Source organism: Mustela putorius, unplaced genomic scaffold, assembly GCF_011764305.1.
Source record: "Mustela putorius furo isolate JIRA1106 unplaced genomic scaffold, ASM1176430v1.1 tig00000551_pilon_pilon_pilon, whole genome shotgun sequence".
In the NCBI taxonomy this organism is placed as follows: Eukaryota; Metazoa; Chordata; class Mammalia; order Carnivora; family Mustelidae; genus Mustela; species Mustela putorius.
In genome coordinates, this window is record NW_025421412.1 from 8,980,036 (window position 1) to 9,931,372 (window position 951,337).

At 38.9% G+C, this 951,337-nt stretch overlaps 2 protein-coding genes, 2 non-coding genes and 2 pseudogenes across 7 annotated transcripts; 3 read left to right on the forward strand and 3 right to left on the reverse strand.

The window, feature by feature from the left end:
• Positions 1-109,918: 109,918 nt before the first annotated feature.
• On the forward strand, positions 109,919-718,576 carry FGF14 (fibroblast growth factor 14). Of its 4 annotated transcripts, none has more exons than XM_004746069.3 (5): positions 109,919-110,911; positions 590,646-590,756; positions 596,735-596,838; positions 712,216-712,414; positions 715,413-718,576. In XM_004746069.3, exons 1-5 carry the CDS (start codon positions 110,704-110,706, stop codon positions 715,547-715,549), a joined length of 759 nt encoding a protein of 252 aa, XP_004746126.1. In that variant the 5' UTR covers positions 109,919-110,703; the 3' UTR covers positions 715,550-718,576. The 4 variants fall into 4 exon arrangements, with proteins under 4 accessions (XP_004746126.1, XP_044937281.1, XP_044937282.1 ...); XM_045081346.1 differs by having other exon boundaries at positions 596,756-596,838; XM_045081347.1 differs by lacking the exon at positions 109,919-110,911 and adding an exon at positions 539,740-541,130 and having other exon boundaries at positions 596,756-596,838.
• LOC123392412 lies at positions 221,286-221,392 on the forward strand. Its single transcript, XR_006607144.1, has one exon. It is a non-coding gene; the product is annotated as a U6 spliceosomal RNA (small nuclear RNA).
• A 3,946-nt stretch (positions 718,577-722,522) lies between the features above and the next one.
• ITGBL1 (integrin subunit beta like 1) lies at positions 722,523-935,774 on the reverse strand. Its single transcript, XM_045081345.1, has 11 exons — positions 935,538-935,774; positions 934,392-934,609; positions 850,094-850,240; positions 841,958-842,080; positions 838,105-838,245; positions 835,790-835,930; positions 826,289-826,435; positions 746,617-746,733; positions 730,017-730,163; positions 723,226-723,339; positions 722,523-722,790 (listed from the first exon to the last, which is right to left on the reverse strand). Exons 1-11 carry the CDS (start codon positions 935,633-935,635, stop codon positions 722,699-722,701), a joined length of 1,485 nt encoding a protein of 494 aa, XP_044937280.1. The 5' UTR covers positions 935,636-935,774; the 3' UTR covers positions 722,523-722,698.
• Positions 753,830-755,391, forward strand: LOC123392392 (annotated as a pseudogene).
• LOC123392411 lies at positions 857,596-857,702 on the reverse strand. Its single transcript, XR_006607143.1, has one exon. It is a non-coding gene; the product is annotated as a U6 spliceosomal RNA (small nuclear RNA).
• LOC123392416 lies at positions 875,373-875,485 on the reverse strand (annotated as a pseudogene).
• Positions 935,775-951,337: the final 15,563 nt, after the last annotated feature.

A 951,337-nucleotide genomic window follows, 5' to 3' on the forward strand; every position in this document is an offset into this window, starting at 1 on the left:
TTCTTCGAGTCACTGCTGTAGGGTTTGCGTTTCCCTGTCTGTCTTCCTGTTTACCCCTTTGATCGCAGCCTGTGGTGTGGGGATCGACCCGAGCTTCGGGCGACAGGAAGTGGCTTCTGCGGCGTTCAGTTGGCCTCGTAGGCAGCAGACGAAGTGGGAGGCTGAAGTGGGCCCCTCCTGTCCTCACTGATTACATACCTTTGACTTCTGAGATTTCTAAAAAACAGTTTTACCCCTTAAATGGAAGTTCCTCGTTGTTCCTTTAAGGTCCACCCACTTCTCGAGCCACCGTGTGCCGTTGTTCAGGTAGACGGTGACTGTCAATTGCTCCGAGCCGCACGGGTGGGGTTCCGTAGCGCTCTGTACGTCTGTATTCTCGCCGGAGTAATCTTGAGCCTTTTCGCCGGTGCCAAACAAAGACTCTTTTGGCAATCTGGTGAGGCTTCGGGACCCTTTCCAGCCGTGTTTTTAAACAGCTAAAATGAAATACGTAGGAGTACAAAGGACATTACGTTGACATATAGTTGTCAGAAATATTAAAACCAATAGCAGTACTTTATGTGTGTATATAGTAATAACATATGTGTTTCCTTCCATGAAATCACAGTAAGCAAATAAGCTCCCGTAATGTCAAAATGGTGAAGAGCATAAACAGTATTTTGAGATATCTGAAATAACTACTATGATGGGAAACTGACTTGTATTGGTGAGAAAGTAACAAACAGTAACTGCTAATACTACTCTGTTTTTTGCCTCCATCTATAACTGAAGAAAACAAATTTAAGAGGTTAGTAAAATAAAGATAATATATATATTTTTTCCTTTTTCCGACACAAGTTTTTGAGCCGCTTGGATTCTACCATGGACCTCAGGTTTAAAATGCCTGATGGAAAGGGAAGCCCTGTTTTTGCCAGTCTCCAGTCCGCAGGATTTAGAAAATCCTCCATGCACTCCCAGAAACGAGTGTAATGGCTGTGGGGTTGTTTTAATGATTACTTGACCATTCACTCGTTTCATAAATCTCGGAGAACCGTGTTCTCTTTAATGGAGAGGAAAAGGAGAAGAGTCAATGCTTTCTTTCCTATTCCCAGCTGTGTTTTTGTTGCCTCTAGAGAAGAACTTCAAAATAATAGGAAAGAAAAGGGACAAACCCTAAGAAGATAACCAATGTAGAGCATATAGTGACAGAATGAAATAGCCCCATTTAAAATGAACCATAGTCTAGTCATGTCCTTTTACAAGTGAGCAAACAAAGCCGGACAAGTTAACTGACTGCAGTGAGTTACAAAAACAGTTCATGATGGGATGCCAGGGCGGCTTAGTCCCTCGAGCATCCCATTCTTGATCTTGGCTCAGGTTGTGATCTCAGAGTCCTGGGATTGAGCCCCACATGGGCCTCCATGCTTAGTGTGGAGTCTGCTTGAGATTTTCTCTCTCCCTCTGTCCCTCCCCCTGCTCACTCATACATACTCTCTCTGAGGTAAATTTAAAAGTCTAAAAAAAAAAAAAAAAGTTTGTGGAAAAGCTGGCTTTCTGTTCTCACAGTCCCCAGTATTTTCTACCCTGTCACATTGGGCTTTGCTGTAGCACCCATCAAATAGGCTCCTGTAATCATGGTCTTTAAATTTTTTTTCTTATGGATCCCATAAAAAAGTTTTAGAAAGAGTATGTATCCTCTTGTACAGTTTTAAGATGTTGAAAATTTGTCATGAGTTTAAGAAATTATGAACAATATAATATCTGGCATGTGAAAATATTGGCATTCTTTTAATTTATGATCTATAACAAAAGCGTGTTTTAATATTTAACTTTAAAAATTTTCCTGGGATCAAAGTGTTAACATTTTTCTTTTGGATTAACTTACCTCTTCATTATTAGAAAGCTGATCAAAACACTGTGGGTAAATCTTAAACTTTAATTACAAATTACAACAGAAAGAAAAAACTTACTTAAAATGTGGCTTTTAAAAAGATGCACGAGATTCACATAGGGCTTTTATTAAAGATAGTTTTACTGACAATATTCCAAATTGTCCCTTTATTTGATGCCCCAGGAGCTATTTCACCTGCAGACAGTAAACAATAGCAAGATGTCCTTTTTGCCAAAAAGGGGGAGACCCAGATGTGACAGGTGCAAAGGAGAGTAGGTATATCCTTCCACCACACACATGTCTAAGAGGATTAGTTTAGAAAAGAGATATGACATTGAATGTCTGGGTATTCGTTATCTGTGACTTTGTACCACAGTTTTAACCACTATTTCTTATAACCCTTGAAATCACTTTTAACTCATAATGAAGTCCTTTATTCTTTGTCTTCAAACCATAGCATTCACGCTCTGTGTTTACATTCTTCCTTCTTCGATTTAATGACATTCTCCGCTAAGAGGAATCTTTCAATGCTGAGTCAGTTTGCAAAACTTGACGAACAGCTTGACAGTTCTTTGGATATGGGAAGGAAACAAGCAGAGGCTACTTGGAGGGAACAATGAAGATACAGATAAATAAAACAAGAGCTTAGGAATGGGAGGAGGAGGTGGTGGCGGAAGGGAAGGGGAGATCCAACAGGATCACACAAAGGCGTCACCTACCCTATCTGGGGCAAAGCAATAGGCTGGACACATGAAACCTTCCCACACAGCATTGTTCAAAGCTCAAAGTGCTGCGCCAGGTGTCCTTGATGTCCACCTCCCATTCCATCACCTGCCCATTTGAGAATGCAGGCCAGTGCAGAGGGGCTGGGAGAGGCAATAGCTTCCCGTGAGTCACCTTCTTTGCAACTATTGTGGCACCACATCATTTAGAGAATATTTTTTAATTGGGTTTCCAAAACTACGTAGGAATTTTGAAGGCTGCTCCTCCCAGGGACCCAAACTTGGAGTGCCAGAAAAACATGTTAGACTTAGGGTTCCAATGAAAGGCTAAACCTAATAATGATCCTGTGTACTCTGACTTGAGCAAGAGAGGCAGAGAGTCCGCTAGTAAAAGCACTTAGAAGTTAAGGCAGTTTGTCCTTTAGGACTAGTTCTGCCACTAATTAGCTTCATGACCTTTAACAAAACCTCAGGGTACTCAACTACAAATCTGGAGGTTTTATCAGAGCTAGATGGGAAAAAGAATCTCTCACACAGGTAATCAAGGACTGCCGTTAGTATCGTGCCGCTGGCATGCGGTGGAGATTCAGTGCGTCAGGGCTCGTCCTCTCATTTGGTGTCCTACTCCCTAAAGTTCAGACTTAGATAAAGTAGACAAAGTGATATTTTTCAAAGAATTATTTAGTTTGCAAAAAATCAATTTAGCATATACTACAACCTTAAAGCCTGTTTCCTTGAGATAAAGAGATCAGTTTGTGAATTTGTGAAACATAATATGGACAGATAAGCTTTTACTATTTCTAGAACTTAATATTTTAAACAAAATATATCTCTGACCTTGTTGAACTATTCCTTTTCCTTTAAGAAGAGAATACAAATGGAGAGCAGTTTATAATAATCTCTATGTGTATGTGTATATGTGTGTGTGTGTGTGTGCACACGCATACACCCACATATCCTGGGGTGGTAGTGTTTTGAGGTGCCAAACTGATAATTCTTTGAAGTCTTCTGAAACTAACTAAAATCTTCTGGGGGAAGAAAAAGCTTTTCAGTAAATCATAAAGCATGTTTGCTCTTCCGGGCTAGCTTTGGGGAATATAAAAGGCATTGAGAAGGAAGAAGGAAGAAGAGACTTTAAAAAAAAATTTAAAGTCTTTCAACCCATGGAATGGGAGAAGATATTTGCAAATGACATATCAAATGAAGGGTTGGTATCGAAGATCTATAAAGAACTTCTCAAACTCAACACCCCGAAAACAAATAATCCACTCAATAAATGGGCGGAAGACGTGAACAGACACTTCCCCGAAGAAGACATACAAACGGCTCACAGACACATAAAAAAATGTTCAACATCACTAAACATCATGTTTAGCTGGGGTTACCCGTGAGAATTTGTATTTTTAGTGAAGGCCCAGGTGATTCTTCTCATCAGGATGTTTGGGAAACTACTCTTCAGTGCAGACTTGCCTACTCCGTCCTAAGCTCTGTAGTGCAGAGAATTGAAACTGGAAAGTTTCTTTAAGATGTCTGTCCCACTGGGTAAGGTGCTGGCTATCAGTCCCACGCTGCTCTGCCTTGCTTTGTGATACAGGAGCTGGAGCCCAGAAGTATGTCTCCCTTGCCGATTGCCATAGATTTAAGCCCTGCCAGATTTCTAGTTTGTCGTCTCCAAGTTAAGTCCTCCCATATGCTTAAGAACCCACTAGGATTAGGAATCCCCCCTATCTTTGAAACTACATTCAAGGACCTCCATGATGCTAACCGAAGGTAGATTCTTACCTTCTTACTTGACCATTATCAGCAATATTCAATGCGGCTGACTACTGCTTTTCTCTGGACAGACTTTGGTTTTGTCCTTCTTGTTTTCTGGCTTCACTCTGTGTCTCCTTGGCTGACTTCTTCTTTGCTCCTGACCTCTGGCTTAGAGAGGCCCGACAACTCAGCCCATGGACTTCTCTTTTCTAACTACACTGAACTCCCTTGATGATGAAATCTTGGGGCATGGCTTTCAATATCCTCTTTTCACTGAAGAGTCCCAAATTTGAGTTGCCAGCTTGGTTCTTTCTTCTAAATTCCATCTGCCTGTTTGATACCTAACATCTGATACCTGCTTGGTTATGGAATACAAACATCAAAACTTCACATGCCCCCAAATTTCATTGCTGGCCTTACCAGACCGATTCTTCTCCCAGTGATCTTCTTCTCATTTCTGGAAGCATCACGCTTCTAGTTGCCCAGGTCAGAAATCTTGGGATCTTCCTTTTCTCCTCACTCTTCATCACACACCCAGTGCTGCGGCAGACCGTTGGCTCTCTCTTCCAAATGCACCCAGAATCTGAGCCCTCCCGTCACTTCCATTGCGAACTCCTTCATCCGAGCCAACAGGATGTTTTGTCCAGGTTGTACAATCGGCTCCTCTGTCATGATAAGCTAGATTATGCTGTTGTCATCCCTTCCTCATCTGTTCAGGACTCTATGACAAAATAAAAGAATACCACTGACTGGATGGCTAAGGACCGTCTCTGGTACCGGCAATGGCTGCAAAGCTGGGGTAGTGGCGTCACACTTAGTGGATGCTTAGAGCTCATCGAGAGGAGAACGTGTCACTATTGGCAGTGTGACTCTCCTCTAGCCTGGCAGTCTAACCATCCACAGAAAATGCTTTACTCCGAGTTAGATGCTGCACCTAAAGCAAGAGCACATTACCTGAGAGGTAATAGGTGCTCAGCCAATGGTAGTTATTACTAATGAGGAAGTTAGAACTGAAACCTACACCTGCTTTCTACCATCACTCCTTGTGAGCCACCCTATACATCTCATTTAGAGCTGCTGAGAGGGTCAGGCCTTTCAACAAATATTACAGCGCATCGATCATATGCAAATGTTCCATTAGACACAGCAAGGAACACAACAGTTCCTGTGCTCGAGAAACGTCAGTTTCATGTTTCCTGCCATACAATGTGAGGGATCTGGGGCTGTGAACCAAATACACTGTTCAGCAAGACAGAGTACTTTTCCTTCCTTCTGTCTCAGCCATCAGAAGGTTCTCTGTGAGACGGCTCTAGGAACAAACCGAAGGTGCTTTAGACGAGCTCCAGAGAGTGGCTCCACTGTCTTACCAAATCCAAGAACCATATTGTACAGCACATCCCTGGAACATAGGCCTCTTGCACAGCTGTAACTTTGTATCTACTGAACAATAGCTCCTCACATCCTCCTACACCATCTCGTAACCACCTTTCTACTGCTTGCTTCTCTACCCTTTGACTCTTAGCTGCCTCTTATGAAAGGACACACGCGCTCATGCAGAATTTGTCTTCCTGTAGTTGACTTAGCTCCTTCGGCATAGTATCTTCCAGGTCCATCCTGGAAATGACAAAAGGCAAATGACAGAATTTCCTTCTTTTTAAAGGTTGAACTACATTCCATCGTATGTACATATTATATATTCTTTGCCCACTCATCTGTCAATGGACATTTTGGTCATTTCCATATCTCAGCTGATGTCAATAATGCTGCAGTGAACATAGGAGTGGAGACAGGTCTTTAAGAAACTGATCTTAGTTCTTTTGGATCTATACCGAGAAGTGGGATTCCTGGGTCAGATGGTGACTCTATTTTCAATTATTTTGGGGATCCTCTGTACTGTTTTCTGTAGTGGCTGCGGCATTTAACATCTCCATCAAAAGTGTACACGGGGGGGCGCCTGGGTGGCTCGGTGGGCTGCCTGTGGGTTAAGCCGCTGCCTTCGGCTCAGGTCATGATCTCAGGGTCCTGGGATCGAGTCCCACATCGAGCTCTCTGCTCAGCAGGGAGCCTGCTTCCCTTCCTCTCTCTCTGCCTGCCTCTCTGCCTACTTGTGATCTCTCTCTCTCTCTCTGTCAAATAAATAAATGAATCTTAAAAAAAAAAAAAGAGTGTACACGGGTCCCATCCTCATGCACCGCTGATGGGAATGCACACTGGTGCAGCCACTGTGGAAAACAGCATGGAGCTCCCTCAAAAAATTAAAAACAGAATTTCCATACACCCAGTAATTCTACTACAGGGTACTTTCCAATAATACAAAAACACTAATTTGAAAATAGACAAGCACACCTATAATTTGCAGCATTATTTACAATAGTCAAAATATGGAAGCAATCCAAGTGCCCATCAATAGATGATTGGATAAAGAAGAAGTGGTATGTATATACAATGGAATATAACTCAGCCATAAAAAGGAGGAAATAATGTCATTTGCAACAACATGGGTGCATCTTGAAGGTATAATGCTAAGTGAAATAAGTCAGTCAGAGAAAGACAAACACCATGTGATTTCACTCATATGTGGAATTTAAGAAACAAAACAAACAAAACCCCAGACTAAACAAGAGAGAACAAACTGTTGGTTTCCGGAGGGAGGGCGGTGCAGGAGGTGGGGGGTGTGGAATGGGTGAAATGGGTGCAGGCAATTAAGAGTGCACTTGCCATGATGAACGCTGGCTAACATAGACTTGTTGAATCACTATATTGTACACCTGAAACTAATATAACACTATACATTAATTATGCTGAATTTAGAAGAATAAAATAAAATTCTAAGAAATGAAAGAGTATACACTGGTTCCAACTTCTCACCATCTTGCCAACACTTATTTTTTTTTTTAACATCCTAAGAGGGATGAGATAACTCATTGTGATTTTGACTATAATGAAAAAGATCCTAATTCCATTTCTCTGAAATAGAACCCAAAGACCAGAATTAGACTTCTTCCATTTCCAGAATCTCACATAAAAACTTTTCACTTAACATTATATTACTCACATTTTCAGAGTTTAAAAACTTCCTTATAAACAAGATTTGTACATAGTTCAATGAATACACCAAAAAACTTTTAAGTATTTCCCAATTTTTGAATCCATAAATTGTGTCTAAGTAATTCTATAACAAACATCCTTACAAAACCAGAATCTTGATCGCTTCCCTGATTGCTTTTTTTTTTTTTTAAGTCCCAGAATTGTGGAGTTTCTCAAAGAGCATAAACATCTTCATTTCTTAGTCAAAATGCATGAAATGTTTTCAGATTTGAATTCTGAAAACCTGACCATGTGGGGAAAAGAGTGTTCATGAAGCAAGAAGGCATGAATATGTAGGTAAACAGATTCTAATTAGGTGACTTGAACCAAATAACCGTGGTGGCCAGCTTTTTTGAAAGAATTTCAAGCCAAATGAACCAAAGTCACTCTCCGATACTAGAAGACAGCTCAGCAGGTAGAATGGAGCCCTGGGTAGAAGAACGAGAGAATGTCCTCACAAAAGAGAGTCTTCAGCCGTGGTCCATCCTGAAGATGAACTGATTTTATAAAAGATGATTAGAACTATTCCTGGCACATGGGGAGAGATAGAGAAGGATTTGCTGCTTTGCTTAAGTGCTTGTCATATTTACAACTGAAAACTGGCTACAGTGGAAAGTAAACGGCAAATCTACGTATTGTAGGAAAGTACACTCTTTTTTTTTTTAAAGATTTTATTTATTTATTTGGCAGGCAGAGATCACAGGTAGGCAGAGAGGCAGGCAGAGAGAGAGGGAAGCAGGCTCTCCGCTGAGCAGAGAGCCTGATGCGGGGCTTGATCACAAGACCCTGAGATCATGACCTGAGCTGAAGGCAGAGGCTTTAACCCACTGCACTATATGTTCAGTTTCACAATTATAATTCCATCATAATTATCCTTATCAGTAGCAAAAATTTCTCAGCTTCTTATCTAAACTTTGGTTCAGGATCTGTTTGTGTGAGTGTGTGAGTAGCTGCTAGAAAAATACGGGGTATCAAAAGTTATCGGTTCAGGGTTTTTCTACTTGGGATTGGTTTTGCAATAGTGCCACCTTCTGGTTAGAGTTTGCTTTTACAAGCAGGCATCGTGCGCAGACTCCTTCCCGTCCTGTCTGGTGCGTTGTGATTTTGGGCCAGGGAATCCCTTGAACAAGCGGTGGTAAATCAGTCTCAGCAGATTACCTGCTCAAGGAGCTGTCCTGTTGGGTGTGATAGGATGGAAAAGCATTCAGAATACAGGAAACTAAGAAGCAATGCTAAGCATATAAGTAAACCCCTACTGTGTCTGAACTTGGAATACTTCCTGGCGTCTGATGGAATGATTCTCCTTTAGAAAGTTACAGTGGAAATTACTGCCAGTTCTCCTCTAGGGTTTTTATAGATTCCTGCCCCACGTTGAGGTCTTTCATCCATTTCGAGTTTATCTTTGTGTGTGGTGTAAAAGAATGGTCGAGTTTCATTCTTCTATACACAGCTATCTAATTTCCCCAGCACCGTTTATTGAAGAGGCTGTCCTTTTCCCACTGGATGTTTTTTCCTACTTTGTTGGAGATATTTGACCATAGAATTGAGGATCCATATCTGGGCTCTCTACTCTGTTCCATTGGTCTGTGTGTCTGTTTTTGTGTCAGTACCATGCTGTCTTGGAGATCGCAGCTTTGTAGTAAAGTTTGAAATCAGGTCACGTGATGCCCCCAGCTTTGTTTTTCTTTTTCGACATTTCCTTACTGATTTGGGGTCTTTTCTGGACTGTGGATTCTGAGACACAAACTGATGGTTTCGGAGGGGAGGGGTGGATGGATGAACTTGGTGGTGGGGATTAAGGAGGGCACGTATTGCGTGGAGCAGTGGGTGTGGTGCATAAACAATGACTCTTGGAACACTGAAAAAATAAAATTAAATTAAAAAAAATAGAAAGTTACAGTGAAACTGAATAAGTTGCTGAAAAGGCCAGATGAAATGATTGTGTCTAAAAGTCTCTCTCTCTCTGTTTCCAAACCTGCTGTGTGCATAGGTCAGGAACCACCTAAGAAGGGTCTTTGGGCCACTAGAGTGCCTACTTAGTTTTAATGTAAGCATTTGGATGTAACCATATGAGTCCATCTACAGCGATGGTTGTCAAACCTACCCCTCACCCTCTCCCCTGTAAAGTAGGAAGTTAAAATTTGAAACAACTGCTGTCCGTACACTTGGGTTTTCAAAAAAGCTCCTCCCATTTTTATTTTGGTAAAAATAATGTCTTACAGCAATTTGTATTCAACAGAACACAATATGTATTCAGATCCAATAGTAAAGATCATTTACAGCTCAATTCGGGTCCAAGACGTGTACAGTTCCCCACCTTTCTCACTCGTTCATTTTCTCACTCAGAGAAGCTTGTAGAAAGAATGGGAGTCTTTTTGTTATAGGAAAACCCTTGAATTCCCTCTAGGGTGCAAAGCCCAAGGACTTTGTCACTACGTTTGTTCTTGGATCCAATCTCAGGGTAAAGATAAGAAAATTCCCTCCTATCAAGCAGCTCCTGGTTAACATGAAATTGACAATTTGTTAGTAGCAACAATTTACTTGCGACAAATGTCACACATGATCAAGACAGTTCAGACAGAGCCCCTCAGGCTGAGAATCTCCCATCTCAATGTCCCAAATTCAATGGCTACGCGCAGGTACACTCTTTATTCTTGTTTATTCAATCTTTCACCATGGATGGATCGGAAGCAAAATCTTCCCATGGCAAGGCCACAAACACCTTACTGAACTAACATCTGGGTGTGTGAAATCCTTTGTTGTAGTATGATACTTTTAAGCAAAGAACATACTAATTCTCAGTTATAGATAATAATTCAGAGGTCTTTCCTGAGAGAGAAAAATGACACCTAAAGGAGTAACTGGCTTGTTTTTTGTTGTTTGTTTGATTCTAAACTTGTTAAACAGACTTTTCACCAGAAACTGAAGCTGACTCAAAGGGCCTGTTCTCATTTGAGGCACACAAACCAAACTTTAGTCCTGAATTGATATATGAAAATTATGAAAATGATAATAGTTATTTCTCTTTGTTCCTTCTCTAAGTCTCTTAAATCTCTGTCTCCCCGCGCCCCGCCCCCCCGAGCCCATACACTCTTGTGAAAATTGCTGCTGTAATCCAAATCTCTTGCTATCCCAGCTAAAAGTAGATTTGACAGACTAGATCTAGTGGCTTGTAAATATAGGTTTCCCTCAAAGAACCAAGACCTGAGTGCTGTTCCAAACAAGGATGAACCTATAGACATCTCCAGTTCACCTGCTATATTAGGATTTGGGAGACCATTAGTCAGAGGCTTACTTACCTCCTACACAAAAGTATTTCAAGGTCTGTAGGAGTGTTCTTAAGTCAGGTTTGATCAATCTTTATTATTTTCAATTTATGGTTTCCCAGATACTCAAGTTGGCAAAAACTTCTTTTTTTTAATTTTAGAAAAGCAAGTTCCTTGATTAGTTAATAACACTATTCTATACTTGAGAGTTGCTGAGAGTAGACCTTCAGTGTTCTCACCACAAAAAGGAAATAGTAATTATGTGATGTGATGCAGGTGTTGGCTAATCTAGGGTGGTGATCATTTTGCAATATATAAGTGTATCAAATCAACACCTTGAAGTTACACAGTGTCATATGCCAATTAAAAAAAGAAAAGAAAAACAAGTTCTTTATCTGCCCTCGTTAGCCATTTTTAATGATTTCATGTGGCTATCAGAATTAATAACAGAGAGACTTAAAGAGATCTTCTTTGTCTCTGAGAACATGTACAGTATAGCATGATCAAATAAGAGACGGCTGAGGGGAGGGGGTTGGGGATGGGCAAAATGGGGAAGGGGAGTGGGAGGTATGGGCTTCCAGTTTTGGAAAAAATATGTAGCTAAAAGCTACAGCACAGGGAATTTAGTCAATGGTGCTGTAATAGGGTTGTATGGTGATGGATGGTAGCTACCCACCTTGGTGAGTATAATCATGTATAGACTTGTTGCATCACTATGTTGTACACCTGAAACCAAAGTACCATTGTGTGTTAATGATACTTCAATTAAAAAAAGGAAAAAAAAAAAAAACCAAACCCAAGTGTTGATAAGTGTAGGCTTTTGAACCCAAGATGGCTGCCTTGAACCTTTTGAAAACCCATGAACCCTCCATGTTTAAACTGAGGGGAACTATAATTTAATTTGTTCAGCTAAATAAATCATTCATAGAGGAGGAGAGATTTGGTGCTTAAGACCTAATTGACCGTAAAACAAAGAGCTAGATTTAATATAATCGTGTTTCTGCTTATAATAAAATCTCTCTATAAATGTTATCCTAAAAATGAATCATTAAACCTGTCACTGGCTTCCATGTGACTCTGGCTTGTTGCTCCCCAAATGCTTCACACCACCAAACTCCATTGCTTTTCTGTAACTGCACATCTGGTTTCCCCACCTTGCATTGTTATCCTCAAGCAGTACCTCTGTCAACATGTTCTTCAACATCTCCCGCCCACTAACGCTGCAAATGTCTATGATTCATGATTTCTCCAGCAGTGAACCATCCCACCTGTGGTTCTTCACCTGGTCCTTCAGGGACTCCCAGGGCATCGTGGCTTCTGTTGGTTGGTTTCCTTCTCCACCTTTGGCTGTTGGATTCTGGTCTCTGACTCTGGCAGTAGCAATGCTATCGTGTCTACCCCCGCCCCCCGCCCCCCTCACCCCTGCCTCCCTTCCACTGTCCTCCATCTTGTCTCCAGCAGGTCCCTTTCAGGACCCTTTCTCGGTTATCAGCCAGACAGCAGCAGAGGAACCTCAATTTTTATATCTATGCCTGACCCTAATATCGCTTTGTAGCCATCCCTGGTGTTTGCCTTAATTAATTAATTAATTTTTTAAAGATTGTATTTATTTATTTGACAGACAGAGATCACAAGTAGGCAGAGAGGAAGGCAGAGAGAGAGGAGGAAGCAGGCTCCCCGCTGAGCAGAGAGCCAGATGCGGGTCTCGATCCCAGGACCCTGAGATCATGACTTTAACTCACTGAGCCACCCAGGCGCCCCTGGTGTTTGCCTTAATTTAATATCTACATTAACCTGCTTAAAATTTTTCCAAAGTTACTACTTGCATTTGCATCCATTCTGCCAATCAACAAGTATCCCACAGATCTGGCATTTAAAACCTCCTGCAAATGCAACTCAAATAAAGGGTTCAATTTAGGAAGAGCCTTCAACACACCATCTGGAGAGATCAGTAGTCAGCTCTAATGGAATAGACATCCGTGCAGTCCGTAGTAACAGCTCCCTACTAGCAAAGCTCTTCGACATCTTCAGACTGAGAAAAATACTGTATGTGTAGAATGATTCTTTTCCATGACTCTCGAGGAAAAAGGAACGGCTAATATTTCTGGAGAAATTAGCTCTAACCCTCAATGAATGAAGATGAGAGGAGATATTTTCTTCCAATGCAGCAATTCAGCTGGAAAAGTGTGATTTTGGGGGACTTTTCTTTCCTTTGAAAAATAACATACTCAGACGCTCATAAAACAGGTCCATGGGTAGGTGTGAGTTAAGGGCTGAGAGCTGGGGAGGAGTAATGAAAGCAGGAGGTCGAGGCACTCTATTTTCATTTTAGTATTTAACAAGTAGGGGTGCCCCAGGGTGACCGCACTGGGTGAGGCCAGCATCAGAGGGAGGTGCTCAGTGTCAAGAACAGGTGGGACCCACAGTCCTGGAACAGGAGAGGGACGGCCTTGTGTGAGATTTGCACATGTAGCTTCTGCACGTGCTCCTTTGTAGACTGTCAGCTGCCGCAGTTCCAATGTCTTTTCTGTCACTGACAGCCCTCCCCTGCTGAAGGATTTCCCTCCCTCTCCCCCAGGTTTGTCCATTTCACTGAATTTCTGGGACATACAGGCTCCTAAGTTGAGGACAGAGGAATGTGCCCATACTGGGGGGCATGCCTTCCAAGGCAGAGGGCATGCACGGGTAAGAGTTTTCTTTGCTGTTAGGCAAAACCATACACTCTAGTAAGAGTGACTAGGTATTGGAAGAAGTCTTTGATATAATAGATGCTTAGATTTCCTTTCTTTCTTTCTTCCTTTCTTTCTTTCAAGATTTTATTTATTTGTCAGAGACAGAGAGAGAGCGAGAGCACAAGCAGGGGGAGCAGCAGAGGGAAAAGCAGGCTCTCAGCTTAGCATGGAGCCCAATGTGGGGCTCCATCCCAGAACCCTAGGATCATGACCTGAGCCAAAAGCAGAAGCTTAACTGACTGAGCCACCTAGGTGTCCCATTTTTTTTTTTTAAAGATTTTATTTATTTGTCAGAGAGAAAGAGAGAGAGAGAGAAAGAGAGAGAGAGAGATTTGATTGATTTAGATTTTCTGAGCAAAGTGATTTGAGCAAAATAGATATTCATAAATATTTATGAGTAATGGTTGTTAGGACTTACATTATCCATACAAGCCCACCATTCTGGTTGGAGAAATGGATATTCTGAGGAAATAAGCCAACCCCATATTTCTAAGTCTGAAAAAACCTAAGGAAACAATCTAATATCATAAATTCCCTACCAGACTGCTATTTCCCAATTGTTTATGCTGAATTCTGTTGAGCATGCATATGTGACGACTGCTCAGACGACGATCCCCCATGACGCCCCCTCAAATGGGAAGGCATCTGTTTGGTCTCGGTTGGGAAAGCTTGCTAAAAATGTCTTCAGTTTGGCGTGAAATCAGCTTATTGGAACAGGGTATACTCCAAAGTAAACGTTTCCTACTTTTCTTTTTTTAGTAAGATATTTCATATTTATGATCTATCTCCGGAGGATCTAGGGACTTCACACATTGCATTTTTTAAATGTGAAGGTGAGGACATAGTCTTGGTCGTGAAAAGTAGTAATTGTGTTAATTACCAGAGATGAGAGTGTAACTAAATATTTTTAAAAATGTATTCCTGAGATCATGAAGACACATGGATGTATTTAGTTAAGCAGAAAAATCAACTCCCACCCTAAGCCAAAAATATGACATCTAACAAAATTTACTCCAAAAGGAGGATTTTCGTAGTTTGTTTGGTAATAAACTAAAATTTTATGTTCTAGACAATAGAGAACGATTCAAGCTCTTTGTGTCTTCAAAAAGTAACAAATTCACTTACTTAGAATATGTAATACTCTTTGACAGGGGAACACTAACCGGTCACTTTCCAATGCTTTAGTGACACATGAGAATTTACTCCAAATGGGTATCTTCAATAGTAACACTGGGGCTTAGTGCCCTATGAGAGTGACGCGGTGACAGGGAGATATTTGTGAGCTCGAAACTGGTGATGTCATAAGTGTCAATGATGGCTAAAATAATAGTGTTGGAGTAACAGGTATCTTCATACCAGAAGGTCTCTCTCCAAGGTAACCCTGGTCATCTCTTTCTGTTTGCTTCATGAGAAAATACTCATTGACCTAAAACTGTGACTTACATTTCATAATTGGGCGGGCGATTTCACACCCTTCCGGTGTCTCTACCAGATTTGTTCCTTCAGTACCAGGGTGAGTGTTCTATTTACTAGAGTTGAGATTTAGGGACCATGTGCAGCAATAAAAGAAAGGTCCAGGGCTGAAGCAGAATGTTATGGTCGCGGTGGAGGAGTGTGTTGAGATGAAGGGAAGCAGTGACGAGTCTGTGGAAAGACATCTTTGGGGGGAGGCCAACTTGTCTGTCATTGCTGCACAGGGCGCAAACGACTTCTGTAATCCATGGTGCCTTCAACCATTCTTGATTTCCCCAGCCACCCTGGGTGTCATGACCATGGTCAGACACCTCTGGACATGTCTTTGTTTCCTGAGGTGCACACAAGGGGATTCGGAGTTACATAGGACATCATTAGATTAAAGATACAATGGATTTCTATGGTTAGTTGAGGGCTGCAGGCCGCAGAGGAGTCGAAGGAAGTGTCGACCATATTAAACTGGGAAAAAGAAGAGAAGCAGTGCAGCCTGAGACCTGACTGCAACCAGGGACACAAGTGCCACAAGGGCTCTTTCTTCCAGCTCTTGACTCTGTTTTACTCAGGATGTTGGTTTCATTCTCTTATTCCGTGCACTTCCTGCATTTGATGGATGTACGGCCCCTGAGTTTAATGTCTTATGGTTCCACAAAGGGAAGATTACCCTTTAGTGCTCTTCAGCAATCAGGTCAAATATCTTTATAATAAGGCTGGGGGGATGGGAAGGTGGCATTTCGTATTTCTGAGTCAGTCAAAATCCCAAGGAAGTCCCACTGGAACAGCTCCACTTGTGGACCCATCCTCCTGCATCAGCTGGGGGCGGACGGGTGGGGTCACTGGGAACAGGGAGCCACCATTCCAACCAGGGGCACAGAGCAGGCCAGCTCTCGGGGAGAGGGACATGCGCGTGGAGGACGCATCATGGATTTTGAGCACAGGAATAGGATGGTTCCCCCTAGTTGTGAGTCAAGAAGTCAATTCCTTTCATTATTGCTCTGTGATTGTCCCCAATTTTATTTCACTGAATTCCAAGCTTAATTTCTTGTTTCTCTTGTTTTATTAAGCACCATAATGCCTAAAAGATGCTCAAAAAGATTTTTGCTAAATTGAATGGGGTTTGTTTTCATGTCAATGATGGCATGCAAATACATTTTGCAATTTTCAAATATGGAGTTGAAAGTTCCAGAAACGAGTATTCCATATTTCCTTTCCACACCTGTCACAAATGTTTCATTTTGTAAGGAGCTGTAGTCACAACCCTTGGTTCTTGCTTCCCATACACCAGTGAAGTCCAGAGATTAAGGGGAATATCTACCTACTTTCTTTTTAAAATTCACAGTAAAGTGGCTGTACAAAAGTGCAGAAGGGCTAAGGTGGTGTCACATATTGGGCGTAGCTGTCCTACTACAGGGCTCATAATGAATTACATGATGCACTTCCTACAGAAAAGGCTTTATTAAATAAAACAAGGCAGAGTCATTGCAAAGAGAGAGCATGAGTCTCCCATTCTTATTTCTCTAGTTATGCCAAGAAAGATGTACCAGAGTCCATTGGACACACACTGTGCGTTTGAAGTTCAGTGAAGAGACCATCCCACTACAAGTTTTATGGGACCAGATTAAAAGCAACCAGGTCAATGAGGAACACAGCATCTGTTTGGAAACCAAACAGTCTGGATTTGGGTGCCAGGTGATTAAAAGGATACCAGTTACTCAGAACCTGATAACTTTGGAAGACATGGAGGGATAGAGCCACCAGAACTATGGGAAGATATGCTTAGAAACAGCTCTTCCTGCTGGAAGAAGGGGGCACTCTTTCTACTTGTGGAAGCTGGCCCGTTACCCTTGGAGTCATTTTTTGGGGTAAGGAGTATAGGGGTACAGAGAAGAAAGATTGTTTTTAAACTAGGGGCCAATATGAACTGGATATTTTCCATTTACTCCTACAAGACCACTTTCCATTTTTCTTTGCCCTTCTCTGTGCTCCAGGTGATGACCTTTCTATATGCCCCTTTCCTCTCTCTTTCGGCCAATGGGAGGCCTTGGTGGGATGGAATGGGGAAGGTGGGGAAGGCCAGGGTGTCTACTTCCCAAAACTTCAGTCTTTCTGTGAGTTGGGCTTGTCCCTCTTCAGTAAGGCTACATCTCTTGTTGGTTGTCACTCTTCTATTATAGCTACTGTCTGGTTTCCAGTACCTGCTCCCTGACCTTGCCCCTTGACAATGGTAATAACTACTCCTAAAATGTGACAGCAGCCCTGTCCTTGGCTGGACCAAAGTTCCTTCACTGAAATGGGACCTTGGTGACACATACTATGTCCATCACAACCTTACTAAGTCCTCATCTATATTCAACGCCACCGTCCCCAGTCTTCCAAGTCTTTCCCAAATTGAAATTTCATTGGTTCTGATTTTAACTCTTTATTCATATTTAATAAACTGAACTTCCACTGTAAACCTGAACAAATTTAAGATTTATTGAAGGTATATTGAAGATTTATTGATTCACAAATCGTTGTCTTTTGTATTTTTCACAGTAGCTATGTAAGATGTATTATACGTCTCCTTTTGAGTCTCAGAAAGACTGAGCTCAAGACATCATGTCTGTTTGGTGTGGATATCTACATCATAACCACTACGCCACACTTCCTAAATCCTTCATGAAACAAGGCAAACTAATTTCCTAATTCAAGGAGAAGCAAGAACATATCCCGCTCTACTCTTTGTCAGTTCTGTACATAAAATGAAGATGAAGTTAGGACCAAACAACCGTGTTAGAATCAGTCGTTTGTAAGCTACCTGTTTAAACATGCTAATTTTTTTTCTTAAACTCATTCTGAGTTTTGTCCCTAGAGAGTCTTCAAGCTGTTGCTTCTGCCTGTCTTGGCTCTGTTCTGACCATCTACTCATTTGTCTTAAAATCAATTCACCATGGCTTCTGGATCCTTTCCTTCTTTTTTCATCATAAACCCCCATCTGTTTGCAGTTGATTCCAACCCCACTCCCTTCCTTGGCTCTGCTCTGCTTTAAAAAAAAAAATTATTTAAATTCAATCTAGTTAACATATACTGAATCATTAGTTTCAGAGGTAGAGTTTAGTGATTCATCAGTTGCATGTAACACCCGGTGCTCATTCCATCAAGTGCCCTCCTTAACGCTCATCACTGTCACCCCATCCCTGCCACCCTCCTCCAGCAACCCTCAGTTTGTTCCTTGAGTTAAAAGTCTCTTATGGTTTGCCTCCTTCTCTGTTTTATATTATTTTATTTTTTCTTCCCTTCCCTTACATTCATCCTTTTTGTTTCTTAAATTCCATGTATGAGTGAAATCATATGATTATTGTCTTTCTCGGATTGACTTATTTCGCTTAGCATCATACACTCTAGTTCCATCCATGTTGTTGCAAATGGCAAGATTTCATTTCTTTGGATGGCTGAGTAATATTCTAATGTATATACATATATAATATATATAACATTCTAATATATATATATACACATATGTGTATATATATATATACACAAACATATGTGTATATATACACACACATGTTTATGCATTCATCTGTTGATGGACATCTGGGCTCTTTCCATAGTTTGGCTATTTTGAACATTATTGCTATAAACATTGGGGTGCAGGTGCCCCCTTTGAATCACTATGTATCCTTTGGATAAATACCTACACAGTTGCTGGGTCATAAGGTAGTTCTATTTTTAACTTTTTGAGGAACCTCCAGTGTGGCTGCTCCAGTTTGCATTCCCAGCAACAGTGTAAGAGGGTTCCCCTTTCTCTGCATCCTCACAAATATCTGTTGTCTCCTGACTTGTTAATTTTAGCCATTCTGACTGGTGTGAGGTGGTATCTTTTTTTTTTTTTTTAATAAACTAAGGTTATTCTTTATTTTTGATGCCTTGACACAACCTTAAATTTCAACCTGCATTTTAATTTAGATTCATTCCAAAAAGTATGTCATGCTTAAAATTTGACAAGGGGGGCTTCATGTAATTGTTTCAAACTAAATTAAGCAATCTTGTTATACATGCAAAATAATATATGTATAAAGTTATTCATTTTAGCATTGTTTTTTCTTTCTTTTTTAAATTTATTTTTTATTTATTTTCAGCATAACAGTATTCATTATTTTTGCACCACACCCAGTGCTCCATGCAATCCATGCCCTCTATAATACCCACCACCTGTTACCCCAACCTCCCACCCCCCCGCCCCTTCAAAACCCTCAGATTGTTTTTCAGAGTCCATAGTCTCTTATGGTTCACTTCCCCTTCCAATTTCCCCCAACTCCCTTCTCCTCTCTAACTCCCCATGTCCTCCATGCTATTTGTTATGCTCCACAAATAAGTGAAACCATATGATAATTGACTCTCTCTGTTTGACTTATTTCACTCAGCATAATCTCTTCCAGTCCTGTCCATGTTGCTACAAAAGTTGGATATTCGTCCTTTCTGATGGAGGCATAATACTCCATAGTGTATATGGACCACATCTTCCTTATCCATTCGTCCGTTGAAGGGCATCTTGCTTCTTTCCACAGTTTGGCGACCATGGCCATTGCTGCTATAAACATTGGGGTATAGATGGCCCTTCTTTTCACAACATCTGTATCTTTGGGGTAAATACCCAGGAGTGCAATTGCAGGGTCATAGGGAAGTTCTATTTTTAATTTCTCCACACTGTTCTCCAAAAAGGCTGCACCAACTTGCATTCCCACCAACTGTGGAAGAGGGTTCCCCTTTCTCCACATCCTCTCCAACACATGTTGTTTCCTGTCTTGCTAATTTTGGCCATTCTAACTGGTGTACAGTGATATCTCAATGTGGTTTTAATTCGAATCTCCCTGAGGGCTAGGATACAAAGTCAATGTACAGAAATCAGTGGCTTTCTTATACACTAACAATGAAAATACAGAAAGGGAAATTAGAGAATCGATTCCATTTACTATAGCACCAAGAACCTTAAGATACCTGGGAATAAACCTAACCAAAGAGGTAAATGATCTGTATCCGAGGAACTACAGAACACTCATGAAAAAAATTGAAGAAGACACAAAAAGATGGAAGACCATTCCATGCTCTTGGATTGGAAGAATAAACATTGTTAAAATGTCTATACTGCCTAGAGCAATCTATACTTTTAATGCCATTCCGATCAAAATTCCACTGGTATTTTTTAAAGAGCTGGAGCAAATAATCCAAAAATTTGTATGGAATCAGAAGAGACCCTGAATCGCTAAGGAAATGTTGAAAAACAAAAATAAAACAGGGGGGCATCACGCTACCTGATTTCAAGCTTTACTACAAAGCTGTGATCATCAAGACAGCATGGTACTGGCATAAAAACAGACACATAGACCAGTGGAACAGAGTAGAGAGCCCAGATATGGACCCTCAACTCTATGGCAAATAATCTTTGACAAAACGGGAAAAAATAGACAGTGGAAAAAAGACAGTCTCTTCAATAAATGGTGCTGGGAAAACTGGACAGCTATATGTAGAAGAATGAAACTTGACCATTCTCTTACACCTTTCACAAAGATAAACTCAAAATGGATAAAAGACCTCAACATAAGACAGGAATCCATCAGAATCCTAGAGGAGAACATAGGCAGTAATCTCTTCGATATCAGCCACAGCAACTTCTTTCAAGATATGTCTCCAAAGGCAAAGGAAACAAAAGCGAAAATAAACTTTTGGGACTTCATCAAAATCAAAAGCTTCTGCACAGCAAAGGAAACAGTCAAGAAAACAAAGAGGCAACCCACGGAATGGGAGAAGGTATTTGCAAATGACAGTACAGACAAAAGGTTGATATCCAGGATCTGTAAAGAACTCCTCAAACTCAACTCACACAAAACAGACAATCATATCAAAAAATGGGCAGAAGATATGAACAGACACTTCTCCAATGAAGACATACAAATGGCTATCAGACACGTGAGGTGGTATCTTATTGTGCTTTTGATTTGTATTTCCCTGATGCCCAGTGATGTGGAACACTTTTTCATGTGTCCGTTGGCTGTTTGGATGTCGTCTTTGCAGAAATGTCTGTTCATGTTTTCTGCCCATTTCTTGACTGGGTTTTTTGTTTATTGGGTATTGAGTTTGATAAGTTCTTTATAGGTCTTGGATACTAGCCCTTTATATGAAATATGATTTGCAAATACCTTCTCTTATTTTATAGGTTGCCTTTTGGTTTTGTTGACTGTTTCCTTTGCTGTGTGAAAGCTTCTTATCTTGATGGCATCTCAATCATTCATTTTTGCCTTTGTTTCGGTTGCCTTTGGAGACATGTCTAGCAAAAAGTTGTTGTGGCCAAGGTCGAAGAGGTTGCTACCTGTGTTCTCCTGTAGGATTGTGATGGATTCTTGTGTCATATTTAGGTCTTTTATCCATTTTGAGTCTATCTTTGTATACTGTGTAAGAAAATGGTCCAATTTCATTCTTCTACATGTGGCTGTCCAGTTTTCCCAACACCATTTGTTGAAGAGACTGTCTTGTTTTCATTGGGTATTCTTTTCTACTTTGTCAAAGATTAGTGGACCATAGAGTTGAGGATCCATTTCTGGGTTCTCTATTCTGTTCCATTGATCTATGTGTCTGTTTTGGTGTCAATAGCACTTGATGATTATAGCTTTGTAATAGAGCTTGAAGTCTGGAATTGTATACCTCCAGCTTCGGTTTTCCTTTTCAACATTCCCTTGGCTATTTAGGGTCTTTTCTGGGTTCCATACCAAGTTTAGGAATGTTAATTTCAGCTCTGTGAAAAATATCTGTGGTATTTTGATAAAGATTGCACTGAATGTGTAGATTGCATTGGGTAGCATAAATATTTTAACAATATTGATTCTTCCAATCCATGAGCATGGGGGTGTTTTTCCATTTCTTTGTGTCTTCCTCAGTTTCTTTCATGAGTGTTTTATAGTTTTCAGAGTACAGATCATTTACCACTTTGGTTAGGTTTATTCCCAGGTACCTTATGGTTTTTGGTATAATTGTATATGGGATTGATTCCTCGATTTCTCTTTTTTTTCTGCTTCATTGTCAGTGCATAGAAATGCAACTGACTTCTGTGTGTTAATTTTGTATCCTGCAACTTTGCTGAATTACTTATCAGGTCTAACAATTTTTTGGTGGAGTCTTGCTCTGCTTTTGCAGTTCTGGATTTTCAGATCTTACATCATAGGCAGTTTGACTAGCCCTCCGCAAGTTTTGGGGGGAAAGAAGGCACCTTACAGGGGAAGATGGAGTTCCCTTGGCACTGGGCTTAACTAGTGGATGTCGCCTTTGTGCAAATAAGATACAGCCCCGAGTTTGGATGGCACATAGTTTGGCTGGAGGATCAGGAGCTGAAAGACCATTGGTATACCCGGGGAAAGGCAAAGGATTTAATGTGACCAGAGCCTACAATGTGGGATTGTGGGGTGGAGTGTCAGGGTAGGCAAAAAGAGCCATAAGTAAGTATAATTACAGTAAGATCATTTTTAACAAAATGCTCAAGTCAGCAGGGATATGGATAATTAAGCATAAATCCCAAATACATTTGATTATGTTGATAAAAGTTATCTTCAGCACCCATTGCCTATGTTGTGCCCCCTTCTCCCCACCTGTGTTACACTGCTTTTGTAACAGAATAGAATTTCTAGTTAATAGTGGGTGTTTCTGAGTCCCACACAGGTAACAGTTTGCTATTATCCGAAACTTCAGGAAAATAAACACTCAATGTTTTAAAGAAGGCATATATGAATAAAAGCAGTATGCCAAAGTTCACTAGAAATGACTTGTAGTGGGTTCAGTGGTGTTCTCCTAAAAGATAAGTCTAAGTAGTAACCCTTGGGAACTTGTGCTTTTGACCTTATTTAGAAAAGGGTTTCTGAAGGTGTAGCTTAGTTAAGGATCTGGAGATGAGGACATCCTAGATATGGGGGGGGGGCAATTCAAATGGTAGGTTTGGGTTTTTTTTTTTTTTTTAAAGATTTTATTTATTTATTTGACAGAGAGAGATCACAAGTAGGCAGAGAGGCAGGCAGAGAGAGAGGAGGAAGCGGGCTCCCTGCTGAGCAGAGAGCCCGATGCGGGACTCGATCCCAGGATCCTGAGATCATGACCTGAGCCGAAGGCAGCGGCTTAACCCACTGAGCCACCCAGGCGCCCTTTTGTTTTTTTTTTTTAATAAGAGAGAAGGGAAGGAGTTCTGACACGGAGATATACGGAAACACCATGTGAAGACAAAGAAAGAGACAGGAGTTACGTAGCTACAAGCCAAGGAATGCCAAGAAATGCCACAACCACTAGAACCAGGTAGGGGCAAGGAGTGACTTTCCTTCAGTCTTCAGAGGAGCGCGGCCTGTGGATACCTTGATTTTACTTCTGGTCTTCAGAACTGGGAGAGAATACATTTCTGTTATTTTCAGCCACCAAGTTTGTGATAATTTGTTATAGCAGCTCCAGGAGAGTAATATATAGCTTTTAATTGAGTAGGGCTAGAGTCTTATCCATAATCATGTCTCTCTAAAATAGAGTAGAATTTTCAGAGCTATATGGATTTGTCATCATCCTGGCCATATTCAGAAGGTATAATCTCATGACTAAAGTCATTTTCTCAAGTCTTTCAATAATGGTCTAATATTTAGCCAAATTTAGGTACACATTAGTTTAAATCTTTGATCTTTGCAAAGATTTTAAGGTGGTAATGACATTTTCCCCCACATGAACTATATAGCTTTGATCAGGTTTCCTGTCATGTGTTCATCAAGTCTGCTCAAATTTCCAGCCACCATGGATCTCTTCTTCCCAATGGCCTGTACCCCTGCAGTATCTGGGGTTGCTAAATAGTAAATATTTTGGCATATCAATTAAATTTGACTCCACGTTATATAACCTGGTACAGGTTAATCCTGATTGTGTAACAGTAGGCAGCATTTTTGAGCATATAGTTGTGTGTGCATAGTGTGTATCATTTCTAAACCCTTCAGCAATGCTGCAAGGGAAATATTAACCATATTTTGTAAAGAAGGAAGCTGAAGTTTGGAGAACATAACTGACAGCGAATTCAGGGCAGAATCACAGCTGGAATTTGCTGTCTCTTCGACTCCAGGGCCTGAAGCCTTTCTACTGGGTTATTCTGCTTTTTCAGAAATTTCTATAAGTCAGCAAGTTGACATTAAAATTTTTTTTTCAGGGCGCCTGGGTGGCTCAGTGGATTAAGCCGCTGCCTTCTGCTCAGGTCATGATCTCAGGGTCCTGGGATTGAGTCCCACATCGGGCTCTCTGCTCAGCGGGGGGCCTGCTTCCCTTTCCCTCTGTCTGCCTGCCTCTCTGCCTACTTGTGATCTCTCTCTGTCAAATAAATAAATAAAATCTTTTAAAATTTTTTTTTCAGAGAAACAATATCTCCATATATTTAGCTTACAGTGTATCTGTACAACAATCTGTACAGCCTTAAGTGATGTTCACAGATGAATTCCAACTGGATATACTTTGCCTATATCCTTTCCAGTTGGAACAGCAGAATTTGGGAACTTGGATCCTGGATTACTGGAGCGCATCTGAGAACTTGGTGGGACTGACTTAGTAGGATTTCTGATGAGGTAGGGGCTTAGAAATGAGAAGAAAGAGATCCAAGGGTTTGGGGAGCAAAATGCATTATGAAGGCACTTCATGTCCTTTTACTAAATCGGACAACTAGGGGCCTAGATGTTTTTCCTTCTGCTTCTCACTTCAAGAAGAGTTTCAGATGAAGAATGAGAGACGGTGGACTCTGAGAAACAAACAGAGTTTTGGAGGGAAGGGGGTGAGGGTATGGGTGAGCCTGGTTGTGGGTCTTAAGGAGGGCACGGATTGCATGGAGCACTGGGTGTGATGCATAAACAATGAATCTTGGAACATTGAAAAAATAAAATAAAATTAAAAAAAATTTAAATAGTGAAAAATTATATATAAAATAGTGTAGCAGTTATGCATAATTATATGTTGTTTTTTAAAAAATAAAGTTACAACATTATTCAGCATTCCATTTCAAACTACATACAGAAAATAAATTAATGAAGTTAACAAGTATTTGCATGCCATGTTTATACCGCCATTATACACATTACCCAAAATGTGGGTACAACCCAAGTGTTCATCAATAAAAGAGTGGATTAATAACAACAACAACAAAATTATCATGCGCACTGCCTCAGACTAATTGGGGACATTATGAAATAAAATTATATACATTGCCTGATACTTCTGAAGTCCAAAAAAAAAAAAAATCAGAATTCTAAAACTTATCTGCCTCCAAGATTTTCTGATAAGAGATTTTTGAATTCTGAGGCTGATACCTTGGATTTAAACCTTATCCCTGCTATGTAAATGATGTGATATGGATTAGTGTAGTCAACTTCTCTTTAATTCAGAATCTTCTTCTATAAAATGGTTCAGTGTCCATACTTACCCATAGAGTAGCTAACAGAACTCTATAAAAAATGCATGGAAATTGCTTAAAGAAAAAAAAAGAGAGAGAGAGAGGAGTTTCGTGGTGGAGAATTTTTGTCTGCAGGCTTTCATTTCCACTGTGGATTTTGTTGGGGGTTTTCCCTCCTTGGGCCTCCTGCTGACTAGAACAGAATCCCACAGCTTTTACTAAATGGTTGAAATAACCACAGAGCCCTCCAGGTATGTTTTATGGTTGCTGACCATTAGCATCCGTGGAGAATTATGAAGCAGAAGCAATAAAAAAGTAAAAACTTTCAAGTTAATAAATCTACCCCCCCCCCAAAAGTTGCCCCTGGTGTTCATTGGATGCAATGAGCAAAAACTTTCTCTTGTTTTTCCTTTGCTATAAACCTTTCTCCACTCTTAGGAGCACCAGATAACCTTCTCTTCCTTTTTTTTTTTTTTTTTTTCCCCTTCCAGAATTAACAGGCTTGGGTCCCACTCCTTAAAAAAACAAGGCGCCATCCTGCATCTTTCCCTCTCAGTGACTTGGCTCTTGAAATGATTTTTTTTTTTTTTTTTAAATTTTGGAGTTTTCTGATTAACCTCTTGGGGGCAGCAACTGCTTAGTACTTAATGTCATTTTGCCAGATGGGGTGATGTAACTCGTGATAGCTTCTTTGTTCTATCTTCTCTGCTGAAGTGTGTTATGATGTCACTGTTTCGATTCTATGCTTCCTTCCATTAACTAAAATAGTAAACATATGAATCAAAGTCATATGTCTTTGCAAATTGAAAGGGGACAAATTTGCATGTTCAATGAAAGAAGCAGTTGATAAATTGGCTCACAGCTTAATTTAGCTCACTTTCATTTTTCTGAAAATTATAGTGAAAAATTCATTTTTTCCCACCAACTCACCCAAAATTGGGTTGTTCTTTTTTTTTTAAGTTTTTATTTAAATTCCAGTTAGTTAACATATAGAGTTAGTTAGTTTCAGGTACACCATATAGGGATTTAACCCTTCCACACATCACCCAGTGCTCATCATGACAAGCGTACTCCTTAATCCCCAGTACCTATTTATTTATTTATGTTTTAAATATTTAATTTATTTATATGACACAGAGAGAGAGAGCCCAAGCAGGTGGAGAGACAGGCAGAGAGAGGGGAGGAAGCAGGCTCCCCGCCGAGCAGAGAGCCCCATGCGGGGCTCTATCCCAGGACCCCTGATCATGACTGGAGCTGAAGGGAGAGGCTTAACCCATTGAGCCACCCAGGTGTCCCCACCCCCCATTATCTGTCTAACTCCTCCTCCCTCCTCCCCACTGGTAACCATCAGTGTGTTCTCTCTAATTAAGGATCTATTTCTTGGTTTGCCTGTCCCCACCACTTATTCGTTTTGTTTCTTAAATAGCACAGGTGAATGTAATCATATGGTATTTGTCTTTTCCTGACTGAATGATTTCATTTAGCATAATATACTCTCACTCCATCTATGTCGTTGCAAATGGCAAGATTTCATTCTGTTTTATGGCCAAGTAATATGCCGTCGCATGTATACACCACATCTTCTCTATCCATTCATCTATCAGTGGACACTTGGGTTGTTTCCATAATTTGGTCATTGTAGGTAATGCTGCTATAAACGTTAGGGTGCATGTATCCCTTTGAATTAGAATTTTTGTATTTTTTGGGTAGATAATAATTGGATTATCCTTTAATTCTTTTATGTGTTTTGTTTTCATACATGATTGTAACCTCCATTTGTAGGTCAAAGGCTACAAGTTACATTTCTAATTTGTTTTTTAATTACCCCAGTACTTATGAATGTATTTTTGTTGGTATTTAATAATGTGAAAGCTATTGGCTTGAATTGGATTAAATTATTTTTAAATTTTTTATAATATTTATTTATTTGAGAGCGAGAGTGAGTGAGAGAGAGAGTGCACAGCAGGGGAGAGGCAGAGTAAGAGAGAGAAGCAGGCTCCTTGCTGAGCAGGGAGCCTGATGTGGGGCTCCATCCCAGGACCACCGCAGCAGAAGGTGGACACTTCACCGACTGAGCCACCCAGGTACCCTGAATTAAATTATTTTAATGAATATTTAGGGGTCTGTTTTAAAGAAGGCAACATTTCAGATAATGAAGACACAAAGATAAATAAGACAATCCTTTTATTCTCGAGGACCTCACATATCTTTTTCTAAATCTTTATGTTCAAGTCTTTATGTATCATTTTGAATAGATAGTAGAGACATGTGATTCCAAGTTAAAGCAATTGACATTGAGCAGTGTAATTCCTATTCATGTCTCTGCCCTTCCTCCCTCCAAGTCCAATCAATCCTCAGCTGGTAATCATTTTCCTTAGTCCCATGTGTCCTTTTGATGTTTCTTTACATAGGTACAAGCAAATACACAAATACATATACTTTCCTTTTTTTCTTATAACAAGTTAGCACATAAGCCACTCTTACTTTGCTTTTTTCCACTTAATGTCTTCTGAAGACCTTTTTATTTCTGTACATAGTGTTCTTACCCTATTTAAAAAAAATGACGACTAGGGTCATCTGGGTGGCTCAGTCCTTAAGCATCTGCCTTTGGCTCAGGTCATGATCCCAGGGTCCTAGGATCGAGCCCTCCATTGGGTTCCCTGCCTGCTTGGAGGGGAGCCTGCTTCTCCCTCTCCCACTCCCCTGGTTGTGTTCCCTCTCTCGCTGTAATAAATAAAATATTAAAAAAAATGACTGCTTATATCCCATAAAATGTTACTATCCAAAATATATAAAAAAATTTACACAACTTAATACCCAAACCCCCCAAATAATCCAATTAAAAATGGACAGAAGACATGAACAGTCGTTTTTCTGAAGAAGATATCCAGATGGCCAACAGACACACGAAAAGATCCTTGACCTCACTGATCATCAGGGGAATGTTCATTAAAACCACAATGAGCTATCACCTCTCACCTGTCAGAATGGCTAAAATAAAAAACACAAGAAGCAAATGTTGGAGAGGATATGGAGAAAAAGGAACTCTCATGCGCTGTTGGTGAGAATGCAAACTGGTGCAGCCACTGTGGAAAACAGTATGGAAGTTCTTAAAAAAATTAAAAATAGAATTACCGTAAGATCCAATAATTCCACCTCTATTTACCCAAAGAATATGAAAACACAAATTTGAAAAAAATGTATGCACCCTTATGTTTATTCCAGCATTTTTTACAATAGCCAAGATATGGAAGCAACTCAAACGTCCACTGATAAAGAAGATGTATATACACATACACAATGGAATATTATTTAGCCATAAAAAGAATGAAATCTTGCCATTTGCAGCAACATAGACGGAGTTAGAGTGCTAAGTGAAATAGGTCAGAGAAGGACAAGTACTATACGACTTCACTCACATGTGGATTTAAGAAATAAAACCATAAAAAAAAAAGATAACGCCCCCCAGACTTAACTAGAGAACAAACTGATGGTTTCCAGAGGAACGTGGTGGGGGGTGCGGAATGGGTGAAATATGTGGAGGGGATAGAGTATACTCACTGTGATGAGCATTGGGTGATGAATGGAAGAGTTGAATCACAACACTGGGCACCTAAAAACCAATATAACACTCTATGTTAACTATATTGGAATTAAATTTTTAAAAATGGCTGCATAATATTCATTATGTGTATGATTGCTTAACCCAGGATTTTTAGCCTTGACACTACTGAAATTTTGGTTGGGATAATTTTGTTATGGAGATTGTCCTTTGCCTACTAGAAGCCAGGACCATGCTACCCCTGGTGTGACAGCCAGGGATAAATCATCCTAGTTGAGAACTGCTGGTTTAAACAATCTTCTAATGAGGAACGCTTGGGTTCCCTCCAATTTTTTATTTCACAAACCATGCAGGAATGAGTAATCTTATACATATGTTATTTTGTATGTGTTTAAGATATAAATTACTAGCCATGAGATTGCTGGTTAAAGTAGAAGTACCCTTGTAAATCTGGAAATATTGCAAAAGTTCTCCCCCTAAGACCATGCCATTTTGGAGACCCAATGACAATGTATGAGATGGTTACTTTCTTTCTATGTGACAGTCTACAACAGAAAGAAACATGGAGAATCATGACAGGCCTGGTATACTCAGAGCATCAGTGTGGCAGAGGTGTGGGGCTCATTGAGAGAGCATAGCCTGGGAATGGTCTCCTATGACAAAGAAGGTAGGATTTTATCAACCAGAACACGGACCTCACTGCTGCTGGTTAGCAGGAGAGTGGGGATGGAACAGAGCTCGGTCTGTGTTAAGACAAAGCTGGGGGCACATGGGCGACTCACCAGAGCTGGAAGGGATTTGTGCCTGGACCTCAAAAGCCACCATGGCAGTCATTTAGAGAGAGATGTTGGGGAATGGAGTGGTACAGGGAACAGACAAGGGCAGAGACCACATTGGGGAGGTTCCCCTAGCTCTCCACGCTCTGTCCTAGATCCTGCTTCATCTGAGGTTAACCATAAGTCAGATAACCTCACTTCTCTGCTTATACCCTCCGGAGGCCCCCAGTGCATTCTGAGCAAACATCTAATTGCTTAGAATGGCCTCAAGGCCCTATGTAATCTGCAAGGCTGTGACTCTGGGGGAAACTGAGGCTTTTAGGAATTAGGGAGGCACATGGGCTCAATTTCTCACCCCCTCCCCAATCCCTGAGCCCCCTGCCACCCCCACCCCCTGCAGCTTCTCTCCTCTCCCCTCTGTCTGTCATTCTACAGGCTCAGCAAGTACCAGGGGCTGGGGGTGGGGCTGGTTTCTGGGCCAGTCAAGGCAGAGGCCCACATGACTTGTCAAGAGAGATGGTGTGTGGGAATTTGATGTGTGTCTATAGTTCCTACCCTAGCCTTTAATGTGGGTGGCATTGATGAATGTAGCAACTAGAAGCGAGCAAATTAATTCTGCTTCTGTAACTGTTGAGTTTCTTGGCACGTTATTGTAGCTAACATAATACATTATCTTCAGCCCTTGATTGCTTCTAAGTCGCCAATATACATATGTTTATTTGTAGTAAGCTTCTTGCCCAGGTTCCTTTCATATTTATCTTCTTTCATTCTTGATGGTTTATGATCTCTTTTATCTTCCTTGTCCTTTTGTGGTAGGCTGAATAATGGCCTACCAAAGATGTCCACCTAATGCCCGCAACTTGTGAATGTTACTTTACATGGCAAAGAGACTTTGCAGATGTAATTAAGGTTGTTGAGATTGGATTGTCCTGGGTTATTTTCATGCACCCCGTATAATCCCAGGATCCTTAGGAGTTGTCTGAAGGATGAGTCAGAGTCAGAGAGAAGATGATGTGACCACAGTCCCAGAGATGGGAGTGATACCCTCTGGTGAGGAAGGGGCCATGAGCCCAGGAGCACAGGCAGCCTCCAGAAGCTGGAAAAGGCAAGGAAAGGGATCCACCCCACATCAAAGTCTCCAGAATAAATCAGTCCTGCTTTAGCCCAGTGCCACTAGTCCAGTGAAACTGACTTCAGATTCCCAGCCTCTAGAATGTAATGTGTTGTTTTAAGCCTACCTTTGTGGTAATTTGCTAGAGTAGCAATGAGAGACTAGTAACTATGAAGACATCTTTTATTATTATCAATCTCAGGAGCTACAGTCTGGTGATCAAGAGCCTGGGAATGAGGGTCAGGCTGCTGGCTCTATTACTTCCTCTCTGCATACACTATCCAAGTGGTTAAATCCCTCCAAGCTTCATTTTCCTCACCTACAAAATGGGCATATTTATTCCTGCCCTTCAGATATCGTGTGAAGGTTTTGCCAGGACAAGTGTAAAACACGTTAACACCGGGCCTCATGTAGAGTAGCTTTTTCATAAAGGTTTGACTATAAACACTGGAGACCTACCCACCAAGTACCTTCAGCAGCTTGTATCCTGCCTGCCATGCATTCAGAATAAGGTTCCACTTATTAAAAGTCCATTTGATTCTATGTTTGCGGGAACCCAAGTAACTTGCTGCCGTGATACGTTGTCAGCTGGGCACCTCATCATTTCTTCTTCTCTCCTTCCGCTAATTATGAAAATGGAACATTTCAAGTTACGCATTATTTTGGGGAGCTATACTCTGTCTCTGTCCAAGATGAGGGGCTTGTAAACAACAACCATTGATGTCTCACAGTGCTGGAGGCTGGATAATCCAGGATCAAGGTGCTGGCAGATTCAGGACCTGGTGAGGATCTGCTTCCTGGTTCAGAGATGGATGCCCTCTCACTGTGTCCTCATGTGGCAGAAGGGACAAGGTCTCTTTTCTAAAGGCTCCACAGTCATGACCTAATCATCTCCCCAACTCCCTGCTGTTAGTACCATTACCTTGGGCTCAAGTCTCAACATCTGAAATCTGGGGGGACACAAACATTAAGTCTATAGCTTTGGTATGTCTTCATTAATAGCTTAAGAGAGTTTCATTTACAAGATCCTTTACGTAGAAACAAAAACATTTAATGGAACAGACTAGTTTGAACATACTTTAAATGAAACCATAATAATATCTATATCTTTTTGGACTCTTTCAGCAACAAGTAACGGAAATTTAATTCAAACAGTATGTATGGAAATCTATGATCTGATCCGAACAGAATGTTCCAAGGCAAGATGGCTTTCAAGGTTTGGTTCAGAGATTCTGCAATGCTTGGTGTTGGCTTCATCACCAGCCAGGTAGCATGGTGGCTTCTCCAAACCTCACCTTAGTCCCACAAAGATCGGAATCCTAAGCTAAGAGAACGAGATGGTACTGGAAGAGGGTTGTAGTCAGCCCGCCTGGTGGCTCCGGCTGTGGGGGAATGGCATGCATAGGGAATACTGTGGAATCTATTAGGGAGGGTCAACAGGCAGTGGCTGCTGGCTAAGCAACAATGATCATTATAGAGTTGATTTTTTCCCCCCTCAAATTAAATATCTCCAGAAACTGCTTCAAGATTTTCTTAGAATACCATCTATATGTCAAAAATGAAATATTTCTACTTGGATATTTACAAACGGCAAAACATACAACTTCTGAAGTCAAAGTTTTAAAGATTTTTATTTATTTATTTGACAGAGAGAGCGAGAGAGCACAAACAGGCAGAGCAGCAGAGGGAGAAGGAGAAGCAGGCTCTCCACTGAGCAGGGAGCCCGATGTAGGGTTCAGTCCCAGGACCTTGGGATCATGACCTGAGCCGAAGGCAGTTGCTTAACCAACTGAGCCACCCAGGCACACTTGAAGCCAAAGTTTTAATCTTTAGGCTTTCTTTTCATGGAAAAAGACAACCATGTTTTCCAAAATTTAAAAAACGTTGGGTTGAGATATGCTGTAGAAAATTTCATGTGAGCATGTGATTTAAAAATATTGAAGAGCTTAAAAAAATATTGAAGAGCTTGTTGAGCAACCTCTTATTACTAGAGTCACAAATCTTTGATAGCCATTGTATTAAAAGAATCCTACTGTTTAATTAAAAAAATCTGTAAAATTTTCTCTGTGCAACTGGTAAATGACTGATAGTGAGGTATGCGTGTGTATATATATATATATATATATATATACACACACACATTATATACAATGTATGTGAATAATGTAAATAACGTATATGTCTGTGTATTATGCATAGGTTGTAATATAATGTAAATAAATGTGTGTCTATGTACACATGAGTACATGTATGTATAGTTATCTATCCACATATGTGTGTCTATGGAGAAGGTACATATGTACTTCTGTATGTATGCTTGTATCACTATAGTTCCATTAGAATATCAATAGTACTCTATGTTCTCATGTGGAAAAAATCATATTTATTTTCTCACAAAGCTCCCACAAAGCTGGCAAGTTTTAATTTTCTACTTTATGATTTTTTCTGGAATTTCTCCTCCTTTTGCTTCTGGTCCTATTTGCCCCTATCCCAGTGCTTGCTCCCTTTGGACTATATCCAAAGGCTGTTATGATCCTTGTTGTTCCATTTATTTTAAAAGAGACAAAGTGGCTATATTTCGCTCAGAAAAATAATGTTAAAATATCAGGAAACAGTAATGGGAATTGAAGAGATGTAAAACAAAAAAAAAACCCAAAAACCATGTCTGGGGATATTGTTTTGCTTAAATTTGCTAGCAGCCCCAAATTATTCTTCATTTTTCTGTAGAGGGATTATTTAATCACCATAATTGAGATTTTCATTTCCAGGGCAATTGAAAGTCTTTTGTGAAGGTTTCACATTGACTTATTATTATTAACCTCAGGGAGCAGAGACATAAAGAGAAACAACGTGTGAAGGGAGAGAGCTCTTCGGAGGCAGAGAGACTAACACAGGGGAGAATATCAACCATTCCAAAAATAAAGTGTTTAATGTAAACAGCCTTGGGAGATTCAAAAACACAGAAACCCGACACCTAATAAGACTCACTCGGGCTTTAAATATTAAGAGGGTAAAATTAACGTGTTTAAACACCCCTCAGGTTCCAGGATGTCTTTAAATCACTTTAAGTGTACTTTCTCTTCTTAAAAGGCATTAGCCATGTCAATACATATATGATAGCCCTTTACAATCACCACCCTGAAAGCCTCTAGGCTGATTGTGTAGGACCTAAATCCTGACATCTTCAAGCTCTTTCCTCTCTTCTCTACCCAAACCTCATTTTCCTCGACTGCTGCACCCCCCCCCCACCCCCCGCAGAGAATTTTAGGGACCTCCAACTCTACTCCTAAAGCTCTCTGGGCATTTTTGTGTATACTTGTAGCCAACATCTCCAATGATTGATGTTTTCCATGTCCATCTTTCCTACCAGAGCACGAGCTATTGGAAGGCAAAGGCTATATACCTCACTTTCTGTCCATCAACATGGGCACAGTTTGTGACTTGTCCTGTTCTATCCACGTAGTAACAACACAAAATAAAGGAAGGATCGTGTACTTTTCCCAGCTCAGTTTTCCTTTATCAACTTCCATGGTTATCTTAGAAATATTTGCATGTTAAATAGTGCCAGAATTTCCATGTCACTTTCGCTGGTGCTGACAATGTGGCTGGCTCTTGTTGAATGCCTGTGTTGCACGGAGACAGATGGAATGGGGCGCCTCTTCCAGGGGGTCCACAGTCCCAGCCGGAAGTAGACGAGGAAGGGGAATTGCGTAGAAGGTTTAAGACAGAAATGAACTCCTTCAAATATTCAGACAATGGAGTCTGAGTGCATGCAATATGCCGGGGGGAATTGTAGATTAAGCATTATTGGTTTAATTTAGATTAAATAGACAGGGAAAATGGCTAATTCAAGATAAAATCCACTTAGGGTATTGTAATGCCCAAATTACTTACTTTTTTTTTAGCACAAAAACACCAAGTCCAGTCTCTTTTCTATTAGGTGATACAACAGAAGCATTTGTTTGTCTGAGTCAAACAGGTAACTGTCGTCAGGTTCTCTTTCCTGATCAGTAAGTTTTCGGGAAATTAAACTCACTTTCCATGACTAACGGATAATAAGCCAATTGGTCATTTGGCAAGGGGATAAGGAGAGAATTCTACAACAGACATTTCAGGGGAAAAATAAGCAGTTGAACGATTTGTGCAGAAATAATGGCCGTGAGATTGGACTCCAGGCTGTTATTGGAGAGCCTCATGGTCACAGGCGTTGAGGGGGTCTCTTTGGCTGTCTGAAATGGTGTGAAGCTCAGTTCTGTGTAGATAATGGGCCTAGGAAAAAGCCAGGGAGAGCCAGGGCTGGAAGTACTTCCTTTAGTACAGACCATTGAATAAGAACATGTCCTTATTTTGGAGAGCAAGCTTCAGCGACGAGTCATATCTCAGATACCTCTGGTGGATCAGCTAGCTGACCGGAGCGCTGGTGCTGTCACGTAGACTCCCGAGCCATCTGGGAATGAACGCCCAAAGGAGCAGAGAAACTGTGAAACACGTGCTGAAAATAAAATTTGCTTGGAAAAAGCCCTGGTTTTAAATCTTCAGGTCAGCCTGGTTATATGCACAGTGGCAAAGGTAGCTCTTCTCTTGGATGAATCAGCCATAGAGTATTTGCTTGAATTAGCCATTTCACACTTCTATCCTTCCTACATATTTATAGAGTTCAATGGAATACGCAGTGAATTTATTTAAAAGAAAAAGAATTTTGCCATTTCTACTTGGAGGGCCTGTGTGGCTCAGTGAGTTAAGCGTTTGCCTTGAACTCGGGTCATGATCTCAGGGTCCTGGGATGCCACTTCCCTGCAGCGGGCTCTCTGCTCAGGGAGCATCTCTGTCTCTCTCTGCCTCTCCCCCAACCCCGTGCACTCTCTTGCACCTGTTCTCTCTCTTTCAAGTAAATAAATAAAATCTTTAAGAAGAAAGAAAAAGAAAAAGATTTTGCAAGTTTTCCTTGTTTTAGCCTTGGGTCATTTTGCTATCTTTTTTTTCCCCACATAAAACATTCAATTAATTGTAAGATCTTTGTCCTGTGCCATTACCCTTTCAATCGGGCGTGTAAACATACACAAGCTGTAATTATGTAATTACTGGATGTTAAAATGCAAATGCTTAGTTTTTAAAATGTTAAATTTGATTGAAAATGTAAGATATGCAACACAAATGTATGTGTTGTATTTCAATTAGCACCATCACAATAAAATAATTTCTTGTCTTTTTTTAAAGTAAAATAATTTCTTATCATATCACACAAACTTTACTTTTTTTCCCCCCTTTGATAATGAACAAATAAAGCAACCCTTTCAACAATTATTCTCCTTACAACTTCAAAATGTTTGAAAATCCATGTGACTGGCCTACTGACTATCACTTTCAAAATATAGAGGAAGGGAAAAAAAAACCCAGTGAAATAATATTTTAACAAGAAAATAAAAATTGAATTGCCGGCTTGCCTATGTGAACAAATCTAATTAGCTGTTCAGTTTAGACAAAACTGAATCTAAAAATCATCTAGACTCAAATTCTAAAGCAAATTTTGTCCTAAATAAGATCAGATCTTAAGAAGTCTCTTAACTATGATATTCTCTACTTTTAAGCTCAGGTATAGCCTTTATATATTTTTTATTAAAAAGGAGTAGTACATAGGAAAAGAAGAAGTAGAATTGCTTTACAGGCCACCCCTCGATATTAATCATTTTGTTTCTAAAAATTCAGACAAGTTTTATATATGTTATGTATTTTCAATGATATGGTTTAAATTGAAGCTGAACATCTGTGAGTTTCTTGAATAGGGCTGGTTTCCTTCAGCTTATGAAAGAAATTGATTCTGGCCTCTTTTGCTCTCTAAATTTGTTTCTATTTAATAACTGTGTTTTGAAGAATTGCCAGCTTCATCCAGGAGATGAATTCTATTCTATTCTATTCTGTTCCATTCTATTCTGATGAATGTGACTCTCCTGGGAATCTTAATAAACAGTGGGTTCTGATTCAATAGGTCTGGTTTGGGCCCGGGCCTCTGCCATTTCTAACAAGCTCTCAGGTGTTGCTGTTGAGGCAGAACCACACTTTTCAGCTGCAGGTACTTGGAGAAATGTTTTATTTTCAAACCCTCCGTTGTCTCAGTATTCCTTGAAAACCTGCTCCCAGGGAAGAATCCAGGCGCGTCTATAGGGACTGGCTATGATGTGCGCATTATAGGGGATAATTCCCCTTGGCTGATTTTCCTACTGCTTTAAAAGTGCTTACTATGGACACTTAATAAAATTATTTGAGAGAGAGAGAGAGCATGAGTGGGAGGGGCGGAGGGAGAGGGAGCGAGACTCTCAAGCAGACTCTATACTGAGTGTGACCCCGACATAGGGCTCTATCTGAGGACGGCAAGACCACCACCCGAAGAAACCAGGAGTCAGTGGCTCAACCCATTGTCCTACCCAGGCGCCCCCTATGGACGCTTCTCTTAGTATTACAAACTTTAAAATCTTTGAGTAAAAGCCAAGTCATTCTTTTCATGAAAAATAATCTTCCTTACCAAAAAAAATCTTATTTTAAAATACAAAATTCTAAAAATGAATCTCAGTTTTAAAACAAATACTTTAAAATAATTCAAAAATCTATTTTAAAAGAAACTAAGGGGGCGCCTGGGTGGCTCAGTCGTTAAGTGTCTGCCTTCAGCTCAGGTCAGGGTCCCAGGGTTGTGGGATCGAGCCCCACATCGGGTTCCCTGCTGGGTGGGAAACCTGCTTCCTCCCTCCCACTCCCCCTGCTCTGTTCCCTGTCTTACTGTGTCTCTCTCTGTCACACAATAAATAAAATCTTTTTAAAAATAAAAGAAACTAAGAAGGTCATTTCTGTACATATTGAACGATACACATTAATGGTTCCTTAAAATCCAGGATGTAACAAAGTAGAATCATTTCTTCACAGAAACACATTTGTTTTACCTTCTCAGGATCAACATCTATCAAGAAGTTCTATACCCAGGACTTCAGTATTTCTGTTTCTCTCACAGAGAGAGTGTTTCAAAGTCATTATAGAATAAGATTTTTTCTTACGATCTTATTCTTAAGATCTTACGAAGTTGTAAGAGGGAGTTGTAAGAAGAAGAGTATTATTCATTTTAACTCTTGATCTGGCCTGTTAACTCTCGCAACCGTGGTAAGCAAAAAAGAATGAGAAATGTCATCTTTCCTGTATCACAAGAGAGATATGAAGGTCTCATAAATTTTAAAATTTCATAAAGAGATGTGGGAAGTAAGAAGTATGAGGGATTTTCCACCCAGCCGCATAAGAGTGTTTTTGTTTAAATAACATTCAAGGGCCATGTGTTAATAATGGAAGCTCCGGGGAGCCTGGGTGGCTCCGTGGATTAAAGCCTCTGCCTTCCGCTCAGGTCATGATCCCAGGGTCCTCGCATCAAGCCCTGCATCGGGCTCTCTGCTTGGTGGGGAGCCTTCTTCCCCCTCTCTCTCTGCCTGCCTCTCTGCCTACTTGTGATCTCTCTTACTTTGTCAAATAAACAAAGTTTAAAAAAAATTACAATGGAAACCTCGTCTGAGCTTCCATTTCAGCTTGGGTGTGTGTACACTAGAGGTTCTCAGTTCTCATACGGAACTCCTATGCCATGGATTTGCTTGTTTTGATTAATCATGTTTTGATGTGTGATGAAATACTTTCAATAGCAAATATGCATTTGGGGGATATACTTTCCGACTTCACAAATGGTTTAAACAGGTGGTTTTCAAAGTGGGGTCCCCAAACCAGGAGCATTCGCATCCTCTGGGAATCATTACGGATGCAAATTCTCAGATGGCGCCAGATCGATGGAATCAGAAACCCAGGGTGGGGCCCAGCCATCTGAGGTTTACGAAGGTCTCCGGATGAATCTGATGGACGTTTAGTTAAACTACATCAGCTGTTCCCAACTGGGATGGATTTGCCCCCCCCCCCCAACCCCTCCTGGAGACCTTTGACTGTCTGGAGATAGTGTTGGTTCTAACGACCGAGGGAAGGGTGCTACTGCCACCTAGTGGGTAGAGGACAGAGGTGCCGCTAGACATCTTAACAATGGTGGGGGGAGGGGGAGGGGGGCGGCGCCCAAGGAAGAGCCCAGCAGCTCAAAATGTCCATAGTGTCGAGCTCGAGAAACTATGGACTAAATCCTCAAAAACATCAATAAAGAAAGTAGCTAAATTTAGTCAACAGAAAGGCAGGATGGATTAGCGAAGGAGCAAAGGTGTAGAATTTAGGTTCTGGCTCTGTTAATTAATAGTTGTGTGATTTCATGTAAATCTCTTAATCTCTCCAATTCAGTTGTCTCATTTAGAAAATGGGAGTAATCCCTGCCTATTGAATGGATTACTACGGGGATCAAGCGAGATAATGTGTCTGAACACACGTCCTAAACTGTAATGCTCGTCTGATTGAACCCAAGGATTTTTCGGGCGGGGGGGAAAGGCATACCAGGAGGCGGGAGGCGCGGGGCAGGTGCGAGCGTCGGTCCAGCAGCTGAAAACAGCCCGACGCCACCTCCGTCTGAGTTGGGCCGCAGACCTTTTCCTCGGCGCTTCTTCCGTGCTTTCCCGTAACTGCTTCACTTGACTGTTCTTACTTCCAGTCGCTGCAAGATAGAGACATAGCAGGTTCTGGGGGCATTAGAGGTTCTCAGACTTTAGCCCGCATCAGCCACCAGGAGATTTCTATTCTGTTCTGTTCTATTCTATTCCAGAGAACACTTAATCCTCTTCATAGATTTTCAAGCGTTTTTAGCAATACATTGTTATCCATACCGTGTCCTACCCCAGATCTTTAGAGCTTTTTCATGCTACCTAACTGAAACGTTAAGCTCATTGATTAATAATCTCGATTTCCCAGGCCCTGGCAACCCGCATTCTGTGCTCTGCTTCTGTGGTTTTTTTTTTTTTTTTTTAATTTAAAATTTTAATTTTTTTATAAACATATATTTTTATCCCCCCGGGGTGCTTCTGCGGTTTTGACCTCTGCGGAAACCTCACGGGAGTGGAATCCCGCCGTATTCATGCCCCTGGGACTGGCTTGTTTCGCTCAGCATCATGTCCTGCAGGTCCATCTGTGTTGCCATATATGACAGCATCTCCTTCTTCCGCTGTGTGTGTGAGCCCCGCTGGCTGCACCCATTCATCCGACTGTGGGCTTTCGGGGTGTTTCAGTGTCGCGGCTGTTACGAATACCGCAGTGAACAGGGGGCTTTGCCGACATCATTTTGAGATCCTGATTTCAGTATTTTTAAGACAAAGACCCAGTTGTGGGGTTGCCGGATCGTGTGGCAGGTTTACCTTCCAGTTGAGTGACCACCGCGCTGTGTTCCCTAGCGGCTGCACTGTTCTAAGTTCCCACCTCCAGGGCCCAAGGGTTCAGGTCTGCCCAGCCCCCCCCCCCCCCCCCCCAACGAGCACCGTCTCTACCACGGGAGTCTTGTCAAAGCTCATCCAAACACGGCTTGATGGGTTCAATCCGCAAAGCTTCCAACTCAGGGGGTCGAAGTGGGGGGGGGGTGGTGTGGAGCTGAGAAATTACATTTCAACAGTGTCCCAGGTGAGGCTGCTGTTGGTCTTGGGACCACATTTTTTTTTTTAAAGATTTTATTTAATTAATTATTACACACACACACACACACACACACAGATTACAAGTAGGCAGAGAGGCAGGCAGAGAGGCAGGCAGAGAGAGAGGAGGAAGCAGGCTCCCCGCTGAGCAGAGAGCCCCATGCGGGGCTCGATTCCAGGACCCTGAGATCATGACCTGAGCTGAAGGCAAAGGCTTTAACCCACTGAGCCACCCAGGCGCCCCGGTGTCCCCTTGGGGCCACATTTTAAAGAGTGTCTTAGGTACCCCAGCACTCATTGGACGACAGGAGACAGTTAGAGCTAACCGGCAAGAGTCGTGGTAAGTTTAGCTTCAATGCTTTTTTTTTTTTTGGTCAAACTTCTTCTGACATAAGAAGGCATGGCTTTTATTTTCTTGGCAAGTGAAACCGTCTCTCTTATTAAGCCCTTGCCTGAAAAGGTCCGTTTATTTCTCTTTCCTATTTTCAGTGATGTTAACAATTTTAGCAATTTAGTGTAGATCGAGGCTCGTGGCTGGTTAATGGAAGGCACTTTAGCAATCATATTTAATGGCAGAAGATGCACACTTGGCTTAAGCAAAGACAGGATGTCCTAATGTATTGTATTGTATTTATTCACTTATTTATAAGGTTTTATTTATTTATTTGGCAGAGGGAGACAGCAAAAGAGGGAACACCAGCAGAGGGAGTGGGAGAGGGAGAGGCTCAGCAGAGAGCCCGATGTGGGACTGGATGCCAGGACCCTGGGACCATGACCTGAGCCAAAGGCAGATGCTCAGTGAGCCACCCAGGCTCCCCTCTTTTTCCTTAAAGATTTATTTATTTACCTGAGAAAGAGAGAGAGGGGAAGCAAGTGCAGAAGGGCAGAGGGAGAAGGAGAGAAGCAGATTCCTCGCTGAACTGGGAGTCCGAGCCCTGGGCTCAATCCCAGGACCTTCAGCAGAAATCAAGAGTGGGGTGCTCAACTGCCTGAGCCACCCAGGTGCCCCCCTAATGTATCTTAGATAAAGAATAGTTTTGTTATTCAGTGTGTCTTTAATTCAGGAAACACTGTACTATCAAAAAAGCAGAAACATGAACGTGGAGGAACAGGTCTGAACCGAAGGCTTTGTATTTGAAAGGCTTTTTTACAGTATGGCTCAGGGACTTTTTGTCTCAGACTAAGCTGGGATATTTGCTTCAAATGCAGTTTCTGGGGCTCCCCTCCAGAAGTGAAGGTGCGCAAATTTTAATTGCTACAGAGGGACTCTGAGGAGGGGCCCCCGCAGGCTTCTGCACAGAACGTCAGCAAGATGGCTGAGTTTCCTACCACCTTCCGCCTCCCCCAAGAACACTGATGAACCTGCAGTGACACATCATTATCCCCTTGAGTCCATGGTGTACGTTAGAGTTCAGCGTTGGTGTTGGACTTTCTCTGGATTTGGACAAATGTGTAAGGACACACAGGCATCACTACAGTATCCTATAGAGCATTTCACTGCCTGAAAAATCCTCTGTGCTGGTTTCACTCCTAAGGCCCCACCGTGCTGTGTGGAGTATGACGGAACACACATTTGCAGAAAGAATATTTACCGTGTGTGAAGGTACATTTTTCATACTCATGTCCCTGAAAATCACTGCGTCTTTAACACTGAAAAGATTATTTGCCTTCCCTTGTTTTTGTTATAGCTGAGGACGCTGAGGTACAAAAGGTTGGTTGCTTGTTCAAGGTCCTACATCTAATTAATGACAGAGATAGAACTAGACTCCGAACATTTTCCCTCCTGTATCTTTTTTTGTCACTTCACAGACTACACTCAGGGCAGAACCTGTGCAATTTATATCAACACTGAGTTACACACTTCTGTTCTGAGTAAGACTTTTCTTTTTGTCATCCAAGCCATTAACAATTGTTTTACTAATCAATCACCCTTTCTCCTTTTTTCTAGCCACCTCAGATGGCTCACATCCAATCCCCAAATAAAACGCATTTTCAGTTCCTCCGTATCTTTGCTTATGCTGTCCCTGTTCTCTAGAATATGCTTCCTTTCTCCTACTCAGTTTTCAAATCCCAGCTTGGGAAAGACTTCCTGATCTCACTCAACATATCACTCTTTCCTTTGAGTTCCTGTAGCATTCTAAATACAACTGACCAAATTGTATGATACACACCGTCTCCTCTCACAGCCTCCTGACGGGTAATGATTGCTCATGAGAAGTTGGGGGTCTTGGAAGAGACAGATGTAGAAACAATACTGGACACTGACTTGTTTATTTGGAATCATTCCTTTTTAAAAAGTATTTATTTATTTATTTATTTGAGAGAGAGAGAGCGAGAGCACATGAGCAGGATGGGGAGGCAGTGGGAGAGAGACAAGCAGGCTCCCCACTGAGAGGGAAGCCTGGAAGCAGGACTTGATTCCAGACGCTTCACCTACTGAGCTACACAGGTGCCCTGCTTAGAGTCATTCTTCTCTAGAACCAGGACCACCAAAGATTCTCCTTTGTAACTGTACATAACGTATTCAGTCCGTGGACCTTCCAGGGCTCTGCGCACAGTACTGTCTACAGAATTCTGCCCAACTAAAACCTCCTCTTCAGTTCTGATTTCTAAGCTCAGAACGACCCCCTTCTCACGCTAGTGACAAACTGAATGACTTTCTGTTTCCTGTGAAATTCTGCCTTTTATATGCCGGTCCTCCCTCTCCCCCCATTGCAGTTCCCACCATAGAACAAGATCTCGCGGATTCATTAATCCCAGCACACAGACAAGGACCGCTGGTTACGAGCTTCCCTCACACCAGCTCGTAGGTGCTCAGTAAATATTGGTTGAATAAATACAACACAAAATAAAGGAAAATAAGCTGTAATTTTGCATGGCAGTGAAATACTAACATATTTTACTCTAGACAGCAAGGCCCACACAACATTGTTGTAACACCTTAGTTGACAAAAGGTTTGCCCTTCTCAAGTGAAGTGTAAAACTAATAATATTTATTTGTAATAGCAGTTAGCTTTTTAATTTCCTCCCAATTAACTGGTCATGGCCTACACCAACCCAGCCTGCATGCATTTCCTTATTCCTACGTTTTCTTAAATATATACTTAATGTGTTGTACATTTCCTTACTTGTACACTAAAATGAATATAGACACAGGCATAGGATATATTTTTGTGTTAGGAGTCAGGTTCTGGTCAGTTGGAGGGGATAGTGAGCTAGGATCTAGAACTCATTGTACTTTGAGCGGACGAGTGTCTTGAGAACCCCTGAAATATGTGAAGTGTTCTCTGATTACATTTCCCATTGAGGCGTCTATCAATATCATTTGAGAATGATAAAGAGTAGGTCTTTGCATTATTAGATGTGTAGCTATTGGGACTATTGTGAGTCTTTCAATCTAACTAGGGTAGTGTGTAGAGTTCATAAAATCTTTTTCTGATGTGATATTAATTTGTAAAGAAAATGCTCAAGTAAACTTCACTGCCATTAATTAATTAACTTATGGCGGGCAATTATTTTGGAAAAAAAAAAATCCATTGCGAGGCTGAGATAACTCTCTCTTCAACCATTTCCCCATCTTTCCAGTCAAATATTTGTTGAATTCCTAAGACTTAGAAAGAGCTGAGCATGGGAGCGTACTATGGACCTGCATGAGCTACACTCAGTGTTTCTCTGAACTTTTATTCACTTTTCATAAAGGACTGGCATAGTTTTGATTCTGCATGGTCTACTTGAGAAACGAAACAGCCCATGGTCTACATGCTCTTTGTAAACTCATTTAAAAGCAAATCACATATTTGCTTTCCATTTCAACGAAAGCAACAATGTGTTCCTGAGGACCTAGTAAAATGATTTAAAGAAAGAAGGATCTGTATAATTTATGACCACAAAGGTGTTATATAATCTGGTCGGTTACAAATAACAACACGCAAATAACAACACACAAATATCACAAGGCACATTCATATGCCGCATGCGTAATTTTGGGAGGAATTCAAAGGAAGGAAGGAAATAAGCATACAGGATTAGGTAATCCAATTGGCTGTCTTCTCAGGTGTTGACTGAATCCACAGTGTTGTCCTGGAATCATAAAGCTACACCCGGTGAAGGCTTTATTTCAGTAATATGAGTAAAACATGAACAAACCTCACTTTTATTTCTAATCTGGGCTTTGGAGCATACTTTTCATCCCCTGGCCTACCAGGCTTGTTTTAGCATTCAAACAGAAGCTGAAGACCAGAAAGAGTCCAGGTGGCAAGTGCTTGCTTCTAACTTACAGGGGAAAAAAAAAGCAACAAGAAAAGAATTTAATTTCCCTGTGAAAACATGGAGCAGCTGCTCTTTGCAGGAAGAGTATTGGCTTCCGTAGACCATTATACACAGTGTGCATTATGTGCAAGGCTGAAGTTCTGGAACCTTATAATTTGAGGTGTGTGTGTGTGTGTGTTTCTACAATCAGCCTCCTCGCTGTATGACTCACCACGGAGCTGTCATGGGGGAAAGATGGAGAGATGAATCAGATGAACCAGCTCCTTTAAGAACCAGTATTTCCACCCACAGACACGCCAGTAATGGTGGTCCTTCTTTCTCCAAGCTCTTCTGCTCTGGAAGGAACCCTGGCTACCCTGCAGTGGTGCGTGACACTATGGCCAAGGGAGACTTTTGAGGAGAGCTCTTGAGCGGAGACAATCCATGTTTTCATGGAAGGTAAGGGGATGTTTTTGACAGAGTGAAAGGCTGGAATGAAAAAAGAATCCCTTGCCCCTCTGAGGAGACAGGTTCAAACGTCACAGCCAAGCAAAGCGTTGAGGACTAGTTAGCAACCTAAAATCACTGAGCAAGCTAGACTTTTCTTTCCTCTTTTTCAAGATTGTATTTATTTATAAAAGAGAGAGACAGGGAGGATGGAGGGAGGAAAGCATGAGTGGGAGGGGCAGAGGAAGAGGGAGAGAGAATTTAAACACACTCTGAGCCAAGTGCGGAGCCCAATGTGGGGCTCAATCTCCTGACCCTGAGATCATAGCCTGAGCTGAAATTGAGAGTTGGATACTCAACTGACTGTGCTGCCAAGGTGCCCTTTTCTTTTGTTTTTATATTCTCTTGCTTCATACATTTTTGGTGTATTATGCTAAATGAAAGTCAGTTTTCTCAAATTCTAATATATTCCAAATTTGCTCATTATGAAGGTGTTATTTTCTTTGTTTAGTGTTTTTTTATTATATGATTACATTATCCACCAGAGATCAGTGAAATCTTACCAGTTAGACAATAAAGTTTAAATAGCTTTTATTTCCTGTAAGCTTAATTTATAATAAATGATAACATTAGAGTGTGATTTCCTCTATAAACTAGTCTCAAACCCAAGCTGTTGCAGACACTATATATGATATTATATTATATATAATATTTAAGAAATATACATATATTTAAAGATATGAATAGCTCCTAGACATTCATAGATATAGAGTTGTTAATCTGAAGTCTGTGAATCACCAGCAATTTTGGGCACAATTTTGTGTGAATATGCATTTTCCTGAAAATTGGATCCAGAGTTTTCATATTTTCCCTCAAGGGATCTGTGATTTTAAAGAGATCATAAATTACTATATTAAATAAATGACCTAACTTATATAGTTAATGTATTGACAAATAGTACTTAAATACTGTCAGACTGGGTGCCTGGGTGGTTCAGTCATTAAGCACCTGCCTTTGGCTCGGGTTATGATCCCAGGGTCCTGGGATTGAGCCCCACATCCGGGTCCCTGCTCAGCAGGAAGCCTGCTTCTCTCCCTCTCCCACTCTCCCTGCTTGTGTACCCTCTGTCACTGTGTCTCTGTCTGTCAATAAATGAATAAAAAAATCTTTAAAAAAATTTAAATACTGTCAGACCTACCAGATAATCTAACTGGAATTACTGTGATTAAAGAAAAATACACTTTTCCTGTTAATAAAATAAAAGTCTTTCCTCTATGTCTGTGTTGCAGTAAACACTTAAACGATGAAAAATGTATAAGTGTATTTTCATCCTTTTTCTTCTGGTGATTCTGATACCACATGTATTCATGATGTGTGCTGACATTTTATAAATCAGAACTGGAATTTTATGGCTCAGTAGTTATTTAAAATAGAGCGGGTTTACATCCATACATTTCATGATTTTGAATCCACAATTTCCTACTAGATTCCTTGTTGTTTAACTATATTAATGATGAACCACTTAAAAAAATTTACCAGGGTGTATATGCAACTTATCTGGTTCTGTCATTAACATTGCCAAGAACAAAAGGTTTTCAACTTGTTCCTCAAAGTAAATTTTGTCAATATGGGAACTCTGGTAATTTTTTTGAAATGCAATTTTTTTTTCCCAAGGCAGTTTCTTAGTAGAACAGGCATTTGTAGAATCGACCGACTCATTTTGACATTTAAAAATGGTCATAAAAAAGTAAAATTTCTCCATTTCAAAATATCGAAAGGCTCAGACATTTAAAATGTTTTTCAAAATGTGGGTTCCAAGTGTGTTGCTAAGCATGGGGTACCCAGGCTAGTGAAAATGAAAGTCCTCAGAGTCCGAATGACTCACTGGATACATAATGAAACAGAGACTATTCTGGATGGCTCTAAGTAGGCCAGAGGAATCAGAGACCACCTGTTTGGTTCTCTTTAACCCACTCCATGCTCTGACAGGGTTGAAGGCTAACTCCAGGCACCCATAGCATAAGGAAACAAGACCCCTATGTTTTGTGTGGTAGGTGACCTTGGGAATGGCACCTCCTAGACAAGCCATATTTCCTAATCCTTTGTCACAAATCAGGGCACTCATTTTTCAGGCATTCTTACCCACCCCCCTTTTTAAGTAGCTCCATATCCCCTGTGGAGCCCAACATGGGGCTTGGATTCATGACCCTGAGATCAAGACCAGGGTTGAGATCAAGAGTTGGATGCTCACTCAACTGAGCCACCCAGATGTCCCCCTCCCCCATTCTTTCCTTCTTAAGAGTCATAGCCATCTGGCCATGGTTGGCCTATAGCAACACCTCCCTTTACCTGCCCCTACTGGGACTCAAGTAAAACTGAAGTGGAATGCTTCAAAAGTTTACAACTCTGATGTTTGTGAGTTGAGAGTCTTGGTCATTAGAATTGTTACATTCAAGCCATATATATATATCATATTTAAGAAATGGAAGAATGTTCCAATGCATGTACATGTAACTAGAGCTTTAAGAAGCTTATTAAATTTGTGTCTCATCTCCTTTCAAACTATAACTTTAAGACCCCCATCTCAGGACACTTGGGTGGCTCAGGTCATGCTCTCAGGATCCTGGGATCCAGCCCCACATTGGGCTCCCTGCCTAGCAAAGAGTCTGCTTCTCCCTCTGCCCCTCCCACCACTCATGCTCTCTTTTTCTCTCTCTCAAATAAATGAAATGAAATGAAATAAAATAAAACCAGCATCTCATACGATAAAATATGAAGTCTTCACCTTTGGAAGGATGGCAACATCTCAGGCAGGAAGGACAGCAACATCTCAAAGTTTTGGGGCCATTGGAGTGGGTTGAATCTACTTGGGGATTATGTTGTCCTTGGTCAAATTACTTAATCTACCTGAACCTCAGTTTCTTATCTGTTAAACAAGAAACTGAGGGGATGAGTAGCATTTATATCAAATGGCTTTTGTGAGTATGAAATTATTACATGATATAGAGCAGAAATATAGCTCATGGTAGGTACTCAATGGACAGAAATCACAGCTCCCTCCACACACCCATACAGCCACAGTTTTTCCCGGGATAGAGGAAAAAAAATCTTTAATGGCATTTATTTATAAGTCATAAATTCAAGTCAGAACTGGAAAGGCAAGGGAAAGTACTAGACTAGTACTTCCAAAATACTTTAAAAAAATCTTTAAAATTAACACTTTGACAAAATGTAATTAAAAATACATCCTTCTAGCTTTTTAAGATCAACTTAGACTTTTGTCTTGCTTGGAACAGAAAAGGAATAATAGCAGTAGAAAAAAATCCACTTTTTAAAAAAAATTAAATTTATTTATTTTCAGCATAACAATATTCATTATTTTTTCACCACACCCAATGCTCCATGCAATCCGTGCCCTCTATAATACCCACCACCTGGTACCCCCCACCTCCCACACCCCTGCCACTTCAAACCCCTCAGATTGTTTTTCAGAGTCCATAGTCTCTCATGATTCACCTCCCCTTCCAGTTTCCCCAAATTCCCTTCTCCTCTCTAACTCCCCATGTCCTCTATGATTTGTTATGCTCCACAAATAAGTGAAACCATATGATAATTGACTCTCTCTGCTTGACTTATTTCACTCAGCATAATCTCTTCCATTCCCGTCCATGTTGCTACAAAAGTTGGGTATTCATCCTTTCTGATGGAGGCATAATACTCCGTAGTGTATATGGACCACATTTTCCTTATCCATTCGTCCGTTGAAGGGCATCTTGGTTCTTTCCATAGTTTGGTGACCATGGCCATTGCTGCTATAAACATTGGGGTACAGATGGCCCTTCTTTTCACTACATCTGTATCTTTGGGGTAAATACCCAGGAACGCAATGGCAGGGTCATAGGGAAGTTCTGTTTTTAATTTCTTGAGGAATCTCCACACTGTTCTCCAAAGAGGCTGCACCAACCTGTATTCCCACCAACAGTGTAAGAGGATTCCCCTTTCTCCACATCCCCTCCAACACATGTTGTTTCCTGTCTTGTTAATTTTGGCCATTCTAACTGGTGTAAGGTGTTATCTCAATGTGGTTTTAATTTGAATCTCCCTGAGGGCTAGTGATGAACATTTTCTTACACCGTACACAAAGATAAATTCAAAATGGATAAAAGACCTCAACATGAGACAGGAATCCGTCAGAATCCTAGAGGAGAACATAGGCAGTAAACTCTTTGATATCAGCCACAGCAACTTCTTTCAAGATATGTCTCCAAAGGCAAAGGAAACAAAAGAGAAAATAAACTTTTGGGACTTCATCAAAATCAAAAGCTTCTGCACAGCAAAGGAAACAGTCAAAAAAACAAAGAGGCAACCCACGGAATGGGAGAAGATATTTGCAAATGACAGTAGAGACAAAAGGCTGATATCCAGGATCTATAATGAACTCCTCAAACTCAACACACACAAAAAAGGCAATCATATCAAAAAATGGGCAGAAGATATGAACAGACACTTCTCCAATGAAGACATACAAATGGCTATCAGACACATGAAAAAATGTTCATCATCACTAGCCCTCAGGGAGATTCAAATTAAAAATCCACCTTTTTTGAGGTAACTACTATAAATGTCATTCTATAACTTATGAAATTCAGCTAGATATAAACAAAAAGAGTCACTGCTTGAACTAAAGTTCAACCAGTAAATAAATAAAGTTTGCAGAAAATAAAGTTTGCAGAAAATATCATTGTAAGTATTAAAAAAGAACCTTATGCATACTATGAAACTAAAGTTACACAAATACATGCCTGGAAATAGAGGTGGTAGCTCCTGATGCTAGTAAAATGCTATTAGCATTAACTAAATTGAGTTATTTGTTTTATAATAGAAGTCATAGCAAGTTAAAGTAGTCATGTAACTGATGACATAAACATTGACTTTCTTTTTTAAAAAAATATTTTATTTACTTATTTAACAGAGAAAGACACAGTGAGAGAGGGGACAGAAGCAGGGAGAGTGGGAGAAGGAGAAGCAGGCTTCCTGCTGAGCAGGGAGCCCAATGCAGGGCTTAATCCCAGGGCTCTGGGATCATGACCTGAGCCACATAGGCACCCTAACATTGACTTTCTATCTGACTTTTGACTTTCTGACTTTTGTCTAATCGTGCCTGACTGACATACATTCTGAATCTTTTTAAATTTAATTTAATTTTTTCCATGTTCCAAGATTCATTGCTTACGTACATTCTAAATTTTTTGATCTGCAAGAAGAAATCAATAGAAAATGTTGGGGTTTACCAAAAATACAAGCTCTGTTGTGTTATCTTTCAAGCTTACTCTTCTTCTCTCTCCTCCTTCTCCCCCCTTTCTGCTTCCTCTTCCTCTTTCTTCTTATCATCAGTATTCTAATAATCTAACATTATTCAAGAAGTGGTGTTTCATGTAATTAAACATGTACCCAAACTGTATCTTTCTAAAATGCAGCAATCTTAGTTGATTCTAACGTAATACCCAGTATGTACTCAGTAAACACTAGTTGTTGCCTGATGAGAATAAAGAAGTAGAACGATACTTGTGGTAATATGTCTGTTTTCCTTTTCCACTGAAATGTAGCTTCTCTGCCTCAGCTGAACGAACACAGGACTATGTCTCAGGATCAAATTCACTGGTAAGTAAGTGACCAATGCAGCTGCATGGGACCCCATTCTCAGAAGAGTCCTGCACTTGGGATATAATGCTCTGTAACTGCTGTCTTGAAACTCTTAGTTTTATCTTTGAATTGTGAGCATGGGGTAGCCCAGGATTTGGAGCCTGGCACACGTGGAGTTCTGTCTCCCTTAACCCTGCGCCCCTTTCCCGGGTTGGGTTCTTGGCCACCTGGTGCCTGGGCCGTGCCTGTCCAGTCTAGGCAGGAACTAACTGGGTTGCATGGTGGGGAGGAGGTCCTCCTTCTCCCATCCCCCCTTTTCTGGGAGGGGCCAGATGTGGGCACCTGGATGGGCTATGTCAGGCACCTGCCTGGGAGTCTCAGGGTGGGACCAGCACCATCTAGTGCTCTGGCCCATCCCCTTCCAGGTCCAAGTGCGTCCTGGGAGAAGGTTGTGATCCCTGAGAGTAGGTGGTCTGCTGTGGTTTGAGCAGAGGGCCTGATGGGAAGGGAAATTGATTCCCAGATCTCGTGGAGACTGTGTTTTCATTGTGCATCGAACCTGGCGCATTATGTAGCTGGCCCTGTGTCATTATTTAATACTTATTGAGCATTCTGGTTGCACAGAGACATCTCTATATTAAATATTAAGAAACTAAAAGTGTTAAACATATGCTTTCCAAACCTAGCAAAGCATTGAATAATAGTTGTTTGGTTAGATATTGATTCCTAGTAGTAAGAGGCTGACCTGAAAGAGTTAAAACGTTTTTAAAAATTTGATGACTTTCATATCATATCATATCATATCATATCATATCATATCATATTAAAAGTACCGTTTAACTTTGATTGGCCATGTGTTTGTGAGCCCAAAGCATCTGAATATGTTTGCAAAGCACCGTTAAACCGAAAATGCATGGGACCAGTGACTTTAATTAGAGAAGAGAAGGCAAAAGAAAAGAAAGGGGAGTGGGAAGCACAAAGCTCTCAGAAATTGAGGAATGGAGGAATGACGTCAGCAAGAGGACAGACTAGGAGGTTTCAGCCCTCAACTCTGCACAGAAACAGGTGACTTGCTGGATGGTAGGGGCCAGTGGAGGAGAAGCAGATTGGAAGGTGGACAGTGGCTGGAGGTAATGGCACTAACAACAGCCAGATCTACTGAAGATTTGCTATGCGTCTGGCCCCAGCTGGATGTATGATGTCTGTGAACCCATTTAATGCGTACCCGAGCCTTGGGAGAGAGACTCCCTTATTACCCCGACTTTGCAGTAGAGGAGCCTGGGGCTCAGAGAGGTTAAGTGATGTGTTCAAGGCTATACAGCAAAGAGCTAGCAGAGCAACAATCTTAATCTAGGCAATGGGTCTAGAGACCACGCTCTTAATCATTACCGCACAGATGAGTTGCATTTGAGTCTGCGATTCAGTCTGGGCCGCCCATGTGTGAATGACGTGATGACAGAGAGCAGCATCAGTGATATAAGAGCAACATTTTAGATTTCATTCCACTCATGGACAGAAAAATAACGGGAGGATTCAGGGAAAAAGCACGGGATGAAAATACCAAGAAACTTTTGGTATCTTACATTTGTACATAACATTTTGTACTTTTCAGAGCATTTTCATCAGTACTATCTCATTTATTTTGCAAAATGACTTGGCAAGACAAGTATTATTGTCCCCATTTTACACAGATAAGGAAATTGAAGCTGGGAGAGATGGAGTGATCTCCAAGTCCAAATAACTTATAAAATGGAGATGCCCGTCTTCCGACTTCTTTCCACCAGGGGCTATTAGGGAGAAAATTGTGAAGAATGAAATATTTTCTAATTTCAGTTGAAATAGTTAATTATAGATAGTTTTCTTCTCACCGAAATCGCTTTCAAAGGCTGCAGTGCTGGGTCTGCTTTCATTAATTGAAATTACAATCAGCCGAAATAATTAAAAATTGAAATATATAAGGAGGAAGCTCACAGATTTCAAGACATGATTTAATCCAGTTTATTAATCATAAAAGCCATCTGGACCTTGGTACTCATTATTTTATCTCTTCTTTGGGCAGATATTGCTACACCGACTTCAAACAATCGTCTCTTAGTATATTTTATTCTTGAGTCAACATTTAAGAAACACTATTTGAGAGTGGGCTTTGGCTTTGAATTATAAAGAGGGAATAAGGGGGAGGCAGAAGGCTGACTCATCTTCCAGAATTATACATGTTGGAGAGGGCAGCACATTGAGTGTGCTGCTCCTAACATTTCCAGTGGATGCTAGGGGGAAGGGTTTGGGATGGTGCTTAACGGCCAGAGGGCTGTTCTCTTTATTCCACTGGCTAGAGGCTGGCTTTTTTGTTGTTGTTTCTGCGTTTCTGCCAAGGCTATACTTCTGTGGCCTGCAAACTCTCAATTAGCATGTGTAGAACAGTATTAAGAGACTGAAACGTGATATTTGTTTTCCCCAGAGCTCCAGGAAGAACAAGAAGAGAATATGTTGCAAAACTGAAGATGACAGGGTGGTGATATCAAAAATGTCATTTTTTTTTTTTTTTCCTCTCTCTGTCAACATGAAGCTAAGACCCTAGAATCAGATTTAAAGACTGTTTAGGTGCTGCAGCTCTTAGAGAGCTGATGAAGATCATTAGTTAATGAATTAATTCATTTGCTAATTAATGTGCCACACTCTGTGTGGAGGTCAGGCTACAGTGGAAAACAAGAGATACGGCAGTTATCCTCATGAAGCTTACAACTTAACAGGCAAGAAATATGGAAGCATCTGGTTAGCATGACCAACCACTGGTTACCCAGGCTTCTTGCTATCCTGTCCAGTGACTGGAAAATACTCGGTGCCTAAGACTGTAGTGTAAGGCCTAAAGTTAAGGCCCAATTGTATATGTCCCTTGATATTTGGGAAAAAGTAAGAGGGCACCGGAGGACAGACTAGCAAATTCCCCTACCCACACTGCTCCCGAGGATGGGATCCCCCAGCCCAGGAAGTTCCTAATCATGGGGATCAAGTATGATCGATGCCTGTTTATTCCTGCAAGGCTGGCTGTGGTTCCCTGCCACCTACAGAATGTTGCAACCAAGCCAGTCACATCCTCGCCTACGAAGCAGTGGTCACCCTCCCTTTTACTACTACAAAGTCTACCTCCTACAGCCTCTGGTTGTTTGTTGTGTTCCGGACTATAGTTCCCATGTGGCTCTTCAGGGCACAGTGCAACTAAGAAGCTGTGGTCAGTCACCTCTGTCTGGTGTTGGGTTTTGTGTGTTGGGCTGTAACCCTAGGAAGGAAATCCCACCCTCACCGATGGAGTGGAGAGCAGGCCATCAAAATGAAAGTACTGTAGACATAGAGTTAAAGTTCGGTTTCTTAGTATGTCCGCTTACTGCAGGGGGTTGAGAAGGGAATGGCATTTTGGCCACAGCTGATACAAACATAGACTACATTTAGAAGTAGCTGAATGCCAGACACACAGAATGAGGGAAGCTTCATGATGCTGCCCACCTTCCCCCCAAACCTTATTTTCTTATGCTCAGAAATGGCTCAAAAATAATGAAACCATTTTGTCGATTAGTTGTATTAACTTGAACTATCAAGCGATCGAAGCATTTGGAGACTTTAAAGAGGCAGAGATTGAAATTTCGTATTGTTCCATTCCAATGTTTGGCTTCCTTGGGAGGTTCAATTTTTCATCTGTCAGTTTTCAATCCTAACCTTGATTTAACAAGTCTTGCAGAAAATTATTCATCTTTGTGTGAGACATCTACTGAGAATGGCTGACACAGACTTCTAATGCTTATCAGTAGAGAGATGACGCGGCTCACGCATGTGACAGCACTTTGCTTGTTTCCCTGAAGCAGTCATTCCCTGAGTAAGGACACAGTCATCACTTATCATCTCATCTTAATTAACTTGTGTTTTCATTCTGGTCAAAAGCAAACAAATCACGGTCTGGCAACCGAGGATGGATGGTCCTCAAATCAGATGCTTGCGCTATTCGTTGGGCACGTGCCCTGGCTTCCACGATCATGGTGATCTGAAATTGACCTGCATAATTTCTACTTAACCAGACAAAAAGGAATTGGAATTAAACCATGTAATTGTATGAAAAAGGAATCAAAACAGCCATATGGTGTCCCTGAATACAGTTGGAAAGACAGAATCATAAATGGCGACCCTCCTGTTACCCTAGAGATACTGAGAGGATCCCTTGGTCTGCAGAATGTCTCACGCTGAGTCCTTGCAGTGTGGACGTCTGCTTGGAGACAGTAACTCTCTATCTTCTTTGGGCACCTTTAATTTTAGGGGGATCAGCTTGCTATTTTATTAAGGGACCAAATGGGGAGATAAGAAAGAAAAGGAGAGTCTGGAAGGGGAAAAAGGATGATGGTGAGGGCGAGGAGGCTCTTGTGGCAAATTTTAACTCATGTGAACAGTCTGGAGACACCCCAGGTCACAGAATGGAAAGAAAGCGCAGTCCAAAAGGCATTATGAAATTTGACAGGACATAATGGTGAGAGTCTCTGCAGACTGAAAGTCTGCTGAGGGACGGGAAATGTGCTCGAAATTTATACACTCTAGAGCAATAGGGTTCTTAAACTTGGCTGCACATGGAATCCCTTGGGGAGCTTTAAAAAATACTGTTGTCTATTCCCTCTCCGAGAGGTTCCGATTTCATAGGTCCAGGGTGAGGCTTAAGCATCCAGTTTTTTTTTTGAACATTTTGAACATTTTTTGAACTTATTTATTTGATAGAAATATAGGGAGAGAACACAAGTAGAGAGAGCCACCGGCAGAGGCAGAAGGACAAGCAGGGGTTCGATCCCAGGACCCTGAGATCATGGCCTGAGCTGAAGACAGGTGCTGACGACTGAGCCACCCAGGCGCCCCCAAGCACCCAGACTTTTAAAGGCTTCCAAGGTGACACTAAGGTGTAGTAGCGCTTGAGAAACACCCAGTTTCATTCTTTCCACAACCTTAGAAGGTAGGTATTATAATCCACATTTTAAGAGTGGCGCAAGTAAGATTCGGAAGTTAAATAGATTGTTCAAAATCACGCAGCCAGGCAGGAGGTACCAACGCAAGGACTGGAAGCTGCTGCGCCCGTCTCTGGGGCCTGTGCTTTTCCACGAGCTAGTTTGCTGCTCTCCTGGAGAACACTGGAGCGCAGGGCAGGGAGAAGAAGGAGACCCTGCCCTGGGTCAGGGATAGAGCCCTGTTCTTCATTATTCATCTTTTATATCAGAAACGGAGCATCCGTGTGAAAACTGGTATGGCAGCAGCTTAAAAAAAAAAAAAGCTACTAACATTTTTATAGCCCCTTATTCCTAAATTAAACTGATTTTCTATTTTTAGGGACATACAAGCTGAGGTTGGTTCTCTGAGCTCCTTGACTGAGAGAAAAGCAAGGTTATATTGGAATTATGCTTCAGAGATTGAAATCAGTTCCCTTCTGTTTTATGAATGGATTGCAGTGAATATATTTGGCATTTTATAATTTTTCTTACCACTCCTATTATCTTTTTTCTAGCTCACTTTTCAAGGGACAGAGTGATTTATTGACTGTCTTTTAGAAGTTCCATTTCACTGAACAAATGGTGAATATAAAAATCTGCCACTTGACCTAACACTGACTCAGATATTCAAAAGCTTCGTTTGATTAAAAAGAATTCACAGAAGTGGAGACCAATAAATGCCAGATTATAAGAAAACTGAGAAAATTCCAGGATTCGTTCTTTTAAAAATCAGCAGGAGGTAATCCAAATGACATTTTCTTTTAGGGTGACCAGAGCCTGGGTCTGCTTTCTCTCTGTAAATTACACATGGCTGTCTGCCATGGACTTCAATTATCTTCACCTAATGAACCCCAAACTCCCAGCACATTTCAACAAAGAGCCTCAATAAACATGTCTTCTTTCCTCTTCCTGCCAAAATGCAGAGCAGGTTATGTACAGGGGGACTTGGATGTGTAAAGCAAGTGTGTCTTAGAAGGGGAAGCCCCAAACCAGAATTAAACTTCTGTATCTTTTGGGAGTTGCTTAGTTATGAAAGGTCTGATAATCACCTATCAGAGCAAGAGACTAGAAAGAACCCAGGTGATCCTCAGTAGAGGACTGATGAACAACAGCTACAGTGAAAAATCCTCACTACGCCACAGCCCGCATTGTGTTATTTTTTATTTCTTTGTTTATTTTTTTTAAGGTAGGATACTGGTATTGTGCTTATGTGAGATAATGTCCACATTATTAGGAATGAGTATTGAAATATTTAGTGAGAAAATGATATCACAGCTGTGACTTTACTTAAAATTTTTAACTAAAATAAAAATAGCATCCCATTTCAAACAAACAAACAAAAAAAAGCCAACAAAATAAGACAGGAAAACCTCTGAAAGGGTAAAACTAAGTATGACAAAAAGGTTGATAAGTTTTTGACTCTGAGTGGTGGACATATGGGAGTTTATTGAGCTGTTCTCTCTACTCTTGTGTATGTCTGAAAGTATTCAGGGGCATCTGGGTGGCTCGGTCAGTTAAGCATGTCTGGATTTCGGCTCAGGTCATGGTCTCAGGGTCGTCAAATTGAGTCCTGCATGGTGCTCCACAGTGAGTGTGGGGCCTGCTTAAGATTCTTTCTCCCATGCACTCTGTCTCTCAAAAAAATACAAAAATAAAATTTCCTTTTAAAAAAGTATTCAAAATAGAAATATTTAAACACTGATAGAATCTAAGAATTAACAACCTGCCTCTTGCCACTTGCTGAGGGATATATAACCGAGCGTTTACATTTCTTACTGTGTTTCGGCATCCTTCTGTAACAAGATGGATTGTTACAAACCTGGAACTGGGTCACTGAATATAGTATTCAGGTTTAACCAACTATAGGTTCATGGAAGTATTCCATAGATCAAGATAAGTAGTGTGACCTCAGGGAAAACTGGACTACAAACCCCATAAATGGAGAATGTTCTCATTCTGGTTGGTCTTGGGGAATATTCCTTGCAGCCTTCATGGCTTAAAGCAGCCAACTCACTGTTGAACAGACATGATTCAGTTTAGACTGGTTGGGATTCTAGTAAAATGAGATCTTATTTAAATTATTTACTATTATATAATATATATTATATAATGTATAAACTATTAAATATAAATATATTAAATATACATTAAATATATAACATATAAACTATAAACTAAATAAACTATTATATAATAATATAAATTATTAACATTATTTACATATGTTAATAAGATTGGCAAGAGCCTTTCAAAGTTCTGAAAGCTGCCAGATAGGGCTTTTATCCAGATGTGGCCTCAGGTAAATGTGAAAGAAGGTACTAGTTTACGTCTGGAAACGTCACTCTCACACTAATCCTCCAGAACCATCTCCACACTCAATCCCATCCTGCCTCCTCCTGTGCAAGGGCTCAGAGTGCATCTGGGGGACACCAGCTGGGTCAGAACCACAGTCCCAAGCCACTCAGGACTTTGCTCCACTCTCCTCCTGCTTACTTTATCCTACAAATAAGACTTTTACTTGGGAGATCCATGAAATCCAGGGTTGTGAAATAACCGCAATTTGGGGAGATTGAATTTGAGTCCAAATTAAAGTGGGGACACTGGAAACGAGCTTAGAAGTTCCCAGAGTAGTACCCTAGAGTCCCAGCAGAAACAAACACAAGCCCTTCCTGGAGGTAATAATCTTGTTATAGCTTTCAGTTTCCCTGAAGATTAAAATCAACTGAATATGAGCTCATAAGAAAAAACTATCAAAGTCCCAAGAAAATAAATCACCATGAATGAAACTCAGCAGAAACAACCAAAAATTGAGCCAGGGCTCCAACATTTCAGATATTGGCATCATCAACCACAGATTATAAACTAGTTTATAAAATGCTTAATAAAACAAAGGATAAAATCTAAAAAAAAAAAAAAATCATTAAGAGGTGATCCAAAATGACCAGTTATATAAAAATATGATGCTACCACATGACCGGGTTGGGGTGATCTCACAAATGCGATGTAGAATGATACAGACCTACTATAAAAGTTATAGCTAGCCATATCTATGCATATATGCGTAGATATATATCATAAAACTACACACGCCCTTACAATGCAACCCAACAATGGCTCTCTTGGACATCTTCCCCAGAGAAATGTAAGTTTCTGTTTACTCAAAAATACATACGTGAATGTTTATGGCAGTTTTATCCTTAAGAGCCCCAGAATGGAAACAACTCAAGTGTCCTTTAGTGGGTGACTGACTAAATGTGACGGCGTCTACCTCACAGGCTACTCCGCAGTAGAAAAGAACAACAATTGATACCTGCAGCAGCACCATGAATCTCAGAGAAATCATGCTGAGTCAGGAGCCAATCCCTGAAGTTTACATGTTGTATCATTGTGTGCAGATGTTTTCAACCTGACAATGTTTTCTATACGGAGAGTGCATTAGTGGTTGCCAGGGCTTTGAGAAGTGATGAGCAGCTGGGGTGAAGGGACACTGATGTAGCTATAAACGTAGAGCACGAGGGATTCTTGTGGTGACTGAGTTTTTGTCTGTCTTGAATAGAATATAGTGGTGGCTGCGTGGGTGAAACTACGCGTGATAAGATTGTAAAAAAGAACTAAACACACATACATGTGCATATAAAACTGGTGGAATTTGGATAAGATGCATGCATTTCATTAAGATCAATTTCCGAGTTGTGATATTGTACAATGGCTAGGAAAATGTTACCACCAGGGGAAATGAAGTGAAGCATAGACAGTGTTTCTCTGTGTTATTTCTTATAGTTGTGTGTAAACCTACAATTATCTCAAAATGAAAAGTTTAATTAAAAAAAAAACAAACAACTATATACCATTTTTAAAGCAAAAAAAATGGAAGGTACCTTGGCATAACTCTACCAAAATGTGTGTGTTATCTATATGAACAAAATTATTAAACTGTATTAGCAGACAACTAGAAAAGAGCTAAATAAATGGAAAGATAATACACATTTATGGACTGAAAGACAATATTGTAAAGACAACATTGGAGGTAAAAATCCATAAAATTCCAATAAAAATTCCAAAAGAATTTGTTAGGAAAGTTGAAAAGCAGATTCTAAAATTTAAAGGCCCAAGAATACTTAACATATCTCCAAGAAGAATACGATGGAGGTACTTATGCTACCACATTTGAGGACTTCCTATAATGCCATGGAAATCGGTATCATATGCTTATGGTCAGACATAAACAAATTATCTAATGGAAGAAAGTCACGTACACATGCAAATTTCTTTATAATAGTGCAACACATAGTGGATTTCCCTGGAGGAAATTAAAAATTAGTAAGTTTCATTGGACTCTTGGTTAAATAAAAACTGAAATTAAATTGCTACTTTATACCTTTCATGAAACTAAATATTTAAACATGAAAACCTTTAGGAAAAATATAGGAAAATAAATTAAGAAAAAATTTCTTAAACATGATACAAAAATGTATCAACATAGCAGAAAAGATTGATAAATTTGGCAAAATTAAAATCAAGAATTTTGGTTCACCAAGACCTTGTAAAGAAAATGTAAACAAAAGCTCAAATTGGCCAAAAATATTTATGATGTATAAAATCAATAAAAGATTAGGATTCAGAATACATAAGATCTATAAACCAAATAAGAATGTGAAATCAGTAGAAAAATGACAATATAAAGAAGAGGCATTATACAGGAAAAAAAATGTCCAATGAACTTATGAAAAGTTGCTCAATTTTAATCAAAAAATGTCATTTCAGACAACGAGATACCATTTTTATATCACTAGATTGGAAGAAGTAAAGAAGCCTATTAGTATTTATTAGTGAGGATGTGGAATAATGGATAATTTTTACACACTGCTGTTATTAAAAACATGTAAACTGCATTCTGATGAGCACTGGGTGTTATACACAACTAATGAATCGTTGACCACTTCCTCAAAAACTTATGATGTACTATATGCTGGCTAACTGAACATAATAAAAAAATATAACCCGCTACAATCTTTTTGGCCATGTGGCAACAATTCCATTGTTAGACTACACCTATAGAATGTTTGCTCCTATGTTAGGAGTATGCATATAGATTCCCTTAACAACATTGTTTGCAGTATAAAATAAAGTCAAGATAAATGGTTACATGACAAAAAAAAAAAAGATGCACTATTGTATACTTCATGCATTGAAAGAGCACATAAGAGAGAAAATGAATGAAACATAGCTACATTGGAAAAACTTCAATGAATCTAAAAAAATTATATTGGGTGAAAAAAGCAAGCCGTTGTAGACAACTTTTTTATGTCACCATTTTTATAAACCTTTAAGGCAAGCAAAATTAAAAGTTATATTCACTATATATGATTATGTTATTTTTTAAAAGATTATATCTATTTATTTGACAGAGAGAGACACAGTGAGAGAGGGAACACAAGCAGGGGGAGTGGGAGAGAGAGAAGCAGACTCCCACCAAGCAGGGACCCCCAATGCGGGGCTTGATCCCAGGACCCTGGGATCATGACCCGAGCTGAAGGCAGACGCTTAATGACTGAGCCATCCAGGTGCCCCTGATTATACTATTTTAAAAGCAGAAATAAATGCACAATCCAAGGCAATGGTTACCTTTGAATGGGGGGTAGACACAGATGTATCCCTGCAAATAACATAGAGAAGTATGAGATAATGAAAGCGAAAGCTTCTTGGCAATATTCTAGATCTTAAGTTATGAGTTTAGAGTGATTCATTTTAATGTTTTGCTTCATAATTTACATATGTGTTCTATATTTTTCACATTTCACATATTAAATAATACATTCTAAATAGGAAAGAATGGTCCATTATAGAAAAGTACAAAACAAAATTTCAAAAAAGAAGTTCAAATGTCAATGAAAATTCAAGTCCCTCAAGAGAATGAGAAGGCGAGTCACAGACTGGGAGAAAATATTTGCAGATTTATTTGGTAAATGACTTATCCAAAATATACAAAGAGCTCTCAAAATTCAACAATAAGAAAACAAGCAACCCAACTAGGAAATGAGCCAAAGACCTTAACAGACACCTCACCAAGGAAAATATATGGAGTTGGCAAATAAGCATACAAAAAGATGCTTCACATCGTATGTCTTCAGGGAAATGTCAATTAAAATGGGATACCACTACACCAAAATCCAAAACACTGACACCCACGAAATGCTGATAAAGATGTGGAGCAACAGGTGAGAGTTGCTCACATTGCTGGTGAGAGTCCAACATGGTACAGCCCTTTTGGAAGATAGTTTGGCAGTTTCTTATAAAGCTATCCACACTCTTACAATATGACCCAGCAACTGCCCTCCTTAGAGTTGAAAACCCAGAAGAGTTGAAAACTTACATTTACACAAAACCCTCATACAGATGTTTACAGTAGTTCAATGCATAATTGCCCAAACTTGGAAACCAAGATCCTTTAGTAGGGGAATGGATGCGTAAACTGTGGTACCTCTGGACAATGGAGTATTATTTATTGCCAAAAATAAATGAGTTGTCAAGTCATGAAGAGACAGGGACGAAACTTAAATAGGTGTCACTAAGGGAAAGAAGCTAATCTGAGAAGTTTCCATACCATATGATTCCAACGCTATGGCAGTTTCAGAGAAGGCAAAACTGTGGCAACAGTGGAAAAATCAGTGGCTTCCAGGGGCTGGGGGAGGGATGAATAGGCAGAGCACAGAGGGTTTTTTAGGCCAGTGAAACTATTCTGTACAACACTCTAATGGTGAGTGTGTACCATCACACATTGTCAAAACCTATAGAATGTAGAATACCAAGAGTGAACCCTTAAGTGACCTATGGATTTGGGGTAATAATGATGTGTCAGTGACGGTTTATGGATTGTAACAGATGTGCTAGCTTGGTGCAGGATGTTGACCTTGAGGGGGCTGTGTGTGTGTGAGAGAAAGGGGCTATATTGGAATTTTTTGCTATGAACCTAAAACTGCTCTAAAAAATAAAGTGATAATGTACCAGTGTTAATGTTGATTTCCTGATTGCATTGTGGATATGTCAGATGATGTCCTTATACCCTAAAAGATACAGCAGTGATAGGGCATCATGTTAGCAACTCACACTCAAATACTTCAGGGAAAAAAAAGTTGTTCTTGCAATTTCTCTTTAGAGTTTGAGATCATTTCAAAATTTAAATCTTTTTTTAAGTGAAGCCCGTTATGATCAGCATTATAATGGGGGAATTTCAGTGTTTTCAGTTTTTTTGTCTGCTCTTCTTGTTTCCCCAATTTAGAGGCGTGTAGACTCCTAGTCACTTTGCAAATCTGTAAGGCCCCAGGGGAGCAATTATTCTCAATCTAGTGTTCACTTCAGATGGCCACGTTTTCTTCGGGGCTGACTCAGGTTGCTGACCCAGTGAGTAAGAGTCTCCCCCAGGAGACGAGTTATAAATGGCCATCTGCCCAGGTGCGATTGTTTTTTTTTAAAGGTTTCCATTTCTGTGTTCTAAAATATAGGGATGTCAGATACAGGTATGAGGGCATTTCGGGCCATTCCCAGTCAGGCAAAATAGAGGAGGTTCTCAACCTGTCTGGTCAAAGAGAAGTGGCTTTCTCCCTGGTGGGAGAGCCTGCAGGAGGAATGGAGAAGAACGTTGAGCTGGGTTTGGAGCCCTGGCTGTTGTAGGTGAAGCCACTGCTCCTAGAACTCTTAATTACCCCTGTCATGTCTCAAGCCTTCGGGAAAGCTTGGATTCACTTTATGGTTAAGGCTTGGATGTTGGTTTTTAAGGGAAGTAACAGTGAGGAAGGAGAGCTTCTCAACCGAGGCTGATGGCAAAGTTAGGGAAAGTGGTCATGAGAAGTAAATGGACTTTTATGTTTCTTAAGTTTTTCTAAATTTTCTGCCATGGGTATACAGTGCTTTTATAATCAGGAAAACATAAATATTTGTGAACTATATAGCTACACAGTCCAATAGTGAGTGGTAGGGTGAGCGTTTCAGGTCACAGGGAGTCCCCCAGTGAAGATATTTTGGGCGGGCATCTACCACTCTTCTCCTTCTTCTAATTCTAATGCAAAGACACTAGATGTAGAAACATCTTTTGCTCTTGAAAAATAAAATCAAACTTGTCCTTTGCATTAACAATGCCTACTGATGCCAGTTTTGAGAACGTGATTATCAATGAAAAAATAAGTTCAATATAGATCCAGTGCTAGCCTTCATGAAGAATTATGCTATTTACTCCAGATACTAGTCCTGTACCGATAATGTGGTGAAAAGTTGAATTTCCCTTAAAGGATATGCTGTGTTTGTTTCTAAGTCTGTAAGTGGGTTGCTGTTTTGAATGAATTTTGCAACACTCTGACTTCATAGTCTTCCTTTTCTTTTTTAAAGTTGGTCAAAAATTAATTGTGTTATTCAGTTGGAACATTAATATTGCAGGAGACGCCAAGGCATTCTGCAAACTTAAAGATCGTCTAAATGTAACTCTTTGTTACTGAGTTGGCTGGACACTTACTATTAATTATTTAGAGGCTTTTTGAGTTTTTGTATCGAAATCTTCGTCCTCGTTTAAAATGTCTCATTTACAGTTCTTTCAGTTGCTCATTATTTATTCATGACACTTATTTTGGGTTTCCTCTATGAGTCATCTATGGCTCCGTACATAAGAATCGGCTCTTGTCTTCAGAGAGGTTCCCGTCTAGGAGAGGAAGGAAGAGGCATATGAGAAATGACTAAACACATTAGACAGTGAGAAGTCCAGCAAGAGTTAAGACAGGTTATGTGGTGGGGAAAGAGACAGTGAGCCTCTTCTCAGGGAAGGGAAGAATATGGCAAAGGAAGGAAGGCAAGAACCCAAGGTATGACATGAGAACAGCTTACATAGAAGAACTGCTATGAACTCTGATCACGATGGTTTATGTACAGTGAGTGGTAGGTTTGTGGGCTTTATGGTTCATGTTCCATAATAACCTCAAATCTGTTGCAGGTGACAGGTAAGTTTCTGGGTGACACAGTAGACATATAGGTAGCCCTTTCACCTGGTTGGGGAGTGGGCTTCATCTGTTCTGTTCATGAACTATTTCTCTCTCTCTCAGTCATTGATGAAGAAGGGTTTTTGTTTGTGTGTTTGATTGTTTGTTTTTGTTTTTTAAATGTTCACACCTGCAATGGCCACTTTTACATGTCAACTTGGCAAGGCTCCCTTCCCAGTAACTCAATCAAACATAGGTTAAGGTGTTGTAGTGAAGGTATTTTGTAGATGTAAAGTCCATAATCATTAAAATCATTAAAGTCCTTAATTTTTAAGGAAGGACGATTGTTCTAGATAATCTGGGTGGGCTTGATTCAATCCACTGAAATATCCTAAAAGCAGAGCTGAGGCTTCTCAGAAGAAATCCTGCCTGTGAAGTGGAGATTGAGCCCGTGCCCCCTTCAGGTCAGCCCTCCCCATGGATTTCAGACTTGCCTTGGTGGCTCCTATAGGCACAGAAGCCAATTCATTTCAACCAATCTCTTAATATTTATCTCCTACTGGTCCTGCTTCGCTGGTTGAACTCTGACTAGTATGATACCCAACATGAAGATTCTTACATGCCTTTTTTTAATTATGCCCCTTGGCTTCCTTTACTGAAAGTTTCTCTTCCCTAGTGGTCTGAGAGATGTCAAATTCTCCAACTTTTCTTCTCCCAGGATTTGTTTATTTGATACTGTGTGCTCCTAAACTCATGATATGAATTTTAACAAGTTAATTTTACTCTATTTATTTATTCTTTGCTATCTAGCGATTGTTGTTGCTAGTATATTCTTTATCTCTTTCATATCCTGCAGTCTCTGTTTTACTCCTAGGAATTAAGTTCTACAGGAGCAGGAGTCTTTGACTGGTTCATTTCTGTGTGCCAAGAACCAAGAACAGTGCCTGGCACATAGGAGATATTCCTTATATGTTTATTGAGTGCATGAATGACATTTCTTTATAAATATCCATCTTTACATTTATATGCTGCTCATACAATGATAACATCCTTACATAAAACATTTATTTCTGTCTTCACTGTGAGGTTTGTTGGTGGGAGGCAGCTATTTTGGGTTGGCAAATCTGCTTTGAAGATCCAAACTCTCCACTGGGTTTGTAATCCCAAGCTCTAGACCTGGGGTCAGATATAAGGTAACTACTGGCAGTAGATCTGAGATTCCCTCTAATTCAGCTTAAACACAGGTAATTTCATCTCTGCTCATTGAATACCTGCATTTATCTCTTAATCACTTCCAAACTCAGAGACAATTCAAGAAGGATTTATTAATTATGTCCCTCAAACCCTGCAACATGCGTTTATGGAACAAATCTATTTTTGGTCTTTTCTGGGAATAGCATGCCTTTTTGAGGGGAGAGCCAATTGCTCTTCTGACTTGAAAACTTTTATTATAGTGGGAACTGCCAATCATATAGTCTTCAGTCCTTGTCCTCAAAGATGGGTGCATGACCCAAGTCAGAGTTCTTCCCAGGGATTTTATTTTTTTGAATTAGAATTAAGGAAAGTAAATCTGTTCTTCCCTTGTGTCGCTGTGATATATTTTATATTCTCCTTTTTTTCATACAAGTTTAAGATAGTGATAGGCCTTCTTTTTGCAAAATTAGCTATGAATTTTGGAAAGGCATCTGGAGGCAATTCTAGAGCTGATTGACTAAGCGTGCTATTTGTTCTGTGATGCCACCACTGAAATGAGAACTTTTAGGTTCAAAAAGGCCTTAGTGCAGGTTCTTATAGAATTTTCTTTAGTATTGCCAAAAAATGTAAGAGTAGGAAAGGGAATGATGGGGTGAGCTAAGAGGAGGGTTCCTAACTAAATTTAACTTTCTAGGTGGTTCAGATAGTAAGCTGTAAGATGTCATTCAGTCTGGATTGCTGAAAAGGGATTCAAACAGTAGAATATAGCAGCCACTGCTTTTTGTCTAATAAACATACCAACTTTCTCAGGTGAATAGTCTTTGGTTACTGTCCTTAGAGGCTTCCCTAGGATTTCCCAATCTGGTGCTACATTGGACAACCGCTGGTGGTCTCTCCTCTTGGTTCTCAGTTGAATCTGACACCCACTCTGCCTTTCTTTAATACCAACTTCTCCAAGCCATAAGCCTGCTGGATACAATAATATCCACGTTCTTTCACCAGACATAGTATTACTTAGTCTCTTTAGTGGTTTAAAGCTTTCAAATTGTTCTCTGGTAATAAAATAGGAGTGTATTTTCATCTGGGAAAACATAAAGATTGATAGTCGTTTGAAATACTGGGCTTGTCTTACTTTCATTCAATACAATATTTATCACTTTTGGTCATTAGAACATAATGTTCATCTCAAAGTAAGTCAATACTTTTATATGCCTTTGAACATGAAGTGCTGTTAGATTCTAAAACTGATTCAAGTAGACAATAGAGTGACTAAGCAATGAGATTTTGCCTCTTCTTTGAAAATCTCCCACTTGTAAAACTCTGTGATTTATGAGCCAAGCTGAAAAGGTTTATTAATCTCTCTGGTAATCAGATAATTATAGAGAAATGTACCTTAGTTAGAACTTGGCAGAAGGATGTTTGAAGTCAAGTGTAGGCAAAATCAGGGGAAACAAAACAAAACATTGAAGGCTTTCAGATAAATGTAATCAAATCCATTCTGTTCAGAACCAGGAGCATAAAAGCATCCCTCTCCTCTGGTCTGCTCTCTACTACCCTTTCTGTTCTTTTGACACTGGTATATGTTTTGTCAAATACATCGTCAAGGTAGCATCCTTCCCCGCTTCTTGAATGTCTGTTGCCTGCCGGGCCCTGTGTTGGGGATCTGCTGCATACAAACATGAGGAAAGCAGTTTCTTTTGCTGGGGAGCTTCTGCTGTCCTGAGGGAGATAGGCATGAACAAAGTGTATAAAGCAGACGTTATAACTGTGTCCTCTTTCACTTAGAGGAAAGGGTCAGCTGTGGTATCTCACACTGTTGAGGGATCTAGGCCTGGTGGAGCCACTGGAGGTGGATGGGAAGAAAGGCTAAGGTGGGGTCAAAATGGCGGCCATCTGAGACTGAGAGCAGATCTCAGGAGGGGTCATAAGATGAGAGGCTAAGAGCTGCTGAATGTTGGCATATGATAGTACATGAGCCACGTATCAGGAAAAAGATAGGAATCTTCTTTTTTTTTAATTTATTTTTTATTTTTAGCATAACAGTATTCATTATTTTTGCACCACACCCAGTGCTCCATGCAATCCGTGCCCTCTATAATACCCACCACCTGGTACCCCGACCTCCCACCCCCCACCCCTTCAAAACCCTCAGATTGTTTTTCTGAGTCCATAGTCTCTCATGGTTCACCTCCCCTTCCAATTTCCCCCAACTCCCTTCTCCTCACCATCTCCCCACATCCTCCATGCTATTTGTTATGCTCCTTAGGGCCACAGTTAAGATTCAGGTACAGAGATTTTTTTTTTTTTTTAAAGATTTATTTATTTGACAGAGAGAAATCACAAGTAGACAGAGAGGCAGCCAGAGAGAGAGAGGGAGAGGGAAGCAGGCTCCCTGCTGAGCAGAGAGCCCGATGCGGGACTCGATCCCAGGACACTGAGATCATGACCTGAGCTGAAGGCAGCGGCTCAATCCACTGAGCCACCCAGGCGCCCCAAGATTTTTTTTTAATTAATTGAAAAATTTTTTTTAACTTTTAAATTGAAATACCCATAGAAAAGAGTACACAGATGATAAAATACACTTCAGTGAGGTCCGACACCCATGTAACCTTGAGCAAGCTTGGATCATAGAAGATATCCAGCACTTCAGAAGGACCCCCTCCGCCACCACCCTGCAACCCCCTTCATCAATACTACCTTCCTCCCGTCCACTGGTCCCCTATTTGACTAGTTTTGAAATGCATATAAGTGGAAACATACAGTCTGTATTCTTTCATGTCTGGCTTCTTTTACTCAGCATTATGATTTTAGTACCTAAGCCTATTGTTGCATTTAGTGGGATTTCATTCTTTTTCATTGATGTAAAATTTTCCATTGTATGAATTTTCAGAGATTTTCTATACTCTCTACTGTAGATAGATATCTCGATTGTTTCCAGTCTAGGGTCTAATACAACTGTTACTATAATAAATACATTGTACATTTATTTATTACATCTGTACCTGTTCCTGTTGGCTGAGTCACAATGTATCTCAACTGATGCAAAGAGATTGTACCAATTACATTTCCTCCACCAGACCTTGTACTTTTAGCCTAGTGTGTGTACTATGTCATTATATTTTTAACTTGCTTTTCCATAATTATGAATGAGGTCGGACATCTTTTCATATGTGTATTGACAGGATATCCTCATGATTTTTCTCATAATTTTTCTGTTAGATTGTTTTTTCTTATGAATTTGAAGGTATTCTTTACAGATTCTGCATATGAAAACTTTATTAGTCTTGTGTTCCATATATCTGTTCCCTCTATGTTCCTCCAATTTGCACTGTCTTGATGTCTTTTGATAAACATTTTCTTTATTTTGATGGAGTTCAGTTTATCAGTCTTTCCATCTTGGTTAGTATTTTCTGTGTCCCTTAAAAATAGAACCACCCTATGATACAACAATTGCATTACTAGGTATTTACCCAAAATATATAAAAATAGAGATTCAAAGGGGGTACATGCGGCCTGATGTTTATAGTAATATTATCAACCATAGCCAAACTATGGAGAGAGCTAAAATATCCATTGACTGTTGAATGGAGAAAGAAGATGTGGTATATACACACACACTGGAATCTTACTCAGCCATCAAAAAGAATGAAATCTTGCCATTCACAATGATGTGGAAGGAACTAGAGGGTTTTATGCTAAGCGAATTAAGTTAGTCAGAGAAAGACAAATACCATATGATTTCACTCATATGTGGAATTTAAGAAACAAAATGGATGAACATATTGGAAGGGGGAGAATGAGAGAGGGAAACAGACCGTAAGAGACCCTTAAGGATAGAGGACAAACCAAGGGTTTATGGAGGGATGCGGGTGGGGGTTGGGTATTCAGGAGGGCACTTGTCCTGTTGAGTAGTAGCTGTTGTATGTAAGTGATGAATCACTGAATTCTACTCCTGAAACCAATATTGCATGGTATGGTAACTAACTAGAATTTAGATAAACATTTGAAGAAAAAAATCTTTTCTGTGTCCCACTTAAAGAAAGTTTTTCTAACTAAGATCTTGAAGTTTTATTGTTTTGCTTTTCATATTTAGACCTAAATTCTTCTAGGATTTACATTTATATATAGTTTGAAGTTGTGAACAAGTTTAATTTTATTTTCCATATAGATATCCAATTGACCCAGAATCATTTATTGACAAGATTGTCTTTTCCAAAGGGGAAAAAAAAGGTTGTCTTCTCCTACTGTTCTGCCATGCCACATGTATTAAAAATCAAGAATCCATATATGTGTGGATGTATTGCTGGACTCTACTCTGTCCCAATGCTATATTTATCTATCCTGATGTCAATACCACTGTCTTAATTACTGGAGTTTTATAGTATGTTTTCATATGTAGTTAGGCAATTTCTCCCACTTTATTCTTACTCTTTAATATTGCTTTAACTATTCTTGGCCCTCTGCATTTCTATGAAAATATTAAAATTCAATGATCAGTTCATGCTAAAAAAAAAACACCTATCAGTGGTTGGTTTAGGATGAATCCGTATGTCAGTTTAGGTAGAATTAAAATCTTTAGTATTGTTCTTCAGTTCATAACCTGGCATATCCCCCCCACCCCATTTGTTTAGGTCTTTGAATTTTTCTCAAAAGTGTTTTATAACTTTCTGGTTTGGAGTTTTGAACACATTTGGTTAGATTTACTCTCAATTATTTTTTTTTAAATTCTTGTATCTATTTCTCAAAGTCATACAGAAAAACGCATATACCATAAGTGTGGGTAGCTTTGTGAATTTTACAAATCAAATACAACTGTGTAGCCAGCACTCAGATCAAGGAATATTTCCAGCACCTTAGAAATGTGTTCAAGAAATAGATACATAAGAAAGTATCATGAAGATATTCCCTGATGTTTTTCCTTCAAAGTTTATAGTTTAATCTTTCAGTTTACAATTCTCCCACTAGTTCACAACAACCTATTGGATTATAGATCCATGTATAGATAGGTGGCAAATTAATTTTTTCTTATATATGTCCAGTTGACCCAGCACTGTTTATTGAAACAATCATCCTTTTCCTTGTACATTACAAAGTTGCCTATGTCATCAAGAAGGTGGTTGTATGTGTGTGGTTCTTTTTCTGGACTCGACAGTTCCATAATCGAGTTTATCTCTCCTTGCACCATTCCATACTTTCTATTTCTGTATCTTCATGAAAGGCTTTAATATGCAATGGTACAAAGTGTCCAGCTTTGTTATTCTTTAAAATTGTCTATACTTGGTATGTTACATTCCCATATAAATTTTAGAATCAAATAATTGGTTTCAATAGATAAAACCCCACTGGATTTTTTTTTTAAAGATTTTATTTATTTGACAGACAGAGATCACAAGTAGGAAGAGAGGCATGCAGAGAGAGGAGGAAGCAGGCTCCCCGCTGAGCAGAGAGCCCTATGCCGGGCTTGATCCCAGGACTCTGGGATCATGACCTGAGCCGAAGGCAGAAGCTTAACCCACTGAGCCACCCAGATGCCCTCCCACTGGATTTTAATTAACTCTCTTGTCTTAGTTATCTATCTGCTGGCTACCAAAAAATAAATATCCCCAAACTTCGATGTTTAAAACAACAACATTTATTATCTCACAGTTTCTGTGGGTCAGAAATTTGGGTGTGGCTTACCTGGATCCTTTGGTTTAGGGTCTCTCACAGGCTTCCATGAAGGTATCAGCTGGGACTGTAGTCATGTCAAAATTCAGCTGGGGGAGAATCTACTTTTAACCTGGCTCATGATTGCTGGTTATGTGGGCTGCTTCAAGATGGCAGATTGCTTCATCAAAGCATGCATGCTGAGAAGGCAATAGAGAAAAAAATAACAGCAAGATAGAAATCTCCGTCTTCTTTAACCTTAGTGGAAGTGACATCCCATCAGTTTCAATAGGACACTTACAATGGAAAAAAAAACCCATAACATAAAATTATCATCTTAACAATTTTTAAGGGTGTAGTTCAGCAGTATTTAGTATATTCACATTGTTGTGTTGTTACACATCTCTAGGACTTTTTCATCTTGCAATATTGAAACTCTATATACCTGTTAAATATTAATTCTCCAGCTCTTGGTAAGCACTCTTCTACTTTATCTTTCTATAACTTTGACTGTTTTTAGACATTTCATATGAGTAGAATAATACATTTGTCTTTTTATGACTGGCTTACATCACTTTCGCCATGTTATATATATTAGGCACAAGTCATTGGGCTAAGGTCTCTATCAAGTGGAGGGTATGAAACAAAAGTGGAAATAGTAGGAGATGGGAATTATTGGAATCACTGTGTTTAGTTTGAGTATTTTTATATAGTCTGAATTTTAGATCATCATCAGATATACAGTTTGCAAATATTTTATCCCATTATGCGAAATCCCTTTTTACCTTCTTTCTTTTTCTTTCCTTTTCTTTTTAAAGATTTTATTTATTTATTTGACAAAGAGAGAGATCACAAGTAGCCAGAGAGGCAGGCAGAGAGAGAGAGGGAAGCAGTCTCCCTGCTGAGCCAGAGCCCAATGCGGGGCTTGATCCCAGGACCCTGGGATCATGACCTGAGCCGAAAGGAGAGGCTTTAACTCACTGAGCCACCCATGCATCCCTCACCATCTTTCTACTGTTCTTTTATGCACAGAAGTTTCTAATTTTTATGAAGTCCAATCTATTTTCTCTTTTGTTGCTTGCACTTATGATGTCACATCTAAGAGTGCTTTGCAAATCCAAGGTCATGAAAATTTATTGTTCTGTTTTTGTCTGAGAGTTTTCTGATTTTAGCTCTTATATTTACTTCATTGGTCCATTTGATTTAATTTTTCTGTGTCGTGTGAGTAGGGGTACAATTTCATCCCTTTGCATATGGTTATCCTGTTGTCCCAGCACCAACTGTTGAAGAGTCTATTCTTTCCCCACTGATTAGTATGGATATCTTTGTTGCGAAACAATCGGCCATGGGCACCCAGGTGGTGCAGTCAGTTAAGTGTCTGACTTTGGTTTTGGCTTAGGCTGTGATCTTAGGATGGTGGGATCAAGCCCCTTGTTGGACTCTGTGCTGAGTGTGAAGTCAGCTTGGAACTCTCTCTCCGTCTGCTACTCCCCACCGCCTCTCTAAAATAAATAAATAAATTTAAAAAAAAGGAAAAGAAAAGAAAACCAATTGGCCATAAATGTATGAAGTTGTTTCTGGACTCCCAATTTTTTTTGCATTGCTCTATGTGCCTATTCTCATGCCAATGTCACACTGTCTTAATTATTACAGCTTTATACTTAATGTTGAAATTGGGGGATGTAGAACTTCCAACTTCGATCTTCTTTCTCAAGATGGTTTTGTCCATTGTAAGTTCTTGTACTTCCATATGAATATAAGGGTCAGATTTTTCATTTGTGCAAAAGAAAAAAAAGGCCATTGGAATTCTGATAGGTATTGCACTGAATCTGTAGATTGCTTTGGGTAGTATTGATTTCTTAACAATATTAAATCTTTGAATACATGAACATGGGATGTCTTTCCATTTATTTAGGTCTTCTTTACTTTCTTTCAGTAATTTTCAGAGTATAAGTCTTCTACCTTCTTGATTAAATTTATATATACATATAGATGTGCTATTCCTCTGGGTACTACTATAAATATAATTGTTTTCTTTATTTCCTTTTTGAATTGTTCATTGCCGGTGAACCCTTTGGCTTTTGAGTCTCTTGAGAATTCTGCTCAACGTTGAGCCTCTCATCTACAACCTCTAGAATTGTCAGATGCCTCTGAAGGAGAAATGGTACAAATACTGGTCTTAACACTTTGGATTTTCTTCATCTCCTGGATACTGGCTTCACAATTATACACTTGCTTGGTAGAGAAACAGGTTGTTAAGTAAGATGTAGGCTTCACAGTGTTTGGTTGAATCAACTGGAGTTCCAAGTACAAAGGTAGACAGAGATAACACATGTGGGAGCATAAAGGTGAGAAAGAACAGATAGAACAGCAACCAGTCCTGACTTTCCCCCTCTCTATGTCTCACTGACAAATTGCCAATTATGGCAATTTTATTACCTGAATGGAAATGATTAAAGCCACCTCACAGTGTGCTTTTATAGATTCATGGAGAGAAACTGAGTACAGCTCCTTTTAAATAGTAACTGTCATTGCTAATTGTAACACTAATTGTAATTGTAATATCTAATTGTAACACTAGAGAAGGAAATTTGTGTGAGGATGAGCTGGTAAAACCCTGAGTAGGGTGATTAGATCTAATGCCGTATCTGTCCCTTATTATTTCATAAGTACACCCACCTACCCTAAAGATTTTAGCATTTACCAGATTAACCTAACAAGATTTTTTAAATTAAAAATGGTAACATGAAATTAAAAATATTAAATTTGTCAGCATTCTGAAATAATTTCTTTCTAAGTGGAAAATTTTCCTTTTGAACAAAGATGAATATAAACAAGTCGTAATTTTAATCTACGCTGGAATTAGTGTCAGATTGGGGACAGCCATCAAAAATGCTCTATAAACAGCAAGGAATATTAAAAGGAAGAAGTGGAAAAATTGAGGAGAAACATTAGCAATTGAACATATAAGTGTGGTTTAGGTCTTAATTATGAGAGATTTTTAAAATGTCCTGCAGATATGTTATAATTGATGCGTTAGAAATTAAGAAATAAATAGGCAAACTGAACCCTACTAGATACAGGCATATCTTTAAAAACCCTCAATTATAAAACTGCATTGGTAAAATCCAAAATTCAAAAAGTGATAGTTTTATTTGTATCCTGTTTCTGTGAATTTTTCCTGTCCCTAACTTTAGCCAGCTGTTATGAAAAAGTCCGTCACTTATCATATGAGTAAAGAGAGGGTAGATGGATTCATTAGATCTGTCACTACTGGTGAAAACAACTTTCACCCTGTACTAGTAGTGAGTTATTATCCCTATTTTCTCACATGAAGGATAACACTTCACTTTTTTCATTAGTTCAGCTACCAACCTTTTGAATAACCACTGATATGATTAAGTGACTTACTGACAAGTTGAGCCAACAAAATAATGAACATATGTCAGCCTCTGAATAGTTTTGTTCAAAATCTGATATTAATTTTTGGAAAAAAAAACTAAGAAATTCTTTAAAAATCTTTTTTTGTGAATTTATTATTGAGTTTTAAAAATATTTTAAACTGTTAAGGCAGCAATTTCCAAATTTATTTGAGATTTGGTTATTATTATTATTAGAAAATAAAAGGTGTTTCAGTTGTTAAATGAGTTTTAGAGACTTTGGGAATTCCACCAATATAATCTGATTTCTTTGCTTTAGGACATTGCAAAATCTGTCCTGTGATCATGCCCATTGTGACTATCTAGGAAAGGGAGTTTGGGCTAGGATTTACCAAGTATCAGTTCCCAGAATCACAGAGTATATTTCTCAGCCTCTTTTCTTTGGAACATTCAGGAGGAGATAATTTAAATTAAGAACCATTCACCAATGGATCTACTTCAAAAATTTCATCCTTCATATTCTGAAAAATGTTATTTAGATATTTACATGGGATTTACTTTTATCTGTAAGATACTGCTGTTTCTTGAAAACTCACACTTCAGGATCAGTACCGTAAGAAATTTAGCACCAAACAGGCGATGAAATGCCCTCTTAGCCCCGTTGGGCTGTGATGACAAAATACCCACAGACCACGTGGCTTAAATCAAAGGAGTTTATTTCTCAGAGTTGTGAGCTTGGAAGTCCAAGGTCAAGGTGCTGGCAGATTCCTTTCCTGGTGAGAGTCCTCTTCCCACCTAGCAAATGGCTGCCTTCTTGCTGTGACCTCACATGGTAGAGAGGTCTCTCTGTCTCTGTCTCTTTCATATTTCTTCTCCTGAGGGCACTAATCCCATCATGAGGGCTTCACTGTCATGACCTAATTGTATTATAAAGCACCCCCCACCCAGGGTTGCCTTGAGGTTTAGAGCTTCAACACGAAATTTAAAAATAAACTTACTTATATGTTATTTTCAGAAAGTGCACTTCAAATAAAAGGACAAAGTCTGAAAAATAAAAACATAGAAAAAGACGTTTTAGGCAAATACTAATTAAAAACAAATCGAACGAAACAGGCTTTAAGGAATAAAGAGGTGTCCAATACAATGATAACATTTTCAATTCAGCAAGAAGATAGAGCAATCCCAAACTAGGTCCACAATATAGTTTAAAAACGTGTAAGGGTGAAAATTCGTGGAACCAAAAAATGCACAAGACAAGTGCTTTACAGGAATATTTTTAAATCCTTGTCATAGTGATTGATAGCTGAAGAAAGATATTTACTAGGGCTATAGAATATTTAAACAATGCAATCAATGAATAATCCTCATTAAATGGACATGTATAGAACTCTGTACTCAACAGCTAGAGAATGCATATTTCTTTTTTCAAATCCACAGAGCACATTTATAAAAAGGAGCTACATACTATGCTGCAGACCAAGTCTCAATATAGCTTAAGAAGTGTTATTATACAGATTATGTTTTTTTTTTACTTCAATGCAGCTCAGGAAAAAATAAGAAATAAAAATAACTAAAAAGTACTATGCATTTGAAAGTATAAATGTGCTGTTTTAACACATTCAAAAAAAGATATTTTAATGGAAATTGGAAATCACTTCGAACTGATAATAGATACACTACATAAAACCTTGTGTGATGTAGGGACGCCTGGGTGGCTCAGTCAGTTAAGCATCTGACTCTTCATTTCTGCTCAGGTCATGATCCCGTCGTGAGATTGAGCTCTGTGCTGAACTTTACGCTCAGATTCTTTCTCTCTCTCCCTGGGCAAACGAACAACTTGTGTGATATAGTTAAAAACATACTTAATAAGAAACATATATCCTTAAATTCTCATATACATAAAGAAAAAAGGATGAAAATCAGTAAGGTCCAACTTCAGAAATAAAACCACCAAGGGAGCATCCATTTATACCATTCTATTTCTTTTTTGTTTTTCTTACTGATTTGTCACGTAACGCTGTTGATTTTACTTTCTAATCATCTACAAAGTCTCTTTTCCATGCCCTCGTATAGGTTCAAATTTCCTGATATTCTTCCTATGTCACTGGTTTCCTAACAATATTCTCTATCATTCATATTCCCCTCTCTGTAGTCTATTCACCTCCTTGGTTAAATTCTTAAGTACTTCATTGTTTTTGATGCTATTGTAAATTAGATTGCTTTATCATTTGTTTTCAGACAGCTCATTGTGAGTGTATAGGCGACTGGTTTTTGTATGTTGGTTTTGTATATTGCAACTTTATTGAATTTATTTATTAGTTCTGACACTTTTTTGGGTTATGGCCCTATCATATAATAGTTCTATTATTAGTTTCTGAGGAGTCGCCATATTGTTTTCCATAGTGTTTGCACCATTTTACATCCCTACCCTTGCCAATGCTTACTATTTTCTGTGCTTTTGGTCATAGACATTCTGATGGGTGTGAGGTGGTTAGTTATATTTTAAAGCACATAAATACAACAGGCCTCAGCCAATATTAAGCTTTCACTGAATACAATAATATCTTCTCAAAGCACCACATAGTGCAAATATCTAGTCTACGTGGCCAGTAGTCTACCAAGTCTGTGAGAGCAGGTACCACACCCTAGCATATGCCTAGTGCAGTGTCTAGCACAGGTCCTGCATGTGGTAGAGGTCAAGGTATATTGGTGGAGTGGAGGGTGTGTTTCTATTGACAATGAGCTTGGGAATGAATGATGTGGTGCTTGTTACCATCCATGGATCCCAGTGTCAAATATACAATTACTGATAAGCTTGGGGATTCAGGGGACCCTCTGTTTCCCTTTAGTAGATTTGAAGTGAATGCTTGCTTGGTTGGCCTTGTCGGTTGGCATCAGTTAGTCTTAAACCTCAATGAATAGCAGAGAGTTGCCATTCTGTGTGTTCCCTGAATGTCCAAATGTCTTACATTTTAGAAAGAGCATAGTGGAGTAAGGAGACATTTTGGAGAACATGGCTCTGCACCTAGGAAGCATGTGACCTTTAAGAATGATTCGATCTCTCTAATGCTTTCATGCATAAAGTGGGATTATAAGATTTCTATGAGGAGATTGTCAAGAATTTAAATGAGGTAATATAGGCAAAGTGCAATGAGTATGCATGTAGACTTTGTTATAAATGCATTTTAATTAATTATACTTTTTCCTTTAATGTGTGACTGCCCCCCCCCCGCCTTGGTCAGAAGTTTCTTACATTGAAATCTGTGAATAAAATGTAGAAAACTCCCGAGATTTCTCTGGATTACCTCATTAGAATTCCTTTGATCAGAAGATGAAAATCTAGCACTGATGTGCTACCTTGTAATGTACATTACACCAACTAAAGTAAGGATTGAGTAAGATTGCCATATTTTATCTGAGCTCAGATGGAGGTGAATTAAGGAATCTATGCCTGATCTCTGTCATGAATGTTCTTGATCACCACGGTGGAGTTTACATGTCCCTCCCTCAACTTTAACAAACATTTATGTCAGCTAAGTCATTAGTGGGCCTTCCTTTGAAAGTTTCTGAAGCAGTGAAGAAATCAAATTTTTCTGTGAGCATTCTGAAATTCAAAGATAATTGTATCTCAGAGAAGGCTTTATTCTCATGGTTTACATCTGAATCTTCTTGATGGTGGTTAATTCCATACCTTTGGCCCCAGATTAAATGCAGGTTAGTATGTATTATTCAACATGTGGGATATGTTTTTGTTTTTTTTTTTCTATCTAGACTAGCACTGTTCAGTTGAAATTTCTGGACATTGGTGGAAATGTTCTGTAATTTTATACTATGTCATAGACTAGTCACTAGCTGCATGTGGCTATTGAACACTTAAAATGTGGCTAGTGTGAATGAGAAAGTGAATTTTTAATTTTATTTAATTAATTAAAATTTAACCTGAGGGGCACCTGGGTGGCTCAGTGAGTTAAGTGTGTGTCTGCTTTCGGCTCAGGTCATGATCTCGTGATCTCTGGGTTCTGGGATGGAGGCCAGAGTAGTCAGGCTCCTTGCTCAGAGAGGAGTCTGCTTCTCCCTCTCCACACCTACCCCCTACCCTGCTCCTGTCGCTCGTGTGCACTCTTTCTCTCTCTCAAATGAATGAATGAATAAATAAATAAATAAATAAAATCTTACAAAAAATTTAAACCGAAATGGCCATATGTGGCTAGTGACTGCCCTCGTGGATGTCTGGACAGCTCAGCCCCGCCCATCTTTAAGGAAATGAGAGTTGCTGTACAATCCTATGAGATACATTAACAAATGGCCCAAACTGAGTAAACTTCATTGTGGTCCCTCGCTCTGCCTTTTTTGTTGGTTTGTTTCCATTTTAGTTTCAATATAATGAGGGGAAAATGTTATTCTAAACCCAAAATGACCAGTTCTGACTGCTGTTGGAGACGGGTGCAGGGAGAAGAATTCATTTCAGAGGGGAAATGTGTTTCTCTGCTGCTCTCTGCCTTTTGTAGAGACAGGAGGGAAAGAGGTAGAAATAAACGACTGAAATTTCAAAGCCTCCATTAATTCCTCTATGTGCTAGTGGCAGCAGTCCAGGTTAGAAAAGCCCTCCTGGAAGGAGGAGTATTAACAACGTTGTAGATAGACAAAAGTAGGTCCAGAGTTTCGTAGTGGCTGGAGCATGACTTCATTTGAATTTCCAAGTAAGAGAAGCAGATAGTTCACAATGTAGGGGAGCAGGAGCAGAGCATGATGGAGACTGGGGGAGCCTGGGGATGCGCTAGGTACAGAGAAGGGCAGGACTTTGCCTCATGATTGAGGGTTGCGCTCGCTGATGGAGTAGCTGATGAGTAACCCCAGGCTTGGGAAGGAATCTCCGACAACAGTAATGTTTAATCTCCAAGGTTAACTTAATTCCTGCATTTGTCAGCCCCTCTCCTGCACTCTGATCTTTAGCAAACCCTTCTCCACCCACAAAGCACTGCTTGGATTGTTTGGGGGGAAGGAGAGAAGAGGGGCCCGGTTTCATATGTGGATCAGCACGGGGGTAGGAGAGCAGCCACAGAGGGCAAGTTCAGGTCAGATGGGAACTGCAGTAACAGCAGCGAAATGATGATGAGATCATGACCCCTGGTCCCTCCGGAGTAATGACATGGTCAGAATCTCAAAGAGCCAAGTCACCTCCACAGACATCTACAGTGCACAAGGAATAAAGATACCGAACATGTTGTATTAGCTTAATACGTATCTCCCCTATGCCCATCGATGGAATTCTGTGCACGGTAAAATTTATGTGAAGCAACAGGTGCTATTTCAACTAAGGGTCTTTTAAAGCCTTGCTCTGTTGTCTGTATCACGAACAATTCTGATTTACATTTACAGTGATCTCCTGAGTATACCTCAGTAACTGAGTGTATACTTCAGGCAAAAAGAAAAACATCTTTGAATATAGAAATGTATGCCACTAGGTATGCAGAGTCCTCTGAGTCCCCAGGGGACTTAGACATCAAGAGGAATTATGACACTTTCACAAAGAAACCAGACAGTCCTTTCTGGAAAATTCCAGGCGTGAATTAAAGCAACCACAACAGTCCTTCCTGGAGGTAAGATAATACAGTGAGAAACGTAGGGTTTTTTCTGAGTCCTGCCCTGAAATTCTTTGATTTCCACAACTCAAGCACCTCCTTTATTAGAATCTGGCCAGTCGGGTTCCTTTCTGCTTGGCCTTTTCTACTGGGAAACTGTTAGAAGTGGTTCACGACTTCCCTTTACTTCCTTAACTCACTTTCTTTTTAGCCAGTGGCTTTCAGAGCACAGGTTGCCACACATTGAGTTGTCAGCGCTCAGGAAACCATTTATTTGCCAGAACTCTGCGATGTGTACTTCAAACACACACTCGAGGGCTTTGGTGTGAGGCCATCTGTGCATCTTGAAGACCGGATTTCAATGTGCTGGTGACGGCACTCATGCACATTCCGTCCTGTCTTTCGCAGCTCCTCCCACAGCAAAGAATCTTCCTCCTGGAATTCAGAGAGGAGTCCAAGTCTTTTCTTTATTATTTTGAAGCTGGTTCTGCTCTGCCTGTGGTTCTTTGTTTCACCTAATAATCTCTCCTGGGCTCTCCTGGGCCCTGCCCTTCATCTCAGAGAATAAAGGGAAGGAGTTGGTGACACATTTGCGTAGGACGCAAAGGAACACTTTTCTGTCCTCGATGAGTTAGTTACTCTTCCCTTTGAGGTTCCTTTGAACCTTTTCTCTGAGCTTCCTCTCCTCTGAAATTTCCACAGAGAATCCTGCCTGGGAAACAAGCACTCGCGTCACTCTGACACAGGGCCCTAGATCTCTGTGTATGGTTCCCTTGGGGTTGCCTGGAAATGTGACAATCCTTTTGTTTAGGCCAGTCATAAGCCTGTGGCTTATAACTGAATTTCTTGTTTTTCCCCTTTTCCTATAACATGGTGCTTGGCTCAGTAAGGAGTAATGGTGAGGCTTGTGGATTCTGAAGCCAAGTTCCCGTGTGGGTCCTGTCACTAAAGAGGGTTAGGTCTTATAATTGTTACTGAGTTTGGGAACTTCTCATGAAAGTGGAAGCTAGAGGAAGTCAGCAAAGGTCAGAAAAAAACCAAAACAAACCAGAAAACAACAACAACAATATCAACCATGCCAGGAGAACAAATGTTTCCAGATAGTCTTGTGTGTCCTGGTAAATCTCCAGTTCTGGAAAACATGGCCAATCCGTGTAGCTCTTCGCTACCCCTGTGGGATAAATCTGGACTCATCCTTGGTGAAGACTGCTGTATGGCTTGAATGGGTGAGCAATGAGAAAAACAAAACAAAACAAAACTATGTGGTTTCTGCTCAAGATCTCAGTATTGATCTATAAAATGATTTGCTGAAGATAAATCAATTCCTCGCACACATGGTAATACGTCTTCCTTGCTACAGTAATGTCTTTGTCCCCTTTCTTCTTGTGATGGTATCAAGATTTTTTTTTTTTAACTTTTTAATGCAGATTCCAGGACCCACAAATGATTCTTCCCACCTGGAGATTAAGAAAGAGATGGAGTGATGCCAGGCTAATGTGACATCAATACTTGAAAAAGCTTAGTTCAGGTTATATCAGATTATATTATCAAATTTTATCAGATTTACCCTCTCTATATCAATGGCTATCGAAGTTTTTTTCAATAGCAGGAAAACTCTTTTGCATATATTCAGTGAAATCCTGTGAGCCACATGCATTGTGTAAATATATAAAATAGATAAAAGGAGAGGTTTCTTGGTGGCCTTGGCCTGGCATTGGTATGGCCCATATTCTCAATGTCAAGACTTGAGAAACTCTTGAGGCAGCTGTCTCTACTCTGGGACTGCGCACCATACAGTTAGACACCATTTAATTAACTCAACTTTTCCCATATTCTTACCATGCACGGTCCCTTATTGTTACTGTTTTCTCCACAGATTCTAAAATTTCTTACTATGCCATCAAAAGTGAATTACAGTTATCTCCTTTAATCTTTTCAAAAATCTTATTAGGTAGGTACAGATGTGCCCATTTGACAAGTGAAGACGAACATTACCCAACTTGCCCAAAGTCACACAGTGGCTTCCACACTGTGGACGTGGGTTGTGAAACCAGATCTTTCTCTTTCCAAAGACTTGGGCCAGTCCATTAGTAAATATCCTTACACAATTTCAATTCAGAGTAAAGGAACAATCTGTCTGGCCCAGACAGAAAGTCTTATCATGGACATATTATAATTGATAATTAGGATTTTTGAAATACTGAGAAGAGTTGATAACACCAGTTACAGTTGCTGGAGATTCCAATTTGACAATTATTATTATTATTTTTCTGTCGTAGCTGTGGGCTGTCCAAACTTGTAAGGCTACTTAGTTTCAAAGGCAATGAGTAATAAAAGAAGGTTTCCAAGTAAATAGTTATGAATTCATTGTTAATTCTCGTGCTTAATCTCATGATTAAGCTTATGAGCTTAATCACTCCCCCCTCATGAGTTCAGGCGAGAATACTTTTTCCCTGTCCGTCCTTCTAAATCTCCTATTTCACATAAAAGGAATGGGATATTCAGGGGTCTGGGTATTTCTGATGCAAGTGATAGTCCTGCGAAAAGCTCTCCAGAGTGCCTCTTGGGAGATCCCAGTCTGGACACCTTGTTCTGCAGCTTTCAGACATCCAGGGCTATGATATGACCATTTACTTCATTCTCTTCCCCTACAGAGAGATATTAATTAATGCCTTCGCTACAGAAGAGACCAGAGTGCCAAGTGAGTATAAGGTGTCAAGCCCAATATATAAGTAATTCGTAGGATATTTTGTTCAGTGTTGAAGTGCGTGAGTCTAATATACTACAAACTGCATGCTCATTGCTTGTATTTTTAAGATTATTGTTACTTCTCAGTGAGTTCTCCAGCCATCTCTCTATGCCCCACAAGAGTTGTTTTTGTTGTATTGTTATTGTTATTGTTGCTTGTTAGTTCGTTTACTCTTACACGTCTTACTTACCTTGATGCAAAAGCAGCCTGAGCAGATGCTGAACCAAGTCCTCAAAAAGTTGCCAGCTCTGGTCCCTGGGGGCTCCGCAGAGGTGGCATCAACGAATTCCTGGTCTTTTCTGGAAGGTCTTGTATAAAACCAGATCTACACCTTGGGCAGATATAAGATGGCAGGCAGGCATCTCCACTGAGCATCAGAGGCAGAAGGACCCACATAAGCTATCATACCACGATGCCTGGGCCCCACAACCTCCTCCTCTGTGCGGCCTGCCTTCTGTGCCCACGGCGGCCTGCACCCTCCTGTTTCTGATCATGTTTAAGACATTTCCTTTGGTATCCTTTCAGGCAGCTCTAGCCAACAAATACAAAGCAAACCACTAAAGTAGTTAAAATTATCAAGCAGCCACATTAAAAAAAAAAAAAGAAGGAATAGGTGGTAATAATTTTAATAATATATTTTATTTAACCTGGTATGTCTAAAGATATATTTATGTTATAATTAGTATAAAAATATGATTATTGAGATATTTTATATTCTTTTTCTGTACTGTCTTTGAAGCCTATGGGTATTTCACACTTACATCATGTCTTACTTTGCATTAGCTGTGTTTCAAGTGCTCAGGAGACATGTTTGGAGGCTACTGAGTTGTGTGACATAGGTCAGGGGTCTTTATTCACTTGCCTTGAAATTGTTATTTTTTAAAAATATTTTATTTATTTATTTGACAGAGAGAGATCACAAATAGGCAGAGAGAGAGGAGGAAGCAGGCTCCCCACTGAGCAGAGAGCCCGATGTGGGGCTCGATCCCAGGACTCTGGGATCATGACCTGAGCCGAAGGCAGAGGCTTTAACCCACGGAGCCACCCAGGCACCCAAAATTGTTATTTTTAAAATACCATTTCATGGAATGATAGTAAGATTGAAATGAAAGCGGGTAATATTACTCAAGTCATTTGCCTTTTACTGTAAAAGGATAAACAGCAATGCTTTTTTTTCCCCCCAAGTGTTCCAACCCATTTTTTAAAAGTTTTTATTTAAACTCCAGGTAGATTACATATAGTGTAATATGAGTTTCAGGTGTACAATATAGCGATTCAACCCTTCCATATATCAGCCATCACAAGCGTGTTCCTTAACCCGCACCCACCTCCCCTCAAACACCAGTTTGTTCTCTAGAGTTAGGAGTCTGTTTCTTGGTTTCTCTCTCTCTTTTTTTCCCCCTTTGCTCACTTTAAAAAGCACTACTTCTAATCGCACCTGATGTTTACACTGGCCCGTATTCAATTTTAAGTTTATGCATAGAAATGCCCATATCTCTATGATTTTTATATTTTTCCACAAAATACTCCAGAGTACAGTTTTCTCAAGATAAGATGAAATGACAGGATGCGTTTAATGCAACTAATTTTCTTCTTACTGCTTTCAAGTACATGATAGGGCATATTGATTTATTTAATTTTATGTCAACCTCTCAGTTGTCAGTCTTTCATATTTTGTCTAGCCTTGGAGGCATCATAGTAAACGTAACTGTACTTCAATAAGTTGAGAAATCAATAAATACGATCCGCAAGATATTCTGTCAGGTTTAATTGATAAGTTATTACTTTTTAAAAGGTTTTTATTTATTTGACAGAGAGAGCGCGCAAGTATGCAGACTGGCAGGCATAGGGAGAGGGAGCAGCAGGCTCTCTGCTGGCCAGAGAGCTGGGCAGGGAGCCCAACTCGGGCCTCAATCCCAGGACCCTGGCATCATGACCTGAGGTAAGGCAGCCACTTAACCGACTGAGCCACCCAGGTGCCCCTTAAGTGATGAGTTATTGCCTGGAATTTATAAAGCTTCATTCTGGGTTTTACAAGAAGTCATTATAAAAAATTAAAAATTTACCCACTTTATTATTTCATTAAATTAGAAATGACCAGAATCTGCCTCTGAATCCCATTTAGGGGTTTAATTTTGCATGAGACCATCCATTTGCAAGCTCTGAAGTGTTGCTGAAATTTCCTCTTTTCCCTTAATTTAACCCCACATGTCTGGGATCTGAAACTCTGTCTCTGCAAATCACAGTGGGGTGTCTTACATGCATTCCCAAACTGGTACTCTCTATTAATATACTTCTTGTATCCCCCTTATGTCCAGATAAAAGATAAAAATGTCTTGTAAGTATTTTCATGATATCTACAAAGGCCCAAGTGAATGCGCTAGCACTGTGCCTGGGCCATCTGCCAGCTGTCAGTGCTTCTGTCAGGAGACTCCCTCTCCCCCAAGATGGGATATTGCCCCAAAGCTGTAGGGCACTGAGGACGCCTGCAGAGGCGCAGGGTGAAATTACTTCCCTTTTTGCCATGAGCCGCTACCTACCCCCACCCCCCGCCCTGTAAAAGACACATGGTGTGTAAAAATAATAACGTGCTGTTTTTAAAATTGCAATGTTCTTCCCATTCCAAGAGTGGGGGCAGAATTAATGTTTGGTAGGAACTCACATTTTGGAGTTTGGGCACATGGCGAATGCTTTAGTGGAATTCTTGCTATGCAGAGTAATATCCATCCAGAAACTGGGGGGGAATGTGGAGCTCGGGATAAAGGATAAAGAAGAGTCTAGAATAAATGAAAGAAGATGGGATTGGGAGGGAGACAAACCATAAGTGACTCTTAATCTCACAAAACAAACTGAGGGTTGCTGGGGGGAGGGGGTTTGGGAGAAGGGGGTGGGATTATGGACATTGGGGAGGGTATGTGCTTTGGTGAGTGCTGTGAAGTGTGTAAACCTGGTGATTCACAGACCTGTACCCCTGGGGATAAAAATATATGTTTATAAAAAATAAAAAATTATATGAAATAAAAAAAAAAAAAGAAGAGTCTAGCTATTTTGCATGATAATAGAAAGTGTTGTCTTGCTGGTGGTCAGGATGGCATTGGGTGAGATGATTATTGTAGGTCAACTGGTTTATCTTCTATTGGCCAGAAGCCAATAAAAGACCGAGAGATTTGCTGGAGACTGGACTTGGCAAGAGAAGACACGGAGAGGCTCTCACAGTGTGATGACAAGCCGGGCGTGACAAGGAGGGTGGGGGCAAAGATGGTGACACAGCAGATACCTACCACAGGAGGTCCCAAAACAGGTGCTGCAAAATTAGGACCTCATCAGGCATTTTGCAAGAAACCAGGAAAAAGGAAACAGGTACCCAAGAAGGAAAAACGTTCCAGTATATAGCATTTTGTTGCTTCTGGCTGCTTTAAAAAGATTTCGTGGATAAAGTCTCTTAGATAGGACATCAAAAGCACAAGGAAAAATTGTGAAATTCTCAACTTTCTGCTGCAAAGGACATTTTCCAAAAGGTGAAAACACAATCCACACCATGGAAGAAAGTATTTGCAAATCATCTATCTGGCACAATTCTAGTATCCACTTCAGAATCTGGGATTGGTATCCACTTGAATGTAGCCAAGAACTAATGAACATACATTTGGAGGAGATATGGAACATCTTCCATACATTAAAGTGGGAGCACTGATGCTCCCACTTTAATGGGAAGAAGTGGGAGCCCTGATCTCTTATGGCAAGATGAAGCCCTAATCTCTTTGGATGGTGGCCCTAATCTCCCTGGTGACCTGGGAGTCTGATCCAACCCCGGGCCACTCAGCTGCAGCATCTATGAGTCTCAAGGATCAAAGCTTTCCTTCAGTCCCCTGGGTGGGAGACATTTTGTTCAGAAGAAATATGCACCTGGTTATGTATATGAGTCAAGTGATATCAGAGGAAATACTTAAGGTCTCACAGTATGTATTAAATTGAGAAAGGTATAAAGTAGTGCTATTATTTAATTTCATTTTTTTAAAGTGTTTTACTTAACGAAGATAAAATCAGAATATGCGCCCAGGCACTTTAAAAAACCATGAAAGATACATTATTAAGAGTTTTGGACCTCAGGGAGCCTGGGTGGCTCAGTGGATTAAAGCCTCTGCCTTCAATTCAGGTCATGATCCTAGGGTCCTGGGATCCAGCCCTACATAGGGCTCTCTGCTCAGCAGGGAGCCTGCTTCCCCCCTCTCACTCTGCCTGCCTCTCTGCCTACTTGTGATCTCTGTCAAATAAATAAATAAAATCTTAAAAACAAAAAGTTTTGTATCTCTTTAAGCCTCTATGAATTCCATATCGATGCATATATGCATATGTGAATTCTATGTATGAATTGTGATCTTCGTTAAAGTACATATGAAGCTTTATGTCCTTCCTTTTTCACTTCATATTATTCTATCAGAAATCTCTAAAATCACTGAAGTTCACCAAAGGTTTCATTTTTAATAACTCCCTAATATTTCTTAATATGAATTTACCCTATTGATCTAATCGTTTCCCTTTCATCAAGTTTCATCCAAATTTTTGTCATAGTTATAAACAATTCAGAAATGTAGCCAATTCCAGTCTTGGCCCGTTCTTCTCATGCTGACGCCCGAAGCATCGTTTCCACACGTCCCGAGAAGCGGGGAGAGGCGGTGAGACTTCACAGCGTGGACTCCTGGCTGCGACGGTCGCAGTGATCCGTCCCTCAGCACCATCGGCGCCTACGGAGACAGACATCAGACGGCTTGAAGAACGTCTCCGACGTCACACAGCTAACCCCTGGGAGCACTGTGTGAAGTGAGACCTGCTGGAGGGCCGGAGTCGCCTGGGTTAGGCGTGGTGCAGCGCGGTCACGTCTCTTTGCGCCTTGCAGCTGGACCTGGTCCTCTCTCCACCTGCGAGGCTCTCCCGCGTCTGCGCAGGCGTCGTGCTCCCGGCAGCGCCCCCCTCCCTCCGCGCAGAGCACGCATGCGCAGTCGTGCAGGTAAGAAGCCCTCGGGGCCTGTGTCGTGGAGGCGTCCGCTGTCCCCAGTCAGTCCTCAGTCGTGGCCGGGAGAACACCAGAAGTCTGATGATGGTCTTCTGCTGTCCCTGTAGCCGTTGCTGCCACATGGTGTCACTGTTGAAGCACAGGCCGGCCAGCTGCCCCAGCGCGGTCTCCTTTGTCCTGGCGTTGGCCGTGGACCTCCCAACCTCCACACCCCGCCCCAAATCGCGCCCGGTGACCTGGGAGCCTGTTCCCGCCCCGGGCTGCTCCACCTCAGCGTCTCGCAGTCTCAAAGATCAGAGAACCTTTTCTGCTCTCCGATCCGCGTCGCCTTCAGTCCCCTGGGTGGGACACATGTTCAGAGGATATATGCACCTGCTTATGCCCATGAATCAGTTATATCTGTGGAATGTGTGTGTGCGTGCGGGTCGTTGTGGTAGGGGAACAGGACTGTTCCCATGGAGTCGCAGACACGCCGCTGAGCTGCTGCTGAATAGGTTTCCCTGTAACCAATGGTAGAATGTTAATAGCCTTTGTCCCAGAAATCACTTGGAAATGGTCACTGGTCTGTGCTCAAGAGGGGGTGCCGGGTACTCTCTCAGCTCTCTCGCATTCTACTCTTCCTTCCCAAACTAGTATCAGTGTTACTTTTCCCTTTCTCCTGGGCGTCTTGGGGACTTTCTCTTTCCTCCTCCTGGATCTATGCCTGCAGAAGGTCTTTGTGGACAAGCTGAGAAAGCTTTTCTTGTCCTTTCCCCATTTATTTTTCACTCTTATTTTGTAACATAACCCTGGGCTGCCTCCTTTGGACATGGGATCTCTCTGGATTTGCTTTGAACTTGGTTTCTGATTTTCAGATCATTTAGGAAAACACCACTACTTCCTTCATTCGATTTTGTTTGTCCCTCTGATCTTCTGATTTTGACCCTCTTGTCCCTGTTCACAGTGTGCAGATGGTTACTGCTTTAGCGGAGCTAGTGTAACTAGTGACCTTCCCAGTCGATAATGCTTGGGCATGTGTGATGGTGTTTATTCTACAGGAGGCATCACACTACAATGTCTGGAGTCCAAACAGTTAAGGACACGCCCCCTCTTCCCACCACAGGAGCTTTAACATCTTTAGTATCACCATAACATGGAGAATGTTTCTGCTGGACCAAAAAAGGGCAGAGAAGAAACCCTAATTTTTGCCTTGAGTGTCCAGATACAAAGAAGACATGCAGTCTTGCATGGCTCTACTCACAGGTAAGAACCACTGGTAACATTCATAGTGGCCAAAAAGAAAGAAACAGAGATCCCAGGGCAGGTCAAACTGGAAAGGAAAAATACACGGAGAAGGATACAGACCTATCCAGCCCAGAACTTGTTACTTTAGTGTGCCATTACAGATTCACTGTGAGTAATTAGTATGCATAGTAAATTACCTGCTATTCTCATCAGATCCTGGGACATCTTAGCAAAATGTTTCCTTCCTGCCAGAATGAAAGACATCCCATCACCCACGCTCAGGATCCGGTTGCCTCTCAGACTTCTCTTGACCAATTGCCCTCTTTTCCTGTGTCTTCAATCCCTTGCTTGTTTTGATCTCCTTCCCATCAGCTTTTAACACATCCCAGTCTCTTCCACTTTAAAAAGATTTCTAGCACTTGCAGAATAATCTTTGCATTCTGAGAGGAGTGTCCTTTATCTGTAGATAGACCACTGACCAAAGCGTACAAGAGTGACCTTGTCCTGGTGCCTGCCAAAAAAACTGCTTATGACCCAAACGGCCAATTGCAAGATCAATAATTGAAGTGTTTGAGGCCATAATGCAATGTTAGAACCCAAAGCCCCTATTCCTCCAATCCTGTTTGCCTTGTTCCCCTGTTTTCTTTGGTCATCCTCAGAAGTCCAAAGCTCTACAGACATTCATTACTGCCTGAAATCTCCTTTATGTTCCCTGTATACCCTTAAACTGTCACAAGCTGCAAACTTCCCTTCCATTCCTGTCTCTGCTCTTTGACTGGCCATCTCCCCTCTATCTTAGTCAGCTAAACTGATATAACAAAGTACCATAGACTGAGTGTTTAAACAATAGACATTCTCTCAGTTCTGGAGCCTGGGGAATCCAAGATCAAGGTGCTGATAGATTCTGTTCCTGGTAAGAGCTTTCTTCCTGGCTTGTGGACAGCTGCCTTCTCACTGTGTCTTGCATAGAAGAGAGAATCAGCTCCAGTCTCTTCTGCTTCTTAGAAAGGCACCAGTTCCATTGTGGGGGCACCAGTTCCATTGTGGGGGCCCCACTCGCCTAGCCTCACTTAAACTTAATCACTTCCCAAAGTTTCCACCTCCAAATACCATCACATTGATGGTATTCATCAACATGAATTTTGGAGGGAGAGGAACATTCAATGTCTCGCCCCCACACCCCTAATCCATTCCTTTTTTCATGCAAAATACATTAATTTCATCCTAACAGCTTGCCCCCCACAATCTTAACATACTTCAGCCTTAACTCTAGAGTATAAAGTCTAAAGTCTAAATATAATCTAAATCAAAATGAGTGAGACCCAAGGTATGATTCATCCTGAGGCAAATTTCTTTCCAGCTGTAAACCTATGAAACCAGGTAAGTCATGTACTTCCAAAATACAATGGTGTGACAGTCATGGGATAGACATTTCCATTTCAAAAAGGAGAAATGGGGAAGAAGGAATGGGTGATGGGTGTTAAGCAAGTAAATATCACTAGATCTTAAGGTTCAAGATGCTCTTTATTTCAGTGCTCTGCTTTCCAGACCCAGTGGGTGGAGGTCCTGCCTCTGTTGCTCTGCTGGGCAAGGGTCATATTCCCAAGGTTCCAGGTGACTGCCATCTTGCCTGTTGAAACTGAGACAATGGCCCTCTTCTCTGAAACTGAGGAGGCAGCTCTGATGGTGTCTGAATTACCTTTGGGGTCATTACTCCCCTGTCTCAAAGGGAATTAATTCTTATCAGAATGGTTCATAGATCTACAGGAGCTAAGAAATCTGACAGCCTTCCTCTAATTTGTTCCATATTCCTCTCCACCATCAAATTTTTTTTTTCATTCCTTCAACTACTGACTTCTACCAGATGTCTGGCAGGTCAGTAAGGAAATTGCTTTCCCTAGAGCCTTCCAATCAGATGCACTATTTTTCTCTTTCTTGCACCACACATTTCTGAGCCACGTGGTGGGGCAGGTGTCCTTTTAATTCTCATCACCACTTCTGGATCATTGGTCTCTTTTTCTTCCTTTCTCTCTTCCTTCCTCCCTCCTTCTATCTATCTATCTATCTATCTATCTATCTATCTATCTATCATCTCTCCAAAACTCCATGCTCACACTGTTGGATTCTATCATGGTATCAGTCAGAGTACCCGCAAGGAAACAGATGGCACACTCAAAGTAGGAACATTCAAAGAAGGCTTTAAAAAGGGAGCATTCAGAAAAATACAAATAGGGCGTAGAGAAACCACATAGAATAGTGCAGGAACCTGGAGCTAAAAACAGAGGCCACCTCAAATGAGGAAGGAAGGAGTTATTATCAAATCCTGGAATGGGAGAATCTTGTAGGATTGTCTGTCTTGAAAGATTGGTGACCTTCAGCCAAGGGACAGTCAGCCTCATCCAATCTGGGGAATAGATATCCAGGCCTTCTTGCCTCCGATTTTCTGAGAGGTTCTCCAGTGGTTGAGCAAGAAACCAGAAGGCAAGGGATCCCTTAAAGTAATGCATCTGGGAGTGTCTGGGGGCACAGAACAAGTGCAGGGTTGATCTGATGGGCAGATGATCTCCAGCTAGTGTAAAAATTCTCCTCTCTCCTTCTTTGCTTTCTACTGAGCTCCCGGCCTCTCTCCCTCATTTGGTGAGAGCTTCCTCACTAGAGCTTTCTCCTTCTTCCTGACTCATACCATCCCTTCCAGTGACTTGGACATCTTGGGACATGCCCCTTCCAGCATGCTGGCCTCTCAGGTCCTTGACCAATATTTCTCCCATCATCCTTTGCTTCCCTCCCCTGCTAGCCTTCCAGTCCCACAGTCCAACAGAGAACTTGTCATTGGGAGAAACTACTGCCTTTGAAATCCTCAGTTTATCCCAATTCTGCAACACTTTCCTTCTTAACAGCTCATGGACATAGATAATCTTACTGTAAAAATTCTCATTGATTAATCATCTCCAGTTAATCTACAACAATACTTTCTTACTATCTAACCCCTCTTTTCTGTTTTCATGATCTTGCTTGTGCAGCTCAGAGCCCGTGCCTTATCATGATTATCCCTCACTTGCAATCTCCTTAACCTTCTTTTTGCTCCTTCTGTCATTTTTGCCTGGTAAAACCCCAGTCTGTGATGACTCAACATCTAACCATAAGTACTGTGCTTACATACAGACAGATGCTCATTGCAGGGGGAGAGAGATGCAGTCAGGCCAACTGGTTTCCCTTTAAAGAAATCATACAAAATTCAAAAGGGACACTTGACTCTGACTGACAACTCAGCTGGATTTGTCTTGTAAATTGCTTTCTGACTTTTTTTCTTTTTCTTTTCTTCATAAATTTCTTATTCCCTCTTCCTATACTTTCATTGCCAGTCTTAACTTGGATTCATATTTTGCTTAAACATTAAAATCATAAGCTAGAAATTTCTCCATCTTTTCACTTCCAAGTCCTATCGCTTTTATCTCTCTCATATCCTTTTTAATTTATTTATTCTGGGGGGGAGGGAGAAAGAGAGAGGAAGCAAGCAGGGAGAATGTGGAGGAGGAGGAGGAGAGAGAGAGGGAGAGAGAGAATCCACAAGCAGGCTCCATGCTGAGCATGAATCTCCATGTAGGGCTTGATCCAGGGCCCTGAAATCACGACCTGAGCCTAAAGCCAGAGTTGTCTGCTCAACCAACTGAGCCACCCAGGTACCCCTCTCTCATATCCTTTGACTCTTGGATTCTTATACTCACCCTCCAGCTTTGTATGCTTCTTCTTTTTCAACTGGACCAACCCACAGGGATATTAACAGTCTTTGGTACCTCCCATCTGAGGGTTCTAGAGCCACTCTTCTGACTTTCCCCTTCCTCCCACTCTCACTTATTTCTCTATCTCCCCTCCTTTGTCTTGGCTCCCTACAGCCCACTTTATGGAAGTACGAGAGACTTCTGAGAAATAAACTGAGGGTTTTGGAAGGGAGAGGGTCGAAGGATGGGTGAGTCTGGTGGTGGGTGTTAAGGAGGGCACGGATTGCATGAGCACGGGGTGTGGTGCATAAACAAGGAGTCTTGGAACACTGAAAAAATAAAATAAAATAAAATATTAAAAATTAAATAAATATATAAAATAAATACATCTTTAAAAATACATTCAACTAATGATAATGAAAAATGGAAGGATTTTTATCATCTAAAATGTTTGTATTGGAAAAGAAGAAAGGCTGAAATTTTAATGAGCGAAAAGTCAATCACAGAAATTCGGAGGAAGAGAGCTGTGATTACCATGAGACACACTGGGAGCTTCTGGGAGCTGCTCGGGTTCTTTTGATCTGTGAAGTGAGTACAAGGGTGTGTACCTCATAATAATTCACAAAGCTATGCCAATTAAGTAGGTAACATTAAAAACTTATTCATACAAAGTGACTCATTATTTTCTCTTTTTATTCTTTTAGTATCTGCAAGATCTGTGGTGATGGTCCCTTCTTCATTTCTAATATTGCATAGGTGCATGGGTGTGTGTGTGTGTGTGTGTGTGTGTGCGTGTGTGCTTGTCCATTTATTTTGGGGGAGTAGAGTTTATCAGGTTTGTCAGTTTTTCAAAGCTTTGATGAACTTGTTTAGCCTATAATTATATTTCTTAGTTTATTTTTTGTATACCATCTTATTGATTTTGTTACTTCCCCACCCCCACCCTAGCTTATCTGGGCGATTTGCTATTCTGTAACTGAATTTCTGTTCACAGTCTCTCGGACTTCGTCTCTCTCTCTGATTTCCCCGAATTCACTTTTCATTTCTTTCTCCTAATGTCCTCTATGTTATTCCTTATGTTCCACAAGTAAGCGAAACCATGTGGTAATTGACTCTCTCTGCTTGATTTATTTCACTCAGTATAATCTCCTCCAGTCCTGCCCATGTCAATACAAAGTTGGATATTCATCCTTTCTGATGGAGGCAGCACAATATTCCATTGTATATATGACCATATCTTCTTTATCCATTTGTCTGTTGAAGGGGATCTTGGCTCTTTCCACAGTTTGGTGATATATGGCCATTGCTGCTATGAACATTGGGGTACATATGGCCCTTCTTTCCATGACATTTGTATCTTTGGGGTAAATACCCAGTAGTGCAATTGCAGGGTCATAGGGTAGCTCTATTTTTAATTTCTTAAGGTATCACCACACTGTTTTACAAAGTGTCTGCACCAACTTGCTCTCCCACCAACAGTGTAAGAGGGTTCCTCTTTCTCCACATCCTCTCCAGCACTTATTGTTTCTTGTCTTATCAATTTTGGCCATTCTAACTGGTGTAAGGTGGTATCTCAATGTGGTTTTGGTTTGAATATCCCTGATGGCTAATGATGAACATTATTTCACGTGTCTGTTAGCCATTTGTATGTCTTCTTTGGAGAAGTGTCTGTCCATGTCTTCTGCCCATTTTTTGATGTGGTTATCTGTTTTTTGAGTGTTGAGTTTGAGGAGTTCTTTATAGATCTTTGATATCAGCCCTTTGTCTGTAGTGTCACTTGAAAATATCTTCTCCTATTCCATGGGTTGCCTCTTTGTTTTGTTGGCTGTTTCCTTTGCTGTGCAGAAGCCTTTTATCTTGATGAAGTCTCAAAAGTTCATTTTCGCTTTTGTTTTCACTTTAAAGAGAGTGTGTGTGTGTGAACAGAGGGGAGGAGGGGCAGAGAGGGAGAGAGAGAATTTCAAGCAGATGCCCTACTGAGCCAAGCATGGAGGCAGAGGTGAGGCTCCATCCCACCAAACCGAGATCATGACCTGAGCCAAAATCAAGAGTCCCATGTTCAACCAGTTGAGCCATCCAGGTTCTCCCATCAGTTAAATATTTTAAATTTCCATTGTAAAGTCTTCTTTCACCATGGGTCACCTAAATATGTATTTCTGAATTTTAATATGTGTCTTATACTTATTTTGTTGTGTTTTATTTCTTGATTAATTACACTTTGATTAGTGAACATCCTGTGTACTCTTTCATGTCTTTGAAATTTGTTAAGACCTTCTTTGTGCCTCAGCATATGGCCAAATTTTATAAAGGTTTCAAATTTGCTTGAAAAGAAGATACAGTCATCATTGCTGGGTGCAGGGTTATATATTTATAGTTCTGTCTCCATTAGTTAATATTAATTATGCTGTTTAAATTTTATATATGCTTATTAATATTTTGTCTGTTGAGAGTGTTAAAATCTCCCATTATGATGGTGTGTTTCTCACTTCTCCTAGTAGATGCATATATTTATTATTTAATTTTAATGAATTAATTAATTAAAAAATACATGTGTATATTTTTTAAAATTTCTGGAGCCACAATAACATGTATACACAAATGTAAAATTTTTTTATATATCTGATAATTATGCATTTTATCATAATGAAGAAAAACTTTCTTTTGCTTAATTTCTGCATGGTACATTTTTCTTGTTATTACTGCTTTTTTTCCTCTGATTTCTTACGTTGCATGTCTCTTATGAATAATTTAAAGTTGTTACCATTGTTATTGTTTTTTTAATCTAATCTGAAAGTCTTTGTCTCTATCTGAATCTTTTCATCCGCTTACACTTAATATAATTAGGAATATATTTGGGTTAAAATTCTCCCTTGTTATATATATTCTATTTGTTGAACCTATTTTATTTGTCTTTTGTTTTTTCCTTTTTACTTCTTTTTGGGTTGATAATTTTTATGATCATATTTTCCCACTATTTAAAGTCTTATGCTATTTTTATTATTTAATTTTTACTCTGGAAGTTATAATATGCATTCTTAATTTATTAAAGTCCAATGTTAAAACTAACCTCAAAACTATGGCTGTTATGTATTTTATTTCTCTTTGTATAGAAAATAAATCCCCGAAGACATTATTGTCACTTGCTTTAGAGTATTTATTTAGATTAAGTCTTTTACTTTTTATTTATTCTTTATTTCTTCTAGCATCTCTGACCTTCCATTATGTGTTCATTTTCTTTCTTGAGAAAGAAAATGAGAATGTTGTTTGTTGCTATCTTTAATTTAAAACACGCTCTGTGATTCTTAGCCGTATCTTTGTCTGTCTGTGTAATGTGCTGCATAGATATTTCTTTCTAGTTCAAAGTCTTAAGTCTGGCTTGATCTGCTCTTAAACCTGTTCCTTTGGCTCCTAATTTCACTTGAATGTTTCAGTCATAGAATCCAGCATACTTTTATTTGTAGTTCTTATGTCATTTCATATTTTCCAGTTCCCTGCTAAAATTTGCAAGCCTGGCTTTATCCCTTTTAGAAATAGTATGTATATTTCTTTGACTTGATAAATTCTAACATTTTTCACCACACCTCGCTCTGCTTCCTACCTGAGGATTAGACTTACCTATCTATGGGACCATGGGAGCGGAAGTGATGTCTGTCACTTTTAGGCAGAAGTTTTTAGGGTCATGCCTCACAAGCTCTTCTTCCCTTTTGCTGTGGTTATTGGTGATGTTTCAGAGAGTGACTCTACTTATCAGGCTGTAGCCCAGAGTAAGGACAACAATGATGGGGATCAGTGCCACCATCCCATCTGTGATGGACATAAAAATGGGGCACAGGAATAAACATTTGTTGCTTGAAGCCACTGAAATTCTAGGGTTGTCTACTCCTGCAGTGTAATCAGATCCATCTGATGGAAACAGAAATTGGGATCAGGATTGGAGTGCTATTTTAACAAACAACCTTAAATATGTGGCTTTGGTCTATGGGGTAGGCATTAGTTTGCAAGGAAACTGTTAATGAAGGTTAGAAGGACAGTAATCCATGTTATGTAGTGGCAAATTACTTAGTAAAATGGTTGCCTGTGTAAACTTAGAAGGCAAATTATATGCCTAATCAATGTGTAGCTTTATGGAAAAACAAGGTTTTAGAAGCAGGCATTGGCTATTGTTGGCTGCGTTTGAAAGTTTATTACAAGAAAGAGACAAAATCAGGACAATATTGGCTAATTTGCAAGCAAGAATGAAGAAGAATAGAGATCATCCATATATTCAGGGACCTGTAGTTTGAAAAGAGAAGTAATGTCAGACTGAAGCTTCAAAAGATAAAATTGAGAAATTCCTGGAATGTCAGAGGCTAATGAAAACTCGGTCTTAAGGTAAGGACCCAGTAAAGAGCATGTTGATCACACTGGTTGTTAAACTTTCAGAATAAATGAACATTCTCCAAGTAAATAGTTGGACCACATGGCTCAAGAAAAAGAGACTGTGTGTGGCTTTCCCACCGATGCCTTCTGAGCTCATGGTAGCTGCACTTACACTGGCTGTGGGGCATGGAGCCAGAAAATGGGTGGGAAGAAGATGCCCAAGTCTTTAGAGAATTATACAGCACAAAGAGGCATCAGCTTAGACTGATAGAGACTATGATTGATACTTAATAAGCCACATAGACACCTGCTGCTTATTCACATTTTGAAACCGAATCCCCAGTGCGATGGCACTTGGAGGTGGGGCCTTTGGAAGGCAATTAGGTTGTAAGGACAGAGGTCTCATGAGTGAGATCCATGCCCTTATAAAAACCAATGGAGAGAGATCCCTGTCCCTTCTGGCTTGTGAAGAGGGCCCTCACCAGACACCGAATCTGCCAGTGTCTTGATCTTGGACTTCCCAGCCTCCGTGACTGTGAGAAATAAATTTCTGTTTATAGGCCGCCCAGTCTAAGGTATTCTGTTATAGCAGCCTGAACACACTGAGACAGCGCCCATTCTTCCATTGGAGGGAAGCTGGCTGAGAAGCTTGGCTTTCAAGGAAGGCATATTCTTCAATGCTCTCTCAAGTTGTGACCAAGGATGGTAAAGAAAAAAAGGAGGCCCTCTGCTGAGTTGAATCAAAGGGTGTGGAAAGCAGTGGGCTGGGAGGTCCTCCCGGAGAGCACAGCACATCCCACCCCTGGCATTTGAGCTCCTCATGGCATTTGCTCAGCGGGAGTTTAAATTTGTTGGTTCCTAGTGTTTGCTGTGTGCTTGTGTGTGTGTGTGTGTGTGTGTGTGTGTGTGTGTGTGTTTCTCAATTTCTCTCTCTTTTTTCCCTCTTCCGGCAAAAGCAGTACACCAGTCTTATCCTTTCCCACTATCTTCTGGGAGTGTGAGAAGCAGATACTTTGTCTCTTTTAGTTCCTGAGTCTCCAGATCAAGAACAGCCTCATCTCCGTATGCGGTAGAAGCTATTGTGCGGTAGAAACTATTATGTGTCGCTCGCTCAGAGAGCCTGGCTTTGAGCAGTGATTGGATGGAAGTTTTAAGTCTCCTCTGGCAAGGGTTGAGTATACTCAGCCTGGAGAAAAGAGAAAAAGACAGATGTTTGGTGTTGGGCAGGGCAAACTTGAAACATGGTGTCCCTAATGACCAATCTCTGGTTTCCCATCTTGTTGGGAGGGTTATATTTCACTACACTGTCCAACAGTTGTGGTCAGAAGACCAGTTGCGGTCAGAAGAATTGCAACAGGGCATTGGAAGCACAAGTCATGTGTCTCGTTTCCAAAAGGAAGCTTCTAAAGCCAGTACGTGCTTTTCCACACTCTTTCTTTTCCTGCCACAGTTACTGGAAATGTTCCAGAGAGCAGCAACCCTGCCACACTAGGCAAGTTTTCAGCGTCAAGTACTGCATCGGGGATTTAATGTGCAGTGTCCTGTGCATCTCTGCGGTTTGTGAGAACGGGGAATGCTGTGGATTTTGGTTTGGACAGTGGGCCTCTCCTACAGGGAGGCAGCAGCCCTTAGGCAGAATGAGGGAAAATAGCGAGGAGAGAGAAATAAAGATCTAAACAGAATCTTCCTGCTTACCTTCTAAAAGCCTAAATTCCAACACACACTTGAATCGCATGCTAAGAAAAACCGCTAACAAAATCAACAGTTCAGAATGTGATTTTGACCCACGTGACATTTACTTCATAGGACAATAAGACAGAGACTTCAATGTGAGCATGCTTAAGATGCTTTAATAGAGAAATAAAAACACAGCTTACATCAGACACGCACAAGAAATCATAAGCCAAACACACAGAGTAAGAAAGGATCAATATTTTCCACTTTAGAATTTCTAGGAAAAGAGAAGAAGAGAGTGGCAAAGAGTAAATATTTGAAGAGTAAAGAATTTTGGAATTCAGGGAGAGGTTACACTGCATAAAAGAGCCTCAATAGAGATAAATCTACCCGTAAACGCATCACAGAATAACTACAGATCATCAGAGAAAGAGAAAAATCTTGAGTGATCAGAGAGTGAAAATCAGCCATGCACCAGGTCCTATGGAAGTCTCAACACACCATAGTCTCTAAACACATCACTTTTAAATGAGAATAATGATAAAAGGAAAATAGTACAGGAACCAAGGACAGAAAGATAATAAAAAAGAAATTTTAATAGATGAACAATTAAAAGACAGGGTTTATAGATTATTGGGATAAGTGAATAGAAAATCAATGAATACCTTGAGATAAAAATGCACTTAATGATGTTTTCCCTGAAGAGTCTAGTTTTAAACATACAACTATAACATTGCAGAGTGCAAAGGGTCGGTGAAGCATTTTCTTCATGACTTGCTGGTGAACTTGCTCATTTTCCATAATTCCAACGTGGACAAAGGTGGTGGAGAAGAGGTCAGAGAAATGGTGTGTTGGTCTTGGAAAAACTATGTAAAAGCCAAACCTGATGGGATTTTACTCAGCTCCATTTTATGGAAATGGTCCCAACCTGTTCCATATCCTTACTTCCCTGAAGCCAGTGTTTTCAAAAACCCGCAAAATCCCTTTCTGCAGGCAACACTCTGTCACTTAGTTACTTTTCAGAAGGATGTGATAAAAATGGTTAATTTAGGAAAAATCAAACTCAGATAGTTTTGTGTATGTGTGTGTTCATGCAAGTAACATGTTGGAGGGAGAGAGGGAAAGAGAAAGAACTGAGGTGGTTGGAATTTTTTAAAAAAGATTTTATTTATTTGACAGAGAACAAGCAGGAGGAACGAGAGAGAGAGAGAGAGAGAGAGAGAGAGAGAGAGAGAGAGAGAAGCAGGTTCTCCATTGAGCAGGGAGCCCGATGCAGGGCTCCATGCCAGGGCCCTGGAATCATGACCTCAGTGGAAGGCAGACGCTAAATAACTGAGCCACCCAGGTCGCCGATGGTTGGAATTTTTAAACATTTATTGGTCAGTCTCACGTAGACAAAGCTGAAATGTTTTAGGGGTGCAGATTTTCGCACAGGCATAGAGGCTGGCGGAATTTCTGATGAATTGACTGATTAAATGCAGGAGATAAAATCAGCAGGCATGCATGATACAGATTGGCAAATATTTTGTAAATAAATAGAACTATTAATCCTCAAATACATTAGATACAGACCAGCGGTCCAGTCGGCTTCTGGTCGACTTCTATTCAATGTTGACTTTTGTATATTTTAGATATATATTCTTCCTGTGCAGAAATGAACACATAACAAATTGGAGAGACGGGGTGCTTGAGAATAGATTCTGGTACAAAGATGTCAATAAAGCCAGTGATTGACAGGTTTTAAAGAACAACAAATTTCTTTAGAATATCATCAGGCTCATTATCGTCTGGGCTAACCGACTAAAGAAGGGTGGCAAATGAGCCAAGAACTAAATTTCAAACTTCCTACTGTATTCAAAACTTCATTTCTTCTGAATCTATCTTCTTTGATCAATCTATGTGCAACATTCTCTTCTTTAGAGAAGACTCTCCTTGGTCTCATGGGAACTTCTCGTGGGTCTCCTTTGTCTTCATATGTCCTAAGCAGGAAGGCCCAAGAATCCAGAGCTCTGTGCGAATCGGGGGGGGGGGGGGGGACAAAAAAACACCAGAAAAAATGCCTCTCTTTAAGGCAGACCATCAGAAAAAGCATCCCCTCTGGGTTGGCCAATTAGAAAAATGCACTATGCCTGGAAGACCAATGAGAAAAAGTCAGCCCCAGGGTGAACCAATGGGAAAAAGATGTAGGAAGATGCCTCGGCACTAGCTCGACCAATGGAACGCGGCTTGTATTTTAGTCCAGACACACGCTTGCACATTGAGCTGCCCCTGAAGTTTCAGTGTTCAAGAAATACATGGTCATGTTTCTCTGTAACTAGTGGTGTTTTTTCCTACAGCGTAGGAAATAAAACTAGAATATTGTTGATGGTGGTTTTTTTCCCCATTTTATTTTTCTCTCAAATTCAAGCTGAGATTTTGATGCCTGCCGTGCTGTTCATACTATAAACTAACAAAGATTGTGGAAGTATTATGTTTAGTGACCTAAGTTTGCTGTTACAGCATGTCACGTGCCTCTGCACCGGGCTTCAAGACTTTGACCTTCTGCTGCCTGAACACATCTGAAAATCTGATGTTAAAATATTGCCTTAATATTATACTCAGTTTACTAACGGAGCTTTAAAACAAACACATCCCAAAACTTGGAAATGGTTACATAACGTATGTGCTTATTTTACGAGACCAGTGCTCTAACCCCTGAGCTACAGAGCCTACGTATGTGCTTATTTTAAAAGTTAAAATAAAATTTAAAAATTGTTTTTAAGAGCCTCAATAGAGAGAAATCTGTTTATTGAAGAAAAGTGGTTGATATGGAGATTAAAATATGATATTTGTATATTTTTATTGCAATTTTATCCAAGTCATAAATTCCTGAAATAAAACCTAAACCGTTGGCTTGGATATGCTTGATTAATTACTTGTATATTGTTTATTGCCATGTTGGTCTTAAAAAAACAAAGTTAATGCTAAGTAATAATTATCATGAGCCATTATACATATGTGTATATATTCTATTATTTATGTCATTCACACAAGTAATAAAGTATAAGTGCATTACTGTCCAGATGCCAAAAATACATTAAACCAGATTAATGTTCAAACACAGTATTTTAAACATTTTTCACACCTGCATGGACAGCAATTCAATTATGTACATTTAAATCTGCAATATTATAAATGTTCATGAAAATGTGAACAAAGAAATGGGGTGTTTTTCTCATAGTGTAATCTTTAGAATCTACATCTTTGTGGAAATCACATGTTCGGGATAATTAAATATGTACACATCGAGATTATTAGTGTGCTGTAGTAAGCAAGTTAAGTAGCTTCAATCTTTGACCTCTAGAAATTTATGGTCCAACAAACTTGTGCCATTTATTTTTTGGAGTGTAAATCCTCTGAGTTGGCATTTTTCTTCATTTACTCTGCAATCTAAACGTTAGTATATATGACACATTTTTTCAAGTTGTAATTTTTACATTGATTTTGGTAAATTGCGTTATAAAAGACATATTTTAACTTAATGACAGGGAAATTGGATTTAGAAGTAAGACAATCCCATGCATTTCTTCTAGAAGAATTGAAGTTGATTTTATGAATCTCTTTTCTGGGGGAAACATAAGAAATAAGCCCAACTAAGTCATATTTATTCAGTTCAAAGTGGTCTATGGAAGTCCATGTTTGGTAGGGCTCTCAGTAAATACTTTTAGGAAGAAATAATCTCTCTGTTCATATAGGTTACATTTTTTTTTTAAAGATTCTATTTATTTACTTGACAGACAGAGATCACGAGTAGGCAGACAGGCAGACAGAGAGAGAGGAGGAAGCAGGCTCCCTGCCGAGTGGAGAGCCTGATGTGGGGCCTGATCCCAGGACACTGAGATCCTGACCTGAGCCGAAGGCAGAGGCTTTAACCCACTGAGCCACCCAGGCACCCCTAGGTTACATTTTTAATGATGTGTAATAAAACATCCTGGATCAAAGTTCTTATTGTCATGCCGGGTATTTAGATATCAAATAAACTATTACAAACTCAATGAAAATTCTCTATCAACAGGTACCAGTTACCTGTAATGGGTTGGAATGTAGGCAGAGAAAACAGTGTGTCCATCCAGGATAAATCCGGAAAACTGAAGACATTTGTTGTATTCTGATTTCAAAATGTCTTAATATGCAAATTGGGGATTTAGGACTGTGGGAAAAGCTAGGAGTGAAACTCAAGTCTACTATTATGCATTATTTCAGCCCTATGCGCTGAAAGCAGAAACTGAAGAATTGGCTGGGTGATTCTTAGGAGAGCTATGGTTCTTAGAGCCACCAAGAAACCACCATGAATCTTGCGCTGCCTGTCAACTGCCTTCAGAGAATTGGCGTTTTCTTTTCTGCTTCCAGATCTCATTTTGAAGGTCTCTCATTGGAGAGAACTAACCTGGAGCCACACAGAAAAGGTACTTTCAGAAGGGGTTCCTGGCTTCTCCCGGCAAGCTTGGATTGTGGCATTGGCAGTGGCTGAGTTGACCGTAGATAGTTCATCGTGCAGAAGGATATACGTCCGCTTTTCAGGTATGTATTCCATAATGTTAATTCATATTCCCAATTAAACAAATTTTAGAAAATGAACTGCTGTCCAGGATAAATAACATTCTGCATTTCTGAATATCTAAGTCTCTTTCCGAATTGAGAAAGTTGAGTGGACAAATTTCTCCTGTAAATGAAAAATGATATATTCAAAGTCATCCTATTCAAGAGTTCGAGAGATAAGGAATAGGATCCTGTTTACAGAAAATGTAGTTTTCCTTAAGAACACTTCAGATCATAAATGGCGATGGTTTTCACCTGGAACGCACTTTCCTAGAAGGCATAACAAAATTTTGAGTTAGTGGGGGAGAAAGTAGAGTGCAGTGTGAAGTCGTCTGTAAAGAAGTTGCTATTGCTTTGATTTGGTTTTAGTAAAGATATTTAATTCATACTGAAATTAAATCACACTAAAGAAGATTTAATGTTTTTAAGTAAGAAGCGTCGTTGTAAGGGTCTAGAGACGTTGATATGACAGCACATCTGTAGAACCCTTCCAGTCATTTGCGGGCAATCCTGTTTGTATACTGTTAATTCCCATCTGCCTCAGGTGCAAAGAAGGGTCCCTAGACACTCACTGAGGCTGTATAGGAAATTGGGACTTTACTGCCAGGTATGCTTAACCTATATGGGCTGAGACACAGTTCCTTTAGATGAGAAATGAAGCTTTGTGGCATTTTGCCAAGAGAAACTCATATTTCTGAGGACTCAGGGGAATTCACCTGCATTTGCTGTGTCTCTTGGCAGGTTCCTCACTGCTTTAGGATTATACTCTTTGAACGTAATAGGAACACAGATGGGGACTTTTCTCATATTATTTGCTAGTATTTGGGGGTTTTATGAGGTGATACTTAATCCTGCCTCTTTTCTCCACTTCTGAGTTCAAATTCACTTAGGGAATGTGGCCACACAAGGTAGAAAGATAGTAATAAATATTAGTTTTATTACTGATGACGTTGTTTGAGGGACTGAAACTTAACCTCTCGACAATAATTGGTTTCACCAAATATTACCTCCCCATCTGGAAACTTCAATGAACACTCAAGGAAGAGTTTGCTTCTAGAGAGTAGGCACATTTGCCCAGAACCCTTGCTTTGTCTCTTAACCCTTATTGGTTTGAGTTTTTACAGAAGATGCCGTATAAGTAGTTTATTTGAGAGAAAATAGAGCCGATGAGTGGGGAATGGTTATGGGGAAGGGGAGAGGGCCAATTATATGTCGATAAACCAGCCATCCCAGTGCGAGACTGTCTCAATCCCTTAGGGAAATTCTGGGAAAAGATGGAAAACACATGCCTCATCATTATCCCTCCAAGAGGTAAGGGAGCTGGCTGTTTTGTCATGGAGAAATTCTCCTAGGGAGTGTTCATTCCCAGGTTTTTCTGTGAGTACCTGGAGAGGGGGGCCTTCCATGGTTGAAGAAAAAAAATCCGCAGGTACAGAAATGGAGATTCGGGAAGCTGGAAATCAACTAGCACACACCGATACGGCAGAATGAAAGCCATCTATATGGGGCCACTGACAATGTTTGCTCCAAGCCCCCTGAGGAGTGCAGAGAGAGACCAGTTTTCAGACCTGCTTCTTGAAGACAGGCTGTGAGCTCCAAGGCTGACCCAGTGTTTCCCACAGAGAAGAGCTGAAGGAGAGGAGTTTGAAAACTTTTTGCAGGTAGATCTGAAGAATGAGAGAAGAAGGGGCTAAGCCACTCAAGTCATTCCTTCATTATTAAGAAATTGGGAGGAGACAGAGAGGACTGGAGTTGCCTTTCAGGCTGTTCCCTCTGGGAGAGAGGAGCAGAGGTTTTGTACGCCATGAATCAATGTGGGTACATAGGGACAGGGGGAATGGTACTGATGAGTGGTACAGTGATGCAGAGCTTAGAACGACCCCTTGAAAAGTGATGATAATCCTTAACAGCAACAACAGAGAAGGAATAATGTGCAAACAACAAAAGGCACCATGTTTTTGAAAAAGGCTTACAAGGTAAATATAGACATGGAGGTCCTCATGTACACACTGGTCTTCTTTTTTTCTTTCTGACCTACTCTTTCTTCCAATCACTCTGCCCTCTGTCTTTCTTCTCCTTTCAATGATCAAAGCTTTATTGTTATGGTCATAAGCTCCAAACGGTCATAGGTTACCTCTGATGGGCTGGGAGCAGGGCAGGGAAGGAGACAAAGGAAGTAAGATCTGACAACGGGATGTTTGCACCGGTGGTGAGGATAAGCAGGAGAGTTTATAAAAGGCAGCCAAGAGGTCAGTAGCTGCTTTGGTGAATGGAAAGGAGAGTCACAGGCTGTGAATAAAGCAATAGGTTATAAGTGCTGTACTTGCATTCTTTATCCTTTTAACATAAGTAACCCAAATATAAGTGTATTGTTATTAATTGCAGACCAGTCCCTAAGAGAGTAGAGAGAATAAACTGCTGTGATAAATTCACACAAAATACCGTGGCTCAGACAAAATAAAAGTTTCTTTCTCTGTCATCTAAAGTGCAGAGGTTAACTGGGCAGTCAAGGACAGGTTGGCTGCTCTGACCATTTCTTCTATCTTGGTACTTCATTCCTGGGGTGTGTACCTGTCTGTGCTGTCAAAGCTGCTCACACAATTCCTTCCAGCTCACAGAGAGGATAAAAGGGAAAGATGAAGACGAGCGATTTCCTTTGAAGAATGTGACCAGGAAGTCTTCTTCTGCTCACATCTCATTGGTCAGAATCCAGTCACATGACCACAACGTTGCTGTGATGGAGATGGGGAATTCTCTTCCCTACCTGGGTATCCTTGTGTTTTCCCAAATTGTGGTGGGGACTGGGATTTTATTATTAAAAGAAAGAATGACATAGAAAAGTAACTCCTGGGAATAATTAGAAAAAAGCATGCTCAGACAGTTAGGAAGACTTTTGGTTCCTAATCTTATGAAAGTTCATGTTTTATATTAAAATAAAATGTATATTGTGTTCTGAAATTCTAGTCATTATATTTATCTTTAGGTTAGTTAACTATGGTGTGCTGTAGATATGTTTAATTTTTAGATGACCTTGATAGTGACTAATGGGTTTATTTTATCTCAGCTCAATGAAAAACAGTCTTTTCTACCTATATATACTACAAATTTTACTGCTATTTCTTATAGTTATGATGAAGCTTTCCTCATTTTAGCTTTACTTACATGTGTTCTAAAGCTTGCATTTTTTTTTCTGATAGTTCCAATTTTTTTCATCTAATAGTGATTTGTAGCATGGCAAAACACAAGCAACAGTACTGACAGTCTTCCAAAATGTGGTCTTAAATAATGGTCTGAACTCAGGTCTCTGTAAATATCTTCAGATCATCCCTAAGCTGGCAGCCCCCAGAAACCTATGTTGATTCTTGGACTACTTGTGGTCTTCTTTATTATGTAACTGTAGAGCTGGTTTAATTTTATGGGTTAGCCTGCAAAATGGAGTCTTACAAGAAAACTTTCATGGGCGGGGAGTGGGGGTCAAAAAATAATGGTTGAATAATTGAATTGGGTGCCTCAGAAGTCATCAGAAATTGCAAGTTCTTTGGAACCAGGGTTAGGCCATCTTTTCCAGACAAAAACATTTAGTATTTTTTGTTTGTTTGTTTAATAATGTTAATAATAGCCTATGTAACATAAGTACATGATGTATCAATAAATATAGAAAGGAACTACAGAAATCTCATACATTGTACGAAATGATTTATTTTTCCTTTAAATGGCATGAAAGATAAGAAGCAACTAACACAGTGCCTGGCATAATAGATTCTCAGTAAATAGTAGTCACAGTTAATGACCTTTTATGTTGTTCCTTAGGTGATAGGACAAAGATGCAATAAATTTTCCATCAATATATAGGAAAACAAACCACAGTTTTCTGGCAGTAAATCTTTTTTTGAGGACGGATCAAATTCATGGTTATAATGTAAAGAAGAGGGTCCAATTTGGAAATGCAAGAAGAACCAGTATGAGAAGTGTTTTTTCTACACAAACTTAGCATGTAAAAATTTTTAATAATTACAGAACATCTCCCCAGATTTTACTCTACTTGTGAAATACCTCAGGGAACTCAGCAAACTTTTATAGAACCTTAGAGCTATGTGAACTCAGAAGAACTTGATGGGAGAATATTTTTGACTCTACTGTTTCTCTGGCCTCCATCCATATTGGGATATTCTAGAACCAGAGGACACCAGAATGTTATAGAAGCAGCATACAGTATTCATCCCCGATTGATTAAAATAAAAAATGCTTTCTTAATTTTTGGCAATGCTATCCCATTTTTCCCCTTTCAAAAAGGAATTCTGTTCTTCATTTTTATTTTTTTCAGACTGCTTGTCCTAAGTCATTTGGCATTAAATTTTTAGACTCTTTGTATTCTCATTTTCTTTACTTCCCAAACTTTATTTAGACTGCTGTTAATCTCGTTAGTTTCCTTGGGCATGACTCTTTTGGCACACTGAAGGCATCACTACTTAACTTTCCAGTTCCATATCATTAATAGAATTTATTCATTTTAGATTTTTTTTCTATCTTACCTAAAATTGACTAATGTTTCCCAAAAGGGTTTTGGGTATTGGATACACATTTTGACGTGTCATCTCAGATATTAAAAAAATTCACAGTGGGAAAGTCATTACCTTTTTATTTTTTGATAACTGCTAATCAAAGTGTTAATTTTTTTAAAATCAATTTCTTGACTCAATCCTCAACAACAAATCAACAGCTCTTTGTTTATAAGATAGTTTGAGATCTCATGCATTAGAGGCATTTTGAGATTTTATTTTATTTTTTTTGGAATTAAAATGGAGCTTCTGAAAACACATTTTTGTTTTTTAAAGTATTTAATTAATTAATTTATTTGAGAGAGAGAGAGAGAAATAAACAGGGGGAGAAGGAGAGGCAGGCTCCCCACTGAGCATGGAGCCTGATGTGGGGCTTGATCCCAGGACCCTGAGATCATGACCTGAGCTGAAGGCAGAGGCTTTAAACCACTGAACCACCCAGATGCCCCATTAAATTAGTTAAAAATATTATATCAGTTTTCCATAAAATGGAAATAAATTGACATAACTTTAATCCATTTACTTAATAAGAGTGAGAGAGGTCAATTTTACTTTTCTGAAATGCTCAGGTCACAAATGTGTTGAAATGCTCACATTTGTTAATTTGAGAACTGTGAGGACGCTGGAGTTTGTGATCTTATTCTTTGTAATAGTTGTTATATCTTATACATTGTATTTTTTTCCCCAAATAAGACAAAATCTTTAGTCCTGTCTTAAATCTTTTGATTTCCTGAGTAAGAAGGAAACTGGGTTGTATCCTGGGAAAGCAGAAAATTTGCCTGTTTGGTTAGGTTAGATGGTGGGGGGGGGGGTGACACGGTTGTATATTAGTGTAGATGAGAAGGGAATGAAAATGAAGGTGAATTTATGGCTACTCAATAAGGGGCACAGAAACAAGCAATGAATTAGGGTGTAATCTAAGCAGAGTGTTTTCTGTTCAAAAAAATTATTTGAGGATAATGGATTGTCTGTCTAAAAAAAGATGTTAACTTTTCTCATATGACCCTCTCCACCAAAATAGAGTTAGCCACCTAGATTTTAGTGGTTATCTTTTTAAAAGGCTGTTTCTGTAAGTACATATTTGTCCTATGCCTGGTCTACATTTTTCAAACAGCCCTTTAAGTAGAATTCAGATAAGAAGAACTAAAGGAACTTGAGTTTTCCTTCCTGTTTTAGAGGCTTTCTATGCTGTTTTTGGCGAATGTCAGTAAGGCGGACCTCCTTTGGGCAGTGAGGGGTGGTCCTAAAGTACTGCTGCTCTTCAGTCCCCTTCCATCTCCCATCTTTTCCAAGGCTTACTAATTATAATTGTTCATTTTCCTTTTCAAAATCCACTTTTCACTCTTGTTAGGTGGCTCCAGGAGCAAGCAGCCGGCCGACTCCTTCTGGCCAGAGGAGGGAGAGGGTCCAGGGCTGGGGCTGGGGCCGGGGCCGGGTGCGGGCGGTGGGGGGACCTCCAGGGGGGGAAAGTAGCGGAGAGACTGCAGTGACACTGCCCTCCCCGGGCGGGTTGAAGCATCTCACTGGTGACGGGTCTGAAAGCACGTGGCTACGTCACGGAAAGCCAGTCTTTTCAATGCAAACTTCAACTCCTCCTCCTCCTCCCTCTAATGCCTGTAACTCACATCCGAGGCTGGGCGAGGAATCCGGAGGGGCGATTTTCCTCATGCTCGCCGTGGTTGGAAGCTGGGCGAGTGACGGGAAGGAGGCAGGGGGTCTGTGGCGCTCTCTACCTACTGCCAGCCTGACGAGGGGAGGGGGCACCTGGATTGGCATCTTTTCTTCGTGGTGATTGAGAACTGCAGGTTCAATCCGATCCCACTGAGCACTGGCGATTGATTAAAAAAAAAAAAAAAAAATCGACACTGGGAGAAGGGAGGCTCTGTCTTCGGCGGTTAGACTCGATTTCGGAGGTGGTATTGGTGTGTGTGTGTGTGCTGGTGGCTTTTTTTTTTCCTTTTTTTTTTCTTTCTTTCTTTCTTTTTCCTTTTTTTTTTTTTTCCTTCTCTCCTAGGGGCTACACAATGGCAGTCTTCTCTCAGTGAGATGAATCCTGCTTTGCCTTCTGCAGACCCACCCATCCTCAGAGCGATCAAGTAAAAGGCTATGGTTTTCTCTTTGGGGATCTTTTGTGCATTACTGTTCTCTCTGATTAGTTCTGGTCTCTGTTGGGATTTCTTTGCTTTTTTGTTTGGCTTCATGCTGAAAAAGGATTTTTTCCCCAACCTTTTGGTAATAATCCAGTGGTGATCGCGGGGGATAAATCATTCACCCTGGCCGAAAAAAAACAATCACTGAGAAGTCTCAAAGAAATATACCACGTGAGGGGAAAAAACTGGGAGAAGATCCGGAATATTATCGTTTTTCCTATGGTAAAACCGGTGCCCCTCTTCAGGAGAACTGATTTCAAATTATTATTATGCAACCACAAGGATCTCTTCTTTCTCAGGGTGTCTAAGCTGCTGGATTGCTTTTCGCCCAAATCAATGTGGTTTCTTTGGAACATTTTCAGCAAAGGAACGCATATGCTGCAGTGTCTTTGTGGCAAGAGTCTTAAGAAAAACAAGAACCCAACTGGTAAGCAAAACATGCATCATGTTATGTTTTTCCTCATAATAACCTGTCTGTTGCTCATTGAGCTATATCTGCAGTTCTGCTATGCAGGAAGGCAGGGGAAACAGAAAAGGAACCAGGACAGTGTTGCATATAGAGGTGTTGATGGATAAACAGGTAACAGCTGGATCGGTGTCTCTGAGCCGGAAAACCATTATCAGCATCTCTTGGCTGTGACACAATCCATCACTAGGAGGGAGGAGGAAACTTTTTTTTTTTTTTAAATGTATTTGGTTACCTATGTTTGGTGGAATATTGAAGGGCTGTGGCTTAAGGTTTTGCCCGAGGCAGTTGAAGGTTCGGTAGTTGCCAGGAAAAAGAACCTCGAGCTCTCCTTACTTCTGCAGCAGGTTCAGGGACGTAGCTAGGAGCCGAGGACCTGCTCTAGACTTTCTGATTAGCTTGCACAATATTCGTCACCCCATCACCTTTACCAAAGTAAAAGAGGCCCTCTCCCTCGCGGCCCCGCTCCTCCGTCAGCCCCCGCCTCCCTCCCCCGTCTAGCTCTCCGGGCACGAGTATTAACTCATTCCCCCGTCTGCCTCCGACACCTCCTGCCAGTGGGAATACTTGAGCTGGGCTTATGCCTGGGGGAACCCCAGACGGAGAAGACAAGCCCAGCCCCTCCAGTATATGCAATTTAACCCCCCCCCCGAAAAAGCAGGGTCCCGCGGGTGGGACGAGCCGGGTCGTGGGTCCCAGCTTCAGGCTCCGGTCATCATGCGCCCCTATTCCAAAGGCTCCAACCGGGAAACTTGCAGGGCATTACATAAGAAATGCAAATGCAGGTGATTCGGGGAGTCGAGTCCCGGGGGTTCACTTCCCGGTATCCCAATCTGAGGCGTTTGGGGGTGGCGGCGAAGCTGTGGGCGAGCAACTGGGGGGAGGCCAGGCCGGAGGGCTGCGTGGTGGCGGCGGCGCGCCGACGAGGAGGCTGGGCGCAGCCAGTCTGGGAGCCGCGCGCGCGGGCAGCGGGGGTGTGTGGCGTCCCGGGGTTCAGTTCAGGCTGGGGAGGGCTCGGGGGCCGGTGTTTGTGTCTGGGGCTGCGTCGGGGGCGGGGGCGGGGCCCCGGGCGTCCCGCAGTGGCCGCCCGGCGCTGGAGGCTCCTGACGCCGGCACTGCGGTGTAGTAGATCATGGCTCCCCGCGGCCGCCCTGACACCCGGAGCTCCGCCGGGGGCCGCGCTGGCACCCCGAGCCCCAGCGGCCGGGCAGCAAGTGGCTGCTGTCTCCCTGCCTCCGAACATTCCAAACGCAGCGTAGCTGGGGTGGCTCGCTCCGGGGAGGGGGGGGGGGGATGCCGTCTGCGGGCGCCCGGAGCGAGAGGGGGAGGAGGAGGAGGAGGAGGAGGGAGGAAGACCGAGGAGGAGGAGGGGGAGGAAGGGCAGGAAGGGGAGGAGGAGGGGTGGGTGGGCGGAGATGGGGGTGGTGGGTGTGGAGGCTGAGCACCCCGGAGGCCCCCACTGCTGCGGCAGGACGGGAGCTGCGAGTTGTTAGAGCGGCCAAAGGGCAGATGCTCGCTTGCGGGCGGGGGACGCCTGGGCAGTTGCCCCTCCTGGGACGTTTGGGCAGCAGCGGAGGCTTGGGGAGAGTCTCTGGCTGCCCGCGGGCGCCGTGCTGCAGTGGGCCCCGTGCCCTGCCCTGGAGTTCTCACTCCTGCGCTGAGCGCTGCCCCTTCCTCGCCGTCCGCCTCTGCTCCCCCCGCGGCCCCCGCCGCCGCCTCCCATCTCACCCTCCTCCTGCGTGCCGCGTCCTTTTACCCTTCTGGCCCTCAACTTCTCAGCATTTAGCGACTCTGAAGCGCTAGCACCCATCCTGAGCATCGCCCGCGGAGAAAGTGATGTTGTCCCCTCACCGCTCGCGTTCCTAATTCAACTGTGAGGTGGACCCTAACCCCGCACCGAGCCCCGCACTTGCTGACGTTCCGGTGATAGCTAGAGCCGCACCCCCACCGTCTCACGAGTTCGTGTGAAGACCCTTTTGGCAAGACTTAGCGAAGTGGGGCAAGCCAAAGGCTGCTCTTGGGAGGGAGGATTTGTGCTTTCAGGCAGTAAAAATAGTGGGTTTTGAAGGATTCTCGTGTGCTGTAGATTTAGCTCCCTTCTGAGAAAGGAATACTGTAAAAGCATCCTTTTTCTTTTCTTTTCTTTTTAAGACTTGGCCATTTGTTTAGGAACCTTGAAGTCAGTCCCTCTGTAGTACTGGAGAATGGGAAAGAATTCTGCTCAGAAGGCTAAGTTTCCTTACTGGCCTTTATCTCTCTCTCTCTCTCTTTCTTTCTTTCTATTTGTAAGCAGTTTTACTGGAAAGACTAATTTCCCCCCTGTACACGGGCAAGATATTTTTATTACACCTCCCCCACGCCACCTACTTTGATCTCTCTGGAATAAAGTAGATTTTTTTCCCCCTTTCAAGGCATTTTGGAAGGTGTCAAATGACAAATTATTTTTAGGGTAATTTATTTTGCAGCTTATGAATGCTAAAGTACTTGGGTGTGAATTGATGGGTTAATTCAAAGTATGTCTGACAACATCCCCAACTATTCTAATGAGATGGTAGAGTCTTAGATTGCCAGAAGTTAGAATTTTAACCTGGAAATGGGAGCGTTTTGTGAATTATTTAAAAAATGTGACATTAATGTGTCATATCTCATCTTCTAAAAGTTTTGCTTTTTGAACTCAAATCCATGCTTAGCCATTCCCTTTTGGGATTGTAGTTGGTACATTCCATTCTCCTTCTGCGATTAACATGAAGCCTAAAATTGTTTGCAGGTTTTTGATCCCAAGATAGCAGTATAACTAAGAAGTTAATTGGGTAATTAAAATAAAACAAAGACTAAAATCTTCTTAACTGTTAAAACCAGAAAGAACAGATTGACTACTACCTATTATGTTATCTTAAATCTAAAATGAGGACAATTAACTGGTTTCAAACTAAGAAGCTTGGCAGAATACCTCCAAGTGCCAGTAGCAGGATCATGAATTTAGTGTGAAGACTTCTTAGATTACTAATTCTTCTCAATCTTTGTGAGTTATAGAATAAATTGCTGATTATTCCCAATTTGTAAGTTGTCAACAACTATGAGTAGTTTGATCAAGGTTCCTGAGAGGACTTTGAGAGTACTGCTATATAGTTATGTTGGTGTGAAAATAAGTAGATAACAGAGTCATGAATTAAGGACAGAGTTATTTATCTACACAAAAGTTATTAGCACTCAATAAATGGTATTGCTTTAAGAATTTTTTGTAGTTATAGTTATGTGAAATTTAACTGGAAAAGAACATGAAGAATAACTCACACAGTATATGCTTTTTAAAGTAAATTGCAATTGCTGAGAAATCCTGCATATAAATCTACCATCTTCATAGAAATGTCCAGTATTTCACAATACAACTCTTAGCAGAGAACACATGCATGCTTAAATGTCCTACTTTCCCCTATTTTCCTGGTAGAGCAGTAGCTGTATGTTTATAATAAAAGTTACCTGCCTTAGCTTTCACTTATGAATTATGCAAGGTGATGGTATTATAGGCAAATCATTAAGTAGGAATGCTAAGTCCAAGGCTCTTATTTAGCCCGGAGGAGGGCTTGGTATGTTTCTTTAAACCAGCAATGATAGTTTGGACTCACCGATGTGTATCCCAGGCCAGTTTGGTACTAATATAGGTCACTAGACTTTGAGTGACAGCTGCTAAGAAATGTGGTTGGAAAAAAAAAATTCCACGATAAAGGGAAACACTAAGGTCATGTCATGGATATCTCCTCAGACACATCATCTACAACAAGCAGAGGAAGCCACAGAGCCTCGAATATATGGAACCATTGAACCACACTCCCGAGACCCCCAAATTTTCTTGGCTGATAGGGTTTTGAAAGCACAGAATTTAAGATAAGTTATAATCAAAGATAATTTTATTGAGCAGTAAGAGTGGCATGGAGGGTGCAAAGCAGAAGCAGAAGTCCTAAACCTAGCTCAACAGAGCACATTTAAAAAATCCCACCAACTCATGGCCCAGAGGGTCTCCTTTTATGAACTCAGTCTTTCTTTCTGCCGTATAACTTGGAGATGAAACAAGCAAGGCTTGGTAGAACTCAATGTCACTTTCTATTTTCTCCTTTTTTTGGTGTCTTTCAGTTCTGCTTTTGCCTTTCCCTGAAGCTGTTTTAGGTGCCCCAAACATCTGGTACGCCTCTGTTCCTCATTTAAATATATGTTATTCTTTTAAAACCCCTTGCTTTACATGTAGGGCTGTCATGACATTTTAGAAGTGGGAAAATAGGGAGAGATGGAAGAAAAAAGGAAGGAAGCATTTTTTTACTCCTTCCCTTTCTCGGCCTGTCAACTCATCCTGGGTTCCTGTAGAGCCGGGTGAGCCACACAAGGGCCAGAACTTCTGCATTTCTAAACGCTGAGCTTGTATCCAATGGAGACATCAGATTCCGACTCCATGGCTGGAACACCTAACTGGTGTGAGGTTCTCCTCCTTCTGACATGTTGCCTTTGGAGTGGGATTCCATGTAATCAGAGCTGGCCTTGGACTCCATCCAGGAGGTTTTAGTTACTGAAGTAGCAAAATGAATGGTACTTCATGTACCAAAAGAGGGCATTTTACATAGGTTTCCCAGTATTGACTTGTTGGGAGAGTGGATTTTTCTTTTTTTGAAATTATATCCAAGTTAACAAGTGTGAAATCCAATGCATGATAATTTCAACTTGGTTTTAACAATGAGGATGACTTTGACTGTACCCATATCCAGCCCATTCTCATATTAGACAGCATCTAAAACTGAGAATATTTGTTCAAATAATGCATTGCTTTCAGAAGGCGCTAAAGGTAATTCTATACTATATTTAACATTTCCCACATGAAACCATTTCTTTAAAAATGTTCAAACCCAGTTTCCCATGTTTTAGCAACACAAACATTGGGGACTTTTGTGGTGTTTTTATACATATGGCAACAAGAACAACAATCAAAGTTTTCACTCCCTGGTACATTTTGGCATCATAACTCACTCAATTGAGTCATAAGCCTCCTATAAATACCATGTAGATGTCTCAAAATGGAAGCATTTATTCAAAATAGTTTCTTATGCCTTAAGGCGAGATGGTTGGAATTTAACAGTACATATGAAGTTCCTCTATTAAGATTTCCTCCCCTCTATTATAAAGTTTTAAACCAGACAGTGCATTGTAGTGTCTATATTCTTTTTTTTTGTTTTTAAGACTTTTATTTATTTCTTTGACAGAGAACACACAAGCAGGGGGAGCAGCAGGCAGAGAGAGAGAGAGAGAGAGAGAGAGAGAGAAAAGCAGCTTCCCTGCTGAGTAGGGAGCCCAATGGGGGACTGGATCCCAAGGCCCTGGGATCATGACCTGAGCAGAAGGCAGATGCTTAACCGATTGAGCCCCCAGGCATCCCATAACGTCTATATTCTTAATAAAACCTTTGAGCTTCACCTTAGGATCACCTCCAGAAGAGACTGTAGGTCAGGGAAATACTACTGACACTTTTACCTTCGCAGTGCCGCAGTCTCTGCTTTTTAAGGATTCAGTTTGTTTGTCACAGACCAGGTTGAGTTGTCAGAGCTGAACCTGAGCACTGAAGAACATGGAATTTTCCGAGGGAGACGTCTCGGTTCCTCCATATGCCTCTAGAGATGCACTGTTTTTGCTCTCCTGCTTTTTAAGGGCTGAGCATTGTCGCTGATGTTTTCGCTGTGTATTTCTCTAGTTGCTACAAGCTAACTTTCAGCTTGGTCAGAATGTAAAAGGTAGGATGACAAAAGGGAAGTTGAAAGAAGGAATTCTTAAGGTCTTGCAAGGCAAAAGGGAGGCATGATGCAGACAGGTTTTACAGGGAAACCGAAGCTTTTATCTAAGCTATTAGAGCTATCTAACAAAGTCACCCAGCAATTGTTGGGCACTATGGCCTTTATCATTGTTCCCTGACAAAAACTCAAGTTACGATACATAACAAGTTTTCAGGCCACTTTTATTAAGTGAATTAATAGGGAAAGTAGGATTCTTTGTGAAAGTTAACTGTGCGAATGTAACTGGAAGTATAAATTACAGTTGCTTAAGCTCACTTAATGCTTACAGCTTTCCAACAATGCCAACCAAGAATTTGGTTTCTTTATGATAAAACAGAGAGGGAAAGTTGTTGGTGGACTCCTAGTTCTTCCAGCCATGATGAAGCAAGCCTGTTTGCTGACGTTCCCTAGGCCCACATTTTAATAATAGCCTCTTTCGAAATCTCCAAACTTGAGGTCTCACTCAAAAATACAAAGTCCAAGACCAATCGCAGGCACCCCTTCTGGCACTCTCGTCTTGAATAGCGAACGCATCGTAGGTTCCCTCTGCAAGAGCCCCCTTCCTTGTCTTTTCTCATCTTAAACTTGCTTCTCCTGTGAAGGAAGACATTGCACCACCGTCGACTGGATTGCCCCTCTTTTCTTTACTGAGCTTCCTTATCTGAAGATGGTAGCTGGGACTCTCCTTTGGGGCTTATTTCTGCTCTCGAGGGGGCAGCACCCAAGCGGCCTCTAGTTCAGCGGCTTTGAAAGGAGGCACCCCCTCCCTTAGCATTTTATTCTTTTCAGTCTGAAAGCCGTCCTCTCCCAACTCGGCAGCTCCTTGGACATGCCACCACCATGCCACCACCACATCTATTTCGCTTCTCCCTTCTGGAGCCGCTGTCAAAGGTGGAGGGCGCTGGGGCGCTGGGGCGCCGGGGCCTGGGGCCGGGGGCGCGGAGAGGGACAAGGGCTGGCACCAGGCACGAATGCAGGCGCGGCCCCCGCGTTCCAGAGCCGCGAGCCCCAGTCGTCTGCGGACCGCGAGCCGGCCCCTCTGCGGCTCGCGGCAGCTTCCAGGAGTCGAGCCTCTCGGGGTGTCCCGGCGAAGTCGCTTCGGAGTCGGCCGGATCGAGTCCGCAGACAGGCGGCGCGGAGGCCAAGCACCGTCTTCCTCCGCGGGCGACGCGCGAACCGCGCCTCTGGGACCCGCCACCACGCGCTCCTCGCCTCGGAGCGCCGGGTGCTCCGCATCGCAATGCGGCGGAAGCGGCCCGTCCGAGCCGCCGTAGCGCGGGAAGCTTCCGTTGTCACAGAGATGACCTCTGACCCCGGGCCGTCTCTGGGGACCGGCGGTCGGCGTATCCGTTGCTATGGAAACCGGGACGGCCCGAAGCCCGCGCTGGGGCGACCCGGCGCGCAGGCGGGGCCCGGGTCCTGAGCGGGCGCGTTTGTGGGCCACCCGGCCGCCGTCCACGCAGGGGCGCCCCCGAGCACGCGCTGGAGGGGAGCGGAACCAGGTCGGTCCTGGCCCACAGGTGGGCGCCGCCCCCCGCCGCCCCTCCACGCGCCGCTGGGCGCAGAGGCGCAGGGACTGGGCTGGAAGAAAGAGTTGACCCGCGGGGCATCGCGCCCCGGCACAGGACTGGCAGAAGGTGAGCCCCGTGGGGCTCTCCGCTTCCCCACTAGCTACCGGAAGAGCCGGGGCTGCTCCTGCAGTTCTCTGGGCCTCAGTTTCCTCAGCCGCATTATTAGAACAGTCTCAGGTCAGCCTCAGCCCTCTTGTTCCAGCTTCTGTAACCCTCCGCCCGGTCCGGGCTTTAAGGGAGCTCTTGCCTCCTGCGGGTGTCTGTCGTGGACCAGGCTGCGTAGACTTAAGTGGTATTCTAGAATCCGAGACTCTGAGAGCCGGAGGGCCCGCTGCAGGGGATCCTGCCTGACCTGCCCCTCTTGGAGGCGTGGCCACTCTTCAGGGTGGAGGAGAGGAAGCCTGGTGGGAGAGCTGGCTTTGAACTGTAGACACACACCATCTTTGGACCTGGGAAGAAGAAACGCATTGTGTTTTACTGGTGACACTACCAAGAGCTCTTCGGGCGTTGTGCAGAGTTGTGTGGTTGGTGCAGAAACAGACGGCATTCTGTCCTAGCCGTCTGTCCTAACCATTATACTCTCCGATGCCTTTCCTACACCCTCCGCGCATGTTGGCGGGAGGAGCCTCTCTATATCGGCTTCTGTCCCCTTTAGGTTACTGGGGAGACTTGCAGGCGTTTTGAATCTTAAAACGTCACTGTAAATTTAGAAATTGGAAAAAAAAAAAACCATTTTGAGGATACTGTAATGCAAAACTCACTAGTTTATAAAAGAACAGCTGGATCCAGATTGATGGAATAAATTAGGGTAACCTGTTCAGATGGCTTTTCACTTTGTAAAGATTTTTCATTGGCCTAATTTCCAAATAGCTTCCCCCACTTTTCTTTCTTTTCTTCCTTCTGATGAGAATTACCTCCCTGAAGTTTGCTTTTTGAAGAAGAGGGTCCTTCAGTTCCTAGAGAAGCTGGGTAGAACATTTACATCTCAGAGGCACAAGGAAAGAATGCAAGCTTTGCCCATGAGGAGGATTTGTTTCTTAAATCCAAGATTTTACAATACCTACAAGCTTTTAACGAGTAGCAGGGGAAGTTTGGGGATTGATAAAAATGATGTATGGGTTTTAAATTGCTTCCAGGGCTGCATTTCTGTTCTTGTGAAGACTTTACAATTTATAATTTATAAGACAAAGACCGTTCTTAATTCCACAAAGAATTGGGTTGCATTTTTTGGTTGAGTTTTGCAATTTAAAGTTGGTTTACAATTTAAAGTGGGGCTGCAACTTTAAAGGGCTGACCACCCATCCAACTACGTTATCTTCTATTTGCTTCTTTAGGTCAGGGAGAAGATCTTTACCTAAGATGGAAACCAAAAGATTCCTGTGTTCTAGATTTAGAGCTATGTGTCTTTGAAATAGTTTTCTTTCCATCTGGGTACATAGTTTCATTTAGCTTAAGGGAGAAGAACTAAAAAATAAGTTTTCAGGAGGTTCTGATTGTCAGCTTCCAATAGCAGCAAACTTTTAACCATAGAGCTACTTAAAAAAGTCCTTTTGAATATCTTGTCAGGTTTTAGCCAGGACAAACAGTAAATATTCCTGGTGGTATTGAGCAATCTTTTAGATGCAAGAGGCATCCCCAAAGAAGGTGCAAAAGATACTGCTCTCCCAAGATCTAGAGCAGCTCCCAAAGATAGCCAAAATTGAGACTTACACAATCCTCTTGAGAGCTGGCAACAGTCTCTAGGACATTAGCCACCAATGAAGTGCAAACTCCACTTCTGTCTGGCTATATTTTGAGGGTCCCCGACCTGTTGGCTCCCAAGCCAAGTGGACATAAAATGAGACAAATAAGAAGACAATAGCTGCCCTTGGGAGATAAAGCATCAATATCCAATGCTTCTTGAAAAGGAAGGGATAACATGAGATTTTACCTTCCTCTCTTGACCAGGCATTACAGACAGAGATCCAGGAGAGCTGATTCTGGTAAGAATTTTCACCCTTTACTGGCTTTTGTTAGTTTTTCCCAATCCCTTCTCCAGGACTCCAGAGTGAGTGGATTTTGAAGTAGAGAGTGAAGCTGAGGAATCTACCAGAATTTGACAAAGCTTTTAAATTAATTTTATTTTAGTTTCCCCTTGGTTGTTTAAGGGAATACTGATAGTGGTTTACTGGAGAATCCCTTGGCGTCCTGTCAACCCTGAAAGGGGCCCATGTGGGGGCACTGTTTTGGTGGCAGATACAGGGATCTCTGGATATAGGCCATTATAGTCTGGACATCGGCAGACTTTTATTTATGGTCATGTAGTCTGTTAGAGTGGAAAGTCAGTGCAGACAGAGGATTAGTGAGTACTGAGGTCAAGGAAGATTAAAGAAGGGAATAGTAGAAGTCATTTCATTCTCGTAGTCTTTGTTTCCGGTACTTCTTGTGTCCTTAATTTTTCATTAGTCTTTTGCAGTAAATCTTTCCATAAAGGTTTTTTGGACTTTTGAGGTCTTTCAAAGGCTTCTGCATGCCAGTTAAAATAGGTAACCCATTCTGTTTGATTTGGGAATACTTACTTTCAGGTTCACTTTTTAAATGAATGATTTTGTCTAATTGGAATGTTCCCCATAAAGGCCATTTTAAATCTAGGTTGTCTTGCTTAGATTTGTAGATAACTACATCTTTGGGGACTATAGTCCTTAGTCATAAATGTTTGTGCTGAAATATGTCACACTTAATTCTTTGGAACTTGAGGATCCCATTTCTTCAGTGAAGCGTTGGGTCTCTCAGAGCCAAATTTATACCTAAGAGGGATGTGCCATTGGGTGGGGATTTTGTGGTGTTTTACAGTGTGCCTTGTTACACAGAAGTTTTCTTGGGGTTGGCAGGTGGCTTAGCGTCGATCTAACTCATTCTCTGATCAACTTACCTAGCACAGGTGCCTTCCAGTTAGGTGCCAAACACTTTAAGAGCTTTTAGGTGACCTATGCCCACCAGTTCTGTGACTTAGGCTTATGCGATCCCCATTAGCAATATAATAGATCTATTATTCCTTTCATAAGAAAATGTCTTTATAGCAGTGAATTTCCTAATGGCTTTTAATAACCCAACTTGCACTTAGATTTTGATGTGCCATTGGTTGGAAAAGTCTGAATTTCTTGGCTTAGTTAATTTCCCCAAGTTTCCTAGCAGTTTGTGCTGTGGACTTACTTTGAAGCTTTGTGAATCCTGTCCCCCCACTGGCTGCCATCTTGCTTTCTTTAGATTGAGGGATAACCATTATTTTCCCTTTAAATAACCCATCCTAATTCAAGCAGACTTATTATTGTTGGCTGCCCGCACAGTTCCTGAGACTGTAAGAACACCCCCAGAGGAGCTTACCTTGTACGTGAGTTTGGCCACAAATCTCACTGTGAAAAACCTGAAGTCCCTCACACCCCAGTTTTCCATCTGGAAGGGCTAAGATAAACAAACTTGAGGAGCTCAGAATGCAAAATAAGTAGAACTTGATCAGAGAGAAGCTTCCCAGAGCAGCCAGAGAGGTAGCAAGTAAAATGGCTCTTTGGGTACCTTCCACCTGCTTCTAGAAGCTGTCCCTGGAATCTTTAGCAGCTGTCTTCAGGTCCCATCTCATTGCCCAAACTGGCAATGTGCAAAACTAAAACAATTTACTAATCAGTTTGATGTCCTTTCTTCAAGGGAAAACAGTCCTTGATTAGGGCAGTACAGGCCTGGCAAGTAGCTGGAACATCCTTCTCAAGGAATTTTGGGCAAGTGTGAGTTTTAAAAAGCATTAGAAGAGGCAACACAAAAACAGGCATGATTGGCTGGGAGGTTAGGGATTCCCTCATAAAGACTGCAAATCCCATTTTCTAACATAAGGTAAGCTAGCTAAAGCCTAGTTGGAGGGCTGTGATTTGTATATGTTAGATTTCCTTGACTGGGCAAGGTCACTGGGCCTGTCTCCATTCTGTGGATCCCGATATCCAAATTAACTGTGTCAGTAGTCAAGAACAGATCGTGTGCTTTGTGGCATGGTCAGATTTACTTTTGAGACAAGTGCTATGGTGGAGAGGGGGGTGCAAATAGCTTTGAGTGGGGCAAGACTGAAGGTAGAAAGTCCACAAAGGCAGCAACTGAAGTAGAAGGGGTAGGTCCAGACAGGAGCTGGAGAGGAAGTGCAGTCCTTCTATCTCAGTGGCCAATTTGAATTTGGGAAGAAGGAGAGGGGAGAGTCTAGAATGTTTTGACCACAGGTTTTTGATTTGGACAACTCTCGTGGATCCTGCTCTGCTGGCCATTGGCCAATAACACGTCTCCATCTCCGGGGTAAAAACTCCACTACCATGGGGTAAAAACTTGGCTCTCTTCAGACTGTTCATATCAAAGAGCTGTGGTAGTGATAAATAGCAAGTAGAAAACTGACGAATTTCTCTTTTTAGATCAAAACTTAAGTAGGCAGTTCTAGGAGAGTTGCTCTAGGATAAAGAGTTCATTTTCTTCACTTCACACCTGGAAGTCCTCAGGGACAGAAAAAATGCTTTACAAGGAAGAAAAGTCAAAAGTTTTTTTTTTTTTTTTTATGATTATATATATAGGTCTTTGTCAAAAGTACATGTTTTTGTACACAATACTTTGTTCAGTTGAGGAGTCCACGAGTGCAATTAAAAGCCAAGTTTTCCAATTAACTATTCAAGTCTGGCAAGAAAAGGAAGTGTGAACTTTACTGAATTTACATATGTAAGTGTGCGCACCTGCTTTTTAGATAGAACTGAATGTAGTTGTAATTAAAATGCTCCCCCCTCCCCCGCCCATAACGTTTTGTTGTCTGCACAATTACAGTGAATCGCTGAAGTGCGTGGTAACCTTTTCTGTAATGCTGCCTCTTAGAGAAAGCGTCCTTTGGGAGGGATTGCAGTCTCTTTTCTCTCCACTTCCTGTGTGGAGCGCAGGGTGCACTACTGCTGTACTTAAAAAGGAAGAAATGTGAAAAAAAAGACTTAGAGATTAAAACAGTTTGTCGTTGTTGTTTTTTTTATAGCCAAGTATTCAAAGGCTGAAACTCATCTTTCGTTGTGTTACTGTTGTACCCCAGGTATTGTAATTTTTCGCCAAAGAAAGGATCCGTTTGCCTGGAGGCCTAAGTCCATACTCTAACTAACTACTCAGTCATCACCACCCTGCTTGGACGTTGTCCTGGTGGGGCACATTGGAAACTCTCACCCAATAGGCCCCTTCCTCCTCTATTATCCAGTGACTTGACTTGTTTCCTAGGAATTTGTATTTTTCAGTGACTTCATTACCTTCCTTTTTCCATTGAAAATTTCCTCTCATGTGCCAGCTCAGTGACACAAAATTTCTCATATGTCATACATATAAGAGTGGATATGAAATCCTGGAGATACTTTCAATGGAGTGGATAGTAAGTGTTAGAACTAGTTTAATGATGCAGTATAAAAAAAAAAAAGAAAAAAAAAAGGAATTTTAAAAGGATAGAAATTTTGCATCATTATCGCTTATTGTTTATTTTCTCTTTTCTAATTGTATTTCCTTTTGCCATCTTGGGAATAATCTTAAAGAGCAAAATTCTGAGGTGATTCTCTGGCAGACACACCTTTTTATGGGGCATTAACCAGTGGTTTATATGCTGAAGATAGAGCGGGGCTTGCTCTTCAGAGCCATGGAGTTCGATCTCTGTTCTTCGCTTTGTCCTTTACCAAAGTGCTTTTCCATCGCTGAGAATTCACCCCGTGTCCCAGTCTCCCTTATTTGTGCTAGCGTACCCCAGATTTTGTCCTTTCACATATTTCCTTGAGGCTTGTCTTTCAAAAATTTTGTCCTCGATTTACTCTTTAGGCAAGGTCAGGATTAACATTCAATTGGACCTTCAACTTTCACATGTATTACATTAGGGAAAAAAGGGCAAAAAAGGCCAACAATACAGTTGTCAGAAAGTAAATGAGACATGTTTATCTGGACTTGAGATATTCACCAAAAGTGGCATTTGTTTGACTTAAGTTTTTCTTTCTGTGCTTTCAGTAACATTTAAAAAACTCTGATATGGGGAAGCCTGGGTGGCTTAGTGGATTAAAGCCTCTGCCTTCAGCTCAGGTCATGGTCCCAGGGTCCTGGGATGGAGCCCCGCATCGGGCTCTCTGCTCAGCAGGGAGCCTGCTTCCTTCTCCCTCTCTCTCTGCCTGCCTCTCTGCCTACTTGAGATCTCTGTCTGTCAAATAAATAAATAAAATCTTTAAAAAAAATAAAAAACTATGATATGGATCTATTGCCTTATTAGATTTGACTTTTGGGTGGTATTATTATAATAAATATTCAAACTCATATTCCCACTAAAAAGTGTTCTTTAAAGTTACTAGATTTTTTTTTTTTTTTTTTAAGAGAGAGAGAGAGAATGAGAGCGAGCACAAGCAGGTAGAAGAGCAGAGGGAGAGGGAGAAGCAGACTCCCTGCTGAGCAGAGAGCTCAACGTGGGGCTCGATCCCAGGACCCTGGGATCATGACCTGAGGCAAAGGCAGACGCTTAACTGACTGAGCCACCCAGGCGTCCCTAAAGTTACTAGATTTTTAAAAGCATATTGGTCTCCTACTTTAACAGAAATATCCTGAATTACTTTGAATTTTATGTTATCACTATCCCTAAATAAATAATAATTACAATTGATCTTTAGAGAATACTTTTTATTTTCAAAGCAATTCACCTATAATACCTCCTTAGTTCTCATAACCACAGGTAGGAACTTTTTTTTATCGGTTCACCCTTGAACAACATGGGTTTGAACTGTGTGGGTCCACTTGTATGTGGACTTTTTTCAATAAATCTATTGGAAAATTTTTTTGAGATTTCTGGCAATTGAAAAAAAAACTTGCAGAAAAACTATGTGGCCTAGAAGGACTGAAAAATTAAGAAAAAGTGAGATATTATTATAAGAATATAATATATAATACATATAGCATACAAAATATGTGTTAGTCAACTGTTTAGGTTTTTGGTAAGACATCCAGTCAATAGTTAAGTTTTGGGGGAGTCAAAAGTTTTACATGGATTTTTGACTGCACAGGGGGCCAGCGCCCCTAAGCTGGGTATTGTTCACGGGTCGACTCTACTTGTATTTAAAAGGATAAAAGCCGGGCGTGAAGAGGTTAAGGAGGTTGCCTGACAATACCTAGCTAAGAGCTGAGATCCAGGCACAAACCTGAGCAGTATTACTTCAGAGTGCAATACTCTTATGCACTCTGTTGTTGTTGCTGCCTCTTGAAAGATGATGTTCAAAGAATGTGTGTGAAGCTGGCCAGTATGTCTTAGTGTGTCTGTGAATCATTATATCCTGAAACTAAAAGAGACTACAATATATTCAGTATTTAGACATTTAGAACTTGTAATTTTTGTCTTGAGCATAATTGATATACATTAAAACACACAGTTCTTACCGTAGTGTTTGCTGTCTTTTGACTATTGTATCCTTATCACCAGCACCCCAGTCAAAACATAGAACATTCCATCACCCCAGAAATCTCCTTCTCTTTTATATTCCATTTCCATCCGGGAGTCTTCTAAGAAGCAGCCACCATTCTGATGTTTTTCGCTTAACCTTAGCATGCGGTAAAGCCTCATGTCATTAAATCATGGTGTCCTCATGCTTTTGAGTTTGCTTCTTTCACTCAGCATTTGGTTTTCAAGATTCAGCCATATCACTGAATGCTAGATATGCAGAATGTGATGTGGTAGCTTTTGTTTATCTTTTTTGTAAACTAGAAACTCCTAATTGAACAGACTTACTTTTGGTTGACAGGCAGAAGTTGTCCACAACTACAAAGTGTTTGCAAGTTGACCCAATTTTCAGACTACAACGTTAGCCTGCCCCAGTTACATAGATGCTGGCTGAAGACAGGAGACTCCTGGGTCAGAGATAAAGGATTTTATTACTCGGGGCACAGCAGGCAGCATGAGCTTCATGTGCTCATCGATTCCCCTTGTCCCCAAATCCCCCCAGGGATAATGCTGAGTGACCCAGGCAGAGCTTGCACTTGGGGTTTGTGTTATGGCTGAGGAACTCCGGGTTAGGCAATTTTCTGTTTTTTAAGGAGTGGCTAGCAAAGCTGCCCAACCTTTGCTCTGCAGGGAGGCATCATCTTTATTTTCTGGTCAGGAAACAAATCTGTCTTCTAACCTGGAAGGAAACATTATCCCTGGATTCCACGGTAGCAATATCCTTGCAAAGAGTCTGAGATAAAAGCTGTTTCAAGACATGCAGAAATCCCATGGATGTGTTGTCCTTTTAATCTGTTTCTGAAAAGCAACACTTTCTCCCCTTTCAGTCTTTCTTGGGACTGCTGTTTTTGTTGTTCCAAAGATGCAGTTAGTCTATAGAAAATATCTGTTATTTCTAAATTCGAAAGTAACCCTGAGGTTTTGAGATGATAGATGATATATAATCCTACAATAATCTTATCGGTATTTATTAAATAATATGTGATATGGTCTCTGTTAGTTATAGGAGAGTTTTAAAATATCCTGTGAGGATTTGGTCTTTGGCCCACAAGTACTTAGTTAAGTGTATGGAGAATACCAGAAATGAGAGAGTCCTGTTCTGTTGAAGGCTAGCTGGAGTGCTGTAGGACATCCATGTGGAATGTCAGGGAAGGGAAGAGAAATCTTTTAGAGAAATGTGACCTGAGCTGACTCTCGAATGCATGTTTCAGTTGGCAGGAAAGAGAAGTATATTCTTGGCAGGGGGAGAACTGTGAGTGGAAAGTCAAAGACTGAAGGAAAGGTACATGTCTGGGGATTTGTGGGAACACTAATGAAATCATATTTTAAAGGATTAGAGGAATCATAATTTGGAGCCCCAAAACCTGGCAGAGGAGTTAGGCTGGATGTAGTAAAAATCAGTGAACTAGAGAGCGTTTCCACAGCAGGGAGTGACATGCTTGGGAATTGCTCTGGTACAGTTGGAAAGTATTACTGGTGGAGCTGGTTGTGGGAGGGTAGCACAAGGCGGAGGCTTTCATAGTAAGAAGCAGGCAAGTGAAATATCCTTTCTTAATTGGAGATGGGAAACAGGAGCTCCGATCAAGGGGTGGTCCTGAGTATGGCTGAATATGGGCTGGCGAAATCTCTCTCAGTGCTTGGGAAGAGATAAACCAAAGACACACCAAGACACTCTGCAACAGGAAGGCCACTGCGTCCTCTGAACTTTGTAATGCTGAAATAAAAGGTGTGAATGGGAGAAAGCGATGTCATCGGGGAGGCTCAAGGTGACTCCTTGAAATCAATGATTTGCTGAGAATGTGAGACAGGAAGTGTAGCGAATATGCTGTTGAAAGTTACATGTCACTGGTACATAGACGAACATAGATCACGTGTTATCTTATATAATTTGAGGCCAGATCCCAGTTTAAATTCTCTAGTTCTGGTAGCTTTACTGGCTTCTTAAATATGGTGAGAATGACATTCAGTACTTTCAAGGTATAGTACCGAGCAACTTTGGGGTACTTATGTACTCATAAGGTAGTTTATTTCTCTGCGAGATGATATTTTCCAGTGAAACACCACACTGGGAAGGACTAAAATGTCATGGGCTATTTGGATACAAGGTTATTTGGATATTTCAACAACTTGGATCACATTTTTTTCCTGCAAGAGTCCTGGTACAGTGTGCTGTTCTGGCTCTAGTGGTGGACATGTGCCTTAGTAACCCTCAGTGACCATTAGTGGATCAGGATTAGTGGGGAGATGCATTAAGGAACAGTTTGTTAGAAGCACAACTTTTGGAAATAAGTTTTGTTTTTCTACTTTCTGTTAAAGAATTTGAATTGTGTTTTAGGGGTCAATATCTATTTCTTGCATGTTTTTACAAACTGATATTTTAAGGAAGATAACTTTTATTAAAATAAGCCTATTAAATTACTAATGGCAATTTAGCTTTTATAAAAATGTACCTGGTAATGTCTTAAAAGCAGCAGATTCAATTTCTTTGATTTAGAACTAGGATCCTTATTCAAGGTCAGAGTTTGTAAGAGTTGCAAGCATAATTCATGCAAGAGGGGGAATGGGTTTATTTTAGGTGATAGCAGTAGTAGATGCACTGTGGTAGGAGCAAACTGGAAGCATTAACCCGAATTCTGTCATTTCTGTGGGTTAGTGCATAACTGAATTAATCAAACTCTTTCCAAATTAGGATAAAGGTAACAGTTGTACAATGTGAAAGGTCAGAATATTGCAGCAGAGTTAAATAAAAGGCCTAAGTGGTGGTGTATTAGCATAGTTTTGAATAAAAAATTAAAATGTACATATAAAGATGTTGCTTCAGAATTCACGTTGTGTTACATGGGTTGGCATAGGTATATGCACACTTTCTTGTCTGGTCTTTCCGGTACCCAATAACATGGATTTCTGAGAGTCTTGAGAAAGGACGTTAGAGTCATTGAACTCGTTCTGAATCATAACCTTCTTCTCTTCTTTGTGTGATCCAAAGCAGAAGAGGCATTATCTCTGAATCTTGGTAACCGTTTTGGCCTAACGATGTCTTTCCTTTCACTGTAACAGATTAAATGTAAGGCAGACCCTCAACCCTTTCTTTCTTGTGTTCTTTTAAATTTATACTTGGTAGAAATGCTTTTTAATATTATTGTAGATTTCATTAGGATATCTTCTAATCTCCTCTTCAGAATTATAAGAAAATTAGGGAAAATGGTAGAAGCTGGTATTGCTAATAAATACCATACAATTGCCATATGGGTACAGGGAACTTTAAAACTTTTTCACCCAAGAGAGCCATTGGAGAAGGGCTCATATTAACAGTAAATTGAAGGCAGAAAAAAATAGCTAAGAAGTAGGATCAATTCAAAAATAATAGATTATATATTTTGTGTTTTTAAGCTTATGGTTTTGAAATTAAGAAACAGAATATTTCATAACTTTACCAGTTCATTTCGTGACTTTCAAGTAGCTTTTTGTTGAGATGAATTTAATTAAAATAAGATACTGAAATCTGCAGCATAGGTGTATTGACTGAATCGGACATTTTTAAGCACGTCTACTTATAAATAATGTTAACTAGTCCGACATCTTGGTATTGGGTAGTTAAGGATCTCTACACTATAACCAGCACTTTAAACTTCTTTCAGAGAAGTAGGCCATGTAGGTAGCATAGAAGTCAGAGTTCCTGCCTCCAAATATATGGTATATTTAATCAACACTGTAGGTTTTTTTAAATAGGTTTCAGTGTTGTTTTCTATCATGATCCCTGCATATGGGCCAGTATTAGATGAAAGCAGAAAATAAGACATGAAAGAAAAGAATATATGGTCAGTAGGACTTCAGGCTATTTGAAAATTCACTGGGAGGAAATGAAAACCACTCTAACTGACTCTGTGGCTGTTGGACTCGTATGGTCAGTGCGAAGTTTTCCGATGTCCAGCGTCCTTGATTCCACTGTCTGTGGGGAGACATTCAGCAGTCCTTGCATGTCCGTGGTTTTGCTCTCCAAGCTTTCAGTTACCCGCCTGCAAACATGGACCGGAAGCAGATGATTCTTCTGACCAATGGTCAGAAGTTCAAGAGTTCAAGAGTAGCCTCACACTGTGTTCCAACACCCTCATCGTTCCCCTCACTTTTCCCCCTCATCGTTCCTCCTCACGTAGGCATTTTATCGTTTTACATCATCACAAGATGGAGGGTGAATATAGCACAAGTAGATATTTTGTGTGTGTGTGTGTGTGTGAGAGAGAGAGAGAGAGAGAGACACCACATACACACAAACTTTTATTACAGTACGTTCTAATTGCTCTACTATTATTGTTGTTAATCTCTCACTGTACCTAATTTATAAATTAAACTTGATCATGCATATGTATATATAAGGAAAACATCTATCTAGGGTTTCAGGCATCCACTGGAGGTCTTGGGATATATCCTCCACAGATAGGTGGTGGTGGGGGCTACTGTATTTGCCAATAGTTTTTTTACTTTTAACTCTCCTAAGGACTGCTATGACTCTTCCATAGCACCTTATTAACCTTCCATCTAAAGCAATAAACTGGGAAAATCTCAAATATTTTAGATGCTCTCATGCATTATTTTTTATTTTGTTTTTTTGTTTTTCCTTTAGCTACTTCATTTGATATGGAAGGAGGAGATAATAGCCTTCATTCTAGGGTTCCCTTTAAGTTAATTCCCTGTGGTCACTTTGGGACTGACCCTTAACTGGATTAGAAATTATGGTTTAATAAAAAATAAAATACATAGACTTGCGGTATATATCTGTAGGGCATAACATCTAACTAATTTCTTTTGATTAATATTGTATGGTATAGGCCTATCTGTGACTCTGATGCTATGGGGCCAAGAAAAGGGCATGGAGGGCTTTCTGGAAAGAATGAAAGTTTGACTCATGATATATAACATCCTCATGTTTAATACACTTCTATGAATAATTGTCTCTGCTCATTAGTTGTCATTTACTCCTTTCTCTACTTAAGAAATAATATTAGAATTAATATAATAAGGACATTGTTAGAACAATAGCCTTGAATATATTCTAATTATATAAAAAAGTCAATCATTGACAAATATTAGTACTCTATTGTTACTGACAAACTACTTGAGCAGACATCATGGTACGTGAGTGATTATGACACCATGATTAAGAACTGATATTATATATTTTATTTTTTTTAAGAACTGATATTTTAGATTTTAATGTTGAAGATTGGTTTCCTTTAAAACAAACTATTTTAATTTTTAAAAAACATTTTGAAAGCGTGAATTCCCATTTCAGTTGGTTGATTCAATACCCAACACTTATTGAATTCCTTCTACACGAAGAATGGTATGCTTGGCCCAGTGGATGATTCATGAAGACAGGATCTTCGTTCTTCTAGGGGGAGTAGGGGGATAAGAAGGTTGGCTAAGGATGGAAGGCTGCGGGGTTGGGTGGGTCCTGGAGCTAGAGAAGCAACATTGCTAGCGGTGGAGGGATGACCTGCTTCATCCTCCTCCCTCTTTTCTTTCCGGTTTCCTTTTTCCCTTTGCCACTGCCAGTTATGTCATGGGAGTTTGCATGTTGGACCGAATGAGGAATCGATTTGGGCTGGAGTATTCCAGACAGAATGCAGAGTCCATGCCTGTCCTTAGATAGCATTTCACAATAGGTTGGGTGCATTTTTAAGTCGAAAAATGCAATGTCAATAGTAACAGCTGTAGAATAGGTGGTTATGACTAGAAATTGGTTTTTGCCCCACAAGGCCCACTGGAAATGCCCTTGAGGGTGTTTGTACATTTTTTTTTTTTGTTGTTCTTTTAAATATGTTTACATGGCTATTAATAGGCCTACTTGTCTAATGAATTATAAGAAAACTAAAGAATATTTTTTGTAATAAGAGCAATCTAAAATAATTGGTGGTACAACCATAATATCATTGTAAATGCATTTCTTAGATCCAGATTATGGATTTTAAATATCATTTTTATGAGAGCTTTACTGATATATAGTTCATATACTTTAAAATTTACCCTTTTGAAGTTACTAATACATTTTAGTATTTTTTAGGTATATTCAGATCTTGTGCAACTGCAACTATTACCGCTGTCTAAATGTTAGAACATTTTCATTAACTTGAAAAGAAACTCCTCACCTATAGCAGTCATTCCCTATCTCTCTCTCCCCTCATACTCTGGCAAGGATGAACATACTTTTAGTTTCTGTGGGTTTTCTTTTTCTGGATATTTCATATAAGTGGCATCATAAAATATGTGAGTGCATTCAATTAGCATAATGTTTTCAAGGTTCATCTATGTTGTAGAACATATCCGTACCTCATTCTGTTTTATTTTCCAATAGTATTCCATTGTATAATATACCACAGTTTGTTTATTCATTCTTCAGGTGAGACACATTTGTGTTATTTCCATTTTTTATTACTAAATATAATGCTGCTATGAACATTTGTGTATAAGTTTTTACCCATGTGTAAGTTTTAGTTTTCTTGGGTATATACCAACCAGTAGAATTGCTGGTCAGATGATAATTCTGTGTTAATATTTTGAGAGACAACCAAATTGTTTTTAAAAGCAGCTGCACAATTTTATATTTCTTCCAGCAACACGTGAGGGTTTCAATTTCTCCACATTCTTGCCAATACTTGTTATTGTCTGCTGCTTTGATTATAGTCATCCTAGTGAGTGTGAAGTAATATATCATTATGGTTTTGATTTGCATTTCTCTAATGACTAATGACATTGAGCTTCTTTTCATGTGCTTATTGGCTCTTTGTGTATCTTCTTTGGAGAAATGTTTATTCAAATTCTTTGCTCATTTTTAACTGGATTATTTGTCTTTTTATTTTTGATTTGTGAGAGTTCTTTATATATTCTGGATACAAGTTTCTTATCAAGTATGTGATTTACAAATATTTTCTTCTATTCCGTGAATTGTTTTTTCACTTTCTTGATGGTGCCCTTTGATGCGCAAAATTTTAAATTTTGATGAAGTCCAATTTATCTATTTTTTTTTTGTCCTTTGTGCATTTGCTGTCATATCTAAGAAACCATTTCCTGAAGATTTACTCCTAAATCTTCTCCTGAGAGTTTTAGCCCTTACATTTGAGTCTTTGATCCTTTTTGGGTTAATTTTTATGTATGGTATAAGGTAAGGGCCCAGCTTCATTTTTTCACCTATGGACATGCAACTGTCCAAGGAATATTTGTTGAAAATATCATGAGAGTTATAAATTTCATTTTAAGTTAATATATAACCAAAAGACCTTTTACCATTCTTCATTTACTTTACCAAAGAACAATCTAAAAATGTCTTGGTATTTTAAAGAAACAACTTTGTTGTATAATACATGAAACTCTAAGATACTATGAAAAAATTTTAATAACAATATATGCATACTTTTACTGTAGTTTAGCTTATAAACACTTAAAAAATAATAGTCTGTGAAACTTACAGACATTTTTAAGAAATTAATATCCCTGTGAAAATAGAACACAGACTATAGATATATGGAATATATAGGGTGAAGAGTTTTTATATATTTATCTTTGATTGAAATATTGCTTTGACTCTCCTTATCAATTTTCAAAGCATGGGCATTTCATGGATATACTGACAATATGATACTATATTTATATTTAATTTTTCTTGTTAGCTTTGATGTTAATGTAATAAAGGTGAGAATTCACTGTGAGATAATAAATTATACTTCCTTCATTTAAATTTATTCTGGTTCACTACCTTACTATCTCATTCAAAACCCAAACATTCCTTGATATGAATGTCATCTAAAGTTGAAACGTTACAACCCCTGCTGCTACAGCTTACTGTGCTTTGTTTAAAAAAATTCACCGTATTTTCTAGTAGAGTCAAGCCCTGTCATATAAAGGTGGAGCCTCTCCCATAGCAGGTAGACATTCTCAGGTCCCATCACCTGAGGAAAAGTTCAGACATGAACTTAAACCTTGAAAGTGAGACTAAACTACATAGGGAAAGAAACGTCATACTTTCCCAAATGCTTCTCTTAGGTTGGGTTATTAGGTTATTAGATGTAATTAGACATTTGGGACAGGTTGGAAGCTTAGCATGGAGACATTCATGTATTGAAGTCTAAACTGAAAACAGGTAAACGGTATGCTAGATTATCTGGTTCCATGGCATTCTATGTTGATTTTCTTTGTGTTATATTCAAATATTTAATGATCTTATATTTAAGTATTGTAGCTTTGCCTTGGCTGTGCACTGGGGGATTAGGAGAAGGGCTATTTACCTTTGCTTGAACCAAAGTATTAAATTCAGAGCAGTGCCAGTATTCTCTCTCTTGAAGCCATCATTAGTGAGACACCCAGAGGGGAGATGAGTCTCAGGAGGCACGATGGAGGCTATACAAGGTCTGGCTGGCTTTCCAGCGAGAGTTTTGGAAAATCTTGGTGTTATTTTCTGAGGAAGATAATAGTTTTTCTCCCTCCAAAGGTAATTTTTTTGTTTAATGATGTAAAAAAAGTGTTTTATTTTCAAGTACATTGTTAGAGAAGAGTGAAATAATGTGACATGACTTTTGTTTCACCTTTCTTACTAATGTACTTTTGTCCCCAAACTTTAGAACAGGATAAGATTGTTAACATCTGTGTGTTCTTAGCATGCTGACATTCTTTGGTCTAATCTATATGCACATTTAACATCCAGAAACATATATATAATAAGTGCTTTGTGAGTGTGTATGTATGTGTATTTGTGTTTGTGTGTGTGTGCGTATATTCACATTGCCTGGAGGTACATATACAGATGAACACAAGGGAGAGATCGCTTTGCTATTTCTGCTTCTCCAGTGTCAGACACACTGCTTGACACGTAGCAGGTTCGCTGAATGAATGCAGGTTAGAATAAGTTTGGTTTTCTTGAAAGCAATGGTCATATTTTTCTTAGTGCCTTTAACTTAGATATCTCTAACCTAAACTTGGGAGTGGAGTTCTAAGTACAAATAACGGCTTTTGTAGTGGTTTTTGATGGTGTTATTATAATGTTAAAAAAATGAAATATTTTAAAATCTGGATTTTTATTTGCCTAGGCATTTTTCTTTAGTAGGAAGCCTGGAAAATTTTCAGTCTTTTATGTCTTCCTCCATATTATAGAAGGATCTTTTTTTTTTTTTTTTTAATTTAACTTTTTTTTCAGTGTTTCAAGACTCATTGTTTACGCATCATACCCAGTGCTCCATGTAATATGTGCCCTCCTTAATACCCACCACCAGGCTCATCCAAACCCCAACCTCCTTCCCCTCCAAAACCCTCAGTTTGTCTCTCAGAGTCCACGGTCTCTCATGGTCTGTCTCCCCTTCCGTTTTCCCCCACCTCACTTCTCTCCATCTCCCAATGTCCTCCGTGTTATTTCTTATGCTCCACAAGTAAGTGAAACCATATGACTTTCTCTGCTTGACTTACTTCACTCAGCATAATCTCCTCCAGTCCCGCCCATGTTGATACAAAAGTTGGGTATTCATCCTTTCTGATGGAGGCAAATACTCCATTGTATATATGGACCATATCTTTATCCATTCATCTGTTTAAGGGCATCTTGGCTCCTTTCACAGTTTGGCGATTATGGCCATCACTGCTATGAACATTGGGGTACAGATGGCCCTTCTTTTCACTATATCTCTGATATAAGTCCAAGCCAGATGATTCTCTCTTCTCTGGGCTTGTGTTAGCCAAGATGTCCCTAGACCTACTGGTGTGGAGGGCTACTTTTGATGACTGTCTAAAGGCCACTCAGTGCCTCTGTGTTGTTATTGGCTTCCTTTGACAGTTACTGTTAGATAGTTGTGTATTTAAAAAAAAAATTTTTTTTTTTTGTTGCCTTCCCCCCCCCCCCCCCGATAAAGAAAGTATAAGTGTGTGAATTTTGGAATTAGATAAAGTTTGGGATCCTAGCTGTGATTTCTTGGGAGCTGGGAGTTGTTTTCTTAGGCTTGTTTTATTTTTGGTAGTAGAGGGAGAACACCTCCTTTATATTCTGGTAATGACTAAAAGAGAATAAATAAGTAACGTACCCAACGCAATCCCCAGCACATAGACATTTGCTTGTTAGTTCCTTGCTCCTCACTTGCTTGTTAGAAACAATGCTAGTTTCTTTCCTACATTTTCCTGTGGGTGACCCTGCTAAAATAATGATAATTTTTAAATTAATGTAATACTATCAAGCTTTTATCTGTAGCTAATGCTATATGGTTCATAATGCTATATGGAAGTAAAGGTTGAAGGAAGACAGATTGAAGGCCCCAAGCTATGCTCTCACTGGGCCTCCTTTGTACTCCTGGGGTCTACCCAGCTCTTTGCTCGCAAGCCTTCGGGACTGAAAAGAACCTGGAACATTTTGTGTTTTGCCCAGACTGGGACTGACTGCAGACAGACAGTTTTGAAGTCCTTATATTGTTCTTGAGCTAAATAATGTTGTCAAATATCTGTGCTAGAATTTTACAGTATGTGCTTTTCCCTCTATATAAGGTGGAGTTGAGTTTGAATCATCTATGCCAAAATAAATATTTAAAAATATTTTATAAACTTTTCTAATCTGTATATTTTACTTCACTTTTATTATTATCTTCCTTAATTGCTTATATCCAACAGTAATTACCTCAAAAACTTTGAGGTAAATTTTGTGGGTTGTTCTCATTCTCTGATGCTGTTTACTCTAGTAAATGAATGACGCACATTTTAAAGCAGTCTTTTTGTACCACTATTTTGCTGTCTCAGAGATTTGCTGCCTGGTCTTTTTTTTTTTTTTTTTACTTTTTGGCCATAAAAATCTTCATCTGTAGCTTTGAACTTTTCATTTTACTCCTGGGGATCCCCCCACCCCCAACATTTCCCCTTCTATTGTGTATTCAACTCTTTGCTTTGTTGTTGGTGATGCTCCTCACACCTGAACACTATAAATAGCTCATCTTGTCAATTCCGCATTATTCATGAAACCTGTAGCCCTTTCCTTTGTTCCTACCTAACAATGTTGGGTTCTGCTTATTTTCTTCAGAAAAAATTTATTTTTTTTAAGAAAAAAATGTAACTTAGAGATCTAAAGCCTAGCTTGAATTTGCCTCTTTTAAGGAAATTTGCCTCCTTTAGGAAATGCCCGGCCTCATCAATGAGAATCCTGTCCTGGGGGGGAGAGAGCTTGGACCAGTGAGCACACACACTCTGCTCCGGAAGTCAGATGACTAGAGCTATTTCTAACTCCTGGCACCGCCAGACTCATGACGACTACTTACCACTCAGGAGCCACAACGGATTTTCTTTTTCTTGTGTTTCATATGGGAAAACACAAAATTTCAATGTACCAAGAAAATATAGTTGAGAAACTAGCAAGTAAAGATAAATGGCCTGATTCAAAATGTTGATCAACTAATTACAATAACTGATTTTCTATTGAATATTTAATATAATACCAAGAACAGTGAAGTTTCTTTTAAAGTTATTTTTTTGTTCCTTTGATGTTTAGTTACGTTATTTATTTAGAATTTTATATAGTGGGAGTTCTTTCCAGGAGAGGCTGTGGGTGAGGAAAATATATGTTTAAGAACATTGTGGACTAAGCAATTGTATCTGCAACTCAAAAGAGAGGCCTGGCTGCATAAAGACATGTGGGCACCATCGGTTTGTGGCCAACAACTGAAAGCTTAGGCATGAAGGAGGGCATGGAGGAGAAACAGTGAGGGGAAGACATCTTAGAACAGGGTTCTTAGACACTCCAATGTTTAAGACACAGAAGCCTGTCAGGCATTTGTTATTGAGAGGAGAACCCTCTGACTCATTCTTTAAAATCTAGAATATCAGTGTGAGAAATGGACTCTAGATACCACAGTTTCAGAATGAATAGATTTTTTTTTTTTTAATTTTAGTTAGTTTTGCACTTATAATAAAGGGAGAAGATACATTTTAAAAAAGAAGGTACGTTAGGTTGTCCTGGTCTTTTGGTTATGATTTTTGCCTTTATGTTGTAGTTTTTAATCTATTGTTAATCTTTTTAAGGAGAAGTTTTGAAAAATAAAGAAGACAGAGGACTTTTTGCGGCTATTTTATTTGCTGAATTAAGATTGGTTCTTAAGACTAAGAACTGGTTATCTTATGTGGAAAGAACCTCACATGACTGTTTTTCATTACTAGAATTTCGAGGACATAGCTCTAAATTACAAACTAAATTTTATACTTCAGAATGTAGTTTCCTAATACGCAGTCTTATCTTCCGAACATCAGCTCTTTAATTTACTTCACTTAAAAGGTTTAATGATAGATTTAATTTGATTTTTTTTAAGTGATAAAATCTTTCTTAGTCTTCTCCATCATTATCATAATAGGATTATAATTTGTGTCAAAGACTGGACTTACAAGTCATTAGTACACTCCAGCATCTTGCACTTTCAGCTAAAACATTTTATTATTTGAATCACACACTCTCTCTGTTGGCTCCGGTTTGGTCACAGCTGTGATTTGTATACCATGCTAGAATTAGAGGATGAAGAGCACAACTTCCTCCGGCTCCTGCTAACCCCCTGCCCCTCAATCGATTCTGCATCCAATAGTGAGGGTTAACTCAGATCCCATATGGATGTGGATTTCTTGTATAGGGGGGTGTAATTATGACAGCTGAAGTATTACTTTTTATCTGAGTGGATGACTTTTCCTATCACTTTAAGAATCTCCAGTTCCACTGGGGTAGGGTTGGCTGAAATGATTGGGTGGATGTTATCGCTCATTTCATCCAAGTCTTCCTTGAATTCTAGATCTGATGCCTTGCTGTGCCTTTTGAGACTCTGGCTTGTGTAAGGTTAGTTGTCTATTAACTAGAGTTTAGCAAATGTCTGTTTATTCACTGATATTCTTTCATATCTGAAGTGTTCTTTCTACCATGGAATCAGCATAATTCACTAGCAAGCTTATGTTTTTATGAAATTGTTTCAAGGTATTGGCAATTTGGTTAGATTGCGCAGACTGCCAATGTATCTCGAGTCACTTTAGAGATGTTCACTTTAGCCTTTGATTGAAAGAATCTCTAGAAGGATTTTGTTTGATTTTCCATGACAAAATTCCTGTCAGTGAGTGTTTAGGGAGGTGAAGGAGTCTGACTCATCTGCTTATTGATATACATAAAATCTGATCTTCAACTTTAAAATGTTACTTTGTGATTTATTTTCCTTCAATCAGAAGTCTCAGGTATTTTTTTTTATACTGTTAAAAACATAATCCTGCCTGCACTCCCTCTTCTTTACAACCGGATGTAATCTCTTAAATGAACCATCATGAGCTTAAACATCAAACATATTTACCTTACTTTCCTATTATAGCCATCTGTGCTTATTAAGTTGCAAGTTCCAATAAGATCGCAGACTCTGGCTAACTCATTATTGAATGTTTGATACCTTAAAGAAGTGTCTTACAGATAGTAGATGCTCAGTAGATATTTAATAATTTAATTCATTGAATTATTCAGTTTTTATATTTCTTCACTGTATTAGTCTCTAAAACCTGGAGAAGATAGGCTACCTGTGAGAAGGAAGTGTAAGTAATAGTGGCATTCTCTTAATACTTTGAAACTACCCCTAGCCAAAAACATCACAGCCACAGTTTATTTCTACTTCGCACATACAAACAAGCTTCAGGTCTAGTCTAGTACAGTATTATAGCATAGGTCCCAACAACAATCAAACTTACTTCTGGGTTGGAAGGGTCCTGAAATGTCATCCACCCCAACTTTCCATCCAGTGTTTGAGTTCTTGCTGTAGCTAGGCCATCTCTTAGAATGACCTGAGCCTTGGGCCTCAGGTGTTTAAGTCCAGTTGTTTAAGAATCTCCTGGGAGGGGACGGAGGCATTGGTGGATTTTAAATCTCCCTTGGTAACTCCAATGTATAGTCAAGGTTAAAAGCCATTACTTTATAACATCCCTACCAAATATTTTTCCATCCTAATTGAACTCCTTTGAAGATGAGAACCTCACAACCAAACTTAGTTTTGTGTTTATTCCATTTATTCAAATATTGGCTTAATTATAAGAATGTTTGAATCGGATACTGGTTGAATTGTATAACATAAATCAAGCTTACCAATTTAATACTCAACTGCTGATAAACAACACTGAAGACAGAGTGACATTTAAATTTGAATTAGCTTCTTTGAAGTAGTATTGCAATATTATTGAATGGCATCCAAAAGGCTGATCATAAAAATCACCTCAATCATTTTTAAATTTCACTTTAGCAGTAACTGGGTTTCTTGGTGTGACTCAGATGAACATTCTGCTCTGTCTTAGCGTATTATGATCGCTTTATATTCTGGTACCTGGGGAGGCAGAAAAGTGATGGGAAGATTGTTTTTGTATTTACCTGCCTGTACCTTACTGATTGAATACACAATGTTTATAGCTAAAAATTAGGTGGGCCCTTTTGGAAATGTGCTACTTCTTAGGGCAGTGATGTACTACCTAGAAAACTTCAAATATACTGAAAGAACTTAGGGGAGTGGTGATAGTTGGCGTTGCAAAACGCTTTTAGAGGAGAATTTTTAGAGAAAGCTGTATGTGATCACACACAGATACATGTGTATTCTTATATAGGAACTTTTCTATCTGGAGGCCATTTACCTCTGTCAGTTTATTTGAACATTTTTGCATTTTCTTTAATTTTTAGTTGAATATGGGCACTTAAGGTCAGTAAACAACATCATTATTAAATATTCAAATGGTTATAGAGCCAAACAAACCTGGATTTTGGTCTCCTTTCCAGCCTTCCTCACTGTCTGTCCTACTGCAGATTATTACTTTATCTCAGCCTCTGATTCCCTATTTGTAAAGTAGAGATAATGACACATATCTTGTAGGGATGTTGTGAGGATTAATAGTAACAAGGCATATAAATCTCACAGTGGTGAGACTTCCCTTGTGCTTGTTAACTTAAATTTTTTTGGTACCACATTATTGTACAGTATTTTATACTGCTTTTATGTAAAAGGCTGTACATATTTAATGTACACATTGGCTGAGTTTAGGGGTGAATACACACTTGTTATCACCACCATTAGGCCACAGATGTATCTATCACCTCCTAAAGTACCTCTTGCCTCCATTATGATTAGTAGTAGTAGCAGTAAGACTACTTTACGTAAAATCTGCCCTCTTGGAAAACTTTAAGTGTACAATTAAGTTTTATCAGCTCTGGGCCATATGCTATCTAGTAGATCTTGAGAAATTGTTTATTTTGCATAACTGAAACTTGTACCATTGCTCCCCAATTTTCCCCTCTCCCCAGCCCCAGAAAATCAGTCTCTGTTTCTATTATTTGACCGTTTAGGATTCCATTTATAAATGAGATCATATATTATTTGCCTTTCTGTGTTTGATTTACTTTATTTAGCCTATGTCCTCCAGATCCATCCATATTGTCACAAAGGGCCGGGTTTCCTTCTTTTCTAAGGCTGAATGACACGCCATTGTGTATGTATCGACCACATTTTCTTTATCCATACCCCCCCGATGGGCATTGAGGTTGTTTTCGTATCTTGGCTGTTGTGAATAATGCTATAATAAACACGGGAGCTCAGGTATTTCTTTGAAATCTTGATTTCAGTTCCTTTAGACAAATACCCATAAGTGAGATGGTTGGATCATCTGGTAGTTCTATTTTTAATTTTTTGAGGAATCTCCATACTGTTTTCCATAATGCTCATGTTGATTTACATTCCTACCAATAGTGTTTCCAGGGTTCCCTTTTTCCATATCTTCACTGACACTTGGTATCTTTTTTTATTATTATTATTAATAACCATCCTAAGAGGTATGGGGTGATATTTCCTTGTGATTTTCATTTTCATTTTCTTAGTGATGTTGAGTACCTTTCCATATACCTGTTGCCTTTTTGTATATAATCAGTATTATTGTGCAGATTATAATAGTCATAAAATAAGATCCTTTGAGACAATCATAGACAAAATCCTGGGACTAGTTCTGTTGAGGACATCACCTTTGCACTCCTTTGTAAAAAACTACCATCAGACATGATCTTGGATATGCCTTCACCACACCGAATTTCAGACCACGGGTGGGGAGGGGGTGGGAATGGTTGAGGTCCTTAGGTTTTCCCTGGGGTGTCAGGAAAGCTAACCTTTCTAGGTAGCACTCTTTAGTCAACTAAGACTCTTCTAACATCTATTTATTGCTAGTCTTCTTGTCTGTTACATGTAGACTTGTCAGATAAAGGACAACTATTTAAATGTTAATTTCAGATAAATTACTAATTTTATTTTAAGTGTAAGTGTGCCCCCAATATTGCATGGCACAGACATATTTGTACTAAAAAAGTATTTATTGTTTATCTGAAATTCAAATTTAACTGGGCATTCTTTAGTTTTCTTATTTTTGTTTTCCTTCTTCTAAATCTGGCAATGTTACCTAAATGCTATAAGAATATTTTGGGTTAGATGTTTGGTAGGTTTTTAAAATAAAGTGGTAGTATTTCTGAACAAAATAGAGAGAAACACTACTTAAATAAGTGAAGAGGCTAAATTATAGCATTGAAGTGTCTTACTTTGTTGAAACACTATAAATATAAGAGTTACTGTTTAATAATAATAAAATTAGACAATGATGGTGCAGATAGAAGAATATCTTCTTACTTCTCTAAACTCCAGAATTTAAGTTTAATAGATCCCCTATTTGATCCTGTTTTCTGACCCATCTCTGCCTTTTCAGGGTAATCTTGTGGCACAAGTGATAACATTTAAAAGCTTTTGCCTTTTAATTCTCGCTCCTTCTTGCTGTGAGTTCTGAGCTGTCTTCTGTGCACTTCTGCCATGTCTACTGTTTGGTCTCTTTGTGTTCTTTGTTACCTGGTGCAATAGCAACTTCTCTGTGCATTCCATCTTTCCAGTTATGTAAAGTTCTTCCCTTTTTTCTCTGAGGGTATGGGGTCTGGGGAGAGTCAGCATGATTATATTTTAATGTAGAAAATGTGACATCTGGATATAAAATGAAAATAAATGTTAAATTAAATGGAAAAAAAATATCCTAACCCTAGCCCTCTTTGGACTACATACCTACAGTATATTAAAGAACATGTATCATGGCATCAGTGTATCCTATTTTGAGAAAGTCTAAAGTTAAAAAGGGTTTAGGCATGATTATCCATGCTGTGAGTAATTTCTTACTTTATTAGTCCATGTAAAACATGCTATGTACAAACTTTTTATTTTTGTATATTTTAATGTAGCAATTCCTGATGACCTCAGAACATACTGAATTCTCCTTTCTCTAAGCTTTAATTAATTAATTAATTTTATTTTTGTTTTTTTCCCTTTCCATAAGCTTTTAAAGTGCTTACTTTTGTATTCATTTATTTAACATATTTAACATGACTAAGCATCTTCTATGTGCCAAGAATTATGTTTAGTGCTGGAGATATAAAAATAACTAAGACAGAATCATTGCCCACATAGAGCTCACAGTATAGCTCTAGAAAGAGAGAGGTGAAATTGACATTATGATGACATGTGACAAATGTTATAACAAATGAAATGAACTGTTTCTACATCCACAGAAGGTAGCTTGATGGAGGCTTCACTAAATATGTGACTTTTAAGCTGGTTTTCAAGAAGGAATAAAAGTTTGTTGGACAAGAGGAAAGTTAAAGTCCTCGGGAGGGGGCGGGGATGGGGGTGGAGAGAGAGAAAGGGGATATTAAAAAAACCTCCAACAACCCAGCCTATGAAAGAGTCTGGAGTAATTGGTTAATAGTGAGAAGAAGGTGGTGGTGGCGAGGAAACAGCATAGGATGTGGAGTGGGCAATAGGTTTAAAAACAGGTAAGATGAGCCCACGAAGACATTTTATATCAGTTTGTAAGTCTGGATTTTATTGTTTAGTCAACAGGGAATTACCCAAAGTTTTAAGTCAGTGAGATCTATTTATGTTTCAGGAATGTAAACTGAATATAGAAAGACAGGTGGCCAGGTGTTGCAATAGTTTATAGGTGATGACATGAGACATAGGAATAGAGTAGTTGTAGTAGGAGTTGAGGATCTTGGGTAGGAAACATTTCTAGGAATTATTAGGATTTGAACAATTTTTTTGTCTTTTTTTGGGGAGGGCAGAAGTTTTGAGGATAACAGATAAGGCTAAGTTTTGAGTGTGTGCATGTGTAAGTGTGTGTTATTGCCCCAAGACTTTAATGTCGTTAGAGATGGGAACTTTTCCTAACACTTTTGTTTGGTTCCCACAGCACATTGAATAATGCTCGGTAAATTCTTGTTAAATTTAAACAAGAAACACAAAATGCTTAAGATGGGGCATATTTATATATGGGTATTTTATTATTATAAATCTATTGAGTATTACAAGAATAACCCAGGATAGATGGTATAATTCATTCTTCACCCCATTTGATGTTAAATAAAATAGTCCAGGTGTCTGGTAACATAATGATCTCATTAAAATTAATCCTTGTGTTTAATAATGTTTTCTGCTTTGTAATTATTACCATTTACCTTAAAATGTGATTTTTAACAGTGTTTTAATTTTTTGATGTGTCAATACAATTGTTCTTCCCATTGTGCAATTAAAGAATTCAAGGCTAGGAAAGTCTGAGACAGAGCAAATGTGGACTTTGAATTCATGGTTGCAGCTTTGTAGCTCAACACTTAAATAATAAAACTTGAGACAAAGAAGCAACAAGCAGTGATGTTAATAGAAAGGCTTTCATGTTTCAAGATGTGTATTGCTTTATACACAAACTAGCATACTATTTAAATATTATTACACATGCATTCTTATATTTCATTTTTCTGTATTATTTTCTTTCGACTGAGATGACATCTAATGCTTTTTGACTGTAAGTTTCACTTTTCATTGGTGCATGAAAGCAAGCACAGCAGTGGAGGAGGTGATGTGTATGTCCTGAAACACCCAGACTCTAAGGCAGTGATGCTTAACCTTGAACAGGTAAAAGGCCACATGACCACAGAGTAGGGAGAGAGAGCGACCTTGTAACATCCCATTTGATAATGCCTGCAGTAAGATACTGTGTCACCATGACTCAGCACCACTCACACATTGAATTCGCAGCACAGGGAACACACAGAAGAGGAAAGCTGGTCTGTCAGATCACTGATAATTTGAGATACTGCACCTGCATTCTCAGTAGTCATCTCTCATTTCCCTTTATCTTTGACTAAAATGGGGGAAAGCAGAATGGACCTGAGCAATTTATTTTTGACTCATGCTGAGGAGAGGGAGAGCAGCAGAATGCATGCTGTTCTACTTTCTCTGTGCTGCAGCGGGCATGTTGGCCATGGCCTGGAGCTTTCAGTGAAGGACGGTGACAGAAGAACACCAAAGTGTCCTGAGTCTCTGTGTGGCTGAAAAGCCACATTTCCCTGACATTAGCACTCCATTGGTAGGCTGTGTGATCTGGGCGCCTAACAGATGGGCCAACAATCCATGGCGTATATCGCAAGAAGATCCATGTGACTAGTTTTTCAGTGAGGAAACAGATGAGTTGTACTAGTCTGTTGACTAGAGCTCACAGTATACTCTTGATGAACTCTCTGGAACAAACTCTGTGAAATAGTCTAATGACTGTTGGCCCACAAATGGCTGGATTCTCTTAAAGAAAACAATTCTCATTATTGTCTTGTACTCATATTCATTTAGGTCCAAAGGATCCAATTATACCTCAGCTTTTTATGTTATTGGGTTTAGAAATGGCATAGGTCAAATCACTTTCTACGTAGTTTTCTTGGTGGGACAAAAGCCCGGGAAGGTGGCATTTATGGGCCTTTAATATCAACATTAAAAAGGAGGTGAATTACATTTTCTTTGTATGTAAGGAAATAATGAGTAATTTAGAGCAATTCCAAAATGAAGTGTTTGCATTATTGTCAACAAAATCTTTAAAATTATGATCTTTTCTGTTATGCATTTTATGTTCTAAGTTGAAAACATATCATTTTGCTGAAACCATCAAATAAACACAGTATATTAACAGTATATTAGCTTTCCAGGAACTCTGAAGCTTTGAAAGTAGAGGAAGAGGAATTCTGATAGGCAAAAAAAAAAAAAAAAAAAAAAAAAAAAAAAAAATGACCTTATGAATCACCTCTGAAAACAATTCAGAAGAAAAAAAGGGGAAAAAAAACTCCCTGAAGTTTTTGATTTTGTGAGATAAATACTACTCCTTTTTTTTTTTTTTTTTGAATTGACATGTTAAAACATCTACCTATCATGTGTTAGTTGCTGTGTTAGGAGCTTAACACGTATTTTATCACTTAATTCTCAAAATTAATCTCATTATTTTAGGTATGTGAATTAGAAAAGGCTAGATTATACTGTATTATCAAACAGATCAAAAATCTCAGTGGCCAAGTAATATACGGGTTTGTTTTTTACTCATACTAAATTCACTATGGTGCCAGGTGACTTTCCAAGGCAGTTTCTCCTTGTGATTACTTGGCAGTCAGGATGGAGGGAAACATCACCATACTTCAGTTACACTGTCTGGAGTTAGCAGTCGTTGAGGCAGAGGAAGGTCACAAGAAACCCAGGTATGGGTTTCTAAGGCCTCAGCCTGAAAGTTATTACACATGTTGCTTTCTCTCAAAACCCATTACATGGAGCTAGTCACATGGTCCCACTTCACAGTCAGGAGGACGGAAAATAAGAAGTAAATGGGTAGTAGTGAACACGACTGGGTCTGCAACAGTATTATAACCCCATTTTAAAGACGAGAAGACTGACGTTCAAAGAAGTTAGATCATGTTCCCGAATCACACACTTAGTAATTGGTATATTTAGCTCTTGAAACTAGGTCTCTTCCAGTTCAAGGAATTTTCATGCCCTCTATCTCCACCTTGCCCGCCACACGGAGTATTTTAGTGACTTAGAGTTTTGTTTGAAACTGTGGTAGCCAACTTCCAGGTTGAGGTGAGCCTTGCCTGCTGGTATTCGTACCCTTGCACAATTTTCCCCCTCAGTGAATAGGGTTGATCTGTGTAACAAATACAGTCTTGCAGAAATAACAAAGTATGGCTTTTGAGACTAGGTCATAAAAGACAGTGATTTCTTTCTTGTTTTCTTGGATCACTTGCTCTGGGGAAAGCCAGTTGCCTTAACATAAGGATATTAAAGCAGCTCTACAGAGTTTCCATATAGCCAGGAACTGAAGCCTCCTGCCAACACCTAGAACCAACTTGTCATCCATGAGAGGGAGCTGTCTTGAAAGCAGAAGTGTCAGCCCATCAGCCTTGGTATGACTGAGTCTAGACCAACAGCTTGACAGTAACTCCATGAGAGATCCTGAGCTAGAATTTGACTAAAGGTACTCCCAGATAATTCTTGACCTACAGAAGCTGTGTGAGATGATAAATGTTTACTGCTAGTATAAGTTGCTAAATTTTGATATGGTTTGTTATGCAGCAATAGATAACGCAGACATTTTGGGATTATTTCTTTTCATCATGGTTTTCTTTCAACTCTGGAATTCTTCCTATTTATGACAGTGAGTTTTAAAATCAGCTGAATTATCAAGTAGTACATTCCACAGTGATTGTCACATTATAGTAAATTAAGTCCTGTTATTCAAACAAATCTAGTAGTCCTAAGGAACTTCAGTGTAAAGGTCTGTATTAAAATGATACACTGTTCTAATTCAGAAGAGAGAATTTTTGCAATTTATTTTTGAGCAACAGTATTTTTTTTTTTTTTTGGCCTTAAGATATTAGCTGCTTGAGATAATTTTTTTTTTTTTAAATCACATTTTAAAGTTTTGAGAAAGAGCAAGCTAGGATGTTTTTATTAACAGTTTATTGTAGGGTGGGAGACAGAATATAGAAGTAACTGCTGGCTTCTTGGCAAGGGGAAGTTTCCAGTATTTTCAGTGTTTCAGTCAGTACTGCATTGCCTGGGCAGAAAGAGGACAGGATTTATAAAAAGGATAATCTTGCAGTGGAGGGCAGGCAGCCACGTGTGAACCTCGTTAATCCTGGCACCCCTGATGAACCAAAATACTCACCAAATCGACACATGGGTGTCAGATTAAACTATGTCTTGGATGTTGTGCCAAGCTTGACATTTTTATGTGATTGTATGTTGTTTGTTGATACTTAGCTTATTAATCAACGGACATGGTATATTTATGATTTTCAGAAATGTTATAAGTGAGGATTGTGAACAGTGGTATGGCATGTATAGTATTATTATGCTTTTATGTTTCTTAGTTGCTCATATTTTACTTTTGAATGTTGCGCAATCTTTTAGAAATGGGCTGTAGGCTGGATATCTCAGTGTTCTTAAGATACTGGGAGGAGGAAGGTTGGATATGACTCAGCTCTTGCCAGAGTCAGTAGTCTATGAACCCATGGAAAAGGCAGCAAGATACTATTCTATTTAACATTTTAACATCATTGTTTCAAAATCTTACTTCTATTAGATGAGATGAAATTTTCCTAACAAAAGCCTCTTCATTGTTTATTCATGCCCATTTCCTGGCTCCCCATTAGCAAATGCTCTGTCTCTATACATGCTCTAAATTTCCTCTCTTGGCTTACTTTGTGCCAGTTGGGCAAATGATAGGAGAGAGAACATCATTTAGATCAAACAATGTGTTATTGTTGGAAACATGGTTATCTACTGGAAACAGAGCCAAGTCAGGGGGATAAGTGAATGTATATTCACATATTTAGATTTCGTATAGTTACAGAGACATAGAGGAACATTGCATGTTTGTATTTCTGTTTATTTTTTAAGATATCCCAATCCATAGTTGGAAAGCAGAGATTAGGTTTCAGACATAAGGACCAGAGCGAAATGGGTGAATCAGAGAGATGAACTGATGGAGCATAAATGATTTTAGGATATAAGTGAAAACAACTCAAAGACATCTCCAAGGTTTCTAATTAAAAGATAAGCTTTACCTTACCTAGGGATATGTAATTACAAATTTTGATGTATGCAACAATTTTTCTTGATAGAACCCCAAAAGGTGATGACAGCAGGAATTTTGTGATTGAATTGCAAAGACTTTTAATTCATTTGCTTCAAGTCTTACAGTTAGTAAGGGACAAAACTAGAATTTGAATCTGGGAGTTCTGTCTCCAGGTAAACATAAGGGTCTTTCCATTTCTAAGGACCTCAAGTTGGGGTTCTTGAATGGCCTTCTGGGTATCCATGAAGTGCTAAGATGGCATGTGTGTGAATTTTCTGAGTTAGAGGACTGAGATTTGAGATTCTCAAATGAGTCATGACTCAAGAGAGCTACAGAAATTGGTTTCTTCTGGGTGAGTGCCTGGCCAGTGTGAGTAGAGGATGATGTAGTACGATAATGAGATCATGGAAGAGTGCATCCCAGAGTGTAGGCTCCAGTGGCCTGAAGACTCCCGAGTGTGGAAGCAAGAGAACAGAGCAAGAGTGTTGGAATTGACTGAAGTTTTAAAGGAAAACTTCCTATGGGCTGGACTAGCTCACACCCCAGTTGGGAAAACAGGTCAGATTTAAAAAGTTAGGCCGCACAGATTTTGTGACCAAACAAAGGACTTGCAGCTTGCCCATAGGCACGGGGCTTCTCATCCCTCCGGCTGTTCTCCATATGCACTGGGATTGCACCTGCCGCATGCTGATGACCAACTGTGGGGAACTGCGCGGGGACTTTTGGGAGAAGGGTTTCCAAGCACTGTGGGGCTGGAGCTGGTTCCTGCGAGGGCTGGGTGCCTTTTGTTGACAGCAAGCTTAGAGTTTGTTATCCAGGGCCTGTTTGTGCCATTTTATAATCTAAAATCCAACAGATCCATTTTCACACAAGTGAAAAACTATTAGGTTTAATTGGCAAAATATAGAAATGCGTCTTAAGTCCTTCTGTTGCCACAATACCTTTTTCTCAGCAGTATTAAGTAGGAAACCTACTTCAGCGTGAAGCAGTGAAGAATTGCAAGAGGTTTCTGCAATCTGAAACTGCCCAGCACATTGAGCCTACAGGAGAATCCTTTGGTTGGAGTTACTGTGACACACTAGCAACTTTCTAAGGGTAAATTGAGTCCACTGTGCGGTTTTGGCCTGTTACGAAATTTTTGAAGCCATACGAACAAATCACCATGAGAGTAGTGTCAGGGCAAAGTATCCCTGATTGTTCTTCTCCTCAAGCATGGGCCCCTGCAATGCATTTTAAAACAGAGTAATTGTTTGAGTGTTTAAGGAAAGCAGTGTGACCACATCTATATAGATGTGCACATATATGCTGTTGGCAACAAGTTTGAAAAGCTTAGAGGAAAATCCAGTGGAACTTAAGCAACTTCCCTGTAATAAAAAAGAAACAGTGGCTTTCTTTCCTTCAGATTCACTGCCATGGACCAGGGTATCCAAATGATCTAAGATCATTTGTTTGGCTCTGCCTTCATCTCAGGTGGAGACAGGAAGTTGAGAGTGTGTTTCGGGGCTAAGACATTGACATGCAGTTAAATCACAGCCAAGACCTTCCTTCAAAAAAAAGATCCACTGAGAGACTCTTGTCAGAATGCTGCAGGGCATCGAGTTCCATTCTCCTGAAAAACTGATAGAGCTCCCTGTTCAGTGTTAAATATGAAGGAAACGAATCTTGGCTATACATTTGTGGGGGTGGGTAGACCGGAAATCAATCAAACCATTCAAAATGGTAACAGTACAAATAAAGCGCTCCCAACAGCTGTCATAAGCCGATAATAAAAACATCACATTAAAAAAAATTATGTATTTTCTTCAGTTCAAGAGAATGCCTGTTATTTTTTCCTTTTGGAATAACAGTAAACATTCATCTTAGCGTTAGTATCATGCTATGGGAAAAGGAGTCTTTTGTAAAAGAATTTAGTTGAAGTCTATTTGAATGCAAGGTGTTCTAATCGAGCTTGTACAGAACCTACATTTTTATAGCTCTTTATAGTTTACAAAGCTCTTTGAACATTTATTATCTTATGGAATAAGTTGGAGCCCTATTTCTGATTTCCCAGTTGGCCTACCATGTGAAATGCAGAAAATTACTAAATCTCTCCCAGAGTCACTTTTTCTTGCAAAATGAGGAAATTAATACCAACCTAAATGAGTGATTTTTTTAAAAAAACTAAATGAATAAGAGTATGTTTTCTCTACAAATAAATTAGCAAAAACAGTAACAGAAGTTTGTAATCTACTGACCTAAATGCTAAGTCAGTTAACTATTTAACTGAGTTTTGGATTATATTAATTTTGCATATGATTAGAACAGCTTGTACAGAACTACATCTCAATATATCTGATATTTAAATGTCTTTCACATGCATATATTTCTTAAAATAACCAATTTGTATTGTATTTTATGGGATGATAAAGTCAAATCAATCTGTAGTAGACTGAGAAGCATGGCATGTAAAGGTTTAGTTTTCTTAACATGCTCATTATTTTTAATATTTTTCTCCTATGAAGGTAAATTTTTTTTCTTTTCTTTTTCCATACCTTAAAAAAGTAGTCTTTTCCACTTGGATTTAATTAACATGTAAGTTTTTTTTTTTCCCTTCTTGATGTGACTAAAGATAACTCAGTATTATTTTCATCTGGTTTTAAAATTTTTACATTGCAATATAGTTCCCTATAACTGTACAGACTTTGTAAGGGAGTGTCAAAATGAAATCCATTTTATTTGTTTTGGCAATGAATAAAATGGTGGGGTGGTAGAATGCTCTCTGTTCTCCACAAACTCATAATTTGGCAGGGGAGAGAGATATGTTTATTGAACACACAAGTACTAAGTTAACAAAATGTTATTGTATGTAGAGTTAGAACAATTGATTTCACCTGCGGGCAAGATTAAGTGGCCCCATATCACTCCATTCATGTTGCATCTATTCTGTAGATGATGTTTTATTATAATGATTAAAGTTTCCATCTCAGCTGCTAAATATTTAACCTCTTAGGGCAGAAGCACTGTTATTTATCTCAGTATCTCTAGGCCTTACCTTGCTTTATGCTCATGAAATATTTATTGAATTGAGTTTGGTGGACAGAAGTCAGAAGAGCTCGTAGAAGAGATAACATATAGCAAATGAGATAACATTCAGCGTTGGCCTGGAAGAATGATGGGGCAGAAGAGGGACGGAGTAGAAGCAAGGAGGGATGTTCCAACTTATCAACACCAGGAAGGAGCCAAAGTTTAAGTGTTTGGGGCGTGGTGGTACAGTAAGAGGGAGTGGCTGGAAATGGGGATTAAATGTTGAAACGAGGCATAATTTTGAAGGGCTTTGGCTCTCATGGTAATGAGTTTAGACTCTTCTGGAAATAATCAGATTAGGTCAGTTTCTAGAAGTAGTGAGGAAGCTGCCAGAAGCAATGAACCCAGAAAGAAGCCATAGTCGTAGTGTAAATAAGAGAAGATGAAGTACTGGAGTAAGGCAATGGCCATGGGAATAGAGAAGAGGACATGAATCCAAGAGACAAGCTTGAGGGGCATGGGTTCCTGACACTGAGACAACCATGTCAGCCTGGATGGCTTACGCTTGAATTGTTACTTGAGAGAAAAAAATATCCCAGCATGTTTAAACTTATGCTCCTCCTGGACCACAGATAATTACAGGACAAGCATGCTGAGTATTTGACATGCTGTTGACAATGAAATTTATTTTTCTTTGGGATTCTTTAACGTGACTGTTGTGAAATGGGATGTCCTAAAAACAGGCCATTAACCAGTACTGCAGTATTTTATAAGTTAGACCTTAATTTATTATTAAGACACTGAGATATGATTTGTTCTGCAATTTTGACATGCAAGTCTTAACCCATTCTCTTTTTATTTCCACTATAAATTCTACAAATCAGACTAATGGTATAATATGACTAGGAGATATTTTAGAATTACCTTCAAATACAGCAGCAATGTAATACCTGCTTTGCTTTGCAGTTTATGACCCATGTGCAGAGACCATAGATTACAACGTCCTGGTGTTCAAGGCCCATTTCTGCATCACTTATTCAATAGACAGGCTCTGTGCACATTCAGAAGGAACATGTCTGCTGCTGATACAGTTGTGGGTGTGTACACTCTGCAGCATTTAGAGTAGAGTACATAGTAGGAACTGGCTTGGCTCAGACATAAGAACATAATCTTATTTCAAGGGAAAATACAGTCCATCTATGGAGGTCTTTTGAGACAGACATGGATGGTTACGCAGGGTGAGTGGCCATTTTCCTCTTTGACATGGACTTCCAACGATGTTTACACTTTATCATCTTCAATTTTTCTCAACTATATATGATTTATATAAACTCTAATTGAGTATTTCTATTTTCATCTTGTACTATCTCTTCGGGTAATAAGTTCACTAAGTAACCAGTCCTGCATGGAGTGCAGTTTTGTTTTAAAATTATCTGCCTAATTTTTAAAGGTCGTGAACAAGCTCTCCTGTTCCTTTTTAACCTGCTCCACCTCTCCCATGACATTAAATGGTTTGAATCAAGATACTTTCATCTAGGCCAAAATGCTTGGGTTTATTTGCCTCCCAGGTAGTGCAAGAAATGACCGTTTTGTGGCAAATAGCTTAATTATTTTACAAATTACCTTTTAAATCTGTAGAATGTTCCCAAGAAAGTCTTCTAATTGTATCCACATGTTGTTTATAATTTGATATAAAGAATACAATATGTCATAGTTTTAAAATCTCCCCCAGGTGACAGAAAGCATGATCTCGATCCCTTCACACCAAATTTTTACACATAGACTCCCCTTTCTCACATGTGCTAAGACACTGCGTTATGTAGTATTGACGACTGCTGCATAAAAGTGGAGTTAGGATGGCTAACGTTGCAAATGGATTATCCGTTCTTTCATGTGTTGTAGCTGTTTCTAGTATTCATAGCTCTGCAGCTTTGTTTTAAACGACATCATTATATTTTGGGTTGAAATGACATTTTTATCAGTTTGTTCACTCTGTGTATTCTATATGTCTGTTCTGAAAACCAGCAAGTTGTATAGGAATGCAGGTTTCCATGGTATTTTGATTGAATCATCAAAGTTTGGAAAGAACTTTATGTCTTTTTTTTCTTTTTATGATTATTTATTTATTTATTTGACAGGCGGAGATTACAAGTAGGCAGAGAGGCAGGCAGAGAGAGAGAGAGAGAGAGGAGGAAGCAGTCTCCCTGCTAAGCAGAGCGCCCAATGTGGGGCTCGATCCCAGGACCCTGGGATCATGACCTAAGCCGAAGGCTTTAACCCACCGAGCAACCCAGGGGCCCCAGAACTTTATGTCTTAAAAGTGATAAGACTATGGTGAGGAGTATTAGGTCATAACAATAGTTTATATGTTCTTCTGCAGTGTGTGCAAGCATATTTTTGCTGTATGCCTGGCACCTATTAGGTGGTTATAAATCTTATCTGAATCTGATTAACAGATTTTTCTAGGGTTTAACTACTGTTCATTGTTGTATCTCAGATAAGCATTTATAGCATTTGAATAGGGAAATTTTGTGATCTGAATCCTTTTCAGTGTCTTCATTATAGAGCTTATCTGGTGTAAAGAAATCTATTTTTGTGGCCTATTCAGAGAATGATTTTGTGTCATGAAAGTAGAAGTAGAATGTGTACCAAAACATACCTATTGTGTTTTCAGGTGAACAGGTAATAACACACACATGTGCACACATACCTACATGTGCATGTGTACACATGCATACACTGTATGTTTAACATGAAGATGCTCAAATCATAAACTGAGTTGAGCTCTGACGGCTTGCACATGATCTCCACTGCACCCCTCAGACCTTTGTTAGCATTAGATTATTATGGTCAAGACTCCTAGCAAGACAGTACATGGGTAAAAGCCTATAGGTGGAAATCCCGTAAGTGCACCAGAGCATAACATATATTAGAAAATCCCTAGAATTTTGGTGGTGTCAATGTCTACTAAGTATCAAAAACTAATTTAAAGTGATCTTTAGTAAAGTTCATAGACAGTCATGGTGGAGGAATTCTTCATTTCATATAATTGCTGTATTACCGAAAATATATTCATGGATCAGATTTTTGTTAATGGTTCATACTTCAACTGTTTTTTTTTGTGGGCAATCACTCTTTAGAAGAAACCAAAGGTATTTATGGTAATTTAAATGATCATTTTCAAGGGCAAATAACCACTCTTGAATTTTCTTTGTACAAAGTTCAGGCTTTGCTCACAGAAATGAGATTTTCCTGATGTGGGATATTCCTATCAAAATAGAAATGATCAGGTTGCTAATGGTGAAAAGCCTCTCCATTCTGATATCTCTGATCATATAATTGTTTGGCATGTCATTACTGATATAGTTAACATGTGCTTGCAGATATGCATGCATATCTAGCTCTGGAAAATGATAAGCCAGACCTCAAGGGCTCATGTGAGTGTTTCTTTCTGAAGTTGGCTAGTCTGAGACATTTAGAGAGTGGTTCCAATCAGTGAGCTCCATTTTAACCCCCACCTCTACCTACTGGTATAGAGACAAGAACACTAGCAAAATGTGATGTTTATTGAATACATATTGTGCTCCAGGAACTGTTCCAAGCACTTTTTTTTTTCTGCACTCACTCATACCTCACACTTCACAATGTCCCTAGCTTACAGGCTGTCAAATAAGGCACAGAGATGTTTTCTCAGTCCTCTGGCTAATAACGAGTGGGCTCAAGATTCAAACAGGCTGTTTGAATTAAACAGTGTATTCTTTTATTTCTGGCCCTTGGCTATGGTGTTGGTGGATATTTTCAGTGTCATGTTATCAGTGGTCCATACAGCGGAGTGGCCTCCTCAGTAGACCTCTGTGCCCCAACCTCAGCAAGTTCTAGAGTTCATGTGCAGGTGTGTCTCCTCCATTACTGCTGTCTCCAGCAGCCTGGTAGAGGAGGGAATAACCTTGATTAAGAGTTAGGACACTTTCAGGACACCTGGGTGGCTCAGTTGGTTAAGCGGCTGCCTTCAGCTCAAGTCATGATCCCAGAGTGCTGGGATTGAGTCCTACATCAGGCTCCTTGCTTGGCAGGGAGCCTGCTTCTCCCTCTGCCTCTAGCCTGCCACTCTGTGTGCTTGTGGTCTGTCTGTCTCTCTCTCTAACAAATAAAATCTTTTTTTAAAAAAAAAAGAGTTATGACACTTTCATTTTTATGAAAGTAGTCCAAGTTTGTTGAAATGAAACAGTTGAGATTTGTGATGTAGAAAGTACAGTGGTCCCTGTTCTTCTGTGACTTGCAGAGGTAGTCACTTTAGCAGTTGGAAATACAACTTTCCAGATACTTAATAAATATCTACACAAATGAATCTCCCTCTCTTCTATATAGTTTATAATATATAAACATATATATTGGCATTTTATAGAATAAAATAATACTTTATATGTTGTTATGAAGTTTTCTTTTTTCACTTAATAAATTATGATTATATTTCGGTTTCAGACATCCTTGTTAGTATTTTGAGAATTGGCTCATTTTTTTTAAACAGTTGCCAAATTTCCATTATAGGAATCTATTTAATAGAAATGCAATAAATATAAAAATAAGTAACATTTAAAGAAATAAAATAATGTAACCAGTCCCCCACCAATGGAAATTGAATTGTATTTTGTGTGATTCAGTGAGACAGGGGACAGTGGGACGTGGGATATTCAGTGTAAAGAGGCATAATCTTACCTTCAAGTGGTGAAGCTGGTGTATTTTTTTGCCTCTTGGACTGCCAGATCTTTATCCACTTGGCAAAATTTTAAGGTTTGTCATTAATAATGAGAGATTTTATGTAGCATACACCTTTGTGGTGGGGAAACTTCAGGACATCTCCTTAAGTTTGACTGACTCATTAGTTTTCACTATTTTTTTTTTTTAAAGCTCATGAAGAGCTAGAATTTTTATTTTATTTTATTAAGATTTTATTTATTTATTTGACAGGCAGAGATCACAAGTAGGCAGAGAGGCAGGCAGAGGAAGGGAAGCAGGCTCCCTGCTGAACAGAGAGCCTGATGTGGGGCTCGATCCCAGGACCCTGGGATCATGACCTGAGCTGAAGGCAGAGGCTTTAACCCAGTGAGCCACCCAGGCGCCCCATAGTTTTCACTATTTTTTGGTCAGGTGAGGGGTAGATAGTAGCTTTCTGGACACTGTGTTTTTTTTTTTTCTTTCCTTTTTCTTTCTTTCTTTCTTTTTTTTTTTTTTTTAAAGATCAGGCAAATAAAAGGATTCCAAGCCCAAAGTTCCAGGTTTATGTCTAATTGCTTCAGTTATTCTTGTCTTAGAAGGAACTTGTCAGTCTTGCTGAAAGTAGCATGATTTTTAAGTCTAAAAGTTTTCACCTGTTGCAGGTAGCAAAGAGTTGTATTAAGGAAGAGGTGATGTTTCCTGGGTCTGGTTTTACCTTCAGCTGAGATGGCTGAGACATTTCAATTGCTTCTCAGCAAGGACTCATAAATGTCTCCTTCCTCTGTTGAAATATTCATCATTTCTCCAATTCTCTACTTAAAAGTCTGCTCTGACCTCACTTCAGGTAGTAACACTATTTTGTGAAAATTTCTAAAAATTATACCCTGAGCAAGTGACTTCTAAGTGGCAATAAAATTGATGTCCAGGAGGGATGGGGTCATTGTGCTGTTATGTGCTCTCTCTGCAAAGTAGCATAAGATGGAATAAAAATCTTAGGACCAAATTAGTGTTAAGGTAATACATTATTGCATTGTGTCAAGTTGGAATGAGCTTTTCTTGTGATTTATTAAAAATTAATTTTCAGGAAGAATTATTTTAAGTATTAGTCCCACACATTCTATTCAAAGTGTACTTCACATGGTTTCTGGCTTCTGAAGACAAGCTATAATAGTGCTTATACTGTAAACAAATAATAATCTTGTAACATTAGAGCGTAGAACTGCTTAAAATTCTATTCCTTCAACAGAACACTCATGTTTGTCTAAATTTAGGAGGATATGCAGATTGTGTTAATTCACATAGCAGTTTCACACATCCTGTCCCATACAAGAGGGGGCTTTTAAATTGGCCTTAAGCAAACATTCCCACTGTATCAGCACTCTCCATTTCCAGCCAATGGAACATTGCAGGAATTACCATCTGTAGGAGGCAATAGTAGCACAGCTACACCCTGTTAAGTTTGCACTTACCCCACTGAGTTATTCTTTGGAATATGTCACCGGAACCCAAGCAACCTTAGACAGAAGACCTCGGTGTTCTAATATCTGTGAAATATAATTGTCATGCAGATTTCATTGAAAATTATGCTATTGGGACTTAAAAAGCTAAATACAGCTGCTCCTTTCCCTCAATCTATGTAAGTCCATGCTTGGTTAGAATCTGTGTTAGAAAACATGCCACTTCCTTCATTTATCACTCATTCAACCTAACATTTACTAGGTATCTTGTAAGTAGTATGTTTTGGATAGTGAGAATACAGTGGTGAAAAAGATATGCTTCTTTTCCTCAAGGCTAGAAAAATGGCAGAGTTACATTACCGTGAGAAAAAGGAGAAGTATGGGTCAGTGATGACCAGTAGAAGGAGGTATTCAACATGTTATGTGAGGGAAACAGCAAATGATTCTTTCAACAATATAATTGAAGTGTGTACACCAAACATGACCAGAGTGTAGAGCTAAGGGAAGGAAGCTCCTGGAAGGGAATCTAGAGAAGAAATTAAAATGAGGTCAAAGTAAGCTCTGTACAATTGTGAAAACGGATTTGGACTCTCTCTGGTGGTTGAAGTGTGTCTTAGTCAGTTTGGCTTGTTATGACAAAATACCATAAACTGGTGACTTAGGCAATGAACATTTATTCCTCACAATTCTGGAGGCTGGGATGTTCAAGTTCAAGTTGCTGGAAGGTCTGTTTTCTGGTGAGGGCCAGCTTCCAGACTTGTAGACAGCTGGTTTTCTTTTGCTGCTTCATATGGCTGAATGGGAGAGGGTGAGAGAGAGAGAGAGAGAGAGATTGAGAGGAGAGAGGGAAAAAGGGAGGGAGATCTTTCTCTTTTGTCTCTTATAAGGGCACTAATACTATCCATGAGGGCTCTACCCTCATGACCTGATTACCTCCCCAAGTCTTCCCCCCAAATACCATCACATCGTGGATTAGGGCTTATACATATGAATTGTAGGAGGATGCGGACGTTCAGTCGATAGCAATGTGGAAGCCACAGAGGACTTTAAGTAGATGACTACTAGTATTAGGCAGAGCACTCTAGCTGTGATGTGAAGAATGGGTTTGAGGAGTCAAGGATGTTAGAAGGGACTGTTAGGGGGCATCTGGGTTGTCTGCCTTTGGGTTGGGTTGTGATCCCACAGTGCTGGGATTGAGCCTTGCATTGGGCTTCCTGTTCAGTGGGGAGTCTGCTTCTCTCTCTGCCTCTGCCTCTCTCTCATGAGTAAATAAATAGAATCTTAAAAAAAAAAAAAAAAAGAAGGGTCCTGGAGATGAGAGTCATTTGGAGAGATCCATGTACTTGGCAAGAAAGTAGAGTGAGCAAGTATTAGTGACGGATTGAATATGGGGGACATGGAGGTGTGAGAGGGAAGCTTGAATTCAGGGTAGTTGTGCCAGAAGGTACCCAAGGACAAGGTGTTGTGGAGAAGATAACATTTAGGTGAGGATATTTTGAGTTTTAAGGACTTCTGGGACTTCCCAAGAGGCAGTTGGATATCTGTGTCAGAAGCTGAGGAGGAGAAGCTGGGATCAGCTTTGGGAGTGGTCACATGTAGCTGGTGTTAAAACCACAGGGGTTGACAAGACCACCACGGGAAGCACTTTAAATAAGAAGAGGAGGGACCATATGCAGAACCTTACATAACGCCAGTAGTGAAAGACCTGGATGGGGATAAGGGCCAGCAAGAGATCGAGAGACAATATATGGAAGGATAGAAAAAGAAGTCTATTAGCAACCTGAATGTATTATTCTTGCTTTCATGGGCTATATGTGTTATTTTTCATAAGTAAAATATACGTTCTTACCAGGTATATTGCCATTTTTTTTTTGATATGATAGTTTCTGATTCCTTGTGAACAAAACACTGGACTCCAGTTATTCTAGGCAAGACATCTTAGAATTTGGACCAGGATTTCATGTGGCATTTATAGAGGAAGAAAGTAAATCTAAGCTCTTATTGTTCAAGATACTTTCCTTCAGGACAGGAAAGCTAGAAAGAGAGAATGGAAAGGAGGTGGGCATTAGAGTAATCTATAATAGAGGATATTTTGAGAGGAAAACTTTAACTCCTAAAGACACATTATTTTACTCACTGTCTTTTAAAAGAAGCCCTAGATTATGTGATCACGGATGGCTAATGATGGACTTGTTCTAGTGTATGATTAAATGTAGACAAGATCTGTGAACTACTAAAACAGCTTGTCTCCTTGGTAGTTAACTTTCCCCCCATTTTCATCTATGAGTCATCCAATCCTGTTATGTTCTCGAGAACCCTGTTGGTATTCTGTAGTTACTTTAATTTTCAAATTATATTGTTGGAATAAAGTGGACATGTGTATGTATACATAGAGATATTGATTATTTTGTAACAGTGCTAAGTGATAACTATAAACTTCTAGTTTTCAAGTTTAAAAGTCTCAATAACACATTATGGTATGTGGCAACTTCCTAGACATAGTTACACAATACAGGGTGTATTATCCTTACAAAAAAGGTACATTTTAAACATATGTTTGCAGGTAATTATAGCACTTTTTTTCCCCCTGAGGAAATAATGTCAAAAGAGGGACTTGAATTCAAGCTTTGTCCATTGTGGTTGTTTGAAATATGTCTAGAGGTTCTTTGACACTTCCTTTGAATGGTGGAGCCTAATTTCTTTCCCTTTAGTGTGGACTGGATGTAGTGATTTATAAGGAATAGGATGAAAGCAAAAATGACTAAATGTGACTTCAGAGACTAGGTTATAAAAGGTAACCTGGCTCCCTTTTCTTCTTTTGTCCTGGATTACTCGTACTGAGGGAGGTCAAATGCCTGTTGACCCTTAGGTGACCTGGGACAAGACCCACATGTTGGGGAATAGAGGGCTCTTGTCAATAGCCTTGAAGTGCACCATCTTGGCAGTGGACCTTTCTGTTCTCATGAAGCCTTAAGAAGACCACGGAGCTGGTTGATAACCTGACTGTAACCTCGCAAGAGATTCTGAGCCAGGACCACCGAGCTAAGCTACTCCTGGACTCCTGACCCACAGAAACTGTCAGATAATAAATGTTTGCTGTTTTAAACCACTAAACTTCATAGTAATTTTATTAAGTTTTTCATTTTAATTCCAGGATAGTTAACATCATGCAGTGTTATATTAGTTTCAGGTGTACAATATGGTGATTCAACAATCCTAACAATAGGTTGTACTCACTAGTCCCCATCACCTATTTCTTCCATCTCCTCACCCACCTCCCCTCTGGCAACCATCAATTTATTCTCTATAGTTAAGAGTATATTTCTTGTGAAACCACTAAATTTTGTAGCAGTTTGCTACCCATAACTAATACACCCCCAAACCCGTTTAATCAGCTGAAATATTCTCTGAAGATTTCCAATGAAACACTAGTTAAACATGATTTTAAGACATTGTAGAATTGTGTAAAGAATATGATTTGAATATAGTTGTGAGAGGAGAAAATAACATCTAACTAGAGAAAGACTAGGAAGAAGATGCGACTTTTGTTTTAAGATTCTAAAGGGAAATTTGGGGAATATTCAGTGACTCAGATTTTTAAAATTGGGTATAATTTTATTATATTTATGACTGTATTTTTACAGTGTTTTACAAGTCATGGTCTTTCTTTTTAATTGGCCCTTTATATGTTCTGCATACACACCAGCTTGATTTTTCTAAATATAAAGAGGACCTTCGTGTTCCAGTAAGTTTTGTAATTTGCTGGGGAAGATATATAAGTTAGCAATATGATACCAGAAAATAGAGCTGGTTAAAAATGAGAGATGTCAGAATTTCTACTTAGGCTGGAATTATAGAGAGATGAATTTGCTTTGCTCAAAATGAGCTCAAAGGATAATTTCCAACACCCCAACTTCTTTAAGCCCTTTGGAGAGGTAGATTTTTGCAGGTGGTTCTGGTATAACATGTGGGGCCGGCCTCTGCACTCAGATGAAAAGGCAAGCAAATTAAACTTCCTGCTGCATTCTATCACATGGGGCTTTGGTACATACGGCATGAATTCACTGCTACTGAATATTTTCACAAGCATGGGGTTTTAATAGGTCACCTATTGTCCATATTCACTGTTGCTTCCATTCCCTTCTCAGGTTTGTATCTGAAAACAGTAGGTCATAATTTAGAATATATATATCCTTAATATCACTTGGTGTACACTCTGGAGGAGAAAAGTAGGGTTTATTATTTCCGTGGGACTGATGATTAATAGAGGTACTATTTTTAAGATGCTTTGTAGATTTGTTGCATTGAAAATTCCTGTAGAGTGCTCAGAATTTAACCCAAACCTATGGGTTCATAGTATGTTATATTTAGGTAAAACCAAGGAATCAGATCTGGTTAGGGCTTTTAACTCATTCCTAGAAAAAGTCAACTCTCAGCTTCCTGGCATTGAAATTTCTGTTGATAAAAAGTAAAATAAAGCAAGGCAAAGCAAAACAAAGCAAAACAACAACAACAAAACCCAAACCAACAAAAACAAAACAAACCAAAAAGACAACCTCTGTTTCTGTAGAGATATTTATTTTCTATTATCTTTGTGGAATGAGAATTTGCAGATTTTTACAATTCCCTACCAAGTGGCATTATTATGGAAACTCTTTATTTATATAACGTGTTTAAGTCAGAAGAAATGAAAAGACTACTAGCAGACATCAATTCTCTTTTGGGATCTTTAAGTGACAGAATGAATGTTGACATGGAAGTTGCCCCTAAGAGGCTTCTATCACTTCAGAAAACTATATATAATTAAGATGAGTAGATGGAGGGTAGATATGGAGAGGTTTGAATATAAAGGGGGATTGACTCTAACAATGGAATGAGGATTTCACAAATTTTAGTGGAACCAATTTGGGTTGGAGGAATGGAGGAGAAAGTAGATGATGTTTCATGTGAGTTCTGTTCTCATGACAAATGATCTACCTCAGAATTTCTCAAGAGCAGACTACGGACTTATTGGGCTGCATAGCTATTGTGGGGGCGCTGTCCTGTGTGTTGTAGGATGTTGAGCAGCATCCTTGGCCTCTTCCCAGTAGCATCCCTCCATTCCACCAGTTTTGACAACCAAAAATGTCTCTCATTTTGCTAACCATTCTCTGAGAGGCAAAATGGCCCAAGTTGAGAACCACTCGTCTAGACATAGCCTGTGGAAAGCACTGCATTAGGATAGAAGCCTGTATTTAAGTTTGGAGGAAGAGGAGATTGCTGAAGAAGTACTTTTTTTGCTAAAGGAATGTCAAAGACCCTTTGACTGATGAGGCCACCTACAAACCCAGCTTCCCAGTTAACTCTCCAGATCTGGGGGTTGAGGTTGCTCTTCTTAAGTTTCATGGTATTTTCAAGGCTGTTGGTCTCTAGAGTAAGGGTTCTCAAATTTGAGTGTTCAAAAGAATCACCTGGAGGGCTTATTAAATCACAGAGTATTGGGCCCCCAGAGTTTCTGATTCAATAGGTCTCACTCAGTAGATCTGAGGGCTTGAGAGAAGTTTTGCATTTCTAAAAGTTCCCAGGTAATGCTGATGCATCACAAAAAGACCATATTTTGAGAAGCAATTTTCTAGAATAAAACTACCTTTGGCATTATCTCATATTGATTTTTCTTGATTACCTCTGTAATTCTTTTCATGCTCAGGCTTGCTACCTTTAGATTTTTTTGTTTGCATTTGCTCTTTCTATTTAATCTTTGGTATTTTTTTTTTTTTTTTTTTTTTTTTTTTTTTTTTTTTTGCTTCAAACCACATGAGACTCAGTTTCCCTCGTGCTGCATCCCATACTATCTCTCAAGGTTGCCCATCTTTTAAGACATCTGTGCCTTAAAGAAAGGTTATTTACATATGTCAAAATCTGGGGTCACTTAGCCTTTGCTAAGCTCTTTTAATTGTAGTAACACATTTTTAGGGAATATTTGACTTTTAGATCCTTTTCTTAGCTATGACTGATTTCTTGGAACTCATCTTTCTACAAGGGACATTTGAATTATTTTGCATACATGTATAATTTTATACTTGCTCACATCAAAGCCAATCTGTGAATTTCCTGCCCATTTAGCCCATTCATACATCCTCTTGAGATGTCATCAGATTACATTTTATTACCCAGTTAAGATTAGTTAAGGTTATCTGCATTCTTAGAGATATTACTGCATCCTATCATTTCCTTAGTTATTAAAATGTTTTGTATTTTTTTAAATTTTTTATTTCTTTTCAGTGTAACAGTATTCATTGTTTTTGTTTTTTAAATAGGTATAGATTGGCCCTTGGGAGTCTCATAACTGTTTATATTTTTATGCATCAATTCCCTTTGCTACGTGTTGAAAATGAACTCCCTATCCATGACAAATCAGAGATCCGTGATCCTGTAGACGAAAAATTATTTTCCCTCTACTCTTCAGAGTTCTTAACTGAGACCCCCATAATAAGAGACAGATTAACAAAAGAAAAACAAGCTAATTAACACGTATAAGTCATGTTGGTGGAGACAGGGAGAGAAGTAACTCTCAGATGTAGACCAGAATTCAGATTTAAATACCATCCTAATAGGGAAAGAGGAGGAGGATGTAGGCATCTTAGAAGATTTAGGAAAGATGAATAGGTTCTCAGAAGAAGAGATGGAAGGTATAACGGTGTGTGACAAAGTTTACTTGGGTGTGGTGTTGATTTGTAGTCTCCTCTTCTATGACAAGTGTCAGTCCTCTTTGGTTGGTGACACTGCAGGGGAGAGGATTTATGACAATTGAGTTCCTTCTGGAAAATCAATATTTAAGGAGTTAAGAGGAATTTACAGAAAATCTCTCCCTGCACTTGCTATTTTTTGAGTGTCTATCTCTCAAGATTATCAGGATGGCAAAATGGCATATTTTGGAGTGGCATATTCAGATACCCTTCAATCTCATTCCAATTTTGGGTCAAAAGGAGACTATTTCCTCTCTAGCTCCACCTGATTTTCTCAGTCCAGATTTCACTTAAGGTAGCTGACCCCAGTGAATCACCATAAGTTGACAATTTGGTCACTTTGAATCTTGAAATAAGCTCGTTCAGGTGTGTTTCGTTGCTAGGGCAGTTTGAATTGCCCCCTCCTTGCCAAGCCAACTCCTAACCATCCTGCAGGTGTCAGCTAGCACATGACCTCCTCTGCACCTCAGAGAGATCTTCTGTGACACCCAGGCCAAGCCGCCCTGTCATTTGCTCCTGGTGCACCTGTACTTTTTTTCAGAACACTTTGCACAATGTTCTTATGTAGCTATTTGTAATAATATGATGCAAAACTCACCTGTGAGTTTTTTAGGGACAGTGTCTGATGTTTTGACTTATGTTAAGTGTCTGGGGTCAATCATAGGGCTGGTGTCCAGAAGGACCTCCATATTTAATGACTGGTGAATCTGTTCATCCTGTTTGTTCTCTGGAATAACACTTAAAACATAGAATTTTGCTTCTAAACTCTCCCATTTGATGGTCCATGGTCCATGATCATCTCTCCCCCTTGATTTCTCCTTTGTTTTTATTCCCTAACTCTGCTCAGTTCCTTAGGTTTTCTTCATAGGATGTGGTCTCCCGACTTCCTACTGTCCTGGCTACCTGCTTCGGATATTCAGTTGAACAGTGTTCTGCGTATCAGCACAAGACATATGGAAGTGCTCTCTTACTCTATTTGAGCATGGCCCTTCTGTAATACACATGGGAACTGCTTTAATGATTTTAGTACCTGAGTCACACTGCTGACTAATGCTAAAATTCTGATCACTGCAATGCCTCAGCTATTCGCATGATGCATTTTAATAATACAAGCATTATACAATCTATAAAAAACTGGGAAGTTCAGATAAAAAAATAATTGAAAAATCACAAGATAATGCTGTCTCCAGAAACATCCGGTGATAAACTTTTATCACCTTAAAGACTTTTCCCATGAGCTATTATGTTTGTGCTTGTATGTATTTTTATATGTGTGTATCATAAGCTCACATGTTCATTTTATATATGACTCTGTACTCTGTCATCTATTTCCAAGTCTCTTCATGTCAGTAAATATAGTTCTGTTCTGTCTTGGGAAGCAATGTGCATAATACCTGGATTTTTATCCAGGTTTGAATGCAGATTGGCCTGGGCTCTGCATACCCCTATTACTTACTAGCTATATGACTCAAATGGGTTACTTATTTTTCTGAATTTCAATTACATAGTTATACCATGTATTATATTTATAATAGCTATATAGTTCATATATATAGCTATATATCATTTCACCTTATGAATATACCAATTTTTGGCATCTTTAGATTAAGTCTCATCTATCGTACAATTTAACTTTTGGATTCTAAAGGTGGATTTTATATTTTTGTAGTCATTAAAATTATCTTGTTGATATCAACCCAATATTTCAGGCTTTGGAGTAATTTAAAAATACTTTTCAGTATTTATCTCTTGGATCTCTGTGTCATATAGAAATTTGATCATTAGACATTTTAATTCAATTTACAGATTAAAGTAAAAAACTTAGGAAATGTGGTAGAGAACTATATGCTTCATCATTGTTATTACTGCAGTTGCATGCCCTCCCTCATTGTCTTGGAGGTATTAATCCACTAACTGACATATTTTGGTTAAGGCTCTTGAGTGTTGAATCACTCCAACTGACCAAGTGTATTCTTGATCAGTTTCTTTCTTTGGTCCCAAGCAAGGGCAGGAGAAATCCTACCAGAAACCCTGATGGAATAAGAAAACAGTTGACCCTTGAACAAGGCAGAGGTTAGGGGCACCAACCACTTCCCCGCCCAAAATCTGAGTGTATAACTTTTGACTCCCCCAAACTTAACTACTAATAGCCTACTGTTGGCCGGAAGCCTTACTGATAAACTAAACAGCTGATTAACACATATTTTATATGTTATATGTGTTCTATACTATGGTCTTATAATAAATTAAGCTAGAGGAAAGAAAATGTAATTAAGAACATCATAAGGAAGAGAAATACATTTACAGTACTGTTTTGTATTTACTGAAAAAAACCCACATGTAAGTGGTCCTGCACAGTTCAAACCTATGATGTTCTAATGTCAGCTGTACATTATCTTTGTGGGTTTCTTGTAGTGTCCAGTAAGAGTTTCATAAGAGTAGATCGGGTTAGATTAGCCTGATGAATTTCTAGTGACCTCATACTAGCTCCTTGAAATTTTGACATTTTTACTGATAATATAGGGGCTATGGACCTGTGATTTAAAACATTAATGCCTCTGGAAGAGGAACATCTATAGAAAAAATCTATACCAACATAAAAATATGAAATATCCACAGACGCCTTAGACCTTAGAAAGGGATGAGGAGTCGGGGGAAGGTATACTTCAGTGGGGGAAGGAAGGAAAGGAGGAAAAAAAAAATCAATTGGAGGATGGGGAGGAGTTTTTATTTGTCTCACTTATCTTCCCCTTGTTTTGTATCTCAAAAACAGGAGGAAAGGACAGACCACAGTGGTGCTATGTTCAATGAAGTCATTCTAGCACTTGGGGCGCCTGGGTGGCTCAGTGGGTTAAGCAGCTGCCTTCGGCTCGGGTCATGATCCCAGGGTCCTGGGATCGAGTCCCACATCGGGCTCCTTGCTCGGCAGGGAGCCTGCTTCTCCCTCTGCCTCTGCCTGCCTCTCTGTCTGCCTGTGCTCGCGCACTCTCTCTCCCTCTGTCTCTGACAAATAAATAAAATCTTAAAAAAAAAAAAAAGTTTAAAAAAAAATAAAGTCATTCTAGAACTAGATACATATAAATAATGCTGTCCACATATCTTATAAAATGTATGTGCTTATTATTCTTGTTTACCTGGGGTGGCTCACTCTATGCGTAATAATTACTATTAGGATGGAGAGGAGAAGTGAGTTGGGGCAAATCGGAGACAGACCATGAGAGACTGCGGACTCTCAGAAACAAACTGAGGGTTTTGGAGGGGAGAGGGGTGGGCGATTGGGTGAGCCTGGTGGTGGGTATTATGGAGGGCACGTATTCCATGGAGCACTGGGTGTGGTGCACAATGAATTTTGGAGCACTGAAAAAAATACAATTAAAAAAATAACATAATACTTTTAACTAATATTGTGGTTAAGCTCTGCAAAGTACTCACTTATTGTTTTTACCTCTTCAATATACCTCAGTAAGTTGATAGGGTATCTCTCAAAAGGGAAAGGGGACATTGAAAGGCTAAGTGATTTTTCCCCAGAGGTTCAGAGCACATTATTAATGAAATTAAGACCATAAAGCAGAAGTTATGTTAGCAGGATCCTCACCTGGAAGTCAGTAGAATTTTCTCACCTTCTATTCTGGGAGAGTGAGCCAGCCTCAAGTATTTGGTTCTAGAGCATCCAAGATCCGGGTGCCACCTACTTCCATAGCCTTTTCTCCCATGGTTCCACATACATCATCCGATGCTCCAGGAACACCAAGCTGCCAGTGGTTTGCTCCACACCAGTGCTGCTCCATGCCTTTGTGTGTTAGCCAGACATGACCATCTAAATAAAGAGCCCTTCACACCTTTCTGTACCTGGAAGCTTCTCACACCTGTATCAAACTCCTCCAGGAAGCCTTCTTTGAGCCACCAGATAGGGCTCATGCATGGCCGTTCTAGCCCTTCACATTGCAAGGCACGTGATGCTGCAATGATGTCTTTCTGTGCCATAAGTTTTCTGTACATCCAGAACCTAACGTGGAGTGAGAGTGCCCAAGTACTGTCAAAGTGGACTAAACTGACAGGCTGACGTACCAAAGAGAATGTGAGTGTAAGTCTAAATCAATGAACTAATAAATACTTACAGATTATATTCTGTTTAAAAAGAAAGCCAGTTTGATTTTTTCAAAATATAATTTTCAAATCACTACTCTAGCTATAGCCATTGTTTGTGTGTTACACATCTAATTTGTGTTTTGCCCAATTGGGCAAACATGAGTATTTTTTATCCAGAAGCAACACGTGTTACAATTTCAGTGGCTGATGGGCTTACAAAGTTCTTTAAGGAAGCGATTCTATTTGAATTCAGAAGACTTAAGAGGTTTAAGGAATCTTTACCAGAAATCATTGCATTTTGACAATATCTATCTTTTAAAACATTCTGATGTCCAAGTGATTTGATTAATTTCAATTTTTAATAGGTATGAGGGAATTTAAAAATATTATACCCACAGGATAATTTATTCATGGGAGATCATTTTATAAGTGATGAATTTCGTTCCTTCTTTCCTGATAGAAATAGAAAAAATGTGGATTGCAGCTGCTAACTTAATAATTGTACTGATAACTAAGAATGGAACAGATCTTGCTGTGAATTATATAATCAGCTTAAAAAGCACTCCATATTTCTGTGACAGAGTATGAAAAACACAAGGCAGAGAATATGGTTATTTGAATTTTTTCCTGGCAGAAGCTTAACTACATTGTATTCAATAGTATAATCAGAGAAACATTGGGTTAGAATGATCAAAACATCCCCTCAAGGAATGTTTCTTAATGTCAGCCTTGAGTGACTTTTGTTTTTCCAGCTAAGGAAATCCAATAGTATACTAAAAAACACTAACCTTCAAAATATGTTTAGATTTCGCTATGCTTCTAAGGAGGCAATATGAGAATGTGAGAGCTGTGGTTAGTAGGTTTGACCCATAAAATTTGTAGAAAGGGGTCACTTAAATTTAGTTTGAAAGCCATCACTTTTGCATGTGACTGTCTCTAATATCACACCCCTCCACTCCATTCTCCATGCCACTAGTACAGTTGCCTTCTTTCTGAAGGCAAATCTGATTATGTGATATGTCTGTTTAAATCCCTTTAGTTGTGGAATCTAAACGTCTTAGCTTGGCAGAATAGGTCTTTCCTCAAAGGTCTTGCAATAACTGCCATTAAAATCCATGCTTAAGCTCCAAGGAGCCACTCCCAGTGCCTAAAATAACTCATCCATTGGCTGCTACTTACTATGATGCAACCATCCTTGTCTGCCTGGAATGCTTGGTGTCTGTCCATCTCCCAGGAGAATTGACCACTTCCCTCTTTTGCAATCATAACTGCCTCCACACCGCTGTTCTTCCAAACCTTTTTGTGTGTGCAATTACCCTTCCTCTAAGCTCTTATTATCTCTGATACTTGGTCGGATAGATTTATGAATGGACTCACTGATACCTGAGAGACAAATTGAACCAGCTTTCTCTCAATAATAGTATCCTTCATGGAAGTTTTGCCAGTAATTGCAGTGTAAATGAACTCCAGCTTGGGTTATTTTCCTGAGCTTTTTATTTACTATATTTACTAATTTTGTTTTAATGTTGTATTTGAAAACATTGGAGAGCAGTAGCTTTGATTTCTAATTTTAATTCTTATTCAAATACTTACATCCCTGCAGAAGAAAATACTTTAGGCTAAGAAAAGCAGCCTAGTGAGCAAAATTCTCAATTTTGACCTTATTTTTCCTGTATGGAAATATCTTTTGTTAATATCTTTTGAAATATCTTTTATTTTAAAAATACAAACTGCCAGTTGTTTTACCAGCAAAAAAATGAGTTTATTCAGGAATAAAAAAGAATTGTAATTGGGACAACAAGCTGTGGCGAAAGGGAAGGTAGGTCTGGAGAACAAAGGAGAGGTACACAATTTCAGAGAGCAAAGCGTCAGTTAAGAAGGCTGCTGTAAGCTGAACGTCTGTTGGAGTAAACTGGGAGTTTGAAATATAGTGGCTTCTCATTGGCTGAACCATGGTGCAGGGCAGAGAGCATAAGGGAAGCATCTCTTCCTCCTACTGGGATAGTAGAGTAGTAGACACTTGCAGGACCAAGTCTGTGTAAGGTCTGATCTGTCATTTCCTGTTGGGCCTGCAGTTGACTGCCCGTGGTGGGGTGTGACGGCTACCCCTACCCAAACCTCACTCCATTTTAGTGAGGTTTCCCCTTATTAATTTTCACACTTCCAGAATGTGCCCTTTGACCCATTTTGTCCCCCACTGGTGTTTTTGGATGGGTTTAGGACTTGGCGGAAGATGAAATTTGGAAAGCCCTCACCATTTTTAGCTAGATTCCTAACGATTTAGAGTGATTCTATGTTATTTTGTTCCTTGAGCTGTCACTAGTCTTGATTACTGGTTTCCTGTTCTGTCTGAGTTATCTCAATGGTACAGAGTCATAGATCAGCATGTTAGGTATCAGGAATGGTTATACAGTTTGCCATTGCCATTGTCGGCAGGCTTACACGTTCTGGAGTAGATACGGTCACTGGGGCACAGGTAGAATCATAAAGTGTCGAGTTAATTGTGCCCATCTTCCTTTTATTTTTGAAGTTGAGAAAGCTAAAATCCAGAACAAGAGTTCATGGCAAATTCAGAAAAGCCCTGAGCCCCGTGCAAAGTATTTCCAAACGCCTCTCCGGCCTTTTGTATTTGAAAACCATTCCAGGGGCTCCATAGTGCAGAGACTGCTCAGGAGGTTCTGGGCTTGGAACTGGAAGTTAAACCATAGCATGCTTTCTGTTGTCTTTTATATCCCCTGGTAGAAGAGTGCCACGTGAATCATTAGGCCTCAGTTAACTAAAAGATGGAAGCACAAACTGCCTTGTAAGTTCTGGCTATACACTTTAAGGGGATGCCTTAGAAGTGTCCAAACCACTGTTTTCCTGCTTGAATTATCAAAAACTTCAACGAGTGAGTGAAGATGCTTCTCCCTATGATTTATGAGAGTCCATATTGAGGCAGGGTCAGCGTGGGTGGCAACATGGAGTTACGGATGGGTTCATAACAGACAAGGGAGAAAGAGAAAACAATCTCCGACACAGATGCAAATAGTCCTGGGGGACCTTTCTAAATATATCCCCACAACAATCTCTGCCTGGCACCTAACTGGTTTTCTTCCTCAATAGGTCAACTATTATTGCTAGGTGGCTTTAATCATTTTGCAATTTCAAGTTAAAAAAAAAAAAAGTAATAGCATAGCTTTGTGTCAGCTTCCTGTCTTTTATTCATAGTTAGAAGGACATGAAACGGTCTTGAAAAATGCCCTGTCTTGGGAACCTTGCAGGAAGGTAGTCCTTTCAATCATAAAAATATTTCAAATAGCAGCTTTGTCAGCCTTCTTGCTTTGAGCTGACCATGGCTTAGGTTGGGGCAGGGGAGAAGAACAGCCTTTAATTATACATCAAGAACACCTTAAAGGAAGGAGCTCTACATGTTTGTGTCCTTTAAACTTCATAGTACTAAACACCCAATCTGCACTTTAAAATGTTTACTGAATGAGGAAGGGTTGGATCCAAGAGATGATGGATGGATATTTTGCATCTGTCTTCTTTGCGTCATTTGGAACGGCACAGGATCTCTAAAATAAATTTGTCTTCTTATAATGGAATGCTTTTCTTTTTCTATTTGCATAAATTAAATAATTATCCTCTTACTCTTCTCTAATCTCATATAAAAAAAATTCCCTTACCTTTTCTTTGGATTACTTCCTATCCTGTTTCTGTGGGACCCAGCCCCCTTATTATCTCCCTAGCTATTCTAACATTGGCTCTTTCAAAGGAGCCCAGACTCTCTGCCATACCATTTCTCCTTGTTTGATGCTTAGCTTCTTAAAAGTGTGATATGTTCCTGCCACTCTCCTTCCCAATGACCTGGTAATTCTGCACAGCTTGGCTCAAACTCTGGGGGTGAGTAGCAATGCACATTCAAAGGAAACAAGAATATACCCTGACAAGGTGGTTTCCAATATTTTCTTATTGTCTGGAAATAACTGTGAAGTGGTGTCCCTAATTGTCATGATTTTGGTTGACAGTTTCACAGACAAAAGTCTTCCTTCTCTTCAGGCTCGAGGAAACGTCTTTCCGCTTTACTTTTCTTAATTTTGCCTCATATATGCAATTCAGCCGCACCTCCTCCATGAAGGTTCTTCTACTTTACTCCTGTGTCTACCTGATACTTATTTAATTTTCTTACTACAGGAGGCAAGGTGATAATGCGTATTTTATCTTAAAAAAACCTCAGCATCTAATTCAGGGCTCAGCACACAGTAGGTAATTAATAAATACTCAATTGACTGAACTATTACAGACCTATGGGAGACTCTTACTTTTTTGAGTCAATCTGATTGTCATTTTATTAAGGACTCTGAATGCCCACAATAGTACATTCATCATGCTAATTTAATCGATTACCTTCTTGCCCGAGCTTTAACTATTACAGAAGAGGCCCTTTGTATTTTTATTAGTCTTCTTGGTCCATACATTGATTTGAAGGTTTGTGGGATATGTTACTATATTCTTTTCCATATATAAAAAACTATCCTGTGTGTTACTGTTTCAGAATCAGGAAAAATGGTAAATAGACAAAAGGACTCACCAGGTAATTGAGAATTGCTGGAAGATATTTTGGGAAGCATAACAAAAACTCAGGATAAAGGCTTGCATATATTGTGGGCCTTCTAGGACTGATTAACACTCATCTTTGGAGTGTGTGTGTGTGTGTGTGTATGTGTGTTTGCACTGAGACTAGGATGTGAAGACAAAGGATTGCTAATAATCCTATATGTAACTAGAAGGAGACTCAAAGTTAAAACTATTAACTGTGATACATTTCTTTTTTGGTTTCTCTCTTGCTGTCTTTCAAAAAACCCACAAACTTTATTTTTTTTTTTTAAAGATTTTTATTTATTTGACAGACAGATCATAAGTAGGCAGAGAGGCAGGCAGAGGGAGAGGAGGAAGCAGGCTCCCCACTGAGCAGAGAGCCTGATGTGGGGCTCAATCCCAGGACCCTGAGATCATGACCTGAGCTGAAGGCAGAGGCTTTAACCCACTGAGCCACCCAGGCGTCCCCCCCACAAACTTTTGGTATGGAGTACAGTTGCTGCCAATTCCAAATTACTTGACTTCCTGTAAGGGATTTGTCAAAATGACAAAAAAAAAAAAAAAGGTGTTGTTAGGAGCAATTTGAAAATAAAAACAAAATTAGGAAGACATTCAGAGCCATGCCTCAGTGGACAGAATGACAAGTGACTGAATTTGTTTGAATTTTTGTATATCAGGAATCTAAAGATATTATTGTTCCGATTTATTTATTTATTTATTTATGCATACAGCAAACTGATCAAAGTACCGTGAAATTGTATTAATCTTTTTTCCAAACCCAAGTAGACCACTTCATTGTTCAGTGTGTCTTTTACCTCCACTTGTCTCTCCATCTGCCTTCTTTCAAACTAGTAAAAATGGAACGTGACTGTGCTAGATGCTCAATGTCCTTTACATGCTCTATTTTTTTTTTTCATTCTTGTTTACTATGAGTTATGTAGTCCATGCTACCATGTTGGAATTTCCTTAATTTTTTTTTTTTTTTTTATGTTATGATAGGGACCGTATATGTCTAGGATCGCATACCACCCCTTACTCTGGTGACTCCTTGAGAAATGAAAAATGTGACAGTGCATGTCCCAGAATGTTTTTACTCTACCCTCATGCTAGACTGACAATTTTGCTGTCATGAATTACCACGTTCAGACTTTTAGGATGAAAATTATTTTTTCTTGAGAATTTTGAAATCACTCCGTCATCATCTAGCCTCCAAAGTTAATGTTGAGAATCTGATGCCCATTTTCTTAATTCTTTATATGGAAACTTCTTTGTTTATAAGTGCTTTCTTTGTCTTTTTGTTCTTTTTTGGAACCAATTTCCTTGTTTTTATCTTGTTATTCCCTTATTTGATAAAAAAAAATCTTTATTTTATATTTTTTATTTCAAAGAACTTTTTTCTTCTTTTATTATTTTCTCTTAGGACATTTTAGTCTTAGTTCATGGATCAATGTCTCATGTTTACAATGATATCAATTACCAGTTATTTGAAATTTTCAATTTTTTTAATCTACCTATTTTATTCTCTTCCCTTTGGAGACTTTTCTCAAATGTTTGGTAATCCTTTCTTATCTACTTGTGTTTATGCTTAAACACTGATGAGAAGCTCTGTGAGAAAGGCATGTTTGTTTATTGCTCAACTTCTCTGTGACCAGCCACATTATTCTTGACTGGGGACCAAGTCACTATGTGCACATCTTTCCCTATTACCTGTAGAGCTAGATCCTCTAGTCTGCCTTTAAAGAAGCATACGTCAGGCTTTTGACATCCTAGAGCTGGCAGGAGGAAGGCATGAATGTGTCTTCTCAACCCCACCTTCCACTGTCCCCAGTGTCCCAGAATTTTGAGATTCTCAGACTAAATTATTCCATCGAATATTTCTCAACACTCCTGGAGGAATGAGGGATGGGTCATTATTTAATAAGTTGGGTTGGAGGTGAGGACACAGGAAAATAAATATTCCTTATATTTAAAATATCCCTTGTTTTCAACCTTCTTACTCCAATATGCAATTTCCTTGCCTTCTACCTGGTCTTCCAACTGCTGAGCTTTTTCTAAGTCCTGCAGGGAAAATTGGAGTGTCTCTCATTGGTGTCCTCCTTTAGTAGGTACTTGGGTTTTAAAAAAAAAATTTTTAATTCAATTAATTAACATATAGTATATTATTAATTTCAGAGGTAGAGGTAGAGGTCAGTGATTCCTCAGTCTTATATAACACCTAATGCTCATCACCCAGTTACTCCACCCCCCATGCCCCTCCCTTCCAGCAACGCTCCGTTTGTTTCCTATAGTTAAGACTTTCTGAGGGTTTATCTCCCTCTCTGATTTCATCTTCTTAAATTTTTCCCCCCTTCCACTATGATCCTCGGTTTTGTTTCTTAAATTCCACATAGGAGTGAAACCATATGGTAATTGTCTTTTTAAGATTGACTTATTTTGCTTAGCATAATACCCTTTAGTTCTATCTACGTTGTTGGAAATGGTATGATTTCATTTTTTTGATGGCTGAGTGTGTGTATATAGATACATATATATATCCATACATATATATAAAATATATATATAATATGAATGGATATATATATATATATATATATATATATATGAATGGAAAAAGAACCTGTGGTATATATAGATATATATTGTGGGGTATATAGATATATCTGTCGATGGACATCTGGGCTCTTTCCATAGTTTGGTTACTGTGGACATTGCTGCTATAAACATTGGAGTTCATGTGCTCCTTCAGATCATTATGTTTGTATCCTTTGGGTAAATGTCTACTAGTGCAACTGCTGGGTGGTAGGGTAGCTCTATTTTTAACTTTTTGAGGAATTCCATACAGTTTTCCAGAGTGACTGAACCAGCTTGTATTCCCACCAGCAGTGCAAGAGGGCTCCCCTTTCTCCACATCCTTACTAACTTTTGTTGTCTCCTGACTTGTTAATTCCAGCCATTCTGACGGGCTAAAATTTGTATTTCCCTGATGCTGGGTGATGTTGAACATTTTGTAATGTTTTTGTTAGCCATTTGTTTGTCTTCTTTGGAGAAATGTCTATTCATGTCCTCTCATTTTTTGACTGGATTATTATTTTTTTATCTTGAGTTTGCTAAGGTACTTGGGTTTTACCTTGCTCTTTTCTATTAAGATTTTTGGCCCCGCATCTCATTTCTTGGTGGGGATAAGGATAGCAGCAATGTCCACAATAGCTCAACTATGGAAAGAGCACGGATGTCCATCTACGGATTTCTCTATATATACCATAATATGTATCTATATATACCACAGCTTCTTAAAATAATTTTAGTAGACATAAAGTTATTTGCCCTTAGCAAAATATTGATCTTATTGAGATGCCTTATGGTTATATGTGGAATATATTGATGTATAGATAGATAGACACCTTGTCTACAGGTAATTTAGAAAATCCATGAGGTTCAAAATCCAACCAAGTGGAGTTTCAGCAGGGAAAAATAATACAAAATTGTATGGAAATTATCAAAGAACAGTGAAATGAAGGTTAACATTATGGTACTTTAGTATGTCTATAATGGTGTTGTTCTGTCTTTCTGCAGTATCTTCCGAGACTCAGCTATGCAAAACAAGGAGCCCAGCTGGAAATGCAGATATCTAAACTGAGAGATATAAAGTGTTAAGATGTCATCATGAATTACTTTTTCTGTAGTGAGATATAGGAAGGCCCCTGAAGGAATGGGATCTGGATGGGCATCGATGGGAAAGTAGGTTTAGGTAGAAGCAGGTGTGGAGATTACAAAAAAAGAAAAAAGAAAAAAAGAAAGCAGATGTGATTATAACTCTAACACTGTGGCTTCTAGTCAGACATGGTATTACATATCTTCACGAAGGTGGCTTCACGTGTCAGCGAGGGTTAAAAATGGGAGCTCTCTTGGGGATGGAGGGGAGCAACCAACAGAATTGCCAAATGGCCGTACAGCCCAGAAATTTGCTTGTTATCATAATGAGTTATTTTGAAAAATCTAGGACATCCTTCACATGATCATCTCAAAGATAATTTAAAAAGCAAGACATACTCTAGGGCACAAAAAAGCAAAATTCAAAATATTTTAGAAAGCTAAATTATTTCCAGTAGGGTTTATAAATACTGTACATGAAATGTGAGGCTAGGACTCTGATCACAAAAACCTTATACCAATGCATTCTTGTATCCCAACTTAATCTGTCATGATTGGCAGTTTTCTAAAATAGATCATGAGTCTTTGTGCAACAGGGTGATGTTAGAGGCAAGAGAGAACATCCCGTTTGGTTTTATTTCACGGAGTAGAGCTATGTGACTCTGCTATTTCGGAAGAGTGGCCATCTTCTGCATGCTTTGTTGCAGACAGCCTTTCTGGCTGCAGTAATTTAGGGGCATGTGAGAGCTGAGTTTGAAAGTACACTAAAACACCATCAGGCAAGCGCTGAGTATGACGTCTTCTGAGGCTGGTCTCATTTTGTAGGTTGTGTGCAAGGTGCATTTCAATTGATTGACTGGATCTACCTGCCAACATGTCTATGAGATAGGACTGAGCCAGAAATATTTGAATCAACTTAACATTTGTTTAGGCAAATCGATTTAAAGATAATTGGCCGGTTCAAATCTATGACTTGATTGGACTGGACTGCTGAGAGAGGCTGAGTTGGTCCACAGCTCAGGCTGGGTCTTCTGGTTTACCTCAGGTGGCTCATTAGCAGGGCTAGAGCACACCCCTTTCAACATCATCTTTCTGTGTGTGTTTGGAGAGGCTGGGACCTGAACAGATGGCCTCGATGTGGGCTCCCATGACTACCAGGCATGCCAAGCAGGCAGATGAGTGATCTGGCTTGTTCCTTCTCTTTTAAATTGCTGTCAGCCAGGGAAAAGTGGTGAAAATAAATCAATGGCTCCCTCCTCCAGACCCAGCATGTACCTTTCAGTCATCAAAATAAGAAACATCCTGTGGTGGCTGTTGGGTGATTTCTCTGATAGGAAGAGCCCTTCACATACTGGATATTAACATAACAAATGGCCAAATTGTATCTCAGAAAGGACATTTTTTTTTGTCAGGGACCAAATGTTGGCACTGAATGGACAACAGCAGGTTTGGAGGGAGCATTGTTTATTCACTCCCAGACTCTTCGTGTCCTTTCTGACTGGGTTCAGTATTTTTGGTAACTGGTTGGTAACTGTTTACATCTCCTGTCATTAGAACACAGGAAATCATAAACAGGAATCATGCTGAATATCTCTGGCAGTGCTTTTGTGTTCCTACTGTACTCAGGCTGAGGGGCCTCTTTTTGTGTAACTTCCATCTTTTTGATTTTCATTGAGTTCGAAGAAAACGGTGTAGCAAGGCACTTGGTGTAAGACCAACGATGTAAACTTTGACTCCTACTTAATCTTTGGTATATTAACAGTTGACCCTGAGCTAGGCAACTTTTTGGAGCCACCTCTCAAAAAAACTGGTCCTGAATCAGGAGAGTGTGGGATCTTTTATTTTTTATTTAAGCTTTGATACACCATTGCATGGTTAAGTGCTAATCATTAATATATTAACAAATCAACCCTGAACTGGAATGTTCTGTAGATTTGTTCTCCTTTATTTGGAATAAAGGCTCATCTACCTTGCTTACAAATCGATGGGTCGTATTCTCACAGATGCAAATTGATTTTCTAGTTACAAATCATGGACCTTGATGTGTTTTCAAACAATAAACATTTCACATATGTGAGAGCCATGTTGGGTTAAGGTAGAAGGGAAGTTTTACTTTTTGGAATGAATCTGATATATATATGGCTTCTCAAATTTGAAAGCTTCATATGGCCCGTGGGTGGCATGTTGGATATCCCAAGACTTACTTAGTGCAATATGATAATCTAGTTCCTAAATTTTACATAGTTTGACACATAGAACTGGTAATGTTTCTAGAAATACCATAAATAGAATTATCTTCATAAGACCTTTGTGTGGTAATCTGCTTTAAGTTGTCTCACTACTCAACTAGAAGCATTATGGGACAGTCAGGTCAGAGATTCAAAAGTCAGGACTTCCAGCCCTGTTTCTCATTTGGTTATAACTGAGCTATTTCTTGAGAAATATCACTGAAAATGTCTCTTCACTGATGCTTAAAATATATATGCAAAGTAAAGCTATCTAACTTGCAAGGCATTGGGGGGGGGTTCTTTATAAATGTTAAGAAACTTATATGTAAAAATTATTATTAATGACTGAAATACTTAGAACTGTCAAGAAGGATGGCATCATTTCTACCAGCCCTTGGGAAGAGACAGGTCTGCTCGGAGTTAGTCATCATCTGTGGATGATGTATTTGAGGACATGATGCACAGCAGTTGAATTTATAAAAAAAAAAAGAAAATGTTGGTAAAGCTCTTTTGGAGAAGTCATGGATTGCAGCCTTAAATTCTGGGAAAATGGAATTTTCCCTCAGCTTTACAAATGTGGCAGAAGGGATCCTCACTATTTTGCATTTCTGGATTCTCATTAATGACACACACACATACACACACACAGACACACATGGACGCACAGAAACACACACATGAGTCAATAAAATCTGTGATAATTAAAAATGCTATCCTAGATTTAAGATGTATTTTAAAGATATTAACATAAAATGACATCTCAGAATAATGGCAGGTTTACTTCTGTTGCTTCACTAATTCATTTTCTTTGGAGTTAATGGGCAGTCAACTGTTCATTCTTACCCTTTTTTGCCAGAGTTTCCTTTTTTTTTCTTTTAAAAAATTTTATTTATTTTTAATATTTTATTTTATTTTATTATTATTTTTAAAGATTTTATTTATTTATTTGTCAGAGAGAGTGAGCACAGGCAGACAGAGTGGCAGGCAGAGGCAGAGGGAGAAGCAGGCTCCCTGCTGAGCAGGGAGCCCGATGTGGGACTCGATCCCAGGATGCTGGGATCATGACCTGAGCCGAAGGCAGCCGCTTAACCAACTGAGCCACCCAGGCATCCCTTTAATATTGTATTTTTAAGTATTCTCCACACCCAGCGTGGGACCCTGAGATCAAGGGTCCCGTGCTCTACCGATTCAGCCAGCCAGGAGTCCCCGTTTAATTTCTATTTATTGAAATAGAATGTGACCTCTAGGCGTTGATATCCTAGAAAACAGGCCCATGAGTCTTCCCACAAGAAAGTTAGAAAATTTCCTTTTCTTTTTCCCCCTCCCCTTCCAAATTACCGTCAGCCACCTGATACGTCTGTGCGTTGGTGGAACCTACTGATTGCGACGAGACCAAAGAGGTGAAGGAGCTCATTCAAGGAGTGTTTGGTCAGACCCGTGACTAGAATTCAGGTCACTTATTTCAGTTCTCACACAAATATTTATTACACTGGATGTCGTGCTGGTTGCTATTTCTGTGACCTTTCTCTTCCAGCATGCCAGCTGCCTGCCTGCTCTGCGGGATGTGATCTACGGAAGTTACTTTTCTTTCCATAGGGAAGCATTTCCCTAGTGTTCATTCTCCTCACATACACTCAGCAGACCTCCTCAGTCTCCTCATTTATGAGACGAGGATACTGTGCTGCCTGCTCCAAACTGTCTTGCTGCTGTCCTCCTTTAATCAATTATACACGAAAAACTCATTTGAGCCCTGAACATCCTTCGTTGTGCATTTCATGTAGCTATGTTCATCATGCTGTGTTTTACTTATTTTTACTTCACCTTGTTCCTAAAGATGGCAGGAGGAATGATGCTGTCATGTCCCTCTCTGATACAGTGATCAAAGGAAGGGTTCAGTTATTTTAAACAGTGGAGTGCGTTTTGCTTTTGGTCCCACGTTGCGAACAAGCCTGGCTTCGTCTCGCTGTCCTGGTTTTCTGTGCCATTTTGGGTGTGTGTGCAGGCACACATCAGCAGCATCATGAGCTGTTGTCCTCAGGGCCTAGCAAAATGTGAATGTATAATAATGAAGCAAAAGTTTAGCTAATAAATGCAAGCTGATGATGCGTACATGTAATGGAGTAGAATGACATTTCTATTTGGGGTACAAAGTATTGGGATTATGTCAATATCTGTGTTAAATTGCATAAATTGGAACTATGTCTTTTGGGGCCTTGAGATATTAAAATAATTAGAAAATGGAGCAGTTCAGAATGTAATCATTAGAACTGCTCTCTCTCTCCTGATCTGGGAGAATGTAAAAATGGCCATTCATTGGTTGGTTGCTGTGTTCTGAGGATTTTGCTGACTACTTTACATGGAACATTTTCTTTACTCATTTTAACAATCTGTGGAATAGTTTATTATCCACATTTTACAGAAATGAAACTCAGTTGCAGCAAGGTGAAATGACATGCCCAAGCACTCAAAACTGCAGTTCAAATTGAGAACTGTCTGATTCCAGAGTCTTACTTTTAATCACTTTGCTATACTTCTCCCAAACCCACTCATTCATTCACCACATTTTTATTGGTGCATGAGTGTTTGGGATACCAGGAAAATGGAATAAAACAGACAGCTCTGGTCTCATGGAGCTGTTGTTCTTACAGGTGAGGAGGAAAGTGAAGATGCAGAGGATGTCACATGGTAACGCACAGTCCCAGGAGCTTACAGAATAGTGAAGCAGAGGAGGCAGTAGAGAGTGATGAGCATGGATGCGGGGCTGGCCCATTTGAGTAAGGTGGTCAGGAAGGCCTTGCTAAGAAGGTCACATTGGACAGAAACACGAGCAAAGGCACAATTGAAGTGGGGGTTGTGATGGCATTGAAACAATTGGAGGGTGTGAGCTAAGGAGAAGCTGGGGAGAGACGGGAACCAGAGAGGACATGAGTAGAGACAACTATTTGGAGTCACTTGCCAAAAAATTGGTCCTGGATCAGGTGAGTGTGGAATCTTTTATTTTTTAAGACTTTATTATTTAAAAAAGATTATTGTGTTATTAATTGCTAAATGTAACAGTCTACTAGGGAAGGAAATTTGATTGATGATGCAGGAGAGATGTGAGAAGTGACACCTCAGTGTTCCAGAGCAGATGAGATGGTTTGGAGCCTAGTGCCGAAGGGGGTGGCTTGATCTTAGGCAGGAGCATGGAAAATAGGAGGGAAACAAAGTGCTGGTGGCAGACGGATGAACTTGTTGGGGTTGAGGGCATTGTCTTCAGATGGCTCCTGTGTTCTCAGTGGAAAGGCAAAATCAGATCTTAAGCTGAGTGTGCTGGTGGGGGATGCCGTGTTGAAAGTCCAAGGAGGCACCAGCACAGAGCTGTCCTCCAGAAGAGTCAGAGAGTGACCAGAACACATCTCCATAGTTTTGTGATCTGCCAGCTTTCAGCGTCCCCTTGGAGTTAGTGGCCATGTCTTCAGATTGTGATTTCTGGAGAGTGAACGTGCTTCTCACACTGGATCAGGATGAACAGAGCATGTGGAAAGTTGCATTTCAATATGGTCATGGTTTTGCCAGAAGAGTGTAATAAAGAGGTCTATGATGCGACCGAGGACTTGATTGTACATTGTACTTTTTAAAATAATCATCCCAAATAACATGAGGTGCGTTGTTACAGGAAGTCCCTTGCCTTCACAAAAGCTACCACATTTCTCCCTGAGGAGAAGGGCCAGTTCTCACCCAAGTCCACACAGGGGACTGGCGTTGTTTTTGTGTAAATTAAGTAGTCCAGTTTTTAAAAAATCTTCGCCTTAATATTTTTTTTGGTTCGTTTGTTTTATTTTGAATGGTCTATCATCATGGTTCTCTTTTTGTCCCCCCAAGTTGAGATGTATGAAGGCTTTTGGTTTCCCTGGCAGTGGGGCTGAGGCATAGAGGCAATCAGGGCTCACCTGTACACTGACTTGAGAGGAGTTCAATAAAGTCCATGCCTTAAAGATAAAACAAGATAATAATTATGAAATTTAAGCTGGGAAGATGGGAAGTGAGGATATGGAGAGTGGGCGGTGGGGACATGGACAGGGTGAGGATGTCAATGGAGTGTGAGTGCTGGAAGGCCCAAGAGTGCGGGACTGAGGTGGGAAACAGAAGACCACATGCCTGACAGTGAGGTTACTCAAGAGAGTGAGTCTTCCTGACTTGAACCCTCAGTCTGAGCAGCTGAGGTGGACGGAGGGTAAAGTCATTATGGGAAAGGTGCAAGGACCTGGAAGACCACAATTACCTGGGAAGGGAAGTCACCAAGAAATATTTCCAATTTTTGAGAGATTGGCAATGAGTTAAAAGTTAAGGATCTCCAACAGGGAAGGAGTCATGGGTCAATAATGATAGTAAGAAGGAGCAAGTTGTCGATGCATTTTAAGGGAGAACAAATAGTCTGTTCACAAGTATTGCTCACAAGCCATCCTGAGGAGCTCTGGGTCTTTCAGGAAGAGGAAGAGAAGGGAGAATCATCTGGCAAAGAGGAGAAGGAGGAAACCAGCCTTGCCTTGGGCACCTTCCTTTGGGTGGTGCAGAAAAGAAAGCAGGCTTCACTCCCATGGTGAAAAAGCACAAGAGTCGTCAGAGGAGAGCCAGCTCTCAGGCTGGAGCAAGACGCTAAAGAGGGGAGTCAGAGAAGGGTTTGAGCAAGAGAGAGTTTTGCTGATGACACTAAACTAGGGTGGATACAGTAAAAGGATTTCCAGAGTTGGGCGTGATGGGTGGGGCCAGAGAAGAGGATGTGGAGAGCAGGGTAGGAGGCAGTCTGAGAGAAGGAATGAAGTGGAAAATCCCAGGCTTTGTAAGGTGGAAGATCAAGTTAGGCCCAGTGGACTCCAGGCAGATAGTGGTGCTGGGGCTGGGTGTGGTGAGAGGAGAGAAGGAGGTTTGTCAAGGCTGTGTAGGGTTTGGGCTTCTCCTATTCCTGCAAGTGATGGTGTTGAGTTTTGGCGAGAATCAGTTTCGTCTGAAGCACCATTTCTGGAAAGCTTCTCTAACTCCTAGAATTTGAACAGCATTATGGTGCACTCTGAATTTAAACTAGGTATTTATACTGAGGAACTCATTTTCTTCATCTGTGAGGATGCCCAGCTGTGGAACTACAGATTTCTCCCCTGTGGTAGTCTATGCTCACAAATGAAGAAAATAACAACAACAACAACAAAAATAACAAATACATGACAAATAACTGCAATGACAGAAAACTATCATCTATATGAGGCAGGGGAAACAGAAGAGATAAGAACATGTTGAAATGTCTGACTTCCTAGAAATTGGGAGGACAGAATATTCTATCTAGAGGACAGATGTCACTCATTTTTGTCAGACCATTAACAGAATTTTACAGCTCCTGCAAAGAATTTGATTTTTGGGAAGCTATATTGTGTGAGCGCAGTGTTTATCTATAGTACATATTCAAAATGCTTTTGGCCAATAAATTAATAGATAAGTAGATTGATAAAGCCCTTGTGAAGGGCTTCAGCCTTTAAGATTATTAACTTGAATTAGTAGCAAGCATTTCCTGTTGATGTTAAAATTAGAGTGCAGACTTTTTAGAGTTTAGAGTCTAAAACCTTTGGGCTTATATCGCCTTCAACTCCAGGAGGGGAATGGAAGACAGGAGACCCTGTGTACTCTGATTGGAGGCTCATGAAGTGTCATTCTCTGTCTTCATTTTTCATCCATAGCTGTGAAGAAGTGCTCCTCCTGGGTCGTAGATCCTTAAATCACATTCTAGTGACCCTTTTAGATCTTTTTTGTTGATCCTTCTCATTGCCTTTATGTTGCCTTTTGCTTTTTAATTTATTTTTATTTTTACTTTTGGGAAATGAGCACATTCTTTGTTTTCAGGATAAGTGCAGTTGTACTATCAGATACAAGAGATTTATAGAAGTGATTTCGCTACCTGGACATATTTATTTAAATTAAGAAAATCATTTGAGTTGGAGGCATCTGTTTGTAATTTAATGGACACTTTGCCCTGCATCGTAGATTGATAACAGAGCTTCTGTGAGATAACCATAATTACTGGTATTGATTTTTAAGTGCTTTTATGTTGTTCTCCACCAATCCCCTCTGTACCCATCTCCTCCCAAGTAGTCTGAACCTTTGGATTGTAACAGACGTATCACAAGGTAGCCAAATGTGAGAGGTTGTGTGCATGATTTTGTATTGACATCAGTGTTACTGAAAACAAAGAAATAGTTAATTAGTTAAATAATTAATTAAATCTGGTCTTTAATTTGGAAGACCAGAAAGCCACTCCCAGGCTAGCATGTGATTGCCCGCCATTCTTTAACTTTATTTTGATGAAGATTCCTTGAATTCCAGATGCTGGAAAGCTAACTATTTAACTTTCTTCAGGTGGAGCTTTCAGATTTTGCTGTGTTTATCCCATACTAGGTTGAACTTAACAGAAACTTTTCCTGAGGCCCACCTTTGGTGGAGGAATAATCCAGGATTATTATCCTGACTTTTTTGTTCCATTCATATTCTACTGATGTGTAGTTTATCTGTTTTAGTGTTTATGAACCTTCTTTTTCAGTCACATTTTCTAGGACCTGGAAATGTTCATTTGCTTTGTCTCTTTTGTCCTTCCCCTTTTTATTTAAAATGTAGGATTTATGTAGCATATCAAATTTACAATGGTTTGTAATGACTTTGAGCTCTTTTCTTGTGTGCCTGTGCCTCCTGTCATCCAACCCTGTTTCATAACCAACATGATGAGAGAGGGGTACTTTTTCCTCCTGTCAGTGATGAGGAGATGTTGCTAGATATGCCATTCACCATCTATTGATAATCATTAACTTTTCCCCAGAAAATAACTTACAAGACCAAAGAAATCTTAGGAAGGGGGTGAATATTCTTCTGTAGGTTTTGATTTATTCACAGTGAACTTAGACTACAGAGTAATTCCCTCCTAAGGTTGGCCTGATTATACCGATAGGGTTTTTGTTGTCATTGTTGTTGTTGTTTTGTATTGTGCAGTTTGTGGTTCTAGATATTAAATAATATTTAAAAATATTTTGTTTGCCCTATTTTCGGTTAAGTTTATTTTCTTTAGTCATTTGCATTTGATATGTTGGTTATTTTTTCTGAAATTCTGGGCTTATTCTTTACATTTCACATTTGTTATTTGAGATTATGTTCTAAAACTTGAATTAAAAAAATACTCTGAATGATTATGATTCATTTCACATTTCTATCCCATCAATAATAATGAGGGTAGGTTTCCTTTTCTCTCAAGAATGCCCAACCAGAAGCACAAGGACTATTTTTTTGTTTTGTTTTGTTTTTCCTTTCAAGCATCACCTGTAGCTGTTGGAGCAAGTATAAAAAAATGGACATTTTATTTTTTTTAATAATTTAAATTTATTTATTTATTTATTTAGCATATAATATATTTTTATCCCCAGAAAAATTGATATTTTATATTTATTGAATACTTTCTGCTTGTTTACACTAAACAAGTTATATACAGTTAGGGTTCATCAATGAATTGATGGACAACACCAAAAAAATCTGTGCTTCCTTGAGCTTATGTAGAATCTGGGGCAGACATTTGTGGGGGGTGGAATAGACAACATGAAAAATAAACATGGTAGATAAATACAGGATCTAGTGTGATGGAGTGTGATGATCTAGTGTGCTGGACAATACAGGATTATAAAAACATTTAAAAGCAGGGTAGTAGGATTAGGAGTGCTGGAGTGAGGGTGAGGTTGCAAATTTTAAATTTTACATAGTAAGGTCAGTGTAGGGCTCTCCAAGAAGGTACAGCATCAATCGGGTTGGGATCTGGAAAATAGAGTTCTGGGCAGAGGGAACAGCCTGAGAATGTCTCACTGCCCATTCGGATAATAGGTACCAGGGCTGCCAGGATCCCTGAGGGACAAACAGAAGAGCGGGTGATGGAGAGAGGATCAGAAAGAAAGCGCTCATCAAAGTGGGGCATCCGCCCGTGAATGGCCCAGAGCAGTATTGTGCAGACTGTCAATACTGTGTCTTATCAACAAGAGAGAAAAATAATTTCACTGCAGGTTTTTCTACAGAAGAAAAAAATATATATATATTGTGCCTCTGTTGGTAATCTTGATCTCATTAGATACTCTCTGCTCCTTTTCAAAATTCTTTGGAAAAAAATAATTCCAAGTATGATTAAAAACCAGTATAACCCTTTCATCTTCTCTTTGGTGTCCTTTATTTCTTGTTTCTGTAGGTGATATTTGAGTGCTGTTTGTGGAAATCTGGCCCCATTTCCTTTTTTCAAGTTCCTTCCATTTCCTTTGAGCATTTTCTCTTTGATGTACTTTGATTTCAAAGATATTTTTCTTTTTTTTTTTAATTTAGGGGTGTATGTGTGTTTATGACATTGGATTGAGAATGAAAAAAGTTTTCAAAAATTCACCTTTAACATTTCTAAAATTATCAACAGAAATAACATATTATAATAATGATAAATATCAAATTAGAAATTGATGAATATTGATTAATGGTTACCAGAAATGTGGTAGAGTGAAAAGATGGTGGGTTTTAATGAGCTGTTACTGAAATGTGTTATATGTGTAATGTGTTTAGAACACACAGAGTTTCTCATGTAAAAGTATAGTATCTGTCTATTATAGAGAAAAAAGAAAAAACTGGAATGGGCAAACACTCCACCTCATGTAGCCAGTTTTCTTCCCTATGAAGCTGGGTTAATAACCATGACACCCAGTTGTTTTGCAGATTGGAGATCATGTGCGTGAGTGTCTTGCATGGTGTCTTGTGCCCAGGAAAATAATAACCCTATTAACTGACATTTATTGAGGGCCTGCTCTGTTCCATGCACTGTGCTAAAGACTTTGCCTCCATGGTCATCCTCACAAGGATGATTGGCACAAAAGCTTCTCGAGAGAAGCAATAGTATGGCTCACTGGTGTCCATCCAGTATGGAGAATGGTGCTTGGCACATCCTAGTCACTGAATATGGATTTGTTGAATGAGTGAAAAGAAATGCCCATCTTACAGCTAAAAAACCTGAGGTTTGGTGAGATTATATAAATGATCTCTAAATGACCCAAGGGGACACATTGAGTAAATGATGAAGCCTGATTTTGAACTCAGATGTACTGCCTGAGAGCCCATGTTCCCCATTATGACATTAGTAGGCTCTTACTAGTGTTGCGTGTGGGGCAACAGAGACAAGGTTCTCTCTCTCCATGATCTTAGGTGCATAGCTCCTCCTGTCTACCTTTATCTCAGAGTGAGACATGACATTGGTCACAGTGGATTTCATAGCTATGATTATTGTCCTTGGGTGTAAAAATATTATCATGTCCCTCTTTGGCCCGTAGCATCAACCAGGTGTAAAGATGGTAACATCTCTGACCTTGTGCATGCTTTCATGTACAACAGCATACACAGAGCGTGTGCACACGCATACACACACACACACACACGGGCTGCACACTGGGATCCTCTGAGAGATTCCTATGCCTTTTAACTCCTGAGGGTCCTGTTGAGTGGTAGTTTGAAGGCTCGTTGAAGTAATCACTGACCTGGACCTAAATTTGTTTCCTGTATGTAACAAGTGGGAGAACAGGAAATTAATGTCAGAACTGAAATTTAAATCCCCAATAGGTAAGACATCTTATTGCTACTAGGAGGTTAATTTTATTCCAATCCTTTTTTCCCCCTTAAACATGGATAGGATATTGGTTATTGTAAGCCACATATCTTTTTCAGCTCTCAGAGTTAAAAACAAAACAAAACAAAACAGATGTTTGGTAAGGCCATCCTGCTTATACTCGCAAAGGAGCTGATAAAATTTTTTATTTTTTTATTTTAATTTTTTAAAGATTTTATTTATTTATTTGACAGACAGAGATTACAAGTAGGCAGAGAGGCAGGCAGAGAGAGAGGAGGAAGCAGGCTCCCTGCTCAGCAGGGAGGGGCTTAATCCCAGGACCCTGGGATCAGGACCTGAACTGAAGACTGAGGCTTTAATCCACTGAGCCACCCAGGCCCTCCCACTAATAAAATTTTTTAGAAGAAAAGACTCTTGGTAAATTTAGTCTAGATTACTGTACAGATAATATGATATCAACTTAACTCTAAGATATTTTTCCTTACCAATGTCATATCAATACCTTATGAATGTTAAACCCGCTTTTTATGTATTTTTTGTTAGATAATTTACATGAAAATTATGAAACACCCTCTAATGGTATTCAATTAGCTTACTTCATCAATAATCAAGACAGGGAACAAAATAAAAAGGAACAGATTAATGAAGGATAGAAAACATGATTTTTTGACTGTTTTGTAACTGTGTGTAATTCTGCTTTCATTTGAAGACTCAGAATTCCAGGTATTAGAGAAATCTGTGACTAATGCAACTTGAAAGGTCTCAGGCTGACGTGTAGCAATTTTTCTCAGTAGTTCTCATATACTGGAATATGTCAAATGCTGACGCAATATTAATAATAATTCATAAATTGACATTGTAGCAACTTTTTCAGCCTTACACTTGGGCACAATAAATGGAAAAAATCATTACAGTCAATGCCAACCAAATTTACGTTATGGGCAGAAACCACAGGAGTCCTATTCCACGTTTATGCTGTTTGCCAGTTTAAGAAATACTCGCTTAAGGATCAATTTGTGACAAAAGCAAGGACTGAAGAGGTCAAAGTAGAGCATTTCCCTAGCTTTTATTTTGTTTTGTTTTTAATATCGCATATTGAGGTTTTTATTTGCTTGGTTATTTGTTTCATTTGTTTGTTTGAAGATATAATGGGAAGAGTTAGAGATTTGACAGAGAGAGGATGGATGTATATTTCTTTACTGGATATATGCGGGGTTAGAACACATGTTACAATGTCTGTTTTAGGAATGATTCATACACACTTTGGTATGAAACAACAAATGCATTAATCTTCTGGAACTCTGAAAGTTCCATGTGGATTTCTATTTTACATTACTTTTGCAAAGTTAATTATGATAATTGCACCTGGGGGAAGTTATGGAGGGGGCAGGGAAAGACGTATTAGTATCAAATCAAAACTTTATTTATAAATAGGAGTTGACTTAAATGTTATGCAAAGTTTTGGATAATTTTTTAGAGTATATGCATCTCAAGGGTCCAATCATAGACACCGAAGTATTCCATCTTCATAAATGCCCATGACTCACCATGATTAAAATCATGGCAGCTATGGGATCCCCAAAGCCGCAGGGATACATTGTATATTGGCGTTGTGACAGAAAAGCCTAATAGGTCTTTCCCATTTGTAATAAATGTGTTCCAGTACTCCATGCCCGGATATGTTTTATTGATCTCCTCCATTACCACAGTGAGGTCTCAATCTTGGTGGTAAAGCATATTTTAAGAAATTACAGTTTAGAATTGTCAAATTGTGTGTATCAGGCCACTGAGTTAACTGTTCTTGGAGTTCATGGCATGTCTGTGCATCTTGGCATGACATTGAGAAAGCAAGATCTAGGTGTGTTTAGAAAACTCATGCTGAAGCTCTTCCTGGAAGGCGTGTCTTCAGCCCATTAGCCCTTCCTCCCACTGAATGCTGGAAGGGAAGTTTACTTGGTGAACAGTCCCCTGTTCCAGTGTTAAGTGCTTCTCTTGGATCCAGACGTTCCTGGGCTCAATCTAACCTTCCCTGAGTGAGACCGCTCTGCCTGGATATGCCCTAGGAAATTTGGTCTGTTCCTGGTATTGTCTGGGTTAAAAAAATCATTAGAAATCTCAGGTCACTTTGAGCCTTTGAAGACAATTTTGTTTGAAGACAAAGGTTTGAAGGTTTGAAGACAATTGAAATGTGAGGTGAGGAAGGGGTATAAATTAATCAGAACCAATTAATAACGATGAGCTATGGTTTTTTATTAGTCATAGAATCACAAATTACTGGAATCTTTCTGGTTATGAATCAGATGTGGAATCTCATTTTGTATTTAGTATTCCCTGCCCAAATTTAGAAAACATATTGAGGCCTAATCAAAATTAGTAAAAGGCAGTAGTCCAAATGTTCAATAACATTTACCTGTAATAATCTCATGTGCACATGCTTTAAAAAATAAAGTATAGCTTAGTATAATAAGAATTTATCAAAAATTTACCATTACTTTTGAGATTTAACAGTGAATGAAAATGTGTGCTTATAGTGATCCTGGGAGGTATTAAACTTCAAAGTCATTAAAAAGTATATGCTGATAAAGTTGCATTGTTAAATATATATATATATTTGCATTAGGATTCCTTGAAAGTTGATAATTGTTATGTGGTAACTCCAAGTTAACTAAAATACCTTACCATTTCATTTACCCATACTGTGGAAATTAAAACAGTCCATGTAACTTGACTTTCTAGTAGTCAGCAGAAATGTGCTTTATCTGATTAATACTGAATCAAAAAATGTGAGAGCTATAGATTTCACAATGGAATACTATGCAGCCATCAAAAGAAATGAAATCTTGCCATTTGCGACAACATGGATGGAACTAGAGCGTATCATGCTTAGCGAAATAAGTCAAGCAGACAAAGACAACTATCATATGATCTCCCTGATATGAGGAAGTGGTGATGCAACATGGGGGCTTAAGTGGGTAGGAGAAGAATAGATTTCAATTCAGTCACTTGATTGAAGAAAAATGTGATTCATAGCAATGGAGGGGTTTTCTCAAGGTCATCCAGCTGTTTGCAGGCAAAGAGAGACTGCACTGTGCCCTTCTGACTTGAAAATTGGTGCCCTTTCTTCTATAGTGTGTCAAGCAGAAATAAAAATTTTAATACTTTCGAGTAGCCTCAAGTTTCTGTGTCTTTGAACCGTATTAAACCCCAAGGTTGTGAAGTGAGCACACACATAGTTGATAAAAACTATTTAGGATCCAAACATACTGGTTCCATAGGGGGTCTTGTTTATGTAGGGTTGGCCAAGAATTTGGTAGAAGGAGCAAAGGAAATGGGAAATGCGATCTCACTACCTAAGGGGTTGATGATAAACATACACTGTGGCTTCATCAGATGTTGCTTTGTTGTCTTCCGGAGGTTAGCACGATTCAAGGAGGTGTGGTTATGTGGGTATGAGCCATAGAGGTGAGGAGCTAAATGCTGGTCAGCATTTCTCCTTGTGTCCCACATTTGTCCTCACAGACACTCTTTCGAAGAGCATATTCTCCGGTTAGGGGCACTGCTTTAACTGCAGCCTCTTACACTGTCCCCCGCACCCCCACCGCCCCGCATCCACGGTTTTACTAATGTGATGTCAAGTGCTAGCAGGAAGCAGATGCTCTTCCCGTCTGATGCTACATCATGATGCCCACGTGGTTCCCCTCACGTCATCTCGTGACGTAGTCACCTTACTGTCTCACATCATCACAAGAAGATGAGTACAGTACAATGAGATTCTGTGAGAGAGCCCACATCCACATAGCTGCTATTACAGTGTATTGTGATGACTATATAACAACATTATTGGATCTAACAATTATTATGTTGTGTATTAGAATATATTGTTGTATTTTATTATTGTTGTTAATCTCTTAGTGTGCTTACTCTATACATTTATCATAGGTATGCATGTGTAGGAAAAACAGTAGATGCAAGGTTCATGCTACCTGCAGTTTCAGGCATCCGTCGGGGGTTTGGGGGTCTTAGAATGTATCTCCTGCAGGTAAGGGAAAGGCCTACTGTTTCGTGAATGAGCAAACCTGATCCCTCTCCTCTCTGGATGCATGAGAGAATGAGTCTCCAAAAAAGGAGGGAAAGGGTGAAAAGTATAAAAGTATGAAAGGTATAAAACATTGACAAGAGACTTGGCTTAGTCACTATTTTCTCTAGAATAACTCCAGTCCCACAGCAAAGGCTCAGACTACAACCAGATGCCTCCTTCCGTACAACCTCCACTGGACGCACGCTGGGCTGCAGGGTCAGGAAGGGTCAATCCTGGCTCCACCTGGAGGAACACAAAGTCTCCTGAGACTTTTACCATACGGTTCTTATCTTTGCTGACCTGTGGAATTCATGAGTGTCCTTTTATTTTTTGTAGTTTGTAATATGCTTTCACATAGTCTCTTATTTCACATGCACAGTTCAGGCAGTGGAAATCATTCTTCCCATCTTTCATTCATGGCAAGACTGGGACTCAAAACTTAGGACTCCTGATTCACTCACAAACTGTTATTCTTTGCAGTACCCTATGTTGCTTTGGGAGGACACACACACACACACACACACACGCACGCACACACACACACAGGCACATGCATACATTTGGAATAGGGAAACCACACAGGTGTGCATCTGTTCACAGATAGACTTTGGTAGGTTCTTTCAGAAAAATCAACAACAATATGATTTGAAAACTTGGAAGCTATAGCACAATGACAGTTTGTGACCAAATGGCTTTCATCCGTCTCTCTCTGTGCATGTTACACACACACAGCCTTTAGCACATAGATAATTACATCTACAGATCAATTACTATTTATTGTTAGTGTCCTCCAAAAAATGTGCAGCAGCCATCAGTATAATCCTACAGAGCTGATTGTTTCAGAGTTGATGGAAGGACACAGGGCACCCTGACATTTGACCTGAAGGCATGGACAGCACTCAGATCCAGAAGGACTTTCCTGACAGCCCTTGCACTTTCGTAGCAATCGCGCACAAACACAGCTGTCCGGCTGGTAGCAGTGACAGCAAAGTTGTCATCTCCCCTTGCTTCCCGATCACCACAGTCATGGGTCCATCCTCACTGCAGAACTGCCAGCCTGTGTAGTATCTACATGTGTTTTGGGGCCGGTGAGTCCCAAACAGAGTGACATCACCACGGCGGGAGGGAGAGTGCTCCCAGGATCACATTCTCAGGTTTTTCTCCTGAGCGTCCAGAGCCAAGGTGGTCTTGAGTGAGTCACCTGCAAAGAGTAAAGATATGCTCCTCAGTCCAAACGTGCGATTTCCAACCTTTGCCAGCTATGATTAGACAAGTAATTGTGCATCTAAATTTAGTCTACGATTTGCATATGTAATTAATTATAATCTAGTTAGTTCTCTCTGGTCTTCTTTTCCTATAAATCGAATTACTCAGAGACTCTTACATGACACCAAAATCTTCTTAAAAGTACATATGACATTTTGAAGGATAAGATTAACTGCTCTTTATAGCCCTGGAGCTGCAAATCCAGAGCCTTCTGCTGTGATCAGACAGCTAGGAGTGCCTCCAGTTTTCAGGAAACAGTCTTAGAAACTTTCTCACAGCAATAGCTCCTCTTTTCATGAGGCTTTAGCATTTAGCAGTAATCATGAAAACCACATTTCCCCAAATTAGGTACTTCTTCATCACCCCAAATCAGAAGAATAACCTTGCTCGGCAAGAGTTAGGCATTCCTGTCCAAATTTATTTAGCATGTGTTGGATACTGACATGCTCTGTGCCAGGCCCTGTTTCAGGTAAACCACAGGTAGTGGTAAATATCACCCCAGTGTTAGGAGTTGAATTGTATCCCCCTCAAGTTCATATGTTGATGTCCAAGTTCCCAGGACCTCATACAGGTCCCATAGGACCACATACAGGGGCCTTGCGGATGTAATTATTTAAGATGAGGTCATATTGGTGTAGGATGGGTCCTTGATCCAAAATGACTGGTGTCTTTACACAGAGGGGACATTTGGGCATACAGATAGACACACAGGGAGGATGACAGGTGAGGATGAGGTAGAGATTGGAGGGGTCCTTCTACAAACCAAGGAACATCAGAGATTGTGAGCAAACCACCAGGAGCTGGTGGGAGTAAGGCAAGGAACAGATTCTCCCTCATAACTCACAGAAGGAACCAACCTTGCTGGCACCTTGGCCTTGGCCTTCTGGCCTGTAGAACTGTGAGGCCATACATTTCTGGTTGCTAAATTCTCCAAGTTACAGTCCTTTGTTATGACAGCCCTAGTAGACTAACACAGCTGGGTGCCTCTTTTGGGTTGGGTAGGACACATGAAAGTTCAGGATTTATACTGAAAACCCTTTGGTGCTGGCAGCTCATACTGTGTCCAGGGAGCTCCCTCTGTGGTTAGAGTCCAAACTGAATTCTGGCTTTTTCTAGCAGTTTAGATCTTCCCCACCTCTGTATCTTGAATGGCCTATAGGAGTGTGGAGGTATTTATCCTTTTAGCCCTCAAGATGACTAGGAGGCATACAGAGTTGCTGGACCATCCTGCCTCTTCCATTTACTGAGAATATGAAATACTATAATCAATTTTTATGTGATGCATGATGGTAAGAGAATGGAGAAACACCAGTCTAAGAAACCAAAAAAGAAAAGTATGATTGGGGTCAGTTTTGATTTTTAGAGGATCCAGAGTGAAAGACAAGGCCTAGGTACAGCAATAGATTCTCTTGTTACAGGGGTTTGCAATCTTGCAGAAAATTATAGGAGGCTAGATTGGGCAGGGGAGGGTTTATCCGAGTTGAAGGAAGACACTTATAAACTAAGGACTTTCCTGGAAGGCTCTGGCAGGAACTAAGCAAGGTTTCTCCTTGGTCAAACTGGAACTGAGAGCCTGGCTGCCACCCAAGCAGAGTGTGGAAATGGGACTAGAAATGTGGGACTGGGCAGAGGCCGTTCAGGCAAGTTGAGGCACTCAATAGATGTCAGTTGCGGTGGAATGTTCCTTCCACAGTAGACAACGAGGGGCAGGTCCTGCCTGGGAGGGAAGTAATCTACAACTCTCCCACTTCCATGGTTGCCCAAGCCACCCAAGCATGTTGAGAATTTGCTCCTACAATTTGGGGAGTTTGCAGAAGAATTAAAGGATGTTTAGACATCACATCTCAAAGCTATAGAGAAAGTAAGAATTCATTCATATTGAAGAAAAATGAATTGTCTACGAGTAGTGGCAGGTACACTGACAATTGGTAAGCTGCTCTCTCTAGATGACATGTCTGCAAAAGTGAATGATTGCAAGAATTGATGAATGTAGAATGACCCACAAAAATAAAAAAAAATAATGAAAAGTTGTAATAATACCTAAAGAAGTACAATGCTATGGACTTACTTCATGTGGGTGAGCTGCATTCCATATCTCTGCCATCCTGGAGGGAGTCAGCATATAAAACTGATTGTAATTATTACTTTGACAGAGGGCTACATTATTTTTACTATTTTTAATTTTTCAGTGCCTCAGAGGCTTTATGGTCAGCCCTAGAAAAATTTGTTAAAATCCTTAAAAATTCTATTCTTTAAGAGGTCTACTTGAGATATCTGAACAAAAAGTATGCATGAAATATTAGAAATATTGACACCCTGATTTTTAGCCATGATTACGCACACACACACACACACACACACATACACACACAATCCAAGAGGACTTCAATCTGTGAATATATTTTGTTTAATTTTTTCCAAGTGTTTCTCAATGTTTTAATGTGTTTAGTTTCACAGTGAACTTGCGTGATGCCTGGCATTCATATGTGTAAGAATTCTCTTTTGAATGTTCTGTCCTTGATGTGCTTATAGTGTCCTCTCCTCTCTACACTCAAGGAAGCCTACTGGGATGCAAGTGGCAGTAATGTTGTTGGAGAGCTAATTCTGAATCTGCTGTAATTTATCAGAAACACGTTTTTTGCAAACATTAACTTTTTTTTTTTTTTTTTTTTTTTTTTTTAATTTTTTTTTTTTATCATATATTTTTTATCCCCAGGGGTACAGGTCTGTGAATCACCAGGTTTACACACTTCACAGCACTCACCAAATCACATACCCTCCCCAATGTCCATAATCCCACCCCCTTCTCCCAAACCCCCTCCCCCCGGCAACCCTCAGTTTGTTGTGAGATTAGTATTATCGGTAGCGTTGTTTTGGACCCTCCCTGCCCCCCCCTCCCCCATAGTAGCATGTTGTGAAGACTCCGTTGAGTACTGTGGCTGAAGCATCAGGAGTTTAGGATTTAAGAAAGTTAAAATTATTCCCCCCAGGCACAAGTTTAAGATCTCTGTTAATTTTTGGGATGTTTTAATCTGCTTGGTTTAATATGGAACTCCAAGGGAGTCCTCTGGTTTACACCCTGTGTCTGGCAAGGTGTATTTCCTCTTAATTAGATCGCACTGGTCAGATGCTTTATTCTTCCGTGAACAATGTAACTGTGGGATTGCATAGTACTTACTGTGCACCAAACTAGTTATGTCCTGGTTTCTGCTCTTTCACAGTGCTGGTAAATTCGTGAAAGAAAGAAATATAATATACAATAGTTTTTTTTTTTTAACATTCTGGGGTATTGTAAAGGGGATAATTTTTTAGGAAGGTAAGAAGAGGGAATTAAGGCTTTAATGAATCTGTGTTAGGCTGCCTGTCTTGCTGTATTTGAGGTCTTACTAGTTTATTTCAGGCCTGGGATTCTCCCTAAGGTACATAGGAACAAGTTCATATATTTTAGAGGCATGATATTTGGGACAGAAATTTCCAACTCTCATTTTGTGATATGCTAGGGGATCCTCAACTATTTCAAAGGGGATTACAAAATATCTCAAAAGGGTATCTCAAAATACACTTTAAATTTAATTTAATCTAATACACACCACTGAATCTCTTTTCCTGCACTGGTGGGGTCTGACCTGGACTGTGCTGGGTAGCAGGCATTTAAAGATGAGTGGTTCACAGTCCTAGCCCTCAGGGAGCTTAGTCAAGTTCAACAGACCTGCAAAGAATGCAGGGAAATACTACAACTTCCATTTAAAGGAGAGGGTTCATGGAAGTGACAATTCTTGAACTTGAAGTTGGACTCTGGAGGATGACTCTAGTCTTCTCTGCTCAGTCAGAATCCAGTATGGGAGGCACCTTGGAAGTGATTTCTTATGTCTGTTTAAGTGTGACGTAAGGATTTTAGGACAATGTATTTTTTTTTTTTAAGAGCCTGAAAGTTTGTAACAAGGGGGAATAACAGGTCTTACTATGTTTTCTCTTAGCACTGATTTCTTTGACCCACTTACTAGAAAAGGCATGTGTGTGTATGTTTATATATGTTTGGATATGTGCATTATTTGGATTATATATATGTTAATATATACATTATATATATGAATTATTTTGTAGCTAAAACTCATAGAAATGAGATCAATAAAACATTATACTCACTCCGCTATCCACAAACTCCAAACCTGCCTAGCAGGTATGACCAAGTGCTTGATCAGAGCTTGGTGGAGTATTCCACGTGAGATGATTTTTTTTTCCCTGACAGTGGAAATGAACTTCCAGAATAAAAGCAGTGACTCTCATTCTAAACATTTTTGAAATAACAGTTGGCATTTTTTTAGTTGCATGTACATCCACCTGTTTGTTACCAAGTATTTCTTGGTGCTCACTATGAATAATTGCTTTGTGAGTTACTGTGAAAACAAAATGAGGCTGCCAACTTTTGTGGGCAGAAATGGTTTCTGGTTAATTGTTGGATCCTCTACCTCATGCAGTATCTGGAAAACATAGACATTCAAGATATGTTTGGTTGGTTGAAGTGATGTGTACTGTGAAGACGTACATGCCCCTTCAACTTCAGGAAATGGATATGCCACAATTAAGGACAAGCTCAGAAGGAACTAATAAGTGGTCAGTATAGGGTCTGTGCTCCCTGATTTTGTTTATAATATTTTGGAAAATCCATGGAAAGAAGGGCTATTTCATTTGATTAAAATGTGATTATACATGTTGATTGGTTATACAGATACTGGTAATTTTATTGATAATTTCAATTTATAGTATCAGCATGTCAGGCAAAGCACAAAGCTGCTAATTGACATTGGCTCCAGATAGGTTTTTCTCTTTTTGTATAAGCAGCAAAAAAAAAAATTCCATTCTTTTCCCCCAGTTGTCCTCTCAAAAAATGAGCCATTTCTCTTCAGTGTGTAGTGCTTCACAACTATGCTTGCATATGGCACATGGAACATTTTTTAAAATGGAATAAACATTTTAGTATTTGTGTGTCCACTGTGTCTTTCTGCTTCAGTCTGGCAAAGCTGTTTTTCTATTGCTGCCTCTCCTACCTGAGTGGTGATAGAAACCAGGCATGATCGTTTCAGAGGTAGGAATCGATATGCAATAAGTCCATGTTGTTTAATTCGTGTCCTGTAAAGCTTCTTTTATTTCCCCATCTTGAACAGCCATGCATGATCTTGTGGGACTTGGAAGTGTTTGGGTTATATTGTTATTCTTTCATTTGAAGCTTTGAAGAAACCATAAATATTGATGAGTATGGGTGATTTTTCATAGAATTTAATCGGAAGGTTTTGGTGAATAGCTCCTTTCATTAAAAGAAAAAATATATATTCTGTGGGGGGGGTTAGAGATGGAAATAGACATTTTAAATATCATTGTGTTAATAATTTAAAATCAGTTAAAACCAAGAATTCACAGTGTTTTCAATAATGTTAGTGGTGTATTTCTGAGAGAATCTCTTGTTTGGATCACTATCTGCAATTCCCACCCTAAATTTCTCCCCAGTTCCTATACTTTCCTAAATGAGGATATTCATTCTCCTATGCCTTTCCCTCAAGGTGCAATACCTTGTCACAGCTCAGATGATAGACTCCCCCTTATCTTTCAGGATTAAGCTCAAATGTTACCTTCCAGGTCCCAGACAGTTCCCGAGATGTCCGCGGAAGGAATTTACAAAGGCACCAAGCACATAACTTGTAATTTGACTACTTGTGCGTTAGCCCACTTGTCTGCGCCTCCTTTCAGTTGCAGGATTGTGTTTTATGCTTGGTGCCGCCTTCAAGGCACAGTGCCCTGTTCACAACTGAGCTTTAATATGTTTTCCAACTTACTGTTGGCTAGATCAATGGGAAGCTTGCTGGGGAGCCTCGCTTGGTACTTCCTTTCTCCTTGGAGAATCCTTAGGCTATCAATGTTTTGAAGGTGCTCCATTGTCCTTGAACTAAATCGAAATTTGCTCCCATGGCTGTGGGTCAGGAAGGGACAGGCTGGTCTACATGCAGTCATATGGTCAAGGAGTGGGACTCCCCTGTTTTTCTCAGGTTTTATCTCTCTGCCCACCTACCTTCTTTCCATACAGCTCAGGGATGCCATGCATGGAGACAAGAACTGTGCTTTGCTGTAAGAGTTAGTGTCTTTATTCTGTATACATTTCTGGGGACATCGTTGGTCTGAAAAATAATCAGCAGTTGCTTCCTGCTGCAGGCAGCTTTCAAACCTGTGCCCTGAAAAACAAAAAATAAACTCCTTCGAGTATTTATAACTACTGTTATATTTTTCCTAAGGCTAGCACTGAGTGTCTTCATTGGTTTAAACCATCCGGGAGGTAGTTGGAATATCTAACAGTACTGTATTCAGAGTGAGCTGACATAATGCTGGCAATAAATGTCTGTGGGATGTACAATTTTTGGTGGATTTAATTTGTTCTGGAATATACAGACTTCAAACCATTGGCCTGAGTTCCAGTCCCTCCCCCCTCCCCCAAGATTTTTCTCTGGTGACCTTTGATAATCACCAACTTTCCCCACCAGTTAAACACTGATGAGTATTAGCCTCCAGAGTCTGTTGTAAGAATCAAATGACACAATGTCAATGAAGTCTCTTTGAAAACAAGATATCAGTATTGTTTAGATATAGATTGCTGTTACAAGTTCTCTCCCACTTTCGATATTGTTTTCTTGTTTTCATTTACATTAACAAGCCAGGCCTGTCTTTGTCTAGGTCTAGTATATTGTTCGTTATGTAATCTAGTGCAGATGCGGCCAGTATTAAAAAGAGGACAGTGATGTTTCCGTAAATCATGGAGGACCTCAACGAGACTGGAGTCCTTATTCAGCAGATGGTGAGCTGAAACTCATGAAAAGCCAAGCAGCCCTTAGCAGACTAACTAAACTAAAACTCAGGTTGCTCGGTTCCTAAACTCAAATTCTTTTAACCCATAAATATAAAAGAATGAAATGTAGTTAATACTTCAGAAAGTAGGAATGAAGATCTCCACCACCCCTTCTTTTGGGTGAAAGCTCTCTTGTGTGAGTTGTGTTAAATAAATATTGGAAAAGATGAGACCCTGGTAATATTCAAGTACTTGTTTCTGTTTGGTTTGACTCAGTAGATGAAAGAAACTTTTAAGCACATGGGTGAGTTTTCTACTTATTCCTTTGTTTTATTTGGTAAACGTTGTGCTATGTCTTCTGTATTTCTAAGGAATAGGAAGAGAGAAGCCATAACTTGGTCCCCTCTTCAGTCACAGAAGTTTCAGAAGGGGGTTTGTGGTTGTGCTTTAGAGTAGCTCCTTGCTTTGTTCATTTAAAATATCCTGTGTTACACACTTTAAAAAAAAATGCTCTGCTTTGCCTGTCCCTTGATCTCTTCTGCTTACCTCCCTTCCCTCTCCATTCTACAGCTTTATTTTTGGTCGTTGGTAGTATGGTAGTCTTTCTGAATTGTAACGGTGGTGTTTTTCCATACTTCCAACCTGTCCTGTCCCCAATTCATGAGGTGACTTTTAAATCAGCCAGATTCAGCTACAGGAAAGTGTGGATGCTTGCCAGCAGGAGCACTGTAGCTCAAATTAAAGATACTGTTCTCTTCTGGGGAGAATCATTGACAAAACTCAGTTTTGTTTTAAAGAGCTCACATAGAAAAGATGTTTTCTTCAGCACTAATCAGATAACTGTACCCTGTAGATCATAAAGCACAGTTCTCCAGGGCCCAGAAACCAGGGCAAGAGACACTCTTAATGCAATGTGATCTGTTTATGACCTTCTTAGAAAAGAACATCTCCATTCTCCCTGAAGAATGAATTTTCAGATGCATCTCTCCTCACACCCTTAAGAAATAACCTCTTCTTTGGACCACACCGATCACAATGAATGGAAGAACACTGAATGAAGATGATACCAGAGCAGCTAGCCTATTTAAATGGCTGACCAAGTCTTTTCTGAAGTGTGTGTGTGTGTGTGTGTGTGTGTGTGTGTGTGTGTGTGTACGTGTGTGTAAATGAGCGGAAGTGGGCCATATGGACACAGCTGGTAATATCAACAGAGGTAATGCTGGCATAGGGGAAGGACACAGGCTTGAATTAGGTCATGCCCTGGATGCAGTTCTCAGCTCCTGAAGAAGAGACCCTGGCAGTCACTTCCCACCCCCAAGGGGGAACAATCTGGTCTGGCATCTGGACCCAAATGATTGGTTAAGTCCTGAGAGAAGGAACCTCAGTCCTGGTGGAGGCCAAACTTCTTTCATCAGGATTTTGGGGCTTGTTACCTCAAAGACAGAGAAAGCGGGAATTTCCTGGCAGTTCAAACAACAACAACAACAATAACAAAAAACCCCCCAAAAAACAAAACAACAGAGAAAGACAGGAGATTTTATTCTTTACCTCCCTCTCTCTCTAGCCCAGAAAGACACTCCTCTGTGCCTTATGTGCACAAACTCTGAGGACAGAAGCAACAAAGACACGTTTGGAAACACAGCTCATACTCAGAGGAGAGACTCTGTTCTAATTTTAAAATGTAAATTCTCTTCTCTGATATTTATCAGCTCCATTCATTTCTTGTGCTCTTCAAGGTTTCTCCCCTTTTTCAAATTCTAGGTTTCTTTCTGTTAGGATTCTTACTCTGAATCGCTGCTAATCCAAATAAAGAACAGAAAACAAGAAGACTCTGAGGAAAGGAGAAAGGATGTGTGTGTGTGTTTCACTTTAACCAAGACTGAATCAGGCAAGAATACAACTGAGCTCTCATTTCCCTTTCTTTTCATCTTCCAGACTTGTTAGATTGGAAACCCCTCAAAGCCTTCATGGTTTTCCCCGTTAAAAGCCATGCCGTTTAAAGATAAGCATCACAGAGTTACAAGGAAACACAGTTCTCATTTCACAGAGTAAGAAAACTCTAAATTGGGGAAGTGACAACTTAGGGTCACCCAGAGGTGTTGCGGGCAGCAAGCACCCTGTATATTTTGTGAGGGAGATCTATGTGGGAGTGAAAACTCGAAGGTCATGAAGACTTTATTGATGGTTTCCATTGACATGAGATTCCAGGGTATCTGGTTTGAGAGTAACTGAGCTTCAGGACCAAGCCAAAGGCATGATGAAGACTCAGAGAGGCTTCTGACATCATTTATGAGGAGGTGTGGTATGAACTGACATGTGTGCTCTGAGAAGGCTGTGATTATTGAATTCTGTAGACTTTTCATTCATATCATCCCTGTTATGGATGGATATGCGGTGAAGCATTTCCAGCATTTTGCAGTAGAAACCCTCGTTTTATCATTGTTTGCTAAACGTTTGCTGCTGTTCCCCATTTCTGCAGTTTACTATGGAATGGACCTTCTCATGATTCCATGCTCATGCCCCAACTGCACAATCCTTTTGTGCACAGAAATATCACTTGTGGCCCCTACCCGCCAACTTTCTTCATCATTTGATTGATTCCTAGCAGGATCCAGGCAAAATCCCCTTTCCCCTCCTGTACTGCAGAGTGGACTGAGAAGCTGCCTTTCCAAGGGCTGCTGAGTACCAGCTGGTAGTCCCATCATTTCAGCTGGTTAAATGAATGCCTTTACCTAGCTGATAAAAGCATCAGGTTTGGAAGAGTTCCAGGGCCTCCTTTGTGCTTGTAGGAAGACGTGGTAGCATTTCTAGGCGAGCTGTGTGTTCCGTGCGTTTGGTGCAGTGCAGCAAACTTGTATAATAGCTCCATGTTGATGCTTGGATCAGCTCTTCGCTCTGCTTGAGAGAGTGGGAAGCACTCACTCATTTGTGTGCAAGGGGATGTGTGTGTATTATATGCATGCATACATTTGTGTGGGTGCATGTTTACTTTTCTTTAAATCCCATTAACCAAGTGTCAAGTACATCTGAGATTACTTAGCAGGGTTACTATTTCTGGTGTCCCATTTTTAATTCAGGTCTTGGAAAATTTACTACATTTTTGCTGATACTTTGGAGTGCTCTTTTCCCTGGGTCTTTTTTTTTTTTTTTTTTTTTTTTTTAAATATAAGAAACCCTCCTAGATCGTATAGGACCAACTGTCTCTGGCCCCACTCTAGGAGTCAGGTCCACTCCTGCTGTCCAGCACATTGCCTGAATCTAGACAGTCATCCAGTGTCAGGACAGAAATCAGTCCTGGGAGGATATTTGATATTTTATAGACCAAACTTCTTAACTTACAGTTGAGGATATGGAGGTCATACGTGAAATGACTTGTTCAAGGTTACTCAGCTAGGACCCGGGTCTGCTGAGTTTTAGTCCAATTCTTTCTCTGACACAATTGCTTTGACTTTTTCTAGAGGATTATGAGAAGTTGATTGAATTTCCCCTGACATATCCTGTAAGTTTCTTCAGGGCCGTGGCTGTCACCCAACAGATCACTGAAGCTCTTTTGACTTCTCTTCAAAATTACAAAGTTGAATTAATACACTCAGATAAATTATACCTGTTTGGATGTTTCTTAATGCTCTCCATATTGATTTGCATATAGTAGGTACTCAAATGTTTATTGAATCGATTTTGTAATCAGGATTGAATTGAAAGTGGGAAAGTGACTGATGCTTATTGTTGTTGTTAAATACAAAGATTCCCAGTTGTTGACTTGGCATGCAGGAAGCCCACCATCTGTCAACGGAAAGGATCTCGAGTGTCCTTTGGGAGAGATCTGGCTTGATTCAAGTGTTTGGGAAGCCTTTAACTAAAACACTCCTCTGTAGATGGTTCAGAAAAGGACATCCTCAAGCAGCCAGCTGTACATTTATGCTGCAAGCCCAGACTTACTGGGCTTCCTAGGACATATTGGGTGGTTAAGAGGGTCTGTTCTGGGATCAGTTCTGGGATCAGTTCCAACCATAGCCATTTGTTCGTTGCAAGACATTGAGTGAGTTATTAAGCCTTTATAAGTTCTGGGTTCCACATCTGCAAAACAGGGTGCTGCTGGGGCAGCAGCGTGCCAGTGAATGGAAACCATTTGGCCTGGTCCCTGGAACACAGTGTTCTTCTGATAAATGTTCACTTCAATCAGAGAGCAGCCATGGGGATTAAGTGATTACTGCCTGCAGGACCTTAGCATCTTACTCACATTCTTTGTGTCTCAATTCCCTCATCTGTAAAATGGGGATGATGATAGAAGTTGCTTTATTGAAGAATAGATGAATCAATGCAAGTAAAGTGCTTAGAACAATGTTTATCATCTACTAACGAGCATACGCACATATTAAAAAGTATCAGTGATTACTATTGCTCTGTGGAACACTTTGTATGGTGGTTAGTGCCTGGTATTAACTCAATAAATAGTAGCTTTTCTTATTTTTATCTTATCTTATCTTATTTTATTTTATTTTATCTTTTTTTCCTTTTAGAAGAATTGTCCATAAAAATAAGTGGTATTGCTGTAACAGTATTTCTGTATCTTGAACAGTATGTATTTTTAGTAGACCAAGTGATCAGCCTATATTACTCTGTCTTTCAGATAAAAACAGAATGTGTAGGTGTATTAGCTTTTGATTACTGCTGTAACATATTACCATGCACTTAGTCGTATAAGCAACATAAGTTTAATATCTTACAATTCAGTCGGTTGGAAGTCCATCATGGGGCTCATCTGGCTAAAACCAAGGAGTCAGCAGGCTGTACTTCTTCCTGGAGGCTCATTCCAAGTACTGGCAGAGTTCACTTCCACGTGGTTGAGGGACCCTGACCTCCGTGTCCTTGCTGGCTGTCAATCATGATGCTGGGGATTCTTGTAGATGGTGCTGTCAAGTGGCTCAGCAGGCATGGTGGATTCTGTTGGGTTTATTGATAGACTTCACTTCTTAGGATGTGTGGGCCTTTCTCACTCCTTGCGTGGAGCCCCTGCAACTCAGAACTAGCAACAAAGTACCACAGTCCCATTTCATGCTGCCCTTTCTCTGACCACAGCCAAAGTATATTCTCCACTTCAAAGCACATGTAGGATTACACTGGATTCCACCTGGGTCCTCCAAGCTGTTCTGCCTCCTCAAGTTCCTTAACCTTGATCACAGCTGCCAAGCCCTTTTTGCAATGTATGATAACATACACACAGATTCTGGGGATTAGAATGTGGGCATCTTTGGCGGGGGAGGCATTATTCTGGATACCACAGTTAGAATACAAAAAAAAAAAAAAAGACTGTGGCCTCTGAACCTCAGTAATTGTGGATAGTTCAAAGTAAACATAACATAAGCTCCAAATTTCACTGTTGAACACCTTGCCAGAAAACGTGCTAATTTCTTTCTTCTTTTGTTCTTATGGGCCCTTAGAGAACCATTTATTTGATGCTTACTCTTTTAGAGACATTTCCAGCACACAGTCAAATATCACAGAACCTTCAAGTTTGTTGCATACTGTCTACTCTTGCCTTGTCAAAAACAAAGTGTCCGCCAGGAGTCCTTCTGCTTAAAGATCAAGATCCAAGGTCATTGTTTTATCATGTCCTTTTCTGCGTTGCTCTGTTCAGGCTCTTTATCCCTTATTTCTTTCCAGAATTTAGGATTCTTCTCTGCCTTTCTTTCCATCATTCGTGTTCCCTCACTTGGGATGTGTTTTCCCTGCCCTGATGGTAGTCTATGTACATGCCTGGGTCTCCTGCTGCACTGTGAGCCCCTTCACCTGTAGGACTGTTCCTTAAACTGCTTTGTATCCTTAGCACCTAAGACAGTGCCTGAGAGAAGATAGTATGCAAAATGCATTGGCTGTATGCTGTGAGGTGCTTAGAAGATGAGAATTTGTCTAATCTGTTGCTCAGCCTTTATCTATTGGCTGAACACAGGATGCAGAACTTGGGACCAGAGGCAGAGTCATAAACAGACACAGTTCTGGTACCTCGGGGTCTGCAGCCTGATTTCTAGGGGAGTATAAGGGGATATATCTAACAAAATGAGTTACACATTTCCATGAAGAGATGAATGTTAAGTGCTTTATCTGAGGGCAAGAGAGGTCAGTGAAATTATTTAAGTCTTATCCATGAAGTGCTTTCCCAGCTCTTCAAAACCAAAGCCAAATCTTTTTTCAGGTCTTCTGTCTTCACTTTAAGATGTATAACAATTCTTTTCCTGTAATGCATTATGATGAGAGTACATACAGGCAATATTAAGTGCAATATTAAGTATAAGTTAGGTGCACACCATTCCATCCGCTTGCTTGAATATCTTATATTGTCCACAGTTGGCAACTTGAATTCACCTGGTTGATGTTACTCTCTTTAATATCAGTCCAAGGAGTATTAATCGTGTAACTCAGGCAACAGAAGGGTTAGTTGAGAATGACTGATGTCATATATGGAATAACTTCTGTTCAGAGTTTTAATTACTCTAAAGAAATGGATAATTATATAATAAAGGATAGTAAGTATATAGGTCTAATTACAATGCCATTCCAGTATTAATGCCAAACCTTCCACCTTAGAGTGAACATTTCTTGGTCCTGATCTTGATATTTTCATAGTTATGGCCTGGCATTGTCTTTAATCCTTTGTTTCTGTCTTAAGCAATTCAGTTGGTTATTATTATACTTTAAATCAGGGTTATTACATTAATAGCAGAAAATAATGTGTTATAATATTTCTCAGAGTTTAAAGTTCTGAGTCTTTGGAGCTCTGTTTTCTATAGTTGAAGCTGTTTGTGCTATTACATAGATTTATTGAAATGCTGACATTTAGGGCTCTACTAAAGGTCAGAAAAAGTCAGCTAATAAACTTTTTTTTTTTAAACCATAGTCAAAACTCTAAGCTTTGTAAAAAGACATTGTATCTGTCTTATATGCCACATATATTTTGAACGGTGGGTTGAAATTATATACAATTTTTCTTGTTATACTTTCTAGGCTTTCCTTACAAATGGATTTTGTCTGCATGTTGTTTTAGTGCAGACTTTTACTTTATAACAAAATTACCTAAAAGTCAGCGACTTCAAAGAAGAAGAAACATTTGTCATTTCACACATTTTCTGTGGGTCAGGAATTCAGGACTGTCTTAGCTGGGTAGTAGTAGCCCAGACTCTTCCATGGGGTTGTGGTTAAGATGTCACCTGAAGGGGCAGTGATCTGAAAGCTGACTTTGGCTGGAGAATCCTCTTCCGAGATGGCTCATATATGTCGTTAATAAGTTGATGCTGGTCATTGGCAGTTCCTTCCTACATGGACTGTTCCATAGGGCTACTTTTGTGTCTTCATGGCATGGTTGCTGGTCATCCTCCAGAGAGAATGATCTAAGAGTGCAAGGAAGACCCTACAATGCCCTTCAGAACCTAGCCCTAATTACATGTCTCTGCCCTATTCAGTATGGAATGGGCTTTAAAAAAATGTGCATATCCAGGGGCAAGATCACTGGAGTCCCCTTGGAGGCAGCTATCACACACTGTTCCTCTTTCTTAATCCTTAACCCTATCTGGATATGTAACTACAGATTCTGCACCCTTAGAAAATATAATTTAAATGTGTTTGATTTTAATAGAGAACCCATGTCAGGTAAACATCAGAAGCTAGTGGAGTATAGGGTTAACAGGCTTGGAGATAGTAGGATTGGATTCAGAATCAGAGTAGCAGCAGGAATCTGGGTCACGGAGAGAAATCCAGAAAAGAGTAAGTACGGAACCAAGCACATCTCAGGGCAGCTGCTTCCTTTGGTCAAGAGAATTTGTGGGGTTAGGTGAGAAGACAGGACTCTGGGGGAATGGGTCCTGGAGAGGAGAGCACGAAGTACACTTTGCTATTTTTCACTAGAGAAGATATTTAATTAATAATCTCTTTTTCTGGTTTGTACATGTGATGATGGGGAGCTGGGTTCAGTAGCACTTTGGCAAATAGATTTTAACAACTTGAATGTTAGCATCACAAAAAAACCAAGTAGCTTTTGGGAGCTAAGTTGAAGATATATGCTAATTCCAAAGTTTCAGTGGTGGTGCCTCTTCATTTAACAGGGCAATGAAGTTATACTAAATGTCTAAAATCTCTGTTGGAAAACACGATGCATAGCAATCTACATAGCTGTTTGAATCTGATAAGTTATCATTTAGTGTTTTACCTACTGTGCAGAGTTTGATTTTTTAATGACGCTAAGTGCTGACATTTATTGTGTTTAATGCGCACTAAGGTCATTATTGAGATTCATCCCAGTAACACAGCTATGAGATGTGCAGAGTCAATTTAGAGAAGCAGTGGGCTGTGGAGTCACTCGGACTCAAGTATCAGTCTCAGAAGTCGACCACGTAGTGGCTCTGGGAGTTTGGGTGAGTTCTTTGATCTTTAGAAGTCTTAATTTCCTCACCTGTAAAATTGGGGATTAAGAGAATCTACCCTAAAGATTGTTGTGAGGGTTTGGAAAGGCAGTGCATATAAAGAACTCAGTATGCCTGAGAGTTGAAAGAAGTGAGGGAAAGAGTTTATACAGGTGTCTGGGAAGACATTCTAGGCAGAAAACAGCAAGCGCAAATGTCCTGAGACAGGAGCATGCTTGGCATGTTGGTAAAATTAGGGGTCCACTTTGCATGGAGCAGTGTGAGTAAATGCGTGGTAAGGACGACATCAGAGAGGCAGTGGGTGGTCAGCTCATTTAAAAGTCTATAGGTTAGAGTGAAGAGTTTGCCTTTAACTCCTACTGGCAAAGGAAGGCACTGGAGGATTTTGAACAAAGGAGTAACATGATCTGATTTACATTTTATAAGCATCACTCTAGCTACTGTGTTGGAATAGACGTGGGAGCCAGAGTTAAAATGGGATGTGTATTATTGAGATGGTCTAGGCACAAAATAATGGTTGCTTGAACCAGGGAGGTTTTGATGGATGTAGTAGAAAGGTCAGATTCTGGACATATATTGAAAGTAAAGTGGACAGGACTCGAAGAGAACTCCAAGTCTTTTGGCCTGAGCACCTGGAGGAATGGAGCTATTTATTGGGATGGGGAAGTTTCTGGGAGGATGCCTGAGAGTCTGGTTTCAGGCATGAGAAATTTGAAAAGCTTTTACATTTAAGGGAAGGTAGTGAGTAGAATTGGATCTCTGAATCTGCAATTCAGGAGACAGCATGGGGGGTGGGGTCCTAATTGGGGGGGTTGTAGGTAATTGGTTGAATTTATAGCTGGAGACTCAGTGTAGATGGGGAAGGGGAGGGCAGTGAGGATGAGCCCATGTCTGCAAAACAGGTGTGAAGAGGAACCTCTGATAGGAAGGAGGACAAAGAAAGCTTGATTCCTGACGCCATGTGGAAGAAGAGAGAGAGACCAGTTCCACTCAGTGCTGCTGCTACCTCAAGTGCAAAGATGACTGAGGGTTGACCATTAATATATCTGCACCACGGTGACCCAGGCATTCCATTTTAGACCTTTTGCAGGAAACAATGAAAAATGCTGAATATCGTATTTTTCAAAACTTTTTGAATTCTCCAAAAGACAGTAAGGACATGGAGGATCCACCGGGAGAAAACTTGCTATGTAATGCTCTTGAACAGGCAGTATGACAAAGGGGTGTAGGTGGCGGAGGCTCTGTATCAAAGTTTAGGCATTTCAACAAAAGTAGCAAGAAGGAAGATAGCCTGTCTGGACACACGTGCTCGTCTTTGGAAGACACTGTGGTGGGAACGTGTAGTCCTCTTCCTGATGGCTTCTCAGTGACATCACAGGTAAAGCCATTAGCTGAGAGGAAAGGTGGGGGAGAGTGTTGGAGTTTTGAGAAGAAAAGTATAATGTAATCTCCAGTGAATATTGCAAGATTGCCTTCCCGCACTAACCACCAGCTCAAAGTTAACTGTTGTGGGCTCAAGGGGGAATGGGCCAGGGCAACCTGTGTTTCTCAGTGTGTTCCACTGCACGGGCACAGGTGTGGAGTAGGTTTTGTTTGGAAAGTCCCGGCGAGGCAGGGTAAGGTAGGGAGGAGTGAGCCTAATGACAGACCTTGGAATCTAAGTGGGTAAAGCAACATGTCGGGCAGAAGGAAAGAAGAAGGAAGCTTAGACATCAGAGCCGTCACTTTTCCCTTTGTCCTTGATGATAGTCTACCTCCCCTGCTAATTCCCATTTCTCTCCAGGTCCCCCAATTTCTTGTGAGCCCGAGTCTCATTCTTCAGTGTTTCCAGTATACCCTGTAGCAGTTTTCTTCTGCAAAGTAGGAAATCCATAACTCAATTGCATTGTGCTTTCATATTTTTCTTAGTCATTATATATCGGTTTCAGTATGAAAAATTTTATTGAAAATTCTTTTTGAAAAGTAACCTCCATATAAATATGTATAAGGAACTATTTTGCTCCCAAGTGCTACTTTAGATTATAGGTATATCAGCACGGCTAAGGTAAATTAAACTTTTGACAATATGGTTATTTGTTCTATTAAGTAGACAGATGAGACGAAATGTTTCAATAAGTTATTTGGCCCGAACTGTTTGATTTGACCTGTGTACATTGAATCAAATAGATCTAATGTTTGCCAATTTTCTGTTTTATTTTGAGGAAAGCTTAGAAGATGAAAAACAGAGGGCAGTCACCTTTTTCTTTTGAAAATAATATCTTTACAATGGTTAACCATTTGAGGTTTTATTAAAGTTAGGGTGTGTGTGTGTATGTGTGTGCACATTGGTGGGGGGTTGGTGGGATTGGGAAGAGAGTATGCAGTATAAAAGATGTTAGATTAGAGGTAGGTGATTGGCAAAGTTTCTCTAAAAATATCCTCCTGTGTGTGACTATGGCTAATGGAAAACCAGACACTGAAAGTATTGTCTGGAGTTCAAGTAACATGTAACTTTAGTCAACAAATATGTAATATGTATCTTGCATGTGGTGATGTACTAGGTGCGGGGGCGGGCTGTGGTAATTAAAACATTAAAAATAAAATCCTTGCTATCATGGGTTCAAAATCCAATGGGGCTGTAAACTAGAATCCTTGTGGAGATGGAATGGGCAGATCTGGGTAACTGCATGCGAGGCGGGCGTGGGGTGGGGGAGGAAAGTTCTGGAAGATCATACCAACGATCTGATGCTGATGTAAGAAGGTGATACTGACGTGCCTTATTTAGGGAAAACAAGAGGACTGTAGCGTCTGGGGAAAGACGCTGATTTAGATGATGCATGACCTGTTCAAGGGTCCACGCAGACATCTGTGTGGAACTGTCTGTGCAAATTCGTGAGAAGGCAGACAACAGACATGCTGCTGCTGTAGTTGATGGAGGGGGGGATGGGAGCCAGGGGCAGGATGTGAGGAAACAGCAAGAAGCTTGGTGGCAGAGGTGAGTTACTAGCTGGACCGTCAACAAAAGGATGCAGGCAACTTTTCTATACTTTCATTTTGTTTTTGAGTATGAGTCATGAACTTTCCTCCCACAGCAGATCTGAAGTTATATGAGAATGTAGCAGAAAAAAGATGTCTATTCTCCAGGCAAAATGGGTGACCTTAAAAATAATCAGTTAATAAAGTTTAATTTCGAACCCTCAAAAGTTTGGAATACCTCCGCAAACAGCAGTTTGGGACTAGATCAGTGAGCTTTTAAAGTTTATTGGATTTTTTTTTTTCTTGCATTTGGCTTATGGATTTGTTTTCCCTCCGATGTTCTTAAAATGTTTCGAGGGGTGTTCATATTAGTTACCCTAGCCCATGTGTTCTCAAAATCTGACCTCCCTCCAGCCTTGGGAACTTCCACTGTGCCGCCCAACTCCTCTTGTTCGATTCTTTCCTTTTTGTGTTGTACTTTTAGTCTCAAGGTTGTTTGCAGTGGGAAGCAAAGAAGCGGAAAGAATCGAGGAAGCTTCGCCTTCCTGAGACCCTGCTTCCTGGAGAACCCCACCCACTGTATTTCCCGCTCACTTCCCACTTTCCCAGCAGCTCCTTCCCCTGAACTGGGTAAGACCTGAGAACTTGGAGAGAAGTCCAGACAGCCTTCTGTCTGATTTTCCTCTTGCTCTCTTGCCTACGTGTCTACCCGTATTTCTGGTAGTAATGTTCATAATGGAAATATAGGAAGTCTAGTCAAACCTACGTCCACACTGAAAATCCTAACCTTTCAACTGATGCAACGCTTAATCCTAAGAAACATTGATTTCTGGATCCTTTGCACAGCTTTGCATCCCTAAGGGAGAGTTAGCATCCATCTTGACTCTCCTCGGTTTCTTTCCAAGTATATTTTTATAAATGCCCTATTTAAGAAATTACTCCTCTGAAGCATATCCCAGACAGAACCACACTAATGTTTAAAGGATATATATTTGGTAAACAGCTGATTTTGAAAACAACTATTTAATTCCATTCCTTGTATCCTTAGGGCATCTTGCTGCTCTTTTGGTTAGAAAATTTTAACCACTTGGTACAATTCAACTTTGATCGAAATGAGTTTTCTACTGATGCAGAAAGAAACAGCTTTGTCACCATCGTTGAAAAGATAGATTCTGTTGGGAGAGACAAAGTGTGTCTTAGTGATCTTGCTTTCAGCGTGATATGAGAAACAGATTCAAATGCCGTGTAATCATCTGGTGCACAATTTATTACCTAGAAGCCAGGAGAGAAGCACGGCGCATTTATTCAGCTCTCGTTTCCACTCCTACTTAGAGTTTGTTGAAAATAGATTCACTTAATTTTGAGGAAATCACGTTGTTCTCCCAGACATTGGATTTATGTATGAAAAAATAAGCTTCTTTTTTCTCCAGCTTTCACTTGATACTTTACATTGTTCCCCTAAGAAGTCACTTTAACGAATTTGCTTCTAAAGAGCAGCACAGCGTAATTAGGCAATTGCCCTTGTGTCTTCAGTCCACCAGGGGAAAAGGTGACAGAATTGCACAATAGGCTCATTATAAGACAGTGCAAAATAAAAACCTGAACTCACCAGTTAAAGGAAAGACAGCCAAAACTGTGCTGTAAAATATTAATGCACGAAAGATGAAAGTGAAAATCTTTTCCGTAGAATGTCTTGGTTAGTCAGTTGGGATCAGTAGTAATTGGTTAATTGAAAGGATAAATTAATGAAAAAAGCAGTAAAACAGGGCAATTATTAAAAATGATACACATGTGCCTTAAACATTTCACTTTATATTAATGCTCATTCACCAGTTACTTTGAGCCCCCATGGGGTTTCTTTGATTATGGTTGAACTGATTTGAGTTCTTGTAGAAATCACACCCATGATCTCTGATTTCTAATTTTGGTGTCTTTAAGTGGAGCAGAACTTGAAGGATGGAAGCAATCTGAGTGCAGGATCTTTCTTGATTTTCATGACATTTTCTTTTAATCTTTTATGGTACGAGAACACCCATATTCAACGGAATATTTTTAGCCATTTGCCTTTATCAAGTTTTTTCAAATCATTCAATCTATTTTTTCCCTCAGAAATAGCAATGCTTTGCAATTATGCTTGTGATTTCAAAAATAATTAAATCACATAATGAAAATAACAAGTACAACTTGTGTAAATGAGATTAGGGGCATGTGTGGGTAAGAGCAGACCACCACTGCAGGGCCAGTCTGTGAGGGCATCCTGGCCACCTCGGCAGCTTCCCTCACAGTCTTCAGAAAGCAGAAGAGATAAAAACAGAGTTGGTTCAGTTGAATTACTCCGATCTGTAGACATCAGTTAAAAAGAAGGAGAGACTTTTTTTTATTTTTAAGAAAGCTTATTTTGGAATAATTTTGGATTTACAGAAGAGTCGTGAAGACACACAGGGATTTCGCACAGACCCGAACAACCAGTTTTCCCTTCTTAACATCTCATTACTGTGGTACATTTGTGACACTCAATGAACTGATATTGATACATTATTAATAATACGAGTCCCTATTTTGTTAGGATTTCATTAGTTTTTAAACTAATGTTCTTCTTCTGTCCTGGAATCCCATCCAGGATACCACATTACATTTACTAATCATGTCTCCTCAGGCTTCTCTACACTCTGACCATTTTGCAGACTTCCCTTGTTTTTGATGGTCTTCACAGTTTTGAGGAGCACTGGTCACGTGTTTTGTAGAGCCCTCCTCAACTTGAGTTTGTCTGATGTTTTCCTCAGGTATAGCTTAGGATTATGGGTTTTGGGGAGGAAGTTTCCAATGAAGTAACCAAAAGTACCGCGTTCATCACACTGTATGAGATGTACTTAATACTATCAATTTGACTTGAATTCCATTGATACTGACCTTTTGCCCTTGGTCCAGGAGGTAGCCAGACTCCTCTGCTGCCTCTGTGTGGTTTCTATAGCCAACTGGTTTACTACACTGAAATGGGAATATGTGCAGGAAATTCTTCCCATCATGTTCTCTTCACGATAGAGTTCGACACTTTGGCCCCTCCATGAAGATTTTGTGAGTAGCTGAAAGAAACACACGTAACGTCATCCTGGCACTCCTACTAATTTTGGTTTTTCTGTCTTGTTTCACGTTTCTTGAGCATTAGGCTCTCACTGAATGAGACACAGGTCCGAGGCTGTCTTTGGCTGTGGTTTGGAAGGAAAATGGAGCGTCACAGTTGCACAATTGTGCTTCTGCAGTTGAATGCTTCAGGATTCCAAGCTCGAGATGAAATTTGCCATTCCTTAGTTCAGTTTTGCATTATTCTGTGTTAGTATTCTATGGCAATTAAACATTTTTCCTGCTGCCCTTGCATGCATTTAACAAAAGTGTACTTGAGAACCACCTTGTAGCCTATCAGTGGATGACCAGGCCCATTAGGTATTGGTAAGTCCACCACCCTATTCACAGACGACACCTAAGATGGAAAGGAATTCTAATATGGTGTAGGGAGAATTTTTGTGCCACCAACCTAAGCTGCACACCACAACAGCTCATCTCTCATACTTCACAGAAGTTGTATAAAACCTGAGAAACAATCTTTTAATAAGGAATCAGACTCCTACACTATGTCAATCTATTGGAAACATTTTAATATAGAACACAAAGAGATCTCTAAAACTCAGAGACCATCTGTTGCCTTTGTGGGCCTGGAGATATCATGAGGATATGACACAGACTTCCTTTTACTAAAATTTCTGTGATGAGAATGTGAAAACTTTTCATTTCAGAATTGAAATTCACTTACCTTACTTAAGCAATAATGATTTCCTAACCCTTAAAAAATAACAGAAAGAGTGGTCCTGGAAGTTTAAACTCAGACCTACATTGTTAATAGGAAAATAAGGTTGACGCCCATTCTTTCAATATTTTCTCTTCTATAGCCCCAAAGAACTTTATTTTTCAACACTGTCTTGGCTGAATATGGAACTTATTATGCATCTGTCTCCCTCAAATCTGCATCAGAGTGACAGTTTCAGTGTAAGCTTGACTATAAGCAGCTGAACTAATAAATAGTTTACTGCCCATTCAGGCATTATTTTTCTGTTCCTAGGTTGTCTTGGTTCTCTGCCCATTGCTAGGATGTTCACATCACCAATATCGTGATGTGGAACAACATTTGGGGACAAGCAGCATGGAACTGTGAAAACACCATTGGATGGGAAATCCGATAGCCTGTGCTTTTCAGGTCTCTCTGGCACCTCTAATACTACCACCTGGGCAATATCCTAACCTTTGACTTCCAGTTTCCTGTGGGTGGCTGGGGGTGTTGATGAGGAGACAATTATAGCTGCCTTGCCCCTGCCCTCAGCAAGGTCTTTTCAGGATCCAGTGCATGGTAATCATGCAAATAAAATGGATTACAAATCACAGAGGGCTGGACAGTCAAGGGAAAAGAAAGAGTGGATGTCTGCATAGGGGCAAGGAAAAGTCTACAGAAATCCTTTCCACCTATACCAAAGCCTATAGCACAATGCAGGGTGTGGTGAAGATTACTGCTATTAAAAAAAGTGAATCGGAAGGACAGACAAACAGAGTGAATTTGTCGATACTGTCGAGGACATCTCCATGCCCACAGCTTAGATTACAAATGTACTTCAGCGGCATCAGAGTCCCTGAGAAGTGCAATTAGTTGTTTCACACAAGCCTGATGACAATGATCATGATGATTAGGAATGTACTGTACAAGATGAAAGCTGGATAAGGTGATTTTTAGGATTCTTTCTGGTTTTAAAATTCTATGGATGGTCAATTTAAAATAATCAAACCAATTACTTGAATTAAAGTAATCCATAGACCGGTGGGGAGAGAAACAAATAAAAATGGATACCTTAATATACTTTGAATAATTAATAAGTAATCACATTTAAAAACTTCTACTTTCAAGATGGGAACAGGAACAAAGAGCTTCCTGTGTACCAGATGGGGCCCTAAGCACCACCCTAACTCATCAGTCCTCACCGTAGCCTTAGCAGGACAAGGGAACTGAGGCACAGAGGGAAAAATGACCGAGATCACATGGCTGGTTTTGGGGAGCCAGGACTTGGACAAAGGCAGTCAAAATATAAATATGAAACAAAAAATATGTTGGGATGGGGGTGCCTGGTGGCTCAGTCAGTTAAGCAACTATATTCAGCTCAGGTCATGATCCCAGGGTCCTGGATAGAGCCCCCCATCGGGCTCCCTGCTCAGCAGGGAGCCTGCTTCTCCCCCTGCCTGCATCTCCTTCTGCCTCTGTTCTCTCTGCTCCTGCTCGGTCGCTCTCACTCTCTCTTAAAAATAAATAAAAGTCTTTTTAAAAAAAGGTATGTTGGGACAATATCACTAATTGATTCAAGGAAAACAAATACATGTTTGAACAGTTAGGAAAACAGTGGAAACAAAAAGAGAGGGGTGGCTAGCACAGACTGACAGTCCGCTACCAGTAGCTGTTCAACTACTCAAACACAAATAGAAAGTGCATTTGATCGTGTTAAGCAGATATGCTTTCTCATTGGCTCCAGCACTTTCGCTGTACTAGATTCTTCATAGATGAATGCCATCGGGTTTTGACTAAAGAAACCACTGGTGTTGTGAGTACATAAAAATTGCTATGTTCCATTTACTAATATTTTTTTTCTCGCGTTTGCGGATGTTAAGTGTTTATTTTATTTATTTATTTTTTTTCAGATTTCAGGTTTCTACTTTTACATTCCTCTCCCTGAATACTCATGAGAAATTGCTGTACCTATGACAGGTTGCACGATTTCTCCCCCCTCTGTGCGCTCGATTTGTGTATTATTGTATCATATGACATTTTGAATCAAGTGCTGCTAGTACCAAGCTGCTATCAGCAGCTGATGCCAAAAATATTCATTATAACACTTCTCAGCATGCAAGTGAGAGCACTTCAGATCACAGAGACAGAATTTCCAGCCATTGTGCTTTTCTTTTTTGCATATTATAAGCAAAAAGAATGCAAAACAAAAGGAGGTTTATTAGAAAATAATGCCTTGGTAACATGTTGTAAAACACGCAATTCATGAATTTATGAATGTCGTGTGAGATTCAGCACTGTGTTAGCGACACCCCCTCAAAGGCCTTGTCCTCCTTCTTTTATCTGGTTCCAAATGCTTTTTTTCAAGGGGCATCTTTCTTGGGTGTTTGGTTTCCTTTGGGGCAAACTATTTACCCATCTGGAAGTAAGCAATACCCTCAGGAGAAAACCATGGAATGAGATGCGCACCTCCATTTGCCTTTGTATGGTCTCTTCATGCGACTAGGCCAGTCAGGGCGACTGCTGTCCTTGTGGTAGCAACCAGGGAGGTGGGAGGCATGGAAGGCTTTCCTCTCTAAAGGAGGACAATTAAAAAAACAAATTCAATACGTAAATTTTGTCATTTCCTAATATTCAGAGTCTGCATCCATCAGCAAATTTCTTATACGTTAATTCATTCTACAAAGTGAACACCCAGACTGGGTAGCCAACTGACAAGATGCCAAAAAATGTCACGGCAGAGAAGAGGGAGCCTTTCAGTAGCACTTTTGAACACCCGACCTCTACCTGCACTGTCTTCTGGAGGAAGAAACATGGAGCTTGGGGTTGGGGATGGAAAAGTGGGATTGGCGGGACTGCAATTTGCAGACTCTTTCTCTGCTGCCTGATACACCGGAGGTTAATAACCGTGCCCCCATTCTTCTCTGACTCTGGAAAGACCAGAAGCAAAGGGCTGGAGCTGGGCAAATGTCATTTTCATCTCAGCCCAAGGATGCATACCAAGTGCCCCTGAAATCTGCGGTTCCTGCTCAAAGTGCTGTGACCTCAGTCTCCTGGAGAGGGGCAAAGTCACACTGGTCCACCAAAGAAATCAGGGCTATTGTTGTGGTCTACTGTGTTGCAAAAACATGCCAGAACCCCCCATTGGCTCTCCGAGTGGTCTTCCATTTTACCTGCTCCCTATTCATTGTCTCAGTTGACTCCCTATTTTTTTTTAATTTTTTCAATTTATTTATTTTCAGAAAAACAGTATTCATTATTTTTTCACCACACTCAGTGCTCCATGCAATCGTGCCCTCTATAATACCCACCACCTGGTACCCCAACCTCCCACCCCCCGCCACTTCAAACTCCTCAGACTCTGTATTTTTAAAAGTGTGTTCATATGAAGATGTTTCTTAACCTGCTGAGTCTCAAGCCATTGCTGTAGGTGCAGTGTTTTCTCCTGTCTGGTGTGTTTGGCTAGCTTTTGAGTTGGAAATCACAACGTCTTACCCAAGCTTTGAAGGAAAAGCTAAGAATTAAAGTTTGTTGAATACTTAGCATGTGGTTGATGTTATAGTAAATACTCTTTATATGGAAGTCCAGAACAAGCTGATGTGTTAGTCTTTTAAAAAAATGATAATCTAATCTTATCTGTGGAAGTGGTTTAGGATACTGATCTCACATTTTTCTGTGGCATTTGAAATTCTGGAAGATAATAATGTGAAAGATTTACCCTCAAGAAGAACAATACATTTGAATCTTCTGCTTTGAAAAGACATAGAGATTTCCATATTTATTTTGCTCTGGAGTATATATTAGGAAATGTTTGGCAGGTAAAATTTGACTTCTTTTAAACTCCATGAGTTGTTGTCAGTTTATTCAAATTCATGAAAAACAGACCTTTTATTAACAACACAGCCCCACAAAAGTTAGGATGCCATTAGTGGCCTATCATCAAGCCATTTTCCAAAACCTTATTGGCAAATTCCCGGCATGAAAAAAGACTTAAGAGAGGGAAGGCTGGTTGAGGATTGACCACTGATTCCTGTTAACTGAACAGATGCCAGCCAGAGGGACAGGTTTGTATTGACTCTGCTCAGCTGGTCTCTGCAGCCGTTGGGTTTGGGTGACCTGGGGTCACAAGCAAGACTGGCTCTAAATCAAATAACTGGAGAGCCAGCTTTAACGTGCTGACTCATTGCAGTGACTCCCAAGCAGCTCTTTCAAGCACCTCCAAGCTGTGTACAGCAAAGGCTGAGTGGGCGAGCATGTGGGGTGGCCTGGGTCCTACACTGCCGGTTGTTGTGCTCGAAACCAGAGTGTGGGGGGACAGCTTAAGAACCCGTTCAGTCCTTCCAGGTACACTGTAGCCTCCAGCTTCTGAGCTCCATCTTTCTTGCCAGCCTCACTCTTAGGACCCCATTTTTTTTCACATTAGATTCGTGAAATTTTGGCCTCAGTTTTTCCAGTATAGCTTGATGTCACATGGAGTTCCTTACTTTGGTGGTTGATGGTTATCTGGTTCTAGAAAGTTTTGTCAATCTATCTATTTTAATTTGTATTTATGTATTTTAGTCAACAGATAACAGATTCTTGAGATGGCTGAGAAATAAGCTCCTCTAGGCTTCTCTTAGCACCACTGGGCAATCTTTTCTGCTTTTTTCTCCCCAACGTTCTGAGAGCATGCCAGCAAGTTCCTGTCTGTGTTCACTGAGAGCTCTGAGTATGGTTCCTCTGCTCTGAAGATAGGATCAAGCCCAGTGCATAAAATGCCCTGAAATGTGTAAATTCCAAAAGAAGAAAATGCTTAGTTTTAACTTTTAAATGATAGTTCACATAGGCATGAAGGAAATTCATAAGGTTATTTTGAGTTAGTGAGTCGGTAGTTTCAACAGTTTGCAGCTGAAAAGTTAGAGAGTCTGTATCAGTTACCCTTTTTAGCAAGAACATCTTTTTACTGCTTTTAGAATCATACCCTAGGAACCATGCAGCTTACTAAAAAATAATATTGCTCAATTTCCACCCTCTTTGTTTTGATTTTTAAAAATTTGTAAGTGCTTGCTTCAGCAGCACGTGTACTAACATTGGAACGATACAGAGAAGATTTGCATGGCCCCTCCATGAAGATGACACATGAAATTTTTATGTGAAAGTGACACAAAGTGAAAAAGAATGATGTCGTTTTCTAAAATGATATTGGTTATATAACTTCTGTTTGATTTCAGCAACACTGTATGTTCCCCTAAGGGACAGTTGCAAACTGTGTGATTTGCATGGGTCCATTGAGCAGTTCTCATGGGCAGGGTGGCTCTCTGCTGCTGCCATGTCATCTCTGGGGCACCTAGTCCGGGCAAGGGCTGGTGACAACTGTGGGGGCTAAAACAGTGATGTGATTTGAACAGAGGATAGGGAGGGACAAGGCAGTCAAACTGCTAGGGAAGGGTGACGTGGCCTTGGACCTCACTCAGGGTTGTACCCTTTTACTTACTCCGGACAGAAGTTCAAGGCTACAGCCAAGTCTTGCATATGCAGAGAAACAGGATGCCACAGTGAGGCTGGATTCAGGCACAACACTAGAATTTGATGGAAAAATTGGTAGTTGGCACCAGAACAAATTTGATCAGGTCCAGAGAACCAAAGGCGAACTGTTCCTCTGAACTTCAGGGGTTGGGGACTCCTGCATCCCGAGTCTGGGATGTTGGCTGTGGCAGTTTTAGCACCGAGCAATGTGACTGACCTTGGCACTTACTGGTACCACCGTATGAGAAGAGGAAAATGCTGAAAGTTCAGAGTCGAGAGGAAAATGCTGAAAGTGACATACGTTTAAAAATGAGAGAAGACACCACCTGTTCAGATACAAGAAATGATAGAAACATATTTTACTCCATAAACTAGCACAGTGCTTATTACTGTGCTATGAGGTGACTATTTAAAATTTATGAGAATAATACTTTTCTTCTGAGGGATTCGAAGTACTTTTGATTTTCTAAATGTTATTATGGAATAGTGAAAAAAAACCCAAGAAAGTAAATTATCTTGGTCTGGATTTAAAATTCTTACGAAGTTGTATCAGTTTGAATTCAGCTTTGAACTTTGAATCAGTTTTCCTCTTAATTATTGAGACTGTGAGGATACATGGGGATAAGACTGTCCTAATTACAACAGATTGTTGCCTGAGTTTGCAACAGGCGATAGTTCGCAGGCTTACGTGAACACAGACCGCTTTCTCAGACTTTCCTGATTGTGATTGAAGTAAATTAAAGAGGTAGATAAAATAAAATTATTGTTTCAAAGTGGTATGGATATAAAACAAATGTTGGGGTAACATCGAAGGGCCTTTGAATTTTTAGATTTACAGACAGATTCAACTTCAAAGACTACTTTATCCTTTGATGCCAATGTTTTTTTATCACCCGTCCTCAAGAGATTTTAGCTCACTTGTGTAACTTCAAAAGATTCTCATTTATTCACTGATCAAACAATTATTGAGTGCCTACAGTGTGCCAGGCATTGTGCCTGATGCTTGACATAGAGGATGATGAAAGAGGGGCACCTGGGGGGATCCGTCAAGTAAGCGTCTGCCTTCTGCTCAGGTGGTCATCTCAGGGTCCTGGGATCGCACCTCCCCCCAGGGGGCTCCCTGCCTCCTCGGCTCCTCCCTCTGCTCGTGCTTTCTCTCTCTCTCTCTCAAATAAATAAAATCTTTAAAGAAAAAGATGATTAAAGAGAGTTTCTAGCGTTCTCAAGTAGTGGAAAGACTGAGGAGAAAAGTGGAAGTCCAGCGACCCAAGGATTATTCTCCTAAAGATAAAATTTTTTAGGGGGCGCGTGGTTTAATGGAGAAGTAAAAGGACGAATATTTTATGAATAGTTTCAATAATTTTATCAGTTTCTCATCTTCAAAACTCTATTTGGTGTCTTTTTGTGTCATCTTGGCCATTTATATTAAAAGCAAAGGCTTTTAATTTTTAAAATTAAACATTCAGTATTAGCAATTTGATTAGACATTAGATTAAGATATTTTCTGATTATAGAGATATAAATTGTTATGTGATCTGCCCTAAAGTTCTCATCTGAAACCTAAATAAATACAAGTAAAAGATATTTGGGGAGGAGAAGAGAGAAAAAAAGGACATGGCATCAGTAGAAATGTTTTCACAAAGAATTACCAAACAATTTGTATGTCTACCTTTTAAATAGTTCCTGTGGAACAGATTTGTTCACTGTGATTATATCCCAAATAATGTCATAAACTAAGGTGGCTTGGAGATCTAGGCCCAGTGACATTTAGCTTCACGTGCTTAGTGTAATGCCAGGCAGAGCACATGCAAACATGCAGCAAATATATGCAACATTTTCAGAAAGGTCAGAACAAACCCAGAATATATTTATGCCAGGGACTTGGTAGCCTTGAATTACAAGGCTTCTTCCTAATTGCTATCACTATTCAAACTCAAATTTATGAATTGTTGTCAACTATGTGTCAGAGGTAGGAAAGACTGACTAGGAACAAAACATATGCCTTATACCCTCACCAGGCATGAAGGAAGGAAGAAAATGTTTGTCTTCTTTAGGAATGAATCCCAGGGGTAGTGTTCATAGCATGGCTTCTGTGGAATTACACAAAGTGCTTTAGGCATTTTATATTATTTAAATATTATCAATTTAAAATAACAAATACTAGGTTATAATCATAATCTTTTATTGTTAATTCTACAGTCTCTAACTCAATAGTAAAGTAATTAATTAATCAATAAAGATTTATTGAGCACTTTTTGTGGACCACAAATGAATAGGTTGATGGTTTAAAAAGTAAAAAATAAAAAATTATATTAAAAAAAATGTAAGGTAACACATAAGTTATGGCTTTCATTGATGCATTCATTTAGCAAATATCCAGTAGGCGTTTTTGTACAAGTGACCCGCTATAGGGAGCATTATGAGTGATACAGGGAAGTGACTGTACACGGTCTCTGACCACAGAAAATTGCCAGGTGAGATGCTCATGCAGAAAAACAAAACGTTTCAATGAAATATATGACTGTGGAATAGGCAGGTAATAAATCCTGTGCCTATTTCAGCCTTTAAAAGGAAAAGCGGGATTTTATGGAAAGGAGCAACTTGATCCATTTCTGTGTGATGGGGACACTTTGGGGAGCAGGGAATTTCTTTCAAGGAGTAGAGAGGAACAGCGGTGGGGAGAAGGGAATGGGCAGAGGTAGAGTTGGGAAGGAAATGCTCATTATGCATTCTTTTTTTTTTAAATTTTTAATTTTTTATAAACATATATTTTTATCCCCAGGGGTACAGGTCTGTGAATCACCAGGTTTACACACTTCACAGCACTCATTATGCATTCAGAAGAGAGGACTAGACACATTTGGTTACAGCAGTCGGTGACTGTCTAGGATCCTTGGTCCTTTAAATTAAAGCATCCACGAGTGGGATTACTAAACTCCACCTCTAAGGTTGGAGCCTGCCCTGAAGAGTGAGACCAATTTTGCCCTCAGAGAATGTTCTCAGAATCTCTAACCCGTGCTTTGAAGACATAGTTTTTTTTTTTTTTTTCTTTTTCTTTTTTTTTCCTTCTGCTCCTGCAGAATAGAGAAAAATTCTGGGCAAAGATGGTGCGATATTAATTCAGTAACTTTGCAAATTTTTCAGAAATCAAGTTTATTATTGATCTGATAAAAGTAGCAATGAGCATTTTCCCCATCAATCATTAGCTCACTCTGCTTCTGGAAATACATGTATGTAAATCATTTGAGGATACTTTTCTAGACTTTTTATCATCTCCAGAAAAACACTTTCTGTGAATATGTTTCATATAGCACACACACACACAAATCTGGGAATTCTTTTTTTTTTTTAAGATTTTATTTATTTATTTGACAGACAGCAATCACAAGCAGGCAGAGAGGCAGGCAGAGAGAGAGGAAGGGAAGCAGGCTCCCCGCCAAGCAGAGAGCCGGATGCAGGGCTTGATCCCAAGACCCTGGGATCATGACCTGAGCCGAAGGCAGAGGCTCTAACCCACTGAGCCACCCAGGCACCCCAAATATGGGAATTCTTAATGAAGTACTGAAACAGCCCTTGAAGCAACATTCATTATCAAAAGAATTTTTCTAATCGGGGTACCAGGAACATGCATCAAATCACCAAAGGGACTATTACAGGGTTATGAATATTATCCTTTGCTCTATGAAAAATTTTCTCTGACATTAGGAGGGTATACAAGTTTGTAGCTATACTTTCTAAATGAATATACATGTTCAGTTAATGGTCCTCCAAAATTTTTTCTTTCTTTTATGCCTTTGGTGACTTTTCTTTGCCTTTTTGCAAAACATGTAGCATACGCAGCTCAGACAAAGTGGTGAGACCAATACACATGCACATACACACACACAGAACGAGAGCACTAAAGATCTATAAGCATTGCTTGCAATGATTACGTCAATTATTTAGAGTCTTTTGTACTCATAATTAGTAAGAAATATCTTAAAATTTTTGAAGGATTGTTTACATTGCTAAACCATGAATAAAAAAATTAAAAAAATGAATAAACATTTGTATTTGATATCTCCATTGAAATACTTTAACTTTATGTTTCTATTATTTTATAGTTGATGCATACACTCAAATGGGGTCCTGGTTATTTATAATAAATTTATAGTGGCATTTAATTTAAAAAAAATTCAAGTTGAAATTAATATAGCAAGTTCACTTCTGAAAACTCTAGAGCAGAAACATATCTTACGGAGCATTCAGTCTAATTCTTTTATTTTTAGTGAGGGATTTAAATGACGGGTAGTTGCACTGTTTATTTCGTGGTGTTTGTATTATGCCAAGGTTGAACTTTAGGCAAAGTATAATTTGCTAATGAGTTTTTTCTTAGGACTTTGCCATATTTATCTTCATTAGGTTTTTTCATTTATCCAGAAACACTGAATCATTCCCTTAGTCAACCAATTTTAATGAGGACTTACTTCCTGTAGACTTCATGGAGGCGATAAGTACATGGAGACAGTCTTAGGAAGTTTTATGGTTGTTCTTTGTAAAACAGTTAAGATATGGAAACCCTCGGGGCACCTGGGTGGCTCAGTCAGTCATTAAGGTCTGACTTCAGCTCAGGTCATGATCCCAGAGTCCTGGGATTAAGCCCCGCATCAAGTTGTCTGCTCAGCAAGGAGTCTGCTTCTCCCTCTCCCACTCCCCTTGCTTATGTTCCCTCTCTTGCTGTCTCTCTCTCTTTGTCAAATAAATAACATCTTAAAAAAAAAAGGTGGAGACCCTCAAGTGGACTACCTGAAATACACTAGTGTGTGTGCAAGAGTTGTTTACTAGAGTCTGAGACCATGCTGGAGGTATCCGCTTATGTCAGAGTCCTGCTCTCTCAGTGGAAAAGGAAAAATCACAAATGGACTCCAGTGTTTCCTGAAGTCCCAGAGCCAGTACTGTGTCCACAACATCCCTCTACACTTCAGTGTTGTTCTTGTCATAGAAACAGAATATTTTTAAAGATCATCTAGTGAGGGGCACTCGGTTGGCTCTGTGGGTTAAGCCTCTGCCTTCAGCTTAGGTCATGATCTCAGGGTTCTGGGATCAAGACCCGCATCAGGCTCTCTGCTCAGCAGGGAGCCTGCTTCTCCCTCTCTCTCTGCCTTACTCTCTGCCTACTTGTGATCAATCTCTCTGTCAAATAAATTAATTAATCTTAAAAAAATAAAGATCATCTAGTGACACCTGCTTTTATCTTGTGAAAAACTGTCAGCAATTATTGACTACGTACTGCCTTCTAGTACTTCATATGCATTATTCCATTTAAACCCCACAATAATATTGCACTGTGCATGTTATATCTTCATTTTACAGTGGAAAATTGAGACATGGAAAGGTTAATTGGTCCAGCCAAGGTTACATTGCTGGTGAGTGGCAGCCTTGAATTTAAGGATTAGAAAATGAAATTAATTACTTAGTATCACTTAATGTCCTTCCTATGAAAATATACATGAGAAAAAAGTAATTTTTTGCATCTTTTCAATGTAGAATGATTGAGGTGGATAATGAGTTCCCAGAAAATACGTCAATGTAAATATTTGAAAATTTGAGAATGGTCAGAATCTACAATAAATCTGAAGGATATGGAAAAATAAAACTTATGACAAAGCACTGCTTTTCACTGTGAACTTTTGGGTAATGCTAGTAAAGCACTTCCTTATAGTTTGCTAAACTATATCCCCCATAATCTCATTCATGTTCGTCAGGTCTTTAAGCCAACATGTCCCCAAACGGGTTCTATAGATATTGTGGCAGAAATTACTGTTCTTTTCCTCTCTCTGTTCTCCTCTTCTTTTCTAGCCATAGATATTTTAGATAAACACACGACTGTGTCCCTGAAGACTATATACTAGCCTCCCTTGCAGCTAGTTTTGGTCAAGTGATGAAGCCATGCTCAATGAGACATGAATGAAAATGGGGTGAACAATTTCCAAGGCATTTGCTGAAAATAGAAGGAGTAGTGTGTCCACTTCTCTTTTTCCCATTGGATGGAGTGTGAAAGTGATGGTGGGAGTTGGAACAGTCAGGATATGGACTGTTGCCTACTGAGGACCACAGAGCCGCAAGGTAAAAGGAGTGTGGTCTCTCATGCCTTGGAACCATCAAGTCAGTTTTAGATTGCTTACTTTCCTTGGAGAAAGAGATCGACTTCTATCTTGTTGAAGCCACTACATATTTTTACATTGACAAACTGTATCCTATTCAGATACCAATAAATATAACTTAAGAAAAGGGATCTGTGGGTAAGATTATTTGGCAAACATTTACGTTAAAAAGAAAGTTTTCATTTTTAATTGCAGGGCTTTTCAGATCTTTTGTTGTATGAGTTTTGGAGTAAATTTCAAAGGGGATATATGCAGCATTTCTAATTTTTTTTATTATTATGAAGGTCATTTTTAACATGGGGCATCCTATGGACTTATGTATGTGGAATGCACTTTGAGAACTGCAAAGTTAGGAGACACAACTTTGGGAAGCTCTTAGTGTCTAAACGTGGCAATGAGGAAATTTTGGTCTACAGAGCTGTTCTATTTAACATATTGTTAGGGAGTGTCAGGTGTTGTGGAGATACAGATACATTTCTCTAGAAGGAAAGGGAAAACAATAATTGTTACAGTTGCTCAGCTAATTATGATGTTAAGATAGATGAAATAATTTCTAAATAAGATGTGACCCTATGATCCAGCAATTGCACTAACTAGGTATTTACCCAAAGAATACGAGGACTAATTCAAAGGAATACATGCCCCAATGTTTATAGCAGCATTATTTAGAATAGCCAAACTATACAGGCAACCCAAGTGTCCATCCACAGATGAATGAATAAAGAAGATGTTATATATATAGACATATATATAGATAGATAGATAGAATGAATAAAGATGTTATATATAGATAGATATATAGATATATAGATAGATGTATTTATATATATGTATATATGCACAGTGTAATATTATTTACCCATAAAGAATAAAATTTTATCATTTGCAATCAAACCTGTTAGGTCCCTTCGAAATTTACATAAAGCTGACTCAAAACTCTCAACTCCACACTAAGTAGAAGCTTAAGATGCTCCTCCGGTTCTTCTTATTTCCCAGAACATGTTCTCAAGTTCCCCCTAGATGTGTTTTCCTATTTTTGCTGGGCTCTAGATCTGACTTACATCTAGCTGCTGGAGCCCTTCCTACTCTTCTGTCCCACACGCAGAAGTGAGACCACAACCACCGTTCAAACGAGACAATGGCGCGTATGTTGGCTTGACTGTAGGTTCGCAGTGAGGAAGGGAGTTTATGTTGCAGCCCTGAACTCTGCCTTCCTGAACAGAGCCCCGATTTCCCTGCCGCTTGGGATTATATTTTTACTGACTTCTTTTTCTGCATGATCAAACCTTTCTGTTGTGTTGCTGCCCGCTGTCCCCTCCACTCTCACTGACGACTTGCCCATCTTCCTCTCTGGATGCTTCCTTCACCCTCCAGATTCTGTTAATGTCCCGTGGAGCAAACTATCACTTGGTTTTGCTGTTTTCACACAGAGCATTCTCGCAGGTCACACTTCCCCACATACAGCAGTCTACCAGGTATTTTCTTAAACAAAGACCGTTCTCTCCCTTAGGGGAGCCCCGGTGCCAGCTGTTAAAATGACATTTTTTTTTTCAACCTGCTACATAATTTTTTTAAAAGAAAAATATGTTATTTATTCTTCAGGGGTTGACATGTCTGGAGACTGCTGAAATAATTGCCTATTTTTCCTGCAGCATGTGGTCTAAGTAGGGACTTATTTGAACAGATTGAATAAAGCAAATAATAATAATAATTTTATATGTACGGAGCGGCAGCCACAATATACTCAAATGATGCTTGTAATTGGTGTTTACCGTGTAGAGAGCTTCCTCCCTGATATATTAAATCATGCCCAGAGTACAGTTTTAGGCCTGATCTCTGAGTAGCACATCCCCAAGTCCATCTGTTTCCAGTAAGATGTAAACTCTGCAAACAGTGTAACATTTGGGAGCAGACTCTAAAGGCATCCTGTGTATTCAGTGGGAGCAGGGATGCTCAGATATTTTTCAGGGGAGCCTAGGTACATTTCAAATGGAGTTCCCAAGGGATTTTATTCTGAACAAGACATTCATAGTTATATTATAAAAGCTTAGACTTTAACTGCATTGTCTCTGAGGTTTTTTTAAATTTAATTTAATTTTTTCCGTGTTTCAAGATTCATTGTTTATGCAGCACACCCAGTGCTCCGTGCAATCCGTGCCCTCCTTAATATCCACCACCAGGCCCTCCCAAGCCTCCCTCCAAAACTCTCAGTTTGTTTCTCAGATTCTGCAGAGAAGGGTTTTATTATTATTATTTTTTTATTTGCTTTGTTGGGGGGAACAAGGCAGAAGAGAGGGAAAAAAGCACTTCGTATACATCGGCCCCTGTGCCCGCTCCTTTATTTGTGGTATTTGATTTCATCTCCACATTTGTACCAAGGGAGAGGTTAACATCCCTATTTCCAGATTAGAAATGTGACACTTAGAGAGATAAGTATGTCCTCTATGGTTGTGTCCAGAAAAGGGTCAAGTCAGAATTCATCTCAGCTCCAGCTTGCCTGGATAATCCCAAATATGGAAATCACAATACTCCATTATTCACTTTTTGAACTTAAGACTTCATATTCCTGTTCTTTCTCTCACAAAATATGGAAGAGCATGGATTGTGATCCTGCAAGAGGAGGAGTAAATGTCAGAGAATTAAACTGTTTCAATGAAAGAGTCAAGTCACTGAACTATTTTCCTTTCTGTGTGTTTTTTTTTTCCTTCCAAAAACTAGTCATTATTCAAATACACAAATATTCCTGTTCTTACATGATACCCTTTAAAATGGGAACTATATTAAAATAACATTTAATAAACACATGATCTTATTCTTCCTTTTTTTTTTTTTATTATCTTGTTCTTTAGAGAGATGGTACACTTTCACTATTCAGAGCAGGCCTGGCACCCAGACTCATGGGTTTGTGTCCCTGATGATCCCAGGTCAACTATGTGACCTTAGGGAAGTCACAGACGGTTCTGTCTGTGGCTCAGTTTCCTCTTCTCTTCAAAGATGCTAAAAGATAAGAAGAGTCCTATTTCATAAAGTTATTGTGAAGATTAAAATGTACAAATGTATAGAAAGAGAACAGCTTTTGGTGTATATATACACATACATATATATATATATATATATACACATGTATATACATAATGGATCAATAAATTTACTAGTACTGTAAGTTCATGAGGGACAATAGACAATGGTAACAAAGACACTTAATACATAACTCACAGTTAGAATATTAAGAACACTCTGGCAACCAAACTGATTAAATATAACATGTAAATTTTGTTAAAATATTGCTAATTGTAATGTTATTTTAATAGTCCAAAGGTGGAAATAACCCGAACCTCTAACAATAAAGAAAGTTAAACACCTAAGCTTGTATGTGATGGGAGCTAGTAAAATAAATACATTGTGAGGAACAGGATTAAAACATGGTGTAAACCTTACTAAATCTTATCTGTCTGTCTGTCTATCTATCTGTCTGTCCATACATATGCATATAAAGGGCTGGAAGGAAATGCAGCTGTAGGTTAACAATAGTCATTTCTTGGCGTGCCTGGATGGCTCAGTGGGTTAAGTGTTTGACTCTTGATTTCTGTTCAGGTCATGATCTCAGGGTCCAGGGATCTGGTTCTGCACTCACAAGGAATCAGCTTGTCTCCCTCTTCCTCTGTCCCTCCCCCTGCTCTCTCTTAAATAACTAGATAAATCTTAATAGTAATTACACATAATTTATTTTTTCTTCCATAAGTTTCCAATACTTTAATAGTCACAAAAACCCATTGAAATAAAGTTAAAAGTTAGCCCAGTTGGTGTGTAAGTCATAAAATACACAATATAGGTTGTCACCCCATCTTCCTTCCCTAGACACTGTGAAAGCCACCGCAGGAGGGGCTTCAGACCCACTCTGCTTACAGGTGGGCTCACTTCAACATTATAATTTTTTTTAAAGATTTCATTTATTTATTTGAGAGACGGAGATCACAAGTAGGCAGAGAGGCAGGCAAAGAGAGAGAGGAGGAAGCAGGCTCCCTTGCCGAGCAGAGAGCCCGATGTGGGACACGATCCCAGGACCCTGGGATCATGACCTGAGCCAAAGACAGGGGCTTTAACCCTCCCTTTTGTTCACTCTTATCTTAAAAGCTACCTTTCTAGGATTTTTGACTTGTCCACTGCTTATTCTTTGAGGGGCAGACTCTTGAGGCTCAGGAGATGGCCGCCAATTAGCTTTGCAATTCTGCACAAACCATTTTTATACCTCCCAGGCCTCTATTTCTTCTTCTGTGAAGAAAGGGACCCTTCAGAAATCTTAGCCTGTAACCAGGAAGCCTCTTTTCCTGGGCTGCAAATGTGAGTGTGATCGCCTGAAGGGCTTAAGCTATGTTTGTGCTCTTTCATTAGATTTCAGTCATGGAGTCTGGTAGCAGAGATACTTAAACTGAGGGGTGGGTGGGCCCCCACATTTCTGCAGTTCTTACGGGGGCTCCTCAAAGACCCCTACCAGCCTGAGAGAAGCATTTACTATCACAGTCACATTTGCTTTTGGGCCAATCATTTTGCAAAGTGAGCTGAGCAGATGTGACCCCAGCCGTGTATCATTTCCAGTCTAACTCAGACAATATTGACCTGGACAGGGATAGTAAGGATGTAAATTTTAAAAATACAAGCCTTAAATGAGATCAGTTACATAAGCAGGCTAAGAAGTCACTGAGTGCAGGAGCACCTCTGTGGGTTATTTTTAGCTGATGAGAATACACGTCAGAGAAGAGATTGAACAGCTGTAAAATTCGTGAAAAGGGGTACTCAGTATTCAACTTTGTTCCCTTTTTCCTTTGGTGGGATTAGGTAAGTGATTGGAAGGTCTTCCCTCTCTAGGGATTCTCCTGGTGTGGGATGCTTTCCAACAGGATAATGGAGGGCTTCAGAGCAGAGCCTGGGGCTGGCTTCCTGATCCTGCCTGGAGACCTTCCCGGCCCTGCAACACGCCCCCCTTCCAGAAGTGGAAGAGCAAATTTGCAGGGCACAAGCTGGACTGGTGAGTTAAGCTTAGGAGGAATCTTCTAAGTGACCCCTGTAGACATGGCACGGCACCAGATGCTGCTCCCACATGTGACAGAAGGCATCAGTGTGCTACGCACTCCCCAGATGAGGAAGGGGAGTTTGAGACAAGAAGTAGATATGGGGCAGTTTTTCCTTTATGATAATGAATGGCGGCTTTTCCAAGTTTTGGATAACTTTTAGCTTAAACACAAGTTTAGAATTAAAACAGGGATGTATGAATTTAAGGCAAAGTGACATTGTGGTTGTTTAAAATAGGAGTATAAAGTCAATAATGACTTCTAAAATAGATTTTCTTGACAGGCATTCTAAAATAAAATTTCATCAACCACAATCTCTCTGTTGTCTAGCATCTGTTTAAAAATAAGGTTGGCAAAACTGGCCATATTCTGCTAATGTGGCAGTTGATAAAATTAATCTACAGATAAAATAATTGAAATTAGAAATGAAAAAAAAAATCAGGCAAAGCCTTAACCTTCGCATCATCTCTGCTCTACCTTTAGCAAGCATCCCTGACTTGACAATCAGTACACCTCGCCCTCCATTACTTTTATAAGGGTGACTGTCAGCTCAGATACCCATAGACACACACCCAAATTAGTCAAAGTCACATTCTCCTATTATTAATGGCAACACTAAGACCTTGCAACCTCTGATTTTTTGCATCATTTACTGTCAACTTTAAAAATGTCATGTTAGTAACTAAACACATCATTCATGTGTTTCTAGTTGCTTATATAAGATATTGCTTAAGTAAAAAAATTGTCTGAAAGAAATTCAGTGTTTCAGGAAGAAGACTGTTGTATGCCATGACAGTTATGGGTTTTTCAGGCAACTTGAATCACGTACCAGAAGCTTCAAAACTCTTAAAAGGATGAAGAATTCTTTGAACTGACAGTGAACAGTCTTTTCAGAGCTGCAGAATTTTTGTTTGATGGCCTGTAGTGAATGTAATAAACTGCAAGAAAGGTTCCATAGTCTAAATATGTCAGTAGTTTAGAGAAGATTCCGAGATCTTTGCTGAAGTGTTTTTGATTTAGTGATCATAATTATATATATATATACTGTTATAAATATATTGTGTATTATTTAATATGATATAATTTATAAATTTATAATTTTATAAATTTATAATTTATATATTTCTTGTTTTACTAATAACTTTGTTTAAATAAAACACAGGAGCTTCTATATTGAAAAAATAAAAAAACAAAAGCCACATATTTCTTCGTGTAAAACCATGTTATATAAGAACTCAAATACTGTTGAGTGCAGTGGCTAAAATTAAACAGTACATAATAATTATGTGTATGTATCCATTTCCAAGGTAGGCAGCCAGAAATCCCCAGGAAACCCTAGCCAGCATAACTTAGTAGTTCGGGTTAAGACACAGTTATTGAGACCTCATTCTGCAGTGGGGCTCCCTCATATCATCCCTTGCAATTCTCAAAACAACTGGAGTCCCCATGTTAGTAACAAAAATATAAGTCTCAGACTGAATGGTTTGCTGAAAGTCATTCTGAGTCTGTGAACTTGGAAGTTCATAGTTGTTTCATTTCCCAACAATGATTCTTAATAATAGTATATTCTGCTTCCATCTTTGCTTAGTAGTAGGAGGGTAGCTCAAGAAGCGGGTATGATGCGAGGTTTTTGTTTGCTTGCCTGTTTGTTTTTACTGTTTATGGCTCTTAAATCCAAACTGAGAATGTGTTGTTTTTACTCACGACCATTCAGTGGTGTCCTTCTATCATCTTTACTATGCCTGTCCTGGTCATTATCATCATCATCTGGGTTAACGTGGAAATAGTGCATGCCTGGGGCCATATCTGCTCAATCCACTTTGCAAAGTGAATTTAAAACACCTGAAACTTAATATGCAAAAAATCATTTGAAATAATCCTTCCTTCGCACTAGACTTGAGAAGATCATACAGGGAGTTAAAATGGAGGCACAGTAGTTTCTCAGGCTTAGCAGAGTTGAACACTGGGAAGGGAAATCTCCTTGAAGGATCCAGAATTTGGCCTCACATTATAGGACAGCACATTATAAGTACCACCTCTGTTCTAAAATCTAAGAGTTCATCAATCACAAAAGTCTGAGACTCAGATTCTATATCTGATATTCTATGCTGAGACCTCCATAAGCCATAGAGATTATCAACAAGCTGTTTCTCCGTGGATTGACTCCCTGTTTGAATGCTTAGCTCATTCCTCTCAAATTCATTTTTACTCTCTTTACTTTTCAAGTGTTCCAAGAGCTGTTTTTAATCTAAGGATTAAGAAAGAAGTTCTTCCAGTTTTAAATGCATTTTTTTCAAAAATTATAATATAAAAATGCTTCTAATCCAGACATCATGACTTAGTTCTTCATGAAATGGTTTATTTTTGCATATCTTTTAATTTATACAAAAGACCAGGGATGAATCACTTGTAATTTTAGAGTGACAAAAGAAAGATGTCTTAAGAGGTAGATGAGTGTCTTCTGCAGGATGTTAAAAAAGGTTTTACCATCAAGAGAAATAGTTAATCTTTGTCATTTGATACAAAGATAGAAGGCTATAGCCAAAATCACTCTGGAGAAATGCTTCAAACATATGCTAAGATCCTCTTACAAGTGACGTATAATCTTGATGTGCGTCCATAAAATCAATATACATTTAATTATTGTGGATTTCACAATAATTTGTTTCAATAAAACTGTTAATTTAATAAAATTACTAGCTTCAGTTGTTTACAAGTTGAATGCTATTGTCACTATTATCTAAATAATCTATTAAATGATGCTGAGTAAAAACAAAACAAAATACTCCACATAGGGCACAGAGTGTACAGACTCTATAGCTGAGAATTAAAAATATAATGTGCCAAGTCAGATATAACCAGGACATAGGTTAAGTTAGTGGTTTACAACATTTTCTCCACAAACATGTGTGTGTGTGTGTGTGTGTGTGTGTGTGTGTGTGTGTGTGTTTGGATCCTTGGATGGGTTTTTAACCTCTAAAAAAATTGCATTCTTAAAATAAGGTATTAGATACAGGAGTTAATCAGGACTTCTGAGCAGCATTAGAAAATTGGTATTTTGTTCTTTTTACTTATTGATCACCTGCATTATACTAGATAGAGTAAATGAATTAATGAATATTATAGTTGGTATGTGTGTGTGTTGGGGGGGGGGGTGGAAATAATAGTTCAACTGATAAAAATTCCAGACTTGCTAGAAAGGAACTTGAGGTTTTAGTTGGCTTGTGCAAGCTTTCGCAAATATATATTGTTTTTCTTCAGAATTAAAACAAAAATTTTTCTGACTTCCAGAGGTACAGGTACATCAAGATGAGATTCACTGTGTTAAAACAATTATACTTTTGGAGGTGTTATTGTATTAAGGTCCCCAAAAGAATGTTTGGGGAGAAAGTATGGTAACGGGGATCATGGCGTGAAGCGGAATGCCCTCCCTGTAGAAGGGTATGGTCAGTGACCCCAAGGATAGATACAGTAGGGAGCATTCACTACATGCCCCATGCTGTTTACATGGTATGTGTGATTCTTAACAAAACCCCATGAAGTAAGCATTTTTTTTCCACTATTGTTCATATGAGAAAATGAAGCCTTGGGTAGAAGAAATAGAAGTAAGCATTTTTTTTCCACTATTGTTCATATGAGAAAATGAAGCCTTGGGTAGAAGAAATAGGGTAACCAGGTAATTTGGTCATGGTTATATGATTAGAAGTGGTGGTAACTGGATTTGGACCCAGTTCACACCGACCAGATTCTGTTTTATGGGGAGCGGGCAGTTATCAGGAATAAATGAGAGGAGGAGGGAGGAAAAGAGATGAGAAAGAAACATTTAGTTGGAAGACGTATTCAAACTGGGCCTGTATAAAAAGAAAGGAAGCTGAAGGTTTTTAAGCTGAGCAAAGTATTTACTGTGAACGGGGAATACAGCTTGGTCATAACAAACACATTAAAAATCACTACTTTTTGAATACGAAATGTCAGGTGTTCTCAGTGAGTACACATAAAATATCTGTTACTAAAATTAAGAGATTGAGAATGGAGAATGTTACTATTTTTTACTTCATTCGTCGTTAGATCACAAAATTTACCTTTCGGCAAACACAATGTTTATTTTAATTATGTGATCTAAATGAATGCTTTTAGTCATTTTGGCGGGAGGCCATTCTAGATCTTACAAAAGGCAACATCTGAACAGGTGGCGAATCTTCAGATTTCCTCTTGGTGAAGGTGATGCACAGAGAAGGAAATTGCATGTTGTGGATTAATTGTCTCATGCTGCTATTCCTTTTTCTCGTGAATTCTATTTCCTATAAACACCATTAGTTGACGGATCAGTGGTTTGCTATTATTAACCAGGTTAGGTATATTTTTTAGTGTCTCTGTCCAAAAGTTACTCAGCACGGGTTTGAGTCACACCATATGTCCAGGTTGCTCCTTTTTTGTCAAGAGAATACAGCGAAGTCCTATGTATTCCCTTCATCTTTCTTTCGGGGAAAGAAAGTCTGCGTTTTGGTAAGGACAGACATTGGATTTAGCTTTTATGTCACTGGTTTTTGTCTGTCTAATGGCAGGTTCTAAGACATGATTTCAACACTGATACCCTAATATGTATTTTTATTATTTTATTATTATTTATTTTTATTATTTTATTATTCTTTATTTTTTAAACCTAAGCTTTATTTTTTTAATATATTCTTTGAACTTGTCAGATACGTGTTTTAATTAAATCAAAATAGATGTAAAACTAAGAAATAACAATCTTTTTGATGAATTTACCACTTTGTTTTTAAAAATGATATGCATATAATAGAGTGGTCGAGAGAGTAGGCTTCCCTGTCTGTATGACATGATTCAAATTCTGGCTCTATACTTCAATAGCTGTGTGACTTTGGGTAGTTTCTTAACATCTCTGTTTTTTAGTTTTCACATCTCACAAGAGTGGGTAACGACAATGAATAGCTTTTCTGCTGCGTAGTTTCATGTGTATATGTATTTGTGTGTGAAATAAATGGGTTAACACGTGTGAAGTATTTAGGACAGTACTTTGTGCGCCATAAGTAGCCATTCAGTAAGTGTTAGATGCAGTTACCACTGTTTCCGTTCCTACTATGTATCCTTTAGGACATTTGTTATGTACCTAGTTCGTGCCAAGCACTGGGCTTACAATGATGAAAACCATATAGACAAGGTCTCTGCTATCCTGGAGCTTACATTCTATTGGTAAGAGATAGGTAATAAGCAAGAACATATGAGCTCAAAAAAAAAAAAGTCCAGTGAGAAATACATGAGTTAACATTGGGTGATATGACTGAAAGATGGGAGATACTTTGGTTTCTAAATTTGTAACATTTAAACTCAAATTTTAAAGTAAATTAAGCCAAGAAAATGTCAGTGGGAAAACCACTACTGGAGGAGGGAATGGCTGGAGGGAGTGGGCAAAAGGAAGAGAGTCAAAAAGGTGGGCCAAGGCAGCTCTTTAAGGGCCATCAGGCCAGGATAAGGAACCTGGATTTTACTTAAATGTACCTGGAAGCCATTAGAGAGAAGAGACTGGTTCCCAGTATGTTCTGAAATTCTTCTGAGTTCTGAGTGGAGAATAGACAATGTGCTGGGAGCAAACAAGGAAGCAGAGACCTGATAGGATGCCACCAAAGTGTGCCAGGAGAGACATGATGGCAGCCGGGTCTAAGGAGATCTGAATTGTGGTGGAAACAAAAGAAAAGATTCCAATTAAAGTTTTGGAATTATTTTTATGCCATGTCTTCTTCTTGACCACTTATCAGGCACCCAAAAGTACTGGACAAAGACATTCGTAATCACATATTTATTGAATACCAGGCACTGTAGTAGTTACTGAAGATTTAAACTTTTAGTCTGGTGGGGAAAATGGGTACACTAAAATTAATATGATACAATGTGATAATGATTTCAGCAAGTATGAGTAAAAGGCACTAGTACTCATAGTAACTCACTTGTCTGGGGCTGTTCCCAAGAATTCACTGAAGAGATGATATTTGATCATAGCTTCAAATGGTAGTTTGGGGTTTGCTATGTTGACGATGAAGAAATGCACTCTGGACTGAGAACAGAGGAGCAGAACCTAGAATTATAAAAATTCATGGTGTGTTTGGGGAAAAGTATAGAGAATAATGCAAAGAATCAAGTAAAATTATATTTAGGCTTAAAATATATGAAATAAATTAGAGAGAATAAAGTGAAAGATATTTGGTATGTCATTGTTTTAAGGTTAAGAGACATGGGTCAATTTTTTTTACCCCTGAATGTTCCATATTTTCTTCAAGTAACAAATAATTGTGTAACATAATTTTATCTGGAATTTTACACCTGTCTTGTCAAATTACACATTAATTCTGCTTTATATTCTATTGATAATAGGATTACTAATATTATACTAATCCTATTATTATAGGAATTTGACTTCATAGAACTTTCTTTTCCACTTGTCGAGGCATGGTGCTAGGTGTTGGCAGCCAATAATGGACAAAAACCTGATTTTTGTCCTTGAGGACCTTCCAGACTCAGACGTAGCTTGGTACAAATTCCCTGGTCAGGCCCCTGGCTCATGGACATCATTATAACCTAGGAGTGCTAAACAGATAATATCTACCCATTTTTTCGAAGATAGCCAGGGTGATCATTTGACTTATGCAAGAAACTCAACACCTCTCTATTTATATATGAATATAATTCTCTCCTATATAGTTTAAACACATTGTCCCTAATACTGTCTTTGTAAGAGATCATGAAGAGTCGATTACCATTCTTCATATAGTAACTCCCTAATATAAAAAGTAGAATTACATTCCCCAAATAACCTGCCCATGCTATCCATATTGGGAGACATTTTTCGTGCTAGTAAGGACTTTGTTTTACTGTTGTAGTTAATTGATGATCCATGCAGTTTGTGATATATTTATGGAAATCCTTTTACCTATTGACTTCACATATGTCCAGCTGGACTTTACCTAGCACCATGGGGCTTTTGCTTTTCCTTATGAATCGTTTTCATTTTTATGCATATTTGTGTCTGACAAGTCTTTTACTGCCTGTTTCAGACAACCTTTTCCATACGAACCAAATATTAAGCTCTAATTATGTTTTTCTCAGGTGAATATGATTTGGACACTTACTGAGAAGGTTCTATTTCTCCAGATTGTTCTATTAAGTGATGTGGTATAAAATCTAAGTCTATCTTCTAAGTGACTGATGAGCCATCATCTTGTTATAGCAGTAGATAAAATTGGTTGTGATAGCGAGTTTATCATTAGACTTATAATTAGTCTTTGGATGTAAATATTTTTCTTAATTTGTCTCTACTTGAATAATGCAATGTGTTTTTCCCCATATGTTTTGTGATCTAAGGATTAGTGCTAGACATTTCCAGATGACATTTGTAGTTTATATTTTTAATCTAAATGATTGAAATTACAAAAAATTAATATGTTCATTGTAAAAAGTTAAAACACAACAGACGAGTCTGAAATGAAATGTAAGATTCTTCTTCTCTCCCCCTGTTATTCCCTGTTTCTTTTATTAGCACTTCTATTGAGATTTTCAGATATATTTTTATATTCTAGACTTTTTTGGTATAAACAATATATGTACGTATAATGTTTGATGACATATAACTTTTTATATAATATTGATATATTTTTACACAAAAGAGGTCATAGTCTAATATTTTTCTGCCATATGCTCTTTTCACTTAATATAATGTCACATTAAACTTTCCACATCAGTAACTTTTAGATCTTTCTTGGATCTTTAGATCTTTCTTAGAGCTACACATTATTCTTTTGTATGGATCATTCTGAATTAGTCCAGCTAGTCGATGATGTTGAATTCCTGCAATGTGCCTGGAAGTATCGTAGGTGCTAGGGATGCAGTAAGTAACAAGACAGACAAGATCTCTGTCCTCAGTGTTCACATTTTTGTCTCAAGATGAGCATTTATATTGCTCTCAGTTTTTCACTATTTGAACACTTTTTTAAGAACTGATTTTATTCCATTTACATTTATTGACTTGGTCTTCCGATGTCTTAGAATGCCGTGTTTCATAATTTATTGCTTTCCTTTTATCTATTTTTAGTTAAACTGACTGTTTTTCTTTGCACTTTTTGGGCATAAAAAAATACCAGCTGAATTAACACATTTCTCTTAGTGGTTTTAAACTATTCTTCCTTAGTAAATTTGAATAACCATTTCTTGATTATTAACTATTCAATTTTTGCCTGCCTTGAGAAATGAGAGAATTGTTATGTTTATATTTTCCTTACTTCCTAACTTTAGTGCTTTACATTATTATTTTTAAGTTATCAATGATTTTACATTCTATTTTGTAAACACAATTCCCTTATTCATTTAGATTTAGTTTTCTCATTTATATTGATCTAAAACTAATCCTTAATATAATACACATTATTTTGATTTATCACTTGGTTGGAGATATATATATATATATATATATACACATATATAACATTTATATGTGTATATATATATTTTAGAGAATCACCAATAGATTACTTATGTTCTTGGAAGTTTAAAAATTAATTTGTCTATATATTTGACTCAAAATCATGGCAGAGTCTGAAGATTGGGAGTCATATATTTTCTTCTGTTAGAATTTTGAAGGTGTTTCTCCACTGAGTTGGTCATTGATAGTTGAAGTAGGAATGTCTAAGGCTTGTCTGAAATGCTCTTACCATTTTTCCTATATTACATTGTGCCAGGCACATATTAGTTGCTGGAGGATGGAAAAAATCTCAGACTCTTTCATTGAGAAGTTCCCGGACTAGGTGTGGTCAAGTTCCAAGTCACTTGTCTGACTTATGGACATCATGCTAACCAACAGTTTTGAATAGAAATTTCACCTTTTGCCTTGAGGTTCAGTAACTTTGCCAGAAAATATTTAATATTATTATTTTGTATTTAACATTAGTATTAAATAAATTTTTAGTATTAGTATTTCTGTATAATTTCTCTGTAATTATGGCATGACTGTTCAATCTTTCGGTCAGCTTTTATTTTAAGAAAAATATCTTGCATTAAATGTTTGAATTTTTCTGTTCCATTATTTTTCTTCAAGAATATCAGTTTTGCACATTTGGATGTCTTTTTCTTGTTTTCTGTGTTATTTTCTCTCCAGTGAGTTTATACTTTCATTCTTTTTATGTTTTATGTATTTGCTTTTGAAGATTGCCCTTTGTGTTTCTTAATAGCTTCAACGTATATATTCTGCTTTTTGCTGTTAAAAATATAGATTTCATATGAAAAATGGTTGTGCTGAAATTTTCCATTTCTTTTCTGAAACTGGTCATTTCACTTATCTTGTTTTGTTATCTTTGATCCTCTTCTATCTCTTTTTTCTCTTGTGTTTCTTTCTTAAATGTTTTGCTCAGGATCCACATTCTCTTTAGATTCTTTAAGAGTATCATTTGATTCAAATTTGCTTCTGTATGTTGGGAGCAGTTCTTCCCTGAAATGTAGTATTTACTTGAGCTTTGCCTCTGTCTCTTTATCTTTCTCTCTCCTTGTTTATGTCCTGTATTCTCTCTTTGGGATGAGCAGATCGCCCACTCAAAAGATTAGGCTTGTTGTTAGAGAAAAATTTTTTTAAAAACTTTTATGATTTAGTGTTGATTATTCATCTGGTGAATCTTGTCAGTGCCTACAGGAGGGGATGATCCTCTCTTTTTTGCCTTTCCAGTTCCCTCTTGGGCAGTTTCTTGGTGTTAGGAGTCTTAGTGGGGAAAAAAAATCTAGATGGCCTATGTGTGTTGCCCACCTTTAATCCAACTTCTTGTGCTGTTCTGGGAAGTAGAAGTTGAACCAAGTATTCCTCACTCTGACTAAAGTATCATTAATTATGCCTTTTGAACTTACTAGTTACTTTTTTTTGGTCTTGTTTTTGAAATTTTAATTGTGAAATTGATAACTTATTACAGATATATGTCAAATATAGGTGCCATTTATTTTTATGGGCCATAAAGTCATAGTTTTCCTACGTTAATTTAAAATTAATCTAACATAATTTTCAGTAGTGACCTTTACTCATTCTCAATTTACTCACATGTTCTGCCTGTACACAAATTTAACAGTTTGCTTATAAACATTGGAGTGTTCATTTCTTTTATTGGTCTCAATTTGTCAGTTGGTACTTAACAAAACTTAGTCCACATTGCAGTGATATTAGATAAAATACTGTCTTAAGTGCAATGGACAAGGGCTAAATGATTTTATCTAAATAAATCAATTATAGAGCAACTAATATCAAGTCAACACTGTTCATCATTGGCTTTACGTCAGCCAGTATTTATAATGAATTAACCAATAATAATTTTCTTTTTAAAAAAATTTTGTTTATTGGGGCGCCTGGGTGGCTCAGTGGGTTAAGCCTCTGTTTTCGGCTCAGCTCATGATCTCAGGGTCCTGGGATTGAGCCTCGCATTGGGATCTCTGCTCAGCGGGGAGGCTGCTTCCTCTCCTTCTCTCTCTGCCTGCCTCTCTGCCTATTTGTGATCTCTCTCTCTCTCTGTCAAATAAATACATAAAATCTTTAAAAAAATTATTTATTTTTTGAATTTCTTTTCAGTGTTCCAGAAATCATTGTTTTGAACTTACTAGTTCCTTTTAAGAAATCTTCATTTTGGTCAAGATCTAGAGAGATATAAATTGCCCATAAGTCCTTTTCTCATTTTGTACCACTTCTATTGTGTTTTGCACCAGTATTCTCAGTTTTTCTTGTGGGGTTGTCATAACTTCCTGATTTTGTTGTAATGACAATTTTATTTTTAAATTGCTTCCACTGATGTTTGTGAGTGGCAATGCAGGGACTACACAAATATTTTTGTTCCTGTACTTTCCAGAAATCTCCACTAGTATGCTCCAAAATAAGTAGTTGAAATAATTTGTGTTGGTTGAAAACTATGTGTGTGTTTTTTTTTTAAGATTTTATTATTTATTTATTTGAAAGAGAGAACAAGTGTGAGCACAAACAGGGGGAGGGGAAGGGGCAGAGGGAAAAGCAGGCTCCCGCTGAGCACAGAGTCTGGCCCGGGGCTCCATCCCAGGGCTCTGAGATCATGACCTGAGCTGAAGTCAGGTGCCTGACTGAGCTACCCACATGCTTCACAAAACTACATATATGTTTTATTTTATCTACTTTCTTTAAAAATTTTTTTGAGGTTGCAGAGGGAAAGGGAGGATCTTTTTTTTTTTTTTTTTAAAGATTTTAATTATTTATTTGAGAGAGAGAGAGAGAGTGAGAGGGAGAAGCAGACTCCCCACTGAACAGAGAGTCCCATGTGGGGTTTGATCCCAGGCCCCCAAGATCATGACCTGAGCCAAAGGCAGATGCTTAACCAACTGAGCCACCCAGGTGCTCCTACATAATATGTTTTAAATCAAATTATTTTGGTATTAAAAGTATATATATGTCTCTATATGTATGTTTTAAATCAAAATAAAAATAAGTGTTTTCATACATACATATAAGAGGATCTTCAATTCATAGGGATGAATATATGTATGAAATTCCTCCCACCCCTGAATTCTAATATTTCCCCTTTTTTTTTGGTAATTTAGCATTTCTCAGTCCAAAGGGTATACAAATTCCTACTTCCCTCATAGGACTATGCTGTGGGAATCAAATAGAATAATTCATGTGAAAGTTTTGAGGGCTGCTAGTTCCGTTCAAGTATCTGGTACAGGTAATAGCTACATTACTATTCATTACTTCAGAAGAAAACCCAAGTCGGGGCTTACAGAGGACCATAACAGATTTGATTTTTTTGCTCTGCTGTCTCCAGATGAGTTCCTATTTTTTTTCTAAGTAAAACAGGGATAAACATAGTACATACCAACGTGCCCGTGCGTGCAGTGATTCTCCCTTGAAGCTCACCTTCCCTGTGTTTGCTGAAAGAGATAATGAACCTGCCATTTCTGCTTCTGAGCATTTGCAAAGCAGAGCTGGGAGTGAAGGAAGCTGAAGTGGGGTTGGGAGTTTATACCCGAAGGAACCAGTATTTATTTACAGGAAAAAAGTAATAGACAAATAAAGGGTGATAAGGGTGCCATTTTGGAGGGAGATTTTGATGGAAGGTGTGAATGCAGAGGAAGAGAGAAAAGGCATTTTAATTTGCATTTTGCTTATGAATTGGATTTCTTTTAATGCTTTCAAAAGCTGTAACTAAATATTAGAACTATTTTTAATTACTTAGGGTGAGGAACCATGTTTCGTTGTGATACCAAAGAAATGACTTAGGACTTAGGCAGGATTCCCTTTTCTGCTTTTCCCCAGCCTATTCTCAGCTCTTCTTCACCCTCCCCTGGGAGATGGGGAGGCTGATCCTGACCTTTGACCATTGTGGAGCATGCAGCTAGCACGAGGGAGACAGCAAGGTCAGGGACTTATTTCTCATACTGTCATGCTGAAGGGTCACCATGGGTGAGCCGTGTCCTTTGACCAAAGTCACAGTTCATTTGAGGGAGCTCCTGTGACTCCAGGTTTGAATAACCATGCCCTGCCTCACCCCTTTGCCTCAGGTGTGGTTGTAGCCCTCTGACCCCCATCTTTAGTTCCAGGGTACTGTTAATGTCCCTTGAGATTTCTGTATACCCTGCCCAGAGTCTTGTCAATTCTTTTATAAACCCTCTTCTCAAATGAATTTAAGTGTGTTGCTTTCTGTGGGACCTCTGAGTGATACTGGGCCATGTGAAGCCCTTGAACTTTGGCTTATTTAAATATATTTATAGTGTCTGGAATTTCCCTAGAACAAACACAGATGGCCTCGTGTCCACATAGCTCAACCAGCTGAAATGGGCAGAGCATTTGTTTTTGGTTAATGTTCATGCTTTAAATGGCATCTACATAATATTCGCCTAGTTAGAGAACAGGAAGTATGTCTCAATGTCAATAGTAGATGCTAATTTTAAGGAAAGAGGGGAAAGGATGTAAACCTTTTTAGAGCATTAATTTTCTGTTGGTATCAGTGCTAAAATATATTATCCTATGTATCCGAGTAAGACTCTTGTTAGAATGGTATTTTTCCTCCATTTTATGGATGAGATAATGGCAGTTAGTCTAAGTTGCCTGTTGCAATGTCTCACAATTGGTAAATGGCAGACCTGTGATCCAAACTCGTTTGGTCTCAATCTACCGGAAGTTGGTTCTCCAGACTGGCTGTATGTAAGAAGTATGTAAGGAGCTCTAAAAACCCAGATGGCCAGGATCACCCCATGTCTGCTGAAAAAAATCTCTAGATGTGAAGCTTGTGATTATGTTTTTACCAGCCCTCCTCCCCACCCTTCCAGGCAGTTCTGATAGGCAAACAAATTTAGGGAAACTGAGCTAAAGCTTCCTGTTGGTCTGCTCGTAAATGACAATAAATGTTCCTGGTTCTTTAGTTTTATATACCAGAAAGTAAATTATTTCACTATGTAGGAGAGTTTATTGTGATGTTCCCTTTAGGCTACCTTTTAAAAAAAAAGTTTGAATTTTAACAATAGTGCATTAATTCAAAGCAATATTACGTTCTGAATCATAATGCTGGAAATACTTTTATCTTTACTAATATTTGTTATCTAAAAACAGAATATTACAGATTCCATGAAAATATACTGACTTTAAGTTATCAATACTGATAAAGTAAAAAAAAAAAAGGCTGTTAGGTGTAGGTTTTAATAAAAATAGGCATAAAATGAGAATATTGACATTCGGTAATCTTATAATCTCTCTAATCTTCAAGTACAATAAATATTCTTGCTACTGCGAGTGCCTCATGTTGTTTTGAAGAGTGAGGAAGAAAATGTGTCATTACAGAAGCACTTGGGACTGAATCTTAAGTTATGCTCATCAAATCATACCTGTAAATTTTCAATGCTCATGCTCTACTTTCCATCTATAAAATGAAGATAAATTCACTCTACTTAATCTCATAGGAGTATCTATCAAATCTGCTGTTTAAAAATAAATCACTGATTCCTAAAATGGTAAGGTGTGAAAATATCAATACAATACAGGGAAAAAAGAACTATTGGGGGATTATAAAAATTCCAATGAAAATGTGTTATTTCTGGGAATCCAGTGCCCAACATCTGCCCACCTCTGAGTAGGTGCTATGCTTTTGCCTGTATGTAGCTATATTGAATCATTATTATATGTTTTAATAAAATATATTATATGTTTTATTAGCATGAAGATTTCTCAGAGCTACATTTACATAAAAAAATTATCACAAGGAATCACCCCAGTTGGGAAACACGAGAAGACTATCTAAAGACTATCTAAAACAAATCTAAAAAACAAATCTAAAACTATCTAAACACCTGCTGGTGCAGACATTTTAAGGCTGGAAGGTTTGCACAGTCGGGATGATTTCACCATTTGCCTTTTCTCTAGCTCCTCACAGGGACACAATGAACATGGAGCACAGAGTAAAAAACATTTGGGCTTCATCCCTTGAGAGAGTGCTCCAAGAAATCTTTTTTTTTTTTTTTTAATTTTTTATTTTTTATAATGGATGGAACTAGAGCGTATCATGCTTGCTCCAAGAAATCTTAAGTAGAAAATAATGATTTTGAATTTTTGTTTCCATTTTAGAATTACTTCGAAAATTTTTAGAGTGTTTAACCTAAATATTTCATCCTAAGCATTTAAAATGTTTATTTTTTAATGTAAAAACCTTAAAATGGGAGCACCTGGGTGGCTCAGTCAATTAAGTGTCTGCCTTCGGCTCAGGTCATGATCCCAGGGTCCTGGGATAGAGGCCTGCATCTGGCTCCCTGCCCAGCAGGGAGTCTGCTTCTCCCTCTCCCTCTGCTCATGTTCTCTCTCCCTCAAACAAAATCTTTTTTTAAAAAAATCTTAAAAATGTTTTAAATCTTAAGTATTTAAAATATTAAAAACGGGCACAAGGGTGGCTTTATTGGTAGGGCATCTGACTCTTGATTTTGGCTCAGCTATTGATCTCGGGGTCTTGAGATAGAGCCCTGTGTTGGGCTCTGTGCCAGGTATGGAGCCTGCTTGAGATTCTCTCTCCCTCTTCCTTTGCTCTTCTCCCCTGCTGTCTCACTCTAAAAATAAATAAGCAAAATAAAATAAAGTATCAATAATGAAGAGCAGCTTTTCCCTACTATGGGATAGCAAAGATCAGCATCAGCTTTATAATGTGCTGCCCATCCGAATTTCCTGGGGCCCAGCTGATACTGAGTGAACACATGAGCCCGCTGCATCAGGCAGCCTAACACCAGGGCACTGAAATGAGCATCAGCCCTTGATGGGTCCTGGTCCTGCTCGTTAATAAAGCCATTCATTTTGGATGATCTGAGAATGACTTTGGATAATCACATGGAAGAGGCAGAAAGAGTCCTGTTAGTTACCCTCTATTTTAGGGTAATAATCTCTTCCTTTATTTGAAATTCAACAGGAAAAACCATTTTGTCTCTAAAGCATTATGAAAATCCTTGAAAATCACTTGGGGTAATTTGAATTCTAGGAATATGTGTTCAGATTTCTTTGTATGTGATGTATTAATAGAAAATATTGGACACTCAAAGCTGATAGCTTCCCTTGTTAGTAGGGAGCCATATAGCTCTTGTTTTTGAGCCTGCTGCCACCTTTCCTTCGCCAATTGGGGAGAAAAGAGGGTAGTGTAACGGGTTATTTTGGAATATGCAAGACATTCACTGATGAGCTATAATTACATACTGATATCTTGGGAACTGCTATTTGGATGCTGTTCCCAGCTAATTTATTATTCTTTAAAGATGCTGCATTCATATCGGTTTTCATTTACTTTCATTTTTTCCCCCTTTCTTTATAACTGGGATCACTGCTAGGGGTTTAAATATCTCAAAGAAGCTAAAGGTAAAGCTCCTTAAGTATTTCTCAAAATCCTCTCTTGCCTTTTGCAGAATGTTTGCTTTGTTTCTGGTGCTTAGCCGTGTCCCCTGTAAGATAGTTTTGATGGATCTTCCTAGGAGCTCTTTGCCCTTTTCCTGAGAGCTGACCCTATTTCCCTAGGTACTCATCTAAAATAAAATTGCATGAATTTTTTTTTTTTGTCAAACAGTCTAGTTGATCTATTTTTCAGACGTTTTTGAGCGTCTCCTGTGAACATAGTCTCTGCTCCCGAGTAACGGACAATGTGTTGGAAGGGAGGTGTGGGAAGAGGCAGGGGCTGTGGTGAGCATTATGGAAGCACCCGGCTTGGGGGAAAGGGGAGGTCTCTCACTTCTCGGGAGGAGTTAGAAGAGGCTTCCGGAGGGAGAAACTTCTCTGCAGAGACATGAAGTCAAATCGATGTTATTCAGAGTAGAGGCGTGGGGCAAGGAAGAGCCCTGGAAGCACTGGGATCTGTACATGTAACTACAAGGAGATGAGAGAGGACAGGCTGCCTCAGGGACACTGCAAATTCTGGGTAAGACCCAGCGCATTCACAGAATGTTTTCAGATATGGCCGGTTATTCTCTTAGATCTGGTGTCCGTTCTACTTCTTGGCATCTTTCAGTGCAAAAAACCACAGCCAGTGTGACAGAGGGAGAAAAAAATATTTTGATCTTTACATGTCCTATTTGTATGTTTAAGAGAACTGGAGAAGAGAAGCCGCTAAAGTTCTGTAGAGGGAATGCAAACATACCAGAACTGGTGATACTCCCCTTGGAACTGCCATTAAAGCTCAGTGCAGAGTAGCTCAGGACAGTCCAGCATCCTGGCTTGCGGCCGTCACCATGCCCACAGGGAATCACTCTGCTCTACACTTGTTCAGTCTTCATTTGGTGCTGAAATGCACTTTCTTCAGAAAGCGTCGTTGGATTACCATGATCAATGGTGCCCCAATTTCCTTTGTACTTGAGATAACTTGAGATTTGGGTTTTACTTGAGATATACATAACTGAGGATTTGCACCTCAATTTCTATATAAAAGGTAATTAGGCTTCAACTGGTGTCTTAAAGACAATTTGCCTGAAGTGGTTCTGTCCTCTCATTTCCTCTCTTCTCCTGTTTCCTCCCCTCCTTCATTCTTTTCTTCCCTTTTTCTTCTTCTCTCTCCTTCTCCTTCCTCTACCTCTCTCTCCTCGCCCCCTCCTCCCCTTCCTCTTCTCTTCCTTTCCTCCCCCTACTCCTCCTTCTTCCGTCTTGTTCTTGTTTCCTTTTCTTGTTCTTCTTTTCCTTCTTCCTCTACTTCTCCTTCCTCTCCTCCTGCTTCTTCATCCTCTCTCTCTCCACTGAAGATCAAGGGCTTTTCTACTGATGTGTTCTCTTAACCAATTTTAAAATTAGCGATTCTCTGAAAAGGGGTCAGGCAGAGAGTAATCCTTGTAGAAAAGATGAGAAAGAGCTGTCACTATCTGGTGAGGCCTGCAGAGGCAGTAGTTACATTTTATGTTTTTAAAAGATGCAAGGAAAAAATGCTCCTGATTTTCTTTTTTTTTTTTCCTCAGAGCAAAAGACCTAAAGCACTAGGACACCAAAGATAGAAATATCATTGGAATCAGCAGTAGGTTCCTTGCTATGGCTCTAACTGCATGGCATCTTGGGCGAGCTGGTGTATTTACAAAATATAATATTTGGACTGTGTAAGATATTCAGGGCCTTATGTTTAATATTCTGTAATCAGTTTTTATTCAGTTTGTTCATTTGTATAACAAATATCTAGAAAGAACCTAGAATGTTCCAGGAGCTGTGTTAGGTCTGGGGAGTATGAGGGTCAAAAAGTTCTTCAAAGAGCTGGGTGATGAGTAGGGCTTCTTCAGGAGTGATAAATCCGAAGTTAAGAAAATGCACGTTAATAGTGGGTTGGGAAATGTGCTATGAGAGAGGTATGCACAGGATACTCCCAAAACGAAGAACACTGTTACCTAATAGACACTGGAGCTTTGAGGCCATAGGAAGGTTTTACAAAGGAAGGGATGCTTGCTGAGCCTACAATCATCCATTAGAACTACCTGCGTGGAGGTGGGGATCTGCTCACAAAGAGGTAAAATTAAGAGTCTGTCTGAGGTAAAGTTTGGTCTGTCTGCAAAAGGCATGCGTGAGCGTGGAGAGGGGGCTGTGAACATGTACAGGTGGCTGAGGCCAGATCCCCACACAGGTCGAATGTGTCATGCTTTGGATTTTATCTGGAGAGTGGCAAGGAGCTACTGAAATCTTTTCAATAGGGGAGTGGGATTATTATATTTCTATTTCAAGATAATCTTTTTGTGCTTTAGAAGCAAAGTTTATAAAATGATCAGATGAATGAGGAGAATGACTTCTAACTTTTTCAGATCATGTTGTCTTCTGAGAATATTAAAATTATCTCCCCAAAAAAGTACATCTACAGGTAAAATTATACCTGTATTGTTGCAGGATTCACAGGGACTTCCTGAAGCCCATCCATTGATCACGGTGGATAAACTCTCTGTGTTAACATTCTATATTTAGTTTTGCCATTAGTTTTACTTCAGTGGGATTTGTTCCAAACCTGCTTAATGGATCCTGAAATTTTATGTTATCCTTCATATTCTCCATTCAGTTAATGAAACCAAGAGCACATCTCTCACGAGTTCACGTGTAGTCTCTCTGACATTATCCACAGCATAAAATAGGTGAAATAAATAATTCATTGAGACAGCTGTCACTCTAGGGGGCATGCTGGAGTCATCAATCTGCTGCCGTATGTTGCCATATTCTTTCCATACGCTCCCACTCCTCATCTTAGACTGAAGGTACAAGGGGGCAGGAGATGTCCACTAAATAGGGGGCAAGCTGTTAGTATCCCAGCTTGCAATAGCAATAGGCAAGCTGTTAGTATCCCAGGCAAGCAGGCCAGCATTTAGGATAAAGGTGCAGTCCTAAAAGGGAGTAGGACAGAGTGAGCTGAGAGCTTCATTAAAAGGATCAGTACACTGGGCAAACGGGGGTGAGGTGGGGCAGTGGGTTGGTAAGTGGGTGGAGGGGTATGAAAAGCAAAACAGGGTTTGTGGCTGCCCTGCTTCCTGACCCCACCTCTGGGGAGGGTACAGAGGAAATGCATTACTACCTCCTGGTCTGTACACAGGCTGGGGTTGTGGCTGTGCTTTTAGTTATAGGCATAACTGGTTGAGGAACTAGAGTAAAGAGTGACATCAGTTGACTCTCCATGAAGAGCAGGGCGGAAGAAAGGAACTGAGAAGACTCAAAGTGGTCTCTCTAGAAGCACTGCATACTGGTAATGTTGGGAAAATCTTGTATTTATTAATTTATTTAGATTTATTTATTTATTTATTTATTTATTTATTTTTAAAGGGAGGAGGGGCAAAAGGGAGAGAGAGGGAATCCCAAGCAGATTCCCCACAGAGCCTGGAGCCCAGCATGCTGGCTCCATCTCATGGCCTGAAGATCATGAAAACCTGAGCAGAAATCAAGAGTTGGAGGCTTAACCGACTGAGCCGTCTAGGTGCTTCCCTACATCCTGTATTTCTTGCAGGAAGCTCTACCTGTTCTTTGTGGTCTAGTCGAAGCAATTATGAAAAATGGAAGTTTAGAGGGAAATGCACATGCCTGTGAAAAGGAAAAATGAAAAAGAATCAGGCAATACTAATCCATGAGTAAACTTTTGAAAGAATGTACTTCTAATAACTAATGAAAAAATTACATCTAGAAAAATGGTTTTATTCTGACAATTTAATTTCTATCTGTTGATGGGCATTTTTTTCCTATTGGGTAAACCGCATATACCCACCATCATTTAGTTTGTTGCTATTGTCAAGAAAAAATATCAATTTTAAGGCAACTAATCCTTAATTATGCAATTATCTTACTGTCTTTATTATGCCAATTATTATGCAAGCCAATCCTCTCTTTTCCTTATATTTTAGAAAACAAGTTCAGGGGCGCCTGGGCGGCTCAGTGGGTTAAAGCCTCTGCCTTCGGCTCAGGTCATGATCTCAGGGTCCTGGGATTGAGCCCTGCATTGGGCTTTCTGCTCAGCAGGGAGTCTGCTTCCCTTTCTCTCTCTGCCTCTCTGCCTACTTGTGATCTCTCTCTGCCAAATAAATAAATAAAATCTTTTAAAGAAAACAAGTTCAAAACAAACCATTAAATTTAGACATAAATGTATTAATTCCATTTAAAAAAGTGGAGGCAAATAAATGTTCTTTCATGGGGAAAAATCATTTATCTTTTCAACAGATTTTAAGTTCATGTTCTATTATTTTATTTCAAACTACCTAAATTTAATTTAGAACCCTAATATTGCATGAACATAACTGAAAGCCAAACTGTGCTCTCTATCAAATAATATTCTGTTATCAGCACCAACTCTTAATTTAAAATCAAGCCATGTCACCCATTTATTAAGTTTCTCTAGCACGAGCAATTGCTAGTAATTTGTGTAGTAATTTATACCAGATCTTGTGGATCTTGTGAGGAAGTAAGTTCTGCTTTAGATGTGGGAAATTCCAGATGTGATAACTCTTTAGAGTGTCCAATATAGTACTTCCCAAGAGAAGTTTGGACATCATTCCAACAAAATTTGATGGCTTGACTGGCACCTCGATTCTGGCTTCTACTTTAGTTACTCTTCAAAGGCCTCTTGCATGTGTGTGATCTAGGCTCTCAGTCTTTTAATTTCTATCTCCCTTTTACCCACTGATACCATTCTGTCCTGTTCTCAAATCAGAATACTGCTCTGTAATAACTTGGAGCTTGGGTGCGGGCTAAACTCATGCCCAACCTCAGTTCCCATCTCGGGTGGCAGACTGAAAAGTATCTTGGATACTTTTTTAATCAGTTTTTTCCCTATTGTCAAATTCCCATTTTACTTTCTAAAACCTACCCACTCTGCCAGAATTTGCCCCATAATAAGTATGCTTCATAAAGGTGCCCTAATGTGGGAGAGTTAGAGGAGGTATGCATTGATGTACTGAGTTATGGTCCCAATTGAACATGCTCAGTCACAAAACTAGCCCTTTAGAAACTAGGTGATAGTGAGTGGTATTTTTCCTTTCTGTGGTCATGTGGGATTAACCTAAATAGACACATAGTATGCCAGGTAGTAGTAGCCTTTGGTCTCCCAGTAGAATATTTGAGACAAAGAAAAGGCTATGTTTCTTCATCTAATTGCTGTCCAGAAGCAGAATTCCTTGATGAGATAATTACTTATTCACAACTTATCCAGGAAATTACATTACTTTGTAATCTTGCCTCATTTACGAGCAAGGGTAAATCTGCTCCCATCAGACCTTTCTGATGATGTCCTTGCCTGTAGGGTTAGTAAGACAACTGACTGTACGTGATAGTCTGTTTCCCTTCCTGTTTTATAAGTCTAATTTATTCCTTAAATGGATTGCTTCCCTGGTGACTGCTTTATTTCTTTTGTTTCTGTTGTGTGTGTGTACATCTGTGTGTATTTAATTGCCTGAAAGTAGCTCAGTAAATTTTTCCTTTCACTGTATTTAATAATGTAAGATGACAAGACATTTGTATTTTCTCTTGGTCTTGGTTTTTCATCCAGTCCCTTTCAAGTTCAAATTTTGCTCAAATTTTATCAGAATAAATTGCCAAAGGAGTTATAGATTATAGGAGAATCATTTGCTATCTCAGTAAGGCAGCAATGAAAGAGGGAAATTCTGGGTGGCCTACACTGTATTTCTGATTTACAAGAACAAAATGATTCTGTTCTAATTGATGGAAACAGAGCACTGAGAACAATGACCAGAATAAAAGGGGTTAGAATCTGAACTCTTGTTCCAAAGCTAGAGCTATTTTGGTAAATTTAAATGGAACTATCTCAGAAGATCAGTGATTTAGAGGTGCCACCCAGCCGCTTTCTGGAAGAGTCTATTAACAATGAATTAACAAATAAAGCAGGTCGGTAAGTAACATGCAGTCTCTACTGTGTTTTCTCCAGGACTTTGCTACACTAATGTTTCTGAACTCGGAGCCATTTTGCTCCTGAGGGATATTTGGCAGTGTCTGCAGACATTTTTAGTTTTGTATAATTAGGGGATAGTGCTATAGGCATCCATTGGGTAGAGGCCATGATGCCAAATATCCTACTGCGCACAAAATAATCCCCCACCAGAGAGAATTATCTGGCCCCAAATATCAATAGCATTGCTCTTGAGAAATTCTGAGTCATATCAACAGCTGTGACCAGATGTTTGGTATCTACTTGAATCCGCTAGACATTATCTGGGGGAATTGTAGCCATCCCTGCTTTTGGGGAATCTTAATAAAATAGAAAACTTCTGGGGTTTGGGGTTTGAGGAGTGATTTGTTATTTGGGGTTCCCGAGTTCCCCCGGCATCTCCTGCAAACCCAGTGCTGAGCAGTTTTAGGATCCTGGTTCAGTCCGTGAGACTATGTGTGCTCATATTCAGTTGTCACCCCAGGGCTGATCCAGAACTCTGGCGGAACCCCCTAATGACTTTGCCTTTCTCCTGAGTTTTGGGCAATTTTAGAATAATCTCACACATCTTGGATTCTGGATTTGTGTCACGGGCAACTGTCCATGATATATTTTGGAAAGCTTTTGGATTGTTTGGTGGGCATTAATGTAATCAGAAATTCTTTTCCAAATAATGAGAAATTCACAATCATCGACACGATCACCCTTGGCCTCTATTGCTGGGGGTATAAATTTACTGTTATTTTTTCTTTCTGAAACTAGTGAATTTCCTACCGTACCAGAGCTAGATCTCACCACAGTGGCATCCTCCACAGAAATGCGCATCAACTCTTAGGATGTGTGCTGCTTTAGCGTTTCTCAATGCGACCTGCGTTTGGCAAGTGGTTCATCTTTTCTCTTTGGTCGCGACTGTGCCTAATGCCAGCTCTCTTCTCTTTTAACATGGTCCAGACAGATTGGATTAGCCTCATAGATATTCAGGTGTCTGGATCAGTAATAAGCTGTAGCCAGGCCAGTCTAGCATTATGTTGACTTAATCTTATCCATTTGTAGGTCATAGCCTGTGTAGGCTGAGAAGCAGATGATTAAGGAAAATGAGATTTGTGGATGGGTATCTTGCAGCTGTAATGTATCAGCAATGTTTAGATAATGGGGTATTCTGCCAGTAAAGGGGGTATTGTTTGAGGAATCGATGAGGCTTTGTAGGACCACTTTGGCGACCTCATTTGGGGGATGCTGGAAGAGAAGTCTAAAAACACTCATGTAAAGGGAGTGTCACCTAATTGGGCTACTGGGTTGCCCCCACTCCACCCTGTGTCCCTGCGTCTAGTCTGTAGTTGTCCCTGGGTGAACTAGACAAAGCAGCCACTGCCAATGCAGTCCTATGAGTGCAGAGCTCAATCAGGGAGAAAGAGAAGTTCCACATCTCCAGATGCCATGGCTGGCCCCTGCTAGATGTTTGCCCCACTCACCTCCTGGCCTGTGTCCTTACTGCAGTGCATGAACTGTGAACTCTATGTAGCAGCCCTGAGAACTAAAGAAAGACTGTTTTGTCATGAGATCCTCTTTCCCAACATTTTAAAGAGATCAAATCTGGAAATGAGTAAAAGCAAAAACCAACAAGTGAACAGAAAATGTTCTCAAGTAACCAACAAAGCTTTCACAAAGGCCATGGAGGACCATAAATGCCAATAGCCTTCATTCAGTGCCTACTGATGGCAAGTAAGAGCCGACCAGTTGTTGGCAAGAAGGGAGACAAAAGACTATTTAAGACAGATACCCAGGTCATCAAAAGCAGCAGCCTGAAGGAGGCTTTTACCTTCATCTCCACAGTCCCGAAGGGCAGGGATAGTATACCAGGTAAGGACTGTTGATAACATTCGTGTTTATAATTACTACTCTGAATCATAAAAACACTGAATTATTTTCAGAGATTTTTTTTTAATGGTTGGCATTTTCAAATGTTAACATATATAGGAATAAGTTCTAGTTATTATGAAAATTCTCTTAGGATGTTTAATCTCTTGATGAGATTAACTAAGCAAAGAATGACAGAGTAAAGTAGTATACCTATCATTTTGTTGTAACATTTATAAGTAAAGGAATAACATTGGATAGCTTATTCTTTAGAATGAACCATTAAATAATTAAATATTCCAAAATGTATTTTGGAAATAGAGTGGTAGTAATACGCTAAATGTCCAGAAAAATGTTTCTCAAACTCTGTTCAGTGAAGTACTAGATTATGTGGATGTTAATTAGAGTTCTCTGAAAAAAAAAATTCCTTAGATAAATGAATGTGGGAAATCCTCAGATAGCAAAGTAGACACACTTCTTTGTTGTGGGACTTTTCAGGGTTTAAAATATGTTAACATGCAATGTAGCTTTCTAGGAGAGGAATGTAATATGAACATCTGTCACGTGTATAAACTCATGATTAAAACTCATCTCTACTTTGCCTATTCATCCCTTTACATGTTTGATGGGGGTGAGATTTGGGTGGTCTTGGATGCCCTGATATTCGATCACTCTCTGGTGACAGAATTCTTGTTGCAGTGAAAACAGACTTATTTCAGAAAGTGTGTGTATGATATGCTGTGTGTAGTTACACTTCTAAACAAGTACAGAAACTCAGTCTTGGACTTCTAGTGCAGGTGTGGTTCAGGTTGGATGCTGTAAGTCCCAGAGAAGTGGTGGCTGTCCTCTCATTGCTCGGCAGCACTACTGGCCGCTGCCACTTAACGTCCTGACAGGGTTGGGTATAGGTAAGAGGGTAAGTAAGGCAGGTATGGCCCAGCTTTGCTGCTTTTCTCTCATCTTGGCTCATATTAAAGCTTCTCTTCTCTCCTTCTGGTGCTTTCAAAGGCTTCCTCTCCCTCAGTTCCACTGACCGAGAACACATGCTTCTTTTTGCCTGAGGTGAACTCTTCCCAAACTTTGGGTAAAGATACCTCTCTCCTCATTCTGCCAAGGTCTCCTCTTCCAGAAGGGGGTCTATGTGGATGGGGCCAAGGCCTGGTTGGTGTCCTATCTGTCTTTTCTCTGGTCTTATGCCACTTATGCCTCCCACCCCTGCTAAGCCTAGGAGCACAGGTCATGCTGGGTCTGTCTTCAAAAGACATGGTGAGCCCCTCTTCTTACCCACAGTAATCAGAGCTAGGATCCATTTCAGGTGTTTCCTGGGAGGAAGAGGGAAATGTTACTTCATTCTAACTCTGAAAGATCTTTTCTGTATCTTTACTGTCACCAAAGACTTTAAGAGAGGTGAAAGAGCTTCCCAGGATGGTTCTCTTCCTAAATTATGCTTAGGGATTGGGGGACAGGGAGAGGGTGCTCCCTCTCACTCTCTCTCTCTGTCTCTCTCTCTCTCTCTCACCCTCTTGAGTATTTGATCACTGCTGGAGTCAAACCAGCCGTTACATTTCCATACTGAACACATCAACTCTATTTCCCCCTTCTCCTCTTATTTGAATCTTGAATATCTTAAAGAAGCTACATGTACTCTAAACTTCTATAACAGTGCCTGTCTGTGGCATTTCCTCATTGAATTTTAGCTGATAAAGAAGTGCATGATAGGGACAGTGTTTTCTATTTCTTTATATATATTTCATAATGCTGATTACAGTTCCCTGAAAATGGGATATATACTAATTTAATATTGATTGATTGAAGCGTACGAGGGCCAGTCATACAACTGTCTCACAGACCTGGTTGGGAAGTGTCCTCACTTTTCCCCATGGATAATTGGGATTTGTGTTTCTCTGTATCTGAATTTGTTCTGCCTTCTCTGCTGATGCCACCCCCGTGCTTTTCAAGGACTTCTGCACGTGTGTGGATTAACATGAGTGCTTGCCAACTCATTTTTTTTTTAAGATTTTATTTATTTATTTGACAGAGAGAAAGATCACAGGTAGGCAGAGAGGCAGGCAGAGAGAGGAGGGGGAAGCAGGCTCCCCGCTGAGCAGAGAGCCCGATGCAGGCTCGATCCCAAGACCCTGAGATTAGGACCTGAGCTGAAAGCAAAGGCTTAACCTACTGAGCTACCCCAAATCAACTCATTTTGATTTAAAAAGTTCACACATACATTTGGGAAGTATTATTTGCTTTCCTTTGTTAGTTCGATGTTTGAGGACTAATTGGTTTTGGAAATCTTAACAACATCATCATGATTGCAAGGTAGTATAGCGACTTTATAACTTGGCTAGTCTTTTGCTTTTTCAGTGCTTGTATTTATTATGACCACTGTTAACATTTATGAGAGGTCATGTTATAAAAGCAGTGATTTAGAAATTAAGGAGAGATGAATTCTGAGAATAGCTCTTCCTGAAGCCTGCTAGGTATCTTGGCAAGGTCACTGGAACTTTCTGTGCCTCACTACTTTACTAGGACAAAAGGAAAATGTTAATGTCCACCTATTACATAATCTGCTTTAAAAAGAAAGGAATAAAACAAAATATTAATAATGTTTTATATATCATGTTCAGTTGCAGGTAGCTTTTCAAGTAGTAAGTAGGAAAAATGAAGACATGTGGTTTTAATTGATTTTAACCTGCTAAATTAATGCTTTCCTTATTATGCTTTTAAATGGGATGCAGTGGATCTCTCCTGCACTTGGATTCATCCTTGAATATTGAACAGAGACCACATTTATGTTATCAAATGACACTTTAAATCCATATCTCAATTCCCATTTTGTTTTTTTGAGGATAAAAGAAAGCTCTAACACATGTAGTTTATTAAACACACGTTTTATTAAATGAGGTAATGCTGTCAGTTATTGATTTATTCTAGTGAAGAGTATGTGTTCATTAAGTGTTAATATTATCCTATTATAATTTTTTTCATAAGGACCCCATAGGAAATAAAAGCTAGAAAAAATGATATCAAAATATTAATGTAGTTGAGTTAGAGATTGTGGGTATTTCTTTTCCTATTTCCAAGATGTCATTATTTATTTAATCAACTCATTCCTTCATCTAGGAATCATTCTATTGAATGACTGCTTTATGTTAGGCCCTTCAGTAAGCTCTAGTCATCCAAATGTGGATAAGACACACACCCTTCTCTGGTGAAACAGTCTACATTTTATGAAGACTCACTAGAGACACTTGAAAGAAAATTTCTGATAATTGTTCTTTGTGCTTTCTAACAGATTCTTTTTTTTAAGTTGTTATATTCAATTAATGAATGATGGAACATTATATCAAAAACTAATAATGTACTATACCTTGGCTAATTGAATTTAAATACAAAAATTGTTTTGTTGTGTAAAGAACACTCAACATTGCTATGAGCTCGGCAAGACATACTTCTGTTACTCTTCTGGGGTAATTCCTATAGTAACCTTTAACAGTGGACATTCAAGTGTGATTATGTCTGTTTTTCAGATATGATTAAATAACTCAGCCAAGCACAGGCAGGCAGTAAAAAGCGATGGGATCATTCAAGGAAGGGTCACATGCAAGGCTGATCTGCCTACTTGTTGTGCTTTCTGGGGAACGATGAAATAAATGTCTCTGTACCTTTCCTTAAGGGGGGGAACAACTGCTTTTCTTTTCTTTTCTTTTGACATTGATTAGACATAGTTGGTAGTTTCCACATTTCATGTAATAAGAACAAATTGGTGGTTTTTCTACAATGTGTTTGAAGGGCTATCATTGTGAAGTTATTTCGTTCCCTGGTTCAGACACACTGAACATTTTTTTCCTCGTGTGCTTATGTGTGTTCATAGAAACATATGTGTTTTTTCCTTAGAAAGGCTATTTGACTATCCTAGGATGTTTGCAGTAGAGGACTCCTCCACACAGCCTCTTGCCAGGACTGAGGCACAGTTTCTTTCACTGCATGGGATCCAGCATATTTCACTGTTATTTTCAATATACTTTATTTGCTTCCCAAAGCCATTTGTGGTCAAGTAATCAATGGATTTAAATCACAGCTGGTCTTCCTTCCTCCTATCTTACCACTCATTTCGTTAACGTAAAGGAGAGGCTGCTATGATAGAAAGATCCCAAATGATAGTCACTTGAACACAGAAATTTACTTCTTCTTCTGTAATAATCCAGCCAACTTCCTGTGACTGCTTTGTGCTGGGTCCTTAGCTCCACAGACCCAGGTTCTTTCGATGCCCAAGGTCTCATGGACAAAATGTGAAAGTGGCATATATTTTTCACTCACTTCCACAGTTAAGAATTTAGTCACAATATGCCCAACAGCAAAGGAGGCCAAGAGGTTCTTTCTCTAGCTACACCACCATGTGCCCAGAGCAAGAGCAGAGGACTGAGTCTGAGGGAAAGCTAGCAGTCTGCCACACGTTGGAAGGAACGTTGCTCTAAAAAGATAAGATAGGTTGAACAACTACATTTCTAAGCAAAATACTGGGAAAAGGGCAAAAGCTAAATATGCAAAGTGGGTATGTGCAGAGGAGACACTACCATGTCACCTTGTGGAAGAGGCCAGGGCTTGACTCTTTCTCCTGGCCAGGTTCTTTTTGTCAAAGTCACAGATTTAAACACCTTTAAATATTAAATGTTACATATATCTAACATATAAGTAGAAATTTAAGTATAACATGTAAATATAATATTTCCCCTACTGCCTGAGGAATGTTAGAGAAAGAGAGGGCGTACTAGGAGGAGGGCTGGTTAGGACCTCTGTGAGCTCAAAACTTACTCAGTTTTACAAATCTTTTATGTGTATTTCTTTTTAGTTTAGACTCTCAAATTGGGTTATTCCAGTAATCCTCATTACACAAATGCTTTAGACTTGAAATTAAGGCCAATGAATGGAAGGGAGAAGGGTTTGCTTTCCTGTTATCAAAAGCTACTGTACCACTTTGGGGTCTCAGAGTCTGAAGATAGCCTTTAGTTTACTTTCCATTTTCAGGTTGCCAGGAATAAAGATTCTTTAAATCTTAGACACAAAGCAAGCAAAACTTGCATGGCTTGTAGAAAATTATTTCCTGACTAAAAATAAGACTCCCTGGCAGGAGCTATTTGCTGGATCAGAGCTTTAGGCCTTCTCATTGGCAAAAGCTTGTCTCCAGTGGTTTGTCTATCCACATTGTGCTGCAAACAAACACTTTCCTTCTTCATTAAGTGGATTGTTCCGTAGGTAATGGGAGGACAGGTTGGCCACCACTCATGGAAAGAACTTTTTTAATAATCGAAAAAAAATAGACTATCTTCATGTCGAAGTTCTTGAGCTCAAATTAGCAAAGCAGGTGGACAGATATTTTCTCTCTAGCCTAACTCCAGGGGACTCTGAGCTGTGTCTGTTCGTTGTCCCAGTTCCTTTTGAGTGATATTCAACAAAGAAATCTGCATCTTTTAACTTGATTGTTGTTTCTTCTAAAGGGGACTTTTATGGTGAGGAAAGAACAGGGTTGCCAGGTTTGACTGCCTGGATTGTACAGGGTACAATCCCAGGACAGTCCTGGGAAAGTGAAGGTATCAAGAGACCCCTAGAATTTCTTTTTCATGGGGTAAAAGTATAAAGAATTTGGAATTGTGCTCCCTTTATTGTGGAGTGGCTCATACATATATGTAGCCTGTTCTTTCATGCAAAGAATGATACCAGGCATTGTATTGCCTGAGAGCTATCTAGCCAGGATATGCAATAGTATCTCTTTCTCTACAACCATCCAGCCATAGGTTATTATCAATCTGGTGGGAAATATGGCCTTCACTTCTTTTAATTCGTATTATCCTGATTCTTGGCAAGACTGAAAATCTTTACTCCTGTTGGCCAGACCTTTGCATTCTTTTTTCTTTTTCTGGGAATTATCTTTTCAGAACTTTTGCTCATTTTAACATTGGGTTATCTTTCTCTTCATAATTTGTGGAGAAGAGAGTGTTTTTTTCCTGTTACAGACCCTAAACATTTTATTTCTATATATTTTGATAATACTTTCCTCAAAAAGAGGGTAAACATTAATGTATTGTTTCCCCTCACTTTATTTTTCCACCCATGTTTGAATATTCAGTCCTTCTGGAATTTACATGTATTATTCTGAGCCGGGGGTGGGGGGTGGGGTGGGAGGTTTACCCGCCTTCCTCATTTGTCTTCCCTGTAGCTGTTTCCCCAGAAACACTTAAAGAATGGCCCCTGGCTGGGGAGAGCTGGGGCTGCCATTGCTGGACTTCAAGGCTGTGTTTCCTATGATGCTACTTTGTGACAAAAGAGACTGGGAACCAGATGTAGTGGGAAACAAAAGAACACTGGTCTATTATCCACTCAAACTTGCTGAAAATGTTTATTTTAGTTGGGCAATGTTATATAGGACAGATAGGAATGGAAGATATGTTTTTCAGGGAGGAGACAGGCCTTCATTATATAATGTGTGAGCGAAGGAAAGCATGATTTCATAGAGCAGGAGTAGCATGGATAACAGAACGACTGCATTTGGTTAGCCATATGCTGTATATTCTGTCTAGAGTTAAGATCGCTCTACATAGAGATATTTTATCTGTAACCTCTGAGCGCCTGTTCACAATATTACTGAAAGTTATGTATATTATCTGTAAGAAGGATTTTCTCCCCGTGATGCCGATAAACACAGTAATGGAGGTGTGGGAAAGACACCCGAATTTCTGGTACTATCCTTGAGCGAGGCTATGCCGAGAAGCGGTAAATGCATTGTGCTCAAGTTTCCATTGTAAAATTGCACATTCTGGGAGAGTTCCTTTGAAAGAAAGGGTCTTTTTCTAGTCAGACTAAAATACTAATATATCCTTTGTGCTCTCCCTGTGAAATTGCATTCTCGATTATTCAAACCTAATGGCATGTTTTTGGAAGACTTTCCTGCTTCCACTGACATTGTTTTTTCCAAAGGTATATTTTCTTAAACTTTGTGTTGGAGGAGAGGAACTTCTTTTTCTCCTTTTGGATGGTAGCCTATTCTGAGTGGGTGAAGAATAAAAAACAATTAAGATAATGCCGGAGGGATCACGGTAAGAAAAGTGAATAAGAAGTTACGGACCCCGGTAAAACTGTGTCCAGATTTTCTTGGTCGTTTAGTGGCCTCATTTGTCTGCAGTATTTCCAGAAGCCCCAAGAGCCCCTTTCAGATAAGGACCTGATTTCATAACTCTCATCTCTTTTTTTCAGCTTGCAGGCGATTGCTGTTAGATGCTAGTGCTACAAACGCTTACACCCAATTTAGCAATTTAAGTTAACCTCATTCAAATCCCTAAGTGGAAACTTGGTTGTAGTCTTCCATAAGCCTTGCTGCTCTGTGTGACCTTTGGGCCAGCAGCCTGAGCATCCTCTGAGAGCCTGCTGCGGATGCTCCGCCCTAGGCCTAGTGAATCAGCCTCTGCATGCTTTTGGCAGGATTCATGTTTGAGAAACAGTGCATCACTAATAGGCCGAACATTACTTGACTCTTAATGTCTATTATCTTTAGCTCATTCGAAAAATACTCTCTCACATATGTCCTGATGTACCGAAAGAAAAAGAAAATAGAAAGCCCCACTGTGTCAGCATATGATGAAAGGGAGGAATCCACAGAAACCAGGTAATAGAAATGTGTTCTTTGCAGTAGTTGGCCCAGGGATTTGCAGCCTGGCAAACCTGGGCTGGAATCCTGGTGTTACAATTTACCAATTTCTTCACCAGTAAGTTGGTTTTAACCTTTTCTCCACCCTCAGCTGAAATGAAGCTCTCTCCGCTCCATAGTCTTTTGAGCCCACCACTTTCTGCTATGCCAAACTGAAGAGCAAAACAGTTTGTGTGTGTACACATTATATTCAGGTGTTCTTTTCAATAACTTACACTTTATTCTAAGTATAGACATAAACCAGACACACGGACACATAACTGAGCTAAGGGAAAATCCGTGTAAAAGCATTCTTAGGTTTTTTGTTTGTTTATTTGAAGATTTTATTTAATTATTTCAAAGGGAGAGCACTGTTCACGTGAGCAAACACAGGTGGCAGAGGGAGAGGGAGAAACAGACTCCCCGCCGAGCCAGGGTAGACAGGGTTCGATCGCAGGACCTGGAGATCGTGACCTGAGCCAATGGCAGATGCTTAACCAACTGAGCCACCCAGGTGCCCCAAAGCATTCCTAGGTTATTTTAACAGTTTAAATTACATTAATAAGTTTCCAATTAAATATTTTGCCAACTTACTCTAAAAAGGACCCAGTGACCCTGGCTATCATCTGCATCACTCGTGTCTGTTTCTAACCCAACTTTCTGGCTGTAACAATATGGGGGAACTTCTGGTGAAGGTATAAAGGCTGACAAATCTTAGGTATTTACATTATGTCCATACATGTTTCTTAGAAAGGCAAAGAGAGTTTCAGCTTCTTTCTGAAATATCATCTGATTTAGGTGTGAGATATGTAAATTAATTTTCACTGAAAAAGATCTAGTGCCAAGCATGCTGATGAAATGTGCATCTTTTGTAATTTAGAATAACATCCCAGAAAGAAAATATCTCTCCAAGTTACATGGAAGTAGAAAGACAAGATCTCCAAGATAGTACAGGAGATGGAAATAGTCTTCATATTCTACACATTTTTAGTTGTCTCTAGAAAAGTGCCTGCAACCTGTTTTATCTTGAAATTTGGCATTTGTTAATCATTGGATTAACCTTTATTTCATTTTCTTAAAGCTGTTATATTTTCTTGTTGAATAATCTCTTCAATATATTTCACAGTGTTTTGACTTGGTGCAGTTTTACAATATGAATTTCTTAAGACTCAATTATTTCATTTAGTAAGCATGTCAATTTAGTTAAGAGACAAATTTAATGATGATAAAGAAAATGTCACCCATTATGCACAAGCCAGACACATAAATGGTAATTAACTAGATCTGGGAGGAGTATAAATAGCTGCATAATTAAAATTTAAGTAGATCTTAAAAACATGATTACTCAGGTAATATGTGTCCCTAATGCTAGTTCAGAGTTGATGCCAACACACTGATTTCTCAATACACGTGGTCCAAAGTTCTGCCTATGAATCTATAGCTGTAAATCAAAATAGTTTGCTGTTGAATTGAACACATTTAAAAAAAAATTTTTTTTTTTAAAGATTTTATTTATTTATTTGACAGAGAGATCACAAGCAGGCAGAGAGGCAGACAGAGAGAAGGGAAGCAGGCTCCCTGCTGAGCAGAGAGCCTGCCGTGGGGCTCGATCCCAGGACCCTGGGATCATGAGCTAAGCAGAAGGCAGAGGCTTAACGCACTGAGCCATCCAGGCACCCCTCAACACATTTCTTTTAAGAGATGTTTGAGATTTGTTGTTTTAGTTGTTTGTTTATTTACAGAAGATTAGAGTTTTCAGGTGTTAATTCTTCAAGGTGAAATTTTTACCTTGAAAGCATGAAGACATAAATATATTAAAAATATATTTAATTTATAGTTTAAATAATTTAATAAAAATAAAATAAAATAAAAATAAAATAAGCTATAAATTAAATAAAAGTATATTTAATTTATAGCTTAAATAATTTAAACATTGTAGTTAATATTACCTTTTTTTTTCCCCTTGATCTTGGGTCAGGTTTGGAATCCTTTTGTCTGAAAGGGGAAAATCTCAAGACAGTTTAGATATGGGTGCAAATACTGGTTCTGTTGACATCCAGTTAGCTCCGGCTAGTTGTCCCTCCCTTTCAATGTAAGTTACAATGTGACCCTCACCACTTCTCGAGGGTGTGGCAGTGCCCTGCTTGCTCAGAAGAGGAATGACCACTATTCCCTTGGACTTCCTTCCTGAAGAATCTCTGCGGGACTTTTCCTGGTGCTGGAGAAAGACCCTGGGGGCCCAGTCCCCTCTGTGGGAAACTGTACTAGCCTGTGTTTTACTGGCCTATATGGAGTGATTCCACCTCATTTTTTCCTGATGTGCTCAGGGAAAGACCAACATGAGTCTCTAGGGTCCCTAAGTATGGGTAAACACATGCGGGAAGGTCTCAGGGGTGAGGCTGAGTATGAGAAAAGTCTTCCCCATGGGGGGCTGAGCACCCATACGCAACAAGAATGTAGCCTGCAGCCCTTCTTCTAAGCTTATTTGGGAAGAGGACTGCCAAGTGAGGTAATACAGGGGAATCCCAGTCACAGAGCAGCACAGGGAATGGAGGACAGGCCAGTGCCCCAAGCCCCATGCTTGTCCAGCAGGGAGGTGAGGTGAATGGTGTGCCCTCTGAGCACTCAGTGTCCACCAGCCCAGTTTCTTCTGGTCTCGCTGATGGACTTGGTCCGGCAGAGTGAAGGAGGTGTCCCTGTGTCTGCTGTAAATAGGCAGCCCCAATAAGAGTTCTGGATCTTTCTCCATGTTGATGCTGCGTGCCCACTGATACAGGTAGACTGAAAGAAAATGCTCTTACTCTCTAGGTTTCTTTTTGTTCAGTGTCTGTCCTGGGAACCAGGTACACTTCTAACTCTATCTCACAGGGCTTTTTTCCTTAGAGGAGGATAGCCCTGGGCTAAGCAGGTGACATAGTTGCTGTGGATGCCATGATCCATGCTGGGGGAGGCCAAGCAGAGTCCAAAAGTGAAGGTCTTCTTCCCATTCCCCAGGAGAGTTCTACTTACTTTAAAGCTCTCACAGTACTGTCTGGCTTCCCTGGGCAATGCAGTTGGACCTTCTGCCCAAATTGTTACTCTTGAAACCAATTGGGTCAGGCTTTTTGTATGTTTATTTACTACAAGGATGGGGAAAGAAAATGGTCAGCAAGTAGTGATGGATTAATTGCTGTATGCAGCATTTTTCCCGAGGCTCTTGAAGCATTTTCTTTCTGGAGAAACCCTTATTTTAGGCCATTCTGAATTACTTCTCCCTATTTTCATTTCTACCTGGTGATCCTGATGTTTAAAAACAGGGATCCTACATCCAAATATTGAGTTATCCTAATCAGACATGCTTATCTCTAGGAAGTGTCCTTTATTGGTTAAGAAATAAGGGATCAAGACATCAGAAAAAGAAACAAATGTTCTTTTCTGGATTCACATTCCCTATGGCCATAAGTGTAGTAAGGAGACCACTTTTCAAAAGTCAAAATTTCATTATATATGTTTATATATCTCTTGGGTGGTTCTTCTTAAGCTTTAATGTGTACACATATCTCGTGGGGGCTCTTATTAAATGAGGTCTGGGGGGAAGCTGAGATCCTCCAAATCTAATAAATATCCCAGGTCACCTACATCCTACTGGTCCTCAGACCAAGCTTTGAGTAACAGTGGTGATCAGTGAATAATTTTATTTGGTTATATTGTTAGCTGAGTGGAGATTAGATCTATGAATTATTCATGATTTTATAATTTATTCATTTGTAAAACTTTAATGACATGCTGGAATTTTAATATTATCTTACATGATTAATAAATGTTATTATTTGGCATGATTAAATATTACAAGAAATATAAATAAATTAAAAAAAATAACTTCCAAGGGAATAAATGTTGCCAAAATTTTTTTGACTTTTGTCTCAGAAATTTGCTAGGAATATATACAACAGAATTTGTGTATAAACTAAATTTATAGGTCAAATAATTATCAAATGATAAATGATTTTTACTGGACAGGAGAGATCTCCCTCTTTGGGGATCTTTCAGTATGAATGTGGACAGCATCTTCTATGTTTAAATCATTGACATAGAGACACATGAAAATGGGAATCTAAAATTTTTGATTTTATTGATTTAATTTTGATCAAAATAAAAAAGGATTTTGATCTCTCTCACTCAAAACTGTTTTTATTTATCTTTATTAAAAAAACTAATTTATTTGAGAGAGAGAGGGTATAAGCAGAGGGAGGGGCAGAGCGAGAAGGAGAGAGAGAGTCCTCAAGCAGCCTCCTGGCTGAGTATGGAGCCCGATGCAGGGCTTGATCTCACCACCCTGAGATCTTGACCTGAGCCAAAATCAAGAGTTGGATACTTAGCAGACTGAGCCACCCACATGCCCCTCAATAGTGTTTTAAATCTTCACTGATTCTCAGACTTTTGTATACACTATTGAACTATCTACGGAAAGTAAGCGTGATTCCAAGTTTCTGTGTATTAAAACCTATGTGCACCACTGAGGAGATACCAAGCCATCATCTTTCATAAGGTCAGATATAACTTATGAATAATACGGTTTTAATATGTCTGACATACATATATATGATATATATTGTATGTGTATGTGTCAGTAAGATATGTATAGAGCTTGGGAGAATAATTCTGAACTCTTTAATACCTAACCATTTTAAAAAATGCTGAAAATCATCTACCAACTTTTTGGTATTTAGTTGTGTTAAAATATATGTAACATAAACTTTACCATCTTAATAATTTTTACATGTACAGGCACATTGCTGTGCAACCATTACTACCATCTCTCTCTGGAACTCTTCCAAAGTCTTGCAGACTGAAAATCTGTCTCCTTTAAATAAGGAGCACCCCCCAGCAACCACCATTTTACTTTTTGTCTCATTGACTTTGACTATTCTAGGTATCTCATAGAAGTGGAAAATTGTCTACTACGTTGTGGTCAAGAACGGAAGTACATAATTTAGTTAATGGTTATTTATAGGTGCTCAAAAACTTGACTTAAAACATGTTAAAGTCAGCATGATGCAAAACAAAGATGCAAGAACCTAGTTTCTCATGGACTTTATTCTTTTGCATGTCAACCACAGTAAGTGTTGTGTTGAAGTTACTAGGTTTTCTACTAAATCAAGAAAGCAGAATGAAGTTACAGAAGACTCTCACATCTGCCTTCCCCTTCAGCTGGGAGGAAATCAAGGGGGTTGAACTAGAAATGATCTTCTAAGCCCATTCATTTGTCCAGCAATGTAATTTGAGCTCTTCATTTGGTCAGACTTTTTTTGTATAGGTGCTGGACATACAGCTGTGGAAAGAACATACAAAGATCCCTGTCCTCAGGGAACTTTCATTCTAGTGGTGGAAGCTAGACAAAAAGTAAGCCAAATTTAAGAAATGATATTGTGTATAAATTGGTGAGGAATGCTTCAGTAAACAACAAAGGAGAGGGGAAGGGGATGGTTGGAAGTGGAGCCAGCAAAAGTGAGAGGGGTTAAGACTTCAGGGAAGGGAAAACAAATTCTATAAGGATGACTCCAGTGGAGGGAACAGCAGGTATAAGAGCTCTGAGGTAGGGTAGACATGCCAGGAGCAGCAAGGATAATACTGGGGCCAGAACTGAAGGTGAGGGGACTGGGGGGGATGATGAGATTGGAGAGGTAACAAAAGGCTAGAGCACCTTGTAGCCTTTTTTTTTTTTTAAGAGAGAAAGTGTGTTTGTGGAGGGAGAGCAGAGGGAAAGAGAATCTAAAGCAGGTTCCATGCCCAGCCCAGTAACAGAGCCTCATATGGGGCTCAATCTTAAAACCTCAATCTTAAGCCCCATGTGAGGCTTTGTCTTAAGACCCTGAGATCATGACCAGAGCTGAAATCAAGAGTTGGACGCTTACCCGACTGAGCCACCCAGGTGCCCCCTTATAGTCAATTTTATGGAACTTGCTGCAACTTGAAAGGAGATAGAGGCCTCAGAAGGGGTCTTAGCAGTGCAATGACTCCATCTGGCTTATGATTTAGAGGAATCACTCCGACTGCTGAAGGAGGCAAGAGCAGAGGTTGGGAGACTGCTGCAGAGATTTGTTTGACCTATATTCAGTGGCTTGGGCCAGGATGGCAGTGATAGAGGGGTGGATCATGGTTTGAAGGTAAAGATAGCAGAAAGCTAAATCTGCAGTTTTGGCCCAAGCCACTAGAAGGGTAGAGCTTTCAGGTACTAAAATGGGAAGGACTGCAGAAGAACAGGTACAAGGGGGAAGATCTAGAGTTTCGTTAAGATTGTTAAGTCTGTTGGATGTCCAGGTAGGGATGAAAGGTAGGTAGTTGTACCAAGAATGAGTCTTCTGTTTTCAGGAGAAGATCCAACTGGCCACAGGTTTGAGGAGTATTTAAATCCACTGGAGGAGATCACCAAGAAGGGAATAAGTCTGGATAGAAAAAAGATGTGGTCAAGGATAGCTCTAGGGCACTGGGGTGGGGAGACACTTAATGAGGTCTCGGGAGTGTGTGTTAATAGAGAGGAATCAGAAAAGGAGAAGGAGAAAAGACAGGAAGGAAAGGCAGGGGCATGCAGTATCCTAGAAGCCAAGCAAAGAGTGTTTGGACTTCATTGTTGGTATAAGCATTTTTCAGTTCTACCTGTTGTCTTCAGAAAAAGTCCTCGGTATGGCATCTGTTACCTGCAGAGGCAGACACACACAACTCTCTCCCAATCTGGTACTTCTCTGGAATAACTTGTAGGTAGAGTTTCTTAAGCTTTCGTGAGTCAGTGATCCCGTTTACATTAAAATAATTTGGTTAAAGTCTTTCCTGTTTCACTTGTATATGATAAACACATTTTTAAGTAAAGTAACTTTTTTATTACCATCTTTTACTTTTTTAAAGCCATAAGTGGTTTTTCATTCAGTGTTTCCTTATATTCAGGTGTGAAGGCAATTTTTGACCTTTTCCTATCTAATGTGTGTTGTGTATTGCTTAACTTTAAAGTGATTAAAGGGATGCCTTCATGGCTCATTCAGTTAAGCGTCTGATTCTTGATTTCTGCTCAGGTCATGATCTCAGGGTCATGAAATCAAGGCCTGTATCGGGCTCCACACCGGGCATGGAGTCTGCTTAAGATTCTCTCTCCCCCTCTGTCTCTCCTCTGCCTTAAAAAGAAAATGAAGTGATTATAAAAGAAAAGCAATATTGAGAAACTAAAATGACATCATGTCATGTTCATTTTTGTGACCAAATATATGTTAAAATATAGATTGCATGCATTAGGAAGTCAAGAGTAGGTCAAATTGCTCTCATGACTCGGATTTGCAGTTCCTATATTTTGGCATATAAAATCAACTTGTTCGTTATTCATAATTTTGCTTTATTTCTATATGTCAAAATAAAAGAGAAGGGTTCAGAGTGATATTTGCAAACAGTCTCTGAAAATAGCACATTATGGCTGTGGTAGTTTTTATTCCAGTAAAGTCTAATTAGATATAATTGTCATGAAGTGTTCACCTAGTACTACTTATTTTTAAATTTCTGTGGTATCTTGATATATAAAATTGCAACTTACTATTTAGGTAAAGTTGATATTGATGTGAATATGAAGAAATAGTTTAATTTTCATGTTCCTCGTTACCTGTAGCTCAGTACAGTGTGATCTTTTCTTGCTGCTTTTACTCATTTAAAGGTTAAAATAAAAACAATTTAAACAGTTAGTGTTAACCCTCCCGAGCTTTGTTCCATTTAGTCATAATATGTGACTTCTGGATACTTTGAGGTAAGGTTGTGGGCTTCATTTGTTCAATCTCATATTGATAGTAGTATGCCTTTCTCTCTATTGAATATCAAGGAGAGGCAGGAAAGGATGAATTCCCCATATAAATCACAGCACATTTCAGTAGGACATAGTTTATGTACTAATCTCAAGACATGGCTTTTAATCACAATTAGTAACAACTGAATACAGTCATATTGACTGTATTGTATTGTGCATTGAACTTTTATTATGTGCTGGTGTTTTTTGCATGCATTCTTTTATTTTGTCCTCACAATTAACCTGTGAACCAGGAACTTCTGTCATATTCACTGTCTTGCCGATGGAGGAACAGGGTTTAGGTAGAACTTTGGTCATCTGCTAAACATTTTATAGCCAGAAAGGGGTAGAGCTGGGTGTCTGTATTCAGAGTCTATCCTCTTAACTTCACTGGATTGTTGAGACCTTACTCCATGCTCTTTCTTCAGCAGATTCTCATCAGTCATGAAATAGCCCTTGGACTAGATCATAGAAGGGAGAAGGATACAGCATATGCTATCTTTGGTTGGATTGTCAGTTACTGAATATTTAATTCCACAGCAGCAAGATTAGGATATCTATAAGCCTTAAGCACTATGCATTTTAGTTCTTTACTTTTGTGTCTGGAGATGTTCTCCTCCTTCTCCACCCCCAACCCCCTCTGCCCCAGCCTTAAACTCTGCCTTCTGCTCTGCTTCAAATTCTCATTTCTAAACATTTCTAGCTTCTTCTTGTAGCCACCTCATCTCCTGGCATTGCTATTCATCGAGAATATTTTTCTAGTTTCACAGTGTGCCAAAATTTTAAAGAAATAGATGAAAATGCAACGTGGGCTGCTTGTTTTAGGAAGGAAAGCTTGACCTTGGTAAACTGTTCATTTGTAGTCTCCCATTCCATGTAAACACTTCTTTGGCTGTCAACTTAAAACTCAAGACTTTTCAAGAGGGATCCATATATTCCACTCCCATTATACTTGAATCTGAGAGAGGGAGACAGAGTCAAATATATTCAGTGACAACTTGGTTCACTGGTTGGAGGACAACAAAATATAGTATTTTGGAAGAAAAGAAAAAGGAAAATAATTTAGCAGAAAGCATATATTTTTAATCAAGATATCCAAGGTCAGATTCCTGCCATTTAATGTCTCTGAGACCTTGAGTAAGTCAGTCTACCTCTCTAAGTCTGTTTCCTCCCCAGCTGGAGAGGGACACCTCCCTCCCCCACCCAACTTGGTTTGAATATTAGTAAGATATTTCTATAATCTGGTTTTAGTCATCTCTATACATTTATTTTATTAACTTCAGCTTATATTACTGCCCCCCCCCAGGGCTCTCTGTAAGTATTCTAGTGGATTGTAAATAAATGCTCTGATTTCTCCCATCTGCTCACTCAGTATCAAAAGAGAAGTTAAAGGCTTTCAGGAATAACTGACACAAACTGTTTCTGGACCAACTAAACCAATAATAGAAATATTAATAAAGTGTGCACGCACCGCTTTCTTCTTGAATGGCTCTCACCACTTCCACCTGTTACTGCCTACAAGAGCCCCTTGGGTCACATCCTCTGAAGCCTCCTGAGACTTACTCCCCAACAGTGGAGATTGGGCTAGCTGGGGCTGGAGGTGGGGTTCTTGGAAATGAATCACTCTGTCTTTTGTGTTCCCAATATACTTTTACTAGAGCTTTATTATTGGACTCTTTCAATTTTGATTTATAGATGTTTACTTGATTTTATCCTCTATTAGACTATGACTTATTTTTAAAGGCAAAGTCTTTATCTCAGTGATCTTGGTTTATCAGTGATTAATACAATGTTTAGAACAGATAGATAAATACTATTGAATAACTGAAGGCTACTCAACATTTTTTTCTCATGTGATTAATCCATGCACAGCATATGCAAACAGTTCACCCAAGTTTACCTCCAATGTCTACTGGCAAAACTCAAATTCATCTGACCATTTGGGAATTAAGACTCCTGTTTTTATTGAGCCCAAAGTCTCCTATCAGGGCCATTTGCAACCACACATGTAGGTGCGGGAAGTGCAGACCTTACTATATACACTGTGACTGTGTCCTGAGGAGCCCTGAGATTGGATAAAGAAAGAGAATCCAGAAAAGGAGGCTGGGAAGGAGTCAGTAGAGAGAGAGAGGAGAAAAGCCAGGGCAGTGGTTTCTACCAAGCCAAGAGAGCCATGTGTTTTCAGGAAAAGACAGTGGCTTGTCAGTAAATCCTGATCAATCACAGCTGTAGACTGTTTTATACCTAATGTTACTGAGTGGAAGGAATCTGGACAGGGACCACAAAGTACCAGCTCACATCCTCTTTATCCATCCTTCCCTTCCCTTCTCTCCACCTGTGAAAAAAGTCATTCTTAAGCCATTAGCTTGTCCTTGGGATGAAGTCAGAGGAGTCCTGTGAAATGGCCCTCATGGAGCCCTGCACATTATTAGTGCTACGTACTTTTGTGGGTTGTGTGTTTCCACTGAAATGAGTACAGTAGACCTTCATATCATTAAAATTTTTGCCTCTAGCAAACAAAGAACATCCATAAAACCCATTAATCCAGCTGGAGTGGGAACTCCCAGCATCATGGGCTCCTAGGTCTTCTGGGCTTCAGGATAGTCTGGACTCAGATGGCTCTTACCTGGGATATAGAACCATTCAGAGCGGAACCAAGAGAAGCGGGGTTTTTTTTCTCCCTCAAAGACAAGAAGGGTAAGAAATAAAGGGATATAGGAAGGAAGTCCATGGAGGAGAGAAGATCCAATTCAGTATCAAATTCTTGAGAATATCATTTTTAAATCAACCGAAAATATATTTGAGACCGTTCTTAAGAATAGATTTAATGACGGAGGAGGAGGTTTTATATTTTAATATTCGGCATGCACAGGACACAGGTGTGCTATGTTTAGAAGGCAGGAGGCAGAGCTATTCAGAGCACACTTATAGAGTCAGTAAAACCCGAGACAGAAATCTCCACATTTAACACTTTATTGACTGTGTGATCATGGGAGGTTTCTTAACTTAGCTAAGCCTCAGTTTTCTTATCTGTAAAGTGGGAGTTATAATAGCTAACATACTAGGCTACTTTAAGGATGAAATTGAGTAATATTAACAAAAAAACTTAACAGAGGGCCTGGCGCATAAGAAAGGATCATTCATGATAGATACTGTTAGGATAATAGAGTACAACAGATGGATGGTTAGACAAATAGATGGATAGAGATTGTTTTCAATCCCAGGAAAATTAAAAAAAAATTACTGGGATTGTTTTCAATCCCAGGAAAATGTTAAGTAGACATTTCTAGTCTGAACCTTCTTTAGTCACATAAGTCATGCAATTAATACCTCAGTGTCAGAATAGGAAAATATTGGGACTTTGAATGACTTAGAATTCTGTTTAGCTCACCTTCACCATTTCCTAAGCGGCACCCTTGCTACCTGGTGATGAATCTTAATTTTTAAACCTTAATTTCTAAAGCTCCTGTTGAACAACTAGAAAACATATTTGTGTTGGTAAAGAAGTAAAATTGTCTAACACACCTGAGGATAACTACAGTAGGGTAAAGTTAACATTATTTGTTTTTGACAAAAACAAATCTTTGAAGTAGGAAAAACTGCCATGAGGAAGCAACAACAAAAAAGTATGTTTCCATGTTTTCATTTTGCAGTCAGTAAACGTGAACGAGAATGTCGGTCAACAGAAACACTCAATAAGAAAAGTTGGCTGTTACTCAATGAGCAATGGAGAGTGTCATATGCAAAGTTTCCCCTTGTGAGCATATTTCAAATAAAGAAATCTGGAAGTGTCTGTGAGTCAAAATTGTGGTGCATGCAATATATGATGTAAAACAAAGGCGGGTGGTTTACGTAGCTCAGCAGACAAGATGCCAGATGGCCTGTGTGCTTGATTGAATGGCACCCAAGACAAGAAAGCTCCCACCTGTTACTCTGGGAGCACAGTGGGCAGAATCCTAGATTTTCACAACCCCTTCATTGATGACTCTTATTTTTTAGTACTTTTTCCCTTATTTTTCAGTACTTAATGTTTTTATATTACCTGTATCTATTATTCTAGGCCACAGCAAGTCCTTTTGGGAAGGCAGAAGATAAGTAATATATTTTATTGATAGGCAAGAATTAGTAAAATGTTTCAGTTGGAGGCAGATGTATGAGTTACGTGGATAGATTTGTGTGATGTAGACCAGTAATCATGGTGGCATGAATGTGTGATTGCGTTTGCCAAACATGAATATGGACTACCTATCAGACATTGTGATAGATGCTGGAGATGGGGACAGGGGAGACAAAAAAATATATAAGGTATATTTTTGCCCTCAAAGAGATTGCAAGGTAGTGGAAGAACACACCATATAAAAAATACAAAAACTGGCAAACACCTCAAGTTTGTGTGATTAATTTTGGCTGGAAGAGAAGTTTACCAGAAACTAGACATTTGGGCAGTCCATTGAGGAATGAGTAAGCAGATCTCCCCTTGAAGGTGGATGGCCTAGAACATGCCAAACTAACAAAAAGCAAAGGCAAAATTCCATGGGGCAAGAGAGTGCAAGGAGCTGCCTGGAGGGATACACATGTGGGTTTCATGGTGGATGGAATGGAAAGTAGAAGGAGATAGCAGGCGGCCTTGAATGGGTATTAGAATAATGTAGACTTGACTCGGAGAAAAATGGCAATCTGCTAAATGTTAGTAAACTGAGGAGTAGAGAATGACCAGGGCTCAGTTTTAGGAAGACACAGAGTGTAAGGCTGGAAAACAAGCCCCAGGAACTTGAAATGACAGAGTCTGGGAAGGCAGAGAGAGACTTGGCTCTGAAGCGCCAATAAGGAGTTAAATAAGATCTCCTTGCTCCTGGCTTGGATATCTAGGGCGAAAGTTGGTTCCATTAACCCAGGTAGGGGATGAAGAAACAAGAGAGGTTTGAGCAGGGGCTAGAGGACTGAAGGTAAGACGTTTAGTTAAAATTATAAATCTAATTCTGGTAGCTACTTATGAGGAAATGTGCTGAAAGTGTTGGAAATAAAGATTTGATTGAAGTGGGCTGGCAGGCATAGGTTTGTGAATGATCTGAATCCCAGCAGTAATTATAAGCTGGAGAGTAGATGATTTTGCCTAAAGGGATAGGCTCAGGTACAAAGAGAAGGAAAAGATGAAGAACAAAAACTTAAGGAATAAGTACATTTCAGGGATGAAGATAGAACTTGCAAAATGAGAAAAAACCAGGAGGAAGTATTATTGCTGAAGTATCAAAGCTGAAATGTTAAAAGATGTTCAAAAATACCACATTCCAAAATTCTCATGTTGTAAAACAAATCAAATAGAATAGGAAGTAAGAGAATATCAGAATGGACATTCCATAGACAATGACAAGAATAGTTCTCACTGATCAGCAGGATAATGAATTTAAAAGTAAGAAAACTAGTTATTATTCATTGAGACCTTCCTTGGTGTCTGGGGCATTGACTCTAATCCTTATAATAACCCAATAAGATAGGATTCACCATTAACTCATTTTTTCCATCGAGCAAACTGAGGCATGGAAAAGTTAAACAATTTCATGAAAGCATCATGTCATCTAGCTAATAAATGACTACATTAGGTTGAAAATCTACTCTGCAACTCCCTGCTGCAAAGCCCAACTTTTACCACCTAGCTATAGTGATATAGAATGTAAAGTCAGATGCAGTGTGTGAAGGTGTGGCAAGGAGTTGGCTGGCCGGTTGGCTTCCTGATGTGCTATCATTTGTGGAAACCGAAAGACACGTGAACCCCTGCATAATCGACAAGAAGTCAATAGGACCTAATCCGTGGATTCCACGGGGACTTCCTGTGGCCGTGTAATGACACTCTTCTAGCTGCCACCCCAAGCTGAAAGGTGTAAATATGGGGCTGCAGCCCCAATCCAGAGACTATCCTGGTGACAGCTGATGGAAGTTGCTAGGCAGAGTTTGTAAGTTCTATAACCAAAGAAATGCATGGCAGACTGTTGTTCTCAAGGAAAGCATGATTTGCTTTATTATCTAAATGTTAATTTCTTTCCTTTGCCTCCAAAAAGTAGCATGGTTTATAAAACAGCAAGAGAAAACCAAAAGAAGGATGTATTTTGTTGACATCAAAGTTAAAAAGAAATTTTAGACTTTTGGAATCCGTTTTTTCATCTGTAATTTACTTCTATCCTCAGTGTGTACTCTAAGAGACTAATATTACTTAGGGGGGATTGAGAAAGTGCCAGATGAAAGACACTTATAAAGCAGTTAACAGTAGCATAGGTTGAATATGTGAAAGAAATCTCTTACTTTGCACTGACAGAAAAGCATGCAGCTTGCATGAATGGGAAATTGTCTCCTTGGAAATCGTGAACTAAAGGGCATGAAAGCATTAGCTTGTCCTGAGTTATCTGGTCCACCCCTTGAATGAGCATACAGTGAAAAACAGAGGTGAGAGTTACTGTGTCTAGAAAGATAATGTTCGACAGCTGGATATCGAAGTGCCAAAGACTCAGTGGGAGACAAGATTTCAGGAAGACTCTTTAGGCTTGAAATGCTTGTCCATGGGCTGAGGAAGTCTTCCTGAGTCAAGAGGAAAGTGAACAGATATTGGGGGCAGTGTGTGATTGAGGATGTTGCCACTGTTACTGCCACTGTTACCCTCAGAAGGGCTTCTTACTCTCCAGGGATGTAAGAGTCAGCTCTTCTGCTGGGAATTGGGGCTGAATTTGGAATGGAAAGCAGAAAGATATTTGGAACATTTCTGTGAAGAAAGGGAATCAATTAGAGAGTGAAAGGTTTGCTGTTCAGCGGTAAGTTGCAGGTGTAAGGCATCCAACTTAGATGAGAATGTGTTAAAGACTATGTTACTTTTCTGTATGGACATTGGGGAGTGGGAACAATGGAAGCTATAAATATTCAGTTATAAGTAACTGAGGACATGGAACATAGCATAAAAAATCGTCACTAGGAGATGAACATGCCAAAATTGAGCTAAAACACTTCCTCTCCAAAGCATCTTTTAAGATAGTCTTAATTATTGATCCTTAAGGTGTTTACTCAAAGGGATAAAGCTATAGCTAGTTTTTGAGTAGCTGTATTATGTCTTATATTTGATGGAAATAAATTGTATGCAATGTACCATTTGGTTAGACTTAGAGATGTGGAGATATTTAAAGCAGCTTACCTAATAGTTGAAAGTCTATTTGGTATACATAACATAAGGTGCCGTCTAGAAATACTGCCTTCAGCAATTCTTGGTGCTTTTTAAAGATTGTTTTTGTCTCCATTTCAATTGGGAAGAATCCTGAATGTCACTTTCTCTTTGTCCAGGGACAAACTATGGAAATGATAAATGAAATCTATTAATTCACAGCAACAATCAAATATCATATAATGGGGCATGAAACAGTGAATACCCCAAGAACCCTTAACACAGTATAATTGAAAGAATATCTTATTTAGATAATGAACTCTCCTACAGAGATAATATTGTAGAAGTTTTTCTGAAATAATATTTCCATAATACTAAAAACCTTTAATCTGGAATTTCCTTTCAAGCTTTCTAGAGTCCATTAATATGACCCAGGAGAGAGCATGTTTCAATTCAAGGTCTGTTTCAATACAAGTAATGCATGAAAATGTTTTTGGAGATACATTTTAGAACTAGTTTTTTCTGTTAATGGGGCAAAGTCATGAGATGAAAATAATTTTCCTAACATCATATAACCAATATTTTTATTATTTCAATATCATTTCAATATGTTTATATATGAAAAGAGAATCCAGATGATAAAATTGAAGTGCCTTTCAAGACTGGAATCTCACCTGTCACCATCCTGGTTCACCTGTAGCTCCGTGCGAGTTCTCATTACCATTATATTATTCTATCATTTACAACATAATGAAAAATCAAAAAATTTATTCTAATATATTCAAAAGTAAAACATTGTATATGTTATGCTGGTGAACTATAAAAGCAAAATGTGGGATAGATAATGGAGATTGAAACAGGATATATGTGAATTATGAGAGTAGATTAAATAGATAAGACAAGACCCTGGTGATTTAAAAAATGTTTTTAAAATAGGGGAAAATGCTTTTGAAAGCCATCGCTATTAGAGATGATGGTCACTCCGTTCAAAGAAAAAAGCAGAGTAAAGTAATCATACCCAATTTAGATGAGAGGTCCTAACAAATTCTAGTCCTTCTTAAAAATATTTAAACGACAAAGCTGTCAAGAGTACTTACTGTGGTCGCAGGGTCAGCACTGAAAGCAGATTTAGTTTGGAAGTTACAAAAACTGTTGATAATTCTGGTTCCTTTTGGATGTCCAATAGTGGTGACAGTTGCCACACTTGCACTGACAAGCTCCTGTCCCCATACACTGCCCTCTGCCTCCAGCCAAATACTCACCTCTCTATCGGGCTACACTGTGTTAGTCACCTTTAAGTAAAGTGGTCTCCCATATACCCTTACCCTCACCCATACTGAATTTTGGTAAAGGTGTTATGTGTGGCTTTAGCATTTTTCTAGGGTGGTTTTTGTCTAGATAATTTGAAACCTATATTTGGAACTGTAGGAAATGAGGTTTTAAATAAAGTGAAACCTAGCATATTCCAGGATAGTTTAATTGACCCAGATAGCATCCCGATAAGTAATGAAAGACATCTATTGAAAGCCAATTTCTAAATAACCTCCTACAATGTGGTTTGAATCTATTTCTTTTATTTTTCCTAAGTTGGGTCTTGGACTGTGTTAATGGAGGGCTTGTGCCTGGATTTCTATATATAATCAGTACCTAGAAGAGGACAGTGTTCCTTTCTGATGTATTTCAGGGAGGACATTGATTTGAGGAGTTTGGAGAAATGATCAAGTTGGTCATTGATCCAGAGACCATATACCTCAAAGACTACTCAAGGAAACTGAGCAATTACTCTGGGGAAGAAACATCTTGCTGACCTATATTTGAAAAAGAACATCCTCTAGAAATAGTAGAAGAAGCTGGTCAGGCTTTCTCTTAACAAAGAGAGCCAGTAGAACAGGAGATAGGAGAATAATTTTAGCTCAGAAGAGAATTCTCCAACGACCAGGTCTGTCTCAGGACATTATGGCTGCTGGAGGTATTTAAATTGGGGCTGGCAAACTATTGGTCAGAATTTCTTAATTGGGTAGCAGATGGCAATGTGTTGCTTTTAAACAATGCTTTTCTCTTTCAAAACTGTATACTTTGCTGAACAAGTATTTGTTGACCATGTGTGTGCTGCACACTGTACTAATGCCATAAAATGAAGTATTGAATATAAAATGAACCTGCTAAAAGGTCTAGCAATCTTCCTGGAGGAAATGGCATGTATAAGACTAGGTACAAAATGGCATAAGTGGGGTAACAACAAAAGTCCCAGGGTCATTACCTAAGTGTAAACAAAGTCCCAGGGAGACTCAGGGAAATGAAGTTAAGGAAGTCATTGAACATTTATTATATACCTACCATTTTACCAACAAGAATATTTACTATGTCCTGTGCTCTGAGTGTAACTGAACTTTGAAGTACCGGAAGACTATTGGTATGGGGTGGGAAGGCTTTGGAAATCCACAATGAACCCTATAATTTTCCTGTTTGTGGTTGAGCTTCATAAAGCATTATTGCTAAAGATAAAGACAAGCCATTTCTGCCTCCTAATCATCTCTGAATCAGTGATAAAAATCCCTAGTGCCTCCACAATTAAGCAGTTAGTATAGACAGTCAACAGTTATTTATTAGATGCCAAATACATTCTAGGTAGGAGCAGGGGTACAGAGAACAAAGAACAAACATGCTACCTTTAGGAATCTTGTGCTCTAGTTGGAAAAATTCAATAATGATATGATGATATGAGATGAATAATAGTTGAAGAATTTAACAATTCTTTATTACCCCATCATTCTACATTTGCACTTGAAGTTCCATTAGGACTTTCATCCCACCTCCTTACAAATTATATGTTAATTAAAAGAATGTGGGGGTCACATTTTAATTTAAAATACATTTTCTTGTTGAGAAATCATCCCCATCAACCTGGCACTGAAGGACGGATACTGAAAGGTTGAAACGGTCATGCATCAGTTTCTGTGATGTAGTCTTCTTTTGACTCATGGACAGATTTATGCCCTTCCTGTTTAGATGCTCAGCTTCTTGAGGACAGGGCTCTAGCTTGTTCCTTTGGGATCAGGGCTCAAAGCAGTTGTAGACAATGAGTTAGACTTAGTCTCTCAACAAACTTGTTCTTTTACTTTTAAGAACTACATTGTAAAAAGTTTAACATTCCTCCTTTGTTATTGGTATCATTAAGTGACTGTGATTTTTGATTTCTTTTATAAAATTTCTACCTGAAAAAAAATCATTTTAACTCTAAACTTTGTTCTTTTCTGGTAATAATGATCTTTATGATGCAGTTTTGCTTAAAATCATATGAATGTGGATGTGGAATTTAAGAAACAAAACAGGATCATAGGGGAAGAGAGGAAAAAATAAAACAGGATGAAATCAGAGAGGGAAACAAACCATAAGAGATTTTAATAATAGGAAACAAGCTGAGGGTGGCTGGAGGGGAGTAGGGTACCGGGATGGGGTAATTGGGTGATGGACATTAAGGACGGTATATGATGTAATGAGCATTGGGTATTATATAAGACTGATGAATCACAAGCCTGTACCTTTGAAACCAATAATACTTTATATGTTAATAAAAAGTGATATGGATGCATTTGTAAAAATCTGTTCCTTAATTATTTGCATTGCTGGATTGTCTAGAGTTAGTTGGACATTCAAGACTAAGGGCTCATGGGAAAATTCACAGAATCTGAGGTAAGCGTGCTCTCTTCCTAGGTGAATGTTAATGCTGCTGTAACCCATTTACAGAGTGTTCTTTAACTGCCTTCCCTTTCACTGCCGTTCCTCGATACCCATATGCCTGTGCAGTTCCTGATTTTACAGAAGGGGTAGGAATGTCAGAGAGATTAAGTGATTTGTTCAAGATTATACAGCTAACAGAAAGCTAAGTTGGGAGACCAGCAACCAAGTTTCGGCCCAGAGCTCCCTCTCACTCCATGCATAAACAGTGGCATGGTGTTGGTGTGTATACCCTCGTGCTGTGGGCTCTGTGCAGGCTGTGTTCTCAGTGAAGAAAGCACATTAGTAAATGGTGGCTGCAAACACTGGGCTACGTGCCTCTTAGTGCCAAGTTACGACAACCTACAAAATGCGCTTTTTACCTTGAAAAATTCCGCTGTGTTTTAGAACAAGAATATGATCAAATGTTATACTTTTATGCATTAGGCTGGGGAGCCGAAACAGGAGGGATATAGCAATGTATGAACCGTGTCTAGCTACCTGAACTGTGTTTTGGCAAATACCATGAGTAAAAATACACTTAATGTTTTGAAATTTCCAAAGACATAACTCTCTCTTCCTTATATTTCTGTGTCTGTTTTTTAGCGTGGACTACATAAAATATCCAATGTTGGATTTTATGTGCAGATCTAGAGTTATCCTGCTGATGGCAGAAAGTGGGGTTTATTTAGAGATTTTTCTTTGGAATCTATCTGGATTCTGAATTGAATACACTTTATTTATCTTCTTAAATGGCAAACGTAACCACACATTTTTCTTAGGAGAATTATTACAATTACTCTGCAGGTAAAGATATCTTTCTCTATGCTGTGCTGGGTTATATGACTTTGGAAGTTTAGATCAAAAAGACAGATTATGAAGATATTTTAGAAATTTGATTCTCATCCAACTTTAGATTTTACGGAAAGGAAAATGAAAACACAGGATTGTAAGGTCACTTGCCAGAAGTTATGCATTCGTAGTTTTTGTATGATTATTATTTATAGTAATACTCTTGTGAAAAAAAATAATTTAAGCGATAGCCAAGCTATAAAATACAAGTAATGTCCTGGGATTAGGTCTGACAAATATTTCTTGAGATGCTCTGAACATGCCTCAGGTTTAGCAAAAAGGAAATCTTTTGCTTTTTAATTGCCATTCTTGGCTGTGAATTTTAATCATGGTGCTGGAGCTATTTTATGGAATCCAGAGCTGTGATTTGTGAATTGGGACTTGAGATATATAAATTGGGGATATTTTAATATCAGTTTCAACAGCTGGGGAGCATCTGCCAAAATGGTAATCCAATCTTCCAGTTCCAGGAAGAAATTAAAAAGTAAATATTATAAATTCTTACCAGAAGCATTTGCCTTTTCTTTCATGATTGAGAACATCATGCATCCAAGTTCTCAATCAACCTCCACAAGTTCAGAAGGTTCAGCTCTACAACCTATTTTAATAAGACTTGACATGAAACAGTCTCACTTGATGGTAGACGCCAGTAGAAGCCTAGGAGAGCGTGATCAGAATCTAGGCCTAAAATAAGAATTCTCTTTTCTCTCTTTGGGCTGTTGGCTGCATGGAGGGAGCAGTGCCAGGAGTCGCTATGAAGGAGACATATGTCTCCATGACTCTAGGCAATGGGAAGACTTTTGAAGTGCTGGGTATGGACAGTCTATAAAGCAGCACTCAACAAAAGACAATAGAACAGAATGGTCTTTTATTTAAATAGTACAGTTCCTTTGAAGGAAGAGAGAATTCAAAAAAGAAGAGCAACTGGGATGTTAGGCAGTGATGAAATCATGAGCTATCCACGGATGTGCTCTTGATTGAACGGATCAATTTATAATATCGGGTTGTAAAATAAAGAGAAAAAGCATTCCACGTATTTATATTTCTACATGCTCATACGCCAATATATTATTTTATGAGCAAGTATAATGGTGTGAATGAAAACACACAAGATGGTAATTTGGGACGGGAGGAAAGGAGACTGGGTACTATGGGTGGGAGAGAGAAGAAAAGAAGTTAACACTCCAGCTTAACTTGATTCTTTTGTGCCACAGAATAAATGCAAGCTCTGTGTGATTTGATTTTTCTCTCAATATCTAATATTTTCTTTCCTTTAGTTTCTTTGCACAAACCAGAAGATTCTAGCTCTTTGAAACTCAACTAGGAATTCTACATATTCCAGTTACAACTTCCAAACCAAAATTCCTCTCTAACTTCCAATTCCAATTTCACATGCCTGGATGTGCTCTTTCACGCACTGCAAGTCAGGTGTGGATGTGGCCCCTATCCCTTGGTCATGGGTCATTCTGATGTGGTCAGAGCTCTAGCTCTCAGTCATATTTGTTGAGAAAATCAGATGGAATGAAATCCTGCTTTGTGCCCCATGATTTTTTTTTTATTAAGTAGAGCTCTAGCTGATGATGAGAGATCTTACTTTAAGGGGCATTGATTTCCTCTAGAAATTGATACTGCATTTGCAGGATTGGATAAAGCTGGAGTTGATAAAGCCAGAAAGCAGACTGTGCTACTAAGAAAATGGAACACACGGTTGTTAGAATGGGCTCTCGAGATAAAGGATCAGAATTTTGCTCCTGAGGAGGATTTGCTAAGCCATTTTAAGGGATCATTTTTAAACAACATTTTTAACCCTGCAATACTGACCTGCTCTTCCTAACCATGATTGGGTCAAGCTGGTCCTGAACCTTATCTTTAGGCTTTAACTCCTTCCACTAGTGAGTGTGGAGTGTGGCTCTCTCTCCCCACCAACCACAGGCTGCTAATTGTGGCACCTCATCCAGGGTTGTCCTAACTCATAAGGTTCTGTCAAAGGCCTTGAATCCTCTGGGACTGGTGGCATGTTGCTTTGTCTATGTAGGAGGAGTGACTTTGATTTATTTATGAATTACCTTTATTTTTGTAAGTCAATATTTTCTTTCCTCGAGTTTCATGTTTATTATTACTCTGGGAACTTAAATTCTTATGTCAACACACAGAGTAAGCTTTTATTTGATACTCATGGGTAGAATGAAATATTATTTCCTGAGCATTGAAATGTCTTCTCATCTCATTTTAAACACATGGTTTCTTAATATATACACATAATTTTTTGCCTAGTAATCACTTGAGGCATTCTTAGCACAATGGATATAACACTGACATTGAGCTTGGAAAATTTCTGTAAAGGACTTCTGTTTTCTTTAAAACAGACATGTCTTGTTATGATGGTTTTAAGAGAGCCTTGTTTTTCTTCCCTGGGAGAAAATAAGAAGAAAACAGTTTTCCAGATATATATATATATATATATATATATATATATATATATATATATATATGACACTTCTATATATAATTTTAGTGCTTTAAAGTCTTCAGAAAATGGTTTCCCCTCTGGGAGTTAGTGGTTAGCTCATGAACTTTTAAATTGTCATCAGATTAAGAACAGTTATAGTCCAATTTTTCCTTCGCTGTCACTAATATGTTTTGCATTAGGTACTTAGAGTACTGTGTTGGGATGATAAAGCACTGCACAGAACATTGCTAATGCACCCAATTATTTACACATGTCACCTCAACCCTGTTACATAATCAAAATTGCCCCCATTTTAAAGGTGAGAAAATGGGGTTTGGGGAGATTTGAGTGACTTGTTTGAATTTATGGAGCTAACAAGTTGTGCAACCATTGATGTCTGTTCTGTCTGGTTTCATGGTTATCATTTTCTTCAGCTTCACACTGCTTTCCCTCCAAGCTATGCTGAGAGCCTAGAACGAGGCACATCATAGATTTGGGATTTGTATTGAGAGACTGACATGGCACCTGAGAATACTGTTTATCTCCAAGCCTTTCAAATACCTCTTTCCTCTCCTACCAACTTGCGTAGGTTTTATGGTTTCTCTCTTCTTCCTACCCCTTAACTTTATGCACTGTTTCGTGTCTTGGCTCCTTTCTGTAAATATTCTTCTGCTCGGCTCATCTTCTCTTGTGCCTTCCGTTCACAGGTCTGTATCTATCTGGAACCCACATCTCTATCTCTCACTTTTCCTTCTTTTTCCAACTACACCAAGAACTTGCATGTTACAGTATCAACTCAGACTAAGTCATGAATAAAAACAGCGCTTTTAGAAGAAGAGGCTGGTGGCTAAAGTAATGTACGCAGCATCCCTGTTGCCTTTCCTCTCAGAAATAAAAGTGGTCAACCAACATGGGTCGAATTTTACACATATAACCTTGTGCTTGAAAGAGCAGAGTTTTATATGATTCAAAAACTGTTTGCTTTCGAAAAGTTCATCATCTCAAAGACACAAAAATGTTCTTATCAGAATTATGTAAATAGCCTAAACATGCATGGTAGCATTGATGATAAATATGTTGTTTGCCATGAAGAAGGGCCTAAGGGCTAAGATAAAAGTGTGGTGGTTTAATCTTGATATCAAGGCCAAATATCATGTAACTAGAAAGGCTCAAGGCAGGCATGGGGACTCGAGATGATTTTTATTTGAGAGCCCTGGCTGTCTGGGAGAGTTCTTTTTACCTTTTTTTGGAGTTCTGAGCCAATATGCTTGAAACATATGTTGGATTTATATTTTATCTTTAAGAATTACAGAGAAAAAATGAAGGAGTAAAAGCAGTACCAGCTTCTTAAAAGACTATTTTAAAGAACTGGAATCAAATCAGTGAAGGTTAAGTACATGTGTTCTATTATCAGTCATTCTAACTCAACACTCAAGGTGCCAATGATGCACCCACCACAGGGAGCACGCTGACCCTCTCCGATGCCCTTTTCCTGCTCCATGATTTCTCAGCATCAGTTCTGTGCAGCTGGACCAGAGGAGTGGGAGCAATTAACCTGTCAGTGTCTCCCATTTTTAGTACATTATAATTTGCATATGAACCAAAAAGAAGCAAATTGTGAAATTTTAACTTAATTTTCCTAGAAGAGTGAATAGTGATATGCCTCTCCTTCACAGAATGTGGGTGGTGACATTCAGTTCCCACCACAGAGTGTATCTCTTTCCCACTCCTTTATTTATAAGTGAGTCATTCTTTCAGGATTTATGGGAACTCTTCAGGCTGATGAATAAAATAGCCTTTTTACAACAAATATGAACAAGGAAGGCAGGAGATAATATCTGGAAGGGGCTTTCTTAACCTTGACACTACTGACATTTTGCGTTGGAGAATTCTTTGGGGGCCGTCCTGTGCATTGTAGGCTGTTGAACAACAGCCCTCACCTCTACTCGCTACATGCCACTAGCATTCCCCCAGTTGTGACCATCAAAGGTGTCTTCAGCAGTAGCCAAATGTTCCCTGGGGGAAAAGGAACAAACACATTCCCAGCTGAGAACTCCTGATCTAGAAACAATGCATTATAAATAATGAACTTAGTAACAGCTTAGTGGGAGGAGATCATTCAAGATGGTCACCTGACTCCACCAGGGAGTGCTGAAGGCTCGAACTTCAGAGTGTGGAGAATGAGCTTAATGAACATAATGGTGTTTTGTCAGGTTTTCTATGTGATGATCACTTTGTTTTCATAATTTTATGGAAGATTGTGGACCCATCTTGGAGTTACCCAATGACTTATCCAATGGAAAGAAAAGCTAATTTTTTAAGCTTCGGAATCTTTTTTTTTTTAAAAATAAAGATTTTATTTATTTATTTATTTGACAGAGATCACAAGCAGGCAGAGAGGCAGGCAGAGAGAGAGAGGAGGAGGAAGCAGGTTCCCTGCTGAGCAGAGAGCCCTGTGGGACTTGACCCCAGGACGCTGGGATCATGACCTGAGCCAGAGGCAGAGGCTTTAACCTACTGAGCCACCCAGGCGCCCCATTAAGCTTCTGAATCTTAAATGATAGATCAGATCCTCCAATTAAGAATGAAAAATAGACAATGAAAAGACTCTCAGCCATGATTTCAGAATAAACACAAGCTTTTCTAATGACATTACGTCATCATTAGATTGTAAATAACTGATGGCAAAGGAAGGGAATTAATGAGCGGGTGGAGAAAGTGAAAGGGTCTTTCCAAGGAGGCAAACTCGTTAATCTTGCCAAGTGCAACTAGTCAAAATTTAGATTATTCAGTGCAGTTCAAGACGACGAAGGCAAAGGTGAGGTCAAGGCTAAACACGATTGTACCATTATGGACTCAGTGCTTTTTTTCCCCCAGTTTATGAGTCATTTGAAGAGAGGGGCATCTTGTCTATAGGACCTGACTCTGGGTAATGACATGAATTCTCATCGGCAAGTTGTCTCAGGTGAAAGGTTTCTGTTCTTCCCGAGGCTGGGACATCCTGAACAATGCCTATTGGCTCCATAGCTGAAATGCCTTCCAGCTCAAGGAGATGGGAAGACTATTGGCTGTTCTTCATGAGTACAGTCTAAAGAAGCTCACTTACCTGCAAATTTATTCAGAGACAGGAGTGTTCTTTGAGTTGGCTTGACTGTCTGGCAGGCAGAAACAAATGCTGTTAAGGTTGCTTGTTTGGGAAGGCAAATGAGAATGATTCTGTTTAAATTGCTGAGTCTGTTTTTACTCATTAATGTTGTCCTGATTTATTGCTCTTTTTATTAACAATGACAACAATAATTATTGAACATAAATAATATTTCAGGGCCTCCCAAGGGCTTTCTCCTTTGGTCCCTGACTTATTGGCAGTTACTCCAACAGATTCTTCACTTTAAAGTCACTTGATGAATTTATTCACAGACCCCCTGAAAACAAACTTGACATATATACTCCACGACATTTCTTGGACTTACCATGTAAATGCTCTTTTGATCCTATTCCCAGCCCTGCCAGTAGCCGGGCAATGTACAGTGCTTTAAGTGAAAGGAACATTCTGGAAGGACTGATGTTATTTTCTAAGCACAAGTTTCTAAACACTTCCATGCATATTTCCCCTGGCGTGATTTCTGTATTAACATGTAGTACTCTTGAATGGAAATGAAATAAACTCTGTTAATATTTATACTGTTCGTAAAAAAAGGAAATGGCTGAATTCCCCAGGTAGTTCACTTCATTTAATGTATACTGATCCTAAAATTGCAAAGCAGGCTGGGTGAATGCTGGCTGCAGGCACGAGCCTCCTGCTTAGCAGGTTTCTTCAGAGAGCTTTTCTAAGAAATCCCCATCTTTGTCACTATTTCCTTCAAGGTGTTGAACAATTTTGAAAGTGGCAGTTGAAATAATATGTTAAAAAAAAACCAAATCTGACAGCTGCGAGTATTCAGTTTACTTTTCTGTCACTTTCATGGAAAGCTAAGAGTGTTTTACACCGTGGGGACAGGGGGAGTGGAGGTTCAGACTTTATTTGGGTTTCTCCCTGCTTACATTTAAGACTTTTACCTGGGCACAGTTTTTTGAGAGCTTTGCACCATGGTATTGACACAAGCCCGTCTTGCTTCATCTACACTAACATGTGCTGTGATTTTTCAGGATTTACCTGTTTATTTTGAGGCAGAAGATAGTTTTTTTTTTCTCCTAATGGTCTGTCTTGTAATTCATTCTTCTTCATCCTATAATGATGTTAGAATCATAATTTGCCGTTTTCTTCATTCAATGAATATTCTGAAAACTGTGAGAAAGGCACATGCCAAAATAACTCAGCAACCTCACCTCTGAGGGGGTGCGGCACTGCCCAGCTCTGTCGGGGGTGGAGGGGATCCAGGCTCAGGGATGCTTCCAGCTTCTTTCGGTAAATTTCAGGGCTATTGCATTTTAGACTTGACTGTGCAGGGAATCTGTGTGGGCCAGAGACTCCTTCCCTCGGCCTCTGGCTTGGGAAACAGATTGACCTCCATTAACGGTTTAAGAAAAGCACATGATATTAAATAAACAACAACAACAGCTTTGGAGGAGGCCTGGAACTGTGGAGAAGAAAGTCAGTGGGAACTGGCGTGGAATAAAATGCACAAAGGCTGATCTTTGGGAAGGCGCATTATGGAGCCAGTTAGGGAATTGGAGTCAGGGCCATCTGTTCACCCCTGATGTCCTCTAATAAGAGAAAATCTGTAAAATAAGGGGCCCTAAATGCTCACTCAGAAAACATCTGAGAACTGCGGAAAGGAAATCTAAGCAAAATCCAAGTGTTTGACTTGATGAAACAGAAATTTAGGATTGAAATAGGAAAAATAGGGCAAATTTACATGCATGCCAAATTGAACTAAGAAGCATTAATAACAAAAGTAAGTCTAAAAAATCAAAAACCTTTTTATGAAAACCAGTCTGAAACGTAGCCTCAGCTGGTGACCACCTGAGATGCTTCTCTTCCAGCTTCTTGGCTCCGTTTGGTAAATTGTTCTGGGATAAGAGGAGTCCCGTGTCACATTGCGGATCTTAAAGCTCTTGTGGTATTAGCATTTAAAAGAGAAAACAAATTTCACTGAAAAATTACTAAACAAAATTAAATTTTAAAGATTTGAAAGCTGTGTATCCTGGGGGTCTAGCAGGAGCCTGGCACACAGTGAGTGCAACATGAGCTTGCAGACTCCAAGTGGCAAAAGAGGTACTAAGCAGGGAAAATCTACCAACATTGTCAGTTTTTCCGTAATCCCGATTTCAAAAAATTTGGAAGTAATTGAATTACAAATCTGATTGGTTTCAAGCTAAAATAGCAGGCAGCAAAACAATCTTGGAAAATAATTCAAAGGTGTCATTTTGACATAGAAATTCTGATCAGAATGAGGGGAACACACAGCTATGCAATCGGCAAGGCATTTTTAAGATGTTTTAATAGATAAGGCTGGGGGTAAATCACACACATACTGTTTATATGTAAGTAGTTTTTTGAGGGATATGCATGGGTAAGGGTCTAAGAGACTTATCAAGGTGTGTTGTTGATCTATTCTTTCTTGCTGTAAACTTACTTTGGCCAATCTGCCTCTCATGTTGGCAAAAGAATGAGTGATTTTTATGTAGCTGATTTTGCACTATAATCGTAATCATTTCTTTTTTAATGAGATAGGGATCTTGAGAGAGCGTAAGAGAAGGAAGAGGAAGGGGGAAGGAGGAGCTAGAGTAAGAAGGAAAAGGAGAAAATGCAGGGAGGAAGGACAGTAAAAAGAAATCATGAAAAGTAGTTAGCTGTGGTGGGAAGCTGCATTTCCTCACAGCAGCATCTCTCGGGGGCTCCACCATGTCCCCAAGACCTTCTTCACCTTCTAAACGAAGAGTTGACTGGTGGCAATAAAAAACCCCAAAAGGGGCTTACGACATGGTTGAGAAGCTGAGGATGAGTGTTTGAACTCAATACAATGCAGCATTTGGCTTTCTTAATTTAGACCATTTGGATTTTTGTCTCCCTTGGAAAGCCTTTATTTTTCAGTGACAATCTCTCCTAGATTGTTTTTTTTTTTTTAAGATTTTATTTATTTATTTGATAGAGGACACAAGGAGGCAGAGAGGCAGGCAGAGAGAGAGAGAAGCAGGCTCTGCACTGAGCAGAGAGCCCGATGCGGGGCTCGATCCCAGGACCCTGGGCTCATGACCTGGGCTGAAGGCAGAGGCTTTAACCCGCTGAGCCACCCAGGCACCCCTCCTAGATTGTTTTTGATGGGATCGGATTTCACTCCTTTACTGTGCTGAGTTGGATTCTTAAAATGCTTCTTGGACACTTAGTTAAACATCTTTCTATTGAGTAGTTCTGAGGTGCTACATAAGCAATAGTTTCAGGCCTGTGGGGAAATAATTATGAGTAGCCAAAAGTTGGGACATACTCTTTAAATTCTTTTGCTTCCTCATGCTGCTCACCTCAGAAGTTTTGAGAATCTGTTTGTTCCTTGCACATTTTCTAATGAAGCCTAAATTTTATATCATAGTTGTAAAGTGTATAATTTTTAAATATATTTTAAATATTTTCATTTTAAAATTGAAGTACAACAGTACTCCTTTTAGAGTAATGATCATATCTGGAAGCTAGTGATTCATTAATCACCATTTTCCATTTAAAAAATTTATAAACAAACCCTGCTTTGACATATAGTAATTTCCTTTACTTTTTTCTTCCACAAACTCCTATTTCCATTTAACTTCCCTTGCAGAACCAAAAGTACCACATAAATGCTTGAAATGCTCCTATTCTTCAGGCTTTTGTAACTTTCTGTAATAACAGCGTTATATCACTTAAAAACACATTTTTTTAAATTGAGTTCTAGAATTACTGATCAAAACAACATAATTTATAGATTTGATAATTAGTAAACATAAAAGCTCAAGTTATATTAAAACGAGCATCTTAATGAAATGGATGAGGCTTTAAAAAATCTCAGTCAGTTCGTGTGTCTAGGGTAAAACTTACTTATTGCTAGAATGAGAAAAAGTCCTGTGTCAATTCTCATTTTTATACTTTAAAGTGCTGAGAACACTTGTTCACATAAATGAGTTGATACGAAAAGATGTTTTTATCCTTCCTCTCTTCCTTTTATTTATTTAAAAAAATTTTTTTTATTGTCTCTTGATTAGTAGACTCTTGTTCATTGATCAGGCATCCTTAAAAAGTATCTTAGGTCTTAAAAGGTTGAATCAAGGGGCGTCAGGGTGGCTCAGTCACTGAAGGTACTGCCTTCAGCTCAGTTCATGATCCCAGGGTCCTGGGAGGGAGCCCCACGTCAGGCTCCTGCTCAGTGGGGAGCCTGCTTCTCCCTCTCCTTCTGCTTGCTTGTGCTCTCTCTCTCTCTTTCTTTCAAATAGATGAATAAATAAATAGATAAAATCTTCAAAAACAATAAAAGTTTAAATCAAGATTGCTATCACTTGAAGTCTGATGTGGTGCTTATTATAAGGGAAAATCCCCTTTGTAGGTGATACTATACCATTCGTTTTAGATAGCTTCTTCTGGTCAGAAGCACCCACCTCAGGGGCTGTCCACATGGGCCACTGAGGGCTCACGGCCGTACGCCTCAGTGGGAATTGTAGTCCGCCACCAGGAACTGGCTGGCCCAAAGTCAAGCCTGCAGAGCAGCTGCCTGTGTCCAGCTGGTGCAGAGGTACCAAGCCATGCTTCACTTGGGGCCCATCTGCAGGCCCATCCCAGCTCCAGATCCTCTTGAGAAGGGACCTGAGGCTTCCGCAGTTACCATATGCAGGGCTTGTTTTTTGTTCTGCCCGATCCTGCGTTTCTCCTATCCTGGCAGGTGTACTTCTGGGATCGTTGCTCCAGCTCCCCTGGCCTCTCTATCTCCGAGTCTGTTCTCAGGAAACCCATTGCAGAACATACACTCATGAACTTGCACTTCAAGGGTGTGACTCTGCAGAAGGAAGTAAAAAAATCACTTTATTTCGGGTGGAAATGATACAGTGGGCTTATGTCATTTATTGTGGTTATTTCTGGTAGTATCTTTTTTGCAGTGTTCATGGTCTGAAATATCTCTATTCAACAGGAGGGCGGATGCTGAAAATATGACCCGCCCTTAATAAATACTGTCCTTGATGTTTTCCTAATGTCCAAAATTATTTTGGCTATGTCTTGGATCGCATGTTTTCATTCTGATGTGAGAAGTAGGATAAACTGGAGTGTGCTTTCTGCTCAGACTTAATTTAATTTAACAAACTTCAAATGTAAAAAGCCCGAATAAAAGCTATGTTGTTGTTTAAGACTCCATTTCGAACAGGGAACATAAACACACATACACTTACTCCTCAGTAGCATGGAGCCTAGGGAAAAGCTCACTACAGTTCATGAATAATGCAGAATTTTGCTGTTTATGCCATTTCCATCTGTTGTGTTCATGATATTTATGATATTCACAAGCCAAACTGATAGGAGTGTGTGATCTGCTAATATGTATATTTTTAAAAGCTTAAATGACTTTTTATTGGAGAATGACGTCATGTCCTGACAAGAAAATAGCACGCAAAAAATAAAGACACTTTTGCACATCCAGGCATTTTATTTTTAAGTGAATGATCCTTGATTCGTGTCCTACCAGTTCCAGGATCTCAGAGTGCTTGCCAGCCTTGGTTTCTGACGGCGTGTTGGATGGTGAACGAGGAGAAAGGATTGAAGTGCAGTGATACTTGTCTTTCTCCTGTTGACTATCCACCAGCACTGCTTCTCAGTGGCCCTGTGTTGACCAGCTGCGTGAGGAAGGATTGCTTTTATGTTGTTCAAATGATATACTCAGCTTGGAACTTATCTTAGAAATTAAAGTTTCAGTGTACTGAGAGTCCTTTGTGGCAACAACAGAAAAAGTTATTTTTCTTCTCCAAAAGGCAAAGGCACAATCGCACCAAAGATATTTTTTTCTAGGTCTATGAGTACTATCTAAGTCTTTATAAAACCGGACACTCTTTTGTTTCTTAAGGAAGAATATTGCCAAATATTGCCCTTGTTATTTTTTTTAAATTTTTTATTTATTTATTTTAAAGATTTTATTTATTTATTTGTCAGAGAGAGAGCGAGCAAGCACAGGCAGACAGAGTGGCAGGCAGAGTCAGAGGGAGAAGCAGGCTCCCTGCGGAGCAAGGCGCCCGATGTGGGACTCGATCCCAGGATGTTGGGATCATGACCTGAGCCGAAGGCAGCTGCTTAACCAACTGAGCCACCCAGGCGTCCCTGCCCTTGTTATTTTAATTCCAGCCCAAATGTTTTCCAGTTATTTTGAATCTCTATTTATTTTGGAGAAGGTTACTAAAATAATTTAAAGCCTGCCTCCCCCCTATTTTTTGGATAATCATAGTAGTCTGGAAAGAGGTCAGTTTGCTTGCTTTCTTTGATGATCATCTTCTGACAATTTTCTCGAGTTTAGAGACTTAAGAGGTATAAGCGGGCATCTTAGAAGTCTTCACATTAACTGAATTAGGAAAATGTGAATCCAAAGTATTGGAGATATGTTTCTGAACATTTTGTCATATACAGCTTTCATGAATTATTAACATTGAGGTAATTAGTGGTGCAGTGAAAGATGAGACAATGGCCCGAATATTTTTTCCAAACTGTCTGAGCTGACAGAAAATATGAATTCTCTTGGTCTAGCAACATCCTCTTGGAAAAAATAAACGCCATATAGTCACGTGTGTGTTTTTGTGTGTGTCTACATATCTTGAATTTTGACTGGTGTGAATTAGTTAGACGCCCTATTTAAATTCTAACACCTAGACGAGTTTATGCTGTAACCCTTGTAGTAGCCACAGGTAAGTTCTTCAGCTACTTGTAGGGAGAAGCAAGTTTGAGGGAGTGATCCATGGAGCTCCAGCAAGATAGTCTAGTGGGGGTAACACTCACTGTCTCCAGCATGAGTGTGCTAGTCTCAGCTTGCTGTGTACCCATTTTCTACTTCCCATTTGGGATATGTTCTTTGGTTTTATAATAGACTCACTGAGCCATGGGAGGACTTTAGGTGGATTGTTTCTGAAGGTCTCCTTATGCCTCTCAACTTAACTTGGGGAAAAGATGGTAACATTATCTTTCTTTCTGAAGATAAGTTTCCAATCCAGTACCATCCATGTAGGGAGATTCTTTCTCTCTGGAAAATAAAGCCCTCTTATCAGTTTCTTGCTGTGTCTTATAAATTCCTCCCTCTCTACACTTTAAAGGCAAATTGAGATCAGGGACCATATATGATACTTTGTACCCATCACAGCACAATATATTATATGTAAATAATGTATGATATTTATGTGTGATACCCCTAGGTACTTTTCATTAGCTGTGATAATAGTAAGAGTTTTTATGTTTCCTGCCAAGCATTTTACACTCAGCTTCTCATTTAGTCATTCCATCAGTTCTGTAAGGTCACTATTAGAGAAAATACCCATTTTATAGATGGGACAACCAATGTTCAGAGGTTTAAAAGTTCAAGTTAGCACATGTGCACTTGCATGCACACACAGACATGTAGACCAATGTCACCAGCCAAAGACAAAGCCTTTCTCTGGATTTCTGCTGGCTCCATAAGCAGAAGGGAAGAAAGTTTTTCTGTTCCCGCCTTCACAATGGGGCCAGAGTGAGTGTGTGCAGAGGAAGTGAATACTCCTAATCTGATTTGCTTAAGTTTACCCATGAAATGCAAAAACCAACTTTCTGTATACTTAGACCTTTATTTGTTTTCTGTAGGACATGCCTATATTATCTAACTTATTGCCTCATGTTAACATGACTTTAATTGTACACCTTGTGATACAACCGGTGCCTTTGTCATGTTAAAAATATATTTGTCCCTTTCCTGCCCTCAGTTTTATCATAAAGACCCCTCTCCCCCAGATGAATAAAAAATAATTGAAGCTGCACCAACCAAATGGATGGTGCCATGTCCAACTTGTTCTATCCTGATTCATATGTTCCTATGTTTTCCTGACCACTAAAGTGAGGCAGCGCCCAGGAGGTGGTGGTTGTGCTGGAGGTGGGGGGTGAGGTTGTTCAGTTCATCCAGTCCAAATCTTAACCAAGATATGGGACCCTGGGATGGTGTGTGGGAAGGGTGCCTATCTCCTGAGAAAATGGAAGGAAATAGCTAAGCAAAAGCTGTTTGGGAACAGCCACATGTAGTACAACAGCTAAGCACAAAGGTACCTTCCTCCCTACTTGACTTCAGTCCTTTAGAACCTGATAAATTTGAAAGCTGAGTCCAGCCACACTTTTGCTACTGTTACCATTGACTCAATTTGCCCTGTTCTAATTGAAAAGTTTTGATTGGAGACACACTCAAAACCCATGTTCTGCAAGGCTCACCCTTCTACAGTACCTGACTCTATGATCTTTTCCACTGTACACAGTTTAAGCTGGTTGTTCTGACAGAAGATACCTATTTAAGCTTTCTAATGAAGTGAAAAGTGCACAGTAGGTAACAAGCATTAATTAGCAGTTGTTTCCAATTGTATAAAATTTAGTGGGGGAGGGGCAGATGGTCACATTAAGTTAGATTATATTCACAAATTGGTATAAAAACTTGTGTTAATTGGGAGGGAAAAAAAATAAGGAATTGCAACCTAATTCCCTAAGAAAAAAATTATTTCATGAAGCAAAGTGGAAAAATGTTTAAAATGAATTATTTCAGGAGAATTGTATTTTTTTTAATATAAGCACCTGAGATTTGAGAAGTATAATAAATATAAGTTAATTTCATTAATGTTCTCTCTTTGGTTTCATTCTTTATGCAGATCAATGAATTATATATTTTCAGAGGTAATAGATGTACGCTAATAAATTGAAACTCAGGTATGTGACAAAAGTCATCCAGTGTCTTTCTCCAGAGGCAACTCTGTATTTGCTTTGATATCTTCCCAGAGTTATTCAGGATTTTATTATTTCTTATGAAAATTATACCAAAAAATTGCATATACATCATCCAATTTAGGATTTATAAATATATATGTAAAAGATTTTTTTTTTTGTCATAACCCAGACCTTTTGGGAGCTGCTTCACTGCATTAGTTGTTGATACATTCTTGGGAAATGCAAACTGATTTTTTACAGTACTCACGTACACAAAACAGAATTGAGAAGGCAAATATATTGCTATTAAAGCAAAGGAAAATGCATGTGCATTACCATATCAGATTGAAGCAGAATTTGCTTGGTGCTTAGGATTATTCTGGTGACACCTCTTTGTAATAAGCACGCTGGAATAGGGCCTCCTGTACCTGCTCTATCTCAGCTTTGGATACACTTAAGGAAATCCTTATCAGGTTATTAATTAGCTATACTGAGATTGAAGGCATTCAGGGATGCCTGCAGTAACGTTTGGGTGAGTACTGCCTTCCAAAGCTCTGACAAAGAGGCCCATTGGCTCTTTTCTTCATTCTGCACCTCTCAGATAATTTGGGGCCGCACCTGAAAAAAATACCAGCGTTGCACTATTCTGACTCTGAGTCCTTTTGGTGCCAGTGTCAGGGTAGTGCCATGAATTCAGAAATGGAGATTTTGACAGATTATCTTTTGTTTAAGGATGTCACTGATATTACAAGTGAAAAACAGTAACTCTTAAAACACTGGGGTCAGACCTTTTCCAAGATGGGTTTTCCCTTGATAGAGTGATTGTAAAGTCAGCAAGAGCCAAACTGCCAGGGTAATAAACTTTAATTATGGGAAACAGCTATAAAGGATTTTTTCCCCCAATGCAGTTGAATATAGTACGGCATAGAAAGAATGTTTTCTATGTAATATTAACAACAGGCTAGTGTTCATTCTAGAACTTCTAAAATTCCTCCTTCTGCCCCCTGGCTGTCACCCTCACACATCACATTCCCAGAACCCATATGAAATATCATAAATTGCTTATTGCTAACAAGATTCCTTTCCCCATAGGTGAATAAGAGCAAGTCTTACCAGCATCCACATGGCCCCGCTGGTCAATATCTGCTTACTCATGGGCTCTTTGGACTAACTGCGTATAACAGGGACCATGATCACCTCTCCAAGTTCACTGTCTCAGAGGAGGGACAGCTGTTACTGTCTTCCCCCAGTGACGGAAATAGGAAAGTGCTACTTGTTTCCAATCCTCACTTCTCTTTGGATCCTTGTCCCCCGGTATTCTCTTCAGCTTCTAGATCACAACCATGCCAGCTTAATTTTTATTAAGTGTTTTTTCACCACTCTCTTTCCCACTTTGTCTAATGAATCATGCGTGGTCACTCATTATTCAACCTCCGGACCATCCATGTAGCATCCTCTAAGCTCTTGCTAAACATCAGTTACATGTGTTCAAAAGAGATTTCATTGTCTGTCCTGGAAAGGTTGTTCAGTGATACAATTGAGGACTTAAAATAATGGAATTAGAGGTGCTTGGGGTGGTTCAGGCAGTTAAGCAGTCTGCCTTTGGCTCAGGTCATGATCTCAGGGTCCTGGTATGGAACCCCATGATTGAGCCCCCAGTAGGGGAGCAGGGAGCCTGCTACTCCCTCTTCTTCTACCTCTTCACTGCCCATGCTCGCTCTGTCTCTCAAATAAATAAATAAATAACATCTGAAAAATACTTAAAAGATCATGTAATTATATATAGAAAGGCTTCTGGAAGGATATGGAAAAGATGGTAGCTGATTTTATTTTTCTGTACAATTAGACACTCTTTCTTTCCTGTGAACTGTGATGTTCGATGACGTAGTTTACTAATCCATTAGGTTTGGCTTTTATTCCCTTCCAAACATCTCCATATTCTCTGTGTTTTTCAAGTTAGAGGATTTAAAAATAGACAGGGAAATCAAATGTTCCTAAGTAGTATTTACTAACATGGAGATTGTCCACTGGATCTGAAATTTCAGTGGTCACGTTTTAAAGATTTTTGAGGAGACTCAAAGAAAACATTAATTATTATTTTTTTTAATGCATGGTCTTCTCAACGCTGTTGTTTATATGAGCCCACATCTTCAAGTTGTCAGGATTGTTTTGAATTGCAGTGACACCCTCCAAATGTAGTTGACACTCCACCCACTTGGTGCTATCCACAAACAGCAAGTACATTCGCTGAATGTCATTATTAAAAATGAAGTCCGATTCATCAAGGAAAAGCTGACAGAAGAGCCTGGTTGGAAAAAAAAAAAAAAAAACACCTCATGTGAGAATTAGATCCACATTTGCCATGGACTAATGGTTGACTGGTCACTGATGTGCTTCTTTAGCCTTTACATACTTCTAATGTGTAATATGGGAATAGTGATTTCTCCCTAGGGTTTTAGAAAAATTCTTATTCAAGTATTTGCTGAGTATTCTTTATATAACCTTACGCTAGAACCTGAAAACGATAGCAACAAAAAAGGTTGCTACCCTCTAGGAATCTAAGATTGATCTCTTTATCTCTGTCTCTACATACCCCTTAACATACAGCAATGCACTACTGGGTAATTACCCCAAAGATACAGATGTAGTGAAAAGAAGGGCCATCTGTACCCCAATGTTTATAGCAGGCATGGCCACAGTCTCCAAACTGTGGAAAGAACCAAGATACCCTTCAACAGACGAATGGATAAGGAAGATGTGGTCCATATACACTATGGAGTAGTATGGCTCCATCAGAAAGGATGAATATCCAACTTTTGTATCTACATGGACAGGACTGGAGGAGATTATGCTGAGTGAAATAAGTCAAGCAGAGAAAGTCAATTATTTTATGGTTTCACTTATTTGTGGAACATAAAAAATAACATGGAGGACACGGGGAGATGGAAAGGAGAAGGGAGTTGAGGGAAATTGGAAGGGGAGGTGAACCATGAGAGACTATGGACTCTGAAAAACAATCTGAGGGTTGGGGGAACCAGGTGGTGGGTACTAGAGAGGGCACGGATTGCATGGAGCACTGGGTGTGGTACAAAAACAATGAATACTGTTACACTGAAAAGAAAAAAAACCATATAGCAATGCTTCTTTACCTCTTTAGAGCATTTTATAGCTTTCAAAACTATTGTGTGTGTACAAAAGCATATATACATACATATATATTCATGTGTATGTCATATATATATGGCACACCCATACATATGTGTGTATTCATAATTTTATTTTAATCCTTATAGCAATCCTGTGACATAGAGACTAATGACTCTACATCATAAATGCAAACCCTGAGGCTACAAGGTAATACATAAATTACAAAAACTAGGATTTCAGCATAGGTCTCTGGATTCTAAGCCCTGTGGTCTTTCTACTGAAGCAGAGATTATTTTCCTGGGCTAGTATAAAAATGAGTCCCCAAAGTGTAATCTAACTGCTAAATTATGTGGAAAGCTTCTTGGAGGAAGTAGGGCTTGAGAACCTTGGCCAGTGCAGAAGGAAGGGGATCTCAAACAGGGAAAGGAATATGCACTGAATCTTGGAATGTGATTTTGGTAAAGAAGAAAATACTCAGTATTTTTACCTGAAAATAGTAAGACCTGTTGTTTTGGCACATGAGGTCTGAATGCGAAGTGTATGTGAATTTGGGTTTTTTCCAAAGGACTGGTTTACATGAGTGAGGGTAATAGGTGTAGAATGAAGTCAACACTGTAGGAGGATCAGGGGAGACTGTGGAATAGGTTACAGCATGGAATCGGAGAGATGACTTACAGGACTTCTGGGTCCTCCAGTCATGAAATGCCAATGGGGACATGTGGAAAAAAATTAGGCTGGATAATAAGGACACTTTTGAAGGACTGGTAATCCATCAGGTAGTCTATTTTCAAGGATCAGGATTCTAACTAACTAACTAACTAACCAGCTTTGTGACCTGAACCCATTTTTCATCTTCACCATGTCATATTAGTTCTTGCTTCATCAGGTTGTTTTGAAGATAAATGAAGTAATACGGACAAAGCTAATCTTAACCTAGACGTAGCATTTAGAAAATGATCATTAACTCTTAGATATATATTTACAACTACTGTTAAAGATACAATTTCGGGAGTTAAGATTTTAAACAATGACATACTGTATGAGTGTTTTAATTTTTTGAAGGAATGGCGCTCTAATAAATGAAGGTACTAGACTATTCTAACTAATAAGCAACCAGTACCTGCCTTCTCTGTGGATGAGATTTGATTTGAATGGATGAAAAAGTTATAAGACAGACAGCTGCTTACATGGCTTTGCAAATCTCAAGAGATAGGTGGTAAATGAAATAATAGTGTTTCTGTTCTTGAGTCAGTTCCTTGTATATTTTAAGACCTTGGTCACTCTTAGCACATTTAGACATGAGAGGGTAATTTCACTGAGGCAATTTTAGATTTGGAGTTTGGCAAAGAGTGAAGAGTAAGTGTTTTCCATTTATTCGGGCAGTTCAAACATCTAGTTCCCGTTGAAAGGCTGAGGCTGTCTAGCAAATGTGTCAAAGACTGCAGGAGGAAGGTATCAAGTAAGCGTGGGGAGGCTCCTTTCATCCCACAGGGTCAGTATTTTAATGATTCTTTAAAGCATTTGAATAATCAAATCATTTTGGCAGATTTTTCCTCTCAATATATAAATGACAGTCAATTCCAGGAGCAATATTTAAGAAGTCCAAAAGGATATAGAATTCGCCAGGTGGAGCAGAAATCTTCTCTGGTCTTCAGAAGGAGGAAGTAAAATTGCCACACCCCCATTCCCCCACTCAGAAGTAGGCTCTGTTCAATTTCTGCATGAATAGCCTGGTTGCATATTTCAGTTCAGGCTCCTATGGCTTCCTAAAGGCAGTTTGAGAAATAGGCAGCTGCCAAGAGAATATAATGTCGGTGGAAGCAGAAAAGCCCACGTGCCTGAAATATTCACTCTTTGAATTATTAACACTGGCTGGGTAATAGTCCCTAGAAGGCTATAATTAAATTTTATATGTGTTATATTTTGCATTGGTGTGGACTGATTCGTCCTAGAATTATACAGTTGGAAGATACCTTACCAACCATTGTAGCCACACTTCCTCTTCCAGGTGGGATGACAGAACCTCAGCCTCAGAACATTGTTTATCCTTTGATTCTTGTTCTAGCACTATGACTTGGCTTCTGTTGGTGTCTAATGGAAACATTGTGGTTTGCTGCTGCTGGGGTCACCTTTCAATGGGTGAGGTAGAGGAAGAACCTTCTAGAAGAGAGTGTGTGATGGAGAATCAGAAGATGGCAGATCTGGGTCAGGCCCTGTAGATGGCCAGGAAGGCTGGGGAAGCAGGTTGGTGCCCCAAAAAGAGAGGGCTAAAGTGGACAAGTGGGAGAAAACATGGTTTATCTCATTGCCATGTCTGAGGCCATTTTTGCGGAGACAGCATATTCAGATGTTTGTTCCTACTCAGTCAAAGGTTTCCCATGGCCAAATACCAGCCTGAGTAAGGAGCGGGCTACCGTGTCGCAGGAGGTTTTTCCACCTTTTGATTCTGAGAAAATGAAAATAATCTTGTACTGACCTAAAAGTATTTTGTATGTGCTGTTTAGAGACTGAAAAAACCCCTATGAGAATATATCTTGTGTATATAGAAAATCTGTGTGTGCTATGCTCTGTATGTAAAATACTTACATATAGATTGACATTATTTGTTTTATTATGTATAAACATATTTTATTATATATAATATGTTTATAGATAAATATGTAAGTATCTCTAATTATATATTTATATTTTATTGATTTTAAAGGAATTGAAGAATTGATTTCATATGGAAGGGGCATCTAAAACCATAGAATTTTGAAGGTATAAGTTTACCTTCCTCCTTTTACAGATAAAGAAACTGAAGGCAAGCAGAATAGAGTGACTTGGCCAAGGTCTTAGGAGAAGACACAATCCTATCTAAACCTCACATTGCTCTCTCCAAGCCAGGACACCCTCCAGGGTAGCCCCTGGGGAAGCGGTGAGGCTATGGGTAGAGCTTGACAGCATACCCTAAGGGGGATTCCAAAACATTCCACCTCTAACAGTGACCTGATATCTACTGTAGCAGGACCAACAGAGAAATGTTAAGAAGTAATTGTCTTAGAGAGTATAGTAAAACTTCAGTAAGAAGACTACATGTGGTTCACTTGCTATCAAATGCAAATGAAGAGCAGGTCTAACAATCCTTTACCCCTAACTGTGATCTTGAGGAACTGTCCTCCCAGGTCCTGCTCACAGTAATGGGTCTTCCCCTTCTATTTTCTCTCTTATTCATTAAGATCACTACCCTCCACCTTGCTTCAAGTTTAAGTCATAACAGCAGAAGAAACGGAGTCTTGTGCTCAGCTGTGGCCTCTTTTCAAAGAGACATACCTACCCTTCTTATGGGAGGCTGTTCATGGGATGTTCTTCACTATCAGGCAGTCTGAGAACCCTGCTGGTTAGATAACATTGCTGTGCAGGAAGGATCTTTCTTCTTCCCTGAGTCTTTTTTCTTGAATCCAAATATCTTTACAATTGACTTATTTCTTTCTCCTGCCTCTGCCCAGTCCTGTTAGCTGTTCTGGGAAAAACAGCAAATGAGTTTAACATTTGCAGTCAGTGGCTAGAGGCCACAAGACCAGGACACTTAATATGATATGGTAGGCTTTGTTTCAAATTAAAATTGGAACCAGTAATGTCTTAATTTCCTTGTCTAGACAATTGTCACGGCTGTAAATTACCATCATAATAGCCACTGAATGGCTTATAATGACCTTACCAAAACATTATTTGCCAATCCTATAAACTTTCTGAACATGCTGTTTAGTTTATCCTAATTAATCTATTAAGAGAGGACATATACATCCTGCTTCCTCTCTCCAAAGTGACATTTGTGGATTCAATTCCTTTCTCATCGTTAATGCTACTCTGTAAACTCACTACTGATCTAATTCTGTCTTCTGTCTGTCTGCAACAAATTTGATCAGAAAAATCATTATCCAAATGTGATGTTCTTTCTATGCTTTCTATGCTTAAGACGCGACTCTTCCTTCTGTAGACTCATGGTGCTCTACCTTTTACGTCTTTGATAGCAGCTTACATATATTTTGTTCAAGGTAAGAATGGTAGTTTATTGGGTAGGCTACCAATAATTGTGTCAAAAATGAGTTTCAATTAACTCTTCAAACAAGAACTTGAAAGAGTTCACAATGTTCAGGAGAGAGGCCTCGGTACCTAAAGTCTTGTCTACAAAGTATATCAGCATGGCCTTCAAACCAAGCTGAGTAAGAAACCGATTCACTTTACAACGTGTATGTCAGATGATTATGTAGTTAACGAGCTCAGCTAATACCTAAATTACCTATACCGTGCTTCTCTGTGTGTGTGTGTAGGGGGCGTGCAGTGAGTTAAGGCAATAGGGAGTGAGAAAGATGCCAAGTCATCAAGAAAATGTCTGACATCCTTGTTGTAGGACTCCAGTTTCTCTAGTTATCTGCCAGGAATGTTCTTGCCCTTTCTGCTTGAGAACAGAACCATCCTTCGTGTTGTCCTCATTTGCTTTTCTTCATTGCATATTTGTTTTTATTTGATGGCTATCATATGTCTACTTGTCTATTTCTACCAGGAAAATGTGATCTGAAGAGTGGGGAACGACTGCTAGTGACTAAGGACCTGGGATCGAATTCCATTTTTGCTATATTTTTTCCTAGCTGGATAACTTTAACAGACTTTGCTTCTCTACACTTGATTTTCTTTATCTGAAAAATGAGGATAAAAAAATTTCTGTTCATAGAATTTTTGGATAGGTTAATTAATCTTAGCTGTCCTCCTCCTCCTCCTCATGACCATCATAAGCAGCAGCATCATATTTATGTCTTTATTGCCATTGTAAAGCACACAATTGATTTTTTTCAATAAACAAATTGTTTTCTTTTATCAACCAACCTTTCAGTGCCTCCCAGTATTTTTTAACTTGAGATATAATTTGCATGCCATAAAATTTACCCTTTCAAAAGTCTGTAATTCAGAAGCCTTTACTATTTTCACGAAACCATATGAGCATCCTAATTCTGGAAAATTTCCATCACTGCAAAAAGAAATGCTTTCCCCCATGAGCAATCACTCTTTATTCTCCTGCTCATTCCCTCAGCCGTGGCAAAGCAGAAATCTACTTTCTCTATGGATTTGCCAATAGTAGACATTGCATATAAATGAAATCATGCAATATGTGGTCTTTTCTGTCTGACATTTTTCACTTAGCGTAATGTTTTTAAGGTTTATCCATGTGATAGCATGTATATATTTCATTCAGTTTTATAGTTGAATAGTATCTCATCATATACATATACTATATTTATGGCCCAATACTGCATATATGACCTAATATTAAATCTATCCTGTGGAATGTTCTATGTGCACCTGAGAAAATTTTGTATTTTGATTTTTTTAAAAAAGATTTTATTTATTTGCCTGAGAGAGAAAGAGAGAGAGGGCCTGATCCTCGGGCTTCTGGATCATGACCTGAGCTGAAGGCAGATGCTTAACCAACCGAGCCACCCAGGCACCCCTGGTTTGATGTTTTCAAAAGGACTGTTCTATATATGCCTGTTGGATCTAGCTGTTTTATAGTGTTATTCAAGTCTTTTATTTCCTTGTTGCTCTTTTGTGAAGTTGTTCTATTATAGAAATTGGCAACTATTACTGCCGAATTGTCTATTTCTCCCTTCTATTCTGTCAGGTTTTGCTTCATGCATTTTTAGGCTCTGTTGTTAAGTACATACGTACCTATAATTTTTGTGTCTTCTTGATGGAGTGACAATTTTAATCCTATAAAATGTCCTTTGTCTCTAATAACAATTTTTGTCTTAAAGTGTATTTTGTCTGATAGTAATATAGTCACTTTAGCTGTCTTTTTGTTACAGTTTGCATGGTATATCTTTTTCAATCTTTTTATATTTAAACTATGTGTGACTTAAATCTAAAACGTATTTCCAGGACAGTATATAATTGGGTTATGTTTGTTTATTCTGTCAATCTCTCCTTCGATTGGAGTGTTTATTCTATTTACATTTAATATAATTACTGATAAGGTAGATTTTACATCTGCCATTTTTCTATTTGTATTCTATATTTCTTATTTTTCTCCTTGTTTCTCCATTACTATCTTCTTTTGTGCTAAATAAATCTTTTCTAGTATATCATTTTAATTCTGCCATTGTTTTTTATTCTATTTTTAAAGTTATTTTCTTAATGTTTACTCTGGGGATTACAGTTAACATCTTATCTTAAAGATCTAGTTTAGGTGATGCAACATGGGGGCTTAAGTGGGTACGAGAAGAATAAATGAAAGAAAATGGGATTGGGAGGGAGACAAACCATAAGTGACTCTTAATCTCGCAAAACAAACGGAGGGTTGCTGGGGGGAGGGGGTTTGGGAGAAGGGGTGGGATTATGGACATTGGGGAGGGTATGTGCTTTGGTGAGTGCTGTGAAGTGTGTAAACCTGGTGATTCACAGACCTGTACCCCTGGGGATAAAAATATATGTTTATAAAAAATAAAAAATTATATATAAAAAAAAAGTAAGCAAAAAAAAAAAAGTAAGCAAAACAAAAAAAAAGATCTAGTTTAGGATAAAACCAACTTAATGTCAGTAGCATAAAAGCTTTGCTGCTATACAGCTCCCTTCGCTCTCATTTGTGTTCTTGTACATCATAAGCACGAATATTTATATATAATAAGTCCAGCAACACAATTTTATTATTGTTGACTTATGCAGTTATCTTTCATTTAGAAGAAAAATTTACAAACCAAAAGCACATCTATTTTGTCTTTTATATTTACCTATATGGTTGCCTTTACTGGTACTTCTAATTTTTCTGCATGTGGATTCTATTTGTTGTTTAGTATTCTTTCATTTTACTCTGGAGGACTCCTGTTAAGTCTTTAACTTTCTTTCTTTTAAGTCTTTTCTTTCTTTCTTTCTTGATTTATGTATTTACTTGAGAAAGAGAGAGAAAGAGAGAAAAATTGGAGGGGAGGGGCGGAGGGAGGAGATCTTCAAGCAGACTCCCCACCCTGCTGAGCGCAGAGTCTGGTGCAGGATTTGATCCCACAGCCCATGAGATCATAAAGTGAGCAGAAACTAAGAGCCAGTCCCTCAGCCTACTGAGCCATCCAGGCATCCCTCCTGTTAGTATTTCTTATAGGATAGTTCTATGAGCAATGAGTTATCTCAGTTTATCTGGTAATAAGATCCCTTTCATTTTTGAAGAAAAACTTCACAGCCTGTTTTTCAGTTTGACCAGGATCAACTTTTCAAGCTGAAAAGTTGAAGACCTCTAGAAATTCCAATTTTTTTCTTCTAAGACCTAAACTTTACTGTTTCCATTCTATATTTTCTGGCCCTGTGCATTTTCTTATGCTATTTTGACAACAGAATATTTAAAATAATAAATATATTGAAAACAGGTGGCCTTAATTGAACACTAATTCTGTGCCACATATTGTACTTTATCTTATTTAATTCTTTTTTTTCTCATTTAATTCTTAAAAACAAAAATAAAATTAACATTTTTTTTTAATTAAACAATTTGTTAAGTGCTTCCATTGAGCCTTCTGGTACATAAAAGGAAATTATGGCTTGAAGAGGTAAAATAATTTCCCAAGGTTGCACAGAGAGCAAATGAAAAATACTGGAGCATGAACTTAGATCTTTGCAGTTGACCATATTCTTACTTTTTCTTTTGGTCTTCTTTATTTTTTAATTTTTTAATTTTTTTTTTAAAGAGAGAGAGAAAGTGTGAGTGGGGGTAGAAAGGAGGGACAGAGGGAGAGGGAGAAAGAGAATCCTAAACAGGATCCAAACACAGTGCAAAGCCTGATGCAGGGCTTGATCTCAAGATCCTGTGATCATGACCTGAGCCAAAATCAAGAGTTGGATGCTTACCTGACTGAACTACCCAGAGGCCCTTCTTTGACTCTCTTTGTTTTCCCTCTTCATGTCTCTCTGTTGCAGTTCTGATGTTTTCTAGTCTAAAGTTACATGCCAGTTGATCCATAACACATATCCCCATCCTTTAGTTGAGAAGCAGTCTTTCCTGTCTTTAATCTTTTGCTGAACCCAACACAATGCCTACTACATCAAGATGAATGATCAATATATGTTTTAAATAAAGGAGATGGATGAATAAAACTTGGAGTCTAGGTATATTGTTCTTTTATTTTATCACTGATGTAAAGAGAAAACTCAAAACTGCACAATATTTTTCAGATCACAGTTACTTAAGCATTTGTTAAATTGAATGAATTGCTGAAAATTCAGTAGATCAGCTTATAGGGTATCTGTTTCTCTTCATGCTTTCCTCATGAGACCATAGCTGTCTAAGAGCAAGCTATGTAAACATCTACCAAATATAGGTGCAATGTCCATTGCTGTCTGTGTTAACCTACACTCGTGAGCAGGCCTTAGAAGTCGATTATTTTGTGGTTAATGAAGAGAAAAGGCCTCAGTCTTAAATATTTGGAGGGAAATTTGGAATTTCTAGCTATGTGACTGACTCTAACCATTATGGCTTTCCTTCCACAGAGGAGTTATTTAATGGGTTTTCAGAATGACATTGAAACAAATCTGTTTCAATGGTGTGTCTGTTTTGCTTGTCCTAAATGAGTGTGGTACTTGAGAAGAGCAAGGGCAGGCCAGTAAGATGGAAAAGAGAGAAGATACGAAAGAGAAGATAACTGGAAAGGATGGAGACTAGGCTCAGTTAGATGCCTGGGCTCCCAACCCAGGGATTCTGTTGCTGATCCTGTTGGTCTGAGTCAGCAACAAAAATGAGTAACTCGGATCTGGCCAGACTCAGGCTCCCTAGCAATTCTATTCAGATCAGTAATTCTAAGATTCTATTTAATTAAAAAAAAAAAAGTTTTTCGAAATATTTGGACTTAAGTCCTGATATAGATATTGGAGTTCCTCAAACAGGAATGTATAAACATTTTCCCAGTGCCTGAGTGTTCCTCAAAAAACCGATTAGTTTTATAATTTCGTTTTGATTATAGTCTAAAAAAAGTAATGTAAGTATGTTCCAAATACATGAGTTCAGTCATGCAATTTTATTACCCATATTTCTGATTGGGTTGATCATGTGATTAGCATGATGACTGCTATTTATTTATTTCTAGGTTAATGGGGGAAAGACTGGAACTGTCCTCTACATGCAACTCAGGCATGTGCCTGCACACGCTTCTTATGTGTACCACGTGTATTACTCCAGTGTGTGCCTCTGTGTGCTCCCTATGAGCATCCCATGTATAACCCAGGTGTGTTCCATCCCAGTGGAGATTTCATAGGAGTTAGAACAGAGAAAAATGTTGGGAAAATCGCATATATAGATATGTCAGACTTTAAATGTGCTTGTGTATTATCACATTCACAGTAAGAATAGTTACTTTGGGGGCACCTGGGTGGCTAAGTCATTAAGAGGCTGCCTCCAGCTCAGGTCATGATCCCAGGGTCCTGAAATTGAACCCCACCTCCTGCTCTCTGCTCTGCGGGAAGCCTGCTTCTCCCTTTCCAACTCCCCCTGCTTGTGTTCCCTCTCCCTGTGTCTCTGTCTGTCAAATAAATAAATAAAAATCTTAAAAAAAAAGAATAGTTATTTTGTTTTAGCAAACAGTACGGTATTCACAGTAATGTTATTGTTTTTCATACTACTTTTGTAGCTTTGTTTGCTTTTAACTTCTAAAATAATTTTTTTAGTTTTATAGTTTTTTAGTTTTATAGATATAAACAAGTCATATGGATAGACAGATGATACTGAGTTTCATATATTAATATTGTTATAAACATAATTTGTTCAAAATTTGTAATGAGTGAGAGGATCTTTTCCTTTAAAGGAAATCTTTTCTAAGTTGGCAGAACACTATACCATTCTATTCTGAAGTGCAGGTAAATCCTAATCTGAGCTATTTTAGAGAAAATAATGGTTATGTTACCCAGATAAATATTAAGCTTATTAATGGCAATATTTCATTTACTATGACAATAACTGCAATCTTCCTGTTTTGTAAATTGTCAGCTTTACTTATTGACATATGTACATATTTTCTTTTACTTAGAAAAAGTTATACCATGTTAATGCAGGTAAATTCTTGAGGCTACATTCAAGGGAAGGTGTAATATTAATTCATATAGATGTCTTTACAAGATAAGTTTCTTATTCTGCATCTGATATGGTTTATCATTATTATTATTGTTGCTACATATATATTTCTTTTTCAAATATTTTATTTATTTACTTGACAGACAGAGATCACAAGTAGGCAGAGAGGCAGGCAGAGAGAGAGAGGGGAGGAAGCAGGCTCCCCGCTAAACGGAGAGCCCAATGCAGGGCTCAATCCCAGGACCCTGGGATCATGAACCGAGCTGAAGGCAGAGACTTTAACCCACTGAGCCACCCAGACACCCCTACATATATATTTCTACTGAGATATAACTGACATACAACATTACATTGGTTTCAGGTATATAGCATAAAGATTTGGTATATGTATATTATTGTAGAATGATCACCACAGTCGAGTTCACATCATTATTCTCACGATTTGTTATATATTTATTAAATAAATAATAAATCATATATAATATATGTAATTATATAGGCCATAAATATGTACATTATATACATTTATGTTGATAACCAGAGGGATTTAGATAAAACCCTATATAGTAGATCCTTTAACTCAGATTAAAATATAAAAGTCAAGTAATAGAGGAAGAAGATGGGAGCAAATAAATATTTTAAAATGTTTCTGTTGAGAAATTCAAAAGACCACAGCATATCATAGTTGAATGCAATGCAACTCTTCAGACTTTTGCAGAAAGAAACTTTTCTTTCCCTGACTTCTAAGAAATTTATTACAGGTGAAATGACTGTAAAACATCTAGGAAGAGAATGTAGCCTGGATATATTTACAAAGCTCTAATTTTTTTTTTCTTATGTGAAAGTACTTTTATTTATTTATTTATTTATTATTATTATTATTTTAATTTAATTTTTTATTTTTTATAAACATATATTTTAATCCCCAGGGATATAAAGCTTTAATTCTATTGCATGACTCTTCAATCAAAAGAAGTCTGGAAAATGGAAATGAAAAATGCCATATTATGTGGCATATATTTTGGGGAGACGTTTAGAAATTTTCTTCTAGGAGCAGCTCCCTCTTCAGGAATTCATATTGCCACCTGTGGTACCTGGGTGGCTCAGTGGGTTGAACGTCCTACTCTTGTTTTCAGCTCAGGTCATGATCTCAGGGTCATGGGGTCAGGCCTGTGTCGGGCTCCAGGCTCAACGCAAAGTCTGCTTGGGATTTTCTCGTCCTCTCCCTCTGCCCCTCCCCCACCTGCCCTGCTCATGCACTTATGCATGCTCTCTCAAATAAACAAACAAATAAGCAAATACATAAAATCTTTAAAAAAAAAATTTATGTTGCCACCTGTTTTTTCTCAAAGCCTCATCACCTCTCCGAAATCAATAGATAAAATTATTTTTCCTGTGAGTATTTTCTTTTTCCATGGATGTAAGTCCTCAGAACTATGAAAGAAAGTAGACAAGAACAGTTCCATTTTATCTTTTTTCTTATTATGGTAATTATTTTAGCTTTATATCCTTCCTGAGCTCCTGAGTTTAAGGATAACACATATGCTTTTAGAATATTTGAAAAAAAATACAAAGAATCAGGAAACGTGTGTTCATAATTCTAGCAATATTAATTTCTGGGTGTATTTTTCTCAATACATTTTTAGCTTATGTGAGAACATATGCTTTCTTTACTTGACATTTTTAATGTTATTAAATTTCCCCATGTTATTGAAAAGCCTTTATTTTTAATGGCTACAAAGTTCCCCAGCATATGGATATGCTCTGGCTTTTTAAAGCATCCTGTTAATATTGAACACTTGGGGGATTTCCAATTTTTTCTGTTGTGCCTCACTTCTGTACATAACTTTCTGTGAGCATTTTGGCATATCTCCTTATAATTCCAGTATGATTGTTTCCAAGAAGAATTAATAAGTAAAAAGGTATAAACATTCTAAATTATTTTAATATCACCAAATTATTTTCTAAACTCTTACATCAATTTGCATTTCTGCCACCAATGTCTGAATACATCTATTTCCCTGTGCCCTAGTCTGCTTTTTAATTCTTTGTTCATTTGATAGGTGAACATTGCATCACACTGATTTAATCTGCATTATTAAAAAAAGATAGATCATTTTTTTGCTTATCTTTACTAGCCATTTATCTTTTTTTTTTTGAAAAGCTGTCTAAATCACCTTCTTACCTCTCCATTGTCATTTATCCCTGCTCTACCTCCAAGGAATAGAATTATTTCAATCACAGAACTTTAGAGCCAGAGTCACCATGATCCCTGCTCACCAGACACCTGAGTGCAGGTGGGTAGAGGGACTGCACCAAGTGCTCTATGTAATTAGAGATGTGCACCTGCCTGCCTCCTGCCCACCTCGGCAGCCCCTGTCACCCCGACTCATCTTTCCTGCCCTTCCTTCCATGCATCTCTTATTCTTTCATTATCTCCTCAATTTAAAATTGTTGACATCCTCATATTGTACTGGGATTAGGAGGCTTCTGTGTGTCCCTGGAAATAAAAGTCAATACTGTGCCTTTATTCCAAGTTGTCTAATGTGCCATTCTTTCCTTTCCTGGCCCATTTTCACCATCTCAGGACAGTTCTACCACAAGTACGTGCAAGGTACGTGTGCGCATAGAGCAGGTGCTCCTTTACTGAGGCACCTTTGCGACAGACACCTAGTTAGTGAATAAGAATTCTACGGAACTATTCAAAGACGTCTTAAGTGTTCTATACATTTGCTTTATCTCCTTCAAAGGCATTCATGAGGGTTAAATTTTACTGAGGACCTTCTATGGTAGGCAGCTGGATGAGCTTCTGTGTCCTCAGAGCTCACCATGAAGGACATACTATGCTCATTTTATGTCTGAGCTCTGAAAACCGGCCCACTATCACCTTGCTGATAAAGACAGTGGATTTGAACCTAAGTTTGACTGACTCTGAAGTCCATGTCTGGCCTGTCTACTGTATTTCTTGAGCTATCTAGCAATGGTGGAGATATTTCTGCATGTGCCTATTGTCTGCTAATGGGGCCCACGGACCAGCTCCTGTGGGGTAGGGTCGGACGTGCTGAAGTATGAGGGAGGCAAGCGTTAAACACACCCACTGTTCTAACAGCAAAAGACTGAGTTCACTAAGGAGCTGGGGTAAGTCTGGCTTTCCTGTTCCCGGTGCATGGTAGAAACTAAACAACTATTTGTTATTACCGAATAAAAGATACTTTTCATTAAGCTACCGTCTTCTCTCAAACAAGAGCAGGGTTAACTAGCTTGTAGGGCAGGGACAATCTGGCAGTGCTAATCACTTTTCTTAATGACTCAGCCTGTCTTCAACAATCTATTTACACCTTCTTCACTTCCAGTGCTTCCAAATGAGACTCCCAACCTCCAAATGGTGTGATTAAGACGAATAAGTTTTGAACTCTGAACAGATGATTAATAGCAAGAACAGCATCTTATTTAACTTTACTGATTGTCTCATTTGGAATTTCTGAATTCTGAAAAAATCCTTAGAGGAATGAATTCTGAACATTTTAAAGGTAAATCTGCTTTTTTCAAGTTGGAAAGTTTTCATTATTTTCTCAGTCTTACACTGAGAAAGTCTTATCAAACACTTTTATATAGAGCTAGTTCACTGTTGGTGCTACAAAGCCCCCTGTGGGTAGGAATGGTAGCTTATTCATCTGTCTGGGATGATTGGGCATGGAGTGGTTTCTGGAAATAGAAGTCAGTATTCATCTTTGTTCCTGGATCTTTAATACCTCCTTCTGATTCTTGACTCATAGTTTGCCATTCCAAGGGCACTGTGGTGGCCCATCACAGACTGCCCAAATGGGTTTTAAAAAGAATCAATATAGTAAGAGTGAGTATATTTGTTTTAATTTTTCTGAGCATTACAATTATACAGCTTTTCATAATAATTCTCCTCTAATCTGAACTCCAGGAAACTGTTCAGCAAGAAATATCCAGAAAGGAAAGATCTACACTTTAAGTATTTTCCTTTTAACTAACATGAAACTGGCTAACATTCAAAAGAAGGGGGTCCACAAACTTGGTCTATAAAGAGCCAGATGGAGAACATTTTGGGCTTTGTGGGTCAAGGTGGAAAACTGAGGACATTAATTAGGTACCTACGTAACAAGAGAGAAGACAGAGTTCCACAAGATTTGATGAAATTCAAATAATAACAATAATAATATTGATTGAGTACACTGTTTTTGTAATCTAGGCCTATTGTATTGGTTTTCTACCACAACCATAAGAAAATGATCACATACTTGGTGGCTTAAACCATGCCAATTTATTATCTTACTGTTCTGGAGATCAGAAGCCCAACATGGGTCTCAGTGGGCTAAAAGCAAGGGATTGGCAGGGCCAAATTCCTCCAGGAGACCCTGCTATAGAGTCTCCTTCCTTGCCTTTTCCACTTGAGAGGCCTTCTTTCTTCTTAGCCTGTGACTACCTTCTTCTATCTCCAAGGCCGCCAGCATGGCATCTCTCTAACTCTGTTTCCACCATCACAATTTCTCCCTCTTACCATGGCCTGGAAAGGTTCTCTACCTTTAGGAATCCCCATGATTGTGTTGGGCCCACTTAGAAATCTAGGACAACTGACTCAACTTAAGGTCCATGAGTTAGTTTCCTTGGACTGCCCTAACAAAGAGCCACAAAATGAGTGGCTTTAAACAACCAAAATTTATTCTCCCAGCTGTGAATCTGAAAGTCCAAAATCGGTGATAGGCTATGGTCCCTCTGAGACTGAATTGAGGTGAAATTCTCCTTTGCCTCTTCCTCGCTTCCAGCTGTCAGTCTTGGGAGTTCCTTGGCTTGCACGTCTATCACTCCAGTCTCTGCTGCTGTCATCACACGGCCTTTTCCTCTCCTGTGTTTCTGTCTCTTCTGGCTTCTTATAAGGATATCAGTCATCTTGGATTAAGAGTTCATCCTAAAGTCCTCATCTTGATTACATCTGCAAAAACCCTTTTTTCAAATAATGTGACATTCACAGGTAATGGGGATTAGGATTTCAGTATATATTTGGGGGGACATGATTCAACCCCATAATAGGCCTATCCTTAATCACATCAAATGGTTGTTGCAAATGTCATGGGGACAAGAAGCACGCTGGCTGGAGGAGGCAGAGATTGGGCCATCATCTACAGTTATGGGGATAGTACTGGTTATTGGGTAAAACTGGGCATTTCTCCATGGGACCCCCATTTCTTTACCACTTGCTGTAGGAAACCCAGGAGAGAATGAGGACTTCATGTTGCAGAGTCACTTCTGTCTTATTTGATATGTGGTTACACTATTGCCATAGGCTGCCTTATTAAATTCCATCCTCCAGGCTACCCTTGGGATTTCTTTCAGCTTTCATTTCTTTTTTCTTTTTTTTTTTTCTGTTCTTCCATAACATGATTTTCGTAGTATCTCTTCCTCATCACTGACCTGATATCCACTTGTCAAGGGATACATAGTTCCATGATCAAAAAGTGAATTAGATAAAATTCCTGAATTTAAGTTATAATGGTAAATTTAGTTAAAAATTAAAGTTAAGGGGTGCCTGGGTGGCTCAGTGGGTTAAAAACTCTGCCTTCGGCTCAGGTCATGATCTCAGGGCCCTGGGATCGAGTTCCGCATCGGGCTCTCTGCTCAGCGGGGAGCCTGCTTCCCTTCCTCTCTCTCTGCCTGCCTCCCTGCCTACTTGCGATCTCTGTCAAATGAATAAATAAAATCTTTAAAAAAAATAAAAATTAAAGTTAAGATAACAAGTGGGTGAGTATTCAGTAGTTACATTGGAGAGCCGGGGGACTGAGTGAAAATGGCTACTTAAATCAACAGTTGACTTTTAGTAGGCACTGGGACCATGTTTTACACAATGGGAGAATTAGGATCAGTTGGCCGAGTTTTGGTTTTCCAGCCTTCGGACCCATAATAGTGTCTCTGCAATCCGCACTAGCAGTTTCTTACCTTCCTGCGGCCCTTGTTATCCTCTTTTGTACTGAAGCTGAGCTGGGGTGCTGGGCTTTGGGCATTCTAGATGTCAGGACTCGGGACAAGGGAAGAGGCTGAGTCAGTCAAGATATCCATGAAGGTGGGAAAGCTGGTCAAGGAGGCATTGGTCTTATGTTCGTGCAGGAGATGAGGGTATGATGTACGGAGACTGCTGGTTCAAGATGTCCACATGAGGTACTATGTGTCCTGTGTTCAGGAGAGGCACAGGTGCTATGTGTTGGAAGCGATGGGCCAAGATACTGGCTTGTGTTATTTTCATTTATGCTTATGGAGGACATGATTTAAGATCTGCCTCTTTTCAGAGGCAGATATAAAGGAGTAGTAGTAGATTTAAAGGAGTCTAATGGTATCAACTTTTATATGTAGAAATTATGTAATGAAAGGGCACTTTTGTTCTGAGATGGGATTTAATTTTCTTTACAAATTCTTCAGTGTCACACTTGACTTGAATAGCTCTTGGTTATAGACTCCTTTGCATGAATGCAGGATTCCAGTGAGCCACAAGGTTCTTGAGAAATCACTCAGGCAGACTTTGGGAGTTTTGTCTTTTTTTTTTTTTTTCTGGAAATAACTTGCTGACAAAACAGTTTAGGATAGATTTGGTACACAGATATCAGCAGATGTGAAATCGAGAAGAGACCGCAATGCAGAAAGGAATAGTATTTCCAAAAGGTAATAGTCATTGTGGCACATATTAATTAAAAAAGCTAATGATTTTTCTTGAAAAAGAGAAAGGAGAACTGAACATTATTCTTTTAGTAAACAGGGAGCCTACAGTCTGGAGGGTGTCAGAGACAACAGGAACCAGTAGAAAGGACATGAGGGCTGAAACCACTGGACATGATTTGAATTTAACTTGATTCTGATCAGACTTTGTGTGGGTTTCTGAGTGATCCAGCTCTTGGACTCAAGGTCTAACTATCTTCTTTACACTATGAATGAATAAAAAGGGATCAGTTTTCAAGAAAGTCTGAATCTTTCCAATTAATTGGTTTTCACATTGACCTCTAAGCTACAGGACAGAGTTCCTACTGGACCAGTCCCTTGCTAAGAATCAATGGGTGTACTTGGGATCTGAGCTAAGTAGATGCAAGTACGGGCGCCCACTTCACCAGGTAAGCATTCGTCCACCAAAACCATACTGTTCTCATGCAGCAGTAAATGCTTTGCTCACAGAAGACTTTTCCTTTTTTTAAAATAAAAGCACATGATGAGCACTAAAAGTGAGGGGACACTGAATACATTTAGATTTGTGGAAGTATTTTAAAAAACCATAAGTGACTCTTAATCTCACAAAACAAACTGAGGGTTGCCGGGGGGAGGGGGTTTGGGAGAAGGGGGTGGGATTATGGACATTGGGGAGGGTATGTGATTTGGTGAGTGCTGTGAAGTGTGTAAACCTGGTGATTCACAGACCTGTACCCCTGGGGATAAAAATATATGTTTATAAAAATAAAAAATTAAAAAAAAATAAAAATAAAAAAAAAAATAAAAAATAAAAAAAACATTCATGTCCACAATGCCTCAAATATGACACGATTGTATTCCCAGTTTATGCTTGCTTTTGAGCTACCGGATGCTGTGGATTAGGTAGATTGAAGCCGCTGAAGTGCTGTCCAGTGCTGGGATGCAGCTGTTAACGCACCAGTTGGGCCATCCTGGTATTCACAGCAGTAGCAGGTCTGGCTGGTTTCTGTGTCTACGTGTTGGGAAATGTACTGACTGTCACCTGTGCTCGGTAACTGACCTAGCAAAGGCCAATGGTACTTCTGATGGTACTTGCTTCAGATTTTCTGCTAGGTCCTCTCTAATGTTGCCTCCTGTTAGCAGGATGATCTCTAGACAAAAAGTACAAGTGGAATCGGATGGAGGAAATGTCTATCTTACATGAACAAAAAAGGGCCTTTTAGACTGACTCTCTGTAGTTATGGGTTACACACTTTGCTGAGAATTAGGACAGTGGCTAAGCTGGCAGGGCAGCAGCCACATGCCGGCCTGAAAGGAAGAGTAGATTCGGGGGGACAAATGCCGAAAAGATTAATCCAAGTCATATTAGGAGGCCTTGGAACATTTTTCCAGGATGACTGACCAAAGTTCTCCAGTCAATTTAGATTCAGGTTCCAGGGGACCCTGAAAGAGTAGTAGCAAAGGAAGATCGTTCCAAGCTAGACTGGGGAAAGGCTGAGTTATTTAGGTAGAACAACTTGTTTTAAATCACTAGTAAGAATTGATTTAATATTGACATGTTTTTCTTCCTGAAATTTAATAGAAGTATTATATAAAAATATCTTAGAAACATATAGGTTTAATTTTAAAAGGTAAATATAGTTATCCATTTTTTTTTTGCAGGGTTTATCTTGAAATCTCTTAAAATATATAGTGCAGCAACCAAACAGAACACTGAAAGATTTTTATTTTAAATTTCCTGAAGAAAAATTGGAGGGTGAGATGCTGCTTCTTTTTTTTCTTTTTTCTTTCTTGAGGTGCTTTTTAAGATTTTAACAAATCTCATAAAAAACTGTCATTAAAAAATATTTACTGACTGGCAACATAAGCCTTTTCTAATATGGGTTTTTAAATTCAGTAACACAGGGCACCGCGTTATTTACATCGGCCCCCTGCTTGGCAGGAAGCCTGCTTCTCCCTCTCCTGCTTCCCATGTCTGTGTTCCCTCTCTCGCTGTGTCTCTCTCTGTGAAATAAATAAATAAAATCTTTAATACATACATACATACATTCAGTAACACATACAATTGTTTTCAGAATTAAAAATAAAGAAACCTTTTGCAGAACTATTTGCTGCTTGCAACTATTTTATTCATTTTTTTGTACAAATAAAATATTTTTCAGCAAGATTAAAATGAGAAATAAAAGACATTAAGACTTCCTATTTTTATTTTCTTTATTTGTATACTAAAAGAGGAAGAATATACTTTTTGTCTCTTTCTGAAAGGATTTTCCAATTAAGGAAAATTTAAGTCAAAAGAAGAAAGTTCCTTCTATATCCAGATGAAGAGTCTGATATTAAAAGCAACAATACCATTTGTCATTTCTGAATAATTTTAGTGCTTTAAGCTCGACAGTCCGTATACCCTGCCATTACCAAGGCTTTGGTTTGTACTGTCTGAAAGAATATAATGCTGGGTAGCTGAATTTCACTGAAGGCTTCATGTCTTGTTTTTTAAAACAAGCAATTGCTAAGGAATGTCTCTGCTTACCTATAGCTTTATTATTAGAAAGTTTGCCTTATGTTCTTGGTCACTATAGACCTTTCATTGAATTGTAACACTGAACTAATTGTAGAATAAATGTTTTTGCGGTAGATGTGTTTAGAAAAACACCTTGCTTCTTCTGTTGCTTTTGTCTATAAACAGCTCTCTCTGTAAATTAGACCAGGACAGCCATCTTCTTGGGTGTGGGGCAGAAGTAGTAGCATTGCTCTAAAAGGGGAGGATATAAAGAAGATGTGGTATAAAGATACAATGGAATATTACTCAGTCATCAGAATGAATGAAATCCTGCCATTTGCCACAGTGTGGATGGAACTAGAGGGTGTTAATGCGAAGCAAAATAAGTCAGAAAAAGAGAAGTACCATGTGATTTTATTCCTATGTGGAATTTAAGAAACAAAAGAGATGAACATAGGGGAAGGGAAGGAAAAACAAAATAAGATGAACATAGACAGGGAGGCAAACCATAAGAGACTCTGAACTCTAGCGAACAAACTGAGGGTTGCTGGGGGAGGGGAGGGGAGGGAGGGGTGACGGGGGGATGGGCGTGAAGGTGGGCATTTGAGGGGATGAGCACTGGGTGTTACACGCAACTGATGAATCACTCAATTCTATCCCTGAACCTAAAAACACATTGTACGTTAACTAAATTGAATTTAAATAAAAAAATTTAAAAAAAAAAATAAAAGGAGGGGAGCGGGACGAGGGAGAGGAAGGGGATGAGGAGGAGATGGAGGGAAAGAAAGAAACGTGGGGACTTAGTCAACAGTACCGTGGTGCATATTTAAAAATTGTTAAGAGAGTAAATCTTACAAGATCCCCCACCCCACCCCGCCAAAAAACCCCCCTGTAACTTCGTATGGTAATGTATGGGGACTAGACTTACTGTGATGATCATTTCACCATGTAGACAAATACCGAATCACTCCGTTGTATGCCCAAAACTAACATGTTAAATGTTAATTAGACCTCAATTTAAAAAAAAAAAAAGAAAGAGAGAAAAAGAAGAGCTGTCACTTCCTATAGTAGGATTTTATTTGTGTGTGTTCTCATCAAGATAACAGACATGACAACCAGGATCTATCAAAAAAGAAAACTATATCTAAATACCTTTACCTCCACCTGTAACCTACCAGGAGACAGCTATATCCTACAGTTTTGCCAGATTCTCAGTGAGAGAGGCTATGCCAAAGAAGGGATGGGTGGTCCTATCAGCCTGCTGTGGTCCAGCCCACTGTTCAAGGAGAGTGGGAACAAGGGCACCCCTGCCTATGACACTGTGTCAGCCCCACACCCACAGGAGCATTTACGTTCTATCGTCATGTTGGTTCATTGGCAGTTACTAGTCACACACAGCTATATGGATTAATTCATTAATTAATTTTGTTATTAATTTTGTTTTCCTGAACACATGCTCCGTTATTGTATCGGATCAATAGAATAGTGAAGGAGTGTCTCGGAACACCAAACTAGCTACAGGATCCCTTGTATAAATCAACCCGTGTATATTTTTTTTCTTTGTTTTATTTATTTATTTATCTTTGTTTATTTTTTTTTTTTTTTTATATATAATTTTTTATTTTTTATAAACATATATTTTTATCCCCAGGGGTACAGGTCTGTGAATCACCAGGTTTACACACTTCACAGCACTCACCAAAGCACATACCCTCCCCAATGTCCATAATCCCACCCCCTTCTCCCAAACCCCCTCCCCCCAGCAACCCTCAGTTTGTTTTGTGAGATTAAGAGTCACTTATGGTTTGTCTCCCTCCCAATCCCATTTTCTTTCATTTATTCTTCTCTTGTTTAAAGTATCATCTATATCCTGATGACTCTAAAATATGTACCTCTGTCTCTTGTGGCTATGTAAATTTCAAATAATTTTAAAAATTCAGTCTTGCTAGCCACTTTTCTTTCTTTAAAAAAGATTTTAAATTATTTATTAAAGAGAGCATGAGAGAGAGAAAAAGAGAGAACAAGCTGGGGGGAGAGGGAGAAGCAGACTCCCTGCCAAGCAGGGAGCTCGATGTGGGACTCTATTTCAGGACCTTAGGATTATGATCTGAGCTGAAGGCGGAGGCTTATAATAGATTGAGCCACGCAGACACCCTTCCAGGCCCTTTTCAAGTGATCAATAGCCACGTGTGGCTGGTGGTTTCCCTGCTGGACGGTGAAGCTCTGTCGCATTTCCTCCATTGCAGAGGCTCTACCGGATTGCAGGGGTCTACAGCTTCCGCGGGAAAACGGAGTTCCGGAAAGATCACCCAATTAGATTACTTTTGTTTGAGGCTTTTAAACAGGGTTAGATCACTTAATGGGAAACACGAAGACTTTTCTTCTCTTTGCCTCGCCTCGCCTCGCCTCCCTTCCCTTCTCTTCCCCCTTCCTTCCTTCCTTCCTCGCACGTCTTTAAGCAACAGTGTGAATTTGCAAATTTGGTCATGTAAACCTAAAGAACGGGATGACTTCCAGGCACCTGGGTGGCTCAGTTGGTTGAGTAGCTGGCTCTTGATTTCGGCTCGGGTCATGATCCGGGTGCTGGGATCAGGCCCCGCTCAGTGGGGAATCTGCTTGAGGACATTCTCCTTCTCTCCCTCTGCCTTTCCCTCTGGTCACATGCACTCTCTCTCTCTAGAATAAATAAATCCTAAACAAAAAAAAAGAATGGGGTGATTTCTTTTCCCTGCAGAGGGGCCTTTGTTATAAGTTTTGCTTTCTGGAATGCCACACCGGGATGTTGCTGAATGGTGACTGTCTCCTTTTATAACTTCCCGTTTGGGGCTTATTTCCTTTGCACTTTGTCCGGTTAAGAAACCTGCAAAACTTGGCCTGATGATCTGGTCCGTGTCCTATCCTCAGGGGCCTGAATGACACTGGCGCCAGAACTGAGGACAGGTGTCTCAGGGAGGTGGCGAGGGATGACAGGTGTTGGGTGGGAGACTGGAGACAGCAGGAAGCAAGAGCTCTTGGACCGAGGATGTCAGGAAAATGTGGTGAAGCAAAACTAAGGGCAAAATAGCTCCACCAGTGAGTCTGTGAAAGGTCTGAACCTGTGAGTGAGAGGAAGACTCGCTGGCTGAAAGGCAGAGACCCCTCGGTGTAACCTTGTCTAAAGATTACTCATTTTCCTTAAATCCAAGGAGAGGACCTAGGATGAATGACAGATCAGCGCTCTCGGTCTCCGAGAAGGGAAAGAGTAGATTGTTGTTGTGTAATTTTTCTTTTCTCTCTCTGCATCGTTCCAGATACAACTGAGCTTCTGTCTCCAGTTCTGTTATTTTCTGAACGATGATGTGGCATCTCAAGCTACAGACCAGCAGCTTGTACAGCTTGTATCATCACAGGCCTGATCTTCAAGTGTGTGTTTGTTGACTGAAGCAGATCAGGAAGGGAGGAGACATTTGTCCAGGGGTTATTCTCTCCTGGGAATCTCCATGGTTTCTCCCCAGGAATGTCTGCAGCCCATTCACTGGGTTTGGTTATACTCCCTTTGCTCATCCAGAAGCCCTGCTACCTTGGCTCAGCTGTGGGGAGAAAGGGCCTGCCTTCAGCAAATACATGTCTTGTCGATGCTGTCAGCCATGGTCAGAAGTCAAGAGAGCATATCCTGAGGTTCTCAGGTCCCTGGGTAAAATAGCTCAAGATCCTCTGTAAGAAATCCAACTCTTATCGTGCTCTGTGCATTGGATTAGTACAGGCTTTCTAAGAAAGTGTTTTCCAATTCTTACAGACCGTTTGCCACATCAGCCAAAGGGTAGCTAGATTTCAAAACCCACCATTTAGGCTCTGTAGCCTGCATTGATGCCATATTTCCCCCCACACTTTGGAGGACTTACCACAAATGTTCTCATTGTTTCCAAAAATAATAAAATGAAAGCAGTTTTTGGCTCCCTTTTACACAATTTTTTTTTTTTTTAGTATGATAAAGAAGGCAGCTGCTTTTTTTTTTTTTTTTCATGAAACCAAATATATCTCATTTTTCTTTTTGTCTGTCCCTCATCTGGCCTTAGTTCAGAATAGGGTGATAACTGTTTATTATTCAGGTTGATTTTCAGTTATGACTGTTTCTGATGCCAGATTAAATACCCAGATTTTCAGAATACATTTTACACAAGCTCCTCTGGGTGCAAGTCCTTCATTAGCAGCACTATTCTCATAGGAGAGAACAATATTGATTATTAGAGTTGAAGCCTCTAATTCAACATTTAAAGGCACGTTTCTACAAAAGGAAAAACAGTAGGCTTTGGAAATTTGGGTCACATTTTAAAAGAGAGAGAGAGAGAGAGAGAAAGGAAAAAGCCTTATCTCTGTTCACAGTATATCCAAACTGTGTCAGAATTAGCAGAAGTGTCAAAGGTAGGGACATATGAACGACAGTTCCTTGAGAATTTCGGTGGAGCGAGAAGAGGACCAGCATAATCCTTCTTGTAAGCGCTAATAGCTGAGTAAGAGGTCAACGCTATTTATATCTTAAATTATCTGGTCCAGTGCACTTGGAAATGTGGCATGTATCATTAAAATTAGGAGACCATTTATAGAATAAGGGATAGATAATTGTCTTTTTAAGATGATGTATAGAAGACCCTTAACATTTGAGGATTAAATTGGTGACTACTGTGCATTTTGAGTGTGACCTCATGATCTATGATAGCTTTTATCTGTTGAGACTTAAATTTGAACCTTGAGTACTTCCAGCCTAGCACATAGAACCATGTCTCTTAGCTCTAAGTGACTATATATCATCTTCTCAATTGTGCTTGACTGTTTTGCTACACTAGTTAGCTTTATGCTCCTAAGTGATTAAAAACCACATTTTCTTTTCAAGGGTAAAAAATATAAAAGGCAAGCTTCAACTAGAAAGCCTGTTCTTGGGTGTGAGAGATGGAAGCCAAGATCAGAAACTTATGGCATTTTTTAATGAGTGTTCATCAGAGCTGTAGGAAACAACTATTATAAATAGAAATGTCTGCACCATTTACTGAGACCTGTGTGCTCTGCACTGAGTTGGGGAGAAGAGGCCACACAAAGGAATCATAAGGCTCAACCCTGGTTTTTTCTACGGTGGCTCGTATGAGGCATGCCCTTTCATTATATGTTATTTTGTTCCCATATGAGAACCTAAGGGAGGGGTACAGAGATTATCTGAAAAGGGCAGAGATTCATTGTTTCATTGACTCATTCATTCACTGAACAACAGTTTCCATGAGAAAGCACCTCCTGTGTGTGGATACTCAGCTGAGTACCTAGAATGCAGTGGTGAGCAGAACAGGTCTCCTGGCAGGCACTTACCATCTCCCAGGGACAGAGTTATTAATTACGCAGCTGCATGACTCTAAAATTTCAAGTAGTCATGAGAACCTTGAAGAGGATCCCAGGGAGCTATGAATGACATGGTAACAGACCAATTGCCAAGGTGTTGGGACAGACACAGATATTGAAGAGTTAGTGTAATTTGACGAGATCCTGGGCTTTGTCATCTTTGCCCCCCAAACAATTCCGTGCATTTTTTCTTCATTCTCTGGGAGTTGTTTGCATGGTAGAAGCATGTATTTCTATTGTTTTAGATTAGCAACACTATGCAAACATAAACTTTCAGCTTTAATGAAAAGCAGTGGGGGTGTTTAAGGGTAGGCTGTAAGTGATTTGCTTCATATTTTTACTCATGGTCTATGTGAAGGAACTGAATTTTTGGCTCAGGGTTTTTAAAACTACAATTTTATTGGAAGGGATTCAATGGCTACATACAGTAAAAGGCCATGGAATAAAGGCAAGAAATTTAAATTACAGATTTTTTGGACACATAATAACCTGACTCGTATTTATTTAATTTCATTGATCCATCACCTGAAGGATTACAATTCTTGGAATTGTTTCTTTTAACAAATTGATTCCTTTTGAATATGTCCAGCTTCTTCCAAACTGTATTTTGAGAAAAAAAGTTCGGGTATTTCAGTTTCCAATATTTTAGTAAGGATTCTCTTATAGATTTTTCAAAGCTCAAGCCTTTTTGGAACTGAAATCCCACAGATACACACTTGGTAGGTCAATGGGCTCAGTGTACCATTTACTTTTCTAACTTCTATTTGCTGACTATTTGGATAAAGAAATAGTGTAAAAATTAAGACAGGGAATGATTCACATAGAGACTCAGAGGTTAGAAGTCCCAGACCCAATTTTTTTTTTTTAAAGTTTAAAAGCGAAGCATTAAAAGTGTTGCTTGGATTGTCAGTAACAATGGATTTAAAGAATAGTCTGAGTATGTGTGACAAAAATGCCAGTCATGAGTGGCTTCTTTCCATTGAGTGTGAGAAAATCTACTTTACTTGACGGAAAATTCTGGTTTGGACTTGGTACCATATTGCTTTAATATGTACAGTCTGAGGTGTCCATTAATTTGCTCTTTGTCAACCTCTTAGTGTACAGCTCCTGTCACTGCCTCTTTGTAGTGTCCCTTCCACATAATTTCCAGGATTCACGGTGTGTAGTTGGGGTCTAGAGTCACTGTGAACACAGGAATTCATGAACATGGAACCATTGCTCCCAGGGGAAATACAAGCTTAGGTTCCTATGAGTCTCTGATCTCCACATTTTCATCAACTGGTCAATATATAACCTTGTTTTATGTGTATTTCTGTCAAGAGATGCCTTATTTCCAATCTGTTGATTAACTAATGTCGAACTCATGGCTGTCCAAGTCATGCCTGACTGGAGCTCATCCAGTGCTCTCTGGAAGGCACATTCCAGCCTTGTGAGCTTAGGATTGCCCGACAGCACGGCAGCACCATACTTGGAAGCCATTTTAAGCAGTGAAATCACCAACAAAAAGCACAAAAATGCAAAAAGTGTGCCACTAAATAGACCACAGGAAGGACACTTGTTTGCAGGGTGAGCTTAAATGAGAAGGGAGAACATCGCTTTGTTCAACCTCAGCCGGTCACTAGGTGATTTAATTTTCCTCCACTCTGCCCCAGTCCATGAATGACCATGAAAGCACAGGAAGTATTGGGTTGGTGGTTGACAAATACATTTTAGTGACTGAGTAAATTTGCAAACACAGGATCTTCAAATAATGACAATCGACAGTACTGCTTTCTTTCCCCCTATCCTTACCATCATTGTCTGGAACTAGATCCCTGTCACTCAGGTCTGGATTGCTGCAAAAACATTTCATTCTTCTCTCTCCCCAACCTTGTCTTTTGTTTATTCTCCCTTTTTGCTGCCTCTAATCTTTTCAATTACTTTTGTATTGTCAGTCTCCCTTCCAAAATTTGGAATTTTTCCAAGTAAATATTATCCTGGCATTCAAGGGCTCTCTGGTTCTACATTTTTTCTCACTCTGTAGTTCACTTCTCCTAGACCAGTGCTGTCCACTAGAACTCTTTGCAGTGATAGAAGTGTTCTGCTTCTTCGCCGCGCTAGCCACTTTGGACCATCGAACACTTAAACCAGGCTAGTGTGACTGACAAACTGTAAAGTGTTATGGCTAGTTGGCCTCTGGCACCAGCCAACATAGTGTTTGTCACAGACATTAACTGCCTATTAAGAATGGTCTGTTCATTCTGTCTCAAAGAAGAGTTGCTTCTTTCTTGCCTTTGCCTATATAACTCCATCATCTCTCTGTTCCCCATCCTGGTCTTTTTTGCCTACCATCTTTATTTCTCTCTGTTCACAGTCCACCATAAGGGAAACCACCCATGACCCACTCCATCCAGATGGAGGGATTTGTATGCTTTTAAATTCCCAAAGACATGATTTTGTTTAATGTCATCTCTTTCTAACATGATTGCAGAGTCTCTAAGGGTGAAAAATGGTCAGTTGTAAATGTGGTGTCTGGTATTTGAATAGATTCCAATAAGTATTTACTGATTGATTGTCAGCAGTGATTTGCAGCACAAGAAAACAAAAATAAAATGTATGCTATTTGGGGTTTGTAGAAATCAGGGTAGGCTAGGACCATAAATACCCCCACGTCTCAGCAACGTATAAAGACAAAGATTTATTTCCTGCTCATGTCCTACTCTCATCATGACCTGGCTATACACAGGGTCTTTGCTGATTGATCAGTCTCTTAAAACCTGTGCCTGTAAGTGATACTCCCCTACTGGGTTAAGGGAATGCATGACCCTCCTGCATGGAAGATATCAGAACAGTTGGTGAAAAGCAGCAACCTACAACAAAACAGATTTTTTTGTTAAGCTTTCACCATTTCCCCTCTATTTATGGAATAGCTTCATTAATCCATCTCTCTGCATCTCTCCCTGCTCCGGACTCTTTAAGTAGCCTCCAGAACATTTTTCAGGGATGCAAATCTGATCATTTCATCACCCTGCACAAAAGCCTTAGAAGGTTCCCCATTTTGTATATGAAAACCCTAAACTCCTAAGCACTGTACTTGTGATTCTTCGTAATCTAGCCTCCCCTTGGTCACGTTGGCCCTGTATACCCCATGGTTTTGTGCCTCTGCATCGCCTGACATTGGAACCAACCAGATCACCTACTAGAATACTAATCCCCGATAACCATCCTGAAGAGATCTAACCCAAAATGACCTCCTAGTAATTATTGCTAGCAATCCTGCAGAAAGAATTGAACCCTCATTGGTGCTTCTGTAAGACACAGTACATATCTCTTGTTATAGTGTTCCTAAACTATAGCATTTCTTCATGTGTTTACATAGCTATCCGTACATTTTCTCCAAAGTCCCTTAACCACATAGCCTTGACACTAATTTGCTCATGTTGTAATCTTAGTGCCTAGTATGGTGTCTATCACGGCAGGTGCTGCTTCATATATATTTCCTCTATGGAAAATGAGTTAGCAAAATTTCTTAGCAATAAAACATGACATATTATGCAAGATTATACAATTGTTGTATAATATCTCTTTGCAAAAGGATGATTTGTAAAATTAAAGCAAAATTGGTATGATACCCATAAACTATCTAGCATGCTCTTGTCACCAGATATAATTTATCTGTGAAAGGTCACTAATGGAATTGGGGAGAAAGTTTTTTAAAGTATTTACATTTACTGGAAGTCTTGGCTATGTGGTTGGCAACATGATGAGCTTTTTTAAACGGGGGAAATCAGGGGCGCCTGGGTGGCTCAGTGGGTTAAAGCCTCTGCCTTCGGTTCAGGTCATGATCTCAGGGTCCTGGGATCGAGCCCCGCATCGGGCTCTCTGCTCAGTGGGGAACCTGCTTTCTCCTCTCTCTCTGCCTGCCTCTCTGCCTGCTTGTGATCTCTCTCTGTCAAGTAAATAAATTTAAAAAAAAATCTTAAAAAAAAAAAAGAGGAGGGGAAATCAAATGTTTCCCATATTCAAGGAAACATTTAGGAATCCCTCCATTTGAAATATATGGATGTATGTTTATAGAAATTATCTCTTTAGGGACATTTTAAAAGCAAGTGTGTTTCTCTAAGAATTGGAAATGTCATTCATGTTATCCTTTATTGTTTTTAATCACTAACCTACATACAAATGAGAGGGATACCAGTACCCATCGCTACTCACTAGAGAAAAGTTACACAGATTCATAACGTCTTTCCAGAAAAGTCTTTACTGAACTTAGAATAGAAAGAAACTGGACACCTTCTCACACCCAAGGCTGGAGCACAAACACAGGTATACATTTTTGACAGCCTTCTACCCAGATTATTTATTATCTCTACAATTTCCATATTTAAATCAAAGTTCACTCTCAATTAACACATAACAGAGTCTCATATTATGATGAGAAATGCCAGAAACTTTACTGGTTATTTTTGAGTACTGGGGCATCTGTCCAGTAATGCTTGCAGTATTACTAATACTATGAACTTGATAGATTCTTTTGGTTCAAGTCTTTGTGATACTTACAATGATGCAAAGTGCTCATTTGTAGGACGAGATTATAGTCTCGATACCCTTGCATTTCAAATAAAAGAATTGATTTTTTAAAATGTAATGTTCACTTACATTAATTACTTTGGAAATTTGCTCTATGGGCTTTATAATGCCAAAGACCAGAATAGCTCATGGCCACTTTTGCCAAAAATCTGTTTTTCTAAAAGCTTTCTCCTCAATTGCTTTCCAGTAAATTTATTCCTGTGATCCATTCTTACAATTTATCACAAAATGCCTAAAATAGAAGTCTCGTTCAGCCTCTGACCAAGAGATTCAGTTTTTGCTGAAACTTCAGTTGCCCTTTAGAACAGCATTGTTTGAAAGCTGCTAACTAGTCACTTAACTCCAAGGTAAGAAACCTGCAACTGATTGTAGTTCCTTCTCTAGTAGATCTTAAAAACAAGAGATAACATACTTAAAAATGCTTGTAACCAAGATGACTTACATATGTTACATTTTTGTTGTTCTATTTAGTTTTTACATTTAGATTAAGTAACAGAGGAGTATGAATCAGAAATGCACGTAGAGGTATGTCTGGAAGTACTACAAATTACTTCCTGGATGAAGGAAAAATGCAAAATTAAGATCTGTCTTGATAAGGAGATTAAAGTCAATGTCCAGAGTGAGCAATATCATTCATGAATTCATTCATTCTCCAGAATTTTTTTTTTTAATAGCTTCTAGGTGCATCAGGCTGGTAATACAGGTTTTAATTAAGCAGTCCTGGCTGTCATAGTCCTGGCTATGACACAGCCTCACTGAAGAATTCTTCAATAATTTTCTATTATTTATATTCTTTCTCTTAGGATGATATGACTAATGGAAAATTGGTTGTATAAATATTGATATTTACAACTACAAGGCTATTAAATATAAAAGACTTCCTGAAGAGCTTTCACCCGAGCATTTTCCTTCCTTTCTTTTTTTCTGTGACGACATGGTGACGTTGACTATTTCACTGTGGCATTTCTCTCTGGAAGGGCATATTTGCTGCTTTCCCATCTCTTAAGCTAGATGGACACCAGAAATATAGAGGTGATAAGACAGTCAGTTACCTGAGTGGAAACTGGATCAACAGGCTCAACTTTCCCTCAAGAATGGTAATAATTCCTTGTTGAGAGTGAGGAAAATCTTTCACAGAAACACAAATGTGGGATTCTGGCAGCTGTTCTTACTTCCCTCTTTCCTTTCATCCTTTTGATCTGTATTTTACTCAAGCATCCAGTCCTTCTAAACAATTGCTTAATGCCTAATAAGTTGTAGAAGACATTTTTGCATTATTTCTGTGTTTGAATTTTGAGGAACAGTTTCTCCTTTACATTCTGCTTTCCTCCATCTTTTCCTACTCTTTCGCAGGAATACACTCCCTCTGTGCAGTTTCCTCTCATATTATATTTTTTCTATGCTGATCTTAACTATTAGTGTTACCTTTCATGTCCTCCAAGCAGAATGCATGCATGATCTGATGTGGTTTTGAAGACTATCTGGCTGAAGCACTGAGGTTTAGTGTTAAGTTCCTCTGCTGGGCCATAATGCAACAACACACTTTGAGCTGCAGTTAGATCTAGAGGTTGGAAGAGGCTCTTTACCAGCTATTTTACTCTTTTATAACCACTTTTTCCCCACGAAAATAGATATGTTCATATGCTTCAAATCATACACCCTTACTATGCCCAACAGTGAGTGTCTACTCCTCTTCTCCAAGCCCTGCTCTCACTCTCTAGAATTCTCCTTCCTTCTCGTGACTTTGAGGTTGCTGGTCTTGAGGGGGTTGTTGCATTTCTTTTCTTTTCTTTCTTTCTTTCTTCTTCTTTTTTTTTTTTTAAAGATTTATTTATTTATTTATATGACGGAGAGATCACAAATAGGCAGAGAGGCAAGCAGAGAGAGAGAAGGGGAAGCAGGCTTCCCGCGGAGCAGAGAGCCCGACTCGGGGCTCCATCACAGGACCCTGAGATTATGACCTGAGCCGAAGGCAGAGGCTTAACCCACTGAGCCAACCAGGTGGCCCTGCATTTCTTTTTTGTGTGTATTTTTTTTTTTTTTACTATGTTGTGTTTGTCACCATATGGTACATCGTTAGTTTTTGATGTAGTGTTCCATGATTCATTGTGTATAATATCCAGTGCTCCATGCAGTACATGATTGTTGTTTTCTAATGAAGGAGAAGTAATCCCCTCCCTGGAGGGCGTGTTTTTGTCTTCTCAAAGCTTGGTGAGAGGGACATCAAGATAGCTCTTGTGGAGTGTAGGACATCTGCCAGAAAGGGGAGGTATCTCTTTCCCTAGTTGGACATCATCTCAAGCAGAGACCAGCTCATGTATCCCTACAGCTCCCTTAGGTAGGGAGTGGTGGAAAGAGAGCTGGATGTGGGGGGAAACAGACATAGAGAAGGTACGGTTTGGAGAAGCCAGCCTCTCCTGCTACATTTGGTATGGTGAGGATGCTGAGTGTCCCTAGAGTGAATTGGATGCTGTGGACTGTAGCCAGGCTAGGACCATTTCTTTATGAGAATATCTCGGTGTCTGTCCCTAGAAGAAGAGACCATAGCATCAAGAAACAGTCGGTACACCTTATGCAGCAGAAACTTCAGAGTGAGGAATACTGTGGAGGCACCTGCCTCCCACATCCAGGAACTGTGCACAGGGGAGCCACTCAGAAGAGATTGCATGTGTGTTGCCTTCCCTTGCCTGCAAGGATCAATAAAGAAGGACCCAAAATATGCCATTCCTCCCGCCGTTCTTAGAGGCCCAGTAGTGAAACCCAGAAAAACTGAAGAAGTGGGTATACCAAGAGCAGAGTGTCCTGTATAGGGGGAGGGAGCACTTTGAATCAAGAAGGACACTAAAGTTTTAAACTGGCCTGAACCAAGTTTTAATAAATAAGAAAGGAGGATTTTGATATAGCGTATTTAGGAATATTAGTTAGGAAAATTAAAATTCAAGGCTATAAGTCACTGAGATGAGACACTTCAGTAAACTGGTGACAAATGCTAATTTGCTTGGTACCTGACAGGGAAAATTTTTAATTGTAAGATTTCTTGTGGTACAAATCCAAGAGAAGAAATATAGCCTGATAGAAATTCAAGCAATACTGACAATATATTATAATTGGCACCTAATTAATCAAAGTGTGTTAAATTCTCCTGTGTGTCAGGTACCATGCAGGGTGCTTGACATACAAAGATAAATAAGATAGGATTTCATAAAGCAATAAGCATGTGATTGTGCCAGCATTTGATGGCTGCTATAAGAAAGGAGTGAATAATGGATTATATCTCTGCTTTTATGGCTAAAATGACTTCTGAAGATCTAGAACTCCAGTGTAGACATGGTTTCCAGAAAACCCACTGAAGAATAATGAAGAAGAGCTGCTATCTTCTCTTGGGAACTATTTAAACTATAATTAATAAGGAATTAGGCCATCCATCTCTCAGTTCTGTACCTTGAACTGATGTTAATTTCTTCCTGCTGCACCCTTTCTCCATTTGGAGAAGACATGTTTGTCCTTTGGGGCTCACCTAAAGTGCCAGTCTCATGATCTTTTTCTTGATAGTATCAGATTCAGTTAATGCCTTATAATGTTTTGTTCATACCACTAATTATTAAATTTGTCATATTCTGTTATGGCTAGTTTTTTACATTTGTATGAAAACATATGTGGACTTGAATTTTGTTAATAATGGGAAATAATAAATTTTGATTGATAATAAATAATTTATAGTAGTTTCCAAATCTATTAACTCTTACTCATAGTATGAAAGTTATAAATCAATTTATAGATCCAGAAATCCAATTTTGGAATCCCTAAAATAGAGTCATTGTTTGATTTCAAAGGTTTAACTATATGTACATTCTTGTTATTCTTCATGGACATCTGCTTTTAGTAGGAGTTAAGAGCAGGGATGCCGAGGTCAATAAATCCTGTGTTTGACTATTACCTCTTTAAATATCAGGTTAGTTTCCTCAGAGCTAGAAAAGAAGAATAATGATGCCTTCCTCAAAAGATTTTTGTGAGCATTAGATAAGGCAATATTTATAAGTTGCTTAATACAGAGCTTGAACATAGTAAGAGGTTAAGTATTGGTTGTTAAAATCCCTTTTAAGATTATATATGATTCCTTCTTCTCTCTCAGTCTCTGAGATTTTATGGATTTCTAATTAACGAAGGAAGGAGTAGTTCATTGGTGTGCAAACTTGTGTTAATGCCCTCCCCACTCCCATACTTCCAGTGCCCTCAATGGAGAAGAAAGCTGGAAGCCATTGCAAGATTGAAAACCCTAATCTGTATAGTGGTAAACTTGTTCCTGAAAAGAATGCCAAATATTCCTACCATTCTATTTTGAAAACACAAACTTCATTTAAACTTTGGCCTACATTTGGGGTTGAGCTGATGCTTAAAATCTTGTGGTATATGTTTAGCTACTTATGGCAGAATTTGTCTTCAAGAAAATGAGAAAAAGCTGTAGAAAATGAATTTACTCTTTCCAGAAATACATTGCTCACTAAAATTCTTAAAGTGGAGATAGTTTATATTAGCATTTTGCATACAGTACCTCATTTGATCTGTAGGAAACCTGTAAAATAGGCAGTACTAAGATTATTAACCATTCAATTGTAGGTGAAAAAGTGAACCTCAGAGAAGGATAGCAATTTGCCCAAGGGCATGAAAGAAGAAAATGGCAGATTTGGGGATATAATCCAGACTTTAAGATCTAAAAATTAGATTCCTTCTATTTCTACAATGTACTGTTATTCTATAGATCCATTACCATCTTCCTGATTTCAGAGAAAAACACATTTGTCTATCAGGAAGTGTCTATGTATAAAATTCTAGTTCTTTTCCATGAACAGAGAAGGGCTAACCTCAGCTGTTCCCTTTACTATGATGCTCTTTCTTTCTCCTCCAGCCTCTCAAAATTTGAGAAAATGTCAGGAATGTTTAGAAAAGCTTTGTTTTATTTGAGATAATTCTGAATTCAGACAATCACTTCATTATATAGGAGAACCTTTGGTTAATGTAGCTGGAAGAAAGGTGAGCAGGGACCTCTTTGCTCACAGGAGCTCCCACTGAAGCTAGGCACTGCCTGATATTAGCAAGGACCCAGGGCTGCCACAGTGTAGGCGTGGGAGGGAAAGAAGTCATGTAGAATGTCAAAAAGTGGTTTCCCAAGCAGCCAAAAACAGACCTCTTGAACAACCCCCTCACATCTTTTAAAATTAAATGTTCAGCAGAACTTGAAACATTAGTAGATTAACATGTCAATACATTTTTCCACATCACTGCACAAAGCTAAGCTCTAAGAATAAAATGCACTGTTTAGGTATTTTTTTAACAGATTAAAAAAATTATAGGTGAAAGCAGAACATGGCATAACTCTAAAAAGATCTTTCTATTTTGGAATTGAGGTTTTAGCTATTCATGCATGGGACACAGATCTGAGCTCCAAAAAATCCTCTGACACTGGTGTTTCAGGCTGATTTGTGTCCCCCACTAATTCATATGCTGAAGTCCTAACCCCCAGCACCTCAGAATGTGACTGTACTGGAGAGAGAATTTTTAAAGAGGTAATTAAATTAAAATGAGGTCATTGGTGTCAACCCTAACCCAATATGATTGGTGTCCTTAAAAGAAGAGAAGATTAAGGTGTAGTCACACACAGAGAGAAGATTATGTAAAGAAAGACACAGGAAGAAGTGGCTATTTACAAGCCAAGGAGGGAGGTCTCAGAAGAAACCAAACCTGCCGACACCTTGATCTTGGACTTCCAGCCTCCAGAACTGTGAAAAATAAATGCCTGTTCTTTAAGCCCCCTGGTTGCAGTACTTTGTTATGGCAGTCCCCACAAACTAAGACAATGAATGGTCAGAAGCCTTGGTCATGGTGTTTAGGAGTTTTTCTTGATCTTAAATTTCCAGTGATATGATGATGAAAGATTGTTAGCAGTAACACTTCTGTAGCTTTGGTGAGGAAAAACCACCATTTTTATTGTCAAGGGTAGAAAACCAGAATTTCTACCCATTTTCAAGGATAGAAAACCAATTTTTGTCCCCAGGTGTGGAGAGTGGTAGAATATCATACATATCAAAATGTTCATGCTTTACGTTGGGCAGTGTGAAAACATAGCCACTTGCTTGTGAATCAGGATTTGCTTAAAGACCCTGTGAGTGGTGTGAACTTGAACTTCCTAGAAGTTTTCTCCTTAGTAAAATGGGCTAATAACGTATGGTAAGGTGGTTGTGAGACATAAGTGAGCTAATGGCTATGAAAACTGCTCCATGTAAATGATAAAGTTATATAAATGCACATGTTATATAAGTGTTATATAATAATGTGAGTCATTATTTCACATGGACCCTTTGTTTGACAGTGAATGTAGAACTGGAGGCTTCTGAAACTCAGCTTATCTTCAGCATGTGATATAACGTTACTATGGATATTATAGTCTTTCATCTTCTTCTTCTTCTTTTTTTTTTTTTTTTTAATTTTGAAATAGACTTAGATAGTGGAAAGGTCCCAGGAAAGGGGAGAGACCATAGGGTTCACAACCTTGCTCTGGATGTGCTGGGCCCCCAGCATCTCATTATCACCCTAGCCTGCAGCTGCCACTTCCACGTGGATTTAGAGTCTATTCCATGAACTATAGCTAGTTACAGTGGAAAAGAATAAAAGAGTTTGGAAATTAGCATCCTGGTAACCCCATCTCTTCGTGCTATAACAGAAAAACTACAAAAGGCAATGGAGTTTTTGAATGGTATCTCTTGCCCTCCTCTAGCATGTAGATGGGGAAAATTTCTTAGATGAGCCCATCAAAAAAAAAAAAAAAAAAAAAAAAAAAAAAGAGAGAGAGAGAGAAAAGAAAAAAATGTATAATGTATAATCCTTACAAGTCTGTGACCTGCTGCTAATGTATCCTTTTCCTTTACATGCTCAACACAAAGTCTTTGTTTTGCTAAACTGTACACGGGAACTAGGCAGTTTCTCAGCCTCGGCACTGCTGCATTTGGATAGTTCCTTGTGGGGGCTGTCCTATGCTTTGCAGTGTGTTTAGCAGCACCACTCATCCACCTTCAAGGTGCCAGACCACCCTCCATCCTTGCTGTGACAATCAAAAATGTCTCCAGACTTTGCTGAATGTCCCCCTGAAGGGACACCCACAGTTGAGAACAATTATCAATGATTGAGAACCATTGTCTCCATCAAGGGAACGATGCTTTGAGGAGCCTCAGAGAAGAATGTGAGGAGATGGACAGGCTGATGCCAAAATGAGAAACATTGTTTTTGCCCCTTCAGCCCTCCTCCTCATCCAGTGCTGTCTCTCTTCCCTAATGTCTTACCCCTTTACTTGTTATGTTTCAGGGTGGCAAGAGGAATGAGGACAGGTGGGGCAAGTGTGACCATGGAGCTTGGAGGGAAGCCTCTAAGTGGCAATATTGGGCACATGGAAAAGCCAGTGCACAAGGTGACTGCGCTAGAGAAATCATGGAGCAATTTACATGATGTTGTTCATCTTTTAAATTAAATAGCACTTATAACCCTTCTTCTAGGAAGGTATATAATCTTTCTCATTTCATATCATAACATTTACTGCTGCTATTTGGAAAATAAAACATGCTCTAGAAAGCATAGATGAGGCCTGTGAGGTTCAGCCACCCTAAGGGACTTGCTTGGGGTTACCCATAGGGTTGAGCCAGGATCAGAGCAAATTTTTCCATTCCCTGGTCAATGCTCTTTTCACCATCTTGTACTGCTTAAGTTAGGTCAGCCTCTTGCCTTCAATTCACATTCAAAGATAATGCCAGCAAATACAACTCAAAGAGACTGGTTCTTCTACGAGTGTACAAGTAAATAATGATTTTTTGTCTCTGAGTTGGTTTATAACTTTTCAATGAAGAGACCTATACTTTTATCACAACTAAGTAGAGGCTGTTGGACAGTGTCCTGTAATTTTCTGTTGTCTCCAGTAAAGGAAAGGAGATAGCTTAAAGGAGCATATCAGTATGGGGCTTTCTTTCTTACTTCACTCCCTTACTTGATTTATAAGGCCTTGCTCAATATGGCTTGGTCTGCTTTTGCTGTCTTATCTCCATTTATCTACCTTGTCCTGCCTGGCCACTGTGCCTTTGTCCTTGTCATTACCCTCTCCTTCCATCAATCAGATCGAAAGTCTCCTTTCACACACATTTCGAATTTAATCTCCTTTGTGAGCCTGCCCTGCCCACTGGACCCTGACATGAGATTTCACTTTGAGTGTGTGCATTAATGTTTCCCAAGGTGTGCTCTGTGGAACCAGGTTGAAGAGATGCTCTGTGATGTAGTGAACTTCAGCATGAGTGTGCACATCAGGGTCTGCAGTCTCTCTCCCTCACAGGGCTCCATATGCAATTGTATAATAAAGGCTTTAAGAAGTGCTCTGGTTCAGAGATGTATCTGACTTGCTTTACCTTATTTTTTCTCAAATTTATTTGCCATCTGTATGAGCAGAGTTCTCTAGAGGAACAGTACCATTAGGATATCTATCTATATCTATATCTATATATATATAATATATATATAGTATATCTACATATCTAGATGTAGATATGTAGATATACTATATATATTATATATATATTATCTATTATATAGATCTATATCATAGATCATATCTATAAAGATATAGATATATAGGAGAATTGATTTATTATGGGACTTGGCCCACATGATTATGGAGGCTGAGAAATTTCACCATATGTTGTCTGCAAGCTGGGGAACCAGGAAAGCTGGTGGTAGAATTTAATCTGAATCAGAGGCCTGAGAACCAGGAGCGTGAATGGTGTGGCATGGGGAGGGGGTGATCCCTGGTTTAAGTCCTGGAGTCCAAAGGTTTGAGAAGTAGGAACTCTGATGTCCAAAGGCAGGAGAACAAACAAGTCCTGACTCAAAAAGAGAGAGAGAGAGAAAGAGAGAATTAATTCTTTTTTTGTTGTTGTTCTATTTGGGCCCTCAATGGATTTAGGATAATGCCTGCTCACATTGGTGAGGGTAGATCTTCTTTATTCAATCTACTGATTTGAGTGCTAATCTCTTCCAGAAACACCCTCACAGCCACCCCCAGAAATAATGTTTACCAGCTATGTGGGCATTCTTAGCTCAGTCCAGTTGACACATAAAATTAACCATCACAACATTTTTTTCCAAGTCATATTTAGTAGTAGTCAGAGAAACTAGTATTTCATAGGATCTATCATAGGAGACATCATTTTATATTGATAAATGTTTCAGGGCACCTGGGTGGCTCAGTCAGTTAAGTGTCTGCTTTTGTCTCAGGTTGTGATCCTGGGGTCCTGGGAGAGAGCCCCACATTGGGCTCCCTGCTCAGTGGGGACTCTGCTTTTCATTCTCCCTCTGCCCCTCTTCCTGTTTGTGCTCTCTCTCTGGCAAATGGATAAATACAATTTTTAAATAGAAAGTTTCAAGCATCTCTTTTTAAATCAATTGTTTTTAGTGACAAGTGGCCTTAGAATTTTGATTTTGACCAAATTACATTTGTATAAGTAGGGAGATAATCCAGGGAAAAGACTTAGCACATAAGCTGACACATGGTAGGGATAAATGTGAAATATTACTTGTAATAACTGCAGTTTTCTCTGTTTCCATGATCAATTTATCACATTCAATCCTGATGTTTATATGAGTGTGTGTGTGCATGCCCGTGTGTGCATACATGTGCAGGCAATAATGCTACACCAACTGCATATTCAAGGTATATGCCGGTCAGTGCCCCAAAAAGCATCACCATCTAGAGTACAATTTAGAATCAATCTGGATAACCAATACATATTAATTTGTTCAAAATATTATCATGAAATGGAACATAAGGCATACATGGGGCTTTCTTCAAAACACTTCAAAACACTATTCCTAACACACACTTGAGTCCCTACTCTGTATGTTATTATAGTTTTCTCACTCTTTTAATAAAGAGTAGTACTGACCTGTATTACAAGGAAATTAAAAACACACAAGAATGTGTAATATAAAATTCAGATTCAAAAATTCTTCTTTCTTATAATCACTAAGAGAACTAATGTGATTTTATAATTCTTTTTGCTGAAATCATTGATTGTTCAACCAAATTCTCAGTTGAAAGTCTTAAAATGACTTGTTTTCCCCCTAAATTATATTGGATATTAACTTAAGATTTTAGAAAGTAACTGAATAGAAGATAAGTGAGCATTTTAATGTATTTTTATGTATATGCATTTTCTTTGCAGGGAACTATTGACACATTATCCATTATAGCTTTGGAGGCACTATATTTGGCAAAACATTTTTTTTTTTAATTCAGATTTATTCAATAAAGATTTTGCTAAAAATCACACACTTTCCAGGTCTGGGAAAATTGCTGTGTTTTGGGCACTTGCCAAATTTTGAAGAGTAATTATTACTTATATTGTGTCTGGGCACATAAATTCTCTAAAACCATGATCTGGCATACAGAATAGACTAAAACCCGCATATTTTTCCCCCTAAAATTTAACAAGAGAACCCATTTTGAAACACACACAGCTTTCTCATGGGGCAAGCATGAGATCAGACAGAACGGTAAATTAAGTAACCTTTGACTCCCTTATTCCTTTCTGACTTTTCCATACCCTTGTCCTTACAGTGAACTGGGCAGACTAGCTACCCTTAGCCCCAAAGACTCTGGGCTCCTATGCAGGACTATTTGCATTTTTAAAGTCTCAATGGGTACACCAATGATTAGTACAAAGAGTGATAATTTTTATGATACTATTTTTGATATGTGCAAGAGAGGCAATTTTTAAAAGTCGTCCTTTAGATCATCTTTCAGCTCACTCCACTATTGTACTATTTAGCAGATGATAATGTGCCTGTTTCTGTGTCTCTCTTCCTTTCCACCGCATAAGCTCCTTCAAAGTAGACCCTGCCTTATTCATCTTTGTGTCACGTGCCCTGACCAGTGTCTGGCATGTAGAAATGTTGAATAAGTGCCTTGCATTCTAAACGTGTACACCTGCATGTTTACAAGGCCTGGCCTGCTTTCACAATAAGTCCATGAATCTTACCTGGTCAAACACAGGGCAGAAGGAAATGTGATCTAGAGTTCAGAAAACTCCAATCAGAATTCCATCAGTTACTTCCTGGCTCACTCTGGGTCAGTCACCTCCCTCTGAATCCTATTGTCTCCATCTACTAACAGAATCTTGACTAGACATGAGTAAGATGCTTTTTAATAAATATTTGTCTAAGTGTAATAAAAAATAATCCAGCAAAAATACTTTATAGTTACTAAGTTATACTTAACTCATTCTTGGGGGTCACAATGGCACTCTTAACCCAGCACCCAGGTTTGGTAGATGAACATCAGTAGTATCTCTTGGTGTCAGAGTTTAAGGCACAAACCACTGGCAGAAGCAAATAAATATATAAAGTTTCCCTCAGCACTTTGGGCATTGTTCTTTTCCCTCCCGGCCACTGTTCTTTTCTGTGATAGTCTTCCCCGTGTCTCGTACATATCCATTTTCATTAATGTTCTTCATGAATGCATTGCATCACTAGGGCTGGTTTGAAAAAAATATTTTTTTTTCTTTTCCTTCGAAGCTCATGTTTGAGCTTCAAACATAGGTTGAGCGTAGGCAATAATTTGAAGGATTTTTATTGTTGAAGAGCATGGTTTGGTTGGAAGAGCAGGGGCCTGGAAGGTGAGAGGTTTAGAATCGAGTCCTGATGCTGTCCCTAAATCGCTGTACTGTTGTCAATTACTTCACTTTATTGGGCCTCCATTTTCCCACTTATAAGGAACCTGGAAAAGGATATTTTCTAACTATGATATTTCTTCCTCCATAATCCTGTCATAGAGGCAGTTTCAGAAGTATTTGTTGAATGAATTAGGAAATTAATGGAAGATTTCTATATTTGAGTTCTCTAGCACATGTCAAATAGAGATAAAGGTCCACCTTTTTTCAATGTGTTAGTGGGCAAATGATGCTATCATGCTCTAAGATAGTACCATTATGTTTATGTTAGAACTAGTATGACTTTGGTGCCCACCTTACAGAATGCCTTGTAAGCCACCAAAATCAGCATTCCCTTTCATTAGCTAGTTAATACTTAAAGGCACTATCTCAAGAATTAATCTAGGGGCGCCTGGGTGGTTCAGTGGGTTAAAGCCTCTGCCTTCGACTCAGGTCATGATCCCAAGGTCCTGGGATCAGGCCCTGCATTGGGCTCTCTGCTCAGCAGAGAGCCTGCTTCCCTCTCTCTCTCTCTCTCTCTCTCTGCCTGCCTCTCTGCCTACTTGAGATCTCTCTCTCTCTAATAAATAAAAAAATTTAAAAAAAATCTTAAAAAAAAAGAATCAATCTAAACTACCATGTACTCCATATAAATTACATGGGACACTGTAAAGGCTAAAATAAAATAGAACACAACTCTTTTCTTTGCCCACTGACATTGACAGTCAACATGAAGTGACTTTGGATAAGCAACTGGGAAGACTTCTATGACTCACAAAAACAAGGCTTGCAGAATATAAAAGTTCCTTTGTAATTGAATTCAGTAATTTTCATGGCTTATCAGAGTGCTGGGTTAGACTTGCTCTTTCACGACAGACTCGCTATTTTTCCCTGATGCACAATCTTTGGAGCCTAAGTAGAACATTACGAAAAATAAATAGGAATGATTTCGCAAGGATGTTTTCTGGTTTGTTTCTTTCACAATAAATAGATTTCATATCTCTTGCACTCAAATAAAATAACGTTTATATACTTCTGTAAACACTCTCTCTCCCTTTTGGCTGGATTTTCTGTTCAAAAAGGTATGAGGGTAGCCATACGTTAATAAACGTATTGTTATGTTAATTAACGTATCGATAATCCCTGAGGAGTTTTATCACTTCTGCTGTTCAGACAGTTATAACTGACCATTGAGGGGAATGGCATATGTAGAATAGATGTAGATTGTATGATTTAACATATTTTCTAAATGAAAACCCAGGAAACCCAACAACAATTTGCTTAAATATAAATAAGAAGTCTGGAGGTAGGGAAGTTCTGGAGCTGGTTAACTCAGCAGCAAAATGACATTCACTGAGATCTATTTTTTACATCTTTCTACTCTGCTACATGGGTTGATTGGCTTCTCCCCTCAGGATTGCAGAATGGCTGCAGCAGATCCTTATGTCACCTAACAATGTTCCAAACACCCTTCATCCTCAGTAGGACTTCTCACATAGTTCATTGGCCCAAAGTGGATCCCAGGACAACTTCTGTGTCAGTCATGGTCTTAACTTAATCAAGATTCACATAGTAGCACTAAAAAAAAGGGCTCAGTCTCCTCTATGTGGCACAATTCATACAAAATTGAGGTTCTATCAGAATAAAAAAAAAAAGGTAACAACAGTAGCTCTTGGCAATCAAGATGATGTCACACTAGTCAAATAGCATAACAAAATCCAGAAATGCTTATTTTGGAATTTTCATATAATATATTACTAGAGAATTACCTTGTGGTCATATATCCATTTTACTTAAAAAGCAATAGACAGGTCGATGATAGATGGTCATTGTTAAAATGATTTAACTTTTTCTGATTTAGATCATAATTGTAGAATCCTTTTCCTTTTATGTTTGCATTATGCTCATTCAGTTGGAAGTTGTTTAAAGTACTGTACCTTTGAACTTTAAGTTGCAGATCAAGAATAGAGGAGAAGTTGTGTTGGAATGGGAATGCATTAAAGTTAGAAAATGTTGTTGGACTTACTGATGAATATTGCACTTATGAACACATGTGGCTTAGCTAGGGTTCTTGGGTGGGCAGAGAATAATGGAAAAAGAATTTGGTATCATTCCATGGTGACCTCCAGTGACCATAAAGGGCAACACTTAACACTAATTCCATTATGATAGCCTCACCCTTGTGATTTCATCTAATCCTAACTGCCTCCCCAAAGCCTTGAAATATCATCATATTGGAAGCTAGGGCTTCAACACAAAAGTTTTGGGGAGATACAAGCATTCACTCCATAGTAGATGATAAAAAAATTACACTAGATGATAATCAAATGATTCCATTTTTAGACAGAACATTTCCCAATATCTTCTAAAAAGCTCCTGGGTCAGTATAATTGAAGAATTTTCCAATTACAAGGCAAAATGTTAAAAAACTATTACCATTTACAACCACTTACTTGAATAATTCAGGTTTTTTGTAATTCTCTACAACTAAGATACAATCCAGAAATGAACTGAAAGAATAGACAGAAGGACTATAGTTATTTCAAATTTTCTTATAAATATGAACCATATTCTCATTTACTTATTTTGTAAATAGCTATCATAAGTTTACATCCACATAACAAATTTATATTAATAAAATGTCACATTAGTCATTTTATCTCCCAGACTTCTGTTTATGTTTCCTTTTGAATAAACAGTGTATCACTAAGTTGTAACTTCTGATTATTTTGTTCCTTAAGCACAAGGAGTGTGATGTGTAATGTTTTGGTTTTAAGACTTGAGGGCATTTCTCGGGATAATCTGGACCAGTTCTTTGCAGGAAACTATTTACTAATAAATATTGCTATCTTAGAGGAACTGGGTAATCCTATGGAATCCATAAACTCAGTTGCTCCAGGTTCAACAAAGGAAGAAAGTACAGACATCCTCCAGGCTAGATACTCAAGGCTGTAGAGGGTACTGTGCTGCCCTACTGTATGTGTGTGTGTGTGTGTGCGTGTGCGTGTATGTATATTTATATGTAAGTACTTATATATCACTTACTAACATATGCTAACATATATATGTCATGTGTATATATATATATGTATATAACACTATTAACATTATTATATATATGTAGTATATATACTGTGCCCTCTAGTGTGTGTATATATATATTTATTTTGTGCCCTTCTATAGGACAAAACATTCTAATGCATTTGGTGGAGGAAACTCTACCCTTGGGTTCAGATTTGGAGAAAAGCTGTTTCTGAAAAACGCTACTTATTTACTGCTCCATGGATGCCCATTAACGGGAGGGTAAGTGGGCATCTGTGTCATTACCGCCATTTCCTATGCATCTGTCCATGTCATGCGGATAAATGCGGTGGAGTCTCAAGATGGAATCAGGAGGAAAGTGACAAAATCCAGAGCAGGAAACTGGGTTCAAGTAGTGGAATACAGTTGAAGAAGGTATCAGATTTGTAGCCTGTGGAATGGGACCCTTAAAAAAGTAGTTTAAAATATGCTTTTAAAAAAGGCAACATTAGGAGAGACCAAGCTGAGGAATTTTATGAACATCAGTAAGTCCTTGTTTATAACATTTAAACTTTGTGTTTTAGAGAAACTTCAATAAAATGAAGGTAATCTGTATTTGGATACATTCTTGAAAATTAGTGATTTGAAATGTATCAGGGAGAAAATCTCTTACCTAATTCGCTACAGTGTTTTCACTTTCATCATGAAGTCAAATCACTGGGCCCCTCATTTTCCTTTCTCCACCTGAAGGCATCTCAGCAAACTTTGCTCTGTTGGTTTTGTTTTATTTCCAGCAGAATCAGTGGCTCTATAACAGTATTCTTCCTTGTAAAATCCCCGAAAACACAAATCAAGCAAGACATCAAATCTAACCATAGTGATTAGTACTTGTCATATGTCTAGGGTGACAAGGTTGGGGACTATTTGTTTTTTTTCTAGTGAAGTTGGGTTTTTTCCCCCCTCTTTTTTAAGGAGTAAAACAGCTGTTGAAGACGGAGGTATTCTGCAAGCATGAGTCAAGCACATTATTGTGTGAAGACAGCTACCAGATCATACCCTATTTTTACCACAGTACCACATTTGCTAAGAAGAGATGCAATGTATACCTGATATTTATAAGATGTAGAATCAGTTTTGTGAACTGTATTGTGCTTGTTGATTTAAGGAGAGAATTATCCCAAAGGTTCAGTGTGAGTTAGATAAATAGGAATATTTTTGTTAATTTGTGGAATATTGCCATGTTGCTGTAGCAGTAATTTTAACTTAGTTTATGTTTTCATAGCCATTTCACTTCAATAATTTTATGTATGTCTAAATTTTTGTGAACCATTATTTCTTATTCTCCTCACATATACTTTTTTGGGGAGAGAAAACAGAACAAAATGGTCTGTGTTTAAATGTGCGTATGTTTTGATTTTCCTTTTCAGATTTAAAGAAAACATGCAATATCTTTATGTCTTAACTCAGTCACTGTTCCAAATATGGAATTTTGTCATTTTCAAAACCTTTTTCCCCAGAAAGCAGCCTTATTTGTGCCCTCTAGTGGTAGATACAGAAATTTATGCAGGAAGTTAGAGAAAGCAGACTTTTTTTTCCCCCTTTCGGTGCATAATGATTCAGCATCCAAATAGCTAAATAATAATGTCAACCCATATGCATACTTAGAGAGACATCTTAAGCAATTGAATCTGACATATTTTTAAAATGTATCAAAACTGTGTATTTAGAAAATAAGCCCACCACTTGTCTGACTATAAAAAGTTCTTAGATCACAAAAGTCTATTTTCTTAAGATTTTCATTGTCCATTTGTCCAACAAAATGCTGTGATTCCTTGAAAAAAAGTAAGCACATTTTTCACAAATTTTTTATCTTTTTGTAATCCACTCTAGGAAAACTGGTGTATTAACCCAGAAATTTTTTCTTATTTTTGTATTGATGAGTATCCTTAAAGAGCTATTATGATAAAAGATACTGTCTTGTTTAACATAGCAAGAACTGACTCTGCTAGAAAATCCCCCAATAGAAGTAGATCTTGACCCCATGGCTCTAGTAGACTTCTCCTGGATTCATGCCCAGTTCTTTTTTCTCTTTCTGAAATGCCACTGCTTTCATTTGAGATGTCCTTTTTCTTACATGGTCAAAGTTGATTGGTCCAGGAATGGACTCTATCCAAAGCAAGCCAAACCAACTAACATCTTCCCCTGGATTTTCTTAAACAAGAACTGAATAAGGGAGCAAGTGCTTTGATTTACTGCTAGAAATTAATTGCCTTTGAAGGGTGCCTGCCACTGTATTCAGGAACTAATGTCTGGCATCCTTCTCCTGTGCCTCAATGAGATGCTGGAGGGGTTGATGTCCATAATCCTCTATTGACGACCATTCTCACTGTTGTCGCTCTTGCCTTGGATGGCGGCATCCAGCTTAATACTTTTTTCCATGTAAATATCTTAATTCCCACATCAAAACTAGCTATGAAAAATAATGGAAGAGTCTTGTGATACTAGGAACAAAAGGTCCACCAAAGGAAAAATGCCCAGTTTTTTACTTGCCATGCTTTCTTTCTCAACTTGGCACTAGCTCCATATGGCAGTCCACTTTGCCGCCATAAGAGGTTCTCAGTACTTTAGTATCTGGCGAACCTGAAGTCCCAATCATAGGTCCAGTACTTTTCTCTCTGTTACCCTGGTCTAAGGCCCACCTCCTATGCTACCCTATCTTATCCCAGGACTCATACCTTTCAGTGATGGACGATGAGACCATTCATTCCTTTCAGACAAAGCTTCATCCCACCTGACAGATGTGACATCACCTATGGCCCTACCAAGACAAAACACGATAGTATAACATCTGTACAATTGCTAAGGTTTGGTTATCAGATCTGAAGGGTACTGATGTATGATGACCATATGATATATCCCCCAAATCAAGACATTTGAGAGTAAAGTGAGGGATATTATTAGCTCTTCCAGGACAGCAAACAAAAACTGGGGTGTTTTTGGTGTTTTGGCCTATAAATCTAGGATGTCAGTCCAGAAAAGTGAGTTTGCACCAAGCTTAAGTCTGTTCCTTCCCAAGAACTCCTTATCCAGTGGTAAAATATCCTGGAGTCCAGTCTTATCCTGGGCATATCAAATATGCAAACAAATACTTGATTACATATTATTTTATTATAATTGGATAATCCAAAATCTAGATACCTTTGTGCAGCCTCCAGATTTTCTTACTCAAATAATTTTATTTATTTACCCAGAGTCTGTCTCCAGAGGATAAAGTTGCAGTTAATTTGTGAAGATAGAGAACACTACTTGGTTATAAATTTTGGCTTTTCACCTCTGTCAGTTTTTGTTTTTTTTTTTTAAAGTTTTTTTTTTTTTTTCAAAGATTTTATTTATTTGACAGAGAGAGATCACAAGTAGGCAGAGGCAGGCAGAGAGAGAGGAAGTGAAGCAGGCTCCCCACCAAGGAAAGAGCCCGATGTGGGACTCGATCCCAGGACTCTGGGATCATGACCTGAGCTGAAAGCAGAGGCTTCAACCCACTGAGCCACCCAGGTGCCCCGTGTCAGTTTTTTTTTTTTAATTTGATTGTCAAGAGCTATAGATGTCTGAGATGAGTTGGCTTCAACATAAATACATGATGACCATTGGAAAAACAATTAAAAGTTGCTTATTAAAAAGTGGCAGATAGATAGCAGGTACTGGAGCAAGAGTTGTATGGCCGTAAACCATACTGAAGCATTAACATCCCAAACCTAGCAGAGTTTAGAAGTGACCTCATTGCTGTTTCTAAAATATAATGGGAGAGTGGCCTAGTTTCAGATTCTTATCATTGTCACAAATTTTGTAAAATTTCTTTGCATAGGTACAGTAGTTCCCCTTATCCATGGTTTCACTTTCCACGGTCTGGAAGCCGCTGATCACCAGAAAGTCAGTGGTAGCCTAAAACTCTGTCACAATGTCTGCATTATTCACTTCACTTCCTCTCATCTCATAGGCATTTGATCATCTCACATCATCACAAGAAGATAGAAAGAGTACATACAGTACAGTAAGGTATTCTGAGGGAGAGAGATCAAATTCACATGACTTTTGTTATGGCATATTATTATAATTGTTCTATTTTATTATTAGTTATTGTTGTTACTAACTATACCTGCTTTTTAGTGAAACTTTATCATAGGTATGTGTGTATAGGAACAAAGAGTATATGTAGGGCTCAGCAGTAATTGCAATTTCAGGCATCCACTGGGGTTCCTGGAATGCATCCCTGTGGATAAGGGCGGACAACTGTAATCTAATGTCTAAGCATTTATCCTTGCTTTGTTAAAGACTCCTAGATGGTCTGAAGCCAAGTGTAGGAGACAAGAAGGAAATGTTGCTGGATCATTATTATATTTTTATATAGCATAAATCAAAAATATATGAGCCAGTTAAGATAAAAATCATGGAGAAAAATAAGTTGCTTTTGGGTGTTTTTTATATGTGTGAGGGGTTGGCTAACTGAGTGCAGTGAATTTTCATATTAATATCCGTCATTCTTACTTTGGATTATTTCATGTGTTCAAGCCTGTGGACTCATTTTATGAATCTCAGCTTTTTTTCTTAGAATTTATTTAATATTTATTTAATATTTGGGTTGCTTTATAGCTAGACTTGCTGACCATGTTGATCCTAGGAAAACTAGTTCTTCCAGCAGGACCATTCTGGTTATTATAGTACTTTTTTCAAAGCTTTTTGAATAAGGGGGCCTATTTTCAATGCAATGCTGTGGGTGTATTGGAACTGAATATTTTCTGTGGATTTTTCTCATTGTCGTTATTAATATAGGGAGGGGGTAGATTAGCCTAACAGTCACGAGCTCAAACTTGCAATGAGACCACCTGAGTTGTCTTCAGTTCTGCCACATAATGACCATGGACATGCTGCTTGAAGTTTCTGTTTCTTAGTTTCCTTGTTTATAAAACATCCATAATGAAGATAATGAGAACACGTACTTCATGGGGATGCTGTGAGGATTGCATGACATTGACGATGTATCATGGTTAGTGGTTTGAAGCCTCATAAAATACATGACAAATAGCAGCTTACCGGTGTTTGCATTCCAGATATGAGTAATATTTTTATTGTTGGGATGTAAAATGATAGCTGTTGATGAAAGTGTTGAATTTAAAACACTATCATTGGCTAGAGAGTTTGGGGTTATAATATGATATATTTCACCTTTGGAGATCCTACTTCTTTTGGGGAACACAGTTCCGCAATGCAAATGCATGGAGACATGTAAAATAAGAGAAAAGAATTACAGCCCGTCTTATTAAAAATTCCACTGAATTGAGCTTCAAATCCTACATAGAGAGAAATACTCTTTACAGTTTTCCAAATATCATAGACTCCATCATAGAGCTGCCATCCGAAGCCCTAGTATCTTACTCATTTTTATCTCTCTTCAAGATACTTATAATAAAAGCAGCCAGTTAAAAGAGTTTTTAATGAGAATTCGGAATATAGCTCAGATAGTTTTTTTTGTAATTGCTTTCTTGCAAATATTATGTGTCCATGTGACATGTAGAAACTAAATGCTGTTGAGCTTTTTCATGGTGCAGTGGACATAGTTTAGGTGAGTGATTTGATGCCAGATCTCAGTTGGGTCAGGTGGGAACAAGAATTTGAAGAGGAGACGACTGTCACATTTTTTTTAGCATGTGTGAAAACAGTTTCTAGGATTTTTTTTTTTTTTTCTGTGATTTGTTAGTTCAGAGTAACTTAGCCTGAGGGTACACTGAAGAGGTTTAAGTTGAAGTATTTAGGTATGTTCAGGAAACATTTTTACTGATAGAGATATTTGTTTCATTTAATGTTAAAAATTCTCTATTTCAGCAATTTTTGTAAAAGATAACCACAAAGTATCGGTCTGGAGTTATCCCATTTCAAACGCCATTTCGGTCATTACTGAGAACATGCATGACTTCATACTGCTGAGCCTCAGCCTGGTGCTCCAAACAGCCACTACCAATGAGGCCAGCTTGTCGCTGGAGAGGAGACCTCTGCCAAGTTATGCAGTGAGCTGGTTCTCACTTTCCCACCCTAAAGTGATTGTGATTATTAACTATGCTGTGTGCAAAGGTGTAAGTCCTAAGACAGGCTAAATAATATCTGATGCCCATAATCACTGTAATTATTGAGCTCCGTGGGAGCGTAGACGCGTACCTTACGGAGATGCCGATCACAAGCATCGCTTTCCATCCACCCTTCTTGATTTTCTCCGAGTGGCAGATGCGTGCCTGTGCCATCGAGCACATTCAGGGAAAGCTCACAGATCTGATCAGATGATGCTCATTGGGGATCTTCTTTCCTAAGCACTGGAAAGACTAAGAAGGCATGGAAGGCCATTCAGAACTTGACTTAATGCTTATACAGCCTCCTGTGGGCATGGCTCTCTATAGAATGCCTCACACTTGCATTTTTCTGATGAGATTTTAATCCTCTCCAGGCAGGGCTGTGTCTTATTTGTGTTTGATACACAAGGTATAGCCCAGTGCCTTATTCTTCTGGGTTTTTTTTTTTTTCAGTTTTTTTTTTGTTTCGTTTTTATTGTTTGTTTGTTTTTTAACATGACAACCCAGTGGTTAGGAAATAACATCATTATACTTATATTTTGCCTCTCATTAATTTTTTTCCCTTTATTTATTTATTTATTTATTTTGCATGTTTACTTTTTTTATTTTTTATAAACATATATTTTTATCTTCAGGGGTACAGGTCTGTGAATCACCAGGTTTACACACTTCACAGCACTCACCAAAGCACATACCCTCCCCAATGTTCATAATCCCACCCCCTTCTCACAAACCCCCTCCCCCCAGCAACCCTCAGTTTGTTTTGTGAGATTAAGAGTCACTTATGGTTTGTCTCCCTCCCAATCCCATCTTGTTTTATTTATTCTTCTCGTACCCACTTAAGCCCCCATGTTGCATCACAACTTCCTCATATCAGGGAGATCATATGATAGTTGTCTTTCTCTGCTTGACTTATTTCGCTAAGCATGATACGCTCTAGTTCCATCCATGTTGTCGCAAATGGCAAGATTTCATTTCTTTTGATGGCTGCATAGTATTCCATTGTGTATATATACCACACACATCTTATTCTTCTGTTTTTGATGCTTCAGACATTCGCTTAATTTGGGCTTTTCAGAAAGAAATCAAGGAAAGTGAAGTGTGTCTGATTTCCCATAACAAATAGTAAGGAAGTGTGTACACAGTCTATTCCCCGTGTACAATGGCATGGGTGTTAACTCCCACACGCAGAAACCAGGGAACCCCCACCAAGGCAGCGCCGGCCAACTCTGCTGTGGGACAAACAAAACTAAAAACATGCTTTCAGTGAAACCAAATGAAACTTTCAACTAGTTAACCCTACCTCCCCTTTAAGTCGATTGTCAGTTAATAACTGTTCAAAGAATGTTGGGGCAGTTTGCATGAGATTTTCAACTCAGCGAATCATGATTGGTAGATTAGAATGAATTTTTTGCTCTTTCCTTGGGAAATGCTGCCTTCTTTCTTTATTTCTATTTCCTGTGTTTCTTTTACTTTATATATTATTCTATAGAGAAGTATTTTAACATACATATAGTCTTCTGTAGTAAATTTAGGTATATAGATATATAGTGCTATTATATATATATATTCTTATATATAAATATTACAGAGAACTTATTTGGCATGGCCTAAATTACTAGTCCATTTTATTTTTTTTTAAAGATTTTATTTATTTATTTGACAGACAGAGATCACAAGTTGGCAGAGAGATAGACAGAGAGAGAGGGGGAAGTAGGCTCCCTTCTGAGCAGAGAGCCCAATGCAGGGCTCAATCCCAGGACCCTGAGATCACTACCTGAGCAGAAGGCAGAGGCTTTAACCCACTGAGCCACCCAGGCACCCCTACTAGTCCATTTTAATAAGACTCTTGTAAGTCTGTGATTCTCTTGTTTCTTAACATATAAGCAAACTTTCTATATACCTTTTGTATGCACACTTGTTTAATTAGGAGAAACAATTCCAACCTGGTCATGTTATTCTAAATTTTATATAATAACTATGAGCAAAGAGCTATTTGTAATAGTTAAGTCAGATTAAAAGCAGCACAGACATAGAATTGCAAATAAAAAGAATTATTTTAAAATAACACTTCCATTAAAATATCATAGTGCTGTACTTGTGGGAAATAGTTGGTGAAAAATAATGTGTTGAGGGTAGGACATAATGGTCAGCAATTCATTTCAATGTAATTGTAGGAGATAGAAAAGAAAGGCCTTCTGTTTTGATGGTTTTGATAGCAGATGTTTCACAGCTCCCTGCTGGCTGTGTTTTTCAGGGATAAATGCAACTGCTCAAATGGAAATGTATTTAGGTCAACAAAACACCTGAAAGTCTTTTTTTAACAGTTCTACAAAATGTTTCTTTGGTCACTTTTAAATTTATATAAAAGGGTAAATAATGTTATCCTTGGTCAAAAGGAAACCCTCTAAGAGACAGAAAACTGCTTGTAACTTTTAAATAAAGGATTCCTGGAGTCTGTGTATCTGCACCTGACTGTGTGGTGTCTGCTTCTTTAGTTTGGACCTGAGAATTCGTTAATCATACCCTGAGTTTAATAGCTGTATATTAAAAATTGTCTTTGCAAGGTCCCTCATCTCTCTCTCTTTTTTTAAAAGATTTTATTTATTCATTTGACAGACAGAGATCACAAGTAGGCAGAGCAGGCAGAGAGAGAGGAGGAAGCAGGCTCCCCACCGAGCAGAGAGCCCGATGCAGGGCTCTATCCCAGGACCCTGGGATCATGACCTGAGCTGAAGGCAGAGGCTTTAAACGACTGAGCCACCCAGGCTCCCCCCTTATCTCTCTTATTTATTTGATCTACCTATCATCTGTATACTTATGATTTTCTCCTAATGCACACATTCATTGTCCTTAAATATATCAATATGTAATGTTTTGTGTGTATATGTTTTAAATTGAAGTAATATGATGCTATACCTTTTTGCCCCTCCCATGTGTGTATTTCCTATCTTGCCATGTTTCTTTCTCTGCCTCTCTGCTACAAACTATCTTAAAGTGTGTTTCCAGTAACTCCTGCTGTTCAGCTCCTTCCCAGTGGACTCCAGGGTCCCCTCTAGATCCCCATTTCTGCATAAAAGACCATGGCAAACATGGCAAACATTTTCATCCATGTCCCTGATGAAATTTGTGAAATCTTTGGACTACATGTCCAGGAGTTGAGACTGCTGTACCTGCAAACAGATTCTTAATTTCATAAATCCTGCCAATTTGGTTTCCCAAATGGTTGCCCAACCTTATAGCCACACATGCATAAGTGTCCTTGACTTTCCTTGATAATATCAACTTTTCTAAATCTTATTATTTTGATGAATCTAATATGTCATTATTTTTCACTGTTGTAATTTGTGTTTCTGTGATTATTAGTGAGTTAGAGCATTTAGTACTGTCAGAAGTACTGGGAGAAATAGAAAACAAGATGTGGGATATCATCTAATTAAGCTTAGAACATGCTTGAAGATCAGCAGAAATGCATATTAACAATCCCTGTGGCTTTGAATATGCCAGGATTTCAGAGTAAGAGATTAATCCATGTGGCCACATTTGTTCAAGACTTCCTATAGAAAATGGGGTCTGGATGTTGCAATGATTTTGAGAAAAGGAACTAATTACAGGCCAAATATCAAGAACAAGATCTTGAAGAAGAGCGTGAGTTGAGTGTATGTCTGGGAAGTTGAGCAGACAGGATTGAGAGCAGAGGACTAGGGTAGGAGGCATCCTGAGGGAATCCTAAGCAGGAAGGAGGAAGCCATGTGACAGAGGGAACTGAAAGCTTTGTTTTCAACTGAGTGTTAAACAATGGAAGGTACTGTGGTTTCTTCTCACGAAGACATCAAATTAATATAAATTTGCTTTTCCTGCCCTTTTTGAAAAGAAGACTAGTTTTGTGATGGGTTTCCTCCTGCACAGGGGATGTTTCACAAGTAGCAAGTATGTCTACAGTATATATCAATTTGTCAACTGCTCACTTTCAGAAGAGGCTTAGCTTTCTGTACAAGCTGCTCTAGACAGGAAGGGATGCTGGTTTGAATGAGGCCATCAGAGATACATTAATAGCGATTTCTGTTTTTAATTTCAGTTAGTTGTAAATTACCCTCATTGAATATGTTGTCTCTCCACAATGCAAGAATTTACCTAATTTTGTTATGCATGTTATTCATTTTGTGTAAATTCTATCTTAGCAAGCAGGAAGCAGGGACAAACATATTTCATTGTTCTGGGACGACATTGACCTTTTCCACAACCTTTCAGAATAAAATCCCCAAGCATTTGCTCTGTAATTTTACTTTGCAGGTATAGTGAATTTCATCCTGCAGGCTAACCAGGGCCTGACCTACCCTCACAAAAGCTTACATGTATCACGTACTCAGCTTTTTGTGTGCATTAACCGTTTAGCTCAAGACAGATGGACATAATGCTTGCAAGTGTCATTTAAAGGCATTTGATTTTTCCTTGTATTCACTCCCATTTTCCTTTATACTAGTGTTAGGTAGAATAATATCCCCAAATATGTCCTTGTCCTAATTCCCAAAACCTATGAATATGTTTGATTACATGGCAAAGGGGAATTAAATATGCAGATAGAATTAAAGTTGTTAGTCTGCTAACCTTAAAATGCAGAGATTAGGGGTACCTGAGTAGCTCAGTTGGTTAAGCCTCTGACTGGATATCGGCCCAGGTAAATGATCTCATGGTCCAGGGATTGAGCCCCGCATGGAGCTCCCCACTGAGCAGGGAGCCTGCTTGAAAATCTCTCTCCCTCCACCCTTCCCCCTTAAAATAAATAAACAATCCCTTAAAAACAATAGATTCTCCTGGATCATCTAGGTGGGCCCAAAGGAATCACAAATGTCCTTAAAACTGGGAGGCAGAGGCAGAAGAGGTCAGAGTGATGTGAGGTAAACACAATTTGTCTCGTCATTTCTGGCCACGTTGGAGGAGGGGCCACAGCCAAGGTATGCAGGCAGCATCTAGAAGATTGAAAAGCCAAGGAAATCTATTCTTGTCTGGAGCACCAAAAGGAACACAGATCTACTGACACCTTGACTAAATACAATGAGACCTATTTTGTACTTCCTTCCTTCAGAACTGTGAGATAATAAATGTGTGTAGTTTTAAGCTGCAGTGTTTGTGATAATTTGGTAATGGAGCAACAGAAAACTAATATAATACTTTATTACTTGGGGGGGGGGCTAAAGAAATCATATGATATAGTCCAATAGAATAGATCTGAAATGGGGAACTTCAGTTTGCAAGATTGTCCCTTAATTCATTGTTAGTAAGAACTCACAATAAGGATAATGTGTTATTACACACATTGTGTAATTGGCTTCCCAAAGGGAATGGTGAGCATGCATACATTATAAGGAATTGAGGAATGGAAATATTCATGTAATATACATTTCTTCACTGGACATAGGAATCTATTCTAATTGTGATGGACTTTCTCCATGTTTTGGTAAGAGATGATTTATACTGGTCAATGGTTTCTCTAAGCAGATACAAACTATATCATAATGACATTATTAATGAAGCTCAATATTCAGAAATTAGTTCAATGTAAAGAGAGCAGATTTCTTAAAGGGGGGGTTGTAATTTTCAAATTTTAAGAGAACACAGCATTAATAAATGCCTGCCAATGGCAGAGAGAATGCCATTCATACTTTCCAACCTAAGTCAGTTCTTTTTAGAAGTGACCACCTATATTTGCCCCACACATTGGCCAGTGATAGCTGACACCCAGCTCAAGTTTCCTGTGTTTGCCTTCGGATCTATGAAATCGAGATGTTAACAAGTGTTTATGGGATGGTGAGAATGGGCTTTTCCAAAATCAGCAGTCACCTCAGAGTGAGTCATGTGGCCCATCTTTGTTAATAAGTCTAGTGAATTTGATTTATTAGAACTAATTCAAACTTCTTTTCTATGGAACTTGAGTTCAGAGTCACAGTCAAATGGGGATTGAAGAATTCCCTTTAGTTCTCTGTTAGCTGCAGTGCTTTGGAGAATAAGGGGCCTCCTGCCTTCTACTTAGCCAGGCTTCCTGTCAGATATGATCACATATGGCCAACTTCTTAAGAAGCCAGAGTTTATGAAAGGCTGACTTTCTCTGTAAGGTAGTAAGGGGTAATAATAATAATAGTAATAATAGCTAACAATGATTGAGCTCCTAGTATAGGCTACTATTCCAAGGATATCCCTTTTAAGAATCTTATTAGTTAGGTGGTCCTATAATTATCCTTCTTACAGATGAGAAGACCAAGGTACAGAGAAGTTAAGCAACTTGTCTAGTTTGTCGGGATTTGATATTGGGTGATATGAGCAAAGACCACACTATTGATCACTACATGATGAATAGTGGCCTCTCATGAATGGCCTCTCTAGGAGAGCTGAGGTGGGCAGTGTTCACGAAGCAGTCCTTCTCTCTTAGTGAGGGAAGTGGGTACTTCCTCATCATTGCAAGAAGGAGATGGAGGAATAAGCACTAGAAAAGCAAGCAGGTTAGCCATGCTTATTTGTTCTGTCATTTATAGTGAGAGACACATGACAGCTGAAAACTGAGATCACATAATGTAATAGGTCAGAAAAGCAGTTATTACTATTTACTTGTAGCTCTACTGGAAATCTTACTATAAACATTATTCTTTGTTTCTTTAGTCTTTCCCTCATGCAAGTCATTGACACTGCTCAGTGGTGTGGGAATCTCTCCCATTTTTGCCTTGTCCAGAAGGAATCTAGGACCAACCACATTTCATGAATTTGACAGTTGTGACACACACAAAAATTAGAACTTTAAGAAATTAAATGATTTTTAATAATACAACCATAAGCACTGGTAATTCTAATTCATTGCTTCTTGTTCGAATGTAAAGAAAATTTGTACTCACGATGTTGGATCTGATTTTCTTTATGATGGAGAAGTATTACAGAGGAAGGATTAACATAAGGGACTTCAAATTTGGACAAACCAGGAGTCAAAATCTTGCTTTATAGCTTAGTAACTATGTGACCTTGGGCAAGCTCTTAGACTTTTCTGAGACTTCACTTTAACCTGAAAAGCAGAAATGAGAATACTTAGCTCACAGGTTTGTCACAAAGTTAAAATAAGATAATACATCTGAAAAACTTGGTCTAATGCCTGGGAAAAAAAGACATTTCTCAATAAATAGGTATTCATTATTTTATTAATTTTGGTTATTATTTTACATAATCTTTATTTCTTCTGATGAGAGACACAGACCTTCATTTAAAAGAGAATATAAATTTATAGACATAATATGATCACAGTGTTACATATTTGAGGAATATTTGGGCAAGCAGCCGGGTGCAATGGAAAAGACAGGACAAGTCATCAAGAAGTTAGTCATAGGGCGCATGGGTGGCTCAGTGGGTTAAGCCGCTGCCTTCTGCTCAGGTCATGATCTCAGGGTCCTGGGATCGAGTCCCGCATCGGGCTCTCTGCTCAGCAGGGAGCCTGCTTCCCTCTCTCTCTCTCTCTGCCTGCCTCTCCATCTACTTGTGATTTCTCTCTGTCAAATAAATAAATAAAATCTTAAAAAAAAAAAAAAAGAAGTTAGTCATAGTGTAGACCCTGCAGTACTTTGAGCAAATCATTCTAGCCACTGGGGCTCTGAGTCTACCTATATGATATCAACAGTCAGATGTTCTTCAGGGGTTTCATAGAGACGGGATCTACGTTCCAACTTTACCACCACATAAGCACATGGCTTGATCTTGTTAGCCTCAGTCCTCTCATTGTTAAAACGGGATTAAGGATAATAACTGGCACAAAGTTGCTGAAAAAATTAGACGAGATGCTGACATAGAGGAGGTGTTCTATAAAAGTCTGGCATTCTAATTAATGTGATTGTTATTGCTATTACTACTGTTATTATATTGCTATCACATAAAATTAGAGTATGGTTGTAAAGATGCTTGAGAACACTTTGACATAGAAGCACAGAAGTACCATACACCTGGCAATTCCACTCCTAGATGTATAGCCAAAGACTTGAGCAGATACTTGGATGCCAGAGTTCATAGCAGAATTGCTCACAACAACTGAAGGATGGAAGCAAGTGTCCATCAGCTGATGAAGAGATAAAGAAAATGTGTTACGTACCTGCAGTGAGCTTTTATCCAAGTCATAAAAAATACGTGAAGTTGTAATACATGCTACAACATGGATGAAACTTGAAATCCTTATGCTCAGTAAAATAAGCTCAACATAAAAGGACAAATATTGTGTGATTCCATATATGTGAGGTCACTAAAATAGGCAAGTAATGGAGACCTAAGTAGATTAAAGGTTACCAGAGCTGGAGGAAAAGAGGAATTGGGATTTTAATGGGTACAGAGTTTGTATTTGGGATCATTTCCTTTTGAAAATAGTGGTGATGGTTGCATAATATTTGGATGTGTTTAATGCCATGGAATTGGACACTTAAAAATGGTTAAAGGGGCAATTTTTATGTTGTATGTATTTTACTACAATAAAAAAGTAATAAAATATTAAAAATAGATTATATTGGGGCACCTGGGTGGCTCAGTGGGTTAAGCCACTGCCTTCGGCTCAGGTCATGATCTCAGGGTCCTGGGATCGAGTCCCGCATCGGCTCTCTGCTCAGCAGGGGGCCTGCTTCCCTTCCTCTCTCTCTGCCTGCCTCTCTGCCTACTTGTGATCTCTGTCAAATAAATGAATAAAATCTTAAAAAAAAAGAAAAGAAAGGGGAAGTAAGTGTTCAAGGCAGAAGTAAACTCATGAACAAACTGCATTCCAGGGACCCAAGCTTGTTTAGTAAGGCTGGAGGTAGAAGCAGAAAAGTGTAGGAGTGAATAAAGGTCAGATAGTCCAGGGCCTGTGGTGTCTGCTAAGGAAGCTGAAATTCATCTTGAATGAATGAAGAGACAGTGACAAACATTAAGCCACAGTGATATGATCAGATTGGGGACAGATTTTTTTTAGATTCTCTCTCTCTCTCTCTCTTTTTTTTTTTTTTAAGCTTCTTTTTGGAGAAAGAACAGAGTAAGGCAGAGAGGTAACAGTGAGGACCTTTGAGGGAGAGACTTGTTCAAACCCAGTGCCCAAACATTGCAAAAGAGGAATGGATATGACCTAAAGATGTGAAGCTAGTGCACGAGAAAGATGTTGGGATAAAGGGAGGTCAAAATGTCAAGCTTCTCTGGTTTGGTTGCCCAAGTGAACGGTGGTGCTAACTCAGGCAGGAAATTGAGAGAGGAGAGCAGATTTGGGTGAGAAACAGCTAAATCCCCAAGCAAGCTTTCCCCAGAGAGCTGGGAACAATCATGTAATGGCATAATTTCTGAGCTCTAGATAGTAAGATAAAACTTTTGAATTCACCTGTTTCAAATACACATCAGCAATTTCCAAAAGGAAAGTTAGACAATAAATATTTGTTGAAATACTGTTGCGTATGTTGCACCATGTGATACTGTGCAAAATCTATTCTAAAAAGAATCCGTTCCAATCCAATGCTAAATAGAAAGTAAGAGAAAACAAGCAAATAGTTTTTCAAGTGCTGATTGCCTGATTGGTCAAAACAGCCCCAAATACCAAAAGCCAAAACCGGCTTTCTTGTCCTGCCATCTAGCCATCAAGATCTTCCTGAAGGACGATCTCCAGAGCCAGAGTGGCTAGTATTCAGTGACTAGTCAAGACACACATGCATCAACAGTTGTCATGAACCAACATTTTCCTAATTCAAGGACTAGTCTTTGTATGTGAGCGAGTGAATGGTTTTGTCTATTATTCTCTGAGAAGTAGCGCTAAGATTTGAAGAGAGAATGCCCAACAGAATGTCAACAATGGCTACCTATTGGTTAAGGTATTATAAGTAACTTTCTTATATTGTTCTACATTTAACAATTTTTCTATGGGTATGTATTGTTTTATATCATAAACACATACATAATAAGAAAAATCTGTAAGGCTTTCCAATTTGGTAACCACAAAGAAATCTAATTGGCTGGTGAATTGAGGAACCAGTTTGACAACCTTAGTGAAAAAAAAAAAACAGTTATTGATAGGAATACAGTATGGGACAAGTGTAATCAAGTTTACATATTGAACAGTAACATCTGAGGATTTTATTTAACAAAAGACACAGTAGCTTAAAATTTTAAGAACAAGATAAACTAAAAAACAATAGCAACGTCTACAGAAATGTATATTTATTATGTTCTACTTTGAATTATCGGAATTTCGTAGAGTTTGCTGAACTTTAGAAACCATGTGGAGACATTGAGGCATGCTCTCAATAGTAAAGTAGTAAAATAGTATCTCTAAGAGTCAAGGGCAAAGAAATCATTATTTTTAAATATAGAGAAGAGGAAGCTAATTGTTTACCATCATAAGCTTTTTATTCCTAAAATGCATGTGGAAGGACTTCTTTAATGAACATATATAAACACAGAAAAGGGAGCAAACCCAGTTGGGCTCAAGAGAAAGCTAGTCATGCTAAAGGGGGCAAAAGGGAAATATTAGAAGCACCGGAGGGTAAAATCAAGGAAGGCACTAAACCCTCCTGCTCTTGGGTGAGAAGAGACAAAAATCTGCCCAGTGTGTCAGAGGATTGAACAGATGAGCACTACAGAATGTTTCTAGATCTGATTCCATGTGTAAGTATTAGAGAGTCTGATTTCCCTATTGCTTTAAATCTCCTTAATTTCAGCAAATACCAAATAAATCTGTTAGTATAGAAAATTAGCCTCCCCACCCCCCAATATAACAGCTGAATGTTCCATTGTTTTCTATTTTTGCTATGACAGAACCCCAGCATGGCTATACCTAAACATTCCTTCCTTCTTGAGAGTGTAATTATCTCCATCTTGGTAGTCAAAATCAATGTTCCTTTTAAAAACTCCCATCTAGTGGGGCACCTGGGTGGCTCAGTGGGTTAAGTCTCTGCCTTCGGCTCAGGTCATGATCTCAGGGTCCTGGGATCAAGCCCCACAATTGGCTCTCTGCTTCGCGAGAAGCCTGTTTCCTCACCTTTCTCTCTCTCTGCTTACTTGTGATCTCCCTGGGTGGCTCAGTGGATTAAGCCGCTGCCTTTGGCTCAGGTCATGATCTCAGTGTCCTGGGATCGAGGCCTGCATCGGGCTCTCTGCTCAGTGGGGAGTCTGCTTCCCCTTATCTCTCTGCCTACTTGTGATCTCTCTCTGTCAAATAAACAAATAAAATCTTTAAAAAAAAAAAAACACCCATCTAGCTTTCTATTCTATAAATTACATTTTCCTATACTCTCTGTTGTCCCAGATCCACACTTCACAGCCCACAGTCATGTTTCCAGATTTCTTTTAGTAACCCAGTTAATACTTTCAAATGGGGCAGCTCTAAAATTTTTAATAACTTTTAATTAATACAACTTTCTATTCTTCCCCCCTTTTATGGCACAAACCTTGTTCCCCTGATGACAATCGATTTTCATTCTTGCTTTCTATCCTCAAATCTTTTTTCTTTTCCTTTTTTCTTTTCGTTTTTTTTTTTTTTTTCAAACATTTTTTTGTTTATTTATTTATTTGACAGACAGAGATCACAAGTAGGCAGAGAGGCAGGCAGAGAGAAAGGAGGAAGCAGGCTCCACACTGAGCAGAGAGCCCGATGTGGGGCTCGATCCCAGGACTCTGGGATCATGACCTGAGCCGAAGGCAGAGGCTTTAACCCACTGAACCACCCAGGCGCCCCATTTTCGTTTTTTTTTTTTTCATCATTCTTTCTTATTCCTGCCCCATTGCTATTCCCTGAATTTTAGAGAGTAGGCCAGAATATCCCTCTTCTGTATATAAATCGGTGTTTCTCATTCGTACTATCTGTGTCTAAAACATACTTTGCATTCTAGAGAAATGTTGAATGATCTTAAGTGTGGAGGCGTTTCCATGGACTAAGGTGACTTATTTCTAGGTCCACACACTTCCACTTTAAATTATTAAATTCACGTAAATGACGGTGTCCTTCTTGTTTCTTACCTGCTTTGTGCAGAGCCCGGCAGGAACTTTTGAAAAATGAATCCAAACCAAGTCTCAGCCAGCAAAGAGCTTAAAACCTGGCTGGGGGTGGGGTTCGGGGAAAGAGACTTAACAAAAATCATTCGCCTTTAAAACTGCTGGCGACATCAGCACTGGAAAACTGCTTTCAAGATGTAGAGCAATATGAAAGAAAGGAAGGGCCAGATGTAGGGACTTTGAAACCTTCTCACTGTTTAAATTTGGAAAATTAAGCAAAACTTTCATCATCTGTTTTTAAAGAATTTATCACAATTTCTTCTTGGTGTACCCCTCAATGTTTTGAATGTTAGTGTCTCTCCAGAAAAATAGGCGTTTTTCTTAATCCTCTCTGGGCTAAATTCCTATAGCAGCAACATTATATGCTTTTTAATTAATTGTCCTCATGCTTTTCCCAAATATCTTATTCTTAAGGAAAAGTTCATTTTCTAGCTTAATCTAATTATTGATTAACCTTTCATTTTCCCTTCAACCATGTCTGTAATTTTACTCAGCGAAGTCCTTCAAAGAAAATGTTGGTTTTTCTCAATCTGAGCGGCAGGCATGGTCGGCTGCATATGACCTAGAAAACGCTGTTGCAGACTTGATTTTATGACTTTCAACAAATTCTCTACTGTTTCTGTGCTTTGGTTTCAGTCTACTTACTACGGACAAGCTGCTTGACATGGAAGTGCGTCTTTAGGAATTCATTCTTACCAGGCTCCTCCCTTCCTTCCTTCTCCCTCTCTTTCTTCCTCTGCTCCCCATCTTTCTTTTTTCTCTTCCTCATTGTCTTTCTGTAAATGTTTTAGATGTTGTATACCTTACAAGCAAATCCCAATTAACGTGATTGCTTGGGTGCATGAGGCCTTCTGGTCAAGTGAATTTTATTGGTGACAACATGATTTGGTGAGTAGGAGGGCACGTTCTGGAAGTTAGGAAGCTTGAGTTCAACTACATACCACCTATATGACCTTGAGAAATTTAATTAAAGTTTCTCTTTAGCTCCTAGGAAATGGAGAAAGTATGAGCACCTGAGTTATTTTGGGATCAAGTGCATTAATAAATATGAAGCATTTGAAATAGTTCTTAATCAACATTTGCTATTTTATCTTTTCATGGAAAATGTTTATTTCAAAATTATTTTCAATAATCTTTCTAAAACCACATCGTTGACTTTTCTGCAGGAATAAATGCAATCTAGGGAATATAACTTAACCTTTCTATTATCATCAGAATGCTTATAAGAAGTTGTTTTGATTTTTAGCAGTGTTAAATGCTATCAGATAATCAGGGTTCCTAAAGTCTGAAAAACTAGCCATTGGATTTCACACTAAGGTAGACTGCAAATCTGGGAGCAGGGAGGGGTCTCTTAAGAGCTGAAAAAGACTTTTCCAGGGAACACAGAAAAAGAATCAACTTTACAGTGAGATGCTCCTGCTATCACTGTATTTGTGGAAGAGAAAGTGGTTGATGTGGACAAAGGAATTCTTGGGGCTTATTGTCAGGAGGTCATAAGGTAGAAGGTGAAAGATGCCTTCTGAGATTCAGAGGATCAGGGTGGTGACGGGAGCGAAGGTGGAAGAGATGGTGGAAGAAACATAGAGGAAACAGGAGCCATGCCAGCAAAGATCAGAAGTCCTAATACTAATGTGTGAGCTGAGTATAGAAATAGCAGGCTGATGGAACACTGGGAAATCCAAAACTTCCAATATATATTGAGAAGTCCTCAGCTTGTTGGGTGACATTTTGCTCAGGTGAGCTTGTGAATAAAGTAGGTTGCTTTTCAATCTGTTGCTTTTTAATGCAAAAACAGCCCAGGAGCACAAAACTCTATGACTCTAATAGGGCTTCTGATTTTGTTGTGACTACAAACAATTTCAGTCCTTTAATGGCTTTTCATTTTGACCTGGTCAATTTACATTTCACTCCATCCAATTGAAACAATTCTTAAATGCCAAAATAAGGTTCCTTTGGCAGAGAACGGTTTTCTTAGGCCACTCCAAAGCAAGCTGTACTGGTAGTTTTGCTTGCATTAGACATCTTGAATTGATGTTTAGTTGCCTTTTTGCCAGACAAGACAGACCTTTGATTAGGAGCGTGATGACATTCACACCCCATTAGCTGTGTTCTCAACACTTTATAAAGCAAAAGTGGCTCCATTACATTCCCAGTCTTTTATCAAAGGCACACTCTGGAGTCTAACAAATGCTGAAGAGTGCTTGGGTATGTACAATTTATACACATAAGAATATTTTCAGACTAAAATGCAAGGACAAATAGATTAATGTAAGGAGACCTTCCCACCCAAATACTAATGAGCCGATAGCATATAGTTCTGAGCAACAAAATGACAACTGAATTTTAACATTTTCTTGGGAAATAAGGTTCTAAAGATAAAATCTTCTGTACTGAATTCTCATTACAATTATTAGTGGTAAACAATGACTCAGAATAGTCTTCTTTTTTTTTCACCAAAATTTTGGTAATTACTAAATAGAAAATCAAACATTTTTAGGTATGCATATCTTCCTAGGATGGAAGGGGTGGTAAGTGAAAGACACTTGGCAACACCACTGTTCTGAATTAGGCCTTGACCAGATCTTCTTTCCTTTTTTTAATTTTTTTTTTAAGATTTTATTTATTTATTTGACAGACAGAGATCACAAGGAGGCAGAGAGGCAGGCAGAGAGAGAGGGAGAAGCAGGCTCCCCACTGAGCAGAGAGCCCGATGCGGGGCTCGATCCCAGGACCCTGGGATCATGACCTGAGCTGAAGACAGAGGCTTTAACCCACTGAGCCACCCAGGTGCCCCTCTTTTTTTACTTTACTTTACTTTTTTTTTCTTTAAACATTTAATTTATTTTTTTTTTTTGGCAGAGAGAGAGAGAGAGAGCAAGAGCCAGAGCAGGAGCAGGGTAAGGGGCAGAGGGAGAAGCAGTCTCCCTGCTGAGCAAGGAGCTCAATTTGGGACTCTATCCCAGGACCCTGGGATTGTGACCTGAACCTAAGACACATGCTTAACCAACTGAACCACCCAGGCATCCCTTCACCAGACTTTCTACATCAGGCCACACACACAGTAAGTTTCCTGGTCAGGAAGAGGTGTGCTTTTCCTCAGTGCAGTGGGGGAAGCCCATTTGTGGGAGGAAGCCATGGGCAAGCAGATGAAGAACAGCATGAGACCTCCAAAGGAGATGCTGTCTCAAGCAGGTGAATTTTAGAAAAGAGTTTCCATGGAGGCTAAGGATTCTGAATCTGATTCCCTGAAACCATCCATGCCCCGAGTAACTTGGGAAATGTTTCTGTATGCCGCAGGGTATACAGTCCCTAATTTAAAGATCACTTATCTCTCTTTTATTTATTTATTTATTTATTTTTTGGCAGACAGAGATCACAAGTAGGCAGAGAGGCAGGCAGAGAGAGAGAGAGAGGAGGAAGCAAGCTCCCCGCAGAGCAGAGAGCCTGATGCAGGGCTCGATCCCAGGACCCTGGGATCATGACTTGAACCGAAGGCAGAGGCTTTAACCCACTGAGCCACCCAGGTGCCCCAAAGATCACTTATCTCCAGTACAGAAGCCATAAGTCAATGCCATTTTGCACTGTCAAGTCTCATACAGGTTTTGAACTCTTAGGCAATTATTTTAAAAGCCTCATTTCACCCAGGTGCTGCATGAAGCCTTTGTGGGATGTGGGTGAGGCACAAGATTATCTGGGAACACAGCATGCACCTGTACTGCTTCCAAAATTGTTTTTTCTTCTGGCGAAATCACTGTTACTGGACTAAGTATATCCACTTTTTCTCTCTGTTCCTCTGAATCCCAGCTTCTGAATCCTACTGAATAGATCTCTTCCGTATAAAACTACACATGATACTGACATGTTTAAATCATAATCCTCTAGGCCCTTTTAGTTGCCAGGGTTAAAAATTTTATTTTTAATAAAAAGTGAATACTTACAAAACAGTTAATACTCGAATATTACAGTTTTTCCCCTTAACTTTGTTTCTCTCTTACCATCTTAATTCCTATTAACAAGATACTTAACTCTTCTATTTTTTAAAAAAGATTTATTTATTTATTTGAGAGAGAGAGAGCAAAAATGGAGGGAGGCAGAGGAAGAAGTAGGCTCCACACTGAGCAGGGAGCCCCACAAAGCATTCAATCCCAGGACCTTGGGATCATGACCTGAGCCAAAGACAGATGCTTAACCAACTGAGCCACCTAAATGCCCAGTTACTTAATTATTCCATAATATAAATATAGTAATTTCAAAATTACAATTTCAATATTGCTACAAACAATGAAAATGTTACTATTTCACATTGGGAAGACAAGTGAAGAGAGAAGAAATTGGGAAAACTCAAAAATGGAGAACAGGTAGCTCCTTCAAAAACCGAGCCAACTGCCTGCAACAGAAAAACTGTAGAAACATAAAAAGTAGGCTAGGTAAGTTGAGAAATGGGCAAGAAGCTCCAGATAGCTGAAAAAGACTTTGGGAACTGAGGCAAACAGTTGGCACAGTGAGAATAAGACCAAGCCCTCCATCTGGCTAGCATGAGTTCCTCAAGAATAGATAAAATGGGAGAAAAGTAGGAGATCCTGCCTGGGGGCTAAGGTGATGATTCCGAGTGGAATGGTCCAAGTCACTCTTTGGGGTGAAGCAGGGCTGTGTGGACCTGTCAGAAGAACCAGATGATAAAATGCCTAATACATTGTGATTTTAAGAATTTTGGCATATGCAGAGGTAAGGTTTTGTTAAGGGCATCCTGCCTAATGCAGTTAGCTGTGGACCATTCTTTCCTGATTTGGGAGTTCATGGGAATCCACCCTCCCCTTTTTTACCAAGGATGTTTTCATTTAATTTCTCCCAAGTCCATGTTGATCACCCTTTTTGCTTTTTCTACCATTACCTTTGCTGACTAAATTCATCTCACTCTGATCACTCATTCTTTCTTCTCAAAACATGAAGACCAAAGCGCTTTGGGCTTGATGACATGTTTCTTCATACTGTTTTTATTTTATTTTAAAGATTATATTATTTATTTGATAGACAGAGATCACAAGCAGGCTGAGAGGCAGGTAGAGAGAGAGAGAGGGAAGCAGGCTCCCTGGCAAGCAGAGAGCCCAATGCGGGGCTGGATCCCAGGACCCTGGGATCATGACCTGAGCTGAAGGCAGAGGCTTTAACCCACTCAGCCACCCAGGCGCCCCCTGGTTTCATTTTAATTTGTACTTACTGTTACGCTCCAAGGGAACTGATTAAGCTCCTTGACGTTTGGATTTTTGCTTGTTTGTTTGTTTTCATTTTAATTATTTTGTTGTGCATATGAAATCCTTTATATATGATATAGTCTTGGTATATAGTAAGTGCTCAATAATTACTATTATTATTGCTACTATGCACTACAAGTAAAAATATATTTTACACTTAATTCTACTCAAAGCACTGTGCTAAGATTTGAGAATGTGAAGGGGCATGAGATATAATTTCTGCTCTGAGAAACTTAAATACAGGGGATGGGAGAATGGGAGCTCAGCCCTACCTCCAGCAATGGGCGTGTGTGTCGAGCTGACACAGTATCTTAGCATGGCTCAGAGATAGCCAATCTGATCCCAGATTTGACTTTTTGAACTTAGCAAATATTTCCAATCCAGCAAATATTTCTAGTCCTTTGCTCATTTGGCCAATATCTAGTACTCCTATGTAGTTCTGTGCCTTCTACATATAATTTTAGGATTACAAATATGTAGAAGACACAGTTTTCTGGGGCAAACTTCTGATAAGTAAGCAAATGACAACTCAAATAGTAGACTAACTATATCTCCTGTTATAATAAGTAGGAAAATTTGGGTGGTTCACAAAGAAGGAAATTATATGTGTAACACAAAGTTTATGGTCTGGAAAGAAAACAAGGAAACATACTGACTTTCCCTAAAATTAATGCAGTAGATAAAATTTTAAAAAATCAATTCAGAGCACAAAAATCATTTTGACCATTTTCAAAGATCAGCACATAAATTATGTAATTCATATTTAATGAATTCATATTGAATTTTCAATGAATTACTATTAGTACAATTCAATTTTCCATCACTTTTAGTCTAAATAATTTACAAATGTCCCAAAGAAATGTTATGAAAATATATTCCTTTAATCTATTAAAGTCATTGGGAATACTTTATATATACTGAATTCCCAAATTAGATTAGTTATCTTTTTATTACTACACAAGATAACTCTATCTTTGGTGTTAAGGAAGGCAAGAATTCTTCCTTTGCCCCAGCATGCCAGCAACAGTCAAACCAAAAACCTGTTTCCTGAGTATATCTTGTAATTTTTGCTGTGTGTGTGCCATTAGTCACTTGGATTCATTCTCATGGAATGCCATCTTTTCCTTCTAACTTCTGAAATCATACCTCATCTCTAAAGTAAGTCTGAATACTAACTACTTCTTAAGACATTACTGCCCCTCCCTCTTGCACCAACTATATACAAACACTTGTTAACATTTACATCTGTTTTTATATATTAAATCAGAAAAAGTGCTTAGAAGTGTCTGGGGGCATAGTAAGTGCTTAATGACTATAGCACTTTCTTGATCTTCCTTCTCTTGGTCTCTTTCTTAGAGATCACTCACTGTGTTTTCCTCATTTTCAAATAACCTACAGGGCTGAAAATGTGCATTGAGTTGAATTTTACTCACTACTAAAAATGTAACTGTTGGGGCACCTGGCTGGCTCAGTGGGTTAAGCCTCTGCCTTCGGCTCAGGTCAAGATCTCAGGGTCCTGGGATCGAGCCCCACATAGGCTCTCTGCTCAGCGGGGAGCCTACTTACCCTCTCTCTGCCTGCCTCTCTGCCTGCTTGTGATCTTTGTCTGTCAAATAAATAAATTTAAAAAAATCTTAAAAAAAAAAATGTAACTGTCAAGATGCAATTGGGTAAATCAAACAAAAAGAGACTTGGCAAGTTTCCAACTATTTTTCCTTAACATTCAAGCCAACTTTTTCCTCATGTTTGTATCAGTTCTGACCTGAAATCTAAATACTGTACCATTTATTAAAATTTTGAAACAACTTATCATTGGTACCAGGGAACCAGATTTCAAAAGGGTCAGCAACTAGGACTTTGATGAAATTCTGTATCCAACTCTGTTTCAGACTAATTTTTAGGAAAGTTGTCCCTAAATTGTGTCTCTTATACAAAATACAACCAGGAGTCGTCAAACTGAAGTTCAAGAGAGGGTAAAATCAGCCAGAGTTTCAAAATGATTGGCAACAAGGGACTCTAGAGCCCATTCAAGGGAGAAAAAGCAATAGAACATTAATGTGTGTTGCTTATTACATTCTTTTTTTTGGGGGGGGGGTCTTGCTTGTATTCTGAGACAGTCCACACCATGGATGCATTTCTTAACATGGTTCTATGAACTATTCAGATTATCCTCAGTGCAGACATTGGCCATCTGATTTATTTTCTTTACTCACAACTAATACTTATTTTTAGTGATATATGATTTTGGTGTAAATAAAGAGGAACTGAGTATGTGGGTAACTATTTTATTTATTATCCAAAAGCCATAATGTGTTTCTCCTATGTTTATAACAAAGCAAGTAAGCATATTTTCTCTTAAACCAGTTATGTTGGAAATATGTGAAGCTACTATTAATAAACACAAACAGAAATGTTTGCACAAAGCTATTTACCTTGTGATCATGTTCTTTAGAGGTAAAGTTTTTTCAGTTATTAAGAGTGACTTAATGTTAGAGCTTTTTATTCTTAGCATTTTGTGTATCTTGGCATCAATCACTCTGTATTGCATGGGTTCACTGAGCATAAAAATATTCGTTAAGTGTTTTTATATAAAGGAAGTTTTTATTTCTCTAGAAAAAAAATTTTTTTGAGGTAGAACCATTTTTAAAATGCTTCTCAACACTAGTTCTGTGATCCAATACCAAATCTGCTGATCTGTCTGAATGTAACATGCTATAGGTAGAGACCCAGTAATCAATTTATTTACTACATACAGTCTGGGATTCATCACTGTCTTCAGTAAATATTCCCTGAATATGCAAAATGTTGATTACAATATGTGGCAATATATGTTGGCATTTGAGCATTTTTAATAGATGATGACATTGATCATTTATAATTAAGTACATTCTGTGTTTAATCCAATATCCCATGATATTCTGACTACCTAACTCATCTGGTGGAGGGCACTGAAATGCTCTGAAAATTGAGTCTGCAAAATGTCAGGCAGTTCCCATTTAATTTTTCCACTTAAAAAACTACTGGTTCTGGATCACTGAGTGTATTATAAGAACAATGTGTCAGCCAAGCCCTGTTGGAAAAACAAAATAAATGTCCCAGTTAGCTATATTTAACATTGTAATATCTCACACTTTTATAAATCTACTCTCCAATAATGCAGAAAAACTCTCCATCAAAGCTTATTATTATCAGTGATAAAAATGCCTGGAGATGTCTTAGAATCTCTAGCAATTAAAGATTCATAAACGTTTAGAATCAAATCGGATTTTTTTCACTATCTTGTCAAATATTGGGAAACATGAAAATGCAATAAAATAGGTCAGTGGTTCCCCATGAAAGAAATGTAATTGGCTCCAATAGAGGTCAACCATGGTCAATTAAATGATCAGGGGAAATACCTAATTATTCCTCTAGACCTACTTAATACTGGCAGCAATTTTCTTCTTTTCTCTTGAAAAAAAAAATAGACTGCCTGAAACAATGGAAAAATACTTCCTTTTCAGTCAAACTGTGGAATTCTCGCTTCTAGCAGCAGATCATCCTACAGTGCCTTCAGGACAGTTTACTGATATTAAGAAATGAGCCACTTACACCGTTTTTCTGAGCTCCTTAGAGAATGTCCTCTCAAGCAAAAGCACAGGGCAACAGCGTGGTGGGGCACTACCTCCTCAGATCAGAGAACTGATGTTCTCCCTGTATGCGTTCTATCTTGCTCCACACCGTAGGCTTGGCTTTGGGACCCAGTCCTGGCTCTCCTCCTATCTGGATTCCGGGAAATTAGTTTCACCCTTGATTTAATCCCTTTGTGTTTGCACATTGGACCTTGTTGCTGGGCTTGCAATTTCAGGGGCAAAAGAAGGCTCTCGGGCTGGGAGCTGCTGAAATGTCAACATTTCTGCTACAGCTTTTGATGTTGCTCGACTGCAAATGTCTTTGGGAGAGAGCTCCTCAATTACCATCACTTCGAGCAGGGGATAAATGAGGGGTCTCACTATCCTATGACCTTGGGCAAGTGACGTCAGTTTTCTTACCTGTAAAATAGAATACGGAGAGAATTCACTATTATTGTGAGTTCTTATTGATGGTGGTATCATGAGGATTAAAGAAGGAAGGAGCTTAGTTCAGGGACTGGTAAGCACTGTCTGTTTACCAGATGTTGGTTGCCCTTAGTTTCATTCTCACTAAAACTTCTTCTCAATTCTAGGTCACGATAAAATCTTTTTTAAAAAATTATTATTATTATTTTTTTTATTTTCAGCATAACAGTATTCATTGTTTTTGCACCACACCCAGTGCTCCATGCAACCCGTGCCCTCTCTAATACCCACCACCTGGTACCCCGACCTCCCATCTCCCGCCCCTTCAAAACCCTCAGATTGTTTTTCAGAGTCCACAGTCTCTCATGGTTCACCTCCCCTTCCAATTTCCCCCAACTCCCTTCTCCTCTCTAACTCCCCATGTCCTCCATGCTATAAATCTTGTTGGTGAGCATAACCATAACCATAGTGAGCATAACAGTGGCACCGATGACCGGTTTAGGGAAAGAATGGTACCCGAAAGACCCTTAGTCCTTGGATATACTGAAGGTAAATGTATTGCTTCGCAGTTTGGGCTGTAAAGCAGTGGTTTGGGGAGGGGGCTAGTGGGGAAATGAGCATTATATAGCAAGGGCAAACAATAAAGTGATAAATAGAAAGATTCCTGAATTAGGGAATTGGGGAAATAAAATTGAGCTTCAGCCTCTGTCACTAACTTTCTGGACTGTCAGGTTAAATGTCTCTGGGTCCTGGTCATGCAAAGGAGTTTTGTGGAGGTAGTCATCCTTGATTCTTAGATGACCGGTGACTTCTGCGTTGTTCTAGGACTGAAAGTCTACAGCAGGGCAGTAAGGGCCGAAAGTTATGCCTAGTTAGGTAAAGGATCTCCAAAACAGTGCTTTTCCGATGTAAGGTACATCAAACCCACCTGGAGATGTTATTAAAGTGGAGATTCTCATTGAGATGGTAGCCTATGGGTGGCATTCCTAGCAGATTCCCAAGTGATGCTGGTGCTGCCCATGTGAGGGCCACACTTTAGGAGGGACGCCGAAGACACTGAGGATTTGTTAACAGAAACAAATCAAGTCGGAAAGGGAACAGAAACATGATTTTACTCATAAATGGAGGCCCTCTGAACCTTTCATCAAAAAGAGCATAGTTTCAGTTCATAACAAATAAAAACTTATAAATAAATGTCTTCACAGAACACATGTAAATTGTCAAAATACTTAAGAGTCTGTCATAAAGCAGGTCTTTTCCTTCTACCCTGTAAGGCCTGTGATCTGAAACAATGTGGTTATTTGCATTACGTGTGAGAAAGTTGGTGTTTCTTTGCTTGAAGAACTTTCATCTTTCAGAGCAGAGATATTTTTAGCAGTTCCTGAACTGTGAGCCCGTGATTCACCACCGCTGCTCTGCCTCTCACTTGGTCCCTTTACAGAGACTGGAGTCAGGGATCGCTACCCGCCGCCATCCTGCTATTCCTTCCCCCTCACAAGATTTCATCTGATTGTTAAGGATGGCCAAGTGACCTTCCATATCCTCTTGAAAAATAGACTTTTGGGAGAAACAGTATTTCGCCAGGCAAGATTTCATGATGATTCCTTTGTGATTTAGACCTTCCTCTGCATTTCTTTCTGGCTGATAGTGCACTAGAATGAGGACTTGCGAGGCTGGGAGCTGGCCCATGTCCCCAGTCCCCAGATAGAAGCTTCCCCTAACTGTGCCGCTCACAACAAATAAGCACAAAGTTTCCTACTTTCAGGATCAAGCTGACAATAGTTCCTGACCAAAAGCACCTGCATTTCCAGCACTGGTCAAACCCCACAAGCACTTTGTCGGGCATCATCAGTCTAGCAGCCATACTGAAGCGCCATTAAATATCTTGGAGGCTTTGGAAAGAAAACACACTTCACTGCCCTTTCTCCCTACATTTTGTTCTGCTGCTATTGGTCTAGAGTTCCCTTAAAATGGTTTAACTGGCAGCATTTAGGAAATAGACAAAATGGGTGTCATCATTTGTGCAAAATAAATCACTCATGTCCAGTTTCTGAGATCAGTTTTCAGTAGAGTTTGCCTTTTGCACCTTGAAAGGATGTTCCACAAATATTTGGCAACTTACATCTGTTGGAGGTTGTCTTTCTCAAAGGAAACTGGAAGAATGTCTATAGTGACTATTCCTGAAGAATGCCTGTTGTCATCACCCGATTCTTACTCATCTATGTACTTTGCTTTAGAAAAAAAAAGAGTGTTTGAGATTAATACTGAGCATGCAGTATAGCCTTTCTAAAATCATACCATAATATTTTTTTTGGCAGACAATTCAAAAGGATGTAAATGGCAAATTTCGGCTACACGCTACATGACCTTTGTTCAGTGTATCCGTGATGTGTCTGTTTGCTCATCTTTACCTTTGGGTTTTCCTGTTTATCATATTATATTCTGTTGATTTGAAATATAACTATAGGGAAATGACGTGTTCCCAAATGACCCGTGTCTGTATAGGTTATTGCTAGAAGGCCAGCTTCTAAGCAGAAGGGTCCTAGAAGGCTGTATAATACAGAAATAAGAGGGCAAGTTGTGTGAATTTAGGCAAGTCACTTTACCTTCTAAAGCTGCAGATTACTCCGGGTTGGATGATATGACGTCACTGAAGAACTGCTGCAGAGTCTCATGAGCCGATGCACACGCACAATCTAGTGTAGCCGCTCCTGCGTGGACATGCACAGAGGAGGCTACTCCAAATTGGAAGCTGAATTGTTGGGTCTCCAAGACCCACACAGTCTCTTGCTGAGTCACACTGAAGTATTGGATCTCCCGAGCAGGGTGTTTCCACGGCTCAGACGGTTCTCATCTTTAGTCTCTGATGTCCTTGCCGCCACCAACAAGTCCTCTCTCTCCACTCTGGGAATGGAAGGTTTGGAAGGATCATCTTTGGCCCTGCAAAGCCAGGGACCTGCTGCGGCCCACAGCGATCAAGCATCTTTTCTGTGTCATGGTGGGGGAAGGGAGTGCCTTGGCAGTTTGTCAAAGGTTGGGCAAGAAATGGCTCTCCCCTTGTGTTAGGAGGGTCCCACAACAGCACTGCTTGTGACCCAGTCTACAGATTTTGGAAAAACAACCTTTTTTAGTTTGCATATATAATCCTCTGCCACCCATGATCACAGTCAGCCTCCATGACTTGGTCACGTGTGATGCATGATTTCTGCCGTCTTCTACCTGACTCACCACTTCCTTTGATTCTTAGCCTCTGGTATTGAGTTTGGCTTATCATGCCACACTGTTCTCTTAGGATGAATTCTTTTTTCTGGGATAAATAAAACTAGCTTTTATCTTCCCTTCCTAAGCTTACCTCAACACATAGAGCACTCCCAGATAGGCCTCAGCTTCAGTTGAAGATATGAGTTGTAGTTTTGATTTTTTCAAAGGACTCCTTGACCTTTATGTAAATCTGTGGATGGAAACAAATATTCCAAGCAGAGTAATGTCCCTGGACATATCTGAATATCAAATCTCATACCAGTAAGATCCTACTACAAATAATAACATCCATCATCCTCATCATCGTTATTTTATTGATAACTTTATTAACAAGTATCATTTATTAAAAATTTTATCAGGGAATAAAATAATAACTGCATATATTTATTAGCAAATAATTTTTAAATCCTTTTAAACGTTTTTATTTTCATTCTATTTAGTTAACCTAGAGTGTTATATTGGTTTCAAGTGTGTAGGATAGTGATTCAACACCTCTACACAACACCCGGTGCCTGGGCATTGACATGTGCCTGCCATGACATGTCATGACAAGTGCCTTCCTTAATCCCCATCACCTAGTTCCCCGTCCCCCCACCTGTCCCCCTCTGATAACCATCAGTTTGATTTTTGTAGTTAGGAGTCTGTTTCTTGGTTTGTCTCTCCCCCCCCCAATCTTTGCTGGTTTGTTTTGCTTCTCAAATTCCATATATAGTGAAATCATATGATATTTGTCTTTCTCTGACTGACTAATTTCACTTAGCATTATATTCCAGCTTAATCCATGTCATTGCTAATGACAGGATTTCATTTTTTATGGCTGAGTAATATTCCATTATATTTAACAAATGATTCAGTATTAAAATGTCCATCTTGTTAACAAATAAGAGATTATGTCATGGAAGTATACATGATGAATGGAAAAGGACTTTGACTTTGGAGTTAGAGAAAGCTTGGTTTAAATCCCAGCTGGCCACTCTATAATTATGACTTTGAGTAGGCTACTTACACATTTCTTTTTCTTTTTTTTTTTTTTAAGATTTTACTTATTTATTTGACAGACAGAGATCACAAGTAGGCAGAGAGGCAGGCAGAGAGAGGGAGAGAGAGAAGCAGGCTCCCTTGCCGAGCAGAGAGCCCGATGTGGAGCACGATCCCAGGACCCTGGGATCATGACCTGAGCCAAAGGCAGAGGTTTTAACCCACTGAGCCACCCAGGCGCCCCTACTTACATATTTCTTAATTGACTGTATTTGACATATAATATTGTATAAATTTAAGGTGTACATTTTTGAACTTGAAAAAGTGGGCCAATAATATTGTTGTAAGAATTAGGTAATATAACTGTATGAAGTTCCTTGCACTGGGTCTGTACCATACTATTTGCTTACTAAATTGGACTTATTTTCATTTATCACTAACAGCCTAGTCCTAAGAAATCATGTGTGGTTGAGAGGCAGGTGGCTGAGGACTGGAGAAAGTGAGAGGTGGGGAGACGTGTAGTGGACAATGGTCAGTGGTGCTGTGGTGTTTCTTGGTACATAAGTACCTTGTTTTACAAGCACTCTGTCATTTTGTCCTCTTTCCACTAGTTCTGGTCCTTGTCATATATCATGCAGTCCTTTTCTTTTCCACTCCACGTATCTTCCCTCCTTCTCCATTCTTATTCTCCCTGCAAAAATTTGACTTTTAGGAGCATGTACACAAAGTGTGTGAGTAATTGGAAAAGATCCTTACTTAGCTGATAGCCGGTAGTGGGACATGGAGAATTGCTTTCCCTCTTGGCTAAACTTTGAGGTGGTTACTTCTGGAGCCTTGTCCCTCAATATCATACTTTTGTCTTTTTCTAGCAGTCCCCTTTCAACCAGATTTATAGTCTATAGCTTATACTTCCTACCCCACTTCTATCAATACTGAGCGAAAAGACAACTTTTTTCCCTCCCTTTACATGTTACTATGGATTCAAGTCAGTATGTTTCTTCTCCTCAGAGTATTTATATTTCGAAGTCTAGTTTAATTTGGTATAAAAGGCCTTGCCCCCTGTTAAATAATTTTAGGCACATTTGGTCTGTTGGAGGTCACCTGGGCATTAAGATAGTCTTTTCTGTGCTGAGAGAATGCTAATTGATGTTCAGTGATAGGTCAGCTCTGAAATGCAGGGGTGAAGGTCACATCTTGAGCACACAGACCTCAGCATTCAACTCGTAACACGGCTTCTGACCTCCCCCAGTTTGAGTCATTTTTAATAACAGCAACATTTTCAACATCTTCTGCTTTCAGCAGACATTCTTGCTTGTTTCACGGTTCAGTATCTAAACCTAATCAAGCTAATTATACACAGCGTATTTGTATAAATATTTCAATAAAATGTGGCAAGAGTAAATTATTAATTACTGTAAATAGAACATATTTCTGAACTGTCACATTCTGCCTCAGCATACGAACATGAAAGTTATACATAAATTGGCTGAAAAAATCCACACATAATTCTGCAGTTTGCTCAGGAAAAACAAAAACAAAAACAAAAGCACACTCCTTTGTTTGGAAGAAACAAGTCTTAGAAAATGATCTTGATGTTACATCTGGATGTATCAACCATATTATTGTTCTAAGTGTCTTTTTAGAAGTAGGATATTAAATAAAAAGGCAAGTTGGTGGTAGACTGCCTGCTTGTTTTCTGCAAACTCAAGGTGTGTGGGGTGGGAGGAAGCTCTTCCCGGTTACTGATGACAGTACACAGAGTTAGCTAGTGGGGTTTTCCAGGCACTTTCATCAAATGTGCAGGATGAGGGCAGAAGCACAGGTAATACTAGAGATGAGAGTCAGTCCTCATCCTGAAGAAGGAGAGGAGAGCAACCCATAACTCTAATGATGCGATTCGGGCTGTGTCGGGAGCTGTAACGTTTTCCAGTACGCAGCTGGTCTCCCTGACTTGGGTTTTTCTGTCAGTTGGCTGCTCTCTGTGATGAGTGGAGGCAGGGCTCTTTGCTTGCGGTCTGGACATGGGCCTCAGTCGGCAGTGAGCTTTCCACACCAGCAGCTGATACTTCCCGTTTGCTTCTGCTCGGCTCACACAGAGTGGCTTCAAACACTCCTTGGGGAATTGTTTGACAGATGTGCTCCAGGACAGAAACAGTTCGCCTGTAAAGGAGGTGAAGTTGGTAATTTGGAAAGGGGAAGATGGCAAACCCTTTCAATCATTTCACATCCCAGGGAGTTTTTGATGTCAACAGCTTGGCCGTCAGCTCCAAAGTTACTTTTGTGCAACTGGGGAGATGGGTTTGGTCTCAGATACTGGACTCGGAATAACTTGCACCATAAAGAGTATGGCACAGTGTCAGCCAAGTCTGTTTTGCTGATCACTAAAAAGAGACATGATAAATAGATCTGATTGGGCACTGTGACCTAATAGACAAAAGAAGTCATTAAAATCCCCATAAATTTGTCTCGAAGCATATTGGAAAACTATTCATCCTAAACAGACTCACCAAATGATACTAGATTTCTAACACTGTCTCTTACTTTCTATGGGAATTTGGAAATCTATGGAAATGCTCAATTCTGAATCTTTCAGGGCACGATTGTATTTCAAAAGGAACGTGCCAGCCATCTACAGGTTGGACATAGTCAAAATTGCAAAGCAATGGAAGTTTGTCTTGGGCATTTTGCAGCAATCTCCTGGGATTCTGGAATTCTTCGTCGGAGGAGTCTTCTCAAGAACACAGATTTTTTTGTCCTTACGACCCGATCCCATAGCCAGTGAAAACATTAAGCTCTCTGGTTCTTTGCCTGGGGCACAGAGAAGACATTTTACTACCAGTACACACTCACGTCCTCATGGACTCAAGGGCAGTTCCCTGTACAGGAGTCCCACTTCCCAGTTTCCCTTTCTGGGGTTCAGTTAGTTGCCGATACCGGGGGTCAGATGCCGATGAACCTCTTGGCCAGTCTCACCCAGAAGCTGTGTTAGTGCTGACATTATCCCCCGACCCCACACTTCAGCTCCTCACCTAGGTATTTTATCATCTCATGTCATCACAGAAGAAGGGTGAGTATATTACAACGAGCTATTTTGGGAGGGAGAGAAGGAGACCACATTCATACAACTTTGATTACAGTGTATTGTTATAATTGCTCTATTTTACTGTTAATAATTGTTAATCGCTTACTGTACCTAATTTATAAATTAAATGTTATCATAGGTATGTATGTATAAGGAATAATGTATATATAGGGTTCAGTACTCTCTGAGGTTTTAGGCATTCACTGGGTCTTTGAACATAGCCCCCATGGATAAGGGAACCATGAATACACACAGGCAGTCACAGGTGCTGGCAGTGGCATAAAATTGTATCTTGTGCATGATTTCTTAATGTTTTAAATTTCTCATTTTCAAACAGAGTCTTGATTTTTTTCTTTCTCTTCTCAGATCATAGTTACCTTTCTGGTGTCCTATGTTAGGGCTTTAAACACAACTAGATTAATAGATATATTCACTCTTAAGGTCCAGTTTCTTCCCTTTTTGCCTCCCTAAAAGTTTGCATTTCTTAGTTAATTATTTTTGACATCCACCCTTTGCTCCGAAAGAATAATCCAGGCATGTCAAGCAGCAGCTTGAGGTCCCATGGCTGTGGATTGGATCCCTGCCTCCGAGAGGTGGAAACGTGTCCTTGGAAAAGCCGGGTACCCGCTCTGAGTCTCTCAGAGTCCTGAGGTGTACAACAGGGTGAAAACACCTGCTTGCTTGGTTGTTCCAATGAGGAACTAAAATCACAGGTGAAAATCTGAGAGTATAATCCCTGGCTCATTTTAGGTTTTTAATGAATGTTCCTTCTTCTTATTAAACTTAATTTTTCTAAATTTTCAAGCAAAGGTGACCATCATTCAGGGTGTTGTTTGTTGTTGTTGTTGTTTTAGAATGAAAATTAATGAATACCAGGAAGGCAGGCGTAAATCAGGACCGTCCTTGGCATACCAGGACGTTGGTCACCATTCTCTATAGAGGGTGGTCTAATCTCCCAACTCCAGCCTCTAAATGGGATTTAGTGCTTCAGCATTAACTATCTCTTACTGATCATCTGGACAGCAGTTGAACTTGAACATCAGCATTTAAAATTTTGTTTCTTTTCATTTTACTACGCTTCCTCCCTTCCTCTGTAACTTGTCATTTATTTCTGGTTTTACGGATACTTCACAAGCTGGACTTTGCTAACATCTGTCTTTATTTGTAGTCTGCCCTAATAACTCCTCTTTCACGTATTTGACAAACTAGATATACAAAGTAATATAGCCCAACAATTTTGAATAAGATACAAAAAGAAAATGATATACTGGGGCGCCTGGGTGGCTCAGGGGGTTAAGCCTCTGCCTCCAGCTCAGGTCATGGTCTCAGGGTCCTATCAGGCTCTCTGCTCATCAGGGAGCCTGTTTCCTTTCTCTCTCTGCCTGCCTCTCTGCCTGCTTATGATCTCTCTTTCTCTGCCAAATAAATAAATAAATAAATAAATAAAATCTTTAAAAAATGACATCCTGTGTATGCCAAAGAAGTAAAGATATGTGTGCAATTTGTATTTGATATGTATCTATCTGGGTCCACATTCATAGATTTCCAGAGTGAAAATGCACACATGCTTTGAACATACACACACACATGTGCTCTCACTCAACTCCTACAAACCTTTGTTTGGACCCCCAAACCCAACATCATGCTTTCTTGATGCCTCCTATTCACAATGCTTTAACTGTATACTAATGAGGTTTTGAACTATTATTGTCTTTCTTTTCCCCAAACCTAATTACTTTTCTGCTATCCTGTGTTAGGGTCCTCCAGGACAGCTAGACTCAGCATGTTCACTCTCAAGATCGAATGTAGTTGTACCAATAGTTACACATCACACTATTATTCTGCATTAACATTAATATTAATTAACATTACCAAACCTACATTAATAGCAATATTAATGTAGTATTATCATTATAGTTTTGTAGGTTTTGTTTCCCTCCTATGAAAATTAACATATGAAAGCTTATTTTAAAATATATTTATAGATAATGATTCATTTTAGTATGCTATCCCGCCTAGGAAGAGAACTTCACTTTAACTTACATGGAAGTGAGTCTTATGGAAAGAAATAAGACAGGGTGTCTGTCTGTGTGGAAGGACGTTGGGGTGAGCTGCCCCTCAGCTCAATTTATAAAGGAAATTTTCCCACCTGCCTATTGCTGCCGTTTTGTTTCCCAGCAGATGTGGTATTACTCCTGAGGTGTCTGCAGAGGCTGTCCCTGTCCCCCTGGAAGAAGTACGCCGGCGCACGGTGCTGGGGAGGCAGACTCTTCATAGATGTACAGCAATACGTGACTGTCCCACACAATGGGTTTTTCCGTATCTCGCATGACCATGTTTTACATATAAATACAAAGCGTTTTTTTCACTATTAAAAAAAAAAAATGTGCTGGATCTCCCAGGAATGGAAGTTCACCGTGATCAGGGGAGAGTGTGGTTCGGTTCAGCGCCGTGTCAAGATCTGTTCGGACCTTTGAAAGCGGCAGCATGCGGGCAGCCCTGCTGGGGCATGTCCTCCCTGTATCGTTCAGTATCGGATCTGCTTGCATTTAGGACCATTTTATGTGTACACAGAAGCATCCTTTTTGGTCCTTATTTCAGATGTCCAAATAAAAAAGAGATAATCTTGACAATCTTCAGTAGAGACAGCAGTCACAGTGGGGTCAGGGGATAGAAATGACCCCCATTATTTGAACAGAGAAAATTTTACATAAATAATTCTTAATTAGTAAAAAACCAAAAAAAATCTGTCAGCTGATAATTTAAAAGGTAAAACAGAGACTCTAAGGTATCAGGGAAGTAGCAACTTCAGGAAGCAGTTACCACTACTAATGTTGAGGGGAAAAAGGTAAAACTTAGAAACATCATGGCAAGACCATGTGAATGTTAGGCTCTGACCTCTGGGGAACAGGGCAGCTTGGCTGGTGTTGGTATGTCTGACGCCTAAGGAGGAGCCATGAAGCTGGGATCCAGACCACTGGGGAAGGAGCAGTGGCCTCTGGTGTCACAGGGAGGTCAGGGCCGATGATGCGATTTCTCCAAGTGTTAGACAACAAAACCACAAACTGCATTCAGGAGCTGCCCCAGGAAGGATGGCTGCTTCTGGGATGATGCGACATGGTGGTGTGATGCTCACAGGAGCCGCAAGACACCGGGAGGATCCCCGAGGCAGACAGGAGGGAGCAAGCTGTGCTCTCTCCCTCTGCAGCTGTGCCTCTCGTGGCAGATCCTAGCAGGGAGAAACCTGGCACAAGCGGGAAGGTAGTTTATAGGGCTGGTTCCATGCTTGATGTCATGAAGCAGAGTATGGGAGAGCAAGTGTGGAGCTGAGAGACAGTGAGTACATCACTGAGACACTTGGCTAGTGGCTTCCATTTCCTAAGTCCAGACTTACTCGTAACCCCATCACCCCACCTCGTATAGTTGTACCTACGCGTGTGCATATTGTACTGTCTACTAGCATTCATGCATCAGTCTCCTATTCTTTTAGATTACAAGGAACACATTAACTTGCTTTAAGGTTGTGTTTAGAGTGAATTACTAATTTCAATTCGGATAGCAAAGGACGCATGACAAGCTATGTTACAAAAAATGGGTATTGAGTCTGGTAGGATCGAGAGCCCCCGTCTTGGTTCAGATGGTGTAATATACATTTAGATTTTAGACTATTGGCTCCTCTCCAACTCCGAATGACAGTGCCATCTGATCTCAGCTACAAGGCTTGAATGTGAAAAGGACTTCATGTGCTTTTAGATTCTCCCTGCACCGAAGACACCATTTCACAGTTGGCAGACATTGATCTTTTCTTTTTGGAGTGGGCATACATTAATGGGAATGTGAATCCTACATGTCCTTAGTTTTCAGGGCTACTTTTCAATGCTCTGAGGGCCCGGGGGGGCGGGGGGGGGTGACGTGCTCTAAGGCTGCCACCTATGCAGGTGGCAGGATGCTGAGTGTCCATTACAGTCAGGGCCTGGGCATCTCATGACAATTATATTTAAAAACAATAACTAACAGCTCTTGAGCTTCTACGGCTCTTCTATCCCATAGTAGGAATATAAACACTATTTTATATATATATATATATATATATATATATATACATATATATATACACACACACACACTATAAAAAATATAGTTGGTCACAACAATTTCTAAGTAGTAAATATTATCCCCATTTTATAGATGTGGCAATTGACTACAGAGACCTTGGGACTTGCCTGAGACTGTATAGCTAGTAAGTGACAGAACCCAGCTCCACTTTGCCTGTGTCCTAGAACTTAGAACCTCTTTCCTCTCTCCCTCCCAAGTCATAGCACGGAACATAAACTCGTTATGTGTGAGAGGCTATTTTTGCAAACAGTACAATCACTAGACAGATTAATAGGGTTCAACCAAAAGAGTCAATAAATCCATAATACAAATGCCTGAAACATGTTAAAACCTCAGTAGATGTATGTTGAATATATGTGAATATATTGACAAAAAATATTTTTTGTAATCATAGTTTTTCAAGTTGATCCATTTTGACCTTGAGTGAATTAGCTATCTTATTTTTCTAAAAGGCCAGATGTACAAAGTAAAGCTAACCCCCCAGCACTAGAAGATAATTCTTTAATGGGGTCTCCCATTATATGAGCTTCAGGTATGATAAGTGGAATTTTGCAACACAAGAGAAAAAAGAGACAAGGCCCTAAAAATGACAGTTATTCCCAGAGAGTTTCCAAGTATAAATCTTGGACACAAAATAATGAGTTCTTTCATATCTATACAGTGCAGAAAAGAATTACTAAGAAGACAAAGTCATTAATTAAAATGAACTAAAGCAATTATGTGATTGATAAATCACTTGTCTCAGTCACTCAGAAAATCAGACCTATCAGAGCTACCGCTGCTTTCTGTTTCTGTGTCTTCTAAGCTTTGATGAAGCAGAATCATTTTTGAAGCCTTGATATCATGATAAACATTCTGTTATAGCCACCTTACATAATACTGTGTTGTTATGAATAGAAAGGACTTTTGTAACTGAATGCTAAATGCAAACTTCTTGGAAAGTAAAGCTTGGGGAAAATGTGGAACCCTTAGGCAGTTAACAGTGGCTAGGATCACACTGTTTTGCTGGCTGTTAAAATTAACTTGCCACTAAAAATACTAGTTTGGCTTTCAAAACATCATTTTATCCAGATGTATTAATGTCCCTTACAGTCGCACTGCAGGGCATAAAAGGAAACACAACTTGCTGAAATATGCACTTATTATATTTGAGCTTTGCTTTCCTCTCTCTGAAATATCAGATATTGGGTTGAATGTTTGCCAGTGCCCTCTTCTGGATAGAATATGATGCATTTACAGAAATCTGCCTTTTTTACATATGGACTCAACAATTTCTTCTTTACCTCTGGAAGTGGAAACAATTGATAAGAGAATGCAATTTGGTTTTGTTGTGAGCATAAAGGATACATTATGCCCACTATTCTGGAACAAATGAGAACAAATGTTTCAAATAAATATAGCTAAGGTTGAATCAAAAGAGGTTTGACTATTAATCTTTTATGGAAGCGCAATTTTTGACATCATGCTGAATTGGATACAAAATTTTGGTTTAGTGTCTCAGTTTCCTAGGCTGGAAATATAAATAAAAAAACTTAACTACTTTAAAAGGAACTTATGAGAAATAAATTAATATATGTGGGGCTCCTGGGTGGCTCAGTCCCCTAAGAGTCTGTTGTCAGTTCAGTCCATGACCCCAGGGCCCAAGATCAAACCCCTAGGCCGGTTCTCTGCTCAGCACGGAACCTGTTTTCCCTCTTCTCTTCCTCTGCCTGCAACTCCCCCTGTTTGTGCTCTCTCTCTGTCAAATAAATAGATAAAATCTTAAAAAAAAATGAATTTATGCATGAAGCACTTATATTTGTGCTTGACCTATGATAAATATAATTCTATCATGCCCGCTCTTATAGCAGTTTTATGACATAAGTTTTTAATATAAAGTATCAAAATATGCAAACAAATAGTATAATTATATTTTAATTATATATTATATTATATTTTATTATATTAAGATATATATATTTCTAAATGTTAGACTATATATATTTCTAAATGTTAGACTATAGAATTTCAAATCTTTAGATGTTTCCAATTAATACATGTTTATACTTTTCAGTTGTATGTGTCAACTATCTTACGGACTGACTTTGATTTTTCATGAAGCAAATATTACAGTATAACATCTTTATCATAAAGTTTCACAGTATACTTGTGAAGTATATTGTACTATACTTGTGAACATTTATAATCTAAAAATATATACTTTGAAGAATAAAAGAACACTCCATTTGGTGCATTTAATTTATTAAACCTCTTAGTTTTGCAAGTTGGACATTTTACTGCTAACTTTTTCTTGAATTCACAGTACATATAGTCTATGTTTGACATCCATTTTTATTAATATTAAATAAAGAATTCTCTCTGATTATTAAACTGATTACTTTTTTAATTTCTCCACTTAGGTTCTTCAAGGAGACTTTATTAAAATATAGCATTTCTAAAACTTGACAAAATATGAGGAGAAACTTGGTTTCTGGCTCATTTCAGGTTGACAGTTGAATACCTATGCTAGCTGAGTAAATGAACTCAAACAAGAGTGTAAAACTAACGTGCTCACCATGTGATGTGGGTGAAAAAACTAACCTGATCGCCATGTGATCTAGCCCCTGTGCACCATAGTTCTTCTTATGCAAAACAGGGATAATGGTTTCAAAGTTATCAGTTAGATCTGTCAATGAGAGGTATAATACAAAGTAAATGCTTCGTGTAAGTTAATTCTCTATTATTTTTACACACATACAGAGAAGTAGAAATGCCATGGGTTTTTAAACCAGACAAACATCTATATAAATACTATCTTCTACACTTGTTTCTGAAATTTCTATTTCTATCTGTAAGATGGTTGTTGTATTAAATGAGTTGGGTGTGAAATGCCTAGTGTGCTGTCTGGTGCAGAGAAGGTGCAGGGGCGATGCAAAAAACCGACACCTTCTAATGTCATTTTTGCAACCTACCTGCTTTGTGGCAGATCCTGTGTTCAGAGTTACAATCTTTAATCCTCGTTACATTCTGGCAAGGTCAACATGAGGAGGCTCACCCCAGGTCACACTGCTGGGAAGCCCTCTTTGCTTTTGTTCTTCACTTCCTTTGAAGTGTCACCTTCTCAGCACTGTGTCTACTTTGGGTTGCACCTATCTATACACTTTGGGACCCACCAGAATAAATAATCTCCAGAAATGCACCATGGCCTTCTCTAACTCCAGTCCTGTCTACTTGTGCCAGTCCTGTGGCCTATTTCCTGATCCAACTACTCTGAAGAACTAAATATAGCAGGGCTATTTTTGAATGCATGTGCTCCTCCTGACAAAGGACACATTTCCTTCCTGAAGACTGGTTCCTTCTGCCTCGTATTTCACAAGTTGGACTTGTAAGTGGGCTTCCAGGTAATGCAGAAAGTTGGCATCAGTAGTCTTTGGGGGCTTCTCTGACTGCCAATTCACCCCACGTCATTTGACCACCTCCTGTCTAACTTTCTTTACTCAGCTTCCATAACTCTGGAAAGTTTTAAGTTTGACCAGATTTACATATATCAACCCACCTTCAAAGATAGTTACAAGTTGTACATGTTGAATTTTAATCAAATTGGGTAAATTATTTGGTCTGGAATCAGAAAAGGAAGAATGAAAAGAACCCATTCTTTATCTATTATCTAGCAATTCAGCATATGTGATCTTCAAAGTCTGATTTTAAGAAATATATATTTGCTAAGTTTTGTTGTTGTTTTTAAATTTTCTTGAAAGAGTTATTTATATTCTCACTGTAAAATAGAGAGATTTGATGAAATAAGGTCTGAGGTACCACTCAATTCTAAGATCTAATATTTAATTTGAGTTTAAATTAACTAGCAATTTGCATTTAAAGTGAAGTTCAACCACAGCCCATGAAAATTAGGTTTAAGAAAAGGATTTAGTTTTAATCAAGACATGTCATTCGGCATAATTCCATATTCAGAGCCCTTCTGCTTATTGATTAAACTCTACATGGGGTGTCCCAACGGTAGGCTGTCCTTCTGCCTGCTTCCAGGGACCTTGGAGAGTAAACGCATATGAAACAACCATTTATTTTTAGCTACGATTTAATAGAACTGTGAAAATATCAGAGGTTTAATTATCAAGACAGCTCCTAAAATAAAATACCAGGAGCAGAAGTTAAAAGGTGCTTTCTTAAAAATAAATAAATAAATAAATATGCTTTCCAATCTCTGTTTTTTACCTTGCCTTCAGTTTATCTTCTGTATATGAGGTAAAGTGATTTTTCTTTTTAAAATTTTCAACCTCCAACTACCTTAATGTTCAGTTGAAAAAGTCCTATTTTACCTCCCCTGGGCTTCCAATAGCCAAAGAAGTTAGGTGGTTGGTTTCATTGCACTCGAGATGCTCAAGCGCTTCAGCCCCACATGAAGACCTGTCCCGTTTCCCTAGTAAGTTAGCTCCTTGGGATGTACATCATCAGAGAAACTAGTGAACTCACTCTTACTGTCCTGGATGTCAAATTATTCTGCCTACATCTTCCATTCCTAAATATTGTCATGGTCACTGTTTATTCCCCGAGTTCTCTTCTTAATATTTAATGGGAAAATAGTTTGATATCACCCTTTTGTTCTAACCAAAAGGGTAAGGTGGTTTTTGAGAAATCACAAAAAATTGTAAATTGCAAAACAAACCAAATAGTTATTCTACCACTTATCAATTGAAGGATTATGGGCAAAGGAACCTCTGTTTTTAGGATTATTTTCAGATTAAATAAATTTGGATTAAGCATGATTTCCAGACATACAAAGAGTTCGGTAAATGGTAGCTCAGGTCTCCCTTTCTGGATGGAGCACATGGGTTTAAATGAAAGCACGTATAGGCACATGGAGTGGGGGAGGAAGAAAGAGAGAGACACTTGGCTTTAATTCAAACAGAACACATTTGACTGATTAAAAAATGTATAGAGAGTGAATGATAAAGTATGCCGAGGACAGTGGGAGAGGTTAAGCAAGGCCAATCACACTACTTCTTCTGCTTCACTTTGCTTTGTTACATATGGGGCCAAGGGTATTTCCTGTGAGAATTTCAAATGCAGTTACAGGATAAATGTTGGGAGATTTGTGGGAACTTTCCACTTAAAGAATGAAGACCAGAAATTGTTATAGTAGGAGGCATTGGGAATCAATGTTAATGAGTGTTTTGGGAAGCCATTTCTGACAGCCTAGCTCTTTGTATGTAGTAAAGAGTGTCATAATCATTTCACTTAAAAAGCAATCCGGCTAGCATGTTAATGAGAGAATTCACACCTGGGCAAGGAGGCTCTGCATTTCTCTTGTGCTGATTTTGATTGTAGGCTATCTGGGGAATACATCTTCAAAGCCCTTCCTGTTGCCATTTTTTTTTTTTTCCTGTGATTGCCTCAAAAACTTCCTGCTTCCTTTGACTATATATAACTCATACCATTATTATGATGATATTCTCCACTCAGTGTTGGAGCCAGCCTTAATTGCATGCCCTCTCTGGAAATAATCAGCAGGTAACACGAGTCATTTTAATTACTAGTCTATAATTTTTTCTTCCTAAATGCCTATTAGAGCATGAAAGTATGGAACTAGAAATATTTGTTAGCAGAAAAGTTAAAGGGAAGAAAGAAAGAAAAATAACATTTCTTTATTCACTGATATTTTTTTAAACAAACACTGACAAGTAATTTTTTTTTAACTTGGTATATATCTTTATTCACTGCCTATCTTCTTTTTTTTAAAATTTATTTTTTAATTTATTTTCAGCATAACAGTATTCATTATTTTTACACCACACCCAGTGCTCCATGCAATACCCACCACCTGGTTCCCCTAACCTCCCACCCCCCCGCCACTTCAAACCCCTCAGATTGTTTTTCAGAGTCCATAGTCTCTCATGGTTCACCTCCCCTTCCAATTTCCCCCAACTCCCTTCTCCTCTCTAACTCCCCATGTCCTCCATGCTATTTGTTATGCTCCACAAATAAGTGAAACCATATGATAATTGACTCTCTCTGCTTGACTTATTTCACTCAGCATAATCTCTTCCAGTCCCGTCCATGTTGCTACAAAAGTTGGGTATTCATCCTTTTTGATGGAGGCATAATACTCCATAGTGTATATGGACCACATCTTCCTTATCCATTCGTCCGTTGAAGGGCATCTTGGTTCTTTCCACAGTTTGGTAACCGTGGCCATTGCTGCTATAAACATTGGGGTACAGACGGCCCTTCTTTTCACGACATCTGTATCTTTCGGGTAAATACCCAGGAGTGCAATTGCAGGGTTATAGGGAAGTTCTATTTTAAATTTCTTGAGGAATCTCCACACTGTTCTCCAAAGAGGCTGCACCAACTTGCATTCCCACCAACAGTGTAAGAGGGTTCCCCTTTCTCCACATCCCCTCCAACACATGTTGTTTCCTGTCTTGCTAATTTTGGCCATTCTAACTGGTGTAAGGTGATATCTCAATGTGGTTTTAATTTGAATCTCCCTGACAGCTAGTGATGATGAACATTTTTTCATGTGTCTGATAGTTATTTGTATGTCTTCACTGGAGAAGTGTCTGTTCATATCTTCTGCCCATTTTTTGATATGATTATCTGTTTTGTGTGTGTTGAGTTTGAGGAGTTCTTTATAGATCCTGGATATCAACCTTTTGTCTGTACTGTCATTTGTAAATACCTTCTCCCATTTCGTGGATTGCCTCTTTGTTTTCTTGACTGTTTCCTTGGCTGTGCAGAAGCATTTGATTTTGATGAAGTCCCAAAAGTTTATTTTCACTTTTGTTTCCTTTGCCTTTGGAGACATATCTTGAAAGAAGTTGCTGTGGCGGATATCGAAGAGGTTACTGCCTATGTTCTCCTCTAGGGTTCTGATGGATTCCTGTCTCACGTTGAGGTCTTTTATCCATTTTGAGTTTATTTTTGTGTACGGTGTAAGAGAATGGTCGGGTTTCATTCTTCTACATATAGCTGCCCAGTTTCCCCAGCACCATTTATTGAAGAGACTTTTTTCCACCGTATATTTTTTCCTGTTTTGTCGAAGATTATTTGACCATAGAGTTGGGGGTCCATATCTGGGCTCTGTACTCTGTTCCACTGGTCTGTGTGTTTGTTTTTATGTCAGTACCATGCTGTCTTGTTTGTTTTTATGCCAGTACCACAGCTTTGTAGAAAAGCTTGAAATCAGGTAACGTGATGCCCCCAGTTTTAATTTTTGTTTTTCAACATTTCCTTACCGATTCGGGGTCTCTTCTGATTCCATACAAATTTTGGGGTTATTTGCTCCAGCTCTTTGAAAAATACTGGTGGAATTTTGATCGGAATGGCATTAAAAGTATAGATTGCTCTAGGCAGTGTAGACATTTTAACAATGTCTATTCTTCTGATCCAAAAGCATGGAATGCTCTTCCATCTTTTTGTGTCTTCTTCAATTTCTTTGATGAGTGTTCTGTAGTTCCTCGAGTACAGATCCTTTACCTCTTTGGTTAGGTTTATTCCCAGGTATCTGTGCTCGCTTCGGCAGCACATATACTATTTCCAGGTATCTTATGGTTCTTGGTGCTATAGTAAATGGAATCAATTCTCTAATTTCCCTTTCTGTATTTTCATTGTTAGTGTATAAGAAAGCCACTGATTTCTGTACATTCACTTTGTATCCTGCCATGTTACTGAATTGCTGTATGAGTTCTAGTAGTTTGGGGGTGGAATCTTTTGACAAGTAATTCTTGGTGCTAAGAATATATCTGTGAACCCATAGAGACCAAAATGTCCTACCAATGAGTTTATGGTCTAATGAGGCAAGAATAGTAACAATAAATAAGAAAAATATAGAATATATTTGAAGATGATGAATGGAAAGGAGAAAAATGGAGCAGAACCAGGAGTTGGGGAATGTATGGGGAATTTGCAGTTTTCAATAGGGTGAGCCTCACTGGGAAGAGTGAGTGAATGTTTGAGTGAACATCTGAAGGTCTGAAAAGAGTTCACCTTGTGGGCAAGAAGAAGGAACAGTCTAGGATGGGAGAATGTTCTGAGTAGCAGTTTCAAGATGTGACAGGAGGTATATAAACGGTGAGGACAGTTATGGAGCAAAGAGAGGTGGAGAAGATGGAGGGTTTGAGCTATGAGAGTAAGACACAGTAATCTTATGGGGCTTTTAAGGCCATTAAATGAACTGATTTCTATACTGAGTAAAATGGAAAAATACTTCGTCTGTTTCATGGTTTAGAACAAAAGACTGACAGTCTCCTTAGCTGTTGAAAGTCTGTAGGCTTGAGAAAAGATGAAAAGAGAATAAAGTAGAAATAGGAAGCTTCTTTAATAATCCAGATACAAAATGATGGAAGCTGGGACCAGAGGGATAGCCATGGGGGTGATGATTAAGTAGCTCTGTTATATTTGAAGGTAGAGTAGACAAAATTTGCTGATGAATTAGGTGTAGTGTCAATTAGGGAAGTGTCAAGCTCTAATGCAGGTTTCTTGGCTGCAATACATGGAGGGTTGTTGAGACTGAATAAAGTCAAGTGGATTTATAGGAAAATGGGTTCATTTAAATTATTACATAAATTGCTGAAGTATGTTCCAAGAGATTAAGTAGTAATTTGAGTTTAGAATATGTTACTTATCAAGGACAAGAATTTATGCATAAGTTTTCATGTTTAATGTTTCCTCATCCCTGTTTTGGAGTGAATAGGATTCAGAGCCCATTATTTAACTATCTATTTATCAATTTCTGTAGCTGTGTGTGTGTGTATGATGCGTGTGTGTGTTTATAGTGCTAAGGAATAGATTTATAGAAGGGCTTGCTGAATTCTAACTGAACTAAAGTATACTCTATTAATGTTCTTCCTTTTAAGTGTCTTCTCCCAGACAATAGCATTTCATAATAATTTTTCACATCTATCTGTATAATGATCTCTTTAGACTGCTTGTGACAAAACGTTAAGGTCTTGATTTTCTTTTTTCCTTTTCTATTTTGGGTTCATACCATAAATTTCTTGATGGTAATTTATTTATAGTCCGTGTATAGTAATAACAGAATGGGTAAATTCAAACATCTTTATTTATTTATTTTTATTTTATTTTATTTTTTCAGTGTTCCAAGTTTCATTGTTTATGTACTATACATAGTGCTCTATGTAATACATGCCCTCCTTAATACCCACCACCAGGCCCTCAAACATCTTTAAATAGAATTTTTGTTTTCTCTGTTTGGGTTGGTCAAACAATCACAGTTAATTTAAAAAACAATTGTTATTTTAGAGATTTCATTTGAAATAAATCATTGCAATATACATATGATTCAATTTATAGATACTAAGTCTGGAACATTATAATTTTACACTTGGAAACTCATTCTAGTTGTTGCTTTTACAACTTTTACCATCCCTGTTTGCAATTAATATGGAGGTCTATATGGCACTACCTCAGAGTTTTGACACATATTAGTGACCAGATATTATTCCTACATATAAAGAGTTTGTGGATTTATATGGAAGGCAGGACCTATATTCATAGTTATTTAAATAAGAAGAAAAATTATATGATACTTATATGATAACTGTGTGACAGTTTTATAATTATAAAAATTGGAACATGAGCATCTATTCATATCAATAATTAGATCATAATAAACAGGAAGTAAAAAGATATAAAGCTGCATTTGGCCAAAGATTACAGAAGTTGGTGGGAAATGTAGCTGGGAGTACTTCCACAAAGGTTAGTGGGATCATTGGGATGAGCAATTGCATAGAACTGAAGAATGTAGAGTTGAACTGAGCAAAGCATCACAGTCTGAGTGAAGGCAAAGAAAATGTAAAATATCTTGGAGATTCCTAGGGATTCCCTAAAATTCTTCTTCATTGATTGATGCTGAAATTCTGTAATCAGAGTCTCATTGCTTTGTTTGAACACTTTGATACATACTTAAGTAGAGGCATGTAGGGCCTCTACTAAGAGCTTCAAAGAATCTATAGACTTCTAAAGGTACAGATAAACATTTCCCTCTTTAGCCTGGTCTAAGGGTTAAGCTTTTGCTGAATTACGAGAAAGAAAAGCAACAAAATGACTTTGGCTAAATAGCATAAGGGGCCTTCTCATTCTCATGTACATTAATTCAGGGTTTTGTTTTAATGGTTTGGTTTTTATGTAGGTTATCATTTTCCCTCCTGCTATTTCAGTCTTCTCTCTAAAGTGTTTTCCTGTAGAGAAGTTTTCAGGCAGAATAAATTAGTCAGAGGATCCTCATCCAAAGCAAGGGGTCATTGCCTCAAAGCTGGAAGGACATCCATGTCATCTCTGACTTGGTTGCCTAGTAATTTCCCTCAGGTGGTCTCCTGATGCTTTCTGATTTCCTAGATTTTTGCTGAAAGACAAGTTTTATTTGGTCTTTGATTTGATGGCACAGTATATCTATAAATGATTTTTTTAAAAATGTGGGTAAATTAGATCCTTACCTTAGAGTATGATAAACTCTTCTGGGGCCAACCTAATTCCTATTCTATGGTCTGTCCATTGAGAATTAGTTCTGAAAGGAGGAAGGAGGCTATGTGCTGGCAAAATGTCAACATTTATCATGTAAGGTCTTAGTCACTTAAAACACTTTTAAAGATAGCTTAGCCTTCCTAAACATTGTATGCATTTAGAATGTAGATATTGTTTTCTGGAAGAAAAAAAATGGGATAGGTGATTGAGAGTGATGTTCAGATTTGCTAATCCTGAAAGAAAAAATTAGCTAGTGGGGGACCAGCAGTCTCAGTGTGAGAAAGCATGTGTGTAGGACTTGAGGAAGACCCCAGCAGACTTGCCTAAAGACTTTGAGATGACGGCAGCACCAAGCTTGGAATCATCCCTGACACCTCTCTCTCGCTCCCCACCTTGGTTCTTTCAGCAAAGTATGTTTAGGACACTTTAGGATGTATTCGGATTATGACAACCCATGACCACTGCCATTGTGAGAATTCTAACTCAAGCCACCTTCCTCCCCTAGATTATTGTAAAAGCTTCCTAGTGGGCCTTTCTGTCTTAATGCTTCTCTTTCCACAATCTATTCTCTGTCCAGAAACCAGATGGAGTCTTGAAACCCAGTATGGATGGCATCCTGTCTCTCTTCAAAAGACTCCCAATGGCTTCCCAAGTCAATAAGAAAAAGATCCAAAGTCTTTATGACCAGTTCTCTCTCCCCCCCATCCACTGCTTTGCTAAACTCATCTCCTGGCCTCCTCCCTCTTGCTCACTCCGCTCCAGCTGTAATGATCCTCTGGTCATTTCTCACGCATGCCAGGCAGGCTACCTCTTATTGATCCTGATTCTAGATTATTTTCCTCCAGATACCTCTGTATTTCTGCTGTCAATTCCTAGTCTCTGTGCAAAGATCACCTTCACAAACAGGTTTTCCCTGGCACTCTGTAGCAACATCTCCCCTCCCCACCTCCAGCAACACACATCATATATTGGCATTTTACATATTACAGTTACACACACACACACATTTATATTGTCTGTTTTTTTCCCAGAGAATATAAGCTCTATGGGAGCAAACTCTTTTTATTTCATTCACTGCGTTCCCCGGTACTGAGAACAGTGCCTGGCATATAATAGACTCTTAATAATTATTTATTGAGTAGATCAATGAATAACTTACTTTTATCCCTGATATGATTCTTTCTGGGAAAGAAAACATGTGAATCCCCTTTTTATGGCTTCTTGAAAGTTTCAGACTGAATTCTATTTCATTCTGCCAAAAGTCCATAAATTAGAAACAGTGACTTTGGAAAGACAGTAAGTCCTGAAGAAGGAAGACTTTAACAGAAAAGAGAACATGACAAGACAGGAACCAGTGGCAGAGTCCCTGTGTGTCTCTCTGAGGAAGGGACAAGGGGATGAGCTACGCAGGGGCCCACTAGGTGATCATCAGCAAAGACATCAGATCAGGAGAAGGAAGGGACAGCTTTGACTTCCACCCAGATCCGATGGTGTCCCAAGAACCACAGCCTGTTAGGTTTTCTTCCCAAGTTTCTCTGCGGGCTTCTCCATTCTCTGTATTCTCCCTGCTCTTTCCCATTGTCCATGGGATCTCTTATATGTATTCTAACCAGATTTCCGAAATTTCAAATTTTCTTCTCTTCCTTGTTACCAGGCTGAAGGACTCTTTGTAAAATGTGAAGATGGTCCTGTCATGTCCTTACATACAACTCTGATAGCTCCCCCTTTTAATCTGAAAAGAAATCCAAGTTCTTAACATGACTTACAGATTTCTGGCTTCATGGCTCCCTTTTCTTCCTGCCTTTCACATTCTTCGGATGAACAATATTCTCTCAGACTGCTGGCTCTTTACAAACATTGATCTCTCTGCAGCTTCAAATCTTACTCTCTGGAAGACTGGATCACTCTGTTCGTATTTTGTATCTCAGCCTGGATAAGAAACCTTCCGTGATACCAGCTTAACCGAGCTGGATGTCTTTATAATAGTCCAGTAGCATCCTACATCATAAGGCAGAGTGCAGGTATCACCTGCTATTTGAATTGCATGTTCACATTTTGGTGTTTCCTCTGTACTACATATTTCTTGAAGGTGTAGTCTAAATTTGCTTGTTACAGTGTTTGTGGTGCCTAACACAATTCCTATCATATAGTCAAGACTTGAATGAATAGTTTTGTTTCCCTGCATGTTAGTATCTGTGATTTATAGTCTAGGAGAATATCCCCAGGTAGGGAGTTGGGTAAAAAAATGACTTCCCCGACTAGAAACACATGTGTGGACCTGAGGCTAATAGAGAATAGCTCTTTCTTCTCTGGAGAAAGCTTGTCCTGGATCTTTTTGGGGGAACAGAGTGGGGAGAAATGAGAGAGGGATCTAAGTAACACTTTGGAGACAGTTCTCATCAGGGTCTTTTCCTTGGCTCTGGAAGATTCTCTATCCCCTTCAGATCAAGGTCCCAACCAGGATGGTGTATCCAAGTCATGCCTTAAACAGGGAACAGAGGCCCACTCAGGCTGGGACTTTGAAGCTCACTGATGAAGATCCTGTCTGCAGAGGTGTGGACAACTGAAGTAAAAAACAGAGGATGGGAAACACCCCAGCAAGAGCATGGTAAAGAGCCTCTACCATTGCTCAATTTCTGAGCAATGACATTAGCAGGGGCTAGTGAGAGCCAGAGCTGTGCAGAGGGTCCATTCATAGAAGTGGGGGCTTTGGAAGAAAGCAGCCTCTCCCAAGACCATGGCCAGGAGAGAGCAAAGGAGGAAACAACCCAATCTTCCCTTCTGCTGTACTCTGGTCTCTTAACTGTCCGCCAATTGCGAAGCTGAGCTAGAAGTCAGAGGACAGGGAAGCCTGGGTGCTGTGATCCTCAAAGATCTCTCTGCACGTTATGTGGGTATACGGAAGAGCAGGAAGAGCAAAGATGGACCATGGATGAGGCTGAGGGTGGGCAAGTGGAGAATCACTTGGGTTTTTATTCAGGACTCTTACCTCCATGCTCTGGGAAGATTCACAGGCTTGACTGGGCACAAAGAGAACAACTTGATCATCATTTTCTGAGTTTCCAATTCCTAGAGCATTTGCCTCTCCTTGCCCCATGCCCTCTGTATCACCCCCATTCCTGTTCACACAGCCCCAATTTCTTCAGTGTGTCAACATCCAGCTCTACTGGCAAGATACAGTTGCTTCCTGTGCAAGGACATGGGTCTTGTGTCCTACTGATCAAGGGCCATACTCACAGAGGCATATCCACCAGGTCATTCAGTATTTTTTCAGGGGCTAGAGATGAGCAAAGAGTTGATGCAGTCCTGGATCTACTACCCACAGCTGCTGCTTGCAATACCAAGCACCCCATCTACAGGGGAGCAGAGAATACTTGGTGAAAGTCAGACCTGGGCTTTTTTCTGGGGATCTGAGAACCAGTGATTCTTCTCACTGGCAAGATTCTCTACAAATCTTGGAGATGCCACTTGATAAGGTCACTAGGATACCATTTGAGACATGCCTACACTAAAAGTTATGCATTATCTGTTATCAATTTTTTTTTTCATTTGAGAGGGAGAGAGACAGAGAGAATGAATAGGAAAGAGAGGCAGAGAGAGAGAGGGAGAGGGAGAAGCAGACACTTTGCTGAGTCAGAAGCCCAACATGGGGCTCAATCCCAGGACCTGGAGATCATGACCTGAGCTGAAGGCAGATGCTTAACCAGCTGAGCCACCCAGGTGCCCCTCTGTTATCCAAATCTTACTAGGCAACCTCTATTTTTATCTAGCCATGCTTCTTGGTTGGAAACAATGAACAGTGTGGGTGCACTTGGACCCTGGCCTCAAGCAGCTGAGAGAGACCCCAAAGATGAAATTACACTAGGCCCTTGGGGAACTCTGTATAATACTTCAGAGTTTCTATGACTCCCATGCCAGGCCACGCACAGAGCAGGAATGAGGTGACAAGGAGGACCGGATGTCTGTCTTCTTCCCCACTGCTAAAACTTAACCAAACCAAAATTCCCTAATATGCACCTTCCGTTAAGAAGGTTGTATTTGTCAGAGTTGTGGCTGATTTGTCAAAATTACATGAAATCAGCTGCCTAAATTTTGAAATATGTTGCAATTCGGATGTTCTCTAGTAAGGTAAAAAAATTTGCAATTTGTCCTCAAGGAAGAAAATAAAGCCATCGAAAAGCTCTTAGGTGCTACCACATTTAATAAATTGGTGCCCACCCCCAAAGCAGTTGTCATCACACTACATTTGTGTGCCACATTGCCAGACCCTAGTATACAGACCTCTTCTTTCCAGAGAGCTAAGTATCAAGGAGCAGGGAAATTGCTTGTGCCTGGGAATTTATCCAACCTTGGCACTTGGCAACCTCCAAACCGACACTGTCAAAGGCTGTTCATTGCAGGCTTCCACGTGGCACACACATGCACACACACACACACACACACACACAGAGGCTGAGGCTACCTGAAGCTGGCTTGGGCGCGCCTGAGCCAACCCCATGCAACTTCCCCAGAGTGACCTTGTACCCCATTCAGGTCATCAAATGTGGTGGGTAGGCTTTCAGCTTCCCTCCTATCACAGAAGACGCCCTCTTGCAGAGTGGGATTCATACCTTCTCCTCTGCAAATGGCCCCAGTGGTTGATGCAAAGGAAAGAAATGCTTTTTTGGGGACCAGAATAGAAAGTCCAAGGAGGTATCTGAAAACTTATATTCTATTCTAATAACATGCATGGGTTTTGCATTATACTTTATAATATATACATTTTGGTATGACTCTTAAAATATCCAAAATTATTTATATCTGACTAAAATTTTCACTCCAAGAAGTAGCCCCAAAGTCTGTTCTCTGGCTTCCCATATGCCCACCACTGTTCACATTCTAACCACTGATTTGGGCCAATACACATGGGCCAAGAGCAGGGCAGGTGCCTAAGGAGTTCCTGCCCTGCCTCCTCAAAGTTCACCATGGCAAAAGCAGCAAAACTGTGTTTGGAAAGGATGTCCTCACCTCTCTGCAGGATTTCATGTATGTTATAATTGCTTACTCCAATGGAAGGAAAGACCAGCCAGACAAGCTTTGTGATTCATCTATTTCAGATCCTCTGAGATTGCTGTTCCTTGGTCATTTGTATGAGCCCTGCTAGTTCCATGAGTAAGCATCTTCCATGGCCAAGGAGAAGTTTAAAAATGTGCAAAACTGCTAAAACTTAGAGTTCCTGTAAACCATCATCTTTTTTTTTTAAATCAGCTCATTCCAATGTCCCCCCCCCCATGGTTTGATATTACTGTCAGAATAATTTTGATTGAAGTAACTATTAAAAATCCCCAGAGCTAGATTCCTTCATATTGTTGTACATTTCAGTGGTTTGTTCTCTCCCTTTTTTGGTTGAGCGGCGTTTGATTGTATGACTCGATCATAATAACAAAGGTTTGATGCTTTTAAATTTGGACTTGTTCTGTCATAATTAAGTTTGCTATTTAGTGATATTTAATTCAGAGACACGGAATAATAAACTTTATAACCTGTAACTTGTTGTTAAATTCTACCTAGCATTCAGTGAATATTGAATGAATGAATGAATGAATGAAAAGATCTACCCCACAAAAGAAAGAGAGCCTACAATTATGGAATTTGGGTATTTTTATCATAGGATGGTTATCATAAAATTTGGGTAATTTTATCATATTCTTAACATAGAATATTTAAGAAAACAAACAAAAAATAAAACAGAAAAGTAATTTCCCAGCAAATCATTACCTAGAGGTAAACATGATGGAAATTTTGATGTATTTGCTTGTATAATCAAAATCATATTGTACAGGTATACTTTTTTCCTAACATTTTATTATGAGGATTTTCTCATTATTCAATTATTTTTGAAAACATGATTTTGATGGCAGTATATTATTTTAAGATGTGGATTATCAAAATGAATTTAATTATGTTATGTCAATTTTAGTTATATAAACTATGTATAAAGCTGCAATGAACATCCTTTTAGAGAGAGAGAGATAGCAGTAGTGGTAGAGATATGTGTCCTTAGTGTAAGTTCTCTCATGTGGTATTATTAACCCAAAGCTATAAAGAATATCTGAGACCCTTAATGCCAGGTTGCTTTCATAAAAATAACAATTTTCTCTATATCTGCAGAATAGGTACTGATCAAACTCCCTGCATACTTATCAATAAAATATTAAGAATTAAGATTTTAAAATTCCTTTGCCAATTTTCTAGGCCAAAAAAAAAAAAAAAGGTCTGCAAGGGTGTTGTATTGATGTTTAACTTGAGTTTTGAACTGGTCACTATCTGAATTTGTTTTTATGTTTTTCCTGTGTTTTCTTATTATGAGATATATCTTATGGATCTTTAAAGACTTTTATTTAACATTAATATAAAATTTGTCACATCTGTGGTTTAATCTGTTGATATTTTTGCTCTCTGTCCTTTTCCTTTGGTTTATGCTTAGAATGTATAATGTGGTCACATTTGTATAATTACCAACACACCTTTTCCTACTTACATTAGTTTAACATTTACCTTTTTCACAATCTAGAATTTAATTTTGCCAAAGGCCTAAGGCAAGGCCTCACCTTTTCTTTTTCACTGGTGGCCTTTCAGAAAATAATTTTGAATAGTCACCCACTGACTGTTAATTAGGACTTGGGTATTCAGAATGCCAAATAGTTATGCCATTAATTGAAGTCAGCAAATTCTGAGAGAAAATGGTGTGTCCACATGTCCAATGACTAGATTGGAACTTTATTTTATTGAGTTTTATAATAAATTATTATAAATAAGTTAAGAGATAATTTCCTGTTTTAAGAGAATCTATATTTATTGTCAGAATTTTAGAAGAATACTTAAGAATATTAATTGTTTTTTTTACATAAAACACAAACATAGAAACTTTAGGATACACGTTCTAATATGGAAAATAACCCAGAATCTTATAAAATAGATACGTTGCTATATTTTCTTAGTCATTCTTTTTCTATTAGCTTTTACATAGTTTGAGTTTAGCTGTGAGTATGAATTTTAAACATGATTAATGCAGATAAAATTGGGTTTTTGGTATAAAACATTATGCCACCAAAGGGATCTTCCAGTTGATAATTCTTGCTTGTTTCAATTAGCATGAATGAATTAGCCGATCAATAGAAGCTTTAAGGAACCAATGAATCTCTGATTTTAAATGTATTGCAAAAATGTCTTGTGATGAAATTGGCAATAAAGTTTCTCTGTTCAGATTAAAAAGGGGGAAATATGGGGTGCCTGGGTGGCTCAGTGGGTTAAAGCCTCTGCCTTCAGCTCAGGTCATGATCCCAGGATTCTGGGTTCAAGCCCCACATTGGGTTCTCTGCTCCACAGGGAGCCTGCTTCCTCCTCTCTCTCTGCCTGCCTCTCTGCCTACTTGTGATCTCTGTCTGTCAAATAAATAAATAAAATCTTAAAAAAAAAAGGGGGGAGGGTGGGAATAATTCTGTTGGGTATCTTTACATTTCTTCGCAGAATGTACCAATCATATATAAATGTTAGGGTGTATTAGCTAGTACTGGAATAGAGCAAAACCTGTGATTATTTTAACCATCTAAGAAGGTGGTACTCAAGCCTCCATAAACTGCACAGCAGGGATGTGATACATTTGCCGGAGGAGCGAAGAGGGATGGAAGGGAACAGCGACAGGCTGGGCAAATGCTGTGGGGCCAAGCTGGTGGCTTTAAAAATCTTTCTGATAATCCACGTGGACCGCTGCATTCAGAATGTGAACTCACAGAGGGAAAACACAAGTGTATCTTCATATCAGAGGTCAAAAGCTGATGCCCCTATGGCTAGAAAAAGGCAGTGAAAGTATTTTCCTCATTTGCATTTCATGACTTGAGGTGGGGCCTGAGAGTTTTCAGTTTGCCTAAACATCGCTCCTTCTCCAGCTTTGCGGCAGCCAATTTGCACATTCATATCACCAGCGCTCTTCCAGTAAGACACTGGCTCTGAAACCTCAATTTACAACTCTATTTCCCTAACCCTAAGTGCCTGGCTTCTGTTTTTCTATCATCCGAATGAAGTTTCAGGTAATCTTTTCCAGAAGTGTAAATAAGTGATATGCTGTCCGGTTCTTGCATATCTAAAAATGTCCTTCTGTTTTCCTCACACAATAAAGCAACTCAGCTGTTTGTAAAAATGCCAAGTCCTAAAAGCTTTGCCTTGAAGCCTTGTATGATGTCACCCCACGGTTCCATATTACCTGGTTGAAATGCTGGATGGATTTTGGGAGGAGGAAGTTATTAATTCTGTTCAGGGCTTGTACAGTCCTGCATACAACTGACTTTTTTTTAAATTATCATATAATATATTATTAGCCCCAGGGGTACAGGTCTGTGAATCATCAGGCTTACACAATTCCCAGCACTAACCATAGCACATAACCTTCCCCAGTGTCCATAACTCGGCCACTCTCTCCCTCTCTCCCCTTCCCCCACCCCTGCAACCCTCAATTTGTTTTGTGAGATTAAGAGTCTATCAGTTAGGAAACACTTCTTTCATTAGGCTTTTAATTACTGCTTCCATTCAAGCTGACTCTGAGTAATCTATAATCCTGAGAGGGAGACTTCGCTCTCCACCTTTTATCTTCTCAGTCCCTTCTGCTTTATTGTTCACAAATCAATTTCTCTTTTCCATAACTTCTAGGAATGATTCTGTAGGTGGTCCTATAGAACAGCGATTCATTTTGCCCCAAGGGTTAATGCTACTCTTTGCCTCATGTACATTTTCCCAGTAGTAAGTCCATTTATAAGGGTGCAGTTCCCGGATCTCCCACAGCAGGCTTTGATCCACTGTCATTTTTCAGGACTAAAATTAGACTTCCTCTTATCCCTATTGTCTAGGCTTTCTCACATTCCAGTTTCAGTTCAATGATGGAAAGCAGAAATAATTGGTACTATATTTACCAACAGGTATCTTCTAAGGAGAGATAAAGAATAGAGAAAGATAGGATGGATCCGTATGGAGGTACCTACCATCGGTACACGAAGATGGAATGCAGAAAGAGGGAAAATAAATTGATCCTTTTTTATTACATCCGAGAAAGCCGTGCCTAGGAATCTATGCGAGAAAGACAGTGATGAATCTCAGTTTACTGTTGCTTTTGAGAGAGTGCTTTGCTCTTGAGTTTTGACATGATGCTTGTAAAAAATATTAAGAAGATAGAGGAAAAGTGGAGCGCATAGTAAACAGAGGGAGACCAGCAGAAAGTAAGAAGAAGGCAAGTCATATATCAGATAGATTACGGTCATTAATTTAAAGCTGAGTATCTCTTAAAGATAACTGGAGCATCAGATCAGCAACCCAAAACTTGTCTGCAACACATTTTACTATGATTTATGTGGGTAATGGAAGAATTGCTTTTGGTAGTTTCTCTTTGCTTATCTACAAAGACACTGTACTTCAACCTCCCCCTACCATCCCGATCCCGTTCTCATTCTTGGTTTATTATCGACCCACAAGAGCTTCCAAGGGCAGGAAATAACTCCTGCCTTTTGCTTTCTTTTTCTCCTCCTGCGAAGTTTACTTACAATTTAGAAAAGGAAAGAGGCGGAATGATTCTGGCTTTGGTATGAGCTCTTACTTATTTTGGCATTACAGTGGAAAGGTATGTGATCCACATGTTTCCCCCCCCTCAGATTCGCTTAGAGAATGTTTCATTCTTTTTTTTTTCTGGCCAGTAAGGTTGCAGTTCTTAGAGAACCAGTTACCAACTGGAGCTAATATTTGTGTGGGGTTTTGATTTTACAGCATTATTATGAGGACAGGATATGAAAATAGATCTTTGTGTTGTATACCACGGAAGAAATATTAAATCCTTTTTAAAAAACATGTTGGATTGGGGCGCCTGGGTGGCTCAGTTGATCCCTAAGGTCCTGGTATTGAGCCCCATGTCCTAGGGCTCTCTTCCCCCTCCCCCACTCCCCCTGCTTGTGTTCCCTCTCTCACTCTGTCTCTCTCTGTCAAATAAATAATTATCTTTTAAAAAAATGTTGGATTTAAATTGATATCTTACAGTTGTCTTATAGTCCATGAAAACTCCCTATATAATTCAGTTCCTTTGTCAAAATATTGCCTTTACAGTAGAAATGGAAACATTTTCTGTGTAATAGCTCAAATACAGGGATTGGGAGTTGAGGCAACAGGGTCTCAACAGTTTTTCAATGGGCAATGAAAGCATGTCATTACCTCTTATCCATCACCATTGGCAATGTTTCTAAATTATCTGCATGATCTGAAATAACCAAAAAAATGGTAGCTATCTTGGGAGGGAGAATTCTGGATCTGATTTATCAATATCTGGCTGGGGGTCCATATACAAGTTACTTAATGATCTTACACTGCAGTTTGATATTCATGTTTATAAAATGAGAGCATTGAGCCAGACAGTTTCACATGGGATTTTCAGGGTGGGAATGTGATGATCCTATGACTTGGAATGGAACCAAACTGCACATATGTATTGTTTGTTTTGAGGAAACTTGTGTGAGAGGCTGAGAAAATCCATGACTCCAGAGTAGGCTAAGGTACGCACTGGAGGCATGCATGGCTTCGAGGAGTGAAGTGGGAGGCAGGAGGAGATACGGTCAGAGGCAAGATTTTGTCCGATGTGCAGAATTTTGAGGATACACATGCTCCCTGCAAGCCATGGGGACCCACGAAGTGTTTGAGCAGGAATATCTCATGATTCAAGCATGAACTTAGGGGCGGTGTGGATAGAAAGAAAGAAGAAGGGAACAGAGGGTGGGTACTCCTGCAAGTCTCGGTACAACACTGTAAGCCCTTGGACCAGGAGGAGGCATATTCTGCAGATTCAAGAGAGATTTTAATGACAGCATAACTAGGATTCAATAATAAGTAACCATAATTAGAGAGGGACACTGGGACTTCGGACTCAGAATATGGAGAGAAATGTGTGTGAAGAGAACTATTTCCTTCTGGAACCTTGGGGAACACAGTTTGAATGTATCACCTGGAAATTTAGAAGCGTATTGGAGGGAATGAGCATTGTATTATTTTTCTGGCCCCATAAGTTGTTTTGATGGGAGCTTTGTAAACATGAACTTAAAAGAGTAAAACACATTTGATGATGGAAAGTTCATGTCTATCAGTGTCTTTACTGCTCACTGCCTTTGATGAAATTATCATCATTACTGATTATTTCACTGGTTCTTCTGTTTCTGAGTGTCTAATTGGTTTCCAGTTGGAATTTAAGAACCTGATGCAAATTAGATGTCAGAATAAGCAGTAGCTTTTTAAAATGTTCTCAAATCATGTGCTAGAGTAACAATAATAATGAACATTCAGTACATGGTAAGGCACTTATTAGACATTGAACTAAGCTTAATTTTTTTAAAATAAAAATTACTATTATGAATTTGCCTCCAATTTAAAATTCTGGGCATTCTACCATGATAATTAGTATGGGTTCATAATACATTAATAATCCCCTGCTTAAAATGAGAGTATATTTTAAGGCAAATGTTATTATTAATGTGTTACTTAAGTGCATTCCTGTGCAATGGCCTTTCTAACTAGCTACATCTGATAGATAGTTAAATAGAGCCAAGAGCTGTATTTCTCTACTCAAAATCTACATCGGCAAAATGATTTTAATGTGTTTAACACAGAACTAAATACTCCTTTATTCGATTAGATATCCTTGTATACTTATTTCAAATGGTGGATAGTTTGTCATTAAGTTACTTGACTATTTGGTATACTCCTGGTCAAATCAGAGCAACCTTTTTATTATGTGTACTTTTTAAATCCACTTTTGTGTTCTTTATTGCTCTGTCATATATTTTAAAATAAACTATGTCATCTTTCTTATACTGCTGGAATGAATTTTTATAATTGCAGAGAAGCTAACGTAGAAGGAATTTTTTGAAAGGATGTTTTAAACTATGTTGCTGCATATTCAGGACCCTCTGAGCTTTGCTGTTGACTGAAATGTTGTGATGGGAGGAACCAAGGGTACTGGGCTGCATTTGACTTCAGTTACTAGCAACAGGACAGTCTACCACACACCAGTTGTTTGTCTTGAGCAAATCGTAAACCTTCACAGTAAGACAGGTACCCCTACAGAAAGGGTGTTTTTGTGCTGGAAACTTCTAGAAATCCAATCTCCTTTCTCCTTCACATGAAGTCTGTCCAGGCCTCATAGATAATGATTAATCTGTAGACTGAGCTGAAAATGATTAGTTGCTTCAATAATAATGATATTTAGAGCAAAGAACAGTTTTTAAACTTTTGAAATTTTCTTGGAAATATTTTAGTTTTGAAAAGAGAGTGACATTATAATATTGCCTGATATTATATGATACATATTTACATTCAATTGTCATTTTATGTTTTATAGCTTGTTAAAAGAAACAATTATATGTATTTGATTGCATGCTATATAAATGCTTTCATTTTAGGGGTACCTGGGTGGCTCAGTGGGTTGAGCCGCTGCCTTCGGCTTGGGTCGTGGTCTCAGGGTCCTGGGATCGAGTCCCACGTCGGGCTCTCTGCTCAGCGGGGGGCCTGCTTCCCTTCCTCTCTCTGTGATCTCTTCCCTTCCTCTCTCCTTCTGTGATCTCTCTCTGTCAAATGAATAAATAAAATCTTTAAAAAAAATGCTTTCATTTTAAAAGCTACCTTTTATTTCTATTTTATGTTTTTTTGTCAATATATATTTATATTTGGTTTTACATCTTTTTGTTTCTTGAAATTTGTGTAACAGAGACAATAGATTTTTCTTCTTACAAACTGCTTAAAAACAGTCTTGAAGAGGGTACTCGATTTGTATTAAATGTGATACAGTAAATGCAACATAATATGAATATTTTCTGACATCAAAATCCAAGTGTTCATATGTAATGTCCTTGAAACAACCCTAGGCAATAAATCTCCTTTGAGATTTTAAGGAACGTTTAAACTCTTTCTAGGTCTTTGCCTGAATCAGGTGGTCTTCAGAACTCTGAAACCAAATGTCAGGGTGAGGATCTCTTCAGGCCACTCAGTAGGGACTCACTTTGTACTTTGTGTCTCAAGAGCACAAGCAATAACTTTTCAACTACATTGCTGATTAGCTCAGTGCACTCGAAGTAGGAACTCATCTGAACCAGGTGTCTCTGCCTTCAGATATCCCAAATTAAACATGCTTTACCTTCATGCCCCAATTCAGTTTTTATTTTGACCTCTGATAAGACAGAGTAGTTTTTGCATGACCAAATCAGGTCCCAGTTTTGTACCTGGGGGTACCTGAGTCATTTTTTCAGATCCATTTCAAATATAATTTCTTCTCTAAAGCCAGATTTCATTCAGATAATATTGTGATTCCTCAACATCCTTTTGTTTGAAATAGCTAATCTTAGAAAAGAAAAAGGGCTTCTGGAAGAAAACTTATTTCAATTTTGGACATACGTTATTTGTATAAGGTTCCTCCACCTTCAAAGAAGTGAAGATGTTTAATAAGTAATTAAATATATCTGGATGTGTCTTTAGTAGACAGGTGGTCTTTGAAGGTATGGATTTGGAAAAATCCACTTAATACATATAGTGATATAAGTAGTACTTCAAGGAAAGATTCAGAGATGACACCACACTTAAGGAGTTGTTGGATATAATAAAGAACAAAATTAAAATATTTGCATAAATAAAAGTAAAATAAAAATTGGATTCTCCTGGTAGTGTATGCTTCTTTTAGGAAATATGGGAAATACAGAAATACACAAAGAATACGATTAAAATTGCCCATCACTTCATGAACTAGAGATGATCATCATTATTTTCCTTGATTTTTAATTTGTCTCTGAAAAAGAAACTTGTAATTAGGGCAACTATAGTTTCCCAATTTTTTTTTCTTAAATGAGAAGGTCAAAGATTCTTCAAAAACACTGTTTCTAGTGATCGCGTTGTAGTCCATCCCATGCATATGCCAGCCTCATCATTGTCATGATATATCCATTTTACGTTTCAGCTGATTTTCTTGCTTTTGGGGAATTATATAGGTATATTACCTGTAAATCTTAATCAGTTTCTCCCTCTTTTCTAATAATTTGTACATCTTATTCATGGCTCTTGCCTTATTCCATTACCTTGATCTTTAGATCAAAATAAAATATTAGTGATAATAGACATCCTTATTTTGTTTGTGGTTTTAACTATATTGTGTATGATGTTTTAGCCCTAAGAGTAATGTTGTCAGTTTATAACAGCAGTACCTATATCTAGTATAATTTTTATTTATTATTTTTTAGAAGATTTTTATTTATTTTCAGAGAATGAAAGAGAGAGCACCCAAGTTGGGTGCCACTACTGTGCTGAGGACTGTCTCCATGTCTAACTCCAATGGATAATGGGACAACAGTATCACCCATTTACCTCCTCAACATATGGGGCTTTTGGAGAGCATGTCTTCCTTTGATCCCAGTCAATCTACATTATGTCTAAAAGAAATTCTTTATTGGTTCTGGTACTGAAACTAGCATTCAGCATTAAGTTTCTAGAACATAAAGAGCTCTCTTCTTCATTTTGGGGAGTCCTGTTGTCATCAAGAATTTGATGGGATGGAGTTATCTACTTGTGGTAGCATAGTTACCTATCTTAATAATCCCCTAATTTCTTCTGAGTTAAGAGAGGAGAAATTTCTGGTCTCTTTAGCAATTCAGTATCATAAGAAGTGACTACTCTACATTAAAAAGCACTTCACAGGCATGACAACTAGAAACCAATATGATCCTGCATTGGATCCCAATTCAAACAGATTAGCACCAGCAGAAATTTGGGGGCAAATTGAAACTTTAAATAGGACTGGGTTTTAGATGATGCAAGAATTTATTGAAAATGAGATATAGACCTCTTTAGCTGAAAAAAAATCACAAAAAAAATCTATGTTTCGTATCATCTTATTTTGAAAAAATTGCTCATGCTTGCATGTGTGTATTGGGAATTATACCCTGCGATGTGATGGTGGCCCTCTCTAATTGGAGAGGTGATAGTTTCAATTTGCACCTTTTCTGTATGTATCTACTTTTTAATAATAAGATACCAGTGTTATTTTTCAAAAGAAAAAAATGATATATTTTATTAATTTCATGGGCCTATATAAATGCCTTGATGGTAATTAAGCAGCTAATTTTCCTCTTAGAAGGAAGAAGGACATGCAGACAAACTTTTGGTCTGCTATCTGAAAAAGAAAAAATAAAGAGTTGGAGTTACTGAGAAAATCAATACAGATGTCCTCTAAGTGCATCTAGATTTTATTTTCATGTTATTCAATTTCTCCATATATGTCAAGGAAGTTCTTAGATAGCCAAGAAATTGTTCATAAAATGGTCCTTATTTTTCTGCACTCTTCTAAAATCTCTGCTTGTATTAGTAGCAACGAAATGCATACAAGCAGGGTTGGTGTCATGGTTGTGACTGTCAGGGAGCCCCAGACCCTCTGCAGCAGGGTTTGATTATAGGGGCTCATGTCCTTTGTAACAAATGCTAATAAAAATAATAAAAGCTTCACAGATTTCATGTCCATCTGCTTTGAATATGTTCTTGGCAAATGACATGTTCTGAGCTGGTGGCTGAGACACAACTAATAAAGTTATATGATTGTCAGTGGAGAATTTTCATGGGCTTGCACAAAATAATTTAAAAATATGCTTGGTGATGGGAGAGAGTGATTCCAAGACTCAGCACATAGAGAAACCATGGTACTGGAAGAATTAACCCCAGTTCTAACATACTCTGTTGACTGAATTGGGAATATACTCCTTACAAATCATGAATCCATTTGATCATTAGTCCATTTACTTACTTTTTCATTCGTTCAAGAAGTATTTTTGAGTCAGCACTGCATTATGCTGACTTGCGGTCGATGACAAAACTTGCTGTCAACCAAGAGAAGTTCATGGGCACAGATAATTACATTTTCATGCTATGAATAGGTATTTACTCAAAAAATATTTATTACATGCTTCCTATAGTTCTAATACTTCATTGGTTACTGTGAATACACGTCTACAAGAAGGGTAAGATCCCTGTTCTTACCAAATGAACACACCAATTGTTCGCTGTCCGGAGGAGTCAGGTATTAAGTTAACACATTAATAAGGAAATACTAGGTGTCTGCCAGTGCTGAAAGGAAAGCAAGCCAGACTTATATGGCATGGAATCTAGGGAGAATTCCCTTTTGTTTCAGAAAACTGATGTTGGCCCTTAATCTGGGGTTTGATTATCAAGCAAAGCCAGACTCAAGATTTTCTACACCTCCAGTAGACGTCAAGACTCTACAACTCCAGTAGACGTCAAGACTTTCTACACCTCCAGTAGAGGGAACAGTGGTGCAAATGCTCCAAGGTCGAAACAGCTAGGAATATGACAGGAACCTAGGAGGAAGGTTGAAATGAAAGGTGGTCAGGGACCAGACATGAGCCCCATAGGCAGACCCTCCCCTTCTAACTGTGGGGCTCAGGCCAAGAATGCAACAGACCCCCATGCTGTAGGCCTAAAGAGCTAGCGTTATAGAGCAAACTCACAAACTGTTGACTGAACTATGTTCTCCTCTTCTACCTTGACAAATATGTCTTCACAAAGAAAAGATTTTTAAAGAGTCTTAAAACTAAGACTTGTATGACGGTTAGCAAAAGATTCCAGACGACCAAATTTCACTACTATTAATTATTTTTAATGCTCTGTAAATGGGCCAGTGATCTTGTAGTCATAAGGTAATAAAAACCTTCATCATTTCTAAGCTATTAGATCATTCCTCCTTAGATTTTATTTTTCTTGCTTTCATTTTAACAGAACCACTAATTAAGCAAGCTTAAATAAAAAACAGTCACATAACATATTTTATTGGCAGCAGTCATCTAAAGAATTAAAAATAAAACATAATTGTATTTGAAGTGTAAAAAATTTAAATATATCACCAAGAATGCAAGCTGAGGCAAGTTTAACAAGATGAAAAATATTTACATATATTTTAAAAATGTTTTTCTAAAATATCTAGAATTACCTATTTTGGAGAAAAGAGAAAGTACTAATTATAATACATGTGTTTCAAAATTATTTATTTTAAAATGTAATTATATTTTATATAAATATAAATTATGCTCATTTTAGTTTTTATAAATATGTCTATGTTATATTTTATAGATATAATACAGTACTGGTATTCACTGTTGAATGTCTGTGAAAGTAAAGAATCAGGATCATGTTTCATATGTATGACACCTAGGTTAACTTACAAATGAATTGAAGACAAAGATGAATGTTTTGATATACAAAGTATTTCTTGGCTGCCATACAGGACTGTTGCGTATAATGTGCCAAACTGTGAGTACATCTGGAATCACAAACGAGAACATGAAGAGAAGTAAAATAGACACTTAGCACTTTGAAAAGAAAATAGACACTTAGCACTTTGGAGAAATAATGTTTCATTATGTAAGTATCTATTGCATCTTTATTCTCTTAGAGGAAGGACTTGACAGATTAGTTAGTGATTCTTCTCCCCAAAATACTCTCTGGTCCCTAAAGAACTGCTCATCACTGCTGATGGTGACCACATAGCCTACAGATCTTTGCACCACTTGGACAAAAAGTAGCCTTTGCTTTAAAGGCAAAGGTAAATAGACGCTGACAAGTGTTTCTGTAGGCTTGAAATGTTGGTACTCACAGGGTTACGGAGTGCACCAGGAGCTTGCGAATTTTTCTGTAAAGCATCACATATTTTTTGGCTTTTTGAGCCTTACAGTTTGGACCAGCTAGCCAATGCTGCGGTTGCAGAAGCAGCTTTGCCAAGATGTGAGTGAATGGGTGTGGTGACTGTGCCACCGCTGAACTCCGGAACCCAAGTGACAGAGGCACCCGCGTGTTCTTCAATAAATGGACCATGACCATGTTTTTGATGTTCCCACTGGTGGGGCTAAGGCAGAGGCCTCACTGCCTCATTCTAAAGGGAGGCTCTCCAATAGGGCTGGGAAAGCAGTTGAGATTTCATTCTAGGTAGGATAAACAGCCGTTGCAGGGTGTCAACAGGAATGTGTTACAATTTTAGTTCTGTTTCAAAAAGGTCCCACTGACTGCTCTTTGGGTAATGACTGAGGTACTGTGAAAACACAGAGAGAAAAAAAAAAAAAGAATAGAGATTAGTCAGTCCTCCCAGGTGAAATGAGTAAACATTTCCCAGAACAGATGACATGTGACAAGGGTCACAAAGAGTAAGTTGGATTTTGCCAGACATTGGCACAGGGAGAGGTGTTTCAGGCATAGACAAAAGTATGTGCCAAAACTCAGCAAATATTAGGGATGATTTAAAAATTCCAAGTGGCTAGAAAAGGCTTTCATGTGTGCAAGAGAGATCAGACCAGAAAACCTTCTAGTCTGTGCTACAAATGGAGCCCTGGACTGGGAGAAGAAAATCAGGACTGGCAGTGACTTTTGGTGGGGGAAATCCAGGTTTTATTTTTTGGAAGAGAACTGGGGCTGGAGTGTGGATTTGGGACTGGAGCAGGTGAAAAGCATTCCTGCTCATGTAGTCATTGAAATAGGAGGTAAAGCCAGGATTGTAGGAATAGAGGGGAAGTTTGTTTCAGAAGATATTTTGGAAGGAACTCTGATGGGATTCAATGACTGGTTTTATGATGGGCATGAGTTCAAGGGAGGCATGGCTCTGACAACTACCTAAGGAATGTTGAAGGAGTAATACATTGCTCTGGGGTAGGAAGAGGGTAGCAATATGGTGACTTACGGTTTGGATCCCAGAGCTGAATCTGGTGATGGTGGAGGGGCTAGGGGGACATCCAGATGCAACGTCCTACAGAACACTGAGGTTAAGAAAGGGGGAAGTCAGCAGAGAGCAGTAACAGCTGATGCCATCAAAGAGCCTGAGAAAACCCAGGGAAAGTCAGTAAACAGAGAAGAGGACAAAGAATGACTGTCTGGTTAAAACCAACCAATGAGGGATGGTTTGAAGAGAGGATATTAAGAAAATGAATGCTTTCTAATCCTTGGAGTAATTTTGTGGCTCACTATGTCTCATCCATTATGTTACAGGGGAGTTGGTCAAGCAGAGGTACATAAGCTTCTCCCTCATATTACAAAATGGCTGGTGTTTAGTTAAGTGTAGTTTAAATGTATAGTATACAAATGATGCCCATTTTAAAGGGGATGCTAAGATCCCAGGAGGGAGAATCTCTAAGTACACTGATTTTTAAAGCTTTATTTTTGTAAGAAAATTATTAGTATGAAGTCTCATACAAAAAAGTGTGGGCAAATGTGCAGCCTTCTAATACAGTTAACTATTATTTCTCAGAATGTAATCTTACACTTTAAGTTACATTTTTAAAAAGTAACTCAGTATTCTCTTGCATAAGTGACAACAGATTGGCTTTTCCTGCTTTAAATTTAGTTCATTTTTTCTTGCCTTGTTCCCAAGGATGCTGCAAAAAAGTATGAGTAAATGTCCATAGCTATGGAGACATATGTATCAGCCATTAAGTAAATGTTGTCCAGTGCCTTCAGTCTAAAGAAATTTGAACAGTGAAATCTCCTTCATTCATTCATTTAAAACTTGCCGAGTGAGTACTATGTGCCAGGTACTGTGTTCAGTGTTGGGGAGCCTCTATGCTCATGTGATTTGCATCTAGTAAAAACAAAGGAAATGGAACATAGCAAAAAGCAGAACTGGAATTCTGTTTTGTATGTAAAGATGTAATTATTGAGTAAAATCATGGTAGGGAGATTTTGTGAAGTAGGGTAAGTTGAAGATCTAAGTTTCCAAGTATAATTCTATAAAGTGGACCCTTTCTGTCTCTTTCCCTGTAGTACACTTTGACTGTTACCTATAAGGGAAATTGGCACAAAGAGTATAAACTTCTGAGTCAGATGTATCAATCCATTTCCAAATCCCAACTCTACAGATAACGTTTTAGGTCATTTGCATGTGCTGCTTAACTTCTCTGAAATTTCTCCTCCAGCAAATGGATATAATTTATATCTACCCCAGGGGTCCATATCAATTAAATGATATAATATTTATAAAGCATTGAGTAAGTGTCTGACACTTAGGAAATGCTAGAATAAATATTGCTTCATGGGGGGTGGTGAGGGCAGAGTGGGGGAAGCTTGCACTATGTGTTTTAGGATCTTTATGGGTCTTGGTTAAACTTAGTTCAACCTAATCATTTATTGTGTTTTGAATAAATAACCTTATTCTCTATGTTTATTTGCTGAAGGATAACAGATATTTTTTCTTAACTGCAAAGTGAGATTGCCTAGTTTAGGCGTATTTTCAGGCAATTCTTTCTCAGAGGGAAGAATGAGGGCTGTCAGGGACAGAGGAACAGAGAAACAGACTTGACAGCTCTGGTTTGGTAGTTAATCTAGGACAATCTGTGACATTTGTTATAGCATGCTTTTCTCTAGTGGATTTATGTATCATTACCTTGATTAGATTATAAACTATTAATAAATTAAGACTCTGTCTTATTTGCAGAATCTACAACACAATAAATATCCAATAAGAATGTGACTATTTTGTTGTTGTGAGGTGGAGAGTGTCAAAAGATTATAAAATTCATAATCCCTTATCCAAAATCTTTGAGGCAGAGAGATAGATTTTAAAATTACAATTTAAAAAAAACTTATATATCTATCATATCATATCTGTACATCACTATATACTATATATAGTGTATTGTACACTGTGTATAACCATCAGGATTTGGTCAGCACCCCAAAACCCAACACTTCATTATATCTGCAGGAAAACTATGATTGCTTATGCTAAGTGAGATAAATAAGAAGTGTAAAGAGCAATACATCAGTTCAGGTTAGGTTTTGCCACCAGATATGTTAAAAACCAGATTTTCAATTTTCAAATATTTTAGGAAATTTGTTAATGTCACAAGTTGTGGAATGATCTGTCATTATCTAAAATATCACAGAGAAGACTACAACATATGGCTTCGTTTTTTAGTATACTTGATTTTTAAATAATCATTCACTAAATTTGATTTTTAAAAAGTCATTCACTTTTAAGAGAATCAGATATCTTTTGATAAAGTATTTCAGCCAGATTTTGATTAGAAATTTTTCAAATTGCTCTAAAATTAACCCTTAAAAGAATCATTTCTTATGATACCTTTTTGAAAAGTTATTATGATATATTGCTTATAGATTAATTCATTTTCACTTAATCTCATAATCTGCATAATACATTGACTCTTAAAGAATAGGTGGATTTATCAACTCACTTTATTTTCCAGTCCCCATGATCAGCCAGAATATCAGTTTATTTCTAAGATGAGTATGGGTATATTAGTTGCTATTGCATGTCTATAGTGTTCTGGGTGTAGGTACAATTTTTACAAGTTTTACAGTGATCTGTAAAAGTCAATGGTTATATGATTGTGGTATGAGGTATGGCTCCAAAACTACACTGTTTTGTTTCTTTGCTTATGAGAGCTTCCCTCCACTTGCAAGGTCTTTTGCTATATATGATCCCAAAAGATTTTACTATATGAATTTTTTATTTGTTATATTGGTTCCTGATGCAGAAGGGAAAATAAGTACTTCTGAGAAATTTTCCATTTATTTTCCTCTTAACACATTTGAATCATCCACTTAGTATTGGACTTTATCTTGGTTTTCTGTGTATATCTAAAGTTTTTAAAACTAGAGAACAGAACACCAAGTTCCAAAAGTCTGTGATCAAGACAACTTGCATGTCCTAGTTTGCTAGGAGGGCTGTTGTATACAAAGGGATACAGATTGGGGGGTTAAACAACAGAAATCTGTTGTCTTCACAGTTCTGTAGGCTGGGAGTCCAAGACCAATGTGTCAGAGGGGTTGGTTCCTTCTAAGGCTGTTAAGGAGAGTATGTTTTATGCTTTTCCCCCTAGCTTCTGGTGGTTTTTCTGTCAACCTTCCATGTTTTTTGACTTATATAGATGCTTCTCCTCCATCTCTCCATTCGTGTTCACATGGCGTTCCCCCTACCTGTATATCTGTATCCAAATTTCTCCTTTCTACAAGGGCACCAGTCATACTAGATGAAGGGTCTACTCTCCTCCAGTATGACCTACCTTTCTTTCTTTCTTTCTTTCTTCCTTCCTTCCTTCCTTCCTTCCTTCCTTCCTTCCTTCCTTCTTTCCTTCCTTTATTTCTTTATTTCTTTCTCTTACTATCCATTTGCACAACCCAATTTCCAATGAAGGTCACATTCTGAAGTATTGCAGGTTAGGACATGAATGAATCTTGGAAGGACACGATTCCAATCATAACACTCAGGCAGGCCAACAATGGATATTTATGATGCTTTGGACTTTTAAAAGCTGATTTATGTCTCCAAGGAGTTTTTTTGTTTGGAACTTGAACAAATTATTAGAAGACTCAAAATTATGAAGTCCATCCAAACCATTAAGGGCTCCCAATGACAGCAAGGTCCTATGACAATGTGTCTAGTCTGGGTGCTCTGTCCTGGAACAGTGATTTTAGAGGCAAACAGGAATTGGATTTTGTGATTCATTTAGTTGGAGACAAAACACATTTATTGATTCATTAGACTTGAGAATGTGGAGGTAAAGGAAAGAATACTGGATTGTGAAAATCAACGTTTGTGCCTTTTATTATAAATTATTTATGGCCTATAAGGGTTTTCTGGCATGTTTGAGATTAATATTGTCTCAGACTTATATGGATTTTATTTGCCTTCTAAAATTTTCTTCTTGTGTGAGTGACTGGGCTTCCTTTGACTATTGATTTTTATGTTGTTTTCAGGAGACACAGGTTTATTTTTAAAATTTTATATAATAATTTCTTGCCTTTCCTTCAACTCCAACTTCTTTCTCCCATTATCAGGTGAGAGTTGGCTAAGTCAAAGATTGCTGTTTTAGGGAAGGAAGTTATTCAGATTTAAATAATCAGTGTGACAGCATCTGAGGGCCAGGAGTTGGAATCCAGAGTAATGAACCTGCTTTCCCCCCATAGCTAGTAAAACAAAGAGAAATTAATATTATAAAGTGCCTGATAAGGACAACCTTAGGTCTGTAGTTTGACATAAGCTCTGGCTACTGTGGCTTTCCAATGGCCAATGCCTAGTAGTGTCTTTTCATGAAATTAGTTGCCAAACATGTGGTGGCCGCATGTTACACAGAGGCACATCACTGTTCGTGCTTAACATCCACCTGGTGTAAGGTACAGCCCATGCAGGAAGAGTCATGGAAAATATCGTCTGGATTTGGAATCAGAAGACTCGCAGTGGAGTCTGATGTGACAACAGGAAAGTCACTGAAACTCTAGGAGATCATAATCCATCTCCTACTGTTGTTGGAGAATAAAACATGGGAAATCATACTGGGACATATAGTTACCATATATTAATCTACACTATATCAGGCATTCTGCTAATTGTTTCACACACACTCATTATCCCGTAGTAATCTCACAGCAACCATGCAGTGTAGATATTTATTATTACCCTCACATTTCAGAAGAGAAAAATAAGACTGAATATTTTTCGCAAGGTCACAACAATTTATAAGTGGCAGAGCCAGAGGTTATCATTAAAGCCTTGTCTTTTCCCAGTTTTCCGTATCATTAAACAGTTTGTACTAGACCATCCCAGGGGAAAAAATTGGTTATATGAGCCTAGAGCAAGTCATTTCATGGACTAGTAACTCTCTTAATCTCTTCAGGGTAAAGTTTGGTTACAAAACAAAAACAAAAACAAAACAAAAAAAACTTTGTATCTGGTACTGCTTTTTCAAACAACCAAAATAATAAACCAGGCTTAAAAAAGTCTCATTTCAAAAGAATGTCACCATACCAAATAAAGAGATTTACTTTCTTTTCTTACAAAAATATTTTTTCGCTTTTAAATAGAAGGCATAAAAAACATGGGTTTTACTTTCTTTAATGTTAACAAAAAAACTTTTAAAGGTGAAGGTGTTTAAAACATCTCAATCCTTATCCTTCTTGTCCTCAACAGAGGAGTGATAAGAATGGCTATCTCTACACATCTCTCAAGACAAGAAATTATTACAAGAATCTTTTAGGCTTGCATGGTCGCCTAAAATATTACTAAAATCAAAATTTGAGACTGCTAATACGCGTGTGTGTGGGGGGGGGGAGAGAGAGAAAGAGGAGTAGAGGTGCATGAACTGGCTAACTTTGTTTAAGAAGTAAAAATAACGTTTGGATGATATTTCATGATATCTGGATGTATTTCATTTTTAAATTTCTCATTTAAATGTCTTATCACCATCTTCTTGTTGAAGCTACAAACAAGAAGAAAATACATGTAATACATACTTATTTTGATATGTGAAGTTTGCATTCTGAATATAGTTCTCTAATTCATATCCAAAGTTGCATGTGTTTGGGTCTTTGGATGCTAATAAGTAACACACTCATAAGAGTTTAATGCTAAAATGTAACACTCACCTGATACCTCTCCCAAAAGAGCCATCTGATAAGATGGCTTGGTGGCCTAATTGATCTTTCTTTTCTGAAGTAAATATGGCAGTCAGTGGTGGTCATGGAGAGACATGAATTAGCAGGATAGCAACATTTACTCTGAACTACTTCATCAATGTGAAAATCATGCTACAGATCTAGCAGATCTGTGCATTTACATTTATTTAATTTTTTAAAATTATCACTTGCTGATGGTAGAAAATGAATTAAGTCGTTCAATCTAAGGATACAATCTTGTGCTTTTCAACAATTGTGTGAAATCATATAAAATAATTTTAATAAACCTTTTCAGGATATTCCACCTTTTATTGGGTATCAAAGAGAATATTCACAATTTGTTAATTGTGCCATTTGAGGAAGGATCAAGGAAAGAAGAATGGTAGTTGAACACAGCAATGAGTTCCATTGTCAAATAAAGCTTTGTGACTAAGACCCTAAATTTAGGCCTGATCACCTATGCTCACTTTTCATATCAGCTGTATGATCACACTATTGCCTTTGTGTTTCTTCATATTTAATTCATGTTCCTATAAAATAGTAATAACTTGTAAGAGCTATTCTATTGGTGTTCTTTGTATAAATAAAACTCAAAAATATTTCCTGAAAATATCATTAATTTTTCCCAGTCACTGTGGACAAATTGTAATGTTAATAATGTTTATTCATGGGTATAGCTAAACACAGTCCATTTGTGTTTATAATTATATCAACCTATCTTCTTTTATGTTAATTTTATTCTGAATATCATTCTAGAAATCAGGTAGAGACTAGAGAGCGGCTTTGGAAGAAGTTAGGAGTTGGATGGCTGGACAAGTAGGGTGTCTTGATTGATGCAAGAGTAAAAGGTACATTTTTATGTGCGGGGGGTTGAGTGGAGGTTATGGGAGATTTTAATACATCAACAGAGACTCTTGGTGGGAAGGGAAAGGCAGGACTTCTTTAGTGGTTACTAAGTGGTCATACTAGTGAGGGAACCTTGGTGAGGAACCGTGGTGTTCAACCCCTCTCACCCATACTCGGTGTCGGACTCTGGACCCCTCTGCATGAATGACTATCTTCTTGCTTTATAGTCTCCATGTAGCTACAGAGAGGTTATCTAGAGTTTGAGGAGCAAAGGTTTTCAGACTGAATTAGGATATTTGAATCATGCAATTTATTTGTCCAATATCACCAGAACTAAGCAGAAAAAGATGTACACATTGCACTTCTCTAAATTGTATCAGGGATCAGTATGGTTATTAATCAGACATGAAAGTTGTGGTTCTTCCTTTCAAGGGGTTCCTATGAACAGTCAAATCTATGCTACAGCCCATTATCCTGCACCTGGGTGCTCCTTTCTATTCTCTGCTTGCTTGTTAAGAAATTTGCATGATAGATATCATGATAGATAGCACAGTGCTGCTTAGTAATCTACATCAGAAAAATGAGTTATGCTGAAGGTTTCTTTTCATCATAATTGAGTCTTCCCATCTCAGCCTCTCGTGCCACTTTGCATACTTTCATCATTGTGAAATTCTAAAAACTTTATGCTTGTGGAAGATACCCAGCATGCCTGTTTCAGGCATCCTGTGAGATTGAAATGTCTGTGTGTATTGACATACATTTTTGTGTGTTTCAGCCTACTTTTATCTGCATAGCAATTTCCCCTTAAATCATTCCCAAAAGATGCATCTCTAGCTGATGTGACATTCCCAGTCAACCAATGTGCTCACACAGGTGCTTGACTGGAAGCATCTGAGACAGTTCTTGGAACTTTACCCTCCACGTACATTTTAACTATTCAAATGGATAGTAAAGATTACCAGATGAACAAAAGCTGACAGATAACCTCAGACTCTGAGAACAGCTTAACTGACATGGATGTGGAATGTCGGTGAGATACAGCCACAAATCTTGGTCACTGTTGCTTTTCTATTCTTGGGAAGCACAATGATGAGAAAACATTGCAATTTGCAGGCCATGGTGGGGAGTCCGAGCACATCAATAACATTTCTCTAGTAAATCTGGAATTTTTTGCTTGACATGTTTTATCAATACTTTATTAAACTGAAAGTGATCTGCATGTATCTGATCTGGACAGATAATGAGTTTGGGATTTGGTGTGGGAGAGTTGTAGGGTCCTAACAGTGTATTTCTCTCCTCTTGAATGGTGGAGAGTATTCTGGGATGCCTTGTGCAACAATGAAGTAACTTTCAGAGGTCATGGGCTTAGAAATAATGAGTCACTTCAAGACAGCACATTTCTTTTTGTTTCTATTTATTTATTTACATTGAAGTATAATTAGCATACAATATCCTATTAGTTTCAGGTGTATATCACAGTGACTCAGTATTTTTATACCTTATGAAATGATCTCCATGATGACTCTAGTTACCATTTGTCACCATACAAAGTTATCATATTGTTATTGGCTGTATTCCCTGGGTTGTGCATCACATCTTCATGACTTGTTTATTTTATAACTGGAAATGTGTGCTTCTTAATTCCCATCACCTATTTTGCCTGGCCTCCTTCCAATCCCTCCCCACTCTGGGAACCAACAGTTTGTTGGTTCTATAAGTCAGCTTCTGTTTTGTTTGTCCATTTGTTTTTTATATTTCACATAAAATTGTAATCATATGATATTTATCTTTCTGTCTGACTTATCTCACTTGGCATAATATCCTCAGGGTCCATCCATGTTGTCACAAATGGCAAGATCTAATTCTTTCTCGTGGCCACATAATATCTCATTACATGTATTTATCCTTTCTCTGCCATTCATCTGTCTATGGACACTTGAATTGCTTCTTTATCTTGGCAGCCTTTTTTTACAATAGCCAAGGCATTGCTTTTGAAATTGGATTTAACTCAATACTTCAGAGTATAGCTGTATCACCTAGAAGTGACACAAAATTTGGTACACATCTCTTTGTTTTTTTTTTTTTTTGGAAGAGGAGTCCTTGTTTTATCTGAAGAACAATTTCCATTCAACAATAAATATATAAAGTATGTTTTTATGGATGTATTAGTTTATTTACATATTTCCTTCTTCCCCCAAATAGAGCATTCATATAATTTACTTAATATAAGCAGCTTCCAGAGTTTCAATCTCTTTTAGCAGTTGGGGTGGGGAGGCAGCAAAAAGAGGGGAATCTTCTCTGGGATAATTGGCAATTAGGGCAGAGCCTGCCAGGAAGAGGAGAGTACCTGTGTTAAGTGGGGAATCCAATTAGAAAGTACTTTCATTGCAACTCCCTGTAGAGTCACTCAGATATCATTGGCCATCCTGATCTTGACCCCAGTTAAGACTCAGTCAGGGAAGCACAATTGTTCCGGAGGTGCAGCCTGTGCAAATAGGTTTCAAGATCAATTAACACAGCTGGGTGGAGCCACTCTGTCTTGAATTTCGGTTTTCACATTACAGTGTCATTTCTGTCCAACCCACTCATAATATCCCCAAGTCAAAGCTTAAAAGGCTTGAAACCAATGAGCCTTGAGGTCCTTCTGATTGCCTTGCTTGACGAGGACAATGCTGTATCAGTGACAACGGCCCAGCAGCCAAGTAGCGTGTGGTCACTGCACTGACATTACAAACCCATGTCAGTTAACCTACCTGAGGAAGCAGGGGTCTAGATAATCTAGAATAAGACCCAAAAAAGGCAAATGACTTGTTCAAGATCAATAATGTAAAGAGTGGAGCGATTGAAGGAGAACCTGGGTTTCTGAACCCTTATCAGCCGCCCCCAACCCGATGCCTTGTAAGGGTCACTTTGTTTTTATCCTGCTGTGTACTCGCTGGCTGGATTTGAGAAGTATCTCAGTTTTCACGTGCCAAAATGCATTCCTTCTCTTTTATATTTCTCCTCAAAACCTGATTTTAAAGTTGTAAGACCTTCCTCTTCAGTCCACAGTTTTGGTTTTTGTTTGTTTTTTTTGTTTTGTTTTGTTTTTTAGTATAGTTGACACACAATGTTACTTAGTTTCAGGTATACATCATCTACATAGATGCTGTGCACACCACCAGTGTAGCTGTCCTCTGTCACCATGCTACACTATTATGATGCCATGAGCTATATTCCCTATATCGTATCCTTGAGGGGAAAATGCTCCACTTTAAACACAGCATCAAGGATTTGCCATTCTAAAAGGAAACCTATTGCTCAGAGTTTTAGCTGCAACTTTAGCAAAGTGTCTGGCATAGGGTCGCTATGTGGAATAAAATCTGTTGGTTGAAGTTATTAAACTATTGTGATTTAATGCAGATAGACACAGATTGGATGAGTAAGTAATCTGAGTGGTTAATGTGGCTCAAAATGCAATAAATATTGAAGGAAAATTTTGAAAAGGACAAAGAAATCACTAAAATCTAAGATTGATCTCGGGAATCTCATTTGACTTATCTGGATTATGTTTTCATTTTATAAAGAAAGAAATAAACATCTACGCTATTCTCTCACAAGGTTGTTTGCAAGGATCACACGTGCATGAGTGGACTTACTTCATATATTATAAGAGCAGTATAAGTACAAGGCATTTATTATTTCTTTTTATTATCAACTCAAAAATATGTGGTCAAAGGCAAAGATAAATAAATTCCAGACATTGTTAACCAGAAGCTCATGATTTTCTACTCTTCCTTTCCTCTGTCTGGTAAGCCCATATTCTTTAAACCAATTTCCTGTCTGGGGGAACGTTTGTTTCCATGTATTTTTGGTTGTCGCAGTTGGGGGCTTGCTACTGGCGTCTACTGGGTGGAGGTGAGAAATAACATTAAACATTCTATAAAACAAAAACAACCCTCCACAATAAAGATTATCTGGCTCAAAAGATCAATCATGCTGAGGCTAAGATACCCCGCTTTAATCTGAATAAATTGTTTCAAGTGTCTCTTGACCCACAGGAAATATTAGTTCTCTGTTCTTTTTTTATTTTTATTTTTTTAAGATTTAACTTATTTATTTGACAGACAGAGATCAGAAGGAGGCGGAGAGGCAGGCAGAGAAAGAGGGAGAAGAGGAAGAAGCAGGGTCCCCAACGAGCAGGTCTCAATCTCAGGACCCTGAGACCATGACCTGAGCAGAAGGCAGAGGCTTAACAACTGAGCCACCCAGCTGCCCCATATTTCTCTGTTCTTGATACTATCCTAGAAATGCACACAACATGTATTGGCATGTGGCACTGATATTGGGAGTTTACCTCCCCAGTTGACTGAGAGTGCCATGAGGGCCAAGATTTTTTTTTTTTTTTCTTTTTGTACTTATCTTTATCATGGTACTTCACACATGTTGGTCACAATATTCATTTTTTCAGTCATCATTCATCCCAAACATTTGTTAGCATCTATTCTATGTCAGGTTCCTTCTAGATTCTGGGATATATCACTGGATAGAGATAACCAAAAACCTTGTCCTATTGGAATTTATTCTGGTAAGTGGATACTCTTGCTGTACCTCTAATATCAAATGGTGAGAATAGACAAGGTCACAAAAGAACAATAATTTTGACCTTTTAAATTCACTGAGGTAGACCACAGTGAGTAAGAAGTGAGAAAAAAAATGGTACATTGCACTAATTCATTGGCAATGAGATGAATTACCACACATTTTGTGGCTTTGTGTCATACACGGATGAACCTGTTTTACTAAGCATTACAACATTTTTTATTTGCAGCCATAAAATAGCTGTCATGCCGATCTGAACAAACTCACTGTCACCCATGATTCAACGTATGGGTCCTACCATGTCCTAGAGAGTGTGTGAACCAGATCTCAAATGTGGAAATTGATTCCATGTTTCAGAAATTTATTTTATGCAAAAGGAAATGACTCAAGAGGAGAAATTTTCTCCACTTAAGCATGTTCAATTTTTTGGTCATAAATTTTGTTGTGTTGGGCATCAAGATAAGTTCCATCATTGAACTTTGGTTGGCCTGTCAGGGTGTAGGGACATGCATCTTCAAGCAATAGGACTTGGAAGAAATGGAAAGGAAATCAGTGATTTGCACTTGAATGGGGATGGATGGTTAGGAAATCACTCAGAGAGCAAGAGTCGGAAGGGACTTGGTCCATGGCTCTCTATGAGGGCACTGCCATCCCCAGGGGAGGGCTGGACACTTGAGAGGAAGCATGGGAAGGACTTCTGGCCTCTAACAGAGTTAAGGGCCCCTGTTGCCCAAATTGTCTTTAAAGTGCAGGGCAATCCTACACACAAAGAATTAATTGCTCTGCATATTGTGACTTTCAAATTTTCTGTTAACTGCAAAATGGGAAACACTTATTAATAGTAATAAACCCAATACTTTTTAAAAATGCACTGTGTTTTTGAGGGGCGCCTGGGTGGCTCAGTGGGTTAAAGCCTCTGCCTTCCGCTCATGTCATGATCTCAGGGTCCTGGAATCAAGCCCCACATCGGGCTCTCTGCTCGGCGGGGAGCCTGCTTCCCCCTCTCTGCCTGCCTCTCTGCCTACCTGTGATCTCTGTCTGTCAAATACATAAATAAAATCTTTTAAAGAATGTACTTTGTTTTTTTAGAGTAATTTTAGGTTCACAAGAAAACTGAGAGGGAGATACAGAGATCCATCATAAGCTCCCTGCTCCCACACCTGCCTTGCCTCCACTACCATCACCATCCCCCACAAAACTGGTATATTTGTTACAATGTATGAACATCCACTGACACATCATAACCATACAAAGCCCCTCGTTTAAATTAAGGTTCACTCTTGTAAATTCTATGAATTTAAAAAATTTATTCACCATCGTGGTATCATATGGAGTAACTTCACTGCCTTCAACCCTCCCTGTGCTCATCCTATTCATCCCTTCCTCCCCCCTCACCCCTGGAAACCACCACTTTTTCTGCTGTCTCTATAGTTTTTCCTTTTCCAGAATGTTATATAGGGGTATAGCCTTTTCAAACTGACTTCTTTCATTTAGTAATATGCATTAAAGTTCTTTCCTGTCTTTTCATGGATTGATAACTCATTTCTACTGTTGCTGAATAATATTCCATTGTTTCGATACACCACAGTTTACTTATCCATTCACCTATTATTAAAGAATATCAGAGTTGCTTCTGAATTTTGGCATTATAAAGAAAGCTTTTATAAACATCTGTGCGCAGGTTTTTGTTTAGATATGTTTTTAAATTCTTTGGGTAAATGCCAAGGAACAAGTTGGATCATATGGTAAGATAAATTTAGTTTTATAAGAAAATGCCTACCTGTCTTCCAAAATGGATGTACCATTTTGCATTCCCACCAACAGTGTAAGAAGGTTCCTGTTACCCACATCCTCCCCAGAATTGGGTGTTGTTAGTGCTTTGGATTTTTGTCATTCTAATAGGTGTATGGTGGTATCTTATTGTTATTTTAGTTTGCATTTCCCTGATGGCATATGATGTGGAGCAACTTTTCAGTGGCTTATTTTTCCATCCAAACACCTCCTTTGGTGAAGTATTTGTTAAAATGCATAGCTCATTTTAAAAATCAGGTTATTTGGGGGCACTTGGGTGGCTCAGTCAGTTAAGCTGGCTTTGGCTCAGGTCATGATCCGAGGGTGTGGGGAGTCTCCTTCTCCCTCTGCCTGTACCCCTGGTTCATGTTCACACACTCTTTCTCTCAAATAAATAAATAAAATCTTAAAAAATAAAATATAAATAAAATTGGTTTGTTTTCACCTAAATCTTTTTTAAAAAACTAAAAATACAAAGTTTCACATGGTTTTAACATGAGCTGAAATTTCCAGGAACACACCTGCCGTACAAATTGGAGGAAGATCATACTATTTTTGAGAACTTTAACAAGAGTTGTTTACCATTTTGGAAAAACTTGTTATGAATGGCAACACAAATAAAATAGATGTGTAGCAGCTTAAATTTATAATTGTCACAGTCACTGGGATTCTCCAAATAGATCGGAGGCCTCGAATTTCACTCTCAATTTTCTAAATTCAGTTCTGTTACCTCAGAACATATAGTTTAAGAGAGATCTGGTTCATTTTTATTTCTTCTAGAATAGTCACACTTAATCAATTATATATTGAGATCTATTTATTTAAGGTAATTATCTTTCTATTGCTCCTTTATATTATAGTTAGGACATTATATTGAATTTTTTTAAAAAAATGTGTGAAAGAAAGTTGTATGTGTTTTACTTCAGGTCAACAAATAGGTGAAATATAAAATATTTATTTTTTAAAATGTGGTGCAGGGCTGCTGGCTTAGGAACCACAGACTTCGGTAGAGAGATTTAATTCAATTCATTGAATTAATTGAATGACTAAGTAACATTGTCTCTGCCTTGAGCAAGCACACCAGTCTGATACAGGAAGTTATATTACCTCCTAATAGATAACGGGGTTTGTAATACCAAGGATGGTGGCTGGTCTTAAATTTTAATGCATAGCCAGTGCCTCACAGACTTTATGAGATGAATCAGAGAGTAAATTAATAAAATGAATATCCAGTGAATCCTACAGAAACAGTGGGCAAGAATTTTGATTTTTCCAAGTTCATCTGGCTTGATTGCTTAGGAAGAAGATGAAGTAACCAAAATGCATCCTGTAGCTTTTCATTGATACATCTCTGTCAAGACTCAAGAATTTTCAGGGCTTAACAAACTTAACAGAATCAGGAAATTAACACTCAACAGCCAACAAATATTTGTTCAATACCTACCACATGTGATGTATTCAGTGTTTCACTTGATATTTGTCACCTCAGTGTAGAGTGGATATTGTTATCTTTATCTATATTTTATAAATTTGAAAGTTAGAGTTCAAAGCTACGAAATGACATTAGATTTTTCATTGCTCTTTCAATAGCAACTCTGTGGAAATGCAAAAATCTTCTGAAATTCTTGACAGTAGATCTGTCAACTAACCCAACACTTTCATCAGCACTCACTATGTGAAAGGGATTGTACATCAGGAAATGTAAGAGATACAAAGACAAATGTAATCACAGCTGTCATGAATATAAGAAAAACATAAGATAGTAAGGAAGAAAGACCTGATAATAGAAATTTTAGGGCAGAACAGAAAAAGTTCAACATCACAAAGGAAACAATACACCAGGAAGTGGAGAAGCAAGAGAGAAATTTTTAGGATAAGAGAAGATCACAATTTTAAAAAGTGCTTTAAAAATGCACAGGATTTTGACAAGACTGAGGCAACAAAACCCAGGTGAAATTTTTGGAGAAGGCAGTGGTTTGGTTTAACTATGGAAACCCTGGCAAAAGAGACTCTCTAGAAAAGGAGAAGGATCACTGATGAAGGCTTTGAGATGTAGAATAACATTATAGAATTCTAGAATCTATGCATAGGATGTTTTTCTGTGGCTGGGGAAGCCACCAAAAGGAGGAAACCCAAATAGAACTTCATTCTCTTTCTAGGGAGTAAGAAACTGTTACGGGTTCCATTTTGTCCCTTCAAAAGATATGTTAAAGTCCTAACTTCTGATGCCCATGAAAGTGACCTTATTGGGGGATTGGGTCTTTGTAGACGTAATCAGGCTAAGATGAAGTCATAATTAAAAAAAAAGATGAAGTCATATCAGCACGCACTAATGCAATATGACCCGGTGTCCTTAAAAAAAGAGGGGAAACTAGATACAGACATATTGAGAACAGCACGGGGGCCAGAGGCAAAGATTGCAGTGAAGCTGCACAAGCCAAGGAATGCCAAGGATTGCCGACAACTACCTGAAGCCAAGAGAGAGGCATGGGGCACACCTTCCCTAGACAAATATTCTTTATACAGAAGTATTCATCAGAGCGTCCATACAGTTTCGGTAAACCTACTCTTCTGGGAGAAATAACTATTTTTGGTTCTGTGTCTCTTCCAGTGATATGACCCCCTTAACTCATGCTGGTTATACTATGAGTTTTACTAGTATGCCTAAGCTTTTCAATTTTCTTTTATTTATTTGAGAGAGAGAGGACAAATGGGTGGGGCAGAGGGAGAGGGAGAGAATCTCAAGCAGACTCTGTGTTGAGTGTGAAGCTGCATACAGGGCTCAATCCCAGGACCCTGAGATCAGAACCTGTGCTGAAATCAAGAATAGGGTGCTTAACCAACTGAGCCACCCTGGTGTCCCAAACTTTTTAATTTTTTGAGTTGCTTTCTGGAGATGGGTCACTTCCATGAAACTTACTTCTCATCCGGCTACCTTTAGGGAATTTTGGTCACATTGTAAGGAAGTTTTATATGGCCTAAATCATTTCCATTTACAGAAATAGGTGGAAAAGAGATAGAAAAACCTCAGATTCTCTATGGTTTCTGACTTTCAGCTTAAAAACTCTGCAGACATACACAACCAAATAATGGCACTAGGTTCGAACCACAGGATCAGCTTCTAAAGCAACTTCTAAGACCATAGTGATAAGACAATAATAGTCATGGCATGATGGTCCCGGGTTCCTCAGTGAGAAGAAGAAGGAGAAGGATCTAGAATGGAGAGCTCACCACTTATGGTGCACATGGAGCCTACTTGATGTAGAGCTCTTTGCTGAATCAGGAGCCTGGGAGGAGGGGCCCCCAAATCTGTGTTTTCACAAAACTTCCTGGTGACTCTGACGTTCCCACAGGTTCAAGGATCACTGAAACACACACTGTCAGAAAAAGACAAGTCAGTCCTGATAGAATGACTAAATTAATGAAGTCATAGGTGTCACCCCTAGAAACTGATCACCGATTCTCCAGAGATGTCTCCATGGCTGGAAATTTACATCTTCACATTTCCCAGGTGACCTGGCTTCTGCTAACCTAGTGATCACTCTTTGAGAAAGATAGCTATTTATTCTATCCTGGCCTGTTTGTCTTAATGCTTAATGCTTAATACTAGGGGGAAAGAATTTATATGAACATGAATTAGTTCACTTGAATGCTCAGTATAAAATATACTGATGGAAAGAGAAATGATTTCCAAATTTAAAGCAGCATTTATATTCAGTTAGCTAACTGAACATAATAAAAAAAAATAAAAAAAGAAAACTAAAAAAATTTTTAAAAAATAAAGCAGTGTTTATAAAGACATTATAATTGGACTTCTGCCAATGCAATATTTTTAAAAGGCACTTCGTTTCCTAAGAGTAAGTATTAATAGATAAAATTATGATAAAATATACATCTCACTGAATCTTTTAGGCATAAATATTAAAAATTTTATACTGGGTTAAAAAGTATTGCCTTTGCTCTATGAATGATGAGGAAAGCTTGCATATCTGCCTTTCAGTCACTCCCATGCAGGTAGAAAACTAGTCAGCTAAGGATTAATAAGGAAAAGAGTATATTATTTTTTAAAGATTTTATTTATTTATTTGACAGAGATCACAAGCAAGCAGAGGGCAGGTAGAGAGAGAGCGGGGGAAGCAGACTCCCTGCTGAGCAGAGAGCCTGATGCAGGGCTCGATCCCAGGACCCCGAGATTATGACCTGAGCCGAAGGGAGAGACTTAACCTGCTGAGCCACCCAGGTGCCCCAGCAAAAGAATAAATTAAAAATAAGAAGAAATCACTTGCATGCCTAGGAGTCCCACAAGTCCCTACTCAATAAATTTGTTGAATACAAGTTATCTGTGATAAATGAAATGGAAATTCATGGTGCATTGTAATACTTGGGAATTTAGAGCATCAAGGATACTAGATAGCTAATACAATGGTTCTCAACTGCTCACTGACAAATGTCTTTCATATTGATTTTTCCAGTTTTGCCTGAACCAGGAGCATGGCTTCCATCAACCCTGCTCTACTTTTGAGTGTGTAATTCTAGTGTGGAGCAATGTAACGATTTCTTGAGTTGACTGTGCTTCCCACCCACATGTATTCTCAAACAAACTTTATACCATTGAGTAGTATGATTTTTTTTTTCCATTTTGGAATAAAGGAAGTTAGGATACTTTAAATGATGACTGACCCCCACCCACTGGTATTTCACTTTTGTATGAAGCTGTGAATATACAGCTCAATATGGGCACTTGAATGCTGCAATATTTCATGCAAATTGATGAGGGGGTACTGTGGGCCCCCAGTCATCTCTCTCTGACTATGGATTAAGTCCTTTCACACCTCACTCTTAGACTAGTGCAGAAAATCAGGTTTATTCGTTTCTGCCTCATTTGCATTATCTCCTTTGTTGCTAGATTGCTTGTTCTCACTGGAGGTACAACATGGAAGAACAGCAAATGTCTGATGTAAAGATCTTTCTCTTAGTCAGGTAGGTACTTGCTTTGCCAGTTTAGAGCACCTCTTTATTCTAAATCAGCTTATCAAAGCACTGACTTTTGACTCACAAGTAATCTAGCATACACTAGCTACTTATTCAGCGTTGGTAGTTGTAGTTACTATGATCTTTCCCCAATTCTCTTATTTTCCCTTCTCTCTTGATAAATGCTCTGTTTTTCAACCTCCCGATTTTTACTTTCAGGATAGAATTCTTTAGGAAGTCATAATTTTAAACATTTGGGGATGGGGTTTTAAAGCATCATACTCATCACAAATAATGGTTAACTAACTGTGTCATCTGTTATGAGTAAAAGCAGTCCTATGTTGTCAGCTGAATAATGTGCTTCATCCCTGCCCCGTCTGCAAAAGTATCCATGCCCTAATTCCTGGAGCCTAGTAACCTGCAAATATGATATCTCCCATGGCAAAAGGATTTTACAGATGGAAAGGACTGTTGATCTAGAAAGATGATCCTGGATTATTCGAGTGAATCAGTCTAACCACACGGGTCCTTACAAACGGATAACCTTTCCCAACAATGGTCAGAGAGGGAAGTGTGACTTTGGAAGAAAAGCACAGAAAGAGGTGATATTTCTGGCTTTGAAGATGGAAGGAAGAAGGCATGAGTCAAAGAATGTGAGCATCCACAAGAAGCTAGAAAGGACAAGGAAACAGTCTCCTCTTAAGCCTAAAGAATGTAACATAGCCCTTCCATACCTTGATTTAAGCCCAGTGGGAGCTCCAGGATTTTGGACCTACAGAACTATGAGATTAAAAAAACAAAAAAAATCGTGTTGTTTCCAGACACTAAGTTTGTGGTAATTTGTTATAGAAGAGATAGGAGATGAATGGATATGAATGGATGAATAGATAGAGTAAGGCTGCAGGACATAATTTAATAATAAAAACTAGTAAAAAGTCACAGAGTTTCTGTTTTGATCCATAATAATAATAAATCACAAATAAGCTTTTAGGGACTCAAGAGATTGGTTTTCCAAAATCACTCATCAGTATGAAAAGTGTATAGAATCCAATAAGCCCCTCTGGAAATTTGTTTCTCTGTGTATTTTGATGTGGCCACTCTCGGATTCTGTGGTTAGTAAGGGAGAAGGGTGTCTCCTTTTTTTTTTCTCAATCTTATGTTTACAAAATTATTAAAATATAAGAGTAAATATTGGCATTACTTTTTCTTTTTCCAAGTTAATATTCTTCATTGCTCTCAGATGTGTTTGTGAGGTAGAATTCTGCATTTCTCAGAAGCTGAACACTGAAGTCCATAACTTTGATCCAAGGCACAACAAGTTTTTATACTTGTTCAGTATGAAACTCCTTCTTCCATTTATTTGATCTAAACTTTTAATTTATTATTTTTTCCCCATCTCTTCAGGAATTTTTGATAAATTCATAAATGATAATAAATACAACTTTGGTTGGTGCCAGTAATAGCATAATATGATGTTGTTTTCAAAATTGCTACCCTTCATCACAGCCAATCTAGACTGAGCCTGAGCTGCTTCCTTCCCTCCCTTCTTCAGTGTTGCCACCAGTTAGAGGTAAACTGTCCTTCCTTTTGGTTACAGAGTTGCAGTCCTGGGACAGATCATTGGTTGTGCATCCATCGTTACAATGGCAGGAGGCATAGTATGCCTACCAAATTCCTAGAGACATCGGTGGAATGAGTGTGCAGATTAGCTGTCACATACTCTTTTGCCAAGAACTCTAACCATACTCTTAACCTTTTCCTAGAGCTCCCTGACTTCCCTGATAAGTCACTTCAGTGTTGACACATGCACTTTAATGGAAATATCTCCTAAGAAGGCATTGGCTCTATATGTAAGCCCTGTGGTTTTCAAACTTCTGTGGGTATCAGAATCATCAGAAGGGCTTGTTAAAAAAAATTCCTTGTGTCTGTAATATCTAAAATCATCTCAGGGCGCCTGGGCGGCTCAGTGGGTTAAAACCTCTGTCTTTGGCTCAGGTCATGATCTCAGGGTCCTGGGATCAAGCCCTGCATGGGACTCTCTGCTCAGCAAGGAGTCTGCTTCCTCCTCTCTCTGCCTGCTTCTCTGTGATCTCTGTCTGTCAAATAAATAAAATCTTTAAAAAAAAGTAAATGAAATCATCTCTCTCCCTCTGTCTACCTAGCTCCCCACACCCCACCCAGTCCAGGTTACAGCCTGGCAGCTGTCACTCTTCTGTTCCTGTCAAAAATTAATCCTTCTGCCCTTAACTTTTGACATCAGAGGTGATTTCTCTTAATTTGGTCTTCTCTCCCCCAGGCTGTTCTTTCTGACTCACTTCCCCTCTACCTGCCCCAATTTTTGCTTCTGCTGTCTTTGTCTTTAGTATGTCTTCCTTGATATGGAAACGCAGAACTGTAGAGTTGGAAAGACCATGGGTGACTCTCAGGTCAGATGTTGCCAATTTCCATGCGTAGAGCATTTTCACCTAGGACACAGATGGGAAGAGGAATATTCATTCTCTGACTCAACAGAAAGATAGTGGACTGAAAGAATTTAAATAGTTAGAAAGTGCTAAAAAGTGTTAAAATGTTATTACAAAAACCTAGCTTCCTCCTCCCTGCAACTGAGAGAGGCTAAGAATAGCTGTAGCAGTGAGCAATGAACGCTAGCAGTGCCATGCCTATGACAATGTTAGGCAGAGATCCCAGGCCAGCTCTTGGACTTCTTGACTGTCCTCAATCGCCTGTGGGCTTGGCGTGGTGGCCATCATCACACCGGCCATACGAAAGGTCACCTTGTGGGTGACAGTGCTCACATGTGTTCTCCAGTCACGCAGGACCCTTCACCTACATGCAGTCTAGAAACACAAGTGCTATCCTGGTATAGAGGTAGATCAGAAATTGCTCAATGTATTAGAAAGCATTTCAGGACAGGACAGGCAGGGCAAGGGATGAGAGGCCCTTCCTAGAAGTTTCCCATTTACATACAACTATGCACTGTCTTTGAACCAATCTTCATCCAAACACATTGCTGCAAAAGAAAAGTAATAGAAGTAAACAAACATGAAGAAGGAGTCCTATGCTCTCTTCTACCGTCTTTCTCTTCCTACCCCAGCTTGGATTTCACCCTGAGTCTCCTTAGAACCTTGCTTCTGACTTGGATTTTGCTGACAGACTCATTTAATGGCACATGGGATGGGGGCAGGGACTATTCAGTTGTTTATCAACTTGGGCATCAGAGATCCCCACGCTGTCTGTCTTATTTCAAGTCTCTAGAATGCATCAAACAAGTTTCAATAGAAGTCTCGTTATTGGTGAATAATGGATGATGTGTGGAAAGAGCACAGGAAATGGAGTTGGACATCCAGGTAAAGTCCTGGCCCAGATACTTGACTTATGAGAACCTTAGTTTTATACCTATCAAATGGAACAATAAAGAAGACTTTAAAAGTTTCCAAGGATGGAGTGGGATACCACTTACAGAGAGCCTAGTAGGAGGGACCTAGGTGGCTCAGTCAGCCTAGTGTCTGACTCTTGATCTCTGCTCAGGTCTTGATCTCAGCATCATGAGTTCATGTTCTGCTTTGGCCTCCACAGGCAGCATGGAATCTATTTAAAAAAAAAAAAAAGAAAGAAAGAAAGGAGTCTATAGGCTCATGCATGGGTCTTAGCAGGTGTTCAAAGGTGATCGTAATCTTTCTTTGTGGAACTTCCTGGCATACCCATTATTCAATGCTCATTTAAAACACAACTGATCTGGGGTGGGGGGGGCAGGTGAGCTCAGTGAGATGCAAACAAGATTGTACCATTTTTAATTAAAAATGTGATATTTTGTTCATCATTAATATCTCTGCACCAAATTCCATTTTAAAATATTGGTATTAGAATATTACCTTGATCCTGAGTGTTTTGGATCCCCTTAAATGTTGTATCCAAGACTTACTAATGCCTCATTAGCTTCGTGCTCATCCTGCTCTGGTCTGAGGGACAGACACAAGAAAGGATGTTTCCTTATTTCGGACAGAAAGTCCCCATGCATGACTAGTGCTGTCATTGTCGCCCTTTGATTGCCTAAACAGCCAGCATTATGAAAGAGTCATTTGTACAAATCACTGCCTCATAGCTATATACTTCTAGCTCTGGAGAGCCTTCTCATTCACTGTCCTCTCCTAGCAACCCGAAAACACTGCGGCTCCATCAGAGGTCCCACCCGACTCATAATGTGATGACTTGTCATGCCCCATTGAGCCAGCTCTGTCTCTTTTTGTCGGATCCTGGAGTCCTGGGCTCCTGGGGGGGTCCGGTCTCTAGGGGAGTTGTGTTGTAGCCTTGCATTAACATTCTCTCCTTTTGTATATGCTGCCACATTACACGATCATCTTCTTGCCTGCTGTTAGGTAAGAGTATCGATCCCAGAAAGAAGGGAGGCACAGCTGTTGAAATCACAGCAAAATAAAAGTTTGCCTTTTCCTCTGATTTGGGGCATCCCCGTGGTAGGCTTAGTCTCCTGAAATGCAGCATTTGGCTTTCCAGGCGGATGGCATGCTGATACCCTGCAATAGACAGACCTCATGTCCCCGTAAGGTACATACATCTCCACATGGGTGAACAGGACTAATAGGAAGTGTGGGTTTCAAATGCATTGAATTACAATTGTGAAATTGTTTCAGTCTCTGGGTTTTGCTGAAACCAAATTATTCTTTGCATATAAACCTTAAAATTACCAATAAATGCCTTAGAACCAGTGAGGATTCTTATCGAATAGATATTGCATCTTAATATGGCCTCCTGAGTACCAGGGTATCTCTTTTTCCTTGTGCATATATTTCAGCAAGGGTATCTCAGTTCTTGTTTCAAAGAGGAGCTTTAAAAACCAAGAGAAGGTAATGCTGACATGACCAGCATAAGTCTGTAAGACTTTTAAGTTCCCTTTGAGTTTTTTTGGTGGCTCTGTGAACATGTGCATGTGTATGTGGTGGGGTGGGGGTGCGAGGGTAGGTAGGCTGAAATATTGATTTGGATGGGTCTGTTAAACTGAGTTTTCTGTTAAAATATACAATGCCACTTTTTCTGTCAGGATTGAGTCCAACCTAAACCTTTTGTTGTTAAGTACTCCACTAACCAGTCACTTCCTTCTGATGATCCTATTATAGAACTACTTTATTTCACTTGTCTTCTGTTATGTGACCTTACTACTATTTGGCATGCTCTTGTGGTTTTACATGGTTAGTTATAGTCAGATGTGATTCAAATGTACCTTAAACTGGAGAATGTTTGAAATGCAATTAAAATGTAACAGCGTTCATGAAGATACCATGAAGACTAGCATGTGTTTTCATGGAAAGAGATTCCAACTTTTAAAGTCTGTGAGTAGAGTATTCAAGAATTCTTTTTTTAATTGCAAGGCATTTTTCTAGAGTATGAGAAAATTCCAGAAAGCACATCCATGGTTTAGGTTAAGTAAGGTCTTGAATTTTGTCATTAGATTTATTCCTCTGAAGAGTCTTGGACCAAAATGAGCTGCCAAGCAATTAGTCACCGTTCCTTCTTGGGTCGATTTCATAAAGGACATTTCCAGGAAATAAAACCGTGGCTGGTAAGACCAGAATATCCAGGGGAGTATGAGTAGAACACATCCGGGAACACTGATGTCTTCCGTTGGGACTTTCCTAGTTGATCGATCCTCAGTACGATGCCATCCTGATATGGCTGCAACAAAGCAATTCTGAGGGATAGGGCTGCTCCTGAGGATAAGCAGAACATTGTATAGTGTCTGTCCCCATGCCTGGCTCCCCACAGTCCAACCTGCACGACACTCACTCACCAGCAACTCACAGAGTGCAGCTCTAGGGGGTATAGCATTAAGGAACACAGCAGATGCAAACAAAACATACTTCAAAATGACTCAAGATCTATACTGGAATCTCTCAAATACTATGAAGGGAATGAATGTATAGTTTCTCAAAATATCTTAAGGTCTATTCTCTTTTCTCTCCATCAGCTGCCTCCACGCACTGTAGCTGCTGTCTTTCTTTTCTTCCAAGTGTTTTTTCTCTTTCTGTAAAATTCCACCAGTCTTCATCCTTTTGCCTGACTTGTTCTCCTTTTTCTTCCTGTTGCTTTCTGATTCGATCACAGAACACAACCACCAAGCAGACAAACTAGTACCCTTCTTGTAAGGGAAAAGAAGATAAAAGACGAATAAAGCCACGGAGAAATCATGTTAAGTGGGCAGGGGAAAGGAAAGGCAAATGGAGTTTTTATTCCATTTTGATAGAAGCTCCCAGTGGGTAGGGGTGCTTGTGTTGCCATCTGCTGGGTGTGAAGGGACTTGGAGCTATAGAGGCCAGCACTCATCACCTTTGTGTAGAATGTCGAGAGCCCCAGATTTATGGGTCACCTGGGGGGCTCAGTCAGTTAAAAGTCTGCTTTTGGCTCCCGTCTTGATCCTAGGGTCTTGGGATCTGACCCCACTAGGGGAAATTGCTGCTCAGTGGGGAGTCTGCTTCCTCCTCCCCTTCTGTTCCTCTTGAGCTCACTCTCTCAAATAAATAAATAAAATCTTTAAAAAAAAAAAGAGTAGCAGATTTATAACCTTTATACTGATGTTAGAAATTCATGTTCCCAGTCCCCATCATTTTCATGATTCTGTTTTTAGGAAGTTAATAGGTTTGTAAATTTAGAAACATAGCAAACTAATTTTATTGCTACCCTTAAAAACCTTTATGAATAAATTCAGCTGTAGATATTTATTGTGGGCTGTATATACTCTTCAGCCTTAAGGAATTCTTAAGGAGTTTTGATACCCATTTATGAATTCAAAGCCATTCCAAGATCCAAAATAGAGAATGTTGATATTGTTATGTTTTTTGTTGTTGTTCTTGGTGTTGTTTTATTCTTTTGTTGTATATTTATTGGGATGTTAGCCATAACTCAATCAAATAAGGCAAAACAGATTTTTCAGTCTTTCATCTGGAGGAATATTTATACTTCTAATCTCATAACAAGAGATGAATATGCCAAACTTGGAAAACTATTTATAAATTAGGAAAAAGAAGACTTTTAGTAAAGAGGCTTCACAGTAACTCAAATTTGAGTTCTAATCCCAGGCTAGATATACAAATGTGACTAATCATTTAACATTTTTGAGCTTCAAGTGTCATCAGTGCAAAATACCTATCTTATTGTGAGGAATAAATGGTGTGCAATGTGTTGTAACTGTAAGTCAGAGCCACATCATTCTAATTAAGCTCAACTTAAATTTCATTTTTCACTACAGAAAATATTCTATGCTTGGCTCTTTTTCACAATCAGTCTCAGTTATAAAAGATGTAAAGGAGTACATAGAAGGGGAGAGAATTAACCAGTTTCTATATTCATAGTGGGTGGTTACATAATAAGACAATGCACAAAGACTTGGTAAGCCATAAATATAAAGCATGAACATTTTTGCTACTTGTGATTTTTATGTAACTATATGGGAGGCATGGAAACCGATTTTATTTTGACTTATGTTATAAAGCTGTTGCCAAACACCCTGAGCTTAAGTCATGCTTCACATGGAGATAGTAATGTCTAGTGCATTTCTGTGTAATGTGGACCTTAATTTTCCTCCATAATAACAGAATTGCATTGTGATTGCACTGAAATTCACACTAGGTGTTCACTTAAAGCATGTTTTCAATTGAGAATAACCTCAAGGACAAGGCAGTCATTGGGACAGGAGGTGAATGGGCAGGGGAGCTAGGGGGAATTTTGTATGTGCTTCCATCTGCTACCTTTCCTCCAGGCTTCCCCCAGGTCTCTGTCCAGTACTCAGGCTGACCTGTGACGTTGGTGAGATAGGGATCGACCAGTGACATCAGTGAAGTTGCATGCCTGAGCTCTTCTTACAATGGAGTCTTATATTCAAAATTTTGCACAGAAAAAGATCAGAAACTATCCTAAGGACACTTTTATGTCTGGAACCACAAAGTTTATGTAAATCTCTCCCCTGGTGACAGTCACTTCAGCCCTCTCTCATTGCCTGGTGACCTTCCCTAGGTAGCCTCTCTGCTCCTGTGCCTTGGCAGCCCTGTTGAATGCAGGTTGGTTGGTAGGTTGTTGTTCACAGCCACGTCTACACAAACCATCCCCTGTTCTCCTTGTCTCATCCTTGAAGCCATGTAGTCGTGTGACCTCGCTGGAACAACTGATCTCGGGAACCTGGGCAGATCGATTAAATTAGGACATTTATTTTTACCATCCAGTAAGTTTACAAAGCCAAAGTACATTTTTTTTTGCTTCCAATAAATTTGTCTGAAAACAAGTTGCCCATAGACAAAGATAAATTCCTTTTATTAAAGTATATTACTTATTCATATTTATATACTTATATATAATATATATATAAATATTTATTTTGTATTTATTTTTATTCATATTTATTTACCATAAATTGTGGTAATATGAATGGAAATCTTTCCTATAGTTGATCTAGTATTTTAAAAAATTATACTTATACTTGACACATAATGGCTCTTTTGGCCTCTAACAAGGAGAATTCATAATGTATAAATGTTACCTTGTTTATTGAACCTCTCTCACACAAGATCATAAGCTCTATGGAGACCATCCAGAAAATCATTTCTCTTTTGTTTACTCCTAATTCCTAGCACTTAATATTGAGACTAAAACAGAATGGAGTCTTAATATGTGGTAAAAAACCTACCAAACTGAACACTTCAGAGCCCTTTCCCATCATTATTATTAAATAGCCAGCTGACTCCCCAGAAAATCACATTAGTGCTATTTCCATTTTGATCATTGTTCTATGTGGGTAAATGATGAAATTAGACAGAGGAATAGTATGATAAATCAGATTTATCAAATTATTTCAAAGACTTCCATTTTTTTTCCCTCTTATAAAATCTCAAAGTCAAATATTTCTGCAGCTTTCTACTCTGGGCTAGGTTCTTTATATACAAAGACTTCAATGGGTGTTAATGATAATTAATGTTGCTGAAGCTTAGCATTATTCATAATGACACAATTTGTGTCAGTCTACATACTTGATGTTATGGTTACTCAGATGGCTTCTTTTCTCCAACGTATTTATTTTGAAATAGTTTTTTCATTTGATTAGATCAAACAAGTTAACATATATATGACCTTGGTAGAAGGCAAGAAAGGTGTGTGTGTGTCAAATGTACTGGATGTCATCTTATCCGGTGTAAGACAAAATATTTGTGATGTAGCCATTTGATCAGTAGGTAAAATCTTCTTTCTGTGTTCCTTCTTTACTCAGTTTTTAAAAATAAATATTAAAGCGGAAAATATTTCCTTCTCATTTCCAGAAATTTATAATCATCATAAGATTGAATGAGGAATGAGTGTTTTAAATTGATTACGTTCTTCCTATGCCCTAGAGCTTTTCATAACACTGAGCAAGTAAACTCTTCATCTGCTAGATCCAAATGTTACAGGAGTCAACTGAGCTCCACAAGACCTCATAATGAATGCTTGTCATTTTACTGATTTATTCTACAAATGATTGACCGTGGTTGGAGGAAACCTGTAAGAGGTGCAAATTGTAGACAGGAGATCAGTTAATGAGGACAAGTTGAAGAGAGTTTTGTATTCTAAGTTACATTATTATAAAAAGAAAGGTATCTGCTATGCATAATAGCACTGAATTAACCGCATCTACCTTTTTAGACACAAGAACCTCTGGTGTAGGGACAACCAGCTCTTGATTTCAGCTCAGGTCATGATCTCAGCGTCATGAGATTGAGCCCCACAGTGGGCTCTGCTCTCAGTGGGGAGTCTGCTTGAGGAGTCTTTTCCTCCGCCCTTCTCCCCACTCATGGGCTCTCTCTCTCAATAAATAAATAAATCTTTTTTTTTTTTTTTTTAAAGAACATCTGTTCTGAGTAGATCTGGCCACTTGACTTTGAAGAAAGGCACACATGACAGGCAACAAAAGAATCCTATTCTGCCCCCTCTTTGAAGTGCCTATTAGTTGATTTTTTGGATAATTTCCCAAGCCAGTGAAGTCACCATGTGTGCTGTGACAATCATGTCACCATTGTTTGTATATAAATCAGACATGTTTGATTTCTGCACTGAAGAGCTGTGGATTTCTATCATGTTCAGGGGGCGCATTCAGCTGAGCCTTGTCTGCAGCTGAGAGTTCCTTCTCCTGTGGGGAGAGAAGACTCCTTCCTGTTTTATATGATATAGAGCCAACAAAGCAGGAGACTTGCAAAGCTCTGGAAACCTGGATACTGCGCACAGGATTAACAGAGATTTTTGTTTAATGAACAAAAATCGTTCATTAGATGAAATTCGTTCATACCTGCAGATTTCTCCTCATTCAATCTGTATTTATTCTAAAATAAGAAGCTATTGTTTAAAGATTACAAAAGGCAGAAATACCCTACTGTCAAGACTCAAAGGCCAGGGAAATGGCTATTTCCTCCATGCCTTCCTCAGTGCATGGAGCATATGATTTTACGTAGTAAACATTTGACTAATGCTTGAGGAAGGAATGAAGGAAGGGAGAAAAAGTATTAACACAGCTGTCTTTTGAAAGATACACTTCATTTGTTTTGCTCCCTTTTCCTTTATCTTCTGGGAATGATCTACTAGTATGGTTAACGCAGTTGGTTGTATCTTAGAGAATAGGTAGGAGAGAAATTTAGGTGTGCCTGGGGTCAAGTGATACTAAATCAAAACCCAGAGCTTTTTTCCAAATAAAGAGTGATGAATAATCAGAAAATGTAGCTACTTCTATTAGTTTCACTGAAAGAAAAAGCATGCCTAAAATTGTCCCCTTATTTGATGACAGAAAATTATGACCAAAGAGAGATGTTGCTATAGAAATATCTATAGCCTAGCCCATAGTAAATGGATATGACTTTTGAGGCTGAGGACCCAGTAACCTAAGTCAAACTCACACGTGCACATGTGCGTGTGTGTGCACACACACACATACACACCTGAATTCCATGTCTACCTAAACTCCTCTCTAAAAGGTTGCTGTTGGCAAATCAGGTTATACCAAGTCAAGCAAGAATGGGTAGTTTAGAAAATGAGATAGCCATATGCTAAAATGTAGCTAAGCTTCAAGTATAGATTTGGCATTTTTCACAGATTTAGGACAGTTCCTCCATCACTTTTACTTTTCTTTTTATGTGTAAATAGGAAAATTGAGGAGATTCAAGATATTTGCTGCCTTTGGAAGATGTTGAATGTGTAAAGTATCATTAGAATGATCTTTCCTATTAGCTATTTAGGATATTAACAAAGACATAGATTCGAGAAACTTTGCTTACATTATCTCCTTTTCTCCTCATTTAATCTTGGTTTATTCTAAAAGAAAATGAATGTTTTGTAATTTAAAACTAAAAATGAAAAAAATATATTCCCCAGCTGGACTCTAATAACTATATGTATGTCATTCACATCCTATTTTATAAGTGTGTGTGTCTATGTGTACTACATGCATGTCCATATGCATATCTGTGTGTGTATTCCTTTTTATTTTTTAAACTGAGTAAATTAGTGTTATTTAGGGAGCTGGTTTACTGGTGACCTTTATTTGGGAGTCTGATTTTAGATCCAATCTTGACTTTGGAATTGACAAGGGAAGTAGAACAAAGATATAACCTACTTTGAACATTAAGCATATTGAATTTCTGGCAAATTCATAGAGAAAGGAAGTGAATTAGAGCTCTGCAGGGGCTAAAGAAAGCAGGAAGTAGGGAGTGACAGCTAATGAGCATTTGCGTTTCTTTTTGTAGGGATGTAAATGATGTAAAATCAGGGAGTGGTCATGGTTGCACAACTTTGTGAACATACTCAAGGCCACTGAATTGTACTTCAAAAAGGTGATTCTTTTAAAATGTGAGTTAGATCTCAAAACACTGTTATAAAATTATTTAAAAAATAATTTATTAATATCTCTATAATTTGTCTATTGCTTGTATTTTTTTCTTTTTAATCAAGCAAGTCCTCCTCATTATTCAGAGTGAGGCTGGTGGCACAGCACAGTGGAAAGATCAAATCTGACTTTAAGTTCAGATGTTGGTTTGCTTCTTACCAGGTGTACAACCTGGAGAATTAATTTACTTACTGACTCAAAGGAGTTTTGGAATGTTTGTTAGCCCCAATTTGATCTACCCACCAATTTGCCACCTTTTTGATATGTCCCATCTCTGAAATACCTCTCGTGCTTTCTTTATTCATCATCAAGCAATCATTTAAGCACTACCCGGCCATTTCAACCACATAACCTGTTTTTGCCTGGACCTATGTGTGCATATTTGAAAACATTTTACTATGTATGCACAGTTTCCTTACCAGACTGTAAAGTATTTCAGATCAGAGGCCCTGCCTTGTGCTCTTTCCTTTTCTCTAGGGAGCCCAGGACATGGCTTCACACAAGATGGTTACTGTGATTTGTGAATAAATGAGAAATTTGCTCAAAATGCTGTGATGGAAACAGGTACCTTTTTGAATGCTCCTTGTGAAAAGTGATACATAAAACACTCACACGGAATCCATAATTATTATCCAACATTTTATCCAAGGACGTTTTTCTTTTTTTTTTTTTCTAATTTAAAATGGAACTTAACATATATTGTATTTTAACACTATTTTCCTCGGATATACTTCTTAGCATTTTATGGCATTTAAAATATATTAAATGAAGACTTCTTTGCCTTTCATTTGGGTGTTAAATTGAGTAAAGGCAAAATTACTGGCTATCTGAGAGTATGTCCTCTATCTGTTTATCTTCCCTGAATTCCTCCCATTTATTTTTAATTCTCCAGCATTCTTCATGCCAAGCCAGGAAGAAGATACAGTTCTTCTAAGCCAGTGGGGTCAGGGAGGTAGGGAAGTGACAACAAAAAAGAGAGATTGATGTTATTATCGTCTGTTTGAGAAAGTTTAGCTCCTCTTCTTTTTTTGGTGGGTCTCCTTGTTCTTATGATCTGAATACACCACCTATCTTTGTGGGATATTTTTAAAGGCCTATTGGGAAATCTCCCAACTGCTATTACTTTTCTTTCCTCTCCTTTTTTAAAATTTTATTTATTTATTTATTTTTAAAAAGATTTTATTTATTTATTTGACAGAGAGAGAGAGAGAGAGATATCACAAGTAGGCAGAGAGGCAGGCAGAGAGAGAGAGGGGGAAGCAGGCTCCCCGCCAACCAGAGAGCCCGAGCGGGACTCGATCCCAGGACCCTGAGATCATGACGCAAGCTGAAAGCAGAGGCTTAACCCACTGAGCCACCCAGGTGCCCTCCTGTTTTTTTTTTTTTTTTTAAAGAGATGATTTCTAACACTAGAAACGTGTGTTGCCCATTTGCCAGTTTTTAGACTGCGATGAGGTAACCTGCTTTGTCCTCTAAATAACAGAATCATTTCCCTAGCTGATGATACAAAGCAGTCTCTTTTTTACTGTGTGGCAAGACCATTAAGTGAGGAGGGCCCCAGCCGGTGGGACTCTGAATGTTTGTGGGAACGTGGACAAAGTTAGAGGTCAGCCAGGGTAGTGGCCAAAGCAGAAGTCATGTACGTGTGACTAGAAAGGTAATTAGTGATTATCTAGCCCATTATCAGTCATTTTGAGGATACGGAGTCAGTGGTTCTGGAAATGTGTTTGCTCAAGGTCTAACGATTAGTAAAAGAACCAATGATGGAAGTCATAGCTCCTGGTCCCTCCCTTTCTGGAATCTAAGGGAACATGCTGCCTTGTGTATCAGATGCGTGCATTGGACTCTTTGAATGATGGGCTCAGGGAAACAATTCCGCATTTCTGGAATGGAAAATGGAAAAGGTTATGAATTGTACCATCTGTGGATTCTTCGCCAAGCTAATTTTTTGGTAGATATCTGTTGAAATTGCTTGATCGCAGTTGCCCCTGCTTGGTTTAGAGCACACCAGTTTTGCACCTCTTCTGTGGACTGTCCTTCCTTTAGCTTCAACTATGCCAGGGTGTGTGGTGTCTTTGTTCTATCTGACTCAGGGCTGCTGCTGAATGAAACACAGTGTACAGCTATTCACAAAAGCAATGGACCACAAAAGATGAGATTTAGAAAAGCAGAGTTCCCCTGAAGATCTCTTAAATGCTCTTTTTCTTCCCATCGCATTCCTTCAGAATCGGGAGGTGAATTGATGTCCACCTTGAACTCCCCTGCTGCCAGACCAGTACCACCTCACCCTCTTTTAAAACCCTTTGCTCCTTCAAGAATGTTGCCGTATAACTGCATCACTATTTTCTTCTCCTATTCCCAGACCTACAGACTATCCATTTTCTGCTCTTTAATTACCCAACATTTGGACACCAGACTCATAATCTTCTTAATTCAAAGTTCTGCTTCCTTAAAAATATATAATTCATATTTAACGGTATATAATTTGTCCTGCTTCAGGCCATCACTTCTTTGAATCCTTCATCCCCAACAGTGTTTCCACTTCTCTTAAACTACCCATACCCAGTGGTTATAACCAAACACTATGATCCATAAAAACTATCCCCTTCCGAAACCACTAATTCAAATATCATAGGTTCTGACCACAATACTCTCCCTGTGTGTTTTGTTTATCTTCTCCCTTGGGACCATTCTTCAACCTTGTTTGAACTCCCATGTTCATGGACATCTTGTTTTCTCATCCTCCTCCCTCCCATACACCGTTTTGATGATTCTTATGTCGATGCCCTAAACTCACTTAATTCTGAATACTCATTGTCTTTGTCAGGCAACACTCCAACTGTAGAGCACCCCAACTGCCCATTTTCAGTGTACCTGCACTCCAAGAACTAAATTGCAAATGCCATTAGACAAAGTCACAAACACTGAACAATACAAATTCATTATGACCAACCTTAGCTGTACCTTCATCACTACCCAGAATCTTGCTTCATTTCTAGTTATCTTACTTTCCTACTCTTTAAATATCTGACCACTATTCTCTGTTAAACTCTTCTGGTTCCTAGAGAAAATTTAAAAAGTAAGTGCTCTTTTCATTACTGAAAATACTACTTCCCATTAGGTCATTGCCTCCATACTTCCTCCAAATTCCAGACTTTCTCAAAAAACATACACAACTCTGTTTATATTGTTCCTCATCACCAACATTATGATCATCAGATGACACTCTCTATACATTAATAAGATTAAGTGTGTATGTTTTCCCTAAATGTTTTTTACATAATACAATCCCATGCTCTATTTATTTTGCTGTAGGAAAGTACCTGACAAAAATAAAATTATTCTTTCTTTTTAAACTGAGTATCAAAAAAACCCCCTAAGTATCATTTTTAACTGAAAGCGTCTGCAGTGTCTAAACCTGTGGCTTAAATGAGATGACCCTTATAGTGGACAAGAATACAAATCTAGCTCTCATCCTTTTATGACAGAAGGACCATTCTGCCTCTCCCAGCTCTGGCATTTAAAGTACGCAGTGCTAACATAAACAAAAGAGCATGCCTTCAATAAAAGTACAACATAGAGAAAATTTAATTATGAATGTTTTAGGGTTCAGCACCTGTCACAAGCTTTATTAAAATATCTCATTTTTGAGATAAATATCTAATCAGAATGGTATAAAAGTTGAAAGAGTATGACTTTTAGAATCAGAGACCCAAATTTGCATAGTTGCTCTGTAATTTATTCCTTGTAAGAATTAAGGAAGTTGTAAGTTCTGCAAAAGAGAGGCAGGACCAAGGGGAAAGATGGAATGGTTATCTCTCATAGGAATCAAGGAGACAGGCACAAGGTGGGCACAAAAAACCATAGAAAGGCACCAGTTTCCTGAAAGTCTTGACCAGCAGAAGAAGGTGGATGATTGGGCACATAGGATGCATGTTCATGCCTGGAAGAGGACTGGCAGAGCCATATTTATCAGGTGCATGGAGCAGCAGAAACGAATCATAAATCCTACTGAGTGGTAGGGTAAGAGTCACTGATGTCCTTTCCCGAGGAAGGTTATGTGGCTTCTAATTCATCTGGAGCTCAAGTTGAAGACCTGAGAAAGGTTAGAATATGAGGAGAGGGTTTGACCGACCAATTATAGTCTCAAAATTATCAGGGCTATGTCAGGTTGGCTCATTGCAAGGCTAAGCTTATTGTAATGCCTTGCAATACGTCTTCACTGAGTCAGATCTTAGTGTTATTCTTTTAGCATCTTGCATTTGTAGAGGATTGGTACATGAAGAAGCATTTGAAGGTGGTAAATTATAATGGTACATATTCTCTGCTTTGAGGATAAAACTCATTTTGGGTATCTGTAAAATGTACATGTGTAAGCCACATAGTTGGAGGTTCTGATTGAGCACATCTAATATTACTTTCATTCATGCTTTTATCTTGTTCTGAACCCTGTGCAATACAAGCCATGCTATTATTTAGGCATATGGATGTGTATAGATTTTTGTCCAATAATGAAAATTCCTAGGAAAAGCAGCTGTGGCAACAACTAATCTCCGTTGGCTCACATAGTGCCCGTTTCTTCTAGGAGGCTTTGTTCAACTTGTCGGCTTTTATGTTTATAATTTCAAGGTATTTTCAAATTATCCTGGTAGTAGGTTAGTTAGAATTTCTAAGTTGGTGCAGTTCATACATGTTATGATGTGGGAAGAGAGAACACAGAGTTTTCCTTATCCTCCCTATGCCTCACTTCTTCAACTGTAAAATGGGAACTATATAGATGAAAACTGAACTCATCTTAGGGTCATTTTTTTAAATTAAATGCACTAATTCATTTAAATACTTAAAATGCTGCCTTGACTTATATTGGCCACTCAAATGCTAGGTTTTTATTCATGACAGTAATAGATTTCATTTTCTTTTATTGAGAAAAGATATTGTCTATGCAGAAATCTGTATAACTGTCTTTCAGAGGGACTTTTGGAATAATGGACTAATAGTTCTATATTCTGACAGCTCATTTTTGAGGACTTATGAAGTATCAAATTTGAAAGAATATATTTATTTGTTTTGGTGAATTATTTTGAAAAGATAGTACACTTCTTGCTGAGATCGCTATTAAAGTTGGAAAAAAAAAAAACCTTCTCAGAGTCTTTGTGGGGAGAAATGAATATTGCGTTTCTTAGTCAAATTTGTTTCCATTCAGACAACAGCATGCATTGAGCTTTTAATTTTATTAAGCATGCTGCTTCAGGTCCTTTGGATAGCACAGAAATAGGCGGTGGTAGGGACGCCTAGGTGGCTCAGAGCATCTGCCTCGGCTTAGGTCTTGATCCCCGGTCCTGGGACTGAGTCCAGTACTGGGCGCCTTGCTCAGCAGGGAACCTGCTTCTCCCTCTGCCAGCCACTCCCCTTGCTTGTGATGGATCTCTCTCTCTCTCTCTCTCTCTCTCTGGCAAATAAATAAAATCTTAAAAAAGAAAAAGTAGGTGGTATTCCTATCACACCATCCTTCAGGCCCTGACCCCACAGGATGTTTATGACCTGGTCATACATTGCATCCATGTTTGATGTGCACCAAGAAATCTGTAATAATCAAGCCATATGCCATATCCAGGGACAAAACACTTAGAAACAGCCCATCACAAATTTCCTTCAAAATAATGTATTTGAAAGACCTTCTATGCGTAAGAACTGTCACAAAGCAGATCCATTAATGTAAATTGATAGCACATATTTTTATTGCTAGACTTAAAGGTAATCATTCTTTTGAACTTAATCATCTACTGTGAGTCTTCTGGAATCCAAGTGTTTGTGATTATGGGGCCTGTGATAATTAATATAAGTTTATGGGTTAAAAGAAAATCTTATGATAATACCAAAGAAGAAATCCTCACTGATTAGCACGAAGTAGGGAATGAATAAATACTTGGTGAAAAAGTAATTTGAAATGTAAACAAAGACTAAATCTGTTTAGTCTCTGTTAGTCTGATATTCCTCATTATGATGTTTAGTAGGAAAAAAATACTTTTTTGAAAAAACTGGATCTGCCCATCAATCCTTTTTTACACATAGTGACCTTTCTTAATTCTTACTTCTTTCCATATTTTGCTACAAAGAATCATGGCAATTGCAATTAAAAAAATGAAGAAGAAGAATATTATAAATTGCATCTGGCTGGACCAGTCGGTAGAGCATGAAAGTCCTGATCTCCAGGTTGTGAGTTTGAGCCCCACACTGGGTGTAGAGATTACTTAAAAATAAAATCTTAGAAGAAAACAAGATTGAGGACACCTGGGTGGCTCAGTTGGTTAAGCAACTGCCTTTGGCTCAGGCCATGATCCTGGAGTCCTGAGATTGAGTCCTGTATCAGGCTCCCTGCTCAGTGGGGAGTCTGCTTCTCTCTCTGACTCTCCCCTTTCTCATGCTTTCTCTCTCTCAAAAAAAAAAAAAAGAATAAATAATGCCCCCCAAGATTGTGATATTTTATTTGTATTCTTCGGCTGTTCTAATTATGATATAACCACAAACTTGTAAAATGAGTTGTCATACAAGAGAAAATGAAGCCTTACATTTTTGAATCAACAGGCGCTTTATGTATTTTAAAATTCAAATTACTTATTTTTATAGACTAAGAAGAGGTGAAGAATATAGCTCTTGATTTAATTAATACAAATTACCTTTCGATGATCAGTCTTTCTGCATTTTTCACTACTTTTGTTTACTTTAGTTGAGCTGGGATCCAACTCAATGCATTTGCCATTATATATATAAACAATTGTGTGTGTGTGTGTGTGTGTGTGTGTGTGTACATACATACACATCCTTCATGACTTTTTGGCTGATTTTTAAACTTAGCTGCTTGATATAATGATCCTTCACAATGTTCATTGCTAATAGAGGGACATGGTTTTCTGAGCGCCTGGGATGTTAGGTTTGAGGAATTCTGTATACCATATCGGTTTCTCTTACCTAGCCTACACCATTCCTTTTTCTTTCCTTCTCCATCTCTTATCTCTCTCTCTCTTCCCCCCACTCCATTCTGGTTCACAGTGCATATTCACATATTAAAGAGTTTGAAACTCCTGGAATTTGTAGAAGTTGACTTACTTTTGTTTAAAGCATTATATTTTCAGTGAATAGGTGTTATTTATTTTTGTATATATTGCAGATTTTGTGTTTATACATTTTGTCGTTAATCCATGATGTATACATTTCATATTTATACATTTTCTTCTAACCCATGATTTACTTAGAGTTTAATACCTGGGATAGATATTGTAACTGTCTTTGCAACCTCTACTCTGAACTTCTGATCTAACAGAACAACTTTGTTGGAGAGATTAGCTGTATTTCTAGCTTCTCTGTTAGGGCTGCATGTTAGTACCTGTCTTGGTGAAAATGCTGAAGATATTATAGCAGACCATCGCAATGTTTGCTAATTTTATTGTATATTATGGTTTTTGAAGTGCATTTGAATGTATGGTCTCATTTTTGTTCTCTGAACAGCCATATCACATTCTGATTCCCACTTTGTAGACCATAACACTCTCACTCAGAGGAGAAAATGGCATTAATAAGGCACATAGCATGTAAGCACTTGTACTGGAACACAGCACTTTCTTTCTTTTTCTTTTTTTTTATTGTGTTATGTTAGTCAACAAACAATATACACAGCACTTTCCAGCTCACAAGACATGTTTACAAAAAGCATGTCTTGCCACTGAATCTGACAGCTCCTCTCTTGTTGACCCCTCACGGTGCTAGAAAGGACTCTTTCCTAGGGCTTTCAAATTTTTTACATGCATTATTGGCATGATCGATCTATACATAACTAAGGCGACACTACATTTTATAAAGTTGTTAAACTGTGAAAATAAATGTTCCATTTAAAAAATTAAAAGTTGCTTTTTGCACTCTACTTATGTCAGTCAACTCCCTCACACCCCCCAAATATTGGAGAATAAGAGATAGGGAGGAAGTCTTGAAATCAGTACAGTATATTTAAATGTTCTCTATTGCCTTGTGTTTTTTTCTCTTTCCCTCGTATGTTTGGGCAGTATATGTAGTATGTGTAGTGATTCTGGAGTCAAATTGCTGGAGTTCAAATCAAGGCTCTACCATCTAGCTCTTTGACCTTAGATACATTTCTTAACTACTCTGTGCTGCATTTTATTCATATTTACAATGGAACTTTTATAGATGTTTAATAAAATTGTTGTGAGGATTAACATCATTATTACATTAAAAGTACTTGACATATAGAAGGTACTCAATAAATAGTAGCTATTGATCTTCTTTTATGCCCTTTTTTGGGGGGGAGACCTCTTTTCTAAACCTGATTAAGCTATTAGACCCTAAGCAAGACTCATCACATTTTAACCTGACTATTGTCTTAAGGACAAAATAAAATGGCATATATGACAGGGCACAGTATGTAGTAGGAAACAAAAGATGAACAAAAGTATGAAACAAAAAGATGTCAAAAATAAATCCTTCCAAGCAAATTTGCATTTCTGCAGTGGGATTAGGAGGGAAGATGGCTAAATCTAAGCTCATTGCATTTAAGTTGTCAAATTATGTAGTTGGTGGAATCTATAATTCAAGAATTGCACAATTCCTTTGGGTCTAAGAACCTGTTTATTTATAAATCCATGTTTCAGTGGAAAATTTCAAACAGCTCCATAGCAGGGTAGCAGAGAGTTTGTGAGCGTATCAAAATTTGTGACAGAAACTTAAAGTACCATTTGAGAGTGTTTCTTTCCAAGAAGATGATTCTTAGAAAAACTGTAATAGATGCAATCAGTAATATTTCTTGAAGCATCCACACTTTTGACATTTTTTTCCCAACAGTTTTCTCAGAAAAGCTTATGATTAGCCAGTTTATAAAGATTTAAGTTTACCACAACGAAGTTGGAAATTCCAGGAATGGAGGATTAACAAAACTTCTAATAGTTTTTTCTTTTTCTTTCTTTTCTTTCTTCCTCCAGCTCCTCCTTTTTCCCTTTGCTTATGATTCTTTTTTTTTTTTAAGTTTTAATTAAGATTCTATCTTTTGGGAGCAGTTTTATGTGCACAGCAAAATTGAACAGAACGTAAAGAGATTTCTTATACATGGTCTGTCCCCAGACATGCATAACCGCCTTCCTTATCAACATCCCGTACCACAGTGGTACATTTAATACAATTGATGAACCTGCATTGATACATATAATTATCCAAAGTCCATAGTTTACATTGGGGTTCACTTTTGGTGTTGCATATCCTGTGAATTTGGTCAAATGTTTAATGATAGGTATCCATCATTATGAGATCATACAGAGTATTTTCACTGCCCCCCAAATCTTCTGTGTTCCATTTATTCATCTTCCCTCCCTGGAAACCCACAGAAACCACTGATCTTCTTACTGTCTCCATAATTTTGTCTTCTTCAAATTTCATATAGTCGAAGTCGTATAGATGTAGGTTTTTGTGATTGGCTTTTTTCACTTAGTATTATGTGTTTAAGATACCTTCCATGATAGTTCATCTAATTTTAACCCTGAATGATGTTCCATTGTCTGAATGTACCATAGTTTACCCATTTGCCTTCTAAAGGAGATCTTATTTGCTTCCAGGTTTTGGCAGTAATGCATGAAGCTGCTATATATCCACATGCAGGTTTTGGGGGGGATTTGTTTTCAAGTGATTCTGTTTTAATATTTGTATTCTTCCTCTGAAAGGAATGATAAGGTATTTTGAAAGAGTGACTTATCATGCCATTGTCATCTCACCTTACATGAAATTAGTGGTTGATTACTTGGCATTTCTTTGAGAGTACAAGCAGAGAGAGCTTACTAAGTGGGATGGGGCACCCAGAAGCGGTACATCTCATGCAGGAAACAGAACTGGGGCCCAGGATAGAGAGGCTGGAAATTATAAAAGAGATGAGGCCACAGATGAGCTTCTCTGTGTCCTCAAAAACCCCAGCTTGGGGGTGCTTCTTCTTTTTCCTCTTACCATCTTAACTTTATTGAGTTCTGAAAACCCAGGCTATTATGTTACCGCATGATTTCATTTTTAATCTACTTAACTTGCTTTATTTTCTTTGCCCTTAAGACAATTTTCTTTCACTCCAAACATCAATATACTATGAAACAATCTGATATAATGTCCTGCCTGTTCTTAATCAACTATTTCATGTTTGTTTTGCGATATCCTGACAGTGACTACAGCTACTTTCTTCCGGATCACGAGCTTTGGCAGGAGGGTGTGTATGACCTCTTCACAAGCAGATAAAATAATCTGTAGGAAAGTTTTCTAGACTTCCAGAAATAACAATGCCCTTCAAAGAGATTTAAATTATTATGAGAGTAACTACTTGTCACATTACCATCAAAGACCTCAGTTTCTCTTTCCAAACTCAAGTACAAAGAGTGAGAAATATTATGACTATAGTGAAATTTTAAATTTTATAAACTCCTGGCACTGTGGAGCTGAGGTTGGGTCTTTTCTTTATCCTTATAGCCTTTTCTCCTATCCGGTTCCACAGAGCATTGTTTGATCACGAGATAGGCAAACTGATGAGTTAATTTACATTAGATGGCTAGAAATTGTTCAAGTCTTAATGCGGTATTTCTTCTAGTGGCAGTGTTAGGGAGGAGCATTTTTGCATTTTTTTTTTTTTTTTTTTTTTACTCTTTAAGATTCTGGCTGGTCTAAGAATTAAATTGGCATGAAATAGATGAACAAAAGAAAAATCAAATTTAATTACATATTTATAGGGAATCTACGTAAAAAAAAAAGAGAGATTCCAAACATAGACAAAATGAGATATACATGTCCTAGACTAAGGAGAAGTGGGTAGGGTTCTGGGGTAAACCAAAATATTTGGTAAAATGTTTACTGGGCCATCCAGAAACAATAGGACATAGACAGGAATTTTAACAAACAGACTTTGCTGAGTTCCTCCCTCTCTACCTCACCTAGTTCAAATTATACTGCAGTTATCCATAGTGATAACTTCCTTCCTGAAACAGGTCCTTTATCTAAATTCTTTTAGGCACTTGTGGGGGAGGCAAAAAGAAATACTTCTTGATTCATTTGTTTCTTAAAAATAATTAGCTTAAAATAACTCACACGTCAAAAAGACATGTGATGGGGCTGCAAACTTTTCTCCCCTAAAGCAGCATAAGCTGTCATGACTATTTTACCCCTGTTCCTAATTTAGTCTCCAAGCTAAACCTAGAAAAATCCCAACAGACAATATTTGTTATTGGAAGCAAGAAAAAAGTAAATACTCTGCCATGAATTACCATTCATAAAAAAGTTGTGAGTGACAGCTGAAGATAGATCACTTGTTCCATCCATCATCCTTTTTTTTTTTGAGGCTATTCTCCATGTAAGTCAGGTGCAGGAAATACATTTCCTTGGCAAAGGGTGAACTGGAGATGGGTATTTATAGGATCAGTGTGCCCAGTGATATTGCCTCAGAAAATGCTCTGAAAGCTTAAGCAACTGAAGACTACTTTGGTCTTTCCAGAAATATTGTTTTGTGATTCCCACTATCTGGAGAGAAAAACAAAACAAAAAAACACCACACATCTTTTAAAAGGCATCCTGAAGTAATTTTGCCCATGTTTGTTTGTGCTGGTTTTTAAGTTCTGTGACTAATCTAAATACTCAAGCAGTGTAAGGTAGCTATATCTAAGTCCTGTCTTTCTTCTGGGTGTTGAGAAACTGAGAAAAGGAAATAAGTGGGGATTGGAAGTGAGGGTTTTTTAGTGTGTTAGGTAAATCTAATTGGAAGCTCCTTGAAAGAAAAATCAAGGTATACTATCACAGTAATTCTCTTCATATAGTATCAAGGAGAGTATAATGAACAATTAAGTAATTAATAAAATGTTTAATAATGTCATTCTACATGATTTCCCAAAAAAATGCACTGTAATAAAGACGATGATCTTTAAGTTTTTAAACTGTGTTCCCATGGAGATGGGGCTCTCCGCTTCTTATAAAGGGCACATCACCAAAATAATACACGAAAATGAAGAATGACATTATTAAAATAGAAAACCTAGTCTAAGAATATTCACTTCTTAAATTTAGCATATTCTGATTTATATATTCGATGTTAAGAGAACAAAAACCTACTTTGATTTTCTTAAATATGCTTTGCTCCTCCTATTCTTCTCCTTCGTCCCTGCCCACAGATGATGGAAATGCAGCAAGTGGTTGTCACCCTGATATGCTGTCTCATTATTTCCTTTCAATTTTGTACCCTGTACTGGATGCATTATCTATCATACAGTAATTCAACAAAGAAAGCCTTGTTTTCATCGTCATTATTTTGTAACAGGGAAAGTTGAAATTGAGAGAAGTTAACATATGCAAGTATTATGATTGGTAAGTGATAGAACCAAGTTTTGGACTTGGGTCTTCTTAGAAGACAGAATCTCTTTCTGTGCTGGATATATCAAAACGGATTAGTAAATGTTTATTTTATAAGTAAATAAATGAATTAAGCTCTTTCTTTATAAAAGATAAGCACACTTTCCTTTCCTTCTCCAAGTTTACACCTGAGAAGAAATAGATTCTGGGCAGAGCACTTGCCGGTTAGACGCATTTGTGTTCTCTCTGTGGAATATGTACATCTCTGTGCTCTGAAATGTAGACTAACCAGGCTGAAGTTGTCTTTGAGATTCATTCTCTCCTTGTAGAAATGGCCCCTGCTTTCATGCCTGGTGTTATCTGCTGCCATTATAACTGCTTAGTTTAATGACTTCACATCAATTTTACTTTGTTTCTAACCTGTTACATAACATAAACCCACTGTGAGAGAATGTTCTGTTTCTAAACTGAAGTGAGGAGTTATGCTATTTCAACCATGTATTTAGTAAAAAGAGATGGTTCATGTAAAGTGTGAAAGTAACTAAATAGGGCCCTGAGGTAGCAGCCGTAGCATCTTCTCTTCCTCTCTTCTACTGCTGCTTAATTTTCGAACGACTTGACTCTTTCCTCTATCTCATTTTGGGTATATTTTTTAATCACTCAAAATTTAAGAACTTCTGAATTTTTAAATTTTGTGGTCAACTTTGGCAGCATTTCTATAAAGAATTGGAAAGGATCAGTGTTCTCTCTCTCTGGCTTTGGAAAACGACTCATATGCTTATCTTACTGCACTGTATGTTTTGGGGAAGGAGAGGAAAAGAGAAGACAGGATACTTACTTGTTTAGATCACTTCCCTTACAGATCTGATCATTGGTTAATGATACATTCAATTATAAACAAGTTGAATTTTTATTAAAATTATTGATGTGTTAGAATGTTAAAGCAAGCTATAACTAGTTCTTAAAGATCTTATCCTAATGATAGATGTATAAATTGGTGGAAACTTTTTGAAGGTCAATTTTGAAATCTCCATAAAAATATTTTGAAAACATCTATTTTGACCAAAATTTCTATTTCTAAAATCATTTCCTAAAGATATAATTTGAAACATGTATACAGTGTAACTACAACTGTTTATTGCAATGCCCATGAAAACACAAAGTCATGAACATCAAACTCATAAGCAATAAACTTCAATTACCTGACAACAGAAAATTGGTTAGAAAATTAACCAATAAAATAGAAAGTTAGTCAACAAAAATGATGTCGTAACTATCTATCTAATCAACTAAGTTTACATGTAAAGATGCTTACAATATATTATTAAAAGAGGATTAAGGGGGACCCGAGTGGCTTAGTGGGTTAAGCCTCTGCCTTCTGCTCAGGTCATGATCTCAGGGTCCTGGGATCAAGCCCCGCATGGGGCTCTCTGCTCAGCAGGGAGTCTGCTTCCCCATCTCTTTCTGCCTGCCTGTCTGCCTACTTGTGAGCTCTCTCTCTGTGTCAAATAAATAAATAAAATAAGAAAAAAAGGGGGGATTAAAATATAATATTCAGCATGCTCTTGTATAAACACGAGTATATGTGGTAAAGGTATGAAGGAATATACAACAAGGTGTTAAAAATATAATATATATGAAACTATGGTTTTTTTTTCTCATTAATCTATCCTTTCTTCTTTTATTTCAAAGAATACATATGGATTTTGTATTAAGGGAGGACTTTTTTTTTTATAGTCTATCCTCACAACTAACAAATATTCCAGTTGGTCTAAATTTTCAATTAGTTTTCTGCAGATCAAGGTTGATAGCTCTGATACTCATTGATGATGTAATATGGATCTAGAATTTGTGAAGTTCAACCCTACAACAGAGATAACAGAAATGACTCTCAATCTTTTCCACCCAACAACTGAATGAGGTTGTGGTTGCTGATCAGTTTCACTGGTCTCAGATTTCCCTATGGAAAATGTGCTTGGCTTATACTACATAAGTGAGTTCCCATAACAAGTGCAAGAGAACATTTGTTCATAGTATACCAAACACTAACATTTACATCCATATTCATATTTTCTTTGGTCCATAGAGCAGTCAAATCATCATTTGGAAAGGATTGAGAAATGTACCAATCGTCTTGCTATTGAAAGGCAGTCTGTTGTCCTAGTGTGTGACCTAAAGGCAATGGGACATTTACATGATTAAACATCAGCATTGTTGTATTTTCCCCAGTGTAAGATGACAGGTCTTTCTAGCACCTGTGCTAAAATATGCAGAGATTAAGGGTAATATTTACGTAATGCCAAAGTTAAAAAAAAAATACCTCAGGAAGTGCCGAATAGCACCATTCAGCACTGAAGCCTGTTCATCAAATGGACATTCACCAGAAATAATTTTAATAATGAGGGAATGGTTTAAAGAGGTCTTCCTGAACCTGGGAAATAATATTAAGTTCATTAATTTGGGGCTATAAAGAATGGATCAATATGTTTTCAAGAGAGATAGATCAGAAGACCATTCCATAACTTTTACTAATGAGAGATTTGTACTGGAGCCCCCCCAAACTAGTACATACCCAGCACATACCCACCAATTAGATAACAATCGGTAATATGATTTTCTTGCAATTTTCTCTCGGTGGTTATAAAAGCATTGTCTTATAAAATGGAATTGGAGGCTGTCTTAACTAGAAAATTTATTTCTTTATTTTTGTGGTAATTTCCACATAAATTACGAGCACTGATGCAGTGAGACAGGATGATTTACATATGACCTCTAGTTTGGTGTCCTCTCTAACTTGATCATACATGGGATCCAAGGCTCATCATTTTATATCCTGATTCTCTGATTTCTTTTTCCTTCTTCTGCCCCAGATAATGAGATGTCTTAGAAGTACAGTAGGACCTCATTACAACTTTCTCATTATTATATTAACTCGGATACATTACCAGGAGGATCACATCCTTAGAAGATCACAAGATAGAATAAAAGATCAATAACAAAAACAGGAAGAGTTTGATTAACCCTGCCTGACAGATAAAGAAATAAAGTCACCAGTCATTGAATATCTCTACCTGCTGGATAGCATCAGAGCAGTGATGGAACTCACCTCTCCCATCCAGCCGTGATAGGTGCCTTCCTGCTCACTCACTACCAGTTCAGAAACATGTTCATAGTTTCACAGTTGACTCATCCTTACCTGCATCCTACTTCTTACATCTATATTATATTATAAACACATTCATGGCTCTTCACATTTGTCTCAAAGCAAAACTTATTAATAATGCCCCAGAGGTATTGAACACAGACACTATACTTTGTGCATTTTATTCAGTTTGACCTTGGGATTCAGAGAGAGTGAAACCTGAGGTCACCATTATTCATGAGGACCCTTCTTCCTTTCCTGCTTTTTGTTTCCTCTAAAACAAACCGAATAGGTTTCATTAGCTGAAGAGCTACATTGGGAATTATAGTTGAAAACTCTTTAAGTATCCTATATTTTTTAGGAAATTAATTTCTATTTAATCTGATGGTATTTGTCCACCTCTCAGAAGTAAGATTTCAGGTGCCTGGGTGGCTCAGTGGGTTAAGCCTCTGACTTCAGCTCAGGTCATGATCTCAGGGTCTTGGGATCGAGTCCCACATTGGGCTCTCTGCTCAGCAGGGAGCCTGCTTCCTCCTCTCTCTCTGCCTGCCTCTCTGCCAACTTGTGATTTCTCCCTCTGTGTGTCAAATAAATAAATAAAATCTTAAAAATAAAAAAATGAAGAAGAAATAAGATTTCATGACTTGAATTTCAGACCCTGCTATTTTTCAAAGTTTCTGATTATTTATTTGGGCTGATTTCAGATAGTAAAAGGCCTGTAAATTATAAAATTCAGTTTGGCTACTTTTGGTTTGTTTCTTTCTGCATTAAGTTGAATAAGGGGGAGCCACCTTTTAGAAAATGTGAACTTCAATTAAAATTTTTATAATAACTTACGGTATTTGAAAAAAAATCTTTTTCAGAGTTCCACAACATAATTGTAATGGATTGAAAATAGATGCCCTCACGCAGTGAAGTTTTGAAACTTTCCTGTAAACTTAAACTTATTCCCAATAAGAAATTACTACTAACTCCAATAATAAAATAATCCAATAATAAATATCTACCATGTGCTTCACTAGCTGACCTGCCCTAAGCTTTGCCAGCACCCACTGCCAATGTAATTGCTCCATCCATCAGGCAGAGCCACCTTCTATTACCCTTCCTCTCCTGTCTTTCCATCCTGTCTTTTTATAATTACATATAATACCTTTCTTTCCAGAAGTTTACATTATTCCACTTTGCTTTTATGACAGACCTAGATCGGTACCTGGTTTGGCTCACCAAAAAAAAAAAAAAAAAAGTCCAAGGAGGATTTTTCACTTTTACAAAGTGGTAATTCCTTTGCTTTTGCTTTACACCATTTTGGCTTACAAAAGATTTCATAGCAACAGTCTACTTTGAAATAGTAGGGGAAACCAGTATTTTATTCCTCCAATAAAATTTTTTTGATAAACTTGTTATTAAGGAATAAGTTCAAGGTCACCCCAACTTGCAGAGATAGTAGAGAGAATTCATGTGTACACTTTCTTCTGCTTCCTTCATTGCATTTTCCCCAATTTAGTTGACAGAATATGTCTTATTTGTTTCTAGAACCCCTCTCAGTACTCAGAACTTGTACCTTGTACTTACTCATTGGGTTTCAATAAATTGAGGGTAGATGAGCACTTGGAGAAGCATATTTATCTGATTTTTATTTCATACATAAACAAGAGTGGTTGTTGTAATTACTACAAATATAATACAAACACCCAATAGAATTGCAAGTTCAGGAACAAGCTCTCATTTATCTTCTAGGTGATTATAATGGTGGCTTTAGTATGCAAAGGTTTTAGCTAAAACTTTGAGAGGGATAAAAGTTCATTGCTCCAAACTGATTACAAGTTATAACAGGAATAATATGTCAGGAAAGATTGACATTTATCTCATCTGTGATATCTGCATAATGCGTTTTATAAGTTAGTTTTTAAGATTGTAATTCACAACACAAAACTTTTTCAAGTCTGGCTAATGATGAGAAGCTGTGGAAAAGGTATGCCATCTAATGTCCATTTTCAGCAGGCTTTGGAACTCTTAATTAGGAGTCATCTTTGTGTATACTGTTTTTATTCATGTCACCTAGATAGGGCATATGCTAATGTGTACTATCCTTCAAAAACCAATCAGAAAAAAACACACACAGCATATGGGAAAGATTGGCAGGCTGATATTGTTCTTGATATGTGTAAAGAAAAAGATGATACGAAAAAATCTGGAAGCTGAGGCTGCATGAAGATATTTTGTGTGGTGTCGGCATTAAACAGAGAAAGCTCTGTGTGAGTTTAAAAGCTACTCTTTGCGGAGAGAATGCTGTAATTCAAAAGCAAAATCATCATTTCTTAGGCTTATTTGCATCTGATTATGTATCTATGTGGAAATTTTTATAACAGAGTCCCTAAAAGGGTATAAGAACTAAAAAGAAGTTCTCTCTGTGGAAAATAGATTGTAAAGCAAAATGTGCCCAATTTGCATTAAATTTTAGATTGCTTCCTTAGAATAAACCCCAGGAATAAATAAAATCAAATATCCAAAATGCCAAAACATCATTCATCGCCTGAAGTTCTAATGCAGTATCTTCTTTGGAGAGGAATTGATGTGTCCGTATAAATGCTTCTTTCTCCAAAGGCAAATCAGCCAAGATTGTTACTGAGGGATGAGACAACCTCAAGTCCTGAATTAATGAAGTTAATTAATGTAAGGGGGGCATGAATACAGATAGATACTTTGTCAAGGAGGGAGAACACTGCTGAAGTCCACAGGCCTTCAGATGAAGGCAAGGGGATACTCTGGCCAAAGGGTCATTGCTTCCAACGGGAGCTTCCAGGTTAAACATCTGTTTGTGCCAGGGCTTGGTCTGTACATCGGCAAACTTGACATATCCACAACTGATCTGATGAAATGACTGTTTTACTCCTGTGTTGAGTCACATAAACATTACAGTCTAAAGTGACTCATCTCTTCTCTCCCCAACCACAATTGGACTCACGGAAAATGTGTGGAATAGATCTAGTTCCTTTTCAGGTATAATTCTTTTCCCCTTGCTGAAGGCACTGGATGCCTTATCTTCTAACCTGATGAGCAAATATGTTGCATAGATATCTTCACTCAAATAATGCCTGCCAATGCAGAAGAAAAGCCTACAAATTCTCCAGTGAACTAGGAGACTCAGTAGTGCTTGACTCAACTTGGCAGCTTTTCTGTCAGTGGGGTAACATACAGTGACCTCTCTAGGGAGAAGAAGGACAGAGCAAAGGGAAACTGAGGACAACAGAAGCACCAGACAGTGAGTGGAAAGGCGAGCTCTGTTCTCTATGTGACCACTACCTGGATGGTGACTTCAGTTTCTTTGTTGAGTGTAATGTCTGTTTTGGCTCTGCACATGGGCATTAGAAATGTTTAACAAATCCACTGGTCTCAGCTAGACGCAGGCATTTTTGAAACAGAAGAAAGCTGGCCCAAGCCATGCATTTCCTTCAGGTATTTCTTAGCACTAGGGTGTTTTCTGTGTTCTAACTGTTGCTATGTGTCCAATTGTTCCTATCCCTATGTTAATGAAAGAAAGCCAAATTTTGCAAACATTCCAAAAACAGATTTCAAAATTTCAAAACAAATTCCGAAGAACAGCCACTTGGCTATGACATCTTTGATGTAACAAAGCTTACACTGTGGTCCATGACTTCATGAATGTTCTCAGCTTGGCATTGTATTTCCATAGTCTCCCATTACCTTTGGAACTGAACTTTACAATGAAATGTCTGGCATCAGAATTTCCATGAACGAACGTATGGGTTTCCAAGTGACTATTTGAGCCTAATGCTTGCTGGTTTTCCTGTCATAAGTCTTCCTTCATGAGCATCCATGACAGCCAAAATGTCTTTCCTGGATTTTATCCTTCTTCTGGAACAGGGTACTATGTTCAGGGTGCCAACACACATTTGCAATCATAAAGGAAAGATACAGAAATTTTTCAGTGTGTCCTTTTTCCTGGAATTTCTCTTCCCTGTTCTTAAATAATCAAAACAGTGTTTTGACCATCATTCCTTGCTCTCAACTTATTTTTTAGTTGTCTGGATTCTGCTACTACATGTAAATAAATAGCATTCAGTACTGTTGATCTTTCTTTTTGGTTTCCATGAGAATACTTTTTGCTGGTTTTTCTCTTTGTTTCCTGACTCATTTCTTTATCCCAACCCCAAATGATGGCTCTCTCCCTACATTCCAGCCTTGAATGTCTGTTCCCTTCTCTTAGCTCTCTAAGAACTCCTTGGCACTTTCCTCTCCTGGCTTTCACTATTCTCTGCACTTGGGTGACCTACCAACCTTCATCTTCAGCCCTAACTTTTCACTCATAATTTCTCAGTTGATTCTAGGACATTTCTATTGAAATGTTCCCATACAGTTAGATTATAAGAATACATACTGGAATGCTGTGCTCCTCTGGGGTAGAGGTGTAGTATAGGGCTAAGCTGAAGGTCAATGTAAACATTTATATTCAGAAACATGGAAAACTGTTATCAGGGGACCCAGGGATGAGAATCTGGGGAGAGATCAGGGTCAAGGTAAAAGGGAGAAAGCCAAGAACAAAGGATCAGAATCTTTACTTGCAGAAATATTTAATTGCTATCCAACTGTTATTTCCTCTCTTAGTTACAAAAATAATACATACTTTTGAAGAACATATGGAAATCATAGCAAACTACAAATTCACCTGCAATATGAATACCTAGAGTTAGTGTCTATTAATATTTTGGTGTATCACCTACCATACTCCCTCTTTTGTATTTGCAAATATTTGCATCATAACATAACTACCTTTTGTAGCCTGCTTTTTAAATAATATGTCATAAACATCTTCACATGCTGTGAAATAGTCTAAAATATAATTTCTTATGGGTCAACTGGTTTAGTGTATAGGTTTGACATAATTTATTTAGCAAATTCCTTTTTGTTGGAAGTCTAGGTGATTTAAGAGTGACTTTTATGAAATCCAAGGACCCATTTGAGGGACCCATGGAAAAACCCCCTTTGAACTGGTCTTTAAGGGTAAGGTGGAGAGGGAGTGTGATCCCCACTAAAAAGAGCCAGATACGGGCTTCCAGGCCTAGCACTTTACCTGTATCATTTATGTGACTTTGGATAAGTTCCTGCATGTCTCTGGGTTGGTTTTCTTCTAGAATCTTGGATTAGTTTACTTGTTAGGCGTTTTCATCTCTGGTATTTTAAAATTCATTGTGACTTTATGGGATAATGCATGAGGAGTCTTTGGCTGTGTAGGATGGAGTTCTGATGGAAGCTCAGAAAAATGGAACTTGGGGCAAAGATCCTGGAATGAGAATAAAGACTGTCCCACTTGCACTGCACCACTCATTAATGAATTCTGTTTCCCTCCCAACCCCTTTGGCAGGTAGGCGCTTCTACCAAGAAGAACCATTTTGAAAATTAGTTTGGTGATTCTAGGGAATCTGTGACTCCCTTCACACTGGTAGAGTCTCTTCATTCTCTTCACTTTCTTTGAAACGTCTCTAGAAACTCCAGGAACTATGTATTGATTTCTGTTAGTGTTTCTTATCACTTAGACACCTACATCACCTAGGAGGAGTATTTAAAAACTTATACACAGTTATTGTGGTGACCACTGAGTAACTTAAAGAATTGTCGTAACCTGAAACTAATATAACATTGCATAGTAATTATGCTTCAACTGGATGTCTTCTTTTCAGAAATGTCTGTTCATGTCCTCTGCCCATTTCTTGATTGGATTATTTGTTCTTTGGGTGTTGAGTTTGCTAAGTAATTGTGCTTCAATAAAAAATGGGTTTTGATTTTTTAAAAACTTACATTTCCTTTAAAAAAACTCAAATTATAAGATAAATACCCCATTGTTTAGATAATAAATTTGAGGTTTTCTCTTTGGTTACTTTCTAAATTATGCCCTAGTCAGTGTTCCTCTCCATTCCCATCCCTTGTGTTTAGGTATTCTGAGATGCATATTGAAATTACTGGAGTTAAGAAATTATATTAATCTCCTATGATAGTAAGATTAAATATTAGTCTTATGTATGTTTTGTGAAAAAAAAGAAAAGAAATTATATCAATCTCTTAGGATAGTAAGATTAAATTTTTGTCTTATGTATGTTTTGGGGAAAAAAAAAATCATGCTTTGTAGGCCACGAATCTAGGTAATTTTGACATAGGTAATTCTATGGGGTAGAATTATCCCTCACTTAACCCTAAGGAAACAAGGGAAAAGAGAGGTCCTAGCCCACACAGCAGAACTAGGATATAAACTATGTTTTGCCTAATTCCCAAGTTCTTTCTCTTGCACCATGATCATATGCACACACCATTGCGAAGCTCCAGCCTGTGCACATGTCTGAAGATGTGCAGTGTATAAGGGTAGAAGGGAAGACTTTCTGAAGGTCTTGTGTGGCAACTGTAAACTAATTTTAGAAATCCTTCAGAAAGATCAAGCAAACACCAGCCAGTAAATAACAAAATGAATTTTTGTGATCCAATTTTTATTTAGTATATTTTCCTTACATATTTAGGATGATCATACCCCCTGCCATAGTGTTTGATAGCTACGGACCCAGTGAAATCAATAGCACCTTGTTCTCTCAGAGTTCCCTGGTTCATGTGATAAATAATGTGATTTTTCTATTTATATTGGTCTTTAATTATTAAAACCCATAAGGTCTTAAATCAGAAATCAACAGGGCCCAAGAGATAATATTGATTCTCAATAATTGCATCAAGACGTCTCATAGTCTTTGATGTCATCCTTGTTGTCTTGATATTAACTAGAAGTCATATGGGGGCATTCTCCTAACAATGACTTTCATTGCTTCCTATTACATCCTCAATGCTTTGTAGTGTGAATTTAGTTCTTTTGAGCAGTGTAATGCAATGGAATGAAATGGAGTGTAGCATTTTAATCCAATTAGGAAAGCAAAAAGGCTTTCGAGGTATTTTTAAAGTAGGTTAGAAAGCTGCAAGCCCTGCACACAGAAGCAGTGATCTCTTCCCTTTGGGACCCACTCTTCCATTACCAAAACACTGAAATATCTTAACTCCCTGACTTTGTAGACTTCTCTCATGCTTCTGCTGAAATTATGTTATAGTTGGTAATACAGTGGTTCATAAAGTGTGGTCCCTTGGCCAGCAACAACATCAGTCGGGAGCTTGTTGGACCTATCCCAGACCCACTGAATCACAAACTCTAGGACTGAGGCCAACAATCTGTTTCAACAAGTGACTCTGAAGCTTGCTCAGGTCTGAGAAACACTGCTATAATGCCAAGCAACTGTCAAGTCAGCAGTCTCTGGGAGTAAAATAGTAGGATAACACTCGTAAAAAATAATTCTATTTAAATTGAATAAATAAAAAAGAACAGAGCTGCCTTATGATATGTGCAGTTGACTGCGAATTTGCACAAGTAGTAATTAATCATCTTGAGAAATCTTGATACTAGGATGTCTGATAACTCCAAGGCCAAAGTAAGCGCAATGTTCATTCAATTAATTTTTATTCAGGACCGGCTACATCGTGGGCACCATTCTAGAAGCTGAGGATGTCATTGTGGGCCAAACCGAAGGTCCGACTCTCATGGAACAGTTTTTTGTTTTTCTCTTGTTGAGGGAAAACAGACAACAAACACAGATCAAATCCACCCATGTTGAGTTGTGCATAGTGTCAAGATCAGCACTGAGAGGTGCTGCAAAGCACTGTGAAGCTGAGTCACAGGATGCAGAGTGCGTTGTGTGGGGGAGTGTGGCTAATTCCACGAATTCCCGTGCCTGCAGAAGCCCCACCTCAGAAGGCATTTCAATGGTGAGTGAGAGAACCAAGGGATCCTGCTGTCCCAGGCAGAGGACCCTGCGGAAGCAAATGCTTAGAGGCAGGAATGTGTGAGGCGTCAGACCCTTCCTGCCTTGTTTTACAGTTAGGATGATGATGGATTTTGTCAGTCTGTGTTTGGGAGGTGGAAAGAATTGTCCCATGCAATAGTAATGCTGTAAACCAGCTTCCCTTTTGTGCCACTTGTAACTTTGGAGATAAGAACAAAAGAAGAGGGCACCTGGGTGGCTCAGTGGGTTAAGCCTCTGCCTTAGGCTCGGGTCACGATCTCAGGGTCCTGGGATCGAGCCCCACATTGGGCTCTCTGCTCAGCAGGGAGCCCGCTTCCCTGACCCCCACCTCTCTTCTGCCTGCCTCTCTGCCTACTTGTGATCTCTCTCTTTCTCTCTGTCAAATAAATAAGTAAAGTCTTAAAACAAACAAACAAAAAAGAGCAAAAGGAACCCAAGAAGAGACTGCTTAGAGCCTCAAGAGTGCCTTTTATTATTGGCCACTGGTCCCTAACCTACTTCCAAACTAGATTTGCAGGATGGCTGCAGTGTGAGTTCATAAAGCTCAGTTCTATGTTCTCAGATCTCTGTGCTCCATCTCGGTACAAGATTTCAACCATATTGAAATCCCGAGTTATCTTTAATCTGGTTTCTTTTTTTCCCCCTTTTCCTCAAGTCTGACCCAAGTTCATCTGTTGTATTTTCTGGATGTTTCTGTGACTACACCTTCTTTTTCCTCTCATCATTTTCACTTGGATTGTTCTAACAGCCGCCTAACTCATGTCCCTGCCTTCAGTCTCTGCCCAGTCCAGTTCATCACCTACCGGAGTTGGAATCCAAACACGTGGGCATTAGCCACAGCCCTCCTCAGAAAGTTTCTCCATTGACACAATGCTCAGGTCCAACCTCTTCATCCCCAAAGCCAAGACTTCCTATAATTGGCCTCAAAATAATTTTCACTCTCGTTTTCCACCTGTCCTACAATTTGTACCAGCTAAAAACCCAAATAAGCCATCCCTCTCTCATCTAGTTTTCAATATCTCTTTTTGACTTCAAGGCATAGTTCAAAAGCCAGCTCCTCCATGGAAGATTCCTGATTTCCCAACTAAAGTAGTTGCTCTCTCTTCTACTGAAGCAAGTTGGTTTTTCTACTATTCAATACTTTGTTTTGTTTTACAGTTAGGTGTTGATCTGTTATTCTAATTAGATTATTACTTATTTTAGAGTGAGCAACGAGTTTTAGTCATTTTTATATCACTCCAAATCTTAGCACAGGGTTATGCAGTTAAGTACTTGTTAAATTGAATCCCATTAAGTATTAGAAGTTGGCATGCTTTATGCTATAAAATAAAAACATGATTTAGCTCTTCCTTAAGCAGGGTATTTGAGGTACTCCCACACTCTCATTCCACCAAAGCTGGCAAACAACTTGCTTTTTCCTGAACAACATTATATTTATAGTTCTGAATTTCTACTTACTGAGAACTTTTTTATTTCTCTTAAAATATGATTCCTTCTGGTTTAGGGTCAGGCTGTTTAGAGAAATTCCTCACGTATCCATCTTAATTGAGTAGCACATACACAAAACATGCATGCAAGTGTATTTCTTTTGAAAGATGATGAAAAAGCAAAAAACTAAATGAAGCTTTAAATTCATTTTAAGAAAATTATTACCCTTCATATTTTTTGACCATTTACACATGACAGTTGATAACAGTGTTATTTATTATTATTATGATGTTATGTTATGTTAATCACCAGACAGCACATCATTAGTTTTTGGTGTAATGTTTCATGATTCATTGTTTGCCTATAACATTCAATGCCCCATGCACTCCATGCCCTCCTTAATGATAACAGATATTATGATCCTTTAACTAGCAGATGTTCTCTTCAAATTTCCATAATTATTTTTTTATCTTGTGGTTAAGATACTAGTATAAAGAATTTAAAGTATAAATATAGGTGTTTATAATGGTCTCACAGTTTTATTAGCCATATATTAATGTGTCATGCCTAATTGCATAACACAACTCATGATAGTGCTGTTACTGGTCTTTTAATCATGGTTAGAATGTACTATAGAATTGCAAGGCATATTTCAAATAACTAGGCAGTGGACTCAGGAGGCAGTAAGTTTTTCCATGAGGAGTAGCATGATATAATTGTAAATTTAGCAAAATGTGTTTATTAGCTCATTTTTAATTTAACATGCTACTAATTTTATTTCCTGCAATTCCTATAAACCTCAGATTACTTCTCATTACACAATTATATTACTTAGGAAGTAAAATAAAAATTGCACAGCTTGTGATTTATGTTTAAGTGACCTATAGCTAATCTCTTGTGGCCCAAACCAACTTCTCTGGAAATTAGAGTAAAAATAAGTAGCAGCATCACACACAAAAGATCTCATTATTTAAATTTAAAGAACAAAATTCATCAAGCTCTTTAACAATAAATCATCTGCTTTGAGATTCCTCAAAGATATCATACAATTTAAATGGGGATTTTTATCAAAATCTTTGCTGTAAAGCCTACTCTAAAACAAATACAAGAGGTATATATTGGTATTAATGAATCCATTCATTCATTTTTTTCATTTTTGAAATGGTTTTTAATCATTCTGGAACATATAGGAAAGTTGAACTTTGTGTGTGAACTACACACCAACTACTGTGTATCCATGACCTAGATTCAACAATTATTGGAATTTTCTATTTTTCTTTATCTCTTTCTTTGTGCATAAGCACACACACACACACACACACACACACACACACACACGAATCATTTAAGAGTGAGTTTTAGACATCAGGGTGGCATTTCATACCTAAAGACATCATCATGCTTCTTCTCAGAATAAGATCTTATTCCCATATAGCCATAATACCATATCACATGTAAGAAATGACATAATTCCTTATTATCCTCTAATACCCAGACTTTATTCATGTTTTCCCAACTGTTCCAAAAATTTCTTCCATAGATTTTCTTTTCTTTTTCTTTACCTTTTCTTTGATGCTTACTGTCTTCTCAGGTTGTAACTGAGTATTTTATATTATCCCAGTTTCTCTCTTTGTTTATCGATTAGACTTCTATTTTAAAAATGCTTGTGGCTGCCCAGAGTTTGTTGTATACATGTAGACTTAATTAAATCCACTTTCATAAAACAATATACCACTTCATAGAGAGTGCTAGTACATTAGAGTATTCCCAGTCTCTCCCTCACTGCATTGCTATCAATTATCCTACCAGCATTTGTATTTGTCCCTCTGACAAATAATAAAATAAAATAAAATAAAATAAATTTTCCAAAATCTAATGATGGCTATCAAATCATAGATCCAGGAATCTCAGAGAACACCAAGCAGAATAAATAGGTCCAAAAAATCTACACCTAGACATACAATATTCAAACTACAGAAAATCAAATACAAAGAAAAAGTCTTGAAAGAAGGTAAAGGGAGATGGAACCTTACTTGTAAGGAAAAACAAATAGGAATTACTTCAGACTTCTCTTTATAAATCATGCAAACCAGAGAATGGTGAAATATTTAAGTGTTGAAAGAAAAAAATTATCAGCTTAGAAATCTGTAACCTGCAAAACTGCCCATCAAATATGAAGGAGAAATAAGACTCTTAAATAAAAATTGAGGTACGCTTGCTAGTAAACTTGCCTTGTAATATATGCTAAAAGGACTTCTTCAAAGAGAAGGGAGAAACGTAGATGAAAAACTCAGACTACATAGTGGAAAAGAATTGAAAAATGAATAAGTAAAAGTAAAAGAAAGTTTTTTTTTTAACTAATCCAAAAGTTTGGATTAGTTTTTTAACTAAGTTTTTTTTTAACTAATCCAAAAGTTTGTTCAAAATATTATTATTTTTGCAACATCTTATGGGGGATTACAATTTATAGACTGGTAGGTAGCATTTCTATAAAGAATTGAAAAGGATCAGTGTTCTCTCTCTCTGGCTTTGGAAAATGACTCATATGCTTATCTTACTTTAGTTTATGTTTTCTTAGGGACTAATTTATTAATCTTATAGTAAATCTGGCTTCTGTTTGGAATGAGTAATAAAAGTTGGCAAGAAATTAAAGATAGATTTTCTTAGTGAAATAACTTCAGGGTGAAAAACAATGGTGCAGTGAGCTATCTAATTAAAATTTACAGAAGGATCCATGCTAGAAAATCCATTTAAAGCTCATAAATGGTATTGGGGTAAAATTCTATGCTTGCTTGTTTACTAAATACTTTAAGACTAAAACAGATCTCTTAATTTAAAAATATCACTGAACCTATAAAAAAATGATCCAAGTTGATGTCTGTAAGCTTCTAACCAATGATTATATATTTACATACCAAAAATATGCATGCCTTTATGCCATGGTCTATGTAAACTTTGTTTATTAAAGGAGTACCTGTAGAGGATCACTGATCAGTTAATTATTCTTGTCCAAGATATTTAGAGAATAGCCATTGTGAAATTGACTAAGAATAATCCAGTATTTGTAAAAGTAGAAGGAAACATTATGATGTACAAAAACCAAGGGTACAGCACCCTGCTTTATAATATCCAGAGAATTCTCTATACTGTTTCAGAAAAGCAAAAACTCATAGGTATTTGTTTTGTAGGTAAGAGGTGAAGATGGAAGATATAAAAATCTACTGATGAATTTTATTTGTGAATTGAAGCTTTTGGTAATTATAAAGTAAAATCTTCAACTTGTCATACATTGAACACAGTGAAAGTTACAAATAAGCAGAGATAGCAGGAAATTACTTGATTATTTTAAAGTCTGTTAACTCTTTCAAGCATATGTAGTTCTTTGGGAAAAGTACATTTGAAGTGAAGTAAGTGATCCTCAAAAAATTCTTTTTCAATCACTGTAGTCTCAGAGACTCGAAGGACTGGGAAACACTGTTAATGATCTTAGATGCATTTCTCAAGCAACCAGAGAAATTCAGGCTTTGCCTTGACACTGGAGAGTCAGATTCAATGTGATAAACTCAGATTCCTTCAAAGCAATGAAGCTTTATCTCAGGGGGAGAAAGTCTTCAGGTTCGAGCTGTCTCTCTACTGACAAAAAGCATTTATTTCTGTGGGGCTGACGGTATTGGATGAGTGCAGTTTGTTTAGCACTATCCAGGACAGTCCTTAGTTACCCCGTCTTCATTTCTTCCTTCTGAGCTATTTTTTACTGCCTAGCTACTAGCTCGCACTCCAGTTTGCCAACTCCTACATGTGTCTCTCTGGCTGTGGTCACCATCTCTGCAGTTTCCATGTCCTCTTGCTTTGTTCATTAGCACTAGGGCAGCTCTTGTTGATTCAGTCACATTTTGTTTCCCTCTCACTACAACCATCTAAGACCCTGATTCATCCTCTGTCTTTGCTCATGACTCAGGATTTGTCTCAGCTTCGCAAACCTGAGTTGTATTTCCGCATTTAAACTGAAGTAACTCTAAGAGATTTACTTATGATGCCTTGTACAAAAAAATATTGTTTTGTATGTGTTTCATTTATGGTTTGAGAATGGGAATGAAAACAAATCCTAGCTGTTCACTCAGCGTTTAACAAATGCACCAGGAAGGATCAGTTGTAGGCACTGGTGATATATCAACAAATAGAATAAAATCCATTCCTGTCCTTATGGACTTTATGCTCTAATGGAGAGAGATGACCATTTAATTAGTGACTCAGGTAATGTCTACTGTGATTTTGCCTTTAAAAATACTAATGAGGGGCGCCTGGGTGGCTCAGTGGGTTAAGCTGCTGCCTTTGGCTCGGGTCATGACCTCGGGGTCCTGGGATCGAGTCCCGCATCGGGCTCTCTGCTCAGCAGGGAGCCTGCTTCCCTCTCTCTCTCTCTGCCTGCCTGCCTCTCCATCTACTTGTGATTTCTCGCTGTCAAATAAATAAATAAATAAATAAATAAATAAATAAATAAAAAAATAAAAATACTAATGAGGGGCACCTGGGTGTCTCAGTGGGTTAAGCCTCTGCCTTTGGCTCAGGTCATGATCTCAGGGTCCTGGGATGTAGCCCTCTGCGCTCTCTGAGCCCTAGGAGCTCTGCTCCCCTCCCCTCCCTGCCCCCCCCACCTGCCTCTCTTCCTCCTTGTGATCTCTGTCTGTCAAATAAATAAATAAAATATTTTTAAAAAATAGAAATAAAAATAAAAATGCTAATGAAATAGGGGCACCTGGTTGGCGGCTGCCTGAAGCTTGGGTCATGATCCCAGGGTCCTGGGATAGATTCTCGTATCTGGTTCCCCACTCAGCAGGGGATTTCCTTTTCCCTCTCCCCATTCCCCCCGCTCCCAAACTCATGCGCTCGCTCTCTCTCTCTCTCTCTCTCTTTCTTCTCTCTCTCACATAAACAAATAAAATCTTTAAAAAGTACTAGTGAAATAGATTTAGTCTCCCTAGATACTTCTTTACAGAAATATATTAAACATTATGCTCATGTTGGTTAATTCAGCATCCACATGCAAAGTGTTGTTCTAGGTACCAAGGATAACTGAAAAAGGAAAAAAAAATTATGTTTTCATTGATTTAATGTTCTTATAGAGGGCAAATGAAAATAACTATTAAGAAGATAAATCTATAAAATTCAGGGTAGAAGTTGCTGTGAACAAGAAATTAAGCAGGAAAGAGAGTGTTGAGACAAAGACTTTACATATATATAGTGGTCAGCAGTAACATCTCTGGTAAGGTGATGTTTGATTACGATCCTCAGGGGATTTGAGGGGCAGCAGGTGCCAAGCTGGAATTAGAAGGTGGTAGGAGACAAGATCACAGTGGTAGTCTGGGCAAGAATGTGAGATTTTACCCTGAGTGGGATGGAAAACTATGGGAGAACTTTTCATAGAGGAGTATGTAATCTGAGTTATGTTCTCAAAGGTAGCACCTGAAGATCAGAATGCAGTCTGCAGGTGACTGGGTGGGATTAGGGTCAACAGGAGTCATTTCATAATCCTCTAAACCAGAGGTGGCAATGGCTTGAATGAATGCAGTAGCAGTTGAAATGGCGAGGAGTGAGTAAGTCCTGGATGTCCTGTGAAGGTAGACCTCACAGAATTTTCTGACAGATTGGACTCAGGGCATGGGAGAAGATGCAAAATTAATTTCTTAACCTTGAAATTTGATTTTCTCTGCTTCATCAGTCTTCTGTGTGCACATAGATCAGTCACTAAGAATCATGGATATAACCCCAGGCTTGGGTAGAAGTCGAATGTATTTGGAATCCTCACAGACTTGGCAGGAATGATGAAAATGGCAGAGCCTAAGAAGTAGCTATTTGGACAATACTTGAGAGGAAATGGGCCTTTGGCATGCCATTTTATTCTACTTTTAAATATTTAAGCTGCATCAGATTCTGTGTGTTTATTCAGCTTACATTTTGAGTAATTTTTATTGCGAACTGAATAGTAATAACCTCAAAAATCTATGCATAGCATTTTACAAAATGTCATGTGGAACTACAAAAAGAGCCAGAGATAAAGATGAAAAACACATATTTTCAGGTTTCTTCATTTGAACCATGGATTCTTTTTTTCAACAAAGAGAAAGCTATTTCCATGGTAGATGTTCTCACACCATGAAGGACAGCACTAATGCATTAGGAATATGTCATCTATGATTAATGCTGATGATTCAGTGAAACACAGCAAGATACTGAAATAATGGGATTTCTCTGCATTTTACAAATGCAATCATCTTAACACATGGTCCACGGGATATTTTTATGGGTGCGTTAATTTCTTTTTATTTCTAGAAGTTATTTAACATGAAGAGGAGTTCTATGAAAATAATAAAACACACAGAAATCGAACTTCTCTTTTTCTAAACAGAAATTGCATGCATTGTGGGTATTCTACCGCTTTACTTAGGCTGACTTAAAAATTGCCAGTGTACTGGGAACTCCCTCCATAGATTAAGCATCTGTTCTGGGTTAAGTTATTTTAGAAGTAACCTGAAGGTCTGCTTACATAGAAACTAGAAAAATTGCTTCTTCCTAAAATGAATTTCTGGGATAATTTGGTCATTGTGCTGACGATCTTGAATTCGCGGTTAGTTCTTAGACCTGCATGGCTACTAAAATGGCTGAGCAAGAATGTGAGATTTTACATACATTTTACATTACATTCACATTTTAAGTGTTTATATCTCCTAATCTGTAAAATGACAGAGTTTGATCCATTGTTCAACTGAGTTTTAAAAAAATTTGTATTTTTAAGAGTTTTTTGTGCTTTTCTTGTTATCAATTATCCAGATTCTCTGATGCTGTCTGCATATGTATAATTCTAATATTTTCATAACTCAGGCCTACTTCCTCCAAAATACTCCTTTTTTTAAGTTTTTATGAAACATATCTTGAATGTAATTGTCATGGTTTGTTTTTCAGTTCATGTGTTTGCCTTTGGGGAAGATAGATTCTGATTGTCCTTAAAGCAGGCTCCCATCTATGAAAGTGCTCCATTTTATAGAAGTTGGTGATTCTGATGGCTTTAACATATAACATTGGTTAGCCTTAGTTTAATAATATAGATTGAATGAATCCATTCTTCTTCAAGTATTCTTAAAAATTGCAGTTGCAAATGACTTTCAGTAAAATCCATTTTATTTATTTATATTTGAATGACTCTTAAAGAACAGTAATTCCATCAGATCCCCTATCTAATTAAGGAGACTGCAAAGCAGATACTAGATAGATGACGGAAAGGGAGTTTTTTTAAACTTGATTTATCTAGTTTTTGATGTTCATGGTGACAGATAGATTGTATTCAACTCAGTTCTTAGAAAACGTATGACTGCAAAAATGGCTTTTAAATGCAGTATATTCCCCCACACTTTGGGTGTGAAACACTTAGGGGAAAGATACAAAGCTGAAAAACATCACATGCCAATCTTGGGATTTATTTACCAGGGCTTTTGAAATCAATATAAAAGAGAGCCGTATTTTTGAAGGCATGCTACTTTACATGCATTATCTTGTTTGAGTCCCACACAATGTCATGAGAAGGAAGATATTATCTCCATTATTAGGATGGAAAAGTAGGCTAAAAAAGAAGCTAATTTGTCTGAGTTCACAAGAATAAGAGGTAGCAATAATAAGTAGATTCGGATGCCACTGACTCCAAAGTGAAGATGGACAACCATGACCAAGCGGGGAACCCAGATCTTGGGGAAATGCTAGCACCTGTGTGGCCACTTGCTGTCAAGCTCTCCTCTGTTGGACAGCCCAGCTGGTGAGGCAGTTTCTCGACGGTGCGAGACAGGCAGACAATGGAGGACCCAATTTTTATCTAAGTGGGCAATTGATGTCTGCCCAGAAATGTCTTAATGCCCCATTGGATTTGAGTCTTTTGAAATATTTTCTCTGTCAGTGCTGCCTCATGGTCACATGGATAAAATATGAAATTTAATTCCCGGGTTCACAGAAAAAATGTTTTCTAACTAATGAGGAATCTAAGGTCAGGAAAACTATAAATTGCCCGCAGAAAATGCAATTAAACAGGCCTGAGTTTCTACCTTATTGAGTGGATCCCAGGCTAATAGTAAAAAATAGGAAAATATTTTTTTTCTTTTTTGGTTTGAATTTATTATTGATTATTTTATCCTATACCTAATAAGTATCATATTACTTTATGTATTAATATTAGCTTTCAGTTAGTGTTTGAGTACTAGCCAGAGGCTTGAATTATAATGACACAGCATTGGGGTTATATGGGAAATGAATGATTCTGGGTAATAAACAGCTGCACAAAAGCTGATTTGCATCCTAACAAGATGGTTCTGAAAGACACTTTATCAATTCTTTTATTTGTACCTCTAAAAAGACACCATAATACAAACAACAACTCATATCACTGGTTGGCAATAATTAATTGATATGCTTTTGCATGGGTATCTGCTTGATTATATCCATAACTTTAAGGTAGAAAGTTCATAGAGGAGCTTCTCCACACATTACTGCATCTAAATAATTCAATTACATTGTGTCTTTTAAGTAATATGGGTTTATACAGGAATATGCTTTCCAGTTTTTCCATCTGCTTACTGGAAGATTTGCTTGGGTAAAAAACGTAAGAGAAACTTTTGCAGACTTACAAAGACAGGACACTTCGATCAGACCATAAATAGGTTTCATTTTGTCCAGTTTTTCTCTCTGTTCTCTAGGACAGAGGAGGCCACTTAAACTCACCGAGTATCTTTAATAACGTGAATCTTAGGGCTTATTGCACCTATCACTTATCCCTTAAGTTTCTGTGAGATTCAGCATGTGTAGCTCCCAGACATATTTTAAATGCAAATTTGCACTTTAGATAATATATGAATTGTTGTGATCTACTTTTTTTAGAGAGTATTCTACAAGACATCCATATAAAAGATGCAACCTCGTAATCCATTACTTTGTAGGGTGGCACTGTGTACACCCTTATTCCGGTGTCTTGCAGCATTCAAAACCTCTTAGGAAATCTCTTTTGTAATTCTGTCTTATGTTTTAGCATGTTTTTTAAGGAGCTCATAGTGCCAAACCTGAATTTTTGAAGATGAATTTCATTTTGAAAACAAATACTTTTAGATTGAAACCTGTTGTATAAAATGGAAAGATGCAGTTGAAAACCATGTGTCAATTAGAAATATGTATTTATGTGTTCTGTAACTCTGCTAGAACAACACTGTACCAAGTAAGCATTGGAATTAGAAGTTAGTCCAGTTTCTTTAGACCCCTTATTCCCTCCATAAATATATCCACAACACCTCTCAGAAGAGTTTCCTTAAATCCCGAGTTTTATGGGATTTATTTATAGCCCCACCAACTGGTAAGTTTAGAGGAACTCAGTGGTTCCCACCCATTTGTCATCCAGTGACTACACTGGACAATAAGGAGTCTTGTCCATTTCTGAGGCTACTCTGTCTCCTTCCCAGCTATCTTTTCTTCCCTGAGATTCCACAAACAGAAAGTAGAAATAACCATGGTTCCTAACTCTGTGGAACTCAAGATGGGCTCCTTCAAAGGCTGGCATTGCTAAGTTGGCCTCATGCCTCACGAACCTCCCTTTTGCTACTGTGGCTAATGGAGGGGCTGAATCGTTCAGTCTCCTATCCATTGGTGAAGAGTCTGAGGAGTATATATTTCTTTCTGAATCGCCTTCCTGATCTTCAGTAGAATCCTGAATACCTTAACTTGAACTAGACTTGAGAATCAGTGGTTTATATTCCCTCTCCCCATGATTTTTAGTTTATCTTTTTCTTTACTGCAACTTTGTTTCCTGTGGTTTTAAGCCTGTGATCTTTTCTAAATACACAGTCCTTACATTGTTTGCTTTACTAGGATGTTGGTTAGACCTGGCTTGAATTTTCTATATCCCATGTCCTGAAAAAGTTTGTTCCCAAAGCATCTTTATCATTTTTTTTTCTTAAGTATAATTTTTTATTTTTTATAAACATATATTTTTATCCCCAGGGGTACAGGTCTGTGAATCACCAGGTTTACACACTTCACAGCACTCACCAAAGCACATACCCTCCCCAATGTCCATAATCCCACCCTCTTCTCCCAAACCCCCTCCCCCCAGCAACCCTCAGTTTGTTTTGTGAGATTAAGAGTCACTTATGGTTTGTCTCCCTCCCAATCTCATTTTCTTTCATTTATTCTTCTCGTACCCACTTAAGCCCCCATGTTGCATCACCACTTCCTCATATCAGGGAGATCATATGATAGTTGTCTTTCTCCGCTTGACTTATTTCGCTAAGCATGATACGCTCTAGTTCCATCCATGTTGTTGCAAATGGCAAGATTTCATTTCTTTTGATGGCTGCATAGTATTCCATTGTGTATATATACCACATCTTCTTGATCCATTCATCTGTTGATGGACATCTAGGTTCTTTCCATAGTTTGGCTATTGTGGACATTGCTGCTATAAACATTCGGGTACACGTGCCCCTTTGGATCACTACGTTTGTATCTTTAGGGTAAATACCCAATAGTGCAATTGCTGGGTCATAGGGCAGTTCTATTTTCAACATTTTGAGGAACCTCCATGCTGTTTTCCAGAGAGGTTGCACCAGCTTGCATTCCCACCAACAGTGTAGGAGGGTTCCCCTTTCTCCGCATCCTCACCAGCATCTGTCATTTCCTGACTTGTTGATTTTAGCCATTCTGACTGGTGTGAGGTGATATCGCATTGTGGTTTTGATTTGTATTTCTCTGATGCCGAGTGATATGGAGCACTTTTTCATGTGTCTGTTGGCCATCTGGATGTCTTCTTTGCAGAAATGTCTGTTCATGTCCTCTGCCCATTTCTTGATTGGATTATTTGTTCTTTGAGTGTTGAGTTTGCTAAGTTCTTTATAGATTCTGGACACTAGTCCTTTATCTGATATGTCGTTTGCAAATATCTTCTCCCATTCTGTCAGTTGTCTTTTGATTTTGTTAACTGTTTCCTTTGCTGTGCAAAAGCTTTTGATCTTGATGAAATCCCAATAGTTCATTTTTGCCCTTGCTTCCCTTGCCTTTGGCGTTGTTCCTAGGAAGATGTTGCTGCGGCAGAGGTCGAAGAGGTTGCTGCCTGTGTTTTCCTCAAGGATTTTGATGGATTCCTTTCGCACATTGAGGTCCTTCATCCATTTTGAGTCTATTTTTGTGTGTGGTGTAAGGAAATGGTCCAATTTCATTTTTCTGCATGTGGCTGTCCAATTTTCCCAGCACCATTTATTGAAGAGGCTGTCTTTTTTCCATTGGACATTCTTTCCTGCTTTGTCGAAGATGAGTTGACCATAGAGTTGAGGGTCTATTTCTGGGCTCTCTATTCTGTTCCATTGATCTATGTGTCTGTTTTTGTGCCAGTACCATGCTGTCTTGATGATGACAGCTTTGTAATAGAGCTTGAAGTCCGGAATTGTGATGCCACCATGTTGGCTTTCTTTTTCAATATCCCTTTGGCTATTCGAGGTCTTTTCTGGGTCCATATAAATTTTAGAATTATTTGTTCCATTTCTTTGAAAAAGATGGATGGTACTTTGATAGGAATTGCATTAAATGTGTAGATTGCTTTAGGTAGCATAGACATTTTCACAATATTTATTCTTCCAATCCAGGAGCATGGAACATTTTTCCATTTCTTTGTGTCTTCCTCAATTTCTTTCATGAGTACTTTATAGTTTTCTGAGTATAGATTCTGCATCTTTATCTTTATACCCATTCATTCGGATTCCTTCCCTGTGCAATGGGTCTCAGGTGTGAATTACAGCATACACATGAGTGTGGTAATGCTATCTCGTGGGGTGGTGGCATTTGATAGGGGAGGGGTGTTTTCTGTAGAAACTGACGTGATTCATTGCAACAAATGTATTTGAATATTTTGGAGTCCAGAGAGATGGTTTTGAGTAGATAGCCAATTTTTCTAAGGCCCTGAAATTCTCTGATAAATCAAATATAGATTCACACTTAAAAACTGGTCCCTTATCAAGTACTTTCCAATAGCAGATTTTATCAAAAATCATTATGATGCTCTAGTTTCAATTTTATCATTTCCTACTTTCAGTAGACTCCTTTTACATTCTCATATATACAGAGGCTTTCAAAACATTCCCATGGTAGAAAACCTTAGAATGTCTTCTTCTTTTGTAACTTTTTTTCTAATAAGTAATATTATAAAATGAATTCCTAAGTCCCCATAAGTCAGAATAATATCCTAGCTTTTATTTTATCTATACTTTTTGTTTAGTAAATTATCTAAAAATTATCTAAAAATATTATCTAAAAATTATCTAAATTATTAGAAATAGCTACCTTTTTTAAACAATTTTACTTAATTAAATCACACTTTATTACACATTTATCTGTTTATGAAACAAGATATTTTTTTTCCCCTTACAGAATGCCAGAAGTGATGAGCTGGCATTACTTATAGATAATTAATCCTTTTATTCTTCATAAATGGTATCAATATCATCGTGAGGCTTGGAACTTCTAAATTGTATAACGTCCTTTAAAATGGCATTGGTTGAGTTACTACTAATGGTGGGCAGCTGCTTTCTCTGCAGTCAACAATTAAATGTTGACTGACAGTTTGGATGAAAATCTGGAAGTCCCTGCCCTTCTGATGTTTCTCTGGTTGCACTTGGCATTATCATCAAAATGAATGTCCATATTGTTCTTGCCTCAACATTTTTTTGGCATGTTCTTTTCATCATTAACCAGTTCTACAGTAAAGATGTTTTCTTTGTTATTTCATAGGGCGGAATAATTTTGATTGTGGCAAGAGAATTAACAGACCATCCTCTTTTGTCTTCGACGTATTTAGGATTTGTCCTTATCTCCTTCGCTTTGTTTATCCTCTTTGAGTCTCCGTTTCAGGTCTTCACCATGCTACTCTAGCTTCCGGAAATAAGATTCTGCAATGGAAAAACAACCAAACAACGCATCAGGTTTCAGAGCTAAGGAGACTTGGATGCAAATGATATTGCCCTGGAAAGGGTTGCTTAAGCTCTCTATCCTCATCTGTCTCTTCTGTAAAATAAGAATAATAATGCCTATTTTGGAATTTTTAAGAAGAATTTTATGAGACAGAAGAAGTAAAGTATCTGTTTCACTACATAAATTCAAAACATTTTCACTCTTTTTCCCTTTGTGGAGGCAATTAAAAGGATAAAACTGCAGTAAAAGTCCACAAAAAATGTTAGTCCTACTTTCTCATTTGTTTATTTACCTAACTCATATATAATACTTAATAGTGTTAAAAGTATTTTATAAATATTAACTTATTTAATTCTCATAACTACTCCCAAGAAATAGGTACTGTCGTTTTTCTTATTTTTGTGCTTGAAAAAACTGAACCACTAAACAGTTAAATATCAGGACACTTGGGTGGCTCAGTCAGGTTAAGTGTCTGCCTGCAGCTCAGTTGTGATCATGGGGTCTGGGATCAAGACCCACATTGGACTCCTAGTTCAGCAGAGTGCCTGCTTCTCCCTATCCCCCTGTCCATGTTCTCTCTCTTTCTCAAATAACTAAATAAATTAAAAAGAGGGGGGAAAGCACAGTTAAATGTCATGTTCAAGACCATAGAGCTAGTGATGTCCCAAGAGGGATTTGACTAGGAGGTCCTGGTTATGGAGGTCATAGTTCTAACCACATCATGACCCCTCTTTGCTGCTCGTACCTTCTCTATTCTCTACTCAAGAAAACAGCATTTAAGGTGACGTTATCTTGTATGGGGATTTTTCCATGACCACTTCATTGGCTACTAGCCTTTTCCTGCCTCATTTAGCTCTACTTCTTCTGTTTAGAATTCGATCACATATTGGCCATTTCTCCAGGAAAGTCTCCACATCACTTTGTGACAGGTGTAGTGTGAGGTATAACAACAGCTAGCCTTTGGAGAATGAGGGGGAATGAATTGTCCTCCTCAAGGGAGGGCTCGTCCGTTAGGGGTACTGTCTTGCTTCTAGAATCATAGTACTTCTTAGTGGTCGGACAGAGGTTAGTTATTCAACAGAGATATTCTGAAAGTAGATATGGCATTTACTAGAATTACCATTGTTTTCCACAAATACCTAATGAATTCAGATGATATCATCCCTATAATTTAAGAGATGCATCCTAGCCTGGTTTGGCAGGTATCCTATTTTAATGCTTAGCATTCTATTTGTGATTTAATTTAAAAGCCATTATTTTTTGCCAGATACGCAAATGACATAATTTTTTTCTTTTAGAAAATTATAGTTTGCTTTGGCCTTGTAAAGCATTGGGAAAATGCTTTAACAGTGTTTTCTGAATGCTATTTGGTGATATTTCTGGCTCCATGGAATTATGATTAAAATCAGAGACTAAGATGAGGTGTCAGTTCTACTATGCAGATGAGGTGGACACAATTAAGGAATGTGATTACTACTACAGGACAGGAATGTCAAGAAAGTGCCACATCAAATATCCCCCTAAACAGATTATAGGTAAGTAGAAAACTTCATTAGCAAGATAAGGATAGCAAGAGGTTTTTGCCTGAAAATGTAGCTCTGTTAAAAGAGGAGATTTGTCTATTGCAGCTGATAGGTTGCCCTAAACAGAATAATTAAACCTATCAAAAAGTACCCCAATTTTGGTTAATCTGTTTAAATCTCCCTCATTTGCAAGAGGGATGAGTAGAGGGTTAATAACTGAGCCATAGAAAGATAAAGTAATTATAGCAAAAACCACTTTAGTGGATTTTTCTCTTAGATGGAAATTTTAGTTCACTAGCATTTTGTTTCCTGTTAGGAAAATTAAATTCTAGTTGTCTACTTTGGAGCCTGGGGGTGTGCATTACTGAAGTTTCCAGTTGGGTGATACAGAACTAATCTTGTGATATGTTAAGCATGTAAGTTAAAGAAAACTCAAACTCAAATTAACATATAAAATAAGAATGTATTGGCTCACACACATGTAAAGTCCAGCCATGACTCAGTGACTCAAAAATGATACCAGGGAACATGTTTTGTTTTCGTGGGTTTGTTTTTTCTCAGATCTGCCTTCTGTGACTTTGACTCTGGTTAGAGGCAAGCTCGGTTTCCAGTTGCAAGATTGCTTTTAAAAGCTCCTGAGGTCACCTACTTCCTTGCTGAGCTTAAACAGAGAAAGTCTCATATTAAGAAGAGAGGAAAAATAGAAAGGAAGGGAAAAGAGAAGGCGGGAGAGAAATCCTGGTACCTTTCTTTGATTGAGTCATCTTAGGTGACTTTTCCAACTTGGGCAGGGATCGTGACTGGGTGATTGGTTTTAGTTTAGGTGAGAAATTCATTCCTAAGCCTTAGACCAATTTAGGGTTACTCTTCATAGCTTCTTCACCAGGGGAAGGGATGGGTGAAAAGATTGAGAGGTATTCTTCACTGAAATTTAAAAAATGGTTACATCTCAAACAAGTGCTTTGTATTCATAAAGAGGGAAATCTCAGTTATGGTGTTAGAAGTCAGGATGGTGATTACCTACAGGGAGAAAGGGGAGCCGTGAGTAGATACGGGACATCAAGGATTCCCATGGCCTATTACTAATGTCCTATGCCTGGATTTGGGGAGAGGTTACATGGATGTGGTCACCTTTGAAAATTCATTTAGCTGTATATTCATGATTTTATACTAACTAGGTTTTCATAAATAAATTAAATGTAAAGTTTAACTTGGAATAGAAAAGATTGTAAAGTTATTTCTGTAAAATGACTTACATAAAATATACTGACTATCCCAAGGTTCTAAAACAATGCCCTGAAACACCCCGGGATGCCACCGCAAATTCGTAGTGATGCCACTGGGGTTTCTCAAGTTTTGAATACAACTTGCAATATGCAACATCTACTGAACACCGTCAGCTGCTAGCTGGGGTACTTTAGAATTTCTGCAGTATATCATGCTGTCTTCCTTCCGATCATATGCTATCTCTGAAGGTCTGGTTTGTTGAAAGGTGCTCTGAGAAGAAGCAAGCACCGCATGAAACATTAACAAGGCCCAGGAAGTAAGGGAGGTTTGGTGTCCCATCTGATTCCAAGATTTAAGAAGTCACACAGTGCTCAACAGGAGCACAATCTCTTCATTCATCATGGCTATCAAAGAATGAAATAAAAATATGGTTACATTTTTTCTTTTCACTTGGCTAATAAATTGTTAGGACATCAATGCTTATTAAGTCGTTTGGGTCTAATTACTTAATAGATGTGACATATTATTCTTTTGGCCTAGAATATAATGAAAAAAACACCAAGATACCTACCTAAGACCCTTAGGAGTTTGGGAATCTCTGGATTATACTATTTTTTGGGCTGGGAGACTGGCTTCCACTGTTAGACTACTGTGCAATTGGACCAGGAAATAAATGAATAAAAATATCAGTAATAATATTGTGAAATTCTCAGGCTTCTGAACTAGAACATATTTAATAGAGGAAACATTCTTATAATAACCCAGATTCATCATTCTAAATACGAAACCTTACTCCTGACTTTAGTACAGGTTGGAGATGCTTCACCATGGAACCGGGCTGGACATTGAAGGCCTAAGGACCCTCAGTGTGGCTTTGGGGAGCTATTGACATGCATATGTTTTAGGCTAGTATTAGCAGTTTTCTACTACATATAACTGGGTTTTATTTCCTCCTGTCCAAAAAAAAAAAAAAAAAACAGGATCAAAGAATGGAAGGGTCATGGGCTTTTGGTAGGTGTATACCAGGATTCTGGTTCTAACACTCACCTTTTGGTTTTAGTAAGTAACTTCTCTGAAAGTCAGCATCTTTACTGTGAAAGGATGCCGAGAAAGCCTGTGTTTCCATGTGAGTTTACAAGAAGCCTGGCGGGTGCCAGGCCTTTAAGACACTGTCAGTGCAAGGATTTATAATATAGTTACCATGTGTCTGATCCGTGCTCCATCCTCTGGAGGCTAAAACCATGATTAAAATACAAGTCTGTTTTTAAAATTCTAAAAGATGTAATAAAGGGAGCTGGATCATGGCTAAATAATCAGGCAGTAAGTGGAGGGTGGTTGGATGCAGGTTTTAAGCTCAGTGAGAGCAGAGAAGAACCAAGGATGACGGAAGTGAATGGAGAACATCCCTTGTGGCACATGATGTCCATGGTGGGGTTTGAGGTAGGAGTGCGCTTTCCCAAGGGAAGGTGGCATTGAAGCCCCTTGATGGGGAGGGAGGGCAGTTAGCAAGGGCTTGCAGCTGAGGGAGAAAAGATGTGACAAGCAGGCCAGGCCCCCCTCGTGGTGTTGGAAGCAGCTGTTGTGTGCAGAGTTTAATGTGGGGGGTTGGAAGATGGAGCAGAGGAATGCGACCTGGGGCTGGGAATGAAGCAGAAGCAAGGTGGGGTAGGTGTTCATTATTTTCTGGAGGCTGGGTTTAAGTTTGTCGTTGAGGATTTTAAGCTGAGCTGGGGAGGCTTCAGTTTTCTGGAGGGAACATCCAGAAAAGGCAGACAGGAACCAGGAACATGTTAAAAAACTCATCCCTCTGTCCTGTCTCAACCTTTATGCTTCTCATTACCCCTTTTTCCTTTCTTACTCTCTCTCTTCTTCTGTCTCTCTTTTTTATGTAATGAGATTTGTGTCCCTGACACTTTTCCTTACGTTTCTCTGCTTTTACTCCCAAGAATTTTGGCCCATTTAGCACCACCTCTTAATGAAAAATCTATTATTTCCGGTCAGGGCCTGGACATACATTTATTCAACAGGAATTTATTGAATATCCGTACAATACATTATTTGGGTCTTTGACTTGAGAATTAACAAAAGTAATTTTTTTGTGGTATTATTTGTTATTCCCTTTCCCCCTACTGCCCATGGGATTGTTTTTTAACCCATAAACCAGGAAGACTTTATCATCAGGGCCGACATGGATGGCTGTCACGGTCTGGGTGCATGGCTCCAAGAGAGGTCATTCCTATGGAATACGATGGGCATGATTGCCCCAGAATTGTGCAATGTGGTGTCTCTGGTTCAGAAAGCCAGAGTATGTTGTTGTAGGGTAATTGATATTTACAAACATGGCTATGCAGCACCGCATTTTCTTATGTGGATTCCCCAGCCATTAAAGCTGGTTTACACCATGAACGTACCATGTATTTGACCACAATCTAATATGAGAAACATGCTGCATAGTAAATGTTAGAGTCAGGCAGTCCTGGGGAGTTCTGGCTCCGCCACTTACTACCTCTGTGACCTTGAATATGCCTTTTCAACTTTTCTGAGCCTCAACATCCTCTTCCTCAAAATGGAGAAAATAATACATGCCTCTGAACGTTCTTGTGAAGATGAGGAACCATGTATTAGTCCTGATGTTGCTCCTGTGGAGTCTGGAGATAGCCACAGTCTCTCTCGGCTACATAGTGGATACTGTAACATATCAAAATGGGCTAAGAAAACACGCATCATTTATTAACTAGACTTTAGGGTTGTCATGACACAATACTGAGTGGTTATCATGAGTGATATTGAAGGAGATTTTTTTATACTGATACATAAAAATAAAAATTCAAACCTTTACAGGATTATCTAAGGAAGCAAGTATGGTGAAAATTAGCTAAACTGAACAACAATATCACCAAATTGGGGCTTCTTTATCAAGTGTAAAATGGAAGGTAAAATAGTTACTGTGGCAAAGGAAAATATCTTCAAGCCAACCTGAAATATTTCATGAAGTATTTATCCTGGGGCACCTGTGTGGCTCAATTCGTTAAGCATCTGATTCTTGATTTCAGGATTTCGGCTCAAGGCATGATCTCAGGGTTGTGAAATTGAGCCCCTCATTGAATCCACACTGGGAATGGGGTCTGCTTATGATTCTTTCTCTCCCTCTGCCCCTCAGCTGCTTGCGGGTGTGCGTTCTCTCTCTCTCCCAAAAAAGTATTTATCTTTGTAAATGATGTTTAAGTTTTCTTTTCAAAGAATGACTATATTTTATTTAAAGGTATTACCAGGTTTCTATGACTACGACCTCTGGAGGAAGGGTATAACTTTTTTTAAACATGCATGTGTATCATTCAGTTCACATTATGTACCAAACCAGCTGGTTAAAAGCTTTCTCAAGAACTTTAAAAAACAGAAATAAAGTAAAATGAAGTGTGCTCTCTGATGTCTTCTGTCAGCTAGGGAAAGTATGCATGAGAATGGTGAAGATAATTTTCCCTTTTCAAAGGGAGAGAAACTACAATGCTAAGGGGTTATATGTCCAACCCACTGAGAATATCATCAGTATTTCTGAAAATAAGCCTCACATCTCCTCTTTTATTTATTATTTATCATTTATTTATTTATTTATCTTGCCAAAAAGTACCCACCAACTCTGTTCTTTCTCATCACAACAAAACCTCTCCTCCAGGAAAGGAATGCCTCTGCCATTATTCTCGGGCTTGTCTTACTCTTCCCTCCAAAAAACATCCCCCCAAAAAACATTGAAAAAAAAAAAAGACTTTATCAATAAGATTACAATGAGTTATAAGGGAGAAAAAAGAATCTCTTTTTTTCCCCCTGAAATTACAAAAAGACAAAACTGGATTTTATAATTTCTCAGGGCACTTTCACTCCAAAATATTCTGAAATTAAAATATCCAAGGGAGTCAGTCCTGTAGATAAGGCAGTTATAGGCTGGCGTCTTAAGTTCTGCCTTCTTTATATCAAAATATTGCAGCCTCAGGCAAAAATAGCCATTAATTTGGCTGCCAATCCTCTCCTAACTAAACAACGAGACCTTTGAATTTGCTCTAATGTTTCCAGTCAGTGACTTTGAAACAGCTTGAGTCTGGCCGGTGTTCATGGGGTCCATGTAAAGCTGCTGTTGTGCAAGCAACATACTCCGACTCTGGGGGAGACAAGACGGAAGAACTCTAGGTGCCATACCCACAAAAGAACAGAGGACTCTTGGAAGCATGCTTGTTTTTATTGGAAGTGTATATATAATCTTATATTCACCTGTTATTGTATGGAGTCTGATTGATTCATCAGCAAAAGTAATACTGTTGGAAGAATGGCACTTGCTTCCCCACCAGTTCTTTCCTCAGCATCAAACTCCCATGAAGGATCCTGATCTCCATGGAAAATGCAAAGTTGGGAAATGTGACCCTTACCCTGCACTATAGAATGACTATACCCGCTTATAGATTTGCTTGCACTACAAAATTTCAAATGCTCATGTATTTGCCGCACTATGTTATCACTGACATGATTTCAAAGGAGAAGCCACTTTATAGTCTAAATAAGGTTTTGTGTTAGATCTTGACAAAACATTTTCTGCCAGCCTGAAAGTGGTATACAGCTTTAAAAACACTTAACTGAACAGAAATTTAATTTTGCGTAGATAATTTCTGAGTGCCCCATTAAGCGGAGACATCACCGCAGAAAACTATAAAATCAATGTTTTGTGATTTTCTCATCTGGGATTCCAGTGTCTGCATATTTGATTAATCTGGAGTCTTTAAATGTCACTCAGAATCCTCTAGGCGGGGCAAATTACACAAGAATATAAACATGTTTTTGTACAAGGGGCCATACGCAAAGAGTAAAATATATGATGTGTCGGGGGAAGTACTTTCAAGCACATACTGAGAATAAAGCGAGTTGAGAAATGTTTTCTGGCTGTATTCAACATAGAAATAAGAAAGAAAAGATGTGAGTTCAAGGTCTAGATCGCCCCTGTATCGTTGCCATAAGCATTGACAAATACGTAGCTTCTGTGAACCTCAATGCCCTCATCTTAAAAATATGAGACCCGAATGTGGTCCTCCCAAACTGACAGCCAAAGCAACCATTAGAAAACTCTGTTACCTTGTATTCATTTTGAATAGAATAAAAGAGTCAAGAGATTGTTAGGGGGCAAATTAATGATAAAACCAGAGGGAAAAAACATCCAAAGTGTCCTGACTCATAAGCCGCAAATGTTTGTTGTATGCGTGAGTGAAGAAATAAAAAAGAACACTCTGTGTTGGCCCCTGGAGGTGAGGCTTTGTCAGGATGTAGGGTGTTTTGTGCACGGAACAAAGGACCGCCTCGGCCCACCCCCGACTCCTGAGCCAGTCATCACAGCCCAGTGCACTATCCAATAAGGATTCCTTCTTTTTTCCTCTATACCTAATTGGATGTTGCTTTTCGACTTTAGGCAGCAACTCTTTCATATAAAAACTAACTTAAGCCAACATTTAAAATAGGTGGAAATATGCCAGTTTTAAGTTTAGTCGGGAGTGAGAAATAGTAATAAAACAATCAGGTGGACTTTGTGTATGTAGTGATGTAAGGAATAAAGGGGGTACCAGGAGCCTATTGCATTCCACACATAATTCACTTGAACCCCTTTTCTTTTGCTGCACTGAAAGAGAATGTTGACAATGCACCAGGGAACTTCAGTGGCAGGGGCTTACATTTAACTCTCCAAATGAGGCCAGCCAGAAGCACTAGGCTGTATTATTTCTTATCCTTCAGCCAGAGTCACAGGACCAGGTCAATTTGTTTAGTTCAGTTTAGTAACTTACCAACATGTTATGAATGCCAGCTATAAATTAGGGGTTTATTTGGAAAGGTAGGTAAGAAGACCTAAGCTGTCCATTCCTTGCCAAGGAGGCTCCAAACATGGAGCCCATGAGCTGAATGTCACCCACACTTTTTTCCATGAGAAGTTTTTGTACCTATCAGCTAGTGAGTTCTTTGATAGCTTCACCCCAGGTGTGCCCTTCTGTGCAAACCTAAGGGATCCTAGGTTGAAATTATGGATGGAAAGCAACCTGGTTATAAAAATCAATTTCCCTGAAAGTACCCTCACAACTTTCAAATTCCCAACTCTTTTCAACTCAGTGCCCAGATCAAAAAATAAAGTCTGCTGATGGGATGAATGAATGAATGAATGATTAAAGAATGCATGAGAAGAAAGACAAAGGAGCAGTGGGGGAAACTTAGCTTAACAGCTGTGTGCTCTGGCTCTTTTGCCAGTGGGGTATTCTTAAATATGAAGTACTAGAAATGAGCTGTGGGGTCTTCCTAAATGTTTTCTTTTTCTTTTTTTTAATCTTAAAAACAAAATGCACCCAAGAGCTTTTATAAGGAAACAGAATTTTGTACATCAAACAGTTGGAATGGTATGTTACATTTTGGTAGGTTATAAAACTAATTCGGACATATTTTTCAGACTTCTTGTTAGATTTATGATAACACTCTTCATAAATGAGGCATAGCCATTACATCACAATTTCACCTTTCTTCATTTATCTTCATTTCTGAGATCATATTTATCTACTTATTGCTGCACTTTTACTTGTTTGAGTAATAGAGATTCGTCGTGGTATGTAATCAATTATAGTTTCCACTACAAGTCATCAATCTTAGCTAAAAAAAAAATATATAAGATCACTTTAAATCTCATCTTGAAGTGTTGGCAGAACATTCACAATATGACCGTTGACCCAGTGACTCATCTTCACTACAATCACAGGTAAGCTTCAGAAAAAGGCAGTGTTCATCTTCCGTCACCGTGTGTTGGAACCATTGCCCTCTTTTGTCCCTAGAGTATTGATGGATCAGATTTCCTCCTACCACTTAGGCAGCAGATATGTATTGGGCTCTTCATGTGTCTCAGGTACGTGATAGATTTTATGGAGGATTCAAAGATGACACAAAGACATCACAAGCAAGATGTGCTCCCTGTTCGCAAAGACAGAATCCTACAGAAGGGAACACACAGTACAAAAACAACTCCATGTGAGGGTCTTTGAAGAAATAACCTTGATTTGGAAGATGCTATGATGGAAGAACATTTAAAGAATGTGCTTGCCCACTCATAACTTCTAGTGTTTCCTTTGTTTTTCTTGCAGTTTGAGTTATTCATTAGAAGGAATAAGAGGTTCTTCCCACACAACATAAAATTTCCCATCTTGTGACCTTGAAAGGATCATGCTTTGCCTGTTCTACAGAAACTGATATTGGTGCACATTTTAGCTTTATCATAGTCAGAGGGAAGCATTATAGACAAACAGTCAAGGAAAATTTAGAACGGTAATTCCCAAACTTAATGGTCACAGGATTATCTGAGAGTAATTAGGAATACCTTCAGACATTCTGATTCAATAAGAAACCCCACACACACATTTTTTTTTTTTCATTTTTTTTTTCTTTTTTCTTTTAAATTTTTTATTTTTTATAAACATATATTTTTATCCCCAGGGGTACAGGTCTGTGAATCACCACTTCACAGCACTCACCAAATCACATACCCTCCCCAATGTCCATAATCCCACCCCCTTCTCCCAAAACCCCTCCCCCCGGCAACCCTCAGTTTGTTTTGTGAGATTAAGAGTCACTTATGGTTTGTCTCCCTCCCAATCCCATCTTGTTTCATTTATTCTTCTTCTACCCACTTAAGCCTCCATGTTGCATCACCACTTCCTCATATCAGGGAGATCATATGATAGTTGTCTTTCTCTGCTTGACTTATTTCGCTAAGCATGATACGCTCTAGTTCCATCCATGTTGTTGCAAATGGCAAGATTTCATTTCTTTTGATGGCTGCATAGTATTCCATTGTGTATATATACCACATCTTCTTGATCCATTCATCTGTTGATGGACATCTAGGTTCTTTCCATAGTTTGGCTATTGTGGACATTGCTGCTATAAACATTCGGGTGCATGTGTCCCTTTGGATAACTACATTTGTATCTTTAGGGTAAATACCCAATAGTGCAATTGCTGGGTCATAGGGCAGTTCTATTTTCAACATTTTGAGGAACCTCCATGCTGTTTTCCAGAGTGGCTGCACCAGCTTGCATTCCCACCAACAGTGTAGGAGGGTTCCCCTTTCTCCGCATCCTCGCCAGCATCTGTCATTTCCTGACTTGTTGATTTTAGCCATTCTGACTGGTGTGAGGTGATATCTCATTGTGGTTTTGATTTGTATTTCCCTGATGCCGAGTGATATGGAGCACTTTTTCATGTGTCTGTTCGCCATCTGAATGTCTTCTTTGCAGAAATGTCTGTTCATGTCTTCTGCCCATTTCTTGATTGGATTATTTGTTCTTTGGGTGTTGAGTTTGCTAAGTTCTTTATAGATTCTGGACACTAGTCCTTTATCTGATATGTCGTTTGCAAATATCTTCTCCCATTCTGTCAGTTGTCTTTTGATTTTGTTAACTGTTTCCTTTGCTGTGCAAAAGCTTTTGATCTTGATGAAATCCCAGTAGTTCATTTTTTCCCTTGCTTCCCTTGCCTTTTGCGTTGTTCCTAGGAAGATGTTGCTGCGGCAGAGGTCGAAGAGGTTGCTGCCCGTGTTCTCCTCAAGGATTTTGATGGATTCCTTTCGTACATTGAGGTCCTTCATCCATTTTGAGTCTATTTTTGTGTGTGGTGTAAGGAAATGGTCCAATTTCATTTTTCTGCATGTGGCTGTCCAATTTTCCCAGCACCATTTATTGAAAAGGCTGTCTTTTTCCATTGGACATTCTTTCCTGCTTTGTCGAAGATTAGTTGACCATAGATTTGAGGGTCTATTTCTGGGCTCTCTATTCTGTTCCATTGATCTATGTGTCTGTTTTTGTGCCAGTACCATGCTGTCTTGATGATGACAGCTTTGTAATAGAGCTTGAAGTCCGGAATTGTGATGCCACCAACGTTGGCTTTCTTTTTCAATATCCCTTTGGCTATTCGAGGTCTTTTCTGGGTCCATATAAATTTTAGAATTATTTGTTCCATTTCTTTGAAAAAGATGGATGGTACTTTGATAGGAATTGCATTAAATGTGTAGATTGCTTTAGGTAGCATAGACATTTTCACAATATTTATTCTTCCAATCCAGGAGCATGGAACATTTTTCCATTTCTTTGTGTCTTCCTCAATTTCTTTCATGAGTACTTTATAGTTTTCTGAGTATAGATTCTGTGTCTCTTTGGTTAGGTTTATTCCTAGGTATCTTATGGTTTTGGATGCAATTGTAAATGGGATGGACTCCTTAATATCTCTTTCTTCTGTCTTGCTGTTGGTGTAGAGAAATGCAACTGATTTCTGTGCATTGATTTTATATCCTGACACTTTACTGAATTCCTGTATAAGTTCTAGCAGTTTTGGAGTGGAGTCTTTTGGGTTTTCCACATATAGTATCATATCATCTGCGAAGAGTGATAATTTGACTTCTTCTTTGCCGATTTGGATGCCTTTAATTTCCTTTTGTTGTCTGATTGCTGAGGCTAGGAACTCTAGTACGATGTTGAATAGCAGTGGCGATAATGGACATCCCTGCCGTGTTCCTGACCTTAGCGGAAAAGCTTTCAGTTTTTCTCCATTGAGAATGATATTTGCGGTGGGTTTTTCATAGATGGCTTTGATGATATTGAGGTATGTGCCCTCTATCCCTACACTTTGAAGAGTTTTGATCAGGAAGGGATGTTGTACTTTGTCAAATGCTTTTTCAGCATCTATTGAGAGTATCATATGGTTCTTGTTCTTTCTTTTATTGATGTGTTGTATCACATTGACTGATTTGCGGATGTTGAACCAACCTTGCAGCCCTGGAATAAATCCCACTTGGTCGTGGTGAATAATCTTTTTAATGTACTGTTGAATCCTATTGGCTAGTATTTTGTTGAGTATTTTCGCATCTGTGTTCATCAAGGATATCGGTCTATAGCTCTCTTTTTTTGGTGGGATCCTTGTCTGGTTTTGGGATCAAGGTGATGCTGGCCTCATAAAATGAGTTTGGAAGTTTTCCTTCCATTTCTATTTTTTGGAACAGTTTCAGGAGAATAGGAATTAGTTCTTCTTTAAATGTTTGGTAGAATTCCCCCGGGAAGCCGTCTGGCCCTGGGCTTTTGTTTGTTTGGAGATTTTTAATGACTGTTTCAATCTCCTTACTGGTTATGGGTCTGTTCAGGCTTTCTATTTCTTCCTGGTTCAGTTGTGGTAGTTTTATATGTTTCTAGGGAATGCATCCATTTCTTCCAGATTGTCAAATTTATTGCCGTAGAGTTGCTCATAGTATGTTCTTATAATAGTTTGTATTTCTTTGGTGTTAGTTGTGATCTCTCCTCTTTCATTCATGATTTTATTTATTTGGGTCCTTTCTATTTTCTTTTTGATAAGTCGGGCCAGGGGTTTATCAATTTTATTAATTCTTTCAAAGAACCAGCTCCTAGTTTCGTTGATTTGTTCTATTGTTTTTTTGGTTTCTATTTCATTGATTTCTGCTCTGATCTTTATGATTTCTCTTCTCCTGCTGGGCTTAGGGTTTCTTTCTTGTTCTTTCTCCAGCTCCTTTAGGTGTAGGGTTAGGTTGTGTACCTGAGACCTTTCTTGTTTCTTGAGAAAGGCTTGTACCGCTATATATTTTCCTCTCAGGACTGCCTTTGTTGTGTCCCACAGATTTTGAACCGTTGTATTTTCATTATCATTTGTTTCCATGATTTTTTTCAATTCTTCTTTAATTTCCCGGTTGACCCATTCATTCTTTAGAAGGATACTGTTTAGTCTCCATGTATTTGGGTTCTTTCCAAACTTCCTTTTGTGGTTGAGTTCTAGCTTTAGAGCATTGTGGTCTGAAAATATGCAGGGAATGATCCCAATCTTTTGATACCGGTTGAGTCCTGATTTAGGACCGAGGATGTGATCTATTCTGGAGAATGTTCCATGTGCACTAGAGAAGAATGTGTATTCTGTTGCTTTGGGATGAAATATTCTGAATATATCTGTGATGTCCATCTGGTCCAGTGTGTCATTTAAGGCCTTTATTTCCTTGCTGATCTTTTGCTTGGATGACCTGTCCATTTCAGTGAGGGGAGTGTTAAAGTCCCCTACTATCATTGTATTATTGTTGATGTGTTTCTTTGATTTTGTTATTAATTGGTTTATATAGTTGGCTGCTCCCACGTTGGGGGCATAGATATTTAAAATTGTTAAATCTTCTTGTTGGACAGACCCTTTGAGTATGATATAGTGTCCTTCCTCATCTCTTATTATAGTCTTAGGCTTAAAATCTAATTGATCTGATATAAGGATTGCCACTCCTGCTTTCTTCTGATGTCCATTAGCATGGTAAATTCTTTTCCACCCCCTCACTTTAAATCTGGAGGTGTCTTCGGGCTTAAAATGTGTTTCTTGGAGGCAACATATAGATGGGTTTTGTTTTTTTATCCATTCTGATACCCTGTGTCTTTTGACAGGGGCATTTAGCCCATTCACATTCAGGGTAACTATTGAGAGATATGAATTTAGTGCCATTGTATTGCCTGTAAGGTGACAGTTACTGTATATGGTCTCTGTTCCTTTCTGATCTACCACTTGTAGGCTCTCTCTTTGCTTAGAGGACCCCTTTCAATATTTCCTGTAGAGCTGGTTTGGTATTTGCAAATTCTTTCAGTTGTTGTTTGTCCTGGAAGCTTTTAATCTCTCCTTCTATTTTCAATGATAGCCTAGCTGGATATAGTATTCTTGGCTGCATGTTTTTTCTCGTTTAGTGCTCTGAAAATATCATGCCAGCTCTTTCTGGCCTGCCAGGTCTCTGTGGATAAGTCAGCTGCCAATCTAATATTTTTACCATTGTATGTTACAGACTTCTTTTCCCGGGCTGCTTTCAGGATTTTCTCTTTGTCATTGAGACTTGTAAATTTTACTATTAGGTGACGGGGTGTGGGCCTATTCTTATTGATTTTGAGGGGCATTCTCTGAACCTCCTGAATTTTGATGCTCGTTCCCTTTGCCATATTGGGGAAATTCTCCCCAATAATTCTCTCCAGTATACCTTCTGCTCCCCTCTCACTTTCTTCTTCTTCTGGAATCCCAATTATTCTAATGTTGTTTCGTCTTATGGTGTCACTTATCTCTCGAATTCTCCCCTCGTGGTCCAGTAGCTGTTTGTCCCTCTTTTGCTCAGCTTCTTTATTCTCTGTCATTTGGTCTTCTATATCACTAATTCTTTCTTCTGCCTCATTTATCCTAGCAGTTAGAGCCTCCATTTTTGATTGCACCTCATTAATAGCTTTTTTGATTTCACCTTGGTTAGATTTTAGTTCTTTTATTTCTCCAGAAAGGGCTTTTATATCTCTCGAGAGGGTTTCTCTAATATCTTCCATGCCTTTTTCGAGCCCGGCTAGAGCCTTGAGAATTGTCATTCTGAACTCTAGATCTGACATATTACCGATGTCTGTATTGATTAGGTCCCTAGCCTTCGGTACTGCCTCTTGTTCTTTTTTTTGTGTTGAATTTTTACGTCTTGTCATTTTGTCCAGATAAGAGTAAATGAAGGGGCAAGTAAAATACTAAAAGGGTGGCAACAACCCCAGGAAAATATGCTTTAACCAAATTAGAAGAGATACAAAATCGTGAGTGGGGAGAAAGGGGATAAAAAGAGGTTCAAAAAGGAAAAAAAAAAAAAAAAAAAAAAAAAAAAAGAAAAAGAAAAAAAAAGAAAAGAAAAGAATTTTTAAAAAAAGAAAACACCTAAGAAAAATGTAAATATATATATATATATATATATATATATTAGATAAACTAGTAAAAAATCGTTAAAAAAGAAAAAGGTAACAGTTAAAAAAAAAATTTTACCCGAAGGCGAGAAAAAAAAAAAAAAATGAAAAAGAAAAAATTAAATTAACTGCAAGACTAAAAAAAATCACAGGAAAAAAGCCATGAGTTCCGTGCTTGGCTTTCTCCTCCTCTGGAATTCTGCTGCTCTCCTTGGTATTGAAACCGCACTCCTTGGTAGGTGAACTTGGTCTCGGCTGGATTTCTTGTTGATCTTCTGGGGGAGGGGCCTGTTGTAGTGATTCTCAGGTGTCTTTGCCCCAGGCGGAATTACACCGCCCTTACCCGGGGCCGGGGTGAGTAATCCGCTCGGGTTTGCTTTCAGGAGCTTTTGTTCCCTGAGCGCTTTCCGTAGAGTTCCAGAGGACGGGAATACAAATGGCGGCCTCCTGGTCTCCGGCCCGGAGGAGCCGAGAGCCCAGGGCCCCACTCCTCAGTGCGCCCTCAGAGAACAGCGCCCAGTTACTCCCGTCTGCCTGACCTCCGGCCGCGCTCCGAGCTCACCGAGCCTGCGACCGGTTCAAGGTAACACGGAGCTGCGAGCTTACTGTCAGCTCTGTCTCTGTAGCCGGCTTTCCCGTTCCAATACCCGCAAGCTCTGCGACACTCAGACACCCCCGATCCTTCTGTGACCCTGCGGGACCTGAGGCCACGCTGACCCCGCGTGGGCTTCGCACACATTTTTATTCAATAGAAGAGACTACTCTCTCCTCAGGTATTCTGTCTGATTTGGTACGTCTTGGATGAACATTGGAAATACCAATATTAAGGGCTATTCTGTGTGACTTTGATGTAGGAAACCACAGGCAGAGATGTTCTGCTGTAGAAAACAACAACAACAACAACTAATGAATGTCACAGAAATACTAGCTTGGTGCTATTTTTCAAAGAATTAAACATTATAGTACTGTGCCATGCTTAGTTCTTATAAGACTGGGTTCATTAACTATTGATGTGAGTTTAAACTGATTAAGCAAACTCATACATTTCTAGAATAATTTTCCTAGGCATCCCTTCAAGCCTCTTTTCCTTTTTTAAGTTTTATTTATTTTCTGGCTCCATTATTGGCATATAACATATGTAGGCTTAAAGTGTACAAAGTGATGATTTTGTACATGTATGTGCAAAATGATTTCTACAATTAGGTCAGTTAATAGCTTCAACCCTTCACATAATTACCATTGTGTGTGTGTGTGTGTGTGTGTGGCTGGATGATAAGTTTTAAGATCTGCTCTCTTGATTGAACAATTCCACTTCTGGGTATACATCCAAAGAAAACAAATCCATCATCTCAAAGAGATTATCTATATTCTCATGTTCATTGAAGCATTATTCATAATAGCCAATATATAGAAACAACCTAAGTGCCCATAGATGGATAGATAATCAAAATGTGATATTTATATATATATATATATGCAGACACACACACACACCAAACGTGTGTGTCTGCATATCTATCTATATCTATATATGTAAAATGGAATATATATACACATATATACATATACATATCACATATATACACATATAGTGGAATAATATACAGTCTTAAAAAAGAAGGAAATCTTGCCATTTGTGATAACATAGATAGACCTGGAGGGCATTATGTGAAGTGAAATAAGCCAGACCCAGAAAGACAAATACTGCATATCACTTATATATAGAATCTGAACCAACCAACCCAACAAACAAAAAACCTCATAGAAAGAGTAAACAAGTGATTGCCAGGGACTGCAAGTGTTAGGAGCGTTCAGTGTTTTCCAGATTCATGTCTGAGAGTGCTCAAAGAATGAGAGTCCCAGACAAGGCAAGAAGAGGATGAGAAGCAAAATCTTTATCGAGCAGAAAGAAAGACTCCCATTTAGGGAAGCTAAGCCCTGGCAGTGGCGTTGTCTAGGGGGCTTCATGAGTTTTATCTGGGCAGGGGGCAGAGTTTGTGGACCCCTGGTAACAGTTTTCCCATTGGGCAGATTAAGGACTTTTCTATATAAGGCTATGGCGCCCAGGACTTAGTGGGCATAGTGCTGTGTCCTTGCTTGCTGTTATCCAGGCCTGTTATTTAGCCTTACATAATCTATTTCAACTTTTTAATCTTCTTTATGGTCCTTGGTGGATTCTTTGTTCAGTGGCTGTCCAGTTTTAGGCACATAAAGCTTGGCCCACAGATGTTTCCTGGAGGTGTTTGTGTAACCTTTGCTTACGCCCAGTTCCTTGACTACCTCTTAGTTCCTTACTCCTAGCAGACGGTGGGGGGAAAGAGAGAGAGGTGGTAAATGGGGATAAATTTTCAATTATAAGAAAAATAAGGTCTGGGGATCTAGTGTACAACATGGTAATTCTAGTTGATAAAACTGGATTGTGTAATTGAAATTTGCTAAGAAAAAAGAACTTAAACGTTCTCAAAACACACACACACAAGTGAATAGGTGAGGAGATGAACGTGTAATTAACTCCATGGGGGGTCCTTTCACAATGTGTACGTGTATCAGTGTTGTACACTTTGAATATCTTAGTTTTGTCCATCATACCTCAATAAACCTGGAGGAAAGAAGAGATTTACTCTCTTCACAACTTCCTTTTTATAAAATACGGTATTGTTTATGATGTTGTGATTGCTGTCCATTAAATCCGCAGAATTCACTCACCCTATAGCTAGAAGTCTGTGCCCTGCACCACCATCTCTTCATTTCTGCCGCCTCTCAGCCCCTGGCAACTACCCCTCTCTCCTTTAGTTTTTTTGAATTCAGAAGTTCCTTATCTGAGCAGGATTCTTGATGTAGTTTTCAAATAATAACCAACCGTCTCAGAATCTTTTGCATTCTCTAGGGCTTCCCTAACAAAGTATCGCAAATGGATGGCTTAAACAACAAAATTTTTTTCTCTCACAGTTCAGGATGCTAGAAATCCAAAATCAAGGCCAATGGCAGGGCTATTCTTTCCTGAATGGGAGAACCCTTCCTTGATTCTTTGGAAGGTAGTTTCTGGAGGTGACTCTTGATCATCCCTTTGGTGTCCTTTGTCTTTTAACTCACCATCCAGTCTCTGCCTTCATCTTCATAAAACGTTTCCTTTGAATGCATATCTGTCTCTGTACCCAAATTTTTCCTTTTTTATAAGGATAGCAGCTGATATATCTACGTCAGATATTTGAAACTTCAATTACAGATCCAATTCAGCAATTATTTATTAAAATTGTATTATATACCAGGTGGAGAGTTGGGAGCTCCTTAGGGAAAAGAGACATAAGTGAGGCCTGATTGGAATTCTCCAGGAGCTTCCAAAGCTAGTGAAGAAGAAAAAAAATACATAAATAATAAAGGGCAAGATAGAGTAAATGTCAAAAATGAAATACGAACGGGACACTGAGGAGAAAGTGATAGGTTTTGACTGGGAAATTAAAAAACTTGCTTGTAGAATTTAACCCGAGCTTTGAAAAATAAACAAGGTTTTGAGGTTAGGAATTAGAGGAAGGAAACTCCAAGTTAAAATAATAACTCAGTACAGAGGTGTGAAAATATAGCGTGTGTTGAGGGAAACACAAGTAGTCTAATGAGTTGGATGTGAGATCAGAGAGTAGTGTAAAAAAGGTCAGGGAAAGCGTTCAAAGTCACACTCAAACTGTCAATGTCCTTCAGCCAAAGACTCCCATGACTTCACCTACATACACAAGCTGCATTATTTCATGTGGCATCGAGAACACGCACCAGGGGGAACTATAGAGTCCTCCACAGGGGGACTCTGGAAGGAAACCATGATAAGATTTGGGATTGGTTGGTTGATTTAGGGGAGCGTGTAAGCAATTGGGGGTGGGCTAAGGATTAGGTGTTGCAGAAAGTTGGAACAGGACTGTCTGTGATTGGCTCCCTCGGTAAGCCTTCTCTACTGGAGAGGAGACTAGAATGAGGAAAAGAGACTAGAATTGGGAAAGCAGCTGCAGGGGCTCATTTTGGCCACAAGTGGTGCTGTTTGGTATTCTGGGGGTGGTACAGTGGCCTTGTTTCTGTCAGTGCTTCGGCAAAATTATAAAGTACTCTTGCTTTGTCTCACTATGTTATGGTCTCAGAGTAACCTTTCTCTGTGGTAAGTATTCTGTGAGATTGTTTATGCACAGAGGAGTACCATGGCCCAGTTCTGAGTGCCAAGCTAGCTTCTAAGTGTCAGGGATGCTCTATTTCTTTTCTTTGTCAAGACTTACATTGGCATTCTGCAGGTAGAGAGAGTTATGGAAAACTTAGGAGCTAAGGATTAGTAAGTACCTCCTCACTGCGTTTTTCCTCAGAGAGCTGCAAGTGAGATAGCGTGACCAGGAAACCGGTAGAAAGATTCCACACAAGAAATAGCGCCAAACCACACCGAATATACAACAAGTCCATTGGAGTCCAGGAGGACCCACAAGTGCCTTGGACTCTGAAGCAGGGCAGGACGAAGGAGAGACTAAGGAATAGGTATGGTAGCACTAATTCACAATCTGTCCAGTGACTTGGAGACTCCTACCTGCTTAACATCCTAATATCCCTGCCAACATTAGGAGCTGCTGATCATGGCTTGCTTTTGGTTAACCTCTCTTCTCAAAATTCATTCTGAGAATTGCTTCTGAAACACCTTATTTAATAGACTGCCAAGTTCACAGATGCGGAACATGCTTTAGAGAAGTTTTCTCATTATTCCCAATTAATAGGTATTCAGAGGAGAGTTGCTCTGGGATGTTAACAGGTTTGCCATAGCATGGTTTTATTTATTTAATTCATTGGACCACTGGATTTTGGACAAGTTGCCAAGTCATAGCCTATGTCCACTCTATGTCCTTGCCGATTTGTTTTTCCTGTCACAGTCAGATGGATGGAGGGAAATGATTCTCTGTGAACATAAATGTACTCATATGATAAGGATCAAGGAGTAAAAATCATTTCCTTAAGCCATGCCACACATCCTACTTTAGAATTGAGCCTCATGCATGTTTGCATATAAACAATCATAGCCCTGCATAAATGCATAAATATTGCCTAGGGGAAGTGGTTATCTGGTTATGAAACAATAGGGTAGTTTTAAATTATAACAGGCACAAAGGATGCTCTGATCTAGAGCTTCTCAGATGCAAACCTGTGTATGAGTCATTGGGGATCTCAAAGTGCAGGTTCTGATTTGATAGATTGAGTAAAGCCTAACTGCTGTGTGTCTAGCAAGTGCCCAGGTGCTATAACCCTGCCAGTCTGCAGACCACACTCAGAGTGGCAAGGCGGCAAGGCTCGTTTGTCTTTGTGCTTACTTAATTTGTTGACAATCCAATACTCTATGAGCTCTCATCAAGTCTCCTTCTCTTTTCCCCTGCCTATGTAACACACGTGGTCTCTCTTTGCTCCTTTCTTCCACTCTTACCTCTTTTTTTTTTTTTTTTTTTTTTTTTTTGCCCACAAAGGATAACCTCAGTGAACCCACTGACTTCTGTACTTCTTTTAAAAAGCAAGCCTACATTTTGAAATAGAGAAGATAGATATAGCACTCGAGGGATATTAGTTTATTATCTTTTGTTTATATTTTGTTTTGTATTCTGGTTCTCACATCTAAATGCAAATTTGAGTATCTGGGAAGAAACACCCGGCATACAGGCACTTCTTGGGATTCACAGCCTCTTTATAGCTTGGAAGCCATCTGCATTCATGAAGCAGATTCTTGATTATATTCCTACATATTATCTTGATTCTCTTGAATATTGATTACATTTAGCTATGGTTTCATTAGTCTCACAATCAAATGTGTCTTTGTTGCAAGCATTTAATTTTCCATGTCTAAAATGAAATAATGAAACCCATAACACAGAGAGAGCATGCGCACAAGAACAGAGGAAGAATATTTTATTTCTTTTTGGTCTTTTGTAGGAGCCTCTCAGCAGCCTGTTTTTATAGTCTTGAAGATTAGTGTTAAAAATACTTTTGCTTTTCTTTCTTTTTCTTTTTCTTCCTCTTTCTTTCTTTCCTTCTTTTTGGTAAACTGAATAATTTACGAAGAGCATCAGAGATCTTTACATTTAAAGATCACCCACTGTGGTCCCTTTTGCAAATCAAATAATAGTAATAATAATTATTCCATATGAGGTCTTACTATTTCAATGGCATGTAATTGTTATATTTTTTTAATCTCATCATCTCTAGCACATATATAGGCCGGGTCTCATTGTCGTCTGTATTTTATAGAGAATTGAAGTTCAAAACTAAAGTGAATTCCTTAAGATAATCTAGCTGGTGATTGGGGAAGCCAGCAATAAAATCCTTCTCTCCCCATAAATCCCAAGCTTTGTACATTCCACTGTGTGGAATGATTGCTTCCTAATAAAGCTCTTGGACAAATTTCCTCTATTCGCTTTAAAAAGTATTAACTACCTTAATACAATATTACTAATGTAATATAATCATGTAATCTAAATTAGAGAAGAATTATACAGTATTATGAAATACCATAGAAGTGTGTGTGTGTATGTGTGTATGTGTGTATAAAGAGAGATGCTAAGAGATAATAATATCTATCTGAGATTCAATATCCATCTTTAATAATATAATATATCATGTTAATAAGCTTTACCTGGGTAGAGATGTTTCATGCAGTATTCCTTGTATGTCTGGGAGACTGATGAAATTGACTCATACCCTTAGGGATTTGCAGGGATTACAAAGGAAAAATGAAGCAGATTCGAGATGATGAAGTTATAATATTATTACAGGTTATACTTAATTTCTTCCTTTTATTTTTTCCTCTGGACCTTCACCAATAAATCTGTTTGGTAGGTGTCTGAAGGAAAAACAAAAATGGAAAAGGGAGAGTTGCTTCTTTGCTCTCTGCTTTGTAGGACTAGTGGTAGGCAGTGGCTAGCTTTGATTTAAATGTTAATCTAAGGTTTAACTTTATGTAAAAATCCAGTTGGAGGTAAAAGTTAACTCTGATGCAAATAGCTCTATCAAATAGTCATACGAATGTTTATAAATCAAATGTCTTATTATTTTAGAACAACAACAAAAAAATCTTGATTCTGAAGCAATCCTTTCAGAAATGTATGTGCTATTACAGAAATTTTTACCAAAGAAAATGCTATGAGATGAGTGTGTCCATACTTTCTGCTCAATATTGGCCACTCATGTTTCATCCTTTTCCTCAAGAGTCTTGAATGTGAAGGCAGTGCATAATGCATATTCAACACTGTCTTCATTAAAGCACACATAACTTTGACATCTAAATACATATGTATTTTATGATATTTTAAGCCATTTCCCATTTTATTGACCTGAAGCATTAGAATGGATCCTTTAAAAAGCTAATTTCTGTGTCTTAATGGGTTTGTGTCTTTGCCTCAAGATTTGTATCCCTTTGTAGTTTCACTGGAAGCTAGTTTATCCATGGCTGAGACAGTAAGCCATTGAGCATAGCTACAACCATGAAAAAGGTAATGCTCAGTGGACCCACTGGCTTCTAGGGTCACTGAAGCCATGTTAGATCTGCATTTTGGAAGCCAAACCAACCGCAGCGTAAACTCCTTTCTTGGCAGTTGCCCAGTGGTTCAAGAACATGCCCAAAAAGTGAGTTCCATGCAGAAAATAGCTTTAGAGCACTGCTGTAATTTCAGACATCCAAAACAAGAGTGATCAGGGTGCCATGATCTCTGAGATTGCTAATTCTGGCCTCCAAATGGGGATGCCTCAATCAACACTATTTAAGAGCTCAGCTTTCTTCCAAGGAAGGAAATGAGAAATGTTAGCCAACAGTTGGTAAAAGACACAGCATGAGTGTCTGTAAAATGTTTATTTTGGAAACAGTCCTCATTTCACATTTAATTTAGGGAGTTGGGGGTGATTATCAATAGATACCAAATTATCTAACTCTGTTCCTTCTGGTTAAACACTCTCCAGCAAAGCCAAATGTATTCAAATCCTGATGATTTTCCAGACTCTGGCCAAATGTCATGTAGCTGAGAATCCTGACAGCCACTTTCAATACTGAATTTTTCTAGCCTCTGAGCTTCCATAGCCATTAAATTTGTACCACTGTTTTGTTATATGTAATATTTGCTTGTCTTATGGACTATGCATGTGTAAACACACCCATGCACAGGAACACTTTTAGTGAATTCTAAAGCATTTTGCAAAGTTCCCTAAGGGAGACTGTGGGAACATAGCTCATTCTATCTCTGTCTTATAGAACTCTTCTCTAACCTTTTATTGAAGTATGCGGTCTACAGATAAGTATAGAAACCATTAATATGTTTCATATCCTCATTTTCTGTTTCTTAAAAGCATAAATTATAACTTGAAACCGTTTCTGCTTCCAATAAATATTTATAGACCAACACATTTTACTGAGCAGAGGAACCTGCTCAGTAGTCAGGCCTGGTCAGGTTTTCTACAGTCCAAAGAGATTGGATCTGACATTATTTGCTTTTCTAATGCTAGATGACACATTTAGTTCTATAAGAATGCTCTCAATGCTGAACATGTCACAGTAAAACCAAATCCAGCCTTGCTTTTACCTGTTTTTTCAAGAAATTAGAAGATGCCTATCTTCTAAAAGTCCACAGAGCTATAATAGAAAGAAGCTTGTAAACATAAAAACTATCAGAGCAATCTCCAGATATTCATCCAAACTCAATTGGTCTTTTCTGGTTGAGACATAGTCAGAGAGTGACGGCTGTCTTGCTCTATAGTAACGATGGGTAAATTCCAGCAAGCTAGCAATTGGCCAAGCAACATCTCATGACATCTGGAGCAGTGCATGGAGCCTTTAGACAAGGCAGAGGAGGATCCAGGAGTGAGTGTGACTTTACCCAGTTGAAGCTCAGGAGCAGAATCACATATCACTTTGCTGTCAGGTTCATTCATCTCTGCTGGACCAGGACAACACTGAGGTTTCCCACCAGATTAAACAGACACTCAGGACACTCCGTTCACCATCCTTCTAGAAAAGAGAGAGTCAACAGTGATGTGTAGGTAGTGGAATGAATCAAAAAGTAAAAAGTAAATAGAAAAAAGTCAGAAGGATGTAAAACTGTGTACACATGGATCTAAAGAAAACACTGTTTTCAATTTACAGAAACATAGCAAGTAAAGGTAAAGAAAGGAAGCTGACAGGACGACAAGCTTCTCAAAGTGATAGAGAAGGCTGCTGACACCGGCCAGCCCATACAGGGAGACTACACATGGATTATCTGCAAAAGTCACTGAGATGTTTTTAAAATTGTATTTTGCCCTATTCATCAGAAATCAGTATATGAATAGTTTAGGTGAAGTTTATTTTAGTGCCAAGTTTCCCTGGTGATAGTCATTTGCCACAAATTAATAAGCCTGGATTTATGGAAAGGTGCTTCTCCCCTTTGATGGCAGTGATGCAGGCTGCTGCTCCGTGCTGAGCGCGCATCTCTGCTCGAGCTGGGAAGCTTACTCTTCAGTCACTACTCCAGGTTGGGCAGCTGAGAGGGAATCGGCACATTCCAGTACTCAGGCATGGGTGTTATAGAGGACTAGGTTTTATTCTTTTTAAAAACAAAAGCAAAAACGTCTTGTCTAGTCATGATAAAGGGTAGATTTTAAAATAATGACATGTTAAAGGGCCAACATTAAAAAATATACAAATAATGAGGTAAATAAAAATGGTGGCTGTTTTGATGAATTCTAAACCATGACCAACCAAACACCTTCGCAATGACATTTCCGCATATGTTAATTAAAATCATTCTACTTACTCCTGATCTTGGCTGTAATGTATGAATCTCAGTGACTAAAAATCTAGCGGAGGCTGTGTGACTTCTGACTGCTCCAAGGAACCTGTGTTCTTTGACATGTCAGGAAATAAAAGGCAGAGCTATATGGAGGCAGGATCTCAACATAATACTTTCACTATCTATAGCAACAACCATGGGAGTTATTTTTACCAATTATGTCATTTCATCATTCAAATTTATTATTCTTGTACCATAGACTAACCAATCTAGGACAAATTTTATTTTTTGCTTGGTACTTTGTTCCTTTCAGACAACGGAGGCAGAAAAGAAAGGAAAATGGGGATAAAGAAGTTACGAAGACAGGAGGGAAAATGCATTAAAGAAGGATCTAGAGAAGCCCTGCCTTTCAAATCTGGCCTCAGTGTGTGAAACAAAGGGAAACATCTAATGACCATGTAGTATGGCAAACTAACATTGAATTTGCAGTGAAACGACTTGGAAGTCAGCTCTACTAGTGGCTAATATAAGATTATGGACAAGTTATCATAATTTTCTTACCAATAAAGTAGAATAATAATTTAGAATTCATATGCAGAAAATATCATCCATTGTTTAACATAGTAGGCACCTCATAAAGGTTGACTGTATTTTTGTTTTTAATATTTTATTTATTTATTTGACAGAGAGAAATCACAAGCAGGCAGAGAGGCAGGCAGAGAGAGAAGGAGGAAGCAGGCTCCCTGCTGAGCAGAGAGCCCGATGTGGGGCTCGATCCCAGGACCCAGAGACCATGACCTGAGCCGAAGGCAGTGGCCTAACCCACTGAGCCACCCAGGCGCCCCAGGTTGACTGGATTTAATTAAATAAGTTACATCAAATTTATGAAGCACAAGTTATCAAACAAAGTAGAGCAGTTTTATTAATGTAATTGGAAAACTCTAGTAGATCTGATAGATTGGCCATTTTCTAATATTTAATAGATAATTCCAAGAAATTTAATAAGATATATTATTCTCCTTCAGGTAGTACTGACTTTACAGAAGAATCAAAAGGATTAGAATAGTCTGGGTTGGGGCGCCTGGGTGGCTCAGTGGGTTAAGCCGCTGCCTTCGGCTCAGGTCATGATCCCAGGGTCCTGGGATCGAGTCCCACATCGGGCTCCTTGCTCAGCAGGGAGCCTGCTTCCCTTCCTCTCTCTCTGCCTGCCTCTCTGCCTACTTGTGATCTCTGTCAAATAAATAAATAAAAATTCTTTAAAAAAAAAAAAAGAATAGTCTGGGTTATTAATGCTATCAATAACAACAGTAATGATAAATGAATGATGATGATGATTCACCATATTGCTGTGAGGACAAGATCACATATTTACCAGTTGAATTCCAAATCAGAATTCTTACTAAAACCCTGATCATCTGAAGATGGTGTTAAATTGTATGTTGATAAAATCTGAAATTGGAATTAACGAGTTTGAAATCCACCAAGTTTGAGCATTCATAAAAAGATTATTAAATGTTGGAGTTAATCTCTTTTAAAGAAATGGGATATCCATCGTCTTGGGAAGTATATGTTAAGTCTAATTCTGCTATTCCATTCCTTAATGTCTCCAAGCTCCTAAATTCCATTTAATATATATGAACCATGGTTTGTTTGTTAAAATAATTTCTGAAATTGTTCAACTTATAGATTATAATTGAGTACTGGTAAAACCGAGCAAAAGGAGTTAAATGTGTTCTCTTCCTATATCCATTGCTATAGTCTATGCTTGGACTTTCATACTGTCTTCATAGACTGATAAACTCTCTTAACTCCATATTGGTAATAATACCACTTTACTAGTGTAACGATGTTCTATCACATGCAACCAATCATGAATTGGGTCCAATAGCTGCACACTTCTCCAAAGAAAGCTGGGGAAATGAGTTTTCTGGAAAAGGGAAGTGGGCGGGCCATAGCTGGCTTAGAGCCATCCTGTTTCATTCCTTGGGGCTGAACATAATGTACAGTGAACAAAATCAGGATTGTTTTTAACAAAAACGAGTAGGATACTCTGGTGAAAATTTCGTGTCTCCCACACCAAGTGATTCAAAACCTTTTGAAGTTAACATCTTTCTGGGGGGGAAATTGAGGCATTTGGGGAAGTACGTGAATTAAATCCCCATGATACAATAACTAAAGGGCTTGCATTTCTAAGCACCAATGTGCCTTTACTGAATTTGTTTTCTGTTTACTTTTCAGCACTTACCAAATTAATAGTATCTGTAAATGGCATTCATTTGCTAAATAGTTCCCCAGGGGCCCCAGAGAGCTATGAGCCAAGTCCCTCAGGTTTCTGCAGGCCTGCAGTTGAGCAGCTGTAGCAGGCACTGGGGAAGACTATTAAAGAAACTGTAGATACACAAGACTGCCAGCTAGTACTCATTAGACTGTATCATCATGGAACTCCATACTGCGCAGTAATTGCATTCAGGAGTAGGATAGAGTTCCGGATTATTACTAGGGAAGTTTCCTGGAAGAGAAGACTGTTGGGCTACCTTCTCAATTTATGGCCAAAATTCAATCTCCTCCACAGAAAGTCTATTTCAAAGATGGGAAACTGAGGCACAGAACTCTTAATCTAAATGTAAGATTGTGAATCCACTGATGAGGTATCTTCTAGTTCATCATATCATTCCTGTAAGTGCTTTTTCCACCCACCCATATACACAATGAAAAGAGAAAGGAAATCAGTCTTGTTATACATCTTCAAATTCTTGAAAATGGGATCATCACAACCACTTGAATTGGACTTAATATATGGAAGAGTGAGTAAAAAAATATAAAGACTGTTGCAAAGTTGCAGGAAGATGATGACTATTTCAAAATTTCAGGGCAAATTAGAGCTGGTGTCCTATTCTGGGAATGTTTGGTGATTATATTATAAAAGCTTATGCAAATTTGAAAACTGTGTGTCAAACTCTTTATTTCTTCTTTTTAAAAAACAGAGAAAAACCCTCTAACATTTGCTTCTTTTTCATTAACATGACTTGTGAATCAGGAACTTATTTAATATTACTGCTAAAGAAGTCATTTTAATATCTGCATTTGTAATTACGCAGACTTCATTAGAGAAATCTAGAAGTCTGCCCCTTTGACAGTGCAAATGTTATGCAGCTCTCTCTCTCTCTTTCTCTTTCTCAGTCATTCCTCTATACTTGTTTGACAACACTAATTCTCAATGTACATTTGGTATGCTATACGTTGGACAATGAAACCGGAGATATTTTAAAATTTATTTTGATGACTAATAACTAATGGTATGACAAATAATCTCTAATAATAATTATTATATATATATATATATATATATATATATATATATATATATATATATAATGTTTCCCAAAATATGACTCTACGTATTTGCTTCATCATGACTTTTAGTATCCATCACTGCTAAATTTTAGCAAAGTTGGAAGGGCCTCTTGAATACAAGTCTCAAAAAGAGTTGACAAAAGCAAGATTATATTGGAAATGCACATGAATGGTCTACTTGGACATCATTGCCTCTCAACAAAGTTTTCCTTTCCTTGAAAGTGAAGTTTGTTTGTTTGTTTTTTAATTTTTTATTTTTTTATTAACATATAATGTATTATTAGCCCCAGGGGTACAGGTCTGTGAATCACCAGGTTTACACACTTCATAGCACATTCCTTCCCCAGTGTTCATAACCCCACCACCCTCTCCCTACCCTCCTCCCCCTGGCAACCCTCAGTTTGTTTTGTGAGATTAAGAGTCTCTTATGGTTTGTCTCCCTCCCAATCCCATCTTGTTTCACATTAAAAGTGAAGTTTTAAGGCTTTATTTGAACTAATATATTTTAATTGCCCTGAAAGAACTCTCCTACTTTAAAAGGGTTTTTTTCCCCACTTAATTGCTAAATCATTGCTTTTATGTATTACTTTTGTTGTTGGAGACAATTCATTCTAAAGAAAAGTTTATTTCTAGAACTGCTTTATTGGAAAATCTCAGCATTAAGTGATTAAAAATTCTGGGACTAAAGAATTCTTCCTGTAGATATAATACCTAATAACCTAACTAGGTTCAATATTAAAAAAATCTTATGGAATTTAATTCTCTAGATCATAGAGTAGTATTTTAACAACTATAAGTAAAAAACAATATCGTACTGCTTATGGGAAGTGATATGTAGCATAGATTTTTATCAGGCGCATTTCATGGGAATGAAGCTATGTTGACATGATATTCCATTAAGTTCTGATTCTGCGCAGCAGTTTTCTTTTCAAGGCAATGAATGGAATTCAAAGTAGAACAAACACATATGTAATACTTATTACTTGTATTAAGAACATATAATTTTAAAACGCAAACATTTAAACGTAAGGTAATTATTAAGCATATATACTTTAACCATGTCTAAAAGATTCATTCTAGGTGACCATTCTGAATTTTAGGGACCTTAAGGTTGATGAAACCCACCAGCAGTGCCCTGGTCTTTTTCTCACACTTTCTGCTTGGCCTGTTCAGCAAGGCTTGGACAAAGATTCAAACACTAGAGAAACAGAAAGGTAAAAACAAAAACCAAATGTCTGGTATGGTTAAAAAATAATAATAATAATAACAATAATAATTTCATTCATTTATTCCATAAACATTGACTGCACAACTAGTTTGTCAAAGTAAGGTTCTTGGGGATTAAGGAAAGCGTTTTTGGAGGGACTGATGCACTGGAGATCGGGTTCAGTCTCACTGAGGCTAGGGGTGGGGTTATGGGTGTCCTAGATGGTGTCCCAAGGAGCTGTGGCCCCAGCTTTGTAGGGGCTAGAACCTAGCGAAGTTCTAAAAGCAGATGAATGGGGGAGAATTCACATTTTAGAAAACTTACTCTGTTAGTCTTCTAGATGATGAACTGGGGGTAGGAAGATGGGGTGGACGGTAAGGGTGGAAGAAGATCAGTAGGAAGTCTGGTTCATCAAATACCATTTAGACCAGAGGTCAAGCAAAGTTTTGTGCAAAATTCCTCAGAGTAAATGTGTTAGACTTCATGGTCCACCTGGTCTCTGTCATAACGACTCCACTCTGTGCTGTAATGGGAAAGCTGCCTTAGATAACATGTAAACAAATGGGCATGGCTGTTTATGGGCATGCCCATAAAACTTGGTTTATAAAAACAGTTATCAGGCCAGATTTGATTGAAGGGTCCCAGTTTACCAACCCCCAGTTTAGACGATGAAGTACACACTAAAGATTAAAAGTTGATTGCCATATTAAAACTTACACTATATGCATCTATGTTTATAGTAGCATTATTCACAATAACCAAATAGTGGAAACAACTCCGGTGTCCATCAATGGAAGAATGGATGCACAAAATGTGGTGTATACATATAATGGAATATTATTGAGTCTTAAAAAGGAAGGAGAACTGTGGGGTGCCCGGGTGGCACAGTGGGTTAAATCTCTGACTCTTGGTGTCCATTCAGGTCATGATCTCAGGACGGAGAGATCCAACCCCATGAGAGGCTCCACCCTCGGGCAGAGTCTGCTTAATATTCTCTCTTTCTCTACCTCTGTTCCTCCTGCTCATGCTCTCTCTCTTTCTTTTCCCCTTTAATATAAATAAATAAAGCTTTAAAAAAAAAGAGAGAGAGAGATTGTGACATTCTACACCATGGGTGAACCTTGAGGACATTAAGCTACATGAGATAATCCAGTCAGAAAAGGACAAATACTGTATGATTCTACTTAGATGAAGTGACTAGGGTAGTGAGTGTGGTTTCGTAGAGACAGAAAGCAGCAGGATGGTTGCCCAGGACTAGGAGAGGGGGAACAGGGAATTCATGTTTATAGGGCTCAGAGTTTCAGTCTACAAGATGAAAAAATCCTAGAGGTGGACTGTAGTGATGTTTGGACAGTATGAGTACACTAAGTGTCTTTAAACTGTACCCTTAAAAATTGTTAAATGGAAATTTTATTTTACATATATCATACCATAATTTTAAAAATAATGACTAAAAGTGCAAAAAGCTCTTCACTACTGCTCCATTCCAATTCTGTTTTATTATGACTGTCAGGCTGGTTGGCCATGCGCATCTATTGCAGGAAAGGGAGGGGAACCTATTCTCCAACTGTGAGGCAGGGGGACTGATACAGCAGCAAGATCCTAGACTTCACCTGTACCGATCTGGATGTTTTTCACTTCCGGTAACAAAAACCCTGAATGAAACGGACTTCAACAACAAGGAAATTGATTCATAAACATTGCAGGAAGTCCAAGGGGGGATGCAGCATATGCGGCGGACTTGTAGTTCAACTATATTCTTTTTTTTTTTTAATTTCTTTTTTTTTAAATTTTTTATTTTTTATAAACATATATTTTTATCCCCAGGGGTACAGGTCTGTGAATCGCCAGGTTTACACACTTCACAGCACTCACCACAGCACATACCCTCCCCAATGTCCATAACCCCACCCCCCTTCTCCCAACAACTATATTCTACAATCACATCCTGCGGATCTGCCCATTACCCTCTTCTGCCATCAGTGGACTTGCTGTCCTTCTCAGCTTGGTGGCAAAGTGACTATTACAGTCCCTGGCACCCTGAACAGAAGCAACATTTGGGGGGGAATAAGGTTGGACTATTTCTTAGGACTGAAAACCACTTTTCTCATTGGCCGGAATGAGGTCACGTGGCTGATCCTGATTCTGTGTGAAGAGTGCAGGACGACCTGACCTTAACTCAATGGCGTTTCATTTCTGAATTTTTAAATGTGAGGTCGTTCTGGAGGCACTTGGTTGCCCGGGCTAAGGAAAATCCCTAAACAAAACTGGATTTGGTTTGGAACGGAAGGCATGCGGCTGGTGGAGAGTGGGGTTTGCCTAGAAGTCAGACAAAAAGTAGTATACACAGACTCACTTTGGAGGATGGAAATCATCACTTTCAGGAATATGCTATGTGGGAAACAATATGAGAGGGTCTTTGCAATACCTCATTTAATCTTGAGGCAAAAACGGTCAGAAGAAATCCACCTCCTCTTTTTTCAGGAGAGGAAGGGAACTGGCTTGGAAGGTTTGAGAACGTGTCTCCTCTCATTCTAAAACCTCGGCTCTATACTCTGTGGCACGATCTTTGAAAATAGTCTATAAATAACTCCACATTACAAAGCAGTCAGTTCTTTCCACAATCATAGTTGTCAGGTAGTTTTGTTTTGTTTTGTTTGTTTGTTTGTTTTTTACCATTTTAATGGAAGAGACTGGGAGTTTCAGGAACAAGTTGGCAAATGTTAAAAGTTCACTCAGTTGGTAAGTAACAGAACCAGGATTCAAACCAAATTCCCTTACTACGAAGCCCTGTTTCCCAACCTCAGTATCCTTGACAATGTGACCTGGACAATTCTTTGTTGTGGGGCTGTCCTGAATGTGGTAGAACGTGTAGCATCAACCTTGGTTCCTACCCACTAGATACCAGAAGCGCTTCTCCCTTGTCCCAACAATGAAAAATGCTGTCATCAAATGTCCCTTGAGGGGAGGGAGATATCACATAGAGCTGATAATCTCTGGCTGGTACCCGTGTCTTTCCACAGTGCTGCTCTTTTGTCTGTCCTGAGGCAATTCACAATCTAGTACATGGCAGAAGACATATGTAGAGTGCTGTACTGAGAGTCAGCCTGGAACCCCAAAGGGCAGAACACAGTTGTTTTAAAATCATAGGCTTCCCAGCGAGATTGCCTGGCTTCAACACTTACTAACGTTCTCCATGGACTAGATATTAATTTTCTGTACCTCAATTTCCTCATCTGTAAAATGGGAATGCTAATAATACCTATTTGGCACAATGTAAACTCCCTGATCATGGCAACCTGGACTCCCCTGCAGAGCAGGGTAGAAAGTGGAGAGTAAGAGGCTTCTATTTTGAGCCCACTGCCTGATTTTCATTAGCTCTGCAGTTTGATTTTGATTATCCTTGCCCTGAGGGCCGGGGTTTATGTTACTGGCCTCATTGCAGAAGGAATAGCTGTTTTATAAGGGTTTTTTTTTTGTGTGTGTGTGTGTTTTTTTTTTTTTTTTTTAGATGGAGATTAAATAAATAACACCTTACCAGATTACACAATTGTAGTGGAAACTTCTTACTCTCGTCTGTCCTGAAAGACTCCCAGAAACACAGTTGTCAGGGTAGGAGTTTTTGGCAATTTGCTGATGTAGGTCTCAGAGAGACTGGTGATCTGTATAGGGTTGCAAAGCTAGTTTAGGGAACCCAGGACTGACAGTTTGGCTTCTGTCAGTTCGGTTTTATTTCTTCCTCCTCTTGTCAACATTTTCTAGGATGGAGATCTTTTGTAGATGCATACGTTACACTTGGGAACGATAATGATTGGAAAATTTGCAGCTAATACATATGTCCCATAAATTAAAAACAAAAATCCAATGAAAACTGTATCTTTAAATGTACATTTTTTGTTTCTTAGTAATGTTTGAATGTCCAAGAGAAACATTGATTTTTTTTTTCTACAGTTTATTTTATTATTTTTCCAGAATAGTCACTGATGTTACTGACTCGGATCTATTTAAAGAAATAAAGAGCAGGCACTTTGTGAGATATTAAGCTGGGTTTTTCCTAGTCACTCTGTGGTTATAACTAGAGTAACAGTGTCCACTACTGGCAAATCAGATAATTGCACCATACTTTGTACTTTGTACAGTCTGTAAGGAGTATCTTACCTTCACCAGGATGCAATCTCATGTCAGGTTTTCAAGGCATATATTCTGAAAGGATATCTCTGTGTTTTTTTTTTTTTTTATGTTAGTTTTCAACTAGCCCAATAATCAATTAATGATTTGGCTCTATAAATCTAAGTAACCACTTCTATTTTAAGATAATTGAGATTTAATATATTAAAAGAATAGACAATATAATTTTATAGAAAAACATTTGTACTTGGTATTATCAAATAAGCAAAGTCAATTATGATTTTTTGGTGAACGTTTTTTTTTTTTTTTACCATTTCAAACAATAATTCACCAAAAATGTACCAGGATTTATCCTTTTCAGTACATTCACTATAGGCTTGAAAGATGAAGAAGAGAAGACTATTAAGGTGGGATTTCCCCCCCCCAATAATTTGCTCAAAATCTTAAAGGACAATTCAGTTTGTTAAATTTCTGAAGCACATTTTGTAATTGAAGGACTTAATCTATTTAAATGGGCAATTGGATAAAAGCCTAAGTAGAAATGGCTTCTTTTCCAAGATTTCTAGTTTTAAAAAGGCTTTTTGGGTTTCAGTGCCAAAAACAGGCAGCAGAGGGCCCAGCAAATTTTACCCATTAGGAGACTTGCTGAAACTGAGGACACACATCTGCTCCTCTTTTAAATTTCTCCCTAAAATGTGTGCTTGTGTATGGTAAAAGCCAGAGGTAAGTTTTTGTTTTTGTTTTTGCTTTGTTTGTTTTTTGCTATAGGAAGAAAAATTATGAAGAACAACTATGAAACAGTCCTATCATGTTGGTATAATTTATGGAAATCGACAAATAGCAATTTATCCTGGTAATAGAAATCTTGCCTGGATAGTTAACAGCTACTGTAGAATTCCAGTGTTTGTTTGCTTCAAGATTGTGTAGCTACGACTAGAAGAGAGACCATCAATCCTCAATGAAGATTGTGTGCATTGTTGAAGATCGTTAAATTGTATGGAAATGTTGTAGCCCCGTCCCTGTTCGCTCTGTTCTTGCTTTGTGATAAATCCCAGTGTTTGAGATTTGTAGCTATTGACCTCTAGGCGCCAGTACTGCGTAGGCTGATAATATCAATGTATGCATCATTTTGCTGCTTTTAGTTCATGAGGCTATTCTTTCTTCTTTGCCTCTTCAGGTCTCACTTGACGTGCAGGATCAAGCTTTGTCCCCTCCCTATGTCTTACCAGTGTTGCCCACTAGAAATAGTATCCCCCTAAACCTTTATCCATTCTTACCCTATTCTGTTTCTAGCTTCTGTCTTTCAGGTCTTTTCACAAGCAGATTTCAGTTGCAGCATCTCTTAAACATTTATTCATTCCACAAATATTTATTGACTTTGACTCTGTGCCAGGGCCTGGGAATGGAGCGATGAACAAGACCTACAAAGCCTCTGCTCTCATGGAGAAAGAAAAGTCAGGAGTGCTTAAAGACAAAAATCAAGAACTGTCACACACATACAAGATCTCTGCAGACAAAGGAAGTGGGCTGAAGTCTAGAGTGCAGACAGCTACGTACACGGGATGGGCAGGGAAGATCTCCCCAAGGAGGTGGCATTGGAGTGGAGACCTGAATGACAGGGAAGGACAGGTTCTACCAAGTATTTTAGATACAAAAGAGCAATTTGTACGGAAGCCTCAAGCTCAAGCAGGGAATACTTTTCTCATTCATCTCCCACTGGAGAATCATGGCTCCATTGAATGTCTGTGCCTTCCCTCCTCTCTCTTAACCACTGTTTCCTTATAGACTTCCAGAAGGTGAGGTGACCTCCTCTCCCCTCCCAACTACGCTTTGAAACTAGTCCCCTGCTTATCGAGGCATGCTGGTTGCTGAATTTCTTGCTAGCTAAACCAAGACACAGATACGTATTTATTGCCTAAAAAAACTTTGATCAAGGTCATTCAAGGTAAAAAGTCCCATATTTTGCCAGTCCAGAGAGGTTACATGACTTGGACATGGCCATTTTGCTAATTTAAGGAGGAAAAGAGCCCAGGAATTCTGCATCTCACTCCAGAGCTCTTTGGATTACCTGTTCTGTCTGCTCTAGTACATTCCTCTGCCACATTCTATTCTCCCGTCACTCTTTCTCCTGTTCTCTTGGATCATGTGGATCTTTAGCTTCCTGACTCTTCCCTTCCTATGATTTCCTTCCAATGCATGCCAGTTCTTTGCCCTGCCTCCGTTTAATAGGAACATTTAGACCCACGGGTTTTTTTTTTCCCTCTCTAAACTTAATGGAATGCAAACAGTAAGGCTACACACACATGGGATCTTGCTCACATTGAGGCTATTTCAGCTGGATAGTCAGTCACACAAAACCAATTGGTACTTACAGTTTGTGAAGTAGGAATTACAAAGATGGAAGTCTGTGTCCCATTAGTAAATGGCGACAAGATTTTTGCAAAGCTTTATTATTCAAGATGCAAATCCAACTGCGACTAGTGCTGCATTCAATGGTTTTATGTTAACTCCTTGGGGCTTCCGATCCTAATTCTTAGTCCTTCACACAATCTTACCCAAGGTAGGAGTTGGCTTATAGTCAGGGATAATGGACAGAAAAAAATGTGATTTCACTCTTGGGATCATGGAAAGTCACACAAAAATAGAGGATGGACTGAGATTGTTTGGTAAGCTGGCTACCACTTTAAGCCATTTCTAATGATCATTCTAGGAATGTTAATATTCGTGCTGTTAATGACGTTAAAGCTATTTGCCAGAGGAATGGAGAAGTCCTGCTGCCAATACTTAGGGAAAAAGAGGCCAAGGCCAGAAGGTCTATAAAATGACCTTCTCAGTACAGAATTGTACTGAGTGATAATTTGTCAGGAACTACAAAATATAATGTGGGAAAAATTAGAAATCAATAAAGAAGGTGAAATCCATCAGAATTTATTCATTCAACAAATATTCCTCGTTCAGCCGTGGCCTCACCAAGCTCTTCTGATGTTGCAGGTGAGCTAGCTCTATGGCGGGTTGGCTCAGCCTTGGCACCATTGGCATTTGGGGTGGATGACTTGTTCCGGTGGAAGTACTATATGATGCCCAGCATCACTTCTGGCCTCTTCCCACTGGAAGCTCCTAGCACCCATCTGTCCTCGTAGCAACAACTAAAAACATCTCCATATGCTGCATATACAACTAAAAATGCCAAATATGCCCTGAGGGCCAAAATTATCCCGATGGAGAACCACTGCTCCTGGATGAAGACCTTCATTTTTCTCAGAGAGATAATTCTTATTCATCATTGTGTTTTTCCTAATTGTAGAAAAGAACTTGAAAAAGCTTAAGGGGAAAAATATAGTCTGGCGTATTTATCAGTTTACTGACTGAAGATTAAATGAAATATAGTAACAAGGGGGAGAGAGAAGAGAAATCTAGGATGAGGATAGCAATGATATTCAAAGAATGAGTTTAACTTTGAGATTCCAAGGGGACACATTTAAAAGGGAAATAAGTTACATAATTTATATTGACTGATAAGTGGAAAACATACACTAGTTTTATTTGAGAGGGGTTCTCTTTTCTGCCTGTATTGTATCGGGAGAAACATGCCACATTATTTTTAGTACCAATTTTTATTAGGAACTATATAAATGTTCTTCCTATGTTTATACTTACTATCAACCAAGAGATAGGAGCAAAAGGGTCATGGTAAACATTAATTTCATAACAACGTTCTTCACTAGACGTTCATCATAATTAATTGTAACAGTGCTCGATTAAGAAGAATCATTTCTGGTAAATACACTGTATGCCAGTGAATTTCTTTATTGTGCATTCGGTAAATGGCTGAAAGTGGTCTCTGGCGGCATGGGGATGGTGCTTTATATCCACAGACAGATTTCATTTCCAAGACCAAACTGTGAAGTCACAAATGAAAACCTGTAAGTGGCCTGTTCTTACACCTGTGAATGTCAGCACAGCAGTCGTTCCGTTGCTAGCAGAACCCATGAAAGGCCCAGATTCAGGGGTACCTTTTCGGAAAGACTGTAAAAAGTGAGCATGGATCTAAGCAGTGTCGCAAACGTGAAGTCTGGCCTTCCTGACTTCAGAGTTTTTCCTGTTCCAAGAAGCGTGAATTTGTTTTCAAACAGTGTATTTGTTTGCTGGGACTTCCGTAACACAGTCCCGCAGCCTGGGTGTGTAAAACCACAGGAAGCAATTTTCTCACCATTCTGGAGGCCAGGAGTCTGACACCAAGATGTTGATTGGGTTGATTTCTTCTGAGGCTTCTCCTCTTGGCTTGCAGACAGCACCCTCCTGTCGTGTCCTCACATGGCCCTGTTTCTGTATGTGATTTGGTGTCTCTCTTTGTGTCCAGATACCCAGTCAGGTTGGATTAAGACCTACGCTAAGAGCCTTATTTTAATTAAAGCACCCCTTTAAAGGCTCTAGCTCCAAATACAACCACCTTCTGAGGCACTGGGGTTAGATCTTCAACATATGAATTTTAGGGGAACACAAGTCAGGCTGTAACAAAGGGCTTGCCTGTTAATGTTGTTAACACGTTAACATGTTAATGTTAATGTGAGAAGTGATTCTCATGTATTCATTATCCCCAGTTAGTTCCATTAATGCATACAAAGAAATAGATGCAGAGAATTTAATCCACAGTGACAGTGGATTTAAAATATTCCAAAGCACGTTATTCAGGGCTGAGGCGGGCTTTGGAGGTGCTGTGACAAATGCAAGTGCCATCCTTTTTAGCATATGGAGTTTATGGGTATTTCACAGAGACACAAGTTGTATAAAACAGGCTTCATTCTGCTGGCATTGCGGGAACCCCCAGCCCGCCTTGTTTATCTGACCTTACTGAGCTGATTTACTCCTCTCTGCTTTAGATAAAGAACAAGCACTTGCAAACGTCTCATGGGGGTAGACTGAGAGGCTTTGGAGCAATGATTCAATCATGTTTGATCATTCATTCAATCATTTGTTTATTCTCCCTACAAAGACTAGGGACAATCTGTACGTAGGAGGTATTGGAGAGACAGTGGTAAACAACATGACTCATTCTGCTCTGGAACACAGGAGAAATAAGACAGGAGACCCGAGCCCCTGAAGGGTAGATTTCTGGTGCTGATCTGCCAGGGTGCCTTAGATTCTAGATCTTCTGTGTCAAATACTAGAATAATCTGCACCCTAGTTTCCACATACAGTTAAAATGCCCTGAGATGACATTTTGCTATCCAGAGTGGTCTGCATCTTGTGTTTAGAAGGATAATATGGGGGGATTTACGTCTCCGAATCAGGTTCTGGAAACTATGGTGAATATATTAGTCAGCACTGTGTCAGCGGATGAATATGGCCTGAAGCACGGCCTTGGAGACCCCTGGGGCAAGTGTCAGGATTAATATATCCCTCAAAACTCAACTCTTCTCAGTAATCACTACTGGAAGTATCCTTCCAAACGAATACACTGTGAAATTCTTTTCATTCTTTTGCCACATAAAGGCCCATAACCTTCATGGTTTCAGCATTACAAAGCAGTTTTGATCTGGTCTCAGGAAACTACAGATGCTGTGACCTTGTAGCATACTTGCTTCCCCGGTTAGGGAATGGGAGGGAGGATCTGTCCTTTTAAGTCTGTCTCAAGGATAAAAGAGATGATGTGTGTTAAGGGTCTGCTACTGTCTGTGCCTGGCACTCAATAAATATTAGTTTATGCAGGATATTCGAAACCATGGAAATACACTTTCAACCACCACCATCTGGCCTCCAAAGTCTCTCTCTTCACTGACTAGCAGTATCTTACTTGTTCCAGATTATACACACTATTTAAAAACCTCTTATTAAAAATGAAAGCAACTTGGGTCACGTGGGTGACTCTCTCCATTAAAGCATCCAGCTCAGATCAGGTCGTGATCTCAGGGTCATGAGATCGAGCCCCATGTCAGCTCCGTGCTGGAGGCTGCTTGGGATTCTCTGTCTCTCTCTGCCTGTCTCTCTCTCTCCCTCTGCCACTCCCCACTGCTTGCATGCTTGTTCTCTCTCTCAAAATATTTAAAAAGTAAAAAAGGAATTAAAACATTTTACGTAAACAGGAAAAGGGAATGCATTGTATGCATTCTCAGGTTAACTGAACACACTAACTAGATGACAACTAAGAAGCCCTATGGGGAAAAGGGACAACATGTTGATAGATATCTGTGTGCATTTTGGGTTTTGTGTATGTGTGTGCATGCTGGGGTTGTGGTTGGGGGCAGTTTGGGTGTGAAGACCAAGAAGCACCCAACTGGTCTATTGGTAGGATGTGAGGAGTCAACTTTACTGGTTAGTGGACACTCAACAGTGTATATTGGGGGACCAAGGGGCTGCTGGATGCGTCCTTAGATGGGCCGAAAGGAGAATTTTTGTCTTATAGCAACTCAGTCACAATTTGCTTATACCCAATTATAGAAAGTGATGAGCTTCCTGTTATCATTTCAACTTCAGCAGGAAATGTTTTATTAAAATGTATTTTTAAGAATAATTGCCTTTCCTTCTCCTTGGTATCAATGTACTGTATCTACAGTTCTATGATGTGCTTCTGTAGCTTTGTGACTCTAAAACAAAAGCCAAATATGAGCTTCCTTTATAACAGTTTGTAGTGTGGAATTACCCAACACCGGAGAGTCTGTGGCAGGGGGACCTTACATCCCACCAAAGTCCACCCAGTCAGAGGACCTTTAATGGAGATACTGGTGTACAGTAGGGGCAATATGGACTTCCAGAGAATCTCCATCTGCTGTAATTGGGCTCAGAGCTACCAGCTCATTTGAGTAGATGCTTTTATTGTTTTTATTTATTTTCTTCTAAGAATACTTAATTGAAGTACAACATAGACAAAGTAAAATGCAAATACATTAGGTGTATAGCTCAATGAATTTTGGCAGATATATGCATCCCTATAAGCATTACCCAAATTAAGAGAGAATATTTCCAACAACCCAGAAAGTCCCCCTGCCCCTTCCAGCCAATCCCACCTCTGACAAAGATTCTTGGTGTCTACAGATAGCAGATTCCACTTTCTCAATGGAGTCACAATTGTACTTGTTTCTGTCTACCTTCTTGAACTTCAACATAATATTTTTTAAGGTCTATTCTGTTATTGTGTGTAGCTGTGACTTGGTATTTTTTTTAATGTACTATAATGTATGAATATAACACAGTCTGTTTTCCATTTTGATCATTTACATAATGTCTGATGGACATTTGTTTTGTTTCCTTCTGTTGTGTTTTAAAGAACCAATTAGGAGAGATGGAGATGGATAGAATAAAAAATTAAGGGAAAAAAAGATTGTTTTAAGAAAAGAAAAAGAAAAAGAAATGACAGAAAACAAGACTTCAAGTTGTCTCTTACGGCTGATTAGCCGGTCCTATCTTACCCTCAGATTTTAACATCCACAAAACAAAAGAAAAAACCACTTCATTTTAGATATCTTGCACATAGCTTAATTCAGATCAGCCACTAGTTATGTGAGACCCAAGAACCAAAGTTTCAGAACTATCTCCTGAAATTCTGTATGATATTTTCTTTTCTTTTTTCTAATGTTGTGTTATGTTAGTCATCATAAAATATATCATTAGGTTTTGATGAAGTGTTCCCAGATGCATGGTTTATGTACAATATCCAGTGCTCCATGCAATATGTGCCCTCATTAATAACCACCACCAGGCTCACCCACCCCTCCAACGCCCTCCCTTCTATAATCCTCAGTTTGTTTCTTGGAATCCACAGTCTCCCATGGTTTGTCTCCCCTTCCGATCTCCCCCAGTTCACATTTCCTTTCCTTCTCCTAGTGTCCTTCATGTTATTCTGTATGTTCCACAAGTAAGTAAAAACATATGATAATTGATTTTCTCTGCTTGACTTATTTCATTCAGCATAATCTCCTCCAGTCCTGTCCATGTAGATACAAAAGTTGGGTATTCATCCTTTCTGATGGAAGCATAATATTTCATTGTATGTATGAACTATATCTTCTTTATCCACTCGTCTGTTGAAGGGCATCTAGGCTCTTTTCACAGTTTGGCTACTGTTGCCATTGCTGCTATGAACATTGGGGTACAGATGACCCTTCTTTTCACTACATCTGTATCTTTGGGGTAAATACCCAGTAGGGCAATTGCAGGGTCATAAGGTCGCTCTATTTTTAACTTCTTAAGGAATCTCCACACTTTTCCAAAGTGACTGTACCAACTTGCTCTCCCACCAGCAGTGTAAGAGGGTTCCCCTTTCTCCACTCCTCTCCAACACTTGTTGTTTCTTTTCTTATTAATTTTGGCCATTCTAACTGGTATAAGGTGGTATCTCAATGTGGTTTTGATTTGAATCTCCCTGATGTTTAATGATGATGAACATTTTTTCGTGTGTCTGTTAACCATTTGTATATCTTCTTTGGAGAAGTGTCTGTTCATGTCTTCTGCCCATTTTTTGATGTGATTATCTGTTTTTTGAGTGTTGAGTTTGAGGAGTTCTTTGTAGATCTTGGATATCAACCCTTTGTCTGTAGTGTCATTTGCGAATATCTTCTCCCATTCTGTGGGTTGCCTCGTTGTTTTGTTGACTGTTTCTTTGCTGTGCAAAAGTCTTTTATCTTGATGAAATCCCAAAAGTTCATTTTTCCTTTTGTTTTCTTTGCCTTTGGAGACATATCGTAAAAGAAGTTGGTGTGGCTGATGTTGAAGAGGTTACTGCCTATGTTCTCCTCTAGGATTTTGGTGGATTCTTTTCTCAAGTTGAAGTCTTTCATCCATTTTGAGTTTATCTGTGTATATGGAGTAAGAGAATGGTTGAGTTTCATTCTTCTATATATAGCTGTCCAATTTTCCCAGCACCATTTATTGAGGAGACTGTCTTTTTTTCTATTTAACATTATGATTTGCTTTTAAAAAAAATGATGAAGAGAACAGCATGCACCTTTTCAATGGGTTCAAAATAAGTGTCAGACTGTCTTCCATTAAAGGACTTTGTTTTCTATATGCTATCAAAAAAATTACAGAGCAAGGTTACAGTTCAGCACATGAAAGATATGTTTTCAAAAAAACTTTGAGAAAAATGTGCCCTTAATTTTAATTGAATGTTTTGATCATTTACATAATATTTTAGTATTTCTAATTGATCTCAGAGAGCTTTTAGAGAAGGTTTTTATGCTTGGGGCCCACATCCATCCCTGGAGGTTATTTTGATGAATTGCCTATGTTATTCTCATGAGCAGCAGCTGTGGAGCTCTACTGGACTAAAGTAATAGACAAATTTATAATAGGAAGTGATGTGAAGAAGACTAAGAACACAATGGGAAGGTTCAGGATGGGCCAACCATTTCCTCCAGCCACTGGACACAGTGATGATTACCCAGACACACTGCAGATTACCCTGCAATTCTGATCTGAGGGTTACTGTGACCATCAGCACCCTGTCTAGTGTACCCAGAGGAAATAAACCTTCTGAAATTATGAAACAGCCAGTCACTGAATCACTTCTGGGACCAAGCATTATGCTGGGCTCTGGGGGCACATTGTATGAGCAGTGAACAAAACAGACAAGACTTAGGAGAGCTGAGAATTTCCCTCATCTTTCAAACATGATGGAGGAGGAGAGATGGGCATCTAGTTTAATGTTTTTCAGAAAATTGAGATACATGCAACCTCATTTTGAAGTCTTGGTGTTTGCAACTAAAGAGAATATCAAAATGTGTATTCTGAAGTGCCAAGGACAGTGAGTGTATGCTACTAACTCACTGTCTTCCCAAGGCTTAGAGAAACAATGGGTGTTAAGACTTGGGACTGAGACAGTGTAAGTTTAGGATATAAGGACTTAGGAAGCCAAGCCCAACAAAGAAGAGAAAGCAATAGTGAAAGGCTTTGTTTGAACTCTAGAGACAAGTGGAAAAACTCCTATCACTTTGGTGGTAGTTCTCATGGATGGGTCAATGTCATTTAAATGTGCATACTGACACCAGAAGGACAGAAATACAGGTGGTTTGTGTTGTGATAAAATACTTAAGGACTGTCATGTGAGAGAGGGAACCATATATCTTTCCAGTGGGCAATATAAGATTGGGCTATGGGCTCAGTTCTGAGAAGGGCATTCTAAAATTCAAGGCATCTGAAAATAGAGAGGTGACTCTTGAACTTTTGGGTCCTCAGTCATTGGAGAGTTCAAATGGAAATCACACAAATGCTTGAAAGGATTGTGAGAACGAAACAGGACTAGATAATTATGAGGGTTCTTCCCAGGAAATTTTAAGCAGAAGAGTAAATGGGAATTTAACAAACTAGTCTCTGGAACTTTCTGTGGAAGCAGTTGGTTTTATTCTCCTTGGCAGATCCAGAGTGTTTAATGATAATTATTTATGTGTCTATTTTATCTATGTGTCTCTGTGTGTAAATCTAAACTGAAAGCACAAGGACTGTCACAGTATTACATAATTTACTTCTGTGAAAAAAATAAAACTGAACTGTTGACACCCAGCTAGCCAGAAAAGTTGATCAAGAAAACTTTGCAAGTGACTATATCTCTCTTGGATAAATTAAAAAGAATCTGTGTGATTGTATAACCACCTAGAGGGCATTATGAGACCCAGGTGTCTCAGTGACAGAGATTATTTCTGTGTTTATTGGTATAGCATTAATACTGGAATATGGGACATGAGTATACTATAAATAAAATCAGGTCTGTTTATCCAGGATCCAAGGTATGGCCATAAAGAAAGCAATGTTTTATTGCAGGAAATTAAATTTATTCTTTATGACACCAGACCTTGTAAATACTCTCAACCCATAAATTATATTACTCATATCCTAAAAAGCCATATTGAAGGCTATCTTAGAGATGGTAACCTTGATTTTTCAAGGAAAATATGTTCTTTCTTTCTTGTTTTTTTTTTTAATTTGTTTGTTTAGGATGATATTATTGGAACTGTAATATTGACATCTCTGCAAGCAGGAAAGGAAAGGGAAAAATTTGATGTTTAAGAATTCTAAATGGAAGGCTTTAGATACCACATAAATAGAAGATGCTCTCCTTCTATTCTCTAAAAGAAGAATTAGGATTATCTGAAACTTAGAAAGAATGATCTAATCAGCTGATGGGTGTCCACAGCTAGATCCTTGACTAAACATAAGGACTTTCTTCTATATATATGTGTTGTCCTCCTATTTCTTCTAATCAACATCCTTGGTTTAAAAATGTCAACCCTTTGTGATTATGCGGGCAGCACATGCTCCTTAAAAACTTGGCAGGGGAGAGTACAGAGAATAAAAATAAATAAATACCTCTAACGCACCACATATTGATAAACTCTGTTTATACTTCAGTCTATTTTTATGCATGTACACATATGTGCTGAATGACATATATCCCACACATATCGTGTGTTGTGTGTATTTTAACTACAATGACATTGCCTCTCAGATGAATGGAAAAGCATGGAGAAAGCTCAGCATGAGAATAATGAAATGACATGAAAATACCCGGTAAATCTGTGACTCCTAGTATAAGCCTATATGGAAAAGCATTTTTCTGTGACTTGTTCTATACTATTTATTTGCTCAGCTGGTTCTACAGCTGGAGCAAATTTCTCCAAATGACATATGACTCCTAACATGGTCACCCGCTGAGGTTCTTTGTACCCCTCCTTTCAACACGGATGGGGTGCTTCGGATGTATACCACTGTTGCATCTGCCCTCACATGTTAAACTGTCTTACCTTGAGGTTTCTCCCATTGGACCTCTTTTCTCTGGAATCTCCTTGCACCCCCTCATCTATCTGGTGAATACCTCCCATCTTTTAAAACTCAGTGTTCCTCTTTTCAAGAGACTCTTCCTTACCTAATTACGGGTAGAACCGACTCTTCTTTCCATTCTTCTTGCACGAACTTTACACACAGTGCCTGTAACACTGGGTCCACATGCATACACACCCATCTTCCCCTGTACTCTGAGCTGTTTGAGAGTAGACTCGCTTTTTGCTAATATCTGAATCCTGGGTCAAGCATAGTGATGGAGAATTAATACTCAGTAGGTCTGTGAATAAGGTGAATTAATGAATGACTGTATAAATGTAGGTTGATCACATAAACAAAGACATATACTTTTATAAAAATTATCTTTTTATGACCGTACTGACCACCAAGAGCTTTTTTTTATAAATGTCAGATATAATACCATTGACCCTTGCACAATACCAGTTTGAACTGCACAGGTCCACTGACATGTGGATTTTTTTTTTTTTATAAGTAAAGACCTGTATTTTTTCTTCCTTATGATTTTCCCAGTAACATTTTCTTTTCTCTAGCTTACTTTATTATAAGAATAAAGTATATGTAATATATATGACATACACACTATGTGTTAATTGACTTATGTTATTGGTAAGGGGTCAGTCAACAGGAGGCTATTAGTAGTTGAGTTTGAGGACAGTCAAAATTTATATGCAGATTTTCGACTGTAGGGGGGAGTTAGCACTCCAACCCCTGTGTTGTCCAAGGGTCAATTGTAATTCATAGACAGCTCAGGTTATTTAAGAATCATACATGTACCTGCACAGAAAAAATAATGGATGGTTGCTTAGCAAAAAGGGAGAGAGCCTAGTTGTGTTCTAGAAGTGCTAGGGGGACAGTGTGATGGGAACTTTTATCCAATGAAGCCAAACTCTTGGAAGAAGTAGCCAGGTGTAAAGGAGAAGCTCTTGCATGTGATGTCAGGATGTTTGTAGTTCAGGCCTGGAGCTGCTTCCAGTTACCTTATTGAATAACTCATTATTTAATTTAGCAAATTAATGAACTTGCTTGGGCCTGAGTTTATTGCTTAGTGAAATGTGGTTATTAAATTAGATCATCTCTAAAGTTATCCCTTGTTCTAACTTTTGAAAGTGGGCGATAAGGATGTAATATAATAAATTAAGATTTCATTCAAATCCATAAATGATTAGAATTGAGAAACAAGATATGATTCTGAGGCACATATAGTGATTTTCCATTTGTTGAGATTAGCAAAAATTAAGATGGCTGAGGACCTCCACAAACCTTGATCTCTCTTCGTGAGCAAGCGTAGCTTCCTTGAAAGTATTGTTTTTAAAAATTTCCCATGTTACCTGGCATGAGACCGCGAGAATGGGGGAATGGGACCAAAAGTCTAAAACCCAAGGCTCTTTCTTATTCTTTCTTATTCTGTTCCTCTCTTAAACTAGCACTGATCCAGTACCTGTGGTGTGGGGGTATGTGCAAGGCTCTAAAGTCATGAGTTTTGCATTGGTACAGCTGAGAGTGCTTAGGAGCAAAGGGATCATCCTTGGTGTTTGAGAAGCTGGGAGCCGGAGGCAGGAATTTTTTTTTTTTTTTTTCCTATTGAAGTATATAGTTGACACACAATGTTACATTAGTTTCCAGTAAACAGCTTAGTGATTTGAGAAGTCTATGGGTTATGCTGTGCTACATACTCATGAGCTACATAGGTTATGCTGTAGCTACACTACTGTCTGTCACCAGACAACATTACTTCGGTACCATTGACCGTATTCTCTCTGCTATAGCTTTCACTCCCGGGTGGGCATGAATTTATAGACAGAAGGTCAGGAAGTACGTTAGAGTCGTGAAACAGAAACTACGTCAAATTTCAGAGAATCAGGACACCTGGTTTGTTTCAGCCAAAGAGGACCTGAAAAGTAGAAAACAGCATTTGAATATCTGCTCTGATTCTTGCAGTAGGGCATCAAGGGGTAAAATCAAGACTTTGTAGAATAAAAATATGTCAAGTTGCTGTCTTCTCTTTTATAGTCCAAAATGTCTGGCATAAACTAATCTGTGACTCGTCCTGCTAGGAATGAAATCTCTTGAGAGGGTCTGTAAGCCTATTTTATGGAGAGATGAACACAGGCCTGTGAGTGTGGCCAGAGCTGTCTTCTCCTTAGCTCAGTTCACTGCATCTGGGGGAAAAATCATTCCCTTTGGACAGTTTATCACTGTCCACCGGGGAGAGATCCGTTTACTGATGTGTCAAGGCGTTTCCAATTATATATATGAAAATATGAAACCTGCAAAGTAGTATAGCTACTATTTTTGACTCACTGTCAAAGACTTCTTGCATCCATTGTGTACCTCATCTGTGGAAACCAGTTACAGAGCTCAGAGGGATTCACAGGAAGGTAAAGTGAGTGACAACACAAGACAAAAGTGGGGAAGAAGGGAGCAAAGAGAAATTTAGAGACCAGGGCTCTAAAATTTGTTTGTATAGAATTCTCCCCAGTGTCCTGCTTCAAATTATTCTTTTTTTCTGAGATCCCTTTTCCTCTGTCTATATCAAGTTCAGGGAAATATTTGGTTCCTTTAAAAATCTTTGACTTGAAGGATGCCTTTCATTTGTAGACAGTGTCACATCTATAGGTAAGGCAATTTCCTACCTAAGGAGCTAGTCTAAATTTCTAAAAGGAAACAGCAATTATCAACCACCCCTATAGGCTACATAAAAATGAAAATGGAATGGGGAAAAAAGACTTTCATAATCTATTTCCTTCATTTGGTGATAGCCTTAGGCTCTAAATCTCATCCTGTAGAACATCACATGTCTGGCCTTAGTTTTATTCAGCTCGATTCCATGGCCCTAAATCTTGTGAAAGGCATGATATAAACTTAAGAAATTAGATTTTTCATGGATTTATGTGGGACTGGGAAAATGCATCCTCATGACCTACAGGGGAGCACAGTGGCTCTGTTTCTACAACTGCTGAGAAATGCTGTACTTATTTTTTTTTCTGGGAGATGCAATAATTGAAGTCATAAGAAATCTAGGTAAGCAGGTGGTATCAGAGAGGCCCTGCCAATGATAACACATTATTCTGAGCAGGGAGTAAAGCAACAGAGATACAGAAGCAGGCAGAAGCAGACAGTAGTTAAAAATTCAATCACGCAAGCAGCTGGTATTTAAATGTGTATATATATATATGTTTGTAAGAAGCAGGACTGTAATTTAAAAACTGTCATTCTGGAGCAGTTATCCTGCCCATAGTGATGGGGTTCGGTGGGTGACTGTCAAATGCTAGGCAGGGCTCTATTTCCATGTACCTTAGATACAGGGTAGGTTTGGTAGACTGAATAAGAGCTCCCCAAATGTCTAAGTCCTACTTCATGCATCTGGTGGCCCTGTTAATTTACATAGTAAAAGGGACCTTGCAAATGTGGTTAGATTAAAGATTTTTGAAATAGAGAGACTATCCCAGATTACCTGGCTGCGCCCACTTCAATCAGGAGGATCAGCATCAATAGCAGGAGAAGGGGCAAGAAGCAAGAGGGTGGAAAGACGCGGGAGAGCAGTGTGGACCACGCAACGGGGTTGGCTTCTAGAACATCGAAAACCAGCATTCCGACTCTCTCCTCAGAGCTCCCAGAAGGAATCAGTGTTGCAGCCCTCTTGATTAAACCCAGTGAGCCTGATTTGAGACTTCCTAACTCTAGAGCTGTGAGAGAATAAATCTGTGTTGTTTCAGTAACTGAGTGTATGGTGATTTGTTACAGAAACAATCGGAATCTTGCAGGTTATTCAGGGAGATTCAGGGGAATAATTAAAGGATTTAATTTTCAAGTTCTTATATACAAAGTAGGACGAGGCTCAAGAATATGGCATCAGTTTATAACATTTCATAAGTGCATTGCAACTTGGAAATTATTTTCACATGCATCTTTTAGAAGTAGATTATAATATCAGAGGTGGATTAATATCAACTTTTCCAGAACTCTAAGTCTTAAGATGTTTAGCTAGACTTTCTGAAACTCTGACCACTAAGGCAAGGATTGGTCCCAGAATTCAGAACATGTAGAGCAAGACTTAGAAGAAAGTGATTTCTGAACTGTAAAAGGTTTTTGGATGTGTACAGAATATAACAGCTTCTGATGGACTCCCAGGTCATATAATTAAATCATAGGTTTTCATGTACTGGCTTTTGCCTCAATTGTATTTTCTTAGTCACTAAACTGTGCCAAAAATAGAGGAGCAAATTTTCATGTGAAATGATTTTTTTTTTTAAACTGGAAAAATACACCAAAATGTTTTAATGTTGGAATTAGAGTTGGCTTTTATTTATCATTTACTTTTATATTGCAATTATTTCTCAACAAGCATGTATAACTTTTATAGTTAGAAAAACTTAGTATTGGGTGTAATTTTTTTTTTCCTTTTTGCCTCCTTCAATACTTGTGGTTCTTATTCTTGCTTTGGATAGAGATTTCTTTAGGAGTTGGATAAACACTTGTGAGTCGGTGTACATAAATGTCCACCAGCACACCATCATTTTCCCTTTAGTATAAATTCAGGAGAATCACAGAGAATCCAAAAATCCATCCACAAAACTGCTGGGAGTCTTTGAATCCCATCTAAGTCCCCATTGTTGATTTGGTGCTGTGACAGCTAGTTACACTGAATAGCCGAGTGCTAGGTGGGCATGGTACGGTAGAAAACACAGGAGCTTAACATCTGACTCCTCCACTTCCTGGCAGTGTAAACACATGAATCATTTAACATCTTGAGGGCTTAACTTTCTCTGCTATTAAATGGAGATCTGGATACTCCCTTCAATAAATGCTAAAGCTCTGCAGGCACAGCTCCCTTGGCACCACCACCACCAACAACAAAAATGCTAAAGCTTGTCACAGACTATTAAACCCATATTATTTAGGTGTTTTAAAAGTTGAGAGAGACATTGTTTTTGTTTACGTGTAAAGAATTATGACTAAAATCTATACTCTAATGTGTTCCTAATTTCTACTTAACTATTATCGAGAAAAATGCAAGTGTAAATTTAGAGAGGTATTGCACCCTCTTAAGATGGTAACAAAAAGAGCTATCTAAAGTCTTGAATTTGATCCTTAGAGTTTGCAAGTGATTCTCCTTTGGAAATCACTAGTGCTTCACCATAACGTTTGCCAGCGTGAGGAATTTAGTTCACGTATGTTGGCACATATACATATGTGCATGTGTGTATGCATGCATACATGTGTGTGCAGACACACATTTATATAGTGCTTGATCTATGCATAACAAATACAAAGAACATAATCAGTCTAGAGCAATTAATTGTTGTGAAACTGATCTTTCTAGTAATTGAATAGATACTGTTTCTAGTAATTGAATAGATACTGTTTACCATGTCAAATATAGGTAAAATTATATATATATATATATGCACAAAGAATCTTTGCAAAGAGATTATAAATGAATGCTTATTTCTTAATTTTTTGGACCTTGGCTAATATTTTTTCTGTTAAGATATTTGTCTTTTTAAAAAACCAACAAATTAATATATCGTTAAAATTAATGTTATCATCTACCACTACTGATTTAGAGTAAGGAGATACATTAATATTCATAGCTCTGAAATAAATGCTATGCACATTTTGGGTTTATTTTAATACAGAATGCTGGAAGCCACTAAGGATTTTTTTATCCAATGTATTAGTCAGATAAAAAAAAATACTCTAGATTTGTAGAGTTAAGCCATCTGCTAGTATCAGTCTGGTATGGCTTCTATAGGAAAGAATGTTTGCAAGTTTTTGGTACCAATAGTTTTCACTTTTTCTTTATTGAATCAAAATATTAAGTAACAATAAAATTCCTTCCAGGTTTTTTTTTTAATAGATGGAAATCTTTCACCTACTAGAAATAAATGTACCCAGCAAAATACATCAACAAGATTGTTGTAACATTAATACAACTACTTATTTCCTGAAAATTTAATTTAAAATGCTTTAACATTCACTTTGATTAGCCTTTGAATCTAACATAAAAGTCAATAATAGTATCACAGAAAACATATGATGTTGAACTTGAACTGTAATGGGTACGTATTCAATCTCAATTAACTAGCTGAAAATGTGTCCCAAGTGCATCTTAGAACATTACTTTTTGATGTTCTCCCGAATGAGTAAAAAAGGAAGAGGAACATCAGTATTGTCCACATTACCAGGATTATCTTACACATTTTCAAAATGACCCCATTTATCTGGGGGGAAAAGGGATGAAAACATAAATGCTGATATATCCTTTGTAACCCCACTTCAGCTCATGTCAAATGAGTTTACAAGAAAGTATTTGTGAAAAAATTTTGGATCTTCATATTTTACCCTTAATTTAGGAGATATTTAAAATGTTCAAAAGTGATTAGTTCACAAAGGAAGCCATGTTACAAATTGAAGTACATCCCTCACTGTATACAGGTGATCCAATAAGTAACTAGGAAATGTTTGAAACATTTTTTTTTCAACCTTATCTATCCCTCCAATTCAGACACACTGGGAAACAAAGAAATTACGCAAAGAAAAATAGCAATGAAACCAGAGATGCTTTAGGCTGCAGGTGCTCTGAAGCACCTACAATCTTTTTCAACTAGAAGATGTGTGGTGTCTAAGTCAACTATAGAGAACAACAGACTTATAAAACTACAACTTCTATATATAGACTTATATAGTACAATTATACCGTATTTCATTGATTATAAAATGCAAATATACTCTATGTATAAATGTCTCTGAAATTGGTATACATCTCTTAATCTATGACATGACATATTTTAGTAAAGTTTTTTTCTTTTATTATCATATCTAAAATAATGCATCCTAAAATCAGTGGTTTCGAGGATCTCAATTTGGCTAAGTTGAAATAATTGTTGCGGCAGTGGCAGAAATGAAAGATAAAAACACAAATTGTTATTTTGTGAAGCATAGCATCTGATACAGACATCAATACCATTCAATATATTTTTTGAACCCTTTTTGTTTGCTTAAAGTTAAAGCAAACACAAAAATTATGTGCTTTTTTTAGCAAGCCATACAGAAACTTATCTACTTGGAATATAAGCAATCAACATAACAAAATCACCTAAAACATAGCAAAAACTCAGAAGTCAAGGGAGAAGAAAATCACCTTTGATAATGAAATTAACACGAATAAGGCTGTTTCTTGTTTATATGCACTCCTCCATTAGAATTCATTTAGTTTATAGACACTTCTGATAAATATGCCCATCAGTGCTTCTAATTTACAATGGATTAGATGTATCGGATTTGAAAAAGTGCACATTATCAGTTGGCAATGCAAAAGTGAAGAAAATAGCATTTGGGAGGATGAGTCACAAAGATCAGTAGTACATATTTCTTTGTGGCTGAGTAATATCCCATTGTATATGTATACCACAGCCTCTTTATCTATTCCTCTATGGATGAACACTCAAGTTGCTTCCATATCATGGTTACTGCAAATAATGCTACAATAACAAAGAGGTGCATATATCTTTACGAATTAGTGTTCCTCATTTGCAGCAACATGGATGGAACTAGAGTGTATTATGCTAGGTGAAATAAGTCAGTCAGAGAAAGACAAATACCATATAGTTTCACTCAATATATGGAATTTAAGAAACAAAATAAAGAAAGAAAAAAGAGATAAACACACACACACACACACACACAAACCCATCCTCTAAATATAGAGAACAAAGTGGTCATTGCCAGAGGGAGGTGGGTGGGTGGGGGAATGAGTGACATAGGTGAAGGGGATTAAGGATACATTTATCATGATGAATGCCAAGTAATTACAGAATTGTTGAATCACTATATTGTACACCTGAAATATAAAACTCTATATTAATTATACTGGAATCTAAAAATAAAAAGATAATAGTAGAGTTCTCTCCAATTCAAGTACAATCAGTCTCACATCTTCCAGTAAGGCCCACAGTTATCTCTGATGGAATTCAGAATTCAAACTCCATGTCCTCATAGACTGAGGCTAAATCATCAAGCAAAGGTTAAAATACTCTTTGTATACCCTACTAATGGGGTTGAGAATATGTGTAATCCAAATCGAACATTAGATCCCTTGGTGCTTAAAGAGATCAGCTATGGGGTAATTCATCCTTGACGGACTGGGCTAAGCATGCTTTTCTGACCTTTTTATTTGATAATAAATATCTATGTATTCAACTTCTTAATTCTTTCAGTAAGCAATTTTTTTAAAAGTAAACAACTACTTATCAAGTGCCTACTCTGGTACCATTTTAAGCACTGGATAGTGTGGCAGTTGACCAATTAAACCAAATATGTTTCTTCATATATTTCAAAGTAATAAGACAGTTCAAATAAATAAGGAAATATACAGAATTTTTAAAAAGTTTTAAGTGTTATGTAGAACCATAAAGAAGGAAGGAAGAAGGAAGGAGTTATGTTTGGGGGTTGCAATTATCGACAGATTTGCGAGAGAAGATCTCATGAGAAGATAATATGTGAGCAAAGACTTGAAAGAGGTGAAGTAGTCAGATTGAAGAACAAATACAAATGTCCTGCTATAGGATAGGAGCATGCCAGGTGGTTTGAGGAACTGCAACTGGTGAATGAAGACAAAGAAGTAGAAATTATGTAAGAGAACAAATGAAAGCAGATGTGGATACAAGTCATATGGGACATTGTAGGCACTGTGAGGTCTTCAGTTTCTATAGAAGTATAAGATTTTGAACAGGGGTGTGATGAAATCTTATTTATATTTTCAACACTTTGGCCACAGTGTTGAGGGTGTATCAAGGAAGAGCAAAAGTGGATCCCAGGGGACCAGTTAGGTTGCTTTTATAATAGCCCAAAAGATGATGATGATAGGTAGTAGTGGAGAAAGCGATAGAGAAGAAAAAAATGATGATATTTTTGATATATCTTGAAAATAGACTGAATAGATTTTGCTAAAGAATTATATATGGGATTCAAAAGAAAGAAATGAGATTAGTGTGACGCCAAACTTTTTGATCCATGGAACAAAAAGAATGGAGTTGTCATTCCATAGGTAGGTAAGATTAGAGAAGCACAAGTTTGAGAAGGAAGAATACGAGTTTGATTTTAGCCATGTTAAGCATGAGATGCCTGTGAGACATCCTCACTAAGATGGAACAGATGAAAATGGTGTGGTGAAGAACTATTACCAAGAGCTACTATATGTTGAGTTTCCAATGTGACAGGCACTGCTTTAAGTGTCTGACACATTGTTGTCATTTAATTATCGTAATAACCTTATTGTATTATAATGACTGAAGTAGAAAGTGATACCGAGGATTAAATGAATTGCTCAAAGACATGCAGTCAAGCCTATGTTTGCCTTACTCCAATTGTGATTTTAGCAACTGCTTTATATCATATTCCAGGCAGAGGGAACAACATGCAAAGCAGAGAGGTCAAAGGGGCATGGGATCATCAAGAGAACTGCAATCGCAGGGAAGACATTTGAATAATCGCCTTCCAATGAATGAATGTTTTGTGATTCTTTACAGTTTTAGAATTGTTTTCTCTTAGGCACAAGCATTAATCTCTACAAGGGAGGGAAATGGTTTTATTACCAGTATTCAGTGGGTGGGAAAAGGTTTTACAGAGCCAAGTTCACACATTTAGTCAATTACAAACTAAAGTTAGAACTAAAAGTGCTCGCTCCAAAATTAAAAAAATAAATAAATATATATTTTGTATACTTCTGAATATTTTAAATTTTATCATGAATCCATTTAGGACATGAAAAATACACATGAGAATACATTTATTTCGATATTGGAAAAAAAAAACATGGGAATTGGAAAGGAATTTACAAGATAGGAATGAGTGAACTGGAAAATAAGTATAATAGTAGTAGTAGTAGTAGTAGTCATTTTTGAGCACCTAGGAGGTGCCAGACACCATACTAGGATCTTTATATTCATTTACTAAATTTGATCTCACAAGAATTGAAAACGAGATTCTATTATTTCAGCTTTAAAGATGAAGAAATTGAGGCCGAGAGAGACTAAGACAACTTGCTGGAGCTCATTGTACACCAGGTAGTGGCAGAGTTAAGAAACAAACCAAGACTGTGAAATCAGAGTTCAGACTGCTCACAGGCTGGTCAGGGGCCGCTTTACCTAGGCAGTACTTTATTTTTTGTTTTTACAAAGTCAAAGGTAAAATTAATAACTCCCGGGGTGGGGTCTCATAAGTGAGAAACTATTTTCTGAATTACAGCAAGGTATAGATTTGTATTCACTCGCCCTGAACGGGTGGATACAAATTTCACTGTAGTTTGCCCACACTTTTATCACAGCTTAAGACAGCAGATGGCTCTCTTGCGTTTTCTTTCGCTTACCTCCTCGATCTGTAAACAACTAAACAGTGTTTTGGGGAGGGAAAAAGAAAACACAAGGATTAAACTAAAGGACCTTGATTATCCCAATGCTGCCTCCCCGGCCCCCCGCCCGGCTCCCTTAACACGGGAAACCCCGTAAAATAGAGGACCGCTTGTGGCTTGTGAAAACGCCCTGCCTGAGGAATCCGCGGTTGCCCGCGCTGCACCAGGGGTCGGAATCCATCAGGACAGAAAGAGTTATTTCTCGTTATCAAAGAGCTGAAAAGCTTGATGCTAAGAGGAGTGTTATTAATGTTGGTGGAAGCTGTGAGGATTAATTTCCTTTCCACCTTGAAGGGGAGAAAAAAAAGATGGAAAGCGGCTTTGAAGGGAGGGAAGTATCAGAGACTCAACAGCCAGCGCTCCACACCCGGGAACCTGCTTTTGCTGGGAGAGCTACCCTGGGGGCAGGATCCCTGTCCGCGGTGCTGAACCTCAGCCTGCTCTGGAGGGTGCTGAACAAAGACGGGGGGGGGGTGGGGGAGGCGGGGGGGGGTGGTGTCTGAAGGAACCAAAACCCCCACCTCCAATTACCCAAACTGAGGAACTGGGGAAAAGACTGCACTCTAAGAAAAATGCCCGGAAAGTAAATAATTGACACAGCTATAATAATAAGCAGCTTAAAATTAATACAGTAGACACATATGTCAGAGGATAGAAAAACCTTTCAAAGCACACTAGGTTATGTTGATTGGGGGAGTAGTACTAGATTTAAGAGGTCACCATCCTTACCGTTTGGCTTCTTAGAAAAGCTCACCACTGGCTTTAGATAAATATGTTTATTTATTTATTTTTAGGATTCATTTTTTAAAAATTAACATATAATGTATTATTTGCCCCAGGGGTACAGGTCTGTGAATCATTGGGCTTACACATTTCACAGCACTCACCATAGCAGGTACCCTGCCAATGTCCATAACCCAGCCACCCTCTCCCTACCCCCGACCCCCCAGCAACCCTCAGTTTGTTTCATGAGATTAAGAGTCTCTTTTGGTTTGTCTCCCTCCCAATCCCATCTTGTTTTATTTTTTCCTTTCCTACCTTCCACAACCCCCGACCCTGCCTCTCAAATTCCTCATATCAGAATGTTTGAGTGTAATTCATTCAGAAGTTCCAGTCTATAAAGCCTGAAATGTCTGAATGGCCTCTCTTCAATAATGGAAGAAGCTCCTCTTTATGTTCACCCAGCTTTGTTTCTGTGAATTTTAAAGAAGACACAATTAAATAGCCATCTCTGCAAAATGGCCTTTCCTTTTTCAGCAGGAACATGACAACACAACATGAATACACACTTAGTAAAAATATAAGAACAAAGACATTAAAATAGAAAATAAAGTGATAGAGAAAGAGCAAAATAGTTAACACACCCCTTTTCCTCACTAATACTATCTCCTGTGTTACTAGGGATTACAAATTTCTGGCAAAATTACTTCTGCATGTTCCTTTTAATAACTGATTATTTTGTAGATATAATAACATACCAAGGTGTGGCAAATAAGCTTACAGAGTGTGTTCTTAAATGTCAAATACAATATACATCATCCTAAAGCCAATGGTGATTGCACTGGACCCTAATCTATATACAGTCTTTTAATGTTCTTCCATAAAGAGAACTTGCTAGTAAACATGGGGTAAACAGTGAGTTACAGATGAGAAATAATTGCTTATGTTGAAAGGTTGTGGATAAGCTCTGTGGAGCAGAAGGGGTCTAGCCTCACTATAATCAACACTGGGCTGAACTTCTCCCACTTGCTGGGTTGCAAGTCTTTGTAGTAGTTGACTGCCTATTCTTAAGACAAAGAGAAAGTGTGTCTTGGTTCAGAACTGTTCTCAGGACTGTTGGCAGTGTGCCTTCCCCTTTCCTGCTCTAAGGCAGTCACCAGAGAAGTGATTGTTAAAAGTCTCTCAATTAACAAATGAATTTTCTTTCCTCAATTCTTCACAGCAGACTGCTAGAAGTCTAGTTTTTTTCATTTCTTTTCTTTACCTTCCTGAAAGGATAAGCCAAACAGATTAAAGGGAAGGGGAAAAGGTACAAAACCACAGGAGCAAAACCTACACTTGCTTCTGTCATTCAGAGTGTATCCTAGAAACCACAGATCTGTATTCATCCAAGCATGAAGTGTTTCTCTCACAACCTTCTTTCCCAGGGTACCCTCTCCTTGCTCCCTTCCTCTTGGACCTTTATGTTTTCAGTTATCCAAGACGGAACACTGCCAGGACACAGACAGGAAGTCAAGGGGAGGAGGCAGCAGCTGTTCCATTTGAATCTCAGACACAGTTCGTATGGCTTTGCTCCTTGACAGAGCAAAGGGACAGGGACGACAAACGCAGCAGCTCGAGTTGAAGTGTCCCTCTGTCTGGCTGCATTTTGTTGTCCCTGGAATACTGTGACACCATCCCCCACCCTTAATACTTCTGCTGTGACTTCTTCAATATTCAGTGGGGGCAGTTATCCCATCCAGCTGCTGTTCTGTAGCTGCTACGGCCGCTGGCCCCTCCTCTTCCTAGTGCCTGAGAGCGAATTTGGGAAGGGGGTCTTTCCGTACGTACAGCCTTAGCACAGCTGCTCACCCTCCCCTCCTCCCTCCTGGTTCCGCTCCGTGTGGTGGTTTAAAACGACAACAGGAGGGAGAGTCCGCAAGTTTGGGTAGACGGGGTGAGGAGTGGAGGCGCCTCCCTCCTCGGGACACACTCTCCTCCCTCCTCCCTCCTCCTCCTTCCCGGGGTGCAGGGGTTTGGGCGCTCCAGGGATTAGCGGGGAGGGCGGAAACCACCTCGCCCTCCAACCGCAGCCGAGAGTTTCTGGGGACCCGGAGACACGTACAGACTCGGAAGCCCTGGCCAAGCCGCGGAAGCCTCGGAAACCTGCGAGTTTCAGCTAAGAAAAAGCGCACCGATATTCCTTCAAGCTCACCTGCTTTGGCTCAGCCTCTTAGCGCCCCACCCCCCTGGATTCCATTTTAGCTTTCTTTCTTTCTTCTTCTTTTTTTTAATCACCATTAATATTTTTAATCATTCCTCTATACATTTTCTTTCTTTCTTTCTTTCTCTCTGAAGAGAGACATAGGCGGGGAACGGGAGGGAGGTGTAGTGGGGTGGGAACGAAGCTTTGATTAGAGATCTCCGGGGAGAAGATTGCTCTCCCCAGATGCTGATTTCCAAAGCACTTGACAATCACCGGCAGAACCCGCGAGCGGGCGGCGGCGGCGGCGGCACCGGCCGGGGGGCAGCTCGAGCCCGGCGCTGAGTCCCGCCGAGTCTGCCCTGGACGGACGCCCGCGCCGGCCTCCGGCCGGGACCTGCCCTCCATCCCGTGCCCTGGAAGCCGGTGGGCTCGACCTCCCGCCCGGGAGGCGGGAGAGGCTTGAAGGCGGCGCGACTGGCGGTGGCGGCCCCCGACTGGGCTTCGGCGGCGCGGGGTGAGCGGCGGCGCCCACAGCCCCGGCCCCACTCCCGGCTCGGACGCGGCCGGGAGGCGGCCGACGCGACCTCGGCTCCGGGGGCTCGCCCCGCCGCGTCCCGGGGGCGTCTGCGCGCCCGGCCCCGCGCTCCGCCCAGAGGGCGATGGGTCCTAGTCGGGACTGAGCGCCCCGACCCCTCTCCGCACCCCCTCTGGACTCCTCCCCACTCTTCCTCGAGGGCGAGCCGCCCTCTCCTCCGCCCCTTCCCTCTCCCGTGTCCCCGGCTCCCCTTCCCTCCGTCCCCTCCCTCCCGGGACCCATTCCCCGGGCCACCATGGCCGCGGCCATCGCCAGCGGCTTGATCCGCCAGAAGCGGCAGGCGCGGGAGCAGCACTGGGACCGGCCGTCTGCCAGCAGGAGGCGGAGCAGCCCCAGCAAGAACCGCGGGCTCTGCAACGGCAACCTGGTGGATATCTTCTCCAAAGTGCGCATCTTCGGCCTCAAGAAGCGCAGGTTGCGGCGCCAAGGTCTGTGTGGGTCACCGTTGGGAGGCGCGCCCTCGGACCTCTCCCCTCTCCCCACCCGCCAGGGGCCTCTCGGGGCTCCCCTTTCCCTCCCTCCGTCTCCCAGATCCACCCCACCCACCCCCTCGTCTCCCTGCCGAGCGCCGCGAGCGCCTTCCGGCCGCCGGTGGGAGCGGGGAACCTGCTCTCGGGCAACCTGTAGCCGCGGAAAACTCAACCCTGCCGGGAGCCGGCAAGTTGGCCGGTTCGTCGCCCGCTGCCTCTCGCTCCCGCGGCTCCCGCGGGCTAGCTTCCGGGGAGAATCTCTTTCTATCTGAGGGTCTCGGCATCCCCCGAGGGTAACATCTGACTCCAGAATGCGGGGGAAAGATCTCCGCAACACCCCGGGGGTTGGGTGGCTGCTTCCAATCTGACTGGAGGGGTCAGGGATGTCTGTGTGTCTGGCCTCACTTGGCCTCCCCGGTCCCCTGGAAACCTCTTTGGCTTCCAGACCTTGGTGAAGGTGGTGATGCCCGCCCCACCCCCGCGCGCCCTCCGCTGGGGCCGGTGTCGGAGTGGAGGGTGTGTGCGAACTGAGGGCGCGTTCAACTGAGATTCACCAGTACGCTCTTAGCCGGCAGCACTGGGCGCGCTGAAGCCCGAGGTCACAGTCTTGGCATGCGGAGAGGGGCCCAGAGGAAGGAAGAATGAGTCCGAATTGAGGGTTTGGCGAGGTGCACATCCCTAATATGCCAATTTAAATTCAAGGACTCGCGAATTACATGAGGCAAAACAAGCAGCTACTACAAGCAGATGACTAGAATAGTTGCCTTACTATACATATTTTTTTTCCAGAAACAACTAGTGCCCAGCATGACCTGCTTTTGCTGCCTTAAAATGTCAGGGTCTGGGAAGGCAACTTAGGAGCCGGAACCCAACTGCTTTTGTTCATCTCGGCTTGCTTCCACATCCAGTTGCTAAGGGCGATTGTTTTGAGTCTATATGGGGTGTTCTGTGGGAGAAACGGGGATTGCTTGCTTTTCGTAACTAAGTGGGCTTGGCAGGAAACATCGAAGAATATATTTACATTAATAGGAGTATATGTTTGCCCAGCACATTATATTCTTGGTGCCCAGCTGTATTTGTTTTAAATACCCTGTTGTTGCAAATACAGGGAAGACAAGCATACGCTCTACATGTGTATCTGAGTGTGTGTGTTCTACACGTTTACGGATTTATGACCAGAAGTTTTAATGCTTATTTTTTTTTTTTTTTTTTTAAAGCTGTAGCTAAATAGTTTTTTAAAGGACAATAGCTTCTTGGCACATTAGAAATTAGAAATTATTTGCTCTTAGAATCAAACTTAAAAGGCAAACATTGAAGAAAATTAGAGTGGCAGTTCAAAGGAAGATAAGAATATAGAAATATAATATCTAATTGCATAAATATAATACCTACTGATGAAGTATTTGGGGACAATATTTTCAGATGAGCGTAGGAGCTATTAAGAAAAATGGGTTTTAATTTTCCACTTTGGCTTAGAGCCTTATCCAGCAAACCTTTGTATTACAAGAACAACTCAGTTGTTCAAAACATTGTTGATCCACGGAGTGTCCTGTTATCTTAGAGTGTTTGCTTCTCCCCCTTTTTAAAATCAGATTCTTTTTTAAAACACAGTTTTCACCAGGTGGAGCTCCAAATTTGCCATCTACTTGAAATAAGTAAACCTGTTCTTTTCTAGATAAGATTACTCTAATATAAACAATGATTAATACTTACTGTGTGTCTCTTTTAAGTATACAACTAGTAGATTATTTTGTAAATATGGACAATAAGTGTTTTTGCATATTGCATAATGAAGGAAGGTGTGCTTTACACTTCTGTATTTTAAGATGGGGAAATACCTTTTTTCCCCCCAGATATGGGAAGATATCTGAGCTTCCTAATAGTCTGTTATACCATTTTCAACCCTGACTGCTCTCTTGGTATTCATGAGTCCACAATGATACGCATGCATCAATGATCTGTAAGAAAAATATATTTGAGGTCACTTCTGCTCCCTTATTTCCCAAACAGGTGATGGGCTAGAAGGAAATTTCATCAGGACCTTTCCTTTTAATCCTCCTTATATTTCTCATATATAAAGAAATATATTCCTTTGTGGAGAAAAAGATAGATACATCTCTGGAGCATCAGACATCAATTTATTATTATTAATTTAAGCAAAATAAGTATTAAAACCTTATATTATGTAAGTTGTAAAATGACATCTATATGATTTTATATTACATATATGTTTATTTGAATGAATGAAATATAATTATTTCATTATTTATTTAAATGCTCTTTAAGGAAATATTTTTAAGCATAGTTATTTTTTATCTCCAAACTCAATCAGCATAGGCATTGCCTTCAGGAAATTTAAAAAATCTGATTTGTTAATTTAAAGATACAACTTTAAGGTATGGCAATTTTATATATCTTCACATTTGAATGTCACTAATTTGACAAAGAGTTATTGACTCTTCCTACTCTGCCAGGCACCGTTCCAGGTGTTATGTGTAGAGGAGCGGATAGAACAAATGAAGCCCCTTCCATCATGGAGATTGCAGATGTGGGGTAAAATTCATTGCATACGGAAAGGAACAAAATAAGAAACTTAAAGACCTATAAGGAGAAAGAAGACTGAGGTGGAGGCTGCAGGGGCAAGGGTGGTGGAAGAGAAACCTAATTACATCAAGTATGCAGGGAGGGCCATGCTGAGAAGTCCAGGCTGAGAGCCGACATCTGAGAAGGACAGTGAAAGCCTCTGAGTTGGGAAAAATCTTAAGCCGTTGAGAGAAGCGAAGGAGATAGAGAAATCCAGTTCACTGTCCTCTATATATCATAGTCCATTGGGCTGAAGTTTACATTTTGACAGGTGAATTCAAATGCACGTGACGTGTCAGCCAACAGAAAACAGAACAAAGAATAGCTCTACATTTTGGGGAAGAGTAATAGACATTTCTTAAATGTAGGGTGTTTTTCCTTTTTAATGCTTCCTTAATTAGTAATTTATTTAATATAAAGAGTATGTCTTATATTTACTTTTGTGCTTTTGGTTGGAGCCCTATCCCCCACTCTGACCAGCTCCTACCCTCATAGAAGGCTGGTTTTTGCACCAGTTGAAGTACCAGTTGTATCCTTTTGTCCTCTTGAAAAGGACAGAAATCTACAAAATGGCTTTTAGAGATTGTGTGGGCACCATGATTATCCCACCTTTCCAGAGTCACCTCTCTCTACCTTTCCTACCTCCAAAGACTCCAAACACCAAAGTTCCTAAAATTAACCATATGCTTTCAAATCCCTCTTCTTTTGTTTGAGCTTTACTCTATATGGTATCTTTTGTCTTCTGTTCACCTGTTGAAATTATCTCCACTTCTTAAAGCTTGGAGAAAATACCATGGCCTCTAGGAAGTCTTCCCTAATTGCAGAGAAGAATAGTTCTCCTGTGGCATTCTATACCTCACTATCATTGTTTATGCCTGATAATAATTAATTGTGCCCCATCCCAAGTTGTGATTAATTGTCATTAAGAGCAAAGTCTGTTTTCTGCACTTTCATAGACTCTCAAATCTTGATAGTGTCTGCCATGTCCTGAGTACTTGGCATTACCTTTGAGTTGAAGCGAAATAGGGATGGTCCATAGGTCCAAAGCTAAAAGAGCATCCTTGAACCACAGTACACTAAATAGATCATTTTAGAAGTATACATACTTTTCAAGTTTTTATATATTTTTCTCTCCATATGTGTGTGTGTGTGTGTGTGTGTGTATAATTAAATATATATATGTCTTTTTTAAAGAACTAGAGGTTGATTACATATAACCAACTTCACTTTAAGGCTTAACTAATTTATCAAAATAGATATTTAGGATTCCTGTTAATTTAGCTAAAGAAAAAAGGGAACAAGGAAACCAACAATTCGCAAACATTTTTATTTGAAATCTTCACTTTTCCTGTAAAAAGTGAAAAACTAAAATAGAAACTACAAGCAATGATGTATAATTAACATTTTATCCTAAAAGTGTTACATTTTCATTATTAGTTTTTAAACCAAAACAAGAGCCTTTATTGCTTGTAAGACAATAACCTTTCAAATTTTTTAGTGTGGCTAATGCAATTATTTCTTAAAATCTACCTTTTTTCCCACTACTATCATAGAAGCCCATGGTATCATGTGTCATGTATGTTTAATCAGTAGTTGTGTGGGTTTCTTACTAGTGCATTTTACCTAAAATAAATTACAGGAGTCATAAGAAACAAGGAAAGAAAAATGAGTACTTAAAATTTGTTTTCCGGTTATTGTATGATATAAAAAGCAGAAATATATGTATGCTTATATCAACAAAACTGCTTTGCTACAGTGTGACAGTGAAACCCATCAGTTATCTTAGGAAAAGTGGTCTTCCTTCTTACAAGGTATTATGTAAGGAAAGGTGGGTCCACCTTCTCAGGAAATAATCAGCAGCAAAAGTCATCAAAAGACCACCATCCTTTGTGATACTGCTTCAAAGCCATATGAAAACAGCCCACCTGCTTATATTGGTGGTTTAGGTCAATATAAACAAGGGAATATTTTCCCCCTAAGTATCATCCTACTTCTCTTTAGAAAGTATATTTTATTTTATTTTATTTTTTTAGTTATCTAAGGCCAAGTACATGGGAGTCTTCCTACTCATCTTCTGATAATACCTGTTGCTAACTTATTGATAATCAGGATTTTATTATTTGTTAGCTGTATAAAGATAAGACAAAAATCATAGTTTTTCAGTTAAAATGTCTAATTTTTCAATGAGCATGTTTTACCAAATGCAGTGTTCCTATGTGAGAGCTCTTATGGGAGCTTTACTGAATTGCTAAACAAAACAATGTTAGAGATTCTTTAAGAAGTTGACCCTTGCTTGTTTATGCATTTCTTTCTGGGCCTTAATTGTCATGATTTCAATATTCTACATTTGCTCTAGGCTTCTGAAAATGGTTGATGCCACAATGGTCTAATAAACCAAGAAGTGGCACAGCAAGCAAAGTGTAAGACAGCATAGTACTTTAGGTAAGACATAAGGTTGAGTAAGATGATTTGCTTTGGGTTGAGTTAGGTTCATAGGTTGAGTTTACATGTATTGAGAAAATAATACTGTTTGGTATTTGGTGAAGAAATTCTTTGACAGTTCATAATACAAGATTTCAGAAACACCATTTCACTCCAAATCCCCTACCAGATTACCATTAGCAGTTACAGGGTTCACTTTACATTTTGAATTCTTCATGTAGTTCTTCTACATTTAGCCCCCAAATTCTGTCCTTCTGTTAACAGTGTTATTCTACATAATGTTACTATAAGAACATTGTTTTCAAGTAGACAGGTCCTTAACTCCCTTCTTGTTGATATAAAATGATGTTTTTTAAATTTGTTTTACTTAAAAGTAATGGCAGAAATTCAAAGGAAAAGTAGGGTGACATATTTTTCAATCTAATTTATCTATTTACTTTTGGGAATCTAGGTTTCTTTCTAGGTATACTTGATATTCATTTCTTCCCCAATGGTAAGAAATTTAGCCAAAACAGACTATGACATTTCAGCAATATAAATTTGTATATGTTGTTTTAAATGCTGTCATTAGCACTCAAAGGCCAAAAACACACAAAAAAAATTGTAATGGAAACTCAAACATATAAGACAATTTTAACAAGGTTGATGCAATTTAAAGTCAATCATACTTTAAACTTTCATGTGTTGGCATGACTAGGAAACAACTGATTTAGTAATGTGACCTGTAAAGATTACAGTGTTCATTTTAAGAAACTCAGATTACATGAGTATGTTACCATTTACTGTTTACTGGGAGGAAAGCAGTAGGGAGTGGTAGTAGGAATCTAGACACTTTTTTTTTTAAAGATTTATTTATTTATTTATTTGACAGAGAGAGAGAGAGATCACAAGTAGGCAGAGAGGCAGGCAGAGATAGAGAGGAGGAAGCAGGCTCCCCGCTGAGCAGAAAGCCCGATGTGGGACTCAATCCCAGGACCCTGGGATCACAACCCGAGCTGAAGGCAGAGGCTTAACCCACTGAGCCACCCAGGTGCCCCTCTAAACACCTTTTTAAAAACCATTTTTATGACAGCTACTACATTGTCATTCAGGGGAAAGACTCTTTTCATAAAGCTATATTGTGTGAAATATTTGTGTGTGTGTATGTGTAGAGTATGTGTTACACTCTATGCTTTCAGAATTCTTGGCTATCAGGTTTGATAGGGACTCTTATGGTATGACAGGGTCATATGTTATGTATAATGGGGCACAACCACTTAAAAGTCAGTGTCTCACCAGTGTGTGACATATAACAAACACTGCACAAACATTTGCTGAATGAATGAAAAGTTGTGTATTTCTTAGGATTTATATGTGACATAGAGTGACCATTGAAATCAGTGTGTACATAGCAGTGGCCATAATTGACTGGACTTAAATTGTTTATCAGCTGCCTACATGGCACCTTGTGTCAGGCACTATATCATAAACTAACAGTTCATCATCACAACAAATCTGTATGGTGGGCACATTACATCATCCATTGTTACACTAAATTATCCATTAATGGATGATACACTAACATTATCTACCCATCCATTTTATAAATGAGGAATTTGAAACAAGCTAATAAATTGGTTAACTGGCCAAGTTTATATATCTTTAAAGAGTGGGGCTGAGATTGAAACCCAAGTTGCCAGGCTGACACCAGTGTCCCTGCTCTTAAATGCCAATTCTCGATTATCATGTACTTTATTGCATTATCTCAATTAGTTGAGACACATCAGCATTTCACAGCAAAGGAAACTGAGGCTCAACGAGTTTGCATTTTGCCAGAAGACTTACACCTGAGCAAGTAACACCAGCAGAATTCATAAACCCATCTGCTGTCCTTAAACCCACTATTCTCCCCACTACTTAACACTTCCAGTACTCAAGACATTGTGAACTCTTCATTAATGGGAGACACCTTACTCTAATTCCTGTAGTAGATGTTCTATATATATATACACATACATATACATACATATGTTTGTATATATACATACATACGTATGTGTGTGTATATATATATATATATATATATATATATATAACATCTTCTATGTATATATAGAGAATATATATATTCTCTACATATAGTGGTTGGATATATGCAATAGTATAGTGTATTATTAACTTTTTAAAATTGAAGGTGTGAGAAGGCTTGCCTGGAAGTAGAGACTTATTTGTGGGCTTTGGCAAAAGAGACCCAAAAAAGTGCTGTATTTTACCAAACCATTTTTCAAGTAGGGATGTCTCTTTGATTTTCTATCGAGTGTCGGGATGTGACACTCATTGATGCTATCTCCTTGATGAATTGCAACATTGACCTGAAATTCTGAAAAGGATTAATTTGGAGTGCTTTCACTGGCATGTAATGAATTTTATGTTAAGTCTTTCATTAATTTTTTACTAATTCTCCTAGATTATGTATTTTAGACATTTCTCATTTCTAACAAGATGCTTTATTGGTTACATTCTTTATTGGCCTTATTCTACGTGATAAACTGAAGAAAACCACTTTTAAAAAAAGTTACAGTCACAAATTAATCATGAAAATTACAGATTGTTAGAAAACTAGATACTCTTTGTTGTATGCTGCTTTAAAATTAACACATTGTTTCCGAGTTCTTGTCTAATGAGTTCTTAGATCTTGTTCTTAATACTGATACCAGAAGAACATAATGTAGTCAAGTCAAAGTCATGTGAAAATTGTACTAGGAACTTTATAAAAATTGCCCCCAGATGAATATTTAACTCTGAGACAATCTTTCAAGTCATATGTTATTTGGATATTTTATTGACTTATACTATCTTGCCTTTTTTTTTCTTGTTCACCTTACTTACATGATAAAACTAACTGGGTAATCAAACCGTCAACCTATTTTGTGCCTGCACATACACAGCTGGTTTCGGCTGAAGAAAAAACATACGTACACGTGGGTTGTTCCTACTTTAAATTCATAGTAATTACATCAAGTGGGTCCCTAATAAATTTTTAAAAAATCTATTTCTATTTAACTAGATGATTTTCTTACCTTCTTTCTCTTTAAACGTTTTATACCTCCTCCCTCCGGCCCATAGTCAACCATGTTCTTACTTCCCTTTCTCTGAGAAAATAGAAATAACAAAAAATAATTTTTCACATACTCCACTACTGGCTTTTACAAGCCAAGGTACATAGCTATCCATTTACCCCTCTTTTTCTTCCTGAAGTTGGGGATGAAATCTTAGTGCTTCTATTTAAGGTTAAGACCACCTCCAATTGAGGGATAAATCCTGCTCAGGAATATCAATCCAATAAGTTGCCTCTCTCTTCTGCATCATATGATATTCAGATCCTGCCATCTTATTCTCTTCAAAATATAAATATCCTGTGATTTATCCTACCTTAAAAAGTAATCTTCTCATGATGGTGCATTCTTCTCTAGCTACTAGATCAATCAGCAAACTCCTTGAAAAATAGATCTCCAATTTTTCTCCTCCTGTTGTCTCTTGAACCCTTTCTAAATCACACTTATGCTCCCACCAGTAAGGTGCTCTTGTCAATAATCTGCGAGTGGTCAGACCCAAGGGTTTAACCCTTTAACCCTTAATCCTATTTGTACAGTCTTCAGAATTCAACTTAACATAATAAACTTGTAGTTTTTACTACACTATAAGTAAAGTTACCATCAAAATACTTTTGATGTATCATTTACTCCATCAAAACCATTCATGGTGATTATCTTTTCATAGTTATGATGTACCTGGATTAATTGTTACTACATTAACTATGGCCATCATGCAACATGAAGCCCTGCCAGACACCATTAGTACTCAGTTGGTACTCAGGTACCATTAGAAAGCAGTGTTTGATGTTTCCTCACTTGGGAAGAATATTATTTTCATCACATATATTTGTATTGGGCCTGAACAACTTATCTTCATAAAACAGAATTTGAATGGTCTTTCTAAGAATTAGTCTTTTAATTTTTTGTCTGTACAAATATGATAGATTTGTGACTAATTGCTGATTTACAAACTCTTTAATTACTAACATACCCCGTTTTAATAGGAAAATTAAAATATTTGGTTAATTTGTTTAATAATAAACATCACTCAGATTCAAGAATTATACATAAAAATAGTTTTAAGGGGGAGCATTTAACAATTCATTTTCTGTATATGAAATGTTTTCACTGATATATTCGGTTTTAAGTAATGCTGATGGGTTCTCTTATGTATCTTCCTATTACTTGTAGATACACAGTTATGAGATCTGGTGACAAATTAAGGTAACTTTTTTAAATTTGTGAATTTTTTTTCAAGATTTTATTTACTTACTTGACAGAGAGAGAGAGAGAGAGATCATAAGTAGGCAGAGAGGCAGGCAGAGAGAGAGGGAGAAGCAGGCTCCCTGGTGAGCAGACAACCAAATGCCAGGCTTGATCCCAGGATCCTGAGATCATGACCTGAGCCAAAGGCAGAGGCTTAACCCACTGAGCCACCTAGGCACCCATTGTGTGCGTGTGCGTGTGTGTGTGTGTGTATGTGTGTGTGTGTTTTAATCTCCTGTTGGAAAAACAAATGGCTTTTGAGATATAAGACATGGCGAAGTACTAGCAGTTAGAGTTAGGAATAAATTCATAGACAGTGTTCTATCATCTCTTCTTATTAGGTTATCTGGGCAATATGTAACCATTGAGTTGGAAGCTGTGACATGAATATAGTGTCTTTTTTCAGGACACACCTGAATGTTTGATGGGCAATTGTTCATTTTCTTCAGAATCCAACAATTGTCTCCCTTTGTAAAAGGTCTTTAAAAGAGTCAGAATCTCATGGCTTGATATCTTTTTATTTCTCCACATGCCTCATTTTATCTTTTTAAATTTATGTAAATAATTCCTGCCTAGCCTTGGTTTCATCATGCCCTTTAAATGTTTGTTCGTGGCTCTTTATCCTCCGTACCATTTGGCCAGCTTACAGTTGTTTAACTCGATGAATCTTTCTGCATGAGTAAATGCCACTAGCCCCTTAATCATGTCTATGGCTAAGATTGTTCAATAATTACCTCATCCTTATTCCAGCAAACGAGATGGCTGCTGTTTTCATGAAGAGAATTTCATGCTGAGGCCAACCCTGGTGCAGAGAAGATCGCATCTGCTGTCTCTCTTCTCGCTGGGGCCAGGCTCTGACTTGAATGGAGGGATAAGGAAATTGGACAAGTCTACACAAGACAGAAGTATTTGTCTTGGCTTCATGCCTGACAAATTGAAGGAAAAAGCAGGGAAAGTAATCAGACGTCTTTACCGCACCTGCCAGGATTAGAAGCATTATGTGCCACATCTCTTACTTCGCCCAACCATAGGAAATAGGTGGCATTATTTTCATTGTCATGGATGAGAGGAAATGAGGTAATGTTTCTAGAGACTTGTACTTGGCAGAGGTAGTATTGCAATGCAGTCCAGGTCTTACTGATAGAAGTGGGTCTTAGATAACAATAGTATTCAGCATTATATCCCAGCGTCTTCCTAGATTATTTTTCGGATGGGCTAGAACTTCAACCACAGGATTTGCCTCTGTTCACTCTTACAGGGTCCGTATGACAGAACATGTTGCTCTGACAGCTGCTAAGGCCAGCAGTGTTGCACACTCGATAACCACCCCATGTAAAAGTGTGCTTCTCGCTCTGCCTCCACTTTCCCATTTCTGTCTGATGCTTGGGACGCCGGGTCAGAACTCCGCCATGTTCATTCCATCATCTCTTAGACTTTTTTTCTGGAATGAGCCATCCCAGATGGTGTGGCAATGTTGATGTTTTCCTGGAAAGCTTGAAGGATTGTATGTCTGTCAACTTTGGTATTCTTCATCCCCAGGCCTTTGCACTTTGGAAAATTATGAAAGTAATACAAGTTGCTGAAGTTTGGAGAATATGGAATTAATGAGCAAAACTGTCTTCTTCCTCTGCTACTGCTGCTGAGCTAACACAATTTTTAATCATTAGCAATGTCTCTGGTATCCAAATGCTCCCATGACTATTTTCATTTTACTTTCCGGATGGTTTATTGTTGTGTGATCAAGTGAAGTAGACTCATAGTATGATGTTGCAATTTCTACACCAATAAATCAGCCAAAAGGCAGACTTTTCATTTCTGCCTGGGGTTTTTTTTTTTTTTTTTCAACACCATGACAGTAGAACCAAAGATTATCTCAGCACCAGCTTCCTAAGTTCATTCGTTTATAACATAAATATTCCTATTTATTCACTTAAAAAAAAACACAGCACTTTATGACATTGCAGCTGTTTAATGTTAACAAATGTTATCATTTTTGGCCAGCTTCATACTGCTGTTCCTTGTTTCTGCTCCCTCCATGATGCCCATTGTTGTCTTCTGAGGCAGGCTCATTGGTTTTTTTTCCCTTAAAAAGTGAATGCAAGGAAATACCCCAAATCTCACCTGCACGGCATCTCTGCATTTCCATCACTGTTATGGATCACTATTCCCACACAGCCCAGCTGTTCCCGCACACCAACTCTGTGGAGTCCTGGGGAAATGGAGAGAGCATGTGCTCTCACATCAGAATCTGCCTTCTACCAGCTGAGCAACTCAGACTAGAGTGTGACTATGTGGAGACCTCCACACAAGGAGCAACTTGAACAAGATGATCTGGAAGACATCACTTAGCTTTAAATTCTTTTGCTCAGTTGTTTGGAAGCCCCATGGGTTCAGACTTAGAAAATCAAGGTAGAGATAGGTTTCTTTGCACAGTTTGTGCTTACATTAAAAGACCCTCTGAAGAGCAGAATCATCTGCTCAATGGTCTGTTTTCAGTGTCTATTGTCCTATTCCCCTGACCCAGAATCCCATGCCCTCATGCTTCCCAGCCTGTGTGCCTTCTAACTTACTTTGGTCCCATACTTTATTTTGGCTGTTTACTAAATACAGCCTGAAAACTGTTGGCTAATTATCCCTGTATACTATATTTATTCTACTTCTTATGATTTACAATCCAAATAAATACAGTCTTATCTGTTAAGTTTGAGAAAATTGCAGCTAGGAGTGCTTTGCTCTTTCTCACTGTGTGTGTGTTTCTGAGTGAGAAATATGTTGTATATGTGTGTAAATAAGATCAGCCTGAAGAATGCTGTGTGATGGAGACACAACATGAAGCATAAAAGCAGAGACTAAGTGTGTTCAATTCCAAATTTATATATATTTTAAAAATTGGTGTGCTCAGCCCTCCAACCCCACCCCTACTGTTACTGCACTCTGCCTTTAGTCAGATAAAAGCTACCATTCTCCTAGATTCACAGATATGAATATTAAGATAGAAAATAAAAAAGAAGCCTGCTCAAGACTCTAGTAAAAGTCAGTTTAATGCCTCCTGGTAACTTCTAGAATTCAATTCTTTCAGATACCTTTATTTGTTTTACCTTGACAAACCTCATTAAATTCTTCTGGGGTTGGCATCTACACAGAATTTTTTTTTTACAGCTTTGATACATAAGACACAGTTATACTAGCAACTAAGCTAAAACTCATTTTCAGGGATTAAAGCTGCAATAAGGAAATATAGAAACAGTGACAAGTCCATCCAGAAAGAAAGGCATAATATAAAATAAATGACTACACACACACACACACACACACACACACACACACATATATACACTCCACAGTCATCATCCCCCAACCATGATCTGCAACATAAATGAATGTCAAGGTGCCCATAGGAATTTCAATCTACATTTCTAAGTTCTGTTAAGTAATACTGCACATATTTCTGAAGATCAACATCCCATCCCTCAAATGGCAACTAGACAGCATTTAAGGAGAATGATAAAAGGAAATCAAACAGAAACCTGAAAATAATCTAGATTGGCAGCATTGGATGGACAAGAAAAAGAAAAGCATCAGATATTAACTGGTTGGAATTGACAGCAGCATCCAGCTTTCTTTGGAAGAGAAGGAGAAGCACTAAATAAGTGAGCTTCTCAATTTTAAGAAGTTGAATTAATCAAACATAGGACTAAAGCTCTTGGATTTGTATCAAAAATGCTAAAAGTAGGTCAGACTGATGTGTTTCTGATCGGTGACCAGCCAGTGAAGCTTCGGAGTCTCAAACACCATGACAGGGTTTGGAACAGGGAAAACATCCTTTCATAAATATCTCAGCAAATAGTTATTTTCCTAGTGAAGAAAATAATTATAAGTCAAGAAGATTCCTTTAGGCTTCAGAGAGTTGGTTATTCGTAGTTATTAGCACTTGTATCCAAGGTGATTCCGTTTAAAGGCTGTATTACACCCAAGTGGTTTGATTAAACCTACTGGTTTTCATGGTTGCCGTATCAGTATTGGCTACAAGTATCTTGTTTCATGAGGAAAAATGTGGATGAGCCAGATACTGTATAACCTGATAAAGGGTTTCAAATTGCAGTGAAGAAACCATACAGCACAAAAAGGAATTTTTGATACCCGTGTATTGGCTTTATTTTTAAGAAATATATAAGCCCCTTTCATTCAAGTACCTCTGAACTCCACAAAGTTAAAGCACTTACCATCCAGAAGCTACAAAGAGAAAGAACGAAAAGAAAAAGAATATTGAAAGAGAGAGAGAGTGAGAGAAAACCTTAAAATGTAGAAGGTACAGTCAGCAAGAATTCTTAATGATAGGACCTTGTATACTTTTGTAGGTATTCTCCTGGAAAAGTGTCTGTATGTGTCTGCTCCTCTTTAAGGATCTGTTACTCCGAATAATCTAAAGAGGTTGTTGAGCTGATAAACCTGAGACCCTCCTACTCTTGCAAGTAAACATAAGGGAACAGATTCCTTAGCTCGTCATAAACTTTACTATCCATCCTGAACCTCATAAAAATTCTTTAAAATAGACATGATGTCTATTTTTCCTATTTATTTATTTATTTAAATTTTATTGTATTGAAAGTCAATTAATTAACATATAATGTATTATTAGTTTCAGGGGTAGTATTTAGTGATTCATCAGTTGCATACAACATCCAGTGCTCATTACATCACGTGCCCTCTTTAATGCCCATCACGCAGTTACGCCCTCCCCACCCCCACCCCTCTAGCAGCTCTCAGTTTGTTTCCTATAAAGAAGAGTCTCTTATGGTTTGTCTCCCTCTCTCATTTCATCTTACTCTATTTTTCTCTCCCTTCCCCTATGATCCTCTACTTTGTTTCTTAAATTCCACATGTGAGGGAAATTATACAATAAATATCTTCTCTGACCGACTTATTTCACTTACCATAATACCTCTAGTTCTAACCACATCCTCTCAAATGGTAGGATTTCTTTTTTGATGGCTGAGTAATATTCCACTGTGTGTGTGTGTGTGTGTGTGTGTGTGTACATCTTCTTTTCCATTTATATGTTAATGGACATCTGGGCTCTTTCCATAGTTTGCTATTTTTCAAGTGATAAAATGGAAATGTATGGATATTTGTCGTTTTCTTGGATCATATAGTCTGTACTATCGGGGTATATAATGGGATTATTACCCTGTATTTTTGGATTTCTACTGTGAAGGCATCAGCTCTCTTGTGATACAGTTACCACCTCCCCTGAAGTTTCCTTAATAATGAATAAGAAAAACATGTAGAGAAACTTCTGTTCAAGTAGGGAACAAGTTGCAAGTTTTGAGAACATTCTTCCCAATCTGGGTTGGAAGTCAACCTTTGGAGAGCGGGAGGGAAATGCTAAGAATCATGGCTTGAGTTTATCTGTTCCCACCTACTCTCTTTCTCTGACATGTTGCTATTTAATTATGAGCAATTCCACTCCATTTTTTTCAAAAGGGTTTTATTAATGTTTATTGTTCATAAAATTTTCAAAGCTATAAAATCCAAGAGACGACCTAACAGATTAAGTGTTCCTCTCCAATTTTGGGGAAACACTGTAATTCTTCTTTTTGTCCACCCCTAGTTTTCCTTTTTTAAGAATGTGGTTTTTTTTGTTGTTGATTAGAAAATCCTCTAAGTATTTCTCATGCAAGACTATACCTGAAGGTGTAAAAAATTCCTGGTGTGAGCACTCAGTAGGTTTATCAAATGAACTATAGCTTGAAGATGATGTGTATGTCTCATACTATCCCGATTTTAAAATAGATATTTTATTGATATATAACATGTGCATTGAAAAGTGCACACAGCACATGCAACTTAATGAATTTTCACAAATGAATACACTTGTGTAAGAACCACTTGGATCAAAACAGAAAAGTGCCCCTTTCCAATCAATAAACCCTAAAGGTTTGCACTGTCTTGATTTCCAACACAGTGTATTAGTTTTGTTATTTCAAAACTTTTATTGGGGTGCCTGGGCAGGTCAGTTGGTTTAGTGTCCAACTCTAGGTCTTAGTTCAAGTCTTGATCTCAGAATTGTGAGTTCAAGCCCTGTGTTGGGCTCCACATTGGGTGTGGAGCCCACTTTTTTTAAAAAAAAGGAATATAAATTTATCAGAAATTTTGTTAATAGGTACACCTGGGTGGCTCAGTTGGTTAAGCAGCCAACTCTTGTTTTTGGCTCAGGTCATGTTCTTAGGGTCCTGGGATCAAGGCCCATGTCTGGTTCTCCACTCAGCAGGGAGTCTGCTTCAGGATTCTTTCTCCTTCTAGCCCTCTCCTCTGCTTGCCTATTATCTCTCTAAAATAAATGGATAAATCTTAAAAAAAAAAAAAAGGAAAGAAAGAAAGAGAGAAAGAAAGAAAGAAAATTTGCTAATGACATATACTTGTTTTCAGGAAGCTGGGTGGTTCAGTCAGTTAAACATCCCACTCTTGATTTTGCTCAGGTCATGAGATCAAGCCCCGACAGCTTCTGGACTTGGTGTAGAGCCAGCTTAAGATTTTCTCTTTCTCCCTTTGCTCTTACCCCCCCCCCCACTCATGCTCTCTCTCTCTCTCTCTTAAAAAAAAAAGTGGGGGGCACCTATGTGGTTTAGTCAGTTTCACATCTGCCTTTGGCTCAGGTCATGATTGAGACCCACATCGGGCTCCCTGCTACAGAGTCTGCTTCTCCCCCTCCTCTGCCCTTTCCCTTACTTGTGCTCTCTCTCCCTTGAATATATAAATGAAATCTTTTTTTAAAAACTTTATATAAATGTGCATTTTGTGTCTGGCTTCTTTTACTTAACAGTGTTTGGAGTCTCATTAGTGTTATCTCTGCGAATTGTTCATCACTTCTCTAGCAATATTCCCCTTTTTGGGGGGGATACTGATAGTTTTTGCCTTTTGTTTTTTTTCCCCTTTTTATCTGGAACACTTCTGTTAAGATGTATTAAGTTTTTTTTTTTTTTTTTTTTTTTTTAGTGTGTGCTTTTTTTTTTTTTTTTTTAAAGATTTTATTTATTTATTTGACAGAGAGAAATCACAAGTAGATGGAGAGGCAGGCAGAGAGAGAGAGAGGGAAGCAGGCTCCCTGCTGAGCAGAGAGCCCGACGCGGGACTCGATCCCAGGACTCTGAGATCATGACCTGAGCCGAAGGCAGCGGCTTAACCCACTGAGCCACCCAGGCGCCCCAAGATGTATTAAGTTTAAAAAAAAAAGGTGTATTAAGTTTTATTCATCTTTTTTAAAGAAGCCACATTTGACTCAGTTTCTTCTATTTTCTATTTTTGTGTTTTATTAAGTTATATTCTTAACAATTATTGTCTCCTATTTCCCTTAGATTAAATTTGCTGGATTTTATTTTAACTTCTTGAGAGTATATATTGTAAGTATATTAATTTTAGGCCTTTAAGCATACATTTAATTTTATACTGTAAATTTATCTATAAATATTTACCTTTAGCTGCATTGCACAAATTGTGCTATGCTGTTTTAATGTGCATTTAGTGATGCACAAGTGGGTGCAGGCAGAGCAGGGAGGGGCAGAAGGAAAGGGAGAGAGATAGTCTTAAACAGGCTCCATGCCCAGCATGGAGCCCAATGAGGGGCTTGAACACATGACCCAGATATCAAGACCTGGGCAGAAATCAAGAGTCAGCCAGCTGCTTAACTGACTGAGCTACCAAGACACCCCTAGTAAAATATTTTCTAATCCCCACTGTGATTTATTCCTTTACTCATGATTATTTAGAAGTTCTCATTTCATTTTCATATATTTAGGGATCATCTAGTTATCCTTTTATAAAAATAAATCACTTGATTTGTGGGTTAAATCCACTATAATCTGAGAAAAAATTAAATGTGAGGATTGAAAACACAATTTTTTTAGTAGCCAGATGTAACATTTTATGCACATCAACTACATTAAGTTCATTCATTGTGCAGTTCACATTTGTCTCTTAAAAATTGATTTTGCATGCATGTCTCCACTTTTGTCAGTTACAGAGACAGCTATATTAAAAATTTCTCATTATGGTTGTGGATTTTTCTGTATCTCATTTAGATATGCCAGTTTTTTCCTTCTTTATAGGTTAATGTGAAATGATTGTATCTCAATGGTAGATACACCCTTTCATCATAATGTCTTGCTTTTTGCTTTAATATTTACTTTGCTTGCTATTGTAACTACATCAGATTTCTCTGGTTTAGTGTTTGCATAGTGGTTATTTTTCATGCTTTCAACTTTTCTATATTCTCATAATTAAGGTGGGTATCTTTTAAGTATGAATTTATGTTTTCTTTTGCTTTAAATACACTCTGACAATCTCTGACTTTTAATTAGAATATCCAGTCTGTTTATATTTAATGAAATTACTGATACAGTAACATTTGACAATTTTTTTTGTTCAATCTATTCTATTTACCTGTTTCTTTATTTTCTTATATTCTTTTAATGTGTTAAGAATATTATTATTCCATTTTCCACCATTATTATCCTGAGGTTTATAAAGCCATTACAATATACTTTAGTGGTTACCTTGGATATTATCGCATTTAATGTTGACTTATAAGAGTGTGATATGTTTGAATACTTTTCACATTCATATTAGGGCCTTAGTATAATTTATCATTTAGTCTCTGTTTGTTTCTTATTTTTTAAAAATATTTTATTTATTTATTTGACAGACAGAGAAGCCACAAGTAGGCAGAGAGGTGGACAGAGGGGGAGAGGGAAGCAGGCTCCCTGCTGAGCAGAGAGCCCAATGTGGAACTCAATCCTAGGACCCTGAGATCATGACCTGAGAAAGGCAGAGGCTTAACCCACTGAGCCACCCAGGCACCCTTGTTTGTTTCTTATTGTCATGCTCTTATTTCTTTGTATATATAAAACTCATAAGAAATTATTTTTATTGTGTTATAGACTCAATATTTGTTAAAATATTTATACTTGCTCTTTATTTTTTCCTACAATTTTATTTATTCATCTAGAAAACACTTTGTTTTCTGGCTTAAACATCTCTTTTATTATTATTATTATTTTGGTTATTATTCTAGTGCGGTCTATTTGTTATTAATTCTGTCAGTTTTGTTTGAGTGAACATTTAATTAGTTTGTTTCTGAGTGGTGTTTTTACTGAGTGTAGAATTCTAGATTGGAAGGGATTGTTTTGCATCACTTAATGATGTCATCCTTTTGTCTTCTGGCTGCCATTATTTCCTACTGAAAACTCCACTGTCAGGCATCTGTATTCATTTTCTTCTGGCTGCTCTTAAGATTTTAGCTTGCTTTTTATTTCAGTAATTTTATCATGATGTGCTTAGGTATCACTCTGTATTTTTCTAGTAGGAGGTTTGCAACATGTTCTGAATTTGGGATATAAGATTTTATGTCAGCTTCAGAATTTTTTTTTATTATATTCACATATTTCAAATATTTCTTCACTGTTTTCTCACTTGTCTCTCTGGGACTTCAATTACATTTATGTCAATACTTTTCATTATGTCTCCCATGTTCTTACTCCATTTTCTAGATTCATATATTTGCTCTTTAGTTTGGATATTTTGATTTGAGTTAGTTTTCAGTTATTTAGTCCTCTCTTCATTTGCTGATAAACTCATTTACTGATTTTTTTCTATTATAGTTTTTTTTTCAGTTTTGAAAGTTCTATTTGATTAGTTTAATTCTCTGTTTAGAATTCCATCATGTCTTCTATTTTCTTTAACATATTAATCACAGTACATCAAAGTCTAAGTCTGCTAACTCCTATCTGGGAGATAAAAACATCTGTTTTCTTTCTGTTTTTCTCTTGGATCTTTTTTTTTTTCCTTTCATAATTTTGGCAGTTTTTGAGTGTTGAACATTTTGGATAGAAATCTGTAGAAACTGTCTATGATTTTATCTACCTCAGAAAGGAGATTCTTTGTGTGTGTAGGTAATTAGAGTAGGGGCAGAAAACTTCAATTTATTCAAATATGAAATATATTTGAAGTTGGCTTTCTTGTGTGGGTGGGGGTGGTGGTGTGTGTGCGTGTGTGTGTGTGTGTGTGTCTTAGTTTGTCTATTTCTAGTTTGTTTTTTGGCTAAGGAACAGCTTTGTAGGGGTTCCAATTGAAATCCTGGATGTTTACCAAGGGCAGTACTCATTGGCATGCTGGAGCTCCAATTTAATCTTCAATTTTGTCTCCAATTTTTGTCTCCAGTATTGTGGACTATCAAAAGCCTTGCTCTGATTTTCAGACTTTTTCCTCTCTCTACTCCTGAAAGAGCAAATTCTTGAAAGGAAGAATGGTATATAATATTGTGCTCACCTCCATATTTTTTTTTCCTTTTAGATTTGGCCCCTCAAGTCCTTCCTATGGGAAGCTTTTTAAGACCTTTAATCAAATTCATTTTCTTTTTTTAGGTATCTAGCTTTCATATATGGAATGAAAGTTGATATTATAGTGGTTAGTTGGTCATAACAGAGGTAAAATTGCTTTCCAAATTTTGAATCCTAACTCTCAGAGAAACTGGCAATTAGGAAATATTATCTTCTTTTTACATCACCATATCCTCGGGTGCCTGGGTGGCTCAATGGGTTAAGCCTCTGTCTTCAGCTCAGATCATGATCTCAAGATCCTGGGATTGAGCCCTGCATCAGGCTTCTCCGCTCAGCGGGGAGCCTGCTTCCCTTCCTCTTTCTCTGCCTGCCTCTCTGCCTACTTGTGATCTCTGTCAAATAAATAAATAAAATCTTTTAAAAAATTTTTAAAAAATCACCATATCCTGAAGATAGAAAATCAGTATCTTGACAACAACTAAGAGGGATTTTATGATTTATAGGTATGATCAAATCATAAGTTCCATATTTTTTTGTAAGTCATTTGGAGGAAAATGTTGGAAGAGATTCTTGACCATCTTTTGATTTGACTTGACTTTTTAAAATATTACTGACTAAAATTTATTTTCAGTTCTAACATCTAATAAAATCTGGGACAAAGATGGATATTTTTGTCAATAATTTTTTCTAGATATACATCTTTTGTATATTGCATGTGCTGTGCTATTATACTACTAATACTGCTAGCTGGAATTATTTTTAGGCTTTTGTGTTCTATTGTAAAAATTGAATTATTCTTTCATTCTCCAAATTCATTCTCCGACAGTTGCTAACAGTAACACAATTGTAGATTATCAAACCACCTTCCAGAATGTTAAAAAACACATGGGTTTACCTCACAAAGAGTAATATAAAGATGTGTTCTGTTTTTGGCTTAGCTCTTAAAGCCTACAAAAAAGATGAAATGGCGAATTCCATGCTCCAGGCTGCTATAAATACTCTGCATCAAGTTTATTCTTACTAACAAATACTCTGGAGAGGTCGGGAGAATCTAGACAAGAAATCAGAGTATTTCTAATGAATTTTTCGACACCATTTGATGCTGGTGTTAGTGGAGGCCCCATTCCAAATTTCCTTGGTCTTGAAGAGTTCCTTCAGCTTAGAGTTGTGTACTTGAGATAAATGTACATAAGATTGCTTTGTGATTTAAATTTGGTAATTTAACCAAACTTCATGCACATAGTGAGGGAAAACCTTTGGACCTGGTAAAAACATTCAACATATCTATCTGATCAGAGCCTTTCTCTTCTTTTTTTTTTTTTAATATAATTTTTTATTTTTTATAAACATATATTTTTATCCCCTCTCTTCTATACACATAACAACACGTCTCCCAGCAGATCATGTTTCTAATTTCATTTTTTTAAAGATTTTATTTATTTGACAGAGAGAGAGAAATCACAAGTAGGCAGAGAGGCAGGCAGAAAGAGAGAGGGGAGAAAGCAGGTTCCCTGCGGAGCAGAGAGCCCGACGTGGGGCTCGATCCCAGAACCCTGGGATCATGACCTGAGCCGAAGGCAGAGGCTTTAACCCACTGAGCCACCCAGGCACCCCATTTCTAATTTCATTCTTAAAAACATTAATAGAAACCAGTTTGAAAATCTAGACTGGGAGGAAAAGGTAAAATTGTTGGTTATTTACTTCCTTACTTTTTACTTTTATTTGAGTTATAGTGTGTTTTCTATGTCTTGCCCAGAAGAAATTTTAAAAGTCATCCAGTTCAATCACCATATTTTATAGCTAAGGTAACCCACAAGTACCTCCAGATGTGGATTCCTCTGTTATGGTCTCATGATTACTCATAGCCAGAGCCAGATAAGAAAGGATTCTCTTAACTCATTGTGTTGATGTGCTATGGATATGACACAGCATTGAACCATTTCAGATGTAACATACAGAGATCCACACATGTGTCTGCCTATGTGTACCTCCGTCCACACAGGAAAAATAGTAACTTTCCTCAAGCTTTGAGAAAGGACCTGACTTCATTTCTTATCTCTTTTCAAAGTGGACTTCTTTTCCATTCATATACCCCTCTAGTGAAGCAGTTATATCCTCTGTTTGGAATCTTTTGTTGGCTCATCATAGCGTGAGAAAATCTGACTATTAGAACCCAGTGTTTGTGAATGATGCCCATACAGTTGTTGAGAACAGCATAATGCCTGGAGAGTGATGCTAGATGAGCAGAGGTGAAATGCACAGGATGCTGAAAATGCAAAGGAAGCTCTGGCATGTAGGCAAGTATGGAAAGAGAAGATACAACCCTTTAGAGTCAGTGATAGTTTTAAATTTTGTATGGGGTGTGGAAGAATTGATTTGGAAATAGAAGGCAAATATGTAGAGGAAACTGACATGGTGACATGAACTCAAAATAATAAAAATATTCAGGGGATGTTCTTGCTCTGCCTCAATAACACACAAATGTTTTCTGCCTGGCTAGTATCCTTTGCAAATGGGTTTATCCTTGGGGAACAAAGCAGTATATCAGAGTATGAGAACCCATAAGTATATCTTTGTGCAACATCAATTTTAGTTATGACGAGTAATTTAAAATACTTTATATTGGGGCACCTGGGTGGCTCAGTCATTAAGCCTTCAGCTTGGGTCATGATCCCAGGGTCCTGGGATAAAGACCACATCGAGCTCTCTGCTCTTTGGGAAGCCTGCTTCTCCCTCTCCCACTCCCTGTGCTTGTGCTCTCTCTCTCAAAATCTCTCTCCCTCTGTGTCAAATAATAAATAAAATCTTTAAAAAAATACTTTATATCAAATGAAAACTGATTATTGACTAGAATAAACTTTCAAATTAAAAAAAAATTGGGGTAGAATCAAGATTCCAAAGGAACTCCTCTGAACCTAGTGCTCCATACCTCAGATTCACCACCACTGACTTTCCTCTACCACTGAAAGTATTTAAGTAAAAATATTTGGGAATCCCTGGAGCATTTGTGGTGTAAAATATGCCTAGGTGCCTCAGATAGTTCCCACAAATCCTTCCCTCCATATTTTGGCCTTTGATGATCAGATTTCAGATGTCACCCTTTCTAATTCCTAATGCAAAGCATAGAAAGTGGATTCTTTACATGTCGATGCATTCTCACCTTCTACATTTTCATTTGTTGAAGTGACTTCTCTTGGACAGCTGTGTTTGTACCTCAGTGTCCCTTTTAATGAGAGTAATTATTTTTCACCTACCTTTAAAAGGTTTCACATATTTAAGTGATTCTTTGCCTAATGTGAAAGAATGTGTGATCCGCATGTCCAGAATAAGAACAGGGCATTTGTACTCTGCGAAACCAATGCTGAATGAATGAAGAGGGGGAGGAAATAAAGGGAGAAGCAGAAAAGTACATACATAAATCCTCTCACCTGATAGAATCATGTCCTGAAATTGATGACCTTCACTTTGTACTTGTAAAGGATTCAAGGCATTCGAAAGGAAATGAAACTATCAGACTTTGAAAATCACTGACAGTCCAATGAGTTCTTTAAAAATATGACTTAATATACGTCAGAAAAAAGTAAAATGATCCTTCCCAAGCAGTCATTAAGAGATTAACAGTGTGTAAGATCTCTGAAGTGTGTACCCACATTAAATTTCTGACAAAAGGAAGTATGCTTAGACCTTAATCTAGGAAAGGAAATCCAGAGATAAATATTAATATTAACTGAATCTCTGAAGTTGAAATATCAAAGATATATTTAAAAAATAATTTATTTTAAAAGTCCCAGGTTTAATGATTTGAAAAAAATGTTCTATGCTGGATATATTCATATTTTATATGGTCCTTAAATGGGAAATAAAATAAGTTTTATTGTTTATTTTACATTGTTGTCTCAGGTTACAGTAGAATTAATATGTTTTTTTTTCTTTTTCCACAAGAGGCTTTCAATGATGCAAATACAAATGGTTCCAGAAAGGCAAAATTAAAAAATTCAAATATATTTGAGTCTGCGTGACTGCTCCATTGTTACTGAGTAGAATCTCTTTGCATCTTCCTTCTTTTTTAATCTTAAAAACTAGAGAAAACTTATTAAATACCCAAAACTATTATAGGAAGTTTGAGAAGCTCAGTTTCCCAACCCACTCTAAGGTAATTGATGATAGATTCTGTGAACAGGTATGTGGCAAGCAATATAATGTGTTATAAGGATCGTCTTGGCACAGGTGGTAAGTGAGAGTGGACTTTCCCTATTCACACTTTCAGACAAGTAGTCCCGGGTAAGGGACAGGATCTTCTGACCCTGTTCCCTTGTACTTCAGACAAAGATGGGCCTCAGTTCCTCTGAAAGCTGGGGGGTTCACTGCAGTAATAGGTAACTCCTAAGATACTGTCCACTGTGACTGTTTTATAACCCTAAGACCCATGCAGGTGGTGGTCCTTCCATAGCAGTACTGGCTATGAAAGGGTCATTACAGTAATCCCACAAAAGCAAGTTTAACACTTTACTTTTGTGTGCAGCCCAACCATTTTATTTTTTTAATCTTCTCTTCCATATTTGTCCATTATTTTAATCATCCTGTGGATACAATCCAGTCTTAGCTGGAGAGAGTAAATCTCCATTGAGTTAAGATGTATGAAAGCACCTTTAAAATGCTCCAGGGCCATTCCAAGTGCAAAGGAAGCCAAAGCTTGTTTTCATTACAGTCTTTCTTAATTATTTTTAATATCTCGTCAAGGAGGAAAGTGATTTTTAAAAGGGTAGGAAAGGTAGGGGAGGCTGTGGTAGTCAATAAAAGTGCTTTCACAAGCCGAGGGCTACCTATATGTAGGTAGGTGTATACCTCAGGAGGTGGAATACCTGTATACCTTAGGGAGTAGAAGACATAGTCCTTCCCCTTGAGATGCTAACAGTTTGGTGCACAGGTATTCACTTAGTATCGCTACTGTAACAAATTAGCACAGATGCAGTGGCTTAGAACAATACACATTTATTATATGATTCTGTAGGTTAGAATTCTGACATGGGTCTCACGGAGCTAAAATACAGGTGTCAGTAGGGCGACATTCCTCTCTGGAGGCTCTAGATCAGAATCCATTTCTTTGCCTTTTCAGATGTCTACAGGCCATCTGGGTTCTTTGGCAGGTGGCTGTTCCTCCATCTTCAAAGTCGGCAACATTGCACCTGTCCACTAATTATTCCATAGTCGTATCTCCCTTTCACTTTTATTATAAAGACCCTTGTAATTACACTGACTCCACCTAAATTATCCAAGATAATGTCACCATGGTGAGGGTTTTAACTTATCTCTTTATGCAAAGGCTCTTTTGCCCAATGAGGTAATGTATTCATAGATATCAGGGCGTAGGATGTGGACCCCTTTGGAGAACCATTATTCTGTGGATCACAGACCATCCCATGAACAGATAATCACAAAACAACACAGTCAACACAACAACAGCACTTGCATAAGGTATTGTGAGAGTGTAAGACGAGTTGACTTCATGCTGCTTCGGATGCAGAGGCCGGGAAACACCTGCGAAAGGAGGTACTGGATGGAGAGAGGATGGTGGTGAACAGGGAAGAGCCATGGGAAAAGATGCAGAGGCCAGCTGTAAACAGCAGGCGGCCAGCGCGGACAGCAGCCGCTGTTAGAATTCCTCCTCTCATCTCTGCCTCCTCCATACCTCTCACAGCTGTGCATTTGTCACCATCCCACTGCTATCACTTGAAAAAGGCCAGCTATGACATGGGCACAGGGATGGTATTTCAACTGCTTGCATCATACCTGACAGCTGGGTGGCCAGAGCACAACTTTAAGCATCTTCACAGGATCTTGTTACTTGCCTGCTTGAATTTATTGACCTACATAGTCCCAGGATAGAATTCATTTTTGACATAAGCTTTGGAGCCTTTCCCACCATTTCAGCCTCATGTCTTGATTTTGCCCTTACTACTTTAAAATAATGTACGCGTTTCATATAGCATCCTGTGATGTAGGTTGGCCAAATATGTTGATGTCCACTTCACAGAGAGATTTGGGAGGCTGTGGCTTATGATTTAATGAGACAGCCCACACCTGCTGACCCCCAGGGCTCTTCCCACTGCACGGTGGTAAGGCCAATGTACTTTCAAACCACAGATTTTGTTCCTGGAGATTCTGGGGACTCGGGAACAAAGTACCTCATTGTTTTCTGCAAATTCATTTTTCCTTAAACCAGATAACACTGGGACTGGGGTATTTTGGGGGCATGGTAGTGAGTCATAACAAGTTTAATTCCGTTTACTTCACATGTTCAATGGCCCACGTAATTGCAAAGCATAGACACTTCCTCTCTGCTGTTAAGAGAATTATCAAGTTAAGAATGTCTTGATCTTAATTAGCTTTTACTAAGCCTTTTCTGATGCCCAAATAATATATGTGGCTAAATGGTGAACAATTAGGGTGAGGACCATTTTCCTTTGTTTCTAAAACACTTTTTCAGGAATGCACAAAGAGAACTTACATGGAAACCTTCATATCAAAAGTCTCTCTGTAACATATGATGCTTTTCCTAAGGGGAAAATGATGACTTTGAATAAGGGACATATTTTTAAAAACAGAAAATAAAACAGCAGCTGTTTCTTTTGCATCTTTGTATTGACAGCGAGTTGTCCAATTCCTTATTTTCTCTTCCCTGCCCTGCAAACTTTAGATATCTTAAACTTTAGCCATTGATACTATTAACAATGATACTATAAGTCCTATCAAATAATTGGGTGACTTTTCTTTGTCCATGGCTCAGCATCTGCCTGTGACATACATACTCTTGTGCTCTGTGCTTATATGTAAAGCTCTATTCTGCGTCTTCTTCCCCATCTCTCATGTGCACCATCAGAAGTTTAGATCAGAAGATAGCTCTGTGACTGGCATGGGATAAATGAAAACTTCATATTTATTTACTGCTACATCCAGCATGTTTGCAAACAGGAATCAAAACCTAGATTTACAACGTACTATGCGAACATTGTCCAATCCCTTATCTGGTTAAGTCTCAAATTACACATGTGTATTTAAGTAAATATAATTAAAGTAATAATTATTGATTTGTATGGTTTTCTAAGGATCATGTTAAGTAATGTTTATACAATTCTGAGTTTTGTGCTTGACACATACTGAGTAATGACTAAGTGGTGGTTATCATTATTATAGTTAACTACCTTTACCAACACTCCTACTATTTCTTATTGGAATAGAAAGCACAGAACACGAGGGCTATTCCCTCAGTGTGGGAAGCATGGAGAGGCAGGGAAGGAGAAGAATGCATCTTGATATCTCTAGGAATGAGGGTGCTTTTTGGAAAGAGGCAGCTCTGAAAAGTTCTCCTGGGATGCTCCTATCTGAACGTTGGTAGGTAGGGGACCATTTGGGAAGCTCTAGAATGAGGTGACTTTTTACACCTCTGAGGAGGGGGATGGGCAAGGGCATTGTGACGGTGCAGGCATCTAGAACATGGTGACTGGTGGGGCTCCTGTAGGGGAAGACATGCAGAACATAGGGTAAAATGTCACTCTACAAACTACCATCTCTCTTTCTTATTGCTTTCAATTTCACCAAAGATTCGGATATTAGATACTCCAGTTTAAATTCCTACAAAAGGAGCAATGACAATAAATGTCAGAAGAGGAAGAAAATTTAACCCCATTTACCCTCTCCTAAACTCCAGCTATAGTTCCCAAACCCCTATATACCTGTTGTGGTCCTGCATTGGTGGGTAGATGTTATCTCGCTTGTGTTCATAGAGATGAGAAAACAGACTCTGAAAAGTTAGGCACTGATCCAGCTCACCAATCTGGAGGGAGAGAGAGAGTAACTGGCTCCGCTTTGCCCCAAACCCCATCCTATGTGGAGTCAGTCCTGCAGATGCCTGAGCAGAGGGTTGGTGGAAGCATGTGCACCAATCTGGCTGGATGTTTTGCTGTGCATATCATCAGGGTAGTTCTGGTGTTCCCCGGGATCTCGTCTGCCCTTTTGAGTGTACGGAGACATAAATTCTGTCTCTGACTGGGAGACATTTTGTTCCAGCGCAGAGGCTGTGTGGGAGTAGAGCATTGTTGTTACAATCCATATTGTTATAATCTATTTTATGCTGTCCCCTCTGAGATTTGAAGGTTCTTTTTTTAGTTCCAATTTTACTTAAAGCTTTGTCTTTCTGGGATGACCTTATGAACTACAGATCTCATTTTAATGGAGGGACTTAAATGAATAGCAGGCATCAAATGGCTCTCCCTGGTCTACTGCAGAGCAAAGCAGACACAAAGCTTTCATAGAGGAGTCCCAAGAAGCCAGAATTAGTCCGTTTCACAAGATCAGTGTTTTCTCAGGTGAGCCAGGAAATGCTTTTTGCAAACGGAACTTACTGGTATTCCATAGACACGAACTGATAAGGACAGAAACAAGAATGCCAAACCTCCTCCCAAGAAGGGCTCTGAAATCTGCACAAAAGGACTTTTTACCTTGGGTTCAGGCCTTGGCGCGAGTCAAGATTTATATCAGAAGTTAACTGGAATACTTTTCAGTACAGAGAATGTATGTTTTGTTTTGTTTTATCTAAATAAATTCAGTTTTAAAACTCAACAAAGATGGGTTCATAAAATATCCAAATCAAGGAAATAAAGACTGTTTCCCCACGGAAACAGATGAGGATAAGAGACTATTTCATAACAGGGCATATCCAGGAGCAGCCTTGATACAGGGCATAGAGGCTGAGGAACCAGCCCGAATGCATATGTGTATGATATATATGTTGATGTGTAAACATAACAGCTCCAAAAAGCAAAGGCTCATTCAAAGCCCAACACATGTCCGACTTAGAATCAATGCCATCCCTTGCTAGCTGAGCAATAATAGGAAATGATGGATGCTCTGAGATTCAAATTTTCTTCCTAATTCCATGGGTAATGCATGGGCTAGGGACTGAAATAGACAGCATGCATTAAAATTTCTAAGTCAAATAAGCATGTAGTAAAACTTCATTCCTCTCTCATCTGATGAAACATCACCTTCACACTTCACTTTTGATCTGTGGTTTGCTGTTTGTTTCCCAACATGGAAACGGAGGAATTCTCCAAATGTGGTTTTGTAAATGTATTCAGTTTGTCTTTTCTCTTTACTTCTGCATCCCATGATTAACTCTGGAGGCATAGAAGAATTCTATAACTCCAGAAAATCCACATCAGAGTCCTGATGGTGTGACACAAAATTTACATCAAATTCATTTCTTCAAATATTGTAGTACATGAATAAAGACAATAGCTATCTAAAGAGATGGAAATTGCAGCTCAGACTTTTCTTGTCTGTTTTCTTGTCTGTTTTTACACCAAATCTGTTTTCATGATAAATGATAGTAAAACTTTGTTTTAAATTGATACTCCATCCATTTGAGGCTTTCTCATGATTGTACATAAGCAAGTAGAAATATATCTTTTAAGAAGTATTTTTTTGTTGTTACTGTTTTTTATCAGGAGGTAACCTCAAAAGAAGATGTGATCTTCGAAAGTCGTCTTTGGGTTGTTTGGGGAGATATTACAGCAATTTGTTTAGCTACATGAGCACATTTCAGAGGAATATTGATAGAGATTCAAAGGTTTTTTTTTTTTGTATTAATGATCTTGTTGTGTATCTACCTTCATGAAGCAATAGAGAAAACTTGCTTAAAGTATTATTTAAATTAATCTGCTGTGAAAGTGCCAGTAGAGTAATCTTAAGTGATCTAAAGACCTAAGGTTATAGCATTTAACAGAATCAGTCTTCATATTTCATTACACACACACACACACACAAACACACATGTATGTGCACGCACACACATGCACACAGCTAACATTCTCTACAGCAAAGCTTCGAATTCTAGATTTGGTAATTTAGAAACATAATCAAATGAGCTTCTCAGGTTTAATCTTTTAAACATTTGTATTATTGAGCATTCATTGCATGTAGAGTAGTGATCTATGGTGGATAATGTTCTCTAAAATGTCCCAACTTCAGATCATTTCTCAATTAAGCAGAAACAGACATGGCATCTCCTTACCTCTGCACTCTTTAGTGTGCCGACTGCTCAGGTTGAGTTTCCTGTGTGCCCAGAGCTGCCTGCAGACTGCCATCAGCCTGGTGTGCCATTATCCCCAAACCCTCTAAACCTTTCCCGCCCATCAACATGGCTGCAGAAACTACTTCCCCCACGGGGACATTCCCCTTACCAGGAGAGCCCCTGACTCTGTCCACTTTCCACATCCTGGCCATCTCTGATCTCTGACTGTTCACACCTCACACTCCCTCTAAGGCTTTCCACTGACCACCTGAATAGAATGACCAGCCCTTAGTAATTATGTCTACACCACACTTGTTTCAGTTGATTATAAATGATTCCCTCTTCTTTGGCTGGTGGTATTCTCTGAATGAATATTTAAGTGTTTTTATTATCATTGATCTATTTTCTATCCCATCCAAATTGAAGTCCACATAAAGCTGTAAATTTCCTAAGAAAAAAAACACTTTAAACTTTTTACTGGATTTGGGTCTTTTGTGTGAAGTTGGATCTGAAGGAGGAGTTTTAAATCTGGTTCTGTACATGTGTGCTGAAGGACTGAACCAAAATTTTTAAAATTAGTGAAAATGTTGGAATCTCTATTCCCTAAGAAGTTATATTGTAAAAGAAAAGAGCAAATAACAGGCATGGGCATGCATATAGTTAAGTGGTGTTTCTCAGGATAGTGTTTCTAAGTTTTGCTTTTTGTTTTTGCCTGTGCTATTCTGTCATTTGAGACCAGCCTCACCGAGGTATGACTGCAAGCCTTCCAGATACCATCCTCCTTTGAGGCTCCAGTGCTTCTGGCTCTTCTCTAGGACACTGATTTTTTTTTTTTTTTCAGGGACCCATTCCAGATCAGTTTCAGGTCCGAAAGGTTTTTGGGCAAAGGGAAACTTCATACACTGAATGGAGTGGTGCTCCCTAAGTGGTGTCTTTCCCAGCATTGTGTTTCTTTCCTTTTCTTTTCCATTATTATTATTATTTTAGAAATTGAAAATACAGACCTGATGCCAAAGCTCTGAACCATAAATCCACTTTAAGCAAAGGACCTAAACGTGAAGACTCAGGACTTGAGTGTACATTCACAAAGGCTGAGGAGGGTGGACTGAGGATTGGCTCCTTAGCCAGCAACCCCCCTTCTCTTCCTTCTGCCCACGCTGCACCCCAGAACTTGTCCAAATAGTGGAAATAGTCCAGATCATGGTTGAGTGAGCCTTCTGTCGCTATCCAGCTATATTTATGAACTAAGTAAAAGCTAAAGAAACTTGAAATACAAAAAATAAAAAAAAAATTTTAAAAAGGAAAATTGAATACACAATCTGCAGATTTTCCCCCAGACTTGAGTTGGTGTCACTGGTGTTAACATATGCCCGGCTTGTCTGCCGCTGCACATCCCACAGTTCACTTTATGATCTGTGCAAACATTCTCACTCTTTCAACTGCCATAGGCGTCCGTCTTCTAATCCTTCGCGCTGATAAACAAGATCTGTCTGTGTTTCTTTAACAACTTAGTAAGGAGTAATTTCCTTTTCTCCACCCCCAGCTCCCCTCTCGTACCCACTCTGCCTCCATTCCTAATTCTCCTTAATCCGACCCCTCAAGAGAGGAAAGGGATGGAGCTTGTCATAGTTCCTCACATGTGCAAAGGGAGGGACCATAAGCCTAAAATGGTCCTTTGCCAATGATGATGGCTTCCATTTTTAAAAAGTAAAGTTGTCTTTTTCTCATATTTGTTTTGTATCTTCAGATGAATGATTTTTTTTTTTTTCCAAAGAAGCTTGAAATGAGAGCATGCAAGGCAGTAATACCTTCCCCGGCTCCCTGGATAGGCGACCAACGAATCTCTTCTTGAACACTTCAGCACCAGGGAAATCGTTGCTGTGCGGGACAGTTGATTCTTTCTGTCACTGCACAGATAAATTTCTCCACCTTTACGGATCCATGTAATTCATTTATTAGTCTCCTATTTACTGAGCACCGGGTATACGAAAGGCACTCTTCTAGACACCTGGAATATAGCAGTGATCGCAGAAGTGACAATCACCACCTTCGCTTAGGCTCTATCTTGGTATCACTCTACTCATATCTAATTTTCTTCTTCCAAATCTAGACTAAATAATTCCACTCTCTGTCTTCATGACAGCCCCACAAATATTGCAAAACAACCAAATTCACCTGCTTCCGATCAAATGTTCTTTCACGTAGTTTCACCCAGGCCTGCCATGTCGGTCATTGCCCTCTCAACGGTCAGCGTCCCCTCACTGTGTGCTTTCAGTGAGTCACTGCGCTCTGTTGCTCTGAGTACACAAGGGTCTTCAACCAGAGCCAGGCTGCACGGTGCATGGAGAGGCAGGGACCCAGACCTCTGAGGCTTCAATCTCAGCTCCATCATATCCTTCTGTTATCTTGGTGAGACACATAACCCCTCTGTGCCTTAGCTTGTTCATTTGTAAAGTGAAGATAAAAATGCCACCTACCTCAAAAGGTTGCTAGAGGATTAATGAGTCAATATAGATGAAGCACTTAGACTAGTTTCCAGCCCAACGTATGTGCTCAGGAGGTGACCACTCTTACTGTTCCTACTGTTAAAAGTAGTGTTGGCCCTTTCTGTTCGTGCAGCCTCGACATTTCAAAATCCACATCCTATGTTGGCTTATGGATGCTGGAGATAATGGACGGCCATCTGCTTTGGCTACAAGGGTCTCTCATTTCCTAGCAGAGAGCCTGGAATAAAGTAGATGTTCAAGAAATGCCTGCTGAATGAGCCATTTAAATACTGTAGCTTTTTTTAAAAATTTATTTTTTATTTATTTTCGGCATAACAGTATTCATTATTTTTTCACCACACCCAGCGCTCCATGCAATCTGTGCCCTCTATAATACCCACCACCTGGTACCCTGACATCCCATCCACCCGTCAATTCAAACCCCTCAGATTGTTTTTTAGAGTCCATAGTCTCTCATGGTTCACCTCCCCTTCCAACTAACCCCCAACTCCCTTCTCCTCTCTAACTCCCCATGTCTGCCATGCTATTTGTTATACTCCACAAATAAGTGAAACCATATGATAATGGTTGACTCTCTCTGCTTGACTGATTTCACTCAGCATAATCTCTTCCAGTCCCGTCCATGTTGCTACAAAAGTTGGATATTCGTCCTTTCTGATGGAGGCATCATACTCCATAGTGTATATGGACCACATCTTCCTTATCCATTCGTCCGTTGAAGGGCATCTTGCTTCTTTCCACAGTTTGGTGACCATGGCCATTGCTGCTATAAACATTGGGGTACAGATGGCCCTTCTTTTCACAACATCTGTATCTTTGGGGTAAATACCCAGGAGTGCAATGGCAGGGTCATAGGGAAGTTCTATTTTAAATTTCTTTTTTTTTTTTTAAGATTTTATTTATTTATTTGACAGAGAGAGACCACAAGCAGGCAGAGAGGCAGGCAGAGAGAGAGGAGGAAGCAGGCTCCCTGCTGAGCAGAGAACCTGATGCGGGGCTCGATCCCAGGACCCCAAGATCATGACCTGAGCCGAAGGCAGCGGCTTAACCACTGAGCCACCCAGGCGCCCCCTATTTTAAATTTCTTGAGGAATCTCCACACTGTTCTCCAAAGAGGCTGCACCAACTTGCATTCCCACCAACAGTGTAAGACGGTTCCCCTTTCTCCACATCCCCTCCAACACATGTTGTTTCCTGTCTTGTTAATTTTGGTCATTCTAACTGGTGTAAGGTGATATCTCAATGTGCTTTTAATTTGAATCTCCCTGATGGCTAGTGATGATGAACATTTTTTCATGTGTCTGATAGCCATTTGTATGTCTTCATTGGAGAAGTTTCTGTTCATATTTTCTGCCCATTTTTTGATATGCTTGTCTGTTTTGTGTGTGTTGAGTTTGAGGAGTTCATTATAGATCCTGGATATCAACCTTTTGTCTGTACTGTCATTTGCAAATATCTTCTCCCATTCCGTGGGTTGTTTCTTTGTTTTTTTGACTGTTTCCTTTGCTGTGCAGAAGCTTTTGATTTTGTTGAAGTCCCAAAAGTTTATTTTCGTTTTTGTTCCTTTGCCTTTGGCGACATATCTTGAAAGAAGTTGCTGTGGCTGATATCGAAGAGATTACTGCCTATGTTCTCCTCTGGGATTCTGATGGATTCCTGCCTCACGTTGAGGTCTTTTATCCATTTTGAGTTTATCTTTGTGTACGGTGTAAGAGAACGGTCGAGTTTTAATACTGTAGCTTTTGAAAATACACTTAAGCAGAACATGAGAAGGATTTCTTCTCTTGTTTTTCAAGGTGAATTGATCTACTCCTATAGCTATATTGTGGAGTATTAGCGATTGATGTGCCATTAAGGATTCTTTGAAGAAATTGTTATGAAATGCCACTTATTTTAAGCCTTAATAAATAAAAATGGTACGAGGCACCACTTTCTGATAAATTATGCAGAAGGTTTGAGTTTTCAATATACATAGACCTTGTCACAACTGAATTCTAAATCCAAGGCTAAATTCTGCATCACCCTTTTTGGAATGTCCACATTGATTTCTAGGAGTTTCGTTTTGTTTTGTTTTGTTTTGTTTTCTCTTCATGACCTTTGGTTTAAATGTTTTCCCTCTCTAGTTGAAAGTGTCCATGTCCACTGTGATGAATAGGTAACTTTCAATGCCTTCGTCCTGCTCCCTACCCTGCTGCTTTAGAAGTTCTAGACAGAGTGGCCTTGGTTTACAAAAGAGTTTATGACTGTCCTCTCCTTCTAGAAGCAGCTGGAGGACAAATGTCTGAAGCAGAAACTTAGAAGGAAGCAGAGCTCAGATAGCTGCGCCTTCCTTAAATGAAGCAGCCTTAGGGGACTTATCAGTATCGCCTTCAACTGTTCATACAGCCAGCTCCACTCCTTGGGTGGAGGTCTCTACATAGCTATGGATGTGAACAGACAAAATAGGATTATACCTGCTTCAAAATACTGTTTCTCAAATGCATGATCCTCAGCTCTGGAGAAGGTATAGATCAGTCCTTGTCATGGGCAGTGATTTTCTGAAATTCAGCTACTGTCCTGATTATTTTCTTGGCATAGTACACTCAGGGAAATGTTTCCTGACCCTGAATCAAATGTATGTTAAAAAGTTAAACACATGTGGGTTTTTTTTTCCATGCATTTTCCAGTTTACTCTTTGACAATTTCTCTTAAGAAAGCTAATAAAACTATGCATCTACCATAGTTCTTGTTTACATGGTTAATGCTATACCATATATTTTTTGCAAATAACTTTCACTGAAAGCCTTTGGATACTTTAATTTCAACAGATGCCCTTGATTTCTTAACATCATACCTTTTTCATGCTAATCCTCAGTTTTAGTTAATGTAGTAACAGTTGGAGAGCAAATTAATATGACCTGCTGTAAGTCCAATTGGCTGTGAAAATTCCATGAATGGGTCAAATACTAGTTTTCAGATTCCTTAATTTTAGGAAATCCTGTTTCTTGTTTCTGAAAGGAAAAGTGAATCATAGTTTGTAGTGATTTAGCTGAGTATATTAAATTTAACATATGATACTCTAAGCCTTAGGACATATCCTCACTGATTTCTTGTATATTTGTTGCATAATTATTTTGAGAACAGAGCTGAAATTTCTGACTATAATTTTATATTTTTCTGTTTCTCCTTGAAGCTCCATTGATTTTTGCTTCATGTGGTTTAAACTCTGTCAGTTGATGCATAAACCTTCAGGATTCTTATGTATTAATGAACTGACTCCTTAATCGTTATGAAATAATCTGTTTTTATCCACTGTTAGATTTTTTTTATCCTGAAATCTCTTTTGTCCTTTACTAATATCGATTGATGTTTTTAACCTTTTGTTTTTATTTTTAATTACTCTACTAAGGTATAATTTTTGTAAAATTATCTGTACATATTTAAAATGTATAATTTTAGGAGTTTGACATAAAACCACAATCACACTGAAGATTGTGAATAAGTCCATCACCCCAAAAGTTTTCTTATGTCTCTTGACACTCCTAACCTCCTCCCCCTCGGGCCTTCCACCAATCTCTGAAGATGCAGATCCTGTTTTCGTCATTTTATATTTGTTTAAATTATAGAATATTGTATGAGCAGAATCATGTGACTTTTATTCAACACAATTATTTTGGAATCCGTCCATTTCATTGCCTTTATCAATAGTTCATTCTCTGCTTTTTGCTGAGTAGTATTCCATCGTGTGGTTATACCACAGTCTGTTTATCATTCATCTTTGGAATAGACATTTGGGTTGTTTTCAGTTTTGGACTATTACAAATAATCATTAACATTCAGTATTTGTATGAACATATGCTTTCACTTCTATTGAGTAAGTATCTAGGAAGGGAATGGCTGGGTTATGTTGGCAGGTTTATGGTGAACATGTTAAGAATCTGCAGCTTTCCAGAGTGGCTCCCATTAGTGTCTGTGGGTTCCCGTTTATCCACATCTTTGCCAACAACAGATATGGCATTCTTTTAAATTTTATTCTTCGAATATGTGTAACTCCAACCTGTTGCGGTTTTAAGTTTCACTTCCCCAGTGACTAGTATGATGTTGTTCATCTTTTTGTGAACATCTTTTTCATCTACAAAATTCTCTGATAATATGCTCTATAGTTTTACGCATTTATCTTATTGGAATCTTTGTTTTCTTACTATTGGGCTTTAAGTCTTTATGTATTAGTGGATACAAGCTTTTTATTTGGTAAAAATTTTCACCCTGTCAATAACTTGTCTTTAAGTCTTTTAACAGTTTATTTTGAAGAAAGGATATTTATGAATTTTCATGCAGTTCACTTTATCAATGTTTTCTTCAATGGATCATGCATTTGGTATCACATGTAAGAGCAGAACAGGGTATATCATTCAAGGAGCTCAGGGAAAAATGAAAATGCAGGGTCTGTGCTTAAAAAAATTACTAATAATTTCAACATGGAATCAAAAGAGCATTAAACCAAATGTGGGGCCTTTCTAATATCATGTATGGTATAAATTCAGGTATGTGTAGTATATCTCTATTTTCCCTTCTTGTCTTATGTTTGACTTTTACATGTATATCTTTTTAAAAGATATTGACTATTGGCTAATCAATAGTCAATATCTTTTAAAAAGATATAAATAACAACAACAACAACAACAAATGTGTGTATTGACTGGTGTGTCAATCCATCACCAGTTCTCCTTATTCCTTAGACTAGACCTTATTTCTATCTGGTATCGTTTTCTTTGTTCCTGAATGCTTCCCCTCAACATTTCTTGTAAGGAAATCCATCTGACAATACATTCTTTCTCCTATGGGTGTCTAAAAACATCTTTATTTTACCTTTGTTTTTGAAAGACATGTTCACTGTTTTACAATTTTAGGATACTTTTTTCTTTCAGTGCAGCAAAGATGTTGCTCCGTTGTCTTCTTGCTTCAATTGTTAAAAAAAAAATCTGCTATCTTTCTTGTTTTTATTCTTCTGTATGTAATGTTTTTCCTGACTCTGGAGAAAAAAGAGATTGTCTCTTTATCACAGGTTGTGAGTACTTTCAGCAAGATGTGTCTTGATGTATTTTTGTCATTTTTCCTGTCTTCAGTTTGTTAAGCTCTTTGGACCTTTGGTTTTATACTTTCAACAATTAGGAAGTTTTTCAGCCATTATTTCCTCAAATATTTTTCCTTCTTGTCCTCTTGACACTCTTCTGGATACTCCAATTAAATACGCATTTTGTTGCTTCAAGTTACTGCACAGCTGACTGAGGCTTTGTTTGTTTGGATTTTTGTGGTTTTTTTTTTTTTTTGAGATTCTATTTTTATTTTATTTTATTTTATTTTATTTCTTTTCAGTGTTCCAAAATTCACTGTTTATGCACCACACACAGTGCTCCATGGAATATGTGCCCTCCATAATACCCACCACCAGGCTCACCCAACCCTCCACCCTGTCCCCTACAAAACCCTCAGCTTGTTTCTCAGAGTCCACTGTCTCTCATGGTTTTTCCGCCTCCGATTTCCCCCAATTCACATTTCCTTTCCTTCTCCTAATGTCCTTCATGATATTCCTTATGATCCACAAGTAAGTAAAACCATATGATAATTGACTCTCTCAGCTTGACTTATTTTACTCAGCATAATCTCTTCCAGTCCCATTCATGCTGATACAAAAGTTGGGTATTCATCCTTTCTGATGGAGGCATAAATACTCCATTGTATAGATGGACCATATCTTCTTTATCTGTTCATCTGTTGAAGGGCATCTTGGTTCTTTCCACAGTTTGGCAACTATGGCCATTACTGCTATGAACATTGGGGTACATAGGGCCCTTCTTTTCACTGCATCTGTATCTTTGGGTTAAACACCCAGTAGTGCAATTGCAAGGTCATAAAGTAGCTCTATTTTTAATTTCTTAAGGAATCCCCACACTGTTTTTCAAAGTGGTTGCACCAACTTGCATTCCCATCAACAGTGTATGAGGGTTCCCCTTTCTCCACATTCTCTCCAATACATGTTGTTTACTGTCTTGTTGATTTTGGCCATTCTAACTGGTATAAGGTGGTATCTCAATGTGGTTTTGATTTGAATCTCCCTGATGGCTCATGATGATGAACCTTTTTTCATGTGTCTGTTAGGCATTTGTATGTCTTCTTTGGAGAAGTGTCTGTTCATGTCTTTTGCCTATTTTTTAACTTGATTATCTGTTTTTTTTTTTTTTTTTTTTTTTTTTTTTTTTTTTTTTTTTTGAGTGTTGAGTTTGAGGAGTTCTTTATAAATCTTGGATATCAGCCCTTTGTCTGTAGCGTCATTTGTGAATATCTTCTCCCGTACCGTGGGTTGTCTCTTTGTTTTGTTGACTATTTCTTTGCTGTGCAGAAGCTTTTGATCTTAATGAAGGCCCAAAAGTTCATTTTCACTTTTGTTTCCTTTGCCTTTGGAGACATATCTTGAAAGAAATTGTTTGGCTGATGTCGAAGAGGTTACTGCCAATGTTCACCTACAAGATTCTGATAGATTCCTGCCTCACGTTCAGGTCTTTTATCCCTTTTGAGTTTATCTTTGTGTATGGTGTAAAAGAATGGTCAAGTTTCATTTTTCTATACGTAGCTGTCCAATTTTCCTAGCACCATTTATTGAAGAGACTATCTTTTTTTTCCACTGTTTATTTTTTCCTGCTTTGTCAAAGATTATTTGACCATAGAGTTCAGGGTCCATATTTGGGCTCTCTACTCTGTTCCACTGGTCAATGTGTCTGTTTTTGTGCCAGGACCATGCTGTCTTTGTGATCACAGATTTGTAGTAAAGCTTGAAATCAGGCAACGTGATGCTCCCAGTTTTGTTTTTCTTGTTCAACATTTCCTTAGCAATTAGGAGTCTCTTCTGGTTCCATACAAATTTTAGGATTGTTTGTTCCAGCACTTTGAAAAATGCCGGTGGAATTTTGATCAGGTTGGCTTTGAAAATATAGATGGCTCTAGGCAGTATAGATACTTTAACAATGTTTGTTCTTCCAATCCATAAGCATGGAATGCTCTTTCATTTTTTGTGTCTTCTTTGATTTCTTTCATGAGTGTTCTGGAGTTCCTCGAGTGCAGATCCTTTACCTCTTTGGTTAGGTTTATACCCAGGTATTTTATGGTTCTGGTGCTATAGTAAATGGAATCGATTCTCTAGTTTCCCTTTCTGTATTTTCATTGTTAATGTATAAGAAAGCAACTGATTTCTGTACACTGATTTTGTATCCTGCCATATTACTGAATTGCTATATGAGTTCTAGTAGTTTGGGGATGGAGTCTTTTGGGCTTTCCATATAAAGTATCATGTCATCTGTGAAAAGAGAGAGTTTAACTTCTTCATTGCCAGTTTGAATACATTTTACTTCTTTTTGTTGTCTGATTTCTGTTGCTAGGACTTCTAGTACTATGTTGAACAGCAGTGGTGAGAGTGGACATCCCTGTCATGTTCCTTATCTCAAAGGGAAGACTGTCAGCTTTTCCTGTTTGTTTTTAATTATGCTTTCCCTATGAGCTGCATTTGGAACAATTTCTATTGCTATGTCTTCAAATTCATCCCTTGCATTTCTACAGTTCCTAATCTGAAAACAATCTCATGTCATGTATTTTTTTTTTCCATTTTACAACTTGTGTTTTTCATCTATAGCAGTTCATTTTTTGGTCCTTACTATGTCTTTTATGTCTCTACTTAACTTGTTGAATTATGGAATACAGTTATAATGACTGCATGTCTTTGTCTAATATTCTAACATCTGAGGGAGTTCTAGGTCAGTTTGATTTATTCATTCTTCCCCTTGTTACAGGTTAAATCTCTCTCCTTCTTTCCATGCTGGTAATTTTTTATTTGATTTCAAATATTTTGAATTTTATTTTGTTGGGGGCTCAAAATTTTTATATTCCCATAAATATTCTTGAGTTTATTCTGGAATGCACTTATTTTCCTTTGAAAAGGTATACTCTTTTTGGTTATTGCTTTTACAATTGTTTATGGAGACTGAAGCTCTGCTCATTCTAGGGCTAGTTTTTTTTCTACTTTTGAGACAAGACCCTGCTTATACTCTGTTCAGTGCCCCATGAATTATAAATTTTTGCAGTCTGACTGGTGGGAATAATCAGTATTTACAGTCCTGCATGTTTTTGTGGCAGTTTTACCTCAGATAGTTTCACATGGTTTTCCCCAGCCTGGGAAGTCACCTTACATAAATTGAAGATCAGTACAGAACTGAATTCTCATGTAAACTACAGATCTCAGAAGTTCTTTCTTCTAGAAGCTCTCTCTTCTCCAGTACTCTAGATACCATCTACATTGGTCTCCCCAGACTCTCAGCTCAATCTCTTCAATTTAGAAAGTCTACTGGGCTACCTTCCCTTCAACATGCTCTGGGATCTTTCTCAGGAAATAGGACTCACCTCATTTATTTCCCATCTGAGGGACTACTGTTTTTTATTCCCTAATGTCCAGTATCTTGCAAAATTCAATAGGTCAATTTTTTATTGTTTCATGTAAAAGGGTACTTCTGGTCCTTGTTAATATGTTGAAGTCACTCTTTAAAGAAAGTTTTCATAATTATTAAGCTCTTTCAGATTATGATTTATGGTTCACATAGCATTCATATTCTTTTTCAGTCCTATTTCCAGCATTGAAATTTGTTCATTATAATAGTATGCGACTATAAAATATTAGCAAATGTTAATAGTACTCTTGGACCTTTGTTCCTCAAGCCATTCAGTTACATTTGATTAACCTCAAACTTTATGAAGAACATAGTGAGAGGCATGATTAATATTTATAATATACAATTATATTTTATCTTATAATTAGTATAAGATAGCTTTTTGGTTGAGCAGCATGAAGTGAAAGGATTATCACAGTAAAGAATGTGATTTTGTCCATTTAAGAGGCAAGTAAAAAATGTTTCCCCACTTTTGCTATTTGGTGTGTGTGTGTATGTGTGTGTCATAATTGTGAAAAAAAATCATAAATTCACTTTCCAACTTGTGAGTAGTTCAAGATGGCAGAGATTCCTTTCAGAATTCCAAAGGAGGTTTGTAGCAATTTTTGCCAATAGTAGTTTTCTTAGTTAAAAAATCCTGTAATTAAGAAATAGAAGTTTATTATTGAACATTTGGAGACTTGTTGACTAAGCATGGAATATTCTGATATTTTAACTGGAGAGTACTTATTGCAAATATATTGCTAAGACTTTGAACACTTCTTTGAGATACTTATTTGAAAACAACATTAGGAACACAAATACCAAGTGTATATTTAGAATTTAAAAAATAGGGGTGCCTGGGTGTCTCAGTGGGTTAAATCCTCTGCCTTTGGCTCAGGTCGTGATCCCAGAATCCTGAGATGGAGCCCCACATTCAGCTCTCTGCTCAGCAGGAAGCCTCTTCTCTTCCTCTCTCTCTGCCTACTTGTGATCTCTGTCTGTCAAATAAATAAATAAAATCTTAAAAAAAATAATTAAAAAAATATATGTCATTTAGATAGCAACTAAACTGAAGGATCTCTGATTCTACTCTTCCAACGATGACAATAGCATTTGAAAATTTAAGTAAAATGTTTAGCCATTTGCTTGGACATCTAGGAAACATTATGGTTTCAGTCAGCTAGTAGCATGATTGTTCCTGATACCTAGACTAATGTAAAGAAGTTGGTATAAAATACCCTCAAAGTAGTGTTAAGTTTCTTTTAGTATTTGATATCTTTGGTGAAGAGTCTGAACATAAATAATGTGTTCATATTTGTGAGTGCTGCCAATGCCACACAGAGTGACACATCAGCACACTGAATGAGACAGGGTATAGTGCTTCTTTGTATATGCACCTATATGTTCTGGCCAGGAGGAAATGAAGTCATTCATAAATTAGGACTCCATGACAGAATATATTATCAACAAAGTTTTCTCTAGGTGTAATGATAATAATGATGACTTGAATCCCAAATGTTGTCACTGAAGGACACATATTTTTCTTTTAGACAAAGAAGACAGAGAGTATTCAAGGGAGGGGCAGAGGGAGAGAGAAAGTCTTAAGCAGGCCCCATGCCCAATGCAGAGTCCAATGAGGTCCTCAATTTCACGACTCTGAGATCAGGACCAGAACCAAAATCAGGAGTCATATGTCCAACTAACTGAGCCACCCAGGCACCCCACATCCTTTTCTTTTTAAAATACACACAAGAATTCTTATTGTCTTTTGCAATTATATAATTAATATTTATAATTTATTTTTAAATACATAATTACAATTTAGAAGGAATAAGTTAAGAAACCAGAAAACACAATGTTTAATAATTATTCATCTTTGTAAGTGATGAATATAAAGGGAAAGAATAGATCCAACATTTTAAAATTTTATTATCCAATGCTAATTATGTTGGGGCCATAAGAGGACCAATGTGTCTCTAATATGTTAGAATCTTGCAATTAGAGAACGAACCTCTTTGAAAAACAGTATTGGAAGGGGATGCTTTCAACTGAGCTCTGAAGATATGCTTCCTATTTGGAGCTTGTAGACACTGGATATTCACAAAGCTAGGAGAGTTTAACCCTGGATTAGGGATCCCAAGAACCACTCTTAGTCTGTCTGTTCCTTGGAGCTGAGGGTCAAATATTGAGTAGGATAATATGGCATGCCTTCCCTTTAGTCAACTTCTCAAATATTTTCCCTAAGAAAAGGTTCTACCCACTGTTGTTTCCTTAATACACTTCATTAGGAGTGATTTTGCTGGGGGAGGCAAAATAGTTTTGGAAAACAATTTTTCAAAAAATTATTGGTGTTTCCATTTCAAAACACACATTTATCTTTATTCCAAGCATACCCTGCTCCTCCAATTCTTAAATAAGATACACAAAATAAATCTTGCCTTGAATATAATTTAGGGCTTATATATAGATTCTTTTAAAGACAAAATGAATTCAGTCATTAGATATTTGTTGAAGGGTTTCTCTGTGCAAAGCATAGTGATAGGCTACTTTAAATAACATATGATGCAAAGTAGCAAGGGATTTATAATGTATTTACAGGACAGGAAGACACAAAAACCCAGTAATTTCAGACATGACTAATTGGCACAAAACCATACTATATGTTCTTCCTTACCCCTCTGAGTAGATAGCAAGCTCTTTGAGGGCAAAAACTGTTTTGTTCATTTGTTTGTTTGTTTTTATGTGAGATTCTATCTCTAGTACCTACAAGCATAAGGTTCTGGTAGGCAGAGGTGGAGAGCGTGTTCTAGGCTGTAGAATCAACAGTTAAAATTGAACAGACATAGTAATGCATTGGATTGGGTGGTAGATTAGGGGACCACTCTGAAATAGCTGAAACAAGGTTCCTAGCAGGATAGGCCCTTGAGTTAGTATGAGGGCAATTTCCAGAGGAAATTGAATGCTATCCTTAGGATGGCATTAACAAAAAGATAGAGCAGGTTTTCACATACCTTTAGTTTATTCATCATTTTACTAGTGTCCTCTCCCCACTTTTATTCTTAGCCCTTTGGAAAAGTTCCTGATATGGTTTATTTTTATGGCTGAATTATATGATAATTTATGGCTTTGGGTAAATTATTCACAATGCTATATTCTGCTACTAGGAGTGCCAAAATTTAATTAGATCTGCCACAGAAATGTCTATTCCAAAAGTGGCTTTTTACCCTGTAAAAAAACACGTGATTTTTCCATAGCTAATAGAGGAGTGACACTTAAGAACCTGCACTGATAGCCAACTTGTACCGAGATTTGTGTAGAAAAACATGGTATGTGTGATGTATATACATTTTTATATTTGCTATATAAAAACACATGCCATATTGTGCATTTTTTCAATTTAAATAATGATTAAAAATATATCCATCATTCTAAGGATTATCCCGATTTCTCTTTTGTCAGTCTGCACATTGCATGAAAACAATTTGTGACAGTGATTGACTTAAATGAACCCACTTTTGAGAGAGGGATTGTTTTAATTAAAATTGTTGGGTATTTTTTCTTATATCTGAAGGCATTTGAACTGATTTGCATTTCTTTCAGTTTTGAGTGTTGAGGCTAATATATCATGAAACATTTTTTTCTTGAAATGCACGCACATTAGCTTTCATTATTTCTATTTTAATTAATGTCAGAGAACCTAGTACAGAGTTTCAGACAAGGAGTATCCTCAAAATATTTTTAGTAGAATGTCAAGTAAAGTATGTTATATAGTAAGCATAACAAAAGAGAAAATACAAGGAAAAAGGTTAATTAAGACAAAGTTTTCATATTTTCTTAAGCAGAGTAAATATTCTGAATATGTAAGTATTTTAAGAAAGAATAAAGAACTCTAACAGTTTTATGAGTTGAAAAATATTTTTGCATTTTTATATGGCTAGCTAAAAATAGGCAAGTGATTTCAGATACTTATTTTCCTTTAGTTATTAATTGAGAATCAAGACTGTGGAGATTGTCCTCTAGTAGATCTAGTAACTTAGTCATACCTTTGCCTGACCACATATAATTGATATGGTTGTCTTCTCAGGAAAATTGTTTCATTTTCTTTTGTTTTGTATTATGATTATTTAGCTTTCTACTTCTGGACTTTGAGGAAAGATTTTGTTTTCTTCCGTTTTAATTATTTGAAAGAGTGACCTCAAGCTATAAATGGCCACATCACACAATGGCCAGTTTTATAAGTGAGGATCATAGTAAAGGTTTTGTGGGTATGTGACTAAACACAAAAAGAAACTAATATGTGGAATCCTTGAAAATTTGGGGCACCAATTAATCTACAACAGTAATATGCTTTAGGTTATTTGCATATATGTATGCAATATCGTTTGCAAGTATGTATGAAATGTTATCTTTACACATTCTTTGCCAAAAGGCATTATTATTAAATCTGCATTTTCATTATAAAATTATACAAGAGCTTTTAAATAATAAAATGTTGAAAAATATATATTCTAGTAACCAACAAAATATATTTATTTTATACATTTTGATGTATTCTTTCCCATATTTTCCCCCATGGATAATATTTTTTACATAGTCATGCTCATGTTATATATACATATGTCAGTACAAAAAAGTTTATAACACTGAAGACTTATTTTTAAGTTAGAAATCTAGCAAGTACAATTACCTGGTCAAAAGTTTTAGACAATTTTTAGACTTTATTGCCATCCTGGATTTCTTGTTTTTGCAAGTTTTTATTAGCAATATATGAAATTACTAGATAAATTACACTCTAACACAGTCAACATTCATTCGAAAAACATATATTGCCCAGATCCTATTTATGTAGACCCTAGAGATGTAATGGTGAGCAATATCATACATTTCGATTTTCTTCACGAAACTTACAGTAGAGTTTGGAAACAGATGTCAATCATATTATTGCACAAACAAACATGAAATTCAAATCATGAATTATAAAGCAAAACACTAACACTTGTTAACTTGCATGATGGGTACATAGATGTAGGTTGTATTATTTCCTATAACTTTTATTGTAGTAAAATCATTTCAAAATGGAGAATTTTGATATTTTAAAAATGAGTAATGCTTATGAAGAATGCTGCCATGGAAGTGTTCAGGGGAGGAATCTGAACTCATCTGAGGGGTCAGAAAAGTGCCTCAGAGGAAGAGTTGATGGAGCTGAACTTGAGAAGGAGGAAATGGAGTTAAGTGTGCCAAGATGAATGCATGTGGGTGTCTGTGCACAGAAGGGCAAGGAGGCATCTTTATGCAGGTGAGCATAGGTAAAGGGGACATGATAGATGTGAGAGATTATGGGATATTTGCAGACAGCCCCCAGGGACCCAGGCTGGGCTACGAGCAGAGGTTGGCATGGAGCAGTTTCAAACCAGGCAGGTCAGGTAAGATGGGGCCCCACTGCTGTGGGGCGTGTGAGTGATTCACTGCATGTTGCTGGATCTGCTGGATTGGAACAAGCACACTGCCCCTGGGATGACCACCTAGGAGAGGCCAGGAAGGGCTGCAGTGCGTCCCGTGGTGAAGCTAGAACAGGGGAAAGGGAGGGAGATTGTGAAGACAGAATCTGCAGGAATCAGGCAACTGTTTAGTGGAATGACAAAAGCAAGTGCGGTGTGAATGTGAGTGGCTGAGACAGTTCACAGGAGTCTCCTAGTCAAGGCTATGAGTACCTTCTGGAGAATGACACTAGACGAGTTTAAGCCTACAGGATTAGATCTGCAACCTCGGTGAGGATTGCACCGGTGGAGATTTATTGGAAATGTGGCCAATGACAAAGTGGGGCAGATAGTAGAAGAGATTTTCAAGCACTTTGATTCTAACTTCATGTTGTCTTAAATCACAGATCCAGCTCCAAGTGTGCAGGATTTGGGTTAGATACAGCCATGGTTAATCTTTAAAAACCTAGTTTAAGAGGAAAAAAATTAAAAAAAAAGATTGGTTTGCATTTTATTTTAGGCTTTTTTAAAGTTATAGTCAATTGTTCAACTTCCAGAGGCCAACTTCCAGAGGCTTGTGGGGGTTATATGTCTTGTACTGCCTTGCCTGACCTACTTAATTCAGTTTAGTGGTTATGGTGGCAGGATCCTGTTCAACCCCCAGCTGGGCACTTATCAGCTTTATGCTTGTCAATGACTCCATCTTTCTGTCTCCATTTCCTCCTCTTCAAAGTGGGCTTCCCGTTAAGTAATTTGTGATGAGTTCAATGAGTTAATCCTACGATGTACTAAGAACAGTGCCTGGCACCTGAGAAGAGCACAATGCTATTATGGTTTCTAAAGAGAAGACATCAAAGAATGTGAAACTTGATACATGGATACCAATTTCATCTCGTTTCTTTGAAATTTAGTGAGAATTCAAAAACACAGTTTTGAATTTAGCTTATACTTGCTTATCAGAAATCAGGTGTCATGACGAAGAGCTCACCTGGTCTTATGTCCTCTAGTTTCATCCATGTTGTCACAAATGACACAATTTCCCTCTTTTTAAAGCTGAATAATATTCTGTTGTATATAGATACCTCATTTTCTTTATCCATTCACTCACTAATGGACACTTGGTTGTTTCTGCATTTTGGCTAATGTGAATAATGCTGTGGTGAATATGGGAGTGTAGATATCTCTTCAAAACCCTGATTTCACTTCCTTCGGCTGTGTACCCAGAAGTGGGATTGTTGGATCAGTTGAATGTGGTAGTTCAATTTTTAATTTTTTGAGGAAACCCATACTATTTCAACAATGGCTGCACCAATTTGCATTCCCACCAACAACGCACAAGGATTCCCCTTCTCCACATCCTTGTCGTTTTGTCTTTTTGATCGTAGAAAAGGAAAAAAAAAGTGTTCTTTTTGTTAAAGTGTGAGGGAGCTTGTGGGGGTTATATGTCTTGTACTGCCTTGCCTGACCTACTTAATTCAGGTTTAGAAGATGTAGTAAGCTAAAATGTTGAATTTAAAAGTAAGTCATTCAGAACATAAAGGTTTTACAGAAGAATCATAAATCTCTGAAATCCTCTGTATGTCATCATGACAATTAATAACCTGCCTTTTTACCTTTGCTTTCTTCTTTTCCATGCCACTTATTTTCAGTGATGAGCATAAATACATTGCAGCATAAATAAGAAAAGGAGTCCTTGATACTTAGAGTCAGTAGCCCAATTTTACTGAGAAATGGGTGGACTAAGGCACAAGACTAATTTTCCCACTAATGCACACCTTAAAATTGTGTGTGAATTTTAAAGGTATATACTACAGAATAAGGAACAAATGTCACATGATCCCAATAATCACTCATTTTTTTTTAATCCTTGTCTTCTAGAAGCATCTACATTCTATTATATTTAGTCAGACTGATGTGATGCTGTGGTGTTCATGCATTATTCCCCAGATTTTCTTCATTCTCATATGACCTTCAAAGAAAATCTGTGTACCATAATGTTATTTTTGAAATTATTAGTTCTATCATATGTACGTGACAGTAGATATTGACATTCTCTTTAATTTTTTGAGCATTAAACAAAAAGCTAAGGGTATTCTGGTTTGGAACAACATTTTTTTTTTTTTTTGGTATGTGTATTTTTTTGTTTTTACCTGTTGGCTAATCCACAAATTTTCTGTCAATTACAAGATGGTCGACTTCATTGTTCTGTACCAATCTACTGTTTTGATAGCATGATCTGATCACATTTGCAAGTCCCGTTCAGCAGTAGTGAAGAGGTGCCAGTTGCCATGGTGAGGACTACGATGTCCAATATCAAATCCAGTCATGAGATGGGGATAACCTTTGAAAAGCCATATGTAAATATTTATTTTCAAAGGTACAACTGGCCCTTTGTAAAGCCTGAGTCACTCCACTGGTTATCTTTTCAATGCATCAAATAAGAAGTCTGTTACCATATAATTTCCCTTTTCATTTTAATAAACTCCCACTGTCCTCTATCCTTGGCCCTTTTGGTTAAGAATCAAATCAAATAATTTCACTCTCCTTTTTAGATATACATCAGTTTAATATGTCTAATTTGTCTGGATCATGGTCACAGAGATGATCTCACAACAAAGGTTCATTGTTGTGTCTTACCCTGAACTGAGAAATCAACTTTCTCATTTTCCTATGGGTCATGCATAAGTACCAGATGCTCCCATGCCAGCGACAGTGACCCTTTAGACATCAAAGAAACATTCTCCATAATGAGGTTTTTTTCCCTAAGAATGCATATCAAAATGCTAGTTTGATTTAAAAAAAAAAAAAAAAAAACAGGTTTTTCACCTTTTGGGATTACTGGTCAAATTAAATAAAAAAGAAAAATCCATTAAAAAGCCTTATTAAAGGCTTCTTAGAACCAGAAGTTTGCAAAACTCTTGTATGGCCATCCTGAATGATATTCAACTAATTAGTTCAGGATTTAACTAAAATTACACCAATAGATTTGGTAGCTTAATTGTTCTAATTAATCATTTAAATCCACATGTTAGTTTTATAAAATGACCCATTTTCTGCAGCTGACACATGCAACTTCTGACCTTCTATGATTAGTATGTGCCAGGTTTGATAAATACAGAGGAATCTGGGAGACACAGAATCAAAGGTGCTACTTCTATCAAATGCCCTCTTCTGAAAAAGAAAAAAAAAAAAGAATCAGAAAAAGAAATAAGAAACTCTGTTGTGACACGTTGTGAGGCTTATGATAACTATGTTTGCCTTTCAGATCCCCAGCTCAAGGGTATAGTGACCAGGTTATATTGCAGGCAAGGCTACTACTTGCAAATGCACCCCGATGGAGCTCTCGATGGAACGAAGGATGACAGCACTAATTCTAGTAAGTGACGACCTCAGGCCTCCCGTTAACACAGTCGGGAGAACATACACTGCTACATAAATGACTTCCTAAGCTACCTTTACAAATACCTGTTACGTTGGTTCATTTTTGGGAATGTTACACACTAGAAGGCCATCCACTGTTTTACTGAGACCACGTGGATGAAAACATGAGCAGAGCAACACACAAAGCCTGTCATTTTAAGATAATCCGTTTCTCTCTCTCTCTCTCTCTTTTTTTTTTTTCTCAAAACAATTGGCAGATCCAGCATTGTTGTTACTTTCATCTCATTAAAGTCAAGTAAGTACACTAGTGCATTTGGATGAAAGACGAATCCATGTTTACCTTGGAAATATTTTTATCAAACCTGTAGCTTTTTAATGATAATTGTGGAAATTAAAGAGCTATAAGGATTAGTTGTTTCAAAGAATAGAAATGTCATATTTCAAATGTGTCTTCAACAAGAAAAGATAGTATCTTTTTTAGAGAGAGGACATGAAGGCTCTGTGCGTTTAAATACATTGTACAAAATGTTTCACTACTTTACAGAATTGGGCCTCTGATGATTTGTCTTTAATTGAAAAACCACTGACCCTCCATTGTATTAGTGTCTGTCTTCATTTTACTATTTTTTAATATATAACTTTTCTTTGTATTTTCATTCTGGTGTCCCTCTTTATTCAATTGTCCGTGTGTTCCTTTCCCATTTCCTGTTTATACTGGCATTAGATTCCTTTTAATTTAGCATGTCAGTTCTAAAATAGACACCTTTTACTGCTCAGGAGAATCAATGAAAAGCAAAACTGATTTTATTGGAAATACTTATTCACATATTACTAGTGGATCAGGAATGGATATGAATCTTTTAAACCATTTAGCATTTACCCTTCATTTACAGAGCATCATTCCATGAAAAGAAGGGAGGATTTGGATACACAAATTATGGGCACTTTCTGTTTTCAATTCTAGTAATCAAATTTTCAATAGCATGAAGAATAACTAATAACACAAAGTAGACTTCCTTTGCATTTGGTGTCCCTCTGTGTAATGTCAGTATTTTCCAGCCATTGTGTTTACTTTTTAGACTTTGGACTTTACTTCATTTAAAATTTTTCTTTCAACTTTAAATTTTTCCTGTCTGTCTGTGTTTTTCTCCTTTTCAATTTCTAATCTTTTTCTCTCTTTGTGTTTATTATGTTGCCCTTTTGTCCTTTTAAACTTTTCTCTATCATATTTGTTCACTGATTCTTTGTCACTGTTATTTCCTCCTATTTAAAGAAAGAGAAGGTAAAGCAATTCAAGCACAAGGAAGAAAGAGAAGTTTTTACTCATAAAACTGATGTCAACCATTGGTTACTTGTTGGGATTTTGCCATTAGGTTGAACTTTTTGAAAGTGTAAGGACTTAACCATCTTTGATCAATAAAAGATGTCAGTTTCTTCTGGTTCAAAATAATACATGTATGTCTGCTCATTTTCTTCTATCTTGAACTCCTTATCCATTCTTTGACAAAAGGCATTCTCTTTTTCTTATGTCTTATACTTGTGGGGTTATGGACTCTTGAGATTCACAAGTTCTGATGTCTTCAGTGTTCTCTGATTTCCTTCAGCAAAAGACCGACTGAGAGTGAGGACTAGTTTTCCATAACTCTGATACCTGCAAGAATTAGGAAATTCTGACCTAGAGGTTGAGGCCATCCCTTATGACAAAGTTTTCAAGAAAGGAAATAAACCATAGCTATATAAAATGCTGTTTAGTTGGACTTCTCAGAAAAATAATTTCTTTCAAAGATTTTATGCATTTCTTTTCTACCTTCTTCTTTGTTTTTTTTTTAAATGCCAAACAAGTTGGTTGTTTTAAATGATAGAAATCAATACTGAATTAAGAAGTGTTAGGTAGATGCTGTCTTCTACAGCATATTGCTTCAGAACTTGATCAGCAGCACAGTATTTTCTAAACTGTGAATGTGCGGATGTAGACATCATATGCACACACACGTAATTGTATCTGGTTATATGAACCATATTCAATACTACACTGGACAGCTGAGACCCTGAAAGAGATACAATCTTATGTTCTCTAAATGCATAAGGCTTCTTTTCTCCTGCTATGTAACCATATTAGAAGGAACAGGAATCTTGGAGCAACACTTGGAATCCTCTCTTATCCCCCTTAAATGCTGGTGAAGAATGAAGCGGGAGCAGCAGCTCCCGTGTCCAAGCAAACCAGAACCAAATGGTAGTGCTCGCACTCAAGGGCCACTATGGGCCGCAGCTGCTTTTCTTACAAGTTACACTGCACTTTCTGTGCACATTTAGCTCATTAGGTTAGTTTTATTACCATTTCAACATTTGCAAAGACATAGCAAAGAGAGCAAAACAAGGTGAGGTAAAGATTCACTTCTCAAAAGGCTATAAACATTGCATGACCCTAAAATTTAATAAAACATGGCAGGAATACAACAGCTTTATAAAAAGCCACAGGAGTTACTAATTAACTCTACTTTTGGGTACCATCACCTTTGCAATTGAAAAACACAGCTTTTTTTAGGTGGGATTTAAGATCATTTCCTTTTCTCTGGTTCATTACAGCAGTCTTATGAGTCTTGAGAAAACCATAAACTGTGAACAATATTCTGTAAAAAGTGGGGGGAGCAATAAAGATGCTGGCAGCCAGGTCCTCATGGGGACATTGCCCTTTGGTTTGCATTAGGGTGTGATGTAGTAATTCACGCATGTGTTTTAGATTTTTGATAATTCTTTGAATACAAAATAAGAATTAGTCATCTATAAGTAGGAAAAAAAAAAGAGAGAGAGAGAGAGAGAGAAATGCCCTAAGAGTCACCATGATGCCATAGTAGAGGTTACAAACACCAAAACTGAGGATTGAACCTTCAAATCTTCGTGATTTGAGTTGGACTCATTTCCCACAGCTAAACATGAGCTTATTAAGAACTAGGTAAAGTCAGAACCACCCTACGAAGCTGCCCTTTGTCAAAATTTTCAGATGATTTGAGAAGAGAGAGACAGGCCAGCAGGCAGGTGAGCCTAGCACTAAAGTCCTCCCTGGGTTTTCCAGCCTGAGATCTAGAAATTTCTGGGAGGAAAAATGGTAAGACGACGGTTGATAATGGACGATTGGTCCAAATAGAGAAGATACTGTAGCAACTTGATCACTTCTTATTAGCTTCCATGTGCCCTAGAAAGATCTTTCACAGAAAGAAACGAGCCCCCAGATTACTTCATCAGCAGATTCATTTTCAGGGGTGTATCTGTTTAAAACCCATACAGCTTCCCATCTATCTGCTAAAGTTAGCATTACCACGAACTATGGCATTTGATTAAGAGGTGATTTTCTTTCCCCCCAGTTGTTTTGGGGTGCCACGAGGTTTTCCTGCACTCTTAAATTTAATCATTCCCATTACCAGACTTAATAAATGCTCTACGTGGAATATGACTATAGAAATATCAATATGCCAGTAACTATAGCAATATTAAAACCTCACATGCACCAAGATCTCTCACCTTAGAAATTCTTACCTGATAATTTGATGTGTAAAAATTGCCCATCACTCACAGTGACCACCAACCCACAGGGCTTGGGATGGTGATTTTCACTCTGGCTGTCCTTTAGGGTCATTTGAGGAACTTTTTTAAAAAAGTAAAAAAAAAAACTCCTTATGCCCTAAACCCCAACCTCTCTTCCAGAGATTTTTATTTAATTTAATTAGTCCGCAGTTGGGCAGGGTTGTCCTCTCTTATGAATACAGCTAGTTTTAAAGTATAGCCGGGATTGAAAATCACTATTATGTGGAAAACTAGAATGTCCCACGGAACGAACAAAGTATCATGAACGTTTTATTGTTCTGACTTCCCTAGACTTTGTGACATGGCTTTATAATTACATAAAATACAAAAGGAATAGAAAAATAAAATGATGCCTCAATTAATGTTTTAATTAACATCATGAATTCTTTATGGTCAGCTCTGAACAGGTTTCCACAGGAAGTAGTTATATGGGTTCACTTTGTATTATCATTCTGTAAATGATAATAACTGACATTTTATAATTCAGGTCCCAACCAAATTCCTAAGGAAAATCTATTTTTTATATGATCATTTTAGACTATCATCTATAATTTTTCTCTTTCCTATACCACATTATTTTGGTTACTTCATATGTTCTTACTTTCCAGAATTATAACATCTGGCTTATATCAAATATATGGCACCTATAAGTACTATTAAGAGTATATAAAGATGAGAATAATTAAGTTTGAATAGTTAAGTTAGAATGGTTTTCAAGGACAGTCGTGTAATTGTGATTGATTGTGTATCAATCAGAAATTGTTCTGTGGTGCCCATCCTTTCAAAATAAGGGAGATGGGGCAGTCTAGGAGTTCTGGCCAAGAAGGGAATTGGCCAGGGGCCTCTCCCAAGAAGAAGGAATATTGAATTACAGTGACACAAGTACCTCATAACTGCTCAATGATTCCCACTCCTGTTTACTGTTTTACAAATAGAAGTGAGCAAGCATAAACCTCATTCTTTTATAACATAAGCCCCTAGAATCCCATGGAAGATGGCTCAATATCAGTTTGCATCATGAAAGCTAATATCCACTGAACCATATACACTCCTCTGAGTATTCCTGTAGGTGTAATTATCTATGGCCATGGCTTGCCATGTTCCTTTCATCACAGACATCTTGAGATCTTGGGATCATTAACATGCAATAATTGAAGGAGAGGGTATAATTTCCCCCCCAGCCTGACAATGCATAATTTTATTTAATTAAATAAAAATTAATTTATAAAGTCCATTTTTAATTATGTACTGAGAGACTCATAGATTGAAGTCAATGTGGCCCAGTTTTCCCAATGATCTGTCTTTGTGGAAAACAGTTGAGAACCTAAAATAGGTGTTTTGTTTACTTGTTCAATTCAGCATCTCAGTGCTGTTGTTGCCTGTTCAGGCCTGGTCCAGTTGCTTGGAATTAGTCTTCAGTTAAGACCATGGGAGCAGATAACCACACTGTGGATAATTAACTACTCTTATAAGCATATCTACTATAAAGTTGCCCAAACCATCGAGCAGTTATTACTAAGAAAGTTGCTAGTACACCTACTGAAGAGTTAACATATAACCCTGGCATGGAAATGTGTTAAAGGAATGTTAAGACTTTATAAGAAATTAATGATAACATTGCTCTCCGTACTATGTAAAAATATATATATATATATATATAAAAATACTTTCCTTGACAATAAGGGAAGAAACGAAACATGGAACTATAAATGAGTTTTTATCTTGGGTGGGTAAAATTGAACACTTTTCCCTCTTTTATTTTAGTTATCACTCAAAGCTTTATAAGATATTAGTAAAGGAAATGTCTCTCTAAAATGTGCATGCCGTTCAGTACAGTTAATTCTTTCTAAATTGAGTACATTGGCAGCGCACGTCTTTTCTGGGCTCTGCTGGCATCTCAAATTTGTTCTGCAAGAGTAATAATTCTGTTTTGGAATTGCCTTTTTAACTTGTGACCTGCCCTACATTGCAGTGATAAAGCACACCTTCTGCATGAAAGACCAGAATAAGCATTCAACTTTGACTTTTAAAATTCCACTCTTGGAGAATCTTCATAACTGATCTCTTTTGGTATCAAATGAGGTCAGACACTGTGATCCTAGAATCGGGATTACAGAGTTGACTCTGTTTATTACTCTGTCAGTTCTTTGGAATGCTATAGGCCGACCATTAAGGTATACAAATTGAAGCTCAAGTGTTAGATTTATCCATTGCAGAAACATCTTAGTCATAAAGAGAAATAAAAGTTAGTTAATTGGAACTTCTCAGAAGGTTGTAACAAAGATTATCGTTGTTGTTGTTGTTTTAAAATAAAAGAAATGAGGGAGGGAAAAGTGTTGGCAAGGCTTTGTTTCTCCCAGCCCTTTTGTGACAGGTTGTTTATCTTCACAGCACTGTTCAACCTCATACCAGTGGGACTGCGCGTTGTTGCCATCCAGGGAGTGAAGACAGGGTTGTATATAGCCATGAATGGAGAAGGTTACCTCTACCCATCAGTAAGTAACATGCCAAAGATATTGGCCATTCATTCAATAGCTTGCAAAATAACAGTAGCAGCAGCAACAGAAATGAAAAGGATCTGTGTCTGTTGATTCTGCCACTTTTGCTTTAATGTGTGATCTCTATACAATGCCATAGGGGCTGTTGATTCATTATTCATCAATGTTTGGGAATATCAGTATATCAAGCAGAAGAGTATTATTACCTGTTAAAGTTGTGCATTTGCACATTTTTTAAAAAAATGAACTAGTTTGGAACTAGTTTGGAAAATTGAGTGATTTTGAAAGAGGTGATATTAATATAATCTTTTTTATTTCTCTTTAGAAATGTACTTGTCTTGGAGAGTTTCTTGTAAAAGATTATTTTGTAAATAGAAACAAAATTTGTGCAAATTCTAAAAAGGAAAATTTAAAGAGAGTAGTTCTTTTAAAACTAGGAATTCAGGTTGTGTTTGTGTTTTACTGGGGAACTACTTCTAATATAAAATGCATATTGCATTTAAATCTAAGCAAGTCTTTCTGGTTTGTAATAATGTATGCAAGAAGTTGAGCACCTTTTTTAGCCATATGACTTCTTCTGGAATATTTACTATTTCTGGGATATTTACTATTTACAAATGATTCACATTCAGATGTGCTGTATCCACATATTATAGTGTACTTAGAATGAATTTCTGCCACAGAACCAAGCAATAGAGACCTAGATGAAAGTATTTATTTTCACTATCCTTTGAGCAGAAATTGACAGGTTAAATTCATGGTGCCTCAAAGAAAAATGCTTTTATTTGGGTTTGCATTTCATCTTCATGTAAATTATTTAAAACTCTGTTGTTGGTAAATATTAGCAACAAAAAACTACGTGTAGACATATATACAGACATTACACACACACACACACAACTTAAGCAGAAACATTCTCTGGGGCATTTTCTTGAGCAAATCTGGGAAATCCTGTCAAAAAAAATGAAGTCTGAGCTGTGGATTCCCTCTGAGGTGAACTGGAAAATGTTCTTATTATTCTGGAAGCTTCATCTAGTTCCCTGAAGGGTGTTCCTGCACACATACCTGGGCCCCACATTATGCAAATTGTGTTCTGTTTCACAAGATGAATATTCAACATACCAAGAGCAAGATCTAGTTAGAATTCCTTGTCCCTGCCCCCACTTTAGGAAAAATATGATTCAGATAAAGATCACTTTCGGGAGATGCCTTCTTTCAGATACAAGTCAATTTTATGGATCTGACATTTGTTCTGTTATTTTTGTTTGTTTCTTTTCCCTCAGGTAATCTTTGAGATGCTTGAAAGTTATTAGCTGCAGCATCTGCCGTAGCCTCTAGTTCTCAGGTTCTGTTGAAGATTTTATCACATTGTTTGCTGTACTCTGACACATGTGTAGCTATCAGGGGACACGTGAATGTTTATTTTATCTTTTTGCTATGGAGGGAGGTGCTTTCTGTTTTTTGGGATGAGGTTGCACATGTATACCACTTTTTCTTAAGGTAGGGAAATCATCTTGAGCATGTGTCTTTGCTGAAAAGACAAGCACAGGTTATGTTTGGTGCAGTCAAAGCAGAGTGGCAGGAATAGAAGTGCGGAAGGCACCAATGCCTGGTCTATGCAACCTCCTTCCCGGGCATGAGGTCTCATAAGCTTAGCTGGCGGTGATTTGTCTCAGTGACTTCAGGCTTGTCACTGACCCATCATTCTCTACTATTGCCCCCCTGGTTCTCCAGTTCCTTGGCATCTGTGCTTTGTGTTGGTGGCTAGATTCCCTGACTTACAGATGTTGGCTTTTTTTCTCTTCTCATCTTACCTCTTTGCTTTGAATCTGGAATCTAGTAAAAGCCACTCTATTTGCTCATCCCCTACCCTGAGAGGTCCCCACTGCCTAGCCCAGGCCCTTACAATCCTCAGCCATCTCATAGGAAAAGGACTTAGATGCAAACCATATGCAATTTCCAATCTTTACTTATACTCCATAAGTGCTCTATTTATTTCAATGTAATGAAATGTGAACTTCAAATAGTTCAGTAAAAAGAATGTATTTCCATAGTCAATCATTTCATAATTAGCAAGTGCTTACTTGGATAACAATATAGCATGAAATAATAGAATGATTACTATACTATATAATAATATAGGCCTATTTATCTAATAACAAAAATAATAACAATGGCTAGTATTTATATGGTACACTCTGTCCAACTCTGTTCCAAGCATGGTACCATCTTACCTCATCTAATTCTATTAAGCAAATACTATTAAAATGATCATACGGGGGCGCCTGGGTGACTCAGTCAATTGGGCATCTATCTTCCGCTCAGATCATGATCCCAGCGTCCCAAGATCAAGTCCCAGGATAGAGTCCTGGGGTCAAGCCCTGCATCAGACTCCCTGCTTAGGAGGGAGTCTGCTTCTTCTTCTGCCCCTCACCTTGGTCATGTTCTCTCTTCTCTCATTCTCTCTCTTTCAAATAAATAAAATGTAAAAAAAAAATCTTCTTAATAAAGCAACAACAATAGTAAAACAGTCATACTGATACAGAAAGAGTTTAAAAATCTGTGCAGTCTGCCAGGTAGTAAACAGAGAAGGCAGGATTTGAATATTATTAGTCTGACTCATTAGCTTACTGTTTCACTATAGTGTTTCCATGTGCCAGACATTTTTCATCATATGGTCTGACACCTAGTCTAACAAGAAGTTATAAACACATGATGATGTAATGAAAACCTTCAGGGAATTGTTACCTAGGGAAAAAACTTCATTTCAGTTATTGAGAGGTATAATTTAAAATATGATGTTTCCTTTGGAGATTCTCAAATTAATAAAAATCATAGAAAATTACATCTGGGAAAAGTTTGATGTTATACACTGAGTGTTTAAGACTCTGAGAATTCGCTACATATAACATTAAAAAAAAAAAACCATTTGAAATTTAAATTTAAAAACCCATGCCCTAGGCCTGTACTAATCTCCACACATTAGCAATATTGACTGTCCCCCTACATTAAGGAACCCCTGCGGGCCGCGGGTCCCGCAGGAGTGCATTTTAAAGCTCAATTCACAGACACAGGCGCCACACTCCACCCTGTTGTGGCGAGCCGGATGAATTGGCCTGGCCACCTGTGGTCGCACGCTACACGGTGAACAAAACGGTATCATGTTTCGATATTGTGTGTGTGTGTGGACAACAATGTGGAAGCTAAAATTGACATATTTTTATGTAAAGTTTTTCTATTCTTTGATTTTTAATAAACTTTGGAAACCAGATGGAAAAAAAAAAAAAAACCCATGCCAAACATAGTTAAACCAACCAAGGAGTTTTGAAATAAGTAGGTGTTTTAAAAGGAAAACTTCAATCATCCTTATGTTTAAAGAAAAAAAGAATAAATACTAGAGTCCCAGAAATGAAGGAATCTGTTTTAAGCTAATGCCAACTTTTTTTTCTTTTATATTTTTAACTTTTTTTTCCTTAACATATAATGTATTATTAGCCCCAGGGGTACAGGTCTGTGAATCACCAGGTTTACACACCATGTCACCTCCCCAAAGTCCATAACCCAATCACCCTCTCCCTACCATCTCCCCACCACAGCAACCCTCAGTTTGTTTTGCGAGATTAGGAGTCTTGTTAGTTAGACTCCCTCCCAATCCCATCTTGTTTCATTTTTTCCTTCTGTACCCCTCAAACCCCTACTTTGTCTCTCAAATTCCTCATATCAGAGAAATCATATGATAATTGTCTTTCTCTGATTGCTTATTTTGCTCAGCATAATACCCTCTAGTTCCATCCACATCGTTGCAAATAGCAAGATTTCATTTCTTTTGATGGCTGCATAGTATTCCATTGTATATATATACCACATCTTCTTTATCCATTCATCTGTTGATGGATATATATAGGCTCTTTCCATGGTTTTAAGCTAATGCCTACTCTAAAAAGATCATTGAATGTTTGCCTAGTGTAAACTAGCACCTAATATGGGACCAATTATTGAGGATCCTAGGAGGTAGGCAATAAAACACTCAGATCATTCAAAATGAATTCTGTTGAATGAAAAACACATCAGTGTTTTGACTCAAGGTGCATATTTCTCTATTTGCATTGGAAGTAACTCTTGTAAGCCCCTGTCATCCAAATAAAGATATTCCATTTGTAGATAATTTCACCTTGGTGGAGAGGGGGACAAAAAAATGTATCTTGTCTGAAATGTAAATAACCACATTTCTGATGCTGAAGGCACATGTTCCCCATGGAATCTTTCATTTGATATGACAACAGTCATTTCTTTTGTGGTCATAATAATTCTAATATATTCTTTGAAGAAGAATCTCAAGAGATTTAATGTCAGCTATAAACAGTTTGCTCAAAGGTAAAGCACAAGCTGCAAGGTTGTAGAACAGAAACTAACAAGGAAATGTTTATGCTAAAGATATGTTCAATATGATGTTGGGGGAAAATGTATTCTGACCAACTAAAAACTATCTACAGTGCTTGAGAAACAGTCTTCCCCCCCCCCCCCCCCCCAAACAACCTGTGACTTTGAAAGACTAAGAAAGTCCTCCATAGAGAGATGTGGGTTGTAAATTCTGGATACTGGAAAAAACTTAGGATGAAGGGAAAAGAGGATTCATCACTTGGGCAGACAAAAAGAAGAGTTGACGTTGGAATGTGTTTCTGATAGGAGCAAAGAAAAAGGGTCAGGGAAGGAAAGAAAATAGATTGATGGTGGGTAGAGCCTTGGGCTTGCTTGGAACATCTGGATCCTGGATCCAACCAACACCTGTGTTGTCATGCTCCAGTCCCTGCCTCTCACATTTCTCATCTGTAACATTAAAAAGTGTCCCTGGATGCCTTAAGTTAATTTTGGGATTGAAACATCCGATTTTAGTCTGATTGGTTTTTTTTTTTTGAATGATGAGATAATTGACACACACAAGATGTATAAAGATTCGTTATTGCTGTCTTACCTCAGACTGACATTTATGAGAATGTTTTATTCCAGATAGTGCTGTAAATGTTTCTGTTACCCCCATGCAGGCATCCGGGGAGATAGTCAGCCCTGGTGTTCTCCATGTATTAGTATTTTGTCTGAGTTTCTTAACCAAGTGATACAAGTAGAGAGGAAGACAATCCTTTTTCATGTAGGTTTTTAAATGAATCATAGAAGTACGCAGCTACTGTATTTTGTAAACATTTGGGCTCATTAGAATCACCTGGAAAGGGTGGTGAAGGCAGATATTTTGGATCAGACTCCAGATATTTCAATTCAGTAGATCTAGTAGGACCTCCAGGAATGTGTAGTTTAATAAGGATTCCTCTATTGCCCCTCTCTGCCCATGGTGGGTGAGTCAAAAGGCCACAGCACAACAATCAACAACAACACAGCAAGCATTATTGCAATGACTACCAGGGGAGAGGATGGTAACTTTAGACCAATGAAGTAAGAGTGGAGCTGGTAGGTAGACTACCTAGGCACAGAACTCAACACTAAGTAAAATAAAATTCTTGGTCTTCTTCACTTCCTCTGCCCCTAAGTTGAAGTTTACACGAATGTGGAGCAGTTCTGTGCACTTCTTCACAATGCAGCAACCCAACTATCAATTCACAATGAACATGGAGAGAGGAGAAGGACAAAACAGTCTTAAATTCAGGGAAATAAGGAAATTCTGTATGTTTTGGAAAAAGCATGTTCAAGGACCTCAAAATCTTATCTACTCTACATGAGATAGTTTTCCAATATTTTACTCACATCTTTCAGAAATATTTTTATGAGCCTCCTCTCACCACACAGTTGGGTCTGCCTTCCCACTTCTATGCCTGCAAGCATCTCTTACGTGTCTTGATTTGTGTTCCTTCAACTTCCCAGGGCTTCCCATACAGAAAAGCCTCGGAGCCCCTGCCTCCTTTACCACCAATCATACGTCTTCCTGCTGAGTCAATGGCCCTCATAAAATGGGATGCTATTTTCTTCTCGACATTGTTCCTCGATCATTGCTCAAGTTTGGGGCTCAGAAATGGAACTGATTTGTTTTTTCACAGTGTGGTGCCTGATTTCTCTCAAAATTTTCTTTTCTCCCCTGAGAGTTACTCATACAAAGGTACACACAATCATTCAACCATATGCCTGTGCTCATGGAGTGTTATGTGAGTCTTTTGGCCACCCCTGATACCTGTCCTATCTCTGAATATCAAGTATGGACATCCATTCTCAGGAAACTGCCCATTGTATATCATTGAGTGCTGCTAAGATACTCTGTCCATGCTTCTTGGCTTTTTTTTTTTCCCTTTAGATTAGGGTAGTGCATAGGGTTAATGAAGTCACTTGAGCCACAGAGACCACCACTCACCATCAGTAACATCTGATGTTAAACCAAGGGCTTCAGTAGCATCTGAAGACCTTTTTCACCTGGGAACTAGCCTTTCATACTCTGCCCACGAGAAGCAGGGTGGTGAAACTATAACCAGGCAGTATTCTAAGCTCATCTGGTTACCCAAGGTGCCCCTTTCAGAATGGAAACTTTTCTACCTTTCATCCTTTAGTCCTCAGGTCGCAATTTCTTTGTTTCCAGAAGGATATCAAATCAGAGATTATTATTAATGTCTCTTTTTCTAATAGTCTATGACTCTATATGCAAGTTATTCTGAACAAACAATATCTAACACATTTGAGACTATATACATATATATAATTTGTGTATATATATTTTTGTGTGTTTCATTGGAATCATGTATTGTGCTTAAATTATATACACACTTATTCACATGATTATACTTTTGGTCAGAGTTTTTCTTTATTTCTTTTTATGAAATGTTAAATAACACTTTTTAAGTTTACACATATTTTAAAGCTTTATTTGCCATGCTTAAAAATATTTCTTTTTTCATTAAGTTTCCCTGTGGTTTCTCCCACGTTATGACTCAGTTGGATATATTGCCCAATTTGAAAATGGCTATTATCCTTACTTAGTATTTTGGCTAGGATAATTTATAGTAATAAGAAAGCAAGTATGGCCCTTCAGTTAATTTCCCTCCAGTATTCATGTAATCCCCACGATGCTGAACACTGATGCACGGAATATAATTGCGTATGACAAAGGCAAGGATGCTGTCATCCTGCTTAGGGTCACTTGCCAGAAGGAAAAAACAATTGAGAAACAAATGCAAATGTTGGACTACATGTAACTAATTTTAAGTAGTCTTTTGGGAAAAGAAAAATGTGAAACATCCCATGTTGGGTTGAAAGTAGGCAATAAAAAGAGGTAAATGTACTTTTAGTCTATGCAAGTTCCAATGGCATTTTATAGAGTACAAAGGCAGGAACTGAGGTTGACAAGGAGACAATACTAAAGCTTCAGACGGAGAAGAGGGGAAAAAAGAAGATGGAAAGGAGATCACAAGTCAACAGCAGGGCAATGCACTAGGCGGTGTTAGGGAAAGAGAAAAGAGAAGAAAGAAGAGAGGATGGGAGGAGCAGACAACAAAGGGAAGGAAACAAAGATGTGTCACAAAGAAAGGAGAGAGAGGGCCATGTCTTCTGTTCACTCCATCACCTTCCTGGGAACTGCCCGCCATCACCCCACCACCACCACCACCAACAGCTGACTCCTGGTTCCAGACTTCCACTCTGGGGTGGAAAAAACAAGACCCTCCCTCTTGAAGCCCAGACTGGGCTTTCCAACTGCATCCAAAAATGCCTTCTCTGCTCCAGGCCCATGGCCACATTCTCCCATTTCCCCTTCCCCTTGCCTCCTTTCCAGAATGCTGGCTGTGCTTGGTTAATGTTATTCTTTCAGCAAGGGAACAGTATGGCCATAATTTGGCTTCCAAAGGATTCTATGTGTGACGATGAGGATTAGTGGAAAGAAACTAATGGGAGTCTGACCACTGAGGGCTGGTTGGTGAGGGATGCTGAGTATATATAGCAAGATGATATTCAGCCCTAGGAAAGAAGATCCTTTCATTTGCAACATCATAGATGGACCTAGAGGACAGTAGAGTGAGTAAAATAAGTCAGACACCTAAAGAGAAAACCTGTGGAATCTAAATGAATCAAATAGTTAGAAACAGAGACTTGAACCATGGTCACCGGGTCCAGGGAAGTGGGGGAAATGGGAGGAAAAAGAAAGAGAAACCTAAAGACGACTTGCAAATTAGAAACCTTCGTTTTGTTTGGACAGCACACATGCGCTCTCTGTGATCTGGTGGGACATGCACTCTACAGTCTACAGTTTAAGCACTGTGACTGTAGAATCACTTCTCCTGAATTTTATAAAGGAAAATATTGCGCACATCAGTTTTGTTTCTGGGCCTGGAGACAGTGGTGTTGGCAACCTGGGACTGGAAAGGATGAGAGATATTTGAAGCATTTCTGAGGAGATGTGGAAAGAAGTCCATGGTGGTCTGGGTATGATGGTGACAGAGTCAGGGCTCGCTGTGGGGGAACTGACTCAGAGAACCTGGTGGTCTGGGGTCCTTCTCATAGAGAAAACAAAACCCAGAAGGATGAAGGGGTTTGGGTGAGGAGTCTGCCGCATTGAGTTTGAGACATGTTCACTTTGCCCACAGAAGATGCAGGTGGGTTATAATCCCACTGGATCACTACTGTATGATGACAAAGCCCTTCTTTCCCCCAAGAGAACCATGGCTAAGGGCTGTCTTAAGAATGATGTGCAGATAGACAAAAAAATTGTCTGCGAGAGATGTTTTCCTTTTCTTCCTGACTGTAAGACAAATGATGAAGAAATGGGGTGAATGATATCAGCATAAATGAAGTCAGATATTAGAAAGAACTTTATAAAATAACGTGACTTCTTGAGAAAGTGTTCTCATATATTTTACTTAGTTCCTAAGTATACAGAATAAGTAGAGGCCGTTTGGAACACTGAATAGCAAAGCAGAGGACTAGTGAGTTAAATTCATAACTTGTATAGAAATGATGCTGATAATGGGGGAGGGGACTATCAGGTCTTTACATATTCTCATGGTGGTTCACAATCCTCAGCGTACTTAAGACATATGCAAATAACAGTGTAAATAATCAGATCCCAGAACATTAGCGTGAAAGATTCCAATTCAGCGAATCTAATATATCTCAAGAATCAGAATTCTGAATATACATCCCAGGCATTTCTAGCGCAGGTGTCTGAAGGAGCACACTTTGGTAAACATGGGTCAACATCACTCTCTCGGGAACCAGGACACTGAGATCACATGATTTTATATTTATTTATAGGATGTTATATAAACATCATGTTGTTTATGTTGATGATGATGATGATGATGATGATGATGATGATGATGGTGATGTTTACAAATTCACAGTCCCGTTCGGGCCCTTGCAATAAGCAGAATGACCTGGCCATAAGTAGTGTTCACCTTCGCTGTTGACCAGGTGAGCTGGCCTATGAGCAAACATAGAAAAAAAGCCTTGTCTGTGATTGCTCTGTTCAGTCTGGGAATGGGACGAGAAATGTGTCCTTGAGCATCGAGATGATATGTGGAAAGACAGGAGTTTTGCTGAAACTTGAGAAAACAGAAACAGAATTAAGACACTGGATTTCAAACCATAGCATAGTCTTGAAAAGGAGAAGTGGTCTCCATCATATAAAGCTCAGGGGAGAAGTCAGCCTGAGACAGTTGGCCTGGACACCACAGGGCACCTGCTGAATTGAAGGTCCACTTCAGGCCAAGGGCATTGTGTCAGAGCAGATTTCTAAGGATGACAAGGCTGGGATGTTTCAGAAATGAACACTTCCTAGATTTTAAAACAATATTAATGAAACAAATACTTTATTTAATAAATTGTTTTTCCTAACTTTCTATTTTCTTGAGGGAATTTTGTTTTCTTCTAAGCAAGAGACTTTTGTTTTCTTTCTATACAGGCCTCGTTTCTGAAATAAAGTAGACTTCCTTCTCTTTTCTAGGTGAACTGTGCTTGGTCCACCTTAGAGCAACTTTTCCAAGTCCTGTATAGAGAGTATGTTGATCCCGTATGGGTCCATCACTATACAGAGTTCTTAACGACACAAACCCTGCAATACTTACCTCACGGAAATCAAAAACATATGTCTAATAACCAAAGGGTCTGCCAGAAATATATGGAAGACTACTTCTATTCAATATAATTACTCAGTGCTTAAATGTAGGTTGAAGAGTCCAGGATTTGGTGGGGATGTGTACCATCATGAGCTTTATTTATTCACTCATTCAAGAAGAATTCTTGTCTGCCTTCCACTGACAGCTAATGTACTGTGTTTGCTGGGGCTTCAAAGACAACTGAAAAATTTCTGATTTAAAAACAACAAAACCCCCTGAGCATCCAATGGGTAGGACATACATCTTGATTAAATAAATTCTAAGGCTCCTGTCTTTCCTCAGAATCTATGATTCCTTGATTGTACATTTCCTATCACTCTTTCAATAGTGATGGATATATGTAGGAGGTCTTCAATCTGTAGTTCTTGATTGATTGTGGTTAAGGTAGAATAAATGTCACCAGCAAATTTTATTAATTTATTCTTCAAGTGCCCTCCTGTTCATGATATTTATTATGCATGACACTTATCTTTTTCCCCACTGGAAAACATTAAGCATCAGCAAAGAATATAGGAGTCTGTTTATTTCTCAAGTTAGAATTGCAGAAAAGCACTATTTACACATTCCTTTCCTGAAAGAGCATGATAAACCCACAGAGACAGAACTTGGAGATGCAATGTCTGCATTCTAACATGGTTATATTTGCATTAATGAAGTGAGTGGTAATGTCTTCACCTTATGAGAGGAGCTCAGAGCAAAGAAATAAAACCCAATTTCTGGTAAATGTTGCTATCACTTACTCGAACATTTTCAAGCAAGCACATGAATAATGATAATTAGAGAAAGGATTTTATTATTTCTGTATGTTCATGAAATGACATCAAGTACTTTGGTTTTTTATTTCTTTTAGTGTGAAAGAAAAAAAATAACATTGAAGTTTGCCATTTTATCCTGATTTTTCTCCAGGGCAAAACCCATGAAATACTGTAAAAAGTAACAAAGTTTAGGTTTGATTAAAGTGTTTTAATTTTTTAAAAATCCCATATTCATAAAGGGCATATGAAAGATAAGTGAATAATGAAAGAAATATTTGCATACAAGGCGTTTTAAAGACTACCTCAAAAATGATAAACACTATCTATCTAAGATGATTGACAATGTTTGAGAATGAACTATCTCTTTCTTTTCATTTTCTACATCATACAAATTTTTTTTTAAAAAACCCTATATAAATCCCAAATCCCATATACCCTATAGTGACTAGCAAATCAGCTGCAACAGTAAAACAACAGTTAATAGCTACTAAACTTGAGAGCAAAATTCTGCTTCTTTAAAAATTGTCCGCATATGCGGGAGGCTCATGGTTGAAATTGTTACACACCATCCACCCAATCTGAGTTGATGGGTTTTCTCTCTGATTATTTTACTTTCTGAGGATTCTTCTTCCTACTTCTGGCTCTTCCTATGTGCTGGGGACTCTTGAGAAGTCCTGAGCCACAAGTTCATGGTGGGCTCTCTGCATAGGAATTTCTGTTTCTTCGATGCAGTTTACACCTCATTTTTTAGCCACTCGGGAATAAAAAGAAAAATAATTTATTTATTTTTTAAAAGATTTTTATTTATTTATTTGAGAGGGAGAGAGCACAAGTTGGGGGGTGGCAGAGGGAAAGGGAGAAGCAGCCCCTCCAGGGGCTCAATCCTGGTACCCTGAGATCATGATCTGAGCTGAAGCCAGATGCTAAACCGACTGAGCCACCTAGGTGGCCCAAAAGAAAAATAATTTATGAAATAATTCATAGCAATATGAAAAAATATCCTACTTTTTCTTTTTTTCCAGAGAAAGAACAAAAACTATTTTTTCTTTCTTTCTTTCTTTCTTTTTTTTTTTTGAAAAACCAAACTGGCTGTTCTTCACGTGTTATGTAGTAACAATTGACAAAATCATTCCTTTGGTGATAATTTTCCTTGTTACTTCTTCTTTATGTTCTCAATTTGTTTCCACTAGTTTCATATATTTTAAAATTTGAGGGGGGAACTTAATTTTTTTTAATTTTTTACTTAAATTCAATGTAGTTAACATATACTGTATTATTAGTCTTAGGGGTCAAATTTAGTGATTTATTAGTTGTGTGTAACACCCAGTGCTCATTATATCATGTGCCCTCCTTAATGCCCGTCACCCAGCTGAGCCATCCCCACCCCCCTTCCCTCCAGCAACCCTCAGTTTGTTTCTTAGAGTTAAGAGTCTCTTATGGCTTGCCTCCCTCTCTGTTTTTATCTTGTTTTTTTTCCCTTCCCGTACGTTCATGCATTTTGGTTCTTGTTTCCACTAGTTTAAAGTTTATAGTGTTATCAAAAGAAGGATGACTAGTCATTTGACTGAAAACATTTCCATCCTAATATTACCTGTCAACCAATGTTGATGCGGCACATTCCCGAACCAAGAGAAATATGGTGAAAACGACAGACCCAATACCTGACCTCATGGAACTTACAGTTTCTGTAAATGTGAGTTCCCTGCACAGTGCGTTTTCACTTTGAATGATTTCTTTAGACCCTGGAAGGATGTTTTGTGTTCTGAGCTACTTCTGGTTTCACTGAATGTTGGCTGTTTGTCTTACAGTAATATATTCGATTTGGAAGGCTGGCTTATGGAAAGGTACATAATGCACTCTGAGCAAGGACATAGCAGATCTCTTAAGAGTTTCATTTGGAGTTAGATACTGGTTTTAAGGTCTTATGACTATATGAAATGAAGAGAGATAAGTCACTTTTAATAGGCATGTCCCAGCCCCTGCAAAAGCATCATAATTGGTTGCTATTTGCTGTCCCAGTAGAGCCAGAGACTGAATGGGAACAAGATATTTTTGGAATTGGACATCTCTAACAAGGTGGAAATATTTTATTTGGTCATTAATACCAGATCTAGGCCACTGTTTAGCAGAAATGGTTATGTGGGTAAGCAGGAAACATTCTACCTTACATTTAAGCTGGAACAACTAGTACCTAAAAGCACTAAACTGACAAATGATGAGTATTGATTTATGTTACGAGAGTAGATTTGCTTATGTTACTTAATGAATTAACTGTGAGTGCCCCTCACCAGGATGTAAGGACAAGCATTGATTGTCAACGACTCCCCATTAATGTAAACTTAACTCATCTTTCAACTACGAGCTTTTTATAACTCCGTTTCTACTATCTAAACCTTAGACTCAGTGCATGCGATCCTTGTCATTGCAAATGATTTTCTATGGTAAGCAATATTCTGTTATGGTTCAGGAGTTTGGTTTCCTGGGCTGTACCTCAGACACAGCTTTGAAAAAGATCAATATCTTTTTCGCTTGTAGGTAATAAAGAGTAAAATTATGGCATGAAGGTACATTATCTTGTGAGTTGCCTATTTGTTGTGATATAAGAAACAATGGTTTTTATTAAAAGGGACCTTAGACGCTCACAATGCAAAGATGCAAATTCATTTACAAGGACCTCATCTATAATCAAGACCTATAACTCATTATTTTTGCTATTGTGATGATAAAGTGATGGCTAAAAAGTTATGTAACTTTAGAAGAAATCATGGCATTTTCTGCATTATTATTTAAATGTTGTCATGTGACATTTTGCTTTCTATCCTATAACCATCAATTAATGTTATCAATAGAAGCCGTGGAAAATTGTTTTTGCATCCAGAATTTGCAACGTGGATAATTTTACTTACCATTTAATGGGGGCCAGGATGTTTAACTCCTACATTGTTTTTATTTCAATATTAGTTAGAACTCTATATTACTAGCAATACCAATAACAGAAGAATCAACTTTTAAACTGTGCCGAAGTTCTCTAGACAACTTTTACTTAGAGACAAGGTAAGAGGCATTCTCTCCTATGTCGGTGGAGAAATAAATTCTCATGTGCAATATCATATTAAAATAAAGGAGGCAGAAAGTGGTCCACAGGTGCCATAAATGGGTTAGGTGTTTTCCTAATGCAGTGTGAGGCTTTTGAAAGACTGTTTTATAGACTAAGCAAAGTCAAATATATACCCAGGAGAAATAGTAGTGAGCCTTTATTTAATTTAAAATTACATCGCATGAGAGGGTTCGCCCATTGAAATGGGAAGAATGGCCTTGGGCAATAGTTCCCTTGTGTTTATCTAAAAAAATTAAAAAACACCTTGTAGGAATTTGAATGCAGACACGGTTCTTATTAATTTTTATGCATTGCTCATGAAGAAACAATAACTAGAAGGAAAGAAGGAAAGAAAGGAAGGAAGAGAGAAAGAAGGAAGGAAGGAAAAAAGACAGGACAAGAAAGAGAGAAAGAAACCATGTCAGTAACATGTGTTTGTTTAAAAAGCACAGGGTGTTTGGTCATACTTTAGTTTTTGGAGCTACAATATCCCATCCTGACTTTATTTAATTCCTGATGATCAGCAATTGGAAATTTCTCAGACTCATTACACCATTAACTACCAAGACCAAAATATCATCGTATTTAAATTTTTTATGAATAACAGCTTTATTATATCTTATTTTTTTAATATGACTGTGGAAAACTATGAAATATGGCACATTGTAGCAGTTAATTTCAATCATCTAATATTCCAATCATTTTAACAAGAGACTCGCCCAAGGGTCTGCTGAAACACTGCATATCTGGCAAATGACTGTGTAGTAATTAATCCAATAGTAGCATATTAAAATTGCCTTAACTATACTGTTCAATACCTAATTTTATTTTCTGTTGATATCAGTGTTCTTCCTAGAAGCAATTGGTACTTTAAAATAACTTTTTGCTGTGGAAAGAGTGGTAGACTGTAATCCTGGCTAGTTGTGATTTTTACATTTGAGAAGGTGGTTGTGGGAACAGCAATACAATGGAGAAGAAACATAATGTCTTACTTAGTTCACAAATGTAGGAAATGCAAAGATCAGAGTCATTTTAATGTATTCCTGAATTATTCCTGTGAATTCCACTTTGAAGTGAGTTTGCTCAGGGTAATGAGGTAACTGGAGGGGTGAATGCAGAGGATCTGGCTATGTAGCACTGGGGAAATAATTATTTGACTATGTGCACTGTGTGGTATATTTGCATATGATTTTTTCTATAATCACAAACTACTAAGACCTATTCAGCCAATGAAAATGGCACACCCTTAGAAATTTATATTCTGATATGTACGTGCACCTATTTTTCTCTTCGTTATCACTTAGGCAGTTTTCTGCATACTCATTTTTGAAACACCATGAAAATAAAATCCACCTTCAGGGACATTGTATCAGATCTATCACTCACAGCTTCTGTTATTTTTAATTCCTCAAAGGAAAATGCCTTATATAATTCATTTCTTAGATGGACAGCAGAGTGGGATTGACAGGTGGACAGGTATAGCAGGAGGTGGAAAAAACCCAGCTCAGAAGAGGAAATGAAAGCCAGCAAAGTCACAAGCACTGATTAAAACATTTGGACACTCTGAGTGACCTTGAGAATCCTGAATGACTTTTTATAACACGATGATGACATTTGAAATGCTTTCCAAGGAATAGATGAAACACTCAATTATGTTTCCTTTAATCTGCTGATATTGTGATTATGTTCTGGCAGAATGATGGCAATTAATTACATTAGGTCAGTGAACATCGCCCTGCCTATCATATACACATCCAGAACAAGTCAGAATTTTCCCAGCTGTGCAGTTGGCCTGGTGAGCACAGTGCCAGTGACAGTCATCTCTCTGACTCTTCTTAGGCCACTGAGCAAGTCCCGTGCTGAAACCACTTGGTTAGCAGGAAATGAGTGCATGCTATTTCTCCTCTCTGGACGATCCTAGGATCCCTCCTCAAAATTTTAGGAAGATTAAAATTAAAAATGATTGCAAAGGGCATTTCTATTTATCCATGAGTGTATATACATCCTTGTTATAATCTCTAATATAGATGACATGCAAATACATGGTCCATCAAATTAGTACTCACACAAGCGTGAATGCTTGAAAGAGAGCAGCAGATATGATGGTTTTCTACATCTTTCTAAGTTTCATAAAATCTAGTGAGTTTTCAAGAGAAATGAAATAGCCTTTCTTGTATAGTATTCCAATCATGAAAGCAATAAGCCCATAAGAAAGATATTCTGGAGCTTTGGGAATGAAATCTTTATTTTTTCTTTAGTTTTCTTTCTTTCTTTCTTTCCTTCTTTCTTCCTTCCTTTCTCTTTCTTTCTTTATGTTTGTTTGTTTGTTTTTTACAAGATTTACAACTCAGTTTACGTCATTGGTGAACTGAGGCTTTCTTTATCATGTGCCTGCAACTGTTGTTACTACCTTTCTCCTACTGTCAGATAGCTTTCACTCTGTGACCGCAACAATCTGGGAACAGTCTGTGAAAGTAGATCCCACAGAATAACGTTTCCATGCCATGTATTTATGTCCTGAAACAAATAAAATGTCAATATAGTAGAAATAAGTGTATAATAAAGCCAAAAAGTGGGTGCATGATTCTAAGGGGAACTTGTTACCATTTTTTAAATATATCGACTTGAAAAATAATTAAATTAGTTCATTTTAAAGATAGGATATAACTTCCTTTTGATGGTGACTTCAGAAAAAACTTATTTTAAAATGGTGGCAATATGTATCTTATGTCCTACCCTGAAGAGGGTCATTTTACTACCTCGTTTGGAATTGACAAACATGCCCTGGAACAATAAATGTATATTTTTTTTTATCACACTGGTGATTTTGAAAATATAATTTATTTAATTGTAATGCATCTCTGCGTCTCGCTAAGAATGATCATCTATTAAAAAGTTTACCATATTTCTATCCATATTTGCATGAGAGAAATAATGATGTTGCAAGGAATATACTAGAATTCAAGTTGCTGACGTAGATGTATTATGAGGAAAGTATTTTATCCGTATTTAGTTGAGCTGTTCATTTCGGTATATTTCCCACTTAACACTTGTAATTCTGCCATAATGAAGGGGTGTGTAATTACTTTCAGCCTACTTAATGTATATGAAACAATCAGGTAATTTCTGGATATTCAGAATGCCAGAATGAATGAAATGTTAGTTTTCTTTTTAAAAGATACTGTAGGGCGCCTGGGTGGCTCAGTGGGTTAAGCCGCTGCCTTCGGCTCAGGTCATGATCTCAGGGTCCTGGGATCGAGTCCCGCGTTGGGCTCTCTGCTCGGCGGGGAGCCTGCTTCCTCCTCTCTCTCTGCCTGCCTCTCTGCCTACTTGTGACCTCTCTCTGTCAAATAAATAAAATCTTTAAAAAAAATATTGTAAACTATTCAGGGAAAAATCACCTACTTTTAGTTCAGCTAAACTCCCTGTGAGTTTAAAGGGGGTGGGAACCCAGATAATAATATTATGACCCATTTCCATTTTCCTTCCTGCCAAGACCTCTTATGAGGTTAGTACTTGTCATGCATTCAACCTTGGTGCAAATTTTTACTTTTAATCTTTTATTAGTGATGCTTCAGTTGCGGATACATGGTCAGAATAACCATGATTTTCATGGGAGAAATAAGACACTACTTCAGATTATATAGTTTTATATCATTCTTCTTGGACCGCATAGTTTATTTCTAGTATTCTTTTTTTAAACTTTCACTTCTATCTTAGGTATCATGATAGCACTGCTAATGAATTGTTTGCATTTGGCAAGGAAATGAGACACAACTCTTATTAGATAAGGCTGCTGTCCACAGGATTCCAAGTGAGCTGCACAGAGCAGTATGAGGAAATGTTGGAAGTATGCACGTAGCTTGCATGTGGACCAGATTGTTGGCCCACTGACCAGATGCATAACCAGTTGCACTGTTATAATTATACACACGCAGATCTCGGCCACACTCAGGATTCCGTCCCAAGAATATGAAGCCTTCTGCCAACTCACACTATGAGGTTGTCCCCGATGCATTACCCCTTTCCCCACCACATGCCAGAAGAAGGGTCGATTTCCTGTCTTCTTTAAACACCCACACTGTGGTACTTGCACCTCATGAATAGCTCTGATGCCCTTCTTTCTTTGTTTAGAGACGTCTGTTAATAAGCTTTGGATTCCTGTTACCCTTTTCTTTAATCACGTCTTTTTTTCCCTCATCCTTGATTTCTTTCTGTCTCTCTCAGCATTCCAGTCGGGTGGTTTCTCTGTTTCCATGTCTCTACATGGTGACCTTCACCACTACCTTCAAACCATAATTGGTTTCTGCCACTGGATATTTTCATGTTAATCATTCACCTTTATATGTATCCTAATCAGTGGCCACTGTAGAAGCCTGTTCTCTTCCACCCCAAGAGCCATTCTCCCTCTCCAGCTCTCATAATTCCGGGAATGGCTTCCCAAGTTTTTATAACACGTTAGAGTCATTATTTGTTGTTTTGCAAGTTGTGTGCTCGTAAAGATTCATTCAGCAAACATTTCAGGTCTTGGGTTAAAAATGCTTCTCACATGCCCCAGGCCATGAAAGCTGTTGAAAGATGATTATTGAAAAATCCAACACGTTTCTAAATTTTGACCAACATTAAATTTTTAAAAGACACTTTGTTTTCATCAATTAAAGTTGTGTTAGATACAAGTGCCATAGTGATTTTTCTTATCCCAGACATTTAAAACATCCCTACACTTTAAAATGTCATATTTGTTATTGCATAAGGATTTTCTTCAGAAATGCACTTCTTCGTTTTCTGACTGTTTTCTGCATCACTGTCTTTATGTGGCATTTACAAAGGACTATCAGATGTGTGGTGATGGGGTACCTCACAGGACAAGTTCTTAAAGCCTGAGAGTTCATATTTTAAGTAGATCGTGCGAATTTACCGTTATTCTACTAAATACAGAGAGAACCAACCCAAATGAAAGATCATAGGATGTAAATCCATTCCCGTTAATTTCTGTTTTGTCAGTGGTGTGAGAGCATTGGTCTTTGGGACATGCAGTACAATCTTTCAGATTCCCAACATCATGACTCTGTGCTCTGAGTTAGCTGTTTTGGATTTGCCGAGCAATGTTCAATTACCTACATGGGCCTCCATGGAAATATCTCCCAAGCTGATAGATAGCTGCACATGATTTAGGGAAATTGTAGTATTCCTAAAGGAAAATTCAGGGAGAATGTACGTTGAGAATGTGTGCAGTGATCACATTTTATCACTGAATGTTTGGAAATTATAAAAGGGGAGACTCCTAATGGTGCTGCGTATGCTAAGCCCAGAGTACCATACATTTTAAAATGGGCAATTCTGTTCTGCCATAGGGTAAAGATTAAAAAGCAAAAGTAACTCAGCCATATGGTAAGAGAACTGTAAAATAGGTTGAATAAAAGGCCTGTATATATGTATCTGTAAATATGTAAGTATAAATGGGCTTTAAATATATGTCCTTTATTCACTAGGGCTCCAAAGCAAAAAGGTTTCTATGTTCTCACACATATTATTCAAGCCAGTTTCAAGGAATGATGTTTTTTAGTGAGGATGAGAATGCAGAGAGCACTGTTTTGGGATATCTAGTCTATGTAGGGGTGACAGAGTGTCAAAATCACTGATGACATTAGTCTTTTTATGCATCTGGGCTTCCTAGTCCTTGCAAATGCCCGTAACTGTCAGCAATGCAAGGATCTTCTTTCTGTCACTTCTTTGTCATGGTTTTAAGAATGTCTTATTTAATGACTTCAATTTGTGTCCTGATATTGTGGTAGTAGCTAAGCTTAGAAAAGACACGGAAACTCACCCTGTCTCTTTACATTCATTTGATTTTATTTATTTTCCTATCTTGTCCCTGGCAAACTTTTACAAGAGGACACTCTAAATAAATTTTGTAAGTCTCATTTTCAGGTCCTTTCTCATAATTTTAAAATTATGTTGATAACTGACATTACTTGTTTCATATTTATGTCCCCTGTGTTTATTGTAAGTCGCATAGGGTTTGAGAGGGCTCCTTTTCACGTAGATTTACTCTCTCCATATTCCCCCTTTCCCATCCCCAGGCGGCCACTCATTCACTCTGTCAAAAAAACGTCCATTCATTGGTCACTGACTAGGACAAAAGGTCCCCTCCCTGAACATGCTGAAGCTTGGTCAGTCATCATTTCTTCCCTATTCTCTTATATCTAGATCCACAATCCTTTCGTTCCTTAGTATATTTTATCGTGGGGATTTGTTTACTGTGCCACCTCCTCCTATAAATAGAGTTGCATGATTCAAGTACATATTATTCAACTTCGTGAGTAGTACCACATTATATATAACTTAAGCAAAGACCTCCGTACATGCGGACTTGGAATCCTAACTACTGGTGTGGGAACATGTGAGCGTGTGCCCAGACTGAGTGTAGATGGGAGATGTTGGCCTGCTTTCCTTCTGTCAGATTCAGCTCTGTGAGCTCATGCTCATGCTCTGTCCAGTGACCCTAATCCACTATACGATATATGTAACAATAGGAAACTTTAATATACATTGGCCCTGAATGCCAGCCTCTTGAGGAGGGAGGCAGAGTGACTGGTTTTAATGCTGGAGGAAAACTGCCTCTATTGAATACATCGAAATGATGCTCTGTTAATCTCCATAATTGTTATAGCCCAAGAAGTACTTAAGAATAATTTTGATTAAATTTAATATCTGCTTTACTTACCAATTTTAAAACCTATCACCGCTCAGATTCAACTCCATTGTGTACCCAGCATGTGACAGGTGTGTCATATACATCTGTTACCAAATACCTCAGTGATGTGTATATGTCCATACTGAAGAATAGTGATTAGGATAGCCATTTGCCTTAGTCTGGCCAAGATAGTTCTGTGTCACACCAGTTGTTTTGGTATAAACATTAATAGTGCCCTCTTTCATTCTTAAAGGTGTCCCAGTGTGGAGGATATTATATGGTCACCATTACTATAATTACATTTGAAATTATTTCTGTAACTAATTTGAGCATTGACAAGCATGATGTGGTAGGAACAAACAATGCTCAGTCAGAAGATGTGGTAAGACTTCCTAGTGGTGTTCATTGCACTTCAAGCCGCACAGGCAAGACCCGCCTACGTGACCTCTGCCCTCTCCCTTTTGTCAGCTGCTTCCTTTCTCTTACGTGGTGTAGAGATGAATGCCATTACTTTTCATGCTGAGATAACACTCCTTCACAGCATTTTTCTTTCCACTTTAAGCACTTTTAGAAATCTCCTACCCAGTCCTCCAGTAGCACTTAGCCTTTGGCTTCCAGAATGTGTTCTGACATTCGTTCACCCATCCTCAAATCTGGGTCTGAGTCTGACCTACTGAGCCTATCAGTGTTCCTTCCTGGTGGGGTTCTGCGTCCGGAAGCATCTTTAGTGCTCCACTCACCCTTTGTAAAACTATTATTTCATAGGTAATAACATTGACAAGTGAAGCTTAACCTTTGAAAAGAATTCTTTATTAAAGAATAGGTAATGATGTGTTGATAAGCAAAAAGGGAGGCAACGTCCCAGATATGTTATTAAGATGGAGGGTGGAGAGAGGAGACACAAAGAGGAAAAGAGGCCGGCAGAACAATCGCACAGCCCGGTTGCCAAGGGCAGAGGGGAATACTGGAAGGAGGAAGGGGAAATTCAGCACCCCGCAGAGCTTCCTTGCTTTTCTCCACTTTGCATCGGAGGTTCCTCAGGAAGGTTAACTACAAACCTAAAACTAAACCAACTGAGCAATAAACTCGATAGCTGAGTTGCCAGAAACACTTCCTAACATTATGAAAGAAAACCTGAAATATTTAACAATTCATGTATATTTAATTATATGCATACTCAGTTATATCCTGCCTAGAAATCAGGTGGTTCACATAAATAATTATAGCTAGTATTTTTTTCCACTATCATGCAAGAAAGTGCATTGCTGGAGTCTGTTGTAGGAGGGGCTGAGGCGGTCAGGAAGGAGCAGAAATTCTTGCATTTGTGATTCGGGGACACTCCGATGATGGAGGTCTGGGGCATGATTCAGAGAACTGGCAAAAATGGCAGTGTGTGTGTCCTACAGGAAGAGGAGTCATGAGAAGCTGATCACCGTACAAGGCTTCAGGGTCACCACTGATTTCCCAGCTACTAATTCCAGGAATAGTATTTACCATTCCAGTGCTCAATAAATGCTGGCTCCTGCTTTCCGTCTCAGAACACTTGTCTTGTTACTAGTCTTAGGTCTCATAACTTCATGGGTAGATGCTCTCTTTGAGTTTAACGTGATGGGATTTTGCATGGTGTTTGCTTTAAAGTAAACAGTGCATATGTTTAATAGGAAGTTACATTGCAAAACAAATCAATTGCCTAAAAATTTAACTTGACATGGGCTAACTTATCATCTTTTTGACTTGGAAAGCAGTTCAGATTCTGAAAAAAATATCCACACAGATCTTTGATTTGAAACTAGCATAAGAGTATATGAGGTTATCTTCTTCAGTTCAGTTAGTGGCCTGTTGGAGTATTTCCTGGTAAACCACTATCCCCATAGACCATGCTCAACTTGTATTCCAAAGGGACAAAATAATAAAAGAAGCAATATAAATATTCTTTTGTTATCAGCCCTTATTGTGTAACACATATAAAATTGTTCCATTTTGTTTTAAATCAAAGAACAGCTATTGCTAATAAAGATACCAAATTTCAATGGGAAGCATTGTGTCCATACTAAAAAATATAGGTGATTCATTTTATTTATCCAGGACGACTTTTCTGTTTGGGCCCCACACTTTGAAGTATAAACTCCTTATTACAAGGAGATCCAGTTAATAATTGCCTTGTTAATAATACCTTTGTATCAGTACATCTTTTATCAAGAGATCAGAAAAATTTTTAATTCCTAAGCTATGGTTAGAATATTTATTAAAGTATAAAATCACATTCTCAATTGTCTCTGGAGGTAGATAGATTGGAATAGTTAAGGTTACAATAACAGAAATGTATAAGACATTTTAGAAAAAAATGCACTGTTGTATGCATGTAATTATCTATGTGTTTTAGCTCTTTGGTTGCTACACATATACAAAACACAACATTTGCTACTTTGCATGAAATATTTAAATATAGGTAATAAATTCATTTAAATCTGTGATTTCTTTCAGTATCACCTCAATAATATCCTTCTGTGCATCTTTTAACTATCAGCTTATAAATGTGCATCTTTATTCACATCACAGATCCTGTCACCTTACAAGAAAGTGCATGATTATATTAGTGGATAGGGATTATTGCACATCGCTGAAGATACATTCATAAATAGTCTTACATTGTGATGGAAAGTACATAACTGACCCTTAAGATACCTCTTTTAAGTGATTAAGAAATAAGGAAAAGTTGTCCTCAAGTACAGAAAAAAGATAAGAAATTAGCAATTGCTTTTCTCTATATGTTTTAAATGACATATATAAAATGACCAATTACTTTTTGTGAACTGAAAAATTAACTGGAGGAACTGCCCATTAGTCCACAATTTAAAACCAATTTAGAATCTTTTTTTTTAAAGATTTTATTTATTTATTTGTCAGAGAGAGAGAGAGAGGGAGAGAGGAAACACAAACCAGGGGAGTGACAGGCAGAGGCAGAGAGAGAAGCGGGCTGCCAGCCAAGCGGGGAGCCCAGTGTGGGGCTCCATCCCAGGACCCGAGCGGAAGGCAGCTGCTTAACCGACTGAGCCACCCAGGCATCCCAATTTAGAATCTTTTTAAAACAGACAGTATTTCTTCTATAACTGCAGATTTACCATAGCAGGTATTCACTTTACATTGGCGCTAATCAAATTCGTATTTACATTTCTGAACATTTATTTCTCATTAGCCAAGAGAAGAGCGCGGTGTGGTTCTCCTTCAATAATGCTTTCATTGAATCACAACCATTTATTAGCTCTCAATGTGAAGAGGACACAAAAACGTATCAGCCATCATTCCTGAGAAGAATTCACTTCTCCCAGCTCTGTACAAGAGAACAGGTTTTTGTCTTATTTTTCTAGATAAAAACATTCCCATAATGAAAAAGGACTGTACATTTCCTTCATTTTGACCCTGTACACAGGAAATGGTGTTCTAAATGAGGTGTCATTTAGTCAGTGCTTTCTTTAACACTGCATGATCTGTAATTCAGTTTAAACAGTAAAAGAGCCATTGGGAAGACACTGTGGACAAAAATTGATGAAGACTTATATTCAAATTATGTGTCTTGAGATTGTCCGGAAATCATCTTTCAGTTTGCAGTAGCCTTTCTCAAGCTGGTAACACTAATAGTTGGGCTTTATTTTGATTTTGCCTTTTTTTTATGAGGGTCATAATTTTATCTTTCTTTTTATTTCTAAATAGCCTTTCCATATACTTGTTTTTTTTTTTCTTTAAAGTGAAAAACTAAAGATTTTCTCAGGATGATATTTGTATACAGGCTACAAATTAAATTTCACATGGTATTTCATGGACCATTACTGGTACAACGAATCAGAGAGAACCTAAGTTTGCATTCCATTTAAAGTTTGTGAGATACTTTTGAAATGCTGTATTAAAATTGTTGATTTCATCAGATCGTGCACAGTACAGAGAAACAGTGTTAAATTTGGGGTGTTCTATTCATTAATAGATGTATACCATTATTAGTATTATCCTATCTTTCAGGTTAATCTAAAACTGAATTTCAACCTTAGCTGCCCGTTGGGCAATGTCTGAAATATATCAGTATCTAATTGCATCACCCGAGAACATGATGTAACTGGTCAAGGAATGAGTATGAATATTTCTGCTGATCATTTTGAAAGTTCCCTAGAGACTAGAGTTCTAATAGTATTTGTCTACGGGTCTAACAATAGACAAGTCAAAACACAAAACAAACCAAAAAAAAACTCTTGGAGAACAGTTGGAAAATAGAAGCTCCTGCCACACCGATTACACATGCCCCTTGGAACTTTTGCCCGGGGAATTTTTTTTCAACTTCTTCATTTGGGAGCAATACTGTGGGGAGTGCTAACCAGACAAAAATCATTTGCACCTTTCTGTTGCTTCTTCTGCTGAATAACATTGCTGGCTCTGAGCTGCTTGCTTAGTTAAAGCTCATGTGACGTCAGAATGTATTTATGTGAGGACTTTATTTGGGGTCTCCCATGCATAGCACCACAACGTTTTGCCTGTTTACTTCAGATCCTTAAAAGAGCAGAAGGGTAACAAGTTCTTTTACCTCTGAAGAGTTCTTTCGAAGGTTACGTGATTGCCAAGCAACCAAACTTCTTTGCATAAGCACTGCTTCATTCTACAGGCATTTCTCTTTCAAATATAAATTTTCATCTTTGAAAAGTGATTTCCATGTGCATTTTGGCTTCAGGCTTCGGATGAATCACTGTGCCTGAAGCAGAATCTTTGTCAAGGATAGAGCAGAGCATCCAAAGGAGCGACAGGAATCACCAGGGAGCCTTTTAGCTCTAGGTTTCCTTAGAGAAGTAGAACATAAAGGAACAAAACTCCTGAATGCTAAGAAAAGTTTCAGGGTCACAGATACACAGGTCACAGATACACACCTTTTGGGGGAAATGTGAAGAGAATTGGGACGAAATTCCAGTTGAGAACCATTAGGATATATTTTGGAATAAAATTTTCTCATTTTTGTTCAAAATAAATACATTTTGTTCAAAAGAAATACATTTAAATACTAAGTCTCATGAGAAAATTACTTTAAAAATACTGATGTGTGGTTCCTTTCCTTGACACTCTGCTTTCATTGCTCTGGAGTGCAGCTGGAGTACCGGTAATTCTCATATACAGCAAGACAGAGAGACCATTGAGTTACCCAGTTTATTAAATGAGAATCTCCAGATGGGTGTGAAGTCTTGTAGTCTGCATTTTAGAGAAGAACTTCAGATAAACTTAACCACCCAAAAATTCGGTAACCACTAGTTTTTCTGCATGGTATTTTCTTCTAAGAAATTTTTACTCTATTGTTAGCTATTTTGTCCTTGCTTCAGTGATTCATGTTTTTAGGTATAAATACTTATGGTGCTATTTTTTTTTTTCTTATTTAAGCGCCATCTGTGTTTATTCACTTTGTGTAGTTTTAGGCGTATACCAGGCATTCTTGTTGCCTCTTACCTCCCCATTTGGACTAAGTTAATATGATAGAGCAGGAGTGTTTTATAATTTCACATATGCTACTAAATAGCTTGGCACTATTTAACCAATTTCTGAGATGTAGAGGTCAGCTTCTTAAACCATCTCAGAAAGTTAAGTCTGACAATTGCTGTCTATCTAGCCTTGGGTAGGCTTCTCATCTGAACTTTCTTATATGTGAAATGGTCGGGGTGTTTGTTTGTTTGTTTGTTTTTTAGAGAGAGGGGAGGGGTCAAGGGAGAGGGAGAGAGATTCTTAAGCAGGCTCCATACCCAGTGTGGAGCTCTATGTGGGGCTTGATCTCAGGCCCCTGAGTTCATGACCTGAGCTGAAATCAGGAGTCTGATCGTTAACTAGCTGAGCCACCCAGGGGTCCCTGATATAATAATTTTAATATCCCTCTCTAAGAGTTGTGATTTGGGTAATGCAATAATACATGCTAGTACTGTGTAATCTGTAAAGTGTTATGCAAATTTTAGATATGGCTATTTATATGTTTGCAAATTAAGAACTTTCATTTACAAGGTCATTTCCATTTCAAAATATGTGGTTTTTCAGTTAAATATGTCCAACCCATTATTTGTATCCCCCAAAAGACTTTATATGTAGAAGGTACCCAAAGTGTGTTTTTTGATTCTCTAGTTTACAGTGCTTAAATGATTCGGAAAAATGAAGAAATTTAGCTATCAAGAGAATTTAGTGGGAATCCTTGATCTAGTGTCAGGAATTTTGTATTTCTTTTCATGTTTCCTTGTTTTTTTTGTTTTTAGTTTTTATTTTGTGTGTGAGTGTGTGTGGTTCTTTGTTTTGGTGAGAGGAGTGGGGAAATTTTTTTTTTTTAAATTTGTTTTTCATCTACCTTTCTGCGAATGGTCATCTCTTATAGCTGGGAAAACTGTTAGAAGGATATTTTTAAAGTGCCTGGTACTTTAAGACAATTCCTAGTAAAAAACATATTACTGGGGAAAAAGGATGGTTGATTAAATGGGATGGTTAGATCCCATTGGATTAAATTTTATATATAGTATTAGTGTTTGTTTTGAAGCATGCAATGATGGAATAATCTCTTTTTCTTTTAAAATATTGGAAAGAGCTAAACTGTTTATTTTTACAAAGAACACTGCCAAGCTATAGTTTAACATTTTGCTGCAAATTTTTCTGAAATGTGAGCCTGTTACATGTTTGGAACCTAAAAGATTTTTTGGTCCCAGCTGGTAATAATTAGGGAATATTCCTTAGATTGTTAATTATTGTGGTGGTTTGTAGCGTAGTTGTAGAGGTCAGTATTAGACTTTCACTGCGCGTTTTTTCATATGCAGTGTGATTTTTTTATTGATAAAGAATGGAAGTTGAGATGTTTTATCTTAGCATAAGGAAATTAATGAACCAACAACAATATAAAGTTGGCGCTTTTTAGGTTCTTCCTGTTCAAATATAAGATTCCTCAGTTATGAGACATACAAAAGTTCATATAATCCCCAGAAATGCAACTGTTCAGTATTTTACATAAGAGCTATTTGATAAACCTGATCTATTCAATTAGAATAAATACATGGACAGATATACATGGAATAAACAGAGAGGGAACTTGGTTACTTGTCTTAGAAATTTTGACTTAGTTGATAATTAAGACTGACTTAAGCTTATGAATAACCTGTACTTGGCTAACCATAAATATTCATAGGATTTCCAGAATATGTTTTATTTTGGCAATGCTTATATTTAGAATGCAGTAACACAGCACCCCCTTCCCCCCTATAAGCAGTGAAAGTGAGAAATAGAAGGTCAGAGGACAGGACTGGGTATCTTCAGAATCGCTTACATTAAGATGAGAGACAGAGACAGAGAAGGAGGAGGAGGGGTGAAGGGTTGGGGGGGGGGATGGAGAGAAGGAGAGAGAGACAAAGGGGAAAGAGGGAGAGAGGGATTTTAAATATTTTGATTAATGGTAGCATGATCAGAATTAATTCATTTTGTTCATAAATGACTCTTGAAACAAGGAGCATTCACTTGAATATAGTTTTTTAAAAGTCAACTGTATGCCATTAACTATATGCCAAGGGGGGAAAAATAAAAAAAAAATTGAGGCTTCTATGTCACAGGAAGTTAAACAAGTCAAGATAAATGAACGCCTCTGTTATGGAGTCAACGCAAATGAAACATGTATCTCTGAAAATGAACATGTGTAACTTTCACGTTCAGATTTATGACGTTGTATACAGAGAAATGTATTCCTTTCTTTATTCACTAAGTAATTACTTATTTATATTTTATGTATTCATATAATTATTATGTGTCAGGCACTTTTCCTACTGTTGAGGGTACAGGGGTGACCAGAATAGACATACGGCCTATCCTTATCCCCATCAGTATGAGTAGAGTACATGTGTGCATGGGGGGAGGGGGAGGGGAGAGATGGCAATCCAGAGGAAGATTAGACCCGAAGCTGTACAGTTTATCACCAGCGCAGCTGGTTTATGACATATGACATGCTGAAATAATGTTCTACACATTTTTACTCCTTTTATAGTCTAATTCTATCCTTTTTTTAATGTCTCCATAGTCCTATTTGGTTACATAATGCTCTATGATCCTCTAGGAATCAAAAATTTGTTATCTAAATAGATCTAACTGGGTTAATTTAGAAATTGTGCATTTAAACTTTGAGGATATTGAAAAAGAAAAAAAAATAAGTCTCTCTCTCTCTCTCTCTCTCTCTCTCTCACACACAAACACAAACACACACACACACACCCTCTAGCAAAGCTGAGTAGATACCAAGTTCTCCATTTGTCTTCAGAAAAGTTTGTTGCCCATCCCAGTGCATCCCATTTACAAAGATTGTCTGAAGCTTTCTTATACTGGAAAAAAAAAGAAAGAAAAAGAAAAACTGAATATAGAATTATAAATCATTTCAAGTGCTATTCTTGCCACAATTAGCAAAATTCTTTCTCTTGGCTCCAAATGTTAGTATGCCATTATGAACTTTGATTCGCCCTGTGGAAGCAACAACAAATATTTTCTGTCTCGTCCATGTGTAAATATGAGAACTGTTTACAGAAGTGTTCCATATTTACTTAGTCTTGATCAAAATTAGCAAGAATGTTATGGCACCATGATGTCTTAACCAATATATTTATGTCCCTAATGTAGTCCTCTTGTATGACTCTTGTGTGGGTCAAATTATGGACACTCATTCTCATACATTCTTTTGGGACTTACTACAGTTGATCTCTTGGGTGTTCTCAGTGGCTAACTGCCTTCTGCAATGGTTCCAGTCCTGTTTTGTCTTGAATTCTCTGTAATGAAAAGGAAGAATTCTATCCTACATGTTACATTGAGAAGAGAGATTGAAAAGTACGTGGTTCTGTTTTTGGATCTTTCTTTGAAGTCTTATTTTCACGTGAACGATAGTATTCTTTTTTGAGTGTTAAAAATAACGACACCTACCACCTGCCACTTAGTACCTCTAAGTGAAGGTTTAGGAAACCTTTTTTACTTCATTTAGTGAATCAACACTGAACTAATGAAAAGCCTGTAACTTTTTCTTCAGTCTATCTATAGCTGTGGCCCACCACACATTTGCCATCTCTTTGCTTATCTATTCAGAACATCCCACTTTCTGTGAAAGGAGACATCTTCAAGGTACCCACATTCCCAAATGCAAGATTATAACAATGCTTTGATGCAAATGTGGAAAGTACCTGGAGAGGAACACTATGATATGGTAACAGGCCATGGCTAAACAGGATTAGCGGATTTTGTAAAAATCAGAGAGATTGAATAACAAATAAAATGTACTACCCACGGATCAAATTTTCTAGGAACTCTTGAGTATTTCAGTTTGAGTTTTTATGTTTCACATCTTTCTACCTGTGTCATACTCTCACTTGGAGGTAATTGTTTGATCACTGGGGGAATACATTATCAGTTTAGGAAATAACATAGCTATGGTGTTCTCTTTTGAATAACACCCTGTATGAATTAGGCCTATGATCTTGCTTGGGTAGAACTTTCCATTAAATTTCTTGGATTTATGTCAGGATAAAACAAAGTGCATTTATTGGCTTAGGTGGTTTGCTAACTTCTGCATTCAGCCTTAAGTTTAGTTAGCTGAAGTCTGCAATTAAGCAACAAGACACAACAACAGGCTTTGAATTTTAATGGCAATTGGCAAGATGGTGAATTATAATTAAACCAGTAGTGATGACGAATTACTTAAAGATTTAAACTGTGTGTGGACTAACCAACATAAAGCAAATAGTCTATGGTTTTCTCTATTGAAATATATCTTTCTGTAGAGATATATAGACGTAATTTCTATGTAGTCCTCTTGAAAATGCAAGTATTTCATATCCTTGAGCAACTTGCAAGAAATTGTCATCCAGTTTTCTAGTTACAAATTAGCTAAACTTACAGATGATTTTTTTTCCCCAAGAGAATAAGAACTCTACTTTCTCATCTCTGTACCTCCCAACCATTGGGAAGTTTATGCCTGTAGTAACTATTCACTCAATACAGCTGAAAATGTTTCTTAAGTGGGAATCCTGCTTTATTTCCATTACAAGTTAAAAGGAAAATATATATAAAAGAGCAGTATACTTGCTCAGTATCTGTCTTTTATAGGCACTTATCACACAAAAGCTTGCCATTCTGAAAAGTACTTTTGCATAAAAATAGTTTAGAATCATGGTTACATTTATACTTTAAAAGCAAGTAAGCTTTTAATGCCATGCCTATTTGGAAAGATGCAAAAGGGTTTGTGTCCTATGTGTAAGAATTCTACCTCCTTCCCAAATTGCCCTGACATAGCCATCCTCAGTGATAGCAAGGATTAGAAAACAACCTCTGTTACCAGGCTAGATCTCTTCTCCCAGGACAATGAGCCCAGGTTACCCGGCTAGACCCATAGTCCCAGGACAGTGAACTCAGTTTTCCAGGGTAGACCGATATTCCCAGGACAGTGAATCTAAGTTACCAGGCTAAACCTCTGCCCCTAGGACAGTGAGCCCAGATTTCTAGGCTAGATCTCTACTTCCAGAATAGTGAACCACCGCTTTTCTGGTTCCTTTCTGGAAATGGTGTCACTTTGATCAGGCAAAGTAATAATTTATTTACTTACATAGAATTGACCAGAATTTGTGAGAAAACATCAGGAGAACAGCAATATTCAGAACGTCTTTATAAGCATGTAGATTCCAAACCCTTTCATGAAGAACTTCATAGTCTTTCCTCATCTTAATTTTTGTGATATAAACTCATCTGACTAATCCTACAACCCTTTCTCAGGAACTCTTGTGGCTCTCTACAGAACCAACTCATATGGTTCCTGGACCCAATTCCAGAGTGGTGGTACAGGGGAGGGATTCCCCCCCCCACACACACAAGACCGAGCAATCCACTGAAGGTAGCATCAGATTCCACAAGTTAAGGGTCCAATCCTTCAAAACTGCCCCTCTACCCGCTACTTGAGACCCCAGACACATGCCCTGGTCTGTTAGCTGTGCTTCTGACTCACCGGCTATAGATTCCAACAATCTCCTCCTTAGTTCTTTTATTTCACTAGAGCGGCTCACGGAACTCAGGGAAACCCTTGCCAGTTTATTAAAAGATATCGTAAAGGATCCAGATCAATGACAAGATGAAGAGATACATAGGGCAAAGGATGAGGAAAGGGCCCAGGATTCTAGGACCTCTCCAGGCTGCCACTCTGCCAGCACCTCCATGCATTCACCAACGAGTAAGCTCTCTGAACCCAGTCCTTACTGAATTTTTATGGAGGTTTCTTTACACAGCCATGACTGACTAAACCATTAGCTGATTCATCCTCCAGCCCCTCTCTCCTCGCTGGAGTTGGGGGTTGGGAGAAGGCGGGATTGAAATTCCCAACCTTCTATCAGTACAGTTGGGTCTTCTGACAACCAGCCTCCTTCCTGACAATCACCTTCATTAATATAACAAAAGACACCTTGTCATTCTCAACACTTAGGAAATTCTAAAGGTTTGGGAGCTGTGAACCAGAAACAATTGAGTACCACCAGGATCTTCACCTCCCAGGGAACCTGGCAACTGAAGGCGCGTCTACCTCTAGTTGGCGCTGCTGACATCAAATATCTGCTCCTCTTCCCCTTCTATCTTTCATCATGGTGGTTTCACTCTTACTGCTCCCTCCTTCCTACTGCCTAGAGACCTACAAGATCCTCTTCCAAAATCATTATAATGATGGGGAGGAAAAATTAAATGGTGAGACTATTCTCCTACAGAGCTAATTTTTGCTTTCTCAGGTTTCAGCTACAGCCAATATTTTATTTTGGGCACCATGACTCTATGCCATAAGCAGGAATGGTCCTTGTTTTATAGACTATGTAGGAGAGAACTGATGCTCAAGGAGATTCAGTAGTTGGCTTAAGATTCCCCAGGGCTAAGAGATGGCCACAGGGCTACTGTTCTCTTCACCCAGTGCCTTGTGTTACAGTGAAAAAGACAAAGGTTTTGAAGTCTGTAGGCCAGTTTGGTTCTAATTCATGGTACTTACTAGCAAAAGATCGTGGGCATATCCCTTAACCAGTAAAGCCTCATTTGAAAGCAAACTGGAAATAAAGATCCCACCTCATATATTTGTTATGAGAATTAAATAGGATAATGTGCAAAAAAGCTTGCCTCGTAGTAGAAGTCAACTGGATGTTAATAGCTTTTGAAATCTTATCCTCTTGAGGTTGCATCCACTGTGGGTTTGTGATGGGGTCGTTCAGCCAAGAGAGTTATTTATGAAATTCTTCCAACCAAAAACAGTCCTGGTGTTTGCTTCAGCCCTTTACCATCAGTTCCCATAATGAACCATGGGTTATTTATTTATTTATTTATTTAATTTTTTTGTGTGTGATGCTGGAAATGGATTTAAATAAGACAGATGCTCATTTGTTCCTAATGCTTCCAGAACAAATGGAGAGCGGAACAGTTTGACGAGTGTTTGGCAATGCTGACTGGTTAATGTACTTCACATTGATCAGAGAAATATAATTCACTACCTTTTAAACCACTATAAAACCCTTGTTTTCAGGCTTTTGTTATTTGTAATTATATAATTTCTATTCTTTCTTTTGTTGTGGCTGACATTTCATTATAAATTTAACAAGGAGAGCCCTGCGATAACACCTTGTGGTGTCGTGTGTACCACTGATTTCACGCAGATTCAGTCAGAGCTGATGGCTTTCTGCTCTTTGATATCTCACTTGCATTTTAAAGGTGCTTGGCCCACAGGGATGTACAAAATACCAGGCTGCCTGTGAGCTCGCCGCTTCTTTCTATGACTTACTTGATTTGTACTTTCTGTAAAGACTTCGTATGGGAATAATATTCTTCCTTGATTCTGCTTTCTGTCCTGATTGTCAATGTTCCCATGCAATTAGATCTATATCTCAGCCCAGGGATAAATAGCAAAGGTTTGAATGCGGAAGCACCAGGAACATAGCATTGTAGACCCCGGTGGGCAGAGACCACAGATGCATTTCTTTCACCTGGACTTTGTTTGTCATCAGGAGTTTCTGTTGCCCAGTGTGACACTGATAATGAGTTTCTAACGCAAGGACAGGACAGGTGTGAGAGAACCAGGGTGGGGTCCCATGCTGCTTTCGCTTTCTGAGTGTGTGTATAAAAATAAATGCAACAGAAGTGAATCAGTAGCGATTTCTTTAAAATCTTTTTTAAAGCCAGAGATATTTTTATCTCAACCCAGCAAGCATAATTGGAATAAAATTAGAGCATGTAAGGAATTGAATTAATCCATGGATTAAACCCACCCATTTGGGATAGCACGGTTATTATGGATCCAATCTAAAAATCAGTGTTGGCCGTGTGGAACTCAGTGTGTCATGCTGGATACTCCGGATAGCAGACATCCTTTCAGTCCTCAATTTGGAAACTTCACGGTAACACTGATTACCAGGTGAACTAAGAAATAGTTATTACAAGGAATGCCGCCCTGACAAAAAGGCTGTTTGATTTTTAAAGTCTTTGAATTAGCTCTAGGAAACGTCCAACGGTTAATGAGTGTATAGTGACAGAAAGATTTAATGGGATGAGAATGTTCATTTTAAATTGCTCAGAGGATCTCGTGAGGACCTTCAGCTCTCAGTGAAGAGCTTTCAGGTCAGTCTCACGGAAGTGATTGTCTCAAAACAGCCACCTGGGAGCAACACTATGGGCATTTTGGACACTCTGAGGTTTGCAAATGTACATGTAGTAAGGGATGCAACTCCTATATTAAAACAGTTGTAAAGCATTTTGTCATGACTTTTATCCTTTTAAAAATATTCAGAATAATATACACATATGAGATACAGATGTGCATGTTATATGTGTGTGTGTATGTTTTGTATCTGGAACATGTAAGTAACTTATGTGAATGAGTTTTACTTAGGATAGGAAGATAAAGGAGAGTAATTCAGGCATGACACTAAAATGCCCATCTTGACATTCCCAGAGTCAGCATACCAGAGCACCACATGGGTTTTGGGGGCTATTTTTAGTAATTACCCCAATTAACAGGTAATTTACTGAAGTTTACATATAAGGATTCAACTCCATGTCTCTAAGCAGTTGAAGGTGCTTATAGTCATAAAGACCTACATTGGCTTGATTCAGTTAATGAAACTAAAGTAAAACATTGTACCTTGGTTTTACCACAAGTAAGTAAGCAGTGATTATTTTTATATTTTGTAATTACAGTGACCACGAGTGGTCTTAAACTGATATACAATTGGGATTTAAAACAGCCTGGGTTAAAATATACTGTTCCCATTGTCCAACCATTCCTTGTAAATAAACTACACAAACACAATTGGAATAATGAATTTCATAATCTCACAGATATTTTTCAGATGATGTCTTATGAAGAGATTTGCTCTTTCTGGAGATGAATAAATGTGTAGAAAGTACTTGTAAGAGACTTTATAGAAAACAGGTCTTAGATGTCTATGACTAAGAATTACACAATATATTTTATATTATTTTATTTTTTAAAGATTTTATTTATTTATCTGACAGACAGACATCACAAATAGGCAGAGAGGCAGGCAGAGAGAGAGGAGGAAGCAGGCTCCCTGCCGAGCAGAGAGCCCGATGCGGCGCTCGATCCCAGATCCCCAGGATCATGACCTGAGCCGAAAGCAAAGGCTTTAACCCACTGAGCCACCCAGGCGCCCCCACAATATATTTTAAAATATAAAAACACATTTAATTTGGAGTGCCAAATTACAAAAATACTAAAAGGTTGATATAACGTTTTGTTTTTCTTAATTAAGAGTTGAATTTTTGTTGTTTGTATTACCTTGAGTGACTGTTTTGTCATCAGTATCAAGCTATGTGCATGTTAAATGTAAAGAAGGACATTTTCTAGTACTATACAAAAAAAACTTATTTTTATTTTTATTTTTTTTATTTTTTATTTTGATGATTTTGGTAATTTTATTTTAATTTTATTAACACATAATGTATTATTTGCTTGAAGGGTACAGCTCTGTGACTCCTCAGTTTTATACAACTCCCAGCACTCACAAAATCCATTTTTAAAAGACGACATTTCTTACTTAACAGTAAGCAAATGAAAGAGGGTATCTAAATAGCCAGAATGTTTATGAAAAAACTGTCAGCATCATTCTTCATCAGAACAATGCAAATTAAAATGACAAAGTGGTGCCCCTCGGCTCTGACCAGAATGGATAAAATTAAAATAATTGAGAGTACCTAGAGTTGACAATGATGTAGAACAAAACAAAACAAAATTTCATATGTTGCTTCTGGGATGATAACTGGTACACCATTTAGGAACCCTTTTTCAGAAGGTCTACTAATGTTAAAGAAATATACATACATCTTCAAGAATAGCAGTGACACTTCTGGGTATATAGCAAGAAAAATGTATGTTTATTTCTACTAAAAAGACATATATGAGAATTTCAATAACATTATTAATAATAGCCCCAAACCGGAAAAACCTAGACATCCATCAGTAGCAGAATGGATAAAGCACAATATATTTATATTTTAGAATACCACACAGCAGTGGAGCTCAACCCACGAGAATATGTGTGGACGGATGGATCTCACAGATATAACAAGCAGCAAAAGAAGCTAGACACTCAAGGGTATATGCTGAATGACTCAGTATATGAAACAATATGTGTATGAATAATACAAAACAATGTATAAAATTCAAAAACAGGCAAATCTAGTCTTCGAGGCGGTCAGCATGGTGGTTACCTTGGGGAAGAGATTCTTGATTAGGAAGAGGCACAAGTGAGGTGCTAGAAATGCTTTCTATCTCGATCTGATAACTCTGCCTATGTGTCTATGTGTCTATGTGTTGTGTGTGTTTACAGACACAATGTAGCTGTAGAATCAAACTTCACATTTGGATGCTTTAAAACATGTAGGTTATACATCAGTAGAACAGAGAAAAGGGGGTAGAAGTAGGGCCTACAAAGCACTTTCAGTGCTCCTTTTCACACTCATTCTTTCTCCACTTACATATAAAAAATAACATGACTGTATTTTGATAAGATTTTGGTATGGGAGGTACAGCTTATTTTTTAAAAATTCAGCTTTAACATTTCTTCTTACATGTTAACTATGACTTGGTTGTAATAGCCCAAGTCAGAAGCCCCAACTAAACCTTAAGCCTTAACCTTCTCCTTGGATATGTTAATTTTGGTTCTGTTTCATATAATCTTAACTTTATCACAAACCAATGCTGTTTAAATTTTAATCTATTTCCCCTCATTTCTAATAGCAAAGATATTAATATTAAATAGGACTCATCTAGTCACCATTGGTACTATACCTAAAGAAATCTTGTTGTTTTAAATATTTTACCTGCTAAAAAGTGGTGCTGGGTTTTTTCTTTTCTTATACAATCTCATTACAGAACACACATCTTTTATTGTTATAATGTGTTTTGTCAAGCATCGGAAACAGCCATTCCCTGATAAATTGCTGTTGCTGTTTCTCTGACATTTATATCCTTTGGGGCCAATGAGCACCTCTCATTGGCAAGTCCCTTGGTAGCTTTATATCAGTGTAATTAATTCTCATCTTAAATCTTTTCACCTGCTGTCAGCCAAGAAATAGCTAGGAAAAGCTGATTTGCCCAAAGCTTGTGGATCTTAGATGACAAAAATGATGAGTGTACACTTGAGGCTCAAGTATCCTTCTTTTTTCTAATTATACAGCCTGCCCAGCGTCACTGTCAGTCACTCACATCACAAAGAGCCTCCACAACAGAGGGAGAGGAGAATGTTACCAAAGTGAGGGTTTCAAGTCCCAAGATAGAAGATATAAAGGCATATTTTCTCTCTTGTCATAAGACCAGTGGTTGATCTATTATGTATCTTCCTGAAAATTCTAAAAATCCATTTTATGATAGTTTGTGGAATGATTAGAGGACAGTACTAGAAAAAGATACAGATACCAACCAGAATTAAAATTCAACCTCTAATGGGTGGTACAGTTATTACTTGCAAGATTCAATTTCACTTTTTTATTATGAGTGCCGGAATTCTACTACAACAGTTTTTTCCCATTTGCCTGCAATATAGGTTAACTTTCAAGTTGTTGATATGTAGAATGTAATGATAGAAAGATAGTTATTTCTATACAAAAACACAGATTTCTCTCCTCGCCATGAATCTTTGGACCCAGTTTTGAGGTGAATCTTCCCTCCACTGCACGTGGCTTTTATAGCAGACTTCTGGGCTAATCCATGACACCTCCTGGATCTTCCAATTAAACCTATTTTTTTTTTTAAGACAAATAACTGCCTAAAAAAGAAGGATCTCAGCTGTTTCTCTCTCTATTATTCCCCCCACCCTTTTCTTGTTGCTCTACTCTAAACAAGTTATTTTGTCTCCGATTAAGACCCCCATTAATGTAAGGGCTCTGTGGCACTGGGTGGTTTTCTTTAGCTCTTTGAACTTTGGTTTTCTCTCCTCTCAATTTGGGATAAGTACTTTCAACTTCATGGACTTATTATGAAGAATAAATGGGTACAAAACACTTGGCATAAGGTAAGTGCTCGATAAATCGCTATATCATTTTTTTTAAATTGATAACTTCTTAAGATGATTTAGTGGTTCGCTTCATGGGAAGAGAGCTGAGGAAATGAATAAAGAAGTTAATTTTTGGAGTAGCAGATCAGTAATGCCTAGGCATGCCAAAGCTGTAAAGAGAGGTAGACCGGAAATCCTATGAAATGAAAACAAATCTGACAGGCTCAGTTCTACATAGAGATCATTATATTTTAAATGTTCAGGTTGTGTTTCCTGTGAAAAAATTGACCTTAGTTTATCTTAAGTTGATTAAATTGTGTTATTCTCTAGAAGCTTATAAACTATTCTGGAATGGTTAGAAATATAGTTTATTAGAAAATGTTATTGGTGGATCTTGATTCTGCCTAGGACACATATTAATAAGTATTGACAAAACTCTCCAAACCAAACACTTAATAGTTGTAATACCCCCAGAAAACCAAGAATATTTTACATTAATGTTATGGTTGTGGCAGGGACTCCACATTGGTTTCCTTTTTGCTTTAGTTGACCGTCACACACACACACACACACACACTTTTTTCAATGACCTTACAACATTGTAAGAAAGCTGGAGGATTAACAGAAGCTAGGCTGTAGTGTATTATCCAAAATATCCTGTAAAGCAGAGGGAGGACCTGCCTTGGCAGGTATCCAAACTGAAGTGCTCTGGAAAAGCCAAAACTAGTGGAGAAATGAGTAGTTAGGTTGGCAATGATTTCTTTATCACAATTACTGACTTTGGGTTTGGTCCAGGAATATTTCCATCTAAAGAAGTTTTAAAAAAGTTAGCAGAAGAAGCAAACACCAACCTTCCACTGCTGACAGACTGACAGTATTCTTAGTGGATTCAGGCTTCATTGCCCTTTTGAAGGTTTCATATGTCAGCAGATACTTTGCCCAATACAAAAGGCTTTCATTTGGAGCTGAAAACAAGAGCATCTTCAAGTCTGGCTCATGTCTTGATAACCTTGACTTTCCAAAAGCCTTGCATACATAACTAATGTCCAATGAGTGCTCAACAGAGGCATCTCGCCTGGGTGAATGAATGAGTAAGTGGGTGAACAATGATGAAGCTGACCTACAATTTGTTTAGGTCATCTACATTCTGCACACTTGTGCATGGAGACTAGATTTTTACAATCTCTCATTCTCTTTTTGGTTGCTTTGATCACCAAAACAATAACTGCCAGACCTCTATGAGAGCAGAGAGTAAAGGTGTTTCTCAGACTATCACATCTGCCAGGCAAATTTTGCTCATTTTCTCTACTTTATATAAATTCATGCTCATGCAGCTGCTGGATCCTGATAGTATCCTGGACGCTGATTAAGTTCACGGGGAGAAAGGCAGAGTAACATCATAGAGCGCCCTCACCCAGAACTTCAGACACTGAACTAAGCCTCTTATTTCCCCAAATCCTCACCAGCAAAAAGGAAAAAATAGAATTTAAATGAAAAATAAGATATTAATTTCAATGCCTCATCAAAGGAGATACTGCCAAACAAAGTATTAACATTTGTAATGATGATATTGTGTACTCAGAGATACAATGGACAGAAGGCGTGAGCACAGCTTGACTGTGACTTACTCTTCTGAATAACATGTCCTTTGTCTTTTTATGTTTAGAGGAATCCCAAATAAGTAGCCACAATTTACATGTTGGAGAACATTTTGTATTTAAGGTTTATTTGGTGTTTTGGCTTTCTTTCTTTATGTTTCAGGCATTTCAAGGGTTCTTTTGTTAATTAATTAATTGGAAGAAACACTCCACATCCATTTATTGAAGGAACGAACTGGAAAACTGGGCTGGGGATAGCAAACAAGGTTATTACATGAAGTGAATGTGGCCTGAATGTTGCCAGTATTCTAGATGCTCACGGAATCCAGACCCTGTGATCCAAAGAAATTACAACCATAGGTTAACTCATGTACATTTCTGGAAATAGCCACTAATTTAAGTTCTCAGAAAAATCTAACAAGACTCACAAGAATGCTCCATTCATCCTCTTAAAAAATTCTTTAAAGATGAGAGGAAGAGACAGGTGAGATATATAGCCTTAAACATGTTTCTTTTGAAAGAAGATAAAATGATTTTATATAGTGTTTAAAACCTACCCCTTTAGTCAAAATTGATAGGTTTAGCAAAGTAACAATTATGCTGAACATCACAATAGAGAAATTTCACCCCTTGTTAAAATTGGTTATCTTTATGTTGTACGAATAAGTATCATTTACAAATATACTTTCTCCATGTGAATATGTATAACTTTTGTTTTCTGATAAAAAATATTATAAATAGCATGTTGGTTGCCCTATGTTTTTAACTAGAGTTTTGTAATGAGGCATCAATGCAATAGAATGACACTTATGCATGAGAGTTTAAGGAGGTTAATGAGGTACAAAAATAGCACATTTTTCATTATTAAAATATGCAAAAATCCATGCTGAGATAAACTGATTTTTTCGATCCAGTCTGACTAAAGTACTATTGTTTATGCTCTGTAATTTTTTTGAGATATCTGTAGCTGTAGGGCTTTTTACATAATTTTATTTTAATAAACAGTTTAGATTAAAAAGGGTGACCCACATAATTTTATTTTAGGGAATAAATTGTTAATATGTTATTTGGTATTCAATTTTGTTATGTCACTTTTATGTGGATTTTTAATTTTTCTCTTTCACCACATCACATAGGGAAGGGAGAGGAAGAAGTTCTAAAAGTCAGAGGTAAATGTCAAACCAAACTTGTAAACTTTAAATCTCCTGTTATATTTTAGGAAGCCAACCTTTTAGTAGCCTTCACAGTAGTGCCAGGTTAATCAGGATTTGAATTCACATGTGTAAAATTTGAAGAAATTGTTCTTGTCTGTGGCGAAGAGAACTTAACTCTTCTCTTGCTAACAACCCACTGCCCACCTATTATCACTATACTGCTTAGTTCCTCGTGTCTTCCTTGATTGCACACAAAAGCACCAAAAACCTTCTCATCCCAGCTGACACTTTTTCTTGGAAAAGTGCTTAGGAGAAGTCTACTTAAGGGAGGACTACCGGATGGCTCCATCATCCTGTTCTATTATCTGCAACGGGTTAGTATCTTGGATAAGCTGCCTAGAAGGCACATCCTTTTTAAGTCAATAGAGAAGGGGACTAACAATGTGAGGACTAACAACGCAGGCTTTATCACCTGCATCTGCCAGTGTCTTCAATCAGTTCTTCTTCTGTTTCTGGTACTTCTGAAAATATAAGGTTAAGGGAAGCCTTGAGTACCTCAGATCACACCCTTGGTAGCTGCAGAGTCACAAAAAAATCTCAGGTGAACATCAATGAGCCAACGGATGTTCTCCATGATTAGGCTCTTGGGGATGCCATATTGTGCAGTCAATGAGCATTCTTGAAAGGCTTGGACACTCTTAGTAAACCTAACTTTCATCCCTAAAATGACCTCCTGGGCATGTTTCCTGTTGACAAATATCTGTCCTTTGTTTTCCAGTCTTACGATTCACTATACCCTTTCATCTCCTTACCACATCGATCCAATTATGGACTTACCCACAAACATGGCCGCTTAATATAGACCCTACTTTTGCCTCCTTTCTACCAGCCCAAATAATAGTCCCCAGATCTGGTAGCAAAACCAGTCTTTCTCTAACCCTCTTATAGAGTTACACAACATGCCACCATTCTTGTCTCCATTTGATATCACTGAACCTCACCACATTAGGAGATGTCCACTTTGTTGGCATGAATTGTTATTGTAAAAATAATTGTCAGAGACTAACAAGTCTGGAGATACATTTATTTTTATTTTTTATTTTTTACTCACTCATCCCTTGTACACTGGATTGCTCATTGATAGTTATCAAAACTATTGTGGAGACACAAAGACTTATGTGCAAATATTCATTGCATGATTATTCATAGCAACCCCCAAACTGGAAACAATCATCAACTGGTGATGGATGTGGTATATTCATGTGAAGATATACAATAAAAAGGAACATATTACTGATTCCTAGGTGAGTCTTGACAATATCATACTAGGTGAAAGAAGTCAGAAAAAATCCTAAACAATGTATGACTACATTTAAATAAATTTCTACAAAGGACAAAATTATAGTCCCTGAAAGTGGATTAGTAGTGTTCTAGAAGCAGAGAGGATTGATTGCAAAGAGGCATAAGGAACTTATGGGCATAATGGAAATATTCTAAAGCTAAATTGTGGCATGATTGTTTAAATTTACTAAAACTTGTTGAATTGCACTCTTACAGGCTAAATTCTATGCTATATAAATTTTGTTTCAATAAAGCAGTTAAAATTGTGGAGAAACATTTTTTGAAGTCCTTCAAAACTGTGCTTCTGCGAAGTTCATTTTATAATTTTTTTCAAACCCCCTCCTTTCTTTTCCCCAGGGTTCCTTGGACAGTCTTTCTTAAATTTGATGTGCTTATGAGTCACTTGGGGATCTTGAAGAAATGCAAATCTGATTCAAGGTTCTGGGGTGGGAGCTGAGAGTCTGCATTTCTGCAAACTCCCAGGTTATACCCATGTTTTTTGCTCTGGGGACCACATTCTTGTAGAAAGTATTTAGGTATCTCTCCACTTGGTTGGCCTGTATGGGTTACTTGATTTCCATGATAGAAAATCAACAACTTAACATATGGAAAGAATTTGTTTGATAGTAAGTTCTTTAGCTACGTTTTGGTACTAGGTCCTTTAACTTTTAAAATATTTGTTGCCGTCTTGTACTGCTCTCATTGGCAACTGAAAGTAAGCTGGAGATGATCTTAGTTCCTTTGATTCTTCATCAAAGACTGGTTGTTAGTTTTAAGAAAAAGTGTCTCTGAGAACACAGCTTTGAAGGAGCAGCTCACCTACTACACTTTTCCATTAAAGGTAATGTAATTCAAATACCTGAAAACTTTATTTTAATTTCAAATACATCTGTTTCTTTATATGGAGTCAATTTGAAATTCTTTTTTTCTGACCAAATAGTCTTTAGGGTTCAAGGCCAAGGGCATTATGATGGTGACTTAGAGAAAAGGCTTGGAATGGAACAAAGAGTACCTGTCTGATTGAGGAGATCTGGGTACAGGTGGAGGTTCTGCTGTTGTCTGTATGTGCTATTGTGCTACCTTGTCTGTATGTGACAGGAGGATGACACCACAGCTCTGTTTACCTGTCAGCTGGAAATGTTTTTGCCATGGACCTCTTCCTCTTGGCAGTCCACTAAAGTCTTTGAGCCCCTCCTAAGAAAAGCATTTTGAAATGCACAAAAGTCAATAGGATTGAAAAGGAAAGCAATTGTACTGAAATACAGTTTTCAAAAATATAAAAAATGATGTAGTGATATATGTGCTTTTTCAAATTAACATATTAAGTAAGATCTATTAATACATCTAAGGAGTGAGGAACATGAATACTTTGAGACCTCTGCAACTAAATATAAAATTAAAACACCTATAACTTTTATTAATAACAAAATTTTAAGTGTTAATGATAGCCCTATGGTTTTCTGCCTGGTTCATAGTGGAAGAGGATGCTAATGCTCAGTAAAAGGCTGACAAAAACAAGAATGCATTATTTTCCACTCTAGTTTGCAAATCCTCTAAACACTGCTTGGGAGTCTGCCTTCCTGGAAGAAGAATGTCTTCCCTGGAAGCTCTCCAACATCTAAAACTTAGCAATTAACTGATGATGGCTTGAGCAGTAATTTAAAGAGTTTCCATCATGTAGCATGGTTAAATAATTTAGAATAATGTCACATATTTTCCAGAGAACAACCCTACTGGGGAAATACAGTGTCTTTTAATTTCTTTTATTGTAGATGAGGGAATTTAGATAAAGCTGGAGTAGTTTAGCAAAAGTCATATAACTGGCTAGTGATAAATCCTTTGGAACCAGACCTGACCATCTCTGGGACTCTTTTTTATATCATCCTTCAACTTAGGAAATTAAATAACAGGAATTTGCTTGTTCATCTTTCACTATATTCAAACATTAACAAAATTATTTGTTAGAGACCTTCAAACTTTAAACCTGAAAGATAAGCTGAAATATTTAGGCCAACCAGGTGGTGGGTATTATAGAGGGCACCGACTGCATGGAGCACTGGGTGCGGTGCAAAAACAATGAATACTGTTATGCTGAAAAGAAATAAAAACAACAAAAAAAAAAAAAAAAAACAAGAAAAAATATTTAGGCCACTCCTTTCATTTTGTGGATGAAAAAGTAAGGTTAATAGAGATTGTTATGCCCAAGGTCACACAGACAGAACATTGCCTAGGCCCTTCTGATTTTGCCCATCAGCATCTCATCATGGACAGGATTCAGAGATTTCACTGTAAATCCAAGAATGTCAGAAATATTTGAGAACAGGAAATTTTGGCAACTATAAAATAAGCCTTCATATCTGTAGGAACAGATTGTGAACCAACCTAAAGAAAGAGTCCCCTTGAGGGTTGGTTGGCAATATCCATGAAGTCTGAACAGGTTTGGAATGGAAGGAGAAATCTGTTAAGAGAGAAACTGAAGAGAGCTGGGATGAGAGAGGTAAAGTGCTGTGGACACCTGCTAAGGGATGAGAGAGCTGAAGAGCTGTAGACACCTGCTAAGGACAGAGTGCCCCAGCCTGTCTGAGCAGGAGGTTCCTCAACTGTAAGGCAGGGCAGGAACAGCGTAGGCATCTGCATCATTAGATTGCTCAGCAAGTGATGTGAATGATGGCATCACCCACCCGAAATGAGTGTTGGGAAGGATGCAGCTGGTACTGTCAGGATATGTACATTTGGAAGTAGTGAAGAAGTGGGATGTTCGAAGCTGTGTCTTAGTACAGTTGATGCAATGACCAGAGGCCTGATGATCTGTAAACACTATAGGAATATAAAAGTGGATCAAATATGGATTCTGTTTTCAAGAAATTTACAACCTGAATGAGTTAAGAGGTCAAACTCTTTTGATTCACATATAAGATCTGCCAATTCACTAACTGTTTAACTAGCTGTGTGGCCTTAGGGAGTCTCTTCCTCTATAAAATATGGATCATAATGGAAACACTTTGCAGGACTGTGATGAGGCTGACATGAGTTTACTGGCTATCGAGCGCCATTTGCTGGATTGCAGCTATTAACACCATGACCCGTTTAGCCGAGAGTTATTCTGCATTCAAGGAAATGCAAAGTTTAGAGTCCTAGAACGATGAATGAACTTTTCACACTCTATCATATTAAAATCTTTTAGTCTATCATGCACCTTGAAGGAACCCTAGACACTGGATCCAGAACATGAAATTATCATGGGCTGTGGCTGCTTTGCTCTAGGTTCCTTTCACCTGTTTAATTTCGCTGGTTTGTTTCATCACTATTGAGGACAGCCCTCTGTGTTCGTTTGTAAGATAATTGATATAACTGTGAATTAGAGAAGACAAATGAAGTCCTTTTTCACTACTGTAGGTTTTGTTGTTTTTAGATGTTATGTTGAGCTCTTCAGAGCCTAGACCTGGGACAGCTAGGTGTCTGTGTGATGATATCTACAAACACGACTTGAGGCCATTGACTGCTGTGGTATCTATTGGTCATCAAAAAGCACATGGTTAAGGATTTTTAATCACATTTTCTGAAAACCAAAATAAAATCCTGGAATCTAATCTAAACTCTTTTTTTTCTATATGAAGTGTTTTTTTTAATTATGTATGCTTTTGTCAATTCATCTTAATATTTTACTGAAAAATGATACAGATGAAAAGTTTTGCCTGAATTATGAAAATATAGGTGTCACTGTCACACTTTTAATATAAGACATATATTCAAGTGAAATAACACCAGACCAATTTCCCAATTTACTGAACATCAAAAATTCCAGAGGGTTGTAAAGCTTGCACTCAAACATTGTGTACCTTCACATAACTAATAAAGAGTAGAAGAGAGAGTAAGATGAGTTGATAACATAGTATCCAAGAACTGTATGCAAGGACCCAAACTATAGATTTTACAGGATAAAGGAAAAAAGAAAATTGTGAATTACATCATGCACTAAACTGGTTTATGAATGTACTTTCCCCATATTAATAATGAAGTATTAAAAAGTAACCTGATTTTTTTCTGTTTACAAATCACCAACCTCATCCAGTATTGTACTCAAAACTTTTACTTGGAAAAACTTTTGTTTTTATTTTTTTGTTTTGTGTTTTGTTTTTTTCCTGGAAAAATTTCTAAAGTAGTAAGTTAGCTCAAGCTCTTATTTATATGGATACTAGCCTCCCAGTGGGTATTTCCAGTTAATGGTATGTATGTTATAAAATCGTGCCTTCCAACAATAGAGTGATGTCAAATTGTAGCCACCAAGCCACTTTTTTCATTACTAATAGTTCATTCGGATTCTGGTAGCAAAATCTGATATATCATATTCGATTTTTTTAAAAGATTTTATTTATTTATTTGACAGAGAAAGAGCGGGACAGGGAACACAACCAGGAGGAGTAGGAAAAGGAGAAGCAGGCTTCCCACCAAGCAGGGAACCCGATGTGTGGCTGGATCCCAGCACCCTGGGATCATGACCTGAGCCAAAAGCAGAGGCTTAATGACTAACCACCCAGGCACCCTGATATGTCATACCCTAGATTTGGGGTGGTGACAGTACTTTTTATAAATTATTAAAGAATCTCATATGAATTTTTATTGTGATTTTTGAAGATAAAAGAAACATTAAGTTAATAGTTCTGTAAAATTAGGCATGAATTTACAAAATTTTTATTAGATTAAAAATAGTTGATTAGATTAGATTAGATTAGATTAGATTAGATTAAAAATAATGCATCACTTTGTTTCCAAATAATGATGAATTAGTGGAAAACTGTTATAAGAAGCACAGAAAAGAAAAATTTGGAAGAAAAGGAAAAAGAAAAACAATGGAAGGACTAGAGATTTGATCCGTAGCGAGAAAGATATTTAGTAGATTCACACATACATGTTAGTTACAATAAATGGTGTTCTGTAATTACTTATCCATCGCAAACCATTTGAGCTATGAGTTGCTACTTGCTATTTTGGAATCCTGATTCATTAATTTATTTCACCCATTCCATTAACATATATTGTACCTGCCAGATATAAAGCACAGCAGCAAATTCTGTGAAGGAGAACAATATAAAGCATATTTCTTGCTCATTAGCCATCATTTGCAGCTTTTTAACAGCTCCAACCTTTAAACCATCATATTTTCCACTCAGGCTAGATTACCCGACACACATTTTTTTTTTCTTGGGCTATACCAGCATTATGCAGAATAATATTATTACTGTACCAGATTACACCCAAGTGAGGGTTTAGGAGTCTACTGTTTTTCTTACTTCCATGATATGTTATTGTGAAAGTTATAAAAACCAAAATGGCAAGCTCAAAACAATCTAAATATCTCCTCAACTTGGCAACAAGTAACAATCTCTCCCAACCACCTCCTATTTGAATCTGTGATCTCAGCTACACTCTTTCCACCCCTTTGTTTGCAGGTGATGTAAAATTATGTGTTTGAAAAATTATGTGTATTTGGCAATTACTTTCCCTAGCCTATGAGTCTTGTGCGCCTACCCACAGCACATTCTTCTTGTATTTTGTTCCAAATTATAAAATACCAGTGGAGAAATATGACACTTTAGTTCAGAGCCCACACAGGAAAATGCACGTAGAGTAGCAGTAGGTAAAAAAGAAGCCTGCTTAATAAGAGGTAGTACCTGGATATGTGGATTATTGCTTTGATACCTTTTAGCTTTCAGAGAGAGCGTTTAAGGTGAGTAATCTTCATCTAATTCTAAGAAAAAATCATAATGTTATGAAGCCATTGAGCCTATTAACTTTCTATACTAAAATAGAAAGTGATTCTGCTCAGCAGGGTTAGCAACTTGGTGGGGGGGACATTTATAAATTTATGGGTTTACTCAAGAATTAAGTTAAAATGTAGTGCTAGTTTCCTCAATAATTTTGTGGGGAATGAGCAGGGGCTATGTCCCAGGAACTAATGAAAAATACAGTTTTACGTTCAGCATTAGAGGCCAGTCCCTAAAAGTGATGTGCTGTCTGGAGCAAATTTAGAATAAGGTCTTCCTCGACTCTTTTCCTTGCACCACACCTTCTATTTTTTCTTTTCTTTGTAATCTTCTCTGCGTCTACCTCTTTCTGAATTTAGTACGTTATGTGAGGCAGGATAGAAGCTCACATGGAAAGCTAGAACTGGTATTTTATTCCAGAGAAATGAAAATAAATCACCCTAAAGAGGTAAATATGTGTGAGTATATCTGGGTGAAATGGAGTTGTGATTTAAAGACAAATATTTATAAGTAGGTTTTTTATCTGTACGAATGTCCTGCAAGACACTGAACAGTTGTGTAGGGTGCAAAATAATCCCTCTTGTCGTGTGGAACTGCCTCACTCACTGTGGGACACAGCATTCACGACTCCTGCACATATTGAATGCAAGCAACACTTGACCTCTGCACACCAACAAATTTCCAGTGTGCCTTTGGAATGCATTGCCATCTGTCTGAATTTCCGCTGTTGTAGATGGTTCTTCTCCTAACTCCTTACATCACTTTCTATCTACTCCACCATCCACTTGAATCTGATCTCCCTGTCTCCTCACCTCCCCAGTTCACACGCAGAAGAATATGGAAACCATTCTTACGAAGTTTCCTGTGACTTCAAGTTGCTAAGTGCTCATCATATTTGACTCTTCAACAGCCTTACATGCAGATCATTCATTCTCTACCTGAACCACTTCAATGACCTCCACAGCATCACCCCTCCACACTCCTCCCTCCCTTCTGGCTTTCTTGCTGGCTCCTCTTCCAGTTAAACTTTAGGTATTGTGGTTCTTTAGGGCTTAATCTTTGATTCCTTCCAATATTACTCATCTTCTTCCATGGTTGAAATTTCCATCTCAATGCCAATGGCTTCTATATTTATATTTATAGTTTAGATATCTCTCTGAGTTCCAAACTTGTATATTAATTCATTTGCCTACTCAAAAGTTCCACACTGATACTTCATCTGCATCTGAAATGCAATATGTGTGAGACCCGCATTCATGTTCTTCTGCCCCAAACCTGGCTTTCTCCAATGTTTCCTGGCTCAGTAAATGTGACAACATCTGCCCAATTCCTCATGCCAGAAGGCTGGGTGCCATCAAGGACACCTCTCCCAGATCACGTAGTCAAATGGTTACCAAGTTCTATATATTTCATGACCTATGTAGCTCTTTAATCTATCAACTATTCTCCATTTCCACCATCAACAAGATAGCCTGTCCAAGTCAGCCTCTGCTCTTGATGGGGTATCGTAGCAAATTAGTCTTTAACTGTTTTCTCAGGTGCTCTGCAAAGGTCAGCAGAGCAAACTTTCAAGAACATCCAAATCTCATAATTTGGACATATCATAATTTGGACATAACATCCAAATCTCATAATTCGGACAAATCTCATAATTTGTCCCCTGTATTTCTTTGATACATTAAAGCAAGGTCCACAAGATACAACCATGGGGCCAAATTTAGAAAGTCCCCAGCTTTTATTAGAAAACAACCACACTCATTTGTTTCTGTGTTACCAATGGCTGCTTTTATGTTATAGCAACAGAGTCGAGCAGTTGTGAAGAGAATTTATGTCCTGTAAAACCCAAAATATTTACTATCTCTTTAGTAAAACAAGTTTGCTGACCTCTATATTCAGTATATATTAAATATGCTATAAATATTTAATGAATTATTGTGTAACCTATGCCCTGAATACAGTAATACAGTAATACTGCCTTATTGCCGCATAGAGTCTACATGGACTTTGTAATTTTTCTTATGGACAAAGACCTTGTGTTCAGTTCCGACTTCGTGTTCTGTCCAGACTGGAATCATGTGAGGTAAAGAATCTGTGCACTTAGCATCAGTGATAACAGAGACCAAAAAAGAGCTATTTGAAGTGGCTTTTAAACATGTGTGGTTTTTTTTTTTTTTTAAGATTTTATTTATCCATTTGAGAGAGAATGAGAGACAGCATGAGAGGGAAGAAGGTCAGAGGGAAAAGCAGACTCCCCATGGAGCTGGGACCTCAAAGCGGGACTCGATGCCAGGAGTCCGGGTCATGACCTGAGCCAAAGGCATTTGCTTAACCAACTGAGCCACCCAGGCGCCCCAGACATATGGTTTGTTTTTGTTTTTTTTTGTTTTTGTTTTTTTAGGGCTGGTTTCTGTCTGCTATAGGCTGAATGTTTGTATCCTTCTCCAAAAATTCATGTTACTTCCTAACATGCAATGTAATGATATTTAGAGGTAGGACTTTGGGGAGGTGATTAGATCATGTGGTGGAGCCCTCTTGAATGGGGACCCCACCCCATACAGTCCCCAAGTCCCTTCTGCTGTGACAATACAACAAGATGGCCTCCTATGAAGAAGGAAGTAGACATTAGCTAAATACCAAATCTTCCAGTGCCTTGATCTTGGACTTCCAGCCTCCAGAGGTGTGAAAAATAAATGTCTGTGGTTAATAATAATCCTATGGACTGGATTCTGTTACAGCAGCCCCAAAGGACTAAAACACTGTCTTTCATTCAGACATGCACTGACACCTAGTTCTGATGTTCCTTTTAAGGGAATTATGCCAGAGTATTGTGTCAGATTTTCTAAAGCAGTTTAATGGACCATCCTCCAGGCAGTTTTGTCATTAAGTAAATATTTGTGAAGGTCTGAGATGTTCTATCTTTTGATTAAGTTGTAAGATGTGTCCTACTAAAATGCTAATTCTGTATATAAAGTTCTCTAGAAGGCAGTAGAAGCTTATACACGAAGCTGAGCTACACTTTGTCAAATTATCTTGCCATCTATTTCAAAATATGCCATTTGAAAGTGCACAGACACACAAAATATAAAGATTGCCAATAAATCTGATTTCATTTTGGTGAAGTAGGTATCTATTTTACAGATAGAAGCATTTTTTTTTTTTTGTATTATGGTCAAGAGAAGTATTATGATGAGTTGCTATCTTAATTGAGAGATAATTAAGGACCAGATTTCTACACCAAAAGAAACAACAGTTGAATAAGTCTCTTTAGGGTTGGGTATACTTTATGATTATTATAATATACACTGTTCTTACTATCTGCCTACATTATTACATTGTTATACATATAAATTTATGATTATTATATTAAGCAGTTAAATTTGGAAAATAGGTATCAATTCTCATTAGTTTTTACATTTTTTACTTCTGAATCATTTTTGAAGAGGTGAAATAATCTGGAGTTATAAGTAAAAGAAATTCTAAGTAAAAGAAATTTTCAGCTGACATGCAGGCAATGGTGATTTTTAAGATGCTCGATTTTTATTCAAGACACCCTTTCTGTCTGCAAATTCTAAAATACTAACTCATTAAAATAAAAGATTATTATATCATGGCACTGTTTCAATGTCTCTGTGGAGGGCTAGGCAGAGAACATCCTGGAAAAATAGACATTCTCTTTAAAGTTTACCTACAAGGCATTTTCCTTGCCCACACTAGATGCTAAGGCTGTTCGTGCCCATAAGCATGCTTCCTCTATATGTTGTCCCATAATTCCCGTGTAGCTTCTGTAAAATGATTACTGTTAACAATTCTGAAAATAATGTTTAGGTGTCTTCTTCCCCCTCAAATTATTCTCTTTAATCATTTTTATAAAGGCCTTACTTTTTCATGTTTTATTATACTACAGTTCTCCCACTGTTCTTGGGTAGCCTATTAGCTTAAGAATAGCTCACTTGGGGAAGGGAGTGGGAAGTGTCTGCCAGGTAGAACAGAATCAAAATTCTGAAACCAAGACGGTGAGAAAAGGTAATGACTATTACAAAATAACGCATATGCACTATATAGGTCTTAATTAATGTACAAACATTTGACTGCTTGGTGTGTCTGTCAGTGCCATGCGTTTTTCAGATTGACCTTAAACCATTCCTCTCTGCTCTAAATCTTTTTTTTTTCCCCCCAGCACTAAACTCTGAAAAGAGATCTTTGCTGTAGCAAATTGCCTCAAAGTGTATTTGCCTTCTCTGCTTGCGGGCACTCCCTTGCTTATCAAGAGAACAACAGCTGAGTCTGGAAAGGAGAGAAGGAAGGCTTATGAGACATCACATCAATGTCACACCAAGGCATTGACGTGACTTCTCTATCCTTTGGGCTCATATATTCTAAGAAACTTCAGATTTGAAAGACAAAAGGGATATCAGAGGGAACAGCCTGAATGTGAAATGAGAAGGATCAGACAGGGGGAAAAAAAATGTCTCCAACCTTCCATCCCCAAATGGACTTGAGTTCCGGGAAAAGCCACATAGCTTTGAGACTTGAGGAGATGCATAACAATTCTGCACAATCATGATTTAATAAAAATTAGATGAAGTCTTTCCCATGCAGCAAATACTTATTTTTTGTTTATCCCATCTGTACAAGAAGATCCTTGCCTCACATCTACTCATTGCCAAGTAATTAATGCTCTAATTAACCATGCTTCTGTTTCATAGCCGAATGCTATAACTAGTTTTAGGAAACAATACTTTAAAATTGAAGTTAACTCAAAATTTTACAAATGTCGTGCCAATGTCATTGGTTGTGCTGACTTTCTCTCCACCCACTCCAATCCACGCAGTTATAAATGTAACACACACACACACACACATACCTCCCTCTCTATTTAATCTCATATTTTAGTTATTTATTTAGACATATATTCGCACAGCCTTCCCTTAGTTGCAGGAAAACACCACAAGACACTTAAAATGACAATTTGCAGGATGTATATGATTTAAAATTTGTACTAGCCTAGTCATAGCAAAAGTATCCATTAGCCTATAGGTATCTTCAATATTGAACACCATTTCCTCCCCAGAGACCAGTTAGACATCTGAATAACACTATTCAAACTTTAGCTTGAATTTTTCTCTCATCTATTATTTTCTGAACAAATTGTCATATGAGCTACAATGTCAGTAAAATCAACTGTTTATGAATCAACCTAATTTGAGTTCTTTTTATGTCAACCTATCTTCTCATGGGATATTTTTTTTCAGATCAGAGTCTGAGCTAAAACCCAGGAAGTTTACCAGAGCTTTTCTAGAGTACATAACGTTAGTTGAAAAATGAATTTCATTCCCCTATTTGTTGGTTTTACAACACAACAAAACATCTGTGTGGAATTAAACGGTCCACTCCATTTTCTTAATACGTTTTATCTTTACTATTACTCTAGGGAAAAAATGTGAAAGATATATTGGGGTTGAGATTTGTTTGTTTCCTGCTTCTAAAATTAACCATTCAGTCCGGGTTTCTTTTTTATGACAATCTAGAGGTACTTAACAGCGGAATATGGAAAAGAAGGAAGGCAGGCCTGCGGGCAGGTGGGGAGATGGAGAGAGGGAGGGAGGAAAGAAAGAGAAAGAGGACGGAAGGAAGGAAGGAGAAGGAAGAAGGAAGAAAGGAAGCAAATGGAAAGAAAGGAAGAAAGACCTTCCAAAACACGGAGAGGAGTGGGAAGGGCAGAAATTCGAGCCTGGAGCTTATCTAAGGACAGGAAATGCCTTTCGTACACACTTTAATAATTTTAGGAAGTCTTACTCTCTCCTAATAACCATTATGAATTTTCTTAATTCAGCCTTCCTTTGTAGTTATTTTGTCTTTGAATAAGAGACTGTTTCTTGAAACAACTTCAAGACAATGAAAAGATTATTTTGTTTTTTGGAGACTTAACCATTTCTAAGATATTTTTTCCTTGCTGATTTTAAACATCTGTGTTTCCACTGAGTTTTAATACACACACACGCACACACGCACACACACACCCCAACTCATAACAGTTGCTTTAGTTTATCGAGGGGTTGACAATCATCCTTCCTTTTGTCAGGTAACACATTTTTAAAATGAAGAAGTGGAGTGTGATTTATTTTCAAAGCAGGTACATAACATCAAAGAGCAAAGGCTGAAATCCCAGCTGGGTCTGCCTGCAAATGTGATGTACTCCCTCTTGATTGATGCTGTACCGATAAATATTCGTTCAGTCAGCTTTGGCTGCATCTCTTTCCCATGCCCCAACCTCACAGTTTATTTAGTAGAGATTGTATTAGAAACTTAACCACTGTTTATGTTTGTTATTCCAATTACGAGCAAACAGTTTGACACCACTCGCTGGTGAGTGGAATAACAAATGTTAACCAAGAGGTGGAAACAGCCAGAATGTCCATGGATAGAGAATACATGGTACACACATACAATGGAACTTTATTTATCCAGCCGTGAGAAGGAAGGAAATCCTTCCATTTGTGACAATATGGATGGATCTCAAGGGCATTATACTATGTGAGATGAGTCCGGTAGAGAAGGACAAAGACAAATACTTCATGGTATCTTTATTTATTTATTTTTTAAAAAAGATTTTATTTACTTATTTGTCAGAGAGAGAGAATACACACAAGCAGGCTGAGTGGCAGGCAGAGGCAGAGAGAGAAGCAGGCTCCCCACTGAGCAAGGAGCCCAATGCGGGACTCCATCCTACGACCCTGGGATCATGACCTGAGCCGAAGGCACTGGCTTAACCTACTGAGCCACCCAGGCGTCTCCATGGTATCTTTAAAAAAAAGTGCAACCTAAAGTAGAAAAGTGGTTGCCTAAGGCTCAGGGACGGGGGTGGTGCACGAAATAGGGACAGGTTGGTAAATGTGTACAAATCTTCATTAGTAAGGTGAATAAGATCCGAGGTTCTGATGTAAAACAGGGCGACTCGAGTTGATAACGCTGCATGGTATCTGCACTGAAATTTGAGAGTAGAAATGAAATGTTCTCACTAAATAAATAAATAAGGCAATAGATTGCTGATTAACTAGATGGGAGAGAATCCTTTCACAGTGTAAATGTATATCACATCATCACAATGTGCATTTTAAATATCTTCTGATTTTATTTGTCCATTATACCTCAATAATAATGAATTTTTTTTAAAGGATAGACTATCCAGTTGAATGCAACATGGTTTTTGTCCGTTTATTTTTTACTTTTTTGCTGTTAGGAAGGCCCCAGAGGCTCAAACATGTGCACCAGAAAAAGAAATTACAGGCTTTGAGCTGCTGATAAAACACAGAAATTTTATCCATGTATTAAAGGGACACTTGTCAAAAGGTCAAAATGTTTGCTATTTGGAATGAGGGAAAGGGAGCCACAGGCAATTCCTTGTACCTAAATTGCCATGCCTTGCATGTGGCATAGATAGATGTGGCCATCTATCTTAGTCATTTCTGATTGAGACCAGGAATTTGTTGCTGAGCTACTTACTAGTAGCCCCTATGAGAACTTGGCCCAGAACTTGAACAGTCAGACCTGACTGTTGACCAGAGAAGATGCTTCCCCTGGAGAATTAAGAGCTAGAGGGAAAAAGGACAGACTGCAAAGTGGCAAGAATGACCAGAGCCTTACAGAGAGTCCTGGCCATTGTTAGCATGAAGAGGAGATACTGAGGGGGAGGGAGGGAAGGAAGAGGGCTGGGAAGGAACAGCAAATAAAGCCCCCGTGGTGAAGCCAGGAAAGAAGGCAAAAGAATGATGGTGAAGATGGTCAGAGGCAGACGACACCCATTTCCAAGGAGACCGCTGCTTGAGTGGCTGACATGACATTTAAGGGTGTGTGTGTGTGTGTGTGTGTGTGTGTGTGACACAGGGAGCTTTCTGGTTTTCCTTCAGTGTATTTATCTACCATGTATCTCTCTGTGTGTCCTTACAATAAGCTTTATCTCCTGAAGTTAATAAAGCTGCTACCATTAGTGTATCACAAATAAATACAGCTAATCGATCATTTTCATAATACAATTTAGAGGCAATTAATCACAAAACATCCTTATTTATGGTTTAGCAAGGGATCTCATACTCAAGTGTCTAGGAGCTCAGGCAGGTACCTGAGAAAGTCTGTCTCAGAGGAGGAAGCAATAGGCGTTGGTGGAACAGAGGCAGCTTCTATTCTGTTCCTTCTGATTGTGTCAAAGGCGTGTGTGTGTGTGTGTGTGTGTGTTGCTAAATATGATTTTTTTAAAAAAAGAAGTTAGAAAACTCAATTTTATGTGAGTTCTGATTTTCAAACATGGGTTCGATTGGTTAAAAAAAGAAACCCAGTATGGGGCAGAGAAAATATTTGTGCACAAGCTTTGTTGTATGATGTTGGATCCACAACTAACAACAAGCCTGAATTTTGATGGCTCTCTTGTGATGGCAGGCTGGGCATAAATCAATAACTATTTTCTATGATTTTATTTTCTTTCACCAAAATGACCTTGATCTGAGCTCATCTCGTGAAAAAGGATTTCACTGTTATTCAGAGTTTTCATTTTTTTTTTGCTGGAAACTTCCAAGGCTTGTATCTGCAGGATAAACCATGATGAGTTGTGACACGTGTCCTGTATAACAATTGTCAACCCGAGTGATACTAAAATGAAAAGCTGTCATTTTGTACCAGAAACCTCTGCTGTGCTTTATTTCCTGTTGTCTTAGGGATCTGTAGGCATGGTGGTATCTGTGTGCGAACCAGGGCTCTTTCCCTCTGACCCAACGCTGACAAGTTCACGTTCACTCTAACTGCTCACCTTTAGATCACCCTTGCCGATTCTGTTTTCTGTTTTTCTTTCTTTTTACTTATTCCACCTGCATTCTTCTTGACTCTGCATTGTTAGTAAGATGGCTTCTGGCTTGAATATTATTCCCTGTGACAATTTCAGATCTTTTTGCTCTAACCTTTTTGACGTACTGCTTATTTTCTCATCTGTGCAAAGGCCGAATAAGTAAAGCCCAAGTAAGGGACACCTGGGTGGCTCAGCCGGTTAAGCAGCTGCCTTTGGCTGAGATCATGATCCCAGGATCCTGACATCAAGTCCCTCGCGGGGCTCCTTACTCAGTGGGGAGCCTTGCTTCTCCCTCTGCCTGCTGCTCCCCCTGCTTGTGCTCTCTCTCCCTCTTTCTGCTGAACAAACGAACAAACCAACCAACCATGGAAGGCTTAAAGAATATTTTCTATTTACTTTTATTTGGTGCCAAAATTGATTATCCTCATTCCCTAGGAAGTGTTAATACTGTGTTAATTTTAATTTAAATGCCAACATACAGACATATGTAGCTTGTCCTTTGACATCCAGGGAACTTTACTTTCCAAATGGCAGAGTTAGACTCAGATGTATATTTTTTTAAAGGAAGCAAATCCTAAATTTTTGGACAACTTTTTACGCTGTGGGTTTCAGTGAATATTTATCAACTTTACCTGAAACCAGCCATGAAAATGTTAAAATTTAACACAAGAGGCTAGAATGCAGGGTGGTAAAATCAAGGCTCTTGACTGGAACCTAGGCTTCTAGAAATCTGCCATTTTATTGTGTTTGGCCTACTGCAGAAGGTTGTGATATTCTCACTAAAAATAACCCCTTTCCTGATAAAGAGGTATTGGAGAAAAGGTTGACTGTACTATTAGTGAAAGATATTTACTGAAGAGTAGATATGCTTGGAAAATTACTCACTTGAAACATTTAGTCTCTACCGACTGTTATGTTTCAGAGAGCTCCTGAGGAGTAAAATGAGTTTTCTGAACCTATAAAAGTTGTAATTTAAAGGAAGAGAGGGGTTGTAGGAATACGAGAGTTAAACTGTCAGGTCTTTAGACCAGAGCATCTCATATACTATCTTACATCTCCCAATGCTTTACACCCCAAAAATATTAATGCTCCCTAATGTTTGTTTCCTGTTCCCAGTACATTCTTGTTTAATTCTTACAGCAACATTCCCATGTTACACTCATGGGGAAGCAAGCTTTGAGAGATTCTGCGCTTATCAAAGGTCACCCCAGGTAGGGAAAAGGCCAGAAAGAGCACAGGATTTCTTTGCATACCTGATGTTCCTTCACAGCCATCCTCTGGGATAACCAACCTGTGTGTTAGTCACTGGTCAGCAGATGCATAGGATAGCATCAACACTACTAATCCTCACTTCATTTGGCTTATTGACTGAGTAGAAGAAAAACTAGTCTGTGCTTTCAAAAACAAAGAATTTGGGAATTTGGGGTACAAACATCCATACCCAAATCCACCATATAGTTGGTATAATAAAAACAAATATGACAGATTGCTGATAGTCTAAACATGTGGAATTAATTGTTCTTTTCTGTCTTTCATCGGTGTTCATCATAATATGATCCAAAGTCACGTTGCATCAAAATAACTTTGGATCTGTATTTAGCATGTTTATTTGCAAGCATAAGGCCAAGACTATTTAACCAACATCTCTGGGGTGGGTCCATTTATCCAGAAGGGGAAGCACACCGAAGTCTGAGAAATACAAGTAGCTTCTGGAATTTAGGTGTGTCATGTGTTAGGGGGAGCTTAGACTCTATTCTGGAGCAAATATAGGTATTTACAAGAAAACAAATAAAGTCCAGCCATAACACTTCCCACGTTCTGGTCCGCCTCATCCAGACGCAGTTGATTGTACTCTCTAGATGTTAGGAACAAATTAGTTTTCACACATTTATCCCACATATAACTTCCACATATATTCTACACATATAACTTCTATGGATATTACTAGAAAAAGGAGGGGACTCCTGAATTACAAATAGAAAAAAAGAGAAGTGGAGCAGACAGCAGGGTGAAGGGAAGTTATTACAAAAAATAAAATAAAGATCTGTACAATTGAGAACTAGAACTAAAGGAAAATGATGGAGAAAATGTTAAAATTAGATCTTCATCCATGGGAACTGAGACTCTTAGAAGAGTAGATGGGGGAGATGGGGCCAGGAGGAAAACGGAAGGCTCATAAGACCACACTGACATTGACTATGTCTTTGAAGGCTATAGCAGAGAAGGTGAGCCCCGAACAGTGTATGTTATTTGCAATACAGAAAAAAAAAAAAAATTCATTGAAGCATTAAGGGGAAAAATCAAAGAATGATAAATACCTCTTAATATGGAGTTATTTTTATTAATTTAAAATGCACACAATGTCACATATTACTTTAATTCAATGTACTCTATTATTCCATCTTAGGAAACAAATATCTTAAAAAGCTTTCATGTATTTATTCCAAAAAGTATTATTTTCACTTCAGTTTCCCATGGTATCTTGAGTTCTCAGGAATCCCAGAATTTTGCTGGAATCTTCTAAAATGAGAGAACAAAAGAATCTAAAATGAATGGGAGTCGGCACTTTAAATTTTGGAGTTATCCAAATGACTAGGGAAGAAGTCCAGAATACATAAATGGATCAATTTCATGATGGCAGGAAAACCTGGGGGAGACTCAAAGAGCTGATCCAGTTGGATGGAGAGTAAAGAACATGATGTTCTTAAGTGGGTCACGAGTTATGATTTGAGGTAGTAATGAAGACAGTGCCCAAAAAGATCAACACGGAGATTGGAAACTGGGGCATGAGGACACCTGCAAAACTCTAAAAAGCTGATAATGTTGGAAATTGGAAGAAAATAATATTTGGTACATGGTGCCTATGGGGGGGTCAAGAGCCTGAAGTAGAGAGAACTCCCAGTGGATTCTAGAATTACAAGCTTGGAGACCTAAAAGAATAGTGTGAGTGATGGGACACGTAGAAATTAGAAGTGATCCCGTAAAGAAGAGAACTCCATTCCAGACACACTTACTCTTAGCCCCCGAATCACTGAAGTGGAAAAAGTCCCAGACATGTTCAGCACAGTGAAAGAGAAGTAGGAAGGCCTGAAATCAGAGATAATTTGTGAGTCATGGTGATTGAAAAGTTGCTAGTGATAAACCCCTATAAGAGAGTGTGTATAGAGGGGAAGACAAACCAAATCATGGATCCTCCTACAGGAGGGAAGATCCTATAATGAATATGTAGATTTAAAAAAAAATGGATAGCAGAAAGGCACAAAGAACAATAAAGTGGTAGGATTTCTCTTAAATTAGGGAGCAGCCTGGAGGGGGGAAAAAAAAGGTGAAGAAATATCCAAAACTCTATAGACAGGTAAGGCTTTCGATATTTCTAGAATTGAAAAGCAAATCCTTCTGGTTGATATGACTAACACAAAAACAGGGATCCATGTGGAAAATCAACTCTGAAAAATCCAATTAAATGTCAGTGCCTTCTCCTCCCTGGATTTGACTTCGAACTTGATCGCATTCAGAGTAAGCAAGGAAGGAAGGCATGTAACGTCCTAGTCACGTTAAAAGAATCCATTAGGTCTCTGTGATAAAGACATGCTTTGGGTTCATGATAAGTCATTAATCAAGTATTCTGTCTCAAGGCTACTGCTTTTTATTACCCTAAGAGATATTTCACAATTTTCTTTAGTGCCTACACACACGTGTAGATTTCCTGGAGGGAGGACAGTGATTACAGGCCCCCAAATTAATTTTCCCATTCAGAGTCGTAATTACCAGTTAATTGCTCTAAATTGACAGTGGCGGCCTGGATGGGGAAATCAGAAAGCAGGCATCTCAGCAACCTCAAATTAGCTGTGCGGTTTTCCAAATCATGGAGGCACCCAATGCTAGTATGCCTGCATTCTGCGCGTTCTGCATGCCAACAGAACTGCCCTGGTGATTTCAGAAAAAAAAAAAAAAAGAAAGAAAAAGAAAGGTAATTGGAAACAGCCAGGCATTTCTATGTGATTTAATCTTCTTCGCAGTGGTCGAGGTGAGCAACGGGGTGAAAACAAACACCAAAGCAATTACGATCCTACCCACTGTGGGGTGAGGGAATAAGAGGGTTGGAAGTGTGCCTGGACAGCCACTGCTTGTGGACGGGGACTGGGAGCTGTCTGGGGAGGAGGATGGAAAGACATGTGTTCTGAGGGGATGCAGTGGGTAACCAGAAAACTCGGGTAACTTCCAGGGAGAACCATGAAGGCTTGTGCATTGAGAAAGCAGAGCTGCTTGTAGACATGATATTTTCCTCCAAGGGTTTATAATCCAGTGGGAAAAAGAGTCGGAGAATTCACGTTTAAAACCTAGGATGATGAACATTATAATAAGGTGAAGTAGAAATAGTTGGGGGGGGTGGCACATGACTGAGTTTGATGTATAAAAACAGCGAGTCATCTATTTATTCATAAAATAATCACAAGGGATAAAAATAGCTATCCAATGTGTTAGATAGTGCTTTATGGCTTTTTTTTTTTTTTTTTTTTTAATTAAAACATTTTATGGAAGTATAGTTGACATACAATGGTAAATTAGTTTCAGGTGTACAACAGTGATTCTATAACTAGTATGTATTATTCCTGTGTGACTGGCTTTTTTGACTCAGCAGTGTTTTGAAAATCTACTTAATCTTGATGGACAGTTGAATTTTTCCCAAGTACAGCTGTTATGGAAAATACCATTGTTGACTTTCTCACACACATGACCTCGTGTACCTTGAACAAATGTCTCCAGGGTTCATACATAGGTCCTGGGCCATGGTTAGTTTCTATTTTATTAGATAAAGCCAACCTCTTCCAAAGTTGTCATTCCAGTTTAAATTCCCACCAACATATATGACAGTTTTCCCTACTCTATATCCTTGTCAAATCTTGGTGGTGTCAGTCCATTTAACTTTTGCCAATCTAGTGGGTGTGTGGTGACATTTTATTTGTGGTTGGTTGGTTTTAATTTGCATTTCCCTTATTACATCATTTCATATTCTTATTGGCTAATTAAATTTTGCTGTATTATGAGGTACCCATTTATACAGTTTTTATATTAGATTTAACTTTTTCTTTTTGATTCATAGGAGTTCTTTATATATCTTGATTACGAGTGAGTTTTTCTATCAGTTTATATGTTACAAATATCCTCTCCTCTTCCATAACTTGTCTTTTCATTCTTTTTATTGTACCTTCTGAGTAACAGAAGTTCCTCATTTTAAGGGACAAAAGCATCAATCTTTTCCTTCATGATCAATACTTTTTTTTTTTTTTTTTTTTAATTTTTTATTTTTTATAAACATATATTTTTATCCCCAGGGGTACAGGTCTGTGAATCACCAGGTTTACACACTTCACAGCACTCACCAAATCACATACCCTCCCCAATGTCCATAATCCCACCCCCTTCTCCCAAACCCCCTCCCCCCGGCAACCCTCAGTTTGTTGTGAGATTAAGAGTCACTTATGGTTTGTCTCCCTCCCAATCCCATCTTGTTTCATTTATTCTTCTACCCACTTAAGCCTCCATGTTGCATCACCACTTCCTCATATCAGGGAGATCATATGATAGTTGTCTTTCTCTGCTTGACTTATTTCGCTAAGCATGATACGCTCTAGTTCCATCCATGTTGTTGCAAATGGCAAGATTTCATTTCTTTTGATGGCTGCATAGTATTCCATTGTGTATATATACCACATCTTCTTGATCCATTCATCTGTTGATGGACATCTAGGTTCTTTCCATAGTTTGGCTATTGTGGACATTGCTGCTATAAACATTCGGGTGCATGTGTCCCTTTGGATCACTACATTTGTATCTTTAGGGTAAATACCCAATAGTGCAATTGCTGGGTCATAGGGCAGTTCTATTTTCAACATTTTGAGGAACCTCCATGCTGTTTTCCAGAGTGGCTGCACCAGCTTTCATTCCCACCAACAGTGTAGGAGGGTTCCCCTTTCTCCGCATCCTCGCCAGCATCTGTCATTTCCTGACTTGTTGATTTTAGCCATTCTGACTGGTGTGAGGTGATATCTCATTGTGGTTTTGATTTGTATTTCCCTGATGCCGAGTGATATGGAGCACTTTTTCATGTGTCTGTTGGCCATCTGGATGTCTTCTTTGCAGAAATGTCTGTTCATGTCTTCTGCCCATTTCTTGATTGGATTATTTGTTCTTTGGGTGTTGAGTTTGCTAAGTTCTTTATAGATTCTGGACACTAGTCCTTTATCTGATATGTCGTTTGCAAATATCTTCTCCCATTCTGTCAGTTGTCTTTTGATTTTGTTAACTGTTTCCTTTGCTGTGCAAAAGCTTTTGATCTTGATGAAATCCCAATAGTTCATTTTTGCCCTTGCTTCCCTTGCCTTTTGCGTTGTTCCTAGGAAGATGTTGCTGCGGCAGAGGTCGAAGAGGTTGCTGCCCGTGTTCTCCTCAAGGATTTTGATGGATTCCTTTCGTACATTGAGGTCCTTCATCCATTTTGAGTCTATTTTTGTGTGTGGTGTAAGGAAATGGTCCAATTTCATTTTTCTGCATGTGGCTGTCCAATTTCCCAGCACCACCATTTATTGAAAAGGCTGTCTTTTTTTTCCATTGGACATTCTTTCCTGCTTTGTCGAAGATTAGTTGACCATAGATTTGAGGGTCTATTTCTGGGCTCTCTATTCTGTTCCATTGATCTATGTGTCTGTTTTTGTGCCAGTACCATGCTGTCTTGATGATGACAGCTTTGTAATAGAGCCTGAAGTCCGGAATTGTGATGCCACCAACGTTGGCTTTCTTTTTCAATATCCCTTTGGCTATTCGAGGTCTTTTCTGGTTCCATATAAATTTTAGAATTATTTGTTCCATTTCTTTGAAAAAGATGGATGGTACTTTGATAGGAATTGCATTAAATGTGTAGATTGCTTTAGGTAGCATAGACATTTTCACAATATTTATTCTTCCAATCCAGGAGCATGGAACATTTTTCCATTTCTTTGTGTCATCCTCAATTTCTTTCATGAGTACTTTATAGTTTTCTGAGTATAGATTCTGTGTCTCTTTGGTTAGGTTTATTCCTAGGTATCTTATGGTTTTGGATGCAATTGTAAATGGGATTGACTCCTTAATATCTCTTTCTTCTGTCTTGCTTTATGGCTTTTAAAGGATTTTCCTATAGATTCTAACTTTCTTTGTTAGAGTAGTATTAGAAAGTTAGGGAAAGTACTGTTGGCTTAGTTTTGCAACGTACTCTTGAACAACGTGTTGAGGGATACACCATTGATTAGTGATGTGGATGATGCCGCATTTTCTGAATTACAGTCTAGTGCTTTTTCCACATTGCTTATTCTTTTGAATATTCACTTAGAAGCTAAAAGTCCAAAATTAGACTAGAATCCTGGCTTTTAGATAGCACATCACAGAGTGTTAATTGGAAAGACCAAACAGATTACATATTGGCCTTGAGTCAGGATTAAATAGCAACATGACTTGAGTTTTCAGCGTTGTTCTTCCTGGCATATAAGTCACAAAAACCATCACACAGACAGTTGTTTGTTTGCTTGTTTGTTTGTTTTCTAATTTTCTTAAAAGGAACACCATCAACCTTCTGGCAGCCAATATAAAAGTTGTTTGGTTTAATAGTCAACAACCATAGGAGGAAACCCAAGAATAAGACAAATTGGAAGAAGAAAGTAAATTCATATGTTGAAACGCTAACTTCCACTACCTCAGAATGTGACTGTATCTTGAGATGTGGCCTTTAAAGAAGGATTTAAGTTAAAAAGAGGACACGGGCAAAAGCCCTGACCCAATACAACATGTATCTTTATAAAAGAGGAGTTTAAGACTTAGGAACATGAAAGGAAAGACCATAGGAAGAAGACACAGGGAGAAGACTGCCAAGGAGAGAGGCTTCAGATAAAATCAACGCCACCTACACATTGGGCCACCAGAACTCTGAGGAAACACATTTCCATTGGTTCAGCCACCTAGTCTGTGGTACTCTGTTACAGTAGCTCTAGCAAACTAATACAGAAAGTATTTTCCCTTCAGAGTTAGGATCCCTGGAACTCTTCATATACAAATAGTCATTGCCTAAGTAAAATCCCTTTTCTTGTAAATAAATGGGTAAAACAAAGAGAAATAGACAGTTCATGAGACTTAAGGCATACTATTGCTTTCATAAGTCTGTGAAATGGGGCAAAATGCATGGTTGAGCCATGAGCCTTGGCCTTGGTACTTGAATATCAGACAAGTGACAGGCATGTGATGCCACCAGTACTGTCTGGTGAGCACAGAGTAAGAGTGACATCCAGCAACTGGTTGTACTAGACAGTCTCCTGGACACCGGCTCACAGAATGTGACAGATGGGGAAGTGGCCATGGTCTTTGAGACCACTGATCAGTTTTATGTCCAGTACAGTTCTATGGTAGGTAATAATGAAACTCCAGCAGTAAGTTATGATTGGTCTATGTTCTCAAGTAAGGCAGTAGGAGTCTCATGATGTTACTATTAGAACATCAGTAATATATTCAGAGCCAAAAACTAAAAAATAAAAGCACTAAAAATTGACAAAATTTTAAATACTTCCTATACATGGTTGTTTCTTTCACATGGAAAAGACCCAGAAACAATTTAAGAAAAGAGGAGGAAGGCATTTTAACTCATATATTCCTATCAAGCCAGGTACGTTGGTAATGGGATGAGGTTGCCGCATATAATGCATTTTAGTTTAAAGACAGATATGTTTAATCACAGTGCCCAATTACTAAACTGTGCTAAGAATGGCTTAAAATGACGTTTAATGTTGCAAAAACCTATACATCAAATTGCCTAGCACTCAGAAATAGTATTGTCTTCCTTTATCTTTTTGACTGACTTATTTTTCTTTCCTTTAGCCTATGAGGGAAGCTGGTCTTTGAAACTTTGAATATTTAAATAGCAGCTGTCCTCATCAGCTAGGGTTGCTGACCCCCATTGCAAATGTGCCTTCCAAAGCAGAGACAAGCTTTGCTCGTTGCCTTTGAGTAGTTTACATATCTATATATAATTCAAAAAAAAATTAAAACTAAGGATATGTCAAGGTTATATCCCTGTGCACATTGCACTTGTATATTGGGGAAAGGTGCATTTTTATGTGGAGGATGTAATTGTACTTCTCATCTGCTCAAATAGAAAGATCATCTAGAGGGCAATGAGGGAAAATGGACATGTTTTGGCAGATGTGGAGTCTGCCATTCCCTCTATGGGGAACAGTATGAAGAGAGCTAGAGGTGATCCTTAGAGTTATTCGTGAAATAGATGGTGAAGGCAGCCCAAACCTTTCATGACCCCACCAGCTCATTGCTCAGCCCCTCTAGCATTAGGTACCCCTCCTTTTCAGCACCTAGTTTTATAGACTGCATGTACTAATGAAGAGTGATCTGAATGATGCTGCCTTTACTTCAAAGCAAAGATCAGTCTGATTTACTCAATGCTATATTCTTATCGCCTTCAACAACCCAAAGTGAGCAGCAGGTATTTAATAAAAACATGTTGACCCCCCCCCCCCAGAAACTACGGCAGGAATTGACAAATGGAGGGAGGGAAAGATTAGATAAGACTGAACAAAGAGGAGAGGTCATATCAGGAGGTGCAAACACTGAAATGATTGAAGAATGGTCACAATGACATCAGCGAAGCATTCCATAAGATTAGAGGCTAAAAGGGAGAGAGGCTAATATTCAAGAGCAAAAAAGAAAAGCACATCCTAGAACACAAATATGTTAATGTGTCTCCTGGAGTTGAACCATGTGGCATCCCCAATCAGAAAATTCTCCATGAGGATGGGCCATAAGCTGCACCTTATGAGGGATCTGAATTAATGGAGAGAAGAGATTGCACTCCAAGAAGTGGTCAGAGTGTGGGAAAAGTCTGAAAAACAAATATGAGCAGCGCATATTTAGAAGATTTTCCTTAACTGGAAGATATTAAGCAATAGTAGGAATTAGGGAGAAAAGGCATATTGGGATCACATGGTAGATGTCTACTCCTGAGCTACACTGTGCAAACTTTGAACTGTAGGGAAAGACTTTTTAAGAAAACTGTAAGGGATATAATTTGGCAGTGATACACAGGATAAATTCTAATAAGGAGACACAGGAAACAAATCAATTAATAAACTATTTGATAATCCAGATAAGTCCACATAGCTTTGAAAAATGATACTGGCAGTGAGAATAGTAAAGATGAGATGAACCCAGGCACAGACATGATTTAAATAAGAATTGGTAGGGTATGATGACTCTTTGGTTAGTTAAACAGGACTGATCCTTAGTGACTAGACTATGATGCCATTGGTAGAGAAAATCCAGAGCAAGAAGCCAGCTGGAGACATGGAAAAATATTGACTTTGGAGACATGATGGCTAGAACGCAAATGAAAATGTCCACTAGATATTGGGAGATAAGGCTGTAGTTTAAATGGAAGGTCAGTCTTAGAAATGCAAAATTATGGTTATAAAGCCAAAGAAGCTCATGAGATCTCTAAAAGAAAGACTACAGATTGAAAACAATGCATGCTAAATTTTAAGGGATGTGTATATTTGGGGAAAATTGGGAAGGAGTGCCGGACATGAACGAGAAATATTAGGTTTTATTGGTTCCTTTACTGCTTGGGTTCTTTGCTTATATCAACATTCATTTACTTACGTTTCTCTCATCCCAGCTTCCGAATCAGTTTCCTTGTAATACTAACCACCTAACTAAAAATTAATGAAGTCTATCAAGCTCTCTAAGCATCTCTAAAATTTGTTTACATCCATGTCACATATAGATAAAATTACCTGGAAAAATTAAGAAATCATTTAGAATCTTAAAAACTAAGACTCAAATCCTCACAGTCACTTGTAACAAGTAACAAGTCACTTGTTAAGAAGATGCACTTGGACATGATTTCTGAATCTAAAATCTGAAGCTTCAGCTATGGAATGAGAATGAACGATACTCCACAATGTTTTTTTTTTTTTTTTTTTTTTTTTTTAAATATAAGAAATTCAATGTGATAGTGCAGTGTTACTTTCCAACTTTCCACCACTTTCTTAGAAAATACAGCATTAAAAGGCCACTTGTAGATATTTGTGGACAACACCCATTCATGCATTATTCAGTTAGTCTTTGAGTTTCTATCTTGATCAGGCATGTTCCAGATGTGAAGGATACATCAGAGAAAGAGACAGAACTTGAGGTTCATAGGGAGTGGAAGAAAGAGAAAATAAACAAATAAACTAGAAAAAAATTTAGATTATAAGTTCAGTCAATGATAAACTCTCTGAAGTAAAATAAGACAGCCTGAAATAATGATGAAATTGGTGTGGGGTGGCTCCATTTTCAATGGGACACTTGAGGGACATAAGACGGAAATGAGAGAATGTGCACCATCCACAGCAGGGTGACTGGGGACAAAAGCATACACAACGGCAAGGGTGTGGCCCAGGAGATGGCACTAAATAGAAAATATGAGGGCAGGTCCTTGTGGCTGGAGTGGTGTGGGCAAGGGGCAGGGGTCAGAACTGTCGTCAAGGTAAGATCATGGAGGTCAAGGGCTTCTGAGCTAGGAGGAGTTTGCGTTTCTGCTAAGAGTGATGGAAAACCATGAGGGATTTTAGGGCAAGGGGATAATACCATCTGCTTTGGAGGAAAATTAGACTTCCTAAATTCAGTTAAAGAAATAGTTACTAAGCCTCTGTATGGTACTTCTCGAAACCTCTTCCTTCTTCCCCTACCTGGGTCCTGTACACCATCGCTCTGCTGTGAGTTCTGTTCTTGATGAAAAGCAACCAAGATCCTTTCCAAGTCGGAAGGGAGAGGAGAAAACACTATCTTAAAGGGTTTAGGAAGGCTTAACTTTTTTTTTTTTTAATAAAAAAGAAAAACCAAATTTCCAGGGTGTTGCACCTTTTCTGTACGCTACTTCGAACAAACAATTAAAACAAAAGAAAAGAAAAGCCCACAATAGGTCATTCTATTCAGTTTTAATACTTAGGCAAACACACCCCAGTCATTATAAATTAATGATGAATAAAGAGTTTGACTTCATGTTGAAGAACAAAAGTAGCAAAGACAGTAAGTTCTAGGTTGGCATTCACATAATGAATCCTTTTTTTTTTTTAATCTTTAATTTTTTAATCTTTTTTTTTAGTCTTAGGGGAAAAAAAAAGGAGAGAGCATACAATGTTTCCCAAGTGTCTGCTGGAAACCACAAAATCAGCAACAATATATCTGGTGCTGAGATGCTGTGACAATACCATCTTCCAAAAGATACAGGGTAACAAAGGAAATGAGAATCCTTTATAGCTCCACCCAGTTTGGGGCGTTTTTCAATGGTTTCCCTTGACTGATAATGGTAATCAAATGACTAGGACAGCCTCTTAGTAATCCTCTATCTTAGCTTTATCTTAGCATTAAATAGTAAGTGTGGAACCACTGCCACCCTGTCCGTTCCACATTTGAAAACAGATGCTCCAGGATCTTAAGTGAATCGCCCAGTGCCATTCAGTTCATAAATGGCTAAATCAAAGCTTGAACTCACACTCATACATAGTCTGTGCCCTTGATGTCTCACACAAACAGCAGCATGGGCAGGTTTCCAGGGCATTACATTTAACTGAAAATAAAGGAAGACTTTAAATTTGCTCCCCAAGATATTTTATTGGAGAAACATATATAGTTTGTCTCATTCCTCTGCCATAACATTATTATTTCCTAGAAAAGGAGGAGCTAAGTTTTTTTTGGTAAATATAATAGTCAAATCAAATTACTATTAGAGCATATTAAATAAGCCAGTTACCATTGGACATTAGATTAGCATATTAAGACAATAATGACAAGAGTCTTTTTCATAGAATATTCAGATCAAAGTTTAAACCCAATCATTTCATAACCTTACATTAGACACAGGCAAATTAACTGATTTGTCTTTTATGTTCAGTGTTTTTCATATATGTAAGAAACACTTGGGAAATATTTCAAAATGGAACTGATATTAATTGAAACAGTTTGCCATCAAAAATATTGTTGAGGCACATTTTCCCCTCAATTTTGATTTCTTCGAAAGTTTTAATAGCCCCTGAAACAGACTAAAACTTGAAGAACTTCTCGAAGGCTTTGAGCATTAGTTTTGTTATTTTTTTGTTTGTAGTGAGCCCATGGTTCTGATTTCTAAATTGGGAAAGAAGTTCTGTTATTGTTAATATGTATAAATGACGTTGTTGTCCATGTGACCTTTGGCCCCAGCTGCAGTCTCTGGCTTTTTGAAAGTGTCCTTTAATATCATACAAAGATAAGGGGTGAGCTAATGAAGGCAGGTCAGAGGCCAGAGAAAGAAGGAATGGTGCTTTGACGTCTTCTATGACCTTTTTAGTCATTTATTTCTGTTAGTTAGTAGTAGAATATAACTAACCCATGGTTGTCAGACTTGTTTTATGAAGACAAAGGAGTTCATGAATTGGTCCCAGATATTTTGGAAGAAACAAAACAAGCTGAAGCTGCTTTCTTTAAGAAATTATTATCTATGTTTCTCTATAAATACACATGGGTTGGGGCACCTGGGTGGCTCTACGTTCAGCTCAGGTTAAGCCTCTACGTTCAGCTCTGGTCATGATCTCAGTGTCTTGGGATCGAGCTCCACATCGGACTCTCTGCTCATTGCGGAGTCCGCTTCCCCCTGCCTCTCTCTCTCTCTGCCTGCCTCTCTGCCTACTTGTGATCTCTGCCTGTCAAATAAATAAATAAAATCTTTAAAAAAAAATACACATGGGTTTACACGTGTTCACAAACATGCCCACCCAGAGTTAAAGCCTGCGGTCCAGTCTATAAACACTGTACAGAGAAGGGGAGAGTTTGTGTGAATCGAAAGATCAAGGGGTCACTGACAGAGCAGAGCATGAACAAGACCTTGAGAAGGATGAGCCCTGGATACTGGGAGGTAGGGGAGGAGAAGGGCACGACAGTCAGTGAGCATAGTGTAGGTAGATGCAAAGACACAAGTCAGTGAGGGTGTTGTAGGTCAATATTAAGGAGTCAGCAAGAAGGCTGGTTGCCTGCAGAATGTGAAGGAGCATTGGCTGCAGGATGAGGCTGGTTGTCGAAGGTCTAAGCTTGCTCTGATAGATGAACTCTTTACGTAGAAGGATATGCTGACAGCGGGGCCATAACGGTCATATGGCGTGGGTAGTACTGGCAAGAGGTGGACAACAGAGTGGCTTAGCTGAAGGCAATGGACACCATTAGATCAGAAAAATACCAGTGAGGTTTCAAAGGAAAGAGCAGCAGAATTGAACCGTACCGGAGCGCGAAGCTAGTTAGTGCCAGCAAAAATTCGCAATCACGTTGAATGACATATTATGACCACATCTTAAATAAATAATTTGGCAGCCTAGTCTTTTCTTTTCCTGATTTATGGAAACAAGAATCACAGCCATTTGATTTATCAGCTACTCTCACCAAGAAGCTCAAGGATATGCTTCCCTTCGCAGGTCTCATCACAGTCTCATTACAGAGTGCGTACAGAGTTCCCCCTCTGGGCTTCGGAAGGGCATTCGGGGTTTAGAAGAAGTTTAAAATCTCTCTCTCTAACCTTGAGATTGAATCAATGTTATTTTAGACTCAAAACTTTCTCCTGCACATAGTAGATCATTAATGTAATTGAAGGAGATTCGAATCCCAGATGTTTATGCATTTGCGATCCCAAAGGCTTCTCTCGGGGAGTCATTCTCATTTTCAGCTACAGACGCAGCGCAAAGCAAGCAGTGTCAGTTAAATTCAGATGTTAGCTTGGCTCTTTGGTGACAGGCCCGGAATGTAACAAGGTCATGCTAGGTATCACATCAGTTTCTGCATTTTGCCAATTATGATATTACAAAGGCGTCCTAACAAAGACTGGCATCTTAACAAATGACCAGTCTTCATGACTGTTCCTCCTTCGTTCACTAGGGCAGAACCAATCCTTTCTGTAACGAAGCAGTCTCTCGCTCTCATCCAGAGAATCTCAGCGGAAGGGGGACCGCAAGACCGAGGCGCTCTGCTCCAGGAAGTTAGGTGGTAGATGAAGACAGAGGACAAAGCACCAGGAGAAAAAGCGTTCGCAGTGCCTGGGGTTCTAAGTGTGACACGAGCGGAGCTCAGGGTGTCAGGACTTTCGGAAACAAAGCCGAGTACTTTACTCTGCTGTAGATTATCTGAATCATCTAGCCAGCTTGTTTTAAAGAAACTGTGAAGTACGGGAACTCGGGAACCAAAGCATGCTTCTCTCTGTCGACTTTTTGTCTCCATGTGTAGTAAATTCCTCTGGCCGTCCGCAGGTCGGAGAGGCCGGGCTTGCTCTCACGCTTCCTCCCGGCAGCATCCGGATTACCGAGGACTGCCATGTAAGGTCTGCAATGGCCTGGGCTTGGAGCTGGCTGGAGAAGAAAGCCGAGCCTGCTGTTCTGACATTCACCGCTGTTCTTTGGCCTCTAGTGACAGGTGTTTCCATAGAAGGAGGGTTGCATGTGTTAAGGCTTTGTATAGCACAGGAATTACCGGTGGAGTGGGGGGCACACGGAAGCAGAGCTTTAGAACACACCGAGTGTGATGGACCTCAGCATGGGCCTGGGCCTTGAGGTGTGGGTTTTGTTCGGCAGCTAGGATTTCCTTCAGCACTCCTCAGCTTTGACTTACTGTATCCGGAGCGGTGGCCTTCTAATATTTTCAAGAGGTCGGCTCGAAGCTGCCTTTTGCCAGCTGAGATCTGACACCGAGATGTAGAAATTGGGAAAGGGTTTAGTGTAATATCCCTGCGCTGGAAACGGAGTCCCTGAATGGCAAGCTTCGGGAGAAAATCGACTCTGATTCTTATCTGTGGGCTCCCTAGACGCTGCCCTTGAGACACACATCCTAATAATTAGGGCTTCAAGTTAAGATGGCTGTAATAACACCAAGCCAGTTTCATTTTGGTGTCTCATAGAACGACTACCTTTCTGGAACCCAGGCCCAAATATTAATATCTTTGCAATCTGACTGATAAGACTGATAGACACAGTCGAATGGCAAGCTTTCACTCGGAGAGAGAGATGCTGCAGAGGGCCAGTTGCCTTCCGATCCTTCCACTGATAAGAATGGGAAGCGTTGAGGGCGGGAGACAGCTTTTCTGGGATACCTGTGTGTAATTCCCACCCATGTTAGTGGGACTACTAAATGTGTCCTGTGAATATGAAAATGGAACTTCAGGAAGTCGTCCCTTTCCGCTGGGCTGGATTTTAATTTGGGGGAGTTGTGTAATGCTTTCGTGAATTTCTTCATCCTGGAAATACATTGCCATGGGACATAGTCTATCATTACTCTTAGAAATAACAGTTTTTCCACTGGAGAAGTCTGTGTATGTGGCCAGAGCATTTTAGCTCGTGTGTACAATTGGTAGCAATTAATAATTGTGAAGGCTAAAGATGCTTTTCCTCCTTGGCTCAGTAGCTATTATTATCAAAGGAGATACTGGCATCAAGGAGAAGTTTCTTTACCTTTCCAATTTCCTTTGCCATTACCTGTCGACTTGGGTGATGGCACTTTTCAGGCACTTGTCCCTAAGATCCCCTTCCCCCTTAAGACTTCTCTCTTCACTATACTGATCTACAAAGGGACCAGGAAATAAGTCTCCGCTCATCTCTTTTCTTCCCAAAGTCGCTTTGTTGGAATGAAGGAGAAATCTCCTTGGCAAATCTAACACCTCCCCTCCCCCCACCTCTCAGAATTTCTCAGCTTCTCACAGGAGTGTGTTTTCTCCTTATGGAGAAGTTGATTTGGTTCCATTTATAAAAATAGCAGCTATTTAAATGGGAAAAGCTTTCCCTTATATTATCTTTGGGCCAAATGGTTTTCTAAAAACATACACTCTTTTTTTTTCTTTTTTTTTTTGAGAAGACAGATTCTCAGTGGATTCAAGGTTCATCAAATCGCTCAGAGTTTTCTTTGATTAATGCATTTGAGAACAAAGATCACATAAATGCTAAGATAAAATACGTGAATTAGAGAGCTGTCCTATCTAATTGTGTAGTATGCATTTGGCTTTGCGTATATATGTATTATATATACAAAAAGTCATGTTTATATCTTAATACAAAATTATATTATTTCCTATGTAGAATTTTATATAGTGATTTTTTTTTTTAGGAAGGTGGGAGATATAGCCAATATAAATTATTACTTAAATTCTGTTTTCTCTGTTACAGGGAAGCAAAAAGAGGAGCTTATAACCCTTCTTTCCAGTTTTTTTAAGGCTCATTTATTCCCCCCAAATTCAAAATTTTTACTTTCTCGAGCTTATATCCAGAGACTTGCAGTTGGACATGACCTTAAATTTCAGTCTTGTCCAATTTGAAATTCCCCTTTTCATCCATATTAGCTTCTGTTTAAACATTTCCACCACTGGTGGTGTCAAAGTGTGGTCAGAGATGGGAATGGAGATGGGGGTAGACAGGACTTCAGAACCAGCATAATCTCGCTCAGGACCTTTGGCCCTGATAAACACATGTGGAAGCTGAGTAAAACATTGTGTTCACTCCATGATGAGCTGGGCTTCCATCCAGATTGGTCTCTCACCCCCAACCCCACCGTACCACCAGGCTACTCTACCGTCTGAGCCCCTACATTGGGAAATTCTGGAATTTCAGCGGATTTTCACTGATAGAGAATTATAGAATGCACTCTAATGACAGATTGCCCTTCCATTAAGACACATCTGCCTGGCTAGTTGACCCCTTGCCCACCCTTTGGAGCAATATATAAACTGGGTGCAATCTCTGTTTAATACAATACTTCTGCAAATAATTAGAGATAACTATAACATTTCACTCATCTCAGCTTTGGAGGGTAAAATGGTCTGTTTCCTAAAGCCTCATTGATAGTGTTTACTGATAATAATAGCAATTTCTTAGTAATTCATCACATTTTGGAGTTTCCAAAGCACTTCCATACACTTTCTTATTTTTCACTCACAGCAGGATCTGTAGGTTCTTAATTTTACAAATGAGAAGCCAAGCCTCAGAGAGGGTAAGTCACGTACCTCCTAACTGATTCAGCAGATACTGATGGAAATGCCTACTATGTGCCGGGCTCAGAGCAAAATCCTGGAATGGCGGAGGGGTGGAAACAAATACAATGTTGCCCTCAGACCTTTTCTAGTCTGGTGGAGATGACATCTGGTTACAAATCACCACAGACAATACTCAGATCATAGTCAGGAGGACGACAGAGTTAGAATATTAGCACACATCTTCTGACTTCAAAATGAATGCAGTAGGACCATTGCTGTCACCGAGCTAGACATTCACCTTTGTTAAAGAGGGTCCAATTAAACTAGTCTTTCTGGCAATCGGTTGTTTCGGCATGAGCTTTTCTTGAGCTTGATCCATTCTACAGCTGTAGCCCAGTGCAGGGTCCACGTATGTGTGGCCAACTTGGAGGAAAACTTCACATCCATGTTCCTCAAAAAAACAAAATTGTTTTTGCCATTTTCTCCAATCATTCTAACCTTCCAGCAATCCTTCAAACTCCTTTTTTAAAGATTTAATTTTTTATTTTGGGGACCCTGGGTGGCTCAGTTGGTTAAGCATTTGCCTTCAGCTCGGGCCATGATCCGGGGGTCCTGGAATCAAGTTCTGAATTGGGCTCCCTGTATAGCAGGGCATCTGCTTCTTCCTCTCCCTCTGACTGCAGCTCTCCCTGCTTGTGCTCTTGCTCTCTCTCAACTAAATAAAGTCTTAAAAAAAAAAAAGATTTTGGGGCGCCTGGGTGGCTCTGTGGGTTAAAGCCTCTGCCTTCAGCTCAGGTCATGATCCCAGGGTTGTGGGATCGAGCCCTGCATCGGGTTCTCTGCTCAGTGGGGAGCCTGCTTCCCCCTCTCTCTCTGCCTGCCTCTCTGCCTACTTGTGATCTCTGTCTGTCAAATAAATAAATAAAATCTTTAAAAAATAAGATTTTATTTTTAAGTAATCTCTACATCCAACAGGGGGCTCAAACTCAGAACCCCAAGATTAAGAGTCACATGCTCTACCAGCTAAGCCAGCCAGGTGCCTTTTTTTCCCTTTGAACTCTTATTTAACCATCTCTAACATATTCGTTCTTCCTATCAGATTCTGTTCATCTGCAAGTTTTGTGAAACTGTATTCACCTATATCATTGGCAAACGATGTTTGCAAGTGTTTGGTGTGAACAGAAGAACACACGTTTGTCGTTAGTTGTAAATTGGATTTCCCTTAGCTAAGTGGCCAAGGACAGAGAGCAACCTGTCCCAGAGCATCTGACTGCACATCTGTGAAATGAAGCTACGCTAGAGAATTTCAAAGGGATTTCCCTGCATTAAATTTTTATGATCCAATATGTTTAAAAGCACTATGCTAAGTTTTAAAAGCCTTTTCTTGGGGGTTCCGGATGGCTCAGTTAGTTAAGTGTCCGCCTGCCTTCAGGTGAGGTCATGATCCTGGAGTCCCAGGATCGAGCCCCGAGTTGGGCTCCCTGCTCAGAGGGGAGTCTGCTTCCCCCTCTCTCTCTGCTCCTCCCCCCAACCCCACTCATGCTCTCTCTCACTCGAATAGATAAATAAAATCTTAAAAAAGGAAATAAAATCCTTTTCTTCTGGATGTGGGGAGAAGGAAATGCAAGAACATACTCTGCAATAAATGACTGGGTGCCACCTCCCTCCTCACTAATGGGAGGAAGCAAGTCAGCCGATACAGGTCCAAAAGCCATACAAAATGGCCAGTGGAAGTTTAACGGTTGTCAGAATGTGCCTTAATCTAAGACAATGGTTTCACAAAGTACCAGTAGTCCCTTCTCAATGTATTTTTTTTTTTTAATGTTTAGAAACCAACAATAAACAGGCTGATGATAAAGAACTAAGCCAAATTCATTATTTAGGAATAGTCTGTTATTTGGGGTCTTTGGTGAATCCCCTTCGCCTCCTTTATACAAGAAAATTATCTTCGATTCTACCAGCAGTAGCCCTCCCAGGCTTCTTCCAAACATGTGTCCAATAAAGGGAAGTCTTACGTTCTAACTTGCGTCATGCTACAATTTATTTATGCTTTTAACTTCAGGGATTTGTGGATTCTTTTTTCTTAATACTGTTTCATCAAATGACACAATATATCTGTTTTACATCAACCTTATTTTAGTTGCAATATGTATAATTTAATCTTGTCATTGTCTTCAACTTGCCAATTAGAGAGAATTCAAATTTAATTAGTAGAAAATTTCACCCACCTTCAACTAAGGATAATGGATGTGATTATAGAAACCCAAGCCTTCCCTTCCTGAGAGAAGAGACAAGGAGCACTCACCCCCAGATGTAATGTCTCCTCTACATAGAAAGTTCTGTCCTCATACAGACGGGTAAGACAGGCTATTCAGAAGGCATATCTGTGTGGAGCAGTATTGGAAAATTTTTGTTTCTCCATTCAAAGATAATTGCGTTAATTATATGAAACTGTGGTAGATTAATTAATAAATAAGAGTGAGTTAGCTTCTCAGTTTTGCCATTAAAACCTCCTGGCTTTCCACAGTCCTTGCTTCTCTGAAGTTTTCTTTTGGTGCAGCAACTGTGTCTGGTCTAGAGAGTGTCCCCCTGTCCTTATCAGCACAACAATCCATGCCCTATTTCAACAACACCTCATCTTCCTTGAGATTGTGAATGTGCTGTCATATTTTAATGTATTATTTCTCCTTTACTTTATTGAAATGTATCAAGGGCAGGCATCTTTTTGATAGCACTATTTTTTAATAAATAGATATGCAAATCAAAGTGGTACAAATCCTTAACAAGTTAAGAATGTTTTTAGAGGGGGGCGCCTGGGTGGCTCAGTGGGTTAAGCCCCTGCCTTCGGCTCAGGTCATGATCCCAGGGTCCTGGGATCGAGTCCCACATCGGGCTCTCTGCTGGGCAGGGAGCCTGCTTCTTCCTCTCTCTCTTTCAGCCTGCCTCTCTGCCTACTTGTGATCTCTGTCTGTCAAATAAATAAATAAATAAAGAAAGAAAGAAAGAATGTTTTTAGAAGTTGGTTCCCTTTAAGTTATTTTTTTAGATACTTATTTTGAAAGTCATTAAAATGTGTTTTGGAAAATGTTAAAATCAAATATGTGGAATACTTAGAGTTCTCAAAACTCAAGTTGAAAAACATGAGAGTTTTACCTGACAATGTCTGTCAGCCCATTCCTTAAATTCATGAATCAGAGAATTGGACTATATGTTATATATTGGAGACCAACTAAATATTCAGTTTTACAGCAGCCCTTAGCCTAGCCATAAGGAGAAAACTTTTCTCTCAGGTCAATCCTTGAAAAAATAAAGGGTCATTTATCACATTAAATAATTGAAACTTTGCAACACACTACATTCACCTTTTCCTCGCGTGTCTTACTAGCCTTGGTGTATTTGCTTTAAACCCTCTGTGCAATGTGCACATGTAGCCATAGCATGCTAATGACCCGTGCTAATGACCGACCCACTGAGGCTGAGCCTGTTGAAAGGACTCCTTCAGCCTGGTGGGGAGTATGAAGATCCATGACGACCGCACCAAGCATCCTCTGCACTGTAGATGTGTCAAGGTACTAATGCCCTTCTGAGCACGCTCTCAGATTCCTTAGACCCGGTATGTATTACACTATCCCCCTGCTTTTCTAAAGTTCCTGCTAATACCACTTCCCTTTTATGGAAGACCTACATTAGTACCTGTTTTCACTCGATGAAAGAAATTCAACAAGAATTTTCAGTTTCACCAAAAAAAAAAAAAAAGGCAAAAATGAAAATCGCATTCAGTGTCAGATTTGTGGCAAGCCATCCTCGAGGTGACACACAGCCCAAGCCCCCAGCGGAGTGCCACCATGTCCTTTCCTGGGACCTACACTCAGCCTCTCGGGATCCGGCCTCCAGAGATGTTTAACTGTATCTCTGAGCACCTGGACTTTCTCTCCTTTTATTCTGTGCGTCTGTTAGCAAGAGGCATCCTCAAATATCAGGAAGCCTAAGAGAGGTGATGTTTTCTGTCTGGGAATGCTCAAAAATTTTTTCCACGTACATTAATGGCCACGGTTTGTATCATGCCATTTTGGCATACGGAAGGTTTCATGAAGCTGATTTTGCCTTCCGATCGTGGGGAGAGTCTACATCCTGGCAGTTGAAAAATACGTTTGATGAATTATTTTTATTTTCACTTGGTTTCAAATCTGTTTCTATTTTTTACTGTTTGTTGTGTGTTTCCCCAGCAAGTTCCTTGATCGTTCAATGTCACTATTTGACTCCAGATAATGTTCCCAGAACACTGCAATATGTGAATACTGTTAGTTGGATGGTTTAGAAATGCAGTATATTCTGTCCACATTCTCCAGATCAACAAAAAGAAATTAAAGCATCGTGTTTGATATCTAACCATCATATTAAGTCATTTTAGGTTTTTTTAAAGCTTCTTACATAGTATTTTAGCTATGCAGTTTAATAATAATTACTTATCAACATATAATCTACATGCATTCTTATAGTTATAGAAACTTCAAACAAGAAAATAATTAGAGGGGTATGTTTTATCTAATTGATAATTTAACTATTCTCAACTCTGAGGTTAGCCAATAAGACTAATACCAATGCTTCATGTAAGTAATATTTATTTTTTAATTATCAAATATAACTTAACCTGCCATTTTTTTAAAAAGATGTATTTATTTATTTGAGAGAGAGAGAGAGAGAGGGGAAGAGCATGAGCAGGAAGGGCAGAGGGAGAGAGAATCCCAAGCTGACTGCATGCCGAGGCCAACAAAGGGCTCGATCTCATGACCCTGAGATCCCAACCTGAGCCAAAAACCAAGAGTCCAATACTCGATTGTGTCACCCAGGCACCCCTCAAAAATTTGTTTTACTAAGACCCACTTGTAAGACAATACTTAATATTTCAGTTAAAATACTTGAGTACCTTCAGGTTTTACTAATATGCATTGTGATAAGACGGATAGACACATATATGGCAAAGATGACGAATTACTGATATCATTTATTCTGAATATGTCAACACACATTAGTCCATAGTGACTGGTTTGGCCAAAAGTTCTGGTCAGATTCAGGCATTCATAAAGGATTCTGCCACCACGATGTAGGCAAATTCACAGGAATAAAAACCTCAATATAAAAGTACCCTTAAAAACATTTTCTTTCTATGTGGATATTCACATTTTTTTTAATGCTTGATTCGCTCTTTTTGGAGTAAAATTTTTTAAAGGATGCATTGTTCTAAAGATAGCAGATACTTATCTTATGTGCAATTAGAGACCTCCCTGCTCACACCAAAATGTCTACATGTTGTTGACTTTTATGGTTTCCTTTTATGTTCATCTTAGAAACAATAGTGTTTTCTTCTAAATTGCATAAGCAATAAAATATAAATGCGGGCATCAAAGAGGAAATGAGAAAGATATTTTAGACTGTGAAAACATAGTCTCAATCTTGTACTTAAAAAGTACCTCATTTGTATAACAAGATACTTAAATTTCAATCCACACTTACCAATGTAAAAAAGGCCATATAATCATTTATAGAAGAATCCATCTGGGAACAAAAATGAGTCTCTTTCGCTTCAGTTTGGAGAGGTTTGCCCCCAAAGGGTCCCCAAAGGGTGGCATGATGATCGTGATTTTATTATTGTCTTTAAATCCTCACCCCTTATTTCTGCTACTCTGTAAAGACGACTCCCTCCCCCCAACTGTGGCCCCCAAATCAGTGATATTACTGACACTCTGATCCAAGTCACATTGCATGATCTTTTACTTCCCTTGTTTCTACTGGAATAATATTGGGGTAAAACATCACAAGTTTATAACAGATTCAGTAAATTTAGAGCCCATTCTTGGATTTTATTTGAATTTTCAATTTTGTGTCTTCAGGGGATCATTTAACATTCTTTGTTTCAGCATACCTGTTTCTAGTAAACCCTTGCCCTGTATTGGTGGTTCTCAACCTGGAGCTGCACCTCTGAAACCCTGGGGAGACTTTTTTTTTTTTTTTTAAGTATGACTGACTGACTCACTGGACTAATTAAATCAGAATCTCCAGGGGCCAACAATGTTCTGCTGTCGGTATTTAAAATAGTTCTCCAGATGATTCTCAAATGCAGTGATGGTGGCTAACCATGGCTCCAAACTATAGAACAGACAGCTTCCTTATAAATATTAATCATAGTCTGTATTACCTCAGCATCACAGAGGTGGCTAGAAAAAGATTTGGAACAAAGAGAGAGTGATGTAAATCCTGTAAGAATTTATGGCACTTGAGAAGAGCTCTCATTCTATCTCTTGCATACATAAAATGAGAAGATAAACACAAAAATTCCAGGACAGTAATAAATTTCATTTCTAGCTCTGTTAAGTAAGGACTGCCATGTTTGAGAGAGGGAAATTCTCCTTTTTGATGAGGATATGCTTAAATAGGATACTAGAAAGCTCATTTCTGTCCTGGTGTTGGTTTCCTTAGGCTGCTATGAATTATTACCACACATGGTGGGACTTAAAGCAACCAGAATTTATTTCCTTACATATCTAGAGGCCATAAGTCTAAAATCCAGGTGTCTGCATAGTTGGTTCTTTATGGAAGCTCTAGAAAGAATCTGCCTCATTCCTATCTCCTGGCTTCTGGTGGTTGCTGGCAATCCTTGGCATTCCTTGGATTGTGGATTCAGCACCCCAATCTCTGTCTCTGTCTTCACATGTTCTCTTCCTCCCTGCGTGTGTCCATGCCTTCATGTGTCTCTTCCTTATAAGGATATCAGTCCTTATATTTAAGACCTGTGCTACTCCAGTGTGGCCCGAGTTTAATGTAACTAATTATATTTGCAAAGTCCCTGCTTCCAAGTCAAACCAGACTGTGAAATTGCAAGTGGACTGTATTTTGGGAAGACCCTGGTGAGCCCAGTACAGTCCTCACATCACTTGCCTTCTCTGCAGCTTTTTTTTTTTTTTATTTTTTATTTATTTGACAGAGAGATCACAAGTAGTCAGAGAGGCAGGCAGAGAGAGAGGAGGAAGCAGGCCCCCTGCTGAGCAGAGAGCCCGATGCGGGGCTCGATCCAAGGACCCTGGGATCACGACCTGAGCCGAAGGCAGAGGCTTTAACCCACTGAGCCACCCAGGCGCCCCTCTGCAGCTTTTGATGTTGGTCAATACTCTTCTTAAAACTTTCTCTTACCCACGTCCTCTGTGTATATTTTGCATCTTTTCCTTACTGCTGTCATAATGCTGCTAACCACATGTTGCAAAACTCCATTATACACCTGTTTCTCCCAAGCTTGCGAAATCCTTGAGGGCAAAGTGACATATTCAGGCCTATATGTGAATATCTAGCACCATTTCTGTCTCATGCAAGCCTTCAGTAAGCACTGGAAGAAATGGAGGGAGAAAGAGAGAGAGGAAGAATGTGTGGTCACTCACCTGAATATAGCACAAGATATAGGTCTGCCCCACAAAGATCATCATCAGGAAACATACAACATGTATATTGACTTGGTGGGCCTTTTGCAGTGATCATTTTTTAATATAGGTGTTTATTATCCCTATTGAATATGTTGCATTGTGTGTCATCTAGAACAGTGTCTGGTTATACAAATGTAGGATCAAAGGCTTTTGAAACCTCTTTTTCAAGTTACTAAGCCTCATGAATTTTGGAAACATAATCTTCATGCATTTGTTCAAAAAATAAAAGGCTTCTTATGTGTGCAATAGGCTTTGTTTTATATGCAGATCCAGCTACGTGGATCACAATTCCACAATTCAGGAAGCTGTAGGGTAAAACATTGAGTTGGCAACTAGAGATTCTATCAGGAAAAGAGTGGGAACATACAGCAGGTAATGGAAGCTGCCCTTGTCTTCTAGAACACTTTGAGAGTTGACAGCAGAGTTTCCTTTCACTACCACTATCACCGTAATCTAAGGCAATGGTCCCAGTCACCAACATTTTCAGTTGTTGGTCATGCCATTTAGACACTTTATGTATTTACAGATTTGGCCAAGTAAGGTTTTGCATGTAGTTGGAGACTTTTAAGTTATTTCTCTGTTTTTTCTTTTGTGTGAGTTTCTTGGTAGTCAGCTCAAATCTCATTAACTCAATAACTCATATTCCCTATGACTAAACTATGAAGCAGGGAGGGAAAAAAATAAAATTAATGAAAGGAATACACATGCTAAAAGCAGAGTCATATCATTTGGTCTACTGCTTAGTCCTACTGATCTAAGCCAGTCCTCGCTACTGCTTTCATCTATATTGTAAAATGCATGAACCCAACCAAAATGCAACAGTGAGAGCTATTGGCTCACAAAATGCCAATTATATATTGTGTGCACACAGCATCACTTTATGGCAGATATATGGAGAATTTAGATGGGGAAATTACCATCCAAGACTGACAATACTGAACCCAAGGGTACAGCTATCACTTTGGCATATTAAAATGCTAGTTCTCACTCAAGGTCAAATTAAACTCCACATAGGCAGTTTAAAAATGTAGAATTATTTCCCTTAAAAAAAATAAATCTGAGATTCTTGGGAAATAAGTACTTCAAGAAAGTCTTCTGGATTCCTTTACTTCACCTTTGCCCATGTTGTTCCTAAATAGTGACATTGCTTTAGAGCAGTCATTAACCTGGGGTAATTTTGCTCCTCCCACCCAGGGGACTTTAAGCAATATTTGGATATACCTTTGATTGATACAACTCAAGACAAGGATACTGTTGACATCTCATGGGTAGAGACCAGGGATGCTGTTAAACATCCTTCAGAGCAGAGACAGCCCCCACAGTAAAGAATTATCGGGTCCAAAGTGTCAGTGGTGCCAAGGTTGAGATACTCTGCTTTAGAATAAGCAAGAGAATGGAGAAGTTGGCTCTCAAGCTGGTCAATTATGGTTTAGAGGACTATTCTAACCAGGAGCAAAGATAGGGTTAGACCATGCAGGAGTGAGTTCCCATTTTCCTTCACATTCACTCTCTCCACACCCCAAGATAATCAAGAACTTAACTGCTGCAATTTGCTTGACAATTAACAAACACTTTCTCACCATTATCACATTCATCTTCGCAGCTCTGGGAGGTAGTAGGGGCAGATACTGAAATTGTCACATGCAAATGAGAGCCTTGAAGTGTGGAGAAGCTTTGAGACCCACCAGGGGGAGGAGGCAGGTCAGTGGAAGTAGTCCCTGGGCTCAGGCAACAGGATATTGTCTTGTCTGTAGAGATGTAAAAAATAACAATAATAAAGCCAACTAAAATTTACTGTTTTTTTTTTAATATTTTATTTATTTATTTGACAGAGAGAGAGAGATTACAAGTAGGCAGAGGCAGGCAGAGAGAGAGGTGAAAACAGGCTCCCTGCCGAGCAGAGAGTCTGATGTGGGGCTCGATCCCAGGACTCTGGGATCATGACCTGAGCCGAAGGCAGAGGCTTTAACCCACTGAGCCACCCAGGCACCCCTACTGTTTTTTTTTTTTTAATTAACATTCTAAACGACAGCAGTAATGAAACAAGATTTCTGATGAGACAGACCTCTTACTCGCCCTCCCACCTTGGTCTGCCCCTGCTTTGGGAGAATAAGTACATCACCCTAAATTAAAACTAGAGAGGAAATAGGAATGCACAGAGGTAGGGTCCAGTTCCGCCTCTGAGATCTCTATACACAGGCTCCTACACCATTCCGGCTCTAGCTCATAACTGAAGTTTTATACCATTGTAGGGAAAGAAGTAAGCCCTTAAAAGACTGGTAAATCCCAGGGTGCCTGGGTGGCTCTGTCAGTTGAACGTTTGACTCTTGGTTTTGGCTCAGGTCGTGCATGATCTGAGGGTCACGGTCCCAGAGGAATGAGGTCAAGCCCTGAGATGGGTTCCATGGTCAGGGGAGAGTCTGCTTGAGATTCTGTCTGTCCCTCTCCCTGCTTGTGCTCAGTCCCTCTCAAATAAACAAATACATCTTTTTTTAAAAAAAAATATTAAATCTAAGAGGTTGGGCAGATTACATATTAATTTTGGCACACTGAGTCCAGCTGAGTCAACCAAACTTTTTTCTCCAATCAGTGATAGATACTAAAATCTTTTCCTGACTCTCTGCTGGCTTTGCCACAGCTGGGGATGGCTGGCTGGGAAATGCTGTGTGTCTTCAGTTTTGTCACAGGTAAAACAATGTGCTATGACTGTAATCACAGGTCCCTGTGCTGCACCTTCCATGTCCCCGCTGATCACTCTTTCGGATTCCAGCCCCACCAAACTTCTAAAGCCACATGCTCTCATTTCCGTGCATTTTGCAGACTTCCAACATATCCAGTTGCCCTATATTTGACTCTTATTGTGATGAGAAGGAGGAATGGCAGTTGGTAGTCTGAGAGACAACCCCCGACCTTGCCATGAAGGGCCAGAAAGCTAGAGGCTGTAGTTGGGGTGCGTGTTTTGTGTGGCACTAAGAGATAGTCCCCATGGCTGTGTCAGCAGCCTGCCAGGGTACAACTCATTGACTAGCATGAAAATATTCCTCAGGGAAAAAGGAAAAAATATGACAGGGCAGAAGGTAGGATCTGACATGATACAGATTCGGGAAAATGAAATGTGACAATTGTTAATACCATACAATTCAATGAAAACGGGCACATTGCAGAGACCCAGCAGGTCCTGAAGTGTATAGGTATTGAAGTGTAAGAAAGCGTTAAAATAATGTTGACTGCACTATGGTTATCTCCATCGAACTAGAAGAGCATCTATAGCAATGTCTTCTGGGTCAAGCTGTTTCGATTCTGCCATTTTTAAGATGCTTTCAGCCGTGTTACCCATAACCACACAGGTAGGCAACAGCTGACTCAGTTGGCATTATATTTATATGTGTGACGTAAGGCTGTATCTCTTGTTAGTCTTTGAATGGGTAGCTTAAAATCTATGGAGTGAAGAAGGTAAATGATGCCTGCCTCCTGCTTTACTTGATACAATGCCCCTTAAAAAAGCTCTTTTGTTGTAATAAACTAGTGAATTTTTTCACTGTTTGGAATCTCAAGCTCCCTCAAAAGCTTAGATTTTCCACAATGGGATTTGAAGATTCATTCCCTGAAGATGATCCAGCTGAAGGCAAGTATCACGGATTTCCTACTAAAGGCATGCTATCCCAAAACATTGTATTACTGCATGAGATTTAATGCAGCAGTCTGTAACTTGACCCTTTCAAAGTAAGCACACATCTCTACAAGCTTTGTCAAGTTTAAAAGTGCTATTAGGAATCAGACAAAATGACCCTACCATTTGGGTTTCCTCGAGTTTATTCAAGTCTAGTAGCAATGGAATTATCTAGAATACTGTATCTACAGTACAATATGGCACCTCGTACTGCTCCCTGCACAGATCGGCAGCACATACTGTTGTGTTTCAGCGTCAACTGCAGTCAGCAGAATCAAAGGGATGGGAGTTAGCAGATTTCTTCCCAATGCTAGCTCCTTGGCAGGCTCTCTCAGTGACTCTTGTGTTGGTGTATTTCCCCAGAGATGGGAGACTTTAACTGTGATTTCAAGCCACTGGGTTGTGAATTGAATATTTACAAAGAAATATGCACCCCTTTCCTGCCAGTGAAGGATAGAGAGGTTCTTCATTGCAGTGAGCTTGACCAAGAAATCTAAAAGAGCATGTGTCTGCCCTTGGCTTTCCTGAGGGGCTCAGAACACTGACTGACTCTTGATACAGGGAACCCATGCTCAGGTGGGTTCCAAGATTTGGTCTTTCCCCTGGTTGGCCAAGGGACAGGAACTAGTCACTGAGTCTTTAAAATATGCAGAAGTATAACAGAGATTGTGGTATAAATTTACCTTTTTTTCAAAGAGCTTGAAAATCTCTCTATATGGCATTATCTTGTGTGGGTTTTTTTTCTTTTCATTTTTAACCATTATATAAATTAGAGTGGGGAGTTTGGTTTATGTTTTCCCCTACATGTTCTGTGATTTATTTGGAGATTCACAAAATGTATTTATTTCAGTTAGAAATTATTTTTAATGTAAATTAAATACAAATACACAGCATTTATTTTGTTTGTATACAAATATCTCTGATTTAAGGCCTCCAGCTTTATAATCTTTATTAGTAAGAAGGAATGTACCTAATTTATATTTTGCTCTGAAAGGTAAGATTACTATATCAGAATTGTAAGGCATAAATTCTTAATAGGGGGTTTGGGTGAAATAATGCTATCTTTTATTTTTCAAGACAATAATTAATTGTACAAAGTACCAAACATGCTGACTTTGAATTTTTTTAGTATTTTAAATGTATCCAACAAATGCTTTTCAAATACTAGCTAAAGACTATTCTAGGTGCTTAGGATACCAGTGAATAAATCAAAATCACTGCTGTCCTAAAGTTTAAATTCTAGTGGAGGGAGACATATAATAAACAAATTGAAAGAAACACACAAGGTGACTACTGGCGAAAGAAAAATAAAGCAATGTAAACAAGATAGCTCATATCAAGGGAGAGAAGAGGGGCATATTTTATAAAGGGGGATTCTGAAATCCTACTAAGGGGATATTTAAGCAGAGACATGAAAAACATGAACAAATAGTGTCAGTCTCGTCTAGGAGAAGAAGAGCATACTGAGTAATGCTATACACAAAGGAGATAGAAAATACAAAGGCCTTGTGGTAGGGAAGTCTTCGGAATGGATGAAAAAGTATAAAGACGCCTTTGAGGTCAGGAGGCCAACGTGGCTGCAGTGGGCTCAGAAAGAAGGAGTTGGTTCAATGTGAAATCAGAGAAATATCAGGACTCTAGATCATCTAGAGCTTTATATTAATTCCTAGTGAAAGGGAATTTAATGAACTTTTTTTAGCAGGCGAAGTAAAATCAAGCTTATAAAATGGTATTTCATGGGGACAGGTTATTATAATGCTGTCAAAAGACTAACATTTAAATATGAAATAAATTAAACCATAGTGGCCTTTTGTTAAAAAAAAATAGTCATCTTCTTGCTTATTAGTGATAGAGTCAGCGGAAGAGAGCCACTTGTCTTAGCTCGGGTTGCTATAACAAAATACCACAGACTAAGTGGCTTAAACGACAGAATTTTACTTCTCAGAGTTCTTGAGTCTGAAAGTCCGAAACAAGGGCACCAACGTGCTTGGTGTCCGGTGAGACCTCTCTCTCTGGCTGGTAGATGGCTCCTGTCTCAGTGTGTCCTACCATGACCTCTCCTAAGTACAAGTGCATTAAGAGGGAGAGTTTGCAAGTCTCCCTCTTTTTTTTTTTTTTTTTTAATTTTATCTATTTGACAGACAGAGATCACAAGAAGGCAGAGAGGAAGAGAGAGAGAGAGAAAGAGAGAGAGAGGAAGGGAAGCCGGCTCCCTCCTGAGCCGAGAACCTGATATGGGGCTCAATCCTAGGACCCTGGGATCATGACTTGAGCCAAAGGCGGAGGTTTTAACCCACTGAGCCGCCCAGGCACCCCTGTCTCCTCCTCTTTTAAGGGCACTAATCTCATCATGAAGGGATGTTCTCACCTACACCTAATTACCTTTGAAAGGCTTCACTTTCAAATAACATCACATTGGGGATTAGGACTTCAACCTATTAACTGGAGGGGGCCATAAACATTCAGCCCATAATATCACCTCCAACACCATTCATCAAATGCTTGACCTTTCTTTTCTACAACATTAATGACACATGGTTTTTGTCCTTTCTATTGATGAACTTCTATGACTACACACTCCATCTCAGACAGCTGATAGAAAATTCTTATATGATGCCAAAAATTTGTTACATGATTAGTTTTATTTGTTGGCCCTTGATGTTGAAGCCATATGGAACTATATAAAATGAGAATGTTACCTTCTTTTTTATACCCATATTGTTATCACATCATTCTAACATCTCAGAGTGAAGAACTAAGAACTAAAGACATAAGGATAGGTGTGGGCTGGATTGATTTGTGGAGAAATGAATGGAGTTACTCTCTTCACCTATGCCTTAAGACAGATAAGATACAGGTAGATTCAAATCATCCATTAGGACACAAAGAGCATTAATTATAAATATATGTTTAATTCTTGTGATTGGATTCTGTCAGATCCTTACAGAGTCATGAGTGGAGTTAGGAACAATTTTAGGTGGTTTCAGAAGAGATTTCTGAGCCAGGCAGCCTCCAATAAACTTACAGTTACCAATCTACTCCCAAGTAGGTCATCTAGTTAGTGAGTGCTCAGAGAAGTGCTGTCTTAATAGTACTTGTTACAAATAGAGCCAAAGACTGAATTTTCTAGGCTGGGCAGTTATATCCCTCTGTTGAGTCATTGAGCCTACCATCAACTACACAACTCTGATGTGTTTCAGACCTTCTTTTCCATGAGTGTCCTGTGATATACTTGTGAAGAGTGAACTTGGACCCAAGGCCTGAATTCACTTTTACTCTCTATGGATATCATTTTATTATATCTAACCTCTCACTCTAACTTCTGAGAATCTTTTCCAACTGAGATCTATCATTTGATATATTTACTGAAACTCTTAGCCTCATGGTATCTTCGATTTGCTCAATATCTCATATTCTCTAGGAAAAGTGTTAAAGAAGATTGAATGAAAAAGATGGACCTTTAAGTCAGGCCACTATCATCCCTGCTCATGTTGATAGAGAATCAAGATCTTTAGATGTGATCATGCAAGCCATTGTTCACTTCCAACAGATACATTCCCTAGTCAGAGGTCTCATGCTATACCTGCCTCGTGATTTCTACCCACAATCTGGCAATCCTCTTTTAAGAAATTATGAGATGCTCAAATAATTTCTTGTAGTGTACATTTCTAGGTTTTATGGATATTGACTATTTTCATTAACTCATAAACCATGTCTTTTGATAATCAATTTTAGACTTTTTGCTCAGAGTATACTCTGACAGAACTGGCATATAGTTAAAAGACCCATTTTATCTCATTTTGAAATGCAGAATGATCTTGATTCCCACAGATTCCCACAAAGACCAGTGACGGTATGTAAGTTGTTTTTCCAGTAAAATTGAAAGCTATTAACAATTAAAAACACTAGTATTTATTGGATTTTAGTTTTTTCTCAGGTGACCTTCAAAATTAATAGTAAGAAACTAGGAATCACTTCACTAAAATACTAACTGAAATTTATCATAATATTGTCACTTGCCATTTAACACTATTAGAATTTTGAAGGGAAGTCCTAAGGTTTGTTCAAGCAATCGTTTTAACAAAAAACAAAGTAGTAGGGCCTGGTTTTCTATGACTTTGATTTTTTTAATGTTTCCTTTGAACAGTGAGTGTGATCTGTCATTTCCTAGACAATAGTTATAACTTTTAAAATAATAATTTTTTCTTTTTGGAATTGGGACTATGATTCCAACACCACCTCTACTTTAGTAGAAGGTGCAGAATCAGAAGATAAGGCTGTATTGTGCACATTGAGGCAACTAAGATAAAGAGAAATTATAAAATTGGTTATAGGGCTACAATTATATAATTAATTGTAGCTTCAATGGAGTTTTCAAGATATCCAGCAATGAGATTGATTTTGCAAACTACCATTTGCAAGTACTAGATGTTCTTTTTGTAAACCAAGAATGTGTAATCCAGATTTAAAGATAAAACATATGAAGTAGTAAATACCACATGATTCTGAACATGGCCAGTATTATTATAATACGATCATAGGACCATTATCAGGAAAACTCGGAGAATTTTTCAGTAGAGTTGGGACCTTGTAGAAGCATTTGTGGAGTAGGTGGCATGATGTGAGGCTTGAAGTGCTACAGTCGTTGAAGATAAGAACCTGTGGGTAGAGGGAAGCATGGTAATCAGACAGTGTGGTGAGCTGGGGAGTGAGGTAGAAGGAATCAAAGACAAATAATCTTAAAAGGCGATTGGCCCACAACGGATTCTCTGCAACCACCTGTTAGTGTTTGAATGAATACATAAATGCATGAGATGGTTGGTTAAGGCAATTCTGTGTATCATATGTCAAAAGAAATTTTAAGTTTGTACTTGAAGAGGCAGGGAGCCACTGATGGCTCTTAATCAAGGAAGCAGCAGGAACAGTGCTTTGCGCACCCAAGACGTTGGGGAAGCCATTTAAAAAATGCACTTTATGCTGACTTCTCATAGATTTTCTTACCACTTTAACTCTCCCTCTGAGTCCTTATGAAAATTAACATGTGAATAGGCAACATTTGACAGTAGGTGTTGATAGAGAGAATATTAAGTCACCAGACAGCCTGAGGCTTTTTTGAAAAGGTAGAAGAGAGACAAGCAGTGAGGAAGACCCAAAGAGATATAATTTTATTTTCCAGAGTCCAAGGACTGAAATGTTCCAAAGAATTTATTTGGCATGGTCTTGCCTTTCATTCTAGGTACTGGCTCATATTTCACTCAGATTTATCTCTGTCAAAAATAGTTTCATCCAAGGACACTTTGTTACCCTACCTTGACTAAAAAAGTAGATTTTCCCCAGAGTTGCTAGTGCCACAGTCTGGCAAAAAGGACCATTCGTGCCACCCCTATTTTGGGGAGGCTCAGGAGTTGGTATTAGATGAAGAAACATGAGATTTCCCTGCCGGTTGGGAAATCCTTTCTCCTCTTAGCACTATATTAAGTTATTTAGCAGCCACTAAGTTTAGCTTGAAAGAAGAGGTGGAAGCAGCCTCTGAAACTTCCAGGTTGATCCTTTCATTTATCTAAATTCCATTTCTACTTCTGCAGAAAAGAGCCAGATAATAAATCTGATCTTCTTTCCTCCACAGTTATAGCTCCCACCGAAAGGCATTTTTTAAAGACCAAATAGGATTGGATCTTGAGGACTGGGATGCATCTTAGAGATCATCAAGTCCTTCTTCTCGATTTTACAGCTGAGCAAAATATTAAATTATTTTCCCCAAAGAAACACCAGTAGAAAGATCCCATGTAATGTTAAAATAGGTGAGACAAATCATTTATGAATTGATGCCCACCTAGGGATCAGAGGTTAAGAATTATAGAAATATTTTGCAGAGTACTGGGCACTCTGTTAACCAGGCTTTCTGATGGGAGCCTCTGATGGGAGCTAGGAGAAGCACAGTCTAGTCAGAGGCAGTCTGCCATTGATGTGTCATTGATGCCATTTCTGCTGAGCACTTACTGTCCGCTGACACCATTGTGGTCCTTACCCACCCCGATCACTCTCTGATTCACCACTGCAGTCTCCACTCCAACCAGGCTCCCACTGGGCATGCATTTCATCCCCTCAACGTTCAAGCATCAACCTGGCCACTGAAGCAAAGTGGCGAGGGCTGGAAGAAGGGCAGGGAGGGAAGGTGGGGGAGAAGAGCAGATAAGTCTCTGCCCCTTGTCTATCATGAGCTTCTCCCCAAGTCTGGAGTAGTTACAACAGGTACACAGTACAGCTCTGTAGACTTCTGCATGGACCTCTGGTTTGCACATGACACGGGAAGTAATCACAGGGACTGGGTAGGACATGCTCAGGCAGCCCCAACCAAGACTGGCTCTGAAGTGCAGCCGTGGTGGAAATGGTGCTTTGATGATGACTGTCATCATTGTTTTTCTCATGTCAGATGCAACCAGACAGCTGGTAAACCTGTAACCCTGAGTTTCTCCAAGCATGTTGGGAAGTACTGCTTCTGTAAGAATCATCAGGGGGCTTATTAAAGCAGATACCTTATCCCAACTCAGAACTGTTGAACACAATCTGTGGGGCCTAGATATTGAATTTTGAGAACCACTGGTTTACTCAGGGCCCATCTATAGTTATTATTGGTAAGGTGTTATATCTTTCACTAACTCCACTGACTTGTCAATCACATAGAGAACTAGAAAGTTCTGCAACTCAATCCAGAAATGGGGGAAAGTGCTGGCTTTTAGATTCCTGGGTGCAGAGTCCCTGTCATTACCTAGTTACTATCTTTATAATTACTATATCTTTATAGTTATTATGTCTTTCTCCTTGGTAAAGACAGAAAACTTAAAATATAAAATATATGAAGCTCCAACTATACACGCATCATCTCTCTGTGCTGAAGGAATTTCTATTGCCGAAGTCACATGCGCATGCTACCTTGGTTCTTAAGATTAACGAGATTGTTCAGCAGTCACTAAGTTTAGATTTCCAAAGTGTAGTTCCCAGGTAAGCATCCTCACCTGAGAACATGTGGAAATGCAACTTCTCCCCAGACTCCCATTTTGGCTGGCCTTCTAGGTGATTCTGATGCATGCCAAAGTTTGAGGACTGTGGCTCTAAGCTTCCCGATCTATACTATATAAAATAATAATAATAATAATAATAATAATAATAATAATAACGTATGCCTCATAGTTATCCTGTGTGTTATTTTCTATCGTAAAATTAATGTACAAAAAGCCACTTTGCCCCCCAAGAGTATTTGATACATAGTAAAAATATCATTGAGTCTACATTTAATTTTTAAAAGTTGCTCCAGCTTTCTAATTGCTTAATTTCTAGGGTACCCATAGGTTGTGTATAATATAAGCGGTCACATTAGAAGTCACATACACACTGGGTGTTATACATAACTAATGAATAATTGAACACTACATAGAAAATTAACGATGAACTGTATGTTGGCTAACTGAACTTAAAAAAAAAAGAAGTCACATATGAAGGTTATAGAAGGGAACCAGATGCTGTAAAGTCGTAGTACTTCACTGGAGGAATGAGGTTTTTTACGCCCTGTTCTTTTCCTACTGTTATTGAAAAGCATTTTAAGACTTATTCAGGGGTGACTTTTATAGGGCATTAACAAGGCTTCATGGGTCTTTAAATTTCTTAATCCCAGGTGAGGCCAGTTACCTGGGGGAGTAATCTCTACAATAATCTCTTCGCCCATTTCATCCAGATAAAAATCTCTGAATCTGGATTTGCATTCGATTTTCAAATGGCATCATTTTGTGACTCAAAGGCATGCTAAGTGGCATTTCCCCTCCAAGAGTGGGGATTGAGATTGAAATGCATGTCAACCCCACTAGAGGGTGGCCTTTGTCTAAATCAGGGTGTGGATGAACTGAGGGTGTGCTCAGCAGCCACCTCAAGATTGAATCCTGCCTGGGTTGATCCAAGGTGAGGGAGAGGCCTAGGGCACCGCTTCAGGCCCGCTGAGACCTGAGCATCTGCCCGTTGTCAAATAACCCAGGAGTTTGCTGGGAACATTTAGAACTGCGCAGTTGCATGATCTCGGTTTGTGTTTTAGGGCAAATTCTTGACTAATAAATGCATGTCTGAATTTTAAAACTCTGTATCTGTTTTTTTTTTAATTTTTTATTTTTTATAAACATATATTTTTATCCCCAGGGGTACAGGTCTGTGAATCACCAGGTTTACACACTTCACAGCACTCACCAAAGCACATACCCTCCCCAATGTCCATAATCCCACCCCCTTCTCCCAACCCCCCTCCCCCCAGCAACCCTCAGTTTGTTTTGTAAGATTAAGAGTCACTTATAGTTTGTCTCCCTCCCAATCAGAATAAATGTATCTGTTTTAATTTATTTTCTTGAAAGCCCCCTCTTCTCCACCTTCTGAAAAAAAAAAAAAAACAAAACAATAACTGAAAATATGAAAAAGACAACCGCCTTTGTTTTTTAGAAACAAAATTTTTTAAAAAGGCTATAGGCTATCGTTAAGTGCCATTTAGCAATTTACAAATAAGACAAACAGACTCTCTGGATACCAGAAAACAAGGAAAGGCATGATCAGGATGTTCAGGCCATAATCAGAGAGCACAGTTTAGATCAAACCCTAAGAAATTAATATTAAACACCGGTTGCCTTTCATGGTTTAGATTTAAGAAGTAAAATATTTGTAAATGTTGTAATAATTGCTCCACTAAAAACCTCTCATTTAGACAGCAGAGTTCAATGTTATTTTAAAAAACCATCTTAGTAAACATCTCTTTGCGGTATGTGAAATTAACACTTTCAGCACTATGAATTCAAAGCACATTTCTGTATTCTTTTTTTTTTTTAAAGATTTTATTTATTTATTTGACAGCGAGAGATCACAAGTAGGCGGAGAGTCAGGCAGAGAGAGAGGAGGAATCAGGTTCCCTGCCAAGCAGAGAGCCCGATGCGGGACTCGATCCCAGGACCCTGAGATCATGACCTGAGCCGAAGGCAGCGGCTTAACCCACTGAGCCACCCAGGCACCCCACATTTCTGTATTCTTGATGCTTGATATACTAACTTGATTTTTCTCTACCTTGATTTTTAATAATTTTTAACAGGAAAAGAAAGCTCAGCATAGGATCGTGCCAACCGAACTAAAACACGTAGGTTGTATTTTTTTTTCTCCCTCTCAGAGTATTATAATGAATGCTTCTAAAACATTGGATAGCTGTTCTACCAACAAGAAAATCAGTTAACCTCATGTAAAAGAAGACTGCAGTAATTAGCCTGGGTTCTTAGATACAAATCATTTTCATTTTTATCCACATCTATAAACCAGAAAAACAGTGTCATACAAACTGCTTGTCTATTAAAACACAAAGAAAGTTTTTCTGTGGCATTAGTCTCAGGTAATTTTAAACTTGCATCAAAGTTCATGAGGAGAGATTGCCTTTGGAAGGAAGTAAGTCTCTCTATGAAGGATGGGTGGTTTTATCATTATTATGTTCTTGAGGGAACAGATCACAGCCCAAATTGAAACCTTTCTTTCAGAAAAATAAGCCTGCTGTGCTTCTATACTAAAATAGTATCTATGTACAATTGTGTACGTTTTTTATACAGAAATGGTGTGAGCTACTCCAATAACTTTTACAATTCTCTCCAGTTGATGCATTTTTTTTTTAATCTGCGAATTTGTATCCCTATGTTTAACATGAGGTACTTTTCCATTAATTAAACAACTCCCACTTGAAACCAAGAGAAGACATCTCTGACAGTTCTGTGGGGTTAGGTATAAGCCTGAACTCTTGCAACCACGCTAGCTTAAGGATTACACGGAGTTAGACTCTGGTTTGCAAATTAGCGTCGGAAGAGGAACATGCCATTTAATTACTTCATGATGATGGCCCTCAAACATTCCCTCCAATTGTGAACTGTGACTGAACCGTATGACTAACACGCCTACGTGCCCATCACCAGCTAAGGGCTGACCCTTCTCGGGCATACAGACAGCAACTCATCAGACAGGGTCTTTGCGTCTCTCCCCACTTAAAGATTAGATTGCCCCAACTTGTCTGAATTCCTTCAAAGTTTAAGGCCTCATTTATTCCTTTTCAGCCACTTTTTTTGGTTCTTCCTTCTTCAGGTGACGTGTAAGAGGCTGACAGACGTAAACAAAGCTACTGGAAGAGACTGTGTCAGGGTGAGGAGGTGGGTGGTGTGGGGTGAGGGCCGTCCTCTCTTTCCGCTTTTACACTGTTCACCTTGTGCGGAAATGTAGAAACGTGAGCCTTTCCAAAAGTTCACTAGAATGTCTCCTCTGCATCCTTTGTAGACAAAACTCAGAAATAATGTCAACCACCCATGCTTCCAGACCCCCCCCTTTTTTTTTTAATGATTTCTCTAAGTAGTAATGGTTCCTATGACATTTGCGTAGGTTTATATGTATATACTTAGGTATTTATTGTTCCCTGCTTTCTTCCAACAATGCTGGTGCAGCATATACATCTTTCTAAGTGCTTTACTTCCATGTCCATATATCCACTAAACACTTCCACTCTGGTTGATAGTTAAGTGAGAACTGGTTACTGTTTTTTCACCAGTTTCAGGAACCATCTTTTTTGGTTCTGATTTTTCACCAGTTTCAAGAACTATCCGCTCGCTTTTCATCATTATTCACGGTATTTGGGATTGTCTGTTTCTCCATTTATAAAATGGAAATCACAGGCAGTGTCTGATATTTTTTTTTAAGTGTAACTTAATTTTTACCTTTCATAAAGGAGTACTCTAACTATGTGCCTCCAAAGCATTAAAAATACTAAAATGAGAGGGCAACATAAACGATTTCCTCTGGGCAGAACTCTGTTATGACGCACGGCAACAGAGGAGAAGCAGGTTTTTCTCTACTGATTTGTTTCACGGGACCCATGGCTAGCTTGAGGCGGGAGGAGGGCACCAAGGTTGACAAAGTGGAACTTGATGCCCTCAGAGCCACTGATCCCATGTTGAAGCACTAACTTCTAGAGACTTTAAGTGACAGAGAAGTTCAACTTCTGCTGTTAAGCCCCTACCGTTCGGATAGGCCAGTCCTTAGAGCGGAAAGCATTTTGAAACGATCCAGTCTTTGCCACGTACTTTTAGTTACTCATATAAGTGATCATTTTTATATCATTGCTCTCAGAAGTAAGACGAGTTTGGTATTTTAAACATGGAAGTTATTGTCTTTTTGTACCTCATGGAGCTGACTACACTTTGTATTGAATATCTTTAAAGTTTACTTACAGCAAATCCTAAATATTTCATTTGTACTCCTCTACTCAACTGTGCCTGAGACCATTGAGAGGATAAACATGATATAAATTTTTTTGAATGTCGTTTCTGGTTAAGCAAAAATAGTACTTCAGGTCTCTGTTCTCTATAATTGTTGAAACTTCGTGAATTATAGATTTTGTTCGAAATATAGTTTTACTGATCATAACTAAACTGCATCCATGAGGTATTTAAAACAGAAATAAGATACAGGTAGAAGGTTGCTCCATCTGTTTCATAACTGGGCTATCTAATGAATCGATGTGAATTCGATGTTACCTCTACAGATCAATTTGGAAAATTTTCTCCAGGCTCCTAAGCTCCAAATATCAGATATTCTCAGAGAGATCTGTCCACAGATGGAGTTGTTTCTTTTTCTTCTTTTATTTCCAGGGAAGTTTTTTGTATCTCAAAATTATTTATTCTAGAATGAGGGAATCCTATGAAATCTATATTCAGTTAGCCCCAACAGAGGTCAAGTGCAGGGGTTGGCAGACTTTTTCTGTAAAAAGGCCAGTTGAATGTTCCAGTTTTGTAGGTCATAGGGTCTCAACTGCTACCACTCAACTGCTGTGGTAGCTCAGAAGTCACTGTCTGCAATAGGTAAATTAGTGGGTGTGGCTGTGTTCCAATAAACAATATTTACATCAACAGTTGGCAGCTGGATTTGGCCTGGGGACTATAGTTTACTTATCTCTGCTCTCAAAGTTCCATTTTAGCTTCACCAGCCTGCACTTTCAAATATTGTTCTTGAGAACTATTAATATATGTTTCTTCCCTTATACATAATTGTGAGAATTCCTAATGGGAATTTATTTAGACATTAATGGAGGGACCTATGCAGAGCCTGCAACATCTCTGACTTGGAACCAAAAGCCCCCTCCACCCTGAGTCATTTATCCCTAATTTTTTTAAATTAATAGACTATTCTTTTTTTTTTTTAACAGTTTTAGATATACAGAAAAACTGAGCAGAAAATTGAAAGAGTTCCTATATACCTTCTGGCCAACAACCCCTCCTTCAATTTCCTTTATTATGAACATCTTACATTATTGATATAGTACAAATGTTACAACTAATGAACCAATATTGATAAACTCTTACTAACTAAAGTCCATAGTTTACATTAGAGTTTACTCTTTGTGCTGTGTGGTCTGTGGGTTTTGACAGATGTACAATGACATGTATACACCACTACAATATCATCAGGTAGTTTCACTGCCCTAAAAATCCCCTGCGCTCCACCTAGTCCTGCCTCCTCTTACAGCCCCAGCCAGCCACTGATCTTTTCACTATCTCCAGAATTTTCCCTTTTCAAGAACGTCATACAGTTGGAATCACACACACCTTTGCAGACTGGCATCTTTCACTTGGTAATGTTCATTTAAGGTACTGTGTGGCTCAATCATTTATTTTTATCGCTAAGTAATACTCCATCGTCTGCATTTGCCACAGTCTACTTATACTTGGTTGCTCCCAGTTTGGGGCAATTATGAATAAAGTCACCATAAATATTCATATACTGGTTTTTGTGAGGATATAAATCTTCAAGTTACTTGGGTAGATACCAAGGCGTATGACTATAGGATCGCATGATCACTTATCTTTTTAAAATACAACCTTTGCCATAAGAAAGGATAAATTAAATACTTACCATTTACATGGACGTGGATAGAACTGGAGGGTATTATGCTGAGTGAAATAACTCAACCAGAGAAAGACAATTATCATATGGTTTCACTCATATGTGGAACATAGGAAGAAGCACAGAGGATCACAGGGGAAGTGAGGGAAATCTGAATGGGAAGCATCAGAGAGACAAACCCTGAGAGACTCTTAACTACAGGAAACAAACTGAGGGTTGCTGGAGGGGGAGGGAGTGGGGGGATGGGTAATTGGGTGATGGGCCTGAGCACTGGGTGTTACTGCAACTGATGAATTATTGAACTCTACAACTGAAACTGATGATGTACTATGTGTTAGCTAATTGAATTTAAATTAAAGAAAGATGCTTTCTACACAGAAAAATAAAACAAAAAATAAAATACAATGTCATCACATCATCCCTTTGCTTGAAAATCTCCAGGCTCATCCTTGCTTGTTAGAAAATCACATCTGCACAGCATGGCCAATACAATCTGTGTTCCATCTTCATCTGACTGTAAAGAACTTAGCTTCTACACTCTGCCCAGGACTCCTGCCTCAGAGAGCTTCTTATCATTGTGATTTCCAGAATGCACTTCTTTTCCTTTCCATGGAATACCTTTGTCTTACCTCTTGACCTCACAAACTCCTAATCACCTTTCAAGGTCTTGCTAAGGAGTACCTCATTTAAGAACTTTTCCTCTTCTCCTAATCAGAGAGAGCTCTTCCTTTCTGTAGACTCTCGGTCTGTTGTGATGGCTTAGTATTGATAACCTCTACGAAAATGAAACTGAAACTCTAAGAGGACAGAATCTCTGTCTTATCTGTTCTTCTACTCCTAGTGTGTGAATTGCAGAGAAGAGACACTCAAATATTAGTTGACTAAACAAATGACTCAGATGGCATTGGGAAAACAAAAACAAAAATAGGCCCCCCAGTGTTCCCTATAAGTTTAATTCTCCACATACTACTAAGAGTTGGTTTCATATTAAGTGTGTTCATCTTGCATACACATTAGCCACCGTGCTGAGCTGACCACGTTGTACTTCAGGCTACCTTACTGTCCTATTGTTGTCCTGTCTGTTGCCCCACTGATTTGCCCAATGCAAACCACAGGATATGCATTTTGTCTCTCATGTGCAATGACTGGCTTAGGCTAGAGTTACTTGGGATGGGGACACAAAGTCAAAGTTATAAGAAATTTAAGCACAACATGGTCTTTGCCTCATTAACTGCAATCATAGTAGCCAATTAGACTGCAATTTACTCCTCCAAGATTATTCATACTCCCTCTGCCAACCTTTCCTCACTGTCCTTTTCTAGGGTGAAGTCAGTTTCAGAGACCAAGTCTGGCCGGTTTCTCAGTAGCTTCCTTCGATGCTATTTGCCAAGTGTCTTTATAAAGTATTTCCTTTCATTGTAATGGCACCCATGGAGCCATCTCTGCTCCAACACTCACCAGTTTCAAGACTGCCCTGCAGTTCCTGCTCCCTGACACTGGTCTGCCTCTAGCATTTCCTGCTTGTGACCCCCTACTTCCCCTGGTCCTCCTGTCACTCCAGCTCTTTGTTTCCATTAGTCGCCTTCTCAGCATCATACAAATTGTCACTCTTCTTATTTAAAACCCATCCCTCAAAATCTGAACCTTCCCTTGAAATATATATGTTTGTATATGTCCTGTTTCTTGAAAGAATTTTTTTAACTTACCATTTGTTTTCATCGTCGAAGGAAATTATATAGTCATCCTGGATTTTGTGTTATTCTGTATGTATTATATAGTTAAATAGACTCAGACACTGTATGAGACACTGAAGGCCAGCAAGGACTTTGAAATCTTCCATACTGGCAGTTGTGGGTTGGGCTACATGATATTGTACTCAAGCCAGGATAAGCATAGAAATCTCTATGTATTTTTTGTCCTCTGTCCATAGACATCAACCTCAGTACTTACCTTTTTAATCATTTCACAATAGTTCATAAATTTAAAAAAATCTGATAAGAAGCTCTTAGTTGGGCCATATTTTCAAATGTCCGTGTGAAGTAAAGGTACATACAACTCTACTTTGAAAAGTCATAAAGATTCTCAGATGCAACATCACGGCAACTCTTTATCCTATATATTTACATGGACAAAACACAAATGTGTCCTGTGACCCTATCAATATGAGAACTGATTAGCTACTGTTCATGGAGGCAGTAAGGTAAGGTTTCTTTTTTTTTTTTTTTATGCCTTAAAAAAACTCCCTTTGATTGTGGCCAAAAAAACCACATAACATAAAATGTACCACTGCATCATTTCTCAGTATGGTTACATATTGCATTTGTGGAAATGTCTAGCAGAGCCAAAGAAATGCCTTAAATTTTCCTCTTTCAGCAACAGGCTCGCTGTTTCTATTTGCAGAACTCCGTGATTGATAAACAGATCTAAATCAGTTTGTTTTTTATTTTTCCATCTCCCTTAAAGTTATATGAATTCTACTAGACATTATTACAATTCTCCTCTTCCTTAGTCTTTTCATAAAAATAGTAGTTGGCATTTATTGAGTATACACTTGGCACCAAAACCATGCTGATTTTGTGTCCAATTTAATAATTCTGTAGAGGTAAGTATTTTGGAGGTTCAGTGAATTTTCCAAGACTATTATTAATTAAGAGGCCAGGATAGGAAAAACTAACATCTAGTTTCCACATCCTCGACTTCAACCCCTGTGTTATACTTGGGGAGGGGGTATGCACAGCTATCATTGGTGTTTGATCCTTACTGTTCTCTCCTGATGACTTCAGTGCACATACATTAAAATTTATTGATCTGATTCCGACTACTTCCTTAACTCTCAATTGATTGAATTGTCTTTCTCTGCATGTTTATATTGTCCTTAAAAGCGCTGTGACTCAGGGAGCACACTGTCCCTGGGGAGCGGGCACATGGGGGCTTTGTAACAAGGCGCAGAAATACTTGTTAATTTGTTTTCAATTTTCCTCCTCAGAGGGCCTACCATTTACTTGGCCTTTTTAGTTGCAACAGCAAATTGGACTGATTGAGTGAATGGAAGAACTAATCTATGAAACCAGACCTAAAAGCTTACCCAGTTCAATCTGGACAGATAAATGTGGCGAGTATAGGATCAAGTGTATAGATTAATGAAGGCAGGAGGGATATGCTGATGGAATTTCAGAGGTTGTTTTACTGTAACACCACATAAAAATGAAAATCCGTTTTAAAGGGGTTGGGTGAATTCATGAATGGTGATAAGTAAAAGCTCTTATGGAAACAAGTATCTCAGAGCCTACTTCTAACTGCTTGCCCTGATATCGGTATGAAAAACTGTGTTTCATAGTATTCTGAAAAAGTCACAAATTCAACTTCTTTTGGTATTTTTAGAATCATTCTTACATATTTAACTAATCACTGGGGATGGAATAGTTTTCTACCACAGTAAACCCAAGAGATAAACCTTTTGCAAATGTTTCCACCCTCAACCCGGAAGTCTATGATCGCCATCTTCCTCCTATGTTTTAGTGGTGATCTGGAAACCATGTTGTATGTTGACTGGGACTTTTTAAAAAAAAACTGTAAGACATTCAAGGAACCGTCCTTTGCAAATTCTAGCCCTTTCTCTTCCAATCCCATTTGCTCTGTAACTAATAATAGTTCCTCCATGTGATTTGTCTTTGTTAGAAAAATGCATTAAGTTTTACAGAGTAATCTGAAATGGAAAATACACACACACACACACAGGCTAGTTGAGGGAAAATAGTAAAAACACAACATGGTGGAAAATTACCCTATAGGTATTAGAAATAATAGTCTATAAAGGGACAGAAGGTACCATGTATAACTTATGTTATACACGTAAACTTAATTTTGCCCAAGAATACAAAACCGGAATGTCTGACCTTTCAGAAACAGCAAGGAACACACACAAAATGTCAGCCAGTTCCAAAGGCAAGAAACCAGCACACTGAGCTTGCCATTCCTTCTCCCTTCGTTGCCGTGTACAATCAGAGAGTACTGGCTGTTTGACCTCCTAAAAACTTAAATCTGCCCTTTTCTCTCCATCTCCACGGGCGATGGCCTTTCCTGGCACTGCAGTAGACAAACCAGCGTTCTTGTATCCAAAGTGACTCTGTTGTTTTCCATTTTTCACACTTCAGCCATGGTGTTTCCAAATGCCTGACTGACTGCGGAATGCTCTTGCCTAAAAACTTTTAGTCTCTTCCCATTGTCTGGAGAGAACAACCAAAACCTGATCATGACCATGTGGTTTGGCTCCGGCCTAGCCCCCAGACCTTCACTCCCTCTTCTGTTTCCTTCACACTCTGCATTCTAATTTCACTGTTTTCAGTTTATCCTGCAAATGATCTGTTTCTGCTCCTGCCCCAGGGCTTTGCACAGGATACTGCCCTTTCTGGGAACATTCTTCACCTTGCTCTAAACCTAGTTAGGTCATAATGATGTTTCAGAGTTCAACTCAGAGTGTAGTATTTTCCCTTACCAACCCAGGCAAGGTCAGATTTCTTTGTTTCATGTTCTCAGAGAAATCATTCTTTTTTTCATAAGAACTTGTCTTATTTTGTATCAAGAGCAGTGACTGGTAGATACTAGAAACTAAATTTTCATTGGATAAATGAATGCATGGCTTTTAGATATAATGGAACATAGAATAATGGAAACTTGTTTCCGTGTGTCCACAATACTCAGATTTTCAAACATATTAGCTCATAGCTGAAATAGGAAATCTAGTCTTTAGAATGGTAGTTGTCTGGTTTTGCTTTGTTTCTTAGTAGATGCAATTCTTCCCATTTCATAGTGTCATACACTCAACAACCTGGAGAGTAGGAGAGTATCATTCACTAATGCCTACAACATTTCATGCTATTACACGAAATGACAGTGCTAATTCATTTTTTTAAAGATTTATTTATTTATTTATTTGGCAGGCAGGGATCCCAAGTAGGCAGAGAGGCAGAGAGAGAGAGAGGTGGAAGCAGGCTCCCTGCTGAGCAGAGAGCCCGATGTGGGGCTCAATCCCAGAACCCTGGGATCATGACCTGAGCCGAAGGCAGAGGCTTTAACCCACTGAGCCGCCTAGGCTCCCCTACAGTGCTAATTTAGAGAGAATTAAATCCACAGCAGGCCAGCTTTGGTGGCCTCGACTTCCTCTAGGTAGAGTAAGCTAGTCCTGGGGTGGCATTTTCCTCTCCTCAGGTGCTCAGCTTCCCCGGAATGTACCGTCTCTCTTCTTGCTTTTCTGGTCTCTATCTTCCGTGTTTGTTTGATGTCTGTCCTCATGTGTTAACTTTTGGAATCATTGAACGAGTTGTTACCCAAATCTGGGAAATCATGTCCAATGTGTTACTAGCCAATAAAGCAAAATCAAAAGAAAGTAATCCTCAAGTTTTCATCTTCGCGCGATGTGGGCCTCCTCTGTGCTCCACACAGTCAGTGTTGGTGAGTCTCGTCAGCTCCCAACTTCTGTCTTAGTCCAGTAGGATGATTTATTGGATCCTCTGGGGGAAAAAAATGAAGCCCCTTCAATTTGATCCATATTTTAACATCATTTTTATAGCAAATAAATATTTGCTAAGTAGTAGCATTATGCACATAAAATATCACGTGGGTAGAAATAAAAATATCTCATCCATTGCTTAGTGGGGCTTGTGCCCTCTGAGTCTCAAAATCATCACCTGTGACACGAGCTTTGACATGCTTTTTTTCCTTCTTAAAGCATTTTTAACAACATTATTGAGTCAAAAAAAAATACATGTGAATGGTCTTTGGAAATCATAAATCTCAATATATGTTAATGTTATTCCGTAAATATGGTATTTTAGGATATCGTAGAGCCTACTGATAGTTGCTTTATTTTTCTTTGGAAACTTGCATTTTAAAGGTTGGATAAACTGGTACTCTTGATGGTTTGGTTTGGTTTGCTTTTTATTTATACAAGTAAATGGTTCTTACTAGGTATGTTTTATTAGGAAACCTCTACAGCACATGCACTTAATACCAAGAAAAATTCAATGGAAAGGTCTAAGTGAAGATTTTAAGTGGGGTTTAAAGAAAGGAAAGTAGGAAAAGCTTGCAGATGTGTGTAGAAATTAGCCTACAGAGAGAAGTTTGTCAAGTCACAGAAGTAGTATTAAAATACAGTTCAGGGAGTTAAGTACAAGAAAAACTGGTGAAAACAAGGAAGTATTTACCCATAGAATTAGGCAGAGTAAGAGTCACAGCTAAATATTTGACGTTTTATACTCAGTTACTCAAGATAATGGGCTGAGAAGTGCAAAGATTTGAAAGGACAAGATGATAAAGGAAGAGTGAGGAAGCAGGTGGGATCTGGTAGAACATGGCAAGAGACTGAATACCTCCATGCTAACTAGGCTAACCTCATTAATTTTTTTTTTTTTTTTTGTGCACAGCAAATTCTGCTTGTTTTGACTAACAAAAATTCTAGTGCAATGACTGAAAATGTTTGCTACCATCAGTATAAAATCTTTTTCTAGTTGGATGTGAAAGAGCTGAGTATCTTTCCCCAGCCTTTGTCCCATTTGGGAATGTCTTTGTTGCACCCCTCCCCCACCCACACCATCACCACAGCCAACGGTGCCCAGACTCTGGGAACACAGATTTTGCTATTTATTTTTCCCCCAGTTATCTTGGAAGCCCTTAATTGTGCAATCTTCTTCCGTAAGTGCTATCTCCCTATATTTCTTTATTCTCTTTCAGGGATAGGTGATACCTGGCAAGAAAAGGCAAGAAACTGGAGACATAAGGGAAAAGTGATGAAATAAGTTAAGAATAAAATAAATGCTACAGCTGATAATGTTTAAATAATTTATCCAAATGCACTCAATCATATTTTCCAGTCCTTTCTTTTTTTTTTTTTAAGATTTTATTTATTTATTTGACAGACAGAGATCACAGGTAGACAGAGAGGCAGGCAGAGAGAGAGAGGTGGAAGCAGGCTCCCTGCTGAGCAGACAGCCCGATGCGAGGCTCGATCCCAGAACCCTGGGATCATGACCTGAGCCGAAGGCAGAGGCTTTAACCCACTGAGCCACCCAGGCGCCCCTCCAGTCCTTTCTTGAGGCTCATTCACTGAAGGAGGAAATTTGTTCTGGAACTGTCTTAACTTGCCTTGTGGTCACCCTCATTGTTATCAAGTCACATTCCTTTCTTGGGTTCCCTTTTACAACCATATTGGGTTGACCAGTGGCATAACTAGTGGAGACTCAGAGAACCCAAAATGAAGTTCTGCTCTGCATAAATTCTTCCCAAGATGTTTCACTTTAATGCCATAATTTGTTAAAAGGAATAAAATAAGATCATGCATGTAAAGCATTTAGCATTGTGAGTGGCTTAAATTAATAAATAGATAAATGTTAATTATTACTCAGATGCACTTTAGTTTTCCTTTAACTAGATTTATAGTCCCATCTAAGCCAGTCTTTAATATACCAGTGTTCCCCAGACATGTGTGGTAAAGGACAATAGTTTTCTTTTTATTTTTGATCTTTTACAGAAAATATAAGAAAAAATATAATTTATGTAATTCTTATATAAAAATATAAGAACATGAAATTACTAGAAAAGTGTTTTTAAAAATACGAAATAAGTGCTCAGCATTTTTATTTTTATATTCAATAGATATAAAAAATACTCTTAAATTGTTACAGAAGTTTGTCAATGTTGTTGCTCCATTTCTGTACCGGTTTCCTTGCAGACCAGGAATAAACAATTGGTAGCTGGGCACAGGTCCCTGAACCATTCTTCACATAGTATTATGATGGAGACTATGTAATATATCTTATTATTTACCTTTCAAATGAAGTAACCCTATTTCTAAAATGTTTTAAAGCATTCACTGACATTGTCATGGTGAGTTTATATATAAAGTTGGTTTCATTTGATATTTCTGCTGTAACAAAATTACAAATCACTAACTGCATCTGTAAAAGTCTTAAAATGAAAGATGAGGCAGCACCGATAATCCAACTTTGAGACGTCACTAAGCCCTGTTTTGATGAAGCTTCGGAGTATCTGTCAGACCAAGAAACTTGCATATATCCCTGTGTGCATGTGTTATCTGTTGACGTCATTCACTCAGCTCTTCCAGAACATTTTTTAAAAACTAGTAGCAGCACTTTTTCTGGATTTGATTACGTACATTCAGTCTGATTCCCTTCCCATAAAGCACTGTCAGTTTCACGTTTCTCTTTAAGGTAAAGCTCAGCAGAGTTAGCATATGACCCCGCATGTGTTGGAGAAGTAAACCATTGGGAAGCTGATGTGTGACAAAACAGCAGGACGCATTTGATCCGAGAGCTCAGTTTTACTCACAACACCACCCACTATGACACCCTCATCCCGTTCGAGCCCTGCCCTCGGGAATTTATGACAGCCATGGATTGTGTTTTTCTAGGGGGATGGTTGACAACAGATGGCAGCCAACCCGATTTCCATTTTGTTCAATTTTTCTTTAATTGACGAATGGGGGATAAAGTTGTACACAGGCTGGGTGAAGGGGAAAAGAGATTCATTTTGAATTACTCATGTTTTTACACTCTTAAGAATTTACTTTTTCGTCTCCTTACAATTATATAGAGAGATGTGTCACCTTTGCCAATATGATAGCTTACGTCATTCATTACTATTTTCCATCTATATTTTCTTCCACATGTAGGCATAGATAAAAAGATCAGCAGATAAAATACATATTTTCTTTTAGTTGAAGGAGTAATTCCGTTGAATTAGCAGTTATCTGTATCAGTTATCAGTTGGCTTTCTGTAACCATGTAACACACCACCACAGGAGATGATGTGTAGTAGAACAGTTAAGCATGTATGGCTGGTGCATGTGGGGTCAGGCGCAGCTTAGCTAAGTTGCTCTGTAGATCTCATGCAGGACTTGAGTGTGTGTCTGGAAATAGGCTAGTGTAGGTTGAACATAGGTTCCCCTATGTCTGTCTTCAAGCAGGCTAGCCCAGGCATGCTCTCATGGCTGTGTACGAGGTGGAAGAGGCAGGCCAGGTACACAAGAGTTTGTGGAACCTCTACTTTCTTCAGCTTTTATTTGTTTCTATTTGGGAGGACATGTTAAATTACATACTAAAAGGCGTCGATCCAGGGGAGGGTGAAGAATACGGGCCATTTTTACAACTGATCACGTATCTAAAAAAGTAAATATTTTCAGCTGAACAATTAGTAGGAATAGTTAAATATATTTATCCTGATGAAAAATGTATTTGGGCAAGCTGCTTAACTCTATGATCAGTTACTTCATTTCTAAAATGAAGATAATAATAGCACCAATTCCATAGAATTCTAGTGAGGGTTAAATTCATTGATTATGTAAAGTATGCAGCCCAGTGCCTGGTGCAGAGTATATGTAAGTAAGTATTAGTAAAAGTTATTAACATTATCATTATCATCATCGTTATAATGTTGAAGATTTCACTGTTGTGCGACAGGTATGTGGGGATGATGTATGATTGTATCAATACTTTCTTAAGCGTATTTATTTTGTAAGTTTTTTGCTAATATTTATAACACTGATACCATCTGTTCATGTTACAAGCGTTATTATTTTCAGAATTTATCCATGCCTATATTCTAGAGAAAACAGATTTAACATTATAGAACCAGTTGGCACATATTTTTATTTATAATCTTAAAATGTCTTACTCAAAGATGTCTTGTAAATACTTCATATTTTTATTTGTTTCTATTTTCTTGCTTTAATAAATTTTATACTAATGTTAAGGAAGGGTAGCAAGCGTAATGGTTAATACCAGTTTAATTGATATTTTCTAAAAATTTTGTGAACCTTTATTAATTTATTAATGGTAATAGGAACATATTCCAATGCTTCCCAGGCTCTAATATGCTTAGAGATCACCTGTAGTCTTGTTAAAATGCAAATTCTGATTTAGTAGGTCTGCAGTGAGGCCCCGGATTCTGCATCTCTCACAAATTCTCAGGTGAAGAAGTTGTTATGTAGTCCCTGAATAGCAAGGAGGTACATATATTCTTCTTATGTATATAGTTAAAAGTTCTTATATATGTATATATAATACATATGAAAATATACAAAAGCACAGTTATATTAATTAATTAATTAATTAAATTATTCGATATTTAATCGTTATAATAAATAATTATGTTCTTGCCACAATTCTAAACAAGTATGTCATTTAAAAAAATATTTATTCAATATAATATAATAAAGTAAAAATATATTTAATAAATAAATCAATTAATATGTCTAAAAATAAATCTTTTTATTTATTTATAATATCTCTAAATGTCAAATAGCTTCTTTCTTGGCCAAAAAAAAAAAGAAAAAGAAAAGAAAGAAAAAGAAAAGAAAATGTCTTCATTTACAATTTTTTTCTCAAGAAACTACTTAAGTAACAGCTTTTGGACCTACAAATCGAAGTCAGGAGAGATTTCTTTGTTGGTGAGAATATACTGGGAAACCACTGGGGCCTGTAATCAAATGAAAGCTGTTTCTTAAACCCAAATGTAATTATGTTTTAGTCTGAAGTACATGCACAAACAATTGGCTAATATTTTTCTTCCTGTGGGCATTCGTCATAGTCTAATATTATGAATATTTGATTGTGTAGAGTTTCAGATAAATAAATTAGTCAACTCGATTATCTGCTTTTGAGTGTTAATTACAAATTCTGTTTTGTCACTAAGTTCACTACTGTAAATTCTTCTAAAAGGTCAGAACATTCTTCCCTTTTATGTAATCTAAGGGGTGCTCCCCATTTTTTTTAAGATTTTTTTATTTATCTGAGAGAGAGAGAGAGCGCGCGCGCAAGAGGGGGTAGGAGCAGGGGCAGAAGCAAACTCTCCCCTGAGCAGGGAGCTCGACGCAGGACTCCGGGATCATGACCTGAGCCAAAAGCAGGCCCCCAACCAACGGAGCCAGCCGGGCGCCCTTCACCTTTCTTTTTCAAATGCTGGCCGGAGTCAGAGCAGTATCATTAAAGCATATATCATTGATTCCAAAGCTACAGAAGGTGAAGGAGAATGAGATAATTTTCTGTTGACTCCAGGATAAATTCTAGTAGATGAGATCTCTGAAGAGTAGGAAAGCAAGAACAAAACCAAGAATTCAGGTTAGGTGGATCTTTGGAATTCCCGTATGTAGGAATGTCTGTAGTGTTGAAACCTAGAAGGAATAATTAAACCACTAGTTCCCTGTCCATAATAACAGTGAACATTTGAGTGGCACTTTGCGATTCTATGTAGAGCTTATAAATATAACTATCAACATAACTACAGTTTACAACTCAATGTTGTAAATGTATAGTTTACAAATCACTTTGCATCTCTATTATCTTATTTGACATTTGCAAGAAACCTTTATGATTTGTTACTGATCTTCAAGGAAGAACTTGCAATCTGAGGCTCCCTCCTCTCAGCTTGGGGAACTGAACTCCAAAGTTCAGGGTCGGGGTCATTACTGAGATGTTGATGGGAGGGTACTGAGCTTTTGATGACTCTGAAATATAGAGCTTAATAGAATATGAACAGCAATTACTTATTGTGTATTTATTACTTTACAATTACTTATTGTGCTACAGGCTAGTACATGTCAAATATTTCTCTACCCTCTCTTTTTAATCCATTGGAGATTTGCCCTGTATTCTAATAAATGCTGTAAATGTATCTGGAATGCCTAATTTTTATGTTTTCCTTTGGAAATAATGGAGGTGTAGATGCCATCGGTAGGCAAACTTGCAGATACTAACCAAAACGTAAATTTTCTTTTGGTCCTAGATAGATGCTGGGACGAAAGCAATTTACAGGCTACTACTTGCGTATCTTTACCAGAAACCCCAGTGCATAACACACCTTTGGGGCTTTTCCAGCGACGAAAGTCATGAAAATTCCCACTTAAATGGTTTACATTTGTATACATGGAACTAAGTGCAATCCAAGTTCAGTTTGGGAATACATAGCTCTTCAGTAATTTGAAAGGAGATGAATAGCCCCTCCCCATGTGTCTCGGTTGGGACGTCCTCAAAATGTACCTGAGAGCAGATTTTTTGGCAAATCACCGCAGAGCGAACATTACAGACCTTGCAGGCCATACGAGCTCTGTCTCGACAATTCACCCCTGAACTTTAGAGTGTGAGGGTGGGCAGCTGTGTCCGGCCCTTAGTCTGTAGTGTGCTGGACTGAGACCCTCACAGTCACTCCTAGTTCTTGGGTTATGGTTATCCTGAGTTACTGGCTCTTCGCTAGATCTGGGTTATGGAACAGGGGTCTTTCCTTCCCTAGGCCTCTTCTTTCATCCCGAACCGGGAAGCCTCAGGAGAGGAATTCTGCAACACAGATGATGCGTTCAGTTCACCACAACCACAAAGAAGGCGATACGAAATATTTGTCTATTTGTTCTGTTTCTCCGTCCTCGAGTGGATGATGGTGTCTGGCAGTGGCACAAATTAATAGCGAGGCTTCTGCTGGGACTCAGCTGTCTGTCGATTTTGTTGTGGTGTCGGGGGCTCTGCATGTAGGCAGGCAAGACGAGGAAAAAGACACTTCGAACTCCATTTCTGCTTTGTTTCGGCACTTTCTGAGAGTTTCTATTTAAGCTGAAATTTAAATAAGCGTTCTCATATTATCACGGCTGGTTTTAGAGAATCTTGCTGGCGCTCTCATTGGATTACTCAAGGATATTGGAGCCATACGGTCGGTTAGGGCTGCGATGCTAAGCCAACTGGGGTTCCTTCTTTCTTCAGCACTTTGGCTCCTCTACATGGGGGGGGGGGTCTCACACTGCAGGCTCGTGGGCTCTGTCTCCAACCCGTGATCTATATGCTGTCGAAAAACAAAAACAAGAACTAAGACATAGCTGCCACCACGAAAAGGAAATTTTAGAAACCCGATTTTCTTTTTTCCTTTGGAAAACCAGACTTAACTGAAGATCTGAGGTTTTTCTTTTCTACCCTTCTGTCTCTTCAACACTGAGCCCGACAGTAGGGGGCGCACGTAGCCTCCTGATGGTGTCTTGATCACAGCAGCCCCTTCACTGGAGCCCACCTGCTCAGGAGAGGCATCGAGTTTGTGACCCCTGCTGGGCACATGTCCCCTAGGGACCTCATCAGTGACAGTGCCCACCTGTGGGACTTCTCACACCATCTGTCCCTCTAAAGCATATTGTGGGACTCGGACACGAATCTGTGACTGGGTTGACTGTATGGTTATTACCGAGAGCAGGCATGTTTATGGGTTATGTTTTGTTCATTTGCTCATTGCCACATTTTCCCCACAAGTAAATATCTTTCAGAAGTCAGTCCCAAGAAAAAGAAAAGATTTTCTCTCTTCCGAATTTTTAGAACATACAGACTTTCTGTTTCCATCTGGGACACCAGAAGGTTCATAACTCAGTTTAACAATGCATCATAATTCTGGAGATATTTCTCTCCTTATTTGATAATTATATTAATAGTAGTTACAAAAGTGAACACAAATATACACGTTGCACAATTTATCTTGCAAGAGACTGGGCTTCAACATGTCAGTGTATAAGTGTTACTATTGTCTCAGAAACATTCTCTGTGTTGACAATAGATGTGTATCCCTAAAACACGAACCGGGCTATGTCATTATTCCCTTGCTTACTCAAGAAGGGATGTCTACATATCTACCTCTTGCTCATAAGAAGTCTATGTAATTATCAGGGTGCCCAAGACCCTATCACATTTCTCTAATCTGCCTTCCTGTCCATATATCTGTGAAGTCGCTGGCCCAGCTCCCAGAAGGAGAATGTGGAATGACTTCCTCAGAAACCCCAGAAACAAACATTTCATCCAAAAAGACTTAGTGTCAGATGTCCTTAAGGTATACTCTGAGTACAAAGGACTTATTCCCCATCAAGGATCTTCATTTTGTTTCACGTGCACCTTAGAGAAAAGACTGTGCATATCTCATTTGCCGATGGGAGTGCCATCATCCTGCATCAAGGCATTGGGGACCAGATGGGAGTAAGGGTTGACTTCTCTGTGGAACTGCTTTTCTAGCTGGAGGCCTGGTGTCTCCAGGTAAAAGTCAGTCAATGATGTGGCTCAACGGGTCAGCTTTTCTCCACTCCACTCCCAACTGGATTTGAGATGAGCTTTAACTGGTCTCAAATAATTTACTTGGATGCCTTGGCCTGCCTTGATAAAAGACAAGTGACACAAGGGAGTCTAATTTGTCATGGAAGGTGCACGTTGAAACAATATGTTGTCTTTATTAGTCTTTTGAGGACAAGCCAGCTAGTTTTACAGCATTCCGCTTTATTTCCCTCATCATGACGTGTGAACACGCACCCCCTTTGTCAGTCTTCCTTCTGCAGCCTGGCCTGATTAACTCCTCGAGTCTGTTGTTTATTAGCAGAAGTAATGGGGTGATATTTGGAAAAATAGGATTTAGTGGAAAGCCAGAACATTTATTTAGATGGGATCTCATTCAAACCTGAGCTAGCATCATCTAGAAGAAATGAAGGCCTACATAAATTCCTTTGGGAGAGTCTAAGCCCATTTTTTGGCTACTTTTAATCTCATCAAATTAATCACTGGATCTGTTATCTTCATCATGAAAAGAGTTTGCCATTAACAAAACCTGTTCCTCTTGGAAAACTATTAGCTTTCAGCGAATTAAAGTAATAGGGCACTCTGAATAAATTGTATCCCGCAAGAGACACCATTTGTTAATTCACACCCTCATGGGAAATATTGAAAGAACCTTTCTACACGCAATATTGTCACATTCCTTATTATGGTTAGCATAACTTTAACTCTGACGAGTTTTATTTTTAGTCCCTAAAGGATGTGTTTTTCAGAAAATAATGTTTTTTTGTTGTTTTTTTTTTAAAGATTTTATTTATTTATTTGACAGAGAGAAATCACAAGTAGATGGAGAGGCAGGCAGAGAGAGAGAGGAGGAAGCAGGCTCCCTGCTGAGCAGAGAGCCCGATGTGGGACTCGATCCCAGGACCCTGAGATCATGACCTGAGCCGAAGGCAGCGGCTTAACCCACTGAGCCACCCAGGCGCCCCAGAAAATAATGTTTTAAAAGAAAAGAAAAGCAAGTTATTTTCTGTAGTCCTAAAACTCTATTAAGGTTAATTTTTTTTTTCAAGTACAGTGGTATTTTTTAAAAGATCAGTGACAAGAAAGCTCTGTTTTTGCATTTGTGTTTCATATATATAAAATAGCACAGTGTTGAACTATTTAAAATGACCACAAAAACAATTTAAGTGGCTTCTGTGTCTATAACTAGGAAGACTGAATTTTTAAATTATTATTATTTTTTAAAAGACTATTTATCAGAGAGAGGGAAAGCACAAGCAGGGGAACTGCAGGCAGAGCAGGCAGAGGGAGAAGCAAAAGCTCCCCGCTGAGCGAGGACTCTGATGCAGGACTGGGTCCCAGGCCCCGGGGATCTTGACCTGAGCAAAAGGGGGAGGCTTAGCCAACTGAACCACCCAGGCGCCCCTTAAATTGTCAGTTAAGGTTTACAAGTGTGTGAAGTCGCTCTTGAATATTTATGTCATTAATGATACTCATAAGGTAGTGAGCTTTGTGCTGTCCACTAGTGGGGACTGTAGCACCGAGAGTCATGGCACTTAATTCATGTTACCCTTTCCAGAAAGGCCGGGGGTGGGGGGGGTGGCGGTCAGGGAAGCTTCTGATGTTTCTCTGTAAGAATTCCAGTGGGGCTCCAAAGCATGGAATGAGGTCATTATTTCCAGCTCCTGTCCCTACGGCCGGCCGACTGACGCAACATCCAGCCTCGGCTCTGGTGGCTGGTTAGCGAGCCAGCTGACCCTCCCGGTTTTAGTGTGAAGTTTCAGATTGTGTCTTTGTAGGTAAAACCTCTCCCCCTGTCATATCAGTGATCCAGGGCATGGCTAGTGGCTATCAGGTTAACATATTCCTTTGGAAATATCGCAAATAGGTGATCAAATATCATAAATATAAATTTTATTTTGTTTAGCCTAAAATGAGCTAATCATATAAAGTATATGATGCTACTTTAACGTGCTTTTTCTGGTTATACTCTGGTTGAACCAGACGGTTCTTTTGGCTCACGTCTCCTAGTTTCCTACGAAAGGACACGCGTACTCTTGCTAATGCATGTTCCCCCCAGGAGCAGCAGATCCTTCTCTGTTCGTTGTATATTGAAAAAAGTCCCCGGACAAACATCCATGCAGGACCAGGTGCGGCCGGTGATCCCTGCCCCAGGGCCGACTCCTTCAGCCTAGTGGACAGGTTTCTGGAGGGAAGAAGAAAAAGTTCAGAGAAACTCCCATTGTTTTCTCTAACTGTCATTTCTTCCTCTTCTCTCGACAGGAACTTTTTACGCCTGAATGCAAGTTTAAAGAATCTGTTTTTGAAAACTATTACGTAATTTACTCATCTATGCTGTACAGACAACAGGAATCTGGTAGAGCCTGGTTTTTGGGATTGAATAAAGAAGGGCAAGTCATGAAAGGAAACAGAGTAAAGAAAACCAAACCAGCAGCTCATTTTCTACCCAAGCCATTGGAAGGTGAGTGTTATGTGAACATCATCCCTCTCGGTCTGTGACACATTTATTTTTCCCCATTGCTAACTCTACACTGGCCCCAAGGAACCCTCATGGAATGCTAGAGATTTTCCATATCTTGATCTGAGTGGTGGCCACACAGATGTCTACTTAAGGGATGAATTTAAGATTTGTACACTTCACTGTGCATATGTGTGTGTTTATATATTTTATAGACATATTATACATACATATATACACAGATTGACAAATATATAAAAATATATCACATATATCCATATATAGCTAAGTTTCACAAATTATGGAATGCAAGTATTTTCCCATTTTGATGGTATCCAGCTGAAAGTCATCACATCCTTGTGAATTACTATAATTACAGAAAATGAGCTAATCTCTTGGCCTTTAAAGAGCTTGCTGGTGTCACCTGTCCCTTCCAGAGTGAACTTGGGTGTGGCACCTCCTTCTTTAATAGTCACTCGTAAACAATGACACCTTCACTTTCACTTTTATCAGACTTTCAGAGAGCAGGCTATAAAGCATTGCTAATTAATCAGAAACTCCTGCACCTTTCTCGTTAAGGATTCTGCCAGGAGTGCCCTTTACCTTGTCGTTAATATTTGAGAACTAGAAAAAAAAATTGAACATGAGGCATTTCAAAAATGTTGTCTAGTCAAATACTTTTGTTTACCTTTGGCAGAAAAGCAGATCTACGAAAACTAAATAAACACTTTCATCTAACTTAGTTTGATTTTCTTTTTTTTTTTTTTTTTTTTTTTGTCCCTAGAAGAAAGGTTTAGCCATCAAGAGAAAATGTATATTGATTTTCTCTATACATGAATCCATCTTCTCTATATAGGAATAAGATAATTCCAAATATCAAAGGTTAATTATTAATTATTTGTGGATGTATAATTCAGCTTTCAGTTTGCCTATGTTTGGAAAACCATTCTTGTTGGTTAAACCATCTTTGTAATTTAACAATGATGACTTACTATCCCCTTAACTAGATTTGCCTACAGAACAAGCCATTGAAGCCTAGACAGTTAGCCATGGGGGCCTATCCTGGATAAGAAAAATCATGCCAGAGTCTGAAATATGAGTGAATTATTCTCACTATATGATAGATTACCAGACAGAGTAGAAATAAGAAATGAGAGGGTTTTGCTGTCCTTCCAAAGTAACACCTCTGTGATCTGGCCTTCCTGTTTTAATTGAACTGAGACCATCAGACTCACCAATATTCAAATGCAAGTGAAACATTTGAAAACTATGTCCATAAATCTTGTTTATCTGCCACTTCACTTTGTCTCTTTATGTTAACCTTTGTTTTGAATATGAACAGATATGAACTAACTCAATTCTAAAACCTTATCATCTAGCTGCATAAATGTAATGAAAACCAAAAGAGCCTTTATGTCCCCTAACTGAGGCCCAAGCTGGAGACCAGCTGCTTTTGTCTATCTAGCAGGAAATATCTAAAACCGAGATGTGGTGTAATAGTATCACTTGGCATCTGAATCACACACTGAAGAGTTGTGTGTATGTGTGCGTTGTGCATTTGTGGATTTCTGAGGCAGAGAGAAACAGTGTTTTCAAATAATTAGCAGACAGAAGTCCCCTAAAAACAACTAAGAGGGTATTATCATGATGGGGGTTATCACATAGTGTAATTTATAGAGGAAGATTAATTTCAAACCTTCAAAACCCCTACAGGATGTACATTATATGATTGGAAACATTAGGGCAAATTAGGTACTTGAGTAATTGTTGATGCTCTGGGCATTCATTATAGGCTTCACCATGTGGACAGTCAAGGTTCATGCTCTGATGCTATTGTCTCCTAATTGAATTAGGAGTGGGAGTGAGAGATGGGGAAGCACTTCAAAGACCAAGATTAATCCCTTCTAGTACCTTGCTGATGGCTCTCACACCGGTCTGGTGGACACATGAGCTTTCAAAGCCATGTGAGAATCCACATGGGGTGTGGACGCGAGCTCTGTGTTCCTGCCACACTGAGCGTGGACGGTGCCTCTGACAGTCCACTCGCCTGACCGTGAAGAGACGGAGTCTCTTTATAACATAGCCTATAAAGAAAACTACTCTGCAAAGCCTAAAAAGTGGGCTAGACGGCTCTAACTCACTAGTGTTTATGACGGCAGGCGATTCTAACTCTGCTGATTTCCCCCAAGTCAGCCTTACACGTCCTTGCACAGGATCCCCTAGAGTCCGTTTCCGAGCAGCCGGATCCGCGGCGGTGATTAGCGGCGCCCCCGGACGCCCCCAGCTCCTCGGGGCTCACTCGCGCCTCGCTCCCACCTGCCGTCTGGCCATTCGCGGCTCCGGCCTTATTTTTAACAAGCTACAAGGAAACGAGGCATAAAAACACAAAATGCCCCGCCCGTGCCTTCAGTTTCCATGCCGGAGGGAGAGGACATCTCGAGACTGATCCCCAGAAGGCCCTGGCTTCAGGGAAGTGAGCTCCTGGTCGTTGCCAGCGGTAGTTTGGAAGTTGACACTAGTGTGACCATGTTGCTTTTGAGAGAAAAATACGGTCATGATCTAGGGGGTACCTACCTGGCCTCGAAAACATGCACGGGAACGAGGGGTTCAGGGGTTGACATCGGTGCACCCGGGAAGGGAAGTCTGAGTTTTCCTGGCTGTGCAAAGAGAACTAGGTGAAGTGTCGCCTGTGGCCCCCCCATTGTGTGTGTGTGTGTGTGTGTGTGTGTGTGTGTCTGTGTGCACTTTATAGCTGAGGCCCCCCAAAAGGCCGTAGCTCCCCCTTACACGCCCTGCCCTAGACAACACCCCCACCCCACAGGCACCCATGTCGTATCCCGGCTCTGCTGTCGTGGGGGGCGGGAAGTGACGGCTCCAACAGCCACCGCCTCTGCCGCGCGGGGTGGCTTGACTGCAGGCGCGAAGGGCCTAGGCCATGCTTGAACCTAACCAGGTCCTGTCTCCTTCCCTCCGTCCCCCACGGCCTGCCGCCCGCGCCCAGTGGCCATGTACCGAGAGCCATCCTTGCATGACGTCGGCGAAACGGTCCCGAAGGCCGGGGTGACGCCCAGTAAAAGCACAAGCGCGTCGGCGATAATGAATGGCGGCAAACCAGTCAACAAAAGTAAGACGACATAGCCAGATCCTCACAGGTGTTGTGACTGACCCGCCCCGAGCACGGTGGAGCGGTTTATCCTTTGCCAGACATTCCCGCGCCCGTGGCCGAGCAGCGGCCGCAAGGAAGCCGCGGTCCGCTCTCGACCGCCCCGAACTTCTTGGTTGCAAGCGGATAAACCTCCCCCTGCGGCGCCCCCAGAACAAGAAGACACCTGGATAACCAGCTCAACTCAGACCATGGAATGCCCTACCAGATATGGAATGCCTTTTTAATCTCTTTTCTGTGACTGTGACGGTTCATGAGAATGACATACTTCACAAGTACACTCGACACCTTGCCTGCTGACAGCTACCCATAATCCTTTTTGAGTCCTGTTCCAGCGACATCCATGTGTTTCAGTTCGATTTTGTAGCACACGAATACTACTGAGTAATTTCTAGTTAGACGCTGTAAACCCGTGCTATTATGGATTTCTCTGCTCCCCGTTTTTCTAGGGCTGCTCGCTCTACTGTCCGTGACCTTTCGCAGGGACTGTATTCCTCTAAACCTTCAGTGTGCACTTGGCCTAGTTTGGAGAGCGATCAGGGAATCGGGAAGCCTTCTAAACCTGTCATTACAAATCGCACCTATAAAGATTAAGAGCGTTGTCTCCGGCTCCCACTATCGATTAAACACACTTAGATGCTCTATCCAGTAGCGGATACTGGGCTCCTGAGGTCGGCGCTGCCGGGGTGAGAAATGGGTCAAACACAGTCCGGGGGGAAGCTCTCTATGATACGTGTTTGACATCCCCCCATAGTTTCTTTGTGTGTGTGTGTGTTTTATACATATCACAAGCTTACTGGTAATGGTAACATTTGCCTTGCCCAGCGAGCAAGACCCACTGGTTTTTGAGAAAGTGGGTCCAAAGAACTCTGTAGGCCTTGTAGGCCTGATTAAGGTTCATTTTTCATCTACTGATCCTCATTATTTGGGAAAAAAGGAAAAAAAAAAGAAAATTCAATAATTACAACCTACAAGAATTGCGCTACCTAAATCCATTTCCCGTATAATCCTACCTATTTTTAATGAACCGAACTGAATGCCATCCCCGGTTTTGGCTGCGTTCCACTCATACTCAGCAGAGCATGGGCAAGGCGGCTGTTGTGTTCTTTTCTGCAGCAGCAATGCAAACGTTAGTTATAAATTAGACTTTAATATTTTTGGTGTTTAATGACAAGTTTTTAAACTGGACATATTAGGAAAAACTATTTTTTTTAGCTCAGCATGCTGAGCCCCGGTACCGTGTATCTCACCACTCCATTCCTGTCACTCAGCTTCTCGGGGCCCCGGTTGCCCAGTGGCTGGGGTGAGGTGCCTTGCCGTGAGCTCAGAATGCAGTCTGTTGAATTCTTCTGGATAAAAATTCAAGGCAAACCAACACGTTCAAACATCAGGTTTTGGGTCCACTCCATTGATTTGCTTTTGTTTTCTTTTGCTTTCTTAATTTCCTTATGCCTAAGTCCGAGCTTAGGGAAGACAACTGCTAAGAAAGACCACGAGTCGTTGACGGCACAGGGAAGAAACCATGCAAAACGCCCGCTATGGGATGTAAAGCGTTTCAAAATGTGGAATATGAAACTGTTTGGAAATATATTTGTTAACTCTGTGTATACTTAATAAAATTCAATGTTTCGTACTCAGAAGAGTTAACTGAGACCAAACTGAACCTCATTTATAGAAAACGATACGTGGGATCATGTATTGGCCTCTTACGATTATTTCCACGTGGAAGGCTGACCCGGTCGCCATGCCCCTCCTCCCCCGCCCCTTCTCCTTCCCTCATCTGCACTGTATTTCCTGGGAAATTATTTTGCCACTGCATTCCTAAGTCTCCATGACAGCCCTTGCCCGGCATTTAAAAATTTTGGCCTGCTTAGCTGATTAAAGATTTAGTATAAAATTAACTGTTTATGCTTACTTCATTTTCATATTGGATTTCATTTTAATAAATAAAAAGTTAGCATACGTTTCAGTAGATTTATTGTCAATAATGCTAAAGTACGAATACAACAAAATGATTCCTTCAACCATTTTTGATTTCTTGTGACACCGTTTTAAAGCTTATCATTCTCAACAGGATGAGTTAAAATCCATAAGATGAATTTCACAAGCGAGTTATTAGGGAAGACAAGTATTCTATAATCTGTGGCAAACCGAATTATTTAATTTGACATTCCAATTAGATGGGCTTCTAGACACTGCTTGCCCCAACGCGCGCGCGCACACACGCGCACACACACATGCACACACACCAAACAACCCCACCTATTTTTTTCTGGTAATCAGCCCGATATGCTGTTCCCCCCATCCCCCACCCCTGCAAGTCTGTTTATTGGTTAAAATTAAGACAAGATTTATTTTTGTAAATGACTGAGATTTATGTCAATGTGCACCTCTGTTTTGTTTTTTATATGAGTTGTCTCCAAGGGCATTTATCCCTATGAATGGATGTCAAATACTTTCTTCTAATACATGTTTAGACATATTGCTGACGGGTCCTTGTTATTTGTAAATTAGATGGTTTCCTTTGTGTCTGGTCTCACCTGTTGCATGGGACGAGGACAGCATTGATGAAATGCATGTAGTAGGACCTGTGTATCAAGAACTGTTGGTATGTACTATTCAATTTACATGCAAAGAGTCTGTCTGCATTGTATAGTTTCTGTGTTTAATACCATTTGTTGTATTCACAAATACAACATACTGAATAAAATATTGATATGAAGGCATATTACAAAACATCAAACAACTTTATGTAACAAAATGGCATTGCTTCACCCACAAATATAGAGAAATGTCATGTAAATAAGTTGGTACACTCAATGTCCCCCTTTACCATGCCAAAGAAAATTTTAGCTCTTTGATGATACCTCTCTTGCTATTTTTCTGGGATAAGACGCCACCATTTTTCCCCTCAAAAATTAAGTTTGCTGTTATTAAGCAAGTGCAATCTGTCATCATTGATGTTCTGTATAGTAAATCTGATGGAATTCATTTGTATCACAGACCGTGTGTTTTGTACCTCCATGTACATATGTCAATTGCATCGAGTCTCTCTAATGTGACATTCCTTTTGCATGCATATCTGGTAGGGGAGGATTATTTCTACTGATCTGTTACGGTAGCTGATTGCTTCACCCATCCCTCCGCAATGCTCGGGAATGTTTGTTGTTTTGATTTTCCAGGGGACACCACTTTTATTTTCTTTTGAGTTTGCTTTCTAAAATGTTCGGCTCCCACTTTACTTGGAAAAATTATAGAAGAGAAGCAGATGGTGCATCCTATGTAAAGAGTAAAATGGTACTGAGCAACATTTCATTGCAAATCCTGCAGAATTTAGAAATTTTTGCCCTAAACGTTTGTCTGCCCTGAGCGTTTGGGGATAGGAGGAGGTTTTAGGAGCTCCACAGTGGGCCGACGACACTCTTGCTGCAGGCCTGATTGTTTACCTCTTGGAGGGTAAGCAGAGTGAGTATTTTTAACACACCTGACCAGTTGCTCAATTAAGGCCTAAGCCACTAAAACAGAGGTTTCGAGATGAACAATGTAGGATTTGGTTTTCTTTCAGAAAACAGAACAACAAAAACTTCTTGTTGCTGAAGTTAGACACGTAGCACTTCATTTAAGGTCTTATTTCTAACATTACACGGAGAATGAATGTTTAAAGGAGAGATCAGATTGACTAAGAAATCTGTTTTAGAAGGAAATAAAATAACCAAAACCTATTTTCAATTGTGTTTCAGAACAAGACTATTTCCAGGGAAAGCAATTGCTAAATGCCTACATGTCAACATCCAGACACAAACTGTGTTACTTTGGAGTAAAACACATTTCCTAGCTGAAGTTTCTTAGATTACAAGGGAGCACACAAGGCCTGTTGACTCTTGGACACTGAGTAGGGCTTCTGAGTTTTGGTAGGGAGTCTTGTAAACAAAGGCTGAGTTGTGATTTGTTTTCAATTTTTTCTCAGTTTTCTCTCATTTGGTCTGATCTTGATGTACTCTGGCAGAGACTGTGTTTGCTTTTGAAGTGGTGGAGGCCATTCCTTTCAAGGTGCTGCAGTTATCTAGGTTAGCTCAAGGGGTCCAGGGAGAAAATGGGGTATAATTATTATCCTCTTGGGCCTTCGGACATTAGTTGAATTTTATTGAAAGGTCCTTGTGGAAGAATTCCTCAGTAATGGTTTGCCAGCAAGCAGGGTGAGTGCTAACACCAGCTGCAAATGTGTCTCCTCCTTCCCAACTCACTTTAATCTTCACATGAACTCGAATAAGCCAACCAGCTTCACACGTTCACCCTTCTCCTATTACAAGTTTCTTCCTGCCCTGCCTTTTTTTTTGAAGGAGGGAGTTTTTTTTTTTTTTTAACTTAGTAATGGAATTAAAAGTCAATATACAAAATCACTTCAAAGAAGGGTAGGATTTATGTCTTTACATGTAACTATATTTTATTTTTTTCCAGCTTAAACATGTAAATTAAATAACTTCTTAATAGGTCTATTGATGATTGCATTGCTAGAGTCAAAATCATATACATGCATACGAAATATTATAGCAGACAGAAAGAAGTAAAAAGAAACTATTTCTGTTTTAAAAGAAAAATATTCATAGTGATTAGGTACCAAATGACTTATGCTGTAACTCAGTTTCCGTTCAATAATTTGTAGCTAAATGAACCCAGAAGATAGCTGTCATACATTTTCAGCCCTGTCAAAAAATTTGAACAAATCACATTTCGAACTTTCTAGTATAATAATTTCTCCAACTCAAAACTTCTTTTGTAAAATACCTAAATGCTGAAGACACCTTTCTTCTATGAAAACATAAAAAGAGAAGCCCTTTCGTTGTCGTTGTTAACAAAAGGGATAAAAAACGTAGAGAACCTCAAGAAAAATAAGGCGCACTCGGGATTGCAGGATAAGACAAAGGAAATTAAGGGCAGCTTCAGGGGAGCTCAGGTTGGCAAAATGCTGCTTGGCTGGGAGCCAAATTGAGCACAGTCTGTTTTTGTAAAAATGCCCATGAGCTCCAAATGAGTTTGCTTTCTGTTTTCCCTTTTATAGTTTTAAAATATTAAAAACAAACAAACAGAGAAGAAACCCAACTTCTTAGACTGTGTGGCCCACAAGGTCTAAAATATTTACTCTGGTCCTTTATAGTTCTGCAGGGGGGGGAAGTCAAAGGTGGTTTGTGTTATGATAGCGAGATAATGAAGGGAATTTGGATGATGGTGCATCATCGAGTCCTCAAAAATGTGACTGAACAATTACAGCAAGTTGGAGGCTTAAAATGATTAAATAGAGAGGAGGAAAGAATATACTCTATATTATTTCTCAACTGCTTCTATTTCCCTCATTTTACTAAACTGATATATCAACGGACATACTCAACAATAGAGATACAACTAATATGGTTGCACTCCATAATCTCAGGATAGAGATAACAATTTTATAACTCTATTAAAGTATGAGAACACTATCAGTACTATAAAAGTCGGCATCAGATAAACTTTCTCTTAAATAATTTTCAATATTAAATTTTTAAGTAACTTGGCAAATGCACATTTTCCTTATTTTTGGTGACTTGACTTACAAAGTCCAAGCCATGACTCTAGAATATTTACATCATTAAGTAAAATTTCCAAGTAAAAATTTTCATCTTAATGCGGAAAAATGGTTTTGTTACATTATTCTAGGATTTTACAAAATATAATTCACATTTAGAAAAAAAAAGTGGGTTTTTTTAGCTCCAAGTAATTAAAGGTTGCCTAAACTAATGTGTGTAAGTAGATTTAACTGTAAATATGTAAGGGAAGTCCTAATTATTGTACATTTTCATAATTCAATGTGAATTTCATACAGAGCAAAATTTCACCATTAAGAAAATAAACATTTTGTTCCTATTGCTGAGTGAATATTTGTAATTTCTACTTAAGACATTTCTAGATTTTTTTTTATCCTTTGAGCTTTGAGACTGGTATTATTTGATCACAGTATCTCTTCCTGACTTCTCTGCATGACCCTACTTTTGCAGTAAATAATGAGTCCTTAGCTATAAGAGTTTTTTAGGGGAAACAAATGCATACTCTAAGCCTATCCTAGGCCCAATTAGATATTAGCTTTTTAAAAGGCAAGTTACCATGGAATAATTTAAATAGTGAAAAATCAGAGTCCTTGTACACCTACCCCTGCCCAGTTTAAAAAGGGATCTAGGAACAGAAGGTGCCCTGAATACCCGTTCGTTTGTGTTGCTGTTTATCAGCAGTAGGCAAATATATATCGACACAGATTGTAAGCAACGTACATCACTAGCTATTAAAAATGTCAGATTCTGTACTTTTCATACCTCCTTCCTAAGAGAATCTTCTTTTGTGAGTGTAAAGTGAGACCAGATGAATGACTTACTGGCTAAAACTGACCAGTCTTTTTCTTTGAAAAGCACTAATGATCTGCCCACGCCCCCACACACACCCCCCCCCCCGCCTCCCCCTGCCTCCCCCCTACCCCACCCCCAATTCCCCCCAACCCTGGTCATTGTCCCTTATGTTTGTTTGTCTTTATTGTCCCCACATGGAAACGCTGGGTGACAGGGAATCCTGAAAAAAATATGACTGATGGATTTATGTGTGGGTATTTCCTGAGATTCTCATGTGGTCTTTTTGTGAGGGAGATGCATGTCCACCGGCCATGGAACTCAACATTTCTCAGCTCGGGCACTATCGATGCTCGGAGTCTGCTAACTTCTCGTCCTGTGCCCCCGAGGAGGTTTAGCAGCCTCCCTGGTCTCTACCCACTCAAGGCCTGTTGCACGGCCTCCCACCCCACCCAGTGTGACAACTGAAATTGACTGCAGATGTTGCCAAGTGTTTTCCGGGTGGCACAGTCACCCTCGTTGAGAACCACTGATGTAAACTCTGGAAGAGGATTTCTTTCTGGCATTATTTACATCAGACTTTGCTTAACTCATTTTTTAATAGGTACCCAGACTTCATGCAGGCATTCAGAAATAGAAAAACATAACAATAGTCTGTTTGACCTGTCCTAGTGGTGATTATACATGGTTTCCTTCGCATTTACGTTGTTCTAATGGCCTAGAAAAGTAGGCCTCCAGTCGTCTCCCGCGCAGTTGTTAAGGATGCTCCGGGCCAAGCCAGATTTCGCACGCATTTCCGTTCCATCCGGCCCAGCACTCACAGTTCCCGCAGTTACAGATTCCATTCCCTGCAAGAAAATACACGGGGGCGGGGGCGGGGTCATCATCACGACCGAAACGCACCAGGTGAAAATGGGTTCTTATGTACCCCAGCCGCTCAGAATCGAAGCCACTCCACTCATCCTCTGCAGCCGCCTTACTAGCAGCTTATTAAACAGCTACGGGGAATCTGATCGTTCACCACTGCTGGCCTCCACGTGGTGCCACCAGCTGGGGAGTGTCCACCGGTGGTGACCACCCTGTTCCATTCCAGCTCAGCCTCATCTCCATCTCTGTCTCCCCCGGACCTTGTTTAAGCGCATGCATGTTATAAGCCGCTCTCGGGACTGGATCAGCCGGAGAGCAACAGCGACCATGACGCCTGGGGTGGCGCCCTGTGGCCGGTGCTGTCCGTCTTTCTCCCGAACGGGGGTGCGGAGCGAGCCCGGCGGGTCATACCGCACCTGTGCAAATGAGGCCGTCGTGCTTGTCACAATCCCTGTCGTCACAGTCACAGAGTTCTCCCGAAATGTACCACTCGTCCGCGGAGCAAATGCACTTTCCACAGTGGCAAGAACCTGAAATCACAAAGGGCGCAACTTGCTGTCACCACGCAACTAAAGGCTTCTGTCTAGAATAGGACGCCCTCAATGCACAGACAACAGGCTTCTCAAAACCCATCTTCCCAAGATACAAGTTTATCGAAGAGCCTGTTGCCCAGAGGGGAGCTTTACTTACTGCAATTCATAAAGGTCAACCAGGAAAGGCTTCGGTATGGATCTAGACGGTTGCAATTAGCCTTGAGCAAATGTTCCATGGCCCAGTCTGGCTGAAATGTCAGCAAGAGCAGAATGTGCTGACTCTTATAGATGGCCTTCCAAAAAAAGTGTTCAAAAACAGATTTTTTTTTTCTCTCTCTCTCTCTTTCTTTTTTTTTTTTCCCCCGAGTTGAATCATGTTTTAAAAATGTCTGCTCTTTAAGGGACCTGAACGGTAAGTTCTATTAAATAAGGATGCATTTTATAATTAAAATTACTATTAAGTTATTGGGCTTCTACTTTTGGATTTTCTGAAAGGAGGGACACACCTGCATATTGGGTGGCTCGTTAAAGTTCTCCAAATGCGCACACGACCGCTCGTGGGAGTCTGACTTACAGGATCTCACCTTGGGGAATCCCTTACCATGATCAAGGACAGCTCTAATCTCCCCTCAAAAGCTGATCGATCTTCTAGGGGGCTCTGCGTCTAACCAGCTTCCTCATTACTTCCCCCATTTTCCCTCTTTTTGTTTCCTACCAGTAAGAAACTTCCACTTCTGTTATTAAAAATATCTTGGTGTCCTGAAAAACAAATTTATGAATGGTGTATTTAAAAGGAGAGAAAACATATGAATTAAATGGTCTCACAAAGAGAAGAAAGTTCTCTTGGTCTACCCGTCCTTACACGATAGGCTCAAAAACCCTCCCACGGCAAAATGACTCCTATAGAAGCAGTAAAGACAACTTTAAAATTCAAAAGGAAACACACACAAAAAGGACTTCCCCCTTCCTCCTATGTTCTCGGCTTGGTTTTTCCTTCCCAATGTGATTTCCTTTTACTAAATGGGGCTATCGCTTAATGTTTCAGGTCAAAAATCACCGTAAGAGAATGAAGTAGAAAAAAGTATTTTGATATATTTAATACAATTCCAGACTTGCTATGTTCAAAATGGAGTGGGGTGGGGGCGGGACCAATCATTAATTGGCGTCTCTGTGAAACACAGTGATTGAATGAGTTAGCAAGCTGGGAGATAAAAGTGGTTGGAGAAAGGAATTGATATTTATCACAGATATTGTGAAAGGAATCCTATAAATGGGCCCCACGCCTCTGGCAATTTGTGGTATTTTATACGGAAACTGGCATGTGCATTTAGCTACGAGAATCCCCAGTGGCCAAATTAAATGTGGGACACGCCTTGCCACACTTCTCAGGGTGAGAGGGTAGTCAGAATTAGTGAGAGGCTGACAACTGTGTTTACACTGATCAACTCCTTGCTTAACCACAGCACGATTTCATTTAGTCTTGGCTGTTTTCCTGAGGGTCTGGGATGGTCTGCACACTCTTGAGCACAAGCTAGACAACTGTCCCTTCCGCCGAGGGACTGGCAGCCTGCACAGGACCCAGGAGCCAAGCTTCCTGGTCATCCCTGGGGGATTGTGGCTCCTTCCTGGCCACATCCCGCTAGAGAGCTTTGTTAGTTCCTAAGCATTATTTCTCTTAAAGACTTTCTTTCGATTATCTTAGGCCCAGAAATGTTCAACATACAACGACTCACTTAGCAGATGGGTAGCCATGTATCCACCACAAAGAAAACCTGGGGGCATTTTATTGACTTTTCATGGCAATTTCCTCAAAAGGCACCATAGCTATGGCCTTCTCTCCACGACTAGAGGAAGATTAATTATTTGAAGAATTTGAATGGTTTTAGTTGTTTCTAAAATGGTGCCTCCCTTACATTGAAAAATTAGTTCTGCAAAGCAGCAGAAGCAAATGACTTTATGTGTCCACGATATTCGTCTATCACACGTAGGATATCTTTTTTTTTATTTTGTCACAATTCACGAAAAGCTCTCACATTTCACATTAAATTGATCCCCTGGCTCTGAAACTATTTTGATCTCTGCTCTAGCTTCTGAAATGCTCGCTTCAGGCCATATCAATGTATTTTCCTAAAACTGATAAGCTCAGCTAAAGTTAATACGGTGCACACTGATAGACCGTTTGACAAGTACATTCCAGTTCCCAGACTCTACTAGTTCCTGAAATACTTAGAAAGAGAAATGCGGATTGATTTTTGTGTGCGCTGTGAAAACGAGCTTTTCTCGGTCAGCATCTTTCCCAGCTGTGTTGCTCCTTTCCTGTTTGTCAATTCTCAGTGTATCCCAGAGGTCGGGGATTCTTCTAGGGCTTGTGAAACCACGAGTGGCCTCGCATGTACTAACACGGCGGGAGAGTTATGAGGACCTCTTATAGCCTTTGTCGTAGAGCGCTCTGGCTGTTTCCAATGATAACTAGAGGCCGGACTGCCTGTCTCTGGAAAGGAGAAAATTGAGGGAGAGGATTCTGTTGGACACACACAGGCCCCATGACTGCCAAGAGGTGACCAACTGTTTTGTTCAGCTGGCTGGGACCCACTCACACCCACGACACCGGTCCTGCCACTGGGAGCAGCTGGCCCATTTTGGCAAGACCTCCCCGGTAGTGAGCTCGGGACCCCACATCACTAATCCATTTATTTTCTTTCCCAGTATCACGGCCCCCAAGAAGGCTCCCATCTCCCTTCTGTGCTTCTTACTGGCTTCCATTCCTGGGGAACCAGCCGCACTTTCTCATGGGTCTTCAAAGGGCCTTAAGAAGGGGAAGGAATTGAGATTCTTCTGCCTTCTTCAAAGACGAGAAAATGGAAGTACAGACAGGATAAGGGAATGGCCCAGGGCCGCGTGACCCAGGAACAACAGTTACCCCGAGATTTCAGTCTGACCCAGTCTGTACTATCTTCCTACCCATCCATAATGGCCCTCGTGGGAAAAACGTCCATGGAGTTTCAAAAAAGGAGTTGTGTGTTCTCACGGCTCTGACGAGACAGCCCCATCGGGGGAAGCAGCTAGAACACTGGGCTAAAGCTGGTGTTTGAGGTGCAGCTGGTACCCTTTCCCTCTCCTGGGGGTGACGAGCCAGGGGTGGAGCAGAGGGGACGCCAGCGGGGGGGCGTGCGCACGGCACTTCCGTGGCTGATACGGGACTTGCAGGTATCCCTGGGAGAGTTTAATTAAGGAGACACCAATGATACACAACTAGAGTCACTGTCACACCACAGTGGCTTTAAGAGTATTACAGGTGACGACCCAGATCTAAGTTGACGTTATGATGGGAAAAAGGCCATTGGGTACGCTTGGATCCATACAAATAAACCCCAAACAAACAGCCTAATGAATTATATCACATATTCTGCAACGGTGGCTAAACTCAGGGGAGACCTGGCTCTGTGCTCAACCCTCTGGCTCTTCAGAAACGACTTGAGTCTGAGGGCAAAGCGCCTTCATTAGCTGTCCTATTACTTAAAGTTCGACTTTCTTTTTCGTTCCTCAAGCCTGACAAAATGCTGGAACCTGACATCCCAGCAGGCACTTCTCACTATTGTACTAACTACTCCATCGGTTCTGAAGGTCACAACAATGTATCTTGTTTTAACTTTTTCTATGGAGTGATTTATTGTTTTGGCTATCAATTTGTAAAGAAATAAAACGCTATTTCTTCATCGTCTCCTGAGGTGAAAACTTTATTCACAGCTCACGGGAAGCGCATGTTCCAGACTTGTCTTGATGGTTGAAATGTGTAGCGGGCGGTGTGGGCCATCAACGGACAGCCATGTCACCTCAGGCTTACTGCTCATGCCCATCCCATGACTGGAGAAAGAGAAAGGCTCCAACTTCCTCTGTGATCATCAGGCAGAAGGGTTTTCGTTTGTAAATCTGACAAAGAGTATATGGAATTCTGGCAAGTCCATGAGATGGAGAAATACACGGCCCTGGTCAAGGTCCCTTTACATTGCCACCATGTTAGGAGACCGTTAGTCTACTCCTGGACTACTTTTTCGGTGGTTCTTGGGGTGAGGGTGGAGTGGCACCTTCCATGGGGACAGGGATAATGGCTGCCCCTCGTTCTCTTCTGTATCTATAGTTTCATGATCTCGGTTTTAGCCCCTTTCTTCTTGTATAATCCAGCATGGAACTCTCCAGAACAGGAGAGAAAGCCACAGCCTGCTGCTGCCACCAGTAGGAAGGCCCGTCATCACCACGACACCAGCATCAAAAAGTGCAGCCTCTAGGCATCTTTCACATTCTCTTCTGAATTTAATGACTCTAAAACTCTCTACTCACTGAAGGATAAACATCTTAGACAAGCAGACTTTCAACCCTTCATTGATCTCTGGATATATTTCCATCACCCAAAGCAAACAATTTGAAAAGGCATTAACTCGAGAGAGATCCCTTGTTCTGTTTTGTTTTGAGAAAATGCCTCTGGGTCAATATTTAGTCAACCTATCCTTTTTGCATTTTCTGCATTTACGATGCTGAAAAATAGAGACTCTCCTCAGGACGTCGTGGCTTTAAGAAGAACGTTCATTTCTTCGAAAGAAACAACTCCTCTTGGCATGTAATTCAGCGGAGGAAACGACAGAGGAAACGACAGATCGGTGTTTGCTGTATGGGTGACCATGGCTTTGTCTTTCTGCCTATAAATGCAGCTGGACCCGACTTAGCCATGGCCTGCTCGTGGACTGTATTAAGGATTCCTCAGGGCTTCTCGTAAATGTAAATACATGCACACGCATGTGCGCACGCCCAAAGTGACTGATTTTTAAAGTAAACTAATGTTAAGAGCACACTAATGTTTCAATGTGACAGAAAATCCTCATTTTCTGTAGAGTTTCTGTGAAAAGTTACTATCCTTATTCCAACAATGAAGCCATTACAGAAAACCAACTAAAAAAAAAAAATCTAAGCTTTAGGGTTCTACCTTTGGAGCTGTACTCAGAAAGAAGAACTCTAATTCAGGTAAGGCTAATCATTGTCACCCTTTGGTTATTTGCAGGGCGCTGCCTTCTGATCCGATAACGTTTCTCCCCACCCCCCCGCCCCCATCTGCTTCCCCTGGAAGGGATAATTCATTCCCACCTTCTTTTCTTCTTCCTTTGCTAATCTCCTCCTCCACAGTTCCTTCCCCATTTCAGGCTCTCCCAACAGAGCTTGAACCTAAAGCAAGGGTTTCCAGGCGCTGAGAGCCCCTGATGGACAGACTGGTGCTAGATTCATCTGGGAGTTGGAGTGAGAACTAACTGAGTAAGAGAACAGGCAGGGAACAAAGTGGTTGCTTGAAACTCAACCCCCCCCCCTACCCCCTCCCCCCACCCCCAGCAGAGCACTGGAAACACAGAGTCTCAAACCCAGCATTCCTGGAAACCAAGGACCAGCACAGTTGTCTGTTGAAATTGAGCAGGTTTCAATTTTCTGCCTTCCTCTCGGCATCACATGGGGTCACAGCATTCCACCGGATTTTATCTTTGCAGCTAAGCCAAAAAGCTTCTCTGAGCCTGATGGCGGAGGCCTTCGGCGGTAGGTAAAGGAACAGCCCCTGAAGCTCCTTCCTCCCTCCCCAGTCATTCCCTGGGCTTCCCTGGGGGAAACAGTGCAGTTGCACCTCCAGCTGTGCCTTGTCTGAAAGGGGGAGGGGCTAGTGTTGGGCAAGGAGGCTTCTGTGTTGAAGAAGAGGGTCTGGACACTCTGTACCATCTAGTCTCAAGAAGGGCGGCTCCCGAACGTTACCGAGAATCTGGTGAGCTTCCAGAGCCTTCCTGGTGTTTTCCTAGGCACTAGCAGGGAGGAACGTGACAGACTCCTAGATGAGCCCATATGCACCATGAGAACAGGATTTTCAAGTCCCTCAAGAATTCGCGCTGAAACATAAACAAGGTGCCTGAAATTTAATCTGTCAGTGTTCTTTCTCAGAAAAAAAAGAAGAGAAAAATCTGTTCTGCTTTCTCTGGGCAGGATTGCTATTCTTCTAGAATTTATTTCTGCAGTAAATGCTTGATTGGGATGGTGGCTTCTAGTCAATCAACTTGTGAATTATAAAAACACTGCAGCCTTCATTTTCATTATATATTAGATTACACGTGTTTGGTTGGAAAATGGGTGATTTTTAGGCCAAAGAAAATGACGCCAAAACTTTTAGACCCATAGACTCTTCCTTTCCATGTTTTATGAAACAAAAATCTCACCTTCCCCGCTCTCCTCCCCCACACCCCCATCGACATCACCCAGATTTGGACCGTTCGGAAACTTGCGATCACTTTTCTGCAGTTCGGGGCTGCGCTGTTCTCACAGGTGAATTCAACAATTACCCCTCTGCCTTTGGGGGGGGTGTCCATTCACTGCCCATTGTATTTGCTGTCTTTTCTTTTTCATGCAATTATTAATTACACGTCACTCAGCCACGGGGATGGCTCAGGACCTTCTCGCAGGAAGTCCTTCCTACCCATTTCGTCGTCGTCTGAGACCCTCGCCTACCCCCCGCTTCGTGTTGGTTAGCTTTGGAGTCCGAAGTCTGGTAAAGCAGAGGACAGCGTGGTTCTCACTCCTGCAAAGGGACGCGCTGCCGCCCAAACCCTGTGTCAGAACAGGGACCAGGTCCAAGCTCCGGCAGAGACACTCACCCTTCCCCGAGCACAGTATGCCATCTGCTGATTCACACAAGCTCTTGCTTTGCTCCTCCGTCATGTTGCACTGGCGCGGGTGCTGGCAGAGCGTCCCGAACCAGCCTCTCTCACACACGCAGCGGCCGCAGGAACACGATCCGTGACCTGCGAAGCAACCGCGGGGGGTAAGGGAGGGGGTGAGAAGGGGAGCCGGGTAAATATCCAGCCGACTCGCAGTTCTTCGGAAAGAAATACCTAAACCACAAGACCCCACTTCCTATCCAGCAAACATGCCTTCCTACAGAGTCCGTTTGACGTGTAATTGTTTAAAAGAACGTCACAATCGAGTTCCAGATTAACATGCGACATTTGAACATAGCACAGGAGATGGTCTAAGAAAGAAAGGAAGCTTGAAAGAAGTTAAAATGGAATTGTACCCTCCTACCCTGATACAAGCCACTTCCTCATTTGCATTTTTATCAGCACGAAGTCTTAGGGCGCTTCCTGGTGGCGCACACCTGCGACATCCAGACCAACTTGCAAGGCTAGTCACGTTCCTGTGGCTTGCTGAATTCATTGATTGCCCTCCTATTGTTTACTAATAAAAAACAAAAGGCTAACTTCCATAGGAATGGCATTGTTACTTTATCTGTGTACTCTTCCCTTAATAAGAACAGATGTAACTAGGTAGATTTGGCGTACAGATGTTAACAAGAGCATAAGACTTAAGATGCCTATCTTTGACTTTATTTTCCCCCTTTTGTTTTTGTCATTGGTTCCTCCTCCTGGGGAATATCTGTTTTTTGGTCTATATATCACACCGTATTTAAGAAAGTCACACACAGGGGCACCTGGGTGGCTCAGTGGGTTAAGCCTCTGCCTTCGGCTCAGGTCCTGGGATCAAGCCCCACATCGGGCTCTCTGCGCTGCAGGGAGCCTGCTTCCTCCTCTCTCTCTGCCTGCCTCTCTGCCTACTTGTGATCTCTGTCAGATAAATAAAGAAAAAATCTTAAGAAAAAAAAAAAAAAAGAAAGTCACACACAAGCATAAAGTCCATCTAATTGCTTCACACCAACATCTCATTACATTGTCTCATCTTCTGCTTTAATTTCTTATTTTCAACCAATGCTTCCTTCTTTTACCTATATATGCATTACCTGACAACCAGATCTCTTCAAGCAGAACAACCAAAAAACTATTTGTTGGGTAAAATTTTACTGACGATGAGCAGAGCAGTTTGCTGGGCACCAGGGGACAGGAAATCCAGCATCGCAGACATGATAGGTAGCTTTAAACGATGCATAATTTAAAGGTATACAGTTGGCATTCATGGGCACTTTCTTCTTGAGAAGTTGCTCCTAGAATGGTCTTCATGACCTGGGATCCTCCTCCTTCCAATACTTCTCCTGTGTCTAGTTTTCTGTCTTTTTTTTCCCCCTGATCCTATTAATGTGAGTGTCCCCTGATTGTCTATTCTTGATCTTCTTTTATCTCTCCATAATCTCTCTTTTGAAAACTTCATAAATCACAGGCTTTCAGGTAACGGCAATGATCATGGGACTGTATCACCAAACTCTAAATTTCTCCTAACGTCCACTCCCGTGACTGCACACTCTGTATCCTACTAGCATCCAGACCGGCTCTTCTGGACCCGCATCTGCGGCTGTCTTTCCCACAGCTGCTCTTCCCTGGGTCCATTTCTTTTAATCGTGCAACTAGCCTTCCAGCAATCCAGCTCAAACCACCTGAATCACACTTGAATCTCTTATATCCCTCTTCTAAAGAGTTACCAGAATCTATTGAAACTACCTCCAAAATGCCCACCTGTGTCATCATCATGAACTTTTGAGAGACCTTCTAGCAGGTCTTTCTCCAACAGTTGTGCTCCCCATTTCCCATAGCATGACTCCACTCACGTAGAACCCTGATTACCAGCCCTGTAAGGCCCCTCAATGCTTATGGGATGAAGTTCCCCTACATAGCTTTGCTTACAATTTAGGCTGCTGAAATACACCCCTGCCCTACTTTTCCAATCTCACTCTCTCACTTCTCTTTTCCCCTTACAGATACTTCTTCACTTAAACTGATCTATTCCTTGTTCTGCGTACATTTCCCCAGCTCGCTGAGATAGAAATCCACGCTCCCCACCCTACAGAGTCTGGTCATAATAGTTTTCAAATCTGGGGAAAGTGACTAAACTTTAGTGAAGATTTTTCTAATAACCCCAAGTGAAGTGCATCCTCTCCTCTGAGTGTCTATACTACCTTATTTTTCACCTCTGTTGGGAACTTTTTCTTGCACGTTGTGGTATCTAGTTATGTATCAAAGAAACCCATTACTTGAAGGTGAATTCCCTGAGAGTAGGAATCAGAGTGCCCAGCACACCGCCTTAGACACAGTGGATCCTCAAGCAAAACAAAACAAAAACGAAAACAAAAACAAAACTTGTAGATTGATTTTTTTTTAAGATTTTATTTATTTATTTGACAGAGACAGAGCACGAGCGCACAAGCAGGAGGAGCAGCAGGCAGAGGCAGAGGGAGCAGCAGGCTCCCAGCTGACAGGGAGCCCGATGTGGGGTTTGATCCCAGGAGCCCGGGATCATGACCTAAGCCAAAGGCAGCCGCTTAACCAACTGAGCCACTGAGGTGCCCCTGAAATCTTTTTTTTTTTTTTTTTTGACAAAACCTCCTTTTCATTTTTCACCCACAAATCCCAGCTGAGAACCATAAGCCGAATCAAGGGCACGTTTATAGGTCCTCTGGTTAATTCACCGTCACTGAAGGGCAACGGACAGTTCCTGGATGGCTCTGTTTTATTTTTGTGTTCGGTAGGGTGGAAGGAAGCTAGAGCATCGGGGACCCCGAAGAGCTACCTACACAAAAAATAGTTATTAAATTGACTACATCTTTACTTTCCCAATAAAACAAAAGTCCACTTAGTGATTTAAGATGCTAAAAAAAAAAAAAAAAACCGTCCATCTTTGGAGGCTGATAATCTGGGATACAAAAAATAAGAATGAGCTTCTGTGCATCGGTGGCATCCAGCTCAGAAATTTCCAAATGGGTCTTACTGACCCTGGGCTAGTGAGAATTTCCATCAATTTGACAGAATTGGAATCATTTAATCTCTATTGCAGTGAAAGCCATTCTCCCTTTAACTTAAGATATCATTGAGAATAACTAAATGGCTCCTCACAGCAAGTAATTTAATATAAAATTTATATTCATGGAAATAGGAGATTGTTTTACATTTATTAGCTCATTCATCACATCCTTCCACAAAATTAGGTTGGCATCTAGCCCAGACAATGGTCAAAACGCATTGGTATTTAAATGGTTTTCTTTACCATTGGCATGGCTCTTCTTTACTTCAAATTTTTAAAACATCTTTTGATATCATCTTTTTAAAATAAATTTTAATAACGTAGGCATCCATTCGAGAAACTATTGTGCACAAGGCATCGTACTAGCTCTACTGTCATGGTTCTTATAGTCCACGAAGGTGCAAAACAAGGACACAAATACACGTGAGCTGTGGGAGAGCTAAAGAGGGCGCTAGTATATTCCATAATGAGAACAATGTTACCTGGAGTAGTCAGAGAAGAGCTCTGTGACACTCAAGGGATAAGAAGCCAAGATAGCCCATGTTCTAGGAAAGCTAATGAAAAGTTCCTGGAATAAGAAAGAGCTTGGCATCTCACAGGCAGTGAAAAAAGGTTACTGTGTTCAAAGAAAATTAAGTAAGAAAAAATGGAATAAATAACAAAGCCAGAGAAATATTTAGGAATGAGAACATAGGAAATTGTCTGTTCTTGGTAAGGAGTTTCAATTTTATTCCAGGAAGAATGGGAAATCGTAGAGGGTGTTATGCAACCGAGTGATATGATATGATTTACAATTTGCAATTCAGCTTGGCAGCTGGGGGGGAGAGATTAAGGTGTGTTGGGAGGCACTGAGTATGGGGAAAGTGACAGAGTTGCAGTTGTCCAAGTGGAAGGTGACGGAGGTGGAGGCCCAGATGAGGAGAGTTGACAGAGGGGGTGGCGCGTCTAGGGCTTGGCCTTGGATTGGACGTGATGAGTGAGCAAGGACTAGTTTCCTAGCTAGCAAAATATAAATAATGATCTGTTTGTTAGATACAGAAGCTGCAGAAGGACACAGTTGAGAGGAGAAAATCAGCTCTGCTTTGAAGCTCATGTGTCTGAGATGCTCTTAAGACTATCAAGTAGAGGGGACCACGGTGGCTCAGTCATTAAGCATCTGTCTTTGGCTCAGGTCATGATCCCAGGATTCTGGGATCAAGCTCCATATGCAGCTCTCTGAGAAGCCTGCTTCTCCCGCTCCCACTCCCCTTGCTTGTGTTCCCTCTCTCGCTGTGTCTTGCTCTCAAATAAATAAATAAATTATTTTTTATTTTTCCTTTTTTTTAAAGACAACCAAGTAAATAGGTTATGTAAGCAGGTGTCACAAGTCTGGTGCTCACAGGTTAGGGCTAGATTGTATATGCTGGAATTTCCAAAAATAGATAGCATTTGGAACATTTGGGAGTGAATGAGCCCACCTAGGGAGAAATAAATCTTGGGGAACTCCAGTACTTAGGGCTCAGGTAGAAGAGAAGAAGATGGACAGGTAGGAACATGTAGTAAAGAATGAAACAATTTTATAAAATGACAAGGGAGGTTATTTCATAAAGGTGGCCTACTGAGTAGAATGTTCCTGAAAATCGGTTAAAAAGCAAAAAACAAACAAACAAACAAACAAAAAACCAAAAAACAAAAAACCAACATAAGAGCATAAGAGTGCTTTCAGTTAGGGACACCTGGGTGGCTCAGTCCCTTAAGCATCTGCCTTTGGATCAGATCATGACCCCAGCGTCCTGGGATTGAGTTCTGCATTGGGCTCCTTGCTCAGTGGGGAGCCTGCTTCTCCCTCTGCCTGCCACTCCCCCTACTTGTGCTCTCTGGCAAATAAATAAATAAAATCTTAAAAAAAAGAGTAGTTTCACTCAGCTTTTGCCAGACCAACTCTGTCACTGAGGTCTATGAATGAAACACCCAGCGGTGGCAGACTTATTGCAGCCTAATGCATGTGTACCATTCAGTAAGAACAACGTGTCTGCGGGGAGGCAGAAACCACAGCGATAAGCTATCTTCGTATAATAAGTGTAAACAGATTATTCTAGGGTGAACCTGAGAAAGAGCCAGCCTAATGAGCCATCTGAAGTACACTAAATCGGCCTTCACTTGACTTCCAAGTCTTCTCACCGGTGAGTAATTTTCCATTTGATTTTCACTTCCACAGCCACTCACCTCTCCCAGATACTTAGCTCCGCGCATCTGGTACCCCCGTCCTCACTCTTTCTTCCTATTTGCTTCCCTTCCCCCACACCAAAATATTCATGAAGGATGCTCCAGACCTGTGTTGCCCAATGTATTAGTCACTAGTCCCACATGATTATTTGAATGTAGTAAAATTATGTAAGATTTTAAGTGCAGTGTCTCAGGTGCCCCCGTCACATATCAAGTGCCTGAAAGCTCTATGGAGTCAGTGGCTCCTGAGTAAAATGAAACAGATACATTCCTGTTATCTTTGAAAATTCTGTTGGACACGGCTGCTCTAGACAAAGAGCATTTCCAATGCAATTCACTGGTTCTGAGAAACATTTCTTTAAAACACTGCAATGATGTTTCTCAATTAGGAAACTGACCTATGAATGGATCTAATTGTCTCAGACACTACATATTGCCTACCCAATATTCTTTTTCCCTTGTTAATATGGGGGGGGCACTCATTTTTTTTTTTTTCAGGGAGGTGATAATATGCCCATCTGAAAATGTTTGAAAACCCAGGCTCCTTTGGATCTAAGACACAGCTCTAACAAATGAGATACAAGAGAAAATCTTTTGGGTGAGGTTTCCAGGAAAGCTACTATCGTCCGAAAAAAAATGAGACAGACTCGGCCAGCTATACGAAGATAGCTTATCTTTGCCCTTTTCTCTCCCCTTTTTCTTCCCTAAAAGATGGATATACTGGAGGCTTTCTAGGAACATGACAGTAAAAAGTCATGCTGGAAGGTCAGAAGTGAAGACAGAGGTGTACGGGACATTGATGGATCTCGGGTAGACCCCTCACCATCCATCCCTGGAGTGACAACCTGCAGATACATTTCTGTGATTTACCTGCAGTTCTGACTGGTACACTTAGGAACTCAGAAAAGAGGACTGTGATGTCATCTGGAGACAATCCCCCTGCTACCCAAGTTAAGAGAGGCTTGGCTTGAGTCCGTGGTTGGAGACCTTTGTCAAGGTCAGCAATCCAGCAACACCTGGGGGTCACTATCCTCATATCCTCAGGCTGCATGTGCTCCTTCAATTTGCAGCTATGAACTAAAGAACTCCCAGAAGAAATGTGAGCTGATTGTGTAATTAAGAGGTGGCTCTTCATTATCCTTTCTTGTTTCTTCAATTGGACCCATGGGCAGCAGCTATTCCAGGAACACAGAGGGAAGAAGAACAGCAATAAGCCGGCCATTTCCTATTCCTGTCCTGGGTAAATGGAGAGCAGGAGGGAGGTCTCTGGTCAAGTTTCTATTTGCCTAAAACAATTAAACACACACGAGCCAACATGTGGGTATATTTTCTTCATGAAATTAAATTAAAATTGTGTACACACTTAAAATTGTGTACCACTAAAAAGTGAGTGATTCTTAGGATTATCCCTCTGGACAGAACATGTTTTTTTTCAGTAGTGACTTATTTCATTAAAAAAATCCACGCACTTACAGATCACATACAGTTTTGTTAATAAAGATGTCTTGAGAAGGTCCGCATGTGGTCTACGATCATTGCACGTGACTCACCAATAACTTAATTAAAGTAAGAAGGGTCTAACCTCATACCGATTTTCTGTTTGCCAGTCATTTTCATGACTCATTTTCAGGATGTAATTTTGGTGTAATCAAACCCGAACTGCCTAGAATTATGTAATTACTTACACTCACCTTGAGGTACAATTACCAAGTTACCCCCACCCACCAGAGATGGTAAATCATCTTCAGCGTTACTCTTAGGAGGAGATAAGTAGGGCTAGTTATTATTTCTCATGTGCCTGCTCATTTGGTAGGCTTATGGATGCATTTGCTTTCACTCAGTCCTTGTTTGCTGAAATACTCAGGCAAGCCCTGCACGGCTCTCTGGCCACACGCTGGCTCATCTCTCCAGGTGAAAGACCATGCAAACTATGGTCCTGTGTCTGGTGGTGAACAGAGAAAATGACCTACGTGAGTGACTCTCAGTCTTGTTCGCCTCCAAAGGCATGCCAGGTGGGGATAGGAGCTTCACTCACTCATACTAGGAAGATTTGTTAACCCCTGGCTGCCCGTGAGGGGAGCAATACATGCTTTCTACAAAGAGCTGCCATTCCTCCTAGACACAGAACTGATGATTCATATGATGCCAACTTTTTCTTAACACCCCACAGCTACTGCTTTAAGATATCCAAGACAGATGCATTGTTTTGTCCTCTTCCAAAGACGGACGTTTCAATCTTTTGGTTCCCGTTACATGCAGAAGACGTGCATGGATGCCTACTTGGCTGGCAGTCTCAGGCATGTTGCATTCCTTATGTCTCCTTCTCACCATAAAGAAAACTGGTGGGTGTTATGTCCTTTCCACACATATGGGTGTATCAAGGCAGAGACCAAAGAACCTGTGTAAGTTACTACAGCTAGTAGGAAATGGAGCCAGGATCCAAACCCTGGTCTGTCCGAACAGTAGCTTCCCATTCATCTTGCTGTATGGCTCTGCTCACTCAGCTTATTAAAAAAATGACTTCTACTCACTTAAGTCTTTTCAGAAGGAATACAGCAGAGTGCACACACACCATAGAATGTGGACTTCCTCTAGAAAAAATATCAAAATACCCACAGAAGATTCATAAACCAAGGTATTTTTAAAAAGTCCTATCCCTCAAAAAATATAGGAAAGAATACAACAAAGTATCACCAGACATTATTTTTGAATGATAGATTTATGAGGAATTTTTATTTTGTCCTTTGTATTTTTCATTAATTCTTAGTTGTTTAATGTTAAAAAAAAATGTAAAATATTTTATAATGCCCAAACTCTAAAGATGAGCAAAATAAAATAGGTGAAGTGAAATAATGTACATTATAAATGATAAGTGAATAGTGTAAAAAAAAGTCCCAAGGATGGATTCAAGAGCAGCTGAGAAAGAGCTCTGATGTAAGAAAATGAAACAAATGCATTCCTTCAACACAGCAAATATTTTTTCATCTCTGTGCCTTTGCTTAGCCCTCCCAGACCCGAAATGATCTTCACACCCAAGCTCCACACAGCTAAATATTAGCTGTTCAAGATTCAGGTCAAATGCTCATTCCCACCTGAAGAATTCTCTGATTCCAAACTAGGATCTCTGTCTCTCTCTTTTTTTCCTCTGTCCCTTTCTCCCCTTATCTGTGGCCTTGTTAATTTTCAATTTATTCAAAGAAAAAAAACTTCCTGGGATCAATCCTTAACCTAAGTTTGAGGACACAATAATGGGGGAAGGGGAGGCTCTTACTGTGCCCACGAGAAGGGTATAGATCTGAAGAGGAGAGACATATAAGAACCCAGCGAAATGGGGAGCTATTATGATGAAGGTATTGCAGTATGGAGGAAGTATAGAAGAATTTCAGAAAGGCCGCCTAACGGAGATAATTTGAAGGACGAGTAGAAGGATGGAAAATGGTGAGGTGTTCAAGGAGAAGTGTAGGGAATACAGTGCCGGGTAAAAGGGACAAAATCATAGCACATCTAAATTTCTCCATCTCCATGGTCTTCTACGAAGAAATAATTTTTAAAAAATATGGAGACAATTGGCACCACAAAGTACGGTTGCCTCCATCCAAATACTCAGATCCGACACTTACTTGGGACTCATCCTTGATCCTCCCCGGTCCTTCACTCATCCCTTCATCATGAACTTCTGCAAATGCTGCTCATACTCCTGGGGTAGTGAGGACTCCGCTAAGCCTTCTGGCTGACCTTTGGCCCTAGTCTCCCTGGAAGGAAAAGAGGCTGGAACCACATCCTGGCATGAGGACGGCACCAGGCGTTTCCCCCCGCGCAAGGCCTTGCAGCCGCTGATGAGGATGACAGCTCAATACAGTGGTATGGGAATTACATTCTCTTCTGATAACACAGCCCAGATGCCCGGAGATGGGATCCATATGGCACAGATGTTGAGGCTTCCCTAACCTATAGGAAGACTTATGCCCTAAAGGAGCCCAAATCTCTCCTAATGATTCCCTAAGCAGAGTTCCCGGAAACCCCACCGGGGCACGGCACCCCCATCACACATTTATAGTTCAGCCACACTCCCTCCCAATCTAGTTGAAATTTATCAACCACAGATCACGATTACCAGGAGCAATGTTGTCCGGTAACGTCGGCGTATACTGTCTTCATCTGTTCCCAGGGAACCAGAGCTAGGAGATTAACAGAGGGTCACAATCTCTTTCAGTAAGGTAAGGGTTTTGTTAGCCTGTTGTCCGTATTGTTGGTAATCCCGTCACCAACACATCCAAGTTTTCCATCTGTCCTGTCCTCTACCCAGCTGAACAACCTTCACCTCTCACCAGAACTGCTCTCCTAACATCCACTTTCACCCACCAGCCTCACCAACACACCCCTCCAATGCCTACTTCACCCCACAGCCAGGGGTGCATTTTCAACATAGGGATCATATTACCGCCTTGTGCAAACCCCTTCTGTGGCTTCCGATCATCCTCTGAGTAAAACCTCAAATCACCAACATGGTTTTTAAAACATGTCACACCCTTCTCCTGTTTGCTTTCCAATCCCCAACCGTCCAGGGTTTCTGGTTCTCAAATGTTCTTGCAATATGTCACTCTGGCTTTCCCGCAGATGCCTGGTACACACTGTTCTCCGTGACTGCGGTGTCACACCCACCGCTGCACCCAGCGGAGTTCTGCCCGCCCCGTTACCACCAAGAATGGCGGGCATCGTGTTCAGCTGATGAATATGTGCAAAGCGCATACTCTGCACCATCTAGCGTTACCCAGATATGGAGAATTAGAGTCTGGGTTAAATCCCCTGATCACGTATGCTCCCACTGAATGAGTGGCTCTGCTTTCGGCACATCTGGCTCAATGTCATTCCTTTGTCAACATCTGCCCTTCCACCATGACTGTAAGCTCCGGCAGATTCCCCGCCGAATCTCCAGGGCCAGCAGAGAGTACAGGCTCCATAGACAGTTGCTGAATTAATGAAGAAATACATGATAAGTTCAGATTCAACCACACAGAAGCTGCAAGAATTTCCCAATGAAGATATTTAATTCGAATTTGAAAAAAAAAAAAAAAAAAGAGAGAGAGAGAGAGAGTCTGGAACTCGGGAGAACGGAGCTAAGAAATCGTCTTGAGAGGCTGACCTGAAGTCGAAGGGGGGAGAGGCTCGTAGGGCACGAGGACAGAGAACAGCGGGAAGACCCCCAGAAGCCATGTCAAGGGAAATACGAAGAGTTATGGGTGGGCTTAGGAAGCGGAACAAGGGAAAGAAATGAAGTGGTTAGAAGAGAAGCGGGAGAGAAACAGGTGGGACCGGCGTTTCTGAGGCGCGGAGGGTAGACCGTTTCCCGAGGGTTTCGGAGTAATACCAGCGCCTGTGTTTTCTTCTGGTCATTTGGAATGAGTACTGAAAATCGCCCAGGATTTGGGCAAGGAGGGTCTATCAGTAGCCTCCGGGGGAGTCAGTGATGTGGAATGGCTGGAAGGTAGCGCAGCTTCCACGGGTTTAACCTTGAACCAAGAGGAACCCTGTGAGAACACAGGTCAGAGAGAATGGCATCAAGGAGATGAAAAATACGGAGAGCCCCGGCAGGGCTTTCCATGGAATAAATGTGCAATGAGGGTTTGCTGATTAAATTATTATTACGTGCGATGATAAGGTGTTGCTAAGTAAGAAGAGGGGTTTTTCTTATGATAATAGATAATTTTAGATACACAGAAATACAGAAATGTTGGCAATGCATACCGTGGCTTGGGGAAACCCCCCTGGCTGGTGTGTCTTCTTCACTGTGCTCTCCCATGCTTGGGGAAAATCTACGAGAAGATCCCCCAGAGAAAGTGCACTGCTGAGTAAGAACCACCGAAAACACTTCTGAGACGCACAGCGACCACTTGGTTTCAGTAGTTCACTGTTAGGCATGAGGAGAAAGTCTGCTTTAAGCAAAGAGTGAACAGGAGGGGAGCCTGGGTGGCTCAGTGGGTTAAAGCCTCTGCCTTCGGCTCAGGTCATGATCATCGGGCTCTCTGCTCAGTGGGGAGCCTGCCTCCCCTTCTCTCTGTCTGCCTCTCTGCCTACTTGTGAGCTCTCTCTCTCAAATAAATAAATAAAGTCTTAAAAAAAAAAAAAGTAAACAGGGGAAAACCTCATTCCATTTAAACCTGAATACCAGAAATTCACAGCTTTGAATAAACTGTTGTTACAAAAGGAATTAATAAGCAAACATGGAATCCTGTTACACATCCCATAGATTTACAGCAGTCCACAGCACAAAATTCTGCCTTCGTCATGTCTGTCAGTCTCTTTGTATGTGTACAGACCAGTAATAATATCTACGTGTGTAGATATGTGTGTGTCACACATTTGTACGTCGTATGTGCACGATACTTATATGCTGGGTACTTCAGATGCATTAACTCATCTACTCTTACAACACCCTATTAGAGAGGTATATTACGACTATCATTTTATAGGTAAGAAATGGAGGTTATGGAAACTATCTCAAATACTATTAGTAAGTGGAAGAGCCATGGTTGGGGGGGGGCTCCCAACTCTTAACTACTGTATTGTATTGCCATTTGTATTTCTAAGTATTAAAGCACATTTACATAAAGCTTCATGGAGGAACTTGTGATCTTATCATTTGGCTTAGTATGCTGTATACCTTAATCTTAAAGTGACTATAGATTCAAACATGTTAATTAATGGCATGTCTCTTACATTTTCTTTCCAGAGAACAGCTGAGATATAGATGAAATTCAAGGTTATAAAAACCAAGGTTCGAGTAATTCCTCCCTTGAAGTAGTGCTCAGAAAAGACACAAATTAAAATCACAGGACCTTTATTAGCTGGCCCAAAGAAATCACACTCTGAGCCCAAGTGCAAAACTATGGTGGGAGGGAATGTTCCCAGTGAGAACATGAATTACATCTGATTCTCATTATTTGCTAATCCCATATTTGAGAATTTGCTTACTCACTAAAATATATTTGTATTCCCTGAAATCAATATTCGTTTAAGTTTTCCAGGTCCTTGGGGCAGGCAGGCTGAACGGGTCACGCTCCCGGCTAAGGTCAAAGAAGATCCCCCCAGTCTCTTGATTCAGCTCTCACACTGTAATCAAGCGTCCTTTCTGCGGTATGTTTAGTCTTTGCTTGTCACACTTTTGTGCTTTATGCTGATGATTTTGGTGTTTGGGATGGCCCCTAAGTAGAGTGCCCAAGTGCCGCCTTGCATACCTAAGAGCAAAAAGGCCGGCTTGTCCCTTACAGAGAAATCATCTGCTACATGATCTCCATTCCGGTGTGGGTTACAGGGCCACTGGCCGTGAGTTCCACGTTAACATGACACAAGGTGACTCTAGACAGAAACATACAAAATACGAGGGCATGTACTGATCTGTTAATGAAAATCCTCTGATTAGAGGCAGGAACATGGCCCTGTATTTCTCTTAGAAATAATGATTCACTAATTTGGTGTTCACAGCAACTTCATAAACTATAATCACCATGAGAAGAAAAGAGAGAGTCTTGTTGAGGAATCATATCAGAGTGCATGTATGGACTCCAAGTTCTATGCAGCTTTCCGAGCTATATGTTACCGAGGATAAACATGCGTAAGCCACTGGCGGGGGCACATCTCTCCCTCTCCCTCCTGGAAAGATCCTTCCCCAAGCAAGAGGAATGACCATCAGGAATTAAGATTCAGAAATAAATGACAAGAAAAGCAAAAAAATACTGACTAGAATCTGTAATGACGCGTGCCTCGGCCCTAGTGAGGAACAGGGGGCAGAATGTAATGGTCTGCCCTGTCGCCTGGGCTGGTCAGCTCAGGGAGCTTGGATGAAGCAGAAGGGGGTTAGAGAAACAAACCATGGTTACCTATAGACAATCTTAAAATACCAGTATCATCCTAATCCCAAATCTCTCAAGGACATTATTCAACTATTAAAATGGAATTATGCAGATTGTAAGTTTTTTTTTTTTTTAAGAAAAATTTCCAAGACTTTTCCCCTTTACATACTTGAAAACTATTCAGAGACTGTTGGTCAATAAAACTTTTCAATAAAATTTAGAATAGGAAAGTAAATGCATAGGTGTTTACTTAGAGCTAGTTGCTAAGATTTAAGAACAAGAACTGAGGGAATGCATCCGATTCCAGTGATCAGAGATGCTGTGCAAATCTGGCTGCTACCTGTCTGCTGCTGGCGGGGCTAGGCCTCCAAGGAGAACACAGGAGCAAGAGAAACTTTCTCCCCAAACTTGAAAAGGCCTTTGTCCTCTGATTAAGTTCCATGATACCATCTCTATTCAGTAAGATTAACCCCCTAAGAATTAATTTCCCACTGTACGAGTAAGTGAGAATTATAACCAAATTATAAGCAAGACCACAGCATAGACCTGTCTGCCTGTCTACAGCTCTCAGGTCATCTACTATGTTACATCCTGTCTAAGGAAAGGTTGGACTGGACAGTTGGTAAAATCTAGATCATATTAAAGAATTAAGACTGTGCAGTGTGTCTGCTGCACCATCCAGAGAAGATGCTCGGATCAACGGGCATGAGAGTTGTAATCCTTCGGCAGATGACATTGTGCCAATACTGTCCTTACTGTTTTGGGGACTTCTACCTAGTGCCACCTGGAGTTCTCTACCCCAAGGTCTTGCCCAGCCAGAGAAGGCTGCTCTGACTACTGCTACTCTCCTACTGACATCTCCTTCACCTTCCCAGTAAGTTACGTCCGTTCAAATCCTTATCTCAGAGTCTTACTTCCCACAGAGTTTCTTTCTACAAAGCGTTCTCGTTTCTGGCACAATTGTATTCTTCACTGTATATCAAATAACTGGTTTTCTGCTTTATGCATTGGTCTTTTATTAGCTTCACTAGTGGATATCAGTTCCCCCTAGGGCAATAATTCTGAGTAGATGGACAAAATACAGAGTAGACAAGCAGAGTCAAGAATTAGTCTTTTTAAAAAAAAAAAAAAAAAAAGAGGGACGCCTGGGTGGCTCAGTTGGTTGGGCGGCTGCCTTCCACTCAGGTCATGATCCCAGCGGCCTGGGATCGAGTCCCACATCGGTCTCCTTGCTCGGCAGGGAGCCTGCTTCTCCCTCTGCCTCTGCCTGCCACTCTGTCTGCCTGTGCTTGTTCACTCTCTCTCCCTCTCTCTCTGACAAATAAATAGATAAAATCTTTTAAAAAAATGATTACTTTGTGAGATAGTCTCTCGCTTACCTAGTCAATGTTTGATCTCTTCTAGCATGGAGCTAGACAGATACGTTGTCATGGTTGAGCTCCTCCCCGAAGTTGGAGAGAGAGAGACATTCACTGGGGGAAGAGTTTATCTAATTTAATGGGTTTGCAGATGTAACAGGTTTCTAGAATACCAGCCCTTTCAACCAAGTTACCAAGGCAGATGGGCAAGGAGACCCATGGGAGGTAGAGACTCCCTGTGAGGGCCATGGTGATGCTCGTAAGAGCAAAGACAGGTCTGCAGTTTGTTCTACATGCCAGGTGGGTTTTGCGTATCACTGTAAGAATTAAATGAGTTGGTAAACATAATCATAAAGGAACATAAACAAAAGAGATAGAGAGAGACTATTATCTACTCAGATATTTCCGCTAAATACCACTGAAGAAAAGAATCCAAGGGCGCCTGAGTGGCTCAGTTAGTTGGGTAACTGCCTTCGGCTCAGGTCATGGTCCTGGAGTCCCGGGATCGAGTCCCGCATCAGGCTCCCAGCTCCATGGGGAGTCTGCTTCCTCCCTCTGACCTTCTCGCCTCTCATGCTCTCTCTCACTGTCTCTCTCTCAAATAAATAAATGAAATCTTTAAAAACAAAAACAAAAACAAATCAAAAAACAAAACAAAACAACAACAAAAAAAGAATCCAAGCCAAAAAGAATATTGACAAAAAGTCAAAACATTTTGATGTCACCCTGGGGAAAACCGTGGTGCCGAGAAAGATCTGTGAACGGAAGGACAGCTCAAATCCTCGGTCTGCAGTTTTCAGTTTGGAGACCTAAATGCCTCCAACTTCATTCTCTGTTCATCTGTGACCTGAAGAAAGCAGGAGCAGTCTCTCGGGCTGTGGGAGACAGGCAGCCGGCACAAGACCTATTTTCTAAAAAAGGGAGGCGGGGGGTCTTTTCCTTAGGCTTCCGGAGAAAGGAAAGAAAAACGTATGTTTGCTCAAATGGCCAGTGTTTTATAGTTGGAATGAGAGAGCACAGAGAGACATGCATGGGTGTGAGACAGATGGTGTCCCTGCCTTCCTAAGGTGGAGGCGCATTTTGATTTTTTCCCAATAACAGCCCCCAATTACAATATGATCATTATCTGAAGAGACACCGAGTATGCTACTAAGTAAGCTTGGGCACCCAGTTCACAGGACAGCCCCGGAGAGCCGCACAGAGCTGCGGTCTGCGCACGTCGCCGCAGCCAAAGGAAGACTCAAAAGACTGAAACAGGAGAGTGGTGGCTGCCCACCCCCTTGACTGGACGGAGCTCGGTACACACGTCACATTCAGCCTCGGGACTCTGTGCTGCCTGACCACTTTCTGTCTCAATCTCTCCCTGCAGTTTTTTTGTTTGTTTGTTTGTTTGTTTTTACGGTCCTTCAGCTCCTGTTGGGTCTCTGAGCCATCATGGAAATGGAGTTTTGTGTGTGTGTGATTTTGTAAGTGAACTTTGAGTGTAATCATATTGCCTTTTTTTTTTTTCATTTTTGTAGGTAATACCTCCTTCCCCCACCAGTTTTTATTAACAATAATAAACATGTTCAGCTGATCAGCTGTAGCAAAACCTGTCACCATCTTTACAGGACCTAGTGTAATTTCAGTGACCCTCTGTGGCCGGCATACAGTATATTTCCCCAGAGCCCGGAATCAAGCCTTTTAGAAGATACAGATCATGCAAACCTCATTACATAATGCTTTTAGGTCTAATTGTATATTGCTTTAAGTTTACCTTCTTTTTAACAGAGTTTCCTTTTTAGTTTTTTTTTTTTTTAAATTTACTTATTTATTTATTTGAGAGAGGGAGAGAGAGTGTATATGAGCAGGAGGAAGCGCAGAGAGAGAGAGAGAGAGAGAGAGAGAATCCCAAGCAGAGTCCCCAAGTGCAAAGCCCAGCAAGGACTCATCTCAGGACCTTGAGATCATGAGCTGAAACCAAGAGTCGGACGCCCAACTGAGCCACCCAGGTGCTCTGGAGTTGGAAGGAAGGAGAGAGAGAGGCAGGCAGGCAGGCAGAAAGCAGGCCACCCCGGCCGCAGGCGGGCAGCAGGAGGCAGAGAGCGTGAGGGGCTCACCCCCACAGACGACGCGGTCCAGGCCTTCACAGCGGCGGTCGTCACACTCGCACGTCTTCCCGTACACCCTGCGGTCCCCCGGAGGGTAGCAGGTGCACTTGCCGCACTCGCATTTACCTGCAACACAGGGAGAGCGCAGGGCTTAGAAGCGTCCTAGAATCAGCCCCGCTTTCCAGGCACACACGCGCACGGTGAAGCTCGTTCAATAGTTCGGCGAAGGACTTTTCTTCCCGGACTCTGGTAAGCGGACGCCCAAGAACAAGAGCCACGGAAGCCCGGCGGGGGGGAGGGGCCGGGGGCGGGGGCGGGAGGGGCGGGGGGCGAAGTGACACTCGCTTCATTCATTTTTGAAGACTAATGCAGTTACGAATCCCTCTGGGTATTTCCTATTTAACGTCACTTGATGATACCACATGGTATATATTTAAACATAATTTAGTATAATGTCATTTAAAAAAATGTTCTTATATATTTTTATTTTGGGTCTACTGGCCACGTAAGGAAAAAAAATGCTCACAGGTACATTTCAAGGCAATGTTTTATGGCTATTATTTATGGACGCCAGTTTTACAATTTATAGAACTCATTTTACCATGGAATGCTTACCAAAATGCACGACCTAAGTACCCTCATTGCTCTTGGCTCAAAATTTTAAAGTATAAGCCTTTTTTGGAACGAGCTGGGCTCATAGTTTGGGAATTCCTTAACTATGGTCATTATGGCTGTCATCATTACTTCTTGGGCTGTAACTATGTGTCAAACACTATAATTTTCCCCATTCCATCCTTTTGTTTTCACCATTGCACTCACTGACGAGCACTATCACTACAATTTTACTAAACAGGAAACAGACACACACGGAGGCCAAGTTCCTTTCCATGGGGGACTAGCTCATAAGGAATAGACTCAAAATTCATATCCATCCTCATTAACCTTAAAGTTTGTGCACTTAACCATGAGGCCAGCCTGCATCTTATTATACCCAACGCAGCACCACGAGGCTATGAGAAAGAAAATTCCTTCTGCCTGTGGAGCTGGCGCTGGCTTGGCAGACATTCATCTGGGTGACTACCCTGAGACATCTGTTACTCTCTGTCATTAGCCCAACCGTCGTAATGACACACCCACTGAAATGATCATAAGACGCTTCGGGGCTGACCCTGCAATGTTGTTAGTCATTGTGTGCTGCATTTGTATCTTGTTAAAGAAATTCCAAGTTGGTAGATGATGGAAGAAAGGAAAATTAGTATTTAGAATCATATAATTTCAGAGCTGTAATTAAAGATAATCTAATGCAGTGATTCATAATCTTTTCTGGCAGAAGTGGTGGGGTCATGGTCCCTTTGAGAATCCGGTGAGAGACACCACAATGGACAGTGTGGTTTTGGCTGCTCCTCGGCCAGCCTCTCTCTGCCCTTGGAGACAGGCCCAAGTTCAGGGGGAGGCAGCGTCCCTCTCTATCCCCGGTGACACTCCCTCTTCCTATGTCCTGGTGTATAGAAGAGGGACAACAGCAGACACTGTTGGCCAGGGTTTTGCTTCTTGAGGGTGAAAGTGAAGACACAGGGTCTGTGGCAGGAGCACCCCAGCAACAGCACAGCGGTGAGTGTCCAGGAGCGGAGGAGCTCGGCACTAAGTAATGGTGGCAGGGCGTGTTGTTGGCAGGGCCTGGCCTCCCTGGGGCGCTGCCTGAACTGGGTGTCCACACTTGCACTCTGTGCCTGAACCTTTCGCATAAAATCCTCCTCCGTCCCCATCAATGAAGGTGGTCTCTGTTTCCTCAGACAAGAACTGTAGCTGGTAGACCTCAGATCTCTCCTTGGAAAAATATAGCAGCACACGTTTATATTTTTGTAAGATGTCAGGAGGATCCATGACTCCCCACAGTTTATTTAACAGATGAGGAAACGCAGCCAAGCTGAGGTTGAACGATCTAAGGCCTGAGAAGTAGACATCAGCAGGGCTGGTGATGGAACCCATTCTTCTGAGCCCCAGGGACCTTCTGGTGCCCACAAACTTACTCGTCCTCATCATGGGGTGTGTGTGTGTGTGTGTGTGTGTGTGTGTGTGAATGACAACAGAAACCCAGACTGTGGAGACACAGAGACTAACCATACAACCATCCGCAGTACAACCATGTGTGGCTAACGAGTCCTTCATGGGCAGAAATGGGAAACATCAACCACGTTTTTCCTGAGAGGGCATGCAGACCTACTGATCAAGTCAAGATAGATTTTTAAGTTTGAGGGTGTATGTGTTTTTGGTGACAATTTTATTAACATTTGAAGGCATTCAAGAAGTTTCTTGGATGTAAGTATTATTGGTTTCTGTGCCTTTTTGGAAAGGATAATCTGATTACTGGCACAGGGGGGCACCTGGGTGGTGTAATCAGTTAAGACTTTAGGTTTCAGCTTAGGTCATGATCTCAGGGTTGTGAGATCAAGTCCCATGTTGGGCTCCAAGCTGATTGTGGAGCTTGCTTGGGATTCCCTCTCCTTCTCCTTCTGCCCCTGCCCACTGCTTACCCTCAAGCTCTTGCTCAAAAATAAATAAATAAATAAATAAATACACAAACAAACAAATAAGTAAACAGTGGCATATGTGTTCAAATATCTACATTTCATTGTTTTCATTATGGATAGTTTGTCTTATATTTCTTCTATAAAGTTAGATTGCAAAGTGTTCATATTGGATCTTAGGTCCATTTTTTCCCCTAATAGATTTTAATTCATGTATATTTTTCAAATATCAGAGTATAATTAACCATTTTGAAATTCTAGGTGTTTATTTATTTATTTATTTAATTTGGTCATGTATCTGTCAGAGTTTTAAAAAGCTACATTAAGCCAACTATTAGCTGAGTTACTTTACAGATACCGCTCTGATACAGTTTATAGGTTGTAGTTGCTTCATATGCAAAGACAAAAAATCATAAATCAAGACAGGCTAATGTATTACAGATAGAAAGCTAAAGAAGAGTAAATTGTTCTTACAGTCCACATTTTAAATTGCATTATTTTGCTGTCTTAGGTCACCACTTTGGTCTAGTCACTACCACGACATATACTTGCCAGGTAAATGTCTACTCGTCTTTCAAGATCCAAAGTCTATTTCACCAAATCCATGATTCTTGCGTCCTCCTACTCACACGCCTTCACAACTACAGCAGAATCAACTGCCTTCTCATGTGTCCTCAGGATGTTTGAATCAGTGTTTATTGAACAGATGCACTAAACAATAATCACATGTAAATGGTTTAATAATACATTCCCATGACATGTAGGATGTTTCTTCCAGAAGACATATGCCTTTCCAATTACCAGAAAGCCTTCATCTGTGTTTCCCACAGTTACATCAATGAAGTCTGTCCCACAGCAAGCTCATCATCTTAATTTACAAACATACTTCTCTTCCTATGTCTTGTTATCGGGAGAAAGTCACCATCATTTGATCTGTCACCAAATCTTAAAAATACCTGATAACATAGTGGATTCCTTCCTTCTTTTAATGGGCTATTCTTCTCCTTCCAATATGAAATTTCATGAGATCCACTTTTTTAATTTAAATTTGATTAATTAACATACAGTGTATTATTAGTTTCAGGTGTAGAGTTCGGTGATTCATCAGTCTTACATAACGCCCAGGGCTCATTACATCACGTGCCCTCCTTAATACTGCCCCTCACCCAGTGAGCCCCCCACGCCTCTCCTAGAGATCCACTTTCTTAAAACATGTCTGTGATTATGTAATTGCCTTTCATGTGATAGTCCCACATAGACCTTCAAGGCAGAGATCAAATTCCTCAGCAGAGCTCTCCACACCTGCTCCAACTCACCTGTCAAAGCAGATATTCGATGTTCACAGTGCACTCATGTTCAGAAACTTTGCTTTTTGCTCCGTTTCTTCTCTCTGCTGTGAGCTCTACCACTTTCTCTGCACAAGCGGACCCACTATTCAACAGCCAGCTCAGATCTCCTCACCTCTATGAAACCTTCCTTGTCACCTCTATTCGGTTACCTGGAACATGTGTGCTTCCTTTCTGATCCCACGGTAATTTGTTCACACCACTGGTAGATTACGGAATGCAAGCTTTATACTGCATAAGCACATGCTTGCATCTGACCACAAATACTGAACTCTGTGGTCAAGGCTGACAGTGAGATTTGTGTCCTGTTGTCTCTGTTGGTGGAGTAGGAAACCCTGACATACAGATTTATTGTCTTTTTTTTTTTTTTAATAAGAAATCGAGTCCAATCTCTTCTCTTTGTTTGCTAAATGATATTATTATTTCAATGACTGTTTTAGCGTTGTGAGCTATAAATCTGTCTTCTCAAATGACTATCAATATTCATATAAATAAGAATGTAGGATAATGGAAGGTTTCATGTCTAGTACTAATAAGTGCTATTTTATTTAACAAATTGAGAGGAAAATCTAAAGAAAGGTATGCTCAAAGAAATAAAAGCAAGCCAGGTAATTTTTGAAAAGATAATCCAGAGACAGATGGAAAGGACAGAAATAACTATCTAAGAAATGAATTCAGTCAACATCATCAATATCATTCAACCAAAACTTAGGTGAACTTTACACCGAGTCTCTCCATTCTTATTAAATTTTTAGAAAGCAGATAATCTTTAAGCACACACAAAAAGTCAGTCCAATGATATCATTTTATAAGGGACTGAAATCCCTGTGAATTAAATTTTAAGGCTTTGACATAAGCAAAGAGTAATGAACTAAGATAGATATCAAGATATCGACTAAAGTAGATATCAAAAAGTTCTGATTTTAAAATATTTTACTTAAATATTTTAAATTTGACACTTCCTTAAAATATAGAAAAAACTAAGTGAAGAATGACAAGCTGCAGTTTATTCCTAAGCACAACTAGTCATTTTAACAAATAAAATATACCTCACTTTAAATATCATCTTTAATTTAAATTTTCTTACACTCCCTACGAAAGCTAAATATCTTTCAAACACGTTTGCCTTGAAGTACATTTTCCCCTAAGTACCAGATTAAAATTTAAAACCCTAAGGCACTTACTCCAAAATAGTTCTCATACGAAATTCAGCAAACATGAAGAATTTCTTTTGTGCAAAATACTTGATCAGATAGGAGAGTTTAATTCTAAATAAGAGTTATATAAGTCTATAATTTCTGCTATCCCATTAACTTATTTCATTTCACTAGGCATCAACTCCAAATAAAAGTGTTAGAGAATGATATTTCTAAATATCACACAATTATTTTGAGCATTATTGGCAAAATTTACTAATGTTATTATGTTATTGTTATCATTGTTATTGTTATTATGAAACTGAAAGGTCAAAATTTTTTAATATTTGTTTTAATAGAAAATTCATATGGTCTGTAGACATTTGAAAAGATATTCCTTTCTTAATCATATGGGAAATGCAAACTAAAACCACAATAACATTCCATCCCCAACTAATCAGATTAGCCAACTTTAAAGAACTGACTAAGTTTTGGAAATGGTCTGGGAACACAGGCCATATATTTTATAACTGGTGGAAATGCAAGTTGGTAGAATATTCTGGAACAGTGCTTAGCATTATCTAGTCAATATGTTTAATTTATGAACCAGCATTTCAATTCTTGGTCATATTCTCTGGAGAAAAGTATACTTGTTTGTACCAGGAAATGTTCCAGAACTATCATAACAATGCTATTCCTTATAGTCTCAAAGGGGGCTCACATGTTCATCGATAACAGAATATATTAACGTCAGTTATATTCTTAGGTGGACCACTGCGTTACAGTGAAGGGAGCAGGGCTCCTTGCCACATCATGCCTAAATCTTCAGAACATAATGTAGAGTGCAACAAGTCAGACACAAAATGCTGTATATTTTTTTGAAATATTTCAAAACAGATAAGTCTAAACACTCCAATGTTTGGGAATGTATATGTAGGTGGAAAACTTGAAAGAAAGGCATAGAACACCTAAAAGTGAGAATAATGGTTATCTTTTCAGAGGAGGTTATATGTGATAATTGAGGCAAGGCCAGTGGGAGCTCTTGGGATTCTGGCATTATTCTACTTTTGCACCTGGGTCAAAGTGTGAACACTTTACAATGATTCAGAATGTCATAAATCAATATGGTATATATTTTCCTGGGCATAGTGGACTATTCATGAAACAAGGCTGGTATAACCAGTGAGCTATGTTGCAAAAAAAATCAGTCTTTTCCTTAATTCATTCATTATAACTAAATAAATTGCCAGTGTACTCAACATTTAAATGTGAAAGTTTAAAACATAAAATGTTGGACAAGAATATAGGTGAGAGTTTTCATAACCTTCAAGTAGGAAAGACCATCCAAAACATGACAATAAACAAACCAGAAACAAACAAACAAAAAGGACAAGTTTGGCCATAAACAATAATTAAAACAAAACAATATTTAAAACAAAAAAATAAGCAAGACTGACATAAACAATAAACTGAGACAAAAATATTTGCAGATAAAACATAACAAAAAATGACAAAATGACTATACATATGAACTCATATAACCAATAACCAATAACCACAAGAAAAACAGTCCAAGGACAAAAATGGATCACTCACAATAAAGATAATACACAATGATTATTATCAACAATAAATTATTTATATCACTTAGTAGATCTCATGGAAATAAACTGCAAATTTAAAATAATTATACTTTGAAGGAAAGTCACCTGGTTCACTAAAATACTTGAAAATTCTGAAGTTTTATGTTAATATGATTTTACCTGATACCGCCTGGAGAAACCCTCATTTATGGTGTTTTGGGTTTTGTCTACAAGTTGCTTCAAGGTATATACAAATAAAATAACATTACTTTAATACTAAGAAGTCAGACTAAGTAGGACTGTCATTCTACATATACAGTAACTCTGTACCACTGAATTACAAGATGAAATAAAAGAACAGCTTGAGGGGCGCCTGGGTGGCTCAGTGGGTTAAAGCCTCTGCCTTCCCAGGGTCTTGGGATCGAGCCCCGCATCGCGCTCTCTGCTCAGCAGGGAGACTGCTTCCTCCTCTCTCTCTCTCTGCCTGCCTCTCTGCCTGCTTGTGACCTCTCTCTCTGTGAAATAAATAAAATCTTTAAAAAAAAAAAAAAGCCCCTTCTACACGATCACGCTGAGCTAGTACCCGCGCCTGGAATCGGGTCGCAACCCCAGCCGCACCTGCCGCCTGCCACTGCCTCTGGACCATGGACCCCCGCAAAGTGAGCGAGCTTCGGGCTTTCGTGAAAATGTGTAAGCTGGATCCGAGCGTTCTGCACACCGAGGAAATGCGTTTCCTGTGGGAGTGGGTGGAAAGCATGGGGGTTAAAATACCACCTGCCACTCATAAAACTAAATCAGAAGACAGTATCAAGGAAGAAAAACCAGATAGTAAGAAGGCGGAGGAAAACATAAAGACAGATGAACCATCAAGTGTGGAGAGTGATCTAGAAATTGACAATGAAGGTGTGATTGAACCAGATACCGATGTCCCTCAAGAAATGGGAGATGAAAATGCAGAGATAACCGAGGAAATGATGGATCAGGCAAATGATAAAAAAGTGGCTGCCATTGATGCCCTAAATGATGGTGAACTACAGAAAGCCATTGACTTGTTCACAGATGCCATCAAACTAAATCCTCGCTTGGCCATTCTGTATGCCAAGAGAGCCAGTGTCTTCATCAAATTACAGAAGCCAAATGCTGCCATTCGAGACTGTGACAGAGCTATTGAAATAAATCCTGATTCAGCTCAGCCTTCTAAGTGGCGCGGGAAAGCACATAGACTTCTGGGCCATTGGGAAGAAGCAGCACCTGATCTTGCCCTTGCTTGTAAACTGGATTATGATGAAGATGCTAGTGCGATGCTGAAAGAAGTTCAACCGAGGGCCCAGAAAATTGCTGAACATCGGAGAAAATACGAGAAAATACGAGCGAAAACGTGAAGAGTGAGAGATCAAAGAAAGAATAGAAAGGGTTAAGAAGGCTCGGGAAGAACACGAGAGAACGCAGAGGGAGGAAGAAGCCAGACGACAATCAGGAGCTCAGTATGGCTCTTTCCCAGGTGGCTTTCCTGGGGGAATGCCTGGAATGGCAGGGGGGATGCCTGGAATGGCAGGAATGCCTGGGCTCAATGAAATTCTTAGTGATCCGGAAGTCCTTGCAGCCATGCAGGATCCAGAAGTTATGGTGGCCTTCCAGGATGTGGCCCAGAACCCAGCGAATATGTCAAAATATCAGAGCAACCCAAAGGTTATGAATCTCATCAGTAAATTGTCAGCCAAATTTGGAGGTCAAGCATAATGCCCTTCTGACAAATAAAGCCCTTGCTGAAGGAAAAGCAACTTCGATCACCTAATGGATGTCGCAATAATACAAACCAGTGTACCTCCGACCTTCTCATGAAGAAAGCTGGGGTGCTGTGAAGAGAATCCCTACCCCTCTGCTCCCCATGCAACTGAAACATTCTACAATGGTTTTCCATTAGGGTATTCATTCAGATAATGTTTTCCTACTAGGAACTACAAACTTTAAACACTTTTTAAACCTTAAAAATATTTAAAAACATATTAAAAGGGTGTGTTAGTCCCTACATTTTTCTTTACTAATCATTTCAGTTTTTTTTTCCTTTGGATTAATTGGGCAAGGAAGATATTTCAGTGTGGAAGATTCATTGCTCAGTTATAACGAGTGAAATAAAGGTTTATTAGTAGGAGGCAAATAATACATTAAAATAGATGAAGTTTGAGTTGGAGATACGGTTTCTGAGGCATTTTGACTTGTCTTTTTAAATGCTTTATTTTTTAAACACAGTTTATTTTGATAGAACCATTGGGACCACCAGTATTGCAGTCGGACCTGGGTAGGGACCAGAAGTGCTTGGCAGGGCAGCAACAACCTTACTCCTTTTATATAGTGTGCACCCTTGTGCAGATGCATTTAAATCTTACACTGCGGTGAAGGGATGATTTTTATAATGCTGCAGTAGACTTGGATTGCTTAGCTGTGTTCTTGTCTGATATAGAAAATAAATGTTTTGCATTATTTCCACATAGGGGAAATAAAGGAATACCTTTTTTTTTTTTTTTTTTTTTAATATTTCTGTGTTTAGAGTGACCTTTCCTGGTCCGAAAATACCCATCTCTTTGTGTGCTTTCTGCTTATTTTCATGTCCCCCCTTCTCCCCTCCCAGTACTCTTTGGGCTAAAGATAGTCCTTTTTCACTGGCGTCATCACTATTATTATCATTCACAGCATAATTGTGCAAGTATATGTAATGCTGGGTTTACTATGTAATACATATAGTGATTATGTAAGATAATACCCATAACAGTTGTAGTTTCTTACTTGGCCAAGTGATTGCATATTTAAATGTTAGGTTTCTGCTTCGGTGAGATCTTAACCATCTCAGAAGATGTTGGAAGGAGGGATTTCCTTTGATGTTCAGTCTTCTGAGGAAATACCTGTTGGAGTTGGAGTTTATCTGACATTATTCATCTTCGTAGTTTGGAGAGTATGAGGTTTGAATTCATTGATATACATAGAGGGGAACCAAATTTCTTGATCCAGTATGAATTATAAAATTGATGAGATCCATGGTTCTTCATTGTGGGGTTGATGGCATTATGAGTGTTCTTATTCAGCTCTTGAATACTGCACCATATCCCCCACCTCCTTTTTTCCTTCCCTCTCCTCCAAGGATAAAGAAATGATGGATTTTCTGTTGTACATTCAAATCTTAACATTAATTAAGACTAAGTCTAGGCACTGTACTAGGAATCGCTAGGTTTCTACCTTTCCAATTTAACGTGCTGGTGTTCAAAAACAGTTGCCAAGGGATGAGACCCTCTATACTTTGCTTATTTGAAGAATCAGTGGTAGGAGCAGTGAAGAAAATTCCATGGAATAATTTCTGAAATAGCACATTTCTGAAGTCATAAGTAAGTTGATTCAGGTTCTAACCCTTTATACAAGCAAATAGGAATGCATCTGTTATATAGTGAGAAAAGGCTGTATGCTAACTGAGCATGCTTTTTAAGTCCTTTAAAAATACTCAGCATATAAACTTGCGTTTGAGCTTGTCAGTGGTTTTTTTGTTGGTAATGTGTGCTCTTTCTCGAATTTTCTAATGTGTGCTGTGAATAACCCAAGAAGACCAGTTCCTTTTGGGTTCCTTATTTGATTTACTTTTTACTTAATTATATATTACTTAAGTACATTCTAACATTGCAGATATTACCGTAAGTGGGTAAAAGTAAAATTGGTCTTCTGAAAATGTGTCCTGTGCTCTTAAGTTCCACAAATACAAAGTACATTCATTTTCATAGAAAAAAAAAAAAAACTTCATTAAAAAAAAAAAAGAACAGCTTGATAACTTTGTAAAAGGTAGACTGCCTCATTTATATTTTTAGAAATTGAAAGATTAAATTTTTATTTATTTACCCAATGTCTAGAGCAGCATTATCAACAACAGCCACACTATGGGAAAAGCCCAAGTGTCCATGGACTGTTCAACGGAGAAAGAAGATGTGGTGTATATATATACAATGGAATATTATTTAAGCATCAACAAGAATGAAATCTTGCCATTTGCAAGGATATGGATAGAGCTAGAGTGTATTGTGCTAAGCAAAATGAATCAGTCAGAGAAAGACAAATACCATGATTTCATTCATATGTGAAATTGAAGAAACAAAACAAATGAACATGAGGAAAAAAAGAGAAGGAGGCAAACCTTAAAACAGACTCTTAACTACAGAGAACAACTGAGGGTTGCTGAAGGGGAGGTGGGTGGGGATGATGGGTTAGATGGGTGTTGGGTATTAAAGAAGACACTTCTTGTGATGGGCACTGGGTGTTATATGTAAGTCACGAATCACTATATTGTACACCTGAAACTGATATTGCTCTGTATGTTAACTAACTAGAATTTAAATAAAACATTTAAAACTAGAAAAACCCAACCTTATCAATTAAGTTCACCAATTTTTATCCTTATTAACTACCAGAGCACAGTTATGGTAGAAATATTCATTTCATTATTTCATAAAATTGGAGATTGTTAGAGATGGAAAATCATGGAGGATGATCAAGTCCAACTAGCCCTATAATTTACAGATGAGGAAAATGAACTCTGGGAGTGAGAAATCATGTGACTTTCTCAAGGACACACAGGTTGTCTCTTAAAGTCACAGAATGAGTGAGGGGATGGAAACATTAACTCCGTCCTCTATCATTTCTAGAACTATTGTTGGTTGTTCTTTTTAATAGTTAGGGATGCTTGGGTGACTCTCTCCTAATGAAAATGGAGAGGAATCTGTAAGCATTACCTGGAGAAAAAGTAGTAATCTCTGGTACTGGCTAATTTTCCAAACTAATATAAATCTAGACAATTGGTTTTCAGGCTATGTATCTCTCCCTCCTTTTCTTCTTTTTTCCCCTCCTATTCCTCCTCTAGTCCTTTATCCCTCAACCAACCTCACCTCTCTACCTTTCTCTCTCTCTCTCTCATAAACACACACACACCATCTTTGTTCCTCCTTCTTTCTTCCAGGTATTTCTTTTCTTCTTAGATTCCTCTTCTTACGCAATCTTAACCGTAACAAATCTCTCGGTCTTTCGACTTTGCCTTCTCCTTCCACCACTCTCTTCAAACTTCTCTTCCTAAAGTGTCATCTCCATTAGGGCATGGGCTTCAAATCATCAGGGACCAGTTACTGCATGCTAGAGGAGGAGACACAAAGACAAACAAAACAGATGCTCCTCCCTAATCTCATGGATGGACAGTTAGGGAAGGGTCCCTTCATGAACTAATTGGGTAAACCCATACTTCATTAGGTGTTAACGACCAACTGAATCTTCTCCATCACCACTAGTAATACACTTGTGAGAGAGCACAAATTGGGAGTTTTCAGATACCACATGGTAGATGTATGCACCTGAAGAGCAACTGTTGAAGACTGAAAACATCTCCAGAAAGCATAACTAAAAATACAACACGCAACCACACACACATATCAGTTCCACCCCATTTGCCCCCACTTGAGGTGTTTAGGTAGAGACTGATGCTCTCCTCCTTCAAACCACACCACATAGAAAACACATATTCTTGCTCAAGAATAAATGCCACTGGGTGATCAGCCTTGAATATCTGTATCAATGTGGTCACTCCCTCATTCGTTCAACAAATACATTTTGAATATCAACTATGGATCAAGTATTATGTTAGATGCTGAAGATACAAAATTGAGGACATTTTTAAAAACTTTTAGTAGTGGAGGGAATAAAGGTAAAACAAACTAGCACGCACATCTGGCAGGGTTAGAAAAAGTTCCTGGTAAAGGTGACCTTGGAATGAGTCTCAAAGTGTCTGTTAAATGTCAGTAAGGTAAAGAGACAGGGAAATACAATTTAGGGCACCGATACAATTAAAGCATGGGCTCTGACATTAAATAAATCTAGATTCTAATCTCAAGATGTCCACTATTAAATGTAATTCCTTGGAAGACCAAGTTAAACTTAATTTATTATGGTTGTGTGATGGGAATAATAATAAAACTGATAATAAAGTTATTATAAAGGTTAAATGTTGTAATGCATATAAAGTACATAAGTCAGAGCCTGGCGTATGGTAAGTGCCCAATAAACAATAGATATTATTTACATTTTTACAATAGGAAACACGTTGAGAGGCTTGAATCTCAATCACTCACATAAAATCCGTTCCTTTCCTATTCCATTTCTCTAGACAAACAAACAAACACCTGTATTTCCTGCTCTAGAATGAAATTAACTAAGAAGACCACTGTATTATCAAATGCACCTGTCAGTGTGGTCACAGCAGGCACACTCTTTTTGACCTTATTTTCTTTCACTTTTAAAAATGGTAAAAACCACATTTGCAGTACATGCTCAATAGCTAGATAGTAATTACAGGCTCACATAACACAGAAAAGAGATTAGCACTTTACTAACATAGTCCTCTTTTGCCTAAAATAATAGATTTACCATAGCAACCTGATTGCACTACAAAAACTTCTGCCAAATGCATCCTAAGTTCTCCTGAAATTTCTATGAGAAGAAATTAAACACTTGAGAACTATAATATTCTATACCATTTCATCTAAGTACAAATATTTTTATGTGCGAGAATGAAGTCCTCTTCCATCAGACATTTGAAAGTGAAGAGGTACCTTTCACCTCCCATTTCAAAATGGATGCTGAGTCTTCTTATAATTCAAGCCACATTGACATCACGATTACCAGCCAAGGAAGAGTTGTTCATAACTTTTAAAAACATGGATAAATGTCAATTCTTCTGTTTGTACTTTCTTAGTACACAAGGATTAAAGTAATCAGTCATGGACTATGTGAGGAAAGAAGACATTTAAGCAAATATAGCACTAATATAATTTTCTGTTGTCTGCCCTAGAGTGTCTAAAATTGAAAATGGGAAATTGGTATGCCAGGTGTCACTTTTCTCTAGGGATTTTCCAATGTATTGAGCAAAGCATCACAGAGGAGGTCTGTTAGACCTCTGAATTATATGATCTCATTATTTCAAACTTCAGATCATTTCTAAAATAACAATTACTCAAGATTCACTTTTTCTAACAAAATATCTATAACTTAGGAAGCAATATCACACTCGTTTGTCAGCGTAACCCAGAAACCAATCATCAGGTCCAAGGTTTCCAAGTCAGTGAACGACTGAGGTTAGGAAATGTGAAGCTTAAGTAATTGATCAGTGCGGCCCATCATGAAGAGGCCAATATCAATTAAAAAATAAGACTCTCCTTCTTCTTAGCTGGTGAACCCATTAACTATACAGTGGACTGTACATTGTTTCAGAAACAAGATTTAGGGATTCTGCAAACATAAATCCTATCCCATTCAAGCCAATTCTTAGTATTAACTTTAATTACTCCATTCTAGGTCATAAATAAACAGATACAACTATAATTCACCATGAAAGATGCTATGGGACAAATGCCTTAAGACAGTCACAGGCAACGAATGCCATTGACCAGGACAAGTGCTGTGATAGACAGAATCAGAGAAATGTTTTTATGGGAAATCTCCTGAAAATAAACTTTATTTGAGCAATGGAAAGACAGCACGGAATCAGGCCACAGTCACTTTTAAATTCTTGGCTTTTATCACTTTCAAAAATCAGAAGTACAAGTGAATATATCATTTCCTTAATACACACTTCATGAGTGCTAATTAAACTGATTTGAAATAAGTGTGAAATTTCTTCCCACATCAGGGATAATTAGGAAATTTCTTTAACAATTTGAACAATGAGATCCATATCACAATACATAATACATTTTCCAACAACAAGCTAGGCTTTTAAAAAAGAAAAAATAAACCAAAAAGAAATATTTTCTACTGATAATTAGTTTGTATTTTTTTAAAAAGGTTTTATTTATTTATTTGAGAAAGAGAAAGCTAAAGAGGGCTGAGCTGGCGGAGAGGCAGATAGGGAAAGACAGACTACCTGTGAGCAGTGAGCCTGATGTGGGACCAGATCCCAGGACCCTGGAATTATGACCTGAGCTGAAGGTAGACACTTAACTGATTGAGCTACCCAGGAACCCCAGTTTGCATTATTTTTTGCTTCTGTACTTAATAATGCTGATTTCTGCAAGTCCTAAAACATTAGTGAAAATACTGTGTGTGTGTGTGTGTGTGTGTGTGTGTGCACATATATGAGAATGTGTGCGTAAAGTACATTTAAATTTGAGGGTGACAAAACTCCACGTGAGCAATTTATCCTCAAACGATTCATGTAAAAAAGCTCTTTATAATATCCTTAAGTTTTCTAAGTTTGAAATTATTTAAAAATAAAAATATTTTAAAATTTAAAAATATGTAAGTAAAACTCTAGACATAATGTATCTATGTAGCTAAATTAAAAAAAAAACAAAGTCTTATCAATAATTATGCATAAACCTACCCACTCATTTTACTTTCAGTTTTGGGAAATATTCTTTAACATCATATTCAGGATTTCAGCCAATTTTTTCAATAAAACAGTGTCAAACAGATGCAGAGCCTGGGAACTGCACAGCCAAAAATGTCAGAAATTCAATAAACTTGAAATTTATAAATATAATAAACTTACTTTCACTTTGGTATTTTACAGCACAGTTAGCATAATCAGGATTAGTAGGTAAGGGTAGCAAGGAAACAGGGTTTAATGTACTGTAATAAATAACATTCTACCCATCAGGGTCATCCATTATGGAATGCACTGCCATAGCAAGGTGTAAGCTCCCTAAGAAGGGAATCTCTGATAAGAGTTAAGAGTTTGTGCTCTGGACTCAGAAAGACCTAAGACAGAATTTAATATTGACCACTCATATGCTCTATAATCTAGAGAATAACTTAACCTATTGACTTAAAAATTTTCGAAATTGGGAATACCTACTTCATAAGTACCTTTAAGGATACTGAAATAGAAAGCTATTTCTAAGTATTACTAATAGTTTGGATTTCCTAAGTACCACTATGATATTTGTTTGTAGCATAACATTTTTTAAAATAAACATATAACTTAAAAAGTAAAAGGCTTACACATATATTATAATGTTATACATTCTTATATAATCAGAAGTAGTATTCCATTTTTCACTGCTAATATATTTCTATCTCAGTATGAAATTCCATTATTTTTCTCTTCCAACAATATATATCAGATAACTCATGGTTTTTATATTAAGTAATGCTACTTCTTTAAAAGGTATTTTATACTGACATTACATTTCAACAAACTCATTGCACCTGAAATTCCTATCTCCATTCTGTCTCTAATCTTAGCAATAATTTTCACTAGCAAAGATTCAATATATAAGATTAACTCAAAGGCTGCTAAGGCTGCCTGACTTAAGTGTCCAAAATCCTAAAGAAAAAGAAACCATAGGGAAATAAGTTCTACCTTATATAATCCCCTTCCTGCATTTGTTAAATGTGATCTGAAGCTTTTTAAGGCAAGAAGAAAGAAACATTTAAAAGATGAATAAATAAAACAGAACTTTTGAATTTTTCATCTAGCTAGAAAAAACAGTATTTGGAATTCAGGGACTTTGAAAGAGGGCATTGATAAACATCGTATAAATGTCCCATGTTTTCACTTTAAAAGTCATTTCCGTTCCTAATTGGATTGAGGTAATCTATCTGCCTTTGCACATGTCTGCCAGAATAAAAAAAGAATAGATATATATTCTTTATCTCTCTCTCTCTCCATATATACATATATCTTCAAGAAAGATAGTATCACTCACAAAATTCTACCACTTTCATTAAACTGTATTTATGCTTAAAGCTAATGGTATGTCAAGAGGCAGGACAAAATGATCAAAAAGAAAGGATAGATAACAGAAAGAGCTCTAAAAATGAGAGAGGTGACTAACCTGGAATTGTCAGTAATGGACTTTAAAATAACTATGATTAATATATTTAAGAAACTGTATTATTAAATGGAGAAAATCACCAGAGAATTATGTTTTAAAAAATGGAAATTCTGAATTTAAAAGTACAGTAAATGAAATGAAAGCCTGAATAAAGATATTCAGTGGTAGATTAGACATGGAAGAAGAGAAGATTAGTAAACTGGAAGTAGGTCAGGAGAAAATACCCAGACTGAAGCATAGAAAACAAAAAGAATGAGGAAAAAAGAGCATAAGAGACCTACTGGACATGGAATAATACCTAATGCATCTAACTGGATCCAAGAAAGAAAAGACATAATAAAGCAGAAGTAATATTTTAAGAAATAATAGTGCTGTCATGGGCTGAATTGTGACCCCCAAAAGTCATATGTTGAATTCTTAATCCCTAATACCCCAATATAGTCAGAATGAGCTTATATTTGGAGACAGAATCTTCTGAGGTAATTAAGGTTCAATGAGGCCATTCAAGTGAGCCTCAGTCCTGTTGATTTTATAAAAGAGAAGATTAGAACAGACATACAAAGGGAAGATCATATGAAGACACAGAGAAAATAAAGTCATATAAAAGCTGAGGAGAGAGGGCTTCAGAAAAAATTAACCTTGATGACACTTTGATCTTGGACTTAAAGCTTCTAGGACTCTGAGGAGATAAATTTCTGTTATTTAAGCCACCCACTTGGTAGCACTTTCTTATGGCAGCCCTAGCAAACTAATATAAGTGCCAAAAGAATTTAAGCTACAGATTCAAGAATATCCATGAAGTCTCAGAATAAATACAAAGAAAACCACAAACCTTAGGTGAGACACAGCATAGTCAGTGGCTGAAAGCCAAAGGGAAAGTCTTAAAAGTAGTCAGAGAAAAAAGATGCATTACCTTTGAAGAAAAAGATAGCAAGAAGACTGATGATTGAATAATCAAAATAAAATGCTTAAGCCAGATGGAAATAAAATGACATCTCTAAAATTCTGAAACTATCAAATTACAATTCTATGCCTAACAAAAATGTCCTTCCAATTTGATTACAAAATGAGGACACTTCCAGACTAACATAAAAGAAGTCGTGACCAGAAGAGCCTTATCAGAAGCAATATTAAAGAAAAAGTTCCTCACATGAAAGGAAAATGATCCAATAAAGAAATGAAAAACAAAAAGTAAATATAGGACAAATACAAATGAAAAAAGTCTATAGAATTAAAATAATGTCTTGTAAAGGTCAAGGTCTAGAATTTAAATTTCAGGATGCTAGAATAACCTTGATAACAAAATCACACAAGGACATTATAGGAAAAGGATGTTACAAATCAATCTCTCATGAACTTTGGATTCAGCCTTTTCAAAAAGATTCTGATCCAAATGGGTTTAGTTTATGACTAAAGAGTTGGTTTAACATTTAAAAATCGATCAAAATATTTCATCACCTTAATAGAAAAAATAATCATCTAAGTATATACATATTAAATATTTGATCCAAAACTCCTACATGCAAAAAATTAAGGGAATAAAAGGTAATTTCTTATTTTGATGACAGTCTAAAATAAATCCGTAGCGAACATAACATTTATTAGTCAAATATTGAAAATATTTTCCTGATGACTGGGAGCAAGACAGGAATGTCCACTATGTCTATTCCTAATCAATATCATACAGATGTGTTATACAGTGCTCTCAAGTAAGAAAAAGAATTAAAAAGCATAAAGAGGGATGAAATAACACTGTTATTATTCATATAAGGCACGATTATGTCAGTAGAATTTTTTTTAAAAACTACATATAAACAATTAAAATTAAGAAGTAAATTCAGCAAGGTCAAAAGAAACAATGGACATTGGGGAGGGTATGTGCTTTGGTGAGTGCTGTGAAGTGTGTAAACCTGGTGATTCACAGACCTGTACCACTGGGGATAAAAATACATGTTTATAAAAAATAAAAAATTATATTAAAAAAAAAAAAAGAAACAACTGGTTGATATTTAAAAATTTAGTTGCATTTTAATATAGCAGGAACAAACATTTAGGGCCTAAAATTTCTTTAAGGGCTTAATTTTTAATAACATAAAAAACATAAAATAGGAATACTTGCAAACCATATCAAAACCTCTATATTGAAAACTATGAGCTACTAAGTGTTCAGAATTGAAGAATATATAAATAGGAGAAATGGTATTCCAGGTTAATAAATTAGGATCTTAGTAGTGTTAATTCTCCAACAATAGATGTAAAGATTTAATGCATCCCTAAGTATTCAGGTATCATTAATGGTATATAAATGCAAAGGGATGAAAACAGCCAAATCATTGTAAAAGAAAAAAATGAGTGGAGAAATTTACAATACTGAATTTTAAGATATACTATAAAGCTACAGTCTTTGAAAGCATATTGCTGATAAATTAGACAAATAGACAAATGGAGCAAAATTAAAACCCTGGAAAAGACCTATAAAATACAAGGCCACCTGATTCATGACAGAGGTGACATCACAGTGTAGTTAGGAAAGGTTGACTTTTCAATAAAGAGTTTTATCTAGCCTGGACTAGTCACTTTGGCTTTTCACAAATTCAGTTTCTTGTTCTTTATGCAAAGCTATTAGACTAAATGATCTCTAAAGTGTTTCAGATGTAACTGTAGAATTTCACTCACAAACTTACAACAATTCTAGTTATCAGTCCTGTTTTCCAGTTAAGTGTTCCAAGTATGTCTGGTCAGGATGCATAATTTCTTGGACTCTCATGGTGTTGCCATGGTATTATCTGCATTTTTTTCTCTACGAATATTACTATGCAATGCACAGATAAAAAAAATCATATGAATTTATTTAACATAGATATTAAAATTGTTGCCTTCTATCACATAGAAAGCCAACTACTTATGACTCCCTTCAATCCAATTTCTTTTCTAGAGAAACTAAGATAGAGAAAGACATCCTACCATTGGCTGTGAAGTAAATGTAGTTAAGTACAGAAATAAAATTCCAGATGATGGAACTTACTGGGGCCATAAGTGATCCCAATCTATGGAAATACAGAAATTCTCAAATTATGCCCTAATCATTATTGCCTGTAAAGGCAAAAAAGAATGTAGTTAGAAGTCATGGAAATAGTTCAGAAGCTGTGGGAAGATATGAGAAAAAAATTGCTTGACCATCTTTTTTTACTCTTTCAAGATAATTAAATACTTAGTCATAGGAAAGACCATAGAATCTTCCACAGCTAACCTTGGCTGCCTAGAAAAACTGCATGATGGCCAAACAAATGAGGGTGCTCTATGTTCCTGGGACTCTACCAAATAATTGGAATCACTCAATTTTGATAAGAATATTAAAGGAGTAGTGTACAGATGGTGTGGAGGAAGAGAGGGAAATACGCTTTTAATTAAGGGAAGGGAAGAGAAGGAGGGCTTTGAAAAAAAGAAAAAGAACACCCAGATTACATGTGATTACCAGTTTATATTGGCAACGGAAAAAAGATATCAGAAAATAAACACATTTGAAATGCAGGTCATTCATGCAAGACTTCACATCTCCCTGATTTTAGAAAATGCAGGATAAATAGTCATTTCTTTGAAATAGAAACTGAACTTACTTTGAATCCCTCCATATTATGAGTTAAACCGTACTTATGTGTCTCTCTCATTCAAATCTTCAATGAAATCAAAGAAGTGAATACAGGATAATAAAAACAAAACAAAACAAAATCCCATGTAATTGCTAATTGTCAAAAACATTCATGCCATTGTTTGAAAGCAATGTCTTCCTTGAAGTAACAGGAAATTGCAAAATCAGCTCCACAGTGAAATGACTTTTGCTTTCACCTGATGTATCAGAAGAAACAGACTATTCAATCCGTCCCAGCAATAACAGTTAACATCACTACTGCTAAAGCTATTCAGAGAATGAAACGAGGTAATAAAAGAGAACAAATAAAGCCTAAGCGAGTAGATGCCTTAAACAATGATCCATCACACAAAAAGCAGGGCAGGAAGAACCCTGATTACTTCTGTCTTGAGTCATCTTTGGCTTCAATACATCTGATTGCCTGAGAGTCCAAAAGATTGATTGCCTGCCCATGATGTGTTATGTAATAAGACACTGCATTAATTCCACTGGAAATTTTAATTTGCATACTCCTTTTTTCTTTTGCCAGAAAATGACAACTGCTTTATGGGAAGGATAGTTAATGAACTTTTGAAACTCATTTTCTTCCAAATCTAGTTTCTTGTTTCTCCTCCACCTAGTTTTCAATTTGATTTATGTTTTGGTGGGGAAGTGTGATTTTTAAAAGTGACTTTTCTTTTAAATTAATTTTCACTTTTTGAAATACCATCGCAAAAAATACATTCCAATGAAGTACACAGTATATGAGCTCATTTTCTAGCAATAAGAATAGCAAATCATATATTGTACCTAAAACAGTGTTTGTCCTATTGTGGGGCTCACGGGAAGTAATACAATTTTGCAAGAAACCTAAAGCAAGTATCAGCACTTTAAGCAACAAATGTAGAGAAGTTGAACTTGAGATTCCTTGAGTAACCTAGGTACACTGAAAAAAAGGATAAAGAGACCCAAGATCAGAAATAGCCTGTGAGACCCTAACACAAATCTTTGCTGAAGAAAAATGTCTTGAATTTAGGCTTTAAGATTTTCCAGAAATTAGGATAAACCATGTATAAACACATCACTGAAGAACAGTACATGCATACACAAGGAAACAAACCACCATGAGTGAAAGTAAGAACAACAAAAACACCCAAGACAAAACAAAAACAAAAACAAAAACAAAACCCACCAAATTTTTTTTAGCCTTGTGCTACAAACTGAATATTGTCTAATTACTCATCTTGCCACGTTCTTTTGTAAATATGTGAGTTATTCTAATACCTATATCTGATAAACCAATAACCAGGACATTGATGCACTTGCCTCTGTTGCCTGTTGTTTATCTCCTTAGTTCTGTTTCTTATTTCTTTGGTGAAGTGTCATAAATTGTATAAGAAAATGTTACAGAGCCTCTGGATGACAGTCTTTTCCCCAGAAATAGTTAACTTCTTATAAGCATATGGGGACCAATGTTTGGAGACATTTTGGGGTCTAATTATGGGCAAGAGGTACTGCTGGCATCTTAGTGGGTAGAGACCAGGGATGCTGTTGAATATCATACAAAATGCAGGACAGTCCCCATAACAAGGAATCATCCAGCCCAGAATGTTCACAGTGCTGTTAAAATAAGTGAGGGCAGATCTCCTTAATTTGATTTGCAATAGAGCTCACCTGAGGCTTAGTTCCGTTATTCATCCCTTTTTTACCACTCCCCAGAAATGCAAACACACAGGCATCTGAACTCATGCACACACAGAGATGACATACATATGCCGCCTGAAAACCGCTTCACCCAAGTCTACCTCCACCCTTGAAGACCAATCGTTTCTACCTCCTCTAAAAAGCACTACCTGCCACTCCCTCAACTCTGTGTTCGATCACTACTTAAGGCTTAATTTAGGTATCACTAAAATGTTTAAAATAGAACTTTGGCAGGCTCTAGTCTAACAGATACCGACTGATCTAAAATGCACTCCATAGTGTTAAAGACTTTTGTAATTTTTTAAACTCAGCTGCTTATTTGCATCTTGAATTCAGTGCTTATGCAAGTCATTATCACTTCTATGCCCCTATCTAAGACTCCTATTCACCATATTTTTTAATGTATACTCCCGTTATCTCCTACTTAAAAAATCCTTTTCCTATTTCAAATCAAAATTTTAAAAAACATTATATATATATATATATGTATTATACACACACATATACATGTATTAAAATACTGAGTGCCTTTTACTTTTTAAGTTACAATTCAAATGGCCTAAAATACATTATTATCAAAGCAATACTAATCATAAATCAATACAGGATCAATGTAAATAATGAGAAAATACCCACATAGAAGGCAGTAAATTCTCCACTAAGCTCAGCTCCAGGGGTAATGGCTGTTAATGTTACAATGAACTTCCTTCTAGTCCCTTCATCTACATCTGTTTTGACATATGTGTGTAAACAATGCAATATCATTTTATATAAAATTGTAAACATAAATATTTTAGTTTAAACTATGGTTGGACTGAATCCCAAAATATGGTATTACTTTTTTTTTTTAAGATTTTATTTATTTTTTTGACAGAAAGAGAGATCACAAGGAGACAGAGAGGCGGGCAGAGGGAGAGGTAAGCAGGCTCTCCACTGAGCAGAGAGCCCGATGTGAGTCTTAATCCCAGGACCCTGAGATCATGACCTGAGCCGAAGGCAGAGGCTTTAACCCACTGTCCCACCCAGGCGCCCCAAAATATGGTATTACTTTTTTAAAAAGGAGCAGATATATCTAGTACAAGCCAAAACCTCTGCTGCACACCTTGAATTCTCCCTGCTGACAGAACTTCAAGTGTAGATTAATTTACTTAGAGCTTGGCTAATTGGCCATTCACTCCCAATGGAGAGAGACCACTGATTTAGTCACTTAAAGCAGTAAGTATGCTTTTTTGCCTTCTAAGAGGAAAAACAAAATCAATTTTCTACACTACTCTTTATTTTTTTAAGATTTTATTTATTTATTTGACAGAGATAACAAGTAGGCAGAGAAGCAGGCAGATGGGGAAGGGGAAGCAGGCTCCCTGCTGAGCAGAGAGCCCGATGCGGGGCTTGATCCCAGGACCCTGAGATCAGGACCTGAGCTAAAGGCAGAAGCTTAACCCACTGAGTCACCCAAGCACCCCTCTACACTTCTCTTTAAAGATTGCCCCTGAACTCTCACAAAAGAGCTTCTTTGTCTCGATGGTACCCAAGGATAAGAAGAGATGGAGGGATCTAGGGAACTCTTTGCTCTCGTCACTCAGGATTGTTCTAGTGTAGATTAGTTAATAGAGAACTCTGCTTTATCAACTGTCAAAACAATCATTAATATTCAAATATGTGAACAACATTCTAGGTACTGTATAGAACGAGGGGGGAGAATGTCTAAAATCTAAGTCAAACCAATGATCCTATGAAGACTGATGGCCCCAAGGAGGAGAAAGATACCGTCCAGTCTGAATTCCAGTTTCCACAGAAACAGACCTCAAAATATTTTGTAACTGTAAAAGAAAACCACTACTATGATTTGGGTAAATTTAGCTAATATGTAAGGGGAGTCCTATATAATAACACAAATCAAAGTGAAGGAAAGGGACCCATAAGCAACATGCAGAATGGGGAAAAAAATGTCTCATAAGTTGCTTTTTAAAATTTTTATTTTATGCGTGATAAGGAGGTGAGAAGAAGGATAGAATCTCACCCTTGGTGTAAGTGTTAAACTTTGTCGACTTGGTGTAAGTGTTCAGTTAGACTGTTCAGACAGGTTCGACATCAGATCAGCAGACAGGGGGCACATTTGATAAAAGCCTAAAACAATGCATTAAATGAAATGTTAATAAATAATTTTATTAAGAAACAAAATGGTGTATTTTCATGCAATCTGAATTAAAAACTGAAGATAAACCAGGCTAAGCGTAATTTTATTTTATTTATTTTATTTTTTAAAAGATTTTATTTATTTATTTGACAGAGAGAGAGAGAGAGAGAGATCACAAGCAGGCAGAGAGGCAGGAGGAGGCAGAGAGAGAACAGGCCCCCTGCTGAGCAGAGAGCCCATTGCGAGACTCGATCCCAGGACCCTGAGATCATGACCTGAGCCGAAGGCAGATGCTTAGCCCACTGAGCCACCCAGGAGCCCCTAAGTGTAATTTTAAAAGCTCACTGATTTGATACAATAAAAAAAAATAAATCAATTATATTCATATGCAAAGTTCAAGTGCAATGCGCACTCTATCGGCTTCATTATTATATTTCAGGCCAAGACAAGGCACTTTCCTTTCTCCATTTGGGCTCATTTTCCACCAGCAGCAACACTAGAGACATAATCTAAGCAACTTCACACTATTCAGGCTATTAAAGAGTAGCCTGAATATATGTCTAAGATGTATTTTATGGACAAAAAGAAAGGGGGGAATAAATAAGAAGAATGTGAAAATAGATTATGTAGACTTGGAGCTGCATTAAAAGCTGCTCAAAGAGCATATTCAATCAGGTTGAGGGTTAGTTCTCCATAAAGGAAAGGAAAATATTGTCAACTATTACATACAAATTAGAATATGAGTACATTCTGAAAAGTAGGGTATTAGGCTGGTGATCCTTACATCCCTCTATGAATATACATCACATTTTCTGGATAATAAGGTTTCCAACTGCTTATCTGAAGGGCATTGTCAATTATCACCTGTAGCAATCGATGGGGAAAGGCATAGCCACGGTACAAAGAACCACCACCAAACCAATCAGCTCACAGCCCCGTAGGGTGGCACATCAGTCACAGGTTGTGACCATCTGATTTGACAATGGAGAAGCAAATGAATTTTAGAAGTAATAGTGGCTCTTTTCAATGCAGGTAGAGAGAGATGATCTACTGATAAGTTTCATGGAAAAGGAAAGGGAAAACTGAGTTTACAGATACAGAAATATTAATGAAGAAGCCGAGGAGAGAGGAATTTAAAATTTTCAATACTTCTTTCCCTTATACATCAGATGGCTCTCAATTCTGGTTCTGTAATTTTTCTGCCTTATCAGTGTTTAATCGCATTTGTAGGAACAAGAGGAGAACTATAACTGGGATTTGCATTTTCTGAGGATAAGTAATTAGTGCATTAATTTGACTAAAATTATCTTGTCTACCACCTCGCTTTTTATTACATTAAAATATGCATGTCTAACAACTGCTTTTTGCAACATGTCCACTCCTCCCACAGAAGAAAATAGAGAGATCAGATAAACCAACACCTATTGTATGCCATCGATCAAAGTGGCAATTTTGGAATGCCCACTTCCTTCTCATACATTCTATGTGTTTCCCAGGAACAATTCCTGAACCGAGTTCTCCCAATTTTTTTCCATCTATTAGCTGATACATTTAAATAATTATAACAAAGCAATCAAAGGGGAGTGGGACATTCACTGAGACCTTCATTGACTTTAGACAAATGTATTTTTTCCACATATTTTCCACATATCAGTTCTAGGACTGAAATTGCTGAAAATGTCCTGAGATTCCATGTCTGCAAGAAAATAGTCCTCCCCTGAGGGAGTTCTGGGACTGCGACCATGTGCCCAAATTCCTGGAATTGTCCTAAATACTCTCTGCCCACTGTTTCCTTTCCACCATGACCCCAGAGAATAAGGCCCTGATTCTGTCCCCTTTTTGCAAATGAGGCACATGACTTAGAGGGTTTCAGTAATTTACTGGAAGTCATGCAGTCGGTAAATGGGGAAGCCAGGATTCAGTCCAATACAATATCTGGCTTACTCAAAAACGTATACTTTAAACCACTAGCTTATACCTATTCTTTATTTTGCACAAATGCCCAACATAAGTAATTAATAGGATCAACATAAAATATATGTCTTGTTTTTCAAAATGAAGTAAGGGTCATGATATAAAAATCACTCTTAATCTAACGGGAGGTACTGGGAGATATCTAAGACAAATACCCAAGCATCTCCTATCAGGTACAAGAAAAAAGCTCTACCTCATGTCCTAACAAACACATTCCCAAATCATTCTGTTCATTTCAGAAACAAACTAACCTATTCATGCTATACCTCTCTTTTTTTAATTTTTATTTTTTATTGAAGCACAGGGCATGCGAAGTGGTATTAGTTTCAGGTGTGCAACATACTGGTTCAGCAATCCTTTCATTTTTCGGTACTCATCATGGCAATGGCAGTCACCATCTGCCACCAAACAATGTTATTACAATATTATTGACTGTATTTCCGATACTAGACTTATTTACTGTATAACTGGGAATCTGTGACTCTTAATTCCCTTTATCTGTTTCACCTAACCCTTGACCACCCTGTTGCTGCTTCTTAAGGAAAACAAGGCACAGACCTTTAATGCTGTTAGTATGTATCTAACAAAATATAAAATCATGGTGTGAGGCATCATTTATATTTGCTTTCATCACAAATATCCTGGGTATTTGAGGATCTGATGAGAACATGAACACCCACCAGCACTGTGACCCCAAGAGCCAAGCACTGTAAGGAAAACAGCCAGTCGCATTGATCTCCCAGTCTCTTGCCTTCCCATTCTCCTCTCTCTGCTCCTCGGGCGTCTCACACTTGATTGGACCGAGCAGACCAAGAAGCCTAAAAGTTACAACACAACAATGCGGTATGCATGTGGCAAAAGCAGCTGGGGGAACAGAGATCGGATTGGCATCTTGGGAAAAGTGGCACCTGCATTAAGTTATAGAGTCAGCCTAAGCAGGTGTGGGAGTGGAAAGGAGTCTGGACTTCTCCCAAAGGCTTCATACACTTTAAGCTGGAAAATTAGAAAATGAAACTTGGATTCTGGCAACGTTACCTTGACGGCAGTATGGAGAGCACATAAATCAAAGTGCACAAGACAAGTATGAGAGGAACCAGGTGGTGGGTTCTTAGAGCGACCCACTGAGAGATAATGATCTGTGTTAAGGTTATGGCAGCAGCAGGCAGGAGATCGGACATTTCTGCATTGGACTGGAAAGGAGAATGTAGAAACAAGTATAGAATTCCCACAGGAAATTGTTATCATCCATGAGGTCAATACAGAAAACTCTTAGAAAATCTATTTCTAATTCGAAAGATAACCCAGCTCTTCACACTTTCTTTTTTTTTTTTTTTCACTTTTACTTAGGGATCCTACTTACATCAGTCTTATACTCTAAATAAGAAACAAGGAAATACACGAGTAGAAAAGTCAATATTTAATAAAAATTCTCATGTAAACAAGCCAGCATACAAGTTGCTGATTTCAGGACTCTATGGTGTGCTTCTTCCCCACAAATAATATGAAGACACATCACTTGTGTTTTGAGTGATTTCTTGGTTCACAACAATTGTCTCATTTCAGAATTCACTATAAAAATATGAATCAGAAAAACAGATGTGTTTTCACATTTGAATTTCAATAAAAATTAAAAATCTGTGAACAACAAAAGTGAGCAGATGTTCAAAAGCCAACAAGATTCTAAAACTAAAATTATCCATTTTTTTGATTCATACATATACTCCTCTTTAATAAAAAGATGTGTTCACTGCAATTTTAATTATGGCTCTTCTTTTCAATCTTTTAAATTTTATGTAGGTTTCTCGTATTTGTGGTGTATTAATTTGAGTCATTATAATACACATTCAGAAAAGTCCACAAATTATCAATGTATGGCTCGTGAATAAAGTGAACAGACCCAGGTCACACCCAAATGAAGAAATAAAACATTACCTACACTTCCAGATATTCCTCTTCTGCCTCCCCACCCACCCCTAAACATAACCATTAATCTAGCTACTATTACAACAGATCAACTTTTTGAAATTTGTGTAAATGCATCATATAGTATATATCATATTTCCAATTCCACTTCTACTGAACTAGAGTTACACAACTGATTTTTTTTCTTATATTCTTGTTTTCTAGGAACTTTCTAAATTTATTTAATAATTTTAATGGTTTTCCTGAAATTCTTTTGGAATTATATATAGATATTGCTATATATATATTTATAGTCATGTCACTGGTGAACAGTGATGGTTTTCTTTCTTCTCTATCCCTTAGGTCTTTTTATAATTTTCTTTCCCTTACAAACTGATTACGTTCACCGAAACAATGATGACTAGAACTGGTAGTATCAGGCAGGCATCCTGTCTTCTTCCCAATGTCAAGGGACAAGCTTTAAATGTTTCACCATTAAATAAATGTTTTTCACTGTTTTTGACTAATCTTCTCTTTGGTTATGCCCAACCTATTGTTCAATCTACAGTCTGAGCTCTCACTATTAGTAACTTATTCCTATATTGATTCTAAATACATGTTGAAATTCTACATCTTGTCATCTCTCTTTGTAAACACAGATTACATGTACCTGATATCCTAGTGTCACTATGGGTCTGTTACTATTGTCTCCATTCCCAAATGGTCCTAACTGGTGTTGTTCATTTGTTTTGCTCGCATGGACATATTTTTACTGAGTATACAAGACACTGAAGAGGCTCAGACAGTGTAATATTTCTCCTAAGATAATTTATCTAATTCTCTAGCAGGCATCAATGCTAGAGATAGATCTCCCCACCACGATCAGGAACTGAGCTGAATCCAGTCACACTATCATCATTGCTAGGTTTGATCTGCCTCTGATTCTCTTAACATTTCCAGGCCTCTACGAGGACATGGGATCCATGTTCCCAGTGGATCCTGAAATACAAGGTTTATCTCCCAAAACACCATGATTCCCTGAAGTTCTAATCAGCTTGTTAGTCACTTTCTTCTTGGCTTCTTAGTCTCCAATCTTTCACTGCTCATGAACTGGCAAGTGCCTTGGAAAGAAAACTAGGGTGGAGTATTTGGCTCACTTTTCTGCATCTCTATATCCAAGATTTTGACCCCTCAAGTCCTGGCGGCCTTGACAGCTTCATCCGAAGGTATTCTGTATCCACCCTTTTAAGATTCCAGAAATTTCTGTCTTCTTATACCCACACCCTCTACTAGCTTCTCACCCACCTTCCCCGGACAAGGTAAAAATCAGCAAACAAGAACACCAGGTTAGCATCTGGATGAGCTTCTTTTCTCTTTGAGATCTCAGCTTTTCGGACCCTGATTATCTCAACAGCATTCTAATTCCTTCAAATAGACTTTCTGGGTTATTTATCCAGCTTTTCCTTTTCTTCAGTCACAGCATTAGTCTAATAAAACTATTTCATTACAGTGAGGAATACAACTTACTAATTTTTAAAATATTTATACTGAATTTTTGCCACACAAAATCTTATATTTCATTATGAATTAATTATAGACAAACAGTAACTTTTTCATCACAGAGGATTTTGAAAATGGAAAATATTAAATTAGGTGACAATTTCCATTACTACTGAAACACTGGTTTGACATTAATTGATTTCTATAATTTTGGCAAATAGAGGTTTAAAATATTTTCATAATCATGTGGCATTTCTGCTATCAGTGGTTCTAGAAATTGCTTTGTAATAGCTCAATGAATAATAAACATCATGCTAACCAAGATATTTAATCACATTTTAATTACTGAATGAATATAAATTTGAAAGATAAAAATAGCAATAACTTAAAAGTCTACCACTCAGAACTGACAACTTCTACATATTTGGTCTATTTTTTTTTCTAATCGTTTATTTATTTGTTAGTTTCTATTCTTTTAAACAGATTATATATAATATTATAAAACTTTAGAATGCATTTTAAGCCTTGTTTATTTTACTTATTATACCATGACCATTGTTCCTGTCTTCCAATTAATTATCCTTTGAAAGCATTTTTTTTTTTAAGTGTGGCTCTGAATTCTACTCCATTTAACTATCTAATCCTATTATTCAATATTTAGGTTATTTTTCTTTTTCCACTACTGAAATAAAAGTGCAAAGACCATTTTCATATATATACATCTCGGCATTTGGAAGTATTTGCATAGGTAAAGTCTTTGAAATAAAACTACTGGGTCAAGGGGCATAGATTTTTAAGGCTTTTTAAAGCACACTGGCAAATTACTCTATGAACATTTAGGCCAGAGCATATTCTCATAATGAAGCTTTATCAACACTGGATATCATAAAAAACGTTCTTCTAATTTACATATAAAAAGGCTCATATTTCCAATTCAAAGGAACTTTTACACATATACTTTTCATTAAATTTAATTTTTTCCCTTGGGTAAGTTAAGTCCTTTGACCATTCTTTTTCATGTAATTTGTATTTTTCATGTAATATCTAGGCTTTTTCATATTAAGAATAACCTAATTTTTTCTTACTGAACTCCCACTAGGGAAAATAATTATGCCAATTATCATAAGATGCTTTGTTCATCGAAACACTCAGCAGAGTGGTAGAATACATGCAAAATTGGTGCCCTACAACAAAAGGCATGTTATTCTCCATACAGTGTGTTTAAAGTTCACACTATTGTAGATGTAAGGAAATGGAGGGTTAAAGCCAATGGAAATACATCAGTCTAATGGACAGCTGAGGACAGTATCCGGCAGCTCTGTTCCTCCCACTGAGCACACACTCACTGGCAGTAGTCATTCTTATTAGCTGCCTTCGTTAGGAGAGAACAACATTATGTTGCTCTTGCAGCATAATTAGACCCTGCCCCTGGAGTTAGGTAGATGAGAGGTTCAGTTGGAGGAAAAGAGAAAAGTGTAACATCAAAAGCTGCATGTTAAACTTTCCTCCCACTTAATTTTCCAAACAATGAAATTTCCAACAAACGAAACATGGAAAATCAAAGATTCACTAGCAAAACTCACTCGTCAAAATTCAATGTCCTTATACACGTGTCAGAAAAGACCATGTGTCCCTCCTGCATGAAGCAGTTCCCAAGGTCAGTGTGTGTATATATATGTATGTATATATACATATATATTTAGTATTTTATTTATTAATTTGAGAGAGTAAGCAAGAGAGAGAGAGATGAGTTGGGTAGAAGGGAATAGGGGGAGAGAGGGAAGCAGACTCCCCTGAGCAGAGAGCCTGATATGGGGCTTGATCCCAGGACCCTGAGATCAGGACCTGAGCTGAAGGCTGATGCTTACCCAACGGAGCCACCCAGGCACCACTTGGGGTCTATATGTTGAGGCAGCCAGGCTACAATCCATTCCGGAGCTTCCTCTCTAAGGGTCTGTGTCTAGACGTTCTGACTCACTCACATGGCTACCGCCAGGCTCCAACTAGATGAAGTTCTTGCAAAGTCTGCCAACTCTCCCTTTGCATCAAGGTACTGTTATACTTAATTTTTCTGAATGAGAGAAATGTGACATGATTCCCTAAAAATTTTCTTATTGATAAAACTCCTATTTTATTCACCTTTGCAAAATGCCCAAATAAAAAGCTCTACTCCAAGGCTCACTTGTAGCTAGGGACGCCTAGCATCCTTTCCAAAGAGATAAAAGCCAGTGAGATATAACAGAAGGATACATAAGCAGGACCCACTGCGTAGGCTGCAGAGAAAGCTCCTTTAAAAGAGTTAGTTGGCAAGCAACATTTTTGCCCTCGGCATTTTACTTTCATCCTGAGACACAAATAAAATTTCTGGAATTTCAACAAATAACCTGAGAGCCTGAGGACAAGGGTGGTCCCACCCTAAGAATCACAGACCCAGAACAAGCCTGGGCCCCTGTTGACATTGTAGAGTTGTTCTACTATCCAAACATCACCTACCTTCAGACTTCTTGAAAATGAAACCTCCCTCCAAATTTGGTTAAGCCGCCATTTGACTGGGCAGAGGGTATCTGTTAATCAGAGTCAAAAGTCATCCCTAGGGTGCCTGGGTGTCTCTGTGGGTTAAAGCCTCTGTCTTCCGCTCAGGTCATGATCCCAGGGTCCTGGGATCAAGCTCCACATCGGACTCTCTGCTTGGCAAGAAACCTGCTTCCCTTCCTTTCTCTCTGCCTGCCTCTCTGCCTACTTGTGCTCTCTGTCTGCCAGATAAATAAATAAATAAATAGATAGATAGATAAATAATCTTTTAAAAAAAGTCATTCCTCACTGATGCAATTATGCAAATACTCATTTAACTACCTCATCTCTGTTTTTCTCTGTCCTCTCTGTCCTGATTACATTTTTATTCTATTTAATATCCTTCCTTTACAACTGACTAAATATTCTCTCCCAGAATCATGCTTAAGGTATCACATGACTCAGAAATTCTTACTTATAAGTGTCTAATATTTTCATCAAGTACTTCACATCTTCTAATTTGTTCCTTTATTTGTCAATTGCTTATTTACATAAATGAGTAAATACTTATTATTCATCTGGAAAAAAGTTACTAGATTTTTATTAAGCAGAAAATCTGAGGCATGGTTAATTAAAGAATGGGGAAAAAAACTACATAGAATAAATTGGTATTATAATCAGGAGGCTATGCAGAAACTATAATAGTAACTGAGCCTTTCATAAACTATAAGGTTGTGTTTCCCCGCTGCTACTAATTTATATACAAACATGACTTTGGTGTCTAAGTAACTGCTGAATCTCTAAAAGATGAATTTGAATATTTGTTGGACAGATTTAGGTTTAAAGTGGTCTTTTCGATGTGGGTCGGTAAATTGTATTTTTTCTGACGTAATCTCACTGTGTGTATAGCATAGTTAGAAATCTGAGAATATTCTGTGCAATAATTTTGATGCTACATCAGTATCTATGTAATCACAAGTGCTTGCTATTACTATTATCTATAGTTAATATTAGACACTACTTCTATTATCTAATCTTCTTGTTTCTTCTATGAATATCATGCAGCCTCCAAATGAAATGAAATGAACAGAGTTAAACCTAAACATCTCCTTCTAGTTTTTATGTAAAATTCCATTATTTTGCACTCCGGTGGGGAAGGGACAAACTCAGATATCGACAGTGACCGAAGCTATAAATTCAGTGAGTTAAAGGTGCAGAGTAAATGTTTTGTTCTTTTTAAAAAAAGGTTTTCTTTATATATTTGACAGAGAGAGATCACAAGTAGGCAGAGAGGCAGGAAGAGGCAGAGGGTAAGCAGTCTCCCTACTGAGCAGAGAGCCTGATGAGGGGCTCGACCCAGGACCCTGAGACCATGACCTGAGCCAAAGGCAGAAGCTTAACCTGCTGAGCCACCCAGGCGCCCCATTGTTGTATTCTCTTGACTGTACTCTAAGTAAGTATGAAGTTAAGTGGCAGCTTGCCACTAAGGTCCAGGTTGAGGAAGCAACATGAAGAATTGGGGCCAAGCGGAAGGCACGTAAACAACAATTTCTGGCTGAAGTGATATGGCCAGTCAAAGATCTGAACCACTTATGCCAGATTTTCTGCTTTTTCAAGAGTTCCTAAAAATCTGAATGTTGATCCTAATTTTGAAATGAAGCTAACATTGCATGGGCCAATCCAGATGATTACTGGGTTACAGTTACTGGAAGAAGAGGGGGAAAAAAAAAAAAAACACCTTGGTGTTTATCAAGAAGTTATAGCACCAGGACACCTGGGTGGCTCAGTGCGTTAAAGCCTCTGCCTTCGGCTCAGGTCATGATCCCAGAGTCCTGGGATCGAGCCCCGCATCGGGCTCTCTGCTCAGCAGGAAGCCTGCTTCCTCCTCTCTCTCTGCCTGCCTCTCTGCCTACTTCTCATCTCTGTCTGCCAAATAAATAAATAAAATCTTTGGTGGGGGGGGGGGGAAGTTATAGCACTTCTCACTGCAAAAGCAGAGTAAGTGCTGAACATGTGATTCCCAAGTGAGAACCCAAGGGCCAACCAACATCCCACACCCCAGCCACACACAGGGAGGAGTGCCACTGCTAGGAACCCTTGGCCAGACTCTGAAGGCATAAGAGGTCAATGACATCCAGATCCCATAAGACACCTGAACTCTGGCCTCAGAGCTCCTGCACAGACTATGGGAAGACTAGGGCTTTGCTGTAAGTTGTCTTTCACTGCAAAACTGTCCAGGATTTTTACAATATTGAAATTATCTACATACAGTATTGACACTTCATATTTCTTAGTTTGGATTCATTTTTCTTATATCTGTTTTATTTTATTCATTACACAGCTATTATAGACTTTAAAATTTTGGTTTTATTTCTTTATATTGATCACTTCGTTTGTAATTATTTCTTTTAATTTTGGTTTGCTTAATTTAAACTACTTATTTTATTTGCTCAAACCATTTTATTTATATTTATTTCCTTTTTAGAAGTTGTTTTAAGACGGAAGAGATATTACTGGTTGTGTCTGTAGTATGTTATATCAGCCATTTATTTTATATGAATTTTTAAATATACAACATACAATTACATAACTTTGTATAATATAGAATACGAATATATAAATAGAATAGAAAACAGAAAGAAATGACTCAATGGGAAAGGTTAAGACAAGCCATTATCCTAAGAAAGGAAAGTTGAATATTGTTTCTTTGCAGTTCCTTTAACAACAGACAATAAGAAAAAAGCTGGCCCTTTGCAAAACTCTAAGTACCTCACTGAATTATGCACGAATGCTGTTTTCCCACATTGAAAGCTATCTAAATCATTGAACAATAAATTACATACAGTCTAAGATTATTATTTTACAGTACTATTATTGGTCATTGGATTATCGAATATGCTACAGAAATACTAAGAAATAAAGAGGAAAATAAGTGGGAAGAGAGAATATATTATTAATGAAATACTACTTTAAATATTTTGTAACATTATAGTCTTAATTAAAATTAATCTTTAAGACATACTGATGAAGGAAAGGCTGCTTAATTTGCAGGGCCTGGTACAAAATGAAAATGCAAAGCAGCCTACTGTTCAAAAGTATTAAGAATTTCAAGACAGTGACAGCAGAGCATTAAACCATGCATAGCCCTTTTGAATGTGGAGAAATGGGTGACTACACAGGTTGCAGGGCCTTAAAGCTGCCTATCACCATGGTAGACAGCAGTGTCTCCAATTTTCAGGTGAGGGGACAGAGATGGTAGACAGCAGGGTCTCTGGTGTTCAGGTGAGGGGACAGAGATGGTAGACAGCAGGGTCTCTGGTGTTCAGGTGAGGGGACACAGATGGTAGACAGTGATGTCTCTAATTTTCAGGAGAGGGAATAGAGTCCTGAAGAGATCAAGTGACTCCTCTCATACGGTTGATCTCAAAGGGTCCCTTATCACCCAGGGATAAGCTGCATGAATGCAGCTCATTCCCCCTGGTGGCTAAAAATCACCTGTGAGAAAATGAAGACTTACACTTGAAAGAGCACAGGATGGATGTGCTGGATGAAACAGAAAAATGCATATGAGGTTGCGAAGGAGTTTTGGGCAGAAGTGAGAATGAAAAGCAGAATAACGTAAATAGATGATAGGAAAATTTGAAGGGGGTTTAGGAAGCAACTATTTTAACTCCTTCATTATACAGATGGATAGGAAATGAAAATATATAAAGAGGAAATAAAAAGAAACATATATTCCTTTTATATATGAGTATATAAGAATAAAGTGCACATCACACACACACAGACACACAGAGAACATTACTTTGTGAGCTGACAGGTTATTACTGAAGTTACGCACTTACTTGACAACCATCATTTGACAACTACCATGTACTCAAACACATACTGATCATTGAGCATCTAAACTATGTCAGACCTTACAGAACTCACAAAATGAAGATATTTGCAAATTCATGCCTTTGGCTTGTTTACATTCTAATTGAGAAGAACGATTCATATATATATTTGAAACCACTAAGGAATAATTAGACAAAGAAAACATATATACAAAAACATTCTGATGGTTAACTGAACATAATAAAATAAATAAAGTATCTATTAGGATAAAAAAAACAAAGCAAAACAAAAGAAGAAGAAGAAGAGGAGGAGGAGGAAAGTATACTGACATGAAGATCTAAGAGGAAGTCCTGTAGTGAGGATTTTAAAACCTTCAGTCATTGATGCGATGTAGGAAAAGTACTTGGTAACAAAATGGACGTTCCTACTAAGTAAACAAAGTAATGGATTTTTTTCATTCATTCATTAATTTATCAACTCTTTACTGGGACACCATAGCTCTTTTTTTTTTTTTTTTTCTAAGTTGATTCCATGCCCAGCATGGAATTCAACAGGAGGTTTGAACTCACAACCCTGAGATCAACACCTGAGCTGAAATCAAGGGTCAGATGCTTAACCAGCTGAGCCACCCAGGAACCCCTAGAGACACCATAGTTCTTGATGTGCCACATACTAGTATAGGGCTAAAGACTGCGGAGTTACAAGAAGTATACTCAGTTTTGTAATTTCAATTCTAATGGGTGAAATAGATTTCTGGAAGTAAACAAAAAAAATATACAATTTTAGGTAGTAAAAAGTGCTGGAAAACTATATGCCACAGTTAAGGGAGAAATAGTGAGAGAACTTGTCGCAATTAGATTAGACGAAGGGGGCCGAGATTTTGTACTCTCCTAATGTGGAAATAATGTTTTCTACCAAATAGACACCCAAATATTTGACTCAACTTAAATCTTATCACATTTACATCTAAGTAAATCAAGTGTTATCACAAACTATTAGATTTCATAGATTTTATTCTTTAAATTATAACTAAAAGTAACAAATTTAATCCTTAAACCCTGAATGCTTTGTTCTCTGAGATAAGAACTTTCTCAAAAGCAAGAGTGCACCAATTTTCATAGGGTGGTTGCCTTTCTCAAAGTTGATTCAAAAATTAGTGTGTAAAGTTCCTGCTTTTAAGTATAATCATTTTCACTTGTGAATATGAACAAGGAAGATTATAAGCTGTCAAGAATTTCTAGAGCTTCTGCCCATGACAGGATGATGGGTCCACATGCTGTATTTAAAATCCAGCTGAATGGATAAAAATAGTATGTGACTTTCATAGTCATTATGAGCTGAAGCAATTTATTGAACCCTTCAATCAGGAAAGGAAACAAAAGATAGGAAATGGGTGAATGACTCATTCCTTCGTGTGTTGTCTACATAGTGCTATTCTGATAATTGGATGATCTGAAGTTTAAATGTAATTGCATTAATGCATTTTAGAGAAGAGGCAACCACAACATATTTCAAAACAAAAACAAAATGCTCTAAAAGGCTGAAAGAATCCAATGAAATGATGTCTTGTAATTAGAAATGCACAAAGATTGTACATGAAATGCAGAAGAAAAAGGGTATACTTACATAAACCTTTAAAAATCCAGAGAGAAAAACCCTCCTTATACCTAAAAATCCAAATCAAAATCTTGCATCTCTTCAATGTAGTAAAATATTTTGTTTTAGAATAAATATTAAAAGAAAATATTTGGGGAGGGTATGTGATTTGGTGAGTGCTGTGAAGTGTGTAAACCTGGTGATTCACAGACCTGTACCCCTGGGGATAAAAATATATGTTTATAAAAAATAAAAAATTAAAAAAAAAAAAAAAAAAAAAAAAAAATATAGGATAGTGGTTTCAGGATTATCTGTAGGCTGTACTTTAAGTAACTGACTTGATCATATTTCATATTGAATAACTTGAAGGTGACTCACCCAACTCCCTGACAATCAGATATGGGCATTTTTGCTTCTTGTAAAACATTCATCAGGACCTTTGGGTGTTGAGTTTGCTAAGTTCTTTATAGATTCTGGACACTAGTCCTTTATCTGATATGTCGTTTGCAAATATCTTCTCCCATTCTGTCAGTTGTCTTTTGATTTTGTTAACTGTTTCCTTTGCTGTGCAAAAGCTTTCAATCTTGATGAAATCCCAATAGTTCATTTTTGCCCTTGCTTCCCTTGCCTTTGGCGTTGTTCCTAGGAAGATGTTGCTGCGGCTGAGGTCGAAGAGATTGCTGCCTGTGTTCTCCTCAAGGATTTTGATGGATTCCTTTCGCACATTGAGGTCCTTCATCCATTTTGAGTCTATTTTTGTGTGTGGTGTAAGGAAATGGTCCAATTTCATTTTTCTGCATGTGGCTGTCCAATTTTCCCAGCACCATTTATTGAAGAGGCTGTCTTTTTTCCATTGGACATTCTTTCCTGCTTTGTTGAAGATTAGAACTTAGCAAACTCAACACCCAAAGAACAAATAATCCAATCAAGAAATGGGCAGAGGACATGAACAGACATTTCTGCAAAGAAGACATCCAGATGGCCAACAGACACATGAAAAAGTGCTCCATATCACTCGGCATCAGGGAAATACAAATCAAAACCACAATGAGATATCACCTCACACCAGTCAGAATGGCTAAAATAAACAAGTCAGGAAATGACAGATGCTGGCGAGGATGCGGAGAAAGGGGAACCCTCCTACACTGTTGGTGGGAATGCAAGCTGGTGCAGCCACTCTGGAAAACAGCATGGAGGTTCCTCAAAATGTTGAAAATAGAACTGCCCTATGACCCAGCAATTGCACTATTGGGTATTTACCCTAAAGATACAAACATAGTGATCCAAAGGGGCACGTGCACCCGAATGTTTATAGCAGCAATGTCCACAATAGCCAAACTATGGAAAGAACCTAGATGTCCATCAACAGATGAATGGATCAAGAAGATGTGGTATATATACACAATGGAATACTATGCAGCCATCAAAAGAAATGAAATCTTGCCATTTGCAACAACATGGATGGAACTAGAGCGTATCATGCTTAGCGAAATAAGTCAAGCAGCGAAAGACAACTATCATATGATCTCCCTGATATGAGGAAGTGGTGATGCAACATGGGGGCTTAAGTGGGTACGAGAAGAATCAATGAAACAAGATGGGATTGGGAGGGAGACAAACCATAAGTGACTCTTAATCTCACAAAACAGAGGGTTGCTGGGGGGAGGGGGTTTGGGAGAAGGGGGTGGGATTATGGACATTGGGGAGGGTATGTGCTTTGGTGAGTGCTGTGAAGTGTGTAAACCTGATGATTCACAGACCTGTACCCCTGGGGATCAAAATATATGTTTATAAAAAATAAAAAAAAATTAAAAGTAAAACAAAACAAAAAACATTCATCAGGACCTTCAAATATAACTTGTTCAAGCAATTTTATCCCATGAATCTCAGAACCAAAAAAAATATTTATCTTCGGAGGACCTTCACCATGAGTGGAAAACATGGCATAGAAAATCTATGAGATATCTGCTTTAAGGACATGGGGAGTTAGAGAGAAGGGGTTGGGGTAAATTGGAAGTGGAGGTGAATCATGAGAGACTATGGACTCTGAAAAACAATCTGAGGGGTTTGAAGTGGTGGGGGGGTGGGAGGTCGGGGTACCAGGTGGTGGGTATTATAGAGGGCACGGATTGCATGGAGCACTGGGTGTGGTGAAAAAATAATGATACTATTATGCTGAAAATAAATAAATGAAAAAAAATCTTTCTTTTTTTTTCATTTCAAGATAAGGTTAACAGAATACTTATAATACTATCTTCCAAGTATAAACAGGTCTTTTGGGTACTGACTTTAGGAAGGAGGGCTTGATCTTTAGATGTGGGTTCCTAGTGGTAAGCTTCTCAGAACAAAAACCATACACTGGAAAACCAAACCATCTACTTGTATATAGCACTGCATTCACTTACCTTCTCTTTTTTCCTAGTCGGTTAGTTTTTTTTTTTAGTGCTTCAAAAATTGTTACTAAATGTAAACAATTAAGTAAAACAAGCAACACTATGACCATGCATTATTAAGAGACAAAATTACTTTTTTTATTATTTAAAAAGAAATTACTGGGAAAGATCTACAGTTTGGCTCATTGTGCACTTTGTAATAATTCCTTCAAACAATGGTAGACTTTTTTGAGTAAGAAAATAAAAAGATATTGAATGTCAAATACAAGTGTGCTAGGTCACTGAATTCTCAAATCACATTAAGATGTGACCCAGGATTCTCTTCCCTTTGTATGTCACTTGTTAGCCTCTAAGGGCAGCGGCAGGAGTAATATACACATTGTATAATGATTACAAATATTCTGCCTTTGCTTTTATGGGGCACTAAATTACATTTCATTCCTACCAAGTAATCTAAAAAATAATGGCACTGACTTTCTTTGATGAGAAGGAGTTGAACTTCCAAAGATGAGCACTACACTTTCATCAGAACCTCTCCAAATACCCTGAAACTGTATATAATGTCGGGTGAAAACATTTTCTGATACATCTTCTCATTATAGAGCCTTTTTTTCTTTTAAATTTACAGTAAGATTTGGTAATCTGTTTTGTGTTACCTGGGAATATTTCTTTTAAAGGACCTTCTTTTAATAGAACCTTCTTTTAAAGGACCTTCATTCAATAATTAAATGGGACAACAGAAGTAACTGAGGATTTGTTTTTGTTATAGAACCAAGTCTTACTGCACAAAATCAACTCAGTCATGAACTACTGAATGATGTCAGTTTCATTTAAGTGCTAGCAGTGTTGGACAATGCGAAAGTGGGCTACCGATTCCCAGGAAATGTATTTCTCTGTAGTTAGATATGGAATTTCCATGTCAATTGAGGAGAAAAGAAGTACTTGGCATATACTGATAAGAATATTTCTGTTTGTGTGATGCAGCCCATATAATGATAATTGATGGTCTTAAAACTATTCTGAGAATTTTGACTTTGCTTTCCACCTTAATTGATTTAATTTCAAAGCCAGTGTGTACACATACACTCACATATATACATATATTTATGTATATATATATATATATATATATATATATATATATACTGAGTTGAAGGTTTAAAAGGATTGTATTTGGAAACATCTAAGTCACTGAAAGTGCCAACATGTACTGAAAATCCAGGTTTAGCAAAGCTTGCTCACAACAACTTCTGATGGTTTTTCCCATTTTGTTATTTTTGGTAATCAACACAAAAAAACTCTTTATGACAGTGAAAAGGAAATTTTCTGATTTGTACCCATGGAACTGTCTAAACTTAGCCAATTCAAACCTCAACCTCAGCAAGGAGTTAATTTCAGAATTAAGTTGGATAGGTTTATTTAATTGCATCATCTATAAATACTCTATAATTAAATTCCTTCATAAAACATATTCCACGTAATGAGTTAGGACAAAATTTAGCAAAGCAAGTAGACTGAATCTTTGGCATCCAGACAAATCTGACGGGATGGTATTTCCAGTATAAGACACAGCAATAGTAAGGCCAGAACATTCTGAAGTCATGGAGCATTCTGAGGTATTAAAAGTCATCATGTCCAATTTATACAGAGTGGAAGGGAGGAATAATTATGTGCTATAACCTCTCCTTCCCACCTCTGCAGAGTGCAAGCTGAAGTTATTTTTAAGGCGTTCAATGCACTTAAAAATACTCCGCTCATCTAGAGATTAGAACTCAGTGTCTCCAAAGAGAGTCAATGAAAAGGTTCCAATTAATTTTTAAATAGTTTTCTGTTATAAAAAATACTGAGGAGGGGCACCTGGGTGGCTCAGTGAGTTAAAGCCTCTGTCTTCGGCTCAGGTCATGATCCCAGGGTCCTGGGATCAAGCCCCACATCGGGAATCTCTGCTCAGTGGGGAGCCTGCTTCCTTCTCTCTCTCTGCCTGCCTCTCTGCTATTTGTGATCTCTGTCTGTCAAATACATAAATAAAATCTTAAAAAAAAATACTGAGGAAATACAAGTAATATATTTAAAAGCCTGTAGTCTATAAATGTTTGAAAAGGCTTCTAATCAAATACAGATAATCTATATTTATGGAGAGAACTACGTGCTAGTTCCTCCCGTTAGTCCTTCACTAAACACCAGGTCAGGCAAGTTTCTGACTCATTCCGCTTGAAAATGAATCGTAAGATTAACCATAAGATTTAATTAATATTAAGAATCTTAAGAATCATAAGATTAAATGGTCATAAACCTAAGATAACTTTCCCACAGATATATGCTTAATGATGGCAGAGCAGGTGGACTGGCTAATTAGGAAATAGCCTTTTTCCCTGAAAAGCAAAGGTTCTGGTGCCCAAAAGAATTTTTCTAGATTTAAATGTTCTTCTAATTTGAACCACCATTGAGAATTTCTTGGCTAACATTAGGGACCAACTGAAAAAGGAAACACATTCTGAAAGTTTTAAATGTATTACATAAAAGGACAAAATGGGAGGAAAAGCATTAAAAATGTGCTCTCTCTTACCCATTGGAAAAAACGTCCAATCTCTTCATTGAGTAAATTATTTCTTACAGTTCTATATGCTCTATATTTTCTAACAGTTCATTGGAAAATACATCACTTGATAGCTTTCCGTTTTTCATGTTGATGATTAGATCAACAATAATTGTTTCCTCTCATTTTTTTTTTTTAGATACTGACTGAATTATGCCCAAATTAAGCTTTGATAAATATAAATAGTGAAGCATTTTATAGTCGGGATTTTCTTCAGCTCATATCCTCATATCAAAATGGAAAATTAATCTAGGGACTACTTAAAGTATTTGGAAAGGCTTAATGTGCTCATCGTTATGCATATACAATCCCTTTCTTTTACAGAGTTCGGGTTTACATTAGTTACTGCAGCTAATCCAAACACACAAAGAATTGCACATTTAATTTTCTCTACCTGAGTGCCTTCAAATTAAGGAATGTGTCTTCTGTCCCCAGCATGGGCACCAGCAAAGTATTTATACAACAGCACTAACTGAAGTGGGGCCAGATTTTATGTCTAACACTTTAAGCGTATAACACAACTGCATTTCCTTTAATAAGCTCTGAGACTGATTTTTTTTTTAACTACACACAACTATAGGACACGGAATAATATTGTGATTAACGTAATTTGCTTAGAACTAAATTGCAGTTTATTTCAAAGAGATGAGATTCATATTCATCCGTTTGCAATACATGTTATTTTGGTTCGTTTATTTGACGTATTTATACAGATATTTAACATGTGTTTTATTTTCTTTTGTTTGAGGGTGGTTTTTTGTTTTGTTTTTTGAGGGGATCAGGGGTAGAAATAGCCCGGTGACTAAAGCTTTTGCTCCATAGAATATTTTGTGCCATAAAAGCTTGAGAAACTCTAATGTGTAGAGGCAGCACAGATAATTAAGGTAACTAAAATTATTTTTCAGAAGTTAATATGAGTGATATGAAACTTCCCAGATAATTGTACATTCTCATTTTCTTTTTGACTATATAATATACAATTTAACATGTTCCCAATATAGCTGTTTCAGTTAAAATATACCCATGAACTTAAAAAGAAAAAAAAAAGAAATTAAAATAGAAACTGAGCATACTTGCTTATAAAACTAATTATTTTAAAGGGGCCCCAAAACAGATACACACATGCAACCTTATTTTCAAAAGAACACATATCTATTATCTGTATATAGATGTTATATCTATATATGCTTTTAAATGTCAGAAACATGGGCTTTGTGATACTGTAGAACCCGAGGACCTGATCGCTGCCTTAAGGCACGTCCTGAATGGTACCACACGGCATCACTCTTGCCTTAGACTGTTCTCTAGCTGAACGTCAAATATCAGGCTCTCATCAGAATCCTTCTCTCCTCACCCGATCTGCCCCTCCTCCTCCTACAAATGCTCCCACTTAATCTTCTCTTCCTTTATCTGTCTCTCCACGGCACTTAGGATTTTCAGAAGATTAATCCTTCTGTGTCTTTGTTTCCCTCCCTGGAACATAAGGGACATGTGAGAGCCCGTTTATTTTCTGTTCACTGCATACAATCCACACCTAGCACACTTGACAGAGAGCAGGTGCACCATAAACTCTATTTCAAGAATGAATAAATGAAACATTTGAGAAAGCTGGTCTCAAATGACTAGACCGGTCGATCCTTCTTTCTTTCCTTCCTTCCTTTCTTCCTTCCTTCCTTTCATTCTTTGTGGTTAGGTTTTGTGTTTTGTTTTTTGTTTTTTTAAGAAATCTTTTAAAGTTAAAGTCATAGTTAAAATTTCATGAATAACATGATTTCAAAAGTTCATTAGCAGGCTGTCATAGTCAAAATTGAACTGGTAAAAAGTAGGTTTGGTTAAGCCCTTTTCCCACCCAAGATTTAAGATCATTATATCTCCACAGTTACACAACTGAAGTTGCCTAAGCAACTTCTAAATTCAAGCCCCTCCCTCCGATATCTAAAGAAGCGGCAGTGTGTATTAAGAGAGGGATGTCCACAACGTACACTGTAATAATAATTATATTTTAGGAATCAAAATGAATTTGGGAGGGACCTTTTGGACATCTGCACCTCACCCAATATACATCTGGACAGTTTTGAAAGCCAAAAATATATTCATCGCAGTTTTTCCTTAGTGGGAAAATACCTTGCCTTGTGTATCCCTAAGCTTAGACTCTTCATTCACACACACCTGCTAAGCACAAACCTCGGATCCCAGAGTCTTTATAGTCTCTCCTTGGTTTACTTTTTTTATATATATAGTTATTTATTTATTGGAGAGAGAGAGAGCAAGTGCAGGGGTGCAGGGCGGTGGGCAGAAGGACAGAGAAAGAGAAACCCATGCCAGCCCTGAGCTGAGCATGCAGCCCAGAGTCGCACTTGTTCTTAAGACCCTGAGATCATGACCTGAGCCAAAATCAAGTCGGATGCTCACCTGAGCCACCAGGCACCCCTCTCATCTTTTTTTTGAATTCCTCGTTTACTCATTTACCACCAAATAAATGTTTCTTAACATCTCCCCGGTCATTCACCTTATTGGGGTCTATATTTCACTTTCAAACATCAAAATCTTGGCCCACCTACTTTCAAAAAGAAACCCCAATTTAAAAAGTTTTGGAGAGTGAATATTTTTAACTACAGGTTTCGTTTTGAGGTGTTACAAACCAATATTTCACTAACTTTGAATGGAAAAACCAATTCTAATGGAAGAGGTTCTGCTATTTTCTGTAGTTGCATTAACTCTGTCCATTGACTAAGATGTTGGGATTACAAAGATTAATCTAAGAATATTTCTTAATACTCTTTAAACATTACTATCTTTGCAAATAATCTTATTTACTTATATTTCACCATTTTATGCATTGCCATGCCATGGTATATTTGAAAGAAATCTCTTACCAGAATTAGTGTACTCTCTGTAAGCTTTATTCTCCTCCCTATAATTTGAGAAAGAATATCTAATAGGTTGACTACAGTAACTAAAATTAAAATAACACACATAATCAGCCCAGATCAGTACCTGACATCAAGTAGGAGGTATGAAGCACTCAACAATTTTCTCTAGATTTTGCTACAATAATAGCCCCCAAATCTCACTGACCTATAATAACAGATTGTTTATTTCTTGCTCAAGCTCCATGCTGGCTGCAACTCTTTTGCATGTATTTTTCTCATTCTGGCCAAAGGAGCAGCTGCTATCTGGGATATGCCCTTCTTATCACAGAAGGGAGAAAACAGTTGAAAGATCACAGGAGGACTCTCAAACCTTCTAGGCAGAACCGTACATTTCACTCGCTTAACGTTGGCCAAGATAACTCACATGACTAGGCTTGTCAGGTGGGAAAATATCCTTTCTACATATCTCCCCTTCACACAGCCATGTTTATTTTAAGTCACATGGAAACATCTATGGAAGGAAGAGCTGGGTACAGTAATGAGATCTACCACACCCTCCCACCCCCTTCAATAAACCAATGACATGGCTTAATACCATTTCACAATTGCTTCTCCCCAGACCACGTAGATATGAAGACAGTAAATTCTCAACCAAAGCAGATGCATTCATTAGGAGTGTGCTGTAAGTAACTTACAAGAACTGACACAGTAGTCAGATCAGTGACAGACCTTGAAGAGAAGCCCTCAGCAGGTACTCCCGCCATACTTTGATGTTTGTGTGCTCTTTGAAATACAAACCTGAAAGTTAACTATTCTGAGCTCTTCAGCCATTACCAGGAAAGTCCATGATCCAGCAGTTCCGAGATCAGCGGTAGAGGCATCGTCCGGTAATTTGTTAGAAATGAAAATTCTCAGGCCCCTCCCCACACCTGCTGAATCTGAAACTCCCAGACAGTTCTGATGTACATTACAGTTTGAGAACCACGGCCTTGTCATTAACAGCAATATCAGATATAAACACTATTGCCAGGTGAAATTAAACTAAAGGCTGAATTTTGCAATTCAGGAGTTCCTATCTTCTGAGTCGATTTTTTAGAAGAGCAGCATTCTTACTTCTAAACTTAAAAAACTTTCCTATTAAGGAAAGCTCAGGTAAAGAAAAAAAAAATAATAATGTGTCTTCTTCCCAAAATTATTTTTGATGAATAGAAATTTTAAAAAGCCCTAGAAATGGATGCATATAATTGCGTTCATCTTCCACAGAATTCAGATTTTTGGGTATATTAAGTATTCCCTTTTACTGCTTAGTCATTTTTCATTTTATGAATTACCATCCTTTATTTATCTATTAGTATTTTTTGCAGATATTCTTGGGATAATGTCTGAGAGGCATTCCTGAGTCATAGAATAGAGCATATTTTTTCCAAAGTAGGCATTCCATTTTATACTCCCAACAGCAATGTAGGGCAGTCCCAGGCTTCACACCCTCAACACCTGGTGCCTTAGTATTTTTAAATTAATCCTTGCAGTTGGTTGTACAGGAGTAACACACTGGGATTTTCATATACATTTCCCCGATAATGTCACTGCGCACCTTTCCATATAGTTATGCCAACCATATGTCTTCCTTTGAGGTCTAATCAAGTCTTTTTCTTATGTAATTAGGTTGTTTGATTTTTTTATTAAGTAATAAAAGTTGTTTATATATTTTAGATACAAGTAAGTTACTGTCAGATATATGTACTGAGAATATTTTATCCTATGTGTGGCTTTTGTTCACTTTATTAATAGCATCTTTTGATAACTTGAGTTCATTGCTGTTATTATGAGGCAGTTCAATTATCAATATTTTATGGTTTGTGCTTCCTGTGTCTTCTATAAAAATCTCCATCTCACCCAAGGTCACAAGAATATTATCTCCTATTTTCATCTAGAAACTCTGCTGTTTTAGCTTCCACTTTGGTTATGCATGGTGCATAGTAGGAGTTCATTCATTCTTTTTAATTTACTTATTCCATTGTTCTTATACCATTTGTTGCAAAGGTTCCCTGTGCCCATTAGCTTGCCATGGAGATTAGCTGTAGTTGTGGAGACTCTCTTCACTTTTATTTTTTATACACTTTGTGTAAACATCTTTCATAGTCTATGTAGCTATAAAACTACAGAGTGTAATTTTTTGATAAACAAAAATTAAGTCATTGACAATTGGTTATGCTCCCTCTCCCCATACAGAATTGTTCAATTGACAAGTATAGGCAAAACCGTAAGTTCACATCCTGAAATTAGTTAATTTTGACACCTTTTACCATTTCTTTACAATATTTCAATGTGACTTACAATAATACAATATGCATGATAAATGTTTCTAATTTTCTTCAGCAGTTTGCCTATGTGGGTGTCTGAAATATGTCTATAAAAACCTCATTAAATGAATTATAAGATATACACTTAACATCTACATACTATTTTTACACAACAAGAAGAAACATTGGGAAGCTCTGTAGCACTATTTATTTTCATTTGTAAAGAATTCATAACTAAATATAAAATCATAATGAATTGGCTTCAAAGTGAAATGAGTAGTAGGGGGTAATTACAGCAGCCAAAGTATTTCTCATAATATCTACAAATTATAAAAGGACATATTTTTAGCTATTTGTGGTCAATTATAACTTCATGAAGCACTAGCTTTGTGTAGCTTTGTGAGGTGTTTCATGAGAGAAAAATTCAAGAGTCAATTAATTTTAGGAGAAATTGGGTTGGGCAGAGTTAAAGAGTTTTCATACTATGAAGTGAATGTATCAATGCTTTTAACAAATTGATGCACATTGTGTATTTCCAGGAAGACAGAGTAATCAACATAAGGAGGAAAGAGTACCCACGGAATATGCAAAGTGACAAGTCAACCTAAGAAAACACATGCTTCTAAAAACCATTTTAGCACTAAGAAGAGGTGTTTTTGTCTTTAGTGATTGCAATGAAAAGACAGAGCTTCAGTTAAAAAATGAAAAGCCATATAGGAAAGTAAACTAAGATTAAGAGGGAAGTAGGGTGAGAAAGGCAACAAAGCAAAGAAGGGAACACATCATTGTAACATTAAATTCTCCACTGAAAACAATGAAGAGCAGCGCTTATAAGGGGGATTTTTCCAAAAATGCAAAGGAAATGACTGAAGACAAAATTATTGGAAGATCATGCCAAATGTAGAAATACTCATCTAGGAAGCATGGGTCTTCCCTAGGAATAGTCAAGCACAAAAGTACCAAAAGTGATATTGAAGACTACATTTTGCATTTTATTTTTTTATTTTTTTATTTTTTTTAAAGATTTTATTTATTTATTTGACAGAGAGAAATCACAAGTAGTCGGAGAGGCAGGCAGAGAGAGAGAGAGACACGGAAGCAGGCTCCCTGCTGAGCAGAGAGCCCGATGCGGGACTCGATCCCAGGACCCTGAGATCATGACCTGAGCCAAAGGCAGCGGCTTAACCCACTGAGCCACCCAGGCGCCCTACATTTTGCATTTTAAAGTCAGATTTTAAGATCAAGCTAAGACCCATTTACCATGATCCAAGGAGGGGTCACTTAAAAGAGATTCACATAATGGTAGACTTTAAATATATAGATGGAAAATAAATGAAGATCATTTACAAAGGATCAGATTTTTTATAACCAAAACATCCAAAGAAAATAAAGTATTTAGAAATATAATATTATCATTCAATATGTGGATATGCAAAGGTAAACTGGTGATCAGGTTTGGGGCAACAGAAAAAATAATCTTAGACCAGCAATGAAACTGAATCAGTAATCAAAACCTCCCAACAATCAAATGTCCAGGACCAGATGGCTTCACAGGTGAACTTTATCAAATGCTCATAGAAGAGTTAATATCCTATTCTTATCAAACTAGTCCCAAAAACAGAAGAGGAAGGAAAGCTTCCTAATTCAATCTATGAAGCCAGCATTACCCTGATACCAAAACCAGATAAAGACTCTACCAAAAAAAAAAAAAAAAAAAAAAAAAAAAAAAAAAGGAGAGAGAGAGAGGGAGAGAAAGAGAGAGAGAGAACTACAGGCCAGTATCTCTGTTGAACACAGATACAAGAATTCTCAACAAATATTAGCCAACTGAATCCAACAATACATTACCAAAATCATTCACTACAAACAAGTGAGATTTATTCCTGGAATGAAGGATGGTTCAATATTCACAAATCAATCAACATTGATAAATCACATCAGGAGACGTGATACATGTATCTCTAGATACAGCACAACAAGGAGTGTAAAGACCATTCAATCATCTCAATACATGCAGAAAAAGCATTTGATAAACTACGACATTCATTCCTGATAAAAAACCTCAACAAAGTTAGTTTAGAGGGAATACACCTCAATAAAATAAAGGCCATATATGAAAAACCCATAACTAACATCATATTCAATGGTGAAAAATTAAAAGCTTTTCCTCTTTAAGATCAGGAACAAGATAAATAGGTATTTTCTCACCACTTTTATTCCTCATTAAATGAAGTATAAGATATACACTTAACATCTACATAGTACTGGAAGTCCTAGCCACAGCAATCCGACTGAAGAAAAGAAGGAAAGGAAGAAAGAGAAAATGAAAAGGAAAAGGAAAAAGAAAAAAGAAAGATAGGCATCCAAATTAGTAAGGAAAAAATAAAACTTCAACTATTTGTAGATAATATACTATCTATAGATAACCTTAAAAATACCAAAAAACTACTAGAACAGATAAATGAATTCCGTAGTCATAGGATTCAAAATCAATATACAGAAATCTGTTGCAGTTCTACAAACGAATAAAGAAGTAGCATAAAGAGAAATAAGAAAATGATCCCATTTACAATGGCACAAAAAATAGTAAAATACCTAGAAAAAACTTAACCATGGAGGTGAAAGACCTGTACTCTGAAAACTATAAAACACTCATGAAAGGAACTGAACATGACAGACAAATGGAAGGACATTCCATGTTCATGGATTGGAAGAACACATATTGTTAAATGTCTGTAGTACCCAAAGCAATCTACAGATTTAATGTCATCCCTGCCAAAATACCAACAGTGCTTTCCACCAAATTAGATCAAATAATCTTAAAATTTATATGGAATCACAAAGACCCTGAATAGTAAAAACAGTCTTGAAAAAGAACAAAACTGGAGGTATCACAATCCCAGATTTCAAAATATACTACAAAGCTATAGTAATCAAAACAGTATGGTGCTGGCACAAAAATACACACATAGATTAAAGGAACAGAACAGAGCTCCCAGAAATAAATCCATGATTATTTGGTCGATTAATCTTCAACAAAGGAAGCAAGAATATGCAATGAAAAAATGAGAGTCTCTTCAAAAAATGGCTCTGGGAAAATTGGACAGCTACAAGCAAAAGAATGAAACTCTACACTTTCTTAAACTATATACAAAAAAGCAAACTCAAAATAGGTTAACGATCTAAATGTGAGACCAGAAACCAAAAAAAATCCTAGGAGAGATCATAGGCAGTAATTTCTCTGACATTGATGTCATCTGATGTCTAGCAACATTTTTCTAGATACATCTCCCGAGGCAAGGGAACAAAAACAAAAGTAAACTATTGGGCCTACATCAAAATAAACAGCTTCTGTACAACAAAGGTAAAAATTAATGAAACAAAAAGACCTACTGGATAGGAGAAGATATTTGCAAATGATATATTCAATAAGGGGTTAGTATCTAAAATACATAAAGAATTTATACAACTCAACTCCAAAAAAACAGTTAATTCAACTTAAGACGGGCAGAGGACATGAACAAACATTTCTCCAAAGAAGACATACAGATGGCCAACAGACACATGAAAAGATGCTCTGTATCACTCATCATCAGGGAAATGCAAATCAAAACCACAACGAGATATCACCTCACACCTGTCAAAATGGCTGAAATCAAAAACACAAGAAGGAACAAGTTTTGGTGAGGATGTGAGGAAAAAGGAATCCTTGTCACTGTTGGTAGGAATGCAAATGGTGCAGCCACTGAGGAAAACAATATCAAGATTTCTCAAAAAATGAAAAATAGAATTACCATATGATCCAGTAATTCCATTACTGGATATTTACCCAAAGAATAGAAAAACACTAATTTGAAAAGATATATGCACCCCTATGTTTATTGCAGCTTATTTACCACAGTCAAAACATGGGAGCTGCCCAAGTGTCCATCGACAGATGGATGGATAAAAAAGAGGTGGTGTATATACACAATGGAATATTACTCAGCCATAAAAAGAGTGAAATCTTGCCATTGCAAACAACATGGATGGATCTAGAGGGTATAATACTAAAAAGTCAGAGAAAGATGAATATCATGTGATTTCATCCAAATGTGGAATTTAAGAAACAAAACAAAGTAAAAAGGGACTAAAAAACCAGCCTCAAATATAGAGAAAGACTACTGGTTACTAGATGGGAGGGTGTGAGAGGAAGGGCTAGTTGGTGAAGGGGGTTAGGGGCACACAGATCATGATGAGCAGAGGGTAATGTACAGAATTGTTGAATCACCGTATTGTGTACCTGAAACTAATGTAATACTGGATGTTAACTGTACTAGAGTTTAAAAAGTAAATTAATTTTAAAAAATTATCTTAGATAGTCATGGTTTTGGAAAATAAATTGTCCAGATAACATACCTTAAGAATTTACTTCTAAATGCATAAAAGGAAACACAAGTAAAAGGATATGTGGAAAATAGGACTGGTCATAAGCACTGTAGTCATTAACTATAGCATTTAGATTGAATGACTATTTTCAATAGGGTTCTACCACTCAATGAAAATGCTAAAAATAGTGTTTAAACTGAAAGCACAATAAAACAGTCATAATTTAATTTTATTTACCTAGTTCTAAAATCCAAAGTTACATTAATAATTTCCAGTGAGTAAAGATGAGAGGAAAATAAAAAGACTCTAAATCTCTCATTTTAAATAGAGGAAGGACAAATGATGCGAGTTAATTTGAGACCCTTGCAAAAATTGGCACTGATAATGTTTCTAAACTAATACAAAGTAATCATTAGGAGAAATAAAAACATCTATTTCCTTGCAAAGCAGTGGAAATTGAAGCCTATAAAACTTGTTTCATACAGAAATTGAAACAAAACACAGAAAATAAAAACTGACATGAAGAAAAGATAAAACAAGTTGACAGGAATCAAACCAAATGTATCAGTTAGGATAATGAATTCCAATACCCAATCCCCACCCTTTTATCAAGGAGATCTACATATTAGATTAAAAAACCAAAATAATAAATCCAAGTGTGTGATGCTCACAGGGACAAATCTGACTCAAAAGAATGAAGAAGAACAAAAGAAAAAGTACCGGCAAAAATTTACCAAGCACACAGATAAAAACAGATGGTAAAATATAATTCAGACCCAGGAGGATTTAATACAAAACAACTAAACAAGGTCACATGATTTTGTCCTTCTAACAGTTCAGTGTTAGTGAATGTGTATGATTAGGAATCATCCCTCCGTAGCATGCATCAGCAATGCACATGACAGACAAGCTAGATACAAGAAACCGATCATTGGTATGGGAATATACAGCACTCTTCCTGCCACCTTGGGTAGGTTAAATCTAGATGGGATCAGACAGGATCTGGACAAAATAATCAATAGGGCTAATTAATTAAATGTGTCAATTTTCTTTGAATTACTCATGGAAGGTTAATCAAAACTGATTACATACCTCATATACTATATGGCATAAAAATCAGTGGGATATTCCTAAACAGGGGCTCTCCAAGCTATATCCCATGATCAGAATAATACCATACGGCTAGGGAAAATGACCAAAAGCAAATGGAAATGAAGAGAGGCCTTGCAATTCAGACTAGGCTTTGAGAAGCAGGAGAAGTAAAATAGAGATCAGAGAAACAGAAAAGAAAACTCCATTTATTTCTTTTTTTTTTTAAGATTTTATTTATTTATTTGACACACAGAAATCACAAGTAGGCAGAGAGGCAGGCAGAGAGAGAGAGAGGAGGAAGCAGGCTCCCAGTTGAGCAGAGAGCCCGATGCGGGACTCGATCCCAGGACCCTGAGATCATGACCTGAGCCGAAGGCAGCGGCTTAACCCACTGAGCCACCCAGGCGCCCCAGAAAACTCCATTTCATCCTCATTTAATCCGAACAAGACTTCTATCCTTATGTGTAGAGACGATAAAGGAGATCGGAAAGGTTCACTGACCTCTGCAAAGCCACAAAGCCTTAACGTGGCCCAAACAGGACCTCGAGGCGGATCTTTTCTCCTATTCCAGGATGATTTTCAAGATGCCCCTGTACACTTTCTGTTGAACAACTAAGATCATAATCAGAAAGCCTGTAAGGAGCCAATCCCTTGATTCTACATTTTCTTTTCATATTTTAAGGTTTCTGAAATGAGGATGAATCTTAAAATGGTTTCTTAAAAGAAAAGTGATGTGATTTCATTGCCTGAGAATAGGCAAACGGACATCAATAGAAAATATACTGATTAAGATCTTCTCAACTGATTTATTAACTTTATTAAGAAGGTATGCTGCTCAGTTTTAATTTAAATTCAAATCCCTCATTTGCATTTAAAATATCTTTACAAAGCAATGAAACACAAGATAGTTATTGTACCTGCAAAACACTACCAGAGGCAAGGCAAAATGAACTCAGTTAAAGACAGTAAAAGTGCCAAGTTGTCTGGAGTAGATGGTACTTTTTAATTTATTATGATTATTTATTTTTTTTAGATGGTACTTTTTTAAGATAGACAAAAGATGTGGCTGATTCTTCAAAAGGACCATCAATCACCGAGGTTCTAACACCCATTAATGTGAACTGACGTTTGCGATAAGCTGCTTATCTTGGAGAAAATGATTATTCATTTATAATTACATGATTTAAACTAAAATGCCTACAAAACTTACTTTTTTAATGCCATGAAACAGTGTGCCATTTTAAAAATGCTTAATAGATTAAGGAGTATGGGAAAGGCCATAAAATTTCGTGGGTCATAGTGATGCATATTTTAAAATGGCAAAAAAGTTTCTGAAGAATTTGTGGACACTCTAAGGAGAAAATTTAGATTAAATTTTATTTTGTTTGCAGATAACATATTAGATACTTGCTATTTTGATTTTGTTTAATGTGGAGATTTTATATGGTGTTCATACCCTGGCCTGTTATTCAAATGTTGCCAGTCGTCAGTGGGGTTTATCATCGAACATCTTAACTCTAGGAAATTGTCTCTGCCAGGCATGTTGGCATGCTAGAGCTCATCTTCTGGACCTCCGCAGTCCCTTTCTAGACAACTGTCATCAGAAATTGATATCCATCCATTTCTACCTGTTCTCAGAGTTTCAATTTGTGGTTATTTCACTGAACACTCTAATCCAAGGTTATTTTATTAGGATAGTGATATTAAAGCTGACAAACATCACAAACCCTGACATATCAGTTTCATTTCTACTGAGTGTTCCAATAATTGAAGCTAACAATGAAAGTAATATTAGGAAATATGATAAAAATAATTGGGCTTATTTTTCAGGCTTGGCATTTACTGCTTTCAGCTTCTGATATTCAAAACTTGCCCTATTATGTTTCTTCAGGGTCTGTTCAAAATAATGAGTTGAAATAGTACCTGATGGTAGAAAACTACCATTCCCCTGAGTTCTCATTTCTTCCTGGGTAAAATGAGAGTATCTACAGCATGCTCCACCCCCCCATCCCCCAGTTAATTACAACTGTATTTTCCATTTGCGTAGGGTCTTAGATTGAAATATTGACCTATTTGTGATCTCTTTATTTCATATTTCCTACATGTGCTGTCAGGAAATGCTATTGGGGGGCACCTGGGTGGTTCAGTCGGTTAAGCGTCTGCCTTCAGCTCAGGTCACGATCTCAGGGTCCTGGGATCGAGTTCCACATCAGGCTCCCTGCTCATCCAGGAGTCTGCTTCTCCCTCTCCCTCTGCTGCTCGACTCGTGCTCTCTCTCTCTCTAATAAATAAATAAAATCTTATAAAAAAAAAAAAAAGGACATCCTATTGGTATTATTTTCAGAAAAATTCCAGAACCCAATATACCCTCATCACCAAAATGTCACGAACGTAGTTCAAGCCACAGTCATCTCTGGCTTGGAATATCGCAAGAGATTCCTGACATCCTGTCCTCTCTTTGCCATTCTTGTGTCTTGCCTACACCACAGCCAGTACGGTCGGCTGGAACTAACTGTTCATAGCACTTAAGACCTCAACCATTAAACGACTTGTCAAATAACTCTAAGTCAAAGCAAAAATCCTTAACAGGACCTAGCCCTGCCTCATCTGCTTCCCATTACATCTCTCCCCACGTCTCTAGCCTTCCCCCAGTGTTCACTGGTCTACACTCCCGCACAGATGTGAATGCTGTAGGAGTAGTGGAAAACTGATGTGAATTTCTCAGAATAGCGTCTAACACATCATTAAGTGCTCAGTAAAAACTGGCTATTACTATTACTGGATATAAACACAGACAGAGTTGGGCCCGAGGAGCTCTTGTAAGACAGGACAGTTCTGGAACTCTCTGGCCACGACATGGAACCCTCAACCACCCGATCAAACAAAGCGGTTTCCTGAAACCAAATTACCACTGCCTTCCCATACGTTACAGGCCGCTGACTCTTCATTGACAAAGTAAAGACACGTTAAGTCTTAACTGTCAGGACTGTAACTAATAATCAAGAATCTACCCATTTATCACTAAGTAGTTCTTCGGTGGCTGAAGTCTGTGCCAAGAGTGTTTACCAAGTCAATCTGCACACAGCAGGCTATTGTCACCGGGCTCCCTCCTGTCACTTTGTGACATCAGCCCTCCATCAAGCGTGATGATTAAAATCCACAACCTTTCATTTGGTAAAACAGGAAAGGTAATCACAAGAGCTGCAATTGTGTCAACGAAAAAAATGTCTCTTGCTTTAAAAAAATTAAGTCCACTGCCTCTGCCTCTACATTTATCTCTCAGCAGGGGACCATTATGTGGTGACAACATTCTGTGGCAGAAGCATCGTCTCTGAATAATTACCTGCTTCTCTCCACAGACCAGCAGCAGCCCTTTTAATGTGGTACATGGCAGAACTCACAGATCGCACTGTATTACTACAAAAAAATACCTCGCACCCCCCCCGCCATTGCACATGAGGGTGAATGTTCATCACATGGTACCCAGGGCTGCAATTCCGTTCATTTGTAGCTTAGGGCGGGGAGGGCTTCCCTCACCTTCCCGAACCACTTAGCCACAACGGGAATGTGTGCGAGGCTCCAGCTGGTGGCCGTGACCAGGATCTGATGGCGGAGGAAATCCTTGATGCTGGGCTCTGCTGCCTGGTTCGCAGGGAAGTCACTGAGTTAGCAGGAATAAAATGCAGAGCGGCTGCAGGCCGAGTGTCTCTGCACAAAGAGAAGGTGCAGCTGCATTCTCCTCTCTTTGGTGTCAGTCTACCTTGCCTTTTCCGTCGGTCTCCATCTAGGACTCAGCCCAGGGAAACCAGGGATCCCGAGCCCGGCCCACCTCCCCGCCTCGGACGCTGACTTCGCCTCCATCGGGAGTGGCAGGCTATTTTCAAATGCTTTCAGGTGAACACGTCAAGGCTCTGAGCAGGGAAAATTAAAAGTATGGTTGTTACTGGAGCGTAGAATGGAAACGTTTGCTCAGAGCAGAGCTGCGACTCAGGAAGCAATGATGTTTGCTTTCACGCAAGCCAAGGCTTTCCCATCTGAATGACAGTCACAGGAAACCAGAAGAAACATTATATCCTAAATGAAATCATGAAAAGATCCTTGCTAAACAAAACACAAATAAGTGAAATTTGCCTGAAGGAAGCAAGGGTTTGCATAACTGACGTGCAACAGAGCTGATTTTTTTCTCTTCCAAGTAATTTCTCTATGAACCCTGGGGTCTTGGGTCCCCCTGCACGAATCATTATTCTGCATGAATCCAAGAGCCCGCAGACAGCGCCCCTCTAAACAGACCGCAGAAGGGTGTGTTTAATGAGTCCGGTGAAATATTAGTATATTTGTTCCTTTAGTTATTTTACGGGGTATTTTGAAATGAGGTTCAAAAAGGCCATAGAGCGTATATTCCAAAAATACAATTTCATTTTTTTAAAAAATGCTCTATCATCAGACTATTAGCCAGACCGGCCCTGATGATCTCATCCAAGGTGAAAGAAAAGGTTCTTATGTTAATTGTCCATTTTTAAATCTTGCATTTCCCCTTAAAACCAAACCATGTGAAGGTTACGCGTGATTGCAACAGATTTCTTTACATCATTGAAACTACCATGACACCTGGATGAACTTCATTATCTGTCCTCAGATGAAAGTCAGCTGGAGACTTGGGTTTTGTAATTTTGTCAGGAATCTCTATAGAATCATACATGAAGGAATAACTAAATGTATTGATATGCCTTTTTTTTTTTTAAGATTTCATTTATTTATTGGACAGAGAGAGAGACAGAGGGAGAGGGAACACAAGCAGGGGTTGTTGGGGAGGGAGAAGCAGGCTTCCTGCCGAGCAAGGTGCCAGATGTGGGATTAGATCCCAAGGCCCCAAGATCACGACCTGAGCTGAAGGCAGACGCTGGATGACTAAGCTACCCAGGTGCCCCGATATGCCTCTTCTTAAGATAATGACACAATGTTTCTCAATGTGGAATGAGAAATATAACAGGATTACACATTAGGTATTTGCATCAAAATAAGATAATCATTTCAGAATAAAAAATGAGGTATGACTCATTTAATGAACTTTTTTGACTTTTTTTTTCTTTTTTGACTTTTAGAGAAAAGTTACCACCCTAGAATAACTGAAGAGGTAAGCTCTAAAAATTTCTTGCAGATTGCTGATCATACTGTAAATATTAGATCACTCTGCCACAGGATCAAGCTAAATTAATAAATAACAGGTTGCATTATTATACTCATTTTTAAAATTTTCTCCAAATCTCTGGTGAATTATTTGGAAAGATTAAAACATACAATTTAAGTAGAGAATAAAATGCATCTTAATTAATGTTAACAAGTGTCAGTGATTTATGGAAATCACATATTTTAATAAATTAAAATTTTGTTCATCTGTCTGAATATAATATAATCTACTCCCCAAGCAGAGGAAAAAAGGGTGAATATTGGAGAATTCCTGTGTTATCACTAACCATCTTAAGAAGTAAGTCACAAGTACACAAAAATACACACACCAACCTCATTCCAGGTTCACTTTCCCATCCTCTTCCAGATCACTGCAAGAGAATACAGAACTAGACCCATGGCAAGGAGGTTCTGTATTCATTGAAATAAAGATTTTCTACCATAGGTCTAGAAGTCTTCAGGAACCCAGGCTGTGAACCAGTTCTTGCATTACTTACACATAATTATTTACTTAGACAAGGAAACTGTGGATTCATGGGGGCATTCACTCGGTCATATACTGCACCATTAATCATTGTTCCATACCCTCAGCCAAGGTCTTGACTGACGCTAGAATCTAGAAATACCAAGAATACCATTACTACCCATGAAGCCAAAAATAGGGCAGAACATAAAACAAAAAATTACGTTATAGTCGTGTACATGCAGAAATGAACACGTACACGGGGCTAGCTGAAAGATGGAGGGGGAGAGGCGGATTTACTGCAGCACACGACGCGCCAGGGGATATCCTCAGCAGAGAGCACACACACGCGGACTTGGACTAGAATAGTATCGATGGGAACAGAAACGATGGAATTTATATAGACAGAGAACGAGAGACAGATATTGTTCAGCTGTGTAGGGATAATCATATACCACTGTTACAAGGTCATGAGAGCAGTCAAGGAGCGCTATCACTCAGCACAGTGCCTAGCACATAGTAAATACTTATTAAATGCTAACTGCTATCGCCTACCAAATCTTCAATCTAATACTAGAAACACTGGGGGCGCCTGGGTGGCTCAGTGGTTTAAGCCTCTGCCTTCAGCTCAGGTCATGATCTCAGGGTCCTGGGATCGAGCCCCACATCGGGCTCTCTGCTCAGCGGGGAGCCTGCTTCCCCCTCTTTCTCTGCCTGCCTCTCTGCCTACTTGTGATCTCTCTCTGTCTATCAAATAAATAAATAACAAATCTTAAAAAAAAAAAAGAAAGTTTAAAAAAAAAATACTAGAAACACTGCCCAAGAACAAAAGCCTAATCATACATATTTTTGCCTATAAAGAAAGGTTGGCTCAATCAGTATGTAGCCTCTAGTTCATTGCTGGGCTCTGTGCATGCAAAACAAATAAAGGAGGTAAAAAACATACTCTCAGCCTGCAAAGGCCCAGCATGTATATACACACCACTGTCTCCAATCTGTGAAAGCATTTCCTCTCATTCCTTTTTGTTCTATCTCTTTGCTCCCAACCAGCACAGGCTCTTGACCTGAGACTGTATATCCTCACTTCAGTCTGAGCTGCCTTTGGTTTATTTCCTTGTCTGATCCAGGCTTTGGGGATAATCCACCAAACTTTTCCACTTCCTTATTTCAATTATCCCCCTGAAACCTTAATTTGTCATTGCGAACAGTCTTATTCCTTTTAGACTAAACTAGAGGTCTGCCTTTTCCCGGAGAGAAGTCATAGAGAGCAATAAAGTTCTGAAAAAGCTTTCTTTTTGTTCATCCTCCTATCGATGCATTGAGACTCTGAAAATCTCCTGTCTCTAAAGTCTTGTGCATAGATGGACAAGCACATTTTAAGACGGGGAATAAAGACTGCAGGGTGTGGGAACACTGTTTTCAATGAGTATGCAAAGCTCATTTTAGGCTTAGCATCAATCTGCGGTGGTTCAACTTCCTTATCTGTTTTTAAGTGAAGGAAAAAATAGTCAAAAGGGCTCTAACTCTGAATTTCCATCCCCTAAAATCTGGCGTTTCATGGAGTATGACACCATGAAAATCGTGACTCAAGGTCACGATTACATTTTGCAGGAAGACCTTGATGTCTGCAAGGGGTTCAGGTGAAAAGTGACATTCTGTATGACAAATAAATAAAAATAGAAACTTCAGATGCCCCAGGCTATCCGCTTCCAGGTTTTGTTTTGTTTTTTAATGTATTTAGAAGCTGATAATATGACAAATACTTCCAATTTCACACATGCCCAGGGAAAGGAAAGATGCCTGAGCTGGAGGGACCCACATGTACAAAACTATCTTTCTCACCAGATGCTTTCCTGCTGATAGTAGAGAAGAAGGCTCCTGACATCAACCTCATGAGATAGACAGCTGCCAGGCAAGCGCGCCAAGCGCCTTTGCAGAAGCATCATAAGGAGTCACGACGGACCTCACCTTAACAGCGATCGATCGAAAGACGGGCTGAAGCCACAGTAAGTGTCCCACCTTAGCAAATGATCTGCTTCTTACTCTTCTGGAGGAAAGTCCAGGAAGTCAGGACAGGGCACGGAAACTCGTCGCTCTCTCCTTCGCCTACAACCCCCAAGGGCAGTTCTTCAGGGTCAACTATGAAGACTTGAGGCACACTGATCATGGAGCGAGTGGCAGTTAATCCACAGATTTCTTTACTTATGGGGGTCCTTTCCACGGTCCTGGGGAGGACCCTGGCAAAAGATGATCTATATTTTTGGAAATTTCCAAAATAATAAATTATTCGTGTATTATTTATTTAAATTTTATTATTTATTAGTATAATATTTACTATTATTTTTATTTAAAATTTATTATTAATTAAGACCCCCTCACTGGTCCAACTTCCACTTAGCTATACTTCCCCCCTTGTCAAGTGACCATGGCATAGCTCCAGGCACCTGGGGATTTAGACAAGGGAAGGTGAGGATACATATGCTTTGGGATTAGTGGGGCTACAGTCAACTTCATAGCATTTTAGGGTGTAGGGATGGCTTCTAGGAATACTCCTAGAGTTAATACCGGGTCTTGATAATGTGAGGCCAGAAACTAAGTCCTAATACTAAACGCATTTTATTAAGCCCAACTCACATTTGGGAAACTGAAAAGAAACAGGTTCTAAAGTATATAGAGCCATGTACACTAGATGCATAAAATTGTAATTTCGTCATATTCTGGATTTCACAGTGTTTGTGGTATTTGTCGGCTTTTCAAATGTTGATCCCTTTTCTTCCTAAATAAATATTCATTCTTCGCTAATTTCAAACTTAACAATTTTGAATTCATTTTATTATGAAAGACTCCCAAAATGTAGGCCCCGAATACACTGGATCTACTTATTTACTCTAGATAATAATGTACATACAGAATTACAATGTAGAATTATGATGTAGAAACAGGAAAAAACATTCAGACCATAATATTAAAATCCTGTCATTGTGTTCATGCACCATTTAAGTGGAATAATGGATTAAATAATGGAATAAAGATACACATTATGCTTGCTCAAAATACAGTACATGGCAATTAAAACAAGGTACCCACACTATATTACACAAGGAATAAACTGTAAGATCTCATGTAAGTGCAGAAAGTATGAGATAAAGTTGTGTTTAAAACTAATTTCCATGATTTTAAAATAATGCAAGAGGAAAGTCAACAAGGAAATTATACCTTAGCCAATCTTTCTAGGGTTATGCTGACATATGAAGTACTAGTGGTAAAAGGAATAATCTTTTTAACATTATTCCTTCTCGGATTCTCTGCAAAAAGTCTAAAATGATTCAAAGGAATACATAATTCACTCAGAAAAAGATTCTGAAGTATATTCTATTAACTATAGCAAAGAATATTTCCATGGATTACTGCATTATTTCCCATTGCTGTCATAGCAAATTACCACGAACTTTCTGGCTCGAAACGACACAAAGTTATTATCGGATAGTTCTGGAGTTCAGAAGTCTAAATGGATTTCGCTTAGTCTAAAATAATGGTGTCAGCAGAATGCGTTCCTTCTGAAGACTCTAGAGGGAAATATTCCCTTGCCTTTTCATTTCCAGAGGCTGATCACAGTCCCTGACTCTCGGCCCCGTTCCCCCATCCTCAAAGTCACTAACAGAAGGTTAGGTCCTTCTCAGGTTGAATCACTCTGATTCTGAAACCATTTCTGTCTACTTTTCCACTTTAAGGACCCTTGTGATTATTCTGGGTCTACCCAAATACCCCACTACACTCTCCTGATCAGCAATCTTAGTTCTGTGTGCACCTTTCCCCTTCTGCCAGGTAACCAAACATATCCATGGGTTCCAGGGACCAGGACGTGAATGTCTCTGTGGACCATTCTTCTATCCACCACGGCCATTAATGATCTTCCTTGTAATGTGGTGGTGTCCTTTGGTTATGAATCTGAAAATATGCTATACATCATCCTTGCCACATGAAGAAGGCTCTACATGTAATCAAATAGTCTTGAGACCAATACCAACCTAAAACGCAGTTATAGCCACCAAAAACTGCTTCCTCTGCTCAGAAGGGTTCTCTGAAGTCTGGAAATCTTACACCTCACCACCCCAGAGCTGCCTCCAAAGTGGGCCAACTTCAAATCTCCATCATCTCTCATGTGGACACGGTATTAGTTCAAAACTGATCATGGTTCCAGCCTAAGCCATTGAGTTTTTTCCTGAGATTTCTGCCCTCTTCCCTTGAATTGAAAGGGAAGAACCTCTCATCTTCCTTGGTCAGGGTATAGTAAAAATATAACCTTAGGTGGTGTTAAAATCCGTGTCCCTCCTACATTGAGAAAATTCTACTTGCAATAGCACGATTAAAACCAAATTCCTGGCAAAAGCAGCAATGTGTGTGCTGGTGGGTGAGGGGGCAGAAAGAGAGAAAGAGGGTGATATGAGCTTGTCTGAGTCCCTTTCCATCCATCCTAAAGGTCATCCTACCTCTGTCCTTCTTGGTTATGTGAGTACATAATTCATTTGTTTGTTTCTGGTTGAATTGGAATTGAGCCATTTGCACTCAAAAGACTTCTAGTTAAAATCGATGCAGTGTAATTTTGTTATATCTTCAGTGCTGTAATTAATGACAAAGGGATCAAAAACATAATCAAGAAATCTAGACTCCTTTCAGGATGTAAAGTTCAAATGACTCCTTGGATATCTACACCTGGTGCTTTCTCTGAAGTGTGATCTGGTCACCGTAACGCTCTGTCCTCGTGTTCCTGACGATCTTCCATCTCTAATAAACATGAGCTATAGCTTCTTGAACACTTTCCATATTTATTGCTTACATTGCATGTATAGCAAATACTCTCATTAAACTTCTTTTCCCTAGTATAACCAATATATAATAAAAATAAATTCTTTGGATTCAACCAGAGGCTAAAAACATTAGAAGCAAAATAACATCTACCCAAATTATGTTATTTTTTTTATTTTATTATTTATTTGACAGATAGAGAGAGAGAGAGAGATCACAAGTAGGCAGAGAGGCAGGCGGGGGTGGGGGGGAAGCAGGCTCCCCGCCAAGCAGAGAGCCCGATGCGGGGCTCGATCCTAGTACTCTGGGATCATGACCTGAGCCGAAGGCAGAGGCTTTAACCCGCTCAGCCACCCAGGTGCCCCCCAAATTATGTTATTAAGGTAAACATCAGAGAGATCCTTCTTGTCATTTTATATTGCCAATGTAACTAACTGCATTGAATAAATAAATCAATATAGGAATAGATATATGATGAACAGTTGTGAGTCCAGAAAGTAGACTATGGATCATTCAAGATCAACAACCAACAGTTACGGCTGCTTTATGACCTGTTCATCCATCTGCTCCACTGTTTCCCTGGGTTGCATGCTCTGTTCCACTGGACTGGAATTTTCTTTGATAATTTAGCCATATCCTACATGTTTCCAAGACTAATAAGGACATGAACTAGCCAAAGTTAGAACAATAATAATATGACTGAATGCTGATTGGAAATAAGTTTATGGACTCACTAAATCAGTTTGGAGCCGCATAGGAATTGCAAAACACCAATTATATTTCTTTATTAAATTTTTATATTTGTTAATAAAAGACTTTATTTTTACATAATGAGATGGGTCTCCTTAAAACAATTCTAATGAAACTTGATTAGCATATAAATTAAATTTCCTTCTGTTATTATTCACATACTCCTGTTATTTCTAGAATGCCAGGTTGTGTTCTTTTTTTTTTTTTTAATTTTTTATTTTTGATAAACATATATTTTTATCCCCAGGGGTACAGGTCTGTGAATCACCAGGTTTACACACTTCACAGCACTCACCAAAGCACATACCCTCCCCAATGTCCATAATCCCACCCCCTTCTCCCAAACCCCCTGCCCCTGGCAACCCTCAGTTTGTTTTGTGAGATTAAGAGTCACTTATGGTTTGTCTCCCTCCCAATCCCATCTTGTTTCATTTATTCTTCTTCTACCCACTTAAGCCTCCATGTTGTATCACCACTTCCTCATATCAGGGAGATCATATGATAGTTGTCTTTCTCTGCTTGACTTATTTCGCTAAGCATGATACGCTCTAGTTCCATCCACGTTGTTGCAAATGGCAAGATTTCATTTCTTTTGATGGCTGCATAGTATTGCCAGGTTGTGTTCTTATAAGCATCCAATACTTAAAACATTTATTGATCAGAATGGACACCTCTCATGGGTAGAGAGTAAAACCAAAAGCATTATAGAAGAAATGTCATTCTGTTCTGACAGAAAAATAGCAGTGGGATTATCTTTTTCCCTGTCTGAATATCTGTCTGTGTTTCCAGTCACCCTAATGAGAAACTTCAGTGACAAATTCTCACGACTTAGAATAAAATGGTTTGGGGCTTGGTTCACTTTTTACTCTAAACTTATATCTTATGAACACATTAAAAAAAAAAAAAAACCAACAAGTTAAATCATAAGTTATATATACAATTAGATTTTAAGTTTAATATTACAAACTATTTCTATATTTGATCCCTAGCAGTATAACATACTGATTTAATTATCACACTCTAAGTATATAGTTAGGTGCAAGTACTTCAAAATATGTTCTTTAAAAATCTGCTGTGATAGCTCTTTAAAAGTGTTTGTTTTGGTTTACCTTTGGCTGATATGATGCAGACTGTTTAGAATCTGGTAAAAAAAGCTATGACCCTCTTTTCATAAAAGTATAAGGTTCACACAACACATTTGTGCTATTTTAAGAGGTTCTTATTGCCCTGTTACTCAACCATAAACCTCCAGAGTTGCATGAACTCCAGGTTAAGAATTTCTTGATAGAGATTTCCAGGAAACTCTCATTACAATACAAATTATTCAGGTCAAGACGGCACCACAGGTTAGTTCTCAGAAAACAATCTATGAAGTTGGAAAGCAGGTCAAATAGTTCTGAGCAATCGAGGGCCATGGAAGGACATTTTTGTGAAAGAGATATACCCCCAGCATTCATACCCAAATGCTTCATCTTTACAAGGAAATCTATTTAAAAATAAAGATAAAAGACATCAGCATAAGGCAGGAATCTATCAACATCCTAAAGGAGAACATAGGCAGTAACCTCTTCGACATTGGCCACAGCAAATTCTTTCAAGACAAGTTTCCAAAGGCAAAGGAAACAAAAGCAAAAATGAACTTCTGGGACTTCATCAAGATAAAAAGCTTCTGCACAGAAAAGGAAACAGTCAACAAAACAAAGAGGCAACCCATGAAATAACACTACAGACTAATGACGCTACAAACAAAGGACTGATAGCCAAGATCTATAAAGAACTCTTAAACTCAACACTCAAAAAACAGATAATCATGTCAAAAAATGAGCAGAATACATGAACAGACACTTCTCCAAAGAAGACATACAAATGGACAACAGACACATGAAAAAATGTTCATCATCATTAGTCATCAGGGAAATTCAAATCAAACCTACATTGAGATACTATCTTACATCAGTTAGAATGGCCAAAATTAACAAGACAGGAAACAACAAATGTTGGAGAGGATGTGGAGAAAGTGGAACCCTCTTACATTATTGGTGGGAATGCAAGTTGAAGTGGCCACTTTGGAAAACAGTGTGGAGATTCCTTAAGAAATTAAAAATGGAACTACCCTATGATCCTGCAATTGCACTAGTGGATTTTTTCCCCAAAGATACAGATTTAGTGAAAAGAAGGGCCATATGCACCCCAATGTTCATAGTAGCAATGGCCATAATCGCCAAATTGTGGAAAGAGCCAAGATTCCCTTCAATAGATGAATGGATAAAGAAGATATGGTCCATATATAGAATGGAGTATTATGCCTCCATCAGAAAGGATGACTACCCAACTTTTGTATCAACATGGATGGGACTGGGGGAGATTATGCTAAGTGAAATAAGTCAAGCAGAGAAAGTCATTTATCATATGGTTTTACTTACTTGTGGAGCATAAGGAATAGTGTGGAGGACATTAGAAGAAGGAAAGGAAAAGTGAATTGGGGGAAATCAGAGGGTGAGACAAATCATGAGAGACTGTGGACTCTGAGAAACAAACTGAGGGTTTGGGAGGGGAAGGGGATTGGGATTAGGTGAGCCTGGTGATGGGTAATAAGGAGGACACGTATTGCATGGAGCACTGGGTGTGATGCATAAACAATGAATCTTGGAACACTAAAAAATAAAATTAAATTAGAAAACAATACAGATCCTCACCCCCACCTCAGACACACAAAAACTGGGCTGGAGCAAGTCCTTGAACAAACATACATATTCTTTCATATTTCTGTGCCTCCTGAGGTGATTTCCTGTTTTGAAAACTATTCTCCCCCCTTCTCCAAGACTATACCTCCCATGCACCCCCCCACCTCCACCTCACTGCTTTCCCACCTATTCAACAGAGCATGAGGAAAAGACCCCACAAGACAGTAATTTTTCTGCAATTCTTAGCACTCCCCGAAGCCTTGTTTGCTCTGTGGGAAGTAGGGCAAGAGCACAAATGACCATCCTTTCCTGCAAGACTTTGTCCATTACAGACTCTGCAGAGCAGCAATTCTTAATATGACTGCATAGTAGAATCATCAGGGAGCTTTTAAACTCCCTGATGCCCAGGCTGCATCACGAACAAAATTAAATTAGGTAGGAGTTTGGATTGGTATTTTAAAAATTCTTCTTCAACAAGCTCTCAGTCTCCTCTGCGGGTTCTTTAAGGACAGAGCCCACCTGATGTGGATCTCTTCCAGGAAACTTTCATCGTCTGAGTCTGAAACTTTGTATAAGTCATTGTTTTTGTTTGTTTGTTTTCTGGCTATCTTTCCTCAGTTCTCATTTGATCCCCTTTCAATACCCAGATCTAGCCAAAGAGAACGTCCTCCATGAAGGTCCCTGACACCTAATCTGGAGTAGACCCCAAACTCCACACCAGACACTCTTCATATTATTTTGACTTCCTTCTTCTAGCAGTAACTGAAATTATTTTTCTTATTTAGCCTCCCCCAAACAAACTCACTAGAAACTCTGTGGGAGCCCTGATATTAATTGTCTTATTTATTTTTCTTTCTTCATCACCTAGACTAGCTCTAGGCATATACTAGGATCCCAACAAATATAGGTTGAATGTATGACTGAATTAATGAATGAATGAGTGAGTGAATATTGATCTTGTTTTCTGTATGAAATTCTGTGCCCTTGGGGTGCCTGAGTGGTTCAGTTGGTTGAGCATCTGGCTCTCAGTTTCATCTCAGGTCACGATCTCATGGTTCATAGGACTGAGCCTTGCATCGGGCTCTGCACTCAGCCAACAGTTTCCTTGTCCCCTTCCTACTCATGTGCACACACTCTCTCCCTCTCCCTCTAAAATAAATAAATATTTTTAAAAAATAAATTCTGTGTCCTTGGGTTCAGCTGCTATGTCATTTAGTTAAACCCTTATCATCCCTTACAATTGCAAGTTAGTTTTAAAGTTAAATAATCTCATATGTACTGTCTTTCTTATCCCTCACAACATGTTAGAGGACACAGAGCAGTTATAATACTACTGTGGTTACAGATAACATAACTAAGGATCCAGAAAGATACAAAAATGTTCAGGGGTCACACAATGAAAAATGGCATGAGTGCACCCTGTGAGGGTGTCGTGGGCCACACAACCATCTCTGTAATTGTCAACCCCACAGACATACATGCCCTCACCATGGAAGTGGTTGACTGCATGAGGTACAGAGAGGAAGCACATACTGGCCGTGAGTAGGAATCTCTCCACCCAAGTAAGAAATTGATGCCTGTACAAAGCAACATTTGAGAACAGGACTGAACAACGCAGTCTGTAGCAGCCCTGCCCAACCCATGTGCAGCCACAAGACCTTCAGGCCTCCTAACACAACCTAACACAAAGGATCTCATTTCACAAAAATCTCTCTGGATTTTTCTCTTTATGTAGTATAGTATGATCATCCAGAAGAGTGCATTTAGAATCAAACATGAACTATGCCACTTTGGTTTTGCTACTGACTCTTTCATAATTATAATAAACTACACTCAAGAGCATCAAGTTGTGGGAGTCTGTCTCACCACTGCAACTTTAATTGAATAGTAACATTAATCATACCCTGACTTCTAGCAAATTAATCAAATGAGTAAGTGTAAGAGACTTTACTTTCTAGTCACCTTATCCTCTATATCTGTTTGTATTTTTTAATATTTCTTTTAAGCTCCTTTCATTAGCTATTGGGAAGTATGGGGCCTTAGGAAGAAACCCAGAGAAAGAAATCTTAGCAAAAAATTCAATGTCCTTGTAAAGGACTTAAAAATGACCTCAAAGATTTGCCGTTTCATCCTTGAGACCATTCAAACCTTAAATGGCTCACGACCGTACCATGCCAGACCATTTGGTACTATTTACAAGCATCCACATGGCATGGATATTTTAAGCAGCAAAGAGGCCAGAATTATTTAGAAACTTAAATAAGAAGCCAAAGAATCCTGCCTTTCCTCCTTTATCCAAATAAAAGACATCACATGAGAAATAAATATTTATGGAGAACCAAATCTCATCCATCTTAACTGCTTTATTCCAAACGAAAGGATGCCATAACTAAAAAATGCATCACTCCGTACTCAAAACAGTCACTTGGGAAAGAGCAGAGTCTAGAAGAACAGCTTGGCCAGTCACCTGATTCTCCTGAGGAACAGTCAGCTCTGTCTAGATAGCTATGCAAAACCAGATAGAGAGTCTGTCGTGAAGTTGAGTCGGAAATCACGGGCATGGAGCCCATGTGACCGAACAGAAAATGTAAGGGCCCAAATGAGTCAGAACACGGTCAAGTTCACTTACTGCAGAGAGAAACAAAGGAGTTGGAAAGCAGCCTAAAGAAGTTAAGTTCACAGTCCCCATTAGGGTTTTGCTGCCACTTTAGCCTATGACTTGCTGGCTCAGATACCTAGCTAGTGGCAAAGTCTAGACTGAGTGTAGAGCCACTCCCATCCACACCCAAAATCTACTATCTTGCTTCATGATATGATGCCCTTTGTCATTTGAACCACATGGATGGGGTGTGGTACATAAACAATGGAATCCTGGAACTTTGAAAAAAATAATAAAATAAAATAAAATAAAATACCACATGAGGATAATACGAATGGATAAAGAAGATGTGTGTGTGTGTGAGATATGGAATATTACTCAGCCATAAAAAAAAGAATGAAATCTTACCATTTGTAATGACATGGATAGATCTAGGGAGTATGATACTAAGCAAAATAAGCCAGTTAGAGAAAGACAGATGCCATATGATTTCACTCATATGTGGAATTTAAGAAACAAAACAAAGAAGCAGGCCCGAGGGTGAAGAAAGGAACAGAGAGGCAAACCAAGAAACAGACTCTTAATATAGAGAAGACACTGATGGTCACCAGAAGGGAGGTGGGCGGAGGGCTGGGTTAAGTAGATGATGGAGATTAAGGACCGCACTCTCGATGAGCACTGGGTGTTGCATGAAGTACTGAATCACTAAATCGCACACCTGAAACTAATACCACTGTCTGCTGACTGGAATTTAAATAAAAACTAAGAAAAAATAAAAATAAAACACATGGGTATGTGTAGACATACCTGGGATAGATAATGTGACCCTTTTGATACTAACCTGATTGCTCAACTGTTGTCATTTGACTACTCTGCTAATATGAGTGACTTTTAATACAACAGCCACTCTAGATTTGTGCTTGTCTTTTCCTACTGTCAGTAAATAAGCAGACATGATTTGAGGTGCCGGAAGAAGAGAGATAGGCATAGGAAAGATGCGAACATATTTATCTCGTTCATGGGAAGATTTCAATCTTGGGAACTTTAGTTACATCAAGCTTGGCATTTCATCAGTGACACAGGGGAATGGGCCCTAAGCCAGGTTAACCGGCATTTCTACGACATCATTCTAGCATATTTACAATCATGCTTACCATGTGTGTCCTTCTTATTAACAATCAACCTCATAAGACAATTATGGGAACAAGAGTTCTGCAAAGAAGTTAGTTGCTTTTTCTATGTCAAACCCATCACAATGTGGGGAGAAGTGGTAGGGGGCAGGAGAGATGGCATGTGTCCCCGGGGCTGTCTCCCACTGTTTTTTTGTTCTTCATTTATCATCAAAAGTGAATGTTTTTTGTTCCCTACAAAAGTTATCCTCCCGTTAACTCAGTGTCTCTGCTCATGTGGTTCCCTCACCTAGAACACACTTTTTTCGAAATTATTATCTGTTTAATGCTACTCCTCCCTGTGGACTCAATTCCAGTTTAACTCACTTCATGAAGCCATATTTGCACCCAGATTTCTTTAGAAAACAGTATCTTCCTCTTCCCATTCTCAAGACACTCAGTCCCCTTCCCACCAGGTTGGCCATACCTGCCACAAATCCTTAGCACAGGGAGCAGCAAAGTTTTTCTATAAAGGGCAAAACAGTGACTATTTGAGGCTCTGTGTGCCATACACTCCCTGTGGCAACTATTTAACTCGCCATTACAGAAGAAAGCAGCATATGCCTACAAATGAGCTTGGCTGTGTTCTAATAAAACTTTATCAGCAAAAACAGAATGTGGCTTTCTGATCCTCCTGACCCCTGGCTTAGTACAGAGATACATGGTAGGGTGGTCAGTAGATACAAGGTTGATTAAATGTTATAAACAACACCACTAAGGAAAAGATGATGCATCAATTGGCTATGTGTTATCACATGATTATATATTGGATACATCCATTACGTGAATACAGTGCAGTGGCCAGCCCCATCAATTTTTAATAACATCTTTAATAAAATCTTGTGTGTCCAAGAGGGGAATCATGGGGTTCTGATCAGCTATACGACGTTAAAGCTTAGACAAAATAATGACATTCTGCCTCATTCGTTTTCTATTAAAACGGAAATCTGCAGAGTGTATGGTTCCATGAAGACTAGGGCTGATAGCCAGCCCTTGCTGTTTCCCACTAAAAGTATGTGGTTTGCATTTTTCTACTGAATAAAAATCAAGTACAAAACCGCTAGAGCAACACACTACGTCTTCACTATGTGTTTAGTGTTTTAATAGAAATAAATATATAATTGTAGTAACAAAATTGTCATAGTTGTCACACATTTCATTTTAAGCTCACTTAAAGAAATTGGGATTGAATTCATGTCCAATTTTCTATTTTCATTTCAAATAGATTTTGACAATATTTGCTGCACCTCTTACTAGGAAGTTTTCTTAGCCAAAGGATTTTACTGGTTTTCAATTTACTACATAAAAACTATGCAAAAATGTAATAAAAGCTGTCTATTTATTTGGATCGATTCCTATCTTTGACACAAAATGTTCTGTTGTCAGAGATAAAACATTACAGCAAGATCGTTGACTGCTACAAAAAAAAAAAAAATATCCACTCTGTCTTGGAAGTGATACAGTTTTCTGGACTATACATTAGAAAAACCTCAGGCAATTAAAAAATACTACGTTTGTTACTTTCCTCTGAAATATCTTCTATCATCTTTTTTAAAAACATACAAAATAATTGTTTCACCCTCTGAATTTCTTCCTCTTCTCTAAGTTCTATTGAATATAAAAATGCCAAGAAGGCAGGCAACATAAACCAAAGGGGGAATAAGGAACAGAGATGATTACCTACTGGAGAAAGGAGTCCCTGAATAATCATCCTCTATGAAGCTGCCATTTCTATTGAATTTGGCTTTTTTCAATTCTTTTTAGCAATTCCCTTGAATCTATGAAAATTATACCTTTAGTTTAGCAAGGGCTCCTTCCTCATAGGAATGAGAGATTTAACCCTGGATTTAACCAGGACCTTCCAGGAAGCCACCAGTTCTGGACACCTGCACCTTTGGCCTCCTTGAGGACAGAAAATGTCCCAGCACACAGAAGTCCCAGCACCTCATGAGGACACAGAAGAAGGATGTTGGAGGCACTGTATTTAATTCTCTTTGGACCCCAAACTTTTTATCTTTACCTTATCTTTGAAAAAGTCATAATAAATAACATCTATATTCCTGAGGTTTTGTGAAGTAGAAGATGCATATACCATTTAAGACATTCTAGTAAGTTTTTCTGAGTACAAAGAAAGCAAATAATAAACAAGCTTTTTCTCTTCTTAGGGGCCATACTACTACTGTGGGTTGTTCCATGACAACAGAACAAACAGAAGCTATGGCAGAAGCCCTAGGAGTTCCAGGTGTGCTCAGAGATCCATGGAAGACTGCCTGAGGATCCATGGACTGAATTTTCATCATATAATATGACAAAATACAGATTTTTTATTTCTGACATGATTTACAAACTCACTGATATTTTCCCCATTTGGTGAACCACTGAAAGCAGCGACATTCCTTCCAGATAAGGAGGAATAAGACGTTAATTTCACAGGGTCATTTTTTCGTCTTCTTTGGCTGTGGTCCTTAGCAGCTATGTTTAAAATGCCATAATTTAGTGCATGACCATTCCAGAGTCCTCGAGCACTGGCTGATGTAGTCGATCTAAGATATACTTAGAATAGTGTAGATCTGAATCCTACTTGCTGTCTTGAAATACTGCGGGAAGAACACACAGGGCTCCCTTGTCACGTGAAAACTCAGTGCATTTTCCACTGCAGTTCACTTAAAATGAGATATTTAATTAGGCCACCAAGAATTTTAAAAATATAATCAAAATCACCACGGGTGGTGTGGTGCTTAATTTAAATGCGTGCAGATCTATTCTCTTGAATGTTTAAGTCTAAAATCCCGTATCATTTGCTATAGCACTAGGTAGGACAGAAGATCTGTAGAACGTATCCATCTTATATAGCTGTGTTTATACCCATTAAACAAGTCCTCATTTCCCTGTTCCCATCCCCTGGCAGCCAGGGGCACTTTGTTTTCTGCTTCTATAAGTTTGACTATTTCAAATATGTCTCATATTAAGTATCCCTAACACCACTACACCCCCCCCACACACACACACACAAAGGGACACAAGGACATTATTTGGAGGCAAGGATACATTCATGACCTTGACTATGGTGATGGCATCATGGGTGTACACATATGTCCAAACTCATCAAATTGTATACATTAAATATGTGCAGTTTTTTGGTTTATCAATAATGCTTCAATAAATCTGTAAAAAAATTAGTAAAAATATAGAAAGATCCTCCCCTCCAAAAGTTGTTTTTTTTTTTAAATACACAGGAGAACTTCCATTTTTTAAATACTTTTTCTGTTTGAAATAATAACATCTCTGTGTACATGAATAAGAAAAATAATGATTCAGTTGTCAAAAAAAATCAAAGTAAAAATCACAGAGTTAAAAAAAATGCATGCATCATGGGAAACTTCTCTGATAAATAAAACAAGAATATTTAAAGATGTGCTTTGCCAGTAAAAGAGATAAATTATGGCTGTAATTGAAAAATCTCCAGATGGTGGGAATTTGGCGTGCTATTATTCTTTGAAAGTATGTTCCTAGCTAAGGGAATTGAACCAACTTGCTTAATTCATTAATTAAAATGTACTAATTGATAAAAATGAGGACATAGTTTCTATTTTCTAAAAGTTACAATATGAAATAATTAGCCTCAATTTATCATTCTTCCTCCACTTCCCACCTTCCCTTGTGGGAGTACACGTCTATGTGTGCTTCAGGACTAAAACCTACACAATACCTCTTAGAACAAGTCTGATAAAAGAAAACCAAAGGGCACAGAGGACAGGTAACAAAAGCATGCGAGATTGCAGACCAAACAAAAAGATGACTTAGACACAAGGACAATTGATGATCAAAGAAGGCAAATACAGCCAGCACAAGCCTCTGAATAATAATGCCTACAGAAAAATAATTTGTTTGATGATTATAGAAGTCAATGAAAGGAGTTTGATTATAGAAGTTAATGAAAGGAGTTTGATAAGTGGTAAGCAAAATGTAAGTTGAGTATTGAAATTGTCCCTATTGGTGGGCGAAGGGAACCCCTGTTATGTCCTGGTAGGAGGGTATATTGGTACACTTCTTCTAGATTTAGGATTTGCTTGGGTGGTTTTTTTTAATTGAAAAGCTTTAATATACTGGTAGGCATTTTGACGTATGTCTAAGAAAGATTTGTGCAAATTTTCTGTTGCAAGAATGTAAATGATAGTTTTTAGACCTTGAATAAATTAAGAGACTATTTAGATGTCTAGCAGAGGAGGACAGATTAAATTTGTCTGTCACAATTATACTGTGGAATACTATGCAACAATATCAATGATCTTGCATAAAAATGCTTTTAACCAGGAAATGCAGTCATTGTATATTGCTGACAAATTGGCATTGTTTAAAGACTGAGTAAATGACCTAAAACAACAGCTCTGGAGTTGGATGGCCTATAATAAAAGTTTGTATAAAAACTTACACTTGTGGCACTTATTATTCAAGATGACAAGCTATTCAAATTTCCAATTTCTTTTTCTGTAAAAAGAAGAATAATTATACTTCATACCTCATTGTATTGAGGACCTATTTTTTAAAAAAAGATAATACATTCAATATTCTTAGCATTTTACCTGTGGAGCAAGTGTACATAAATGCTGTTGATAGACAGCATGAATACATCAGTTTTAAAATATGTATATGTGTATTGCTATTGCTAAGATATGCATATAGTTACAAACCTCAACTGTTTTTTTTTCCTTCTCCTTTTTTTTTTTTTTAAGATTGTATTTATTTATTTGTTTATTTAAAAGAAAGAGCAAAAGAATGGCAGGAGGAGAGGGAGAAGCAGGATCCCACTGAGCAGGGAGCCTCACGTAGGGCTTGACCCCAGGACTCTAGGATCATGATCTGAGCCAAAGGCAGACTCTTAACCAACTGAGCCACCCAAGTGCCCCTCTCTTTGGGGTTAAGTATGGTTTTTTGTGTTTGCTTGTTTATTTGCTCTAACTGCATTCCCTGAATGTTTTACCTGGAAAAGAGTTGAGTCAGGAGTTCTCCTGCAGTAACAAACCACCCTAATATTCCAGCTGCTTAAAACAACAAAGGTTTATTTCTCCCTCTTGTTATAGGTCCTCGGTAGGTCAGCAGAGGTTTCTCCAACCATCCTCATTCAGACACCCAAGCTAATGGATCACCACCGTCGCAAACCCTGCAAATCCCCGTGAGGGGACAAGAGAGATGACAAATCTCTCACTGTCTCTTAAGCCTCTGTTCCTAAGTGATGCACATGAATTTGGCTCACATTGTTTGGACAAAGCCAGACACACACTCAGAAGGAGAACCTCAATTAAAAACTTAAAAATTGTATTCTTAAGTCAAAAAGAACTTAAAACTAATGTGTAGTCAATCATAAGCCATTTCAAGCTTTTGGAGCGGAACCTTGGCTTGAAACTTGAGAAAGCTGACCCTTAGCTCCAAAGCCCAGGAGGCAGAAATTAGGATGAACAAATCAAGTAGATGAGAGTCATCACATTAAATAAAAAGATATTTGTAGGCCATAAGGAATAGAAATCAAGGAGCCAAAGGATTAATAGAGTTTAAGAGATTATCTAAATTATCCCCCTGCTTTCAAGACACAATGATCACACTCAGTCATCACCAGCAGAAGCAAGTAATCTAATTTAATTTCCGGTGCACAAAAGCCTTTACCTGGCCCCTGAGGTGGACTACGCTGAAGAACTTCAGTACATTCTACGTGAAGAATTTTTTCCTTGGCCCCAGCTAGCGAACGGCCGCAGATCGCCGGCTTGAGAACCGATGGGCCTTGTAATTGCTTTCCTCACTCATGGAAGCACAGCTGCAGCTGCCACTCATTAATGGCAAAACTAATCCTTTATAAGTTTTCACACTGGCCATTTGCTTTAAAACATCCAATGCCAGTGAGTTTGCAAAGGTAGCTCTGTGAGAAAGAGAGGGTCTCTGGCCACTGGTCCGAGCCGTGGACTAGCTCTCATAAATCCCTGGTCTTCATTCTCAGAATTCTCATATTTTGTTATGGTTCCCTGCAAAATCACTCCACTCATCAATACCTCCATCTCCCTTGAGGAAACTGGAGAAGCTTTTTATTGATCTCTAAAGTACTTTAAAAAGCTTAAATGAATTATAAAAATAATAAAGTTTTCTAATGCTAAACATAATATTCAACACCTTTTTAACAAAATAAATTTTACATATGTGCTATTCCCTAAAAATGGTAACTAATACATTAGAGAATCTCTAGAAGGTAAGAAACAAAGATGTGTTTGTCAGAGTTAGCAAAAATTAAAACCCACCAAAATTAAAACCCACCATAATTTTCTTACCCTAACACCATATTAAAAAATGTAGGGACAAATAAAAAACAACTGGTAATAGAGAGTGATTTTCTATGTTTGAGACATACTTTATAGGCTTTTCTTATTTTTCCATCATAAACTTGTTATTTTTAAACAATGAATGAATGCATAACAGTAATCTGAAGGACACTGACTTTTAACCTTTGTTCCTTTAAAAGCGTGACAGGTTTACTCAAGCTCTCAAATGATGATATTTTATTAATGCAGGTAGAACAGTAGTTTCCATGTGGGGCTGCTGGTGAAAAGGGGTCAAGTCAGAAATAAAATTTATGAAATGAAAACTTTCTTTTACCCATATCCTAACCTTGTACTTATAATCAGTAAGGATACATATCAGAATATGGGAACATCACCTATGGTACAAATAATCCTGGGGACTTTGTTTTCTACGTGAAGAAAACTCTAAGTAATCAAAAAGACAACTGATAACAAATAATGGGAAAGATGGAAGGAAACTGGAACCCTCTTGCATTGCTGGTGGGAATGTAAAATGGTGCCCCCACTTTAAAGACAGTTCAGATGTACCTCAAAAAGCTAGAGTTACCCTATGACCCAGCAACTCCACGTATATGTATATACCCAGGGGAAATTAAAACACACACCCACACAAAAATTTATACATGAATGTTCATAGAACATTATTCATGATGGTCAAGAAGTTTCCAGAAATAATCCAAATGTCTACTAACAGATGAATGGATAAATACATGTGGTATATCCACACAAATGTGTACTATCCAGCCATCAAAAGGAATGAAGTACATGGATAAAGCTTGACAATAGTATGCTAAGTGAAAAAAAGCCAGAAACAAAAAATCACATATTTTATTATTACATTCATATGAAATACTCAGATTAGGGAAATCCATGGGGACAGAAGCATATCAGAGTTTCTAGGGGTTGACGGGAGAGAGGAATGGGGAGTGATTGGTAAGGCGCACAGGATTTCTTTTACTGGTGATGAAAATGCTCTGGGATGAGATAGCGGTGAAAGCTGCATAATTTTATAAATATACTAAAAACCACTTAGTGGCGTACTTAAAAAGAGTGAATTCTGTGGTATTTGAATTATAGCTCAATAAAAAATTTATTTTTCAAAGAGGAAGCTGCAACATAAATTAAATTTCCGATCTAACATTCAGGTAAAAGGAAGTGTTTCTCTTTTTCATCTTTCATGAGGAAAATTTGTAGTAATTTCAATTACCAGGTCCTCCAAAGGCATATTTCATATTAACTTTGCCATTTCCATGTGAGAGGTGAAAATGCATTTCTTATTTTGATAAATTGAAAATAATGGAACCAGCTATCCTTTAGACAAATTCTTCTTTCTCTTCCAATTTGTACTTGATCTGGGACCAAGAGCAGACCCGAGGCTATGTGTCCTGTAGAACAACATAAGCCTACTCAGAGCGGTCTGTTCCCAGGATGCTTTTTCAAAAGCTAACAAGCTCCTCAACGCAATGCTAATGAGTTTCAGAAATGTCAGTGGACAATTAAATGGTCTCATTCAGAAAGTTTTGAGCAGATATCCAAACTTTTTCTTTAAAAAAAGATATACTCTTAATCCCCTTGATCTACTTCATTCATCGTCCCCATCACCTCCCCTCTGGCAACCACTAGTTTGTTCCCTGTAGGAGTCTGTTCTCTTGTTTGTCTTTTTCTCTTTGTGCATTTGTTTCTTAAACTCCACATATAAGCGAAATCATATGGTATTTATCTTCTTTATCTGACTTATTTCACTTAGCACTATACCCTCCAGAGGCATCCATGTTGTTGCAAATGGCAAGAGCTCATTCTTCTTTATGGCTGAGTAATATTCCATGGTGTATAGACATCTTCTCTGTCCATTCATCTACTGATGAATGCTTAGGCTGCTTTTGTATCTTGGCTATAGCAAATAATGTTGCAGTATACATAGGCATGCATACATCTTTTCAAATTAATGTTTTCATATTCTTTGTGTAAATACACAGTAATGGAATTACTGGATCATGTAATTCCATTTTTAACGTGTTAGATTTTTTAATTAAATTTCCGTTTTCCACAGTGGTTGTACCAATCTGCATTCCTGTCAACAGTACACAAGGGTTACTTTTTTCCACATCCTTGCCTACACTTGTTATTTCTTGTCTTTTTTATTCTAGCCATTCTGCTAGGTGTAAGGTGATACCTCATTGTGGTTTTGATATGCATTTCCCTGGTGATTGAGCATGTTTTCATATGTCTGCTGGCCATCTGCATGTTTTCTTTGAAAAAATATCTATTTGGAAACTCTGTTTTTTAATCAGACTGTAAGGGTTTTTTGGTTTTTGTTGTTGTTGTTGATTTTGGTGTTGAGAGGTATAAGTTCTTTATATATTTTGGTACTAACCCCCGATGGATATAACATTTGCAAATATCTTGTCCCATTCAGTAGGTTGACTTTTTGTTTTGTTTGTTAACTTTGCTGTGCACAACTGTTTTTTGGTTGTTTTTTTTTTAATGTAGCACTGAACTGACCTGAACTAAACAGAAACTAAACAGACCTCAAAGCTGAACTGATAGTATGAGTAAGAGTAAGTGAGAGAGAATGTGTGTGTATATGCATGCGTAAAACAGAGAGGGAGAAAGAGAAAGATTATATTTCTCCATGTACTTTCAGTAATGGAAATGGGATGTATTATTAGTTCTGCAAAGACGAATCTTTCCTTATTGAGGCATCGCAGCTAAGTAAGATAGTATGTGATATTATGTTAAATAAGATATACATGAACTGAATGCACTGGACTCATAGGACAGGAGGTGGTGACAAAGCCTGAGAGCCCTCACTTACCCCTTCCAGAGCAAGGCAGAGCAGAGCTTCCTTGGCACTTCCTGATGCTCTCCTCCGCAGACAGTGGGCAGGAACGTGGGTGCTCACACTTCCTCCCATGCCAGCCTACCTTGCAGTCACATCTTCCGCAATTACACTGCCCATGACCTTCAGAGTGAGAGTGTAAAAGAATATGAAAAAATAGACGATGAAGTCAGAATTAGTTTTCATTTCAACAGTGAGTATCACAAATGAGCCAGGATCTCAACACCATATGAAACCCTAAAGCCAAGGCATCTTTTTCTCAAGTTCTTAAATACCGGATTTACATTGATTGATCATGAGGGGTAAAGAAAAGCAACTGCTCCTGATAAGATAAATGGGTCTGTAGGACTACACACATGAATCCATCAAAATCCAGGTGCATGTGATTGTATTGGTCTGCTGGGGCCTAAATGGGGTATTTGATGGATTTGGTAATTAATTCATGTGGAGAAGAGCCATAGGAAACTGAAAACAATTTGCTGTTGAGACATGTCTTATCTTGTGGAGTCCCCCACACTTTTCATTACGTTTTTTCTACACACTACATGCTTAACCTGGAGACTCTTAGCCTAAAACCAATAACCTCTGTGGCGTTCACATTTCCTGAGGAGCAGTGTAGTATACCCAAAAGAGGAAAGATATTAAACTTCTTTACACATGGTCACAGAGCCTGTAACAAATTGTGATGAGTAGTGACATGGTTTGACAAAAAATGGCATATGTTATCCATCAAATAAATGCGTCCAAATCCTGGTCCTGCTGTGTACGGAGCATAGCTGGTCAAATGTCAACATTTCTGAGACTTAGTTTCTTCATTTTTGAATAAGATAGTAATACATTGTCTGTCCATATTTATCAGGAAGTACATAATGCATCTTAAAATGCTACATAAAAGTGAGCTACTATTATTTTTATTCAAGTCCACCTATGTAAACAAGTAGGAATAGAAAGAAAGGCAAGAAAGCTGAGCTTTTCTTAATTCCTAGTCAACATTTAGATACTCATTATTACAGATGCAGAACACTGGATTTCCATAACTCTGCAAAAATGCATGACATTTTTTAATTTTAAGTAGTCTCCATGCCAAACGTGGATCCCAATGTAGGACCCAAACTCACGATTCTGAGATCAAGACCTGAGCTGAGGTCAAGAGTTGGATGTTCAACCGACTAAGCTAACCAGGTGCCCCCAAAAATGCATGAAAAACTTTAAAGGAAGTGAAATTACATTTTCTTGAAGTAAACTGAGTGTGATGTTAATGGGTGAAAATCTTGGTATTTCGTCTTTGGCATCTGATATTAATATAAATCATACAATATGGAAGCTGCTCTTCAGTACAGTTTCAAGTACAGTTTTCAAGTACAATTCGGCTGTTTATAGAAGCCAATGGCTCTGGAGTTCTTGGAGACAAGAGGTCTTTTTCCTAGGTCAGTTAGATCTACAAGGATACTGGACAAAGGACAGAACATGCTCTCATTGGTGAGAGACTAGTTGATAAAAAGAACAGTGAAAAACAGTTATATTGAAAGGGAGGAAGAAAGCTTCATTTTTAAAAGCTGAAAATAGCTGTGAACATCAGAAGAAAATATTCAGTACGCAAGGATGTCAAGCGGTCCCTGACTACCCAGGACACCACCACCACACACTCAGTGTGCGGTCTGGTCCCCAGGCACGGAATGAAGCAGGAGCCTGTGCACAGGGAGAGAACAGTGACCGAGGGGAGAATGCTCTCCACTTCTGTGGATGGAAAACAAGCTTCAGAGCAGCCATTAGTTTCTACCTCAGGTTCATTCCCATGTCAACATTTCAAACACAACTCATGGTGCAATGAAATGAATTCATGAAGACTGTCAGATGTTATGAAGAAGAGATTTTTAGAGTTAAGATCCTGTCCCATTAATAACAAAAGAAGTCAGAGGATACACGGACACATTTTGGGGTGGGGGGTGAGGGAATGTAGCTGCTCTAGACCTCAAAGGAGAAATCTCTGAAACTCTCTCACCATTATGCTCCAGATTCACTCTCTGTTTTCTATGATACCGTTTTCCTCACTCAGTTTTTAATCTCTACACTTTTCTCCCTAAAGTTGTGCCTTTTTTTCTAACCCTTTCTAAAGTTATGCCTTTTCTAACCCTTCACTGTTTCTGTGCTCTGATAGTCACTGGGGGAAAGGCAGCCAATGCGCTCCTACATCTCTATTTCCTGTACATTTAGGGCAGCATCAAGAACGCTCTCAAGAATGAGACCTATAAGCTGGAGCATCACCTCCAGGCATCGCCAGCTCCAAGCACAGCTGGGCAGAACACATACAATGTGTCCCTCACTTTTGCCACATATGTGATGAGCTCCAGCCTCCCGCGCCTTTCACCTCGGCCTCAGCCTTCACCCATCAAAGTCCCCTCGATAATCCCACTAAGTCCATTGTTTAGGCACAGGAATAAATTGATGAGACCGTGTCACTGCTGTGATGGACTGCAGAATGAAAGCTTTTGCCTCTAAATAGGAAACTGTCACAGCAGGAAAATATTATTTAGTTCAGGATGACCACGGGTCCTCCTCAAATCACCTGCTTAGGAGTCTCCTCTACACTCTGCCATCTGAAGTCAACATCAATTGAACAAGTTTGGGCTGAAGAAAGAAGGGCTATTAAATTATGAATGGCCTAAGTCAATCATCTATAATGAATGAAATTCCTGAGAGTCAGCGAATGCATGGCAACCACTTTAAATGATAGTAGGGATATAGAATGTTTCTTAAGGGTTTCATTGTTTTGGGAAAGTAGAAATACCTAAATCAAACATCTCAGTGAGGATCACAGAGAAGCAAATGTCAAAGTAATAAAGAAAGTTTCAGGGTACCTGGGTGGCTCAGTGGGTTAAGCCTCTGCCTTCAGTTCACGTCATGATCTTAGGGTCCTGGGATCGAGCCCTCTTTGCTCAGCAGGGAGCCTCCTTCCCTCTCTCTCTGCCTGCCTCTACGCCTACTTATGCTCTCTCTCTGTCAAATAAATAAATAAAATCTTGGAAAAAAAAAGAAAGTAATAAAGAAAGTTTGAATAATTCTAGCCTAATAGGAAGAAAAAAAGTAGTGTTGACAGCAGTACTGCTGATCTAAATGTTTATTAGAGATTAGTTTAAAACATAAACATAACTTTTACTTTCTAGGTAATGAAGATTATATCCTCCATCTTTCAATAACTCTAATTCATGTGCAGTTCAAGTATATTTTAGAACACTTTAGGATCTCAATTTAAATGAAACTACCTTTTCTATAAAATCCTTTATGATAATTCATCAGTGGAGTTAGGAAATCACTTAAAAATGCATGGTATTGATATCAGATTCTGAAGCTGGTATTAAGGCTTTCAGAGAAAACAGGAAATCATAAAATGAAATTGCAATTTCTCTCCTGGAATTACTAATTTCTTAATTTTAGTATAAAAGTTATGCCAAAGAGGGAAAAAGAGGATCATTTTATAGGAATAAAATGAAGAAGATGAAAATGCTTGATGTTGATATATAAAAAAAGAATTTAGAAATGATAAGATCTGTTTAGCATGAAAATCCTTTTGACTGCCATAATATACTACAGTAAGTCTTTTCCAAACAAAACGGTGAAGATGCACAAAAGCAGAAATTAGGAGTTCTGTATCTTCAGTCTAAATACATCACTAGTATACCTTTCTGGTCCTAATCTCATTTTATCTTTAAAATGACAGAATTATAAAATGTGAATTTTACCACACTGATATTTCATACTTCCACACTAGTTTGCCAAGTAGATACACAGACAGATAAACAGATAGACAGACAGACAGATAGATAGATATGGCCTCCAGGTGTTAATTCCATTGTTTCTAACAAGTATTCCTTTAAACTCTGTAGGCAGAGGGTCAACAAATACAGAATGTGGTTATCCCTGATAGCAAACATGTAAAGAATGCACATTAGAGAATAGCTTTCAGAAGACCTATGACCTGCATTAAATACACACACACACACACACACACGGAAGAACAACACGATGCCCAGGTGATGGGATCACAGCCCAATCAGTACCACTTGGGCAGGCAGCTGGCACCATGGCTGTGGCCGTGCTGGGCATGCAGGAGCTTTAAAGGCTCTCAGGCCATTATGGGAGAGGGTGATGATACCAAAACCTATTTTTTCTCTGTAATCATTGTGCTCTTTGGAGCAAAGTCATCTCAGAAATATCAATCCGGGACCAACGTAGTTGCATCCATTCCAGATAAATGTTCTTCTGCTGTAGAAGATATTTCTTTCTTTTAAAATGATCAAAACTTCTTGTGAACTGGGATCTGACTTCTACGATCAGCTTCTTACAAAGTAAGATGATGACCATTAATAGGAAAAGTTTGGGGGAATAAATTAGAGCTAACTAGTACTTGTTATTTAAGAAAACAAATCCGTTTGGTTTATTTGCTGATTTTTCTTTCAAGACAATGCAACCTGAATGTACTCAATCATGTCCTTCAGTTTCTTTCCACGATGCTTTGGTAATGCACCATGATGAGTTCACCCACACAATGTGGTCCTATCAAATGATTCCATTTTCTAAATTAATGGAATGCTAAGCCAAGGCTAACCTATTTTCATCATTGTGATAGACAGGCCAGGTTGAAAAATTGAGTTTAAGGTCACACTGCATCATATTTTAGCAGTTACGGGATTTGGGGGAATAGACCAGAGTGTCAACAGCCATCGGGAATAAAAGTTATTTTGGGACCAGGAAGTCAACCCAGTGGAGCAGCTCACAGAACAGCAGTAACAAACAGAGCCGCTGGCACACTTCGGGATGGCTGGTCAAGCCCTGGTTATTGTAGCTACACTCAAATTCTGTTAATAGTAATGTCTCTGAGGTGTTGTGTATGTACGTGTATCTGGGTGTGCACCTGAATTATATCTGTGTATAGATGAAGTGGTTTTTGTTATTGTTTTGTTTTTTGTTGTTTGTTTGTTTTGCATAGGGTGTGTTTTTCCCTGATAAGCCCATGAACACACACACACACACACACACACAATGTGGATGATGAACAACAAATAGGAATGAAAGAAGAAATAAATAAAACTGATTTATTTGGGACCAGGGAGCAGGTTTTAAAATAGTTGTGTCTGGTGTACCCACGATGTAACAGGCACAAAATATTTACATTTTAGCGCGTTATTGATTAGATGAACGGCCTCGGTGGGAATGAATGAAAACGAAGAGAACATCAATTAAAAGTGCAAAGTCAACCAACCCGCCGGGAGATTTCCCTGGGACTCAAATAAGACAAACACCTCAGGATGGCAAGAATGGGAGCGCAAAATAAAGCTGTGTTTCACCTGAGCCTTCTTACATCCCAGCCTTGCATAAGTCACTGGAGAACATTGACATCGCTGGGTTACTCCTGTCTCCTACCACAGAGGCACTAACAGCCTCGACAGTCTGCTGCATGGCATGCTTCCCGGGGTACCGCTCCGAGGGCCAGTGAGGACAATTATGAAGACTAATAGTTCACTGAACAGAATGTCTAGAATTCAACAGATTTGCTGAGAATGAAGATATCCCAGAGATGGGTGCCTGCTTCAGATCATAACGATGTTCAGAGAGGCTTTGTTTTATAAGAATCGGGAACGTCCAGAGGACAGTTCTGCCTTACCAAAATAAAATAAAATTGAAGAAGTTTGTTTGCATCACTTGAAGATTCAATTACATGAGTCCTTGGGTTCTGCATGTGTTTCTAGATGACACTTAATGGCTGCATGAACCCTGTCAAGTTACTTAATTTTTTGAACTTGTTTCCTCTCCTGTTAAAATGCAGGTAATAATGTCTCCCGCTCTGAGTGAGGGTGAACATAAAAGGGAACAAGGGGGGGCACCTGGGTAGCTCAGTGGGTTAAGCCTCTGCCTTCGGCTCAGGTCATGAGGGTCCTGGGATCGAGCCCCATATTGGGCTCTCTGCTCAGAGGGGAGCCTGCTTCCCCCTCTCTCTGCCTGCCCCTCTGCCTACTTGTCATCTCTGTCAAATAAATAAATAAGATCTTTTTAAAAATGGGGGGGGGGGCAAGGGCCGTGAAATGGGCTAAAAGAGTGGGGTCTCTGTTAAAGTGAGTTTCTTCTTCCCTAAATTCCTCCTTTTAAGTGTGGGGGGCAGGCTATGGAGCACTGGCCGCGCTCAGTTCACCTCAACACAGAAATGCTAAGATCACACTTCCAGACTGATGTCTTGTCCCAACCACAGCCTCTTGCCTCATCCCCAACCTAGAGTGGTAACTCTGAGCCCAGATGACACGCAGTAGGAATTGTGAGCTTCCAATAAAAGGACTGAAGTGTCACTGCCCGTCTTCACCCCACGACCTCTCTATTTCACCATGAGACAGAACAGCGCGTGTGACCCTGAATGGTCACTATTATGTAGCTATTCTGAATTTTTCAACCCCACTCCCAAGTCAAGATCATGGGCTTATCAGGGAAAAACACACCCTATGCAAAACAAACAAACAACAAAAAACAAAACAATAACAAAACCCAAAACCAGTAACATCTTATCAGAAAGTCAAAAACATAATTTTTTATATAGCTTGATTATCTCCTTCATTCCCCCACTTAAAATTATTTGGAGTCATGTTTTATCTCACTGACAATCTTAAAATAACATTTTAAAATGACATTTGCTGAATCTTAATATACTTTTAATGACCCACTCTTGGGCTCTATCTTTTCATGTTTAGCCCTGACTCTTCAGACTCACATATTCAATGGACTGGGGGAAAAAAAAAAAAAAAGCTTTGGATTGCTCTTGGTCCTTTAGGCTCAATATCTAGAAATAAATTTCCCCGTTTCAGTAAATGGCCCCCAGACAACCAGACTGGAAACCTGTGAGTGTAGCATGCTGCTGCCTAAAACCATCACTAGCTCCCCATTGTCTCTGGAACACGAGTCTGGTTCTGCAGCAGGGTAAAAAGACCTCAAGTTCTGTTTCTCACCCGCTTTAACTTTTGTCTCTGGTGCACTCTGGTGATAACTAAACTGATTCCGAGGCCCCAGCACAGATCACACACTTCTACTCTGTGTGTGTGCACAGATCACACATTTTTACATCCTAGGACGTGCCTCTCATCTCTTTTTACCTGGGAGCCTACCTTTCAGGCAGGGTAGGGGCAGGCACGTGAATGGTGATCCAAAAAAATCAGCAGTGCAGGAACCTAAGTCACCACCTCTGTGAAGAGCCTCATCCCACTGAGGAAAATGCCAAAGGAGCCCACGCCCAACATTTTCTACACTGTTTACTTATAATGTTTGTTCGTTGCTTCTCCAGTCCTGATGGGATGTGAACTCCGTGAGAGCAGGGATGGGATCTGTGCTGTTCGCTGTTCAGTCCCCAGATCAATGAATGGCCCGGGAAGCAACAAATCCATGACTCGGCGAATCTCCCATTCCACACTATATTAAAATTTCATGTTTATGTGGCAGTTTTGTCATTGTTGTTTTGTTTTGGTTTTGGCGGGTTTATTTTGTTGTTGTTTGTTTTGTCCTTTTTGCTATCCAGTAAGTTTTTTGAGGGCAGAACCCATGAATTCTTGTATCTTTAGACCACTGATATCTTACATAGTGCCTCCAGCATAGTTGGCTCCTGACGTTTGTCCCAGTAAAGTGAAGTCGAAACAAACATTTTTTCAGTAAAGAGAGAACCTTCTACTTCTTTGGATTCATAGACCTTGTGAACATTGTGATTCTGTCTCTTGGCTGTGAGGTCCTCACCGGTTATGGAACTTCGCTGAGCCTCACTAATCCCATGTGTAGACTGAGAAGAAATAGATTCCCTTCCTCATAGACCTTGACCAAAAAACAAATGCCACAATCTGGAAGGTGCTTAGACGGTATCTGGCACAGAGAGTCACCCAAGAGTTGGCAGTGGTATCATTTCCATTGTGGTGATAATAAAGACCCCTCCTACATAATGAGCAACAGAAAAATCTGGAAAGGGCATCCCCTCAAGAGTAGGGTTCTCACAAAATGTTCAGGAAGTTCTCCTGCACATGCGGAATAATCAGGAGAGGGAAGTTCTTCTCCAGTGGGAGCTTCAGCCGCAGTCTCTCCCCTCCGCAGGACCAGAGAAGCTCCTGCGGCTGCATAATCCTGATTAAATAGGGCAGCTCTTTCATCTCCCTTTGCCAGCTAACCTTCAGGGGACGGTGGAGTTTCCTATCTATTACATACCCATCAAGCAGTCCAGCTTTAAAAAGAGGGATATGCGTAGCTCTCCGTCTCCTGGGTGGTCAAATATAATGGGGCTGAAAAGCCGTAACCAGTTTTTGCTCAACGATGCTTTTTTTAGAGAAATCTGACTGCCTTCTTTTTCCCTCTGAGCCCTGAGAAGGCCTGGCAGGGTGTGTTTTGCCTTAGCACTTAAAACTGCAAGTGCAAATTCCCGGGGTGCCTGGGTGGCTCAGTGGGTTAAAGCCTCTACCTTTGGCTCAGGTCATGATCCCAAATCCTGAGATTGAGCCCCGAATGGGGCTCTCTGCTCAGCAGGGAGCCTGCTTCCTCCTCTCTCTCTGCCTGCTTCTCTACCTACTTGTGATCTCTGTCAAATAAATAAACAAAGTCTTTAAAAACAAAACAAAACTGCAAGTTCCCTCAAGCCGAAGATCCATCCTGTTTCTCTCCTTCGCTGCTGGAACCCACAGCCCCCATGCCATCCAGACCCTGGTGAACAGTATCTGCTCATAAATGCTTATGGAAAAAAATTTTTGAATCCACTTATTGGTATTTAATCCTACACTCATCTACAGAATAATCTTGGGATATAAACTATGCCAAGGAATTAAGGCATAAAAATATCCACGAGAACTGTGTTACACCAAGTTGTGTAATACACGAGCGCAGCTGTTCTCAGGGTCCCCACCCCGGATACTGTCATCTGTCCTCGGTCTGCTGGTTTTGTGAGCTCAGAGCCGAGCAACAGATATCTGGAGGAGGGGGTTCTCCTTGGTGAGGAGTTAGACTAGTTTTAAGAAAGTGAGGCCCTTTCATCTCTGGTCTTTGCTGATGTGTAAATTCTCCAAAGGTTTTCCAAGGTACTCACAGGAGCACTGTGACTATCAAACTCTTTCCAATGCACAGATTCAGTTCATTCATTCATTCATTCATTCATTCTTTCATTCTGAGAGAGAGTGTGTATGAGCATGAGAGGAGGGGCAGAGGGAGAGGAAGAAAGATTCCCAAGCTGGCTCCATACCCAGTTTCAGAACCCGAGGTGGGGCTCAATCTCATGACCCTAAGACCAGAATCTGAGCTGAAACCAAGAGGTTTCAGGATGCCTAACCTACTGAGCCAACCAGGGACCCCACAGACACAGATATTTTACAGTTTCTGTGAGAATCAGTAGGAAGCTTGGAAACAGGAAAATGAGTATTATATATATACTTTTTCTATTTTAGCTTTAAAACAGGAATGAGAAGAGCAACATACCTGAACAGAAGTCATCAGAGTATCTGTCATAGACAGCCCTACAGTCCCTTTCGTCACACTCACAGGTGTCCCCATGAATATCTCCCCAGTCTCCAGTTGGGTCAACATCGTGGCAAGAACACTCACCACACACACAAGTCCCTAGATGGGGGAAAAATGTATATGATTTTAGTGAAGAAAAATCATGAAAGAAAGCATCTGACATAATTGTTTTTTAAAATCTTTTGCTTACTGCGTATTTGGAAAATACATATATTGGAGGAAAAATAAAGCTTTACCAAGGAAAAACACTATCTAAAGCAGACAGGAGAGATTCTTTAATAAGCAGAAATTAGTAGTGGAGTTGTGTGGAGTTGTGGGATGTGTCATTAGGACCGTACTGGTTTCTCTCTAAAATAAAATCAGAACAATGAACATGAGTTAGAGCCCTGGCCCTCAAGAAACTTACCATCTATTTGACAAAAAGAAAGCTAACAAGAGACTGTAGGGTCATGCACCAAAATGTAAAAGTTGGTTCTATCTGAATGTTTAAGACGTATTTCAAAATATCCATGTCTTTATTTTAAAAAGCGAATACATGTGGCTTTCCAAATAGCGTAATAGAGGCGGGAGCCGGGGGTGAGGACAGGTGAGTGCCAAAGTGGGTCCAGCGTGAAATGGAATAAGCCACTTGGGGCAATGCAGGGCTTGCATTCTATCCCCGATGAGCTGCGTCTGCCACAGAGGTTTTTTGGCCTTGGAGATGAGCTAACAGGGAAGGTGAGGCAAGTTTGTACACAGGACTGTGTCTCTTTCCTGCCTCGGAAGCAATGATGGCGAAGAGTGCCAGGGGAGACACGGCTGGTACCTTCCGGAGAAAGAAAGGTCGCATGGCAGGGATTCCCCGACTCACTCTCAGGAAGCCCCGAGTCTCACTGCGAACCAGCCTCGCCCAGGCATGCTGTTCTCCTTTCTGTCCTTGGTGGATCTCCAGAGCCGACAGACAGCTCCAGGGAAAGGGGAGGCAGGAGGTGAGACTGAAGAGAGGGGGCGCGTGGTGTGTGTCTCTGAAGGACCTCTCCCTCAGAGCCCGCCTGCTGCCCCGCCCAAGCATTTCCACTTTTCTCCTGGCTCCTTACAACACCGAGCTGCTTGCTGCCCACGGCAACGCCGCAGAAGCTGCAGGTGCTAAAGTCACGATGGGGACCACGGACCCTACTGTTCTACTAAAAAGGACTCGGGCAGCAACACGTCCTTATAGAGTAAAGGAAAACGTAACATGAATGCGTATGCTCTAGAGTCAGACCGATTCTGCATAAAACAAAAAGAGGACTTTTCTTTCTGATTTTTGTTCTAAGTTCAGGCCTTTTGCTTTCCTATCCCTGCGTACAGGAACGTGGCCCATTTCACTCTTCCATGTCAATGTTTTATGCCAAGTTTTCAAAACATAGAACTGGTTTTCCATGGAAGCATGATCTATCAAGAAGCATCACTCATTTATAGAAATGAAAAAAACAGAGTTTTCCAACTTTCTAGATTTTTATGCTTTTTAGACGGAAAAATGGTCACCTATTTATGCCATCGGGTAGGCAAGGAGCAGTCCTGCGTGGCCCTCTTCTACTGGCCAGTACAGCTAATAAGGAAAAAAAATGAAGAGTATTTTCAAGGGGTTTAAAAGGTGTTGAAAACTGATTTGATTTGATATCAATAGTTATCAATCATATCAACAGGTTAAATTACACTGTAGCAATCCTAATATATTCTCAAAGTTCATGTCAGAGGTCAGCCTCCATTTTCTACAGCCGCCTGATGCGTACTTTATATATCTCTTCAATACCATTTTATTCCTGCAGATAAAAGTGAAGCGACTGCAAATCAATTCTGAATGACAACCAAGCCTTTGATTTACTCACTATCAAGACAAGAGAGTTTCTTGAATGCTCTCTAGATAATCAGATGTTCGTGCTGTAGACGGTTCTGTTAGTCAAGAGATGTTTAACGGAAGTGTCTACGAGAATTGTCTTTTAGCTGTCCTGTGCTATTTCTGGGTGGCCGCCAAAGAACTTACTGTCCCTACGTTAACTATTGGTTCAGTGAAACTTGAAGAACTGTAGCAAGTTTCTTATCCTTCTGCTCTTTTACTCCATAAAAAAGGAGAGAGAGGAGCTCTTCGGTATAGTAAATGTGGACTTATATCAAAGTCAAACACCATAAAAGACAACCTCCCCCCATACCAAAGGAAATCCAGAGAAGAGGAGTATTAACAATTTAGAGCTTTGCCCGCCCCCCCCCGGCCCCCTGCGGTCGTTAGTAGCGTGAATGAATGAATGACACACCTCTGTTGCTGCAGATCTTGCCATCTGGAGATGTGCATCTTCGCTTGCTCTCCCAGGGGCTGATATCACACTGGAGTTCACATTTATCTCCATGCCAACCAGCCCCGCAGTAACAGTTTCCACAGTAACACTTTCCATGGCCTTTACCCAAAATGAATTTCAGAGAGTGAGGGGAAAAAAGCAACTTTCAAAAGCAAGATTAACTTCCTACCTCTTCATGATCAGTTTCACCTTTTGAAATAAAATCTACCTGCCGGACTGCCCTCCCTTAAAATAATCAACTTATATATTTGCCCCAAAACACCATTCTTGGGCATAGACCTACATAATTATACCCACAAAGCGAGCCAAAGGGTCCTCTAACTTGTCCTAGCCAGGTAGCTGATTAAAAATGAGAGAAATTTAAAGAAATGACATGAAAGGCTATGAAAGCCTGTCTACTACCTTCCCATCTCAAAGGTACAGCCTCAGAGTCAAAGGTATGTAAGCCTTCGTTCTGAGGGCATTTCTGGAATTGGTCATCCAAGCATTTCATTTGAAACCAACCACTGAGAGACCATGGGTACATATTTGCTCAGAGGCACAGTGTTAATGACTGAACCATTTCTTTTCATCTTTCCATTCAAATGTGTCCCCCAGGCTGCTGTGTTCCACCATGAGGAAAAGAGGTTTTCCATTAAATCAGTGTTTCGTCTTCTTTTAGGCCAGTAAAATATCATGGACCCTTGGCGTCCCAATCACATCCCCCTCCTATTCATCAAGCAGGCAAAATGATAGGGAAGGACTTCCCATCGTTTTATGTTCCGAAGCTACCACACCCCTCTGGGACCTACCTGCCTCTTATGAAACCTTACCCTGCTCTTTTTGTACGGACTTCCAAGCAACACCTAATGAGCTGTCACATCCTCACTTCCTGCACCCCTACTGGGCAATCCTTCTGGCTCCCAGAAGGTGAAAATTCTATGTACCTCAAGTCACTTCATGGCGTATGCCACCCAGCCACCCAGCCATGAATGTGTGTCTGTCCTGGTATAGGTGGTGACCATGAGGGTCAGGCTGGATTTTACTGAGTCTCTTCTTTCCGTGTCATCGAAACTTGGGTGTTATCAGAGTCTGCCCCTAAAGGCTTTGTTCTTCCCTCTCGCCACCCCCCCCTGCAGCCATAATCTCAGAGGGCCCGTGGGAAAACTGACCAGGAGGCTATTTTTTTTCTCAAGAAAAATATGGCATTTCTGCCTTGTGGCAGGAGTGTCAGTAGGGCCATTTAACTAACACAACAAGGGGAAAATGCAATAGAAATTCTGGTCTCTTACGCTATTCTCATCCATGAGATGAGGAACAGCAGACATACATCAGAGAGACAAAGGGGGAGAGAGAAAGAGAGAGAGGTAGAGTGAAATGTAAGAAAGCGGTAGGGACCTAAGCACACGATGCCACATTTTCTCTCTAAATGAGCTTTAGTTTGGATTTCCATGGAAAACCTCTTATTAACCTAATAGTCACTGATCATTTCTACAACAAATTTTCATTTTAATTTGCTCACGAAGGCAAATGTAAGGGCTATCCGATGATTTCGCCAGTAATAAAATATAAAAGCTACACATTTTCTTTATGAACTCAAAAACATCTCTCCTGTACCCACACAAAATATCACACCCCAGGGCTGTCTCCTCAGGAACTTACACTGGAAAACAGCAAGATGACTGTGTACCAAAAGCTTTTCTAGAAGACAGTTTTTTGGTGTTTTGTTTTGTTTTTTAAGACTTGATTAACTTCTTAAACTACAGTTTGTTTCCTCTGTAATTTTAGGAAATTGATGCAACAAGGTGCTATGTAAGTAAGCATTACCACATTAACAAATAATCCCAAATCTGTATTCTTCCCACCCAAATTCTTTGTATATTTATAAAATTGAACTGAATTAGGCTTTTAGTAAAAATAAATCACTGAGATGTAGGTGAATAAGGAAAGACGAATCACGTAAAACTACATTTATATGTAAATACGAAAAATTAAGCAGATATCCTCACAACCCAAAGGAAAATATTGTTAACAAGCCACATGTAGGTAATTGAGATAAAGTACAAGCTTGGGACAATACACACGGCACACAATTAATATCACTCTTTGCTTTGTGTGAGCTGATGAAGCGAGAAAATCTCCTTCTAAATTGTTCCACTGATGGGCCATAGAGTCACCGCTCAACAGATCGGTTTCATGGGAATGACATGCAGAAAGATCTACAATCCCAGCCAAAGTCACCCCCAGAGGGTACTTCCCGGAGTGCCGGAGTCTGTGGTCAGAGACTTTGCACCATGAAATTGCTTCAGCCTCAAACAAATGGGAATGGTTAGTGGCAGGGTTGGGAGCCCAACTGTGCTCACTGTGTTGCTGAAGTTAAATGTTTACATTTACACATGCAAACAGACCTTGCTTTGGTGGTGTGCTTCAGGACACGGTGGTCCCAAGCGTGTTCCCTGCCTCTCCTCTGGCCCATCGTAACTGGAAATGAAACACCAGAAGAATACATACATAATATTTATAGGTTAGGATTTACCTAACTCTTCCCATTATTTTGGATGGAGTCCATTAACAGAATTGTCTGAGTGGCATCTAGCTTAGGTCACTGCCTTGAAAAACATAGCTGTTTGTGTCTGTTTTATCTCGGTGGATCGTACAGCAAGGAAACCAGAGGGAACCAAGCAGACCTAAAATAGGTCAACCTGGATGACCGCAAGAATTGAAGCTATAATTTGTTTCTGTAAACAGAAGGACAGCTTGTCCCAAGTTAGGGACACTTTCTCTTTGGCTCTCTGGTCCCTCCTGCCCCATTTGTCCCTGATCCTTCCAAGGAAAATTCTCCTCTGAAATCACCCATTCTGCAGGCAGACTATGTAGGATTCCATGCACTGGAATCTTGTCAGAGATACATGGAAGAAGCAATTCCTTATTAATGGAGAAAGGAAGGCAGCAGTACCGGGCGGAAATGTTTACATTTAAGGAAATTGCAGGATTCTCGCTGCTCTCTCCTCTCCTCTCCTGGGCTGGCCATGCGCGTACACATACACTCTGGGGACGGGCTCCCAGAGAGGCAAGCAGAAGAGAAGGACACTCTGGGTGACAAGGAGGGGCTCTCCTCATGGAGCTCCAGACTCCAGGGCGTGGATACAAATCTCCACGGGCAGGGTCAAGGGCACAGTGTTTGATGTCCGACAGACAAGTGTCTAAATCCCACTGCGATTGCTGGAATGACCCCTGGTGCATTTCCCAGGGCATGTGAAGAACCTGTTGCCGTGCTTTGGACTAGGAAGTGTGGCACATGCAGTAACTGCCTCAACAGAAGACTGGACTGAGTAATGGTGTTAGAAATACCCTCGAAACATAGAAAAGATCATGAAAAATGTTATCGGAGTATGGGGTAGGGCGGGACAGATTCTAGGCTAGTAATCCTTTCGGCCTCCAAAGTCTCCAGTAGAACATGAAACCATTTAAAGGCTTATGATTTATAAAGGGAAATAGAAGGAAATGAACACATGCAATTGAGAGACCGGAAGAAAAGAGACAAAACAAAAGTGGCTTCAGGAAGCAGGGAACATGAACGACGGGTAGGATCACTCTAGACCCACACAGCTGGTCGGTTGCCCTAATGTGATCTGGCTTTCCCCTGGAACAGTCTGATTTTGCATTTAAAAAGTACTAGTCTACCTTAATGCCTTATACGAGGTGTCTTCCGATAAACATAAATTCAGATTAAATGAGTAAACAATGCAGAAATGTATAGGGTGACAAAAGCACAATAAAATAGGTGAAAATCAAGTACTTTTATTAATCTCTACACAGTTGGCGTACCTACCTCCACATATTTCTTCTGTTTCATCATCTATGCATTCTCTATCATCACACTCACAAAATTTACCATAAACGAGGCCATTTCCATCTGGATTATCACACTTACACCTGCCACAGTGACACGTGCCTAAACCATTAAAACAAAGCAAAAAAGTATTTGTTAAATGCATATAAACGATCATTGATGATTTTTAATCTATCTCTTTCAGAGACAGAGAATATTCAAATCAATTTAGTATTCCAATTAGGTAATTCTGCGGGGAGGATCAAATAGATGACAACCTTCTTTCCTAATGATTATAGTCCAGCCATTAAATTTTATGGCACATAGCTATCATGATTGACCTCTGATAGTCTCATGAATGGAAATTTGACTTCCCCAAGTGCAGAGCTATTTTATACATGGCCATCCAATCAACTCATGAGTGACTATCTTGCGATTACACCTGGGTCTGAAGTGAACTAAAGCAGAAAATTCTAAGCTTTGTGAGGGAAGTAGTCTTGCTTATCTTCCTCACCAGTATTTATTCAATGCTTTGCACAATATTTGAGCATACTATTTATATAATAAATATTTGTGGAATTCATTATCAAATGCATAAATGAAAAATTTAGAATCTCCTAATAATTTCACCTCCACAGTGTTAAACTGATCCACGCGTCCTTTTGACAATGGGACCAGAGCAGGTTTTCTCAGGTATAGTGTCCTGAGACCTCCCCAAAACCTCAGGGTGGCTCATAGTGATGTAGAGGCACTGGATTTGCCTGGTCTACCATACTCCACAGACTCTGCCAACTTTGAGGATTTGACTAGAACCCGGAATGATTTCATTGACATTAAAACAGCATTCAAATGACATTGAAAAGTATAATGTCCATTTCAGGAATTCCCTTTTTAATGTTTCTTTTTCCATTTTTAATTGATCATCATAGCAACCAACAGATAAAAACTGAGACTTTACCACTCACCAGATACCATCCCAGACTTTGGAAACACAATGGGAGATCAAGATGAAGTCAGCCACAATCCTCCTCTCAGAGTTTTATATGAGAAACCCAAAGTGATAAAATAAATGGAGAAGTGCAAAGTGTTGCAGAAGAGCTTAGCAGGGGATTTAACTGAGACCTGGTAGGCAGACACAGAGTCCCTGGGGACATAGCTCCTAAACGAGGTACTGAGAGGAAAGTAAAAATAACGGGCAAAAGAAGCCCACTTCCCGCAAGAGACAACAGCAAAGGCTCTCTGGTAAAAGAGGAAATAAGAAGAAAAAGCCCAAGATGGCTGGAACATTGAAAATGATGTGGAAAGTGGCATGAACTGCAAAAGGCATGTAGAGGTGTAGTTTACTGAAGTCCTACAGCTCACGGTCAAGATTTCCAGCTTTAATCCAGGAATAACAAAAGGCCATAGAAGTATTTTCAGCCAGGGAGTCAGGTGATCATGTATGAGTTTTTACTAGATTGTGCTAGTTGTCATTTACAGAATGAAGTGAAATGCACAGCGGATATGAGAATAGCTTATTCCATTTGTCTGCAAGAAAGAAGATAGATGCTGACCAGAGTGACTGCAGTGAGTTAGAAAGAAGTGGAGACACTCAGGGGTGTTTACAGGAGAAAGAACAGAGGACTTGGGGACTGCGTATGAGAGGTGAAGGATTAGGAGTAACGGAAGATGATACTGATATCGAAACTAAGCTACTGGATATTGGCAATTCTGTGTGCGATGGGCTAGAAAGGGGATGGATTTGGGACTGTGATGGATTTGTGGCCAAATCCAGGTTTTACTACCAGTAGCTCTACATTTTTGAGGTCATTACGTTCATCTCTAATTCTCAAATTGCTTCTCTGAAAATAGTATCTACCTCACAGGGCTGCTACGAGAGTCCAGTGGTAAATATGTCACCCGACCATCTTTCTGAAAACACTCTTTGTTCAGTAACATCATAGGTTTTCAGAAAACTTTGGGTTCTTCATCTTCTTCCATGAAGATACTAAGTATACGAGTCACGTTCCCAAACATTTCCTCTAGACTCTCTGTATATTGATGGATCCCACAACGTCCCGTCTTCAAATCCTCTGCCTGATTCTGTTACCCAGGTCATTCCCAATTAGCTATTATCTATAAAGAGTTTTTTCTCTCACAGTCACATAGAAATGGTGATTTTGCAGAATTTGAGCTAATTATTTTTCCACCTTGAGAAAATTCATATGAACTTTACATTTATTAAATTTCCTTTTCTTGTGTGTTTTTTCCTGAAAACTATTTTAATTTATAAAAGCTTATTTCAAATCAAATGCTATAATTCATGGTACTGCCTCATCTCATTTTTTTCTCTAATTATTACCCTTCTTTTCCATTTTCACATTTATTCATGCTGTCTTTCAACCATCCACATATCCATTCACTACATTTTCTTGCTGCCTATTATATTGTTGGCAAAGTACCAGGTGCTATAGGAGATAAGATGAATAAAACTAAAACTAAGTAAATCACAGACTAGGGAGGAAGAGCTTAAATGATCAATATTTTTTAAAAAATATTTTTATTTATTTATTTGACAGAGATCATAAGTAGGCAGAGAGGTAAGTGGAGGTGGGGGGAGCAGGCTCCCCGCGGAGCAAAAAGCCTGATGCGGGGCTCCATCCCAGGACTCTGAGATCATGACCTGAGCCGAAGACAGAGGCTTAACCCACTGAGCCATCCAGGCACCCCAGAAGATCAATAATTTTTACACGTACCTATGAGACCTGATGACATAAAAGCACTTGCAATATATCTGTGACAAATGCTATATAAAAAGTATAAACCTTAGTCTGGCTCTGCAAAGGAGGAAAGGCACAGTAAAGGAGCAAGTTCTTCAGTTGGCACTTGATGAGCGGATACAATCTCAAGAGGTGGAGATGGAGAAATGGCTTGTGATGCTGAGCAAGGAGGCTCAGCTAAGGGGTAAGGATGTGGAATGAAAACAGTGCAGAGTCTGGCTTGGGTTTGGAGAAAAGGGTCAGTTGAAGGCAGAGAGGAAAGGATCAAGAATACTGGCTAAGGACTTCAGAATTTTTCTGCTGGAATACCAGGGCCTTTCACGGTTTCATGGTTTGGAAACAAGGTATAGCATCGGCAGGGCAGAATACGGAGCTGATTTCAGAAAAGACAGGAAAGAACAGCCTCTACCTTTGAATTCAACAACTCATCACTGACACCCTGACAGGCAGACTCACTCCCATCCACACATCTGAACAATTTCTGGCTAATGTGGGACGTTTATAACAGTTCCGAGACTTCCTGTCTCACCCAACAAGTAGAATTCACAACTGAAGCTCCAAGATAAGGCAGATGGAAGCCCAGGCAAAAGTGACAGACTCTGTGTTCATGTTATGGCATACTGCTTCTTCTTGTTAGCTGCCGGTGAGCTCGGTCTCTAGGACGGGTCTTCTGCTTTATACTAGATTATTTTCGCTCTGACTTTTCATTGTGACTAATAAGGTGATCTCTCTAAGGAAGACTTCCCTGTCTTGAACACCACCCATACTCCTTTGCAATGGCACTGAGCCCCACTTCGCTCAGCAGGCTGTGTCTTGCCTTCTGCACCCTTCTAGAGTCAACTTCTGGAACTCCCTTAGTCCCCAGCTCCATCTCATCCTGCGCTGCAGTCTTATGCCCCAGTCCAGCTTCCTCTTCTTCCTGTTCTGCCCCAAGCTGCTTCCAGAAAACCACATCATGATATAAAGGGGGAACAATTAGTAGAGAGAACTTAGAGCCTAATGCAGTTTAGATGGAGGGGGTCATCCGGAACTAGGCTGGTAGAAATAGACATTAAAAGAAGCCATGTGAGAACGAGATTGCTCAAGTCAACTTGAAGGACTTTCGTGAGCAGAAAGTAAGAGAGAAAGGTTAAGTGTTAACACTGTGTAAGAATTTACCTTTTGGTGCAGCAATTTCATGTCTAGTAATTGATCCTGAAAATACACCCCCACGAAATATGAATCTGTACCACTTCATTCTCTGCATTAACATCTGTAATTTCAAAAACACTGGAAAGTGTCCAACCATAGAAGACTGAGTATTAGGGCACTTGTATAGAGGTGAGTCCTATGCATCTGAAAAAAGAATGAGGAAGATTTCTGTGTACTGATATGGAGTGAATTCCAGGAGATTCTGAGTGGCAAAGGCAGAGTGCAAAAGAGCACATACAGCACGCTACCTTTTGTGTAGGGAACAAATGAAAAAAAAAATGATAACACATAACCTTTATTTAAAATAAACATATACACAGACAAAGCAGAACACCATAAAGTTGGTTACCTACTGGGTATGAGGAAAGCAGGAGGGAAGGTTTAAGGAGAGAATGATGATCTGCTAACGATGCTTTTTTATGTAGTTTTGACTTTTGGAAGCATGCTAATGTTCTACATATTGCAAAATAAAATAAAATAAAATAAAATCAATAAGGATGCAAAGAAGGGGGAAAAAAGTCTAAAACTGAAAGCAATCTGAAGTAAACAAGCTCAGTTGTACTTCCAACATGTATAATAACTACACTAAAGGGAAACAAAAGGAAAAAAACCCAAGTAACTTAGGAACACACCAATCCTGAGCATGGCTGGGGTGGGGTGGGGGTGGGGAAGGAGGTCAATTGCAAACAAATCCCAACATGTTAAGTAGACTTGTTTCGTATAGTGGTACACATGAAGCCATTCTAAAAACAATTTTAAAGATTTTTATTTATTTATTTTACAGACAGAGATCACAAGTAGGCAGAGAGGCAGGCAGAGAGAGAGGAGTTAGCAGGCTCCCTGTAGAGCAGAGAGCCCCATGCGGGGCTTGATCCCAGGACCCTGGGATCATGACCTGAGCCGAAGGCAGAGGCTTTACCCCACTGAGCCACCCAAGCGCCCCCTAAAAACAATGTTAGGTGTACTCCAGGATTGAGCAAATAAGGAAATATATCCATGTGCTGGGAGCCAGAGTTCTCAGTGTGAAAAATGGGACCTGCAAATATGGTAGGGGAAAGACAGGAGATAATGTTGTGGGGGTGGACTGCAGTTATATGTATTGCTATGAACTCACGATTTCTAAAATATATCTGTGTGTACATCTATGTATGTATGTACGTATGTGCATGGACACATTCAAGTGCGTGTTTACTAGCCTGTCTGTAGAAAGGACCAAGAAGCAAATTCATCCCAGGAGAAATAAGCATCCCCAGTACTTACACTTTTTATTCTAATACCATTCTTCACCTAAAGGAACCAAGACTCTTTATAGACATGGTTGATTCCAAAGCTGTGGTGAATCAGGTACAATATGGCTCTGGAATATTTTGTTATGCCAGAAAAGAAAGAATTGCTGAAACAAGATGAAACAAAACAGTGAAGGCATGTCACAAGGACTGAGACGCTAGCTTGAAGGGGCTCCAACTGCCTCATCTGGGACAAGCTGAGCACCAGAGTAATTAAGTGTGGTAATGAGGAATAAACCATTGAAGTAACAGGAACTGTGATCCTAGACTGACAATAAATCACTAAGTAAATGACATATCCAATAGCGGGTAGATGAGAGAAGACTCTTACTTGTGGTACAATGTTGAGTACCAACTAGTAAATAGGGAAGAGATGCTGGAGTTCGGAAATCATCATTTTTCAGTCAGTAGTGTGAGTACTGGGTCAGGTGGAAGTCATCAGTGGATGGTAAATCGGGGGTAATTTTTTTTTTATTAATTTTTTATTTTTTATAAACATATATTTTTATCCCCAGGGGTACAGGTCTGTGAATCACCAGGTTTACACACTTCACAGCACTCACCAAAGCACATACCCTCCCCAATGTCCATAATCCCACCACCTTCTCCCAAACCCCCTCCCCCCAGCAACCCTCAGTTTGTTTTGTGAGATGAAGAGTCACTTATGGTTTGTCTCCCTCCCAATCCCATCTTGTTTCATTTATTCTTCTCCTACCCACTTAAGCCCCCATGGATGGAACTAGAGCGTGTCATGCTTAGCGAAATAAGTCAAGCAGAGAAAGACAACTATCATATGATCTCCCTGATATGAGGAAGTGGTGATGCAAATCGGGGGTAATTTTGACAAGGATGTGATGCCTTATAATTTCTAAGAGTTTCCAACAGACTGTTCATTCGTTACAAGGACAAAATCAGTAATTACAGGGCTGAGACATCAGACAACACCTTGACCGTGTGATCAAAATTAACCTCACCAGTGAGAGCAGATGGGTATCATGGACTTCCAGATGACACATCCTGAGAACACAGAATCCTCTATCTGGTGATTCAGCTAAGAATGTATGACATGAATCTAATCACGCGAACACATCAGACAAAGCCAAAACAAGTAACATTATATAGATTATTTTTAAAAAAAGGTTGGAGAGAATTTTCTTCAAAATTTTCAATGCTGTAACACCATCGTCTGTGGAAATGGTCCAGATTAAAGGAGGCTAACAAGAGATGACAGCTAAATATAACTCTGCCCTCGACTGATCCTACGGAGGCAGGGAAATGCTGTAAAGGACATTGTTCGGTCAGTGAATGAAACTGGAATATGGGTGGTTGATTATACAAAAGTATTATACTGACTTAAAAAAAGATAGAGGCTCAGGTATCTTAAAACTGTGTTTTCTATCTTATCAAGTATGTTTCATCACGTCCTGAAACAATTCTGTAAATTTCTTCTTTAAAGGATGTTAATGTAGCAAATCATGTGTTTTTTTTTTCACTTAAATGTTGAAACATGTGGATTCCTAAACTAATCCTATTTGTTTATAATGTTTTACTTAAAAAAAAAAACCTAGATTTGATTTGAAAAATAAACAATCTATAAATTGAGCCAAAAAGAACAAAGAAATAAAGCAGAATTCAAGCTTTATTACTGAAAAATGTTTGGAAAGCTTGACATTTTCAAAACAATGAGACTATATGGTAAGCATGCGAGGCTGTGTGTGTGTGTGTGTGTGTATGTGTGTGTATGTAGGGATGAGATTAGGAACTGGAGGTAGAAAAATTCTACAGAGAAGACAGAAAAGACTAAGATGCTGGAGAGAAGCAAGGAGATCAGTTAACACAGTGAATAATCTGACTGTTAAGACCATTATTCATGGTGCTGACCCATCCACTCATAACTTGCTTTGGGTATAGCCTTGATTCCTACTAGCAAAATACTCTCACTGCACTTCATCTATACAGGGCAATTCATTGCAGTCAAAGACTGTGGAAAGAGATAGCTCTGAACCAAGGAGGACTTTACCTACAATGGGACTTCAAGAGGGAAGATAGTCACTACTCTTGTAGTCAAAAACTTGTCTTCAGCATCCAAAACAATGGCTCACACCCAGGGTTTTCCAAAAGAATTACTGGGAAAGCTTTAAAAACCCACTGCAGCCCAAACTACACCCATCAAAACAATTCAATCAAAGCTCCCAGCTTTGGACCTGAGAATTCCCAAATTCCACCAGTCTTTAGAAAAAGTGGACTTTTGAGGTCCCATGTGCCCAAATATGAAAAGAGTACTGAATTTTAGTAACATCAGCTATGCACTAATGAAACCAAAACCAGTTGCTTTGTTTTATATGATCTGGGTAATTAATTTTAACAGCTTTACTATAAATTTCTAAAAAGCAGTTTTCAATGTCTTCTATGAGATGTAAAAATATTTTCACCAAACATAAAATTGTGATTTCACTATATTTTCTCATGAGTTTCACATCCAGTCCATCTAAAGCTTCTATCCAATTAAAAAGTTTTGGTTCTATTTGATGCTAAGGTATAAATTCAAAGCACCCTTGAACTGTAATAGAAAATAATTAAGTCAGCTTATAAAAATCCTTTTTGAAAGATTTAATCCAGCATTCAAAATCATGGCTCACAATTTACATAAAATGTTGTTGGGGTGTTGTTTCCTGTGAATATCCTGCTTGAAGAAGGCATTCGGAACAGCTGGGGAGCATCAAACTTGCCAGTCTCAGCAAGATGACATTTTCCCCCTATTGATTTATCTGCATTTCATTTCAAAAAAATATACTCAAAAGCAGTCTCTCTCAGAGGTTCCACATTTCTCAACGCCTACCTTTTTCCATGAAAAACCAAAATGGCATTATTTAAGAATTTTCATAGGATGGATTTCTTACCTGCGTTAGAGCAGATGACATCTTGAGAATTCTTGCACATCTGGTTACTCTTTTTCTTCGTCAGGTCACAATGAGTTGGGTACTGGCACGCACTCCCAAACCAACCTTCCTGACATTTGCACTTGCCACAGTCACACTTACCATGGCCTGAGAATTCAACAACATCCAGTTAGTCTCGAATTATTTTCCAAAGGAACTCATTACTGTAACTGAAAATCTCAAGGGTGACGTTGGTTCGGGACTGAGCTCTAATAAATTCAAACACATATACATTACAGGGGCTGAGGGGTAATGCTACTGTAGATGGTATAATGTATTTTGTGGATTTTACTTCAATAGCCAAAGTTGATAAATCATTCTAAAACCATTAATTAATTTTTAGTAGCAGGAGGATAAAGAATAAACCAGAAGTTTAATTATATACTTGGTCAGAAAATTTAGCACTAAAAAAAAAATCCATCTAGCACCTCCACAGTTAAGACATGAAAGCACAATAAAAATTATTTCCATTTTACTTCATTTTATAACACATAAAACCACCACCTCTGAGTAACAAATCTTACATGAAACTCCACTAAACCAAACATTGACTTAGATTTATTGGAATTTAGAATGTAATAAAGTTTAATGGCTATATTAAATACCATCATGGAATATGATTGGCACAAAAATAATTACATATTTTGTTTCTTAATGAGAAAATTTGGTTCAAGAATCAAAAAGATAAGAGCCATGGTCCTCTACTTCCACAGAAATTTCTTAACATTTATGTTCTCAAATCAACATTGTGCTGTTTTTATTGTTGTGATAACTAACTTTCTTAAGTCTTAGTTGATGAATGTTACCAGTGTTTTTATTGACTACACACAAGTCCTACCAAAATATAATATATGTATAATACTGGGCTCTTGTCTTGATGTAACTTAAAAAGTTCAAAGTTGAGGTCCATATACAAAGAAGCTGGTGCTATCGTCAGCCAAAATGTTTGTCAGACCCTGTGTTAAGTTAAGCAATATGTCTCCTATAGAAATAAGAATGGAGATAATCTCTGAACCCTTTGACCTTTAACTGAGTTTGGAAAGATGAACAGAGTTTAAATGGGCTGCAGGGAGAGCATTCTTATATTACTCAAAATAATAATGCTATGTCCCAATGCCTGAAGTTCATAGACCTTAGAATGGAACCATTGATCTAGTGCCAATAGTCATTCAGTGTGGCAGCCAAAATCTACATGATGAGGTCCAGATGGTCGGTCAGAATGAATGGCTCAGAGGTGTCCCATTTGGGCCTGTTCAGCAGAGCCTGACTCTGTGATTGGCTGTGACTTTAAAACTCCTCTGAATATTGCCCAGTCCAAGTAAATGTTTCTATTCCTGTTGCATTTTTCAAATTAATTATTCTATTTTGAAAACAAAACCTTGCATGCACCCTAACTGTAATTCATTTTATCCAGTGCACATTACTGTCAAATTGATTGTATCATTTTGCATTCTTGTCTGGCCTTACATGATATTGTCAGTCTCAGCCAACTTGGTATCATTTACCAGCGTAAGTGATCTCTTCTGCCAACCATCCAGTCTATTTATGAAAGTATTAAGCCAAATTCTTTAGGTAGCTAAGTCTCTTTTTGCAAAGAAATATCTTGGTAACTATAATTCTCTTTGATAATATTAACATCCTAGGTTGAACGACACGGATTGCCACTATCATCAGTTTAATATCAGCTATTGCCATATGGTCCATCCCAATAAAATGTAGCTTCATATCCATAACAAAGAAAATAGGAGTGATTTAGAAGAGAATGAAATGCAGTAGTACTGATTTGCTGAATCTACAATAAAAGAACACTCAACACTTTTTTTATATTGGATGGGACAATCTCAGACCCTGACCGAAGTGATACATGATGGAAATGGGTAATGGTGGGGAGACCAAAGGTAACAGATTTTTTTTACAGGGGGAGGGGTAAATTTTAGAAATAGGAGGGAAATTAAAAAATATGCAGAGTTGAGAGAGAGACTCCTCCATCTCAGACTGACCCAAGGAAGCATTAGTAGAAGTAATATTCTCAGGTGCTCACACACCAAAGTTAGCTCATGGAGGCCCAAGTTCAGAAACCCCTCCCATAAAAGGTGCTGTGGTAAACATGGGAAAGAGAACCATTATATTCTTCTTTTAGTGGATTATGATATAAATCAGCACACGGAAGCTTCTTCATGTCCTGCTGTGAAAAAATGATTTAGCTTTTGCTCAGAATATACAGTATTTCTTACTAGGGAATCTCTTTCATAACCTATGTGAATTTCCTAAACCACACTTAGACCAACACTGTATTAGATAATGTACTTTCAGCTTCTCATTTAGCATCTCCTCAGAGGTGAAGATGACAGCCAGTGTAGGACAGGGTCTGCCTTTCTATTGTTTCTAAACTTTATACCCTATGAAGGCCTCCTTGGCTCACTTTTGCCCATTTAGGAAAGTGAACAGAAATCAATTTTTTAATGTCAAGAATTATTAAGTAATACCCTGTACAACCTAATTTTTAGGGAAATATATAATTTTTTTAAGACAGAAAATAATCTTCAGACTATTTTTACTCTTTCTCTACAGTCATTAATTTCTTGAGCAGAGCTCAGGGAATTAGGTTCCTACATTATTGTACTTACATTATGTAGCTCATCTCCATTGTAGTGTCACAAATATGGCTTCAAAAAAATATTCCATTTTTCAAATAATTTGCCTGTTGGGAATAGACGGCTCAAGAGAACAAAAGCAGAATGCCTGAATCATGAGGCCCAGAAGAGAGCTCTGATTGCCCAAGGTTGAAAGGTGGTCTTTGCTGGCTACATGAAATCCTAACCAGCAATGCATTCCCATTCCTGCCTGTCACCATTCATCTCTCCAGTTCAGATTCTTCTCAAATAACTCAATTTCCACACTTAAAAAATGTAGGCTTAAAATGAACAATCCAACATGCTTCGCAATAAACATGTTGACCTTCAAATAAATTCCCAAGGAGTCAGGAGAAAACACACACAAAACAAGCATATCAGGAAAATGCCAAAACAATTCCTACCGAAGTAATAAGGAAGAAAAAGTAAATGGCTATTCTTGTTGCTTGCAGGATGGTCAGTGGTGTAGCCCAGTCACTAGAAAGGGAAGACAGACCACGGTGGAGGGTAAAATCTAGTAGTTCGTCTCCTGTTCAAGGAAGAATGTGGAGGCCTGGCAGCTTTCCCTAGGGATTCACAGAGGGGAGCTAAGCCTTGCCTTTATCTCCAATGATAAAGGCGAGGCATCCCAGCAAAGGCATAATAAACTCCGTTTTGTGATTCTTTAAAGCCATCAGTGGCTCCCCCATTACTTCTGGATCACTTTTACCTTAGGAACGCAAAAACACTAATTTACTCCAGAGGCAGTGGTGATGAATTTATTAGTGCACAGTGGAGAAGCTGCTGCTTTTTATTTTTAAATTAAAACAAACTGTGAACAAATGGGAATACCTGACCAGTATTGAAGAACTTTTTTAAAAAAGTCAATTAGCCATTTGTATAAACTAGCAAAAAATAACAGTACTTTTCTTTTCCAAATAAGAAAAAACTAATAAAGATAAGGGGAGAGCACTGAACTCCCCTCCAAGTCTACTGATATTCTGGATAAAAATAAACTGCCAAAACTAATGTGCCCATCAGATTAGCTTTACATCTATGGTTTCAAGTCTTCAAAGGCTAAAAAATAAGATAGACAGTAGATGCACAGGTGGCAGATACTAGGTATAAGATGGAAGGATAAAGAAGATGTGGTATATGCATACAATGAAGTGCTAGTCACCAGAAAGAAGGAAATCCTGCTGTCTGGGACACAAGGATGGCTCTTGAGGGCATTATGCTAAAGTCGAAAGAGAAAGACAAGCACTGTATGATTTTACTTATATGTAGGAATAATAAAAACAAGAACAAAAAAAATTAAACCAACAAAAAGACTCCAAGCACATAAAGAAAGAGAACTGTTTGTGGTTTCCCGAGGCAGGGGGTCAGGGAGGGGAGTCAGAAGAAGGTGCTCAAAAGGTACAAACTTTCAGTTAGAAGAAGTACTTGGCATGTAATGCACAACATGAGGACTATGGTTGACACTGCCGTAGGGTATATGTGAAAATTGTTAAGAGAATGAATCCTAAGAGTCCTCATCACAAGGAAAACCAAACAAACAATGTTTTTGTACCTATATGAGATGATGGATGTTATCTAAATTTACTGTGGTCATCATTTCCCAATGGATGTAAGTCAAACCATCATGCGCCAAACTTACACAGTGTTGCATGTCAATTATATCACAACAAAACTGGAAAAATCTCGATTATTAATTATTATTTCATGAATACTGACCGTAATTTTTCATTTGTGTTTTAACATTTGGATGTTTAAAAATGGTTCTGCAGTTGGTACAGCCTCTTTGGAGAACAGTGTGGAGATTCCTCAAGAAATTAAAAATAGAACTTCCCTATGACCCTGCCATTGCACTCTTGGGTATTTACCCCAAAGATACAGATGTAGTGAAAAGAAGGGCCATCTGTACCCCAATGTTTATAGCAGCAATGGCCACGGTCGCCAAACTATGGAAAGAACAAAGATGCCCTTCAACGGATGAATGGATAAGGAAGATGTGGTCCATATACAGAGTATTATGGCTCCATCAGAAAGGATGAATACCCAACTTTTGTAGCAACATTGATGGGACTGGAAGAGATTATGCTGAATGAAATAAGTCAAGCAGAGAGAGTCAATTATCATGTGGTTTCACTTATTCGTGGAGCATAACAAATAGCATGGAGGACATGGGGAGTTAGAGAGGAGAAGGGAGTTGGGGGAAATTGGAAGGGGAGGTGAATCATGAGAGACTATGGACTCTGAAAAACAATCTGAGGGGTTTGAAGTGGCGGGGGGGTGGGAGGTTGGGGTACCAGGTGGTGGGTATTATACAGGGCACGGACTGCATGGAGCACTGGGTGTGGTGAAAAAATAATGAAAAAAAAAAAAAAGGTTCTTTCTTGGAGCCAAGTAAGCTAGGGGGAAAGCATTCTAGAGCCTCATGGTAACCTTGAAACAGATTTTTTAATTTGAGCACTCGGTTGACCCTGCCTGCATTGTGTCCTATTTTCCAGTGCATTCAAACAAGCTCAGTTAATAAAAGACACACTCAAGTTTTCTCCACTTGTGAGTCATTGTATATCCCCCTACCCTCTCTATATATAAAGAAACAAAAGAACTAACTATGACACCTAGAATTCTAAGAAAAGATTGTGAAAGGATCCCTTATCTCAATTAGCAGTAGAAACTTGATTATTTTTAAGAAAGGGCACCAGTCCCTGGCTTGCTTCTCAGGCTAACAAAAAAATGACTTCTCAGATATTTCTTCTTCCCATTCCTGAGAACATTATGATGTGAATAATAGAAGAATTCTATGTAGAAGAGAGATTTGCCCTAGAAAATAAAAGGTCTGGGCTCTAATAATTGCCTGGACACTAGTCAGCCACGTGACCTTGATCAGAAAATTAGAAGAAAGGGACACAAGTAATTACTGCCTTCCAGATACCACGGTAAGTGCTTTATACAGGTTAGTCGGCTTTATTTCTAGAAGGAGCCAGTGAGACAAATTTTTGTTTCCCAGTTTTACAAATAAGAGGACTAAAGTGTAATTAGCTTGCTCAAGGTCACATAGTTTATAAGTTGAAAAGCTGTGTTTTCTCCATGATAGCCATTCTGTTTAGTTGCAATGCCACAGACTGGACCCTTTCTGTTCTAGGAAAGATGGTGTCAGTAAAAGCCACAAATTGGTGGCATAGACAGCAGCACTGGTCTACTTTTTGCTGTTTCCTTTTGGAATTCACATGCCCCGAACTGGATTATTGGTAATCCTTGGTGAAAACACTCAACAGTAAAATTATCAGACTTTACTATTTCAAATTAATGCTAACATTGGTAGATACCCAACTTTTGTAGCAACATGGACGGGACTGGAAGAGATTATTCTGAGTGAAATAAGTCAAGCAGAGAGAGTCAATTATCATATGGTTTCACTTATCTGTGGAGCATAACAAATAGCATGGAGGACATGGGGAGATGAAGAGGAGAAGGGAGTTGAGGGAAATTGGAAAGGGAGGTGAACCATGAGAGACTATGGACTCTGAAAAACAACCTGAGGGTTTTGAAGGGGCAGGGGGTGGGAGGTTGGGGGAACCAGGTGGTGGGTATTAGGGAGGGCACGGATTGCATGGAGCACTGGGTGTGGTGCAAAAATAATGAATACAGTTATATTGAAAATAAATAAAAAGTAAATTAATTAATTAATTAATTAATTAATTAAAAAATAAAAAACCCGTACTTTGGCCTGAATTATTTTCTTTTCCTCATAACAAAGCAGAATACTTTCTTCAAGTGGGTCACTCAGCATATGAAAACAAATCTTGTTTGCTACTGAAAACAATCATGACACAGAATTCTATTTGTTATAAAGCACCCATTAAAATATGATAAATTATCCTGATATGTATATTTTTAATGTGAATTTTGGGTAAGTACTGATAAAATCAGAAGACTCACAATGAGAAATCTGGTAATGTGAGACTGAGAGACGAAATATAAATTATAGCAAAGCATGACATTGTATTTTGGTTGAGTCTTACACCTTAAGTTTCCTAAATTCAAAGAAAAAGCTATATAAATTATTTCAAATTCACACACACACACACACACACACACACACCCAAGTTTGGGGATTCAGGAATCCTCATTGTTAGTACAGATTCTATCACAGCTGGCCTTGTGACCTTCAGCCAATTAATCCTTGAATTTGTCTGGCCTGGTTCTCTTTGTTTTTGGTCTGGTAAGTCAAAAGTATGTGAACTCAGTATTCCTCAAGGGAGGCAGGGTATGTCTCTTCTACGACACTTGAGTGGAAGTGTCTTCCCTGCCCGTTTCATCTATACCACCCAGGAAGCTGCTGTCCTTCCCTGCCTGCTCCTCCATGGCCGTAAGAACATGTGTTGCATTTCTCAGGTGTCTGGAGAGGGAAAGACAGAGGGAAAAGGCCTCCGGACAAGATGAGGGACGTTCTCTGTTCCCTTTCCCTCCTTCTAGCACCCACCTCTAACATCCTATTTATCCAAAATCTTTATAGAGATTCTTTACTCTCTTCTGGAATAAAAAATAAGTAATAATAATAATAATAATAATGGCCTCACTTCCCTTAGTTTCTGCCTTGGTCTTTTGTCCCCTGTCGGGGTCTTTTTTTTTTTTTTAAGATTTTATTTATTTATTTGACAGACAGAGATCACAAGTAGGCAGAGAGAGAGAGAGAGAGGAGGAAGCAGGCTCCCTGCTGAGCAGAGCCCGATGTGGGGCCCGATTCCAAGACCCTGGGATCATGACCCGAGCTGAAGGCAGAGGCTTTAACCCACTAAGCCACCCAGGTACCCCCTCTTTTTCTTTTTTAAAGATTTTTTTTAAAATATGGAATGCTTCATGGATGTGCATGTCATCCTTGTGCAAGGGCCATGCCAATCTTCTCTGTAGCGTTCCAATTTTAATATATGTGCAGCCAAAGTGAGCACTCCTGTTGGGGTCTTTTATTCAGAAGTGTCTCTTAGGATCAATTATACCAAATGACAGAAGGCACTCAGGCCTTAGAAACTTAACATCCACCAATATCTCTTAGTCAATTGAAATGAACTGAATCACCTCAGAATGTTGTGACCAGAACAGGAGACCTGAGACCAGTGAAATCTCTTCAGCTTTACTGAAGAAGTAAAGAAGTTCCACACTCACCATTGCCTCCTTGCCCAGTACATAAATACGTGTGCCCAGAAATCTGGTCAGTGGAGAGACATGTATATGTATGTGTATGTGCTTATTGATACATATATGTGTTCATGTGTGTACATAAGTACATATATGAGACTTAGAAAGACTCTGAATTTTCTCTTTTAATATGGAAGCACTGGATGATGAGACTGTATTCGGCATCCCTCACAATATTGAGATTTTTTTCCCCAAATGTTTTGTATATGTATTTTTAATGAAAATTAATAATATTCTTCATCTGTTAATGTTAGGTTTCTTCATCTCAAGTTCTATTGATTGTCTATAGAGTAAACTCTACATGTGCCCTTATTCTCACAGCCATTAAGGAACTGTGCATCTCCCCCATGAGAAAGGGTAACACAGGGCCCTAGAGCACACGTATATGGGTAAATTCAATTTTTTGAGATGTGTTCAAGAGTTTTGAGACAATAGTTTTAAGCAATGGGTTTGAAAGAAGAAAGATTTTATTTCTTAAGCTAGATCATGGAAACATCCTATCAATTTTATCTTCTACACTTTAGGTAGTATTTCACTCAAAACTCTAAAAAAGAAAAAAATTATCTGTTAGAAGCAATACTCTTATAAGTGATAATGTTAAAGAACATTGTTTTGACCTTGAGGGGCATTCAGGAGATGTGAGAATCCTGACTCATATTCATAAAACACAGGGCCAAGGAGACAGAGTCACCTTTACAGCCTGAGGGTCTAGAAGAGCCAGGTAGACCATGCTTGGTTATCTGAATGGGAGGACACTATCATTGGAGGGCTATATGCTGAGCCAGGGTGGGAGGTGCAGAGTAGAGGTATGAAAGGGTCTCCAGGAAAGGCCCTATCTCTGTCCCTGCCCCCTCCACTGGGAGTGAAGTATGGGACACAGAGAAACAGAGTAGAGGTCCCACTGCACAACCCTGGAGAAGCCTTGTACATTTTTCTCTAGACCAGCTTGGAACAGCTTCAGCAGAACAGAAATGTCTGTGAAAGCTGCAAGTACCTAACACAGGCCACCAATTGTCCTGCTGACCCAACTTGGGGCAGGATGGCAATCACAATTTTGGGGAGAAGGAAGGTTACTACCTAATAAGTGCTTGTGATAAAAATGAGTAGATGGAATTACAAAACTGCCAACCAGAGATCAAATGGGAAGCACAGATGTAGTAAATGGCAGACGAGACAGAAGCCAGCAACCACAGAACAGAACATGAGTGGGGATAAGAAGGCAGAGGTGGTGCCCTGGGGGCCGTGAGCAGTTGACCCCCAAAGATCCTCTATCTCCACTCCAAGGAAACCCCAAATAAATGAGCATGCCCAGAATCAAATTAAATAAGGTTTCTATCTTTGGTAGCATGGGAGCTATTACAGGTTGAATAGTATCTCTCCCCACCTCCAACAAATTCACACATGGAAATCCTAACCCTAGTGTACCTCAGAATGTGGTCTTATTTGGATACAAAGTCATTGCTGATGTAATTAGTTAAGATGCCCTCCTACTGGAGTAGGGTGGGTCCTTAACTTAATGGGACTAGTGTTCTTATAAAAATGGGCAATCTGGCCACAGAGAACACCACATGAAGATGAAGACAGAGATTAAGACCGGGATGAAGCTTCTATAAGCCGAGGATCATCAAAGATGGCCGACAAAGCTCTGGAAGCCCAGGAGAGAGGGATAAAACAGATTCCCCTTCATAACATAACTCTGCTGATACCTTGATCTGAGACTTCTAGCCCCAGAGCAGGGGGACAAAAAAATGCCTGTAGCCTAAACCATCCAGTTTGTGGTACTTGGTTATGATAGTCCTAACAGAGTAATACAGAAGTTCAAGGTATTGTTAGAAGAATGATGGAAAAATAAAGGTTTACCATTCTACATGTCTGGGTTTATTGTTTTAAAAGGTAATTGCCACCCACTGACCTATTCAGCACATTTTAATCCATATACCTCAGAGATGTCTCCATCAATAATGGCTGGCGTTTACCTGAGTGTTGTACCTACTGTACCCAGGACCAACCTAAAGGTTAAAGAAGGCAAAAACCTCTGAACAGAAGTATATAATTCTCTTTGCCTATGTCTAAAATCAATAGGAAAAAAATCAGTAGAAATTCCCCACCTAGTGAAACACACTGCGTAGGCAATTACTGAGAAACAGGCCAAATGACTCTTCATGGCTTAGCTCTCTAATCATTCTAATCCATTCCCCAAACCTGTTTTCTAGACAATAAAATCACTTCCTTCACCTGAAAAGAATACCACACATCTCTGTTAGCTCTACTGCATTACTAAATTCCTATGGACTGTGCAAATCCTCCCCTAAACAAAGCTTCCAAACTATGACCAAGAAGTAGACTTTAGAAAAAGTCTGAACTTTTATAAAGAGTTTTTGTAAAGTCCACTTTTTATAAAACCTGTCTTTTTTTTAATAAAGAACTTTTTTATTGCTCCTTAAATAAGTCTGTGCAAGGGCTCAGTGAAGGATTATCTATGATCACCTCATAATCTCCAAACGTTATGATCAAGTAATTCTTTGGAATGTTATTTTCTCCTCATCCAACTAAAGGGGAGCAGATGGCAACAATTTATTTTTTTATTTCCTTCTCAGTTCAAAAATTAACATTTATATGTTCAGTTAACTTTACTGTAAATCCACTAATTGCAATGATTTCCTTTTCTATTAACTCAGTAACTCCCCAGGGTACCTCTGTTCTAAGCTGTTATAAAGTAGGTAGTTAATAAAAGTTGTTGACAATTTGGTTGACTTAATTGGAAAAAAAAAAAAGCAAAATCATTCTCTTGTAAGCAGAGACATTAAATCATGCACTGTCTACAATATAAAGATCAGTCACCAGGAAAATATATATCAGTAGTTGGCATGGAGACCAAATTGAACTCATTACCATTTATTTTTAAAACTCTTCAGTAACTCATGAAGCATTTTATAAAATTTGAAAAGCATTTCATGGACAAGGTAAGAAATACTTTAAAATGAGCTGTCACTTCAAAGTTCCTAAAAAAAAAAAAAAAAAAAAAACTTTAAAAACCTAGATCAGTAGACAAAAAAATTAAATGGGATATAAAGCCATAGGGTAAGCATTTTTTGGGGAGGGGAAGGATATAATACTCTGTAACTCTGTTGGGATATCCCTACCTCATTTCTTAAGAAGTAAAAACTGGACACAGCTCATTTGACAAAGAGAGCTCATCTAGAAACCATGGATATTGTAGAGGAGGGGCAAATTGTACTGAGGTGTGCACTGAGGTGCTCAAAAGGGAAGGAAAGATTGCTGTGACAGCCATTTCACGCAGATGTTTCGAAACCATTTAAAGCTAAGCCATCCAGAGAAGTAGAAAAGAGCATGGAAACAGTGGGGACCATTGTTCCAAAGAAAAGGAATATCTTCACGTGAAGATATGATTAAATTCAAAGCTGACCCACCCCAGTCCAAAATGCCTTCCCTGTTCTTAACTCATGAGCCATGGCATTCCCCATTCTGAAAGTCTGCAGTCATTATAATTCATGATAGATAAGCTTCACCTATTGTTAAATTTATAAAGTATTCCATTTTTTATTTGACACAGAGAGAGAGAGAGAGAGAGAGAGCAAGTGCACAAGCAGGAAAAGTAGCAGAGGGAGCTGAACAGGGAGCGCACCAGGGGCTTAATCCCAGAACCTCATGACCTGAGTCAGACAGAAGCTTAACGGAATGAGACACTTAGGCGCCCCCAAAGTATCTCATTTTTAATCATTCTAGATGATGTATATTGTCTTCCTTTTGGCATGGGCATACAGATATTTACTTTGGAAAATACCTTTACCAAAATATTCTGTGGTGCATAATAACAAATATACCGTAAACTCTTAAGTGAAAAATCACTTTAATTCATATTATCCCATTTTATTATCAAAATAGCACAAAAAGAAAGAAAACAAGTATTACCATCCTCACTTAGAGAAGAGGAAATTCTTGGTTAATGTCTGTAAATAATTCCTCCAAATTTTTAACAAGCTCTCAAGGTCCCCACTTACCTGGGTTACCCTCAAACTCAGGTGCACGAGTGAAACCCCTAGACTTCCTGTTCTCCTCCGACCCCACATTCATCAGCTTCACGTTCTCTCCAGCCCCTCTCCAGAGGCCACATCAAGGTCCGATCCTTTTCAAGGAGCCTTGATTTCTTTGCCTTCTGGTTCTCTGGAGCCCTACTTCCTTCGCTACTTTATTTCAAGCTCAGCTTCTGTAATTAGCACCTTCCCTTTATACCGTAAAATTGAACATGACTCTCCTTTACACCATGTAATCAATACAGCTTCTCTGAAACACATGTCCCTAATTTTAATCTCTATTCCAGTCCCTTCTCCCTTTCTTATTCCAATCTCCAAAAGGGTAGTTTTCTCTCCCAGACTCACTGTCTTGCACATTCAGATTTCAGTTCAGTCCCACCACTCTACGGATGTTTTTCTGAGATGACTACTAACCTTTTTATTACTTAATTCAATCAACATTTAGGTCTTTATCTTATCTGTTGCTTCTCTATCCTTTGATCTCTTCTCCCCACCCCCATGTCTTGTCCTTCTCTGCCTTCTCTTCCACCTCCCTATGCCCACAGATACAACATTAGTAAAATCCATATTCCCCAATGCATCTGACAAAAGATAAGGCAAAAAGGAGGAATAAAGAACAATGGCGCATTTATTCAGAAGAGAGTTAATTAACCCTGATAGTCTTTACATTACTGAATCAAACTAAGTTTCAAGCAGGCTTGAACTATGTTTTATTATTTTATTTTATTTTTTTCCCTGTCATTCAGGGAGCAGTTGGAAAACAGGAGGAAGGCTCACGAAGAATATTAGAGAAAAGTGAAAAGGAATTATAAGCAATATTTCTTTTGCATATCTAAATATCCAAGATTCAAGATAAATAATGTAAAGTTGAATCCTGCTACATATACATACCAGTTTTCTTAAAATGAGTAATATAACATTTACGTTGTTCTGAGTTTTAATTATTTTTACACCTAAAATCTTGGAGAACTTTTATCAAGAACTGTGAAGTAGGGCTGAGATTGTATTTATCCTATTTGAAACTAACCAACTAGCCTGCTACAACTTCACGTATTCTCGACTCATGTCATGGAGACATGAGACTTGTGGGTCGGAGTCAAAGAACTCTCTTACTCATATTAATAGCAGTACCTGAAATATCAGTTTGAATCACTTACTAAATCCCAGTTCCCACAGAACAACACAATGAGGGCCAATGAGGGCCAGATGATGCTGGTACATACAATAGAGTGTGTTAGAAGAGAGGAAGACCAGAGAGATGCATCCTGACTCTTTCATAATGGGTAGTAAGCATACTTGAACTTGCCCCTCAAGGAGACATTATTTTATTATACTAATCTATAAATAGTTCTCTTTGCTCCCGAAGGAGACATGTCTATCTTCCAAGACTGCTCTCTGTACAAATACCCATGAAAAGATAATTTGGAATAAAAGCACTCAATACCCCTGTAAATAAAAAAAACACAGAAATAGAAGAGATGCATGGAGAATTATCTCCCAGAAACTATTGACATTAGTATCAATAGGTCAGTATTAGTATCTTAGCCCATATATACCTACCTTATTCTTTCTAACAGGTGCATAACATTCCTTTGTATATAGCCACAATAATTTAGCTATTCTTTATTGGTGAGCATGCAGCTGTTTTTATATAAACAATGTTGTCATAAGTATTCTTCCTTACATATGTATGTAAATATTCTTACATACATATTCTTACATAAGTATGTAAGTATTCATATATCATAAGTATTTTTCCTTACATATGCATCTTTGTGCAAAAGTATGAATAGATCAGTAGGATAAATTATTAAGTGGAGTTTACAGATGAAAGACTATTGCATATCACTGAAATGTTAATGTATATAGACATATTTGTCTCAAAACATTATTAAATACATTCTCATTAACAATGCATGAGGCTAGGGGCTCCTGGGTGGCTCAGTTGTTAAGCGTCTACCTTTGGCTCAGGTCATGGTCCCAGGGTCCTGGGATCGAGTCCTGCATCAGGCTCCCTGCTTGGCGGGGAGCCTACTTCTCCCTCTCCTGCTTTCCCTGCTTGTGTTCCCTCTCTCGCTGTGCCTCTGTCAAATAAATAAATAGGGTCTTAAAAAAAAAATGTGTAAGGATACCCTTGCCAACATATAACAGAATATTATCAAATAACCCGTGTCAATCAGAGTATTCAAAATTATAGTAGATATTTTTTATGACATCTGTCAACTGCAGATGAGTTCAATTTCTTTTGATTGGTTTACAAATAATTTTTTATAAACAAAATCTTTTTATTTTGGAGAGAGGGACTAAACACACTAAGTTTAAAGGTTAATTTAGGATAAGTTCACAGATACACACTAATGCATAATATAAACAGAATGTCAATTTCAACTAATTAACTATTATATTTCTCTTACTACTTACCAGCATAAATTTTTTTTCAGGTGGTTATTTGGTCTTGTTTTGTTTTAAACATATATGATCTGAAATTAATGATGGTAAAGGAAAAATAATTGTTTTTTCTTACATTTAGTTATTTTTTTCATCAAGGCTTTAAAATCTGTATCACGGAGATTATTTTGTTTTACACTATAAGATCCTTTTGTGTACATCTAAAGAAATGTTAAAGGGAGAACTTACCTGCTTCAGTTATATTTAATATGGAATGAACAAAAAAAGAACACAAATTAAGCTTTTACTTTAAAAAAGAAGTTGTAAAATAAAAATTCTTAGGAAAGAATAATGAAGGACCCACTTAAGATGAAAACAGGAATTAATAAATTAAAAAGCAGTCACACAAAAAGTGAGCTCATTAAAGCTAGCAAAAAGGCAAACCCATTAGTTACCATGATAATTATAAAAATATGGAAAGTAGATATTCACAAAATACATAAGGAAAAAGGAAAAACTAGCAACAAATTCTGAGAAAAGGTAGATCACCAGATAAGTACATAAAAGATACATAAATAGATATGTTATACATATGAAAATTCTGACAGTATTAGTCTTGGTAGTCTAAAGTTTTGGGTTATTTTCATTTTTTTGCAAAGTTTTCAAGAGAGATTTTTAAAATTTATAATCAGTAAGGTCTTGTTTTGTGTTTTATTTGATCTAGATTGATTTTTATGTTGAAATTATAGAGAACACCTAACTCTATATTATTTCAGAATACATTTTCTTCCAAATTTTTATACAATTATTCTTACATCACTTGCTGGCATCTTCAGTAAAATACTGAGTAGAACTATGTTGTGAACATCCTCATCTCATTCCTGATAGTGAGCAGTTTTCTGTCTTTTTTTTTTTTAAGATTTTATTTATTTATTTGACAGAGAGAAATCACAAGTAGACAGAGAGGCAGGCAGAGAGAGAGAGAGGGAAGCAGGCTCCCTGCTGAGCAGAGAGCCCGATGCGGGACTCGATCCCAGGACCCTGAGATCATGACCTGAGCCGAAGGCATCGGCTTAACCCACTGAGCCACCCAGGCACCCCTTCTGTCTTTTTTTAATCCGATTAATAGACCATATGTTTCCAGACATTGATAGACTCAACTGAATTTGCAATCTTTCTGGAAAAATCATTGTTCATTACATTTTTTTAAACTATGCTAATTCTGTAGTTAATATATGCATTTTCATGCATAACATATTTCTCTTTATTTTTGTTGCTTTACTAAACAGTAATTTTGGTTATGCTTGTTATTTTCCATTTTGTTTCTTTTGTTATTAGTTTACCTGTTTGATTTTTTGTTTTTCTTTAAGTGTGCAGTAAGACTGTCTAGTTTTCAAAACTTAATTTTGATTTTCTTTATTCTGTCTAGTATTTTTATTTTCTAATTGATTAACATTTACTTCTTTGAGTTTATTGTTCTTTTTCTTACTTTGATTTTAGGCCCTTAAAATGTTTAGATTTTTTCCGCTTTGGCTATGTGAACTGTTCTGTTATGCAGTATCATAAACACCAAAGGGTATAAGACCCACATACAGTTTTACATCTACCAATGAAATGAAAGACTTCGTACCCACCATCCAGATAGTGAAGAATCAGTTCACAGTGAGTACCGAAGCCCTTATATTCTGCCCAGCTGCACTAACTACCTTGAATTTTGTTTGATTTCCTTCCTTTTCTTTATTTTTTAAACTATTTTATTTATTTGAGGGAGAGGGAGCACAGAGGAAGGTGCTCCCTGCCAGCCTCTGCTTTAACTCTTCAGACTCCACGCTGAACAGAGAACCTGAGATCATGACCTGAGCAAAGGCAGATGCCCAACCTCAACTGAGCCACCCAGGTGCCCCTCCTTGCTTACCTTTATAATTTTATTTCATTCATATGCATGTATAAACAATAGCTTAATTCAAATATTTTCTAATTTTTATAAAAGAATCATAAGAATCATACTATAGCAACTGTCATTCAATATTATGGGTTATTTCATAACATACCTTTTTACTCAATATGATGTTTTTAAGAGGCATCCACTTTGTCAATGCAGCTGTATTTAACTCAATTTGACTTAATATGTCACTGCATGATTACTTTTTAAAATTAATCTTTCATATGCTGCTGGACTTCGGGTTTGTTTCCAGTGGTTGTCAATACCAATCATGTGACTATAAGCAGATGAAATACTTGAAATTTTTAACAACTAGGAGTAACCCATCAGGATACAGGCAAACCCAGAGGCTCCCTGCCAGCCTCTGCTTTAACTCTTCAGTTACTGGATAACAGACACATCCCAGATCTCAGAAAGTCCTGGGGTAAGGCTTGCAAGGGACAAATAGGCAGAGGACCTTAGGAAACTTGGAGCCACATCTTTTCACCAACGGCTGGGGAATATTAATAATGGTTATAATCTAAACGGCACAGACCAGCTGAATATCATCAAGGCTGTAAACATTCAAGAGCAAACTGCAGAATTCCTCTGCTTTGATTTATTTTTCCCTATACTATTACATAACTAGAACTTCGGCTCAGTGAGAACCAAGAAAGTTTTATCTTGTTCACTACTGTATCTATATGCCTAGAAAAGGTGCTTATTAAAGATTCTTATCTATTCTTTGACAGAAATTTTTTCTCTGGTAGTATCTCCAAGAAATGCTATGAGTATACATTCCCCTATATCTTGCCTGTTTGAAAATATCTGTCTTGTATACTTATCTGAACAATGTTTGTTACATGTACACGCCTGAACAGGCTGATTTTTGTTTACTTGTTTGTATTTAGCCCGATTCTCCCTCAGGATTCTTTAATCTTTCAACTCAATAACTTTACAACATTATATTTTACTGTGGGTTGATCCATATTTTTTTTGGGACACGTTGTTCCCTTACTACAGATTAAAGTGCACACCCATAGTTTCAACAAAGTACTCCTGAGTTATATCGTTGAAAAGCATCCTATTCCGTGTTTTTTCTCTTCCATAGGTACACCAATTACGGCTATGCTAGGTCTCCTGTTACCCTTCTTCATATACTATTTTCTCTCTAATATTAGTATAACACTTGGTTATTTTTCATTGTTTTCTTAATTTTCTTTGTACCTGATTGGTCTGAGAAGCATCTACACTTTTTTCTCCACATTCCTTCCTGTGAGCTTTTCTTCTTCCTATATCCCCCACATACACACACCCTCAGTGCATTTACTTTGTCAGAGGCAGCAGGGCAGGAAGCTTGAAGTCACAAACTCTGTACTGCTGGTGTACAAGCCCCCACTCAATTACTATTGTGTGAACTTGAGCAACTTATTTAATCTTTATGTGTATCTCAGAATATTTAGCTGTAAAATGTGAACAAAAACAATATTTGCCTTAGAGGGCTTTTACACGGAGTAAAACAGATGACAGCTGTGAAGTGCTGAAGACAGTGCCTGTCGCATCATAAAACACTATATAAACATTTGTCAAATCCTTAAAAAAAATTCTCTATTTTATTGTAATTTTATCCTTAAGTACCTGCATCTCTCCTTTGACTTCTTGTTGCCTAAAAGTGATATATCCATTAGCTGCATATAAAGAAATCTTTCTTCTTAATTTCACAACATGAACAATTATTCACATTTATTATAAGCTCCGTAGTACGAATGTCTTTCAGGTGTTGATTTATTATTAGTTGTGTTTGTTATGTCCACGTTCTGTATTTATTTCCTGTATTTTTTTCAGAGTTCATATGCTAAATTCTTAATTACTATCCATCACTGAAGGAAAGAGATTTTTCCTAGAATAATTATTTGTGAAAAGATAATGCAGAAAGGCACCAGATAAGTAAACGTTTCTATGAATATTGTTTAGTACATATGTGTAAATATTTTATTATTAATTTCTAAAGGTAAATTTGATGAACTAAATGTTACATGAATGTGTAAGTTGAATAGGTATGGCCATAAAGTTTTCTGCCAATTTTTGTTTCTGCCAACAATTGTAAGTGAGTACTTCTTTTTTTTTTTTAAGATTTTTTTTTATTTGACAGAGATTACAAGTAGGCAGAGAGGCAGGCAGAGAGAGAGGAAGGGAAGCAGGCTCCCCGCTGAGCAGAGCCCGATGCGGGGCTTGATCCCAGGTCCTGGGATCACTACCTGAGCCAAAGGCAGAGGCTTTAACCCACTGAGCCACCCACGCACCCCAATAAGTCAGTACTTCTTGCCTTGCATTGTGTACGCTTTCCTTCTGCTTGACAAGCTCCCCAGCTTGCAACTGGGAAAGGAACAGTTTCCAGGCTCCCATAATACCATGCGTATATCTATTACTTCACTAGCCCATAATTATCTCCTTACATGGCTCTCTCCCCACTAAACAATTATCTTCTTTAGGACTAGGACTCTGTCTATCATCTTAATTTTATATCTTTAGTTCCTATCCAATTTTATGGCATATAGTAATTGCCCCTAAATAATGTTTGACAAGGGGTACCTGGATGGCTCAGTAGGTTAAGCCTATGACTTTGGCTCAGGTCATGATCTCAGAGTCCTGGGATCGAACCCCGCATCGGGCTCTCTGCTCAGTGGGGAGCCTGCTTCCCCCTCTCTCTGCCTGCCCCTCTGCCGACTTGTGATCTCTCTATGTCAAATAAATAAAGAAAATCCTTTAAAAAAATGCTTGACAAATACATAAATGGGGAAGGTTGCATAAAATTACTGTCCAGGTTTGCAACACTTGTCAATAGAAGTAGAATATGAATCCAGTTTTCCCCCTACAAATCATGTAACTATAACTTTCCTCAGTTATATCAATATAAATTAAAGGACTCGAGTCTAGGTCAAAAACCTGCTTCACATACTTGAAAGCATAATTATCCTTCAAATGACTCTTGCAAATAACCCTTATTCATTTGAACACTGATAAAATTACGGTATATGGTTTGCATAGATATTAATAATTCACTTCAATTCATATGAGATTTTAAAGCATGGTTCAAATATAGTTTCTGTCTCTGTAACCAAAGTTTGACATGGAATTAATAAACCCTTATGAAAGTGTTGCATAATTCTTTTTTTGATTAAGCTCCAACTAACCAACTATAGATAATTATGAATAAAACTCAACTGCTCCTCATGCAAACAATCTTATAGAATCTCTTACTTCTTTTTCAAATGAAGATATAGACTACATTTAGAGACCACTCTAAGGTAAAATGCCTGGAGTTGATTATACTAATTTAATAGTTTGTGCTCCAAAGGACAATTTTGATTCTCTCAGGAAGGAGAAAAAGACTACTGTTTTATATGAAAAATACATATGTTTTAAAATCAATAGTCTTGTCTAACTAGAATCATGGAATCAACCTTGAATCTAGAAATTCAGTGAGATTATCACATTACTGCATGCTGAATGAAATAAATTGCCCAGCTGTCAACATTAATTCTTCCATTTCAACTTAATTTTTGCCAAAGTCACACCATAGCAACCACATCCCCATTTTGTCACATACTGTTAGTCCTAATGGCTCAACTCGAAGCTTTTCCTTGAAATGTCACATAACTCTAAAGATTAAGCTATATATATAATTATTTTAATCTAATATAGTTCTATCCCTTAAGATACATATTCTATTTTAAATATTGCCTAAGTTACTTGGCCAAAATTTGTTTCAGTTCTTATTGTTCTTTTCAAATAAAGAGATAGAACAGCCTGGAAAGCCAATCCCTGACTTCCAAAACGTGCTTTCCAGCAGTTAGAGCTGATATAATTTTTCTGTAGTCAGGGCGGTTTATGGTCAATTTGACTAGAATATTATGAATGTCACATATTTCAGGAGACTGATCATGGAATGCAACAAGGAGATACGATTTTAACAGTCATCTTTATATGCTCACCATCCCAGTAATATGCGGAATCACAGTAGGGAGAAAAACACTAGATGCTAAAACAGGTTTAGGAAGTAATGTGCTGGAAATCTAGATTATGTTCATCGTAGAAAAAAAATCCACCTTCATAAGTGATGAGATAAAGAAAGTTTTATATATGAAAAGTTTGAATGCCATTGGTTTCTTAAATATGCACAAATATCATTTGTCCTAAGCAATTTTTAGGGAACTCTTAACATGAGATTACAATAAGTTAATGTGACCAGAAGTCATCCTCTGTGTTTAAGAAGATTTTGCTAGTGAATGACCATATAGGAAAATAATAGAGGGTTTATATCAATTTATTTAGAAATATTCATGAGGCAGAAAAGGTAAAAAAAAAAAAAAGGGTAAGAAAGGAGAACACTAACTTTCACTGAGTACCTATTATATACCAGGCCCTATAACAGGTCCTTCCCATTCATTGACACAATGAATTATTTACAACCTTGTGAACTGAGAGGAAGAATGCTAACATGTAGACTCCGGGAAATCAACTGGCTTTTCTCAAATCATACAGTTTGATTCAAACCCAATATCCATGATCTTATCTTTTCTACCACACTTCTTTCCTTCAACAATCACTCTCAATTTTACCTCTTTCTAGCATAACTTTCAGGAATGTACATACTCCATGACCAGTTACTTTAAAATTATGTCTGTTTAGAAATTGTGTTATATAATCTTACCTTGATTGCTCTGCTAGAGAAAAAGGATGTCTTTTTGTGTATTTTCTTTACTGGAAACTGCATGGTTCTAGAAGTTCAAAAAAAATATGCAACCTTGTACTAGTAATAATCCTGACATTAGGGAAGGAAGGGCAGTTAATATTGATCTTACAGGAAATACGGCTTTAACTTCCGATTATTTGCTTAGGCTGAATCTTTCTAAATTTAGGATCACCAACCTTCCCCAGATATCCACACTTAAGAACAAGGTAATAAACTGAAGGCCAAATGCAAAATCTGTATCAAGAACCTAAAATACAGAACTAATAAGAAAAACACACTTTGGAAACTCTATCCCAACACAAAGTAAGCCTACTGTCAATGTCTGATTTATAGCTCCTAAAAGTCATATGAGTTCATTCAGGTTGAACTTTAAAAGCCTGATTTTGAAGAAGGGCTTTGAATTGGGAAATCTCACAAGGAAAATGTTTTTGTAATTTTCTCTACTTCGGTTTTGAAAAATGAAATTGTCTTTAGAGAGTTTAGAACATGTTTTGTTTTTATTCTTGTTTGTGTTGTGTTTATTCTTGCTTGCTCTTATTTGTGAAGATTATGACAATTTTGTCAATTTCCTTTCCATTCTGGATAGATCTCAGGTGCTCAGGAGAGCTGTCAAATTATTCTTAAGGAATGAGTCTAGACCCAGATAATGTTTAGTTTCCACAGAGACATGCTCTGAGTTAGCCTAGATTCCAGCAAGTGAAGGAAGTTAAGGAAAATGTCTCTAGTCATGATTTTCATGGCAGTTTATGGATCTTTGGAAAGAGTCTAAAAGTTCAAACTAAATTAATTTGAACAGGATGGATGTCTTTTAAAATTTGACTACTAAAACTTTTGATAATTAAAATTAATATCATTTTAATTATAGTCAATTTTAGATTGATTCTTGTAATTTTAGGCATTTGTTTTATGATGATGGTATTCAGCTCTGGCTTAAACTCAACTGAATGTTGGTATTAATATACAGTCAGTGAGAATATGGTACCTCAATTATGTATTGTTAATACTGCTTCTAAAAGGAATTTTTTATTTTCTATTCCAAATTGTCCTATGTTACCTTAATTATATATCTTCAAATAACCACGTAATAAAAATTGGGCCTAATGTTAGGAGTTAAGACCTAATATTTCTAGACTTCCACTGATAACTATAATCATCCTTTTGATAGTGAAACACTATTATTTAGATTCATTACTTTGATCGATCTTTCTACTTTATAAAAACAGCATTACAGAAAACAAAACATTTTGCAAGGTAACAGTTTGAAACTGTTTTTACATCAATATGTTCTCACTTAATAACTTCATATTCAGGGAGAAATTTCATATGTTCAAGTACTTTCCTTTCCTCTTCCTAATCTTAAGTGCCAGGAATGGAAAAGGACTTTCTAAGGAGCTACACTACTTCGAAAATCTACAACAGGGATGCCGTTTGTAATCTATAGCACTGCCAATTTAGAGAGAAGGAAAGATTAATATGCATTCAGCCTAAAATATACTGACACTGAATTCCAAAAATATACATAAGGATATACTTGGAATCCATTAAAATATAGCTAAGCATCTATTAAGCAGAACAATTGTGAACTTGATGATTTTTAATTTGACATGAATAAACACACCACTTGTCAGATAACATGAATATTTACTCTGTATGTTCTTAAAATAGAAATTAGCTTCTTAGATAAGTAGAGAATTACTGCAAATGATTTTTGTGCTTAGTTACCTTTTGTTTTTAAAAATGCACTTGGGGTGCCTGGGTGGCTCAGTGGGTTAAAGCCTCTGCCTTTGGCTCAGGTCATGATCCCAGGGTCCTGGGATAGAGCCCTGTATCGGGCTCTCTGCTCAGCGGGGAGCCTGCTTCCCCCTCTCTCTCTGCCTGACTCTCTGCCTAGTTGTGATCTCTGTCAAATAAATAAATAAAATCTTTTTTAAAAAATGCACTTAATGGTATCCAAACCATTTTTTAAGAAGTTAACATGTCTTCAAATAAATAACTTACTTCCAGGAGTTAATTTGAAAACACTAGTTCTTTAAGTGGAGGTGTATAACTTATTTTCAAATGTATACTTTGTCTTTAATCTTTCAGAGCAATTTAAAAAGTATAAAACCTTCAAGAAAAGTCAAAACACTAACAAAGTGCCTAAATTACTTAATAGATAAGGTACATATTCAGCAAAACTACAAAGTAATTGGGTACTGCAGACAAAAACAATCCCTCTTTTTCAGTACACATCACCCTTCCAATTTTGTGAAAACCCACCCAATGAGCTTGACTTTGCATAATTTTGATGGGTAATTTTTATTCTTTTCAGTCTACTGCTTTAAAACAGCACAGTATCTGTTAACTAGACTTACTGGGGTGATAATTTTGTAATACATACATATAATGAATCATTATGTTTTACACTTGAAACTGATATGTTATATGCCAATTGTATCTCAATAAAACTTAAAAAGCAACATAATATCTACCCAAAGAAAATAGGAGGACCTGGATAAATACTCAACAACTGAATAAGTGAATGAATAGTAATGATTATGAAAGCTAACATTGAAGTTTAAGCTACAAGAAGGAATTTTAGTCTAGCAGTGAAGTGGCAGAAATATCAAGCCCTGACATTTTACCATGTTAGCAATTATTTATGTTTCCTAAACTCTTACTTTTTAATTGTGTGAAGTAACATTAAAGAGCTCCAATTTAAACAAACTAGTATAAGTTTTTTCTTAATTAACAATTGAATCTAAAAATATAGTTCAGATACTTCAGTTGAATTTAATGACCTTGGCCATTGTTTAAATTTATCCTATTTGCCTCCCAAAGTCTTGAAACTCAACAGAATTTTCCTGTAATACAATCTTTCTAGAATGGATTGGGACTCTTCTAGTTGTTCCAACATCAATCTTTCTAGAATGGATCGGGACTCTTCTAGTTGTTCCAACACTGAAAACAAACAAACAAACAAAACAACAACAACAACAACAAAAAGAACAAAAGAAAGAAGAAAAAGAAATCTTCAGGGTGCTTCCAAACATCTGACTTTACTTTTCTTAGTCGTTATTTTGACATGGGCTCAGACACAACCAAATACCAACATATATGTGGCTTGCCCTTCAAGAACTTGGAGTAGATGATTGGTCAAAGAAGAGCTCACTGGGAACTATTGCTGCTCACATACATGTTCCAGATATGTGTTTTTAGGTCACAAACTACCTTAATGAGTCAAAATCTCATCAGTATATTCCACAGACTCATGCCTAATTTCTGAAGAGTTGTTCAACAGCATTTGTGAAATCATGCAGCTCATGAATATTCACCATGTATGCTGAGTTACAGATTAGCTGAAATTTAGAGAATAAATTAATCTCCATGCTTGTGTTAAATTATTTGTAAACTGGGAGCTACATATGAAATTATCAAACATACACAAATAATTTTAAATGAAATATTAAAAATACCAAGATGTGAAATAAAAATAATATTAATTTCTATTACAAGGAAAAGGTCCTCAGAGTATACACAGTATAAATAAACTTTCCTTTCAGTTCTGGTTTTGGAGGTTCTCCCATCAAAAGGAAAGGTCCTGGAAGGAAGGAAATAGTAGCAAAAACAATCTTAGGGGAGAACCTATCTAAATGAAACCCTGTGTGAAAACAAGGAGAAGAAAGATAACCCTGATATGCTGAATTCCATTATGCTTGGAAAGTAATTCCAAAAAGCAGGAAGATAATTACTAATATCACTGAAATTACTCTTTAAGAATAGTCTGCAAAAAAATAAATGACATTTGATTCTCTAACAATACAATGTCTAAATATATAGCCATTATATATCATACTCTTTTCCTTTGAACTTCATTTAGTCATATTTCTACACTAAGTCTTAATATAGCAATAAGACTTGTCCAACATAAGTAACTATAAATTTAAATCTCACCATCTGTCAATTTTCCTTCCTGTTACTTTGGTTGTCGTAGGTTCATTCTTTTTCAGATTACTCAAGAAGTATTACTGAGAACAAATTTTTGCTCATATAGAACAGTCTGTTCTCATATAGAACAGTCTGTTCCTTTGATATCAGAAAGTCAGTTTTGTTGGGTATAAAATTACTGCCAGCCATGCTCTTTCCTTGATTATCTTAACTATATTAATTTATTCTCTTCTAGAATAAAACAGAGCTGTCAAAATTCTGATAATAATCATATTTTCATTTACTTACCTCACTTTTTTTTCCTAGATGCCCAAAGAATTTTCTTTTTCTTCAGCATTTCAGTAGTTATATTAAAACATATCTTGGTCTTCATTGATTTGAGTGAAAAATCTCAGATACTTGGTATGTTCTTTCTATATATATTTTAATTAGCAATAATTGCACCTCAGATAAACCTCATCGGCTACAATACTGCCACTGAACAAAGCTTCCATATATATTTTAAATCTTTTTCTTTCTTTTGTCCACTGCAGAAACTTTTCCTTGAATTACACTTTTCAGAATCTGTTCTGTCCCTTGTTTTCATTTTCTTCTTTAGGGGTTCCTATTATCAATATTTTAGAACTTCTTTACCTTTCTTCAGTATTTGTCACTTCCCCTCAAATTATTTTTATCTCTTTCTTCATTTCTTTCCCAATTTCAAAATGTTCCTACTTTTGGCCTCAGGTTTCTCTTAGGACATTATCCATGTGTTTACTTGCTTTTGTAGTTCTACCAGTTAAGTCTTCATTTCTGAAGTATTGGTTTTTTTGTTTTTTATTTCTATTTTCTCCTGTATCTTAGCACATAACTCTGAGCTTCCTACTTCTGTTTTATGAAATTATGTTTTGCATTACTGTCTTAATGTCTTAGTCTTGACATACAAAGTTACAATTTCAATCTCTTCCATTTGACCTGTTCTTAATTACATCTAGGGATGTTATTTGTCTCCTTATTTTCCTTTGTTCTGCAATATCTTACTATAAGATTTGGCCTCGATTTTTATAGAAAATTACTTTTCCTATAACTTTTAAGTTCAGAATATCTTTGTTACTTTCACAGAGATCCAGCTTCTGTTTTTTACTTTTTTCTTTTTTTTAAAGATTTTTATTTATTTATTTGACAGAGAGAGCACACAAGCTGGAGGGAACATTAAGCAGAGAGAGAGAGAAGCAGGCTCTCTTGTCAGGGTGCCTGACATGATGAGACTCGGTCCTAGCACCCTGGCATTATGACCCAAGCCAAAGGCAGACATTTAACTAACTGAACCAACCAGGTGACCCTGTTGTTTCCATTTGAAAAACTACATAAGGGTACCTGGGTGGCTCAGTCAGTTAAGCATCTGATTTTGGCTCAGGTCATGATCTCAGGGTCCTGGGATGGAGCATCACGTTGGACTCCCTGCTCAGTAAAGAGTCAGCTTCTCCCTCTCTCTTTGCCCCATTCCCCCAATTGTGATCTCTCTTGCAAATAAATAAAATCTTCTAAAAAGTAAAAATTAAAATTAAAAACTTAAAAGAAACTACTTAACAATATCAGAGAATGTTCATGGTATAAATTTAGTATCTGAAAAAGAAACAATTTATTTCTAAGCAAACCATGGGTCAAATGAAAAATCACAAAGAAACTGGAAATATTTGAAGCAAAATAATGGTAACAAAACAAAATAAAATTCTAAAATCAATGATATACTGAAGATTTCTCTTAGGAAACTAGGAAGAGTGAAAAGTAGCACAGATAAATTAATAAGTATAAGAGCTAAAAATAAATAAAATTTTTAAAAACCAACTATAGAGAAAATCAGTGAAACCAGAAGCTAGTTTTTTGGAAAGATCAATGGAATTGTCTGATAAACAACATACACACTTAAAAATAAAAGAATATGCAAATTAGAATGTTAGGAATTATAGTTAGCATAACTCTAGACTCCTTAAATGTTGAAAAGGAAAATAAGAGATTATGAACAGCTGTGTCCAAAATCGAAAATATAGATGAAATGGATGGGTTCATTGAAAGACAGAAATAACAAAATCTGACAAAAGGGGAAAAATCTTAATACATTTTCTGTATCTGCTAAAAACACTACAGTTATAATTAAAGACTTCTGCATGAAGGAAACACCAGACCAAGTGGCTTTATTGGTGAATTCTATCAAAGATTAAAGAAGTAAGGCTCCTATACAAATCTTTCAGATTTCTAGAGGAGGAAAAAATACTTAATAACTGATTTTATGAGGCCAGCAACATTGATAACAATGCCAAAGATACAAGAACAAAAAAACTGCAGACTAATAATTCATGAAAAAATATTAACAGATTGAATCTATACATATTTTAAGAGAATAATACTTCATAATAAACTGAGGCTTATCCCAGGAATACTCAAAAATAAAACTAGATAATTTGCCATGTTGACAGAATATACCATATACCATCACAGTACATGCAGAAAGATCATTTGACAAAAATTCAACACGTACTTGTGATAAATACTCTCAAGATCCTAGTAACAGAAGGGAAGTTTCTAAGTCTGCTACAGGTCATCTACAAAACCCTGCAGCTAACACAACATATCATGGTGCAGGGTTCCTAACATAGAGAACAAGGCAGGAACATCTATTTTCCACTTCAGTCCAACATATGCTGGAGTCCCAGCCAGTGTAATGAGGCAAGAAAAGGGATGAAAAAGCATCCAGATAGGTAAGTGAAATTGAAAACTATCTTTTTGCAGACAACTTGATTGTTTGAAAATCTTCTACTTAAAAAAAAAAAAAAAAAAAAAGCTTCCAAAGGAAGTGAATTTAGCACATTTGCACGATAACAATCAATGTACAAAAATCAAATATATTTCCATATACTAACAACAACATATTGGAAAATGAAATCAGTAATACAATCCATTTAAAATAGTATCCAAAACCATGAAATACTAAACATGCATACACTGAAAATTGCAAAATACCACCAGGATAAATTACATTTCATAATTTTGACACTTACTATAAAGGTACCTTAACCAAAGAGTGCAGTGTTGGTGAAAGGAAAGAAACAGAGATCAATGAAGCAGCATAAAAGTTTTGAAATAAACCCACAAATAGATGGTCGATTGATTTTTGACAAATAAGAAAGAACAGTTCATTCTTATCTCTCACTTCATAGATCCCTTTCTCTACTCCAAAGCCAGAGTGATAAATTTAAAACAAATCAGATCCCAAAACACACTCTTGCTTAAAATCCTTTAATAGCTTCCCATTATTCTTGTGATGTGACACAAATTTCCTGTCTAGACGGAGGCGACTGGGCTCTGCCAGCTTCTGATTTCCTGTTCTACTAAGTCTCCTTCGTTCCTGCCCTCCTGGCCTCCTCTCTACTCTTCAAACACTCCCAGTTACGATGCAGGGGCTTCTCCAATTTCATTATTCTTTTTGCCTGCACTACTCCTTCCATAGACTTAGCATACTCGGCTCATTTTCACAATTTATTTTCCAGTAAAAATGGCATCACCTCCGAGAAACCTGCCCAGATCAGTCACTCAGAAGTAGCTTTTCCTGCCACAGTCACATCTCTTTCGTAAAATTTCTCCTAGCTCACCCTCTGACATTACTTTACTTGGTTTCTTATTTATTCTTTCCCCTCCTAATCTAGAATATAAGTTTATGAGAGCAGGGACTGGATTCATTGCTATATTCTAGTCCCTAGAACAGTACCTACTACATAATAGGCACTTAAAAAAATCTTAGTTGATTAGTGAATTTAGTTAGAGTTAGCTTCTATTGCTTACGTGTGTGTGTGTGTGTGTGTATACACACACAGATATATATACATATACATAAACATGTGTGTATGCATGCATATATACACATACATATAAATGTATTTGTATGCATATGTATGTATATAATACAAAATAACCTATAAATCAAATAACTATATATATTATATATAGTTTTATATATTTATATAAGTTATATATAATTTATATATAACTTCTATAATTTTTATAAATTATATACTTAATTTATATATCAACAGCTGGAAGACTAAACATGAAGTTGATATTAGTTTATTTCTGGGATGGAAAATAGAATGAGGTATTACTATCTAAAGAGGTCTTTAGCTTTATCTGTAAAGTTTTAATGTCATAGGATGAGCACTTTTTAAAAATTTTTAAAAATTTTTTTATAAACATGTATTATTAGCCCCAGGGGTACAGGTCTGTGAATCGCCAGGTTTACACACTTCGCAGCACTCACCATAGCACATACCCTCCCCAAAGTGAATGACCCTACCCCCCCCTCCCGATCCCCCTCCCTCCAACCCCCCTCAGTTTGTTTTGTAACATTAAGAGTCTCTTATGGTTTGTCTCCTTCCCGATCCATCTTGTTTCATTTATTCTTTTCCTACTCCCCAAACCCCCCACGTTGTATGGACGAGCACGTTTTCATGTGTGCACATATCACCTATCTTAATAGAGTAAATAGAAATAACACAAGTGAAACCCAGCAGACTGCAGCCTTCTCTGCCTTCTAAAGAGGTGACACATATTCTTTAGAATGCTTAATACTTTGAAAATCAAACAGAACTTAAATACACTTGGAATGACGGAAGAATAAGAAAGAGACCTACTTTTTTTCCCCAGACATTAAACTAGGAACCACTGTATTGGTAGAGTAGCCTCAGGACAAAATGAAGTGGCCAGGAAAACAAGTAGTCGAAGACGCTTAAGAAAATGTAAGTTTGAGTCAGTTTCATTATTATCATGGACAGGATGACCCCAACTGACTTTTATATAGTACGTGTAATTTTTCCCCCAACAAAATCCTTTCTTAAAACTGTTCTAGCTAACTAATTAATAGTAAACAAGCTTTTTGAACAATGCTTAGATGAAGGGAAGGAATAACAAACTATAAGGGCACATTGACTGGAACATAAAGGACATAAAGAAGACCATCCCTTACGACGAGTCGTTCTAGTCTACACAACATCCGATTCTATTTTTGAACACTAAAGTCTTTTTATGAACATATTTCATCTTAGTAAAAAAAAAAAAATACTTTCTAACAGCCAAAACTTTAAAATGCATTGGGTATCTTTTTTTTTTTTTTTAAGATTTTATTTATTTATTTGACAGACAGAGATCACAAGTAGGCAGAGAGGCAGGCAGAGAGAGAGGGGGAAGCAGGCTCTCCACTGAGCCAAGAGTCCGATGCGGGGCTCAATCCCAGGACCCTGAGATCATGACCCGAGCCGAAGGCAGAGGCTTAACCCACTGAGCCACCCAGGCGCCCCTGTATTGGGTATCCTTGCAAAGAAAGGTCTTCTCTACAGCTAGAGGTGTTCAAAATGTTTAGACAAGCATTTTTAATGGCAATGTGTGGAACTCTAATCATAGGTAGTTCATTCACTCTTTCATTCTTTAATTCAACAGGCACTGAAGCAGAGAGCCAAGTCTGCACCACGGGCAGTGTCAGATGCTCTGAAAGAGGTGGGGAGCCCATACATCTCTGAGTTCTGTCTTCCATACCTCATACTTCAGTAGAGATGACAGATATCAATCAAGTAACTACACAAAGACATGTAAAATCACATCAGTGGTGATAACTATATGACCAAATTGGTTGGCCTAGTGACCATCAATGTCCTTTCCTAACATGAGAGGGCTTCCTTTCTTTGACATTCCCTACTTTGGGTATCAAGCTCCAGTGTCCTATTTTAAGATTTTTGTTGGAAAATCACTGGAAAAAGAATGAGTGAGAAACCACTGACTCTTCCAATCCATCTGTATCTCTCACCAATAAGAGAACTGAATTATTTCCTTTATAAAAAGTAAATCATGGGGCACCGAGGGAGTCCAGTGGCTTAAGCATCTGACTCCTGGTTCTGGCTCGAGTTGTGATCTCATGTGTGGTGGGTCGTGAGATTGAACCCTGTGTCAGGCTTCCCGCTCAGCAGGGGGTCTACTTGAAATATTCTCTCTCTCTGTCCCTTCCCCGCTAAAATAAATATATATATATATATATATATATATATATATATATATTTTTTTTTTTTTTAAGTAAATCATGCTGGGGCAATGTAAGATGATTATATACAATCTAAAGTATATCATCGATGATATTGTGGCTTGGGTTTTTTTTTTTTTATTTTATTTTTTTGTTTTAGAAACAGGCTATGCTCTTAATTGGGATAATTTCCAACATGAGAGCAATTGTTCCCGGCTCTATAGCTTCTGCCAAATGTGTTAAATTAACTCCAGAGTAGAGAAGAGATGGCAAAAGGAAAAAAAAAAACCACTGAAAATAGGTTTTTGTTTCCCCCCCCCCCCTTAATCTCATTAGAAAGGCATAGATCAATCCCATTTGACTGCAGTAAAAATGGTTCTGTCACCTTCTCCCCCCTCTCGCCCACACCGGACCAGGGAGTAACGACTCATTTGGCCACAGTCTGTAATTCTCAGCCCTCGCATCTCACCTCCACCACACAGACCGGTCTGAGGAGCAGCGAGGAAAGCTTGGGGGAAAGTCATCATCGTCCCGCAGCAATTGCTCACTGGCGGTGGGGAATGGCTGTCCCTCCCACAAGCTGGTCCTGAATCACGGGGACTGACGCACACTGGTGCCGGGACAGAACTGAAGATCTCTATCATGCAGCCACACACACACAAGCACATGGCTTTATTTTCTCTGACATCCACAGATGCTCGAAGAGGCGCCTGGTGCACAGCCATTTAAGTTCAAAGTGCCATCGAGAGAATAAAAATAAGTGACCCTGAACGCGAACGACACATACTCCTCCTGTGAAAAAGCAAAGTGTTTCATTTTTGACATTTGAGAAGTCGCTTGCATTAATAACAGGTCTCTGGTTTCCTAACAGGAAAAACAAACAGGCTTGGGTTAGCATTCCTCTGGAGCAGAAGGTTCGAGGTCATTAAAGGTACTCAGTGCTCTGTCAGGATATGCTATCTAGATAGTAAAACCTCATGAATTGGACATTCAGCGAGCAAAACCACTTTCAGCTACCAATGCCGTGGGTGGCACACGGTGCCCTCCAGGCCATCTTCTCAACCAAGGTCACGGGCCAGAAAGGCAGGGAGCCCAGCTCCCACGCAGAGGACCGGGGAAGGTCTGCCAAAGAGAGAAGTCGTAGGAAGACTGAAAAGGTGACTTTGTTTGCCGCCCAGCCCTGGTCTTCTCTTCCCATGAATAGGTAATTTAGGGTCTTTCGCAGATTACTGAAACAGTCCCAGTCCTGAAACCAATTTCCTAAAAAATCTTGGATGTGGGACCAAATATTTCAAGGGCAAAGGAACCAGGGTGAGCAATCACTTTTGCTCACAGAACAGATACATTCTAGGAAAGGGAGTGAAGGAACAGATTTTCATAAAGCAGCATTATTTTTATTTAATTTATACAAGAGTAAAAAAAAAAGAAACCCCTGCAGGAAATCTTTGGATGAGAAACGACTGTGGATCGAGATGTGCCCACGAGCACTCTGTTGCTGGACAACCAACCCCTCTCCTTCCCTTCGAAGACGTTGCTGCATTTCCCTAAGACTTTCTGTCATGGCTCCTCTTCGCTGCTGTGCTTTGCCCCCTTGTCTGCCTGCACAAAACCATGTCTTCCTGTGTCTGTGTTTAAAGCTCCTCAAATCTTTTTTATTATGTTCATTAAATCAAACATCACGAGAGCAAGGAGCCCTAACTGGTTCCTGGCACCCAAAACTACGCAGGTGAGACACAGAAGATACGAGACCATAGCAGATAATAAATATTTGCTGACTTGAAATAAACCCCCATCAATGTCCCACATAAGAGCTTCATCACACAAGCATATTTGAGCGTAATAAAAGGAAAACATTTCTAATAGCCAGAACTGTTTTAAATGCATCAGGCACCCTTGCAAAGAAAGGTTTTCTCTGTTGCTCTGGCTTCTCAGCAAATCACTTACTTCTCAGCTTAAATTTGCTCTCCTTTTCCTGCATTTGCTAAATCCCTTGGTTCCAGTGAGTCAGCCTTGTGATGTCTCTCACATCCTGCAAGCATCCCCATGGAGTCAGCAGGACATCCTGAACGGGACAGTGATTATCCTTTAAGAACATAATTAGATGCCGTCACCTCCATGGAGCTATGACAATGGCAAGATGGAAGCTGACACATGATTTGGCTGTGTTTCCTGGCCAAAAGATTGCTTCTTTAATTTTTATCCCCGAGGAACACTGGGTTTCCTCTACCATTTGCCACTATTACTCGCATTTCAAGGGCTTGAGCTGAAACCTTCTGATTCCAAAATTAAAACAAAGCAAAGCTGTCCTCTAAAAAGCACTGCTAAAGGTCCACCAAAAAATAGAAGATGTTTCTGAAAGATCATGTCACCTGAAATTCTGATCATACTAAAGCACTGATTCGAACACATTCTTATCTTCTTTCATATCAGAAAGTTTTAACGGAGTCCCACAAACATTTGTCTTTGATCGAGTCTTAGAGGCTTCTATATTGTGTTTCAAGAGGCAATATGATAGCACAGAGAGAAAAGTAGATGAAAACAGGAGAACTTGAATGCTAGTTCTATGCAATCTGCAGCCAATCCTTCTCTTTCCGGGTTTTGATTCTATCCCCAGTAAAATAAGCCTAATCGTTCAACCCTTACCTCAAAATGCACATGTACAAGCTCACAGATGACATACTACTCCATGCTCATAAACTGCTGTATACATGCATGACATACACTCATGGGACCGTCCTATATTGACGAGGAAATACACAACTTAGCCCATGAGACACAGATGACGCTTTCATCCCTTCTGCTAAATGGACACACCGTTAGCATCAGTATGACCATTGTCATAATCAGAGTATCATCCAGAGATGGTTTACCACAAGGATGCTACTAGAAGCTTATCAAGACTGTGCCATTAGTCCTAAAAATAACCATAGAAGTAGATATTAGTATTTACTGTTTGCATTTAGGAAGGAAATCTGAGTTGTTTACCCAGATTATTACTAGGAATTAAACTTTCGTTTGACTTCATAGCTCCTTTTCTTAAAAAACGAGAGAGAAAGAGAGAGAGGGCTCTGTAGGATACCATATTGGACAGTTCAAGTAAACACCCATCACTACATATATTTTTATTAGGCAGGTCTGGGTAAAACATGCTCCCCTGAGCACAGTACTCTGTATCAAACATAGGGGTATCAAGATATTTTCTGTGGGGGTCTGGGTAGCATCTACTGTATTACCTTCAAAAGGTTTATTCCCAAAATATTCCCAAGATTCTCTTGATAGTCCATTATGAATCTGAACATATTTATTTTTAGCATATGTCACTAATTTTATTTTTTAGGTTTATTACCTTCTAGGAAAAGGAGGATCTTATCACGTATGCATGGGTGAAGGGATTACAATAGTCAGTTTCAAACATCAAGAACAGTCTTCCTAATGCATGGGAAATCATTAAATCACTTCATTTTATGTGTTTATTTTATGTGTATTTTATTTGTTTTATGTGTTATATGTATTTTATGTGTTTATTTTATTTTATGGTTTATTTAAACCATCTCTTGTTAAATCACTCTACTGTACACCTGAAAATAATAAAGCAGTGCATGTTCACTATATTGGAATTAAAATTTTAAAAACCTGGAAAAAACACTATCTTCAATCTATATGTCCAAGTATGCTTGTTAAGAGAGTGAAGCAAGTCATAACCTCAATGAACTAGCTGCATGAACCCAACAAGGGGGTTGAACAGTTTTCTAACCTGCAAAATGGAGACTATCAAATTAAACAAGACAGTGTTTATAAGGTATGAACACGGTGCAACACCTAGTAGGCACACAACTAATGGATAGTCTTGTTACAATAATAGTAACATAAATTCTACCCATGACTATTTGACTTGGACTTTGTAAGGGAGAGTCATTTTTTCTTAAGACCGAAGTGCTACACACTTGGAGGTTTCCTAAGTCAAACTGAGAATATGTCCTCAGCAACAGTACTCATCAATAAACTGTCCTTCTCCCCGCGAATTGGCTTCAAATGCTCCCTAAATTGAAGTAATTCATCTAAGCCAATAATTAACGAGAGGTTCTGAATGATGAGAGAGGCAGCACTGATAGGATTAAGACAAGCCTGCCTTGTTCCACAGGAGATGGCATCCCCTGATAGAATTCTGAAGGTGATTCACCCTGTTTGGACAGATGACAGAATTACCTGAGGGAGACAAAGACAAATTAGATTTATCTAGCAAAATAACTTGGAGTTGAATGTTTATGTTAATGTGCTTGTTAATGATGATTTTTGACCAAGCAATCCCCATGCTGAAAGACTGCTTCAAGACAAGGGGTATCATTCCATGGTTCCTAAGAAGAACCTATAAACTAAAAAGAAACATACAGGTTTTGCCTAAAGAAGAAGAGATATTGGGAGTGCCTGGGTAGCTCAGTCATTTAAGGGTCTGACTTTTTTTTAACTTTTCAATGTGTGTACATAGTTATGTAATACACTTTTCAATGTGTGTGTGTATATATATGTGTATATATACACACATATATATATATTTTTTATTTTAAAGATTTTTATTTATTTATTTGACAGAGAGAGAGAGATCACAAGTAGGCAGAGAGAGAGGGGGAAGCAGGCTCCCCTGCTGAGCAGAGAGCCTGATGCGGGGCTCAAAGCCAGGACCCTGAGATTGTGACCTGAGCCGAAGGCTTAACCCACTGAGCCAGCCAGGTGCCCGTATATATATATTTTAATGTTCAGTTGCATCTGACTCTTGATTTCAGCACAGGTCGTGATCTCAGGTAATAAGATTGAGCCCCACATCAGGCTCTGTGCTTAGCAGGGTATCTGCTTAGGATTCTCTCTCTCTCTCTTCCTCTCCCTCTGCCCTTCCCAGGGCTCCCTCTCCCTCTCTCTCTCGCTCAGTAAATAAATAAAATCTTTTAAAAAATAATAAAAATAAAAATATAATTAAAATATCAATTAAAAAAAAGAAGAAGAGACATTAGCTTTCCTGACCGGAAGCTCCTTTCCTAATACCCTCATTCAACATCACATCCGACTCTTAGAAACAGCAAAGGCACAGCCATTTCCCCAAGTCTGGGAGAAGAGGAAGGAGAAAGTGTTAGGCTGTTTCAAGGCAGACTCCAGGCAGCTCCCCTCAGTGCCCCACAGCAGGGCCTGACACGGGAGAAGGAATTAGATAGGACGGGCTGGGAAGGCAGTGCTGCGGGAACCCAGCAGGCCACCGGTCCGTCGTGGGACACTGCCGCTGTGCGTGTCAGCCACGGGCAGAACAGCTCCCTTTCCAGTCCCACCTGCAAACATTTTAATACCATGTAAGCCCCTTAGAGTTTACTTGCAAACCTAGGAAAAGAAAGAATCCTAAATGGGCCAAGATCAACTTTCTGCCACACCAGCTGAATTACGGAAGTTGGTACGCAACTCATAAGCAAAATGAAATGAGGTTGTGAAGACATACCCTGTGTTTCTGGAACATCTGAGCCTGGGACTAAGATCCCTGTCCACTACACGTGTCTGGATGAACGGTAACGGTATCATGGAGGGACACTGACAGTGTGGACAAGACAGTGATTCTCAAAGTTGGCTCCGTACTGCGGTCACCCGGGAGTTTACAATCCTGATGCCTCATTCGAATCACAGACATTCTGATTTTGCTGGTCGGGGATGCAGCCGGAACCTCAGGAATTAAAAGCACTCCCAGGGGACTGGTAGGAGCAGTGAAGATTGAGCACCGGCGTTCTAAGGGAATGTATAAATTTTCTTTTCTGCTGAAGAGATCGCTAAATCCTGGGAAAATAAGGATATGCATCAATGGGTTGTGAAGAGAAGGCCTCGAGGTACCCTTAGTGGCGTTCAAAAGAGCTACTTGTCTAGGTTTTAAGAGCGGGGCAATGCAGGTTCTCTCTGTGATCATTGTCTCCCTGTGCTGGGAATTCAGTTTTCTCATCTTTTGCCTGAAATGTAAATATCAAGTATTGCTAGGGGCAGAAAGAGGCAAATCGGCGTTGGCATGTCCACAAGTATTTCCTTTCTTCTCACACCCAGAAGGAGCGAAGAGAAAAGCCACATTTCTCCCTGGTGACCAACAAGGCTTCCTGTCACCTTGGCTCCAGGAACATTGGCCACAGAAACTCTTGCAAATAAATGTCAGGAGAAGCTTCTGAGCCAAAGTTCATTTTATGCCAATTTGATTTCACATAGTCTAGAGAGGAACAAACTTTCTTTCTAAAAAATAAATATCTGCAATTGGACCACTATCTACACATACTGAATTTTAGCAATTAAGTGATTATTCAGGAAACCTAGGAACCAGCCAGTTTTTGGGAAACACTTTGGACATAGTTATTAAAACATCTCCAGATATTTTTATCCCTAAATAACAGAAACTGAGAGGTAGTATGACAATTAGCAAAGACCTCCCTGAAAGAAATCTATCTAAACCCAGAAGAATTTTCCCTCGATTTTTAATTCAAAGACTCCCATGAGGAACATAAAACATGAGATAATTAGCCTGTGGGTTATTGTGATATCTAGTCATTACCCAAAAAATTCTTCACCTTTTCTTTTGCTCATGCCTATTGTGAACCAGAGATTAGCAATGGTCTCAAAATGTAGCTAATTACCAGCTGAAATGTTATGGGTTTCCTTGAGCAGAAACCGGAGTCAAATTCAAATCCGGTGAATCATAGAGATGAGCTTGACTAGTCTGGTTACAATGTGGTCGTAAATACCACTAACTCTACTTGAATTTCCAAAATAGACTTTACCCGCGGATACTTCCATATCCATGCCTCATTTAGACATGGTAATCTAAGTCTGAGGAGTAGAGTATTTTTTTAATCACTATTGTCTTGTGGAAAGAAAAGAGGAAAATTCAGAGAAAGCTTGCCTGGAGAAGGATCATCAAAAACCCAGATTCAAACAGAATTCATAGCCCTGTTTAAACTATTTCAAGAAGTACAAGATAAACCAAAATTAGCTCTATTTTTAAATTCTCTTTCTCTAAAGAAAAATCAAAATAATTCCGAGACCAGAAGAACATAATGGAAAAGAGGGGGAACAGATTGTTTTATTTTCTTCTGCAACAATATTTCAGTCTTACAGTCAAAAAGACAGCATCTAGGTGTGGGTGTATAATTGAGCTAATCAGGCCTTCCACGTTGTTATTCTCTTTGATGCACATTTAAGTGCAGCAGTAATAACTAATGTATTCTAGAAAAAAAAAAAAAAAAGGGAACTGAAAAAGGTAGAAAGCCTAAACTGCATTTCCAGCGACTGACGGTAAACGAACTGTGCTTTTTTAAAAACATCACCGAGAAGACCAGCCTGATGACTCATGGCAAGTGCTTCACCTGCATTCAAAGATGCTGTTTCCCTAAAGATGCTGTTTTCCAAGTTGGTTGGGCTGTGGACTGCAACACTGCCATTAACCGCGGACTCTGCTCTATCCTGCTATTGAATGCAGAAATGGGCCCACAAGCATCACCTCTATGGACAGCACCTAGATTGTCAGAGCCGGACAACAGGACCAGAGCAAAAGAGAGACATGACAAATGCCTCTGGTGCTTCTAGAAACCCAGAGAGTCATCCTGGCAAGCGTCAGCTCCTGGGGCTGGCTTTTGGCTAACACAACTTGCCAAGAGCCCATAGTCCTCAAGGGAAGCAATTGTTTCATCCCTCTCCGGGGGAAACACCCATAACTCATGACATTATTCCTCTTACTACTAATGCCCACCATTTGTTCTCTATAAAGTTCTGTGTACTGACAAAAGCACTCAGAGTTTTATTTCAGGATAATCTATATATCCAGTGTGTGAGCAAAACCTGTACTCCAGCACGTACAGCCAACTCTATATCTTCAAAAACACACAATGGATTTATAGCCAAATTGACTGATGTCAATATTTTTAAGTGGAGTCACCCAGTATTAAATATGTTAAGTCTGCACCGTGGTTTCCAGAAAGAAAAACAAAATCATCCACATAAGTTAATCACCTTGTTCTACTGAAAGTGCTTAGTTCCTCAAGTTTGCTTTAAAATAATCTTGTAGAAGAACACAGTGGGGGTTTGGGGCAGTTCTTCTCTGTAGAGAACGATATTATAAATTCCAACAATCCTTTTTATTGGATGGTGATCTTACGTTGCTTGCAGTTTGTATTTTTATATTTGGAAGGAATATGGGAGCCCTCTGGTGGCCAATATTAACGGGCTTCTTAGTACAACTCAGATTCCCCTAACCTGGGCAATTGGGAGCAAAGTTGGGTGCAAGGAACTGAGTCACCCAAGTTCAGGTACCTAAGAGTGTGCTCACATGTCTTCATGTTTCTAAGATAATATTTGCCGGGGTTGTTTCAGACTCAAAGCTAGACTTTCATATAAAAAAGGTATCAGAGAAATTGAAATTCAAATATGGAATGCAGGTAATTTTGATGACAGCTACAGAGGAAAAAAATTAAAGATATCATATTAATAGATAAAATTTACTATATTTATTTTAATATATTGTAAATATTTATCTCTCCCCATACAAATGACATCAAAAGAAGAAACGGGAGACTTTAGGAAATTAACTCCTAAAAAGGACTCCTAAATAAAAAATAATACTACTGATTAGAAATGATTCACTAAGGAGAACTTTAGTGACCTGGAGGAGTTAATGCACTTCCAAAAGTAATTATATTTTTGCAAGGGAGATACTTTTTCACAGGAGGATAGTAAGTCATGGTAATTTCAGTGATGGAACTTAGCAAGTTGTTAATGATGTCAACAATGTTTCAGCCACTTTCAGAGGCACATTTCCCTCTACATTCAATCCAGAAATAAATGTGTATTTAATTATTGAGCTTATATAAACCAATCAGCACATCTCTCTACATAATGCAGAAACACGGGGATACGTCGGGAGGGATATTTATATACAGGCTAGTTCGCCTCTAATTTCAGAAGTGTCTTCTTTTATATATCATTACATGAAAACACAACATATATTAAGCATAAGAAATGTTTAAAAATCTCATGATACAAAGCAATAATAATGCAGAAAGTATTACAATTTAAGGTATTATAATTTCATGTAATTAAATTCAAACAAATTAATGTTAAAAATTAGTTTTTAAGTTTTTAAAAATGTATACACACACACACACACACACACACACACACCCCTACCTGCTCGGGACAGTACCTTATTCTCAGTTACTGAAGAAAAATAGAAATAACTATACAGTATTCCCTATAAAGTTGTGCTTTGAGATCAGGAAGTATTGCATGTGAGACATTTTCCAAGATCACTTTAATCTAGAATATTATTAGTCCAAAATAATTACCACAGATGTGAATAATACATCCTGATTAAAAATTCATTACTTGTAGGTCAATTTCAGAACTTGATTTCACAGGGTCAGTGCTTCTCCATTAAACTGAAGCATAATTATGAAAGACCATATAAAAGCCTTAGGCTTACAAGTACAAGAGAATTAGAAAGGCACAGAAATTCTAGCCCTAACTCAAATGCTAATTTTGGTTCATAAAAATCATTTAAAGGAGTATATGATTTCCCTTTAATTGAAATGATACTTTCTTAAAGACATAATAAAAAAATTGGGAGAATTTTGGTATCTTCTCATCATTGTCGTCATCATCATCATCATCATCAACATCATGGTCTATGACATGATTTGGATAATAAAGGTCTTATACTTCGGTATACTCAAGAATCAATCACATGGGAGGCTTATGGGGTCTCCAGGCTCCATACCCAGAAATTCTCTCTTAGCAAGTGTTACATTGTACCAGCCTTATGCCACAGCAGATGTGTACCCACCAGACAGCATTGTCACCTTCCCAGGATACTCCACATTTTTTACAGCTGGCAGGAGAGAGGCACACTTTTTCATCTTTATACCTTCCAGAGCCCTCTGCACACTCCCCGGAATAGCATCATTACCCACTACCTGTTTGTTAAGCACAAGCATGCAAGATTTTTAGGGAAGGAAGAAATTCCAGACAAAATGAATGCAGGACAAATGAAAATATTTCCTGCCACACACATGGGCAGGACACCAAGCCACTGCTATATCCTGGTGCAGGAAACACCCAAGCAATTCTTATAATATATTCTGAATGCTAGCAGTCAGAGATGCAGGGACTGGGAGGGACCTGGGCATGGAGATCAGCTCAAGGGAAGGTAATCATAGACGAGAACCCACATACCCCAGAACATTCAGAACAGAAAAGGGGTTGTCTTAGCATGTCCAGGCTGCTATAAAAGAGCACTCAGACTGAGGAACTTATAAAAACAAAAACACATTTTTTTTTTATCTTTCTGGGGGTTGGATAGTCTGAGATCCAGGTGCCAGCAGATTTGGTATCTAATAAGGACCCACTGCCTGGTTCATAGACTGCTGGCATTTTGCTGTGTCCTCATGTGGTGGAACAAGGAAGACTGCACTCTGGGATCACCTTTATGAGGGCACTAATCCCATTCATGGGGGATCTATCCTCATGACCTAAACACCTCCCAAAGGCCCCGTATACTGATATATTCAGGATTAGGACTTTAAGATGTGAATTTGGGGGGACAGAAACATCCAGTCGATAGTACACATCTGGTCAAAGAATAACCACATTACTCCACAGTGCCTGTGGCCCTTGAGAGATGGTGCATCCACTGGGAATGAACTTCATGCTTGCCCACAACCTTTACATAATAAGTCCACAGTTCTATAGCTCAGGCATAATGTTCCTATGTGACCTGGGTCCGATGAGGACAGAGCTCACTCAGAGTGGCATGTTATGTATTCACCTCTTCTCAAGGAAAATAAATGGGACACAGGAATCACACAAAGGCAGAGGCCTAGCTACACATTTCTAAATTTGAAACTTGTCAAGCAGAAAACAGAAATTCTTAACGGGAGGTAAATCTTAAGGAGAAGAAGAGACTGACAGGTTTTGGATGCTGAGTTGCAGAGGGAATACACAGAGATCCGGAGTGGACCCAGAATGGGAATGAAAAGGGGAACACAGGTGGGAATAAGCTCCCTGACCAGGTAGAAGTGAAGAGGAAATGCAGAATCACCCAGCAAAGAGAGAACTGAAAACATCTTAGTCCTTAAACAGAAGTCACTGAATCACAGAATCTCAGGGCTCAGGGCATTTTTCAAAGGTCATCTAGTCCAAAATTAAATTCAGTTAAATGGCATTGTAGGGGAACTCAAAACTCAAGTGCTGGCATTAATCAGAAGGGGGAATTATGTCAAGAATATTTCCTTTGGTGTTTTTAACAGCATCCTTTAATAAAAAAAAGAGTCTACAAAGAAAGAAGAAGCTGTATTGGGCCCATTCTCCAGACACGGACATAATTTCAGACTAGAACAGCAACATTCAATTAAGCTGCAAATCAGAAGAGTCATTGCCCATGTTGGTGTCTGAGAGAAGCAATTCTCCCTGTAGCTGGTGCCATCAAGGACTCTCTTGGCTTTCATTCTCTGTTGCAGCCTAACAAATTCCCACAAACAGAGAGACTTAGCATCCCTTATTATATCACAGTTTCTATGTAGATCGGAAGTGTGGACACTGCTTAGCTGAGTTCTCTGATCCCAAGTTCAGAAGGCTGACATGAGGGTGTAGGTCCTGGCTGTGTTCTCATCTGGTGGCTCAAATAGGGAAGACTCCACCAGCAAGCTTCCTGGCTGTTGATGGAATTTATTTTCCTCTGCCTGTAAGAATTACAAAAGCTCCTTCTTCAAAGCCAGCAGAGGAGGAAGAATGTTTTGCTGCTGGAATATCTCACTTCAGAGAAGGCCTGGACCTTCCTTTAAAGGATGAACTTGATTAGGTCAGTTCTATTTAGTAAAATTTCCCTTAGAACCATCTCAAAGACAAGAGAATGGGAAAAAATACATCAGCAAAATCTGACACCTTTGCCATACACATTGACATAATCATTGAAGTGACATCACCTTTGCAATATTCTATCAGTTAAAGGCAACTCCCAGCTTCCACACGAGGAGGATGAATTCTGCAAGGACATGAGTCATCGGGGTTCCCTTACCATATATCTGCCACTACTTTACGCCAGTTACCTTTCCTTTACACTCCCTTCCAGAGTTCTCCTTTATAATGTCTAAGTAGGTAAGCTCCTAATTTCTGAAAATTAAAATCATCTTCCATTCTATTTCTGGAGGTTTTTTCAATATAGGGTAGAAGAGAATGCCTACTTCAAAAAAAAAAAAAAGGGCAAAAAAATGAGAAAAAGTGAGAAATGAACAGAGAATAGATTTAATTTCTCTAGCATTCTTTATTCTTTCCAGGTCACTGCCTAATCTACATCTAGGCAGGCACATTTTTAAATTTAATTATTACAGTAACTAATCACAGTTACAAAATATTGGTAATTTCATTTTGACCTGAAGTTAGCAACAGGAAATTTGAGAAGAGTACTTTTCAAAAATATTAGTCTGGGGCACCTGGGTGGCTCAGTGGGTTAAGCCTCTGCCTTTGGCTTAGGTCATGGTCTCAGGGTGCTGGGATCCAGCCCCACATCAGGCTCTCTGCTCAGCAGGGAGCCTGCTTCCCCTCTCTCTCTGCCTGCCTCTCTGCCTACTTGTGATCTCTCTCTCTGTCAAATAAATAAATAAAATTTAAAAAAAATTAGTCTAAGAGCTTCAGCTAAGGGATATGTTAGCATTTTGAAGGAATTACAGAGGGCATGTTACCTCCAACAGCTGTAGAGTCAGACACTGAGGACAAAAATTTCCCCCCATCCATTCTCGCCTATGAGAAGTCACTGTAATCAGTTACAAATTATAATCAGGTCCACAGTAATAATAATAATAATATCAAATAATAATAATAATAAAATCAAGTAAAAATAATAATAATAATATCAAATAATTAATATTGAAAGAAATCACAACATTGTGCTAAGCAAACTAAGTTTGATGGCACCATTCCATTCATATTTGTGAATACAGTCAAGACAAAGGATGAGTGCTTGAATGTGATTTTCAGACTTGCTTAATACTGGCACAAAAACAGACAAGCATATAAGACAAAAACACTTTATTTTTATGATTTTTCTTTTTGCCTGTGATATGTTCTGTTCCCTAAGAATATGAGCCACTTTCAAATTCAATAAAGAAGACAATTTTAAAAGCCTCTAAAACGTAGTTTGTAAAAATAAATTTGACAAAGGAAGTATCTCAGAGAACTGAAATATCAAAGACATCAATAGATGAAGCATAAAATGTTCATCTGGTTTCTGGACAAAAACTTTCTCAACAATGTAAGAAATCCCTAAAGACACTGAGTTCTACTACATAGGCATTTAAAACCTCTGGCATAGAACCCAAAAATGTAAATCTTATTTCAAAAAAACATGACCAAGAGCGAACATCTATAATATACTAAAACTTGAAAAATAGTTGTAAGAGACAAATCTCTAAAACTCACTGGCAAAATATTAGCAAAAATTGAAAACATGAAAATACTCAGTTCCAGTGGTGATGTGATGAAATGGATACTCTCACACAGGGCTGGCAGGAAAGTGAACTGTAACAGTAGTCCTACAAAGCACTTTGTCAGATGTGCAATGTTGCATACTTGACAACCGTCCGATCTCTCCTCTTTTATTGATTGAGCCAAGAAATTATCAGAGAGGTGCATGGATCATTGCAGTTCAGATGGTGGTAAACCAGAAAGAGACTAAATGAATCTATCATATAACCAATATGTCTAAAACACCTAAAACCCTGGCAAACTTTTAGGTACAGTGGATATAGTCATGAATGAAACAAAGTTTCTGTTCTCAAGAAGCTTACATTCTAGTGGAGGAGAGGGCCAAGAGACACAAGCAAATAATCAGATATTCAGAAATACTACAAAGAAAATTAACTGGCTGGTCAGACAGAAAAAGAAAGAGGCCACCTCTGACTCTTTAGGCAGATGAGGTCTCTCTGCAAGGGTGATTTTGAACTAAGACTTGAAATATGTCAGTGAGTTTGTTTTGTAAAGAGCAGTAGGAAGAGTGTTATAGACAAATGAAATAAAAGTACAAAGACAAATACACAGGTAAGAGTTTGATGTGTTAAAAACTGTGTTTCCCATACACCCTTGCAAGCAAACACATGACCTGTTTCATGAAACAGATTCAGAAAAATAATAGGATCAAGAGGAAGTTTTTTCCCCAAAACTTTGTCCTGTCAATGCTTCTTTGAGCTTGCTATACCCATGTCTCCCTAAAACACTGGTGTTAATTGTAGGAACGATGCTGTAGTTAACATCAGCGATAGAAAAACGTATATGAACATGACCAGAAAGACTAAGTCAAAGAAGTAATGGCTTCCTGAGGTAGATACAAACTGCTTTCTCTGCCTCACCATTTTCTGTATTTTAAAAATATTAAAGGATTTTTATATTTTTTATCATAAGGAAAGATTTGAAAAGTGCATGTACTAGAAATAGATATTATTTCAAGATGATAAACAAGGGAAAAAAGAGTTCATCTATTCAACAGAATCATATAAATAATCATATCCAAGAAATATATTTCTAAACAAATAAGTCATTTATTTGTTCAACAAGTATTTTCTGGATGGCCACTCACTATCCTTGGTATTAGGGTCAAAGCAGAGACCAAAACAAGCTGTCCTTCATTCATGGAAATTCTGGTGGGTTAAGCAGAAAATATACAAATAGCTCTGACTTCACATCAGATGGGAGAGAAACCAATATCTTCCTAAAGATTAATTGAGGGCAAAAGGACAAGGTTTACTCTGTGCACGAGGTGGGAAGCCTACCGAGGCATAGAGAGAGCACAGACTTCACACATAGGCTTTATCCACCAGGCTTCCTTCATTTCCTCTTCCCCAACCAGGTAGTCGTCTCCTCTCCCAGTTCGCCACCTGCCCCCCCCCCTTCCCCTGCCACCGTCTCGCCCCACTCTATCCCCCACCCCGCCGACCCAGCCACCGGTATCGCGATACTTCCTTGCCTTGTAGAGAAAAGCTTAGTTCTCCCAATTACACCTTCAAACCTGTGATCTCTACTGAACAAACAAATGACTCTCTTTAAAATCCCAAATCCTTAGGAATTGAAAGCCTGTCACGTTTTCATGTCACACTGGGTAATCAGTTCAGAGCCAAGAGAGGCCTCAGGAGACAAGAATACTACATGTCACACAAGTCAAAGGAAATCAGAAATCAAATGCAAGTTGTAGGCCAAAGAGGGGGAAAAAAAAAGACCCTGAACCTGAAGCAAATTTTGTCTCCGTAAAAGAGTGTCTTGTGTTTTCTGGCTTAGAGACGTTCTGTAAAGCCCGAGGCAGAGGTTGGGTAGTGATCGCCCGGCCCCTCTGAATGGGCCCTGTTTGCCCATTTATGCACCTGCTCCCTCACCCTGAACAGTTGGCTCCTCTTCCAAGCATCGCAAAAGCCCGCCGCATGTGGTCTCTCACTGTTGCTATGGAAAGAAATGCCTACTGTCAAAATCCCATCGCTATTCTGATACACAGGACTCTAGAAATGCATCCCAAAATAAGCAGAATGAAGAAAATATGGCCGGGTAGTGGACATATTTCAGTTTTGTCTTTAGCAATCACCTAACATTTTGTTTTTTCCATCTCCAATGTCACAGATGTTATACAAAAGTAGAAAGACATGCCTCCTGGCATTCTGTCCTGAACCAAACCGAGGAGGAAAATTCAACTGATGTGGAATGTCTTGTTTAACTCAGCGGTGCGCCATCGCATTTCAGGACATCTGAAGCAATCTCCAATGTCCTCAGGTCAGCTCCACATCGAGCACCTTGCAGCAAGGCCATCATCAAAGGAATATTCCCTTGGTGGGGAAACCCACCTCTTCAGAAGTAGCGGACCCTCCTGGTAGCAGATCTCTCTCATGTCCCCACTGCACTGTCATCCCGAGTCTGGCAAAGCAACGTTCAAACCTGCAGACGGAGTCCCAGCAAGTCTCCTTTCTTCTGCCTTTAGTTGAATCGCCGCTGGAGAGCTGGCTGGCTGCCTCCTGAAAGTGTCCTTGTCCCGGTGTTCGGTGGCCGGGTGTCCCGCGGTGGCAGTGTGGCTTCCTCAAGACTTAGTGCTCAGGAAGATTCTTCAGCTACGGACAGTTCTTCAGGCCCATCAGACCTTTTGTCAGCATCAGATAGTCACGGGAGGTAACAGGGAGTGAAGAATAGGGTTTGCCGCTGTGGGTCTGGGGACCCAGAGGGGAAGACTCCCTTGTCCCCTTCATACATACTGTATTCCACCGTATAAGAATGACCTGTATGTATTGTATTAAAATAAAACACAGATGGTGCCCAACTCACGATGGTTTGGATGTAACCCTTTTTTGACTTAACAATGGTGCAAAAGCAGTATGCATTCAGCAGAAACCGTCCTTGGATTTTCGGATTTTGATCTTTGCCCAGGCTAGAGAGAGGCGACACAATCCTCTCCTGATGCTGGGCAGGGGTGCGGAGCCTCAGTTCCCGGTCAGCCGCACGAGCGCGAGGGTCAGCAACCTGTGCAGTGACGACCCTTTTGTACCAGAGAGCCATTCACTTTCAGCACAGCATTCAGTCTGTCCCATGAGACAGCCAGCACTTTACTGTAAGACAGGCTTGGGCTTAGATGATTTTGTCCAACGGTAGGTAATCGAAGTGTTCTGAGCACGGTTAAGGTAGGCCAGGCTCAGCCATGATGCTTGTAGGTTATGCGTATTAAATGCATTCTCAATTTAAAAAGGTTTATCAGGACATAATCCAATCATAAGCTAAGGAAGTTCTGTACAAAAGTCAGAATATTTTAAATATCAAATATTTATCCATTTATTATATCCTTCTTAAATTTCTTCTACTCAGAATCACCTTTCCAGGCAGAGGAGCAGATCACAAAAGCCTACTACTCATCAGGGCGAAAGGCAGGACAGAAATGCCATTCTAAGTGCTCAGAGGTTTAAACTTCTTTGTCTGGGCACAGAAACATCGGCCAGATGTTTTATGTAAACCTTGTAGTCTAATGCTAACAAATGTTAGCATGTGTCTGTGCTAACAAATCAGTATACAGTGAGACCCATAGTGTTAAATAACTATGAACTAAAACAGAAACCCAGCTAAGCTCTAAATTTAAAAATAAAAAATAACACAAAGCCTTAATAAAAGCAGAAGAAAATACAAAGAAAATAGATTCATGAAAATCCATAAAATTGGTGAATACGTTTAATAATGTTATTTCAAATATAAACAAAAGAAAAGTAAAACTCAGTTATTTATGAAGAAAACACTAGGATCATTTGGAAATATTAAAACTATTGTTGAAAATGAAAAATTAAATGCAGATTAAAACATTTTTACTACTAATAAAGAGCTGAATAGTAATTCAATGGTAACAAAATTGGAACATTTTAATGGAACAAATAATTTTGAGATAAAGCATAAATTCATAAGATGTACTCAGGAAGCAGAAAATGTGAATTCACTCTTTTGTGCTCGGCATCCACCTGGACTCAACACCCTGATTCCCCATAAGATGCAGGGAACAAGAGGAACAGATATGAACATGAAATGTATGCTGCCAACTGTGACATGAATAATAATAAAAATATATTAAAGTTTTATATTTTATGTATAAAATATAAAATTATATTTTATAAAAATTAAAAATAATTGTAAAATACAATAAAATATTTAAATTTATTAAAATAAATAATAATTTTTTATTAAAAAAATAAAAATGTAGGTAATTCCATTACCTACAGACAGAGCCTCCTGTCTTCTGTCAGCACCCATAAAACTGCCAGGCTCACTTGTTAGCTTGCAAGGAAGCAAAAGCCTCAGCACCTTTCTGTTCCTGACACTGTTCTATTTTGTTACTGGTATATTCCCAACACCAAACACGGCGCCTGACATACACTGAAGCACTCGGTAAAGATTGAATAAAACAATGATGTTATTAGAATAATATTTTTATTTATTTTAAATATTCAATATTTAAATTTATTTAAATATTGAATATTTAAATTTATTTTAAATATTCCATTATTTTCATCCTTACTATTCCCGTAAACCCTCCAGGCAGAGTTAGACACAACTTACCTAGGATCGCTAGGGCATAAAGAACATTTCATTGTCTCAAATATTTCATCACATTGCACTGTCTATTTTTATTCACATATTTCTATCTTCTGCTAGACTATGAGCTCTTCAAAGACATACACATCCGGCACATAGTAGGTATTCTCAAAAAGCGTTCATGAAATTGATAAAAAGGCTTTTTACATGCACACTCCTATTACAGGAATCTTCATGTTCTTGATTGTCAAAGCCCAATGACTTGGGGAGAAATACAAATACACCCTTTTAGATGAGCCTGCGGACAGTCTATCTAACTGTAGAGACATCTCATTCAAATACATTTTCTTTGTGTGAAAGCACTCACTGTTAATTTTGGCCTTTTGTGAAGGTCTCAGCTTTAAATGTTTGTAATAAATAAGTAGGCAGGCTTGAGAGTTGGTAACAGCTTAAAGCACAGCATGGGGACATCTAAAACGTCTCCGTATTAAACACTTCATGGAGAGATGACCTGCTGAACATTCTATTTTGCCCTCACCTTCTTTTACTTACCTAGAATTATCCTTAATTGTACAAAAAGGCTGTGTGATGCTGTTTTTTCCCTTGACATTATGTGAATATGTCATTTTCTGCAAGTAGAGTGCAGTGCGCATTAGAGAAATTTCCCAGGTGTATTTTCCCCTTAAACACAGACAAGACAGAAGCAGCGGCTACCAAAGCAGGTTAAAGCAACGCCAGCCAACTCTCATCTGCCCTACACCATTTGGCTTCTTCAAATCCCCTTCCTGCAAAATAGGTACAAAAGGCTCCCGGCTAAGAGCAACATTTTTTATTTCAGTATTTATTTTGGTAATACTCTCCCCTCACAGAAAATGTATGTATGGAATGTGTTAAACAGGTTTGTACTTCTATAGTAAATTTGTGAAAGTGTTGACCATAAACACTAGTGATGTAAGGATAATCGCATTTTTATGTTCTCAATGAATAGTTCGATGCAATTTTTGAGAAAATGCACAAAACATTCATTTTCTTAGTTAGTGGCATTTTACTTGTATGTAATGTTACAATGCACTCTTCTTACTATATTTGATCTTCAAAACTAACCTGAGATTTAATATAAAAGAGTAGTTAAGATATTGGGCCTAGGAGTCAGACTGTCATGTTCAAATCCCTCATGGACTTCCTCTCTGAGAAATCTTCATTGCTTTCCATCTGCTTTGTGTCCCCAGTAACTCCGTCAAGTCCTGAAAGGATGAACAGTTTTGTAACAAAAATAGGTCTTTTTTTAAATTTTTTTAATGCATCTATCCTAACCATAATGCTTTTGACAGCTCTCCTGAGAATACATCTTTATAAAGCAAAATGTTTTTAAAAATCACTCCAACATTCAGCAAAAAATATGCTTTCTTTTACAATCAGGTTTTTTTTTTTTTTCCTTAATTGGCCATATCTTTTGCAGATTGGAGGAATGCCCGTATGTTTAGCTACAGTCTAAGTTTCTCACATCATCCTGGCTTTACCAGGTCACATTAGGCAAAGATGAGCATCAAGGTTAGAGCAGTAACTTCAGGATTTACAGAAACCAGACTTGAACACTCTTCCTCTGCCCAGTTCACCATGTACTACTGTGTAATTCAGTGGTTGTTCTGCTACCCACAGACTCTATTCTGTCACCTTTAATAGCAAAAGAGGACAGTCTCAGCACTGTCATTTGTCACCTCCCTATGGCTTTAGTTGTAGAAGGGAGGATTTTCCCCCTACCAGGAACTAAGCCTCCCTAAAGATTCTAGTTCTCTGTTTCTGCTGGTTCCTTATTTTTTGATAAAGCTGAGTTACATCCATTCCCCTGGGGCCATGTCAGAGTCATTTCAGAGCTGCCCATCTGGGTCGTATGCAAAGGCATGCTCTTTGCTAACCATGGATAGACATGTGGTCTCCATGCAGGTAAAGGGGTGAGTTGCCAATTCACTTGGAGTTCTTTGCTTCATTCCAGACCCCACAGAAGGAGCCTGGTATGTTTACCTTCGTTATTTTAGAATATTACTTCCCATTCTCTGAGGCTTGACTCTCAGCTCAAATTCTTTTCACATCATTCCATAGGTTCGAGAGACCCTTCTGGGCAGCAGGAACCTGGTGAAACTCTTAATAAACCACAGTGTCTGAAGGGGTCATTCAGATGAAAGCCCCCACCGCTACCATCACTACAAAGTCTTAAAAAATAGTGGGTTCACATATTTAGAGAAAAAAGTGCATGGTGTTAACTTTATTTATTCTGGTAGGCTGGATCCTTTTGCCTGAATCCTGATTTTTACCTCCCTAAATTTTATAGCACAGTCAGACCCTGGAGACTTTAAAATTGATTATCCCATATTTCTTCTACCGAATATGACATCTGGCAGGTTGAAAACAGCACTTGCTTCCAATTTTGTGCCAGTTTGAACAAACTACTATCAGATTAATGCTGTTTTATTGGGTACATATAAAATAAGTTCCCAGGAGCACTGCATTTAAATCAAGGGAAGGAAATTGGTAAAGGATATAATCTGTCGATGGAGAGGTATAATGGAAAAAGACTGAGCAACAATCCAATTCATTTCACTTCATTCTCTCTCCTCTCCCAGGGAATGGCTGGAGGAGAAAAGGAACATCCCAAATCATTTTGCCTTTTCCTTCTGTCTCAAATGCTACACAACCAGGAATATGAGAATTTGGGGGAAAAGGGCCTCTGACATTTTTACTAGCAGCATTCTCTTTGCATTATGTCTTCCGGCTTTTTGGTATAAGCACTATAGAAACAAATATTTTGATTTATTCATATTTGTCTCTCTCATGATTGTCGACACAAGGCACTGAATGTTATCAGTTATCAGTAAAAATGTATTTAATTAGTAAATAGGTGAATATGTCCAAATAACCAAATCAGCCATAAAAGTAGTTCTTATGAATCAGTTTCTAGGTCAGGAGAATCAAATACATTTACAACTATGTCTTAGAAGCCTAAAATGCCATTCTAAATATTTGCAATGGAGGAAAAAAGGCTGATGTATGCCTAATACTCTCTAAGAGCTTGTCAGATCATGAATAAAGGAATGAAGGAATGGGCACTAAGACATTGGTTACTTTTGAAACGAGAGAGTGAGGTCAGACTAGGGATGGGGCACCTGGTTTCGGTGTGACTTCAGACTTCAATGTCTTCGCCTAAGAGTTGAAACTTCTAATAATACATGATGCTCTATGTCGTTTTGTGTGATTGTGTTAACCTGTACTTTCTTTAACAACACAATTTAAAATAGTAATAAATAATAGTAATAAAAATAGTAATTTACATAAAACTTAAAGAGTTAAAGGCTTTAGTATGTATCTCACATAAGGCCATCTGTCAAGGAGCAGTAATTTTTTCTTTCAGTGTATACTTATGAAATCCAATCAATCCTTAATGATGGTGTCCCCTTGGGGGCCAGCCCACAATCTCACTTGGTTTTGCCAGCATCCACTTGATTCCACTAATGGGACTAACCTAAGCAGTCATTTCTGCTCAGACAGATCACTGGCGCCCTTGGAGAAAGGGTTCGAGAAAGGGACCGATGCAGAGTAAGCAGAATGTAACGGGCTTACACTTGATCGTAGGTCCTCAGTCTACATCTTTATGACAAGGGATTTCCAAAAATTAGATCATGAAGCACTTTAGGAAACTGGTAAGGTAACATATGTTCCCCCAAGCCATAGTTTGCTCACCACAGGTCTAAGAACTTGTCCTTGGACAGACTTTGGAGAAATCTTGACCTCATGGAAGCCCAACAATGAACAATTCAATGTATTTTATGGATGGAAACTGACCCCAGTAGAGCCCAAGGTCATAAAGGAAGGTAGAGCCCAAGGTCGTACAGCACTTAAAGATCTTTCAACTACAGATTCTAAATGGGGAGTGACTTTAGGGGCCATCGTGGGGTAATACAATTCTCTAGGACACTTGCTGGGTAATAGCTCAAAGTCATTTGTCTTTGCATAAGATTTCACTTTGGTTTCCTACAATCAGTGCATCTCAAGTGAGGATGTCAGTGTCATATAGCTGGACTCTCACTGGGAAAGGGCTTCCTCAGTGTTGCCTAGAAACTGAATCACTAGAAGAATGCTGGACACTGCATGCCACAGAATCACCCCCAACAGGACCCCTGAGATCTAGCAGATGAGCTGGCCAAGTAGGGTTGACAATGAAGACAGTCTGACGACTCCCTCCACTGTGGTCAACCACTGCTCCGAGTACTCAGTACAGAAGAGCATACGGGAGTTTCCAGAAGGTTGAGCTGCCACAGAATGACCAGGAACTGTGGAAGGACTCCCTACCATTTCCCCATGTCACCTGCTTTCCCTACAGAAAAGTAATCAAATCCAAGCCACTTGAATGATTCCTAGAACAGATTCCAGGACCTACACTACAAGCAAGGCAGGACAGGCTAAAGATAGCCAACCAAACAGCAGGAGACGAAAAGTGAACTCAAGTCAAACCAAACTCCACCCCTGCCATGAAACAGGACCAGAGGCACCTGGTAATAATCACAATAATAACCACTGAGATATATACCACTTTGCCGTTTAAAAATAACTCTTCATTATTATTTTACTTGCTGTCAAGAAAAAGCAGGAAGAGCAATTAAGTTAAATTGTGAGCGATTTCAACTGGGTAATGAACAGGGGTAGAATCCCAAGCTTTATATGCTTTCATTCCAAAAAAGTCCAAGGCATTTCCAGACTGGATACTGGAGTCAATTCAAATCTCACTGCTACATATGGAGTTCCCGGAGGACTTAAACATGTGCCCAAGTAGTTCTGATTATTATTTATTTGGCAAAAGCTGCTGAAGGCTGTAGGTGCCATTCACCACCCGGATGCCTCTTCTGCACCTAGGACCGGCTGAAATGAAAGGCAGGTGTGAGGGGGTGCTCTGACCAAGTCAACACTGGGAAAGAGAACTTTTTTCCCAATGAATAAATCTGCTTGAGTTCTCCCTAGTTGTGAGAGATGCAGAAGGATTAATTAGTAAATGATTTTCAAATTTGATGTGATTTGGAAGAATAATAACCTCACAAGAATTTCAGGGCAGTTGTTTAATATTCAGAGAGAACATTAAGCTCCCCAGAAGAAAAGATCCATACAAATATAATAATATAGCATAATGAACCTGATTGACAAAGAGCAACATGACATTTTTAACTTGGCAATGTTTTATTTAATTGCATCCTTATAAATGAAACTTTCATTTCCAATATTGGTCAGCAGGAATTTCACTACATTAAACACACTGTTATAAATAGGAACCCAAAGGGCTCTGTTCACAACACTTCAAGAAAACAATTTATAAAGAGATACTTCATGATGCGTTTTATTGGACTTGATGCTAGTGAGCTGAAGCCTTCAGGCACTGGTGAAAAATGATCCTAACCATGACCGATCAGTTAAAGGCTATTCTGAATATACTTTCTGTATGCTTACGGTTATATCCTGAGAGATCACAAAGAATTAGAGTATCTAGTGGGCCACTTTTGGGGAGTAGAATTGGTGCTGCCAGGACAAGCCTGTAGCCCAGGGGTGGCATCAAAGATACAGAGAGATGACAGGGGGCCACTGGGAAAGCCAAAGTGAGGGGAAGGAGGTCTAAGAGCCGATGGCAGGAAGCTGAAACAGCAGAAGGCAGAAATGTGTTCCAGGCACGGGGTTCCATCTGAGAAGCAAATTAAAATACACAGACACCCAAGCCCTGAGCCACCTCTCAACAATTCTTCCTCTTTTCCCCAATTACTCTTATGAAAAATTCCAACCACACATGATTTTTTTTTCTTTATTCAAGGTCATCCATGAATGATCCCTATGGGGATATAGGATTACAAGTAGAAAAATCCAAGTCTGCTCATTTACATGTGACCCACATTAGGGGGCTATGGACAACATGAGGAATTTACTGTCCAAGCCAGAAGTGGCCACTCTAGATGACTTTCCTTTTTCTCTCTAATCTTGTTTCAAGATTTGGTCAAGTCATCTTATAAAGTGAAAGGGAGGGGCACCTGGGTGGCTCAGCTGGTTAAGCATCTGCCTTCAGCTCAGGTCTGAGCCCAGGGTCCTGGGATGGAGTGTCTCTTCAGGGTTGGGTCTGGGTCCCTGCTCAGCAGGGAGCCTGCTTCTCCTTCTCCCTCTGCCCCTCCCCTTCCCCCACTCACAGGAGTGTGCATGCTCTCTCTTTCTCTCTCGTTCTCTCTAATAAACAAAATCTTTACAAAGAAAGAAAAGAAAGTGAAAGGGGAAATACGAACATAAAGAAAAGAGCATCTCAGTGCTGCCAACAGTCTTCTTCCTTGCCCAGATAAAACCATAAAACACTGGCCAGCCTTCCCTGTAAAGCAGTCTCCCCAGCAGCCATCTATGCTGTTGACAGAATAAAGTTTGCATCAGGTGCCTGTGTAATTGCTGGTATGAAGACATGGGATCGGGTTAAAAGAACAGTAGGAACAACAGGTGCGAGATCTGGCAATGGCCGTTCTTTAATAATGGGGTAGAGGTTGTACACCACACACAAAAAAGGATATGGAGTAAATGCAAAAGGAGTCTGAAGTTCTTGGCTTTGCAGAGAGCCAGGGAATGGCCAGAATGTAGTTAGAAACACACACAATGCAAAGCAAGATTGTGCTGGGGTAGGACATTCTGGAACCAAGGCAAAACCCCATCTGAAGCTCAAGGAGGTGTGACTGGCCGTCTAGAAAGCTGACGCATACATCACAGCCATGCATAAAGTACACATCTGAATACATTATTTAGATCACTTGCATATTTCTTTTTTTTTTTTTTCAACAGAGAAAGCACACGTGTGTGAGTGTTGGGGGGGAGTAGGGGTGGCAGAGTGAGAGGGAAGAGAGAATCTGAAGCAGGCTCCACACCCAGCTCAGAGCCCAACTCAAGGCTTGATCTCATGACCCTGAGATCATGACTTGAGCTGAAATCAAAAGTTGGACACTTAATGAGTCACCCAGGAGCCCCAGATCACCTGTATATTTCTAAACACGATGATGTTTCACCTTTTCCTAATTAATTCTTATTTTTATAAAATCCTAAATCCTTAATAAACCAAATTACTTGAATTCTAAATTAATCTCACAGAATACTTCCCTACAGATCTCTAAACATAAACGAACACACACAGCACCCCTTCCCATATGTCCTGGAGAAGCAAACCAATGTATAAAGGTATTTCACAGGTATTAAATGATATAAAAAAGAATAACTATCATGCATATCTTTATACAAAAATATGCCTCATATTTCCACCTTAAGACACACCTTACATAACATTTTAACAGTCTTGGCTATGCATTCTATTTGAGAAATTAAAAAAAAAAAGGCACACTTACATCTGCAAAGGAAATACAATGACCATATTTGATGCAAGAGAATTTTCATCACACATGTGGAAACTAAGGCCAGCAAGTGGAATTTCAAAGGAAATGTAAGTTGAAAGTGGAAACCATTCCCAATAGAAGTCATATGAGGTCTCAGGTAGAGAACATTTTTTTTTCAGTACTAAGTTAAAAGAAGTGCAAAAAAAAATTTTAAGTGATGGATCAGATAAATTAAATTAGGATGTGAATATCAAGAGTACCCAATCATATGACTGAACGGAAAACCTTACCGACTAAAATCCTACAACAGAACCAGATGCTGTTGGGAAAACATTCCAATCAGAGGTTGGCATCAAAATCTCCCCCACCTCTACTGAAACTGTCAAAGTATTAAACCCTACATAAGGAACACGCCTCTTTGAACCTGACAGCGGGGAATTTTGCAGCTGCCTGAAAGGAAAATCCATCTTAGCTGAATTACTTTGAAAAAAGAGAAGAGTGCTATTTCTCTCAAGGACTCCTCAACATCAGAATCAATTTCCGGATAATTTCTCTGGAGACCACTCAGTCGCCATCCAAAGGGACCACCCTTCAGGGGAGCTACATGGTCACAGGGGGAAATAGGGACACCACGTGCTCTCAGCTCAGGAAGACATGGGCCAGGCCACTTGGGACACAGAGCACCTCTGCGTGGGCCTTCCACGTGGCCAATTTGAATGAAAATGCACCATGCAGAATCAAAGTTTTTCATTCATTTCCAGCGTTGCTCTATGACTCATTTGCTAATCAATTACCTAGAACTTTCGGAGTCCCCCTGCCTTCCTGGTTTAAAGGCCGTGGCCCACCCCGATAGGAAACATCGACATGGCAAGTGTACACCTTAGGGATGGGGTGAGCAGTGTAAGGAGGCAGAAGGGGAAAGAAGATGTCTTCTCCTTGTGCCGAGAGCACCCATTTCCTAAAGCTGGCTCCATCAACTGCTACCCACGTGCACACACCTTATATCCTAAACTCTCGAGGCCTTAAGATTCTTGACCTATGCCTTGGGAATTCAAGAAGACTTTACCCAAAAGATGTGATGTGAGGAATAAAATAATCCTTTTACAGTACTTACCTTGGTGCTTGCCTATTTGTGGTGGCCAATTAATGTTAGTTATAATAATGAATATGATGCTTGTCGGGTAAATTTGCTTACAGAACCAGAAGACCCCTTCATGTGGCCTCAGTTCCAGACTCTTCCATCTGATTAGGCCCTTACCTCTCTTTTCCCTTGACATCAGAGCTCCCATCGGGAAGGCCGTTTCCAGAGCCTTTCCTATTGTGGCCATTACCCTCTGCCAGGATCCCCAGGGCTGCCCCAGCTCTCTAGACCCCCTTGGCCGTGGTGACCCAAATGCTCCAGACTCCAAACCCCAGACTGTCCACTCTTGTTGCATAGATCCTGCTTCCTTCATGCTTCCGTGTTCCTCTCTAGGTTTTCAAGGACACCTCTGTTCAGGGAACGACACTGAAGTGCCTTCACTGGATGGGAGTGAGGACGTAGGTTGGGACGGCCTGCCGCAGACTCAGAAGAGGGGGAATTTGTTTTCTGGGAAATATTATTTGACATAAGGGTCTTTAACATGTAGGTCCATGGGTAATCGCTACCATGCTCATGAAAATAATGGTGAGAAAGAAGTTGAGGAGGAAAGATTTCAGGGGGAAAAATCAAATGCCTCGGAGACTGATTAGTGGTACTGGAAAACCCAAGAAAATAAGACAGAGCAGAGACTTAATAATCCATTTCTTCTCTGTAGGCTATAACTAATCACAGTCATTCATAGTAAGCCATTTATCATTTATGGCTAATTATCATACAGCCACAGCACAATGTATGTATGTATGTATGTATTGTTCAGTATTAAAATCATAGAATCGGGATGAAGTTTTTGAGATCATGTAAGTCAAGCCACTCCTTTCACAGACAGGGGGTTTGAAGTGTGAGAAGTTAAATGATTTTCTGGCTCCCAGAGAGGTGCTCAGGCAAAGGGAACCTCAGCCTGGGGCTCCATCCCTATTGGTTCCTGCCTTGTCTGGGAGCTTATCTACCTTTGAAGCAAACAGGGTTTGTTAAGAGTGTGAAATTTCATACTGGGTACTCTCTGCTATTTTGCAACAGAAATAGGTTTTGAACCCTGACTTCGACGTGTTAATTTTTAGATATTAGCAAATCACTTCAGTAGAAATGTTCTGTGAGAAATAGGAACTCTAGAGTAATACAGACTGGGAAATCGTGATATAGGACAAGAGCGTCTGTCTGTGGAGAAGTTCTGGAAAAAGGCTGGTGGGAACATGAAAGAGCATTAAGAAAACCAGCATAAGACAAATAAAACTTTTGAAAATGTCCTCCTCGATTACAAAATACACACTGTGTGATAAAGGATATGAACTTGAATCTCGATGAATTCTTTTACCTAGAGTCATCTCAAGAAAAAGTTATGCCTGTTACATAAACTAAGTTTACCTACCCAATGGGAAAGCTTTTTCCTAATCATGTCCCAGACACAGACCATGAAATCCCACACACCCCTGGTGGCTCCCAGTACAGACACTTCTCATGCTATTCTACCTCCCTGGCCCGGGCCCGCCCTCTGTGAGGCAGGTCCCCAGTGCAGTAGGACGTGAAAAGGACCAAAGTCATCTGCTTGAAAAAAGTCTTCCTCCCCTCTGTTAGTTACCTCTTTTTTGAGCGAAAACAGCGGGTAACCAGAATACTGATGCACAAACAGCAGCAGTGCCACTGGGGAGTGGCATCCATGCACAGCAATCCTGAGGATCCTTGAGAGGATGCAATGCGGATGGCACATTTGGATGAGAGGATGCCAGGATGGGAACGGAAAGTTAAGCCTGGGCTAGAGGCGACTATGTTTATGCCTGCTGGAATACGGACAGGACATGACCCGTGCGGGGGCCGGAAATGAATGTGAGCTGTTTCACTGTTACGCCCATAGTGGACTCAGCCCCACCACTCCTGTGACCTCAACACCACGCCTTGCTAGGGAGTGGACACCAAGGGGGGTGCTCCAGTCATCATTCCTGCTATGGAAATATTTTGGAGTCAATAGTCTTCCTAAATCACTAATTTATTTGGGGCACCTGGGTGACTCAACTGGTTCAGTGTCCGACTCTTGATTCTGGCTCAGGTCACAAACTCAGGGTTGTGAAATCGAGCCCTATGTCAGGCTCCTCGCTGGGTCTGGAGCCTGCTTACCGAGTCTCTCTATCCCTCTCTCTCTCTCTGCCTCTCCCTGCCTCCTAGTCATGCTCACTCCCTCTCTCTCTCAAAATAAATAAATAAATAAACAAATAAAGTATTTGGAGTGTGTGTGTGATGTGTGTGTGTGTGTGTGTATAAAATGATTTTTATTTATTTATTTGTCAGAGAAAAAGAGAACACAATCAGGGGACACAGCAGAGAGAGGGAGAGGCAGGGAACTCGATGCGGGGCTCCATCCCAGGACCCTGGGATCACGACCTGAGCTGGAGGCAGACACTTAACTGACTGAGCCACCCAGGCATCTCTTATCTGGAATATGTGGTTGAGAATTAAAAATTGCCAGAACCTTCCACGCTTCCTTGATCAGTTTATGGAGCCCAAAGCCCAACTGAGGGTTCCAAACCCTCCCTGACCAGCTAGGAATGTTGTCATGGGGACTAGAGAAGTACTCCACTTGCCTTGTGTCCTTGTCATCTCTCTTCAACTAACATGTTCCTATTTCTGGGAAGTCTGTATCATACTGTTGGAATCACGCTGCATTACAAACCAGTGTTAAATTACAGAAATATTTAAAAGTAGAAAAAAGCATTTAAAATTTGGCCAACCCCAACCAGTTAGTATTTCACAGAACTGTTCACGTTTGTATGTTTGCACCCATACCTCTCCCAGAGCTGAGAGCTCAGTACACATACATACAAGAGTCTGAGTCTTTAAAATCGATTTCAGATGTACACATACAAAGCCTTCATATTTATCATTTTAATGACTACTATCACAATATGCTAACATGCTATAAATTTATTTTATACTACTGAAAAAATAATCGGCCTACAACTTTCACTCTTTTAGACATCAATGCATTTTCCTTCCTCAGGGTTCTTTCTTTAGGATACATGCCCAGGAAAGCGTTTTCTTGGCTGTAAGGTTAACACTTTGTATGTGGGAAACTGTATATGAATCATACGTAATATAACAACATCAAACATGACACAAATATGTTTACATATTGACTTGTGTACAGGCATGTGTATCTATACATAGATGTGTGTGTGCGGAGAGAGTTACCTAGTTACACACTCTAACTAGAGCATCATATATTTTTACCTCTTTTCTAATTTTTGCTAGAAAATAGTGTTCACAAGTATTTTGATAATCACGTATTCATCAAGGAGGAAAACAAAATCTGAGAAGTACATGAATGGTCACCCAAACTTCAGTGCTACGGCTGAAGACAAACTTCATCTGAAACATAAGCTAATTTGGAGACTTTGATAGGAAGCCCCATGAGCTCTCTGGGTTTCAATTTTCTCATTTAAAACAGAAATAAAACACAAACAAATCAAAACAGGAGTCACTAAATCCCCTGTTTGCATTCCAGCTCTCTGTTCATTTGGGTTATTATTTTAGGACTACAAATATACATATGTTGTATGTTCCATCATCTCACCGCGGACAGTACGTAAACACAACATCCCTCCCCAAAATAGCTGAGCAGTGAGATGCTTAGGCAAATGATACCAAAAGAGAAACCCAACTATGTGCTCTTGGGATAAACGGAAAGAAACATAATCAGTTAAAACGTCTCTATAAATCTAGCCTGGCAAATCTCTCAGACAGACCTGAGATTAGAAGCCAGCAACAGATGGCAACGTGCTCTGCACAAAGCCAATTTCTCTATAACCTTGAGATTTTGAAAGGTCCCCAAAGAAGAAAAATCAGATAGGCTCTTAGCCGGGATTGTCCTCAAGACAAATGAAGCTAATGGACTTGTGTCAAAGGAAGAAGATGAGATCGATGTTCGACGGGCTTCCGTCCCCAGGTGCAAGGACATTTTGCCGTCAGGCATGTAGAATAAATCTTCAGGTGACTGGGAGGACAGATGTGGAAAATATATTGGCAAGAGGAGCCGGTGACGAAGGCCCAACTCACATACCCCTCGGGGGGAGTGCTGTGGTGCAGCTGAAGCTTGTCCAGGACACAGAGGAGAGCGTGCTGATGTCACCTCCCCACACCCGCAGGTCGCAGACACTCCAGACCACGTGAGTGAACGCAACATGTAAGTTTTAGCCAAAGACTCTCAAAACGCAATTTACTGCAGTGTACAAAGTTACAACAAAGTATATGGCATGAGGCATATTAAAATGATTTAATGGAAAATAGCTTATTTTTTTTTTCTTTTCAAAAAAGAAGAGAAACTTGGTATCCTCTTAAAGTTCCACAGCCTTCATTAGGTTCACTACCCTTTATCAAATCATCGGAGAGTGGGAAAAAGACCCAAAGGCAAGCGCTCCATTGTTACTAGGCAAGGAAGAGAAATCAAATAGCCCTTTATTTATGAACTACTAGATGTTTTCTTAGCTCAAGATACCAAGTCCTCTGAGTCAGAGTCTGAAAATTCTAAGTCAGAGTCTGAAACCTGTTCATTCCACAAAATCCATCATTTCCACCTCCTCCTGCTACTCGTTCATTCACCCATTTATTTATCCATTTCTTTGTGCAATAAGCTTTAAAGCATACCTACCATGAGCTTCACAAAGGATTTACTCCCAGAAACCCTGGATTTCAAGCTCTGAGGAACTCTGGGAAAAGAAAGGACCAAAGGAAAGAAAAGAAAAGCCGGACCAAAGGAGGAAAGGCAGAGGAAGTAGGTCCACAGGGTGCCTCCCAAGTACCCCTCTCAGGATGTCGGTCCATGTAACCCTGACAACCCCTGCCTCCTCATGGACTCCCTAGACACTGTGGAAGGAACCCCAAACGAGAAATTGGTATCCACTGTAAGTTACCAATTTACTAGAAACCGCAATAGAGTGCGTCAGCTCCACTGAGCCCGGTGGATTTCTGAGATTGAAAAGCAAGTCCATATATTCCGAAAAATTCCACTTCTCTCCAAAAATAGCAAAAGCACCTTCTAAATTAATAACTGTGGAGCATGACCACAAATACGCCCTGTATTTGAAGCAGGTGAACTTCAAAAAGAAGGCACTATGTACATTTCAAATTCTTCCATAAGAAAATTGGTCATCCAGGGGACTCAGCATCTGCAGTCTTATAAATCAGATGACAGATAAGTGAAATACTTAAAATCATCAACGGCACGTGCGGCCAAAGAAAATGTCAATGTATGATGGGGGGAAGTTGTTAGAATGAGTGTCCAGACCCGGGTCTCCTACCACAGTTTGTCTAATCTTAGATCTCTTAAATCTGAACAAAACGTTACAGTGTATACCTGCTTACTGCTTACACAGACCTTCTCGTGATGAGAAAGCAAAAAAAAAGAAAAGAAAAGAAAAGTGAGTTAATTGGAAGCTCTCAGCCTTATAAGGTGGGTAGTTTCCATGACGGGGAGGACACAAAGGTCTAAGGAAACAAGAAGATTCCTGAGTCCATCCTGCTGGCCTGGCAGAGGAGAATGGCGGTGAAGGGGACCGGGACATTAGAGAGAGAGAACCAGACAGAGATCCATGAATGACAAAATTCAAGCACTTTTAACTCACAGTGATTTATATTAAAAATGGAGCTACCCTACGGCCCAGCAATTGCACTATCAGGTATTTATCCAAAGGACACAAACAGTGGTTCGAAGGGGCACCTGCACCCCAATGTTTATAGCAGCAATGTTCATAATAGCCACAATACCCAAAGAGCCCAGATGTCCATCGACAGAGGAATGGATAAAGAAGATGTGATATATATGTATGGATAGATAGACTGATAGATAGATAAAGACAGACAGAGATATACAGATATACATATAGGTATACACACACAATGGAATATGACTCAGCCATCAAAAGGAATAATCTTGGCATTTGCTGTGATGTGGGTGATTTGCTGTGATTTTGCTTTGCAAAATAAGTCAGTCAGAGAAAGACAAATATCATAGGATTTTACTCACATGCAGAATTTAAGAAACAAACAGATGAACATAAAGAACAGGAAAAAAAAAATAACAGAGAGGGAAATAAGCCATAAGAGACTCTTTACTACTGGAAACAAACTAAGGGTTGCTGGAGGGGTGGGCTGGGGGATGGGCGAACAGGGTGATGGACACTAAGGAGGGCTGATGTGATGTCATGACCACTGGGTGTTCTATGCAACTGGTGAATCACTAAATTCGACCTCTGAAACGAACACACTATATGTTAATTAAGTTGAATTGAAATTAAAAAAAAAGAATCTGAAGATATATAAGCACATACAAATATTGAGCAAGGGAGCACCTGGGTGGCTCAGTCAGCTAAGCATCTGCCTTTGCCTCAGGTCATGATCCCAGGGTCCTGGGATTGAGCCCCACATCAGGCTCCCGGCTCAGCAGAGAGTCTGCTTCTCCCTCTGCCCCTCCCCCTGCTCGTGCTCCCTCTCTTCACTCTCTCTCAAATAAATAAACAAATAAATAAGATGGTTTTAAAAATGATTGCATTAAAGAGTCTTTAGAACCTTAAAAAAGATCATTCCTATAGACTTTTCTACCAGAAACCAAGAAAGATCCTATACCTGCAAAATGCTAGTACACCACTTATTAACAATGGAGCCAGTGTGAAAAGAAACTTTAAAGGTCTTTACTAGATGTCAATAAATGTCTTTGGCTTTGGGGCAATGCTGATGCCTGGAACACTAAGGAATTCCCAGCATATCCACAGGAAAACACGTTATTCAATGATGCTTCTCTAATGACCAAGAAACTCTGTCCCCTTTCCCTGCACATCCATCAGACTAAAATTTGAAGCAAGAGGATAAATAGAACCAAAGCTGTTGCATTTCACTTGGCCTATGTTTTTAGGTTTGTCGTCTTTGGTCAATACATTTATTTGTAGGGTAGCCTCTTCTCTGCCCCATTTACAAGTTCCTGCCCCTCTGAAGCTATCACACCCCAGAGATACAATCCCTTGCATTCTTCAAGTCCTGCTCAAAGAGTACTCCGCCTGTACGATCATCCCAGCCCAAGTGAACGGGTTTTTTGCCCTGTGCGTGAACAGCAAACTACTCATTCCACTGTGTACAGCATTATTCAAATCACTCTCGGTTTCATGGGCTTCAGGGTGGGCAGCCCCTTCTTGCTCAAGAGGACTCTGCAAAACAGCAGCTCCGTAAGTGTGTCTCAGTTAGCTTGGGCTACTATAACAAAATATCATAGACTGAGCGGCTTACACAACAGAAACTTATTTCTTACAGTTTGGAGGCACAGAAATTTCTTTCTCACAGTGTGGAGGCTGGGGATGTCCAAGATCAGGAGCTGGCATCCTTGTCTCTTGGGGAGACCAGCTGCCTTCTCACCGTATCCTCACATAGTACAGAAAGAGACCACCAGCGCCTCTTCCCCTTCTCAGAAATGGCCACAAACCTGTCATGGGGGATCTACCCTCGTGATCTATTCACCTTCCAAAGGCCCATCTCCCAATACCGCCATACTCAGCATTCGGGTTTTAATATGAATTTCGAGGGGAAAAACTTTCAATCCATAACAAGATGCTAACTAAATTGCATGAAACACATTATTATTAAATGCGCCCCTTGAGACAAATAAGGGCTTGAGACAAAGTCTGAAAGGAAAACATTTGTCTTTTACTGAGAGCTATCGATCCACATACCAAGACCTCTCAGTGCACCTCTGACTGGTTCCTATTTTTTCACCAGAGTTAGACAAACTGAATGTTATTTTATCCATGTGCTTCAGGATTTCACTGTCCTTTGATACCACTGACCTCATCCCCAACAGTACATTCAGGCTTTTTTCCTTTTAGTGTGAAAAGAATAAAACAAAAGTTCACTCACTCCCTTTGTTCAAAAATGGACCTTACCAGATATCCCTTTAAAGTCTACCGCTCTAATGTTATTTCCATTCACACGTTTCAGAAAACTAATCTCTCTGCAACAGATGTGAGGATGGCATTTACAAACCATTATTCTGCACGCTTTTGTTCAAGTATATTTCATTTAAAATATTATCCGATGCTTATTAATCCCCGTGATGGGTCCCCTCACATTGTTACACTTAATCTTCGTAAAGACACTGTGAGATGATTTCCATTCTTCCTCTGAGAAATAGGCTTGGAAGAGGTAAGATAACCTGCTCAGGGTTGCACAGCCATTCCAAGGTAGACAAGATTCTATAGATCCAGGATTTTTCTAACCCTGAAGCCCATAAATATTCAACTACACCATCTGGTCTTTCCGAGTCACATGCCAAAGCACTGAAGGGGAACTGCAATATATTGACATATATATGCCATGTGTTAATAGATGAGGGATGGTTCCATAAAAATTTAATGGGTGGAAATTGGCAGGAAAAAAACACCTGTCATCTTAAAGCTATATACAGTTTACTTCTCAAAAGAAGTAGAGTTTGATCCCTACTCTGGAACATGATTTTTGTTTGTTTGCTTAGTGTCATTAATTATGGCCCAAAATCCTGTAAGGAAGAAACACCGTTATTGCTGCTGTCAGAACACAGTAATGCTTCTCTCAAAAGGCTGCAGGGGGAATTCCCTTAACAATATCTAGGATCCCTAGCATAATGTCTGGGCACATAGTATCTGCTCAACCAAGAGCCCCTTCAATTAAAATGTCCCATTCTTCAGCTTATAGGCAAAAAATGCTGTCCGCTTTATAAAAAAATAAAAAATTTTTAAAAAAAAATGCTGTCCGGCTTCAAAGCTTTACATCCTCACACAGATCTCACAGGTGGAGTGCAGAGTCAACTTAAGTCTGCCTGGTTATAAAGCCTGTAACAGGGGCATCTGGGTGGCTCAGTTGGTTGAGCATCGGACTCTTGATTCTGGCTCAGGTTGTGATCCCAGGTTTGTGAGATCAAGCCCCACATCGGGCTCTGCACTCAGCTCGGAGTCTGCTTGCAAATCTCTCTCCCCCCTCCCTCTGCCCCTCCCTACTTAAAAGTAAAGGCATGAACTCTGAAACGCCATCCACTCTTTCAAGTCAAGATGTACGGTCTGTTGACTCTACTCTGTTTAAAATGACACAACAGAATGAGCAGTCTGTTCTGAAAAAGCCGTGCCTTCCAACCTTCCAGTACAGAAAACTACTGCTCATTTGACTCCGGACTCCTTTGTAATGACATACTCTCCCACTTGCCAGTGCAAGGGCTGGTTCCCTGGTCTGAAAGGCAGGACTTGTGTAAGCCAAATATCAGTATCTCCATTTCCTGGAGTCCCCAATCAATTTCCTCCTCAACATTCCCTCTCCTATCCCAACCAAGGTCCACTTGATTTCCTGCTCAAAACCCCAAGATTTCTGGAGCACCAGGGTGGCTCAGTGGGTTAAGCCTCTGCCTTCAGTTCAGGTCATGATCTCAGGGTCTTGGGTCCGAATTCCACATCAGGCTCTCTGCTCAGCGGGGAGTCGGCTTCCCTCCCCCACCCCTGCCTGCCTCTCTGCCTACTTGTGATCTCTCCCTGTGTGTCAAATAAATAAATAAAATATTTTTAAAAAAACGAGATTTCTATTATCACCACCCCTGCATGCAGCCCCTCCTATGCCAAGTGTGCAATGAACCTGAACTTAGTTAACCATTCATCTTTCCCAGCACCATCTGAGTTAGGGAGGTTAACCCTTCCTTCCAACCTGAAATAACAGGAAGGAAATAAAATGTGTAAGCTGAGATTGGCTACATTTCTGTAAGTTCCCCACATTCATTTCCTTGAAAAGTATACAAATCCCTTACTTCGGGCCAGTGCTTTGTCCGAGCCTGACAATTACCTGGTAGGCTGGTTCAACAGACACATTTATGAAATGCGCTTCTCCAGAAGAAGGGTTTAGGAACCGATGACAGAAAAACACCGCAGCTAATCCTTAGGGTCATCCAAACTTGTAAAACACAACTGAAACAATTTATGCATCAGATATATTGATAAAAGAATTTTTTTGCAAACATAATGATAATTGCCAACTTTATATTTTCCCTGCCAACTTTTCAACGGTTGCAAGCATATTTTTAAATCCTTCTAATTTCCTCTTTTTTAGTGATGTTGATGCAAACCGCCAATCCTCTACGATAGCAAAACAGTTGGTAATGTGGCAGGTTTGGTATTATTTTAGGTCACAGTATAAGGACAAGCTGTTATCAACAGGCCCCATATAATTTCCTGTGCTCCTCAAATGTTTCCCAGCAACTGACCTGACATGGCTCGAAATTAGCTTGAGCAATTTGACAAGATCACAACACCTGCCCTGGAGTTCTAACTACGCATTTCTCTTATGAAATTTAATGTGTTCAGGTAATGTGCTAAACTTGCACATATTATCTATTAAAGATACAGTCACAAAAATCAAGATGGGTTATCAAAATCACGGGGAGTACCTTGAAGCAAGAGATATTATGAAAAGATATCATAAAGAATATTTAATTATAAATATTGACCTTATGAATGTATTTTGGTAGTTCTTTATATATTTTTTCCTCAGTTTTTTAAAATTTATTTATTTTTTTTCAGCATAACAGTATTCATTGATTTTGTACCACACCCAGAGCTCCATGCAATCCGTGCCCTCTATAATACCCACCACCTGGTTCCCCCTACCTCCCACCCCCCGCCCCTTCAAAACCTTCAGATTGTTTTTCAGAGTCCATAGTCTCTCATGGTTCACCTCCCCTTCCAATTTCCCCCAACTCCCTTCTCCTCTCTAACTCCCCATGTCCTCCATGCTATTTGTTATACTCCACAAATAAGTGAAACCATATGATAACTGACTCTCTCTGCTTGACTGATTTCACTCAGCATAATCTCTTCCAGTCCCGCCCATGTTGCTACAAAAGTTGGGTATTCATCCTTTCTGATGGAGGCATCATACTCCATAGTGTATATGGACCACATCTTCCTTATCCATTTGTCTGTTGAAGGGCATCTTGGTTCTTTCCACAGTTTGGCAACGTGGCCATTGCTGTTATAAATTTTTAAAAATATTCTTCCCCGTTTGGTTGATGCAATTTAGAAAGCATTTTTTAAAAAAGTGACATTTGAAATCTACAAAATGACCATTCTGTGTTAAAATGAACCTAAGTAAAACGTGGAACTCTGGAAATGTGCTTATGTCCCTTACAATGTTAAACGTGCATTGCTTCAATAAATGAATCGTAACATACCCAGGAAAGAATAGCAATTAGCATGAATGATTGCCAACATAACTATTATTTTATAATATTAAACATGATATTAAATAGCTTATGAAATTTTAAAGCTGCAAGGGGTCTAGATTTTTAAAATATTAAAACCCTGTTGTGCTATTTACCATTATCTCTCATTCCTCAGATAGTCTTTATTACCCCGGTCACCTAATCTGCTTTTCTCCAATGTGTCCTCCCAGCTCTTTGTTTTTTTTGTTGTTTTTTTTTGGTCTTCTTGGCAATCACATGCCTCTCCCTCTATCTCTTTTTAGAGAAATATGAAAAAAATATATATCATCTATATTGGCCCATGTAGTTAGCCTCCAGATTTCTATCCCGTATCATAGACTCAGTTCAAGGTGAAATCATTTCTCTTACCTACTGGACAGGACATTGTGACGATAGACAGCTAAAGCTGTCTTCATGGGAAGCCTGGAAATGGGGCTAACCCAGGGGAGACAGAGCCCATAAGCAGATCCTGGTGGTACCCTTGGAGCCCTAAATTGAGTTGCACCCAAAGACAGATTAAGTTCTAGACGACTGTTTCTCATGTATCAAAACAACCTAGAGGGCTTGTTAATGCAGAGAGATGGCTTGAGCCCCACAGTGAGTTTCTGATGCAGTAAACTGGGAAGGGTGTGCGTCGTGGGAAGACACTCAGAACCTGCATTTCTAACAAGCTCTCAGTTGATGCTGGCTCAAGAACATAATTTGAGGGGCACCTGGGTGGCTCAGTCAGTTAAGCATCTGCCTCTGGCTCAGGTCATGATCCCAGGGTCCTGGGATTGAGCCCCACATCAGGCTCTCTGTTCAATGGGGTTTTGCTTCTCCCTCTGCCCCTCCCCCAGCTCATGCTCTCTCACTCTCTCTCTCTCTCTCTTAAATACACAAATAAAATCATTAAAGAAGAACAAGAACAAGAACACACTAAGAAACACTGTCCTAAGAATTTCATTTAAGTGGGCTGGCAAAGCATGTGTGGGTTGAGTTTTCTATTACTTGAGCCCCAAAAAGATGTCCTACCTGATACTCCTATGAGTATTTGGAAGACATCTGCCCCCTAAATAAGCCTGAATCACTCCATTAGAGTTTAGACATTAGACACATATGAAGGCAACTCACGAGGCAATTCTTAGAATAACATACATCTCATAATCTAAGTTTTATCTACTTTATTCTATGCTACAATGAAATTTCATAGCATTTTGTAATCAAATATTGGAGGTACACAAAAACTAATACTTAGATTTCTTTTCTGAATAACAGAAAGTTTCTGGTATTTTCAGGTGGAATTTTATTTTGATGAAATTAAATTTACAAATAAATATAATTACCAAGATAGATCTGATTTTACTTTGGAGACAATAAAAACCCTACACATACAAGTTGCATCTAGTGTTTGTTTTACATACAACCCATAATTTCATTTCTCATTCATCTTTTGCAATCCTGATGAGAGATGCTTACCTATGTCTAAGGAGTCAAAGTGTTCTAGACACCCCAAAATAAAAATACTGTATTTAAGTAACTAGAAACTTATTTGAATGTAGCAAATTTGGGCAGGAGTCATTAAATTTCTGGTCTTCTGGATCTTAGCTCCCTTTTATTATGTGATAAACTGCCATCTTTCGGAGTTCATGTAGCTTTTTTGGCCACCAGTGGACACCTTCAGATGGCTGTTTTACAAATAGTTGTTCCTGCCCATTTTGCCCTCAAAAAAATACTGTCTTCTCAATTTCCTATGGATGGCCCTGACAGAGCCCCTACTACTCTCCCAGGTGGCAGATATTTGAAGTATTTAACCAGGAATGAGCAAAAAGTATCAGTGCTGAACACCAGAGCAGGACAGGAGTTCACTCGGAAGCAGAGACTTAACCCTTTCATTTCCAATGAGAAAGAGGCCCAAGGGTCTCTGGGGAGGTGGGGAGGGAAGTTGCAGGACTTGGAATATTTGGAAACCAGTATGACCACAACAGTTTACATTTACCCAATAGGTCCTGCCCCTACCTCCCCAGTTCCACCCTCGATACCTGCCAATTCCATCATATCCGTCATACCGTCTACCGGGTCTCCTCCCTCCTTTGGGTCTTTCTTTCCAGGGTCACCACCATAACTCAGAATATTCTTAGGTTTCACCATTGGTTATTAAAATAGCTTTCTCATTGTTCTGTCCACTTAAAGACTTCTGTCTGCTCATTGATCCTAAGACCAATGCCCCTGATATGTCCACCTAGAAAAGCCAATGTCTGCTCACCATTACATGCCAAGGCCATTACCTGTCCATAGTCATTTTTTTTTCCTTTGGTATTGACAGGCTCCCTATGAGCTGCTCCTAACTATCTCTGCAGAATCTTCCCGGATGACTCTTCTATAAGCACCCATTGACCTAAGTGAGCACGACTAGCGTCCATGACATCCACCTTCCGATTTTGCTGATTTCCTCTCTCTAGCCAATGCCAATCCTCCCACACCCACTAGGTCACCTCTTCCTTATTTTCAAAACAGCTTGGACTCCTCCTATGCATGCCACTTTGCACCTCTTTAATACTGCTTTCTGCTAAATTTCAAACCCACCATTCCATTTCCTAAGAAAAAAGACTCATAACTTTTCATCTTTATAGCCCCTACTATAGGGGAATCTAACTCATAGTAATTGCCTCAAATACCTGGTAATTGAACATAAAAATGACATAATAATTATACACATACACCACCAATATGTACATCTTCAGTTTTAGATCTTAACATATAAATTCTTGGATCTTTATATATTAGAAAGCAGTCCACTTTCAGAGCTTCAATTCTTTTTTTTTTTTGGATTTTATTTATTTGTTTGAGGGGGTGAGGAGCAGGAGAAGTAGAGAGAGAATGTCAAGCAGACTCCACACTGAGTGTAGAGCTGGATGGACCTGGGCCTTGATCTCATGACCTTGATCTCAAGACCTTGAGCTCATGACCTGAGCTGAAGTCAAGAGTCAGAAGCTTAACCAACCCAGCCACTCAGGCACCCCCAGAGTTTCAACTCTTAAAGATAGTGACTAATTTATACAGGCACACTTTCTAATAATTACACACATATTTTTGTCAAAGGTATTTATACTCATATGGACTTCCAATAAAACTAAATATTTTTAATTTCAGAATCAAAGTTTATGAAAAATTAGTCTCTAAAGGATCTCTAGTTCCTCATTAGAAAATACATTCTCCATTAAGTTAATGATCTACCTAACAACGATGTCAGTTTACAATGGTTGACCAACCAATCAATAGCTGTGGGACAGCTCACACAATCTAAAACTGTTCACATTCTGTTTTCTTCTTTCAATAAATGAATTCTGTTGTTTAAACTCTGAAAAACAGAAATCTGAATAATACCAAATATGTTGACTGATTCCACTGCTCTTTTGAAGTTCTCAGAAGATAAATTCCAAGAATAGCTTATTCAAGTAACCAAACACAGTATTCTGCATAAAACATTCTTTCAAAGTAGAAAAATGTATGAAAATTAACGCGAGTAATTTAGCAAAAAGTAGTTAACTGGCTTACTAAGTGTGCATATAAAAACAGACAACTATTAACCTGCCTCGTGACATATATTAATATTCTGGGTTTTCTAAAACCACTGTGTTTTATGGCATTTGGAGAACGCATTTATGCAAAGACCCGCGGAAAGACGTCATAAAATGACAGACTGGGTATAGTTAAGTACAGTGGAAAGAAACACTTCCCCTTTGACTCACAGGACATTAAGTCTATATTTAGGGAGTTCATTTTTATGAGATTCATATGAATTCCCTCACTAGAGATTAGCTGCTGGTTATATTTTTCCTCGTCTCTTTTTAATTTTCTTACCCCTTCAGAAAAATCAATATAATTTCCTGTATAATTAATATGGTTACATTTAAAACTGAAACATATTTACCTCCAAATTAAATTTAAATATCAGATATTTATAATCACATCAATCAACTAATTTCGCTGAGGAGCCGCAACATCGGAATACCTATGTTAAATCTCGTGGCTGATGGAGTAATTGCTGCCACCAGCTGAATCCTGTCCCGCCATGACACCTTGCAGAGTCCAGGAGAAGGCAGAGCACAGGTACGGGGCTTGACCATGTCACTTCCTCTGCCCAGTAGTTTGTGGGCCCAATGTGCAGGCGACTCAAGATCACCGAGTATTTCCTCTTATCCTCTAGTGCTCTAGACCCACCACGACAAAAGCATACCCCAAGAGCAGAAGAGTAACATGGAGATCAGCCCACACCCTGGGATAAAGCCTTGCCCGGCTGAGTTGTGAACCATACACCAAAAATGGAGAAAAAAAGGTGGGTTTTGGTGTTTTTTGGTAAGCCACTGAATATCAGGGTAGTTTGTAATGCAGCATTCTTGCAGCAGTAACAATAAAGTCTTAAGAGACAATATTAGAGAAAATCTGCTGCCGCCCTTGAGGAGCGTGTCATGTAATTACAGTGATATGGGAACGGCCTGATAATAAGATCAATTACAGTAAGAGTACTGCTGATGAGCAATTTCAATAAACCAGGATTTTCCTGAGTCGTTACTCTCAAAGTCACACTAGGAGAGGAAGAAACAGAGGCAAGGGGAAGTTTATTAACTCCCCAAGATTAGGTAGTTCATAAGGGGCAGAGCCAATTTTTGAACCTGGAGGGTCCTTCTCCTTCAATCCTCTCGCTGTTCTGCTTCTCACAGTTTCACATGGGGAAAAAGTACCTGGTTATTATGGATTAGTACCACATACACTCATCAGAAATTGCAGGAAAGAAATTTAAATATGCTTGGGCATCTGTTACCTGGTGGCACTGTGCTAAATGCTGTAAGTCAATATGACAGTGACTGATGGCACACCTTATGGTGTCAGACAATATGATCTTAAACTTTCCATTTAATCTTTCTCAGCCTCAGCTTTTTGTCTTTAGAATGGCAAGACGACCCACCCAGTAGGCTTACTGTGAGAACCGAGCACAAGGGGCATATAGCAAATCCTAAATAAATAGTAGCTGTGTTATCATTACCTTATCTCGATGCCACAATACCACTATGAGATCCATCATTACAACTAAACAGACTTTTTTTTTAAAGGATCTTATTTATTTATTTAACAGAGAGATCACAAGTAGGCAGAGAGGCAGGCAGAGAGAGCAGGGGAAGCAGGCTCCCTGCTGAGCAGAGAGCCCAATGCAGGGCTCGATCCCAGGACCCCGGGATCATGACCTGAGCTGAAGGCAGAGGCTAAACCCACTGAGCAACCAGGTGCCCCTAAAACAGACATTTTTTAAAGTGCATCCCATATAATGTTGACCTTTTAGAAAGGAATTGTTTTCCAAACCATCATTATTTCCTCCATATAACCCCATACACATGATTCATGTGGTTCTTGTAACTCACACTCGGTTCTCTCTCTAGTTTGACTCGTTCTGTCCCACACAGAGGGAAGCACAGACTGCTGTAGTTTATGATTTGATGATTATAGCTTTGATATGGCTTTTGGTACTTACTTTGGGGGTATATTTCAAGATATGCACAAATATTCTTTTATTGTATTTTAATAGGCTATGTACTGATAGTGGGGAATTTAACAAATGCCAAGTCTACGTTTCAGAACGTTAATGGCTATATTACAGTATAGGCAGGTATCATAGGCATTGGACACTCAGTAAATAATAACTTATGAGAGTGAGAGTTGTAAAAATTCTCATTATAGTAAAGCTTCCAAGGCAAGCTGAAGGTCATACAACATCTCTCTGTAGCGGTCAACTGTCTGAAATTAAAATCTTCCCACCTCTTTCCTGAAACTCAGGGCCCTGGATGCAGCACCCACTGCTCTCTGATGGCTCCTCTCTCCCAGCTACCACTGCCCTGTCCTCTGCTAGTCATCTTTCTGGAGACGTTTAATAAATGCTCATTGAATTTAACTTAACTGAAGCTCAGAGAAGCCAAGTGACTTACGCAAGGTCACACAGTAAGTAACAACGGTGGAGAAAGAACAATTTGTTTTGCTTTCTAATTCCCATTTTCAGCCACTTTCCAGAGCAGTGTGCCTGTGTGTTTCCATCCTATCCAAACCTGCTCACTTAGCTTTCCCAAAGGAAAGATTACTAACTTCACCAGAGACTACATTATTTATTTATTTTTTTGGACTTTTAATTTTTAATTTTTAATTTTTTATAAACATATATTTTTATCCCCAGGGGTACAGGTCTGTGAATCACCAGGTTTACACACTTCACAGCACTCACCAAAGCACATACCCTCCCCAATGTCCATAGATGAGGAAGGACACTATATCATACTCAAAGGGTCTGTCCAACAAGAAGATTTAACTATTTATTTTATTTTTTAAAGATTTTTATTTATTTATTTGACAGACAGATCACAAGTAGACAGAGAAGCAAACAGAGAGAGAGAGAGGAGAAAGCAGGCTTCCTGCTGAGCAGAGAGCCCAATGGGGGGCTCGATCCCAGGACCCTGGAATCACGACATGAGTGGAAGGCAGAGGCTTTAACCCACTGAGCCACCCAGGTGCCCCAAGACTACATTATTTATTAACAGATCAGTGCATTGTCACTCTTAAGTCTTAAAATTCCACAGGAAGCACATTGGCAGGGATGAAATACAGAAGTAGAATTTCAAGACTCCTAGGCAGATTGATGAGTGACTTACGCACCTCTGAAGAGTAAAGGGCACCCTCGCGGTGATCCAGTCAAAACTGTTCACTTGTTGGGGCGCTTGGGTGGCTCAGTCCTTAAGGAACTGTCTTAAGCTCAGGACAAGATTCCAGGGTCCTGGGATCGAGCCCCGCATCGGAGTTCCTGTTCAATGGGGAGTCTGCTTCTCCCTCCACTGCTCCCCCTGCTTGCGTCCCCTTTCTCACTGTGTCTCTCTTTGTCAAATAAATGGGTAAAATCTTTTAAAAAAAAAGTTCACTTTTCTATGGACACTGTCTTCCCTCACTGTGCATTTCTGCTAATTGCCATTAGTTTGTTCTCAAAAAGGTTATAGATAGATAGATAGATGTAGATACTAAAAATTGCATGTTATTTGAAAGTCTGGATTTCATATTATGAATAATTTTATAAGAGCAAAAGATCATCTCAAGCATGATTTATTCTTTTTTTTTTAAGATTGATTTATTTGAGAGAGAGCAGGCACAGGACAGTGGGGGAGGGGCAGGAGGAGAGGGAGAGAGAGAATCTCAAGCAGACTCCCAACCAAGCGCAGAGCCCCACACCGGGCTCCATCCCATGACCCTAAGTTCATGACTCGAGCCTAACTCAAGAGTAGGACACTCAACGAATTTTGCCACCTCAGTGCCCCGAAATGTGATTTACTCTTGGTAGCCAAAATAACACTAGTCAATGTCCATGAAAGTAACATATATATTCAACTCTCCTATCTACATTTTCTTAGACTCTTACAAACCAGGAAAATCAAAGGTTACAGAAAAGTTTCTCCCCTTGCTGAATCTGGAGAACCCTTATTTTGATAAGAGTTAATGGTAAGTGTGATCCCTCTAAGAATATCAGTTACAGCTAAGAGAAATATTCTTTGTTGGTATGAGAGTTAGTCCCAATGCTTTCTGCTACCTGGACTTCTTTTGATATTAAATGAATAAAGTGTTCTTCTGCCCAGCATTGGAGCTTTTAGGTGCATTATCCCAGGCATAAGGTAGAAATGAGAATGAAAATCTACTCTTCCAAGAAAAAAACCAACAGAAGATATATTTTTAAATATAAAAATGAGGTCCTTCAAAATTATGTTATCTCAGGACTCCAAGTTCATGCAAGTATTTTCCCTAAATATGTGGCTTCAGGACAACTTTAATATGTTTGAGGAGAAGCCTCCTCCTGATTTGAGGGGGGGGGGGTAATTTTCTCTCAGGGTTCATTAATATGATAGCCGGAGAATAACAATTTTGACTACCTCTTAAAAGCTGTATGGGAATTGAGCGAATTCATCTGTACAAAAATATTTTCCAGCAAAGCATACTCAAACAGACATAGATATTTTCCCATTATTCTTGTGTATTACTAACACAGCTTTAATTTTTAAAACTCAGATTCCTCCAAGCAGGCAATTGAAGTCTATCCAGGACACAGCTAGAATCAAGTATTTTCCTTCTTAAAACAAATGAATTATTTCATGTCAAGATGACTCTTGGAGTTTATACAACCAATGATGTTGACCAAGAAAGCAAAAAAAAAAAAAAAAAAAAAAAAAAAAAAAGAGAGAGAGAGAGAGAATGAGAGAGAAGAATAAAATCTGTAACTTGCCTTTTATATTTTGGAGAGAAAAGGCTTAAGTGGCCAAGTCATTTTGTTTAGAAAAATAACTGGTTTTGTCTAACTATTTTGCACAGCAGAAAATGATAGCTTTGACAAAGCAGTAATGGCCAATAAGGAAATACATTTGCCATGTTTTGATTTTCTGATTTTGGCTCCTTACTCTCTCCCATTGACTAAATCATGATTTACAGTTAAGGCCTTGCCATAAGAGAAGTTTCTAAGCAGTATCAAAACTCACTAACCTCTTAAAAAAAAAAAAATGTTTTTTGGTCTGCCTTTCCCCAGGAAGTATCCAGATTAAACAGTAAAACAGAAAGCTAGAGTGGGTAGCTATTCACTTGGAATAATTGGATGCTTGAACTAGTGACTGTATACAATCAGGATGATAGGGCTCTTGGCAGAGAAACCTGTCTTATGGCCCAAGTTGGGACTGAAGGGGCGCGAGGTCAAGCCAGTGAGCATCCTTTTAAAGGTCTTATTTTTCTTTTCCCTTTATGAAGCCATCATTCTTCTACCCAGCCTTAAGTAAGATGATTTAGAGTAGACAGAAGGACGAGTTCTATTACAAAATATAGTTTCTTATTTGCCAGGAAATGTGATCGTTGAAAAGACAAAGCACTCTTTTCCAAAGAAAATGAGATTTGCGACCCCCGTGCAGCTCTCTATCTTTACCAATTTAAGAACTAATGGGAAAGAGCCTGAGCATTTACCCATGCGGAGGCCTAAAAAGGCCCCGGTAAATCCCCTTGGTATTCTCAGTCTCTGCCGTGCCCTGTTTCTCCTCCTGCTCAGATGGGTCTCTTGACCTTGAATCCCTCACCGGGTTTGGAATCTAAATTTCCCTAAGGACAAAGGCTTCAGATCTCCCAGTTCCACTTGATTTGAAGTTTCCCTTCGCCAAGATCAGCAACGTATGAAGACACTTTTATTAACAGTTCTGTTGGCCTACGACTCCCTCCCACATGCCTGGGGACCCAACTCACTCTTCCTGGAAATGTCTACATGTCCATACAAGAACAAGGGAGAGACAGAGCTGTGTGCACATCCGTGTACACAATTTTAAATTGGATTCTGAAAATACTGCTTAAAGTCCTCCTATCTAAAAAAAAATAATAATAATAACAAAGCATGGAAGCCACTGGAACATTTACTAATAGGCAAATCATTTAATAAAGCAAGATATCCCTACTACAGGACATCATACACCCATAAAAATTCTTAATTTTATATATTATTAAGCTAGAATGAGAGCTGCAATATATTCTTAAGGGGGTGGGGGGCAAGAGAGGGAGAGAAACAGAACAGACCAGGAAGGGTGTGTGTTCACATGTTTACAACACACGCATGTACAGAACCATAGGAAAACCAAGTACGTGCCCCACATTAAATATTGATTAACTCCAGGGGTTATGCTAAAGATCAGATGAACGAGGACTCATGCACACATAAATCTAACTCACCTGAACTCAATTGCATGTGCTTAGGCATTGAAGGTAAAATACTTGGCAATAAAGGAAGATAGAATAATCATTTAAATAGTGTAGAGATTCTGCCATTCCATTCAATGAGCGGGAGTCCCAAGTGGGGGTGAAGAGGGAATGTGAAAGAGACTGCACTTGCATGGGCGGATGCTCCTGCTGGGCGTCCCCCAGTGAGCTGAGGGGCCCCAAAAGAACACTCCGGCTACGACTCCTCTCCGATTCAGCCAAAAGCCAAAAATGGAGTAAACACAGAAACAGCCATGGAATAAACACTCATTTGCTAGTATTTACCGTACTAGACTGAGAGGAGGTGTAATGAACTTGGGATCTGCAGATTTGTCAGGGTCACATGTACACGTCCTAATGTCGGACTTTGTGCAGATGTAGAATCTCTTTTCTGGGTAAAATCTAACCTCACTGTACTGGCTTTTATCGATGCATTTATGTGTTGCTTGAGATTCTGTAGCGGACATGTGTGATGTTTTAATAAATTTTTAATACTGATTTAAAAAATGGATAGTTTAAAAATATTTTAATACATAAACAGTATGTTCTCTGGTAATTTCATTTCAGGTCACCAGATTTTTAAAAAATTACATCTTCTCATAGAAATAATACCCCCATAAAAAGAGCGAGGCAAAAAAGCAGTATATGCTGCATATAGAAACAGGTACAGGGAATACATGTCCATCACTGGTCAGTCAATTACTAGTAAATACACTTAAAGCAAAGATGTATTCCCTTTGGCCTTAGCATAATCCCCTTAGAGACTCAAGGTTAATAATGGTACTAACAACTCCCATTGGGAGTGACAGACTGGCTATTTTATTAGATGCTTCATGTGTATTTTCTCACTTAAAGTCTGCAATACCTCTCCCCAGAGTGTTCATTATATCCCATTACAGAGATGAACAAACCAAGTCTTACAGAATTTACCAAAACTGCTGGAGTACCCACAGCGAGTACAGCAGGTGACAGGGACTTCAACAAAAGTTTATTATTTTTATGTGTAAAAACTGTCCAGAGACAGGCAATCCAGGACTGATGTGTCAGCTCCATGGCCTCCCCGAAAGCCAGGGTTCCCGCCATCCCCATAGATGGCCGCCATGCTCATCTCTGGATCCAAATGGGCTATTGGCATGAGGTCCATTCTAGGCAGGAAGGAGGGTGAATGGGCAAAATCAGCTCCCTTTGAGTTCCCCTACAACACCTCCACTTATAACTCTTCAAGCCAGAATTCCATCACATGTCCACCCTTAGCTCTAAGAAGGAGGCATGGTTGAAAAAACTGGGAGATTTAAGAACCAGAATGATTACTATTCAATATGATGTTGTTTACACATCTGTGATTAAACCACCCCATCTCTGGTGTCTCCAGGACATTCAGTAATGCTTACGGAACTCAAAAACTCTGTGAAGGTGAGCTGTTTTGATTTTGTTTTGTACTGAGCTGCTTTTCATATTTTTATAAGTTGAAGAAGTGGGTCCTGGGATCAAATCATGTGAGAACAAAGCTCTGGAGGAGATGCACAGCCAGGAAATACAGACATCTAGAGGGGGAGGCAAGAATCAGCAGGAGCTAGGCACTGAGTGTAACCTCTGCAAATGTGCAGAATTCTTAGGGTTTTCGGCAAAGAAAATAACTAAAATGCCAGATTCAAACACCAGATTCAAACACCATTCACACAATATTTAGGGCATGACTCTAGAACCCTAAATCAGAATGAAGATTTCAGGGACAAGAACACAAAAGTCAAGTTCCTGAGATGAAGACAGAAACGGGGTCAGGATCTTAGACATCCCGCAAGCTGGAACATGACCCAGTGAGTCTCAGGCTTGAGATGGCCAGAGCCAAAAGCTCTCCAGCCTCGACACTATGGAGGAGGCATGATGTCTGCAGGGAGATAGTACCAAAAACTCACTGATAATCAAAGGAGGAAAGGTGAACATAGGCTTAAACCCAGAGGAAGATATAATGTGGAAAGAAAACCATTTCTCTGGGAGTTAATATTTTAGGACCAAGTATCAAGCTAGGGTAGAAGAGAGGCTTTGACATAAGTAAGCATGTAACTTCAATGACTCACTAATCACTCATGTGTTTTATCATAATTATTGATCCTATTGATAATACTATAACCCCCATTTCATAAATAAGGAACAGGAGTGGCAAAATTTGAGTACCTTGCCCAAGCTGGCAAGTGATCATGTCAAGCATTGAAAGTAGGCACTGCTGGGCAATCAGTCACTCTTTATGAAGCGGCCCAGAAGCCTGGAGTTCTTTATCGACAATGGTGTGGCAAAGACTGGGGGCGGGGAAATTAGACCACGAAGATGAGCTCTGGAAGGAAGGAAAAGACTCCATACTTGCATCCTGGATGAGGTGTAAGAAGAGACAGGTACTAACAGGGGCTGGCACGGCTCTCTCTTGCCATTCATACACTGGAACATCCCTGCGCTGCACAGAAAGATGGATATGGTAGGAAGACTAAGGGCCCCCAGAGATGCATGAGCACAAAGACTGATGTCAAAGGTTAGAACTCAAGGACTTTCTCAAGGACTTTAGCCACAGTATTTTATTCCTGCTCAATGAAACTCTCATAGACGTTTGTAGAAATTATAATCTGCATTGCAATACAGGTATTTGGTATTCCGTCTCCCTATTCAATGGGAAGTTGTCATAATGTCCTCATCTTTCTATCCCTGTCAATAGGAGAGGGTCTAGTAAAATGGACAGCACCTCGTAAGTATTGGCTAAGTTCGATTCAATTAGCTCTTCCTGGTCTCTAAAACTGAAACTCCTAAGTGACATATTTCAAAAGAGATTAGAAAAGATTTTTAAAAACCGCTATGTTTCATTTAAGTTTAATCAGACCTGTTCAAAGGGTTATTCAGGGATGCCTTGAAATATTAGCTGAGAGTCTTCTTATATAACCAAACCTTTTACTCTTCTTGAAGAAATAGTCCACCCAAATTAGTTTACTTCTCCTCTGACCTCCCCCCGCACAGGAATAATCTCTGGGCTGGACCTTTAGCAGTCCAGGGAAGATTCATGTGCCATTTACAAGTGGACACCAGATTATACATTAGTTATACATTAATATAAATGTAATCACTTTCAACTAGGCTTAAACGAAAGCATCTTTCTTATGATTGACAGTGTAAGAATCCCAGCGGACATGACTTTCAAAGTGTATCTAATACAGCTGCTCTGAGGCTGGGCCAAAATGACTATCCTTGCTTGACCTTTTGAGCTTTGGATCAGTAACAGGCCCAGGCTACATTAAGAAAACTAAATTGCTCTCATGGCATCCAATGTCCAATAAATACAAAACTAGGCTTTCTATCTACCTGTCTCCCCATCTATCTGTCCATCCATCCCTGCTCACCTTTTGGATAAGATAATATAATATATTACACATACATATATAATACATATAACACTGTTATATATATTATATATAATATTGTTATATGCTTAGACACATATTTATACATAGTGAGCACTCTGTGCAAAACACCATTCTAAGAGTTTTACTTGTGTCAGAGCTCACAACCATCCTGTAAGGGAGGTATTGTTGTTATTCCCATTTTACAGATGAAGGCATCAAGGCTCAGAAAGTTGAAGTCATTGCCCAAGCTCACACAGCTGTTACTTGGTGGGACTGGGATGTGACTCCTGGAAATTCTCCCCCAGACCCCAGGGTATGAGCTACTCTAGGCCACCCTATCAGAACAGGATTTTATTTTCCTCAAAGGGGTGGGGAGGTCTACGAAAGCTACTCTATTTCTAGAAAACCCCATGGAGGTAAAGGCACAGGTGCACATAAAAACATGAAAGACAACTTGCTATGTTTCTCTCTTCCTAGCGGCAACAGAGGAACTTGTTCCTGAAGACGGAATGGAGAAGCCACATTGGAAGCATGGTACAAGCTGGCACGTTGGCAAGGCAGCCCGATGGCATGCTGTGTGCGAAGATCTCACCCGCCTGGCAAATGTCCTCAGAGCTTTTGCAGGGGCAGGTCCTGCACGAGGCCCGGGGGAGCAGCCCTCCATGGGCATCAGTCACAAATCGGAGAATGGGAAAGGCACAAAATTATTTCATTCAGCCTTGAAATAAAGAGAAGCATTTTGCCTTCCGCGGGAATGTGTACATATGCAAACAAAACCATGCATGACTCAGGGCTGCATTTGTATCTAGGAGGAAAGAATGCAGTGACTCAGATGTTAGGGGTAAACAATAAATCACTTTCCATGGGCACCAGAGGCCATAGCATTCTCTCTGCAGAACTTTCCAGAAAGGAACCGGAGACACTTCTTCAATAGGGACATTTTACCTGATGGCACCTGTAACTAGTTTCACCACCCGAACACTGCATCTTACCTCTTACCTTTCCAATGAAAGAACAATTCAAAAAATGCCTTGAAAAAATGCATTCAGAACTCATGATATTGAAGAGACCTTGCCAGAGGCAGTACAAGCCAGAGAAGCTGGGTAACAGTCAAATTTGGAATGAAATATTAGACAATACTTAGCTTTCATTCCAAAGGGCTGCCCTTAATAACACTGCAGCCTGGGGGACAGACAACATTAAAATTAGGAGCTGTGGATTTTCAATATTTTTGAAGGGTTGAGCCCCAGCCTGTACAGGGTAAACAAACCACAGAGAAGCACCGGTGCCCTTCCAAATTACTGACATGACCACTTTGCACTGCCAAGCAGTGTGCATATTAAAGATTCTCACTAGACACCTCTGGGCCCAGGGGCCAAGAAAAGCCCATTTTGCTACAAACTCCTTCCCCTGTTAGTGTTGGACTCTCAAGCTTACAGACATTGTGGGTAAAATAAGTTGTGATTTTTTCCCCCTTCGAATTTGCCAAACCCTGGTCGGAATGCATCGTTCCTCCTTTAACCAAAGGAGCGCCTGGATCATTGCCAGTGACCCAACCGAGGCTCCGGACTCCGGTAAGCGGCACGTTCCTGTGAAACTGGTACCGGCGAGGGGTGTTTCTACCAAGAAATATCTGGACCCATTCCAGTATCACAACCTGAATCAATCCTTTAAAATGTACCAGAGAAATGAATGTATGTTTACTCCAACCTTCCAAAATACCAAGTTTCACGACAGCTAAAAATTCCAAGCCGCTAAAACGATACAAAAGCAATCACTTCTAAGTCTGAATTGTTTGTTTTTTGTTTTTTTCCCCTGTTACCGTTTTCTGACATGCACTTCTATCTGTGAACCGAATCCTAAGCCTAAGAAGGCAAATCAGAGTTCAAAGACACAACCTGACCCCACCCCCCCCGGAATTTGGGGAAACAATATTCTCCGGCTTTTCCTTGGTCAAAAGAAAATACAAGCTTATGTTCTGCGAATATGGTTCACATTCGTGATCCCGCTAGAGGAGCCCCCCAGACCGGCTCCCCCTGTGAAGAAGGTGGGAGGTTTAATCTGTGGGAGAGTTGTAATTAAGTGAGTGAATATTAACAATATTATTTCCACCGAAGTTTGGACGCCAGGCCCGAGACAAGTATTGCAACACGTGATTCCAGAGTGGAGGAGCGCTAGGATGATGTGGAGGAGCGCTAGGAAGATCTGGGGGAGGGTCGTCACTTCCCGAAGTCACTTTCCAAAGACCCTCGGGGGCTCTCCCCGGGAAGGGGCAGAAGCCCCCGCGGAGAGTGCGCCCCCCGCGCCCGCGGTGCACCGGCTGCCCCTTACCTGCGCAGGTGCTCCCGTCGTAGGTCTCGCACACCCAGTCGTGGCACTCGCACAGGGGCCCGAAGTACACGCCGGGCTCCGTCACGTGGCAAATGCAGACCCCGCAGTCGCACCGGCCGCGGCCGTGGCACAGAGCGCCCCCTGGGGGCTGCCCGGGCGCCCGGCAGCGGCGCTCCGACTCCGCCCGGGTCAGCCTGCAAGCGGCCCCCGTCCCGCTCCTGCAAGGGCGGCAAACCACAGCGGGGCCACGGTCAGGAGCAGACACGGCCCCCCCTCGACTCTGAGCGCCTGTTTCCCCCCCAGTGCCCACTCGTGGGGCGACGCTCAACTTCACAGGAAGGAAGTTTGAGGTCCCACCTTTCTCTGGGGCCACCCATGGGTCACCGCAAGAGAAATGACCAGCACCCAAAATGCACCCCTAGGAATAGGGCCGCCTTCCAGGTGGACAGAGGAGATCCGCCCCTGCCTCTTGGTGTCTTACTACTAAATCTTATATACATATTTAGATTAGATGCAAATGAATGCAAAGGATGACATTTGGCTGACTTTTCAGTACTCTAAAAAAGTCCCGTTGCCAGCTGCTGACCGAGGGCAGCCGTTTTCTGACAAGAAGAGGTGAATGTGTAGGAAGATCTATACAGGTTATGCTAGCCTAGGGCATATTTTTTTTAAGTTGCATTAAGCAGTGTTTTAAACTATACTTTAAAAAGTTTGGCTATCATTATGCATCTCAAAGTCTCTTTCACAATGCAACACAGTAATTTAATACAGACCCTGTGAAACAATTCTGCTTTATAAGGTATGAGCACACCCGGGTACACAGGGGATTGCCTTAGTCTGGGAGCAGTAGTTTCTCCTGGTAGGTAGTAAAATAGGAGGAAATATATTTATATATCTTACACGTATAAATATATTTTTATATTTACACACGGTATTTTTCCAAAGGAAAAGGACAAAAAAATAAAATAAAATAAAAGGACAGACACGAAATAACACCCACGGAAAGGAACAGGAACAGGTTGGAAACAGTTTATCCCGGGTCCAACTTTCGAACTGCTCTTGGCTCGGGGCAGCCATCCTGCAAACTTGAGCCCCGCCACGCAAAGCAGGGCAGGTTCCTCCCAAAGAATAACAAACCAAACTTACCTCAGAGACGGCGAGAAGCTCTGGGGAACTGCTGACAGCCCCGCGAAGAGAAGGGAGCACGCGAGCAGCAAGAAGTTGCTGAAGGCTGCGGGACACATGCTGAGCTCCCGGGCCGCGCGGGCGAGCTGGGCTCCTGCTGGGTGGGACTCCCGGTGGGGAGGGGGGCGGGCGCGGCAGGGAGAGGTGCCCCCCGCAGGCCGCCTGCAGACGGACACGCAGACACCACCGCGTGCAGGTCGGGCCTCTACAGGGAGCCCGGAGCGCCTTGATGAGCTGCTGGCGAGGATTTGGGCAGCGGCACCGCTCTGGGCGGGGTGCTGGTACCAAACCCTCAAGTGCGGAGTCTAGGCAGGGAAGTAATTAGAAACAGTTGTACAAGCAGATGGTTTATTTTGACATTAAAAAAAAAAAAAATGTCCTGTTCACGGATTTGGGAAAATCGTCTTTCTTCAAGTGCAGGCCCCAGAAAAATATTTGACAAGGGACTATTTGGGCTGATTGATATTAAAGAGACAGATGAAGTCGTCCACTAGATATCACGGGGAAGGGAGCCGCTGGTGACAATATCAGCATGAGCGCTCGGGTAGGGGAATTACTTTCCTCAGAGGCTTATTTTATTAATTATTTCTATTAACATATAATGTATTATTCGCCCCAGGGCTACAGGTCTGTGAATCGTCAGGCTTACACACTTCCTAGCACTCACCATAGCACATACCCTCCCCAGTGTCCAGAACCCAGCCACCTCTCCAGACCTCCCTGCCCCCAGAGGCTTTTTAAGAAGGTGTACTACTTGGGGTATGAGTTGTGGCAGGGGAAGCGCAATGAACAAATGCAACTTTTTTCTTGTACTTTTTATTCTCTGTTTTAAATGATGGATTTTTCACTTCTTAAGCCTTTAAAAAGTATGTCATGCTCCTGGCTGTTCAGCCAGGAGTTTATCACACCAGATTTTTTTCTTCTTGTCATGGATGGTTCAAATTGTAATGTCCCAGATTCACCCCATTCTCCCCCACGAACAGAATATGAAGAAACAAAATAAAAAATGTCTGATCATGGTGTTGGCTGCATTGAAAAAACATCAGTGTCACTGATTAAGAACCCACTCTGTGCCAGGCACTTAGTATATTTTTTCTCTGATTTTAACAATAACCACACAGTCATTGGCTCATTTGGCAAACCCAAGTTTAGCATCCATCAGGGGCCAGGCTGTGTGCCAGATAGAGAGGACACAACTGGAGAATTCAAGAGACATGATCCCTGCTCGTGGGAGCCAGGGGGCAGTGGACATTCATCAAAAACACAAATACAGAAGGACAAAGTACAAAGAAAGAGGAAGGTGGTTACTTTCAGATTAGCTGGAGATGCCTGATTCTACGAGATGGCAGCATCTGAGCTAAAGGAGGAGGAACAAAGAGGAGTAATTCGGGTGGATATGGGGAAGACGTGGAAGAGAGTAGGAAAACCTTCTTATTCCCATAACAAAGATCAAGAAACCAAGGACAAAGAATGACCTTTTGCTCAAAAGTGACCGCTTTGCTCAGATTCATGCAGGAAGTTACAGTGGGGGTTCAGCTGAAGGCTGTGGGACCCTCAAAGCCCCCATACACTGTCTCCTACACTGTGTGGTCCCCCCAGGGAGGGTTGTGGAGGGTTGCACGAAAGGGTAGAAAATGTTCTTTCTTTCGTCTAAGCACTTTACATGCAATAGCTCCTCACCAACTAGAGCCATCCAAGCTGCAGGTCTGTGGTTTTAACATCCAGATAAGCTGTAACAGAATGGGATTTCTTCCTGCTACATACACAGACAAAAGACTACCCCCAGCATTTGCCTTCTGAGGCAAGGAGACAAAGAAATCCCTCTGTACAGAGCCCACCCTGTTCCTCCTGCTTCCCCAATCTTCTTCTGTACCAAGGGGGGCCTGGGCCACATGCTAGCCCACATAGCTAAGCCTCCTCCAAATGTCTGACCCTTTGCCAACCCATAAAGCCAGGTGTGTACGTGCTGTTGAGGAGATCTGCCATTGGGAGGACTGACCAGGAAAGGGTGTGCACTGGCCAGAAAGTGGTCTAGACAGGGAATTCAGGGGTCCCAGATACTCCAAGTACAGTTAGGAGTGAGTGATGTGGGCTCAGGGTTGGCAAGTTGCCTGGGTCACGTGAACTAGTCGACTCTCCTGTGGGGAGGAGGCGTGGTCTGGAGGAGAAGCAGAAGCTTTTAGAAAAATGCAAGTTCTCAGACCCAACCCCAGACCTACTGAATTTACAGGGTGCCTTTAACAATATCCTAAGAAATCCATTTGCACCTCCTAATTTGAGAAGCCTTGTAAAGTGCAGGGCCCGGGACTGGGGTCATGGAGACCTAGATCTAAGGGTTTTATACTCATTCCTGGTTCAACTTCCAGCGCGATATTCCTTCCCAGCCACGTGGAACCCTGTGAGGACATACGAACAGGCTCTCCTGCCAACATCTAAAAACCTTGGTGACTCAGAGACTATGGGAATAGTGGAAGGGAAGCATCAAGTCCAAAGCCGGACTAGGAATTTGCAGAGAAAACATGGGACTTGTAACAAATGAGTCATGTCTTACTTACTTTTTGTGTATTTTCTGAGGGGGAAGAAAAGAATCATTGTGAAATAGGCACGTGATGTTTGAACCTTTCTTCCGTGAATTAGAACACTTCTTTGACCCTGTGGTATTTTCATACAGTGTGGTGTGCCACGAGGACGACCACCGTTACCGGTGGTAAGGAGTAGAGATCGGATGTACTAGGTGACAGAAAGCACTTTTGTTAATGTTACTTACTGTGACTCAGAAATAATACTCCCAGTAAGCTGAACCAGTTCTATCGTGGCTGGCTTGGTGACTCAGTAGAAAGTCTTGGACCCGCAGAAACTCTGTCAAAATAAAAAGAATAGCTTAAAATTTTCTTCCCCCTTTTAGCAAACTTTTGTTTTCCTTTTTCTGCCGAAGTACTAAATGCCTTGGCTGGGCCTACTTTTCCTCTCTCCTGGAGTGCAGAAACCTCAAGAACGTGCATCCTAGTGAGGGCACACACAGAGCCCAATTTCTGCCTGGAAGTTCCTGAGTTTCTCATTGACCTTTCAGACCTCGGGGCAGCACTGGAGAAAAGGCAGTGGTTTGGATGGCAGTGGAGGGAGTCTGAGCTGGACGCTGGGTGGGAGCACTTCCCACATTTGGACTCAAGTTCAAAGGGACTGAAAACATCTAGTCTTTGAACATAGTCCTCGAGTCCTCATATCACAAAATCACAGAATCTCAGGGTTCAAGGGATTTTTTTAAAAAAAAGTGTATGGTCCAATTTTTTTGATGATGTACAACACACGTGATGATTTGGGAAACCCAGAAGAAAACAAAAATTAAGGGGAACATATTTGTCTCTGAGAGCGGCTCTGATGTTCTCAGCCCTTGGCTTTAAATCAGCTCCTGGAGGTCATATAAAATAATATTCCGGGCATGAGACATGCTTAAACTATTTCAGGATATAAAGTGTGTGTTTCCCTGTCCCACCACCTGTCTACACACACACCCCAGATAATTCTACACTTCTCAAGATAAATACACTCATTTCCATCATCTCTTCCTCACGTGTGTAACTTCAAGACTTCGACACCGTAGTGCTTTTGCTGTATCTGGTACAGATGCTTTTGTCAAGTGTGAGACGCACATGTGAGACTATAAAGAAAGTGTGGTCTGATGCGCGTGGAACTTTTGTTTCATAAAATGGCGCCCAAACACAGAGGGCAAGGGGAGACCGAGAAAGAGGCAGGACACTCCAGGTTGGTAGGCAGTAGGTGTGGTAAGTAAAAGAGCTTACTTTTAAGGCTTGTCTCAGGCAGCCTCAAGACACAGATCTTCCTACCCATTGGCTAGAATCTTAAGTGTTGATATAGAGCCCTCAACTGTGGTCAGTCATGTACACCATCCAGATGGTCTCAACAACATGTGGCTCTCTCAAGGATCTGTCCTCAAAAATGATTTCCACTGTGGGAACAGTGGACAGAACGTACATTCCAAGGACAGGAAAGGGGGTGACAAGCCTCTGATTGCTGTAGCCAGCTCATGGGTCTACTGGCGGCCCCGTCCTCTCCGAGGCCTCTTCCAACAGGAACACATTGGTGTTTTCAGCATTTTTCCTTCATGGGCTACATTTCTACTAATAAACTGAAGATCAGCTTCTTCTTTTTTTTTTTTTTTAAAGATTTTATTTATTTATTTGAGAGTAGGCAGAGAGGCAGGCAGAGAGAGAGAGAGGAGGAAGCAGGCTCCTGCTGAGCAGAGAGCCTGATGCGGGACTCGATCCCAGGACCCCGAGATCATGACCTGAGCTGAAGGCAGTGGCTTAACCCACTGAGCCACCCAGGCTCCCTGAAGATCAGCTTCTTGACTGTCTCATTAGTCCACTCCTGTGCTTCTATAAGCGTATTTACCCCCAAATACGAGTTGATATTCGCTTTATTAAATTTTATCTGAGCTCACCTCTTTTATTTATTTAATTGTTAAAAAGATTTTATTTATTTATCTGTCAGAGGAAGGGGGGGGGCAAGCAGAGGGAGGAGCAGGCAGAGGCAGAGATCCCGATGCGGGACTCGATCCCAGAACCCTGAGATCATGACCAGAGCTAAAGGCAGATGCTTAGCCAACTGAGCCATGCAGGCATTCCTGGCCTCACCTCTTTCATCCAGAGTCTATCCAAACATCATTATGGATGCTATTTTCATATTTCTCTCAGTCTTTTAAAAGTAAACATGATGAGCACGCTTCCTCCATCCTTATCCACATAATTAACAAGGTAATTGAAAAAATGAAGCCGGAGGACAGCCAAACCTACGTGAGACTATTCTTCAAGACATTAGCAGTTGCCTAAGATGCATATGTTGCCCAGGCAATCCATCCTCTTCCCAGCGTCCAGAGTTGTCTGCAATCAGCCCATTTCGTTCACAAGAATATTATGACAGATCTCATCAGTTGCGTTCCTAATCTTAGTTTACGAGGGAAAACTTGGGTTTGTATTACCTTTCCTGCTAGCCCTGAAAATAGTTCCCAAGGTGTGTTACACACTCGGTACCTGTGTGAGGCGTGGACATATTAAAGATGCAGAACAGGAATACCAGATCCACAGGTCAGCGATGACGCAGGAGACACAGAGGATTTCCGATCCGCGGTCAGATGACATTTGTGAACTCCTGACATCATGTAGATAAAACATGAATCCGAATAACACCGACGCCTTTTCTTACACTCCTCGGATTATCGATTATATCATCATTATATCATCATTAATGATTATTATCATTCTTTCCCTAATTCCTGTAGCCACAATTCTGAGAGTTAGCTTCGTTTCCTCGTCTTAGTAGTTCCAACTCCCTCTTCCACGTCTTCGCCCGTCTTTTTGCCTTGATCTTGTGCACCATTGTCATAGCCTCCCAGCTGGCCTGGAAATACCCAATCTCATCCTGTCGTGTCTCCTCTTACCCAGCTCCCTAGAAGCCCCTTCTAACATACAAATTTTATCATCGCCATTTCTTATTGAAAAATATTTTTTTCTTATCGAAAAAATTTTAATAGTTCTCCATGGGTTATGGCATAAAGCTTCAGTACTCTATGATTTCAGTACTCTATGATTTCACTTCTTGTTTGGACTCTGACTATGTCCGTAGTGATGCTCAACCCAGGTGCCCCCTCTAGGGCCCAAGCACCCACCCGCTGGCCCACGGCAGAAGACCCAGCTGAAGCTCACAGCTATCCCCTCCCTGGGAATGGCCCAGTGTTTCAGGAAGAGCCTTCATTAAGGCGGATCACTCAGATCCAAGAAAGTCTCCTAATTCCTACTTGCAACAGTACTGCCGTCCTCACAGCCCTCTTCCTATGGGGATGGTAGAACTCTGTCCTTGTGCTTCAGGTCAGCAAGACAGGGAAGACTCCAAAACGGAAGGCAGCAAGATATGTGAGATGTGAGGCTGAGCGAGAAAGTTTTTCAGAAACGTGCACATACGTACGCACGCATTTATTGTTCCTTTCTGCCTTCCTCCCTCCTTTCTTTTCTACAATCCTTCCTTCCTCGCTCCCTCCCTCCTTCTGTCTGAAACTGCTCTCCTGACCAAGCACCCTTTGTTCTATGTTATTTTCTCGGCAGCCCTCGCCAGGGTCTAACACTATGTTTTTTCCACTTACTTACCCACTGTGTATTATCTGCCACACCCCATTGAATGCGAGTTCCGGGGGTACCTGGGTGGCTCAGTCCCAAGTAGCTGCCTTGGGCTCAGGTCTTGATCCCAGGACATTGCATCCTCCCTCTGCCCCTCCCCCCTGCTCCTGCTGTCTTCTCTTCACTCTCTCTCTCTCTCTCTCTCTCTCTTTTTCCCTCAAATAAATAAATACATCTTTAAAAAATTAAAAAATAAATGAAAGTTCCATGAGAACAGGAATTTTTGCTCTCTTGTCCTTTGCTATAACTCTAACAGCCCACACAGAGTAGAATCCCAACAAATATTTGTTTAGGGAACAATTGAATGAATCAACGAATGAATGAATTTTAAAAGTTTGATACATTTTGCTTAAATTTAACAATTTGAACTAAAAGAGAGAATTTCAGGTGTAGTGGAAAGGAAGAATCAATACGTTGTGAGGACACGAGTTGAGGCAAGCAAAATGTAAAAATCAGCGAGAAAACTATGTCATGAAAAAAATCAAGAACACTAATCTAGAATCAGATAATGAACAGCTCCTACTGCATGTATGCAAGCTAATTGTTCAATCACTTAGTCAAGTTTGAAGTAAAAAAATAATCTCATTTTCACTCAAAACCCACTTGGATAGTATTTTTAGCCACACGGATGCTTCCAGGTTTTCAAATGGTAAAAGGTGCACCAAAGCTTTCAGGAAGGCTGAATATTCCCGGGCAGCAATAAAAATAAGTTTAAATTTCCAAGAAAAAGAACTTTTCAGCTGGGCCAGAGCTGTGGAATAAAAAGGTGTTTAGTTAACATCTTTTCCAGACATTAGTGCAGAACCAGAAGACTTTTTTTTTCCTCCCACGTAGTAAAAACACCTGGAAATATTAGGAGCCTTTGGGATAAGAAATGATCTTTCAGCTTTTGAATATTTTTGCAGTTCTAGCTGATGCTAAAGGGAAATTTTAGGGAAAAAAATTTATAAGTTGTTTTCATTGACTTCGGGGGAAAAGAAATTTCTCACTTCAATGTTATTTAATCCTAACAAATAGACCCTCAGTTCTTACCGTCATGCTCAGCTGTTAATCGATTAATAACAACTGGGGGCATGCAATCAGAAGTGGACAAGTACAGAGAACACTGGACTATTTGTTCAGAGAAGGGTTTCTGAGGCTGCGGTTTTCATCTCATAGCTGCCTGATCTTGGCAGGCTTCTTTAGCCTGATGAATTTCTGCTTCCAAAATGGCATGATTAAAGGGAATGTTGGTTTTCCCCAATTCTAAATTTCTGTGACTCTTATTTTCTTTGTATATTTGTCCAGAACCTTCCAGAAATAAAGAGGATTAGGAATATATATACATATACATATATACACACACACATTTATACATACACATATATAAACAAATATATGTATTATTATATAAATATTGTATCTATAACATATTATATAAATAAAATTTAATTAATATGTAAATAGTACATAATGCTTCCTATGAATATTCGTTCATTGTATTTACATATATTCACTTACACGTGAATGGAACTGATGAAAAACTAGCACTTAGTTTTCTGATAATGGGCTTTTATATAGCACTGGTTTACATAGTGAAGTCCCCAGAAGTTAAAAATATTTCATTTAGGTGTTGTTTTATTTGAACTCTGTGCCAGGGCCTTTTCCACTCTGAGGGCTGGTTTGCAAAGCGGCTCAGTAGTGTTAACCCTTTCCTCTTGCTGGACCACGCCTCAGGGGTTCTGTGCAGCGTGTACCGGAGGGTTCCCTGGTTTAATACTGTTATCCAGGCAGTGCCTGGGTGGCTCAGTGAGTTAAGCCTCTGCCTTCAGCTCAGGTCATGATCTCAGGGTCCTGGGATCGAGCCCCGCATCAGGCTCTCTGCTCAGCAGAGAACCTGCTTCCCCCTCTCTCTCTGCCTGCCTCTCTGCCTACTTGTGATCTCTCTCTATCAAATAAATAAGTAAAATCTTTAAAAACAAAACAAAACAAAACTGTTATCCACACTAGTGCTTCCATGATCCTCCTCACTGTCATTCCAACCCAAGCAGGACCCATTCTACATAAATCAGGAAAAAAGTAAACAGGATAAAGGGACGTTATCTAGGAGATTATCTTGGTGAAGAGAGATGCTTGGCCGGTTGCAAGCTCATGCCCAAGTCCGGAGCCTTGCCTTGAGCGTGTCCTCTGAGACAGCGACAAGCACTGTGGGAATAATAATAGCGTCTAAGATCTTGTACTGGAAGTGGGAGTTCAGGTATAAAGAACGTTATACGGACTTTGATACCATTTGTTTGACTAAACAACTTGTCAACCTTTTCTTCACAAGAGAGTTGTCAGAAAAACATTTTACTTTCTTAAACAATGACGAATTTGAGTCTTATACAACTTTTCAATGGATATAAGCCTCGTAATCAATGCAGATAAATTACTGCAAATACCAATTAAATTGCTTTAGGAAAAAGACGAGGAGGTAAATGAGGTCAATAACTAAAAAGAAGAAAAACTGAGTAGCTGAGTAAGAACAGGAATGATAAAGCCAGTGTCTCAAGGGCGAGCAGCTCATTATCTCTTCGGAGTAACTCCATCACTGATCACTTCTCTGCCCACCTTCTGCTTTCCCCTTATCTACAGTAATACTATAAATGACATTGACTTTCCAAACCCTGGCTAAAATGGTCAAACAGCTCATTCCCTTAGTTAATTCTGCCCCCACATCAGGTGTTTTGGCATTATAGAGTCAAATGAAGCTTCATATTCAACAACTGAAAACCTAAATGTCTTTAATAGGCCCTAGTATACGGAAAGGATATTGAACACAATGAGAAAATTGAGTTCATTGTTTCATAATTATTGGATTTTTAATTAACTCTCTTCCTAGGACTATTTGCAATTGATTAGAGTTGTGGATGAGAAAACTATAAAGTGAAGCAAAAAGGTCTTAATTAAATGATTTAACTTGTGTGTTTTTATTTTTATTGTCTTGACTCTTCCAAAGCTTTATCACAATGGCTTAAATACCTAAGTTCTTTAGGATTGGTGAAATAACCAAAAATTGGAAACTCAAGTCCGTTCACTTCCATTGAAAACCTATGAGGTGCCAGTCACTCCCCACACCATCCACTCAAGATTCTTCCTCGCTTCATGTGCCATACAGAAAGACAAAATGTGGCCAACTAAACTGTGATATGTGTTTCTTATCAGTTAGCTGTTTTTATTTTATACTTCTTGAAAGAGATCTTTTAGGCTTATTTAGAAGTGCATTTATTTTTATCATATCTCTCTATTCTATAAATAAAAGGGAAAACACAAGTGAAATAAATTGGTTGAGATATTCCTAAAACTCCTTTGCAAAATCCAAGCATTCACTACTCAACTTAGAATTATATGCCTGTGTTTTTCATACACATCATCCTCTGTGTCTTTAAGTATCGACTATGCAATTCTACTAAAGACAATCCGTAAAAGAAATCAAACTCTTTTGGTGCTGGCTTATTAGCACACTTGTATAGCCCACCAAATGTTGGTTCCAACTTCTAGAATCTTGCTCAGTTCCTCCGAATCTCCATGGCCCACATCCGGTCACCCCACACATCTGGTTCCAAGATTATTCTGCTACTTTCTCTGGGATTTTATTCCAAAAGGCTGACACCACATTTGCATGTTTCAAGATCTGAGCTTTGGACAGGTGTACATCACCTTGACTGCCTTGGCCAACATAGATAGCAAGATGCCATCAATTGCTATTGATCTGATTAGATTTTTTTAATCTTTTTTTTTAAATTTATTTATTTGACAGAGAGATCACAAGTAGGCAAAGAGACAGGCAGAGAGAGAGGGGGAAGCAGGCTCCCTGCTGAGCAGAGAGCCCGATGTGGGGCTCGATCCCAGGACCCTGTTTATTTTTTATAAACATATATTTTTATCCTCAGGGGTACAGGTCTGTGAATCACCAGGTTTACATACTTCACAGCACTCACCAAAGCACATACACTCCCCAATGTCCATACTGATTAGATTTTTTTAATGTGAAAATTTTTTTCATAATTTTTAGTAAGGGAGGGTCAAAAGGGGAAGGAGAAAGAGAATCTTAAGCAGGCTTCATGCCCAGCGTGGAGCTCGGCATAGGACTCGAAGTCACAACCCTGAGATCATGACATGAGTGGAAATCAAGAGTCAGACATTTAACCTATTGAGTCATCCAGGTGCACCCCCAAATTTTTCATATTTAAAAAAAGTATGCCTCTGAGAATCAACAAGATTGATATTTTGCCTTACTTGATTCTTACAACAACTTCATGTGGTAGAAATGCTTTGCTCACAAAAGTCAGGCAAAGAGACCAAGACCACAATGTTAGTAAATTACAGATAAGGCATATGTACATAAAGTCAGTTGCTTCTTTTGGGATAGAATTGGTCTTAGATCAAAGGGCAAAGCAGGTGGGATGTGTCCCACACTCTTCCATCCACCATTTCAGCCACTCCTTCCTCCCTGTCCCATGTCCACAGACAACTCAATGTTCTTTGATTCACCTTGAACATTGGATCATTCCAAACCCTTGCTGTAGCAACAACAATTACCTGCGGTCATCACCTAGTCATTCAAAAGCAGTTAGTGTTCATCTATTATGATACCAGAATTGAGATACAAGAACAAATACACACAAAGAGGACAGACACAAGGACTACTTCTTAGAATTTCTAACATTTCTAATGATTACTAGGGTGGGTCCTATTCTATTCCTACAGTCAAGCATATTGTGTCACAGGCTTCCATAATTTCTCACACTCACCTTCAGTCATGAGTATAGCACTTTTTTTAGAACCTTCTTTCAGAAAGGACTAGTTAACCCTCTAGGAGGAGTGTGATCAGCTGAAAGCCACCTACTGTTGGCCCCTTCAGGGATGACCTCAGCTTTCTAGGCCAGGGCACGTTCTTGTTGAGATAGCCCATCCTGGACTGGGTGAGGATGAGGCATGAAGCGCAGCCATTTCCGCCTCACATGGTTTGCTCTAAGGGACAATCGGTGCATAGGGGCTTCCTGTGGGACAAACGCAGAGCAATGTCACGTGGGCAGAGTAGGTTGACAGCTTCCGGCCTTTCCTTTTCCCAGGTGTTACTTCCCAACAAAACCTCTCTACTCCTCATGCATTCTTAACATGTGCTTTCCTATCTGCAAAATTTTGCTTTTCATCCACTCGAAAAGTTCCTCTCTTCTCCTCCATGCAGTTAAGTCTTCCACCTTTTTTGCAAACCTACTTGCGTCTACTGCCTTGCACAAAAGAGTCTGTTCAGTCTCCTTCAGCCCATGGAAAAAATGTCGATAGGGGTGCCTGGGTGGCTCAGTGGGTTAAGCCTCTGCCTTCAGCTCAGGTCATGATCTCAAGGTCCTGGGATGGAGCCACACATCGGGCTCTCCGCTCTGCGGGGAGCCTGCTTCTCCCTCTCACTCTGCCTTCCTCACTGCCTACTTTTGATCTCTCTATATCAAATAAATAAATAAATAAAATCTTTAAAAAATTTTAAAAATGTCGATGATCTTAATTTATGTTGGACTTACACTGAAAGCTATTTTACTGATTGTTATGTTGTGCTATAACTGCCTTATATATGTTGGTTATATTTTCTCAACATCTTAAAATAGCAGAACTGACCTGCTCAGGTGCCCTCAGATTCAAAATTTCTGTTGGTACAGATGAAGCCCCTTTGGAGCACTTTCAAAGACCAGCTCCTGCAGATCATCTCCTGGCCTCTGCCCTTGGACTGTTGGGACCACTCTGTCAAGAGGGGTCAAACAGCCAGAAGTGCCTGGGTGTTTATTTTTATTCCCTCATCATCTTCCCTCCCTTGACCTCGCTCACTCTCCTGAAACCATTAACCAATAAGGCAATTGACTGTTGGGGGGAAGCCCAGCAAATTTGCATAGATTTAGACAACTCTGAGGCATAAATTAAAATCTAGCATTCCTCTGCGTAACTATGATACACCTTATTTTCTATAGGTCTTGCATCTGAAGTTGTACAGTTTCCTATCTTCTTCCTCTCACCCTCCTTCCTCCACCACCTCCATGTTAATCTCTGGGAACACTTGCTTTAACGTTGATTGCATATAAATAGGCATTCCAGAGTCTGCTCTGGAAAACATATGTTTTCTGTGTACTATGTGTAACACCTACTGCTATGTGAGATATGTTAGTTTAAACCAGAAACAACTACTGTTATTCAACTGTTTATGACCAATAAGAGTAGTCATTTCCAGTGATTTATGAGTTGTGGCTCCATATTGAATAACTGATCAAGAGGAAATTTTGAGGCTAACTTCAACAACTGCCTTTGTAAATTAAAAAAAATCATATAAAATGATAATAATAATACATAGGCAAACACACAAATACATGGCAGAATTCACGTTGAGCAACCATTTTCTATCCACTTATAATATGGCAAGGGCAGGAATAGCCTTAAATCAAACAATATGATTTCTTTTTTTTTAAAGATTTTATTTTTATTTATTTGATAGAGAGAAAGATCACAGGTAGGCGGAGAGGCAGGCAGAGAGAGAGGAGGAAGCAGGCTCCCCGCTGAGCAGAGAGCCCAATGCGGGGCTTGATCCCAGGACCCTGAGATCATGACCTGAGCCGAAAGCAGAGGCTTAACCCACTGAGCCACCCAAGTGCCCCAAACAATATGATTTCTGATGACTTATTTGAGAAAATGAATAAACTCCTTGATCATTGGAATTTGGGAAGACTTTTGTGAATAAGAAAATCATTGCTTGAGTCCACAAATTGAGTTACAAAGATCCATTACACTAATGGCTTAATGTAATCACAGCAAGCAGATTATGCCTGTAATTTTTATTTTGCTATATAACATAAGGAAAACTTACGAGACAAAACTTTATAAGCTATTTCCCAAGGACATTCTTATATAAAAAAGCAACAGTATTTTTGGTATAATTTAGTTATTATCCTGCCTAGATGTGGACGCTGCATCTAGTGGCCTCCGAAGGCTTTCTCCAGTTTCACAATGTGAGAATGTTTTGAAGACTAATGAGGACATACTTATTCAACACCATTCTCTATTTTATTTTCACACTAAAATAGGAAGCTTTGGTTCCCTGGTGGTTTAGTAATTAGACATTATCACGGCTGTGTATTGAGATTGGTTTCTGGTCAGGGAATGGAAAATTTTCAGTTCCTAGTATAAAAATATTCGACTGCCTCACTAAAAATACCTATTGCATCAAAGGGAAATTATTCATACAAAGCATTTAAATCTTCAACAATTGAATTTGTAAACTAATTGGCGTTTTGTTAATTCATTAAACAAATACTGATTAAATACCCTACCGGGAAAAAAAGTATTAAACAAGGCAAAATAGGGGATACAAAGGCTTGTAAGTTTGGGTTACTCTCATTAAGGGCGTTAAAATCTAATGACAAGATGTATATTCATAAATAATTATCATAAAAGACAGGACAGAAACAAAAATAGGCTCAACTTATCCATTGGAAAATGCTACTATAGGATAATCTATCAGGTGAATATATCTCCTATATCTTTCACAAATTTCCCTCAGCTACTTGTACTCTTTAAGAAATAGCTGTACTTTGGTAGATTCTAGCTGCAAACATCTCAAAATCAACTTTGCAGGCTGCTTTTGGGGTTAGTGAGATGGAATAGTTTAGGCAATAAACCAGAGTCCACGTTTCTTAAAGAATCTTTTCATTTACCTGATATGGTTCCAAATGGCTTTGTCATTTTCTCCCCCTGATGATACATTTTCTCATTTCTCTTTCTCGCTCAGAAGATTATCTCCCATGAACAGACGGACTACATAATATTAAGAAATCTGTGTTAGTCCAAGTTTCGTGAACTTCAGAAAGTAGCATAAATCTGACTTTATCCTCTTAAATTGCATTTTTTACTTTCAGCCAAAACAAGTGTGTGTGCGCGCGCATGTGTTAATGCTTGTAGAAATAATGCGATATAAAATGAATACATCTTCACCAGGAGCATTGCTACTGTTGTACACTGAACTTGAAGATGCTGCGTTACTCACCAGGCTGAAATACAACCCTGAGAAAAAACAGACTGCATCATTACTACCTTTGCTTACCTGAACCCAACCTATACAACTAGGTCATTGGGTTTAAAAAATTATATAGTACTTAGTGGCTCAGTCATTAAGCGTCTGCCTTCGGCTCAGGTCATTATCCCAGGGTCCTGGGATCGAGCCCCATGTCGGGCTCCTTGCTCAGTGGGAAGCCTGCTTCTCCCTCTCCCTCTGCTGCCTCCACCCCCCGCTTGTGTTCTCCTGCTCTCTCTCTCTCTCTCTCTCTCTCTCTGTCAAATAAATAAATAAGACCTTTTAAATAAATAAATAAATCTCAAACCAAAAAAAAAAAAAAAAAAGAAAGAAAAGAAAAGTAAATAATTACGCTGTGCTTAGAAAATATACTTGAACTTTGGCGCAGCTGTCATTTGTGAAACAGGAAGCCCAGGACTGGTAACCTTAGTAACTTTCAACCCTTCTGTGTCTTGAACGCCAAGGATTTTAACAAAATGTATTCAAACCATGCCTATGTATCCTCCATTTTATAAACCTAGTAAGAACTATTTTCCTAATTTTATCAGGTGTTTGCTTCCAGTGTTTTTGGAGGAATGAAACCTGAGTAACAGTAGGGCCTGGTATATGAGTTGGTTTGAAACCTCAGGGGCTCCCCAGATGAAATATGAAATTGACTCCAGGACAGAGGACAAGGTGTGACCAAAGAAAGGTCGAATGGCAGGTGGCAGGTTTGATCAACAAGGGGACTTACTTACCAGGCTTGTCAGGAGGCCACAAGAGTAGATGGCCACACCCACTTGCCCGAATCTGTAAGTTTAGAGACCTTCCGGGCCTCAGGGAGGTGTACTAACCAGATGGTCTCAACCACGCATTGCTTTCTCAAGACTGCGTCCTGGAAAATGGTTCTCCCTGTGGGGAATGGTGGGCGGCGCATACATTTCCAGGACAGGGGAGGAGGCCAGGAGCCGCCAGTTGCCAGGTCCAGCTCAGATGAGCCGAGGAAGAGAACAAGGAAAGACGCAGGAGTCAGACGCTAGCTTCTGCCGGGACCAGCAGGGAGCTCTGGGGATGAATTATACCAGCGTTGGTCTGCTTTGAGGCAAGAAGCCAGGTTTTGGTCCAAACGTGTCCATGTGTCTTTGGTTTCAGAGCACCCCTGGGGTCGGGGGCAGGGAGCATCTTATCTTCCAAGTTGAGGCACCCCCTGTTTTGAAGAAGGCCGTTCTCTGAAGAAGGGGACGGCTATGGGAAGTTAGCCCTCATCCTAATGGCAGCTGGGGATGGGTGCCCTGGCCTGTCTGAGTGGCTTGGGGGTGGCATCGACGCGATCCGACACCATCCACCCTGGTCTTCTCCGTGCTCTGCAGATCTACTCACCTCTCACACTATGTATTCCATCCAGGCACGGTCTCTCTGGGGTTCTGATTGGTCACGATTCCTGGACAATTTACAAGAGGAGATTAGCAAGATGGGCAGCCCCCAATGTCGCTGGCCCCGAGTTCACCAGCAACGGTCCT

What these genes read in the sequence shown, in the direction of transcription:
- FGF14 (XM_004746069.3), top strand. Translation starts at nt 110,704, where the DNA reads ATGGTAAAACCGGTGCCCCTCTTCAGGAGAACTGATTTCAAATTATTA. An exon ending in GGATGACAGCACTAATTCTA is followed by an intron (nt 590,757 to 596,734) that starts GTAAGTGACGAC and finishes TTATCTTCACAG; the next exon opens with CACTGTTCAACCTCATACCA. An exon ending in TCTACCCAAGCCATTGGAAG is followed by an intron (nt 712,415 to 715,412) that starts GTGAGTGTTATG and finishes GCCCGCGCCCAG; the next exon opens with TGGCCATGTACCGAGAGCCA.
- ITGBL1 (XM_045081345.1), bottom strand. Translation starts at nt 935,635, where the DNA reads ATGTGTCCCGCAGCCTTCAGCAACTTCTTGCTGCTCGCGTGCTCCCTT. An exon ending in AACAGAAGAAATATGTGGAG is followed by an intron (nt 838,246 to 841,957) that starts GTAGGTACGCCA and finishes TTTTGGGTAAAG; the next exon opens with GCCATGGAAAGTGTTACTGT. An exon ending in CGACGGCCTCATTTGCACAG is followed by an intron (nt 722,791 to 723,225) that starts GTGCGGTATGAC and finishes ATTTTCTTGCAG; the next exon opens with GGAATGGAATCTGTAACTGC.